At 38.7% G+C, this 1150567-nt stretch overlaps 63 protein-coding genes, 5 long non-coding RNA genes and 3 other non-coding genes across 143 annotated transcripts; 43 read left to right on the forward strand and 28 right to left on the reverse strand.

Moving 5' to 3' along the window:
- Positions 1-5901: 5901 nt before the first annotated feature.
- On the reverse strand, positions 5902-9639 carry Nemp (Nuclear envelope integral membrane protein). Its single transcript, XM_033342275.2, has 8 exons — positions 9505-9639; positions 9008-9117; positions 8702-8924; positions 8466-8632; positions 8165-8380; positions 7957-8081; positions 6341-6502; positions 5902-6227 (listed from the first exon to the last, which is right to left on the reverse strand). Exons 1-8 carry the CDS (start codon positions 9596-9598, stop codon positions 6104-6106), a joined length of 1221 nt encoding a protein of 406 aa, XP_033198166.2. The 5' UTR covers positions 9599-9639; the 3' UTR covers positions 5902-6103.
- A 155-nt stretch (positions 9640-9794) lies between these two features.
- On the forward strand, positions 9795-12932 carry LOC117161077 (tubulin epsilon chain). The gene is made up of 9 exons (XM_033342299.2): positions 9795-9919; positions 10032-10264; positions 10358-10473; positions 10549-10737; positions 10881-11132; positions 11203-11349; positions 11416-11565; positions 11653-11827; positions 12048-12932. The coding sequence occupies exons 1-9, from the start codon at positions 9895-9897 to the stop codon at positions 12192-12194; spliced, it is 1434 nt and encodes a 477-aa protein (XP_033198190.2). The 5' UTR covers positions 9795-9894; the 3' UTR covers positions 12195-12932.
- Positions 9994-14086, reverse strand: Vps60 (vacuolar protein sorting 60). Its single transcript, XM_033342287.2, has 4 exons — positions 13384-14086; positions 12968-13285; positions 12651-12878; positions 9994-12563 (listed from the first exon to the last, which is right to left on the reverse strand). The coding sequence occupies exons 1-4, from the start codon at positions 13450-13452 to the stop codon at positions 12513-12515; spliced, it is 666 nt and encodes a 221-aa protein (XP_033198178.1). The 5' UTR covers positions 13453-14086; the 3' UTR covers positions 9994-12512.
- Positions 14087-14403: 317 nt separating this feature from the next.
- Positions 14404-84389, forward strand: orb2 (cytoplasmic polyadenylation element-binding protein orb2). Of its 2 annotated transcripts, none has more exons than XM_076623686.1 (9): positions 14404-15695; positions 16235-17412; positions 26070-26178; positions 53720-53770; positions 64535-64837; positions 64960-65072; positions 65311-65703; positions 65782-65892; positions 66150-84389. In XM_076623686.1, exons 1-9 carry the CDS (start codon positions 15572-15574, stop codon positions 66264-66266), a joined length of 2499 nt encoding a protein of 832 aa, XP_076479801.1. In that variant the 5' UTR covers positions 14404-15571; the 3' UTR covers positions 66267-84389. The 2 variants fall into 2 exon arrangements, with proteins under 2 accessions (XP_076479801.1, XP_033198154.1); XM_033342263.2 differs by having other exon boundaries at positions 14405-14974.
- Positions 84390-84892: 503 nt separating this feature from the next.
- LOC117164679 (uncharacterized) lies at positions 84893-85723 on the forward strand. Its single transcript, XM_033347896.2, has 2 exons — positions 84893-85063; positions 85350-85723. The coding sequence occupies exons 1-2, from the start codon at positions 85005-85007 to the stop codon at positions 85612-85614; spliced, it is 324 nt and encodes a 107-aa protein (XP_033203787.1). The 5' UTR covers positions 84893-85004; the 3' UTR covers positions 85615-85723.
- A 7-nt stretch (positions 85724-85730) lies between these two features.
- LOC117164643 (apoptosis-inducing factor 3) lies at positions 85731-89757 on the reverse strand. 6 transcript variants are annotated; one of them, XM_033347837.2, is made up of 9 exons: positions 89615-89757; positions 89157-89296; positions 88980-89092; positions 87626-87918; positions 87220-87556; positions 86790-87137; positions 86494-86699; positions 86203-86419; positions 85731-86120 (listed from the first exon to the last, which is right to left on the reverse strand). In XM_033347837.2, the coding sequence occupies exons 3-9, from the start codon at positions 89050-89052 to the stop codon at positions 85861-85863; spliced, it is 1734 nt and encodes a 577-aa protein (XP_033203728.2). In that variant the 5' UTR covers positions 89053-89092; positions 89157-89296; positions 89615-89757; the 3' UTR covers positions 85731-85860. The 6 variants fall into 6 exon arrangements, with proteins under 6 accessions (XP_033203728.2, XP_076479803.1, XP_033203717.2 ...); XM_076623688.1 differs by having other exon boundaries at positions 88980-89109; XM_033347826.2 differs by lacking the exons at positions 89157-89296; positions 89615-89757 and having other exon boundaries at positions 88980-89128.
- Positions 89758-90401: 644 nt separating this feature from the next.
- EMC10 (ER membrane protein complex subunit 10) lies at positions 90402-91820 on the forward strand. The gene is made up of 4 exons (XM_033347884.2): positions 90402-90819; positions 90891-91154; positions 91241-91507; positions 91588-91820. Exons 1-4 carry the CDS (start codon positions 90760-90762, stop codon positions 91681-91683), a joined length of 687 nt encoding a protein of 228 aa, XP_033203775.1. The 5' UTR covers positions 90402-90759; the 3' UTR covers positions 91684-91820.
- Positions 91821-92049: 229 nt separating this feature from the next.
- LOC117164634 (BBSome complex member BBS2) lies at positions 92050-96513 on the forward strand. Its single transcript, XM_033347793.2, has 11 exons — positions 92050-92318; positions 92406-92525; positions 92762-92950; positions 93015-93197; positions 93295-93517; positions 93601-93812; positions 94046-94216; positions 94525-94629; positions 94754-95066; positions 95297-95551; positions 95627-96513. The coding sequence occupies exons 1-11, from the start codon at positions 92094-92096 to the stop codon at positions 95719-95721; spliced, it is 2091 nt and encodes a 696-aa protein (XP_033203684.2). The 5' UTR covers positions 92050-92093; the 3' UTR covers positions 95722-96513.
- LOC117164652 (ras-related and estrogen-regulated growth inhibitor) lies at positions 96326-102783 on the reverse strand. Of its 2 annotated transcripts, XM_033347868.2 has the most exons (5): positions 101287-102783; positions 100927-101197; positions 100368-100590; positions 99687-99873; positions 96326-97309 (listed from the first exon to the last, which is right to left on the reverse strand). In XM_033347868.2, exons 2-5 carry the CDS (start codon positions 101063-101065, stop codon positions 97127-97129), a joined length of 732 nt encoding a protein of 243 aa, XP_033203759.1. In that variant the 5' UTR covers positions 101066-101197; positions 101287-102783; the 3' UTR covers positions 96326-97126. The 2 variants fall into 2 exon arrangements, with proteins under 2 accessions (XP_033203759.1, XP_033203754.1); XM_033347863.2 differs by having other exon boundaries at positions 100927-102783.
- LOC143303489 (uncharacterized) lies at positions 97323-122907 on the forward strand. Its single transcript, XR_013059869.1, has 7 exons — positions 97323-99604; positions 99698-99889; positions 104832-104907; positions 104986-105120; positions 106685-106818; positions 106922-107006; positions 122756-122907. It is a non-coding gene; the product is annotated as an uncharacterized LOC143303489 (long non-coding RNA).
- Positions 122908-124313: 1406 nt separating this feature from the next.
- LOC117164661 (uncharacterized) lies at positions 124314-137633 on the forward strand. The gene is made up of 3 exons (XM_033347873.2): positions 124314-125987; positions 131137-131410; positions 132368-137633. Exons 1-3 carry the CDS (start codon positions 125647-125649, stop codon positions 132461-132463), a joined length of 711 nt encoding a protein of 236 aa, XP_033203764.1. The 5' UTR covers positions 124314-125646; the 3' UTR covers positions 132464-137633.
- Positions 137634-140640: 3007 nt separating this feature from the next.
- Positions 140641-142658, forward strand: LOC117161938 (uncharacterized). The gene is made up of 4 exons (XM_033343726.2): positions 140641-140912; positions 141146-141765; positions 141842-141929; positions 142191-142658. Exons 1-2 carry the CDS (start codon positions 140717-140719, stop codon positions 141358-141360), a joined length of 411 nt encoding a protein of 136 aa, XP_033199617.1. The 5' UTR covers positions 140641-140716; the 3' UTR covers positions 141361-141765; positions 141842-141929; positions 142191-142658.
- Positions 142659-144753: 2095 nt separating this feature from the next.
- On the forward strand, positions 144754-149233 carry betaCOP (coatomer subunit beta). The gene is made up of 10 exons (XM_033341187.2): positions 144754-144912; positions 145082-145496; positions 145572-145905; positions 145983-146271; positions 146347-146687; positions 146776-147040; positions 147177-147544; positions 147641-148085; positions 148159-148394; positions 148597-149233. The coding sequence occupies exons 2-10, from the start codon at positions 145129-145131 to the stop codon at positions 148825-148827; spliced, it is 2877 nt and encodes a 958-aa protein (XP_033197078.2). The 5' UTR covers positions 144754-144912; positions 145082-145128; the 3' UTR covers positions 148828-149233.
- Positions 149137-158292, reverse strand: trpl (transient receptor potential-like). Its single transcript, XM_076623690.1, has 18 exons — positions 158081-158292; positions 157582-157796; positions 157280-157502; positions 156954-157151; positions 156194-156383; positions 155702-155890; positions 154676-154866; positions 154426-154604; positions 153662-153946; positions 153142-153332; positions 152930-153012; positions 152652-152773; positions 152399-152586; positions 151846-152036; positions 151302-151501; positions 150938-151219; positions 150124-150262; positions 149137-149684 (listed from the first exon to the last, which is right to left on the reverse strand). Exons 2-18 carry the CDS (start codon positions 157759-157761, stop codon positions 149413-149415), a joined length of 3303 nt encoding a protein of 1100 aa, XP_076479805.1. The 5' UTR covers positions 157762-157796; positions 158081-158292; the 3' UTR covers positions 149137-149412.
- A 4530-nt stretch (positions 158293-162822) lies between these two features.
- On the forward strand, positions 162823-173324 carry LOC117164812 (uncharacterized). The gene is made up of 6 exons (XM_033348193.2): positions 162823-163006; positions 163567-163649; positions 165407-165640; positions 165871-166014; positions 166220-166403; positions 173233-173324. The coding sequence occupies exons 1-5, from the start codon at positions 162844-162846 to the stop codon at positions 166385-166387; spliced, it is 792 nt and encodes a 263-aa protein (XP_033204084.1). The 5' UTR covers positions 162823-162843; the 3' UTR covers positions 166388-166403; positions 173233-173324.
- LOC117164820 (uncharacterized) lies at positions 173218-177943 on the forward strand. Its single transcript, XM_033348203.2, has 4 exons — positions 173218-173572; positions 174023-176205; positions 176937-177170; positions 177602-177943. The coding sequence occupies exons 1-4, from the start codon at positions 173218-173220 to the stop codon at positions 177941-177943; spliced, it is 3114 nt and encodes a 1037-aa protein (XP_033204094.2).
- Positions 177944-190064: 12121 nt separating this feature from the next.
- Apime-ASTA (allatostatin A) lies at positions 190065-210112 on the forward strand. Its single transcript, XM_076623832.1, has 3 exons — positions 190065-190243; positions 208135-208425; positions 208628-210112. The coding sequence occupies exons 2-3, from the start codon at positions 208165-208167 to the stop codon at positions 208955-208957; spliced, it is 591 nt and encodes a 196-aa protein (XP_076479947.1). The 5' UTR covers positions 190065-190243; positions 208135-208164; the 3' UTR covers positions 208958-210112.
- A 1265-nt stretch (positions 210113-211377) lies between these two features.
- LOC117162217 (protein amnionless) lies at positions 211378-220319 on the forward strand. Of its 2 annotated transcripts, XM_076623637.1 has the most exons (7): positions 211378-211510; positions 211616-211913; positions 213698-214002; positions 214454-214577; positions 214671-214905; positions 216908-217061; positions 219801-220319. In XM_076623637.1, exons 2-7 carry the CDS (start codon positions 211635-211637, stop codon positions 220144-220146), a joined length of 1443 nt encoding a protein of 480 aa, XP_076479752.1. In that variant the 5' UTR covers positions 211378-211510; positions 211616-211634; the 3' UTR covers positions 220147-220319. The 2 variants fall into 2 exon arrangements, with proteins under 2 accessions (XP_076479752.1, XP_033199975.2); XM_033344084.2 differs by having other exon boundaries at positions 211384-211913.
- Positions 220320-221399: 1080 nt separating this feature from the next.
- On the reverse strand, positions 221400-269506 carry CrebA (Cyclic-AMP response element binding protein A). 2 transcript variants are annotated; one of them, XM_033346302.2, is made up of 7 exons: positions 269118-269506; positions 263569-263794; positions 234754-235090; positions 232011-232330; positions 230869-231144; positions 229785-229928; positions 221400-228648 (listed from the first exon to the last, which is right to left on the reverse strand). In XM_033346302.2, exons 2-7 carry the CDS (start codon positions 263632-263634, stop codon positions 228463-228465), a joined length of 1329 nt encoding a protein of 442 aa, XP_033202193.1. In that variant the 5' UTR covers positions 263635-263794; positions 269118-269506; the 3' UTR covers positions 221400-228462. The 2 variants fall into 2 exon arrangements, with proteins under 2 accessions (XP_033202193.1, XP_076479753.1); XM_076623638.1 differs by lacking the exons at positions 263569-263794; positions 269118-269506 and adding an exon at positions 237904-238975.
- Positions 269507-271074: 1568 nt separating this feature from the next.
- LOC117163713 (uncharacterized) lies at positions 271075-275320 on the reverse strand. Its single transcript, XM_033346275.2, has 5 exons — positions 274820-275320; positions 273374-273448; positions 272988-273291; positions 272461-272906; positions 271075-272348 (listed from the first exon to the last, which is right to left on the reverse strand). Exons 1-5 carry the CDS (start codon positions 274964-274966, stop codon positions 271800-271802), a joined length of 1521 nt encoding a protein of 506 aa, XP_033202166.2. The 5' UTR covers positions 274967-275320; the 3' UTR covers positions 271075-271799.
- Positions 275321-276773: 1453 nt separating this feature from the next.
- LOC117163719 (uncharacterized) lies at positions 276774-277611 on the forward strand. Its single transcript, XM_033346315.2, has 3 exons — positions 276774-276857; positions 276916-276952; positions 277049-277611. Exons 1-3 carry the CDS (start codon positions 276816-276818, stop codon positions 277378-277380), a joined length of 411 nt encoding a protein of 136 aa, XP_033202206.1. The 5' UTR covers positions 276774-276815; the 3' UTR covers positions 277381-277611.
- A 354-nt stretch (positions 277612-277965) lies between these two features.
- Positions 277966-328480, reverse strand: uif (sushi, von Willebrand factor type A, EGF and pentraxin domain-containing protein uif). 2 transcript variants are annotated; one of them, XM_033346242.2, is made up of 37 exons: positions 328112-328479; positions 307501-307576; positions 303475-303508; positions 300277-300358; positions 299545-299711; positions 297986-298126; positions 297282-297511; positions 296760-297113; positions 296287-296661; positions 296011-296179; positions 295428-295790; positions 294865-295047; positions 294618-294794; positions 294298-294500; positions 293428-294051; positions 292968-293091; positions 291363-292685; positions 290605-291057; positions 290306-290523; positions 289953-290205; positions 288832-289673; positions 287713-288596; positions 287336-287583; positions 287117-287248; positions 286885-287050; positions 286514-286765; positions 285866-286407; positions 285555-285767; positions 285312-285467; positions 284976-285099; positions 284643-284705; positions 283274-283464; positions 281982-282619; positions 281235-281584; positions 280559-280761; positions 280363-280476; positions 277966-278916 (listed from the first exon to the last, which is right to left on the reverse strand). In XM_033346242.2, the coding sequence occupies exons 2-37, from the start codon at positions 307570-307572 to the stop codon at positions 278885-278887; spliced, it is 10695 nt and encodes a 3564-aa protein (XP_033202133.1). In that variant the 5' UTR covers positions 307573-307576; positions 328112-328479; the 3' UTR covers positions 277966-278884. The 2 variants fall into 2 exon arrangements, with proteins under 2 accessions (XP_033202133.1, XP_033202150.1); XM_033346259.2 differs by lacking the exon at positions 284643-284705 and having other exon boundaries at positions 328112-328480.
- A 15818-nt stretch (positions 328481-344298) lies between these two features.
- Positions 344299-359045, reverse strand: ndl (serine protease nudel). The gene is made up of 26 exons (XM_076623602.1): positions 358857-359045; positions 358261-358375; positions 357964-358113; positions 356411-357113; positions 355842-356125; positions 354980-355621; positions 354496-354702; positions 353508-353671; positions 353237-353364; positions 352158-352688; positions 351348-351646; positions 350950-351094; positions 350390-350520; positions 349956-350216; positions 349600-349786; positions 349328-349497; positions 349097-349210; positions 348764-348950; positions 347893-348222; positions 347179-347367; positions 346962-347109; positions 346653-346815; positions 346310-346486; positions 345732-345969; positions 345356-345472; positions 344299-345112 (listed from the first exon to the last, which is right to left on the reverse strand). Exons 2-26 carry the CDS (start codon positions 358352-358354, stop codon positions 344821-344823), a joined length of 6051 nt encoding a protein of 2016 aa, XP_076479717.1. The 5' UTR covers positions 358355-358375; positions 358857-359045; the 3' UTR covers positions 344299-344820.
- Positions 359046-363236: 4191 nt separating this feature from the next.
- Positions 363237-408817, forward strand: CDase (neutral ceramidase). Of its 2 annotated transcripts, none has more exons than XM_033342178.2 (15): positions 363237-363386; positions 373972-374149; positions 374557-374700; positions 375341-375517; positions 375801-375928; positions 376025-376223; positions 377466-377672; positions 402364-402486; positions 403277-403471; positions 404027-404257; positions 404732-404827; positions 404944-405114; positions 405958-406073; positions 407648-407816; positions 408513-408817. In XM_033342178.2, the coding sequence occupies exons 2-15, from the start codon at positions 374003-374005 to the stop codon at positions 408558-408560; spliced, it is 2151 nt and encodes a 716-aa protein (XP_033198069.1). In that variant the 5' UTR covers positions 363237-363386; positions 373972-374002; the 3' UTR covers positions 408561-408817. The 2 variants fall into 2 exon arrangements, with proteins under 2 accessions (XP_033198069.1, XP_033198079.1); XM_033342188.2 differs by lacking the exon at positions 363237-363386 and adding an exon at positions 368978-368996.
- CPR6 (cuticular protein 6) lies at positions 380676-387162 on the reverse strand. Its single transcript, XM_033342203.2, has 3 exons — positions 387055-387162; positions 383019-383291; positions 380676-381459 (listed from the first exon to the last, which is right to left on the reverse strand). Exons 1-3 carry the CDS (start codon positions 387061-387063, stop codon positions 381172-381174), a joined length of 570 nt encoding a protein of 189 aa, XP_033198094.1. The 5' UTR covers positions 387064-387162; the 3' UTR covers positions 380676-381171.
- Positions 408818-417534: 8717 nt separating the features above from the next.
- On the forward strand, positions 417535-440512 carry LOC117161989 (pyrokinin-1 receptor). The gene is made up of 3 exons (XM_033343793.2): positions 417535-420284; positions 436622-436848; positions 437790-440512. The coding sequence occupies exons 1-3, from the start codon at positions 419483-419485 to the stop codon at positions 438342-438344; spliced, it is 1584 nt and encodes a 527-aa protein (XP_033199684.1). The 5' UTR covers positions 417535-419482; the 3' UTR covers positions 438345-440512.
- A 1966-nt stretch (positions 440513-442478) lies between these two features.
- On the forward strand, positions 442479-443302 carry LOC117162031 (UPF0488 protein CG14286). The gene is made up of 2 exons (XM_033343846.2): positions 442479-442635; positions 442770-443302. Exons 1-2 carry the CDS (start codon positions 442615-442617, stop codon positions 443280-443282), a joined length of 534 nt encoding a protein of 177 aa, XP_033199737.1. The 5' UTR covers positions 442479-442614; the 3' UTR covers positions 443283-443302.
- A 277-nt stretch (positions 443303-443579) lies between these two features.
- On the forward strand, positions 443580-443652 carry TRNAR-ACG (transfer RNA arginine (anticodon ACG)). The gene has a single exon. It is a non-coding gene; the product is annotated as a tRNA-Arg (tRNA).
- Positions 443653-443989: 337 nt separating this feature from the next.
- On the reverse strand, positions 443990-500399 carry LOC117159054 (ribosomal protein S6 kinase alpha-5). Of its 4 annotated transcripts, none has more exons than XM_033338566.2 (7): positions 499922-500399; positions 486997-487672; positions 455865-455939; positions 454189-454407; positions 452110-452225; positions 451277-451477; positions 443990-450486 (listed from the first exon to the last, which is right to left on the reverse strand). In XM_033338566.2, exons 2-7 carry the CDS (start codon positions 487235-487237, stop codon positions 448528-448530), a joined length of 2811 nt encoding a protein of 936 aa, XP_033194457.1. In that variant the 5' UTR covers positions 487238-487672; positions 499922-500399; the 3' UTR covers positions 443990-448527. The 4 variants fall into 4 exon arrangements, with proteins under 4 accessions (XP_033194457.1, XP_033194449.1, XP_033194466.1 ...); XM_033338558.2 differs by lacking the exon at positions 499922-500399 and adding an exon at positions 496141-498062; XM_033338575.2 differs by lacking the exon at positions 486997-487672.
- A 1626-nt stretch (positions 500400-502025) lies between these two features.
- Positions 502026-518323, reverse strand: d4 (double PHD fingers d4). Of its 3 annotated transcripts, XM_033338678.2 has the most exons (9): positions 518112-518323; positions 517918-518027; positions 517348-517584; positions 517056-517261; positions 516571-516640; positions 514730-514885; positions 512126-512605; positions 506459-506571; positions 502026-505648 (listed from the first exon to the last, which is right to left on the reverse strand). In XM_033338678.2, the coding sequence occupies exons 1-9, from the start codon at positions 518189-518191 to the stop codon at positions 505517-505519; spliced, it is 1584 nt and encodes a 527-aa protein (XP_033194569.1). In that variant the 5' UTR covers positions 518192-518323; the 3' UTR covers positions 502026-505516. The 3 variants fall into 3 exon arrangements, with proteins under 3 accessions (XP_033194569.1, XP_076479852.1, XP_076479853.1); XM_076623737.1 differs by lacking the exon at positions 514730-514885 and having other exon boundaries at positions 518112-518322; XM_076623738.1 differs by lacking the exons at positions 517918-518027; positions 518112-518323 and adding an exon at positions 517674-517800.
- Positions 502658-504835, forward strand: Iyd (Iodotyrosine deiodinase). Its single transcript, XM_033338736.2, has 4 exons — positions 502658-502832; positions 503012-503224; positions 503281-503597; positions 503681-504835. The coding sequence occupies exons 1-4, from the start codon at positions 502658-502660 to the stop codon at positions 503864-503866; spliced, it is 891 nt and encodes a 296-aa protein (XP_033194627.1). The 3' UTR covers positions 503867-504835.
- A 79-nt stretch (positions 518324-518402) lies between the features above and the next one.
- Positions 518403-529646, forward strand: LOC117159130 (uncharacterized). Of its 2 annotated transcripts, XM_076623739.1 has the most exons (8): positions 518403-519199; positions 527129-527237; positions 527301-527375; positions 527563-527776; positions 527856-528029; positions 528108-528528; positions 528616-529043; positions 529449-529646. In XM_076623739.1, the coding sequence occupies exons 4-8, from the start codon at positions 527576-527578 to the stop codon at positions 529644-529646; spliced, it is 1422 nt and encodes a 473-aa protein (XP_076479854.1). In that variant the 5' UTR covers positions 518403-519199; positions 527129-527237; positions 527301-527375; positions 527563-527575. The 2 variants fall into 2 exon arrangements, with proteins under 2 accessions (XP_076479854.1, XP_033194584.2); XM_033338693.2 differs by having other exon boundaries at positions 518412-519199; positions 527129-527375; positions 528631-529043.
- ThrRS (threonine--tRNA ligase) lies at positions 520305-523513 on the reverse strand. 2 transcript variants are annotated; one of them, XM_033338629.2, is made up of 5 exons: positions 523371-523513; positions 522883-522963; positions 521192-522747; positions 520813-521102; positions 520305-520724 (listed from the first exon to the last, which is right to left on the reverse strand). In XM_033338629.2, exons 1-5 carry the CDS (start codon positions 523434-523436, stop codon positions 520576-520578), a joined length of 2142 nt encoding a protein of 713 aa, XP_033194520.1. In that variant the 5' UTR covers positions 523437-523513; the 3' UTR covers positions 520305-520575. The 2 variants fall into 2 exon arrangements, with proteins under 2 accessions (XP_033194520.1, XP_033194512.1); XM_033338621.2 differs by having other exon boundaries at positions 523245-523384.
- LOC117159064 (uncharacterized) lies at positions 523704-526729 on the reverse strand. Of its 4 annotated transcripts, none has more exons than XM_033338609.2 (6): positions 526207-526729; positions 525953-526125; positions 525739-525885; positions 525546-525665; positions 524142-525470; positions 523704-524063 (listed from the first exon to the last, which is right to left on the reverse strand). In XM_033338609.2, the coding sequence occupies exons 1-6, from the start codon at positions 526727-526729 to the stop codon at positions 523869-523871; spliced, it is 2487 nt and encodes an 828-aa protein (XP_033194500.1). In that variant the 3' UTR covers positions 523704-523868. The 4 variants fall into 4 exon arrangements, with proteins under 4 accessions (XP_033194500.1, XP_033194483.1, XP_033194491.1 ...); XM_033338592.2 differs by having other exon boundaries at positions 525546-525674; XM_033338600.2 differs by having other exon boundaries at positions 525736-525885.
- Positions 529628-531681, reverse strand: LOC117159138 (uncharacterized). Of its 2 annotated transcripts, none has more exons than XM_033338704.2 (5): positions 531326-531681; positions 530872-531062; positions 530577-530765; positions 530013-530507; positions 529628-529944 (listed from the first exon to the last, which is right to left on the reverse strand). In XM_033338704.2, the coding sequence occupies exons 1-5, from the start codon at positions 531428-531430 to the stop codon at positions 529839-529841; spliced, it is 1086 nt and encodes a 361-aa protein (XP_033194595.1). In that variant the 5' UTR covers positions 531431-531681; the 3' UTR covers positions 529628-529838. The 2 variants fall into 2 exon arrangements, with proteins under 2 accessions (XP_033194595.1, XP_033194605.1); XM_033338714.2 differs by having other exon boundaries at positions 531310-531670.
- A 328-nt stretch (positions 531682-532009) lies between these two features.
- On the forward strand, positions 532010-540365 carry Wdr33 (WD repeat domain 33). The gene is made up of 9 exons (XM_033338537.2): positions 532010-532659; positions 533264-533604; positions 533680-533949; positions 534198-534349; positions 536535-536632; positions 536800-537160; positions 537238-537449; positions 537762-538097; positions 538187-540365. Exons 2-9 carry the CDS (start codon positions 533281-533283, stop codon positions 539602-539604), a joined length of 3171 nt encoding a protein of 1056 aa, XP_033194428.1. The 5' UTR covers positions 532010-532659; positions 533264-533280; the 3' UTR covers positions 539605-540365.
- Positions 540366-540718: 353 nt separating this feature from the next.
- Ns3 (nucleostemin 3) lies at positions 540719-543344 on the forward strand. The gene is made up of 4 exons (XM_033338640.2): positions 540719-540933; positions 541047-542424; positions 542506-542827; positions 542977-543344. The coding sequence occupies exons 1-4, from the start codon at positions 540832-540834 to the stop codon at positions 543110-543112; spliced, it is 1938 nt and encodes a 645-aa protein (XP_033194531.2). The 5' UTR covers positions 540719-540831; the 3' UTR covers positions 543113-543344.
- Positions 542833-544885, reverse strand: Ssu72 (Ssu72 CTD phosphatase). Its single transcript, XM_033338749.2, has 4 exons — positions 544540-544885; positions 544314-544457; positions 543867-544125; positions 542833-543775 (listed from the first exon to the last, which is right to left on the reverse strand). Exons 1-4 carry the CDS (start codon positions 544620-544622, stop codon positions 543674-543676), a joined length of 588 nt encoding a protein of 195 aa, XP_033194640.1. The 5' UTR covers positions 544623-544885; the 3' UTR covers positions 542833-543673.
- A 107-nt stretch (positions 544886-544992) lies between these two features.
- Positions 544993-615583, forward strand: LOC117159106 (uncharacterized). Of its 3 annotated transcripts, none has more exons than XM_076623735.1 (4): positions 544993-545128; positions 545760-545926; positions 608324-609856; positions 610914-615583. In XM_076623735.1, the coding sequence occupies exons 3-4, from the start codon at positions 608409-608411 to the stop codon at positions 611245-611247; spliced, it is 1782 nt and encodes a 593-aa protein (XP_076479850.1). In that variant the 5' UTR covers positions 544993-545128; positions 545760-545926; positions 608324-608408; the 3' UTR covers positions 611248-615583. The 3 variants fall into 3 exon arrangements, with proteins under 3 accessions (XP_076479850.1, XP_033194548.1, XP_033194540.1); XM_033338657.2 differs by having other exon boundaries at positions 545035-545404; XM_033338649.2 differs by lacking the exons at positions 544993-545128; positions 545760-545926 and adding an exon at positions 589442-590854.
- Positions 615584-616389: 806 nt separating this feature from the next.
- galene (potassium two pore domain channel subfamily K member galene) lies at positions 616390-634300 on the forward strand. Of its 3 annotated transcripts, XM_033338808.2 has the most exons (12): positions 616390-617667; positions 618249-619043; positions 620434-620553; positions 620641-620767; positions 629650-629776; positions 630205-630306; positions 630540-630662; positions 630918-631057; positions 631136-631294; positions 631746-631991; positions 632471-632746; positions 633927-634300. In XM_033338808.2, exons 2-12 carry the CDS (start codon positions 618846-618848, stop codon positions 634244-634246), a joined length of 1938 nt encoding a protein of 645 aa, XP_033194699.2. In that variant the 5' UTR covers positions 616390-617667; positions 618249-618845; the 3' UTR covers positions 634247-634300. The 3 variants fall into 3 exon arrangements, with proteins under 3 accessions (XP_033194699.2, XP_076479849.1, XP_076479848.1); XM_076623734.1 differs by having other exon boundaries at positions 616390-619043; positions 632471-632616; positions 633927-634170; XM_076623733.1 differs by lacking the exon at positions 632471-632746 and having other exon boundaries at positions 616390-619043.
- Positions 620998-626540, reverse strand: LOC117159279 (uncharacterized). The gene is made up of 6 exons (XM_033338993.2): positions 625920-626540; positions 624734-625130; positions 624124-624303; positions 623403-623547; positions 623217-623318; positions 620998-622661 (listed from the first exon to the last, which is right to left on the reverse strand). The coding sequence occupies exons 2-6, from the start codon at positions 624844-624846 to the stop codon at positions 622404-622406; spliced, it is 798 nt and encodes a 265-aa protein (XP_033194884.1). The 5' UTR covers positions 624847-625130; positions 625920-626540; the 3' UTR covers positions 620998-622403.
- On the reverse strand, positions 631606-687034 carry LOC143303497 (uncharacterized). Of its 4 annotated transcripts, XR_013059881.1 has the most exons (9): positions 686814-687034; positions 679814-681396; positions 679171-679476; positions 677570-677796; positions 669216-669325; positions 635688-636019; positions 634294-634491; positions 631922-633584; positions 631606-631792 (listed from the first exon to the last, which is right to left on the reverse strand). It is a non-coding gene; the product is annotated as an uncharacterized LOC143303497 (long non-coding RNA). The 4 variants fall into 4 exon arrangements; XR_013059882.1 differs by lacking the exons at positions 631606-631792; positions 631922-633584; positions 634294-634491; positions 635688-636019; positions 669216-669325 and adding an exon at positions 669819-670073; XR_013059883.1 differs by lacking the exons at positions 631606-631792; positions 631922-633584; positions 634294-634491; positions 635688-636019; positions 669216-669325 and adding an exon at positions 673097-673395.
- On the forward strand, positions 636394-654636 carry LOC117164837 (TWiK family of potassium channels protein 18). Its single transcript, XM_076623741.1, has 8 exons — positions 636394-637641; positions 639213-639685; positions 640232-640403; positions 649228-649384; positions 649621-649699; positions 649878-650044; positions 650757-650941; positions 654487-654636. Exons 2-8 carry the CDS (start codon positions 639377-639379, stop codon positions 654591-654593), a joined length of 1176 nt encoding a protein of 391 aa, XP_076479856.1. The 5' UTR covers positions 636394-637641; positions 639213-639376; the 3' UTR covers positions 654594-654636.
- Positions 687035-687176: 142 nt separating the features above from the next.
- Positions 687177-690883, forward strand: LOC117159213 (TWiK family of potassium channels protein 18). 3 transcript variants are annotated; one of them, XM_033338850.2, is made up of 5 exons: positions 687177-687434; positions 687737-688094; positions 688496-688887; positions 689469-689916; positions 690754-690883. In XM_033338850.2, exons 1-5 carry the CDS (start codon positions 687177-687179, stop codon positions 690864-690866), a joined length of 1569 nt encoding a protein of 522 aa, XP_033194741.1. In that variant the 3' UTR covers positions 690867-690883. The 3 variants fall into 3 exon arrangements, with proteins under 3 accessions (XP_033194741.1, XP_076479851.1, XP_033194731.1); XM_076623736.1 differs by having other exon boundaries at positions 689469-689664; positions 690754-690866; XM_033338840.2 differs by lacking the exon at positions 690754-690883 and having other exon boundaries at positions 689469-690447.
- On the reverse strand, positions 688882-690619 carry LOC143303496 (uncharacterized). The gene is made up of 2 exons (XR_013059879.1): positions 690441-690619; positions 688882-689014 (listed from the first exon to the last, which is right to left on the reverse strand). It is a non-coding gene; the product is annotated as an uncharacterized LOC143303496 (long non-coding RNA).
- Positions 690441-695046, reverse strand: LOC117159294 (uncharacterized). 3 transcript variants are annotated; one of them, XM_076623744.1, is made up of 3 exons: positions 694914-695046; positions 693794-694423; positions 690441-693374 (listed from the first exon to the last, which is right to left on the reverse strand). In XM_076623744.1, the coding sequence occupies exons 2-3, from the start codon at positions 694020-694022 to the stop codon at positions 693238-693240; spliced, it is 366 nt and encodes a 121-aa protein (XP_076479859.1). In that variant the 5' UTR covers positions 694023-694423; positions 694914-695046; the 3' UTR covers positions 690441-693237. The 3 variants fall into 3 exon arrangements, with proteins under 3 accessions (XP_076479859.1, XP_033194908.1, XP_033194906.1); XM_033339017.2 differs by having other exon boundaries at positions 693709-694423; XM_033339015.2 differs by lacking the exon at positions 694914-695046 and having other exon boundaries at positions 693794-694894.
- On the forward strand, positions 690867-692817 carry LOC117159317 (uncharacterized; the record flags this gene model as incomplete). The annotated part of the gene is made up of 1 exon (XM_033339051.2): positions 690867-692817. A coding segment is annotated over one exon (534 nt), but the record flags the coding sequence as incomplete, so codon positions are not given.
- A 158-nt stretch (positions 695047-695204) lies between the features above and the next one.
- mRpL23 (mitochondrial ribosomal protein L23) lies at positions 695205-696017 on the forward strand. Its single transcript, XM_033339006.2, has 3 exons — positions 695205-695325; positions 695453-695732; positions 695805-696017. The coding sequence occupies exons 1-3, from the start codon at positions 695312-695314 to the stop codon at positions 695952-695954; spliced, it is 444 nt and encodes a 147-aa protein (XP_033194897.1). The 5' UTR covers positions 695205-695311; the 3' UTR covers positions 695955-696017.
- Positions 696018-698558: 2541 nt separating this feature from the next.
- Positions 698559-701910, reverse strand: LOC117159301 (uncharacterized). Its single transcript, XR_013059885.1, has 3 exons — positions 701510-701910; positions 698733-699248; positions 698559-698632 (listed from the first exon to the last, which is right to left on the reverse strand). It is a non-coding gene; the product is annotated as an uncharacterized LOC117159301 (transcript).
- On the forward strand, positions 698913-702500 carry TTLL1B (Tubulin tyrosine ligase-like 1B). Its single transcript, XM_076623740.1, has 9 exons — positions 698913-698980; positions 699329-699460; positions 699611-699676; positions 700146-700324; positions 700454-700640; positions 700817-701018; positions 701223-701453; positions 701555-701664; positions 702363-702500. The coding sequence occupies exons 1-9, from the start codon at positions 698913-698915 to the stop codon at positions 702496-702498; spliced, it is 1311 nt and encodes a 436-aa protein (XP_076479855.1). The 3' UTR covers positions 702499-702500.
- A 493-nt stretch (positions 702501-702993) lies between these two features.
- LOC117159325 (atrial natriuretic peptide receptor 1) lies at positions 702994-713803 on the forward strand. 2 transcript variants are annotated; one of them, XM_033339063.2, is made up of 19 exons: positions 702994-703123; positions 704028-704196; positions 706414-706579; positions 706868-706942; positions 707378-707657; positions 707737-707846; positions 708397-708585; positions 708856-709076; positions 709310-709549; positions 709725-709845; positions 709903-710111; positions 710205-710355; positions 710553-710712; positions 710781-710941; positions 711321-711487; positions 711581-711727; positions 711858-712050; positions 712361-712634; positions 712828-713803. In XM_033339063.2, exons 1-19 carry the CDS (start codon positions 703024-703026, stop codon positions 713121-713123), a joined length of 3429 nt encoding a protein of 1142 aa, XP_033194954.2. In that variant the 5' UTR covers positions 702994-703023; the 3' UTR covers positions 713124-713803. The 2 variants fall into 2 exon arrangements, with proteins under 2 accessions (XP_033194954.2, XP_076479845.1); XM_076623730.1 differs by having other exon boundaries at positions 709725-710111.
- Positions 713804-714978: 1175 nt separating this feature from the next.
- On the forward strand, positions 714979-717455 carry LOC117159269 (nucleolar protein 14 homolog). Its single transcript, XM_033338980.2, has 4 exons — positions 714979-715241; positions 715315-715444; positions 715528-715692; positions 715787-717455. The coding sequence occupies exons 1-4, from the start codon at positions 714979-714981 to the stop codon at positions 716282-716284; spliced, it is 1056 nt and encodes a 351-aa protein (XP_033194871.1). The 3' UTR covers positions 716285-717455.
- LOC117159200 (uncharacterized) lies at positions 715250-719824 on the reverse strand. Of its 2 annotated transcripts, XM_033338820.2 has the most exons (3): positions 719037-719824; positions 718713-718964; positions 715250-718643 (listed from the first exon to the last, which is right to left on the reverse strand). In XM_033338820.2, the coding sequence occupies exons 1-3, from the start codon at positions 719289-719291 to the stop codon at positions 717519-717521; spliced, it is 1632 nt and encodes a 543-aa protein (XP_033194711.2). In that variant the 5' UTR covers positions 719292-719824; the 3' UTR covers positions 715250-717518. The 2 variants fall into 2 exon arrangements, with proteins under 2 accessions (XP_033194711.2, XP_033194720.2); XM_033338829.2 differs by lacking the exon at positions 718713-718964 and having other exon boundaries at positions 719037-719808.
- Positions 719825-719996: 172 nt separating this feature from the next.
- LOC117159266 (uncharacterized) lies at positions 719997-721664 on the forward strand. Its single transcript, XM_033338958.2, has 3 exons — positions 719997-720326; positions 720479-720696; positions 720768-721664. The coding sequence occupies exons 2-3, from the start codon at positions 720481-720483 to the stop codon at positions 721629-721631; spliced, it is 1080 nt and encodes a 359-aa protein (XP_033194849.1). The 5' UTR covers positions 719997-720326; positions 720479-720480; the 3' UTR covers positions 721632-721664.
- An 87-nt stretch (positions 721665-721751) lies between these two features.
- On the reverse strand, positions 721752-749333 carry Pur-alpha (Purine-rich binding protein-alpha). Of its 7 annotated transcripts, none has more exons than XM_033338914.2 (8): positions 748852-749333; positions 746354-746404; positions 736820-736938; positions 736087-736189; positions 733851-733981; positions 733351-733578; positions 732355-732534; positions 721752-723146 (listed from the first exon to the last, which is right to left on the reverse strand). In XM_033338914.2, the coding sequence occupies exons 1-8, from the start codon at positions 748886-748888 to the stop codon at positions 722835-722837; spliced, it is 1161 nt and encodes a 386-aa protein (XP_033194805.1). In that variant the 5' UTR covers positions 748889-749333; the 3' UTR covers positions 721752-722834. The 7 variants fall into 7 exon arrangements, with proteins under 7 accessions (XP_033194805.1, XP_033194780.2, XP_033194797.2 ...); XM_033338889.2 differs by lacking the exon at positions 748852-749333 and adding an exon at positions 747249-747417; XM_033338906.2 differs by lacking the exons at positions 746354-746404; positions 748852-749333 and adding an exon at positions 744327-745288.
- A 632-nt stretch (positions 749334-749965) lies between these two features.
- On the reverse strand, positions 749966-803490 carry LOC117159167 (uncharacterized). Of its 8 annotated transcripts, none has more exons than XM_076623726.1 (7): positions 803149-803490; positions 766372-766616; positions 761359-761715; positions 760299-760600; positions 759430-759835; positions 755536-755663; positions 749966-754953 (listed from the first exon to the last, which is right to left on the reverse strand). In XM_076623726.1, the coding sequence occupies exons 2-7, from the start codon at positions 766451-766453 to the stop codon at positions 752383-752385; spliced, it is 3846 nt and encodes a 1281-aa protein (XP_076479841.1). In that variant the 5' UTR covers positions 766454-766616; positions 803149-803490; the 3' UTR covers positions 749966-752382. The 8 variants fall into 8 exon arrangements, with proteins under 8 accessions (XP_076479841.1, XP_076479843.1, XP_076479842.1 ...); XM_076623728.1 differs by lacking the exon at positions 803149-803490 and adding an exon at positions 767350-767667 and having other exon boundaries at positions 766383-766616; XM_076623727.1 differs by lacking the exon at positions 803149-803490 and adding an exon at positions 767350-767667 and having other exon boundaries at positions 761365-761715.
- Positions 803491-803719: 229 nt separating this feature from the next.
- Positions 803720-806915, forward strand: LOC117159224 (aladin). Its single transcript, XM_033338863.2, has 6 exons — positions 803720-803877; positions 804054-804443; positions 804517-804634; positions 804706-805175; positions 805256-805586; positions 805653-806915. The coding sequence occupies exons 2-6, from the start codon at positions 804085-804087 to the stop codon at positions 805959-805961; spliced, it is 1587 nt and encodes a 528-aa protein (XP_033194754.1). The 5' UTR covers positions 803720-803877; positions 804054-804084; the 3' UTR covers positions 805962-806915.
- A 1682-nt stretch (positions 806916-808597) lies between these two features.
- Positions 808598-816110, forward strand: LOC117161796 (uncharacterized). 4 transcript variants are annotated; one of them, XM_076623732.1, is made up of 6 exons: positions 808598-810425; positions 810669-811550; positions 812096-812433; positions 812837-812998; positions 814199-814634; positions 815804-816110. In XM_076623732.1, the coding sequence occupies exons 1-6, from the start codon at positions 810356-810358 to the stop codon at positions 815911-815913; spliced, it is 1998 nt and encodes a 665-aa protein (XP_076479847.1). In that variant the 5' UTR covers positions 808598-810355; the 3' UTR covers positions 815914-816110. The 4 variants fall into 4 exon arrangements, with proteins under 4 accessions (XP_076479847.1, XP_033199435.2, XP_033199430.2 ...); XM_033343544.2 differs by having other exon boundaries at positions 808599-810044; positions 810663-811550; XM_033343539.2 differs by having other exon boundaries at positions 808599-810044.
- A 190-nt stretch (positions 816111-816300) lies between these two features.
- On the reverse strand, positions 816301-822877 carry LOC117159961 (uncharacterized). The gene is made up of 8 exons (XM_033340264.2): positions 822732-822877; positions 822534-822668; positions 821852-822314; positions 820686-820809; positions 818758-818916; positions 818385-818582; positions 817357-817512; positions 816301-817256 (listed from the first exon to the last, which is right to left on the reverse strand). Exons 1-8 carry the CDS (start codon positions 822832-822834, stop codon positions 817164-817166), a joined length of 1431 nt encoding a protein of 476 aa, XP_033196155.2. The 5' UTR covers positions 822835-822877; the 3' UTR covers positions 816301-817163.
- A 1089-nt stretch (positions 822878-823966) lies between these two features.
- LOC117159966 (uncharacterized) lies at positions 823967-842972 on the reverse strand. Its single transcript, XR_013059880.1, has 8 exons — positions 842862-842972; positions 842618-842716; positions 831839-831999; positions 829683-829952; positions 829243-829589; positions 825432-829122; positions 824222-824344; positions 823967-824070 (listed from the first exon to the last, which is right to left on the reverse strand). It is a non-coding gene; the product is annotated as an uncharacterized LOC117159966 (long non-coding RNA).
- LOC117159937 (osmotic avoidance abnormal protein 3) lies at positions 825595-835078 on the forward strand. The gene is made up of 6 exons (XM_033340213.2): positions 825595-825666; positions 829269-830047; positions 830618-831313; positions 831716-832215; positions 832601-833099; positions 834939-835078. The coding sequence occupies exons 1-5, from the start codon at positions 825595-825597 to the stop codon at positions 833023-833025; spliced, it is 2472 nt and encodes an 823-aa protein (XP_033196104.1). The 3' UTR covers positions 833026-833099; positions 834939-835078.
- Positions 842973-843151: 179 nt separating the features above from the next.
- ABCD (ATP binding cassette subfamily D) lies at positions 843152-846663 on the forward strand. Its single transcript, XM_033340233.2, has 8 exons — positions 843152-844067; positions 844162-844400; positions 844517-844894; positions 844967-845061; positions 845141-845324; positions 845411-845508; positions 845589-846266; positions 846369-846663. The coding sequence occupies exons 1-8, from the start codon at positions 843508-843510 to the stop codon at positions 846414-846416; spliced, it is 2280 nt and encodes a 759-aa protein (XP_033196124.1). The 5' UTR covers positions 843152-843507; the 3' UTR covers positions 846417-846663.
- Positions 846664-853910: 7247 nt separating this feature from the next.
- LOC117161756 (uncharacterized) lies at positions 853911-864258 on the forward strand. 2 transcript variants are annotated; one of them, XM_033343523.2, is made up of 7 exons: positions 853911-855069; positions 855951-856136; positions 856933-857263; positions 859481-859753; positions 861322-861657; positions 862708-862875; positions 863167-864258. In XM_033343523.2, the coding sequence occupies exons 2-7, from the start codon at positions 856073-856075 to the stop codon at positions 863330-863332; spliced, it is 1338 nt and encodes a 445-aa protein (XP_033199414.1). In that variant the 5' UTR covers positions 853911-855069; positions 855951-856072; the 3' UTR covers positions 863333-864258. The 2 variants fall into 2 exon arrangements, with proteins under 2 accessions (XP_033199414.1, XP_076479957.1); XM_076623842.1 differs by lacking the exon at positions 863167-864258 and having other exon boundaries at positions 861322-861709; positions 862708-862863.
- Positions 864075-889964, reverse strand: CtBP (C-terminal binding protein). 8 transcript variants are annotated; one of them, XM_076623839.1, is made up of 8 exons: positions 889943-889964; positions 871477-871920; positions 871070-871357; positions 870794-870982; positions 870560-870649; positions 870205-870361; positions 869192-869369; positions 864075-868847 (listed from the first exon to the last, which is right to left on the reverse strand). In XM_076623839.1, the coding sequence occupies exons 2-8, from the start codon at positions 871672-871674 to the stop codon at positions 868511-868513; spliced, it is 1437 nt and encodes a 478-aa protein (XP_076479954.1). In that variant the 5' UTR covers positions 871675-871920; positions 889943-889964; the 3' UTR covers positions 864075-868510. The 8 variants fall into 8 exon arrangements, with proteins under 8 accessions (XP_076479954.1, XP_033200516.1, XP_033200525.1 ...); XM_033344625.2 differs by lacking the exon at positions 889943-889964 and adding an exon at positions 889056-889436 and having other exon boundaries at positions 864075-868844; XM_033344634.2 differs by lacking the exon at positions 889943-889964 and adding an exon at positions 889056-889435 and having other exon boundaries at positions 870220-870361.
- Positions 872854-874366, forward strand: LOC117162747 (uncharacterized). Its single transcript, XR_004465304.2, has 3 exons — positions 872854-873540; positions 873622-873999; positions 874070-874366. It is a non-coding gene; the product is annotated as an uncharacterized LOC117162747 (long non-coding RNA).
- Positions 889965-890401: 437 nt separating the features above from the next.
- Kaz (E3 ubiquitin-protein transferase Katazuke) lies at positions 890402-893540 on the forward strand. The gene is made up of 5 exons (XM_033344654.2): positions 890402-890691; positions 890898-891300; positions 891375-891687; positions 891767-892076; positions 892147-893540. Exons 1-5 carry the CDS (start codon positions 890653-890655, stop codon positions 892246-892248), a joined length of 1167 nt encoding a protein of 388 aa, XP_033200545.1. The 5' UTR covers positions 890402-890652; the 3' UTR covers positions 892249-893540.
- Positions 893541-895422: 1882 nt separating this feature from the next.
- Positions 895423-902552, reverse strand: LOC117162699 (Equilibrative nucleoside transporter 2). Of its 2 annotated transcripts, XM_033344572.2 has the most exons (12): positions 902419-902552; positions 900771-902234; positions 900604-900683; positions 897821-897941; positions 897647-897728; positions 897418-897557; positions 897086-897231; positions 896803-896888; positions 896570-896716; positions 896185-896493; positions 895901-896103; positions 895423-895808 (listed from the first exon to the last, which is right to left on the reverse strand). In XM_033344572.2, the coding sequence occupies exons 1-12, from the start codon at positions 902496-902498 to the stop codon at positions 895673-895675; spliced, it is 2994 nt and encodes a 997-aa protein (XP_033200463.1). In that variant the 5' UTR covers positions 902499-902552; the 3' UTR covers positions 895423-895672. The 2 variants fall into 2 exon arrangements, with proteins under 2 accessions (XP_033200463.1, XP_033200455.1); XM_033344564.2 differs by lacking the exons at positions 900604-900683; positions 900771-902234; positions 902419-902552 and adding an exon at positions 899492-900127.
- On the forward strand, positions 902457-908073 carry trbd (ubiquitin thioesterase trabid). 6 transcript variants are annotated; one of them, XM_076623833.1, is made up of 10 exons: positions 902457-902528; positions 902595-902645; positions 903618-903764; positions 904235-905270; positions 905391-905672; positions 905871-906072; positions 906198-906475; positions 906544-906773; positions 906848-907283; positions 907378-908073. In XM_076623833.1, exons 4-10 carry the CDS (start codon positions 904558-904560, stop codon positions 907454-907456), a joined length of 2220 nt encoding a protein of 739 aa, XP_076479948.1. In that variant the 5' UTR covers positions 902457-902528; positions 902595-902645; positions 903618-903764; positions 904235-904557; the 3' UTR covers positions 907457-908073. The 6 variants fall into 6 exon arrangements, with proteins under 6 accessions (XP_076479948.1, XP_033200425.1, XP_076479953.1 ...); XM_033344534.2 differs by having other exon boundaries at positions 902505-902645; XM_076623834.1 differs by lacking the exons at positions 902457-902528; positions 902595-902645 and adding an exon at positions 902646-902663.
- A 6722-nt stretch (positions 908074-914795) lies between these two features.
- LOC117161729 (octopamine receptor beta-1R) lies at positions 914796-972844 on the forward strand. The gene is made up of 4 exons (XM_076623777.1): positions 914796-915856; positions 918634-919897; positions 956464-956685; positions 965323-972844. Exons 2-4 carry the CDS (start codon positions 919143-919145, stop codon positions 965627-965629), a joined length of 1284 nt encoding a protein of 427 aa, XP_076479892.1. The 5' UTR covers positions 914796-915856; positions 918634-919142; the 3' UTR covers positions 965630-972844.
- Positions 972845-985085: 12241 nt separating this feature from the next.
- Positions 985086-1100464, forward strand: LOC117159832 (octopamine receptor beta-1R). 8 transcript variants are annotated; one of them, XM_076623615.1, is made up of 6 exons: positions 1046053-1046290; positions 1046776-1047008; positions 1065010-1066004; positions 1070339-1070639; positions 1090092-1090203; positions 1092380-1100464. In XM_076623615.1, exons 3-6 carry the CDS (start codon positions 1065369-1065371, stop codon positions 1092588-1092590), a joined length of 1260 nt encoding a protein of 419 aa, XP_076479730.1. In that variant the 5' UTR covers positions 1046053-1046290; positions 1046776-1047008; positions 1065010-1065368; the 3' UTR covers positions 1092591-1100464. The 8 variants fall into 8 exon arrangements, with proteins under 8 accessions (XP_033195896.1, XP_076479730.1, XP_076479731.1 ...); XM_076623616.1 differs by having other exon boundaries at positions 1046053-1046192; positions 1046726-1047008; XM_076623617.1 differs by having other exon boundaries at positions 1046053-1046192.
- A 45982-nt stretch (positions 1100465-1146446) lies between these two features.
- On the forward strand, positions 1146447-1146552 carry LOC143303557 (U6atac minor spliceosomal RNA). The gene has a single exon (XR_013059982.1). It is a non-coding gene; the product is annotated as a U6atac minor spliceosomal RNA (small nuclear RNA).
- Positions 1146553-1150567: the final 4015 nt, after the last annotated feature.

The raw sequence follows: 1150567 nt of genomic DNA on the forward strand, positions 1-1150567 counted from the left end.
ACGCCGTAGCTTACGCTCCGCGTTTTACACGCTCGAGCTGCTCGAACGCGAAATCGAAAAAAATAGGTGATATAACGATGCGATGCTTCCAATAGATTAATATATACTCTTTTCTTTTTTACAAAAAGTGAATGTATCGCATACCGATACACAAGCCACGCTTCTCGAACGAGTTATGAAATTAGCGACTCGTGAAAAGGCGCAACCACCCATACAGTCGAACTGGTCTATTCGCCAGAAGGAACTAGGCTTGTCATTGGTTAGGCTAAATTATCTTTGATGATCTTGTTTCGTGTCCAACTAGTTTTGCGTGTTTATGATAATTATGTTCGTTTGCCGAATCTAACGGTAGTTTTTTCCGTAAGACGCCCACGCCGATTAATCAACGGTGGCGGAGTTGCTTTTCTACTGTTATGTCATTACGAAGCCATTATGTCGTGTACGTTCGTTGGACAGTACCAGCTAGAACAATCGATGATATCGTATACATACACTTGCGAGTGAAACTGTACAAGTATCAGAATTGTTATATTTAACGATAGCAACGTGCTTACAATTAGTTTACCCGGTAAATTGAACCGTAATGTAAACTAGGAACGTGGGATCGTCAATTATTTGGAACGCTTGCTTCAGGGAATAGACGCAACTTTAAACGCCAAAGTCCCGCAAGTGTGCAATGCACGGACGAAACTGGAAAATGGTGTAATCCAGTCAACCAACTACTAGTCCGTGGAAAACATCGTTGAACTTTTTCAATTTTCGAGTTTCGATGTTGAAACAAATACGTGCATGCATATGCACGTTTGGTAACAAGTATGCGTGTACTACGTATGCACAGAAACGCGTTCCTTTTCTCTGTTTTCTCTATTTTTCCTTGGCGAATAGGTACTCCACAAACGTTCGTACATTCGCACAAACGAAAGAGCGTGTGTCTCGAACGATCATGTTCGACCGATTTTTACGTTCGTCGTTGGTCCTGAAAACTCCAACGTTTTTTCAAACACCATATTTTTATCGTGAATACGAGATGGGAGCCGGTATCCTTCTTCGCTCCTCTTTACTTTCCCTTCGCTCCTTTGCTTTCTATGAACCGGTCTTTACAGTTCTTATCGATGCCGTTCATACCCGGAAATCGATCGAGATCGGTTATTCGAGAAAGAACGATAACAATGTTGCGAACGTGGCAATAATTCGTCGATCGAATCGAACAAGATGCAAGTAGATTAACGATATCTGGTTGACGATAGTTTAAACAATTCTATTCTTTCTATCGAACAATCAATCGTTCTTCCGTATTTGGAAAAATCATTACATTCGATACGCGTACTTTGCCCCATTGTTGGATCATTTTCAGAAACGTTTATTCACCCCAGAGATATTCACCTGTAATAGCATTTGCTCTGGTTTACCCTGTCGATTCCATTTCCTCCTATCAACGAAGTCGATCCTTAACGTCCGGAACGAATTTTCATCGATAGAAATATTTCCGCCGCGAATTATCGATACCGTGTCACAGAGTCTTTTCATTTAACCTTCTGCTACGTTTTACATTTATGAATTCAACTTGTACGAATGTTTCGTCTACATCGAATAACTGCTTTCATGGTAAACGTTTAAACACGCCAATCGAGTAAATGACTACATTGATACTTGCTACGGACATTGTTTGACTCGGAGTTGTAAAGGTCTTTTGAAAATCCCAGAATCCCGGTTGAACGACATTACGTCGAAGCAAAGAAAGTAATTGTGTGCTGATGAGGGTCGGAATCGTGAGTAACTCTTGGTTACGAGCCCGCAACGGGATTGCTAACATATTCATCCGTCTCACCTTTTGCTTTCACGCTGCTAAACCTGTCTTTCTCAATGTGCACTCTCTCTCTCTCTCTCTCTCTCTCTCTCTCTCTCTTTTCGTCCCCTTTTCTCTAGCGATATTGACCTTAGCGAGTAACAATCGCCGATAGCACCTATCGTTCCTATTTTATCGAACGTATCAAAAATCCTTACGTGAAAAGTCATGTGCCAAATTGTGTCACGCTTCATCCTTCTATTGTGATATCGTGGAAAAGCCACGGGAAAAATGCCGATGAACTACAGGTAGAAAATGTTGAAAGTGCCTACGGGCCGGCAAGGATGGAAAATCCCATTAGGCCATATGCCCGTGGCCTTTTAGGACAATGGGTAATTGAAAAGGTGCACGTAACCATCTTGGGCCATTAACAGCTGTAAAACACATACCGAATAATCGGATACCGAAAATCGTTGTATAAAAGGACGTTTTCGCGAAGAGTATAGTCGGTTACGAGTAAGTTGCGAATTAGTCGTTACTCGTTAGTTCTCGAGTTGTTGCGAATTGTTAGCTGTGAGTTCTGAGTGGTGAGTTGTCACTCAGAAGTCCAGTAGTTGTACAAATTTAGTCGTTTTAGTTTTATCACATCGCTACATTAACACGTTGAATGCCACGCCAGTTTTGCAAGGCTTGCACCACGATGAATCTTTTATTACGCGATACGTACAACGTTGAGATATTACCACAAGAATTTATCTCACTAAGGTCACCTGTCAGCAATTTCGCTCGATTCACTTATTTTTTCCGATTATCAATTATTCTATATCGCTTCTTCGTGTTGCTAAATAACTGTTCTATATCGTTACGTGCTGACCTACCTACCATATTCTTATTCGGACCCGCAATAATCCTAAAGAACCCTCGGAAGGTTTAGCACTTTATACTTTACTGCCGGGACCCTTAATTGTTATCAAACATCTTTCGAATAGGATTATTGTTTATTAAGGTAAAACACGGAGAAAACGGTTTTCTTCCATGTTCGACAGCCACTGCTGGGGGCTTATGCTGCGCATAATAGGTCTATATTTCGTGTATAAATAAAACTATTTTTACATGTTTTATACTGCATTAATTTCGTCACATCATCGTAGTAACGATGGTAATAATAAAAAATGTATAACTATCGACATTTGTCCAAATTATGTATTTCTACCAAACTTGGTGCGCCGATCACCGGTGACTCCCATGGCATTCAACGTGTTAAGGAATAGCTCTGATTAAACAGTCATCGTTCTCTGTTTCGATCACTCTAAATAAATCACGTCCAATAAGATAAAGATCACTATACCATCGATGTTATTATATCCATTATCTTTCGAGTCCCGGATTCGGTACAAATCGACTCGTAAATCCAAGGAAATAGACGATACTTTTCGAGTTCTTCGTTCTTTAAACGCATCGTCGTCCAATATAGTTACAATGAATAAATTCAGGGAAATCGAATGCTTGGATTTAACGAATTCGACTCGCTGCAATATTCGTATTCTTCTTGAACGCTCTCTTCTAACAGTAAAAAAGACCGAAGACTAAAATATCAAGGGATATATTCGCGTGCGCGTCGAAGCGCGATCTCCACGGTTCAAGCCAAAGCTCGCTGGAACTGGGGTATCCATATTTGCAGTGTAACCACAAAAAATCCAATACCCGCGAGTGAAATAATTTTACGGTTGTCGACGATTAAACCAGACGAGTTTCAAATAGATAAAAGTGCTACGGCTTCGTAACTCGTGATCCCCGAGCAATAAAAATACATTGTACGTATTACGCGATATTTTTTCCATTATGTACCGTAAACACGCGTGTCGATTTATCAAAAAACGGAACATGCAGACATTTTCAGTGCGGATCGTCTATAGCGAAAAGAAGAAAGGGTTAGAGAGGAAGAGAACAATCGCGAAGAAAGTAAGCGGAAGAATACGGAACAAGAAGAGGATGGTAAGGAAAAAGAAGCTACGGGAGAGACGCCGACTAGGCAGCTGATCGTGATTGCCAAAGTAGAGCCGATTTAAAGGGCAGCGAGCTACTTCTTGCGCGCTGGTAAACTAAAGGGCGACTGGCATCCAAAGAACTAGTTGGCAGATGGCATACGCTGGCTGGGATCTTAACCATAGTCCTTGCAGAGACTCTCGAAAGAAAACAAGCTCTTCTATCTTACTAACTTCCTCTGCTCTCTTATAACACCGTCTTTCGAACCTTGCGCGAACACGATCGTTTCCCATTAAGCCGTGCTTACGTCCATCAATTTCACTGGAATCGGGTTTCAACGACTCTGCTACTTCCAATTGCTTTCGATCGTGATTCTTCTGTTCGATTCCTCGTTCAACGAGACCGAATACAAATCTATGAATTTCAAAAGGTTGAAGCTCAAGCGACTCGAACGATACCTATTTCGCTATATACGTGCTGGAACGTCGCTGTCGCTTCCGACAATGAAACGATTCGAGATTTTTGACGAAGAATCGTGGACGAGATCGGATCCGCTCTCCTCGTGTCTCTCCGAAGAGCAGGTGCACCATGCATCACGGAGAACCAGTCTTTTTCTTATTGATCCTGCTTCTGCCCTTTGGACCGTTACCAATCCCACCTGCCGATCACGTGGCTTCCCCCGGACACTCGACCGACTACAATTTGCTTTTTGATATAGCACGTTCTATACGAAACGTCTTCTATGTCCCCCGAGCCGAGCATTCGTTCTTTACCACGAAATTTTTCCACACAATCCAGAATCCTCTGTTCTAACAATCGCACCACGTATGAAGAGAAATTACGGTGGAAAGAAGGTTGGACCGTGCGAAAAGCAAAAGTTAATCGTGACCCTTGGCCGTTCCATGGCACTTTGTAATCCAATATGATCAACCGAGCAAACGCACCGAAGCCGCATACGTGCGCGTTCAGGTTTTTTGCAAGGTGCCCGATTGAAGACCACCTGTCGGTGTTGTTCATCGCTCGATGACAATTTGCCGTGGGTCGGAGAAAGCAACTCGTGTGCAAGTACAAGACCTACGAGAGTCTATTGTACGCCGTGAGAAGCAATTGAACGCGTACTCTCGATGAAGTGTCAAAAACCCAACGCTTATCTTCGCTTATGGCAATACGAGCAACAACGCCCTTGCAACGACAACTTTGCAACCCGTTTGTTCTCGATCGCTCTTGACTCTCGTTGATCGATTAATCAATTAATCCGTTGTTTTCGCTTGAACGTGAATATCGTATTTGCCATGTGAACGTTTTGATATATCAAATGCTATAAAAAGTATGCCTGTACCAAGACTTGGATGTCGTTTCACAAAGACAAAGGCAAACGAAAGTTTCGCGTTATCGTACTCGGTAGGATTTTTTAAAGGAAGATAGCGGATCAGGAGAAACTAATGAGAAGCTGCAGAACGATGAAGCAATTCGAATCGTAAACACGTACAAACGAGTTGTCCCTGATTTATTGCGATATCTACTTACATTGCTCGATCGAGCTGTTTGAAAAGGAAGCAATAACTCCGCTGTTGTGTACAATACGCGAATACCAGATTGAATAAAATGGCAAAATAATAGTAGCCCGAAGGGGAAGTAAAATCAACCGAGGATGCTTTTATGGCAATTTTACGCCTTTATCCGATGTATCGTTATGAAAAAGAAAAGAGAGAGAATAAAAATAAAAAGGAACAAGTGGAACAATTACTGCAAAAAGTTCCTTTATTTTAATAAAGCTCTCGCTGTTCCTCGTTCATCCCGCGATAGAACAGATTGCATGGTTTTTCCGAGTTTCACAGAATTTTGTTTGAAGAAAATGAGAGAGAAAGAAGAAGTATGCTTGTTGTTGTTGTTCTCCTCTTTCTCTTCGTGCTTTTATAAATGAACCTCGTGAAATATAAAGTGACATTCGCAGAAATGTAACTGGAGCAAACAACATAACGATACATAGGGCAAATACATGCAAAGGACCGCAGTCACGCGAACCAGATAAGAATACGATCGCGATTAGGGTTGCAACGAGATTCGAAGGATCGTGGCGCGATTGAGTAAATCTGCTCGATAGAATCGCACAATGCACGTAACAAATATCATAATTAACAACTTTATTTCACAACCACGCAATCGATATAATAAAAAAATATGCAATCTCTAGTTATATAGTAAATTAGTAAGTACAATATTTCAGAGTAAAAAATTTTGTACTTGAAAAGTTTCCGTAATGAACGGTGTACAAGGTTTTTGTACTCGTTGGTCGTTCTTTTACCGAAATAAATGACTCCTATGTACATTTTATAGCGTATCATCCTCATCATCCGTATATTCACATTCCTCTATAATTCTTGTGATCTCTGCGTCGTGTTCCCGAGACTCGCCTTCGGATAAATGTGATTCACCTTCCATAAACCTGGCAAACCTAGAAGCACGTGTGTTAAATTACGTTACATTCGCGAATATATTATCGCGACTGCATCACGATTAATCTTCGTAAACGCACACCAGCTTTTAACTAATACATAATATAATAACCTTATCGGATCTTTTAATATTAAAGTCGTTTTCCATGGATTACATTTAGGACTAACGCAATATTCTTTTAGCTCGTTCAACGCTTTGTTCGTTTCTCTTATTCCTTCTTCACGATACTGGTCTTCTGTCAATAACTTTCTTCTCTCAGGAAACATGTTCATCCTGATTTCGAACAGGTGTATACATGTAACATACGGTGTTGCTTTTCTAAACGATAATACTAATGCTGTCGTTATTATTACCATCGCTATCGCTACTACTATTCTTACTATTCTTGTTACGGTTACACACTACTGTCTATCGCTATTAGCAATTATCAAAGATCGCTATTCATATCAAACTCTAGCTTCGATAAGTATAATGAAAATGCATTCAAAATATTTATCGAATATTTATCAAACAATTAAAAGTGATAAAAATGGAATAGGTGAGATAGTCTAATTGACCTTTATTTTATGTGTCCTTTTAACCGAAATAACAAAATGCTACGAAGTAATATAGAACGATTTATTAACACAAATTAAAATATTAACAATAAGTAGAATATGAGCGGAATAGCAATTATAATTGATATCAACCCACAGTGGACAACCTGGGTCGTTCGTGGCTGAGGTGAAATTTCACTTTTGAATGTCTTCGAAGGGAAGGGAGAATACATAAAAAAAATAAGAAGTAAATGGGTCTTTAAAACCAACAAGAATTTGGTGCGAATCACTTTGTTCCGAAGCAGATCAATAGTTTAGAAAGTAAATAATTCTTTCTTTTCTTGCTCTCCTACTACCATGGAAGCTTTCTTTTTTTTCGCCTTGTATGATTGCTGTAATACAAATGAAATTGTATATCAGAGTGTAAGTATTAGTGCTGCGTATAGCGACCGGCATCCAATGCTGACACAGACACATAATTATATTCAGAATTCACCGTAGTAGTAGTAACAACAGTTTTTCACAAATATCTCGCAAACCAAGATCGACTGCCATTAATATATATAGGAAAAGGTGAGATTGCCCTCTATCAGTACATTTGAAGTAACATTTTGCAATAAATATACCGGCTTTTTTCTACATTGTTGTTCCAAAACTCCTCCAAATTCAAGTTTTAAAGTATATTATACTTCTTAAACTCATCGCAAATGTACATATAGTTTTCTAAGAGATCACCACAAGAGGTTCAAAGTCATGCAATCACTTTTTTTTATATCTGTATATTGTACAAATATTTATTTTTTAATAAATTCCCATCTTTTTATAAACCTTTTTGCGAATTTCGATTTTTGCTAAGTAATCCTTTAAACGTTCGACTGAAAAAGCTATTATGTACTAAACTAGTGGTTTTGATAAACATCACAAAATTTTGTTCAGATTTTTTTGAAAGTCAAGAACAGTAAAACAGTAGAACAGTAAAGTTATGGACATAATGACCCAGATTGCCCATGAAAGCTGCAAAAAATATGCTTGTCCACGGGGAGTTAACAGACATTTTTAATTGTAACATTGAAAATATAGATATAAGAAACGAACGATTAGATAAAGAAGCAATATGAGTAACACTGAAAGCAAACACTGAAGCAAGCTTGCTAAAAAGCTTAATAACGCTGATATCATCGAATAACTTACCAGTAAGTTCTGCCTTTTTGAGTTAATACAGTAGGAGACTTATAAAGTAAGAGAATTAAGATACAAAAAAAGGCTGATGCTTCGCGTAAATAACTGCTATAATACATGGTAATCAATCCTATTATCTAAGTAAACGAAAAGAAGAACATTAAATGAGAACAAGCGAACTTTGAACCGTTAATTTTTTCAAACGCATTAGTCTACAAACCTGCAAGAACCACTGTATAAGTCTTTTCGTCCTAACATTCGTAATTGGACCAAACCGATAAGAAATGACAAAACTGATGACAGACGTGATTAAAATGTACCACGCCACCCATTCCCTATACTGCACGATGATTAGTTGGGTATTTTCCCATAACATTTGAAATAGATAAAAACTCATTGTCCAACCAGTGAGGACCGTGATATACATCATCTTACCCTTAAATTGTGTATAGACATTAATTTTTAAAAATGCGACGTAGCAAGCTACACGTGTGAATAAAACTTGTACAAAAGCTATTTACCTTTAGTAAAAATTTACTAATGAAGTACACTAAAATTATAATCGAGGTGGTGATTCCAAGCATTATACTGATCAAATAATAAAATAGAGTATTTTTACTGAGATTATAAGCGCCCAAAAATAATGCAGCGCCTGCCATCATCATTATTAATATGGAGCTATCGGTACCTGTTTATACAAGAATTTAAGCGCCTTTCATTTATACCACAAAATATTTCTTTGCTTTGACACACTCACGTGTTTCTATCATGCTCACTGTATATTTGTGCAAATTGGAGGGATGCACATATATACCAATACATACATCTTCGAAAGGATTAATTTTGAATTTTTTATTCTTCTGTATGCTAAATATATTAAAATTCCAGGACCTATGATTGTCATCGTGCATTTGCATTACTTCTTCAGGAGTTTTCCCATTGTAAAGGTCATAGTTTTCTATATTTGTTCTTAAGTAGATCTATAACGTATAAAATACAACTAAATGTAACATCATAGAGATGTAGATACATGTTTTACATGAATTCCAAACTTATTTCTTACTGTTAAACTTCCCCACATATATCTCACATGTTTTGGTTTGGCACTATGACAGAAAGTTTGTAATCCAGGCTTGTTATTTTCAATAACATCTCCTGGCTTTAAAAAGTGTACTAGAAAGGTCAAATAAAGAAAATTAAACAAATAAAAGCCTAGGTATCTCTTTAGAATTTATTCTTATCAACAAAATATAAGTAAAATATGAGCAAAATAAAAGGCTTTCAAAATTAAATATTTTTTATAACGTAAAAAGCAGAACGCCAACAAATAACAATTGTTAACGTTTTCATGAGACGAATAAAACAAAATTGAATTGTTCAGTGAAAAACTGTTATAAATATACGGATGTTGCTATGACATAAAAACAGAACAAAATTAACTTTTCTCACTTTTCTCAATTTTCTTAACTCAATTTTCATCCGTATCCTTTGTCATCAAAGTCAGTATATTTTATAATACACATTTTATAGGTTACGGTATTATAAGTTAATATGGCTTACTTGATTCCGTAGTTGATGGTGATTCTGTGTACACACAATGAAAAATAAGTAAAAAAATAACTGCACTTAACGGGTTTACTATTCCGTTGTCCATTTTATAATCGAGCAAAAAGATAACCAATATTTTAACCTTAATCTATAAGTACTATCTGGTTCTACAGGATGGAACAATACTGAATTTATCCGTAAGTGTTCGTTTGAAATTTCAAAATCGAAAGAAGCGACTTTCGATAACACTGATTCAAATATCGATGCTATTCTTTCTAATCTAATCTTCACTTCGTCAAATTGAAAATCGCGCGAGTTTACCGTATAATTCGAAAATATCACAGTATGCCAAATACGAAGAGAATTTAACGTCCGAATTCAAGTACCTTGGACAGACTTTTAATGAGTCAATTCATTTCGGTACAAGGTATATATCGAGTGATATTACGTTTGTGATAAATTGTGAACGTCGTATAAATGGATTTCAAGAAATAGCATATATTGAAACTAAATACTATATTTATTTACATTGATTTCAGTTGGACAATGTGGAAATCAAATTGGTTCAGCATTTTGGCCTTTGGCGTTACACGAGTACGGTATACAAACAACAAATACTGGGATGAATTTACTTAAAACGCAACGAAGCCACATTAAAGATATGAGCGATTTGTCTGATGCGTTTGATAGTTTCTTTGTTATACCTGAGAATACACGCAATTTATGCTTTAAAAGTATAACCGACTTAAAACGAGCTAAAGTCAAAGCTAGGGTATAATATTTATGTTATGTTATTGCTACACAATTACAGAAAAGTCAGACGAATGGTTAAAAAGATTTACACCGTGGATTTCTTGGTATGTAGGCAATATTGATAGATATGGAGGATAGTGTCATAGGAGGGTTAAGGAAAGGACCTGTGCGTGACTTGTTTGATCAGACTTCCATTGTAACAAATTATCCAGGATCTGCGAATAATTGGTATTTATCTTTTGCTTTCTTCGATTACCTTGGTATATTCTTGGACAAAACAAATATTACAGATATATTTTGTAGGGCTGTAGGTTATCATACCTATGGTACAGAGTATCATGATAAATTAGAAGATACTATCAGACGTATGGCAGAAGAATGTTCTAGGTTACATGGTTTTCTAATAATGCATTCTCTTGGAGGTGGTACTGGTTCTGGATTAGGAACAGCTGTTCTAAAGCTACTGGCCAATAATTATCCTACTGTAGATAGGTATAAAATATATAAATGTCTCTTTAAGATTATTTTGATTACAACGAAGAATAATATTTGACATCATCATTATCATTATGATTTTTATTATTACTAGCGTTATTTTATTAACTTTTTAGTAGTTGTTATTGTTATCATTACAGACTAGTATCTTGCGTATACCCAATTGTTATGCAAGATGTTGTTACAGCTCCATATAATGTATTGTTGTCAACTCGAGAGCTTATAGATTATGCGACTTGTGTATTTCCTATTGAAAACGAATCCCTTTTGGATATATGCAATGCACAATTGAAAATAAAAAGTAACATAGATCAGATAAACTATAACATCTCGTGTAAACCATTTCAAGATATGAACAGCATTGTTGCAAATATGCTTCTTCATTTAACAAGGTAATTAGAATAATTTCACAAATTTTTATTCATAACAAGTAAATCTTATGAAAATAGTCACGTTTTTTAGCGGATCTAGGTTCCCTGGCAATTTAAATATGGATATGAACGAAATAGCGACGAATCTTGTACCGTACCCAAAATTACATTATATATTTAGCAGCGTTAGTCCATTAGCATTATCAGCGCCGACGATGTGCAATATGCGAGAAACAAAGTACATATTAGCTTATGATATTATTGTATGAGATTATAAAAACGTAATCTATATATGTTCTTTAAGGCTAATAGATGAAATATTTACCAATGCATGGTCACGAAATAATCAATTGATTAAAATAGACCCGCTACGATCAGGTTCTATGATTTTAAGCGCTGCACATATCGCTAGAGGAAACTGCCCTGTAAACGATTTAAAACGAAACATCGAGAGGTAAATATCTCGTGTAATTTGTCGATAATGCACTTTTTTATATGCACTTGGAAATCATTGTATGCGATATTATATTTGAATTTCCAGATTTCGGAAAAAAGTTACGTTCACAGAGTGGAGCAACGAAGCTATGAAAATAGGTTTGTGTTCTGTACCTCCAGCTGGGCACTCAACCTCTTTGTTGAGTCTTTTAAACTCTTCCTCGATGATATCGTTATTTAAAAACATAATAGAACAGTTTACTAGACTGTATAGAAGGAAGGTAACGTTAAAACGAGCACGCATACATATACAGGGTGGACCTTCGGTATCAGAAATGATTTTGAATTATAAATTGTTGAAATCTTAAAAAATTATAGCCAACCATATAACTTTTGTAAATAAAAGAAAATAATTAAGGCGGTCAAAGTTATCGGTTCACCCTGTATATACAAACACGAAACTTATAAAGTAAGCTTGTAGATGTTATGTTTATGTTGCAGGCACATGTGTATCACTACACGCAAGTATGCGGTTTTGAAGAAACGCATTTCATTGATAGTAAAGAGGTAATCTCAAACTTAATTATGCAGTACACAGAAGTGCAAAGCCAAACTCAGAAGAATATTTCTCGGTTACAGATCGTTTAAATTCTTAGATTAGACAATTTTATTTAACTTGATCTATACATTAACAACATGAACAGAAAGCAATAAAAATATATTAACATAGCATATCTATTAGCAACAACGAAATTACGTTCCGTTCATCGAAAATGTACAATTTGCGCGAGTTTATATCCATAGATTTAGAGAAATTCGGAATACTTAGTACGTTGTCTGTGTACTACATATGTACGTAGCAAAAGCTTCTGAAAGTCGAAAGTCGTTCAAGAACCAATCATCTTTGGATATACCCATATACATAATATTTACTTATATCGGTCGATGTTTTTACGAAACGACATCTTAACTAGCTGGTATCTGCGGCAAACCAAATTCGTCCACCAATACGCCATCCTGGAATGAAAAAATTCTCGTTTGATGCAATTTTTAAATAAAATGTTTCCTAATATTTCTCCGAACGATAGAATAGAGAGCACGAACCTTATTTCTGACTGAGCTGGCGCCAGGTTCTTTGTCAGGAGCGCTAGGTGCCTTGATCGCATCGTCTAAGAAACTGGTATCTTCGTCGATGGCTAAATCGTCTCCGAGAGCTTCTAATTCGGCGGCTAGTTCATCCTCGTCTATATCCGGCATGCCGTAACTGCGACCCAACGCTTCTTGGACTTCATCCGCTTGTTCCAACATATCGGACAAGTCGTCTTGGAGATCCTAAGATGCGCATTAACTTATCGTCGCAAGTTAGCGAAAAAAAAAAAAAGGAAAGAGATACAATAAACAGGAAGTTGTTCTGAAAATACCTCGATCTGATCTATATTGATATTTTTAAACTCTTTTTGCATTTGTTTAACTCCTTCTTTCATGGCAACTACAGTTGCCTGAGTATCTTTTAGCGTTTGGGTAGCATAATTTGCCTGTTCCATGTTAAAGGCCTGTTGACGCAAATTGTCCACCTGTGTTTCATACATCTTACGCTGCTTCAGGATGCGTAATGCCTTAGCCTTAACCGCATTCTTCGCGGGTCCTTCTCTCATTTTAACCATTTGATCTTTGTATTTCTTCAATTCCGCGTCCAATTTTGCTATCTTCTTCTCCGCAGTATCCGCCCTGCTATCGACCTATTACAGCCATAAACGTTAATTATGTGTTATAAACGTACAAATTGTGTAGATAGTAACGTAACCTCTTTAACGATGCAACGAAAACGAACACATACCCCGGCGATACAGTCGGTGAGACTCGGCGGTGGTTCTTTCGTTTTAGGTCGACCAAAAAGTCTGTTCATTTTGGCGAATAAAGTAAAGTAAAGGTAAGATACGATTATCTCTTCTTCCTTCTCTCCTCTCCTTTATTTCTCTTTCTGTTTCTCGATCGTTACTCGCCTTCAATCGAAACGTCAAGCTGACTGACTCAGCGCAGTCAGTTGCTCCATCTACTGTCACGTAGCACGTTTATCAATGTACTTTAGTTTTGAGCGGGATTTCGGCATTTCTGCTTTTAAGGTAAAATGTAACAAAATTCAAACGAGTTATCGGTAAATTTTTATCCATCTATGGCGTCTCCTATCTGTCATCCAATTTTTGTGAGCAGATATTATAATATAATACGTTGTCGATAGTTTGATAACAACATTATCGCCATTATCAGCGGTCTATTCCGATTGGCTGAATTCTAATCGACGAATAATAAGATCCCCGTTTCATCGATAAAGATTACAATTCGTTGGAGGGACGAAACGTTCTCGTTTTATTAGGCGGAGTAAAAGAATTTCGAACGAGTCTTAGAACGCGCACTTATATCGTTCATGGTTAGACGCGCTTAACCTTAAATCAACGAATGAATGTTGCAAATGTACAGTGATATGATATGTTACAACAGTCGGGTTATTTATCTCTGTCGGTAAGTACACAGGCACGTTCCGCGACTGAAGGCGGAAAGGTAAGTTGAAGAGAAAGATAACAGAGGAAGGGGAGGAACCAAGGCGCTCGCGTCGAGCAGGTATTTGAAAATTCAGGTGAATTCACGGGGGAGGCCGAGAAGCCTAGTGTATGGTGCGGTGGAAAGAAACGGAGGGTAGATGAAAAGGATCGGACGAACAACGACGAGGATGGTTTTCGTTGGCGACCTCGGTAGCGGTGGTGGAGTCGATGGCGACGGTAGAAACGATAGTGGAAGTGGTAGCGGCGAAGGCGGTGGAAGCGGCGGCTGCGGCGGCGGCGGCGGCGGCGGCAGCAGCTCGAAGGCGAACGTGAACGCGCGTGCGTGAGCGACGTCGCCGCGCGACGCAGCAGCGACGTAGCGACGACGACGTCGACGAGGACGAGGACGAGGACGAAGCGGCGGCCGAAGATCGCCGAGCGGACGGCTACGCGGAGAGACTACGGCTGGCATGGTGTGGGCCGCAGCACGGCCACAGTGTTCCAAAAGTCGGCACCACGCACGAATCGTGTTACGCGCGACGCAGAGCCACCAAGCTGCGTCGTCGAATCGCGCTCGGCTGGCCTCCGATCGAGTGCTCCGTCGAGCGCAGCCAGGGAACGCGAGTAACCAACAGCTGGCTGCTGTCCGATTAGAGATCGATCGAATCGACGACGACGACGACGACGAGGGCCGGAAAACTCGAGGCTCTGTTTGCGTAGAATCGTCGGCTACGAAGACGACGACGACGTCTTATCGTTGTAGAAGATCGTGACACGTGAACGAACAGAAGCAGTGCCGTGGGCAAACGATAAACCGCGAGTGATCATAGTACTCGAATTGCCAATGAGAAGCAGCGCTAGCTCGAACGAAGACAAGCCGAGACGACGGTAAGTTCGGGCCGTATCGTCGATAGGACGCGCGGAATCACGGTGAAGAAGACGAAAAGAAGAAAGGGTTGGCGAGAAGGAAACAAGTTGGTCCGATTCGGCGATAGTATTGGAGTCAAACGAGCGCGGAACCGTGGAACCGGGGAATCGTGGAACCGGGGAACCGTGGAACCGGGGAATCGTGGAACCGGGGAACCGTGGAACTAGCGGAGATCTCCCTGGCGCGCGATACGCACAGTGGCCGTACGTCGTGAGTCGTGCGTCGCGAGTCGCTCGACGACTGGGTCGAGCGATCGGTAATCGGAAGAATAGTCGCGATTAACGAGGACGCGAGTGTGTCGAACAGCGATACGCGCGCTGCTTCTCGCGCGGTGAATTTCGACGCTGAACGAATCGAAACGATCGTCTATCCTTATTGCCGAGATTCTGTGTTTAGTGATAAAACGCGTATTCGCAGTGTGCCGCGTACACGATACGCAACGATCAACGACGACCACGACGACCACGACGACCACGACGATCACGACCACGATCCCGGCCTCGTTTCGCGTAGTACTACGGTGGAGTGTGTGTGCGTGCCTCTATGGGTGAGCGTGTATGTGTGAAACGCGGCTGAAGGAATCGACAAATAGTCGCACTGCAAGACGGAAGGTCGCGTTGCTTCGCGCGTATACTTGGGAGAATTCCAACTGGATAAATTCGTCGTACATTCGTGAAAAGGGTAAATTATGCACGCCGGAAGCGGCTGAAAAATACCGGAAAAAGACGTTAGACACCAACGAACGAACAAACGTCGTATGGACGGTAGTTTCGCGCGAACGACGATGGTCATCTCATCGAGCGGGCGGTCGTTCGATAACTAGCAGAATGCTACGGAAGCAAAGTTGCTGGGAAATTACACGGGCGCGACGCGTCTTTGTCGTAGTTTAGCTCGGTTTCCACGTTATTTGGCGAACTGTCGTGTGCAAGAAAAAAAAAAAAAAAAGAAAAAAAGAGGGAAAGAGCAGGAAGGAAGGAATCGAGGAAAACGGCGAAAATAAGAGAAGCCAAATATCGGTGTAGTTCGCACAGCTTCCGGGCTTCGTGGGTGTTTTTACGCGTACGCCGTGGATCGATAGTTGTCTCGCGAGCTCTGGTCGACGGGTGGTCGACGACGTCCGTGCCGACAGCCAACGACTCGATTTATCTCGAATCACAGGGCGAATTTTCGAAAGCGAATCGGCAAACACAGATTCTAAAAGAATCCGTATTGTTCGACAGGGGGATCCAAAAGGAGTTGGTCGGCGAAAGGGACCTCGATACGATCGACAGGATACTCGTGGATCTTGGAACCCTGGCGATTTATGGGGGACTTTAGCGCGACCAGCCTCTTCTCCAATAGTTTGTCCAGCACGACGAAATCTTCGATCGGTAGCAATACCGCGAGTCCCGGTGTAACCGTAACGACATCAACGATGCAGGACGATCTGTTGATCGAGAAACAAGCGAGTGGCAAAGCAGCGCCGCTATCGCCCAGTACTGGCCTGGAGGCCGTCGCTGGACTAGAAAAGGCGAAAGACGCGGTCGAGGTCGAGAGTATCGCTATCACGCCGACGACGCCCTCCTCTACAGAGAAAGAGATCGCCTGTAGCACCAGCTCGGCGCTTCAGAGTTTCTCCGAAGCGGCCAGAGTGCCGAGCTTGTGGTCATCCGCTCCGGACGACACCGGTCTTCACGCGTTACCGGTCAACGGATCCATCGCAGCGTTTCAGAACTTTCCGACCGGTGGTCCGACCGGGTTGTTCGCTGGTACCGGTCCAACCGTTTCGGCTGGAACGCGTCGCGCTATCACAGCTAGTCACAATTTCCCGCAACAGCACGGTAACGCGACCGCTGCAACTACGAGACACGGACTTCAGGTCTCGTCCGCTCAACAACAGCAACAGCAGCAGCAACAACAGCAACAGCAGCAGCAGCAACAACAGCAGCAACCGCCGCAACAACAACAGCAGCAGCAGCAACAGCAGCATCAACAACAACCTACAGCCACGTCGCATCCGGGAGTTTACCTACCTGGCAAAGGTTACGCGGCTTGGTCCGGTGGCCCGCAAGCGCCTCAACAATGGAGCGCTGGGCCGCAAGCTGCGGCGGTCGCGAGTCCCGGCCTTTCGCCCTGGAATCGCGGCAGATCGGTACCGAATCTTCCTCCCCTGCACTCGTCCCTGCACGCCGCTGCTGCGGTCGCGGCAGCTGCCGGGCTACAGGGCAGGAAACCGAGTCCTACGTTTCCCGGTCATCCGGGACCAGCGGCTCATCCCTCCTGCATCAGCCCCGTGAAATTTCGAAGAAGCACCTCGTATCCCGGAAAAGGCAACATGTATCCGCCTCAACCTGCGCCAACCTTCGAAGTTACCACCGCCGAGGACAGAGATTTGCTACAGCTGCCGCCGTTTCAGCAGGTTAGAATCTTTATCTTTTCCTTTGGCTTCTATTCTTTTACTTCGAATTACTCCAAATTATCCGACTTGGGATTAACCCGTAACACTCGACCTAAGAATACGCCGATCCAACGTCTCTGTCGGGATCGTCGAGCGTCTTAAGTTCGACGAGGGAGCGCGATCTTGTCGATTCCAGAGCGAATGGAGTTTTTATTCCGTTATCGATCGTTCACCACCTACGAGAAAGGTTACCGTAGCGGTATATGGTTCGCTCGAAAAAGTATATACCGGTAGCTTTGGCTTCCGCAGTTTCGTTGGTGCACGCATTCGATGCCAGGTTATGCAACCGCTTCGAGACATGCATTTAAATTTAGACGGTACAACGGCTGTTTGAACGGTTCGCTCTCTGTGAACGGTGCGACATGGTTGTTCTTAAACGGAACGTTTCGTTCCTCGAAATTCGAGAAACATTCCGAAACGTGGTTCGATCTACTTCGAAACCGACCTAAACCTCGTCTAAACCTATTCCGATTCTCGACTCTCGTCGATTTCGCCTATCAACGATCGAGAATTCGTTCTTTCTTCAGTTGTTCGATTCGTTTCGTCGTTCGTGCTGGCCCAACGTAGCTACGATGAAACGGCGAAATGTACGAAGGTGTGAGAGGTTAGAATGGCGCGCGATGCGCGAAAGCGCTCGTAAAATATCGGCTAACAACCAAACGCATCGTTGACGTAACTTTGAAATCGAATTTACGGTATTTAAAAAGAAACGGAGAGAAGAACTTTTCCGATGTACTTATTTTGTTATTGATGTCTGACCTAATTCCTTTCCTGCGTGGCAGCTCGAACAGCTCAAACAGTGTCTAGCAGAAGTTTAAGCTCAGCTATTTTAGCCACTTGTCAAAAATAGACCTGCATACTATCCGGGAGAAATGGCGGATTCTGTTATGCGAGCTATTACCCTTCGCGCATCTTCTTCGACGGTTATATTTAAATTATATGCATTATGATACTTATAAATTCTGTACTCGCGTTTTCTACATCACGTACGAACGAACGAAACGGAAAGAAAGAAACGAGAAGAACGGGCCATAGCCGAACGAAAAGCCGAAATATCGTAACGTAAGGATAGCGTGTAAGATTAATTTCGTTCGTCGTTAGGTCCGTCGTTTGGTATAGGAAGGTTCTCCTAATCTGTACCAGGCATCGTAATCCAATTACAACTTATACGAAACCTAGTTAAAATCGAGGTTCGCGGTATTGTTTCAAGTAGGTCGGAAAACGCTTTGGAATTGGTTCCTTTCTTCAAGAATATGTATAATTATCTGTATATTTGCATTCGTCACGATCGATTCGTTCATTCTTCGTGTTGGCGTATTTCGCGACATTGTTCTCGATAAGTACGCGTGACATGCATTTGTTGTACGTAACGCCGTACGTTCGTGCTGTCTGTTTTACGGCTCTGGATATCGACCGTATTCTACGTGGAAACTTCTGCTCGATCAGTTTTTAGCGATCGATCGTATAAATATGCTGATATTTACCGAAAGGTAATAACGTCGTATTTTCATCAAAATATCATCCCTTTGCCGCGTTTATCAATTGGGCGCGTTCGAACCAGCTATACCTACGCACGATGAAACGGATAGAAACGGATGAAACGAAATCGATGCTGAAACAAACGTCGTTCGTTAAAGGGCAAAACTAGATGCACACGCGATAATCCGATCGTCGGATATAGGAACGTACGTGGGACGTTCGGACGTCCACTTTCCTCCACTATGATCGTCTCTCTTCTATCGTGACCAGCTAAGTAATTCGCTTTGTAATTCGTGAAACTAGATTACGAATTTTCCGACGACGAAATGTACCGCCAATAGTTCCACCACTATGCATACTATAGAATATAGAATATAGCATCATAGAATTTCTATTCTTCCATAATATTTTATCACAGATGTAACTTTTACTCGATAAAAGTCTGACTAACGCGTTAATATTCGTAAATGTAATTATCGTAATCCAGTAGCGCGTGTAGGTTACCGTAATTGAAACATATATTTCGTCATTAATTTTACCAGTTCTTATATAATACCTGTTCGCTAATTAAAATAACCCTAGCATAGGCTTCGTTTCGTTCTCGGATCGTTGATATTTTTTCTTCCCGAGTTCCAGATACACCACGTTTCCTCGTTCTTTCCTTGTCGCGTTAAACGCCGTAACGATGCCTCGTAATATTCAACGAGTCGAATTATTCCGTATACGATAGAATTTTAAGGCGAATTTAAGTGGAAGTTTAGAAGGTGATTGGAATAGCGCCGCTACCGTACTCCGTATCTACCCGTAAAATAGACGATAAGAAAAAAGCTGGCTGTGGGTAGTCGATCGAAAGGAGGTTGTACGCTAAGCTGGCAATGTGGCAATGTACGGCGATACGCGAACGAAGCGATTCGTCGAACGCAACGGAGTGAAAAAATACTCGGGCTCGAAGTCCGATAACTCGTCGGTCGTCATTCACCTTGGAAGCGAATCGGGGCACGTGCTCGTAGACCGGCTGGCCAGCCAGAGCCAGAGCAGCAAACCAATCGAAGACGAGCACCGATTACGCCTTGCGTCTCTCTATTTACGCGTGCGCCCGATTTACGCGTGCGTTTTCCCCTAAATTCTCCGCGGCTCTTTTGCTTAAAACCAGGCAGCGGATCTTGCGTTCGAGGGTCACGGGAAAACTAGGCCAAGTTCCGACCACGAGTTTGGCCAACGAGCCGATCGAAGCCAGCGTCGATTCGAAAAACGTTAAACGCGCGACAAGATAAAGTTTTTTATTGACTTTACCTTGACGCAGTGCCGTTACACAGCGGCGTCCGTGTACGTATATCGTTATATATATATATATATCGTTACGAAACACGTGTACTACTCTGACGAAACGAAAATGCAAGCAACGCCGGCCCTATCTACTTGATAATTCTTCCATAAGTACTTCCATGCTATCACGATTGTTTCGCAACCGTGTTATGCGCCAACGAAACCAAGAAATCGTGTATCAGCGTCTATTCGTGTTTTGGTATTTAACCGGTATCACGACGTAGTACGCGTATCAAAATGTAGGCGGAGACGCGTAACATCTGGTACGCCAAGTGCACGCCGATAGAACAGAACAGGCGGGAAACTCGATAAAAGACGATTTCGGTTAATCGGTCGATGGGCTTGGGTTGGTTGGGAATACGCAATCCCGTGGAATCGTCTGGTTTATAAAAATCCCGTCTATGGAATCGTACGCAGAAATGTCGATAGCTTCGATACACGCCACGTTCTAGCTAAAAGCGTTAATCGCGTCGCGTGGTGGCCGAGAGTTTTCGCCAATTCGTCTTTGAAACAAACGCTAAACCAAGAACGTTACGGGTCGCCATATCGAAAGGCGCTATACCGATAGCCAACGCAACGGGATGTAATCATCACGAGTTAGGTTGGCATCCGCGAACCAAGACGCAACGACGATCTTTTTCGACTAATTCCGGTGACGCGGTAATATATCCGGACGTTAACCCAATTTAAGATCCCTCCTATTTGAATTCGGGACTGCGCCGGTGCGGAGTGACCCGACCCGGTATGAGGTTTATAGGTCAGTCCGGTTTCGCGCGATATAGATTTTTCGCGAGCCAGAGCTCGACGGTGTCCCGCCCGTTGCGACCTCCTCGGAATCCACGCGTGCACCATCGACCGACTCTCTTTGTCCACTCGCCGAATCCGAATCCACAGCCAAGTCCACTTCTTTCTTTCTTTCTGCTCGCGAGCGCGCACTTAGAGGACCGATACGATGAAAAATTATGAAGCTCGTATCGATCGGTTGCGTTACACAAGCTCGCAGCTTATGTAATAAAATACGGCAAACTGCAAGGCGCGCGACCCTGCGGCGCTGCCAGAGGGTGTGCGCGAAACTACCCGCTATCGAACGCAACGGCCGACGTTACGCCGTTACTCCTCCGTCGTTACCATCGAAAACACGGAACGTAGCTTTTTCGAATCGAAGCTTTCGCCTGTAAACCGTGTCCTCGACTCTCGACCGATCCGTAGAAACGACAACGTTATTTCGCTCGCCAAACTGACTAACGCGTCTCGTCAGCCAGCGTTCTACGTTCGTTGTTATCAAAAATTCACGGTGTTTTCGAGATAGAGAATAAATGTACATCTTAATTGCGAAAATAATGGAACGATACTCTTAAGAATAGAAACGATCGAAGATCGAATCCAAATTAGGAGTTTCTCTTCGTGCTATCTGTTTGCGACAAATACGTTTACGAAGATAAGCTCCGTATTTTGAAACGTTAATATTAATCGCGTATCTAGATATTGCGCAGAAAGTTAGCGAGTTCTCGGTTACCGAGAAGCTCGTATAAAGGTATCGGAATCGAACGATGGAGAGAAAGCGTGGTTAACCTTGCACACTTTATCGGCTAAAAACGCCATGTTCATATATATATTTATATATATATATATCTCGTCGATAAATGGTAATTTTGCAATTAAGCAGAAACTGGACGAGGGTGTAGATTGCCGAGGACGAGCAGACGCGCACTGAACAGAGCGAACATCGACGGCAGCGCTCTACCTTTTCCGCCCTTCTGTCGCCATCAATTTACCCTCACCATCGACTGCTTCCACCCCGTCCTTTCCCTCTTCTCTTCTCATCGCTTCTTCTTTTCTCTTCTTTACCTACCTCCACTTTTTGAATCCCCCTTTTTCTCTCTTTCTCTCTTGGAAGGCTGTGGTGTTCCTTGGCGTGTCTCGCTTCGTCTTACCGTGCCCTGCCGTGCCATGCCATGCGGTGGCGTAGCGCGCTCTGCCGCACCTCTGCTCAGCCCGTTTCCACCGACGGTGACCTAGTTCGCGACAGGCCGCTGGAATCGTTTCTTCCGCACATGCCTCGGGATCCAGGTTACACCGAGCTCGTGCCTCGCCGCCTCGCTCGCTCGCTCTGGTCTATTCGAATACGAAATTTCGATCGACAGCGTGGATTTTCAGCCAAAATTTGATCAATAGCATCGATCGCTCCAGTTCTAGCGACATCGGTTAATATTTTACGCGGAACCTTCGATTCTCAAACTTTTCCTTCGAAGCGTCGATTATCGAGATTTTACTTAAAAGCGTCGACGGCCAAATTCTGCTTAGTAGCAAGGATCCAGTTTCCTTCGCTGAACGACACAGTCTCCGAATTTCAACGTTGTTTCTGTCGATATCGGCGATATAGCAGGTGCTTGGACGCTCTGTATCGCGTTCTCATTCGTTGCGAGGATTCTCTGTCGGTTGAACACGGTCTGCGTTTCGTCTCCGACGTAACAAAGCGATAATTGTTTCTTACATGGGTGCACGCGGTCTAATGGATATCCCGAGGAAGACAGAAGCGAGGAAGGGGTTACGCGCTTTCGCGCGTCGTCCAGGTGGAATATAGTCGCGTCGCGCGCGTTCGAGAAAAAGAAGAGCGCGTTTTAGAGGATAGGAGGCGTCGGGGCGCGGCGAATTACGCGCGTCTGGTTCGTCGAGCGAAAGAAAAAGAGATTGCACGAGTACAAAACACGCGTAGAACAACGGCCGCGAGAACGGTCGCGTCTAGACCGGCGGGATGCACGGAAATGGCGGAGTCGAAGATGTATACGCGTTTGAATACGTGCACGCGCGTATACACTCGCTAACAATCCCTTTCACGCTTCTCTCCCTTTATAAAACCCACCCCCTTGCGTGATCTTTCTCTCTTCTTCCGAACGCTCCGAAATTCTCCACGCAAGAGCGTCGTCGTCGTCCTTGCCCTGCCTCTACGACGACTCTTTGTTCGTTGGCTCGCAGCATCCTTGTCTCGGAGGGAACGACGAGGCCAACTTGTACATCTTAGCAGCGATTTATATTTAAGTTACGCAGGAGATGATATCGTTCGGTCGTATTTATGGTAACGAGTAATTAAATTCGATAGGAAGGAGCTAGCGCGGCATAAGACGAAGGACGTGGCAGCATTTTGCGGGTCGTAATCATTGGAAGTAGGCCAACGTTGTCGCGAGTACACACCCTGCGATCGTATAGCGCAGAATCCTAGTTCGAATCTGCTCCGTCTGCGACAAACTGCTGCGCGGCCGTGGCGCATTCTCTTTGTTCTCCGGTTCAATCGTTAGAGCGAACTTTAAACACGAACAGATTAGAAAAATTAACGTTCCACGCTAGTCGCGAAACGATATTTGCTTTCGCTCTTCAATCGAAACGAATCGACTAACACTCCGTATCGTTCCCTTTTTCGTTTCTTTCACGACACGCGACTCTCTCTCTCTCTCCCATTATATCGTATCTACGTTCTATTAACGTGCTAGAACTAGAACAATTCTCATAAAAATTTCATAGATTCACAGTGACGCGTTCTTATCGTAATTAGCAGGATCTACGTATTCTTAATAATCGTTATTTTTTCGGAGAATATGAAATCAGGTGTTCTATATTTCTCAAGATTTGCGTCTAGGCGATAAACTGACCGCGATATCGCTCGTTAAATAACATCTCTGTACTGGTCTCGCGAAACGTACGGAAGAAAACAAAAACATAACCTAAAAACACTAACCGATCGAAGCTAAAGTAGAGGGTAAAAAGGGAAGAAAAGGAATGTATAGGTAAATGGATAAGCAAAGTTAAGAGGAGAAGCAGAGGGGTAACAAGTGGAATAGGGGTGGTACAGTGACGGAGCCTGCACGGAGGTTGCTGTCGACGCCCTGCCGTCGCTTCCTGGTTTCCCTATATTGATTTTCCAGCGTGCCTTGCGTTAGACGGAAACGGAGCGACACGGCCAGAGGGAGAGGAAAGGTTGCTCTGCGCTTGTGCTTGCACACGGATGTGTGCGCGTGCACGGAAATCGGCTAGCAGGGTGCTCGTGCGCTCGTTCGTGATTCGCGCGTTTGGCCATGTGTGGGTGAGTGTGTGCGCGCGCACCTCAGTCACGTTTGCAGCAATGTGTGGGCGGCCTTAAAACCAAAGAAGGGGAACTAGGTTGGAACACGGCAGTGTTAGAGAGTCGGTGTTCACGTAGGAGGGTGGAGAAAATACACCTCAGAGTTCCAGGTAATACGAAGAAAACGCGAATGCGAAAAAAGTGGGGCTACCTTTGCACCTTTCGCCCTGCACCAACGAACAACGATACAGAGATATACGTGCTATATGCACACCGCACGGTGCTCGGAAATGCGTGGACACTCGCCTATTTCCGTCAAGATGTACTTTAATTAGCAAAGCACGAAGAATTTGACTTTTACGATCACCGTGTCTACGTTTAAGAGGATACTACGAACCGATCAAATCGATTTCTCAAAGTCGGTAAAGTCGGTTCTTTAAGCTTGTAAAATCGTTTCGTCACTCGACAAACACTTTGTCTTCGGATTCTTGGCATAACGTAACGGTGGATCGAGAGAATTAATTCGTACGCGCTAGGTTGTAACGTGTATTTGCCAGGACGAGTAAACAAAATCGGGCGAATTTACGTCGCAGCCCGATGTTCGATATTATTCGCGTGCTTTTCAGCTCGATTTTCCTTCTGCCTCGTCCATCGCTTCGCACTCCTCTCTCTTTCGCATATTTTAGGTTCCTTCTTTCCGTTCTTGAATACTTTCGCTAGCCGCGTATTACTCGCGATCGATCGATCGATCGATCGAACGAACGTTAAATACCGACGTTCGGAATAGACATTACCTTTGACTTTATAGCGATAGATGTGCGATGCGCGGTTGGTTAAAGTTTCGACTAAACGAATTCCCTATTTCGCGGAGCGGTTCGTGGAAACGAAACAAACAGCGCATTCTGCTATGAAACGAGTTCAGTAGTAAAGGACGACGCGTGGTCGGACGCTTCACGATCGATTCGCTTGCGAATGATTCTAGGACGCGTGTAATCGTTGCTTTTCCTCCGTTAATCGTTACGTCATTTTCTCAGGCGCGTCGTGCATTCACGGTCAACCAATGTTCGCAATAATAAATCTCCTTCCAGACGTTTCCTCCTTTTCCGATAAATACGACTTGAACGTCGAAGCCTGTTTATTCGAATGCCGATCTTTGCCGTGACCAGCGGCCCTTTTTGACCGAAGCCTTAGGAAGGAAAGCGCAGGAAGCCAGACGATACAAAACTGACGTATTCTCAATGACAAGCGGAATCTCCGAAACAAAGAATGTCCATTCTATCTAAAAGTAGGGACCTTGGACTACGGCAAGCTAAATCGTCCGTTTGCGCGTAACCTTCTCCGAGGAAACTAGACTCGAATCCATAACTTTGCTTCTTTTCTCGTCTCCCACGTCCTTCCTTTTCTTCTCGTCTTTGGTTACTCTATTCATCGGAGAGCGCGACATCGCTGCCGGGTAAGTTTTCCATCGAGGTACTCGTTCGTCCTCAAAAGCCCTTTCTCCGCGAGAGAGGCTCGTTTCGATGAAACGCGATAACGAGAGACGGTGAAAAATTAAAATTCGTTCGCTGTAGAAATTGCGAGTCGAGCGAACGCCTCGCAAGTCGAGTTCGCGAACGATCGGTTTCCCGTAGTTGGCGAAACGTTCGAAACGATTCGTCGGCCCCTTCTTACGACTTGTTACTAAATAAATGGATAAACCGCCCGATTTCCCGCCCGATGCAAGCTAAATAACGAACTAATTTCGCTGTTTTTGCAGGATCGTATGACGACAAATGGAAATTCACCGTTGGACAGTATGAGAACGTTGGAGCATTACTTGAGCGACATCATGCGAGGTACAGCGGATACCTCTGAACACGTGAAAGGTAAGTCGATTTTCCAATGCTCGTAATAAAACGTAGATTCGATGTTTGCGAACTTCGCCGAATAGAAGACGCGATAATCCGCGAATACAAAGTTATCGTTCGAAGAGGTTGAAAAGTTCGTCACAAGAATCTAACGGGAGATTTTGTCTACGCGTACACGTACCAGATACGATCGTCTCGATGTCTCTTCGTAATTTGATCAAACTCCGTCTCAAAATCGACTACGCAAATTGACCAAATTTAGTTCTTCGATGGATACAAAGAAAATGTAACGGAAACGGGAGAAGGGAAAAAAGTGGAGGAAATACGGGAAGATTTGGACGACGGTGCGTAACGAAACAAGTTGTCGAACGTGCATAATGCGGTAAGATGGTCGATAGGCAAAGATGGTAGATCGACGCGCGGAATGAGACAACTAGCTTTCCGAGCAACGAGAGACCAACGAAACAGCCGCCGAACCGACCACTTAACGCAGACCAACCCTTCTCGGCACCCTCCACTCGACGCGACTCTACACACTTTACTCGCTCTATCCCGTACACTCTGTGCGATTCGACGCGACCGTATCTACACGTCCAGCTCGAGCTTCGCGAGCCAACATAGAGACCGAGCCGAAAGAAGTAGGAAGGAGACCGGCAAACGCTTTGCGTCTCGCGATGCTCTGCCTCTCGCTTCCCTTCTCGTTCGCGATCGCGCTTTCTTTCTCGCGCCTACTCACCCTGTCTGCGAGCTCCGACACAACCCTCAGACAAGCGGTCTCGCGCCTACAGTCAAGGGCAAGGGTGGTATCGCGAGGCCTCTTCTTCCTTAGTGGTGCGTCTACACACCGAAACCGTACGACGCCACCGACGTCGACCACCGGAAGGACCAAACGCCCGATGTCGTCGCCAACACCCGCGACGACACCGCGCTCGACATCCCACAGCCACGGAATTTGTTCGTACGTCTTAAAATCGACTACTCTGGTCGTTCTAGCATGGAAACGCGAGCGACAAGAGGATCCTCGCCGAGAAGCTTCGTAGGATTTAGCAGCTTCTGGAGAAAGTGACTCTCTTCGTTGACTCGTGTCGCCTTGGTTCTTCCAGGTCGATAAATTTGCCTTGCGACGATGCAGCGATTATTTATTCACCACGAATTACGTCCTCCTTGCTCGATAATTTCGCAGCTAATAATATCGGCGAGTTACAGGTTATAGACTCGTGGAAACGACTCGTCGAGTTTTGCGAATGACGCGGGAAGCTTCGTGAAAGATGAAACGATACACGGCGTACGAACGTGGTAGCAGCAAGAACAGGCGTAGAGAAATATTTTGGCCAACCTACTTTGTTCCGATCGCGTAATTATCGGCTCCCTCGGAGACCATCGGAGACGTCCTGCCTTTCCTTTTTAACTCGCCGCAAACCCTTACATTGTCGTAATTAAAATCTCTTCACGATCGAAATACCATCGGAAATAACGATCGGCCGGGGACAAGCTCGCGGTAACGAAGAATAGATCGCGACGATAATTTCCGATAGAAATTTACGCTTCGACAGAGGGCGGAGAGAAAGAGGATGGCTGGAAGAATAGAGGAGTTACAAGGAGTAACCCTTTCGCAAAACGGCGTCTAGTCGAAGATACTCTTCGGTGAAAAACGAATAATAGGGTTGAGAGCTAGGATGGGATAGCAAATCGCCAGAGTGCGAACCCGTCTTTATTCTAGAACAAAAACCTCTCTTGAGGCATTGTAAGGCTCCGTTGAGTGGGCGTGCTTACTACGGCGCCATCTTTAAAAGTGTCAGCATGGCACTTTAAACCACACCAGTAGGTCAAGTCTCGGAAAATCCGAGTGCAACCTCGAGACGGCAACGATAGCCGGCTGTATACGCGTCGTAGCCATCTTTCGGACCAAACGAAACGCTCTTCGCGTCCTCCTTTGTTCTAACCGCGACGCGCGTGTTCCTCTTGCATCTAGCAAGATGCCGAGGAAACGCGGAAGAATCACGGCTTAAACTCAAATATACGCGTATCAGCGATGGCAAATTATTCGAGCTTAAACTCGCGTGGTTCGGCTTTGCAGATTTCGTTACGAAAGCACGAAAGGAACGATCAAACGCGCGTTAGAAGCTACATCGAGAGAACGATCACGCTACTCGGACTCTAACGATCGCGTGTTCCGCGTCGATAAGATCCTTTCGAAAATAAGCGGATCGATTTTGCGTTATCGCTGCGTTTTTATACTGCATCGCGTCGCACCGTGGTTAAACACGAACAATGCTTAAGAATAATTTCCTTCCGCTCGGTATTTTTACGGACCAAGATTTCTATCCATTACGGATGAAAACTATAACCCGTTTAAATCGGTTCGGCATCGTACGATGAAAACAATGTCCCGCGTGAGCGAACGTGTCCGATTGATAGGATCGCGTGCTCGCACTCGTCCAGATTATCTGACGGCGAGTAGCTAGCGGTTAACCAGCGGCCAACTTTCCGTCCTTGAACGACACGGGCTTTACGATTGCATTCTCTGACCTATATATCGCGCATACGTGTACCGTGTAATCGGTTAGTAACGCCGACGGGATTCATAGAGGGTGGTTTTACGCCGCGCTCCAGCCATCTAGGGTTTCATTGGATCGTGGCTTTCTACCCCTCGTTCCCTTTCTATCTTCCGCGCACCCCATCTCGCTGCTGCGAACAAACGCTACGCGTGTAATTGAAAAGGTGAATGGATAAAAAGGACACCGCGTAAATACGTAAATACTCGTGCGCTTCTACTCGAGATTCGATCTGCGAAGAAAACGTGAATTAATCTCGCGATGCAACGTTTCGTTCGTTTTTTCTTTTCTTTCTTTCTTTCTGCGTGTTTCTTTTTTTACTCTTTCCCTTTCATCCCCTTCTCTGTCAAAGACGATGCGTAATTTAGTAGCGAGTTTTTGCACACGAGGTGAACCAGTGGTGCGACGATATCGTCGAGACTTTACATATAGCAGCGACGCTGTGAGATTTGGCAGCTTCGTATTCTTAAATAGCAAGTTGACCCGGGATACAAATTTAATGACTCGAGACTCTAAATTATCTCGGAGTTACTAAACTGTTTCGTTCATAGACCACTATGGATCCGTGTCACGAAGGATACGATCCTACCAAATCGCGAGATCGCGTCACAAGTGTGAAACAAGCCTTACGTAAAAAGCAGGCGGAATCGACGAAGAAACGAGGAGAATCGCAGAGCTTTTTCTTTACAGCTACTACGCTACGCGTTACAGCGTCGACACGAACGACGTTCTCGTATCGATCCTGCTGAATCGACTCGACTGTCTTTCCGCGATTCTCGACCTTAATCCGTCCAGAAAAACGAAAACCAATTTCTCGTCTCAGCTAGGTGATAGAATCGAGCTGCGTTCGTGGCGAAGAACCAGCGACGATCCTTTTGTTGCGTCGCATCGGCCACGAAGCTTTCGTCCGTTATGAAATGGCGCCGTGTAGACGCGATATTGGCCGAGAATATGCGACGATGTCTCGAGGATGCGGCCGCAGCTATCGATCCAAGTCCATGTAAAAAAAAAAAATGTTGCCAGGTGACCACGGCGAAGGTGAAACCTGCTCGTTCTAAATATTCCATTCGATCAAAGTTGTGCGATCGTTGGCGAGAATCGTTCGCATCTCGAGCAACGCGGGCAATTATGGTCGTGCCCGTTATCGGAGAAGTATTGCTGCCACGTGTTTATCAAAGTACCAAAAGTAGCAAACAATTTCCGAAATAGTATTCTCTCGTACGTCGCGGAGTACGATAAAGCGGTCGGGTGTGAATTAGAGATAATAATCTGAAAAATGAAGCTGACGTCCGATAAGACGGTAACGGTGCAAACAATAAGCGTATAAAGCGATAAGGTCCGACTGAAAATAGTATTCGGGTCGTGTGGAAGGAAAAATTATTTTACCAACGAACAAACCCGACGATCCTTTCTCCCTTTTCCGTCTCATACAGTTCCTACTATTCCTACAAGTTCCTGTCTCTCGGTATTCTCGTCGATAGTTTTGTATATTTAACTCGGAAAACGTGGCAAGTCCGAATACTATACCGCTGCACACGGTGTACTGTACACCCCTATATATATGCGGAGGGGCTCTAGAAGTTAAAACGAAGAAACGAAGGAGAATGTAATATATTACGAATAAGTTTCCGTTGTAAGAGAACCACACACGCTCGTCGATAAATAACGTATTCACACGGAGTCGTAAATCCCGTGAATGACTCGTGGAATTCTCGAGTCATCTATACTTACCAATTTGTCAAGCAGTTTGCGTTGAATCCGTGGCGTTAATACCGACCGAGTATACGCTTGACGCGTTCTTTGAACGACGCTCAAGCTGGAAAAGACGCGTACCGCCATCTCTAGGCGGCTCGTAAAAGGAATCGTAAGCGGCTCGGCATCGCGCAAGCGTACGCTGCGTTTCAAAATTTATTTACAAAGCGAATCTTCGATAATACCGAAACGGTGCGACGATTTAATCGAAATTACGATGTTTTCGAGTTGTCGATCCGTCAACGTCGGACGAGTTTATTAATCGAGCGTATAGACGTACGCGACTCGCGTCGTGTTTGATCTTCGATCCTCGATCTTTCGATCTCGGGTCATCGATCAACGCGGCGCTGCGTCGGATCGATCGTGTGTACCGCGTAGCGAGCACGCTCCGTGGACTAAGCAAAAAAAGGTTTCTTTAGAAACGTTATACTCGGAGCTGACAGTGCAAAATGGCACAAGGGCTTATTTAAATTCGATCGGAATTGGCTGGTTGCCTATTGACCAACTGCCACCATCAGCCGCATTGCAGTGACCTGCAATGTTGCTCTTCGTACGTCGTATTCGCGCGACGCAAAGGGACTTTCGGCCGTCGTTACGCGCGTGTACGCTGGCGCACGAAAACGTTCGAACGCTCGCCGTAGAAAATTAGAATTCGTCGAAATATTTGATCATTAGTCGCGTTTCGTTACAAAACTAGTAAAATTTCCAAATTTTTCGTATTTCAAACGCGCGATGTCTCTACGTTTCTACAATTGTGCGAATACTTTCGCGAGCCTCTGTACTCTCGATTACTCTTTCGATGTTTTCGTGCACGTTGCCTACTACGTACAAGCTTTTTTACCTTCTTATTTATAAAAGGACGCATTCTTTGTGTCTTTCGAGCGTGCTGCGTGTTACGTGGTGCGGCTTTATTTTATTTCCTTATTTATAAAAGATCGCATTCTTTGCATCGTTCGAGTAACTCTGTCCGCTTTGAAAGTCGATCTTTAGCTTCCACCGATTCGATCGTTCCTTTCTTGACCATGGTCAAATTATAAATAAACACGCCAGCATCCAGCAGCAGTGGCAGTAATAGTAAGAACGGTAGCAGTAGCGAGCAACCCTTTGTATCTTCGGTTCCGTGCCATTAGCGACGTATATTTAAGCCGCTGTACATACTGTCGACGAAACAAAGCTCCGCAAATATCCTGAGGGACAAAAGGCTTACGTCAAAGAATAAAAAGGGTAAAAGGGTGCAAGAACGAGAGTGGATGAAAGCGGTTGGCGGGCGAACGAACGAGCGACACGCGCGATCGCTGATGCTACTCGCTCGGGGACACCTAACAGACTCTTTTCTCGTCCTTGCACTTGTAACCTATCGAGCTTGCATTTTCCGTCTTACGTCGCTCTTTAATTCCTACGCAATTACGCGTCTATGGTATTTGACATTTTATTTCCCGATCACGTAATATCTACCATCCATCGATAGTTCTTATTTATCGAAGCGTGAATCGAAACCATCCTACTGACAGCAAATAAATATTTTTTGTCGTCTCTTGAAAATTATTCTCCGGAACGAACGTCGTTATTCTCCGTCTATTTCCTCTCTCTCTCTCTCTCTCTCTCTCTCTCTATCGCGTTCGACCGCTGTCGGTCGAGCGACTCCAACTACCCCCGTGCTCCTTCCTCCATTCATAGACTCGACTGATCTCAAACGCACAGTTTTCGAAACAATTAAGCGAACAAATGCGTTCGTATTTGTAGCAACTCGCTGCTCGCAAATACTTCTCCGATGACTAGCGTCTTTCTATATTTATGCAATAGGTCGTACGGAAAAACGTAAGTCGTTCGTCGTAAGATACACGACAAGTCGACAGGGAGAACGATCGTCGGCTGTCAAAGTCAGCGACCAAAGTGGCCGCAGTTTCTACGTTTCTGTACGCTTATAATTCCGTATTGCTGTTTGGCGATGGAACTGGTCGCTCGAGCACCGTCCAATTATTTACAAAAGCGAAGAAATCCTTACGCAATCGTTTCGTGTATCGTGTAGGAAGAGTCGTGCGAGAAGTAACGAACGTATAGTAACAGATAGACGCTTAGATGGATGGATGGAGGGGAAACTAGGAGGAAGGGGCAGGGTGAAAAGGATCGACGAGCGAGGATAGAGGGGAACGAAAGAAGCCTTAACGAATAACGAAAGAATGGACATTATATAAATTCAAGGATACCGTGTACGATATCAGATATCATGTTCGTTACGATATTTCATTGAAGGCGTTATACGCGTGACGCAACCGCAATTCGTTGCAACGTGTGCGTCGTACGGAGCTCGTCTGTGGCGTTAGCTGTGATAAATCGAAAAATATAGAACGTTCGAGCGAAGGAATAGGAAACCACGAGAAACGAATCTCCTGCAAGCTGCTCGAATCGACCCACTGTTTATTAATTTTTTAATTTCGTTACATAAGCGCGCGATCGATGTTCGATTCTTGAGCGACGAACGACCTGTGCGAGATCGTTCGTGGCAACGTGACAGCAGCGATGGTAAATTCTAAGGGAAATTCGACAAACGTACTTTCGACTTATGGTATCGATCACTGTGGTTTGCGGGAGGCTCGAACGACTCTCGGGTAAATTCGTTCGAATCGTAAAGCGACGAAAAAATTAACGAACCAGAGTTAGAGTATCGCGAGCACGCTCGAGCGACCGTACTTCTCCTCTAGCTATTAGTCCACCGGTGCCGTTTTTTCGGCGTTTCGCTTTATCCCATGGAACGTGATAGTTTTTATCCTCGACTCGTCTACGTTTCTCGTAACAATTTTTTCCTCGGCATCGACAGACTCCAAGCCAACGCGACAATTGGTTAATCGTAAGAAAAAGAGACGGAAAAGGCCTTTGAATTTTTTTAGCCGCCGTCAGGATTGGATAACGGTAACTTTCTATTTGGAACAACAAACGTTTTATCGCGTACAGAAAACCGAGTATCTCTTCGTCACTGCGTGACTCTGCAACACGAACGGCAATTTGTATTTTCCTTAAGGAATAATAGTTGCTTCGATACGCGTACCTTGAGAAAGAGCGATTGAAGCGTACTTCGAGATTAGCGGCAAAATCGCACGGTACGATTAACGCTGTTTGTCGCCTCGATCGTCCACCGAACATTGTTCCTTACGTAAGACGGCCAAAAATAAAACAGCTAGTTCTCGAAAGAGAGAGGCAAAGCACACCCGGTTGGTAATCAGTTCGATACATTTCAAATTCCGTTCAAATAGATCGTACGTCGATTTCTTGATTAAAGACCAAGGCGATAGCTTATTACAAATATATATCTATATATTAAATACGCGTATATTTATATTTAAATATTTATCACAAGCATATACTTATACAGGGTGGTTGGTAAATGGTGGTACAAGCGGTAAGGGGGTGATTATAACGAGACGCGATAAAGTGCAGGCGTACCGAGCGAAAATTCAACGTCGATTTTCTCGAAAACAAAGCCTCGAACGAAATATTGTTATTCCATGTTTTCGACTTCTTTTTTCGCGTAGAATCGCCCCCTTTCCGCTTGTACCGCCAGTTACCAACCACCCTGTATATAAATTATAGTTTTATAAGCACATCGATTTCTTCGAATTTCTCCAAGTTGTAAGATTACGTTACCTTACGATCGATTGTTCGCTTTTGGATCTCTTTAACATGTACGCGTAATCGATGAAAAGAAGAAGGTCGGCTAATTACGCGGGAATTGGCTGAACGCACAGAGTCGTACGATCGAGTCGAGAGGTCGAGTCGAAGTGGAAAGGAGAAGCGGAAGAGACGACGAACCAGTGAAACGGAGCAAGCAATGATCCATCATCGCGTGTATCGCCGCAGCTGTTTTGGCAGTCAGCTGGTCCGGCCGATTCGTGTTCGCATCTTGTACTACGGACTACTTTCGTGTCAGCCATCCTTCGCGTCGAATCTACGATAAGGCTGCGTGCATACCAAATTTTCCCAGTCGTCCTCGCGACGATCCATCGTCTCTCCGTTCGGACGGATATTAAAGATTCATTCTCTTTTTTTTTTTTTTTTATCGAAAATTGTCGAGATCGATGAACGAGGAAGGAGAAGACTACGGCGACATTGCGTTAAAAGTTGCCTCGTATCGGTAAAAGCCGCGAGAACTTGTCCACTCTACTTTCAGGCTAAACTTCTGTATCTCTAATTACCGTTCTATCGATCCTTTCCATAGAATTTACAACGTGCTTTCCAGCGATAGTCGCGTTTTCTCGATATCCTTTCGCCGCTTCCGAGTAACCCGGGCCCTTCCGCGCGGTAATTTAGCGAGCAATAACGTTAGCGAATCGATAAGCGAGACATTGCAGATCGCAGATTTCTCTTTTATAATTTCACGATTTTACGCGAAACAGGGTAATACGGGTCCCGTATAATACGTATCTGCCGCGTTATGGGAGGTCCCGCTTTGCATCCACGGGCTTGCCACCTGTCGCAATAAACAAATACATAAATTAGGATCAAGAATATGACACGCGAGCCTTCTTTTTCTTCGATATCGCGTGTTGGTCGAAACATCGAAAGGCAGGCTTAACGGTAGGGAGATACGATGTGTCGAAATGCAAATGGGACCAGTTTTCCACAACTCGGCGGGATCTTGGATACCCATTATGCATGCAGCCTAAAATGCTCAGGCGGGATTGCGTGCACGTCAATGTCGAAGTCGGTGCTGGAATCGAAGCTTCCACGTTAACCGGAGCACGAGCCCCCATCAGCCAGATATGCAACGAGCAAGCTAGTAGCGTAATGGCCGAAAGGCCGAAAGGCCGAACGATGAGCACACGTCCACGTCTAAATTTAGATGCGCTCGTGCTGCTTACTTCCGCTTATTTTAGCTTAGGGGCCAACCGTTTCGGCCAAGGAACGTTCCATCCGTTGCTTTTCTCCTCGCCATTTCCTCTCAACGTCGATATCTCTCGACGATCGATATTTCCTACGTTCGAGATACAAAGTTGCGAACAGGAAGATCGCCAACGAATTACACGTTCGGCTTGCGGTAGCTTCTCGGTTCGTAAAACGAACCGAGAAACGTGGAAGCGCGTTGGCGTTACAAAGCTGGTCGATGAAAAGCGGATTTGCTCGTTTACGACGAGATACGTTTCGAAATTGTACGAGTGCAGTTTCTGCTTCGTGAAATTCCATCGTGCCGTTGCGCAGTTCGATCGAGTGGAGTATCGCGCAGGCGCGCGCGTGTTACCTCGTTTATGCATGCACTAATTTTCGCGATCAAGCTACGTACGCAAATTCCTTCGTCCCTCCTTTGGCCATTGTTTAGAGTTTTCATTAACGATGGTTCGATCGGTGACCGTTGCCGAGCTGTTGCCAGCTTATTGGTTACGAAATACGACGACGTTGGAACGTCGCGCGATTCCAAGACGCGGAATAACGCGAACAACCGAATTGACTTTCTAATTTTTCATATGTCCCTGCATCCACTTATTCGTTTTCTGCAATTATCCTTTAACGGCTGTGAAATAAGAGCGTTCGTGTACGAATGGAACGATTTGCCGTGTTATTCGTCGCTCCTCTTTCATTCGCTGCTTTCCGCCGTTGTTCGCCAAATCTCTTAATCGCTCGAATATTTGCCGAACAACGAACTCTTCGAATTGGATCGGCGATGATCGAGCACGAGGACCTATACCACGCGCGGCTCGTCTCGACGCTGAACGATTATGTAACGGCTATGCGTCACAAAATGCCGACACACTGTGTCTACGTATCGGCGTGGTACTGGTCGAACCGCGAGACGAGCACGAGCAACCGCGATCGTGTCGCAACGAGCGCGAGCGCTAATAATTCTGCCGTTTAACCTTGAACATCGATTAAAGTATCCTTCGTATCGGTACACCTCTCGCCGTCGGAACAGCGTTACATATAGATATTACCACATGTGCACGCTGTTTGCCATATGCCTTGAACCGTGCATAATCGCTTAGGATCGATGCAACAAATCGGAGGTTTCCGATAGTTGGACGAGTGGCCGGCTTCTGCAGGCTGTATTACGCATTTGTAGGTAAATCGGCCGATGTATTTGCGTAACATTCGTCGAAAAATCATTTCCCATCGATTCCGCTCATGTACGAGACTAATCCAATCGTTCGAATACGTTTTAGGTATCGATCGAGTATTACGCCGAGTGGATACGCTTAAGTACGTCCGTACGTATTCAAGGAACGTTAGGTTACAGGCATGTTACGTAATTATTCACAATATCGTGCATCTACCAACAGAAAGAAATCGTAACGATGACGAAGCTTTATCTCGATGGAATCGCGATATGCGTTCGCGAGTCTCGAAACACTTTCATAGACGCCTGTACGCATATATGCTTGCAAATGTTATCTTTTGGACGATTCGAAAGGAAGGGATGGATGGATCGCTTGGAATTCGGAATGCGCGAGGTAGTAGAAAAGGGACGTCAGTGGCGGACAAATTCCACTCGATTTCGAGACGAATTCGACGCGTAACCGAAGAAACCGACGAAGCGCCGAAACAACGTTCGCGTATTTCGCGATATCACGTGGATTCAGAAACGCTCGTATAAGCAGCGCACTCGTGAGCAAACAACCTTGAGCGTATTATCCAGTTCTTCCACGTCGTCGTCGTTGTCGTCGTTCTACAAGCTTGGACGAAATATTAGAACACTTTTATTATTCTCTGGTTGCCGATGCAGTCGTAATCTTCGGCGATAATGTACGCGCAATTTGTTCGTTGATTGCCAACGACCGCAAGATCGCGGCTCGATCGGTCGATACGATATTCAGCTGCCATTCTTTCTTTCATTTGTATAATACGGTTAAGGTTACGCTCGACTGTCGCCGAATATATTATACTTAATTTCGAGATTCTTCGGATCGATTAGATCCGTTTCTTTCGACAAAGCGTTGACCGTATAGTCTCAATGGCTCAATGACTGCGAAAATTATTTCCACACCGATATATTTGAACAGCGGACGAGAAGAGAACGCGACGAGTCCATTTTTTCCGCTAATTTCTTCGTCTCGACAGGGCGCAGAAATACGTATTTCAAGGATCAATGACGCGCTTGAATTCGAACAGATGTCGAAATAAGGGGTGTAAACAGAGGATGAAACAAACGAATAAATAGAGAAACGATGCACGGCTAGATAAGAAGTTACGTATGTACATCGACGGCGATAGATGCACGCGCTATACTAATACGTTGATGCGACGTACACGCTTGTTTTTGAGTCATCGCGTCTCAATGCTGAAATATGAACGGAGGCAACGCGACTATCAAGGGGTCGTGCGCACTATATACGCACGTGTGCGTATAAGATTACCTATCTGTATATCAACACGCATACGTATACATACACGCGTACATACGCGCAACAACATATATCTGTTCCCATTTTTGCTTCCATTACATTCGTACAATATACGTCGTATAGCTTCCGCTTGTATTTTTACACGCACACGCGTGCCCCGTCCTCCGTCTTCCATTTTTATCTTTTATCAACTTCTCTACCCTCGATCGTTTTTCACACGAACTCTGTTCAAACCCCGTGGTAACCGCGAGTTCGAGATCGTATTTTGAGACGACCGAACCCGTTTTTTTATTCCTAATGGCTGGATTTAGGTACAGGTGAGATAACAGATTCGGATTTATCGATAACTCGTTTTACGTTTACGATCGCGATGAAACATCGAACAAACCACAAAGCGTCAAATAGGACGACACGTAAGGTTTACATCGGGGTATTCGGGACTTTGTTTACGTCCCTGCGGTACGAGTCTCTCGCCTCTCGCTCTTCCATCCACTTGCTCATAGTACGTCATCGAGCCGTATCTCGCATACATCGTTCGAACTCGCTTTGACTCGCGCCGTTGGTTTGTCCCTGACGCACTCTCTCTCTCTCTCTCTCTCTCTCTTTCTCTCTCTCTTTCTCCGCGATCGCACGTGTACGTGCGCGAAACTGAACGTGTGCGCGTGGACGACTCCTGTATCTCCTTTGGTCGTATAGTAGCGTTTCGCTCGATGTGGCTCCGATGGAGTAGTGGTCGGGTAGCTTCGCCGCGGCGCCATCGATCCCTTTTGCGCGCGTGCTCCGACTCTGTCGCGCTCGTTCGCAGACGAACAGCGGACACGGACACCGGCGCGCGAGAACGCTACCACATACACGCGTCGACGTGTCGACACAGAACAGAGTAGAAGCGGTAGGTGCGCACACACCGCGCGCGTACATATATGTCCGCATGGACTTCGCCTCGTCTCGCCGCTCTTCGCCTCTCTTCGCCTCTCTTCGCCTCTCTTCGCCTCTCTTCGCCTCTCTTCGCCTGGTCTCGCTTCGTTTCGTCCCACCACGTTCGTTTCGCCGCGCCTCGCCGCACCGCACCTCCGCGCGCTACCAGCTTCCTCCCACGCCTGGGGGCCGGGGACCATCGCGGAGCGGCCATTCCTTCAGCGAACTTCAGACAGCGCGCATCATACGTCGTATTCACGCGCCGCGCAATCGCAGTCGGAAACGTAACACACAGCCGACCGTAACCGTAACCACGCCTTTTTCTAAAAACAAATAGCCGGTTGTGTCGCGTACGCTCGTTCGAAGCCGACGGAGCGAGTAGCCGAGAAAGAAGCGGCAAAGTGCGAAGAGAAAGAACGACGATCTGTTTTCGAGAGATCACGGCCGAGGGACGTGTTGAATCGAAGCAAAGTGCGCGCGACAACTTTTCCGTTCGTTTAACTGCTATCGTATAAACGAACGACGTAGCAACTAATACTCTCGCCTCGTCGGCCGTGACATGTGCTTAACTCTGTGTTAATCCAGATACGCTATTTAGAGCCATTCGTCTTTGGGATGCGATACGGCTAACATAGTAGCGACACTACGTGTACTACATACGTGTTTGATTTGGTTGCGTGTTCGGTGAAATAGGAGGAAGGATAGTGCGGAACAGCAGAAACATACACGGAGAAAGAGAAGGAATACAGAAAGAAAGGAGTGAGAAGGAAGAGGGTGGGTAGGGGAAGAAAGAAAGGAAAAATAGAAATAAGAATAAAAGTGCGCGGTGGGTAGCAGTGTGGAATCAAAGATCGCCCCAGTGTGTGCTAAGTGACTCGATAGTGGAGGAGGAAACTTTATCTAGGGTTCATCGACAAACGGTACCCCGGTACTCCGGTGCTCGGCCTGGCTGCTCGCGCCCGTTAGTGTGCCGTTCCTGTCCGTATGTGTGTTGTGCATAAACTCGAAACTTCCGATGCTCTGATCACGTCCTGTTGCGTGCAGTCGCTCCGTGTCACCCGCGTAGTGCCGAATCTATCGAAAATCAGGAGGAGTCGTTCGCCGAGGTGAGGTTCAAAGTGCGCGGCGACCATCGCGACCGGGCCGAGTGGACGGACCGGGGAACGAGTTTAACGACCAACGACAGCGGACGAAAACGGAGTCGAAAAGATTTTTGGTGTAACCTACGAATTACCGTTAAAACATTCGCGTTAAAAGATTCAACGACTTCATTGAGCGACCGTAGTCGCACCCATAGGAATCCATATAGCGGAAGAAGATGTTTCGCGCGTTCGGCGCTGCGCCGGCTGAGACACCTTCAACCGCCGACATCTGGACTACCACGTTCCCCAATAAAGGTGCCTATATTACGTATTTGTCGAGTATACAACTTGTCGTAGGTTAGTCGCCGTGTTGAACGAACGATCGTTCGTACTCGCTCCATCCACGAGCGAGACTAGGCTCGTGCGTCGTGTCGTGCGTATGGCGTTCGAAGGTTCTCTCGAATTTCGCAAAGAGGCCGCGCGGGGTGATCACGGGTTCGGAGCACGGTGACGCAACCACACTCCGTGCAGCCTGCCCGTTTTCGGCTCGAGCCGAGAGTTCGTCGACGCGTGTCCCGCCACGTGATCGCACCTCGCACCCGCGTAGCCGCGCATCCTGCCTCGCGCTCTTCGTCGTCGCGAGCGCTACGTTTCTTTTTTTTTTTTTTTTCTTTTTTCACCGCTCTTTTTGTCTCGAGCTAATCCCCTCAACGTTGCGTAGATCCTTTGCGGCTACTCCCTTTCGAACAAGTTTCTTTTTAATCTCGTAACGAGTATCTATACGCGTGCTTTATTTTCTGTAACTACGATAGGAGTATATAGGCAAGATAGGCAAGAGACGGTATATTACCAGAGGATATCAAACGATGGCGCGTTGGGAGTAAGGGAGGGGAAGTTGATAAACAACATCAAATATATAGACTGTATATACACATACACAGCTTTCAATGACGATTCATCGATGACTGTGCCCGTCGTAACATACAAATACTTCCCGAGCAAGGATGAAACAGCGCGTTCGAAAATTTCCATTCTGTTCTTTATTCTTTTTTCTTTCTCCTTGTTTATGTAATTTGACGCAGAACATGCGCTACTTTGCTCGTCCATCGATGCCCATGATAATCGATATTACGTTTTAATGGCAACTGCCGTGTTTTCAAGTACTTTCAAATCAGAATAACCGAAAGAGAAATCATTGCTATTTTCGAACGGCGTCGAGTCGAACAAGTCGATGATGGGTGATGACAATCGCGATACCAAACGCGACAATGTGTAGGTATGTATTTACGCGTGCACGTGGCAAAGAGGGATGTCCGTGTCACGCACGCTTCTGGTATCGTAATGAATCGTTTCGTGTCGTATCGTGTCGAAACGCTTGAACGGTCTCCATTGTGGATTTTCGCGAAAGGACGTCCTTTTAAAGTTTAAAAGATTCGTCCCTCAGGTACGTCAGGCACAGGTACGTGCCACGCACCTGTTTCATACTCGACCCCGCAGGAAACCACGTACGCACTCTATAATAGAAACGAATACTATTGCAGATTTTACGAGACACGTTAATCGATATTACGCTTACTTAATACGATCGTTCGTCTTTCATTTACGTCATCTCGTTTTTATTCAAATTGTGCGACTCGATGTTCGTGCTAACGCGCGTTAGAATTGTACCGTTATGCTCTATGTTCAAGATTTTGCTGGTGAATTGTTGCGCGTAAGACAGGTATTCGTGAAATCGTACAAGTACGATATCGATTCGTGGCGCGAGTCGCGATTTTTAGCTCACCCTTTATTTCGCTCGCCGATAGAGTGCCTTGACCTGGCCTGACCCGCGCAATTTCGCACTCTACCCCTCGGGAAAACCTCTCCCTGCTTGTACTTCGCGCTGGAATGCATTTTGATCCAGGTTGCTTACCCCTTCGCGCCTTCTTTCGCCCGTTTTCTTTGGTAACGCCTCACCGCGGATACATTTCGTTTCCTTTTCTCTCTACCATTTTTTATTCACGCCGTAATTATTCCAGCGTTCTACGCTATCGTCGCGCTATCGTCCAAACGTTCAGGTACAAGAAACGAAGGAAGATCGAGATCGAGATATCATCGTCGAAGAACCGTATCGTTTATCGTAAACGAGTAGATATACGGAGAGACCATAGAAAAATTCCACGTTCTTTGCGTCGAAAGATTACGTCGAAACGAACGAATGTAATCTTTCCTCGCGAGCTTTTCCCTTTGATGTTTTCTGTTTTCCAAGAAAGCGCAGCAAATCACGGAGATTTTGGAAAAAAGTTGGATCGGTTCGCGTTTCTCTGTATTATTCCGTGTGTACGCGTATCGCGATATTTGAAATGCTGAGAATTATTCTGGCGGATATTGTTCCACAGGTCAAAGCGAACGCGTTAGATTCCAAGCGTTCAAAGGTCTGGTAACAGTAGGGTAGTCGATTCGATGAGAAATATGCAGAACGAAGGGGATCGTACCGACCTTAACTGAAAGCTTTGCTGTTCTAGCTGTATATGTAATATCGGGCTATCGTAAATAGACGATCCCTTGCCCGTCGAATGTTAGACCCGATATCTGTACATTACCCACGAGCTATCGTTACACGAATGTTTGACGATTCATAGTTGGTTCTTTGGCGCTGAACAAAATGCCCCTTTCTCCTTTGCGCTGTTTCTCAATCACTTGTCCCTTGTCGCAACAGCCTCGACCGACTTTCGAAAACGAGACGGACATCGTGACCGTTCCTTGCAACGTTTTGGCTAGTTACGATCGGGTCGAATCCACTGTCGAACGTCGCGAACACGAATCTATGGAAAACGAGCCGTTGTTCGTTGACGAACTTGGTTTCGTCGATGGTTAACCGATCGATCAGAAATAAATCGTAGCAGACTGAATTTTTGCCAGATGGGATCTTTCGATTCAGGCTCGTTCGCGTCTACCGATGAATCGAGTTACATCACCGAGCTTTTTCCCCCTATTTGTTCGCACGTGTGTCTTTCTCGACTCGAAGGTTACAATTTTAGAGATCCATCCGTTTCCAGAAACTTACATAGCAGGTATACTTACCTCTGACGTTGCTGTATCGTCGACTGTATTTCGCATTTCCGTTATCTCGTATTCCTTTGGTTCACTCGGCGATTACGACGTTACGTAAGTAACAATGAATAATTATATAACTCGTACGTTTTAGTGCACGTGTCGCGCATAGGCAAAAAGAATGGTAGCGTTCGAAGACTCGGACGTTTCGTCGATTACCTGTATTGCGATTATCGATGGTGTGACAATGATGTTACGTAATTTTACCAATAATAATAATAATAGTAACAATATAACAAAACGATATTACAAGAATGATAGGATAATCGTCGCAAGAAAAATTAACTCGGATTTTTAGAATCTTCCGACGAACGCCTACGTCGTCTACGATTTTACGAAATACGCGTTCCTTTCGCGAGCTAACTATGGATCGTAATAAACCGTGCCATTAAACGAACTCTTGTTTCCGTCGCTACCAACGGCAGCGGCTTGTTCCGCAAGAAAGTTGGTCGTGTCATCGCGTTTCCATTGATGCGCGAACAAGCGAAATGTTTCGGTGAATTCGTGATCAGCTGGATGTATGCACCTTGCATTACCGTTGACCTCTTTTTGCGTAAACCGTAACTTGGAAATCTACGGATCTACGACCTACATCCCAACATACTCGTCTATACGCTTTGAAAAGAAAGAAACGTTGTAGTTTGATACATAAAACGTATATATCTACGGTTTTGCGAGCAGGATATTCGATGTTATCGCGAAACACCGATAAGATATCGATTTCCTTCTTTAGCAATAACGCCGACGTTTCTGTTTCAACATCTTGATAATAAGGCCGAGCGATTCAGCGAACCGATCGTGTAATCAAAGCGTTTTACCCGACCAAGTTTTCCATAATTTCTCTGCCGTTTCGTTTCGTACAGCTTTCTTGCAATTCGTTACAATCGCATCGTACGAAACGTGCACGAAATACCTGTACGATATTTGCAACGGTAAATTACGTTTTGGATTGGCACGCACAGCGGCGTTCTTCTAACGCGATTCCCAACCTTTCTCCCCCGCGTTTTACGTGCGAGTTTTTGGAGCAAAACGAACAGATCTATGCCACACACACGCGGGCGCGCGCGCACACATATGCATCGACGAACGCTGACGTTACAGCAGCGTCATGTAAATATTAACCACGTATTAGCAGACAATATTTACTTATCAATTTACGCGATTCTTTGCTTATTTATTACCTCTGTATTTTCGCTTTTCGAGTATTTAAAACCTCTGACAAATACAAATGGCAAACTCTAATCACCACGAATTATATAGCAGTCGAATTAACATATATGTGTGCATAACGTTGTTTGTCGTTAGAGGAGTAGATACAACGTTTCTTTCAGATCTTAACAATTCCCTTCCTCGCGCTATTTATTATCACCAAGGTAATTGTAATTCAGCGTAGCGAGGCCAATCAACGTTGAATCGTTTTATCGCGTAATTTCGCCGATTAACGTCAACCCGTGCGACCAATTGGATTTTATTTATGCGAGTAAAAGCGCGCTATTTTTCCACGAATTGCGATATATTTTTGCGTGCGCGAGTGGCATCGATCGGCCCGGCGAGAACGAAAAAATATGGAGAAGGAAGTACAAATATACGTGGAACGTGGAACAGAAGCGCGAAGCAAAGGTGAAGAGAATTCGTCTGGATGGAAATTTCCATGCGTCGAGTTGGGCGCTAGTCGACTGGTAGTTTCGCTGTCAGCGTCGATAGCGTCGACTCGTACGTTCTATGCGTTATCGAGCGATTTTTCCTCGATGGCATATTCACTCGGAGATAGAAAAAGAAAAAACGGAATCAGTTAAAAGGCAAGATAACGACAAGACCGAGAGAAAGAGGGGAAAAAGTTATCGGGGGTGAATCGTAAGCGAAGCAGGTACGGGCTACGCATGTCAACTGGAGGGCATTCAACTATCGATCGCATAGTTTCAGCCACCCTCCTGTAAGCCGGATCCGACCTTTTCTCCCGACCATCTCTCTCTCTCTCTCTCTCTCTCTCTCTCTCCTTCTCCTTTTCTCCCCTTCTCGCGTTGCTCACTTTTTCCTCTTTTCACGCTCTCCTGATACTCTGCTACTTTTTCCACGCAAGAAAATAGAAATTTGGAGAAACCTCTCGGCAGAACGTGCCTCTCTCTCGACGTTTCTCGTCTGTCGCGTTCCAGTTGACATTTGTACGAACTTGTCCGAAGTCAAATTGATCGACTCTTCGCTTTCAAAAAGTTGCCAATCTCGAGACCTGACCGCCTAGGTTCCTACATTTAACAACGTATTTATCTCGACGAATTTACTTATCGCGAATAGTCGGAAATTCCAAGATAGATTCGAAAGAGTGGAAACGTTCGTGGTGGCTGTTTCTCTTCGCGTTTCAATTTACCACCTCGATCCGCGTACCTTCCGCCAAACCATATATACGACTCGTACGAGAAATGCCAGCCTGGAACGTATGGTTGGCCGATCACAGGCGAACTCGCGTTTTCACGCGTAAAATTGAGAGTTGCCCGATCTTGCATAGAGCAGGCGATGGCACGCGTTACTTTCTGCGTAGAACAACCTGTGAAACAGCGTTGTTAATAAACTATGCGTAAACGAATCGCAGAGCGCCGGAAGTAGGAGAAAGCCGAGTCAAACGCACGGACACCCGGACGGAATCGCCGGCGGAGAGAGGGTCGTGGAAACCCTTATATGCGGGCCAGCTGATCGGCCGACTCGACGCACGTGCACGCGACGCGTACATGTCTGTATGCGTACTACGTCCTGGGGAGTAGCACGACCGGGGAACAGCGTATACGGCAGCCAAGTGCGTTTCGTTAACGACGCACGAGTAGTACCGGGCCATTTAAATTTAGCCTGGCTCCTCTCTCTCGCCCACCCCACCTCGTTCGAATCTTCCCCCGAGCCTCGTCCCCTCCGTTCGGTCCCCGGAATTACCCGCATCCCTCCGCTCTGCTACGGTTTTTCGACGGTTGCCGACCTATTACCGAATTACGATTGTTTCCTACCATTTTTTAACGCCTCTTCTCGCCGACCACGAACGTTCTTGGAATTCGAATTTTTAGACGCGCGCGCTCTTGGTCGCGGATAGAAGATTCCAGCGTTGAGCGGGTAGATAGAGTCGCGTAGAGACGCGCTACTAGTCGAGCATGGTCTAGCAGTTCATCGGTTTGCTCGCGAGGACCGGAATAGAATCGTAACGGAGCGGATGCACGGGGCGCTTGCATTCCGTAGATAGCAAGTCTTTTTCTATTTCGAACGATGCCTAGCGTTTCTCAGGCGTTAACCGTTCGACGCGAACCAGATTTCGTCCAAATTTAGGATGCGAAACCGACTCGACGAAAAAAGAAAATCATCCGTCCACGTTTATACCGTTAATCGGATGTTTCTTCCATCTAAAAGCACGTCAAATCGATTTCTCTGGCGAGAGAAACCAAAGATGCTTCGGTAAACGTCTGGCTCGTGCGGATTTTTTCGTCGCTGCTTTCTCATCCACTGCTTTTGCTTTCGCTGCACGACCGATTAACGAAACGGAGCTCGGTAGGCAGGAACCTGCCAAAAGTGGAAGGGTTCGACCGTGGCCGGTTAACAAGGCGATAGGTAGCTTCTACGTGTATGCAACGCGTTCAAATATTTTCGTGAACCATCGTGCGTCATCGTCTTGCGACGAACGACGAGTTTCTCTTGGGGCGACTCGTATAACTCGCGTACCAACGAAATCGAGGAATTCGTGAAGAACGGAATTCGTTGGAAGCTGGCGAGCTCGGTCTCTGGAAGGCTCGTATAAAAACGGAGCAGCGTGTGACTCGAAAGAAGAAAGCAACGTAAATTGGTAATATTTATAACTACGGAAGGGGTTGAAGAGCGACGAGGACAAAGCGAGAAAGAGATAACGAGGCTGTATATTTCTGCGGTATTTGAGATGCAGGGTCACGAAGATTATGTAAAGTGCACGGCGATTGTTGGGGCAAAACGCGTCCAACGACGCGTATAATGTCGCGATAAACGTCTACGTAAATATCGAATTTACGTGGAATTCGCCTTTAATCTGAAATGCTCGACTGGATCGTTTCGCGTTCTACTTCTTCTGCGATTATTAATTGGTTATCTTTTCGTACTCTTCTCGCCCGTTCTCCTTCGTTTCGTTCGACGCTCGAAACCAGCTATTTGCGTCCGTCAATGGCGATGATAACGATATCGCGGTCGTGTAACGAAGAATCGCACGATTCCATTCGAATGGAAATTCGTGCGGAGAAAGAGAAAGAATTTTATACGAGATAGAATTTCACGCGCACGTGCGTTCGTTACATATGCGCAGATCCGATCGACGCTACTCGGGAAAACTAGGTAGTTGGGTGTTGCGTCCATCGTCTGGTACGTAATGGCGCGAGATATTCGAATTTCGTGTAATTCCATTGCACGTTCACCTTCTTCCGCGTCCATTTCGAAGTCGCTCGCATCGCGCAGAACGCGGATCATGCATTGTCCGCGTGTAACGCAGCTAAATAGGTTAATATGCACATCCGTATCGTGGCTCGCGTTATGTCACCGATGCCAGTCTAATTGAATAGGCCGTGGTCTAACCGGTGTCTCGAGATCGTTCTAAAACCATCGTCTTCGCTGTCGTGTCGCAGCTTCGAAATACGAATACGATTGTCGCGGCCAACGTACGCACGTACGTACGAGTACAGAGTGTACAGGTGCGAGAAAAACGAATAAAAATGTCGCGACTTTGCTCGCGTTTCGTCCACAGTGTGAAGCAACAGCGCGGGAGAGCGAGAGATCTCTTTTTTTAAATTGTTGGTACGATTCGAGGCCAGAGCAGCGTGCCACGAATAAAATCGTTATCTAACACTTTCACCAAGTAGACGTCGTGACAGGAACGATCGGAGATCGTGTTGCGAGACACGTCAAAGTAGAATTCCAACTCGAACCGATTCAAACCGACTCGACGATGCACCATCAACGTACGCGCCATTAACGCTTTTCATATCTCGCAGGAACTAGTATCGCGAGAAGCCGAGTAGGTGGGGATACGAGTAAATAACGTACGTAATGCGTGGTCGACCTTCGTCGAGCGTACCGCTGCGATCGAATCATCGAGCAACGCGTTCGCGATAGTAAAACGATCGTTGCAGCGTTCCGTTTCTACCAGGAAACCACGATAGCGACGATAACGCGTCGATTCGTCGATCGTATTCGTAGGAAGATCAACGAATCCATTGTTTTCGTCGTTGATCGGTAAATAGGATTTCGATCCTTTAGGTATTTCTAGATTTTCGTAAATCGTTCCTCGTAAACGGAAAGAAAGGATCAAGGTAAACGCAAGATCGGTGCGCACACACACAGAAGACGCATGTACATTGTCGTTCGTTTCATCGTTCGTTTGATCGTCCGTTGACGCGACAGCCGTACGAAAAACGTTAATTTTCCAAGGAATCTCGATTCACGAACGTTCCTGCCTGGATTTCGTCGAGGCGGAAGCAACGGTGGCGAACGTTCATTTTCGGATATCCTGGTTTTCGACGTACACGACGTATGTAACGCGAGAAGCGATCGAGCGCTCGCTTAAATTCGCCGGTCGAACCGACCGATAGTCGATTTCGATTCCATCCGAAAACCGACGTTCGTTTGCCCGTGGCTTACGTAACGTAGCATCGATTTCATCGCGCGTTTCAGAAAGCCTCGAACAATCGATTCTTCGCATAGCGTCGTTCCGTGTCGCAATACGTTGCGTGTTATGGCTGCCACGAGCGCGAACGGGAAACGGACGTAGGAAGAGAGTAGTCGGTCGCCGAGTCGCCGTTACGCGGCGTAATTTTAATCTTTTCTCAAATACGACGTTGAAAAATGAAAACGCGCGCGAATAACGCGCTGACACAGATAAGCAATAACAACGAATAGAGAAATCGTCGTCTTTCGGACCTGTGACGCGATTCTTCGAATTCGACGACCGCAGAGAAACGGAAAGCGCAGTTTCCTACGATTTAACGCGGAACGAGTTTGAAAGCGTGTGAGTGACTTCCTTTAAAAAGAAAACTGTGACGCATTTCTTGGCTATATCTGCCGAAGCTGATAAGACGTTAGAATAAACGTTAATGTGCACCGGGCGGAAGGAATTCGACGCGATAACTTTTTCTCCAAGTCCTGCGCTGATTTATCGTTGGATCCGAGACGGAACCTGCGCATTCTTCGACTCGTTTTATCATCGATCGGTCGCTCGCTGCGATTATCGGAAACCTTTCGAGGATAAATCTTGACGGGAATATACGCTTTACGTAATTATCCGCGTTGGATAAACGTGTAAATACTCGACCATGTTTTATAGAAATATGACAGAAATAGATAGGCAAACGTCCAACGTTCGCGATCCTAGTTTCAGCGAAACGGACGAGCCAAAGGAAACGCGAAAGGTCGATGCACGTTTAAACTTTTGCTTCCCTGACACGGTACGGATATACCGCTATTCGGTTCAAGTTGCAAGACAGCCGCTAGCTAGCCGCCAACGTTCTACTCTATAGTAGTACGTCGTAGTACAAAGTCGCCTTGAACGTTCCCGCCATTTTGAGCCGCTTGCAACTCGACGTTTTTCCTCTTCTCTCAGCGAGCAACCGTCGTTTTATAATGGCATTAACGATATAGGACGGAATTTATCGCAGCGTATCGCCAACTTTATCGCGTACGTATGTAAAAATTTAACGCGATACGAGGGAAAAAAATATTCGTCGTGGTTCGGTTTTTGCATGTTTTCCAGCATTCCTTAAGTATACGATCACCGTACGATCATCAAGGAACACCGTGTATAATCCGTGTACAAGCGAGCTTATTCGAAGGTCAAAGGTGTCGTTAAGTGGCAAGGTCATGATCAGAAAGGAACGTGGTCGAGATCCTGCGTTAGATACCCGACGTTAGGAAAAGTCAGGGAACAAGCTTCGACGTTTGTAAAATTTATCCGCGTTTCAAACGACTAACCGTACGTGTTTGTATCCCCGATCGGTAGAAATATATCCAACGCGATGTTTATTATTTAAGACGAGCGGAGAAATACATTTGCGCGACGCCACGTTCTTTGAAAGCGAATACGCGGTTAGACTTTGAACACGCGAAACGAACAAACGACGCGATTCCTTCTTTTAATTTACTTATTTAGCACCGGAGCAAGTCGCTACCGCGTAAAAGGAGCGGTATGCTGAAATTGATAAGACCGTGGATCAACGATTCGCTTAATAAAGCGAATCGTTGCCATTAAAAAGAAATTCGATCGGCGAATTCGAACGCCAGAGGGAAGAAGCTCGGCTCGGCTCGAACCAGATGTACGTACTCGCGCTAGTTACTTGGTTCCGGTTAAGTTGGTAACTGGCAGAAATATCTGGTATGGAAAGCGAATCGTTGTATACCATCGTGCCACGGAGTCTCGTTTCGCGTTTGATTTCGCGCGGGTGACCAAACTCTGCTGGCGTTGCGCAGCGCGGCGTAGCGCGCCGCCCGGAACCGGTTTCTTCTACGAGCTAACGTCCGGTTGTCCGGTTGCATTAAACTACCGCGATTTTGAATCGGTCGCAAAAACGAAGAGAAAACCATCGGTTAGCGCAATACCGTGTGTCGTCGATTTTTGAAAATCGTAAAAACTTTGTCCGGTTACGCATATATGTATATATATTTGTCGCCTGACGCACACTTTAACTTGGGAAACTTGGAAGGGATCACGAAGATTTTCAGCCGGGGACCGCGAAGGAGAAAGCGTCGAGAAATTTGATCGGATCGACGTGTCGCAAGACCAAGTCGTTTGGCAAAAAATCAAGCCGTCGTGGTTTTGTGACGCGCCTTTTCGCGGGATGGAAAGGCGAGCCGTTCGCTCGAAACGCGACTATTGTGTTTTAGAACTCGTGTACGTAGGTCGGTAAGAAACTGAGAGATTCGCGGCGAGTGAAATTTTCTTTCTTCGCTTACGACCTCCGATAAATTTCAGTTCGACTTTGCGTCGAACTTTTCTATATAAGTGCTTTTCTTTTCTATATAAGTTTTTACGCCGCATGAACCGCAGCTGTGCGGTTATCAGCGGCGACAATGTAGCCAGAGGGAAAGAGAGAGATGCGTCGCTTAGATTTTGCTAAATAACGATACGTCTTTCATAAAGGAGAAAACGCTCGAAACTTGATTTTTATCGCACAGGTTCTCGCTTAAAGTTCCTTTGATCCGTTATTTGATGCGAGAGTAATTGGAAAAGAAGACTCTACGGGCAGATGTTTTCGAATATTTTGCTTGTTACGCTCCGAAGGACGGCTGACTGGAGCAGGTTAATTTATGTAGCGTGCGATCGAAAGTTGGTTAATCCGTGAAGTAACTTCGATGGGGCTTGTCGAAAGACGCATACGTATACGTACGAGCCAGTCGGAAGCCGGAAACCTCGAGAATGGAAAAGCCGGTATCGAACGCTTTGTCTCTTAAGAGGCTCGAATTTCCTTACGCTTGTCGTTAGATTTCTTAAGGATTTTTGCGATACAACTACTTACGCGGTATTTGCGCGACTCGATCGTTGGGTTACGGAACGAACATCGGATACCGGAGGAAAGCGAAGAAAAGAGAAAGAGCTTTGCGCGAGAGCGGGACAGCGGTGTAGAAACGAGGAGATTATTGCCGCGGCGCCGACTGTGGCAACAGGGAAGTGTCGCTCGCGCAACGAGCGTCCCGAATATACTTGTAGTGGATATTTTCGATTCGAGCCGATTGCACAACTCTCTCGGCTCGACAAGCACGCGCGTGCTCCTCTGCGTACGGCGGTTGTTCGGCGGCGTCCTGCATATACGTACAAGTGCGTACTTCGACTTGCTTCTGCGTCTTAATTAACGTTTCTGCCTTTTAGTCGGCCACTTTCGAATTACGATCGAGCCGACTAGGAGTCGCGACTCGTTTAATCAACCTCGAATCGGAAGATCCGGTAGGTGTGGAGTTGCCGCGTAAATACGCGAACGCCAATCACACCGAGCGACTTTACGATCCCTAAAGGAAACTAGATCTCGATCGGTAAGAACGGAAACTGTCGAAAGAAATTGCCCACACGTTGGTCGACTCGCGAACGTTCGGATCTTGTTCGGTTCGCGCGAGGTCGAAGGGAACGCTCGACCGCGCGCAATCTCCAAGCGACCGGGAAGAATTAGGCAATGCGGTCGATTTTTATCTTATTCGTCGTCCGAGTACGTCGCAGCGGCGCAAAGTCAAAGTCTGCGGTCGCTATTATTACCTTCTCGTCGAACAGCCCCGTGTTTTACCAGCGTAGCGCGTTTCAAGCTTCTTGTTCTTCTTCTTGGTGCTCGTTTGCTAGCGCGTTACAGCTGCGAAAGAATTATGTAACCAGCGTCCACTAGACGGAACGTCTTGACGTTCGATCGTCAGGAGGGCGGAACGAGAGTCGAGTAGACGATAGGTCGCAAAGCGGCTCTTTCTCGCGAGCTTCGCTCCCGGACTCGAGATCCATCTTCCCTCCCGACGCGTCTAAATCGATGGCGACACTCGCCAAGGAGATTGGAATTCGCGTGTTTGGTTTACGCGACCCCTTCCCTCGATTTCACGGCAGAGACGTAGCGAGTTTCGAATTATCGAAAGATCGATCGCCCGAAAGAACCTTCGATTTCGTTATCATCGATAATATTATCGATGACAAAGTTCGATTTCGTAATTAAAATTAGCTGGCCGTTGCACAATCTTGGTTATTATCATTTACGTTATATACGGTTGGTATAAAGTACGTGAAAGACGTCAACGCGGTAAAAAATAGTAGAAAGAAAAAGTAAGAAAGCACGCGTAAGAAGGACGTGAAAAATGAAGAGCGTCGTAGATGAGAAAGATAAATGAAACGCGTTTTACGAGATTTTGCGAGATTTTGCGAGATTTTGCGAGATTTTGCGAACGCGAATCCTCTACGTAGCTATTAATAGCGCCATGTTAACGATGCAACATCGATCTCTCGAGCCCTATCGAAGCGCGTAATACAACAGAACGTACGACTGCGGCGTAAAAGTAGTCGAATATAGCGAGACGTTAGCGGAGATTCCTTGGACGAAGACAAGAACAGCATCGACTCAGCGAACTACGCGCGTGTCGATGTTATCTGCCGGTCGAGGAGTCTGGAAAGCCGCAAAACCTCGCACAGAGGGCTTATAACCGTAGATTCGAGTTGCCGGCGTTTTCTCGTTCGACTTATTTCGTTTGTGGTTAACGGTTAGCAGTGTCGCGTACTCGATAAGCCAGGCAACGCGGCGGACTTTTTCGAAACGGTGAAACCGCGTCTGATCCACGTGTCCGGCAACGGGCTTTCGTGTCGCTACTTACGACACTGTGCAACGCGATCTCCGAGAACCGCACGCGAGCGGTTCGTTTTCTTTTTCTTTACCTTTATATCCTTGCGATACAATATCCCGGCTCGTAACTTCACGCGCGCGTCTAGCGTTACCGCGCGTGGATGCACGTCCAATACGCTCGCACGTCCAAGATATGGCCGATCGAGAGACGCTCGCAAAAGTAGTTTTCTAGAATCGAACGAATCGCTCGGTTTCTCCTGTTGGGGCAAGTTCTCGCCGTTTTCAGAAGCTAAATCGATCGACTCGGCTTTTTATCGACCTCGATTCACCGTTTTCGTATCTGTCGCACTTGCTTTCCTCCGTGTACGTGCCACTACGAATTGAGAAGATACTTTTCAATTTATGAAGTCGATCGATGTGGCTTCGCTTCGTTCGATCGAACCGACGAAAACCAACCGAAGATCGGCTTTTATCGTAGAATATCGATCGACACCACCAGCGATTTCATGGAAATGCAGGTTTAATCGAACCCACGGAACTTTTCTTTGTTTCAGGATACATAAGTTGCAATGCCAGCACGCTGCAATCGCTCGCGCAACTGCACGGTGAGTGAAAACTGCCAGTCCGTTCCTTTTTCTTTCCTCTTGTCTTCGTTCTTTTGTTCTTTTTCTCTTTTCGCCGTTTCTCGAACGTTTCGCTGATACTTGCGGCGTGCCGCGTCTCGCTACGCTACGCCACAGGAAGATTCCTCGAGAGAGAGAGACCAGAGCCCGTGGTACGCTCAATTAAAATTTACGCTTGCGCAACGCCTTTGCAACAGGCTTGTACACTTTTCTGACGGCAATCAAGGAAACGAAGCCCTCCTCCGCGACGCTCGTTTCCTCCTTCTTCGTTGCAATCGCTGGAAAAGGACTGGCTTCGAGCCTGTACTTTAGTCCGTTGGCCTCCTCTTCCAGGGATATTCATAGTTTAACGTTCCGCTTCTTCTTCCCTTCGCTCCTTTATCTCCTTTGCCACCACCGTTGTCCTTTAATCGCCGATTTTCCTTCCTTTCGATATTCTTCGAAGGGAAAAACACGGAGCACTGGCTCCGTGCATTCGTCGTCGAAGCGTCCGACAAAAAAAAAAAAAGAAAAAATCGATTCTCAGCGATCTCTCGATCGAGAAGAGCGCAAAACGACCACGGGGAAAACTGGTATTTAGAGATAGGATTTCCTGCAAGTTCAGCCACACAGATTTCCTGTGTATTCCCATGGAACAGGTACGAGCGTACCGACGCATATAGAAAATCCTATCTTAACCAAGGAAGAGAGTCGTGCTCTGATTCGCGCGTCATCGAAAAGCGAAGAATTTTCTACTACGTAGCGTCGTATGGTTCTCGAGGGTTTACCAGCGGACAGGCACGAACTAAAATTACACGAACATGCACGGAATCGGCCGCGTGACAGACATGCACCGAGTCCTCCGCTGATGGGACGATTTTCTACGTGGAACTTCAAAGCGTGAAGCGCACGCGAAACGCACAAGCGAGAACCTATTTAGAGCGTCGTGATGTACACGCGTGCCGATAAAAATCGATCGCCCGATCGCCCCATGAAAAAGCTAAAAAGAAACGCGCAAGAGAACTCTGCTCGACCGTTCCGCTGTTGTTATCACAGCAGCTAACGAACGTATTTTCGCCGATCTTTACGGAGGAAAACCGATAAATACGTACAAAGCAGGATCGCAAGGTGAAGGCAGCCGATTGTACGTTAAACGAATACGGCTACTGCACGAGCTATAGCTACCGAAACATTACGTAAAAGTAGATAGATCAATTATTCGGATAATCCAGAGCACGGAGTTTGCGCATGCCTGAACGGAATTAGAGTTTTGCTGGCGAAACGAACGAGGCTTTTCCCCGAACGAGGATCGCGATTTAAACGTAAAGCTTGCATCGCGCCAAGGTCACAGATATTTCATCCAGGCGTCTAATAAAGTCGACCAACCGCGAAAAAAACGATTTCAACGAGGTTCGATAGCTGCGTATTTTTTCTAGTCTCCTTGCTTGCATAATGAAACGGAACGAGTTGGTCGCTCGTTACTCGACGAGTCTACCGTACGAACCGGAAAAATTCATTTTCCGTGTACGCTCGACCTTTGTGTGCTACAACCTGTCCGATTTCTCGCTAGGAAACGTTCCGTTTCGCGGAGATACTCCGCCGGGATATTTCCTCTCGCCCCGCGACATTCCTCTCGCGTTTCTCTGTTTCTTTAGTCGAGGTAAAAGAGGGCTACGCGAGATAAAAATCGAGATAAAAATTAGCGCGTCGATACTCGATATTTTCACCAGCGGAACGCTAGTCGACGCGATAAAACGCATCGAAGCCAAGGCGTAAGATTTTCCTTGTCCCACATTCCTAGCATCCTTGGCAAAGTTTCGCGTCGTTGACGTTCTTCGTTTGCAGGGTAAACCTGCTCTATACGGCTTCTCGCCGATAAACTAAGTACAAACTTTTCTTTCCTCTTTCATTTCTATACGGAGCATAGCATTCGCAGAGCCCACGTATCCCCATTACCGTGCATAAATATCTCGACAGTTTCGAACGATAACAAATGGACAAAACTCGCTCCAAATACTGATTTTGACCATCTGATTTTCTCTAGTCTCCAGTCTTATCTCGGACGATCATACGTGATTAAGTCGATATCGATAATATCGCTTTATCGATAATACCGCTTATACACGCTAACGCACATACGTATACAGTGATATGTATGTAACGCACGCTTTCGATAAAAAAATCTGTGTCCTCGAAGGTCGATATTCCTCGAATATTCGGCGAACGGATCTACGAATATCCAATGGTAATCAGATGCTCTAACAGGATTACAGATGTTATTCGCCGGCATTCGTTGAATCATTCTCGCTAATGGGCAACCGAGGTTGCTCTTGAGATCGCGTATAGTCCGTTGAACGACGGAAAAAGCAATTTCTTGGTCGATTAAAAGCAACGATTATCACAAGGAAGTTTATCGCGGAGCGACGCAATTAGGGGTAATTACCGGGGAGTTGTATTCGCGTCGCGCGAATCACGCGACACCAATCACGCGAGCTACTTTTACCGGAGGAGAATAGGGACGCAACGTGTAACGCGATCATGCGCCATTGCAAGAACGGGCGCACGTGCGCCGTCTTCTTCGTCCTACGATCGTTTCGGCGTGCTTCTCGTTCGAATCGGTGCGGAATGATTCGCGAGACCGTCCTTTTGCGATCGTAAACTCCATCGAACCGCGGACTCTGAAAGAGAATCGAAACAATCGTCTCCTTCGCTGCTGACGTTACACGCGGTAGCTACGTCTGCCGAGAAGTCGATAATTCTCTCGTAAAGGAGCGTCCTCCTCGGTGTACGCGAATAGTTTGTCCGTCTGCGTACTGTTCGCCAACATATGGTTACATATTCGTAAAATACGGCTGTCCGAGGCGTTGCTGCAAATATTTCGAGCGCACGATAAGATATTTTTCAGGTATCGAAAACCGGCGTTTTGAGAAAAAAACTGTGGTTTCGAAAACTCGCGGGTCCTTCTACGAGCGGTGTCTACGCGACAATCGTAGTTATAACATACTTTCGTTTTTTACTAGATAGCTGTCCGCAGTTCGTCAAGGTTTTCACTATCCTTTGCAAGCGCGTCGCGAAGATGGATCGCTTTATTTTATAGAGTTTGAACCCTTCGATCGGAGTTTAAGCGTGTCGCGAAACACGGTGCAACAAGGAGACGGAGAAGAGAGAGAAGAACAGAGAGAGAGAGACCGGGGAGACCTGTTTTCAAGACCTGCCTTAACGCGTTGTAAGACGCGTCTCGTATCAAGAGCACTTTCGCGTTCGACGTTGAGAGACAACGGGTGATCAAGAACGAAAACAAGCTTTAAATATACATGGTTACGACGAAACAAGGTTCGGAAATTCAGCTTTGGAAATTCGTAAAATTTTATCGTTCTGCCGTAACACCGGTTCCGCCATCCTGTACTGTTGCGAATCAACTGTACGACTCGAAGCATGGAACAAAATCGTTTTCAACGACGGTCGACAAACACAAACGCGATAACTGCGTTTCCCGATCTCTTTTAGCTTTCTTCTTTGTTTGCGAGTCGAATTCTTCGCGTTGCCTCCTGGAAACGTGGCGAGACGTTCCGCAGCCTCGATTGCACAAGACTTTGGAAAGGTCAAGAGTGCAGCAGGCGTTCCATGCGTTCCCTTTCTTTGTTGGATTATACACGGTACGATTCGCAATATCGCATCGCGCCGAGTTTCCAACGTTCGATTACGTCGCTTTTAAATCCGTATCGTCGTTAATGTCTTTGCTTTAACGCGCTTTTGAAGTATAGCTGATTAATTGAAAATTTCTCGCGCCGGTAAGCATCGTGCGTTTTACGACACGACGAATCGTCGTCTCTCGCGAAGCGATTATCCAGCGTAAAAATACGAAGAAGAAGGACGAGAGGCGTAAAACCAACGAGAGGAGAGAAACCAACATCGAAGTTCCAGATTTCTACGCTTTTGTCGTACTCGTCTATTTTACTTGCGGGACAGACCGACGATATGGAAAGAAGTTAACGCGAGATACGCGAAAAGGAGGAGAATCTTGTGATTTGTTGGCGTCGCGTGTTTCATAGAAGCAGCGATACGCGTCAAGGCTTCTCAAGCGCTACCGATAACCACGAGCTCGGGTTTGTCGACGAATTCTACACCGACGGACGTTACGTTTGTACCTTCGAGCGTCGAGAATATACTTTTATTCGATTGTTGGCCAATACGCACGGAAATACTCGCAACACGGAGAGAGCGAAGCCACTCGGACGAAATTTACGACGGATTGATTTCACCTTGCTACGCTCCATCTCAACTGAGAATCTATCATTTTTCCATTGTGCTATTATTACGCTGTTGTATCGTTGGTCGAATAATCGTCGCATCAGTGATGTTTTATATATATATATATATATATCTCTATGCCTTAACGTTTCCCCTAGGTGTACACGTAGCTAGACGAGGTTTCTATGTACCTCGAGCAATTTCACAGTCGGCGTGCTCACCCTCTCGCGCGTCTCTGTACTTCTCTCTTGGGATGGTTAGATCGCGGTCTATGGGGTTGACGAACGGCGACCAAGCGGTAGGAGGAAGAGGAGAAGTCGAAGGAGAGTGGGAGAGAGTGGCGGCGGAGGGCGAAGAAGCGGCGAGGGCAGAGTGGCGTACGAGGCAGAGAGACGACAAGCCGTCGAGGTCGACGGAACGAGAATGCAAGAGGGCTGTCGTAAAGTTACTGGCTCTTGAGACGCGCGCTCGTTAATTCGCAGGATTTTCTAAGTCGTTAATAAGCCCATAATTGCAAATTTTTATAAGTTGCGCTGGCAAATGGAAACCTCGAAAATGGTTATGAAGGCTGCGAGGGGGCAAGGGGCAAGGGACAGGAGAAGGGAAAGGAAAGGAAGGGTTAGCGACATAGGTAAAGGTGGTGGGGAGCAGACGAAAAAAAGGGTGGAAGAAAGGGAGACGCAGGGTAGGCTAGACAGCCGAGAGACCGCGAAAAGAGAAGTGCGAAAACGTGGCGCCCCTAGTAACGTTTTAATTGCTGCTTTCTCCCCGATTACCATTATCACCGCGCATCGTGCGTCCGTTGCGTTACACTCGTACGCGTTCCCATTTCCTCCAGCAGCTTCGATTCTTGTCCTTTCGCCAGACTAATCGATCGATCTCCTTCTTCCAGTAATTAATTCTCCATTTTCCTCCGATAAGATCTCATAGAATGTTCGCGTTCTATCGCTGCTTGTCTCACCGTTATCCGGAGGTCGCCGAAACGAAGGAGAATCGCGAAGAGTATATCGCGATACGAAAATTACGATATAGAGTTTTATAATCGCGATACCTAGGAAATTCATCACGACGAAGAGTATCGGAGGATTTCTCGATGGATCTTTGCAGACAATACAGACGAGTACGTATCTCTTGGCGACCCGTTTGAATCGACTTCGACCGCCGAAAGAATAAAATCCTTCCGAGCTTATCTAAAATTAAATCCATTGCCCAAATAAGAAGGGGGAGCGTATCTTTGCTAGGAATTCGACCGTAGCAGCGGCACTCCGTAGCAGGCTGGGAAGAACGCGATGAGAGAAGAATGGCCAGGCATCGTTCGTGAAACAACATTCGTTATGTTCTCCCAACAATGAACGATTATTACGGTAATCCCTGTTCTTCTCGTCTATTCGACTTTTCCCCTTTCGCTCCTCGAATCGAGTCAGATGCCTCGCGTGTCCGTGCCTTCGTTCTCCTACGATGCTCCCCGTTTTTGCCAATTTCACAGCGATCATCGTTACGTCTCGATAGCTCTCCAAATAATTTCCATCGCCGAACAATTCAAATAGAAACACGGAACGACGTATGGGACGAGGATTCCAAGAAATTACGACAAAGGATATTCCCGGACGAGCCGGCTGACGTTCCGAAATTTATGAAGCTCGTATCGAAATGGAAAATCATGCTGGCAGAGGAGAGTCGTTTATCGCGCAAATGCGCTTAGAACACGTGCCGCCGTGCATTTGCATACGACTCGTAAAAAAATTCGTCACGTCGCGTGACCAACTGTCTATTTGTCAGCTCCCTCGTCGAAACGAGCAGAGTTTGGTTGCCCAATAAACGATTGCGCGTCTGTTCTTTTCCACGCGCCTCCAAAAGTTAGACCCGGAAAAGCTGGCCGAACGTACGTTGTAACGATACGAGACCGTCTCTAGCCACGCGATGTCTATCTGACAAAGCGTCGAGGTGGATTAAACGTGTCGTTGTATTTAATAATGCGACGAGTGCATGAATTTGTAATAGTCGGTGTATTAGAATTCGTACAAGTACAAGAGATAGTGTACGCCAGTTATAATCGTCACTCGCTCGACACTCTTACGCCGATCGCATATCATCGGATAACGATTCGACTGTCCACGTTCGTACATCTATATCGACGGACATTAGCATAAAAAAGTTTAAGTTCTTATGTAACTCTGGTTGAAGATTACAGATAACGGCAATAACAATCTGTCCCGCGTTCGTTTGCCTCTAGACCTTGTAAACGAAAACAACGTTGGTATTCAAAGGCAGAATAATATGGGTCTCTCAGATTCGAAATTTCCGTTGACGTTTTCTACGATCACGCGGCGCTACAGCGTTATTACAAACGCGGTCGTTGCCACGGTAGAGCCAGTTGGAAACAATTCGTAGCCTGTTACCGAAACCCCTTTATCGAACGTTTATTTATACAGAATTTATAGGAAAATCCGATCTCTTTCGGTACTTGCGTTCGTCACGCATACTTGATTTATTCGCGGAAAGTATCGTGCAAACGCGCAAGCTTTATCAGCTGCGACGCATCATCGTGTCGTTGCGCTATTGGTGCGGTAGGTTAGCGCGATTCCTGCGTTTCCTCTGTACATGTTGCAGCTTACGTGCCAATGGGTGCGCGTCTCCGCGAGAAAAGTAAAATGTAAAGGAGAAAAGGAAGAGGAAGAAAAAGAAGAGGAAGAGCAGGAAGGAAGGAAGGAAAAGAGAAACGCTGGCTTACGACGAGTCGACGCCGAAAGACCAGGAAAGCACGAAACAAGCATAAGGGGAACTGTTTACCGACGATGGGGTGCAGTAAAGAGGCGGTGGCTATAGAAGGTCGTTCACCTCGGCTAGCTTTCGCGCACACCCGTTTCTTTTTCACCGCGTTCTCGAATGCGGGTCGTTTCGTTAGCGACACGACCGCGAAACGCAAACAAAACGATTCGTCGACACGTCGTCGAACGTGTCCGTCGCAAGCTTGGTCACGGCGTGGAGATGTCGACGAGTTGCGCGACTTCGCCATCACTCTCCCGATTCTGAAATACGCACGCTGCGTTTGATATATTTGGCCAGGAATGTAGAACGAAGCTCGCACCTTGGTTACCTGCCAAAGCTAAGGTATCGGTGTAGCGTGTAAAGGCTGACGAATGGAAGGGAGAACGTAGGTGGAACGGGCACAGGGGGCAGCGCTACCTGTAATATTGATCCATAGAACCTCCTAGCGTCGACGGCGTGCGTTAGAGGGATGTTCCCCATTACTGTTGCTGTACAACCGAACGAAAACATCGCCTCTCGTTTCAATTTTGCTACACGTGCTACGAGCCTCGACGTTTTCCACATCTTCCCCCCCCCCTCTCTAACGACCGTTCTTACGAACACGGAAAACTACGTTTCCATTATCTATTTTCTTAGCTAATTTTGAAAGCAAGAGCGGCTTCTCGCGCGTGCTTTCTAACCGACGTGTTATTTTTCCTACAGAAGACAAGTTCTCTTCTTTCTTGTTTAGACAATCGTTTAATTTCGCCATTTAATTTTCAGCCTGTCGCTTCATCGGTCGATCGATTACGGCGAGTGATCGGAATCGACGAATTACGATACATCGGAGTGAAGAAAGAATCGTTGACTCTTCGCTGTAATCGCGTACCTCGTTCTTTTACGTTGATGCGCGTGTTTCTACGCAGCACGTGGAATATTTAATAAGACACAGCGTGAGCAGCGAATACGAGCGATCCGCTAAATATGGCAGTGTTATCGCGTTTAAACGAATCGTCACAAATTACTCGCATCGTCGAGAACGTTTTCGCCACGCTCGACCATTCTCTTTTATAGACATGGAACGTCTGTTTTCTAGGAAAGCTCTTACTCTGCGACTATCGACCAATCGAATAAATATAATTTCAGTCAAAGGCCGCGTCTTGCCGTGTTTTCCGAAATAATGCGTGCCAGAGGGTGGAGCGCGAGGGTGAGAGCACGAGCACGAACACGAGCACGGCATAGGCGCAGTGCCTGGTAATAAGGCTGCGATTATCCGCACAGATTATTCTACGGCGAACCGGTCGCCATCGTTCGCCTCCCTCGATCTGGAACCCTCGCGACTCGTGTCTCGTGTTTCGTGTCTCGTGTCTCGTATCTTGTGTCTATACTTCGTGCATATAGACGTATCGCGATCACACGCGTGGATCAATTTATTTCCCTTCTCCGTGGGCTACTTGAAACACCTTGCGCCGTTCTTCTCTCTCGCCATTCCCCCTTTTTTATAATACAATTTATTTGTCGAATAAAACGTCGATCTGCCGACGTTTCACCGACGCGTGAAACATTTTTCCACTGAATTTTCAAGATTGCGATGCGTCGTAAGTCACGTTTATCTTTGCGTCACGCGTTATATCTTCTTAAAAATCTGACACTTTATTTTGATAAGAATAAACTTCTTATAAAGCGTACGACGACTTTCTGGACTTGTACGTATCGTACAAGCGAGATTATGAGCTGGAAGAAGAAAGAGCGAAAGAGAGACGAAGAGACGACGAAAGGCGATAAAAAAGAAATAGGAGAAAAATGCGCGTGCAACGGAGAAGGAAACTCGGCCCTTTGCTTGGACAGAGTCGATGCGTTTGCTCGCGGTTTAGCGATAAAAGCTGTTAAAAAAGATTAACCCTCGTGGCGTATACGTACGTAGGTACGTATCACTCGGAAGAAGAATAGAAGGGCAAGGGACGCGGTCCCCGGTGTTCCCCTAACTCGCGTGACATCGTTCTACGATTTGCAGGGCAGGCGAGCGTATCGCGCTCGTGTCCCGATCCCTCGAAAATGCGTCGAAAACGAAACGTTTTACCCTCCGCGATCAAACCTGCTGTCAGAGTGAACGGATGATCGACGAGGAATCGGATAAACCGGACTTAGTAGAAAAAGGAGGACTCGCGACTTAAAATCTTCTAATCGATAGGTCGCGCCGCGTGCGCGTGTGCCGGTTACGCGATCTCGTGCTCGAAACGCGTCGATTAAATTTTACTTCCTGTTTTCGTTTCTACGAGTCGTCGAAAAATAATCGCGTACGTTTATTCGTTTTCTACGTTAGTCGCATTAAAGTCGGCAATTTTAACCTAATTCCGGTAATTGGGGGATCGATCTCTCGAATATCGTTCGTCGTAATGCTGGTAGAACGTCCAAGATATTAAAAAATCATTCGTCTTATAATAATTACGCCATTGACTTCTACAAAATGTCTTTCGTCGATTCTCGTCTCTGAATTTAACCGGCTGTCTTTACTTTCGTTCCCGCCGTCTCGAACTTATCTCGTTCGATCGTAAAATCACATTGGAATCGGTAAATCCGCCGAAATATACTTAAATACACTCGCGTTCCCCTCCTTTGATCTTCGTGTCGTATATGTACGCTCTTGGATTCTTTAATCCGTTAATAAACAAATAAAATGGCAAGTTGCGCGTAGGATATACCGCTGTGAGCCAGGTTGATTAGGACAGGAGATCCTAAGAACCGGGTGCTGTTGGAGGCCCTTGCAGAGCTGGCTCGAGTAATCGATACTGCACCAAACCGGGAACGGGTAAAACCGAAGGGGTGGGCGAGGCAGCACGATGGACACCATGTGTCCTCTCTTATCCACCTACCGAGCAAAGAATCGTTGCGATTCTATCGGAAAGCCGATTCCTCGGACAAACGACGATCGACTTATTTTTCGAGCTATACGTCCGCCTGGAAGCGGATAGTTTGGCGTGAAACTATCGATCTTGCCGGCAAATGAAAAAGATAGATGAAGATCGAACAATAAGACTCGATTGTTCCGCTCGACTGCGCGTACGCTTTGTCCGTTTTCTGTTTTCTCTTTTCGCGACAGCAAGAAACAAGCGGTTACGTTTGCCCGACTATTTTGCATTCGTTATCGAAACGAGAATTCGCCGCTAGCAATGGCGACGTTCGTTAGAAGAGCGAGATTCCCGGTCAGAAGAAGATACAGTGAGTTTTTCTCGGATCGATCGGAAATTACGCGTGGCATCGGCCCCGATTTCTCCTAACCGTCTTGTTGCCATGTCTATGCGTAAGAATCGTCGCTATGCGATGACGCTCAATGATATCCAGGTTATGAGGATCGCAAATACTCCTCGACCCTTTATATTTCACGCAGTCCAACGCGAATCCAAGAGCATCGATCTATTTTCGGAGCGAAAGCTCTACGGATCAACGACTTCGATTCGTATTCGCGTTTTCTCGAGATGAAAAGTTGGACGAAAGCGGCGAACGAAACGAACGTTGCAGGAAGCTTGGCTCGATCGCGCGATCGTGGTGGTCGATATCAAACGGAAAAGAGAAGAGACGCGACGTTTCAAACGAAATAGTTTTTCTCCTTTTAATTTCTAATTAGCGGGCTAATTTCTAATTAGTGGCTCGAAGATTATGTCGGTCAATACGATCGAACAGTTAAGATTCGACGATCCTCGGCTTAAAAATAGTGGTCGAAAGAAACGAAAATAACGAGGGATAAACGTAGTGCGTCTATGGTTGCAGGCAAATCGCCGTTCTTTCCAAGTCTGGAGGATCAGAGCGGCACGCTGCTAGAAGATCCGAACGCGGCGAGTCAGCTCGATGGCGTCGGTGTTGGCGTCGGTGTTGGAGTCGGAGTTGGCGTTGGAGTTGGTGTCGGTGTCGGCGTCGGGGTTGGAGTCGGCGTCGGTAGCGGCATAACCGGCTCTCAGACCGCACCGCTTTCCTCCCCGAGTCGGAGCAGTCCTCACAGTCAAGGTAGCGAGACCGGAGAACGCTTCTCTAGGAAGGTGTTTGTCGGTGGTCTGCCACCGGACATCGACGAAGGTAAGCTTTTTGTTCCGTGATTCGCTTCTTCCATCCGTTCGTGTATATCCGTTGGCGAATCGTCGTACGGTTTAACGGGTCGACGAACGTTTTTCTAACTGCTCGTTGTCGTCCGGTTTCAGAGGAAATCAAAGCCAGTTTCCGTCGTTTCGGATCGTTGGTCGTCGACTGGCCCCACAAAGCGGAGAGCAAATCCTACTTTCCACCGAAGGGCTACGCTTTCTTGCTTTTCCAGGTAAGCGAGAAACTCTCGCTGTGTTATGCTCCGAGTAATAATAAACCGGCAGTTTGGCTACTACGAAAGATGGAATTCGATTTGCTTGTTTTACGTACGCGATACCACGAAGCAACAAAATAGTACGAAAGATCGACACGATCGTGTATCGATAGTCGAAAATCGCCAAGATGGTTAATTAGAATCTCGAGTAACGAATAAAGAGATATATTAACTGGAATGTTTTCGTTGACGATAGGACGAAGCGTCCGTGCAACAATTGATCGACGCGTGCATTCAAGACGAGGAGAAATTGTATCTATGCGTGAGCTCGCCAACGACCAAAGACAAGCCGGTGCAAATTCGACCGTGGCGACTGAGCGACGCGGATTTCGTGCTGGACGCTTCGATGCCGCTGGATCCACGAAAGACGGTGTTCGTCGGTGGTGTTCCACGGCCGTTGAAAGCCGTCGAGTTGGCGATGATCATGGATCGACTCTACGGAGGCGTGTGTTACGCCGGTATCGATACCGATCCCGAGCTCAAGTATCCGAAAGGAGCCGGCAGGGTCGCTTTCAGTAATCAACAAAGCTACATAGCTGCCATATCGGCGAGATTCGTTCAGTTACAACACGGCGACATAGACAAGAGAGTAAGTAGCCACTCCGAGCGGCATTTCTGGTCTAACCGATTCCATCGTTTACAACTATTACTCGTTTATTTTATTTAGGTCGAAGTCAAACCATACGTTCTGGACGATCAAATGTGCGACGAGTGTCAGGGACAACGTTGCGGTGGCAAATTTGCGCCGTTTTTCTGCGCAAACGTTACCTGCCTACAGGTAAATTCTTTCACCTCGTTATACGTTTTTCTTCTTTTTCCCTTTATTTTCCCTGCCGCGTATCGCGAGTTAACAGCGACAACAACGACGATAACAACGACGACAACAACGACGACAGCGTCAACGACAGTGACGATGATAACGACGGCGAAAGCGAAAACTACGAACTGACGTGAGCAGCGAACTACGAAGCCCCTGACGAAAAAACTGAAAGCAACGGCGCGCGAAACGCGCATTCTCATTTGTTGTTGTTGCAGTACTATTGCGAGCACTGCTGGGCGACGATTCACTCGCGACCAGGTCGCGAGTTCCACAAGCCGTTGGTGAAGGAGGGTGCGGATCGACCTCGGGCCGTGCCGTACCGCTGGTGTTAACCCCAGCTGCGTTGTCCCTAATTATCTCGCAACCCTAGCTAATTAACTACCACTTCTACGTACCAACTTCTCCTCCCCCGCCCCCCCTACGAAAACCTTCTACCGCCCGCCGCCACCCACCCTTCCATTCATTCAACCTCCCACGGCCCGTCCGACACTTCGTCTCACCCTTGCTCACATACCTACCTGCATCGAAACACAGCCCGAAAACCGTTATTATCGCTACTACCCACTGATCGTCGGTACTATGGCTATTCTACTACTATCGCTATTATCGCTATTGCTATTACCGCTCTATCGCAATCACCACCATTACTATTCCACTATGAGTTACCTTTGCTCTGCTATCCACCGCTACATGGACGTGTTTACCGGTTACACGGCGAACAAATCAGTCGCCATCACCACCGTCACGGCCATTACTACCACCACACATCCACTACCACCACCACCACCACCACCACCACTACCACCACCACTACCACCACCACCGCCGTCACCACCGCCGCCGCCGCTGCCGCCGCCGCCGCCGCCGCCATCATCGTCTTCTGCCAGCCGATGCGTCTCGACGTTACCTTTTCGCACCGACGACCACTTCGATCTTTCGTCTCCGAGTTTGTATGTGTGACACTCAGCGCACCAACGATTCACCACGAGGAAAAACGGTTTAGCAGCGGAGTAGGAAGACTCGTCGACGATTCGTCGGTGCGTCGGTAATACACGGAGTGCTGCGCGCTAGTTCCGCTTTATGACAAACGAACGAGTCGAGGCCAAGAAGGAACAACGGACCGTCGCCCTAAACGCCTTTCGTCCGACCGAGAGATGGAACATGCGTTAGTTACCGATATCGATATCGACGTATATATATATATACATACACACACATATATATATATATATATATAAGTTACGAATGCGCGTAGGCGGCCATAATTAAAAGCTCTCTCGTACGGAGCACGCGTTGGACGCGTCCGACGAGAGGTTTCAATCGTTGTTCGCGCTCGCGGATCGTCTCTTCCCATTACCGACTGTCAAACGGGAAGATTCGTTCCAGGTGTTCCTCTTCCTCTCCTTGCCTGTTCGCTCGTTCCTTTTCTCGTAGCGCGTCGGCCGAAGACGGACGACGGATCTCCTCGTCGATCGATCGCGCGTCGGGCAGAGGCGCAGAAGCTACCACGAGGAACATCGTTCTCCGTTGTCCACCGATTGTCTATCCGTTTTTTGCGAGCCGGAATCCGGAAACTTTCGGAGGAAACCGGAATCTTTCGCGCGACGAACGTGCGCTTTCCTCCTTGTTCACTTTCTCCTCCTGCTCCTCCTCCTCCTCCTCCTTCTTCTTCTTCTTCATCTTCTTGGTCTTCTACTTGCTCCACCTCCTCCTTTTGCGATCTCGCTTGTTCTTTCTCGTCGAACAGGCCAAGGCAATCAGGAAAGGAAATCGGAGAACGAGAGGAACGGAGCGCCGTACCGGGGCAATCGGTCCCTTTCTTTCGTCGAGCGTTCTGTGCCACCTCGAGAAATCGATCGAGGCAGAATCGAGCGTCGATCGAGGTAGCCAAACGGCAGTTTGCCCTCTCCTCGATGGAAGGATGCGACCGTCGCTTCGAACCTGACCCGAGAGGTGTACGAAAATATATAAGGAACGTACGAGTGTGAACGTGAATCGAAACGGTAAGAGGTGATAGCGAGTACCTGATTCGACGTGAAACCGCGAGGATTAAGATTGATGGAACGCGAGCACGAGAGAGCAAAAGATCGCGAGGGACGAAAGCGAGTAAAGGAAATGATTGGAAAGAATCGGAAGAGCGTGTATGCCTGTGTGAATGAACGACGAAGAGGAGATGCGGATGGAGAGATGAGACGGCAGAGCGACGGAAAGAGTTAGAAAATGGTCGATACTCGCGAGCTGGTAGATAAACGCGGAAGAGTGATATAAATATAAAGACGCAAACGTTTCAAAATGAGCCATTCGCGTTGGACGTTGAATAGGTAATGAAAAACCAACCACGCTTCGAATCGCTGTGTGTCAGATAATTATCTGTATCACACGGTCTTTAGCTTTTAAGAACTTATTAAATGTTACATAGGTGCGTTATATATATATATATATATATGTATATATACGTTATATATCTGTATGTATATATAACATACATATATATACACATGCGTTTCCCGCGTGAAAAACGTGACGTTGCGCTCGTAGACAAAATATTTGAGTAAAATAAACGATTTTTTACTAATTAACTTATTTGAATGCAAGAAGTAAGTAGCAAAAAGTATCATGGGATAGAAAATAGTGGAATAACCGAAAGAAAGTGAGACGGAGGTGAGAAAATATGCCGAGAGTCAATGGAAGCAAGAACGAAAGTGTAAGAAAAAGAATAGAATGCGTGCGCGTTTGCCTGAGTGTGTGTGCGTGCGTGCGTGCGTGCGTGCGTGCGTGCGTGCGTGCGTGCGTGCGTGCGTGCGTGCGTGAAGGAGAGATTGCGAAAAAGAGACGAAACAAGAAGGAGGAGGAAGGATAAACAGGGGGCTTAGGAGATCGAAGTAGAGAAATGGAATTCGAAACGGACGTTGAAAAGACGATAGTCCAATTTACTTAACGCACGATCGCGCGTTGAGTTTGCTTAACCGTACCAGATCCTCAGCCAATACACGAAACCTTAACCGAGCGACCCTTCCAAAAATGTCTCAAACGACGGGAGGAAAGAAAACGATGGTACGAGGCTTGACCGTAACGATCGTACCGGGACAGTCGGTTACTCGTTTTCAAGAAAATAAAAGAGAGTACAAAAGGAACGGTCGCGTCGGCACTCGAAAGTCAAGGAAGGAAAAAGCACCGAGAGACCGAGAGAGCGAAGAAACGGGAGATTTCTCGCGATCGAAACCAGTCACGGGACTAATCTCGGCCGTGAATCCGGAAACGATCCTCGAACCTGGTGTTGGAACGTAAACGATTCTACGTACCTGGGCCTCCGCGTTTCTTCTTTTCGAACAACGAGCGGCGAACGTCTCTCCATTGGATCGGTGTATTTGGAGTAAGTCGATCTCGCGAATATACAGTAACGCTCCTTTGCAGGGCGGACACATACACACACACACACACACACACACGCATCCATAACACGTACGCGTTACAATTTTCTCGACGGGGAAGAGACGCAGCGATCGAGCTCCTAGCAAATTACTCTTCATACGTCCGATATATAGGAGATCCGAAGGAAACGCGTGCAAAGATTAACGTTGTTTTCGCGCGAATGAACGATCTAAGTCGATAGGATAAAATACGAAGAAAACTGCACGGGTTTCTGCTGTGTAGATGACCGATCCTTCTTGTACCGATACGATCCGCGTTGAACGGCTGTCGCGATGCACGTTTTCTCGATCCTAACGAATTTCTTCGCTCGATGTATATAATCAAACGCAATGATGCAATCGACGTAGTTCAAATGAAATCTCATCTCGACGGAGACGCGTTATTATAAGTTTTATTCTTCGAAGGAGGAACAGAGGACTTTTCTCGGTGGTAATCGCCGGCGTGTCGCTTCCGACCGTGTCCAAGTTGCCACGCGTTGACTTTCGTCCGACATCCTGGCCCGCAGCTATCATCTTTCATTTTCTTCTCGATAAACGGATACGAAGCAGTCGGTAGTTGGGAAAAATGTTCGCAGAGGAAACGAGAGTGGAAAGAGAGTCGACGCGAATTTCGGACAAGGATGCAACGGTGGAAACGACACGGATGGTTATCAGTATGCAACGTTATGTGTTCCGCTTAATAGATGGTCGTTTTATACGTAGCAGCACCGTCAGTTGAAACCATAAGCTCGTAGATTAACCTCGCACGACGAGTATCTTTAACGACACGTTTTCGCGTGTTACGCATTCGTAAAGAAAAAATATACACGACACACAGACACGTAGGCACATACATACGCGTACACGCATACCTACGATATCACAAATTTAGTCATCCGAGAACGAATCGATAAAAATTAATCGTGGATTAACCGATGCGTACTTTCGCGTACGTTTAGGAGGAATGAATAAACAAAAGTAATTTCCACATCTATATATACATATATATATTTACATATATATTTATTTTTTTGGTACTCTTTTTGTATATACGTGTCGCCATAGATTAGGTGACGTCTAGGATCCACACGAGGTACGAGATATCCGCGTGAGAGAACAGAGCGAAAAACAGAGGGACGAGAAGAAGAGTGTACGAGAGAAAAACGAGAAACAGAACGAAAAATCGATTGTCTGTACACACGTGTGTATGAATGCGTGATAGAAAGAAGAAAAGTGCATGAAAGAGAGATAGATAGAGAAAGAGAGAGAGAGAGAGAAAGAGAGAGAGAGAGAGAGAGAGAGAAAGAAAGAGGGAGGGAAAGGCTGAAGAAACGAGCCACGTTAACGACGATCATCTCCGTCCCTTCGTTCACACGAATTATTCACGATGCTCGCATACACGCAACTCAACTCAACGTCGAATCTTGTAAACCGATCGGCTATTACATTAACGTAGGAAAATATTCGTGGCGAGCATTCGTGTTTTACACGTTTATCGATCTCGTTTGGAAAAACGTTGGCGGACACAGAAGGTATTTCGACCGTGTCCTAGATCGGTCGACCGGCGAGAATAGTTGCGATGGAAGCGAATGGACGCGTTTATTTCGAGTAACGATTAACATCGTTCGTGCCACGCGGAGAACCTTGTCGAGGTCTGAAAAAACCGAGCGAGATTTTTGTGAACGAAGGGGCGCGGCGAGTGAACGGCGAGTAGGAAGAAAGGAGAGAAAATGGGGGCGGGGGAGGGGGGGGGGAAGGGTGAAACAAAAGGACAAAGGAAGGGAAGAGCATTAGTTAGCGTAATTTTGTCGACGCTCGGCACCGTTCTCGCGTGGACGAGGAGCGATGAAACGCGGCGACTCAGGCGATTAAGAAGCAAGCGCTGCGATTCACGCGTCTCGGCAGCGTCGCTATCTCACGGATAAATTTATTAAAAACGCATATACCAAACGCAGCGTATAAGCGTGCATATATGACGCGGTGCGTCCAGATGGTTTTCCAATTGCTTCGATGATAAGAGAAACACGTTCGACTCGACGATTCGCTTGCCCCTCCGATTCCGACGCGTCTCCTCCGTTTGTTCCTTGACTTTCGGTCGCAGCGCGATTCGAGAAAACACGCGTGCAATTCGTTTATTTTCGTCGATCGGTAACGATCGTAACGCTGCCTTTCGTTTATCACCGCGTACACCGTGCGTATCGTTTCCACGAAAGATCGCTCGGGGATGAAAGTTGGAAACGCGACGTCGGCCGCGTGCGTCTCTGTACGCGTCGAGATTCGGTCGTAAATCGATCGGAGAGATGGAAGAGAGGGCTGGCGAAGAATTTTCGAGGTCGAGAGACGATACCGTTAACGACGGCTTCGAAGGAATGGGAAAACCTTTGATCGCGTTGGCGCGGCTACGAAGCTACCGCGGCTCATATATATACTAGGTGAAAATTTGCATCCCGTAAACGAGCACGAAACGATACGCGTTCGAAAACGATTTCGCGCGCGACCCCGAGCTCGTACACACCGACACACGAAAACGAGACCAACTCTTAGACACACGATCTCGTTCGTGCACGGACACGTTCTCCCCACTAATCGATCGATATAATCGTAGTGAAACTTATCTAGGTACCAATTCACCTAAATCAATTGATAATTAAAACAAAGTATATATATATATATTCATATACATATGATATATATATTAATATATATTATATAGAAAGTAGTATTGTTCCGATACTCGACAGCGAGCCGAGTATTTGGGCGAGAATCGAGATCGAGATTTTTCTAGACAAATTTTTCTAATCGTTGACGAATGCCGCGGCGTTCCGCCGTTGAATCGAGCGGGACGTCTCCTTCTATCGATACACTCGCGTTATCATGCCCCGTAAAACAGAAATCTCGGCTCGTTTGCGCGTTTTCACGCCACGAACGACCGAAACGAACCCGGTATCCGTGCCAGAACTATCGCGCGATCTCGACTAAACGAATTTCTTCTTCGAGCGTTTTTTGCGTTCACCTGTGTTCTGACACGGATCGTACCGATTTCGCCGCTCGCGCGTACGCGCGCGGGCTCACACACACGCGCACACACACACAAACACAGACAAAGGCATACATACACGCGAGAACGTACGTGCGCGTGTTTCGTACGCGAAACTCCAGTCGCTTTTCCTCGGATGAAAACGTTCCGGCAGAGTGTCGACGTCGGCGTAGGTTCGCGCGAAATACCAAGTACTCGAGACAATGACCTTATCAGACATTTTAACGTTCGATTATCGATCGTTCGCAAATCAATGTGCAATTTCGAAATTTCCGTGCCTAGATAGGTGGGCAATATCGATGAAAGATTCGTTTTGTTTCGCGCTCGATCAACGAACCGCGAACGGTTGCTCTGTGCACACTCGATGCTTAGATCAATTAGAAAATTTTAGTTGACCGTTATCGGGGATATTGCCGATATACGAATTGAGCAGCGTTTAGGTAAAATTATTTCGCGAACGTTGTCGAGATTCCACGCGTAGCGGATAAGTGACATATCGCTTTCGAGCACGATCGACGGGACGGCATATTACGCGCGACTCGACGAATTTTTACATTTCTCTGCTAGTCGGCAAGTCGCGAAGAAAGAAAAGTCGACGAACCGCGAATCACGAAAATCAGACGGACTCGCTGCTTGACGTTTGATGTCGTACGAACATCGCGCGCGACTGCTGCGTTGAAAATAGGGGCTGAGGCCGCGAGGAAGTATGGATAAAGGGAATAACCGCGACTCTGTAGTCGCCTATAGCGAAACTTTATACGTACGAACGTGCACGCGTACACACGATGGAAACGCAAGTCTGCCGGCAATGGCACGCTAAGAATTTAAAGCAAAGAAGAGAAAAATAATAACGATGACGATTGATAATAATAATAATAATAATAATAATAATAATAATAAATAATAAATAATAATAATAATAATAATAATAACGATAATGATAAGCTACATTTCGCAGCAAAGTTATTGTTTGAGAAAATCGCCCTTAAGAAAAAAAAAAGTAACAACTACAACAACTACAAGAGTAACAAACAATATGTTAGGTATGATTCTTCACCTCCTTTGTAATATGTGTGATAAAGCATAATATATAATATAATGACAATTATATATATATATACATACACATATATATGTATATACGCGTGTTTACATGTATATACATATTTGTGTGTATATATGTATATGTATATATGTGTGTGTGTGTACATGTAGGTACAGGATATAAAATACTAATATATAATTGATAATAACGATCGAAATATTTAATATATTCTGATGGACTTGAAAAAAAGAAAAGATAATGGATGTAAACTTGAAATATAGATGTTGATTGCGCGACACGACAGTAGCGGGATGCAAGAGAAACGGATAGGAAAATCGTGGAACGTGGAAACGCGTGGAAAAGCGGAGAAGCGGAAGTTTCGAATAACGAAAGATATCGCGATGCCGACCGAACGATGCTTGCATAAGCACAGGCGCGACGTAACGCGTACACTGTCGTTCGTGTAATGCGCACGAGTGACTCAAAAACGGTATGGGTTACGAAACAGCATGGGAAAAGCGAAAAAAAGAAGGAGGGATGAACATTTTGGGGGAACGAGTAACAATGGTAGTCACTTACGATAGATTTGTATTTTTCAGTGTTGAAAAGTTTTTTATACCGCTGTTATATTCTTGTCTAAATATCTTAGTTCAGAGAAAATGCGAGAGACGATGGTCGCGTCTTAGCTTGCATGAAATTATATAGGTGCGTCCGAATACACCGAATACGTGCGTGTGTATGCGAGAGAGAAAGAGAGAGAGTGAGAGAGAGAGAGAGAGAGAGAGAGAGAGAGAGAAAGGAGGGTTTAGCGAAGGAAAGGAATGAAAGAAACACGGAACGAGTGAAAATGGCTTCGATAGATGTAACGGAGAGAGGAGACGAGAGAGTGCGCGTGAGAAAGAAAAAGAGAGAAAGAGAAGCGAAAGTCGAACGAGCAATCGAAAAAGCACGAACATCGTGTACAACGTAAACTCCAAAAGAGGAGGACACGATGTACTCGCCACGAATCGACCATCGAGATTTTATTTTCAACGCGATTTATCATGGTGCGTACAAAGTTGCACTCGATAAACGTCGAATAGAACCGGTGCAACGACGTTTCGTTGTCATCGTCGCGAACAAGCGCGGAACGATCTCTCTAGCTTGATTCGATCGTCTCAAAACGATTATTCGCGAGAGAAAAACCGACGATAAGAGAGGGAGAGAGAGAGAGAGAGAGAGGGAGAGATTGGGAAGGTAGAAGCGTCGTGAGTCTCGGTGATCCTTGGCGAGTGGTCGTTTGTCCAAGAAAGAAAAAGCGTTCACGCTTTCGAGACTCGCTCTGCGTAAACCCCGAGAACACGAGCGAACCGACGACGATTAATGGCGGAAAAGCGAGATTGTAGCGAGCGCGTGATACCAGGCACGAAACACGAAGCGCCAAACGCGATCGACCAAGTCGATCCTACCTCTAGTTAGCTCCTGATATGCTCGAGCAATCCTATTTCTATCTACCATTTTCCACGTACAATTTTATCGATCGATTTATATTTTTTTAAGCGTTACGATTTTTATCGCTCTCGTATTGTATAGATCGCGTTCGAACGACTAGCGTTCGTTTAGAGGCAATTTGCAAATCTTATTTTTCTCGTTTGATCTGTGTTCTTGCTGGACTTCCCGACCACCTTCCTGTTCATCGCGTCGTTCTTTCTACACGCGTCTTTTCTTTTCTTCTTTTTCTCTTTTTTTTTTTTTTAACTCGAGCCATACCTCGCAGATAAAACGCGGACGATCGAAGGCGACGGACTGCGGAAAGTTCGCGCGCCCACGAAACGATTCCTTTTCTTCTTCGAATTTGCGAATGACCGATCAAGTACGTGGACGAAGGCGAACCTCCGTTAAACCGTTGCGCGGTCTTCTTTCGCTCCGCGCGAAAACGCATCATCTTTCGTACCTTCGTATTTTGTTCGTTTTCTCTTTTCCTTCTTTTCGAAGTCCTAGCGAAAGGCATGCGATCGTTCAGTCGCCTTTCCTTTCATCGTTCTCCAAATTTCTCTATTTTTGTTACATACGATATACGTTCGCTACGAAACGCATTACTACTAGTTGATAATGTTTTTAACGCAATCAATATAGTCGCTGTTATTTTTGCAATTGTCATTATCGTCATTACTATTATTCGATTACTAATTATCATTACCTTTATTACTATTACTATCATTAGCACTATTACCATTATTATTATTACGATTATTATTATTACTGCTGCTAATGCCGCTACTACTACTACTATAATTATTATGATTACGAAGACGGTAATGATTATTATTATTATTACTACCATTACTATTACCATTACTGCTATTTCTATTGCTACGTCTATTACTACTACTACTATTACTACTACTACTACTACTACTACTGCTACTACTACTACTACTACTACTACTACTACTACTACTACTACTACTACTACTACTACTACTACTACTAATACTACTACCACACTACTACTACTACACTACTACTACTACTACTACCACCACTTCTACTGCTACTGCTACTGCTACTACTACTACTACTACTACTGCTACTACTACTACTACTACTAGTAGTAGTAGTAGTACTATTACTCTTACTATTACTATTACTACTACTACTTCTACTACCACTACTACTATTAGAGTGTCTACTGTAGATGTACGCATATATCTGCATGTACCAAAGAACAGTTGAACATATTTGTACATCTGATGTATACATGGACATGTGCACGTTAGGAAACGTACAGATCGGCACGCGTACAGAGAACAAAAGCCGGTAAGAGAGTACTTTCGATGCGAAAACCAGAGCGCAACGATAAATGAGAAACTCGAGTCTCGTTAAAGCTGGAATATCCTGTAAGCGTCAGACATAAATGCGATCCGTAGATCGTTTGGAAGTAACGTTCTTGGAATAATTGCTTGCAATATACGCAAGCATCGCGCATCGATCGAGATCTCTGTCCAAGCAAAAGTGGCCGAAACCGTTGGTCCGACGCCGATAAGGAATTACGTCTTTGCGCGTTGCCTTCGATACGTCAAATCGTATCGCGATCTCGGGTCAGCAACGCGATCGTCAATCGTCGAAGAATGTCCGCAACGCGTCGACTTGGACCGCTCGAAGGATCCTCCGAACGGACGATCATCGCTGCGATCCGTTCTTCGATCCTCGAGCTACGTTCTATGATCGATCTCGCACAGGTACGTTGTCAGCGTAGCTTCCCTTGGAAGGATGGGCGGCGTGTCTGACCCGAGGTCGAAGGATCGCATCGCGTCGACGGGCACCAGAGTGTTTGACGTTGAAAAAGAGACGGCGCGATACAGCCTTCTTCGATAAGAAAGCCGAACATCGTATTCGTTGCCACTCTACAGTCACTCGCCTACAGAACGATTTCTGCTACCCTGTTCCTTGGCAGCCGGATCGTAGCGCGCCATCGATAGATTGTACGGGGCAAAATACGATCGCGTTCGCGGTACGCGTGAACCACGCAGCTACAAACAGTCTGGATGCGTTCAATGGAAATGCGGTACAGCGATAAGTTCAATGTATGTACGTGTATATGTTTAACGGAGACACTTAGAGCGTAAAACGTGATAAGGCTATAAGACAGTATAAGTTTGGAGCTGGGAGCCGTGCAATGTTGTTATCGGACGAATGAAAGCGGACGGGTATAACAGTAGTAAGAATGCGGAAAGAGAGAACGAGATGGAGTGCGAGAGAAACGAGGAGAAAACAATGGACAAAATGGGAATTTGCCAGGAGCGAAAGTTATCGCGGAACCAGAGGAAAGAAGATATTTTTTTATTTTTTTAACGAGATCTTGGAGACGAGAAAGAGATAGAAAGTTTACACGCAAGAAAGAAATAGCAAAATGGAGGGACAAAGTGGCAGGCAGAAGAAAATCGAGTAACAGAGGGCTTGCGTGTGTGCGTGAGTGTGCTTTCGTGTTCTTTGTTCTGTGTGCGTGTTTATGTTCGTACGTGTGTTCGAATGGTCGAAAATGTATGGCGGAGCGTGCGAGCGAAAGAGAGAATGAGAGACGGAGCGCGGAAAATGGAAAATACAGAGCTAAGTGCATCCCAGAGGCGGGCACAGTGCATGCGTTTTTTACGTAGAAATAGAAAGTCTGACTGCTTTTAATTTGTGGAAATTTTTACGGGAAATAGTTGACGTCTCTTAGATATTAAAGAAAAGTTGTTCGAGTAAAAACAAGCTGAAAAAAAGTGAAAACGTTGAGAAAACCACAGAAAAAAAAAAAAAGAAAGAAAGGACGAAGAAGAAAGGACGAATGAAATTTACAATAGCGACGATGATGAGAAAGAAGGTAGAATTTTTTAAATGTCGTTTCGCCTTTGTACGTATCTTTTTATGTACATTTACACGTCGACGTTTGTTTTTTATCGTAAAAATTTCACCATTTGTATTCGTAAGTTATCATATAGGAGACTCCTGTTACTAATACTACTGTTTACTTAAGATAGACCCTTATTTCCTAGCGTATAAAACGATGAAAACGCAAATTTCTATATAATTTTGTAATATAATCGATGCCGAGGATACGAATGAAATTAGAGGAAACTTACAAGTGCAACTTAAGTCTTAACTTGAAGTTACCAAACTGCGAGGTTTTCATACTCTCGAAAGATATAATTTTTTATTAAAGCAATTTTTTGCGGAGCTCGTTTTAATCGATCATCTTTATTTTTTTATATATACCAGTGGTAGTATTTTCTGCCCACCTCTGGGTAAAAACGGCGTACGAACGAATAACAAAAAAAAAAAAAAAAAAAAATGTCACTCGACGTCTGTCGTGATGCAAGACGCGATTTTACCCCTTCTTACACTGCATTTCTATTTTTAATAATGTATGCTCTTTCATATTTCGCTGCATCGGAATACGACACGATAGCGTCGCAATAAATAAATCTTTGTCGCGTTTTGTAAATAAATCGTCGAGGGTCGCGTCTTGTATATCGACGGAGGTTTTCTTAGGAAAAATATCGAAGAAAAAGAGGAACAAAAAAAAAAAACGAAAAAGTAACCAAAAAAAAAAAGAAACGAAGAGAAAAATGATAAAAAAAAAAGAGGAGGAGAAAAGGCGAAAGCAAGAATATTACTAGTCAATCCTCGATCCACGAAAGTTGCACGGAAATTACGAAACGAACGAGAAAACGTTTTTTATTTTCGATTCGTAAAAGGAAAAGACTTTCTTTGTATCTCGATCCCTGAATTTTTGATAAAAACCAATAGGTATTATTAACGCGATTTAAATATGTGTCCTACTGATTTAGAGACTATTTACACGATTCGAGAAATCCTTTTTGTACGTTATTTCTACGTTCACCTGTAATTTAACATTGTCCACGTTATTGTAGCGAATAGCGTATTGTATCGTTGTATGGTGATCTTTATTTTTAAACACATTTTTATTATCGTTGGTAACGTTAAGGGTACTTTAGCTCGTCTGTAACCGAGGAAAGTTTTCAAGTACTTTATTATTGTATTTGGATATAGCAACGTTGACTTGGTTTCCCTTATTTCATATTTTTCTGTTTTGTTAATGAATTTCTATTCGTACTACGGTTAAATGCAAATTATGCATACTTCAACGATATCGTTTCGTGTCTGTTTTTTTTTCACATTTCACACACTTTTGCATTACGCTTGCCATACACATACGGTTAAATATACACACACACACACACAAACACACACGAATACAGACACTCTCACACAAAATACGCACATACACACGTAGCACATCCTTCTCCCTTGCTTCCTACAAACTCGTCGAACGATTCGAAGCCCGATACAACCGAAGGACCTCGATCGAGTGTACGACAGAAGGTACTCCCGTGGTTACATTCGGTGAAAGTTACGTTTATATATATATATGTATGTGTGTATATATATATATATACTCTGTCGTGTAATTTTTTTACACATATCTATATAAAGTAGACGTTAGTGGCTCGGAACTGGCACGAATCAAATCCACGTTCGACTTTTACGCTACTTTTATTCTAACGAAACAATCTTTCAACGATAATAAACCGAGAGAGATCCGTAAAACACGATCGCAGGTACATCGAACACCGTGTGGTCCTTCGAGAAAAGACAAACGAGGTGGACTTGATTCACCATGCAAGTCGTACGTATACACAGGTTTCTTGTATGTTTCCATGAAAACGAAAGGAGCGAGCGGGATAGAGAGGAGGAGAGCGGAAACAATGAGAGAAAAAAAGGCATAGGAAAATAATAGTTTTATCGTTTGGTTTGTCATAGTATTAAAGTTAACGTTAATGGACGATCGATTCGATCGTGGCTCGAAAAGATCGATGTGTCCGACTGAACGAACGACGATCCAAGTGAACAGCGCCTGAGAGGAAATCGCGCTGTACGTTTTAGGATATTGTACACATTACGCTTAACGTAACTTTAAGTAAGTAACTACGCTTAAGTGAAACAAACCACTTATTACTAATTTGATGGTTGCGCTGGTTCGTCTCTCTATTTTCGCCTGTAGATTTATATAAAATAGTTACACACACTCTCTTCGTCGATAGGCAAAGCTCACGGATGAACGAAATGTATCTTCTTTGTCTTTCTATACGATACTTTCTTCCATCGAGAATCTCTTCGATAAAGACCATTCGCTCTATGCAATCACGGTCAACGATTTTTTACGCGAAAAAGTGGACGCAACGAACAATCGTCTTTTTTTATTTTTTTTGGAAAAATTGCCGGTCGCAGAACGTTGCACCTTCGTCGCTGGACTTGATTCGGTTCAGTTCCCCGAGACTCTGATAGATTTCGGAACGCTAGCGTTCAGGTAGAACTTCGCTTCGGAGATAATTATTTCGAGAAATCCGAGTGAAACCACACGAACGAAGCAACGATCGAAAGTTGTCGTTAGCGAGCTCGTCGCTCGACGAATTTTACCATTCGATGGAAATCCTCGGTGCAAACCGACCGCGTTCTCGTTTCCCTTGATCGCATTCGTTCCGCGTATTCCACGTTTTCTCGGATTTTATTACGAACTAACCGATCGTTCGTTAAATATAGGTTCATCGACTTGCGTACGAGTCGACGTTTTTTCGTAGAAATTTCGACGAAAGAGAAAGAGGCAGAACGCGTTCTCCGCGTTCGTATCCCGCCGACACCGTCTCCACAAGTTCGACTAGCATTTTTAAACGAAATTTAATCTCTTTACCTTACTCGAATCGATTTATCGTGTAAGAACCATTCAACTACTTTTAAACGCCGCATTTGTGCGTTACGTTAGCATTTAAGTACGTCGAAGCAATACTACTATGTGTATGCGATATATTTCTTACGTCGAGACGTTTAGATCCGACTTTTTTCTCGTTATCGAAAGTGCACGAGATCGAAGTTATTCGAACGAAGAGCCAGCCAGGACTCTTGCCGCGAGACAAGGCAATTCGCGTCTTTTTCTTTTTCTTTCTCTTTGTGTTTTTTCGTTTTCTCGAACAAATCGAGGGTCGCGCGATTTTCTGCAAAATCATCGGAGACGGATATTCGGGCAGAGCGTCACTCGGCAAGATAGAGAACGAGAAGACGCGATATCCTAAAGCTTATCTCTCCTATTGCCGATCATGTGCAGATCTGTTTGTTTTTCCGCGGACACGTGATTACGCGTCGATCGATTCCGGTAAAAGTAAACTCTAGCGCAATTTCGCGTCGATCTACGCAAAGGATGTCTCGAATCGAAGCGAAGTTACAAAACTTTCTTTAACCCGATACAAGGTGGGGAGATTTCGCGAGGTGCTAAAAGACAAGATAGATCTCCGTTCTCTTTGTCGCAATTACGTTCGAATTCACGCTGTGATCAGTTCCGCGTACGATCGGATTCGAAAAATTTTCTTCGAATCGTTCGGCTCTCGTTCGAATGGCGGAAATTGGACGAGAGAGAGAGAGAGAGAGAGAGAGAGAGAAAGAGAGAGAGAGAGCGTGCGTGATATCGTGGGATCGCGATCCATCGATAGAAAGATCGCGAGAGATAATTGTAGCTTAGCCAATACAACGCACGTACACGATAGAATTTATTTTTTTGGTCACAGAGTACCGTTCTAGGTGCGTAAGTATATCGATATACGTTTAGTGCGAACGACGAATGAGGGATTCGTTGTCAGTGAGGCGAGCGAACGAAAGAAAGATGAGCGGCAAAGCCGAAAACGCGGCAAGAAAAAATCGGTTTCGAGACAGAGCGAGAGAGTGAAAGCCAGAGAGAAAGAGAGAGAGAGAGAGAGAGAGAGAGAGTGTGTGTGTGTGTGTGTGAAAGTGTGTAAGAAAGTTTTTTGAGCGAGCGTATAATCGCGAAGAATGGAAAAAGAAAGCTCGTGTGTCGGGGGTGCTCGGTCTGTACGTATATGCATGTATGCCTGTGTACGTGTACACGTGTGTACGTGTGAAGATGCGTGATGCGTGTATATGTGTTTGTGTGTGCGCTCGCATACGTTTAATCGCAATTGATCGCGCGACGAATCGTTGGACGCGAATAAACACGGGAACGAACGGCGAACACGCGCAACGATCGCGACGATCGCGGCCGGAAGAGGAGGAACGCGCGCGCGTCGTTGATCGGTAATAGCGACGGAGTGAGTTCGAGAGAATTGCGAATGTTTCGCGTCGATTCGAGTTAAGGCGAATTCCTTTACTCGTTAAACGATGGATGCATGGAACGACGGCCGATTCGATCGGCGAATCGGTAAAACGGCATTCTCGAATTCACCCGTGAATTTTCAATGTTACTGGCACTGGTTCGCCTTCGTTTCGCGCGATCCCCTTATTATCGTTAACTAAACTTTCTATATTTCGCGAACACGAATCAACCTTGTCGAGTACGCGGCTCTATGTTCTTTTAAAACTTTGTAGGCCAAGTTTTTAGCGATTTTTAAAGAAAGAAAAAGACGAAAAAAAAGCGAAAAAAATATATATAAGAGAAAAGTGTTATCGCGCGAGACAACTCTTGAACCGAGATACGAGGGACCGCGTGGAACGAGAGGCAATCCTTCCTTTTCTCTTCCGATCGTATATACATGTATATTACGACCGAATCGAACGGTCGTCTAGAATCTAGAGAGTTTAGAGAGGATTTCGGCTGGCTCTCCGTAAGCTTCCTCCGTATTGTTTGGTTCAGAAGGATCGGGACTGTTTGTACTACGTCCACATCGCAAGCTACGGTGTGGTCACTACATATTGTGGCATTAGTAAAATTAAGATCACGTTTAGAGAATGAAGTGGATACACGTGTCGTGCCACGTAGCGAATATTCGATCTGTTGTACTCGTATTTTCATCGTTTGCTTCTTTCCCATCCGCGCCTCTCCTATTCCCTGCTATTCTCTATTCGTAGCGAAATCTTCCTCTTCTATACGATCCTGTCCCAACGAAAATTTCCATAGAATCGCGTGACATCCCATAGAACCGGTGAAATTAGTTCGATCGATCAAACTTCCAAATTTCCCTTCTCCTCTATTCCGATGTCGAAAATCACGATAGATTAATTTCGCGTTGATGCGGGCAAACGACGACGATAGGAGTACAGCAAAACTCACTTTGCGCTGATATACGTGTACATGTATGTAATGTGATCTTTTCGGGGAAGAAAACTTAATTAATACGTAAGAATGAAAAGTTGGAAAGATGAAAATTCGGGAAGTTATGCGAGGATCAAGCGTGTATGTACGCGTGCAACAACGTAACTAGTTTGCGAATAATGGATAATTAGCACGCGCCTAAATCATTCCACGAGGCGTTCCCCTCCTGTGACTACGGAGGACGAGCGATCGACACTCGTTGGAACCGGCGGCGATTAACAAATGAAAGAAAGAACGAAACGAAAAAAAATGGAAAAAGTGGAAAGAAAGCGTTAAAAAAGCGACGACAAAAAAATGGGAAACACACATACACATACACACGAATAAAAAAAAAAAAAGAAGAAAATGTAATATTAGTAGGGAACCGTAATTTTTCATGCTCGTTTCTCGATCACACTACTCTAATTACCCAGATGTAATTTGTACTGTGTAACTATTACTATTTTTATGAATTTTTGTACATTTTTCTAATTATTTTGTATGATAATCCTTAGCGGAAAGAGTGGCGAGTCTGGCACCCAGCATCCCCTAATAGAAATAAAAGTGTTCAAAACGGTGGAGACAGCGTAATCGATATGTTGGAGAGTGACGAAGAAGGGAAAGGGAGATTTCTAATACGACACGATTACGTTGCGCAATTGTACGTGTGCACGTGTGCGAAGACGTTCTTTCTTTTCTTTTTTTACGGGGTTGATTAAGGGTGTCGGAATAGAAAGGATTTCAAATTCGATTTATATAGGAAACAAGCGAAACCAACAGAGGGATTTAATGCGCGTAGATCGTTTCAAAGGAAAGCCACAGTTATTGAATAGCGTAGTCCACCATTTGTCCGTGTAGTTTATCTGCTCGCCTATCTATCTGTCTGCCTGTCTGTCCTTCTGTCTATATCTATGTCCGTCTATCTGTCTATTGTCTATTTATATCTATTTTTCCGTTTAATTTCACGCACCTTGCCATTAACGAATATCGAAAGTCAGGATATAGATATAAATTAGTCGCGAAGAACATTTATTATCGAGATATTTGAATACTGTACAATGCCGAGAGAGCGAGTGCAATTTACGAATGTAAACGTATAATTTAGGGAGAAATAGACAAGCGAGAGGAAATAATGGGAAAGAGAGAGAAAGAAAGACAGGCAGACGACACTTACGAGAAAATAATGGTGATGAAAACCGAAAGCCTCGCGTATAAACGCGGAAACCGAATGTGTGAACCTCCTTCGTAATTTGACAACGTGTTTGTTATTAATTATAAGAATATCACCTTTTCTTTTTGTCTTAAATTTGAAATGCTATCAAATAGATCAATTCTTTCATGGAACCACGATTTCTTTAATTTCTCTCAACCCTTTCTTCCTAAACCGATCCTATCCATTAACGAAGATCGATACAAGCAGCTAAGTAAGCATTAATTTCTTACTTTATTTCTCAAACATTTTTATATTTACCTCAAAATATTATTATTTTATTTACTGTTATCATCATCATCGTCGTCGTCGTTATTATTATTTTCATTTCTATTATCATTATCAGTATTATTGTTGTTGTTATTATTATTATTATTATTATTATTATTATTGCGTTTGACTTTCACCTATTACAAGTTTTAATTGACAAGCGGGTTAGGAATATAAATAAAAAAGTAATAATATACTTGCCTTGGAATATTTACGATACGTCGGTAAGCGTAGAATATTCTGAAGTGATTCACGAAAGATTTATTGATTAAAGAATGATACATACGCTTTTTGTCATTCTAAATTCGTATTTGAATACATATAATTCAAATCTTCGATGATTCAAACCTTCGACCGCGAATTGCGTAACATATCGAGATAGGTGTCGCTGAAGCCACTTACCACGAAAGTACATCATTAACGCAAAGTAAATAAAAATTAAGTGTTAAATATCGAAACAAAAGGGAATTGTATTCGATATGCGTATTACGAGTATACTATTGTACAAGGTTCACAATATCCCATATAGATTTCGTGGGTATGTACAAATCACTCGTTTTGATAAAATTCTAAGGTTACCTTTTACTTATTCGATCACTATACATATTTTTTTTATTATGTCGTGACAATTCACTAATAAGTACAGCATAAAACACATAATGTAGTGTCTAATACGGTGCTGTTACCGCAAAGAAAATATCATTTAAACAAATTAATTTCTAACCTACCGTAGCACTAGGGCCTAAGGTTATATTTGTTGTAGCTGCATTATCGTAAACACTATTATTAGCAAGAATTTCATTTAAATATTATATTTTGTACAGGAAACACGGTATACGTAGAAAACCAACATTGAGAGATATTTTTCAATTCAAACGGGATCTTGAAAGGGAAGAAGCGAATATGTTGATATTAAGGCATCCTTATCTTACTACGGAGCAATCAAATGGTCATATGAGTCATCTTAAGCAAGAGAAGGTTATAAATCTGATGACAAAATTCAGAGAAGATGTAAATGCGAAATTTAACAGAAAAGTCACTATCATGGATCGGTTAGGTCATTTGAAAGTATCCGAATCTTGGGATTAGTATTTATTTTCTAATTAGGTACAATTTGTTTGCTATTTTGTTAAAAGTAAAGAATTGTGTTAAATAAAAATGTATGATGTATCTACAATATAATTGTACAAAAGCTAAACATAGTATTACGTTAGGCTCGGTTTTATTTAGAAGTTCTAAAAAAATAGATTATAGAAATACAAAATGCATTATAGAATTCAATATCAAGGTCCTGGTATGAGAATTTCATTTAAATAATTTTTATATGCTTTCGATTCATGGATCTACGATAGTTTCAGTTTTGAATCTAGTCTCTAAATCCTTCGGTTTATTTCTTATCCAAACAAATGGATCTCGATCGACCTCCGCTTCTGTTAGTACGTTTCCTTCGTGCAGGAAATTTGCAAAATCTGCTGCTACAGGATCTGCTCCGATGCTACTTACAGCGATAACTTTACCATCTTTAATGTAATATGCAAAAAATTCCAAGTTCTCTAGGGAACCATAAATTCTTACTTTCTCTGGTTCTCCGTATCCTGTGGAATTTTCAATAATTATCATGATGATATAACGTTTCATCTCTCTTTTACATGTATTATATGTAAAAGCATAACGTACCAACGTATCTATAACTCTTCCCGAATAGCGTTGTCCAGAAAAATGGTATGGCACTTACAGCGGTAGTTTTACCACATATATTTAATGCTGCTATTTTACCATGGTAATGGGCCAACGAATAGTGGCCTATTGCAGCTGAAATGTCATCGGAACCAAATAGCGGTGCATACGCTATATCACCACCTGCATATATGTTTTCAACGCTTGTTTTCAAGTACTGAAATTATACATAGAATTTTATGTTTCCTAAATTTGATACTTCGATTCATTCACTGTTGAATAACAATCTACCTTATCCACTACGATACTGCCATCTTGTAACATTTTGATAGGAGTATCCTTTATCCAATCTGTATATAATTTAGATCCAATTCCAATGATCACTATATCAGCAGGAAGGGCTTCACCATTGGTAAGTACAACTGTACCTACAGCATTCTTATCATCATCTTTTGCAACAAACTGTGTGATATTACGTTCAAATATAAATTTAACACCTTGAAAAAACAATATTGATTAGTTTTTACCTAACTTGGTACAAATCAGATACAGTATAGTACCTGGATATTATTGATATACTTTAGTACCTTGTTCTTCAAACTGGCGTTTGATTCTGTTACCAATTTCTGTACCAAAAACTGTTTGTAATGGAACTGTAGACCTTCCTATGATGGTGACAGATGCACATTTATTTATACAATAAGCAGCAGCTTCCATACCAATGAAACCTAATCCGAGTATTACAATATGTTTGTCTGATGATAATTTGGAGGATATAGCATGAGAGTCTGTGTAGTTTCTTAATACATAAATGTTAGATAAATTAATAGGTATATCAGGTTTTCTGGCCATACTTCCGGTACAAATAAATAGATAATTGTACGTTAATCTTTCGTTATTACTTAAATGAACAACATTGTCATTTGTATTTAATCCTGTAATGAATTTTATTATAAAATTTGATCATATTTTATGCCAAAAAAAGGATAGTTTGTGTTAACTTTTTCATTTTTTTACCTGTAGCTTCTACACCCAGTTTGGTTTCGATTTTATGCTCTTTGTAAAACGAAAGTGGTCTCAAAACTGCCTTTTCAATGTCTATATCAAATGTTTTGGATACCTTTACCCTATCATATGGCACTGTGTTCTCCTTACAGACCATAATAATATTTCCTGTAAAGGCTTCCTGTCGCAAGCTTTCTGCACAAATTGCAGCTGCTGGACCACCTCCAACTATTACGACGGTAGTATTATTATTGGGATCTTGTTCACACATCTTCTTGACCCTTCTATTGAATTCTAAATCCTTACGCCTTGCTTTCACACGTACAAGACCACTATCATCCACGTTTACCTGTTTAATTAAAATTTAAATTTTATTTTATCAAGACTAAAAGTTAAACATATATGTTCACTAAATTACTTGGTAACATGGTAAAGAATCCAATCCTGGGTAATCTTCTATATCTCCTGTTTTGATGTTAAAACATGCACCATGCCATGGACACCTTATTCTTCCATCTCCTAGCGCTCCTGTATGAAGTAATGCTCCGTAATGCGTACATTTTGTACCAATAGCATGTAATTCCCCCTTTTGTTTAATCAACAAGACTTTTGCCCCACTTTCTCCAAGTGGCAATAGTTTCATTTCATTTTCTTTGATATCCGTTTTATTACACACCACATCTTCAACATAGTCATACTTCTCTGGTTTACCTAAGCAAATATGAATTATTCAAGTAAAAAATCTACTTATATCAATTTGTAACTGGAATAGATTTAATATTTTTCTTTTTTTATTTAATTTGGTAAAATATTTTGAAATATTCTAAATGTCAATATAACTGCATATTGATAAATTAATTTCATTAGATTTTTCATTAGATACGTTGGCGTGCAAATGGCATGTCCTTAACTCACAACTGCAACAACATTTTGCTTTATTATGCGACCGCCTAATATCTTCGATTTCATTGTTACACTCACTACAAATGTGAATTTTCCTTTTCTGTAATTCTGACATTCTTCCGTTATTTATTTTCCCACTAACGTGAAATATTGAGTTAAACGATAGTTTCGTACATTGTTTCGCAATGAATAAGCGCATACTGTCAAGTCGTTCTGCTATTATTCACTGCAACTATTCGTCAATGTTACTTAAACATTTATAGATTAGTCATTAAATGAATTGTAACTTTAAAATGGACTTTTTGTCATAAAGAGAAGTATAGTGAAACTATTCGAAGGTTTCTTCAAGTACACGCACACATAAAACCATTGATGTTGCAAAACAAGATATTGTAACACATGCAATGCATTCTGTCTTATTTTAATGTATTGCAACAAATTATCGTGTCTAGCTTTTTAAACATGTTAATACATACGGAAATATGATTAGATATGTTAGATGTATTATCTGATATTTGTAATCATTTATTATCGAACGTAAAAACCCATCATTAATTAGATTTATCGTATACGAGAGAAAAGTCGATATTCTGGTAGCAACTACGTATATTTATTTGAATTATTTACATATATAAATCACGATTGTTAGAATTTCATATATAAATTGCTTAAATTAAATGTAGATAATAACAAAAAATTCTTTGTTAAAATATTCCAAGTTAAAATTTTCCTTGTTGCTATAAGGAAACTTTGTCTCTTGGTGTGCATCGAATAAATAAAAACACCAATATAAAATCCCACATATCATTGAATAATGTCATGTATAATTATGAATCTATAACTTAAGAAAAAAGATATGTAGTTTTCACCTGTCTTGGCGGATGTGCTTGACGTAGCATTAGAGCTCCGTGGAAGAAGTCCTTTACAATTATTTCCACCCATTTGTGCGTTCAAGTAATGCCACTCACGGACGGTATCTTAACTGCGTTATCGTGATATCTATAAATCATCTGACTACTTCGATTCCTACAATTACTCATACTTACATCGCTAAAGACAGTTTCAACTACGGCGATCGACCTTGCGCTCTACTACTGGTAAACTATTTTAGATAAACTTTCACTTATTCGTGGAACAATAGATTAGAAGTTATCAAGACACTGCTTCGACGAAGTTATTTTAAAACCTGTTAAAAATTGTAGTACATTAAGACATTAGCGATAGTTCGTTCGCATAATATATTAAGTACTTAATTTAAAGAGAACTTTAGATTAAATATTATTGCTTTGATTATATTTAAAAAAAAATATTAAAAAAAATATTAAAAACCAACTTTTATATTATCCGAAATATAAATATTTTATCATTAATATTATATAACAGTTTTTATTTATACAATATAGTTTAGTTTAGTATTTGTTTAATATATTTTCTGAATTCGTAAAATAAATTTAAATATTATAATATATAAGCTGTTAGTTTTAAGAGAAGAATACGAACATACTATCATTTTAACTTCATTCGACACATTATGACTAACTGCAACTTGTTGCAATGATTCAGAGAGCGTTCATTTTCGCTTTTAAAGGAAAGTTGAAATCGATTTTCGTATAAAGCGATGTTGCGCATATGCGATATGGCACGAACAAATGATATAATATAGATTAGCTTGCAACAGATGTGAAGGAGTCGGCAGCTAAGGGCGCTTTTCCGCGGAACGCCGATCGAATTTAAACGTTGATTATCAGAAACGTCACGCATGCGCAGAATAACTTTCTTGTCTTCCATGTTGATTTTTCACAACTAGACACGACTTCATTTTTAGACGATATTCCCTAGGCGTTTGTATATGAATGTCGAGAGCAGTTTATACGATCGTGGTTACAACTCAATTTTCGGGCGGTTTTTCCTAGGTTCTGAAATATTATATACGTGTCGAGATCATGACAGATCACAAGACTGGATGATGAGTACCGCTCATAATCTAGATGATGTGTTCGTACATGGTATTCACTATGATATGATTTTTATATTCTTTAAAATTTAGATGAACCTATCTCTTTTTAATGTATAAAAGTAATACAAACTCATGGTTTCATGGTCTTATAATTTTGTTCGAAGTATATTGTAAAAAGCAATACTGCCTGTAACATGTGCTAAATCACTAATATAGTAAGTTAGAGAAAAATCACTATAGAATTATAATAGTAATACTGTACGCTATTCAGTATACATAATATGATTGGCGAGGAAAGTATAGTACCTTGTTGAAATATATAAACTTTATAAATATATACTAGAAACTAGCCAATAAAAATAGAAATAGCAGAAACAATTACGCTGTCATGTATAGCCTAATTTTAAAATCCAATGAGTTTTTAAAATAAATTTAGAGAAATAAAATCCGATAACAAATTCGAAACAATTTCAACAGAATATTCAGTAAAACTAATTACTAAATGCTAAGGTTATAAATATCTAAACCTATCAAACGGTAGTAGACTGACTGTCAAAGCACTTGCACCGTAGTGCAAAAATTCGCACATTCCATTAGTATTATTCGATAAATAAATTGTAAAATACATTAATGTTATAAAATGAGATTGATTTGATTTTCTTATACGTCGTAGAAAATAAATAATTTTAATAATGCAAACGATATATATCTTCATAAGTTTGTTAGTCAGCGTTTCATCGTTAGCTCGTGGGGTTAGTATATCTTCCAAATTTTTATAATGTTTGATATTTTATCGTGTTTTAAACAGCCACTAAAATTTTAGAGCGAACTCGATTATGACGGCTGGTTACAATTACGATTATGGCACGCATTTAACGACGAGCCAGAGCCCATTTTTATAGAACGAGGTAACGTCACAGTGTCAAGTGTTCGTAGCGGTGCTTCTGTTGTTGGACAAAATGGATTGTTACAATCTCATATAAACGAATTAAAAAACCTTGCTAAACATGATGGCAAATACAGACTTAAAGCAGTAGCTCGGACCTCTTCAGGAAATGAAATAACATTTCTAACTTCTGTACCTGCGGTAATCTTATTCCTCTGACTATGCTTTCACTTTATATATACATATATATCTATATATACGACTTATAATGTTTTCTCCACGCGTAGTGTTATCTTCTCGGTTCTGATCTTGAAGATGTTATAACAATTTGGCTGGATAGCGCAGCCGAGCCAATAGTTGTGAGTGTATCGTCGCCTGGTCCTTGTAGTACAGAAAGTCCGTTTACAAATATGTGGACAACCAACATTATTGTTAAGTATCCTGATGGTGGACCAGTTCCAGACACTGCTACATATATTCAGAAACTTGAACGTGAAAGAGAAGCAAGAGAAAGAGGAGATGCGAAAGATAACAGATCTTTCCTTGCAAGATATGTAGGTTTTTTTGTTCTAAACAATGTTTGTATATTTAATTTTTTCAAATTCAGTTTATATATTATTGCTTTGAATTTCAGTGGATGTACATTGTCCCTGCATTAATTTTTGTTGTTCTATCATCCGCAACAAATCCAGAAGCTGGGGGTGCAGGAGGAAGTGCCCAAAGACAGTAACATAAAGTGTATTGGTGCCTCGAAGAGTGTTTGTGCGGGAACCGTTTATTTATAAACTTATAATGTACTTTCATAATTATAGTTATAAAAATTATGATTGTATCTTTTCCTGAATAAATTCTATGATTTAATTAAAATTTTTTGTTTATCTTTTGTTTTATCATTCCAACTAGTAACACGTAGAGCGAAAATTTTGTATAATGCAATATACATGCATTAGAGTGCTATAATACTTGTGAAAGTTAGCTGTTATAATCATATAATCTTCCTATATGTATAGTTTACTATATCAGGTAAAGTTCAGACAGGTAAGGCAGGGAAAGATCAATAATCTGCCACCCAATGAACAAGGCCACAAACTGTTACCATTATGCATTAGAATATGTGTAGCCACTCAAGCTGATCTTAAAATGGCAGCGTTTTCTCTAAATATTCAAAAACACGTGGAGCCTGGCCTTGTAACTTCCGGTAAATTCGATGGTTCTCATGCTTGCCTAGCGGCTGCAACTTATGGTGGAAATATTTTGGTACACAGCCCTCATAGGCAACCACAAATAACCGGCCAAGACCACGAACAATCCGACAGAAAAGTATCTTGGAGCGGAGAACTCGCGGAACTTCAGATAGGAACCGAGGTATAATTAATTAAATAATTATAAAGATACTAATAAAAACTAACTTTTACTACAAATTAATCAATATATATATATGTATATTATTAGATTACAGCATTATGCACTGGCCGACTTAGTGATGACGAGAGAGATATTCTTCTAATTGGAACTGCATCTCATATTTTGGCCTATCACATAGAAGACAACTCTGATGCTTTTTACAAAGAGGTACCGCAATTATTAGACTACAGATACTTATGCATTCACTTGAAATTTAAAGGTGCATAAAGTGTATATAATACGCAAAAATACATAAAATATACGAAGTATATTACTTGTTATAATATTTAATGGATGATCTGTACTTAGGTTTCTTAGGTTGCTTGGATATATGTAAATTTGCATAAAAATCCGAAGATCACTTATCATACTAAAACTCAAGTAAATTATATTGTTTTTATTAGATGTCTGATGGTGCAAGATGTATAATCGTTGGTAAATTAAGTTGGCTTCCAAATCAAGTTGCAATCGTTGGTGGCAATAGTTCGATAACAGTTTTAGACTCACAAGGCACAGAGATATTTTGGACAGTACTAGGAGGTATTGTAACTTCATTAGCTGTTTTTGACTTCGATGGGGATGACGAGAACGAGGTAAATTGTAATAGGAAATAAGTCTAATAAAAATCCTTCTCTAATAAATACAAACAATATTTAGTTAGTCATTGGGACCAGAGATTTCGAAATAAAGGTGTACAAGAAGGACAGTTTACTCTGGGAAGCTAAAGAAACAGCTTCGATTACCACTCTAACCGGCCTACCTAATAGAAGATTCGTTTATTCAGTAGGAAATGGGACTCTTGGTGTCTATGAAACGACTCAAAGACTATGGCGTGTCAAGGTCACTCTAAATTACAGAATACAAGTACCAAGAAAGAAATCAATATACGATGATTGAATGTAGGTCGTAGGAACGTTCGTTTTCATAAATTTTTCAGTCGAAGCATCGGGTGGTGGTCACGAGGAGCTTTGATTTGAACGGAGACGGTGCACCGGAAGTCATAACTGGTTGGAATAATGGAAAGGTAGACGCAAGGTCATCCAATAACGGCGAAGTAATTTTTAAAATTCAATTATCCGCCGGAATAGCTGGAATCGTGGAAGCTGATTACAGGAGAATCGGCAAATCTGATTTAGTCGTAGTGTCTTCTATTGGCGAAGGTAGAATAGAATGTGTATACCATATACGCATACAGTGATAGACTAAAAAGATTGACAGGAAGATTTTTCGAATTATATTTTAGTGCGCGGCTATGGTTCCGGTTCCGCGATGGATACTCCAGAACCTGGCGAGGCGATGCGCGATTTATTGGCGAAAAGGCAGATCCTCCAAATGGAGCTTAGGCAGAGGGCCGCGTCTGTTCCGAATATGTTCCATGGAACGAAATTGGCAGTGAGCTTGATGACCTGCAATGGTGCGGCTCGTGTTGCCCTCGCGTCTGGACCTGGACTTTTTGTAAGTCGATCGGTTCTTGCATGAAACTAATTTCTGTCTTTTTGAAGTGTTGTTTAACGCTTTCACGGTACAATAAAATAACGAAGAATTCGGAACGGTCGATGTAGAAAACAATGATTTCTTTATCTTTATAAAATTTCTCATATTTGTAGCATCAAACGTAAAAGATACATACATTCATCATTTTTAGACGAAATAAATTTTAATACTGTCGTACATTTACTCTGCCCAAGATGTATTGCGCGATAGTTTTCACCGAAGGAGTGTTCGAAGGCGAAACTCTCGTTGTCCATCCCAGCAGACCTAGAGGGGAGCTGGAAATAGAGCTTCGTCCTCCGAAGAATGCCCCTGTCGATATGCACGTTAAAGTATGCGTTGGTCCAGCTGCTGCAGATTTGTTACAGGTACCGTATAAAGCAAGGGGCATTTACAAAACATTTTACCGCATAGTATTCTAGTACAGCAGAATTTCATTTATCCGAACGAAATTTTAGTGCCCGGTTAACTGAACTTTTGCTGGTTGAATTCATTTACCCAAACGTGAGCTCCTATTATGCGAACAAAAGATAGTTGATGAGATCCTATTATATTACACGTATAAACTGTTTATTGCCCGACAAATTCCGACGAACGAGGTTTTATTGGAAATTTTATTTCGATATATAAAACAAGTTTGTTCAATTTCTATCCTGACTTCTTTACTCCATTTAAGGTGTTCGAAATGACGCGCCAATTGCCGAGATTTTGCATGTACCAGATCATCGAGCGGCCTGCGCAAATAGCGGAGGACTTTGCGAAAAATAGCGTCACAGCTGAGGTATTAGTTTTAATTTGTTGGAAATTCACATTTATTTTCATCTGCTTATTTTTCTAACTTTTCTACGCATCCTTCGAATAACTATCACCGCTGCTATACAGTATATCTATTTTTGGTTAATCAGTTTGCGGAGAGACCTCAAAGAATCGCTCTTTGGTTGAATCAGAGTCTCATCCTTCCGGAAGAGTTCGAAATTCAGGAAGACAAACCAAACAACGGAGGTATTGAAATGTGGCTTCGTGGCATGAGAGACAACAAGATTCATTGTTTCATGTCAGACGCAACGGGAAAAGTAACCGTTCAAACAGAAGATTCTACATTTGCTGGCGACATTATTCAGTCGTTAGCCTTGTACTTGGGCCTTAGAGAGCTTTCTTCCGAAGTTTCATTTCCGGCTGAAGAGAAGAAGATGTTGGACGCCTTGGAACACGTCAAAGGTGACTCAAAGTAATAATTAGATTGCGAATATATTGATACAAATTCGTATTTTCATAAATATAATTAAAAAGATGGAACATAGGCTTAGGTAATGGTTGTCCTCTTTTTGTGGATTTTCGTATCTTCAAGTTTCCCATAAATGCGTAGAAATCCGCAGTCCAACGATAAGAAAAGATATATTTTATGGCTTTCAGAGAATATCGGAGGATAATTTGTTTATTTGTTGCAGAGTTAAAGGAGATTGATACCAGACTGCAAGCAGAGGCAGCTAATGAAACAGTTTTACTGAAGAATATTATAATTCGCTTGGAGGATGCAAGAATTCTCGAGAATATCGATGAAATGAGAAAGAGGCTCGTACAGTTGAAAAATGTTAATGTCGATCTGATCAGGGAACATGAAATCAGAATGAAGAGTTATAGAGAACTCACGGCGAATTTAAAAGAATTAAATCTCGGAGTGCAACGTGCAGCTAGATTAAGAGGTGATATTTTTTATCTTACTTTTGCTTATTTTCCATTTGCTCAAAATAAAGTGTTATTAAAATTTGTATTACTAGTTGGGAAAAGTGCCTCAAACACAATAGCCCGTTGTAGAGCAGCGATCCAGGACGAGAATCCGAAGGCTCTCACGATGGCGATAAGACACGGATGAATTCAGGGGCGAATTTACCTTGACGCTAATGTCACTGTAAGCGTTGGGCCCCGGAACGCTATGAGGACCCCAAAAGAGCTTTGCAGGGTTTTTACATCTTCTAGATTGCGTGAAAAACAATTGATCTCTTCAACAAACTGGCTTAAAATGGGAGTTTTCAGGACAGTTGTTTCGAGGACTGGTCATCGCATCGTGTCGTCTGTTAATTAACGAGAACCAAAGTGGAGGAACTTTAAAGCGAAGTTCTGAAGCTCGAAACTCGAAAAATAGCTCTGGTCGTGATCAAATTAGTTCGAGAAATTCGTGGGAGATAGGAAAGTCATAGGAGACGGAATCATAGGAGATAGATAGGAGACGTCTCATATTCCAGGAATTTTTCGAGGTTGCAATTTTCGAAAGTTCTAAAAAATCACCTCAAATTCTCTGGATTTTTTAGTGTTTACATGCATTGCCTTGTTTATTTATTTTTTACGTTCGTTTATTCATATCCTCAATGATCATGAAATTTTTCTGAATTTTTGACGTTTTACGTATTCTAACTGGCGAAAATCACAAGGAGAGTGAGAGGTGGACAAAGTTAAAGATGAAAGATACGACATTGGAATTTGCTTTAGAAAATCTATTTATTGATTGAATTTGAGAAATTATACAATAATCTTTACAATTAAATATACATTGTGGGATATGTATATGTTAATAAATATAACTTAATCGTAATTTGAATAATCTATAATTCATACTTATTTTTACGAAATAATTATCGTGCAAATTTTATTTCATCGAATTTCTTAACATCAATATAATTTACAGTTAAATATATACTCGACAAATACCAGCAATAATTTAAATACATTAATATCACACGTAAGAGAAATATTTGAGGTACTACACAGAACTTATCGATCGTTTATTTACCGCTTAATCAGCAGATTTCTCTTTAAACTTTTTATTTCTATGAAACATGTAACGATTCGAAACTCCATATTGGCCGATAGTGCATGTTTAATAAATCGCGTTAAACCCAAAGATAAAGCAGTCCAAAAATATCTCTCACTGACATATTTGTGGTTCTTTGGCTTTTGATCATGTTTCAATAGCGCATATTGCAGTTCACTCAGCACAGACTAGGACCACGAATATGTTATCTGATAATCTAAAAATATAGTTTAAAAGTTTAAGATCTAAAAATATATCGCAACGTGTGAAAAGATTCTAAAAATATTTCTCAAAGCGAAAAGATTCCCAAAATATTTCTAAAAATGAACAAAATACGCCTTTACAATACAATAAACGATCACGATACTACAAATTGACAACGCACAGTCGATATTTCTCAAAACTCGAAGGATTAGAATAGGAGCTTTATCAGAAAGCGCGTAGTTTTAAGCTGTAAGCTTGTGTTCGCTTAATGAAGGGTTCCTCGAACGGAGATGCTGAATCTTCGTTTGAGCGGAACAGGCGAGGGGCGTCGAAGAGCGTCCAAGGTGCCGTCAGTGGAGGCTCTCACCCTGAAGGAATTTGTTTGCTGGCCAGAATTTCCCGGCAATTCCGTCAACAGCTTGGAGATGTCGGTGAAAACGGCCATGACCTGTCGAATAAAAATAATCGAGTCAGTCCGCTGCTATCGTTACGTAACCTCGCGGGATTATCTGCTCAACCGCTATGACGATTATATTTGATATATATTTTTCTCTCATAAAGTACGTTTAAAACCAGTCTCATTATCGCTCATGCCACTTTTTCATTTGTGCTTGTGCGTAACAGTTGCGACACGTGTAGAACAAGTTATATATCCCCCTTCTTTTTACCTTTTCTTGCTCGTACATCCACCTGAAATTCTTTCAAAGGAGAACATATGGTATCGTCCATTGGATCGTAACATAATTTTGGTCTGTTTCTATATTTATTATACTAAGTGTCATAGCGTAAGGGAAGAATATTATTGTTGTATGGCGTTGAGACGACGCACTGTGGCAAAGCGGAAGAACCATGGAAACCATTCAGAGTGCCGAAAGGCCAGAATTAAATAAAATAAAATAAATAAATAAATAAAATATATTCGTTACAGAATAACGCGATAGTCTCGTTAGAGCGTTAACGAAATTTCGAGATGTTTCGTACAGCATACGTAATATATTTTAGACTCTATACCGTCATCGTGATCGTTATACGACGTATTCGTGGTTCTTCGAGTCTCGTTCGATTTTTAATAGCGCGTTGCGTTTCGTTCCGACGTTTCTCGAACGTTACGTTTCGCTTCTTCGGGGCTGAAACGATTTCAGGCGTGTTCCCAGCCTTGAAACGTATCAGAGTAAATTCGAAGCTCGGTCCTCGATACCACGACCGCGCCATATATCGTTTCCACCTAGTACACATAATTAATTGTGAAACAAATCTTTAATTACGATAGGCACGTTTACGATACCGATAACGCTGGAACGATCGTTTCGAGATGGCCGCCGTATCGCCCGCGTTCCGCCCGCTCCACGATACAGATTTTGTTTACCACTCTGCGATCACGCGTAAACGCCATGACCGGTTTCCCGGAGAAGTAAACAATCGTTTTAGAAAAATAACGAGGCTCGCGATTAGGCTCGACCGCGGGATCGATCGCGACAAAGCGATCGATTCGCCAACCGCTTGGTTCTCTCTTTCTCTTTCTCCCTGCGTTCTTTCGCCATTGAAATAGACGAGTAATAGCAGAACTCCAGCTGAGATTTCCGATCGACGGGGGCTTTCTTTCGCGATCGATGACGTGTAACGTTACGTCAACGATCTCAATGTCATATCGTCGCGTACGAGACTCCACGAATATTTAACTCGTCGAGATATCAAACGCTTGTCTGCCGAAGCTTTCGTGTCGGATGACGTGGTGTTGTGTCTGGCTGGCTCTCTACCAAATTTTAGAAAATGAAGCAAGTGCACGATCGTGACCCTCCATCGTTCGAGGAAGAAAAGGAATTTTTGAGGATGTTCCGAATGAATTCGTATAACAGATATGTATATCAGATTATATCGTAGATTTGGAATTTATCGGACCATTTGATCGAACGAAGATTACAGGAGAAAAACACGATAAGTACATATTTTCGTCGACCTCCTCGTCCACTAATTTCATTTTACGATTACAGGACAATTTGAATATGACATAATCGAACATGAAGGCAACACGTTGCTTCTTTTGTAATACTAGCCGATAAATCGAAGTTTATGAATTTATTTTCCAGGGTTAGTTAAATAGAATTTTAAAAATATATGCGAGCTTCTAATACGAGCGATGGTATATCGCTCGGAGGAAAGATCGTTACGAAACGAAGTGGCATTTGTGCAATGAATTTGTTATCTCGTAATTGTTTACCTTACGAATAGCATAGATAGTAATTTACAGGTCGGATGGCCTGTGCTTCAGTCCTTGCCATCTAAGGTTAAAGGTACGGCAAAAGAGTCAATGTCAGTGTTACGTCAAAAGCTCGTGGTTTTATCGTAATAGACGCAACGCCGCACCGCGCAATGCCGTGTCAACGACTACTGACTTTTCTAAACGTGCATTTACACAATTTTCAAATTTTTTCCCCCAACACGCGTTCAAATACGACAATTTTATTTTACATCGCTTTTCATTTATTTTTGCATCGTTGTTGTATTATCGACTCGCAGAGTCGATATCGCGTAATGTTACACTTTGTAATTTGCATGGTTAAAGATTTAGCAGATACAAAGCAGTATTTTTGATAAAAATAATGTCGCTACAAGTTGGTTCGCAACATTTCTAACATGGAAAATGTCATCGACGTAGTACCATGTCTTTTTCGAGGTCAGGTTAAAGCGCATCGACGCAGCATTGGCAATGGATCTATTATTAATACGCATCTAATTATGGAAGGTAAAGGCCAAGACGAAGGGTGCTCGGTATACGAATAATTATTTTCATGGAAAGAAAATACAAATTTTGGTATTAACGTTACCTGTTCGACAGATTCTCTGACGGAAATTTCATGAAACGCGTGGGCCTCGATCTCTTCCGCCCTTTGACGCCCTTCTGCCGTAGAAACTACCCTTTCACCAGGAGTGTACGTTAGATCTGCTTTATTCGCTATCAGGATTACTATCGGTGGAACCTTTCTAGTTTTCCTCGCGTGCGATACTAGAAATCTGAAATAAATATCGGGTAAGAAATAATAATTGTAAATTTTTATCAGACAGAATTGTAGATATTTAAAGATATATTTATGACGCATAATGTAAACAGTGAGATGCGATTCTATGCGAATTTGTGGTAAAAACGCTTTTTTAATTCGGCACGAACGTTGATTGCGAATATTTAATAGAATATAATATCAAACGAATATTTATCGTAGAAGAAAGGTTGTAGAGAAATTTACCACGAGCATTATCTTTCAAAAATTCCGTGAGAATTTTGTAGAAAAGATATTTTTCGTGACGTATCCCGTGTAATGTAACGATCAACGATTTAAAAATAGCTAATTATGTTCATCAGTATATTCGCGCGTCACTTGACAAATTATATTCCCCTTCTTTGATTATTAATTCATTACGCTTCTTTATCAATAGAAACGTTACATAGACTAAACACTGTTATTCCAATCAGTGTTGTTCGAATCGGAGCGATTAATAAATTTTCTTACCGAAGACGAGATGTTTCGTCGAAGCTGACACGATCCGACACCGAGTAAACGAGAACGATAGCATCTGCCCACCGTAATTTCAGCTCGGACGGAGGTGGTAGATATCCTGGGGGATCAGTTATCTCCCACGCCGCATCCAGGAAACTGTCCACTTTGTAAACCCTCTCGATAGAACAATCGTACTCCCCTATATACCGTTTCGTCGCGAATCGCACTGCCAGGGCTATCGATCGTCAATATGTTAGTGTTTGCCAAAGATAGAATCATCGCGTAATATCGATCTCACGTGGAGGCCTCGAACGTTTGAAAATTTGGAAACTCGAGAAATCAGAAATCTAAAAATTCGGAAATTTAAAAATTCGGATGTCTGGCAATTCGAAAATTCGAAAAGTCGACAGTTCGATAATTTAGATTATTTGGAAATTCGAAGATGTTTAAAGATTTTGGAAAATAAAAGATTTGGGAATTTGAAGATCCGACAACTGGAATATTAAAGTCGACTGCCTGTAAAGTATCCTGAGATATTTGAAATATTATAATTCTTAAATTGGATTCTTACCGGTTTTACCAACGCCCTGATGTCCCAGTAGGATTACTTTGACAATTCTCGGATCCCTGCTAGTGAGGCCAAGATTCCAAGCTATCGGAGGGCTAATTCTCTTCCTCAACGACGTTGCTGGCGGACTGAATCTCTCCATGACTTAACTGTCACTGAATTCCCTCTGGGGTGTCTCATCGATTATGAAGCCTCTCTTTTTCCCGCTGATATTTAATAGACGTGTTTATGCACGCATTCTTCCTGCTACCTTTTCCTCCGATCGATCCGCAAACTGGTAAACGAACGATATTCGTTTTAATTTGATCGCAATTCCCTCTCTCTCTCTCTCTCTCTCTGTGTTTGATCTTGCTTTCTATTTACCTTCATCAGCTCTTCCGTTAACCGATTTCTCTCTCTTTCGTAATTGCCAATTATTTTTATATTACGTTCTGCATTCTACATTTTATTTTATTTTATTCTTTTTTCTCATATTATCTTACCGCTTCTTAAATCGCTATATCTGTGTAGATTCTTTGATTTATTTAATTGCCAATTATAATACACTGTCTTGTTTTTTACAGACGCTGATAAGCAATTTGTTTCGTAAAGGAACGAATCGCATTGATTTATCCGATGTCTGCTATTCCCAGAAGTTAGTTTCTAATTTATTACTTTTATTTTTGCTCGTAGCGAGTCCGGGACACGGACAACATCCAAAATAGAAAGTTTATCAAATCTGGAATACCGAATTCGTTCGATAACCAATTATTTGGGTAATACGGTTATACAGGGATCGTACGATTCCGTGCGAGCACGCGGTTCGGACTCCGCTTCAAGATTATTATCCAATACGTTGCTACGAATCTCGTATTGAGAAAGCTGAAACGTCAGTGTGCGCTTGAACGGAACATGCTTAAACGAACAAATTGTATTCCACGGTTTTCACTCGTTTTCGCACGTAGAATAATCTACCGAGTATTGCCTGCTTCTACCTGGTCAGTAATTAGCTTCGTTCACACGTACTAAGTAAATTTTCAAATTGAATTTTATCGACGACGAAGCACCGCGTAAAAAACCTTTCATTTCACATCTTCCGTTTATTTTTTTCATGGAATCACTTTCTTGTCGATCGGGGGATCGTGATCACCGAGACAGCCTGTGTAACTCGCTAATTTACTTGTCCCTCTCGCATCGATTTCCTCGTGCTCGATCATCGAAACTGTCACAAATCGATTCAGGGACATTAAATGGTCCAGGAAGTTTCGAGGGACGCACGTGAATTCCATTTTCAAACTTTCTCGGTCAGTGCGTTCACGTGGTGGCAGGATATCGGGGAATGCAAAGGTCGTTACATACTGGCTTAATCAAGATACGCGATATCAGTGTCGCTGGGTCAAACGTTCGAACAGCTGGTTTCGCAATTCGCGGCCCTCCTCCTGGATGGAATAAAACCGGACATCGCGGCGGCTGCACCCGCCTCAGCCGCACGATTCTCTACTACGACCTGGCTACTGGTCCAAGAGACCGGCACGCGTCCAACAGTTGTTATTACTTTTATGTAAGAGACGCGGGGCGGCTGGCCTTTTATCGCTCTCGTTGCGCCGTCCCGCGCCAATGTTAGAACAAGCGTACAGAATCAGTGAGTCACTGGCGTTTCGATTTCCCACCGTGGTTTCGTGCGGTAATTCCAATAGTTACCGTTTAAAACAGTCGAAACATTTACCATGCTAAAACAATTTCAGCATTTGCCATAGAAAACCGCGAAGGCACGTTCAGACTATCGATATTTGTCGTCGATATTGACGAGAATGTCGAATATCTGGAAATATCGACAGTCTGAACGCCGAGTCTTTGTCCTACTCGAGCAAGTAAATCGAAAATATACTTTACAATTTTTTCATACGACGCTTCGTTTCTGAGAAAATCGAGTTTGAAGATTTGTCGAGTATACCCAAACTCGGCTACGTATCGATTTGGTACGAATAAACGGTACGAACAGCGAGTAAACGATTCAGGGCCTCGTCTTCAAGAAAATAGAATTTGGTTAAGAACTGATCCAACGCACACGCACGATACGCTTTCAAATTTATTTTCCTCGGAAACAAGGCATCTTACGAAGAAATTGTATTCTACATTTTTGACTTATTTTCACGCGCAGTTTAAACTATCGTTGATCGTATTCAGTGCAGATTTAGCCAAGTTCAAGTATACTCGAGACAGTTTTAAACTCGATTTCCTCAGAAACGAAGCGTTACACGAAAAGAGATGTATTCTACGTGTTCGACTTAGTCTTTCGCGCAAAGTCATCCTCCACCCGGTTGTATCGCACGTTATCGGACACCCTGCATAAGACATGTTCAAATTTTATTAGAACTGCGACAAGATACGACTTACCGCGATTATATCAGCTTCGAAGCTAATTCGACAGTGTACGAAGTTGCAACGTACTAGCTAGAAGTTTCAAGATACACGCTGGAAATGTACATTTAGTAGAAAATTAGTATGTAACACGAATAAATCGCGTTGAACGTACAATTAGAGCTATCTATCGTTAAATATCGAGGATTGTTAACCCCTTGCGGTCGGTGTATTATTCTGGTAGCACTATCAACTAGTCGAAGCAGACTGTAAATACTCGAACGAATAATTGCCGCCGTTGTAGAGACATTGGACGACAAAGGCTTAAATAGAATAGCCGATCGACTGCCTAAATATTTCGATGTACGTTAACGCATGAAACGTATGTTCGAGTTTCCTACTTTTAGCCATCTTCGTTAATTACAAACTTCGCCATTCGAATCGCATCGAGCAAACACGGACTCGTGTAACATCCAAACACTGGACAATCTTTGGCACTGAACGTCCTCAGACATCGCACACTGTACATCTTGGAGCATTCACGCAGTAGATATCCCGCTAAACATCGTACAGCTTTAAACATTCAAAGTGTAAGCATCGAACAAACACTTTAACATACACACGACGCAATCAGCGTAATCATCCATTCAAGTTGTATCGAAGTTTAAATTTCATTGTCTATTAACTAAACACGATTGTTTGCTTCGGTTCCTCTCTGTTCGCGTACACCGTGGCTGAATAATATATCATACAATTACTCGGAACGCATAGCTCTGGTCGAGGACAAATAAACAACATCAAAGGCAAGTACAGATCTGTCACTGCGAATCGATTCGCCTGAACGACGTGAACGCGCCTGAATCTTCACTGGCGGCCCCGATGTCACTAGTCAGCGAAATGATTTAGGCGAGTTAGGCGGCCAGCAGTTTTCGGGCATCGTACGAAAATATACGTATCCGTAATCACGAATCCGGATTCCGATTTCCAGGAATCCCTGGTCGATTTCTTCTAAGCGTGTCCGTGTTTCCTGGTATACCCTGGCCGGCCATTGATAATCTAAATATAAACGCCACGAAGTCGGCCGTGTAGGAGGAAAGCGTGCCGCTCCCCGGCGTGACCTCATGCGCGAGTTACCACGGGGTTATCGTGCGTGTAACTCGTGTCCCTTATCGGTTATCGTTGCCACGGCGGCGCCATCACCGTCGAAAAAATGTGCCCGCCAGTTTCACCGGCTGATTCAAACACGGAGAACGCCGCTCCCTAGGGAATCGACCCTTCGAACGTGACCCGTGACCCTTCGTTCTTTCGTTTCCCCTTAGGAGATGTATTCTTATATCCGGGATAAGATAACGCGATATTTTGTACGATTGATCGATCCGAAGGGAAGTAAAGATTGGAGATTACAAAGAGGTCAGTCTTTCCTCACTGTTTTCGATTATGGCAGACGTTTTAGAATAGCCTACACGAGGCCAGAAGTTAACGATACTCGGAGGTTCTAGGGGGTTGAAGATTATGAAAAGGTTAAATTTTTTTTTAACTGTTTTGAATCGTGAAAATTTGTTGACCAGATTTGTTAGCCCGTTCGCCGTTTAATCGGTTCACCAGGAGGAGACGAGCCAACTCGTTACTCAGATTGCCAATCCCGTGAGTATTTCTTTGTTTACCGATTCGCGTAGCTGTCGTTTTGCTTTATAAATAAATTATATTATATTCGTATTTAAGGGCTGCGAAGAAGTCTGCGAAGGCTACCAGGCTGAAAGAGATTGCTGCACGAAGCTGACAATCGACGATGAGATTGCGTTTACGAGTCGTAGAACAGGTGCCAATTTTTCTGCCAGATCGTGGCCAATATCGAGGGTAGGTACAGAAACTTTCTTCTACACTATCTTATGCCTGTTATAACGAAATATTTTGAGCTCTCATTAACTCCGCAATAAGACTCGATTACGATTATATCGTGAAAATGTACATAGAAGCTACGAGATAATATTTGGTGGCAGTGTATGTCACGGAGATCGTAAAAGTATTTAAAGAGTCGATTATTCGTAGTATCGACAGGCTAGGACGTTCGAAAATTCGTGCGCAGTAGAATTATTAGCTACTTTATACGTAATAGGTTAACAAAACGAAGGTGAAGATTAAAATCTGCTCAAACGATGCGAGTAAATTGGTAATATCGGCTGATCGATAACGTGGAAAGCGTGGGAAAGGGCGCGAGAAATATCCGTGTATTTTGCAAAATTGTAATTTATTAATAAACTTTTGTAAAGGAAAGATCTCGATAATACATATTGTACAAAAAGATGGTAACGAAAAAAAAAAAAAAAAATTGAAAGAAAAGAAGGAAAAGACAGATATCTGAAACTTATTTTTAGACAAAGTTACATTCCGGTAACATCGATTTCAATAGAAAACAAGTTATTTATTTTCCAGATAGACCGACTTTGATCGATACTTTTAGTAACTTTATGGTTTTCCTGCTTTAGTAGGATACTGTTATCTAGCCATACGGATGTATGTTCGGGCCTAAAGGGATCCAATTATGCGCACATAATTTCTGGGGTCACTCGTATTTCGTGACCCCCGTTGTATTTCAGCCTGATGTTTGTTTCTTGTTTTTCACCAAACCCCATGGTGGTCTAAAAATATTGTAAACTGACCTTTGGGTGAATATCTCGAGTCATTGGCATCTACGTTTCCTCACTTGCAACCGAGCTACAAACCATAAATCAGATAACGTAGTCATTCACAAAAATGTTTTTGTGAATACAAGGACTCGATCGACAGATTAATTGATCGCTCGATCGTATTACCCTGCTCCGATCGATGAATTATTAGTAGGACGACCGACGGATCGATAATTTCGTAAGAAACGTAATTTCTGGAACGATAGAGGACGCACGCGATTTCAGTTAATTATGCATCGCAGCGATTCTCTCATAAAAGAACCGGAAATAAACTTTATAGAGGCGTCGCGTCGCAACTGTTTTCAAAGCGGTCGTGAAGTCGGAATTTACAAGCTCGTAAATCAATGCTGTGACGAACAAGAGAGTGTTAGCAAAATAATGCCTCGTCACTGGGTGGTCCTATGATAGATACTGCTTCGTGGAAATATTAAACAGCCTTGGCGAAACACGATTCGGTAGAAACGCGGCGTGGAAGTAACGCTTACTCCGAAATAAAATTTCTCAAGAGGCATTATGGGTCGTTTATTTCGGAAATGGTGTTTCCCTTTGTTTCGAAATATCGAGGTGTTCGCGTTTCTGTCGATTGAAAAATCCTGTCGAGGTCTACGTAGTTCGTCCATTTCTCTATACGTTTAAGTAAGTGTAAATTCATTATGCGAATATACTTTTATCATTTACATTACGTTCACATAATATTTTTTGTTTAAATTAACTAGACCAATGTGTTTTTTCAGAGTCACGAATGGACCTGCACCGCTCACGAAATAAACGATCTATTTATTTAAAAAATAGAGATAAGATACATAAAAGTTATAGTGGCTTATGAAAGTATTTGCAGACTTACGGATACTTTTTACGAACATATCATGTACGTTGTACGATATTATTTAACAATCCAACTTCTAATTTATGCTATCATTTACGAGATAACGGGGGAATGAAGATTTTTAATAGATCTTTACTAATCGTAGGTAAATCTTTCCTCTGCAAAGAAGTTCCGACAAAGCGATCACAAGATGATGGTCTGAAACAAAATTACCAACGCACGTATACCTCGTAAGTACATTCATGCCGCATGATTGCTTCTTGGCAGAGGCTTCTGCAGCGGAAAGGTTAATTTCTTGATATTAACTCAAGCAACCAGTTTAAAGTTCCGCGTGCGTCCCGCAGATTACTCAAATTTAACCCAATTAAGGTCCACCAACAGTTCACACATAAATCCAGCTATTTTAACGAAGCGTTTCCAACATTTCTATAACTCTGTCTAGTTATGATCAGACAAATTTACGTATACTTGACAAGTTATGTAACTCGAGTGTCTGGAAGACGAAACTTCCAACGTTACTTTATTATTTTTGATCTTCTTGCTCGAGCCATAGAATCTCTCTGGCTTCGATCCCGTTACCACGTAACGTAAATTATTCATTCTCGTTCGTAATTACTTATTCGAGTCGCTTAAGCTTCGACATCCTAAAATTCAATCTTGCTTTGTACATTACGCGACATCGCTAGTCCTTGATATAATAACCAGAGAATGAGAAGATATCCTGTACTTCGGATCCAACGACGAAGAAATATAGAAAACGATAATATGGCTCGAATAACCCTGTGGTGGGTGATCTTAGAAAATAGGCAAGAGAAGTTTACTACTTATGTGTTGCATCTGCGAACAAACCCATTTTCACGGAAACGACGAACCATCGGTGTGATTCTAATTGCACGCGTTTCCCGAGATACTTTCCGTGACCTCGCACGAATTTCATCGGGCGATAGGGGAAGGATCGTCGATCAGCGTGCCTGCCGTGTACCGACAAATTTCTCTCGTGCGTCTCGTACGTAAAAAGGTCCATTACCCGTGCGAGAATAATTGCGACAATAAAGACTGCCGGTTTCAATTATAACGCAGCTGACCATTAACGGCCGGTTTCCAACGCTCGCGACCACACTCTCGCCTTCTTCGCCAACCTTTTTCTCGCCATCTCTCATTTCCAATTGATTGACCTCTGAACCGATGTGAATGTCCAAGATAGCGCGGCCCGTTCCGTTCCGTTCTCTATCTCTGTCTCTGTTTTCACCAGGGGAGAGAGCAAAGCTTGGATGTGTCATGCACCTTATTGAATATCTCTGGTGTTTGTCCGCGAGAACGGCCATTACGTATGAGCGCGTCTTTTATGTATATAATAATTGTTGCACTGGCTGCCGAGGGGTAAAGTTTCATGTTTAAATATAGAACAATAACAGAACGAGAAGCGGATGAGAACAGCGTAATATTCCGAATATTTAGTCGGCTGCCGCGGAAAAAGCTTCGATTGATAAGGAGGAAGAGCCGAGCGAGGCCGATGCTCGATTCTGACGGAACTGGCGGCGCTCGATGGAGATTTCATTGAAACGCGTTTCTTCTATTTTCCGCGAATGCTGGTTTCGGCTAAGTGAGAATAGGTCTCTTTTCCGAAATTATAACGTCCAGTTAGGCCTTCTTCTGGAATAACGCAAATCAGCGCCGAAGAGATTCTGCGAAAAGGATAAGCCGATGGTTTCAAGAGCAGAAAATCAAGTTTGATAGAACTTTGTAGCGAACGAAAGTTTTGTTAAAACACTTTTCGTTTACTTTCGACGAATGCTGGTCTGCGTTAGGCTTACGTGTGAAATTATTAGTAGCGGGGCTATAAAAAGCGCGAAGAGCTTAAGGATACAAAAATTTGAGTCGTATGGAACTTCATGGTAGCTGGAGTTTAAGTTCGCGTTAGGTCACCCATTACGAAACGTTTCTTTTATTTTCGGTGGATATTGGCCCGTGAACCGTTTTGACCCTAGAAACGACTGTGCTCGCTTTTAATGTACCAAATCGTGTAAATATAAATAGGTTCGTCGAGTAGCCGATTTTGTATGTATGTTATTTTGATGTCAATGCGATTTGCAAAGAGAGGTGCCGTGACTTTCATCGATGCATTTCACAGATTAGTTGGACGAAAAATTCGAGTGGAATTGCACAACGCGTGTAATTACACGCGAGAGGCGCATGTTCCGCGGAGCAACGTTCAGGGTGTGTTTTCTACGAACCGGTTACGACAATTGTGTAACCAATGTTTTCTCAGTCAAGCGCTGTTTAGGTTCAACTCGGCGTATTTAGCAGGCTCGGGGTCTCCGGCTCGTTAAGGATCAAGCATCGAAACGCGATTAAACGTAAACGCGTAAAAGCGCGACATCGTTGAAAAATATAAATTACAGGTGGCCGATCATTTTGTAATTCCATTAGCACTTTGGCGAGACACGTGTGTCATCATTATATCGGTATAATTTGAAATCAGTTTGAAGATGTATAGAAATTACGAGATATTTATCGCAAAAATACATATATTTAATAAAAAGTTAGTATATAGCGCGAGTAGTTATTTTAAGTATATTATAAGTGCTAAATATGGTCTCACCGAATATCGAGGTTTAAATGGATAATCGATTACTTAAATATTTTTGCGATCTCCGCGAAATGTACATATACTTGTGCTAAATATCTTGTTATTTCTATATATGTGCCGATGATTACGAAAGTGGTCCAAGTCACGCATTTCTCATTTCGAGATATTTCAAGTCTCGCGTTTAACGCGTGAACGAAATTCTGTTTAACGACGTAACAACCAACTCGATTCTACAATTCCTAACCCTAACCCTAACCTTAACCTTAACCTAACCCAAGCAACTTAATCTGACACTTCAATTTCTACTACTTTGCGAAGATGATTTCGGATGATTCAAATATAAATAGACACAGCGCAAAGTCGGCTTGCGTAAAATCGAAATGATGCGAATTGCTACTCGTGAATCGCCATTGATATTCGATCACGTTCGTTCGAAATCGAGGGGAAGAATTAGTATTTTACTTTTTAAGATACCGATGTAAGACAAAGGAAAGAAAATTGAATTGTTTCTTATCTTTAATATCAGACGAAATAAATGTACGTTGTATGCTGGTATTTTTATGCAAGCTACATCGAAGTACTTTATTAGAAAAAAAATTCAATCGAGACGAAGAATTACGATCACACGGAGCAAATTCCTTGGTGATAAAAAAAATTATGGTCGCGCTCGTGAATGAAGTTCGTCACGACCGTGATCGTGATTCTGCGATCACTGTGATAAATCAATGTTAGCGACTTCGCGTGCCATCTTTATTTCATAATCACCGACACACGTATCTTCAAAGTGGTTTGGGCCAGATTTGTAGTTAGTTTGTCGTCAGTTCATAATCGTGATCAGACTGAGAAACGTTTATGCAGTCTCGTATCTTTACAAATTTAAAGGATGGTATTCATGTAAATTGCGTTACTTATTAAATATCACAACGAGTAGTATGCATATATTGCAACATATTTTAGATATTCCGCATATTTTCGCATATTATCTGCGACCTGTGTATTCTTGTGTCTTCGGATTTCCCACAAGTGCGTGAAAATCCGACTTTCACCACAGTGCTAATGAAATCTGAAAATGTTTTATATTTCACACACGATGCGGACATAAAACTTTTCTATGACAAGTGTTGGAGCATTTTCGTGAACCAGTGTATGTGTCTATCGACATAACGAGCAGATGCTATGCGACGCGAAAGTTTTCCGACCGGTATAACGATAAGGGTGTCGTCGACACCACTTCGTTCCATCGACACAGCCAGGTCGATCGTGGCGTCTGAACTTGGACCTCGACGGCGTAAATCAGCAAAACAACTATCGACAGATTGCATCCATAATTGTATTTTTATACTCGGGTGTTCACGCGCTGCTCCCCTAGACAATTTGTATCGGCTGCTCGTCGAGAAATTCCTTGATCGTACGTAGAATCGTTACCAAATAGAGAAACGGGACAGGACACGGTAAATGAAATCTTCTAAACAGATAACGAGCAATTATCGTCGCGTCTTCTGTAGCGATCGACGGAAACTTTGTCTTTGATCTTCATCTGCTCCTCACCTCCGCTATGGATGTTCCTTTTTCTGCTTTCGTCGGGGATCGATATAAAAGCGTTATCAGTGATCATTTTCGTAGATTTTTCTGAAGCCTTAGGATCCTGTTTTATAGCATGAATTTAGTAATATATTCGGTAAGATCGGTACTCGAATCGATAGAGAGACAAAGATGATTCAAAATATAAGAAACATTCATTTTTCTGCAAAGAGAATACCAGCGAGAACATAGAAAATAATAAGATCCTTTTTAACCGTTTTGCGTGGCTCACTTAGTTGCATCCTCAAAAGTAAGAGCGCAAAAATCTGCTATAAAAATGAAACGCGCAGACTCTGATTAGAAAAAACGAAAGCTTCGTTGGAAGCTAAGGGTAATGTTCCGATAAGTTTCATAGCCACTGTACGCTCTAAAACTGTATTCTCTTAATTCATTCACCACGGTCGACTCTGAAATGACCTAATCATACAGCTGACCGGGGGTTAAGAAACCAAAGACCTACGAAGACCCCACGTCTGAGGTGTCGCGACCGATTATTTCGGCGCAGCCTGAAAAAAAGATGGACAAGAACGAGTCAGGTCCTGGTGACAAAATTTGCTCGGTAGATTTGCGTGTCTGCCGCTTATTAACGATAATCACGATAACGTTGTGTGTCAATCGTGCAGAGGAGCAGCGTCAGTCGGCCGACGACGATAGCTTGGCCAGAGGTCAGGCCGCATGCACTAATGCCTTGCAACACTGCGGGGGGCGATGTGCATGAGCAAGGTGCATGATCAGTCAACGACAATGAGGTAAGTACGGATGGTAACACAGATTAGGATGATCCTCGACGAACACTGGCGGAGACCTACTTCTTCCACGTGTCTCTTTCGCGGCTCTTTCTAGCAACGCACCCTCCCCCACCATCCTCTGCATAATGCACGCATCCGTCCAACGAGTCAATTCAGGAAGCTTAGATCGTTCAGCTGTAGATTAGTTGAACCGTGCAGTTGAACCGCATATAAAGCATCGTTTGAATTACGGCATGTTACTTTTGCTAATTAGTAGACCGTGCATTTCCATCCATTTATATAGGAATTTCGAAAGTGTAAAATTGCTAAATTAAATGGGAAATAAGATAAATGGGATCTTAAAAATAATAGTATCGAATGTTAGAAAATAGCAAAATTCGATGCTCGTTTTCAATTGGTAGATGTAATTTTTTCTACACACGCATGGATCTGGAAATTAAGAAATGGAATTGTAAGAGTTTAATTCTACGATTATTCGAAGTTTAACCGTTCTTAATAATCAACTCGAGGACACGTTGAGCGGACGGATCGGTGCCAATAAATTATAGAGTCTAATTCGAAGGGTTAAGGAGCGAATGATTTATGATCGAAATGGAAACGAGAACCGGGCCACTTGTTCTTAAATTCATCGATTAAAGGCGCAGCGACAGCGGACAATTGCAATTTGGCCTGGTGTCAGCCAGAAAATTATTCCACCGCGTGCATTGAGACTAACGATCAGCTGAATTAGATAGAGTTACTGTGCAATAACAGTGCACTAGGTTAATACAACTCTAACTCAATGAAATATCACTCTGTCGGATGATTAGACCGAAAAGTGATAATACGATCGAATCACGCTTAAAAGGATATATTTCTTTTCGAAAATTTGTCAACGTAATATTTTATAGTTTTATGGAATAATTGGTAAATAATTCTCTAAATTAGGAAAGGATCTTTCGAATTTTGAAACGTTTGGCGTTATGTTGTGTTTCGATTATATTAATCGTATGATTTAAAATATTTTCACAGAAAATATCTCGTATTTTTATCGAATAATTTGCGAATGATTCCTTGACTTGCGAAAGAATCTTTGAAATTTTTAGACATTTGAGAAACAGTTACGTTAAGGATGGATTGGAAGATTTTTAAAGAAGATATTCGATATCTTTGTCGAATAATTGTTCAAGTTGAGAAAGAATCTTGTAAATGTCGAGTCGGTTGGGAAACAATTATGCCAATTACTGTTCAGCCAGAGGCACAATCATGTTTCATCGTTTAACCAGGACCGAACGAGGCAATAGGTGAATTAGATCACTAAGCTGAATTATTTTCGCCACTCACTCTGCTCTCGGTTCGCTCGAGTTCCGTCCCATTCGATTAGTGTAAACCCTACTATTAACCTATTGAGTCTGGCCTATCGTAAATGCTGCGTGTTAGGTGCTCGCTCTGGTTCACCGTGACTGCCCTCCTAAATAAAGAAATGATATTATAGTAGTGTATGGTTGAACCGTGTTCTCGTTGCTCGTTTGACGAAATACATAAAAATACGATCTATTCGTTCCTTCGATCCCTTTCCTTTCGTTTCTTTGGAATGTTGCATTTTGATTCTTGCCCTATGTTTGACAGTGTAATTAGAGTAATTATCGCGATTCTTTAATGTCTTGAATTTCTTTAACTCTTCAAACTTTTACCACTAAAATTAAGAATATCTGGTTATTACATAGATTTCTGTAACTAAAGGAATTGTAATTAATTAAAAAGATTCATTCACGTTCAAAGAATTTGATCGTCCTTCGTTACATTTATCAACGAACGTCACAAAAATCTTGCTTTATGGACTTGCAAATTTTAACACTCTCTGAATTTCGGCTAGAGAATCATTTCTTCAATCTTTAACATTATACCCCATAATAAAGTTTGCTTTATAATTATCTAATTATATGTAGACAGACTACAGATGGTCATACAAATCTATGTCTTTATAAACGTAACTAAACAAATTGAGTTTGATGTTCGCAAACGGAGATTTCTTTCGTTAAATGTTACAACGAACGCTATGCTTAGCATATTTTATATACACCTTTGCAAACTGTATACATCTTATCGTTTCTTTATATCTCTATTTAAAAGATATTCGTGAGCACCTTCTATCTAATTAAATAAAACGTGTCCAAACTTCATGTTTAAACTTTTCAATATTCCAAATTTTCATCAACCTCCCTCGTATTTCAAAATACGTAAACTGGAAATGACAAGCCATTAAAATGTTTTCTTACACGTACCCATCTTGGTATTCCATTCTTGTTTTAAAAACAAAATTCCTCGATTTTCATCGTAAGCTAATTTACCGTATTCCGTGTATCGCGATTTACGTCAATGATGTGAGACACGTGTGAGCGAGGACGTGCTGACAGGTGGCTGACGACGGTTCGCAAGTTTTGTATTACGACCACGAGCATTATCATGGCGAGTATCATCGGCGAAGCATTTCCACTACAAACGTTCTTACTTACCGTGCGTTCGTTGTAGCCAACACAACCGATCTTCCGTATGATTTCTTCCAAGTTTACCCTACATGTTCAATTTAGATCGTCGGCTCGCGTTGCAGTGCGCGTTTATTGCACGCGTTACGACTTTATTACATCGGCGAGTGCTTCTATGATAACGCTGTGCGCACAGGAGAATCGTCTATTCGAACTTTTGATTACGTGGAAATTAATTTCGTTAGGTTTTATCGGCATTTCGCCGCTTGGATTCTCGGTCGTTCTATCTTCGTTGGTTTGTAAACCGAACAAACCGAGTTTCAAGTTTAGGAAGTTTAATGCCATTTTGTGGATTGTAGGATTGTAGAAAGAACCAAACGTTAGTTGCTTTGTAAATAGAGTCTTCGTCGTATTATCATGAATTTGTATTCTTCGTGCCATACGAGACATACGTGGTTTGGTTAATTACATTGGTTAATTACATTACAGAATTCGTAACTTCTTGTGGATCGAATAAGAATTGTTGTTCCGTTGCAGATACCACTTCCATAACTTTCGCAAATATCTATCTACAAAGATCCAACCGACGCGTATAATTTCGCGAGAAATTGCATACGTGTACGAAATGTCGCCGGTGACTGCAGAGGAACAACAGACGCTGTTGAAGATTCCGGTTTGACAAGAAAACTCACCAACCAACATGTTTACTTCCCCTTCGATGAAGTTCTTTTCTAGTTATACTTACTTTTTTTGCGTCTCGGCTTGTTCAGCCTTGATCCAGAGAATGTGAAAAATATCAGCGGGAAATGGGACGCAATACGATTGGAAGAATTGTAAACAAGTACAAGGTTCGTCGAACAATAATCCAGACCTTGGAAAATACCAAAATCAATACGAAATCGATAATTCTCCAAATTTATCAACTTCTGGAAATTCTACGACGATCGTCCTCGATTTATTTAAATCGTTCAGTCGAACACCATCTTTCTTCGCTGTTAAATATTGAAAACGATAATAGGTCCAGTTCTATGAATTTCACGAATTATAATATACTTTTTTCGATTTCTGCTTAAGCTTCGCTATGAATTTATCGAATAACCTAACGCTACATTTTCAAGACGAAAGGTCAATTTCATTAGATATTATGAAGGAAGACGGCTGACGGAAGAGGTAGAAGAGAAGCAAGACGCGTGCCGCGAGGTCTAAGGTCGGCTCGTGTACGACCTGGAACCGATATGACGATCGAGGAAATAACAATTGACTCGGTATTATCGTGCACAAACGTTAGCCACCGATCCCTCCATTCTGTTCCATCGACGTTTCCTTTGATCCTCGCAACTCTAACGAAGAAATATCATCCGTCGCCATACAAACTTCGCCGGTCTAGTTTCCGCGCAGCTCCGACTGCTTTCCACGCACTGCGACTACCAGAATACGGATTTTTACGCAAATTCGTACATTTGAGAGTGTAATTCAAGAAATAGAATCTCGATAGAAAATTATTTTATCCACCGTATGTTGCAGAAAGCACTGTATATCTTCTTCGTATATTTTCCATATTTCTTCATATCACGCGCATTCTGTGCAATTTGACACTTTCAAATTTCCTATGTTTGCATGAAGATCCGCAGTCTGACGATTGCTATTCGTCGAATGTATTTTCACGATTACAATTTTTCATTATACTTTGTACTTTTTCTTTTTTTTTTTAATTGAATCAAGAAAGCACGATGATAAAACTTTATACGAGTATGTTATGCTGTATAGAGACATTTAAAAATTAATGAACACCGTAACGAGACTAATAGATGTCCCTTAGCGTGTTATAATCGTGTGTATAAATATAACAAAGCATAAGAAGAATTGTAGAAACTAAGATGGGAAGAAGGCAACGGTCAAGAAAAGAGATTGATCCTGATTCGAGCAATTTACGATTGTTGATTTCCATACAAATTTGAACAAAAGCTATTTGCAGAATACTTGCAATAACAACGTTATCGTTAATTAATGAAATCATAGATAATTTTAACGATTTTGCAAAACATGTGGGAGATGAAAACTAAGAATATTCCATATGCCAAGTGCAAAGTAAGTAGTATAAACCGGTTGCTGTTTTGATTGACCTTCACTGCTCTAAATCAAAGTTTATCAGAACTACAATATAAAGCATGGAAGTTCGATATGCGCAAAATATTTACATTAATAATCAATCAAGGAGCCCAGACAAGTCAGCAAATCGGAATATCACGATCTGTCAATCTTCCTCAATTTTTACATCTCGATTCTCATATTTCATCGTTATATAATTCTGACGTCTTCAAATCATAGCACAAAGGATTAATTAAATTACAATCGCTTCGATCGATCGAACGTTTCGAATAATAAAAAGCTCAAACTATATTCCAAGTCCGATTATTTTAATATCTTATTCGAGTCCTAGCTTAATCGAAGTCTCATTTCAGTCCCAATCGTCTTTGTCAGACGTAGTAGATCTAAACTTTCTACAATTTACACTAACCATATAATCCTAGAATTTACATACATATTAGAATGCATCTACGATATCTACAGCATAGAATTTACGATTCATTTGCAATTTAGAATTTATTTACAATATCTACGATCCATCACACACAGGATCCATCCACGATATGCACGATGCATAATTTTAGATCCATGAAAAATATCTACAATGTAGAATTTAGAATCTATTTATATATAAAGCGATTATAAAGCATGCTGAATTGCAATATACAGCTGTTCCGCTGTTTTAAGACACATTTTCCATTGGACTCGGAGTACTGAAGACGGGATGAAAACATAGTTCAAACGAAGCTATCAAACAGCGCACACCACATGCACGCGATTCATTCATAGACAATTATTGTAATAATTCATTGTATAATGCGGCCACGATATAGCGAGGTCGTAAATCGAACTATGCAATAACTTCTTTCTTCTGAGATTTTATATTCATTAGAAGTAGAAAACCTGCAGCTATTAATTTTTTATTTCAACCACTATTCTGATTTAAGATTCAAAATACAAGAACGAGGAAGAGGAATCGTTTATATAAATATAAACCTTTATTTATTTATATAATTTTATTTATAATATCGCATATACATATACAAAATTGTAATATCCGAATCTAAATTAATCATTGGCTCTTTATTAGACCTACGTTAGACTGCAAATATTATAGTCCTTATCATAACTATAAACACGGGTTACATTGTGTATTTCTTACAAACAAGCATTGATTCCTAAACGATTAAAATCCATCGAAACAATTATCAACCTCTCTTTTTCATCTTCGCTCGTAAAATACCATAGCACTGTATTAAAAAAGGGGTCCTACATTACATGTTTTTTTTTTTTTAATAAATATTGCTTTCCGAACAAACACGATTCGATAAAACGATTGGTACAGTTTTCCACTTTACGAGAAACAAACACCCTGTAATATCCCGAGTACACTGTGTATATTGATACCGTATTAATACTCTGTATATTATATATTTATTACTCTGCATATCGCATACATTGCATACATAGTTTTTCAACCAAACATCGGAAGGAAACAATATACGTAGAATGATCCGCACGTGTCGCGCCGGTATCAGTAGTATAACCCAACGCCTGGTCAGCCCGAAATCCCAAAGGCGTTTCGCGAATCTGTCTCGCGCGTAACAATTTGCACGTGTCAAAGAACTATCGCCGAGATACATAATACGTACTCGTTGGTGATCGATGCATACACAAACCGAACCTCGGCTCGTCCTCGTTCGAACGAATCTGAACGCGGAGGCGCGTGTAAGCTTTATCGCCCTTCCCCGCGAGCCACGCAGCCCCGATTTCAAAGTGCAGTCAACAGCATGTGCACGTGATTCTCAATCGAATCGGACCTAGATTCGGCACAGCTGCACGACCGCGTTTCCGCGACGCCGCCGGTCTAGCATTTCTTAGGGAAAAATCGAGCCAGTAGAAAACAGATAGCTTGAAATGATGGACAGCGAAACGATACCGCTGAAGAGCGGGCGAACTTAACCCCGTTGCCCATGGGTTCCACGGGGGGGCAGATCGAAGTCTAAACACGATTATGCAACGTTGTGTAGTCTGGTCGACAGTGTTATTATCGATTGGTAGATTGCTATTGTATTATATGTTTATGTATCTTTGACAAAATTCAGGATGTGAAAATCTATAGAGTGCACAGATGCTGCAGTATCTGTTGGCGTCGAAAATAAGTGCACAATTAATGAAATTAGATAAATAGACGATGTTTCTCCAAATACAGCTTGTTTACGCAAAAATGTAAATATTAATTTGAATTATTCGCTGCATGATCTACGTACTGTGGGACGTATAATAGATAAAACTGTAATATACAGGGTGCGGGAAAAATTGTATCGCACATTTTTTACTTATTTTCCCATATAGAATGACATCAAACAGATCGTTTGCTTGCATCCAGTCGATAATTAGGTACGTTCGAGTATACTTGATAAATTTTCAAACCCGAATTTGTCGGAAACCGAGCTTCGGAGGAAAATACCTTCTTATTTTTGCCTAAGGAATCATTTCGTTCCCGTTCCATAACTTTCGATCGTAGCTCGTATAACGCTAGTGTCGGTTCGATTAAACTTCATCGATAGCTCCACCACCTATCCGCTTACTTTTCTTCCCGATTGTATACAGAATTGTCCTAAAATGTGGGGGACAAACTTTTGGAAACGTGTAGTACTCGTCAAAATTAGCAGTAAAGTCTTAACAAACACGAGTCGAAAAACCGTTCGTGTTGGACGTACGAGACGTTTTCTACTTCAAGTAGAATTTACACGCAACGATTCGCGAAAGGTGACGTGAACGTGGTGGCCTGTGACATGGTCGTCTCGTTCACCCCATTTAAATCTCGCAGACTCTTATTTGTGGTGACATCTAAAAACTATAGTGCACGGTAATTCAGTTGCTTCGCAAACTCTATGAGAGAACTAATTCTCCATGAAAAAACATATCGAAGTATGTGTTGAAATCAACCGGAGACATATCGAACATATGTTGTAGAGATAATGTCTTACTAACAAAAACATCTCGTAACGAGTAGTTTTTTGACCCATGTCCGTTAAGACATGTTTGCTTGTTTTGACGAGTACTACTTCGATTCAGCTAGTTTGTCTCCAACACTATGCGCGTCTCCAAATATTTGCGGCGTTTTAGAACACGCTGAATGAAATTTTGAAAAATTGTCGCTATGTTCGAAGGAAAAATTTTCTTACTTTTTACTCTACAGAAAATGTATTACTTTTATCGAACGAGATCGAAAGTTCGAAGAAAATTGAAAGCGAGGGTTTCCCAGAAAGTAAGGAGTTCCAGAGACAGACGATTCAGTCGCTCTAGGACATTTTTAATCTCCACTTTAAACTAGTTTATCGAAATCTTTTGTTTAATAAATTAGTAAAAGTTGAGTAAAGTAACAAATTTTTCCTTTCTGGAGTGATAATGTACGTTATTGAAATATTAAAATGCAATTTCTACCAAAGAAACGAGGATGGAAGGTATAAAATGGAAAAAATTTATTTTTGGAATGGAAGCATTTATTCATAAAGTTTACAAGAAATCATTAGAAACACCAAAACCTGAGAACGTCTGCAACTTTCCGAAATCTCTACGGAATGGTTTTGATATTAACGATGTCTTCTACGTTTCCATTCCTGGCTCCTGCTGACTCCGCTGGAGGAGCGTTGAATAACCGTCACAGTTATTTTTAAAAAAACGATAACTGTAATAAGAGGCAGAATAAGTGGTTGTGTTACGCTCTTTAGATTGAATTTTTACAAGTACGAGGATGTCGATGGATGTTTTCAAGAGTAAATGAAGTGAAAGATGGTTGATAATAAGGGTGACTCGAGTGGATATTTTCCTGGCAATTTTTACCAATGAAAAATCCGATATTCAACTAGAATAACAAGATACAAGGAAGATTCAATTAAAATATGCAAACATTTCTTAGAATTTCTGGAAAATTCATATTAATTAAAGAAATAACATATCGCTGTAAAAATGTTATCTCTTACACATGTATACAGGGTGTCTCAGCTAAATTAGATCGTCTAAATATTTGCCTTAATTACGATCGTATAAAAAATCTTTCCCGATAAAAGGAAGATTCAATTAAAATATGCAAACGTTTCTTAGAATTTCTAGAAAATCCGTATTAATTAAAGAAATAACACGTCGCTGCAAAAATGTTATTATCTTGTGTACATGTTTACGGTGAGTCTCATCTAAATGAGATCACCTAAATATCTGTCTTATTTACGATTGTATGAAAAATCTTCTCGGGGCAAATTTGTACTATTTCAAGGGACACATACAATGACGGAAAGAAGTTTTTCTCTAGCTTTTCTCTATATAAAAATTCCTAAGTTTCGTTCCATGAAAAACGTACACATTTTAATTCAAAAAGACTACGAATAAATAAAATGTACATTATTAATAAGATTCTGCTATTTTCGTGCTCTTCAAATACTATTAAAAAAATTAACGCCAACGCAGCAAACGCAATAAAAATATCTACTTATCGGTGATAAAATAGACAGACAGACTGTTTTGAAAGAGCTAAAAAACTTCGCACGCACAATTGTCGTCAATCTACATTACCAAAGAAATTATCTGCTCCGGTTCTGAAGATTTCTTCATCAAAAAAATTCCATCGCTACTCAAGAGGTAACAACCCTTCTGATAACTCATAGAAATCTACAATCTCTCCTTTTTAAATCATTCTACGTTTACTTAATTTATAATTCTTGTCAAGTTTGATACGCTTCGACTTAAATCACAAAATATTTCTTAATCTTTTAAGGTTCCCAATAATATTATCCTAGCGAGACATAATCTTTTATTTTTCAAAAAAGAAAGAAAGGAAGAAGGAATCATAAATCTTTTAAATTTATTCTTTTATCACGGTTAACGTCAAGATTGATCAAGTTCAAGCTTGGAAAGTAGAGAATAGAGAAACGTGACAATTTTGCAAGCATTATTTTTCGAAGATAGAACATCGATCGGGTGAAATTATGAAACTTACGGAAAGTGGAGTGGATCGTTCTACCTTCTAAGTAGTTCAATTATTATTTTCACTGACATGCAATATTTTTCTATGTCTCGTTTACGATAGTTGGAGATTCTGCTTCTCCAGTTATTTTATATTACAGCCATAACGAAACTGTACAAAAACTTTCAAAATACCAAAAAAGTGGGGACTCTGATATTTCTAGCGTTAGTTACGATAATACAATATCATTAAAATTATCGTCGCACAGCCGTTCGAGTAAGTTACTTGACGATCGCGTATCAGTGCCGAGCGATAAGCGCTGACGATAAGAAGGAATGTCCTACGTCGACGAATCAGTTTACGATTATGCAAATCCTTACCTGTTTCCTCGTTAATACGATAGATCGGTACTTTATATGTCATGCGATACGTGTCTCACCTTCCTCGTCTCTTTAATCGCTTACGTAGGAATTTCAATAATCCCCTAACGCGATCACGAGCCAGAGGAAATCACTATCGTACGAGAAAATCATTATCGCTCGAATGCACGAGCTGTGCGAATGCACGTGATGACGGAGGCTTGACTATACCATTGATACACGTGGCGTACTCTAATCGCAATGGCGCCTGCAGAATCGCGATAATCAATGAACGTACAAAAATAACAACTCTCCAGTGCAACGTATACAATTTGTTTCCATAATCACACGCAGAAATTACACGTGGCAATTTTTTGCTGCGCTCGAACGATTCGCGCCAGCATGGAAGACACGTCATTGTTGTTGTACATGTTGATAGTTTCTTGTAAACTAAGATACGATACTGTGGCGCGTGGTTCTTCTTTACGATAGATTTCGAGATTTTCGTTGATTATTCAGGATTATTTGATAATTATTGGAAGACGATAAGATTAGATGGGAAAGCTTGTAACGTGAGTTTGGTTTATTCTACGCAAGATTAGGTGAATCGTATTACAAACGATGTTTCAAGCCGACTCTTGCACGATTGTTCGATAATTTCTGTTACGCTACAGATATTTATTCATTTTGTTCATTTTCTGTCACTTTGTTTCACTGTACGACGATTTTGTTGATTCGTACGACGCTTTTTAGCTCGTTCGATTTCATTTTGAATTCGATGGTCTTTATCGTGTTTGAAGATCGTAAAGATTGTAAGAAAGCTTTAATTTTGTGTCGTCCGACGTATTTTTGTAATCGAACTCGAACAACACAACTTAATTATCGATAACACGTTATTCCTTTCGTAATCGACACGTATATCTTAATTGTGTTGAGAAGTTTCGTATTTTGATATAGAAAAATTGTTAATCGTGGAAGGATACGAAGACCACACGAGAAAAACATCGGCCCAGTTTCATCGATTTTCGTGTCTTTCTCGCTTGATCACACAAAATGTAATATTCTAGCTATACGATAAAGGAAATTGTAGGATAATGTTGATAATATAGAAGTATTCAATGGTATCAAATGTAAGAAATGAGAAATGTAACTATATGTCTACATGTAAGTTATTATTCCAGTAACTTCTGCGAAATGAGATTCTTCCGGAACGATTAAGAAAGCAGCTGAAAATATTGCAAGGTCGAAGCCATAGGAGCTGTAAAACTGATAGCCTGTACTATTCTGGCTATCCTGTCTGCAATACCAGTAATGCAACGAACATAGACGAAGTATCGATGTTGCGAAACCCGTTACACGAGTCTGTTTATAAATACAATATCATTTTTGCCGTTTGCATAACCAGTCGGCAAAGTGATCAGAAATAGACGAACATTAAAAAAAATCACAACTACAATCCATCAAACGATCAGTTTACTTCCTCAACGTTGCATTCGTCTTTCAGAGTTCCAAAAAAAAAAAAAAAAAAAAATTGAAAGACGAGCTTAAAATAAACGAAACAAACGTTCAACTTTTTACTTAAAGAAGAAAAAATTTCCCGGACACGTTTCAATTACACTGTCGAGGTAAACCGATACGAATGCTGACGACCCGTAAGCCGATACCATCTACAATCACGTTCTCGTTATTTTAGATTGTAGGTCTTTACCAATCGACAAAAACCAAAAGAAAGAGAACAAAAATTGTGGAATTGCTGTATCGGCAGAGTATTACGTTGCAACGTAAATAAACTTGCTTAAATAAAGGAAAATATTGAGTTTAACCGAACTTACTTAGATTACAATGCGATATTATTGCGTATGACGAGAATCATATTCGAGGAAGGTTTGTGTAAACCATAAAAATCGGGATCGAAACAGTTGCATATTTTGGTGAATGGAAAAATCTACGTAACAAAGATTAAGCGAAAGAAAAATACATACCGTTACCGTGTAAACAAAGTATTAGCTATCGCATAGCGAAGATTAAACTGGATAAAAGTAAATATTAGAAAAGAAAAATACACAAAACTGTTACACAAACAAAGTCTCCTCCATCGTATGAGACAAATTCAACCGCATTGAAATTCGAGTAGATCAGATAAACCGAAAAATAAGACTCTACCTTATTCTCATCCAACGAACAGAAAAACCTGTCCAATATTCGTATATTTCACCGGTATCGCCTAATCAAAGTTCAATGGAAGGAATCGCGTTCATAGTGGGACGTCACCTCCTAAATCTCGAGTGGAAACATCGGTCGTTATCTACCCGGCTGTTCGCACCCCCCATACGAGGTTTCTATGAATAGAAACGTCGAACAATCTCTCTGTAGCTGGACGATAATCGGAATTGGTACGATCGTCGGAAAGAAACGAGGGTAGGAGGTCGATCGAGCGTCCCCTGTTTCCCCTCGGCGTGTATCGCGAAAATACGCGGACGTATTTATCGAATTTATCGTACTCGAGACGAAATACAGCGCGATTAACCAAACCGCGACCACCGCCACCCCTTTGTCTTCCACTGACCAAGGAACAATCACATTCTTTCTAAATTATAACGCATACGAAGACTGCAGGAGAAGAACGCGATACGTTTCCTATTTTATCACGTTTCCTACCTTTTTCAGGCAAATAATTTTGAAATTCGGCACATCGTCGATCGATGCCATTATTTCACTTTGGATGCTAAAACGTACGAATTTACGTTTTTAATTTACGAGCATAAATACTATTTTCCTAAGATTTCGTTGTATTTCATGATCTTTGTCTGCGACAAATATTAGACTATCGATGTATGAACAGAATATGGAATACAATAGCGGAATATCGGAACACTAACGAAACTTCGTCGATTCATCGGCTATTTTTCAAAGACAGATCCTAACAGAGCCTAAAAAAGTATCTTCGTTTTGCCTCGTTTAATCGTAGAATGAAACTCGAAACTCAGTGCATCAACGAACATAAAATATCACGCTCCTTCCCTTAACCTTCGTATCTACTCACGCGTTACTTTATCCCTCCGTCTCCTGGCACAGATCTTACGTACACGTGTTCCAGGTATCTGATGAAAAATCGAGGTTGACCTCGAGGAACTAAAAACACTACAGACGTTCTATGACAGTTTCACGCGAATCAGTGATAAACTTGGTATTTTACGGTCGTACATTCAATTGGACGACGGACGTAAGAGATAACCAAGTTCACCTGGAGAATATGACTAGGCTAGCACGTTCGGTTCCTCTGTACCGGCCAAAGAAACGTGACAGAGATCGAGCGATCTCGCTCCATCGACCCCTTCTCTCGATCTACTATGAAGCACACACGAGGACGCGTACCACCAGCAGTCCGACGTGACCTCCCCCTTCTCTATGATCGCGTTTGACGCTCCGCCACCTACTCCTCTGCTGATCTTTTCCCCTCCTTCGAGCTGCGCCTCCTTATTGTTCCACTCCTCTAATCCGTGAAATCTAGAACAAGAACCGCGTGGCGAGGCTAGCCGGTACCAGTGGCACCGAGGAACTCGGTACCAACGGAGGTCTCATCTTCGGGAACGAGAACCGCGCTCCCTCTCTTTCTCTTTTTCTCTCTCTTTCTCTCTTTTTCCTCTCTTTTCGTCGTCGTTTACGATACGACCACGTTGAGCACGTTCTCCGATAACGAGCCCCACGATCGGCAAAAGTGCGCGTATAAAACCGATCCTGGTCACCTGGAACACCTAGTCCACCGGTACACCGTGTCCGGAACACATCGTCTCCGTATCTCCGAAGATCCACGTTTCCAGTTTAGAATCTCCGAATCGAGCAACTCCTCGAACATTCGATCGGCCGAAGAATATTTGTAAAAGTTTCGTACAGTTCGAAGAGTGGACGGATCAAAGGCACGTGTCGTGTTTACCAGTGAACGCGATACCTTTCGACCAGCTTTCGTGAATTAAGGGAACGACGATAATCCGTCACTGTGTCGTTCGACTGGTTACCAGTGGGAATTACACGTAGCTGTCTTTTCGAAGAAGCGAAAGTTGTACCATTCGCAATGCCACGAAGCGGTTGCCGCGCGAAAACCACCATGTTTGGAAGAAGCAGAGCGAGGACGATAGTCCTGGTCGGCCTGATGTTGCTCACGCTTCTCGACACGGTTAACAGCACCCCTTACAAGAGGTCCTTGCTCAGGCTATGCTCGAAAAGTCTCAGCGACGCTCTGTACCTCGCGTGCAAGGATCGAGGTTACAACGAGCCGTTTTCCTACAGCAGCGAGGATAGTCCTATGGATTCCGTGGGCCCGGGACTCGCGGAGGAGTGTTGCTACCATACGTGCACCTATACCCAGCTGCAACAATATTGCAAGCCGGAGAAGTCCAGTTCCGTGGACGCCGTGTGAGTGGATGTTAGTTTCTCCTGTTTTTCTTTTGGTATTTTTCTACACTGTAAGCTACGAAACTTTGTACACGCTATTTTCCTTGCTGCGCCGCTTCTGCACGACGGTTAGATAGTTATTTATCGGTTGATCGACTTTTCGACGAGTAAATTGATCCCTTCCCTCGAGTTTCTGGGTTTTAGCCGGACGAATTATTAAAAGTTTGATAGTTACCAGAGGTTTCGAAGATTTCATTTTTAGACATGGTTTTTGACAACCGTGCGTCTTTCTTTGGCGCGAACGTTTCTTCTCAGTTTAGTTTTCACGCATAAATCACTAGATTTCTCATACGCTTTATTTTTTATTCGTAATTTTGCATATTTTCATAATCTTCGATATCAGATTCTAGAAAACGAATCTTTTCGTAGAAAGTGATAGTACTTTTCAGTTACGATCTTTTGCTTTCTTCTTTGTTTGCGAAGCGTTTGAAACGTTAATCGAACATTTGAAACTTTAATCTATCTGCTGCGGCGCAGTTAATTTTCTCCTTCGACCAAATTAAAATTCAATTCAAGAGACATTCGCAAATCTTCTGGTGGTTTCATCGATGGATCGATGAAACGAAACCAGGGGATCAACGTTATTCTTGTTGTCGATTATGGTCGCTTACCTCAGACTTTGTTAACCTTTCCAATAACATTATAATTTCCAATAACACCTCGTCTTTGCCTTGAGGACCAATCTTCGCCAGACGTGTTTAAATATTCAACGCGACGATCAATTTCTTTCCTGTCTTGGCCGGAAATCATCGACTTCGCGGGATCTAGCCGATTTAACTGTTAAATTGACCCGTTCAACGTCTGAATATTCCATTATGCAAAGATTTTTGCAACAACTTCCAACCTTCGACTCGCCTTGGGTTTTTTCCAGTGATTTCGGCTGCAATTATCGGCCATGAGATTAATTTCCCAACGACCTCGTTAACATTCCAAGTTCGAAATAGCTTCTGCGACTCAATTTCTTCTTTTACTTCTGTTATTTATTCGTATATCGTGCTTCAGTTTTATTTCTCTTTCGATGCGCTCGTTTATCAATTTATTAATAACACAAGGAAGTTGTTTTTCGCAAAGATCGTCTTATACAACGAGATGAATTTAAGGGAAAGCAACGTTCAATATTTTTCGATGAAAATCGACTTTACGATTCCGAGTTTCTAATTCTAGTCGACGAATTACACGGGAACGTAACTCGGATGTATATTTAAATCGATCTTTGATAAGCCAGATCAACGTTTCGACTTTATCTTCGAAACATTTAGCTCAGCTGTCGAAATCTCGATCCAGATATCGTCTATTCAGTTCCTCGATCCACTCGTTACCAATATGAACAAATATAATATTTTATTCTTCACTGAAAGTTATTCCAAATCCTTATAAATTAGCAAAAATTTGAGACAAAAGTGTATTCACTTTCTAACGCAAGTGTGACAAATCAGAGCACCCGATCGATTTGCATTATTTAATTTTATTTCAAAGAACCATCCCGGACCAAGGAATTATCTCAAATAACTAGCAAATATTTTGAAAAATTCGTTTAAAAGATATCTGTTCGATTACCAATTGAATCTCGATAGATCAAAGCAGTATCCGAGGTAACTCTCTCTCTGCTTCCAAAAACACCAACGAACTATCATCGCGAATTATTATTAAAATTATACCCTTAAGAATTTATTTGACAAAAATCCATAAACCAAACGTATTAGAGGCACTCGAAGCAGCATCCATAGGTCCCAATTCGTATTCCTCGATCACGTCAAAGATTTTAATATATCTTGACGGAAATTTATGCAGAAAAATACGTATTCTGTCACTAGACCAAGATCGACAGATCAGAGCAGCGCCCATAGGCAGAATTCGTAGCTCGTAATCGACATTCCATCAGTCATTGGCTCGAGTACGATGAGAATCGCGAAAAGCACCTATTTAACCGCCTGCCATCGGCGAGCTGTTCTTCCAATCAGCTACTTGTTATTCTTTCGTTCCTCACGATAGAAGGGAATTCATCTCGGTGGACTTTACCACGTCGATAGTAGGTGGCTTCGCGGAGCCGTGGTTATTAGCCGGCCCGGCCGGTTCAATTGTCGCAGAGAAACCGGGAGAGACGAGGACAGAAGGCTCGAGAGCGGCGATTATCAGCCGCTCCATGATAATCTCTGTCGCTTTTCCTAAAGTTCACGGTTGCGTGGAGTGGCCTCAGCCAGGAAGGTTAGTCCGAAGTACTAGGACGATCGAGCGCTATCTCTTTCGTCGCTCGATCTACAGTTTTTTTTTCCCGTCTATCTTGTTTCAACGATCGATAAAACAATCTTCTTCGCCTTTTTATTCTCATTCTTTTTCAATATCATCTCCCTCGCACTCTTCTCAGAAGATCTTACGCGCATGCGTGCAGCGTTCAAGCAGCTGGATTATCGATTTCGCGCCTATTGTTTATCGCAGATGTGACGAGGTACGCGCGAATCGAGTACTATTTCGAAACGTGAACCGCCGAGGACAATGAGTTGAAATGCAGCTATCGCTTCGATCAACCCGTTAATCGGGCGGCTGTTAAACCGTCATTTTTAGATTCTTAACAACTTGGATATAATATTCGTAGATCTTCTATCTTAGAACGCATCGCGTCGTTCTTGCTCAAAGCAAAGTCTATTGTAATTTATATTTGCAAGGTGAAATCCATTTAACTGATATTAATTTGTTATTCACTTTTAGCTCTGTTACGGTAGAAGTTCTGCTTGAGGAATTACTCGATGACAGGATTATTGATGGAAACGCAATGTTTTTATCGATATCGTTGCGTTGGTTTAGGTTCGTTTGTCAAAATTGCAACGAAGTTGCTCGCATCTTTGGTTATTCGGTAGAGTTCGATTTTTACGTTGAATTTTGTTTGACGGAATTTAGGACCGATTGGCGCTATTTCGATGGCTAAAATTTATTTCATACAGAGTGAACCGTAGTTTAGGTAAAATTCTGTCTAATATATTTATTATGTAACTCTATAATTTGAAATTGTTTGCCGAGCAACTGGTTTATTTGTTAAATCTGTTAGAGCAATTACTCTTGGTTTTGACGCTCGTAAATCTACGGTTGAACTTCGCGGAGAAAGCTTCGGACAACGAGGTGATACTTTCCACCGTGATCGAGCAACGTTAGATACTTTACAGCAGCCCTAACATTCAATTTCTCACTACTAATTGATAACTATCGCAAACTGACGGACGCACTAACCAATTCTAGCGAATGTGCGATTTTTTACTCATTATTTTATCGCGTTTATGCTTGTGACGTAACGCGCCATCGCATGATTATTATTATCTATCAGTTTAATACGAGAAAAATTATTTTATGTTGTATGAATCATATTTTAAGCGAATAAGGAAAAGGAACCGAAAGATATGTACGTAAGTTCCAGAAAATGAGAATGTTAAACCTACGAACGAAATAAATGAATTTGAAAGGTTCAGTATTTTATAAACGAAATGACGAAAATAAAACGTCTATCGCCGCACGAAGTACATCGATAATTGTTATATTTATCAGTTGTTAATAATTAAGTATCGATATGTGCCAATCTCAGTGTCTTTCATCACTGGTAACATATTTACTTACCAGCTTATATCAATAATTACACTAAAAGTTTATCTGAATATGTAAGACATTACGTTACATCACATTATAATTTTCAACTCTTTCATTTTTATATAATATCTATATCTTGCCGTAGTATCTTTTTAACGTAACTCGTTATCAGGCGTGGTTCTTAACCTCTTACATCCATTTCTATTTATTAGAAGATCGAAACGTTTATTTCTAGCTTTATAGGAAATATAAGCTTAATAATAATTATGCTATAATTTGTTTTCTCTGTTAGAACTCGAGTACCTATACATTCATGACTGCATTTAAAAGTAGAAAAATGATTATACGATATTCAAAAATACATGGAATATTACAAATAAACTACCGGTTATGATATCTAGTCAGAGCCTAGTTCTTTAATTTATCCTTACAAGATCGTAAACCTTCCATAAGCGCTTGCAGTGTACTCATCGTTAATGCATTCATCGCGAGTACAAAGAATTTTCTTGATGTCGAATTTCTTTCTTTTTGTCGAATTTGATTTCGTGCGGTTTGCGAATAAGATTTAGTATCAAAACTCGATCGTACAATCGCTACGCCGGTGTAACCTACCTGTCTTTGAGAAAAGATTTTCTTACGTTTTATTTTCCATTGCATGGTCGACTTCATCAACGTCTTCTCAAACTTCTGACGAAGAACATTAATCGTAATTAAGAGTAACTTCGGTTGACTCCTCGTCGGACATGCACACATTGAAACACGATAATCTCTTCATGAATGATTTCTTCCACTCTAACGAGTATACTCTTTGCAAGAAGTAATTACAGAATATAAAAATTCGAAACATCTCAGCGCATGAGAATAATCAGAGATTTCATGCAGCGAGTAATTTATGGTAGCTTAACAAACCTCTTTATTCATTAATCAATCATCTGTCAAATATCTCACTGACACTTTTCTATTTCCTCCTTTACAACTACGAGTATTTCGTACTTCATGTATGTCCGGCAGGTTCATTGCTCGAACGAATTAAGCGTATCGGAGAAACAAGGGAGTAAATGAATCTGCACTTTCTTGTTAATTAATCCTTCCAATATAAAGGATGGTTATAATCTTCCTTCGAATCTTGTTCTTCATAGTCGTAGATTTTATACTACATTATTTTATTACTATTTTCAAAAAATGATCTTACGGTAGAGTTTTGTAGCTCAAGAATGTTACACGTGTATAATGTTCTTTAATGTGAAACGATATAATGATATATTTTAATATCTGATTTACAATCTATGACTGATCCGGAATTTAAAAAGTAAAGAATATTACACGTAACATCGTTTAACGAATTAATAATAAAAATAAAATACTTTTTCTCAAATATATGGACATTTTTCTCGCATGCGCATCTTCGTCGCGATATTCATCGTGTTCTGCGCTTATCGCGCTTTCGCTTCTAACTTCCAAGCTAAGATACGAAACGATTCAAGAAATAACGTTGCCGATTTTCATAATTCGCCACGTTTGTTTCTGTCTTTTACAGAAACAGCCCGGTCTGGATAGAAAAATACCCGTACCTGTCCACGAGGTCGGCAACCTCGTCGTCGTTGGAAGAGAGATCGAGGTCGGACATCGACTACGTCCACGGTACAATTAAATGTAAAATCCACGGGTCGAAGGGAGCACGAAAGAAGGGGGCTAACATGGACCGTGACGACGACGCCGGCGGCTGCGACAGGAAAAACCCGTTGAGGAGGCATCGCGCCGGCCATTGCGGCTGCAGGCATCGACGACAGAGGCGTCGTCGTCTTGGCAAGGTATCTACCACCGTCGCGAACTATCGTTTCCCTTCTTCCTTCGAACAGTTCTATCTGAATTTTTTAATTAATCTGTAGGAAATAAATATTTTCTCCGGATTAATACCGTTCAACGAATCAGCAGATTTACAATAAAATTTCCATAGTGTTACAGAATTATCGAATTATAACAGAAATTAAACGAGATCCAATAATAAGCAAACAAAGATGATAAGGGATTAGATCAGAGTCTCTCGCTGTGTTTGCATTTATTTCCCAGTCTGACGCTCTTATCTTCAACGTGCAATTTTTATCTTCTAAATTACTTTTCTCAATGGTATTTTGCAAACGATACGACATCATTACGATATACCGTATAAATATCACGCGATAGTCTCTCGAGCAATTTTTTTTTCAAATCAATCTTACGTCCAATAAAAGAGAAAAAACACGGAAAGCCGAAATTAGATTTCTCATCCTTTCCTAAAAATCTTCTTATTACCCAATACATTCTTAAAAAGCACAAATGTCGATAAAAAAATTACAACTTGATATAAATTTTTATCTTTGCGACGCTGTATCGCAGAATTTATTGAGCGATAGCTTAAAATGTTATCTAATTAATAATTGATAATCAGACAAATTCTCGAATTATAAAAAACTACGAATGTTTGAGATCTAGGATTGAATAACCGGTTCAAAGAAATTTCTACTTACATGACAGTTTGAAATATTATTCAATTAATAGATCGATAATCAAACAAATTGTCGATCATGAAAATAACGAATATCTGTGTTCTGAGATTAAATAATCGGACTGGCAGAGATGTTAGGCAAACAGTTTCGTACGTTATTTAGCTAATAATCGATAATCGAGGAAATCGCTAATCGTTCGAATTCCAGACGCCTGTATTTTAGAATCGAAGAACGAATTTAAAGGAATTCGTAACTAATAAGAGTTGTTATTTCTCGTTGCAGATGCTAGAGAAGACATCGGGCGTGAAATCGGGTGCGCCATTGAAAAAAGAGGTAGAAACGGAGACAAAAACAACGACCCGTGAGGCGCCATTTTGAAGCACCTCTTTCATCTTAGCATCGAACTCTCTGTGTTCTAACTTCTTTCCTCCTTCGTTCGTGCACCCGTCGAGACAGTCGAAGAGACCACGAACTCGAAACAATCGTAACAAACAAAGAGAGCTAAACGAGCAAAAGGAAGAAAAGCGCGAGAGGGAACAAACTATCTAAGGAAGATGAGGCCAATGGACAAGAAAGCGTGAGGAAGCTGATCCAAGAGGACAGAGGCGGACGAAAGAGAGCGTGCAGTCAGTAAGATGTCTAGTCCCATAAAATAGTGAGAAATTGGTCATTGTATTTTCTGGAGTTGCGAAGGAAAAGAGATCGGAGACGAGTAAGAGTAAGTCGTTCGATCGTCCTCCCTTCGAATCTACGGCGCGAATGGTCGACTTGGAAATTTACAATCTGATCTATTCTGCAATTTTTAACATATTAGTCGAGTAAAATTATCCAAATGGATAAAAGACAGGAAACAAAAAATATAAAAGATGGAGAAATGATACAAAAGATGGAAATAAGATGGTCAATTTTCGTGGATTTCTCGTACATGGGCCATCGCATCGCTTGAAAAACGACGCTCGATGTCTCTGGAAGCACTGCTCGTGACGCGGAGTATCCACATTCACGAGTAATCGCGGCTGAATCCGAAAAAATGGAGAAGCTATACGTATGTAATAAATTGGGAAAACCGATCCGGGCCATCAGTCGCGCGCGATCTCCTAGAGAAAGACTTAAATCCAGTGTTGTAACACGTCTAACCTAACCCTATACAATAAGTGTATGTATATATATTTTTTTGCTCGATTTTTTCGTTTTATTTTATTTTATTATTATTATTATTATTTGTCTTCGTGTCTTTCTCGCTCTTTTTTTTTAACGAGACGCATACACACACATACACAGAAATGTACATACGAGAGATAAGTTTAGTCGGACTCGTTCGCGATTCTTTCTTTATTTTTTTTTTTTCTTTTATTTTGTTTCTCCGTTTCGTTGCTCTCGTTAAGTTGCCGGTCACTTTCAGCTCCCTTGTCGAACAATGATCTCACTAGTATTAGAGCTAAGGAATTCTACATTTAATAAATTAGTGCTGAACGAACTAGTCACTAAGGACGATGGTAAGAAATACCGAGCAACCGAGAGGCAGACGAAATATGCGAGGCGATCGGAATTTTCTCGGAGAACAAAGTCAGAATCGCGATTCCTTTTTGGATGATGAGGTTTAGGTGGAGAATTTCTCGCTTCGTCTTTATTTGCGTGTCATTTTGAATAGAAGGAAGTCAATCTGGCCTTTAATATCCCTATTGCGTTTAATCAATTTTACGTGATTTAATCGTATCCTTAAATTTGAATGCAGATGTTTCCTTTTTTGGTTTTGTTGATCGAGATAAAGTTCTAAGATTTTGACGAATTTCCATTATTATCTGATACGATAGGAGGGTTAAACGAATCACAAGAATAATGGAATAAGTTTGGTAATAAAACAAATGAAATCTTACAATTTACGTATCCTATGATTATCCTATTCGATTCAATTCACTAACATCATTAACTAGTAAATTATTGCGAATAAGAAGATGCGATAGCGCGGTATCTTTCGCAAATCAAAGAATTCGCTTCTATAGAATGGAGCTTAGATTCTGCGTGACTCTGCGCCATTCGACAATTTCCAAAATCTTACAATTTAAATACCGTAACACGCAATTACCGCTTAACTTCACGAACAGTGCAACCAATTTTCCAATAAAATTGGTCAGATTGACTTCTGAATAGTTCGAATCGCTTAATACAATTATGTAAAAGAGCAAGAGGAAAGCTCTCTGAATTTTTCAGCCTGGACAGCGTTAATTCTTGTTCTGCATGAAAAGAAGAGAAACTGTTCCACAGCATTGGAATTATTTCGAGGCAAAATCGAACGATTTAAAAATTTGTTTAAACTGTCGAGTTTTATGAAATATCATTGCGCGAATATTGCGATCCGGCAAGAACAAACTCGACAAGATGAAAGAAGAAAGTGAAAGAGAAATGCAATTGTGTATTGCGAATTGAAAGACGAGTAAATAGGTATGTAGATATAAATAAACGGATATATATGCGATAGAAAATAGCCGTGTCGTTTAACAACGTTCAATTTTGCCTCCGTACTGTATAGTGAGATACTCGAGGCACGCTCGAACGGTGCATAATAATTCGAGGGTCGCGAACCACCAGATGTGTTTGACGTCATTCGCCACTAGTTTTCAGTTGTATTAGTTAATTTATTTAATTCGACTCTCGACTCTGAACGCTCGAGTGTGCCATTTCAAATTCTACTGTTTCAAGAGTATACCTAACGGGTAGCGTATACGGACTTAGCGAAGTATCGAAAGAAGTATAGCGAAACGTTTGAAAAATTCTATAGTTTTAATTATTTGTGTCTCTATTTTTTAATAAAAAATAGAAAAATGTGAATAATTATTATTATGGAATATATATATATATTTGTTTTTAATATTAGGTGTGTAAATTAATTCGGTGTATCTAGATTTAATAACTTTTTATAGGTAATTATTTTAAATTTAAATATTTTCCTATCTTGTAAATCTCTTATAAATGTATAAATATCCTTTAAAGGAGCACCGTTCGTAACTTTGCCCGGCAATCTTGAATATAGATTAGAAGATTAAAAATCAACATAGAAATTATTTTAACGATGAAATTAGTATTATATTCCTAAATAAAGCATTCAATAAACTTTCGTCAATATTTCATCGATTTAATTTACACGTCTATGTATTAAAACGCATGAAATGCGAATAAGTTTTCTTAAATAATAAAAGTCCAGATGTAACATATAAAACATTGATAAGTTTAGTGTAAAAATATTAGAAAATTCATTATACTTCTTCCACCAAGTATTCGTAAATATCATTTCACAAGCGCATTTATGTACATAGTTTCTCATTTTCTCGTCACTCATGTTCAACCACTGTAAATAAATCGTACATTCGCCACGGGTCCTGTATAACGAGAAACGATTTAAATATTTATATCAATCGAATAGTTACTTGTTCGCAATCTCATTCCTCCTTCCTGTTCTGTCACGTCTATCATAGAAGATTGCGATTCATACGAGACACGTGGCGAGTTCTTGCGTAACCGGCTTGCAGATAGCGATGGGATCGATTTTCGCGTGCTGTCAGAACATATTCATGGAGATTGTTGTCCAGTTCTATCTGCTAGAATTTGCATAAAAAATACACGAACGCTTAAACTGACACATTTTTGTTCGATTTTTTTTTACCCTTCGAGATTTTTCATTACTCATTATTTTACCCATTCATTTTACCTTTTCTCCTGCTCCAAAATATTTGACAATTATAATATTTACAATGAACAGAACGATGTATCTCATTCTTGCGATCTTTTAATCCGTACTCTTTCGAATCTTTAATCAAAATCCGAGGGTGCAAATCCAAAATTCAATTTGAAAACGTGGTTTCATGGTTGATAGTTTGATATCCTTCTCTTAAATATCTACAACTGGAAAAATTATTTCTAAGATTTGATGTTTCCGGGCTTTTGCATCGCACAAAGGGCGAAGAGGCTCCCTCGATGATAGATAATCCGATATAACTTTCAAGTAGGTGAAATTGAAAGGAAACGCGATACCTTTACCTGACGCTAGAACTATCAGAATGGTCAAAGTGAGAAATTTATAATTCTTCGTAGAAATTTTATACATTCCGACGATTTGAACGATTTTTTTGCAAAATATATGAATAAAAGCTTATCTTGTCCCTTGCATTATAATTTCATCGTATGCTATCCATTTTGATTTTTTTTTTTATTACAAATTTGTTGTACTTCATCTTTTATCAGTATTTCCAGTATGGAGTCATAATACGTTTGAGAATCTCGAAACCTATAATTTCTACGATGTTTGTTACGCAAAAATTGAAGAAAGTGGTTTTATAGTAGATAACGTTAATTAATAAATACCTTTAACGTAATATATTTGATAAAAAATAATTAGCTTTTATACAGCCTATCGCCTAATTTTGAAAAACCTAGTGGAAATTAATAGATTTCAAAGGGAACGTTCGCCAAGTGTCTTTTGTAGAAGAATTATTGTTTCTGAGAATGTATTTTGGCGCATCTTGTGGCAGATTGAACCATTAACAGGTCACGTTGATGCCAACGTGTCGAACACGCTAGTCGCGCACAAAGAGCGTGAACGAGCACAGCATCCTCGTTCTCTGGCCAGTAGAAAGATGTTCGAGAATTCGGTCTTTATTAGGCGATCTCGTGACAGATAACTCGCGGCACACTGTGGTGCTTCTTTAAAATCAGAAATCGCTCTTGTTAGCACGCTTGTAGTTAAGAATTATTATCCACTTGTTACTCGAATCTGTAATATCTACTTTGGCCGAGAAATACGAATTCCTATAAAATAAGGAGAAAATCCTGGAATTCGTAGAATTTAATAGTCGTCAATCGTGTTCGTTCCCTAACGGAGATCAACGCTATAAAGACAAGATATTAGGCATTTAAAAAAATTGAATCTTCGTGAAATATTAATATCGCATAAACTTTTTATACAAGGGAATCGTGGTTTGGTTTGAAGTTATTGAAAATGTATCGATTGGATCAAAGAGCGACTTTGAGGAAAAGAGGAAACTTTCACATACAGATTCTCTCAAAAGTTACAAGACTATAGATATTTGTGTATTTATAGAAAATGTAAGCAAAGGATCGAAGATGCACCGAAAGAATTTTTCAATTAGTTCACGATAGAAATATCACGTTAGAAGTCGAAAAGACCGAGAAAGTATTTTCATCGGTTCGATAATAAGAGAGCTTGGAAAGATTTGCAGAAACGTTAAAAATCCAATATTCTTCAAATTGCACAGCATAAGTTCCGAGAATATAGCATACTGTACACGCTCTCCTCTCTATAAAACCAGAATTTATAAAACCATAACCTTCAACAAGCAAAGGCGGTATTAATTATTACGACGTGTATAACGGCCGTTTCGAGGAGTACTGTACAGATCCAAAAATACGGTCTTTGAAAGCGCGCGAGACCACACGACACGCGTCGTTCTAGGCGCAGAAATAAACTTTACGACTACTCGCAAAATCTGTTTCTCCGCGACGCAGGGATATAAAAGAAAAAGAACAAAAGAAACGACGTCTTAGACGAATGACAGAAGTGAAAGAAACTTTTATTATCCGAAAGATTTACGTTTGCTGTATGTTCGTTTCGATCCCATCACTACCTGCACGATGCCCATTATTCCGGCAGCTATTAACCGCTGCACACGGTTCGCTTGTAAATTGGATGATAGTAGCAAACCCACTACGGGACATCGTTTCTCTCTCGCAATCCTCCGTGCGAGTGCACTTTCGGCCACAAGCACAGCGTGGAATGCAGTCGACAAAAAACGAAATAAACATTGTTCGATCTTGATCTTATTAGTCGATGAATATCATCGGTCTTTGAGTAAATAATACGTAAGTAAATAATAAATGTGAGCAACAATTCCCTCAATGATCGATAGAGGATTAGTAAGAATCATCAGGTACATCAGAATCTATCGCTCGATAGTTTTATTCTCGTTTGTCAATTCTCGTTAAATAGAAAGACGCGTATAATTTTAATTTCCAATTAAAAACTCCACTTCCCTTCTTTAAAGAATAAAAAAAGAGATGGTCCAAACCGCGACTGTAATTTTTATCGTTCCGTGTCAACAAGACGTTGTATTACATCGCTAAGTTTTGTTCTGCTACAAACGCTTGTTACGCTGTATGTTGTTACTTTTTTTCATGAAATTCATTCGTAGCCGCGACCTGATCGAAGAGTGAATTTCTGACGCCTATCCTAAGAAAATTTTAAAAGTAACACAAACATTCTGTTCTTTGTGAAACGCCAGCACGATATCTGACGGAACGGAAGGAAAACAAAATGATTTCTGCGTGATACTTACGAAAGAACGGTAAGATTGTTCCTGGCATCGGCGCTATTTACTTAAACGTCAGCGCGTGTAGTTTAGACAAAGAGGTAGCCATTCAAGACATCTCAACTGAGCCAGAGAGCAGAGAAAACACCTCGGATCCCCTGATATCGAGTTTCGGGAAAGCTGCACATTGTATCCATCTTTTGATCTTTGCCCTCGATCCTCGTTGAAATGTCGCACTGCGAAACGTCAGAATGTGGCCTGCTAACATGCGAAAGTGGCCTCAGGACGTGCGAACCTGTTCCCCGAACGTTGCCCGCCAATGCGACCTCCGAACGCGCGTATCTAGTGTGCGAACATGATCTGTGAACATGGCCTACGAACCGGGTCCGCCGACGCGGCCTGCGAGCGTGCGAATGTGACTTGCGAACGTGCCAACGTGCATACCTAATCTGCGAACATGGCCTGCGAACATGGCCTGCGAACCTGATCCGCGAACGTGGTCTACCTGCGTGCGAGTACGACCTGCGAACGTTGCCAGTGAATTTTTATTTTTGTTCTCGATCGTCATTGGAATGTCGCGTTCTGCTAAGTATCTGCGAATGGAGTGCATACATGGCGAATCTCGAAACGCGCAAGATCGTTTAATTTTTCATCCAGAATCTCTTGCTTTCATAAAGAATTCGTCCTCGGATCATTTCATTGATTAATTCGAACGTACAGATTTTTGGTCGCGAAATTGGCAAGTCAAATTTTGTATTAGCCTCGTACACACGCATTGTACATACATGGGCGATGATGTATTAATTTTGTTTAAATGTAATGATTATTTGTAAGTCGTAAGTGGTGTTCTATTATTCGAATGGAGATAAGGAGAGTATGAATCAATGCTAGAGTGTCTCAACCCTTGAGATTAATGGGATATGTCTGAAGGCAATTTTCATAAGGAACGCTGAGAGCGATTATAATTTTGAAACCACGCATCGAGATACACCTGAGAGCGAAATTTGTCGTTCAATTTTATTATCCGTGTAAATGATTAGCGTGCAACTGCCCGAAAGAGCTTAGATTATCACTAAACTGTGGATTTGTGTGCAAATGAATATTTTTATGAACGTAGTTTTCAAAATGGAAAAAATAGAAAATTGAAAATCACGACTTAACAAATGGTTCTCACAAGTTCGATTATAAACTCCCAAATATTGCAGAGTAATTTTCTTTGCAAATTCACCAGTGTGTTTGCAAAGGTTAATTGCATTCTTTTTAAATGCAATTGAACGTTTATTCGATATTTATTTGTAAATATAGAGCATGTATTTATTAAATGCAAATGAAACCTGCCTTTTAGCGAAAAGTGATAACTATTCGTATTTATATTTCGATGTCGTAATACCGTAATGCGTCTCGAGGTAAAATTATGTTATGTCTTAAAAAGTTTGAGTATTTTGCTTACTTCAGCAAGAGAATAAGTACGTAGGATGATCCGCATTGTTGCGATATTCCAGTTGCGTTCCACGATTTTACGACAAAATATTTCAAACAAGAGCTCAATTTATAATGTAAACGTGAAAGCGTTACGATGCAAATAAATGAAATATGTTTTCGAAATTTCAACTATGGTAATTCATTTTTCATTCGAAATTAATAAATTTTGTCTCAGAAGCTTCGTTATTGAACTATCAAAAACAGCCTAAACATTGTGGCGATCTACAAATAAATTACTGTAAATTGTATAAATAAATTTTTGCTTCTAGTTAATTAGTCGAGGAATCTAAAAGCTTCTAAAGTATTAACATCTGTGAATAATAAACGAAAATGAATAATACGATGGATAAATGAATAATAAACGATAATATAAAGAGAATGTATGTTGATAATAATTCAATAATAATATACGAATAATAAATACTGATAACAATAAATAATAATGGATGATAATAAATCAATAATGAACGCTCTTATCCGTAGGAACGCGTTACTTCAATTGCAATCATCCAAAACTCGAATGGCGTCATAATTAATACGTAATAATAATTCCATCTATACCCATTCTTGACCTCAATAACATTTTTAGTGACGATAAAATGATAAACCGAACACAAAATCCAACTATCCAATTAAAACAAACCCGATTGCAAAGTCGGTCTGGCGACACGTTCAAGCTGATAACTTTCTCGTTAAAAGTACGAAGAATCATGGTTAATATATGGAGTAACCGAAAGACCGGCGAATCGACGATCTCGCGTTCTCGATCCGAGGAAACAGCTGTTTTGCTATTTGTTGGAATTTAGTCGAAACGGTATCATTGGTGGACATGTGTCAGATTCGAGTGGCGTTATTCACGACGATGTTGCTGGCAATAGTCGAGATCTCGATAGCCAACACGATAAGCCGACAGTCCTTACAGTGTAAAAACGTCGCCAGGGATGCGATTATGAATAGCTGCAAGGGAGAAAGGATAAAACGATCCATGGAGAATGCCCAGCTATTACTTCATTATCTACGTAATGGTAATGTTCCACGCGGTTGTTTATATTTATATCGGTAGGAATTTTTTAATTTTCTATCAACACAAATCTTTGAATATTCAATTTTAAATATCGAAAGTTGAATATTTAAAGCGAGTTGAAAATTATTTCTTTTCTCATGCAACAATGTATAGTGTATATGTATTTTCTTCGTAATACTTCACCAGATCAGGAATGTAAAAGATTAATGAAGCGAAAATCGATTTCCTTTACAGAGAATGTCGACGTTTCACGGCGTCCAGAAGATCTGCTCGGCTTCAGCTTAAGCTCCGACGAATTGGAAGAACTTCTGGACGAGGTCGGCTACAGAATGCCCAGAAGTTCGAAGGATCGGAGCAGGCAGATCTTCCAAAGCGTTGCCATGAAATGCTGCCCGAATCCGAAATTATGCTACGATAATCCAGGAATAATTCCTTGCATGGGATATTAACGACAACCTTGCAGTTCATTATTGAACTTTTTTAGAGTTTAGTAATGAATCACGAGATTATCATTGATATGCCATGCGAGAAACTTTAGTAATTTTAATAATTTTAGTACGAAAGAAAGTTTAGTCATTTTTGAACAGAAAATCTGAATGACGACTGTTACACGATCGATCGTACTTAAATTTTCAGCTGTGCGTTGAGAATCTTTGAGAAAATAAAGTACTTATTCGCTAAGATGTTGTGCTTTGTCTAAAGATTTTGCTCACTTTGTTCGAGTCAATATAAATTGTATTTAATTGGAATTTTATATTCGCATAACAGAGCAAGGTAGAATTTTGAAGAACGAATGGTTAACCGAGATAATTGCCGGCTTAATACAGTTTCTTATCATTACGTCATTAAAAAACGTAAGAAATTCGAACATATATGTATATAAGTAATCGTACACTTCTTGATCACGTATTACAGTGTTTAACTCTGTAGGAATTTGGGCAAATTGATCGACCTTTATCGTCGATTTATCTTTTCACAAATTTCTCAATCTCGCTGTCAGCGTCGAACTTCTTAAAAGGTAAACCGATTTATTTCCACAAGTTTATTCATTGCGAGAAAATGGTGTAGATACGGCGAAACTGCATCTATCTGAAGGTAAACCGTAAAATCGTAGCCAATGGGAAGAATCGATTATTATTATAGAAACTATCATCTGAACTACTAGTCTTTCTATAGATGCAGTCAAATAAAATTGCAAGAAAAGCTGGACGAAAGTAACGTTTACGAAATTCCCTCTCCTCTACATTTCAATTTACAGAGTTAATTGAAATTGCTTCAGGGGCATTAAATTATATGCATAGACCGTAAAACGACGAACGAAATACCAATTACCAGAGGAAACTGAATCGCTCGAAACGGGACAATAGCTCGTTCAGCTATAGAAAATGATTCGGGCGATCGAAACAACAAAGGAGACGCCGACAGCGTGACGAACGCGAAGCTCTTTGTGGCAATAATGAGTGATATTCCCGACGATCGGGCTGAAACTCCGTGAAACTACGCCAATAAGAGATAAAAAAGGACGGTGCCGATTATGGCGGAGAGATGGTCAGAACGAGTTAAACGCGTGTCTGACCCCCTTCGTGCGTGCAACGCCCGGTGCAATAGAAGTTAATCGAAAAAAGTAGGTAAGACAGAGACGAGAAGCAATTGAGGATCGGCTCCGGCGTCACGTCGAGACGCTTGCAATTAGCCGGCGCGCGCGCGATCTAGCCGCTAATTTCGTCTGACGCCATAAAACCGCTTCATCGAGCTGGAATCTCGAAAAATTAACAGCGACCACCAATGGGAATTTCTCTAATCGTGTCTAACGAGATCGATTGCTTTTCGCTGGTTAATGGTTTATATTAGATTGTTCCAAAACATTCTTTCGTTTTATAAGCAAATAATAGATGCATTTTTGCATGCGTTTTATCCATTTTTTGTTATGCACCTATTATTTCCTTATAAAACGAAAGAAACTTTTGAGACAACCTAATATCTACGCTGACTCGCAGAAATATTGTGTAAATTGTCAACATTTGCCATAGAAAATTTGTATGGCTACATGTAAATGTATTATATAAGATATTTTATTGGTACCTGAAACGATGTGTAACATATGATACACAATAACGTAACAATATAATATAAAATTATGTAATATTTAGAGTATTATGAAGTTTCATTAATGTAATGATTTCATTGAATATTGATGTTTATTGATGTAATGAATAATTGAAAAAAGTTTGCTTCATATTACACAATTTGCTGTTACGGATGTGTACTTTTAATCCGTATTGAAGATATTAGCCTGTTTCTATATAGATCATAATCCGATTACGATTGGAATTCGCCCGAGTATTTGTTTTCATTCTTCCGATAACGAAACCAGGTACTCTTATTACAATAAGGTTTGATTGATTTTTCTAAGCCTATTAGAAGCTTTTATACTTATAATTCTTTCAATTTGATGCTTTTTCTTAATCTCTTCAACTTCACAAAAATAATATTCGCAGCAAAATGCGAAGAAAACATAAAACGAAACTGGTTTCACATATGTTAAATGGAAAATTTTTAAAGATATATGTCATCCTCAATAAAATTCTACATGGATGTTTATTATTCAAAGAGAAAAATACGCCTGTCAATCATAGAGATCTGATCACGTATACATATATGGTAATGTGTCATATGGTCATCTTGTTTATCAATGAAAAATGCTGTAATTATTCGAAACGCAACATAATTATTTTTTAATATCCTATATAAGTGATAACGCGATTATGCAATAGCCCCGAGCGATTCTATTTGCAACAAAATGACTCGAATACCATGAAGCAACATAATATCCATTTTTCTTACAAGAATTAGATCGCTAAATTATTGTTTCATTTTTATTCTCTTTAATAGTGGAATTGTTCAAAGTATTTTTATCGCGTGTAATACTTCGTTGGCGAAGTTCGCGAACGGGTTATTCGCTTATTTGAACGCAGTTGCAATCTATTTAGTTCAGTTTGTTTTCTAGGTCAGTAGTGCTCCACTTGAGGCAGTTCGCTAATCGAGATGGTTTATCTTTGAAGGAAATAAATTAATAATATTTAGTAACAATGTATCTCGTTCGATTAATAGGTTAAACGCTTTATTTAGTAAGTATACGCTTTACTTCTTATTTTTTTCTTCTGTACTTTCATTTCGGAATTATTTGTGGGAACAATTTTAATTGTACATTTTTTCTTTGCGTGAAGAGTAAACAAAAACAAGATGCAAGTGAATACTTGCTTATTAACAGAATTGTAATTTAATCAGGTGGTTCGATTAATTATGCAAGTTAAGAAATTTTCAAAAAACATTTAAATGTTTGTAATTTGTAATACATTTATTATTGGATATTTAAATTTATTATTAGATCTTTAGCAAAATTTCGACTCGTACGAATTTAAAACACACATTTTTAAATGTGCCTTGACAATATTAATAATTAAATTAACATACACTTTACTTTCATATCTATCATCTAAAACAATCGTCTCATTAAAATTAATTACAATTGAGAAAATGACGTGTTTAAATATTTTCTGTGATCAGTGACATTTAATAATTTTTTAAGAAGTACTAACAATTCAATATTACGTAAGTATAAACATTCTTTACCGTGTGATTTACATACAGATTTTATAGAAACATTTCTTCGTACATTTGTGTTAAAGCATGATCTTTCGTTGTTTTAAACTCAAAGTATTATAGAATTAAAGAAGAATGAATGACAGTAAATCTTATATTTGCACAAAAACAAGATATAAAGAATATTTTAGGAAAGAAATAAAATGACGAATTCAAAAATATGTGATCTACGTGGAAAGCGTAGACTGTGGCGCTATCTATTCCTAATCCAAATAGTCCCCTTATGCAGGGGTTTGACACGTATGCTGTTTTCCTTGTTTCGAGATTCGTATAAATGTCAGTTGACCAATTGAAAGATATTGTTGCTTTTTGTTACTGCACGATTTTCTTTTGATCAGGTATGTCAAGCTCAATAAACACAATCTATAGTATCGTCTTCAATATGGCAAAGTAGAGGTATAGTGGAGGGCAACCTAACCTCACTTTCAATGTATTTTCCGAATAATATATCACACGATCATTTTGATTATTCAGTCGCAAATTATACACAGATTTCTTAATTTGCAGGTCGTAGAAGAAAAAGTTTTCTGACATAGTGTAAAGTAACCGCAAAAATGAGTACTATTGTCGAACAACCTTGCTATACTTTGATAAACGTTCCAACCGATACCGAACCATTAAACGAACTGCAGTTAAAACAAGATCTGGAGAAAGGCGATGTTCAGACAAAGATCGATGCTCTTAAGAAAACCATTCACATGATTTTGAATGGAGAACGCTTGCCTGGACTTTTGATGACTATCATTAGATTTGTATTACCATTACAGGATCATACCATAAAGAAACTGCTTTTGATATTCTGGGAAATTGTACCCAAAACTTCTCCCGATGGAAAATTGCTTCAGGAGATGATTTTAGTTTGCGATGCTTATAGAAAGGATTTGCAGCATCCTAATGAGTTTGTTAGAGGATCGACTTTAAGGTATAAATATATCGATCGCTTTACTTTAGTTGTTGAAATGCTAGACTAATTTAAAAATATGCTTGTATATTTCAGATTCTTGTGCAAATTGAAGGAACCAGAACTTTTGGAGCCTCTGATGCCTGCGATAATTGCGTGTTTAGAGCATAGACACTCTTACGTTAGACGTAATGCAGTCCTGGCTATTTTTACTATTTACAGAAACTTTGAATTTCTTATACCAGATGCTCCAGAATTAATAGCAAAATATTTAGAGGGAGAACAGGATATGTCTTGTAGGAGAAATGCATTCCTAATGTTGTTACATGCTGATCAGAGCAGAGCATTGTCTTATTTAGCAGCTTGTTTGGATCAAGTGCCCAGCTTTGGCGACATATTGCAGTTAGTTATTGTAGAATTAATTTACAAGGTGCATATATTTTAAACAAGCTCCTACTGGTAGTAAAAAATCGAATACCAAATATTAATAAACGTATATTTTTATAGGTTTGTCTTGCAAATCCGTCAGAGAGAGCTCGTTTTATCAGATGCATCTATAGTTTGTTGAATTCACCCAGTGCTGCTGTACGTTATGAAGCAGCTGGTACTTTGGTTACACTCTCCAGTGCTCCTACGGCGATCAAAGCTGCAGCTTCGTGCTACATCGAATTAGTTGTTAAAGAAAGCGATAATAATGTTAAATTGATTGTCTTGGATCGTTTGATTGCAATGAAGGATAGTCCTGTTTACGAGAGGGTCCTTCAAGATTTGGTGATGGACGTACTCAGGGTTCTAGGTAAATTTCTGAAGACGAATAAAACTAGTAACTCAAAATATAAAAAATTGATTAAGGCTTTAATTCATATTTTAGGTTCTCCAGCATTGGAAGTTAGAACAAAAACATTAGCTCTAGCGATGGATTTGGTAACAACCCGCACAGTCGAGGAAATGGTACAATTACTGAAGAAAGAAGTGCTTAGAACAGCTGGCGGAGAACACGAAGACGCTGGTCGATATCGACAATTACTCGTTAGAACACTACATGCTTGCTCTATCAAATTTTCGGACGTGGCGGCTACAGTAATTCCAGTATTAACAGATTTCTTGTCTGAGAATAACGAGGCCGCTGCTACTGACGTTCTTGTGTTTGTTCGCGAAGCTATTCAGCGATTTGAAAATCTCAGACCACTTATTGTAGAGAAACTGCTTGAGGTACGTATTAAAGAAGTAAAAATTAACAAATTTGTATTCGTTTTCATATCTCAACAAATCAATTTTTAATCTTGCGTTTTATGTATAGGTATTTCCACATATACGATCGGTAAGGGTACACAGAGCAGCGTTGTGGATTCTTGGTGAATATGCAACGTCGAAAGAAGACATAGAAGCTGTACTGAGTCGTATACGGGCTGCTTTAGGAGAATTACCATTATTGGAAGCAGAGAATAAACGTCAGTCTGGTGAGAAATCAACAGAAGATGGAAGCGCACAAGTTACACCAGCACAGTTGGTCACGTCAGATGGCACATATGCTAGTCAGAGTGCATTTAGTGCGGCGTCCTCACGTAATTATTTATTACCATTTACCTAACTACTTTAATATGTTGTTGTTTTTTTCACTAGAAAATGATTAAAATATTGATTTTCTTCAACAAAAAAGAAAACATAGCATTTATAACATTTATTTTTCTAATATTACAGGAAAGAAAGAAGAAAAACGCCCAGCATTAGTTCAATACATGATGGAAGGCGACTTCTTCATAGGCGCGTCTTTAGCTACAACCTTAGCTAAATTAGCGCTTCGTTATAAGAGTCTTGAAATAGATGTGCAAAAGAGCAATCGTATACAGGCTGAAGCGATGTTCGTGATGTCCAGCGTAATGCAGTTGGGTCGTTCGGGTCTCCCTGCTAAGGCAATAACGCACGATGATGCAGAACGTTTGTCCTTATGCTTGAGATCACTGGCTTCCCCGACGGCACTTGTGCAGAAAGTTTTCACAGAGGGATGTCGCGAAGCTCTTGGTAGAATGCTGACAGCGAAAGCTGAAGAAGATTCACAGAATCAAAAGGTTTTTTTTCAAATCTATCTAATATATTCTTCCTTAATTCTTATATAGTCTTGGTCTCAGTACTTGTGCAAATAGTACATTCTTTTGTTCACACAGGCAAAGGAGAAGCCAAGTAGCGTTGTTCAAGTAGACGACGCGATACAATTCTTACAGTTGAGCCGTGGTTCGGACTTGGCAGGTGGAGCTGGTGATGTATTCGAACAAAGTTTGAGTGCTGCTGTCGCTGGAAGACCCGGTGCTAGTGGAGATGTGCCAACTCCCAGTGCTTTGAGCAAGGTTACCCAATTAACTGGCTTCTCAGACCCTGTTTATGCAGAAGCTCTTGTTCATGTTAATCAATACGACATTGTACTCGATGTATTAATCGTTAATCAGACCGAAGATACTCTGCAGAATTGTACGTTAGAGCTTGCTACGATGGGTGACTTGAAACTCGTAGAGAGACCACAGCCTATTGTGCTTGCTCCTCGAGACTTCGCAAGCATTAAGGCAAATGTGAAAGTGGCATCCACAGAAAATGGAATAATATTTGGAAATATAGGTAATTAATAAAGATTCGTGCTGCTACTTTGTTTATCAAAGACATATAAGAACGCGAATTCATCGATTTTCAGTCTATGACGTGTCTGGCGCGGGATCTGATAGGAGCGTAGTGGTGTTGAATGACATACATATCGATATCATGGATTATATAGTGCCAGCAACGTGTACCGACTTGGAATTCAGACAAATGTGGGCAGAATTCGAATGGGAGAACAAGGTGTCTGTAAATACGACGTTATCAGACTTGAGGGAGTATCTCGCTCACTTACTAAAATCTACAAATATGCGCTGTCTCACTCCAGAAAAGGTACTGTACTTTAAATTTAATTTTTTTTTTATAAATATGTATATATACATTTTTTTCGTGAAACTTTAATCAACTTTAAAAATAGTGAAAAAAATTGTAGCAAGATTCTTAAAAAAAGGAAACATTTGCATTGTCATTAACGGTGGCAAGCAAAACCTTAAATGTCAAATTTCTAAAAATAGGGGAACAAATATATTTTCAGGCCCTTTCTGGACAGTGTGGTTTCATGGCAGCGAACATGTACGCGAAATCGATATTCGGTGAGGATGCACTGGCGAATATGTCCATCGAGAAGCCACTGAATAAACCAGATGCCCCAGTGGTCGGTCATATCCGTATTAGAGCGAAAAGTCAAGGCATGGCGCTGTCGTTAGGCGACAAAATTAGCTCTACGCAGAAAGGTCCACAAAGCAAAGTGGTGCAAGCCGCTTAGAGAGTATAATTACTTGACCTATGGTGTATCCTCAGTATTTAAGTTATTTCTAAGGTGAAAAAAACGCGTAGCCAATCGAGTTTATTCAAATGAAAGAACACGTAAAATGCTGTCAAAATGGCAGTAGCCATTTGCCTTCGTCAATTCCATGATTCAAAGTTTCTTCGAACGTCACGATGTTGAGATATATTTTATACGATTAGTGCATTAACTTATGCGTTGTTTTAGTTTTGTTTCCTCGTGTCCAGCGCCATTGAACCACAACACCGATTGTACCCGTGAGCGAAGAAATATATACATATACGATACTTCAGCTGTACAAGCTTGTATTTTATTCCGTTAAATTGACATTTCTAATACATACACATATTTTTTAAGAAATAAAAAACGAATACTTTACACCGTCCTTTCGATGCTGATTTATTATCTCCTCTACGTATGTCGTAAAAATGTATAGTATACAATTTGTCTTTTTAAAATATTGGATTTAACAGTTTACTTTAAAGAATATAAAATGAAGTTCAGTTCATATGCCTAAATGAAATTTCATAAGCTATGTTTCTTTTATATTATTTATTCAGTGTTTCACAGCCAGCCACCTCTTCGAGGCGACCTATTATTCGATACTCGTGGTGATCGAGACGTTATGTCCACTAACTTTTCTTTATCCTCTGGCATGTTTAAATTCTTTTTCGGACTCAGCGTAGGTTTCAATCGTGACTTTATCGTTTTGCCATCCGTATGGGCAGATAACGTCGATTCTGTGTCAGTGTTAGGTTTCTTCATGGCCCTCACTGGTGAACCGTATGAAGACTGGGGATTGTTCATTGCGTGGATGGGGAGTGCCGATGATGTTTCTGTAAACACACGTATTATTAAAAGAAGAAGTTCATTTCTTCAAATGGAATCGTAACTACTAAATTAAAAAAAAATAGAGAAATTAATTTCACAAGTCGCAATAGAAATAGCTTACAGAATTTTTATAAAATTTTCTACTCAAGTACGCACAAAGTTTAATGGAAAACAAACATGGAGACATAGAATAAAAATATATCCATTTTTTTATTTTCATTTACGAACATTATAGATATTTGACTGAATTTCTTTTTATACAGAGGATCAACGAAAATATTTATTTTTATTGATTTATTATTATTATTTATTTGAATGAGAAAACAGTTCCCTTGTATTGAAAACATTTATAAGAGCTTTGTGAAAGCAAGTAGTATTGATTAATTCTGCTATGAATGTAGTAATAAAACAGCGCTCTTTAAATAAAAATAACAAAGTTCTTACCAGTCGATTGTTGGTAGGCCGTGGTCGAAGAGTTCGCGGACTTCCTTTTGACGACTCGCGGTGGCGTACGAAGCGATACTGGTGGTGCAATCTTAGCGGGCTTCTCATCGACATAGTCCATTGACATCACGGGCTTCGTCTATAAAGGAAAGCAACAACCCATTACGTGATTCCCCTTAGGCGGGATCCAAACATACGCGCGTGCAAGGTACGAACAAATTACAATCTTTGAATTAAGAAACTTGTGTCTTATAATTAATTATATAGCATTTTATAAGTATTTAATTTTTTCATGATATATTAAGAAAAAATTAAGACTTATTAACAACAATCGAAGATTTTTAAAGAACTTCTTCCTTTGAATAATGAATTTGCTATTGGGAAACAATATTTTCCGGAATTTTCATAGGTTTTAGTTCGAGTTTCGATAAAAAGAATTACGGAGATCTTGAATTTGGAGAACTACTACGAATTTTCACAAAATCTTTTTTTTTGGCTTTATATTCAAAGATTGAGGTTTAATATTTTGCAAGAAAATTTACTATGTTAATTAAATTCCGCGAAATCCAAAATTTTCCATTGGAGGATTAACAGAATTTTGCTCAAAATCGTTTTTGATTTTGATACTCAAATATAAAGAATTATGCTTCATTGAACTTCAGGCTACTAATCTATGAAAGTTTAATTAACTATAATCGACAATTTAGATTATAAATAAATATAGAAACGGATAATAGATATATCGACATAAATAAATATGTAAGTATGTAAATTTTTATTTATCTAAAGTGTTAATACGCAAAGTGGTACTTACTTTAACAACAGCTTCATTATGGTTTGCCGTGAGAGTAAAAATCGGAGGTTCGGTCAATGTTTCATGCGGTTTCTCTTCAGTTTCGACTATATCCTGAAGAACATGAAGAATCGTCGAAGCTGTGCTTTCAGGTAGCTCTACAGGCGGCACAGGTGGCAGGGGGCTCTTATTGTTTAATCTCTGTGCTTCTTCCATGGCTGCTTTCAAATGCAATTGATTTTGAAGAGACGCTTTGCTGTTACTTTTACCAATTTGAGAGCTTTTTATCGCGCTGTCCACGACCTGCAATATTTCATTGATTGTCTCTTCGCTCACAACGAATCAAATGTTAATTTCATTACGTAAGTTCAAACACGATTTTCACCTGGCTCCAACGATGATTAGCGGATTTTAATACGGCTAATTTGGCAATCCTTTTCCATCTGGCGATGTTATCTTCGTCTTCATCCGGTTGCTGAAGAGAATCTACCTGTTCTTCGGACTCCGTACCCGAGACAGGAACTGCTACCTGGAAGTCCTTCATCAGCTGGCGTTCCCAGACCCTCATCTTTTTGCCTAGAATGGCTGATTGTTCACAGAAGTGACGAGAGTTAGTTAGTTGTAATAATTAATCGAAAAGTTGAACGAGTCATTGAAGTTTTCAGTAAAGATTTTAATCGATCGTAGGAAAAGTACTTTACGTATTTCAATTCTTTTATTCTTATAAATATTCCATATTCATTCGTATTGTTTATAGATATATTCTTATTTTGTATCCTATATTTTTTATTTTTGTTCTAGAATTTCCTTATTTCCTCATTTGTCGTTCTTTTTTGCCAATACTATATTTATTATTCAGCAATTTATCAAACATCAACATTTATCAACATTAAAATTTCTTTTCTCTTAAAATCCTCGAAATCGCTTACTTCTTTCTTTAGTATCAGCCCCAGCGATATCCATGCCGTTCCTCTGTAAGATATCCAGCAATTCGCATCTCCAAGATGACAAATCTGATTTTAATTCGTGAACATCGTCCTCGGTAACAGGATCCATTTCGTGTTCAGAATGCGAGTTCACTACGTATCGCCATATCAGAGCTCTCATCACGGCTGCGTACCTGATCAGAGCAAACAAGAACGTCGTAAAATTCGTAAAACGCCATGGTAGATATGGTAACTCTTAGCATACTAAGAACTCTTTCATCCAGGAGGATTATTAAAAGACTATAGTCTCATATTTAATATCTAACGAGGAACAATATCTTCTAGAACGTAGTATTTCGCTATTATTCTAAATCTTGATAAATTATTCTCTTTCAATTTCGCCGAAAGCAAAATTTTATGTCGATTGTCAGAAACTGAAATATCAACTGAAATTGAACTATGAATTTTTCAAATAACCCACTGTATAGCTTGTAAGTCTTAGTATTATTATCAATTTGTATCATGCGATGAATTATTGTTAAAGCTGGATTATTACTTAGACTCTTGTGTCCGCTTGCGATCGCTCGTTTCTCTTTCGAATTTCTTCTTCTGCAGGCCGCACAGTCTGAAGAGTAATTTCGGTGGCGGAAGAATATTGAACGGAGGCGGAAGCGTGTCGCCATCCTCGAAGTAGCTCATCCATAGCTTCGTCCGCGCGAACTTCCACTCCTTGTCAGCGCGTTCCTGTTTACATGGGATTTTACGAATCGAAATTCTCTCGTTCTTTCATGTTATGAAAAGTGATTTACCTCGATGACAGCGTAGCTGTTGCTCATCATGGCGATGAGAAGATTCAGCAGAACGATCACGTTGATCACAGAATATGAACCAAACATCAACAGGCCCCAGAATCGAGTGTAAGTCTTGATTCCTCAAAACAGAAATCGACATAACGAAACCAAGAGCTTTTTTTAATGCATATTAATCAAAATCGAGAAATATTATTTTACGAATTTATGATTTATTAAAAAAAGAAAACAATAAGATAGATTTATGGCATAAAAGTTGGATGATTCTCTCGGTTTACCTGCGAGTTCGAAGCTTTCTATACCAATTCCTCCGAAACTAGCCCAGAATAAACTCTGGCACGACTCGAACAGATTGCTGAATCTATCGGAGAATATTATTATCGAAGAAGATTATTATTATTATAAAAAGGGTAATTGTTGGATTGAATTGAGAAATCGGAGAAAATAATTTTTAATAAATGATTGTTGATTACGATGCACGAATACTAGCCTTCTCCATCTTAAACAGGACTCGCTGGTAGGATCCCAAGATGGGTCCGCGATGTTATCGTAGCATTTCCGTCTCTCCAATTCCGTGAAGTACCAAAGCAGTTGGTTTAGGCCACAAGCAAAGGCGAAAAGTACCAACGTGTAGATGAAGAAGAACTTTACGATGTCTATCACCATTCTACCTAAGGATATCTGGAAGGAAACGTATTTTCCAACGATGATACTGTAGATCAAGAACGATGGAGCTCTTTAAAAAAAAATCAGAATTGGAAACAAAAAGAGAATTCTGTTGAGATTTTCGTTCGATCGTAGAAGTTTGTAATTTTGTCATTTTAGAAAATTTTCGGAATTTTTCCTTAACATTTTATTCATTTTACGTACCAATCCTTTTATTCATCTTTCTTTCAAATATTTCTGTTTCCTCTATCTATTTTATATATTTCCTTCTTAGCATTGTTTTTTCCAATTTTTAATCGATCTTTTTAATTAAAAAGGTTCACGATATCGGGAATAACAAGTACCTGAAGAGGCCCCAAATGAGGATTGATACTGAACAAATGAATCAGTTTCAAAGCGCTGAAGATGTTAGCGGCTGCGAACAAACCCTCCGCTATCAGCTGAGGATCGAAATCGCTCCATGTTTCTCTCGGGACCAAAGCTGCCATAGGGTTCTGATTAATCTCCGCTCTTTGTTGAAGGTACGCGGCAGTTCTAAGAACCACAGTTGCGATGTAGAGAAAGTTTTTGGTGAAGTCGATGAAATTCCACATGTCTCGTAAATATGCCTTCAAGCCATCCACATAGGCCTTGAAATTTGTAGCGTATTAATTTGTTGTTATTCGATTCTACGACATAATGTGTTAAATCTACTATTCCAAAGTAAACTCGGTTTTATGCATGTACATTAGTTTCATACGAGATCTTCGTATTCCTTTCTTTAGGATTTTCCAACTATTTCTACATCTCTTAACGAAGCTTAGCAGTATTTGACAATTCCTAACACGAACGAATTCTTTGCATTTTCGAGCTTATAATTCTATAGAATTCCACGGAATTAAAAACTAAGATGGTTAATGAAGCGTAGCTGTGGCATAATTTCCTCTGGACAAAGATTTTTCAAAGATTCCAAGATCATCTCCAATTTGTTAAACAACGTACATTCGATACATTTTATCATCGATAGAATGTATTATACATCTTTGATGCGGTATATATTTTTTTTATATGAACTCGAAGGCCTATAGTGTAGTGTAATAAACGAAATAGAGAAAAAAGTAGAAAGTACCTCTCTCATTTCTTGCCAAATAAATCCAAGAACATAGAGAACAACTACACCCTCTAGAAACGAAGGGGCTGCGCCCCTTTGTCTCGCTAGTTCCATCTCGATATCCCTTTTTGCCTTCTCGCTGCCGAATATCTTTACTATTTCCACTTCTGCGCGTTGCGACACCAGCATCAAAATAACTAAACAACGATTGTTCATCGTCTAACTTGATCGTTTCATTCCAACAATTATTAATATCGTCGAGACTTACATAGAAAGAACACGTACGAGGCAGCGTGAACGAGAAATTTGACGAATGGCTTTCGCATCATTTGACCAGTTTTCGAATTTGGCGCTAGTAAGTACATTATAGAGTAGAATGGAAACATGAGGGCAGTTTTTGCAAGAACGCCGCACTTTTGCCACGTGGTCATACGCCGAAAGCCAGGTAGACCGTCGTACCTTCGATCGACGAATAAGAAGAAGATAATTTAATTTAGAATTAATATTCTGCTCACACTCTTATGCAATTATTAAGATAATTTAATAATTTACTACTCTCGTAAAAATATTTAATAGATAGTCTGTTGTGTTATTTAATAATTAGCTATTAATATTGTGAATTATTTTAGCGTACAGAATGTATATGATACGTAAAAATATGTAAAATACTCAAAATATAGTATGTGCTGTAATATTTAGTGATCGAAATAAGTCTTTGGTTAGATTCTGCTTCTTTATGGGACCAATAATATAAATTTGTATAAACATCCACAGTCTATCCATTGTATACAGTTAGTTATTTTAACGAACCACTGACTATTCTACAATTTGTGCCATAAGGAAACGAAAAATCTGTTAAGTAACTGATTTTTAGGAAACTGAACTTTGCCCTAACTCTAAAGCTTAATTCAGTGACCTTCTCGAGGAACAAGTATCTTTATTATCTTTACTATTCCAAGATTCTTTTGCTCTAGTTGAAAAATTCTAATTAAAATAAAGCTGTAACGTTAAGAGAGATCTCCGAATATCCCTCTTAGTACGATCTCGTCATCTTAATGTCCTCTCCCTTCTCTGCTTCTTCTTTAATTTCCACCTCGCAAAATGATTTTTATGAATCGTGTTTTAATATCAGTAATCGGTTTTAATATCAGTAAAACGTAACAAGAAGGTCTGATAGTTACAGTGTAATTGAGTTCATTGTTAATATACGAAATAAAGTTTGCAAACAGCCAGTGGCAATTTCACGCGGATAATTCAGGAGCAGAAAATCGAGGGAACTTTGTAACGAACTCACCAGATCGCCGCCAACAGTTGCTGCACGTGGGAATGAGCGACGAAAGTTTTCTGCTTATATTGTATGGCCAATTCTAATCTAGCCAGCTGCTTCCTGGTGACCAAGTTCTCTTCATCCTCAGGATCATAGTTGAGGATCGTGTGCAATTCCGTGGTAGTTCGCACTTGTTGCAGCAGATCAACGGCGAATCTAATTGAAATGAAATCGACGAAAGCTTTTAAGGATATTTCCAGATCTCCAAGGTTTACATATTAGAAAGGACAATTTGTAATTTCAAGAGAAATAGCCATATTTTTTACATTTACTTTTTTATAACTGCAACAGTTCTATATTGCGTTATTTTTTAAAATACAGCTTTACGTCTTTGAAGAATATACGATGCAACGTGTTTGCTAACGCGTTGTAGAAAATTAAAAATTTAAATTCATTCACGCGACAAAATGAAATATCGATGGACCAGGTAATAACTAAATGAAAGGGAATGAAATTTACCTCTCCACCTGTCGTCGAAGCTTCAGATATTCGCCCCTACTTTCCGGTTCGGCAATCGTCAGTTCGCGAAGTTCCCAGCTTAATTGAAAAGCTGTTAGCAATGGATCTGGCGAGCTGAGCGCTATTAAGCTCGGACTTGCCAATGCTTTGTACTCGGAAATCCTCGTGGACGAAAGTCTCAGTGGGTCGCCTGGCATAAAAACGAATGATAATGTCAGGGTAATATACCTGTTTTAAATCAGATTCGAGTTTCTAGATTTATATAACTTTGACATTTTTATAATAGCATTTCGAAAATTGTTAAGTGATCCTTTTACTTTCTTCTTCTTGAACCCTTAATTGCTACACTGCAATGGAAATACGTTCGTAGCAATGGAACTTAACTTGATCGAAGATTATCTATACGCTTGACGTCATGCTCTACTCGAGAACGAATTATGACAATGTTTATGACGGCTAAATTCGTTTAGAGAAACCTTTGGAAAAATTTATTCTTTTTCTCGTTCGGAGAAGTTGCACGAAAACATGAAAAATAAATCGCGTGACCAATGGAAAGAAATCGGCAATCAACAATTAGACGAAGAGTTTAATTGTAACAACTGTAGCGTTGTTTAGCGATGGCTTATATTTCAACTTACGGTACTTTTATCGAAATCTTCTTTTTTTGATAGAAAAAAGACGTAGAAGTCTTTAAAGAAGGACGAACCTTTATTATTATTTATTTGGGAATTTATTTTATAGGATTGCTCGAGTGTTTTACCTGTGGTCGATCGCAAACAATCGGCACATCCACATTTAATGTCGTGTGGCATGGGCAAAGTGGCACCGCGATCCAGCAACAACTTCAAAATCTCGTAGTTGTTCCGCTGCGCGGCCAAAATCAGAGGCGTGATTTCTGGCGGATATCTCGCGGATGCTGGATCGATCTTCTGCCAACTGTGGATCACATCTTTCGTCGCTACAAATGCAGATCGCATGGATATTTTATAAGAAACGTCAGGTTCGATCGTTTGCTATTTTCTCAATTGTCCACGTGTTTCGCCGAATTAAAAGATTCGATAGCAGGATGGAACATCGATCACTCACAGTTTTCCTCGGCCAATAAATTAGCAGTCAGCAATTCTTCGTGCTCGAGCAGCAACTCTACAGCTTCCACAAATTCTTGATCGATCGCTCGGAGAAGAGCATCCTTCGTCTCCACGCCCATTACCACCAGCAATTCAACCATTTCCAAATTCTCTGAATCAATGGACAATGACAAAGCGCCGCGTCCCAAACTATCCACGCAATTTATGTCCAGTGACTTCCCCTAAGATTTAAATACGTTGTACCCTTTTCACGAAATAGAAGTCGATTAAGAAAAAGCATCGATTGGAACAAAGACTCACGTTCACACTACCCTTATTGGCAAATTGAATGAATCTTTTGACGTTAACTAGATCGCCCCGTTCCACTGCTAATAGATATTTCTTTTCTTCGATGTTCAAAGGCCTTGGAAGATGAACTACGTAGCTTTCCATCTCGTTTGGAGGAGCTTCTACCTCTCTCTCTGTCCTCTCGAAGCCCATTTTCGACTACGGCTTTAAGGACAATTTTCGAAGCTCTATAAGACGAAGAAAATCTTTTATAACACGAGTCTTCAAGCGACAAATATCTTTTATATCTGCTATTGTTGTATTTTAATTAATAGGGGAATTAGATCTTTGGGAAAAGAAGAGATTTATGATATTCGACTTCTTTTACCCCCAATCGCAACACACGAATAATGCGAGCTATCTAAGAACCGAATTTCCACCGATTTTCCAATGCACACCAGTCTCCACTAACACGTTTTCGTCGAACCAAAACTCTGGAAACAGCTACAACTCTATCCTTTAATTTATTCACCTCCAAACTTGCGACGATTCCACTTCAAATCCACGAACCTTCGCTCCTTGTTCTTTGTCAAAAAATCTCTCGATTAGGTTCTCCAATTTCTGCACCACACTGTCACAAAGTAGTACGAAATTTTCCACGAAGTTTCTTTGTACGGAGAATCAACAACGCTCAACGATTGAAAGAATCATCGATGTATTCAAAAAGAGTCAGGTTCGTGAAGAAAGTTTTGTGAGCGAACGACACTGGCGACAGTCGATTTCGCTTATATAGGGGATGATGGAAATCGAATTACGAGTATTAACCGAGACCCTGTTTATTTGCCTAGTCGCTTAAGGCGGTGTACACACGCGGACTAATTTGCTTATCGATATCTCGTTAGCCACACGATGGCTTGTCAGAGGGTGCTCTCGAACAGTGTCATCTGTGACAGTTATGCTGTGTTTATGGACAGACTTTTGCATATAAAATAATAATAATTATAGTTACTAAATAATTAATAAGCAATAATTAACGAATAATTAGTAATACCGTATGCAATAATAACTGCAACAATTATTATTTTATATGAAAGATCCACAGAGAAAGGGGGAATGATAAGTTTTTACATTTCTCGATAAAAGAAAATTTATTTTTCCATATATTGGGTGTAACAGAACATGCGAGATCCGCTTCTTGAGCTAAAAACAATGAAAAATGTTCGTATAAACACGCTCTGTCTATGAGGTCTTTGTCTATGAGGTACAAAAATTTTGTAAATGGAACAACACCTATTGAAAATGTTGGGATACCAAGGTTCAGAATAGAACAAGCTTTGCAACACATTCGGGAAACACCAGGAACCATTCAGAGTGTAACTGGATCCATGACAGGACGTCTATAGGCTTGGGAATGGAAGGTGGTCGTTTTGAGCATCTTCTGCGAAAGTAATTAGGTAACATGAAATCAGAAGAGAAAATTCGCTACGTCTTATAAACGAAGACAGATAGGACATATGTTTTTAGATGTACAATCAGCTCTGGATGTGGACCCCACGTGTTTCATTACATTCTGCGTAATGTCGCAACTTCATATTTTCTCATAGATATCGTATCAAAGTAAAACGTTTTATTCTTTATTTTATTCTGCATCGTCTTCAATTTTTACTTAGAATTCTAAGTAATATATGATACATAAATCTGTAAGAAAATGCGATAAAGGAAAAAGGAACAGAGGAATCTTAGAAGACTTCATATAAAATGTTGGAAATTTATTAAAAAATTCTCGAGATAAATATGCGATGGATATATTTTTTTATTTCCATGCCTTGTGTGGCTTAGATATTAAGGGATGAAGTATAAAGCATCGTTAGAGTTATACGATCGGATTACTATCCAAAAAAAAATGTAATTCTTTAGACGCGTTTTAGCGTCCTCCGTCGTTATAGTCCTGCAACACGATCATCCTTGATATTCTTTTCACAGGATCTTTTTACGCGGATTGTTTGCTCGAATAGCCCCTAAAAGTTACGATACCCTTAACTCGCGAATCTTTCGAATCGATTTGTCCACCGCCGAGCATCTACTGCTCGATGAAACTTAGCACGCGATGAAAGAGAAATTGCAATATTTCAATGAAAGTATCTCTCGATGATCGACGAAATAAATAAATACGTCTCTATACGTATAATATTTACTTCGTCCGCTTGACAAAAGCGATTTGAACGTCAGATTTTCTAGGAACTTCAAACGATCAAAATCCTCCTTCCTTTCCTTTCGTTCTCAAAGTCTTTAAGCTTTTCCCCTTTAGCGTACATAATGAATAAGGATGCATAAAATACTTAGAACGATGCAGAAATCTCTTCTTAAGTTCAGTTTCTTCAATCGCACCCATAAAGATATACATTTGTGTGCAAATTCATAGTCTATCGATTAATTAATACGCGTCTTACGATATCCTCGCCAGACGTCATCCAAGTCTTCGCGACATCCTGGAAGAAAGTAGCTCAAAGCAGCGACGAAACACTCGAACGGCATTAAAGGCCGATTATCCGCGCAACCTGGCTAGTTACAAATTGCGAAATTCATTAAACTGCACTATTAAAGAGTTCCCTCTTATGGCTTAGCAGGTCGCCAGATATCAGAGGAACGAGGGATGAAAAAGAGCCAGCCAGCTCTTTTTAGCTCGGTTTGCGCTGCGGCTTCATCCACTTTTCCCCTCGTTCCAGTCGATGTTTGCTCGATGGCTAGCGTCCACGAGGGTGTTCAACGATCGTAGATCCAACGCAGATTATCCATCGGCTTCCGTTTATATGCTTCTTTCCACTTCGATCTCGTTGTTTCGAAGAACTTTCTATTGACTATCGAAGAGCTGTTCCGTTACGGATAGTTGAATATCAACGGGTATTTCGTCGAGGATATTCATTTTTGTTTCACGAGGTGATTTCTTGGGAATTTTCTACCGTAGTTGTCTTTTAGTTCTTGTCGTTACTTCGCGTTGCGGTATTAGTTTTCTCATGTTTTTCTCATTATTTTCTCATGTCTTTTCGTGTTTTCAAAACTAATATTTACCGTTGTTTGACGAGGTAATTCTTTTAGAATATTTCAGTGGAATATTTTACAATTGTAGTTGTTATTTAAGGTGAAATTATTACACAGTTACTAGTCTTTTAGTTATTATCTCTTTTAGACTTCTGACTTGAAGTACTTCGAAATTATGTTATAACGTTCAAGATCTTGTTTTATTTTACGATTTTCTCGTAGTGTTCGGAATTTAATTTTCCATCGGGTTCTTTTTATTCTGAAAAAATAGAGAAGCGATAACAAAGATATTTTTGAACTGCGCGTCCTTTGACTATCTCCTTTAATTTTGTACGTAGTATACTTCGAGATTTCTGTCACATTTGACATTTGACGTCAGAGCTATCTAGCTTATCCGCGTTTTGTAGCTTTTCAGAATATTAGTTTCAACCCGAAATGTCGCCCTTAATATTAGTTATTATTAGTAGAATATTAGTTTCGCCCTTCAATCGTAATTTCAATTTCTTATCGTAATTTGTAGCGTTTTATTTACAGTGGCAGATTTGGCAATGAAACGTAACGTGTTAAGCAACTATTATTCTTAGGTTGTTAAATTTAAAAAGAAGCTTGCAACTGAAGTTGTAAAGTTATTCGAGGATTGTTGAACGCAAGGAAAATAAATGGACCAGCGGTGCTGACTCAAGAAAACTATGAAATGTCAACAGCTTGGGAACTCGTTTCTCAGGTGCAAAAATAACACGCTAGTACGAGAAGAGAAAGACTTAGAGCTTATGGCGTTCCGTGAAAACACTCTGGTAATACTTTATACACGTGCTACGTTGCGTTAACTAAAAGAACGTCATTTCTTATTTACGTCAATTGACAATGATCGTACAAATCATAAGACATCGTTTTCTTCCACTCGTGAAAAGCTTTTTTTTATCATTTCGTAATTTAATTTTGTTTAATCATGTCAATAACACACTTTTCTTTTTAAACACCATGCTACATGACGTATAAATGATTACTGTATTGATTCATATCAATGGTGATATCGATAATTTTTATTCAAAAATATCGACAAACATTTTTAAGACAAAAACAGATATATGTGTAAAATGATAATACGAAAAAGTTTTATGGTTTGTTCGTGAAAAAATCCTAAAGTGATCTAAGAAGTCCTTGATCATTTTTTCTTAAACTCTTGTACCTCTTTTCAGATATTATTCATTCGTTCCTTCGTTTTCAGGATGGATTCGAGCTTTCAAGTTCGAACTTTTCACGTGACTTTGCGGAGGTTTTAGTTCCTTGCCCGCGTGTATTTATGTCTGTTCCATTTTCCTGAAACTCGAAGCGTGACTACTATACTTTGCCTGCTAACGAAATTCATAACTTCGTTACGTCGTGACCTATAACACGAAATATATAAAAACAAGAATACAATATAGTAAAATACGATATGCACGCGCAGATAAAAATAACAAAATTCAGAAACATTTACATTCCAATACTCCAGCAAAGTATTAAACGACCCGTGTTGTCTTATCGATAGACTCCGGATATTTCTGCGTTTATGACAAAAAAGCACAGAGTATTCACTTTAATATTTGCTGCGTGACACACATCTTTGTCATTGTCTAATTGCATCGTTTCGTTTGATCACGCGGCCACAATAATTTTTGTACAAAATTCGTAAAATAGAAATTATTATACAAAGCAGATATAAAAACGAGTTTGCATAAAAGTTCGCAATCTACGTATCGATCGTGTCAAAGAATAGAAAACGATAGGAAAGACAGTGTACGAAAAAATAAATAAACGCGTGGATCCTTTCGAATATCGGAAAGAAACTCTCCGATCTTCTTTCAACAACTATCTATAAGGGAAAGCGTTTGGGATTGTTAAAAGAATATCCATGTCGATGAACCTTCTGAATAGACACGGCGGATAAACGATTGCGTTTAACAAGCAATCGATGTCAAGCGATGGGAAATGTATCGTCGAGCGAATCGAGTGAAAGCATCTTTTTTCATCGTTCATTCGGAAACGAACTTTCTTCGTGTCGGAAAAACGCGATCATCGGACACAGAGCGGGAAGGAAAATAACGCGAGAGAGGAACTACGCCTCGAATAAATCTGTCGATCGAATCCAAGCGATCTTCAGTGTTTGCTTTCGTTCCCATCGTTAAATAACGAGACTTCTCTTGCGTCATTAATTTACATATCTGCTTTTAAAGTTTACGATTCTTCTTTACTTTTTGTATATTTCTATACGCGATGGCAATACGTTGTGAGATATTACATTTTACAAGATTCATTCTAGTTTTGGTAATTGGTTCGATTCTGATTGGTAATTCGTTTGGCGATGAGAAGATCGAGAACGATCCTGTGAACTTCCGGCACGTGAAGGATCTCGAGGTAGCTGCTAGTGAACACGAAGGCAAGTAATAGTTTTCGAGAAGTCTGTTCGTAGTTGCTTCGATATTTGAATCGTTATTTTGTTTAGAAAATGGTAAATACGTTTATATACATACTTTTCGAAGTAGCTGGTTTAATTACTTTTTTAAGGTACGTTAAATCATCGTCTGAGAGAGATTCGCTGGTCAAAGTAAACGAATTTATTCACAATAGGCATTTATTAATTTGCAAAAGCACATTTCTTAAAGTAAATGAAAGCAAATTGAATCTTAATCTCAAGATACGATTCAAAACTAATATTCCTCGATTTACAAAACTATTAAATTAATAATAAAAATTCGTGGCTAATGCTCCAAGCGTTCGGGAGATCAAAGGAATCATTCTTTGTAATTGTCACCTTTGTTTTATTCATTTCTCGATGCAAGAAACGGTAGACTTAATTAATACCGAAATAGAACGCCTTCAGTTACTCGGTAAACCTTAATAACTCCAATTAACACCATCCTTTCATGGAGTTCGAGAATTTCTTGAGAAATTTTCGGCAAAGGGTGAAAAGCTTTATTCGGTAATTAATTCAAACAGGTGGAGAAAGGCAAGAGGAAAAGGGCGGCGGCACCAAATACGAGGAAGATCATCATACCGTTGACGACGAGAAGGGTGACAAGGTACAGCACCATTGTTCGAACGAATTTCTCGTGCAAAATTGTTCAACAGTTTCTACGAAATGCACGTTCGTAAAAATTCTTACCAACGTGTTTCATTAAAAGAAGGATAAAAGAAAAAAGTAGAAAACACGATGTTTTAAGCGTGACGTTTTATTTTGGATTGTTTTTACGTTAAATAAATTGCAGATATTTATGCAAATTCATATGTTCATAGATGCAGATAAATAAAGCGTGTATTTTATTTTTTAAGTTTGATAATACGCGCTTTACTTTCGATATTTCATATATTTTTGCATTTGTACATTTTTTTCCAGATTTTTGCATATTTACACTTGTCAAAAACGCATAAATGTCCGCAGTGTAATAACGAGATGAGAATATTCCTTTTACATTTATCGAACGATTTCGTAGAAGCTTTCGCAGTTTTTATACAAATCGTTATTGATGAATTAATTTTATCGTTCGCTGAAAAAGCCAGAGGAAATAAATTAACACACGAACAATGCATTTAAAGTAGAAAATGATAAAAGAATGCTCGTTGAAATGGTTTAACGTTACGATAAAGGTCATAAAGATGCAGTAACAAGATCCATTATTTCTTCGATATCTTTTCTCAAGAATGATTATTAATACATAAAAAAAATACTTTATTGCGAATTATAAAAGAATACTCGTAAAATGCTTCGATACTACAGGGAAGACTTCCAATAACAACTCTCAATATCAATATCTTCGATAAACGATTGAATTTTATAATTCAATATCAATTATATTACAATATCAACTTCTCGTTAATTTACGCGTTAATGTTAATCAAAAAATCCATACACTTGCGAACAACAGTGTAAATACATTATTTTTCAATCTCCTTAAATTTCTCTCCAAATTTCTCAAATACGCCCAATGTCATCGTAATTTCATCATAAACTCGGCAAACCGTAATATTTCGGCGCTAATTGATAATCTGGCTGCAATATCACAGCTGTAACAAATTTCCTTGGGAGCATGCAACACTCCTCTTCTCCTGCAGCCGTACTCGTCATCGTCGACGTCCAAGACTCTCTTCCCTTTTTATCGCCCGTAATATTAGTGTCCACCCGGTGTTCTTAAGGGATTATTTATTATACGGTCGTCGTTGCGCGAACGACATCTTTGCAGAGACCGAACGACGCTTCTTTCTTCACCGGGAAATTCTTCGTAACGACGAGACGGTATTTTCGCCCCTTTGTCCGGTACACGCACCCTTCGATATTGCTTCTCGCGCTCGTTTCATGGGCCGCTGACCACGAGGCAATTAATTCGTCAACGGACTCGTTACTCGTCCAAAAAATTCTTTTCAATATGACCATTCGGAGAAAATTCTTTGACTTCTTCCAAACCAGTCTCTTTTATGAATTACAACGTCGGTGTTTTCCGATTCTTTCCTGTGATATTTATAGCGGCGAGTAGACCGTGGATTTTTATGAAAATTCGTATCTTTTAAGAGTACGATCGACCGAGTAGATCCTTGGTAGAATACAGTTGTCTTTTATTTTATAGGAAGTACTTTGGATATTTTGTTTAGTTTTTCCATATTACGTGCATTCCATGCAATTTTGCGTTTTCAAATCTCCTATGAACGCATGGAAATCCGCAGTTTGTAGCAATTTCTGTAGCTGTATGGCATTTTGCCCGTATTTGTTGTACGATCTTTAATCTTATCGCATATTTTTATAACGCGAATGCCTGTTTCATCGATCACGAATGCTTGAAAACAGGGTTACAAGGTCTTCCATGAGTTCGACAAGGGTGAGAAGGGCCACCATGACAACGAGGGCCACAAGCAAAAGTACGACGAGAAAAAGGGGAAAGAGGAAAAGGAGCACGAGGAGACGGATCATTACGACGAGAGTCACCATGGCGAAGAAGGCGAGAAAACTGCGAAATTCGACGAGGAGGGCAAACACCAAAAAGGCTATAGCACCAAAGGAGAGCACAGTATTTCTAAGAAGGTTTTTATTTCAAAAATAACAAATTACGTACTTCAATCTCCGTTTAATTAATCCGACGAATTTTCGATGGAAATTCCTCTACGATTTTCCAGTAAACTTTTCAAGTAAGAAACTATACATAGGGTGGATAAAAGTTTCTGAAGTCGCTACGTGGATATCTTAAGAAACATGTAATTCTCTAAACACAAAGAGTTTTATTAAGAAATTATGATACGAGACGAGTGTTGTAGGACGAGTATGAGAAGAAGCACGATTTTTACGACGAGTATCACGAGGATGGGGAACACGAGAAACATGGAGGGTACCACCACGAACACGAAGGCAAGAAGGGTGGACACGAGAAGAAAGGACATACGGACTCTGCTCGTCGCGAGGTTTGTTAAAATGATAATTTCTTGTGCAACTTTTCACATGTAGAAATTAATTGGTTCCTTTCCTGAAAAATTTATCATTTATTTATTTGATTTGTTCGTGGATCAGTTTTAATTTGTCCAAATGGTAAGAAATTGTTACATGATTTCTAAACGTTCAAACGTTTCTAAACTTGTTAAATTTGATATTAATTGATATATCTATCAGCATCGGCATGGTAAAAAGAAGAATCACGAGGAGGGTCATCACCATCGTAAACAGAAGGGTCGCAAGCTCGCTGAAGGCCACGATAGTCATCATCAACACGATAAGAAATATGGAAAGAAGGGAGGACACGAATCAGGGAAGAAATGGTTCGCCAGCAGCGGTCATTAAATTCTCAAGAGATAAAGTATGTTTTCTAAATACGAATTTATGCCTCGAAAGATTAACTCTTCAGCTAGTCATGACAGCGAGTATCCGCGTTTTAAAACGACTCAAAGATTCGTTAAAAAATATTTAAATGATTAACGTATGACAATTTAGAAAACTCTTAATCCGTAGTATGGAATTTAGAGGAAACAGAATTGAAGATTATGGTACGTTATACATACATTATACATCCTTAGACGTAGAAATCATTATAGATAATTATTCGGTAAAATATTAAACGATCTTCAAACAAATTAGTGAAATTGAAAAATCAGTAGCGCAACAAAATATTCATCGTTAAAAATCGATCAAATTAAAGATCACAGCGTATAAAAGATACGCATAGAAATCATAATAAAGTCGCAATTTGTACGTATGAAATATTAAGTAGCTTTAGCCCTTAATCCGAACCGAAGTTTATCGATTCACTGTGCACTTTCGCCGTGATGAAATTTTCAAGGGAACCAACATGTCATCGTTCTCGGAACTCTAATGCAAATGCATAAGAACATTCGGAGGAAGTAGTCGAACGTAGAAACAGAATGCAGGCGCGTAAATAGCGAGGCAGGTGTGCGGAATCGTGTATATTCGTCGACTGTTCGAGGTGACAGCAGTAACGAGTGCAAGTTCTGTAGAAAGCAAGACTGTGCTGTTTATGAACGAGATCTTTATTCGAAAAATTACAAAACTTTATCGCCTATGCAAATGTCAGTTAATCTCTTTTTAGTAAAGTTCGTTAAATATATACGAACAGGCGTCAAGAAACTATCTTTATTAAAAAAATTCGGCTGTCAAAGCAAAGGTTGAATTTTGCCCACTGAATTTTACCGGATTTAATTAAATTCCATTGGATGTTTATAAAATTTCATTAAATTTTAGAAGAACAGTTAGAAAAATATACCAAAAACGTAGCTTCTTTATTGCTCTAGCTTATTACATAAATATTTACAAACTTGTAGCAAAAATGAACAATTCCTTTTCGAAGAAATCTATTTTCGTACTTATGACGAGAGTCTAAACATTTCAAATCAAATTATATATCGTTATACAGTAACAAACATAATATTATGGCTAAATTACGAAAATTAATGTAAATTGGTATTTTTATAAATGTAACTGAAAAAAGTAGAATCTATGCAAAGATATGTTTTACATACCGAGTATTATATCTTGGATATGTTATATATTTTCCCATATTTATGATATACGCTTTTAAATTTTCTACAAGTGCATAAAAATTATTATTATAATTGTTAAGTCATTTTTTATCGAACCTTGACTCCTTTGTCTGTCTTTGTTTACCGATACGTTTCTTTGGATATATTTAATACGTGATATATGACATTGAATATGAATATTTTGAATGATAATACATGGAACCTGCTACAGAAATCCGCATCACTTTTTGTACATGAAATTGTACGACAAGCAAGGGATGAGGAAGTAACTTTTGTAAATCCTTTATGAGCTTTAATGGGATACGCTTGAAACCAGATAATAATAATTCTGGATTATCCATGTTGATAGTATGGTGCAAAATATATCTCTCTGCGCACTCCAACGTTTTGCGATATTTCGATCGTCCAGTTGGATATTTATACATATTTAGCAGTTTTATCTCAAAGGATTCTTAGAGTTCGTTATTCCAACTAGAAGGCTATGTTGCTGTCACATTTCGAAAATTGAATTGTGAAATTAGAATTACCGAGATTATTGTCGAGGGGAATTCTCGTATAATATATTTGCAAGGAAATGAGATGCAAGGGGATTAAGGGGAATATTCTACTTTTCAATGTCATTATGTTCATTTTTGTAAATTAAATTTCATATTTCGTCGCCTGAAAACTGGCATTCTTTCCTCAGAGAATTATGAATCTACATCGCAAAGTTGCAAGGATCGTAAAAGAATTTTTCGACCAAGATCGGTCCAAGATCGATCAGTTATATATAGCGAAACATCTGGACGAGTAGAACAAGTCAGAAAGTCGCGTTGGCCGATCAAGCGAGAATTCGTTCTCTCCCGATCTCTCGCGACGATTATTCCGGCGTGAAAAGTGAAAATCTTGGCGTGAAATTGGCCACGGTCCGCTAAAGCGCTTCATTGTCGCGCTGTTGGATGAATACGACCGTAGTATCGACTCGAGATACCGCGATTGTTCTCGCGACAGGAAGCCAGACGCGTCCGCTTATCAAACTCTTCCGTGAGATACAACGTTGATTCACGAATTCAGCAGTTAATCAGTGTGCCCGAAAATGATTTTCTGGTTCATTTCAGGCAATCCTTATCGTATTTTTCTCATAAATTAATTTCTTCTAACGCCGTGAAAATTAACGATCCAGCTGTTTATTTGTCAAATTGGTAACAAAACGAAAAGTAGAAGAAAGTTGATGAAATTACACAAGATAAGCATCGATCAAGCGTTTAACCACTTTTGGCACGCGAATGTCTCGATAATATTAAGAAGCTGCAACAAAAATATGAGATATGAGCGATATGTCGGTAAATATTATTTTTTTTTTTGTATATCACAATATATTAGCGCAATTATAATGGAATTAATCGTAACGAATTTGGACAGAATGGCGACGAAATTTAATAATACGATAAATACGAAATAAAAACATTGGTACTGTGTGGCCTTCACGTTCCGTAACTCTGTTAAAACTTGTTAATAAAGCACTTAAAGATTTTTTGTCGCATAAGAAAATTTCTACCTATAAAACAGCAATGTAATATTAGCCCGACAGACGAATGGACGTTTTTTGAAGTTGTAAAATCTCTGTTTATTTTAGAAATTGGTAAAAACGTTCAAACCTCTTGGATAATTTTTTCTAAGTATTTTGACAACTCTGTTTGCGCACTGCTTGAAGTAAAGTTGTCGTTAATTCACGCGAGTAAAGCGCCAGAGAAATAACGTGGAAATGCGAAGAGAAAAGGGTCGTTCAAAGTCAGACAGAGCGCGTGACCTGTTAAAATGACTTCCTCTGCCATTTTTCATCAATTTATTACTGAAACGTTATAGGAGCGCTATAAAAGTACTATTTATCATTTTCGATTCGCTCATTCACTTACAAAATTTCAGTGACAACACGCACTTTCTTCTTTTTCTTCAAAACTATGATTGAAACTATTATTTAGTTTGAAAATTGAATTAGATTGAAAATTATGATTGAAACTAAATTGCACTTTCTCTCCACTCTTTTTCATAGTTTTCTCTTCGTGCTGCGACGTTGTTTCTCAGCCACGGCTGAGCACGAAATAAAAACAGAAAAATGCCGCGATGCCGTTCCTTAAATACCACGCTGCAAGGACAAGAAGATGGTCGGATCGAATGGTAATTTCAAGACGGACTCGAAGCGATAGCGTTGAACGAGGCCAGTCGTTTTCCATGAATCGAATAAATTCCCCAAGATGAGCCGAAGATTGCCCCTCTGGACAGTTAACGAACACAGTTTTGCAAGCGTACGGGCGGCGCTCGTGGGAGGAACAACGTCAGAAGCTCCGACGCAGCCCTTCGTCGATCTTCGTCTTGCCACTAACGGGCGAATTAAACGTTACAAGTAATCCTGGAACCTTTTCTTTTTTCCTGTCTTTCTATTTTCGCTGCCCACGCGAAGCGTGTCTTCGCAACCCCGAAACACTTTCATCGGAGAATGAAAGCAGATGGAACGGGAAACGGCTGTTTCGCTACGAAACTTTAAAGCGTGACCGTGTCACGCACGAAAATGAAAGTCTAAAGTGCATTTCCAAGTGCGTCTGGATGGACGTCAAGGGCGGCTTTTCGAGAGGGTGTGGAATACGATGGAAGTTCTAGAGAGTTTGGTAAATAGAACATACTTGGAGATGTACATATGCCGAAGAGAAATATGTTGGACGTATGGTGGGTGTAACTTCGTATAAAATGTTTGAGGTTCTCTTTTCTCTTCTTTTCCTATTCTACTTACTGCTTGCTCGTTCGATATTGTGCGATAAAAATGATATTATCGTGTAATTATTATTCTCGTCTTTTTTACGTCGTTATTAATTAACATGTAATTATTATGATATAAATATTTATTTCTGTAATATGGTAATATAACGAAGAACCAACTGCAATTGTTTCAACGTTTCTTTACACGACATCTAGTAAACTGATTCTCTAACTGTTAAAAAAAAAAATCGGGCCTGTTGATCGAATTTTAGAAAAGTTACTCTGTCTTGAAGAGTGTTGGCTTACGCGAACATTGCTGTACATATAGTTACATTGCGCATAACGTTTGTCAATTTGTCTAACTATTACACAGTAAATCGATAAAAATTTTGATTTTCGGTTTCGTAAGCAATTTTGCTTGCATATTGATTATTGACATGAAAATTTGACGTAATCGAAGCGAAGTATGATTTTAATTATAGGAACGAGCACACGCAGAAAGGTAATTCGTCGCGTAATTTGAATTAATAAATAATTTGTTTCGGATAATTGTTACGGACGATTGGAAGTGATAACTCGATTGAAATGAATCGCGTGATCGGTAATCGCATCGCTCAACTCGTCGACGACGGTTGTGCATAATTAATCTCGATACGTATACATTTACGCAGCGCAAATCATAACGATATCGTGTATATAATACGTTGGCAGAGTTTTAACGAAACCGTGCGGCACGACGAACATAAATTCGTCACAGGTGATTGCAAAGTAGCGATCGATTTACCGCAACAGCGATGGTTACTTCATTAATCGTTACAAAATGCCTAGCTTCTATTGAAAGACGAGGCTGCAAGATTTTTCTTTCGATCTGGGAGAAAGTTTCAGAAAAATATTCGATGTTACTGTTTCATACACGTTATTAAGCGTTTGAATATAATATTTATATCGCGTATGTACGTGTAATTATAATGTAAAAAACTATGCTCCGTTTCTAAGTCATGAAAAACCAGAAGACCATAAACAGTTTCTTTCTCTGTTTTAAGCTACACGTAACAGAAATGCCGTACGATAACTGTCCCATGTCTCTGGAACAAAACGTTGAACAAAAATTACGTGTAATAATCCTGCAACGAAATGTCGTGACAAGCGAAAAAAGTATTTCATCGGATTCTCGTACACAGTGCAATTAAACCACTTTCACGAACCGCCAGCTGCAAGCAACAAAACTAAAAATACGATTTTCCCTATATTTTCACTGGCAAACGAGAACCAGGAGCATGTCACGTTACGATTATTCCGGTAATTAACAGTTGGCGAGGATTTTACTTGTTTTAATTGAGCAAAATCCAACTAGCGAACGACCAACTAAAAATAAAAAAAAAGAATAAAGGAAGTTTCCAAAAGAAAAATTATTACTGAGAATACGATGAACTTTAGATAAAAACGCTGAAAAAGGAAGAACGAGGGCAAAGATTTGTGTAATATCGTCGAATAAGAGATGGAGACTTTGAGATGTTTAGCACGATTCGGCCGAGCGACCATCTTGTGCAACTTTATAAACGGAGAAAGGAGGAAGCTGAAAGATTCGATCGACAAGGAGTCAGGTTTGCTGGCTCGATCGGGTAAATCGACACTTCTAATCGGTGTGAAATTGTCATATCATTCGCGAATGGTTTTCTGTGGTGAGAAATCACCCGATATAATTGCCTGGACCAGGTAGAATTGCAGCTCAGTTTACGTTCTGTGGCCAACGAGACATGGGAGCCCGCGTGTTATCGGCAGTCGTCCTGCTGCTTTTGCTGTTTTGCCTGGTAAAGTTCACCGATATCATAAATAATAATTTAAAAACTCGAACTCTATTCCCAAAATAGTTAAATGATAAAAAATAGTCGACAATTTTTCTAGGCTGTTAAATATACGTATAGTTTGTGTTTTTAATTGGGGTGAATCTTAGAATCGATGGATAATTAACATTTTAAACGACACAAGTGAAATATAAATTGTACAAAACGGTTGTGTAGTATAAATTAGAAACAAAGAAAAATATTTTACGTCAATTTCAGTACGACGATTACTTATTTTGAAGGCTCCTAGGGGTTTTTGGTGGGTTTGAAGCATATACGTCAGTGTAGGTGAAATTGAGCGAGGAATGCGAATTCAATTTAAAATTGTTTGGAGAAGTTTTAAACAATGAACGTTTTTCGAAACATCGTAGTATAAACTCGAGCGAATAAATGCATACGATTTATCTGTTAGAGCCTCGTTAAAGCTTTCGAAGGTATAATTTTAATTTATTTGAATGTATTTGAATTTTCACGTTTTTTACGTTTATCCATCTTACGAACTTTTCTGTATACTGTACATACGTATATTCTTTAGTATATCCTAATTATTATAACAGAGAACGAACGCACGATGCGTGGAAATGTAGAGAAACTGACGAGTTGCAAGTTAGAACGCGTAATTTTAATTGGACCTTTTTTCCTTTATTCCTGCATGGGATTGCAATTCGTTACAGAAACTGAGCGACGCATAAATACGACTACGCGTAAACTAACAAATACACTTTATCTGTGCATTACAATAATTAATATTGCAACATTGCGATTGATAAAATTGATAAAATATAAATTTAGATAGCCACTCGTTCACGCTTTGTAGAAATTTTCGTTCGAAAAAGTTGTCAAACTTTCTAGATGAAAAAACGAGAAAAAATTCACTTTCTCGTGCAACGGTATTACATCCATATATTTTATTCGTTACGTAACAAGCAACTGTCTCGTAAGATTATACTAAAAAGTTTCACACAAAGAAGTAGCATCATGCTTCAACCGTAACCAGACACAATCGATTTTCTCGGTTGCAAATCCTTTCAATTACGAAATGTATCTTTCACAGGGCACAAGATCGTCGATACTAAATGCGAACATCACCAGAATAAGGAGAGTAGTCCCTTTGAACCCAAGACAAACGACACTTTTCGATGTTCATAATGCTACAAAAATCAACGACGAGATTTTATCGTTAGCAGAGAGCCAAAATGTGATTCCCGAGAAAAATAGCGTTAAAGGCAGGTTGGATGAACGAGTGGATCGATCGAGAATAGCGTTGGTAAACGCTGGTGATGTAAAAGGCTTGGAAAATTTAAAGCACGTTCTGTCTGTCGTTGAATACGAACCGCAGAAAATTAGTAAGATAGGGAAAAGGAAAATTGTGGACTCTTATAACATCAACCCTGGTAAGTAAACTGAAAAATAAATTTAAACGAATTGTAGTACAAGATATTACTTTCGTATGCTTACTTTTTTAAAAGAGTTTTATGTTTGTAATCGGTGGTAATTATATTAAAAAATTATGTATGTGTCTGCGCATGCAAATACACTTATCTAAGTAGAAATACATTTTCATTGAAACTTCAAATTCTCAATAAAAGGAATAACTTCGAACGAGGACGCTAGGGGAAAAATATATAACAAGTTTACTTTTATTTATTTTATATATTTTATATTGAAATTATAAATTTTACTTGAAAGAATAAATTTTTATTTATATCGAAAAATTCGCTTGTTGATTCATTCGACAAATTGGAAAAGTCAAAAGATAGAAAATTTTTCTTCCATTGAAAGATTCGTTCAACTTTCTTTAACCTTAAATGTCATTTCCGAAAAGCAAACTATTTATTTTTCAGATACCATAGTTGCCAGCCGCGAAAGCGCGAGTCCAACAACTCCGGACGTTACGAACACATACTACGAAGTACCACGAACCGACCATCCCAAGAAACTCGTAACAATACCGCAATACTATTCCAGACCCGACCAAGGCAGCCAGAAACCGCTTACGATCGATTCAAAATCAAAATCTCGAGACCCAGAGCACATATACCGAGTCACAGTCTCGAAAGCAATCAAAGGAAAGTATTCTAGAACTCGTTCCCCGCAAACTCTTCGATCAACTACACCAAAGGACGAAACGAACGTCGAAAATGTACCTAACCAAAAGATCGCTACTCCTTTGTACAACCCTCATACGTTGGCCGCTGCCCCACAGAAAAAGTACTACACTGATTCCGTAATTACTACAACACCTTCCGGCAACGATTCTTATCCGGCAAAAGTTAGTAGACGGAAGAAAAGTCGCAAACGAGTGACGAGTAAACCTGCACAACAAGTAGAATCATCCAGCTTCACTGAAAATACCGAAAATTATCCTAAAGAATTCCTGGAGGCTCGAGAATCGGCAACGAACGAAAATAAGAATAAATCGAGGAGATTAAGTTTGCAAGCCAAGTTACCCAAGTATGATATTGCACCAAGACCATTTTCCATAAACAGATACTCTAAAGAAAGCCAGGAAGACAATTTGGAGAAAATAAATGGTAAAGGAATAGCCTCTGACGAGATCCGAAGCATCGACGATAGAAATATTCATCGAAATACTGCGAAGATAGATAGTGGCCACTCGAGTGGTTACAGAAATTCTTTGCCTGGATTAAATAAGAAATCGCACGAAAGGAAAGATAGTAAAAGCAGTTCGACGATTCGAGTGAACGTGAAAGATGGTTCTCTGTCTACCGATCTTCGGAAATCTTTGAAATCTGATGCCAATAGAGTCGGTGTTCCTTACGAGGATTCTCAGATCTCCGAAGAAAATGGTTCTTTCGAAGATAAAAGTTCTGCCGATCATTCTAAATCCGATAGGCATAGTCATAAGAATTCCCAAATCTTAGCGAGAAATGACTCGTTGGAAGACGAGACCTCTGTCGATCATCGCGAATCTTCTAAATCTGATGCTTCCAAACAGAAACATAAAAATTCTGAAAGCAAATATTCCGACAGAGATGGTTCTTTCGAAGATGAAAGTTCTACCGATCATTCTAAATCTGATACTGATAGACACAGTCCTTATAAGAATTCCCAAATCTTTGAGAGAGATGACTCGTTGGAAGACGAGGCCTCTGTTGACCATCGCGAGTCTTCTAAATCTGATGCTTCCAGACGCACGCATAAAAATTCTGAAAGAAAATATTCCGACGGAACTGGTTCTTTCGAAGATGAAAGCTCTACCGAACGTCGACAATTTTCTAGACCCGATGCTGCCAGACTCGGACATTATAAAAGTCCTCGAAGAAAGTTCTCTGAAAAAGATGGTTCATCCGAAGATGGAAGTTCGACTAACGAACCGACAAATGGTAATAATCGATACACCAGTGGGTCGGAACTAGGTAAATCTTCCGAAGAGTCATCAGTAATCTCATCGAATTCGAATTCTTATCAAAACATCAAAAGTCCAGCAGTTACTGTTCATTCGGTAAATCCCATAGTCTCCACTCTATCACCTTACACAGCATCCAAATTACATTCAAATAACTACGTTTACTATCCGGCATCGTTGCCCACTCTGGCACCGGTAAACCAACCTGAGCAAAATGACGCAAAAACGCAAGAAAACGATGAGAAGGATAGTAGAGAAGCTTCTGATGGTGTGGCGGAAGCTACGAATATTGCAAACGACGAAAGCGGGAATTTGAAAAAGGGCGGGAAATATGAAATACAGAGAAAGTCAGACGAAGACGAGTATATTCGTGATAGTGAACGTGTATCTAAAGATGTAAAAGATGGTTGGACGAAGGACGATGGACTTACGAAGGACGAAGACAGTTATGGTCAATATGCGCAGAAGTATGACGACAGGGTGGAGGAAGATGTTGCAACCGACGGCTCGCATAATAACGAGAGTCATCAGAGTGCAAAAGAGGGTGCAGCGAGTGGCGACGCAGGTGGAAAGGGTGGTGAAGGGAAATTTGAGAAGGGTGGAGCCACGGAACGCAAGCAAGAGCATCGTGAGAGCGATGATGAAAAAGGGGAGAAGGTAGGACGTCAATGCGATTGGATGGGCTATTAATTGCTTTAACTCGTAATTAGTAATTAGCGTTTTACAGTCACTGGTAAATTTCGAAAGTTCACGTTGGATGGAGATTAGGAGGAAAAACGTGATTAGTCTTAAGTATATTTAATAAATTTTTTTTATATCAATGGCTGAATGTTTCTAACTATTTCGATTATAAAGAACAATTATACCTACGCTTTAGACGACATAAAATTACGAGTTATAAAAGTTCTGAATCGTCGAAATTAAACAAAATTATTACACAGAATTTTCATAATTAACGATGCGCATAGCGAATCGTTCATACTATTGCATTTCCAACTAATTTGATTACGTGTAACAAAATTCTGCGAATTCCGTTATATCCTTCGTAATAAAAATTATTAATGCCTGCGAGTTCTCAGGAACGAGGATTGTTTAAAATTCCGAACAATATTTTCACACCTATCCGTATATTATCTCCTACCGTATCCGTATATTACGTTCTCATATTTTTTTTGCTTTTTCTGTGACAATTTTACGATAAAATTTTCCCAACTTTTTCAGATTCTCGGTAATCAAATTCACAGCGACAAAAACCAATAGCGCTTCGTAGTTCTCAAAGATAGGAATATCGAAGAACTCCGAAAAAAATTAATTAAACGGTTTCTACATCGTTAAAGCTATCACTGATACGGAAGTTAATCGTCGTGTGTCTAATTTGTTTTTCGTAGGGTTACAAAAGCTGGCACGAGGAGGAGAAAGCTGATAAGGGTCATCACGACAAGGAACGGCACAGCAATTATTTCGACGAGAAGGATGGCGAAAAGAAAGATCATAAAGAGGAGGGTGAATACCACCAGGAACACGATGAGGGCGAGAAAGGTGAAAAAAAGGCGGCATTCGACGAAAATGGGAAACATCAGAAGGGTTACAATACCAAGGGACAACACTTCGTGCACAAAAAGGTAAGTTTCATATGGGGTGAACTGATCTGTTTTGATTAAATTGAAGAAACTATTTTTTGCCTTTATTTACTTTTATCTAAATAGTATTAAAGGATCGATCAATAGTGAAAAAAGCAGAAACTACGTTTCTGTCTTTATTGTTTCTTGCCCAAATAGAATTTTCTAATTATTTGTCATAAATAATTTTAGGATTTATGTTTAATTTAATATTCTATTTTGATTTGAAGATTTTGCTAAATAAGGTTTGGCGATTTAGTGTTTAAATTGAAAAAATATTTTTACTAGCATTTTCTATTATCGATCGATCCTTTATTTATTTTATAGACAATTCCCAAATACACGTCGTTGGAATTCTTCAATTTCTGTTTTTACGTTACCCTATTTCCTTTCATTTTACAATTTCCTTTTTTATCTTGCAATTTCTATTTCAGGATGAGTTCGAGAAACGCACCGAGTTCTTCGACGAGTTCCACGAGGACGGTGACACGGAAAACGACGGCGAACATTATCACGAGCACAAAATGTCCAAAGGCGGTCACTACAAAGAGGGTCGTCATAATAAAGACGACCACGAAGAAATGCATGGGAAGAAAGGCAAATACGAGAAAGGTGGTCATTACGATGATGACAAAGGTCATAAGGTTGAAGAGGGCAAGGATAGTCACTACGAACATGAAAATATGTATGGGAAGAAACAAAATCATCATGATGGAAAAAAATGGACGTATAAGAAGGGCGATGGCGGAAATGGGGCTGATAAAAAGGGAAACTGAGTCGATTTTCTTTAACAGCTCCAGATATTTTTGTTATTTCTTGTTGATAATTCGTTGTTTGTATAGAAATCAAATACACATATGCGTTTTTAAAAAATACTACAGGAGAATTTTAACGAAACGACACATCAAAAAGAAATGTTTTCATGTTGCAGATCTACGTTGTCTTTAGCCAGACTAGCTAAAATTTTAGTTATACAAAAAAAAAAATTCCTTGCGATTTTTTATAATTTTGAACTCTACACCCAAAGTTAAAACTTTCGTACAATTAATATATTTGTATGTATGATATAATATACGGTGTATATATACACTGCTCGCGAAAAAAATTGCGATACTCGTGCAATGTCGTACTTGATTCGACGAGCAACTCATAGCGTAACCATCTGGAAGACCCAGAAAGAACTGCAATAGCTCGATAACAACCTGTTACTGACAAAACGAGCCAAAAGATAATTTAGATAAATCGATGAACTAGTCGATTGCTCGTTACTAATTACTATGAAACAATTATTAATTACGAGCTTAAAACATCCCTCTAAATTTCCAATTTAATCATTGCACCTATTCTACGACGTTTGTAAGTAGCATTAAGATTTAAATATTTTTACTAAATTGCATCGTACGAAGTATTCAATGTTCAACAAGTTATACCTCACCAAATTAAAGAAAAGAAGAAACGAAAGATTCCTCCGTTCTTCTAGTTGTAGAACAACATATAAAATGGTACTTACAAAAAGGTAAAAATATTTCTCGAGACAAATCAAGATTTAGAGTCAGATTTAGAATCAAACTAACACTTACCGTGAAGAAAATTGGAAATTTCGTACGTTGCAACCTAATACACGTGCAAATTGTTATACTCGTTGTTTTTATTACGCGATACTTATATGGAGATTGTTAAACTTATAATAAATCAATTAAGTCAAACTCGTAACGAAGTACTCGAACGGTAGAACTTTGACATTTAGCTACCATAGCGAGACTACGAGCTCGAGGCTCAATTTCATTCACTTTAGCTACACAGACGTGAAATTCATTTGCTCGGTTCGAGCCAGTTGCTCTTGTCACCGCCACTTCCTCTATGAGAAGAAATGCCTGGTGTCTATAAAAAAATGGCCGGTTGCGTGAAACTACACGAAGAAACGGTGTCATTCGAAACGTAGAGAGGAAAGAAACCCTGTTGGACGAAGCTTGTTGCACGGTTCTCTGAAATTGCTCGGCAAAGATGTTCCGTGGGAGGAAACGTTCCTTCTAACTGTAGATTCTCGACAGTCTGACAGGCCAGGAAACGTGGGAGTATTCCGTGCAAAGTTCCTCACTTCGCGGCAGGCTTCTAGAAGGAAATTTGGAAAGTTGAAATTTCGCTGCGTGATTTACGGGATGAATCGTTAGCAAGTGTTAAGTTCGTGTTGTGGCACGAACGATTATTATTATCTTCGAATCGTAAGGGAGAAATATCATAATTCGGAGAATATTATCAATTAACTAATACATCAATTAATAAGTGTTAATGAGTATTAAAATATATCGATACATACTGGATAAGTGTTGGCCTTTCGTGTCCAATTTGAACATAAGGAGCACCGTTATCATTAGTTTGAGAATATTTGTGGATTTTTGGGAAAATTCAAAAATTCCAAAATTCTATAGGATGCATATAATGTGAAAAAATAGGTACATAATGTACACAATACATAAAATATTCACAGTAAGATGAACTTCTTTAATTATGAAAGAAATAAGATTGCGTAAACACGTAAGCAGCCTGATCGTAATAGATCGATCGTTATGTTCAAAGATCATATTCCAAATGAGCTAAAGTTGGAAAATATAACACAAAATGTACGGTCACGAAGTAGCTTGAAGAAGTTGCACGAAATATTAAAGTAAAGCACTTTAGCGAAACATTGAAAAGAAGGGCAGGAAACTGCAAAAGATCATTAAAAATGGTCTATGATAAAAAAACTAGGCTCGTCGTAAATGGATATCAAGCAAGATAAGAGACACGTTGAGGTTAACAATAAAACGGCCGAAGGCAAGCGCTTCGTTATTTCAAAGAAACGAACAGAATATCTGTCGACTAAAATATTCTACGTGTAGAATGATAGATCGTGACGAAACTTTGGAGAAAAATTGGAAAAGTGCCTCGGTCGTGTCGATTAGCGATCGATCAAAGTTTCTCATGCGTTTTTTCAAATTCTTTTGAAACATTTTGTGAAATGTGAAACATGAAATGTGCAGAAACGTATAGAATACGTATAATATACAAGAATATGTGAAATATTCGAAGTAAAGTATTATTCATAATGGTTGAAGCATAACAAGGATGTTCGTTTATGTTCTATTTCTTTAATGATGTACATACAAATTTAAATTCGCGTTTATGCTTACGGCTGTCCACTTATTACAAAAGTTTTCAATATTTCTTCTCGATAATTCAATTATTCGTAGTTTAAAAATATCCACATTTAATATTCATTTAACCATATATATATATTCGATATATAGCTCCGTAAATCATAGATTATCTTCGAATCGGTGTTAAAAATTCGAAAGTACAAGAAAATAATTTCTTCCGCCACATCGAGCTACTTTACCATCTTTCTAAAGGACAAAACGAGTCGTCTTAAAATCCCCTCATCGCCACTCTCCCTTGAATCTGTCCTCTATCGACCCACCGGGTTATTAGTCGTCGCAGACCAAGATCGCGCGAACGATTCCAGCTGACATAGTCGCGGATGTCAGCGACAGGTGATTTACAATCTCTGATTCCGATATCGCGCTCCATCTTCGAATAAGATAAAAGGCTAGCAGGCTGTGCTCGAAAGTAACTCACGCCAACGCCAGGTCGTTGCTAATAGCGCGGATATTCGCTGGTCATTAAATAGGAGGTCTCACGCGACACGTCCGCGGATGAGCCTCGTGTGAAGAAACACCGGTTATTCCACGGTACCATCGAGCAATCGTCACGTATCGCAACGTGAACGATGCTTCGACGCGTGCCTTCCGATTAACAATAGGCAATAAAAATGATACCGTTATCGACCAATCTCTTTTGTATATTATGAGATAACTTGGATCGATGTCGCGCGATTTCTGGCCCGTTCTCACGGGACGGGTTAACGCGAAAGCGAAATTAATACTGCGTGACGCACAATATTTTGAAGTTTGTTTCGTTAGGATGGCGAATGTATCGTTTCGGTACTTGATATAACAGAGGCTTAAACGATATGGTTATTTCACACGATTGTAGGAGAATCTGTAGAGTCACAGTGGTGGGTATCTTGCATTTTGGTATCGCGGTATTTTCCTAATTTGCTATTTAAGACGATCACAGAGAAATTTTTGATACTGTTATCGGATATTTTCTATTTTTCTATTTTGCTATCTCGTTGTTTCACCGTTATGCCATTTCGTTATTTCGTTATTTTCCCATTTTTCTATTGATCTGTTTCGTTAGTTTACTAGCTCGCTATTTTCCCATTTTCTTCTCTATCTACTTCGCTATCTTCATATATTGCCATTTCCCGACTTTTCTATTTTCGTATCTTTCTATTTTCCGAAAATCATGGACGATCGATAAAGATATCGGAGAATACAAGTTGTACGTCAAACGTGAATTAGAATTTTTTCAAACTGTACACCGGACGATCGTTGTATCTATTTAATAGATTTTATTTTGTCTATATCTTCTCATCGCGCACAACTGTCAGTCGGTATTTGACTAGTTGAAATCCGTGACGCGGGCGAAAGTAAAAATTCCTATCGGTCGATGTTTGTCCAATAGCCAGCGATAAGATTCAGAAGTATCTATGCATATTTGACTATGTTATCGTTAATAGCGTGAAAATTACAGCAGGGATTTCAATAAGGGAGTGGAAAATTAAAATATATCAGCAGTGTTTTACTTTTTTTACTTATATTTTCGTATCGCGCTATCGAACGCTGGGATTGAAGATTAAATATAGGGACACGAACAATCAAATTGTATCTTTCCCTCGTAGTTATTAATCATTTGTATTAAATCGACCAAAAGTTCTTGGATTTTTCATCGAATAAAAACTAATTCTTCGAAATTTATTATGCTTTCCTATATTTTATAGTTTCAAGAATTTTCCTGCGATCTACTTCTGAACCTTAAATACCACATTTTATAAACTACCCTAATCGAGTCAAAGAACAAAATCTTTAAAATTTTTATTCAGCGATCTTACATGTATTATCAATTTTTGAGAATTTCCTATCGTTCTTCGATTACAATCACGCTAATTTCTCCATAACGAGCCTCGCGATTCTAAATGTTCCATTAACAATAGCATTCCATAAACTGTTCTCCCAAAAACAAATGAGAAGAGAAATAATCGAACGAAAGACATCTTTATTCGACGATTCTTCGTTTTTCCAACGAGTTTCTCAACCTTGCCTCCTAATGAGACGAATACATCGGCTCCTACGTTTTGTGCGCTCCTTTAATAGCTCGTACGCCTACTCGTCGGTCTGGCAAAAGTCCATTGACGTATTGTCATGTAAAAGACGTGTCCGCTGTCTCTCTTTCCGTTTTCTTCTTTCTTCGAATCGATTTACACTCAGGCTGAAAAGTTTGCAGCGTATTATGTGATCGATAATATCGCCAACTTTTGCTCTTCAATATTCTCCATATTAAATACCGAAGGGTTTAAGTGGAATATCAATGGGAATTTAGATATTTTACGATACTAAAGCCAACATAATGCACAAATTATGTGGTGAGGATATTGACAAGCGACGGGGATATTGATAATAGTATTGACTGTGAATGTTTGAAATTTAATATTTTAATCGGTATTTACATTGTGATTTGAGGTCTTCGAAATTTATGTCAGTAGCGAGATACCGCAGGTTAATGGATGGAACACGATGCATATTCGTATCTAGTGTTTTTAAGAAAAATTCTATTTTTGCGAGCCATTGAAACCCGTTCTAGTTTATTTCAACGTAATTGAAATAAATAATTTCAACGCTCCGAGCAATATTTTTCATTTGCATATGTTTTGCAGCGATAGATTCACATGTACTTCAAATACAGTTGATGCACATAGCACAACACGCAGTGACGTTTCCAAGGCGAATTTGACGGTTTAATATATTGTCGATATCACCGATTGTTCGGTGCGGACCCCTTTAAGATTTCAGAAGAAATAATTAACAGGCTGATCGTCGATGACGCTTCGTAGGCGTCACGGCTAGTTGCTCCCGAAGACGGATGAGGCCACGTTCGCGTCAAGCACAAGTAGTTTTCAAATGGCGTTGAGAGGTCGACGAGTTTTAAAAAGCAATATTTCAGTCACAATGGAAGTCATTTCGGGCCAGCAGTTAGCGCGTTAAATAAATAAATATTTTATTTAAAATATTGAAATATTTTTATCTCTCTCAAAAAAAAAAAAAAAAAAGAAAAATAAGGATGAAAAGATATTTTTCGTCCAAAAAAGCACAAGGTTGCAGCAAACTTTTGAGCGAAAGTGTACATGGAAACGAAAACTTTATGGAAAGAAAAAAAAAAGAATATTTGGAAAATGCTGGACTGCCTCTCTGTTGTTGGCTGCAAGAGGGGATTTCCTAAATCCTGTGATGGCAGATCGATCGAATAAATTGAATAAATTGAACGTTCATATTGAATCGAGTGGAACAAATGGAATTGTTTATTTTTCATCGGATAGCCGCTTACACGTGTCGATGAAATTCGATTCATCGCGGTTGTGTGATGTCTCAATCAACGTCAGACATTTTATTCGACGAATTAAACGCTCGTTGTCACGCGACTATAACGCCCGTTACAGTGCTACGTTATACCGTAAAGTATAATTGCGATACAAAGGATTTCGTTGCGTCGGTGTTAATTAATGTTTTAACGCGTTGCCTAATTGCGATCGACTGTCCAACGTGACTAACGACCAGGTACAAAGTTTCAAAAAGTGTCGAAACAGATGGCTCATGTTCATTATGTCAATTTCGTGTACCCAGTTGCAGTTTTAGTCGCAAGCCTATTATTTCTTTCCTAGAACGTCTGGATTTTCTTTTCGAATATGACGAGTTGTAGGGGTGTTCGTTAAAAGTAAAATAAGGCTGTTTCTTATTGTTACAGAAAAAGTTAATTAAAAGTTAATTGTATATACTATAACCAGAATTAAAGTGTTGGTTCATTGTCATTTAAAAAAAAAAAGAAAAAGTTACAAATTTGTTTGATCTTCCTCGTAGACGTCGCGCAAACCTAGTCGCATCTGGAAAATAAAAGTCGACCGATGTCAACTTTGAACTGACAAGCGAGTAACTGTAATGATCGCTCGTCTTATGCATAGCAATCTTACGGTGCATTAATGCATCGCAAGAAGTATATCCCACGCTGTGAAGAACTTTTTCCATAAGCTGTCGCCTGCACGAACTATGATCTTCGAATAAAATTAGAAATTTTTCCAAGCGCCATCGTATTCAGAAGGTAAAAGAAAATGAGATGAAAATTGTTGTAATTTATGCACTTTATTTTTCCTGCAAATTTTCATTCATTGCGCTTGCAGCATTCGTAACGTTTACGATTCTCTGACTTTTCCAATTATCGTTCATATTTCACAAATTTTGTTTTCTATGAGGTTGCATCTAACTCCGGTTTAAATGGTTGCATTCCAGTTGCGAAGAACGCTTAACGAAGTTCTCATCGTTAATTAGAATTATATTGTGGCTCAGGAAACGTTAGAATTCCTCCGAGTAAGATTGCAAACTATTAAGCCTTTACTTTTAATTAAGCCGATTACCAAAGGGGATTTTGTTGATCCATGCCATCCAAACTTTCGGAAATTTTTCGAAATATTTTCTAGTTTCTAGAAAACGTAACTTCCATGATTTTACTTTTAATAAGAGAAACAAATAAGCTGTAACTTCATAAATGTATACGTAATGTTTCTACTGTCATTTTTACTCAAAAGGAACTTTCTTCGTTGAATCCCAAAGAACTTGATTAGATCTAACTTGTTATTCAATCAAATAACTCTGTAAGAACGTTGGAAAGATAGCATAAAACGAATAATAAAATTACCGAATCGGATAATCTTTGTGATTGTCGTACGGGCTAGAGAAAAGTTTGCCGTCAGCGGCGACCGAAGTTAAATACGCGAAACGTGGTGAAATGTTTGCAGACAGTTCCACCGGAAGCTCGCCGCTTTCGGACAAGTACATTAGCGCATAAAAATATTCGAACACTCGTGGAAACCTCTCGCGAATATGTTACTTGCGTTAGATGAAACATTAAAAAATTTCGTTAGTACCATCGTAGATACTCGACTGTCACGATTATACTGATAGAGTTCGAAACAAATTCCAAGATATATATAATTACGGGATTATTTGGTGTAAATGAACATTTCGCAAAGATCTCACAAGTATTTAAACAGTTGAATTTCCATTATGTTGATAAACCACAATACTCAATGGGACCATTTGTAACATTTATCACACGATGAAGATGCACGCTGAAAATGTTAATTTTCAAATTCTCGCACGATGAAAATACTAATTTTCTGCCGAATATATGTTTGCGGTAAATATCTTGTAATCTATATGCATTTTTAAATTTCAGATTTTACCAACATAGATATAAAAGTCACGCGTCTCTTTGCAACGTTGATGTTTCAAAATGTTTTATATAACTCGTACCATATATGCATAAAAGTTTCCTGTGGTAAATATTCAAATACCTTCGCGAGACACTGTGTGCTACGAGATTTCTCTGAGATCGTGAACTGACAGAAAAGTCGTAAATGCCTGGCCACGAGCCAACGTCGAAAGAAAAATCACGTGCATTTGCATGCTTTTTGAGACCAAAAAGGCGAGTTCGCGAACCCGCGCATCATGTAATTTATCCTTTTTTCTATCGGGTGTATTGCTGGTCGAAAATATTTTCATTTTGACGGATGAGTCGTTGAACGTTCGTAATATGAAAGAATTTTTTAATCGAGGAGTAACACCGATTTCAAACTCAATTCTCTCGAAAACAAAATTTAAATAGAACAAGTTCTATCCTACATCTTTTTACTTGTTTTTCAACGTAGAGTACCTTCCTGACCGATTGTAACACGCGTCCTGTGTTACACTGTATAAAAAAGAAAAAAGGAATATCATGGAAGAAAACTCGGCGAATTTTCGAATTGGATTTTTTGGCAAACGAAGCTTTGAATAGGAATTGTTTAGTCCGTTATGGGGATAGTTTATTCTATTTTCATGTATCTTTTCATGTAGAATAAACTGTCCATTTGTGGCATATGTCCTATGTTACGTTCCGTAAAAAAGAGAAGAAAAATGTCATGGAAGAAAATTCGAAAATTTTCAGATTGGATTTTTCGAAAAAGCGGAGCTTCGAATGGGAATAGTTTATTTTGCATTTTTCAACTTATTTCTGCGCGTAGAATAACTTTCTCGCCAAGCGCACCACACGTTTTGTAAAGGAGAAAAACGGAATTTCATAAAACGAAGTAAATGGATCTCCAGCTTCCGGTGAATATTATCACACGATAATGACGACACGTGCATCCGTTTCATCATTCAGGACTCTAGTGAAACTCACGTGGTTTTTGGCATTTTCTGTCAGCCTGATGTTTTGTTGCGAGCCTTTCACCGGATAACTGTTCCGCGAATACGACCTGTGTATCCGGCTACGCGACTCCTACGATATTAAGAAAATGATCCACGTTAAGTTTCCGGTTTCCTGAACAATATTTCAGATACGTGTATCAGGTATACGGAATTATATTGAAAGGATAAAGGTGAAATTCAATGTGAAATGAACCATTCGACGAACGAATTCTGGAAAGGATTGGGAAAAGGATGATCTGAATACTTGATAACTCGATTGCCAGATAGTTTAGTCCATTTACAAAGATTTACTATAAACAGTAAACAGGCGACGATCTGGACCAGTTCAAATTGTATTCTTACTTATAATTACACTTCTGTATTAAAATATATTTTCTACCTTACAATTTATTCACGAGTTTCTCTGTTTATACATCAAATAACCTCAACAATTTTTACACGTGCTTACTGTCCACCTTTCGAACATCCATTTTCACTGATTCAACTGTGTGTAGTTTCAAACTATTTACATTTAACATTCATTTAATGCGATATTTCCAGACTCCGGTTGAGAACTGTAAATCAAGCGTACGCAAAATTTCGGATACCCTGACTAATCTAATCTCAGGCGATTATCCTATCCCTCTAGCAATTCCTGATTTCAAGTATGTATACTTCGTAACTGGATTCTTGACGCAACACTAAAACCGTCCCAATAAAGTGAGAAGCAAATATCCATTCCCCGTGGGCCGGTATCGTTTAGTCGAAACCATCCTACAATTGTGTTTTCACAACCAGCCAATTAAGCTGGACAAATCGCGGATCAAATAGCGCTACGTTTTTAGTTTGGCCGATACCTGAAATATGCGCGTTGACGTATGTCGATTTTCCATGAAAGGAACCCTGTCATCGTTCGTGTAATCCGACGAAAAAACCAATAAACTCGTCGTCGTTCTTTTGTCGACTCTCTTTTTTGCCGGCGTCGGCGTCAAAGGGAAGTGATCGACTCGGATATCCAATATTTGATGATTCCAAGAATTTGACGAAAATAAAAACATTTGGGTAAAATTAGTCATTTGTTCGCAACATCCTCCATATAGATAGTTTCTGTTTATTTACTAATTTTAATTTCATCTTATTCGTCTTAAGAATTCTAGCGATTCGAAGAAAACGAAGGGGTTTGGATAAAGACCTTTATTGTTATCGCTATGCTGATGTTAACATCTACGATCATTCGTTAAATGAAAATAGTTGCTGATGAAGAGGGTCGTTGATTATTTGTTAATTTTAAGTCTTCACTGGAATATGAATATTCATCGATTTTAAGAATTCTAAATATTCGTGGAGGATAAAGGTATTTGAACGAAGATATTACAGCCAATTTATTCTGGTCTGGAATAAAGATAGTTTCTGTTAATTTATTAGTGTTAATGTTGAAACTTTATTCATTCTGGTATTAAGCAGGATATAAATGTTTCATAGAATCGTAGAAAGACGAAGGTATTTAAACGAAGATAATTTTTCTTGAAATTTATCGTAGTCTTAAAAACGATGTATATGGAGATTTCGTACAATATGAATATGAATAATTATCGATGTTCGATAATAAATGGATTATCACGATCTAATATAATAAATTTAAAATTATTTGTATGTATAGTATTGGATGAAATTATTTTAACATCGAAAAAAATGTCTGAACTTTCTATCTGCTTTCTTTTTCCTTTAAATAAATCATAAATAAAACACATCGTTCCAAAATAACTTAAGCCATTAAGTACCAACGTTGCGTTAATGCAACATTTCATTTGCAATTTTTGTTTCCATCAATTTACGTTATAGAACTGTGTTTTTTTAAAACATTGCAGTTATAAAAGAGAATTCTAAGATTCGGTTAATTCTTTCTTTTTCTTTTTCGTTACCATTCCTGTCATGTAGATGTATCTAGATATTACGATGATATTAACATGGACAATATTAAAACAAAATTTTATCTATGACAGCTTTTAAGAACTATGATATATAAAACAGTTCAATTTCAGTTTGGCTCAATCGAGCCAAATTTCCATCACGTAGGTCGAAAGCAGCTGGACTTACGTGAACCTCGCAAAGGTTGAGTGGACGAACCTGTTGCCTGTGCGAGCAACCAGAAAATAGGAAAACACTCGTTAAATAAAAAAGAGGCTATGCGTCTGATAGAGTGGGCGTCTGATGGAAGAACGAAAAGTTAAAAAAGGACGGATATCCTATATTTGAATTTCCTAACGTCATGGACGCTTGGAGGAAAATCAAAATTCCTTGGAACGCGAGTTGCAAACGAGAATCTTCTTTCTTTCTTAGTTTTAGAAAATCTTGCACAAAAGTCCTCCATTCTGTCGCGAATGATTTTAGAAAATTGAAATTCCTTGGAATACAAGTTGTAAAGTCATCTCTTTTGCGCTAAATTAACTTTTCTTCGACGGTAACAAGCGGTTCGAACTGGTCGTCGAATAATTATCAAACCATAAAATAGCATAAAAATGCACAGAACTGCAGCATTTCTTGAAACGCAATTTCAAATTCACAAGAAAGGGTCATTTCATTCTTAGAAAAGTAGAGAAATCGCAAAATACGACTATACGGAAGGGTAAATTCACAGATTAGGTTACGTTCACGTGCAAAACTTTGGCTTTTAACGATCCTAAGTTCACGAACTTCTCCATTTCAGCCGTCATGCGTACATGGTTGAAACATCAGCATTTAATATTCATTTAGAACATCATTAAAATCCTGCATAACCGTAATAAAGAAAGAACAAACAGAAAGATAAAATCGGATTATTCCGGCGTATTTTGCCACACTCTCTTACTTCGAAGATTCCAAAATGTATTTTATCAAAATGCCTATTCTTAATTCTCCTCTTGCATATAGATAGTTCTATTAAAATTCCATATAAAACAACAATTTCCAAAAGCGTGTTTAACCACAATGAAAAGAAGAAGAGATAAAATAAGTACGATAAATAAAAAACAAAATAAAAGAAACGAAATAGAAGCGAATTATTCACACGCGTTTTACCACGCCGAATATCGAAGACAACTCACGACAACGAAAAATACTACGTTTCACCATAAATCAACTATCTCACAAAACTTTTCAAATTCGTTTGACCAGAGAAACCTATTCTCCACCCTTTCTCCGTCCAAATTTATTTATTCACTTGAAACGACATTTCCAAAGTTCTGCTTAACAGAGCAACAAAGAACAACGAGGCAATAAATTAAATATAAGGAATAAAATAGAACCGAGTTGTTCGCACGTATTTTATCAGACCGACTTCGAAGGCAGCTCGCGACGAAGAGAATTGAATGCCGATCGCGAGAAGCGCGCGTATGCGCACACGGTGTGTGCGAAAAAGACGACTATACCAGGATCAGGGTTGGACAGAGAGAGATGGAGATCGAGAAGAGCAGAGGGGTAGTCGACACGCGCGGCCCACGGCACACAGGCGGCTTACACGCGTATAAAGGGTGGCGTCGCGATGCCCTGATCGGCATATCTCGTGTAGACAGCAAACTCGCGGCGCTCGGCATCGTACACTCAACCTCGAACACCTTACCTACGATTGTGAACCACGTGAAACGGAAACGGAGCTACAGTTTCGACTCCCAAGGGAACATCCACCTCGATACATCGTCTACTTCGCTTCTATAGCAACAGGTGAGCTGATCGTTTCTTCGATATCGCGGCTACCGGTGTATTTTTCTTACTATTTTTCTATTTCGTTCGGTGGAAAGATTGTTTGGAGAATTCCTACGACGTATCAGTTGTGAATAGTTATAGCGGTTGAACTTTGTAAGAAAACATTGGTGTTGGGATTTCTTTTTGAAAATAACTCGTACGAGCTACGAACAGGAATATAAATATACAGGTTTGATTTTGTGACAGAAGATCGATAGGATTCTTTATGAATCGATATAATTAATAGGAATCGAAGTTTACGAGACAAGTTGGTGTTATTTCCTGAGAATTCATATAAGCTGTGCGTTAGTATATAATTGTAGGAGTTGAATTTTTCGAGAAAAAGGTGAGAAGATTGGAAAAGTTCATTCATATAAATATAGTGTTCGAATTTTATGGGAGAGAATTGGAGAGATTGGCGATGGATGGCTTTGGCTATGATGCGATGAGACAATTTTAAAAAATTAGAATTTCGTCCTATGGGTTTGGGTTGAAAATCTAAATACAAATGTGCATATAACACAATATGACAATTGAGAAATAGGAAGTATAGTTTCTATTAATAGTATTTCATTTCACCCGTAAGATGATTTTGAAGTTGTATATTAAATTTTGCTTCTTAACGCTTGATAATGACTATTTGAAGATTTATAGGGGGTGTAGTGAGGTGATTAGGTGGAAAACTGTGATAAGTGATACAATTTTCGTGTGAAGATCTCGATACAATGATATTTAAGGTAGCTCGATGCTTTCGATCTTGAAAAATAGAAATTGTCAATTCTGAAACGTTTAGAATTTTGTTTTTAGATTTAGGGATGATTTGACAAAAATTACGAACTGTAGTTTCTATTGGTTTGGTTTGTATTTTAGTGTCGTATTTGAAATACATTTCAAACACAGAATGCAATTTTTAGATTTCTAGGATAGAATTTCGTTTCGTACATCCGAAGGAAAATGCGAGCCTTGTGAAGAATAATTACCGAGAAATAGAGATCAAGTACAGATCCAACGATGTCAATGTTAAGATAATATTTAACACGACGTGGAAAAAGTCCTTTGTGAAACGATTTAGACGAACGAAAAAGAAAAAACCACAAAAAGGAAGAATATTTCCCGCTACGAATAGAAATAACGCGAATGTAAAGGAATAGAAGGAAATTTGAATCTTCGTCCAGTTTCATCGATCAAATTTTCGTGAAACGTGACGTTCTATTTATCTTCGAATCTATAAGTTTGTTGCGCCAAAAATCGACGGATTCTCTCTTGAAAAAACTCGAGCGTAATTGGATTCCATGGGATGGATACTTCCATACCGTTCCACACAATTAGGATCCCCATGTAATAAAGCGAGCGCGATGTTATAAAAGGGATATTTCTTGCTTAACGCGACGTTGTTCCAGCCGAATACTAACGTTGAGATATTGGACCTGTCTAACGCAATTGCAATTGAAGCGTTCTTACAACGTTTTTGAGACGTCCATTCAATTTGGTTAATGCAGACGTCTACTCCGCGAACGAAATCTCTTGAGAAATTTGACGATTCGTAATTTGCAAGACTACGGCGCAAAGCGGAAACTCTAATCGTTTTAAACGCAGTACAGCGCAAGAAGTGAAAGTCTCTCCCTTTTGATATTTGTAATTTCGTGTGGCATTCGCTAGAATTATCTTACTATGCCAATAGCGTGGCGAATTTATAGAAAATTTATAGAGAATTGTTCAAGAACCATCAGATTTCCAATCTCTGGATAACTCGAGATATTTTATTCGAAAATTTTTGAAATTTACTACTGAAATTGTTGGTGATTTTATCTATTTACGATAGAGTAGAGCGAAGGCTTAAAGTGAAATATTGAAAATTGAAAAGCGGAATATTATAAAAATTGAAAGTCGAGATAATCGAAGTTTGAACGAATGATTTAGATTAGATTTAGTTGATTTAGATTAAATATAGATTATGTGGTTTATCTTACTTCAATTTGCCTGTTCTACATTTTATACGATAAATGTCATTCGTGGTTTGTATCGCGAAGGACATAGATGGATACGGAAATTTAAAATACCTAGCTGTTAGTCACATCTGACTTCACAAATTAAGGGGCGAGACCGTAACATCAATCAGCCAGAGGCAGAAAAGGAGAGAAGAGGCGATTTTTTATTCATGAGACCAACAAAACGCTCACCTGTTGCTCGAAAGAGGAAACTATGTTTTAAGCACGTTCTTGAAATACTAATGAAAGCAGCGTTAGGCAGGAATTCGATAGATTGTTTATAACATTGAATTCAACTTTTCGATAATTCCTCAGTGTATTAAATTTTAATTTCTATAATGTTTACGATAGTTCGTTTCCCTCTTTGAACGTTCATACTTTCTTATTGAGTGAATTTTTCGTAAAATTAATTAAATTCAAATATCTAATCATCTCTTAATATATTAAGTTATAGTTCTCGATACAATTAGCGATTAAACTTTGATGGTCTCCTAAAGAAACGCGAACGAGCTTATAACACTGACATTAAAAATATTAAATTATATCGTATCGCTGTATTTTCGCTCTCTTAATCGTCACATATCTTGGAAGCAGCGTGTAGATAAAAGTCGAGTCAATTTTTACTATCCGCACCATTGGGGAAAAAGTCGTTGGAAGAAGAAAAGAAACACGAAGGAAAGTGGACAGAGAAATTAGAACTGTGGAAAAAGTTAGAAAAGATGAGGACGGAGTGCTGGAATGAGAAGCAGTGCCCGACTCGAAATGTCTCCGGTCATAGTAAACGTGACAGACAGTCCGGAAGAATTCTAAAAGTACAGTTGTAAAAAGAGACGACAGAAAAGTTTTGCGAGGACGTACCCATCGGTGACAAATCGCATGGTACAAAAGTAACGTTAGCAGTTTGCTCTTTTCGACGAAGAAATCAAAATGACAACTCGTTGTGCTTTTTATGAAAGAAACGAGTACACTCGGCGAAAACAATTAACCACTGTTTCAAAAAAAAAAAAAAATTATAAATTGTAATTTTAATCTTTCTTTTCTTTTCTCGTGAGATTGACGGCAACTGGTTCTTTTTCTCGTCGCTTGTAACTGAATCAATTATAGCTGTATGAAGTATAGCTGGTTTGATTTAACGTAGGATACTTCAAAAAAGATTATTCTTTTAATGGAAAACCTTATTATTCCGTGTGCCAAGATTCGTCAAATTACTAAATTACGATGGGGCGCGAAACTTCTGCGAAGGAATTTCTTATTAACACTGGCACTTGAAGAATTTCAATCTCCGTAGAATCCTTTCTTCAATTTACATGCGTATTCTAATAAGTATCGCATAATAATTTCATTTTTGTTACTAGCTTCATAATCAGCGGATTACTTTTCATCGGACATGATCATTTTCTGGGACAGGAGTAATTAACGCGTTTTGTTTAAAATTCCACATATAGTAAAGCAATACTAAATTACGGAGAAATAATAAGTTTACATGATCATAAAGAGAATTTACCTACGAAGGCATTCAAATGAAATTTTGTTATTTTAATTGTGTCGCATTACATTCCATACAAATTATATATGTACCTTTTTCTTGTTGATTTCTTAATTTTGACATCACTTGTTGTATAAGAAGTTAATTGTCAGATTCGGAGGTATAAGTCTCCTAAATTAGATGATAAATTTATGAACTTTCGTAAACAGTCAAGGATACATCTAATATTACGACAATCGATATTTTCTAAATGTTCAATGGATTGTAAAAACAGATATCTAATTATTTATGATGCGATAACTATTGCTTACGAAGTTATTAAGATTTATTAAAATCATTGTACACATAATAACAAGTTTCGGAACTAGCTTATGAGATATGAACCAGTTGGGGTGAAATGTCAAATGTTACTTTTCTATCTGAATAACAAAACACTTTTTTTTTCCTAAAAGATATTTCAATCGTCGCTTGAAAATGATCCCTCATTTATTATTTATCGCCAGGGCATTTTCCCGTGTTTGCGTGTTTGCCACGCGAAAACATTGTCTTCAAACATAGCAAACGTTTCTCTACCCCGTATAAAAACAGTTGACCGATCGTTGGGCAGATTGTTCGTCAACCCGAAAACGTTGGTGCTCGCGTTCGTAATTATTTCACTATTCTTTTGCATCACGCAGATAGAATTCGTTATTTGTAAACTATTTTTAGATGTATTACAAATATTTATACTTAAAAGAATGTATGTATTTTTATTTTATTAATGGTTTATTAATGGAACACGACATCTCTTTGACCTGTCAGTCACGATAAAAGGTAAAAAGAGTTTCAAAATTTTTAATTATGCGAGGAATGATCGATTTGTTTGCGACGTGTCTACGAACAAAAATTTCTCATAGCCCACTTTGCGTTTGTATAACGGATGACTGACTTGGATAATAAATTTTCGCTATAGCGACAGGCTGTGGAGGCGTCAAGAACGATGCACAATAAAATTGTATGATCCACGATGCACGAATGTTAACTAATGATCGATGTAGCCGCAAAAGACAAACGACGATACAATAAAAAAGTATCTCTTCTTTCGTGACACCCGTTAGTAACGTGTAACGACGTTAAATTCGAGCTTTGTGCCAATGTGAACAAGCATTGATGAGAGTTTGAATAAAAACGTAATAAGAAACAAGATCACCCTACTTTTTTCCAGCCAATGCCGAAGTAATTTGATTAATTGCTCAGGGAAAATAGCGAGTTTAAAAATGAGTTATTCGTTAATGAGAAGAGTCATGGACTACTGTTGATTATTCTAATGACATAAACAATCGCTTGATCTTGCTTCAATTAGTTGCGACAAATGTAAATAAAATTAGCATTCGTTGTCCTGATGGATATGCTATAAAAATAAATATTTTCACGAATGTAAATAAAGAAATGGCATTTAAATATTTAGATTTGTTTTATCTTTTCAATAATGGAAACAATACTCATTTTTACGATTTTTTCATATTGTGTATAGATATTTTGCATATGTTCGCATATTTATTTGTATATTTAGTTACATAAACATGTAGTCTGCCAGTGGAGAATCACGTGCGTTAAGAACAGCAAGGGCACGTGTAGAATTTTGACAAAAAATACAGATTTTTTAAATCTTTTTTAAAAGAATAAATTTAAAAAAAAAGTAAAAAAGATACGAATGTCGTTGGGTGTACCTTTCGAAATCAGAGACGAAGAGTTTTTCTTTTAAAACATTACTTAGATAACGAGGATAACGTATATAACGTATTTTCACAAACGTATATAGATAAATAACAATCGTTTAGCTTTTATAATCACAGTACGATTAAATACGAGATTTGTATCGTTCGAATAATTACTACTGAATATACACACCGTATATGGGATTATTCTCGTATACGAAAAAGGAAAACCATTTTATTTCGATGCAATTGAAATATAAATTACCATAGGAATCGGACAAAAGAGGCACATACATTTTTTTGGAACCGTTATCGCACTTCTCGTTCTTCTCGTTTTTCATTCTCAATTACCGTATTCTCGTAGTTGTTACTATGAAATATATCTACTTATTTAATTGATTATTTATTCAAATTAATTAAATCATTTGCACAAATAAATTGATAAGTGACAATTGACCATCGGCATTCCTAAACTGCAATGATATATATAATTATTATTCTTGTACATGAGGTGTCAGAAATAATGAAATTGCTTTAAAATTTTTACGGAGAATTAGATAATTTCCCCGAGGCCATTTAAATAAGTTCACAGCGTAATACTTATGGACCTACTAATACTAATACTAATAATATATGGAGGAAGAATTTCATGTTGAAAAGTTAAAGCTTGTGATTAAAAGAATTACCTAACGAATATTGTAGAATTGGAAACTACGATTTCGTTCGAATAACTATTCGAACCGTCGGAAAGTTTTACGGTGATATGTTTTTAACCGCGCTGGGTCATCGAAAGCTGTTAAATTGATTCGGAAATGTCACACGAACGTGTCGCTTCGATTCGAACAATTTTACTGAAAACATACCACTCCTGTTACTAATTAGAAATATATATATATATATGTCATTAAAAATCTACGAATAAATAAATAAAAAATAAATAACGATAAAAACATAGCGCAATACTACATAAGCAAAAATAGTAGATAATTCATTATTTAAAAAATAAAGAAAGATAGTCAAGAAAATTCTCTCACAGCCAGCGGCAACATTTTTATTATTCCTCCGTTATTTCCAGACACTTATGTTCCCATAAAAATGGTCCAATTAATATGCACAGGATCTTTCTTTAGTAAATATCCTCTGATAATAAATCGTTACTCCCATCAAACTTTTTAGCTCTAAGTCAATTCGAGACGCCCGAAGGATGTACCTCTATTTAAAAAAATGAAACAAAATGAACGAATACATAAATTTCTAAGAATAGACTTCTAAACGTAAAATTTTTACACGGACTCTTTAGGTCTCAAAATACCATATAGATCTTGAAAATTTCACAAGATCGTTATTTAGAATGTCACTCAAACTTTCACCGTAATTCGTGTTTCAAACAGAATTTAAAACAAAAGGATCGGAAATTCATTAGCAGCGTTCAGCACGAGTATCGACTAACTCTTTGACTAAAGTAAGATTTTTTAATTATCTCGACGACAAGACTAAAACTTCGAGTTCCTCGTAATATCTTCTTTATTATTTACGGGCGTCACTGGTTCAATAAAATTGATATCGAAACTTTCGTTCCATGGATAGCAATCGCTTCTTCTTTCGAGGCCACGGAATAATCGAATGCTCCAATCGGACGCGAAGTTTTCGTGCTGTCCGAGTTGTTAAGATTCTAAGAGAATATTGGTCGAAACTTTGATCGCACGTGATAGAAGTATACAGTGAATGCCTTTTGACTCGCTACAAATTGTGTTACAGATCTAGAAAACGGATTTATTTCGTGATCCTGGCGCGAATCTTATACAAGTCCGTGCAAATTGTTACGATCGATCTGTTGTGGTGTGCGGAGAGTTTATGATACGATCGAAAAACGTTAGAGCGACGGAGAGTTTACCAGAGTCCAATTCTTTCCTTTTATTATTTTCTTCCAGATAATTTACAATTTTTTTGTGAGAACATCCGATGAATTCGGAAATATTGGAACATTTAAGTAGTATAAGTCAACGATCTCAGCTAGTACAGGTCAACGTTAGTACAGGAACGCGTTTGTAGGTTGTGCAATTGTTTAAAAATGTCTTAAACCGTAAGAATATTTACTCGTTTGCTTTTTATTTTCTTCTATCAATAATTTAAATAGTTTTGGAGAATTTTCTACGAGTCGTAATTTATTTAATATTTTTTATTGACTTCGTAAATTACTAGGATAGTATTAAGCAAGATAATACATTTCTAAATGTAATTACGTGAACTGTCAACGATAAAGATATCTATACTCCAAATATTTATACTACAATTATGCATATTCGAAATATTTATATTCCAAGTATCGCATGCATTAAGTATTTATAAATATTTATATACTATATCTATCTATCTATAGTATCAATTACGTATATTTTAACTATTTTGTTCCTATTAAATATGTTTACAAATTTTTAGAAATCAAACATTTTACAAGTGTCTAATTTGTACGTGCAGGATCGCTTTCATCAAAATAATACAATCACGAAGATAAGTTTTTTTTTCATCGCGACAATACAACGCTTCAACAAATATTGACGACCGCACATAAACACTTATTACAAACGCTTATTATTATCATAAAATGATCGTAAACCAGAGAATAACAGAACATAAAATAGATCGTGTACAATATAAAATGATCGTATATCGGAAAAACACGTAAAATACTTTATGTCTATGCGTCGATCAATATCAATTGCTACTTGCTACTTCAATTTAGAATTTCTTTATCTCCTAATTTCTGTTATGACATCCTCGTAATACGATCGTTTTCGCGCGTTTCCATGAACATTGTGTGCCAAACGACGAGAAAACGAGAGCAGTGGGTGGAGTAGAAAGGAAAAGCACGGATCAGGCGAGGTTATTAAAACAGCGTTATTAGCGAATCTTTTGTAGCTTATAAGCAGCGTGCAGAGCACAGTTATTGCTTATCTCGCGCGTATGAAATCTGAAAGTGGGCTAATCAGCCTGCCACGACGAACCACTGGCTCACGACAACTTTTCAGTTTACTACCAGTCGTTTAATAACAATTCTCTGTTTGGTGCTGCGTGGCTTTCTGCTTTAATATGCGTCGCTCTTTGATAACCTATGTAAATTGCTCTGTTCTCGCGATCGCTTAAGTAGCAAGGATTGCTGTTCATTTCGCGATGAATAATTCGCAGATTTTGAGAATTTACTCGGTGATTTGTCAGTCTAGCCATCTTTCTCTAGATTTTAGTTCAACGCTGTGAACTGATTTTATTACAAATAGAAATGATTAATCGCAACTCGAATCGATTTAGCCATATTTTGTCAATTTATGTATTTTTCAGGTGGCAGATTATAAAATTCAATTGATTATTTTGGAATAAGCTATCGTTATATTTCTCGCGTTGATTTAATCGACGAAACAGAATTTTTACAATGATATGTAATAAATTTTTTTAATTATACCTCGTTCTACCGATCATTTCGGAAGAGATAATTCCTGGCTTCTGTTTGTATTTATTCAGCGATCTTTTAGTTCTTTAGAATAGATTAAGTAGAATTGGCTTCGTAACATTGGCTAACTTCCGTAACTCCGATCCTTGACCCATACTACTTAAACCTCGAGGTATTAGGATTGAGAAAGATTAAATAGAATTTGTTTCATGACATTGAGCAACTTCACTAGCGGCGATCGTTGACCTATATTACTTAAATCTTCCAATATTATCCAATATTATCCCCAACTTTTAAAATTTTGAATTCTCTATGTCTCAAAAAATGTAAATTTAAATGTGTTTAAATTTATCATATTCAAAATTGTACAAAAATTGTTCCTCAGTTTTCCCTTTTCTCTCGTCCAGTAAATCGTATTATCGCGTAGGATTATCAGCAATTTATTAATATTCCACGTTCTTATGGCTGATCTCTCTCTATAAATGTACGTTAAACGGAAAGCTTGACCCAATTCGATGACACGATTTATGACCACAAACACGGGTATCTAACAGTTTCGAATGCGAAACCACACTTTACCGTCTCGTCTTGTGTTCGAACTGTGCTACAACTTGGAAATTCTCTGCCATAATGTAGCGGTCCGTTGTATTGTATTTCAATCAGACGCATCAAGAAAGGAAACTAGCGAAAGGCGAAACTACTCGTAGTTTCCCCTTTTTGCAACTTTGACGAAACTTTCAATAGTAATTTCCTTTAAAATAGTATAATCTGGAACTTGGATGAAACTCTGGTTATTAGAAGCGTCCCTCTAATTATTATAATATTTACCTTGTACGTCTCCAAATATTAATACTTATAGAATCTTTGTACTATCAAAATAAAACATTAGAAAAATTATATCAACGATAGGATGTAACTGTTTCATACCATTGTCCTAAATTTTAGCATTTGTCAAAGTTTCACATGAAATTACGTTTTGTAAAAACTATATCGGTGATGATGATGTTATCACTGGAAGTTTTCCGCAATTGCCAACATTACAGAACAGAACACAAAATTTAATGTAAGAAATTTGTTTCCCATTCTTTCAAATATTAATAATACCGTAAAATACAAATAAAAGATTAAAAATTGCTGTATCGAATACAACAATCTGTCTCTTCGACAACAACGATAAAGAACTTTAGATTCAGATACCAGGCATAAATTTGTATTTAGAAAATACAAGATTCTTTTTAGTCGATGCTTAATATCGAAATTTTCAATGTCAAATCGTCCCAATGATTGTCGGTTTTCGTCCAAAAACCATGAAATCGCCCCAAGTACGAAGAAGTTTGCCGAACCCTATTTATTTCTAGAAATGAATTAAAATGGTAATTCGTCTCTATAAATTTTAAACATTACAGTATCCCATCGCCGAGATAAAATTAGGAATCTGACATTTCGCCTCAAAGAAGGTAAAAGAACAAAAGTGCGGAAAGAAGCGATATTTGGTCCGTTAACAAGATCGCTATCACTTTCATCGACAACGTCGTCATTGATAATGATCCACCGCGCGTGAAATTCGCCTTTCGATGCAACGTGACATTACGATTTTTATGATTGCTCAGCTTCACGGTTTCATCGTCGTATCGTTCTTTTCCGTATTTCTACTTTCTCCACGTTACTTTCATGACGTGCTTCGCGTAAAATTTACTGACCGTGTCTCGATATCTACGTCAACTTGCTCCAGCTGTCCGTCTTTATTCTTTCTCGTTATCGTGCTGTACAGTGTGCTACATATACAGTGACTCGTGCAATTATGATCAAATAGTTGGAACAATCAAATTTACAAAGAGACACGACGATCGTCTGCCTTTTCTCTCTTCGATGCGCAAGTTGCATCGCATCGATTCCATCAAAATAACGTAGGTGACCTAACTATAGCATTTTTGTTTTTGCGGTGCTTCAGCGAAAAATTTAGAAATTAAAAATTCAAACGATTCGACAAAGATACGAGAAACAAGAGATTCAAACAATTTACGAAGTGGAATTTCCAATCGAAAGTTCGAGGAATCGGAAATGTTGTTATAGAAAATTAAAGAAACGGAGATTGTTACGTTGTTTTGGAATTAGTTCGTGGAACTTAGTCGTCTCTGCTGTACCGGAAGCTAGTGCGATGTCGTAAAGGGCAGTGGAATATGGAAGACACGTTAACAAGGTTTAATTTCACGACATGGGGCGCGTTTCCTCTCTCTCTCGAGGGAGAAATATCGAGAAGCGAGGATAATCTCGTTTCCGGGACGAAGTAGTACGTATACGCATGTACCTGTTCACTAGTCTATCGATGAGATCGATGATAATCGCAACAATAACGCGTCTCAAGCTTTTCCTACTCGAGTTCTCGTATATTGTTCATGGACTAGCTACTCCTTCCGTTTATGTAGAAAGATCGTAAAAATTGCTTTTAAAGATTCAGTGGAACAAGAAAATTCTTAAAGGATCTAGCGATAGGTAAAAACGTTAATGGGATCAAGCAGGGTATATTAGAAAAATGTTGATAGAGGAATAAAAACGAAGATGCAGTTTTTATATTGTGATATAATTATATTATAGTGATTTCATCTAAACGAAATGAAATTATATTTCTCCGTAAATTAAACGATAGTTCCTAAATAATAATGACGTTATACGTATCTTCGAAACAGAAAAAGAACCACTACTCGACCATCAAAAAAGACCTACCCTATCACGTCTTGAATTCCCTGAGGAAAGTCCGTTCATTTGGTCAACGAGACCAATTTCATTAAATCGGATGAAGAGGGCGAAGGTAAGTGGGTGTCTATCAACAAGGGTCTATCGGAGGCAACTTAAAATTTCATTAACGAATCGTCGATGGGTTTGCAACGGAGCACGCGTTAATCGCATTTCCGGTTACCAAGTATATCATAGGGGGTGGCTTCCTGTCGCGAACTAAAAAGCGATCCTGCGTCCAGTCTTCCACTGTGCTTTTCCAAAGCATCCGGTTAAACTACGATTGGTGTAATACAGATGAGATCGCTAATGAATAAGCGACGAAGTAAAAAAGAGAACAAAGTAAAGTAAACGAAAGTAAATAAAACAATTATTAATCTCGTAAGTTCCATCTCCGTAATATCACGTTCGATATATTACGTGAAGCGCTTCTTTATCACGCGTTCTCCTGAAAACAGATTTTTCGTAACAGGGCAATGATCAGAGTTACGTTTCTCTTACGTAAGGAAGTTGTATCCGAGAAAGAACTACGTATGCAGAAATTTCTATAAAAAAGCACTATGCGTGAAATATAATAATTTTCTATGAAAAAGAACAGAAAAATATCGCGAAATTATTAAAAATTCGATCGAAATTAAGTTGTTATAACTGAACTGAATTAAAAGCTAGCAAAATAAAAGACAGGAAAATCGCAAGCATCGAACAGCTAACACCGTCATTATCAGAAATAGTTCAAAGAAAGGTATTTTGGATTTAAACGAAACCTTATATTTAATTCTTTTGATTTTTATAGAGACCAAATATTTCTCATTTACTAAAAGTTCGAGTGAACAGTGAATCATAGGAATCTAACCAACCAACTAGAACACAACCACAAATTCGTAACAAAGTTCTGAAAAAGTATGTTAACTATATGGAAATGGTCAATGACCAATAATAGCAACAGTGTGGCGGAAACGATTAAAATTACAACTTGGCAGCGTGACGTCTCAAACCTCTGACACAGATGTCAATCAGAAACTCACGAATTTGCCAATGGTTTTCGAAACATAGTCGAATCACTGCCGTTTCAGCCCTGCCAACTGTCGTCCATCGGAAACTTTCCCAAGTGACGATTGAATTAAGCTCGTCGTCCAGTCAGACCAGTCAGACACATTCCGTATGACTCCTGCGCTATCGATCCAGCGATGCGTACTTGTTTGCATATGTCTGCATACGTTGATGATAGTCCATTTCATTCGACCAACACGTACGACCGGTATATAGTTGAACACTTACGTTGCACTGTCCGATATTTAATTGCCGGGGAAACGCGGAAATTGGTCCGGAAACGTCACACGACAGCACTCGAGAGAACTTTGGCAATTCGTTTTTGAAATTGACACGATTTCAACCAACGCGATTTTCTTACTTATCCAGTCGGTGTCTTCATTTCAGTATATTCATTTTTGATTTTTGTTCGTAATTCAAAGAAGCATCTATCGTATTTCGCGGCGATTGGAACGATGCTTGTACTTTTATTTCTAATTCCTTCAAGGAACATTTTGTCGTCGTTCTTTTTTTGATAAAAAGTTGGAATTTTTGTGATCGACTTTGGCACGATCTTGTTAAGCATATACGGTGTCTGTAAAAAGTACTTGTGCGCCATTGTGTCTGTTATAGTATTTACTTTATTATAGTACTAATTAATTAGCTGCAAGTATATCGAATTCCGTATCATTTAGCAGTACGTGAATGTACGTTGCTTTGTATAATGGAAAGCAGTTAGAAGTCTCTTTAGAAGAGAAATTACTATACTAACGATAAGTTACTACGTTATTAGGAGAGAAACCTGTCACGACGAATAACTGTATTATAGCAAGAAGTCGTTTATTTCGTCATACATTATTAGAATAGTTTATTTCAGAATAAGAGACGCAGTAATGAAAAATAAATACCAGTTCGATTTTATGAAAGAAAAAATACGTTCAGAATTACGCACACGAGCGTTTAATGACACAGTCCAATATCTTTTTTCTTCTCTTTCAGATGTAATCGTACCTTTCGATAATTTAATAACGAGAGGAAACTTCTGAACTTTATTTCAAAATGTTTAAAGAAACTCTAATGCCACGGAGTATATAATTACCAAATTTTTTTTGAAGATTAAGACAGTGGCTGTAAAATTGCACTTCTATCACTTTGGGGATTACCACCTAACGACGTCGTAGCTCGTGAACTTAAAACTTGTGAGTAAGCGAGATTTACGAAAGCCTTTTAGGAGTTTCTTCACGGATTAAAGAAACGCCATAGTAGGAAGGGAAATAATTTTTCAGCAAAGATCATCGGTACAGGTTTCCTCGGGAAGAAACTCCAAAGTATCCAGACACTCGCTTATTTTTGGCATTTTGTGTATTTCGAAATTACGAATAAATCAAACTGCATAATGCGAAGATTTATATTTTTGGATACGACTAGAGAATCGGTACTTAAATAGAGGTTCGTTTTACCTATTAAAAGTAATTATTAAAAAAGTTAAAAACATTAAGAATTACGTAAAACAGAAATACTTATCGCTACACACGGTGTCCAAAGAGAATAGTCAGAACGCGAGAAATATTGTTCGCCTCTAAAGGAGCATTAATGGAAACGCAAATACCTGTCGTAACACAAAACATTGCTTACGGAAAGACTATTAAAAATAGGAAAAAATGAACACATAGCAGATCTCTCAAAGTACACGCAGCAAACACGTGGAACAGGCTGATTCAAAGCAGCTGGATAATCGATACGAAGCACGATACAAGACACGTGATCGATGTCCCCAAACGAATCAGATAAATCACATCTCGGCATACCCATCTTCCCGTTTCCTTTCACGCCCTCTTTTCCACGTTTTTGCCAGTTCAGTAACCCGAAATTCATCACATTCGTGTGGAAAAGCCATAGAAAAGAACTTTGATGAATCGAGACGGAATGATTATTCAAAGCAATTTGCAATTTTATGGGAACTTCCTATTCCTCTTCGTTTTTCTCGCTTCTCTTCCTCTTTACTCTCTCTCTCTTTTTTTTTTTTTTTTTTTTACGTGCTAATGCATCTTCATCCAGCGAAGATCGAAAAGGCAGATTTACGCCGGCGAATTAACTCGGCGGGACGAAAGTCCGGCAAATTGATATTTCTCGTGCAATAAAAATACGAGCGTCGCTGTAATTAAAAACTAAATTCATTGGTTGAGAGAGAGTCGAGGCACCTGTTGCGATGCAGACAATTTTATAGGGTTTCTCGTTTATCAGAGTTTACTCTCGAATTTCTATGAAACTACATTGATTATACGTACCAAGTTTTCCAGAGAGTTGTATTTCTATTAATTTGTGGAAATTCTGTTCGCGAATATCGAAGTATCGAAGGATTCGGTCTTCGAATTTCTATTAAATCGAGGAAATCGTTGAAAAATTTCTTTGCCGAAGTTGTTGGCAAAGTTTCCTTACGTAAATTACGAAGATCTTACCAATTAACTGTACTAATCAAAATAAATGTACCAAATCAAGCGTGCGAATGCTATTTAAATATTAATCGTAGTTATTAATACTTTATCAGGAAAAAACGAAAATCAACGAAAAATACTTTCTCTCTAAGTACTTATCCTGGGATTTTTCAAAAATAGAATTACCAATTTTATGACAGAATTCCAAGGCAGTGCACGACAATCTTAACAGTATTTTAGAATATTGAATCGCGTCTCTTCAATACGAGAGATGCCACTATCAAGCTTAAGCGAATTGGAACTCAGTTAATCCGATAATCATTAGGAATTCGTGGTCGCATTTAGGATGAGCGATTACACGTGTTGTTGTACGATACTGAAACCGCGTATCATTGGTTATCTGTTCAATATTCGATACAGAAGCCCACTGGATATCGGTATTTCTTGGTCATACTTAATTACGACTAATGAAAACGATCAAACGTCAAGAATTTTCACAACAACGATGATTCTATTAAATAAATATAAATTTCTTGATTATCGTTCATCTTTATTTTGACGTTTCGTGGAATGAAAATAAAGAATATTTTATTCTTTTATTTATCATGAAGAATATAAGAATACAACTGCAAATATAATATCATGGTCCATTTCGTTTTCATCGTCATTATTGAAAAAAGCGAATATCTATAGCAAAGACTAAGTCGTTACTTCGACTAAAAACTTTTCTCTAAAACGCAACTGCAACACTGTTGATTCTCAAAATTTCGGATCACCAATTCTCCAATTTTATGGTCACGTAGCAAAATTTGAGAACCTTTCCTGTAAAGAATAGCTTTCTCCGTATTAAGAGAGACGTATCTTTAGTGAAATTTGTCGTTGTTTCGCGCAAAACAATTTTTCTCGAAGAAAGAAACACCATCCCGAAAGGGTTATTAACACCTCTGTACGTTAGAGCCAGCCGATTCGTGAGATTAGTTCTGAAAATATCGATTCGTACGCCGAGAAGCAAGATTTCTCGCGAAGCTCGTGAAAATTTCAGTGGTACCTACCTAACATTTACCAGGACGTTTCATTTCTGTGAGATACCCGTGGAAATTAAATCGGCCTCGATTTAAAGTGGCAATTCCGAGTGAAACGAAAGGCCAACACCGGGAAACTAGGATACGCGTTCCCGGAGCTCATCTCGTTCAATTTACAGGATTTACAATCGTTCGTGGCTCTCGAAAGAATCGTTGGTAGCGTCGGATTTTTCGGCTGAATCGTGGATCGTAAACCTTGATCGTTTTACCATTTCTCGCGTGTTTGTTGTAAAAAGAGAAAGAGAAAGAGAGGAAGACGAAACGGTCGACGTGAAAAACTGTTTTAGTATCTGCTAGCCTGTATCAATTACCCGGTTAAAATTTGATCAATCGTTAAAATATAATAGAAATTTATTGGAACTTCAGTCGCGTCTCTGGTTCTTACAAGAACCAAGACAGTTCGGATTTTTTTAGTAGTAAAAATTTAAAAATGTTACTTTGTCAAATTTTAATACTACGAAAGGCACGATTCTTTGGAAATTAAGTAAGTTGAAAATACTTAAAAAATGTATTATTTTATAGATTTTACTTGACGCGGGATTCTGAAATATACGTAGAAGAATAGATCTTTGAAAATAAAGTATTTTTAAAGTACGTGATACGTGGAGTGGAATAAATATGGTGGAAGCGAAGAACGTAAAGAAATTCGCAAAGGAATATAAATGGAAATGGACTGACAGTGGTCAGAAACGCGAAACGAATATACTGGAAACTATTGTACTGTATAAAAATTACGAACCAGTATAGCGCGAAAATATTTGAACTTTCTATTTCTTTAAAAAATACATCTTCTCGTAGAAAGTTAATATACCAATCTATGTAGAAAACAATTTATCCGAAGAAAATTTTTAAAAATTCCCGAATTTCTATAACCTACTGCTTCCGAGCAAAAAAACTTTGAAAGTTTAATTTAAAACAGATATAATAATTCTTCTGCTAGGTATAACAATACATTGGAAAATATATAATTGATTAAATAAATAATGACAACGACGATATCGAATATCGATGAGATCACTTAACTTTTCCGCTGTGAACTCGTTAAGAGTTTCGGTTTTGCATTTTCGATGTAAATCCGCGTTGTGATTATGACGAAAAATTTTCGGATAAAATCGGGTCGGCAACGAAATTTCGGCAACTGGATTCGGACTACGAAGGTGGAAATTCTCAACAGATTAGATACACGGGAAAGCAATTTTCGAGGCAATGTGTCGTGTCACTTGCTATTCATGATTTGTGAATTTTGAAACCCAATTCGAAATTAGGAAACAGATTGCTTCCATTCCGGTAAAATATCTCCTGATTCGAATGGTTTTCGATGAAACGATATTTGGGCGACAAATATTACCATAGTTGGTTGCATACTTTTAGAAAATACATCCTACAGCTTTCGATAAAAAATTCGATCAAGCGAGATTAAATATAAAATAATAAATTGTCGATTAAACTCTATATTTATACATTATATTGTAGAAATCACGGATCAATGATCTTTATGGATTTATTTACTGTGATTTAAATGCGATATAATTAAGACAACTAAATCGATAATTCACAACTCACGAACTAACAGTTGGCAACTCGTAACAACTCGGCAATTAGTGATTAACCAACTCGCAACTCGCTCTCAACTCGACTCGACTCAACTGACGACTCGCAACTTACAGCTCACAATTGATTAACCCGCGACTAATCGCAGCTTCCTCGCTACTGCAACTAGTCGCAACTCAGTCGTAAATACGGTTTTGGTATTCCTAGTACGCACATGTGTTCCACAGACGTGGATGACAAGTACACCTTTTGTAATTAACCAATGTCGTAAAGGGCCACGGGTATATGTCCCATAGGAATTTCCCATCTTCTTCGGCCCGTCATCGCTTCTATTGTTTTCTACCTGTAGTTCACCGGTCTTCTCCTTTTCTCCAGGATTCTTCCCCGATACTGCAATATTTAACTGCATTTCTATCTTTTTCAGGACAGAGTTAAACGGAAAGAGAACTTTACAATGAAGATTAGGACAGGTTTGTTAACGACGAGCGTAGCTTTTCTTTATTTGATCGGGATCGTGGAAAGACCAGTTTTGGCGATGGAGGAAGCACCGCCTTATTCCACGAACCTTCATGATTATAATGCTATGTTGAATTCTATGGAATTTGACGACTCCGTGCCTGACAAAAGAGCTTATACTTACGTTTCCGAATATAAGAGGCTACCAGTGTACAATTTTGGTATTGGGAAACGTTGGATAGACACAAGCGATAACAAGGTAGGAACATACCTAAGAAGAAGATTCTTTTACATATTACGAAACAATATATTTTTCTAATCAAACTTTTCCATGTTAGAAACTTCCTTTCGAAAAGAAAACGTGCGCAAATTGTACAATAGTCCTTTTTCTCTCGATATAGCCAACCCACCCATTCTTCTAAGATGCGATTCTACGAAATAATTAAATTCCATAATTGCAGAGAGGACGCGACTACTCGTTCGGTCTTGGTAAACGCAGGCAATACAGTTTCGGTCTAGGGAAACGAAACGATAACTCGGACTACCCTGTCAGATTAAACATGGACTATCTCCCCGTGGATAATCTCGCTTATCATTCGCAAGAGAATTTGGACGATCTTTTGGAGGCGAAACGTAGCAGACCCTATAGTTTTGGATTGGGTAAGAGGGCGGCTCATCCGAACAACGGACAGCCGATAGGACCGAAGAGACCAAACGATTTGATGAGCCAAAGATATCACTTTGGCCTTGGCAAGAGGCTGCCCGAAGACGAGGAGAATTCGTCGCAATAGGATTCTTCGCGAAGGATGTCTTGCTCGACGATCCATTTGAATGGTGTCGCCGACGTTTATGGCAATGTAGCTCTAATTCGATGTCGCAGAGTTTTATTGTCAGACAAAGTATATCGATAACGCAACAATAAAGACGCGTTTGAAAGTTTCAACGTCTCTTACATCTTGTTCAGGCTTTGTGTTCCATTTTTATCATCTACCTATCGAATTCTCTTTCTTTACGTCTGATAATATCGGTGGTGGTTTTTAATTTGATCGATGTTATATGAGTAAAAGTAACCGCAGAGCTGGGTGGATCGTTCCATCGTTTGGACGACGGTTGAATCGAATGGAAAAGCGGCGTGTCAAAGTTGGGCAAATGTTATTTGAAACGGAAATAAAGGAGCGTAACTTGAGGCGATGCGTCGATTTTAATTAATTGTTTTCGTTCGAACTTTATTTTCGCGAGAATGAATTTTACCTTATGCCGAGATAATACTTTTTTATTTCAATTAACGCTTTGGAATGTACCAAGGAACGATTTAAATACGGTCTCTGCGTACATTTAAATTATACCTTTGCATGCATATACAAATAACAAACCCAGACTATTTCACGAAATAAACGTCATCTTGCTTTCCTCGTTTCAAGTCCTCCTTTTGATTGTATACTTGAATAATAAACGTGTACGAGGAAGTTTGTGTCTTCGGTACAATTTGCGTAATAGAATCAGAAATCATGCGAAAAATTACTCTAGAAAATATTTACTCGAACAAATATGGAACAAGGTACGATCAAATAATTCGGAGAAGAATCATATTCATCTTTGAATACGTCGAAGCGCAATTATTTAAGAATAATTACAAAATTGATCTAAAAAGGAAAACATGTTATTTAAACGATCGATTTTCAGATATTTTATTTAAACAATACCTAAGATGTCGATGTGGTGATTATTTTTGTATGGCGATGTTTGGCTCGGCTTGGTGGTTAAGACGTTTGTACGAATAAAATGTGTTTGAAACGATCGAATTACGAGTGTTTTGAGATTTATACACATGGATTTGAAAATGCTTTATTAGAAGGTTCATATCGTGTACATAGATTTGTTCAATAAATAATATCGAAAATGCTGAGTAGCGGAGAATCGTTATTAAATAATTTCTATCGTAATAAGTAACGTTCATATAATATATTACGTAATAAATGTAAATTTCAATAACAACGACATAAACTATGTCGCATTAAAAAATAATGTTTGGTGAATAATTTATCTTTGACGATTTCAAATAACAAATGAACAGTTCTTGTGACAATTTTCCAAAATAAAGCATTTTTAGACCTACGAATGTATCGTGTATTCCTTACTTTATTTATATAAATAAATTTTATTCGTTGCACGAAGAGGAAATTCTATAAATTAACAGCAATGTCCTGGAGCTTGTTAACGTTGTTTCAAATAAACTGGTATTTTATCTAGGTTGACAAGTTATTGCGAGATGGAACGCTGAAATGGTTTGTCGTTTCGCTTTCAAATCGAATTTACCCAGCTCTGTATCCCTTTTTTTCATATCCATTTGCGACTATGAATTTAAATAAGGCTATCGTTCATACCGAAATATACAGAAACATCGATCCACTGCAATTGTATACATTCGCTGTACTTTAAAAATCCCTATGAATGTTACCGTTTTACGTAAGATCTCGATTATCATCAGAATAAAAGATACTAGATACTTGTAGTTAAGTATTATTTTTACAGAATTAAGAATATTCTAGACGAACCTTGTTTAAACTTTTGTCCAGGTGTTTATCCAATAAATGTTCTTCAAAAAGAAAAAAGAAAAAAAAAAGATAAAAGTGATGATGCCTTAAAAATCCTTGACAAACCTTATCGAGGATAAACAAAGGACTTTGAACGTTGAAAAACGCGAATGCTTCCAGAATCATTCGAGATAGACTTCGTGTCGGCTTTGATATCGCGGCTATGCTCGCAATTAGTCTTCTTGCGTATTTCAAAGTTAGTAGCGATCGAATTTCAGTCGCCTATGAAAAGCAAAAAAAAAAGATAGTTAATCTTATAAAATTCAATTAAAGGATAAGAATATTACATCGAAGATCTCTGGTAATAGAAAATACGAGAAGTTGCTTTTAGACAGCAAGTAATATGAAAATTAGAAAATTAACAAACACGAAAGTAATACGTTTTCCTTTTGCAATGTCCGATTGTTACAAGACACCGTAATATTATATTAAGATTCGAAGTTTAAAAATCGAAAAATTGACCGTTCCTAATGACACAAAGTATAGAAATGTGTTCGCGAATGGGTTTCTACATCGTCGTTGTAAAAAGATCGTCGAAACTTAAATTATCACGATAAATAGGCCGAGTCTGCAGCAGCTTGCCATAAATCTCTACGCACGCCCCCTTTCAACTCCGATTATTCGCTTCAGTTTCCGATCGTTTAACTCGACGATCGTTCGTCCCTATTCGCCTAAACTCTAACCGAACCGTTTTAATAAAAATCGTTTCTCTCTCGACTCGCACGAAGCTTCAAATATTGAAATTGAAAAGTAAAATCTTCGATTAATTAAAAGAACTTTTAACGCTACTCGTGATAAATCAGTGTCGTTAAAGGAATAACAAATTTCAGAAATCTATAAGATTTTAATTTATAGGAAACCGTTGCCCGATATCATGAAATGTGGAGTTTCTTACGAAGCTTGGACATTTCTCCAATCTTTGTTAATTATAAAAGTAGTTCTCGGTGTCGAGAAACATTGGCTTCCAAATTTAGAATGGGAAACGGCTGAAAATTGGATTGGGAAACGGATACCTGAATTAGACAGTTACGTGACATTTCCCTTGGATATGAGACACGCAGTGGGAATTGGAAAATCGATCGATTTAAGGCTGTCTGGAATCGATTTACCTAGATCTGGATCTTTGGTCTTGCCCAGAAATGGAAAATTACAGGTAGGAATTAAGAAACACGTGTGAATCAATAATTACGTAAATAACTGACTAAAGACGTATGATATTTCAATTAATCGATGATTGGCTTCGTGATATGAATATTACTAATTGTTAGATGCGTACTATAAATTCAGTTCATAGGTCACCGGATTATATATTATAAATAGTAACAAATTAACGCGACGGTACATTCACAGATGAAATTGACATTTGTTAAGCTTCATTTTCCAATCTTTTGATGTTATTATTTTGATAATAATTAATAATTACTATTCTAGTAATTGATATTTTGACAACATAATATTATTCTAGATGCGAGTATAGATAATTGTTTTTATATTTGACAGGTGGTAGATTTATAATAATGGTAAATTAAAGTACCAAGTTTAAAATGAAATTGATCTTACTAATTGTAAGTAGAATTTTTCCATTCCTCGTTAATTCCCCCACTAAACACTAAACACTAAACACTAAACACTAAACACTAAACACTAAACACTAAACACTAAACACTAAACACTAAACACTAAACACTAAACACTAAACACTAAACACTAAACACTAAACACTAAACACTAAACACTAAACACTAAACACTAAACACTAAACACTAAACACTAAACACTAAACACTAAACACTAACAATAACAATAACAATCTTGTTGTTGTTGTTGTTCTTATTATTTATAGTATTTCACGTATGTTTATGTCCAACATAATATGAACAAAAGAAAGTAAGTAATTTTATTTACTGTTATCCCTATTTCATAACAATCAATCTAACGTGCGTTTACTCGTTAGTTTTTTCTTTTATACTCGGACGTACTTGAACGTTAAAACTTCTAAAGTTCCACAGCTATGTATTAATATATTAATATATCCTCTTTGTCCTATCGATCGTAAATCTAATTCTTCTGCTTTTGAAAGCAAGATTTAACGAGCAATATCGCAGAATGGTGGAAATAAAATGAGTACGATGCTTCGCCAGTTGCTTCGGTAAACTCAAAATCAGTAAAAATGAAATGGAAACTGCGAGTGCGAGATTTAAATTACCAAGTTTACGAAATTGTTAACCTCTTTCTTCAAAATTTTAATTACGAAATTATTAACCGCGAAGGAGGATGTTAAAGATAGCCATTTTTTAACTTCGTTGCGAACGAGAAAGTCTCGCAAGACATCTAAGTGCATCTCTCGAGGAAAATTAAAAAAGAACGATGGAAAAAACGGTGATGAAAAAGTGGCAGCGATCAAACTTACCCATGCCTTAGCTTAATCTTCATCTTCTTCAGATACCGACCCGCCTACGAAATAATTCCTCGGAAATCCTGCTGGTGAATCAATTAAAGTTTGAAATCTAGCAAATCCGAAGTACTACAAGATCGCTGTTGGCTATTGCTTTCGCGTAGCAATTATCGTAGCAACAATCCGATGGTAATTCATCATCAGCAGAATTTCCGAAGAATTATTATGTCGACATGGATGAATAATTATTCTGTAGTTGGATCAGAATTTGAAGAAAATGAAGATTAAGCGCAACACAGGGGTAGGTTTGGCTGCCGCTTTTTCATCTTTACACTCGTTTTTCTTAAATTTCCGATAAAATAACGTTTCTCGTTGCTTGACAGATGCTATTAATATTCTTGACAAATTTTTCGTTCGCAATCAGATCCGTAAATTGCCATTTTTTAAGATCGTCCTTTTATTTTCGTTACAAAATTTCTTTCTAGGTAACAATTATCATGCTTAATCAGTTTATTAGCCAATTAATCGATCAATTATAATAGTTGAGTGAAGCAGGAAAATCAGCAAAGAAAATCAGCCAGTGGTCAAGGTCGGGTCACCTATTCTGGGCCGACCCTCAAAATTGGGGCGGAAGTTCAATAGCAGCGCCGCATCTCGAGCAAGTACCATGTCGCCAAGATAACATCGTACTTCCCAGAAAGAATCAAACCTTCAGCGTACTTTTGCCGATGAAGAATATCGAAGTGAAATCGGTGAGAATGATGGACGAAAAGCAACCCTATAGAGCGTGGCAATGGGCAGACATGGTTCACAGTAGAGAGTTCGAGAAAGGAATATTCACAGTAAAGTGCGTCTCGCTGAACAAGCTTTTCATGAAAAATTTACCATGTTTCGGAGTAAAAAATTTGCAAATTACAGGATTTACAATTTTTCAAATGTTCGAATTACCAAACTTTCCAATTTTCAAGCTACCAAATTTCGACGTTCTTAAATTGCGAAACCTTCCAACCTCCGAGTTTGTCAATTTTTTAACTTTCCAGTCTTTCAGCTTTCAAATCTGCGAATCTTGGAATTTTCAAATAACCCGAGCATCTAAATATTCGAGCTTCCAGACTTTGAAATCTTTGAACGTTTAAATTCATAAACCTTGCAAGTTCAAACTTCGTTCAAGACTTCAGAGACACTTCGTGTATTCACCCAAATGTTTATTTAACTTTCGAAACGCCGCATTGAATTAAACAGTCGCGACTTTTACAAACTTACGATATTCAAAGATGATGCGAGATAAAATTCTACAGATACGTGGGCTATAGTTGCAAGGAGTGTCCCTGCCAAGACGATCCAAATGGCTACTATCTGGAAGAAATTTGTGCTATTGAAAGACCAAAGTGTGGATTCACGCCTTGCGAATATCCCATATGGGTAAATTCGACCAACAATTATTATCCTTTACGCAAATTCCCATAGACGTAATAAATTCTTGAAGTTCATTTTTGAAATAACGTTCGAGTGTAGGTGGAAGGTCACTGCTGTCGATACTGTGGCGGTCGACTGTCTTTAACAAACAAAGTACCTCTATCAATGGTTCAAGTATTAACAGACGAGGCTTTAGAAAGATACGCTGAAAAGCTCGCTTGGCACGTAAGACCTACCTGGAACGGAGCTATCGAGGTTTTGATAAAGAAGAAGCTCGACTATTCGGAAATCGATATCTTGGAAGCTACAGAAGACGCAAAGAGAGCGTTGCAAAGTAAATTCCATACGTTACGTTTCTCTGGTTTAATTTTTTCATTTTCTATTCTTCTCGTTACTTCGTTATCTCCAAATACGTACGTAACTAACGATTTTTTCTTTAATTTAACGCGTCATCGATATCTATTCTCGTAGGAATATTCGCAAGGGGAAATAAGTCAAGCTTGAAAAACGCGGTACTTCGCATCGAGGATGTGAATCGAACATACTGTTAATTCTTTTTATCGTTTAATTTAATTCCGTAGAAATAAGAATTAAAAATATACGGACCGTCCTGAAAATAATCGTACAATACCTACGTGGAAAAATAAATGGAAAAAGAAGAATAACGTTTTTATATTTAAGGCTACGTTTTCGAAAGGAACGAACAAGTTTAATTAAACACTCGCGAGCAAATAGCCGTGTGTTACGTGGAAGTTTCGAATTATGAAACTTTTCTTCCTGCTCGTGTTTGTATTATTAAACATGGACAATGTCACGATTTGCTTTCTGTCGTTATCGTTATCTTATCACTTATCGATTATCACTTTCCTTTATCCTGTATCGAATTTCAATTGTCTGCGACACCCTGTATATGCCCACGTATATTAGAAATAGAATTAAAAATATAAAAATTAATGTTATCGAATATCGAAGAATATTGGAATTAAAAGTATTATCTCAACATAAATTTGTGCAGCTGTGGCCATTTTTTTAGATTATTTTCTCTCGTTTTAATCGTCGTAACGTGTACTTTGAACGAAACAAATCCCCTTTTAAACATTTCGCCATATTAAAAATTGACATCGGATGTTCTCTATTTGTGTAAAAATATGCAGAGGAATAGTTAGACGCGATGCAGGAAATAAATTATTTTCCGGCACTACTACGCCGCTTTTCCCCAGAAGCGACCTGGTGTCCGTGCGGATTTCCTCCACGTTAATAAAAAGAAAAAAAGGAAATAAATTATTTATTTCTTTCAAAATGGTTTCTACGGATTCCATGAATAATCGTACGGTTCTTCAACGAGACACGGCCTGATAATATCAGTTACTGTATTTTCCACTACATAGAAAACAATTAACCTGATCGACTATTCTGGCTTCATCGACGACGCAACCATCACTCTTTCAAGACATTTCCCCTCGAAACACTTTCCATGTTTAACATTCTCATTATTTCTTATGTTCTTTTCACAAGAAAATATTATTTTACTTATTACTTTTAATACGCTTAAATACTTTACGTTTTATCTACTTGAAATTAAGTAAAACTACTAACTTAAATTGGCGACTGTCGCAAGAAAGTTATAATAGTATAAAATATTCTTCAATTAGCGAGTCGTTAAAAAGAAACTTTCCAACAGCATTAATTTCAGTTTTCATTCATTCTAGATTAACGAAAGTTATTCTTCTTCTAGACAAGGTAAACTTTATATTTTATCAAAGAAAGTGGGAAAATTCCGTGAAACTTTTTAACAGAATATTTTCTCAATCAACAAGCGATTAAAAAGTGACTTTCAAAGCTTCCTTAGTTTCAACGTCTACCATCTTCATATCAAAGAATTCGATTTACAATAAATAAGACGAATTAACTTATTGCTCGGTTTTTATACAAACAGAGTCTAATATGAAATGGTAAATTATTATCGCGAAATATTAAATCATTCTTCGAAATTAAGCGGAAGAAGAATATTTCCCAATGAGCTAAAAATCCTGAAATTGATTACGACTTATCTTAAAAATGGAGTACTCTAATTGCAAGAAATCTCATTAACTCTGCTTCCTGACCTTTGCATCGTCTTCGATTCGATCGTATTTTTCTTCTCTCGCGGATTTTTTAAATTTGAGAAAAATATGGAACGACACTCGTTGTTTATACGTCAGAGTATTTCTTAAAACATGAAAAATTTGTTTGCTTCTTGCATCAAGAATTTCCATTACAACATTGAAACGTAAAAATGGAGAACCACGACAGATTTAAATCTTCCTTATTTTATCGTGCTTTTCTTTTTTTAATAGGTATGAAAATCGAAGTTTTCTCTGCAGAAGTAACTGGCGCTGCCGTGCAAGATAATCGTATGGCTATTACGTTGGTTCCGTTTTTGGGAATGCCAATGATCGTCCTTCTTCTTCTGTTCCTCTTCTTTTTATACTTTGGCTACTCTTACAGACAGTAAGTACTTAGTATAATTAATTAATGATCAACCTAGGGAGATAATATCCTTTCTTCTAACTCTTTTTCTCATTACGAGGCACTATAACGTCACGATATACAGTCTTTTATCCTTTTTGTACCTTCTGAGAATTCTAAAGTCTCCCGCAGGATTAACTTCGGATAAAAATGGTTTAAGAAATTTATGAGCTACAGCGAGACGATACAGAGAGCAACAGAAATATGATAATCCCTCCTGCTTCTAAATTTACCATAAAAGCGCTTTACATATTTTAACGTAAAAACGATTCATTTATTGTTCAAATTCAAATTTGTAAACTGTCAGTTTCGAAACTTCAAAGTCACGAGACTTCCAAATTTGCCACGTTCTAATTTGCAAATTTTACAACTTTGGGACTCACAGGTTTGCAAATATGCGTTAACGTTAAAATTTGCAAATTTACGAATTTTCGCCTTCAAAGTTCTCACGATTCAAACCTGTAAACCTTCGGATTCTCAAATCTTCAAACTTCGAACGTGTGAATTTTCGAATCTGTGGATTCACCGATCGTCGTACCTTCGGACCTCTGCTTTCATACACCTGTTAATGTCCCCGCAAACTGTGAAATAGCTGCTGAAACTACGAAAACACGACCCTTTGAATTTTCATATTTTCGCGTTTTCAAAAGATTCCACGTGCAAAGCTAACTTCGCGTTCTACGCTGCCAATTAAGCAAGCAAATGAATGAAAGAGAGAAGGTCGAAGGAAAAGGGGAAAAAGAAAGGAGAAGGCGGAATTAATAAATCGTCGAAAATAGCTGGCCGATGCATGTTTTCGCGAACGACAAACGGAAGCGAGCAGCTCAACGATTACGTGCGACTCGTTGGGAAAACGGCGATGAAGCTTTCTATAAGCTCGTCCCGTTTGACCCTTATATTCCAGCGACACGTGGGTGTCGATGACGAGGATCGTCGAGAGGCAGAGACAACACGGGAAAAGAGAGGAGCAAAGGGAGAAAAAGAAGAGAAACGCGATGGAAAAAGTAATTACACGGAATATGAAACACGAGGCGCAGTTTTCAACTGACTGCGTTTCTCCTTCGCTCGCAGCCCCGTTAAACCGGATGTTTCCGAAATTAACCTCCCTTCGGCATACTTTTAAACGAGACTGAACCAAATGTTTTTGAAACATTTATATGTCTCTTGAAACGTTTGATCGTGAGAACGTTTTGGCGAATCGATCGAAATAACATTGAAAAATCTGACGCGAACCGAATAAATTTGAAAATCGAGAGGTTTGGAAATTTGCAAATTCGAAAGTTTGAACATCGAAGAATTTGCAAGTATCGATAAAATTTAGCGAAAGATATTTCGTCTAACGTATTGGGAAACCAACCAATTAGATCTTTGCATTTATATTCGGCTATGCGAGAAGCCCGCTTACAAAGTTATTAGAAACGACGATTAGTTTACCCATCGTAAACAGAAGTTCATTTTATTACAAATATCTGTTATGAATTCCGTTCGAGTAGCAGAAATTCGAGTATCGATCTCGGTGATTTTGAATAACCAAATCACCAGGGAAACAGCACTGGTTGCTTCGAATTGCAGCAATGGTATCAGTGTTTACGTACGGTAAACCGAACTGCATATTGGAACGTGTGTAACTTCAAAAGTTCTCTTTGCTGTCGATCGAATCATTGGAAAGCAGTACGCTGGTAATACACGTGTACAAAGCGAATGTAGACACCTAATCAAACAGTTTGTGAAATAACATTTTCAATCACCGAAGGAAAAACGAATCGTAGAAGAGAAGCAGAAAATAATATTTCCAAGAGAAGATTAATAAGGGAGAAAAGGAAGGATATCTCTAGGAGATGCAAAGGTCAAAGAAAATAAGCGATAGAGTGTAAATGATGACTTGTGTAAATATAATTATAAGAAAGAAAGAATATAACGAATAATAAGATGCAGATTCGTGAAGCAATCGAAGAAAAAGGAGAAGCAGAAGAAGACGTGGAAAGCGAAAGGTCGAGAAAAGGAAGAAACGGAGAAGTCTAAGCTTTATCGCGTTATTAATTTCTCCAACTACGAATGCAAACTCGTATTCCGCGACTACAGGAACGCTACTGCTATTAAATATTTGTCCGCTCAATCAGGCAATTTATAAAATGAAGTTTCAAATTATTAGAAGAAACGGGGAAGTGAAAAGAAAACATAAATTCGTAAAGTAACGAACGAAAGGAGAAAAGGAAGAATAAAAATGGAATATTCTTTCCTTATATGCTTAGAAACTAGAAAATAGGAACTAGAAATTTCTGTAATTTAATTAACTCTGTTTGGTCAATGAGTAGCGCTGTTTATAAGTAAAAATATCGTAAATTTGTAGCTTTGAAAGAGAACGTTTAAAGAGAATTTAATGACCCGAAGTGCTGAAAATATTATAATAATGTTTTATATTACCGGTACCTTTTCTCTCATTTGTAATGAAAAATTCTATGTTCTCTAAATAGATTTCAAAATATTCTAAGGCATAACATGTTCTTCCGACGAAAATAGTTTTCACTATTCTTTGAGATTAACAGGAAATATTTCCAAATTCAGTTATCTAAGATAGATGTTTGAAACTTCAAACTTTTTGTTTTAAATGCAAATTAATGAAAGTAGTTTTAAAATGTACTTTTTCGTGCATCTGACATAAGTCACCAGACGCATTTAAGTATCCAGAATTTTAATCAGACGTCTCGTTATTATTTGCAGTTTCCTGCTAGGCTTCTCGGAGATCTTCTCTTCGATAAGGGATGGAATTCGAGCGGACAAAACGCAGGGTAGCAAACCATTCGGTTTTGCTCGATTCGAAAATAGTGCAGAGAGTAACGTTCAAATTGCCAACGTCGCCAACGAACCAAATCTCGAAGATAACGAAGCGGAGGGAAACGATCCGTCTTCCGGTGGAAGATTCGAAAATCCTCTGTACAGATCGAGAAGAAAAGGGCGCAAGGAGGATGAGGAGGTCTTAAATATGGAAGCTCCCCTCAGTTTATCGACTCTTAAGCGTAAAGTGGATGATCAAATTGAAGAAGCGGATCTTGACACCGATCAATAAAACGATAAAAATTCTCTTGCTTTTCTCTTTTCGTAGAAATTACAGAATTTCACGGCGTAAGGTTATGTTATTTAAATTTAAATATAAAGCAGCTTTTATTACGTTGTAATATAAGAAACGATTCGCTGTATAATCATTCTTTTTCAATAAATGTTATAACCGTTGTGAACGTACGTTATTTCGTACATTTAATCGTTTACATCGTTTAATTTTTTTTGAGAAATAAAAAATTGAAATATTTTTTAACGATAAAAAATTCGCTAGAGAATTCAACGACGTAAAAATTTGTTCGTTTCTAAAATTCGAAGGACGTCCAGGAAATGAAAAGAGATCGAAATAATGTTATCAGGAGGTGGAGGTCGATAATTCATTACCAGAATCTTAATTAAAACGCGAATGAACGGTCCATTCAATTGTGCAGGCCTATCAGATTGGGCTGTGAAATGTGATGCGCGAATGGTCTTATTTCGATGGCATAATTAAGTCGGCATATAAGGTAAAATACGTAATTTTTCCATTTAGAATTGCGAAGAGAATTAAACGAGCAAAAGTATTTCTTTAGTAGTTCGCTTTAATCGAATTTCGAAGTATCGGTTACTCGATATTTTGATAAAAACGCTCGATGATCCTGTGAAACCTAACAGAAGAGTAAACCCGATAAGATTGCCAATACGAACAGTGACGTCATATGAAATCTATTATTCCACGTACGTGCAAAATCAATTAGCTGGTGAAGGTTATTTTCGTTTACTATCATTCCATCTATCGCGCCATGTATTACAAGTACTAAGGAATTTGTGTAGGAAGATTAAGAAGGGATTAGAAGACCACCTAAACCCACTAGTAAACAACTTATGTTCTAAGTTAATCCCAAGGAGACTGAGCAGGAAACATCCCAATGAACTAGGACGCTCAATAATCTACGAACAAATGTATTTAACTCTAAGGCACGGACTACTGGGAATACCGTCTACGAACTATTGTTCCAGCTCGTTATATCGATTTACATAGTCGTAACAAAATTGTAAATTATCTGGAGAAGAATATAAAAATAGTTTAGGAAGATCAACTCTAAAAGTGACGTAACGAAATTTGGGAAATCAAGGACAAACTTTCTTCAACACGATGTTCGTTTAAAGGGATTAGTATGATACTGTATGGTCGACGGTTCTTATATTTTGGCAGGAAATCGAACCACGCCAGACGCGAAATTGGACGAGTGGCTAAGAATTCAAAGGTGGAAAAGAAAAAAGTTAAGTCACATGTGTTTATTCATTTGTCATACAACGTTCGAAGTTAGACGAACGACCACGTGCACCGGCGTCCACGTGGCAGCGGCACACCATAATCGCGTAAAGACATTTACTCGTCGGGATAATAGGATAAGTCGTTGCACAGCTAACACGAGGACACGTATACCGAGATACACACAGTTGGTCTCTGCGGATAAATAATATAATGCACGCGATACATCATATATTTGGTGCAGGGCACACAGATGCTGCGAATGTATTTTACGAATCGGTAATCGATCGTCGATTCGCGATAATGAAATCGAGCGAACGTTATTTGCGTGTACGTGTCTGTTTGCGTGTGATCAGCCTGCGGATCTTTAGGCATTTATATTTAAAAGTATGAAATGCGAGAAATTTGGAAGAATAGCAACTCTTAAAATGCATACAACGTGCAAAAATATACGAGATGTCCACGATAAAATTATGATATCTAGTTTCGTGGTACGAATCTCTGTTTACAGATTTCTTCATCCATTTCTTGATCGTTCGAGTGATAAAAATATGAAATTCCATAAATATCCACAGTCTATGGTATGACAATCGTTCCCTCGTCGTCTATTTTGTAGATTCGTAAATGTGTTTGTGTACGTTTTCTTTAGTGTATACATATATTATCTGTTTATATAGAAATATCTTATGTATATATATGTATATTTATGTATATATATATATGTATATATATAACCATTTATATAAAGCTTCGTTTATAGAATATATTAAATTCTTTCTCTCTCATTCTCTCTCTCTCTGTTCGTCTCTTTCTCTCATTCCCTCTGGATAAAACTGCGTTCAATTGGCATTTTGTACAAGAAATTATACACGATTCCCTGCGCGACAGGCTATGATTCTTATCTAACGATACGAGGCTTCCTCCAGCGAATTTACGTACGTACTCGTGTAATTGTATAGCAGGAATTACGGTTTCCGCGAATCATTGGATAACACCGACGTATAAATTGCGTCTGTTTCTCGCGAATAGGATTAACAGGGACTGTAACAAGTAATTCTTCACATATCTCGAGATTTATTAATTTACATAGACATTTGATCGACTTTGAAACAACCTAGAAACGCACGGATCGAAGAGCGCGAAGATATTCGAGGAGAATGCGAGTGGCGTAGAAATTGGGCAAAGAGAATTTAGAAAATTTTTGAAAACGGAACGATTCACAGAATCTTGGAAATTGTGAAATTAGGAAACACTGGGAATTTAGAAACTCACAACTAGATGCTTTGAAATTTGAGCGCGTGGGATTCGATGAGCTAGAGATCTAGAGATTTCAGGATTTGAAAGCTTGAAATTTGAAGAATTTTAGATAATCGAAAAGCTTGAAAATATGAAACTGTAAAAAATGTCGAAGGAGAGTTTAGATATCCAAAATTTGAGAGTTTCAACGTGCAATTCGAAAATCAACAAATTTGCAAGTCTAGGAATTCGGAGATGCAAAGTTACGGAAACTTGAGAATCCCAAAATTTGGTCATTCGGACGTACACAGTTCCGAATAATTGAACAAATTTCCCAACTTTTAAATTTCTTTCAAATACCAAATTAACGTATCTCTAACTACGTACTGGAACTACATTTATCTGAACTTGTAACGGGACAAACAGTTTATTATAATTAGAGTTCGTATAATAGGAGTTCGCCAACTGTCCTTGCTGCCTATCGTTTCTCGTTCGCGTAATAGCAGCTCGTGTCCAGATAAACGAATTCAACCAGCAAAACTTCAATTCATCGGGCAGTTAAAATTTCGTTCGAATAAACAAAGTTCTGCTGTAATATCATCTAAACCGGAGATACTTTCCATTGGAAAATTCATCTAAGTTCTTCCTATTTGCGAGACCATTGCGACCAACACCCGCTACTTAATGTAACAAACGCCCATAGGTGTCCAACTCTCAGCTTTAATCTTTAATGCATCGATATTACCCCATAAGTACAGGTGTCACGCAACAATCTCGTACCATCGATAGGGTCAACAACTGAAAGCGCGAAAAACAGTATCCCCTTTAAGAACGTTAGAGGCACATCGATCTTTAAAGTCAGTAGGATTCACGTTTGCGGATGTGCTCAGTCAGGCGTAAGTAATTGACAGACGCCGAGTTAACCTGCCTTTTTTACACGTCTTGCCGCTTTTTTTTACCGTGAGTACGTAACACACGAGTGTGCGTGTCTTTCTCGTATTTTTTTTCTCTCCTAGCGTACTATAAACACACGTGACACTGTTTGGTAAACTCATTAATTTTTTTTTCAATCTCTTGGGAGTTTTACGCGTATCTTTGCTACGATAGTTTTCTCGAGTTTCAATAGAGATCACGTTAATCCGATAACTGTTTTCACGGATCTTCGTTGTTGTTCGCGAAAGTCGAACAACTATATCACTTATTATTCCGGGAGCCTAAGTTGCAAATAAATTTATCGTCGATTACATTTTCGTAGATTCGAGGAACTCGAAGTTTCGGAAGTAGAGGAATAAAGTTAAGAGAAATCGAGACGTTTAAAGTTTCGAAAAGATGAAAATTTGCAAATTTCAATGTTTAGGATTTGAAAAATTGGAAATTGGCAGCTTCCCTAGATCTCGGCTTTCAATATCCGCTTAAAATATGGATCGTGTTTAAAATTCCCTGTTCCGCGGGCTTATGACGGCTAGTCAAGTTGATCGAAGTTCTCGCGAACTTCGATTGGTTGGAAGCCTGGATCTAAGCCAGGAGGAAAATTTTCCGCGACACGTGATCGCGAACGATGAGATCGCAAAATCGCGCGAGGAGCCTCGATCGTGATCGAAAATGTGTTCGATGAAGAAATCGGAGACGCGCCATCGAAATTCCATATACTGGAGCCTTGAATTATTCTGTTAAACGTTCTTCGACCATCTTTGATATTTATTAACACGTTTGATGCCATGTCAGTTAAAATTTATCCTACCCTTTGATCGATTAATCAGGTTTTCCGCAAATAGGAAAGGTCGTCCCTTTCTGATTTTTATTCTCCTTTAATTTTTTTAAATAAAACAGTGATTTTTGAAAAGCCATTTTTCTTGCGATTAAATTAGCAGACTTATGGCAGAGATATTTTCTTTGTCGAGACGGATTGAAAAATTTAGTAACTTGTTTAAAAGTTTGCGATTAATTCTTTATACAAAGAGCTAACGTGTATTTAAATTAATTGTATCGTTAAAGGTACTCTATAGAGAATATAAAAATTCTGAATTAAAAAGAAAAACAGAATGTCGATTGTTATTATTACAGAAAGAATATTTAATAAAATAAATCCTTCGAGTTTACCTCGACACGTGATAACAATTATCGCGTCACGATAAGTTACCAAATAGTTTATCCAATCTATCTCATAATCAATCTTTCGGACAACCTGTTTGAAATAAAAGGTAGAGCTTCCAAATTGTAGACGTAATCTGAGCCTAACACATTTGTTATTGTTTAAATGACCCAGCGAATTCTGCATAAAAATAGATGTTCCAGACGCCGAAGCTCGTTCGGCTTCGAGCTTTAAATAGCCAAGTAAAACAGACAAGAACCGTTCTATCATTTCCCAGAATTTCTCAAGCGGTCCTCCACTTCAAATAAAATCGTTTTTTTTTTTTCAAAAACATACTCCGACATTCGTTTCTTCTTTTACTTTTTATCGATAATACACACGCTGACTTTTACGTGCGTTATGCACGTCACGTAACACAGTGCGATATGTTAGATGGTTGGAAAACTTCGCAGAGATATTACAGCAAAATTTGAAGAAAAGCAGAATGTTCCATCTAGATGTTCCGATAATCAAAGTTCTGTTATAGTTTTCACATAATTTTGTAATATAATAATATTTTTAACTATCATGGCACTTGGTGCGTTAATAAAATTCCTATGTATTTTAAAATTCAAGAAGATGCAATCGTTTGGAGAATTTCTTCTTCTCGTGCTTAACTGTATCAGCAAGACTTCACGTGACGAAAGTATCGTATTTTCGAAGATCGTTATAGTGATCAATGGCAGCGCTCGTGTTCGAGACAAGTTTTCTCTTAGAACCATTCGTCGACCCTTCCTTTAACTCTAATTCACACGATCGTGAACATTATCGGTGATATTTGTACCCATTAGACAATGAAAATTTGTCGCTTTTGAAATTCGACGATACATGTGATCAGTGCGAGCATAGAATATGCAAAGTGGGGCGTGATTCGTTATAAAGTTAACGGATTACCGACTTTTTGTTAAAATCGAAGATTAGATTTCTTAGATATTTTTCGAAGAATTAAGTTTTATACGATTCTTTGTGCGTGTGTTTGTAAACCATTGTTATCTCCTAAATTGCAAATCTCTCGAGAAATTTATCTTTGTCGAGAAGTTATATTTTCGATACCGAGTGTTTGTCTTTTTATAAAAACACTTTACACAGAAAATATTTTTTTCGCAGAAAACCTTCTTCGACTATTCTCTGTTTTTACTTTCTTATTTTTTCTTGAATTAAACTTTTTCGATAAAGAACGCGAGACTTTTAAGAATCTCGAAGGGGTTCAAAAAACAGGAAAGAGAAAAACCCTGCTTATTACGTCTAAAATACAATTCTTCTCGAAAAATATCTGTTTCTAGAGGAAAAGATTCGAATTTCATTTTCCATTTTTCGCTGTAGTTTCTCAACTGTTTGCAATGCGAAAAATTATCTTCCATTATCGTACTACGAATCACGCCGCACGTAATATAGTATCATAGTATAACAGAACTGCGAAAAAATTACATCTATATACTGTGGCGCGTTCTTTGAAGAAATAATCAAAGTCAACATCATTGCACACGTTCTTCTTAAAACCACAATGGTGCGAACCATCTCAACAACGTACAGATGGTTAAATAAACGTCTTCTTTTACAAATATAATATACAAATCTATATCTCGCGTGAATGGATCCTAATCTATAAATAAATTCCTAAATATATATATATATATATCAATCTAACAAATTTTCTCTGAAGAAAATAGACGTACACGATCATCTCGTATTCATTCTAGATAAAATACCACATTAATTATAATCACTCATTATCCATATAATTTATATAGTTAACGCGTTGGACATTTATCGTTTTAATTGTATGTCGTCTTAATATTATATTTTAACTATTCTTCGTTCTCTATATTCGTTTCCTAATTTTATTATATTATTTGGACGAAAATCGAAGAGTCATCATCGCTGTCAAGCGAATACAAATATCAATCGACACTCGATTGAAAATGCACTTACGCTTCTAAATACTTTAGTAGTCTGCGCGAACGCTTATCTATCGCTAAATGTCTCCCTACGAGTTTAACTCTTCGTAATTAAACTGGGTCGTTACTCATCCAAGCGAAATTTTGATTTTTATCGATAGAAATTTTAAATATTTGACTTGATAAATGACTTTATTATACAGCGAAGACATCGATAAGTATCCTAGACATTTTTTACGTTTTTGAAAGTCCAAAATACTAAGGATATTTATCTTGGATGGAAATGACCCAGCGTAACTACGGAGCGTGGAAAAATATAATATACGTCTGCCTTTGGAGGGTTAATCCTTGTCGTTTAATTAAATTTCGCACGTCTTTTGAACGTTTGTTGAAATTTCGTTTGAATCAAAACTCTCTCCGTACGCTTTATCGAACTTTGTGGAATAAGTTATACGAGTCGCTATCCTTTAGAAATGTATTCTTCTTTAAGGAAACTGAAATACGATCAATTTTGAGAAATTTATTCTTTACATTTTGATTTCAATTTTCGAGGTAAATTAGACACCGCTTCTGCTACAGTCAACTTTCCGAGATAAAGTGTGAAACGAACGTTATATGTACCGAATGTTCCAAAATAGGTGGCAGAAGGTTATTGTGTAAGCAAAACTAAATTAAAAATAAAGAATAAATCTTTTTTATTTAACATTTCGTCTTCGAGATAATCGAGTTTGAAAATAGGTCGGATATGTGTATGTTCAGTTCACTCTAAATCGAAAGAAGATGGTATCATTGCTCCGAAGGTTGGGGTCTGCGTGTAAAAATAAGTCGAAAATGTAAAATAATATTCTTCCTTTAAAGTCTCGTTTTCTAAAAAATCGTCGATAGACACGTGCCCTGTCGAGAGTCAACTAAACGCACGTATATCTCGCTTCAATTTTCAAATACGATTTTCTCAACAACGAAGATTCTAACGAAAAAACTTTATTCTTGCTTTCCCGATTCATTTTTACACGTAGAATAACTTCTCTATAGTCACTTTAGAGCGTGAACTTTACGATTTTTGACTCGAATTTCAAGCTCTCGATGTATTACACGTTTAGATCGTATAGCGATCGGCCTTTCTCCACATGCTTTCTACGCAATATGTTACAATTCGATGAATTCGATTCATTAGGTGCGATACAATAACAGAAACGTAACGAAACACTTTTAATAGAAGAGAAAGGAGAATAAAATTCGTTTTCGATTCGTCGTTCGCGATGGAAGAAAGATAAGCGAATCAAGGCACTCCCGGCAGAATTGCACCCTCCGCCGACTCCTGTCCACGGAAAACAGGAAGACGAGGCGTATCCAAGGAATATATTTTCATCGCGAATCGTTCTACTCGACTGACGCTCGATCCGCTACACGAGGAAGACTTTACACAGGAATGTAAAGGAAATTGCACTGTTCCCTTGGAAAATGGTCTGTTTGGGAAATAGTCCGCAAGAACATTTGATCCCGTAAAAACTCGATGGATCATTCGTTGAAAGATATCCATCGAGGAAACGTAAGTTTTCTTCTCTCCCTTTTATAATCGAAGAAAATTACAAATTGTCCAAGGATCGAAGGAAACTACATAGAAGATAAAAGTAAAACACTTGTGATTCGACGATCAGGAACACGTTCTAAGGCCCTTTATCTGGCCACCAGTCTTCGCGAAATCGCCCTTCCGACCACTATGACCGCGATTATAATGTCTTCTTGATAATAAGTCGAATCGTCGGTTTGTAGTTTAACGTTCAACGTGATTTCGAAACGTTGCGCCTACGAGTTTTGTAGTTGAAGAAGGGCTTGGAGACGTTGAAGCTCTTTCAGTAGTTCGCGATTCGTGTCTTCTAAGGCTGTTAGTCGGTCCCGGTAGGAGGAGTTCTCGTTCGTGAGCATCGTCACGCGTCTTTCTAGACCGTCCATGTACTCCTTTTTCTTCCGTCGCGACTCCTGGGCTGATATCTGAAACACGAAATAGCCGATCATGCGTCGAGTTTTGTTCTTCGTTGAGCGTTGGTTGCGCTTATCGACTGACTCGCTGTTCCGCGAAAATTCCTACCAAGGAATTCCTGCTAAGATTCAAGGAAACAGTTTGCATTACGAGAAAATTATATTCCGATGTCTGTAACGAATAGCTACGTCAAATTTCTGGAAACCAATGCATTTTTCCTTTGTTCCATTCTCTGTCCAATGGGAAGATATTTTCGTATAAATTTTGTTGAAATTAAAGAAAGAATTACGTGGACAATGTGTTGCTCGTTGTACTGTATAGATAAAGAGGGAATTAAAAAGAATAGTTTCATATAAGAAACAATTATACGATTTAGACAACGTTAAATTAATAGAAAATGAACATTATTAAAAATAACGTATTATATAAGTGGGGCACGTTAAAAATTGATATAGATAGGAAATATCGAAAAGCAAGTAAATAGATGATATTAAAAATTAAATTAATTCATTCACACGGCACAGGAATATCAGAATATTAAGCATGAGAAATTGAAATAGAGTCAACAGTTTAAAATTTCGAAAAAGGTGGATTTGTTTGATTAAGTTTGGTTATTTCAGTGTATATTTGAAGAGTTAAGTGTTTTCTTCAGCCGTTGATTTATAAACGAAAAAAGCTGTATCGCAAAAAAATGACTAGCGACAAAGTGTTTGCTTTTACGTAATTATCGTCGTCAGATTTAACACAGACACAAGATCTTGGGCAAGTTTGTTCTCAAATGTTAATTAATTACGACACACGATTTATCATCCATCGAAATCGAAAATAAAATTAAAATACAAGCAGAGAACAGAACCTGTCTAGAATCAAAGATTAAGAAACAAATTTTATATTATGCAGTAATAGATAATTTCATTGAAAAAGCAGCACGAACGCGGTATAATTATTTCCAGATCGCGGATGTTTGCAGGTTTATGGGATATACAAGTAAAAAGAACATGCGTAATATTCGAAAATACACAGAAGATTAAAAATAAAATTTACTCGTTGTAATATTTAAAAGGTAAAATACTTTGTGTCGCTAAAAATATCAACTTGCATAAACATTCGCGGCCTAATTATTTTCTAACAAATATTCGACATTCACCTTGTTCTTAATTTTCCTACGGACTTTCTTCAGGGACTTCTCTTCTTGTTTCGTCAGAGGCAGTTTCGTAGGCACTGGATATCCCTCCGCGATCAATGTCCGCTTTTCCTCTTCAGTCAACGTTAACACACCCGTCGACCCTTTCTGCAAGATGAATTTAACGCAACGTCACAACCTACGTCCATCTTTCTCTGTGTTTATGGCGTGAATTTTATTGGAATTTATTGGTCTTTTTTGCATTACAAAATATAATTTTTTAAATTGCAAGTCCGATCAAACTCAATATATTTCTTTATTCGACCGAACTTATTTGTGTTACGACCCAATATCAATTAACGTAGTGGTTAATTATATATCTTGTCAATCATATATCAGGTCTCTTTCACAAAATTTTAAAAATCATATTTCGCATAAGACATCAGATATTTGCTTAATTTTTAAGAAAATTTTCTGTCAAAAGCGATGTACCTTCCTTTTATAAAACTCTTATGAAAGCATGTGTAGAATGTAAATCACGCAATTAAGCGTAAAATACGTCACATAAAATATAATAATAATAATTTATTGGTACTTTAGGCCCATATCTTATTATATTACAAGGTGGTTATTGCATTCTAATTTCTAGTTTCCTACACAATATTATACTCTTATATCGAGTTCTTAGTTACTCCATTATATCGCTATATTATCATTTATTTCGCATAAAATATTTCGCTCATTGACAGAATGAATAACGAGGCGCCAAAAAACGAAATGTAAAGAAAAATATGATATATTATAGGCACTATTATTTACGCCATCTCCTTCCAGTAAATAAACTAGCGCTATGAAAATGCATACTTTTTCTGAGAATTGAAAATTTATCGAGTATTTATACAGCGACATTGAAAAATCTGCAATGAAAATAGAAGAAATCGTTACTACTGTTCGTGACATAGGCTCGCTTATAACATAAAAACATTTCGTAATTACATTATAAATTTACTTCAAGATTGTCGACTATCTTATAACTCGAAGTCGCTTATTTTACATATGCGTCTGAAAAAAAGTGGCGTTAATTAAAAAAGATTCCAGTTTGGCTCACCGGTTGACAGGAAATCAAGGGTGTGTGTATCGGCTGTCTGGTGGTGTGCGTGCCGTTTGTGATGTAAAGTCTGGGCGTGAGCAGGCCTCTGAGATTCTGTGCGTGCGCGGAGCTCTGGGAATCTCGGCGTTCCGGCGAACAGGAAGCGGAAGCGGTGCCCTCGCTGTCGGAGCTGGCGCTACTCGGCGGCGTTGGCGGTAGACCCTGCCTGGACGCGCATAGATCCGCCTGTTTCTCATCGTTCGCCTCCCCGTTGTACTCTTCTACCTCCATACCCTGTGACACACAAAGTTTGTTTTCTATTAGCATCTTTATAATTCTTAGATGCATCAGGAAAAGATATTCGTAATTTGAGATCAGCGAGTAAGAGTATCGAGCGTCGACAAAATTTTGTTTTTCGGAATAGTCGAATATTCGCTCTTCTGTTTCTTTTTAAATTGAAATTCTATCAATTAAAATCGTAATTACATAGGAAAACGAAGAATATGGCGTGTCAAGAAAAAGCGAGAAATTATCGTGAAAATCTACTAAATGTTACGTTTCTTTTTGCATTTTATTTGCATTTAGATGCACTAGAGTGTAAAAAGGGAAATTCTCGAACTTTAAACACTCCATTGAGACGTAAAGAGATAAGAATATTTACAAAAACTTGCTTCAAATAAAAACGATAGAAGTTCGTTCAAACAGAATTAAGCGAAAAGTATTCATGTGAAAGTCATTCTGCTGTAACAATTACACGTGTTAAATTACGGAATACCTAACACGTGTCGTTACATCTATACTAACATCGTTCCACTCTAATAATTAGCTACGTTTCGGTATTTGACGTTATCTGTTGGAACAAGTGTTCGCATACGTTTACGAATAACTACAAGACACGAACATTCGCGCTTAAAAGTTCCTTCATCGTTTGAATAATCGTCGTATTATATATTGTTAAGACGAACGTGTATCTCAATTTTTAATAATCGTACGCTTCGATCTTTGCGTTTACAAAACTTTATCCGCCTCTCATTTAGCAACATGTAAAAGGGGATACGCAGAATCGACGAATTCCTTGAACATTTGACACATTCCCTTGCGCACTTTCACGAAAAGAATTCTATCTGTAAGAATTCTAGATAGAGAAAATATGGAAGTACCTGATAATATTCCTCGTCATCCTCCTCGCTATCGCTGGTCTGCGACATGTGGTTCTTCGAAAAATGGAGACTCTGAGGAAACACCATGGTTATCGTGTTTTTGTCGTCGGTTATAGACGTTTGACAAGACTCGGAAGGACTGCTAGGCGCGCTGATCGGTTCACCCTTGATCTCTGTACACTCCACGTCTTCAGGTACTACATTGTTTCTTCTCTTTAGGATAATCGTTGAGGTAGACGACGTGGACGACGACGAAGGCAGCTCGTCGCGTCCCGACGCGGTATTCATTGAGATCGCCGGGAAACACTCCTCCTCCATATCTGCAAAAACAAAAATATCATCCGTTCTTCGCTTTACTTCGCATTTTATTCGCATAAGACGATCGTTTCCGACAACTTTGAACCTAAATTCTCTCCATCTTCGTGTGTTCGCACGCTGTTCCATACGTATTCTTCTGTACACAAATACCCAAGTATATAGGTACTATGTATCAGTTCTAAATATTTTTCTATCCGCCATTGCATTATAAGAAACTGAACAGGCAACGCCAAGGTCCGAAATTACGTGTGCAAATGTGTACAATGAAATCACGACGAGCAAACGAATCGCGACAACCGCTATCAGATCCAGTCGTTACACGTTACTGATACACCATTGAACAATACGATAATACGAACTGTGTCGTCTCGAGGAGTTAATGGATCAACGACGTACACAGGCTGCATAAACGAAACTGACGAGACACGTTGATGACGGCAGGATATTGCCAATAGTACGGGGTTCCCTGAAATTAGCAGCATTATCAGACTCCTGTTACACCTGTAACGTTATATCCTCCTCTATCGGAGATTCTGCTATAGCTTTCAAGTGTATTTCAAGTGTATCGTGCATTAGCGTTACCCCGTCATTCGCGATGCACCGTAATGATGTCGAGGAAGAGGTTCTTAAAAGTCGAATGTGGGAAGGTGAGGAGGTTTCTCGCGACTGATAGATGTGCCGGTGAATGGAGGTGCAAGTATTAGTAGGATCGTAAATTGTAACGTTAGGACTTTGCGTTGTTGAGAATCCTGGTACTGAGAATGGATAGCGTATAGTAGTTACGCTACAACCTTAATATTTGTTGGATCTGCTAATGACGACATTAGATCTTTTTATAGCACGCACTTCTTGATCGCGCGTGTTTCTGCGAATTTGCATTTTTATGAACACAACCAGAGAGATCGAACCTTAGCAGAAATGTGCCTTGTCTATGGAATATTATAGGGATTACTATGCTGCGAGTCTGTATGCGTTTATGAGAAATTTGTAGATGTAAAACCGCATTGGATACGTCCAACGACTACGTTGGTAAAGAAAGGTACACAGTTGGAAATAGCAACGAAGCTGTAAATAGTATTAAGATTTTGTTAAAAATTAAAGTTGACAGTAGTGGAGACAATAATAGAATTTGCAGTTGTTTACTACATACGGATGTAGCAGTGGCTCTGTCTAGCTTTTCTTTTGATAATGTGTGTGACAGATGAGAATTTTTTCTAACTGACAAGTGTGTTCGTGAAGATTCTTGGGGATATTAGTGGAATTAATATCAGTACTGTTATCATTATTGGTATTAGTATTATTAGCACCAGCGCTTTATCGAGTTAACAATTATAATATCAAAATTTTGCTGTTGGTGATATTAGGAGTCTTTGTGGCTTACAATTAGATTCTCGTAATTTTTTAACGATAACAACGATATTAAAATTTGTTGCAACTGACGCTGGTAGAAGTAAGATTTCTTGGATTTAATACAGTTACTAAAGTTTCCCGATTTTGCTATGATTACGAATTGTATTACATAATACTCTCTGCCGATATGGTTAGAGGTCTTAAGATTTACCGATAATGATATCAGGATCTACTGTAGGATACACTCTTATATGCTATTACGATTATCTAAGATTATTTGCAGTCACGAGCATATTATTGGATTCACTGATAAAACATTAAGAAGACACGATTAAGAACCATCTATGACAATATGCTAAGAAACTAACTATCGGTGAATAAGATAAAATCACAAAGTATGTAGTATATAGATCAAAGAATTCATTAGTAAATTTACTCGATAAATCTCGACTAATATAAAAATATATGTTTTACCGAACAAAGCAAAAATCTGGTCTTCGTATCTCTCCTCACTCACGAAAAGTGAAACAATCACATCGAACGATATCTTGCAAGAAACCATTCGACTCTTATCTAATATATTTTTCGGTATCATCAACGAGATATTCGCATTTCGAAAATATTTACGAAGAATCGATTTTTCTACATCACCTTACGTAATTATCCCAAATAATGAATTTGTTCAATGAAATCTTTTCGTTAAAAAATAAACGATCAGCTACTTGGAAATCCAATTAATCGTTTTATGAAATCGATTTATTATCCCTTGTCTAGCGGAAGCTCGTTTTTATCAGCAGTGTTGGATATCCTATTTTCTGCATCTATGTGGCAATAAAAAATAAGATTGATAAAATAATAAGATGTAAATATTCGAAAATTAACTATCTTAAACATTGGATAAAGATATCGTAATTACTAGATGAGGAAATGAATTCTTTCCAACTGGATTCGCATAACTTATAACTGCTATTGGTGCTATTGAAGATTTTGTAACGTTAACAGGGCTTCCTGTTGACCTATAAAAAATTTCCCAAAAGAGATTACAACTATAGTCCAAGTTTTCGTGTGCTCTTACCATCGATTCTGCTTCGAATGTCCAACGATTTATGATGATCCAGATTAGTAGAATCGATGGAGGAACTAGTGGTGGAAAGAGAAGCGCCAACCCTATCGGCGGACGATCCGGAATTAGGTGTATGGGGGTTGGCACCGGGTGTCGCGGGGCTTGGAGGAGGACTCGACGCCAACAAACTATAATTGTGCTCGGACTTGATCGGTCGTGGACCTCCGAGGGCGGCATCCGTCATCAAACGATCCCTTAACACAACTCCCAGCGAGGATTTATCTCGCACGTTTAACGCGTTGCCCCATTCTTCCTCTTTGGCTCCCATGAGAACATCCTGGCCGAGGCCCTGCAAGCAAAACATCGCTATGTCACAAGTTCGAATTTACGCAAATTCGTATCTCTATGAATATAATTGAAAAAACGAAGGCTAAGCAGAAATTCGTGTTGCCTGTTAAATAACCATAACGCAACTACGTTTTCAACACGTTATCATAGTTTTGCGTGTTACGTGTACTGTGCACATTTTTGTACCTAATAGACCGAGCAATTAGCTAACAATACGACTGACTTAGGTAACATTGTCAGAAAGAAGTGCGCAGGTATTGCATAATGTCTTCGCAAGATAAAACGTATAAAACTGGCGCGCTAGTCAACGAATCGAGTTAATTTCCGAAATATTTTTCAATGCGACTGTAATCTTTGAAATTTGGAAAACCGATTCGAATTTACGAGGATCGATGAAAAAACTGTTTCCGTTTAGATTTTAAAGAAAATTATTAGGCGCAATTCATGGCTCGGGCTCCTCGAGCGACTGTAGCGATCAATACTGGAAACGGATGGTCTGCTTTTAAGAGGATAATTAATAAAAAATCCTCTTCGATTATATCTCGATATACGCATACTTCGATTCGTTGCGGCGCGAAGGGAAAATACATAAAATTCGCGTAAAATTAACGCGTTAACGCGTCGTCGACCGACTACCTTACGCAAAAGCTAACAACTGAACTTTGTGCATAAATACACGAGTTCACTGGTGACCTGTCGACAATGCGTTAAGGCATAACCCGGTTAACAGGTTAGAGTCTCGATCCGTCTTGGAAGTCTCCGATCGCTGGAAAGGTTGCTCGTCTCTCTTGTACGCTCGCTGGTTGCCAGGCACATACGCGGCCAAGCCAAACCAACGGAGGACTCGCGGTGCGAATCAATGGACGGGGGGAGCAACGTTCGAGGCTGTCAATGGCTGCCAGTTGTCTCATTGCCGAAGGTGTCAAGGACCCCGCATCTAAAATTGTACGTGCTCGTATCCCGAAGCGGTCACGCTTGCCTCGACCAAAGAGAAGGGCGCTAGTCGGGCCGGTCAAGTTGAAGGCCGAAGCTGCCAGCCACGGGTACAGTCTCTCTTCTTCGCCCTTCTTCCCACCAGGCCAACGATCTTACAAGTGGCCCTTCCCTTGAGGCCCTTCGCGCTCCAGCAATGCGGAACTCGACAACAGTCAAGGTCAACGCGCAAGGTTCCGCACTTTTTTCCCTCTTTTACCGGAGAACCATCGAAAAAGCTAAGCCGAGCAGTGCTACGCCGTAATTTAAAAATATTTGGTTATTCGCACGGCAAAGTGTTTACTTTGACTTCGTCTTTTGACATTTTTGAGCGTGTCGAAGCGCTCGATTCGAGCTTGTCTCAGGCACTAGGTCGTTTAAAAAAATATCGCTTTATCGGTGAATATCGAAATAATAATAGGCGCGATGTTTTATGTTTTATGTCGCGTTAGGATCTACGATACATCCTGGTCTATTAGCTTTCTCCGTCTCTCCGCAAGTCGCACGTAACATAAGTAAAGGATTCGGTTCAATTTTTGACATCTTGCCAACAAACCGCAGAAGTTTTGCAAAACGCCACTGTACGACTTTCCGAGACATGGAGAAATTAATAGACCAGATGTCGTACATGACGTAAAACGTAAAATATCGCTCATCCATTGCTTGTTAACAAAGCGAAAAAACAATCTTGGAGAGAACCCAATAATTTCGTCGACATTCTATGCTCTTCGTTTTATGAAATTAATCGATTGGGCAAATAAGCGGCACGGCGCAAGCAACTGTTTCCACCGAAAGCTAAGCTAAGCCGATCGAAACACGACTATCGAAACAAATATTTTGAAACTTTGTGCATAGCGTTGCATAGCTTAGCTCCGCCTTCCGGTCACTGCCCGGCTTCCCTTTCTTTTATTTTGTTTCGTTTGCAGATTCTGTTACGCATAATGGTTTATGACCGAGTCGAGGTGATGATGAGTTTTAGGTTTTATGGGAGAGGACTTTAGACGCAAGATTGTTGGGTTTATGGGATCGATCGTTAGACTTTTAGACCCAAATGTTGAGTTTTTGTGGTCGATTGTTTTTATTTGTTCTAAGGAGGTTTGAAGATTTTTGCCGACTCTTTATCTTCCAATCAACGTATGTTTTGGGCTACCTTTTACTTTTGTTGAACTATCCTGTATCTTATTTAAGTTTCGGCGATTGTTATCGTATGTTGCGGAGAAGGGTCGGATTTCTTTGTCAAATTTCCTGAAATTTCTACACTCTCACGATACCGTCTATTTCCTCCGATCACGATAAAAGTTTCTAACGATAGCTGTTACCTTTCCTCATGAATATTAAGACGAAGCAATAGGAAAGTCGAAGCGAAGATTCTTACAGGTACTTTCTACGATACTTTTCTTCGACAGAAAACAAAAAAGAAAATAACTTCAACCTTCTAACTCCAGCTACTTTTACGAAGACATTGAATGCTAATAACTGTTGCAGAACGTGTTATACACTTGAAAAATCGGACGCTGAACCCGAAAACAATCGTCGAAAAGGAAGGACAGTTTCGCGTGAGATTCGATAACTCGGCTGTCTATACCACGGGTGAACTTCTATTATATCTTGCTGATAGGTTGCGAAAGTCTCGACACGTTTTGAGGTGGATACCGTTACACGTGATTGCGTTACATGGTTGCAAGGGGAAAGATATTCTCAGCCTCCGCTCGAAAGTTGATACAATGTGCTCTTACTAAAAGTGAACGTCCATACAGGATATTTCAGAGACAAATTATCCGGCAGTGACGAAACAGTTCCTAAATCGAATTACTCGGAGAAAAGAATTAGCTGTATAATAACCTGCAAAAGTCATTGGCCAGATAGATCGTATTCCTACACATTCTTCGTCGCGTTCAGTGGACAGTCTTTCAACGCTAGAATCGGCAAGTTTGTCAGGATGATAGATTTTCGATTTTTAGCCTTTGCAATTGTGAAAAAGACGTATGTGATGAAATAAACATTGCTTCGAATATAAACGAATAGACGAAAGTCATGTAAAAGTTACAAGTTTGTTAAAGTAAAGGATCTGAAACGCATTTTAATAGGTTTGATAGTCCTGGTATTAAAAAGAAGACGATTAATCCAACGAACGTTCAAACAATCGTGGCACGGACGCAATTCTATTCAAAGTTCTTCCGTATCGTAATTCATTTGAGTGGCGTCGCGGCTTTTGCTCTTTCTCCTCGCTCGTTATGGGTCGTTTCTCTAACGGACGGCAGAACAAAGCCGGTGATTTTCCAGAAACGAGACAATTATTCTGCCCTAGACAATTAGCAACCAACAATCTGGGACCGTGGCTCTAGCTTCGCGACACTTTTTCAACGTGCTCTTCCAACCACAAAGAATTCACTATATGTTCTTCACCTATGCTTCCACTTTACTTCGTTCGAAACATGGGACATCGAAGACCATAAACGAAACAGTGGGAATAGAACAAAGACGCGAACTACAAAATTTTCTTCGTCTTTTGAAGTAGCTCGTTATGGCAACGTCTTTCCGACATGCTCTTTTAAACGATATCGATCGGAAAGAAGACCCTGCTATTTTTTCTCGACCAAGAAATAGCGAAGGAAGAAAAAACAGGGAGAGAAACGAACGAAACTTTGTCTTTCAAACTATCTTCTCCCAGCTTCACGACACTTTTCCAACGTTCTTTTCTAATCGTTCCATCCGCGAAAAAATTCTATTTCATTGGATTTTACTTGATTAAGAGAGGAAAGAAAATGAAAAAGAGAAAATAAACCAAGAGACAGAGAGGAAATGAAATACGAGCGAAGAGAAATACGAAGTAGAAAATTTTCTTGGTTTTTCAAACTAGCTGTTTCCAGTTTCTAAAGGAGAAATGTTGAAGCAACCGGTCGCGTTGCCAACTGAGAACTGACACGTTCAACGACTGGATACGCGAGATCTGTTGCGCTTCAGCAATGCGGAACTCGAGCCCAAGGTCGCGACACCACTCTTCCTTTTTCATCTCCAACGATCGTCTCTTTTCAACCTGGTCTCTCTCCTCTGGTACGCGCTCCTTCTACCCCCGTCTGCTTTTCCGTTATGCTTCAGTCGCAGCATCGCCGTTTATCCAGCTCCTTACACGGTTTCACTTCCGCCGGAAGTCGCTAACGGGTCATTTTATCGCGGAACTCGGAGATAAGGGTGCTTCCGCAGATTTTTCTTCGATTTTGAACGTCGTTCGTCTCGATTCTGTCGAGTCTCTTCGGAGGAAATCGGGTTCCGGTTTGAAGTGCATCGACAGATAACATTAATTTCGTGCTAAAACACGTTTTGAGTCTGTTGAAGCGTTTTGAGTTTATAGGCTGTTACGTTGAAACGAATCGCGAACTGCAGGACGATGTAAGGGTGAAATTTGAGGAATGTACCGTGGCTTTATGAGTTTTTATATCGAATTTAGTTTGTAATTATTATTTGAAATACAAATTTTCTCGAATATTCATAATATTCGATATTTATAACGCTGCAAAGTACAAAAAATAAGTTTTTGGACCATAAATTATGGAAAGGAATTTAATCGAAATAGACTGACTTGTCACGTTTCAACAATTTTCGTTAACTCAGCGTACTATTGTTCATAAATGCGTGCCTTTGATATCGTTCGCTGTTTAACATACGAAATAAATTAATCCATCGCTATTAATAAAATTATGAATTATAGTTAGTTGCAAGTACGTAGCAACTATCTTTCAAATTGAACAGAAGCTTGATTTTACTACTGACATCGACATCTTGTTATATCGCAGACCGTTCGAACTAACCCATTATCAAGCAGAAGTGCCAATTAAACATCACCTGTTCTTTTTCGAAGTCTGTTCGGTAATCCCCAATTACGGTTACCCGTTAACCAGTTGGCCAACACTTAAGAACCAATTTTAATTGTAACTTTCCATCGAAACGCATCCTTCGCTTCCATTGAAAATCAAACTATAATACATGCGATCGTTCTAAATCAGTCTTAAATATGGTTTTAAATTTCTATTTCTATCAAAAAATTATTCGCATTTATTAGTAAACTTTTTTCATTTCTATCAAACAACTATCAATTTTTATCGGCTCCCTATCACTTGCATAACAAAGCAATGACGTAACGAGGTAATTTTTATAACTTTTTATCTTCGATTTCTCGGATAATTTATCTTCAGCGTCACTTTGTAACCATAAACAACGTCGAGTTAGCCTCGAGAAAGTAATTGTTACGTCTATCACAGTAGTTTCGACGTCGATATTAATTCGCCATGGAGCCGTACGGGAAGTGCAAGAGCCGACGGTGTCGTAGCTCAGCAATTTTCTCCGACAGTTATTTCGCTGGTTCAGCCCGTTCGTGTCAGTGCCTTCGCGAAACCGTAGAAATCTATGGTTGCTAACTGCTAATTTCCGCTTCGACGTTGCGACAAATCATTTTTCTTCGGTCGCGGTAAAGCGATTCCTTTGCCAGCCCCTCGAACGGACGAGCGACAGTCACGTTTTCGTCCAGCCAACTGTCGTTCCGATGCTCGAAGAAGCACAGTAATAGTAAAATCGTGAGATTTTATTTGAAAAATAGAGAAACTGCAAGTTTGACGGAAATTAATTACGACAATCGCGAATAACGCGACATTGGCCCTCGATCAGATGTCAATAAGTATAATAATATATCTGGTCACTGTTGATACTCTATTTTATTCAATTCGTCTATGGTTTCTATAGAATACATGAAATACATCAAACGAACCTCTTTTCGATCGTGACGCTGTTATTCGATTCTTAAACGAACGATTGCCAAATTTGATAAAAATACGTGAACGCAGTTATCGATTATAGAAATATGAAAAGATAGTAAATTTATAGCTTTCGAAAGTAGCCTAACGTGTATGAATATGTTATAAAAAGTCAAATTACCAACAGGTTTCTAAATTTGCTTACTGGATGCGAACCAATGTAGTTTATACATAATTAATTAGGAAAAATTCAACATACGTATATTATGCGTATATCCACTATACGCTATCAACATGTAATACGATAATATACTATACAAATCTGTACGAATGTAATATTTTTGCAAAATATCTAAAGCGAAATATCCATCTTTAATATTTAGGAAGAGTCTCTATTTCACTCCCTCGGTTATGTCTAAAAATATAAAATCGCATAAACAATGGCTGACTACTAATGAACAATCGACGTTGTCTATCATTTTCGCAGCGATAAGAGCCAAGGATACATCAGCCATTGGAAAATTGACACGAGCTCGTCACATTTCGCGAATTCCTACGTACGTTTTTCGCAGCTAACCATCATCGTTTTCCTTCTAATGGAAGTATCGATCCACCAAGGTGTCATATGTTATACTATAGGTGACCATGGAGGGCCTAGTTCACGTAAAAAGTCGATATACGTTCGGGTCACGTTCATGGTTGCTCGAAAACCACTGCTATCTACGTTCTACGTCCGAGTTCCAAGCAATCGATACTTCCATTGCAACTTGTACATTAATTATTGTACAGATACAAATCCAGTACGACACTGGGAAATAAAGAAGAATTGTCGAAACTGTGGCGTCGCAATGAATTACGATCTTTCCAATTTCTATTAATTTATCCGATCGACGAATTTTTTAATGCGGATAATTTTAAAGATAATTTTCTAATTCTTATGGTTTTTCGCGATGTGTACGCGGTACGAATTTTGAGAAGAATTTTTAAGTCGTGTAATAATATCGCTTGACAAATTTCAAATCGTTCGTACTTAAAAGTAAATGTACACCATCGGATTAGAACAATTGAACTTGAAATATTTTTATTCGCGATTGAAAAAACAGGAGATGTACGAAGTGTATCCGTAATATCGTAATTAGTTCGTGTTATATATGTTTATATTACTGCCTCGATTTTTTATAATATTTTTTCTAACAACATATACCGCAAGATGTATTAATCGGATTAAATGTTTGTTTCCAAATTACGAAATTTAATCCTCGACTAGCGATATCCTAGAATCACAGGTGACACACGCGATAGTTCGGGCTTCGGTTTAAATTAGGTTACTTAACTTTAATCTGTATCCTGTACTTTACGCCGTATCACCAATGATAATCTTTATCGTGTAAAATGCAGAATATAATTAACAGAACCTAATACAAGCAGCTGTGTGACACCTATGACCCCACGACACTGCTCAAGGTCGAGGATTTAAAAAAATCAGATTAAGCGTACTATATTATTAGAATATTTTTTATTCCCTTTCGTTCGTCTGGTATGCTATATCTAACTATTTCACGACGGAGCAGATTTTTAATCGAACGAATCATACGGATGAAACAGTATTTAAATCGAGCTATTCGCAGCTTTCAGTGTCTAAATTCCAAATAGAGAAACGAGAGATCACGTCGTTGAGAGGCTTGTTTTCTTCGTTTTCAATTAGAAAATTATCGAGATACGATTACTGAAAAATAGTTAGAGATACGATTACAGAATTATCGAAATACATTTATTGAAAGGTCATTTGTAAGATACGGTTACAGCACGAAACCATAACCGTGGATATTTACCATAAATTTGTCGGTAAACAAATGAAATTGTTATCTTCGTTAAGCACGTTTTGTACGTGATCGAACCTCCGAATTGAATTCCCTCTTACGAGGGCGATATTATTAAATTATTAAATCTGAAAATTAATAATTATCTATTTGCTTCGTATGCTTAAACAGATTGTTTAATTGCATATACACCGATTGTTTAATAGTCAGGCAAGAAATAAATACGCAAAGTGCCTTTATAATAAAACAGCCGTATGAAGAATTACGTTGCGAGTAGAGAAGTTATCAATTGATTTGTATAATCATCGGGGAAATACAGAAAAACGAAAGAAATATTACACGATATCATTCTACGAAACGTTTATCATACGTTTAATTATGTATGTAACACTGCATGCACAATCGTAATATTGAATATTTCAGAGATCGATGCAATAAATATTAATATGTTTAAGTATTATGATCGTTTAAATTCACATTTTTAAATTTAAATATTTATGAACCAATTAATCCAGAAGATCAAATACGCGATATAATTCGTTTTTTTATATCTGCTGGCAAGAAGAAATATCATAATATAAACATGATTTTGTTCTGTATTAGTACTCTATTTTTATCTGGTCCTGTGAAATGAAAACCGGTTTAAAGTTCAAAACGGGCATAAAATAAAAAGCCAAAAAGTGCTGGAAAACATTTAAAAGTTGGGACTGTAAAAAAGAAGTACAACGAAAACCGGTATTTCCCGTTCAGAAACAGGAAAACAATCGCGAATTTGCAAGGAACGAGGCGACAAGGCGTGCAGTTATGCCAAGTATCCGACAGAATTGACCTTTCTGTTCGCCAACTCGCTGGCAAACTCTAGATGTATGCAAACGATCGTAAAAATCGTGGTCACCGAGCGAACATAATTTACAAACTTTTGGGGAAGACGACGCAGTTGCTAACAATGATTCTCATCCAAGTCAATTAAATAAATTCTGGTTACTACTAAAATAAATTTCATGGAAAAATTGTAACTAAACTTTATTATTAAAGTACTCATTGTCGAAAATTTAAAAATTCAGATCAACGAATTTAAAATTAAATAAATTTGGACCACTACAGAATTAAATTTCCAAAAAAAAAAGATTCTAAAAATGTATCGCGAAGAAGCTCGTCGTAAAAATTGAAGTCAAGGAATTTGGAATTAAACGAATATTAAATTTCATAGAAATCAAACACACGAGTACAAATTGAATTCAATCGTCGCCTTGATATCAAAGGACCGTGTTACAGACAGCCTAAATTACCTCGCAGAAACTCAGCTCTACTATGAAATCTAACTAAAGGACAACGAGCCGAATATTTAATTTCAATTACCCAGATGTGGCTATGAAATAAATTATTAATTAAATACTAAATTCGTTCCTAAAAGATTCTACAGAACTAAAAATTAAACATTTCTTTCGTCTGACCTACATTTTGGCTTATCTGGTTTTAAGAATCCGGTTTGACAAACGAATATAAAGTCGCCGGCTGTAAATCTACCGACGTGATTATATATTCACGTGCAATAAAACGTTTCGATTAAGCCGTTACGATCTTGATTGTTAGTTCTCGATAATGTTCGCGTTCGTTCGTCACACAGAAACGACTGGTTCCCTTCTGAAGAACACCTTGCATGCGCGACCAAATATTCAGAGTTACGCAAAAGATCTTAAACCGACATTAAAGACTCGTTCGTGACGAACAGGTTTCCTTTAGGATTTAGAGATTGTATATTTACTTAGTCTTCGAAGACACGGAATTCCAAGTTCTTGGATGCTTTGGATTTGGAACTTTTATTGCATTACATTTAGAACGTTGAGAACTTAACGGATGTTGGAGTTTCAACGGAGAGAAATTAAAAAGGGGAGTTAAAGTTGGTAAACTACTGAAAGTTAAGTTCTCGGAGAAGACCGGATATTCTCAATTTGTGCGAGGAAAATTAATTTTTCAAAGTTACGAATTGAAAATTAACGAGTAATAACTTGTCCAAATCTACAAATTTAAGTCCAGTGATATCTCTCAAATTTTCAACAAACTCATCGAACATTCCCAAACATCGGCGTACAACGAAATTCGCAAATCCCAATTTCCGCCCAATAATTCAGCCCAACCTCGCGCCTTCCTAATTCCATCAACACGCCCGTCTTCGACGTCTTAAATTCTAATCGCCTAAAACCTCTGGAATTCCAAAGGGTCGAGGAACTCTAGAGCAGAAAGAGAGCCAACGATTTACCAAGTAAGTAAATCTGCTGCTCCTAAGTAAACCTCTTGTAAAAGTTTCCACTCGTCCCGCAAACGTAAGTAGTATCTTTGGTTGGTCGAGAATCTACGGCGACCTATAGGATTCTAGTTGGCAGAAGTCACTTTTACCAGCGTGTACCAGCCTCGATGAAGTCACGAAAAAAGGTGAACGTCCTCGAGTCCCATCGAAACCGTCCCGTCACTTAGCTCACTTCCCCTTCTCTCCCTTTCTACGTTCGTGCAACTATCACGAGCAAACTACGGCGAAGACGAAGACGACTGGATCGTTGAAGATGATGAAGACAACGATGACGACAGATCTTCTTTCCCGTGGTATGCACGACCATGTGGCTCGTTTCAAAACCCGATGCCCTCCAGTGGACAGGTACTCGACTGTGTATACCTGTTCGGATAGACAAGTAGACGATACCAGGAAAGTCGAGAAACTCTAGAAACCTTGAAATACAACCGAGCAAAGAAGGAATATGGGTATCTGGATACTGCGTGCCGGTTTCGATACCGGAAGCACGCTTCACTCTATGGATTTGGAAACGCTCGGTTTACGGTAGCTGATGATAATTTCGAGTGATCAAGAGTGGTTCGAATTTCGCGCGTTATGTTCCTCGGGTCTTTTTTCGTCGAATTTTATTTCTCTATTGTCGATAAATTTTGTGTAACTCGAGGAACGTACGAAAGCTCGCAAGTTCAAAGATCACGGCGAGATTAAAGGAGCATCGATCACTGATATTTTAACGAGCTTGTGATCGTAGAATTTTTTTTATAGAAGGATTAATTGAAAGGAAAACTGTTTGACGTTAAGCAGGGAAAAAATACTTCTGAAAATAAATTTCAAGGATAGTTCGATCACATTTTACGTGAATCACTGTATACTTCCTGATTGATTCATTGGATTGATCATATCGAATCACTTTCAGATTACTTACAATTTAAAACACGTAAATATACTATAATACGTTAATTAAAAAACAGAAGTAGTAGAAAAGCCGACGATTGCTGGATAAAACGCGGTAAAATCAATTATCCTGCGTGAACTAAGCGACAAAAATAGTTTGTTCGAAAACAAAAATTATTATTATGATACTGTCTCTGATACACCAACAAGTATAATATTTATGAGATTAATTGGATAAAGATGAAGCTTGGATTAGCTAACGTTATATGATAATATAATTTAATATTATTAAATATTTATTAAATTATTACTGTTACGGCAACGAATATAATATATAATACGATGCTTGTGAAATCTCAAAATGTTTTATATAACACGCACGATATAGACATAAAGAAAATTTCTATGGCGAGTGTTCAAACACTTTCGTGAGCCAACGTAATATATAAATTTCGAAACGGATTGCCCAAAGAGCACACGAATCGACCATCCAATTCCTGACGTAGAAAAGATCCACAGGTTCAGTTCGTGACGAAGGAACTGGTCACGCATTCTAATATCCTCGTAACATCCTCGAGAGGTTCTCGAATGACGTAATCTCTCCCCTTGTGGGCCCCTATGAGCTTCCATAGGGCCGCGAGCCGCAGGTAGCGCCCGAAAATGCCAATGAAAGCGGCTCACATCGATGAGGTACTCGCACGATGGAATTCGGAGTCGAGTTCTCACGTAACTTGGGGAATAACGTACGCCTCGATTTCCTCTCGCGAGACTGACTCGAACACGCGGTCGATCGAGGGCATAGGATTCAACAGGTAGCCGACGCCTCTAGCCACGGGGATTACGCGATTTACACGCGGCTCAGCACCCAAGGAAAACGCGCGCCGTATTCCACGAAGACGCCCCTAAGAAGATCAACTTCTCGGCGGTTTGATTTTACATTCGAACGAAAGTCGCTCATGGGCGAATGGACGAAAAAAGTAAAAATGACAACCTAGAGTCTGTCGCTGCTAGATTTGCGTTATTATTATTACTATTTATTTTATTTAAAGTCTGATCGAGTAGTATAAGATCATTGTTCATGGAAGTCGATGATCTTTCGTTGGAGCGGAAACGATGCGAGGATATCGTTATTATCATTGTCGATATTATGTTCTTTTCTTTCTTACGATTATGTGGATGATAACCTCAAGAGTGTGGTACGGCAAGCGTCGCGTTCGACAGGAAAATTATTTTCCAATTCGTACGTATGTGTCGGTTAAACATGTCTTGATCTTATTCTAGTTACCACGGCTTGTTCTCGCGAAGTCTTTATTTCAATATTCATGGTATTTGCCTTTTGTTTTTGTATTTTCTCAAAGATGCTGTGATTTTGATAGTACGGGAATTATTAGTAAGATACAGTAAACTTTACCAGAGAAGATCTTTCGAAGGATTCTCGAAGGATGAAGGAAGAGAGGATTTTCTTCGCTACGCAAAATTCGTGAGGTCCCTCTTTTAAGAGTTGTATCATTTTGGAGACTTGTTTGAAATAGACGAGTGGATGATTGGACAGAGAAGAAGAGAAAAGAGTCTAACGGATGTCTAAAGATCTACGTAAATTTGGGGCGATTTCCTTTTCAGTATTTGCATTATTCGCTTCTATCGTTCTGTTCGAGAAGTGAGAATATTTTGTTCGGTTAACGCAAAGAAGGAAAAGTTTTCACCGCTGTGAATGTTTTGTTTGCATCTGGTTTTCCGTATTTTCAGTATCTTGATAGTGTTTCGGTATTTTTATTATTTTGGGTGTAAATAAAATGAAATTGGAAAGGAGAAAACGAAGCCTGGGTGAAAGGAAAAGGGGCGTTCTTTTTATCTTAACTTTATAGGGACCCTATTTTTAGAATTTTATTGCGCAAATGTATCCGACGCAATAAAAAAATGTCGCACGTTGCAGGAAATGAAGAAAAGTACGACACGGTTTTATAAATATGCGCCTCTTTCAATGCATTGTTACGATCTACGACTTCCGTCTTCGTGGGCGTTGTTGTCCAGACATCTGTGCCTATGTATACACGACTTTTTAATTACACCAGCTGATGACAGCAGCGATATCCATGTAATAATTATTCGATCAACTACGCTGATAACAAGAAATTTTATCCATTCTCAGAACCAATGGAAAGACCTACAATATTATTCCCTCTTTCTATTTAAACGAACACGTTAAACGGTACTAACTGGACATTTCAAGAAATCACCGATGCTGTTCGACTCGTCTGACGAGGTTAATTAAATTTGCATACGTACGAGTATCGTTTGTTTATCGCGATGCTAAAATTAGATGCGAGAGAACGCGGTATGATTCACGAATAAAATAAATACTGGCAATATTATCATATTGCAAAGATCTAGGAAAAAATACTGTACGAAATTTTTCCAAATTAATTACGCGTGATCGAAGAAACTGAAAATGAAAAAGTGAGTTGCAAATGTGTGTTTACATTTAATTTAACATCTTAATAAAGACGTTCTATAAATAAAAGTTCGATGAACAACGTTCATTGCACGTAAAGTTTAATAAACAATATATTGAATGATATCATTTTGAAAATTTGTAAGGAAACGAGGAATTTCCAATATATATGTATATATATAGATTGGTCGTGATTCACAGACGAGAAGTGAAAAGGAACGTGCGCAATGTGGAATCGCAGGAATGTATTGTGCACGCTATTTTCTGCATAAGGAATATCGCTTTCAACGATAAAACGCCTCGAAGCGTTTCTAAATCGTCCTAGAAAAATTGTTTGGCATTTTCATGCGCGCATCGACACACTTTAGCAAACGATATATCATTTCGATAACAGTCACGCAATTATAGATATCGAGTGATAAAAACCGCCTATATGGAAGCAAAAATACAAAAGGAAAATTAACAACATCCGAAAGACATTGAATCTAATTGCAAAATGTTACTAGAATTTTAAATTTGTATCGCGAAATTAACCGAGCGAATTTATTTTGCATTTTCTCTTGAATCAGCTAGATATAATTAGTCGATCTAGCACCAGAATTTTACCCACTACGACTCCAAATTTATACTAAAACCTTAACGAAGAGAATCTAGCCTGACTTATTTGGAATTTCCTATAACGTGAACAATTTTTCGAAATTTTCACTAGCAAATAATACAGAGAGGCTCGAAAACAGGGCAAAGAATGCCAAACAGTTCAAAAACGTTATCAATGACGAAAATAAATGACATTCTACTAGCATTCGGTCGGTGTGTAGAGTTGATAATGCTAAAATAAAACGGATCGTAACTTCGGAACGAATCCAGCGAAATTATTTATGTTTGAGCGTGCGACGAGCGATAAGTTACACGCTGTAAAAATTATCTGAAAACGCATTCGTGCCTTTCGTTGCTTAGATAGCTCAGAACGGATTTAAGAAACTATCGCGAGCAACGGTTCACGATTTATCGCGAGACCTCTATTCGAAACCTCTAATATCGAAAATTGCGAATAATTTTACAGCGAGAGGCATCTCGCCAGTTTCGCCATGAAATTTCAATGCTTCGTTAACTTACTTTTATTCGTTTATATTCAACTATTGTAGTTAAGTGCCACTTATATTCATTTTTATTACTATATTAGCCTTTCACCCATTTCTGCTTATTTCTACTATCGATCATTATAAACATAACTTTTCTACCATATTTGTAACACAGACATAGATGTATGTAGCGTGTGTTTGAACATTCTATTCGTAGAGTAACGCAAGTTTCGCAAATCACTCTCTTAAACAGCGTCATAATGCGTTAATATTTCGTTATTCGCTAAACCAGGAAATCCACGTTTAACTATGCGTTTCGCGTTGGGATCTGGCAAATCTTCGTCAAACTGCGCTCTTATTAATTACCATTATCACGCTCGCTGCTAATTTATGATTGTTATTCATTACGGTGGAAAATAAACTGGATGTTACGGGTGGTTAAAATATGTTAAATGCAATTACGCGTATATAAGATAAAGATTATATTGTAATCTTTGATAATAAATTTTATTATCTTCTACGTTCGTAGACACTTTCTAAAAATACGAAATACGAATTCCTAATATTAAATCTCTCTTCGATAGGAAAATTCGAATACGTATGTATACGATAGAAAATACGTATGTACGTAATATAAAATTTCGATCATTTCTATCAACAAAAAAATAAAATACACAAAACATCATTGTCTTTTTTTTAAATATCGCGCTGACACATGCGCAGATCTTTTTCCAATCAAAAAGCAATGATCTCGAAACGACATAAAAATCGAAAAAGAGCATCGATCGTGCCGACAATTACCCTCTCGAAGCAAACTACTTTTCACTAAACGCTGGAAAACAAGAAGAAGAATGAAACAGGTTAAACGGTTTTTTCTACCCGGTGTTTCGTGTCTGCCTTTTTAACCGTGGAGGCGCATGTTTATCGGTCGCGTGACGAAAAAAGAAAGAAGAGAAACGAACAGTTTGCATGTATACGAGGCGCGATAAAACGAACGCAAAAATTACGCACTCGCATGTACATTCGCAGATAAGGTTTTTATCGCAGGTGGTCTTTCCGTCGCGTCCACTGCTCGACTTTTCCATTTTCCTCGAAATTTCGTCTAAAAGGTGTCAATAGCTCGTAACTATGATTTCAGTGATCTTATCAGCCAACTGGTTTGCCAATTATTCGCAAGAGTGGTTTCAGTTTGATGTTTGCGACGATGAATTATTTGTGGAAACTTTGGAATCGAGAATTAGTCGAAAGAATGTAACACGAACTAAATATTACGAACGAACATAATATGTAACGAACTACATAGTAGTAATAGATAATAAATAATAATAGATAAAGCGATAGGTGAGAAAGAAATAGTGTACATTGCGAGGGCAATATTATATACAGTTACGAATAGTTTTAAGAATAAAAAAATAAAGAAATCAGGGATAAGAAAATCGTGTTGGAAGCTTGGTTTTGGCGAAAACTGGCAGGAGGTTATTCCAATAAATATAAGTTGCAAACGAAGAATCGAATTTTAGCGAGCGAGAGTAATCTCCGCTTAGGTTCTATTTTATTGGTAAAGATTTGACTCTACCTAAAAAGAGCAAAACGATCCATCAAAATTACATCAAAAGATCTTATTGGAATTCTAGAAAAAGACGTTAACGTTGACGAAACTAGGCATAAAATATCACAAAAATAGTTGACCAACGCGGTATAGTAATTTGCAGTTTTTCTGACAAGTACGTACGCATTTATGCAATTATCCTCGAGCTTTTATCATTTCGTCCTGCCTTCTCCCTTACGACACACAAGTATACATGTACATATACCTGTATATCGATGCGCGATAACGATAATGTATCAACTATATCGTGGATTAGAGTAGCGGTATCATAAAACTGTGGCGCGGTTCGTTTCGACGTTAGACGAGACTGAAAATATCAATCGTGGGATTTCTTGATATCGTAATCACGCTTGGATTCGACACATGATGCAATTCATATTTTTTATTCGTTATACATATTCGTTCGTATTACTGAGAAAATATTATTTATGCAAACCACGAGTCGAAAACACGAGTTAATCGCTAATGACAAAACATTCTGTCAGTTTTACGACGATCTTTTCACGAGGACGATGCGAATCTATAGACAGAAGTTAGATAACTTAATTTCAGAAATACCGATTTATTGATCTTCTGGCTTATGAATATTCTTCGAAATCCTATCGAACTTCGATCAGTCAACGATATAATTTCAATCGTCACGTTTATTATGAGCTGATAAAATATTTATTAAGTCGATAATAGAGAATATTTACACCAGCAAATATCCATAATTTAGCAAATATAGTACAAAGTGTATAAAATATCTAGTAAAAGCAAGTAGCAAATATAATGGTACTTTAACTCGAGGACCTAAAAGGTTGATAAAAAAGTTATAGATATAATAACGCAACGTTGTAAATTTATAAAGCTAAAAATGTTATAAAATAAAATTCTCGCAATGCTATAAAATTTCTATGAAAAATTCGCTTTGTCGATTGTACGAAACGATCGATACTACAACGACTCTACAAAATATCCGACATTTATATTAAGAAATCAAATAAAGCAGTATTCACTGGCTCGAAAATATTCCACGAGCCACGGAACGTATTTAGAAATCCCACCGTCTCTTTGCACATCTCTCTATGTGGAAATTAATGGAATCCAGCTTGTCATTTATCACGGCAATTTCACGTCAAGGTGAAAAGCGAGAAAGTAAGGTTATCATTCATTCTCCAAGGTCGTTTTACTCCGTAAACGTTTCGGCTCTTTCTCGGAATAATTTTTATCTCAAAAACATTCTAATTTACCTTATACTCATTGCGATAAAAAGCTTATTTAGCATTAAGGAGATAAATTTTCGGTATGTGCAACCGTGCGAAAATTGAAGAATATTTTGTAACATTTTTAAAGGCAATGGAACGTGGAACAACCCCTTTGACTCGTTCGATGAGAGCTGGTCTAAGTACGGCAATCGTAGATTGCTTTATCTGTTTCCTCCGATAACGCTCGAACAATGGCTGATAAAAAAAGGAGTAACAGAGGAAAATACCGTGGTTATTAAGAGAGGAAGCGCCTCTATTGAATTAGATCGCCCGTGTATTTTAAAATCGTGGAGATAAAGGGAAGCGTCGTCGCGCTTTCGTATGAAAATAAATTGAATTAAAATAGAAGGAAAAATGGAGAAAAATCGAAGAACAAACCGATTTCATATTTTCAGATTTCCAATTTAAAGGTTGCTGAATATTTCACTTTCTAAATTGTTCGGATATTATCGATCCGATGAGTTTTTGACGACATATTTGCTTCCAACATTAACGAATCTTTAATACGTGGAAGCTAAAATATGAACGAAGACATTGTCGTATTATCGAATTCCTAAGCTTCGTGTTTTTCCAATTATCGTCGCACAATTTCAGAAAATATTTAACAGAAGTTCCAACTTCTTCAAATTCTTATCTATGGAGACTCGAAAGACTAAAACTTTTCGAATCGGAACACGTTGCCTGACAAATAGCACGTACACTTTTCACTCGTGATAAATCTATTTACCTCGATGATATTAATAAATGATTGTTATAAAAAATCCATGAATCTTCCACTGAAACGTTCAGTATGAAAATTAATATGTAAATATATACATCGATTAATCGAACAAATCATTCGATCACTGATGGTAGATCGAATGTGAACGACCGAGTGACTTTACTACTCACAGTGTCAAGTTTAAAAATGTCTTTTACAATATCTAATATCGAATAATGTCATAACCGCAATTATTTATAAAAAACGAAAGAGTGGCAAACGTCGAACCTAAGCAACAGTTATCTAAATAGACAGACACAGCTATCGTAACGTCCTTGCAAAAACGTTTACGGTTAACTATCGCCTATGTAATACGAGACGCCATTTTGCAAAAAAAAAAAAAAAAAATCGAATATTTTTAGCTGGACGGAATATAGTAATACTCTTTTTACTGCAGAAAAAACGAAAAAGATATTAGTATAGTGGAAACGTACAATTCTATCTGAATTTTCAAGTGCTCGATCTTTGAAATTCTTCAATTTTTCATTTTTTCAAATGCTCTAACTTTCCATTTTCCAAGCCCGAAAATTACCACAGTTTCGAATCTTCGAATCTACGAACTTACAAATTCCCAACCTTTCCAAGCTTCGTAACATGAAAATTCCCACTTGTATAACTTTTCGGAGCTAAAACGCGGAGCTAAACCACGTGCTGTTACCGATTCCAAGCACAAAATTACCATTTTCTTCGCTTCGAGAAACCAATTTTCATCCTATCTAATATTTACCATTTAAAGCACCAATTCGTATAAACTTCCCACTCGATATTTGTCGCTAAAAAGTTCGGCAAGAATGCGAAAACGAATAAACACGATCCACGAAACGAAAGGGAGCATTACCTTTTTCTGTTTCCAAAGAAGGAAACACGAAGATACCGGACTTTCGAGAAAAAGTCGATCCACGACATCTAGATCGTAGAAGGCAGCGAACATTAGAGGCCACGGTACGGTGAACTCCTCGTGAACAACCTTCATCCTTTCCAATTTGTTCCTACGGGTTGTACTGATGCGTGACAGCGATCAAGGAAGCGAGACTTGCGTAAAAAACGCGCGTACGGCCGACGGGAATGCTGAATGAACACGCTACCTCTCAACGAAACGAGCCGGGACCGTTTTCCATTCCAACCTCGGTTTCAGAAATTCAAGGAGACTCCGAGTTATGGTAGTATAGTAAATGGCTAAGGTATTTCGTTAGCGATTAGACCGCGGATTTTTATCCATACGTAGGAAATTTTAAAGTGTAAAAGCGCACAAAATGTACGTAATGTGTAAAAATATGAATACAAAATATCCAGAGTACAGTACTTGGTATAATATTCAGTGGATGAAGCAAATTCTTATGTACATAGTATACAATTCAATTTGTTTAATTATTACAAGTTTATGAAAATATGAATTTGCATTAAAATTCCCAGTCTAGTAATGATGATTGAGCGGTGTTGTAATATTCTGAATATCTAAGATATTTTAATATGTAGTAGATAATTTAAAGATTAAAGTAAGCACATGATAATATCGTTAATGAGATTTGAGTATTTTCTATAGCTAAGTGAATTATTATTGAAGAAATATGATTTCATATATGTATGGAAAATGATTTTGTGCGTGCGAAACTGAGAACAATGAGTTGAGAACAACTACTGAAATATATTACAATATTCCACCTGGTTAAAATATTTCGGCAATAACGATTCTGGATCAGTAAATTCTAAGTTATGCTGATATCGTAAATGGTTGAAATATCTTGATAATAATATGATTAAAATATATTATTACGTATATTACGTATATATTAAACGTTTTGAGTTGAATCAATTATTCGAGAATTGTGAATTCTATCCTATCTCATTAACGAGGAGCACGATTTTAGATAAGGGAATCCTAAATTAGCGATACATATCGTTAAGAGTAAAAATTGATGGTTACATCGTAAGCGGTTAGGAATATTTTTCGTTGTAGGTGAATTATTAAGGAAGCGTGAGTGATCATTTTCTTGATATAATTTTAATAAAATAGCACATGGAAAGTTAAGAAAACGAGTAAAGTAAAGTTGCTAATTTAATACTTGCGATTTATCTCTTAATAATTTTATCTAAATTCAACTAGTAAATTCCGAAATATTAGATGTCACAGCGAAAACCGATTAATAAAGTCACAGCTACTTCGTAAAGTATACTAAAGATCAAGGCTACGTGCAAAAACATTTCCTTCTTTTCTTTTCTTTTTTCCTTTTTTTTTTTTTGCCAATGGACACATGTAGATAACGACGTAACGGAATTAATGGCAAAACATGGATTATGCACGGCCTGAATAAATAAACGATAACAAGTGGAGGATGTGCAACTTTATCGCTGGAACGATACCAGGAAATGCATTTTTTAATGATTCACGCTTCCCCTTCGACTTATATACACTTCTTAAGAATTATATAATTTGTCAATAAAATAGCTTGATTTGTAAACGTACAGTTATAGAATACCAGTACGGATTTATACAAACGTTTATCAGTGAAATAAATCAATTTGTGAATGTCTATCTACAGAATTCGACTTTAGATTCATACAAAAAATTTGTATATTATAATTCCTAGAATTCTGTACACTATCATAGAATTAATCGTTATTAATTTATTTCCTGAGGTCGATCGACGTTATATTAATATTTTATTACGTACGATATTACATAAACGCGGAGACACATCATACTAAGAAAATTCTTATGATTCATGACATCATTTAAATCGTTAAAGCAAAGTCCGAAGATCCAATCTCCTGAAATATTATACGCTCCATAAAATTAAAGGATCGCTAAATAATCCAACAGATATCCATTTTTGAAACGTTGCAACTTCGTGAAAAAAAGAAATTAGCAATTTAGCGATCATTCGATTTTGCGGACGAGTGTATTAATTAATAAACATTATACGTGTCAGTGATACGATCTTGTTTTCTTTGTTCTTATCATCTTACGAGAGTATGATATCGGAATTCGATAGTGCATTTATTGTTAGTGTTACAAAACAATGTAAAACATGATAAATCGTGACGAACGTGTGGCATCGTCACGAAATATAAACGTTAGAAAGAGAGTGATTTCGTGGTATCGCGAGTGTAGCTTCCTTCTCAGCTACGTGTTTCCGCTCGTGAACTCAGTACACGGTTGCTTCCGGTTTGTGCACCAAAAGCCAGCGAACCACGACACTCCTAGTGGTGGTTGCCACTAACACGACGTTATGCTTCGTTCTATCGCGAAGCCTAATTAGATTAGATACTTAATCAACGGTCATTGTATAGGGAAGACACTGTTCTCAGAGTCTGGTAAACGTATGAAATCGAAATCGCTTCGATTTACGAGAATAAAATCGCAAATCTATGAAAAGAAATAGCTAATAAAAATCATTTGGCGAAACGCTTTGACAAGGTATTAAATAATCAGTGTCTATATTCATTTTATACAGAGTGCTCGATACAGTGATCGATATTTTGTGCAACTTTTATTATATTTATATTATTTAGAGTTTCTTACAGGCAAATATTTCCAAGTTTCGAAATAACTCGATTTCATAAATAAATAGAGGAAAAAAGAGAAGGAGATTTTGTGCCATTTAATGTTATTTTATATTTTGCTTTACGATTCGATATTTAATCCTTACTATTTACTATTTTAGTCGCATAGCATTCAACACGGATACTGAATATTTCATTTAATCTTGTTAGAGAGTTTTACTAAACGATTTTTTTTAAACAATCAATGTTTTCATAGGTCTGTAGTTTTATTAACATAATAATAACACAGATAGTAAATATTTATGAAAATGGAAACAAAAACATTTTACTTTGTTACATACCGCATATCATTGACCGTTAACGAATCTAAACTATTATGTTCTACAGAATATATCCTTTGCAATATTTATAGAGGAGCACCGTTAATCGTCACAATGAGCATTCTATCAGAATGTGAGAAATACCTACTTCTATGCATTTCCTTCTTTAAAGCTTATCGTCCAACGATCGTTTTTTAAAAGCTACGTAAAGAAAAATTGGAACACGTTGATTTCATGAATAGATGTAAGCATTTTTAACTGGAATTATTATTTGCCTTTCTGATATATTTTTGCCCAAACCGCCGTGATTATCCCCACTATAGTTTTAATAAGAAATATCAATTTACAGATAGACGGTACATATTTCACACGAGTTGTGAAAACAAAATATTCCTATTACCATTCCAAAACATACATTTCCACAATATACCCATTAATCACAAGCAATTTCAGTAATTATTTTTAATTCCTCTTACACTACGTATATATTTACATCACAGCAAACGTGTATTTCATAGAGGTCAAAAAATTAATTAACCAGTCGATCGTCAATTGTACCAATAAGCTTCGATATTTAGTGAAACTATCTCTGTCGCTATTTATATGATTAAGGCAATCATCCATACCGCATACTAATTTTTTAATAAGCGTATGTCTGCGACAATCGCCTCGTAGCTCTTATGTACATTCCCATAATCATTAATAACAGTCGTTAACGCTAATAAAATTTAAACAATTTCTATATAACTCACGCCATTCCAAACAAACCATAAACTCGTAAAAATGTTCCATATAAAATGTTCAATTATCATTATTAATTTTTTCAGTCAGTACGTATATTTTATAAACTACTTAGAATAAGACATTTTCCTGGCAGCAAATTTGAGAATCTTGCGAATAAAGATGGTCAGACCAGCCAGCATTTCGCGATTCCTCGAACGAGGTCTCAACTTTGCTTTTTAAAAATTTCTTTCAGGCTAGTCGAGACCTAGTTCAGTCCCAATGGTGCTTTAAATATTATATCAGGGTGGAAGTGAACATCAGAAGTGTACGACGTTGAACTGGAGCACGACTTTCGAGGCGATTTTGTTGCCGCCATTGCTTCGGACCGTACGATCCGAGTCCTTGGCGACTCGTACCCTAGTTTTACCGCAATTTAGTACATGTGATACGTCCCACATCGTTTTAAATCGTCACGGACCAGCTGCTTGCACAACGATCGCGTTAAAAATAGCGATGTCAGAAAACGACACTGTAATTGGGAGAAATCAAAGAAACAATCTTTGATCCCGTGCAGACATAACAAATCGCCGGCACGTTAGGAGGAAGATCCCGACCAACGAGGCTGATTTATTCCAGAAAAAATTCTTCGAATCCTCACGCTTGTCACGAGTTCCAAGGAGAACTCCACTAGTCATATAGTTAACTATTATTTTTTTCTAAAAGGACCATTTGTGCTAGATACAAAGTCTGACGATGTGGCGATAAATTAGTCACGGTTCTCAACTTGGAATAATGATTTTCCTTTCACGCCTTTCGTGGAATGCTATGCGGCTCTTTGGATATATTATATTAAGAAAGAATACGTGCCACTATTATGTCTTAAAGACGATGATGTAGAAAAGAAAGTAACAGATGCTCGCTTCGGTCGTCGTTCAAAACATTAGATTTTATAAGTAACTTTTTGCAATATTCAAGCGAAATGAATTCCACAAACAGAATGATTCTACGGAATTCAAATAGGAGGAAGATAGTACTATTAGATCGCGTTTGAAATTCAAATGCATTAGTCGGTGAAAAAAAAACATAATTATAATATGCACTACTAACTTATATTCCTCGTGCATTTAACGTCTTAACCGCATGCATTTTTATATAATATTAAGAATAAGATATAATAACAACGAACAATAACATTTAATAATATCAATTATCAACGATATTTAAAGATACATTCATGAGATCAACTTCTCCTAGCGTTTTTCCCACATGCAGTGCCAGAATCTCACCTTCAATGTCGCAGTGTATAAAAAGGACAAACGCAGACATAAAAAGTGATTGCAAGAAATAAACGCGCATATGGTCAAGGCGAAAAGCTTCGTATCGGCTCGGTTGCCAACCAAACCTTCTTCCTAACAAATCTCTGTCCGTAATAGAAATTGAAAGGCAATCTGTGCCTCCGCGATGGCTCGTCATATTTGGGGGAGGGGGTCAATCCCCTTTTACTCAATTACGTCATCTCTCAGACGGTACTGTAGAGGCGTATACTACTACGCTTTCCAGCGAACCGAGTCGTTAAACTTAACGGTGACCACCACGGGGAAAACCTGCGTCTGTTGTTCCGCGCAACAAAGGAAAAGACGAGACGAAAAAACCGAGAATGGTCTGTTGGCGAAATTTAATTCATAGATAAATTCCAATGTAACTCGTACTTTATATATCGAACTTCAAAATCTCAAAATACAATAAATTCAGGAAAATTTTAGCTGCAATAGCCGGAGATGGCTTTGCATCGAGTAAGTCCAATAAATGTTCTTGATCCAAATTGATCGTTACGATAAGTCCAGGCATTAATCTTCGGACAAGTTTTTATACAAGTAACAGGGAAACGATTCCTGACCTATATTAAATCAATTTACGATCGCTTGCTATGCCTTGCATTAACACGTAGAAAACAAAATTTAGACAAAATAAAGTACTTCGAATGACGGGGATTTAAATACATAAGATAAGGTCTTTGTATCAAATTCTTTCGATTTGGTTTTGCTTTCAAGTTTTTATCTCCAATAATAATTACAAACAGAGTGGCTTTCCTACGTTTGTAATACTTCAAGCTACAAAAAGACCCAAAAACCATATATTATCGTATTTATATATAAATTCTATAAACCGTATATCATAGAGAAAAAGAAAAGAATTAAATTAGAACTTTTCATAATAAAATTCGCTAAATATACGCCTGCTACTGTATATCTTCTTCGGTAGTAGTAATTAAACATTTTTTACTGCTTTTAATAGCTACTATATGCCTCTAAACTTCCGTTAGAACGATTCAAAACCCGTTCTTCCAACCAACTATGTACATATTATTTTATAAGAATCTATGTAAAAACAGACACTCGTTAACCCAGCGATCCAGAATTCGCAGACACGATCGGTTATTTTTACAGACATTTTTTACGACACCTTGTTCCATCGTTTCACCTAACGTTATCGCGATTTTTCTTTATTGCGTAACGAAAGACAAGAGGCAAATCTTTGTCTTTTCCGTCAGAGAGAACACGTAGATGGTGCACGGTTACGTACAGTGCACCACACTGACAGTATCTTCGTAATCGCTCTTAATTAAACTAAACTAAGGTCTTAGTATTAAAAAAATCTTTTGCTCGTTAAAAATGGAAAGAAACATAATTCGAGATAACAATGTGACACACTTTGGCTATTCGATATAACGTAATATACGAATACGTAAATTCTCGTTCACCTTTCAATAAAAAAAAAAAAAAATATAACGAATTTGTTTTTCTTTGAGCCTGTATAATATGAAAAATATTAACTCTGTTGCAAATATTCCTTATAGTAACTCGTGCAAGTATTTGAACACTTACTATAAAAATAGTCACGTATGTCACGTATATACTCGACTGTCTGGTGTAAGCGTGTTACATAAAACATTTTGAAATTTCATTAGCGCTGCATGAGATACGACTATCGCGATTATATTCGTAAAATTTCAATTCGATCTAAAATCGTATCGTACGCAAAAGTTGGAAAGCGTTTACTGCAAATGTACATATTTGATGAAAAATTAGTATACAGCACGAATAGCTGATTTTAAACGTATGATAAGTGTTAAACATCGTCCCACTGAGAATAGAGACTTACTGATACAATGTACAATCGACTGTTTCAATATTTCGATGATCTCTGAAAGATGTACGCTTGCATTAGCATTGACCACAAAAAGTATTTACACTTTGCCTTCTTCCGAATGAAATATATTTTGATCGCGTTCTACATACATTTCATTTTCATAGAATTAAATTTTTATACTCATACTCTTAAATAATACGAAATTTAATATACTTGAAGCCAATTGATCAATATATCATACACGCAATAACGAATAGCAATAATATTCAAATACTTCTCGTAACTACCGTATAGGATTATGATAAACTATAGCTTGGTTCTTGATGGGTTAACAAATTAAAAATCATTTACTACGATAGCAAATTCACGCATAACCATGTCGTTAATAAAGATTCCATGCTCGAAGGAGCATGATCGTTAAGGAAGGTTGGTAGTAAGGAGGCGCCAGGTCAAGTGGAAAGGAAATTATGCGATGAATATTCGATAAGAAGGTAAATTTCATCGGATCCTGTCAAAGAGTAATTAGCAAACGATAATATAATTGGTCGGTGAGGGAAGAAGAGGCGTCGAGAAGGCGGTCAGTGACTAATATAGCTGTAAACACGATGCAAATGACGTAATCATGCGAATCAGGATGGATTGTATTGGACAAATAAACGTTCGTGTAAATATTAACTCGACGATTACCGCACGTTCCCTGATTTAATTCTCTCGATTTTGAAATATTTTCTGAATGGATTTGGAAATTAGAAACGGTGACAATTATGAATGAGGCTTTAAATTTATGACGTAAATAAATTTCTGTCTACCGTTTTCTGTTGCAAATTGTTGTTGTCCATATAATATCCAATTCTTTATTTTCGATCAACATTTTACTGTTATAGCGCTTGTTCGTGATAAATATGAATCGATAGTGTGGTAAACTCGTAGCATAAATTTCAGCTTCTTTCGAACATTCTCCTGTCGCGAACTCTTTTTTTAAGTAGATCAACGTTCAATGTTCAATGTTCCATCTACCTGGAACTGAAACTCCTTCGCTGAAATCTATACGTAAGTCATAATTTTATCAAAAATATCGATAGTTTATATAATTATAAATTTTTAAAATAACGATAAAAATGTTTAACGACGTAATCGAAATGTAATTCTTTCGCTTCCCCCGGCACTGAAAAATGTAAATGTGGGAGCGTAAGGTGCGACAAGCTGTTTATACAGGTGAATAAACTGACACTAATATGTGCAGCCTTTTACACTCCAACATTAAACATTTCTCGTTGAACGATATTATAAAATGAATACTCGATGTAGATTTAAAAATATTTTTATCATCATGTGTACGAAGAGTAACCGAACCGTAACGAAACAGCTCTTCTTTTCCTCCGTGGAAACTTGAGTTTCGTAAAATAATTACGACGAGATATTCCATTACAATTACGTAAGTTCCACTCTTGAAGGTAAAAATAGCCGGTATAAATTAATTAAGAAGCTAAACAGTTGCCGAGTTGAAACATAATATTAAAACGCTTATTGGATGGGTCTTAAACGATTTACAGGGCTTTAAATGTCAGGTTTAATTAAGAAGCGTCTAATATCGGAAAATAATTGAAAAGTTTGAAAGGCCGCAAATTCAAAAAGTTGAATATTTGAATAATTCGAAAATCATAGAATTAAAACTCGCGATTTCACAAAATTTGATCGAAGGCATCAAAATTTTCAAGTCCTAACATTTCGGAATTTGAATATTCATAAATTTCAATATTCCGATATTCTTATATTTCAAAACTTTTTAATTCTAAAATCCTACAGTTTTTAAATTGCGAAATTAGGGAGTTTGAAAATTTAAATACTGAAGAATTCCAAGTTTTGAGAATTAAATTAAAGAATTCAGAAATTCGCAATCTTTACCTAATACAAAATAACTGGACGTTCAAATAACCATCGCAAAGAGTCAATATCATCCACTTTAATTTCCTCAATTGAAATTAACCAACATACTTTGCCACGGATAACCTAACCCAACGACTTCCTCTTCTAAAACGTCCATTACGCCCAACGAATCAATACCAAAGATACTTGCGACCGCCTCCAGAAAACGTAAGAAGTGAAATACCTCGATTCAATCTCTATTGTTCATCTACAGGAACCGCGGCAAACTAATTACACGTTAACAAGCTTTGGCAATGCAATCTGTCAGCAGAAGCAGGAAGCAGAAATACGAAACACTCGTCTTACCTATTTTTCTTCGACACTCGTTTCCTCTCGTTCGTTTACCTATCGAAAACTTTCTCGTATCGCGAGGATTCAACGCGTGAGAGAAATGGACTATATCCATCCTCGTGCGAGTACAGGTAACGTTCCTGGCACACATACTTTGCAAACACGGTTTTCGTACGAGAAGTATAAGAATTTTTGGTAGAACAATGTCGGAAAATTAAAGGGAAACTGCGATGTACAATAAAGCGAACTTAGTAGGAGAACGATCTTCCAAGTCTAATTGTGATATACGATTTATTGACGAAAAAATATCGGTCACGAGGGCTGCTCTGTTATCAAATGAAAGAAAATTAGGACATTTTTGTATATAGCAGTGAAGACGAAAATTGGCTAACTTTAAAGTTTATACGAATTTTCTTTCATCTTCGATACAGTACAACCCCCTGCGTTCGAACCTCTATTACATAAATATATTAAAAGTTAGATACGTCATTGTATCTATTATTTTGTTGGTATTCGTCAAATAATATTTTATTGTCGTATAGTCTACTCTACGTATAATACGGTACAGATTTTCGCTCTATAAGGTTGTTAGATACCTGTGTATAAATTGTATACCCGTTATGCACGCAAATTATGAATAACAATCAGAAGCAATAGAGAGAAAATGAGGCAAAATAAACGACGATGTACTTACCGGTTCGGAGAGATAGGACTCCCACAGTTCCCTGAGATCGCTGCTTCCCACGTCGTAGAATTCCATGATCCTAAGCTTGCTCGATCGTTCCTAGTGTCGTGCCGTTGCCAGTCAATGAATTGCCGTATAGTCTGCCCATGGAGGATAAAGAATATCAGAAGAATACGGACACGATCTCTCCTCGAGGATTCATTGTCTTCCAAGGATACCGGCAGACCGACACTTTCTGAAGGCAAAACGTTCGAGAAGGTTGAACGATCGGTGTACAGTAGCATTCAAAAATATTTACATGCTTTATCTTACTTTTGATCTGATATCATTTAATTAGATAGTTTGATTGAACTACTATCTTTAATTGGAGAAAATGAATTTCTTATACAGAACGTTTCAGCGATCGTGACACGATTATCGAGGAAACGATTCCACGCGAAAAAATAAGTAAAAAATGTAGAATAATAATTGTTTATTTTATTGAATAGAACTTTCTATTTGTATTAGGCATTCTTTTTTAATAAGAAGTTTCTCGGAAACGATTATTCTATATTTATTTTTTTACGTATACCTTCCTCTTATATAAAGTCACAGCCTTGCCAATAGTTTACACGATTACCAAGGCGCTCTATATAAATTGGTTATCCTGCGCAGAATTCAGATAGTCGAAGTCCTGCTGTAGAATATTACGACGCGAAGCAGTAGGAAAGTGAACATTTCGGAATTCTCATTTCTTGTACGGTCTGTTCTATCACATGAGAAACTCTTTATCTTTGGATTGTTTGACTTTTGATTTCTAAACTGTGACTCAGATTCTTTTAGACTGATGGAAAGATTATGATAGACGGTTACCTCAAGTTGATGAGATAAATATATAGAAATAAACATTTTATAACTTTAAAATACTATTACGATATAGTAAACCACTAAATCTTTCCGAAACTAATTCGATAATACGTCTTAAATCATTTTTCTAATATTGCTGGAACCGATAGGAATACAGAATTCTATTGAAAATGGGACTGCATTTCTCGTTTGAAAAATTATTTTACAGTTTTGCGTTATTAGATTTCCCATAAATACAAGCATTCGCGGTCTATTTATAAGCGTGTTTCTGTGATTGGCGTTATCTTGTCTTCCGCATAGTCAATATAGAATGATCGAACTATATTCGATCCCAATTAAGTATGGCAAGTACCATTAGTAATTTCGAACGGTCGTTAATTTTATTCCTACGTTTTCCTCTTTTTTCCTTTACCTCTATATAGGCCAATGACAACGCGAAGAATTTCTACGCTAGCAAACAGTTTCAAAATAATGATAGTAGCTGGGAAAAATATTTGAACACTTAGCATAGAAAACTTACACTCGAAATTTTACATTTCATTGAATTTCGTTTCGTAATGAAGCGTGAAAATGTTTCGTATAATACATAATATATTCGTAAAATGTTTCTGCAAATGTTTGAATATTTTCGTCAGCAGTTGCATATATTATAAATTCGAGTAGAAATAATTATATTTTTATAGCGACGTCGAAGAAAAATCAGAGAAATTGAACGAACTATTGTTTTCACTCGTGTCTTTATGACATGGAGAAGTGCAAATCGGTTGAATGTGAATCGTAACGTTTGCGAACACGATTTGGTATTTAATATATTCTATTATTCTATCAGTGCAACACGATGCAACGACTGTACCAGAGCTTGTATACTGTAACGAGATCAATGGACCTGTCTGTATGAGTTAAGTACATATGTATATATGTATAGTGTTCTCGCGGAGAGAAGGAGAATCGAACGCGTTGCGAAATGAACTGCGATGCGTTCGCTTGGAAAACAATGGAGAATTTCTTCAAAGACAAAAGAGTATCTTTGCTTTACTTTTAAAAGAGACTCGTGGAAGCTTCATTTATATATTTATTTCGAAATTTTGATTTCGATCTTGATTTCGATTTTTTAAACCTTCTTTTACCTCTCTTTTAGTCCTTCTAGCCTTCGTGATACTAATTGTCGGTTATCACATTACAAATTCGTAATTGCAGTCGTTAACAGGGTTAAGTATCGAGTTAAGTATATCGTTCTACCGAATAAAAGAGGCATGAGAACGAAAGGAATTACGGCCATGGTTGTAAAAGAAAGAAGGAAGGAAATTTCCATAGAGTTCCCACTGTAGTTTCTTTGACTCATATTCTACACAGAGTACTGTTACTCAAAATCCTGTTGAGCGATAATTTTCAATTTTAGTCAACGCTAATCAGTTTTCTTTCGTATAAGAGTTTCATAGCATAGCGATGCAAATACGATAAAAATGTGTCATCCTGCATATTCTCAATTAACTATTTCATTGAAATTTTATTAATGTCATCTATGTAATATATATTCATTCATATACATTCATTATGAAGATGAAAATGTAAAAAATAAATTATCTGTAATTTAACAAAACTAACGACACAACAGAGGAAAGAAGAAGCCATGAAAACAATCGCGCTCAAAATTACACTATCGACAACAATCCAGATTTCACGAAGAAGAAGAGTTTCCAGGAAATGAAACAAAATTTCCGAACGGTAAACTCCCAACGAGTGCTCGTTGTGGCATAGCGCGCTATGTTTACACAATTCCGACAATTATCAGCAGCTGCGGGTACATTAGCGAGGTCTGTTGTTCTTCCTGAGCACACGTTACTAAATGTGCGTTAAAAAAACGATCGTATAACAAACTTTTAAACGGTATGTATGTTGGACTCTTCTTCGATCGTTCAACCGATCCGCCTTACTTTATCTCTGTCCCGCCAATAAATTTGAAACCAATCATCAGCCTCGTATTAATCGTGTCCGACCTTTTACTCAACTGGGAAGAGTTCCACATGTTCACCGATATCAAACAGAACCGGTATATTTCAAGGAAACACAGTTGAACATAAAAACAGGTTCGCGAAACTTTAACGTGAAAATGTATCGAGCGATGGCTCGTAACTAGAACAGTCCAAATTTCGGTCTTTTCATATAGTGGGATCCACCCTGGTAATCGCAACATAGTGGAATCGTTAATATGCAACAAAAATACAAAAAAATATCTGTTTATATAAAAAAAAGTTACAGTAAATAAGAATTCATATGTTATAGTTAATTTACGTTACGAATATTATTGGCTATGAAAACATTTTTTGGTTATCACTAAATACCGTCGATAACGAACATTTTTTTTGTTACTTCCGACCATCGTAGCTTTTCATTCGCATTATCGATAATTAGTATCTCTCTAAAAGGAAAGGAACCAAAGAGTTGAACTTTAGCAATTACCGCAATATAATGGTTATTTCATTTAAAATATTTAACATGTATTATTTTACTCCTGTAAAAAAGGCAAACATGGACATAAGTGGTTTTTGCTATGTACCTTTTAATTATTTTAACGAAAATAATTTATTGAACAGGTACTTACGTGTTATGTACATATGTACGTATCTTTGATCGATAGCAGGATCGAGATAACGAGCGGTAACATTTTTTCCGGAACACGAGCGTAGAGTATGATAGATACACCTTTGATTATCGTTTGAACGAAATACTATGTCGTTAAATTTTTTACTCGCGTTTTTATAACTACGAGGCAAACATAAAATCCTCATTTCTTTAGAGATTGAAACGATTCGAAACATTTAATAAAGATTATACATTTTTGAATGTTATTGATTTTCTTCTAACAGAAAGTTCATACAATTTTTCTACTCCAACTTACACGATGGTTAATTGAAATGATAACAAAGTTTCGAGAATTAAACTTAGCCGCTCGAAGTTGTACATTTGCTAATTTTCATAATTTTCTAAGAAATCTTTATGTTTACTAATAACTAGTAATTTTTTCTGTCGAAAGCTGATAATTCTACAAACGTTCAGAACACTACCCATTACTATTTTTATTGAAAAACTCTTAGATACTTATTTAGTCTTTTACAAATAACTGAAAAACGAAAGCAATAAATAGTATTCAATTTGTAATAAATATCAACAGGTGTTCTAATACTATTGATACGTTAATGTATGTAAGTAGACGATTAAAAAATTACATAATATGTATACATATGCAGAAAATTAACAAATGAAAGTATATATGTATCTAGAGGGTTAAAAAGTATATGTATATAATACATACGTAACTATCAATTCATATGATGTTATAGGAGGTTTATTAACGTTTAATAGCTATCCGTCTGCTACTCTCGTCTGATGAAAAGGTCATGCTCGAAGTAGAATTTGTATCATGATGAAATTGTCACGTTTCGTTTTACGATATTGCAAAACAGATTGGCATATACGTGAGAGATTCGACTGCCTCTTTGTATACAAATATTTGAGCAACATACGAGATAACGTTTTGAAAAAAGCATCGGCAACTGTTTTATCAATGTTAACGCAATGCCGGTTGTGTGAACCGCCCTTCAACGCGATACAATGCTTTTAAACCGAATCAAACGCTCCCCTCCTACCCGCATTCAGCTTCCACATAACGCACCCGGTATTATCATTAACGTTTAGTTTCACATTCCCATTAAACACCACCATGTCGCACTCTCTATCCTCTCGTGAACTCTATTTCCATTATAACCGTCCTTAACATGAGAAAATATTTCAAAGACATTAACACATGGCCGACCGTGCGAATTGGGAATAACACTTTTAAACTCAAGCACACATAAAACACACAACGCCCAAACAATAAAATAACGATCGTTTTATAACTCGTATAACTTTCACAAAATGCATGAAAATAAAAATATGTTTTAAAATTTAATATTCAATTGAAGTATGGTGATGTTTAAAACAGAAATTTTATAATTTGACAACACGAAATTGGCAAACATATCAATTATATCCTTTTTTTCAACACTAAAGAGATTCAACTAAGGTTATGTTTGTTTTTGAAAATAATTAACTAACAAAAGATAAATTGAACAAGACATACATACGTTTCTTCCGTCATTTCAATGAAAAATGACTATCAGCATCATATTTTATTCTGAACTATATTGTTACAAATGTTAAAAATGTATCTAAACATATATTATATCGGCACAAAACGAACGCGATGTATGTATCACTAAGTAAGATGAACAAATCTTTCCAATTGGCCTTACAACAATATATTCTAAAATCAATAAATTGTCTATATGTTAACATACATAAACTCTGTTCAGGTAGTGCCATAAATAGAACGCAATTGGAAAAATAAATACGAAAGTATTAAATGAAGATAGAGTTACAGCTGGATTGGCGCGACAAGTGGTTGTTCAGACTGATACACAAACAAATTCGACGAAAATAGTACAATCGTCCTTAGTTGTGAGTAATTTCTACACAAATCGTCAAGAGGATTACCCCTTCGCCTACTAATACACCCACTCGATGCAATCGAAATGCACCAGATGGAACGAAGTACCGGCTCAATGTGACCGACTTGCACGCGCGTACACGTGCACTCGATTACAAGTATATTTGTATCTCGATAAACAATCCATTTGCAGAAGATATATAACATACGAGCTAATACTTACCGAAGAAAAGCTGGGGAACCGCGAATTCCCGTTGGTACAAGGAAAAATCACCCCGATGGAACGAGTAAAATTACACAAATATCTTGAGCGTAACAGAAAGGCCACAGCACTGATCGAACGGAACCCGCACTGTACCATACGATGCACTGTTCGCAACCAAGGCGCCAATGAACATGCAGGAAATCGGGACAGCGGGATCGATAGCCAACACCCGTACACCTATGAACGTATCGGGCCACCAATAGGTTACACGAAAGCAAGCTCTTCGCCGTAAGCTCGCCGCCAAACACGGATGACCTGACCTTCGATCGGTAAAGTCGACTTCCGTATAAACCAAAGACGGAACGATACACGCGCGTTCACGTTCTCCGCGTAAATGCGCGATCGGTCGCACGTGCTGCCCGGCCGAACCCTCGCTTGTTCTGTTCGTTAACCAATCAACGCGGACCACCTGTTAGCAGCGTACTGAACTCTCGTAGCACGCCGCACAGAGAACGATGCGCGCGCAACCGTTCCTTTTCCCGCTCCGTCATGGCGGCCAGTAGTTTGAAATCGGGTTCCACCGGCTTACGTGCGTCGCGATAATGTTTGATAATTGTGCTTTGCGTGTGCAGTGTAGTTTGGGCCAGATTCGAAACGATTCATTCGGCAGTGGAAAATTGTGTGGAGTGTTGAGTGTTTGGGAAGTGACTAATGGAAGAAAATTTTTGGAAAGGGGTGGATTGATGGAATGGCGGATAAGATCTCCTTGGACAATACTGCACCATATTTTTATAGAATTATTACAGAACAGGGATAGTTCGAGCATATTCCAGTAACTGTAAGTATATTGTTATATCTTTAAGATTAACGAGACTCGAGTATCGTGATATGTAATGTAACATTTCGAAAAGTTAAGACACGGGTAATGAAGTATCTGATCGTATTAACCTAATAAACAATGCTTAATTTTCCGGTTAATGTTTATTATCGGGAACCTGTTTAGTGGTGTATTATTAAAATTCTATTTAAAATGTAGTTAGTGATTGCAATTCATGTTGTAAAAATACTCGTATTCACGCTGGTATCGACTTCAACATGGATCCCAATGTGATGTTCACGCACATGGCGGGAACATTTAAAAATTCAAAAGTTGCAGTACACCAAAATTTACCAAGTACAACAAACAAAATTTAAGTTTCCGTCGAATGTCTAAATACTCAAATTGAAACTATGAATTTAAGAAAATATTTTTATAAAAACAAAATGAATTTATATATATATAGTAATAAATTCATGTGTATTTAATTTAGGTTAATGAAAATAGTATTATTTTTCGGAGGATATACTTACATTTATTAACAAATTCTTTACACATTTAGGATGTAGAATTCGAGTTGTATACATATTTCGTAATATAAACAATAATATACATGTTTTTCACAGCTTAATATTTAATATGTAACATGCAAACATAAAACAAAATAAGATATAAAAATATACATTTTATTAGATTTATAATATTCTGTGTAAAGATAAAATATAAGTTTAATAAAAATAAGATATCGAGAAGTACATTTCACTGGTTAGGAAAATTCCAATAACGTTCTCAATTATTTTGAAATAAGACCTTCTATATTAATATAGCTTAGATAGTAATCTAGATGCAAAAATTATTACCCGTACGATTCTTTTTTTATTTCCATATACGTACAAGAATTTTCAATATTCACTACAGCATAGTCTGAAGGAACGAAAAAACAATTCTGAGTGATTGATTTGTATTACATTGCTTAATAATAGAGTAACATCTTCGTAATATTGTGATAAGTGTATGCAATATCGCTATGGATATTAAAATTTCTTTACAAACAGAACTTACAGGAATTATTGAATTTAGATAAATGCCTTTGTTATTCGACAAGTTAAGTTAATTATACAATGAGTGTCTACAAAAATAATTCTCTTCACTACGAGGTAGATTCTGACAAGCATGTTCTTTATTCGAATATCAATTGTACATCATGCTACTATTGTGCCCACGCCAGTAAAAAAATTATATTCTTACCGATCATAATTTATCTTGTTCTAACCTCCATATTTATACTTTTTATCAGGTACAATACAAGGCTGAACAAAATATGATTATGTAATCTTTTTTCATTTTTTTTTTTTTTTTTTTTTGGCAAAAGAGATACTATTTTAGATTTTACTCCACTTCTGCCTCTTTATCTTTTTTTTTTTTTCGTTTGTTCATTTCAATTATATGAACGTAGATTTCGTTATAAGCATTATAAAACATTGTAAATAGGATGTCTTTGAACAAAAACAGAACAAACACAAGCATATTGTGCAACAAACATTTACATAAGATGTTAATATATACACCTTTCCTTCGAGTAACGTTATATATGTATTTATATAAAGAATTCAACAACAATCTGCCTCAAACGATTGATAAGAAAAAAATAAGAGATGAATTAAATATAACAATACAATTTGAAATCATTCATTGCATTAATAGTCGTAGTGATATAGATTTATATATAAATGAAAATGATGCATCGCTTTTTTCTCTTATATGACAAAATATATATATATTTATAGATATATATATAAAGGCAAAAATTATGATAGAAATGAAAAATTTTATGCGATACCCGCCGCATAACGATCATTCGAAACAAGTAGAAGAAACGCTTTTTAGAATTCTTTTTTCAAAGCGGACCTCAATAACGCACTGCGCATCGATGTTACGAGTTTTTCAAGTTCTTCAACCTTCATCTTCAATATCCTATTGTCCCGTTCCAATTCGACCGCTTTCTTCGCCATCTCAGTTTCTTTCGCTTTTTTATTCATACGTGACTTTCGCGAAGCTTCGTTGTTCTTCTCCCTGGACTCTCGATAATGCAAAACAGACGTTCGATCGTCCGAGTCTGACTCTATGTAACGTTTTCGCTCTATTCTCTCCCGTCGCGCTCGACTATAAGGTTTCTCTATTTTGTTGCTAACTGATATCCTCGTACGTTCCGCCCTCCTCGTTGATACTACTGGTGCGTCTGAAGAAGACGAAGTTATCGTTGACGATGGTGTTCGATTTCTTGTGCACTCTGGGACGATAGTCTCGTTCTTCTCCGTTTTCACTTTCACGCTAGTTTGTGGAATCGTTGTGGATAATTTGGAGGGTGACCATGATTTCGATGCTACTGAAGAATCTGTTGAAACGCTACCTTCCGGAGAATGCATTTCATCCTACAAAGCCGTATACGATATTTTATTGAACATTGTTTTACTTAGTCAGTGTTACTTTTTTACTTATATGATGTTAACTTTTTTTGGATTTGAATTACACCTGTCAACTTACATCGCAAAGGTACGACAATAAATCGAACGTATCCGATCCAGTGGTTTCCACTGTTCGTAATACATCCCATGTTTCACGTTGATTCTCGGTGGAATCGAATGAAGTCGGGCAAGCATCATTCAAATCAATTTCCTCTATATGATATCTGGATTGGAATGGTGCACTAACATCTGTATTATTCTGTTTGCTTGTATTTACATTAGTTGATCCTTTTGATATTTTTAACCACAAGTTGGATGTGTTTGATTCTGTTGGACTATTTTTCCTCTCGTATTTGCTAGTTACATTTGATGTAGATTGTAGGCTGTGACAACTGTCGTTTAAATGTTCGGTTGTCTCCGCGGTACTCATTTTCACGTTCCACTTTTCTTCATCTGTTACACTCATCAAATCTTTCAATACCCCCTCTTCTGAAGACAAAACACTGTTACCCTCGTATTTCGTACCTATAAATTGCAATGTCAGAATGAAAGGTAACATATATTTCTTTCTTAATGCAGATATTCATGTAATAGATAAATACTGACCTGATAGTTTAAAAGTAGGTGATTCACCTGCATGAAAATCGCATTGACCCTGGAATGGATCCATGTAACCGCTTAAATCTTGAAAGTTCTCCTCCCATATGGAGGATGCTTCTTTCTCGGTTTCTTTTGTTACATTCGTTTTTGGCTGTGGGAACACCCATGGCTCGTTCAACAATTCTGTCTCCATGGTCGGTGTTAACAAAGGAACTGTATCCATTTGTGAAGGCTCTTCCTCTGGTGGCCACGATCTCACGCCACGAGAAGCAAATGACAGGCACGGCTGACGATTGCATGGCTTTGTTACCTAGAATATAATTTCTTTAAAACTTTATTACCACCACTTGGTTCTTCAATGGAATCTTGTTAACACCTAAGAGGACACATACGTTAAACACGCCTCCTTTCTCAAATGAAATGTTGCTGGCTGTTGGGTGTTCGTAAACAGGAGGGATTTTGGATACCTATGAAAAAGATCAATATTTTCACATTTACGATACATTAGGACTTCCCATACAATGGAATTATGACTCTATCAGATAGAAAAATGATACTTTGAATACCTTTCTAATATTAAAACAATTTCCAACTGATTTTGCTTTTTATGCTACAAAATATACGTCATCTAAATCATATAAAACAGGCAGTACATTCTGATACCAAATTTATGAATACGTAGATAAAAAATATCAACAATTCCATCTATAAAACGTGATTACAAACCAACAAGGATCTAATTTATCAAGATAACAGAGTTAATATTTTGCTGAAAAGATAATATTTCCTATGTGTTAAGGGGATCATACGAAATGGATTAAACACAACATTGGGTCTTAATTCACTGTGCAATCAGCAGACAGAATTTATTGAAAACACAGTTAGACATTTAAACCAAGATCTTTAAACCAGGTATACCATATTCGGGCAGGTCTGTTGGCAAAAAAATCAAAGAAGTTTAGTAGTTTAATATAATGTACATAAACAAAACATATGAAAATATAAAATACACATTATATATATGCGTAACTACAACTAAACGTTTCTTTACTCGTGCAATATAATTCGATGACTAAGTATAATAAAAGTATACACATTTCTAAAGTCAATGGAGACATAGAGAATACTCTTGCTATCATTGTTTACATGCCACACGTACACAAACGTTTATGTACATGTAAAACATGCATGTGCGATCTGATTTTTGATTTTTCAATGATTACATACTTATTAAACCACGGAGTAAACGTTTAGTGTACTGTTATTCGCGCAATATCGGAACAAAGAGTGCGATTCGATAATCGTACATTTTCAAACGCGTTCCGACATCAAGCCAATCGCGTTTCATTTGTAGGCAACAGCCAATTTTTATCGTCGAGTCGCTATATTCTTTGATATTTGATACGTTGCTTATCGAATAGAAAAGAGATGGAAAAATATTGATAGGCATGAACATTGATAATTATCAATTGTTTTATATAATTCTATGAAACTACAAGAACTATAATCGATAACTTGTAATATAGTATATAATATATATACATACAATGTAATAACATAGCCTTAAACTTCGAATAAATTTTTATTATTATTATTTTTATTAAGCGTTTGTTCATTGAAAAAATATGCTCAATTAAAAATTATGAAGTAACTAACGTAACAACAGATAAAATATACAATATCGTATCTAGGAAAAGCCGAAATTTTCCAATTTTTACGAGGAATACTAAATAACATTTGTTAGTTTTGATATGAACAATATCATGTATTACTATAGATTGTCAATACTTGAATTGTGTATCAAGATACACATATATAGAATCAGAAAATAAAAATACCAAGATTATCGATTGCCATAAAAAAGCCGTCGATAAGAATCGATATGCCGTCGTTGTTTTTCTACCTCTAGGACACGCAGGGAAAGGAAACTTCCATTCTACGTTGCTAATACTAATCTCGTTACGTAACAGGCAGTCTCGACGCATGTGACTAAATTTTCGCAAACCGGCTCACGTTACGGCATTATTCGTTTGTACTACGTTGCGGTGCGAAAAGCGAATTTGCGCAGAAAATGATCGAAATCAGTCGCGTGATACACACGAGATATACAATGACTCGGGACCTTTCTGGAATACTATATTTTGCACAACAGCTAGGACGTATATAGGCGAGCGCTACGTCGTCCGATCGATTCGCACTGTTTGCTACATAGTTGCGGCGTAATTTCGTGTACTGCCAGTTCAATAAATGACAAAATTAGCTCGATCTATGGTTATATAATGCAGATAGACACGGCGGCCAGATCTAACGTATAGGCAGAACACGATAACTTGAAATATATCACTCACCCTCCTTGAAACAATAGGTGTTGTACCTTCCACTTGGAACGCGAGAACTATTTTATGTACCGACAATTCTAATTTCTTTGTGGAATACGTGTTAATTCGAGAATTCAAACGATTTCGTACGCAACTCGAGCACTGATCCTTCGCACTGACACACCTCTCCGAATCTTCTTCGCGGAATGCGAGCTGGAACGTCGGTAGTGCGGGATTAAACACGTCACGGTACCAACGCGCCGCGGATCCGGTGTCTGGTTGAACGTCAGATGCTAGAGCACGTCACTTTCGACCAATCTGAGCGTAGATGAGCACACTAGCGACCAATCGTTGCAAAGAAACGCTGCAGTGGGAAGAAATCTGACACGTAGATTCGATATGGGACCAGGGAAGTTCCAGTCGATAATCGTATTTTTCCACTTTTCGACACTCGTAACTTAAGTCGCCCTACGACTAAAATTCTCCCATATTCTATAGTCATGTTAGGGGAGGTTTGAGATTTATTTTTGAACGAGAAGTTTGTTTGAAGCGGAAAGTAATGTTACTGCGTATAAAGACGAGCAGAAAGCCACTACTTATGTAAATATTTGTGTCGCTCTTCTAGTGACATATAGTGTGAGGTCTGTTGCATGATGTAAAAGTATAGGTTCGTTCGAGCACATTGAAACAATGGTTACGTGACAACGTACTAGGTCAGTTACATAAAAATGTGATGTATTTGTTTTTTTGCGGTATGCGACTAATCTATTTTGGAATACGCCGCATTAATAATTCAGCAACTTTATCGTTGGAGTGAATCAGTTCCGCGAAGAACGTAACGTGTTACCAGATGGAGTTGATGGTACGTGTTACGTATCCACGTGATACGATTACGAAAATGGATAATATTTGGAACTACGCAACATTTTCATTTACGACCATGATCACTTTGTTTATTAATAATTTATTTTTTTTTATGTCATTAATTTAAAAATAAATACATTAAAAATTTGTTTAACATCATATCATAGATCGTATAATTAATATAAGATAAACGATGCGATATAATAAAATTAATTACGTGTAATTAATCACATTTAATTAATGAATCAACTGTTTCAAAACTAAATACACATAATATTCTGGACATTTTAAATACATTAGGAGTTACGTAATGATTAATCGCAATGTTTAATGATTAAGCACAATTATGATGCAACCTCTTACGAACTGTCACTATAGCGAAATACCTATAACCAAATTTTACACTTTGGAACGCCTGCGTTAAACTTATATCGAAATGACTGGAATCGAAACAACGAACAACTATTCTGTCGATCAAACAGTCAATTCGTCGTTACTCCTCCATCCAACGTACTAACCCAAACCACAATGAACAAACAAGAAAAATAATATTCTCAAAAAAATAGGGAAAAATGTAGTTGAATACAAGACATCGTAATTAATCTATTAACTCGGCAATCATACAACTGGAACAAAGCAAACATAACTCGTGATGCATAAATTAGATTCCACGGATTTCGCAGACCACGTAAAGGTAACACGATAATTGTCGTAATTATGAAACAACAATAAGTGGCTTAAAATACTTTCAGTTGCTATTAGAACTGATGACAGGCAATTCTAAGCAAGGTATATGAATCACGAACCTGTTTAACTCGTATACGCGTATTAGCATCTTCCTATAATTTTGCCAGTCATATTTTGCTACGTTTTGTCCGTCGATAGAATCGGTAAACCACGAAAACAAGGACTATATTATCAGCTCCGATGAATCAGATATCGAGAACGAAGATAACGACAAGACAAATGAAAACGAACAAAATTTTGGAAATGGACGTGATTACGACACGATTTTTCGCTTAAGCAAATCCTATGAAGATCACGCGAGGAACACGCGAAAACACTTAAAGCCGGACACGCGTAAAGATGCCTGGAACGATTTTGTGTTCGAGGACAAAATGTACAGAGTAATCCCTTTAAGATTGGACGAAAAAATATTCAAATCAAAATACACAACTTCCACTAATAAGAGTCGATTCAAACAAAATGATAAATAATAAAAAAACAGAAAAAAACAATATCTTATCGTAATATTTATTTATATGGCAAATTTTATTAATCGACAGACTGTAGATATTCGCGTAATTGTAGCACATTTAAAAGTGGAAAAATGTACAGTATACAGTAACGTAATATCCAAATTAAGATATTCATTGTAACGTTTGATCAGCGAAATAAGTTTTTTCCTTAGTTTTTTATTTTTAGTTGCTTTTTTAATTTGTTTAGCCCTCGCCGTTGCAATTACGTTCACAAAAAATTATGTTCCCGTTTATCGAGGTTTTTATGATAAAAATGAACAGTAGCTTGGATTAATTGAAATCCAACTTTGATAAATATAAATCCACCTAAATGGCGGGATAAGTAATACAGAAGAGAAAACGGTATTCTAGCAGAATATATATTTAAACTACAAAATCCAGTTTCAATCCATAAAAATTAATCCAAACGAAAGGATAAGTAGTAAAAAGGAAGCAGCATTTCTTCGTACTATATTTTATTAAAATCTTCAATTCTAAAGAGTCATCTTCGATCGACGAAAATCGATCTTCAGACGAAAGAATAAATATAATAAAACTACAGCATCTTGTAATATATTTTATTAATAAAAAAAACAACCGTTTGTTAAAGTTTTTACAATACAAGTGAAAAACAGGTTGGTAGGCATGGTTCAATGTACATTCGCGATCAGTTCTTGGGATCGTTCGTTCCATCTTTTCCATTTTTTCTTTTTTTTTTTTTTTTGATTGTTTTCTTTCCCCGGTTAATCTGCACGAGTCGCCTACATGCAACGTTTTTATATTACAGCGAGAGTGATACACATATTATCTATAGTAACAAAATATAAATTCGCTTAATGTATAAGAGGGACAGTGAACTTGAAAGGGGAGAGAAAGAGGGGGGGGGAGTTGTATTAACATACATGCACACACTTGCTCCTCTCGTTCGCATCTCGTTATGAATCGTAGGAGACAGACAGAGAGAGAAAGACGTGGAAAGTTAATCGATAGAAAATAAAAAAGAGAATAGTCCTTAACTAGGCTAGGTGGTATTATAAATTACATAAAATTACAACCTCACGCTTAATAGTCTTTTCTTTTTCGTTGCGAACGTTTCGTTCTCTCGATTTCGTTGATCGATGTGTTAACGGGTGCCGAAACAACGATCCTACTTTAGAAAAAAAAAAGACGACGGATCGTCGTTCCAGGACTCGATCTCGTCTCTGGATAAATCGATCAACGCAACGTCACTTTGCATCGTTTTACACGTTCGACGCGAATACACGCGTTCGAGAGGTTCACGCGGGTTCGATATCGACCTCTTTTTCCACGCCGGAAACCACGAATCTCCTCGAACGCGCCACCCCGGTACGATCCTCGTCTGGGAATAATAAATAAATTGGTCTCGACGATGGGACATCCTTTATAAAATCTGCGTAACTAGGATGTACTTTTCTTTCTTCTTTGTATTCTACGATGGTAGAACGCGGGTCACTCGTCGTGGTCACTGGCCCTCGCTATCGCTGTCGCTTTTGTCTGGAAAAATATTTGCGCACCTCGTTAGAACTATTTTTTCTCATTAGTTTCCTGGATATTTCAAAGTTTTGGCTCTGAGGAAGAATAGAACGGATAAGAATTGAGCGGACCATATTGCCCGACTGTGTTTCGCTTTTTTTATTATCTTGGAGCAAATTATTTCCTAAATATCTTCGTGTCGTGATATTCTTTCATAATAGAAAAAAATGACCTGCAATCTTTCCCTTTAACATTTGTATAAGAAGGAATTTTTAAGAGGATAAAGAAAACGCACAAAGAAGTAGATTTTTTACATGTAATATTCTAGACTAATATTTAAGTAACTTAACTTTTAATATTCTATAGAGTATTCTATAAAAATAATTACAACTAATTGTAAGAATAACTGCGGTGACCATTCAGAAAACATCCTGCCACTCTCATGGGATCATGATTCACAGGATGAGAATCCTGATGGATTGGCAGAACGAACGAAAATGGCGGAAGATGCGCGGAATGTTTTTCTGTAGCGTCATTTCTATTTTAATACAGTACGGCAGATGACGCGAAGGCGAACCCAACGACCTATCGCAATTTGACCTTTAGATATAGAAAAGTTACGGTCGTAGGTACCACCGCATTATCTGGACAATTATATACATAAGTATAAATACAGGGTGTTCCAGCTGAAACAGGCTACTTTCATACCTCCGTTGTTTCTAATGATACGAGAAATGTTTATAGCACGGTATTTGGATGCTTTCAATGGAAGAATATCCTATGGAAGGAATATTTGTCGAATTCTTTGCAAGGACACTAGTAGTTATCTTTTTCGTAAGAAAGTATACATATATGCTTCTCAAAAAAGTTAGAGGATTGATTTTTATTATAATTACTTACTTAGTTTTATTTTTTTTAACGATTGTCTTAGAGTCAATTTTTATTCCGGTATCGTACGAACAAAAATTGAAATTTATATTAAGCGTATAGGCCTTTTATATTTGTGCTCGCTTGATCGGTTCGGTAGAACCATTCGCGTAATAGCGAATCTACAATCATTTTGAGCAGTGTATTTCGTATCCGCCGTTAAAAAATCACTTAAAATGATAACCTTCGGGTTATCTTGATACTTATAGGTACTACAATCTAGTAAACTATAGTTACCCTTAATGTGATAACCAGACTGCGAAGTTATCTATGCAAATTGATACTTTTATAGCCACTGATAAGGAAGCGACACTCTTAAATTCTAAATCTTCTAACACGTATTTTATTTTTGATATTTTACACGTATATCTTTACGTTTGTACTTATTCTTGGTTATCTTTGTGCGTATTATGATATATTATGAATGCATAAATATCCACAGTCCAGTCACACGCTTCGCGAGTATTTTTACAAATTCTTTTATTATCGAAAAAAGAAAGAAGGAGACACTGAAGGCTTATTTGGAAATGGTATGCCAACCTTTCTTGCCAGGATACGCATGACGTTTCAGTCTATCGTAAAGGTCGTCTTTCGTGCCGTAAATACTGGCGTTGGAGCGTGCAAGACTGTTCATTTTGCCATTGTGCAGACTCTCTGGAAAGAAGACGCAGAGAGAAGTCGTGAAAGTTGTGAAACTTAATGTGTACTTCTCGCAGTGTCCCGTTTTTATTCTCACCTTTCATGTAGGTCTCGTTGTAAAAGTTAGGCATTTCCCAGCCGTCCTCCTCATCGTCGTAATAGTGAGCGTAGGTACTATGGTGGGACGGCGCGATAGATTCCGCGTACGGCGTGGGCGCGCCGTAATAGAAGTTCACTTGCGAACCATTTTGGTCTGTCGCTGGTGTTAGCATCTTTTTAGGTTCCTTCTTTCTGGAAGCTCTGTAGAGAGAATTTATTTTATTTCTCACTCGATATTTCTAGAAGATTGTCCTGGTCACAGAAAATTCCTCGTTTCGTTCACCAATTTATGCTATTATTCGTATACAGCAATGATTTATATTATTATTGTATATTGTTATTATACAGATTACTATGACATAGTCATACATCGTGTATTAGTATGCAAATATTACGGTTCAGATTATTCCTACGAAAGGCAATTTATATTCTTTTTATCGTTATGTTATTATAATTCTTTTCTTTACAAATATCCAACAGCAGATTTTCAAATCGCTAATTAACGTACATTTTGCGATCTTTAAATTTACCAATCGATTTCATATTATCAAAAATGATTATCTAGAAAAATTCATAGATTTCTCGCCTATTTGGCGAAGAAATGAATTTGTTAGAAATTGACGAATATATAGTTCGATCTAAAGAAAGAGTTGATAATTTTGTGGCCCACTAACCTGACACAGATCATCCATACAAGAAGAACGACGAAGATGATTAAGATAACTCCACCAGCGATGCCACCTGTGATATAGAAGAACTCAGACTTTTCCGTACATCGTTTTCCGGTGAAACTTCCGCTGCATCTGCAGGATGGTTGACCTCGCGAATCTTTAAGACATACTCCTTCGTTATCGCAGTAGCCCATGCAGACATCGGTGCACTCGGTTCCGGTTCCATTATATCCTGGCTTGCACTCGCATTTAAAGTCGCTCGTTTCCGGTATCAGCAAGCAATACGCGTTAGCGTCGCAGTGCATTTCCGCGTCGCTTGTCTCGCATGGGTTAGTACAATCAGCTTTGCTGGTCTAATTTAAAAAAAAAGAAGCAAAACATTTTCATTAAAAATACCGAATTAACTCTGTCGATCAGTTATCGGGGCATGGTATTATATTTCTATCGACCGTATTTCACTCCGTACTCTACTTATTAAAAATTCTGAAACGCTTAGAAACTTAAGGGTTGAACATTCTGAAATCTTCGAAAATTCAAAATTAAGAATCTCGAGTCTTTCAAAGTCGAGAAGTTAACGATTCTGAAATACTCAGAAACTCGAATTTCTAAAAAATTTTGAAATTTGTAAAGAATAAAAATTATATTAGAATTTACGGTACTAAGAAAAGTTTGAACGAACCGAGTTCTGTGTTAAACCGTAATGTTACCGTAAATGTTAAAAGTCACAGTTACACAGAAAACGAAACTTACCGCAGCTGTTCCTTTGGTACTAGTATTAGGAGGACAAGGTATGCAGAAGGTCTGCTGCGGCTCCGACTGATACGTTCCCTTCTTGCACTCCATACATTCGTTCAGCGTTCCGTTCAAATACGTTCCAGGTTCGCATACGGGCAGAGAACATTCTTCTATCGCCGCAGAACCCATATTCGGTGTCGTTCTGCCAACGGGACACGCCTGACAGGCAGCTTGAACTCCCTGAGTTCTGTAACTTCCTCTTGGGCAGGGTTCGCATTTTCCTTCGACAGCCAATTGCTGTCCAGAGCCACACTCGTCTCTGCATTCTTCTCGAGACACAGCTTCCGCTGTTCTGGTAGTTTTTCCCAGGCCGCACAACAAACACGAGAAACTACCCTCGTTAGGTTGATAGAAACCATGGCCACAACTTCGACAAAGACCAGCCAGGTCGTCGTAGTATTTTCCCGCGGGACATTGTTCCTTGCAATCGGCTGCGCTTCGAGCACCTGGCCCCACCGTTACGCTAGGACGTCCTGCTATCACCGGACAGGAACTGCATTTCAGTTGACCTGATTCGCTCTGGTAGCTTCCCACTGGACAGGACAGACACTGTTTCGTTTCTTCGTCGTAATACGTTCCCACGGCGCATGGCACTGTAATTAGGATGAATATGGGGTTAAATACGAGGTTTATGGTTTTTGCTTTTTGGACAATCAAGGAAGACATCCGAGGACATAGGAACTTGATGAAAATGAGATATGCGTGGGGTTCGGCATATTGGAGGGGAATTTAGATGGCTGTTTGAATATTCTGCGTGGGAATGAATAGAGGAAAATTATAGAACATTTAAAATTACAGAAATTGGGAATCTCGTGTAATTCGCGTGAACGTGAGGTTGGGTTTGAAGCTTAGAACTTTTAGAGGGATTTAGGCGGGTGTTTGAATATTCTAATTGGTTATGGACACATTTGGAACATATATAAATACGTGCGTGTTCTAGTCGTAGTTCTAGGCGTAGGAAATTACAGTTAGTCTACATTACAGTTAGAATGCGTTTAAATGGATATTTGAATATTCCAATTAGGAACGTAGGTGTTTACGTAAGTATTTAGATATTCTAGTCGAGAACACAGCGATTCAAATGAGGCGAGCGGGAAGATATTCTGATTAGGAAGGAGGAATGTGAAAACGTGTACAGTATCCACCGATTTTATTTTTCAAAGCTCGGTCTAATCTTTTTAACTGCAAGGAATTAAATACCACGAGAATTTGCAACAACTGTTTCAAAATCTTTTAAACATACTTACCACAATCAGGTGCCATAACGACTTGTCCAACAGGACAATCATAATCAGACTCCAACATCAAAGAAGCTGGATCTGGCACGGTATTGGGCAAAATATCGTGAACGTCGAACTGATCTTCCTCCAGGATTAATCTCTCCAATAGGGTTTGAACAGTCGCTCTCTCGTTCGAGTTTGCGTTCAAAATCGGGTCGCTATAAAATATGAAATTCAATTGATAAATTGGAAATCGATGAGTGGTCTATTTTAGCGGCAGGCAGAAGGAGAGTATGCGCAAGTATGTACAGCCGTTATCTGAAGGCGGAGGTAATCAGGCAGCCTTTCCATTGGTTCCTGGCCAGTAGTGTCACCTATTATCGACACCAATTAATTTATATACCTACGTAATGTTTAATGTCCAACACATCCTGGAATTCTAACGTATTACATGCCTGAGGCAGAATGTCGTTGGGAGGTTTAATCTTCTGTTAATATGGCGAACCGAAGCTGTTTGGTATTTAAAACAATCAATAGTTTCTAACACATTACATATCCGATTTCTATGGATTTATAAATTTTGAACAAAATTCTTCGCTAAATTCCAAACAACGTATATACGTAAAAATTGAAAAATTAAATTCATCCGATCATATAAAATAATTTTCACAAAAATATTTGCAAAAGTTTCGTTAAAAAGTTTACTGAATTGAAAAATATGGTCTGTATGGTTTCCGAACGATGAGAAATAAAATATAGTCCGTTAAAACTATTCGTTGTTTAATCTAACAGCTTGGTTTCAAGTCCAGTGTTACGCGGTTCCAGTTACATTGTTATTCTACTATCGACTCGTTGGTTCCTGGTAAAGTGTCCCATTCAACTAGTCCGTCGTGTGTGAACAGTTAGTAACAACGTGCATACCAGCGTTTACTTCGTAATTGTCGGTTAGAGTCGACTTAACAGTTGTCAGAATCTCGTTCGTACCATAACTATTCCATAAATGAATAATCACATGGTCGACAGAAACGAATAAAAATAATATAAACGATATTAAAACGACAACTTATTAAAATCGACCATCGCTCGATTCTCCTCTTATAAATACATATTTGACAAGAACGGTTCCTCGTCACGTTAGAAGAGCCGACCTATTTAATTAGTCTAATTAGTTCGAGTTTAGTAACATTATGATATAGATTACGATTATTGTTTCTCCATGTACGATTCATGCATCCGTGATTTGTCTCGGAATGGTAAAATGCTTCATGTAACGTGGATCTTAATATATTTAAAAATGGTGAGATGAATGTCGGATAATACCGAGACCCGAATGACGAGAACACATGTACAATGATACGTTTCGCACGTGGCTTAAATCGAGTTGCTGTGTCCTTACTTTATCGCCGGGAACGAGATCTCCACCTCGTAGGTATCGCTTCCTTGCCGAGCTTGTCTCGTTCTACGATGCAACACAAGTAACAAATGCTAAGTACCAATCATTCTTGCACATCCTATCTGATGTTATTTTTCCATGATTTTTCGAAGCTGTATCTCGATGTTCAGTAGATTATAAATTTCATTGCTATAACTAAAGTGAACGTGATATCCGTTTCAAATAGAAATTTCAGTTCTATTTCTTTCTATTCTATAATTTTTCATTCTATTCGTTTGAACAGCGCGGAGATGTTTGACGTGGAGATACTGTTGGTTGATAGGATAAAATACTTACGGTTCAGCTGGCACTACTGCTGAGATTATGTACGTTCCACCATCCTCTTCGTTCGTTTCTCTGGTGGTGCGTATGCGATGATCGCATTGAACATCGATGTGCAAATCTTTGCATTCGCGAGTTCCTATGAAAGACAAAATGCATTCGTTAAGAATTTCTTAGTACAGTACAAAGTATGATATAACGAGGTTGTGGAGGATTAAGCCATCTAAGAGTTGGATTGATTGCTATTTTAAGCTTTCTTCGGAACTTACAACGAGAGTCACAAATTTTCTTTTATGTCGACTGAAAAATAATTCTACAAATAATTCGTACGTTATACAAAATATTGCTTACCTTCGTACGAATATGAGCAGAAATTCCAATCTCTATTCAAAGAATTCACAGCATCTCGAACTTTCTTCTTGAGCACTCCCTGACCAGCTTCGTTGCATAGCACTGATGTTGGGAAGTTCATTTTGATTCTGAATACACGCTGCGCTGGTGTGGCACCTGACCAATAGATATAACAGCATGATACATAATTAGAACAGCAAATGAAAAAGAAAAACAGGAGAAGCAATTTAACGTTAAACTTACTTGTACAAGCTGGATAGATGAGAGGAAGGGACGGATCGTTGGTTGGTCTCCAGAATCCTTCAGCTCCGCAGGTGTAGAATTTCGGTACTTCTTGAGAGAATCTCAACCCGGGGTTGCAGAATATCTCACAGACCTTGAACTGGCCGCCAGAGCCCCAGTCTTTGCATTGTTGCGTGCCTCCAATTGGATCTGGTAATTCTGGGCAGAAATCGGCTGAAAGATGAAACAAATTATCCCTGAAATGTCTCTGTTTCATAAAAGTCGCGTAATACTAGAAAACACGATTCGAATTGTACATAGAGTTCACCTACATAGTACATAGACCTTGAAATTGCAGCTGGCAGAGTTTCCAGCCTGGTCATAAGCCACGTAACTAATATCGTACGTTCCCCACATTAATGTTTGTCCTGACCTATGTCCATTCTTCTCCTGGATCCTCACTATACCAACGTTATCGACGAATTTCGGTTCATCCCAGCTAACTATAGCTGATCCGTTCTTGGCGATCACCCAAAGGTCGCCTGGACAGTACTCCATTTTCGGTGGAATTTTGTCGGATTCCAATTGTTGACACTTGGTACCGCCGTATCCAGGTGGACATACTCTTTGTCCACAGTGTGAAGGTACGACTCTCTCTACTCCTCCGACTGTGTCATCGTAGCCTGCCCAAGTTAAGACCAAACCTTGGTAGAGAACAGGTTCGGTACGACAGTCACGAACTTGTTTCTGGATCTCGTTCGTGATATGTAAGGCTCGACTCCAGATTTGTACCTTGGTCAGATGTCCTTGGAAGCCTGATTCCGTGTAGCCTTTCGTATTTTCGCTCTGTGGCTTACCTAGCACTGCCCAGGCACTGAAAGATGGGGTTTTTATAAGTTCATGCGTGGTTAAGCGAAGCATAGTTAGATGAGACAAGCTAACTAAGTATGTACTGTAGATAACTAGGACAAGGTACTCACTAAGAAGGAAGAGATCTTCCGCTTCCATAACCTTCCGTCTTGCTGGCAATTAGACCCTCTGTTATTAAGACCAATTCTCCACCGTTTTCACCATTCCAAACTACAGCAACGTGATGCCACTGGCCATCGTTAATCGTTGCATACTCTCTGAATGGCAGATAAACGTCTTGCAGATCGTGGAATAACGACACTTGGACTCCATTGCTGTGTGCCTGGATCATAAGTCTCCTATTCATAGGAACGTGTGGAGAGCTGAAACAGAAATGAAGCAAATAATATATTTCTATTATATTTCTACAATAAATTATTATTATTAGGAAACTTTAATTTAAATCGATATCTAAGAAAAAAGTGTGAATATGAGCGTCTACCTGACTGAGTAGAGAGTGAAGAATATTCCAGCTTCATCTTTTTGAGTATATTGCACCCACATGGCCACTGTTAGGCTCTTTCTTCCTCCAGTAAAGAATGGAATCACTTGGGCTGCGCTACTGCGCACTGGGTCGCTGAAGTACAAATCGTAATCCACTTGGATAGCTGAAAAGATATTACCAATTATTACACGTATATTTTCATTATTACAAAAATACTATGTATACTTACACTTTCTGCAATCGTCACCAGTCAAGTTGAAAGGACATTGGCAGAAGAATTTGCCAGTAAGATCGATGCACGTCGCTGATGGTGGACATGAATTCTCTTTGCAGTCGATTATATCATCCTCGCACGTTTTGCCTGAATAATATTTATAAGATAACGCTTTGTCTATGGTATTCAAATTTCTACCTAAATTATTGTCTTGTAATTTATCGAATGAAATACCTGTGTACCCTGATGGACAAATACAAGTGAATCCAGCACCTTCGTCAATACACGTAGCTCCGTTCTTACACGCGCCAGCCTGACAAGCGTCATATTCGTATTGACAACCGATTCCAGTGTAGTCATCGGGACAAGTACAGTTGAGCCCAGATCCAAAGTCTTGGCAACGTCCATTGTGCATGCAAGGATTGCCAATACAACGCTCGGGTGCTGTTTCACATTGTTTTCCATCCGTTCCTGACGGGCATCTGTTACAGAATATTTTAAATCGTTACAAACAATCCGAATCTGAACAATAACATGAAAATACTACAAATGTCTGCACTTATACATAGTACATAAACTAACAAATCACATCATTCTACCATTATACTTACACACAAAAGTAATCAATGAACAAATCAACGCAAGCCGCATCATTCTGACAAGGATGATTTTGGCACATTCCAACGTCCACCTCGCAATGAACTCCAGTCCAACCTTCAGGACACATACATTTAAACCCGCCGACCTCGTCTCTGCACGTGGCGCCATTTAGACAAGGATCGGATGCACAGTCATCGATATTGATCTCACACGCTGATCCGGTATAACCCTCGCGACAGTGACAAACAAAAGTATTATCCAAATCAACGCAACGATCTGTTCCAACAGGACTGCATGGGTCACTGAGACATTCATCCAATTCAGCTTCGCATTGAAGTCCAACGAAACCCGGTCTACATTTACAAACGAATCCTTCTAACTGATCCACGCAGGTCCCTCCGTTTTGACAAGGTTCAGAGGCACAGTCATCGATAGTGTGTTGACACTGTTTGCCTGTATAACCTGGTTCACAGGTGCAAGTGTATCCATCAACCTGATCGATACATTGGCCATTGTTCTTGCAAGGTTTGCTAGAACATTCGTTGATATTCGTTTCACAAGCTGCACCTGTCCATCCTGGATGACAGATGCACTCGTGGCTGAATAGATTATCTACGCATATTCCATTTAGACAAGGATTTCCTGAGCATAAATCTATTTTCTCGTGACACCGTTTGCCGGTGAATCCTGCAGGACAGTCACAGCTGAAGTCGGCTACTAAATCTGTGCAGTTGGCACCTAGTAGGCATGGTTTTTCAGCACAATCGTCTGTGTTGATTTCACAGCTCTGACCCTCCCAACCTGGTAGACAGTCGCATTTGTAGCGACCTTGTTGCAGCGCTACGCAGGTGGCGCCGTTGTTGCAAGGATTTCCACTGGCTGTGCATGGGTTTATCTGCAAATAGACATTATTATTAGACGTTAATTGCTACTTTGAGCAGCAAGAGAAACTGTGAATTTTTCGATAACGATAGAAAATTTGTCCCACGATAATAAATAAGGGAACAGTATGAAAAAACAGATATTGAAATGTTAATTCTCAGAAATAGGAGAAGAATCTTAAACTTGGCATATCCTTGATTATTCCAACAATTACCAACTCTAAGATATAAATGGTTCTCAATACTCACAGTGATATCACAGTCGACACCAGTGTACCCAGAGCGACAAAGGCACGTGTAGTTATTAAATCCAGGTTCGTCTTTGCACATAGCTCTCTCAGGACAGGTGTCGTTCGAACAATCTGACTTCTCTTCCTGGCAATTAACTCCAGAATAACCATTAGCACACTGACACCTGTAACCCTGTGGCAAGTCTATGCACGTAGCTCCATTATAACAAGGCTGAGAGGCACATTCGTCGATATCGATTTCGCAGCGCCTTCCAGAGAATCCGGCAGGACAGAGACATTGGATACCGTGTCCCATGGGAACACATAAGCCTCCATGTTGACACACACTGTCGGTGCACTGCACCGGCTTGCATTCTTCTCGTCCAACTGCTCCTGCACCATCGGTGTACATATTTGTCGGACATTCAACGCAGGTGGTAGCTCCGTGTTGAGGTTGGAAGAAGTCCTTAGGGCACTGAGCACAGGGAGCCAGTCCTGTGTCAGAGTACATGCCAGGAGAACATTTGGCTCTGCATCGATCTCGACCTGGAGCAGCTGGCTGGTAGGTGAAGGTTCCTGCTGGGCAGGTCTGGCAATCTTTATAGCCACCAACTGGCGGCTCTCCTGTATAGCTGTTTCTGGGACACTCCAGACATGGTACCAGACCTGTTGGAGAATAGGTACCGTATCCACAAACGGGGACACAGTCGTCTATGCTCTTGGAACCCTCTTCTCGAGTGTATGTACCGAATGGACAGCGTAAGCAGGATCCTTGGCGGTCGCTATTTTGGTAGAAGCCTTTCGGACAGGATGTGCATTGTTTTTGCTTTTCTCCAGCGAATGTTCCGGCTGGACAATGCACTGAAAGTGACAGTAGAGAGAGTTAGAAGCTAGATTGTTTTCAGTTCTTGTATAGGCTAAAGGGGAAACAGTATTAAAGTCTAGTCCGTCTATGACTATAGTTTAATAGCAAAGTAGTAGGGCGAGAAGTGATTCTATGTAAATGTTTTCGAGAATATTTTTTTAAAAATCGAGGATAAAGTAAAGTTTTAATTTAGAAATCTGTGTCGTTTTAAAAACTGAAGCACATTACTATGCACGCTCATAAAAGTTAGGAAATTGATATCGAAATATACTTACGACACCGTGGGACATCGTTGGTATCCATGTTCAAAACTTCGCCAATGCTACACGTGAAGCCACGAGTGATGGATGACTTTAAAGCTCTAAGAGGAGGACACTGATTTCCAATGGCAGAAACGTTTAATAATGGTTCTATAACTGCACTAGTGGAAGGAACTGATAGATCGAAGATCAAGTTCAGCGTGGAGCCACAGAGATCGTACAATTGAGGCTGACGTATAGCTGGTACGATGACGAGAATGAAGTCCATCTAAAACACACGTCCATATTAGTGATTTTTTTTTATTGAAGACTTATCAAAAGCTTCTATACAATAAACAATGTATTGAATCTTGCTCCATAATAATCACCTTCAAAACATTTTCTTCAAGAAGAAACGGTACTGATCTCACAAATGACACGTTCATATTGACATTCACAGCAGAGCAACGTTGCGTCAGGATATTATTCAGATTCATATAATATTGAGACATAAGATCCTGATACTGCGGCAGGCAGGATCTCGAAACAGCGCCATTGGCTCTGTAAGTTACTGCTGCGACCACATGATAGTTCGCCTGTTGTGTATCTACAAAATACAATACATATGCATGTAAAAAGTGATTCAAAGAATGTAGCAGGATTAAGATAAAAAATTGAAGAAACTTACTTTCTGAGACACAATCAGGAACAACGGAGGAAGGAGACCAGTGTTTAGCGACGTCACACGTGAACGTCTTCACAGGTGCACCATCGGTGAAACGGAAGCCATTCTTGCAAGTGGCGATACACTGAAGTCCCTTATCACCAGGAACACACTTTAGTCCTCCATTAGCCGGTGGTTTCAATTCCCAATCGACGCAAGGCGTTGCTTGAACAGACACTTGGAAGTGACAGGATGCCCTATTTCCACTAGAGTCTGTCGCGTAAACAGTAACATTCTCGAAGCCTCCAATTGGTATCACTGCTCTTTCCGGGACAAATGTAATCTTCACTGGTCCAGAAACATCTGTAGCATTGATTCTTCTGCGAGTTTCGTTGAAATTGACGGAGTAACTTTCTTGCTTGTCTATTAACTCTATGACGTAGCTTTGGGGACAGCTCAGTTTTGGCGGTGTCACGTCTGTGGATGACCAAGAAATGATTATATAAAAATATAGAACTTTCTCAAAAAATTTCCAAATTTGTTAACAAGAGAATTACTTATGATTGCTATAAATTTCACATTTTGAATGCCATCATATATAAGGGAACTTTTAAAATTTATTAATTATAAAAGCTTGGAAGTATGCGCCTTTCTTATTTGGTACCAGAAACGTAAGAAATCTTGTATGACCATAGGGAAATACTTCTCGAATAATTTCAATAATAATTCTAATGTTGAAACAGGAAATAGGCTACAAAAATGAAGATAGAATATATGCTTACCAGGTACAGTGATGTTGATCTCACAAATAGCCACATTTCCATCATAATCAAAGGCCACATATTTCACCACAGTATCCTGAAACACCTTCAGTGGTGTTCTAAAACTATGAGGTTTTACTTCCAATCGCGCAATACTTCCACTGTTATCAATAGCCGTGGGTTCAGTGAAATTCACAGGCAATAATCCTCCATCCGTTCCCTTTTGTACCACAATCGGTTGTTGAGGACAATTCTGGAACACTGGTGGTTCATTGTCCACGCAGGGAGAGAACCCATAGTCGTATCCCAACAATGGTTCTGTCACTGGTTCCTCGCAACCCATTAATTCAAACTTCAAACAAGCGTTATCCATATAACTAACAATTCCAAGAATGACAAACCGAGCTTGGACATATTTAGGCAAAGTGATCATCGCCAATTCTCCGTAATTCCCAGGATCTCTCATAGTCAGATTAAAATTAGGGAAGTAGACGACATAATTCTCAATCTCAGCCTGTTTGTAGAAGAACCTAATCTCCGTTGGCCTGCCAACGATGTCATTCGTCACCACACCTTTCACCAAAATTGCTTTTACTCTATAAACTTGACCCAAATCAACGCTGACGTAAGTGAAGGCCTCTTGTTTACCACACCAACCGGTCACTGAATTCAAACGGACGTTCTTAGCCTCGTAATTAGGCCTTTCCGAGGTTGCATTGATGGCTGAGTCTGGAATTCGTCCAGAGGCTAGACCAAGAGGCTTCACGACTTTGCATTCTGGCTCTCGAACGCAGACAATTGGTCGAGGATTAATGAGAATATATCCTGGTCTACTGCAACCGAATTGAACTTCTGATCCTTGCTCGTAGCTCCTGGCTACTTGGAAGCCATCGCTAGGTCGTCCAGGGTCTTCACAAACGGGACCTTCGCATCGGAGGTTCCCAAAGTCCCAGATTCCATTTGCTTGACACCTGACTACATTGTCATGACGATTTGTTTGTCCAGCCAGTTTGAAGGTGTCTTGACAACCGAAGAAGAAGGAAGATTGGTATTTGGTGTCCAAATATTGACCATATTCCGCGCCAGGTGTTGGAAGAGGCTTTCCACAGTCGGCTCTTGGACAGGCTGGTTGATAACCTGATAGCCAATAATCTGGTAGACCTGGTTTCGGATCGTACACGCATTGACGGAAGCCTGAGGTAGCTGTATTGCGCAAATAACGACCGTTGCTGCCACATTTTAGGGTGACGTTTTGTTTGAATGGTACCAGGACGCTGGCTTCGTCGCTGCGGATCACCGAGAGGCCTTCGTTCTTGTCGTCTGGTAGCGACACACACTTGGCATCTGTGGAAATATTTTGTTGGAAATAATAGTTTTGGTTAATCTGTTCGCACGATTCTCAATGATTTCTTCGGTATCTCATTCAGTGATTGTACGAGTATATGTGTGTGTCATTTCCTCTATATATTATACTATCTTTAGTATTGAAAAATGTAAAGGATATTATTTGAACTACTATAGAATATAGGAAACATTAAATAACACAGAAAAAAATTTTTACGTGTTCTTTCAAATTATATCTTGGATAATTTATTGTAAAACAGTATTTTCGACGATCTCACTTACATTGACATTCGGGAGTGGTTCCATTCCAAGCTCCACTGGACGTGCAAATAACAGCCGAGGAACCAGACAACACATATCCGAAGTTACATTGGAATCTCACAAGATCACCAAAGTGATGTTTTTGCTATAAAGAAAATACAAAATGTAACAATATATACATATAATAATGAAATTGTAGAGGACGAGTCAGAAGACGACGCGAATCGAGAGCGACTCATGTTGATGTTTTGCCTTGGGACTTTGACACCGTCTTGACATACCAAACAAACGTATCGACAAACAAACTCCGAGCAAAACAATGTCGCCGCTGCGCGCAACCGTCCTTCACAATACAATACAATAATAAAATAAAATATTTCGTGTAAAAAATAATATAGTTGTAATACATAAAATTTCATTCTAAGTGAATGTCAAAGACATTATACTACAATTATTCGAAAGGTATACATTGAATTCGAACCTTGGTCGACAATAACTTTCCATTCTCAGGCGCCGATATAGCTGGACACATAACTGGTACGCAAGTCTTATTCTTCTGAACCAAATCTCCATCTCTCTCACCAGTTTCGTGCTTCTCTATGTAAAAACCAGCAGTTCCATTGCCTTTGTACAATTCGTATCCCGTATTACACATACAAGCATAGCTTCCAGGATTGTTTATACATTTCTGGTGACAACCACCATTGTTAATGGCACATTCGTTGATATCTGTACACTCTAAACGAGTGCATCCCATGATTTCGAGTTTCATACAGGGTGCTCCAACGTAATCTTGAATTCTAAATTTGATATAACGTGCCTCGATGGGAACTGGCAAGTTTAGAACAGATAAAGTAGGTTCTAATATCCTGAACTCTACCGGTGTTCCATCAGGATTCGTGTAGTCTTTAAAGGTATCTGTTAGATCATCGGTGTATTGAATTCGCACTGCTGATGTGTAGGCTATGTTTCCATCTACTCTGGAGACTATTTGCGTACGGAAACCGCGGATGATCGTTGGAGCTTTCATGTCGATCATCACCCAGTTTGCGCCTGGTTCGATGTTGTTGCCGCACCAACCATCGCCATTGTTCAGTCGAACGCCCTGAAATTTTCAAGATCTTTTTATATTTGACACAGCGGGTAGCAGTAACTGACATTAGCACATCGCCTGTTTGAGATTCGTTATAAATACTAAACAAATATAAATAAATATATTGCAAATAGTATATATGTTATTGAATTACATTCTAATTTTTCCCACATTTGTTAATTCCTTCTTCGGCAGTAATAAGCCGTGCTTGTAATAAATGTACTTCAAACATTGTACATATGTGAGAATTATACTCACAGTTCTGGTGTAACCATTCTCAGAGCTTGAAACGGTGATAGACTCATCCGGGATACCACCATTGATCAATCCAAGATCGCCTATAGGTCTGCATTCCATAGTTGGAGCGAATCCAGGTTTGCATTTGCAAGTAAACGCACCAGGATTGTTGATGCACTCTGTGGAGGCTAGGTCGCATTGGCTCGATGCACACTCGTTTATATCTGTAGAAAATACGAAAGACGATATTAACCATTAGGGTTTAGGCTTAAAAGATGCTGCTATGAAACATACATTAGTTATGAAATCCAAGTCTAAATCAAAATATTTACAATCCTTACCTTCGCAAGTGGGTACATTATCGAACAGCTGATTGGGTCCACACTGTATGATATTCGACCCGGACAGTTTATAGCCTCTGTTGCATTGAACTCTAGCTTCGTCTCCATAAAAGTAGTCCTTGGTCGTGTCGACTACGAAACCGTTCTTGATCGTGGGTAGCAACGGACACTTTGCACCTACACGAGAAAGTATGGTCAAATAGCAAAGAGATATTGTGCAATCTGTTACAAAGAATCGAATACCCACGAGAACACGTTGGTACTTCGTCGGACCAGGTTCCATTGCTCATGCAGAGAATCACAGGATGTCCGCTTCTAACGTATCCTGGCTCACACTCGAATCGTACAATTGTTCCGTAACTTCGTCCACCTCCATTTAGGATAGTTATGTTGGAGTGCGGCGCTTCCGGAAGCGGAGAACACTGAGAGGCTATAGAGGGAATTAATTAATATTTGATATTTCTTCTTCTATATATACCTAATTTTTAGACTGTTCAAAGTTAATATTTTTAATTCTCCTGTTGCTTCACGGTATTCTTCTGTTTTTAACACTCAATTTCCAAATTGTTCAAAGTTGATAATATTCGAAACTTTAATTCTTTCTTAATAAATCTCTTTATGATATCGAGTTGCAGTCGTGGCAGGAATTAAGGTTCTTATTCGACAAAAGTAGCTTGTATTTACGAAAAATTTAAAGAAATGTGATTTATCGGATATAATACGTTATAAATTCTTTGGAAGATAGATTGCAGTTTTAGACTAGACTAGATTACAATTACTTCCCTGATACAAACTCTTAAAATTATTTACCTAAACAAGATGGCTTCTTCTCCCATCTTCCATCAGCCATGCACGAAATTTTCTCGGTAGGTCTACCAGATGGGAATGCGAAACCAGCGTAACATTGATAAGTAGCCAAACCGCGATAGGTAACATTAGAGGATCCAATGGAGAAACCATTGTCAATTTGCGGTACCGGTCCACAGTAAACTTCTTGACACTTGGGAATGTAGGTAACAGACCAGTTCCCTCCAGGAAGACACTCTGTGGTAATCTTCGCTTTACCAGTGGCAAATTCCTGGCCCAGGGGACACGAGAACGTTACTGTTGTACCGAAAGCTGTGTCCCTGCTTGACGCTAATGCTCCTTCGCCGGACTGAAGCTGAGGACAATCTAAAAAAATTCGTAGATTATCGTATCAAACAGTATCGTAACTTCTATCGATCTTATACCAGTATGTTTTATTCCTTCTTGTGTCGTGACTCTACTAGCCTAATAATAAATAGTAGAAAATTTTCGTGATAAGACGACCAATACAAATAATTGCGAGTAAAAACAGCCATCGTAATTATCTAGAAAATACCGTACAACCTTCTTCTCATTCGAATGTTACCTGCTGAGAACTCTGCTTGCCAGCCAGGACTGCTATGAAGAGCATCAGAGGTGAATCTAACCAACATTTCTCCGCTCTCAGCTGTCAAAGTGATCTTTGGTCTCGTGTTCGACGTGAACCCACTTCCAGGATGCAAACGGAGGCCATTAGTATTTGGGCCATCGTATATCTATCGAAAAAGTTAATCGGTTAATTATCAAAAGGTCTATTCTTTTCGAATCTCTTAAATAAGAACGATAATAATTATTTTCTCAAAGGAAAATCATTCTTAGTTACCTGGACAAAGTCAGTCTTATGAACGTTGAAGCTGATAAACTTCAGGGACAGCGGTCCTCCCTGAGGATTCTTCACCCTGTACAAGCACTCCTGGTTGTTAGGATAATCATTCAACCCGAAAGATGGCGACTGAACCGTTCCATTCCTAGCAATTATCGTAGCTTTACAACCTTGAGTGTATCGAATGCTGAAGCCTCTTCTTGAGTCACCAAGACTAGTCTTGAGGTAGAGGTACAAGTTACTTCCAGTTGACATGATCACCGTAGGATTGTCTTCCGATTTGCCTGTTAGTCTGGCTATCGGTCTGCTCATTGGCGAGTCACCGTCTCTAATTAGAATGTAGTCCCGATTCATCTCGAGATCCAGATCTTCGATCTAGGAAGTAGAATTAATTACCGTTAATGAAAGATCGAGATGCAAAATCGAAATTTTTCTTCTCATTAGAAACTTAATTCTTTCTTTCTATTACGTACTTCGAGCGACATTATACGACCAGGTTGAGCTTGCAGAATATACAGACATTCCAATCCTCCAGGATAATTCTGAGGATATCCTGGAGAGGTGAGGACCTGTCCTTGAGGAGTTGCTCGAAGAATTCCGCCGCAAGTTTGCGGTTCGGTTTTCCACGAAGCTCGGAAACCTTTCCTTTCCACCGACGAATCTGTGCTAAATTTGATGATCATGAAGTTCGAGGCGGATACGAATAGTTTGTTGGTGAGTTCTTGCTTGCCGGAGAGAGTCGCCAGGTTCACGGATTTTTCTTCTGTCCTACCACCGACCAGGATCTGTACTATGTCGAAGCTCTTTTCCGTTTCGAATTCTTGGAACTGAACAAAGAAGAAAAAAAGATAACTCGTTGACGTTAATAGAGTTCTCTTACGATTCTTTGATAAAGAGCGCAACCTGTATTTTTATTTGATATTCTTTACTGGCTATCGCGAGCATCGAAATAAAAGAAGAATATCAACATGAGAGTTAAAATGGGGGTCTTGTACCTGTAACAGGATATTATGGCCTTGAGGGCCTTCCAAGGTCCACTTGCAGTTGCTGAGGGGTGCATATTTGTGCGGATAATTAGGGCTCTCGACCACGTCGCCACTGCTGGCCATATAAAACTGGCAATTAGCCGGACAATCTATTTCGTCCGAAAAATCACCGCAATCATCCTGTTTGTCACACTTAAACGCCGCGTTCACACACTTTCCGTTAGAACAGTGGAAAGAGCCTACGAAAATTCACAAATAATATTAACTATAAAGATGGATGATATCTTACGGTGATTAGTAGACCAGACCGTGAATGTTTGCGCGTTTTATGGAATATTTAAATATACAAAAATATACTGAAATATACATCAAGTTCGAAACGATACGATAACATAAATCTAAGAAGTATAATATTCGAAAATTTAAGGAATATCCAATGCAAATGATAAAATATAAAATACATTTTTTTACGTTTTCCACTTTAATTTCCGTTTTCTCAATTTATATTCAATTACGTGTATTCCATTTATATAATTCCAAAACTATCGTTTGCCAAGTTAGAAATTATGAATTGGCAATTTTCATCACTGCGGTAGGTCTGGTATTAAAAGATCGAGTAAATTTCTCAATTTCTCAAAGATATGAATTTATTATATTATAAACATTCACAGTCAGGCGATTAGGGTTGTGCGAGGTCGTGGAGAAATGATTACCTGCCGGGCAGGCGTTGGCACGGCACATGAAAGGAAGCAACGATTCGCACGTGGTCAGCTCCCACGTTTGTCGGTCATCCGTCAACGCGACGTCCACGCATTCACCTGATTGCGGATTCGGCTGCTTCGACGCCCAGAAACCTGAATACCAAAGCTGTTCAGGCCCACTGTCCTTCTCGTTCGATGGAATTTCGGGGAAACGCGAGGCGCTCGATGAAATGGCCAGGAATTTAAGAAAATTGGTCTAACTTTTGCCATTTTTTTCAATTGGACACGTGATAGTGTTATTATCTCAAAGAATTTGTTAGAGAACTTTCTACGAAAACGAAGCAAACGACTTTAAATATCGCGTCTTTTTCTATAATTCGTTGGCAAATTTACAGGGTTGTATTACATTTTAAAATAATTTTTCATTACCAAATTTTGGAATCGACGTCTGATATTATTTCAACTTGCGCGTGTATATTCGTCTAATTTATATTTCATTTGAAAATTATTGTTTTCTAAGTCGTAGTTTCTTGGTATACTCGAAATAGAGAATTTTACAATTCTTTTGGCAGTCTACCTTTCAATGTCAAATACAATTATGTGACGCGATAATTTTCGATATCCGTGGAACATCGAAAAGAAAAATCATGGATTTTATGGAACGTAGAAATCGAAAACCGAATTTACTGGTAAGAAGCGACAGAATTCGCGTTATATGAGGATAGTTGGAGGAACAGCTAAAGAAAAGAAAATGTTATGCAAATATATAATACGCCAGACGAGTAAATTGCAGCTTGCACCTGAGCAGACGTAAAAGCGACGGTATCTGGGCATTGTTGTGGGAAAAGTGTGTCTTCGTGTCGTATACACGATGCAGTTCCGCGTTTCCGTGACCCCGATGAAAACCGGCCTGCACGTGTGTTCGATCGTTAGAAGGACGTCAATTCCAGAGCAAACTATCGTTGCCTTGACTCGTCATATTTTCCCAGTGTGCTCTTCGATTAAGACGTACGTAAATTCACATATCAAATTTCACGATTCTTATTTTCGATACAACTAGTATTCCAAATACGTATATTTAGAAATATATGCACAATATACTAGTTGTGCCAAAAATAAGACCGCTGTAAAATTTTATACGTGTATTTACGAAGATATAAATTAAAATAATAATATTAAAGAATATATATGGTATTCTGAATATATAGAAGTATTAGATAGCTCACAAGTATTAGAATCTACCGTTTAATCGTATTTATTGAAAAATTCCAACAAATTTTTCTTAATTCAACGATCTATATCGTAAGGCACACGTGATACGAATTGAGTAACAGATTTATAATGAGACAATTAGAAAACATAATGGCAATGCGAAGCGTGTAATGTGTGTGAAATACCAATAGGTGTGCTGATACTTATGGCCGCCATTGGATAATGAAAAACATTTTTTCGCTTCATCTATGATCGTACGTCGTAACGATCTCGTCTTCGAATAACGATGGCGCCAAGGAAGATTTAAGAGTCAGAGGTGGAGATGCGTGGAAAGTCGAGCGAAGCGTGATTTTACAAACCGGCGTATTGGGAGACGAGCATTCCAGCGGCCGACTCGAGCGTGTTGGTTCGTAAATCGTCGAGGGAGGCCAGGCCAAGCCAGTAACGATCCAAATGCCGACCGATCATGCTCGCGGACATGTTGTTCTCGCTGTACGACTCCACCACCATCAGTTCGCTGCCGTACCTGTAATCGCATCAATTCGTCCATCTCTTGCTTCGTTCTAGCGTGTAATGACGCGGTTACACAGGCATTCACCGAGTTTCCTCGCGATGCTCCGTTTTATTTTCTTTCCTCTGTTCTCATTCCTCGTTTCGCAACGTCGACGCGTACGAGTACATAAATGGACATGCATCGAGTCATTCGATAGAAGATTTCGCGGCAAGTTTGATCGAGTGTCTGACGTGTTTGGTACCGAGGATTTTCATGCATTTGTTATTTATGTAAAATTTTGAGTCAATTTAAAGAAATCTCTACGTAAATTCTCGATAACTGTACACGGATCGGAGTTTTGTTACCTACGACGCTGTAGGTACAGAATCGATCAAATAATAATTGGTGATACAATAATTCGCAGATTTGTCTATCTTCGCGGATTACCAACGAATTTTCATCGATGCACGTGAGACGTTTCAATAGCGAATAAATTTTTTTATGCACAAAAAACGTAGAAATCGTTATCTTGAATTATTAAAGCCAGTAGCACCGAGAGAAACACGATGAAAAGGCTATTGACAATTGATCCACTTACCTCCTGCATAATTCCGCTGCCTTTTCCCAAGAGTGCCTGATGTTGAAGAATTTGTAACAATGTATACCTTTCAGTTCCCATCCTGTGCAAGAAAAATATCAAGTTATATTTCTCTTTACACGATCGTGCCACATGGCACACAATAACAGAACAAAATTTGTCCTACTCCGAAATTTAGTAGAATAGTGGACGAGTTCAACCTTTTTCCCCCTGTTTTCTCTATTTATCATACTCAGAGGACGTTCATAGTCAGCATCTAACGACCACGAATCTACATTACATTTATTAAATCTATCCCATATCGCAAACCTGTATATCGCGTCAAAAATATCACCTCACCATTAAACAATCAACTATTCCTATCATGGCTTCTACGATAAGCGTCCTAATATTTTCGCGAACCATTGTACCATTGTCTGATCGATTTACGAGCGAAGAGGTGAAACTTTCGGTACAGGTTCGACGCAGGAAACGCGGTTAACCGGTGACCTGTACAGACAGGGACGGACATAACGACCTCGATCGTTTTTAATGCGATTCAGCGGTGTGTGAGCACCGAGAGTCAAAGGTAGGTCGCTGGGTAAGCGGGTAACACATTACAGAAGAGATTCGCCGAGTCGGCTGAAACGTTTCTCGTGCGCTCGCGTTCTTCACCTTTCGATTCTCGAGCATCGGATTTTTTACGAATTTGACTATTTCCGATTTTCAACAAATTCAACGAGTGTTTGACTTATTAACTCGTCGATCGTTGTTCCGTGTATCTGATACGGTATCACTTTATTATTACTTTATTATTACTAAATAGCATAATTAAATATAATTAAATTTTACAATCGAAGTATAATTGCACGTACAAATAGCGTGGTTGATCGAGAAATTCGAAGATATTGATTGGGATTGTCGTGGGTATTTAACGATAGTTTCTGCGTTCAAACGATTTCTCAATGGTTTCTCGATGCCAGCTTGCGTTAGACTCGCGGAGAAATACTCGATGCCGGCCTTCCTTTCTTTTAAAAGGTCAAACGGCCATGTTTATACCGACCATGCGGTTCTCCTCGCGACTATTAGCATTTCTTGATTGAAACAACGCATGCGATATATTTTCCCTGGTACGAACGTTCGCAAATCGTCGTGGAATGTATTAAACGAAAGATCTGTGTACGGGATTGTTAACGCTGTCTCCAAAAATATCGCAATCGATCTATCCCTTTTTTAATCGTTGCTTTCTCTTCTCCTCCTGTTTAACGTTCTCTTTTTCTCTCTTCCTTAAGCAATATTGTAAAATGTAACGATCCATTAGGTCCAAAGATATATATGTATGACACGGCTACGAATTTTGATAAAAAACCAATATCATCCGACCATTATCAATCCAACAAACAACATTTCCGAGAAGATGACGAAAACGTACATTTAATCCCAAAAGTAAGTACGAGGATAACCATATTGAATCTTAAAATTAATCCTCTAGAGGAGGACAAACTTTGATGGAACCGTATTTTCCTCGTTTGTTAATATTAATATCGATATTCGGCTTACTGGAATAGATTTTACATTCATACTGTCATACAGATTCTGCTAAATAACTCAACAATCTTAATCCTGAAAGGAAAAGAAGGTCCGTATCTTCGTCACGACGATGATTCGATAAATTTTTTTCGCATCGCGATTCAAAGATCGCAGGACGAATTATTCAGGCCCTCGATGATCGAGCATGGTTCCAAGGCCTTGGAGCAGGGTCAGCGAGCTGAAATAAAGTTATTTTCGAAGCTCGAGGAATTCTTGCATCCGAAAGCGGTAGATTCGTGTTCGCCGGCACAGGTCCGGCTCGATCGAACATGAAACGTCTCGAGCTCACGCGACAGAACACGGTTAACGATCAAGTAGCTTCATACTTGTACGTGCAACCTACTTAATTGCGCTGCCAGTAACGAGGAAAAGTGGAGCAACGTTGCGAATGGCCGAACTCTTATCCTCATTGTCCCTCGCGTGATTTATTCGCCGTACGCGTCTCGCTTTCGTATTCCTCCTCAAATTTTTTTTTAAAAGAACAACCAAGTTGTGCAACGTTGTGCAGTTCGATCGTGGAAAGATTAAGGTTTCAGGAGTAAGAAAGGAGAAAGCACAAGTACGAGAAGAGCTTCAGAGCGTCGAGGCTCGGCTATTTCGAATTACGAGAACGAGAAAGATTTTGATATACGACTAGGAAAAGATATTTTGATTTATTTCATTCTTTATTGAGATCATCGAAGAAAGAAATACTTTGGTTTCTATTCGAAATGATACTGCAAGTGCATCATGCTAGGTAAAGAATGTGTCTGATGGAAACCATTAGCACTGGTAGAGTTTTCCAAAAAGCAGTATGAAATTGCTACGAGAGCAAGGAGAGGAAATAAGAAGACAAGAAAGAAAGCTTGTTCGATCAAGAAATATATCTTTGTTACCTTTTTAGAAGAAAAAGGATGAATAAGAATGAAGTAAGAATTAATAGAAAAATTCTAATCGTTGAAATATTCCGTTTAATGATTGTAATAATCGTTCGCGCGTGTGCGTTTAAAATTAAAAAAGTAATACGTAAGGATATACTCTGCTATTTCAATATATCCCTGTACTGTCTTTACACGTTTCGCCTTTCTGCTTCGATCGTTTCGTTAACGTCAACTGTATCGTGATTATTGAGACAATAATTACACAAATTGCGCAAGTATTTGTTTTCACAATTTGTTACTTAATAACGCAATATTTACCGACAAATTTAAGATGACACGCTACTTCGATGTTCAAAATTCTTAACATATTCGAACGTTTCCGACTCAGTTTTACAAAACCTAATAAAATAACGGAACGATATTAACGTTATAATTAACGTATAACAATATTTTATAATATTGATAAAGATAATATTAATTTATAATATAAATTACGTTAAGTTTTCTATTTTTACGAAGCCTATTTTCACCTGCCTTCCCTTTAAAATAAAAAGCGAAATTCTGGCAGATTCGTGGCCACATAATAGGGACCCTACGCCTTAAAAAATTTTGAAGCACAACCTGGTCCACGAGTTTAGTAGTCTACCTGGCCAGGTATAGGACCACCAGGTGCGACCTTTTCAAGGTGACCGATAGTCTGGCCGTCAGCCAGGAATTACTTGCTTTAGAAGTCGATGATATCGAGAAGTGTTTTTTTAAAGTTACTCACCGTTCGGACAGGTGAAGACATTTGTGGTAGGAACCTGTAACAAAGAAACATAGTAACGCGTTAAAAACGCTTTACGGCGTAGTAACTCAAAGCACTCGACCACTTTAGCCTCCTTTCGTCCCGATAAAGCGACAGGAATTTAAAGTGAAATAAATTTTAAGCTTTCTTATAGAAGTCGTAAGTGTAGTTTCTTGCACTTAGGCTTTCGATATAAAAGCGTATATGAATTTTTTAACGTTCATGCGTGTATGAAGGTAAAAGGATTCATCAAGGTCGTCGGTTGATTTTTTAAACATTCAATTTATTACTAAACCATTTTGATATTGAAGTTAAGATATCTTCGGTGAATTCAGTCGATCGTTTAATCTCCGAGCGGCTCGATTTTTCTTGAAATTATCTTTATATATAGTTTTATGGACAGAGTAGTTGATAAAGTATATAATGAATTCTGTAGATGTTAAATGAGAAATTTGGAGAAAAGTGAAATGCGGCTAAAATACGTCAATCGGTAATTTTTCGTTATTCCTATAAGTTTCGGCATAGTGCTAAACAAATAAATTGGATAAAGTGGATAAATAAATAAGTAAATAATTAAACATCCTATCGGTATATACACAGACATCTAAAATAGTTTATCTTCTTGTTACCTCTGTAACTTTATCGAACATAAACGCAACATAGAACTAAAATTGCAATCGTAACAGTATTTAAAACCAGGAAATCTCCACAGAATCGTCTCTTATTCACCCAATTCCCATCAATATCGATTCGATCCATCTAACGTCACACGTAACAGTATGGACGCATCCGTATCTACACCGTACAGATTTCTCTAACAGAAAAAAGCAATATTTCACACATACCGAATCTAGTATCTCGCTACAATTCCACTTGACGAATGACGAAACCCGAGGACGTTCGTGCCTGAGAACGTGGGATAAAAGTTTTGAATCGAAGCCGGAAGAGCGCGGGAAATACGAGTTACGACGTCGATTGCATAAAAGGACGAGGATGTCGCGACTATTCTACCATACACGAAGAGGAAAGTTCTTCTTATTTGTTGGATTTCTCAAAGAGGGATATTTCCATATTTACCATATATATTGTAAGTTGACAATTTAAGAGTAAAGAAAGGAGAAAAGCAGAGAAGAAAGGGGTGGAAAATAAGGAAGGGTAGAAAATGACAGGATTTCTCATTTTCCCATGCCTTTGTTTAAATTTTGTTTTGCTTAGAAGAATTAAGGCAACGTGTAGCGTTAAAAACTACTGGATGATATTTCCGAAATCCGAAAGAGTGTATAAGAAGTTTTTGAAAGTTTTTAAAACACAGAAACCTTTAAAAAAAGAAAAAATTACGTTGACTCAGACGGCCTGGTATGCGAACGACGTCAGTAAGAATAGGGTAGCAGATGGAGGGTTTAGAGTCTCGACTTAAAACCTAATCTATTTTTGTTTCTGCTCGAACTAGAATTCGAGCAGAAATTTCTAATTACTAGACGTACTAAACTTTAATCGATTAGATAAACTATACGAACATAGATAAGATACGTCTAACAATTTCTGCAAACTTTAATTAACCCTAAGAAATTGCAATTAATCCGACAGACGCGAAATCTTTTTATAAATATTTTGAAATAGACGCATCTTAAAGCTTGTCGACAAATGGAATAAATTATCGACGTCCCTAGAATTCTTGAGAAATCGAGCCGAGGTAATACGCGAGACCCCTGTATATCTATCCGCAGTAAAAGAAAATAAGGAAAATCTTACAAAGAGAAATTTCTCGTTCTTCTTATGTTTCCTCGTTTCTCTCTTTTTTTTTCTTTTTTATTATTTGTCTAAGGCTACATGCACGTCCTAAGGATATCAGCGACCACCCAGTGAGAAGGCTCGCTGAGACAGAACGTACTTAAACTAAGTAGTACCGAGCGCAATATCTTTCGGAGAATCAAGCGGTTCCTGTATTTTTCTTACGCGAGTCTTTCGTTATTTAAAAGTTGTACGAGTACGCATCGAATGGCGCGGATTCGCAGCAGCGAATGGAGATAGAATAGCATTGTTATTCCACTGGAGAAAGTGAAGGAGGCCAATCTAGCGGAGGATCTGTTGGTTTTGCGCTCATCTTCGCCGGAAAGCGGCACCGTGGTTCGTACGTAGAATACGACCGTGAGTTCTCGCGAGTTTTCTTCGCGTACCAGAATATCAGTGACATAACGGTGTGCTGCATTCCTTCAAGGTGCGACGCGAGGCACTCGTGAGAGGAGAAACGGAGGCCGATGGAATTCCACGCGGCCAGCCAACGATCACTGGTATTCGATGCGTCAACGGATCTTTCCATTTTTTCTTCCTCTCGTTTGTAGAATTTTGACGAAACGTTGCGTTTATTTCGGTGAATTTTATTCCTTTCTCTTTGATTTTCATCTTCATTTCGATCATCTCACGTGTAAAACTTTCTTCGACGAATAACGATCGAATTTATCGTCTCGAGCAACGAGACGATAAAAGATAATAATACAGCGATGCTCGCAGGTAGATACTAGGACACTTTGATCGATCTGCGTGGTGTTAAAAAACACGAACTAACGAGCTAATAATCGCAGACAATGAATACTTGCTATTTCCATTTAGAATCGACTGATGTGTACATACGCTATGAAATATAAAGCGATTATTTAGAATATCATCGTTGATATGTCAAAGTTAAAAGCGTTTAGTAGTTTTCGATATCAATTCGGAAAAATCTTCTCGATCTTATCCGCACCTTCGTAATTAAACGAGCTGAAGATACCGAATTTCTCGACTAACAAAATTCTACCATATCCGACGCTTAGAGATATCGATCTTTTCTATTTTTATTTACTTTCAAAAGAACAGCTGCGATAAAAAATAAAACTCGTAATTGTTCGAAAGAAAAGGATACTTCGTTAACGCGGAGTACGAGATCCGTTCGATAGAATTGAAAAATTAGCGCGAAAATCAGTTATCTCACGCAGTTGGAAATACACGAAACGTTTTCCTGACGCGTTGACGCTTCCTATACTCAAAATGTTGCAACTGCGCACAGTTGGTAACATTGTTTGCGCTTCGGATAGGGCACACGCGTGTACACGCGGCCTGAAATTCACTTTCACCTCGCACACACACTCCACATTCAGGTGCCGAGCAAACGGCCAGCCAACGATGCCAACTCCTGTGGGGCTCGACATGCCAATTACTTCATAATCCTCGGCTCGATTTCTCAAGAATTCTACGCGAGTCGTTGTATAGCGAAACGAGGATCCTCGATGCCCTGCTGGCACACCAAGATGCCACGTTCAAACCGACAAATCTCCATTTAATCCTCGCGTGACGCCCTCGCGTTTGCGCGTGAATGAACGGCTCGAAGATTATACCTTAGACGTATCACTTTCCGAGTAACTTTTATATTACAAACTGAAAATATCGGTGGATATTGTTTTACGATAAGACCATAATTTAGCTTTTAATTTATTACGTTCTTCGATTTGAACGTTTTCTTCGAGAAACGACAGGTCTTTCTTTTTTTTAGAACGCGGAACTACAACCGCAATGTGCAAAAATCAAAGTGGTTCTTACTTTGATCAAAGATGATCGATTTCAAACGTCATACGTTTAATTCGAATCTTTCATCTCGAACACGTCGTATACGAGGAATTTTATTTGACGGGAAAATTTCAAAAATTTAAACGATTTACGAAACGATGTTCTCGATAATTTTGAAGATACTTTTAGAATTTGATATTCGCGATGGGTACTACGATGTATCCGATAAATGAAATTTCCCTCTCGTTAAATGTATAAGCGTATCGTAGTAAGGTAAATTGACAAGAACGAGATAGGCGATGAATTAAATTGTTAAAAATCACGTTGTGACTTCTCGACCCGATTTCGATCGCTCCATTATATTCACTTCGCACGACGGAATATGTTTATACGTAAGTAAGTGTGAAACAATGTAGACCGCGATGTCATCGAAAAGCCATAGCGGAATAATAATCGAGCGCTCACCTGAGACTCCGTTAGCTGAAGATGGCACAAGAGGACGGCGACCCACACGGCCGCCAATTCTCTTATCAGCATATTCCTGTAACAGAGAAGAAAAGAGTCTCGTTTGAACAAGCTGTTCATTAGCATCGACCGTTCATTAACATCGGGGAAAGAGAAGACGAGGGAGATGTGTTTGAGCAGTAACATGACTCGAGGACTATACGCAGACCTTGACACTTTCCAAATACAGTATTTGTATTTAAACGAGGTTGATGTCTTCGTGACACAAAAACTTTATTATAATTAGAAACTATTATGTAAATTTCTTCGTCTAAAAAACATATGGTAGAGTCTCCTGAGAATAATTAGAGAAAGTGAAACTAGTTTAATTAAATGCTCGCAAAAAGGTAATTTAACCTAGCAACAGAAATGTTCAGTCTCGACCAACAGTCAATGAAATAATTTTTCTGCCGTGGATGTCTCTAATAATTCGAATTATCGATACTTAATTTTAGAATCTATCGTTTTACTTGATCTTCTGCATTTTACGTGGCGTAATAATCTTATAGAGCGGCGAATAAAACAGACCATGCTTTGGAACGAAGTATCCCGGCTTAAAAATATCGTTTGAGAGCGAAAGATCAGGTATAAGGATGAAACGAAACTGGTCAGTGTTAAATATTTAAATACAGAGTTCAGCGAGGCTCGTCGTTCGCCTACGGAATATGCGGCACATAAAGTCGCTCTATGTATAGGATGTACGCCGGTTCCCATAAAATTCCTTACGGTTTCTGCGGCTGAATTGTGGCACAGCAGTAGCATAGCCTGCCGCGTAATCGAGAAACGTGATAAATCTCCGCAGACATCGGATTATTATTTAATGACGTTTCATTTTGCCGGTCATCCTTGGATTCGAACGGGGTTAACGTCGTGTAGTCTGACGATAAGTTCGAGTAAATGGCCCTAGTATCGAACCAGTCTTCTTTAAGAAGTCGACAAAAAGAATCAACGAAACGTCGGTTCTAGAGAACGATGACTACACCAGATTCCTGGTGAATCAAATAAACGAACACGATCATTCGATGAAATAAGAGTACTAAAGTAACGAAGAGGAAGACAGGGTAGAGAATTCAAAGTAATCACATCGAAGGTTTTATCATCGACCCAAAAATCCCCACCGAAATAATTCCACAGAGCGATAACTCTGTCAGATCGCCGCCGAATGCAAACGAACGAACGAACGAACGAAGCGCAGCAGGAGGCCAACGACTTGGATTTCTCCGTTGAATCCGCCACGTGAACGGGTGCGTTTGTCGCGAAGGAAGACACACGCTCCTCGGTGAATCCCCTTGGGAACCGTTATACCGCCACCGATAATCGACAGAGTCGCGGAGAGGTGAAGGTGGCAGCGTTTGACTCGGCTCGCTCGAGTCCGGCCAGATTTCCCGCAAGCGTAATCGTAATCTCGTGGCGTGGCCAGCCTAGACGATGCAGACTTCCTGTCGATTGCAGGTAACGGGTCTTCCGGCCCGGTCGACCGATCACAGCGTTCGTTCAGAGCCTACACAATCGCAGAAATATTCGTACGCTTCGAATGGCTGAACGCGATTGACACTTTTCTACGTTAGAAATTGCAAAATTGTCATCCATGCTGACGTATGTTGGAATAATTAAGCTTGGCTAATATTCCGTACTAATATTATCGTATTATATTCGCTATTGTTATATTTACACTATATATATGTATATACTTATATATGTGCATATGTAAAACGAGCAACGTTAAAACGCCGAGTCAATCGAGGAATTCTAATAGAATAAATATATTTGACGCGCGAGAATCGACGATTAGAGGAACGACCTAATTACGCGCTTGAAGAGTGGGAATCGAGGTAGCAGCTGGTTCCTTTCGCAATGGGTACCGTTACCGTTATCGAGTGCTCTCTGCCATTGCATTGTCCGCTTCTCTTTGATTAATTCCTTTGAGACGGACGTTGATGTTCTCCGGAGTCGTATTTTTTCACTGGATCGACGCGAAGTGTTTGTTTCTTGGGTTTAAGATCGGATATAGGGTTTCGTTATCTCATACAGCGGCTACGAAAGATATTTACACCCCATTGTGTTTATTTTATATTAATTACTACGAAATGAAATTTTGTTCCGCATCAAATATACAAAATTTCCCAAATAAAGAAATTACTTGCTCACACGTAGAAAGTTACCGAATAAAGAAACGACTGTGTCCGAAAGAAACGAAGAACACTTCTTAAATTATTATGCTCGTGTATACACTACACACACCCAACTAGAAACTCTCAAAAATTCGTGAAAGCACGTTAATTTGCCTTCGTCGCTGTCTTTTCTATTTGCCTACAGTATTAATGCTCTCATCCTCCCATCCAAAATTCTCATCCTCTAAATTGACAATAAAACGCCTCCCAAGAAGAGAAGAATTCTTCGTCGATCTCCAAGTATTTAGCATGGCGAATATTGGGAAGAAAAGAAGAAAGTAGACTGTAAACTCACTTTTACTTGAAGCCAAACCGAAAAAAGGAAACTAGGAAATAGTCGTCGAGAAGGAGTTAATTAGTAGCTCGTTGAAAAACATTTTGTCCTCTTACTTGAAGCGAGTCGTTAACACGTACGACTGACATAGTAAACTAAAATTAATACGAACCATTAAAACTAACTAAACATATCCCTTAGACGTCATTGCAAATCAGATCGTAGATCGCAGATCGTGGATTTGTTTCTTACAATTTTATGATCCATCGAATGGGATAATAATCGGATAATATGTAATTTGCAAAAGCGCTAATATCCGAACTTTATAAATACCGACATTGGTACTTATTGCACCGAGTCACGGATATACGATCTAATTGAGTTTTACTACGATTTAATATCGCCAATTAAGGCTCTTATCAAACACTTTATCGGCGAAAGTTTTGAGAACGGCGTGTTACACAAGTTGCTCGGTCTCGAGGTAGCTCGAAGAGCAACAGGAGCGCCAATTGCACGTGCACCGCGCACGCACGCACTGTTCGCGCGACGAGTTGCGGCTAATTGCAGACCCACGGCTGACGTAACTGCCCGCGAGCTCGTGGGAAGCGAGTCGCACACCTACGAGCTCGTGAAAACCCACCGGGTGGTTCGCGAAAGTTTATTATTTTGTCGGCAGCAGTTCATCGCTGCGCTGTAGATGCGCTTTTATGCAACGCCCCATTGTTCGTCACGATGATTGCGCCGAAGAAACGCCTAATAGGACGACCATAGTTGTCTGCGACGGTATGTGTTAATCCTGCGGGTTTCTAGAACGAAGTGAGTTAGATTCGGTGCAACAGTTAGATTTTCTGCTCTTTCAAGTTGCGGGCGATTATGGCTTCTTTGAGAATCATCGGAAGATAGTTTCGCAATTGAAAATCGTGCTGTGTATCGGCTAAGAAGATACGAATTCGAACGTAACGTTTAATCCTCGATACAATTACCTAGCTTACACGACCTGATAGAAAATACCACGCAAAATGTTTTGCCAGAGGAACTCAAATCGCGGAGGGTGAACGGAAGGTTGTTTCGAAACAAACTCGAAGCTCGGTATGTCGATGTTGATCGTGGTAGATACAGCGACCCGAAAAATTGATCGCTCGTTCTCGGATTTTAAACGAAGTCATCTCTACAACGAGACAAACGAACGAGGATAGGAACGCTCGAATCATCGATCGTATCATTTATCGCACCTTTCGCGTCAAGCTGACCTAAAAATGAGAAATGTAAACGGCCCCGAAACTGAAGGGAAACCTGATACGCAGCAGACTAAATCACCGTCATTTTTCCAACAGCATCTGTTGATTTATACCGGTAACGCGTTAATAGGAGATAGGCGGCTTGGCATGCGATCAATTTTTCGAATCACTCTACATGCTGCTCTTGATAAGGGTGTTGATAAGAGGTGGCTCGTAGAAAGTCTCGCGAAAGCAAGTTGATTCAGTGCATAATTCGACAGGTTGAACTCGACGGGTAAAGCACAGGTAAAGTGTACGATGATGCAACAGAAGTTTGAATGGTAAATGATGCAAGAGCGAGAAGAATGAGTATGAGAAGAACCTGAAAACGCCGAAACTTAACTATCGCTAATTATGAGCACGAAAGGATTTTAACGTACGTATGATAAGGAGAAAATACCTTGGTTTAATTCTTTATTAAAATCATCACAAAATCTCTGTCACTTGTTTTATCGATTCAAAATGATATTAAAAAGATCATCGTGATAACTAAAGAATATATGCGACGACAACCATCCCACGCCAATAGAAACGATAATAAAAATGTTCTTTCGAAGATTTTTACGCAAGCGTGACATTTGAATGCTTTTGATTCATAAGAAAAAAAAAACGTAGACGTATAGAGACATTTAGTGTAATTAGCATTGTTCGTGGAAAATTTAGAGATATCTCTTGGATGCACTTGCTAAGAAATTGTAGTTTTTAGAGTAGAAAAAGAGAATACTATAGACGCGTGTTGCAAGTTGCCTTCACGCAGCAATTAGAGTATATCAAATTAGGAAGGCGTTCCTCTTCGCGTTGTTGCTACGGGGTATTTGCGTTTCTTTCAGCACGAAGCCCTCGATTTACAATGCAGCTCGTTCAATCTTTATCAACTTGCACGAAAGTTATTGAAACCATAAATCAAATAGCAAAAGGTAGTTTGGTCTCTGTGTTTGTTTGAGGCTCGGCTGAACGACAATTTTATAAACTAGACAGATTCCTTGACTAAATTATAAATCTGGTAAAAAATTCTGAATCTGAAAAAAGAGAAGGTAGTATAAATATAATTAGACAGAAGAAAGTTTAAAATCGTTAAACTGCATGAATTAGTTACTTTTGCGCTAAACATTTGTATCGCATTGGTAGCAGTCATCTATTCCGGGGTATATATTACATTTTCTTCTTGTCAAATATAATTTCATCTTATGATGTTATGACACTTCTTTTTTCTTGCGTTATAAATTTCCTATTTTTCCGTTCATTTAAAAAATGTCAGAAATTTTATTTTATCGTTTAACCGCTTCGCAACTATGGACCAGATATCTCGCGACACGACATTGTTCGTGCGTCTATCTTCCTGTAATTACAACTCTCGCCCTAATAAACATACGCGCGGTATATCTCGTCCGTGATATCGTACGAGCAACATCGCGTCGCGAGATATCTCGTCTCTGATAACGGAGCGAAGAATATTCCAACAACGAAACACTTTGGCTCGGGGCTCGTTAAAACGGATTAGAACAACGTAAAGAAGTGCCCAGGGCAAAACAGACAAATGGAGGGAAATCGCGATATGTGGCTGTAGGTCAATACTAGAAAGTATCCGAATTTCCTGGTTTACCAGCACGAAACGGCGCGTGTAAAAAGCGAGCAACCGCTGCCAGACACGATTCCACCAGCCTTTGGCGTGAAACCACGCACGATTTCGTGCAAGTCGTTATTTCCTTGGATCGCATAATACGATTTATAAGTCCACCCAACACCATGTAAGATACTAATAAAATAACACTTTATTGGAAACTAGAACAGGTGTTAGAAGGATGAGCGCCATTTTGGTGATAATTTGGTCCATAAAATCGATAAGGTCTAAGTACGATTGCTCGTTTTAGGAATTGAAAAAATAATTCATTCTTGAATTATGGTAGGAAATTTTCGAAAATACAGTTTTCTGGGAATTAAGGCATTGTATGTATAATTTTTAAGTAGCCTTTATAGTTTTGGTAAATATAAATTTATAATTAAAGATAAGAGCATTTTGCTGGTGTTAAAACTAAAGAAACGTGGAACATAAAGAAAATGATGAAAACCAGCGAAACAAATTGGCATATATTTGGATAATTTAGTGTCGTGAAATACGCAACACTACAAATCCGACAAGAAGCAACTGAAAAGTCAATACTCAAAGAAGTATACACCTGATACTCTTTTTACACTTTACAAGTTCTTACACGATTCACGTTTGCACGGTCTTTTTTACACGGATTTTAACACGTGTTAAACCAACTATAGGTACTTCTGGTCTTGTAAAAATTAATAATAGCGAAAAAATGAGTGACAGCGTGTAAAACGAGTCTGAGAACTGTAATCGAAAAGTCGATACTCAAGATCACGAAGATTTTATTCACCGATTATCGCCAAAGTATCTCGAGGAAACTAATTCCTTTGCATAGTTACCCAGCTCGTCGATCTAAGTACCGTTCTAGAAAATCTTTCGCTTATTCGGCCGAGATTGCCGTTCATTAGAGTAAAACGTCGAGACGATAGTTCTCGATGCGTTTACCGATCGAAAGGCACTCGTATCTACATCCTGCGGGGAACTTATCTCTCCACGTTCGCCGACACCATGCCAAATAACGGTTTCGACGTAACCAGGAAGTGGTGGTAAAACGGTAATTACGATGATACTGGAAACATACTTTCTAACTGGACCCCCGGCGATATAGTTTTAACAGCTGTTACATCGGCATAAATTAGCCGGGCTTGAAGTTTGCATTTGCAGCTGTGCATCGTATTTAATCGGTTCAGAAAATCAAAGTATCGTGTACTCATTTTTGTCCAATTTTTGTTCAATTGCTCGCGCAGTTCCCTGTGATTTTGCAACGTGACCGATCTTATTTCGATACGTATCTTATATTTCGAGTGATAATTTCATGGCAAATAGAACAGGCTATTATTAGCGATACAGACGGGTTTGTAAATGTAAGGTTTTCTTTAAATTGGTTATGAAAAAAATCGTGAGTATATGGCAGTGGTTTAAACAAGGAAATCGGTTATTGTTATCGGAGGTAACTTTGTTGCATAATTTCCTTTCTATGCAGTTATTTCTTTATAGGATATCCATTACTAAAATAACCATTATCTCTACAATTTCTTATACTCTCAATCTATTATAACGATTTACCTAAAATCTATCTTGAAAATCATAATGAAGGATCTTAAATTATGTTAAATTTCTTCCTTATAGAAAATAAAATTTCAAAAATCTTCTGAAAAAAATGTTAACTCTAACGGGCCTCTAACGTGTGATCGAAATACCTTTTCTACAAAATCTATATCTGTATGTCTATAAAATCGATGAAAAGGACTTTTAAGTCAAAAACGTTTAGTGGAAGAAGATTTCCAAGTTAAAAGTCTTCTTATGTTTCTAACCTTGTCTGTTAAAGTATTTAAAACGCATAGTTGACATAAAAATGTCGTCGAACTCTACGAACACGGCTATCACGAGACGCAGTACCGGTTGGTATTGTTCAGCGACCACTTCCGCCGCCTTAGATGGACTTTCGTCGCGACTTCCGCCCCTGAACGAAATTGGTAATCGATACCAGAAGGTTTCGCGATTCGAAGCACGAAGACGCTGACCTTCGCAGCAGGTTTTACGTAACCTCTTACGGATAATGCTAGATATTCCTGCGAACTCCTAATTGAATTATTTATAGAACGACGTTGGATGTTGTCAATCTGCATTCAGCTCTAAGTACAAGACTCGTTTGGATTCCTTTACCTCTTCGCGATTCTTTTTCTTTCAACCATTATCCTGCTTTACTTTCAAACGACGATATTATTTGTTTTATACTTCTGACTGACAGACTGTTCGAATAATTGTTGCATCTAAGGAAGAGTATCGTTTTCCTTGTCCTTTCGTTTAATCGTTCTTCTGCATCGAAGCATCGGATAATAATTCATTAACGATGGAAAAGTAAATTTTTAGTCAAACAGAAACACCGTTCTAATTATTTTTTCTTCTAACAATCTCTAATATCATAACGGGCATCTATCTTTCCCAGTAGATACTCTTTCTTATTTTCCCTAATATGTAACTGCTAGCTTTCGCAATTCTACAAATTTTTACGCGCAAAGTAGGGAACAGAATGTATTAGAGATACATAACATAAAATGAAACAATTCACTTGCATTCATAGTAGTCTTTTATTTTCCTTCGTTTCCTCTAATAATTTTCTCTCCGATAATTATAGAAATTTTCCATACATAAAGAAGAAAATACGTCTTAATAAACATACAATGAAACATTTCGCTGCAACTATATCTGTTCTACTACACTGACAATTTTAAATATTCTGCCATTATTCGAACTTTTTCCTTTCTTCTTGCTTCTTTTATCTACCTTTCCTCGCAACCAATTGCACTCCTATCGTTATATAAATAATTTCTTTTCTCCGGACCAGTAATCGCGCAGTTCTTGCTTTGCGTCGCTCGAACGACGTTAACGTATTAACGTTAAACGCATCGAATGCATTTAAACGCCGTAGAAACTCCAAGCTGTTAGGAAGTGAATTTAGCGTCCCGTTCGTACAACGGTGAATGGGTTTTAATTTCATTCTCCCATGGGTGAACGAGCAACCGACAAAAGGAAGACATTCGTTCACTTTCGTTGCGGATATTGGCGAACTTGATCAACGTCCGCTTGCGTATCGATATCGTAGCTTACCGCGGATTACATCAAATAACGTCTACGTGGATAATATCCAGTAACGTTATTTCTACGTACAATTATCATTCTAACGTGTTCTCTAAACTTTCACTGTACGCAAGTTCTTTGTTTTTTAATGGAAAAATTAATTTCTTGATGTTTTCTTCGCGCGGGGATTCTATACTTACATTTATTTTGGTCGGTGAAAATTCTCGTTCAAGTACTAAACTGATTCACTGTGCACACCATATAGGTACGTCATACGCGTATTTCGAACTGCCTCTTATGAACACAGAATATATTAGACGCGTTAAACTTCTAGTTTTATGTTAATCCTAATATTCTATAAATATTAAATATCGTTATATCGATTCATTGTTTATCATGGACTAGTTATAGAATTACTAATACAAAACATACTGCGTACTGCGTACGCCTATTTACGTTAATCCCAATACCTGCAATTATCGGCACGTTAATCCTGATTAGTCCACAGACTAATTAATATTTTACGAAACAAACCGAGCGATCTGAAAACGACCTACTAATTCATCTATAAATCTTTAAAAACATACATCAATCTTCTCAGATTTCTCATTCCACGACGATTCCATATGTTGATCTAAATTATTATTAAGAACGTATTAGTAATATTAAATTCCGCGAAAAAAGCAGAGATCGCAGAACGTCTCGCTAATTTGTCTGCGATCTATAAAAAAAATCCCCTCAGCGACTTACAGCGATGTTAAAGACGTACTAAAATTATATCCTACGATAAAAGTGGAAAGATTCCGGAACAATTGATCTTTAAATTACAAATCTCTGAAAAAGTCGTAGAAAAATGACTTGATCGGTCTAAATCGGAAATCTAATATCGAAAACGTATCGATATTAAATCCTATAATAAATAACCTACTAATCCCATACGCTATGAATTCCCAAAGACCTACATAAATATTCCAACACATTTCATCCTATAACAGAGCATACACCGTACACTGTTATAATTAAAACACGTAATTGTGAGAGAGCACTCTTGTTTCAGAGAGCGCATTGCCTCGTAATATGCAAATGGAAACTGCCATCAGTCGGCCATTTGTACAGTTCATTGTGAGTCGTTCGCGGTTCTTTGGATGAATGGGCCGACACGTGACCTAATTACCTTACGCGTTATTACCATGTGCACCATAAACGAAGCACGCGTGTCCTTTCGTGGATCACCAGCAAGATCCTTCTCGCGTCAGAGGATGTGATCTAATTTCCGGTCATCATCGATGCGCTCGTGATCGCGTTGTCCGACTTGTTACGTCCCACGGCTAACGGGAATACGGTCGACTGGCATGATTAATAAAAACGCGCTCGCGCGCGCCAGCGTTTAATAATACATCGCGAGGCTAACGTTCGCGCAATTAGAATACCATCGTCTTTTATCAACGGCTAGCGGAAACTAGAGCCGATGTACGACCATGTTCGCAGTTGTTCGATTTCACAATGAGTTTCAGCGTTCTTTAGACTTACAGCTAGTTGGAACGTTGTTGGACGCAGCGGTTCACCAAAGTCTTTGGTCTCTTATCGTAGATGACTCGTTTCATTTAGAAAAAGCGTTTCGAACGAAACTTGATTTGCCTCGGGGTGGACATCTTGCGACGGTGACAGTTCTTATATACTCGATGGCTTCGAGATTTCAAGGATTTTCTTTGCCCTTTTTAAACGGAACTATACATTTTTCTATATACCAGTCGATGTATTTCCTAATTCTGTAGAAAATAACTCGATTCGTATACTATTTACCATAGCAAACGCACGAACCGAGATTATATTCGTTCTTCCAAATAACAAACGATAATATAATAACAAACAATGATATAATATAATCTCGAACAATAGACGAACGCCTTAAAAAGGAACATGCTTAATACATTCGTAAATAAGCTTTTCACTAATAATTCAAAATTCAGCGAACGAAGACACCATGACAATCTGACGGATGAACAGGAAGTGAGAAGTCAAAACCGAGCATCGATTGCGAATTCAAGGAGCAACGTCGCCGTATTCATTGGTTGGTTGGTCGAAATTGCTTTTAACAAGAAAGTTTCGCGTGAGCGGCGAGGGTAACGCGAAATTAAACGCACGCACGTAAAAACAGCCGGCTTCGTTGTGTGCAACGCGCGTATAGCGAAGATAGGGTTAAGAAGAGGGCCCCCTCGTAACAAAGCCGGCTCTCCAACTTCCTTCAGCCGTGTTATTCCCACAAGAAAACCTGAAACCTACACCTACTACGAAAAGCTGAATCCTTGCGGTGCGCTCAACGTCCGACGCGTGCAAATTTCTTTTTTAAACGGAACGTTGTACTGTAATTCGCGGCATACATCGTGCGCATCTTGATTTAATAAAATGGTATAGAACGATTCATTTGGAAATCGAAGACTATGGTAAAAACGAAAAACTACGGTACCTTTTGCAATGGAAGATCAACGGATCGACCAATCTTCTTTTTCTTACGATTTATTTCAAGATAGCGTCGTTCAAATCTTCTCTATCCGAAGCTTTGTTTCATGAAATCCTTAGAACGATTTATCGTGTCTCTTTCTTAATGCAAATATTTCTTTTTCCTAAAGTTGATTTCATAAAACCTTCGTTTCAATATCAAAGATAATTTTGATACTATTATTTATGTGTCTTTTCCACGACTCGACAATTATTCCTTTAAACTTCGTTTAATAGGATTCTTAGCTCTGCAAAAATTCTCGAATGCGATTTCAATCTTTTCCGTAACTCGAATTATTTCAGAATAATTTCATATCGAGGAATAATTTCAGATCGTAGCTTCTGCAAAAATTGTTCCCAAAACTCGAGAATTCTCTTTCCTAAAATCATCGCCGTAGAATTTCAGCTTCCCAAAAAACTTTCAAACCTTAAACTGTCTACGTACGATTCCTCGACCGAACTCGTCACACCAATTCCCAATGCAAAGTAACTACCGACGATGAGGAGAGAGAATCGAGAGGCCAGAATCGAGCGAGCAAAGACGCAACGTTCTTCGAGCCTCTTTCGTCATCCAGAGGCAAGAATTATTGAGCAAGCGCATTCCTAGTTCCTCCAGCCTTCTAACTTAGAACCTATCCAGCAACGACAGACCAGCAACAGGTGAATTTCCCACTCGGTTATATCGAAACCAGATGTCGACACGTGTTTAATTCGATCCTCTCGTATTCTCGAAGAATTGCATAGTTAAGTAGATCGCGTAGTTAGTAGAAGACGATTCGATGGTGGTCAGATTAATTCTCGCTGAATTCCACAGCGTAATTATCGACTCTAGCAACGTTCTCTACCGGTTGCCCGGTTTTGCTTTTGCTACGTACATATGCGCGTCGGCTGGCTCTACCGTTAACGTCGTTAATATTCAACTCATTAGTACGATGAGCTCTGCGAGCGCGATTATTGTCGAGTTAGTAACGAACGAGGAGCGACGATCATCGCGAGGGACACCATTAGATATTTTTATGTATGTATTATACGCAACAGAGATAACTGTTACGATTGAAGCGTATTTTTATGCATTTATGGGAAAGCTGAAAGTGAAAAAGCGTGCCTAATAATAAGGAGAATAAAGGTACACGTAAAATGTACATAATAAGCAAGAATATTGAAAATACCCAAAGTATAATGCTCTGTATAATGCGTAACAGAGTAAACCATTTTTCCCAGGATCCATTTTTTTAATTATATTCATATAGATGTATGTTTTCGATCTAATCGCGATTATATCGTTGGCAGAATTCGAAACCGATCTGGAAACGTATATAAAAACCACGAGACATTTGCCATAAACATATAGTCGCATTAGATTTTCGATCGCAACGTGTGTTATACGACACATACGATATATACCGTAGCTACGAAAGGTAATTGCACGTCGTTCTATTCATTACGAAGTTTACATGCTAATTAGTCAAATTTAAGTATTATAGGTTAAATTTGATACTTTCGTATAACTATGAAAATGAAAGAATGTAGAAGCTGACAAGAAAAAGAACGGTTTATTGGAAAATAAGGGTTAATGCAAATACTTCCTGTTGCCACTATACGCGAAAGCATTTTACGATATAAATGTTCCTGATCGACCGTATATCATGGAAAAGACCTTGCAGCGATATTTTATACACGAAGCATCAAGGTTAGTGGTTATTATGATTCGAGAATAGATAACGTCACGTTGCTGGTCGCAGCAACGAGCACGTTCGTCGTAACAGGGAAATTTGTTTACTGCTCGTTTAAAATGTCGAGAAGACACGTATAAATGTATAATAAACGTATAAGAGGAACGCCTTAGTGAATGCCAAGCGTATTGTACGGGGTGTGTCGGTGTTGTGCCGCGATGCGGTCTGACCACATTGCAATATTATCTTGCAATGATATTTCGTAACTCTGGCTTTTGAGTTTCCGTTTCTAACGTGGTTCGAGCGAAACTTTTCTCTCTGAATACCCGTTTTCCTTGATAATTACGTGAAACCATTCGTAACCAAGGCATAAGGTAATTTAATTCGTTTCAGCCAAACGCGTGTTCCATGCTTTTACGATTAAACATCGTGTTCGGTCGAATTTGTGGCGTTTCCGTGGAATTTATCAGGTTCAAATTTTTCTTCGTCGTTAATTCTAAAGCTTGTTATTACACCATGAGTTTGGATTTTATTTTCTTATATCTCAATGTGATTTGATTATTTTCAATTTCCATCGCGGTCCCCAAAGAAAATTTGACAACAACGAAGCAAAGTGCACGAAAAGTTCGTCTAACAGAACAGGCAATCGATTTCGCCGATTTCTTGCCAATCGACCGACATACTTGAAATATCCGGGATACGGCTTTCTTGTCGGTTCACGGAGCGGACACGGCTCGCGAATTTACGACACTGTGCTCAGTGTGCGGTGCAGTTAGTCCTGATAGATAGCCTGAATAGCGCTTCGGTAGCGCGCAGGGCGTGGTCATAGTTGCTTGGTTCCATGGAACAGCTATATCCACGTTCCACCGTGTTGGAAAATGTTTAACGATCGGCCGCAAAATCGTTGCAACGAGAAAGCAACGTTGATATCGCGTGGTGGCAGGTACTTGGATTTTTGGCTTTCTTCTTTTCTCTCGCCACTAAATACCTACATACCAGTGGGACTTAACTTTTTGGTTGTGAGATATTTGAGAGTATCGTTCGATAAGTACATACGTACGAAGTAGTTCGCGAAAGTATTTGAATATTCGTGGAAACTTTTTGCGAATACGTCATCCGTGTGTTTTATGTAAAATGCTTTTTAAATTCCATTTAAACGATTATCGCGATCTCGTCGGTCAGATTTGAAACGAATTCGAGAAGTTGCAAGATATTTGTTAGAAGCATACCTACACTCTGTTAAGATTACCAGAGTATTTGATTAATTATTTGCTCATCGTATTTATTCATTGCACACGTCGTATACTAAACCACAGTTTGTATGCGACCATCTCTAACTCTGCATGGTAAGTGAGCAAGTAATTTAGCGAATAGTTCTATGGGACATAATATTTTACGAGTATAGTGAACGTGAAGATGTAACGCAGGAATTTTTTTTATTTTATATTCTACGGCGAATGGTCCACATTCGGCTAGAATTCATCCATTTGAAATCATTATGCAATATATAGGTACTTTGAAGAGAAACTTATCCGAATAGAGATTTAAATTCGTTGGTTGCAACGAAGATAAAAATGTATGATATGCTGCCTGGAAGATATCTTGATGTCTTGTAACCCTGAGATCTTCGATATCTTTCACTCGTAAAAACGTCATTGTTAAAATATTACAGCTTCTGTACTGTGTACACGTAACTTTTATAAAGAATTTTTTAAAGATTACTCCGTTCTCGTTACCTTTTCAGAAGCCAGATTATCTCGGTTAACACGTTGACCTTCGCGCCAATTCCATGTACGTAGTTCTCTATTTTCCTACGAAAGCTGCGATAGATTAAAATATACCACAGCATAAGATTTCATTTCACCAAAATATTATATTATATTTCCATACTTTTGTTTTTAACCGTGTTATCTAGGTCGTTCGCATTGTCCGCAACTTTTTAGTCCACGAAATTTATCTTCCTTTTATTGTATTTATTTTCGTTATAAAAAATTTAACGACTTGGGTCACTGACGATCCAAGTCGTAGCAGTCAACGTGTTAAAGAATCGAGAAACATAATCGGGCGAGAAGCTGCCATCGAGTACGACGAAACGTCGTCCTGGAACGCGATTCGAAATTTGTTACGCGATTGGAATGTCTTAGGACGATGGTACCTGTCAGAAGATAACGGTACCTTAACCAAGTTACGCCTCGGTTCGCGTAAATTTGTTGTTTAAGTCACGATCCGCGCGTTACAGACCGAATTTTGTCGCGTTCTAGTTAGATTCGATTATATCTTCTTCTACCGTGCATCCTGCTAACCATCGTGGGAAGATGAAGTTGCTACTGGAATTTAACGCAGGACGTTCAAGTACCTACGTTTGTTTTATTTTATTTTACCTGAATTTAGTTTAATTTAACTTCAATTTACTTTATTTTATTTCATTCTAAGTGGAATCTTGATTATTATTATTGGTCTCAGCACAGTTTATTATCATTATTATTATTATCTATTTTATTTAAATTCACATCTACTACCACGTTCAATGGTACGTTGATCTCGATTAAAGTTAGCAAATAGCGACCGAGATTGAAACGCTCCATATAATTTTACGATTATTGCGTGGAATGTGTAAATAAATTTGAATCGTAGAAAAATTGCTAAGATAGAGACACGGTAATGTACTCTTCGATGGAATTATTTTGTTTAGTTGCATCTTGCAGCGTTGCAAACGTGCTTAGGTTAAATAAATTCCTTCGGTGAAGGGGTTCAGATCTCCAGTATATTTCGAACTTAATCCAAGTAGGTTTATTAGCATTATATTATCAAAATCCTGTTACATATGTCGTCACAAAGATGATCGCAAAATAATTTATATACCTGTAGTATCAAATTAAACCTTAGTAGTAGATCGAAACTAATTTTTCTTATAAATACGACACGCTTTTTCTGAATTCTATGTCGTAAATGTAACTCGATATCGCAAAAAAGGGATTTAATGTGTTCGATCTAAATCGCTAATAGAAAAGAACATCTTTATCTATAAGTCAACGTGAAATTCTGTTCTATTATACATCTTTCTTAAAATTCACGCATGTAAAGAATAATCTAAAGAATAGTCGGGTCAATTACGCAGCGTAAAGGTTGTCGATCTTAATTTCTCCTACATGAATCCTCCGGATCTAAAAATCTAAACGTTAATCTCCGTTAATCTCCGAACAAACAGTTTCATTCTCCTACTTCTATATTTTTTTTCCTCCGTTCGATAATAAAATCAAACGCTTCAATAGCCGCGTTATTCCGTACCTAATTACAAGAAAAACAAATCCCAATTATCTATAATTACCGCGACCGATTCCTTCGACGTTCAAACTAATAAATAATTCCACGTTCAAGCAACGAATACCTAAATAAATATGAAAATGAAAGATTCAATAACCTGGCCATTATTGGTGCGGTTATTACGAAAACGCAAACTCCAGCCATGATTAGCCGAACCGATGAAAGAACTTGCTAAAAGAACAATCGAGTGGATGATTCTCTCGTTGCTTGCGATTCAATGCAAAATTATCGAGTTCCAGTCTACATGTTTTCTAACCAAGAGGAAGTCTCAAGGAAATTTCGTTGGGCGAAACAGGTCGATGTCAAACGGTCGAACGAAACCGTAACAAATAGGCTGTTGCAGAGGTTCCAAGACTCGCCTCTAACCGTCTACCCACGCATTCGTCGAGCATAACTCGCCTACCTGGCCTAACCCAAAAGCCACATAATTCCAGCCACGTTTTTTCTTACCACGTTCGTATAACGACCGGTCATGTGGCCAGGACTAATCTAAGGAAAGCAGAACCAGTTGTACCTGGTCACTGAATTCCAAAGTAATCTATAGCTGGTGTATAGGCGTTTTCACTTGTCCGCCGCTATTAGGTAGATATCTCCGATGGAAAAACGAACGAACAGCGATATCGAGGTTAAATGTGTAGTGTAAGGTGTACAGGATGTTTCACGTAGGCTGGTATGGATGCAATGCCGTGCGAAGGATATGGTAGTTGGAATATTTACCAAATGGGAATTTTGGAGTTTTTAAGCCGAGTAGAAAGATATAATTAATTTTAATTTTGTTATCATTTTTAATTACCTTTGCGTAGGTATCTTCAATTCGTTCGTTATTAAGTTAGATTTCGGATGGAAAAAGAAGAACGAACGACGATATTAAGAGTGTTCCAGATAATTAAACGATCGATGATGGATTTTTTTACAAATAAAATAAAATACAGTATGTGGAAATTACGATAAATATAGTCTCTTATTCTTCGTCATTTTCTTTCCAATATTTCAAGCAGCTGTTTCCTATACTTTATATCCCCTTTCCTCTGTTGAATCGTTGCAAATAAAACATCCTGTACCTGGTGTGCAACATTTAGGTCAAGGTAGTAGTATTTATCGAAACATTCTTAAATAATTTGCCGAAAGAAATCATAACTATCTAGGGATTTATTTGTGTTATTGCAAAATCGATGAGATAAATAGGCTAACAATTTTGCACGATATTTTATTATAACATATTCGTTGATTTTTATCGACTCGATCATGCTGTTGTTTCATTACCTCATCCTTTGACAACATCCAACGATTACATCTTTATCATGTACTTATTATTTTCATCGGACGTGTTTATATAAGCACACGACCCGTATACGCGGATGAAGTTAGACGATGAGAAAATATAATAATTCGACAACAAAGATTCTACATTTTTTGCTGATCTTATTATAAAAATTAAATGTCCCATGTTATCGTTCTACGAATATTTGAGAGTTATTTAAGATGAATTTACAATTAAAACTAGAACAACCAGTCTCTATTATGGTTAAAATTATATGATACGAGAATAAAATGGATATACGTAATTATATTTTAATCTGAATAAAAGTCGACGTTAATTATAACTAGGTACGATATCTACGTGTCTTCACGTAGTAATTGTTAAATTATTATTTAAATTATTATTCAGCCAACATTCAGCGGTACTAAATCTAATTAAATAAATGTAAATAAATATACGAAAACGGATAAAACGAATGTAATATCTTAAGTTGAAATAATTTAAACGACAATGGCTAATAGCGCAGCTATAACTTTCTATCGTGCACACGAATAGACCAACGAGCAAAGAAACGAGCGCAAATTACGAAGAAGGAAACGGTGTATTGATTCAAATAAGCTTTCCATTTGAGGAGCTAGAGATTTTTTTCCGTTTTTATTAACAAAATAGTAGGCGATTTTCTTAATTCCCGTGGTCGGTCGCGGTATTAGACAGTCTATTCGCGTGGTCAAGGAACGTAGAACGCTATGGGGCACTCTCGGATTTCGTCGTTCGAGGAACGAGCTTTCTCTTCCATCAATTCAGCTCCGCCATTCTTGCGCGACTTCTAGCTCGCGAATTTTACGGTACGCGTTTTATGTTCTAGCGACGAACCGGTAGTTCCTGTTCAGGACGAAAATGGTGGCTACATTGTTCTCTTATAAGGAAGAAATCCGCGAGGAAGGCTATTTTTTATAATTAGGAGAGATTTAAACATCTGGCTCGATAGGAACTTGGACCGATAGCAAAGCGAAAGACCAGTTTAATGGGAAAGATTTAGTTTGCTCGTTTGAGAATATAACGTAACTTTACGAATACTCTTTTCTTATTTATGCAGAATTATATTTTTTAATGGATCGTCGACGAACTAATTACAGACGGAACGAAGATTTTGGTAGGAATTGAAAATCAGTGAACAAAAGATCGAAAAATTAATTCAAAGTATTTCTACCACTGTCCTAATTTTTGCGCTCGTATCCTTAAGTCTTCCCTAGCGCTTAGTTTTATTCACTTTGATGCTGTAAACAAGTTCCACCAATCAGATTCCGAATTTCACGCTTCTCGAATTTTCTGCGTCGTAAAATTTTACAGCGAAGATCAAAAAATTGATAAAACCGACGCACGATCGTCTATGCATCATTTTGCAACAACTTTTGCAAATATCTCTCGCGTGCTTTTTCGGTACGTTTTGCTCGATTATTTTCCACGCGTACAAGATAATCCGATCGATCGTTTCCTTGATAATCTGTATCGATTATCGTGTCCTGTACGAGGCCACGAATTATCTCGATATTTACGTACAAGGATACGCTATCGTCAGGTGTAGCTTTAAGGATCGCAGTGCAATGTAAAATTTTATTCGTAGCATTTTATGCTACGAATATTTTTCCAATGGTTTGAAATGAAAATTTCTGAAGTTTTCGATCTTGCGGCGCAACCGAGGCGAAAATGAAAAACGTAGCATTACGGGAGATTTAATGTACGAGCCCGAGGCTTCCGTTTCCACATTTTACGTAGCCGGAGTCGATGTATGCGACAGCTCACTGAGCAGAACGAAAATCGCGCGAGTTCTGCGCTGAAACGAAGTCTAAGAGAAGAAATAAGAAGGAACATGCCGTTTCGAATGCTCGAACGCCCGGAATAGAACAAAATGAAACGTCAGAGAATGCGTATCTTGCATTTCCTATCCTTCTTTCCATCCTCTATCAACTCGCAGTAGCGATTATCCTCGTTTTGTCTTCCTCGATACATTGTAACCGAACTGCAGATGTTTATGCAAATTCGTACTTCAGATGCGGAAAAATTGCCATAGTCTTTGGAGTAATTTAACAATGGGTTGTCGCGTATTTTGCATATCGTTTATTTATTTAAGAAGAAATGCAACAGAATGTTGTATATTGTCCTCATCGATCGCGTTACGTTTATCGTATTCGTTTCTCAAAATTTAATCGAATGTTATTTACAGAACTCTGAAACAAGTTTATCGACAGAGAGCATATTTGAAACTAATTGATTCGATGAATCGTCTATCGATAGGTCATGAATGTTTATGCGAATTCGTACTCACTTTCATAGACACGATGGAAAAGATCAAACGTAAATAGAGATACGTTTCAGTCTCTAAATGTTGCAACAAACAGATTACCCAGTGAAATTCTGTAGTTTTTTATAATAACAATTTCTACACCGATGTAACATTTCAAAATTGAACTTCGAAGAAGACATCAAAGAAAGCGGTGCACTTAATCTTCGGATTTAACTAACGTTAGAACCATCCTTCTTCCTGCGTTCTTCTGCCAACGTCCATCAAAACGAACCATATTGCGGTATATCGAGCTCAGGCTCGTTAGAAACTGTTTCTAATTAGCGTCTTTCTAACTCGACCAAGCCTAACCGTATTACTCGCAACATCCTCATCAGCAACCTAAGCAACATCGTTATATCCGTAACCCTAACTCTACTAAAAATTCATCAAGATTGGCAATAACTCTCAAACGTTATGTATAAAAGGATAAATTGAAAGGAATGTCTCAGGATGAAAGTCTCAAGGTTTCATTCTTCGAGCTACGGTCTCAAGGCTTCCTCGAAATCAAAAATTCATCGAAAGTGTCAACAACTGAATCTCATACTCCGAAAGAACAAATTCAAAGAAAAGTCGCACGAAGAAGATTCTAAGTTTCCGATATTAGAACCATTTTTTTATTGAATTCACTTCAAATTGTCGGTAATTTTCAAACGTTATCTCTCTGTAAAATAAGTTGAAAGCAGACTCGAGAGAAAAGAGTCGCACGCTCCGAATCGCAGTCTTAAGGTTTCTTAAATTTATCAAAAATCTTCCTACAAACTTTCCAAAAATTCGTGAAAAGTGTCAACGATTCTCAAACTCGCGCGTCAAAGAATAAACCCGAAGCAAAGTCTCGCGACGAAAGTTTCAAGATTCCATGCTTCCAGTCACAGTCTTGAAACATTCTTAAATTTCCCGTGAAATTTACCGAAAATATTTCAAAAATTCGCCAAAAGCGTCAACAGTTTTGAAACCCACGCACCGAGAGACGAACTCGATGCAAAGTCTGGCGACGAAAGTACGAAGGTTGCATCCTTCGGGCGAGAGTCTCAAGGTTTCCTCGAATTTCCTGCAGTTCCCTCGTAAACTTACTTTGTTTGTTGCTCTCCTACGTTCCACGCCGCGATCCCTGTCCTGGGTACATGTACACGGCACAGAAGGTCTCCGCGCGAGTCGACGACAATTCACTGCACAAAACCGAGCCTCGAGTGCACGCTTGAAGCAACGAACAGAAAACACAGTTGAACCGTTGGAAAATCCTCTTTAAAATTCTCGACGGCCACAGTTTCGACGCGAATGGCAGAACGTCGATGGAAAAATCGATCTGCGATCGGTCCTCGTGAAAAAGTCTCGGATAAAAAAATGACAAAGGGAAGACGAACGAAGAGCAGTTGGATTCAGGGTCACGGAGCTCTTTCCCTCCGGCCCACCGGTTCGAAACTGAGGAACCCGGTTCTCTCTCTCTCCAGGTGAACGGCGCGAGTCACCTGAGTAAGAGGCTTCTCTCCTCGGGAAGACACGCCGATAGGTTGAACGAGGCGAAGGAGAGAGAGAAAAGGAAGCAGACGTGAACGTAGGCGAGCTGGAAAGGCGGAGGAGAAGCGGACTCGGCTTGACTCGTGGCGTCAACGGAGAAGGCCGAGCGAGACTCAGCTCCTTGTTTGTTTATCGACGATGGAATTGCACAGGGTTGAGTCTCCGATCTGTTTCCATGCGTTTCGAGTATACGGGAAACGATCGGTTTACGCAAAAACGATTGCACAGCGCGGCTGCACTTTGCACCGGTGCACCTATGAAAAAGTTGTACGGTATAACGATAGAGCGTGTTAGGCGGTGCAACATTTTCTTCTATCATTTTTTTCTAACTTTGCTGGCAACAGAATTATAACACCAGTTAGAAGCTAGAAGCAGCCTGTATGGTGGATCTTTTGGTCGAAGAAAAACGATCTAGGAATAATAATTTGAGTGGATGATAGTTTGGATTTGCCAACGAGGTTACTCTCCGATCGGTTCCCGTGCGTTTCGAGTTTCGAGCGTACGAGGAATCAGTTTGTGCAACAAGAAGTTCTATCGTACCAATTAGAAAAGAGATCAAAGAAGATGAAACTGCAGCTCGCAAACCACAGCAACTACGTCTGTGGAAACAGTCGTGCAAAAGTTTCAACGAGCGGCTAGTAGATGCGACCAGTATGGAAGATCGTAAAAAATTGTTTTCCCGATAGTTTTTTCATTGGTCTTCCATATTTATTATTTCTACTCTTGCACACAGATGCATTTCCTTATTCGCGTTGCATCTTGTTCGTTAACGCGTTTTCTTCGTAATATTTCCTCTCCTCGTATCCATAAAGTTGCCATATAACGTAATAAGACACAGGTACGAGACATCCGACGAGACACAAACTTCGTTTCTCATTAACAAAACGCTATTCGCTTGTTCAGTAGATACACGAGCTGACTCGTTCACAAACTACGACTTACCACGGTGCCGACCAGACATCAAGCTTCCAAACTCTATCGATGATCAACGACCTATTTCTATATTCGATCGCGTCGAAAAATCATTTGGTTCCTCCGTCGGAGACATCGACGCTCGCATAAGAAAGGTGGTTCGGTGACTCCGACGCGTGGTCGCGTTATTGACATTCTCCGTCCACGTTTCTACATATGCAGCCACTTTATAATTCGCGTCTCCTATTCGCATCCCAACGTCAACTATTCGTATCTTGTAATTTGTAACGTTTATTCCGTCTGTGTTAAGAAAGCGATGCAACGTTACCGATCACCGCACGAACTTGCGTATCACCGAATCGACTGTGTCGCTACTTGGTGCTCCAATTTGGAGTTTCATTGTACTTGCTGCACTGTTTACGTTCCCCTCGTACCACGCTGATATTCGATACAGTCGGCGATCGTGACAGAGTGAAAACTGCGGACACATCGTTTCCGTGATACGGTTTCGTGGTAGAATCGCGATCGTCGTTGCACGTAGTCACGAACGACGTCATAAATAGCCGGAGGCGAGCGGCTCGTGTGCAACTTTAACCCGACCGATTAATTTCTGGCCTAACAGGATACCTAGCCGGTCACTTGAAATACCGAGATCGCGATATATACACGTAGCATCCGCCAGGACTAATTGCATAACGGGCAGCCGATTTTTTTAGCGGTCGATAAACGATGTATAGGAATACGTAAGTACACTCCTCTGCACAAATTGCTACGTGTTTCGTGGTCTTCGAGAAGTTTTATCACTCTTTTAGAAAGAGAGGGTATTTTCGTAAAAGGAAGTCTTCGCTGTATCTTGTACTCGGATAATTTTTGAAATATCCGAAGTTGAAATATTCGAGAAAACCGAATTGTCTTATTCGTTTTAGTAACAAATTCCCGATGTTTTGTCCAGTGAGACAGATCCATTTTTAGCAGGTTTCCTTTACGACCATTGACCGCTGAGTGAGCGACGTGTAACGCCAAATTTGGAAGAAAATATAGCAAGAAGTATAAAGATTAGAAAATACCTGTACAGGCTTCTACGAATTAATTTGCATTACGATATTACACGTAAAAAAATCATTCTCTCCGTGGAATGGAATAAAGTAGCAAGTACGTCGCTCGATATTACTGGTATGAGAGAAAATAGCGTATTTGCACGAGTGATTAGCGAAACATCGTTAAGATCGCAATAACTTAATTTTCGGAATTGATTTCGTGGCTATAGCGCGAGAGTTTATTCCGCGCCGGTAAATCCATTAAGCGTCCAACGATTTGACCGTGGTTGTACACGTGGTTTGTACTAAGAATTCAACGTAGGTATTTAACCCTTTCTCTGGTAAGGTCGCGCGTTGTCCCAGTTAGGCCGTTACCGTTGTATTTTAGGCGGACGAATGTGCGAAACGGTATGGGAGGATTATGGCGTGGATCGACCGACTTAATTGAGATCGAGGTAAACTGGTTGAATCAGGAAAAGGGATTGGTTATGAGGAGAGTTATTTGCGGAATTGTTACTGGATCGTTATTTTTGGAGAAGTTGGTAATCGAGGTTTCTTCCTAAATCGAGGAAGCAGAAATATCTTAATCCGGATTCTTTTACAAAATATTCTGAAAAGTAAATATCGAAATTGGATTAAAAATACAATTTCCACAAAGATTTTTATATTTAACTGATTCGATTTCAGAAGATGAAACGATCGAACAACGTGATGAACTGGTCTAGCAAATATAACGCGAGTGTATTCGAGAAGTATCGTTTACTACTCTGTTGTATAATAATGGTCAAATGACTTGGCGTAGGTTTATTTTAAGCTCGAAGCGATATCTGCGATAAAATTATCGTCGAACATTGAATTAATTCCAATTTAAATTTTCCACGTAGCAAAAAGCGCATATTAATCGATTAATTTGTTTTTTTTCTTACAAGTAAAAAGTCGCGAAACGCGAATATTTGTGCCAATAAGAAAAGAATGATTTTTTGAAAAATAACGCTTTTGCATAAAGCTTCTGCAAAAACAAGAAATTAATGAAAGAATTTTCTAAATAAACCAGTCTATTCTATCAAACTCTACTAAATAAAAATTCTGCGTTGAAACCATATGAAAAATACACTTTGCATTTTTAACCTGTACTAATTACAAAAATACAGATATCTTTATAAGTAAACGATACAAAAAGATCCGATTTCATTCTGCACGTCTCGAGCGATCTCTCACAGCCACGTGAACCAATTGCAACGAGTGTAACACTTTTTTCCCCAGCATTGTATTACGTAAGAGAAATGTATTATGGCGCGCTCGCGTGGTCAGTCGTTCGCGACCGGAGCGCGATCATTTTCAAGTTTCAATTAACTCGACTGTGCAAGTCGATTACTGGATGCGGATACTGGGTTCGGAAAGTCGAACATGGACAATTTCGCGACAGAACGGCGAACGCGATAGAGGAGCTCCGTTACTGTTTTATCGGGTCTGTTGCACTCCGGAGGCGTTCAACCCGGCAGCTCGTTGCACGCACGCGAATCACCGTGTCCTGCCGTTTATAAATAAAACGGAACCATCGTTCTTAGGCTGCCTAGCAAGCCAGAAAAATCCGGCGAAGCAAATTGGCCGACCGATGTCACGGTTCTTCGCCTTTCGCGGATTCCGGTTTTCATCTGGGATCGCGAGATTATTGGAAAACGGAGGAACGTTATGGGGATTAAGCCATAATATGGGATGATATGGGACAAAGTTATAAGATGCTTTATACACGAGTATTTGAATATTTCGTATATTTTGAAGAGAAAATGTGACAACTTTGTATGGGTAATTAGAGGTACCACGTTACGCGTGTAGGTACTTTGACTCTGATCTTCAAATCCAAGTTCCTAGATAGATTTATCCTGATTTTTCACAACCATGGATCAACGAAAGTTTAGATGTAACTAGTACGAACTGTTCCAGGGTTCGTAGTAAAAGAGGACTAAAAATTTGTTGATAAAAACTTCGTTAAGAAGCTAACGATACGATCGATAGCAGCCGAGAAAAGACACATACACGACGGTAGTACGGCAAGATTTTCATTTCCCCAGAAGCCTGTGCTCGCTGTGTACGCTAAAAACCTGGCAGGTCTCGCACCGATGCTCTCGTTCGACCACCAAAGGCTCTCGAACGTGCGTCGATTACGCACTTTCCCAACTTTCTTCGAACGACACGAACAGCGCAGCTGCGAATCCGAACTGGTCAACGAGCAAAAGAAACATAAGGAGCCTTGTAAATCGTTCTTTTCTTCTCTAACCGACGCATTCCTATATACTCGCTACGAATTATTCGAACAGCGACTCTAAACGATTTCCTGGCTATTCACGACCTAGGATTACGTATATTCAAGGAGAATTCATCGTAACGATTCGTGAACGGAACCTTGATCGTCGGCTAGAACGTCCAGTCGAATGCTCATCGCGTCATCTCGCGGTAGATTTAAATAAAAACCCGTGACTCATGTGTTCTGCCATTCTTCGAGACTCGGGCGTCATCTCGAAGACATCCGGCACCAAGTGGACGAGGAGATAGGCAGTTCCTCGAGATTATCGAAGCACCGAGTGTCGCGGTATAATCGGCAATGAGGTGATTCTACGCGAAACAGTTTAATCGCGTTAGTTTATCTATTTTGACGGAAAAATATTTTCTGTTTACTCGTGGTTTCTTTTATCTCTTTTCCTCGAGCTTAAATTAGTTGGATCAAAGCCAGTAGCTTTGACCGAAGAATATCTTCTATTTACTCGCTTACTTAGTTCTTTTTCATCCAAAGTTTAGATCGGTTTCAGTCGCTTCGATGAAAGATCGTTTCCTGTTCTTTTGTTTTCTTTTTTTCCTTGAAAGTTTGCCAGATTTTTGATGAAAAAATATTTTTTATATTTCTTTGCATTTTCCTTATCGCGTTTTAACGTGGTACGATAAAAGAGATAAAAACGATATGGTAGAAAAATTGTTCCGTGTACTTTATCTACTTTTCTATTTATTCCGATGATTTGCTCGTTTTTGTTTGAATTCATCCTCGATTTATTTTTATTCCGACTTGTTATTTATATTTTCCAATCGTCTTTTTTTTTTACAAGATTATCGTAATAAGTAGTTGATTGTCTAATTGCATTGCATTCTTCTCTTCTTCGCGCTACGTTTTCTATTGATTCATTGACTTTCCCCAATTATATTTTCAATAGCCATAGAAGACGTGGAAAGTGGAATTTGCGTATCCTGTACAGAAGCAGCTTTGAAAAGCGAAAGAAAAAATGCAAATTTCGCATTAGAAAAATAGAACTTAAACGCTAAAGATCGTATCGACCAGGTACATATAAAAAATAACAAATTTCCCTGTCACACTGTTCGAGATTCTATTTATGACAACGCGAAATAGGCATTCAACGCGATTAGAATGCTCGATAGCCGACAGAATAGAATTTTTCAAAGTAAAAACTACCCGAGAAATTGCAGCTGCAGAATGCTTATGGTAATTGGAAAAAGCTGTTTACCTTCTCGGCGATTTCTGTCCAGACGAATCTCGTTACACTTTCTAAATCATCGAGCCTTGTTTCGCCACGAGACACGAAGCAATTCCAATGAATTACGAATTTCGACAGACATTATCCAATAATTCGCTTCTTCGAAGGCGTTACCCACCGTTTATCGTTCTCAATCGATTTCGTGTGAATAAACGTCGCTAATTCGATTTTCCGTCCACAGAGTGGAAAGCCGCTAGAAAATGGATTTAGATAAAATGAAATAATTAAAATCAACGGATAATAATTCAGAGATTGAAAATATCTCAAGTTTTATTTATACTCGAATTTTGGCATCGTTCTATTCACTAAAACACAAACGGTAGAAAATTATGGAAAAGAAAATCGATAGAGGCTGCGCACTTATAAAATTTCAATTTCGACGTACGTCGTAGTTTCGTAGTAGAAATATATCGAGTCTGTCTGTAATCGTCTCGAGTGCAGAAAAACGTCATAATAGTTCGTTTCTTTGGTCGGTGTCCGACAACGATCGAAGACTAGCCTTTTTAGCCTGGATGGTCGATCAAAAGACGACTGCGTGGTAAGATCACTTAACGCGCCTTCAGACGAGGAAAAAGTTTTTACGTCTCCTTGACGAACATCGTCTGTCTCGTCTATTCGCAGCGCGAGCTTTTCTTCTTGGTAATTGTCTTTCATTACGAAGCATTAATAATTCATCGCCGCGCCTGGCGATATATGTACGTATTAGGCGCGGCCAGAAGTCTTAACTAGTCGCAATCGGTAATTTTTCGGGACATTGACCTGTCCAAGGCGCTTCTTCGATCGTTATACGCGGCTAAATCGAACTCTGGTTGATGCTCCGCTCTCGTAGAATATTGAAATCGGGCCTGCACTTTGCTCTCGCGAGTCAGTACGCGAAAAAGATTTCAAATATTTTTAAAAACGTGTTCGAACGAAATTCAAACGAGAAATTATATTTATGCGATAACGATTCGGTCACATTTTGTTCGAATTAATATCATATAGCTCACGAAAATATAGAATCTAAGTGAAAGTTAAGAAAGAAGAATTGGATAAAGTAAATTGATAGAAAAACGTTACATAGAAAATTGCCAATACGCCAGAAAATTAAGATATTCCCGGTAAAGCCGCCAGTGAAACGAATATTATAGTCGCTGATTTATTCGCTGATTTAATATTTTAGAAGTTCTTAAGATATTTCGCTTGATAAATCAGGAGGAATATCACGATTTTCCTTTTCATAGAATGCCGATTATGTTTAGACTCGTTTTCAAATTAGCATTTAAATCGCCTGCTTTAAAATTCCGATTTCTTTTTACGACAAATTATCTTTCGAGGAGATTGTTCGTATTAATCATTGGCGTAGCGATGTCGAGAGACCGATACGTTCTTGAGATTACGTTGGAAATATCGTGACTTACGAAAGCTCGCGATACAGACGATATTAAAGTTTCTGTTTAAATATCGCGAGTATGTAGTTCGCAGAAAACACCGTTTTGCGGAAATGCCACGACGGCCCTCGTGGCCACGATGACGTCTGTTTGGTCCACTTGCTCCGTGTTGCTGAGTCGCGATCGAGATGATCTCGAGACGAGATTCCATTTACCGATTTGTCCGGGTTCACCACCGTTATTAAATTCCTTAGACTGGCTTCTGACTTTTCGGAACGACCGCGTGCCATCTGCGAGCAACGAAATCGCCTTGAAATTGCCTTTTGATGGCTTCTTTAAATTTAAATAGAAGATCGTGCCGAGTCACTGGCACGTAAATGCGTGGCTAGGCTGGGTGTGAGCGAAAATTAATCGTCCGCGTAATTAAATATTGCTTATGGAGGGAAATATTATACGCGGAAACGTTTAATATAGAAATAGCAAGTTGCAAGTTTAAGACGAAAAGTATTAAGAACACGAAGCAAGGAACATCGAGAATAGAAATAAGCGATAGGAAATAGAATGAGAAATATCAAAAATGTATTTGTAATCTTTTCCGAGTTTCCTTCGAACGGTTTATTAATTCCGCGTAAGATTTTCTCGCATCCCTCCCCACTAATTTTTCTTCTACAATATAAGTCTCGCCAAAGTGTAATTATCAATGAACTCGAGCGAATCAACGAGCCCATTGTGGATCTCGTCGGAATTTCTCCTAATGACCGGGAATTAGCACCTTTTCCATCTGTTCGGTACAGCAAAACTGGTTAATCGATCAAAATTAGAGAGATCGTACCCAAAAAGAAATCATTTAAGTATAATCATCGGCGATCTCGCACAGCAAACGATCTGAAGCAGCGGAGAACGTTAGCTGAAAGAATTCCGCCGATGAGCCTTCTTCTAATCTCCGGAGAACGCGACTCTTTCTACGCATAATAATCGCGAATCTACCTAACTCTGGAAAATTATAGTAAAAACGACTTTCGAGAGTAGACATCAGCGAATTCATGGTATAGATTAACGAGTGCAGAAGAAATTTATCCCCATATGCATTCCTTTAATAAATTCTCTCTCGATTAACTCATATTAGTAGAATCTGCACGATCGTTTATCAGAATTTATCAGGGTTTGAGAGATTTTTATAAAGAAAATGACTTATAAAGGTAAATGTTTAATTTATCAAGCTACTAATAATTATCCTTCCTTAATAAATTGTTCCGCGAACGCTAGAACATGCGTCTTCTGTATATATGTTAATTGCAACTTTGCCTGGTTATCCAGCTAACTATATGTCCAAGATATCATTATAATTAGATTATGGGTGTTTATGCAAATTCAGATGATTACGACGAACGTAATTAGAGAATGGTACTCAGGATAGAGATTTGTTTCGTCTCTTATAAATATCGTAACGAGTCATTTACTTTGAATATTTTAAATACTTTCACATGCATTCCATACGTAATATGTATACTTCTTATATATTTAAACTTTCCATGGATACACGAAGATTCGCGGTCTAATTACAAAAATGTATGTACGCTTAAAATTAAAAGAAGAAACTGAAAAGCGTCGATTATTAAAGTTACTCTATCTCCTGGGTTCTACTTGTTTACTTAAGGATCCTCTACCGGAGTTTCTAAAATTCTCCGCTATATGGATATTGCGATAATGAAATGAAAATTCGTGCTACTTTCGGATATTTGTCTTTCGTAATTATAGAAGTTGGAGGGACCACCTAATTAACAAATAAAATACGAATAACGTAGCTTCTGACTCTATCGGCGAACAAATTCCGCAAGAGTTTAACGTCTCAAACGTCTGTCAACGCCATCAAACTCGCTCAAACCAGATCAAACAGAGATTAAAAAGAATCTCGCTGACTAATTTCCATGGTTTCGCTGAAATAGAGGAAGTCTTCCGCGGCTGATTTCTGTTATAGTTCGGCATTCCATGGTGGAACGAGGCGCACATGCGCCAGCATGTATGAGAGAATAAAGAGGTCGTCGTAAATGCCCTGACGTTAATTTGCCAGGAGTTTTGTAGGACACGGACTGAAGGCGAGACGAGGGAAGAGACAGCTGTTGAGGCCTCGCTCTCTCATACGAGTTCGTGGCATGCGATCAGCCAACGCGCGTTACACTGCGACACGTATACGTGCAATACACCTGTACACGCCAGCCGGACAACGCGTTTCGAACGGTTTCTCGCACCGGGTCGACGTCCTGCCAAAACTGCCTAATCGTGCCGCTTGACCACGAGGTGACGTGTCGCCACGAATTCGTGACTGACTCTATCGAGAGAACAGGATAGCTTCGTGCTTCGGGTTGTCCGGGTTTTTTTGCAAGTTTCATAGATCATCGAGGGATTAGATTGGATTAGGTCGAATTTGGGTACAATTTTTTGGGCAGACGAAAGATTTGGATCGGTAAAAGGGATAAACGGGTACGTTTGAAAATGTTTCCTTCGATCGAAGTTCCGTTAGAAAAATGGGATCGAGTCGAGCTAAGTCGAGTGCGAGTAGAATTTTCGGAAGGCTGAGAACGTTGTCTGGTGGAAGGATGGTTGTGGTGGGTTTGAGAACGATCGAAATTTTATCAGAGAATTAGCGTTCTATCAGCATCGTATTGGATGGATTTTTTGCTTCCTTGCAATTTCTATTAATCGCTGACACAGGACTAAGACCAGACTTACCAAACGAAGAAAACCAACGATCAACGAATCACATATCCGCCACGCAGGAACGAAGGAAGCATACAGAATGACGTCAGCCTGTTGACCGCTTTCAAAAGACGCGGATAATCGTTGTAATTTGAAAGCTAACTCGCGTAGACCAGCTTGGAATGCGTGGTTTTTACTTTTCGCGAAAAGTGTGCCTTCGATCGGTTACGAATCGATCGCAATTGGAACGGAATGGTGGTAACCTTATGGCGGGAGGGAAATTCCGATTTAGGCGTGCAGCGTGAGCCGCCGTGCGTACGTAATGAAGTTTCAGCTTTTAATAACAGTGCATGGTAAGCGGTCATACATTGCGTGTAAAATTATCGGATTTCTAGGATTTGCTTTGTGCAAACTACTAGACGATTATCATATTTTCTCCTAATTCGACTGGAGAGCCGCCTTTGTTGTTTCTAATGGGACTGAAGTCTTCTTTACACGCTGACCTTGTTTTTTTAAAACGTCGTCTGTATACGAAGAAGTATTATACGCATAGATAACGTTTCAAGGATGCATTTATAAATTTAGAAGGGTAATTGTTTAATAAAATGTACTTTGCTGCGATTCTTGGATTTACGACACCAACTTAACAATGTGTGGAATATGTTTTTCATTATCAGTCTAATGAAACATGCAGACGTTTTACTATACTGAACGATCAAGGTAATTTTTTCTGTTGGAATATCTTTCGAGGAACGAAGCTCATCTTTAATTTTTCAAAAGCCACAATGCTATTTTTAACGCGTGAAATTTTCCTCGATATGCGCTGTTACAGACTATAGTGTATGATTATATTCGTTTAAACCGTTGTACTATGACAACAACTACGACTATTACTTTCCCAACACCCGTTAGATTCGTTACTGTTTTATACATATATCATCATAGTTGTATGATTTGCCTGCCTTATTAACGGGAGAATTCATTTATCAAAGTTCAAGAAACTTTCGCGATAAAACCTACACAGTCACATAATTAATTAAGATATAATTATGTAGACTTCGTTAACAAATCGTTCCGTGATCATTGAAAAATATAATTTCTGCGAGTACTAATTGCACCTTCGCTTGCTTATCTACCTAAATCTAAGAGATCATTATAACAGTATAGCAGACAAAAGCCGTTCAAGCTAAAAGTTCATAAAACTATCAATTATCAAAGTTGCTTTATCAAAGTTCCTTCGAATCGTAAAACCTACGTGCAACGAACGTATCGCTTAATTGCTATAATTATTAAGAAGAAAACATCAATTATAATTTTATCGACAGATAAACCACATAACAGTTCTTTAAACTCCGCCAGGCATCGTCAAACTCAACGAAATCCGCAAACTGATACTAACGTGTTATGTTAATAGCTTTTAGATTTCCTTGTAACGTTCGTAACGTTAATACGATAGTAACCATCCATTTGTTTCATTCGCATAAAAAAATTTAATTACCTTGTGCGACCGATATTACTCGGAAAAATGTCATGGAAAAGAGAAAGAAGTGAGAAATATCTGGATTCGTACGCAATGCCAAGCCAATACAAAAATTGAATTTCATTCGATTGAAATCCGAAACAGAGGAGAACCGACGTTGCTTTTAAAGAACACCGCGAAAAAGAAGAATTCAAAAGTATCTAGGTTATGTATTTATATGCATACGAAAGTGAAGAATTGCAGGCTCGAGATCGTGTGGTCGCGTCGGTTCGCGATCATTTGTATTACGGTATAAGATCGAAGGCGCGCGTGCGCACCGATAGTAGGTGACAATGACGATACCAAAAAGGTAGAGCATAAGTATGCAGAAGAGAGACAAACAGGGCCGATGGAGGCCGTATTCCGAGCGGCAGGAAGCTGCCAAGTGTAACGGTATCGGTGCCTGACTGCTCGCAGCCGAGCATCGCTGCCTTCACGCGTCTTCGACGATTTCACGTGCTCGATGAATATAGGTAAGCCAGCTTTTCACGTGGACGGCATTTTTCATCGATCGCAGACACCGTTTTCCATCGCTTCGTCGTCGCAAGATTATCCATCCGGTTTATGCGCACGTATCAAATCGAAACAAATAAATATATATTTGAAATTTGATCGCAGAAATTATTCATACGCGTTATTTTCTAGCGAGGCAACTTTTCATAAGGTTTTTATTAATAATTTATACGAAATTTAATTAATACGTTTCATTAATAGGAAAATGCAAGTACTTTTTGTAATCGCTGTATATCATCGGCTAAAGTCCAGAATGATTTTCCCAATTTTGTCCACCTTATATCGTGCAAGAACTTTTGCACGTATATCGTGCAAGAACTTTTATGCAAAATATCTTTGCGAACAGAATCGAAGAATATTAAGCAGAGATCTATATTTCACCCGCTAAATGTCGCAAGTAGCAGCATACTTTGGATATTTTACATACATATAGTTTGGGCGTACGAATCCAATTTTCGCTGAGACATTAGGGAAGCTTATGACACAGAGAAATTATTTCGCCATATCCACGGTATCTACGCTTCATTCTTATTGCTGTTTTCATAAGAATCCCTGAAGATTGCAAAAGCCATCGGCATGTCTCTCAGTTTCTCATTATGAAAGTAACAGTAGAGGAATAAAAAGGCAAAGAAATTACTTTGCCATTACATACTTCCCAACTTAGAAATCGATCTCTGTGAATTGCAAGAGTCATCGGTGCGTTCTTCAGTTTTCCATTACAACGAAAGACACGCAAGCTTAATCGTGGATTCCAAGCGAAAGCAGGTACCTGTTGATAAAAAATGCGCGTGTAGGGTACGATTAATCATCCGTGGATGTTGTTGCATCTTGTAACGCTGATCACCTTCGCCGAATGCAAACATACCGAATTATGCGAACGTCTTTATCCGAGGAAACCTACTCGAAGCATAATTTATAGCTTGTAGGTGTCTTTGGACAAATTTATGGAAATTTGTAAATTATTTGCAATCCTGTAACGACGTAGAATCGACATTCCGTTTTATTCGATTCTCGATTCTTCTCAGTTTTAATATATACTGTGATAAAGCCAATAAAGTTAGCTTCTCTATATTATTTCTAAAATAAAAGTAACAACGTAGTCGAAATAAATAATCCATCGTTTCGAATTATTATTTTTCACCTATACTTCAAATAAAAGCTCAAGCCAATTTCTTACGAAAAACGAAGCCAAATATCAGAATATTCATAAAGTCTAAATTAATCTATTCACAATTATGCGACTAAGATTAGTTCAACAAATTTCCAAATCACTTGCGCGATCTAGATTCATCTCGAGTCTAATTTACGTCTATTCTAGAATCTTCTTAACTTCTACTCCGTCTTTGATTCGTAAAGATCACAGACTGGAAGACCGCTTTTCCAATCTTCGTAAACGAGCAACGATCCAGCAACTAACGTCCGAGTTAAATTATTCGAAAAGGAAACTTTCCTTCGGCCAGGCTCGTTGCTCAACAGCTTCCTTGCCTCGCTAATTCCTTGCAAGCGGTTTTTGCGACCAACACACGCGATTTCATTTTCTACGAGGATCCAGTGCTTCGTGCGAACGAGGGTTATTAAAATGCAACAATTTCCTCGTTCCCTGGTACAATTAACCGTATTCCGCGTATCAACTTGCGCCACTGGTATTACTATAATTTCTCTGGGATCCTTCTTTCGAGATCCTTCGAAACTGCTCATCCTTCGTAACCAGAATTTTTTTGCCAATCTTTTCACACGGCTATGCCATTTCCACCTCTTCGATACGTGTTTTACGAGCAAGTACATTAATCGTGGACAATTCCAGCGTTAGGAAAGAAATAGACAGACGACGAGGAATAAGCAACAACTGTCGCGGCGATAAAACCAGACGCGTTTCGATCGATCATCGATTATTTATCTTCGAGTTAATAGACTCCCTTAGAAATTCTTGGAAAAAAGACATTGGAACGCGTTCCTGTTGCATCCTGGCTATCCAACGTTCTTTCTGTCAGATCTCGAAGCGAAGAGACGCGCGCCGGTTAAACACGGTTGCAGAAGGAAACGAAGCACCTTAGGCGGTGAAGCGAGCAGAGTCAACGGTACTTCTTGGAACTAAATTACACGTACTCATAGTACGCGCCGCGTTGATTACATAATCGGTATGAACGCCATCGGAAGAAAAGCTAAGCGGCGATCGTCGTTCCCTGACCACAAATATGGCTGACTCACAGTACGAACAATCGACGATCTACTTACTATTAGTCGGTCAACAAAATCGTTCTGGCGACTGCATTAAAAAAATCTTCTAATTTTTGCTCGTTCGATGTTCGTTGGTACACTGCGAATATTTATGCGTTTGCGAAAATTTTAAAGACGCGGGAATGCAAACAGATACATATAACGCGTAAAAGTACAAAAAGTATCGAAAATATGGTATTTGTTGTAATATTTGGCAAGTGGACAAGTTTGGTGTTAAACGTAACCCACATTGGCTCTAAGAAATATGAAAAATTAATTTCCTCGTAGCTAGAAAATAGCGGCGTTTCTAATAATATCTCGTACTTTATTATCGCGCCCGAATACCAATATAAGTCAACGTAAATCATCGATCATTTACGCTGTACACATAGACGAACATCAGGAGCGCTTCGTAGCGGATTCAGAAACACGACCATAGACTTCATATTGTTCGACCATTTTTCGTCTCGTTCTTCTCCTTTTTACTCTTCGTTCTCCTTTCGTTCGCGCTTCTATTTTCCCCCTTCTTTTTGCCTTACTTGCGCGCAATCGACGCTCAGGAAGCATGTAATGCAATTCCGAGATCACTGTACTCTCTGTTATTCGTCGAGCTGCAAGCTCGAACGATGGCTGAAACGCATCGGTTGAAACGTACGTACCTACGATTTTAAACGATGTCGGAACGAACAGCTTCCTTTTGATACATTTCTACGTTTATTTTCAAGCATGCGATGCCTGATTTTCATACGGGTATATGAGATGCACGGTTAGGTGCGCGTGGTGGAGAAGAGAACGCGGATGGAGGGTGGTTTTTAAGCATCCAACCGATTATCGTGTTTTTCTTCTACTTCCTTGTTCTCGTTGTTTCAGTTCCTTGTACTTTAAGGCGTCTTCTCTCAGATCGTTTTTCCGACGACCTTTTATACTTTTAATTTCTACTTTTCTCTCGCACTAGTATCTTCCAGTTTTCTCGTCGTTGATATTATTTTTATCTATTTGGCTATCGTTACGAGTTGCTATTATTTCTTAACGTTGTAGTTATTTGCCCAATTCGTGCAACTATGTTTAAAATCTACGGATACGATGAATCGAGTTTCAAGCTTTAATATACCGTCGTTCGATATTTCGACAAATAATAAAAAGTTACTACTTGGAGATTCTATCGAATGACGACAGGTATCGCTTTTAACCGTTACTTTCTTATTACTTCATACATCTTACTGACATCCGTGTACCGTTGTTGTAAATCGACTAAAGCGTATTTGATACTCGTAACGTGATTCACGCGACACTTACGTGTGGTAGTACAATATGTGTACGTAATTATAGCAATATTCTAGGTCAATAACGTTGTGTATATATAGTTACAATTATATTTATCCACATCATGAAAGACAGTTAATTGTTACCCTCTTTATGTGTTCTGACTTCTTCACCTTTTACGTACATGGGTCAGTAGTTGTAAAAGAGTTAAACAGCTATGGTTACGGTGTCATACTGACGATGTAACGTCAGATCGCAGGAATCACGGTATGGATCACGTTCCTGACAACCGTACGAATTAGTCAGCCGTAGAATGTGAATGGACAAGCGTTTTCCGTCGTCGAAGGCACTTCGCCAGGGCGCAGTCGTTTGCCTTCAACGGCTGCGACCCCATTTGTGGCATTCCATACTCCCCTTCGCACGTCCCATCCCCTCCTTGCTACAGCCAACCTTATTCGATACTTTTGTCTTCACGCAGCGCTGCCTTCTTTCTTTTTTTTAATTCTGCCTTTCTTCTTTCATCTCGACAGAAGACGCTTGCGTAATTGCGACCAGGCTTCGAGTTCTCTACGATCGTTGGACGAGGAATCGATGGATCATGGGACACGTAGGATGCTGGTAAGGATTTTTTTACGATAGAAAATTGGTTGGTGAATTTTCATAGTCAAAGAGATACGCTGTCATAAAAAATTTGTATTTTAAAGTCGAACGATAAAGAATCGCGTGTTACTCGTATCGAACGTTACTATAAATTGGACGATCGATAACTTAAAATGCAAGAAATTAACATAAACTCAGAAACAGGGAAATCTAACGAACCTTCGTCCCCAATTTTCTTTTCAATTATCTTTTCAAGTTTTATCCACAAATAAATTTTTTAATTCTCACAAATAAATGATACAGAGTTCTATCTTATCTACGCTATCCATTATTCAACGTCTTCGCTTTTATACACTTTAGTGCTCTAATTATAACGTAATATTTAAAAGACTCATTTACATTTACTTTTATTTAAAATAGCAAAATTTTATAACATTATCTTTTCATTTCTATTTTACAATAAATACAATGACACTTTTAAATAAATTACGAAATAAATACAAAGTTTTACAACATTACCTAAATTATTTTGATATGTGAAGATAACGTTTGATTTATAAAAAGAATCAGGTAGTACGTTAAAGTTTGGCAAACTTTAGGAACAGGTGACAAACGTACGGTAACAGGTTTCGTTGGATTTTTCCAAAGTTATCAGTGGCTTATCGTTTCTTAAAAACATCCACGACATCTCGTTCATCTTCACTGCGTAAAACTCGTCTCTTTTGGGAACCATAATCTCGTCTGTGACCACGGTATCGTTGTTGACGATTCCTGAAGAATATCCCATCGATTTGCACAAACTCGTCAAGTCTTCTTCGTCCATGGTAGGACTTGGGAAACATTCCGTGTACCACACGCCGTAACTTCGACGAATCACTTCTCCAGAGCTATCGTTAAAATGGAAAATTGAAAATTTACTACAAGTGTAGGATTTAATGTCGGATCCTTCGTTTATGAAATAATCGCATAATTCGTAAATCGAATGCGAAGACGAATTGAACGAATATACGAGAATTAAAGAGAAAGACATTTTTGAAGGAAAAATCAATCAAATTTAAAAATACATCTGTGAAATGGGTGAATTTTTAAAGACTAGACAATTAAAGATATTAAATAAGAATTATAAATACCTGTTGTTTGAATGTAGCTTCAACATTCTACACGTTGCTTCGTCGTCGCCGTTAGGACAATCTTTCACCCCATCGCAAATAAAATCTTGCGCTATGCAGGTGTCGTTTTCGCTTGTTCTATCGACAGAGAAAACCATTATCAACTCTCTATAATTGCGTTTATTTCTAAGTGTTTATTACAGCGTTTATTGTTATCTCGTAACTGAGATTCAGAAAATATAATAGTTTTCGTGTATGGATTTCTTGGTTATATTATAGGGCTACGCTTATAAAATATGAACAAACATACCGACGTTATTGTTACAGCTCTGCTTCGTTAGTTGTCGCTTAATAATTGAAATTTTATAAAAATGTCGAGTTGCGAAGAAATTCTTACGTTTTGCATTTGAAGCTGAAATCTTTGCAAGAACACATTTCCGGTGATTCGTCAGTTTTATCCAGACAGTGTCGTACGCCGTCACACAATCGCTCTGGCGATGTTAATTTCAGATATTCCGCGCAGGTACATATCGTAGGTTCATCGGATCCATCGTAGCAATCGATTTTTCCATCGCAAAACGCACTTTTGTCGACGCATTTGCCATTTCTACAGCGAAGCTGTGTCTTCATGCAGTCTTAACATTTAAAATATATACGTCTTTTAATCATTCTTTATGTAATACGAAGAAATTATTTTTTCATGCATTGTTTTTTTTGTTAATATTTGAATTTTAGTTGGATATTTTCTCTAGTTTTTGAAATCCAAGTAAAATTTCTAGCATTACAAATTTATTTAACAGTCTTAATGCAAATTTAGAAGCAAACATGTTTATTCTACGCAAACATATAGATTCAATGAATATAAATGAATCCAAGTATCGAACAATCGATGTATATAATAGTCTAATTATTGTACAGTTAAGAGACTCAAAAATTAAAAATTCCTAGAAATATTCAAATTATCGTAGCACTTACTGCAGCTGTCCACGCTATTTTCACAATTTTCTTGAAATTCTTTGCAATATCTCGCGTCCTCGTCTTCTTCTCCACGACAATCCGGAATACCATCGCAAACCCGGTTTTGCGGAATACACTGTCCAATGTTGCATCGAAAACCCGTACAAATTGGTTCCACCGACTGTCTTGGATTATCTAATTAAATTTACATATAATTTAATATATTTAATATAAAATTTAGTAGGACGCAATGTAATTTTAATACGAATTCAGTATGGATAATTTGTATAGTTTTATAGGTTTATAGAGTAGAATTTTAGATTGGTAGCGTTAGTAGTATTAAAGTAGAATACACATTTACCGATTACTTCCATCAGATAGGGATTTACGTGTTCGATACTCGTCATATTTTGCGCATTTTTGAAATTACAAATTCCTCTGTTATCTTGGAAAACGGAGGCAGGATACCATCCCTTTCTGCCACGACAGAATATTATGCCACTCCACCTCGATGTCTCACTTTCCTGAAGAACGACGAATGATACTGGTACAATCGTTTTTTAATACGAATAAAACGTTATAAAATCGACAAGGATTTATTTTCAAAAATCGTTCATATTTGTTTGTTAGTGAATAAATTGATAAAATTTTTTAACAAAATAGGATTTACCGAACATTCGGAATTAGAGATATTCACGAAGCATCGTTGACAACTTGGGCAATTCTCAAAAATAATTTTCAAGAAAACAGACTTTATCTCGTAAGCTTCGTTCGTTCCAACAGCTATGCAAGTGTCCATCGCTCCTGGTAGATAAATCCTGTAGATATTCGATAAATATTTATAAACGATTCGACGAATTTTGGCAAATTTAGTTTGTTGTAATTACGTTTTGTTGACGAACAATGGTTGCACGTGACGACCGAAGTGGGCTCGATCTTTCAAGTGCAATAAAATCGACACCGAGTTATTCACATAATGCACCTCATCGATGGTCGATACCTGTTGATGAGGACCGTTTATCTGACGGAATAATCGACCATAACCGAGTACGGCTGCTACATAACTTGTATTCAACCTGGAAATAATTTGCAAATGTCGTTCGTTAAAAACCAGTATGTTAACGTTACAGTCGCAAATTTAAAGTAATATCAAACGAACAAAGCATATTTTTTAATATCTCGGAGACAAACATTTTGACATTTGTCAAAAACCCTTGGAAAGAAAAATTTCTGTGATTCTATATTATGATTCAAAGATGAAAACTCAAACCAGATAGATTCCACGTAAAGTACTTTCAGGCTTCAAATTTTTCAATCTTTCCAAACCTTTCGTCGCGTAGCAAAGTAACGAGTAAAATTTTGCGCTGGAATTATGCAAACTTCACATGAAATTCCTCGATGCAAAAAGGATTAGACGATTAAATGTTTTTCAGCGAATACTAATCGATTCAAATCCATAAAATTCACAATTGTACGAAATTCACGTAAAATTTTTTGAAACCTGCGATTCTTCGAACCAAATAGGATCCGCTCGAAATTCTTTGAAACTTCGAATTTGTAGAGTTTTTAAACGTTTGAATAGTCGAAATAGCTTCGATTACCTGACGTTCTCGAGACATTTCGCGGCGGACAGTAACCAGTTCGAGTCCAAGAGCAGCGCCATGCAACGGTAGCGTCCGTCGACAAAGATGGCAGCCAACCAGGGCCACAGGTAGTCGCGGTTTCCGGTTCTATCGTCGATCGCCAAGTGAGCGTACATACTGCCGCTTGGTATCGCTGCACAGTGAATGTAAAGTCCCAAACATGTTTCGTCCTTTTCGTTCAGAGAGGCCGCTGATGAGTTCTCTTGGTACGTGGAGTCCCCTTTGCGCCACTCTATCCTTTCCAGTTGCGAATTTTTCACGACGATGGACTTGGACGACCGAACGTTTCTTTCAACGAAAAATAAATAACTAAATAAGTCTCGGAATCTTTACTCCTATTTCTTCCTCCTCTTTCTTCGTATCGGAAGAATTTTCATTCTTGAAGAATGAAAGATTATTGGATTTGTTATGGAATATCAAGCATCGAACTTTAGCTGTGTCTTTAAGGATGTTGAATCAGCGAACAGCACAAGCGATGGAATTTGAAGTTGTGTATTTGAAACCTTATGGAAACCGTTTGATTCATAGGAACCTTCGGGACCGTTTAGACGATCAATATTATTGTAGATACTATTGCAGATATTAAGGGTTCTCGACATTGTATTGACAATATATATATTGTCATTATATCGACGAGGATCCTGGCTATTGACAGTAATATTGACAGTAGTACTGACGATAATATCGATTATCTAAACGCTCCTTTCCACGCTATTCTGGTACTACGTTACGTAGATACCGTGTGCAGGTTTCGAGGATAATCGACAAATCAAATTCAAGCGTGGAATATAAACTGATTAAAAATTCGTAGAGTTGAAAATATACTTACGCAAGACCAAAGTATTCGCACATATTTTGTCCAATGATCGAGGCAGTAGATTGGTTTTTGTGCATTCTGGGACGATGGCAACTTGGTTGCCATTTTCCCTCGATGTATCTAGTCAGAATTCCTTGTACGTTTAAAAATGGTCTTCTATCACCATCGAGATATATACGTTGACCATCGGTCAACGTGACTGTAAGAAAGAAGATAAATAAAACTTTAAACTGTAGTAATATATTTTTGTATAAAAATGTATAAAACAGTGTATACGTATAAAGTGTATATCGAATACACAAAGAAGTTTTATCTTAAAAATTTGGTAAATTAAAAATGACTCACAGCAGTCGAGCTCATCCTCCTTAAACATGCAATCGAAGTTTCCATCGCACCTTTTCGCCATCGAGACGCAGGTTTTACTCGTCTTGCACAAAAATTCATTCTCGGCACAAATTTCTATAGAATAAATAAAGCATTAGTTATACTTAATTGTACAATTATTCTATACTGTATAATTCTTTCCTTTTTAACGGTATAATTAAAAAGGTACAGGACAGTTGAATAATTAGTTACCGCAGTCCTGTTCGTCCGTTAAATCATCACAATCTACGTAACCGTCGCATATAGCACTTCTTTTTAGATTCTGCAAATAGTTCTTACAAGTGCAATTCATTTCGTCGCTACTGTCTTCGCAATCCACCACTCTGTCACATCTTTTCTCAATTGGAATAGTTTGAAGCAATCTGTGAATTGTACAAATACGATAATATGTCGAAATTGCTGAAATAAATATATTCGTCGACTAACGCGTTTCGTGTTGAATATTTTAATTAAAACAAAAGTACCTTGTACAAGTGAATACCGTAGGAAATGTTTTCGATGTTAATGGCAAAACAGGTTCAGTGTAAACAATAGTAGAAGTTGTCGAAGTCGAGATATCGTCACCCTCGGATTCCGAGTGATCGTTTTCCTGCTGCGTAAACACGGATTCCTCGGTCGCATTGTTTATTGTATCGTAAGATATTGTGAACTCTAAACATAATTTACATACGAATGCTGTTAGAATGAAAAACTTGTTATTACGTTTTTAATAGAAGTGGAAATGCGTTATCAAAATTAAACCTTGAATATAATCCCGATTTATTAGAGTTAAAATTATCATGACGAAACAAATTACTATAAGAAATTGTGGAAAACCTACCAGTGGTGACGATCTCGCTAGACATCATAAAATTATCTATACTTGGCGTTGATAGTATAGGCTCGAAATCGTGAGTGGTGTTCTCCATCTGCATGTAAAGAGAAGAATGGCTACAATTGACTTCGTCTTCGCCGTTCAAACAATCGACTATTCGATTGCAACGCGCTTCGATCGGTAAACATTTGCCTAGGCCTCCGTCGCAACTGAATCCTGGACATCTTTCCAAAGGAGTGCGCCTTAGAGGGGGCACACCTCGACCATCTAAATATTAAGCATAAATATAGCAGCACACGAAAATGTAATATTTCTTAATTTTATATTTGTTCTACTCTTGTTCCACTGGTTCTACTTGTTCTATCGGCTTTATTTGTTCTTTGCTACTCGTTTTGCGTGAATTCGAACAAGAAAATAAAAATGCCAGAGATACGACTCACTGGAAATTTCTTTAATCCAACTTAGGAAATAGCTGACTCTCGCATAGGTTCCCGGTTCATTCGGTCGAGCGCAGCCTTGCCCGTGACTAACTACGCCTGCCACGTACCACTGCGATGTCGAGTACGGATTTCTACGAATGAATGACACGAATTAACCAAATTATAGACTAAACTCTGAATTACACTAGCTAGACTCTCTCGAATAATAATTTCCTAACATTATATGGTTGAATACTTCAACGATGGAGCGCAGCAATCGACGCCATGAATTCCAAAGCAATAATTAGAAACCCTTTTACGAGAAAAATGGTGATTCAACAACGTTAGAAATGTATACACAGCGAAGGTGTATACATAAGCAATCCACAAAGGAAAGATCAGTAGGACGAATAAATAAAAAAAAAATTGTATTTTTGGAAACATCGATCGGTGGATCTGTCAATTAAAAGCTACATTATCTTCAGAGAAATAATCATTTTGTTTATCGTTGGTTTCTTAATATCTTAGTTATCCTTGCCAATAGAAAAGGTGATTTTTTCATTAATTGGATAATCATATACCTGCATAATAAAGGACCACCACTGTCTCCTTGACAAGCATCACGACCTCCGCGAAGATATCCAGCACAAATGGAAGCGTCGTTCTGGTCTTCTTCGTACTTACAACTTGCTAATATCGGAACTTCTACTTCCCTCAGATGATCGGCTGGAAAATCCAAGAATTATATCAACTTCGTTAGATTTGTCTTGTTACCAAAGCGAATTTATTAAAATTGATATAGTCGCTAAATCAAATTCATTACATTTTTTTTTTTTTTAAAGCTTGTCATTAACTTTGATACAGCTTATCATTGGACGAAGTTCGTTAAATTTAGTATAGTTTGTTCATCAGTGAATCGTACACATTTGTGCAATTTAGAGGAAATTTATGAAATTTAGACCGAAAGGAAATGTCTTACGATTTAATCCATATTCTGCAGTAGTACCCCAACCAATCGCTATACAAGTTGTATTAGGTTCTGGTTTGTTTCTCCACATGGGTCCTAGGAGATTCGGGCCAGGAAGACAAACTGGTCGCACCCATCGATTGAAACGCAGAGGATCGTCCAACATAATCATACCAATGTCGTTCTGCAGATGTCTAGCGTTGTATTGCGAATACATCACCGTGTACCGTGCTTTTCTGGATTGTGACATCGGCGAGAAAGAATTTTGACGAAGTATTCCCGCTTGGACCTCGAAATATTGGCCTACGTAGCTGTTTACAAATTTAATAGTCACATCGTGAATGAATAGCTTCCTCAACGTTTTTCGAAATATTTCTATCGTTTGATCGTACGCCACGTCAATTTTTGGAATGATTCGCAAATGGAAGGTACCGAATTTACGAATAAAATGATACATCGACACATACAAACGACGCTGCTAAAGAATGCAATACGTTTTTATATAATTTAATCTTAAGTAGACGAAAATAAAAACAAATTCATCGAGAAAGTCAAATATCGTGACAAAAAGCTGTTTCTCACAGACATATTCCAGATGACTACGAACTTATTCTTATAAAATGACATGTTTCTGCATCTCTACATTAAAATATATAGAAACAATATGCAGATACATGTACACAAATTACAATTGCTACTTGAGTGGCGTGAATTTATTATCATATGCTGCCATACTTTTAATCATTTTTTTCGTCTACTGTCAATGATAATCGTCCAAAAATTGTCAAGCATTCGTCGAAAATCTATTTTTAATGCCTGTACCCTTCGAGACAGTGAGCAGCTGTAAGCACCCAAAGTTCGTTCAGAATAGTACCGCCACAATAAAAAACGCCATCCTTGTAAATGGCCACCAGAAACGGCCAGGCTTTCGGATGACTCGCACGACCACCTACGACGCGCAATTGCGAACCAACTATATCGTCCTGCTTTCTGTCTATCTTCTTACTTTCGTTATCTCCTGGATCTATATTGTCATCGTCCGATGGCAACACAATTTTCTTATTTTCATTATGTCTTATATCCTCGTATTCGATATAAGTATCATCGTCAGATGGAAACATAATTGCATCGTACATCTGTAAAGGAGCTTGGTCCTCTTTTTCCAGTATGTGCGGTCGTAGAGAATCCTCGTGGGAAAACACGGTAGTTCCGCACGAGAATCGCGGACAACGTACGAAAATCGCTGTGTTCATGCACGAGGGAATTAATTTCGTTTGGTTGTTCACTCGTGTTAGATAGGGGCCGTGATACGCGTTGCCTGGCACGGAATGCACTTTTATTTCGGGAGCTTTCCTGTAATAAAATTTGAAAAAAAAAATCAAGATTATTAGTAACGCAATATCTCTTAAGACGAGTAACCATCTAAAAATGTCGTGTGAAAATTAAAACGAATTGCAGTTAAGCCCAGATTCGTTCAGGGATGAATAGTTCAAATAGCCGGAGTTCGTACTAATTAAAACGTCCAGATAAACGGAATTCTACTCGACTCCAGAACCCTACGAGTTCTAGAGTTCCAGAGTTCTACGAAGTTCCGACGTTCTAAAGTTCTACAGTTCTACGATCAGAGTTCTGGAGTTTTGGAATTTCAGAGTTCTAAACTTCTCCAACCTTTAGTTTTGGCTTTCCAGTTTTACAGCTCTCGAATATTTACTTTTAGATCTTTAGAGTTCTAAAGTTTCTGAATCGTTTAGTTTTGGATTTCTAAAGTTCTAGAGATCCGAAGGCCCAGAGTTCTCGAGTTTCACAGTTTTAGAGTACAGAGTGGTTCTAGAATTTTACTGTTCCAAGGTGTTAGACCTCTAGAATATTATAAATTTTCGAATTCTTAAGTTTTATCCTACTTGATTTGCGTGCCAATTTCAGAGATGCAGGCATCCTTGGCCCATGCGTCGATCGGTGGGCACACGGGGTACCATTGGCCCTTGTAGTTCTTATGGAGATATCCTTCGGTGTAGCCGATCGTGAATAACTAAAGAATATGTGTGTATGTTTAACAACGTATTATAAAGCGTACCCAGTGTATGTACGTACAAAACACGATATCTAATACATAAGATAACGCGCGATTGATAATATTCGTGAATGATAGGAGAAATTGCATTCGTGATTTACATTTTTTCCTTCGATGTACGAGGGAGTGAGAATATTGCAGTCCGTTTCGTCTTTCCCGCTAGCGCATTGCCGTCTTCCGTCGCATCGTTGGGAAAGCGGTACACAAGTATCAGAGGTATATGAGTTTTGCCAATCGTTGCAGCTAAATGAATTTTTTGGACAACCTGAAAAGCGTAACAGCGTACTTAAGATAGCAGAACATAAGAATTTTACGTTACGAGTTAGTAAAACAGGATCTTCCTTCCACGGATAAAATAGTTCCAATTGGAAAATAAAATCGCAGTATCTGGTGCCATCTCGTGCAAAATATTCACGTTCGTATCGAGACTAAGATGTAAACTGATTTTATGTGAAATTTCAATATCTCGCGTTTGATATTTACATACTGACACTTCTCGTCAGTGCTTATATCGATCACACGCTACAACGAGAGATATCTTATATTTTATACCGGATAATCGACAAGAACTTCGATGTATATGTTACTCCATCGATGAAACAGAGTTCTGTTGCACGCGCATAAGAGGTATAGCATATCAACATTAGCGTCAAATTAATACGAGGATCTTCAAATTGTGGAACGATGACAAAATGATAAATAGTCTTCGAATTCTAGAATCCTAAGATTTTAGAGCGCCGAAATAGAAGTAGAACCAGAGTAGTGGAATTCCAGAGCACCAGAGCACTCGAGTTTCGGGAGTTTTAAAGTTAAAAATTAATATCTCGCAGTTCCTGAATTTCGGAGCTCTTAAATTCTAAAGATCCGCATTCTTAAGTTGTAAAGTTTCAAATAAAAAATCTAGAGTACCAGATTCTTGACCTTCGAAGTTCGAAAATTCTCAAGTACCTAAGTTCTACAGTTCCAGAGAGCGAAAAGTTTTCAGTTCTAAGCTTACGGAGTTACGGACGTTTAATTTCCAGAACCTCGGAATTTCCAGGCTAACAAATTTTCAACTTCTCGTATTAAAAAACAAAAATTTATTCTCACCGAAACATCCCAACTCGTCTTCCCCATGCGGACAATCGAAATACCCATCGCAAAGTCGCTCGAGCGATATTCGATCTCTGCAAGAACACGTCCTCTCGTCGCTAGCGTCGTAACAATCCACCACACTGTCGCACCACTGCGATCTCAATACACATCGCCTGCCATCACTACATCGAATCGTATTGGAAGGACACTCGTCAGGATATCCTACCACATAAAATATCAAAAACAATAATCAAACAAGAAATCATTAAAGCCACGCGGTAGAACTCTATTTATTGGAATTTCATTATTTACCGCCTCCATTTATCGATTGTATCATATTCAAGAATCGTATTTATCGTATTTAACCTTATCTGTTCGTCGTTCCATCTTTCCATTCCATCTTCTAGCAAGCACATAACCCTTTCATTCTCAAATTACTTGAATTGAATTCTAATTCTAACAAATAGAGTTCTGCTACATCTTTGAAACACGCCCTTACTATGTAGAAATTCCTTGTTGTCCTTCTTCTCGTTAACAAAATTACCCTCCTCCTCTTCCTTGTCATACGCGACGGAAGATCTCTGATATTCGGAGACTCCAGGAATAGCCGGAAACTGGAACGTTGGTGCAGGAATATACGTGCAGTAATAAGGTGTTTTGCTGTTAGAATTGGCGGGGGCGCTGACAGACGTTTGATGTCCAGGGATAGGTGGAAAATTCAGAATCGCAGGGCCCGATGGACCGACTCTTTGACCGCTGGATGATCCAAAATTACCAGGGCCGGGTTGCGGTGGTAATCCTTGTGCAGGAGTTTGCACTTGCACGTAACCTTGCGTTTGATCGAGATTCTGGAAACCTTGTCGTTCGGGTTGCACCGAATACGCGTACGAAACTCCCGGAGAAGATGCTGGATACACGGTTTCACCTGGACCCGATTGTTTCGTTGGATTGTTATTCGCGCTTGGACTGTAGAAACAGACTCGATGAGACACCCAGGAGATCGTTGGTGTCAGTACCAGCTGTTGACTCGATTTTATCGTTTCCGCCGTAGGGATCATTCCCGAAGGTATTTCCTTGATTCCTTTGACGACGATTCTTCCATAGTTATCGCGGAAGACCGGTTTGCTGAAATTTTTGCCTGCTGAAATTGAAAACTTTCATCAGACACTTTTGATTCGAAGATTCTTACGTTATCGCTAGGTTTTCTAATAAATTCGTTCGTCGTTAGTGTTTGGGCCGGTAAAAGAAATAGAAAGAAAAAAGAAAAAAAGCTATTCATACGCATCAACTTGGTATAACCAAATTTGACGGGACATTTTCGTCATTCGAACATAGAATGAAGTGATAAATTATGCATCTACCGTTTTCACCTTCCCCTTCCGCTACCTTCTGCTCGTGACCTTGGTTCGGAGGATGCACCGAAGGATGCAGCGGGTTGATCGCAATTTTCCTCACGTCGCCATCGCCTAGTTTGGCCACGTCCGTGGTCCGCTTAGTATCATCGTTTCCGATCGTTTGGTCGGTGATTCTGACCGTTGTTTCTTCCGCCTTCGGCGTAGTCGACATGTTGGTCGTTGCATTAATCGTATCCACTTCCGTGGACGCGCTCGTCGCTTTATATTCCGTCGTTCTAGTCGTGGATGAGCTAATGTTAAAATTACCATTTACTAAAAATATCAGCGAAATTATCAACATTTGAAAAGAAATATTTCTACGAATATACGGAGAGATAAATTTATTCGTTTATTATGGAAATAGAGGAAATTTAATTAATACGTAAAATATTCAAGGTATAGCCCTCTGTACAACGTGCAATAGGTAAAACAATTTTCAACCTAAATTTCATTTCCTTAAGCGAAAAATTCGTAAAAATATTTGTACCGATATTCGCAAAGACACGAATTTGCATAAATAGTCGAACGATACTCACATTCTCTCAGCCGTTTCCAATTCTTTCGTCGTTCTATTCAAATCCCCCTTTCCATTACCTCCGAAACTATCCTTAAAACTTGCCGTAGTCGATTTCTGTACGTTTTCTTCGACCTTGGTCGTTTTCAATGTACCAGCATCCACGAAATCGCTATTCAAATTCTGTTTATCGTCGTCGTGCTTCTCGTCGTTTAACAAATTAGTTACGATATCAACGTTGTTCTTAATCTGACTATGATCAGCGTGTTCCTGCATCGTTCCTGCGTCGCTCGTACGAGTATTCGGATCAGAATCTTCGATTAACGTAGTCGTGTCGTTCTTGCACTGCAGACATTCGACCAGCTCGACGAATTTCGATTTGATAGGACTCGTCTCCGTAGAAAAGTTCTTGAAAAATGCCTGCAAATGCGGCACACTGCTGTTCACGATGCTCACGATGCTCCACATCGAATCGATCACTTCCTTGCAGTGTTTCATATTCTGCTTACAGGCACTCGCATTGGCATTTTCGCGTTTCCGACGAGATTCGCGCATCAGTGCTATCGAGTGCAACTGATTTTGTTGATCAAGCTGATCCTTGTACAAGTATCGATGCAGACTTTGTAGGGCTGCATTTATCGTTTTCTGTTGCGCAGGGCAGTTGTTTCTTATGAGATTTACTTGTTCGTTAGTTTTCTGTATTTTGTGCGCCGTGTAGATGTAGCCTGTCGCGAATTAAGATATCGTCGTATTTATTTATTTATCGTAGGCGTAATACGGAAAATTTGTTTGTTCAAATTGGTGATTTTAGTGGTCTATTATTGGCTCGTAATTGGTAATTTCAGTGAATTGCGTCAACATAGGGTGCAGCGAGAGAAAGAGAGAGATTCACGATTTTTCGTTGGATTTAAGTGAATATTTTTATAGGTTCTCGAATGGTAGAATATTAGAAAGCTAACCAGAATGAAAGTGCGAACGCGTGAAGTTTGCATCCGATTATTACCGACGCAAGGATTTCTCTTCCGCAAAATCGATATTCACGTTTCTAAATACGAAACCTCGTAATACTATAGGTTCGATTATTATAGGTTATCGATGACTCAGGATTTTTTCCTGAAAAATCGATGCTGATATTTCTCAACGGTTTATTATTCGAGAATGACTTTTAATATCGTTAATCGGACAAATGAGAAACATTTCGAGAGTTTTAATCAAGTCAAATGAACATTTCGACCTTTTGAAAAGCATGGCGAAGCTATTCGTAATAAAAATTCATAGTGCTCTCGACTAAAGTGGTTCATTGTAAATTACGAATCTTGCGCTTCGTAACGAATTAATATCGCGATAAATGATTCGCTCTGATATCAAAGTTTTTCTTTAAATCGCATTCCTTACTCCATCATGCTCTTACGTGAACCAGATCGTTAAAAAGAATTCCTAAAAACGCGTAGTAAGTCTATAAACTATCAACGACAAATTTATTACGATTCGTCCGTAGTTGCGATATTAAAAGCGTCCCTAATTCCGGTTACCTGGAATTCCAGCCGTGAACGAATAGAACAAAGATTTACACACCTGAAACAACAGCCAAATATATCAGGAATCCAGCAAAAGACAGGATCAGTATGAGGATTAGACTTTGCACCAGATACACTAGTCTATGGCGTCTCATAAATTTCAAATGCGTATATTTGCTCGAACTTCCACTATGTTCCGTCGCACTTGCTGAAATTGAAACGTAACATACGAGATGTAGCGATGTGACAATCGAGATCTGTATCGGATAAGCGTCTCGTATACGCGTGTCTATGTATCAGATTGAAAATAAATAGACAAACAAGACGATTGGAAAATATCAAGGTATCGGCGTACCGCTTTTCGAAGTTGTTAAGTTAATGCAACACTGGTTGTCCGTTATTGGTACATTTTCCAGCTTCGTAAGAGAGATCTTGTACTCTGTATTCATGGTGACGAGACTCGTACAAACCTGAGTGAAAAGAGAGCAAAAGGTCACGTCGAAGAATTTTCTATGTAACTCGCGCGCGATCGATGCCGACAAATAACACCGATGTTATATAATTTTGGTAATTTTCTTATTTACAAATCGGCGATTCCGTACCACGTTTATCAAGCAGTACGCAATGGAAAGTACGTTTGAAACATTAATATCGATCGTCGATCTGGATCTAACGATTAGATATATTCAATTAAAGATGATTATCGCGTTAAAAAAAAGATACAAATTCTTTCATAAAATTATAGAAACATTTTATTTCAGTAGAATCGTATCTCTCGATGATATTTCATAATTCAACGTTCACGTTACGAAGCACTATCGATCTTTTCCATCGATCTGAAATATCGAGTATCAAGTTTCCATCGTGAAACGCGCAACATTTTGCATCGTTCGCGATTCCGGTTTCCGGTACGGTGGTTCTTTGAAAGTATACGAAATAGACGATACTCACATTCGCAAGGTCTTAGAGCGCTTCTCTTCGCCGTTTCTGTTCGATGGATCGCAGTAGGTATTCTCGCCGAAACAACCTCGAAAACGTTTCCGGAAAACTTGCTTCTTGTCAACGATCCGTGCACTCGATGCAACCGATGCACGTGAAATAACTCGATGCTCGATCCGACGAACCAACGATGGTTTGGATCGAACGTGTCAGCAATACGGCTTGGCTAAAAATCGGGCTAATGAGATTTCATCATCGTGATGAAGTGAATGACCCTTTAAATAGGAGTATAAGCATCGAACGCTAAATTAGCAACACGATTGTTTTGCGTTCGAATCGATCTTTTACCTTTCTTTCCTTCTATTCTTTTTTCGACGATGGGATCGACGAACGGATAGAAAAATGAACGGATGCGTTGGCGAACGAATGAAAAAATAGACGCAAAAAATTGTAAATCGTAATTGAACGGAATGTCGTAATTTACAATCAGATACAAATTGTTCCGACACAATGTTCTGTATCGATAAAGTTACGCAGATTGGTGACGTTGTTTGGTTAGTGGTATGAGAAAGGATAAACACGAATTGGGGGTGAATTTTTTGGTAGACGAAAAAGTAAATGGATGTATGAGTTGATACGAAAATCAGTGGATTTATGTGTAAATAGGGAAAGAAGGGATGTACGAATAAATGAACGAAGAAAGAGAATTTAGTATAGATACTACCGTTTTGTTCCTTGTTTATTGTGAAATCTCTAGTTTCACAAATTGAAATAAATGCTTATTAAATGATAATCCTACTTCTGTTCATTATTTTCGCCCTGTCTTGGGCGTAATAAGATCCCAGCTGTCATCAATTTTCATTAATTACTGTGTATACGTAGGCCGCTGGAATGCACGAGACTTGCAATTTTACGACGGAGAATGTTTCAAATTGTCGTTTGTTATGTCTATATATGATTGTTGCGCGGCAATAGATTTTTCAAACTACTACTAATATTCCACGAATTTTACGAACGAATAAATGTACCGAACGTCCTCACGAGAGATCGTTAACGTATTCGAATGTTCGTGATATTTCTATCCTTTCTCGTGTTACAGGTTTTGCAAGATGAAGTATTTTTTTGGTAGATCGTTTTCAGACCCAAATCTTCTATAAGATAACCTTTTATGGAAACTAAACAAATGCATGGATCGGCGTAGAAAAATTTATCTTGGGCATCTTTCTTTTCGAAATATAGCTTTCATTTAGAGATTTATTTCACTCTTTAAACATTACAACGAGGAGGTTATTCCGGGAATTTTATATCTTCGATAATTCACTCAGTCTGGCCATTTTTCAATCTCTTTCGAACTTTGTTAATACAATTACAACAGTGTCAATGAAATTTCACAACGTTTCGCATGACGCACATAATTTACTCGCAAAGGACGTCTGCAAGTATTCCAATACTTTCGTGAGCCTTGCGTGTATGTACAGAGCAAACGTGCGAACGGTTTTATACGTTTAGCGTATCCCTGTTTATCGTAATACAGTTTAATACTTCCATCACGGAAAGTGCCATAAACATCCTCAATCTGATTCCATTTGGCTAAATCAAAATCGTCCAAATTTCATTCAAACAAATCTCCTCGAGCGTCGATCTATCCACGTTACCAGCGACTCTATCAATGCCACCAATTCCAAGGTTACCAGTGAATAACTCGCATAGTAGCTGGAGCCAGTCCGATTACGTTGGAATTATTTCAGCCAATGTAATACGAATCATTGCGCAACACGCGATGCTATTCCGTTACTTTCTCCAAGCCAGCACTCAACTAGCTGTACTGTCGATCGATGAAAGTGACAGTCTGTCCTAACACGCCAACTATACACGTTCAAATCACTCGTCGAAATCAGTAAAAAAAAAAAGCAGTATACTAAAGAATAGTGAAAAGTTACGAGAAATTTCTTACATTTCGCGCTTATGATAGATTTGAGATAAAATGGCGTACGGTGATCGAATTGTTCAGATGTAATCGTGTTATGCTAATGACGGGTGACCTAGAAACTGAAGAATTTCAAGGTTATCGAACTAATAACGCGAGATTACGCAGCAATTTTCTTTCCTGAGATTGCCTGAGAATTTTTGTGAAATGATTCGAAATGAATATCGTTGAAAAAATCAAAATTTCTTTTCGGAGTGAAAGGCAGAATGACACGACGATAATACGAATTCTGAGAACTGACATCGTTGAAAGATGATAAAAACTTGTAGCGATCGGTGAAGAAAGTGACCGAGTTACGAGAACCGGTCTTTTTAATCTAAACTCGAGAGGATGAGGGAAAATAATTGAATCATATTCGCTTCTGTAGCGAAAGTGCTGATGATCTCGGTAAGCTTCCAATGTGTATATTTAAAAATGTTTTAGAACTTTTAAATAGGGAAAATGGAAGAAAGCATACGAATTTTCGGTGTTTTAATAATTTTCTCAGGAACCTAATAATCCAAGCTTCCGGTTCGGAAACTCTGAATTTGTAAGTTTTGCTTTACTGATGAAAACTAGTTTTCTCGGTTGATCCTTTTTCGATCGAAGAATTCAAAAGCAAATAATCGATTCTTAGACTGTAGTAGAAGTGTTAGTGACCTCGGTAAACTTCCTGTTTGGAAGCTGTTTAGAATTCTTAAGTAGCGTTTTACTATCGGGCTTGGTAGTCTACGGTCGATCTTGTTGATTTAAACCAGAGAAGACAGAAAATCAGTGAATTTTGGTTGCTTTTGTAACAAAAGTGCCAGCAATCCTGATAAACTTCCAGTCTACGAAGATTAAAAAATGTTTAAACAGACTTCCGTTCTTGGATTTGATTACTTTTGCTCGATCTGTTCGACTCAAACGTGGAAAACACGACAGAAAAAGATGAAAGACACGAATAATTTCTAAATACTTTCGTGACAGAGCTGCCTTAACAGATATTTCTCTATGGATGCTGATTATTTTCAATAGATCTTTCTTCGAGCGTCAGAAAGACGAAGAAACTGATTCGTTCTAATTGTTAGAACCTCGTATTCGTTCGAAGATAATCTTGGAATAATAAAATTATATTTTACGATCTTACTTCAAGAACTTCAAGTTTTTATCACGTTCCTTTAGAAAAATTAAACGCTGAATAGTCACGTAGGGTCCATAGTGCGGTTTATCCTCTTCGAGCTAGCGAAGTATACACAAGAATAAAAATGATAGTTAAACAAAGTGGCACATAGCGATGTATCGAAGTCAAGGAGAACCAGAAACAGTAGAGCACGTCCTTTTTTCATTTTAGATTTTGATTCACCTCGTTTCTCTGACTTTTGACGTTAAAACTTCGCATAATTTCTTCATCGTCCTATTAAAAAACTACCCCTAGCAGAACTGTTAGATTCTTGACACGTTAATCTCCAACACCGCGTTTCGAGATCGTATTAAAGAACGACGTATTTATTAAAAGATAACGTTAAAGAGTGACGTAGGTATTACGAACGAAAAGAAACAAATCCTTCGTCTTACTGCCACTTTCGATGTAATCTCCATAAATCTCTCTTTTTCCGACGTGGTAAAACACGATTGTCAGTATGCTTTATATCGAAGCTTTTCTCAATTTTTTCTCCTTTCTGGAAGTTTCTTATTTTTTTAAAAGTTGCGCGCATCCGGTTATTCGTTTTTTTTCAATTTTCTGATTATTCATAAATATAAACGAAGCAATTACAGTAGAATTCCATTTATTCGAACTTGTAGGGGACGAACAATTTATACGACTGCAGTTCGTATAACAGCGGCTTACTAAGATTTCATTGGGACAAACGAACTTGCGTAAAAATCAAGTTGCATCGAAATCAGCGAAGAGACAACTTCGCCTGAAATTCTTCCCTGCATTCTGTACAAAGACACCGGTTACCCAATCTTTCATCTCGCGCAATTTGGCACATCTCAATTCGCTCTTAGCTTGCTTTCACGCTTCATCAATCCCATCCAACGGCCCAACATTTCCATCAGCCTCTCTAACACGCTTCTATATACCTCCACCTAAAACCATATCTACCCCTGCGTCGCACAACGTCTCCCCTCGAAACCTCGAGACACGGTCGCATAGCCAAGCAGCCTCGAAACGACCCTCGAAACCCCTGGAAACGTTCGCCACGCGCTTTTACGCCGGCCAGATAAGCAGAACACTGTAAAACGAGTGTATGAATCCCCCAACACGGTGGAAATGCGCGAAGGAAAGAGAGAAACGGAGCGCGAAACGCCGCGCCGGCCGTGACGACAGGAGCGAGACGGTGAGCCATGAGAATAGCCGTGGAGAATCGTTTCCGTTTCCCCTCCTCGAACAACGTCGACCACGCTGCCTCTCAGAGTATATTTCAGAGAGAGCGTTTAAGAGTGTTCGCGCCAATTGTTCGCGGCGAGACTGGCCGTGCAGACCAGCTGTTATAGCCGCGTCTCCGCTCTGTCTCTGCTGATCCATCGATCACCTACGCATTCGATCCCTCGTTCGATCAACGTGGTCATGAGCTGGAGCGTTTGAGCGCGTGAGTAATACCTTTGTGTAGCTGCTAGTTTAGTTCTCTTTGTTTAGTGGATCGTGACGGTGAGTACCGGTCGAAGTTGGTTCGTTTCTCCAGCGAATAGTATACGTACGAAGCTACGAAATCGGTATTGCGCGATTTTGGATAATCCAGTTTTTCAGATGTACATTGCGAATAATGGATTTCGCTCGATCGAATCCGGTGCAGGTGTACTTGCGTGCTTTGTTGTTTATGACAGTGACAGGAATCGCAAAGCATTACACATAAAGTTACGTAATGAGTATTATACGTATGTGGATGATATATTTTTTGTGGCGACGATCGTGATTGGATAGTAATCTTTTTGTAGGGTAGATCGTGGATTCGGTGCAGATGCACTCCGATGGTTTATTATTTATAAGAGTGAGAAAAGTTTGAAAGCGTGTATTATCTCTGCACGCTTTTCTTTGTCACGCGTATTGCGATGAATGAATATCGTTAAAATTTGGTGCTTATCATGGAGCGAGTAGATGCTGTCTTTGCGCAGCAATTTTCTTTGCTATATGAATCGCGATGGACGAATAGCGTCTGCGTTTGCTTCACTTTTGGTAAAAGCGAGTTAAGTTACGAAGCGCTACCTTACTGAAATACCCCATTCCTCTAGGAAAAAAGGATGTTAATTTGAATTTTATGTCGAATGAAATAGAACACCGATGTAATTAAAAATTTACATATGTACGATATAGTATGTATCTATATATAGTAAAATCTGCCAGTGTACCAGCATATTACAAGTTAGAAATTATAATACCAAATGGAATGAATAATACGTGTGTTTACCTCTAAAGTTGAACGAATTAACAAGAGTATTATTATCTTGTTTTTCTCAATTCGTAAGTATTTTTTTAATCCCGATCGTAGTTAATAAATTATGCTCACCGATAACGATGTTTTCATTATGCAATCGACCTGGCGAATACGAATACCTTTATTTCCGAGTACGTTGTCGATCGTATTAAGAAATATCATTGTTGTCCTTTATCAAACATATACAATATTGTATATACATATACAATAGATTGTAGTTTGTCAAACAGGCAGCATTGCATCTGCACTCTCGTTTTTATTTACAATTCTTCGAACAGCACGCGACACGAATACTCGCTCATTTCGCTGTTTTCTTTCAATATTTTTCCTCGTTTAACTTATACTATTCCGTAACTGCCTCTAATTCTTTTTTTTTATTCTTTTAGAAAATTATTCTTCCAGTACGTACGTAGCCCCATTTGTTAATATATCAAATATTTACCAAATCTCTCTCTTCTCAGTTTTATATTTAACAAATAAAACCGACACTAGAATACTCCAAACTAAAACTGAGACTGAAATATTTTTAGTTTCTTAGAACTTTCTATACTCGGTAATTAGATTCAAACGATCCATATTTCGACGAAAACGTTTTGCTCTCGTATTTTAAATTCAGACCGTGAGACACATAGATATGTCTCGACAAGAGATCGTCTTGTATTTATTTGCGAGCAAATAATTTCTATAATAACAGTAGAATTTTGTCAATACGTGTGTCGTCTTATCGACAAAAAAAATTGAGCAAATACAAAAGACAAACTATTAATCTTCCACTCATCGATTAATCCAATATTCTCAACTCCTTATCGGTGAAATCACGACAGACATTTAGAATAGAACATAGATCAAATCTGTACAACTACTTTCTCTTGTTATCGATTGGCAATTAGCATCGGATAAATAAGCTTTTTTCTAATCTTTTCTTATTACGCTATTGTTCTCTGATTCTATCGCAAAGAGTAGTGCGACCGTTGTCAACGAACGAAGAAAATACATCGTATATATGTATGTACGGTGCAAAAGTCTTAAACCATTTACGATGGTGATTTGGTAACGATAATTAATCATAAAATTTCGCGCTAAACATACGCTTTATCCATATAATCATTCCACCACCGATTATACAAAATTCTTGTATTTCGATCTAAAAACACTTTTGAAGAACTGTCACGACTGAAAAAATAATTAATATGGAACAAAAGCAAAACATTAAACATTCCTAAGAAATAACAATATATTTCGTGTAAGGTGTAGCATCTTTAAAAACATAACATTTCCGATTGGTAGGTGAAATAAACTTCTGCACATATTTAGAGATTATTAGAGAGTGTTTGGCTAACATTCGAGTAGCCCGGTATTTACACAATCTCGTAACATTGCGATAAGGTGACCAGAAACATCGTACGCTTCTCGATTTTACGCAAAGTGTATACATTTACTCGTTTTACACAATCCATGCGTCAGACGTTTGAAACGATCATTCAGTGTTATCGCTTTTACAGCGAGACGATAACGCTGTCGAGTATTATGCACGAATAACGACGTCGCTAATCGGTTCTGTCAACTATCGAGAGATTGGAATTGATTTTAATGGATCGACACAGATCGATAAACGGTCGACGACTAAAACACAGGCGCGAACTTTGCTTCTGAACAAAAATAACTTTTGTCTGTCGCCATTGATAATCAAAAATTGAGGATTCTATAGAGATCGATACGATGGCAAGGAGATCTCTTATCGAAAATTCGAGTATATAGAATGAATCTTGAAACTGGGACACGAAAGAAGAGCGCGTGGTTACTCAAAATCTCATCTGAATATGATCGAACTTTCTCCAACGTTTAACCGAATGTATTGTAATTTGTCCAATAACGAATTGAATTCCAGTTGAATTATGTATGAAGTGACAACTAAATTTGCGACCTTTCGAATCTGTCCGTGTATTTTGAATCAAAGGAGATCCACTCCTACCGAGAAATTAAAAAATCGCCGAACGTATGGCAAAATATTACGATTCGAACTTGGAATACACATTTCAATGAAAAATTATTACTTTCATAATTTCGATAAACAACGTTACTCGAAAAAATATCAAGTTCGCAAACTTAAGTTGCCAATGTATAATTTGCTGTCAGACTTGTAACAACAACTGTAATTTTCCAAGAAACGTCCACGTCACCGAACGATCTTGTGTTTACGACGTTTACATCACATCGACTCGACGAGCATTCTTCGTTCTGGAACAGGTGGCCAACAGCGGAGTAGAGAATTGAGAGTAGACATAATACCTGGTTCGAAAGGTCGACTGTCGGAAAGTGAAAGCGAACGTTCGCCGTGCGATCGGTGAATATCGTCGAAATTCTGCAGCATCCACCTACCAGCGTTGTGTTCGATCTCGTCTCAGTGTTCATTCACGCGTCACGAGAAAAGGAACGAATTTGTTGGTGGGAATCCACCAGCTGACAAGTATAATCGAACCGATTTCGATGGAAGTCAGATAAGAAGCTTCCGTTCTGGTTAGTCGATCATCAGAGAAATTGGGGTGAATGAGGAAAGTTTGATCGTTCTGTGCTACGATTCGTGCGATGTTAGTAGAAATTGTTACACGGTTTTCACTTTTTCTAGATTCAATTTTAAGTTTCTTCGTGGGATGTTTTTCGAAGTTTCTGATACTTTTAGGTTATCGATATTTATGGAAAGCGACGACTTTCGAATATCGTTCTGAGAATTTTTCGAGTCGATATTCGGTTTCGAAACCGTAATAGCTTCAAACGTTTCGATAAAATCTCTACCAGGCTCGAAGTATTTTTTGGTCATCGATTGTTATCGTCGGTAAGTGATGGATATTAAATATCGTTCCGAGAGTTTGAATATTTTCTGATTCTAAGTGTTTACTATGAAGAAATTATATGTCGTTGGTGATACTTTTGTAAATTACACGAAACTGTGTGTTTTATTTAAGCGGAGAAGGAAGAATAGCGACGATCGTGTTGCCAAGGTACGACATAGTTGTGAATTTCGATTTAGAATTCCGAATTGACATCGTATGTCGAAAATGCAACGAACGTTCGGTAATTGGGAAATTGAAGAAAAGAATTGATTATAAAAATTATAGAACGACTGATGTAGATAAAAAGTGCATTAAAACGGCAATAATTTACAATTTCGTTACAGTTTAGAGTAGAGAAAAATTTCATTCATTTCACGATTGTTCGCGAGATGTACTCTCACTTGTATACTAATTATGAAACCAATTAGAAGCCTCGCGTCCTCATTCATGGAATAATACCATCGTTTAAATTCGTTTTCGAGCAACGATTCGTCATCACGATGCTATTAACATTAACTCTTGAAATTTATAGAAAGTCTCACAAGACTCTGTACGTTTTCATTATTGTTTATTTTCCAGTAGCCATCGTCGAGGTAAGGAACCATAAAACCTTCGAGAAATTCTTGAGATCCATCGGTCTTCGATCATAAATATTCGAAATTCTCAAAATATGTTCAAAAGTCGTTGCTTTTCTAGACTGAACCTTAACGATCTAAAAATACTAAAAATTCACTTTTTATCACACTATTACGTCGACTCTCGATCAACGCGACAAAAATAATAAAATGTTTAAAAATCAACTCGGAGTTTACCAAGCATCGATGATCTAAAACTACTAAAACTTCGCGAAAAGATCATCTCTATTCTTTACCATATTTTCGCAATCACTATCAGCAAACCAAAGGTGCGCAGAGTTTCAAGAAATATCCAAAATCCATCTTTTTCTCGTATGAACTCATCTAGTTTTTCGTACAGACGACGCAAATTAAAATATACAGGGTGTCTCAGTTTTATTCCATTGAACAATGGAAAAATGCTTTATTCTTTATTACAAATTATCCTGTTTACAAGAACGTACGATGCTTTGAACGACAATCTCAATAATCGTGACCGACAATCTGAATAATTCGTTACAGCTTGGTAACAAAGGATCACGATGCGTTCATGTAACATTTTTTCCTCGTTTCCGATCGTGGCATACGCTGACACCGTTTGACGGGATAAAAATGAGACATCCTGTACATCTTTAAAATCGTCGAAAACACAGTCCGAAGAAGCGATCCGTAATTTTTCCACAAACACAGAGACGCACAAAGTAGCGCAGTGGGTCATTCACGTGCTGAACGGAGGTAAATCACCTCGCAGTCTCCTCACGTTCGATCATCTCGACCAAGCGAGATTCGAATCGATTGTCTCGCGACAACGAAACGTTAGATGCACGCAGAGAAAGGCCTTAATGGCCAGATAGTAGACGTACGAACGTATATAAAGCGAATACGAATATAAAGCGTACAGTGCAGCGGTTCGAGTCTAATTAATTTGTTTTTGATGAGTCGTCGCGGCCGGGGTATGCGGCCTGAAAAGCCGACGAATTAAGTCGAAACGAAAGGATGAATCATAGAACGTAGGAAGCGAACGAGGTTTCTGGATAATCGTGCTTGTCCCCGATTAGCCTTAATCGCGTGACTGATAATAGGACTCGCGTCGAAAATTCCCACTGGCAAGTGTGCACTATCTGTTATCCGCTATCTCGTCGTTTCGCTCTTTCCCCTTGTAGACGCTCGATGCAAACACGGACGCGATCAGTTGCATGGAAAATTATTCCCGAGGTGCTACGGATCTTCGTTATCTTCTTTGTTCATTTCGCGGTCGAGCGTGCTTCTCTTCGATAGCAGAAGGAGGAAAATCGAATGGCCGATACTTTGCAGATATTTTTGTGAGTCTTTTGCAGTTAGCGAAGGAGTTGATTTTAAGAAGATCGTTTTCAGCAGTGGACTGTTTTGTTTTGCATGAATTTCTTTTGGGATCTTGCATCGAGAGTGTTGTGTATTCGTCTATTATGCGTTTCCATTTATTTTTATTATCTTCTTGCGTTCGCTCGTGCAGACTATTTTCTGTTTGTTGGAAATGTGGATGATTCCTTTTGTTATTAGAGTAAACGTTATGCAAGATTTAAGAATAGAATCTTAGAAGTGTCTTTAACGTTAGTTAGGTCGGAGCGGCTACCTTTTATTATTTGCTCACGTTATTTCTTGTTGCTAAAGCATAGATGATCTCTTTTTATCATAAGAAACGTAAATAATCTTCTTCTTATTATTTTTCCATTACTACGTCTACTAGAGTTCTTCTCGTTATTTCTTTAGATTTCTCTTATCTCTCTGTATCGTCGATTATAATCAATCAAATTATTATCGATCTTTATCGTTGTTAGGAGTATACGTGATATTTCTTCGTTATCAGGGACAGAATATACAGATACTTACATAATACATAATACTTGTTTTCTAAAAAATTTTAATACACCTCCAGCTTTTTTTTGCAAAAGTTAAAATTCCTCGTCTCTATCAGCCAGGCCTTTCTTCGTCTTTAACCGTGAATAATTTTTAACATTTTCATCCTATCGACTTGCAGAACTTGGCTTGACCAAAGAATGATATTTACGGAAGAAAGGTAAAGGTCACCAAATCGTTATAATAAATGATCTTACATACTATTATAATTATAAAATTATCATTTTTCTTAAAACAGTTATAAAAAAAAAATGAAAATCAAGCAACAGCAATATGAGTGAAACACGAGAAACAGTGTTATCGAACCGTGTTAAGTATACACAATAGAACTACTGTTTTACGAACACTTTAAATACTAAGATTCTATCTTTCAAACTCTGGTTTCTCCATTATGTGCTCCTAATGAACCGGGTCACGAATAAAGTATCCATATATCAACTAATAGAACTTCCCTGCCATCCTTGTCATCCGGCATAAAACTTCGTAGCGATTTCTATTGAATCTACTTCCACGATAAAAGTTATAAAAGTCTTCTAACATAAAACCTGTTTACTAGAGAAGAATAGTGAAGATTTTGCTCGTTGAATAGTGGGATTTTTTGATGTGCTTTTCAGCATCAATTTAAGGTGATGTATGATACAATAGAATTCTTACTACAGTATTTTTGAAACCTTTTGTGGAATGATGATCTATTTAAAGGTTTAAGGACAATAAATTTTATTTGTCACTGCCATAAATCTTATTATTCTAGAGTGAAAATTGTATTATTCTATTTTTAAAAGCCTCTTGCGTATTAATATTTAACAGTTTGTCGCTGTCATATTTTAAATCTTCGATAAAGCTTTTATTATTTTATCCGAAGAACCTTCTACATTAATATTTAAAAGTAATAAATTTATATTGTTATTTTTATTCTTCGAATGCTCGAAAAGAATCAAATATAGAAAAATAATCGAATAGACAACTTGTCTATATAATTAAGAGGTATGAATATTTCCTGTGAGATCGGAATAATTAAAAAGGTTATAGACATTGCAGAAATTATAATTTGTAACGCTTTTACTATCAGAAAGATAAAATCACTGCATCTTATTCCATTATGATTGGACTGCGTCCAAAGATCGAGCGTTTTCTGTCGTCCGGAATTACTCATAAGCTTCTACTTACTAAAATAGAAAAATCAACTGAAATTCGCTGAAACGATGACAAAGTTTTCTATAATTTTGAGACTAATTAATATACTGCGAACGTGTATTTATTTATGTATGTATTTATTTATGTATATAATTTCAGATAAAAGTAAATTTAAAGGCAAAAGTGCACAGAATGCGCATAATGCTATAAAACGTACGAAACATTCAAACTATTAAGTTATATTCCATACGTGAAATAAATCTTCTATAAGTTTCATCTCCATAGCTGTTTTCATAGAAATACGAATTTGCGCGATTAATCGATTATAATTGATCATAAAATTCCTGTTCATCGAAATGGTCACGTTAAAACTATCAGAGAAGAAACACTCTATTCTCCAAAAAAATGTTCTTACGCGAATCTTTGTATTAATTCTACCGATCGAAATTCTGCTAAAAAAGTTGATCAATTTTACCATGGAAAATTATTAATAATGGAAGCATCGACGATAGAGGATTATCAATTTGACGAGAGGAAATTGTCGAGTGATTCGTGATATGCATATTTCGATAAGGGCGCTATGTCGGCTGCCTCGCGTGATAATGATTATCAAGACAAAGGATCATTCGTGTATTATATAATATGTAATTTCATGGAAGCGTCCTTCGTTCGCTATGTCCTTTTGTCTCTACGAATTCTAATTTTTCCACTACTATTTTTTTGTGTAATAATGTTTTATTTTGTATTTCATATGTAATTTTGCGTAACATAAAATAATCAGATCACAAGGAGCGTGATTGAAAAATATTGCTACAAAGATATCATATTATATTCATAATATATATTATGTTATATTTATCTATTAAAATTAATTTATAGGTCAGCAGAGATTATTCAATTTTCATATTCGTTATTTATTCTCATTATTATCGAAGAGATTATTTAAATTTCAATTAAATTTGCGTCAGCAAAGCGTCTGTACGCTTTGCAATCGATACATCCATTGTCCGAGATATAACTAATTTTAAATATCGTAATTAAAAATGTCGTTGCGATAGAACTTCGATATCTTATATTAACGAGTACACGCGTTTCAAACACCATTGATAAAACATCTATCAATATATTATTTTGTAAGAAGATAGGAATAATTCCAATACTTCTAATTTCTTTAAGTTTCTCGTCTGCTAATATTTTTTTAAGTCTCGGTTTTATCCATTCACGTGCTCCGTTTTAAAATAATTGCACTTGAACTCTTATCTGAAGTTGTAAGATAAATGTTTCGGACTGCAAGCAAGAGGATATCTCTGACGCTTGAGAAATGAAGACTCTGGAGGGATTAGTGTGACTAAATGGTAGCGATGACTGTGTGTGTAAATGTGTTTAAGAGGGTGTCTTTCCAAGGGCGATGAACAAGAAGAGGGTGAAACCAAATGGTTTCGTATTTAAAGAGTATGCATTTAAAGAAACTACGTTATTCGTTTGCTAAACCGCAGTCTATTTGAAATACGTACAAACTACTTTATTTTATTATATTAAATTTATCACATTAAATTTATTACGTTGAATCTTTTAGTGATTAGAAACGAGTTAATTTTGCTTTTCGTTAAACGATCAATATGGGAAAATTATCGTTAAATATTAGTTTAATCGCTTTTATCCGACGATTTAATCTGACGAAACCTTGTCTTCACGTGTACATGAGTTTTGTCAAAATTTCGTGGAAACGTGACAAGTTTACCATTCGGTATTTCAACTTTCACGATCCTCTTCCTCTCGGAGAAGAAGCTAGGCGTGGTTCTTGAGACAGCTAATAGGCATTCTTGCTTCGACACATTCCGGGTAGTCATGATATCTGTCGAAAGTCCTCTTATAACCTTCAACTTCTTCTGTAGAAATGGAAACCTTTCAAAGCAACAAGAAATTTCTTCAAGAGAGTTCCTCGGGACATATAAATATTCCATCTCACTCCTAAAAATTTAAACGAGTAAGGAAATGTCCTTAATGTTATCAAAGTGATAGTGTATATGTTATGAAAATTGTTTTTAGTATTTTTTACATTATTTCTTAACATTTTTATAGTACAATTTCTTCTTATAAACTTACATACATGTCGGAGATGAAAGGACATCGGGGCCTTTCTTTTGCAACGTTTGCAAAAGTCCCCGATACTTTAGTCCAGACTTTTTATTATAACTGTACTTAAATAATAAAAATGAGAAATAGTTGTTTACGATCTAATCTGAGTATGGGTGCCCTAAAGTTATAACTTGGGCTCGAAGTGACATAACGAGTCGCTGAACGTAGCCACGGTCACGGGAGGGACGTGTACCTAACAGAGGTACGGAGTAATTAAATAGCTCTCCTTAAAAACTAAGATTGACCCGAGAGGCGCACAGAGAGGTACAGAGAGGAGTATATAAGGGCAGTTCCACTTGGATTGAGATTTAATCGGATTAGTTCTACTTGTACTGTTGACGAGTACGTCGAGACACGCCCGAATCTTGGATCAGTAAGTTGAGTTCGACTTAGACTGTTGCAGGAATCGCATTCGTCATCCCGTTGACCGTCGATTCGTTATCCAACCCAAATTCATTGTCATCGACATAGCGATTATCTAATCGTCGCTATTACTCGTTAAACTCTGTAATAATTATATTTGTATCAGTAAAATATCATCTATAGTATCTAACAACGATAGCCAATTCACGCAGACTCGTTGTACGCCGCTAACCCCAATGATAACCCGACATATAATGTTTATTTTACGCATTTTATGTACCATTAAAATATAACATACGTGAAATTTTCTGCGCGAGGTTTATTCGCGTAAAATGTTTTCTTACGAATTGGCGCGTAAAAAACAATCAGGCAATCGAATAATAACGTACGCGTAAAAATATCTAAAAAATCTTGCTTATGCACCTTGCGCATCTTGTTGCAACGATCGACGATCACGAGTTAATGTTATTTCGACATTCCAGTTTGCGTACGCGATACAAACAAACCATTTAAATCGAAGTTCACCTACTTTCTTTCGCGCATTTTCTTTCAAATCATTGATATCGTTACTCAGATACGACAATCTCTAACGTGCGATAATATTCTATGTTGAAACAAGATGCGTTTAACGAGTTTAGTACGACTTGGAAGCGAGGAAATGGAAAAAAATTCTGTTTTGGTGGTATGCTCGCTTATCGCTGAATGGACGATAATATTAAGTCAAGTTGAAACAGCGATCGAAAACAGTGGTTTATTTGATTTCAGCGCGATCAGACTGGCGGCAGAGAAAAACTGAATGGAGGCACCGGCAGTTGGACGCTTTAGAATCCTTGCGTTGCTGACGATATGGCTGGTCCAGCTTGCGGTGCCCGGCGCCATCGCGTCTTACAGCATCGGGGTGGGCAGAGCAGATGCTACAGGACCCGCCGCTGAAATTGTTTTTGTAAGTATCCCGCGAAAGTATCATGTTCGAACAAGTATTTAGCATAGAAATTATAATATGTTGATATTACAAGATGCTCGTTACTAGAGAGCGAATTTATATCTTTGTGCGCGTCATTAAAGAAATAGAACCTAGATAAACATCCTGTTTATCCTCCAACTATTGTCAATAGTATTTTATTTTGCATATTTCGTATATGCTTGCATTATATCTTTATATTATACGCATTATATCCTGTGCACATCCAATTCAATTGTATAGAACGAAAAATAATTCTCATTCGACGGATATCGGTGAGTTGGAACGAATTATGCAACGGAGTTGAGCAATAAACGACCGACAGAAGCGACGCAGAGTCGTGTTCCTTGTATTTGTACAGTGTTTCACGAGGATTGTTTGTTTTCTAGATGGGCTACGCGAAGATCGATCAAAAAGGATCAGGAATCCATCTTCGAACATTCTCCCGCGCATTCATCATCGACGATGGCGAGGAGAGGTTCGTCTTCGTCAGCGTGGATAGCGCCATGATAGGAAACGGCGTTCGTCAAACGGTAATTCCACTTGCATCCTTTCATCTTCCTTCTTTCATACAAATAGAAAAATAAATAGAAATTTTCTGCCATTTTTCGAACACAAAGTTCGCAAGTCAAATCTATCGTTTCGTCTGATTAACTGTATTTATCCGCATCTTTCGTCCTTTTATCGATGATAATTAAAAAAGTTGAGATAGATAAGCAGTGAAAATGTTTTCCATCGAGACATTGTTCGATAGTAATTTAAAAATAAACTCGATTTAAAATCGATAATAATTAAAAAGCGATTTCTAAGGAGATATCAATGAATGTTCGTTTAAATCGAAATTATTTATTAGAAAGAGCTACAATATTCTCGGAATCTTTCTTCGTATATTTATCTTATTTTATTATTTCTCTTTGTTCTTCATTTTCGTGTAACATACATTTGTGTTTGTACATGCAAGGTATCCTAGTAATCGTAGCATAATAAACAAGGGGAGATTCTACGTGAAAAAATAAGTGAGAAACGTAAGGTAAAATTTCTTTATGCGACGCTTCGTTTTCAATTCATTTCAAAGTGTTCTACTTGGAAATAAAGTTTCAATAATTTTTACTTATTGGATTTATACAAGTTGTAAAAGTTTGTGTTGCTGATAAAATATGTTGGTTGTTACAGGTGTTGCAGAATCTTGAAAAAGAGTTTGGCAGCCTATACACGGAGAAAAATGTGATGATCAGTGCAACTCACTCGCACTCCACACCCGGTGGATTCATGTTGCACATGTTGTTCGATATTACGACATTCGGTTTCGTTCAACAGACCTTCGATGCTATGGTCAAGGGAATCACGAAGGTAATTTCTTCGGATTAAAAATACCTACACGATTAAATCTTTATCATCATCGTATAACGTTGTTAAATTTTATATATTATAGAAACACGTCAATTTTTCATTCTCCTTATACTTAACTATGAATCTTCGAATGATCAAGTTCAATTTACAATCTTGAAGAATGAAATGAGAAAATTAAAAAGCTAATGTTATAACACATATTATAATAGATTTGTATTTCCTATATTAATAAATGTTTTATCATATGATCATCCGATCGATAAATATCGTATAAATCTTACAGAGTATTCAACGTGCTCACTATGACATAGTTCCAGGCAGAATATTCATCACCCATGGAGAAGTTCATGGTGTGAACATTAATAGAAGTCCATCCGCTTATTTAAACAATCCAAAAGCAGAGAGAGACAAGTAAATGTCCATATTTTAACGATCAAATTATTTTTTTCCTTTTCCATGCTTTTCTTTCATTTCATTAACGATTAAATTCATTTTCTAATGTAACAGATACAAGTACGATGTGGATAAGATTATGACACAAATACAATTTATCGGAGCTGACAACAAGCGATTGGGTGTAATTAATTGGTTCGCGATCCATCCAACTAGTATGAATAATACTAATCATCTATTGTCCAGTGATAACGTTGGCTATGCCTCGATTCTTTTCGAGAAAATTATGAATAACGATTCGTTGCCTGGCAAGGTAAGCGTTTTGAGTATTAAAGTTAATTATTAATTTAGAAATAATTTGATGCCATATTAATTCGGTATGGAATACTATTAAGCTACTTAGGAAAATTAAGAATTCATTCGTCTACTGCTTAGCTAGTTTTTAGATAAATTTCTAAGAATACTTCGAGCCATATTTAGCAATGGTTTCTCAGTTAGTTCAATTTCTCAGATATGTAGGAAGACATTAGTAAAGTGATTATTATTAACTTTTTCTCGATCCAAGTTGCATTTGGTATTTTTTAATCAATAGATCCATACTCGATAATCTTGGTTCGAGAGTTACAAATAATATATTTTCTCAATTCCTATCCTTTTATATTTTCATAATAAATTGTGTTAGAAAGCAATAACGTTCCTTCGTCATTTTTATCCAATTAAATTATAGAACGAAGAAAGATATGGTTTATACCTTAAAGCCCACAAGAAAACATAATCTCGAGGATTATAAAGGGATTATCCTCATTATCCATTGCGTTATATTCGTTGTGTATATGTACATATACACGTTGCATAATTCTATTAATCATTCAATTTATATCTACAACATTTAAATAATTTAGAGTTTATTTAAAATGTATTTCAAATTGACGATAAATATATTTTAAATAAGTATTACGAATATATCTTGTTAAAAATTTCCTAATATATTGAATCCATAGAATGTCGACCTATTATATTTGCGGAATAGAGAGAAAGAAAAAAAGAATATGCAACGACGAAACAAGAAATACATACAAATATGGTGAATTCAGAGAACTTATATATTCAGAGCACAGCTATATTGTAAATAAGCATAATCACCCGTAGCGGATTTCACAGGTTATCTGTATGAAAGACACGCGGTTTATCTCGGAATGTTAAATTGTTCGTATGGTTTCCATACTATAAGCCATAAGAAAGATAAGATTTATAAAATTGAATTTTAGGATCAGTTTCATATAAAAGACATAAAAATGCGATTTATATTTTTCTATCGCGATCTTCGATTATATTATAATTACAGCTCGTACAGTTAATTACTGTTTGTAATCAGCCGCGATCAGAATACAAAATTGTATCGATCTCTAAAATTATTCTGTCCAAATCGACAATTTCCATTCTCTTTCTCTCTTTTTCTTTATGATTTCACGAGTCCAAGTAATTGTGTTAATACGAAAGAAGAATACAATTGTGGATTTTGCGAGGAGTTGTAACACAAATTCCTTGAAATCAGGGCCAATTCGTAGCAGCCTTCGCCTCCAGTAATCTTGGCGATGTTTCACCGAACACACGTGGCCCGAAATGTGAATTTTCTGGCGATAACTGTTCCGAGCAATACACTTGCCCCAGAAAAAAGGAGATGTGTTTTGCTTCTGGCCCAGGAAAGGACATGTTCGAGAGCACCAGTATCATTGCCAACAAGATCTTCAAAGAATCATGGGTAAGTCATTCTTGTTATACGCTTTTCTTATTCTATATAGGCGTAATTTTTTTATTTGATGGCATTTCACCTTCCAATATTAAAAATTTTACTACCAAGTTCTGCGAATCTTCCTCGTTTGAACTGTAAGCCCTTTTGATGTTAGGAATTTTATTATTTGAAAAAGAAATTTAGATAGAAATTTATTGTAGAAATATCGTTATAATATTCTGGGTACTTTGTCTATTTCAATTCTATCTTTTTTCTTTTATTTTTTACAAGATAAGATACGATCTTATCTACGTCGTTATATATATATGTCGGTATATTTGTTAAAAGTTAATTATACAAGTATCGAAGCATTACTAGATATCGATATCGGTACATTTGATCTACAATTAAACATCACTGAAAACAGAAATAATTCGAAATCTATTTTTGTCACGTGATTATCATTCTACCACATACTGTCAGTCTAATTGTTTCGAAATTACAAGCTGAGTCTATAATGAAAAATTATGGTTCAAAGGCTGAATATTTGTTAGATATTCAGATTGCTAATATACTTGATCGTTAACCGTACATATTAAGTTTCGAGAATCATAAGCGTATCGTTAAAAAGTAAATACAATGGTAAAAAAAAATACGTGGACCTTTCGTAAGTACAAGAATTCTGGAATAAATTTCGCGCCACTTTTAACTCTCACTGTAACATAAACGTAAGTAATATAAAACGATTCTACGGAGGTGCAAAATAAATGACCAACGATAATAGAAAGAATGAGCGCAATGAGCATCGAGATTACTAATTACATCGTCGGTACGCTTCTAATTTTGTACACTTCCGTTTGAGAAAATTCGTAATTAGAATACTCGGCTGTTCGTTGATGAATAATAAAATCAACATAAATATTCGAACATAGATACGTATGTAGGAATATAATCTACAGAGGCATATACATATGCAGTAGAGGAGATCATGGGCATAGAAACGCAAGATAACTATCGAATAAACGAAGAAAATGGTGCTGCACTCGGGAGAGCGCTTAATGCGGAATATCGCGATAACGAGATTAATTAAAGATGAAATAAAGTGTCGGTGTAATAAAACACTTTTGACGTTGATGGTTTAGATGGTGTCTGAACTGCTTTTCCTCGATTACGTTTGTACCCATTCTTTCTCTTCTTTCTTTTTTTTTTTTTTTTACTTTGGTCAGTCAGGGAATATTAATTTCAAGGAAGCCTTTCTTGAGCGACGAACAGGAAAGATGTTGTTTGTCGAACAGATTCGCGGTGATTAAATCATTATTCTGTAAATAACATTCGCTGTGATTCGTATCTTCTGCTTTCTTCTTGATATTGGAACTAGCAGTCTGTAATGTATCTCTATGTATATATAAGTATATATCGTGCATAAGTTAACTTAAATAATCATAATTTAAATTATATGACAGAAGTAAGATAAGTACATTGCCGTCTATAAATACAAGGGTACCTACTGATTATTCTTATGGTTATATTACCTATAACCTATTGGTTACTTTACCTATTACCTATATACTGGTTATATTTGTTCGGAAATTGTTCTAAGAAATTTTCTCCTCGAACATTGAAAAATTGCGATCTTCCAGATTTTTTGCTCAGGTAGCGAAGCGACAGGTACAATTCTTCCTTCAGAAAACAATGATATTCTTTTCTTATTCACTTATTCACGAACAAATACACAGCAAATAAATAAAACCATTTGCAGCACAGACGAAATGATTGGAAAACAGCAAATTTACAGGAAATAAATGAAAATATTCGAAAAAATCTAAGTAATTAACATTTTCGTCAATTGGAAATCTCGTTAATTAAATTTCCAATCACCTGGTTGTTTATTTAATAATGTAACATAATATTTATTACGAAATATTCGTAAATTTCTTCCCGGCTCTTTCTTCTTAAATAAAATTATAAAAAGTTCCTCGCCTATTAAAATTCTACATTTCTCCCGGTAGCTTCGATCAAACGTCTCTAATTTCTATGAACTACCAAAGAAAGTATAACAAAGTACGATAATTCTTTTTTTAGAGCGTTCAGCCAAATGATTATCAACTCGATTCCCTTTCTCGCGTCCCTGGTGTCTGTTATCCAATCACGAAGAATTTATTTTTCATCGAATTTCTTGGCAAAATCATCGGATAAAACAGAATGGAAAGTTGTTTCGCTACTGTTCAAGTACACGAGCAAATCGTTTTTCGCCCCGAGGCACTTTCTACCGATTAACGAACAGTAAACACTCGTTTACATATCCTCCCGATAATTCGGAGGGTCGTCAGCTGGAAACTCGTTTCTTCGAATGGAAATTTCTCCTGGGAACATGTTTTTGTTATGAGCATTTCTTCTCTTTTTTTAAGTTTCGCGAGGAAGATCAAATTCCTTCGGAGACACTCATATACCTTGGACGATGAATAATTTACCATTTCTTGGCCCGTCTTTTTGGCACGCTTTCCATCTCCAAGCACCTCTAGCGATTAAAATATAATTACACCGCGGATATTTATTCATTTATGAGAAACCTGTTTTCAGCATTTCTGCGCCATTAAATTTCCCATAAATACGCATCTGTATATTTCATGTTTTCGTACCTTATGTTTGTACTGCGATATTTTTTTTACACCTTCGAAATATCCAAAATATAATTCTCGTTATAATATCTAGCAGATGAAATATCCATTTCTTTAGTTGTGTTTACGACTAAATACCAGTTTGTACGAATATCCGCGATTTCATTATAGAAACCATTTGGAATTAATCGGAAAAGTCAACGTTCGAAAACGTGGATGACTCGAATCGGTTAACCCCTTGCCTTATGATTTAATAATTTACCTGCGATACGTTTACTCAGTTCGTAAGAAATTTCTTCCAAGGTCTGAATTTGAGACAAATTCAAAGGAAATCTTCTCGGGACATAATAAAAGACTTTTGGGAAAAAATGGCAGAAATTATAGAGAATGACGAATTATCAACGATAACGCAGCATTGATTAATTATTAATTTATTTTCGTATTATAATATACGTATTTATATAACACGCTCGGTGTTGAAAAATACTGCTCCACCTTTGGAATTACGCATCTCCTCTTTCTCATAAAAAATGTCTTTATTTCAAACAATAATATTTATCTCGATACACTTCGCCGCCTTTTCTCTATTTCTTCGATCGCTGCATCGAAATGCACGGAAAAGAACAATTACGTCGGTTAACGTTGCTTGAACGATTGAAACGACGCAACATGTGCATCGGTAGCAATGAAAATGTCGGAAATCTACATATTATCTATACCATAGATCCTATAGGATGCTGAAATAGTCCTTTTTTTTTAATATTTCAACCATAGTCTATCACAAATTCGATACCATAAAACGAGGGGTTAATCGTCGACACGTCTCACTTAAATAAATTCTTTCTAACCCTGTTCCTGCATTTTTTTTTTTTTTTTGTTTCTTCATCCATCACTCGAATATATTCATACGATTAATAATGATGCTTTTCGTATTCCTCGTAACTATTGTAGTACGCCGGCGAAACGTATTTTGCTACGGGAATTGGTTTAGGGTGTATCGCTGGTCCGACTTTCTTAACCACTGCGTTGAAGCCATTATGGTCGTCGGCAGTGTATTCGACGATTCTGACGCTACCGTCAGGCTCGTTGACGCTATAAGATCCGTGAACCACGTCACCATCACGAACTTCGTGCTGAGTCTTCACATCCCCTGTGTGAGGATCGTGAACGCCATAGTTGAAAGTATATTTTGGATGAGCCTATAATAGAAAAGAAGAAATTTCTATTTATATTTTGTTAATAAATAATTTATTCATAAGTAAGAGTTTCTGTCTGTAATTTTCCAATGAATTTCTATTTTTATTTCTATTTGTATTTATAAGTTGTTGATGATTTTCCGCTTAATTTAATCAAGTTTTCTATTTATAAATCGCTGGCGTACAGTGGTACCGATACCAAGCCTAGATAAAATAAATTCTTCGAGATTGTGCCAATAGATCTCTATTTATAATTTGTTGATAAATGTCTATTTATAATTTCTTGGTAAATTTCTATTTATCATTCAACTATTTATAAATTTCTGTCGCAAAACGATATTAAATAGCGAATCCAATACCACGAGTCAAAAAAGATTTCATACACCACAAATTGCCATTAAATTTCTATCAATTTCGACCAAATTATATCTTTCTACGATGAAAAAAATGTCTTTTTGGACAAAGTAAGGAGAGGTCGTATTTGAGATGCGTAATTTCTCGTTTCAATTTTACGTCAAACATCTTCTTGAAACATTAGAAATTCTTTTTGTTTTCTGAAACGAGAACGATATCGAAATATAAAGACGAAATTACGTAATTTCAACATCTAAATTTCTCCAAAAGTAGCTGCCGTGTATTTTGAATGGAACGAAATTTCATAAGCGATTTTCCACGCGACGGACGTTCAAACGATCTCTAACGAGCGATCGTTACGAGAAAGCGTCGCGGAAACGTTCGCGACAATGAGATACGTCGCGGAAGAAGTTCTTATGCCAAGCACTGCTTTTCACAGGCTGGAATTTCAATTAACATAGAGGCGAGGCGAACGTCACGCTTCGTGCTCTGAACTATTTGCGATACGATACGCGATTCCAAGTACAGATGGCCGATAATTAGTATCTTATCTGGTGATCGACTATCGCTGATGGCGTAATTTACTATAACTTGTTTTCTGCATCGTTTGTAATCTGATCTTAATTGCAAGCGAATGGTACGAAAGATATTAAGTTAAAATATTGGTTTGCTTGGAAAGTTCCTTCCGATTTTTAAGGAATTTGGTCGACAGGAAAAATCACGTTGAAAAGTTTTTCGCCGAAAAACCTGAGAGCTTCTGGAAGGATGGAATATTGAAATTGCGTGAAAGATGAAGAAAGGTTGTGGAACAAAATGACAGCTATATAATTCAATAAATAATTATCGAGTCGAAATGTAAATCGAAACGAACTACAAATCTTCGTTTGTTCTTCTGATTTTCTCTTCTTCTTTTCAAAAGCGGTTTTGTAGATGATCTTTTTGTTTTGTTTTAAGAACAAAATTTTCTTACTTTTTCGAGGATATTGTAATTTTTATCTTGCAAAAAATGATCTTCCTTCTTTTAAGAATAAAACTTTTTGTCGCCGCAGGCAAATGGAAATTTTTCTTCCGACAAAGATTAAAGATTTTACCCGTAAAAATTTCGTTCCACGGTGATAATTATAAGGGTGAAATGAACGATGGAATATTTATTTTTAAGTAATTAGTTCGATATAAGGATAAACGTAATGAAAAATACGATTGCTTACATAGTAATCGTGTTCGTGATCAGCATGATGATCGTATCCGTGAGATCCATGATCGAGGGTCGCTGCAACTTGAACAGGCGAGGCGGAAACCGCGTGAACCGGAACCGCTACTGTTGGTAGAACAGCGTGTCCTTCGTATTGAACAGCAGATCCTGAGTATCCTTCTAGACCCTCGTAATCCGCGTATGAGATTCCATGGCCGCCGTCATAACCGCTTAAGACCACTGCGTGGCTGACTGCAATCGTCGCGCATAAAAGACATAGAATCTGAAACTGAAATTTATATTGACTTCTTAATTAACAATACGACCGTGCTGATTAAATCCTAGTCAAAATTTTACAGAATTTTTCACACCATAGGAACAGCTGTTATAAATTCGTCCAACAATTTTACAACTATTATTTTAAAGCTTATTTTCAATTAAAATGTATAACGAAGCTTCTCTTTCTCTAGAATTCTTAAAAATCGAGGAAGAATATCTTTTTGCGCGTCATTATAAATTTTTCTTTTCTTAAATCATTGGATCAACGATGAAACATCTTTGCCTGCTTCGTGACAATAATTTTAAAGAATCATAGTCGTTTAGAAGTATAGTAAAACTCATTTTCCTTTAAAATTTCTTTAGAATTAAGTGACTTGAAATTTAGAAACGAGGCAAGGAATTTTCCTTTTCTTAAAACATTAGATTCACGAAGCGATAACCACCGTATAATTTAGGTTAGCCAATTTTCACGTTCTTCTCTACTATCTTGCGCGGCATAAAGAACAATGTACAATTGCTATCATCGTTTCTATAGAGAAGCTAACAGAGAGTAAATAGCCAATCCATTCGTTTCCAACGCATTTGCATATGTATCTTCACGTGCGACCTAATTTTTCGGATTCAGAAAGCTTTCAATAAACGTAAGAAGCTGCCTAGAGTATAGATCGTAATTTCTAAGGGATTATCGAAAGAATTCTCGAGCGTAAGCAGAAAATCTTTCCTTATACACGATTCCTTGCTATGGACGAAGTCGACAACCCATCAAATTAGATTTTTCGATCGGAGGCTCGATTCCCAGGGCACGAGCTATTACAACAATTTTTCCACGAGCACGCAGTATATCAGAAGCTCGTAAAACAAACGAGATTATGGCGGACATTTCATCGAGCTAATATAGACGATGTGAACGCAATTTTAACGATAAGGTAGCAGTATTATGCGAGTGCTGATCTATTTATATCGTTGTAGTTTGCTCGAAAAATTTCGAAGAGAAATTCGCGAATGCCGTATGACGCTAACGCAGAATCACGGGTTCGTGACCTTTCGTATCAAAATCTGGTTCAAGAATTCAAGTAATAGTAAGAAGAAAATAACTCGGATATCAGCGAAAAAATTCTTGATAAACTACGGAATATTTACAAGATATCGGTACATCTTTTTGTCGATTTTTCCTTGTAAAAATGTTAGAAGAAACGACGACTATTAAATTTACACGGAAATGAATTCTCGTTGAATCTGTAGAAACTTATTATGACTGATAATAAATTAAGCAAAAAAAAGAGCTAAACACAAAATAAATATATAGAAAGCATGCATGCTACTTTGCTGTATAAGTAACCAAAAGTCAAGCTTACTGTAACTTAAGATTTATCTCAAATTAAAAAACTAGTACGTTATGTAAAACTCAAAGTCCCGTCAAAAATGAATTTCTGTAGTGTCTTCCAATGCTACATAACAGCATGCTACATAGTATCGTCTAAATAATTATAGAATTTAGAGATAACGAATAAAAGGCACCCTTTAATATAAAACAAGAAAATTTTACTAACGCTATATATAAACAATTATTTTAAATCAATGATAAAACACAACCTAAAACGTTGTATCTGAAGATGGCTACGGTTCAAAATTGATAAATTAAAGTCAGCCCCTAACTTAGAACATCTTTGCCGTTACCAAAAGTGTATATTGACATTGATCCCAAATAAAAGACGATCCAAACTCGATCGAAAGCAAAGCAAAGCTGATTCACAAATCACACGATCAACGAGATCAACGATATATTTAGCGACTCGATCTTCCTCGCCATAAACACCAGTTTCCGTTTATAACTCGTCGATCGTTTCGGTTTACCTCGACTATTGGCTAAACGACACTCTCGTTAAAAGTCCTTAGTCGTTAAACGTTTTTCGGCGGCAACAAGATCAACGCGAGGGGAACTTGGAAAGTCATCGTATGGCTCGAGAAAGTTTCTCGAGTTTCGTCTTTCGCGTCGCTTCACGAGCTCTTCCCTTCCCGAGAAAAGTGTCCTTTTTCACTTTCTCGCGTCGACCTTGCTCCGTAAACTAATACAAATCCACGGAAGTAGCTATACCGCTTCCGTATTTCGCCTGCGGATCGTAGACCACAAAACGTTATACAGAAACATATCGACTCCCCGACAAAAAAAAGGATCAAGCCCTTGGTACCGCGGTGAATAGATCTCTCTCGAGGTCATCGTCTTTTCAATACGCGATCAAAGAATCGTATTTTTTATAAAAATGTATAAATGGAATTCCAATATCGAGTAGAGAACCTTTGGAAAATTTTTCATCTTTTTTTTAAAGCGAATGATTGTAAACTTTTATTCTATCTTTTCTGGTACGAGGAAATGTACTTTTTCAATCGTTCTACGGTATAAAAAAGTATATACGTATAAAAAAGTATATAACTTTTTTTTTAAAAAAGAAGAGCTTCTCGTTAAATCGTTTACCGACGGTTTAATTAAGTTTTAAACACTTCCTTACTACATAGAAACTTTCCAAAAATACTATCGAACGACTTCCATCGATGAAACACTCGTTTTCACAGAAACTTCCGTTTAAGCATAAAGAAACCTTCCAAAACCACCATAAATAGAGCTGTCACCGGACAAAATATCACCTGCAATGTACAGCACCTATTAATAACACCTGTAACTTCCTCGAAAAGCAAGTTATATATCCCACGGCTTACCCTTCTATCTTCGAATTTCTCTCAGAGGTAGAACACACATAAACATCTCTCAACTGGTCGAGGAGAACATCTTTTCTTGGCTGACCATTTGCCAACTATTATTTACCTATCCATCCAACCAATGTGCAGAGCAATAAACTGCCAGCTATAAATATTAGGACGCCTACTCGTTACATTTATCGCAAAACTCTAACAGATTTTACTTCAATTTTAATATTAAATTACTTAACGTTAATATACAATTAATCGATGTTAATACTATTTTACGTTGCAAGGCATGTCGTATGATACGATTCAAGTAACAGATTCACGAGGAAGTGGATAAAAGATAAAAGCAGTGGAAAGTACCTAATTTGAGTTAACGTATTATGAGCGACGTATATTCCAATTATCGAGAGGGTGCAGAAGCAGATAGTACGAAACACGAAAATTAAAGCATAAGCGTACCATCCGTACGAAATAGCACCTACACTATACGATAACTATGTAATAACATCTTTAACCAGTCATACATCTCTCACCTTACACCTTTCCATCTTGAAACTTCTCTCAGAAGAAAAATACACACAACCGTCCCTTCGCCGTTCCAACCAAACATTATTTCCTGGCCCCTTGACAATATACAGATATTCCAACTATTCTAACTATCGATGGTGCGTAGAACTAGAAAACACGAGAATCGAAGCATCGGATGTAAAGGAATCTTCGAAAGATGCCGCAAACTAACCTACCACGTTAAAATACCATCTGTACCGAACGATATCAACTTCCTTCGAAAACCAATATATCCCTTTCCTTACTATTTCATCTTGAAACTTCTTTCAGAGGAAGAATACGCACAAGCATCCCTTAATTAATCGAACCAAACGTTAGCTCCTGGCTGACCCGACATACAACGTACATTCCAATTATTCAAAGGGTGAAGAGATCGTAAGAAACACGAGAATTAAAGCAGGATCAACGAAAGAGGCTACATAGATGTCCGAAAGAAAAACTTGCACGGTGTCACGCGCGCACACGGTCCCGGCGGTTTCCGGTTTCCGGTTCTCCCGTCGTACCTTCGGCATTGTGGTCGATGCTGCGTGTCCCGTGTGTTGCCGTGTGATGCGAAAACAGCGCGATACTCACTGATAGCCGTTATTCCGAAACGATGCCCTTATATCTATCTCCCACCCGCGCCTCTTCTTTCGTTCCGGGCAAAAGCCCTCGTCCTCCTACTGCGTTACCCGTGCGCCACGACGCTCCCACCTCGATCAAACGATCCTCTCCACGTTTTTCCTTGGAGGAGAAGAGAGGGTGGCGAGGCGATGCGTCCACGTGCCGGCGAAAGGATGCCTCGGTCTCTTGCGGACACTTCCGGTCGGCCGCGAGGACTCGCGGCTCGAGTCGCGGTTGTCGATGCATCGAGAGATTCGATTTCGTGACGCGCGGTTGCGATTGCGGTTTCGAATGATTTTGAATTTGCATTTACTTTATTTCGTAGGAATGTTCACCTCTCCGCGTATTTTCTCCCATGCTCCTATGGACAGATCTTTTTAATTTAGTTACGGTATTTTATAGTGGAAAATGTAGCGAGAGGTTATTGAGTTATGGAGCCGTCGAGTTCCATGTGGATTCTTTAGTTTGCATTAAACTTGGCTCTCATAATTATCGCGTTTGTTAATACTTTGTATAGGTTATTAGCCGTGACGCGAATTTTCCGAAGGACTAGTCCGAAGGATTTTGAATTTGGATAGCTTGTTTCTCAGGAAAGCTAACTTTTTCGAGTACTTTACGCAGGAAGATCATCCGATATGGATTTTTTGCTTTCGATTAGGTTCGGCTTATCGAATTTCTCGTATTTTATACGAACAATAAGTTGTAACGTGATTTTATCTGGAAACGTTCTCTGTTAACCTTCGAGCTTTCTGCAAGGGCCACAAATTGCCCTTCTTCGCTGAATTGCCTCGAATTTAGGATAAATTTTAACTACTTTACGAAGCATCGACAAACGCGATATTTTTCCTCCAAATCAGATTTCGCTCGATGTCTGCATCTTCCACGCAGGTCATGGATCTTAAAGTGATTTATCTTTGTCTTAGATTTATCGACATTTGATTCTTTACACGCGATTTACGCTAGCTTTTTAATAGTCGATTGGACAATCGGACAATCAGTTACACGATATTATCTTTGTTATCCAACGATAGAACGGACAAAAGTTTGTATTTCGACTCGGTTACATATATTTCGACACAATTCCCAAGTAGGAATTAAACTTTCGACTATTACAGATGCATTTCCATTGCTACGATTTTCGTAATCTATTCCCCTTGAAAAACACGAGACAAAGTTTCAGACGCTTCTGCAACGCGATTCTACAGATTCGCGTTCCACGCGTAAATCCGGTAGGAAGAGAAGAAATTAATTTAGCAAGAAAACCAGCTCGTTGAGAAGGAATAGGCGTGGTCCCTGCGAATGTTACGTTAGAGAATGTCGTAATATATTAGCCGACTCGAAACAAAGCTCGCTCGAATAATAGAGCACAGAGCGGCCAAGTTGCGCCGAAGTCGCGATGCAATCGCAAAACAATCTAAATAATCCCCCTGTTCGCGCTAACGACCCTTTATCTCATTCCACTTACTTGGCTACGTGTGAAGTTGCTCTCGCAATCGCCTCGTTTTTTGCTATTTAACGATTTACCAGGCCTGATGACTCGGAAATACCTCGAAAATCAACAGGATCTTTCGTAAATTTGCTCATTCGCTGCGATCTTAATTCGAAAGAAATTGAGCTCAAACGTGAACCCTTTAGTACTCTACTGTTGCATTAGATGGCTATTAACGTCGAGTTTTTCTACTTTGCTGACGCGATTCAGAGGAAACAGTTACTTTTAATTGTAGATTTGAGGCTAACTTTTTATGCTTCGTTGGGTTTTTGTAATGAGATTTCGTTACGAAATTTTGAAGGAAACGAAAGAAATTTTATGTAAGGATATAAGGCTGAATCGTTGGTGTTGTACGATAATTTCCAAGACTGAAGCTTTCGAAAACCTGCTGTCTTGGAGAGACGAGTTAACTCGCCATTCAGATTTCTAGCCTCTTGAACATAATTATTTCGTTATTTATGAGAGTCTCTCATTTTGAAACGCGTTGCTTCGTTCTTGCAATATACTAGTAACGTGGTGTTTGCATTTGCGATCAAACTTGAAAAAAGTAACATTTATGAACCTTCCTATCGGACAAATACTAGGTACGTTTAATTCCGTGTAGCTGTTTATTGTAAATGACACTGTAAAAAATATTACATTCATACAAAAATTACTCTGGGTAACTTAATGAACCTTAAACGATAAACGCCGTTTATAATTTTTATTATGTAAAACGTAAAATACATGCTAAAACGAAGTACCTGAAGAGTACAATTAAATCATTTGTTCGAAACTGTCGTAGTCTATTTATAATGTAACGGTAGCAATTTACCGTTAATTTTTAAGATCTTGTTTTTTATTTTCTTCTTTCCTTTTAAAGCAACTACAATCTCTAGCGAGTTTGAGATGAAATGACTTTGTCGAGCAAAGTCTTACGCATCGCACTTGAAGTGACGCAATAGTAGAGTATCCACGACAGAGCTCGTTTGTCTACCCGAACGAATGGTACTGCTCCCTTGCACATTAAACACGCCTGTATAATCACGGAAATGCTTCGTATATGGACGTTATGCAAAGCGACGATTTCGCTCGTTTATTGCCATCAGCAAAGTCGGTCAAGTGCGAACGATACAGAAAAAAAAAAAAGATATCATTTCCAGTTATCGATAAAAAGAGAAATTTCTACCTGATCTTGTTACGAGCACTCATTCTTCCGGAAAACGTGTTCGCAATCTTGAATTAAATTAATTAAAATGATTTACAAGCTGCGCCATCGAATTTAATATATAAATCTTATATCAATTAAAATTAAATTTTAACAATTTTAACGCTGCTGGTCGAGTCAAATTTTGGAAACTTTCAATAAAATTTTTAATTCTGAGATCAAATGAAAAATTTAGCGATTTAGTTCAAAATACAATTGAATTTAAAAATGTGTCAACTGTAATTGAATTTAATTTTTCAATGCTAAATGAAATTATGTTAAACGATTTTTATCAAAATGTTAACGTAAAAATATATTTCTTCGTTCGAACGTAACGATATAAGTCATTGTCGATGTGATGCAAAAATTGAGTACAAAGAGACGATGTTGGTATTCAGTGCGTTGATTCGCGAGTCGAGATAAAAATTGGCTGGAACGCGGACGAGATTTGGATCAAGCTCTGCATTCTTACCGTGAGTTGACATAAAGATACAGGTCTTTCCACCCTTACGTGATTCACGTACGTGTGTCTCATTTTCAATTCAAATATAAGCGAATACAAGATGGCCTGCCATAGGTCACGTATGTTTTAAAAAAGGAACTTGAATCTTTACAGATTCTATGCTGTAAAAATTTTGCTGTTTGAAATACGAACAAACATTACCGGCAGAATACGTTCGTTTGCGAACAAATCTGGAATTTTAATTTCGAATTTTTATTTCTTCGGAGAAATTTGTATTTTGCATTGAAATTCTGTCGTTGACATTTTTCGAAGAAACTTTTCATTCCGAATTTCAACTCGCCGGATCAAATTTCGGAAACGACGTTCGTATTTCGATCTCGACGTTTGTTTCAGGTTTGAGCTTTCCACTTCGAAATTTACAAACGAAATTGTCGTTCAATTTCAATTTATTTGATGCAAAATTTGGAAACGAAATGTTTCTTGAAAAGTTCCAATCTATAAACTGACAAACTGAAACTTTCGCAACAAAATCTAATTCGTAATACAAATTTTCGAACATAAATTTCAATTATACATCCTAACCATTTCATGCAAAAGGCAATGAAACGTTATGTACATTCGTAACACCTCAAATTCTAAATTTAAATATAAGAATGTTACATAAACGTCGAGTTTTCTCATAAGAATATCGTCGGAAAGAACGAGACGCAACGACGAAAAGGTTTCAAGCTAAAATAGGCTTAAGTGATATATAGTTGTGATTACCAAATGTTCAAGTTACCCCATTAAACGTTGAGAATACTTCGGACATTCGAGATACGGATCGATCTCTCTTTTTTTTTCTTTTTTCACTAAAACGAAACAGTTGGATGTAGTTCGAACTCGTAGAAAGACCTTGCGCGTGTGAAGACGTACTTTACGGCCAGTTAAAGCAGATAATACCCATGGTCAGGCGGCGTGAAAGGGTCATTAAAGAGGAGTACCTGTTACTCGAGCCATTCTATGAACGACGGATCTGCAAAGGCATTCTTTTAACACCTTTTGTAATCATAAACTTAGGTTTCTTCGCTTAGAGCAGTTTTCATTGAACTTCAAAATTCAGAAGAATATTAAACTACTCTAAAAACGAAAGCTACAAGATTTCTGTTTCAGTATTTAAGTGGAAAGACGGTTTCGCTTTCGAACTTTGCGTTCGAAAATGTGAAATTAAATGGAAATTTAATTTCTAAATTTGAAATCTTTATTTCCAACAGGGGCTTTCTGGGACTTTCCAAAAATCTATTATTTCGTAATTAAGATCAGGTGTAAAAATTTCTGGATTAAATTCTCTACGTTGTATAGTTGTATCGATGAAAAAAGTTTCAAAAAGTAATTAAAAAATAATTATAGACAAAAGTTTTGACTTTTCGATTAACGTATCATAACGAGATTCGAGTATTTTTCTTTGTCTTCTATCAATGCAAGTCTACTTTTTTTAATTTCGCGACATTTACGTATCGTGTACATTCTTCGTGTTTCTTTATTATGTTTCTTGTATCGCAGAAGACATTTATGTAATTTCACTTTCGAGACTGAAATTCGGTATTTTATTATTAAAATCACAAAGAATTGTTCGAAACTAAACTTCTTTGATTTATCGTCGATTAATGTTTTATTTGTATCTTTAATAATAATAAAATCGCGAATGAAGAAATTTGAAGAAGCGCTGCTTCGGATTAATCTCATATGTATAAAAGAACTGTGAAACTGTGAACTGGCAACGTTTGAATCATTATGTAATTAAATATATAATTGTTTCACGGCACTTTTCTCCGCGCTGGACCATTTCCAAATTAGAAAATCTCCCATTCAATATCCCCACCGCAGAGATTTATTTAATATCTGTCACGTAACGTTCAACAAAAATGTGAAAGCGGTTATTTCCGATTGCAAATGAGTCCAGCGACAGTTTCGGAGCTGGAAAAAGGCTCGGGAACTCGTCCTCCCTGTTTGTTACAATTCTAACAGCCGTTAAATCGTGAAAGGTTGGTTCGTGACCGTAATGTTGAAGCAAACACACACACGTCGTTAGTGCCCTGCCACGGTTTTCACGTTTGCCACCGCGTTCACGTTGCGACGCTGTTTAGTATGACGAACAAACTCCAAATGGCAGAAGAACTATTGCGGAAAAAGATCGTCCACTCCCATGATTCCATCGTAACCGCTTTTCGCGGCCAATTTCCGGCCTACAGCGATTTCTGATACGAGATACGACCGAGTTCCTTACTTCCTGTACAAGTTTCCCGTTTTCTTGAAAAAGATCACGCGCCAAATAGTCGTTTCGTGCGACGCTTTAATACGGAACAAATGTTTTCGGTTTTCTGACTGTTTAAGATTGATTGTTGCATATATGAGATATTGCATTTTCATAAATTAGTAAGAATTTAAAGCTGTAGTATCGTTAGCGCCGTTCACCGTCACGTGAATTTTATTATTTTGCCTATGTCACTACGCTAGATACAAATACGTCACACCACGACAACCGATTACCGAAAAATATTACATCGTATCTTCGCACATCCCTTTTGTCAATGTTACACGAAGAATTCACATCGTTGAAAATTGTCTAGTCTATGAAATTTATCTGATCTTAATCGTTTTACAAAATTTAATAGCAGAATCGGCGTGAGTCGCCTATGGCCATCGCGTGGCAATCAACGTGTTAAGGAAAATCTCAATTCTCATTCCTGAGATTAGTCGCGATATCACGAAATAGTTTGCAACTGGGATATATCGTAAGATAAATATTCATGCAATATTCAAAGTACCATTATGGGGAGAGCAATGCTACGCGTGGGTCGCTGGTAACCTACCGAAACTTTAGTATAACGTAGCTGTCGGAAGGATCCAGGCAAAGTGCAACGTGAAACGCGAATACTACAAAAGAGAATCCCTTTAGATAACTACTATATTTCTTGCAAAGTTTGTTCACCGAAGAAACAACGAAGTTTTACTTTCTTCTCATTTAGAGAAATTTCTCCAATAACGCGTTTGTCTACTATCTTCGAAATATTATCGAGGTAAAGTAAACAGGGGAAAATTACGTAAACGCTTTCATAACGCATACTGACACGACTATTGCAGTCAGTATTTTATGAGTTTCGACGAAATAGAGAGGCTAACAGAACGGTGGACAGTGCGTCAGAACAAATGTTAGCAGTACGATACTTTGAAAAGTTTTAAGATTAAGAATATCCCAGTTTGGACAGCTCCTCTAGGACAATTCGTGGTTCCGTATTTAGATTTTGCAGTTTTTAAGGATAAAGTAGTTTTATGGAACGTTGAGTGAATCGTCTAATACAACCGAAGTTAAGGGATTTAAGGTCAGTTGTACCGATTGGAAATTGTATAGGTAATAGCGTAAAAAAGAAAATTCTACGAGTCGGAAATTCGAAAAGAGCGTGAAAAAGATAAGATAATGTCGTAATATGGAGATCTATAAAAGTTTGAAAAGACCCGAGTGAATGAGTTATCGTCGTTTAGTGTATACCGGAACGACCAGAAGATTTTATGAATTAACCTTAGACAGTGTTGTAGAGAATTACAATTGAATTATTCCGTGAATTATAATTACAAAGTAATTCAATTACACCATATTCCACTTACGTTATAATTCAATTACACTCGTGATTACAGTAATTAGCAATTAAATCAGCTGAAAAGTTTGAATTATGTAATTTACGTTGTTTTAATCGCTTCGTACTTGACTCACTACGTAATTGAAGTATAACGTAATTAAATTACGCAGTAAATTACAGCGTAATTCGATTAGTACAACCGTGAACCTAAACTACTAACCTGTCGTCTGTGAGTTGACGACCTCTCGCCTGATATCGTAAATAACAATGTTACCAGCAATCTCCTCTCTGCTTCGCTCAGTAGCTTCTTATTAAGTTCACACCTACGCATAGTGTTTCATTTTTCTACTACCCTTATTATTTGAGAAATTATCGTACTGCGTAGTCTATGCAACGAAGAATTAATGCTTACGTAATAATAAAGTACACTGCTTTTTTTTTTAGGATTAACGAACACTGATTATTATGCAAAGATATACGAAAAATATAAATAGGACAAATTTTGAGACAAACAAATCGATAACCACGAATCCCATCCATATCACAGCCAGTGTCCACAAAAAATTTGTATTTTGCCCATCGAAACGACGCACACGATCGCGAAACATACAGTTCCAGTTTATAATGGTTGTACTAACAGAAAGCGAGATTGAGTTTCATTTTAAAATGCCTTCTGAACGTTTCTTAAAAATACATCTCGTAAAGATTTCACATATACGTAAACGAAGTTTCGATTAGAACGAAGTACGTGTTTTGTTTCGTAATCCGACAGACGGAAGGTTAGTAATCATTCTCCATTGCTTCCCCCTAATTCTTTGCGCTCCTCCGGCACTTCGCACCACTGTCGATTGGTCACCGTTGTGATGCAACTCATTGTTTACGAGCGACATTTCAATACAATCGTGTGAGAACTCGACGAAACGTGGGGAAGAAATGTCTCGGCGTATCCTTGGCACACCCCGATGCACCCAGCGTTTACAGGAGTTAGGCGCTTGCTCGAACGAGACCGCGTTTGGCTTACAGCGAACCTAATTGCTATTTGACGTACAGGCACACACAGTGCCCCGGATTTTAATAAATAAACTTCAGAATCTTCGATAGGAAGATTATTCCAAACAGATACTCCATGTAGCCCTAGTTTTGAGGAATTATAAACACGCCGTGATCTAGCGTTGCTCGTTGCATATTGTTTGTAATTGCAGGTATTTTGGAGTTCTCAAAGGGTTCGTTAAAGAAGCAACTTATTGTTCAACTAGCAATTGACTGGTTTCAAAAACCGAACGTATCTGTCGAAATATAAAGTTTACTCGATAAGAAAAATTTCTAAATTATACAGGGTCGCACAAATTGCTCCCATAAAACTCGAGCAAGCCGAGGCAAAGGAGTCCATTGAACTTTCGTCGGCACATACGCCCTACCGTATGTAAACGAGCATTTTGTTCGCTGGATGAAAGAGGGAAGATCGACGATGTTAGATTAGAAGACATTACGTCGCATCGGATTGCTGTTTCGTAACGCGTAACACAGTAAGCAAGTTAAGAAGAAGGTACAGAGTATCGTCGTGCGAATTCTTCTTCCTGAAACAAAATTTGCTCGTCGGAGAGCAAAGAGCAGGTACAACGCTTGTCATTCCAGAGCAGTAGAGCGATGGAAACGGAACTTGGAATAGTTGACGCGATCGCATTTGGATTTCACACCACGTGTTCCAGAGCGAACGAGAGTGAAACCTATTTGGTTGAATAACCGTGTCGTAACTTACGAGGAAGCTCCTATTTTCGATTTCTTTTTCCACGTTTTCCTCCGCTTCTTAATTTTTTCTTACGCTCTCAAAGGAGTGGCACACCGTCGAACAGCTAACCTGTTGTTTTTATGGCTAACATCGAAGTTAGTAAACGTCTGAAATAAATATTATTATATCGCTTTTTACGCTGAACATACAATCTTAGAAGAATGATTTTCTTGTGAGATTAGTGACTGAACTTTTTTTTATTCGTACTAATCATGAATCGTGACAAGGGATAATTTTTTACCCTCTTAAAGGAGTCAGTGTCGAAGAACTAATGATCGTTGTTGTTAGGGAAAACTAATTGCTTGAAAACAACTATTCATACACGTTATACGTCACTCTTTTCAATAAAAACACAATTCTAAAAGAGTGATTCTTCCTGAGTCATTGGCGACTACAATTTTTTCATTTGTGTTAAACTTCACCTATCGCGACGAAGGAATAATACTCTATTGTTAAAGCAAAATTGCACATTATTTTCTGCAACAAGGAAATAACAAGAAAAAAAGAAAAAAAAAGAAAGGAAAGCGACGTTCACGAGCATTAAATTCGTCTATTTCTTTCATCTTCCCTCAAAATTATAATGTTTGCAAATTGGATGGTGAATCATCCGGAAGTTACGAGAAGCTTACGAGCGTCCACAAAATTGCTCGTAAATTCGTAGGTTGCAAAATCGGTTTATCGAGTCACGCGTTGCCGGCTCGCGATCTCGTTTCTCAGTTTTGTCGGTTAATTTGCGCAACTATGGCCCCCTTTCGCCACACGTGTACGTAATCTTTTGATTATCGTTTAATCTACGTTATGTCCATCCTCCAGGTTTTTGAAAGTTTTCGGATTTTAGTCGGTGAAGAACGTGGAAACTTTTTATGAGCACATTATGTATATTATGTGAAACATTTCGTGATTTCGTTAATGTAACTGTAACGAGGCTCGACTATATCAAACTGTATTTTTTCGATATGTACTACAAACGATTTCACTACATTTTCGTTACGAGAAACCTGCGAGTAGCCGTAAAATCGTCAAAAAATATCGAATAAAGAAACGTTATATCATATATCTACGTGTATCTAAATGAAATTTCAATCGTTCAAAAAAAAATCGACTGCACAGCTAAGTATACAATTTTGAGTAATAATCATAGTACATTTTACATTCAGAGATATTGATCCCTTGAATAATCAACATCCTGAATAAACGAACAAAGATCACGTAGAGGACAGCATGAAGCTTTTACGCAAATTCGATTCTTCCTACCTAATTCACCAAAATAATATATAATATTACGTTCGTAATATTTCACGCTAAAACCTACTGTTTAAACAACCGTAAAGAAGTTTAAATGCAATGTATTGTGCTCGCAACATTTTACATTAAAAATCCTTTGAATCCTTTGAATAATCAATACTTCCAATCAACTAATACAAGTTACGTATGACACACGAAGTTGCCATTCAAATCATTAGAAATACAAATACGTAACAGCGTGAGAATAAAAATTTCTAATAGCGAGGAACGCGTGCATCGATCAATGCGTATTCCACGATGCGATAACAACCTTCCTTATCAGTAGATAAGGTAACGACCAAACGTTAGGAAAACGTCATCGTGCAAAGCTATTTCGCGGGCGAAGGATTTTCATCCGCGGAAGCAGAATCGTGTCTCTGGAGATTATAGATAAACAGAATAATAAGGTGAGATAGTAGACGATTGCAAAGTGCTGTCTCAACAGACGTGGGAACAGGAACGTGTAAACACGTGGATCTCTATGCCGGCTCTTTGCTCGTTCCATTTTTTCTCCCTACCTCTCCTTTCGGCTTCGCGTCTCTTCGTGTCTTCGTGTCTTCGTGTCTTCGTGGCTCGACAACGCCCAATCGGCAATCGAACAAGTTGCGCAACAAGAACGTTAAGACTGTGTTTCGTTATTATTTACTTGAATTAATTCCAGTTAAGAACACATATGTTCCGGTGATTATAAAAAATGGCCTAAGTCAAAAATTAACTAGAAAATTAATTACAATAATCTGGAACCATCTTTGCAAAGTAGTAGAAATTGTACCGTTGGATTGAGTTGGTCGTTGCGGCGTTAAAGAGAATTCGGTCCATGCGTCGAAAGCGAAACTTTAAATATCTGGGAAGGAAAAATACACGACTTAGGTCATTTACAATCATCGGTATATGTAAGGATTAGAGTGACCCAAATTTGAACTGGGGATTATTGTAACGTGGTACAAGTTGCAAATTTTTGTAAATTTATACCAAATGGAAGTTAAGCAACTAGATAGAAATTTTATATTGAAACAGAAATTAATCTCTCGTATGGAACTCGTAAAGACAGTTGTCCATGGAAGAATCAATTTCGTAAAGAGTGTTATGAAAAAATATATGTTAAATTGTTATTTACATATTCCAGTATTACTTGTGTATTTGTAACATGTTCGTGATAACATAACTTAACACGATGACATAAGTTAACTTTGGTTGACTTTGGATTCGAGTGTTCTTTCGCATAAATATATTCGCGACCACGGCATAGTCTCTTCGCAAACGTGCAAACAGAAAACAACAGGAAGCGTACTAGTTCCATTTCCTATCAACTCCATTATTCTTCTGCGCCATTAATTTGATGGTGAAGGCGTAACAGAGGATTACGAAGGTGTTGAAATCCAAAATTGGAACGACGCGATACGCAAATGATTATAGCGTAGACGTTCACATCACGAAGATTCGTCGTAAAACAAATCTTAAAATTTAATGTCTTTAATTAAAATAATGTCGTTACGAACAACGATTATGAACGATTAAAATCTTTTTGATTACCAGCGATCGTTATCGACGACGAAAATTTTATTTTGGTTACGAATATTTCCATCATCGATGACGGAAATTTAATTTTTATTTGGTGTAGTTAAAAAAACATGTTGATCATCCATAATGGTTATTCGCATTCGGAACAAGTAAATATAAAAAAATACTTGCAAGTAGAAGTATATATTCAGTATATACTATGTAGTTAATATGTTTAAACGTGAACATGGTTGCAAAGATTACGGATCACGCGATACATCATGAAAACAATTTCGAGATCACACACGAGACGTAGATTCGACAAGCGGTGGGAAACTAGCAGTCTAACGAGGTCAGCTCGCATGGTGCTCCTGTGTGATCCTTCCCAGAAACCGCCACACCCTTTACGAATCACGAGATACACGATTCACGCTCGACGCTCGCAAGGACGATGTCGTCGTTCCTTCCTCGAGAGACCGAGACTTTTTTCCTTTCCACGAACTCTTGAATCACGCTACTGTCTTACCTTCTCACACGTTTATTCATAGCGAAAGGCGTTAAAAAATACCTGTTGCTCTAGTCTAAGTCTGTGGAAATTGAAATAAAAATTTTCCGTTGCCAGAGCACCGTTGTATACTAATCTCAAGACAGCAAAGAAGGGATTGATCGATTTGGATTTAGAACGGTTGTGAAATTAGAGCTTGGTAATAGTATCTTTGTGGTTGAAACGAATGAAAAATTGCAGTTTTCGGACGTTGGATTCGAGACTTTTTGGATTGAGATTGAGAGAAACGGAAAAGCTCCATATTTTTTATTTTCTAAACGCCTAACGATCGCAAAGTTTCGAATTAAAAAACCTTTAATTTCAAAATCTTTAGTTAGAAAGTCATCGGCTTAAAAATCTAAGGTTGCAAAATCTCTAACGCTTAAATTTTATACAAAGCTTCAACTTCAAAGACTGAAGATTTGAAAACTTCGTATTTCAGATTTCAAATTTTTAATTTCAAATGTGATATATCGAATTCGAAAAGAATTCATCCTATTCCATACATTTATAATGCTTTCACACTTCTCAGTTTTTGTATTCCTATCTACGTTTCATCCTTCGATAACAATTCGATATTTCCTTCACGCTTCACTAGTTATAATTACAAATTAGAAACGGAACTCTTCCGCCTTCAAGGATTCGTCGTACTCGAATGAAATACTCGCGACGTTTTTCCAAGAAACATAACTGTTCATATAGCGTAACATCCTTATACGACTCTTATAGTAGAAAACACGGTAAATGGTTCAATGTCGATCGTAAGAAGGCTCAAGTCATTCAAGTATAGTGCAACTGTAACGCGTGTGAACGTAAGGCCTCCTATGCTCCCACTTCATTACGCACCTAGCGTTTCAGTAAATGTGTATGTATGCGTATAAAAAATATCGGCTGGAACGATTAATTATTTCTCGATAAGATAAATATTTTCTTTGACTACGAAATACGAATACGATGAGAATTTTCAATAGAATGCAAATGAAAATTTTAATTACGCGTGTCTGTTGTTGTTTAATTACACACTGCTTGATTATTAAGTTATTCGATAATGAGTCTATCCTGAAATGTTACGCTATTGCTTCGTAGAGTGAATGCTGAACTGAAAATCCAGTTTTACTTCCTGCTGAAATTTCAATAACAATTATATGGATTATCTTGTGTCGATAGAACGGAAAATATGATGTAATTTACAAATAAAACAAGTTGGGATCAATCACGAGCAAAATAGATATCTGTGATACCGTCCATACTAAACAAATACAAAAAGTTTCCTTCGGGAAAATCTTGCAACATTCTTATCGCAATAGTTGTTTCCATTTCATCAAGCATGAACTTTCACCCTCTTCGAATGACTTTCTCTCAAATGCACAACAAAGAATAAAGTAACACGATTTAATTCGACAAAGATGTTGTTTTGGGAAATTTTGCTATAGCGTATATAAATATTTTCACTCAAACTGATATTCTCAATACTTGGAAGCATGCAAGCCTCGCGTCGTGGATTTTTTAATCGATTAAAGAACGGCGTATCTTTGACAGAGTTTCTTAACAGAGTTTTATTTTTCCTTGATAATGCGTAGATTAATGTTTCTTCTAATTATCGGTGACATTATCTACATAATTTTTACATTAGAAGGTAGATCAAGTATAAATTATAGTAAGAAATTACAGTAATTTTAAATTAAAATACATTTTAATATTCAGTACATTTTTTAATACTTGTTTTTGCGACATTTGAGCGAGATATCTTTATATGAATAATAAACAAGTAATAAAATATGATTTTAAATTAGTTATCTCAAGAGAGAAAAGGCGAAATTCTGTCTCGTAAGAACATATAATGACTAGATTAGTCCATATTCGAGATGAATTTCATTATATCTTTTGCGTCTACTACATAATAAGAAAATTAGAAAACCTTGAAAAATCAATACAGCTACTAATGTCAACTATGCAATATAATTATTAAATACTTATAAATTCAAGTCTACTTTAATATTTTGAATCAGGAATCTTGAAAAAATGGCCTTGCGTGTCTTGAAATTACATTTTCTATTATTTACCTTAGTTTAGCGCGAGTTTTATCTTTCTTGCAAAACGATCGTTTCGTGACTTCTTTTTACACGGCTTTCTTTACACGGCACGCATCCATCGCTCAAAAATAGTTCCAGACGTATGTACATTCCCATATAGCCCAATAAATTCGTTCGATTCGGTTAATAAAATCAATTCGATTGCTGAGTAGTACCAGCAGAAAAATATACCAACTACAAACAGTTCAGTTCATTTATCAATTCAATTTCCAAGCCAAAAGTGTAATCAAACGCAGGCGGCGAAATCCGAAATTTCTGCTCGAAGATCTCTATCAGACGAAATCAAACGAAACCATATAATTCCTTGACATTAATCATCGGCCATTTCCTCGCCATTGGTTCGTCAATGGCGCGAATCGGCGTCCATCAACCAATAAACTTCCTTGGTCCTTCGTGTTCTTGACCGCGTGTACACGCGCGCAACATTGCACTAGCGTAGAACGTAGTGTTAGGTTTTACGTTGCCTGATCGAGGGAAAGTGGCGGAAGACAAGGTTGCGTGTGCACAAAGATGAGATCCCGGATATCGATCCCAGAACAACACGACGTGCATGGAATCGGCGGATATAGTGGAACTTAGAAGGGAGTCAGGATCGAAAGGGAGAGTGGATTTTCAGGGGAGAGAATCGTTAGACAGGAGGATGAAGGGACACGATGCCATTATGTTGGATTAGGTAGAGGAACCTGTAGCATCTGACAACGAATTGAACAGTGACAATTTTGATATTTGTAGATATCGGTTATGGGAGATTTTAATTATTGGGGGTTTGATTATCGAGAATTTCTAGTTTCTTTGAATCGCTTTTGAAATTTTCATAATGAGTTCATTTGGTAGAAGAGCGGGAAAGAAGCGAAATTAACTTGTCCTATCGTTAAAATCACAAGCAAAAGACGGCGATGTTGAAAATATTAGCATACTTTTGCCGTTCACCGGAGAATTGTAATTCAAATTACGTTATTGACTGTTTTCATCGAACAAACGATGAGACGTAGAAAACAGAGAAGAAAACGTTAGGCTCGTAATTAACGTACATTCGCATGCTCTTTAGCCGTGACGCGTCGAGCGAAGGGTCGGTTTCGAGAAACGGGTATTAGCATAATAAAAGCAGAAACGGGAGAACAGTTCGTAGCCAGCGAGGCGGATACGTTTCATGCGTGTTTGGCCTGTACACATTGCGTTGTGTTGCGTTACTTGTTGCTCGTATCGCGATTCTATAATCGTGTTCCGTTGCCTGGTGATTGCAGCGTTTATGGCAGTACGGGGACGCCAAGGAAGTGATCGGACCCCTCCGTGTGGTGCATCGCTACGTGAATATGGTGGAACAGACGGCAGAATACTACAATGAAACCACCAAGAGAACCGAAACTGTGAGTAGTTTTCTTCTTCTTCCCTTTATTTTAGAGTTTTACTAAATCTCATTTGTTCTTCCTTTTTTCTCTTCTTCTTTTTTTTTTTTTTTTTTTGGAAAAAATGAGAAAGTATCTGTACTCGAGGATTTCTATGTTTGGACAATAATCTACGAAACCTTGTTGCACACCCTGTGAGGACACTGTTTCTTGTTAAAATGAAATCTCCGCAAAATTAATATATTCTCAGAAGACGATAAGATACATTTACTTTAAATCTCATCATTCTGTGTTAAATTTCTCGAGCTTTCGTCATAAAAGGGAAATTTCTCGAAAGACAAATTTTGTTCGTAACGGTAGAACACTGTGTATCTGTACGAATATTATCAAGTCTGATAAAGTAGATGTTTCAGACCTTTAATTATCTTTGCAAAAATGTAAGTTTACATAGACATACACAGTCTATTCTATTCATCCACGATATAATGTTAAATAATTTGTAACACGGTAGAAGGACTTTGAAAAATGATAATTTTCAGCCTTTAAGAACCTTCGTTCAGTCTTCAGGGTTCAGGGTCAATTAAGGTCAACAATCAAGGTCAATTAATACAATTGAAACTCTGAATGGAATTCTTGTTCGTCGTGGTTTCTTTGAAAACAATTATTATTTGTTTTTGTTTGTTGTTAAAACAACAATTATTTGTTTCCCCGAAAATAAAGATGCATATTTTTAGCATAGCAACTGCATCAGAGTTCACAGGCTTGAACGATTTTTTGAACGTTATTTACGAGTTATGGAATATTACGATAGGTTCGTGGATGTGAACCAGCGATGGGATACAGTTTTGCGGCGGGAACGATCGACGGCCCTGGGTCTTTCTCGTTCGAACAAGGCACAACCACCGCGAATCCCATGTGGAATGCAGTCAGAAACCTCTTGGCAGCCCCTACGACCGACGATGTGAAATGTCACGGTGCAAAGCCAATTCTACTTGCCACTGGACGCGTAAGTTTAAATATGTGTCGAAGAATATTATTACGAGATAGTGTTACGACGTTTAGGTAAAAAAATGATCCTTATTCGAATACGAAACTCCTTTTTAAATAAATTTCTAAAGATCGTGAAATTAAAAACAAAAATTGTCGCCGCGATTTGTAAAATACCAAAGAAATTAATTTATCGTTCGTTAAGTTCCAATCGGACACTGTTCTTTCCAAAGTTGAACTTTTTAACATTGTATCATAATATTTTTTCACGTAGAATATTCCGAAGAATTGACATATGTAAAAAAGAATACATAATTCCATTTGAAGAAACAAACATGATCTTCGTTTAGCCTCTAGTATCCACCTGTAAAACCATGTGCCCAACCAAACCATCCAACTTTATCTGAAACATTTTCCATTAAAATTATTGCTTATACAGTGACCGAAGTGATTGCAGTTACGTGCCTCACCCTATACATCGATAAATCTTATTTCTTTGTCGTTCGACGATTCTAAACTTTCAAGATCTCCAAGTTCGTCTGTTTAATTTCTGAATGATTTGAACAACCTTCAGATGCGTATTCCGTACGACTGGCAACCGAAAATCGTAGCGACGCAGGTCGCGTTGATCGGTAACGTTGTCATCGCTGGCGTACCAGGAGAATTCACAACAATGTCCGGAAGAAGATTGCGAGAGGCTATCAAAACGGTCATGAACGATGCGTCCGACGACGAAACGTCCGTTATAGTCGCCGGCCTCTGCAATACTTACAGCGATTACATCACTACGCCGGAGGAATATCAAGTAACTCGTAGATCATCCTTATCGTTTCCTTCCGGTGTTTTTAGAATAATCTTCTATCTCTTATGCCATCGATATTTAATAATTTGTAGATCTTACAATTTCTAATTTAAAACCGTTTACGCTCGTAACAAATATCCGTGTCATTTATGATAAATAGATTCGAATAAAAAGGAATTATTACGTGGAGGATTAGATTCGAAGCGGTGAATATTGGCATGAAATAGTATAATTTACGAGTACTCTTCAGGGATGAAACGTTGCATCAAAATGTTGAACGATATTTAAGCTTACATTAGAATCTTTACCTTTCTATAATTTTTCTTGCTTCGTGATAAATAAAATTGAATAGAAAAGTTTTTGTTAAATATATATCTAAATTAATAGAAAGTCAACTGGTATAAAAATTTATTATAGAAATTTATTGAAACATTATAATTTAAGATTTGCCAACGATTTCTTTGTTTAATCTTTTAGATCCAAAGATACGAAGGTGCGTCCACGATATTTGGGCCCCATACCCTAACCATTTACTTAAAACAATACCAAGAACTCGTCACATCCGCCATTCTTGTAAGTACACCGTAAAAATCTTCCTCCCCCCCCCAAAAAAATGTTATAAATTTTATTTAAATGAATTTAGCTTATATACAAACTTTTTAATAACGCTAGTTTCGATATGATCTCAGAAAAAGGATGTAGATCCTGGTCCAACGCCTCTGGATCTAAGAAAAAAGAATCTTCTCACGTTCGTCACTCCTGTTCTCTTCGACACCCCAAAATGGGGCAAAAATTTCGGTGACTGTATTAAACAACCGCCGAAACTCGCCAAACCAGGCGATATCGTCAGTGCGGTATTCGTAAGTATACTAAGTATCGATACTAATTTCGTCAAAATGACACGAACGAAATACTCCGTCATAAGCTCGGAACGCAAACTTTGAAAGGGAAAATTGAAAGAAAGATTTGGCAGCAAATAGGTAGATAAACAGATTTGCAATTGATCCGAATTTCCACGCTATTAATTTTCCAGACAAGAGCGTCCAGATATGGAAACTCAACGGACATCACGTGCTGGACTTATCCCATCTTTTCCAAAACATCTAAAGACACTATCATATTTGTAGCTAAAAACTAAGGAGGAACACATTGCGTGTTACTCTGAACAAAAGATTGCGCCTATAGTACATCTGCTCATGAACTGAATAAGGGAGATTGATTGCAAATGACTTAGTAGATAGTAAAAACAATTTTTGTTAGAATAAGCTTCAAATTGAAAACTTTTACAACTCGGAGTACTCAAATTGTAAAAGATAAAACTTTGTGAGTTCAAATCTTGAACTCTAAAAATTGGTATTCCTAACTCTTTTAACTTCTACAATCTTCAGTGTAGGACATTGCAAACGATCTAATTTTGTTACTATCATATACCTTGTTTGTTGATTTTGTACATTAATATATTTTATATTTGTTACGTTAGGATCCACATTTTATAACGTTCTAAATTTAAAGATCACTCGTAATAAGTCTAATTTAATTATTTATCTACAAAATAAATACTGTTTTCATATATTGTGTATATTGTATCTGCTAGGGCGTTGACAAATTCCATAAGCTTATTATTCATGGAGAAAAAGGAAAAGATACGTGGTAAGGAATTCTGTGAATATTACGTCTCATAGATCTGGTCTTATTTTCACCAGGTTGCTGGCCACCCACGTAACAACCTGATGACAGAGAGGTCGTATCTGACGATCGAGAGGCTAAGTGACGATGAGATATGGGTGCCAGTTGCTACTGATGCCAGTTGGGAGACTAAGTATGTATATATTTTCATCGATTTTCATTTTAAATCCTCGAACTGACAAATACGAAAATTTATAACTAGGCTGCGGATTTTTATGCGGATTTTAAACAAATACGTTACATTTTAACCAAACAATCATAAAATATTTTTTACCAAAAACAAGAAATTTTCTAATTAAATTAATTGATTTAATTCATAAGAAATTTAGCGGTCTCTGATGAATGCAGCACTTGATCGCTTCGATTTGGAATAAAATACAGGCCATATCTACTTTAGCGTAGTTTTATTTTGTATTAGGTACATGTAGACGTTATATTTAATTCATCGTTTCATTGTTAGTATACAGCTATATTGTATAGGGTGTTAAAAAGAGAGTATACATGTATCAAAATGAAAAAGAATTCAGGAGGAATATCTTGGAAAATGATGACTCTTTTATCGTTAAGATTCTCTGTATGTTAGACAGTAAACGTGCTTTCACTTATTTATAGGCAATAAATTTTAGCAGTTACGTGACATGTAATAATATTGATGATGTGAAATCAATAGTACAATAACTTTCTCGTCCTATACTATGAAAGACTCAATATCCTATACAATACGTAAGATAAGAACAAACGAATCTCGCAGAAGACGAATTGGTCAATTTCCACTTTTTACAAGTTTCTCGATTTAACATTTCATTTTTGAAAAAATGAATGACTCGTTTCTATAAAGTTTATTACAGTAGCGATAGCGTAAATAATCGCAAATTTCAAGATTAATTTTAAAAGATAATATTTTCAATCGCAACTTTTCTTTATGTTTTTGTTTATGTAGTCAATCGATATAGTCTCTGAACTACTCAGATTATTAAACGTTAGTCGTTGGTAGACTGAGAATTTTCACGCGTTTATATAGGAGATTTAATGATGTAAAGATACGCGGAACACACGAAACACAAAAAATTCTATTTAGTTCTATTTTTTAAATTGTATTCACGAAAATGTGAACTTGCATAAATATCCGCACGATCGATTTGAAGCATTCTTAACTAAGGCAACGTGTTAAAAATCAGTACCTAAGTCGCTAAACTTCACCGATTGTCCTAGATAGTTACCTCAGCCGCAAACCTCGACCACTTTGAAATTTCTCTTTTCAAATCTCATATTAAATCTTTCTCATGCAATACTAGGAAAAAGTTAGCTCCGCCGCGATCTTCGAATTTTTACGTTCTAATCCCGCTCTCCTTCCGGCGAACGAAAGGAATTTTAATACGTCAATAAAAATCTTTGGCATAAAATTAAAGTAAAGCGTTCTCATATTTTTTCCTCCGGTATGAGAAATTTTTAACTATATAGAAGCACAATTATATCGTAAATAATTCAAAGAAAGTAACGCACTATTTTGGAACATTTCGTATAACAAAAAAAAAAAAACATAGGAGGTCCCCCATAAATCAATGATAGCCGGAAAAATCGGTGCGAAAAATGACAAAGGGGGAGGATAAGAGTATCGATCAGCCAAGAGTATCAGGCTCTGACCATCAGACAGGCGAATAATAACGATATTTCTCCCTCCGTTTGGTTGCTGTATCATCCGTACAGGTTCCAGTGGCAGAGGACGTCGATGGTTCTCGGTTCCAGTCAAGTGACCATTACGTGGCAGGTCCCGGAGGACATCAAAGCTGGTGAATATCGTATTAGGCACAACGGATACTACCGTTATATCCTTGGTGGCATCTTCCCTTACTACGGCGTGTCCAACCACATCCAGGTAAATTAAGTACCTGTTGTGAATGTTTGATATCAGGGCTCATTCCCCCTAGTTTTTCTTTTTTTTTTTTTTTCGTTTATCCATTTCTTATAATTGAAATAATAACGCAAACTATGCAATTTTTTTAGCATATAATTAGTTTACTATATAATTAATTAGTGGATGCATACGAAACGTTTGCTTTTTCTGTGATTTTTAATGCTTTTTTGTGGTTCTTGCAGATTTCTTTTATTTTTGTGGAAAGGCGAATTTCGTATGTTCACTTTGCTATGATATTTAATATTCCGTTATATTTTGTCTTTTCACTGCTTTCTTTTCCTTTTTTCTTCTGACTTGGCAAGTTTGAAGCTGTCTGTCTATTGTGCGAAAGAATCAAAACCAATAAGAATAGAATTAACTTGATCGACATAACGTTGAAATGAAATTAATTCGGTTAATTTATATTCATATTTATATCTAAATTGAAGTCACTCTTACATGAAACTTAGGTTTAAACTAGGTATTTTAAAATCGAGTTACATTGAAAAACAAACGTTTCGTAACTCGCAACGAGATATAAAAGGATTCTCTCCTCACCGATAATCAACGATACCCTGTGTAATAATTCCGATAATAGATAATTTCATCCAAAATCCTATTTCACATTTGTAAACTTATTATAACCAGTTACGTGACATTTTTCATGGACCATTTCAGGTTATACCTAGTGGCTTGAGCTGTTGCAAAAGGCTGTACTACGAATAACCATGCCACGATATTTCAGCCCCAAATGAAAATGCTTACGCTTAATTCACCACTGAATTTAGGAATAATTCAGCCGTGAAGGCCATACCTATATCGTTGTTTTTAGTTTTGTACAGTGTTGTACCATAATAATATACCGACGTGTGATCTCTTTAATACATAGATACATTAATATCGGATAGAATGTAGAATTAGGTTTTAATTAAATTTAATTAATGAATCAACGTTATCGCGAATAAACGGATAATTTATACAAATATCTACGTGTAATTTATTTATTTTTACTATATTCACGGTAGAATTTCGTTTGTCTGAATGACCAATCTATGTATAATTGAATAAATGATCGAACAGTTCATATGATAAAAATTCACGCGAAAATGAAACGATTGAATATTGTATTTTTTATAGTGCACTATTTTGTATTTGTTGTATTAAGCTATTCATTTCTACCAAATACTAGTTACCTAGTGATTTCTGAATCGTAAAAAAACTGTGATCAATTACAGACTGTTAATGAAAATATTATTTCAATATCTGAAGTTCAGATAAATGGAGTTCTATTGTATGTAAGAATTCCTACAGATCAAGTGGTAAAGAGATGAATGGTGAAAGAATGAATGACGAAATTAATGGTCGTAAAAGGCTGTCGAGAATACAATCTGACGAGATTTCTTCATTAATTTTTATCGATTCGATTCTCCTTTATTAATTTTAGAATATATAATACCAGCAGCTGAAAATTTTAAATCGTGGTCCGATTGAACCTGTATTGAATAGTATACTCTTGACAACTTTCATAATTTCAATTCGAAATTAAGAATCGTAAGATTGAAATTAAAATTCAGAATTCATTATTAACAACAATTGATATTCTAACATTTTTTAGATTCGAGATAACTGAATTCTACGTATATCAACATTTCTGTTAATTTTAACTCACAGTGATGTCTAATTTTTCACCTATAGCGTACGTATACTGTTATGCACTAATGATTTATTCTATAGTTTTATATCATTGGGAAATAAAATTGTATATGTATTTGTTTCCTTTTTCATTCATGGAGAAAAATAAAGAACAGGATAGAAATATCAGAATGTACTTTCACTCGATGAGTACAGAATTTAAAAAGTTTTTGCGGGAGAAGGCAGATTTACAACACGACATTTGAATTGGTAAAGTTTTCCCCGTTTTACGATATCTCCTACACATGAAAATGTTGTTACATATACATTTCCATACTGACGACGAAGGGGAAACGATGCTTTCTGCGTAGAAAGCCTAAACTCATCTTGAAGCTCCCACGAAGAATTGCTTTGTACTCCGAAGTTCAAGGTCACTATATTTCGGTAGAATTACGGTAAAACTCAAGGTTGGTGTTACATTCTGTTATTTAACGTTCCCTGTCAATTACACAGTTCGATAATCTATTATCACTATATTCGGTTCTATAAGTGATAAATAATTCGATAATTTTCCTAGTTAAATCATAACAAGTTTCTAGCGTAATTCGTTACCATCAGAAATTTATATCGATGAAAAAACTGACTGAGAACGTCATCGAAGAAGATATTTGAAAATAGGATATAATATTACCTAGATAAAACTCCTTTTTAAGTAGAATGTACGAAAGTTTTTTAAGAAATATTTAAGTGAATCATAATCTAAAAAGAATACTCAAAAGTAGGGCAGGAGTGTTATACGAACAAAGTTGCAATTTTGTTAGAAATTATCTTGTACGTAGTAAATACTAGATATGAAAGAAATTTAAAATTACAATTATCAAAATTAAGGTTTTTTAAGAAAAGAAGTACACTAAATGATAGTCAAGGAATATATTTAAGAGCAGGATAGACCGTTAAGTAATATTACTGTTTAAGTAATATTATTATTTCGGTAGAAATTATTTCATGTTTCGTAAAAAGTACAAAAAGACAAGAAAATGAAGCCTTTCCGGTTGTTAAAACATTATAAAAGAAATGGCCGAATATTTCCCAGTTAACTGAACTTTATCTTCATTTCTTCCAAAAGGCCACAGTTCAGTACACATAACAACCTCGCCGATAATAACTGTGTAAGATTAGGCAAAAATAGCCAACGAAGTGGCATACGAAATATTAAGTACGCATTTCAGATATCTGCAACGTCGAGATCGATACAGAAATGTACACGTGAATTTGTAACGCGTCTCAAAGGAAGCCAACGTATGGCACGAAAGTAGAGTGCTATACATATACAAAATTTCATAAAATAAATTTCTCGAAACGAAATTCAATTCGCGAGAACGAAGGGGGAGGAAGCTCTTTCCCAGTGAACGAATTAATTAAATTCATTTGGCTGAATCTTACGTAACATTCCATATTCCAAAGAAAGCAATTTCAGCGAAACGTCGAACTTGATCCTTTCCGTTGCGAAACAGTATCAATATCTTTTACTCCGCATACAAACTAGAATTTCAATCTGTGCTTTTAAATAAATTGATTTGAGATAGCGAGAAATTACTTCGATCAACCTTTCGATAGTTTCGATCGGCTCCTCCTACAAATTGTACGAGTGAATTTGTGCATTAAAAGAATGCTATTAGCTTCTTAAGCGATCGGTATAATTGAAAAACGTGGTCCAAAAAACGCTCGCGTCTTTATATATTTATTTATTGTTTAATTAGTACTGGTTTAATTGTCAATCAAATTTTACCAATATAATCATTGTCATGATGTTTAAAAATGCCTTTGTGATATTTGTAAAATATAAGTACGTATAGTTGCGGGAAATATCTCGCAATTTCTGAATCTATTTTTAGATTTCTTTGGAACGTTGCCGATAAAGTCATTATAGGTTCGTAACAATGCTAATGGATTTTTTAAATCACTCAGAAATGTTTATGGTATCCAAGTGAAAATATTTCGAGATCAAGCGACGATAATTAAGGTCTGTAAAAATATACGATATCACCGTAAAAACGAGAAACTGTCAAAATAAAAGAAAAATCCGATATACGTAGAGTTCAAAGAACGGGAAATGGCCACACGAGTCCAGGGCACAAAAAGATTCTGAACTGAACATCAATGTGGTTCGTTAACAGGTCTCCTCGCGTGAAATGGCCGAACCGAGAAAATAACATGTGGTATAAAAGTGCGTTTAACGAGGAATGCGGTCAGCAATCTGGATTATCGAAGCATGTAAAACTGCCGAGCTTGTTTCACGAAAAGATTCAATTAAATATGCGTCCGGAATCAAGTGAGTTATTTTTCGACTGAGGAATAATAGTAATTACAGTAAAGTAATAAAATGAGACAGATTTTTCACTTTACGTTCCAAAAACGATATTTAAAAGAAGTTTAACTAACTAATACTATAAAACTGTCTTATTCGAAATCCAATTTTACTTGCAATTAAATTTGTTTTAACGCTGTCTTAATTAAATATGCCAACAGAGATTGCTTCGATCTATAAATCAACAAAATTTTCTGTCATTTGAAATTCAGTTTTCTCTTTTATATTTACGATTTCATCCGCAAGTCTATCTCACATAAGATTTAAAATCCATTAGCATACGATCTGATTTATAATTGAGTATCTACGTAAATACGTATAGTCTAATGTTTAACATCTATTATTGTAACCTGAGACGCTAAAATATACAAGGTGCCAGTTATCTACTCGAAAACCGTGGTAGTTCTAACATTGCGAAAGTGTGTCAATTACGGAGGTCCTAGGACAACACGAGCGAAGAAAATTGAAAAGTTTAGCACCACCACGAAGAACTTTACAAGCTGTTTATTACGTCCACGAACAGCTTGCACCAACCAATCAGTCAAGGCATTTTCACAGTCTCCTTCGAGAAAAAAACGTTAATATCAAGAATACATCTGGTGCCTCGTCGAACCTACATGTCCCGCATAACTAAAGAAAGAAAGAAAGAGCTAACAAGCACGCAAAACATCATAGTTGTTTTACCAGACATTATTTTATAATTCAGTAAACGAAAGGGTCGAAGATATTTGAAAATCATTTAAACTTCTTCCAGTAAGACAAACGTGAAAGCAGTTTCATATATAACTGAATTTATTTATTATTATCAAAATTTTACAAATTCCAACATAACAGTAACGAGTTTGCTAGTAATACAAATAACATTTTACAAGTTAATTTAATTAACGACGAATAACGTTAGAAAATTTTGCAAGCTATAGGCGAATAATTTTACAAACTACACGGTATACGTTTCCAAAGGGTTTCTCTGCAAAGGAACGTCAGATTATCCATAGCGATGCCATCAAAGTACTCTTGGAATACAAAGAAAAGGGTTAATTACATAAACCACTATTTACATAAGTTATTACTGCTATTTATATGTATATCTAGTTACATAAACGTCCAAGCTGATATTTGTCCATACTAACAAAGATCTCTTCGATCCGCGAAGCAACAAATATTTTCAATTTCAAAGCTACTACACCCAAACTGAAAAAGGGAACCGGAGAAAGAGTTCAATTACACGATATAAACTACAGCCAAACAACTTCCTCGACGGTAAAAATACTTGTCTCGTGCCATTTCGCCTTCTATCCCTCTACTACTTGCTAGGACCATGGCGTGAAATGCCGAGAACCCAGTAAAACTACGAATTAAACTTCAATTTACTCGAACTGAAGCTCAACGAAGCATAAATCGAGTAACCAAGAGGGACTTAGAAACAGCCACGAAGCCACTAGTATAATTCGTATCGACGAGTTCGCAGACCACTAAACAGCGTCCAAAGAGAAAAGGAAACCAGAGAAGCCAGAGAATACGGAGAGAAATGTCGCCATCAAGGTGTTAAACGACGCGTTTCGAATTCGACACTTGCGAACAGGAGCTACTTGCGTGGAGAATAGCGGAGACTCTTCTTTTTCTACGCTGAAGCAAGGTACGAAAAAAGAACGTGGAAGATAAAAGAATGGGAACAAGTGAAATAAAAAAGCGAAGAAGGATGGTAGAATGTGGGAAAGGGCTGTTTCCCGCGCGAAATGAAGCGAAGATTTAGCAGGGGTTGGAGAAAAGGATTGGTTGAGGTTGTTGTGGAATCCAAGGTCACGGGACCAACTGCTTCTAGACGACTGCCTCCGCAACGACGAAACCACGCAGCGAAATACGAAAGAACGAACAGTGGCTAGTTTGATGAATTTAGGAAATAGAGGCGCGACATTATTATTTTATTGAAGATTAAAATTTAATATCGTATTATATTAGAAATATATAAACGTTAATATATTAGCAATATTTGAGCACATTTTTCTGTTCGTGTAACGTCGTGCACCGATGCACGAATTTACAAATTAAGTTTAACCGGTACCAACGACGCGATGACTCTTTTCCCGAACTGTGTACTTACCTGACCATTGTCGTTTAGCCTAGAATTTGGATCAGAAGAAAGAATAGAGATAGAAAGAAGGGTATTTATTCATTGCAAATCTAAGTGCAAGCAACAGCACGCTGCTGTAGAATCCAGACGGTTAAAAATGAGAAAAATCGCAGTTTCCTACGACTTTCAGCCTATAACTGTAATAAATTTACATTTCTTAAATCTAAATCTCTATCCGATTATTAGCAGACCGCAGGTATTTCTTAACACGCGCCTGTACAAATTCATATGTTTGCAAACGCGACTATGAAAATGAAATCTAAGCCGAGATTTATTCTCCCATTTATAATATGTTACAACGATATTTATTTCGCGTTAGATATTTTGATATTTCCTCATCTTACGTGCATTCTGTATGCTTTCGTACCTTTAAATTTCCGCCAGGAAAATAAGTATCCGCAACCTAGTTACTTAGTCAATACATAGTTTAAGTGTATTTACTATAATTTATAATTTAAGTCTACGTTCAAAGTAAATCCGCTGACGCACACTGTCGATTAACTCAACTTAAATAACGATCTATTTTCCTAGAAGAGTTATTAATATTTATAGGTGACTTTGTTGCATAGCGATGACCGAACAGTATCCAGACGGAAGTGTAACAATCTCATTTATTACTGTTAGACATGTGTAAATAGCGTCGGAACAGAATTAGCTAAATGTTCAGTAACGTTATTAACTATCGTTGCTAGTCAAAGTAATTAGAATCGCGGGATCTTTTTATCTCGCGCTTCTGGAAAGTGTCGTTAATTAATAAAAATAATAAGCAATGTCGCATGACGTATTTCGTTTATGACGGTTACTTTATTCATTAGTGTCATTTTACTTCACTTTCGCGTAATTGGTAGAACAGTAGTACGCTACATATCGATTTAATAGATTACGAGAAGTTTAACAATCGTATAATTATTAAAATTATGATACTACTTTTATTCTTATCTTCGCTTAGTTCAATTAGTAAAAACTTGCGGCTAAAGCAGGATTAAGATAAAGTCAAGATTTTAAGATAGTTGTAAATAAAGATAAATTGCGATAAAAAATATAGATAAATTGTTAGTCGATAAATAATTCTGTATAATTGTTGTATAAACGTTAAAATTATAGATGACAGATTACATTGAAATGAAAAAACTTGTATGCTGTCAAATATTAAAATAAATTTCCATTCGTACTCATAAAGGTTCAGTAATTCATAGCAAAATTCTTTAGATAAAAGCGAACCTTATATATCTCGACTTTTGTTTCTTTTTGTATCGTGTTTCCATTTTTTCTAAAAAGAACCTCTATGAAATTCTCATTTCATTTTTGGCTTAATTAAATTTAATTAATAAGAATTTGAATGAGAAATAAAGCGTGCGAAGATTTAATGAATTTTTTCATTTCAACTTAATTTAATAGATAAAAATTTGCGCGTACGGCAAAATTTATCAGGATTTAAGATAATTAAAATTTGTCTATATGAATTTATGGAATGTACGTCAAATTTTCATTTTTACAATATAACAATTTAATTAAATTTGTTATTTAATAATCTAGACAATTTAAAATCTCACAATTTAATTAAATCTTAATTCTTAGAAATATAAACATTGTTATCGATAAATCGTGCATAGGTAGATATCCAGATTCCTTTGGAAGACCTCTTTTTACCTGGAATTTTATTTCAACTTTTAAAAGATTTGTTAAATTTTTGGAGGATGATTCCTAAGCAACTTTCGTGCCGTGAATTTTATCTCAATTTTAAAAGATCTTTCGAGCTTCTCGGAAGACCATTGCCAAGCACATTCGTCTCGAATTTTATTTCGATCTTGAAGAATTTGAAAAACGGGAATTGTCATGATTGATTCATTTCATTTTCTGAAGATTATAAATATTTTGTGGAACTTTAGAATTATTTATAGAATCCCTGAGCAATTTAGCGGAGGATTTATTTTTAAATCGCACAACAATATTACATCATATTATAAAGAAAACGACTGTCACGCCTGCTGCGATCGTGAGAAGAAAAATTTTTGGTATATACACAGAAAAATATCGAACGAAGTATCTGTTGTTATTTCTATACTCGGAGGTAAAAACGTTTATTGCACGCGCTTACAAAAACTAGGGATAAAAACAAAAAAACATCTTAAGCCTATCGATTAAATCTATCGATCGTAAATAGGATTATCTTCTAGTTACTATTTCTTATAACTAACGCATCTGCATATGGATGACGAGCACGAACTCACGTTGTCATTTTCAACAGTATCGATGGAACAGATCAGTCAGGAGTTAATGAAACTTAAGGAAGCCTACAACTTTAGCATTGGGGTACTTAACGTGACAGTCTCCGAAAACCAAGCAATTCGATGATTTCGCGAATCGTTGCACCCTCGAATGGATCACGCCGAAAATAGAAACGTTACACAAGCAACGTTTAATCCACTGGATTAGTTGGCTCGATTTAAGAGCCGAAACATCGATCGATGTTTGCTAAACTTTAAAAAAAGCTTTTTTCTTGTTTTGCTTCTCCGAATTTCTCGCTTATCTCGTTACTCTCGGAGTACTGAACTATATTTTTTCCCACTTATTCGTGTTATCATTTATTTAACGGAGATGAGACCGAGACGCAGCTGCAGTACATCAAATATCATCAGAACAATGTCTGACTGCAATTAGAGCGATCATTGTTAGATGTAATGCTTGTGTTGCTGCAAGAGACCAGCATTTTGAACAGTATCTTCATCTATTAAATAGACGATAATACGGACAAATAAATATAAATAAATAAGCGTAGAAACGAAAACCTTCTTGCTTCTCTTTTTGCGACTTTCTGCAAAATGAAGCAAAAACGAGCGATTCTCAAAATGATTTTCTTCTCTTATTTTATCGGCCTTCTACACGCTCACGAGATTTTACCATTTAAATTGGGAGTGTCCTGTATATTACTTGATATAAATTAAACAATACACGCATAAGTCTACACGATATCGTGCTTTATCGAGCTGCTGATTAATTCAATCACAAAATAATACCATTTAATATATTATTCGATTTAATTATATTACCATTATCGATTAGCTCATATTACGTATCACGTGTAAACTTGTACCACACGAGGGAACTGACATTTTCTAATTTATTCGTTGGTGCCATTTGAAACACACTCGAACAGAGAGAGAGAGAAACAGAAAACGACGCGATCAACTCTCTCTCTCTCTCTCTCTCTCCCTCGTCCCTTTCCCAAATATTTTTTCAAACTTGCTCGTTCGTTTCAAACTCGTGGATGCCCTCTTAAATCCCCATCCCGTACACAAATCAATTTATCCAACAAATATATTCAGCCGAATGTTAAAGAAGAAAAGTGGAAGTTGAAAAGAAACGGACGTGAAGAAGCATGAAATTCCTGCTTCAGTCGGAGACGAAGAATAATGGCAGAGTATTTTGGAGGAAGGGGTGAATAATCGGACAAAAGAGAAGAACGTGAAACGATCAGGACGCGGAAAGAGGAACGAAGGAAGCCACGAGGACGCTTCCGCCGATCGGAGGTGCGCAGAAGCGCCGGTGCTCGGTGTCACGCGCCGCGACGAGGGCTAACGCAGTCGTGATTCGCGCGGCGTCCGTGTCAGTTCGCCGTTTTCCGCGAAACATTCAAAGTGCCACGTTTTACTCGAGCTCGAAACACAGCCGCGCCAATATTCAACTGGTTCTGTGGATCTCTTCAAAATTTCTTTCGCATAATTGCAGTGTTGAAGGTTCGAAGAAGTCGGAAGTTGAAGGTCAAGAGCGCGACTGCTTCGCTTACGAAAGAAGAAAACGTTGGATAGTTGGAAGTTCGAAGAGGTTGGAAGCTGAAGATCACCGGCCCGAGTGATTTGGTTTTCAGAGGAGAAAACGGTAAGGAGGACGAGGAAGACCAAGAAATTATTATACTGCTTTCTGCGGATTCTCCCAAAAACTTTTTAAGATGGCTGCGAATTAGAAAGTTTAAAGAAGTTGGAAATTGAAGGTCGGGGGTGCAAGAGCCTTGGTTTAGAGGGGAAAAAGTTTTGCAATCGAGGAAGTCGAGGAAATGATTACAATTCTAAAGTAATATTATTATGCTGTTTTTTCTTTTCCTTTTTTTTTCTGTGGATTTTCATTACTTTCTTTAAGGAAGCTGAGAAGTTGAAGATTTAAGGAAGTTGGGGACTGAAGATCAATATACCTGAAATAAATATTATTCACCTGTCTTCTGCGAATTTTTACAAAGTTTCTGCAAGGAATCCGACCCTTTGCTTTAGAGGACAAGATTTATTTTATTTTATTATTATGGATTTCCCTAAAATTTCTTAATGGAAATTAGAAAATCAGTGAGCTGAAAGACTTGAAAACGGGAAGCTGATGGTAAAACTGCATTGGTTCAGCAGGGATAGAATTTAAAAAGTCGAGTTGGAACGATCGAGATAACATCGCGCGACTGTTTCCTATGGATTCTTTTGAAATTTCCTAAAAGAAGAACGGTAAAAGCAAGTCCAAAGAAGCTTGAGAACCGACAATTAAAGAAATAGCTGCTCTAGCTTAGCAGGAAAATATCGCCAAAGTCGAGGAAGACAACAAATTGAAGAAAACGGAAAATATTTGTGAAACTATCTTATTCAAGCAGAAGTGGAAGTTTGGAAGTTAAGAAAGACTAAGAAGTTTCGTGTAACAAACGTTCCGGAAATTAGAAAAATGAGATTGACAGTGGAAGTGCTTTCAGCAGAAAGAGGAGTTTCAACATCGAGTGATCGACAATGATTCTATCAGTGATAATTAGGAGCTCGAATGTTTGGAATTAAGTTTGAGTGCCTGAGAGAAATTTGATGTGTCGTTTAAGAACTCAAGGAACTTCGTATTAAAAATAGATATCTAAATAGACCATACCTTAAACAGATCGTAAATTAGGCTTCCAGATTAAAGGAAATTGAACGCTTAAAAATAAAAATGAAAAGTTGCAAATAATTATCCACGAGCCACGACTACGTATTTTGAAGCTTAATCTCCCTTAAATCAATTTCAACGTGCTCCGAGGACCCAGCAAAGTAAATCACACGAGTAAGTTTACCCGAGAGACCACTCCATTCAAGAAAAACAACTAACCAATCTCCAACTTAGTTCGAACGAATCATTTCCATTCTTCCATCAAAACTTCAAATTCTATTAGCGATACAAAAACTCTGACAACTCTCGATTTATTCCACGATCAACTGAAAACGACGCAACCAGCTCTTCAAACAAATCCAAACCGATCTTCACTACCGTTTCTAACGAAAGAGTTTTAAAATTACGATTTAATAGGAATTCCACGATATATCGAAAATGATGCAATCGGTTCTCTGAACCACAAGCGAACTAAATTACACTCGATTTTATTTCCATTAATAACAAATCTCTAAATTTGCCAGTGAAAACGATGGAATCAAGTTTCTGAACCAAAGAAAACCAATCAGTACCAACCCACGTACTTCTATCAAAAACACACCAACGATTCGCGTGGAATGACCAGCCTTCACCATGGATCCTACAACTACCCTGGCTCCCAAAGTCATTTCCTCCGCTCTCCAAACCTATCTCCAAAACTTCACCGCTTTCACCAACACCACGAACACCGTTCTGCCTCTCAGAGACTCTTTATATATCGTAATACCAGTGACCATAATTTATCTGTCGATCTTCATAACCGGTACAATCGGAAACATCAGCACGTGCATCGTGATCGCACGCAATAAGTCGATGCACACAGCCACCAACTATTATCTATTCAGCCTGGCGGTGTCAGACCTGTTGCTGTTAGTCTCTGGTCTCCCAGCAGAGATCTATATGGTCTGGTTCAAGTATCCGTACATATTCGGTGAAGTTTTCTGCGTTCTTCGTGGCCTGGCAGCGGAAACCTCCACGAACGCTTCGGTGCTGACCATTGCAGCGTTCACCATCGAAAGATATTTCGCTATTTGTCATCCGTTCTTTTCGCAAACCATGTCAAAGCTGACGAGAGCGGTGAAGCTGATTCTTGTAATTTGGTTACTGAGTCTGATTTTCGCATTGCCACTGGCGTTGCAATTCGGAGTTGTCCAGCATTACAGCAATCCAAAGATGGTGATGTGTACCGTGAAGAGAGTTCTGATCGAGTATTTGTTCGAATGTTCCACGCTCTTCTTCTTCGTGATGCCGATGATTCTCATTACGGTGCTGTACGCGTTGATTGGACTGAAACTGAGGAAGTCGAATATGATGAAGAGAAGCAGAGGCAGCGGCGAGAGTGGAAGCTGTAGGCATCATCCTGGAAAATCGTCGAGGAGAGTGCTGAAGATGCTTGGTGAGTTTCATTTTTCAGTAATTCTTGTCAGTTTTACGTCGGTATGTTTGATATGGCATTTTTTAAGCGATCGTTAAAACGAAGCGAAAAATGTGGTAAAGAAAACGTGGATCTTTTTACGAAGTCAACTGATTGTGAAAACAGAGAAACGAAGTAAGTGGGAAATATAGGAGAGGATGAGATTGATATAGAATAAAAAGGAAAAAACGAAAAGAAAATATACTCGATGAAATGAGATATCTTCTTTCTTTTCTAAAGTCGATAGGGATGATATTGGTATAAATATATAAGGAAAACATCAACTTTTGTATAATATCGTTGATATTAATATCGATGTAAAATGTCGATTTATAAACAGGAATTCAAGAAATGGGTTTCTGCGAATGTTTCGAACATTGATCTTAAAACTATATGCGTATAATTTTCTGGGGGGGGGGGGGATTATTGATACATTATTGAGAAGCAAACGAACGAGTAAAATATTATACAAATGTATAATATAAAAGTTTACTGGAGTAGATCTCGGAATGTATCCAAATATTGAAAAATTGATTATATTATTCAGGAAGTAATTACATTACTATGTAATAAGAATTGCTAATTCTCGCCACTCTAAGTAATGGTAATTAATCTTCTAAGATCTGGTCATTGGTAGATTAAATGTTTTCGCAGCATCGTCGTATTTTAATTCACTAAAATACGTTTCCCGAATGCACATAAATAAGTTCAAAGAACACAAAATGATAACCATCGAGGTAACAATTTTGTTAAAAAAAAAGAAAGCATAATGAATAGCTCCTTGTCCAAACCGCAAGATTATTTTTCTTAAATCTTGGATCAATTTTACCATTTAATTAAATTCTCAGATCTTATAATTCATCCACTTGTTATCAAAAGAAGCACTGATCGTTAAACAACGAAAGAAAACATTTTATATATGTTCATTCTCTTAAAATCAAGAAAGGATCAACAGGAAAAGCTTGATTCGAAAGCCATCCCTATTATTGTCCACTATAGAAAGAGTCAAACCTATCGACTATCAGGTGTCAGCCAGTGAGTTGTTTAAAAAGGGGAACTGAAGGGTAGGAGACGACCTGGAGTTCGATCCTTTCTCCAAGGAAACGATCGTGCAACCAGGAAAAAGGGAAGGAAACATCTTTTGCTGAAGGGTTGTCTGATTTAGATCGAAAGGTAGTAGCACTTAACTCGAATCAGCGCTTTTTCAGGAACGGGAGTTTCAGACCTATAAAAGGGATAAATAAATAAAGAAATGGAACCTCTGTCGATAATGAAATTATCATTTTTCTTAAAAATGTCATTCTCCGTTATTTTCAGTTTTCAAATTCAATAATTCCTTCGTCGTCGCCAGCTTCCAAATTCCATAATTCAGCGTGAAATAATATCTACCTTTAATATTTGGATAAATTCAACGTTAAATGTAAAAAGTCAATGTTAAGTGATTTTTAACTTCGATGTCTTCCATTTTACTTGTAGCTGATTCTTGTTTTAATTGGAATTTATTTTTAGAACAAAATGACACCTTCACGTGCGGGTATGAAAATACATGATTCCAAGAAATAATTTGTTAATATATATCTTGCTCTACGATCTACGATCTAAATTGCAGCAATTTGCGGTAATTATAAACACTTTAACTCGTAATGATTGGTATGCACTTAATCGAATATAAACGGCGTAATGTATCGAAAAATATCGTAATTCGGAGCATAAGGGTAAAACCAAATAATGCGAGAGATATTTCGTGAGGCGGAAAAGAAATAACACGAACGAAGCGTATCTCGTTTAAAAATAAAATTTTATCGAATGAAAACGTTCGAAACGTCGGAAACATCCTTTGTCTCTTTATAACGATAATAAAATTCGTATCTTATAATCAACAGTTTTCCACATTACAAGAAACATTACGTTATAAGAAAAATAGCGGAACCGTGTTCGATCTTCGCTAAACGACCTAATATTCGCTATTCCTTGTTATTCGAGCCGTCACCCACAGACAACAGTCACCCACAGAGTTTTCGTTACGTTTCGAAAAAATATAGAAATGAGAATTTCTACCGTGAGACGTCCGTCTGAGATTAGAAATCCGAAAAACCTCATTAACGAAAAGATACTCTGGTAAACGTTTTGATATATTAGGATGTTCTTTCGATCAAGGATTAGATCGATCGTGGAGGAACGATGCTCGATTCAATTGAGAGGGTTGAAAGTATCAATCACGATCAGTCGCAGGAATCGTTATTCATTTAGGAACTGAAATATCTCCCATTGATCGTCAGTTTAGTTTCACTCGAAACTTCAAAAGGAAAAGGAAATGACGAATGGAATGGATTCGTAAGTGAATTTCGAAGATTCGATCGATGAAATTTTGTAAGTTGAGAATTTCTCAAATGATTTAAGACACTTGTGATACTAAAACGCTTTGTTAGATCTTGAAATAATCTTAACGTTAACGTAAGAATGTCGATACGTTTGTAGCATGAACATAACTCGCGTATATACCAGGTTCCATCCCTATATACAATTTTATAAATATTACGAGTTATCGGTAGCACCATGGCAAATTGAAAAAACGCCATTTACATGTTCATATTTTAATACAGGACAAATAGTATAATTTATAGCGAAAGGTAGTTGCCTGAACGATTTCAATAATTGCAAAGCTTAAAATTCGTTGGAAATTATATCGGAGAACCGGCAAGTACGGAAAGTATCGTAACGTTAGAAGGCACACGTGTAACGCGCTTGTATTTTATTTAGACATCAAGCCAAATGACAAGCAAAACCGACTGTATTGACGCGGAAAATTTCAAATCGTTTTAGAAATAATAGCAGCTCCTGGTTTCACCCATATATCCAGTTTTCGTTGGGTCTCCCCTACATTTCACGACCCATTAAATTTTGAAGTGCCGAACTCGATGGAGCATTGAACTTTGAATGGGAAAAGCTATTACCTTGAAGTTCCCAAATTAGTAGGCTACTAATGTCGAAATGTCTTTATTAAATTTTGAATCGTTAAGATCTGCTCGCTTGTAAGCGGTTTAATCTCCCATCCATAAGTATCCGGACGCTGTAGAATTGCTTTGCCTCAGTTTCTTTTATGGATCTACTACGTTGTCCTACGATCAAATTATTACAAGATTATCATAAAATTATTATAAACGATAGGTGTGAGAAGACGTACACGCTTCTTTCACGCTTCCTATAAAGTTTGGTATCCTATCTGTCCTTTGGAGGGATATGAATCATCTAAGATCGATAAACGTTAAAAAAGAGCAACGCAGACGTACCGATTCATCTTTGTGACAACTTGATCAATGTTATTTGTTAATAAATATTGCTTAATACTTTCCAAAGATAACATCGAGATCGTAAAACGACGTAGTAACCCCATAAAAGAAAGTGACGCGAGGTAATTATGTAAAGTTGGCAAATACATCAGTGTCCGGATAGTTGTGGGCGTAAGGGTGTAAGTATTAAGAGCTCGATCCATCGACTCGGTTAATGTCAAATACTCGCGAAGGATACAAATTACAAGGATCGAAATCGTTCAAAACTCGAAGAAAGAGAATTCCTTTGCATGGAGAAAAGGATCAATGTCGAAAATTTGCCTTGAATCTTAAAAACGCCAGCCAGTTACCACTATTTTCGTGAAATATCGCCAGAAAAGGAGAATTCCAGAAATTACTTTGTTTGTTATTCATTCGGTACGAGCGTCGGGGCAATTTTTAAAGAACAAAGGAGGAATATTAAATCTCTAAATACGCTGTCACCGACTGTCGACATTGGCAATTTCGTGAATTTGTTCTTCTTTATGGTAAAAGAGTCCAGGTGCATCGAAAGCACCAATAACAACTTCATAAATCGCCAACTGTTCCCACTGATATCCATTTTAACCGATTTACGTCAGCACTGCGATGATACAAAGGCCTTCTGGACCAATCCTCCGACATTTTAACGATACTAGAGCTCGTGTCGTCATAAAATATACCTATGCTCGTATACTGAAAACAATTTTTGAATAATCAACTTTCAATTTTTAACATTCTCTGCATTACGTTACATTTAAAGAGAAACGATATGATGGAAATGAAATGTCAAGTAAATAGTAGTAATAAAAATAAATGCCAAACAACGAGTATCAAGTACCAAATAAATAGTAACATAAAAATGGATAATAAGTAACTGTAACAAGAGTTGAGTGAAGTTACGAAGAAATCTACCAACCCACGATAACCTAAAAGCAAGTAAATTTAGTTTGGAGATTTTAATTTTTGAAAAGGGCTAGGTCTATTTCCGTCGAGTGTATTTTATTCCTTGTCGTTGTTTCGCCGTGTTTTTTAATGGCATAATTAACAGTGACAAGTATAATTAATATGTGGGTTTGTGCGAGAATGTGAAAATATCTCTCGAGATTTAGTTTCTCTCGGGGTCGGGTCGGGCTCCCAAAAGTATCTCGTAATTCGAAAGTGTCGGGACTCCCGAGAATTTCGGGATTCTCGAGACTTACACAATTATTTAGGCCGGAATATGGAGCAAAGTAATAGCGAAATACGCGATAGATATAATATTTTATTAGGAAATATTATATCTGAAATACCTTCGCTCCGTATTCCGGTCTATGTAATTTTTAAAAAATTCCAAAAGTCTCGAGAATCTCGATAATCTCGAATTACGAGATACCTTTCGGATCGCACGTCCAGTAACTTGGAAATTTTCTGCGAAATAATTACGAGCCTAAAAATGGAACTATAGCTCGGTAATATTAATAAAGAAGCAAGAATCGTTCTATGGGTTGACATTTTTTTTGCAAAATAAACTAATAAAAATATACAAACGAATTGATAAATTGAATAAAATCGCTATCGGCAATCATCGAGACAAACTAGAGTTATCGTATCATTAGACATATCGTTTTAATTGTAATCGCTTACGTATAATCTACGTATCTACATACATTCTTTTTTAAAGATTGATCGATGGTTCCAGCATTAATGACGATATCGACAAAAAATCCGAGACATTGCTTCATTGTAAATTTTTTACCAATTTTTTACTTCTAGAGTTAAACGATCGCTTCATGGAAACATTCACCGATCGATACAGTTGAACGGTTATTGGAAAAATAATTTGTATAAACGCAGATAATTACATATATACGTTTCGATTCTTGGAATAAATCACGAGGAACATTTATCTCGTATGACAGATTCTCCAATTTGAATACGAATCATCCTATCCTTCGATCGAACGCGTTTAAAATAGCGATCCATATACATATGAGATAATAACAATTATTTTTAGTCTCGTTGCTAAATCCGATCTGCAGTTTCTTTCTGTCTATACTATAAAAATAGAAGGGGTATCATCTTGGAATGTCGATTCCTTGATATCTGTTTTCGAATAAAAGAGAATGATTTTATGCACGCACACGAAAATGAATTACCGTTTCTTTGAGAATTTCAAGGAACGAATCTTTTATTTAATGGTATAAATTTAGCCGAGATTAAAATTACATACGCTAAATATAAATGTAACATAAATTAAATTAAAATTAATAAATATAAATTAGAATTATCAATAATATCATGTTATAATCGTAGGCAAAATGCGCGCCGATCGGTCGAATATAATTCGCGGGCGAACTGTACACCCTTTTCTTCCACACTTACGCGTCTTTATCTTTTTGTATTTTTCATCGAATATTAAATCGATGAAGTAAAGAGAGAAACGAAATATGGATAACTAAACAAGTTGCTGTTTCATACATAAAAGGTTAAACTAAAAGAGTATATGCAAATAAAACTGACAAAAGCATCGTCCAATATAAATATAAATTAGTATATACATGAATATACGAATATACAAATATACAAATTAACATATAAGTTAATATATAAATTGAAATGGAGATTACTATGCAAGATATGTATATAAATTAAACATAAATGTACGTACAAAATGTAACAAACGCGAGAATTGTTAAAATTACTCAGAAATAAAAGCATTGTAAGAATCTTTGCAAATCTCAAACTGTAAAATACTCGACTGTCTCATAACGAGATATTCGAAGTGGAAATACTATAAAGCGAAAATTTCGATTGGAAATTTCGATAAAGCAACGTTCGATGGAAACGTATTAAATGGGAAAGTTTGATCGAGAATTTTCTCATCGACTTCCATCTCGTAACAGGCTGGTTAATATTCGTAGTTTGCCAGGCCGATGAGAAATCAGAATCGGAATCGTGAGTTTATAATTGAGCGAGTTTATAATTTATAATTGTACGTCATATACGACATCGGCAGCACACGAAACGCAGAATTCGCATTATTTCTGTAGGTAAACTTCCGGGACGAATTCATAATTCAGCTGTAGAGTCTTTGTTGCACGCTTGCAATGAGTCGTAATAATACAATCCGTGAAACACGAACGTTTCACGAACATCTTACGGTTCAAGTTCAAGTTGGAACTTTTATTTCGATGAACCTTTCGTAATAGCGAAATTAATTGAAAAATACCATCGTGGAAAAAGACAAATATAATACTCAAACGTGCACGATGTTTCGCAGATATAAAACATCTCGAAATTTTCCATTTTTTCGAATGTTCCATAAAATAATAGAAAAGTCGCTTGAATGGTCTCGTCCTGTTCGTATGTTTTTTCTTTTTTTTTTTTTTTTGCAAAAAGACTGGTTGCCAAAATGATTAAGTATTGTGCAAATACGATGAATTACTTACCTACTTGACCTGTGAACCCCGTCGTTCGTTAACAGGAACTTGTATAACGAAATTAAAATTTAAGAAAGACGAATCGGTTAATTGGAATACTGGCGTATCTACAAAAATCGTGTTTCCAGACATTCAAAGTTGAAACTTTCTTTCTTTTATAGAATTACGCAAACTGTATTTTTAATATGGAATAAAACGACAGCGAAAAAGGAGGACTATTTTACTTGCGGTAAAAAATGACAATAGTTTACAGAAATGATTGTAGAAGCTCTTTTCCCGAATATCGAAAACGAAACGGAAGAACCTCGCGACCCCCAAACTCACCTTCTTTAAAATAACACTTGACAAAGCCACTTGACAAAGGAACTACGTATCTGTCTACGAACTATGCCTACGACGTCTTTACATAACGATATCTCCGAATCTTTTCCTTTTATCCGAAAAAAATGGCAATCGTACGTAGCGAAGAAGCGGCATTATCCGCAGCTTTGCGTAAAATTATAATTTTAATAAAAGGCAACTGAAAAACGTCCCCTCCTATCTTTACTCCGACGTTTGAATGGCTATCGATCGATATACCGATACAACTTGCTCGGACTAATAAAGGAAGCTGCATAAAAGTACCTTCTCTGAAAAAATAGAGCAATTTTAAGGTTTTATTTGATCTTTGAACTAATGAAAAGCCAAATTGCCAATAAAAGAAGCTTCGCATAAAAGTTGCTTCTTTTAGAAAAATTACAAAAGGGGGCAAAGAAAAAAAAATAGCAGAGAAAAGATAGAACAGCGTTAGGTATTACTTAACCTTTAAATACTGTCATATCCATGTTCGATTGCGCAAATACTGAACGCGATATTACGATGCACCATGTGTCAGTGCAATATCACGACGATTAAACCTTGTACCTGTCGAATGATCCGGTCGCGGCCTGTGAATTCATTAACAGAGCTGGTTTATCGTGGACACGACGATAGGCTCGGGAGAATCGATGAACGTGACGAGAATAGCGGCTGGTGATCTGAGTTCTGCTAGAAACTGCATGCTCGTCTATGTACGAACTACCTTTTTTCGCTTTTACGGCTTAATAATGGCCACGGTAATAAGGCTATGTAGGTTCAGCTAATGGAAGCGATGCTATATAGACGTAGAAAAGTTTGATCGAGGATTCGACTCAGCCATCGCGCGGTATACAGGCTGATTCATTGCCTTTAATTTTGGAACTTCAATAACAGTCGCAATGCTACGATTACTTTAAAATGAACAACGATAAGATACGTATTTATCGTCGTGAATGTGTGCAATCAAATCTACCGAGTGCAAGTGATAGTAACTGTAAGACGATTCGACCAAAACAATTCTTACCCTCGCAAGGAAAATAGTTGAGAAATGGGACAATTCCTGGTGTAAAAGCAAGTCGAGAGTATAAAGCGTGTAACAGAACATTTTTGTTTTCGTTTATAAAGTATAGCGAACTTTGCCAACAGAGCAAACTATGTTGGAAGCGTCGAATACTAAGGTTCAGAATAGAATAGGCTTTCCAATAAACTGGGTAAACGCCAGGATCCATTCAGAGCATAGCCGGTCATTTTGAGTATCTTCTATAAAGATGGTATATAATAATAATATATTTTCATTGTTTTTGAATGTACAGCTCCCGAAGCTCTCTTGCACCCTGTAGCATGAAATCTTCTTATTCGTAAAGTACTGCTGCAGTCAACGACAATATGCTTAGTTTACCCTGTGATATTACAATTTCAACAGATTACGTTTCGTTAATGTTGTTGCGTTAAAATTATTTTACAGTATGCGTGGCAAGATTACGTTTAGCGATAGGTTTAGCTATTAGAGATCAACTAGATCACGAACATGCACAATGTGTCCTTTCTTTCTCGACTTTGGGGTTTTGATAGGAGATGCAACGATAGAATCGTTTAGTAACAAATAGGCGGTAAGATTGCGTAGATTTACTAAAATACTATAATGGTAAACGTAAAAAATACTTGTTCTCCGACTTACGATTATTTTATAGCGCACAACGACAAGAATAACTTTGAAATTTTCTCTTCGAAGTAATGGAAGTAATCCTAGAAAGAATCAATTTGTACAATATGTTTTTATCGTTTGAGAACTTTTATGTTTCCCAACTGCTTTGCAGCGGATAATTAACAAGCCTGTGTAACTTACTAATAACGTAGAAAAGTGCGATCAAGGATGATGATACAAGCTGATTTAAAAATAGTTAAAAAATTTTCTATATCGGCAAGTGTATTTTTTTACCAATCAAATTATGCAGAGTATCGTAACAGCAAAAAATGTGGACGATATTTGCATATAGAAGGTAATTGTAAATGACGAAAAATATCGATTAAACGTTTGTTTTCTAAGTTAGTGTACTTACACGTCTCTTCGTAAGCTATCCTCGATCTGTCGCATAATATTTTAATGATGGCCGATCTAGCCAGAGAATGACTTTACAATTTCAATCAAATTCAAAGACAATAACAAACGAACGAGTATCAACTCGATGTCTGGATATCTGCTAATTGCTGTAATTATAACGCGAGTCGGTAATTTCGATCGTTAATCCAATAAAAAAAAATAACTTGCTCGACCAGAATACGTGCGACAGATGAGAATCCACGCTTTCTATGACATTTAGAGTTTACACGGATTCTGATCACGTCAATGAATAAATAAAGAAAAAATAGGTGAAATTAAATTTGGCCTTGAGTAAAGAGAGGACTACAGATAAACTGCAGATTTTTATGAGATTTTATGCGTTTGTGTGAAACTTAAAGGTGGAAAAATTCGCAAAACGCACACAATATAGGAAAATATATAAAATATCCAAAATATAACACGATATAACTATACGATATAAAAATATATAATCGATATTCCACGGGATAAATCGACAAGGTTAGCAATGGATTAATGAACGTTATTCGATACTGAATTAAGAAAAAAGATCGATTTCCTCGATGGACCTGAGCTGTTTTGGAATTCATGGTTGTAATTAATGTCAGAATCTGTGTAATTATGTTGCAGAGTAACTCGTATCTACATAATTAAATCACGTAATTGTATCAAGTCATAGATCATTTATTATTACACTAGATTATTTTTCACAAAGCCAAGTCCATCATATCGTTGGTTTCAATTCCAATCACTACGATTATATCTTAATTATTTTTATTATCTCTTAATTATTATCTACAAAGCGAATATATACTGCTCAATATATAATACTCGATCCAACGAACAACAATACGATTTTTAAAGAACGTTCCTCCAGTCTTCGGTCTGGAAATTAGCCGTTTCGCCCGATCGACAGTTTCTAATCCTATCGTCCAATCTTTGACGAAACTTCGCCGGATCGATCCTTTTAAAGAGAGATCGTGTTTCTTAAATAGTTATCGAAATCTCCAATTTGAACGAGTTTTGAGTTTGCAACGATAAAGGGAGACTATCGAGGGAAAAATTTGGGAAGGGATAAGCAAGAAACCAAAGTGGAGAATGAGATTCAGCGTGGAGCTGATAGTAATCCAGAAGATTGATGTTTTAAACAGAAGATTTATGTACGTCGCTTCGACTTTATTCGAATAGGATAATAAATAGTCCTATGCCGATTTTCGCAGCTCCAACAAATTGGTAATATATTTTTGAATAGCCACGATCGTTTCTTAAATATCTCTCAATGTGGTGGAAAATAATAAAAGAAAATAGATCGTAATACGTACAATGACTACCGAAAGCGTTGACACGTTTTACCTGCCGATTAACTCGGTACGAGTATATGGAATTTCGTGTCACTTGGTAGCACCTTCGCGTGGCTATAAAAATTTAGCATTATGAAAGCGAAATATAAAACCTGATAAAGTAGCGTTTCGTTGGAAAATGAGAGTACGTGATACCTTTCGAAGCCACTGTATATCGATTATTAATAAATTAAATATTAAAATTAATTTTCATTAAAACGTATCAGCGTTATTCGCAAAATTAAGAATTTTTGTCGATTAAATTTTGTTGGGATCTACGAAACGTTGAATTCTCGCGAGAACAAGATCTTTTTAAAGCGTTTCTATCGTCGATTCTCCCATTTTATTTGCGTGCAATAACGCCATTTGCGATTTACAGCGAACAATCGTCAAATTACTTTAATCGGAGGAGAGCGGATATTCAAGCGTCCGCAAACAAAGAATCGAACTTAAATATCTGTTTCAGGGTTGCAGGCATACATTTTACAGAGGATTAGCAGAAATCCAATCGGAAACGACGTCGAACGTAGCAGATGCTCCTTTCAGAGGCACAGCTGCGTTGCATTAAATGCGTTTAAAGCATCGAGTGCAAGGTAGACGAGCAAAAAAGCCGAGACCGTCTTTCCGTCTTATTATCTGTTTTTTTCTTTTTTTTTTTCCTGTGAATATCACAATGGCCGATATCGACATTTCCTGTTTTACCTTAACGGGGGCTAATTGCGGTGACTGTAGCGGGAGATTCAAAAACGTTCGAGAAACGGATTATCTCGTTTAATTCGTCGCGTTGGGTAGCAATATTGCTTTAAACTGTAAATTTGGAATAAATTACTCGAAACTACGTATGTGGACGTATTTCAATTTACGCTAAGACGAACTGATTCTGCAACGAGCAAGGTTCTAGAATGAAATTGTGGTTCCGTACGTACCTCGCTTCGCTCGAATACACGATCGATGCGTAATTTCTCGAATATAAATGATTAATCTCGAAGAAGCGATTCAATTTAGCTTCCACGTGGCTTACGCGCATATATGACGAGTTTATCTTTTATTTCGTTTCTCTTTATATCTTTCCCGGCTTGCTTTCTCAAAGGAGGAAAATTTATCGTCGTTCGAGAGTAATTGATTTCCTTCCGCTTCCGTTTTGTCGGAAAAGTAGTTTGTATTACTACTCGTTTTCTTGTCTCGTCCCGTTTCGTCGATTACGATGATCGATGACGACGACCTCGATTTTTTCCGATTCCTGTTTCCTTGTGGTCGCTTGCTCTACGGAACTCGATACATCCGATTCGACGTTAATTATTCCACCTATCGATTACAATGCAGCAGAAGTTCCCCGACCGTTTTACTCTCATTACTTTTCTTTCTTTCATATGTCATCATTTCCGTTAGTTAATGGTCGTTTATCAGACGTATATAAACAAGGCGCAAATGCGTACGCATGAATTTCTTATCTTAATCACGCAAAAACTTCGTTCAATTAATAGAGGCAAAAAGCGGCTGGTAAAAGAAAAACAAGTAATCCTCGATTAGCCAGCTTCGCCGACTAATAAGCTCGTTTTATCGATCCGATCGGAGGGGGAGAATTTAATATGTTGTATCTTTGATGGTACGCACTGTTGCGCAAAATATCCAAAGACTTCCTTATTTTTGACAGCAGGATACGGTTTAATTACAGTAGCACAAGTAAATGTTATATATCGTTGGTAACAAAATTGCTTTCAGGTAGTTAACAGGTATCCCGTGAAATACATATCGATATCTGCAGAAGTAAAAGAAATTATGGGGCAACGTTTCAACAAAATTTATTTATTTACCCCCTGTCTCTAAATATCTGTACGTATAGTTTCCTCGAAAAGAAAGATTTTTTTCAAATTATACCGCGATTAATTTAAGCAACACTGTATTATATATTTATAGTAATATCGTAAATTATACGAGAATACTTTGTTGCAGTGACGATTCCGATTTCTGACTAACGATCGTGAAAATAATTAATGGAAGATTAATTTTCAAATAGTTAATTAAAAAGTAAAATTGCATCGACTTGTACAGCCGTCGCTACAATCCAGCACAATCGTATTTTGTAGAAATGTTGAGATATCGACGTCAGATAATATTTGACTCGTACGTGTTTCGTTATCGTTCGTCCGACTTCGCTTGCAAACCTATTGGACCTGTTCCGAGCCTTTTAAGGCGAATCTTCGTGAAAAACCGCACGAAAAGTATCGCAAACGAAATGTGTGCCCGAAACAGGAAGAAGCCTGAAAACACGGTTTATCTCAACGTCTCAGGAGGAATCATCCTCGGTGAATTTTTAAGCGTGGCGTGGACCGATTTAGGGGCAGAATTTACACGGGTCACGTCTCACGTTTCACAAACAGGATATCCATCCCGTTGCTCTTTGAGCTACGAGCTACGACGAGCGCCACATCCAACTTCGCCGATAGTGTTTGACTTTCGTTTCGATATTGTGGCGCGTTACCTTAGGAAAACTTCTTCCTCGACTAAATGGTATTGGGATCCTGCGAATATGCGCGAAACGTGTCCTCTTCGAGCTTCCGCGGTAAGCTGTTAGGGAACTCTTAATAACGACGGTATAACGATATTATACGATACATAATAATAGAACATATAACGAATAATAATATTTGATACTTTTACGTTTTCTCTCTGTCAATACGTTGCATTTATTCTTTCTTCGATCGTGTCTCTGATAATGGAAATTTTTTAAAAGAAAAATACTATCGGAGAAGACATTTTTTTTAACAGAATTTGCTTTGAAATAAATACGATGTAATTAAGAGATCGTGAAACAATAGTATCTATAACTTCAAGTACGTTTAGACGTCGAATATGAGCAAAAAGTTAGAACTAGATTACATATCGGCACGCGTCTCAAAGTTCGAAGCAACAATTCTACCACGTACGTCAAAGTTTCAGGATAATTTATCTCGGCTTTTGCTAGGAATTTTCCAAATTGTTCCATGCGCTCGTTTCATACAGCTTAAAGTTGTTCGATTTATACTTCTCTCTTCTACTGTATATACAAACTTTAGTGACGAAGAGATTATACATTTTCATGGACATTATATTATAGAAGATGTTTTTTTAAGCAGAATCTGGTTGAAAATCTCATGGAATCGGATCGATAGAACGATAGAGCCGAATGCAGGAGTACTTAATCAGAAAATCTGCCATTTCCAACGTTTACCGGTAGCGATGTTCGGAATAATATCGCAGTTCGAACACGCTCCACCGATATTTCTGATCTCTAACGCTTCGCTTGATCTTAGTCGTTCACCTTTACACCTACATTACAATAACATTCGGTAAAAGGAATATGAATAAAATACTGAATAGAAATACATAGCAGACGCGTAAAGCGAGAATAATAAACTTAGAGCTATAAGAACGAAGGGACAAAAGTTCAAAATAATGAAATAATGGAAAAAATGTGCGACTGGAGGAGAAAGAAAGGGCGGGGAAGCTTACTTCTGGAAAGAAAGCAAAATCAACGAGCAGAACGTACATCCAGTTTTGTGGATGAATTATTCAAAGGGAGCGTAAGCGGCACGATGCTATGAAATGCCATAACTCGACTGATCTTGACCTCAGTCGCATATCAATTCCAGTCTTTACATATTCTTTGAAAAGCGGCCCGCGCAATATCGCCTCGTAATCGCATGAACTCGTCGAGAATAACGCGCTTGGACCAAAACGTCGCGACACATTTCGATTATCTTCTTTTCCAATTTTGTTCCCCATTTTTCCTCTCCTTCCGAGGCGAAAAGCAACAGATTGAACGTAAAGTAGGAGAAAATTGCGTCGATGATAAATCGTCGCAAATTTATGTGAGTTATGTAAACTGGTTTCCATTGAAATTGAGAAAATGACCGGGATTTTCACACCAAGACTCGAATCGCACCCGTGGAAGGAAGCAGTTTAAACGAAACGGAGGGAAACTGGCTGATACTTCCTCCGACGAAAAGTTTTCTCCTCCTGGATGAACGAGATGAAAAATTTCTGATATTGCCGGACGATATCCTGGGATTTGAATTTTAGGAGATCCTGCATCAATTTTCTTAAAAGGAGAGAGAGCCACGTTCTATAAAGTAGTTGTTCCATTTTGTTTCACCAAAATCCATTTTGATCTTGCTGGATATATCCGTTTAACGCGAAACAAACTACAAAATTACACAAATTACGCGATAGCCACGTACGTAATTAGAGAATTTACGATAACAATAAGGATCCAATTGCAAGATATAATTTTATTTAGAAAGTAAAATTATTAGTTTCCTATTACAATTTATCGCAAAAAAGAAAGAAGAAATAGATCGTTTGGTTGAACAACAACGGAAGAAAAATTTGTTACGCTACCGTAGATTTCCTCTTCTCCGACGAACGATTATAAAACTTTCGATTATATAAATGTAATATTTTAAAATTAGCTGCAATGGCAGTTGTTCTGGTTTTTAATTAATAATTACGTAGATCAACTCACCTAAAAGATTAACTTCATCAATCTCCTCAGCCACCATTAATCCTACCTAACTTTTACGGTGTTTTCCCTTGCAAACGACACTCGAGTTTCGCTCTAAAAAATAGAGTACTCCCAACGCGAGGATAATTAGAACTTATAAATTCGTTCGCGTAATCCTACAGTCAAAAAGTTTTGATTCTGTCATTGGCTAAGGACCGGATCAACGTGAAATTAACTAGAACTTTGTTTCTCGGATTACGATAATATCGATCTGCCAAAAAAATCGTAAATCTTACACCCTCTGCGATCTGTTCCGGCGAACACAGGAATTATCGCAAACGACTTATCGGTGATGTGTAATCATCGGCGAGGTACGAAACAGACGTGAAATTTACGACGTTCGTCTACCAACCTCTTGCTACTCTAACCATATAAATACTCCGAATTTTTCTATCCATCGCTGCTCCGTATTTGACGCCCGAGGGGTGCGAATGCCAACCCCGATACCACCCCTGATACCAACAGTCATCAAAGGCGAAATTGTGTCTGCACGTGGACTACCCTCTTCTCTGTGGCGAAGGCCAGTGTATAAAAAGGCCTGTACCACTGGCCTCGCGCCTTTATTTTCTTGTTACGAATGTCGTGCGTTACCATTTCCATTGCGTTACCACTTCCTATTGTTACAGTTACCATTGTATCGGTATATTGATATATCTCGTAGCATATAAGATTGCCAGTAATTGTATCAATCTTTCAACATTCTTTATTACCGAATATAAGCTAGTTGATATTAATAAGTTCTCAATTCCGTTTCTTTCTGGCATTGAGCAAATAATAGAGACAAGTCGAAATTATAGATTCGATAATCGCGAGTTTGAGTTACGCAGCCCCTGAACGATGCAGCACCGAGGACATTGCGAGCTGTACGAACCCGCTGTCACAGGCGTTTGAATAACGGAGGATACTCGTGTGGTCGCGCCTATAGCAGAGGACGTGATACCTCTCGTTCGGAACCTAATTTTTAATTTCACTGGAAAATCTAGTTTCGAGATAGCAAGATTGACGAAACTCGCTTCTCGGTTATTGGGATAATCTTACTTCTCGATTATAAAAAGACGAGCCATGAGAAAACGATAGCCTACGAGAAACAAACCGATAACAGATAAATCTCGCATAGCTTCCGTAACGGTCTTTCTTGATACCAGTTAGAACGATCAATTTAGAACCTAATATTTCCTGTAGAATAAGAACGTTTTGTATCTTCGTCTTTTGACATTCTTTTCTCCTGTTACGAACGTACGTAGTATATTTAAAGAAATCTAATAAATAAAATGTGGAATTGTGTTACAGTTGCCGTGGTGATAGCCTTTTTTATTTGTTGGGCGCCGTTTCACATACAACGACTGGTCGCCACACACGGGACGAACTCGGAGGACCACATGAGCTCGAACAGCAAGTTGGACGAGTTCCTTTATACCCTGATGACCTACATATCTGGAGTACTCTATTACGTGTCCACGTCGATTAACCCGATTTTATATAATATCATGTCGAACAAATTTCGAGTTGCGTTCATGGTGAGTCACAGTACCCTTCTTTAGGTGTAACAGCATGTACCGCGTAATTAGAAATTGGGTTTGGATTAATCTAGTAGAATGGTCCACTTGATTGATATCCAATTATCCTCCTTTATCTGATGAAACTTTGTTGGATTAGTCGGTCTGGGTTGATTAAGAAACCAGGTTGTATTCGATAGGGGTTAGTTCGTAGTTTGTAAATAATTCAGCTTCTTTCGATCTCTCCAAATCGTAGAGTTTAAACGAACGAATTCCCTTTCAGAGCCACGGTATTAATTAAAAAGTACGGAACTCGATAATGTAAACTGCAACTTTCTCCAATTATGTCACATAAAACGCGTCCAACCACCCGCGCACCAACTTTCACGATATTCTCCAATTCCAGCGATCAGAAACACATTCCAACTCCCACACAATCCCATTATTCCTATATTACGATCATTCGTAGCACACAATATCCTTTAATCGCCCTACCACTCTCGTTAATCAATCGACTTACACGAATCAAATTAATACAACAAACTCCACCTAATCTACCACTGTCGGCCATAATTAACAGGACACCTATTGATATTTCGTATAAATTACACGCTTCCCACGGTTTCTATCGCTTCCTTCGTATCGTTTGTTTCTTACGATGGAACTGCGAATGTTTGCGCATTTGTGGGAGATTTGAAAATGTAAAGATACAAGTTACGTGCCCTGGTACTTACGACCGGCAGTATATTCCTATCGACACCGAGTCCCGCTCAATGTCCTGCTGACAGAAAATCCACTGGAACATCTCCTCGATACTTTGCCCTGACGAATGTAAGAACGCGATCTGCGAACCTGGTTCTCGAACGTGGACTTCTGTTTTTGTGCCGAGTCCTCGTTCAAATGCCACACTGTGCGACCGTCGCAAGCTGCTCGACTACCAAGCGTCATTCTTGTTTTCACAGGAAACATTGTCAAGGAGTTGCAGAATCCCCGGCCTGGCGATTCGCACGGAGCAACGATCGTACTCGAGTCTGCCACGATCGCAGCAGCGAGCGATCGGTTCTAGAAACATGGGAACACGCGGCACCGGAATCATCCACGACAGCACCGACTGTTCCGGCAATTCTGGCCACCACAGCCTACAGCAGAACGCTCAGCCATTGGCTGAGCATCTTAACGCGGAGTCGACGCGGAACAACGTGGATAAGAAGGACAACGAGGACATCGGCAGACTGGAAGACTCGAAAGAGATTAAAAACAAGGACGTCGGTTGTTGCAAGCGTTCGAGAAAATCGAGGCCAGCCAGATATGCCACCGTGAAGCTTTCGAACGCGAGCCAATCTCAGAAGAAATGGTGGCGTTTGTTAAAATGGTTCCCCGGCTTAAAGTCCTTGAAACTCGCCGGAAGAAGCACGTGCACCGTCCCGGAAAATAGTCCTCTGAGAAGGTCAGAGCTTAGACGAGAGGAGATCTCGATGACTTTATGGAACGAAACGAACGAACAAAACACCGTTTAAGTTTTCCAGGGTGCGATATCGGTTTAGGTAGAAACGTTGAAATTACGAATGATGAAAGTAGAACTTGGGTCGAAATTAGTCTGTTCGTGATGGTGATGGTGCTTGAAACTTCAAATAGATTAACCATCCTCGCTTAATTATCGTTACGATTATTACAAAGTAACTGAGAATTGCGAGATTAAACTTTGAGCGAGTGATCGCAGGTTAGACGTACGAATGAATTTTATGGGATGACGAGAGCGTACGACGATAAGCTACAAAAATATTTTAGCTCGCTAAGCTGATGCTGCAAGGGAAAATGAGAGTGTGTAAATGCAAGTAATCGGAGCTTTCTATCTTTTTTTCTTTTTTCTTTTTTCTTTTTTTCTACGCGAGGAGGGGAAAATGCACTTACGCATGCCCAGCAACCCGTGCGGCCGCTGGATTACGTGGAACTCGGCAAAATGATAACGCCTCTACCCACCGAAAACCTCTCCTCTTTCTGATATCGGATAGCTACACGAGGCCCAACCCCGTAACTGCCATGAGCATCACGTCGGGGTTGGCCTCTTTTGTATCTCCTGGTTTATTTCATAAATAGTCAAGTAATTGGAACCTAACCTTCTGGCCTGGTGTAAATAAAGCAGGCTTCGGATCTTAGTTTTCACATTCAGGAATTAAAATCAATCTGATCTGGTATCTGATCATCTATATGGTGATATGACCTAGGTCGAGGTAAATTTAACTTCGTCCTAATCTACGTTAGATCTGAGCGATAAAATCTAACTAACTTCGAATTGCATCTAACTTAATTTACAAACGATAAAATTTCACTTCTTTTGTTCGCGCTTCAAGTATTTGAGTTTGTAAATCGTAAAAGAAGAATGCTTTAAAAATACTGTACAATTCTATGTTGCAAAGCCAACGAATAGTTTTCCTTAGCGAGTATTAAAAAGAATAAAAGACGGTACTATATAACGTATAAAAATTGAAATTCGTATAAAATTTGACAAAAACCGTTCGTTTTAAAAAGTTTATAAAGCATCTCGATTAGCTTATCTGTGTAAACTTGTATCTTCGTACATTGTAGTTCTAAAAATCATTAGTTTATTTCATCCACTTCTGCTTGCGTTTTAGAAGAACTATCCAACCAAAAACACACACACGACTCACCTTTATTTAAAAGAAAAACTAGGTTCGTGAAAATGATTAAAAAATTCGAACTAATCGTCGAGCTAACGAGGTACAGTGTCACTGTGTCACTTTTAACGTCAAAAAGTTGGTGATGTTATTGTAACGAGACGAACTCGTTAATCCGATCGATTCAGAAGAAATCACGAATTCCACGTGGTTTACAGTATAACTTTTGCTTCAATAATTGAGAAGCTTAGCCCAAATGTTTCGAACTTCAAAAAGACTGATCCTTATTAACTGGAGTTTCTACAAGAAATCACATTTTCATCGTATTTCCCGCTGGTCGATAATTTACCTATAGAAACTTTTAGGCGTTCTACAATATCGACCCGAGATAAATCTCGCTTAATTAAAAATAGACGATTTTCGTTACCGTATAAAAAACAATTAATCTATGGAGAATCAGTGAACGTTACTTATGATATTACAAATTACGATCATTTCCGTTTTCCTTCTTCCTTCGACTTTTTTCTCATTAAAAAGTATCTAGTTTTTTATTTTGTTTCGTTTCTCTTTTTATGGTATCACTGATTCTTCGAAACGATTTAGTATCTACCGATGAAAATAATAAACTTAATTTTGTCCTCTAAAAATGCATGAACATGTGTTGAGAGCGACGTTGTAAGTTTTATTTGATAAATATAACATGATTGATTTGGTAAAAGAGTAACGCGTCCAAAAAATCACAACTTCCAAAGTATTTGAAGAAATTAACTCTAAAAGCGAACTATTTAAAAATAATAAATATCGTTTACTAGAATAGAATAATTATCCAATAACATTATACTATTTAGCAAGGACAACATCACTGTTTAAGATCAGACTTTAATCCTTCTTCTAGTAGTAAACAATACTATTAATCACATTGTAAAAAAACAAAGTTTTCTTGCTAAATAACAGAGTGATTAATTATATTCTATTTCAAACTGTTTTCCTAATGATTGTGCCAATCTTTTTGTATCACTCTTCTAATAAATCGACAACATGTGCATTTACTTATTCCGTTGTATAAACCAAGAATATATCGTGTTGCGTACGTACAAATGATTAATAAATCCAAGAAGTATAAACAAGAAGGAATTGTTGGATCGTGGTCATAAATTGTTTTTGAATAATATACGTATCGCAAAGTGCTTGTCAGATTTGCTATATCCACGATTCATGGCGGATATTTGAAAACATAGAGATTAAAGATAGAGTGCGTGACTGCGAGAGAGCTGAAAAACAGATCTAGCAATAGAAAGAGAACGCTGCATAAGGACCTCTTGCGTCCTTGTCTAATAACCTACGCACGGTCATACAGTAGGTATTTAAGTGTAATACCGATCAACGGACAGCGTCAGCGTACAATACACAAGACGAGAACAGAGGAAGCCTTTATGCAGCGTTCTCTTTCTATTCCTATATCGCATTCAATTACACATGGCTCGCGTACTCTATCTTTATATCTCGATGGTTGAAAAGCATGTCGATATTACAGGTCGATACATGTATATATATATATATATATATATATATATATATATATATATATATATGTAATAAACCCTCGTCTCTCTTTTCTAAATCGTACAAACTCGGGATAAGAGATGTAAAAAATTTTGAAAGTTGCACATTGCCGGACGAAATAATAAAATGTCACAAATAACTTCTAGAAATTTCTACCGGTAATATCACTTCATAATATCTTTTATCATAAATACTGTTGTTTACAATTCTAGTAATATTCAAATCGAGATTTTGATAAGTTAAAATTGACATACATACTTATAACGACAATTTTCTTAATACAACTTTTAATAAATTTTATTACACATTTTTATTTATAACAATAGATATTTATATTATTCTATATATTATATATATAGTGATATTAATAGTATCAATATTAATAATAGATATTTATATTTTATCCTGCAATGATACATAATAAATAAATAAGTCTACTTAGATCGTCAAATAACACGTTACTATCGATAAATCAAATTTGTTAAAATTTGGCGCGGAGATTTAAATTAAGCGAGCCTATACTAGAGACACATTGTATATCTTTATATGTTAATGAACATAGAAGAGGCGTAAATAAGATGAATGGCAACAGAATACCGTCAATGTTGATGCCATAGACTTCGTCATCATATTAAAATAAGCTACTCGTTTAACGGTTCCGTTTGAATCTTAAGAATGTGATATTATTTATTGCATAATTACTGCTATATTAGTCATTATAAGCTCCAAAATAGTTAGCACCTTAGTCCAATATACGTGTCATGTTTGTTTCGTTTGTATAAGTCAATGTATTTTCAGTAATAATATTTTGATAATAGTAGGATACAGTCGTAATTCGTTTACATAAGAATATCACCTTTAGTCTCTTTTAACTTAAATTAACTCTCATATTAAAAATCAAAATACCTAAAAACTCGATGGAAATGACACAAAATATTAACATAAATTTTAATTATAGCAAGATTTTTTAGGTTTTGTTGAACTTTAACTATTATTTAGTTATGTTAAACTTATTTTCTAGATTTCTTAAAAATTAGTTATCTATGTATAATTTATTTGAAATCCATTATGAAATTTCTAAAAAAGAGAAAACAAACTGAATATTTTAACAGGTGATCGACCTGGGTGTCACTTGGATGCAATTTTCTAAATCTATCTCTTAAACTGTGTAATATAAATCTCACAACGAGTGAATACTCATTTGCATCTATTTAAAGCGATGACAAAAGTCTACAGTATTTATGTTTCAATCTTATAAACATCTTGTTTTACGTATCATTCTATTTAACTAATTGCTTCTCAATCAAATAAAAAAGAATGTTTCGTTATATATCAGGTACCGCTATGTGCAAGAAATTTATTGAAATTCATAACTGAATTACCGTTTTTAAAAGTAATACATATTCTTTATATAAAAATTAAATTTCGCGCCATGATGCGAATGGTTTACCATCTAGTGATAATTTACTAAAACAGAGGAACAATGGCTAACAACGTCAACACAGGAATTGTACCAGAGACTACATAATCAAAAATACTTCAGTAATTAAAACAAAATACTGAACTACTCCATTTTCAATAATAAAAGATGCCTCCAAAACCTAGAACGGTATATTAATTTGATCTTCGTTTTCCATTACTATACGTTTCAAAAGAAAATATATGTTTTATTAATTCTAACCTAGACTAAATCACGACTAACAATAACAATAATCACAACTTTACAACAAACGCTAATTTCAGAATGCTAAGAAGCCGACAGCAAATAAAAAAAACGCAGAACCACCAAAACTGACAGATTCAGCTAGTGTTGGCGTAGAAACTAATAGTGGTTTGAGCCAGGAAGCTGAAGATCAATTTGAAGTAGAATTATGCTGGTGTATTCAACAGTTAGAAATGTGTTTGGGCACTGGAAAGCTTCCTGAGAGGCAGGCACACGACTTAAATAAAAATATAAATATTCTAAAAAGTAATACTGCACCTCTGATAAGAAAGAGGCAAATAATGCGTAACACTTTAGGGAATTACAGAGAAAAAATGGCTTTGGACGAGCAAAAGTTTGGCAAAACAGCATCTTCTATCAAGTTTATGCCTCCGCCCAGTGAGAACAGGAAATATGTATTTGTAAGGAAGGCTGCTTCTGCATCTACAAAGGAAAAACAGGCTGTGACACATTCTTTGAACTCTAGTGAAAAATGTATCGATATTAACAACGTACAAAATGTATTTCGATTTAATTTTGAGATTAAAGAATAAAATACGCATTTGTATATTTATTAATGCTTTTATTATTACTATCTTTTTATAATTTTGATTTCTTATTACATATTGAATTGTTTATTTAAATATTAAAAACATTAAAGTATTAAAAACATTAAAGTATTAAAAATAAAGATAACATAGCATTACAAATAATTTCGTTAGCCTATGATTTTTTACCTAATCTATCTTAAATTGGAAATTAATAATTAAAGTTAAAGAAAGAATACGCATAAAAAAATGTTTTCATAAATGATCCTTATCCTACAAATAATAGACATTCTTAGCAACTTGGGTCCTGTGGCGCAACGGATAACGCGTCTGACTACGGATCAGAAGATTCCAGGTTCGAATCCTGGCAGGATCGGTCGAATTTTTTTTTTCCATCAAACAAATTTTTATTCAACTAAAGATACTACAAATAAGATATTATCGATTCAAATTTCAAAATTATAAAACCAAAGGACCCAAGTATCTACAACGCAAGGTAGAGTTTAATTTTCATAAAAAAATAAATAAAAATACAAGAACGCAGAAGTAAGAAAACTGTTCCAAGATTAAATATAATGAAATGAACAATACCAAAATTTCCCAAAACCATTGAAACGAATGAAACAATCGAGGTAAAATGATATACTTGAAAACGCGTTTAATAAAGATCTTCACCGTAAAAACTGGGACATATGAAGCGAGTAAAAGATTCGTTATATAAATAAATATTATGTTATGATATATTTAACAACCAGTAGTAACAAAGGTACCTCGTCTCTCTTACGTACTTATAGCAGCATAACAGCACTCTTTATCGTATAATAGAAGCTATAATTATATATAATATATGTATATAGGATGCCTGAAAAGTCTATCGCACAATTTTATCTGTGGACAGAGGAAAAGTCCCGATCGAAACAACGAACAATAGAACACATGTCGCCGAAGAATACTCTCTCGGTCTTTCTCTCACAGAAAATCATAATATAATACATATACATAAAAAAAAAAAAGGAAACGAACTCTACTACGCGTGTACAAGCCATCGTTCGAATGAAATAAGAATGCTATGAGTTATTATTTCAACGAACATCGTAACGTAAACCTAACGAACGTGAACATATTGTGACATGGATGATTCAATTAACTTCGAATTATCAAAAATAATGCGCACTAGACTCTTTCGACGCCCTGTACAAATATACATATTTTTACAAATTCTCTGCTTTTTTATTTTTTATCTTCCTCGCCTTCCATCTCTTTCTCTTATAATTATTTTTAATAACATAACAGTGATATATTGTATCGAGAAAAGATCATTTTTTCTCCTCGACACGATCCAACTGATTGCAACTTATTAAGGATTCAATAATGACTCGTATGATCCCTAAATAGAAATATCCTCTTATTAAAGAAATATGATCTCCTAGAATATAGTCTTATATTAAATATATATAATATATATAATATTCTTTATATATCTATGCATTTCTTATTTAAATAATTATTTCTTTCCCTCTTTTTCTTCATTATCTTCTTCTATTCATATGTTTAACTGTTACGTCTGGAAAATCACACTCGATTCAGCAAAAATTTACACGCCTCTCGATATTTCGAAAAGATTAAGCTTTTTCTATTCTTCTTTATATCTTTTCTTGATTTTTTCATGACTTTTCCTTGATTTATTTGGTCTTTGCAGAGCGATTTTACTTCGGTCGTCTTTGGTAGAAGCACGCGTTTCTCCATCCACGTGGAACGCTCTCATCCTTTTCATAATCGATTGTTTTTTTTTTTCTTTTTAGAGGATTTATGTCCTTGGTTGTGTCTCTCTGTTCCCTGAGTCCGTGTACAACCATTTTCAGTCTTCACTATCCTTTCTTTCTCACCTATCTCGTTTTTTATTTTTAGTTTTTATTCTTATTTCTTTAACGTTGCACTTTTTCTTCACAGCAGTCAACACCCTTCTTTCCTCTTTCAGCTTACACACTAAGACGATACATCGTGACTCGCAGATCTGTTCGTATGTTTATTAAACTAACCGCAAATTAAAGTTTACTCTCTACATTAAACTAATGGATGGAAGTTACTTAAACAGTTATACGTCATTTTTGGTATGGAAGATGCGGATGTAACAGGTTTGGAAGATATCGGGTTATAAATTTTAAAGTATAAAAGATAAAACTATAAATAGCAACGTTAAAAAGTATCACCAAATGATTCCACGTCATAAAATGAATAAACAAAGTAAGTGGATCCCCTTACTATACGAGACTTTATGAGCTTCTAGACTAACTTTTGAAAACATCATCAAAACACAAATATACATATTATTTTTAAAAAGACACTGATCTAAATGGGGTTCCCACGAACTTTCAAATTGAAATTTCTCAAAAAAGGGGGAAAAATCATAAGTAATAACTGTATTACACATTTCATTTTTTAACGTAGAATCGTCTGTCTGGAGTTTTACTCTTATTGAATTAAATTTAAAAAGCTCTGGACTCGAACATATCCATGAGTCACCGCATAACCAATTGTAATTTGTAATAAAAACCCGTGAAAACTAACACACTATCGTCACGCATGAAAGAATGAAATTTCTTTCGTGCCTCGATGATACTTATTCTCACCTCTTGCTACGACGAATCAACTAAAAGAACAAAACATTTATTTCTGTAAATTATGTGTAAAAAAAAAAAAAAAATACGTGTCATTCAGACAATCTAAATAAATTTTTTATACAATGAATTTCTGAAGCAGCAAGAAGTTGAATCACACGAAACAGTATCGTAGACTACGAAAATAAATCTCAACTACCTTCAATTTCAACGTTTTCTAACAAAGTGCAATTCCCTCCAACTCGTCTATTTCATTACAAATAATTCGATGATCTATTCGTTAATATATCTTTCATAATACACACGATCATTTTATCATTCGAAAAGAAAAGGAAAAACTAATCAATGAAAGTAATAATACGTAAAAAACATTCGTACAAAACGAAAAAATCGTAATGTAATCGATGCATTGTACCATTAATCATTACAATACCCAATGACTTCGATCAACCCTATCTTTTAACATTCTATGTAGAATGTACACGGGTATATGATTTTGTGTGTGTACCACGTGTGTATAAGTATATATATATATTTTTTTTTCTTCTTGTATATAATATTTTTCTTATAAAGATTCAAGGCTAAAAATTAATGTACAAGAATAGCATGTATCCGATATAATATATGCTAGTGTAAACAGAACCGTTTGGATTTGAGTCTGTGTGTATACTTTTTTTCATATATATATATATATATTATGTATATAATTAATAATAATAATCGACGCGTACAACACAATACGTTTACTTTTGCGTCGATACAATAAATAGAGAATACACGCGCCTCTATCATTCCTAACCTCTCCTAACCTCCTTTTTCATCTGAAACAAACGAAGATCCTTCTGTTTCCTCCCAAAAAAAAAAAAAAATTGAAACGCGTGTACACCATATTCATACACGCCTTATAAATCGTCTGTTTGAGGCACATTTTCTATGCGTAATTTTCACGAATCGAATTTTTTTTTCTTTTTACATAAAGTCTTTACGCAAAGTCGTTTTTGCTCTTTCTCTTTACGCCTTCCTCTGGTTTCCTCTTCTTACTCCCTTCTTTTACCTTTTAATTTCCTCTGAGAAGGATCAGGGATAGAGCGAAGATTAAGAAAAGTCGACAAGCACTTTGACGACTTTCTTGTTCTTTTGTTTCCATTTTTATACATGGTTGATCACAGACAACGCGAAGAAAGGAAATAAATCTACTGGGAATCGATCTCGAGGGACCGTTCCATTTTTCGTCGCGTTTTGAGCGGAGAATCTTGTTTTTCTTTTATTCAGTGTTTTCTGTACAAATCGACATTTCCCCGCGACGAGAACGTTTATGAATTAATTCTGACACCTTATTATACAGAGCGTCCCACTGCAAGAAGACACATGCACCGCGGATGATGCCCCGAAATCATTCAATTTTTCTAAATGAAATTTTATTCTATCTTCTATCGTTCGAACGCTACGTCTTGTTTCCATAGGACACTCTGTATACATATACACAGTATCGATAAGTTGATCAGATATTTGCCCATAGAAAATTGATAACGGTTGAAAAATCTAATACAAAAAGGATGATAATGCGTATAATCTATTAGAAAATAGTTGACAAGAATAGAAATTATCTATTCGTTTGGTTTTGAAACTCCTCTAATAGGATAAATAATAATATTGTAATCTAAGAACGACGAATACTATTTTTTAGGTTAAGTTCCGTCCACATTCAGAGTGGCTTCAAAAGATCAGGAACACGTATTCTCGTTATTTCCTACTTAAAATACTATCTCTCGTAGTGTCGTTCGATGATACGTAACCCTAAGCATGGCATAAAATTAAACGTATCTACAATAATTTAAAGATCACGATAAGGAACAGTGTCGTCTTGGGACACTCCATTTAGAATCCTGTACGAGTTCATCAAAGTATCTTAAATATATGTAAGGTTTACCTCAAACCTTACTTATACTGAAATGTTACTTGCTTACAACAACGCTTAATTAACATTATCATGTTAACCTATTATTGAATTCTATATTATGTTACAGAAAGGAAATTCTAAGAATCTGGGCAATATTCTTTTCGTCGTTATTTCTTCTTTCTTAAGAATCTTAAAGAAATTGAACTATTTATAACGATATGATAAACTATTCTTTTTCAATCCTGGAAATTTTTCATCTTTGATTTATGTAGTGCACTTTTACAAAATACTATTTTGATACATACTTTGTATTTTAAGAAAACAGTGTATGAATCACTTTCATACGTTTTTCGATAATATTGCATTTATATAATTGCATTGCATTATTTCATTGGTCCTTATTGGGTTATACGATTTAATTCTATCGTTATATCTCATACATTCTACATAATCTTAATATGTCAATTGACATTACCTAAAATGCTAAAGAATCAAAGAATAAAACTAAATTCTTTTTTAACATACCTTATGTTAACGATAAAAATCAAAATGTCGCAAAATAACGAACTCGTATAGGATTCAAATAGTTCACGGCTGAAGTCCCGGAAATAGGAATGACGCAATGTGTGTTGCCCGAGTCGATTCGAGCTTCGAAGGCAGAAAACGACATCACATTACGTAAAATGCATACAATGTACATAGGAGAGATACGGAGAAAAGGTGGCGTGAACTTCTATTCCCCGATGACAGTGGTAAACACCTTGGGTCGTTTTCCTGTCTGCTGTTTCCGACGGATCTCCCTAAAGTCCACCTGATTTGTCTCGCAAGATTCTGTCGTAGATAAGTCGTCCTCGTTTACGGTCTTCTCCTCTAGTTTTCTTTTCTTGGACCTAGTCACGGGGCCAGTACTGTTGTAATACTCATATAAATATCGCGCGTATCTCGTAAGCTTCTTCGACCTGGTCACCCCATCGTCGTTCTGTTTACATTTGTTAGATGACTCCTGTTGCACGATCCTTGGCGAATTCGAATCGGAGGAAGAAGACAAAGAGCTGAGATATTCGTTTACTGTGTCTTTGCCAAAATCGAAGGCGCTTGGTTGCGCTGGTGAGACGGAAGTTGTTAGGTTAGTTGCGGTGCTGGGTAGTTGAACGGGCTGTACAGACTGACTGGACGAAGAGGCAGATGACGATACAGAACTAGAAGTAGAACGCTTGTGCAATTTCCGGCGCTGGGCAAGTCTGGCACCATCTACTGCCCGCAATCGGAATCCTTTTGGCTTCTCTGATAGTATATTCGAATTGTCCGTAGTGGTTTGATCGACCGAAGTGGATACTTCGAACGAACTAGATTCGTTTAACCAAGGATGATTTACCAGGCCACTAGCTGTGAGGCGTTTGCTGGGGTCCACGGTCAACAAGCCTTTGACGACCTGTTTGGCGAGGTCAGACACGTGACTCCAGGATTCGCTATCGAAATCGATCTCGCCTGCCCTGATTCGGGTGGCCAAGTCTGGGGAATCGGTCCCAAATGGCGGGTCTCCGGACAGTAGGGAATACAGTATAGCACCCAGACTCCAAAGATCACAGCTCTGGTCATAACCTTGTCCAGCTATCACTTCTGGAGCTGCATACGGAAGAGTGAAACAGGGAGTATATAGAGGCTCACAGTCACATTTTATCCTGGCGAAACCGAAATCTACTATCTTCACTGGCGAGTCTTCGCTCTCGTCTGCAAATACTATATTCTCCGGTTTGAGATCTCGATGGACCACGCCTTTCGAGTGCATAAAAAGGACCGCAGAGGCAAGTTGCCGCATTATTTTACTAGCCTGTTGCTCGCTAACTGGCCTCGATCTCCTCAATAGTTCTCCTCCAGACAACAATTCCATTACCAAGTACATATGCATTTGGTCCTCGTGAACTTCGACCAGTTTAACTATATTTGGATGTCCCTGACAGGTTCTCAGCAAATTGACCTCTCCTCCACAGTCGACTCTGCGGTTGACAATCTTCACAGCGTACTCCTCCAACGTTTTCTTATGTCTGCACTTATGACAGATCGAGTAACTACCATCTCCTAAGACCTCTAGAGGGTCTAATTCGTAGGCCTGTAAGAACGGGGACTCCTCGAAACTCACTGACAGCGCGTCCGACGCTGAAGGTATTTCAGACTCTGTACTAGCCGTCGTGGCTTCTTCGATTATGTCTTTACTAACTATATTGTTTCCAACCGGTATGGATGGCGCCACGTACGAGTAACCTCTAAAAAATTTGTCATAATTGGGCGGAACCACGGCCGGACTGTCGGTTGCGATCATTTTTGTGAATTCATCCGAAAAATTTCTGGTGTCCAGCTCGTGAGTAATTGTAGGAACGAAAGGCGCATCTAGTTCGCGTCTTTCTAGAGCTTTCCAGCTAAACGGTGGTGGGGCTTCCGTGAAGAAAGCATGTTCTTTCAACTCTTTGGCGTCTCCTGGACCTCCGCCGAGCCGTTGTCGCGGATCTTTCATGAGAAGACGTAGGATAAAGTCTTGAACCGTTGGACCCATCTGGGTCGGTATCGGTGGTTCTGTCTTTAATATCCGACGCGAAATTTCTTGCTGCGTGTTCTTCTCGCCATCGATCGTAAAAGGCGACGCGCCGGTTAGCAGCTCGTACGTTAGTACGCCTACGCTCCACCAGTCCACCGCCTGCAAATTGACCATCGATAGATATTTAGAATAGAAAATTTTGAACAGATTGTTCCTGGAATTTCAAAACCAAAGGGGCTACTACAGTAAGAAAACAGCACTGCTTTCCAGTAATTCGAGCGGCCCGATAAAAACTAACTCGACATCGATCAAAATCAAATCACTTTCTCAAACGTTCTATAAATTCGAAGCTAATATTCGTAGTAACAAATTTGTGGACTTTTAAATACGAAACCTATTCCAATAAGTACAATCTATCATTGATGGAATCTTGTTTTCCCGTTCCCGACAATTCTTTGATTTTTAAATATACAAGATTTTCTAGTTTTCATTTCTTTTATTCGTTATTCGCGTATACATTATACTATCTTTATATTTTTTAATTAGTCTAATTGTACTATCTTTCTCACTGTGTGCTTATACGACGCGATCTTCGCATTTTCTGATTATTATAATTATACGATTCTTCTCACGGTATTTACAAATTACATAAATTCTACTTTATTCTTTGCCTGCAGAGAATGCAAGATTTACAAATGTTTCATTCTCCTAACATTTTATACGAAATAAGAACTACCGAGTGACGATTTTCTCATTCTCCGACAATCCGATTCCATCAAATTTAACATTTCTCTTTTTCTTTTTTTTTTCTTCTTTTTTTTTCAAGTAACCAGAGAAGAAAGAATAACGAATCGATAAAAATGTATCTGACAGGCGGGGAGTACGGGCGCGATAACGAAGTTCCAGGAACGAAGGGAACAAATCGTGACGTAAATTCATCCTGACTTACAATATCGTGTCCCGCTGATCCCCCTCGTACCACTTCCGGTGCCATGTACTCGATAGTTCCGCAAAACGAGTAGGCTCGGGCGTTGTTGTCTCTTTCGTGTGGTAGGAACTCTTTGCTCAGCCCAAAATCTGTTAACACGATATGACCTTCTTTGTCCAACAGAATGTTTTCTAGCTTAATGTCCCTGTAGATTACACCCAGCTGCAACAGAAAAGGCAACATTGTACGTTCCATCGATCAGGTTGTACGATAAGAATGGAATATTTTAATAATTTACCATGTAACGCGCAAATATTCGCAATAGTAAGGGACTGCAAAATTCCAGACTACGTTCGCTTTCCTTTTCGTGTAATCTCGCGGGTCACGGTTGAAGTAGATATCACGTACGCAAATAAGTTCAGTATAAATGAAATTAGAAGAGCGATATAACTAGCAATAGTTCAGATATGGATAGATTAAAAATTCGATCGCTTTTAGTTCGATCGTCAAGCTATAAGAGATACGAGAAACGTATTTAATTGCCTCGTTTCTTTCGATCGACTTTAAGACGAAGCTTAAAATGAAACGTTCGTTTAAACGAATTAAATTATTAAATTAAGATTTAAATCTTTCGATTCGCAAATTGCTGCGAAATGAAATTTCAAGTAAAATCACGTATGCTTCTATTCGATTCTTATATCGGAATTTAAACTGCTCGACTTCTGACAAGCGTAACGAGTCTCGTCCATGCATCGAGTTTCAAAAGAAAAGATCTTTAAATAAACAAATTCTCTTAAATCGATTATTTTAAGTAGCGTAAGTTTTCCAATGTGCTGGAGAAGAACGATACTTACCTTATGTAGATGTTCCAGCGCCAAAATAACTTCACCAATATAGATTCGCACTTGGTCCTCGGTGAAACGTTCTCGCTGATAGAGATGTGTAAACAACTCTCCACCGCTCACGTAATCTGTAAAAATTGGAAATTATTATCGTTCAACGAATTAGACAACACGCCTGAGAACACGATCTTCGACTCGACCGAATCTCTTCGTGAAATATTTATTTTCCTCGATCTCCTCTCCTCGATCGGTGAATTCTTCGAGATTAAAAGATATCGCGAACGTCGAAGAGATTGAAAGGAATAGAAAAAGTAGGAAAAGATAATTGCCTGTAGAACCAGCGAAACGAATAACGATATTTTCTCTATTTATCTTCCGTAGCACTCGTCAACGAGATATTGGGCTGTAACGCTGTAAGGCATGAAATATTCATTGATAAAGCTGCCGCATGCGAGATTTGGAATTCAATCGTGTTCTCCTGACGAATAGAAAATGTCTGATACTATTTTTGGATATTTTGATAACTAGCGATAGTTAGTTCTCTTTCGTCGATTGTCCTCCTCTCTCCTTAACAAAACGGATTACCGAAGAAATACTTTGCGCGAGAAAATTAATGCTAATTCGCGTGTTCAAATATCGCTTTTTAGTTGTTTTAGATTTTTAAGAAACGTGCAAACCTGAGGAATATTTACAAATGTCCCTGTTACATCGTAGAATCGTTTCAAACGTTTTTAAAGTAAAACTGAGAATTTGTTTGAAGACGTAAGTAGATGTTCTAAAAAGTTCTACATCGTGTCTTTATACTAGAAATTACTGTTACTTCCAATGAAATATCTGCAATATTCTACGATTATTTGGAAATCTGAACAAAAAGATCTATACGAAAAATATACCGAGAACGAGATTCGTACAAAACGTACAATTTTTTCGGAAAAGTTTGCGTTTTAAATATTAATTGCAATATGAATAATTTATTTTCAATATCGGGGCTTCGCGAAACAGTCCATATTTCAAAATCGACATAAACGTTTAAATATTATCGTTAATGAATTTCCATGCATGTAAATTGGAATAAAACGACAACTGACTCGCGGAAACGCGTTACAGTAGCCGACCTACATATTGCGAAACAAAAATAATTCGCACATTGTGATGTCATCTAAAGAAAAATAATTGAGGAGAAGACGAAATCATCGAGTGATTACACGTTTCTACGAGGGAGGAAGGTTGCACAATGTTGCACGGACGACTCAACGATGATGTCAGGATAGCATCTGAAAACCTTCTCAGCTGTCCATTCTTTCGCTTTCTTAGATACTTTTTTTCGGTATGACATACTCGCCACTGTAACGCGTACATAAAGAATAAAAATATTTTACGTAAAGCATAGTTGTGGAAACTTTAAAAATCTTTCATGTCTGATCTGAAAATGTTTGTTCCGAAGCTGAAAAGGTTCGTTCGTTTTTTCGATAAACCGACCATTTCCTATCCTCTTGGAAGCAAATATTTTCTCATGTACTTTAACATCGCTAATTACTCGTTTTTTCACATCAAAACTTCACATCGCGCTTTAAATTGACTTAAGTTATGTACGCTAAAACGCGTTCTTCTCTTTCCAATTTTCCAATATTTGCTGCTGTTAACAAGTTGTACTTAAAATTGTTTACTTGGCGTATAGTGCACTTCCTTTTACGCGTTAATTGTAATTATCGCTGTATAACTACGCTCATTACCGAGTGGCTATATATTTCTGTCGAGACTGGAAAAATTTATCAAAATGAAATACCGTATAGAGCTTTCTGCGCCACGGTCACTAAATAAGTAAGCTTTTTTTATTGTTATCTCGAGAGTAATAGATATTTTCCTATAGAGCGATATATCGCAGGCACGTGCTTTATTTTACACGAAAATAGTCCCTTTACAAAGATTAGAATAGCTATCAAACGATTATTCCAAGTAGCAACCGCAAAACTCAGTTGAATTGAGAATCTAGCGTACTCGAACTTTCCCTATTCCTAACTATATCCCCGTTGTAACTATATCTCTGGCGAATATTTCTTGAATAATTTTCCAAAAAAATAATCTACTTACCTAAAATAAGATGGAGCTTTGCGTCCGTCTGAAAGGCGTAATGCAGCGTAACCAGAAAAGGACTGTCACGAACGGCCTCCAGAACTTGTCGCTCCGTCATCGTATGCTCGGTCGTCTTCTTCTTTTGCACGATCGTCGCTTTATGCAGGACTTTCATGGCGTAGAGTCGACCGGCATCGGCGCCCGTTCTCTTACGCACCAGAAACACTTTTCCATAAGCTGTGCAAAAGGTTTTCGTTTTCACTCTTTCTATCATGACCCAATTCGTTAGTTATGTCACGATTATTCGTATTATTCGTACTCGAACGTGTTTTTATTTCTCGTCAACTGTCAAACGTTCTTTAAACGAGAAACACGTTTGTCGATAGAACAATTACGAATCTCGTCTGGATTATTAATCGAACGAAAATTTCGCGCTCAGATCTGCTTCGATATCGTCGCTTTTTCTCTTTCTTCTTTTTAACTTTGGCGTATTGTCAGAAAATTTCGGTGGACTCGGTGTATCTTTGGTTCGGATACACGGCGTGTCGATAAGCTGTTGGTGTGAGAGAAACAAAGAAATTGAATTTGAACTTTTAGATTTTTTAGATTGACGAGTGAGATTGGTTTATCGAGTGGTTTCCACTGATACATATTTCGGACGTGCGAGTTTCTGAATAGCGGAAAGATGAAAGCTAGACTGAAAGCTAGAAGGAATAGAAACGATCTTCAAAAATTTATGGAACGTGGAAAATTATAAAAATTTATTTTATTATTCGAATTTTATAAAATTCTAAGCACAGGCTCGTGATAACCATAGTGAAACCATAAACTAGTAAAAATAGCAAAGTTTCGTTAAAATCGTGCAGATGGTTTCTAACATCAGCAATTAAATAGAAACGATCTTTAACGTGGTCATAAATGACGAAACTTTGATAGGGGCCGTACAAGATGTTTCGATAACGAGGGTTTTTTAATTCGAAATGGAAAATGGAATGGTTAAATTGTTTAAACCATCGATTTTTATTAAATTATTTAAACTCCGTACTATGCGCATTTGCTAATCCGAATACAAACGCGGAAAGAAAAAAGCAAAGAAAACGATTTTTCTCCATCGTAATTCAATTCGCATGCTTTTACAACGAATACGGTACACTACGCGTCGGTTCGACTCACGCGAACAATTTTTAAAAACTTTGAATTACATCGGAAACAAGACACTGTTATCGTGTATTCCTCTATCGGGTAATAATATAAACATTTATCGAAACATCCTGTACAATCCCGCGTCTATTCTTCGTAACGAAATTGCCGTAATTTTCACATTTCACCAACGTCTTATCGATTTTTGCACGCCTCGCCTGAACTTCCGCCCCTGAACCAGGCAAATTATACAAACCCCATACGCCGAAGAAGAAAGCGAAAGAAAAGAAAATTCACGCGGAATCGATCGAAACGATGCTTAAAACTCGTTCTATTTCGCGTGAATCGGCGGATAATAAACGTTCGATGGGTATGTTTATTGCGCTCCGAAGGGAAAATAGTCGCGTCGTCAAGACGCGAGACGATCGCAATTAAAAATCAACCGGTTGCGAACGCTAAAATGGTAGGAGCGCGAAAAGCTACGGGGGAAAGGGACCGGTTGTACGTCCTACCGTGGACTTTAATCGCTACCATAAAGGATTTCGTTCACGTACCTCCGGTTCCAAGGACCTTCAGCAGATCAAAATGCGTTATGTCTACCCTCTGGTCTCCGCTGTCTGCCAGGTTTACTGTAACAAAGAAAAATAGTTGTTAAAAAAAAGTTTTTAACAAAACTTGTAATAAAAATTATCTTTATTATCTCTCTCTCTCTCTCTCTTTTTATCGCTTCTTAATGTAACGTTAAGGAACGACCAAGGATAGGAACGTTAGGATACGCGAAAGAGGAAATGGTAGAAGCGACACTGGTAGGTCGAGAATGGAAAGTGGGGTCGTTCGAATTTAACGGTATCGTAGATCGTATTGTGAATTACGCGAAGTTACGAGGTGAACAACATTTGGAAATTTGTATTTGTATTTGAATAATTTGATATGTTGTTCGAATGTTTCGCGTTTGGAGTATACACGTGCTGCGTATTGGCAATTTTGTAGAATTTTAAGTATCGTAATGATCGTGGAATCATATTTTGCAGTTTTGTTGAATTCCACTTTGCAATTTCGTGCAATTACACGTCTTAACTTTTCTGAATTACATTCGCAACTTTGTCGAATATTTTCTAGAATTAAATAAATAAAGAATATATACGAATATATGTATACAGAAGCGAGTATCAGTTATCACTATAGTGATATAAATTGCACTGAAAAATTGATTTATAATTACGTATAAATGAAGTAATATTTTATACAGGTGACAATATTTTATTATATCATGAAGTAATTCGCCACGCTATACATTCGCATACAGATACACACCCTGATTATTAAGAAAGAATCAAGTACTATAACAGAGCACTATAAAATAGCGAAACAATATAGCGTAAGAAACGTAAGAATAAGAGCGTAATAGCCAGCTTGTAGTATCCTAAAAGAAAAGAATAAATTATTATAATATCAAACAATATTACGTAACATTGTGTTATTCCTCTCGAGTTGACATTATCAAAACTTGGACTTTCTGATGTAACGTGTTTACAGCGACGATTTTTAACGATTAACCTTCTGTAGTTTTTATCAAATTCTTAATATCTCCATTTTCTCAAAAAATAAAACAAGCAACCAAGAATTTATCCCAAATTTTCGATCGATGCTTACAAACATTCGTCAAAGAAATACCGTATTGTACGAGTGGAATTTCGATGGTGTAATAACGTTTTTTTAATTGTTTTCCATCGATTTCAGAAAACGGACAGCTACTTTCATCGGGGCTCGGTTATCGAAATACTGTTAACTGGACTTTCTATTTGAATGCCTCCAATCGGACTTTCGATCGTCTGAACTTTCATTCCTCGTACTTTCGAATAATCGATCGACTATCTCGATATCGATAAATAAGCATAGCTTTCCGCCTATTTAATTTTAGATCGGAAATAACAATCACGTAGACACTTTTGTGTCGATGAAAGATATGGCCGTTATTGTGACAATCCTGCGGATCTCGAACGTAATAACTAAAAAATACATTTTTCTTGGATCTAACTTGCTATAAGCTGAGTGAGAATTACGTGTTTCAGAATCTAATAAAAGTCGGGCTAAATTTGATCATCGTTAACCGAACACGGTTCTCGTAGAAAACACTGTACGTGTTAAAATTGGAAAATTTCGACTTCCTATTGGAAAATGTTGCACATACCAATGAGAATACCGTAGTATAGAATTCAAATGCAATTTCCTTTTCTAAATAGTTATCAACAACGCTAGAAAATACATGGGTTTAGGTGTCACAAAGTCGCCTCTATAGAAAAAGGATATAAACGCCAACAAACATTAGTTAATCGTTTCTCGGCTTTTGCCTATGTCGTCTGTGTAAATGAACGAACAACCACTGAGTTTCTTTACCGAAGAGAAAGAGACGACACGTGCACTTTTCTTTTTCACGAATTTAAACTACATCGACGCGTAAGTTTTCTTTTTCTCCCGAAGAACTTGCTTCTTGGCACTTACAGTGTTTTCTACAAGCACTCTTGTACCAAGATCGAAAGAATGAAAAATGTATGTAATTTGAGAAAAAAAAAGATATATGCGGCACGCTCAGTTGTAACGATATAAATATTTCGTAAAAATCTGATTTAGACGGGCGAAATCCGCCAGATATAAGCCCATGAATCCAGTTTCAACGACATTATCTAAATTACGATCTCTGGTCGCAGTACAGGGTCCCAGACGAGTTACAAAGGCAGCAGAAAATGATAGAAATAATAATAATTCAAGGTTCGTGAATTGTTTTTAGCGGTATATTTCCTAAAGAAAATTTGCAAATAAAAGCGAGTCCCCGTTTCTCACCCGATTAGTCTGATATTCGTCCGTTTCTCCCTTGTTCCTCTAATTTGAAAACGAGCATTTTCTTTGGAATATCAATCACAATCTACGAAATAAATAACGTTAGGAAACGTTACACGAGACTTGAAAATGCCGCAGAGTACAAGATGATAAAGATAATAATTCCCATAATTGGAAAAAATGTAGATTTCTTAGACTTCCACGATTATTCGCGCGTGCGATCGCAGGATTAGTAGAAAATATCTTTTGGCTAATGTACATCATTGTAGGAAAATAAACGATCGTGTGCTCGATAAATATTGTCCAAACTAAGCTGAAACAGATTGTATATATTATATTATATATTATGTGAAATAAGATGATATTAGATAACTATGCTTGTCTGAAAGTTTGTAAAAAGGAAAGGATATAGAATAAAGTTCTCATACGTTGAATTCTCAGTTAAATAAATTACATTATTCTCACTGCTGTGTACATTTCAAGATTAATTTCGAATTTGACGCAATTGTGACAGTCGTGTCTCGCTGCAACGCTAATGCAACTTCAATGTAACACACACACACACACACACAATATGAACACGTAAGTATTAAAGCTCTCCATATGCAACACTTTCGCGATCAGGTGTATAAAAATTTAATATCGTTTTAATATTCCAAATGGTGTTATCAAGTAAATTGTTCCTCCAGCAAACACGAAGCAACTCGATAAAGTTCAGATTCCGGTTACTTTATCAAAATTTTATTAAAGCAACATTTGCACTACCTTATCTCCGGCTAATGAGATTCTCTCGATCGCTTCATTTCCTAGAAAGCATTTCGTTCGATGAAAGTGATCGGTGGTCTTTGGCTGTGTAGAGAAACACGAGGTTAAAAATAAAACGTTAGCGTCGATTAGAATTAAATATCGTGGGAGAACAGTCGTCTGCAAACGATTCGATTCGAAATGGGTTCGCGCTTTATCAAATAAAATATGTTTAACAAAGACATTACGGCAGAATCTCGGAAAGTACGAAAGTTGGACAGAAGGAAACCAAAGTGTCGAAAGCGACAAAATCGAACGTTTCTTATGTGCAAGAATTTTGTCACGATTGTATTTAATATTTAATATTTAATATTCGATACGGTATTGTGCAAACTGGCTATTTGTGTAAAGTTGCCATACCATTCAAAGTCGAAAGGCAAAAATTAAATATAAAAAAAAAAAAAAATAAAGAGAGAAGAAACATCCAATGTTTAATAGTAGGAAAAAATTTGAGTTGGAAGAACGAAATTTATTACAAAATCAAGGATCTCTCTCTCTCTCTCTCTCTCTCTCTCTGCGATTTATTGCAGCGTTTAAAATAGTCTTTTACAGTGTCTAGCCAGATTACAGATTAAAAGATCTTTGTCGAATAAAAATACGTAGGATTTTAGAAATTCTAATTTCATGAGACTCCATTTCGTTATTTAATCCAACAAATTTTCACAACTGTTTCCTAAATTGAACGCAATATCGCGATAAAGAAAAAGAGAGAAGGGAAAAAGACGTCCGCGCTGGCCTAGCGTTTCGTAACGGAACTAACGCATTTCATCGATTTACGCAGTAGAAAATGTGAATCAATTAGAGCAGAAAGTTAATCGTGGAAGTCAATGAAACTCGGGCCTTTCCGATTATTGGAATTATTATTTCGGCCATTCTCTACCGTCTGTCAGATTCGTCGACGTTGCTCAAAACGGATTCCTCGATGTTGTTGTTCGTTTAATCTCCTTGAAATCGAACACTTATCGACCTGTGAGAAGCAATTTTTCTATCAATCGTTTACGGTAGGAACATACGTTTTTTACGTTTTTGTAAAGAAGATACAATCCGATGAAATTGAAGATTTATCAAAGACCAATACATTTATAGCTCGATCGGTTAACGCCCCGTTAAAGTATTTGCTCGTACGTAATAATTGAAAAGTAAGTACGTACGCGTAAGAATTTATCTATTCACAAATTCCTGTATCGCATTTGTATGCAATGTATTGCAAATTCGACGCAACAGTCCATCGTCCTCGATGCAAGATATTCCCGAATTGTTTAACAAATTTTCCAACCAAGGCGGACTGAAAGAATTACTAATTACGCTTTAACAACAATTCGCGGAAAAGATTATTAAGTATTTAAATATCCCAGCATATTTTTTCCTCGTTGTACGAGCAATGCAAATTTCAGTCACCATGCAAACGCAGTTATTATTGTTCGAGGTGAACGACGGCAAAAATTTGTACGCGAATGTTCGAAAAAGCTCGAATTGGCCGCGTTTCCATCGAAGTAGAACGCAGGACGCGAATTACCAATATACAGCGAAGGCGCGATAATCAAACGAATTGTTGTATATTTTTGAAACTGCACGCGAATTAAAGATACGCAAAGATACTTTAGATATTTCGAAACGGTTTGATCGAAAATTGCTTCGACAAGAAAAGGAAGAGACAAGTGTGGAGCAATGATTTTGATTTCACGAGTTTGGCATCTGTATCTACGCTCTGATTGTCATTTCAAGAAAGCCAGACAAGGTCGACGAAGGTGATTGCAAAATGACGCTTGCCACGGTTCCCGAGTTCGGTTATCGAATCGGCTCGACTACGATCTCGGCCTTGCATGCGAAACGAGAAAAAGACGAAACAGCAGACTTTCTTCTAACGTCTTTTTCACTTGCTTCTTTTCTCCTCGTGTTAATCAACATTGACCACGTTCTTTTTTAGTCGACGTTTCAGCAAACATGTTTAGCCAACGTTTTAGTAGAAACGTTCTTGAAAATGAATTTAAAATTCCTGATTAAAATTTGTCAGAGTTGTCAGTTCTCTTTAATACAAATACTCTAAATCGTTGGAAAATTTCGACTTTAACGTCCCATCGAAGAAACTACGAGACTTGTATCCTCGTCGTTCGCAACTCTAAAATCAACCAGTATGATATTATATACGTATAAAAATATACGTACAGTATAAACGTCCAATTCTTGGCTTTGAGGTCGAATAAACATGTATATATATATATATACACACAAAACGATAAATAGTATTACATAATACCGAAGATATGGCGGTGAGAAGTGTATTTAAAAGAAGCATCATTTAACAAGATATAAAAAGAAGAAACGAGGCTGCGAAGAATCGTTCAGACACTGGAAAACGCACGTTTGCGAATCTACAAAGTTTCTATGACAAATTGCGACTCGCGTATGATCGTCAAAATCGCTCCGATAGTTTTGTTTAAGAAGAATTTCAGATCTGCGCCTAGCAATATCGCATCGACTGTACATCGACTCGATTTCCTTCGCTAGAAGCACTTGTTACTCGCAAGTAAAGCAGTTTGTAGTAAAACGATCTGCGGTGGAAACAATCTGATTCGAAGGGAGCGAGACGCCAAAGATTCGTCATTCGTCTCGGTGTGGCCAGATCGTGAAATATCGTGCGCACGGTGGTCCGTACAAGATGCGGTGTGCAAAGTTGTACGCACCTGCGGCGCGGCTAATATCGGCAGGTGTGCGGGTAGGCATGTACACAAACATACGCAAATACTGGTCCGCTAGAATGCAGCTGTGTGTTTTTAAAACGAGTCCGCGAAAGGACGAACACACGCGGAGCAAAGCGCAGCCCGGAAGCGTTAGATCGGTGTTCCGTTTAAATTACTTCGAATCATGGCCGATCTCGAACGAACCGTGACTCGGTTCCGATCGAACCGTGAAATATGAAACAGCCTATTGGTACCGCAGCCTTTCCTTTGGCTCACCATGGATAAACCGTTTCTCTGCCATGTCGCTACCTCTCCTCTTCTCTCCTCTTTTTTCTTAATTCGTGTTTTTCGTTCGCCCGTGATTCGCGTTACGCGAGTCGGTTCGTTATCTAAATTTCATTGAAGACTTCTATCGATCGAATTTCACGTTCGTGACTGTGATTTGTTTATGCGAGTGAGAGTTAAAGGTATCCGAGCGAAAGTGAAGAAAATTTGAAACGACCTTTTCTTTCACTATCCGTAACCTGAAAACTAAGCTACGCGAGACGCGTATTTATACGACGTTTTTTCATTGTTTTCGCGCGCAGATCTACATTCTGAAGCGGTGATATGCATTTATAAATAGCTTTGTATGATATAATGCTGGGAAAACAGTTAAAGTAAGAAAATATACATAGATATAGAGATAATAAAAATGAATATGTGCAAAGGTCAAAGAGACATGAAAAACGATCCTCTATTTGTTTTGAGCCGTGTGTGATGGTGAAATGACAAGAAAATGAAATATGAACGTTTTTCCCATTCGTGTAATTATCAACGTAATTTTGTCATACTACAAATTATATACAAGTGTCGAAAGGTTAAGTATTCTCATTTTCTTTAAACCTCTCGCTTTGTAACAACTACTCACGCTTGTTAGGTTGTCCGAAAAGTTTCTTTCGTATTACGAGGAAACGATAGATGCACAGCATTTTTCTTTTTATATTATTTTATTGAATCGTATATGACCCGCTTTCTTCTATTACTACAAAATGGATCATACATAATTCGATAAAACAATATAAAACAAACCATGTCGTGCACCTACTAATTCCGTATAAAAAGAAAGAAACTTTTCGGACATCCTAATATAAGAGAATTTAGTTCGAAGTCTAACTTCAATCTCAATTATTTAAATTAAGTACTGATTGGCAAACGTAAAAATGCTATGGGATTACGTGCTTTAACGTTATGCCACGTGGCACGATGTTAAATTACCGAACAGCTACTAATTATTTAAACAGCTATTAAAGAAATCATTGGGTAACGAGTTAATAAGTTTTAACGTCGTCACTATACACTCTTAACATATAAATACACAAACATTGATCTCCTTAAGAAGAATATTTTCAGTATTTTACTTATCATTGCCAAGTTTTTCTTTCGTTGGTTCGTTTACTTCGTCCAATATAAAACGAGACTCGATACCTATACGGTAAAGTATCGTGATTTAGAATATTATTAACGTAATAATTATTAACGCTTAGTGAAAATTTCAAGAAAGACGAGTTACGGTAGGAGAGAACAATAATCGTTGTAAAATAAAAAGATCCACGATTAAGATTAGATTAAATGTCATAAAAAGAACAGAAAGTTTTGTGTTTCTAAAGAATCTTCGAATATCACAGAATGAATTAAATAATTGATCGAAAGCGATCTTCTATGGCCATTAACACCCTTGATTATTATAAAAAAAAATAGACAGGAAGATCAAAGATGAAAGTAACGTAGAGTTGCGCTTTAAGAAATGAAAAAATTTCCAAATCATGTCCATCGTACAATGGGCCCTTAATTCGCTTCGATTCGATCTATACAATCGATAGATCTATTTCGATCTATACAAACGAAAAATGTTTCGGATAAAAGTTGGACGATTTCGAGGGGTATATGCGACAAATTTGACGCGATTAATTTTTTCGTAGGAAAAGATCGAAAGTATCAAAGAAATCGATGATTCGTGAGATATTTTGCATTAAAGAGCGAGATACATCGTACAAAAATCTGAAATATCCCACGAATTATCGATCTTGTTGGTGTTTCACTGCTTCGTTAGACAGAATGTTTCGAAGAATCGATTTATTAAAGAAAACAACAGATGTTCGCACAAAAGAAGATATGCATTTGTTCAGACGACAGAAGCGCAGTTTCTGTTCTTTTTTTTCCTTACGAGAGCCTGCACAATTATATGGAAGAAAAAGAACGTCAAAACCTCGAAAATCAACGAAAAGTGAAATTTACTGCCCTTGAAGCCTCGAAATCGAGTTAAGATCCGCTATCTGTTCGCGGAACGAACGTCACCAGTGATGCTTTCACTTCTGCGCCTTTCGCGCAACGATCCTTCCTTCTTTCCTCGTCTTCTTTCTCTTTTTCCTCGTTTTCTCGATTACGTGAACGCAGTGAAATTTCGTCGAACGTAACAACGGTCCAAAGTCGCGATGATCCCGCGACAATATCCTCTCCGCTTCTCACCTTCGAGTGAAAAATAACGTAACTTCAACGCGGAACGCGAACGAAGGTACAGAGTGCGGGTTTCGTCAATTCCGCGTAACAAATATATTACGTATCGCTTTGCTGTACGAGCTCGTGCAAATATCTCGCGAAATTTTCGTTGCGAAACGTCTAAAAAAAAAATCAGTCGAGGGAAGAAATTGAAGTTTTAATTTTTCAGGAATTGTTAAGAACTGTTCGAGAGTTTCTAAAGCCTAGATCACAGGAATCGTTGGAAAACATTTTTTCGCTTTTTTTTTTTTTTTTTGATAGAAGAAGTTTGGTTGAGTTTTTGCTTTTAAGGAGCTAGTCATTAGATATTTGCTTGGTAAGTATAAGCGTCGTTGTAGAGTATGCAATTGTACATCTATTTATAAATTGATTACAAAACTACTTATCCGGCGGCTTGAATATTTTGTGCAGGCTAAAAATATTATCTCGAAATGTACAATCTTTGTTTTTCAATGACTAAACTCGAATAAAATAATATAATAATCAATCGATTATAATTTGAGGATGTAATAGAATAGAACAGATATAAGATAGAATAGAACATAAATAGAATAGAACATAATAGAACATAATAGAATAGAACATAAATAAAGATTCATTGAAAAAGTTTTCTTCTACGTTTTCTATTTCTTCTCGCGCGTAAAATCATCCCCTAGACTCTAGACGATGCTACTGTGTTATGTTGGTTTGATCTACGCGTTATGATATACTGACAATAATAAAATAATAAAATAGATTGGCGTCCGAAGAATGTAAATACGTGCAAAAGACTGCGAGAGGTTCTTCATTTTTCGCCGCTACGAAGCATCGAGTCTATTAGAATTAGGTTAGAAGAGATTGAGGTGGAATTTTTACTCAGTGTCGCTCGCCGTGTAGCAACAGGTGTTTGCTGGGGCTGTTTAAATAAAAAAGAGTTCAAGATTCTACGATAAAACGTGCAAACATTGTTCGCCAATAAGAGCCACATTTTTTCCTCTCTTTCTTAATACGATTTTACGGTAAATGAATATTTATTAACTGCTCGTTGTGCTGTTCAACGAGTTATCCATATAAATATCTTTCAATTTCGTTCGAACCCTCGCACGCGCGCACACACATACCTGCATGTGCGTGTATGTGTACGCTAAACTAAATAGTTTGAACCGGTAAATATCATAATAAACACTTTGCTTTTGACATTTAACTATATTTTACTATATTTATCTACTACGTGAATTCTGTAAATTTTCGGCGGCTTAAATCCACCCTACTAGATTCATAAAGATCCGCGGTCTGTCAATCGACCATCGGTCAATGAAAGTTCTTGCACGTACGAACGGTGTGTTTTCCAAGAATTTTAGAGCTCGTCCGCGTCGTAACAAGCGAAAATCGTGTCGCGATTCGAGGACGAAAACGACGATCGAATTTTCACCTCGTAGCTAAAAGGGTTTTCGCGTGAAATTAACACGTGGGGGTCCTTCGCGAGCGTCCCCGGCCCTGACTGCCAGCCGAGAATCCATGTCAAGGTAGTAAAAGCGACCACGAGCAAGCTCGAGCACCGTCGACAAGCCTCTAACCTCCCTCTATCCGGATTACGCAAGCCTGTGGATTCGAACGTGTTGCGAACCATTTACCCCTTTGCTCGTCCCTTGTTTTCCACGCTTCTCTTCAAACGTAATTTTACAACGATCGTTACAAGTATAAGAGCGCTTGTTTGTGCGTCTGAAGATGCAAAAATACATGGAATACATATATAACATAGAAAAAAAGCAAAACATTCCGAGTACGAGTCCTTACATGTAATAAGTATTAATAAGAAATCTCGTTTCTATTTCTTTAGTTATCTTCATGATATAACATACATGTTTATTCGAACTTACAGCCAAGAATTGGTTTACAAATACCTATATTTACAAAGCTATCTTATCCACGCGCTTCGTATCAGTCATTCTTTCTCTCTCTCTCTCTCTCTCTCTGTCCTCCCCTCTCTCTCTGTCTATCCCATTCATACTGCGATTTCACGTTCTGCCTGATAATTGAAAACCTTGATGCAAAAATCGGGCGAGTCTACCTTTTAGAAAAATCGCACTCGTTCAAGTTTCACGCGTGCAACGCGTTCGAAACAATTTCTCGACTTAGCCAGTGCGATCTTTGGGAAGAAAACTCGACCGTGTCTAGCACTTGCCCGGCATTCGTCTCAAATGTTTGGTAAACTTGGGATGTTAGTTAGTTGCGTGCCGTTTTTATTTCATTATAATTTTTATCTTGGAAAATCGAAATTGAGTTTGAAAATTTGCCAACTATACGTGTACCGAACTAATTGACTCGACGGAATACGTTCAAACCTTCTTTCTGTAAAAGGAGACCTTTAAACGAAACAGCTTTATTTCGATGATACATTATGCAAATTCGTGTTTTCACGAATACCTTGTAACACATATTTCCCCAAATAATTGAAGCAACGCAACGCATGCGTCGGTAGCGGTGAATGAGTTAAACGCGAGATTGCCGCTCTGAAAGTTAAAACTCGAAATACCCGTTTGCGCGTGAAAAGTAGACTTCTTTGCAGTTCAGCGCTTCACCTTTTACTTTTCCGAAAGCCTCTTTCTCTCGCTCTCTCTCTCATTCTCTGTTCGCGATTGTTGTTCTGCTGTGTTTCGAAAAATCCTTTCAAAACGCGGGCGAGCGAGAATCTTTTCGATGAAAAGAAAAGAAAGAGAGAGAGAGAGAGAGAAAACATATTTGCCATTTTTTCCGACGATAAAAGACGAGATTCTCGCGTTTGATCCTCGATGGATGAGAGAGAAAAAGAGGAACGCACTTTCCAGACTGTGTTAAAATCCGGCCGAGTAAACATCTCGATTTAGAAGTTTAGCAGGCGACCGCGAGTTCCTGACATTGTGAAACGATATTCCGAAATTAAAATCGAGACGCGGTTAAATATAGAAGAGACCGAGAAATCTCGTTCCTCCCAACGGTCGGTTGAAATTTTTCCGATGCGTTGAATCTTAATTGGGCAACGCTCTTTTGTCGGAAATATCGCACAATGTGCTTCGAAGAATTTTAAGGATAAGAATTCTTGCGACATTGCCGATAACGAAATTTTCTTTGTGACAGCGTAAATATATTTTTCCGTAGAAATGTAAGCAATTAGGATGTAGCAAATAGGAAGAACTGTTTCATTAGGAAAATATTTTTATCCAATTGAATCTTATCACGAAAAAAAGTTGGTGTAATTGCAAAAAACTTGAGAAAAAATTGAGAATTTTGTTGGAAGACACTTATGGATTTAATCTCGTAGATGTTTGTCAACGGTAATTGATATAAATTTTGGAAAATAAGTATTTTACTGAACAGTATTTTACCGATTGAAAAGTATAGAAAAAAATATATCTCCGCTGAAAACGAAGAAAATGGGAAAAATGTCTTCAGTTAAACCACAGGAAAATTTGTAATAAAGAGAGTACAAACAGTCGTAAAAGATTCACGAAAGCTATAGATACGGGAAACCAACAGCACGTTGCACTTACAAAGGGTGCATGCAAGTTGAAGGTGAAGGGTAGTCGGCCAACGCAGACCCAACGCCATCACAACACTTTCACAAAGGTGATTTATGATTCCTTACAAAGTCTGTTCACCCTGTCTGCACACAAAACGGAAAGTACCATTCACCGGTAATATATGGTACACGTATGTATCATAGTTCTTTGACCACGCACATTTTCCTCAACAAATTGAAGAGCCTGCAGGAAATTTATACCACTGTCATTGGATATCTTGATAAGTACACGAGCTGACAAATTGAAATTTGAAATGTCTAACAATATTCCTGGAAAACTAAAGAAATTTTACCATTGCGACGTTTTAAACGATTTTTGTCGAATGTAAGTTCATCGAATTGTAACGACACCAAAGATTCAACTTATTTGGGAATTATAAAAATCTTAACTAGATCGAAATCGAAATTCTTAGAAGAACTCTTACGCAATTTATTGAACTTGAGTATTCTTATAACATCGTCGATTGTACGTATTTTTAAATTGAATAAATTAGAAAATTAGTAGAGATAAATATCCCGGAATATATGATAAACGCGAAGGGAATAATTTACACGGAGAAACGTGTGAAAATTAAAGAAACCAATTCTAGATCGAACTAACAAAATATCGACACAACTAAACTAAACGCTAAATTAAAAGTTAAAAACTAAAAGCGATCTAATTTATTTTAAAAGCAAGAACTCTTTTTCTCTCTCTCCCCCCCTCCCGCTCTTATTCCTAAAAGAGAAGGAGAGTGCACGAGTAAATTGAGATAATAAAAAGAGAAATTCTATGGAATATGACAAAAGAATAAAAAATAATTTAATAAATTACCATTACGATCCTTCAAATATTTATTTTCCAGCTTAGTAACAATACGATCTACCTTAAAAGTCAGGGCTCTCTCTTGTTTCCCTATTCTTAAAAAACGAAACGAAGAAAGAACGCGTAAATAGCAATAATAAAAACGAGAACTTCAAGGTACATATATGACAAAAGCATAGGGGTAAATTTGCGTAAAAATTGAACTAATGTTCCAGGTTAAACGGTTCGGCAGCCCTCGAGTATAGTCGCGGAAGTTCCGCTTTTGTCTGACCCAGATAGTCGGCATTCACTCGCTATTTCGTAACGGGACCGACTACTTTCTTTCGCCAGACGAAAGGTAACTACACGTGCACTTAATATCACGCGATATATTACCTTCTAAGATTTATTTCAAGTCCATTGTACAGAAACAACTGGACGATATAGTTCTTCTAAACAGATATTAGACCATTAGAACAGATATCAGCCTTTCTGTTACAAAGAAGAAATGGAAATTTATTTACTTATTTAATTTCCCTAGGTATATTATGTCTTTCTACGTGTATTTACTTCTTTCTTTCAGTCTTTCTTTTGAAGCTTTCGTAACTTTCAGTTAGATTTTCATTGATTTTTGTTGCATATTTGGAACAGAGTAGAACACTTTAGGTATTTTTAAAAATTTTATATTATCGATTTAATTGACATAATTATCATATATAAGTAATATTATAAATATAAATATAGATGGAAAGGGTGTTTACGTTTCCTTGAAAATTCCTTTAAATAATTTTTTTAAGAAGGTGAATCGAAATGGTAATAGAATACCGTATGTATTAATAAGAAGAATGGAAGGCTTTAAGTATCTCTTAGATTATTTCTTTGCTAAATATGTTCGTCTGTTTCTTTTTATGACATATTTTTTTTATGTTTACGTGAAGCGTGATAGGATGTTGAAACCTGTGTAGTATTATATGAAAAGGATACATATTCGAGGATACAAGGATAACATATTTCTATTCTTCTTCTTCTTCAAGCTCCTGCTTTAACTATCTAAGCGGATTAAAATTTGAATAAAAAAAATAGAGCTCTTTGTAAGTTATCTTTTTCCGAGTTCGACAAATTTATCCCTAATTTTATGTTTACGAAGAAAGTGGAATTGTTTAGATATCTTAAAGCCCATAACACTTCTAATGACATTTTGAAATTTCTACGTCAATCGTATCGCTCCGCTGGTCATCGTCTCTGATTGGAAAGTAATACAGCGATTAACCGACGACTAAACCTTCTCCTCCTGACGAACGAAAGAAAAAGAAGAAAAGAAAGAAATTTCCAACACGAGAGAACGCAACAGATATAAATTAATACAAATACTTTAATACTTAGAAACATTTTGGAGATTATTTTATACGAGTGAAATAAGATTTTGTGGGACCCTTTAATCAACTTCGGATGAGAATAACATTTTACTTCATAATTCTTCCCCAACACACGTAGTCAAACCTAAGATCGTTCTATCTTCGATGATACCTACATACTTCAGAAGTTGCATCGTGAATACTAGACACGTTAAAACGTCTAAAACTGAACGCAGCTATTTCAATACGTACGAAACATGAAAATTAAATTTGAAAGAAGAAAAATGATTATCACTTCCGGCATAAGTGGTTCAGAGATAAATATACTAAATTTAGAAAAAGACATTTGTCATTTTTCTGAGATCTTGAAGATGAATTATTCGCGAAAGGGATATTCGTTCCTCTAAACTGTACCTTGAACTTTCGCCTATTCGTGTAATATTATTTCGCTGTACTTTGAATTAAAAATAATCTCTAAAGCTACGCATCTGTGCTAATATCTTTCAGAAGGTTGACTTACTTTTAACGATATTTCAGAAGTTTCACTGCGAAAATTCGTTATAGAACAAAGTCGTTATCGGTTCCTTTTGCATATTTAAAGTTCTATGCCGGCTATTTGTAAATACAAGACACGATAATAACTACGATTTCGCGTGAAGTAGTTACTAAACGACAAGTAAAACAAGCAATAAGCGATATCTTTTATTTAGCGACTGACGTTAACCCGAAGAAAGGAAAAGGAAAAATCGTGATGTTTCTTTTCGCTGAACCTAAAGGAAGATCTTTCTTCCTACCTTTGTTTCCGCGCAAAGAAAAAGTCCTAACCAATTACGCTCGTTTTTCATGTTTTATTCCTATCGCAACTTTTATTTCTTAATCGCTTTTTCGTTTCGATAAACACAGAAGCCATTAACGTTTCAACGAAACGTTTAGCATAAAATTCGAACGAGTAATAATTCTTTTATGGTTTCTTCAAACTTGACGAAGTTTTTAATAATAGAAAATACAGTTCGATCGAAAGCAAAGTTTCATGCAAAGTATAATTTCAAAGAACGAAACATCTATTTAGCTGAATGATGAAATGCACGCTTAAGACCGGATTCGCGTACGATTATCGGCGAAGATTGCCATTACGATCGTTCGATTTTTTTATTGAACTGAATTTATGCGTGATAAGAGGCATATAGTAAATATCACAGAGACGCCACATTGTCCATATTTGAAAGATAAAGATATAAAATGACAGCGCTTAGTATCGTTTATTTATTTGTGTTAATCAAGCAAAAACGGGAGTATTTTTCAATATTCTACAAGCAAGCATGCAAGTATTTACCGATACACGAAACGAGATAATCGAATCACATTATCAGGAAAATGTTTAGCAGATAACGATTTTGCATTACAACGATTCAAAGAAAACTGAAATTTTCTATTTCAGCCAGAGATTTTCGATATTTGAAGAAAAACATTGGCATTTAAAATAACGAAGCAAACAACGCGTCAGAGTCAATCTTATAATATTTACGTATTTAAACGCGCCCTTCTATGCACTAAGCAAAGTACGAATCGTTAAACTGGACATTTTGTATATTATTGTACTTGTACGTAACGTAGAATCCCTGTGCATAGCTAAAGATCTGTGAAATGCGAAAGACCAATTAACCCTTTGGAAACAATTATCGCGGAAACACCGTATTGTTCGATCGTTAGCCTGCGCCTGACAAGGCTTTTACGAAACAATTTCCAATTGGATCGAATAGCGATACGCCCTTCGTGAAAACGGCGAAAATGTCTGTACACGGTCGGTTTACCGTGGCACAACCGTTATTTGATACGGTACTGTGCCTTACGTTACACGCTATACGCATTCCACCGTTTGCCTCGTCGTCGCCAGGTAAATCGTGCACGTGTACCCCCACACGTGTCCGCCAGACGTTGCCCACAGGAGTTTCACCATACGCACGCAACCGCCTATGTATTCTTTTGCTTAATTAAAGATGAGATAACAAAGATGTAAGTTGGATCTAAATACGCCGATGAAACAGCGGAAATGGCTTTGGAGGTGGCGTCGAGCGTTACAGTTTGGAGATCCGAAGAAGAAATTTGCATAAATTACATGGTGCCAATCACGACATTTTTTAGTACTTGTTGCGAACGTAGGCATTGATAGAGATGTCACAAAGAAATGGTTTTAAAAGTCTTGGTGATCGTTTGGAAATCGTAGGAAGAAATTCGTACAAGTTTCGTAATATCGATCGTAATGATTTTTAAATAGAGATCGTTTCTAGCAATTTTTTTCAATTCGTCGACTACCATGGTAACAAATTTTGAGATCATAAAAAGAAAATGTAAATTCCACGATATTAATCGCGATGAGTTTCGAATAGATGTGCCGATGAAACGGTAAAGAGAGCGCCAAAGTATTTTTTAATCCATTAGCTATGGCGATATCGTTCGTTCGGAGACGACAAAAAGGAATTCTTTTCAAATGAAAAAGATATACAGAACGAAGTAAAAAACGTCACGCGTCGCGCGAAGTTTGTAAAACAGTCTATGAGAATACAGCGCTTAATCGTTGAACGCGAAAGCGATGAATCGTAAATAATGGGCGCGAAGGTATTGCGATATTGTAATTTTGTAATACGATATTATAATAAATAAAAATCCGATCTAAACGAAAATCCTTTAAGTAGGTCTGATACCCACGTGGCACTAAACGTACCAGTAATATTATGAAATATTATCCGATAGTAACGGAATCCATTGTGAGTCACCAATGTCCTACGCAACGAAAACGCTTATCTCGAACAATATTTACAACTAACTAACTCTGAAACATCTTCCATTAATGCTAATAGAATTACTAAGAATAACGATATATAATAACGCTAAAAACAAACTGCACAGCAAAGATACGTCCATTTCTCATAGGCCACACTTTCGAATACTCTTACGTGATTTTATATTTTATATCCTTGCCAACAATGATAAAATAGTTAAAAAACGTATATTTTACCTTTCGATAAAACGATCTTACCAGTCTCGAATTCCTAATACGAATTGAGTTACTTTTATTCGTGTTCTCCTTCTCAACGTTGATAACGCGAATAATTGAAAGAAATAACGAAGAAATTGATACTTCACCTTTCAGCAAAACACCGAACCTTTCATCTCGAACTGCAAGTAACAATCGCGTTTTCATCGTGCATCGACAGGACCTGTTTCCCGAAGAAAAAAAGAAAAGAAAGAAACGTGGAAAACGTTATAGACTCGGAATGAACAGGCGACGTCTGATATTTTACAGAGGCCGAACGCGAGCCATCGATGAATAAACGGCACGGGCACAACTGGTACGATATGATAAAGAAGCTTTTCGACGTGTAATTCCCCGTAAGCGAGCACGCTCTCAACAGGAAAACACCGAAGGATAAATAACTCGTTCCAAGGCAAGTTCGCGTCGAGTCTAAATATAAATTCGCAACAAATCAATATCAACGCACAACGACGCCACCGTGGATTCGATGGGCATTTATCGGATATGCAGACGTTCCTCAAATGCACGTTCGATGAACGTGATCGCCGACAACCTTTTCCGCAACTATAAGCGCGACTTCTATCGAACGCTTTTTACGAAACCGCTTAGCTTATAATTAAGTACGTTTTCTGTCCTTATCTTTTAATACGCAATATTAGTTTGCAAGACAGTGGTAAGCGAACATGACGTAAACCGGAGTCTATCCTGTGCCGAATGACGAGAATTGCGATAAACAATACTAATAAAAACAATAAGTACAGGGATATTTCGAATAACAATAACGCGCAAATTTATTTCGAGTATCGCTCGTTTCCACAGACATTTTGTCTCGCTTTCTTCATTTTTTTCCCTCGATCCTTTGAAATAACAGCAAAGTACTAATACCAAATATTTGAGCAGCAGTGTAAATACTGTCGCTAGTTGCGAAAACACAAAGGTACATATACACCAAAGAGTGTTCTTAAACGCGAGTCGCTAAACCGATACGGGCAGAATGATCGAAACAGAGAGCATAACGTAAACCATAAAGAGTTGCGAAAAAAAAAAAAGCGAAAAGTAAAGTAGCTCGCCGATATCGGCCATTAATTCTTGCGCACGAAGAATCAAGAAGCAAATATAAGAGAATAAAAAAGAAACAACAACAAAAAAGACCAATCGCGTAGCCGTTTGTAACAATCGTCCTCGATGGTCGTTTACTATCGCCGCGTAAACATTCATGCAGATTCGCTTGCGCAAAAACGAGATTACGCAACATCGGTTGCATTAAAGAATTTATTGTTGTTCGTTTCACGCGGATGAATCGAATCGTTCCGAGAACGATCGATTGCAAGGAAGTTTTTCCATATCCTTCTTCGCGCTAATTGTCAATCTCACTCGTTAACTGTTAGCAAAAATCTTTCTGTTATGTATTTTCACTAACGCTATCATCAGTACGATTTGGTCGAATTTCTGAGTTTGATGTTATTTAATGGTGAAAAGGATGCACTTTGACACGACGTGATCGGAAAGAGGAACAACCTATTCGATCCTAAGCAATAAACGAGAAATCCATGAAGTTTATAAAAGAGTTTAAAGTATAATAATCAGTGTACTTGCGATCAAGCGCGGAGAACCAAACTATCGTTGATAATAACGGCAGATATTTGTAGTAACAAGCTACGTGCGATATCGAAAAGTTTACAAAATTCGCGATCAAATCCTATTTCAAGGCTGTCAGGCTAAAATAAAACTATCTATCTGTCTATCCCTAATCTGTCTTTGAAATCGATATTTTTCGGAACAATTAAAATCAATATTTTGGGACATTGCTTGGCAGCTCGGGAGAAAAATTATTTACCAAACACGTAACGTTGACAAAAAGGATATATTGTAAGAAACAATCGTCGAATATTATTTTTGTAATTTTCTAACAAAGGATTAAAGTATTCTAAGTCGTATCACTTTTCAGATATGTCAAACATTAATGATTCTTAATACAAACAAGCATATAGAATACGAAATATCGAATACTAATGATCTTTAATACAAATAAATATGAGAAATGCATTATAAGATTAAATAGCCACTATGGTCGTATATAATCCAAAGATTACGGTAACGAGTTAAAAGTAAAGAAAAAGTTAAATAGTCAAAGACCATAACCATCGATATTACGCTTAGCGAGCTAAATCGATTAATATTACCCGAGACTTCCGTCTTGTCCTTTTGGAAATATTCCAACGTTGCGCCAGCATTGCAGCTAAAGTTCATCGTAGATTTAAAGGAAGCATTGATACCGAACACTACGCGCTGGTATATCCTTACAAGCATACTCGACCCACCTGCAATGCTGGTGAAACGTTACAACACATTTTTGTAACGTCAAATCTTTTTCACGACTGACAAAGCTTGAAGAGACTAACAAGATATAAAACGCAGAAGTAATTAGTAACTCTAGAACAGATTTAGTATGAAAATTCATCGTAAATTTTCAGAGTACACGTCACAGGATACTTAAAATCCCATGACGATAAAATCGAAACTATACTCTTAACTCTACCTTCCCTAGCATAATCTGATCGAAGTAGCACACATCACAGTTATACTCTTTCATCTATTAATTCCCGACCTGCCTATAAAGTCGCATAAAAAGCCCGAAAACTCGATGAAATAAAAACTACGATAACGATAAAACATCCGACGGAATATAAAAAAGGAGAGAATGTTTCAGATTTTCATAGAATACCAAAGTGCACAGGTCATAGTGACATTTATCTGACCTTAGGATGATCTTGAAGAGCCCTATATCGCAAACTTATCAACTCAGAATTTTTCGCCTTCCTCACCCTCTCCCTCCCTCTCTCTCACCTTCTCTCTCTCTCTCTCCCCCTCCCTCCCTCTCTCTCCCTCCCTCTCTCTCCCTCCCTCTCTCTCCCTCCCTCTCTCTCCCTCCCTCTCTCTCCCTCCCTCTCTCTCTCCCTCCCTCTCTCTCCCTCCCTCTCTCTCTCCCTCCCTCTCTCTCCCTCCCTCTCTCTCTCCCTCCCTCCCTCTCTCTCCCTCCCTCTCTCTCTCCCTCCCTCTCTCTCCCTCCCTCTCTCTCCCTCCCTCTCTCTCCCTCCCTCTCTCTCTCTCTCTCTCTCTTTGTCTACTTTAAACAAAGTACGAGAAACACAACGACGGACATGTACACCTGTTAAGCAATGCACGCGAGCATTATGTCACAGCATGTCTCCTAGTTGTAATTATACTTGGTAAATTATTAGTCGTTGCTCGTTTCATTGGACGAAAGATAGACGCAGGAAATGCAAGTACATATGTATGTGAAAACGACTGATAGTGGAGGTTGTGTAACATCGACTAACCTTCGGCGAAAGCCGTTTTCGGTTCGATACTTTTCCATCCCCGTGGAAGGAAATTCTACTTCGACGATATCGACCGCGTGAGACCGAATATCAAGGCTGACTCCGTGTCTAGCTCTCAGATATATTTAATGAAGATCCTAGTTCTCGTTGAACGATATCTCTCTTTGAAGCTTCGGCGACCCAGTTTTATCTGGATAGAGCCGACTGCTTCGTGATTTCTGACGAAAGTCGTGTTCTTTTCGCGGCGTTCTTACATCGAAATTGTCGCGGTTTAATTACGGGGTCTGTGCGTAGGTAGACGGTTAATACAATAGCCACGAAAGATATTTTTAGATGCCTCCGTTTTCCACCGCGACGTTCTTTTATCAGCCAGCAGACTTCGTTTTTATGGCATTACGTTTTTGCAGTCGTACGAAAGTACTACCGAATGATACGGAACCTGATATACTTGGATCTAATTTGTTGTATTCTGTAACAAATACAATGCTGTACAAATACTTTCTATACTCGAAATTGACAAAGAACATATATATGTCGGATTAAGGTTGGAATTTTGGGCGTTCGATGAACCTTCGCTCAAATTTATCATCGCGGATATAGCTAATGTTTATTGGTACAAATGTAGGCAATACAAGAGGCTGATAATAACGATTATAGGATGACTGGGGATGTCGATGACAACGAATTCAGGTTCGATAACGAATCCACGGTCTATGGTATGACGCGTATAACTTCACGTACAAGTAAAACTTATCTGCATGAACTCGACAAAAGGCCAAGTGGAACTGCCCTTATATATTCCTCAATCTTTGTTTTTAAGGAAAGCCATATAATCGTTTCATACCTCTGTGAGATACACGTTCCTCCCGTGATCGTGGCTACGTTCAGTGAACTGCTATGTCACTTCGAGCCCAAGCCCATCGTCGTAAAATCAGATTAGAACATTAAAACTATTGCCTATTTTTAGTACTTAAGCGTAGCTATAGTAAAAGTCTGAACTAGATTATTGAGGTTTTTCCCAACATTCCAAAAGGAAAGTCCCGATGTCCTTTCATCTCCGACATATATTTGTATATATGAAACATCGCGTAGTAGCGTCAGTTTGGTGACATTGATTCGTTCGATTTTCGCCATACCGATAAACAGCGAGAAGAGCAAGAATATCGATCGATATAAATAAATTCAAAGATATTTAGAATCATTTTCCTTTCAGAACGTAACTCTTTAGTTTCTGAATAACGAGACTGTGGATTTTTATGCATTTGCGATCGAAGATTTAAAAATACACGTAATATACAAGAGTATATAAATTATCCAAAATACGACACCTTCCACTATAACTATTTATATCTAATTATATACAGAAAAATAAAAATTTGTACGAATATCCTATTTATAATAAACTTAACGATACTTAGAAACAAATGAATATACAAGTATTACGAAAAATATCTTGTTTCGTATCTGAGAAACAAAATAGTAAATTCCAGACGATATACAATATTTATAAAACTAACACGATTACGATATTTATAGAAACGAGAAAGAAACGTATAAAATAAGCGTTACGAGTATCGTCGTCTATCTCGCCAAAATTAAAAATAGACGAAGAAAAGAAGACAAGAAACGAGAAGATGTAGAAAACGCGGAGTCGACAGATTCGCGATCGCTATTTCATCTTTCGAGACTCGACCATTCGATACGTTACACGTTCCAGCCCGTGGCCCGATATATTTCCACCGCAAAACAGCGGCATTGTCAGCCAGCATTACCCGGAAATATCTATAAATTTATTACGAGACCCGTGGAAATGCATCTGTGCCGGCAACGTTTGCCGAACAAAGCAGAGAGTTATTTATCACTCTCGACTCTCGATTCGAGAGAATAATGCTCGATGCTCCCTGAATTCACTTGCCACCTTTCTAACGATCGTACGATACGCGTGTTCCGATTTTATAAGATGAATAATATAAGACGCGCAGAAGGACAAAGCAGTATTTGTTTGGAACAATAGAAGGAAGAAAACAAACGAGGAAATTCATTTCCTTAACGCTTCGTACAAATAAGGTATGGGCAGAATACGTTTTTAGTCTTTAATTGCTACCGTGAATGAACGTTCGATTTGCTTTAGGGAAATTTCTGTTTAAAATCAAAGAATCGCTAGAATTACGATCGTGGAAATAATTATCTGAGGTAGATGGCTTTTAAGAAGAATAAAAATAAACGTGTGCTACTATCTAAGATATTAAACAAATGGGCATTAGAATAAGATTATTGTCCGAGGCATTAAACGATAAATATAGAATGCGAAATACGATTCGGTATGGTTGGTATTAAGATTTGGAAAAGTAAATCAAGCCAGATAATCTGAAAGTATATCGTCGACGACTTTTGCCTTCCACGTTCCTTTCTTACGATATAAATTATACCTACTACAAATTAATACAGAAATTCGTTCGATCGGTTTAAGTGCTTTCAGAATGTACTCTTCTTTACGATAATTGTACACTGTCGGTGTTATACTTCTAATCTACGTGGTGGAAGGTTATAGATAGTCAAGGACGGTATCTTCTTAAGAAAAAATGTAGCACATTTTTTTTTAATGTAATCCTTTTAGCCCAGAATACTTTCCATCGTAAAATCTATATCGCTTTGCTTCTTCTTTGTTTTATCTTCTGGATTATCGGCAAATCGAAAAGTTTTAATATTATCATTAATAATTAAGAAAACAATGACGATTGTAGATTAGTAAAATGAACGAACCTCTACGTCGACCTGATGAATCCGCGTTTCGCAAGAAACGATGTCATAGACATCGTCGCAGACGAGTGCCGATCGATTTAATTCTTAACGAGATTTCAATCGACGAGACGTTCGAAGAAAACACAAGTGAGAGAGAAAAAAAAGAAATAATTCAAGGTCACGATCTACGTATCGCGAGCGACTTGCATTTCGGAACTGGAGTAATTAATACGTTATAATTAAAAATACAGCTAAGGCTCGTTTTATCATATTACGATTAATTAAAATACCACGAATATAATTCCACCTTAGAAATAAAAATAACTTCGAAATGCTATTTAACGCGACCTTGGCATAAATCACATTTCAACGATAGCATTCGCGTATTTTTAACTACCTTTTTGTCACTAAAAAAGAGCGCAACTATTTTAAGTTCAATGAGCCACTCTTCGTATAAAATATAAATACGTTACTGTTGGACATGGACTTTGAGACGCGGTGAACGATTTTGAACGACCTTGGACAGCCCACGTAGTAAGACCAATGAACTTCCGAAGTGTGTTAGGTGCTTTAAAAAAAAGAAAAATACTATTCCGTTTGAGAACGTGCGAAGGACAGAACAAAAAAGATAAGATAATAACAACCTGTACTTGAAATATTTTCCCGTGTAACGAATGTTATACGTAATTTCAAACACAATCCGATAGAAAAACTATAATTTTATACGTATGTAGGTGTGATAATAAATATAGTTTCGAGATAAAACGTTTCAATAGGTAACTGTATCTTATATCGAAAAGAAATGTGTCTATCGTGTTACAAAATCTCTATTATCGTAACATATAGCCATGAAAACTATTTGTTAGTTAACGCTTCCGTTGTTGTGTTTTAAAAATAGCGAAACGTTGTTGCTTCACGAAATAAAATCGAACCGCGCAAGGTTATTTATTATGGAGTAGAACCATTTGCGCGAAACGATAGACAAACGAAAAAATTAGCCGCTGAATGTTTGATGAAGTCAAAATAACTGGAACAAGACCACGCGAGAAAGCGGTATTTATTATGCAACAGTCTAATAGAATTTTTAAACAGATTAGACTTTTTAAGGTCTTAGCCTTTCTAAGATATAAAATTCCTGTAGAATAGTTTCGATTCTTCTGAAATCTTGATGACTTTTCGAAACGTTTCGAGCATTTATTCTAATCGTAGTATAATTTTAATGCGCCGTAAAGATAATCGCTGAAGAATAATTTATAATTATTTGAAACGAATAAACGAAAGCTAGATAAGTATTATCTTTCTTACGAAGTCGAAAGCTTGGAAGTAATTCTACTTGACAGTGAAAATAATAATTTTAATATTTTTATAGTGCGCTCAACGAGCAAGTGATCAGCTGTAAACGGAAGTCTCCTGTACCGTAGCACGTGAGATAGGCCAGAGATATTGCCTGTATCTTTGTTTACTCCTTATTCTCTTCATTTATTTATATTCGCTATGTTTTTATATTAGTTCCTTCGTTGCATGTTTACATTTACATTTCGATACTATTTTATTTATTATTATTATCGTTGTTATTACGAAAGTATATGTGTAGATCTATGTATAAGTAAAAATCTCCCTTTGATGCAACGTTGATTTGTACGTATCCCCCCTCAGGTCTTTCTCATTGCACTCCGTATGAAATTGTTTTGTTTGTATACACTTTCGACCCAACTACGCTAAGAGACAGTCCGTCGAAGTTACACGGCGTTGGCGATCAGACACGAATAGACCCAACTTCTCAAATTTTTGCCTTTTCTTTCGGTCATCTGCCTTTGTTCTTTCTTTATTTTTCCTTGTCCATTTCTCTTTCATAGAACGTATAAAAGGAACAAAAATCTTTCGCGGCGTAGATAATCGTCTTATCGCCATGCTGCGCGTTTGCATGCGTCCCTGTCGGCGCCACGTGCATTTGTTTACAGTTGACGATCCGACTCGTTGAACGGACTTTATTTCTTTGAAGTAAAATTCCTTTGAAAACTAGGTGAATATTTAATGTCGTTTCAACTTAACAGTCGTTAAGGAATATTTGTGCGTAATAATAATAAAAAAAATATTTCAACCATTTTATTGGAAACAAAGTTTCTCGTCAAAATGTAATTAAGAAATTTTCTAAAAGAGATAACTGTGATAAATATATAGATGCCGACAAGCGTATTCGTATAAAATTTTTGTTTATTTCGTAGATAGATGAAGAACAAGGTTCTTTAAATGCCATAATAATTATCAATTGCAACGCAATTAATACCAGAAAACTAGAACTAAAGTTTTCAAAGCAATTTCTACGATTTGCTATCTCGTTAACGAAACATTATACGAAACAGTGCGAAGCTTTTTTTATCGTCATAATCAACAAATACTCTTCGATCATTCGTAAGTTAACGCGAGATTAAACAGAGAAGAAGAAAAGCTTGGTTTTCCGTTTCCGATGTAAATTTCCTCGGATCTGCAGAACCTCTGTTTCCAGCAACGTAACTTTGGAATTCATAGCGAAGAACGTAACGAAGGAGCCCCTCGATTACGCGAGAAACGGAACACTTTCAAAGCGAAACGTTTCACAACTGACCACAAATAAAACCCGTGTCATCGTGGCTGCTTTTCGAATCTATAATCAAATGCCAAAGTACGATCTTTCGAACTTTACACCATGATGTGTCTACTTTTCAAAGTTATCAGAATCGAATATTCCAGATTCAAGTAGGTAACTAGTACGAAACGCGCACGTATCAAACCAGATTAAACCGTGGAATGTGAACAGTTCGATTTTCTTTCGTATTCAACGATATCGGACGAATCACCGACGATGACCTAACGTTATCCTATAGCGCGACCCTCAACGTTGCCGCGGAAGCCTCGAAAGATCGCGAACAACGCTAACATATTGTGTATAACCAAGTTTCAGTTTGACATATTTTGTATTTTTAAATTTCACTTTTAAATCGTCGTTTAAACCATGAAAATCATATTAAACGCGATCTATCAGATATTACACAGAGTATTATATTCCGTATCTTTAAATTCTCATAATTGCATAAAAATCCTATCAAATATCACCCATTAAGTGTTACAAAGTATTCTTCGTACGTTTGAACGGATTTTTGTATCTTGAATGTCACAGTTGCGGATAAAAGTCCGAGACCTAGTCATCGACGCGTACGGATGTCAGTCGCTGCACGGGTGTCCTTCGAGAACACGATGCAGCCGCGACTGACCCGCAAGCTGGACCCAATTGCACGCATCGCCTTCTCTCTCGTCGTCTCTTTCACCGGAGCAAAACCGTTCGGGGAAGAATGCGGATGAGAAAGTGTGTAAGTACGTGCGCCGGTCACGCGTTATCCGGATCGATGTCCAGTGTGTACGCGTGCAAACCGCGAGAAAAAGAAGGCAAAACGACAGAGGAAAAAGAAACACGAAAGAGGCGAAGGGAAAAAAAGAAAAAACGGAAGATGAACGTACACACATGGACGAGATAGGGCGGAAAACCGCATCATGCGGTTAAGAGTGTCTGCCGTCGAATTTCTCGAGCGGTCGGGATAGAAGTTCACTGTGCGTTTCGCTCTTCGCCTTTAGCCACGAATCTTTCGCAACGAATATTAGCTTTTCTGGTTGGTGAGAAACCGTGTTTGTAAGACTAAGAGAGAGATGCGTCGATTTTAATCTGCCAATTAATAATTAAACGACCATAGTCGGTTACATGGGGAGAAGATTATCGAACTTTAACTAAACAATGAAACAACGACAACGATTTTGTCAACGAGTGGGCAAAATTCAACAACAAACGTAATATTTGCAAAGATTACTCGATTCTATGAAAATTTTATAAAAATACATTGGCTCGAAATTTTTCTCAAATTTCGCTAGGAACGTTCCGAGCGACCCGATAATTCGAAGACTCAATTATTGTTATTGCGTTGGAACCACGGTCCCACGAGTATCCCAAGCTATACGAGTATATCTCAAAGAATAGAGCTCTGCTCCCGAGCTTGCAATTACGAGAGGGTGACAAGCAGGATAAATTGCACCATCGCCTTCTAATCGGTTCACTCGACTAAGATACTAAAGGCACCATCTTGACTTTTCTCACCGTAAGAAAGTTTATTCTTAGGTTCTTTATTGCGCCGAAATAGGTTACTTTCGACCCGAAGAAAAATTAAATTTAAAACAAAACTTCACCCAAGCCTAACACCCACATCCATCCGATAGAACTCTCTCAGCCATAAGGAAATTATTTCCGAAACTTCTTTTACGCCAATGGTATAATTAGTAATTTCCTTTATTTTCGAACCAAACCTAATCTTAAACATAATACGATTCAATTGATTTCAAATCTAGCCGATTTAGCGTGCACATAATTTGTAAATAAACTTTACCAGAAATATTTATCTTTTTTAGGGAGGTTGGTAACTGATGGTACAAGCGCAAAGGGGGTGATCCTACGCGAAAAAAGAAGTCGAAAATATAGAATAAAAAAATTTTTTTTAATTTTTTTTTTTAATTTTTCCATCGAGACAAAGATCTACAGTGAGATCCGTTATAGCGAAACGTGATAAAGTGCACGCGTACCGAGCGAAAATTCAAAGTCGATTTTCTCGAAAACAAAGCGTCGAACGAAAAATTTTTATTCTATATTTTCGACTTCTTTTTTCGCGTAGAATCACCCCTCTTCAGCTTGTATCGCCAGTTACCAACCACTCTGTATAAAATAACCGCAAAATTTCTTTCGAAAATATATTTTAATCGACGAGTTAAACTTCTAACGATCTGAAATCTTTGCTCGCGTCAGTCAAGGAAAAGTACACGTCAGTTGCGGTATGATATCGTTCCTTGGCCATATATTTACTCTCCGAGGTATTCGATATCTCGAAAATTCTGTACGTTAAACGTATGTCTCGTCAACTTGTTCGAAATCGGAGTATTGAATTCGCTTAGGGGTATGTATTTTTTCGAGGTCCGGTTTTAGCTGGGAATATTCTTTACGGGGTAATTTGAGGTGTCTACGGCGTGCAACTGTACCAAAGCATTTTTGCTACGCCCTTCGGACGTTCCAGAATGCTTGGAACATGGTGTTGAGGAGTTGTAACAGGTGTTCGAGTATCGCGAGAGGTTTAAGAGAGCTTAAGATATTCATCTTCGATATAACGTTCACGTACGTTTAAAATTCACGAAAGATCGTCGTTTAACTCGTTCTTGCGTAACTATACTTTTACTCTGTCGCGCTATTAAATCGTTAACTTGTTCGACTCGATTAGTATTTATGGCAATTAAATTTATAATTCCTTTTATATAAAATAACGATCTATAATTTGAGAGACGAATGTAGTTGATCGAGCGAATATGCGTCGACACGATCGTAGAATGTTCGATTGTAAATTGATTTACAAAAATCCGAATAACAACGAATCGTTGTTTTTTTATTTCGTCGTCGCGATCAGATAACATTTCGGATAATAGCGTTTCGAGTGCACTCAGTTAGCTTTGTTGCAACTAATTTCAAGTACGATCGCAGTTGGAACGAGCGTTACGCGATATAGTGGATTCTGTCTTTGAACAGTTGCAATAATAGAAGCGTTTGGCCCGCGATCAAATTCGGCAATTTCTTTCATCTTCGCGCTGTCGCGTTTTTGCTAATAAAAAATTAATACTTATCGTCCTACTGTTACAGAGAAATAAATAAGGAAAATTCCTATTGCGAAGAGACGGATAAACGAAACATGGTCTAAAATTAAGAGAAGCAAAAGGTAAGTGACTAAAAGATGAATCATCGAGGATCATTGATAATTCCTCTTTTACGAGTAGACACTCGTAAAAATCGTAACGGTGCCCACACGTGATCGTTTTACTTTCTAGGTACTAGAAGAGGGTTAAACGCGACGTTATACACGTTTACAGCGTGACTCACTGTCTCTGTGAGATAGCACGATGCTCACGAAAACGCGACCTTTGGAACGAAGCTCTATGACACGTTCAACGGGACATTCAGAACTCGCCCCAACCTAAAAGTACAGTTCGAGAAAACGATCTAACGAGGCCGTAAATTAAAATATTAAGTGGTAACGCTGATTTATACAGCCACTTGTATAGCGTCTTGTAGAAACGTCTTCTTGAATCTCGAGATGTAAATGTCATTTGTAAATTAACATTTCTCGATAACATGATTTCATTTTACTAAGATATATTACATTCCACTTTCTTTTTTTCTATTTTCTATTCTTTATAACGATCGATAGTCGACACCGTACAATCCTGAACTCGTCTCTTTTCCAACAACAATGGAAAAAATGTATCAAACAACTATTATACGATTTGTAATAATTTAAACCAGCGTTAGAATGTTTATTTTATTCCAAAGTAAAAATATATTATATTTTAGCGTAGGTTTTGCTTCGAACTAATTATTCTACATTTCTCTGTAATTACAACAACTTTTTCCTACAATTGCGTCCGAGATATTTAGCATAATTGAGTCTCGATTCGTTTAATCAACGCGAAATAATCACAGCGATTGAAAAATACAAAACGCCTTATTCTTTTTCTAACTACTATCTCGCTTTGCGATCACGATATACAAACATTTTATGTTACATTTCCGAAATTACTATTTCAAGCACCGAAAGCTCAGAGACTTGAACGCTTGGCAAATCGTACGACCTCGTCGTACATCGATTCCACCAACTGTACACCATCGGTCTAGCGACTAATTGGGTCTACCTAATGCGAACACCATACGCTGAGTTTATTTACCAGAATCGTTATCAGAGTCAAGAAAGACAGCCTTTCGGACGCGAATGAACCTATCGATGGAACGATTTTCGATCTTTAGGAGATTCGTTCGCGGATAATTTCGAAGATCGCTTCGCGAGTCGTTAATAATACTCGTAAGTGATAAGAATAGCACAGACCGACGATCGTTTTGCTAACATTTCTGACCAAGAATAGACTTGCTTCTTGGGTAGCGTTATTTCTTCCGCGGTCATGCGTTTATGGCAGCAAGGGTACGCGTTTATAGCTTTACTTAATTCAACGAACCGCTACGGGGATGAGAAAAGAGAGCGAAAGTTTGCGTCGACGTTTCTCGAATAACAAGAAGCTGGATTACCTAAATGTCGCAGCAAGCAAATTATCGACAACTGCGTGACTGTGTATAAACGTTCGCTGAGATCGAAACACGATTATACGCCACGCTGACCGTATAAAGTCATCTAGCCGTATTAGAAAAAATTTGATTTCTTCTTTACAATACAGAATTCGAAGATATACAGGGTGGTGGTATAAACGGAAAGGGGGCGATTCTACGCGAAAATACGGAATAAAAATTTTTCGTTCGAGGCTTTGTTTTCGAGAAAATCGACTTTGAATTTTCGCTCGGCACGCGTGCATTGTATCGCATCTCGTTATAACGGATCTCACTGTAGATCGTTGTCCCGATGGAAAAATTTAAAAAAAAAGATTAACAAACAAATTTTTATTCTATATTTTCGACGTCTTTTTTCGCATAGTATCACCCCCTTTCCGCTTGTACCACCAGCTACCAACCACCCTGTATTTCTTACGCTTCGAAACGCTACAAGCATAGAGCAACTTTCAAATTTTTATCTTAGATAATAATGAGGAACTCGTGAGTTGAATTAAATCGAACCTCTTTCGTTGTCTGTATCGGTGTATCCATTTATTTTTATAATACTACGTTAAAAGAAACGCATGAAACATTGATAATTCTAGCGTCTAAAAATTGTCCTATATTTCGATGGTGTTATTCCATTTATCTTAGTCAAACTACGTTAAAAGATACGCTCAAAAAATATTCGATTTCAACGTAAAGAATCTTTTTTAGAATATAATAACGACCGATACTCTGATCTCTTGTCGATACGTTGACTGTCATTTCTTACTCTATTCTCTTTATACACGATCAATCGTACATCAGATCAAATAAATAAAACCATCGATAAATATAGCGAATATACTTTTCTTTGGAAAAAAACCACGACTTACCTTTGTTCGATTTATCCTCGTGATCGTCAGGAACCGGCTCATCCAAGTCACTGTCGTCGAGATCGTCAATGACTTCGCTCAACCCGTAACAGGTCTCCGTGCAATGCTCGATGATAACCTCCTCTCCGACATCAATCGTCTCCTCGACGATCATCTCTATGTCGCTTCCGTCCTCGAAAAATCCACTTTCGTGCACCGGGTTCTTCATGACGTTCATCGATGAATCACAAGTTCCTGACATAACTTTTCACACTTTTTCACACAACTTGGCACAATTTTACACTCGTACTGCACGCGCGGTCACTGCACGAAGCAAACACGAGAACACAGAACCAGGAACGGGTCAGCAAAGAAGTCGTTGCATGATCCGCTTCGATGGATTTCTTCTTGTCCAGATTCTTCTTGCCACTGAATCGTAGATTCTCTTCAGCGTAATACTATGCGTCGCTGATCGAACGAAAGTTCGAATCTTTATCCTTCTTCTCTCCTCGAATGAACGTACAAACTCGAATGCCTTCTCCTTCTAAACGAACTTGGAAACAAAGTTCCAACGATTCCTAGATGCGAGGAGAGACTGCTCGAACAACCTGCTCGGTCTGCTGTCTGTCGAAGACTGAGTCATATGCGCCCCAAGAGGTTCAGTCGTTGCCTATGATTCTATTGCGGGTAGGTATACCTGCGAGGTAAATGAAGTACAGTTACAACTTTGTTTGCCTATTATCCTTTACCCGTGACAAATTGCTACCGCAGAATACCGAAGATGGATAGTTTAACGAGGGTTCAGGGTCCCAGGTATAGAAGCAGATTACTACATTGTTTCATCTTTAAGCAAGGTGACAATTCGAATTTTAAGATCGAAATCCTAGGATCGTCTGCGACGAAGCAGGATTTTGCACTAACGGCCCCTCATAAAGAAATAAAATAAAATAAAAGCCTTCAGGTAAGTAGGTAACTGTTTCCTTTTCTTACAAATTTTACTTGCAGCGACCTTTTCCTTTAATTTTTATTAAACAATTTCACCGAGGAGAAACGGTCAGAGTGCATTTTTATGAAAACAACGTTAGACGAAAAAGTATACGAGTTTGCAATAACAAATTTTATTTGTAAAAAAATTTATATATATATATATACTATGCTACGTACGACGAATAATCTTTGTCGAAAGAATAGCTACTTTTCTTTTTATTTCCAAGTATTTTTTCTCGTGGAAGAAGCTCTCGTAAGAATAATCGAATTCCAACGGAACAATCCATCTTCGGATCAATTCTATATATAACGCACGAGTGATGGTCGAGATAGACACGCGACTAGATTGCACCAGGTCGGCGAATAATGCGCTTTATTTAAGATAAAATTATTTTCAATGCGTCATACCGAGTGTCGCTACGATTTCGCGCTTATCGAATATACCGAAATTCGTGCTGAATAGCTTGCCGCAAAGGTCGAAGTGCGAGGCACGATATGATATATCGTTGATCAATCGCGAAAACGACGCGTAACTGGAAAAAATAAAAATGTACTTCCTTAACGCGCTAAGCTAAATCCTGTCAAAATTATCGCTAATTCTATTCTAATTATCCACGAACGAGAAGACGAGTCTATCTATAAAAAAAACAAGCATTATCTCAAATATATCAAACTATAATTTCTTCATATTTTCATACGTATGCTAAATTATCATTCGTTGGATTTTTAATTATTGGATAAATTTTTATTTTTACATTTAATATCCTCTCCCTTTTCGATGCTAATAATATACATATCTAATTTTCCCTCGTATCGATTTCTATATAGCAGTACACTCAATTTTTCTTCTCTATTTAATACTAACAACCAGCCAGATATCACAACGTATACTTTATTTCGAATATTTCATACACTTTCGCGGTATTTAAATTTCTCCGAGATACTCGCTAATAATTAGATATTTATACAGTTACGAAAACCGTCAATATGCAAAAATGCGAAAAGATGGAAAAATATGTAAAACATCGGAAACAAAGTACATATCGCTATCCCCTTTTATTCGAGTTCCAATTTCTTTATCTCTATCTCTAAGAAAAAGAATTTGCACGAATATTCACAGCTTACTAATAACGCGTTCCCGTTTACCTAAACGATTCTCATTTTAATCGTACTCCTATGATTGACGCAACATTGCCCAAAAATCGAACGTTTCATACGTTTGGAGAAGAAAGTTTCCCTTTGCTCGACATCGAAACTCGTATCAACCTATCGTGTTTTTCACGTGTCGTCCGTTCAACGTAAGGTAAGAATTGATCGATAGCGTTTTCTCGGAGATCCTTCGGTATCAGCCAGAAACGACCGGATACCCCAGTGAGAAATCGAACGCTCGACATCCGGATGCACGGATGTAATACGGTCATCGTTATCGTAATCGTACGTTTAATCGATGAGACACGACCGATCGATCGACGCGTCCCGTGTTACGAATCGAAAGTTCGAAAGCGAGATTGACATTGAAAGGAAGGTTTAAGATCGCAAGAGAGAAAAACGGTTTGTTATACAAGAAAGAATAGTAAGATGGCTTTTGATCAATGACTAGTAGATTTTCTTCGAAGTGAAATTGTAGCAAGATGTTGAAAGCAAGCGTAAGAGAAAGTAATCTTGAAATACTAATTTAACCGTGGAAGATAGTTTGGTAGCATAAAATTCATTTATACTTTAACATTCGTTAGAACGGCAAATTGCAGAACGGTGATTAAAATACGTAGATATTTACAATCTGTACGACGTACAAGAACTGAAAGTTTGAAAGCGAAATAAAAATCAAGTCTAAGGAGAACACGTGTTAAGAAATACTTAATTATCGAGAAACAGTAATTCTTGTTCGTCAAAGTGCCGAGTCATAGAATTGTTTAACGCAGGCTTAAATTATCTTAATTCCTAATTTACGATAAGAAAACTACCTGAGTGTACAGATTTAAATATTTTCAAAGCTTAATATACCAAGGGTCGACCGGATAACCAAAAGTATAGTATAATAAAGTTAGAAGCTGCACAATAAAAGTCCCACATATTGCCGTGTAAGGAAAGACATACACATGTAAAGCGCTTTTAACTAAAATCTGTCATGGCTTATTCTCGGCAGTATTTTCGGTAATACTTTCTATAAACCCAGCACCAACGTTGTACCTTTCCCTTGCTTAGCAAAGTAATAAAGAAATAAATAAAATAAACTACCCCCAAGGCAATAAACGCGTCAATACAAATCTGGGTAATTCCGTACCTAGCCATTGTACCGAGTATCCGATTTGAACTACCTGAGACAATACCAAACGTACGAAGAAACAGTTATTTAGCTGAATAGAAGGAACACGAATGCTACGATGAAGAACGTATTCGCAACATATATCTACTCGCGCATTTTTCAAATATTTATCGTATCGACGATAATACTGACGATATTTGATGCTATAATATTAAAAGAAAAATACGTAGAACGAAATATCGAAAAATATAGAATTGTTGCCATGAAAACTTTTAACACGCAAATAAAACTACTGCTAACGATAAAATAAGAAATTCACGTCTGACGTGATCGTATCAATATTATAAAGTAAATATCTAGAATTATTGCTATGGAATCTCCTTAATATACAGGGTGGTTGGTAGTTGGTGGTACAAGGTGAAAGGGGGTGATTCTACGCGAAAAAGAAATCGAAAATATAGAATAAAAATTAAAAAAAATTTTTTTTTTAATTTTTCCATCGAGACAACGATCTACAGTGAGATCCGTTATAACGAGACGTGATACAATGCACGCGTACCGAGCGAAAATTCAAAGTCGATTTTCTCGAAAACAAAGCCTCGAACGAAAAATTTTTATTCCGTATTTTCGACTTCTTTTCTCGCGTAGAATCACCCCCTTTCCGCTTGTACCACCAGCTACCAACCACCCTGTAGAACTACCGATATTAACAAATAACATTTTAACTTTTTATTCCAATGATTGATGCTAATGGTCATTAGTGCTATCACAGTATGTAAGATTTCTGCAGTTTCCTGCGATATGAAAACTCTAGTGTTCATCTATCAAAAGCCGGATTTAACGAGACAAGCAGAATGACAGACTCAACTTCGAAACATCGTTCACATTTCCTGATAATGATTCCGCGTAATTTACTTAAATTACCGTTTTATTAACAGCTATTACATTGCTACAATTAAAATGAAATTTCTCGCTGGATACATTGCTTAACCGTGTAAAATCACGATTCAATCTACCATCGAGAACCTAATAACACTGTCTGTTAATCATAATTTCGTTCGTAGCTGTTTCATTGTCTTATTAAACCGTATTTCATACGTGTAGTGAACTACTTATTACACTAATGGATTCAAGAAAGTTTAGTACGATATAAGAGTTGGAATTAAATTTTTCCAATCACTAATTGTGAAAACTCTAATTTCACTACTATTCAGTTTCTTCTTGTAAAAATGTTCAAGTTGCGAGCATTCTATTTCATCGTATACCGTATCTTTCAATATCGTTATTGCATTAACAAAATTTTATAGAACGAAATATATGTCGGAGATCAAAAGACAGCGGGATTTCCCGTCCGTAATGTTGGGAAAACCCCCAACACACTAGTCCAGACTTTTACTACAGCCGCCCTTAAGCAATAGAAATAACAAATAGTCTTAATGTTCCAATCTGACTTTACGACGATGGGTTTGGGCTCGAAGTGACATAGCGGGTCACTAGACGTAGCCACGGTCACGCGAGGGGCATGTACCTGACAGAGGTATGAAATGATTATATGGCTCTCCTTAAAAGCAAAGATTAACCCGAGAAGCGGAAACAGGAATATATAAGCCTCTTTTGGATTAAGAGAGTTAGAGTGTTAGAGTCGTTGGACAAATTGTCGATTGAGCTATCCGAATCGAGTAGTACGTTGATACTTGTCCTCCCGCGGATCGTGGATTCGTTATCGAACCTGAATTCGTTGTCACCATCATCTCGATCATCCTATTGCCATTACTCATAGCCTCTTGTAGCGTCCACATTCGTACTGATAAATATTGGCTACATTCGCGACGGTAAAGTAAGTAAAGGTATTTGCATCGCACGTGTATATCTCTAGATTTCTCATAAATTAATAAAAATTCACAATCGAATCGTCGATGTTACGTATTCTACGATTTTTAACGATACTTTTCGAGATAGCGTAATAAAAGCTCAGGGTTGTAACATCGATTCTCAAACGTGAAACTATCATAAAATAATGACTAGAAAGAAATGTCGTATCTCACTTATCATCGACGCCGGTTACATCACACCGCAAAATACATATTCCTCGAAATTCACGTGTCATCCTATCTTTTGCTCTACCTTGACACGCTAGTTAAACGTGATTTAATCTTTCCGAGTTTTCTCTCTCGAATGAAATTTCTTAAATAGAAATTATTATCCAGGTAATAACAATCGTTTATCTCAAACATTTTGAGGCAAAGTTTCAGTAAATTTAAAGTATATACTGTTTATTAAAAACAAGGCTTGCTACGCGTGATATCATACTCTGTGCAACAGGCTCGAATCGCGAAAAATAAGTAAACATACCTGGGCGAAACGGCTAGGGAAGACAAAGTCTATTCCCAATGCTAAGATATTGCAAAACAGGTATTAGGTTTATCAGGTCAGATTGACACGTTCACGCCGGCGCGTACCACCGGTGACTCACGCTTCGACGTCCCATCAGACGGCGCGTACCACCAAAAACGTAACGTTCGTTTGGTAACTAGGAAAAACTGCCAAAACAGTTGAAAATTTAAGTAATGGAAATTTAACGTATATTAATTAAAAACAAAAAAGTAGGATTTATCTTGTTTCATCTCGATGTTATAAACATAACTTAGAAAACAAAAATTCGATAGCAAAAGCATACAAATTCGATATTATAAAGTTATTATAAACATGAATACGAGCCTGGCCCCTGCGGCGAGAAACACACATGGCAACGCCGGCGTGAACGTGTTAAATATTTTCTACATAATGATAGAAAGCCATCCGTGAGCATCGTAATTCACTAACTAATAGCTGAAGTTACACGTGACCAATTGTGTTTACATCTACTGACGCGACTGGGCAAAGCATTTTTGTGCGGGGAGGAGGGGGGGGGGGTGTGAATCTGTATGTGTGCGTGTGTATATATATATATATATATAGGTTATGCCATACAATTTTATATAATCATCTAATAAAAAAATTGACGCAATAAAGATATCATTGATCAAATGGTGGTCTCCTACTAAACATCAAATAAATACGCTTGAACAAACAGAATTGTCAAGAAAACATTAATGAAAGATATAAAAAAGATACATTCACATGCAGTAATTCGGCAATATTTATTTACGAAACACCTACACTTCCAACGAAAAATTTTTACGAACACGTTACTTTATGCGAAACTTTCTTTTACCCAGATTTATATTTACAATAAATGCCTTGTTACGTCTATACAGGGTGGTTGGTAACTGGTGATACAAGGGGAAAGGGGTGATTCTACGCGAAAAAAGAAGTCGAAAATATGGAATAAAAATTTTTCGTTCGAGGCTTTGTTTTCGAGAAAATCGACTTTGAATTTTCGCTCGGCACGCGTGCACTTTTTATCGCGTCTCGTTATAACGGATCTCACTGTAGATCGTTGTTCCGATGGAAAAATTAAAAAAAAAAATTTTTTTAATTTTTATTCTATATTTTCGATTTCTTTTTCGCGTAGAATCACCCCCTTTCACCTTGTACCACCAGCTACCAACCACCCTGTATAAATTCTCAGATTCCTTGGAAATCTTACCGATAGAACGGCGGCAAGTAATGGCGTCTCGTTACCAACGCTAATGAAACTTCAAGATATTTCGTATAACTTACATAACTGTACTCGTAAAGCATTTCTAGAAATGTTCAAATACATACGCGAACCATTTGTACATAGCGATATTTCTTAGCAAACGTTGAAAACTACTGGTCAGAGCGAGCGTCAAAAACAAGCTTCCTATCGGTGATCATTATGAAGTACTATACACAGCGTGCGCTAATTACACGCAAAGTTTAAACCTAACCCGAACCAGTGACCCCGATACACGTATCACGTGTTCCCTGTTCGAACCAGACACCCTGTAACAACGTATTAATATAACTGCCATTGCTCGATTGAACAGTGTATCACGCGAGTATTGGGTTAACCGTAACCGTATTATTCGCGTAGTCGGATACCACGGCCAAACAATCGGTAACTAACCTGCTTACGCGCTCGGATGTACCGTCGTATCCGCTGAAAACCGGTGTACGTCGACTCAATTTTCGCCACTCGGTACAACTTCTTCTCTTCTTTCATTTTTTTTTTCTCTTCCTACCGTCATCGTCATCGCCATAACCTCCCCTCGCTCTCCCGATGACGCAACGCGATTCGCCAATGAGCAAAGGGAGGGGGCAAGGCATGTCAAATCCGACCGAAAGTAGCGTTTCTTCGCAACGAGGCGCGAAAATCGTATACTAAAGTAATTTCGCCACGTGGCTACGAATCGAGATATTATCGAAGTAGTTATCGAGAGAAACGCGATGTTGTATTGAAATTTGTTCATTAACGGATAAAGACATACACTGGTAGCGAAAAGTAACTATGATTCTAAAAAAATTCAGATTTAATAACAATTTTGATTCTTTAAGGAGATCGGATAATATCTCAGGGAAATTCATTGTAACGGTGAACGAATTGAAAAACAACGATACGAACGAGTCCGAGAACAAAAGGATCGTTACCACGTGCTATAATGAAACTTCCTCTTTGTATTTCTGAGCGTTAATACTATATTTTATAACACCTTGGAGGTCCATTTAGAAATGCTAACCTTATTTAAGCATACTTGGTTTGTAGCAGTATTTTAATATAAATGCCGTCGTAAATTACGATGAAAATACTATCTTGATGCGAAATAAACAAACGAGTATAGTATCGATATCTTAAAGAGTCAAAGAGATATTCGGGGTTTCCTAGAGATATATCTTGCTCGATAATCGACCAATGGTCTCGTCCAATAGCCAGTTGTCGACTTCTGAACAGCCGCTAAACATGAGTGATATACGGATACTTAAACATTTGTTTATTTTAAATAGATACGTAGCACGAAAGATTTACCGCAAGAAATCAGTTCTAAGAATTTGTGAAGATAGCGATGGATAGTCGATAGATTCGGTGCTATATCAATTTTCTAAGTTGTCATCTAAACGTGACATAAATAAACTATGTTTCGTAATAGTTGCAAAAATTATTATTATAACAAATTATTAACAGCAGTAACGAATTTGATGATAAAAAATACAAATCTTTTCCAAATAAACTTTGCATACTATAAATTATTCGATTATTCTATTCGATGAAAAATGACAACATCTTATAGAGGGAAAGTTCATAGTCTGCAACCTGCAATTTGTCGACTTACTAATACTATTAAGTGGTAAATTATCGTGCAAGAGGATCCAGCAAATATTTCGCGATACTGTTTCTTTTTATAGACGAAATATCAAATGGCTTGAACGAAAGTTCCAGCGTGGGCCACATAACCCACGCAGCATATTCGTGACGTTTATCAAATAATCTGTATTCCATGATATTACAAAATCGATTACAAAATCGAAAAGATTATCATTTTAAAGAAAAATCCCTAACGTATAAAATATAGCAATACACCACGATTAATATACTGACAGACGATACGAGGAAGTACTTTGCGATTCGGTATTCGCATTATATTCACGAGTTATATAGTATACAAAGTATTACGATATAAATAATAATTAACACACCGATTGACGTTATGATCAAGTACCTCACGGGTCATCAACGATCCATGCAATACATTATACGAAATATTTTGATACGGGTCATCGGTGAACCATAAGTTACAACGTGAAGCGAAGCAAGATAAAAAAAAAATTCCGGCCAGTTAACGCGGTTAACTACCGTGTATTCGAAAAAGTTCCGACCGACCATGGCGCAATCCCTTTCTCTAGTTATGCAGTCGTGTTCCAATTCCTAAGAGTCGAGTCAGGCAAAAGTGTCAGGCCGAACGAAACGGATCGGCCGTCGTTATCCTACTGACACACTTTAAGTCGCGTACCTTGTACGGAGAGCAGGCCTCGGCCTTGGCCACCTTCGCGAATATCTGCGCGATCTGCTCGAACGTAACGTTGACTCGGGAAGAGACACCGTGTGGAAAAGTGGATAAATTGATTAGCCGTGACCACTGCTGCCACGTGTTCCGCTGCTCCAATGTTTTCGATAGACACACTACACACACTCACACACCGTGACACTCGCGAGCCTCGCCCGTGTATACAGGGCACACGGGGCTTCGCGTTGGTATTTATTTTTAAATATTTACTGCGCTTCCAAGGCACGTCACAGTGTTCCCCTTCATCGATACATGGAAGTTTCCACTAGGTGCAGTACCCGGGTACCTAGCACCACAAGAGCATATGGTTTCACGAGGCGACTGCTGCCTGTCTGGCCAATGTATCGTACGACGTAAAAAGGAACGTTGTACTTGGCGCAGCGTGTCTTTTCGCGTGTCACGTTCGATACGCGGCCCCGCAATCATGTAACACGCAGACCTCTTGACGTTTTACACCACGCAGTCGATCGCGCGAACCAACAACTGATAGTGTAACTACTATACAGCGTAGAGGTCGTAAGCGTGTAATACGAATATGATTTTGCTTTTCAAAAAGCTTCCAGTCGATATATCTCGTTTCACTTTCACTTCACCGATATGTTACAAGTACGATGGAAAAACGATATTTGACGTACACGAGGTTACGTAGACTACGTACACGTAGATACGACGGATCGTAATCCGCGGTAAACAAAACACCATACGCACCGGCTCAAGTCCGAAAGCCGACTGGCGGGCCTCCCACTACGAGACCCGCGAGTCACCCTTCACCGGCGACTAACAGCTGATTTGGAAAACACCGAGATCCGCCCAGTAACGGATCAACCGAACCCGGTTCCTTGCACAGTTGCGTAATACCAGTTAATCTTATTTCTCCATTTCAACGAAATCGAATTATCCGATTCGTCTCGTACGCAGAGAAATAATGAAAAATAAACTAAAGATTCAGATTTTTAACCCTTGCACATATGCCACGTAAATTGAAGTCACTCGTATGGATAATGTGAGAATATGTTCTTGTTTTCAGAGTATAGAAAACAAGAGATTACATTTAAGTGAATTTTAATTCAACAAATACTTATTTTATACGAATGCTAGAAAAAAAAAAGGGTTAAATATTCTATTTTGTTATAAAGTTTCTTGGAAAAGTAAGGTTAGAGAAGGAGGATCGCCTATTGACTTTATTACCAGTTTCTCTTAGTAATTTATTGCTCAAATCGTCGACAGGTTGTTTATTGCAGTAATATTTTTATCGATCAACGTTCCATTTGCGTCGCGATCGTACCAGAATTTTACATGTGAAAATGCGACTTGGTCGAAATTTCGCGTATCGAGGAGAAAATTATACGCCATGAATCGTAAATATCGTATCCCCACCACGACGCGTCTATCCCTGCCACGCGGTTGTTTAAGCGGCTAGATAATGTTGGTTTTCGTATAACCAAGATAAGGAAGGAGCATGGTTGAGGAATATACTAAAAAGAGTTGGAAACATCATGGTAGAGGCATGCGCCTTCAAGGAACACGACATTTATGATTCATGATATGTATATACTATATTATATCGTTAGGAAACATACCGCTCAAGTCCAACTGTGTAATATTTATGATTATATTAATAAACAGATAAACGTATAGCTCGTAATATGTAAGAATATAATTGACACAAATTGCCGTGCAGTTTAAATGCCCGACCTGCATCCAAAGATAAATATCGATCGTCGATAAACAAAACGTCTATTCGATCGATAAAATTATGTTGTGTATACATCTATTGAAATCTAGACACAAGCATAACTTCCTTTTATGTATTAACTTATTATTAAATACATCCGTATGATTGGTACTTTTATATTGTTACTTTATCACGAAAAGCGGATAAAACTAAATGAAACTTAATTAAATATATTTTGTATGGATAACTTAATTAACAAATTCTCGTAAAGTAGATAAGATTTTAGTTTTTGATTAAAATTGCTCTTACGAAATATCTTTTATTGTATTGAGCGTGTAGATACGATGACCTTGAACTACTGTGAATATGACTATGATGCAACATCATTGCGTGGTGTTTTCTTCAAATTTACTTTGCATGAATTATTTGGCTATGTAATTTCTTCCTGGCTTCGTTTAAATCTGTCTAATTCTCTTGGAAAAAATCGTATTAAAAGATTAAGATATTATTTCGTAACGACGGAGAAATGTTTCACTAATTTGTGTAAATTTATATGTATATTCTTTCATGAAAAATTTAAAAGAAAAAAAATAAAATATAAAGAATCATACCTGTTTCTTAATCATTTTCAAAAAATTTCGTTTGAAAAGTTCAGAATAGGTAATGTGCTTATTTTATATAAAAAATGGTCAGAAAGTACTTTTTGTTTAGGAGTTACTGTTAATCGATACAAATAGAAAGCAACCTACAACTAATACGGATTGTCCAATTTAATTAGTTATATAATAAAGTGTAATATGCATTGCAGAAAACTAATTAAGAAAGGTCAACAGGTTTATTTTAAAATCTACCATATATGTCAACAAAGGCCAATAAACATTTCACTACCACGACCACATTGTTCTGTTTCATCAACCAACAAAGAACATCCAATATTGCTCGCTTAAAAGGCTACCACCTTCTGGCTGGCAAGCCACTAAATTTAGAAGTTCACATATGTATATGTGTCATTTCTGTTCTTTGGGAATCTTGCATCCAAATGCTTCCTTTATTCTCAGAAAGAAGAGAGAATGATGGCCAGTGTGTTAATATCACAAATTTCAGGACCGGTGTAGTATTCTTAGAACCTTCGAATAATATTAAGTCTATATGCTACGGTTTACACATTATTTAAAGAAACAAAAAAAATGAGACGGGAAAGGCAAGGATAAGCTACATGTATAATGGCAACTTTAAACTAACCATAAAACACTTTAGATCAAATTATCTAATGTTACTTTGTTTTGTAGAAAGAAATTATAGTTCATCTGAATGCATACTTTGATCTTTTTGTAATTAACTTTATATCTCTCATATTCTTCAAATCAGACAATCTTTTTGTATCGAACAACATACTGTTATACGACAAGTAGTTTTAAACTTCACACTTTTGATTATAAATTCAATTCAATTTTTTCTGTACACTGACTAACTGAGGCTTAATACAGACAAAAGAAATCCCTCGTATCATAATTTTCAAAGAAAATTCAAATCTGTCATATATATGCATTTTTTTACCTTCTTGTTATTAACTTTATCAGTCTCAATACACAGGAACCAAATATTAAATAATTAATATTTATGAGAGATCAACAAATGCTTCATATTTTGTAAATAAGAAAATATACTTTGTATCGAACAATAAACTATAACATGACAAGTAACTTCAAACCTGATACTTTCAACTACAAATTTCATTCAATATTTTCTACAGATTATCTAACTGACATTTAAAACAGATAAAAATTTCGAATAAACCACTTTTTAAACTACCATACAATCCCCAAAAATATGAAAGACTATCATTCCTATGGTAGTAAAAAGCACAACGTTTCTTTAAATATATTTACGTCAAGTGACATCAGAGGAAGTTAGTCGATGCAGACGAGTACGTCGTAAGAACGTTATCAACAATTAGTAATCAATTGCACGTTATCAAAACTGAAAGATAGGTGAGATTATGATTATACGGCACCGTGTTGAGACATAAGAAAAAATAAAAATGTTACGTACCAAATGTCAAGACGTGGGTGACCGTGTGCTCTGTGCTGGTATTCTCAAGAATTTCCGAGGGTGGGGGTGGCGGTGGCGGCTGCATGGCGTTCTCCATGTCCCTGTTGCTCGATAAAATTTCGATGTCACTCACGATACAACTCTCGATCTTCTTTAGCGAGAACACATTTCGCGAAACGATACGGGTCGATGATCTTCTGGTTCGTCGCAAAAACGTACGTGGTCTATATCTACGCGTGACACAAGATCTTTCTCTCTCTCTCTAATGTACTTACGACCGTCAAGATGGAATCGTTTTTCTGTATTGCGTTACAATACCGATCGTCCTGATTGTCACGAAGAATAAATGAATCGGTCCGAGAAATGACGCATTGACACCGTGTTTTTACATGATTGCCACAACTTTCTCGCGTCCGTGTTGACGGACAACGAAGCACGCACGTTTCAATATACTGCGCATCCACAACGCGCAATATACAACACTGAACTGGTTTCGGTTGGTGCGTCAGTACTGTCGACAGATTACCGACCGTGTGCGATATTAAATGCAAACCACGAGAGAATAGAAAAATATGATAAGTTCATTATTGATTTTTTAACTTTTGTGTTGCTTGATAGTTGAAAAGAAATACTAGAGTAAACTATGTTTTGAAGGATTTAAAATTTCTTATCTCATTTTTTATCTCTTGATAGTAAGCAATAGAATACAAAATACACAATTGTTAAGTTTAGAGGATCATATGAAGTGCTTTTTTAATAGGTTTCACATTTCATTTGCAGAGTATCACTTTTTGTAGTCATATGAAAGTACTTGCATACTATTAATCATACGAAATTTAATATCCATAGGCCTGATTAATTAATACGTAAATGTTACAATAATAAATAAATGCTGTGCAAATACTTTTTGTAACCATTGTAATTGAGAAAGGGAATAACCTGATATGTAAATTCAAAGATACAAGTCTTTTGAAAATAAGTAATAAATCCACGATATTTTGTAGGAAACGAATAATACTAGTTTGATTTTTATGTTAGTTTAACTTAATTAGTATTAAACTGGGTAACTAATGTTATCAACATTTTTTTAATGTTCAAGAGGATGAGAAAAACATATTTAATTCTAAATTAAACGGGAAGACAATTTTGATGGGGGATTGATCAACAATACATTGAATTTTAAAATTGCTTCTCTATAAAAAACAAGCAGTATAACTTATGTTTCTGTGATTATCAAATGATCTTATCGATTCCAGCGGAGAAGGCATGCCGATCAATTTTCATTAATAAACCGTTTTTTTTTATCCTTCTCTAGCAATGATAGGGACATTTTTGCACCGAATTACATATGAATGTAATAAAGGAATGCATTTCTTAAGTTCTCATGCAGGATACTCTAATGTTTCGAACAGGAATAATATGTTAATTCATTAACATTAGAACTACATACATAAAATGGTAGAAGATTGATTACAATTTTAAAAAGATGCGTTTTTTTAAATATTGATATTTTTATTGAAAAAAATATGATTACATATATTTATTTATTTTCTTATTCGCCATATATTCATCATATTCTAATTATTTAATTCTAATTATGTATGTATAATATATTTAAGTATATATTAAAGTAATTCAATAGTTCTAACGATAATGGATATAATTTCAAAAGTTTTATAATGTATATAACATGATTTCTTCATGGTTTTATAATTGTATAATTTTTTGTCCCTATACAATTTTTGTAATTTTATATTTGTAATTTTTCAGTTTGTCCGTAATCTTATAATTTTCATATATTTAGAATAAAACTACAATGATAGTTTTTGAATAAAATTCATAACTATGATTTCTCGTCTTTCTATTCATATATAATAATAAAATTACTTCAAAAAATATCCTGTCTGTATTATACTTAAAGGTCAAAAATTACCAGTCATCGCTGTTTACTGGACTAATAGGATTAAAATAATAGGATTAAAATTGAAAGAAGGAAAATGTGAATATTTTACTCGATATACAACCCTTAGCAAGAAGTTTACGAAACGTAATAAAACATGGAGGCGAAACGATGTACCACGATGTTGATCGAAATGAATAAGAATTATTAAAAGTAAACAGTGACTTTATTTATAATAACAAGTCTTTAACAATAGTAGGATGTCAATAAAAGTCATTGTCTAAGCCAGCGTCTCGATGGATTTATTTTTTAAATAGCCTGAGTCTCTTTTACGCTGAATAATTAAATCGTTTCCATGTATTGCTTAAAGATGTAATTAGATGCCTCAGTAGATAATACTTTTTTTTCTCTAGACGATAGAAGGTGCAAAAGACAATTTTAAAATTTGTTAAATAATCACTAATCGTATATAGTAAGAATTATAGTTACTCTTCGTTACACTTGGAAAATTAGAAACTTACTAAGCATAATATGTATACTTTTTTAAGACACAAATACTTGAATACTTCGTTGTATAGTAAATGATAGACGAAAAATTAATTGTTAATTAAATCTACTTTGTATCATGAGTAGTGGAGTACATAGTCGGTTTAAAAGCGATAACTTAGTTATTGTAGGTCACACGTATCTCTTCACTCGTTTCAACGCAATATCTTTATATATATATATATATATATATTGCTACGTTGTTAGCCTTCAATATATTGTAATTGAAACCGTTGAGCAGTATACTCAATCTTTTAGTTCTTGAAATAAATGTAAAATTTTTATTCAAAATGTTTATTGAACTTTTACCATTTTGGACGAAATACTGGTACCATATACTGATTAGTATCATACTTTACATTTTTTTGACATTATCTTATGAAGTGTTAAAAAAGGGCACTATTTTTATTCAAAACAAAAGACATAATTTTAACATTTTGGATAATACCATGGAGCAGTTAGAAGGTAATAATACTATAATATTATTACTACCAGGTTTTAAATTTTTAAAATAATAATTATAAAAAAGTATGCTATTTAAACTGTGAAATTCATTTGTATTTTTATGTAATGAATGTAATAATGTAATAATTACTGATTAGTCATGTATTTTTTTAATAAAATAAAAAGTTATGATATTCTAGACATTAATCAGGAAACACTAGAAAATAGCGATGAACCTGTACTAACAACAAATTTAAAACATATCCCTTATGTATATAAGAGACCCTCTGAAGAAGAGATACTCTGTCGAGCTTCTGAGTTTTATAAAATAGTAGCTGCTAGGAGAAGTATAAGATTTTTCAGTCCTGACCCTGTACCAAAAGAAGTCATACATGAGATAATAAAAGCTGCAGGTACAATATCATGTTGTTACATTCACAAAACTTTTATACATCTGAATCGGTTTTAGGCACTACGCCTAGTGGTGCACATACAGAACCATGGACATTCGTAGCGGTATCAAATCAGAAGGTGAAAGAACAAATACGTCTTATCGTTGAAAGCGAAGAAGAAATAAACTATAAAAAAAGAATGGGAGTAAAATGGACAACTGATTTACTTCCATTAAGAACAAATTGGATTAAAGAATACCTGACTACCGCTCCTTATTTAATATTTGTGTTTAAGCAAATTTATGGAATTTTACCAAATGGAAATAAGAAAATTCATTACTATAATGAAATGAGCACGTCTATTGCTTGTGGTATTCTCATCACTGCTATACAGGTAATATTGTTATAATACTATAATCTCTTATACTGTATACCTATGAATAATATGAATTAATAATATATGAACTTTAAAACTAGTACGCAGGTTTGGTAACTCTGACTTCTACTCCTTTAAACTGTGGACCTGCCATCCGCAACCTTCTTGGACGTCCTCCTAATGAAAGGCTTGTTGTACTACTGCCAGTTGGTTATCCAGCAAAGGATGCTACAGTGCCTGACCTTCAGCGAAAACCTCTATCTGATATTTTAATAGAAATTGATTGACACATATGTAATGAAAAATTATGGGAAACAAAGTACCTCTGTTTAATACTTTGTCAGAATATTTGCTTACTTATGGGATGATGCAAAAATGAGTACACATAATCATAGATTTATATATATAAATCCTGTTTTTATAAAAAAACTTATATTTGTTTTGAGTATTGTTTGTTACTTATGAATATCTTACATTACACTTTCGCAAATATATATATATATTATTCATTATAATTATAGAATATAATTTTCCTTGGTCAAAGACATGACTTTCAATCTTATAAAGTTATCCTAAAATGTTCAAAAGGGACCTAATCCCTGAAATATAGCACCCAAAGAAGTTCTATCATTATGTATTATATTCCTGCACTCAGAAAATATTCATGGCACACAATAAGACTGTCTAAAGTTAGTGGTTCAGTTGTATACTAATGTTTATTGAAATTTGCATACAGTTTGTTAAAAATAAGCAATATAAAATGTAAATTCACCATTGACTGGTTCAAACTCAAAAATCTTTATAGACTCATTTCCATGACATCTAATACACACAATTCCATGTCGTTAAGCGACCTTAAAATTACTCGAATAAAAAAGAAACGAAGAGTTACAACAATGAGTACCAAATATCACCATGGTATCTTAAATTAAGTACATTCAATATATAAAATATAAAAATACTGAGCTAACAATAAAGGGCATATAGAATATAATTTTCTGCTGTACTGTGAGTTTTTTGTATGTCATAGCTATACTGCTAGTAATGGCTGTGTCATTAAGTGTAAAAGCTTTAATATCATGATACATACAGATAAACAGATAGTGTTCTATTTATCACTATTTATGAAACAGATGCTATTAATATCATGTTCTTCCTAGAATATCAATCTTTTTTTCCTTACGTTTGCTTCTTTCATTCACCTTGGATTGAACCAAGTTAATAGCAAGGAGCTAAAGATATTATGAAAACTTGAGATCTCCAAAGTCGTTTAAAGTGTAAGCAGTTTTTTGAAATCCTAAAAGCAACCGAACTTCGAATGTCAATGGCTAAAAATATATTGGCCAGGAGAACTAGGAGAGTATTTATCGATGTTCGCAATTGTCGAACCAACTTATTTCAATGAAAAAAGCAACGACGTTTAACGACAATCTGATGCCGAAGTCCTTGACCATTAAGGTTATGCCCATTAAACCCATTAACTTTAATGGCAAGCTTAAAGCGGCTATTCATCTGTTCTCGATAGAAACATTAAGACAGCCCTTTGACCTTATACCTTCGTACATCTAGTGATAAACGCTAGTTCGTTAGAGAATATAAATACATAATTGTGATACTTTTCATTTTCTGAGATCACCAATGCCTGAGATAATATAACGTACCATTCATACATTACGTATACTTTGCGATATTTCATCTTATTCAATAGAAACTTAAATCGAAAAGAAAAACAAAAAGCGGAATAGTTAATGCTGCCGACGTTGTTAATTAATAGTTCCTTTTACAAAGGAAAGAAGAGTTCACTTGAAAGTACATTTGCGTTTATCGTAATACTAGAAAGAAGAGTGAGCTTATAGAATACTCTCCTAATTCGAGAACGGCCACTGCACCACAGCAAATAGATAAAATCCATCACTTATTTACGAGACAAAAGATTCTTAATCACGGCGATGAAACTCTGCTATGCACAGACGGCAAGACCAGGAGCCCTCGGGAGGAGATGCAAGAGGTGGAGACAGACAATACATATGGTATCCACGATCACAGTCGTCACAGAACAGCAGCTGATCCTAGTTTGGTTCGCGAAACAATTAATTAGCTTCCAACGATGCCTAACTAACTGGGTGTAGTGATTCGCGATCACAGTTGCTTTATACAGTTTACTATCTCTTCCTCTTTACGATTACCCTACTACGGTATTCACTTATTCAGATGTAGTCTGATCCATTGTTAATTTTCGATAATCATAAACTTTTTCTTTTCTTTTTTTTCTTTATAAAAGATATTAGTAACGCGTTGTAATAGTTCAAAAAATTTGATAAGATTTAGAATCGTCAATGTATTTCCGTACATCTTCCTCGAACTATTTTGATTTAAAACCAACAATTTTTTCAAATAAATGATAATCATGCGGTGACTGATCTGTTTTGTTTCAATGATCTTGATAGATTAAAATGTTTCAATATGATATACTATAATATTAATTTTGTAAAATATTATCTTGTAATACAAATAATTAATTCTTGAATAAATTTTTCATATTACAATATCAATCAACTATTTTAAATTTATTTAATCAATAAGTAAATTCATATTATTTTAATCATTCTAGAAAAATAAACATTTTTTTTTCTGATGATCACACAATGATAGTTAACGTGTTAATAGCAACAAAAGAATCAACGTAAAGTAATCGACAAAGTAAGGTCTAAACGAAGATAACGTTAACGTATGTATAGAATAAAGGGTATTCGAACAACATTGTCCTTTCGTGACAGAGGAGGAAAATCAAAATAGTTGAAGTAGCTGCACGTGGATTGTTCTTTGTCTCGGCCACGTAAAGTGTAAGGGAAACCCGAAAAATGGTAATGAATACTCACATCGTTGTCAGAAGTACCACAAATGGAACAGCATTTGCATTCGATACACTGCCACCTGTACTTGCGAACAGAAACGATCATGTTCGCTGTGAATTGCAAACAAGTCGGATGCCCTATAACAAGAACGTAAACTAGGTCATGGAACACGCATTTGGGACGGAATAGGATAGCTTTTGGACGAGTAGAAAGGTGCTAGGACATTTATCTTGTGCCGAAGAACAGTGAACTCCAAGCTATCATCTCGTTTCTAATATCTTTTTACTCCATATTCAGAAAGATAAACGTTCATTTAAGAACTGGAACGGAAGCATTTTGTCGAAATTCCAAATTAAGTTCGATAGTTACATTCTTTTTTTTTCGATTGCTCAAAAAACGCGTGCGATAAGATTTCTATGATTTATCACAAAGAATCATGACTTTCACCCTTCCTCAGCACTAAAAACGTCCGGAATAATGATACGTTCTGTTATGTTTCCGCACAGAATGTTTTATTTCATGATATCTGCGATTGTATTCTTTTTTATTTTTTTATTTTTTTTTTTTTTTGATGTTGCCTCTTGAACATATTGTTATTTTATTTGGAATAGTAAGGTGGTAAGTAATAGCGGTGCGTACCTTGGAATAGTTCACGTTCTTTCTTGCGCAGCACAATATAAACGTCGCGGACCAGCACACTCTCTCCTCTCATTAGTTTACACACACTTTTTTTTCAAATCTTCGTACTCTTTTTCACCTCTTTCACGCTATTTTTCGTTTCTTTTTCTCTCTCTCACTCACGCTTTCTCCCCTTTAGTGCGCGCGGGTGTGTGTGTGTGTGTGCGTGTGCTATATTTTTTTCTTGACACCCATACACTCACACTCGCGCGCACACAAAATGTACACAGACACACACGCGCACACATGTAACTCATATAACGTATCACATTTGATATATATAATATATATATAATATATATATTTATATATAACTAGCGTTACTTAAATACTAGATTTGTAAGCCTCATGGGTATTGCTTAATTAAAATTGCCTAATAACAAGTCTTCGATCTTTTTTTCTTTTATATAACAAGGAGGAACTATCTCTGCATGCTTTCATACTCGTAATTACTTTTTTTTTTTTAATCTTTCATCCTCTCTCTTATACTAGGTGTGTGAATCTCTCTTAATACGATAAACAGAAGGGTTCATCAAGATACGATAGTGATTCACCTTCAGATTTATTTCTCTCTCGACGCACGAGCGCTACTAAGCTATAAAGTAAACCTAAAGGATCTCGTGTTATTAACCCCTTAACCTACAATGTCGTGTGAGAGACGTGGAACGTCGATCGGGCCAAACATAAACAACACGTGTGAGACACGTGGTACACCTCGATGTTATCGATTTGTTATTCGCTTCAAGATAGTCAATCTTTCTTGTTAAATGATCAATTGGTAGTGATTATTTATCAAACATCTTGCAAAATAAAATTAGTTGTACCTTATACATGCATTTACGTATCAAGAAACATGTGCGATTTGCACAGCCAAACCGTGAAATGGCACGACGTGTGACCGACCTTATTGTTGTTTATGGCACGCACTACTGGAATTTAAATCGTAAGGTAAGGGGTTAAACACATCTCATCTTCCTTCGCTCTTTTTTTCCCTCTCTATATATATTCTTCTTTCCACTATTTTATTCCTATCTTCACTTATTTTTTTTTTTCATTTGTTTTCTCCCATTTTTTTTTTTTTTTTTTTGGTAAGACTCGAGAAACTGGCGTCGACGACGTTTTTCAGCAGAAAGACACAAAAGAACTTGCGTGTAACACTTAAAGACGATATAAACCCTAGGTAATTCCTCTGCGTGTGTTTCTGCGCTGTGCAATTCCGGTCGGTTAATCAGACGCACCGTAGAAATTAACCATCTAACCACTGCGCTTGTTTACACGTCGGATGTAAAGGTGATAACAAGGGAAAATGTCGAGTACACGTACGTACGTTACAACTCGTTTGCATCGGTTATTCGTAAATCTATGATAATGATATAACGTTAGCGTTGGAAACCAGCTACTAGTAATGGAAAACGAACGCGCGGATTGCAGTACCGTTCGGGAGTGGTGAGTGGAGAGTTGATTAATTAAATACGAATGGTGACGGCGACGACCTCTCCGCTACGACGAGAGAAACTCGTGGAATATTGTACAAACAATAAAATGACGAATTTTTTCTGTTTTTTTTTTCTTTTTCTTTCCTTGTATTCTTTTCTTCTCGTTAATTCTAGCGTTCGAACGATATTTTCTTGTACGAATATCAAAGCTTGTATAAAACTAAGCTATTATCGAGTTTCTAAGATTACGTGATATATCTTTATCTCTTTTTTCTTCATCTTTTTTCATATCGTTAAAACACGACGTATGGTCGAAATGCTGCCTAAAGACTGGAGAAATTCGTTTGGAAAGAAAAGGAAGAATTATCGATAGTTTTTACAACCTTTCTCTCTCTCTCTCACTCTATATACGCATGTTTCGCTTGCATATGTCGTCGCTTCACTTGTTCTTTCTCCCTCAATGTATGCAATAAATATACTCGTCATTTGATGACGATTACGAATGGTAAAAAGGCGATTACTATGTTATGTATTACATTTGCAACGTGAGACGGAAACGATTAATGCCCAGAACGAAACGGAAGATTTTAAGAGCAGCAGATTTATAAATATGTGGAATGTTTACGCGAAAAAAAGTGAAATTGGAAATTGAGAAATTATTTTTTTTTTTAATTTAATCCGCGATTTTTCGTTACGATTCTCGAAAATGCTGTAAATCGATTATTTAAAACGCATGCCATCTATGATTATTGCATTAAAAGGTGACGGATAATCAATCGTGAATTTACTGACACAACTGTTTACTAAACATTGCTACGTTCGTACGAAAAATCAACTTTCCTCTTTATTGTACTTTCCAAGAAAAATGCAACGTATCGGTAGCAAAGATATTAAAAAAGAAAATAATATGATAATGAATTATGGTCGAATCGCAAAAATGAATATTCTTTTTGTGACTTTTTTAATTGAGTATTTTGAACGACAGTACTTGTTTACTAGCGTTATATGTGCTGCGCTCTTATGCTGTGGTATTCTATGGTAATATATTCTGTAAATAGAAACACTCGAAAAAACGTAAAATAAAAAAGGATATTTACAAATTTGAAAAAGTGTAGAAGTATCGAAAAAACATGGTCGATCCTGTTATTCCTTTTGTTTCGTCTTACTATATATAAATATTGTTGCTCTCGTTAAACGATTCACGACTGTGCTGGATAATATCAATAATATAAAGTATATATATAATATATGTATATTGTATATCGTATCGTTTTGTTCTTTAAGCTCTCTTAAAACTTCGCGATCATATGGAACGAACAATTCTCGCGGCAAGCTTCGTCCTTTTTTATTGATCCTTTTTTTATTTTTTGATTTTTGAACGAAACAACGATAAAAAAAAACCACACGATTACACTGTAGTCAAACAGAGAACACAAACACATCTTCTTCAATATGTGCTCTAGTGATACTGTGCAACAGGAATTTTGTTATTTTTCTTCTCTTTTGTTCATTTTTCTTTTTCTTTTCTTTGTTTCTTTAAAAAACTTTCAAACGCGTCGATTTCGCGATCTACAAATTTTTTTTCTCTCTTTTCATCAAAAATTTTCGCGTAAATTGTACGATTAATCTTATCGATGATTTATCTTTCTCTCTTCCTCAATCTTTTTTTTGTTCATTCGCATTTCTTTCTTTCCTTCTTAAATATCCAGAGCGAGATTCGTGTATCTTCAACTTCAATTGATTTTTGTACATAGTTAACCTTCCTCATTTTCTATTTGTTTATCATTTTTCTTTTTGTTCCTCTTTCCTCCGTAAAAATTTTTTTATCCCTTAAAAACTAATCATTGAATTACACAATAAATCACAGTTGATCCGTGCAGTAAAGGAATTTCGTGGAAAATTCCTATTACTCAGATGCGACAAGTTGCACCATTGACAAAGTGATGTTTTTGCTTTTCGTGCCTTGACTAGTGTACGTAAAGCTCGTAACCATTCATATTCCTTTCTCTCTCTTTCTCTCTCTCTCTCTCTCTTTCTCTCTCTCTCTTTCTCTCTATCTCTATCTCTCTCTCTCTCTCTCTCTACCTTTTTATTTTTGTCCGCCTAGAAAACCGTGCAGATAATCGATATCCCTTAATTATTGCACATGAACTACGTTTTAACGATGGTTCCGAACGTATGTCACACAGCAACTAGTTTGTCAACCTAACCTCAATCCGAAAAATAGTATATTATTCTCTTACTTTTTTTTCAGCACTTTTCTCCATTTTTTTAAATTCCCTTTTTTTTCTTTCATTACGATTCTCTCACGGACAAATCGAATTATCCTTAACGGTATGAAAAATAGCGATCGAATCGGTATGATAACCTCCGAGTCGACGATGGACAATAACAATGATTCGTCTACGAAATTCGTCTACAACGAACAGAAAAGAAAAAACGATCCTTACGATACGGATACAAAAGTCTAGTTCAACAAACAAACGGTTCAACCATAAACGATTGTTAATTAATCGACCATGATCAATACGAATGATCGAACGAACAATGAAGAAACGCGATAATTCCTCGGCTCTTATGCCTCGTATGAACACAAGTCGCGGATCGTAAGGAGACACAAGAGATGAAAACGCGCGCTGTTGACCGTGTTTTATGGGGCGATAAAAGTTTAAACTTTAAAATCACTTCCTATTGATGGACTTGACAAATGTTAATCTTGCTGTTCATTGTCGATTTTTCGTGAGAAGAGGAGGCAACAAGAAGACTGGAAAAAGGAGACACGTAACAGTGAACTATAAAGGAGTAAGGAATATTAAATATTTCGTATATGATAATTCGTTAAGGAAAGAGGTAGACGCAACTGATTTCATACTTCCGGAAGACAATGGTCCAAATAGGCAATTGGAAAATAACACAATAACATTTATCCTCGATATATCTTCTCCGGAAAGAGATGAACAGAAGTCCATTTAAGTCCATCGAAGGGAATGACCGAGCACTATATAAAACACAACGTTCATAAAATATCTTTTTAGCCTTGTCTCGATCTCGTTTTAACGAATAGAAAGACATATAACGTTTTAAAATAATCTTTAGCATAAGATCGTTCCTTAGTATTTTTATCACATTGATATTTCACATAAACAATTCTTTTATATTCTTTTTAAACTTAAGAAAATATAAACTAAAGAAAATATAAATATCAAGAAATTGTTAAGAATCATAAATACGAACGACCTAGAGAACGCTATAAGGCTAATAAATACTCGATTCGACTAACGAAAATTAACTCTCAATTCAACGAACAACGGTATTTCACAAATACTCCAATCATGCCGAACAAAATACTCATCCCCATATACACAGCCGATAGCGCGGGGATTGATTATCGAAAAACGAGAAGAGCCACATCCCCGGCTGCGAATGTTCAATCGACGAATACGATACACGACGATTATCGTTCCCGGAAAACGCTATAGATATCGTTGCTTAAACGCAACAGACCAGGGGACAACCGTGGCTTAATTGTGATTCGTTCTCCGCGTATACTTGCGCTTGATCTTTTCCTCTGGCTTACCTGAGCGACCGCAATCACTGCAAGAGACCAACTCTTCGGAGCCGCCGGTCTTTTTATTTTCCCTAGCATCGCCCAGACAGAAGTCGCAGTATGGGGACGGTTGCGCGGACTTGCCAGCTTTTTTTTCGTTCGTCCCTGGGGTCGGTGGGCCTTCCGTCCTCACCGAGGAAGGCGAGGGGACAGCTGTACCTGGCGACGGCACCGCCGGCAGATGTTCTTCCTTCACGGCTGGTATCGTAGGCGATGCTGGCGCTACCGTTGGCGGTACCGCGGGCAATTGTTGCTGCTGCTGAGGTGGCTGCTGTTGCTGAGACGGTTGCTGTGGTTGTTGCTGCTGCGACTGTTGCGGCTGAGGCTGGGCCGGCTGAGACTGCGGTTGTGGCTGCGCCGATGCTCCCGCAGCGGACGCGGACGGCGCTGCGGGAGAGGGACTCGAAGTACTCGACGAAGTTGCATTCTGACGACCCCGACGTGTACCACCTGATCACAAACCGACCACATACCCAGTTGCGCTTTGCGTCTCAAGCTAATGACCATGCACACTGGCTTAGAAACAATGATTTAGAGTCAATTTCTGTGATGACGAACAGCGATAATCGATTCGGTTACAAGCCTTCCGGTTGTCGGATGTCGGGTCGACAGTAATATCACATTTGATAAGCATTGAGGATTCGTGGCTTTGCTTGGCGAGCGATTGCCGGTTCTGAAATAATTATCACTATCCAGGACAAGGAAATTGTGAAACAGAATCTATTTAGAATCAGTGACTTTCGGATATTTTGGCAGAGTGGTGGAAATTACTATTTTTTAGGTGAAAAAAAAAAAAGAAATTGACGAGGAATCGGCTGTACAATTTTAGTTGGCTAAATGTAATATTTTTCACGAAATTTTAGCCGTTGTAATTAACTTGTAATTTTTAGAAATTAAGAAATATAAGGATACAAAAATTAGACACTGTACAGATTTGAAGCGAAAGAGATTAGTGAAATAATCTTACGTTTCTGTGAAATTCAGAGAATCTTCACGACAGGCAATCACTTACCACACAAATGACGAAAATTGTTATTTCGAATAACCAGAATCGATCATTCGATGCATCACAAATGTTTTAATGAAAAGAAACTGGCACAACAATAAGGAAACAAATGAAATAATACGTATATAGATACATATAATATATATATATATATATGTGTGTGTGTATATAAATATATACATATATACATATATATATGTATATATACACACACAAATATAATAATCGTAACAGGGTGCACATATTATGTCAATCCGATATGCATTCCATCACCAAAAAAGAGCAATTCCAAGATTATATAAAGAAGTCGGGATAATTCGAAAGTGTTCCAAAGATCAGACAAAACAGCACTACACAAACGTGAAAAACAAACTACTTTGGCAACTCATGTAGAGAGATAGACAGAGAGAAAGAGAAGGATATAAGACAAACGTATCTCCGTGCGATTTTTTTTCTTTAGTTTTAAGCTCTGCAGGCGCTCATCAAGAGGAAAACTCGAAGCCAAAATCGCTCTAGGAAAGTAAAGCAGTAATAGAAGCAGCAAGCAAACAGAAAAATGAAAAATTAAAACAAACTGTAAAAAAAGAAATACTATATAGTAACTATTAAAGATTAGAAATGAATAAATGCGAACGCATGCTATAGAGAATTACGGAAGAGACGACTATCTCGTCGGGTGAAATAATAAGACGCACACACATACCAAACATTCAAAAATGACCGCGTCAAGGAGCACTACCGATTTCATTAAAATGACGTCGCCTCTCTTTATTTTCCGGTTTTTACTCTTCCAACACACGAGAACATTTTTTGGAAGGAAAAAGATGCGAATTGCAGAAACATGCTATTGCAAAACATTCGCAACGATCGCTGCATTTCTCTTTTTATAATTTCGTTTGAATCAGCCCATCTTAAATATATATAATATAGTTAAATATATATATCGACGAAACAGAGAGAAATCTGAAAAATTTTCAGCACAATAAAGGCAGACATAATTTTTGGTATACATATAAACGGTATACGTATATATATATGTGTGTCAAATATATATATATATATATATATATTAAAAAGAAAAACAAATCGCCGTTATCATACTGACTTAGGCATATTCTTCTCCGTATGATATTTACGCGACACGTAAATTATCCGAAAAGAGATAATAAAAATGAAAAAAGATTATTGTGCATGAGAGATTCCATATGCATGAAAAACGCTATGGAAAAAAGTGGAAACACAAAAATCAATTACGGCTACGGTTATTTGCAATACATGCATTTGCAATACATGTAATTAAGAAGAGAGTAAAAACAACAGAAGAATATAAGAACAAGAAGAAGATATTATATTTAATTCCATCAAGTTAGGTAAATATTGTTCAGGGTTATATGAACAAGTAAGTAGTTGCAAAAATCGGGATCCAGAGATCAAAGATCATAAGGCATCAGGTAAAAAAAGACATCGGGAGACCAGGAACAAGTTGACGTTTGTTTCTTTGTTTCTTTCTGGGTTGGTATTTTTTCTTTAAAGGAAAGTGAGAAAATTGAGCTGATTTTGGCTCCAACCTGGCTGGTTCGAAGCAGCGGTGTCTGCAACGCTCCTAGGTTCAACTTCGGCAGGACTGGGACTTAGTTCCTTAGCAGGATCACCGGAGGAAGTAGAGTGGGAATGACCGTAATGGTAGACCAGACCAGGTCTGGTTTTATACCGTGCGCTGCATACTGCAAAAGTGCAAATACTGTTTTCCCACAAACCATCCAATGCAACGTCCATGATAAGAGAAATCTTGGTCGACGAGTTGGTTGGACGATATGGGAGGATGTACTTATTTAACCGCCGCGTTAGAAATGTACTTTTAAACCTTTTATAATAACAAAGAACATCGAAAAGATTAAACTATTGTACGACGATATAAAAAAGGTCTTGGTGAATTTCAAGAAACGAGGCGGTTAAAGTAAATCTAGGATAGAAGCTTACAGGTTAGGGACAGCATTTGCACACCTTCCGCACCAGTACATATCCCTATCCACCTACGAATCTATATGTGGACAAGCAGTGAAGGAGTTCCAGCCCAAGAAGCAAAACTAATACGATGCAAGGCTTGATGCTTGTATACTCCTACAGAATGAGCTCGCTACAGTGTGAGCCAGTACATTCTTGCTCTGTTATTGGCAGGTAGTATAGAAGTCCGAAGATATTTGGCCAATTTCGTAAGCTCGACGTGATCGAGATAAAAAATTTCGAATATCGTGAGGTTTCTTCTATCGTTGCGTGATCGAAGCTTACTAGTCGAGACCAAATGTCTTTAGATTTATTTTCTGCTAATCTAACAGGAGTGGTTTCAAGAAGTAAACAGATTGCAGGCACATTCGAGTTAATTCATAGACTTCGTGTCTGGAAAAAGTTCGATCAAATTAGTAATGACTATTATACTCCTTCAAGGTTTGGACAAGCGCGACGTTACGCGTTCATGAAAATTATACTTCAGCTAATTTCGATATCTCGTCTCAACGCTACTGTCATAAACATAATCTTACGTGTTATGATAAATAAAAAAAAAAAATAAAAAAATTGCATTAACCATTACACAACAAATATATAATGAATAGCATTTATCAGATTCGTAACCGTGATTGATAAATCTTCGAATGAATGTGAATTTACGAAACGCGAGTTACGTGATAAACTATAGTATAACTTTAGGGGGTAATTGTCTTTGTACAGAATCATACAATGTACTATTTCATAGAAATTTCACACAACCTGGATTAATATATCGTAGATTCTTCTATATAAAAACTTCAATTCTTTTTTATGCGGATAATCAATCTTTGCCTTTCATCCATGAATCATACCATGTCTCTTCATACTTCAACAAATAGGAAAAGAGAAATGGAGTACAAGGTTTTTGATACAAACAGAAATTATACAGTAAGGACTGGAATATGCTAAGTAATATACTGCAATTCATAAACTTGAAGGAAAACAGCAGTCAATACAATACTGATCAATTCCACTGAATGAAAGAGCACTAAAAGTCAACTGTGGAATTAATTTTACGACTAGAAGGGTACCTTCCCACGTTACACAATCAGATTATACTTAGTTCAATCACCATCCCCAAATGTAAAATTATGCGGCAACCAAGACTAAATCTTTAATAATTTATTTCGAGTTTCCAATCATCATCTTATATTAATATAGTAACCTCTGCGTATCTTGTAAAATAATACGTAGGCATCGTAAAAATATAGTTATTTAATAAAATTAACAAATCTTCTAATGCAATGCATTTCTTTTCTCTTATTTCAAAATTAACAACTGATAAAACTAATAATAATTATATTTTTAATGAAACTAGTAACAGGAAGTGGTCATTTGTAGTTGTATCTGTGATTAAACTTACGGTCACAAACGAATGGCTTATCAGTGTCAACGGCATCATAGTTGGTTTTTTTGCGCCCGCGTCCCCCACCCTATATTTAATAAAATATATGCATGACGAATTTAATATCTGCCATATGTAAAGAAACTAAATTATGAATTTAAATGAAAAACAAATTAAATATTTTTCTTTTTTTTTTTAACTTCTTCGGTACGGCGACAGTTCGACGTATAGTGTTATTGGCGAGAGTAACGTAGCGCAAGTGTATCGTATGTACATCTTCTATTATTAATTATATGTATTATTAATCTATAAACGAATGGACAGATTAAAACGATTAAATAAATAAACAAAAGCACTAAAGGTAGCAACCGTATCGAAGGATATAAGCATAAACAATTGACTGTGTATTTCGTATCTGTTGATCATAACTCACGCGTATACCGAAAAAATTAAATTAATAAAATAAAATGTTTGCATAACTATGCAGCACCGATCAAATTTACCTTAGTACGTTTGCCCCCAGGGCTATCTGTAGAAGATGGGTGGTTTCGTGCAGGATGATGGCCACCTCCACGTGGTTTTCTTCGTTTCCTTTTACTACTATAACTTTCCTCATAATCATAATCACTTTCAGCATCAGGTTCTTCATACGTGTCCATATCCAACATGTCTTGCTCATCATAGTACCATGCATCTTTACTATGTTCATCTGCATCAAATTATTATACGTCACATTATAACAAATGAAATTTATCTTTAACTTTATTTCACTAATAATGTAATATTATTTATTACCTTTAAGGGCCACTGAATCTTTGCTATCGTCATTTACATGTGTTACAGTTTCTACACCTTCATTACCGTCTTCAGTGTCACCTCTTGGTCCTCTTTTTGGATGTAAATAATGCATCAAGTATTGTCGCCGTTTTTTCCTCCATCGTTTACTAGGATATGTATATATCTGGCCATGTAACAAACCGGGTAGTCTTTCTCTTGAAGACATAAATAGCGCAGAGTGATTCTGTGCTACACCTGTAATTTCATATAGTCAAATAACAACAGTAACAATTTTCATCCGTAAATAACTATGCTACATAATTGTATATTTGTAATACTAATACCTATCATTTTTAATTGAATAAGTATGGAGTGCAATTGCTCCAAATATCTTCTTTCAATTATATCAAAACTTTTTCAATAAAAAATAACAAATTCAACGACAGAGTCTAAATGTTTAAATCATTTTTAACAATCATTCGAACGAGGAAGCCTTAAGGATACGAACGAATCATCATTAATTACATTGTAGGTATATCATGAAAAACAGATATAAAAATTTTATAGAAAAATTATGATAACTAATACCTGTTTGAGAATCGAGGAAAGGCATACGTAAACGTCGTTCTCTGCATAGTCGGCTATTATAATTTGAGGAATTTTCAATGGCTTCCCTATATGCTGTGTCATTGAGGAATCTGTGAAGAAATCAATAGTAGCCATGTAAAGTCCTACATCCTACCAAGAATAAATTTATATTTTACAGTTAAAGGAACACATACCCTTCGATTTTAGACAAATTGCTTTCATTTACAACTTGAATAATTCCTTGTGCAGCCGGCGAGATTGTAATGGCTGTCATTTTATAATAATCAAACAATACGCTCCCAGGATTCTACTCGCCACTTACCGTTCTTGCCGGAAGCAGAGCTCCATATTTTCAGGCATGCGCGTCCGTTTCACTCAGAAATCAGAAATGCGTACTTAACATACCATAGACAACATATGATCAGAGAGGAAATGAAAGTGCTCACGCGTATGGCCCTGGTTGTTCCCGGACTAGTGCTGCATCATACGGCGAAATGCTGAGTTTAATTGACATTAGCATATACAAGAACCTAAATTGAACAAATTAAACGATCTTACATATGAGATCATTTATTGTTGTAAAGTGTTATGAATGCTTTTTGGGGATTTTCTAATAGTACTCATATGAATAGAGAAGTATAGAGACGACATATAGAAGTTTCTAATCTAGAAATCCATTGATTCAAAAGTTCTGCGTTTTCAAAGTTTAGTACTTTTAGCCTACTGCATAACTTACTTTAATCTGATAGCCATTTAAACGATAAATTTCTTATTTATTTAAACACATATTATATTCAGAATAACGGAATCTCGCTTTATTATCGATATATAAATCAATTTGTCAAATAACATTTTGAATAAATGTTATGTACGTGGTCCAACCAATATTACTTGTACTTTTCTATCTCCATAAGACAATATTCAGTTACGTTCATAGTATCAACAAAAATAAACAACGCATATGACAAAAGGGGTCATGGAGAATAAGCCAATTAATTTAATAAGAAATACCAAACTTTAACAATGTACAATTTTTGAACCAGTGCAATGGATTCCTGGACTTCAAACCGTAATTCCTAGATTCAAAATCGTTATATCTTGCTTCCATTTATCGAATTCAAGAAATACTCGATAATTGTATAAAACAAGATCTTTTGCATAATTGCACACTTGTGCTCGTCGCCGCTACGGAGAAGAGGTTCCCCGACACACAGAGAAGCTCGACGGCCCGCCGCGATCGAGTGGTGTAACATGATCTAATATCAGATATCGTTAAGACAATGTATGTAGATACTAATTTAAAAGTGAAATATTTTTTATTTTTGACTTTTTTAAATTTGAACTTTTACTAACATATTTGTGAAATCTTTCCGACTAAAATAAGTAAGCAAATATGCTGTAAATTATATCGTGTCATTTTAATTACAAAAATGTTAGAAACATATTAGTAAAAGTTTTATTGGTAAAATTTTGAGTTAAAATTCTCATCTTATCATATACTCTATCTAACGAGACGAGGTACTGACACTCGAGTTTCACTAATCAGCAGTCAATAGTTGCAGTCGCAACAATCAAATTTTACAACGTTTATTGCCTCGTCTCATTGGATAAACTATAGCAATTTGTAGCTTGCAACATGTGAAGTTTTATTAATAACATTATTTCGATTATGTATAAAAGTTATGCAGCAAAATTTTTTTATGCTCTTTTCAATGAATTTACAAAAGATATTGAAGCTAAGAAAACTGATACCACGATTACATAAACTTACATATATGTATATGTATAAGCTGATACACGGTCTTATATGATTGTGGCTGATACACATCTAATTAAGCGATAATACTCAATATAATAAATATATCTACTATTCCTAGTTAAAAGTTATTTTTTATTCAAACAGTACTTCGATTATTAGTAAAATAAGAACAACTTTAGCCGAAGATGCGACTTGATTGTGAAAGATATTATGAAAGATTTTAATGACAACTTTTCGATTTGTGTCGATGTGATTTATAATTTACAACAATAATTTATTCCCAAAAGATATTAGAGCAGTTACAGCAATATGCATATATTGACAATATCTGCAATAAATTACGGAGCACAGCCGTTGAGATGAACATTTCGTTAGTTACAATGTACACTCAATGTTTCTGCTATAATTGCGAAAAATAAAAAATTATTTGTAGCTTCCGAATAAAATTATTTATCGTAATAGCATTTACAAATCATCGAATAAAAAATAGAGTTTGGAGAAAATTAAATAAATTGACTATATATTTCGTTGTCTAATTTATCTCTATGAATAAAATATATTCATGTTTTTGCATAAAAAAAATCTATTTAATAAGAAGGAAGATTTTCATAATAAAATTACAGATTACTTCACAAGCATAAATACATGGATTATATTATACCAAAGTTTGAATACTAAATAAAATTAATTAAATGCAAAATAATCATCTTATGCTTTTATATCGTTATCTTATTAACAAGACTCTTTTTATAATAATATTCTCTTTCAATAAGTTGCTATGCATTATTCAATATATTTAAAAAATGTGATTTTAGATCCTGTCGACCTATATTACACCTGATTCTGTCAGAATTATAGTCTGGAAATAAATAAATATTCTGTCTGTATATAAAGCTTATTTAAAACTTCTCTTCGCAGTTTCTATCCTTTTTCTCTTTGAATACTTTGAATTTTGCAATTAGGTCATCTACAAGAATTTCCCCATGCACCACATTGTCCCTAGTTCGTACATTTACCGTGCCAGCATTAAGTTCTTTTTCTCCAACAACTAAAAATATATTTATATATGTATTAAACACATTAATATTGTACTACATGATACATATAAAGCATTACTATACAAGACATTTCTTTACCGAGAATAAAGTTAAACTGTGCGAGTTGGGCATTTCGAATTTTTTTGTTCAGAGTATCACTTGAATCTGTATCAATCTCTACCATAATTCCACTATTCCAAAGTTTATCTTTTACTTGCTCCGCATACTCATCAAATTGAGAGCTTACTGGAATAACCATTACTTGTCGCGGGGACAACCAAAACGGCCATTTTCCAGCGTATGATTCTGTTAGAATTGCAATCATTCTTTCTACAGAACCCAAAATGGCTCTGTGAATAATTACTGGCCTCGTTCTTTCCCCAGATTCGCTAAAATTTTTAATTTAAATTTGCATTTAAAATTAAAATTCAAAATTTCAACTTATATCACAAAATTAGTTTAAAATCGTTCTACTTACTTAATATAAGACAAATTAAATCTAATTGGTAGTTGGAAGTCCAGTTGAATAGTAGCACACTGATGATGTCTCTTAAGTGCATCCATAATGGTTATGTCAATTTTTGGACCATAAAATGCACCATCCTCTGGATTAAGTTTCCATGGTTCTCCAAATGCATCTAAACTCTCTGCTAATGCTTTTTCAGCTTGATCCCACATTTCTATATCTCCCATGTACTTTTCGGGTCTCGTGGATAAACATAAATTAAATGTGAAACCGAACACGGAATACACGTGTCTCAAAAAGTCAAGCGCGCCAATCATTTCATCTTTAATTTGATCAACCGAACAGAATATATGCGCGTCATCTTGTTGAAAGCGCCTGACTCTAGTTAGTCCAGTTAATGCACCAGATAACTCATTTCTGTGCAATACTCCGAAATCTGCCATCCTTAATGGCAATTCGCGCCAGGACCTGATACGAACGTCGAAGATCATACAATGACCAGGACAATTCATTGGTTTAAGTGCAAAAGTTTCCTTTTCAACATCAAAGGAAAACATATTTTCCGCGTAATGCTGCCAGTGACCAGACGTTTGCCATAATTTACTGTTATAAATATTAGGTGTAACTACTTCTTGGAAACCCCGTTTTCTATATTCAGAACGAATAAATTCAACTAAAGTATTATAAATATAGGCTCCGCGTGGTTGAAAGAAACATGATCCTGGAGAAAGTTCATGGAAAAAGAATAACTCTTGTTCCTTTCCTATTTTCCTGTGATCTCGTTTTGCTGCTTCTTCCTGAAACTTTTCCCATTCTTTCAATTGTTTGGTATCTGGAAAACTGATGCCATAAATTCTCTGTAAAGATTCTGCATTGACATTTCCTTCCCAATAAGTAGATGAACCTTTTGTGATTTTAATGGCCTTAACTTTTCCAGTATGTCTAACATGTGGTCCTCTGCATAAATCAATTAATGGACCACATCTATATACTGTGGTAGTTGGAGTATGTATTTTTTCATTAATAATCCGAACTTTAAATTCGTTGTATTTAAACATCTCCAAGAGGTCTTCCTTAGTCATTTCTAATCTCTCGAATGGTTGTTTATCTTTAGCTATCTTTTTGTAAAGAGTCTCTAAGAATGGGAAGTCTAAATTGGAAATTCCTGTTTCACCTACGTACATATCATAATAAAATCCATTTTCTATTGGTGGACCATAACATAAACAACCACCATATACTCTCTCCATGGCTTCTCCTAAAATGTGTGCACTAGAGTGCCAAAACACTTGTTGGCCATCTGGATGATCAAATTTAAGGAGTTCAAGTTTGCAATCAGATTCCAAGGGTCTGTCAAGGTCCCACAGTTCATTATTAACTTTTGCAATAACAGTACTGTCCGCTAAACCTTGACTAATGTTTTTGGCAATCTCGTATGGCGTTGTACGCCAAGATTGAGCTATAACTTCCTTTCCATCAGGTAGTGTTACTTTTATGTCAGTAACCGTTTTCAAAGCTAATGATGTTTCATACTCTGCTTTAAGCTTATCCCATAATGCAATACGATCCTGAAAAAATAATTATTCAGGAACATAATCAAATAATAAGTATATTCAAAAATTGATTTCAATTAATTAAATCTATTTGTTTCAGTTGTCAGTTATTTAAACATGCAATTTTCAAATGTTAGCAAAATAACATACCTGAATATAACTTGGCCAAGGATTTAATTCAGAAACATTCCTTTCTTCGATGGCAGCAGCTTTTTTCTTTGGTTTCATTTTCTAATATTGAGTAAAATAAAATATTTAATATCACCGCAAATACTAATCATTATCTTCTAAATTAAAAAAACATGAGGCTAATGCATTCGCGGACAATGCAACAATCGTTAAAAGGTATAAGGTTGGATTGCATCAGATTATCGATTTCAATGATATGGGTGGTCATTCTTAACATAGTACAAATTATATCAATGAATAGTTTAAGAACCGAAAAAAAAAAGAAAATTCGAAACGTGATATTATAACATAATGTTGTAATGATAGTATATCTTATAACCAACCCAAGCATGTGTCCGCTTGGAAACATTGTAAGTGTTTCTATAACTGCAAATACGCAAAGTCGCCAACATATTTTACCGCTAAAAATGAAAATGAAAATATTTATTAAAAAGAATCAGTATTCATGCCTTGTCTTCCTTCAAATTCAGGTTTTCCATATTATTCACCACGTCTTCACACAGGTTGTCGACCATATTGAAGCTAGACTTGCTGAGTATATATATAATAATGTAACTGATTCGTTAAACTAGCTCCGATGTACCTCTACTTTCTATACGTACGTTATGATGACGTAAGAAATAGGAATAAAAATTTATTTTATTAAATATTCAATTTATATTTATAATTTAATAGTATAATTTAATTAATATTTATATTTTAATCACAATATTATAAAGAGGAAATGAAGAAATAAAACATTAATATCTTCTCTTTTATTAAAAAATAATCGTCTACAAAACCTGTTTTAAATGCCTGTTTTAAATATGTATCGATACATATTACAATGTAAATCACACGAACATAACAGAACATCATCGTCGTTCATTTTTATTCGATAAAATTTTATAACTATTTTACAATTTGTTCCCTACGCCCTTAAACAAATAACGTAAACTTATCTATTCCTAAAAGTGTATGCGTTCGTGACGAACAATGTGACTTCGATGATGAAATCTTTTTCCGCAAGCGCGACAAACATATGGCCGTTCATCAGTATGAATCCTATTATGCATTTTCAAATCGTATTTTTTAAAAAATGATTTACCGCACTGAGAACAAACATGGTTCCGTTGTTTTAAATGATCTCGTTTTACATGCTCCTATATCAAAATAATCATTGTTATGTAATTTAGTATATGGTTTAATAATTAGAGAAATATCCTCCGAAAAATACTCACATTTACTTGTGAAGAAGTATTATAAATTTTATTACATATATCACATGCAAACTTCTGTGGACCATCTGGTCTATGATTGTTTGCAATGTGTTTATTTAACGTTGATTTCCAAGCAAATGACATTTTACAGTCTTTGCAATGAAATTTTTGCTGGTCTGCGAAATGGGTACCGATGTGTTGTTTGTAATTGTAACTAGTTGAAAATGACTTTTCACATATTGTACATTGAAACTTTATTAAAAACGTTTTCGATTTCCTTGAGTCTTGTTCATCCTCTAATTTTTCATTACTATTTGTCACATCTTCACTTTGCTCTTGTTTTTCATCTGTTTCAACAATTTGATTATTACTATTATTGTCATCGATAATATCATCTTTTACATTCGATTCTACAGTGTCAATTTCACCAAAATTTTGAAATTGTAAGAATTCATCACTGTCTTTGTTACAATCTGAAATTTTCGAGTTTTGGTTTTCAAGTCCTGATTCCACAAATTCAAGAAATCGCTCGGGACTATCGTCGTAATTTAATCTTTCAAATACTTCGAAATTTGTTTCAACATATTTATCGAATTCACTTTGTGTGTCTAATAGAATCTGATTTGTAAAATTTTTTTCTTCGCCTTGTAATTCATATTGTGAATAATTTAAATCGTTATGTATATCATCTCGTATACTCTGCTCATGATTTTCTTCGTTCATATTTGTACTATCATCTTTACTCTCGGAACTTTTTGTGGACTCAATAATTTGCGGATTCGGCAATTTTTCAACTAAATTATTAATTAGAAATTCATAAAATTGTTCCCCTGTTTCTGTTTGTACTAAACGCAACATTGGTTCATCATGATTTACGATATTATTTATGTCGTTCAAATCATCGGATATTTTTTCACTTTGTACTAAATTTATTTCTTCATTTTTATGTATATTTGAATCGGAATTAAGATGTTCATTGTTACTAGATTCCGAGAGATCTATCTTTTGAAACATATCGGTAACATTCAGAGGAGTATTTATTAGGGTGTTATAATTTGATATTGTTTCGGATTTTTGTAAATCCGATTCGTATGTTTGAATACATAATTTATTTTTAAGAATATTTTCATCTAATGGACCAGCATATGCTACATTTTCTCTTTCTGTAGAATCATTGGATTTACATAATAAAAGCGGACTATCATGAACAAGTTGTGTTTGTTCATCGTTAAATGCTACCTCCTCAGAAACACTTAATTCTTCAGCCCCCAAAATTTTTGTTTCACATAGATCTTCTTGTGAAATGTGATTTCTACTATCTTCAATGTTTTCCAGATTGATTTTCTTTAACTTTTTCCATGTAAAAAAGTAACTATATATAGAAATAGTTTTGAATTGTATGATTATAAATGATAAAATATTTACCTGTTCTGATGTGATATAAATAATTGCATCCAATGGTGAAGCTTTTTTCATATTTGTTTCATTTTCAAGAAAGTCAAAATTATTAGTACATTGTGTTTGTTCTTTCAGTTCTGTAGCTTTCTGAAAACTCTAAATGGAAGAAATAGGTCAAAAACATGTAGTTCTTGAATGTTACTTTCAGAATTCTTACCACCTCATTGTTTTTGCACTCCAAGGTTTGCGAATGGGATTTTTCGTGCTCCCTTAAGAGAAAAATAAAATTGAAACTTTCACCACAAATCTTACAGTAATGTTGTCTCTTAACAATCTTTTGCTGACTAGGTGCATTACCTTCAACAAACTGTACATTGACAGTAAGATATACTTATATTCAAAGGATATTACATAATATCACATTTGCTCATCACCTTATTTTTGCACATTGCATGATCTTTTTTCTGTAAATTGATATTGTTGAAATTAGTTTGCGAATGATGTTTAACATCATCCTTTACCCTTTCGTGAATACGTTTGTGTCTTGCAAGGGAACTAATTTGAGTAAAACGTTTTCCACAAATGGAACATGGATATAATTTTTCCCCTAAAAATTCATATCACATTTAAATTTTTATTCATTATTTGTATTTCATTTTGTGGAAAATTTGATGTACAATATAACTACCAGCATGCATTCTGCAGTGTCTGATTAAATTAGATATGTGATTAAATTTTCTCCCACAAACTTCACAAATACAAACATTTGTTCCTAAATGAATGTTTAAATGTGTTTTTAAATCTGCCTTGCGAAAGAAACCTTTGCCACAAATTTCACAGAGCTGTGACTTTTCGCCTAAATGTATACTTCGATGATGATAATCATATTGAGAAGCTCTGTCAAAAGTTAAACTGCACTGATGGCATTTGAAAGGCCTTAATGTAGTTTCATAAGGATTGTCATCAATCTTTTTCGAAGTATAGTGTTTTGACACTGTTTCTAATTCATTATTTGCATTTTTTAACCATTGCACATGCTTTAATAATACATCTCCAGCATGGATACGTAAATGATCATAGAATTCTTTTTTATTTATGTATCCAACATCACACACCGGACAAACAAGATTGATAGACTGCATTTGAACCATATCATTCTTACAATTCTCTTCTGGATTTAAAGTGAATGACATGCTCGCATATTCAGACATGAGAATTTTTTTTACAGAGAAACTTTATTTACTTTAAATACAACAATCAAAATAGTGTTAACAATTCTAGCACTTAGGCATTTGTCTTATTAGATCAACAACCTAAAAGATGTAGTATCATTAGTTTACTACATATTTCTGTTATTTATTCCCTCATTATACATGATTTAAAACTAATTGCTCCAATTTGATATTTACGACGCGTTTAAAGTTTTAGTTCAGTGAACGATATAGATTCCATTGAATTATATTACCTACGCGTTAAGCCATAGACGTACTTATTGGTTTATTATGATTATAACAAACTAAATGAAATTCGCACGTTATTTGAAATTCTGTGTCATTATTTCAAATTTATTTAAGGAAAATATAACGTATTATTTTGCTTGTTATTTTCAGATACATGTTATTTAAGTCTGTTCAAGTATACATATGCATATAATCAGATAATAAACATACAAAGATACACAGTTTGTGCATTGGTACCCCTGTTTAAAGCCACATGTTGGTAAGACTTCGTCATTCGGTTAATTTAATTTTCAAAAGGTAATTACGATTTACCATGTTTAAGATCGAAGCAGTGGCCCGTTAAGAATTTTACTGTGTTTTGTATGCATTTTTGAAGGGTTTAATTTATATATATAAAGTAAGTTCACACACAATTTTTAAGTTTTATACAATATTAAATGTACCTAAAATTACCAGTAAATACTTTTAAAATGCTAAGCAAAATGTGCTACTGTTTGTTATGTATCCAAACAAATGATTTAAGTGTCGTTTATTTATGCAAGTGCAATCTAATTATATTCATAATTTATTTATTGAATTACTAGGTGAAAACGTATAATGGGAAATTATGTTAATAAGTTTTTTGCTCATAATACTGAGGCTTATAACAATAAAATGGAAAAAGAAGAAATAAGATGTCCATTATCTACTGATGAAGTAACTCTTAAGACAGACATTATGGAAACTCCACCAATAGTTCGTAAAACATTAATTGATCCTAGATCAATAACAAGTGGAATAAATCGTACACCAATAGAAGTAATTTTAACACAAGTTAACATATATTTTCACAAGTTGTATAATAATACACAATATATAAAATTTGTAATATTTATAGGTGAATTGTACACCATTTGGAACAAATAAAAAAATGATATCAGCAATGCCAAAACATTTACAAACTAAACAGTATTTGGAAACAGATATAGATAAAATAATGCTATGTTTAACTCCAATGAAACATTGTATGCCAAAAGTAATAGATATTCCAAAAGTACAACTGCCAACAATGGTAAATTATGTATATTATAACATGGCTTAGAAATTGTATTATTATCAATAATTTATAAGGCTCACTAAACTATTTTAGGAAGATAAAGATACAGATATTCCCTCAACACCAACAACTAGTAATTTAAATAATGAAAAGGTAATTACTGATATAGAAAAGGAACGTTTTAATATCTTGGGACTTGATCCTCGATCTCCAGCTGCGGATTTTGACAGAACGCCAATTTTAATGCCAAAATCTATAAAACGTTTAAGAGCAAGGTCTCAAGAATTTTTACATAGAGCTGGTAGTTACGATACAGATATGTTTTATCCAAAATTTTCATATTGTGAAACATCATCACAATTCAATGTTACTGAAGTACAGGCTTCACGTAGTTTAGCCACAACTGATGTAAATTCTTTGAATTCAGTCATTAGTGATTGCGATAACAAATCCAAATCACCTGAATCACTATATTCTAGTCATTCATCTGGAAATAAATCTACTTCAGTGATTGGTGAGAAATTATTCTTAATAATTCAAAATTAATTTATATTACAATATGTAAAAAACTTATTTCAAAAATTTATTATATCTAATAAAGAAATATTTGCATCAGCGAAGGAAGAATTGGAAGATCCGAGTGAATCTCAAAGAATCTCAGGGCAAAACAAGTTCAATGATGTATGTGTGAAGAAGGATATAGAAGAAAAGAAAACATGTGTTACCAGCGATGAAATAATTAAAGTATGGAGAGATTCATTGATATTGGATGAGCCTCAAGAATTAAAAACAAGTGAATTAGACAATGTACAAATTATTGAAGAAAAAATAGCACAAGTATCTAAAGAAGAAGTAATTATAACATTTGATGATGATAATATAGCAAAACTAGCTAATTTTGAAAGTGAAAGAACTAAAATAGATACAATTAGAAAAAAGAAAAAAAATCTAAAATCAGAAGTGGAAATTCCAATAGACGAAAAGAAATTTTCTAATTCTATTAATAAAGATGGAAGTGAATCTACAAAGGTACTTAATAAATTATTTTGCAGACATGGTAGTTGCAGTATAGATATATTTTTTCTAAAATTTTCATATTATGAAACATCACAATTGAATGTTATTGAAGTACAGTTTTTAACAACAAAGTTTTAAAATTCAGTTATTAATGTTTATTATCACAAATCCAGTAAATCGGAATCACCACGATTTATTCGTTTATTTGAAAATGAGTTGGTGGATTTTGAATCAGCAGAAACCACGCTGAAATAAGCACAATACAACTATGATTTATAATCGAGTTGTAAAGGTGCCGGCTGAAATTCGAAACCTGACCATACAGCCACGAGTTTGAGTCCCAGTCAATCGAGTCAGCGCGACTCTAAAATATAAATGTTTATGCTCTATTATAAAGTTTTCATATTTTATTTTCAGATTCGAACTCCTCTCGGAAATCGTTCAAATAATGGACAAGTACAAACATTATTAATAAAATCACCACAACAGGTATTTAGGAACAAAGGTATTACCTCAAAAATATTGCAAGAAAACACACCACCACACAAGAAACATACTACAAAATCGAAATTAGGTGGTATACAGTGGGATCCAGATTCAACGGTTATCATTTAGGGTTTTATTAATTTTTTATAATAGGACAAATTTAGACATAGTTTATATTTTTTATATATTTTAAACAAATTCAAATAATTGTAAAAATTAATTATAAACATAAGTGTTATTTGATTGGAATAGTGCGTATCTACTTGATGTAAAATAAATAATCCTTTGAATAAACTTTTTATTATTTGTCTTGATATAAAATCATGGATTTTCCTTGTTGTTCATTTGCATCGCTGCTCGTACCTGGGATTTGGCTTTTTCAATTGACAACTGCAGATTTTCGCTTGGTTGTACTAACTGGGTAACACTAAACAATATGATAATAATAATTTATTATGAAAGTACAATTAATACAAAATGCAATATGTAATATACCTTGGATCTTTTATTACAATCCTTTTTTTCTCATTTTCACTTTTTGGTATTAATTTAATAATTATATTGTTCCGAGCCTTCTTTGGATTAGAAAATATATTCTTATTTGAAGTATCCCATTTTGCTATAGCACTTGTATCGACAATTTGTGGCTTGACAACTCTAACTTTGAGATTATTATTAATAGACTGTCCCTTGTAATTTTTTCTTTTGTTTCTTACACAGTCCAATTTTGATGTAGTTTCTTTAAATTCACTTGCTTGAGCAATAATAGCTTCAGTCGGATAATAGGGACTTTGCAATGAATTAGATGCGGTATCCGCTTGATATTCAGATGATGTTGATGGTAGACTAGGTTCACATATTGGCCTTGGATCTAGACTTTGTGGTATACCATCATAAATAGAAAATAATGTTTCTCCAGGATATTGTTGCCAGAGGCGCTCTTCTGTCAGTGGTAAAGCAGGTGTTCTTTTTCTTCTATTATACTGTTCTCTAAAAGTTGTTATTCCATTATAATAACAAGCCAAGTCTTTTATGCTACTGCATAATTTGTTTACATACTTTGGAACAAATTTATCAGTATTTGGATTCAATATATCATGTTGATTTTTTCTTATACGTATAGCTACTTCTCTTCGACGTTGAAGGAGCTTAGCTCTAGTTTCCGAGATATTTTCAAGTTCAGGGGCATAAAAAACATGTAGTGAACCTCCATAAAAATTTTTGCCATCAATGAATCGTTTTGCTATTCTATATAATGTATAATATAAGACACAATGACATGGATTATTTTATTACCAAATTACAAAAATTCAATTATATAAAAGGTATTAGGGAAATATGAAAAGGTATGAACCTTGCATTTTGTATACGATCATATTGTATATAATATGCTTCTGTAAATTCCTCTGTGGGATAATCAGACACTACATGTATCTTTCTAATATTACCATAAGGTTCAACAAGCTTTCTCACTTCATCACCTAATTGGAGTTTTGGTACTCCACATATCATTAAGTGTTTTGATTCATCATTTATTGTATAAACCTGTTACATAGAGCTAGAGTGTCAAGGAAATATTACAAACAACCAAAAATGATAGCAAATTATGAAATAAACTACGTATTTAAAATAAAATTATTTGTAAACTTAAATTTGTTATTATTTAAAGAAATTCATCGTGTGATTTATGAAAATTGTATTCAATTTTATAATAAATGATATATACAATATGAGAAAGTAACTTATAAAATATTACTTATTACTAAGCATAATTTTATATATGATAGGATACAAGTTCACAATGCTACCTTCACAGACGTCAATCTTTTCCCTTGTCTATAAGGAGGTCGTGTATGACACAATTTTTGTTGTACGTGATGAGGAAGCTTTGTTATGACGCATTTATCATCCATGATTTATATTTTTTTTTACTATATTCTTTTACAAAATTGGAGTTTTTTAAATATATGTAGTTATAATTAATTTTCTAATAAAATTTCATATATTTAATATTTATATTTATTATTGTTGTTGCACCACTTTACATTTTTGTACGCAAGAATGCTAATTGTGCTAAAGATGCTAACTTGGTAACTTATAACAGGTGGCTCTTTTTACGATAGTAATGAAACATGAATTTTTATTCTTGTGGAATTAAATAAAATTAAATAAATATAGTAATGATAATAAAAATTTTATTAATATGTATCTTAAAAATACAGAAATCAGATAACTCAAAAAGGTAACATTCAGGTATATTAGATATGATGTATGAAATGTATTAATTTCCTAGAATCTCTAAAATATCTTAAAAATCCCTATCAATTTTTAAAATTTTTAAATTTTCATTATAAAAGTGAAACATTAGGTTAATACGAATATACTTTTATCTATTCTATATATGAAACGCTATTAGTTAATAAAATTCTATCATAATATATACATTACAGCAATTTATCAAAATCACTATCGGAAGTGGATACGAATGAAACGGATGTGATCATCCAAATGAGTAATGGCGTCCATAGTATATAGGGGACATATAATTTTCTCATTGTTTGCTCGTGTGTGTTTAAATTTACATCAATATAAAGCGTGAAACCAAAAATTGTTTCGGAAATAATATAGTCATTTCAATACATATATTTCATCATATTACTTGGAAAACATTTTTTATACAAACGGTGGAAATAACAAGTGATATTGTGTATAATATATATCAAAAACGTGTTAACGTTCGGATTCGATAGTGAATCTAAGAACGTAAGGAAGTATTAAGTTTTTAGCTTGTGTCTTATTCCCCCACCTGCAGAGTTGTAAGCTATAAAAGATACAACATTAAAGCGCGTGTCGCATCCCGAAGAACAAAAGAGAAGGATGGAACGAAAAAGAAAGGTGCGTTTCGTCTCGGAACCACCCAACCAGACTCATCAGTAGGCCTTATGCTCGCAACCCCTGCTTTAATTGCACGGGATATTAGAACATATAGAGAAGAAAGCCGGAGTGAAGGAAAGTTGCTAGACATCTAACGGCGGCGGGCTGAATTATCGCCACTCGCTCGATCCACACACGTTCGGGAGATGTGACAAGCGTTTTACAGTGCAACAGCATCAAAGAAAATTTGTTCACAATTAATGAGCAGGTTGTTTATCAGTTTTTGTAAACAAGCTTCACTTTGCATTAGAGAAATGTAGAATTTTTAATAAAGTTTGTCGAATTGGTTAGCTTCTCTCGAAAAATAATTCGTATAACCTTTAGTAACATTCCGATTCCGATAGGTTTTGTACTCGTTCTTAATTATTATATATTGCTCATTGCTATACTATATGATTAAAGGAAACTTGAAATTTACAATAATAAAGATAAATAATGCATGAAGTATGTTTCTACCAATAGAAATCGGTATTAGATTTTCACATATTGTGAAAGTACAGTTTCTGTTCGTTTATATTTGAACGTTGTAGATCTCTAGTTCATCAGAAAATGTGTTAAAACAACCACAGTATTATTGCTACTTTATTGAAATTTAAATAGTCTTTTTAAACATAATAAATAGAGCAAATAGTTAGGTCAGACTTCTAAGTTTTTCCATTTATTGGATTACCCAATAGAGTATCATATACCATATGTGAATTGAATAAAAATAATTTGAAGAATATATAAAATATAACATTAATAAAGATTAAATAATGTTAAACTTACTTCATGGAATAATAATAAGAAACATATTTTGTGTTTATTTACAGAATTAACAACTGCTGTTATGTCTGCAAATACTCAATTTGCAAATCCTCCACCAGCTATAAGTTTACCTAATATGTCTGTTCCACCTCCTGCCACTCCAAATTTATCAGCTCCACCTCCTAATTTGACTACAATAAACACATCTGGAAGTTATCAGCACAGATACACTAATCATAGAGATGGAACAAGGGGTTTCTTTAAACCATTCAGACCTTATCATGCACCCAAAATTGTTGCGGCTGGTCAAGATACGTTACAAGATGAATTTGATGGCAAAAGACTTAGGAAATCTGTTATGCGTAAAACTGTGGATTATAATTCTGCCATTATAAAAAGCTTAGAGGTAGGATTCTTAATTTGGTTTGCAAAGTTTTGTGATATCAGTGATGAATAGTGTTATTACATATTTTATATGTAGAATCGAGTATGGCAGAGGGATTACAGAGACAGACGCGCCCTACAGCCAGATGTGATGTATTACCCTGATCTGCTTCCACCACCTAGTTATGTTGACAATCCTATAAATGCAGTCACCACAAGATTTGTGAAGACTGCAACAAATAAAATGCGCTGCCCTATTTTTTGTATGGCTTGGACACCAGAGGGAAGACGCCTTGTTACTGGTGCATCTAGTGGAGAATTTACATTGTGGAATGGTCTTACCTTTAATTTTGAAACTATTTTGCAGGTATTTTATGCCCCTTATTATAGTTTAACAGTAATTAAATATTTCTGTATATTATTAATATTGTTTTGTAATTTATTATCATCATTTGTAACTTTGTGATTTAAATAAAAGACTATATGTATAAATAGGGAGCTTTGGACATAAATAGGGACCAAAACTTTAAAGCTTGAATACATTGTATTACTTTTTGTGTAGAATGTATACTAGTTTTAGATGCATTAATCAAATATTTGTTTTTGTCTGTTTAGGCACATGATAGTCCAGTGAGAACAATGGTATGGTCGCACAATGAGAGCTGGATGGTCACAGGAGATCATGCAGGCTATGTGAAGTATTGGCAGAGCAATATGAACAACGTCAAGATGTTTCAGGCGCACAAAGAAGCGATTAGAGGACTCAGGTATACCATCCACCACACTAGTCCTTACGTCTCTTGCGCCACTGTTATCGATGATCCGTCCATCCTTGCTGTAGTTAAGATATTGGACATGACTCTCATTCTCTTCCTCTTCTGGTTTTACAACATTTTTGTTTTAAAAATATTAATTCTTGTATGGGTACACAGGTGATTTCTAAAATTTTTCATAAATTGTATTTGAAAGATTTCCTGATATATTAGATGTATGGTGAAGATATTCTCAAGTTTTGAAAAATTTCTGTGATATAAAGTCTGTGATGAAAATACATTCCCTATACTACGTGATGAGATCCGTGTTATTACAAATTGATTTTCTTACTTTTTTTTATTAAGGTTTCCTATATATATATATATTTAATTTTGATATTTAATTGTGATATAAACTATGAGGCTCTATATTTAAAAAAAACTTAATGTGCTATAATACTATTATAAATGTTGTTACAAGTAATTCCAGTTATTTTTGCTTAGTTTCCCAAAATTAATAATTTTTGAAATTTTTACATCTTCATGTATCTTAATAATATTTAAAGTTGATCAACAAGGATAGTGTAAATTTTTCTGCCAAATATATTGTACGTGTGTTAATATGAAATTTATCAACTGTATTCATAGAGTCTTAGGGACCTAAATAAATTTACATGGTCCACTAGATTACAGTAGTATGAATTTATTATTTTTATATAGAAAGGTCTGAGACAAAAACAAAACAAATTGTAGGAAAAAAGAAATTAGGTCCTTATGGCTCATAGTTTATGGAATTTATATGGTCAGGTTATTAGGTAAAATGTGTATATTTAGAATGAAGAATAAACAAACAAGAAATATACAGCAATACCTAGTCGAGATTCCCATGGAATTAAATAAAAATAAATATCCTGTGTCCTTCTTTACATCATCCAAGTTTTCAATAAAGTTAAATAAAGGCAGTTACAGTATCATATGTCTCTGAAAATAAAAATAAAGTATTTTCTCTTTGGTCTGTGTCACTTGTGCCCTTTTGCAGATAAGAGAGAGAGTAACAGAGAGATATAACGAACTTCATGTACACTTCGGACATTTTTTTTGTGCAATAAATGTTGAACTTTTGAAAAAATATCAATCTTGGTATATCACTCGGTGGTCATGTGGCATCAAAAAGAGATTCTACTTTCATGATAATGGAACAGTTTGTTGCTTGATCAGCAGTGAATTTTGTTTGAGTGCCAGATATGACTGTCGAAGATGGTTTTTTGTTTATTTACAATATTTACACATAGATCTTCCTTTTATTACTGATGTTTGTCTATTCCGCGAGACGAATTCAGAGTAAAAGCCCACTACGCGCATTCTTAGATCACATATATTATCGTTATGTGAATAATTTTTTAAATTGTCCTGAAAATGAATTTCATTCGTGTATTTTTACGCGTTCCTATACACGTTTTTCGCACACATATAGCATATATTTAACTCAAAAAATTTCATACACATGAAGAATTTTAGCAACCATATAATAGTCGCTTGTTATGTATCTGGTTTAAGTAATTTTTTGAAAATTATAATCCTTTATAGGTTTGTCGGTTGATTCTAACTAACTTCTACATGATATGTTTAGGATTCATCAAGGATGCATGTGTAGACATACAAATACGTAATTTATTTAGCAGATGGTACCATAAAAAAAAAGAAAAATATTTATAGTATTCTTTGCTTGTTTCTTTGCATGTGTAGTATCTATTTAATAACCAATGACAAATCAGTAATAAATGTAAGCTATTATATGCTTTAACTTCAATTTCTAATGATCATATTTTGATGTCATATCATAATAATGTCCGTAAGGTGTACCATATGCCTGAAATGTTCTATTGAATATTAATAAACTTTTCATATTCTGTCTCCTTCCACTTTGAATATATTGCAGTTGTATAAGGATAGAACTTCAATAAAAGTTAATAAAGCTCAACGTGTAATCAATCGTTCATCATACTATTCTATTATCTAATATTTTATACATGTGCCTACATGGGATAATAATTACCAAATATGTATTATACATTCCATAACGTTGTAATACTTGTTTCATTGAGAAAATTCTCATTGTGAGCATTTGCAAATAAAGAATCGCTCTATAAGTACATGACAGCGTATTGTTTGAATATAACATTTCTTTTTGGGTGGGTAGTTTCAGTCCAACGGATCACAAATTGGCAACATGCAGTGATGATGGAACAGTCAGAATTTGGGACTTTCTTCGGTGTCATGAAGAACGAATTCTCAGGGGTATATATTATATTATATTTTCTCTTATTATATTATATTTACTCTTTAACATTAGAAAAAAATATTTTTATTTACATTTTATTTATTAATTAATTGTGGTTTCAATGAACAGCTCAATCATTAATACAAACTTCAATGAATTCAATATTCATATAATTGTTGTTTAGGTCATGGTGCTGATGTGAAATGTGTGCACTGGCATCCACAAAAAAGTCTAGTCATCTCTGGAAGCAAAGATAATCAGCAACCGGTTAAATTATGGGATCCAAAGACTGGCCAGTCACTCGCAACATTACATGCACACAAGTCGACAGTAATGGATGTTAAATGGAATGAAAATGGAAATTGGCTGGTAACCGCGTCGCGGGACCATTTGCTCAAGTTGTTTGATCTTCGAAATTTAAGTCAAGAAGTTCAAACATTTCGTGGTCACAAAAAAGAAGCTTCTAGCGTCGCGTGGCACCCGAGTCACGAGGGTCTATTTTGTAGCGGTGGTAGCGATGGAGCTATTTTATTCTGGCACGTTGGGTACGCTTTCCGCAGTTCTTAATCCTATTTTTTAATCTTATTTATTACACATCACTCACACTATGATTAATTTTTAGAGCCGACAAAGAGGTAGGTGCGATAGAACAAGCTCACGACAGTATAGTTTGGACGTTAGCTTGGCACCCGCTGGGACACATCCTGTGTTCCGGTAGTAATGATCACACTTCAAAGTTTTGGACACGAAACAGGCCTGGTGATTTAATGAGAGACAAGTATAATCTCAACACTTTACCTGCAGGATCGGCTGGCGTTGATGATCATGAAATTGGTACACAATATATTATGCGAATAATCACAATAATATTGTTATTAGTATTAAGTTACTGCACAAATTATGTCCGCTAGAGTGAATCTTCTACAAATTAGATTTACCATATCAATTTATGCGAATGCTACTTTTATAAAAGTCTTTAGATTTATCATTAACAAAATAACTTGTTGCATTTTTTACCATCGGTTCGTAATTCTTTGAAAAGATGCAAATCTAATGAAAAACTCCGGACAAAATTTATGTAATAATTTCACATTTTAAGAAAAGGGAATTTTGAATTTTTTTACTATTGTTTCGATTATTTCATAGCTGATGAAGCAGCTGTAATACCTGGTATGGGGCCAGAAGATAGAATCAATGCCGATGGCGAACCAGAAGACAAAAGCGGTGGTATCCCTGGCTTGGATTTGGATCATGCAGTCGACGAAGGAAAGAAATTCGCTAACAAGAAAGTTCCATATAGCAAACCAATTCCAAGGAATTTCCAAGCTCAATGGAATGAGATGGAGGCTGAGGATATGGAGCAGGTAGAAGCTCTAAATGCATTTGTGAATCAGTTGATCGAAACCACACCAGGAGCGGTACCATTGAATGAAGTGACACCTAATGGTATTATATTGTACGGAAAAATGATTCCTGTCGAACGTAAGCATTATTTATTGTTAATGAGAACATTCAGTACTGTAATATTAAATAAAATTCTAAGATTATTAAAATCGTTGCTAATATTGCAGCCGGTTCTAAGTTAGCAGAAGCAATTAGCAAAGGAAATGATGCCATAAATAAACTAGTATTTTCCGGAGAAATAGAAGAGCTACGAGACGTTGTGGGTCCACCAGATAACATGGACGATTCCGAAGAATATTTGCAAGACGACAGCGAAATAGATTATTCCAAAGTTCCCGATATCGAACTTCCTCCACCTTTACCCAGTTCCAAATTTGCACAGAATCCTGAATTGCTGAAAGCGCTGAATCGCGGTGGAAAGCGGAAATTTGATCAACTAATCGGTTGGAGCGACGGTGGAGCCAGCGACAGAACATCGAAGATTCATCAACCGGTCTTTGGCGGAGTGATGACGGAAGACTCACAATCCAGTGATACCGACTTAAGGTACACGGGAACGAAATCAAATCAGCACTCCAACGAGACTAACTCTTTCCACAGTGGACAGGACGAGGATCTCAGGAAACTTCCTCATGGTGAAAATGCTCGAAATGCGAATCGCGATGAAGACTTACGGTTTAACATCTCTAGCGGACCTGGAAGGCCCAGTTCACGTTCTGATTACGACGTAAGGAGTAATTACGCGGATAAGGACTTTAGAAGTTCGCATGGATTCCCCTTGAAGAAGTCTTTGGATAACGACATTTACGATGACAGAGATCGGGACGGTAATTCGCGGTGGGACGATGAGAAGTCGATGAATGATGGTCCCAGAAAAGGGGATGGTGGTTTTTCAGGGAACTTTGATAAACGTGATAACATGCCGCTGGCTATAGGCTCCGGCATAAGTAACAGCATACCTCATTTAGGCAACAGTATATCTCACATGTCGAGTCACCATAATATGCAAAATATTAATCCCAACATGACCCCCCCGATCCAAAGTTTAGTACCACATCCAAATATGTCTCAGCATCCTATGCAAAATAAACCGCTGCATCCTGGTATGCAAGGAATTGACGGTCCAATGCACATGATGCACCATCCTAACATGCATCCCGGTTTTGGTCCTAACGGACCACCACCCGGAAACTTTGGCCCTAACTTTAGACCGCCAAACGGTAATTTCGGGCCCAATCAACACTTTAGGCCGAGCCCGTTGCCTCCATTCGGACCAAACCAAGGACCATTCGGTAATAACTTTCAAGGTTTGCCGAATTTCCGGGGGCCGAACTCAGGCCCGCCAAATTTTGACCGGCCGGGTTTTGGTCCTGGTTTCCGCGGTCAAAACCCCGGGCAGAACCCGCCAAATAATTTTAATTCGAATTTTGGTAATTTTGGAAATAAACTGGGACCTAATCGTGGTATGAACCGAGGTCCCAACGACAATAACATGGGAAGAATGGGAAGGAGCGGTTATAGTAATCGTGGTAGAGGACGTGACGGCGATCAACCACGAGGGATTCGAGGAAGAGACAATTATTGAAAAATAATTATTCGGGACGGAAGTATCTGTATGTTATGTGTACGTTAACATACTGCCGTTCGTTTTGCACGAATAATCCAATTGTTCCGTGCTGGGTTGTACAGTTGATCAATAATGAATTCTAGACCGTAGAACGGCGGTATCCCATAAAAGTATCGCGGGTGTAAAATAACGGCCCATATCAGACACGTTGCGAGCCACTTTATACTCAGTGCTAAAAAAGGAAACTCAAAAGTAGGCGTTCGAGTACAGCATACTTGGAAGAAAGTATATTTTCTTTTTCCGATGAGACTTTATTTGAGGAGAACAATGTCCTTTTTCCAGGAAAAGCGACTGATTATCCATATTATAGATGGCTAGATTTCTAAATAATGCGAGAGATGAATTCGTGTTGGATGCAAGTGAGACTTCTCTTCTCCTCGACTTGTGATACTTGCAAGTGGTGTATAAGCGTGGTGAATCTATACGAAGTCACAGAAATTGTAATATATAAAATATAATCAATGACACACTGGTATAATTCTGATTAAAAAAAAAAAGAAAAAATGGATTAAAAAAAGAAAAAAACAACTGTTCACAAGCTGCCTTGCGAAAGAATTTTTCTTGTTCCGATTTCGAGAATTGATGAGCGCGCGGGAGTAGGATAGAGAAGCATGTGAAGCATGTTGAACGTTTCATAATTGTTGCTGGTCGTCGAGAAAACTGTGAACCAGAACAGTCTACCTATCAATTATTAATAAAAATGAACTAAGATGCAGAAATTATTCCATGAAAGCTCTATCCCAGATTTAATTTATAGATATTAGACATAGATCTAGCTTAACTATATATGCGAATATAGAGACATAGCTCAAATGTATGATGCATAAATATATATATATTTTTAAATTCTATCTGTAATATTTCACCGTGCATGAAATTATATTTGAAATATCTTTTTGCAATGATTCTTATAACTTAATTAGTTAATATACGTTACGTCTATTTCTTTAATGTTCCGTTCATGCTGCCATCACGTTACTTCTAACGTTCGATTTTTTTTTTATTTACTTATTTAAATTTTACAATTTGTCCAGTAGGACATGTGGGTGGCTACCCCTAGCGGGGTACCATCTTCGTGTTTGTTAGGTTATATCCTTTGTGAGATAACGTTCGATGGCTGTGATTTGGCTGTGATTTGGCTGTGGTTTGGCTGTTATTTCTTGAAATCGTATAAAATCAAACGCAATGGGTAAAAAAGGAAAAGTAGAAGGCAACAATTTAGGAAAGGCTTTGATTAGGGGCCGTTTCGGTTCATCGAGAAATAAAAAAGATGTTGATTTATCTATGGTAACGTAATAATAACCTATTTCATAACCTTTTCATAACCTATTTGTTTTGGTACATACTAAAATGAATTAAACTATAAATATTCGATATTTTGACATTGCATTTTTAATTAGCTTCACACTGCCGAATTAAACGATGGCTACGACTGGGGACGTCTCAATCTTCAATCCGTCACGGAAGAAAATTCTTTTCAAGAATTTCTCTCTACTGCAGAGTTAGCAGGAACCGAGTTTCATGCAGAAAAATTAAACATTAAATTCGTTAATCCAAAAAATGGAATCGGATTACTCTCGAAAGATGAAAAAGCAAAGGTACTGGAGATGCAAAAAAAGAATAAAGCCCTTCTGAAAATACCTAGAAGGCCAAAATGGAATAGTTCAACTACAGCTCACGAATTGCAAAGCAAAGAGAGAGAAGAATTTTTAGAGTGGAGACGTTCTCTTGCTATGTTGCAAGAAGTCGAAGAATTGATGTTAACTCCTTATGAAAAGAATTTGGAATTTTGGAGACAATTGTGGAGAGTAGTTGAGCGTAGTGATGTTATTGTACAGATAGTTGACGCAAGAAATCCACTGCTCTTTCGTTGTGAGGACCTAGAAGCATATGTTAAAGAAGTAGATTTTAAAAAAATGAATCTGATACTAATTAATAAAGCAGACTTTTTAACAGAGGAACAAAGACAAGCATGGGCAAAATATTTTACAGATATTAATTTGAGAGTTGCATTCTTTTCCGCGACATTGGCAGCTGAAAAACAAAAGATAAAAGATATAATTGAGGAAGAAGATTGTGAAGATGAACAAGGGAGTGAAGTGGAGGATGATGATAGTGATGGATCTTTGTATACTTCAGAATTTGCTTCAGAAAGCGAATATGAAAGTGCAGATGATGGTAGTAATAATACCATAACTGAAAATGAGGAAGTAAGTTCTAAGCAATCTAATGAATGTAATTTAAATGAATTGAATGATGTAATAGAGAAATTAAGTGAAAAAGATATAGAAGATAATACAAAGGTGAAGAATTCATCAGAATTATTAACCAGAGATCAATTAGTATCATTTTTCAAAATGATTTATAAGGGTGAGACATATACAAAAGGAATCACAACAATTGGTTTGGTAGGTTATCCAAATGTAGGTAAAAGTTCCACAATAAATGCCCTATTAATGGACAAAAAGGTATCCGTGTCTGCAACACCGGGTAAAACAAAGCATTTTCAAACACTATTCTTGGATAAGGATCTACTTCTTTGTGATTGTCCTGGATTAGTAATGCCTAGTTTCGTTTGTACAAAATCAGAAATGATATTAAATGGTATATTGCCAATTGATCAAATGAGGGATCATGTACCTCCAATTACATTACTGGGTACTTTAATACCAAGGCACATTATAGAAGATCTTTATGGAATTATGATACCTCCACCATTAGAAGGAGAAGATGCTGATCGTCCTCCAACTGCAGAAGAAATTTTAAATGCTTATGCCTGTATGTAATTATGTATTAAGCATGATAGTAATGCATGATAATTTGTATAAGTTTAATAATTTATTTTATACTTTTATTTAGATAATAGAGGTTTTATGACACAGAATGGACAACCAGATAATCCACGTGCGGCGCGATATCTTCTGAAAGATTTTGTAAACGGTAAATTGTTGTATTGCGTTGCACCCACTACAGCAGAACAAAAAACGTTTCATACATTTCCTCCGCGAAGAAGAATAATTTCGAAAAATAAGCATTTTCCACCTAGAACAGTGCGCGTGAATAAAGGGAGCAAAACTACGTCTGAAGATTTAGATAAAGTATTTTTTCAAGATAATACTTCGAATGTACATGTAAAAGGAGTAATTGGAAAAATGCACGGTTTACGTAGAATTAATTCAAAGTATGTAACATTATTGTATATTTATTAATTGATAAAGTCATTTTTGTATAATTATTGACAATAATTGTTCATATATAATAATAAGTAATGGAGCGTGTATACGAATTTCGTTTCGAATACTTTGGTAATTATTGTAATTATTTTTTTAGGGATGCAGGATCGATGACAGGTTCTACACAGAGTTTGTTGCTTGAAGGGAAACCGTGGAAAAAGATTAATAAACACTCAAATAAAAAGAAACGCGAAAAAACAAGAAGATTGTACGCTCATCTCGATCAACATTGATTTTACGAATATTTATATTGTATTATGAGAATTGAAGGCCTTTTCGCTATATAACAGCGGATCATATTTTATAATATACAAATCTCTGAATTTATAAGCATATCAGAGACTCATATTGATTCTATGTACTACAAATACATTCTAATAACGGCATACATACACATATAAGAATAGCTTGCTGTTGTACTTATATGCGTATATATTATAAAATTAAAATATTTTATAATTTGTATTCTTTGCTTTTTAATCTTTTCTAATCGTTCTGATACTGGCGTTTCGAAACCTGAACGAATCCTATAATCTTGCTTTTGCATATTTTGTCACGGATTAGAGATACAGTATGAATGTAACAGCAGATTTCTAGAACGATTTCCGTGGAAAGCAATATCTCATTAAACAGCAAGCGCGAATCGAATTCTTACTTGTTACGTAAAAACGGAATTCGCTTCACATAATCTGATTCAGATAATGTGGTGCTACATTTATAGTATATATAATTTAGTCTGCTTTTATAAGCTAAATCGTTGATGAACACCAAGTTGTTGATATACAACAGGCTTCTTAATAAAAAAGTACCGTGTGTAAGATCGTTCTTGCAAATTTTGATTCAAATTCGTGAAGTAGTTCATCTATATCGTTATCTAAATCTTCACTATTGGCCAGCTGGAAAAAAACAATTTTTTAGTTAGAGAAATAATTACAGGAGGACTTAAATATATACAAATGCATAAATTTTAATGAATTCTGAAATTACCACAGTGACTAATTCACAAATGAGGAACGATCCAACTGTAGCTTCTTCATGATTATCCTGAATATCAATATTAATCAAATGTACTGGTTGACTATCTTCCTGAGTTCTAGATTCCATACATTCGATTACTTGATCATAAACACGTTCTTCGCATGTGATTAAAATGTCAAATTTGTCCTTGGATAACTGAAATCGTTCTGGTTTCGGTTTTATTCTACGGTTTCTATCTAACATGTGCAATAAACCATTTTGTGTATAGCTAATGTTATAGTTAAGGAATTTTAGTTTCAGTTATTTCATAAACTTTATGGTACTTATCAGAGATAATAATGCGGAAGAAATAAAAATGAAAAGATATCTATTTTGCCTCGAAGTCAATGGACTTCTCGTACAGATTTTGTGAAAAGAAGAAAAAAAATTCATTCATTTATTTGATAAAAAGGATACTATTGCTTGTCTTTAGATAAAAGGTCATTGTAGATTTCATCGTACGAAGTTCCAAAGTCATAAATGTTTGGACGATCAGGTGCATTTCCAGGAAGCTTAACTTTATCGCCAGTTCCAAAGGATTTAACATTGAAACCTTTTTTACTGAAAAAGAACAATAAAGTAAGAATTCGTCTATTCAATATTTTATATAATTCATAGTTCGATTGCAATTAAGACTAATTACCTCAAGAAGGCATGAGCTTCCATGCTTCTATTCATATTGCTAGAACATATCACAGCTACGCTGATAGAGTTTGGCGTTGGCATTGTTTCGAATAGTTTAGCGATATAAAAAAAAAAGTCGGAATATAAAAAAAAGCGTAATGTCACTTAACCTTAAAGATCGTTACGCTGCCTGTCACATCCGGTATATCTGTTAACGTACATAAAATTCTAGTATAGAATTGGTGGAAGTGGTTTTTTGCAACGTTAAGATTACAAAAATAATTTGAATCAGTGGTCGCGGAAAATTCTGGAGAATTATACGACTAAAATGATTCTCAAGCGTTTTCTATTTATCGCCTGCTCATAGTAAAATTTGTAATGAAAGCCCTATATACACTTTCTCACGTTAGGCAGGTTCATCGTTAAACAGTGACATCTGCGATTGTACGAGAAGTTCAGCCGTTGTAAGCATCGACAGTCAGTAATGCGACAGACGGTGCTGTTTGTGGTAAATGTTGAATTTTTATCGACCAATGCTCGATGACGTCATAAATAAGCTTCGAACCCGCCAGTTTGATGTGCTTCAAGGAAGTCGGCGCAAATTGAAGGTAGAATTAATCACGAAATATTCGGGTTATACGATGTTTGAAAGTTTTGTATAGCGAATTGTATACGCAGTACTTTTTTTGTACATTCTAACCTAATTTGTATACATATACTGTGTAAAGCATACAGAACGTAGTGACATTCAAGTGACTCAAGTTAGTTAACCAAAGTGCTTACACGTGTGTAGCAGATACATTCATGCAGTTTGTATACATATGAGCACATACACGATGCTAGAAATAAATGCATACAGAGAAATGTGGAAACGTAAGATTTAGGTTAGTAATAGTTCAATATGTGTTTGCTAATTCAAGTCGTTTCATGGGATTCGATTGCTATTTATTACATAAATTTGGGGAATATTTGTAGGATTTGTGTAACATTTTATTTATCGTAGAAATTTCAATATTTATATTTGTTCCGAGTGCCTTATTACAACTTTATTTCTTTCGGTATTTTACTACAGGTATATTAAAAAAATGTATCATTTTTTTGTCTGTTCTCTTTTCTGTGTATTGTATCTAATATCTAATAACATCTAATATATATATAATGTTAATTGTCAAAATTACCGATTACATAGATTACAAGAGCGAGTTTTAAAGACATGTAATATCATTTTTTTGAAAATAGGCTTACGAAATGTGAGGCGTCACTTGTAAGCAGCCTATCGAGAAGGAAGTGTACATGCGCGCGCGCGCTCGTGTGTGTGTGTGTATGCGCGTGTGAAGAAGAAACGAACCTCTTTTGGACATTTTTTACTATGAAACCTGTCAGAGCAGTTTCAAGACGACGATGCGGTGAGTTCAAAATCAATAAATAAAACAGTAATTCGCCGCATAAAAACGTTATCGTGTGATATATTATAATTTTATACCTACACATATGTATAAACATATTGTATAGCCTCGGTATATTTCGTTTTGACGCGTGTGCAACTGTTCTTGCTTAATATTAATTTTTACATCGATATTTCTCGAAAGCGAAATTTTTATAATTTGGAATGGAACATTTGTTTCAAACCATAAAGTCTTTTATTGAACAGGAATAATGCGAATTTTATTGTGTATTTTAATATTTTAATAGCCTATCGTTTATTCCATTTTTTAAATTTACGGCATGATAGTAATATAAGTAATAAAGAGATAAAAATCCATGAAAAAAAATATCGAATGAATTCGTGGTTAAATCACGCAATGTTGTACGACCGCAAATTTGTTTGCAAAATCGTGAAATAACAAGCGTCGTCGGCAATGAAAATTGTGGGTTCCGGGCTGGAATTAAGGCGGAGTTGGTATCTCGATCTCGACTAATCCTTCGATCCTTTTTCATTTCTAAACTCTTCTTTCAGTGAATTTTTTTTTTTATTTACCAATCACTTACAATTGGAATTCAGTTCTAAAAAGTCGAAGAATCGACAGATTCGAAAAGTTGGTAGCTTGAAAGTCTGAAAATTTAGAAATTTAGAGATCCAAGAACTTTGAAATTAAAAAATCTCAAATTTATAGGTAAAGCAATCGAGTATCGAAATATGCTATAATTGAAAAGCTCCGATACTCTAAAATGCAAATATGTCTATAAATTTCAAGAACCAAAAATTCGAGTATTTAAATTAAAAATTTCAAGGATTCTGAATCTTTCAAACGTTTAAGCGTCGAAACGTCGCATGCACTTGTTGAATGTTCAAATCGTCGTATTTTAAGCTATTCAATGACGATTTGATTGAGAAATTGTCGTTTGAAAAGCGTCAATTGTTGCGACACAGAAACGATCTTCAATCTGCATTCGTCTTTAAGTTCGTTTCTTCACCGGTTAGCTCTGTTCATCCCGGGCTGGTTGCTGCAACTCTTTTCGTCGTCTCGTCGTTGAGCAAACTGGTCGACGATTGTCGAAACCAATTTAGATCCGCGACTCGTCTTTTTCTATTGTCCTCAATGGATCTCGTTACCCGCATACTTTGTGCTTTTACCATGAAAGGGAATGTGTTTCTTGATCGTTCAACGTGTGACTCGAATAAAACAAATTTCGAAGAGAGACGATTACGTTACACTAGTATTACCAAACCTACCAAAACGATCGATTTAACATTTCTTTTTCTTTGCAAATATTCACAAATATACATACTTTTAACAATTAATTTAATTATATATTTATCGGGGTAGAGAGGCTGTCTATTTTAACGATTATGGGCTAGATATTAAATATAATTAGACTACGGATATATATGCGATTTCATGCCAAATTTCATGCAATTTATTCTTATGAATACAACTAAAGAAACGAAATCTAGGTAGAAATCTGTTTTACCCACTCGGTTAATACTCACCCATTGGTGAATATTCTACTTTATATTGTACACGGTTTTGCGATCTAACCGAAATCAAACCGAAACTATAGGGATACATATAAAGATAGAGCGTGTGAGTGGACTGAAAAGCGATTCTATAGGAATAGAAGGTTGAACTCTACATAGAGGCCCCTTGTGTCCTTGTCTGATGACGCATGCACGTTCGTACAGTAAATATGTAAGCGTAACACCGATCAATGAGCGGCGCCAGTGTGCATGCGTTAGCGGATTAGACCAGAACAGAAGGGGTCTCTATGCAGCGTTCTCTTTCTATGCCCATGTCGCATTCAGTTACACGGTAACATATGACTCGCGTACTCTATCTTTGTATCTCTATGACCGAAATCGAACTGAAACTAAACTGAACCGAAACCGAACCATGGGTAGAATATAAAATGTCGTTTCTAAATAACATAAAATCGATTATTTTAAAGTTATAAAAAATATTGAATTTATGCTTTAACCTTTGTTTTCTGTTATTTGTTTTTATTCGGAGTCATCCATCGTACTACGGTTTTAAACGTCGATATGTAATTTTTACATGTTACACGGTGAATTTACTGAGACGATTGTCGATACTAAGATCTTTGGAACGTTTCGGTAAAACGAATTAATACCTCTTTATCCCCAACGGATAGTAAAAACCATCGTTAATGGATGTCGGACGAGGTACAAGATGTCCGCGTATATTGTACGTACATACTAGAAATATTATAAAGATGCCAGTCACGAATCTAAATTGAAAGAACCGCGCTATCGGAATGAGGGAATCTTGCGACGCGTGTTTAACGAGTCTGAACAGTTTCAAACAGCTATCTTTTTGCTTTAATAAAATCGCAATAAAAGGACACGAACTCCTTTCGTTTCCTTAAATTCACGCAAGAAGGAGAAATTCATTTTTCAATCTTGAAATACAAACGTTTCTAATTTCTATTAAAATTTAGCAGTCTCACTCGTGGCGAATCTATGCTACTAATTATTAGACGAATAACACGTCAAACTATCGACTAAAGATACAAAAAAATGCAATATTGTAGCATAAGAATAAAAATATAGAACAGGACGTAAATTTTACGCAATTTTTATTCCGCGATTAGATGGTTGGATAGATAAAAAATTTCTATTTGCAACAGGAACTATTTATTCTTTCCATTTTCCATTATGATCCAATCATATCTTACCGCTCCATAAACTAGCATCGTAGATTAAGATGGTATTAATGTGCAACAAAACGTTGGACTAACTGTTGTTACGTACGCTCGTCTTTTAACTCAAGGTTGATGTAGAAGTAAAAAATTCGTAACCGAAGGTTGTACGATTGCGTGCGTGACACAAGAGTGATATAACTAAAACAAAAAAAAAGAAAACAGGAAAAAGCAAATGCCTCGAGAGAGGAATTTCAACTTTGCTTAATTGTAAGCGAAATACCATCTTTCTTCTAATAGCCTCAACTCGCGTTGTTTCGCTTCGATCCTCTTCGATCTTCGTTATTTCGCTCTATTTTCCACCAATTATATTTAAGTACACTGTCGACCATAAATAACGGGACTTTGTTTAACTCTAAATCTAAGCTTCGATAAAATTGTACTAAACTGTATAGAAATTTTCAAAACACGATACAACCTAGTTTTCCCTGTAATACAAGCGGCCGATAAGTATCAAGTATATTCGGTAATTACAATACTCGTTTATGCAGTCGGGCACAAAAATAAAGGGGCAGATAGTGGAAGATGAAGTTCGATCGAGCTAATACCGGTGTTATATGCTTCAGTTTTGTTTATTATATATCCCTATTGTACGTAAAATATGTAGCAAACAAATTGAAATTAATACTTACTCTTTTATGTAGTTAAGCCGTTAAATCGTAGTTAACGAAACTTCGACCATACCTATTTCTACCTTACCTTTCCACTTATTTTCGTCGTCAACGGTATATGCTATCGATTACTTATCCGAATACTACACTATCATCTTTTGTATCCCTATTTTTCCCTACATTTTCTTTCTCTACATTTTTCCTATTCTAGTAGTGTACGCTACCGTGCAATCCATTAATAAATACAAGGTAGCCTTCGTTGCGCCTTATTATCGCTTCATCGAAAGGAAACAGCGTCATCTCGTTCCCGTGCATTATTACCTCGCGCACGTTGTCCGGCAACGATTCCTTCGGCTGGTTATCACGGATCCTTGTAAATTATTCCGCGTGTGTACGCAAAGACGGATGTCCTTTGACTTATGGATATTGACGAGGGACGTTCCACCGGCGTGAGCCATCTTGTCGACGTTTGACGCATGTCGTCTGCATAAAATGGTTGGCCGATCGTCATCCGCGCGTTGCAGGCACCCGTTAAATTATAATCTAAATTATGGGCCAGCTCACGACTCGAATAACAATCGTTCAACAACCTTGCGCCTCTTCTTTCATTTTTCTTCTCTACACTTTCCTCTCCTCTTCTTTTTCTTCCTCTTCTTCTTCTTCTTCTCTTTGCAATCTAAATTATGGTCCATTCCATATTTATTCTTTCCTTTTCGCCTTGTATCTTGCCTTCGTCTTCTTATAATTTAAATTACGGGGGAGCTCGGTAAACGAATGTCAATCGTTCAATAACTTGGCGTTCCCTCGTTCTTCTTTTTCCTATTTCCTTCTTGATTTTTATCGTCTTCTTCCTAGAATATAAATTATGCTCGGTAACAGCATGTCAATCTTTCAACAGCTCCGCGTCTTCCCTTTCCTTTTCCTTTTTTCTCCTTTCCTTTCTTCGATCTTCATCCTCGTCTTCTCCCTCGTATAGGTACAAATCATGGGTCAATCAGTATCAATAGCTCCGTATCTCTTCTTTTCCCTTTTCCTTCTTCTCCTTCGTCCTTCTCCCTCTCGTCCTTTCATCGTTCCTCTCTTCCTTATCGTTCGAATCGTGGAACAGTTTGTTAAACGAACGTCGATCGTTCAATAACTACCCATCATTTCCTCCCTTATTGTTCTCTTCCTTCTTTTCTCGTCTTTCCTCTTCTCTTTTTCTTAGTTTCTTAAAGCCTATATTACAGCATAAATAAGTAGGATTTGCGAAACGGCTGTCACGCGACTCGCAGAAAATCCTTCGCACGAGCTAGTCGAATTAATGGCCATTCGCAATGAGACTTTTCGAGCGGCCAGTTGGTCAACTGCCAACATTCGGAGACACTCGCCTCGAAACGACGGAATAATTCTCATGCTATTAAGATAGATTGGCAGTGCAGGTTGTTAACTATGGTGTTCAACTGGTACTTTGAGTCGGAATCCGTTCGTCCATCAGTACGAATCCATCTTTATACGTATCTATCGATATATAGCTATCATCAGCATAGTTCTATTATCTCTATATTTTTTTTTATTCTTAGTATTTAGTATCGAATTTAGTATCGTTTGAGTCATAAATTAAGAGGCACGAAAGGACGACAGTCACAAATATTATTTTTGAAAATGTTCCTTGAAATCTAGAATCACGCGTGCTACTTTTCTTTGTTATAAATCAATTTATGAGAATAATACGTATTTCTTGTTTGGATCTTTTTCGTAAATTCACGTTCGCGCGATAAAAGTCGCGATAATCGCGTTGATCAGTTTGGCTTTTTAGCGACTCGAATTTGATCTTCCGCTTCCTCTTCGACTGACCAAAAATCCGATCTTATTCTCGGGAATTCGCACAACCAAATACACGATAATTCGCAACGAAGCAGAAGGCACGGGAGGATAGAGATTATCTTCGAATCGAGTTTGTTTTCAGCGTATGACTCGTTTTCGATATCGAAGTATCGAGTCTGATCTTCGGCGCTCGCATACCGATCGAGGACAGATCGTGCCGCGAATCAAACAGCACGTTTAACGACATTTACTGGCTGGTTTCGCGCTTTCACGGTATACAGCCTGGCATCCTCGATCGATCGGAGAACGTGGCGCGATTCCTGCCGCGGAAACTCGCGAAAACGCGCCATCCGCGTCCGTGACTTCCGTCACTTTCATCGCGCGTGCCGGATGAACGCGTGGATATCGTCGACCTTCGAGTTATGCAAATGAATTTTTATCACGTTCGCTAGCGTACTTGTAGCGGTATAATTTTGTCATTTCGTACTACTTGATGAATTTAATATTCATAAACGCAGACCACACAAGACACGTGCAATAAAACTACCTTTGATATGCCTGAAAAGGAGGAACGATTAGTTAGATTCGAAGTTGAAAGTATTCAAAGAATGGACGATACGGAGGCTACGAAAAGTATAGGCACAACGTTGTATTTATCACAACATTTGCATTGTAATCGATCGATCCTACCAGCATCGTCGAATCTTTATATTTCGATCTTCTTCTGATCGTAGCAAGGAAAAAGAATTTGTAACGTTTTAAGCCGATGTTTGTTGTCCATATTCTGTTCAAATCGAAGATGTCTTTCCTAGAAGAACGATAATTGGGTGAAAAATAAAATATCGTGTTATTTAGTTACTACTTTCGCGTGACTACAGAGATACTATGCAAATAAAATGCGTGGAATCTGGTAAAAAGACGCTTCGTTGGAAAATAAGAGCGTGCGCCGATGCCTTTTGTAGCCACCGTATGTTTCACGTTTCATTTTAAATTCCATTCGAATCCTCCAGTTTAAATATAGGCATATCTATTGTGTAATTAGCGCAACGACGTTTGATCTCGTTCGACTGCACGTAACAACGTTATGATCTATTTATAATGTAAACGGAACTGTCCCACTCTCGCTGGAACGTAACAGAACGGGTTTATAAAGCAACCTTAACGAAGGGAAACGCCGTGAACAAAAATGACGGTCGTGGTTTAAGGAAGTTCGTCGATACGCGCGAACATTCACAACCTTGACAGGGCATTGCCCCAGCATCTCGCGGAGACAGACGAGAACGTTGTACGTGCTCCGCTGGGATCTCCAGGAGTCACGAGAATCCTCGTTCGAACACGGCCTAGAAAGTGGAAAAATATCGTTTACAACGCGATACGCGATTCACGGTAAGCGTCTTACGAGTTGTCTGCATCAAAATTTTCATCGACATTCTCGTCGGTTTGTTGATCGTGTCGAAGAACCCGTGTTTCTTTTCTTGCGGCCAGAGGATAACAAAGATGCGCGTGACGATAGCATCGCCGAGAAATTACACAACATCGCACGCTCTTACGTTCTTAATTGAAAACGAAGCTTTTCCTTCGTATTTTACTGTCTGGGCTGAGAACGATTTTATTAAGGGAAGATCTTGGTGTAACAACAGTAAAAGCAAGACGATTCTTATGAATCTTTTTAGGCTAATTACTAGTTATATGTGACTATACTTTCATGGCGTGTAAATTTGTCTTCGAAGTACAAGCGTGATCTTTTTTAGTTGAATCCTTCTTGTTGTTTATCAACTTTTTAAACCGACGTGCACGATAACCGAAAAACAAATCGATCGGTCGATTTTGAACGAAGCACGTTCACTTTATTGCGAAATTTTCTTTCGATTATTTATTTGTATATCTTTTTAAAGGATATAAACTCGATTTATCCGTGGAAGAAAGCAAATTTTTCTTCTAAACGCTGCAACTTTCCAATTTTCCATGTTTTTTTTTTCAAAAATAGTTTCAATGCCAGCGTAAACTATCATTGAGAAAATTTCCTAACTTTTGCATTCTGACGACTGTGACGAATGCCACATCGCGTGCCAACAATGGTCAGTATCGAAAGAATCGAAATGAGAGAATCACATTTGTACTTCAACGCTATTTATTCATCCCAGAAACGGCCAATTCCGTCTAACCAGCAGTCAGTGTAAAAGAAATTCATAAAAGTTGCTCTTATCGTTGTTACACGAAAATTCTTCTTTAAGAATAATTTTGGAATTTAAATCGGTGTTTACACTCGTAGATCATCGATTCTTGACGTTATTTCGCGTATTCACGAGGAAGACGTATAGCGATAAGTAAAGGTAAAGGTGCACAGACCAGCTGAAATAATTTTTCATTCGATTCTTTACTGAATTCTTAAGCGGGAAAAGAGTGCATGAAGATACAGTGTCGCAAATATTTTGGAATTGGACTTTGGATCGTTGATATCGTTACAATTTGCAGCAGTCAAAGATTAAACGTTGTTTAAGAAAATAAACGACTAAAAGAATATTTTTGTTTCATCGGAAAAGCGATACTTTATCGACAGAATGAAAAGAATTCACCGCTTATGAAAATATATTTACAGATGTACGATAAGAACAATAAATTTGTCGAATACTCACTAATAAACCAGCGATAGCAGAAATATCGTTCTTCTGAAATCGCATCCACGATAACATTGGACAATCGTCACTTTGCCACCTCGGAAAAGCTCTAACCCAAATTTAATATGTCGATCGAACGATTCTGTATTCAATTTCGATTTCGATTCCTTCCATCTACCAACCTCTTTTGCTTTACTCGATCCATAATAGAAATATGATATTTCTTGCTATCGCGTCGATGTCGGATCTCGATGATCGGAATCGAGAGAGGCGAGAGAGGAATCGTAAGGGCAGTCGTCGCTTTCACGCGTCGAGGAAAGGTCTTTCGGAGAAAGCAACGCGGTACAACGTTTCCTGGTTGTACATCTTCGCAGCGACCGTACTACTTCTAATATTTTTAGACTCTCTTTCTTGTTCTTCCAGCTAACGGCTGTTTAGCGATACACCAGATCGGAAAAACGACGAATAAGAAAGATAACGCTAATGCGGAACATTAGATTGCGATATATTTGTGCCGTCGTTAAATAAGCAACGTGGAAACACGCATGTTCAGATTGCTATTGCTAAATGAACAATTCTTCGAAATGTGGTTTCTCGAAAATTCTTTTAGATATTTTTCGCACCTTTCTGTTACAGAATATTTGTATAATATCGCCGAAATTCTTTTATAGAGAACGAAATTCTACTATTTATCTTTTAAAATATTGAACCATTAGAGCAATTCCCAAATAGGAGCAATAAAAAGCTGATAAATCGCTAGTTCGAATTGCGAGTTGCATTCAAAAACTCTAAATTTGCCAAGCATCCACGATCTAATTGTTACTTAGGAAAGGAAGTTTGGCTAATTTTGTTTCTCGAAGACTGAGATGGTAATTTCATGCAATTTCCAAGATTTCCAAACAAATGATATAATTGACCCTCCTGAACCGCAAGCTGAAACTAGACGTTAAATCAATTTTCGCGACACTACAGAGGCAATTAATTTCATATATGAAGAAACATCGATTATCCTGAACATAAGGTAGAAAAATGGCACCTCTGTCTAATTACCTCCGCGTCTCTCCAAAGCATTCGAGTTTCGCTCGACCGTCCTTTATTCTTTCGCGTCTTGTCTACGACAAAAGGGGCAACGAAATGTTCCGTTTTTGGTGGAACACGTTGTATAAACGTGCATTTAGATCAAACGGGCGAGAAATACGGGGAACATCAAGGCCAAACTCATTTACGCTAAAAGAGTTTCTTCGTGAAACGGAAGCGAGCGAACGTTCGCAGAGATTGACGATTTTCAACGTTTCTTTGTCCCAGCACGCGTGTAAATTAATTACTACAACTACCATAAGAGAGAATAGATTCTGCCGACGACTCATCTATTGCACAAACACGTATTGACAAAAGAGGTTTACAAATTTCAATGGTTTCAAACGATGAAATAAATACCTTTTACGTTGTATTTATCTTTGTCAATGCTATTATAAAATTGGTTGCGAAACGTGCCTTTTTAGGAGTTTAACAGGACGATCGTTTTATAGATGGCAATAAAAAGGTTCTGAAAATACTTTCTTTTTTAACATAGATAGATAATATAAGATAAAAACGTATATATGACGTAAATAGAACGATATGTTTTCAACAGATTATAGGGGAATTTACGACCAATTCGAAAAGCACGTTATATAATCCTTTTATTAACTCGGTGCCAGCTTTACGATACATTTTTCCTAACACTTGTTTAAACTTTGTATCGCTTTCCGCGATGTGACATTTTGTTCTTTCGCAGAGTAAGATTGAGTAAATTGATATTATCAGAGTACCTAAATGTACATACAATTGCACACGCCGTAGTAATTCTCTCTTATCGAAATATCAGCAATTCTGAAATCTATCGAGTGATGAAACGTTATTATTTCCGCTGCTGTAAACCTATTATCGAGTTGATAAAAGTATCGTGCGATGTGCTTTTTGAATTTCTCGGAAAGACCTCTACGATCTCATGGAAAGGGCAGTACATGATCTTATTTAAGTTAATCAAGCTGATCTTGGTTCCGCCATAAAAACTAAGTATTTTTGGAATACCTTTTTATCGTCGTTTGCAAAACATTTTTTGTCGCGCGATCGCAAATGGCAGAAAAGTAACGAGTCGTGTCACGCGGGACACCCTGTACAATACACCAAACAGATACGATAAACGACAATATTATTTTGAAAAAATCGATAAAGTAGATATAAACGTGATTTTTATACCACGTGGGGGAACAGTCAAGAATTATTTGTCGCATATAAAATCTCAAGTTTCACAAAACTGGATTGGTGGACGTTGGATATTTGTGCATCGATGTTCGGTCCAAGACAAGGCATTCACACTGGACAGCTTTTGTCGTGTTATGTTGCGTAATTTTACTAAACGTGCAGGCAGAAGGAGCATTCGCTTGGTCTAAACGCACCTTAATGGGCCACGCGAAGAACAGAGAACTCGAAACGTGCCGGTGCATTTCAATGTTCTTTCGTCTTTGTATTCTTCGTTGCTGTTTAAAGTTAAAAGATCGCTCGTTCCAGTGATTTTGCCATTCACCGAAAGCTATTCACTAACCAGCCTGTATTCTGATAACCTTTTACAAAGCTCCTTTGTAATCTTTGTCTAACGTTTCGTTATTATCTTCTGGAACAATTTACGTACGCTCTTGCGTCGTAGAATTCTTAGATTTTCCATCGTCGTGGAAAAGCGTAACGAGTTTTGATTGTTTATTATTTAAGTTTTTAATATATAATATTGTTTCAACCATGCCGACTCCTTGGATCGCAATAAGCACGAAAGCCCAATTTTAATTGCGAGATACAGTGACCGATAACAGAAAGTTAAAAATTTGTTCTCGTTTATACGAGTGGTAGCAACCTTCGTAATATTTTTTAGTTTGTAGTTTTAGTTAATTTGTTGTGGTATATATATACGCTACATATACAGCATATCACAATCTAATCATTGTTTCCTACCTATTTAGTTATCGTAGTTAGTAAGAATTATTTCTTCTGAAATATACAATGGCTCACAGAAATATCCCAAAACATTTCAGAAAATTTATTTTATAAATATATTCAAATAAAAAAGCAACTCAATACGATACAGCGTAAAACATTAGAAATAAGAACCCAACAAACTTCTCGCAATAGACTATGGGCCTAATGTACAAAGAAATAAATTATTATTGTACGTTATAAAATTAAGTTAACCCTTAACCCCGATACCTTCTCAAACAGTATATTCTATCACCGGAATATCCCAAACAATCAATTCGCTCCGAAAATGGGAATTCTTTCGTAGAAGGAAGTCCAAGTCATTGCTCGCAGGTGTTTCTCAGCTTCAACGAGGTGCTGGAAAGACAAATCGATTCGTTCGTCGTACAACCATTTCTCGTGCAATTTTTTCTTCCCATTTTCAATCGATTCGATCAGAGAAACTCGTGCATGATCGTTAGTATTCACCAAAATTAGGTGGCCATCCGTCTTCGTGACACCGTAAACGTCTTTGAAACGTCTTTGATGATCATTCGTTGCGAAAGCAGAAGATGAGTAAGATTGTTCTGCGAAGCTTTTTACGGCGTTCGTCGCGAATATCAGGCCGAGTTGCGTAACGCGAGCGTCCAGAGATGCTCTGGCAAAGCAACGAGAAATCCGTCTGGCCAGCTGCCTTCGACGAGTCCAAGAATCGCGCGTGATTCGACTTTGGAACAGCTCGAACACTCGTCCTAGACATCGTTCGTGACTAAGTAGCGATGGGATCGAGTCCAATACGGGGTGTAACGTGAAAGTTTCAAGTAAACCGAACAAATTCTTCTTTAGAAATTAATCCTACATCGAGACAACGTTCTAACGTTGCATGCTAATGAACAAATCTATCACTCGTATTATAGAGGCTCGCGAAAGTATTCGAACATCTGCAAACACCTCTTATGTATTTTTTGTTACAACGAGACGTATTTTGCACGACTATTCTAATTTATAGAATCGAGCTATGTATTCTAGATCATAGAATTGTTATTTATTTTTTCATGGTCTTCCCTCTCTGGGTTAGGACAAACTATGTTCTGCTTCTAATCGTCGAGCTTAACATCTTTCGTACGTAACGTTTAAGAGCTGAAACCTAATTTAAACTTTACTTATCGATTGTACGTACATGGAAGAACATGGAACGTCAAATTGCGAATATTTATAGAAAAGTCCGTTCCTTTTTACGAATATGGAATATAATTCTAGTGGAATTTATAATAATTCTATAAATATTATTCGGTAATTTTGTATTCATTAGGTGTCGCGATGGATTTTGAAGAGAGTCCAGTTTAGTTTTGTTTCACGAGAGTTCGTAAACAGCAATTTCAGAGATTGCATCATTCTGGAGTGATTAACATAACGAATGCAAAGAAGTTTAAGGGGGTTTCAATTATACAGCAATTATCAATTTCCGGCGATTGTAACGAGATAAATCAACAGATGATCGTGCACATGAAATTTCTGTCGTTACGAGGCACACGAAGGATGCGGAATTATATAACGGAACCACGTTATTGACTGCAATTATCGCATTACGTTGCATAACCTTGCTACTCCATTTTAAAGTAATCTTCGTGCTCGCACGCTCAGCTGATCTTCGTAAATCGTTTCTGTATGCAAAAACAGCACAATTTCCTTTTTTTCCTTTTCAAATTACTCCAATAAGATCCTGGAATTCTCACGCATTTTCTTGGAATTTCAGCTGCAATCGAGTTGCGATAATTCGAGTTGTAACCTTTGCTAAAAATTGGATACTCGAGGACAGGTCCAAAGACGCGATCGAATTTTATAGAGTCGTACATTGACAGGAGAGTTAAGTATACGGATGAACAGAAATTTTGTCACACTTGTAACGCCTATATACGTATACGCTTCGCGCAACCTATTACGAGTTAGGCAGAGTGAATGAAATTAGGCAAAAATGAAAAAATCCGAAAATATGAGAAACACTGAGAACCTAAACGTTCGAAGGTGAACGATCCACTTGTAAGTTAGACGATTCGCAAATAGAAAGATACGAAAACACGAAGGTTTGGAAGATTTGAAATCGGAAAGTCGAAAAATTCGAACATTTAGACATCTGGAGATGCGAATACTTGAAAGGTGAAAAGGAGCTTAAAAACTTCAAGTTTTAAAAACTTGAAAATCTGCGTATTTGAAAATGTACGATTCAATTACGAATTAGAAAGTTGGAAAACTATAAAATTTAGAAACCTGCGAAGATACGAGAATACGAAGACTCGAAAGTGTAGAAGCTCAAAGCCTTGGAAACCGGTATCTCGAAGGAAGAAATCTTTCTTTGCGACGCAACGTTGGGCCTTAATAGGTCAACCAGGTAGGTAAAATCCGCTATCTGTATATGAAAATTTCGCGGAAGCGTAATCGAGTTAGATGGGACAGGATGCGCCGAGTCATCCATGCGTGCACCGCATTACCGGTTCTCGCGTTTGCTCCGGGATTTCGCGTACCGATGTTCGAGCCGCGTTTCCGTGGCTTTTCATACGTCTTACGGTATATTGCATGGAAATCAAAAACGTCGCCGACGATCGTCACATCCTCCCCGATACGATGCGATGCGACGTTGCATAACGGAATTGCACCGGTCTGGGATACGATTACCAGAAACAAGTAGAACATCCGGGGACGTTTTTGCCCCGTTTTGTCCTCACCGCCGTGTCCGTATCGCGGCATCTAATCTTTATTAACCCGTTATTATCGTTGACCAGTCCACGTCGAAGAATCACGTGGAACACCATCATTCTGTTATCTAATATTCGACGTTATGTTGTGGACGCGATACGCGTTAACGAGCTGGCTATATGTACTGTACACGGAACCGTTAGGAACTCGTAGGAATTTTTCGATCTTCCTCGATGTGTGGATACCTGGATACCTACCTGCTGCTAGCCGTTTCGTAATATCTTCGCTTCTGGCGATAAACGCCGATGAACACGTCGAAAACGCACGGCCAATAACGGAGGGATCGAAGATTCGTTAGAGATTGTCCGTTGGTTTACGAAGTTGTTGGACTTGAACTTTTTAATCGATTGTGGATATCCTCGGTCGGAATTTCAGATAACCTTCGTTAGAGCGGTTTGATTATGGGCTTGCGAGGTTAAGCTTGGATTTGCGATTGAATAATTTCATTATTTTATTGACTTTGGATATTTTCAGTTATTTTCAGTAAATATATACATATTTCGCGGTCGGGGACGACTTTCGTTAAAACGTCTTTAAAATCACCGTACGTCAACGGTCAGGTTGTCGTAGCTCCAAACTTGTACGTTTTATCGTAAAACGTTGTAACGTTGCAAAATTTGTGATCGTCTTCGTCGTTCGCCATTTGTCACGGTAGGTCTTTTTCCGATCTCCTGTACGTTGTTTGGTACTCGATTTGGTACTGCTAAACTTTTAAAACTAGCGACGTATCGTGCATTTTTGAGCGAAGAAGAAATTTCCTCTAAATATATACACACTTTGTGCGATCGCCCAAGCGACGATATCGACAGTTCTTTCAAATATAGTTACGATTCGGACGATGTAAATATCAGACCAATAGAAGATCATAAAAGCGATGGATTTTAGTGACCGAAATGATATTCGCGACGTTGAAGAATGTTCGTTGTTTCAAAGAATCAACAAATACAGATTTATCATCTTTTCTTTTAGAAGATGTTAGTATCATCACACGTCGTCACAGTGTCCATGTAATCCGTATAGTACAAATTTCGTTACACCTAATTAATAATATCTAATACACCTGGTTCGTTTCATCGCTTTATCGTTTCATCGCTTTTGCCGTTTTATCGCTCGCCATCCATTCCGTAAGACAACATTTTTTCCCATCTTTGTACGACACTGTAATTTCATTATTCGTTATTTCGAGTGTAAAAAAGGGTAATAAAAGAAGTGCAGTCACGCTCATAGCGACGCGATGCTATCATTGACTCATCGTTAAGTGATTTCGATTAGGATTCGAATTCCAGGATGTGTGTTAAGCGCGAGACGAAGCGTTACGTGGCAGAAGAATCGAATTTAAGTAATTACGAGTAAATTGCGAAGAAAAAGAGGCTTCGTGTTTCGCAAGTTAAACGATATAGCGGAATCGGTATCGGCGTCGGTCTAATGCCTAACCTCCCAGGACTAAGCGTTTCGTAACGACGAAAGGTCACTATGCTGATGCACTGTGAAGAGAGACGTCGACTGCCACTCGTTCTGCTATACATCCTTTCCCATAGCCTTTCTCTTTCACCACGAGACATACTCCCCCTTGGTCTACCGTACTTTCCAGTCGTCCTCCGCGGTATCGTCGTCGTTCGTCCAGCACACCCTGTCCACATTTTCATTTTTTCTATGTACTAAGTTTAGTCGAACTTGTTAATGAACATTTTTTTTATCGTAATTCCCTCTCTTAGTACATATACGATATATACTGTTCACCTTTCTTCTTCGCTTTCTTTTCCTTTGCTTTATTCTTCTTTCTCCAGAGTTTCTGTTCTATCTTTCTTGTTTTAGGATATTTCCTTTTTTTTCAGTCTTTCCCTCAGTGTTTCACGATCTTTCCCATTTTTAGGACTTTTGTCTTCTATCTTTTCTTGGGATATTTCGTTCATTTCGTACATCGTGCCCTTCCTTCGTCTCCAGTCTTTTCCGTTCACCGTTCGATCGTCCCGCTTAAAACAATACGAATTCGTTGTACGATTCAAATCAGCCACTGACAGAATTCTAAAATATTTTCCGAATTCTTGGGTTCGTAGCGCCTGGTACGAGGTTCTTTGAATTTCATAGAAACGTATTCTCCATAGATCTTGATTCGACCTCGAGATTTCGCCACTGGTCAAGGACTCCATGACGACGATCGATTGAGAAAATCAGGACACGGTGTTTCTCGGAAGAATTTTGTCAGATTCGATAAATCCGCCAAAATACTTGTAATCGTGAAAATGTTAAAAACTCGAACCTAAAAGGAAGCTAAACGTACTAAATATCCTACATCCTCTAAAGCAGCGCTTCTTAAACTTTCTCCTTTTGCGATCTCATTTTATTCGTGGAAATTTTACGCGGTCCCAGTTATGTCGATACGTAAGAAGGTACATAAAATAACGTTACTACTTACTGTCGCTTATTAAGATGGAACCAAAGCAAGTTGACGAGGTAAATGTGCTTTTGTTTATCTTTGCATAAAGAATTCAATCTTGGCTGAATATTTGGTATAACAAAGCACCTTTCAGATTTCACAGAGTTAATGGATATTTTGATTTTACAATCCTCAACGATGAACACGTCGTCTCGCAATAGATACGTAGTAATAATATTTATTCCTTTCCCTACGGGATTACGATGTTCCGCTTCCTTCACGCTCCATACATCATCCACACGGATACTACACGTAATACGATAGTGCAAAAATATAGCCAAATCCATACACATACACATATATATCGATAGATATGTAGCATAAAATGTTAAAAGCGTGTTCAAGGCCATTTTAGAAATCGATGGAGATTCTGTCCCAATTCGAAGGAAAAATCCATTTAAACGATTTTCTTCGAAAAGTCACTCGTACTAATTATCTTCGTCGAAAACTATCGTCATTCCTAGTCATTCCTAGTCATTCCTAGTTTCCATATCAATTTGTCAGGCTGTTGCAGCCTGCTTTCTCACTCTTGCTCTTCCGATCTCTCCGAAGCTATTACCATTCCACATCCTCGAAGGCCATTGCCCTCCAAATCAATAAGCAGATTCATCAAACCGTCATCGTCGTCATGACCGTTCGATTCTCACAGGCAACGACACCGATCGGTCGATTCCGCCGGTAAATCTCGATTCTTCGGTAAAAATTCGAGAGTCAGTGTTTTCCTTCGGCTGGTCAGAACGTTTCGCCAAGGGTATACATTTCCATTTTGATGGGCGATTCGGTGCAATTGTCTGCGTATGCCACACGGAATCCGTTAGATCGTTACGTAAACGAGATCGTTCCGGACGATCGAGACTCTCGAGAGAGTTGAACGGAATTCCGAGACGGACTTCGACTTCGTAATGAACTTCACGTAAGAACGAGGATGGATGAGAGCGAATAGAACGAGATTCGTTCGTGTTTTACTGTCGCACGTTCGATTACACGTATAGCAAAGACAGAGAAAGTTTGAATTTTCCTGATATTTTTCAAATATACGTTCTTGTCCCCCTTTATTTTTCCAATTAATCAAAAACAATTATTTGTATAAGCGTAACACGCGAAGAGAAGCGACAAATGGCGGATTTGTCGACATTTTTTCATCGAGTTTTTGAGATTTTTATCGTAGGAAGATCGTCCGATCATCTGGTGGTCGAGGTATCCATAAACTTACGCTTTCTAGAGTGAAATTTCCGTATACTACTTTCGTTTCCAATCTTTTCTTACACGGCACTCGCAATGATCTATTAGTCGTTGATAAAAAAGAGAAACAAATATTACTTGCAGTTTATATCGTGTGTAAAAGATCGCGCAAAATATAAAATTAAAGATTATAAACGAAATATCTGACTACATAACTTTCAACGAATCCTACAAATTCAAAAGTTCGTGTAACGATTGCATGTATCTAGTTTTATTTTTGTATAAATTTTACAAAATTCAATAAAACGTTCTAAAAGTTAATCGATCCTCATCCAGTACTCTGTAGACATTATATATCTATTAATCTACTTTACGATGCTGAAAACCAAAAATCTTTCACAAAAAAGAATTTCACGAAGTAACTGCCTCGTAATTTGCATTCTGCACATCGTCAGACCGAACGCGACGCCGCCGACATCAGCATTATTTTGCCAAGGTATTTTACGTTCACCTTCTGCTGCTCACGCGTGCATTTATTTATAGTAACGAAACACCGTTATTAACATTCGAATCGGTCTTGGGCTCACCCTGACGGATGATTAACGAAAGGTCGATGGATTCGACAATTAATTACATAATTCGGGTTATTCCTATTTTTTCTGATCTTTTATGGTAATCCTTGATCTTATCGAAAATGTAGAGGCTGTGCTCATATTCGAGCTGCTATATCGTTGCAACTATTATTAAAAAGGAAAGAAATTCGTCTCGATAGAAGATGAAGTAACGTAATCCGAATGGTTCTGTCCACCTACGATCGAACCATACCGTTCGAGGGTTAAAAATTCTTTGAAGATGAATGGAGAAAGCGTCACTTTCTATGCCTCGATGCACGAACGTTTACAACAGAACGAGAAACGATCGCTTCCAGATCAACAGATTGCACAGCACGCTTGTTACGTGCTCAATGATAAATCAACGATTTCCTACTTGCACCGGCATCCCCGTTTGCAAATTTGGTTTTGCAAAATGTAAAGCGTTACCATAAATTGCGAATGAAATATGGATATTAATAATTATTGGATATTATAAAATATTAAAGTAAATAAAGATCGAAGACGATGCATTTGCGATGTCTGTTTGGGAGAAAATTCAGGCTTTTGATAAAACCGTGAAAGTAAGGATAGTTGTGGATTGAAATAGCGGTGGGGAGAGCGGCCTTGAGCGGTCATATTTAATTCTTATTCTAGCTATAGGTGATCGGTGAATATGCGAAGATGTTGGTAAAAGTTGATTTACGAGCAATCGGCTGTGCTAAGAGGACGAATAAAGTGGAAGTAGACTCTGGTAAAAGGTTAACCGGTAAAATTGTTCGTGCTAAATGTTGTCTAACTTTCCTAGAACGAACTTTTTCTCTTTGTAAACACCCGTTAATGAAAATTATTTGCAATGAAAATTATCGCTACCTACTTAATTTACTTCTCCAATACCTGAAATATTATCGGAATAATATACATTGCAAATAGCTGTTATTTTATCGGTCTTTTAGTGAGAATTTAAGAGACGATGTTAAAATTTCCTGCTAAATGTACTTTGATTCTATGCATATAGGTACAGCTCCTCAACGAAAGTAGTATTCATCGAAGCGTGTCAATGTTCGATTCTTTTTCAAAATATACGTATATATGTATCTGAAGCATTCATCAGACTTAATAATTTATTATTTAATAGTTTAGTATTCATTAATTCATTTTTCAATGGAAATAATTTTCGATATAGGCACTTAATTTCTTTCGCATATGCAAAATATTTAGAAAATCTGATAATCGACAAACCGTTAATTAATATTTTAATCGCGCGATAAACTTTCATTTTAGATGCATTCTAATTTTACAGATGGTGAATCGAAAGTGTGTGATAAATTATCGATCTGCGAGTGGTAACTATAGCGCCAATCTTCCAACGAGAATTCGACAGGCAGGTTTTGAAAATACATGCTAAATTTTTGGTCGAATAAAATCCACGAAAGAAAATTCCTGATTAAACGATCGGGAACACGGTTTAGGACAGGTTTTAAAGGCAGGTTTACGGAAAAATCAGGGCGTTCAGGCGTCTAGGTCTCTTCATCGGCCCATGAAATCAACGGGTAGCTTAAACAAGCAATCAACAGCCTGGAAAACCCGTCGTTCCGGCGTCCTAACGAGCGGAATTTTTTATCTACTACAAGCAGATACGGTCGGTTACCTGATCGTCGTTTAAACATACGAAACAATCGAAACGAATTTGTCATGGTCGACTTACGGTCGTGTATCGACTTCCCCGGCGTTTCAAAATGTTAAATTCATCGAGACGAGAGACAGTGATGCCTGGAAGCATCAACGCGGATGATAGCTACGCCTGTCGACAATGCCGATGTTATCGGCGATGAAACAGATCGCGGTGACATAAGCTTTTGTGTTCCTAATTCTTTCTTCGTTATGGTTATTCGGCACGAGGCTGTTTAAATGTGGTACTTGGTGTCTTTTGTGTAAGGTCGATCATTCTTTCGTGAAATTTAGTTTTTAATGAAATAAAATCTTTTATCAAAGTACCTATCTATAAGAATATGAATTCCTTTATTCTTCATTATTTTATCATTGCGATTATTCGTATATTAATGCGAGATCGATCATACCGTGACTGTATTTTAGGAATCGTTTGCAGACGATTTACATTTCTTTATTGACATTTTTATCCCTAAGAATATAAATAGAACGGAATGGATAATTTTTTTATTTTTCGTTAGGATCTCGATTTACACGGATTCCAAATTGTCGATCAGGATTTACGTTCTCGAGGATTTCACAGTGTATTCAAGTATAAGTTAATGTTTTTATTTGCAAGTTCCGTTCTTCAGACTTCAAATCACTTAAAACCCGGAGTAAGTTTTACGTAACTCGAGTATCGTTAACCGTTATACTGAAACCCCATTGTTTACATCGTTGACCATCGAACGTTCGAAATATCCATTAGTATCTCGTGGAACCCAACTTTATCGCAATTTACCGGATGGTCCACTTTAACGACGTACAGTTCCATTAAAGCAAACTGAACATATTTACAGACCCTTTGCTGTAGGCTGATTAGCAGCGATAGGTTCAAGTGCGTCACAAATAGGTTCGAACATCGGTCTACTAGATTCCAACCCTTGTTTGTGTTGGTAAAAATATGAAGTTGCGTAAAAATTCGCAGTCTAGTTACGAGTGGTACTCGAACGCTATGAACATACATACGTCGAACTTGGTCCCATCGCTATATGATTAGAGATCGTTCGAAAGGAACTCGATTATTCCAGCGAAACGGAAACGATAATATTTCCAGGCTTACCGCAACAAAATCACCAGTGAACGACGTCATCGAATGGTTAAGTGGCTCTGTGTCAGGTGAGAGACCAACTTTCCACAGAGATCGTTTCTACTTAGCGATACTCTGTATACCGAAAAGCGGTTCTCGGACGTAGAACGACCTTGGCTCGCGTTACCTTCGACGGAGTGCACGGTTTCCTGCTCCGCCACTCGTTTCAGCTCGGCTTCCGTTCGAGAGTACAGGGTGTTATTCCGTGTTATTCGCCTTGAGAACGATCGCGATACCTCGATTTCAGAGGTAATTCACCTCGATCCTGGAACGAGTTTCTTTGGTCGTGGAACACGGCAATTTCTCGCGAGACTCGCGTTTCTTTGGAATCTGGTAGTTATTTCTGATACACTCGGTGACTGAGTAAATACGAGGTTGCCAGTGTTTGGTCTTTTTCAGATTGAAGAACTCTAAATTTACATTTGACGACCAGGTACATAGTTATTTCTGATACACTGATTACACTGTATGTGGAGCGGAGTGTGGAGCGTTCGGACATCTTGAGATTCTGGAACTCTAAATTTAAATTCGAGCATTACGTGGTTATTCCTGGCGCACCTAGTCTGTGTAGGTATATGCGAAATTCAGGACCTCCAGCTTTCTTCAGATTTTGGAATTCCAAATTAAAATTTTAGGATCAGGTATCTATTTTATTATTTCCGATTCACTTGGTGGGTCCAAAGTTTCAAGCGTACAGATTCTTAAATTTAAATTTGGCCATTTTAATACTAATTGCGGCCTTCTAAAAATTGCAAATCTTGAATATTCAAATTTTTCTCGATTCTTTATTTGCAGATGTAGTGATTTTAAATATATGAGGTGGTATGGTGATAGGTGCGTAAGGAACTACTCTTGGTGTTTTTAACGAACAATAGTTCAATTAGAACTAATCAACAATCAGAGTTAACAATTAACAATTAACAATTACACTTAACAGACAACAGGTAACAACTAACAAATAACGATAGACACCGAGAGATCATTCGACGCGTTGCTATGCAAATAGTATCGAGGAGTTACACATTTAATGGCGCAAGACAGACTGCCTGTCCTTTTGTTTCGGATCGCGCAGATTCTTCCCTTCGTAGCCCATCGATATCCCCCACTAGCGTGCATTCATTAGATGTGCCGCCAGTGCTGGCACGTGTATGCTCTTCCGAGAATTCGACGGAAAGAGTGTGAAGATATCGATGGTACATTGGGCACGTCGGTGTTGCGCTTTGGCGGCGTCGCGCTTTGCATCCGGAGCCGTTGAAAAGTTCCGTGGCCCGTGCCGCCACATATAAAAATTTATTTTTGACTTATCACGAAGCCAAATCTCTATAAAAAGAGTTCCAAGAATCTTCTCCTATTTTATAATTCTCTTAACCGCGTTATATTACGTTCAGTTTTCTCTCCTCCAATGCTCCGTACAAGATCTGGTATATAGTTTTGCCACACTAAAATCGAATAAACCGTGCTGAATAGCAGATCGTATCGAGTACATGTCACTGCGATTATACGACTTAAATGCGAGCGTGGACGTGTAAAACGAGCTGTTCGAACACACGCAATGGCTGTCGGGGACGTGAAACGTTAATAGAAAACAATCAATGGCCGCACGTGCACCGACTTGTATCGATGCACTCGAATAGCTCTGTGTCTGCAATTTTACGCAATGACAATGGGACCTTTACTTTCTGTATTTTATGCGCGGTTTCGTTTGATTTCGAGAAAGCTTCGTTATTGCGAGACAAATTTTTTTAATGTTTCATTTGTCTTTCGTTCGTATGAAATGGAAAGTTTGATGGAAAGTTCGATAACACAGTTTATCGAAGCATTTGTAGTCGTTTTGAGAATTTAACGTATTCACGTAAGTTTTCATCAAATTTTGTTCAATTTTATCGCGTTATTATTGTTTCGTTCGTTTAAACAAATAGAGGCAAAAAGAGAAGAAGAAAAGTGGAATTTAATAGCTTTTCTCAACGGTTTGCTCTAATTCTCGAATCTTTTGGTATACATGTTGTATGTCTATTCTGTTATAATTCTAGTCTTTGATATTCTATTTGTCTTACTCGCGTGAAAAGATGAATAAAGAGACGAACGAAGAAGAAAAATCCTCCTGTAGGTAAAAATTCTTCTTACGTTATTTCCTTTTTACGCAAAAAGGTCGTTGTTTATTAAAAAAGTCGATATATAAAAGTTATTTGTACCGTTGTACAATTACAGTCAGATCTCGTCACTGGCAAAAATGTTAACGCCATTTAAGCTACACTTCTTCGTCGAACAGGCGTACTTTGGCCCGTTCTCGCAATCCTCCTTAATTGCCTTCGCGTTCAGTTTCTGCTAACTATAACTTAATCGATGTTACTCAAACGGCATAAATACGTACACGAGGGTCGATCGTTTCTCTTCGTTGCACGAAGAGATCATCACGATTCACGAACTTTTTCCATCGTCAGAAAGGAAAGAACTTGTACAAAATTCTTCCTGCTATTTTAGATAGCGACGAATAATTTAGCAGTTCAGAGGAAGAATGGCGAAAAAGAATAAATCCTTTTATACCAGAGTTATTTCAACTAATTTCTCATAGAAATTTTACCATCGTTATAGATCGAAGTTCGATTTCCTATTTTCTCCCTGTATCTCTTTCACGATTAATATCTTGTTAAATAAAACATATGATCACAACGTCGTATCGATGTACTTTTCCAGATTCGAACGAGTGTTTGCGAAGTACGTGGAGAAAGTTTTGTTTTTTATAGGTTTTAAACGTTATCCATATAATCGTGACGGTCTTATAACAATGCCAATGAAATTTTAAAATGTTTCGTACAATACGTTCTGCACATAATATATTCATAAAATGTGTCTACAAGCGTTAGAACGTTATTATATTATAAATGTAGTTTTCTATATTTATTTTGATTCTGGAAAAAAGATTCTCTTGGACTACTTCCCTAGCGTGTCGCAATTGTCGTAAAACTTCTTTCCTGGAATTTTTCTGCACATCCGTCTGCTTGGATTACGGTCTTTGACCGGCTGCCAGATTAATGACAGAGAATATTGTCGAGCCGTGTCAATCAACGTCCGCGATAATGGCGTACAATCACGGACATTGATTCCTTTGAATGGTTAAAATTAACCGTGGTTAATCTTTGAGCCGTGAAAGTTTTTTAAATTTCCCGGGATTGTTTTTAATCTCGTCGTGGAGTTATAAATTTCTTCTACTTGCAGGAAATACGTCTGCAGGCTATGGGTAATCTTTTTATTAGTAAAAAGAGAGCAACACCTTACACAAACTCGTGTAATAACTTTCGTAATGCAAGAAAGTTTCTGTAATAACTTTTTATCCGACCGATATAGTGGAAGATTCTAGAGGACGTTTGAAACGCAGAGGCCCAAATTCCGAAAGAATATTTTATTCATTAAATTGAAAAGCGCGTTCTAGAAATTTTGAAACGAGCGTTTTATCGAACCTGTGCCTTAATTTCTTAAAATTTCCATTTCAAAATTCATATAATGACCACACATTCTGCTACGCGATCTCTGACTCGTTCTGAACCCGACTATATATCCGTCGATACATTTTAAATTGGAAAATAAAGCAATTATCTTTCTCTTGATCTGAATAAATTCGTCGTTGAAGATCTTAAAATTTGAGCACGTCGAAAAATGCGTATAAAGATACAATTATCGTATTACGTATATTTATAGACGCGTTTAAAAATATTTTTCGATACGGTCTCGTTCGATATTCGTAAAAATATCCACAAGATACAAGCGTACACACTCGATGTAGTATTCTTTACGCTTATCGAAAGATAATTTTCAGCTGAAAAATGATTTTTAACGCGTAGATACATTTTCCGTGTCTACGTCTATAAAACGACTTTCATATTTATTTAGAAAAAGTCCACGTGTTATGTAGGAAGAATTTCAGTTTGCGATATATTCTCCCATAATTGTGAAACATCCTGCAGATGTTACCAGAATATGCAAATGCGCCGGAGATTATAATAATGCAAATACAGGCGAGCGTTCTCCAACGTTCGTACTATCTAATCTGCCTTCGAAACTCGCCAATATTCTACAGCTCGAAATATCTGGAAACGGTGACTCAACATTTAACGTACATGTGAGAACAATTATCGATCGTCTGACTCTCACACAAAGAATTTACCGCTGTCAAAGGAAAACGACGAGTCTTCCTTTGAAAAATGTTTCATCTTTCACTGTGAAAGCGAGTTTAGCCGAGGAAGAAACGAACGATGCTCGTTCTCCTCTTTCTACAAGAGCACTCTCGTCTTTTTACATCGTTGAACGAAATTAACGTGGCAATTTACGTAAAGACGATGGCACACGATGGAGCTTGAAAAGAAGCGACTTTCGCTTTGCGCAATACATATGTACTCTTCGATCTAAGAGTTTAAAACGAAAATCTAATTGTTCCGGTCCTCGGCCTTAATTTTGTCCAGCGAAAGATCGCGTGTCGTTGGAATCTCTTGCTTGTAATTGTTTAATGATTAATCCTGGTTAAATGACGGCAATGGCGACTCGAATTGGTAAAATCGAACAAAAATTTTTATCAACTTCGTTCAGGATTCGTTTATTAATCGTTTCGTTATAATTTGTAGAAGATTTATAACGAAGGAATTTTCAGCATACCTTCGAAATTGCAACCTTCGAAAAGAATAAATCGAGACATATAACTAGGATTCGCGAAAAACACGTAGAATTATTTACACTTTCCCTCTAACGGGATAATCGATTAGCAAGCATTAACTTCGTTTCGACGTAATAATTACGACACAAGCTGCCCTCGTTTTAAATCCATCGTTCTAACAAATCTACTAATTTTTACTATCGAGAATATAAATTATAGCTTTGATATTTTCTAAATTAAAAATTAAACATATCGATTCGTAGGAAAGAGGAAAGGAAAATTTAAGCACGCATTCTGCTTATTTCGACGGATTCTCTTCTCGACTTCCATTTAAATTTCAGGTCGTTGGGAGATTTTTTTAAGAAAATCCACAAATTCTCAGAACTTTTACAACGGTCCCTCGTTTCTTAACTTTACTCGATCGAACCATTCGGATTGCTCACGAGACGTCGGCGTCTCCCAAGACCACAACAGAGCTAACGAGATAATCGTATCACCCTATATGAGAGCTAGTACCGAGTCATTTAAGCTCGTTAAGGTATCTGTACATGGATCTGTACGTGGATCGACTCTCTTACAATTTCTTTGAAATTTCGACGATTCGTCATCCATAGTATATTATTTATAGCGAAAGTTCTAACGCGTAATCCGTGTAATAAACCGTTGCAAAAAATGACTTCTTTACTACCTACAAAAACCGTTCTTACAAAGCTGTTAAACGACTAACGCGTCGTATAAAATGGTTAGAAGAATTCTTTTCCGAGAGAAACTCGTCCCCCGCCTGCACCGCCTTCGGATAAAAGTAACGTGAAACGCGCCGTGTCGGTAATTTCGATGTCCAAAATGCGATATTTTACAATGTGAATCTGCTGTTATGTCTATAATTGAATTAGAATTGAATTTGGAAACGGAATTAGTAGAAAGTACGGACAACCAAGAAATCTCTCGAGGGAGAATCTCAGACGTGCGTGAAAAGTACGACTTTCGAGTCTCGGCTTATTTTACTTTTGAGGAATATTATCGCGTTACAAATACCTGGAGCCTTTGTCACTGACGGAAGAAAGTTTCCGAACGATACGCGCCTTGCATCCAAATAGAAAACCGTACCAGACGAAGCTTCATACTCGTCGCTCGATCAGATTTTTTCCAAGTCCCAGTAACAATTACACGCTATCGTTACGCCACTATTTTCGATCTAAGATCGTGTAAATTCACGAGAGAAATGGTTCCGTGATTCCGTGGCTCGTTCGATTGGCAATCGCCGTGAATCATGGAACAATCGCGAGTCGTTAATTCTGTTTCACGCTTGGTTCGTGACTCGTTTATTATTTATAGGGACGCCAAGTCTAAGATAATATGTAAATTCGACGTTGACGTCTGTTTTTGTGCTGCTAAACGGACCGATACACGGCTGAGATCACGCGGTTCGGAGATTTATGCGTGGCCGCGTTCAAAGTCGACCGGAAGCCATTGCACGAAGCCATTCGGGTTCTCGGCCCGTATACGAATCCAGCATCTATCAACTCGGTTTCTTCGAATCCTACGATTTATCGGATCAACAGGTACTGGCGTCGATAAGGTCGATCGTTTCTGAAGTGAGAAGTTCTCGATAGAATTTTCAGAAAATTTTATATCGCTATATTTTGGATATTTATAAGATCGACATACATCGCTTCCACTAACGCGGTTTCCTTCAATCTTGCGATTTATCGGATCAGCGAACACTGTGATACTAAAATTGATCGTCTTTCAAGAGAAAGATTCCTAGTAAAATTTTTAGAGGATTTAATATCGTTATATTCTCTCAATATTTATAAGAATCAGTATCATTGATCGCTGCTTGAATTAATTGAGAAGGAAAGATTTAAGATTTCATCGATATAATACAAAATATCTAATGGTGGAAAATAAACAAACGATAGAACAAACGTTCGGATAAAAGTATAAGTAGATTCAGCTTCTTGCTAAATCAATGTCGTATTAGCGAGTTTCTTCGAATCTCGCGACTTATTGAATCGCTGTTGAGCCTACTACATCCTTCCGTATACAAGACAGATCATTTTTCAAGTCGGAAAGTTTTAGTAATTTTGTAGCTTTTCTGATATCTGCGAGTGTGCGAAATCCCGTTACGAGCAGTTCGATCTAACGCTTAAAATACTTGGGTACTTTTCAAAAGAGTAAACTACGTATCTCGCGTTAAGCGAATACATATTCTACCGACAAGTATCGCAACAAGGATCTATTCTATTGATAAGTATCGTAAGGTAAACAAAGAATAAATCTGGCTTATAAGTCTGCGGATTAAAATTTCGTCGAAATAAATAGACCTGTAACGAAGAATACATATCGAGGTTGACTGCATCCAATGTAATTATCCGAACCGGTTGGAGACGATCACCAGCGGTTTACCAAAAATGGCGGTTCTAGTCGTTACGGGAAAGTGTCCGGCCACGTAGCACGCTCTGAATCGGTTCGAACGAGTCGGGAGAAGGCTCCTCCGGTTGCAACGAAAGTGAACCAATTTCTGATCGACCGCACGTTCCGGCGTGCACGCTCGAGAAGCTGAAACGCATCTCGTATCACGGTTCATGGATCGTGCACGACGAACGAAGAAAGAAAGCAAGAGGAGAGCAGGCAAGTGGAAGAATCGGAGGCTTGCACAATGACCCTAAGCGTACGACGGAGAGCATACCGATCGGGCATCGTTTATTTTTTATACGGCTTGATATTTTTCTCATCCCTTTTCTTTTTCTTCTGTGCTTCGCTTTACTACAAGCTGTCTTAAATTGCGCGTAAAAAACAAAACAGTTTGAATTATAACGATTTCGTAGCTTGTTAATTTTCCATAAGTCGACTAAAACAACGTGTCTATGCCTATGAGAGAAGAAGAAATTTCGCGAGTGATTATTTGATTCGAGTAATTTAATGTATTCGTTGACGATCGACGATCTCTCGCAATTCATCCAAAATATTTTTCTTTGCTTACGAGGCAATAAATTCATGACTACTTATAAAAGAACCAACTGTTTTCCTTTCTTTTTATAATCTGCCATCCGGGCATTTCGCGTATCTTTTAATTCGTTTGGCGGATAAAACGATGGTAGTCCTCTGAATTAACGATCCAGCGAGTGCTACCGTGTTCCTCGTAGTTTAGTTTCTTATCTTTCTTTTATTTTAGAGCGACGTGTGTGTCGTCGATTGGATGTTTTCCACGTCTGAGTCGTCTCGCTATATCTGTGGCATTTAAGGTTTTTTACTAGCTCGTTTGCCACTGCTTGTGCGTAATTTGACATTTCCTTGCCGTATCTTGCGGTGAATTTTTCTACCTATTCAATAACGGTTCGGATTTTCAGATCGTTTCTTAACTGTTCATTTCTGATATAGCAGTTAGCGTGGACTAGTTCTTAACGCGTTGTGCCGCAAAGTATCCAATTTAACGATTGATTTGGCAGCTAGAACAAACTCAACTTCCATTCATTTACTTGATAAAAATATCAATTTATATAAACATCCTATTCGTTACGCAAACAAATCAGTCCACTGATTAAGCCGGTTAAGTACTTGTTGAAGTAGCCGAGTTGTAAAAATAAATTCGATTTTTGTTCCGTTTCAAGGCACACGGAACGGAGGAAAATGGCGGTTCCGATGAAAGAATCTCGCGCTTTCGTTCGCGTTTCTATAGTATCGTAACGCGTAATGAACACGGAGTAGTCGATTATACTACATTGTCGCCCATTAACGTGCATCATGGCAAGCAAAGTAAGAGATCCAATCGAGGTCTACCGGATCGGCGTTCGATCCAGGCCTGTCAGAATCAAGTAGGCTAATGAAAACCGTGTATCTATATAGTTTGTCTTCTGAACCGTGAATTTTTCTCAACTTTCCACCGACCATGTACCTACTTTCTTCTGAAAATTTTTCAACAGATGAAATTTTCCATCGATTACGTGTTGCTTTTTGAGAATTTCCCGAGAAAAGAAGAGAAAAGCGCGAAGGTTTTGAAAATTATGTCATTGAAAAATAAGAATGAAATTTGCGCAAACTTTCCATCGATCGCGTATCTACGTGCTTTCAAAAATTTCCCAAGAGACCGAAAAGGCGCCAAGATTTGTAAATTATTTCATGCAAAAGTAACTGTGAATTTTTCTCCATTTCCCACCGATCCGCGCTTTCTTTCGAAAAATTAGTAAGAAAAGATGGAAACGCGAAGATTTGAAAATTATTTCACTTAAAAATAATTGTCTTTCGCTAATGTTAATATTATGTAATATTACGTAACGTAATGTTATTCTACACATGGGATAGCGTACTCCTTTTAGCGTTATGAGTTCACACGAAGAAACGATGGTAATCGTAAAACCAATTATAAAACAATCGGAAATTCGTAAAAGCGATGAAAATAATTTTCGAAACCTTTTGGCTTGCAGCGTTTAAAAAAAATTCATCCAACAAATTGAGATTTTTAATAGCTTAAGTATCGCTATAAAAGATGGCCTTTTGCTATGAATAATATTTATTTAGTTATAAAGCTACCTCCATAAAAGAAGCAAAAACTTCGTTTAGTACAAGTTATGGTATAAGATCGGAATAGTGAGTGTGTGTGAAAAAAGGACGATCGTCGGAAATTTCGGCAAAAATCGATAATTAGAGCCGAATTGTAGGCAGTTACCGCGTTATCTCGATCGTAAAATAGAGTTTTAACGTTCGGGTTTCGATCGCATCTTCGGATAAGAATTTCCTCGCGATTCACGTAACCGACGAGCATTTTTAAATCGCTTCGAACTGCGGAGTAAGATTCGAGATAACGGTAGAAGTGGTATTGTATCTTCGATAATTCGCGAAGTTGGAGATTAAGGGCGAGACACTGGCTGTTTCTACGCGATTTCGCGAACAAGTTTCTTCTATCTCTTTCCACGATTGAAGACGAGAGACGCATAAAAGAACGCCGTTGAACTCTGTTGATTTAATAACTTGAGAATTTCAAAGAATACACATATATAGGATATTAAGAGATAGAACGATATTTCTATAAATAACATTTTAGTGAATTCGAATTAGACGAGCGTGGAAATCGATGAATCTACGCTCTCTGTCATAAATGCTACGACGCTTTTTAATGTTTTGCGTGCTTTCCATTGCTTTTGATTTCTAGTTACTCTATCGCAAGACTGCTTTTTCATTAGCATGATACGTACTTTGCGATCCGAAGTATCAAAGAAATTTGTTACGTCCAATGGAACGATCTAGTTAACAGGTTAAAAAGTCTAGAGAATTATGAAATCCTATAAAGAGAATTTCTAATTCGATAGAATCATTAAGTAATCGTTACGGAATTCTTAGTCCATTCTCGTTAATACAATCGGAGTCGAATGGCATTTTTCAGCAGAAGTTCAAAGAAAGGAGCCTCGTAACCGATCGAAATTCCCGATATGTATATGGACGAAACGAGATCCTATCTAGGGATCCATCGTATTTCCAAGCAAGAACGTATCCTCGGCTCGGGGAGACGCGATTACGTAGCCGGCTGTATAACCACGGAAGTTCAATTAATTCAAATCACGCTATTCTGAAATGCTAAACAACGGCGACGTAAAAACGAGAGCGTAATAAGCGAAAGTCTCGCTTTATTCGGGTGAAAATTACAACCGTCTGAATTAATATTTCGCATCTCCAAACCCGCGACTCGATCCATCACGCGAGATAGTAATCGTTCATTAATGCAGAAAAAATCGTTGTCTGTGTTTCAAAGACATTGAACCGTACCGATCGTTTCAAAAAGATTTGGCATCACCACCGTTCAAACGTTTTAAGACAATTATTGTATTAACCTTAGAATTAGAAAGCATTAAGTATACAGTAAAGACATTACGAAGAAATGGTATTTACGCTGAAAGAATTGGAATAGCTACGATACGAAGCTTAGAAATCCTTAAAAATCCATCTGATAAAAGTGCTAATGGAATCTGAAAATGTTTGGAAGTGTTTGCAAGTGTCCGAATAAATACTTTCGCGAGCCTGTGTGCTAATACGATATTAACGTTATCGCGTTGTTCCCAACGAACAGATCCAAGGACGATGAAAATGTAGGAGTAAAATATAAGAAAAATATCTGTGTCCACCGATAATAAATAAAATAAATAGGATAAGTTCGCAATAGGCGAAAGCCGACTCTACAAAAAAGTATTAACCTATTTATATCGAAAAATCATTAGTTTAGAAGATATTTTAACTTTAATTTAACGTAAATTTAACGTATGAAACGCAAAGACAACGTAAACGCAATAATACCGTCTCGCGTCTTTCCTTGTCTTCCATACGTTAAATCTTTCTACGTTAAAGTATCTTCTAAATTATATCGACGTAAATAAGTAGTCAATATCTTTATGTTTTGCGTTAACAACTTCGTATGAGATATATCTCTACTCGAACAACTACAAAAAGATTAATTACACGATATTACGTCCCCTTTGATACCATACGACACTTGTCAGCAACATTTTTTCGTATTTTTGATACTCGAAGAAACAATCGCGTGTATGCTCTTGAAACAGATATACTGTATAAATTTATCATTAAATATTAATTATTGCAAGATGTCCGTGATACGATACAATAGCGCGTAATATTATTTTACGTTATGTCGATATACAAATTTATAATAATAAAATATTTGATATAATAGAAGTCATAGGTAATAATATCTCGCTAAATCAGTTACGTGCTTTTGCCAAAATACCAACCGGAAGCGAAAGAATTGAAGCTAGTGGTGACGATACTAGAACGCAGAAACTCTGTGGAATAAATTTGCGTTGGAATGGCAGCTTACGGAAGTGCATACATATATGTATATAGAGACCGACGGAACTCGATCCTCAGAAAACGTGCACGAGAATCATCGTGAAAACGAACTCTATGCTCCTCGATGCCTGGGAACTGGGACAGAATGACGTTTCCAAGGTATATATCGGCTAGATCGATTATAAAAGGCAGACCGAAAGATTTCGTAGATCGGAAAGAGTCGAATAATACGGTAGAACTTTATTTATCTGAATTTCTCTGATTGATCGTGACGAAATTTTAGTTGATACCATGTTCTACGGTTAAAGAATTATCGAAGCATATCTTATGGACAATTAATCGCGATTTTGGAGAGAGGACAGTATCTTAATCTATCTCAAAGCGATACGACAGTGTGGATACAAATTAAACGATAATTATCCGAGATTGTAAAGAAAGAAGTGTATCTTTGTCTCAAAGCGATACAATGCCAATACAACTTTTCGATTTCTTGCCAACTCTGATGCTTTTCGTTAGAAACCTTTGCGGAGGATTGGTCGAGGATAGACAATGTGAAATAACGAGAGCGAGAGGTTGCTGTCGCAACCCGTCAAATATATTTCGAATAAATTAAACAAATAAATAAATAAACAAAGTACAAACCGTCGTAAGACGCTCGTTTACTGCATTCGCACCGATAGAATATGTTCGCTCGCGGAAAACTCGACTCCAACATATTGCTCGCTAACACGTGTCACTCGGTATATTACTGCCTCTCCCGCGATCGCGTCCGTATATTTATACTGGTAGGGGGAGGGAGTCGGATAATTCGAATTTGTCTAAAATCGACGGTTGCCCATAACGATGACGCTACACCTTTTCGTAGCTTTGGACGTAAAACAGCGTCGAAGATTATACCGACAGTGAGCGTATTCGTATGGCGAATCATCAAAGTCCTCAGTGATTTATACGAATCTATATTTTTGCGTAATTCGTGTCTTACGACAGAGGAATCGCGATAGCCATTAGAAGAGGAATGATTGCGTTCAGAAAGAACGAAAGGTAAACGTAATTACGTTGTTTCGCGACAGGATGGATCGCGTGACATTTCTACGACGATGACAGGATGAAAATGAACGTAGGAAGACGATTAGGCCGTGTTTAATCTGCTGGATTAGCGGGACGAGTCCCTCTGTGGCGTTAGATAACAGTTTGGCTCGATTGATGCACCCTCGTCCTCTTTTCGGATCGTTATTTATAGAGAGAAACTCGTGAAACGACATGGTGGTCCTACTTTTCCTCGTTCTTTGTTGCTTTCAGCCATCGAGAAGCTTCTACTATAGATGAAACGAGTAATTTAACAAAAACGTGACGCGTATAAACGATGAATTTTCCACGAGATACTGGCAACGAGAAGGTTCTGTCGCACAAGATTTGTCAGAAATCATGATAAAATCGACGAACATCAAGCTCGCTTGTTTATTCATCGATCGTGATAAAAGCAATCTATTCGAGAATTATCAAAAGTGTAGTATAAGATAGTAAACAACGTGTATAGAGTACAGAATCATGGACACTTCCGTTAAAGTTAAGATAAAGTTAAGGACAACATAAAAGTTGCAAACACTGTTGTTAAAAAAGGAGGAAACCACGGGACAAAACGATTTATAAACTTGCAGTTGATCGGAGACTTCGTAAGAAGAAGAGACGATAGGGACTCTTTATTTTCCTTGTACCGTTACCGTGGATCCATCCAGGAAGCGACATTTATCAAACGTATACGTATACAACGAGGACAAATCGTTACGGGCTAAATAATATATTCCAGGCATGTATTATCATCTTTTCTTAAAGCGTGCATCGCGCAACATCAGCCGGATGGCGAATAATTGGCGGCGGTTACTCGAATATCGTTATCGATGACATAATCCCACGATGGATCGTACCAACGCCTGTGTACACTATCGTTCAGGTGTCTTATTATATATTAACGCTTATCTATTTGTTATTTACATATTGTTTATTTATTTATATATATAGTAGTAGAGTGTATATCCACTTAAGTTCACAGCCAAGCTCTCAGCCAAGTCTTCACCCAACATTAACGTTAAGGTGAAAATTATTACGTGTCCACTTGTCTGTTTAGAAAATTATCCTAAAAATCATTTATTATATTGTATTATATTAGTTATCTTGAAATTATTTTATCAAAATTATAAAAAAAATTGATAGATCCGATATAAATATATTACTATATTTGACCTATGATATATTTTTCGAAATATTAAGTAGTTGCTCTGTTTTCAACGTTATCGAATTAAAAGTGGCTACGACGTTTCAAGTTGGATCTATGTTAAGCTACTTAATTTTACGATGTTCGATTTTCATTTGTATTCTGTCTCTTATGTAATAAATGATATTTCTCATTTTTATACGCGAAGCACAGAATTGAAACGAAGCAAACTCTAAAGTGTCCACATACTTACGAACGACAGTGTACATACGTTCGCGAAATACTTTGCAATCTCCGGTTTTACCAATAACAGTGCCGCATCGTTGCGATTTTCCTGTGTCGCCATAATCGCGAAACACGACTGGCGATGTTTGTTGAAATTAATTTTGATTTGTTGAAATTATTTGCTGCAACCCTGTGATGTTCTGTAGAGTGGCTACCAAGGAAATCCGTTGAAACGATTACGATTTGCAATGGCGACCAGCGAAAACCGTGTCCTGTTTTCGAAGAATTAAAAGTTTCGTTTGGAATATTTCAATGGCTCAAATGGTTAAAATTATTTGCTCGCTTTCGATGAATCCGAACGTCGTTGCAAATAATAAAACGCAATTATTTAATGCAATTTTGTCCACGAACGCATAGAAGGACGAAAGATAAAAAAATAATTTATCAATTACTATTGGCCCAACCGTTTCGTGACTCGTAGTCTTTAAAACCCAACCCTTAAATCCAACCCTATCGTATCTACGAAGGAAGCAGAGGGCGTAGAGATAATTTCTTTTTTAAATTACGCGTTAAATAGAAAATTTAATCAAACTCATCCGTTTGACTACCATATATTGAAAATTTGAATTTGCTCGGCTGTTTTCCTTGTTGTAAATTTGTACACTTGACGCAACATTTTATCAATTTTCGACAACGAACGAGTCGAATATTTTTCAACCCGGATACTATACTAGAGCCACGAAGAATAGCAAAAAGTGCAAATTACGGAATTTCTAGCGTTAACGCGATATAGTTTCCTCGTCTTAATTGCTGGACGTGTAAACTTCATTGAAACAAATGGGAGGAAGATCGATTCTCGGAAGAACTAAACTTAGACTCGACTAATGGAGATCTAGATTCAAGTCAGAAGCTAGGCAGAAGCTAGACTCGACACAGACCCAATTCTAGTTAGGCTAAATCGTAATTCAGCCGTTTAACCCGGCCAAACCAGACGTAATCCAAAGTGATCCAGTCTTGAACTGAACGTGGCCTAGACCTAACGATCAGCCTACTTCCAAGACCTGTTAGGCCTAACCCAGACCTAGGCTAGCCAAAGTACGAGGGATCGTGGTACGCTATTCGCATACTGTACCGTTCGTACAGCGTTACCATCTGTTCCAAAAGTGTTACTCGCGTTTTGCGCGACAGCTGACGTGTGCCTCCTTTCGTGGCCTTAATTTTCTTTGCTCTAGCCATCGGCATTGACACAAATTTTCTACAGTCTTCCATCTCTGCCATCGTGGTCCCGTCTGTTCTCCAGCGATTCGTTCGCGGACCAATTTTTTTTTTCAATGAGCCAATTTCCTTCATTTTTCGTTCGTTTCTGACGTTTGCGTCGTGCGGTTGAAACGGTTGAAGCGGTTTTAAGAAAATCCGTAAGATAGAATCGAGATGAGAAGTTATAGGTATTATCAGTAGCGGTTCTCTCACGCGTCTCCTAAATTAGGAAAATTTGTCAACGATAAAAAAATACGATCGAGTCAAAAATGGTTCAAAGAATGTCGACGATGAGAACGTTAATTTTTTAGAAAACAATCGAGATCGTTACATAATCGTTAATTATGTTAGAGTCTTCGAATTTTTATATTCCAACTTTACTTTTACACTAACAAATAAAGAGATTTTTTAATGTTTCGAGAAAACAAAATTCGAGTGAGAGATTATGCGTATTAATAACGACTTGTTCGTATCTTTCGAAGCTGATTTAAAGGACACAGCGGGGTAACTAACAGGGTGGACCGAGTAAAAGGGAAAAGGAAATTCTACGCTGATTAATAGTGGAGGGAAACACGACCTTGAGCAACGAAATCATCGATTCGAATTCTAGCGTCTTCGCGTCCGTAGAACCATTAACCGAAGAGAAATCCATTTGAAATCTATCGGAAGATCGAATCGCTCATTAAATTGCAGATACGTAGATCTAACGAAGCTAATCAACCTTGTTTCCTGGCCGATCCCATAATTTCTTTCAATAGATCATTGTACAAACCAGTCATGGACGATTTTCTCCACGTAAATTGGTTAATTGAATACTTTTATATTCGTACTTGTACATTTTGCTTTTTCTCCCGTATCAAACTACGTTAAGACGTTCGTTAAATAATTATGATAATTAGTTGATCAATTAATTAATGTAACCAGAATGTATCCGCGTTTTTTTTTCGAAAGCGTGTATTGTAACACGGGACTCGATGCAAGATGATTCACGACGATAAGCGAGATATATTAATCGTCCTGTTTTCGTCCTTCTTTCCCTCGAATAACTATCGATAAGCGTAATAACTCGTTTTAGGAAGTGAAAGTATATATACGTTTTTCGTGATTAAATTGTCCCTAGTTTTTTCAGTATAATAGGAACGAATAAATTATGTTGATCTTATTGTAATAAGTTGGCATGAAAACTTATTTACGAAGAATATTCTTTGTAACTTGTAAAGAATATTACTCGACCGTTTCCCAACGATTTAATGTGGAATTTAAATATAAATCCGAGGATCTTCACTGGCATATTTATTCCTACATTCGTCATGAGATACCAGCGGGTTTTCCAGGGCGTGCAATATTCCCTTTCCACATTCTAAATGAGCGAAGAGGTAGCCGAGGTGATGTTGCTTCTTTCTGAGATTCTGCCTCTTATCAAGCTGAATATCTAATACCTTTTTATATTCCATTCTTTTATGTACGTATTTCTGTAGAATAGTTACAAAGTCATTTGTGTTATCTACAGAGTTTCTTTGGCCGGAAGGCGCTTTGTAATTTATCTTATAATTTTGATTCGTATTATTAAGTAGTCCCTGATTTTTGGATTTTAAATCAAGTACCTTTTTCTTCTCTTCAAAATGATATTTTTTACGTTCTTTCAATGTCACGAGAAAAATACCAAACGTGATTTCCACTTTCTGTCGTTCCTCGACGTACGTCGTACGTAACAAATAGCACGATAAAAAATATCAAAATTTCACCCATTAAATTTTAACCGAAGTAACAAGATCAAAGTTGACTATATTCCATTATTCTTCAACCACTCGCTTATCGATAATCATCGCTTAACGTTTCGCTATTGAATTCCAAGCTAGAGAAAAATTTAAAAGACGACTCTCTTTCTTTCTCGAACGCCAATTTCCGCTACTCTTCAACGTTATATAACGCATAGAGTACCAAAAATTTGAAAATCTTACAGAGAGGCAAGTTTACAACCTTTAAGTTCGAAGCGAACTAAAAATAGCAAATAGGATCCTGTTTCTTTTCAAAATGTTAATATCTTGCAGTCTTCTCTTATCGACCACGACATCAAGCATTCCGTGTCTACGCGAAAAAAGCATATCGTCCGGTAAAACGTTATACTTGTGAAACCATTTGCATAATGTAGGAGCGTTTCGGGAAATAAAGAAAAAATACGAGTGGCGTGCATGCGAAGTCGCGAATCGTTTAGCCGGTATAGTTGTTGCAGACGAAACAGACCGAGTCCGCGACTCGTTATATGAATTTTTAATATTCCGCGATCTCTTATGCCGGCGAAACGCTTCCTGTTTCGAAAGTCTCTGTCGGATAAAAAGCGCGGCAGATTCGAGTTTTATGGTGCACGACGTAACGGCGGCACGGCTGGCAAGCGTCTGCGGCTCGAAAGTGTTCCGAGAAAGGCCGATTCACGCGAAAACCGAGCGCATAACGATCCATTGAGCCGCGAAAGAGGCTTCTAAGATCATCGGAAGAAACGGATGTAATACGCGGAGTAATAGGATCGTTATCTTCCGCGAAACCAACTGTTCTGTTCTCCTCGAATTCTTTTTACGGGCCGTTTCTTCGACGACGGAGGAATTGTTGGAAGATTCGAAGAAAAAAGAGAAGATATTATAAGGTGAAAAAGTATCTCCGAGGCAAAGACGACCGCTTTCAGGATGTCCTGCTCCGATTTTCGAAATTACGACCGGAACGTGTCTTTCGTTCCAATTTTCATCTATCGTTGGTTTCAGACGGGAGCGTACTTTTTCATGATTTCTAACACGATGGAACGATTTCTGGTATTTGTTGTGAAGTTACGACGATCGAAAGTCGACGAGGAAGTCTTCGATATCTGTTAGGAGTTTCCATTCTTAATCGTCAAGCAGCGATATAGAAAGCCGAAACGATCGAAATCCTGTGCTCAAACTCTACGGAATCAATCTAACTGCACTTTGGTTGTCCAGGATACATTTATAACTGAACGAACAGGGTTAGAATAACAACGAGTCATGCAACAGGGCTTCTAGCGTCGCGTGTACCGCAGGACCGTTCCGTTAAGCAAAGAAACCGGCGAAATATAGCTTCTGGCGGAAAAATCGCGCAGCTATCTGCTCCGTTGGTCAATATTTGTCGTGCACCAACGTCGATACTGGCTCAAGGCAGTTTCGATGCAAGGTAGACACATCCGGGAACAACGTTTTCCCTCTCGCTTTGCACGCGAACCAAATATTTCCGAATCGATGCTGAACGAAGAGATTATAATTACTAGATCGCGGATATTTACGCAAACTCGGATCTTTCTGATCCCATCTACAAAAATGCAACCTAAACAGAGATTTATTTTACCCATTGAACATCACGATAACTATACTTTACTATACTTTTAATATTTTATATTTTATTGTTTCATATTTTCGCGGATAATATGCGTTCTATGCATCTTTGCATATTTTATCTTTCCTATTTACTATATTTGTCGATTATATAATTATAACGCAGTTACTTGGATCTTACTTTTTCTTAATTTCGACTCGTCGTCGTCATCGATACACCATTCGCTTAACCATTCGATCGTGTGCACTTGGCTCGTCTGAGTCCTCGCCGGATCGCACAATCAACACCACAATGAAAATTCCATCGCATCGTAAACACTTTCGCAACTCTAAACCTTCCATATCGATGAATTTAAAAAAACGGTGCTAGTTCTAAGAAAATACGACCACTTTCGTAATTCTAGACGTTTTGTTGCAATACTTCTCATCGATGAAGATTCTATAAAAGATATTTGTTTTCTTACAACGAATCTTATCGCTTTTTATCGCTTCCGCAATTGCGACGGAAATTGCAAAGATTCTAATCTAAGATGATATTATCACTTCCGTATCTATAAACGTTTAATCGCGATGCCCTTTGTCGATACAATTTTAAAGAAGCACAGAAAAAGTTTTACAATCGCGAAAAAATGGCAAAAGTTCTAAGAGAATGACAAACGTTTACGAAAGACACAAAGATACGTTTCTTGGAACGGAAGCCAGCTATTCGACAGATCGAAATAAAAAAAAGAGGGAGGAAATGGAGAAAGAGAGGAAGAAATGCTAATCACTGGAATAGAAAATGAATTCGTAGGATCGTTGAACGCGGCAACGCGAAACGAGATAAATTTTATTTGGCGGATTCCTTCTGGCAAACACCCGTTACTATTTCCTTCTAACTGTTCATCTCGATCCGTCTGTATTCTTTCGATCGGCGCTGCTTTCGCCGACATCCGAAGAAAACTGGCGTTATTAATATTAATTATTTGCGTTTATCTATCGCCACTCGAACGGTACTTTATCGACGTCGATTAATCTGAATGAGGATGAATGTGTCGTCTCGATTATCCACCACGCGAATAGTAATAATTCATTGCCGTTTGTTTTTGATGTGAAAATCTTTTTATCCGTAGGCCGTTCCTCTTATGTAGTTAGCAACAGAATGACAGATTATGGGCATTAACAACGTATCTTATTTATTTATCGAATTTACAGGCCGCGAAAAAGGATTTGACTTACGTATTATAAATAAATACATTTCAAACGAAAATACACAAATTTATTTCAGTTTATTGCCGACTAACAGTAGGTAGTCGTTCATCTACCTTCAGGGAAATTGCTGCAAGCGTGCAGGTCTAGCTTGAATGCAACTGAAATTCGAATAGCATCGTAGATTATCGAGCTTGTTCGAACAGCTTACACGAATTTGTCGGCAATTTTGGTTGTCACGTTGACGAACAGCTTCGACGCTGTCAGCTGACGTTCCATAAACAACAGATTTTAAATACCATTATAACTAACAATTGGAACTAGTGTCAGAAAATAAGCTGCAACTCGATAACGACGCCATCCGTTTATACTTTTGTTTCTTATTTTTATTTCACCGAATCATCCCCTGCCGTACTTTCCACGCGTTCTGGCTCGGTCTGCAAGCTCAGAAGTCTTTGTCCCTTTTTCGAGACTCGCACAACGATCCAGAAAATCATTTTGCCCGTGCTTTTACTTTCATTTACGTTTTTCCGTTCGACGCTGTTCCTGCTCCACCTTTTTATCGAAAACCTGGAATCGTCCGTCGGACGACCTTCCTTTTGCTCCATCAGTCCATTCTATCCATTTTCCATCCACCCTTACTTTTTCATATTCCGCTTTAACTTCTCTATCATTTTTCCCCGCTTCTCTCTCAACTTCTAATCTTACTCCGTATTTCTCTCTCAGCTTTCGTCAGATCGTGGTTATTACGGGAATTAATACGTATACGATAATACGTATTTAATTTATACAACGATGAACTGCATATTTAATTTCGATGTATTTTAAATTTCTATATGTGTAATCTGTTGATTCCGTAAGAGGACGATAAATAATCCTTTAGTCATTGCTTTACACATGTTACGATGTTTTACGATTTAACGATAATTTATACATATTCGTAATATTCGCGTTTTATTGATATGGCGTATAGATACTTATAGGCTGGTTAACATTATGGAAAATTATAATAACTTCTTTAACAGCCGACATGACAATATCAAGAACAACGTTCCTATATTCTTCTAATTTGTTTGATAGAAATCTTTGGAGGAGTAAAGATACGAAAGGAAAGAATTTGACGTAATTCTAATTATTAAGATATTATAAATTTAAATTAAACGTGGTCGATTACACGTAGTGACTGCTGCAGATATTAATTAACCCAAGAAATCACGATCGATCTGTCAGATATAATACACGTAAAATATTTTTATTTATTTTTTTGTTTTCATCGTAAATAGAAGATGGTCGGAAAAGTCAAAGCGGTCCTCTTTTTACGAATATTAAAATATTACTTCCGGTTAAAACGCTATGAGCTGCACAAATATTTTTCAACTTTCGTTAAGTGGAATTAATTACATCTGTTACCATTAATGACGAATGTTAACGAAGTCTATTACGTCAAAACATTACCTCATAGTGGTATATTTTCCCTTAATATGTACATCTTCGTCTTCGTAGTGTTTGGATAGCTGGTGACTCTAATTATCGCGGTAACGCGTATACGCGTAACGTTTAATTTCGCGTGCGCTTATTACGCCCTCGAGTTAATAAGCAGGGAAACAGTGGCAGGATTATAGTTGTGAAAAATCTCTTCTTCGCTCTTCTTTATACGAGTGTCTGCTTGTGAAATTTTAATAAACCCGACTGATTTTTCGATCGATGAATCTTAACTTTCCCACCTGTTATAACCTTAACAGGTTATTTACTAATTACGTACCTACGTAATCGTGATTCTATGGTGGAATTGTGCGAAATCTGCAATTCATGAGGCGCCTCAAGTAGATTTAGAAGTGCGACGGAATTAGCCGTTGAATTTATTTAACTGCTGTTATTACGAGATTAAAATAGAACCAGTTTGACGCGTCTCTTGAGATCGTGGTCGAGTTCGTTACGGTACTTCTGCGGATTTTTTAAAGTATTTAAAAGAAGATATCAATTTATGCGATATTAATTCTGTGATACACTGTGTCGTATAAAGTTAATACTTTTCCTTGCTATTTCGAGCAAACGTAAGAGAACGTTTTATAATGGCACAATGTACTACGCGTTAAAATACCGTTTAATAGTCTGAATAATACAAATAAATGGACAAACTAAAGTAGGACGCTTCACTCGGTGCCTTAAACTTGACTTCAAAGCTGAAACAAAGTATAACTAAAACATCATATAACTTAGTTTTAACAGTGTGCACCTGATCCAATGTATATAAGAAAACCTACTCTACATATATAAATTTCGTTCAGTTCATCGACGCCGATCGATTTTCAGCCGGCTGTGGCGCAAGAATTGTTAAAACGCGCGATATTCGACAATTTAGTCAGCTGCGCCGATTATGTGCTCCGTCACTTTAAATAATAAACCAATTCCTTCTAACTTCTCAGGGAGAACGAGAAAATAGAGTCGTTTGGTTTTGAATTTTAAAAAAGTTATTCCTGCGTTTGAGAGTGTTTGGTCGCTTACGCGAATAATGTGTGCCATGCAGAGATTCAAAGTAACAGGTATTTTTAGCGTTTTTGGGAATAAGGTCAATGAAAAAGAGTTAATTTTTATTGAAATGGAAGCTAGTTATCGATAAATGTGAAAAAATTTTAATTTTTAATTGTTTCGGTTTTTTTGGCTACCAGTAACCATTTATCGACCGCTCGAATTTCATTTTGGTCACCGATACTCATTATCGATAGCGAAAAATTTGTTTGGTTACGACATCGACGACAATATTTTTTCTGCCTGTATTCGACCATCGTCAATCGTTATATACGTTTTTTACACTCGATAATGCTTATCGGCAATCAGAATAAAATTCGGATCATCGATAATAATCGCTGATATTAAAAAAAAATCCAATCGCTTATATCGATAAATTTCCATCATTGATAATGATATCGATAATGAAATAAATTTGCAATTTCTTTTAACGCTTATCCGTCGTGAAAATCTTTCGATCGATCAAACCTATTAATTCTTATATCGTAACTTTGAAAATTCGTCTCCTAAGAATTACGATATCTGACGAAGAAGAGACGAAGAAGGTCGGACGATTGCTGCGTTAGTCTATCCGAAACTCTATCTATACAGCACCAAGTCGAAATGACTCACCCTATATGACGTACGTTCCCTGCGGGTATGTTCCCATCTGTTGCCAATGTCCATGGGGTCCCGCAGGCATCTCCCACCCCGTAGCCACGTAAGTCGACCGATCGTTCCCTCCCTCTTTTCGTTTCCCCGCTGTTCCCGCGCGACGACCCTCCAACGGCCCCTATTCAAAGTCTTCGTCCGGCGTCTGTCGGCAGTTAGTCGCGGCACTTCGATCGTGAAACGCGTGTCTCCGCTTCGTTCCTAATTTCTCGTCAGCCACAGTGTCGTTAAACATCCCTCGTCGTCAACCCTGCGGTTAACGCTGCTCAAGCTATTTTTATTTTTTATTCCTTGTATCAAGGTCTCGAGTGTTGATCGTGTTCGACTAAACAGTTTGGAGCATCGAAAAACTGTGCAACAGGTTTATTTCCAGTTGTTTCGCATCTTGTTGTATTTATTCGTGCTTTCTGGAGAATTGGTTGGAAGTTTTTTCGGGGCGGGGCAGGGAGAAATTATTTATTTTGTTCGTAAAATCGACCAAAGTTTTTCGAAGAAAGTGAATTTCTATCGCGCGATCGACTGTGCGGAATTTCGTCGATTCTTTTTGGCGAAGACGAATTGTTTTTGAGAGAAGATTACCACGAAGATTCTCGAGTTGTCAAGCTCTGCATCGAATATAGCGATCCAAGATCCTGGAATTACATTCTAATCGAGAGTCTAAAATCCTGACAGCTTATCGTTTTACAAGTTTAACGAGATTTTTACTAGCATTACGCTGAAATAAACATCGAACGAAAAGTTTGAGCAAGAGAGAGATACTTGGACCAAATTTTCGGTCGAATTATTCGGAAAATAAAATTCGAACCGAGGAATCTAAAATTCCGAAGCTGCAATACCGTCCCGATATTTAGAATTCTTGGAAGCTAAATCTCTAGAAATTTCCTCGCAGAATAAAGATCTGTCGAATCTGGAAAACTCGAAAGAATCTTCAAAGAAATCTGGAACTCTGCAATTTTTGGCACACGAAAATTAGAAACTAAACGTTTGAGAAGAAAATTTTTAGACGAGCGGACAATTCGCGGGCTGCGGCCGAAACCCTGGTTTTTACAAGTTGGTGAGATTTCACAGAGTTTTGAAACGGAGGAAGAACGTATTGGAAGGCGAGGGGAAAAAGTTGGAAGAATTCGAAGGAGAATTGGAAGAAACGGTTAGGAAAAAAGAAAAATCGGCGAGGTTGTCTCGAAGGCCAGCTACCTGGCACAGATAATCGGAGGAGAAGAAAGTTTCGTCTGGGTGCTGTATCCGGTTAAAGACGTCGCCCACCTTCTTCGATCGTGTGCTCATCTTCGATCAATCTCGTAATTCCTCTTTCATCGTTCGGTTTCTTTCCTCGTGGGGAATTTCTGTGAAAGGAGAAAAAAGAGGAAAGCGAAGAGAGAGGTTTGGAAGCAGGAATGCCGGCCTGTTAATGATCTTCGCGCGCTTCTTCGCCGTGGAAACGGAAGGAATGAGAGGCACCGCGGGTGAAGTTCCACGGTGCCGATTGAATGGAGCTACTTCCAAGTGGTTTTGACCGTTTCTCGTGTTGGATGACTCGTCTCTCTCTCGTGAGTAGAATAAATATCGTTGCAATCGAATATTCGATTTCAATTTTCCTAGCTTTACTTGCGAAGCTCTTTAGAAAAAGCGCGACGCTTATTTGAACGAATAATTTCTAGGGAAATATTTCAAACAGCAAATCATATAGATAACACGGTCGAACGAATGTTACGTTATCTATTTACGAGTAAAAATATTTTAAACTAGTAGTCTAGAACGAAAGAAGGCGAAATTTATTTGAAATAATTTCCAAATAAACGATGTATGATGAACAATATGTTCCAATTGATGTTATGTTTTCCGTTTGATTAAATTTAATTGAAGAAGACCGAAACGAATAACCTGGAACAGAGCAGGGCGAAATTTATTTCCAATAAACATCTCTACGTAAATATTTTAAATAACTCGTCAACGTTACCGTATGATGTAATGTATTCCAAATTGATGTTATGTTTTTCTTTTGATCAAAAACATTTAAAACCAGGAGAATAATAAATCGCGAAACAGATTGTTTCGTTGAACATTTTCTTTCGAAATAATGTTTAAAAAAAGTAGCGAACTTCGACAGATAGTTACGAGTTACTCCAGACCTTTTTTCTTAGCTCTGTTCCGATCGCGTCGATCATGTCACTCCTCGTATATGCTTCTCTTGATATTGTTATTATATTATATTATTAAACATATCCATAACCGTGTCTATCTTGAGTGAAATTCGCGTTGATTTCGCGACAGTTCTCGCATCCGTGATTTACTTGACCCAAATTAACATCGATGTCCGCCTAATTTCGTCCTGATCAGCTGTCAAATTATTATCGAGAGTCGTTCGAGGATTAAAGAAACGTTAACCGTAACAAACGACCAACGCCAATATTATCCTTGAAAGACGATAATTCTCTAGGCAAATAATTTGTCAGACCGGTTTTTCGGCGAAAGTAGGTACTGATAATCGAATATAAAACTTAAGAATCGATTTGTGATTCGATCGATTTGTATCTTTGCTCGTTGTATGCAAATCTTGTTGCAGCTTATTCAAAAGTTTACTCAAGCAGGATAGAAGAGAATTGTTTGGTCGTTTAAGAACCTCTTAACCTTGTCGTTGTATTACGGTAATACGCAAATTATCACGTATACGTCACTATGATTCATTGTCCGGTACAGAGAATTAGTAAATTAGAATGGTACTTTCGATTTCTGCCAACAGTCGCAGAATCGATTTATTCTTCGTTCTAAAATCAACCTCTGGATCTTCGATATTTTACGAAGTAACGTTTCTAACAAATTTTCAAACATGACCTTCCTTTAGCTGGTTATCGTTTTATTCCTTTTAAGTCCTCGTTATTTTGATCTCATTAGAACGTGTTACCGATCCTTTCAAAACCAACTTTCAACTCGTTTCACATTGTTCGCGAAACGTTTGTTTTTTCCAAGAAAACATCGTTCCCTTTTATTGCAGAAATTACCTTTCGTTCTTTAAATATCCAGTGGTTTTTTATTCAAAATAGAACGATCGAAAAATTGTACGAATTAATGTTAAAATTCTTAGCGTCGTATCGTCTTAATGCGTTTCATTTTTATTTCAACCAAGCAATTTTCTAATTCCAATCTCACCCGTTCCCCGACTTTCTCAACGTTTACGCCATTTTTTCATCAAAAATATTCGCCACGCCTCGCCTTTCGATATCTCGCGAAGAAAATGCCAGAGGTGTGTGCGTGAACCAAAGGAAGAAACAGAGAAAGAGGGAAAGAAATCAGGGAACGCGATAGAGAAGAATCGAATCGATTGTTTCGATTCAGCCTTTCAGAAGCTTAACGGTTAGCACGATTGGCGAGAAGACGGAATTGCATCGGACTTACGTAATTATAACGCGATATCGCGTGGTGCAAGCTTTTCGATACGGACGGTTTCACGGTTAAAAGCAATTGTCCCCCAGAAAACTACCGTTAAAGTGATCGTGACCTCGATCGAACCTCTATAGATTCTGTATAGATCCGCTTCTGGATCGTCTATATACGCTTGAACGACCGGACCGACGACTTTTTACGAAATCGCTGAAACCCCTTATCGATCTAAAACTTGACTCGCAATCGGAAAATTCGTTCCCATTCTTTTTCAATTCCTCGTTCGATTTCGTTCTTACGATCGAAAATTTGACAACGATCGTTATCGATGTTTGCTTTTTTCGAAAGGACGGCCCTATTAAACCAGACAAGCGTATTTGGTCGTAAGATAGTTTCGAGAAAAATCAGGCATCTCTGTTCTTTAGAAATAAAATCTACCAACTAATTACCTAGTCCTCTGAGAGTCAGATCAATTCCTACGAATAGTGAACAAATAGAGGAAAGATTTTTAATATTTGCTTGGTTATACGGTTGTTAGAGATTTTTGTGATAGAATTTCTTATCGCGTTAACGAAAATAATTGAAAATCTTACCATACTTATCTATCACCGTTACCTATCGTAATCGAAATTTTTAAAATCACGTATCTTGTACTGCTTATCTTTCCATGTTCTTCTATCCATCGGTACAGGTGTATTTACGTAAGTTTTTATTCGATTCAAGCATTGTAAGTTTTAATAATTCCCGATGAAAATCCCTGGAACCGACGTTTAAAAACCTCGTAAAAACGAAACTAAAAATATTTCTGCACCTTAGCTACATAATATTACGTAGTAGCTACATAGATGTATATGTATGTAAAGTGATTTAATATCATTCAACAATTTCATGCTTCTCATCACGCCCTCTGATCTTTAATTAATTTGCTTTAATCTTGATAGTAGAACCATACTCGACCATAATCAGGCTTATTACGTTTCCTGTTGTGCTCCGATTTGAAATCTTTTTCGTCTTGTTATTCCATCCACGTCTTTAACACAGGTTTCAACATTTTCCTGCTTCTCTATGTATATTTATAATATTCGTTCATTATTTGTTAACGAGTCAGGCCACAAAGTGCCTATAGACTACATTTTAGTAGCAGTTACACCATCATATTTATTATGAAATTTATTATATAAGCATGATAATAATCAGTAATCGATCATGATGATTCTATCGTCGATAAAACGGATCGAAAGTATCGGCTGGATACGAGCAAACAATCGGCAGAAAGTTATTGTACACGCGAAAATAAATAAAAGATGTGGAACAAAACTGTTCCGTTTAAAGGTTCGTTTTAAGAAAATTTCAATACGTTTACTTAAGAGTTGCACTGGTACACGCGTACTCGTTACATTTTCATATTTCATTTTGTCAGAAACAAAGTATCGTATGAAAGAATCTTGGTCCATTTTTTGTTTGCCTATTCTTAGATAAGAAAGGAAGAAGTAGATAAGAAGAAAGGAAACGATTAAGGAGAGATGATTTACCGTGGATCCGTGTAATCTCGAAGTAGCATTTCTCGTCGATTAATTTCGTGGCCATGATCGTTCATGCTGTTATTTCTTCGTTAGAACATCCGGCGGCTGTGTTTTTCAGTTCCCCCGCGAGAGGAAGTCGAGGAAAAAGCAAAGTAAACGACGAGTACAACGTGTCAAAGAGGAAGCTTGGATATTTTTCTTATCTCTTTGAGGTTGCAATGTGGTTAGAAAGAAAGAAACGCTTTCAAAGTTGGATTTTACGTTACGCATTTCTGTTTTATTCGTCTTATTCGTTTTGTGTTATATCTTTTATTTTATTTTTGTTCCATTTATGTTCATTTCTATGAAGAGTGCGGCTGAATAACGCGTACGTGCGGGCGAACGAAGCGATTCTTTATGAAAAGATATAGAATAACGTTTTTTTCCTACGACGTTTCGTTTTCGAGGGAATCGAGTTTGAAAATTTATCAGCAATACTCGAACACGGCTAACTTCGAACGGCAACAAATAATCGACACGACGTTATTCTACGCGTGGAAATAAATCGCAAATGTGGAATAAAATTATTCCGCAAGACGCTCTGTTTCCGAGAAAAATAAATTTCAAAATCTATCATACGAGCGTACTAAACGAATTGTTTAACCGAGCACGTTCAGATTCTATTTCTTTGAAAACGAAGCCTTAAACGAAAATTTTATTCTACATTTTCCTCTTATTTTTTCACAAGGAACCAATCACGATCCCTTCGTACATGTTATTCGGATATACCCTGTACGTATCTGTTTAATGCGTAAATTTTAAATTAAACGTTATACCCTTTCGTAAAATATCTCAAATAAAAAGAAGAAATCGTAGTATCACTTTTCTAATGGCAAAGTTAGACGGACAACTTGCATTTTATTCTTCTAATCGAACAATCTATAATTGGTTTCCACTAAACGATCATTCACGCTTTAGTTAATCACACTTCGATTATCATACTGTTTTTTAAAATGCTATAAACGAAGGCAAACTGCAGTTTCGTTCTCCAAACACGGACAAATAGATATTTGCGAACCTAATATGCAAAACTGCAACGAATCAACAGTCTCTCTTCTTCCATTTACCTCGGGCAAATAGTAGCTTTCAACCTTACTCGATCGTACGTTAACCGTAATTAACATAATCTGAAAATCAACTGAGCATGTTCACCGTGCGTCATTCCAAAAGGCTAAGCATTACAATCAGATATCCTGAGAAATTTCGAAACGGGTAGAAAAGAAAACGAACTGGAACAACTGGCCGAGGTCTTTCTATTATTTCTTCACCCTTCGTTCTTTCCTCTCGTTCCAACGAGTTAAACGATTTGTAATCAAAGCGAACGAAGTTTAATCCACGGAGTATGATTTCGATTAATGACAGCGTGATTAAACGACAAAGATTCGAGAACCGACGATTTTCAAGATAATTATCCCTGTATTCTCGAGATTTCCAAAATCTTTCGCGTTGGATACAGAACACGCGTGTTTTCGACTTTTTGTAGGAAATAAAGAAACGAAATTTAGTAACAAGTAAGTGGAATCTATAGGGAAAAACACGACAAGTTACATTTTCTGCTTTTTTCTTTTTTTTTTTAGTATTTTCTTATGCCAGGTTTTATTAGCCCCCGGTTATCAAACTTGTCCATTTTTCTTTTTCTTTTTTGGAGTTATATAAACTTGTAACTATCCGTGCTTGTAACTATATTGCGCAGTTATATAAGCCTTTCTCATCCTTTTCATAATTTCAAAAATATTGCTTGTTTCGATATCAAAATATCGAAAGCTATTGAAATATTCTTCTTCCCTAACAGTTTTACCTTTGGCTTTCACAAAACTTTGGCCATTTTTCTGAGCCTCAGCGACCTTCTCTCTGTTTCATGTTAAAATATTTCTTTTTAGTCGCAACAATCAAAAATTGACGTTAAAATGAAAAAACGTAGAAAGACGTATTCATCGTGTTATTTTTCTCTGCGATCGCCACGAATATTAATAATTGCCGCACGTATGGTGATATTTAGCACGTGAAATTTATAGTATCTGCTATATTTGGTCTGTCAATTTACGTCGTTAAAAGCTTAAAAATCGAGAAACCTAGAATAATTGACGAAGACTTTAACCAACACGAGGATCCTTATCCGTACACCGCGAGATACTTGATAGATATTATAAAAACAGCATTTTAAAGTGATGACGTAAGACAGATATCATCTGAATGGTATTATAATATAATGTGTAAGCAAGACACCGCGCAATCTTTCTGACTACCGTTTCACAACGTTGTCTACCATCGACGAAACGCGAATAGATCGTTGTTAATCCTTTTTATTTTTTTTCATTGATAAGAATCTAAAAAAACTTTGTAAAAACTAATAATTTTGCGAGAGTTACGAGACAAATAAGATAAGTTGTCCATTGTAATTTCGTCGATTGAAAAGTGTTTGAACTAATCGTCATGGATAATCACATAATCGAAGTAAAATAACAAGGAAGCGATAAAATCGTATTTAAGAAGAATACTGTTACGTTTTTCAGTTTCTCCGTTGTAAATAATACGATCGCATTGAAGCGAAACGACGTTGTCCTCTATAATCGGATAAATTGAAAACTTTTGAACAAATTGCCATAGACGATACAGTGACGTCGAAGCGAAATAACGAGCAGCTAATACGATCAGATCGATGTGAAATAACGTAGTCCTCTATGATCCCCTAAATTGAAAGCTTCTCGAACAAATCGTCGTAAACGATACGACGACGTTAAAGCAAGAAAACGAGGAGATTCGTCCAAAGTCTCTGGAACGTTCGATTATCCCCCAAGAGCAGACGATGACGCGTTGGCGGACGTCGATTTAACGCGACGCGTTTTGCTTCCTGTGTGTGGAAGGGAACAACGGCCTGGTTTTCGACTCGGCCGTGTGTCGTTTAAGTATTCGCGTGTGACTGTCCTAATTGCGCGATACACGCGTGTTACGCGAGCGTATCGTGCAAGCTGATGGTCCGTTCCGAGCGTTTCGCGCGAGTTAGCCGTGCGTCCACAAACGCTCGATTATTAACGATACGTGGTCTGACTGTCATCAATGATTGAGTCGACGCAACGAGACGAATACCAAACGAGCTTTATATTCTATCCCTTTGCCGAGCAAAAGCGAAGCTTCTAACACGTACACTCCGGCCCGTAAATATTAGAAAATTTGCGGGGAAAATTTGAATAGCGTTCAAATATTTTGAAACTCTTTGCAGAAGATTTAAGAAATCGCTCTTACAGCATTTTTAACTCTTCGATCTCCCATAAGTCTACTTCCTAATTACTAAAACTATAATGCATAGATACAAATGAGAAAGTACATTTAAGGGCGATAAATGACAAATAAATAAATGAGAACTAAGTAGCAATTTACTTCACCTTGTTAGAATGAACGTTTAATTTTGCGTACCACTTGTATTTTGTACATTTTTACGTTGCTGAATTTTCTAGAAATGCTACTATCTATCTAATATCTACGATCTAATGTGTAATCTAATCTTTCGAGTAATACGTAGAAATTGTCTAACAAATTAATCTAACGCATCTCCAAAAATACAATCTGAACGGCCATCGATCGATCAACAAGCTATAATTTGTGCGAAATTAATCTCGAAATCGTATACAGCCTGTAGATTTTTCAATAATGCATAAATATTCGCAGTCTGGTAATAAAAGTTATTTTATCGAGTTAGAAAAAACGTTGCAGTGAGAGAACAATTTTTCATTGTTTAACAAGCTTTACGCATTGATGCGCTTACAAAGCGTAATTATAATTTTTTCTCTTCAATTTAATCTTGCTTAGCTAACGAGGTATCTTGCAGGTACCGAGATGGCAATATAATCGCAGACAAAGTCGGTCGATTCGCTGCAGGCAGCTCGTTTAACTAAAACGTCTCATCGCGCTTAACCCGGTCGCTTAACTCCATCGCCCTATAAATATTGCTATGAATCGCTGCGTGGGTGCGATCCTTTTACTCTCGACCGCTTGCTTCTTTCAACCTCTATTTTATCTACTACAAGCGTTTCAATGTAGGAAATCGCGTCGATAGTTGTAATTTATTTGCTGCGATCGAGATTCATTCTACAAAAACTTTGATTAATTATGGTGTATCGAGATCGAAATCGACTTTACAAAAATTATAATCTTTTCTCTTTGTATAAATTTCAACGTCGCATCAACCTTTCTGGTTATTAGCGACGATAATGCGATAAATGCAGAGAGAGAGAGAGAGAGAGAGAGATTTTGTTAAATAACGATATATCTTCCAGAGGGGAGAGAACGCTTGAATCTTGATTTTTATCACAGAGATTTTCGCTTCAAGTTCCTTTTCAAAAGGTACTTGTCGCGAGAATAATTTTATTTAGCACGATTTAAAGGGATGTGTTTGACGATAATTTAACGATTGCAGATGTCGCAGACTGGTGATGGGTTAGATCTTCAGATTAGGTATGCATGTTGCTAATGCAATTTGATGTCTACGATCGAGGTTCTTGGTGACTAGATCCTTGTTAAGAAATTCCTCGTTTACTTCGAGTATATATGAGACAGCAAAGCTTTTCCGTGTGCTGTTCCACCTGAGTTGGAGATTTTTCTTGGAAAGATCTCAAAGATTACTCGTAGGAATTTTTTTCAACCTCTTTGTTAAAGGTACAAGGTACACGCGTCCTTTGCCGCCAACACGAGATGGGATCTATGCAACAGTAATAATTTTATCTTCGTTAATCGCAGAGTACTTAATTACGCATGATTTATTTCCAATATATCAAGTGGGATTTCATCATTTTTTGATCGATTAATGATAATTTGGTTCGCTCTTTTCGAGTGGTTGGTTTCTTAGAGAATTTTGTTTAACGATTATGGTTCGCATGATTGAAGTTATGTTCCGATTTTGCAAACGATGACTTGCTCGATGCTATCTTAGTGCGGTGAGCCTTTCACCGAGTACGAAGATGATTTTAAATAGAGATAATGGTAGTGCGTCTCATTAACAGAGTCGGACTGGAGATTAACAACTTTAAAGATAAAAAAAATTACTACGAGCGATCGAAGGACATTGGGCGATAGCTATTTCCATAGCAGACACTTTGTTTTAGGAATGATTCAATTATCATTAAAATACCAATTCCATGACACAGAAACGAGTATCATCCGATACGTTCCTTCTTTCATATTTAATGATCTTCCATCGATCAATGATCGACCTCATTCATCGTCGATGCACGAATAAGGTTCAAACACAGTCGATGTCGTTTGTTATGCGGACTATCGAGGAATAAATAATGGGTCTCTGGGACTTTAGAGCCTATAGAACTTAATTTTATACTATGCAATTAGTAATTGTGCTAAGTAAAAGAAAAACTATTCAGAATTTAGCTCTCAGAGAGAACGTGTATTTTCTTCGAAAGAACCGCTAAAAGCTAAAGATGCTGAGGGGAATATTATGAAATAATATTTTGAAATAGATAATTGGTTTTAAATGACTCGTTAGAGTACATTAATTAGAACCCATAAACTATCAATTTGCTATCTTGTGGCATAAATGAAAGAAGCTGTTTTTTTTAATGATAGACAGATAATATCGTTACATAAAATCGTTTCATGTTACAAAATGAATAAAAGGCGATACAAATAGATGCCTATTAATACTTGTACGCATATTTTCCAAAAGTAAATCGTCATCTCGTAACCACTAAATAGCAAATTTTGATATAAGGAGTCATATTTTTCTGAATCGCAAGCATTTTTGTATCTGTAAATTCGGCATAAACGTACGCGATGCAAACACACGCAGAATAGATATTTGGTAAGTGAAATCCAAAGACTAACGCATAGAAGACATATAATAATACGTGCAGTAAATTAAGATATAGATATACAAAGACAGATAGCGAAATAAGATATGGCTTTAAGGAATGAAGAAATTAAGATACGGACGAATATAAATAAAATTAAATTAAGATATGAACAGTTTGGACAAATTAAGCGGATTAAGATTTAGTTTTAAGGAACAGACATAGGACGGAATAGTAATAAAGATAGAGAGAAAATGTATGGAGCGCGTACATATAGAAAAATATGGTAATAGGCATAAGTCTCGATAGGACAAGCGAATACGATACAAACGATAGATGAAACGAAATTCTATTTAAATTCCATCCGTCTAGTTGTGTTTCTAAAAATATAAAAATGCATAAAAATTCGCAGTCTAATAATCGCCTTTTATTTCTGCACTCTCGTTACTTAACACGCTACGACGTTGAGTGGTTAGAAGCATCATAGCAAACAAGCCAAACCAACCAAGTTTGACATAACCGTAATTGTCGTTCCACGTAACCAGCGGTTTGCCAGGAGTAATACACGAGCACCGAAACACGGAACTTTCGGTGTTGAAAGAATCCAGGCATGCGTGACACGTGTATGTATACACGTATGTGTGTCTGTTTACGATCGTGGACGATACATCGCAATGGTATCTTACTCTCGAATCGCGAAGATCGACGAGAAGGATCCTCGACGAGTGAAATCGTCTCTGGTTCTCCCGCTTCTCTCCCCAGGCTGCTACAATTAGGGTTAATTAGCACGCGTAAGCGAGAAATCGCAATTGGAGCAGACATGTACAGCAACAGCATCAGTCGCTCTCTCCAGTCGACTTTCCATATGGTTGAGCTGGATGTCGTATAGCAAAACGCTTTGTCTTCGAACGCTCTGTCGAACGGCATGCTTCTTTGCTCGAGTATAATGAAACTTTCGAATGCGAATGGTAGTTTGCGCAGAGAAACGTAGAGGTCGATGGTCGTAATGGGTTTGCTTGAAATCTTTTCCACTTTTATTAGATTCTTTACGTTGTAATTATAGGAATCGTGGTTATCGCGTTTTGCAGAATTTAGAGGAATTGTCGAATGTTGGGATGTTTGAAAGATCGTACAGCGGAGTTGACGAATCTGCAATTTTTTCGTTCTTGAGATATATTCTACGTTGCAGCGGTAAAGTATATTTTTCTTGCATAGAACGATACGATACTTGAACGAAGTATAAGGAGACTTTAATACGTCGAAGAATGAGATGTAATTACGAGATACGATTACGTGGAGAACTGGGAATGGTCGACGATTGCAATTGCTTTCGTTATTGAAATCTTTGTAATCTCGCGATTGTTTTCTTATGTTATAATTATCTAATTTCACAGTTATTTTATTTTAAAGCATTACAATTTTTAAAAACCACTAAAAAGATCCAAAACGCTTGACATCCTCGATGAAATAGCAAAACGCTGTGTCTCGTGTACTAAACAGTGTGATTCTTCCATGAAATATAATGAAATTTTCGAATGTGAACGTTTTTCCTAATCCACGTAATCTACGTAAAACATTCATTAGGTTAAGATTCGCAATTTTGATCTATCGTTCTCCAGCGCGCTCGTTAAATTGCTATTGTCATGAACTAAAATTAAAATTTATTTTATAACATTTAAATATATAAAATTAAAATATAGTTTCAGATACACAGATATATACTTATACGTACATCGTAACTTAACACATGTATCTCTGTAAAAATTATAATACGATATCGCGCGTTTACATCGAATTTTTGGAATATCTCTATCTTAATACACGTCAGATATTGGGGTTCAAAATCGTTACCGTGGTCATTCTAATGTTGGGAATTTAAGCCCAGCACCCAAAGTCTAGATTCGTTACTCTCGATTCGTTATCGAGAAAGTTCCATGCTTCCAGATATTGCACAATGGTATAGGGTCCTGATCTTTCGTTCCCAATAAAGATTGACTTATCGCCAAGCTGTGTCACGACACGCCCAGTCCCTAACCTTGACGAATTTACGGCTTCTGGGTCCAGTTTCTCTCAGAGTACAGCGGACTGCAGCGTTTCGACCTGGCAAACTTACTCAACTCGTGTGCTGGCTACACGCAACAAAGCGACGCTTTCCAGCCAGGAATATTCTTGTAGTTTTTTGATTTTTCAGTAGTTTTTGAGCTAGACGAAATGTTAGATAAAATTAATAGACGTTTTAATAATTCGGATAGAAGAGTTTACAAGTTATTAATACTAATAGCAATACTACTTACCACTACTACTTATTACTAACAGTAATTTCTATATAAATTAAACGAGTTAATGAAATTGTTTCGATATTATTTCTTATATTCACGTTGTATTTTAATCGTGTAGATCAAAATCAATCGATATTCCTATCGAGTGATTTTCAAGTTGAAATCCTACGTTCTTCAAAAATAAAATTCCATCCTTCCGTACGTCACTTAACTTAAAAATAACGCAACCAATAGAAGCTATTTTGATCCACTCGTCAGAAAAATTGACAACGCAACGATAAACGATCAGTATTATCGAATCTTCCGTGTTTCAATTTTCCAGATAATCGACGAATTTAATTTCCTCGTGACAATTTCAACAAACATAAGAGATTCAAGCAAATAAAAATAGATACATCTGTTTATCGTACACTTTTATTTTAGGGACCGCTAGAAGGCCTAATCATCTTTCGTGATAAGTTTCGCGATAAGTTTCGAAATTATTTGTTCGAATCACTGCGATTCTAGAATACGCCCAGCGTAAGCGCGTGCCTCAAAATTTCTCTCTGTTATTTGAAATTCCATCCGATCGCTGATATTATTGGATTATCATTCTTCCCGCTTAAAACAAACATATTTTTTCTTGTCTTTAAATCGAATTTAGTTAGAATTCTGTCGTGTCGCGAAGCTAGTTCGTGATGGAATTCGAGATAACTTTTTTTTTCAAATTGCAAGGACAGTTCGCTTATTGAGAGATCTGCGTGACACTTTCCCTTGCACGCGATATCCCATTCATCGAAACGCCTAGACGACTGACTTTTCTGAATCCAGTGGCCCAAGAAGGACATTGGTACTTTCGTAGTACTTTGGTTTCCCTTTCGTTAGCAACGTTTTGGTATCTTTGGTTTTCTCTTAGATTCGTGATAGAACGAATAACGAATATTTAGATGTTCCTGTTTAAGGAAAGATTTTTACTTTGAACCTGAATTTCCGAAGAACTTAGAATCCTTCTTCCGTCTGAATATTTTACTTTTACTCAACATTTTTCAGAAATATGCTCTTGTAATGGAAGGATTACAGTTAAGCTTAATATTGGAGATCTTTCGAAAAGAAAGATTTCTATTCTTACTCCAAAGTTCCTTTTGAAGAGATTAAACGTATCTTGCGAGTGAAAATATTTGTTAAGATTAAAATTAGACCTTAATACCTATAATCCTCCCAGGACGCGTAAAACGTATAAAAACTTCCATACTCGTTAAATAGAAATATTAAATAAAATATTTTCCTCGGAGAGTCTTAAAATTTCTACAATGATCCTCCCAAAGCACTAAACTTCATCCACTCTGAAGCTTCCCTCAACTTTTAATCTCCCTACACACCAACCCTCCTCGTAAGTAACCCCTCAGAAAGTTACTCTAAAAAGGAACTTACCTATTAATCGTTAAATCTTTGATAACTCGAATGTATCTTATTTATCAAAGAAAAACGATATTTACTAGATCACTTACGATAAATTATAATATATTAAACGAATCTCAAGCCACAATAAATTATGACAGACTTAAGAAATAAATTGAAAATAATTAGAATAAATCATCGGGGATCAGTCTTATGATATAGGAATGAAATATAGTGACATACTAATAAATAGATAAAATGAAATTTAATTCTATAAAATATACAAACTTCTTCATTCGAATAGGAGAGGGTTTACGATTAATGTTTAACTTCCTAAGAATCAATTTATCTTAATGGAATCGATCAATTTGGCTTCTCATTTGAATATGTAGTATTTAACTCGTTATAGAAGGTTAAAAACTCAATTATTCCTCCAAACTTTCCTCATCAAATCCGAGAGCCTCGTAATCTCTCTTTCTCTTTCGCTTCCTTTCTCTGCAAGAAACCAGAAATACGCAAGACGAAGAAATATATGACAATTAGCTGTTGTTGGGTCGGTAAGATGCCCACGGAGGTATTTGAATAGAAAACTTGTATATTTACATTGGTGAATGTTACGTGAAATATTTTGAAATTTCATTAACATCGTGACAAGACTCGACTATCACGATCGTCAAAATCTATAAACAAGTCAAAAGATACTTGTTGCGAGTATATATTTAGTACATAACTAGCATACGACACGAATATCCACTTTGAGCATGTAAGAGGTGTTAAAGATGGTCCCATTAAATATTCAGGCTTACAAAAGTAGCGAATAATCGACCGTTTAAATACTTTTGTAATCTCCGTGAAATATTATACTCGTGCTAAATATCAAATAATTCCTGCATACGTTTTCAGATTCCTTTTGAACTCTATCGATATAATCACGATAATGGAGTCTGGTAATATCGTTAATGAGATTGCAAAGTGTAACGCGTACTCGAATACCTTCGTGAGTCTGTGCAAGTACACGCGTGATACGTCCTTTCTTTTATTCATTTCGTTTCTTGAGAAAACTGCATTTGTACTTCCCGAGCCTCCGAATCGAAGGTTTCATTTCGACGACGTGCCTGTTAACACGTCGTCGGACAAAAGCGAGATAGGTTCGCCAACTAAAAGCTCTGGAACTTAAGTTGGACAGCGTCGTGCTAGCTAGACGAAAGAGCATCGGCGTGTTCGCGAGCGGCTGGGCGATGGCCAGGTAGAGGGAGGTGCAAAAGGTGAAAAACACTTTGCCATCAGCATAACCGGTTCCACGTATTCCGAGCCTGCGCGTCTCACTGTTTCTCTGGCGTGGTTGGATAACAAGGATTCGACTAGCAGAGAGGGTCTCTTAACCGATCATAATCGACTTTTATCTGCTACCGGTTGTGTTATCGTCGATAGCGCAGCTTTTACGACACGTCGAAATCGTAAAATCGACCAAATTAAAATTTACGTTTAACAATCGGTTTACATTTAAATATTCGAGCTTCTGGCTAAAAGAGATTCATAGAAATATCTGAAACGGTAGAAGCTGGGAATCTCAGATAGTGTGTGTAGAATATATCTTAAACTTGTGTTTCTGGTTCTTATAAAATATCGAATATATGTGATTTTGAAATTACAGTAAATTTTTATAGTAGCTTTCGTAATATAATTGGTTCGTAAAACTGAATAAACGTCGGAGTTTACGCGTCTGTGTATAGTAAAGTTTTGCTTAATAAGAATTGATAAAAGTCTGAAAAATAAATTTAAGTACCCGGACCTCTAAGATTATAATCTCTGTCAGAATCCTGCGATTATTAAATGTCCTGCAAACTTCCGATAAACTTTGAAAATCATCTAGAATAGGTATAACAACTTTAGCTTCGATTAGACATTAATTGAAAAGGATGGAATGCCGTATTTCACAATCGATCAGATATTCAACGTGTTCGTCGATGCTGTTAGTCGGTGAATCAACTTAACATTTCATTAGATTCTACAGGCTATTATGCGTAATGCGTATATCTTAGCTTTGCTTCATTCCTACTGGCAAGGTCGCCACGTGACTTAGCAAGGTCGTAAAATCGGTCATGTAATCGTTTCTTTCTTTGCGAGAATATCGCAAGATTTTCCGTTGCTACTGTTGTACGCAACTTATTAGCTATTAACGGTAATAATTTACCATGTGTACGTTCGAGCCGCGAACCATTGGTTATTCGTCATGGTCTTTTATTTTATTCGATACACATTAAACGTACGATTGTACAGAGATAAGTCCAACGTCTTCAATTTCCTACGTATCTGCCTGGATCTCGAATCTCGATGTCTTTTTAAATCTTTAGCAATTATCTTGATCGTCTCTAATTTTCTGGAATTTAACGCTCATCGCACCAAACGTCCATTACGCCAATATATTTATATAAAAGACGCATTATCAATTCTTAGTTTTACGATTCTCGATTTGCCTAAATCCTAAGTACTAAATTCTTAATTCTATAATCATTTTCTGTCTTAATTTTATAAAATTTTACATTCAAATGTCTTACTTTTGCTATGACGGACGTTGCTATGATAAAATAAAACTTACAACTCAAGGTGTGATATCTTGCAAGTAATATCTCGAGGAATAAGCTCAGAGTGAAAATAAAATTAGAAATATATGTACAAAAATACAGAAGTCGAAAGCCATCCCCTCCATTCCTCGCGGATTATTCACCACCTTTCGTAATTCGTATCACGCTCCGCCACTTACACCCGGTTTATAAATAAACAGACGAATAAAAGCTGTCTCCTCGGCCAGGCGTGAAAGCTACCGCAATAAGTCCAGTATCGTTCTTGATACCTTGACACGGTCGACTCGTTCCAGATAAGCCTTCCACCATACCGTTTGTCTACCAAGCTTGTTTTTCGCTTTCCATGTACACCACTGAAATTGAAAAACGATAAAATTGGAAATTATTACCATCCCAAGCGCCAAAAAGGTCAAGGATAATTTCGAAAACCAGGATCGTAATCGCTTGGAGTTCTATGTGTACACTGTTTCACGATCACAGGCAGAAAATATAACAAGTAACATCTTTTATATTTTAAATGAACGAATTAGCCGAACAATCGAAGTTGACAATTGCGAAAGAGCCCGAGTTTACGGTTTCACGCAAATTCGTAGTCCTATAAACGCAGTTAAAAAAGCAAGTCTCAGGCAGATATTTGTTTTAATTAGCAAATATTGTCCTTTAGATATTTTATGTATTCTCGCATGCGCGTTGTATAGGGTCTTGTACCTTTTAATTTTCGACGAATTAAAGAAGATATGTAAATCGAAAGAAGCTATTTTTTCAAAGTATCATTGGTAGATTAGCGATGTCTTAGAATTCATGGTTTCAATACGAAAACAAAATGGTCAGAAATTTCGAATGGAAATATATTTTAAGTTTATTTAGAATGCAAGATTTTGTTTCAAGGATAATTTCACAAGAGCAGGATCGTAATAACGCGGAGTTCAACGAAGACCTCTAACTCTAACCTCGAAGTCATTTAGTTCATGGTAATATTGTTCTGGATGAGCGATCGCAAGTAATAACCCAAGCTTAATGGTATACAGGAAAAGATTTTCCTCGATGGAAGAGCAATTACGTCGAAGATCATAGTCTCGGATTATCGACGAGTAAAAACAACTGTAGGATAATCTCTTTTTGTTTCTTTCTTGTAACTCGATTTATAAGGAGGAAGAGTTTGATTACGATCCTCCAGTTTCGCCGGTTGCGTCAACTGTCGGGAAAACGCTTCCGGTTATTATCGACTTCCTCCCAAACGTTAGGCGAACCGACGCGGCTCGTCCCAGGAGATACTATTATGCTTTCTGTACTCTCAATCTTCGTATCCTTTGGAGCATCCTGTATATTTAAGTTTCACTTTGCGAAGATAGTAGTTTGCAAAATAGTTTGAACAAACCGACGGAATCATCGTCGCTAGAGCTAATATTCGTGGTAAGAAAGTTTTGCGCTTTTGAATATCGAGTCTGTACGTTCCTTTCTTTTTCAATAAATATGACTTAGACATTGGGGCCGAACGATCTAACAATTCCTACAAAGACGTGAAAAAGTCCAAGATCATTGGAAATTAATACATGTTCAAATACTCCAATACTAATTTATCTCGTTTATTACACGTAGCAAGTGATATTACCGCCGAGACAGTCTTTTTAGCATATTAGAAACAATGAGTTTAAAAGGAGCTTAATAATCGTCCTAATAAAATATGAAACAAGTATACAGAAGTAAATTTGCTCGGTAGAGTTCCGCTTATATGAATTTGTCGAGAGACGAATAGCTTATATTAGTTCGTATAATAAGAATTCACCGATTCTCTGCGCTGTCTATGATCTTTCTTCTATACGAAGAAAGTAGAAAATGCATAGTAGAAATTCAGGTTCAAATTAATAAAGTAGAAACTATAAAAATTTCATTGAAATAAATAGATAGATAGATAGATAGAGAGAGAGAGTTCTATTTTATGTTATTGTACTATTATAATAATTATTATAATTATTATAGTATTTTACAGGAAAGAAAATACTTTCTCTTAGTAACCATTATTCAATTTGATTTCAGACGCAACACGATTGGACGTCCGCGTGAGTGGAGCCGGGGCCACAGAGCCAGCGTGTCCCAATCGATACGCAGCTAGTCGATCAGCATGAAGTGGCAGAACTGTGGCGGCGTAGGGTCCAGGTGCGTCAGACGCGCTCTGTTGTTCGTGTTCGTCTGGGGCCTGGTGATGATCGCGGCGGTGCAATTCCGTCATGTGGAGAACAGCCTCAGAGAGACACCAACGGCCGAAGAGTCCGCTAACGACCTTCTCCTCGACGACATCTATCGTCGACGCGAGATAATGAAGAACCGTGGCTCTTCCAGTCTCGGTCTCTCCAGATATCTCTTGCAGAGATCCTCGGCAGACTCCAGTTTTTCGAATTCCGGTGGTTCCAGCCTCTTAACCACTTTGACCACCATATCCAACAATCCAACGAAAAATCCTTCGGAGTTGGAGCCACTGTTGGATAAAAGACCAGCGAAAACAGAGGAAGAGTTGATCGAGGAAATAGAACAGAGGATACCTAGTCTGCCTTTAGCTTACTGGAACAAGAACAGCAAATATCCTGCTGGTCAGAGCAAGACTAAAGGCAATTACAGCTGTTCCAATCTGAAATATCCGTCTATCTACGATATAGAGTTCAATAACGTTTACTGGCAAACGATGCGAACCGGTAACGGCACGTTTCAATTGTTTGGTGCTTATTACGACCGTAGAAAGCTGTCGAGAATAGGGCCAGCCGTTAGGATCGTTGGGATGATCGATAGAATCGAGCCTACTGTAAAGACTCACTGTCAATTTTGGTACGATGGGGAAAGAGATCCTGTCATTGTCGAGACCATGGAATATAAATATATCTGGTACCCTAAATGGGGTAACTACAAACAGGGAATCTATCAGCCGTACGTAATTGCCTGCAAGATTCCCCAGTCTCATTGGTCGAAGGGACCTCCGGCTTCAGTTTCTATGGTAGAAAAGAGCTGCGACACTCCCAGCAATAATCTTAGAGTCATATACAATAAGCCAGAACGTAAAAAAGATTTTGCCGTCTGCGTGAAAGGTCTAGATTTCCTTCACGAGGATTTGTCTGTCAGACTGGTCGAATGGATCGAGTTGATCAGCCTGTTAGGCGCAGACAAGATCTTCTTCTATCAGCTCCAGGTTCATCCTAACGTGACAAAGATTCTAGATCATTATCAGAAATTAGGAATGGTCCATGTGACCCCGCTGACGTTACCTGGTGGGCAACCTAACGTTCCTGCTTTTCAACACATGTATCTGACAAAGAAGACCAATCATAAGAGACAGAACGAACTGATTCCTTATAACGACTGTTTGTACAAGCATATGTACGAGTACGAATATATCGCTTTATTGGACGTGGACGAAGTGATCATGCCAGTGAAAGACGCTACGTGGCAGGATTTGATGAAGAGGGTGCTGCAGAAAGCGTTAAAAATTAGAAACGAGACTAGGGCTTCGTATAACGTGAGGAACGTGTATTTCCTCGACGATTTGCTGCACTCGCACGGGTACTTTAAGGACATGCCAAAGTGAGTATCACACTTATTTTATTATATATTATATATTATATATTATATTATATAATTTATTTTCCTATTTGTTTCATTACATTCAACGAAAGAGAACTTTTTCTTTCCTATCGATGTTTTGCGATAGTTTGACTCGAGTAATCTGTCGAATAAAAGAAAGAGCGACGATTCGTTAATCAAGAAGAAAGTCGATGGATCAGATTCGATCTTCATTGAGAAGAAGATAACTATCATAGAGAATATTTTGATCAGAATACAAAGGAAATAAATTTTTCGATCATTATATCGATCATTGTAATTTCATCCGAGATCTTAGCCTTACTGGAAATTATGTAAAATTGTGAAATTTAGGTTGAACGTAATACTAGATGGTAACGTATCGATAATAACGGTATTCTTCGTGTTGGGTAAACGATCGTTTAGTTTCGAAAGCCGAATAAATTGCACCCAAGATACTTTTACAATTTCTTCTGTGTCATTAAAGGTATTGGCAAATTTTAACGTAACTAACCAACTAAGTATCGGGACCCCTGTTTAACAAAGTAACTATAGTATCGACTACGATGTAGCAACCGCTCAAACGCTGTCAGCCAATTTTGAACAACCGAAAAGAAGCAAAGCCAAGCGAAACGTAACGAAACCGTAAATGATCTAATATACATTTCACGAATTTCCTTCTACTTGATCCGTAGATCTTTGGTTTGAAACATTAGAAACATTAGAAATCGATAATGAAAAATTGGAAAGTTTTAGCAAATCTGCGAAATTTAACAAGTTAGAAAGTCAAAGATCGAAGAGTTTAGGAATTTGAAGTTTTAAGAGACGAGAAATTTGAAAATCTAGTATTTTCCAAAATTCGGGAATTCCAAAGTTCGAGAATTAAAAGATTCAAACGTTTGAAAATTCGAAAATTTGAAAACATTATGAATCGGAATATCGGAAAGTCTGAAAATATGGACATTCGAGTATTTGGAAATTGAAATATACAAAGATTGGAGAACCGAGCGATGCAACGTCTCCGTTAATCCTTTGTTCAAAATTTCTCATATGTTCGCAGGTACATGCATATGTTGCAACACGTCTATCGTTCGCAAAACTTCACGAAACCTAATCAGTACATCAAGTGCTTCCACAATCCGGAGAGGGTGGTGACCTTGCACAATCACTTCCCTTTGGCCTGTTTGGGCGCCGGTTGCACCAGTTACCCCATAGAGACCGAGGATGCTCAACTTCAGCATTACAGAGCCGATTGCGTGAAATCGTTGAAGAAGACTTGCGTCCAATATCGCGAGAACAGCGTGTTAGACACCACGATATGGCGATACAAGGACCAATTAATCGAAAGAGTCACCAGGACGTTGGAAACCCTTGGTTTCTTTGGACCGAGCTAGCGAGAATCAGACTTTCCGAGTTTCTATTTCGTGCGCTATCGACGACGAAGCTTGAAACCGTTTAGAATCGTTTCCTCCGTTCGTCTCGTTTCTCCTTCTATCGATTTCCTTTAAAACGGTCCAATGTGCGAAAAGTTTGCTACTCGAACGGTCGCCAGGAACGCGTTTGCTTCGATTAACAAAGAATTTTTATCCACTCCGGTGCTTAACTATACAAATTTTTTCCTATAAAACTTTCCATTCGGATCAAATATTTGTTGCGTTACGATGGTTTGCTTGAAATATTTGTTGAAACCAAAGTACGACGATGCCTTGAAATATTAACAAGCACCGTACGATATTCCAGTTTCGTGTTTCTATAAATACTTTAAACAAATTATTTGGTTAATAATTTAAAAATCACTTGTTTGTCTCTTATAGAGTCTTTCTCTAAAGTGTTTCTTATTGTTATCGATTCTTCGCAATTGGACAGAAACTCGATGCGCTTAGATAAGAAAAGAATCGGTGGTTATGACAACGAAGCGTCGTGATTCACCGAGACACGTTCGAGGAAGAAAAGGCTGTGTAAATCGGACAGAACGTACGGCGACGATTAGAATAATCTATAGGATAAGGATAAGAATAGCGTTAATGATTTTTCAATTTGTGCCACTGGACGAAATGTAAACTCGATTGGCGGAATCGTAGATTGGAAACATGACTTCTTTGCTCAACGTCCTTCGAGATAGCCACGAATTATTTGCTTCTCGATCAACTATGCTGTCACGTGTGTGATACGCTCTTTACGAAATCGAATATCGTCGAACGAACGCGATCGAAAGACTGGCAACTAATTACAGTTGCACTTGAAATTCGAACCGAGGGAAACCCGTTTCGTCGTGTAACGCGAAATATTTTATTTCTAATAATCGTATCATTCGATACATCGAATTTTATCAACTAGAGAAATTCCAATTTTTAACAATTTGTGCAATGTATCGCGTACCATTAAATTATATAATTCAAGTATGTGGAAATATTTGGATATTAAATTGAAACGAAAGAATTCGAATACTTTCCGAATTTGAAAATTCCGAACCTTAAAGAGATAGAGATTTTGGCTATTTTTTAATATCCGAATATTCGCAGAAATACATTAGAACGAATTAGTCGATTTCTTAAATTAGCGAACGCCAAGCGAATGTTTGATTAGGCGAATGTTTCGAGTAATTTGAAAAGTCAAATAGCATTCGACTTACTCGAAAAATTCGAGAATCGAAGAGACGAGATTGTCGCATTAAAGGGAACGTTGGCTATGTCGTATATTTCGAATTTGAAAGAGAAGAATCAAAGAAACAAACGATCGAAAACGAGAACTATAAATAGGAAATCTGCAATATATTTCGAAATTCGCAACACGACAACGTAATCTGGATACGAAACGAGTTTAAATTTATTCATTTCAACGATGAAAATCGACGAAGCTTCGTTGTATTTTTAATCGTACCGTATTCTAGCCATTTATCGTTCTCTATCGAACGATTCTCTATCGAGCGCTCTTTGTATCGATCGATTGAATTTACACAAATATATCGCGTTGTAGGTGAAAGAGATTATAGCGAGACGATATAGTTGATTATATATTAATATTTATAGGTTTCAAGATTCGAAACGTTAATTTCGATTAGATAAAGATAGATACGAGAAAGCCGAAATTTTGAGCGTCCATTCAAAATTGAAGTACGAAGAGTAAAAGCGAATTGATTTCAAACGCCACAAATTGAATAATTCGTCGTTTAAAATAGATGCGAGCATCGAATACTCGGCGCAACTAATCCTATCTAAAAATTAATTTTTCCTATTCAGTCCACTTTCAGTCTCGATGTTTCGATCGTTTCTTTCCTTTTTTTAACGCTCCATAATATAGAAAAAATGATGTATGGTATAAAATGTGAAAAGCAGATTTTAGAAACATGGTTGATGTATCGCTTTAAGAATGACTTTTACAATTTGATATCTACTCTTGGCTACGATCTTCTTTTCGATTAATCAAAGTAGATATCAGCGAATTAAGGTTAAAGATTTAGTTTATAATCGTACTATATCTCTTCCACCAAGCCCATGTTAGTATTAATTAGATTATTATCTAGCGCGAAAACTAGGACCCGCAGTATCGGTTTCTCTTTGTCATTTTTTCCTCTTCTTTCTCTCGATTTGCTCGCGCGGAACGGAAATCCTCCGCGAAGATGAGTCGATTGCGATGTTTGTGTCGAAGCGATAACGGGAAGAAAGCTGATTATGGGTATCGATCGGCAAGTGAAACGAACGGTACTTCATCGATTAAAACAACATCGATCGCGTTCATTCGGGACCATCGTTTTCAATTTATTGTTCAGCAATTCTATGGAACGCTTTACGCAGAGTGTTTCAAAATAGAAGAGTGAACTAGAATAAAGAGATGGAATTGTCAAATTCTTATATTTTATTTATAAAAGTTTTTCAACGAATTGAGTAAAAAAAAAAAAATATATTTTTTGAATGATAAATCGAAGAATGAGTTCGAATTTAGTTCGAAACATTTTGTACACTGAGCGTCGAATCGGTCGGAGAAAGGTTTGGGGTTTCGATGCCACGATACCAGAGGATGGTCTCGAGTTCACGATCGATGCTGTAATTCGAGTTTACTGTAAACTAACGATCGTAACTCTGGTTGAATAGCGTTTCTTGCGCGTTTCAACCGAGACACAACGAGAGCCCCTTGTCCCAGGGATGTACGATCACGTTGAATTGTGAAAGACCAGATCGATCTTGAATTCTGTCACGTAAAGCGAAGACGACACGAAATAAATTGTATCGCACGGTTTTCGAAACATCGCGCGATGGCCCGCCATTTTCGTGTCACGCTCAAGGGTCACTCGTCTTGGGCAATAACATTTCACGTTGAAAGAGAAGAAAAGAAATCGAAACCTCGTTAAAATAGAATTTCGCCAATTTTTAATTCAAGATATCGAAGATATCGAAAGTACGGAAATTTTAGAGCGGAAAATTTCAAACTTAAAGAGTTCAGCGTCGGAGACTTTAAAACGTTGAAACGTTAAAACGTTAAAAACATGAAAAATTTGACAGTTCCGGAATACGCGAATCGGCTGCAGGCAAAATTTTCAAATATTCGAAAATCACAAAATTCAAAAGTTTAAACGTCGAATACTTGAAAATTCTAAACTTTAAACATTGCAATAGTGCAAAATTCAGTAACTTGGAGATTCAGAAATCTTCTTAATACTCGAGATTTCAAAAATATAATGATCAAAAAAATGCAAGAGTGCGTAAAATTTGCAAATTTAAAAAATTCTAAATTCTAAAAATTTGTTAGAATTAAATTAACGCCATCGAAATTAAGGAAATTAACGAGATCGTGGTAATCGTAAATAGAAGTTGAATTATTGCACGCGATATCGCGTCAGAGTCGTCGAAGAAAGAAAAAGGATACTTGCAAGGTAAAAAAAATCATCGTTTTCGGAGTTTCACGAAGGAACGAAAGTACATCCCTGGAACGACCGAATGCTTTTTTCCTACGTATATTTTCTTCGTAACTCGAAGCGGCCCCCATGGCCAAGTTTTCCTTTCCTTTTTGCATGGTGAACCTCGATCGCTTTCTACGCGACACGATTGTTTCCTTTCTTTTCTTTTTTTACGCTGTTTGGTGAGAGCGCGATTGACGTTGCACCATGAACTAACATATAGATTATTATTATTCCTATTATTATTATTATTATTATTATTACTTCTATTATCATCATTATCATTACTACTACTACTACTACTACTATTACTACTACTACTACTACTACTATTACTACTGCTATTACTACTACTACTACTATCATCATTATTATTATCTTTATTATTATAATGTTCTCGTGTAGCGGATCTATTCATTGAAATCCTCTTCAATGAATACGTATACTTATACACACGCAGTTACTAAGACACAGTGGTATAATCGGCGTTAACTGGTCGAAATTCATTTCTTTTTCACCATTCAACGCGATCGTAACGATCAGACTGACGATAATATTCCTGTTTAAACGACTATTTACGCTCGGTTTCGCGGTATCTTTGAACATCTGGTAACTATTTCCGGTTTGTCTGCTGATATGGATCGTTTCTGGTGGTCTAGTTCGTTTTTGGTTGACCTGGTGTTTTTAGAAAGGCGAAGTCGAGCGTCAAAGTGCCTAAACTCGCGTTGGTGGCGAATAGAATGCGATCCACGGCTCGGTCTTGACGATCGATCTCTCGTTTTTTATGTAAATACACAGAAGAGTCGGTTGGGATAATAATAAACCATTACCAGATACACGTATTTTTTTCATCTTTCACGTCTTCTTTTCCAATGGATCTTCCTAACGAAATTTCTTTCAAAGACAGAAAGATAATTGACCGCCGAAAAATAATCAGATCGCCGATATCGATACTTCGATAGTTGGTGATGATTTGGAAGAAGCTTAATTTTGAATCGCGCGCAATTCGAGTCACTAAAGATGCGTACAGTGCACGATTTCAAACGAAAAATCTGTAGTAGGTTACGAAGAGAGTATTTATCGACGTTGCCGACCCATTGTATAGTATCGATCGATAGTAAGCCGTAGGAAATGGAAGAGGGCGTACGAAACAGTGTGATTTTCCAGCAGGTCGGTATTTCACAATCTGAGACGCAAAGTTTCGTTCAACGTCATCTCTATTCTGTTCTTGGTTAATGGAAAGAGAAGGGTATAAAATTTCCTACATCGGATAAAGATTTTAACGAGCAAACCAGGCGTCGATAAGATAGATAGCTGTAGACAAATATCAAGTAGCCCTCCGAAGGAAAATTAGTTGCCTGACTCGATAGAACCATGTACGTGATATATATATATTGTACAGATTATTTTGATACAACGCTACAGAAATACATGTATCGATATTTTATTTGAATTTAATATCAAACCAAAAAATTAAAAATAAAAAGATTTCGTAAATGTACGGTTCTAGTAATTCCAGTTACTTCAAGTTCAACAGTACATATATGGTATGAATTAATCGAGATAGAAATTCTTTATAATCGATCCATACGAGCAAGATTACGAAGAAGCAGAATTTATTATTTTAACTTCAATCGTTTAATCGTTGGTTCGATCATCCTACTAATCTACTGTCTAATTTTTCTTTACAAAGAAAGAAGTTTGTAGAATATTTTGGACTTGTGACTTAGTGGGTGAACCTTTCACGACGCTTCGTCTCGAAACGAAATTTCGCCGATGGCATAGGTAGGATAAATTTGGAACAACCATCTCGAACGAAACACGCCTGTGTTTTACGTTAGTTCCGCAGTTAGTTTCGCTTCTCCAACGCCGCGATAAAGAACTCGATATACCGCGATGTTTAACAGGTGTATCTCGATAAAAACGAAGTAAAATTATCGTTTGTCGAACGACGTTTCGCGCGAATAATAATTTCTCTATGAAGTTCGCTTAGACGAATTATTATCTTGGTAAAATATTACAGGTGTTCCAAGTGTAAAATACTAAGATACGAAATTTAAATGTAGCGAGCGTTTTAAGCATAAATTGTTTAAATATAAAGAATGGAAAATTATAAGAACGTGCATATAGTTGAACGAATGAAAATGTTTGATACGTGTACGTAGGTTCAGGGGAATAGAACCGTTGAAATATCGGAATTACGATAGAAACGAAGTATTAAAATCACGATAAACCATAATTTTTGTATTCCTTTGTGGTTCCGTGTCTTCGTAGACGCACGAACGATTTATGATGCGATTTAAAAGAAGTTTAAAATCAACGCTTCCTATGCAAACTATAATTCTATATTTCCATAACAAATAACGCTGTGGTGTTCTTCGAAGTTAATGGCGTTCGATGTAAAATGTGATTTTCTATCTCTATCTATCTATACAGACGATGCAATTGAATTTTCGAAAATTTATGCTTTCAGTATGAAATGTAATTTTTCACCTCTATCAACGGACAATGTAATGGGATTTTTTAAAATCGATGCTTTCACTATAAAATATAATTTCCAGCCTTTTTCTCAAAATCTTATCTTCATATAGACGTATCGTACCGATAGATCGAGCCATAATTTTCTATCTGTAAATAATAACGATAACTCGAACAATACTGTTATCTTTGGTTTAAGTTAATTTTTATCTTTTCGATTCATATTACATTTAATCCAATATAATTTAAGACATTTGGTTCGGTCGACGCGGTATTTTTGATAACGGTAAGATACGATATAAGAAAGATTGCATAGGCCCCTAGATTGCTTTCCTACCAATCTAACGGAACTCGAACCACAGGAAGATAAATCAAACGCACGTTGCGAAGGAGGAAATCAATTTTTATGCTCTACCATCGTCCTTCTTTTAGATTGATATCGGTAATACGCTTTCCTTGCCATCTCTCTTCTTACACCATACAAAATAGACCATTAATTAATACGCTCGTAGATATATTCATCGATTTGTTTCTTATATCCGATAATCCATTAATTTCCATTTATCGTAATTCTCGATCGATTCGATAACTCTAAATTGTCCCGTTATTTTAGATTTTTATAACGCACGTACATCGTACGTCGCTCGATAATTTTCTAATTTTTAAATACTCGAGACGCCCGTTTCAGCTTTCTTCGAACGCAACCTTACATCTTATTCCAAAGATATTAATTCTACGATTCGCGACATGGTTCGCTATCCAAAATGTACATACTCGTGTCTCTCGGTGGTCAGCAATTCCTAACAGCTATGCGTTTACTTTAGTTGTTAAAATAATCGCCGTGTATTGTACATACACTAGCCCTGAAACGTATCCGGCAAACTTGCCCGTCTTCTACAGCATGTAATTTAATTAGAAGGTCGCTAGCATACAGAAGAATTTGTTACGATTTTATTCCGTATTGTCGTCGCAGCGTGTGCGTTTACGCATTGAAAATTACCACGCGATCAAATTCGCGTTTAGAAACTAATGTACGTAATAAGATTCTCAAACTTTGTGGAACCGATTTGCTGTCTGACAAATGCTGTCCGAAGAATATTAAATAAAAGAACATTTTTTCAAAGAAATCGATCAATAGCGAATCGAAATCGATTCGATTAATTTTGGTATCTAAAATCTCGAACGATCGCAAAACGTACGTAAAATTCATCGAAATGGTACTATGTCAAATTTGGAGCGATTATATCGATTTTCAAAATTCTATTTCAAATTTACCTAAAACAGTGACGAATGATTTAGTACGCTGTCCGTAAATACTTGAATGTTCGATTTAAAAAGCGTCTTAAACGCTCGATCCAACTCTAGATCATCGAACATCCACGAGCGAACTGCGAATATTGCGAAACATTTTCGAAAAACGCTGTACCTTTTGTTTCTGAAAACGTAAGAAACGTAATGTAAGAACGTTGGTTGATAAAGCGACTGGATATCGTGGAAATTCAATGGTGTGAGAGGAATATCAAGAGACGTATAGGAGAAAAGAGAGAAATTCGAAGAAAGATGAAGAAACGCGGTGAAAGCGCGTGAAGGAAGAGAACGTGCTCCGAAGCGGAAAGCACGATGCCGCGTTCGCGACCGGAAGCGTTCGAGCTGATGGTCGAGGCCGAGAAGCCCTCCAAGTGCATCAGGTTTCTACGTTTCCTGTGGAAGTTCTTCAGATGCGTTTTTTCCCACGTGTCCTTGGTTTCGTTGGTCGTGCTCTACTGTCTGATCGGCGCGTACGCGTTCGAGGCCCTCGAGGCCACCCACGAGAAAGAGGTAGATATATCGAATTTTAATTCCCTTATCTCTTTAACCCTGGTTTACGAAACCGACGGTACAACGAATACAACCGACGGTCGAATCGTTATCATCTTTTCTCTTAAATTTTTCCGTTGAGATCCGTTAAAATACGGCATTTTATTACGAGTGGGATTAAATATCTCGCTTTAGAAACTGCGTTCAATGTCTATTTTTTCAAACTTGCTTGTACATTATCGCGTATCTTATCGCCAGACCGAGCGTATTTTTACGAATGCAACCGAAGAAATTCAATCCAGAGGGTCGTTTTACCTTCTAGAGTAAACTATAACGAGAGCACTTTAAATATATTATTTTCGCGTATTATGTGAATTTTTGCATTCTGAAATTTTTCACCGGAGCATAAATATTCGTCGACTAATTATCATACGTTATATCGTTACGTTCGTCGGTAAAATAAAAGTCGGGATTTAAACGCTATTTTTATTCTTTCTTCTCGGCGAAGATTTGCAATGTTACATTTTTACGATGTTCTTTTGTAGAGGTTTCAGGGAAAAAGTAGTATCTGGTTCATGGTGAAGTTAGCCTGGCTATATTATGCCCAGTGACGTTTTTCCATTTCTTTCTCGCTAATTTTTTCATATCCGTGTTCCACGTTGTTCGCGTATTTTAATGTTTCGCGATTTTTTCTAATTTCTTTTCCTTTCTTGGCTTTCTTTCCATCAATTGGTCAATCGCGTAATTTTGATCGTTTTCTTCGAACTCTGATTACGATTGCACGTCTTTTTTTTATTCTTTCCGTCTTTAAAGTACCCCTATTCTCTCTGTATGAAAAGTCCTGGCTGACCGAAGATTCTCCAATAAAAATTCTGTTTCTTCTTCGATTTTTTCTTCTTCGAACTCGAGATATATTTCACGCCAAAAGCTACTTTTTCACCTTTCGCCATCTCCTTTCTCCTATTTTAATCTCTTCTCTAGTACTCTATTATGATTTGTTCAGTTATACCTTCTTACATTCCTCCGCTCTTCTACGTTTCTCACTTTATTTTCTTCTCCTGTTTCCTTTAAACTTCGCTGCTCCGTCGTTTTTTTCTTCTACTATTAAATCCATTTATTTCAATAAAACCTAATGACGCGATATCTCCGCGACAAAGACATCGAATAAAACGAAAACACTTCCATTTTCATTATCATTTAACAACAGCGAAATACAGAAATAAGAATAAACGCGCAATTTGTCTCAGCCTAAATAACGACACTTTATCTTCCCCTCTTACAATTCTTATTCCAATTCCCTTTATCGTTCATCCCCTTTCCCCTTTCTTTAGTTTTCTTCTTTTTTTCTCCTTCTCTCTCTCTCTCTCTCTGTTTGTCTCTCTCTCTCTCTCTCTCGCTTTCTTTTATCCAGATCAAGAAGAGCATTAAAGACATCAGAGGGAACGTAGCAGAGCAGCTATGGAAGATCACGAAGGAGGTAGAGGTTCTGATTCGTGAAAATTGGACGGACAAAGCGTTACGTGAATTAAAGGTACCGGGCCGTCTCATCCGCATTCGGTGACCAGAGATCGAACTCGAATTTCCTCCGCCATCACTTTCCCGCTACTTTTCTTCGTAGAGCTTCGAGAACAACCTCGTGTGCATGATGGAGAAGGAGGGTTGGGATGGCAGCGAGGGCGAGGATGACATCCAATGGACCTTTGCTGGCGCTCTCTTTTACTCCATCGTCGTCATTACTACCATTGGTAAGACTAATCATTTCGTCTCGCTTATCTTCAACAGACGATTATCTATCATAATCTTCTTTAATAGTTTTCACGAATCGTCTTAATTTTTTTTAATAGTTAGCATCGATTGTAATCATTTAGTTTTTCTTATTCTCAAGAGATAATTAATTCTCATACTTTCGATAATTTTCACGAATTATCCTGATTTTCTCTAATAGTTATTTCCTTAACAACGAAGAACGTTATCGACAAGAGCGAAGGATATTAGGAGAGCGGTAGAATATTATCGAATTCGTATTTTTACAAATATAATTAGGAGAAACGAAATCTAGGTAGGTTTAATAGGAAGTCTATTTTCTACTAAAACGAGTATTATAACGAACACTATACTTTGAATATTAGCGGTTGAATAGCAGTGGCATAAGAAGTCTCGATAGGTGAAAGAAGCAGAGAAAATTCATAGAAATAGAAGAAATGTTCTTAACGATAATCTTACGTGACATCAATTATCATATATATTATACGAAGTTTATATTACAACGAATATCGAATAAGTTCAATGAAAAATCTTTGGTATCTTGTTAAAAGGGTTTGAAATCGTCGTGGCTCTTTTAAAAACAGGAAGTTCGATAATTTTTAGATTGGAGCCACGACAGCGGGTTCTGTGGCTAAAAATAAGGAGAAATGTTTCATGAATTTTCATGCTCGTCTAAAATTACGTTCCACTGTTGTTCTTTTTTAATTTAACTGAAATATTTATATTAACTTTCTATAACCAGAATGCATTGCTCACTCGCGACACAAGAAACGTCATTGCTTTGATCAATTATTGAAAACTGAAATTAAAATTTTGGTTTGAAAATTGGTACTGATAATTGCCATATCATTTTACGAAAAAACGTTATACCAATAAAATACTAAAGTAAAGTAGACGAATAAAATAAAATCTAAAAGTTATAAATACATACGTGAGCACTAAACGTAAATCGTGTTAGTAAATTTCGATAAAGAATTAATAAGATAAAAATAAATACAATACAGACGAGTAATACGTGAAATACAATGTCAGATAAATCGTGTCAGATGATAGATAAATAAGAATTAAAGGCAATTGTATAGATACACGAGTATTTCCGAGTCACATAGAAGGTTAACAACTAAATATCTACCTCGTGAATACCATACGTACTTCTGGAAATATTTCATTTCCTTTAGAACAATCTGTTAGAGTATTTTTTCCCTTTGATATTCAACTACATCGTAAACACTCATGCGTCTTCCATTTCAACCTATAAACAAACTATCTAAAAAATATTCGAAAACAAATATCCAAAGAGTATCTGTACAAATTACGAATAATATTTGAAACTACGCATATATAAATATCGAGTAACGCTACGTATCTCTCTGATTCAAGTATTCTTTCTATAAAAATTTAACGAATATCTTGGCAGTTTTAACAATTTCAGAAACATCCTACACCGCGACATTTTTTTAATAATTTCCTCTCATACGCTGTCCAACTCTTTAATCCGACTCTTCGTTCAGGCAGATCGATCTTATTAAGAATTTACAAGACGAAATACGCGAAGAACCGTCGGAAGATCGATCAGGCGAGAAAAAGTTGCCGTCGAAAGCCTCGTGTAAATGGAGCTTAAACTTTTTCATCCGCGTTAGCGTTTTGCGTCTGATTTTTCTTCAAGGACCGACTATAAATATCAAAGTCGTTGTAATCGTAATTTTGTTCGTAAGGATTGCTATGAGGTCGTGGATAGGGCTCCGGATTTTCCCCTGGAAAATGGTAATTTCCAGGATATCTGTTAGCGCCAGTGAAACTCCCCTGGGGTCTTCGATTACCATAATTGTTCGGCGATTGCACGAAAGTCGCTGGTCCGTACTTGTTAGGACCACCCTGGAATTTGTGTAAACGTTATTAAAGTTAACCGATATGATCGAAGCTATAAATAGGCTGCAGATTTTTATGCTTTTATTGGAAAATCGCAGGTACAGAAGTCTATAGATTGCATATACTATACAAAGACATATAAAATACTCAAACTGTAATACTTGCTATAATATTCGGCAATCGAAACAATTTTTTACCGTACTTTTATTTTTTGTAATTATGTTCATAAAAATATGAATTTGCATAAATATCCGCAGTCTAGTTACAGATTATTCTTTTGAGTACAGACGTATTTCGTTTCTTTTCTCTTTCTTCGAAAATGCTAGATTTTTCGAATTTTTAATTTTGCTATCGTTGTATTTTGTTAGACTTCATTTGGAAACGGGGGGTTTCGTTCAATTGGCAAGTTGAAAAATTCAAACACTCGACATTAATTCTTCTAGAATTCGATTTTGCGCGATCTACGATATCAAAAACTGAGTAACATTATCAGAAAGATATCGGAAGTTATTGTAAAATTAATAGTAGTATCGGTAAATGTCAATATCAATAAAACGGTACCGGATATGAAGGATGTTGTCCTTGTCCGTATCGTCCGGAAACCAACGCTGGATACTTTCTGCTATTAAAGCAGCAATATTTTTTATCCTTGGAGCAGCTTCCCTGATTAAAAAAATGATTAGAAATATTAATGAGCATATAGTTACAAAGTTTCAAAGGTATCGGTCATTTTTCCATATTTCTTACAAATTTCAATCCGCTAGAGGGGCAATTGAAGCTGTATCTGCATTTGCAAGTGTCGTATTCTCTATATCGAGGATCGTCCTTCACCCACGATGGCACGAAACCGTTTTCCAACTCGCCATCGTCGATATTTGCGGTGTAGGAAGGTCTGCACGGGTTAAAGTAAAAGTAAATATTATTCAACGGTTGCTTCTTTAAGTGATATAATGGTTTAAGCTTTTTGCAGTTTCGATCCTGCATGTAATCAGGAAACCGATAGAATTTAGTATTTCCAGAAAATATTTCTAGTTTAAAAGGAATAATATACATATATGTATGCAACAGTGATAAAGTTAGGTGGAAAACCCTGCGTATATACGTTCTTCGTTTATTTTTCCTCGAAAGTGCTTAAATCTCTATTATACGTTACTTTTCAGTTTGTCATTGGCATACTAAAAATTCAGATTCGATCGATCGCCGACAAAGCCCGATATCGAAATGTGCTCAAATATTCTCCAGCCGCCGATATTCGTAACAGAGTTGAACAATCGAACTCGAACGAAACCCAAATCCAACCTAAATCCGATCCAACCCCCGGATCGTGTAACTCCGGATGTTTGGCCGCTTTTCATAAAATCCAACGGTGGTGCAGATCATTCGATCGTGCAAAGCCAATCAACGTGGAGGACGCGAACGACGAAAACAGACTTACTGGGTTGGAAAACAGCGAGAAGATACGAAATACCTTTTTATAATGCCTGTTGGTCCACCAGGACCAACGAGAACTTCTTTGTTGCCAGGATACGACGGTGACACAATGGGTCTACTGTTAGAACCGTAAGGTCCGGTGCTCTGTGGTCTAAATCCTACCAAAGGTCTTCCGTGGCCGGGATCCTCGAGGTTCTCGTTCACCTGGTACCTATAACTGAACAAATAGCTCCGATGAACAATTTTCTTCCGATTTTCTTCTTCTTCTTCTTCTTCTTTTGTGCAGAGCAAAAGGGAGAAAAGTTTTTAAAGATATTTAAAGCCATTATCTTAATTGTTGGCTAGAGAAATTGAAATCGAAAAAGGGAAGGTAGCGGAATGATTAAGGGATGGACGTGGCGTATTTTGCTGTTGGAGCCTTTTTCACACCGCTCTTACGTTATAAGTTCCGATGAGAACGGATTTGCCACGTTAAAGTTCCACGTCGCGACATCTCGACGAATATCGAACCAAATATGAAACGTTTACATCTCATCTCTAAAAAATATCAAACTGCTGCAAATACATTAGAATCCACGTCGTAAACCACGATTCGTCGATATCTCGCGTTCCATCGAAAAGAAAGAAAACCCAAAAATTCAACACACCTTGTTCTATCGACGTCGCTCTCCTGTTCGTCTCTGCGCTTCCATGCCCAGCCATCTTCTTCAGCGACCACCATGGCAATAGCGACGCAACAAAAGAGAAAGAAGGTCGCCATCGTTCCACGAGAAGGCGTGATTTCGTCTGGTTGTTGCTTTGGACAGCTTCACCGGCGAATATCGCCGACGGTCGACTAAAACGAGAGTGAAAGTGAATCCCGTCTTTATATATGCACCGTTGGAAGGTGAACGCACCGTGTGGCTCGTTTCGAGGTCCCTTCGATAGCGATCTCGGATCAACAGTTTTCGTCAGAGGGTGAATCACCCCTTGTGCGGCCCGTTTTAATCGCAGGTGTTCTCGTTACGCGGATTAGGATCGTTTAGAGGGCTTAGAGGTTTCAATCTGTAAATCGACGCTGGAATATTTGCTTAGCGTCGAGCGTGAGCCGAATGTTAGAAATTTGATGGGAAAATGAATAATGAGCAAGCTGAAAGGTAAAACGAGAATCGAGAAGATCGGCGATCGAACAGGGGAAGAATATTCGTTTGAAAGATTGTACGTAAAGAGAAATGGATACGACGACGGTGTGCACGTTTATACATTTATGGGAAATTTAAAGACACAGAAGGAACAAGAAGTGGAAAAAGTCTATAAATATTTCAAGTAGATAGTATAAATATAATTGCAAAGAAAGAACCGCGATAGACGATCGTTTTCTTACTGAATATTGTAGTTAGTATTGTAGTTTGAATATTTTACATGTTTTTGTATATTACATGTACTCTGTAGATTTTTGTACCTTCAATTTTCCAATAGACGCACAAACATCCAAATGCACAAACCAATTACCTTCGTGAAAATATGAAACAGAATAATATCGTTTGAAAATTTGCAAGTACGATATCGAAGGGAAAATGAAAATTGAAAAATTCAAAGAGTGAGAATATTCGTCCCAAGTTCGAATAGAATTGAAAGATAAACGTATTGAAAGATTGAACGATGAAACGTATTTAAAAAAAACTGTAATTAAAATGATTCCATGCAAATTTTGAGAGAAAATAAAATTGATGAACTTGGAGATTGAAAATATCGATAGTTCGGTGAATGAGAGAAAGAATTTTAAGGCAGAACGAAAACTGGGAGATACGTATATTGTATATTCGTAATAATAATTAAACTATTTTGACTTACGACGATTAAGCGATAAAAAGTAACACCGATCTTAATCGCTATCCTTCAAAATGCTACTTAAACCAAAACATACAAATGCGGCCCACCAAATGCGCGAACGTAACGTGTTAGGTAACGCGAGGTGAGCACGTGGGTGCATTGCATTGCACTGAAACCAGTGTTTCTCGTGCCTGTCCTTCGATCTGGGAAAATCCACCGATTCGAGAAGGGGAAGTCGGTTTCATTACAGGTGGTTTTCTGACCTCTTTCTTTGGACAAGATCCAGCGAAATGGCGTAACACTCCTTCACGCTACTTCGTCAGTCGTTCTTCGAAGGACGTCTGCATTGTCTCCGATTCCTGAACCTAATGACTACAGCAATTTTTTTATTCTTATATGAAAATGATGAGTCGTTTCTTGCGAACCGCTCGCTCGTTTTACATATATGCTAATATGTTACGTATACCGTAAATATTTACCATTATTGAATATTCAGTTTTTTCAAATTTCATTTCCTTCTGAAATTTTTGACGAATCAATAAAATTACAGCTTTACAAATACGTTTCATTATCCAACTTTCTTCGATCTTCTTTTTTGATTTTCGCTTTATCTTCGATTCTTCTATTTTTCCCCAAAAATAGATAAAAGTGTTCTTGATTTAAAACGATTCTGATAAACATAGAGCCATTACAGTATATTAATCGCTATCGATTAATTCAGAAACGATAAGTAATGTACGAATTTTGGTATTTTTATCCTCGCAATATTGCATCGATGTGTACACGTAAATAAATGTTACTTCGTGTTTCTTTATTAAAATAGAGCTAGAGTGAAAATTAAGTAATCCATAAAATTAGACCGAAAATTAAATAATCGTTGAAATTAATGTGGACTAGTGTCAAGATTAAGATTTCCCTGCAAAATTTAACATTGAAATTAATTTTTTAAAATATGATTTATTATAATATAGTTTGCCGAGGACTAACTATGTATCATAAATGTTAATAACGTAGCGCGTAGGAAAGTTGACGTAATATTTTTGCTTTCTGTTAGATCTACGTACCATACCTACTTATTATGGAATTATTTCTACGTGTAACGTATATATCAGTGTAACGTTTAAAATTACATAACTCTGATAAGTAGAGTTAAGTAACTTAATAAGATAGCGTGTAAGAATTTGTAACTAGAAATACGTGAAAGTTTATAAACCCCATTGCAATGCGTCACAAGGCAAGCAATAAAATATACACTTGCAAATATTTAAGAAACCCGTAAAAAGAACGTGCCAATTATTCTTCACCAATCTTCGTCGTCGCTTTTCTTCGTTATCGATCATTTTCAAAGTTTCTGCATTTAAACAAAACTTTCGTGGAAGATACAAAACTTTTTGAACGATCGTATTTCATTTAACACCGCGTCGTTATAAAATCAGGCAACGTTAAACGTTAGAGGAAATCTTTCTAGATGAAAGAAAATGGTCGAGCTCTCGGAAGCGACGTTTCCCGCGGTCTGGTGTAACCTTGTTTTTTTTTGGGAGGAAAAAAGGCACGGTCGAACGAAAATCCAATGATCAAGGTCATTTTCACGAAGAACGCCGTCCCAACCACCGAGGAAATTCACTTTTCCTCCGGGACAGGAAGCCGGCAGCGTCTCGTAATTCGTTTTCCTTGATTTTTGCGCCGTGTCGCCGACCAACGATCTCGTCGATTAACCGTTTCATCGTTCCACGACGAAAGGGGACGCCTAAATTTGTTAGGTTCGATGGGAAAATTCTTTGTAACACCGCCACAGTGCGGCGTGCAGCGAAGAAAAATCAAAGTAATTATCGTTCGATGATATACCATCGGTCCGTAATATAAATGTAAACGATAATTCTTTGCAATATCGGCAGAGCGTAAAAAAATATCACGCGCATTATGTACGAAATAGACATGCATTTTTGCGCGAAAGAAATATTATCGCGAATATGTAGTTCGCTTTAAACCATTCGTCTTTTTCCTCTTTCGTTTTTTCCTCGTACTGATCGTTTACGAGAAAAACGCTGGCTGGTAATAAAACGAACACCCCATATACAATATAATATATTCATCTTTTGCTGCCGGCTGCAAAAGGAGCTCGATTTACATACATTTCTCATTCACGCTGTCGTGTAACCTCGATATACCCTAGAATATCATATACGCTTAAACTTACTCTTAATAAATAACAAATTGATAAATAATAACATAGTAAATTCATTGATACGGCAAATTAGAAGTAAATATTTGTGACTGCTAAATAGCTTGAGAATCGAAAAGACTAGAAAGATTGCAGGGCATACGAAATAACAATGGCAAAGAGTGACGTTCGCAATGTCGTGAAATTTCGATCTCTCCTCGAGGAATCTGGTTATAATGCATCGCGAAAGATCGACCAACGAACAAAGGCTCATAACGCGTGACCGAGTTGCGTTCCGAAATCCAGCTGGAACATCCGCTCCTCTTTTGTGTTCGATCGATCGATCCTCGTCCCTTTCCGGCGGATGCGCTCAATCTTCTCCATCTTCCTGTTCTCATTCTTTCTCGATCGTTAATTAGAGCAATTAAAAAGTGCAAGAAAAAAAAAAAGAACAAGAACAGGAGAAGAAGGAATGAAAAATAGAAATCTTTCTCAGTAACATTTGGCGTTAAAAACCTTATAAATTACAATATATAGGATATTTTTAAAAATTGGTCCCGTACTTCTGAAGCATGTAATACTCGCCAAAAGCAAGCAAAAAGACGTTCATATGCTTCGCTTCCAAATAATTTGTAGAAAGGTGGTTAACATCTTCTTGCTTTCCACGAGTATTATGGGAATTATGAGTAACGCTCGTGAAAGATGACTCAAATTTTCTGAAACATTCCGAATCGATTAAAATTAAATTTATATCTCTAAAACTAAAATTCGATGATTTTTAAAGTTAAATTTACCATCAAAATTAAATAATCCTCGGATGTCGCGTATTTGCTACGGTGATTGTAAAAATTGTGTATAACGAAGCAGTGACCTTGACCCAGACTATAGGAGACGAAGAAACATTTCTAGTTACGAAATTGGTGGAGGCTGAGACAACCTTGATGATCCTTCCGAGTATTACGTGTGTTGACCCTGGAAATATTTGAACAAGGTTGAGAACACGAGGCTCGTTCCTTGAAAAGTTTGAATGATGACATTAATTACTAGCAACCTTCGATTTGAAGCGTGTAGAAGTAAATTAAAGGTGAATCGTGGAGATTTTTGTGTTATTGGAATCGCTGGGAATATCTTAGAAGTCGCGCGGAATTACGAGAACCAATTACAATTTTTAAAGATTTATTTAGGAACTTTTTAAGCTTGTGATTGTCGTTGTAAATTGGAGACATCCCAAAACTTAACTAAAATATCCGCAAGTTATCGATATTTCTAAAAAATATCGTTATCAAATGTCCCATTGTAAAATTCCAAATTTTCTAGGCTTCGAATAACAGATGAATAACGGTAATTCGGATAATAATTAATATTTTAGTATAGATCGAAATATCGCGATAAATATTCTGTATATCATAAGAAAGTGAAAATAATATTGCATAAACTATTATAGTATTGTCACGTAAATTATGGGCTGTAAGAAAGGTAGGCGCAGATCAAGTGAAAATTACGGCCGTAATTTTCGACCTAACAGGATTAATTGCGCATTACGTGAGCGGGGAAATTACGCAAGGCTAATCGAGCGTTCCTCGACTCTAGGGTACGGTCACATCGCACCGAAGACTAAGAACGGGAAAGTGGTCACCATATTCTATGCTATCGTTGGGATTCCCCTCATGTTGCTTTGCCTCTCCAACATTGGCGATATTATGGCTTCGAGTTTCAGGTAATCGATTGCGTAGAACGCAGAAAAATGCGCTTCATTTATACTTTCTAATGCTTTCGGTGCTAAAACAACCAATTTCTAATGTATATTTAAATATACGCTCGTATCTCTTCGAGACAATTTTGTTCGTTTCCTTTCGTTATTATTATTTCGCATTGGATTACATAGAAATATATATATTATCGAATTCTTCTACGAATTAGCGTCACGAGAGATTTCAAAGCACGTTAACTACGAATGTAAAATGAAGACGCGAATGAAAATGTCGAGGAAAGAGAGAAAAGCAACTAATTACGGAAATATTTCTCAAGTTATTCTATATTCCTCGGATTTTATTAAAATATACAATCACTGTAAGAAAGAGTCTTGTCTATATGGATATTTTATTATTTTAATCGTTGTTTCTTTTACCTTTATTATGTCATTAGATTTTTATACTGGAGAGTTTGCTGTTACATATGCACGAAACCACCAAGAAAAAGGCGACCAAGAAGCCACTTCGTCAGATCATATTCCATGAAACAACCAGGGTATTTATTTAACTCATGAGTATTTTTTTGAGCACAATTACGGAAATAAAAACCTAAATGTATATAACCAGTGGTTTGCTTCCAACGTTCTTTTCTATACATTTTGTACTTACATTTTGCATATATTGGCATATTTAAATTCCATATAAATGTATAAACATCCGTATTTTCCTCATACCAAAACCATAATATTCTGTAACAAATACGTGCAATAAAAACATACTTTTGGAAAGGCGATATGGTGGAAGCAGGGTTGGCTTTGGAAGATCCATTAGGGTGAGCCAGAGATCTGCAGACTCAGCTCTGGGTTTGTCCGAAACCTTGACCAGATCATCGTACTTTGACGTAGATAATAAGTATGTTATGCACTTTTAATTTTCTCATTGTATTTAAAAGTAATATCCTAATCACGTAGATTCTTGAAACGTTTTTAATATGGCGATAGTGAAAAGCCGTGTCATTTATTATTTGATAAAGCGTTCGATAGAGAATTTAGACAAAAAGAAATTTTCTTTAGAGAAGATTCCTTAAATATAAACAAAGAGAAAATTATTTAATTAAAAAAAATATCTACAATAATTTCTTCTTTTGTTTTCTTTGCTTCGATCGAGGTACAATGTACGTCGATACGAAGATTCGGAACTCAAGAGACCGAGCTCTTTTTATCCATCTTCGGCAAATCCAAATTTTGGATTTAAATCCGCGACAGTGTCCAGATATTCGGATTTACCGATGGTAAAATCAAGCAGAGGTATCTGAACCACATTCCGTGAAATTATCTGTGAGAAAATGAAAGAAAGAAACATCTCTAAATGACGATTGCGTTTAGCTAGCCCCAAGATGACGACGCAATCGTTAGACAGGAAGTTGCTAATGCGTTCGCCGAATGACACTGATCGTTCTCCGGTTTTGTGCAACCAATATGCATTGGATGATTTGGAGGATGAATTACGACGCTGGCACTCTTCCGCTGAAAACAAAACTGACTGTGAGTTGCAAAAATAATCGGTCAAAAATTAAATATAAATTATAACGTAATTAATATACTTTAAGATAGCTTTATAATGTAAATATATGTAATATTTACGATATAATTTATTAATCTTGTCAACATTGAATGTACGTGATTCATAGCAAATTTCTTCTTCTTTAATGTGACTGATAATTGACGATATAAGAAAATTTAAAGGAAAATTATATCGATCAGTCAAATTCAAAAATCAACTTGATAATAATATAAATAAATATATAATTTATAATTCGGAATATTTTATTTTTCTCCAGTAGAACTTTGTCAGGACAATTCTCCATTCGTATATATAATAGTAAAGGAGGAAAGAAAATTTATGAAAAATTTAAAATTAAAAAGAGAATTGAAAATAGGAGGAGGGAGTGACGGTTAATTCCCTGTCTAATAAATATGATTCTTTCATTTGCAGTAGGCAATACAAGCAAATCTCGGGTGGAACCAGAAGCGGCAGAAACCCTGGAAAATGTGGAGAAACAAGCGCCATTAGTGACGAGGTCGTTGCCCAGAAGATGCTTATCCATGGAAGGTGCGACTAGCAACTACAGGACGAACCTGGCACAGCCTTTACGGCCGTCGCCCACTTACTTGGAACTAGAGAACTCCAGAAGGTCCCAGTTTTCAAGAAGTAGACGTTATAAAACTAATTATCCCACTGGTAAATAATTTCTCTTTTTCCAATTCTACTCGTTAGATTTATTTTTCTAATTCGCGTTTTCAAGTTGAAGAACTTTCAAATTCTCTGATTTATACTTCTTATACATTTTTTTAAATCTTCTTCTACTATTCAGTTACTTCTGTAATCTATCTTAATATTTCTTTTCGTTCTTAAATTCATCTTTCTATGTTACAAATTCTATTTTTCTAAATTTATATTCTAATCCATGTCACATTTATATTTACATATTTATATCTCACATTTCTTACATTATTCGCTTATTTCCATAATATATTTTATCATCTTTCTATTTATTTCGATACATTTATTTATCTTTTTGGTAAAATCATAACAATTTCTATGTAAATATTTGCAACCTCTTGTTTCTTATCTATATCTTTATTTCATCTCGAATTTGTGTTTATTTATAGCTGTTTGCTATAATAAATTTTGTTTTTCCTTCTTGTTTTTCGACGAAGCTCGCTCTTATAGAAGAGACACATTGCCATCGGATATAATGTCCTCAGCTGGATTTTCTGCGCACAGACAAGTATACATAGACGATTTTGACTCAGATTATGAGTACCACGTAAACGACGATCAGGAAAGGCAGCCAATAAAGCCGGTACCAATATGGTTATGCGTCTTCCTGGTAGTTAGTTACATTTTTGGTGGCGCTTTCTTATTTAGCGCTTGGGAACATTGGCCATTCCTCGATTCTGCATATTTTTGCTTTATTACTCTCACTACCATAGGTTAGTACGGCTTTTCTTCTTTTCCGTTTTTATTTGGTATGCTTTTAGTATTTAATTAGTTAATAATTTAATATTTTTATTAAGCCTTACTTTGTGCGCGGTATTAATTTAAAGGCTCCACAGAAGTTTATGAAACTTGATGAACATTTTCATCTCCTTCGTTCTGCCAATTTCCGCTTCATTACTCTCAGAACAACTTCTTACTCATTTTTAATTATCTAATTAGAATTTTTGCACTGTGTGGTGTTTGAATTACATCTTGCTTGTGTCTACGGCTCCGACTTAAAGATTTTAAATAACGTTATGAAGTTTGAAGCATTTTATGAAATTGGAGAATTTCTTCTGCTTTGTTACTTCGTGCACCTTTGAAACTCAATAAAATTCTGTTCTTTTTTTTTTTTAAATTCATTAGCACATTAGCAGCATTTGGTTTTTAAATTATTATGCTTATTATACGTATTAAATTATCGTTCTAATAATATTTCACAGCATTTGCTAATTTAAAAATTCTGAAACATTTGACGAAACTTCAATTAGAAAACATTTTATATTCTATTCTAATTTTAAATTCGTCTTTTCCATTCTGTTGGAATCGAATGAAAGTTGTCTCTTGATTCTGCGACATTCCCAAATCGCATCACGCATGCATTAATTATTTCTCTCTCACCTTTTCCTGCCAAAAGTTCTGCCTAATCGAACCTCTCGTCCCAAATAGCCACTCGATAACTTCCACACTTCTCTAAACACTTGTCATTCGATTCTGACGCATGAGAGGTTCATTCACCCTTTGCACACCGAAAGGTCGTTTACCTTTTCGTCATTGTACATGCATCATCCACTGGAAATTTATGAATATTGATGTTATATATAAAATTTAATAGAAATTAATATTATAGAATTATTTGAGAATTATTATACGATTATTTTCGATATTACAGAATTATTATTATTTTTAAATTAATATTATACGATCTTATATAGCAGCACAATTGCGCGTGCACTCGCTTGCACGACGCGATACGCTAAAACTACGTAGGAAGCAACGTAGGTAGTAAAAGAAAAAACTAGGAAAATAATAACGTGCCTCGTCTGTTCTTCCCGACTACAACTATCATCCCGATAAAATAAAATAAAAGGAAAAAAGCGAATATGATACTGGAAGTGCACATTTGATTCGCAGGATTCGGTGACTTCGTTCCAGCGTACAAGCTGGATGCGCACAAAGGGATCGCGGTTTGCTCGTTGTACTTGTTATTTGGAATTGCTTTGCTGGCGATGAGCTTTAATCTGGTGCAAGAGGAGGTCATCAACAACGTGAAGAACGTCGCGAAGAGGCTCGGCATCATCAAAGAGAGTGACGACGAGGAAGATGCCGACGACTACGACGCGTACGACGTCGAATACAACGACGAGGTTGACAACGAGCTCGAGGGCTACGTTCTCGATACTCCTCGATGTCACTCGATGACTAGGAACGTTCGCGGAATTTCCGTCGCCTAGCCAACTTCCGACATCCGAATCTTCATTCATTCGCCAAATATACTTACCTTCCTTTCTCCAGTTTGTCCCTTCCTTCTTCATCTTTTCTCTTTCTTCTTCGTTTTCTCTATTCCCTTTCCTCTTCCTGTTTCAGTTGTTCTTCTTTTCTTCGTCCTTGGAAAGTGGACGATGTCCGAACGAAACTGAAATGTCCGAACGTCTTACGATCGTACACTCTCGGTCAAAAATTTGCAGCAACTTTATTTCTGGAACGAAGCATGTTTTTGAAGAATGTAATCGACTATTGGCTTATTATTATTTGCAGACTGCGAAAGTTCATGCAAATTCACATCTTTATGAATACAGTTACAGGAATGGAACTTAAATAGAGGTTTATTTCATTGTCTAAGTATCATAACAGGTATTTTGCTTTAAATATTTCGTATGTTTTTATATCTCATACGTATTACGATACTATTTCACAACTCGAGTAACATGCAACAAACTGGAAAAACCCTTGCACTGAGTCAGGGATTCCCCGGTCTAACAATCAACGTAATCGACACTCCAATGTTCCTTTCTCTAAGGCGCTGCTTTCCCATTCACTAACTTAAAAATCATAATCACCATTCATTATCATTCGTGATATTATATTTATATATGTCAAAACGTTCTGATTACAAAATCATCTTCTACCATTTTCTCAAAATTCCGCATTCAACTTTGTTATTATAATTTTAATTATGAATAGGACCCTAATTTATAATAACACTGTGTAAAACAAGTCACGAATGCAGTGAAGAATATAACAAAATTAAATATTTCTCTGGAAAATATTACTGTTCCTCTCAGAAATGTCCCCCTTTGTAAATATTCCAACGTGGATTATGATAACTTGATCCCTCTCGGCCAATGTACAAGTTACTTTATATCCGTTGAAAAAAAACATTCGTTCATTATCTCGTACGACAAGAGAACCTGTCTGCATCCACTTTCTTTCCTACTAAAACATAATTTACTTTATTAAATATTCTTCGAATAAAAGAAAAGATACTAATAATTTAAAACATCGAGGATTTATTCATATTCCGTAGCATTTTCACCGATTTAACGATTACCCGTGACTGCTGGATTACGATAATCAATGATATTTCGAAAATTCTAAAGAGAATAGAAGAAACGCGCTGTCTTTTACGTTAAATATAGCATTTACCATTAGTTAATCGTTTATATCAATTATGCGCTTTCATAAGTAACAAAATTAAGAAATCAATAAAAGGTGGAACAGGAGTTTATCCTCTCAGAGACACAAATCTTAAAACCGCTTTTGTATAAAAGAAAAGAAAAGAATAGCAAATGTAGCAAGCTCTTTCGCCGAAGTCTTCGTACATGCACAAATTCAAAATACATAAAACGAAGTCTCAGCAGGTGTCGTAATACCAACGAACGGTAGCATACTTACAAGACACAAGTACGCAAGAAATCGACGCCGGTGATAAATTTCAAAGGCGTGACGGAGACGTTCCGCGCGGTCGCATCTATAGGGTGTCCAGGAAGTTGCCAGTCGGGCAGGTCCAGCCCCGTTGAATTCGGTTATTTTTAGCGAAACGCTATTTTCAGTTCGACGTCTACGAAGCGAGTAACAAGGAATCAGTGCACGAGAGAGCCTCGTGGTGGTTTGGCTCGGCTCGTTTTCACGCAATTATCCATGTGGATCGTGAAACACACGCCATTAGACCCTTCCGGGAAATCGAATGCCATCGAGTGTCACGAAACATTTTAATAATATAAATTCTGAAATAAATCATTTAGATAAAATAATGTCAAGTAAATTATGACGTTGAATGGTTCGGTATATGAAAGTTATTACATTAGTGGATTTTAAGTTACACAGAATTAAACATAGCCGATTAAAGGACAGTTCTTACGGCGAATAAAATTGGAGTTCGTGGATTTTGTTAACGCTTTGTGATTAGCGAATTTGTAATTGAAAATTTGTGCAAAGAAATAGATGTTTGTTTCCAGAAGGATTGGCAGTAGATCGTAGAACGTTGTACCTTTTGGAGATTCGTAGTTTTCTTGGAAAAGATATATTTAAATTATACGTAAAATTACACTTTAATTTTGTTTAAATTATAGAGATTCGATTTATCTTTAAGAAGAAAGCGAAGTAAAAGTGAAATAAAGAAAATTATCTTTTTTTTCTTTGGAAGAATTATTATGTTTTTCGATGAATGATTAAAAATTGACAATAACTTTGATGTAAACAGAAAGCGTGGATTTCAAGAAGAGCCGTGATTCAATTGTTCTTGACAATTATCAAAATCGGAAACATCGTGGAACATGTAAGAAGATTCACAAGGAAGAGGAATTGACGTGTCTTCTGGGAGAAAAATGATTTACAAAAAGAAACGTGCAAGTCCAAGAAGAATGGATTCACGCAGCACGTGTCAACACGTGGCGAGTCGTCTCGACAGTGTGTCTGACTCAAAGGCACAGGCTAGTCTATATTTAAAACGCCACGAGGGTATCTAAGTCACTCTGAAAATCCTGAAAACCCCAAGAAAGCGAGGAAGAAAGAAGAAGCAAGAAAGTTAAAAGGTGACGCAAAGATAAAATGCAATACGTAATTCGAATAACGCTCGAATAGCTTCGATCCATAATTTTGCTTGCAAAAGGATTTCCAAAGATCCTTCGAATCTCCAAAGAATCAGTACGACAAAGCTGATCCATTAACGCAAGAAGTAAGATGAAAAGACCGATAACCTGGACGACTAATTTCAAGTGATCGAAAGCGAACGAAACGAAATTTTCAAAATCGAAAAAGACAGACGACCCATCGAAATCTCTAAAATTCGGCAGAAGCCAAATAAAGCAAAGAACAGGCATAGGTGCGAATCAGAGAAAAAGGATAGGAAGGGAATGGAAGTGCAAACCAAAGGGGAACAACTTGGATTAATAAGAGTGATCGAAAAATTCAAGATCGGACGATAAGATAAACGGGATTTTCGCTTCTCGAGAAATTGATCGTTCCTTCGGCGAAACGTATACTACGACCTGACAATAGATTTCGTTAAACTCGTTTTCGATTCTTGGCGGGTCGTGGACGAAGTCGATAGCAGGAGAGAGGTTGTGCATTCGAACGATATAATCCAGAAAAAGGCAGAAGGGACAGGACGACTGGCGATACTGACGTTTCCTATTAAACGGGACCGTGTAATTTTGCTATTGCGCCGGGTCAGCGATCGCGTATAATCGGCGCTCCCCTTTTTAGCATTCTACCGTGTTCCTCCTATTAATTTATCTGGAACGGATCGCGGAGGCCAGAGGTAAGGCAGACTTTTATCCGGAAACGGCCGATCGGGGGATCGTCATGCGGGCGGACCAAGAGGAATTGGACCTTCCAACCTAAACGGGTACGTTGACGAATAGGGCGTTCGCTTTCGAATGCCTGAAAGCAATGCATGTGTACTATCCTTCGAGAGTATACGAATACACTGGCATATTCGTGATAAGATACATCTCAGTTGCCAAAGCAGGAAGTTAAGATAAATTAAGATGATAATAAATAAAAGGATAAAAAGAACAAGGAGATGACAAAGAATATCAAGTATTATATGTAAAAATTAACAGAGTGAATAAATTGCCAGTATGACTCCGAAGCGATTGCCTGTTCTTGGCAATTTTTGATATAACGTACCTGTAAAATAATACAACGTGTATGATATATTGTTATATAACACAATATATGTATTTAAAATGTATTCAGATAATATCTTGCCTATTCTTGATCAGACAATCGAGGTTGTTAAAATAGGAAGCAATAAGCATGAACAATAAATAACGTTGCATGTAAAAATGATCATATAACGTTGAAAGAAATAGGGAAAACGATAGGAAACATTAAATATGTAATATTCAACGGACAGGTAGATTACGAAAATGATTTTGAAACAATGTCTGTTCTCGACAGTGCATATTATTCGGTACGATATAATAAACTATCGTTCAGAATCTAAAAGACGTTTGATACCGAAGCCGACAAGATCATAATCATAAACTTCTTCTTCTAACTCGAACCAAACTTAAGAGCATAATTAACAAATTGTATAATACGCAGAGAAAAAGAGGAAGACTCTTAAACCTCGTTCCATAGAGTCGTATAGCCAACTAAAAGCCGGAAGAAGGCCAAAACTTGGAGCATACGTTTACTCCGCTCGTGTTACGGAGAAATGAAAAGGGTGGCCCCGAGCTCACGGTCGACACGGTATATGCCTGACTTCTTTTTTTATTTTACGACTGCCACCGAAATACTTTCGTAATGGTGCACGCTGGGCTAGCGTCGCGACGCGGCGTCGGGTATTTCACGCATGTTAGATCTTCGTCGCGTCCAACCGCGACAAACGACCTCCGTCATTACGCAGGAAACTTCGAAATTACGTCTCTTCCCTCGCGTTTGTTACATCTACGATCGGTTCGTTAACCTGACAAACTGACCTCTTAATAATCTCGAAATGGCTACCTTTTACCTTCAACTTTCTTTATTAGATAATCTTATAAGGATTGTCGACCCTTGAAGAAATTTTCTAGTAGACGTTCGAAGAAGAGAGATAGCTTGCTTTCTCAAAGACCCTTGTACATAAAAGTTCGATGCTTTATAACGTTTAATTCTCCGTAATAAACTATTCCTAGATGAAATCGCCGTAACAAACTACCAATATCTCTATGACTTGAGCAAAGATATAAAGAAAAACAAAGAAAATCTAATAAACCCTAGTAAAATTTCCGTTGCAAATTTCAACAATTTTTCTACAGATATAAACCGCGATAAGTACAGGCAATATTGGCAGCGACCAATACATCCAACGCTTGAACCATACCTCCCTCAGAAAGGCAACATTAATAAAGAAAGAAAAGAAAGTCCTTCGTAAAAACCTTCTAAATTGAAATAAGATCCGTCTTTGAAATCTCACCAATTTCTCTACAGGTACAAAACGTCATAAACAATAATACACCACCATGTACGTGGAATGCTCGTAGCGGACCGCTCTCGAACGGTTCGATAGAGTCAAAGTCAGAAGCGAGTAGAACGAGCGTAAAGTGTGAAAGAAAAGGCAACGATATCTCGAGTGGTCGGATGCCGGATGAAAGATGGAAGGGGATCGAGCATCGTATTCGACGTCCAACAGAAACTGGCAGCGTGGAAATTATCGGGTACGCGGCGGAAGGCGAAGAAAACGAAGACGGAAGCCGTGGGGCGAGAGGATCGCGGACTGGACCAGGGCTCTGATAGCCTTCCTCTTCAGCAACGTCGGTATAGTGTGCCTGGTGGTCGGATATACCATAGCCGGGGCCTTCCTCTTCACCCACATCGAGGGTAGAAACAACCTGGACATCGTCGGGAACGTGATCAGGTTGAGGAACGTGACAGCTGCCACCCTCTGGGAGCTTACGTCCAAGGTAGCCACTTTTTCTTTTATACTATTTCCGTTTCATGGTTTCGAAAGAAAATTTTACTTCAGTTGGTTTTAGTAGGTGCGAGAATTATGGTTGACAATTTTTCTTCAATCAGTGATTTATGGATTTAAAGAAAAAGGTTTGCGGAAAGGAGAAAAAGCTTCCAATATCTTTGTAAACGTCCGTACAATATTACAGCGCGTTATAATATCTCATAAATTCTTATTAACAATCTTTCTGGACTTGTCGGTAACCTTCGATTTGAGGATTTTCAACTTTTTCATTAACGTCTTAGAAACGTTTTTACGGCAATTAAATCTGGTTCATAGATTTGTGGCATAAAATGGAAGTATTTGGGTACTACGTATATAGGTAAATTTATCGTTATTAAACAAGTACAATTTCCTTGCTGCGTAATTTAATGTAAAAAGTACGTTTTAAAAATTGGATTAAATTGAATAGACGCGTCCTGAAAGAGAGAATTTTAAAGAGAGAATTAGAACCAACGAAATTCTTATCCTCTTTATTTGCTTGGTTGGTCACGCGCAGGAGAACGTGTTTTCCGAGAGGATCTGGAAAGCGAAAGTGAAGGCGATCCTCGAGAACTATCAAAAGAAAATGGTAATGGCCATAAAGAATGGCTACGATGGCGGGGAGGAAAACAAAAGGTGGAGCTTCGCTGGAGCATTTCTCTATTCTCTTACGGTGATCACTACTATCGGTGAGTTTACCTTCTTATTACACCTATCTATAAGACATCTTATTAAGACATTTTTATCTCGTTGCACCTCCCATTCTTATTCAGTTTTCTACAATTTAGTTGTAAGAAAGAATTGGATTCAAAGCAAATAAAAAGGAATCTTAATTTCTTTCTTCCATTAAAGAACAGAACCATCGGGCTATAAATATCCTATTTTTATCTTCATATCCTATAACCACTCCATTTTTTGCAATTTGGTTGGAAGAAAGAAGTACAAAGAATGTAGAGAAAGAGGTAAGAAGAAAAAAGCAGATAAAATCTATCGAATGGTGAAACTTCTCTTTCTCCACCGTTTTTTTGTTCAACTTGGTTGAAAGAAAGGAGTGGATCCAGAAATATTAAAAAAAAAGTAATAGAATTTTCATTACATACGTAAAAGTTTCATTTCCATTTGTTTTTTCTTTTTTTTTTTGTTATATGATTGAAAGAAAAAAAGAGATTAAAAAGATAGCTTTATTTTCATAACGTAGACGTTTGATTTTGATTCGGTTCTTTGGACGAAATGGATTTAAAAACGTTACGGAAAATAAGAAAATTACTGTAAGATGAATCTAAAAAAAAAAGAAAAAAAAACAATACTAGATATAAATATAATATCTAAAAATCGGAAACCTTCGCTGCTACGCTGCCCCAACGCTTCTACTCTCTAGCAATGTGGATTACCATCCATTTCTGCAATTCCATTTACATGCTCATAACCACACCATAAATTACAAACACTTCTAAAAAAAAAAAAAAAAGAGAGAGAGAAATTACTCCGAGTGGGTTCAATTTACCCGCCTGCATAATCATCGTCCTTAACGTTACAAGAAAATTGTACCAACTACTCGAGAGAAGAAAACACCGAGAGAAAAAAATCGAAAAAACAAAGGGGTGAAATAGACGGCAGAAAGTAGAAACATACACGAGAGAAACACGACAGTTTTTGCCGGGACAAAGTTTAATGTTTCGCGTCGGACGAGCCTCGACCTGGCTAACCAGCTTGCAAAAAGAATGGTTAATGCCGAAAAGAGGAACACACGGACGCGAGTGACCTTTAACGTTTGAAATGTAGCCGCCGACTCGAGGAACGAATGTTTTCAAAGTTCCAACGAAGGAAATTGCGATCCAGTTTACCTGTGACCCGCTGGATAAATCTGTTTGCTAGGTTTGGTCCGGCAGGGATCAAACAAAATTGGATTAAGATCTGTGTATGTAAGAGCGTAAAGGGAGATGCGTTTTATTTTATTTCTCTTTTTTTCTTTTTTTCTTTTATAAGCTAGAGGATATTTACGCGTGTTCTCATCAGCGTGAAGGATAGAGCCTCGGATCTCGCCCTTAAAATATGAAATTTAAATAAATTATAGCGTTCTGTGAGGCTAACGGCTTATTTTAAGCTAAGGGCGTGAGGATATTACGTTTTATATAAAATACTGTGACGCGGAAGAAGGAAAAGTTAGTTTTGTGAATGCTGAACGAATATAATTTCTTTCTCATCAATTCCTCGTTTCAAGATCATATAGTAAGATAGGCAGGTCGATTAAAAGTCGATCGGAATTAACGAAAATTTCCTAAACATACTTTGACGCTTTTAAAAGATTATAACGCGGAGATTAGAAACATATAAAGGGCAAGAACAATTTAAAATTAAAAATATTTTCATAAGAATATGAAATTGCACAAATGTCCGTATAAACTACTTATAGCTTATCGCTGTTTGCCCTTTTTTTTTATTGATTATTACAATTACGGTTTTCCTCCTGAAGTTGGTGAGTTACGTTAAAGTTTACTGATTTCTGATTTCAACGGGACACAGAGAATCAGAGGATTAATTAATCAGGAACGATACACAGTGTCGATCGGAAGATCGATTAAGATCAACGTCCCAGGGAGTAGCTTCGTTAATCTCAGGAGGTCGACCGATCGGTGACTCAGCTCGGCCGTTAATTAATTTCCGGCCTAACGAAGTCTCTCGTGTATGATTCGCAGCTTGTCGGCTGTCTTCTATGTATACCAAAATCGCTTCCCAGTAACGGCCGCGCCGATTTCTCGACATCCAGGAAATACGAAACTGTCCAACCAGTGTAATTAAGTTCTTCCACTTTTTCCCTTTTCGCGGTTGCTTTAGATATTTTCTATCTCTTGGAATACACGCTTGGCTCCAAGAAGTATCGATTTAAAGGAAATCCGTTGATGGTTTATCGATAAGAAAAGATGAAATGATGCGTCTTGATTAAGTTACTTTTGAAGTTTTAATTCTGATGGGAAAAGTAGGAGTTTCGGGAGAAAAATAGCTTGTGTCTTTCGATAAAGCCTTTTTTCAACTTTGTTCGTTAAAAAATATTCAAGAGATCTCAAGAATATTCGAGAAACTAACAAAATCATCCAAATTCGTCAAATAAATTATTCATAGAGAACAGATATCTATCGCAATATTGGATACGAATCTTTTTATTCGTTCTAAGATTCTATAATCTCCCTTTATCTTAAATTTCTAATTATTATTAAATTTTTTCTCATTTTTTAATTCTCTAAAGCTTTCCTCGTTTCTTGTAACGATAAAAAATGTTTCCATACCGATGTGAATTGATCGAGAAAGAAATAACAGATGATATATCGCCTTAATAACACTTAATGCACTAAGAAAACGATAGAAAAAAGGGGTTCTAGTAGTTTGTCAAGAAAACGTGGTGATACAGTATCGGTTTAGATTGTTTGTCGAGCGAAGTACATTCAAGACAGGAGTACCAAAACGGGAATACGAAAACGCGTTAGCCGGAGGTATTAATTATACGAAAAAGCAGCGGGATTCGGCACCGATTGTCAGACGACTTAAAGGATGAAGTCGATAACGAGGCAGACTGGTTTACACGAGGGACTTCGGCTGAGTTTACCTGCAAGTTTGTTCCTCGTTACAGAAATTGCACGTCGTTCGATCATTTGGGTACACACAAACCCCGTTAAACCCCGTTAAAGTTTCGTCGGACTATTATCTTAACTGAAACTCGCTTGGTCGAAAGAGAGAGGCCCGCTAGTCGTAGTTAAAAATATTCCAAGATCACAGATCATTTACCTTCAACGTCTTCAACGCGTATAAACCAATGGTTTTACGGATGGTCCAAAAGTACAGAAATAATTTTTCTTTTTTATTTTTTTTTTTTTTTTTAGAGAGAAGTTATTGTTAAATATAGAATCTAAGAATATTGGTTCTTAGATTATTTTTTGAAGGAGAAGATTTGTTACCGGCTTTTTTGGTTTCTTTATAAAAGATATTTATTCCTATAGAGAGCTTTTTATAAACTTAACGCGTGAAAGTTCGTTCCTTTAGATTTTATTTTTACAACGAAATAAATGCCTCCTTTAGATAAAAAAATTTCGTTTCTCTCGCTCGCGAAATCGAGTAGAGTTTCGAAGAAGATTTTTTGTCATTCGTAAGATTAAAATCTGTATGTTAAAGAAATACTCTAATAGCCAAATCCGACGAGCTAAACATAGCCGACGCGATGTGACGGAAATCGAGCGTAGCACGACCTTCGCTCGATGATCTTCGGAGGACGCTTCGAATATGAGTCAATTAATTTCCGATTCAGCGTCGTTGACCGCGTTTTCGAAGGACGTGTTTAGCCCAAGCCAACGACAGTCTGTTCCACGCGATAAAACCGAAAATCCACGATTAAAAACTTTCCAACGATTTTAAATCCGAATAATTTCGCTGTTCGATGTACACTGTCGCTTAAAAGTATGCGAACGATTGTTTATTTTTGACAAAATGTAATTTGGTTAGGAAGTTATAAGCAGAAAAACCCAGGATGATTTTAATCTTTATCAGAGCTATCCGCACGATATTATGACGCGATAAAGCTTGGTTTTACAGATTAGCGTACAGTAAACGAATTCACAACTATCCTCGAAGCAGTTCTTGTCAAGTAACGGATAGGATAAAAGAAGATTCACGATGAATTCCGAGAAGAATCGCGTACGAAAGCAGGCCAGATTCACGAAAGTTTGTTTCCATAGGGAGATCAAAATACGAAAAAACTACGATATCGATATAACGAACGCGACCATTCGACGCGCAAATCATTCACCAACGGAAAAATCCCCTGAAAAAGGAATAGTTAATCGATCGTTGAAACATTTATGCGAACCTCGCGAAATACCTGCTGGTATACCGAACATGCTGCACAATATCTTGCAATTACTCTAAATATTGCCAGACTCTAAATGTTGCAGACTCGACGAATCCGATCGCGATCGTCCAGTTTTCGTAATAGCGGAAAAGAAATCGTTCCATTCGTCGGCATATGTAACGTATTATTACAAGCACTGCACTTACCTCTTGCATAAATACGGACATATAGCACTCACTCTGTCGTCTTGTTAATTGGCCAGCGTCCCTTCCCCCACTTCTCGAATTTTCCTGATCTAAGTAAGTCTAATTCGCCGCAGGAAGGTAAAAGGCAAAGCCTTATCTTTTAAATCACTTCGTATATTCTTGAAACACCATTAAAAGAATTCCAACGCTTTGCCGAGGTTCCTCCAGAGGCAACGCAAAACGAAGTATATAAATGCTCTTTAGGAGAACGCGGTTTATTGGAAACGTCATTAGAGTCGAAAGATATATATTACATATTCATGAAGTTTAATGAAATTAGTAGCAGTGTACTTTAGGAAAGTTCATCGGTGCTTATTACCTGGCTAGTTATCTTTGTCCTCGGCTCTATGCATAAGGGGCAATGCTTGGCTTGCAGTCAATGAACAAAACAGGACTTAGTAGCGAGGAAAATTGGAGGAGCGGAGGGGAGGGAGTGACGGTGGTTGATTAATAAGGCAATGGAGAGCGAGTGGCGCATCCCTGAGTGTGTGTAGGGGATAAGTGCGGCGACTGTACATAATATATCGCTAATGCCGATGAATGGAACGATTTCCTTTTCGCTATTACGAAAACTGGACTATCACGATCGTATTGGTCGAGTCTCGAACACGTGTGACAATATTTTAGCCGTAAACGCTAATAAGTCTCAAGGTTCGGCTGGACTATGATTCACGCTTATTATATGTACTTCGAATGGCTACTCGAAAAATCAGATAACGTAAATAATAGTACGTTCCAAGCTAAATTTAACGTCGACTATGATACTTCTTTTTTAGGCAAAAACAAAAGAAGGCCACTGGCGTTGGTAGATCGAGGGAATTAACGAGGGGAACTTTTATCGCGTTACAGGCGATACAGGTATAGGTGAGCGCGCGCGTGCACGCGACCTTTCAATTAATTCCCGGGGGCCTCTCGTCCCTTCCTCGCCCATGTCCCATCACCCTCTTCTGGGTTCGAGACGAGACCCAGCTATCCACTTTATCTCAACCGTGATTACAGGCTAGCAGCATCAGCCTAAAAGGGTAGGCTAGTCGACAGGCAGATCGATTCGCGAGCCGACCGTAGCCCGGCTAACGATAACCGCTTTCGGAACGTGTGAAAATTTTCGAGGACACGCCAATTTAATCGCTACTACAGTGGTGGACTTGCGTTGTACAGGGGATCCGGGGATCAGATAGTCGATCGATGGTAGTACCTTATATCTTGTTCGATTCGCAGGAATGTTCAGGCCAGTGGCTCTTAATCCAGCGTATGAGCAAAAACTTTCAGGAATACGCTGATTGCTTACCAAAATGTTTATAATTTTATAAAATATGTTCAATATTTATGCCACTTTTCTCTTTATCGATATATGAACAACGGTGGGAATAAAACCACGTATAAGATGTATAAAGCATAAAACCGCTGATCTATGAGATTCATAAAAATATGAATTACTATAAAAATCTATAACCTACTCATAATACCGATATATATATATACTTGTAATTCATTGATAACGGCACATCGATTAAACGCAAATGGAATACGAATTAGCGTTTCGTGGTAAAATGATCAGAGTCGTCAAAGGGAGCACTCGGAAGTTTCGTGGACCGATACGAAACGCATAAATCATCGAGGATCCGCGTAATCAGCGTCGCGTGGCGCTCATTGACGGATCGAGGACATTAGTGACAGTGTAACATGACGCAAAGGAATTATTGGTGATTAACCGAAAGTACTGGGAACCGATGTGTCTTGGTAGGCCAACGGGACGTGCTCGTTACACTAGAACCGGATAATTTCACCGTGGGTCAACCAATCAATTATCAAGATTAATCGCAGCACGCCCGATAATTTGCGACAACGCTTTATTTGACCAGCGAATTTATTAATAATTCAACGTAGTCGATAGTAGTCCCTCTTGTATTTCTGACTCTTCCCGTTACGATAGAACCTTGACTATCCGAATTTAATCACGTTATATCAGACCGTCGAATTTTTCAAGCAATCAATTATACGTACAATCGTATAGTAATTATATCGATGCGTAAGTATAAGTAATTTTGTAACAAAGTGCAAAGTTTTTAGTTTTCGAGTCAGATACACAGAATTCGCTCGTCGATAGATCGTCTTTAGCGTTTATTTAATAAAATGTTGTAGGGTTTCCTTTTACTACGATTATTATTGCTATACAATTTTGTCGAATGTATAATAATATCGTATAATAATACATAGTTTTATTACAAATTGTACTACTTCCCAAACCTAACTTAGAAACATAATGTTGCCAAAAATAACTTGGACCAAATTATAAACTCACTGCCATGTTTTCATAAAACGCTTGAATGTCGCGAAGAAAAATTCTCAAGAGGTTGGTGCTTAATAGAAAATTCAATAAACGGGAAGAAAACCGTCGATATCAGCGCATACAAAGACATAAGGTCCCTCGAAATCGCTTTACCACTGGAATTTAATCACCCAGCACCGTTCTCCAGGCCGGATACCGGAAACCCAAAGCCTCTGACGGCTCGCGCAGCGCTAAACAAATCATCGTGCCGTGAATCGCCGATAAATTATAATAAAGCGGCTTGGAACGTAAATACTCCGAGGCTGGTTTCCGGCTGTATTGGCCTCTCCGTGCTCTCCCGGTGTTTTCGAGATATCGATGTTTTCCGTTTTCACGCATACGCGTTCTCGCTACATACACAAAGTGGATCAAGTATCTATTCTATACAACGTGGGTCTAAATTCGTAGTAGCAGCGAAGCTAGGAAGATTGTATGGCTCGAAACAAGACGAAAATCAAGAATAACAAAATTATGTCGAAGGTTTCATTTTTGTGAAAATGGGATTTGGAAACCTGCCAAGTATGCGTGTACATGGCTAATTCCCGATTGGGTAAGAGCGGTTCTTGGAAAATTAAAAATTCCATAACTAACAACTTTGAAAATTTGAAAATCGTTGAAACAAACAGCTCAGAAATATCGAGATTTCGAAGTTTAACGAACAAAAGATTTGAAAGGTTATAAATTTCATAGTTCAGACATTTGAAAACGTGAAAATTTTTGAATTCGAAGATTCGGGAACTTGGGGATGTAGAAACGTAACAAACGAGAGATTCGACAAACTAGAAATTCGGAAATTTAGAAGTTTTTCGATTCGGAGGTTCGGATATTTGGAAATTTAGAAATCTAACGAACAAAAGACTCGGAAAATTGGAAATTTGATAATTTAGAGAATTTGTAGTTTGAAAATTTAGAAATTTGGAAATGTAGAAATTTGAAAAATTAAAAAATTGATCGGTTTGTAGAATTAGAATACGAGAATTTTCCGAAGTTTGCAGAAGTAGACTTCGGACGCCAGAAAGCAATGTAAAAAGGGTAAACAACTTTAACGTCCACGATTCTCGGATATTCACGGCTCTTTTCGCCTTTCGTAATCCTTCGAATACGATCCATAATTTGATGGAACGAGATTCCCAGAAGGGTTGCTCGTAAAATCTCGGCTGGAAAATGATCGTGGGCGATATCGTCGGAAACTTTTGACTTCCCTTCAGCGATCTTTACGACGCTCGACAGGTGTCGAAGGGTCGACGGTAACTTATAGTCGATTAAGTAATTAATATCGTACTCTCGCGAGAACACGCTCGATCAGGCATTCCTTTCTTTTTATAGTCAACGCGCGTTCAACTTTACACTTGGTGACTGACGACCGTTGATTCTGAGAGGGGATTTTAATTAAAATACTCGCGGTTGATGCTGTTACAAAATGTTACCGAACTGTAGATAAGATCAGGTATTTTGTTTTTTTTGTTTTTTTTATTTGGATTTTCTAAATCGAATCTGCTTAAAGATTATAGACAGGTGCAGCAACTCGCGAAAGTATTGGAACATTTACCACGGAAAAGGATATAGTAGAACTCCATTTATCAGAACTTGTCGGAGAACAAACAGTTTATATACAATTGGAGTTCGTATAATAGGAGCTCATCAATTATCTCTACCATTTACCATTTTTCGCTCATATAATAGGAACTCGGGTTCAGATAAATGAATTCAACCAGCAAAAGTTCATTTAATCGGGCATTAACTAAAATTTTGTTCGGACAAACGGAGTTTATAATAAATAGAATTCTACTGTAAATATATCGCGCCTCTTATTACAATATCATGAATGATTCGACAGATTATAGAGATCCATAATTGAACGCAAAATCGTTATGCAATTGTGAAGATGATGAATCAAGTTCAGAGCGTAATTACGTTATTATACCATATTTGTTATAACAGTCGTTATTATAATCTGATGTTTTTAACATAACTAAGAAAAAGAGAAAGACACAGTCGATACATTTTCGTCACGAACAAGTGAAAATTTTCGTGTTCGTGGCTTTTTTCAATGAAACGAAAGGAAGGATACGGAAGAAGCGACGACTTTTCTTGTTTCGCAGGTTACGGAAACATTTGTCCAAAGACGAAATGGGGCAAAGTGGTGACCATAGTGTACGCCATAATAGGCCTGCCACTTTTCTTGCTATATCTAAGCAACATCGGTGACATTCTTGCGAAAAGCTTCAAATGGACGTACGCTCGTTGCTGTCTGTGCAAGTAAGTATTCTCCTTTTCTTCTTATTTCGTTTTATTTCATCCATTTCTACTTTTATTGGATCGTTAGCGGAAACCTTAAAATTCGATTTGTGAAACCATCGTTGTTACATCGATCTACTTAATTGTTCAAGGATTAAAGAAATTTGCTTTTTCTTTTCTTTTAGATCCAGAGAATTCTGGTACTTTTGCTTCTTTTTCCTTCGATACGGATTTTTTCTTACTTTTTTTCTTTAAAGATGTCGCAGAAGGCCATTAGAAACGATGCCAAGAGGAAATACTCGTGATGACGCGGATGTAAGGAGAAATCATTGGCAAGTAAGTTTCGTGTTAAAATTTCGTTAACGCGTACTCGTAAATCGATATGTAAGTTTCCTTTGTATTAGGAAAGTAATATTCGCGAAAAATTCTGTACTCGCGCAAAATTCTCGGACAAATAATTATAAAATCAGGAAACGATAGAATTTTACGATAATATAGAGGCATTTGTCGATAGATGGTCGACATAGATGGAAGAGAAATTGATTCGTTCAGCGTGGACAAGAATATTTCCTTGGAAAAACACGATACGAAAGAGGAAAATGACGATGACAGTAATAGCAGTAGCTATGATCCTCAACAAGTCACTGTACCTTTGACGCTATGTGTCGCCATAATGGTCGGGTGAGTCGATAATATTTAATTAACCCGTATTTACAAGTACTTTTGACTAAGTAAATGATTGAAACATATAAATATTGATAAATATTGAAACATGTAATAAATAAAGTTCTGTATCGAGAGTTGATATCCGCTACATGTAAATTAGAAAAAGCTAAAATATAATGATAAACACTAAATGTTTATATCAAATTAGATTAACTTAAGGAACCTAAGTTACAAACTAGCTATATAAATATAAATATAAATAAGCTATAAACCTTAAATATCGTGGTGACCGAATATAAATCATACTCTGCAGCACACCATTAAGTGAAATTATTATTTTGGATATTGATGAAGTTTCTTGAAGAACGATATCTCTCCTTGGTTGAAAGAAATATAGATCTTAATATTCTTGGCAAAGAATATTTCCTTTTCTGATAAAATACGATCTAAAAAAATTATGAATCTCTCCAATAAAAAAACGCACCAGCAAAGTATATCATACGTAATTAACCCTCTGATATATTACGATTATTAGCGTCAATTTTATAAAAATATCAAAATACAAACCGACTATAATCATAATGTCACGAAATTAATCACAGACACGAATTAACAAATTCTCAAATTATCTTATTCGTCGATTTAAAACGGAAAATTTGTTATTCGTTGATCTATCGAAGGAAAATCGCGATTACGAACGATCGTGTCATTTGGAGGGACTTTTCAGGTACATTTGGGCCGGAGCCATCTTGTTTTCCGAATGGGAAGACTGGAACATGTTGGACGGTTCTTATTTCTGCTTCGTCTCCCTGTCGACCATAGGTTTCGGCGACATCGTGCCGGGTGACAAAATCTACGCGGCCCAGGGCCTCGATTTATCCTTCATCTTCTGCTCCATGTACCTAATGCTCGGTGAGTGCAGACCGACCTCACAATTTTATCGGTTTCGACGTTTAATGCTTCCAATTCCCTACGGACATTCACTTTTTCCATCCTCGTCCACTTTTGTCTTCTTTCTCTTCTCCTTTCTATCTTTAGATAAATAAAAATCACGTACATTCTTTAAGTTTTCCAGTTACCAATTCGTAATTTGTCTTGCGAATGGATTACAAAAATTTTATTCTACATTTCCCATCTATCTGTTTTTCGTCTTTCTCGGTTTGCAGCAATCTTTAACGTATACGGATATCGCGTTTTTAATTTTTGTATAACGTTTCAGAATTTTGATACACTTAACTTGCATATCATTTAAAATATTTAAATTATATTCCAGCAAAGGAATTCTCGATATTCGCAATATCAAATGAAATATAAATAAATAAAATATCAAATATCAAATAAAAGTAAAACGTGAAATTGTAAATACAATTTTATATCGTTTTTTTAAGAAATAAAATGTATGTATAGTACAGCGGATATCATATTTTTTATCTTTCGAAAATTAAAACGATCTCCCCTTTCAAATATTTGACATTTACATTTACAAGACTTCAAAATACATGAAATTCAATTTTAACCAAAATATTTTCCATTTTTTTGATTTGTTTTTTCATAAAGGTCCACCACTTTTCCTAGATACCATCTACGACAAGGGCAACCTCCCGTATAGATCTTTGAGTCCACTGGACGAGTGTTTCGTCTCGTGTCCTGTTTGAATTGATATTTGCGAAAGGGTCGAACCGTGTCACCGTGACGAAATTCTAACGGCAGTTAATGTGTGTCGCGATTTAATAGTTCTATTCAGGCCGGTTTCCAAGCACACGGACTTGACGACACGACAACGAACGTTTCGCTTAACAACGTTCTCGTTGATCCGATTCATTGAACGAATAATGTAATACAAGCTCGGAGGAACTGCGCGCTCCATTTTATCCTATAAATAAACGCATTTACGAACGATCGATTTCGATCCACGTATTGATCCCGACAGAGACGTCTGCTTCTACCGTGATTTATCACTACGTCATTCAATCGTGTTTGAAATTTGAGAACAGATTGCTATTGTTCCCCTTGTTTTATCTGTTTCTGTGATCGGCACATCGCAGAAATCAGTTTCTCGCTTATTTTTATGAAACGAATTATATTACTTTATTTCTATACCTTTTTTTTTTAGCAAAGTGCAAGGTGGATGTTGATGCAGATGCTGCTTTCAACGTTTTTTTTTTCTTTTTTTCAAATATCGAATATATATTCCATATCTTGTTATATTCACAAATATGTACAAGATGTACAGTCTCGAAGCAGCCATTTTTCCAATAATCGCACGAAATGGATCGGCCTCGACTCGGCTACAAACTGCGATAAAGGAATTTTTCAAGAATTTACTTTCTCGATAAACTAGGTCTAAGGATTGTACACGCTGTATAGGCGCATGTATATTTTCTTCGCTTCGAACGATCGAGATTCAGAAACGCCGTACGCGTAGATTCGAATGTCCGTCATCCGCCAGGCGAAGATCAAATATTTTTTTCGAGCTTTTTTTCTTACGATCGTTTCATCTTTGTTAACGAAAGGCTTCGTTTACGGGTTCAGCTTTTATTAGAATATTCATTAATTGAAAGCTATCATCAGAGTAGAAACCAACGAATCTCTTTAAATCCTAAAAGCTTCGTGGAAAAAAGCCGCGGAACGAATGAAAAATAAAATCGTCCACTCCATCGATCAGAAAACTATCGATGCACGGCACACCAACACATATTTGAGCAAGTTTTCGCTGGACGAACATCGAAACCGTCGCCGTAATTGTTTCTTTGGCAACGTGACAATTGGATCGCCGCGGATTTCCGCTGGAAACACGATGTCGCGTGGCCAGACTTGGTCGTTTTCAAAGAGATCGACAGCTTTAATTTGGCCAACGGTACGAAATATTCACTTCAAACAGTATCCATTCACTGGTTAAATTTCCACAGGGGGCATATACCGATAATATCACGTATACATAGAATATTTCGTAAAAATGTTTGTCGAAAAGTTCGTATTATTGTACGAATTCCGATAGTGGTATATTTTCGATTCTTTAGTTTTGTCGATTCCTGAAGTTGAAACTTGAAATCGAGAGTTTAATACGAATTTGCCCGTCTTTGTCTTTATCCAATTTTTCAAAAATTCACGAGAATTTCATATATTTTGTCCTGACAGCCGCCAAGAGGTTGAAGCACTCTAAACCATAAGCTTTTTAATTTTAATCTTCGCAAAATATTATATTATATTTACGCACATTTTTCTAACCATGTTATCTGAATCGTTCACGCTGTTAAAAACGCTTTTATCCACGAGATTTATCTTGTTCCAATCGCTCTAAGAAATTTAGCGAAACGTAGGTCTCATCGATGGTCACCGTGGGCGGTCAACGTCTCGATGATAAATAAAAATCTTCCGTCGTTTAAAATTCGTCGATTGTTCGATGCTGGCACGACCGTAGGTGCACACTTACGTGGTGTCGTGGTTAATGAATCGAGGGCCAAAGTGTCGCGAAGCGTGTCAAGGGTCAGGAGGATCGATTGCTTTTTAGCCGTCCGCCACTTTGTACGTGGCCAGACAAAAGTTTGACAACTAGCCCGAATTCTTCTTTCTATTTTAGCTTTTTTGAGGTTTACCCCGTGTCGTATCACAGGTAGTAGAGAAATTCGATTTTTCGATTGGCGTTTATGCGGCAATGGGAACGAGTCTCTTTGAAGCGGAGCTTTTTTCGAGTAGCGAATCGAATCCACGGCCATTTTATAGCCGTTCCTGTCTGAGCGTTGGTTTACACCGAGTGGACGTCGATCGAGCATGGATATTATTATATTATGGTACTATAAAAAAAAAAAGAAAAAAATAGAAAATTGTGCTATCATACAAGAATCGTTCAAGAAACAAAGGAAATATAATTCTTCGTATCAAGCAGAACAAATCTTTTCGTTTATTCTCTTTTCCTTTGGAACGATGCTAGACATTGTCGTATTATAAGGTTCTAAAGATTAGAAAATTACACTACAAGTACTCTTCGAGAAAACAAAGAAAGTCTCGAGTCTTTTCGTTATTATAGCACGCGGATATTATTATAGCACAATAGTTTGGCAAATAGAAAATTGCGTTATAAAAATCCTCGAAGAAACAAAAAAAGTATGATTCTTTGATCTCGACGCGTCAAGTCCATTAATTTCGAAAGAATATACGAGGACAGATTGAAAAGTTTTCGGAATAACGATAACAATAACAAATAAAGCAACTTCTAGCCGGCGATTCTGGAAACTTTTCAACCCGCTCTCGTAACGAAACAATTTACTCACCTTTTTCGCGAGAATTCTCTTTACGTGTAAATTCAAAGATTCGCGAAACTAACATAAACTGAATGTAACCTTCATTTACAGAGGTAAACATTTGTAAAGTAAAAGGTAGCACTGAAAGTAACGTCAACTTGCCAGTAGGCACAAGCATCGTTAAAAATAAACTAACAGCAAAGTAATACGTTTTAGGTATGGCATTGATCGCGATGTGCTTCAACTTGATGCAAGAGGAAGTGATCGCGAAGGTGCGCGCGTTCGTGCGTACCATTAAATACATATTCCGATGCGACAGGTGACCATAACCGGTCTCAGCCACGTTCTGCTCCTCTACGACGCTCGGTAAGTCGAAACTCGTTTCGTTTTATTCATGATACACAGTTTCGTTCGAAGCAAATCGTACTTTGAGATCGGTCCTCCAGAGAACACGCTGTCCGAACGAATCGGAAATTTAAGTAGACGCGCGTCAGGTGTCAGAAATATTTTCAAGAAAACGCGAAATATTAGAAATCGCGTGATTCTGATGGAAAGAAAAGGATATAACGCAATATTAACGCAATAATTCGCGGATTTATTTGTACGTAGCAGATGGCGACGATGTTGATTATAGCGATATAGCGAAGAAGCAACGTTTGTAACTTTATGCACAATATATAAGAAGATTAGTGAAAATATCCAATGTTCCCATGCCTTGTTTCTATGCAAAGATTTCACTTTGCATAGAATTTTCGATTGTTTCTTCCGTCCTAAACGTATAAACTAAAATGTCACAAAAGTAGTGTTTCTTAATTTCATTTCAAGTTTTGACGGCTTTTAGTTCGCTCGAAACTCGCTCGTATCGAAAGCGGAACACGGGTGGACAGCTCTTTAGTAAAATTACGAAAAATAAGAAACTAAAAAAAAAAATAACTCGGTATCGAACGGAATTTGCGTTATGCCTTAATCTCGCCTTAGAGAGAACCACAGAAATCCTTGGGACGCGATAAATGCGATATACGCGCGAGCTATTTTCGAAAAAATGTGCTGTCTTCCGGCGAAAGCACGCGGCGCGAAGAAACGAGGAGAGAAGTTGTTTCTCTCGGCGGCGAATCGCAGAATAGATAAAGAAGAGGCAAAAAGAAGATAGTAGGTGAAAAATGAAGCCTTCTTTCGAGAGGAAATATAATGGGGGCGTGAAACGATCGATCGACGGGAATTTAGCGCGCCGAAAGATCGAGCTGAAACGCTCGTTTACGCTTTCAAAGACATTGCTTTCATTTCCTCCGAGCGATGGAATATCCAGCCGGGGCAAAGAAAAGCGTTAAAAATGGAAGATTTCATTATTATGCGACACCGTCTACAGTTTCATTAAATACCCAAGTTATTAACCGGGGTTATTAATTTTGTTCCTCGCTTTTGTTCTTATTACGAGATTTATAATTGCATGGAAAATTGTGGATGGATGTGATTAAGATCTTCCTCATTTTGTTCTCGAAGAACGAGATTTAACAATCTGGTCACTCGTGCACGATAATTAACCAAATAATAATTAGAGAAATTGGAAACTAGAAGCACATTGACATCGGCAGACGCGAATCGGCGTCTTGTGTTTTTCGAGCGTTACCGACGGCAGACGTAAAACGACGTTTTTTATTTTTTCAAGCGTTGCCGCATATTCCATTTGCATACTTGTCTTGCAAAATTGCGCGGCATAGAAGACTAGGTGCTTGCGGCAGCGTACCGACGTCAAAGTCTTAATTAGGATCGCTTTGGCTATGATAAGTAGCAAAATAAAAAAGTCAATAAACTGTTCCGGTATTCGTCCAATTTATAAAGAAGAAATATATTTGTATATAAAATTCTAATTACAAATATTTTAGGTAATTTTACTGAAAGTGACGAAGAAGCTGGTCGTTTCCAGACGCTATCGCCTTAACACGTTCTTCTAGAGAATAGAACCCGGAAAAAATGACTTGGAAGAAAGAAAGTCATAAATCATAACGCTCGTCGTTCCGACACAACTAACTTTATCCTACAATTTTTTGTATCGGCAGAAATAATTACGGTATCTATAGATGCAAGACAAACGACTAACGCTTCGGACAGTCGAGAAAAAAGCTGAAGAGACAATGGCTTAAAATACGTTGCCATAAGTATTCGCAAACGTTTGGAGATTGATAAAAAAGAAGATCGTCTAAAAATTCCTCCTTCTCAAATACACTTTTATACGTGTACGTTGCTTTTTCGCTAAGCCTCTCGAGTATTCCGTCGATATATGTATACGGTATACAGTGATAGTGGAATATCCTCTTGAAACGATGGGCTGCTTTCTCTGAAAGCGAAGAAAGAAAACGCTTATGCTTATTTTTCTCGGCCAGGCTTCTGTGTGCTCGCTCCAAAGATGCACTAATGCCTGATTTCTTCGAGAAGAGTTTCGTGGTCGTCGCTAAAGCGACTTCACCCGGGGCTATGTCTCTCTAAAGCGGCCTTTAATGGCCGAAAAAGACGACACGGTCTAACGAAAGTTCGTGATATTCGCTGATTCGCTAGCAACACTCCAGACATCCTCGACACATCCTCGAAAAACCTATTCTACTCCAAATACGAAGGTTTATTTAAGTCGTAGAATTTCAGTGACCGTTCGCTTCGTGCGAAACTTTGAGCAAAGGAGAACGATTTTATAAGAAAATTCGAACGATTTCTTACAGGTTATCATTCAACGAAGATTATAAACTTTTATAATATTAACTTTGATTTTAGCAAAAGTCGACTGCCGCGATAATCACAAATATTTGCTTGCTTCCGAGCGAAACTGCTTTATCCTTGAATAGGATAATCGCGAGATAAGTTTAATATTGTTCGATGAACATATTTCTACGGAAAAACGAATCTTTTACGTTTTTCGCTGAGAATTACCATGTAATTCACGGTACATGAATGAAGCGCCGATTCCAAATTGCAAACATATGGATTTCCAAATACGAATTGCATTGCTTTAAACACCGTATTAAAGCATCAGGTAGCTAACGCTACGATATACGCTCACGGAAAAGATTATGAAACAAAGGATTAAAGGATTAGAGCAGAAAGTCAGTGAATGGAGAAGCGGCCATGTTCTCGTGAAGGGGTACACGCGTGAAAATTATGATTCTATCGGAATCGACGCGACGTTTGTTGGGCAAACAGCGAAGAGGAAAAGATGATTTTCGTTTCTCCTTCTTTCCCCCTTTCCCTTCGTTTCTCTCCCTCCCTCTCTGGGGAAAATTTGAAAGAGCGGAGAGCATGAAAGGGGCAGAAAATAAAGGGACCACAATCGTCGAAGGTACAAAGACGAGTTCTTTGAAATTCCAACGCCCGGCTTGGTCGAGAGAAAAAATTAAAAAAAGACGTCGTAGGCACTTCGAACTAAAAGAGGAAAAGAGAAGAGAGAGGAGAGACGCAGCGAATTACCTTGTACGGAACGTTATATTTCGGCGGAAACTTTTCGTTTGTCTGACTTTTTGAACGATTAAATCGCCTTTCTGTTCGTCAGGCTCGATACACCGCCGGTTGTCGTCGCTCTTCTTTATCGTCTCTTTGTCTTCTCTAACCGAGTGAATAAGATTTGTTTAAAAAATCGTGGAATTTGTCCTAGTATTTAAGCAGAAGATATTACTCGTGTTAAAGCTCGGTAGCTTGAAAGTTCGAATGAGAAAATGTTTAGAAAGATATTGGAATATCGATTTAGATTAATTCAACCTTTCCATAGCGTAACGCGAGAGAGACAAATTAGAAATTTCTAGTTTACCTATAAATCAGGTCGATCGAACGGTTAACTGCTTAAAACAATTCTCAGAATTGAACGTAAAAGCTTTATTTTCGAATAAAATTCATTCTTCCGACGAATCACAAAAAACCATTAATTCGTTCGTATTCCAAAAATCTCTATCGACAACCTTCGATCTCCAAACCCCTCGTCATCTTTCAACCATCAAATTCCACAAAGGAAATCCTAGAAATAAAACTAACAACGTGCAAAACTCCGTATCATGTACAAAATTTCTAAGCACCAAAGTAGCCAAAAAGTCTAAACGAATCATCGACTGTAAAAGCTAATCAAGCGTCCCACACGGCGCGAGATCCTCCGGTTCCATCCACTCGAACGAAACCTAACCTGGAAAAAGCCCTGAACAGAAGAAGGCTCGTGGCCTCGGCCTTCGACGACCCATTGGCCGCGGAGGAGACGAAGAAGACAGTCTACCAGAGGAATCACGCTACGTTTACGGTGGGGGAGTAGCGTTAGAAGGGGTGGAAGCGGCAGGAGAGGCTGCTGAAACGGGGCTGCGGCGTTCCTTCATGCGGCGATCTGGCCGCACGAGGCCGCGCTGGCGCAGCAACCTTCTTCTCCACTACGTTTGCGCGTTGTGCACCCTTCTACGGGGTGCGTCCGTGCCGGCAACGCTGTTCATGGACGGCAGACAGTTTCCACGGCACTCGACGAACGCCGTTCCCCGTCCAGTCGTGACGAAGCATTCCATTCGACCCTCGAAACCGCGACGATATCGCGTCCGTGATCCAACAAGTCGACCAAATCATCTTCTCGTCCTCGTCGTCGACCCTCAATCGCTGAAAACGCGAGAATCTTTTTGAAAGAAGCATCATCGTGGGTCGAACACGCGACTAGCATACTCCGAGGATGCTGCAAGCAACGTGCAGCAACGTGGCAAGCTTCTGAAGCAAGATCTCTTCCAGTGGAACCTTCGTTGGATCATCTCGTCTCTCCCTGGATCTGCTCGTTTCTTCCTGGCTCTTGCTACTTGTACGGGCTCGCGGAGATGATTCTCCGAGAGATTTAACTTTCTCGTCGATACAGCCCGTGTATTCTACCGGGAAAACCCAGTTTGGTGAAGTAAATCGTTCGTCGGAGAAAGATTTCGATGGTCGAACCGGTTGCTTGAGACGAATAACAGATGACAGGGTCGCGGATCGATGTAAACGACGAACAGGCTCCGGGCTCCTCGATCGCATCTGAAAGGTGGTGGCGAAGGGCGAAATAGCCGAGACGTGCACGGTTGATCGACTTATCGAAACGAAGATCCCTGTGTCTCGGGGAAAAACTCGCGACAGTACGAGGTGAGAAATGAAAGAAGCTTCGGCTACTTCTAAATAAGAAGTGTACTTTGAGAGGATTCTATAAGTGTTCTCTGAGAGGACTCTATAAGCGTTCTCTGAGAGGATTCTGTAAGTGTCTCTTGCACGTCAGATTCGGATCAGACAGATTTCCAGATCCGTCCAAAAGAAGCGAGTTACAAAAGATTTTAAGGAAACCAGGTATAATTAAGAAGCTCCTGATGCATTTGTGAGCTCAGGTTTCTATGAGATTTTTAATTAGACGAGAAAAGGAAGGATTTTCTATGTAACGATCGCGGTCGAACGAAGTTTTACGAGATCTTTTATTTGAAGAGAAAAGAAGGAATTATCTATGTAAAGATTGGATCGGAACAATTCGAGGAGCCGAAGGAAAAGTTTGCTACGCGTCGGTGAGGCGATATGCCCGGCGATACGACTGCGGGAAGTTGAGGACTGGCTTGGTACGGGGCGATCGCTGCCAAGGTAAGTAGCAAGTTACGCGACTCGAGTTTTCAAAGAAAAGTTTTTCGAACGTTTCCGAATCGATGCGCCACACCGGCCACCACAACCATCGGCATTTCGTACACACCTAGCACACACGAACACACGGTACGGCCTCGTGCATACGATCCCGGAACATCCAGACGATTTTTATCGCGTTGCACCAATTCCTACTCTTAACCTGTTAATTCTTAATGGGTCATCTTTTTACCAAAGATTTTCATGATGATTTGGAAAATTATGGGAAAAAATGTACTTATTATGTCGTTTTTCTGTGACGTTTAAGTGAAAATGTAAAAAAAAAATGAAACGGAGCAATAAAGTATAGGATATTTATAAACAAAGAAATTATATCATATTATATTATAAAAATCCAAGTAACGAGATAATCTGTCTTTTTCGGTTAACAGATTAATACCTATACCTGAAATGCACGAGTATTTGAATATCGGATGCAATTCGATCAAGAACGAACGTTTCTCTACTATTAATTGTTTACCCCTTGCCCTAACTAGGATCGATAACTCGATATTTTTACTATTAGACGAAACGTAGTCGATAAATGAAATTAGTCGCAGTCACTGCAGTTGATGTCGGTAAACTTAATTTAGTACTATGTTTAAAGGAAATTATTTTCGTCTCACAAAGCACTTTCTTACCGACAAATCATATCGAAAAAGCTATGAAAATGTAAATAAATGTAAATAATCATAAAACAATATACCCTAATCAATCGCATGAAACATACACATCTACCACATGACTCAGTCTATTCGGCAAAACAAATTTCGAAAATACTTTAATGTAGTGTTAAAACATTCTTTTTTTAATTTAAATCCCTGATTATCGAAAACAAGGGTTTTATTACTAATTTCATATTTCACGTTTACTCAAAAATTCCGAGGAAATTGGTCCATACTAATTAAGAAATATATTTTCAATAAATCTCACTAATTAATCCAAGTACTCGTTTACGCTTCCATACCTTCGAATAACGGACTGTGTTTATCAGTTCGGTAACATTTTTCGTTAGTCAACATATATTAAAAATTATTCCTAAAAAATTATTCCGCGGTAGCTAAAAAAAAATCTACTATTTTTTAATTTTCACCAATTAATTCAAATCCTCGTTTACCCTTTCATACTATAAAAGGACTACGTTATCGGAAATTTGCTGATTCTTTAAACATTCGAAAATACTCCAGAGAAATGATTCCAGCGAAATGATCTGTCAAGAATTATTTAAAAAACGATTCCACTTACCCAAGTTCTCGCATATAAATTTTCCAAGAAATTCCAACACTATAGTTACACCGATAGTTCTATATGTAGGATAAAATCTCATTAATCGATATTTAACTTTCATATAAAATTTAAATTTTATTAATATTTAATTTTTGTATAAAATTATAATCTAATTAATATTTAATTTTTATATAAAATTTAAATATCATTAACACGTTCAATGCAAAGTCGATAGATACATGGAAGAAACGCGTGTATGTATTCGAGCGATATCCCCATCGAACGTGTTAAGTGATATTTAATTTTGGTACGAAATTTAGGTCTCATTAAGTAATATTTGATTTTTATATAAAATTAAAATCTCATTAACTAATTCAAATTTTCTCTCGGATTTTATCTTATCTGGTTCCGTGGAACATAGGACAAGATTCTATCGTTCGTAGAATATCGGGAATCGAGTAGATCGACGTTTAACTTTTCACGATGGGCGCGAGGCGAAGTAATTTCGTCCCGGTTGTCCCGTTCACCGTGTTAACAGCTTTCGATAAATGTCCCGTCTTTGTTGGCTCGTCCGGCTCGTTTTATGCCCGTCGATTCGTCAGCGAAACACGCTTTTACCCGCGAACAGATCGAAACTGCTTTTATCGAGTCACATTTTACAACCGAAAAACCGATCTGCCCAGTATCCTCGCTATCTTCTCTCTTAATACTTTCTGATCAATACCTGTCCTAAACTCTAGAACGTAGACTCTTTCGAATCTAGAATAGAATCTAGAATGGGAAATAAACAAGTTTTATGGAGTTTTCGATGAATTGTTATCAAATGTTAACGATAATGATTTTACATTGATAATATTGGTAATATTTCGACTTTTAAAGTTCAGATGTAACGATATGAAAGCCTGCAAAGTTTAAACATCGCGATATCATCATTTACGAATTCTAAGGTAAACTCTAAGCACGGTAACGTGATGATCTTTAAACTCCAAGGATGCGATCAAACTGCAAAGATAGTAACAAGAAACTGCTATTAAAATATTCTCGCTGGATCGCTTCTGCTATTATCTTCAAAATTTTCTGCCTTCTAATTATTTCATCAGTACCTTACTTTTGCAATATTCTTGATACAATGATACAATATATAATAATTTAGTCGAAATATCCTATTCAAATAATAATTCAAATAATACTACGATATAGTATGATATAATATAATAATAGTAAATTAAATTAAGATCTACATCTATAGGCTGAATTTCTCGTAACAACGTTAACTGTGTTTCATTAGTTCTGTGTTTCGTGTTACTCTTAATAAGTAAAAATCTAAATATAGTAGTAGAAGAATTTTCTTATGCATGACAGTACAGACAAGCGGTTCGCATAAATAAAGATGTATCCCACGAGGGTACGTTTTGTACATTCTTAGCAAGATAGCACACATATTATGCATTCAGGCAAGCAAACGGCTAAAACTATAACAACAGGCAAATCGAATTTCTTGAGCCCTAACAGCCGTAGTGGGAAAAGAGCGAAGCAACAAATATAACAGAATAAAACAGAAAACAAAAGTTAAGTATTTCATCGTATATGTTCCCTATATTAAAAACATTCTAGTGTTTATTTAGAGTAATAATTACAAACTAAATTTGATATGACTTTTCTCATTTACATGCTCGGCTGCTGTCTCTTTTCAAGGAATTTTAACCTAACAAATAAAAGAAGAAGCTGCAAAGAATAGATAAGAAATGTTTAACCGGATGTTATCCTTAAGCAGTATAAAGTATAAAAAATGTTAATGTCTTATTACATTTCTCTCACAAATTCCTAAAAACGTACATGCCCACGTACCTCCTTCATATATCCCCAAAGATTTTAAGCTGGCAAGCAAAAAGGAGAAATTACGAAAATAAAAATTTCCCAACTCCTTAAATTTTATTAAAAGAGGTAAGGGATAGAAAACAAAAATTTCTAAATTAAAAGCGTCCTAATCCTATGTACAGCCATTTCTCTCAGAATAAAGATCCTAAAAGATCCTAACCATATATAAAGAAAATTAGAACGGTAGAAAATTGCTACATAAGAAATTAACTAACCGCAGGTTTTTCTCATATATCTCCAAAAATCTTAATCTGGCAAGCGAAGGAGAAGAAATTATGAAAACAAAAATTTCTTGGTCCTTTAAACTTTATACATTCTACGCGTCTCTAAAAATCTCAACCGTGAAAAGAAGAGATAGAGTACTCTAAATTAAAAGCTTAAAAGCTTCCTAATCCTATATACATTTCTCTTGGCGATCCCTAAAAAAAATCCTAACTAAGCTGGAAGAAAATTAGAAAGAAAAAGGAGTGCTACGTAAGAAGGTGACCCCAGTTTTCCACAAATACTGCTACAAAATCTTCGCAAAACCAATTTCCATTTCGCCCTATCCATCAAATTCCCCCTCGTCTATAAATTCATCCTCGACTGTCTTTATCTCGCGAAACAAGGATACTCGCGTGAAAGAAGCGTCTCCGGAGTCGATCCGACGCAAAGGACGAGTCTGTCGATTCGTCAGTGAAATTCGCTTTTACTCGTCGTAAAGGCGCAGGCGTCACTCGCGCATAGATAATTCATAACGACGAAGCCGGCCTATAGTTGTCGTATTCCAGCACGCAGTTTCCTTCCAGCGACCCTTCTCCGCCTTTATTTTCCTTTTTCCTCGTTTCTTCGTCCTCTTTTCTGTTTTATTTCCCTCGCCTTCCTCCACAGTCAAGGAGAATCTCGCAGCTCTCGGATCTTTTAACGTAATTGGTTGCCGGTTTGCGCGAGAAATTATGAGTTTTCCTCCTTTCCCGCAAGAATATTGTTATTATTCCTGACTTTTGCGAGGGAAACGAGATTCCCTGGATACACGAAGCATCGCTGTCTCGAGGTTCTTTGAACGTGGACTCGATAAAAGTGGTGGTTCGAAGAAAGAGAGGAATTTCTGGAGATTCTTTAGATTTTCGTGCCAATCGCGTAGGCCATTAGCGGATAATGGTATTTTTGGGAATGCTGTCTGCGAGATTCAAGTAAAGGAGAATAATTATTTTCGAATTTTCCAAAATTTACTATTATAACGTGCTATTTTAAGCTTCCAAACTCTAGCGAACTAAAATCGTTTATTTATTTTAATATCGCTTTCCGTTCTTAACTGTTAAAGTTAGCAATTTAAACGCATTGACAGAAAAAGATTTTGCTGAAAAATAAATTAAACGTTGTATAAGTTTTATAAGAATTCTATATAGTTATATAAAATATATGTGAAAATTGTAATCGTTACAATTCCCAAAAATTAAATCCTAAAAAATATTGAATATGAAGTATATTGATATCTGAAATATCGAAAAGAAGAAAGAAATACACAAGTTTCTATAAAGAAAGTTTTCAAAGGGTAGGCCAAATTTTCTATGAATATAAAGATACCATAAAATGTAAAAAGTTCGAAGTGAGTCGAATACTTGCAGAGAATTAAATATTTTACAATACAAATAGGGTATATTTATTTTCTATGTTATTTTCAACGATACTCGAATTTTCCTAGATTGCCACTTAATCCGAACAACTTCTATTCGAAATAGTTATCGAAATAACGCATGTGTAAAGAGTTACGGAGGGAATATATAGGTCCCGGTCATAGCGGTTCGAAACGTGTCTGACAATAGACGATCCATTTTCCCTTGCACTGTTACATTTCGCTTCTCCGTCGTGCTTCTTTGTTCGGGTCAATCATTCCCTCCGCTATATTTAGCTGTATCCTCTTAATACATCGATGCATTATTTTGAAGACTGTACCGAATAAAAGTCACTTGGATTAATGAAAGCACCGTCAGCAGAGCTTCTATTTCAAATCCTCAAACGTTATCGCCCGTTTATTCCATTTCGAAGAATAACTTATTCTCCCTCTTTGTATGTAAAATCGCCGAGCTTTTTACACGGTGAAACGTAAAAAACGAAGAGAAATATCATTCGTATCCTTTCACAAAAACTTCCGCAAGTATTCCTGTTTACGTGATTTATTTTATATCAACGTAGGATATATATTTTTGTAGACTAAATTATTATGCAATGATGTATAAGAAATTCTTTTCCAATTTGATATATTTCAGGAGTCCCAACTATCACTGGCCGTTGTTATGTTCAATCATAGAGTTCGAGTATCGTTCCTTATTTGAAACATCTCTTAGTAATATCTAACAATTTTCTCCACAGCGGAAAATTTATAATAGAGTAGTAATTTTATGATATTCTACATACTACTTTGCGATATAAACGTGTTTTAATATTTCTTCTGATCCGGAATATTTTACAACAACAAATAGAGACTTTGCTCTGCTTCGGCTACTTTACGAGATCCAAAAATATTTCTTTCTAAACATCCATTTATTTGAACTAAACTTTCGCCAGTGTTGCGGTCAAACGAACTCTTGTCTATAAAAATTGTTATCTATCTAAACGTCAATTTCTATCGTATAAACAAAAAATTATAGCAAGCGGAAGCAAGAAATTGGCATCGTGTGAATTCCAGTTATACAAACTATTTGTCTTTCGTACTCTTTAGAATTTTTAGTCGATGAAACAAATTTCTCTACAAGTCGCATTTCTTCAGTTTTATCCAATCAAAATACGAAATTCCATAAAAATTCGCAGTCAAGATACGAATAGTATCCCTATAACCCTACGCAGTGGACCTTCCATGTCGGATTCGATTCGAATTTATAAGTGCATATTCAAGTTGATCCCATGGCTACATCTCACGTAAATATTGTACATATCTACGTGTCTTTTCCCTTCTTCAACACCAGTTTACCGGAAGTTCGAGGCTCTTGAAGTTTTGAAACATCTCAACTTGACCTGATTGCCTGTTGCGTGTTGCCATGCCTTATTCCATCCATCTATTTCACCAACCCTTTCTCACCCTCTCTGTCTTCCCCATCCTGCAACATTTCGAGAGACTTTTAACACTTCTCAATCCTTCTCACTCCGCGAGATCGTTAAATCTTTCAAGATGCTCCTCGATCGATCGACAACAGCGAAGAGCAAACGTTTCGATGGGCCAGGCATTAAGATTCCTCATCCACGGGATCCAGCCGTATCTTTCGTCTTATTTATTTACGCTACTCCATTAACGGTGGACGAGCTTTCCACGAGCATTCGACGTCTCATCAATTCGAAATAATCGATCGATTCCGAAGAATTCGTCGAATGGCGATGCCGGTAGGAAAAAGAAGGCTAATCGGATATTTCAAATTCTCCGTTTTATTTTATTTTCTTCGATATAGGGAAGAAAGAATTTTCATGGAAGTAAGGAATGCTAGAGGAATTGTATAATAAATAGTTGGTATAGCGTGCTACGAGTTATAGAATTTTAAGAATAGTAGGAAAATAGTTTGCCAATTGTGGAAAATTCCAAAAATCGTGGATCGACCATTTAAAAGTTTAATACATGCGATAGTTATCAAAAATACTTCTACGTATTCTTATTAAGAGTTTCTTTTCATCTCGGCTTCTGCGTTTTATTTTCATAGCGTTAAATCGTTCTCGTCGTATGAAAGTACTTTAACGCTATACTATATCGATCTTTGTAGACTGCGGAATCTTTCTGCACGTAATACGATAACTAATAGCGACTAATTCCATCATCCACAAACCACCGTTTATCAGAAGAAGAAAAAAAATCCTAAAGACAAGGGTGAAACCATGGAAGAAGTAAAGCGACTCGTTTCGAAAACGAAGTTTGTCAGAAAGCCTATTTACGTTCGCGATTCTCACAGTTTCCACCTTAATTACAACCGACGTTGTTCGTCCCTTAATGAGAACAAAGAGCAGGCTGAATATTGAATTTCTGGCCAGGCATTTTTCCCGACTGAACGAAAATCCTCTTACGGCTTTCACGGGCGGGTATCGCGCGCGTAAAGCGCGGACTCTTCATTACGCCATTGTTCGTCGCGTGGTCGCTCGTTGTTTTTCTTTTTTCCACCCCTCTTTTCCCACGCTTTCATCCCTTTTTCTACCTTTTGTCCTGCCACCCTTTCTTTTCTCCCCTACTATCTCCTTCTCTCTCTTTTTTCATGACCAAAAAATCGTCGGCCGAGCCTTAACCGCTTTGAAAGTGCGACGAGAATCGCGACCGAAAGTTACGTTACAAAAATCCTGCAACCTGCGAAGAAAAATATTCTACGCCTATAATCACCTTTCTGTTTTCCTCATTTTTCAGTTTTTCCGTGGCTAGATGATTTCTATGTGGCGTTTAAATTTCCGCCGGGATAAACTAAAGAGGGTTTAGAAGAATTTAATCCTCGGTATTTAATCTTATAAAATTACGTTAAGATTAGATGGAAGATTAGATAGAAGATTAAATTGAAAAATACTCGTAGAAAGCGCTGTAAGTGCCAAAGTTGGAAAATTTTACGCCTTTACCGGGAAATGTTCTCCTTAGCAATGAGAATACAGAATGTAGTACAGAACTTAAATGCAATTTACCTTCTTAAATATTTATTAATAATGTTAGAAGATGGTGTCGTTGGTATGTCGATCGCCAGATAGCCAAGCGCCAAGGAACATTTTTGGCGCAAAATTTTAATTCGAGAGATTTATTCGAGCTTTATATAGATTTCGTAGAAAAATGACCGTAGCGTGTATTAGTTTGCAACCAAAACTGCATATTTTGACCACGGTCACGTAATATTCAAATATTTCGAAATATTCGAACGTTGAAAATCCGTTTGTCCTATTCGTTTTAAAAATACGTGCAACGTTTAAACCAATCAGGAACCCTTAAATATTCCATTGTATGTATTTGTACTAACAATTTCAATCCCTACTAAAAAAAAAAGAATTTATTCGATCTATTTTGGTGCGTAGCTAAATAAAACAGCCTAAAAGACACATCCAAGTTTTATTTTCCATCGTTCCGAGGGCTGACGATCGCGAAACGAACCCCTCGAATCTAAGTTTCGTGTCGCAAACCTCCATCTTCGTCTCCAATATCCTTCAAGAACTTTCCTTTCGTTCTCGAAATAATTCTCTTGAAACACCTCCATAAAGAAAATTCCCAGTAAAATCAAGAAGTTAATCGACGAAGGGAACATTATTTCGAAGCGCTACCGCGAACACAGTTTCGACGACGCAAGGAAATGAGGAAAGTTACGATCCGACGGGGAGGGTGGTTCGGTTGGAATAAAGTAGGGTGGTCAGAATGGAAAACCGTGTCGTTCGAAAATATTTTCTCGCGGCGTTTTATCGAGTTTCTACCATTCTTTCCGTTCGAATGCGCTCGCCGTGAAAGGCGTCGCCAAAGGTGGATGTTACGCGAGAACCTAGCCTCGGAACGTTCAAAAGTTAAGGGCAGGTCTATATATCGCGTGATACGTTGGAAATCCTATCGTATCGCTGGGCTGTCTGCGACCGAAAACTTCCGGACGGCGCAAACTACCCCCTCCTGATCCCTCTTAATTTATTTATACAGGGCGTCCCATAAATTTTTCCGCACAAACTTTCCCGACCCTGTCTTTTACGAGTAAAAATAAAACGAACTGGTCGGATATAAATATTCGTGAATTCATTATTAAACCATTCGTCCTAATCGCTTCTATGTATAGGTACTACTCGTTTCTAGACGCGTTTTTAATTTGCTTTTTGCTTATTCTTTAGGATAAAATGTGTGGATTAGTGGCGGAAATTTGGATTTTATTGAAATGGAATAAATTTTCTTTCGGGAATATTAGAGTAATGATATTGATAGTAATAATGATAGTAATAACAATGATGACGATCTGTTCAGGAGCTGTTAGATGAATAAGCCCTGTATTCTGTATTTTCAAAGACATAAATGTACGTTTTTTAAGTCGTGCCGCTATCAATGCCAAATTGGTCTTTACCAATAATACTATCCAAGAAAATTGTATTCGAGATTTTAGATTACAATTTTATATGCCATGCATATTCTGTTTAAATCTTGATGTTAACAGAATACCTTTCTGTATAAATAAAACTTAACTCACCTATCTACACTAAACTTGGCGAATTCAATGCACCTAGGCGAGAGAAACAAATGGGACTTGACTTACCTAGCAAAAAGATAAACCGGATAGTCTTGGGATTTAATCCTCCGTCATCTGTTACTCCGGAAGATTCAAGAAACAACTAGCCATTTTTCTTGTTAACTTCCGGCGCACCACTACAAGTAAACAAATAAATTAATCGATTAACGAATTTAGAAAAATATTTAGTCGATCGAAGGAAAGGATATCGCAAGTAAATGTGCATTTCACGTAGCAATGAAATCGTGAAATTTTCTAATCGGTACATCATCCAGTCAGAACGTGCATTTGTATGAGATTTTGGCAAAAAGTATTCATAAATACGTACGAAATACATTCATTTATTCGATAATATAGAATGCTGCTACTGGTAGAACTTTAAATTTCGTTGCACGTGAATCCGTTTATACCAATTTTAGTGTACAATTAATACGTACATATATGTATACATTATAACAAATGTATACATTTACTAAAGTAATGCATTCATTGTAACGCGTATAAATATGAACGCGTGCTTCACACGTTACAAATATAACAGTTATCAGGATGTTAAACGATATAAGAACTCTTACACTATAATATTTAATGTTTAAAAAAATCTGTGAGCCGATTGAAACGAACCTGTTGAAGTCGTTCGAAAAACAGTATTCTGTCAGAAGAATTCGTTACCCAATATTTCCACGTGTCAATCTTTCCCCATCATCCATCATAAAATGAACACGAAAGACAAAAGTCGAGTATCAGTTCGCTGTAAATTCCTCTAAAACTTCGCCAACCCTCTTCTGTCTTATCATCAACATCAACACACTAAACACCAACCAACCAAACCATTCCCACTCAGAGATGCTTCCAAACAAGAGACAATCCAAAACGACGAAGAACCTAGAACGATTAATCGTAAGAGGTGGTAACAATGGCGCTATATAACTGGCGATCGTAATCATGGAGCAATTTAATCAGTCGCGAGAGAGGAGTAAATAATAGGCGGCTACGGAAGTTCTTTCGGTTTTCAGATCGTTTATCACAGACAATAGCATTGTCTTTTTCGAGTAAATTACGATTAGACCGTGGATTTGTATACACTTTTGTTGTATAATTGTTGCATAATTGTATAATTTAAATGAAAGAAATTAAAGAAAAGAAAGAATTAAAGAATATATAAAATTTCCAAAGTACAATACATAAAAATATGTAAAACCTCCAAAGTATAAATATGCAAAACTATATAAAATTTCAAGGTAGCATGTTTCTAGCTAGAAATACGCAGAACTATGTAAACCTGCTCGCAATGCCGTAGAGCAAGCAATAAAATATACTGCTATATGAAATTTCTAAAGAATTTCTTTCTCGTTACAGTATCCGGAGGGTGAAATAAATCTCCGCCGAATTTCTATTTGTTTAGGAGGATTGTTCGATAGAATCGAGAATCAACGATTCTTTATAATAATGAAAATATATTAATCACGTGGGAAACATATGAGAAAGAACGGTGCAATTAAATGAACAATACATATATATATATATATATCCTATATACATAAACACATTATTATTTACATAGAAAATGAATGGAAATATCGAAAACATTCTTAATCTTTTTAAATTAGCAGAGCATTTGCACCCGCGATAAATCGCTGTAGTCTCGACAAACTAAAATAATCACGTTGTATAAATAAATAAATACATTCGGTAAAAATAATAGACACCGGTGCACGCGTGGATAATTTTCGCTAGAGTAATAGCAAGATAAAACTGTTGGTATTTGTAATTATCGTTTAAGAAACGAGAAAATAAAGGATGGATAAGAGATAAGGATGAAGAGAGGAAGAGATTAGAAGAAGGAAGGCATAGAAGCAGGCTTTTTATCCTCGGAGCGGCACGCTGCAAGAGCTTCTCGTTCGCAAATGAGGTACGAGCGTCGAGATAAGGGTGGAAAAGCCGCGGGCCAACAGGGTCGAGCGTACACGCGAATAAAGGGCGATCAAACGCGATAAAAACTCGCCTCGAGAACCGATAAGCCCTAATTGAATGTTCCCTCTCGATTTTAGCCGGGCCGTAAAGCCGGAAACTTTAGGCGTGCCCGAACGATAACCCTGCCAAACCCTGTTCACCTCGACACGCGCCACCGCGACTCCCTTTTTTTCAACCGCAACTCAGTTCAATAAGAGAAGGTTAAGGGATGATCGGTTATAAACGAAAGATTAGGAACTTTCGAGAAGGCAGTGGATCCGAGGAGCGCAGTTAAGACTAAAAATAGCACGTTAGACGAAATGAATGATTTTTAAATTCCTTTGAACAGCTTCTGATTATGGAATCATTAAGACTGAAGTTAACAAATCAGACGGGACGAATGGATTGTACAATACATTCCTCTAAAACGTCTACGGTTTGCGACTTTGGAATTATTAAAACTGCAATTGACGAATAATTTTTACACTCCTTTAAGGATGCCTTTGGACTATCGATATAAGTATATCGTCGATATTTAAAGGTCTTCCATTAAAGATGCCAATATGTATTGCAAATACAATATTTATCGGTGAACTGCAATTTCGTTGAAAATTTTGAAATATCGGTAATATTATTTTCCGAACGCACTCTTCAGCTTCTACAGTTTTTGGTCTTTAAAATTATTCAGAATGAAATTGTCAAATCAACCATTTTGACTGATTTGTACATTCGTCTAAAGGTACTAGAATTTTTTATTTTGAAATTATTAAGAACATGCAGGTGTTTTTTTAATAACATTAATGTGTACTTTTATCGAAAAATGTGTAAAAATGAATATTGACTTGTATTAAAACGGGGAACACGAATACTTATTTTCATCGTCGTTTTAATTTTTATATAAGGAAATATGGAAATATTTAGTTGCGTTAAGTAAAACACGTAAAATATAATGCAATTGCGTAAATGCATCTTCAGAAGCACATTACTCGAAACAAGATGACTTTAGATTGCACCATCCACAATGAGAATAATCAGTCTAGAGAAGTTTACGGCTTACGCTTTACACCGTATACAAATTGAGTGATATTCGCTTCATAGCGATAGAATTGCAAAACTTCGCCACGTGTATAAGTAGTATCGAGAAACTGCCTCTGGCCGCTATAATACTAGGAAATTTTTACTTATCGCTTCTTTTACATTCAACTTCATAGAAATTTAAATTTCCACTGAACTTTTACCGAATAACAAATAAGTTTTCAAATTGAATAACTTTAAGCTAGCCTGATTTTAATTCCAGTAATATTTGAAAGATATTACTCCACGTAGACGTATACGTGTGTTAAAATTTAATGTACTTTTAAAGAGATTGTTAACTTATCGATTTTGAATTTTGCATATTGATGTATCAATATCATAATCGTAAGTTTTCCGATTTATTATCTTTCTATTTCTTCAATTCCTTAGCCGAAAGTTTCGTCCTTTTCGTGATCCTATCCCCATTAGCGTAGTTCCTCAATCTCACAACACTTTCCTTCGCAACATTTATTTCCTCAAACATAAATATTATAATCTTCGTAACCACCCTCATATTTCCACTCTTTCAATTACAGAAATATTACGATTCTTTTCTTATTTCCATTTTGCTAGTCACAAATTTCATAATCACGACTCTTTCCATTTCTTCATTTCCTCAATTTCAAAATTCGTTCCCTTTTTATAGCGGCTCGATGACAAACTTTGAAACAGTTTCCCTTTCCAGCTTCGCAACTACTTCATAATTTTCATAATCTTTCCCACCGTCCTACTTTGTCAATCAGAAACTTTACAATTTTTCCTCGATCAGAAACTTTCCAATTTCTTCTCAATCAGAACTTTCATAATTTTTGCAACACTCTCTATTTTCTCTTCTTTCAATGCCAAATTTCGCGATCTCTACAATCTTATCTTATCTTCTTAATCATAAATTCGTTGATTGCAATCCTTCTTCTTTTTTATCTTCAATATCAATTATAAACTTCACAATTTTTCCACCTTCTCAATCACTGAAATCAGTGCAGTTTCCCCAGCGTATCGATCATAAATTTCATAATTCACGCAATTCTGCCCATCTTGTCCACTTCCTTAATCTCTCTTGATCTAAAAATTACGTCTACGTATCATTATTTACAAAACTGCAAAACCACTACATACCATTCACAAAACTCAGCCTACGTACTATTTTACACTCTCTTCGACCACTAACATCAAGGGGAATCTATAAAAAGAGACGGAAGACAGTCTGACACTCGAGTAGAACCACTCGAAACCACGAATAAGAAAAGATTGAACGTCACAAAAATATTGACAACAGTCAGAAGTAGGGATTATAGGATAATCCATGTGTAAGAATAGACGTCGACCATCAACGTCACGATGTTCCTTTAGAAACATGAAGAATCAGGGCACGGATAAAGAAAGAGGGAGACAGAAACTCGAGTGGGACGCGTATGCACGAATTAAAGAGCAACGTTCATTAGTATCGCGACGGACTGTGAAACGACCGAGCTATTAGACGCTTTTGATAATTAAGAGACCACCTCTAACATCGATAATTGCTGCCATTAGTTCCAGCAACAACAAAGAACGAAATAAATCCATTTAAATATAAAACATCTAAAACTTCATAAGACAACCCTTAACTATTATTCATGCAGCTATTGCTTCGCTATAATTTCAAAATAATATTTAATCGTCATTAGCATAGTCTTTTTTATTACAAAATTTAGCTATTAATCATTACTCCACAAAATAAAATTTAATTATTACTCGCATAGGCTACACTATTATAAAATTTAACTATATTGGCTGTTACCTCACAAAACAACCATTAACTATTACTGATACAAGTTTCGTTATTACAAGTTTTAACTATTAACTATTATTTTACAAGATAAACTTCGTCACTATCAGCTATAAAACGATCAATTTGTAATTTTTTACGGGAACTTTGTAGATTTATAACGTAGTTTGGAAATATCAATTCAATCCATTCTATTCTATTCCTATTAAAATATATATATATATAAAGGTCTTGTCCCTTCCTTGCATTAAGTATTCTTTCATATATCTTTCATTTTATTTTCTCTGAAAGAAATTTCATACTTTAGTGATTGATAGTTGTAACGTTAATGGATAAAGTAGTTATTATCGACAAAAAAGGAGTTAACTATGTAAATGCAATAATAAAAATAAAATAATCTACCGCATCTTTTATCGATAAAGGATACATAAATGAAAAGCTTTGATGCAAAAAGAGATTTACGGTCGAGCTAGAAATAGACGAAATCGTTCGGGAAAATCGAGTGAGGTTGCAGAGCGAATGGATAGAATTGAGACCGTGGTAAAACGTTGGAGAAGAAACGTTAGTCGGAAGAGAGAGTCCAATGGTATTTCGCCTTAACCCCGCCTCGCCGCTTTTTCTCTCGACTTCCGGCCTGTCCTCCAACTCGAAACACTTGATAAGAAAATAGAATTTCTCGGTGTAAATTGATTAAAGCGGCTTTCACGCGGTATAGTAATGTTTTCAAATAACTCAGATTGCTGTTAACTAATTCGATCTTCATCTGAATAACTACTATTGATAGAAACGTTATAGTGAGCTTGGTATGTACAAGATTATATACTTGGTATATGCAAGATTTATCTTGCTAGGATTTTGGAATTTTTATATTTCAATTTTACTTAAAAAAAATCTTCGGCTACTTATTAATAGTAATAATTTATAGACCATGACAACTCCGATGCTCATAATCGTAATTAACAAAGCATTCTAATCTTATTCTTAAAAATCTTATAGAGTTCTCAAGATCTCTTAGAATTCTTACAAATTCGAATTGATTAATTTAAAAAGGGAGAAAAACAAAACCCCGAAGAATCTAATAATTTATATAAAAAGATCTTCAATAATTTACTAACGTATAACGATAAGTTACAAACCAATAAACTCCTGAAAACTTCCTAAACTACCTCGAAACTAAAATAAAGAAGAAAAATTTCCACAATGCTAATAACTGAAACCACGTAGTTCAAGATATCGCGAACCGAGTAACTACTAACTATTAAGTTTCGTATTCCCGCGACATCCTCCAGCCATAGGAGCACAGAAACTCTTTCAAATTTTATTTTACGACTACCATCTGAAATTTCAACCGACTTGTAATTTGAATATTCTATCATAAGGATAGTCAAACTCGACATTGGAATGCTGGCACCTATTCATCTACAAGGAGTTTTCACTAGGATATATAAGGAGTGTGTGTGTGTGAGTGCGTGCATGTGTGTAATTGACGTTAAGAAAGCAGATTAGGTACAAGGTAAACGTAACTGTTATTCGTCTAGCAGAGATTCAGTCGACACGACAAGCAGATAGTTACGAGCTCGTTATCTCGCGCGAGCAGACGCATTTAATTCGAGACACTTGAACTTTTCTCGCGAACACGAGAATTGCCAAGCTCGTTTTTCCAACTGCACGACGAATACTCGCTCCGCCCGGTTGGAAGAAGTGGACGGTACCTCGAAACAGAAAATATGGACGAGACCTTGGCTGATGAACATACATATGTATGTGCAATGTGCATGTATGAGGTCTGATTTGCAAGGGAAATGTTGAATTGATTTGGCGAGAAGAAAGTACAAGACCGTCGCTTATTTTACATTTTGAAATTTTAAAGTGAAAAGTGACATTTACTGAAACTAATAATTCTGGAATTTTTTGATTAAAATTACTCCCAGTTCTGAGAGCTGTTCTCATTCCGTAACTATAAATGGCGATGACTAATATAAAAGAAATATAGATCAAATAGGTATTTTTTTTAACTACTTCTTCCAAAATCCTAGAAATCCTCCCATTAAAAATTCGAAATATCCTAGGCGCTAGATTCCAAAATTCCAAGATTCCAAACCCTAAACTTTCAGCCCTAATTATTATCTACATCCCTATTATCTAAATCTCAAAAAATCCTGAATCTTAAAACACTCAGCGCTTTAAAAATCTTCTAATAGTTCTATAAATTCCAAATGTCACATTTCAAACATGTTAAATGCTAAAAGTTCCACAAATTCCAAAGATTTCAAACTCTGAACTCTTTACCAAAATACCAATCTACATGCAACTAAACCTCCAATCAAAGGTCATCGCACCTTAGTTTACGCTCTTCTAATGCGAATCTACATCCAGTACGAACAATCTGCCTAAACTGTAGCATCCACCCATCACAAACCTGGAGAAACAGAGAGAAAGAAAAAGAGAGAGAAACGAAGATGTTTCAAGTCAGGCTTGATTAAAAGGCATCTCTATAAATCTGCTGGCCGGCAAGCGGAACCGTAAAGGGTCCTTTAAACGACTTATTGGTTCTCGACCTATTTCCTTAAAGGTTTCCGTGACTTTCCGGCTCGTCCCTCTCCCATTATACGCTCGAAAAGCCTTCTCTTCTTTGCAGACCACGCCACATCGAGTCTGGACATCCTCTAATTGACGATCCAGTCCCACAAGGAACGAAAAATTTCAGCCTTTCTACGGGGATCATGCTACCTTCTCGCGTCCCAAGCTTTTCGTTAACGCGACACGTTCCTTTTCTACCCTTTTTCTAGCCTCCTCTTAGAACTCTCTAGTTCTAGATCTCTCCCTTTCTCTGTCTGTCTGTCTGTCTCTCTCTTTCTCTCTTTTTCTCAGCGGAAATTCGGTCCAACGTCTCTTTGTGTCCCTCACTCTACCCCAGAGGCTGCAGACTCCCACGCCTCTAGCTGCTCGGGCTATCGATTGCGAGCTGCCAGGGCCACGAAGACCCCTGGCTTGGCTTCGTTGTGCTAACTCGTTACGCGGTGTTACCGCGTGTCCCGATTATACTCTGGCAGAACCGGAACAGACGGTGTGTCTGCACCCACAGTGCGATACGTGTATACGTATACGTAACGAGCATTCACCATCATTCTTTTGAGTTCTGTGTTTCGACGGTTTTCGACTTTTCTTTATGGCCATATGAAGTAGATTTTTTAGTTTGACCGCGGTGATGAGTAGACCTACAGATGTTTACGCAATTTACATTTTTATGAAAATAATTAAAAAAATGAGATCTAAATAGAAATTTGCTTCATCTACTAAATATCATGATAAGCGATTTACTTTGAATATTTTATATAATATTTTTGCATATTATACGCATTCCGTGTTTTTCGGAATTTTTAATTTGTGAGCACAAACATACGTTCAGAAATATCAGAATACTTTTAGAAAATGAGGTAATAACTGTATTAGAAAATTTAAAAACGTCATTATATCAGTAGGAGAATAATATATCCAAATAACGATTCAAATTCAGAGATCATGCAACAGAAAAGGAGCTAATAGATAAAGATAATTAGTCCATCTATTCTCCTTGCCATAAACCAACCTCTCGTTTGTTCCTCTGCCATCATCATCGTTTAATTTTTCCTTTCTTCCTTCCATCATCCCCGTAACACCTTATCGTGGCATCTACAGCTCATTTTGTATCTACTTTTTCATGCCAACTTCCTGCTTTCCGCGTACCGCCGCTCGTTATCTCCACCAGAGGCCCAATCCACGCAAACGTTTCTCCTCGTTGCTGGTCGATTCGTCTGTGTCCGCTCGCTTTTTCCCCTCGTACAATATCAAAACATCTTCACGAATGCATAACGCATAATCCTGATCGAACAGGTCGGCTCGCGAGATAAACAGAAACGCAGAGGGACAAAATTTAATTTTACAGGTAACATCTTCGACTGGTCAGGAAATCTGCGACTACTTACTAAAGATACTAATTTAAAAATCAATAAATTGCTAAAATTTGAATTTAACAAAATTTGTTAAAATTATCTAACGCTTCAATCAATCAAACGAAGAGACTGATAATATGTATAATTAATAATAAAATACGTTAGTAATCGGCCTAGTTGCGTGGAACATCCTGTACGATAACAGGAGAGGACGAATAAACGAAATTTCTGCATGCATCGCTGTATTCTCGGTTAGAGACCGCGAACTTTGGAAGGTGCTCTGGAAATCGGAGAATTTCGATATGAATTTCATGTTGTAACAGAATTTGAAACGAAATTTGCGAGGAAAATCCGACGTTACTTCCAAAGTGTTCTCGTGCAAACAGTTTCGATATTTGAATAAATTACTAGTGGCTGTCCGGAAACATGTAGAAAGGTTTCGTGAAGTTTGGCTATGCACTGCGAATACACGATTTGTCTATGCAAATTTGTATGGAATTATTGACCTGTTATAGGATGCTTACTGCAAAAAGTATAATTTCACAGAGAAATGTATAATTAATTAGACAAATTCCAATAGAGGCATGGAATTTAAACAATTTTCAAAATTATATGTTATTATTAAATACAATGACTAATCTCCTCTAAAAAGATTTAATACAATTAATAGAATTTATTCTACTTAAATTACTCTACTTCGTACACTTATTATTACTGCAAGTATTTGTGTATACTGTATAGTTATATGTTCGAAGTTACGCGACTACAGTCACAGTTACAGCCATCCCTCGATTTAGATACATCTTCCCGATTTACATCGCTTGCACTAAAGACGCAAAAACCATTTGTTCTAACAATCAAATTCATATTCCCGTGCTCGATTCACTTTATGTTTTTTAAGATACGTTACATTCTCAAAGTATCGCCAAGCGTTGTCTCTTGTTGATAATCAATGAAATAATAATCAATAATGCAATTAATCTAAACCGCCGTTCACTATGTTAATATATGTGTATAAATTATAACGAAGTGTTAAGATATGTGTATACGTATATAACATATATAAGTAAATATGTATATACATATGTATGTGTATTGACTAGTCAATATCAGTTAATATCAAGTAACTATTACTTCAGACCCAATTGATATACGAGTGCGAGGGGTTACTATATTTATAATATAGAACATAGGAATGTATTAATATAGTAATATAAGAGAGTTGTACAGTAGTATAAACCAATATAAAGTTCCTTACTTGGTACGTTCGATTTCTGATGCTCTCATAACCTCTATTGTGGTACGATCGACTACATCACGGGGGAGCTATTGCTTAGACGCGATTCACTTGGATTATCTCCGGCGTGTTAATTAGTTACGCGCGTTAGAGCTGTGTCGATTGTAGCGCTGGGCTTGCAGCATCAATTCCAATTAAACTGGCCTATCCCCAGAGGATTGCGATTCCTTCGCGTTTACCACCTGACAACAGATGCTCGGACCGATCGCATAGTTGCATCTTGCATCTCGAATAGCTCGAGAATGTTACAGGAAATGGTTACGCCATCTGCGATAAAGGAAATCGAGCGTAGAACGAAATATCGACTCTTATGTAGCTATGGTACAGCTATTTACTTCAATGTTGTTTACTATCTCACGTTTGAAATTTGCATAAAGTGTTAATAAAGGAGGTAGAAGAAATTCTTGGAAATAGGTAACCGATTCTATTAATTCTTATCCTTGCACAATCAAATTACAGATATAATATGAATAGTTAATGAATACTACAAGTACGGTATAATCTATATATATATCTCAAAAAGATAAGAATTTAAATTTTAAACTACACTTTTGGCAAATCTCACAAAATCCTTTTACCCATTACCAATTTATTAGTTTCTTACTTAATTATTTTTCTAAGCAATATTTTAATGTAATGTTCTATATCTTCCCCGCAGTCAATCTTCTATCTTCCGTAAAAAAAAATAATTTTTTAAGAACGTTTATTAATTTCTTAAGGATACTGCACCAAGGCAACTGCTCAAAATCTTTTCTTCGTCAGTTAACAATTTTCTTGTTTCTTTGAAAATCAATTTCTTGCTGTAATATATAATTTATCTTTTGAAAATTCTCTTTTCCTCAGAAGAGATTTTCAAATTTTTCTGAGAAATAATATCTTGACGTTTTTTATTAATTTCCTGATAACGTTATGATGTAATCTTCTATCCATCAAAATCCACCTCGAAGCACTTTTACGCTAAAATTTCTGGTGCATGAGTCCCATCGGTTAAAACATCTTATCAATCATGAAACAAAAAGGGAAGATCAATTCCTTCATCAATCAAATTTTCTTGGAGGAGGAACAGGCAGACGCCTCCACATTCGGCCGACCGATCTTTCCACGTCTCCTTTTTATTGAGTTTAGCTGAATTCGTCTCGATTCAACGTGTTCGTTGAATCGTAAATTCTCGTTCCACGTGATATACAAGGTGTTTCAGAGTTACAACTCAATCAAGCAACATTATTATATTATTCAGCCAGAACTCGAAACACGAAATATAATCTAATTCAGAATAAATGAAATACGATACAATACAATTCAAGCGAAATCAATTATAACACAATATAAACTAAAATTGAACGAAATACAATATAGTACAACTAAAATACAATGCAAATGAAAATAAATGAAGTAAAATACAACTATTGCCAATACGACAACTTGATCCTTTAAATGAGTTGCCCTTTAAACAGAAACGTAAATATGAATTTTAAACACTTTTTATATGAAACGATACCTCTAAATAAAAGAATTATTATCCGAATGACGAATCAATCGCATCTTCACCAGTTAACAGATTAATTATAATTTTTATTGTATTGTATCGTATTTCGTTTAACTTTAATACAATATAATATTATGGAAAAATACAAAAAATATGTATCTTCCGTTTATTACTTTTTTCTATTACTAATTTACAATCAATCGATCAATATTTCTGAAACACTCTGTACAGTGCAGTGGCACGATCTCGGTAACATGGTCGACGACGACGGCGACGACGACGACGACGACAACAACGACGACAACGACAACGACAACGCGGAGGACGTTGGTGTGCGCTCGCGACGTCGGCGTCGACATCGTCGTTGGCCGTAGCACAGTCGCGAAAGGAGGGATGCCACGACGACCCACATTCCGTCGAATTTAATTTCATGCCTTATCTCTGGTAACCACGGTACAATGCTTCAACTGGGGCGGCTGCGAATCCTTCTATCTTACCCTTGTACGCTCCACATACACCGCCGCACGACACTGGTCTACAACGGTTCACGGCTCTGAATCATACCCCTGTTTCGCGGCCGCAATTTCTACCTGTACTTTTCTCGCCAAATATTCACCTCGTCGTTTCTCATCTCAACTTCTTTTCTTCCTTCCTTTTTTTCTTTTTTTCTCTCTTTTTCTTAATAAAGAATGTTAATCAATCTGAAACATAAATATTTATATGCATAAAGTCACATTCTCTATCTTTTACAGAAGATTGACTGATTTTTAATACTTTGTAGACAACTTGGGTCATTTACACCCGAAATGTCACTCGTTTTTTTCACAGCGAACTCTTATTTTTTCAATCAATCAAAATTTACATTCCCCTTTTCTCACGTTATCATAAAGCTATCGCAAAATTATTTTTAAATAACCATAGACATAACTTATTATCAAGTCAAAGTTATTATTAATATATTCAGGTATTAATTAAACAATGAATAGTGAAATACGTTATTTTAATTAATTGAAATAATTAGGGGAGGACGGTGGTGAAAAATTACAGCATAAATTATCTTCTTTTTTAATATTAGATGCTCATCAGATTGAATTGAAATAATGGTTTCTTCCAATGTGAATACCGAAATCTACATAAGAAAACAGGAAATATAACGAGTTACATTTAACATTAGTTTTTAATCAGTTATGAATATTGGAACTTACATAACAAATTGATGGGTTAGCCTTTTGGTTGATTTTTTCACGAATAAAGCTAAAGAATTCTTTAACATACTAAAAAATAATTATTTTTCAATCCCTAGTCAATTAATAGTAATAGATTCTTTTTCAATAATCCACTGAAATGATTCTTTTTTTTATTTTTCTTCTTTTTCTTTGATCTTGGAAGTTAATCAATTGACATCAGTTTTTATCAATTAAAAGAGAAAGAGGATTTTCTTTTTTATTTTCAATATTGGAATTTAAATGAGAAAGAAGCTTTCGTTCAATAATCCTGAGTATTAATCAGTTAAAGTAATGAATGTCCATCGAAACGTTCCTTTTCTAATGTAAATTTACGATACTATTTTAAACATCTCTTTTTAATTTTAACAATAACTGTCCATCAATCGCTATAAATTTCCATTATTTGATATAGTATTTTGGCTTATCTCTTTTTGAATATTAAAATTAAAAAAAAAAGGAAAGAAACACGATAAATTAATGTGTCGACATTTTAGGTAAATTTTCGCCTCACGATCATTCAATATTTGTAATATTTTTATTTGAAAACAGTAACTCTTTCATCCTTTGTGAAAATCACTGATAAATGAAAATTATATAAAATAACCCTTTTTACACCCTCCATTGGTACTTTATACGCACGTAAACAACGGGTGACACTTATTTACACAAGGGGGACCCCATTCACCCCGTAGCAACCGCCTTTTATTTACATCCTTCCACGTTAGTTAATAGGTGATTACTTAAATACAACTTTTATCTCATTTATTTAAAGATACAAATAACAAAACGCTACATGTTTTCAGTAATTCACAGAATAAAACTTTTTTTATCCTTTCCCCATTACGAATATGGGTTTTAAACGAAATATTCATTGTAAAATAAGTAACCACATATGTGTTTGACAACAAAGCTATACTGTTCAATATTTTCATAAGTTTTGTGATACTTCAGCGAAACAGTTTAATATATCATTTTTTTTCTTATGCTAGTGCGACCATACATTTTCAATACAATTGAAGATTACAGAGAAAAAATATGATAAGCACAATTTTGTTGATTTCCTTATTTCAATATTATTTAATGATTAAAAAAAATGTACTTTAATCTAACATGGTTAAAAGGAAGAACGACCTATTCGATCCAAAAATATAATCTGTTTGAAGAGAACTAAGCTCTATAACTACGTTTAATAAGAAGATAGTTCAGTTACTATGTAAGTGGTTGAAAGGATTAAAAAATCAAAATCAGTTTAGAGAAAGTTCACGAAGAATTATTCACACATCGTTAAAAATTATAAGAAAATACGATAAAATAGAAATTACACAAATACGAAGGATATATTTTACAAGCAAATATTGTCACAACCTAGTCAAAGTATATGTAATTATTCAGCAGCTGATCGCTGGAGGCCTGATTGCTTCAGGAGATGATAACTAAAGACTGATTGATAGAAGCCTGATTGCTTCTAAACTTGCTGAACGTTGATCACCGGAAACTCTATTTGTCGGAAGCCTGATTATTTAAAGAGACGCTAACTACAAGCCGGTTGATCCTACCAAATTCCAGTCTCCTTTGTACAATCTCAAATTGTTAATTCGACAACGCGTTTCGTGTACTTCGTTCTTGTTCGCTTGCAAAACTTAACTACGTACATAAAATTTAGTGAAATTCCAATTTTCTATTCAATTTGATCAGAACCTTCAATTGCCGCACTATACATCGAAGAAAAATACCATTATTATAATTTTCATTAGTTAATTTTTGACAAAAAAAGAATAAATATTACTGGCCAACCAGTACATGAATCTAAAGAGTAAAAAAAAGGGAAGAAAGAAACTCATTTACTTGGGAACACGTGTATGTCCTCCAGTCGAAACAGAGATACGTAAGCGCGATACACATGTAGTACATAGATGGTATTCAAATGCTCGTCGAGGGACAACGAGACGACCAGTTGAACAGAGAGAGAGAAAACGGAACAGTTTACCATGTAGTCCACACCGTGATATCAACACGGAGTTGTACCACATACAATATCGCTCGCAATTATTTGAAAATGTAAAAATAATACTAAATATACATGTCCACCTACATAGTGTGTAACACTTAACATTTCGCGCTCAATATTTTGATGTATAAGTAACGTTTAATTTTAACACGAATGAAAATAATTTTCTTTTGCTTTTAGTAGATATGGAATATTTCTTATTCTATATAAAAGTGTTCAATTTCTATATTTGCTTGGTACTATTAATCTATATTTACTGCTACATTTCCACCTCCAATAAGTACCATCTTTCTTAATAAAACCATATTCACGAAATCACATTGAAAAGAACAAAAATATAAAATATATTTTCGCATCATTCACATCCTAAAAACAAAAAAATTCTCCAATTACAAGTTTTTATCACTCAATAGCAAGCCAGAATAAATACAATAAATTATTTCCAATAACAATAAACAAACCCACACACACACACACGCACACCTAAAACTTTTAATTTAATTTAATTCTAAATGTACTTCATCCCTCAACTTTGTTACTCTGAAACATCAGAAACAAACGAAAAATTTATTTTTCGCCCTAAAGGGATCAACCCTTCGTACGTCTACCCACCCCATTACTGTTAAAATTAGAACGTCCCATGGTTCGAACAAGTACGACCGGTATTATAAACTATATACATCAGTTATTTGAAAGTAAGTACCCGTATAAACAGATGAAAAGTGATACATATGAGTATGCATTAGTTGGAAGCTCGATCGTAGCTATTTCTGCTTGTATACACGCAACGGAACGATCGCTTTATCAGTAAACGGACTCTCCTCGCGGAGGGCCGACAGAAAGCGCGAAAAGGGGACATTTATTTCGGGAAATCGAGCAGTCCGATTATTAACTTCTCGTAATAGGTCGCAGCCCGGCAGGAAATTGAAAAATACGATTACGGAACTAGCTGGTCGCGAACCGATTCTCTTACCGGGCCAAATATCGCTTGCAGGCACCCTTTTGTCAAGCTTTTTCCAAACACTGTTTTATCAACACTGTTATTGTTTATAGAAGGAAATAGTCTGATTTTTATGTGGCGTATAACTTCGTCGGATCATGATCGTTGTCGAATCATTTCTAACCCATATATCTTCTGGATTATCTTCGTGTCACTATTTTATTGGATTATTATATTATATATAATATAACGTACATATTATTCATGTTATTACACTATATATGAAATAACATAATATGATATTTCAATAAAGTAATGATACAAACATAATCCAAAGATATGCATGTATTTAGTGTACACAAAGTTTGGAATCATCGTGTGTTCCACAGAATTCACAGAATTGAAAAAACAAAACAGCTTAGAATACTGTCATTTCAAAAAATTACTCTTTGATCGAAAATGTTATACGAGTAAAGGATATTAATTTGACTACGCAAAATAAATTCTATTCTTCATCGCAATTGAAATAAGTGGAACTTCAATCATCTCTAATAGAGGTTCTACGAATGAAGAAAGGAAGAAAAGTTCTCGTTACATGAAGAATTCGTGGATTTTAGTTTGTTATCTATTATTCAGAGCTAACGACGTCGTTTCGGCGAACGAAGATTCCTCGAACGAAATACGCGATGAAGGAATTTCTAGGATTTCATAAAAATCTCCCACCTCTTGTTACAAGAATCTGGCTTCTTATGTTGCAAGAATCTGAATCCTTAACGTGGTACCAGAACAAAAAATATGTACAAAAAAATAAATGTAAAGATTTAAAATCTTAAATGAAAAAATAAACAAGTGGAGAATGTAAACAACTAAACCAAGAACGTAAGCAAACAAATACAGAATGTAAGCAAACAGAAATGTTGTATAACCTACGTGTACGAATGCATACCACTAAAACAACCAGTCTCTAATTTACGATAGATCTAAATATATTTCTATGTAAATATATTCTCTTTGGTGATACATTAGATCATGGAAAACATACTTGCCTCCAAGAAAACATCTTGAAACTTTAGACGTAATCATACATCACTCTTCCAACTTCCATAACGTAGATCAAGTCACACTCTCAAAATACATTCCTGAAATGCAAATTAATGTTCATATGCCGCTCAAAATTCAAACACATCCGTTATATCTCAAACACACTAAACATACTCGCCACCTAAATCCACCAAGATCCAATCAAGCTCTACATTCCCCTTAATTAACCACCGCGGCGTCGTCGCTCATACACCTAATCACATCCTCCTGAGCTCACACTCGTCACCCGATCGCATCTCCAGTGCCACGTGACCATAGTCACCACTCATCATCGACACCTATACCAGAAGTACACTCTCTCACGCGTTCCCTGAGGTACCAATAAGAAGCAATTAAACTTGGTGCAGACGAGACATACGATATTGTGGAAATTTTACAAAAATTACGTATTATCTGCATATATTATATAGTAGATTATGTAATATGAATATTATCTTTTCCAGAGAAATGGAAAGTACTCTCGAAATTCAAATAATTTGCAAAGTTTCACTCGACAAAAAATGTCAGCACGTAAACCAGTTTTGTCAAAACCGATTCTATAATTTTCTGCCTGTACGATTTCGATAACAAAAATTCCTTTTCTAAAATATACGTAACAAGCATTTTAGAAAACAAACTGAATAATGTATGCAAGTTATAACAATAATATCGTTAGATCACAAATAATAACGAACGTTGAATAATTTTATATTACTCGAGCGTTGAAAAATTTAATTTTGTACTAACGACCTATCGAGGGTTGAAAATTCAAGATATTAATTGAGAGTTAGTATACAAAACAATCTCCCACTTACGTTCCAATATTTTAATTATATTAATAAAAATATAAACTTTTATACTTACATATGTGTGCAGTCTAGTCAGAAGCTTTTCGATTGTACGCTCAGATTGTATCAAAAATTGAAACTTGTCGAATTGTGTAGCGTCAGCGCTATGAAATCGGAATGGCGCGAGACGTCGCATTCCTCGTCTGCACAGAGCCTTAGGGCGATATAGTTGCAAGCGACAAGATCTAATGGGATCACGGGTAATCTCTGCGACAGGCTTGCCAGCGCACCAAATGGACGAGGCTCGAGGGAGGATAGTGGAACGATAGGAGGCGACCGGTTGCGGCTGCAGCTGCGGCGTCGGTCGCTGCACCTGCAGCTGCAGCTGCGGCGACGAGGAGGCTGCCGGTAGCAGCGTGCAGACGGTGGCTAAAACATAATGCAGAGCACAGGCGACTACTATCAGAGGGCGCCGAGATGCTGTCCAGGGAGGAACGCGAACGCAAACGCGGACGCGTTGAGGATCAACGCTTCTGTCCGGGGAGCGGAGTTGCTGTGCTGTTGTTGTAGCTGCAGTACGGCAACATCTACCAAGACACCGGGATTATTGGCCAGTCTGGGTGTCTGCGTGCTCGTGCTGGGTTACACGCTGTTGGGCGCGTTCGCGTTCATGGCGCTGGAAGGTGGCCTCAAGTCGGTAGGTCATCGCTTCTTTGGTAACGTTATCTTGTCCGAAAGCTCTTTAGAAGTCTGGTATCATAATTGTATAAATTTACTCGTATTAAATAAAGTTTTTATGTTAAGAAGCGTTATACGTAATGAAAAGAATGGAAAGGAAGAGAATTGCTAAAAATCTTGTGTATAAATCATCATAAAACAAACCAAAATTAATTTGTAACCTAGTGATCCTTAAGTGATTTTGTACTTTCTTCTTTCAGAAAGGCCGTATGTATGGATTATACATATATATGTGTAAAATCTATTTGTTTTCCATGGCAGGATTCAGGGAACGACCTGCTCATTCCCGGTTCCAAGAACGGAGGAGGATCGTACGTTGTGCCCAGTATCGAGGATGACACTGCGGCCATGGAACTAAGAGCGCGCACCGTTGAAAGGCTCTGGAGTATCACAGAGGACTTGAACGTGTTGTACAAGGAAAACTGGACACGATTAGCAGCCAGGGAAGTGTTCGAATTTCAGGAGAACTTGGCACGAGGTCTCAGGAGAACTTCCTCGCAGTACGAACCGATGGGATCATCCTCTCGATCCAGGGACCATTCCATGGACAGAAGATCACATAGAAAATGGACCTTTAGTGGCAGTTTATTGTATTCCCTGACGCTGATCACTACTATTGGTAAGGATTACCAATATTTACAAAATATAGAATATATTAGTATCATTATACAATATTTCATGTAACGTACCACTTATTATAAATTAAAAGTTTATAACTTAAAAATATTAATGTTAACTTGTTTCTCCAGGTTAACAGGTTAATACTCATGAAATATGATCTATAATCTGATAAAAAATTGACAAAAATAAAACAGAGAACAAGCGTACCAATAAATTGTACAAAAATTGAGCTACAAAGGTAACATAACACCTAGTCGGAAGCTTCAATTTATGTGACAATTTGAATTGACTGAGAACACACCCATTACATTCTAATAAACGCTCTCATATTCAATCAATCCTCGGTTGTTCCCTCAATAACAGTCGATTGTAACACAATCGTTATCATTGGCGTTTCAGGATACGGTAGCGTGGCGCCTCGCACAGTCTGGGGTCGTTTAATCACAATAGTGTACGCTCTGGCTGGAATTCCCTTAATGCTGGTCTATTTAAGCACGGTGGGCGATGTTCTCTCAAGGAGCTTCCGTCGTTTGTACGGCAGATTGTGCAGGCCTCGAAATTGCACCAGGAAGCAACAACCGCCGCCACCGCCACCTCCTGTAGGTGGCATGATGAGCAAAACCTACAGATATGATAATCATGTCGACTCGAAATCTGGAAATTACTATTCAGCTAGCAGAGAAAGCTCCTGCGACGATCTAGGAACCAGAGGCACCAGCAGTGCCATCTTGTTGGACTGTGGAAGCGAGGGACTGCTTCATGCTACCACCAGCTCCACCGCAGCGCTTCAGGTATAACATATTTCATTCGAAAAACATGATTTCACAGTAGAAAGTAGCGGTATATTGGGGAAATATGGCCAACCTGCACTTGCGGTGAGGACACTAGATGTTGTTTGTAGAATGATCAGCCATTTTTCTGGAACAAGCAAAAATATAAGAATAAATTAGAAAAGTTACATATACGTATGATCGACGGAATTGATTACAAAAAGCAAACAAATTAAGTTTAACTGAATGTAAAGTAATACGAATAGAGGGACTCCAGTTCTATACCAAATAGAGAAAAACTATGAGACATCCCATGTGTCTTCGTTATACCTTTTCAAATCTTCAGACACACTAATAAATTTTAATCACAAGCATTCTTCTAACACAAATAACAAAACCATCAAAAAAAGATTTCAAGAACTAGGTATTAAAAAGTTACAACTAGTATTTGATCCCAATTGGTATAATCTATTCCATATAATTCCTAGCTTTTCCTGAGGAATTGGTTGAAGTTGCGTCATTTTTGAAACACACATATATAATGTCCTAAAAAAATATAAAAACATATAAGATATGGTAAAAAACATTTTAATCTTTTCCAGGACGTAACATCAGGAAACAGTAAACGCCATTTTCACCCGTGCTCGCTGTCCCTGTCGACGAATTCGTCGCCAGGTTACGTAGTGGAAACGAATCCCGTGAGGATACCGATCAGTCTCTGTCTAGTAATCATGCTGATCTACATATGCGGTGGCGCAGTGATGTTCAATCGTCTGGAGGGTTGGAGTCTCTTGGAAGGTGGCTACTTCTGCTTCACCAGCCTCGGAACGATCGGTTTCGGCGACCTAATGCCCGTTGGACGAAATGCCGCGTCCGCCACCCTGGAGGAACTCAGTCTGTGCGCCTGCTCGCTCTACATACTCGCCGGGATGGGCCTGATCGCCATGTGCTTCAACCTCGTCCAGGAGGAGGTGGTACGCGTGGTCAGGGTCTTCGGTAGAACCTGCGGCATGTCGTCGGGGGTGGTGGTCGGACCTATCGGTGGTACAGGTATCCCTGATGCAGGCATTCGACGGGGAACCGCTAGATCGTTCCGGGCGAGAAACTATTTTACCCGGCCACGCTTTAAATTTCCTGAACGCTTTGAGCCTGGCGACGAAACATACTATTTCTATATACAGAACTGCGAATTTATAGTCAATTATTAAACATAGTGTTATACAGTGGCTTAATCGTAATATTATGCGTGGCAGTATTGTATGAATATAGATAATACTGTTTACGAAAAACATTATTTATATGGCAGTAGTAATGTTATCGTCAGGTCTGATCCCATCACGTTTCCTGGTGTGGTAGACTTGGAGAAAGACTCATAAGAATTTTAAATATTTCAACTTCTGCTTATCACTGTAAAAGAGTTACACAGAAATTTATAGCTTACTGTGATCTTGAATCTTCTCAAAAATGCCACTATATTATCCTAAGGGAAATTCTAAGATATTTACAGCTTACAACGATCTTCGATATTTTCAAAAATATTATTAAAAAAATCGTCTAATAATATAAGCAGTTACCTTCTCTTCGCCCTCCATTTATCGAAACTCCAGTTTTCCACCCCAACAGCGAAAGCTTCGTTTCCAACCGAACCCAGGCTCAAAGTGTCAAAGGCATCACGAACAAATGAGTCGAGCTCTCGATCGTTTGCACGTAGAGCGGTTCTGATCCACTCGCGTCGGGGATTTCGATCAGGCATCTTGACCACTCTGCATAACCCCTTCGTTTAAAAACGCCAAAATGAAATCAAAATCCATTTCAATCAAACCAAAGACCGAAAACTCTCTATCCATCGCAACCAAAAAGTTATAAAATCCTTCAATTCTTCATCAGGTGCCGGTCCTGGGCTCAAGGCCGACCTGGACGACGGAGGAGGCACCAGTGACTCGCGATTGTCCGAACAAGAAGAAGAAGCGATCGCCATGTCCATGGTGCCAACCTCCTGACAGCATCAGGCCAGGAGTCCCGGGGATGGGAAACTCCTGGCCCACACGTCCAACACTGCCATAAAACCATCGCCTGGTCATCATTCTCTACCACGAAAGAAAACGCCGTCTGAATCCAGAAACTCGTCGACTCAACAATTTCAACGCGCCCAGTCTCTGAGACGCAGTTGTTTGTCTCCAACGCAATATCATCACCAGCATCATCAACATCGTCAGCAGGAGAGTTCTCTACATTTTGAGTACTTCGTGCCTAGAAGCGTGAGCGAGTTCAACCTGGCAGCAGCGGCGGTCACGGACATGGCTGTACCACCACCGCCTCCTTCATCAGTCTTACGGCCCTCCTCGGCTCTAACACCGCCGATAGGTTCCGCATCGAATTCAGCGTCGTTGAATCAGCCCAGGTTATTAGAATGTTCCGGAACCGCGACCAGGAGTCGCGAGAAGATGGTCACCTTCGAAGACGAGGGCGTGAACTGTGCCACCTCCACGCCCACCAGGAAGAATATTTCCGGGCTGGAGAACGTTTTCATGTGACGCTGCAATCATGGGTGATTTTGTGAAAAAAAAAATCTAAGTTGGATGAAGTGTTCTGTGTTTCGATTGTGCCGGGAAAAAGGTAATTAGGTTTCTGGTGGAAATTAAATGAAAGTGGAATTATTTTGGATATTATGTAGATGCATGGGCAATGTTGATCAATGAGGCAGGGAAGGGGCAATTTAAAATTAGGAAAGAATTATGTATCTAGGAATATGTATGTTTCTCCTGTGTGATCTAGAGAAATAAAACTGATTGGAGAGACAGGACATTCGTAAATGATTATAATTATACCGTTTCATCGTATTTTGTGAGAAAAGAAAAAGAGTACGAAGAGCATAAAGTGAGAACATTTTTTAGAGAAAAATCTTAGAAACATGAGTGAAATGCTCGCGTACGGATTTACAGGCTCCGAGACACGATCTTCGAACAACGAAGGTGTCTGAAACGAAAATCCGCGAATTCTGAGGTTTTTTTAGGGTTATTCGCCATCACGAAAGACACTAGATTTCTACCATTTACATTATAACTACTGTTACTATAATACTATTTAATATTCTTATCGCTGCTGATATTCTTCTTCTTATCATTATCGTTGCTAGGTTACTCGAGACGGGCGGATTTTCTTCGTACAAGTTCTGTGAATTATCGAACTGTACATACGCCGCTGCATCGTCTCTTTCTCCCAAAGAACATTTCTTTTCTTTCCTAAATAACCACGTGTAAGACAATCGAAAATAAATTATTCGTACGAAAAAACTGAAATTTAACAAAAGTTAACTAATTATTCATCAATAAATAGTTGTATAATTAATTGAATAATATATATAATTTCGACAGACATTTGATAATTTTATATTTGTTACAATATTTTATTTATCCTTTAGAAGACGTAGGAGAAAGAGGTAATGCGAAAAACGAAAGAAAGACACAGCCTTAAAAATATGCCTGACAGGCGGTTCAATTAATATTGTTACAAAAAGACAAATGAATATAAAATATAGAAAAAAAGACGTGCTCAGTTACGAGACAGTCTGTCCTAGTATAACTTTTAAGAGACTCATTTTAATCGAACTTCGAACACCGCTTAATTTTAATACAAAGTCGAATAAGCAAGTGTACGAATAAAACTATCATATAAGTGAGTGGTTGAACGGTGAAATTTATCATGGAAAATGAGAAAAAGAGAATGAAATGTTTCAAAGGTACATCATCGGTATCGTACTGAACCAAACCCAGTCTTGCAGATAAATTTTTTCCGTGCGAATCACTATGCTGAGAGATATATCCCTAGATCGACAAGCTGGATCGAAGCTCAACGAGTGTTCAAATACGCTGTTTGTACGCGTGTTTCTTTCTTGACATTCACTAAATTTTCATTAAAGAGAGACAAAGTAAAAGTATCGAACAATCACAACTTGGACTTGGTTTTTTGTAGTTTTGAACCCTTGAACTGACAGGCTATCGATAATTCGACGTAATAAAATGTTAATAAAGAAAACAGTAAGCATTTCTACACAGTATAAAAAAAATACCGCGTTTCTTCGTTTACATGTAACTGAGAAGTTTTATTTTTTATAAAATTATAGAATCTCTAAATTAAAAACAAGTAATCCAAAGTAAAATTAGGAACAAGTAATAAAAATTACTTTCTGTAATTCTGATCCATTCTCGTTTCCTCTTTATTATTAATTTCATCGTATTAGTTTTCATATACCGTTTATTGAGTTTAATATAGTACCACTTCGAAATCAACGTTTTTGGGATGCATGCTTATAAAAGTTTTACTGTAGCACTTATCGATTAAGCTCGTAATTTTTCCTGCGATGCATATTTGTCACTTATCTTCGTCGTCTTCCTCGCAATAATCCCATTCCTCTTCTTGTGAGTTTGACCTAAACAACGATGCTGCTGGGTAATCATCCGGTTTCGAATCAGAATTATTAAAGCCGCAAGAAATGTCGCATAAAAACCCTACAAGAGAAGTAATTATTTTATATTAATATTTAATATACATACACAATTATAGAAATGTTACTATATATATACATATATATATATATATATATATATATATATATATATATGTATATAGTAATATTACACCATTATTATTTTATAGAAAATAATATTCAAATAATTTACACGGTGTATCTCAGTAGCCATGATACAATCGGTAAGGTAGTAAATTTACGTAAAGAAATAAATCGTAAATACAGAATAAAATTTCTTCGTACAATGTTTCGTTTTTGAGTAAAATTGAGTTTGAATATACATTCGTTTAGTATACATGATATTAACTAATTACCAAATAGCGTGATTACTAAGCACCCTGTGTAATGTCACTCCAAAAAAAAATATTTCCAGGTCTAAGAAAAATACGAAAGTAAAACCTCTGATCTTGCTCATTAAATCTTCGCCCTTTTCTTTTCCAGCTTCCCCTGCGTCTTCATCCGACTTCTGCATTACATTTTGATAAAAGGTGAGTCCAATATCCATAGCGTGATTAATTATAAATTGAACGGTACAAAGAACCATGATGATCAATATCGGTAAACATAAAGTAGTTTCTACGTCGTCCAAGAAAAGATTCAGCCATTCTGGTAGCAAATCGCAGCTCATCTTCGATTAAAAATTTCATCAACAAAAGTCTTGAAAATCTTCGGTCTAACCCTTTACTTTCTCAAAATAATAGCAATCTTCTTAGACGCGTTTCGTTTTTAAAACACCGTTTTGTGTTTGCGAAACAATATCGTGAACCATATTCTTGTTAATTTAGCCGAAGAAAGAAGTCATTGCCGAAATACACTTGAACGTCCTTTTTATAGCACTGAATCGGTTCAAAAGCTGAATGTTTCGTACAAATCGATTATCGAATCAACTACAACTCTCGATTAGATATTAGAGCGCGAACGGATGAAAAATTTAAACGAAGAAGATTTCTATCGAAATCGATTTCAATCAGACGAGCGGATTCATTGCTTTGATCAAGAAATCAATATATTATTTTGTTATAAATATACCTACAATAGTATAAAATGAAATAAATTAATATAAACATTAAAATTGTTTTAGATCTAAAATGCAAGAGGCGCCTAATTTTGCCAAACATATTTTGAGAATGAAAAATTGAAACTTTGTGAAAATGTAGTTTTTATCATTCTGTAAAGCTATTTAACAACTGAAAAGTAATTTTCGCAGACCTTAATTTCTACAATTTTCGGAAGTCACACAACAGCCGATTGGCACTTTTTATATTCTTGAAGAATTGTATTATCGAAACCAATGTTTCTAATTGTAAATTTTTTAAAATTGGCGTCAAAAACTATATATCATTTTACTTTTTTCTACAGACTACAATGTCTATTAACATTGATAGAACACGTTTATAATATAAAGACAGTAACATTTATGGTTACTATAATATGTTAAAAATGTAAAAATTAATAAAATTCAATAATACAGATAAAAATAAATGCATAATTATAATGACAATTATTAAAAAATTCATACCTGTCTATCTGGGACAGAAAAGTAGATATGAACCTTTCCGTAGAACCGTACAATTAAATAGGTTACAGCGTGGAATACGACAAATTCTTGTGTATATTAACGTGCAACCAAACAGGGCAGATACTTAATTTTGTAGATTCTTGTATATCTAGTGTGGGTCACCTTCGGCATTTAGCCCTATGGTGCAGCGTCTGTGCTGTGAAGCAACTAGAACTACGAGTGTGAGCACTTTCATTCCCTCTCTGCTATGACATAACCTATATAACATAACCTCTTATGTATTGATTACAGAACATTGTTTATTTGTGATATATACATATTTAAGATACAGAAGTTTGATATTATAAACAAAATTGTTACTGTTATAAATAAATTTTTGATCTTTTTAACGAGATAAAATGTCTACTCGTTGGTAAGTATATATTATTGTTATAAAGGAATGAAACGGAAATTTAAAAAGGCATTTTGAAAATTGTATGTTAAGATGAATCGTTTAACTATTTTATATTTTATTGACATGGTTTTATCTACTTTAACAGGTACCCCTTGTACCAGCAAGGTAATCCACAACTTAGAATATTTCTTCCAAACTTTTGGTTGAAGCTTGTAAAACCAGAACATAACCAACCAAAAAATGTAGTAGAGTTTCACTGTTCTATGGAGATGACAAGATTGGATGTGAAGAATTATTTAGAAAAAATTTATAACATACATCCTGTCCATGTGCGTACTAGGATTGCTCTTGGAAGAACTTATTCACCTACAGGTATTAAATTTGTTGTTAAAGAGGATGACGTGAAAATAGCTTATGTTACTCTAGTAAGTATTAAAATAAAAACTCAATTTTTAACAGAAATATATCTTCGTTATTAACATTTTGTACGATTTCAGCCTAAGACCGAAACATTTACATTTCCGGATATAGTTCCCAAAGAAGCAGAAGATAAAACTGACAAAGCCATACTCGAAATAGAACAGAACTTTAAGAACTTTGCAAAAAAGAACAAAACACCTGGTTTTCCCAGTTGGTTCATAACGTAAAATATCAAAAACGTAAATTTGCTAGTCTGGTACAACAATAAATGAAGTCTAATGTTAACCAAATTAATCTGCATTTTCCCTTTTTTATTCTTACATCTATTACAATATCTTAATATAAATATTTGGTGATTGCATTAGAAATGATTGAAATAAATACTCAAAATAAATACAGATATACATCTAAATTTCAATAACAAATTGAAAACATAAATTAGTATTGAGATGATTGTTTATATAACAGAATATTACACATATTTCATGATTGTACTAGAAATAATTGTGGAAATAAATGTAGAATGTATACTTACATATCAATAACAAAATAAATCATTATGTATATGCATGTATATGTATAGTATAATGTATTACGTATTATTATGTAATTCATATACTATTATGCAAGGTATACATTCTGTTTTCAGATGATTCAATATTCGCTCAACATAAAACCATAAGATTTACATTGGGGACATTGTGGAATGTCAAACAAAAAAACTACCTGTAAGAAAGGATTAAATAATTAGGAGAAATTAACTAATAATTACAAAGGGTAAAATGAAAATTTAGATAGAAAGAGTAGGTGCAAATGATTTCGTTTGCTTTGTACTTTGTTTAAAAGTATGATATATCAAAGACAACATACCTGTGGATGAATTGGACAAAAGTAACGTACTCTGCCCCTTGTCCAGTAACCACAAACATTACATAACACGATAGTGTATGGTCTATGGCAAAGGCACCTATTCGCAGGTAAATTGCTTCGAGCTATCCCTCTTCCTCTGGCCACTCTTCTTTCATAATTATTGTAATTCAAATTGACGTTCATTTTGACTGTCCACTCCTAATTAAATCATACAATGTTCACTATTTAATATTTACAATAAAAATATTTTTTAACAAAATAATAACAAATATAATACATATAGTATAATATACATATAATAAGAACAATGTGTATGTTCTTTATGAAATATGTCCAATATTATAGCAAACAGAGCACAAAAGAAAACTCGTTTCGATTTAATTAATACTTTCTAAAATGCGTTTGGTCCACATTAATAAATATAGAGTTAATGAAAGACGCATTTCGAATGGTAAATTCATGGCACGAATACCTATGCGCAAATATGATTCACTCGTATAGCCACGACGCTTTTGGTGCTCTCAAGCAGCGTTTAATTTCCGGTTCGCAAGTAATAACCGTCTCTTTGTGACTCGCTTTTAACGCTTAATTCGTATCGTTTCAACAAAATAAAACGATGCTCGTATCTACGCATCTACGCATCTACGTATCTAACACGTGTAAGAGGATGTTACAAGTCCCAGAAAATGAATCTTGTCAATGATAACAACAAAAATCCAAAATGAAATAATTTATAAAACCCTTTATATTTATACTATGTCTTCTTAAATCTTAAATATCTTCATACAGTATAATAATTTGTTTTAATATACATACCCTTTTCAAGTTACCTGTTTTTTCGACGCGGCGAATAAGAAATAAACCACTATAAAATATGAGCACACGGATTAAAAGGACAGTCGAAAATTTCAAAAGAATGAATTTATTTGACAACAACACAATTTGGAAGTATTGCAAATGTGAAATAACTTCTTTGTCGAATAGAAAAGCTAAACGATCAAATACGTCTTTCTTACTGTGACGCTAGCGGGTTTCTGATACATGAAACGTACAATCGAGGCAGATAGGAAAAAGAAAATAAGAGCGACGTAAACACACTTGAAATCTGCCGGTTGTCTTTTAACGCGAAGTCAAACCACTCGAGCTTGATCGAACGTGTTGATTTGTCACAGTATAACCAAATTAATCGTTTCTTCTCGCAGGGATTATTCTGTAATAAAAACGGTCAAACTTTTGAAAATTATGATCGATTTAAGATTGAGAGTATATTGTAACGCAAGTAGACATGGCGAGAAGGTAAAACGATAATCGACCCATTGATCGATTTAATTAGAAGTTTACATATATAGAGACCTTGTTAATCCCAATATGATACAATGTCTCCAAGGTTCGATGTGATTTTTCACGCGTTTACTTGTTTAAGGGATTTTGGAAAAAATCATTCAAATACTTTAAGGTATCTACTTTAAGATTCTGAAATTAGATATTCAAAAAGAAAGTTAAAGAAGCTTTGAGTAAGTTTTTCAATGATATTTATAAATGGCGGTAACCTTTACATTTTAATTCGATGATTTTTATAAATTGGCTAACAACAATAATCTATACAACAGCGTAATATTTCTTCATTGTCTTTTTATAATTTAATTGTTTCCTATTTTGTAAGTTGTCGAATATTTAAGACGTAATATTTTACAGGTATTTTTATTGTTTTTCAAAGAAATATACAGGTATGTAGTAATCGATTAATCATTTCCGAAGTTATGAGAATCATTCGTGAACGTTTCAAAAATTGTCTTTTCTTTATTCGTTCATTGTTCAAATTCAAATTATGTTAAATATAGCATTACTAAACAGAGTCAATTTGTATTCTTCTTGGAAAAATATTTCTCATATATTTGTGTGCCGTTTATATCTTTTACTGTTCGGAATCAAAAATATCTCAGTGTGCCATTGCTGTCGATGCTTGCGATTATATGTAAATAATATAATTAATATTAATGCGAGCTATGATCAAATAATATTAGCAACGCATGCTCTAAAATATTTGAATTTTAAATAAGCGTGAAGGAATTATGGAATTATGTTACGAAGAATTATGTTAAGAAGAAAATAGAGTACAAGTAGTAATACCGTACCGTAAATTAAATGTGAAAGAGTAACCGTATCTGACCGTAAGCATAAAGCGTATCTGACTCAAATTTTATTCCGGATTCATTTTTATCGCTTGTTTATCACATTCCTGATGCGCGGGGACTGGATGCATTCAAAATTCGCGTATCCACGGTGAATCGATCTAACTTTTCTCATCGAAAACCATGGCGTCCGGTACAATAGCTGAAAATAAACGTGTCACAAATTTAAGCGTATCTAACAATCACGGCAGGTAAACAAGAACGAAAACGAATGTGATACAACATTAAGAAAAAGACTTAACCCATCAAGGATGGTGTCTGTACAATGTGCACGGACTGTTTGGCTATTTTCGGGTCCCAGCCTATTGTATCCTTGGACTATGCGTTTATCTCTGTTGCTTATCTCTGTTGTAGTTCTCCGTTTGTAAAGCGTATCGTATATCGTATTTTCGATGGTGTTTATACCTTCGGTTGTTTATCTTATATATTCGGTCCTACGAAAAGAATCGCGTGCTATCCCTGAAGGGTTAAACAATACGGAATAAAGCAAATGATTAGCTATCTTTTTCTTCTTCTAGAAAAGTTCTAAACATTTACAGAGTATCGGCAAGTGGAACGGACAAAACGAAAGTGACGTTTTGCACGGACGTGGATAAATCTGTAATAGTACATAATTTCGAGAAGAGGGGATGGGTTCAAGTTGGTCCGGAGGATGACTGGAATTTTTATTGGTAATAATTACTTTTTATTTTGCCGAAGGAAAAGAAGTAAGAGATAAAATTGTATTATCCAAATGTTTTTATACTGATTTGTATTATTTGAAAATTCTACAAAAGGAATGAATTAAGAAAAAGTAACGCAAGCTTTTAAAATTATTTTAGGGCAGTCACGCAATCGTGCAGGAATATATTCAGTGTAGAAACAGGATATAGGATGGACGACAAACAGTTAAATATCCATTTTGTTAAAACATAATACAATTTTTAAATATTCATCGTTCATTTTATATTTAGTGACGCACGAAAGTATCTAACACTCGTATAAGACTTTTATGAACATCCTGAATTATGTGTATCATACAAAACTTTCCATTTTCATTAATAATATAATAGGATACGACACTATCGTGATTTAATTGATGAAATTTCAAACGAAGTTGAACACTAATTCTACCTTTAAAACTATTGTTCATGTTTTATTCTAATTTTTTATCAAGTATAAGTTTGCAGCAAATAATTTACAACTTTTAAGTACGTTTTCATACTTGTTCCAAACTTTAAACAATATAATCGTCATAGTCGTATCTTATTATTATAACGCTAATCAGATCTAAAAAAAAATCTGTATGATACACACAATATATTCGTACAATTTTCTTATAAGTAAGTACTTATTAAGTAGTATCTCAACTTGTAGAATAATTAATCATTTCCCGAATCATTACGAATTAACTCGAAAAGACTTGTTGGTGAAAAATATAAAACGCTACCGGAAAGAATTGGAACGCGAGGGAAATCCTTTAGCGGAAAGAGGAGATGGCCCGGGAAAATACCTTTATCTCGATTTCATACCTATCACGTTTGTTTTACCGGCAGGTAAAATATTGTTGTAATATTGCATAATGTATTATAAATATATATGGCTTCCGATATTAATATCGGTGCCATTGTATATAATAAGTTATTATTATAGTTGAAATACTTAGTAAGATAAATTTATTTTAGACTACAATATGTTCGTTGAGGAGTACCGAAAATCACCACAAAGCACGTGGATTATGAAACCGTGCGGCAAATCACAAGGCGCTGGAATATTTCTAATCAATAAATTAAGTAAACTGAAGAAATGGTCTCGAGAAGCAAAAAACCCATTCAATCCAAATTTAACGAAAGAATCGTATGTAATATCCAGGTACAAGATGATCCTCTACAATTCATCTAATTTATGTTAAAATTGAGGGGCTTTTTGAAAAAAATCTACAGTTTTATTATAAATATATAGACGCTAAATTAGTAATATTAAAACATAACTTAAATGAAGAATGTTGAAATGAAAAATATTTTCCTATTTTCAAAATAAATACATAGGTACATTGACAATCCGCTTCTAATAGGAGGAAAAAAGTTTGATCTGAGGCTATACGTTCTTATTACGTCTTTTCGACCATTAAAAGCGTATCTCTTCAAACTAGGATTTTGCCGATTTTGTACAGTCAAGTACGACACTAGTATTCAAGAATTAGATAATATGTATGTTCATCTCACGAACGTGTCTGTGCAAAAGCATGGTGTAAGTGAATTTTTTCTGTTTTTACAAGGAAAGGAAACATATATATAAATATAAATAGACTGCGGATTTTAATGCAAATTCATTGTTTTATAAACACTTTTACACAATTTAAATTTTGCGTAAATGTATAAAAATTCGAGAACGAAATATAAGAAAAACTAAACGAGAACAACATAGAGTTCTGAAAACATGCGAATATTCCAGGAAGAATATAATAGCAAGCATGGTGGTAAATTAAGCGTGCACAATTTGAGATTATACTTGGAAAGCACGCGTGGGAAAGCGGTCACGGAAAAGCTATTCGCAAACATCACTTGGTGCATCGTGCATTCTTTGAAAGCTGTCGCTCCAGTTATGGCAAACGATCGACACTGCTTCGAGTGCTACGGCTATGACATCATCATCGATAATGATCTTAAACCGTGGCTTATCGAGGTTCTTCAATTTCTTAATAATCCTTTCACTATTTAACTGTATTTAGTATCATTTACCTTATTTCTTCTTCTGGTAACCAATCTTTCCTACATTTCCTACAGGTGAACGCATCTCCGTCGTTGACATCCACCACAGTAAACGATCGAATCTTAAAATACAAATTAATCGACAACATAATTTCAATCGTCGTACCACCTGAGGGTGTCCCAGAGTAAGTGTCACATTTGAAGAAAATTCCTTTACGGGATAAAGAAAAAAGTAGTTGTAAAAATTGGAAACAAATTTGATAAATGCAATACTCGTATCTATATCAAATAACTTTACAGTTATTTGATCACTCTCGTCACAACGAATCTAACACACACACTCTCTCTCTCTCTAACAACTCTACTCTTCGACAACTCGAAACCTCTAACGACTCTACTCTTCGACAACTCGAAACCTCTAACGACTCTACTCTTCAACGATTCAATTAGCTCTGACTCTCGCAACACACTCGCTTTTCGACTCGCATACTCTGACCTCTCGGTCGTCCGCCCTTGAAACACGAAACCGTCCTTCTGCTCTAACGTTGTTTCTTGTTTTTCTCATATCTCTGTAAGAACTAGGTGACTTTAGTCACATAGGCGCTCTTAAATGTAAACGAACCACAGAAGGACGACGTACACGGTTTTTTCTATTTTCAACCGATCTCTAATTCAAATCTATTCTACGATATTACAAATATATATTTAATTGCAAAATCAAATAAAACGATAGTAACGTGGATTTGGTTGACAATATATCGAATTTAAAAATTGGTCTTCTATGGAAGATGGAAAATATGAGTTATCATGTTTCTCCTGTAATCTTCATTTATTTTTAAAAACTCGATTTTTCCTATTTCAATCAAAACACGATTGTACACAGCGTAAGATGGAACAAATGTCCACCACCGGAAGCATTGGGGAATTTCGAGCTCCTCCTGGACGAAGAACTCGTCGCTCAAGAGGAGAAAGAATATTCGTCTGGGAAATATCGAAGTTCCTCCAGCAAATGGAAATAAATATTCCACTATTCCTAAACAACGAGAAAAAGTGTCCTTTGGATAAAATATCGAAAGGTGGGATCACGAGGCATGCGTAGAAGCAACAGGCATAGCCTGCTTTAATCGTCAAGGCGCATGTACCAAATCTTCGAAATGCATATATTCCAGTTTATTTTGCTCGCGTACAACACAATTTATCGTAACTTGCCGTGATTCCCTGAGAAAAGAGACACACGTGTGCTAACATCCAAGGCATTAAATCTTCTAACAAATGTTTGACGAAGTGACACGAACGCGTTATATCAATCGGTATATAAGGGTGAATCTTCTTCGGGGGTGGTTTAGATATGTTCTAACCGGTGTTCCGTCACGCGATACGCTACGCGAAAGTTATGATAGAATTATACTAATCCAATAAAAGAGAAGTTTCTCGAATTTGTTAATAATAATTATTTAATTTCAACCTTTTCTGCTATAAATATAATAATTCTTATTAACCGAATGTAACGATTTGTACTATTGAAATAATCGCAACAGAGAAGAATGGAGAATAGTTTATGCAAACAGGTGTTGTCCGTGAGTACGAAGTTTTTGATAATCGCAGTGATTTCTCAGACTATGGGTTTTGTCAACGTTACTCCAGGTAAGATTAAAATATTCTATTAAATTTTTTAAATAATATTCGTATTAATTAAATAGACGATCGAATAAATATATTCTAGCACGTCAGTCTTTTCTTTTTTTTTTTTTTAACGAATGATAGGTCAACAGTTTGTTTTTAACGGTTAAAGTATTTTTATCAAATGCTATAATTTTATTAAAAATATTTTAACTACTAAAAATATCGTTGATCCATCGATAACTAAACGTACAAGAGTGGAAAAGGATCGTGGAAGGATAAAATATTAAAAAGTATAAAAATTAGTATTAGTAGAAACATACAACCTTTGGCGACCCTCGTTTTTCTGATGTAGCAAGCAGTTGTGCGTATGAATGAAATAAACATACTTTCTGTGCAATTTGTTTCGATGGCTGACACAACAACGACTTCTTCTACTTGTTTGGGTCTCGATCCAGTTTCTGTTGAGCGCGATGGCGTTTGATAAACATCACGTTTAAATACATGTCCATAAACCACTTTTTTTTTAATACGAGTTTATATCGTTAATTTATTCCAACAAGCTGTATTAATTATGAAAAAGTGTACAAATTCGTCCTTATCAAATCAAATTCAAATAATGTAAGCAAGTTGGTTGCTTCGTTAAATATTTTGTACTCGTATCTATATCAGCAATCGAGAGATTGTTCCTTTTTCAAGATGTAACTTAATTACAGAGTCGCTGATAAAGATTATTACGTGCTTTATTATTAGAGCGTAACAAAATTGATTTTAAAAAGACCAATAGATATGCAACGAAATATTGATATTTGCAAGAGCGAAGATGCTGCTTTTTTATCTTAAAGCGACATTAAAATAAAAGAGAACAATAATGTACAACAACTGCGATCTTCAAATGATATAAATTCAGTTTTATTTGTTTGTTCAGCGTATGATGAACATTCCACAAGAGTGTACAACGTAGGCGTTCTTATGGCTTCTCGCTTGAATAGTCCTTTCGATCTGGAGAGATGCGGTCCAGCCGTCGACTTGGCTTTGGCCGAAGTAAATGACTTCTTAAGCGTGCACAACGTAAAGTTGCACAAGGTTCAAGGAAGGTAAGACGAATGTAAAAAATATCCCATCGATACGTTTCCTAGCCTCCGTTTCCTGACCCTTGGACGACCGATCGTTTAGGTATGTCTATGCGTAGTAGAGTCGTTGGTTTTACGTCGTATTTTTCTTTGCCGACAATTCGCTCGTAATTCTTCTGGTACTTGTTTGCGCGTTCTACCGATTGACCTTCTGTTTACGTAAAATGAAAGAAAAATAAGGGAAGTAGAATAAAGTGTCTGTGCCCTAGATTGCGTGTATTACGCACGACCCTGTGCTCTGTAAACTGATTCACTTTTGACCACGCGTTCTCATCGCTTCCATGTCATTACATTGATCCAATTGGACAGACGTTTGCCGTTTGCACAAAAGACAGGCCTTCGATGCCGTGACTCGTTGATCGTGACCACTGTTTGGTGAAACGAGATTAGTCGTCTGAAATTTGAATAAAATTGGAGAATGTAGTAAATTTTGAAAAGTTAAAAATAATATCAACGTTTTCAATTTTTTATAAAACAGTATCAGAGTTATAGTTGTATATTTGGCTACTACAAAATGTTGTCACTTTAAGAGCTATTTTTAAAAAGCTTATGTCGTTGGATCTAACAGATTGTTTTCATTTTCTACCTTCAGTGTAAGAACGTGAGCTGCAAACATGCGAACGTGCGTATCTGGTCTGCGAGCATGTATATCTGGTGTGCAAACGTGACCTACGAACGTCCCGAAGGCTCGTTCGAATTTCGCATTGTGCGTCATATTAAAATACTATTATTTAGTCATAAAATAACTTTTAAACCGGGAAACGAACAGAAATGTATTTATCGCGTTCTTCCCCTATCATATTCCATTAAAATATCAAAAACTATATACAAAGACCGGCAAATGCCAAACAAGTACCGATTACTAAAATATCGATGCCAAATATCAGATATCGAATATGAAACTTTCGCTGTAAATCTAAAACTAATAAAAGCCCAACGAATGTCAGGTTTCCCCTGTGCGATCGAACGACGTAGAATTAGACTAATCCGACAGAACGAATTAATCCACGTCACAATCGGTTAACGAAGGTAACGAAGGGCAAGGATGACCGAGCGTGATAATATCCCTAGGATCAACCGGTATATCCAATCATTGGCCATTCAACGGTGCGATTTAAATCTATCATTATTTCCGAGTGGTACTTTACACTTGAAATGACGCTGCATTCTGCCAGCCCCCCCAACAATTATCGATCATTCGAGTCGTAGGTGCGTTACGAACGTTCCACGGGTTCTCCGGGGATATCTCTCGTATACAACACCCTGTTTCGATCGTTTCCTCTTTTCCCTTGGAGCGGTAATTCGATCGCAACCTGTTTGCACGACGAAACACCGTCATCCATCAACTCGTTTGCCCTCTGTTCCTTTTCCCGGTATTGTTTGATTCCTACAACCCATTGTCCCACGCTTCCTTTTTGTTCCGTCGTCGACTCGAATGGGATCGTGTTGCGGAGAAAACGGCGCACAGGAAAACACGTGATCCTGAAAGATTGCCGACAAATAGTAGACCGGGAGGTCACGTTAAAGCGGACCTTCTTCCTTTCGATCGATCCAAAGAGGTATATAGAACGACGAAGAAACAAGCTTCGCAACTTTTGTAATAGATAATGTTTGACAAACGAAGAAGAAAAGATTTTTAATGTTATATCAAACTTTTTCTTCGTGTCTTTTCGTTGTCAAGGAATTTCTCAATTTTCAGAGAAATACGAGAAAATCGTTGTTTGCCGCGTACAGTGGTTGGCGAAAATATTTCAGCACTCGTAACGGAAGACTTTTATATCCACATCCGAATCGATACTCAGTTATATTAGAAACCCGAGAATATCGATATACATATGAAATCGTTATATGAAAATATTTACGAAACATTGAAAAGAAACGCAAAGTTTGTTTTTTATTCTAATATTAGATACATTTCCATTTTGAATTCTTTTTCGTCGTAATTTCTAGTAGAATTATGAATGTAAAAATAGAATTATAAATTGGCCAGGTACAATACAATTCTACAACTATTCGTTAATCTTGTTTCGTTTCGTAGATTTTTTTTTATAAACTTCATACTTTATTCAACGGGATTGTGAATTTTAAAAGACAGTTATACGATATATTATACGGTTAATACGGTTATATATTAACGATTAATTAATGTAATTTTAAAAACTGCAACTCTATGATTCGCAGCTATCCATCGTGTAGTGGATCCGCGGCACCAGGTTTAGCCGCTGACATGCACTTCCGGGCGAACGTGATCGCGTTTATCGGTCCAGCCTGTGCTTTCGCTCTGGAACCCGTGGCAAAACTCGCCGCCTATTGGAACACTCCCATAATCACTGGAATGGGTGACCAAGTATCGATCATTCTAATTCGATGTAGCTCGTCAAAGACAAACAGAAAACGAACCTTTACGCTTTTAGAAGATATTTGTATCTATTGTTAAAAATCCAATCTCTCCACATTCCTAACGATAACTCAGACATTTTCTTAGGGATATATCGGCTGCTAAATTATAGAAAGTTAATAGAATAGCATAAATTACACGAATGAAATTATATAATTATATCCGTGATCTACTCGTTAACAATTATTTACATAACGCTGTTCGTTTTCATATTACGACATTTTTAACTCAATGAAGCCGCCATCGGAGGAAGAACTGTCCGTAACATCGGGTATCCTTGGGAGAATCAATAAATGGAAGAACGAAAGCTCGGTAAGGAGAGTGTAATTATGCTTCTATGTTCGTTAAGTTAATTGATCGCGTTTTTCGCTTAATTATCGCATGTAACGGAAGTATTTAGGTGGAAGAGAACATGAGATATTTCTCCTGATACCGCATCCCTATTTACGACTTCGTTAGTATTCTTAATTAGTCGCGCGCTTGTTAACGCGACTAATATAAAACTAAAACGTATATCATACGCGCGAATAAAATAACTGAAAGTCACAGGTAAAAGAGGCGACAAGTGCATTTTTGTATTTCGTAATTTCAATTTTATTTAATCTGTCAAGTTTAAATCTATCTTTCAGCTATAAATTCCGTTTTAGAGGGCAATAGATAAATAAATGGAAACTTTCTGCAATTTATAAATCATATTTCAAAAGTTGCTTAGAATGTATCATTCGATCCTGAATTCTTGCTTTCAAGGGAATCTTCAAAGACAAAAGCAAATATCCAACTCTAACGAGGATGTCTTATTGCCAGTGTCGACTTCGACTGGTATTCTCTAGTATATTTAAAGAATTTGGGTGGTCCCACGTAGCACTGATATTGGACAGATCCGATCTGTTCTCGTGGACTGTCGGGAAAAATTTGGAATACGGTTTAAGAAAAGAAGGGCTGTTGAAGTTCGTGAGAGAACTGGATGGAAATTCCGAGGACGAATCGTGCCATTATTATTTGCGCGATGCTAGTATGTATGCACGAGGTAAACGTCACATATATATCTGGATTTCTTTCAAATTAACATTTCTAACGAAATTAACACGTCATTCGTTTTCCGGCAGTGCTGATCCTTAGTGTTCGAGGAACTCTGGTTAGAAAGTTCATGTTGGCTGCTCACGACTTGGAAATGACGAGGGGAGATTGGGCGTTCCTCGATGTTGAAATATTTCAAGTAAAACGAAAGTTTCTCTTCTAAACATAGGGTGGTTAATAAGCTACCAATCGACAAGAGATTTAATAACTCGATACTTTTCCGAAAATTACGAAAATCTTTTTTCTATGGTACGAAAAAATGGTTTAAAGCGTCCATTATTCTTTAACTTGGCGAAAGTAGACCGATTTTTCGAACTAAAATAGGTAAATCAACGATAGATGAAATAAAAGTAGCGTGCAACAATGTCACAATTAAGCGATGCAGAAGAATCTTCAATGCTTCCTTTACAGATGCGAAACTATTGAAATCAGTCGGCACTCAGCCGACCAGTCATATCAGATATAAATAAATATGCGATTAATTTCATTAAATACGTGTAGGAAGAAATTTATATGGATGAATAAAATTAGCGTGTTAGAAATGTTCAATTCGAATTCAAATTCCAAATTCAAAATCCAAGTCAGAACGCTTTAATTGGAATTGAAATTGAAATTCGAAAACTTACATATACGGAAGTGTTATACAAGACAGACAAACAAATTTCTTTCCCTTTTTAATAAAAATTCAGGGAGCCTATTGGGGTGACCACGATTGGCAGGTTGACGACGAGAATGATGCCATTGCTAGAAAAGCGTACGAGGCACTGCTCAGAGTATCTCTTTTACAACCAACCAGTCCGAGATTTCAAGATTTTGCCGACACTGTTCGCCAAAGAGCTCAAACCGACTACAATTATTCTTTCTCGGAAGGAGAAGAGGTATTGGTATTCCTATTAGCCTATAAATACCGGATAAAGATAACTAAACTAATAAATATTTAACGAGTGTTCGCGGACGATAGCGTTGTACTTTCAAACTGCCAAAAAACCAATATCCATCGAATAACATAAGAAACGTAATAAAACTTTTACTATATTTTAAAAGAATTCTTTTTAACTTAACAAATCCATCGAGTAAAATGAAATAATAATACTAAATAATAATAGAATAAACGACAAGCATAACGAACAGGTCTTATGGCGTTCCAGGTGAATTTCTTTATCGGAGCTTTCTACGATGGCGTATATTTGCTCGGAATGGCATTGAACGAAACTCTGTCCGAGGATGGAAATATCACAGACGGCATATCGATAACGAGGAGAATGTGGGACCGAGACTTCATTGGTATTACGGGGCACGTGAGGATCGACGACAATGGAGATCGCGACGCGGACTACAGTATCCTGGATTTAGATCCTATCACGGGAAGGTCAGCGTCAATTAAGCCAGCCATTCCTCCGATCCGTTTGCTAATCAACCGCCATTCTATCAGTCAACCGAGTACATTCGAACCAAAACCGCCGCCACTGTGAAACCCTCGAATTTACTTTGAATACCAAGCAGAATTTTGACGAAGCATATATACATATGTATCGCGTATATCGCAATTAGACATTGTTCTGTAAATTTATGCAGAGCTAATATTCCTTCGAAATTTTCTAGGTTTGAAGTCGTTGCGCACTATTTAGGATTAAATCGAGAATATAGTCCCGTGGCTGGGAAGAAGATTCATTGGCCCGGAGGAAGAGAAGGTCCTCCTGCCGATGTTCCGGAGTGTGGATTTCTAGGAAACGATCCTTCTTGCACGTCCAGGACCGAAGCGTATACTTTTGTCGCTTATAGCAGTTTGGCCCTCGTTGTGTTCCTACTCGTTGCTGTTGCCGCAATATATGTGTTGTACAGGCTAGTAATATTTCCATTTTACAGACATTATCGCGCAATACAGTGTTACATATTATATGTAATATTATACGATTTTGTATAGAATTTTTTGCCAAGAGTGTTGAAATTTGTGTTAAATATACACTTTTGTCCAGAATAATTGTACAGAATAACATTTATGCACGTATATTTGCAGACATTTAAGGGTGTCGGCTGATCTGAACAACATGTCCTGGAGAATCAGACCTGAAGAACTGCTTCTAGAAATAGGGAAACCGTTCTCTTCGAAAATTAATCTACACCAAGCGATAGCTGAGGTGAATACTGACGAGTCGAACGAAGAAAACACAATAAAATCAACTCTGTTTTTACAGAATTTTGGATTGGAGCAGCGTATTCGTCGTGGATCGCAATTCAGCTGCGAATCCTTACCTCCAACTACGGTATTCACCACCGTTGGAATTTACAAAGGAGAAAGAGTGGCTATTAAAAAAGTCACTAAAAAGAAAGTAGTTGACGTCACCAAGAAATTATTATGGGAGATTAAACAAGTTCGAGACGTTACATCGGAAAATACTGTCAGGTATGTTAATAATATGATTGTGTAGCAACATAACGTTATAATATTGAAAACAAACTATCATTCGCTAGATGAAATGTTACGAACGAATTTCAGATTTATCGGCGCTTGTCTCTGTTCTCCATCACCGACCGTGTTAATCTTGACAGAGTATTGTCCTCGAGGCTCCTTGAAAGACGTCCTAGAGAACGAAGCTATTAAATTGGATTGGAATTTTCGAATGTCTCTAATCCACGACATCGTTAAGGTACAGCAGGTGCACATGTTGCGTCACAGGTTCATTTCATCCAACTATGCAGAATTTCAATTCTATATTAAACAACACAGATAACAATATATTTCAAATTTACCTAAAAGTTCTTTTATTTATATTTACCCCAAATTTCGTTATTTGCATAATATTACTAGAATTTTATAAATACAAAAAAAGTTTCATTTTTTCAGGGAATGTCTTATCTTCACGCCAGCGAGGTATCAGCACATGGAAAGCTTCGATCCTGCAACTGCTTAATCGATGGCCGTTTCGTCTTAAAAATTTCAGACTTTGGTCTCAAAACACTCACTACCCCGTCTGACTTAATAATGGATGATAATTATTATACCAGTACGTAAGACCGGTTTATGAAAAATGAATGGAACGTTATTGACCATTATGCAATTATCGTTTGATAGAATTGCTCTGGATCGCCCCGGAACTGTTGTCATTAACCGTGACACCAGGCAGTGCAGCAACTCAGAAAGGGGATGTTTACAGTTTCGCGATCATCCTAGAGGAAATCGTGGTTCGTGGTGGCCCATACGAATCTGTGAAATCGTTTATGACTTCCCAAGAGGTACGATAGAAATTTTGACATAATTTTTAGAATGTCGTATGATATCCAATTACAGTAAGAATTATAGAAAATAACTATAAAATTGATAACAGAAAAAAAATAATTGCAAAGATAATTACAGAAAAACAAAAAAAAATTAATGACTATTAATCACTATGATTATTTGCGGAACAATGATAAAGATTAATCTTTTAATGCGATTTACCGCGATTTGCTATGATTTACTGTAATCATGTTCAAGTATCATGCCACATCCTGACATTTCTATTAATGCTATACATTTCTATTAATATTGTTAAGTATTGAAATATTTATATCGTGTTAGATTAGCTTTTCCCGCTTACATATTGTCAATAATTCTTGTATAAATTGCCCAAAGATCGTCGGCCGGGTTGCAGCATCAGAAACGCCATCATTCAGACCGGAAGTGACACCAAAAGACTGCCCACTTGATATCTTGTCCCTTATGGAGAAATGCTGGAACGAAATCCCAGAAGAACGACCAACATTTCATGCAATTCGCGAAACTATACGTGGCATTATGAAGTAAGTCTTGTATTTCTCCGTAAAAAGAAATACAAATTTCTTTTCTTCGACAAAGCTTCTTTATCTAAAACTGAAAATGACGTAACATTGCAGAGGCTACTGTGAAAATTTAATGGACGATCTATTAAGACGTATGGAACAGTATGCGAATAATTTAGAAGCCCTTGTAGAGGAGAAAACGGAACAGTTAAGTCTAGAAAAACGACGTAGCGAAGAACTTCTGTATCAAGTGCTTCCAAGGTAACGATATATTTCAAATATTTCTAAATCCGAAATTTCTTAAGATTCCTACGTTTCTTAATATTTCTAAACGCTGTTTCTTTCGCGAATAAAAGAATTTCTATGTTTATTTATAATTAAAATATCACAGGCAAGTGGCGTGTCAGTTAATGGCTGGAGAGCTGGTTCAACCGGAACAATTCGAGTGCGTGACAATTTATTTCAGTGACATAGTCGGTTTCACAGCTCTCTGTGCACAAAGTACACCAATGGAAGTGGTGGATTTTTTAAACGACCTCTACAGTACTTTCGATCGCATCATCGAATTCTACGATGTTTACAAGGTACTTTGCGATATCAATTACCAAAACTAAATCCAAAGCTGTTGCTCAACTACGGATATTTATGTACTTATGAAAAATTTAAAGGTGATAAATGTGTAAAACATCCGAAGTAAAGTACTCGCTATATTTAGATTTTATTTTTTTTAGTTATATCCAGAAAAATATGAAAATATGAAAAATTCTAATTAAATATGGATTAAAATGCATTTTATTCAATTTATTTTCATAAATATCCGTAACTTATTGCAGTTATTAGAATTTTGAATAAGATGCTCGCATTGCTACTAACATGTAATATAATTAAACTAAGGTGGAAACAATAGGAGATGCGTACATGGTAGTGTCTGGCTTGCCAGAAAGAAACGGCATTGAACACGTGAGAGAAATTGCCCTGATGGCTCTAGCGATTCTCGATTCTGTACGTTCCTTCACTATAATGCATAAACAGAATGCACAGCTCAGTGTTAGAATCGGTGTACACAGTGGACCTGTTTGCGCGGGTGTAGTTGGTCAAAAGATGCCACATTATTGTCTTTTTGGTGATACAGTAAATACCGCATCAAGGATGGAGTCTTCGGGACTACGTAAGTCATTTTAAATCATTTCCGGAAAACCTCGTGATATTAGTATTTCTATATAACGATATATCATTAAATTTTAATTCTAATTCCAAATTTATTTAAAAAAAAAAAGAAACTTTGAATCACTTTGGATCACTGATATTCCCTTTTGTTTTTTTTCATTCCAATCCTTTTCTTAAATATATTTTTGATATAGCGCTACGCATACACATTTCTGAAGCAACAAAATGTATATTGGATAAGTTTGGAACATTCGATTTGGAGCTCAGAGGTGAAGTGGAATTAAAGGGGAAGGGGCGAGTAACTTCTTACTGGTTAAGAGGTTGCTCCGAACCAGATCTAAGGCCACCAACACCGAAATACCGGAAACACAGCGTTAGTACGCCGGACAATAATTTAAATCCTCTAATCTTCCCGCCTAATAATACAAATGGTGCAAAAGCCAACAACAATACTTTCATTAATTTATCCGAATTACAACAGACCGTGTAATCTTCGTAAATTTAAAGATAAAGTGTAAAAAGAATCAATGTTCCATGGTAGATGTTCTTACGATTTAAAATTAAAGCTAGGACTCGTAATTATAATAAATTTATTTTATTTTTTCCTATTACAATATGTCGATTCGGGATGTTTACGTCAATAACATCTAATTTATACGTAAATAGAAGAATCTATAATAGGCTTTTGTCGTCAGGCGTGTATATTAAATTGTTCATTTCGATCGACATGACTGTTCGAAAAATTGATAATATCATTTTTATTCTGTTTGTGAAACAGTTCTATTTACCAATACCAGCGCAATTTAATATACTTGTCTAACAACAATGATCTACGTAAAGCTCCAGTAAATTGGAAGAGTCAACGAAAAAAATAAGAATTTTCTAAAAGAAATGGAAAAACACACTTTATTTTTTCTACTTCCACTGTGTCAAACTATTCGCGGTTTCAACGTAGTGTAACTTCTTTCTGAATGTTCCCTGCTGAATAGACTACACCATAATTACCATCTTTATCTTTATTATCGTTTCCGTTAAACACTACTAGTAATCGGTCACAAACCTCTGTATTTTGTATTGGTGTGAAACAAAAAAAATGTAATAGCAAATGTTTTTTTTTTCTTTTGAACTTCCTAATAAAAGATATATCATGTAGATGTATGCATTATTTTCTTATCCGAAACAAATAGCTCTCACAGAAAGAAGCCTATTGCAATCTGCCTTATCAGGTAAAGGTAAAATAAACTCGAATTCGTGTATTCTTGATTGTACTTTCATGTCCCTGAAAGGTCCATTTAATATCAAATAACGAAGCTATAGCGCATACTTTGTCTTTTTTTATAAAATCAACTGTAGTACATTCGAAAGCATATTTAACAAATTAACTAAAAAAACAATCGTTGGTTATTACTATTACAGTTACAATTATTATTTGAGGATACCTGTGCGTTCCGCTGCTTAGGCTGACCTACTTTCGTTCATGTAAGGAGGTTTGCTCACGTGCAGGGATATTTTGACCGACTTTTAATTGTCAATAACTAAAACGCAAAACCGAAAACGCTGAGAGGAAATTTCCTCTCTATAAAAAATATAGTAAACGATTAATTTCTCTTTCTTAGGCAACCTATAATTAGTTTCATTATTGCGCCATTTTGTCATTCTCACATTTGTCCATTTTGGGTAGAAAAGTAGATATAAACTTTTCCATAGAACCGTACAATGAAATAGGTTCTTGTCTATGCTAGTGTACAAACAAACGCGGCAGATCCTTAATTTTATAGGTTCTTGTACATGCTAACGTCAATTAAACTCAGCACTTGGCCGCATGGTGCAGCACTACTAGTCCAGAGACAACCATTTTCCATAAGCGTGAGCACTGTCATTTTCTCTCCGTTAAGGAGACGTATACGTATACATGTTGGTAGCGGTAACACGTTTAGTCCTAAAGAGAAGCTTATCGAATACAATCTTTAACAACATTGTAATTGAATAACGACGTCTTATTTTAATTTGCAATATCAGGAACATACTGTATCCTGCTTTTAAAGCTTTATATTCATTGGATAATCTAACACGTCCTTCTTTTAACGGGGTAAGTTATGAATTCATGATTATACTGTATATTTATAAATGTATATGTTTATAATATTTAAAGAAATATACCTTGTTTAAAAAACGACGTTAATTATGATCGCAATGAGATTAAACACAAACCTGCAGATGATCTTGATGATGGTTTTATGTCAGAAATTGTAAATAACAAAGTCCCAGCAGATGATAACTGTTAAGAACTGATGATAACTGATAAGAAACCATAAATACCCAGATCTTTTAAAAAGGGTAAGGTCATGGAAAATATAAGGAAGGAATTACCTTACACCTATGAAGTACCAGAAAAGTTTGAAGAGTTACAAGAATATTTGCAAAATTATAATGCTGATTACCAATCGATTATCGTAGATCGTATAATTAAATGTAATCATTGCCCAACGAATAATACAGACGAAGGAAAGTTGTCAAATTTATTTTTATTTTTGTTACAACATGTAAATAATCATGTTATAGGAAGTGATGTTGGAAGCATAGTTAATGGTTTCCAAATTATTGACAGGTAATATATAAATTTCTAATAAAATTTATTTACTTGTATTATATCTATATTATATTACACATATTTATTTCAGATTGTCTCCTTTCTTATACGATCTTGCTCATCTAAATCCACAAAATGCCAAATCTGTTATACAAAGAATAATCAAAGAAAAGCACGACGACTTTGAGGAAGATAAGAAGAAATACCCTGGCCTAGATACAGTATGTTTAACGTGTAATTATATTAGAAATATATTTTCAATGGTAATTAATTATAATCTTCTAATAAAAATCTTTTCTTTCAGCTTATTTTCTTCAAATTGGCTTCTTTGATATTTCCAACGTCTGATTTTAGACATCCTGTAACTACTGCCTGTGCAATATTTATGTCTGAAATACTATTTAGATGTCGTATTAAAAATAAAATAGATATTTCAAAGGGTCTTTTTATATGTACACTTATATTAGAGGTAATTGTTACTACTGCTGTTATATTTTTATACACAAACATATTATGTGGAAATGCAATACACTACATTAATAATATTCCATCCACATTCACAGTATACGGTATTAAGTAAACGATTTGCTCCATGTGTGATAAATTTCTTACACGCAATAATTTACGTATCCAGCCCTAAACATCTAATTCAAGATATAAAAACGATACCAATCTCTAAAGGAATCAAACACTCAGAAAATTTATTAATACTAGACGAAGATCAATCTAAGTTAGATGTTAATCCAAGTAGTAGCTATATGAAAGCGTCCGATCTGATAGACGGACCCTTAGACGATGATTTCAAAATAAGGGTATTATTAATAGCTGTAAATTTATTGGGAGAATTTAAAAATCATCTAGAAGAACTGGAAGCTGTGTATTCGATATTCGAACCAATTTTAAAATTGCTTAAATCAAATTCTTTTGATAAATATCCACCAAAAGTGAAGAAACATATTATGCAATTACGAAAAGATTTGGAAAAACTAAAGAATAAAAAATTAAAATATATTATGGTTGAAAAGAAGAAACCAAAACCATTAAGACTATATGGACCGTGAATTGAAGCAATGTATGTAAAAATTGAACTTACAATTTCAAACCACATCGTTTTATAAATTCAAGAATGTTATTAAGTTTCGTATATTTTTTACGGATATGACGGTAAGAAACATAAGATTATGTCCAAGGAGAAAGCTGAAAGAGAAAAGTTGTTGCACAGTATAAAAGTAAATGAGACAAGTATAAAAAATAAATGAGAGGTGCTATGCGTGAAATACGAAGAGCTTTCTTAACGAAACTACAAATAAAACAACAGATTAAGAGCGATGAAGAACGTAAACGCAAGGTAAAAGAAATCTTTGGAGAAGCTTCGGTGCAACAGAGTGAATTAAAGAAATTAAAACGGAAGAAATAATAGTAAGAGAATAAACGGCGCATTCTGGAGTTTGTATATATTATCTCTCTTAGACGATATTGCTATTTTGAATGATTTTGTGTAAGATTGTATTGACGATGACTTCGGATATAACGAATCGTGATCGCTATAATAGCGTTTCTTAAGATTCTTATAATTTCATTAATTATAGTAAATGTAAATAAGCATTTTCATAAGAAAATCTTTTAATGCATTTCGTTTATGAAAATAATACTGTAATTGTATTATACGGAGATAATTCACAACACAAAATAAAACTCTCTCATCCAAGGCTTAGTTTTCAAGAAAAGCGAATTCGAAAATTTGTCGAGTGTACTTGAATTTGGCTAATTACTCCTTGGAATAAACAGTCAGAAAAAGGTTATTCTGCATACAAAAATAGATAGAAAGTGTGATATAAAATTTTCCAATTCATTTTTCCTCTTAATTTTCAAGAAAATAGAATTTAAACGTATTTAGTTAAGAATTGTCCTAGTGTACATGTATAATTTTTCAAATTTATTTTTCTCGGAAACAAAGTATCTTGTGAATAAATTTTATTCTACATTTCTGACTTATTTTCATATGTAAAATAATCTGATTATTTATTTCTATCTAATCTGGAATTAGCAATGTTCAAATATACTTGACAAATTTCCAAACTCGATTTTCGCAAAAACGAAGTGTTATACGAAAAAATGTTATTTTATATTTTCTTACTTTCTCATAAGGAATCACCTTACGCCTGCTTGTATTATATGTACATATTCTTCGGCAACACACTGTATATATATAATAAATGGTTTCTAGAGATATATTTCTTACTATTTATACTGTACTTTTTTAATTAAGATATTGTTATTCTAAAGTGATTAAAATTAATCAAATAACCAGCTTTCCCGCGAAAACTTGTGAAATGAATTATATGCATTTAAAATTGTATCTTTTTTCATCATATATTCTGGTAAAACTAAGCAAGTTTCAAAATTATTATATATATTATTACATGGAATTTGAATACGCTGAAACTGAAATTCATCGCTATCTGTAATTTTGCAGACAGGTACTGATTTCTTTTTTAAATAAACGAATGAGTGCCATTTATCGAAGTATTCTTTTAAAATTTCAAAATTTTGAAATGACCTCATTACTGCATTTCCTAATTGTAAATCACGTTGGTAATCGATATTATAAAGGGAATTTCTTAAAATTTCTTTAAGTCCTTCTCGTAACAAGAGCTGTTTATGTAATTTCATTGCCACTTTCACATCATCGTTCATTTTCACTTTTTGTGCAATATACTGTTCCCAAAGCAGAAAGTACTTTCTCAAAATTTTGTGTTCCATCATGGAAATCGCAAGAAATTCTTTTTTACGTATATAGAGAACATCTTGTAACTTGGAGTGCCAATGTAAAATAAATCTTTTCAATAGGAAACCAATGGCAATCTCATTTAATTCTTGTTTACGAACCATTTTTATTTTGTACTGCCGAGAAAATTCTATCCAATTGAAAAAGTATTTACGAGTTACATTCAATTCCCAAAATTGAATCGCTTGATATAACTTTTGTTTCTCTTGTATAACACTGTAAAGCGCATTTCTCCATTTTTCTATGTAAATATATTGCAATCGTCGCATAATTTCCTTACTTTTATCGTTTAAATAAGATAATCTAATTCTTTTCTCTTTTCTATAAGCAGCATAATTATAAAACTTCTTTAAAGTTTTAATTGTCAACTTTTTTTCATAAAAATTGCCTGCTGTAAGTATCTTTCTTCTGTTGCATTTTTTTTTAATTATATATAAACGCCAATTATTGAACATTATACTCTTTTTTCTGTTTTCAAATATATTTCTAATTTCATGACTTTTTATTGAATTTTGTAGACTCATATTATACCAGTCTTGCCATGCAAAGAATGTCTTTTGTACAAGTTTGAAGTTGTAAAACATTTCGATATTTTCATTCATTGTCTTCTCTGTGATGGATTCATTTACGCACTACATGGAAAAATAAAATTTAATAAGAACAATGGTAAATGCAATTCATGGATCAATTAAAAATCCTACCGATATAAAATGTTCAAAATATCGTTTTAACAATTTTGTTCTATTGTATACAGAAACACGTTCTTCTATATTTAACTTTTTTAGTTTGTATTCATGATATATTTTCCAAGCATCAAAATATTTTATTAACAATTTACTTTTATAATGCATAATTGCATGTGCTATTTTACTTCTTTGTAATATAAATTCACAACTATTAATCCAAATTCTTATGAAAGTTTGTAAAACTTTCTTTGCATAAAATTTACGTGCCTAAATTGAAAGTTATTTACAAATTAGAACTTAATTACACGAGTCAAGTGTTAATTATTAAATTAACATTACCTTATCAATTTTATCTTTTATAATTTTTTTCTCCTTTTGTAATGCTACATATAATTTCCAATTTGTAATATAGTTTTTCAAACAATATATATTGTAGAAAGCTACAGATTTTTCTAATAAGTCTCTTTTCTTATTTATCGTTGAAACACAATTATTCCAATATTTAAAATAATTTCTTAATAAAGATTTAGAATAATGTGCCTCTGCTTTTTTATAATTGACAGAAACTATAGGGTCGTTAGTGCACTTATCCATAAATGAAACAATATTTTTCCATTTTAATAACACATTTTTTGATAACGCATTCAAAACCTTTTTCTGTAATTTTTTGTGATAAAAATAATCTGCTTTATATTTAGCTCTTCTTGTATGTAATTTGTGTATAACATAGATCTTCCAGTATCCAAAAACATTTCTTAATATTGCTTTATTATAAAAATTATCATGTGATTTCTGAGTAAAACTAAATAAAGATAATCAATTTTATATCGTTATACTATTAAGTTGATTTTTGATATCTTACTTTCGAAATTGTTGAATATCAGTATTTACATTTGACATTTCAGTCTTATGTATTGTATTTTGCATAATCTTAAATATATTACCATATTTAATTGTGGGATTTTGTGACAGAGTGCTTTTAAACCAATAATGTAGTGATTTCAATTCTAAATTATGCATATAATTATTATGAACTATCTTTTTCATTATTATATCAGTATTTCGTTAACATTCTTCTTATTTTATAGGTATTTTGTATTGCTAACTTCATTGCATTACTTAACTGAATTATGACCAATATTAAAATTATGAAAGTGATTCATTGTTTTCAGTGTATCATTTTAATTGACAGAAGAAACGAATTTTTTTAGATATTAAAATACATTTTTATGCAATACATAAAATAACATTTATCATCACAGTTTGCAAAATTCAATTCTCTCTGCTTCTGTAAATATTAAACTTGTAGGCATTAAACTTTTAGATCCTAAAATAAATATTAAAAATCAAAGGAGGAAAAAAAAAATTTAAGAAATATGATTAATAAAATTTAACAAGCTAAACGAATCAGTTCTGGATCTTGGAACATTATAATGAAAAAGTAATTGAGGAACTCCTGTCATCCACGAAAAATTTCAATGTTGATCGAATATTTATTTCAATAAAATAAAACGTATTGTATTCGTCGTAGTATTTATAATGAATTTAACATTTTGTATTGGTAAAATTAATTGTGTTTGTATAGAAATGCAACAGGATTTGTATATAATATTTAATAATATAACCTCAGTAAGTATATTGACAGATAGATATGTATTTTACCTGTTAAGAAAATTATTATTTTGCATGGCTCATAATTATATATATTTCTTTTATTTTATCTTTACTACTTCTTTTTCATCTTTATCGACACCACCCTTCTATTTAATAATGTGAATAAGATATGGCTGAAAAGATCCTGAAAGCAATATTATATAGTTGTGAAAGTGCTAATAAGAATCTAGAAAATTCAAAGGAATATAAGAAACTACTAGAAGAGAATAAATTCCTACCATCTAACGATATATTGAATGCACTATGTTTATCTTTAACAAAACTATTGACATATAAGGTATCAAAGGAGGCATATCAACGTTATACTGTGAGACTTCATGTAATCGTGGGTATCTTGTATTTAAAAGTATATACAAAAAGTTTATTGTATTATTTCATAATTTATTGTTATTTCAGGAAGTTCTACGAGAATGGTGTAAAATCAACGACAATCTTCAAAATTTCGAAGTACTCAGAGATGAAAAGCAAAGCTTAACATTACTAAAAAGCTTGTTGAAGAAATATTTAACAGATGATACCTTAGACAGCTGTGACTCAAGCGACAATCTATTATCCTTAATCAGTGCTTTAATATGCTTGGCATCCACAGATTCATACTATAAGTGTTACGTAGAAAAGTCGATACTAAAACTAACAGAATTAGAAACCTGCGATGAAAGTGAATATTTGTTATGTTACGCTGTACAAGAAAATTCCAATTTAGACCTCAAACTTTCAACCATAGAAACCATATATAAGTCACAGAAATGCAAATTAATAGAGCAACCGTTATTAAATAATTTCATATCATCGTGTATCGATTTAAATAAAGATGACAATATAGATGATTTAGAGAATATAAATTTGATAGATCAATTATTCAGATTTGCCACTAAATCTTCATGTATCTTCTTATTAATATGTGCATTCCTAAAGGAATTATTAGTACAGTTAGATCATGCTCCTACAGTTGTGAATTTTATACAGTCAATTCTAAAAAGCATTAAGAAACATTGTGAAAAACAAAATAAAGATATTGTAGACCTTTACCCAAGAAACATGCAATCCCTTGTAATTTTACTACAAATAGAACCTACACATCACACAGATGATTCTAAAAATGGAACATTAAGGATGCTAAAGGATATTTATATGGAAGATGAAGATACCGTAATAACTCTGTTGTCACATTACCCGCTGTGGTTAACGTTATTTGGACAACTTTTGAGTCCAAGTGACGAGATGATGTGTTCATATAACGAGGAATTGAGTTGTTTATAGTAATAAATTATAATAAATATTGAATTGCACAGATCTGTTTTTATAATTTGTTTTAAGCAATGACAAATGTATTTATGTATTTATAATATAAGACAATAAAAGAAAATCGAGATTTGAAAGTTGTAGTATCAAAAGAAAGTACCTTTATTAAATCACTGTCTAGCTGCATAATATAAATTTAATAGTTTTGAACAGAATGTAATAATTAACTTAAATAGTTCGCATACAACAGGTGGTTTTTATTTCGTATGTTTGTTGTAGTACGCGAATCTCAAGTCATATCCAACCATTAATCAGACGTCTTTATTATAAAACTTATCGTCTCGTGTTAAAACAAGCAAAGTATTTAACGATACCGATCCATCTCTACTTAAACAATTGAGAAAAAAAGAACAGAAACTCAGATCAAGTTATTCAATACTTCTTTTCTCTGCTCAACAACACTTACGTAGGGTTCCCTTGTTTTGTCAAGTTGTGGAAAGAATGGTGCATTATGCAATTTCGATAGATTAATATTAAGAATAAGAATTACCGTTTCCCGAATATATTAACGAATACGCATATAAATGTTTCCCCTACTTCAATTTTTTCGAAGTTTTAAAAACAAAGAAACTTTTAACAACACGATATAGTCACGTCAACTTGAAAGAAATGAACTAAATTTGTGTGGAAAATGTAATTAAATCAATTTTAAATTTGAATAATGGCGCCGAAAATTCGAATTACAATTTATCAATATATTTTCTTCTAGCGGTTGATAAAATTCGCATGCAGAAAGTTTTCGACAACAATAGAAAAATTAGAACATGAAAAAACATAAAAAATTTAGTAATAAAAAAATTTAGCAGAAAACTCCATTGATACAGTAGAAGTGTTGGAATACACGCGCACGTACCACCATTCGCTTTATTAACTAGAAACCTGTGTTCGTTTGCAATGAATCTAAACGTTTCGACAATCAAACAAGTGAACTATTCCCGTAAGATTTGAATGAATCTGTATGTTTACAAGGAAATGAAGCTACGCGTGAAACGCGATACATGAAGTATGGAACACAAAACAACAAATTAAACGATACTACACTCGAGCTGTGCATTCTGAATTGGATCGCGCCGACTTTTGTCGGTTCCTTACGCGCCCATCGCTCGCGCTTGCACGCGATCAGCACGCATGCGTGCTCGTACAGAACGCCATCGCAGATATTTAAACTTGGACAGTTTCTAAGCGCGGCACGCCTTGAATCTCCTGTGATGCTGTAGAACCGCTAGAAACATTCTCTTCGGACATCGTGCTTTTGCTCGTGCTTGACGTGGTTATAGCAGAACCAGAAGACAACGGGATATCGGTGGTTGTCGGGACTTGAGAGGCAGGAGCGGACATGGATTTTTCAGGACTGATGGTGGACGGTTCTGCTTGGCGTGGCAGGGATTTGCGTCGTTTCAAGGACTCGCGTTGCCGTTGATCGGCCTGCCGCTTTTCCGTTTTGTTCTTTACGCCAGCAGGTTTCTGTGTTACCTGTCGAAGCCAATATATGAATGCAGGAGCTTCTGATGGCTAGATGAATAGTATATACCTTAAAAAGAGTCGTTTGTAAAGAGGAATGACGACAGAGTGCCGGGAAGAACATACACTGAATTTAAATAAAACCTTTATAGCGGGAACAGTTCGACCGTTTACAATCATATCGAAAATAACTTTTTCATAATTCGCTCTATTTCTTCCGGGAACTCTAATCATTCTATAGGGTGACTCGCATAGTCGCGACCAACTATAGCTATTTGCAAAGTGGAAGAAGTTACAAATGGATATATTTTAAGCGAGATATTTTAGACAAAGATTTATAACAAATTAGATTTCGTTTGAATCGTAGATATAGTCTTCTCTTACATTTTTCATTGGATTTCACCCTACAAATAGCAATAGATTGTCTTCGAAGCACGAATCACCTTGCGCATAAATAACATGATCAAAAATAGGCACTCATCACGAAATTCTAAGTAACAGTACTCTTTTGATTTAATCATAATCTTTGTCAAGTACGATTTTGAAGTATGTCTCTCTCTCTCTCTCTCTCTCCCCCTCTCTTTCTCTCTCTCTCTCTTTCTCTCTTCTTCCTCTAACAGAAGCGATTAAAATCGTTTAATACCAACATTTATCTCCTACATGTTTTTATGCACGTAATGATCCATATAGTTTCTTCGTGGTACATCTTAAGGATATAAAATATTCCTTTTCTAACACAATTCACTGGATTCACGTTTAAAAGCGGTCTCGAAGTATCAACGAGACCTCTGAAACGATAAATCTCTTTTAGAATATCGAAAGCGAATGTCGAAAAAGCATTGACCTCTCTTATTGCAACTTCCATGAAATAAAGAAATAAAGAAATAAGAGATAAAAAATAAAAGATCGAGCTACGGTTTATTCTCGTGACACGTGTTTGCAATAAACATGAAACTGTTTCTTTTCAATGTTTTCAACGAGGAATTAATTTTAAAAACACGATATTATCTAAGAACTTAAAAATATCTTTTTAATTACCTTTCATATACATGTTAGATGAATAGCTTTATAGAATATAAAGATTTCTATATTTTAAACTAAAAGCACAATTAACGTATTTGTTGCAAAATCTAAAGAAATTTCGTGGTTCTATGGAACCATGCGTAATTCGTCTGTTGTGAATCATATTCTGTTTTAACAATCGCATATAACGTGTTTTCTCCGTAAAGATAGGAAATGTAAAATAATTTGTAAATACAAAGAATCCTCGTTGAAAGAGAGGTTTACGGCAAAAACGTGTCTCCACGCGCGATTTACGTGCACAATCGTTATTTGCTCTATCGACGGAAAAAGGAGATGCAGAGGGTGGGGATTGGTTTTGGATTATATGGAACGCTTCGCTCTTTTTTCGTCCACGGTGAAAATGTCCAGGTAAAAGTATAGACAGTAGAAATGTTATAAAATGAAATACTCTGTTACCTTGTAAAACGTGTTACATTTAACATCGAGGCGATGAATTTTTTTTTATCGTTTAATGTTTTTGTTTTCAAACGTGTTGTGAGCCGTAATATTAGTGTTTCTATTTTTTTTTTCTTAATTGTTTTTTGTTTTTTTCAGTTCCTTTTTGTTTTCATCGAAGTTGTTTCGTCGAAGACACAAGTCAAATAGACGGACAGCTGTGTTCATTTTAAGCCGTTATGCTTAAAATGAATGTTGATTTCTCTTATCGATAGTGTTTCTTCTAGCTTTTCCTTTCTCCCTCTCTCTCTCTCTCTCTTTCTCCTTTTATCTCCCCCCAAATTTTTTGTCTCTTTTTTTTTTGACTTTCTCGTCTTTTTTAATCATACAATTATTTAACCCCAACAAATATACGCGTACACGATCGTACACGCATATTATAGTGTCTAACGTGTACACGTGTACGCCAAGTGGTTCGTTTTCGTTTTTATTCTATTTTTGCTGGGTTTTTTTTTTCTATAGTAACACTCTTTCTGCATCGTTCCTTATATATATATGCGGGCGAAAGATCGTCTACAACCGTTATCTACAATATGGTCGACCAATGACGACAGTATCGCCATCGCGTGTGATCCACTCGTACCGTACGAGCACGCGTCGATCGATCTTTCGCCCTTTTCCAACTCGAACTTACTCTCCATCATTTCGCCTTATTCATTTTTCATTTTCATTTTTTTTTTTTTAATAGTTAATATATTAAAATATTACAAACTATGGCGAAAAACGTTGATTCGAAGAAATAATTAGTATGAACCATATATCCACAGCAGATCATTCTCGTGCTCGTAACATTTTGAAAACTTGACTCGATTAGTTCTTTTTCTTTTTTTTTATATAACAATTAATATTATGCTGATATCGATCCTCGAAATAAATAACGTTTAAGAGCAGCGGACTTTTAAACGTTCCTAGCGTTCTTAACGTCTCTTGTAACATCACACCGATGCTGGGGACGATGCACCTTGAAGATAAACGGGTACGATTTCACTTTTCCGTTGCGTTCCTTCGGAATACTTAGATAAATTTCGATTTAGATTACAATGAATTCTCAGGGTTTGTATCGTATCGAACAGACGGATCAAAGTTTTAGAATTGTACATTTCAAGTATCGCATAAGGAATGGGTGGTTAGTAGTAGTTACAAACGAATATTACTGACTGGTCAATTAGAACGTTAGGTGAAGATTCGGCTTTGGCACCGTAATCTATCGGCTCGTTGCATTCTTCGATTGTTCGAATGCAGAGTGCTAAAGTGCTATGGACATTAAGGCGAAATATACGGAACTGGGAAATAGATCTACTATTACTCCTTATAACTATTTACAAAGTTCATTAACCAAAGCTTATCAAGAGAAATAATACAATACAACGTGATGAAAAAGGCACAACAGTTGCATTTGTAATAAATCTCTTTTTTTTTAACTATGTTCAATGAAAAATAGTATGCACCATTTGCCAAAAATATTTGAACCCTTTATGGATGAAGGCCGTGATATTTCAGGCAGTGATTCATCGTCATTATCATGTCTTTGTGCACGACTTTCTTCAAACGAAATATATATGTATGTATTTATATGTGTGTATACATATATACATATATATATATATATATATATATATATATGTATGCACTAGAAGCAGGCTAACAGTTTATTAACCCTTTGCATTGTCCAACTTTTCTCGTATGTCAGTCGGCCAGCAACTTTACAAAACTATCCCAACTAACATTTAATACGTGATTGACGATAACGAAGGGGCGATTGTAAAAGCTATTGCGTTCCTTTGAAGTGTTACACCATTTCGTGCCATTATTTGAAAAATACAAGATTAAATCTATTAAAATCCGATCGGCGTGTTTAATCTTAGATCGTTCAAGAAATGCGTGCTTAGTGGACATCGTACACCGAATGCAAAGGGTTAACAGAACATTTGTAGCATTTACGCAATTAGTCGCAGTAAAATAAATCGTCCGAAATTTATAATGTTACTCCGAAAAGTATGTTTATCCGCAAAATGGGTTGAACTGTCCAATTGCACCCAGCACCTTTAAATACCATCTTATTAGAGTGCTACGGTTAACATGTTTCGTCATAGTTATACATTTATAAATTAAGGAAATTTGATATTCTTTTCGTTTTTATCCTGTGAGCGATAAAAATTGGTCTACCGAACTCGTCTCCGAGGTTGCATCGTCCCCGCGATCAGTACTTGTGTTATTTTTTATCTTTTTGCTTTTTCCTTCCCTTTTTGTAAATAGATAGCTCGCTTCATCGATTATCTCGAGTATACACGCACATGAACACATACACGCACGCATGCACACACGCGAGAGCGCGCTATAAGAGGAAGAAAAGAAAACGCCATGCTTAAAAGATGATTCTCCCTTTTGTTTCTTTTTTCTCTTTTCTTAAATAGTAGAAGAAGGGAAAAAAGAAACAAAAAAGAAATAAAAAAAAGACGATTCGTCGATTCGCGAGAATTCACGGAAAAAATGTCTAACGTCGTCGATCGAAGTCACGAGTTGGCGTCACTTTTCGATCTTCCGGCTCGATCCTTGTTCTCCGCTTCTTTTTCTTTGCCTTTTTTTTTTTTATCTTGCCATTTCTCTCGCATAGCGTTTGCTTTGCGCGTACGGTCTACACACCGGTTTTATGCCAGAGCTGAGTGGGCCGATTAACGAAACGATTAAGAAACGAGAAACCGATAGGAAAATCGAATAATAAAAACAGATAAGTAAACAGAGAAAGGACGAGATATGACTTTGTTTAAAATTTATAGAAAGAAGTGAAACGAGATTGAAGGATAAATAGACGCGTGAGAAAAAAACGTGAGATCGACGGTGCGTGTTAAAAATGCGTGTAAAGGGTAAAAATAATAAGAAAGACGAATATGTGGGAGCAAAAGAGAAACAAAATTAAAAAATCAGCCCGCTCGAGGCTAGTCCTGACTGGTCGATAATCAGGACACGAACTGATGATGGTGGTTCTTTCCTTTTTTCTCTGGTAATAATGGTACTAATAGTAATAATAGTAATAATAAGGAGAGTAATCGTAATAATAAGTATAATGACAATATAATCGTAATAATAATAATAATGATAATAAGAATAATCGCAGCGAGCGCAGGGTTTTCATACCGTGGCGTCGTTCAATCTCCTGTTACAAACCGCGAGAATAAAACAGCGCTTTACAATGCGAGAAAAACATCGGCGCGAATTAGTTTTATAGGAATTTGATGCGTGTGAAGGGGATGGATTAAATTATCTAAAACGCTTTCGTCTTTGGACGACGAGAGCCATACCAGCGAACGGGTGTAGCGTAATTACTGAAAGTTCACGTGCACATTCTCTCTCTCTCTCTCTCTCTCTCTCTTTGTTTGTCTCCTATCGGGAGATTGATTATCGCATATTTAGTTATTAACAGGGTATTTTATCATTGGTTCTCTACGCGTTATAACAGCTTGCGAAACACGGCTCTGGTATGGAAACCCTACGTGATAATAGCAGTGATAATGATAACAGTAGTGGTCAAAAGCCCCACCAAATATAAACGTAGGTGTGGATCTTCGGCTACCTTTTTCTTGTTACTCTCTCTCTCTCTTTCTCTCTCTCTTTCTCTCGATCGCTCTCTCCCTCTCGTTCATATCAACATTTGGTAAAAAGGTTCGCCGATTACCAACCGCGCAACGTTTTTTTTTCTTTTTTTTTTTCTTTTCGTGTAAAACAGCAAACGAAACACCAAGCTATTCTCTAACAATCACCTTCTCCGCTATATGAAAAAAGAACATTCGATAGACAACTAATGATCAATTATAAACTGTGTTAATCCGTGTGTGGCGATAGTAGACTTTTTTTTTTGCTTTACTTCAATAGAGTACCTCTCACTAGACACGATTCAACATATAGAAAGTTTATCGTTATTATTTAATAATAATTATTATTTATCATTTATAATTATTATCTTAAAGCTGTCTAAAGACTCGCTGCGTGGCAGGAGTGTCGTGTTTTTTTTTCATTCTTCGTTTTTCCCTTCTTCCTTTATATTACTTTGCTTATTATTTTTACTGTGTCAAACGATTTTTCTTTTCTGTTATCTTTTTTCTCTTTTACTTTATACTGTCTCTCTCTCCCTTTCTCCCCTTCTCTCTCTCTCTCTTTCTGACTCTTCGTGTTTCTTTGTTTTTTCTTTTCTTTTTCTTTTTTTTTTATTAGTTAGGTACGCTGTAGTCGTCCTCATTTTAATAACATGTTATGTTTGTTTATTTTTTTTAAATGTTTTTAATGTATGTGTACTATACACGCGATCGCGTACATCAGTTAGACAGTGTTGTGTCTAGATCACCGTAGGTGTACGTGTGTTGTGTATATTTTATATCTTAAATATCTACTACTTGTTGATGCTTTGTAATTTGTAACTTTTTTATAGATCACAATATGTCACACCATCTGCATCGGTTGAACAATTTTCCTTTATGCCTTTTCTTTGCCGTTTCCATCAGAACGCTCGGTTTGGACAATTTTATATTTCTTGTGCACAGATTGCGGGTTCACCGACCCCCTTGAACTCGACGAAACAGTTTGACGAAGCATAAAAAGAAGATTAAAAAAAGTTGGTAAAAAAGGAAAGAACACGACATACGTGCGAAAAATAATTTCATTCGAAGGATACTTCTTTTGGCTAATTTCTTTAATCTAGACCAATAAGTAATAATCGTACGGTACGTTAAAAAAATGAACAGAAATTAAAACGACGATAATATCACAAGATGATGATTACGACAAAGTAGAAGAAGGGATGCGTGCATCGATCTAGTTCAAACTATCCTTAAATTGAAGAGGATCGGGATATAATATCTTTCTCGTTGATTCACCCACTCGTGCGTATTCGAATTTGTTATTGTGATTTATATTTCATATTTATATCATCAAAACCTACGTGCTAAGTAAATTCAGACCAGCCGAAATTGTTGATTTCGAAGGAAATGCAATCAAAGAAATATCTTATCGAAATAGATAATAGGTTCATTGCTAAAAAATAAATAAAATTTTACTCATCTCTTCAAACGTAAACGCGCCGATAACGCACGAATCGGAACGCGTCCTCCATTAATTAAATAGCACTTTATGCGTTTAATGCATCTATGCCGCTCCGCTGCTTTCGAACTCTCTTATTCCGCACCAGTGCGAAATATATTTAGATTATTATTTCGGTTAATCGTTTTTCGATCACGAAGAAACGCAAGAGAACGGATAGATATTTATCTTCATCTTATTATTTTTTTTTTTTTTAAATCTTTCTTTCATTATCATTGTTGATATTAACACAGCGTTGCAGAATCAAAGCGTATTAAGATTTTCCTTTTCCATTGAGAGAAATAACTAGACTGCGTTAATTCTCCTTCCGACACGGTCGTTCGTTTTTGAATATTATCTCTCTCTATCTTCCGCTAGCCTTCTCTTTTCCGTTCGTATCATATATACCTTTTTCTCCCCACCTTTCTTTCCTTTTTCCCCATTTTTGTTCCTGTTCCTGTCACGTGTTTCTTTTTCTTTTTTCTCTTCCTGTGTCCAAGGGCTGGACCTAAGCGACTGCAAGCCCGCAACACCTTCAATTCGATTGATCGCGCGTTGTCAGGTGATACAGTTGCCTGGGTCCACGGACATTGGCATTTCGTTACAATTATACAGTTATATAGATTCTATATAAATACCTAATATGCATTCGTATAATACATACCTAATATGCAATTGTGTTAGAACTCGGCCGTCACTCAAACGTAACGTAATTACGTACGCGTGCACACCGTCTCTTGTACCGTTCGTCTTTCATGATGGAATATTTCTATGTGTATGTAGAAATGAATGCATGTGTGTGTTGTGTGTGTGGATCTGTAGCGCGAGACAGATACTGGGAGCTATCATATTCCGTATATTTTCTGTGTGTTCTATATCTTTTCCTTCAACTGCGTGTATGCGTATGTTTACGTTATCTAATGTCTCGACATGTGTGTGTGTTCTGTATGATTTATGCGTGTACCGTTGTATGTCTGCACTGGAGTCTGTATAATCCGGACACCAGACTTGTATCTGCGTCTGCGTGCGCACTTTCCCGTACGAATCGATGAAACAAAACATAACATAATTAACTTTTTATAATATACATGTCATAGGGATTCGTATTCGGCTAGAATCTTTTTTTCTTTTCACCTATATTATATATTATTTCATTAATTACTTTTTTTTTTTTTAATAGAGACGTCGTTCAGTTTGTAAACGAGTGTATATGGCGTCGCGATTGCTAGATCGTGATTCGACGTTCACGCGTCAAGCGAGCGAACCACTTTTTTCCCATTCTCTCTTTTGACTCGACCGTAACGAGCACCATAAGTGGCGAGCACGTTATACGCGCGCAAAGAAAAACACGGGACGAATTTCGTGAAAGGAGCACGTATAAACAAAGTTTCGTTTACTCTGTGTACGAAGAACACTTCACAGTCGAGATCCGTTCGACGAGATTTTCGCGAGATTTTCATGCTCACGTTCATTTATCTCGTTTTCTCGGTTAAGTCAACAAATGATTGGCCCGCTTTCCGCGATCAACGGGATTTTAGTCTAACAACGCGACTACCCACACCACGCTCTCCTTTCTCCCTGCGATATAATCGTTAATATAACAACTATTCATTTATTCATAAATTCTGAACGATCAAATTCAATTGTAACGTGATCTCCACTACGGTTCATTTCCCGCTGACTGATCGTATTTCTTTCTTTCATTGTTTTCGTTGGAATTAATGAGTGTAACCAGAGCGAAATTATAAATCAACCCGACAGCCGATCTTTCGTAAGAAATTTCACAGAAGCGAGAAGAAACAAGCAAAATTAACGAATTAAGATGAATTCGATGGTGGTAGAGAGGAATAGCTCAGGAAATGAACGGTAGTACTCATAACGTTAATCGATGGCAACTCGTATCCACCTAAGGACATCGCGCAATAATTCTATATATCCACGATCCCGTCGTTGCGTACTTCCGTGGAATCGCACGAGCAGCAGACTCGTTTACTTTTTTTTTTCCTTTTTTGTTTCGCGCACACACACACATCATCTATTCTCCTTTAATCTACTATCTTTCATCGTTTGTTTTTCCTTTCCTTCCTCCAGTTTGTTCTGCCCCCTCCCCCCTTTTTTCCCACGATTGGCGGTGGCCGATAGATCGAAAGTCGACGCGCGACCTATGGATCGTTCGCGTCAGGCACCCTTCTCTATCGGATCTGCGTGCAATTTCGAATTTCTATGCTGAACAATCGGCACTGGCCGGTCGTATGAATTCTCCGCGACGATATATATATTTCTTTATATATAGAACCCATTCCAGGCGAGTTTTGGTGTTTTTAGTTGACGACGAGTGACGGTGATAGTGACGGTGGCGATAACGATGACGGTGACGGTGACGGTGACGGTGACAATGACGATGACGATGTCGATGTCGATGTCGATGTCGATGTCGATGTCGATGTCGATGAAAATGGCGATGACGATGGCATAGACTCTGACAAGTTCCTTTAGTTCGCTTAATGACTTGAAAACGAGTTACGGTTATAATTCCAATGTTCGAGTTAAGTTAAAGCCTTTTTCACTTCATTAAGGGAGAGTCTAAATTTGGATTGGGGTTAGGCTGTTGTGAGGTCGATGGTGATGGTACCTGTGCCACCACCGAGCCCCTCCCCTCAGGCAAGACATTTCCTCCACCGCCGCTGTTCATGCCGACGTTGCTTCCAGCGCCTCTTTCTCTCATTCTTTCGCAGTAATCTGCGAATATATCACGGAAACGCTCCCAGGATTTCTCTGGTACGGTGATTGCTGTTCTAAAGTGTGTCTTCACCTGTAAAAATGTATTCTTACTTTTATCGTGCCTTTTTTTTATTTTTTTATTAAACAGTTTAGCTTATTATACTTCAAACTATAGGATACGTTCATTTCGTTACGGTATCTTGAATTGTTGCCCTGTACTGATGTACCTACAACTACTTTATACAATCAATTAATTAATTAGTAGGCAAGAAATTATTTCATAGTAAAATGCTTTCATAAACGCGTGTCTCATTAGTACTGGCTTTCGACTAGTAATTACGTTTCTGTTCTAATAACGATGTAGGTTAACGAAATTCTTATTATATTCTTACACTATTATAGTTTAGGAAATGCAGTAGTATTAAGAATTGGACAAATATAACGTATTTTACATGAAACGAAATGATTTTGAATCTTGCCGATCTGGAATCTTGCTTGAACTTGGACGCTATACATAGGAAATTTGAGAATTCTGTAGAAAAATACACAGAATGCGCATAATATCGAACAATATATAAATAAACCTAGAATTTAGTACTCATCGTGTTATTTCGTGAGTAAAATAATCGTCTACTTTGGTTCCATATTTTTAATTTCCGTAAATACCCATCTATTCGTTCTAAGTTTTATAATGTTACAATCAATTTGTATATGGAAATTTTATTATCGTGATATAATAATTATTTGACGTAAAGAATGATTTAAATGCGGTTCCTATTCGAGACCACTTATTAAATAGGCCGTACGTTCACAGGAACTCTTTTTTCTCCCTGAATCCACCCCTACGACAATGTGTCCAACCATGTCAAGACACACCCCGTATTTTTAGCCAGCGATACGCACGTACCTCGGAAATTCTCATGTAGATACCACGGTTATTCTGGCCGATATCAAAATAGAAATTCTTGCTATCCACGCGCATGTACCGTCCTTCTGGTAAGTCACCCTTGAAACCACCATCGTCCGTACCGTATTCTTCGAGGAGGTCCGTCAAAGCGTCACGGAATTCGATCATACCCTGTGCTGGTATTGCGATCTGTGTCCTAGGTCCTCCTCGTGTTATCGTCTGCGACACCTGTGCAACCAATAGAATCGTTTTAACGAATATTTCACTATAGATTTTCTTTGGAATTGAAGCAGGTGCGCGGTGGAAGCGATTTGTTCGAACAAATCATTTCTTTTTTTTCGACACGTTTCTTCGGAGTTTTCATTTCTTAAATGCTTTTTACCATCTGATAAGGTTGACCCTTTCACCTCAAGACGATATCCACAAGGGACAGACTCTCTCTCTCTCTCTCTCTTCCTTATCACTTAGTGTAGAAAGTAAATGCATTGGCTGGTACATACAGGGTGACTCACCCGCAGGAAACGGCCGCGAGTATTTTCCTTGAGGTCCAAGTAATACCGCCTGTTATCCTTCGTCATTACTTCCGACTTCAGTTTCCCATCATCTGGCACGTTCTCCGAGTTTGGTGGACCTGCAGATTTGACGGTTCGAACAGGAAAGAAGTACATATTAAATTTTAGTCATCTGTGTCCTTTTAGTTCCCTATTCTCATTTATCGTAACAAATTATTTATCCTTAATACGATGATATATAGCACTCGACAGTTTTAGATTCAGATAGTCGTATCTGTTGAAGTAAAAAAAGAACCTTAAATATTAAAATATTTAAAATTATTATTAATATATCTTAATTTATTAATACAAATACTAGTAAGTTGAGATTAAACATTGAAATATTTAAGATTCTTTGAGCTTTCATAATTCTCAGATACAGATTGAGCTCGAATGTTTGTTAATTTATGAAACTTCTTGAATAATAAATAGTTTCTCTTCGTTAAAATTAGATATTATCTTAAAACAAAAGCCGTAACAGGTTCACTGTCCGTTCTGACCTACATGTGAATCAGAATAATTTTAAATTACAAATTTATACGCTGGACTAAATAAAGTGTTACATGCTGCTTCCTCTGAGATTATCGCAGATATTATGTTAAACTTTTTTCGAATAATAACATTTTTCTGGAACGGCCAATAAAGGACAACGCATCGCATTTGTTTGTTAACATAGAATGGTATATTAATATTTATATCTTTCCTATCCTATCGAATTTAATTACTTAAAATAATTTAATCGCCCAATTTCTGTCGAAAGTATTCATATTTCGTTTTATGTAATTAAAAATATGTTTTTCAATAAAAACTTTACAGAGACATCGCAAAATATAAAAGTAAACATATTCTGTGCCGGGAAGCGTTTTATGGAATGTTCTTGAAGCAATCTAGCCACTAGATCTCTTTGTAGGTCTATATAAATATATTGAGCCTGAGCGATGGCCATTCTTCCTATATTAAAGAAAAATACGAAAATTAGAATATACCTGTACATTGTCTATGTATCGTGGCTTCAATCGTTTCGTTATTATTATCAAATATTTGAAACAATATTCATGAAATATTTAATAAAGTTAAAAGTGTTTAAAGTGCTCAGACATTACACTTGAATACACATGTAATACAACTTTTAAAGCACGAAACATTTATTTAGACATTTTTTATGACTTTTCCAGGTATTTCAGGAAAGTTTATACAAAAAAATGTCATGTTATAAAAAAAGAAAATGAATAAAAAAAATTAATATTTAGTTTTATAAAAAATAAATAAAGAGAATCTCCTTTGCTCTCTTAACAGTAGTTTTAAGGTAATGTGTGGTATATTAAATGATTGGGCCCTATGTCCTATTCAATTGCAGGAAAAGTCATTGCATATACAAGTTGGCATCTGTAATGGTTTTGAAAGAAAAGCTTGTAATCCATACTGCATATATCTCAACATGCGTAATTCACTTGTCACGACTTTGAGTCAACAATTCGTGATTCATGCTAATGTTGACTCACAACCAGCATATCAAGATACTTTTGACTCAGAGACATATATATGTTCATCTTTCGAAATCTTTATACTTGATGTTGTATCTATTATAAATATATATTACACAGAGGAAAGTTATGTATAAAAAAAAAATAATACAAACTCAAACAACAGTAGTTAAACTAATTTTAATTTCTAAAAACTTATACTTTCAAGTATACTAACGGTAAAAATGACATATGCATATTTACTAAGAGGAAATTTCTTTTATAGGACCAAGCTGTTCTTAATTCTGTCTCATTATTAATAACTTTTAACAACAAAAAATACAATTTTAATATTCTTCGCCTAAAGCAAGAGGAAAAGGAATACTTGTTTGCTGGAAAAAGCCTACACCAAACATCAAAAAAAGAAGAAAATTATAAAAATATTAACAATTAACGATTATCACTAGTTAAAGAGCTTTCAATTCAATTTTACACACAAGTTTCTCCTGCTAAATCGATCCAACATATTTCATAGAAAATAAAAATCCATCTTTATGTATAGCGAACGTGAACGTGCTAACACACAAATTACGATTTAAAGCAAATCTTTTCTAACCGTGTACAAGCCAATTTTATTTGACAAAATATGACATTCTCTCTTGAGGCACGTATCAGTGATCGCATCGAACGAAATCTCATAACAATTAGAGATTGCAGTTTACCTAGAGATGCGTAAAAGTCACTAAACGTCGAAAGGTAGTTCCGAAACTCGGATGCTGTGCTAAGTGCCAGGTAGATTTGGCTTCTCCTCCCATCCGCGCCGATCTACAAAACACAAGCATACTTTACTTCCTTCTTTCTTTGCATTAAATTAACAAACAAAAATTAAGAAAGAAGAGAGGGGAAAAAACGTATCTCGCTGCCTTTAACCCTCAATTGGTATTGTTGGGCGGTGACTAAGTCACAAGAATTTGGATCTCTATCTAAAGACTGCTTCATTTTTGACCAGCTTATTTCAATTCATATTTTGTGTTTTAACTGATAGAAATTATCGTTTGATATACAGAATATAAATTAAAATTAGATAGCCTAAAATATAGTAATTATTAATTAATTTTTAATTATAACATCTCAAACTTAATTCAAGCAGTTGTAATTTGCCTATAATCCACAATACCTAGAATGTTAGTAATTACATTACGGATATTTATGTAAATTCATATTTTTGTAAACGCGATAAACGAAATAGATTCATCTAATTTAATTCGTCTATTATAAAATTGTTTAAAATACCCTACTTTGGGCATTTTATGTACGCATTATGTACACTTAATACTCACATAAATGCATAAAATAAATATCTATAATCCAAAATACTAGTTGAGGGTTACATGGTTAAATGGATGGTTAAACGTGGCTAACCGAGGATCCCGCTAGCAATAATTTCAGAAATACCTCGGCTACTTTGATAAACCTTCCGCGTCTGTTCTGTTTTACATCAAGATAGAATCTTTTGCTCTGTATTTGCAGCATCTTCGTTGCCAACTCCTGTTCACCCTGCTGACCTTGCTGGCCTAAAACCATCAAAGAAATCTAATTAACTCCACCTTTAATATTCATCGATACTTTACGCCTCACAGCTACCGTTTCCGTAAAACCGTCTCGTATTACCATTTATAATATATTCATACAACCCCTTTGACGTAATAAAGGACTCCATATCCATCAACGGAAGGGAAAAAGGAGCAGTTCCTATAAACGAGAAAACAATACCCTGCCACCCATTCAATTCACCCTTCTCTTATCCTCCAATTTCCCCACATTCCCTCTTACATCTACCGACTGACTCCCAGCACCTAAATCACCCCCTATTCAATGAGACCCATTCAGAATAGGGAACATAGCATTCAACGTATATAAATAACGTTTAAAGAATTCCCCGCTGGTTGAAAAAAGGGACCAAGGGTCTTGGTCGTTGCAGCGATTGCTATGACTGTTTTATGCTTGTTGAAGGGCAGACAGAAGAGGAGGAGGAAGAAGAAGAAGAAGAAGAAAGAAGAAGAAGAAGAAGAAGAAGAAGAGTAAGAGGAAGAGTAAGAAAAAGAAAATGACGATGAAGGAGGAGAAGAAGAGAAGGAGGAGGAGAAAGAAGAACAGAGGGGAGAAGAGTGGCAGGTTAGAGTGACAAGGATGAGGGGTGGTAGTCCGGAAAGAGGTCACCCAGTGTTTATTGGGTCAGCTCTTTGCCGGATCCCCTGAAGCTACGGAGAGAATTTCTGGGTCGAAGTGACGTCGGAAATTCGCCGATCGCTAGCCGAGGACAAGGTGAAACGGCGATGGCTCGTTTCTAACGAAGCTTCGTAGATAAATAAGGCTGGAATCCTGCGGGAATCAAGAAGGATCAGAATGCAGGAGAGTGAGAGAGAGAGAGAGAGAGAGAGAGAGAGAGAGAGAGAGAGAGAGTTGGATGAAACGGTCGACCGATGTTGCTCGTCCTCCTCTCTCGTTCTCGTCGATCAATAACAGCTGCACTAAACGGGTCGTTGACCTGTTTGGCCCCACTCGGCCCACCGGATACACCTCTACCTAGTTTTTCGCGCCATTAGCTTCGTCTTAACCTTTCCTACGAAAGACGAAGGCTTTTGAACCATGAACAAGTGGCTCGGTCCCATCGGCCACGGTCGAACCGTGCAAGTGTTACATCGGGGTAGAAAGTGTTTCGAGAAGCGTAGAAGATACATGCATACAGGTTTTGAGAAATAAATTGTTGGATTTAAGAAAATTGACCATACGGATAAAGATAACGGGGTTTCTCAGGCAATAAGAGAGCTTTAAACTTTACATCGAACGTGATATTGACAAAACTAGCGACATACACGGAGAACATTTTCTTGTGTACGAACAACTTGGTATTCAAAAAACGTTGATTTGTAGGTATTTTGATTTTTATAGAGCAGAATTAACAACAAAAATAATACGGTAGTAGAGAAATTTATACGAAGAATGAAATTGTGGTCTTCCAAAATCTAAAGACTTCGTTTGGTTAAATAGAGAATAATGACGATAATTATTTTCTGACGGTAAATGATCAGGAATAAAAGAGTAACGGAGTAGAAAAATATAACATAACACAGTTACTACAATTACATCACATATAGAATGACGGTAATCTGACCAAACGCAATATTTCATCATAAATTCATGTCAAACGTAAATAATATTAATTGCGTTTGAATTAATCATTTAAAAGTGGTAACAAAAAATAGAGTAAAATTTTTAAATCGATAACATATGTCTTTGTGTAAAAAATGACTGCCAGTATATAATATCGAATTTCTTACAATTAATACTATAAAAATAACCTACGAGATTATCATTAAATTTGAATAATCATTTAAAGAAGAAAAAGTACGATACACGATTCGAGGCACGTAGCCATCCATGCTGATAAGTCAGAAAGCCCGAAGGATCGATCCCCTGCGCGAAACGTGCGTCGAACGATCGATCTAACTGTAAAGGGTTTCCCTCGTTATTACGTACTGGACTGTTGCAGGCTGCCCGGAATTGGGACAGGGCTGAGATCGCCCTGAAAGATCCTGCTCTTGAACATTCTGCTTGCTTATAGACACGCTACCGATAGTTCATGCATCCGAACCCTGTTGTATTCCTATCCTTCTGCTCGTCACCCCTTTCGTGTATTAATATTTATTATCTGTTCCGCTTCCTCCCTTTTATTTTCTCTTTTCCTTTCTTTCGACCTCTCCTCGATCGATTACTGTACTCGATAACTCCCTTCTACCGTGAACGAGCTTATAACGTCTTCTTTCGTCGACTATGAGCCGCTCGGTGTGCATCATCTCGCAACCGTTTGATCCGTAGCATCGCGCCTTCGAGTCCGCCTCTATCACGAGACTGGAAATTGGGACAGGGTCGAGAACACTCCACGAAGAAAGGGCCTCTCTGTCCTCGACATCCCTCTCTCTACGTGTTCGTCGATACGTCTTGTTCTCTCGCGCACTCTCTTTCCTTCCTTTTCTCCACCCTTCCTTCCCCTCGTCGTTCTCTCTTCGTCGTCTTCTTCTCACCCTCCACACCCTTTCCCACCCATCACAGTCTCTTTAATCTCTGTCCAACGACGAAAACGACAGTTGGAAAAACGTCTTCCGTCTGGTCGATGGACTTCGCATGATCGCATCGGCGGCCAGCCGTTCCTCTTCTTCGCACCCACACCCCCACAGTTCCTCCACCCCTTCTCCCACGCTCCTCCGATTTACAGTCCCTTGGAGAGAGCATAGACACGTACGTTTACCGCTTCTTCTCTTTCCTTTCGTTTGCTGCGCTTTTTTCCATGGTAAATTCATTATAATACGTTCAGGAAATTTTGACGCGTTGACCGTCGTCTTCGTCAGCCTCGAGCTGCGTCTCCGCGCAGCTTGTCTCACCAGTACGCTCGTCCGTCATTTTCCACTTCTCTCGCAACGATTCTCGCCCGTTCTCAACTCCAGCCTCGCCTCCGCTACTTTGCTAGGTCACCATTTATTATCAGGAGACGAGGAACCCGGTCGAGTTCGGCTTTATCATGAACCGGTGGAAACTAGCAGTCGTAGATCGACGCGATCAAACCTCACGAACATGGGGATACTCCAGATTCCATTTCTGTAGGATCCATTTCTTCGTTAATATCGCCACTTTCAGGTTCTAAGACAAAAAGAAAAGAATCCTCGAAAGATTCTCCCGATCCTAGATTTACAACTTTTCCATTCTCTAGAAGAATTCCTTAAGTTCTCTCGATTTCCAGGATTTCTCCAACGTTCCTGATCTTCGACGAGACTCGGTCATTATCCTCGAAGCTTCGAACTAACACCGAATCACGCTATTGCTTTCTTTCTTCGCTAACGAGGGTCATGGACAACCGCAATTTCCAGTGTCCTCGTAAAAAATTCTTTCCACGCTTTTGCAAATCCTTACGGCATTCTATACAGAACTCGTTCACTCTTAACCAAGCATCTTCGTCGAGATGTTTTCACGCGTTGACGAGATCCTCGTCGTTGATGGCACACCTCTCTTTCGCGCGAATCCTTACGTAACCGGCACGTCTTCTCCCATTCTTTCCGCATGCACGTTTAGATGAAAATTCTACGGAGGACTCTCTTCGCGATCCCGTACCCGTCGACGCATCCCGGTCGCTCGCGGATTTACGAGGCTGACTCGACGTGGACGTCGACGTCGGCGAAGCACGAAGGGGGCGGGTGCATTGATCTCTGCGCCTGGAACGCGACTCGTGGCGCTGCACCGACCTGCCTCAATACGAACTGCATATTTCCGTCCTCCCTTCTACGCTCGACCCTCCGCCGCCTCCGTCTCCGCAGCAGCAGCAGCAGCAGCAGCCGCCGTCGCCGCCGCCGCCGCCGCCGCCGCCGCCACCACCGCCGCCGCCGCTGGGACGTCGTTTCCATGAACGGTCGCGTCCAACGACGGCTGCTCCGCCTTCGATACGTCGACTCTGCCCTCCTCTGCTTTTCCCATGTTTTAATAACAAATCTCTCTCGTAATTCGTGTTATCTTACGCGAGCAACTCACATATTCTTTAGCGATTACACATTTAGGTAAAGAGTAAGCTGATCAGTTCTTATCAGAAGTCATTACGAGCGGATACTATTGGTTAACGGATTGTTTTGGAAGTTGTTAACGAATATCAGCTTACTGATTCTCTCGGTGTTTTGATGATTTTAATAAGGAATTGGATAAATCAAAATGTCTTTCTCTTACTATATATTAACATTTTTCTTGTGTTCATACTTCGAGGTAGTCGAGTCTTAAGCAAGTGTCCAAATACTTTTGTAACCCACTATAGTTAACCACATAGTTATTTCACCATGTCTTTTGATCGACCCATCTTTCTTGCGCATTACGCGTCAATGATCGCCGAAGATAGACAGAGAAGATGGTTCGTGCGCTATGAACGGGTCGTAACGCATGCATGATTCATGATGAACACGAGCTTGTTGAAATTTTGTACCGTTAGGAACGAGTTACAGGTTTCCTCGCGATACTTCACGTTACGATCCTTTAGATTCAATATATTCCTCAATGTTTGTTCACTGTTTACGTGGGAAACGCTCTGTATAATCGTGTTTCCATCTGAATAAAAATCGATACTAATTCGATGTCTAAAACATCTGTTTTTTCACAATCCTAGACGCAACGAAAAAACTTGTCATATCTTCGGCACATGTTATAATTTTCGTCAATTTTTTATTTAAAGAAACAAAACTCAAGGTTGAAAATAATCGAGGAATTGCCGTCGTAAATGACGCACGTGACACAACTGAAAATTTTCGGTACAAGAACAATTAATTATTAAAAGTTTATTAAGTGTACCATTGCATCCAACATGAAACTTACGTTATATTCCGGTAAAAACATAATTTTTTTACTTTTTAATAAAATTTTTAACTATTTTTTGTCGATATTTCGATTGTTTTATTAAACTTTTGCCATTATTGATGTATTTCTGTTAAACTTTTATTAAACCGGCACCGGTAGTTGGAGGAATCTTTTATTTTCAGAACAGACAGAGTTCGTTTCGATCTTTGGTATTTTTAGTTCAATTTTTGGAATACGTATTTTTGTTGATCTAAAAATAAATATTCAAGTTTCAACATTTGTGAGTTAATCAAATGTAAATGTATACGTATATGTATATTACAATATTTATTGCGATCATATTTATGGTCTAGGCCTTGTACAATCTTTGTTTACATACACGTATTGTGCATAGTGTATATTAGATATTACATATATGCGTCAAATTTCCATTGCTTCTTATTATTATCATATTATCGTATTTGAATAATCAATATTATTCAAAGATATACAAATGAAAAAAATAAAGTTCTAATCTCCTTATTTTACTTTAAGAGTAAATTATCGTATTGTAACATTTACGACAGGAGTAAATTAGACATTTTCGTCTTCCTATTTTACTTTTACCGTATAATTGAGCAATAAAAATAAAATTTTTATTTCATTTCGATCGATTAACTGAATTTAAAATGCATATTTCGTGCTGTAACTATTCAGAATATTATAATAAGTTGCAGTTTAGTTTGATTTGTTATGTCTACTCTGTTTGTTTATTCAGGTGTTTCAGAAATACAGATAAACATATTACGCATATACCTCATCAATGTTTTTATATGTTTTATCAAAAAATGTCCAACATTACTCTTCAGAGAAATTTATAAAATAAATTATAGAAACATAATTGATTTTAAGGAAAATAAATCATAGCTACTTAAATAACGAATAATTCCGAATACAATTGAAATTGGCCGTTTGATCATTATAAAGGACGCTTATTTTAACATTTCATTATTCTCTCAAAGGCATTTGTTTCATTAAATAAGAAAGATATTATCTAATAATTAGTTTATGTAATAAAAAATAAAACAAAAGGGAGGAAACGTAAGTTTATGGATCGATACTATGTATAAGATTATAACGTATAAGAGTATAACCAACTGGTGATCAACTTATGCATCACATTAAATTTCCTATAAAAACCGTATGGACAAACTTAACAATATTAAAAGATGTCGTGTTTATCGTTTGAACTCGACTATTTTCTCTGTTCAAAGTCTAACTGCAGTCGATCTAAAACGTCATAATATATTCGAGCAGAATCGAGAAGCAAACTCATTGACGTAGCAAGCAATAATTAGGGCCAGATTTCAATGAACCTCGGGAGCTGGAGCGAATGTGAGGTTAGATCGGACTCGATTTCCAATTTCGCCGTCTTATCTACGAATCGACGAGTTTCTATGGTGCGAAACGAATTGTGCACGCGTTCCAGCGTGAAACACGCTGGCTACGGAACCGTTTGATTTCGTTACAATATTCGTCGGAACGAGTGACGAAAGCGCCAATGGATTTCTGCGAATTCCGCGTTCGTCTGTTTCTCACGGTCGGTAAATTATCTTCGTGAGAGACACGGCGGCCGATAAAGACCAAGATTCGTCAAGTTGCACATAATTTTCTAATCTCTAAAAAAATAAAAAAAAAGAAAATATCAAATATTTTTTGTTTTTTCTTTTTGTTACATTTTTTTCCTAAGATTCCAAGTATCATTTTTTAAAGCATGCAAATAATAGCTTCACCAACTTCAAGTATTGAGCGAAGGGCGCGAGTTTTTTATTTCGTCCGGGCCCGCTATTTTTAATCACAGGTTTCTTAACATTTAGCACGGTTACTGAATCATCGAGCAAATATTTCAGTAGCGTATACACACGCGACGCATCGTTCGCGTTCCAGCTCCTAGAACCTTTTTTCCTTCTAGTCGGAGCTAAAATGCCAACGTTTAAGAAAACAAGGCTTGTCGTCTCGTGTCAGGTCTTGCGTCACGCAACCTAACCTAGACAAGCGTACAAAATTCCTAGGGATGTTTTCAGAGTAGACACCACGGTTAAATTAGAGAATTAAGTTTCGCGATTTTTATCGCGTTTACTACGGGTTTTGAAACCTTAAATTTGAGTAAATTATGCATGCTTTCAATAATGTAAAGTTTTATAATATTATCTAGGCATGGAATGACGATGAAATGAGTTGAATATACTGTAAGATGCACAAATTATAAGAGATATTTAACTTCGATGTTAAGAAGAAACATATTTAAAATATTTTTAAATTACTTACTAAGACATATTTAAACTAATATCTACAATACTCAATCCAATTTTAAAATTCGATCAAAATAGTATAACCTACAGGTCTGATTTTAAAAACCGTAAATGTGCTATTTAATTAAATGTCAGAAACGTTAAAAAATTAATGATTTGTTCTTATACAAGCTACACTAATTGTAAGTCATGTTAGCAACAATAGACGGTCAATATCATTTAGTAATTCTGACAAATGGTATGCTACGAATCTCAAACTATCAAGATTATTGAGTAACAGCTACCTTCAGGGCACCAGTACTGTATTTTGCCCATAGTGTCGCCCCAACCATTCACTGCATTTTGTTGAGCATCGCCCTGCGAAATTTCTAGGATTTCTCCCATTGTGCCAATTATTGAAACACTTGTGAAGAAAGTACAAGATATCCTATTCCCGCTACGTCAACAAATTATACTGCAAAACCTTCGTATAATCATCTTTGTAAATTTCACCCAAAACTGACGTGACATCCTTTCAAAGGACTTTAATGAAACCACTCAACAAGCACCAAGTTCAATGTACTTTTAAAATCAAGGGCATTGGTGAAGTTGAAACCTCACAAAACTTCCACATTAATCACTTTTTTACGCGATAGAAACAAAAAATACACGATAAACATTCGTCTGAAAGTAGCAGTACGGACCACTTTGAAAAACTGTTACACGTTCACCGATGTAATAAAACACTCGCGAGGCTTGTTCGAGAAAATCAGTCACAGATTTCACGCGTGTCGCGGCCAACTCGATTGATCGCACGAGTGACTCGTAGTCGGTCGACCGATCGCGAACTCGCGCTATCTTCACGGTACAACGGACTTCAAGCCGGCTTTACCGCTAAAAGATTAAAGCAGGATTTCCAATCGCTGTCGGAGAAGACGGTTTGACGAATGAAGAAACACCGTGTGCATAGTCAGTTCGAAACTTTCACAACCACTCATGGACATCGCGACCAGGAACCAGAGGGACGAACGAAATAAAGAAAAAGAAGCGTTGCGCAGAGAAATCGCCGAGGCAATGTGTCATAACGAGAACGGGGTGAAAAAACTATCAACGTAACAATGCCGTCATCTCGCGATGACGCATCGCGTTTGGCTGACTGATTGTCGTCGTCATCGCGATTCCTTGCACTCAATACCACATAGATTGTTGCACGACCACGCGAAACATGATGTTTAGCAGGGAACTGAACAACAGAGCAATGATATTCAAGGAACAACGACAACGCGTCGTCGAACACGAAATCGTACACGAATGACGTGCCGGTCATTCATGGAGCCCGCCGTCATGCTGATGGAATGCGCACATCATGATGGTGAAATCGTGGCGACCAATCGGCGTTCACCTCGCACCGGCTTCTGCGTTCGCGAACCACGCGCGCCACGTGACTTCACCGCTCGACCACGTGACAGCGTTGCACCTCCCACCACCAGGCTCAGCTCCACGACATGATCGCGTGACGTCACGACCAGCTGACTGCGCTAGTACGGTTCCCTACTCCTCTTACTCGTCCTGCTGCCTGCTACTGCTGCTACTTCTCTACTCCTCTTTCTCCTCGACTTCCATTTTTCGATGAATCCGTTTCCGAACGGTCCGAAATTGACGCGATGCAACGCGACTCTCGATCGTCCACCGAAAATAGACACGGAAGGCGGTTTCGATGCGATGCCGACGATTTTCGAGCAGTTGGAAAATCATGGAAGCACAGGTGTTAAACGAGAATCGTTCGAAGGAGATTCTAAAAAGAAATCTGCAATTTTGAGTGTAGATAGTGCAGGAAAAGACTAAAAAAAGTCTCTGTGATATGTTTCCTAACTCGTCGCAATTATTTTGGGATTTTTATGGTATCGGACAAATTGTAAATGTAACGAATATCTCTGGCAAGTCGGAGATATTTGGCAAGACGATATTTCTCAGTCAAGAAATAAAACATGGCCATGTTCCGTCGAGAAGATTAATGTTTATCTTTATGTTTAAATTTACGTTAAGATTTATGACCCTAGTCTTCTGGTATCGCTCGATAAATTCGGGGTCAATATTGTTAACTAAAATATTGGCGAAATTGGTTACATAATTTTTCAAGGATATTGTTCGATTCGTATTAGAATTATATAATCGTAAATATAAATCATAAATGTTAACGAGACTGTTTCGCAGGTAGTAAAAATAACACAAATTATCACTCAGAAAAAAGTCTAACATTCTTTGATTGTAATAAGAAATATCTTTTCTGTCTTTGTGTATATTTCTGATTTTTATATTTTTGTTTACTCACCAGGGTCGAAGTCAGCCCCCCCAGCATCCATGCTACCTGGATTTCCATATCCTAAAAGATAAAAATTATCATCGTTGATAACAGCCACAAACGAAACTATTACTAGAGTAACAGTTGCATAAAATAAATTCAATAAAATATGTTCTGATTACCAACCATAGATACCAAAAATATATGCTTTACAAATTGCAGAACGTACACTAGATAGCGTTTACATCGTAATAACCTATTCGATGCAGCCCGTTCTATAATTCTAACAGATAATCCGAATTACACATTGAATGTCTATCTTGAATCGCATGAATGTAGCTCATCGAAACGTAATAACGCGTTAGTACCGGAACGCACCAAAATCACAACAAACTTAAACTAACCAAACTTCATGCTACATTAATAAAACAAATGGAATATGAAAGCAGGTCGACGCCGTATTCGCGACATTTTGAAATCTTACATTTGGGAGACCAAAATGAAAAATATAACCACGAATCATGTTGATACATTTAATGAAAATCCGGGTTATTCACAATTTTCTATACGCATCATGAATGATACTATTTAACAATGGAAATAATATTGTTTTCTAATATTACAAAAGAAAAAAAAGAATATATATATATATATATTCTTATATATATTAAGAATATATCACTACACGCTAAAATCAAGGTTAGAATGGCATCATTGTTACGACAGTCAATGTTACCTGGAAGCATTACTGCCGTAACACTATTTAATTATTGACAAACATTCATACCGTCTCACGTGCCGTCCATGAAAACCATTATATAATTTTACACGGTATCAACGACGGTTACATCGATCAAGTTTACTGTTTTTTCGAAACTACGCGTGTATATATGCTCCGTTTCAACAAGTATACTTATAAGAGCACCTGTGTCGAGATACATGTCCAAATATTGATTGACGCCCCGTGTCACCTATGGAATATTTGTATTTTGTAATCAGTGTTTGTTCAGACGTGGAATGCAACACGCTTAATTTCGATTCTCGCTGGAATATCGACAACCAAGCGATGATCGAGGTATGCATCGGTCGAGCATTTTTCGATTATAATCGAATTACTCCCATCACTAGTCGAGATAGATACACACCGTGGCCGTTCTGTTTCGAGGCCAAGAGCCAGCTACTTCTGGGGTGGGGATGCGCTTATGGCACGTGTGAAATTTACGCGAATCGTGGCTAGACATGGTTCCTTCGCTTTGCGTGTGCGCGTCTGTCAACGCGCGCGCGCGCACCATGTGCGTGTACGTGTATGTGTGTGTGCGTGCGCGCGTGTGCGATGGTTAGCTTTCCTGGTGTAACGCTGCGTGTGTCGCATACGTGTGTGCCAGATAGAGGGATCAGCGAGTTACATCACGCGTGTTCACCCGGGACTATTCCGGTTGTCTGGCCGAGCGCGGTCAGGGTGCCTGTCACACACAATTGACACAACAGAGGACGGTTCGTCGTGAGCGCGACTTTCAAACGAAACACCAGGGAGAAACAACCGTCGTGATACACGGAAAGCAACGCACGAGCCGCTTTGAAGTTACATCGATCAACTCCATAAATCAAGAAGCACAGAAATGCGATAATATCGCAAACATTGTTCTTGAAAATTCACTCAGACTTTACTTTTTTTATTCGTGTTATATTATAAGTAAAATAAATGTATGAAAGCAGTTTATGGGTCTTTTGAGAAATTGGATACTGGTTCTCATCCAAGTAAGAAAATTATGGAATTTAGAAAAAATGGAGTTGACCATTTTGGCTGTCGAGAGGCTCGCATATCGGAAGTTGCGAATGTTCAACTCGTGAGGGCCGCGGACGTGGAAGAAAAAGAGGAAGGGAGGAAAGAAACAGAAAAGGAGAAAAAAGAGGAGAGAAAAAATTAAAAGCACGGAGCAGAGAGAGAGAGAGAGAGAGAGAGAGAGAGAGAGAAGAGGGAATATGTGTATGCGTATGTGTACACGCATAAACGTATAGGCGTACGTGTGTTCATATGACGGAAAGAGAGAAACATAGCGAAAAGGAGAGAGAGAGAGAAATAGTGAGGGTACGGGGCGCGAGGTAAAGAGGGAGCCAGAGGGAAAGAGAGAGTAAGCCGAAGGAGGAAAGAGGACAGGGTTTGTCTCTCGGCCGATACGCGACCGGCCATCTTGAATCCTGGGTATCGTTGAAAAATAGCAATTCTTTTCGGCGGTTGACAGAACGCCACGAGGGCTGAAAGGAACGATCGGACGTAAACGAGTCCGCGATGCTCGGAGACCGTGCGCGAAGTAACGGATCAGGTCAACCGCGACCCGGAGGTCGTTGCGTTTGCTCATGGAAAAGAGACGGTCCTGGTAACCGGAGGCGCAGCACACGGTGCTACAGGCACGGAAAGATGTCGACGGTCGCGCACATTTGCAACACGTTATTAGAAAATCGTAACCGATACGGAACATGTTAAACACTCGTGCACTCAGGATCGTACGATCCTTCTTCACCCTTACTTTGCGGTTGATCGTCCAGACTTTCCCGGTCAGACATTGCTCTTTAACGCGGTCTCTCTCTCTTCGGTTCCACGCGTCGTCCCTCGACGTCTCGGCAACAGGCCCCAAGACGACCAAAAATCCCCGACACTGTCCGTGGCGCGACCCCGATATATCACCACTAACCAGCCAGCTCACCAACCCAGCACACCACTTACGAATTTTTCACTTCTTCACACACCACGGTCCGACCGCCGACCGACCGTCCGTCCACGGCACCAGTCGTCACCACCACCACCACACGCTCGCTCGCTCGCTCTACACCGTTCCACGCTCGCTGGCCCGACTCGCGCTCGCCCTCGCTCGCTCGCTTCTTCGTCTTTCACTCTCGCTCCACCTCCGAACCCCGTCGCGGTGCGAGAGAGTGAGATACCGCTACACTTACTCTATGCGAACGCACACACTCCTGACATTTCGTCGTGTAGCCTGCGCGTGTCCATCTATATAAGACAGTTTCATAGCCACGGCACAATCCGTTGTATCTCTCTCTCTTTGATTAACGACAACTTTACTCTGTCTCGCTCTTTCCCTCCTTCGCTCTTTTTAGCGGTTCCTATCGCGTTATCTTTGTTTGACCAACTGCGCGACCTACTCGTGCGAGCGAATGGTGGCAGCACTCGCTCGTATCTCGCTTCACGTCGTATCGTATCGCGTTTATGTCCATCTTGCGTTCGAGCTATCGAACCAACTTGGTGGCGCTACTGTCAATTGACTTTTAGTTGATTGGTTTGTTACGCGCATGCGGATTTGGATATTATTTTTTGAAATTAAATATTGCGTTTGCGTGATGTAAAAGTCGTTTTTATACATATTTATATAACTGTTATATATAAAAATATAGTACACCTCGAGTTTATATAAATCTTGTTTTTCGATATATTTTAACGTACTGATATAAGCTGCCTTCGTTGAAATAAGCTGTGTATATGTATAAACTAAGTATATGTATACCATGAAATTCTATCTCGTCCTTTAAGAATACATTGTATTTAAATTACAGTAATCGTCTTACAAAAATATATTTTTCCTTACATTGAACATACGATCACGTGTGGTGAATCAAAAATGCCGGAAGTTAATTGAAACATTTTATTCATTATTTTTTAAGCGAAAACAAACAGCAAAATTCAAGTACATTTGTTCCTTACACGTTTGCTTTAATTCGCCTAAAATGTAAGTATGCGATAACATGTCTCGTGTAAGATGCAATGTTAATGCTTTCATGCTTATGAATGTATGCACATCAGTTGTAAATACTTGATGAACATGTTAGTTGATGTATGAAAAAATCAATATATCCGTTTTGTATGCATGCCTAGATAAAACGATCATCATCATCATCAGCATCATCATAATTGTTATGGAACTTAACAACAGCTCCGCATCGTCATTTCACGATTTCACAAAATTTTACATCTGTTACATAAATCACTCGATAGCCGTTACTCTCTCATCGAAGAGAATATACTGTGAAATGCTTACAAAAATGATAGCCGCGGAATAAGGCACACAATTGATGCAACGCGTATTTAATATAGCGATATATCTATCTTTAAGTGCCACTGGATGTCAATGAATTTCTATCAGTGTATGAATCGTCCTGGATATTGTGTTTACGTATATAATGCCTATGGAATCTAAAGCTTCGCAGGAACTATTGTGCCTATATTGCTGTTGTGATAATAGTTTTATTATTATTATTATCAATATTATTAATAATTAATATTATTATTATCATACTTGGTGTTACTAATAATGACTGGATGATGAGTAGTTTTGTATATACAGGTATCTTATGATATGGGGTGTGTGTGCGTGTGTGCGTGCGTGCGTGTGTGTGTGTGTGTGTGTGTGTGTGTGTGTGTGTGTGTATGTCTATGTATGTATATATATATATGTGTATATATATATATATATGATTTTTTTCACGAACCACGTCTATCGAACAACTTACATAATATGCAAACTGAGGTATTCGATCTACTTGACACAACTCAACTAAAGCATGAACTATGTCGTAACAAGTGCAATTTCTGTACTGTGTACATTTATGTGTATGAGTAAAATCTGTTCTATTTCAAATTCAAAATATCTATTACGAAACAACATGCTCCACCTTATATTTCTTTTACCCGTTCAATGAAAACCAATAGAGTTTAATAATTCTTCTCGTTAAGTTTACCTATATACATCTTACATTACCTCGTAACAGCTACGGTATAGTTAAATAGTTTCCTTCTTTTACCAATCCATTTCCTCTCGAACAACTATATCCTTTGCCTAGCTCGTTATTACTGTATTCTGTATGACTGTCGTAATATTTACGTAAAGCGTAGCTCGATTACTGAATCGTTCTCGACATTCCCCAAAGGGTAGTACGACTTTTGCTTACTTAGGAATCTTTTGAAATGATCGGTGCACATCATGGTTTTAGAAGCAGCTGTAACTTTTCTATGCGAAAGGCTATTTAAGGCTACGTGGTGCGTGGAACGATATACTGGTGTGCTTCTTTTTCTTTTTTTTTTTTTTTAAGTTTTCGTCCATTAAAACTTACGTTTTAAACTTTATGGAATTAGTTTTGTAAAAATATGCCTTAGTCATTTTGATGTAATATACTTCGTGTGTGTACGTGTATGTGCGTGGGTGCGTAATATCTATAAAGTATTAGACCGAGAACAGAAACGACAATGTAACGTAGTATGTTTTGATCATATTTCTGTTGTTGCCGTATGTTTGTTTTCTTTATTTCGTAGAGTTCAGACCTGACAATTCGTTCCAAAGCAGCTATTATACTCTTTGAATCTTAATAAGCTCGATTTCTTTGAAACGATATACCATATTATATAACGAACCTCTTCATTTGGTAAAATTTAAAGAACAGAAGAAAAGAAGATGAGAAATGAAGAAGAGAACGAACATGAGAAAGAAAGGAAAAGAAGAATATGTGCACCGATTTACGTATTGACGATAATGTCAACAATATCATATGTATAAGTAATATACGCTCTCTCATGCATATAACATCTCAACGAAAATCATCCATGAAACACGATTTGCGAGAGCGACCTCTTAAAAGCTATTTACAAAAACGAATAGCGATACGTAGGCTTTTCATTATATTATTATCCGCTGCCTTTGAGCATGCCTCTAACTTTCAACAAACTTGCGCACTCGATGTCGATCCACAGGGTTAATTTCCTTTCGTATCTCTTATCTTTCGATAGTTCCCTCGACGCAACTACCGAGCGCGTATTAATAATAATAATAGTAATAATAATAATAATAATATTAATATTAATGAAAAATATAACGACAGTACGATGGATACACACGTTCTCCGTGAAAACGTGCACGCGATATATGTATATAAATCAGCGAAGAGTACAATGTCAGAGGCTTACGATACTTAGAAGAGGACGGCCTTGACATCGGTACTTAAAAAAATGTCCCTGTGGAGGTTTATATGTTTGTAAACGAGGCTGTCAGTAAAAATTATTGAATCTGGCAACAGACCGTCTTGCATGGTATTGGAGTCTCGCCTTCCTGACCGTATAACGTTCGTAATTTAAAAACTTTCGAATCCATTGCTAGAAACGGTGAGTTGCCGGTGTAACAGCTTTCATATACTTCAAAAGCTTCGTCGATTGGCATGTCGCCTTTGTCTTTAACGGGCTCCTTCCGCGCTGCAATCTCTTCCTTCCGCTCAGACATATTTGGCACTGATTTCGACGAAGTTGGCGGATCTGCTTTCAAACTGATCTCCTCTATGCTGGTAGCGCTCTCGCGTGCCAATCGATAATATTTCTGCACGTAGTCCACGTTAACCTGTTCAACCTCGATGGTATCGTCCTCCGCAGCTTCTCCTTCGCATACTATTCCCTCGCTTTGTAACATTCTCTTGGGAGTTACCAGAGGCTCGATGATCTCAGTTTCCCAGCATTCTAACACGTCAGGCTCTTCTATGCTGTCCAAGGAATCTATTCCGCTACCACTCTTTTCGTCCTCGATGCTACTGCTCCTCTTTCGCTCTTCCTCCATCTTCCTCTCCGTTGTTTGTTTGCCCGTTTCACTCTTGTCCGGGGCTTTGATCGTCGTGGCAGCATCGTGACATCGTCGTAGGCTCGGTTCGTACGTGGAAGACGTTAACAGCTTACCATCTTCCGAGACTATGATCTCTCCTTTTTCAAAGGTCCTCACGTTCATCGTGTCCTCGACAATCCCATCGTCGTCCTCGTCGTCCTCGTCGTCCACATCCTCTGTACGTCGAATCTTCGTATCGATGTTATTGGAGGGATTCCGCGCGTGCGATTTCCCTTGTCTTTTCGTTCGCCTTGCATTGACTCTCTTCGAGTCTATCCGAGAACTTGAAGCAACCCTCACACCCGCAACGCTATCCTTCTCAGTAAATTCGCAAGTATCATCGACAACATCCTGTTGCTGTTGTTTAGCCAGATTCTTCCTCCTCGTGATGTTCGCTAAGTCCTCCCGCTGGCCGCAAGAATCCGACGAGGACACCATCTCGTGGTCCACTTTGCCAATCACCACGTGCCTTGCCACTCGTCTCCGTTCCTCCGACCTCCTTTTCGCGTCCTTCTTCCTTCTCGAAGCACCGCTGTTGTTGTTGCTACCATCCGGCTGCTGTTGCTCTTGTCCACTCTTGATGTTACCGAGCCCTGCGAATTCCCCGCAGATAGCTGTGCGCGACAATGCCGTATTGTCCGCACCGCTACTAGCAGATAGTGCAAGTATGGGGTTGCCTTGCAAGTTTTTTGGCGGCTCTTGGTCCATATCGTCCTCGTCCTCCTCGCAGTCCATCGAAATGGCCGACGCAATGAACAAATCCGGCGACTTCTCTTTGCGTAGCCACTCCGTCACCGCCTGCGTGATTGGATAATCGGATAGTTGCGTCTGGCTCTCGAAACCAGAGTCCTCGTTCGTCGCCTCGATAGTCTCCTTATTTAAGAGACTGCACACTGCTGCTGTCTTTGTTCCAAACTTACCCGATACCTGATCGACTTTCGTCGCTTTGTTATCCTGAGATTCGAACTTTGAGTCTAGCTTTGTATCGTTCGACAGATCGATCTTTTGCAGATTCTCAGTCAGATCGTGTGTCTTGGTTTCGTTCTCTGGCTCCGTGGTGCTGTTTAGGTCCGGACCAGGCGTCGGTTCCCTCACGAACTTGGTACCCTTCGCGCTGTACTTCCTCTTGGATAGACTAGTCGACAACGACGATTTGCTGCTCGATAAAGATTCGTGATTCTGATCGTCGCGAAACGCCGCGTTCTCCACGCTCTTCGGCGTCATCGATCCGGATCTCGAGTTTTCGTCGTTAGATACAGGAGACAACGGCCTCGACGTGGTCATCGACGCGTTCTTGCTGCTCGAGTCGGAGTCCAGGTTTCCGTTCGTTAAGGTCTCTCCGTTCATTTCGTTGCTCGGTCGTTCGCATAGCTCGTTGGCACTCGGACAATCGTTATTCGCTGCTTCGATAATGCTTGGCAGTTTGTCGACGTCAGTCGCTTCGTTCACGACCTCGTCCGTCGAAAGAGCTGCCTCCTCGTCCCCGGGGAGGCAGTTGGTCAGTCTATTTGATTCGTTATCTGAACTGGTAAACGTATCTAGCGACTTGGATCGACTGTTTTCTAACGAAGTTGATGTCGGTTCTGGTTGCTGGTCAGACTTGCCGTTATCGGACAATTCGTCGCTTTGGTTCTTCGAGTCGTCCGATATGACACCGTTGCATACCGCGTTCGACTCGTTGTCTACCAACAGGTTAGCGTCCGACGATAACGCACTCGGTTGATTTATCGTCGTGCCGGTCTCGGACGTAGGTGTGTTGTTAGCGGATGATGGAACAATGGGTAGCGGAGTGCGTGGTTCGACGGTACGTCGCAGCTGAAACTCCTGACACTCGGGGTTCAGCGGCCGATTGCTGGTCGTGGTCGTGGTCGTGGTCGTGGTCGTGACCGTGCTTGAACACACTGTCCAGGGCAGTTCGGAAGACGGTAGGCCGGTATCACATTCGGAACTGTACTCTCCTTCCTCCTCGTCTTCCGTGTTACCCTGTATTTTCACAACAATTTTTCCATTAGTTTCTAATAAACGAAAATTAATTACGTAAAACAGTCTGTCAACGAACAGTGTCTCGTTCCATTGCGGTGAAACGAAATTTCAAAAACGAACTTTCGTATAACGCGCATAACGTAAAACGATCTCCTCTCTATATCTATAGTTAACGCGGTCCACGATCTGGCACATATATTTCAAAAGCGACATAACTCGACCAAGTTTTTCCACTTTTAGCCCTTGAAACCTTCTTTCGATAGCTTTGGCGTTCTCCCGATACAGGACGAAATTATTTTTAGTTGTGACGGCTTTCGAGCAGAAACGCAATACGTGCGCACACATAGTCGTCGCTGTCTTAGCATCTAGAGTGCACGACCGATATCGATTTCCGGAGACAGATCTCGCCTGCACATATACCGACACGATTTTAGACTTTATCGTCTTTCGATTAACTAACGAAACCCCATCGTTAACTAACGAAACCCCATCATTAACTAACGAAACCCTGTATATTCGTAACAATTTTCCAGAAAACTTTGTACAATCTAAAAAATTCGTCCAACTGTGCCATCCACTCACCGTAGTAAATCTTCTCTGCCTCCTTCTCTTTTTTTTCTTCTTTCGCTTGGCACAGGCCGCTGACATGGCCGCTGACATGGTCGCAAAGTCCGTAGTTCTGATCATTAGCCCGCTCTGTATCGTTACACCTTGGACAGCAGAAATATCGCGAATTAAAACTCTTTCATACACCAGCAAGCATCGTTCGTCGGTTAAAAGTTGGACGAAACGCGCGTCTTTCCAAGACTTTTGCTCCTAAGAACTCCAGCTGAAAATCAACAGGTGGAGAACTCGAGGAGGAAGTGATTATTAACGCGTGTCGAAGGGCGCGAGTATCGAACTTGGCTTCTCCGTCGTTTCCACGCGATTCCTTTCGTTTTCCGCGTGGAACCGAGCACCAGTTATTTTAAATCGCGTCTATTTGAGACGCAACGATGGTCAGATCCTTTGCCGAAGTCGAGAGATCTCGCGATGCTCCATAGCGGGCGACGATGCTGTAGAAAAGTGGAAAACAAACGAAAATTCACATTATCGTCACATTTATTCTACTAGATAAACTGCGGATTCTTCCGCAATTCTAATAAATTGAAATATACAAAAATGTATAGAATACGCGGCACGACGCGAACGGCTTACTTGCCAAATTTCTTAACTCCGCGAAACAAAAACTAGAGAAAATTCCTGAAATTATACGAAACAACAGAGCTTTGTCGCCAAAAAATGTGTAAATAGATCTCTATCGGATTGCATCGTTTCAAGACTGAATACTCCGATTATTTCGATCAATAACGTGCGTATATATCGTTGGAAAACGAAGTTTCGGAAAGCTCGACGAACTTCTTCCTCTGTGTACCCTCGTTATTAGCAATGTTATTAGCAATGAAAAATAATATTCACGCAGATACGAGAAGAAACAAGGACAATATAAATTTTCACAGTTTTCTATCGCATCGTCTCACTCGGCACCCCTCGCGCGGTCCAATTACGGACAAAGATCGGTGGCTCGTGTACACGGTTGTGCCATCCCTTTCGTGACAACGAGACAATTTTCTTACGAGTCACTTGCGATATACGTGTAATGTCCGTTTGTCACGTGCAACGTGCGAAGCAGCGTGTCGATGCAGGCGATGATTTGACGAGATAACGATGACGAAAGCGAGATATGTTACGGTGAGAGAAGACGCGGATAACGAGAATCGTGACGATTAGGAAAACGTAATATATGCGAGAGAACACACACATACGAGCGTGTTAGAGAGTCTTGGGCTTTAGCTACGATCGCCGGATCATCGACGCGGACATTGTCACCGGGCCACGGCACGCACACGCGGTGGATCGCATGACGCGACTGGCTTATGCGGACGCTGTCCAAGCTTCTTAAGCAGTTTTCTCTATTTTCGTGGCAGCGAGAACTCGGCACATGCACACAATGTTGTACAACGGCTACAAAGAGTATCGCTACGGTATTCTTTTTATTATAACGTTTAATCAGGCTAACGAATCGGTCTAATTAATCAAGTACAAATATATCGTTTAAATCTTGTATCATCTGCAAACGCGACTTTTGTGCCGCTACAAAGATGCCATACTTTAGAAATAAAACATAGAACCTGGCTAAAAAGTACTTGAAACGCGTGAAATAGGGATACGCGTGCCAATACTTTTTGTAGTCGCAATGGAATGTAAATCAGTAGGCTAATAAGATCGCATGGTCTTTGCTCGATTTACTCATATTCGCGTAAACGTTTTCTCTCAGTTTCTGTACTTCTATATTACCCAAAAATACATAAACGCGCGTACTTTGAGTTTTCTATCGTTCTTCGACTTAATATGGAGATTTGGAAGTTAGTAAGAAACGGATAGAAGGTGCTTTATCCGTAATTGTAATAGTAAATATGCTTGTAATTCTTCATTGAATTCCAAATTTAGTTACCATCGTGGTTTGAATTTGAAGCAATATGTAAATGTTTCGGATTGCTAATAGAACTGACAATTTAATAAATACGTAGGTATTTGTTATATCGGTCAATAGAATATAATGTAAATATATCGGTTTGAACGAACTGATAATTTAATCGATTAATTTTTTAAACGAGTAATAACTCGATAATTGCTATTTCTCAATTATTACAAATACGTAAACTACGAATTGCATAGATTTTTAAATAATTTGTAGATGAATAACTTGGCATGCATAAATATACGCGTATATAACGGTAAAGGAGAAAGCAACTAGAGAAGAATAATTAATTGATGATTTCTTTTCGTTTTATCTATGCAGTTTCGATAGCGGTATAATTGCTATCGTATTGCGCTTTGACGTATCACTTTGAATTAATCGATTCGTATTTGTTTGAAAATATCGTTATAAATCGTACAGGGTACCCTGTAAGGAGCATATAAGAAAAGTCTATGCGATACCATTATCGGTGGAACAGCGTCGCTCGATGGTTTCTATAAACTCTGTTCTTCCGCTAAATTACCATCGAAAGGGTATGAAAAGCTCGATTTTTGGACAGCGACGTTATCAACGAGGCAACAAAGTAGCGATCATCATTCCGCGTATTTCCGCGATCGTATCTAAAGAGTAGCGGCTCTCTTTGCGAATTATTACCTTTTACCTTGAATGTGGTAGAGGCACGGCGGTAATAAAACAGCAATGATGCCGATGGACGGGACAGCAGTCATGAATCTGGCTATATCCCTTTCTCCTGGCCGCGCATCCAACCGACACTGTTCTCGTTTAACATTAGAAACAGGAACGATCAAACGTACTAACGCCTAAGCCGAGACATTGCGGGGAAGGAGCAGCCGGGTACAAAACAGCGGCTTCTCGTTCGATAGTCGTGATCATTCTTTCCTCTCGTCTTACACGTCGCTTACATATATATGCTTTTTCATCCGACCTCTCTCTCTCTTGTGGCAGCGACAATTAAGTTAACGTTAAGCGTAATGCACTTCCGACGTTTAAACGTTCGTAGAATTTGACGATTATACGCGTTAGACGGTAGATTTCTTGTCCAAAATTAAGTTAAAAAGATGGCGCAGTACGAATCTTTGTTCGAGAGAATCGATTAACGCGTTAAACGCATCTCAATGATGGAACAAAAATACGATAGAAATTAATCGGATATAACGCGTAGCAATAAGATGATAGATAATAACAAAATAGTACTATAAACTAAATAAATTAAAAATATAAATAGAATATAGAGTAAAGAAATCGAAATCGTTTATCGGATCGTAATAAATAAAAATATGTAATACGATGTGTATGTTTCTTGCTGTAAGAAATTAAGATTGAAATTTCTGTTATCGAAGTGGAATTTCCGTCATCCGGAGAAGATCAAGACTAGAATTTTCGAGTCTCGCGAGATTCTTCGAAGCTAGAATCGTTTCTTGCAAGAATACAAATTTGTAGGATCGCGAGAGTGGAGAGACGGCCAGAACGAAACGTCGACCGCAAAACGATTTGCGCGACGTAGCGCTGCTCCCTCCCCCGAAGTGCGTAGTTTTCTCTTGGTCGCAAGAAAGACAACCTCCGCATGTTCGTCCGTTCTCATGTTGTTCCGTCCATCTGTCCATGAACAGAACCAAAGCTACGAGAGAGGGACAGAGAGCGAGAGAGAAAGGCCCGCGTCTAGAGTCATGCGATAGCAAGGGCAGAAAAAGTAAGTAACTCTCTTTCGAGAATCTACTGCCAATGACAGAGAAGGAATGGAAGAAGAAGGAGGAGGAGGAGAAGAAGAAGAAGAAGAAGAAGAAGAAGAAGAAGAAGAAGAAGAAGAAGAAGAAGAAGAAGTAGTAGTAGAAGAAGAAGAAGAAGAAGAAGAAGAAGAAAAGAATAGAGGAGAGCCGAGAAAGACCGATACTCTCTCTACGGCCTCCGGTTCTGACACGCCGCTATCAACTAACCATTTACGTTGACCAAAGGAGGACCAAACATGTAGTGGCCAGGATACATGTAAGGCTGAGGAACCGCTGGTATCACGTGCGGAACGTGTACCGGATCCTGCATCATCATCGGATCAAAGTAGGCACCACCGTTCATCCCGTTCTCCAAAGGTTGTTCTTCCGCCTGCTGTTCATCCTCGTATTGTTCCTCCAGTCTTTCCTCCTCTCGTTCGTCGACCTGCTGCCCCTCCTTCGCGTCGATAAAAATTATAGATTGCTCGTCGTCCATTTCCCCACCTACGCTATCACCGTAACCGATGCTTCTTGTCCCATTCTCGTTCCACATCCTGCTGGTACTCTCCATTGGTAGAATCGCATCTTCTTGCTCTTCCACTACCACCGTACTCTCTTCCACGCATTGGTTATTCTGAAAGAGGAATTTTTGCGCATTAGATATTTGGTGATTATTTTTGTTCGTGAACGACGGCGTTGAAGAAAAGTTTCGAAAGAAACGCGAAGCGATCGTCGAGTAGTGGTTTTTGTTAGACGAATGGACGTAATCCGAGAATGGCGGTCGACGAGTAAAACTGTCGCAACGAACGCGCGAATTTTAATTATTCTCGTATTGGGGTGTTTAACCCGACCCATTTGTGCGAGATCTACGAGCCGAGACGCACAGCGCAGAGCTGAAAAGACGATCGGCGGAACGATACAGGAGCAACGAAACCACGCGTATACCGTGTTGTTTGTACGCGTAACACTTTCACGCGATACCCGCGATTACGTTTACGATCGCGTTGGATCTATCAAAAAATAACCAATCGGACTCGTATTCCTTCCTCTGATCGTCTTTTCGGCTCTCCATTATACGTCGTCTATTTTCTCTATACCTCGTAATTCATAATACAGTAGGGTTCACCAGGCAGTTTTGGTACGATCGTCGAATTGACCCACTCGATCGGCCTGAGAGGTACCGGTGCACAAGGCATGGCCGCCAGGACGCTGGGCGCAGCCTGCGCTGCCATCGGCGCAGGACCGACCAGCATCACAGGATACTCGTAATAGTAACCACCCACGTGGTCGTAAAACGTCCCATATCCTAATTGCGCGCTCGAGTCCATCGCTGGAGCATACTCACCGGTACCACAGTCCCTGTCTAACAGTTGCTGATCCTCCGTCGTTTCACTACCATCTGTAATCAACGTAAGAGGATAAGACGAGAGTACGGACCGCGAACTCGCAAGAACTAACATTTATGTTACGTGAAAACACCGAGAGAACAGGTTCGTGCATGCAGTTTCAGTGATTTACATTTTTAACCGTGGGACGTAACTCGTTAACCGGGGATGACGGGTTAACTCGGATCGCAACGTATCTTCTTACCTACGATTTCATCTTCGCTAAAAATTCCGTTAAACGTACAGATATAATAATTTCTTTATTTTCGAATTCCAAGTATTTTTCATCTACACCCCCAATTTTCATTCTTCGCTACCGGTTCGAGCGGAAACAAAGTTCGACGACTAAGTTTCAGCCCCGCAGATATTCTTCAAACCGAAGAAAATCACAGGTTCGAGATTAGAAAGTTGGAAATAAGCTCAACGTGTAACGCTTCGATATCTCAAAAGCAAACAGCCACGAATTTTATAATTTATCTTTCTGCCAATTGTACAGAAAAATTCAACTACGAAACAACTTTTTACCAAACATCGTGCAGAAAATCTTTCGAATGCACGGCGAGTTGAAAGAAGGGGGTGGGACGATACCGTACTTCTGTCTGTCGGCAACGTTCTCCAACGAGATACGATGGAGTAACGCGGAAAGTCGTACAAACTTGAAGAGAATGGTAGGGGTAACTCCAAGCAGCTTTGCCGGATACCACGCGGCGATCGGGAAGGCGGACGAGACAAGCCAGAAACTCGATGAAATACGTCACGTTTCTATCTATACCTCTACCTGCGGTGGAATGCGACGCCGATTGGCTCTCGGTGGTCGAGGATGTCGCGCTGGTGTTCGCGTTCCCAGCCCACGGCTTCTTCTTCGACAGATAACCCTTTTTGAACAGCATATCCTGCCTCGGTGTCGTGATCCTCGTGTACTCATCCTCGTTGAAGATAATCTTGGGTTGGGACGTCGAGCCGGACGAATTGTGTCGAGACGCGGCACCCGCGTACGCTCCACCGTTGCTACTTCCGGCTCTAAGCGGCTTGTACCCGCTCTGTCCGAACCTACTGTGCGTGTCATTTTCCTGTCTTTTCGCGTAACCGTTTCGCAATCCCTCTTCTTCGTCCTCTTCGCCGGGTGGAGCTGAAAATTAAATCGCAAAATATGGTTCATCGGATCCAAGTAATTTCGTTTTCTTTTTTCTTTTTCCCTTTTTCCCTTTTTCTTTTCTCTTGTCTCCTTTTCCTTTTTCCCCGTTAAATGCATGCTGTTGTCGATACATTATCACAGCGACTATCCCAATTTATAAAAGTGTAACGAAGAATATAAATTCTTCTCACCCTGTCTTTCATTAGGCTATTATTTTACCTATTATAGCGTTAGAATTTATAATTTTGCAGTTTACGAGTTATTCGTTTTGCAGTTTGCAGTTTACGAGTTTTATTTTCTTTTACAGTACTCCGTAAAACCGGATTACTTTCTAGAGTGTGAGAAAAATTCTTTTCTTCTTCTCGCTAGTTTGCTCAACGCTGCGCAATCTTTATCTACTTATAACTGGACGTTTCACGATTCTTTACCGAATCTTTACCGAAAGATAGATACGTTTCACGAAACGAATAAACTGCAACGCTATTAAATAATTTCCACGTTATCTCTGTTATAAAATTTACTTGTACAGGCGTAATTAATTACGAGTAATCGAACAACGAGATATAAACCTCTTTTGCATCGATGCAACAATAAATAATCTATCTTCGATCGATCGATCGTTTTACCTATTTGCAACGCGTCTGATGCAACGAGAAGCGTCCGTCGAAGGAAGTTTATCGTTTTCGGTGCATCGATACAACGTAAGAGTCATTGGAACGGTAACGATTTCACGAGCAGAAAGAACACCGATTCGAATTACGGAGGAATTTGTCACCCGAGCGCAACGGCGTTCGCTAGCCACAAACAGGTCCGTTTGCTCGATACGTACAACGACGTGTCTCACACGCGGTAGCAAAGTCTCGAGAGGAAATCCCACTCGGTGTTCCTCGATCAGGTAAACACACCACTGTTCGAAAGTTTGAATCCACGAAGTGAAACGTATTCTACCGGTAGAAGGTCTACCGAGAGAATCTCGTTGAGCATCGATCGATCGATCTTCGTATCCTCCGCAAAAAGAGTATTAAGAATCAAGCACTTGGATTTGCGAATCGATCGGTTTAAAAGTACGCGAGTACTTAAAGTGTGTGCATTGCCGGATACGAGTACGCCAATAATTTTCTACGGAGAATTAAAAAGACTCGTCGATCGACGCATACAAGAATTTCCGTAAATCTATTTAAAAAGAACCGAGACGACCTTAAAACGTTTAAAACGCCATTACTCGCAGGATCGATATACATACGTACTGGATCGTGTATTATTCGACACTGTGTAACTTTTCTCGACGAAGAGTCATATCATCCAGCATTTTAGAGTTACAGCTTCTCCTGGTCATATACAGTTACGTACGATACAACGAAGAAAAAAGATGCAAAAGCTTTTTATTTTCTTACGCAGGTTTTCCTAAAATTTGGTGAACTCTCAACGTGCACAATACGCGTTAATAAGTCAGCGTGAGAAACGCGCGAACGTCGATCATTTTCATCGTCGTTTAAAATTGCAACTAGCGACGATTAGTCACGATGTTTCTGCAAGTATCGTACTTGGTATTATTCTCGATTGAAAGATTGTTACTTAAGAATAAAACGAGATATTTATAAACGACTAATAATGTAACCTACGTTTATAATACAAAGTATGCTGCTTTCATCATCCATCATGCTGTGCTGTTGTAAACGGCGTATGCGTATAATTAGGATCAAAGAAGTTAATGGTTCGCGACTCGAGAAAAGAAATCGTACCGATTAAAGTCACTCGATCAAAGATCGGGACGTAGGAACTCGAACGCTACGAGAATAAAAAATTAAACGAAAGAAACGAGAATGAAATCGACGACTCTAGCGAAATATAAGCACATTGTACGTATAAATATCTCGCGTTAAATGCTACGAAATTTCGAATAGATCGCCAGTTGGATCGATCGCCACTTGAGAAAAAGAAATACGTTCTACGACAAATCTCTACGACGATTCTACTTTTTTAGCTACGTCCGTAAAAATACGAGATCGAATAAAAATTCGTAGTCCGGTAATAGTACTTCGTTTAAGAGAAAGAAACGCGATATCGTAAAAATGAGAATTATTATTAGCGTAAGAGTTCGGTCAAATTTTTAGAATATCGTACTTTGAGTAGAACGAATTGCCGTATCGGATACTGGCACGTGTAGGGTGAAAGAAAACAATCGTCGGTGCCGTGCATTTTTCTTGCATAGTGACAAGCGTAATTAACTGCTCGAAGATCAGAAGATTATCGTTATAAAGATAGATACAGTATTATGCAACCGTTATTACGGAAACATATTTATACGACGTTTCGCGTCCCAACACCTTACAAACAAATATACAATTTGAAACTTTCTTTTTCAAAAAAAAAAATAAAGCTTTCGGCGTTCTTTCTTCAACTTTAATTCACCTTTTTCTAATTCAGCGATAAATCGATTATTCCGTATAAAACAGATTCGTAAACAAATATATACGTAGAAATAATTATAAGATCTAGATAGAAACTAGGTAAGATCCGATCTACGAGGAAATTTACGGTAATCCATTTATCGGAATTCCATTTATTATCGATGCATTTAGATGGTGGCGGATTAAACGAATTCCTATCGATCGAGTAAATCTGGCTGAACGCGAACCTCGACTGTTTCAACCAGACATCACGGATAATAAGGAGAATCAGCGATTTCTCTTTTTTATCGGATAAGTCGAGCGGATATTTCTCGGTCGGTGCTATTTCGTTACAGCGATCCCGTTCAAACGCCCATACCAATTTCATACGAAACTCGTGCAAAACTTCTACGAAAATCAACATGTTAATCTTGTCTCTCGAGAACAATCATTTTTCCGTCCTTTTTTTACGTTCCACGATCCGTCTTTTCTCGGCTCGTAAGAAAAAAAGGTATTACGATTGAAATTGAAAGGTATTACGTTACACCAGTACCAGATTTTATCTCTACAGTAAATTTTCCAGTTCTACGTGACGATTTATTAGCAACACGGACGACGATATAGCGATTGTTTTTCACCGACAAAAACGAAAAAAGAGAGAAGGCTATCGCATAAGTAATTTTAGACATTTACGTATAATATTTACCTTATAAATATTTCGGACACTTTTAAACGCGTGATCCATCTTTTTTTCGGCGTTAATCTATCAACCCTGTATACCGTACGTTCGGATAAATGGATTTTTACCGTAAACGAATTATACCGTCCGACGATCGGTCGTATCGAACGAAATAGAAGAACACTTGCATAAGACTGTATCTTTATCTAACGTCGCCGACATGTGAGAAACGCAAGGTCCATTCGAGATACGGAGGTCGTAGCGAAGGAGTTGAAAAGAAAAACGAAAATAGAAAAAGAAACCATTACGGATGTACATACGCGCGTAATATTCCAGAGTCTAGTTTCCAATCTACGATATAATTTTATATCGACAGCTTCGAGCTTCTAAAAGCTAACTTTTAACAGGCGAAACAAAGGGTAAACTAGTCGCACGAGCTATCGACCTTCGTTACATCGATCGTACCAAACCTCCGATTCTCCTAAGTATATTGCGCGTAATTTTGCTCTATTACGCCAACCAACTATGATATTAACTTTAGAAAATCGTGACTGGTCATGGGTCAAACGAAACGTGTTTTGCGAAATTCAAAAGTAATTTCGAAAGTGATTCTTCGTCGCTAAATACGACGTTCTCTCTAGTTCGATTACGAGGATAAAGCAGAAAAAAAGAAACTGGCGTTAAAAAAACGGTAGAAAAAGCAGATTATAATATTACCAGTAACGTCTGTTCTTTTAATTGGTATCGACAAGATGTTGGTCGTTTAATACGAAGATAAACTAACATCTTCCGATTTATTTATTTGTTAAACTCGATGGTCGTCGACGAGAAATTTGTTGACAAGAAATGGACATGAATGGAAATACGCTACTACGTCTGCTCGTGCTTAGACATAACAAATAAATTGGAATAAAAGAAGGCGGGATTAAAATCGGACAAGCGGATCGAGAGCCAGATTTTAAGATATTCGGAACAGCGGCCACGTTATCGGTCGTCTCGCAGTTAGAGCAACGCGTATCTCGCATAAAAGTGTTTCTTTCTAGTCACTTTGTTTCACGGTGTGCTACGATACTTGCTATTTCGCGAAACGAAAACAGAGTAAAAGATAGAGACGAGGACCCGTTGCGCAATAATTTGCCGACTAATAATATCGGTGAATCGACGAGCGACAAGTTGATCGGATCGAAACATCCGTTAATTTCGCGCCACTCTACGCCTAACGCGTGGACTACGGATTTTTACGCGTTTATGGGAAGTCCGGAACAGCGTCGAATCGCGTAAGATGCAAAGCATAGTGCTTTCTATAGGTAATACGTACGTAATAGGTAGAAAAAGTGCCAACTAAACCTGCAGCTACGTATCGCGCGATAGAATTTATCACGTATCACGGCGATAACTCGTAAACTCGTGGCATACGAATTATCGGCAAGTTTCGCCAACCACGTAGGTCGAACGAACGCGTTTCATCGAATTTGATTCGCTTTTAAAAAGGTGCAGAAAATAATAAAAAAAAAAAAAAAAGCTAGAGTGAAAACCGTCCGCTAAGAACCATGATCAGTCTGTTCGACAGGGTTTCCGTACCGTCTTGGTACCTCGCTAAAAGTAGAACGTGTTTGGAGGAGCCGATCACGTGGATAACCTTTCGCTGTCGACGCCACTGCATCTCTCCCTGGCCGTCTCCTTCCTCGCGAAATTCTCCTTTCCTTCGACCCTTGTTTTCCAGCGTATATACACCACCGGTCGGTCACTCGCTGCTCTCTCGCTCCAATTTACACACTCCTTTGCATTTTTTCTCCCCTTCACCTTCTTTAACTCCTTCTCTTCTTCTTGACGACAGAAAAAAGTGGCAAAAGCTTAAACATTCGTCTATCGTTCGATCCTCTTAACTTTTACGGTGCCTAATCGATCTCTTTGATTATTTTTTACAAATTTTCATTTTAGCACAATTTTACGTTTCTTTGCGTTCATTTTGTTATATATTATATCGCGTGTCTCTCTCTCTCTATCTCTCCATATACATATATATGTATATATATATATATATATATATATATATATATATATATATATGACACTATCGGACAAAGATTTCCAATTACTCGTCTAATTTTACTCGGATTATATATCTCGTTAATTTCGTTATCGATTCGAAATTAACGACGTTACACATCGTTAACGGCAATTTTCTTCGTCTCGACAGGCTTTCGACGAAGAAGGATTCTAAGAAGTCCGAACTGAATTCGAGTCTAGGCCGATATTTTTAACCCTTTACATACCGCTGGCGCCTCTTTAGGCGACATTGATAAAGCGCAAACTTTCGTTTAATTTGTTTTTTAGCAGCAAAAAAATAAAAGATGGAAGAGAACTCCGATCTAGAAATAAAACTTTGTTACTTTCCAAAAATAATTCTTGTTTGCAAAAAATTTCGCCGCGAGATAGCGCTCGAGCGGTCGATAAATCGTATTAAAAAAAGGTTCGGAAAAGCGCAAAGAATAAGAAATTCCTAGATCTCTATAGCGTATGTACGTATATATAATCCATATCAACGTCGATGCTCACAGAGGGAGAAGAAAAAGAAGAAGAAGAAGAAGAAGAAGAAGAAGAAGAAGAAGAAATCGAACAGCACGTGGCACGCAAAGTCGAATCTGACAGCGACAGCTCGATTATAATCGAATGTCGCAGCGTAAAAGGTTTAAGGGTGTCTATACGACGATTCACGATAACCCTCGGTGTGATTTCTTCTCTATCGGACGTTATCGGTTTAGAAACGGCTTTACAAACGAGCTTAGAAACGTGAACGGCACTGATAAAACGCGCCAAATAAAAGGAGGATGCAACTGAATAATCTGGTGCACGCGATGCCTCGAGAACGACTGCGGTTGAAGCGAGGAACGAGGGGTACAGAGGGATCAGGGGACGAACGAGAGAGAAAAAGAGCGAGAAAGAGGAGAGAGAGAGAGAGAGAGAGAGAGAGAGAAAGAGAGAATGGTTTACCAGCTGGCGGACGTAGCTCATTGGCCGACGGTCGTGGATTAGAATAGCAACAGAATTAGAATAGAAAACGGGCGAGAACCAACGTTCACCGTCCATGTTGCTAATCGTGCCGCTCAACGTCGATTCTCTGTCTCTCTGTCCGTCTGTGGTACGCCGTATCGTCGGAGAAATAGGATGGGCATCGTTAACGGAGAAATCAGTGGTGCAGGGTGTTCGGAGGGAGAGGCGTTTGGAATTTCTAGGAGGTATTCCAGAATTTCGAGACTTTGCTTCGGAAGACGAACGGTTTCTATCTTTAACCTTCTTATCGAAGGTGCTATTTGTCCGAGAGATCTCTGCCATCCTATTTACGGCTACGTCCCTCCTCTCCGTTGTAATAGAAAAACGGAAAGTAATTCGCGACAGCGACGTTAATTTATTAGTGGAATTTTTGAACCTGCCGCGATCGTCGCGCGCTTTATGCCTCGATCCCGCGTTAGCTTTCGGTCAGATTAAAAAAGTAGAACTCGAATAGAAAGAAATTCGCTTCGCCTATGAAAAATGAAATTTTCTACGTTACACGTCGTGCAAATCATGGTCATACATCTTCGCGTCTTCGAACAGCGCGCAAATGCATAAAAATCCGCAGTCCGATCGTCGGCATACGATTAAAAACGAAAAATTACACGTATCGATAACAACGAGATGTTTATTATACGCGTATTTTCGAATACTCTCGAAAGACGATCGACACCTTTTCTACGACCTCCTTTTGCCAGCCTTTTGTCGCGCCTTTTCGAAATACCTGGTCCTCCGATATTTTCTACGATATCGCCTCGTCGTCGTCCTCGAAGAACCAAACTATCGCCAACGTAAAACTTGGCCAAAGTTTCCGCATCTTACGGTTTAAGTCGAAGGGAATAAATCTACAAAATCGTATTCCTTGCCCTCCTTTTGTACAAATCGTGACACACTCGCGACTATTACGTAGATACCGTTGTAACGTTTACGAGTTGCGCGCCGTGCCAGTTTGGAAATCGTATCGAAAAAAAAAAAAAGTATCTGCTCGATCGGAGCAAGTTTTCTAATTACCGATATTCTAATTCCTATTTTTCTCTAGAGCATCTAATTATAAAATATCGCAGAAGCCGTGGCCTACTTTCGCCATACGAGATGCAGATGTTTCGTAATTTCTGATTTTACGGTAAAACCAGCTACTACGTACGTACTTTGCTGTTAATCAGATTTGTAGGTTCAACGTACCGGGGTCACTCGGCGTATTTTAAGCAACAAATAGAAAGCACTTCGAACGTCTAGCTTCGTCCGCTTATACGCATTGTGACAACCATTTTCTTGCACGCTCGACGACCATCGCGAACTAAATTAAATTAATTCGTCGTGTGAAACTTCGATATCCCGAAGCTGTACGCGTACTCGTTTTCCTAACGGAAACGTTAAAAAGATCAGTTACGTTTTGTTGATGCCTTCGACCCCGCACGATTTCCAAGGCGAGATAATTCTCGGCTAAAGTTTCGACGTACCTATGTTTATCGTCGATCGAAAACAAAACAAAGTATCGAACGTATAGGTGAAAACGGTTACAAAGTTTAAACGGTCGATCGTAAGACAGATTATACACCGGAAACGATAGGTTTCGAGTAAAAATAAAGCTGTGAAATTCGGAAATTTATAGTACGATCCGATACAGATGCCAAGTAGGTTGTTGCGTCATTACATTGTCGCGTTATATAAAACACCCTTGCGTTTGTCAGTTGTACTCGACAAATGCTCGACTTTATTAACGGTGAAATAGAAGCTGTGGGTGTACGTAAATTGTACATTAAGATCGTTTATATTTAAACGGTCTATCATCTAGGTACATGGTAGGGGAATAGCGATATTCTTTTACAGGAATCGTACGTTCCGATCTCCTTAAATCTGCGTAGCGTCAGGACGCGATTCGCAAATTAAGTACGTAAGCGAGAGTGGGCGTATCCGTGTTACTTCGACTATTATTTCGTCCGTCTGGATCTCTTGAGACGTCGGCGGGCACGCGAATTTTGCCGCATTTTGCCCAGGGAGCCGCGATAATTTAATTCCTAGGCGAAATATCGTATCGTCGAAATCACTCACGCCGTTGAAGACCGTTTAATTTTAAAGTTTAAAGTTTAAGCCGAAATTTAACTTTATTACATCTATTTTGTAAAACGTGCGTTATCGATGATCACCGTGGCGGTTAAGGCGCGAAGGATATTTTACCAACAGGCAAATTTCTATATTTAGAATATTCTAGCAAAGATGCTAATGCCATTTCGTATTGAAACGGGAAACTCTTGCCGATGTACGTTTAATTTATTTACTTTTTTTCTTTATTTATTATTTATTTCTCCGTTTCTCTGAATGAATTCAAATTATAATTCGTTTAACGGTACAATTTCCATAACGAGAATATATTTGAATATATCCGAATAAAGCGAGAAAAACAAGATAGAGGACACTCGAGGCGAGCGACGTTTCGAAGAAACTCGAGTTACGATACAATTAACGATACAATTTCGAAATAGCATATTTGAACCGTCTCCGTCGTCGATCGAACGAAATCAGCGATCTATCAAAATCAAAACTAACTAAGCGATGTAATTCTTACAACGAAGAGATGTCGATCAGCGATCGAATCTGAACTCTGCGAGGAAAACACTCGATTCGCCGCAATTACGGCATCGTCGCTAAACGATCTTTTTACGGTCATTTTTACGGAATGGACCAACCAGATAAACTTAATTTATATTGCGAGTTGTATTATCAGAATTATTTATTAAAAAACGCAGCAGCGATAATATATTTGCCGCGTACACGATGTATACGCGCGTTTGCCACTTAAGCGTCGTCGATCGTACGATATTCACGCCACGAATCTTTTTATCGATTTAGACCTGGCGATCTTTTTAATCCGTCTTGCGACTCAAAAATTAAACATCACGGAGACAAAGATTCCGTTAAGCGATAAAACGAAGCGAGCACGGTCGAGCAGCTAAAAAATACTATTCGAAAAGTCAAGACGAACGTACCTTCCGGAATGAACAATTGTATCATTGCATTTTATCGATAAGTTAACGAGGATAGTCGCGTTAAACTCGCACGATAGTTCCGCACACACTGTCACTTACGAATACACAGAATAACAAACAGTCGTATATTTGGGCGAGTTTCGTCAACCGTACGCGTTTCCAATAAATATTTCGTAACCGTTTCCTACGCGTTTCGAAATCCGTTAAAAATTTTACCGATATAGCGACGATAGCGCCGTTGTAAATACTCATTGGACGATAGCGCAAGTACATCCTGTCAAAAATAATCGATTCGTCGTTAGTTTCGCCGCTTTGATCAAATTCGGATACCGTTTATTACGAACGAACCAAAGTGTCTATTTATAAATAGATAGCAGCGTAGAACGGTTCTTGGAAATTTCGCGATCCTTGCTGCGAACTTTGGGCGCTACGAACCCGCGCTAGTCCATAAACGTGTCATAACATAGAAACATCGAAAGGCAACGAAGAACGAAACGTCTTTCAGAGGAAGAACAAACAAGCCGACAGGCGATATATACGTCGTTATACCGTGCCTTAGCACTAGCAACGATCGTATTGTGGAAAGTACGCGCGAACGACGATCGTTCGAGTACGCGGGAGAATCGCGCAAATAGGTCGATTACTGAACGGACGGGCGAGCCGATATCCGCGCGAATAAAGTTGCAAAAGAGAGAACACGTGGATGGGAATCGACGAGCCAAGTGTCGAAAGCCCAAAACGCCTGCCAGAAATTACTATACTCAGGGATGAATCGGTGATTGACCGCGTCCATTGCTACATTCCGTGCCTTGTTCTTTTTCGTATGGAAATACGCGCGTGTATTTGGAACGCACCGTTGATTTATTTTAATATCGTTGATATTTATAGATCGATTGTTCGATAAATCGTTTCGTCGGATATTATTATCGTACTTTTCTTCGATCGTTCCTTAAATATATCCAACGATAAGAGGCAATCAGTTTGTTTTTTTGTTTAAGCTTTATTGGAACAACCGCGAAAACGATCTCTTTCGCGGATCCTTGTATCCAGAGTTTGCGGAGACGCTAATTAAGAAAATAGGCAGCTAAGAAAGAAGCTGATCTTAACGGGTAAGGGGAACGATAGATCGTCGAAAATCGATTACGAAGAAAAACGACTCTGTGTGTAACAATAGCACTCCGCTTATCTCAACTTCGTTTATTCCAACGATCGAATTCGCTTATCTCGACGCGAAATTCCGTCGTTACATTACGTTATGTTGTATCGTACGAACGAAAAGTGATGGATGGTGCAGAGAGTCGGACAAATTCGAAATACTACGCGATAGAAGTTACGGCGTTACACGGAACCAACGCTTCGATATATTGGAACGAACGGAAATTCCAGAATTAATTACACTTCGGTCTCTTCTTACACGGTTTCTTAACGAGTCTTACGTACGTTTACGCGGTTTATCAAACGCGTTTTACGCACTCCCTCGAATGAAATCCTAACGAAAACCTTGCATAGGCTTGCCGCGCCTGCTATAAAACAATTTTCCCTTAATCCTTTCGAAGCGAAACCGCGACACGGCGAGATCTATACCCACGCCACATTTTCGCGCAGCCTGCGTAAAAGTTAGAGTCGTTCGGACAGTTGGTGCACGATCGGTGTTTGGTGCATGCCGGTGCACCGGCGCTTTCATCGTTCGTCTCGGTTCGTACGTTCGTTTTCTTCGCATCGAAGAGCGTACGGAACGGCTCGCCCGTCTTCCCCCGTTCTTTCGTTCGCGAGAAAACACGTTTCTTCTATTTCGATCGAGTATAGAAATACCCGGAAAGACTTGGAGACTCTGTCACCTCTGTGCGCGCGTGTACGTTACTTTGAAAAATCCCTCTGATAATAAACTTTATCGTCAAAATCTTTGGTCGAGCTTCGCGATAATTTACCGCTGTTCTCGCAAGAAAAATCATCGGTTTTAAACTGCACGAATCGACGTTAAGCTGCTCCGACTGTTATATAACCTTCTACAAATGCTTTTAGCTGTTTCTGCAATATATTTTCTAATTTTAAACTCGTAAAGTAGTCACGCAAATACCACGGTGGTCGATGATTCGCGACGCCGAGTAACAAAGTTTGAAGAAAAAAAAGATTGAAAAAAAAAATTGAAAGATTTTTTTTAATAAAACGCAAAATCAAGAGATCTTACGCGCGAATTTAGTTAATAGGTAGGTTTGACGCGTGGAAAAGTAAAAACGAGATGTAACGGGTGAAAAGAGATAAGAAGAGGATAGCGACCTCTTACGTAGCCGGAGATAACGAACAACGTTCGTTCCCAGTAGCGTGCTATCTTGAAACGTAGGGCTTAAATTCTACGCGGGTCACCGAATCACTGGAACGTGGGACATAACGGAATCCTCTTACGCAAACCTACGAACGATTATCACGGGATTATCTGTTTTTCATACTTTGAATCTCGGATTCGATATCGGGCTGGATATGGATAATCTTTCGAAGGAAAACTAACGATGGTATCGACGATTTATTCAGCGCGTTATAGATACGTAAATGGTAGAAAGCGGAATAAGGTTAATTTTCACGTCGCATAAATAATCGGGAACCTTTGATTCGCAACGTGGCTGCATTTAACGCAGGAAAGACAGAAGACAAACGAGTACGTACGTGTATAGATTCGACGCATCGATCGAGACGACGACGCGGTTAAAACGAACCGGTCGATGGTACGTGTTACGGTCGTAAAAACGTACAAGTCGCGCAAAAGCATGCAAACGACGAAGAATAATTTCCTCGCTACTTATTTGGTAGAAAGTTTGAAAAAAAAAAAAGGCTCGAGAGAAATGCATCGGCTCCGATTTCTTTCGCAAGTTCGATTTCTTTGCCAAATCGGTGGAAGTAGGATCGTCTGTCATTCGCTGGACAGCTTGTAACTCTACCGAGGATTCCACTCGCGATAATTAGTCTTTGCCGACACGCCTCTTGTCAGGTCTGTGCGGACATTGCGTCGCGTAATGCAATCGCGCGAAACACGTTTCGCCTACCTCCTCCTCGCCGTGCCTCGCGAGACACCGAGGCAACGAACGACAGTATCGGTTCGTCGCTTCGCGAGCCAACTTCTCCGTTTCCTCGTTAATTCCGACCGACGCGTCTCCATCGAACGACTCGTTTTCGCAAAATTCCAACTCATTTTCTACCGAAATTACCGTAAGGCGTTCTACGTACAACGAAATTATTACGCGGAATGTTTTAAAGCGACTTTGAAAACAAAGACGCCGCGACGAGATAATTTGCGAGAATATAGGTCGAAAATAAAAAGGGTTGCCGATCGTTGTAGCTGCCGTAGACGAACGCGTGTGAATCCTGAATCTTTAAAAAAACGAAAAATTGCAAAGAACGACTTGCGACTAAATAGAACCTACCTATGGCCAACTTTGTATACGTCGATTCGTGTATAGATGGAATTCGTGTACGGACGGAAAAACCGTGGCACCACGCAGAAATAAAAAGAGGAATCGAAATTTCGCACTATCGAACTTTGGTACGTCTTGATTCTTTACCTGTATCTAAGTCAAAGTTTCTTCCGAGCGTGGCAAAGATTCTTTAAAGAGCATCGTACCCGATATACAAATCGCGAATAATCGTTACAAAGCTACTCGTTCGAACTTCCTTCTGCCTTGCTCCGTCCTAGGGATTCAGCCTTATACGTCTTAAAACGTCGATCGACCAAAGGAAAGTAAAGAGATTCTCGAACGCGGAAGAATTCCCTGTGACGAGAGCTCGTCGAACACCATCGTTCACCCTTTCTCTAGACCATCTTTCAAAGACTCGGAATACATATTTCCGTGGAACGGGTATATCGATCGTTTTCCCCACGACCACGGATTATTAAGAAAACACAGTGTCCGCGTATAAACGACTTTGTCGACTGATATTTTTCCGCACGACTCGATGGAGATCGCGGCTCAACCAGCGTCTAGCAGCATGGCTCCGCGTGCTCGTTCCTCTCAAGACGAAAACACGCGAGCGAGATGAAAGAAACGAGAGCGTACGCCGAACTGGTGTGCGACACACTGTCGGCTAGCTTCGATTTTCCTGCGACTGTGCAGTCGGAACGATTTTGCATCGCCCTCTGCCAACCACCCTTGTGCGCACGCTTTCCAGTCTACCCCACCATCAACCCCTTTCTCTCTTCGTCGTTTCGTCGATGTTCGATTCCTCGCTTCCGTCTTGTTACCACTTTCCATTTCCTCGTTCCTCGCGCTACCACGCAACCTTCTACTATTCGTCTTCGTCGCGTAACGTTCCGTCGCTTTTTACGCACTCTCGACCTCGCTTCTATCCTCTTTCCAAACGTTCGTTCCATGCGAATTTATATATTTTTATCAACGGGACGGAGATTCGTCTCGTTCCTCGAGTCTATAGAAGCTTATGGTCGTTTTAATCGCGTTGATCCGCTTTCTTTCTCTCTCGCCGATATTCGTCATTGTTCGTAATTTCGATGGAACGTCTTCCTTTTCCGATCTAAAGGAACCACGGATTCACCTTTTCCACTCTATACGATTCCGCTTCTTTCACCGTCCGTCCGTTTTCACTTTCAGCAAAATATCTTCCTCTGGAAACTCGAATCCATCAAAAATTGCCCCTTTCGTCCTTCCTTTCCTCCTTCCTTTCCTCGCCTACGCCTTATCGTTCTGCTTTTCTCGCAATTTCTATCGTTCGTATCTTTAGCGAAACGCCATCCTCTCTCCGTCCGGACGATATCAAAATTTCTGCAATTTCATTTACGATCTACCTTCCCCCCTCCCTCCCCCCTCCCGTCATTTATATTCGTACGTTTCAGCAAAATTTCTTCCCTTCCCAATCCAAAGCGACGAAAGAAAGTACCATTGCACCTTGTTATTTCACTTATCATTTCTTTCTCGTTTATTTTCATTCGGCATCCTTCCTATTCTCCTTCGTTTTCCTTTTCTCGCCTCTTGCGGGTTACGTCGTTCCAGCTGCTCGGGCAACACCCTCGCTGCATATGCGATTCCAGTTGAGCGCTCGTGCTTTTCGCTCGTGGATCTGCGCAAGTCGCCGTCTGTCGCCAGGCGAACTTCGTGTCTATGACCGAGAGTCGACGTACAGGGTAGCTCGAGAGCCACGGCTCCTCTTCAATCCCTTAGCCGTGTAATTATTTTCTTAGCAGTGGAATACGCGATTGTCACGAATAGTTGATAACGATACCACGCATGGTGAATCGGGTGGACGAGTCCTGGCTGCGTGGTTATTTACATAATAGGAATAGATAGATAGAAAGATAGATAGCTATAACGCGATCGTTAGATCGTAAATTTTACGTGATTACGCAAAATATCCACGGCCACGGTAGAATATATCTTTGCTCGTTAATTTTTATCGATAAAATTTACCGCCAACGAAATGCCAAGAAATTTTATCGAAAAAATTAGCAGTTTACATTAGCAAACGAAGGAGCTTTCGCTTTATAATTAACGCAAAGGATAGAACCGTGAAATATAATTCCCCCTCGTTGCACATGCACGCAAATCGCCTGTTTCGTGTCGCACCCAAGATTTCACGGGGTAAAGGAACAATAATCCGTTTAACTTGATCCCCGTGGACGCGTTATTCGATTATAACGTTACGGTGAAACTTCGATGTCAACGAGCAGCCTCTACCTCCAGCCTCTTTGATCAGTTGCAACATTTTTTTTAGACCAGACCATTCCTTTTTCCTTTGCCTCTTCTTGTCTTCTTCCTTTGCAATTCCGTAACGCGTTTCGTACAATACGGTAGCAAAGGTATCAAAAGTAAAAGTTTCAGCTCACTAAAAAACGAAAATATTTTGCTCTTGCGTTTGCGCGGGTGTTACCCGACCGTTACCTTCCATCGTTCTTTTCATTTCCAAGAAATTACGTATTTATTAGAAAAAATCTTCCGTCCTTTCCATAATAATCCGAACCATCGTCGTTTTAGTAAACTCGTTTCGTACCAGTTGCGACTCTGTTTGCGGTATTAAGCGAATCAATTCATCTACGAAGGATTTTATAAACGCGTGGCATCGTTATCGATTAACGATGCAATACGTCGTAACGAACGGAATTGTCGTGGACGGTATACTTGTTACGACCCATTGTAGTTTGCTAATGATGTTTCTCGAAGGGCTTTCGTCGGGCTCGCCATTAAAAGCCAGAGATATACCTCGCAAATATTGTAAAGTATTTGCTTTGTAATTGCTACATTGTTAACGGAAATCGTCTGTAATTCGTATTACACTAACGAATAAAACCAAGTTCATCGATTGGAAAAAGGGAGACGACGATCGATTTTGTAAAACTCGTACTTTCTTTCTCTGATTATCGCTCGATGAAAACCACGACTAATAAATCAGAGCGAGTCTTTTCGCGTTGTAACGTTCAGCTAATCGGGAATGACGCGGCAGACGCCGTAACGAACTCGATGAAAAAATAACGAGAGAATATCGTCGGGGCTGAAGGAATTTTGCACGGTCGAAACGAATGCCCAATTAAAATTTCACTGACCTAAGCGAAGGGTGGTCGTTGGAGAATATAGCAGTCGCGATGTCGGCGCTGAGACGCGGATTGAACGCGCTATATACTGGAACGAAAGTGCGGCTGCGCACCCGAACCGATCGACGAGCGAACAACGAGTCCAGTTGCCTCATACTCTACGACGTATTCTGCACCGTGTACTATATACCGTATATACCGTATATACACTATACGCTATATCCCTTTCCAATTATCCACACACTAACTTATTTTCATAGCTACGAAGCTAACTCGCGAAAGTATTCCAACGACTATCGCGGACAAATTTTGCGTAACTTTACTTGCACCTTAACGCGTTAGGACGCGGTTCTATCTGTGCGTTGCGCGAGCCATATATCGCAGCTCGAAAATACGTAAACCAGTCCCTTCCAACGATAAGGTTTAATCGCGAGTAAGACAGACTTTTAACGAAATTCCCAGGTCCGATGAAATTTACAAACGTTACGCGTCCGTCCTAAATTTAGCTTTGATCTCGAACTAAAAAATCGAAAACCCGATGATATTACTTGGCAACCTCGATCCATCAAATCCGTACAACGGCGCGAGACTACAGGATCAAAGTTGGCGCGTACGTCTTACTCCGTTTAAAAAGTTCTTAGAATCGCATCGACAAACCGCGCTATCGCCAAGCTTTTACATTTCCGAATAATTTTTTCCAGATACCAGATACCAGATCGTTGTTCGGCGATCACTGCTAGGGGTGGACGAACTCTTACGAGCTTCGTCTTTCGCGCGTTCTCTTTCTTCCTCAAACATTTTCATCCATTTGCAAATGGTTACTGGCTTTACGGCGCTCTCTCCATACGCTTCTTTCAGCGTATCAACCGCCTCGGTCACCCCTTTTTTCCCGAGTTTCGTCCCGTTCCTTCGTAAGATCGGTCGACGTTTCAAAAGACGTTTTAAAAGACGCTTTAAAAACAACGATACGGGCATACCAAAGATGTTGTCGCAAGTTGCCAAACGGCTTATCGTAGGCTCACGAAATTTAATCCGTTTATAGATAAGACTATAAACTGCGCTCCTCGCCCGACCAGTTCGCCGCAGCGTTGCCGAGACGACGGTAAAAAAATCGTACCACCAACTTTTTCAACAGACCGATGTACACCCTGCATTTCCGTGATTTCCACCGACGACCCGCCTTTTACGTTCGAAAGGTTGCAGTTTTCAGTTAAACTTTCCTTCGCGATAACCGTCGACGAATCGCATCCTTTTCTCTTAAGGCGATCGGATCGTACGTCGACTTATTCGGATGCGGAATCTCGGGAAATCGATACGCGTCAATTCCTTCTTGCTGTAAACCCAGCAACGTTACAATACCAGAGGTAAATATGTGGTCATAAGATCACACGGTAAATAGAAAAAGGTACGAATAATTTCCTTCTATCGGGCGATGTGGCGGGTAACAGCCATTGCAATCGCAAAGAATATCTACGAGCGTTGGAATACTTTCGCGAGAAACCTTATACGTACACCAGGCACCGGTACTAATACGTACGCGTAGTAAATAGCGAAATATATTAAGGTCGTCCGAAAAGTTTCTTTCGTTTTATAAGGAAACAATGGACGCACGACACTTTCCGTTTTATATGATTTTGTCCGTAATTACGTACGATCCATTTTGTTCTATTAAAAACAAAGATCACAACGTTCGACGGATTAGGTAAAGGACGGGTCTGTAAAAGAAAGTCACTTTTCGGACAATCTAATATTATTGCCGCGATCGTCGATCGAACGAGTTTGACAGAACGTAACGTACGTTTTATAAGTTTTTCTAACGGCTAACAGGTATAGCGATAACGTCAAGATTCGCATGCACTCGCAACGAACATCCTTCTACGAGCGTTTAAGAGCTTCCTAAAATCGCTGATCAGTGTAACGTCCACTCGTTCGCTTATCGACGCTCGTATTAGAAAATATTTAATCGGTTTATGGACGCGTGTCAAAAACGACGCTATAAAAGCGTGCCTCTAAGCGAAAAGTGGGTAGTAAAATGCTTCCACTCCGGAAACTAAATATCCCGTGAATTAAGCGCTACGCGTTTTAAACAACAGCGCGATAAAAATAATGGAAACGTTGATTTTATTATCTAGAAAGCACGGAGTAACTCGTCGCGAGAGATCGCCGATATTTTGTACACCGTAATTTATTCTCTCCAGGATTCTTTGTTTCTTCGTGCGTTTCTATAAAAAAGAAAAAAATACGTTATACCGTAATTACGCTCTCGTCCATAAGCCGTACAGCGAAACTACGGATCGTTATGCAATCGTATCTAATATCGATCTTATTGATAATACAAAATAATAAAATAATACAAAAAAATTGGACTTTGAATTCTTCCATACCAAAATTTCATTTTAGACGTAGCTCGATTACTCACTCTTTCAACGTGATATTAAGATTCAGCCTTATTTCTGAAATTGTGAAAATATCGACGGATTAGTGCTATCGTTGAGCTTAAGCAGCGGTAGTTATAACGACACGGTGGTGTTATTCGCTATTAAGATATTTGAAACTATTTCGAAAAATATTCGGTCGAGCTTCGTTGAACGACGAATCAAGAGTCTATATCTATACAACGGCAATTATCGGATTACAGCTAAGAGCCGTAACACGGTTCCACGTTTAATCGATCAAATGAGACGAAAAATCGTTTCTCAATCGCTCGAGTTCCGCGCACCGCTCGTCCAAACTGCCAGAGTTATTTCTCGTTTGGAAAAATAGGAAACCGCGCGCGATTAGCCAGCTAGCGAAATAAATTATTGGTCGATAAAACGTGACAAATAGAGCCGGTCGAAATCTGTTGCCGGGTGCAGTGCTTCGAATTCGTGTCTACGGCCTAGAACCGTATCATCGATGGAAAATGGAAAAGCGATTGCGCGGTTAAAAAGAAAGAGAAAAAAGAAAAAAAAAGAGAAAAAGATAGAGAGAGAATCTATATTTTCCTTCCTCCGTCGCTTATTGCTTTCTCGCTAATTTTCTTTCGTCTCCGTAACGTCGCATCCTCTATCCGTTAATTAGAGAATGAAAAATTTGATTCGGTCGTTTCGCAAAGAGAGAAAGGTCGTCGAATCCTTTGCTTCTTCTTTTCGATCGCTAAACTCGTATCGCGTCGGTACCGTCGTCTTTATTTTCATCGTTCGACGTAGTTTTTCTCATTTTATTCTATATACGCCGAATATACACTTCGATGCCCAATCTCTCTATCAATCCGTTACTAAATAACAACTTTTTCAAACAGCCAACGATAGTAACTCTGTGCGAGCAAGATAACCGTGGCGACCGCTATCGTCGAATAATTTTATTTATTCTCGTTGAAACGCGCACGCGACTCGTCAACGATAATCCGACGAAATAATTTCAAGGAACGCGTAAACAGCTTTCCAACTTCTGACGCTTGACACGAATAATTTAACTCGAACCGTGATATTTTACAGAAAACACGCGCTACGTTCTAGAACAAACGTCGCGTTGCAACAATTTACTTCGCAACAGCTACCGCGCTTTATCCAACGAGATCTCAAACCACGTTTCCTCTCTGTAAGTTATATCTTGTTCGAACGCGGCTGAAATCTATAAAATTTAGCAAAATAACTCGTACCACGGGACCACGAGGATCCAACGATTTATCCACGGTACAACCGATGGACAGAGCAGGCAGATATTGCGGCGCTAGAGGCGATAAACTCGATAAATATAGATAAAGCGGCGTTCCTTTCGGTACATTTGGATGCGTGGGCACGTTACGTAAACGCTAACCCTGGCACGGGAACCCGAACTCGATATTCGGCCTCCTCGTATAAACGCCTCGTCAAATGCGATTGTCACCGCGGACGACCAGGGAAACCGTAGACTCGACGCATCGTTCTCGATCTAACGACGAAACTCTGCTACGATGGAATTTCCTTCCCTCCCCTCCCCTCCCCCTCGCTCTTCGTCTTTCCTTTCCTTCTCGTTATATTTACGCGTTTGCGTGCCACCATGCGTTATATAGGAAATTTAATCGTTACCTATATCACCTATATCGTATCGTCAGGCTACGTTTATTATACATCGTCTCTGCTGGATAAATCGTTTACTTCGCGTGGTTGTCGTTCGATCGAACGTCGAAATGCGAATCTAACGTAACGGATCTTCGAATCGATGCAACGCTTCCCTCGGCTTAAATATCGTATCGCGATATTAAATATACGCCAACCATTTCGTTTATCGTAATTTACGTAAAATCGAATATTTCTCGAATGTCTTATTTCGTTAGAAAGCAGGATAAAATTTGACGAGAAAATGAAATTTAACGGTTATTAGAAATTGCCAGTTCGACGATTATTCGTTCAAATATTAATTAATTTATCGATTATCGATATCATTAACTTTAACGGAAAATGTACAATTACACCGTCACTTTATCTATGCATCTTTCCATGAAAATCAAACAGATTTCCGTAATGGAAGCTCCGCGTGCAATGTGATATCGATTCTTAAACTACTTTTATCGTCGTTTTCATTCTCACTTATATAATCAGATTAGCCGAAGTCAACGAGTCCCGATGAAAAACGACGAAGAACGTCTTTCCCGTACGCGTAGTGCGAATCGAATTAACGCGTGCATAGATATTAACTTGTTTACACGATGTTACGCAACGCAACGAGACCAACGTTTTATTAGAAACTCCGTTCGCGGGCGATTCATAGATTTTATTACTTGGAAAAATCAGCATTTGCAATTTCTTTCGTCAAATATCAAATACGACTTCGATTGTATCTTTTTCAGGACGTGAATCGTTTAAAATAGATCACAGCGAAGATGAATTTATAACGTCAGTGTGATTGTTTGCATTGCCTTGACTCAGCTCTCCCCCCCCCCCCTCTCTCTCTCTCTCTCTCTCATATCTAATTGTAAGCGAAGGCATTTTCGTGCTACATTTTTCAAAGAGATAAACTCGTCTGTCTCGCGTACGTCTTACGAGTGAAAAATTCAAATTCGCCAAGTGCAAAGATCATTTTAGTTTCGATTCGTGTCAAAATTCCGATTGTTTTCCAATGAAATTCCGAACGTTTGGTACTGCACGTGTTTAAATCGCCGCCACATATTTTCTATAGTAAAACAGATCGCGATATATCGATACAATTGTTATTAAAACTCGATAAGAGGGTGGTCGATCTTGGAAAACCGTTGGAGAAAACTGATCGCTTAAACGCTTTTGCGTAACGAACGAATACAGAATTTGGAAACGGCGGAACGCGAGGTAAAAATACGTTAAAAAAATATAGGTATTCTTTGAAAATTCTGCAACCGGTTAAAAATATCTTATAAGAAATAAGTCCGGAAGGCGATAGGAGATAAAGCGAAAATATTTCTAGAAAAATATAAAATACTCGACGATCGATAGTAGACAGATAGAACGTTTTAAAAATTAGAAATAGAAACTAGGAAAAAGTAAATTTAGAGAAATGGCTATGAGATATACGTAGCTCGTGAAGTTGAAAGTTTGTTCGAGTTATGTCGACTTGGAGAAATTTAAAACTACAGAAACGCAAGTTCGAAGATCTTTAGGAGCAGTGAGCGATTACGAAACTCGCGAAGGCTAATGAAACGCGAAAAGAAGTACGATACGAAACAGAGAACTAATCGAAGTCTCGAGTAATACACGGTTCGGAAATTATCGTACCTGTACGGTGTATACAATCTTTCGAAGGATAAACGAGACTTGGAAATGTATAGAGATGCGATATAAGAATACAATGGATATCACGACGGGATATCACGGACGAATGGCAATCTAAAATAATATGGAACGCGTAAAACTACCGCGCAGAGTATTACAAAAATTTTGGGACTGATCGCATCGTGTTTTTGTGGGCGCGTGTGCGTTAATATCTCTGAAAAGGTCGAAATATCGACTGTCAGAGAATGCTGTTCTTTTTTCGGCATGATATATCGCGATATATCGTATATGTCACAGCGAAAGCGCTAAAATTTGATAAACGTACAGGTACGTTAACTAGCAAGAGTATGCGTTTATGTAAGATTTTCGCGAAAGCGTATACGAAAATGTCTACTGTTCCTAATAGATATATTCGCTTTACTAGACGAGATGTACGTCTCTATCAAGTAGTAAAAGTTTCGATTTCTTTGCTCGCGAATATATAAATTATACAAATCGTACAAATCAATTACTACGTGCATATATCGACTGGCGAGCGTACGCGCTTATCGAATTAACGTGTAACGCACCGTGATACGTTTGTGTCTCTGGCTGTCTTAGATCTCGTTTCAGAAACGCAGTTAACGCGTACTCTGCGCAAACAAGACCGCGGATATCCATGGAATTTCACGTTTTTATGAATCTAACTAAAGCGATAAAATCGAAACAGAAATCTTTCTTACTTGTCGAATACTATCGCCAGTACATACATGCATACACGTTTGTTTATCGTGCAAATCGATATGCGATCATAGACGCCCTTCCTTTCTTTAGATGTCAAATTCTACGCTTTTCCCTCGATACCAGACAACGGCCAATATAGAACATTTAGCGAAAAATGTTCGAACAATACCCACGATCGGCGTTACTTTTTCTCACTCTACTTCTTTCCGTTACTTTCTTCTTAAATGTTACATTCTGGCCGGTGTTCCTCGAAAAACGAACACGATATAGGGCATTCGTTGTACGACTTAGACGCGATCGTAGCCGCAAACATAGATAGAAGCTAGCCTTTGATAAACGCTCGGAGGATATACGACATAGAGCGGGTAGAAAGACGATGGTCGCGTATTCGCAGATGGAAAAAGGTCGACGAGAAGGGACGAAAGCTTGGCATAGCCGTGGTCCCCGCGAGGCGGATGATCTTATAAGGTGGCTCGCAGGCAGATAGGACAGCCAGACATAAGCGATTTGGAACGTGGGACCATTATAGAACCGGCTAGCAACATCGTAGAAAACATAGGACCGCCTGTTCTTCCGCTCCTTGTAAGCTAGGAGGCAACTAGATTCCAATTCGTCACACCATCGGCACGATTGTCGTACAATCACTTTGCCAAGTCAGTTTCCTCTTCGTCATCCCTCCGTTTCATCGACATCCTCCTCTCGATCGACTCGAGTGAGAAAACGAATTTATGTACGAACTGGATTTATACGGCCCGTTAGACACTCGGTTAAGCGACGATCAGCTGTGAATCAACACGACACACGAGCTCTTCCTACGCCAACGATATTTACAAGGGTGTAATATATATGCTAACAAGCAGTTAACGTCGATCAATTTGCTTCTTTGACGAAACCGACGGATAGGCTAATATCCGCGATGTCGCGACGAAATTTATATTTGTCGTTAATGTTCGCGAATCATCGACGTTCGGTGCGACATAAGGGACGATGGTTGCTTTTCACGATCGAAAAGGGTAATTATTGCATCCAAGAAATAGCACGGTTTATGGTTTATATCTTGCCAGAAATTTCATTACAGTGGCCACAAAAACATATTTATATAGGTATTAGCTATTTAGATCCAAGTGTATCAAATATCGTGTCGTACTGAAAAATAGACGGTCGCAGCCTTTGAACATTTAAGTAGTAGAAAATGATTAGAGAAGGAAAGTATCGGAAAGCATAGGAAAAGATCGCTACGGAACGATAATTAACAGAGTTTCCAATTTTCTTATTCGTTTATTTAGCGTCGTTCGCGCGATGAAAAAATAATTACAAGTACTATTACATGTACGTGACGCCGCAAAAGTGCAAGGAAGCCACGAAACAACGTCTCGTATCTTTTCCACTTGTACCATTTCGAAATGATTTTCAACTTTTACATCACAGTCTAACATATTTTTACTCTGTGACACAACGTTCGAATAAAACGACGTCGGTAATGACCACCTAATTTTTCGTTTCAACGAATAAAAATAATTTTTAATTAAACGTTCGATCGATTCGTGGACAAAATTCGCACGAAGAATAATTACGAACAAAATAGAATTTCTTCGCTACTTTTCACAACGCTAGATTTTCACTTATCTCTTCAACCGTAAAAAAAAAAAAAACGGAGATGTTAGCAGCAAATTATTCCACAAAACGTTGGTTCCAGCTTTCCTCGTGCCACTTATTTACTACATTGTAAAATTAAATCCCACTGGGAGAAAGCTCCGGAATCTGATCGCGTTTATTAGCTGCGAGAGTAATCGCATTCGTTAAGTCCAGTTAACCCTAACCTTGCTTAATTTAATATATCCTGGTGAAATAGCTACGAGGACCAAAATATGTATCTTTCGATAACCATCGGAATATATAAAGAGTTATTTCATTACGCATATCTTGTTCTTTCTTTATTATCGAATATACTACTTTTTTCGTTATACGAATTTAATTGGCTTGTTTTTATAAATTATCAGCAAATTCTAAAATTCTATACATACGTGTTACTTTCTTCCGCAATTTATTTTATCGACGTAGAAAAATTCCCGCCGCGAAACAGGAACGATGTAACGTCGACGTGCATATTCTGAATATTTTATGCAAATCCGTAGCTTTACAAATACCTGAAAATCCATAATCGAACGATTGACACGAATTAAGGTACGCCTTCTATATTTCCCCCCCTTTATATTACAATTTTTCCGTTTCATTTCCACGAGCAAGTCTCCGGTGACGCGTACTCTCCGACGAACTTGTAAGGCGCAAAATTCAAACCATTTTTCACCAGAGCAACGTCGATTCGTACAGCAGATTCTTGCGACGGTTAACGATCACAGAGTTTATAGGTTTGATCGAAGCTTGCCTGTGTTTCCGGGCTCCAAGAATAAATCAACGAATCGATAATGTATCTGGGCGTGCAGCGGTCGCTTCATCGATTTACGTGCACGTGAAAAATTAAAGAAGATGCACGCTTTTCTCGATCGCCTGACGGCAACGAAGATTTCTACGTGTTTCGATCGAGAAGGAGAACATCTTTGCAACGGCGAAGCTTTCTCCGCTTCGTACGTAAGGAATATTTAAGTATTACGTAAACGCGGTGATTCTGCGAAAAAACGCTTTAAACGAGCTATGTAAATCGTAAGAACGAAATCACGCGTGTATACATACACGTATATATGCGAAAAAGTTGGAAATATCACGCGTTTATTTTCGACGATCTTTCGACTACTTTTAGACCATCAGAAAATTACGTGTACAAAATTACGTATGGTGCGTAATGATAACTAATCTTTGATTAATCAACGACATTACACGTCGTTACATAGCTCTATGTACAATACCAATACTCGTCTAACATCTTTAACGGATTGAAAAGTAAGTAATTGAAAAAATAATATCCCGTTATATTACGATATTACAAGTTACGATGGTACGAGTTAAAGATAACGCGCATAGTGAGTAAAAAAGGTTTAAAATTCTGCAGGGTACTATGGAGGTAAATGGAGGAAAAAGGTGCTGCGAAAAAATGCTTTCCACGATAAACACGCATTCTCGTATTTTGAATACATTTCTTTCTGCATTTGGCAAGCACCGCCTAACCACCCTCTTCGCGTTACAAAGGTTTTTAATCCCGGTTAGTCGTACGCGTAACGAGATTTCATGAATTTCCAAATCTTTTCGAGCAGCTGCGTAACGACGCATCGTACCCTACCGTTCTCCCTTCGAATCTTTAAATTCGACTCGAGCGTTAAACGAAACAGGGAACGTGAAAATAAAATTCGAGTCAGAATTAGCCCGAACTATGGATTGCGTATCGAAATCTCGTTTCCGTGCTCGTAACTTCGACTCGCTTTTCTAATTTATTAAAGTGCATACTGTGATACGAGGCCATCGCAGCGCCGTATGCACTATCACGATGCTCTACGTACGAACCTAAGTAAGCCGCCAGACGAACATATTGATTTACACGAGCGAATGGCCTAAGCAAGCAACTGGATTTCGTGTTTGAGAAACATCGCGAATTAATCCGCCTTTAATGCGAAACGATCGATCGATAAAACGATACAATATAAACGCCGCGTCGGATCGTAAATATATATATATATATATATATATATATATATATATGAAATCGCGTAATGACCAAACGAGCATACCGATGCTACTGTCGCACGCTCAGAAACGGTAATAAGGTAGACAAAGCATCCCGTGCCGTGACAGCGTGCCACAGCTATCGAAGCAATAAGCAGATAGTAACGAAATAGCGGCGTCTGATAAATAGCCGACGATAACCCAACCAGCGACCGAGCCTTAGTAAATATAAGAACTCTCTCGAATCGGCACTCGACACTTTTTCGTTACAACACTCCGAATCGTCGCTCTGTTGGATTCGTACAATAATAAACTTTACCATCGTTTCTAAAGTTCAAATTTTTTACCTTACTTCTTCCGTAAATTTCGCGATTTCTTGTGTCATTTCCTACGCGACGTTATCGCGCGCTTCGATCGTCTTTTAAAATTCCTTCGCTCGTAATATCGACTCGCGCGCGTAACGGGACTACGATCGAGCCATTTCGAACAAAAGTCACGGTCGAACTGAATTTTTACTTTGATCTTAAACTTCGTTTCGGTTTATACGAAATTGGAACGCGTTAGACTCGAGTCGGAACGAAAAGTCTGATTTTAAACAGGAATACGCTGGAATACGTCCTTTGCCGTTATACGGCTATCGTTCCTAGAATTTCGATATCTTTCCTGTTACTTTAGCACGAAACTAATATTGCGCGCGTTAATATCTCGTGTACAATAACGTCAAAGAAGAAACGCGTTGTGTCGAACGACACAAATTCGAAGGGAAATGAAAGATACTTCGAAGGCGAGAAAAAAATGTGGAAGTGGTGGAAAAATTGGAAAAAATTACTACGTTGGACGGTCTGCGTTCGACGATCTCGATACCGAAAAAAGAAGCTTACGGTAAAAGTGGTGGTGAATATATGGCTTCTTCCTCCGAAGCGTTTATGACACTAGGGGATTCGCAGAATGTAAATAATTTAGGAAATATTACATTCGTTTCATTGTTTTCGAAACATGGAATAATAATCCAGGAAAAGGAAGTAGGAAAAGGAGCGTGTTTTATCGTCGAAAAATTCCTTCGTTCGAACGATCGTGTCCCCCCGTTTGATTCCGATAATTCTGCGCATTCTATTTTTATAAGAAAAAATGCGAATTACGGAGAATTAACGCAACGAGCGATCCACGATCGGAGAAATGGAAGCTCGATAAACAGGCCTGACTTTTGACCATCGATAGCAAAAAATTCTCCTCGGTGTAGAGACGATAAATCAGACCATGAACCTCTTTTTTCTTTTCTCCGTCTTTTCTATCTTTTCACGCGGTTGGACAAAGCGAGAGCGACGTGTTTTCTCAGAAACGAGTATCTTTTTGGCCGAGGTTCACGCACCAGTATTATCGAGAGGGTAGTTTCGACCGAAACAACAAATAATCACGAAACGTACGCGGGGACATTCGATACCAAGAGATTTCAATCTGTTTCGGAAAACGTGGAAACGCGTCGGCGGTCGAAGACGTAACTCGATTCCAGCAGGCTCGCACATGGTCGAGGAAAAAACGTGTTGCGACACGGTCCACCATCGAGGATGCGGAGAACCGACAGTGGAAAAAAGGCGCGGTATCCGATTTCCTAATGGTACAAACCACCAATAACGACGTTCATTACGCTTATTACGGGCTCGGACCGTATTTTTTCTCCTTTCGCGGTGAACTGCATAGGATAAGGTGGGAGTTGCTCGAATCGATTAAGTTTCAAGGCTGTAAAATTTAACATCGAGCTTCGCGCAGATTAATCGAACGACGATAACGAAGAAACGACGCGTTCGCAGCCCTTCGGACAGCTAGAATTCCGATAAGGTAGCATTCTCCGAGTCCCGAGGTATAAAGTACGATCACTGGTGGCAAACGCGACGAGAAAGCCGCAGAAAACGTAGACGAAATCGACAAAGTCCCGAAATACGTTCCATCGCCGTAAGTTTCCGGTTGTTTCGTCGTCGTTAATTAACGATTCGGACAATACGTTTCTAAATGCTACGCAAATATCGACTTTCCTTTACGAAATACCGTTTCAGACGTACGAAGTAACGTTTTAAATCGCGCTACGTACCTATTACCGTCGTAAATGGCCGCGATAAAGGGAATAAGGTAATTGGTATAGGCGTTAAAACGGTCAATACAAAATGTATCGATACGCTACTTACAATAGCTGTACACATAGTCGTCCGCTGTGTTTCGGTGTCAATTCGCGTCGTCGCGGAACTCGTTACTTTCCACAGTCGCCGTCGATTCACCTTCAGGTTAATAACACGAATATCACGCTACTCCGATGCGATATAACGCGCGTGACAATTAACGGTTTTCATTGTTTAAGAAGGAATAATTTGCGTAGAATACGAGTGAAAGAAGAAAACGGTGGAAAATATCGAATGCCTGAAATTACGTTTTATAACGGCAATGTTAAAAGATAGAAGTGGATCGTGTGGATGGATTTAACAAAATTACAAATGAGACGTTGCCTAATTTAGTCCGATAGAAATCGCGTTAAATTATATCGAAACTATTCCTTTGAAGTACGCCATCGAGCTTATCGATATTTTTTCGAGATATCTTAAACCTATCTATCTACGAGTACAGCGATTTACAACGTATTTCGATTCGCGATTTAAAATCGTAAAATGCTAGAGAAACGTTCGAGTTTAAAACAGATTCGCGACTGAAATTAATTAACACGCTCGATGCTTGTAGGATGACTCGATGTACTATCGTTCGAAACGTTTCGTCTGTCGATTGAAGGAGGCGAATAAAGCTACAGAATGGCACGAACATGTCCCATATTGCGCATTTATACAGGTGCCAAGAATCACAACAACACGAACGGTCCAATAATAGTTAGAAGGGCGTGTCACCTTACGATTGCGAATCTGATAATTTCGGTCTTTCTATATAAGTAGCATGCTCGTTTAGGTTTCCACGCGTACGTTGACAGACGATACCATTTTACTATTATTCGATAGCTGCTTCGTCAAGGTACGACGAAACGATCGAGACAGTTTTGCCGGTTTGTCAGCGAAATCTTGCGACGACGAGTAAATAATCTGGTAACTAGAATCCATCGAAGCGACAGAATTTCTCAAAGCGATAGTTCCTTGAGAAAACTAGCCGAGTAGCTGATCGAAGGAACCAAGAGTCGCGATAAAATTGCAAATCACTGTCGTTCTAGAATTCTATTTCCGTTGTGGCAGATGCATAGTCGCCGTTACGTTATCATTCCATGATAGTTACGAATTAAACAACGGAGATAACGTTCGATACAAAGCTGTTAATCTCGATCTAATCCGAAGATCCGCATAAGTAGCGAGAAACGTGAATGACACTATTTATAACGATCTAAAACAAGAGCAAGTGTATCGGTATTTTAAGCATTAACCTAGTTCGTATATTTTCAGCGTAAAAGCAATTTAATCGTCGCGGCAGTAATCTCGCGCGAAGACGTAAATAGGCAACAATTAAAACGCGTAATATTCGCGAAGCCTCGCTTCGGTAAGGTATGGTGATTTCGTAAACGCGCGACGGCATTCTCGAAACGTCCTCTAATTCCAATAACGCAGCAACCTAATTCTCGAAATATTTACGTAATTAGACGATCAACTGGATGCATACGAATTAGAGAGAAACGAATAACCGTAACTGATTAACTGCTCCTCTTTTCCGCCGATAGCGTTGTAAGCCGTGAACGAAGCGCCATTCACCATCGGAGAGGCGCCTATAAATCCATCCAGCCGAGGAATCGGCATTCGTACGGGAGATTTTCTAAGGCCAGAAAATCACGCGGCTATTTCTGCTCGCGGTGACCAAGCGTCGCCGAAATATTTCAACGAGTATTGCTAAATTGTGCTCAATGAACTCGATGAACCAACCCTTCCGCTGGCAGATGTACAGAACAACGACCGGGCATTTGCCAACCGAACGCGCGCCATCGTAGGTTACCGATTCCTCGGTAACCGGGTTACACCATCGAATAATTGCAGGGATCGCAACCGAACGCCACAGGTGGGAAACGCGATAGCCCAGGTTTTCCGACTTTTACAACGAAGACAACCTTACAGTCGGATACGAAGCTCGCGAGAGAAAAGCACGATAAATATATCTTCGTCGATCTCGAAACCAACGATGGAAAGAACTTGCCAGATCCGAGATAAGACAGGATACCACCGAACTTTGATATCGTTTTCGTTTCGACGAAAAATTAACTTCCCTTCGATGATTTTCTCCGCGGAAATTTAAAGAATCGCCGTTACTTTTCGCATCTTCCTCGTCGTTTCGGCCGAGAAACTTATCACTGGACAACGACCAATACCGTCGCGACGTGGAATATGCGACGAATAAGAAGAAGGAAGAGCGAAAAAAAAAGGGAGTTACGCGTGACGATAACGCGTAACGTAACGTAACGTAACGTAACGATGTGAAGAAAAATGAAATATAAATGCGATGGCTCGTTATGTATTTTGCGGACGATTCTTCCGTGAATCACTTTCGCGTTCACGTAACGCTTCTAAGAAATCGCGTACCAGGAATAAAGTCCTAAAGGAATGTTGCGAACGGTGTGCTATGGCGAAAGACTCGATGTGCTGTTATGGTACAGCGAATGTGGAATATCTGGTGTTTAACGCATTTGGTATTTGTGGATAGAACAGTCAGCCATAAAACTATCAGAGCTTAGAACGGCAAGATTTCGTATCGAAAATACTCGTAATTAGCTCGACATCGGCTAAGCGATACAACGGATCGGAAAACTAGTAGCACTGGAAATACAAGGATACGCTTGTTTCGTACGAGCGAACACCTTTTTACCCACAACGAGCTTCGTATTTAAAATACTTTATCCGATTTTAAACACCGTATCGTATGTCGCACACGTTCGATCACTCGAGGCAGCGATATTCGAAATAATTAATTATTATTATTATTATTATTCGAATATATCTTTCTCCGCTGTCCATCGTTAATGCCAAGTTATTGACCAATTTAGGATCTCGATTCAGCGACTGAAATTGGACAAAGATCTACGAACGTAGTAAATATAATGGCGAACGTGATCGTTCAAAGTCGAAAGTGTGAACGCGCGAGTGGTAATGGACGAGCAATTTGTGAATCGAAATTAGACAGCGAAGCAATGCAAACAGAAAAGCACGAAAGACAGGCGCGGAGAAAAGCGGCAAATCGGGCGGCTACTGCATTTGGCAAATCGTCAAAAGTTCTTTAACCTTTCGGGGCAAGGTGGAGGAGACGGCTTCGTACGAGGAACAAAGCAGCGACGGTGTTACACGCGATTAACGCTGCGAGTACGCACAGTGACCATATATGTGTGTACGTGCGTGTGTGTGTGTGTGTGTACTTACAACACGTACAATATACGCGTAATAGCGATAGTAAATATACAAATACTTTTGCCAGTCATTGTATTCCGAGAAACCGCGAAACGCGACGTACCAGGATACGTTTAATCGACGAAAGACGCGGGAGAACGATCTCGCAAGCGGAGTGTCACAGAGACGACGGCAAGAATTTGGCGAGAAACGTTTGGTTCGTCCACCCCCGCGCGCGCGATTGCCCCGTTCGCGTGTCGCTCAAAGTTAAGTATAACGTCTCGTGACGGCCCAACGATTCGAAAGCGGGATGGCGGACCGCGTGACGAAGACCTCGTGGTCACTCACGTGCTATTCATAACCTGAACTCGAAGCGGCTCGTTCCGCACGCACTTTTCGTCGACGTTGCGTCGAACGAGGAACGCGTTATAACGCGTTTCGCGAGCAACGCGCGCATTCCCACGTGCACGGCGATTTTAACCTCCGCTGACGCGACGCGTTACAGGACACGGTGACACAACGACAAAAATCACAACGAATTAATAATATAACGAAAACTTATATAGAGAAAAACTTATCCGTTACGGGGTTAAAGCACGATCGCGCGAACACCGATGTAACACGACACCGATGACTTACGTTAGACATTGGGTTTTTCTTGCACGTTAACGAAGAAAGATCTATCATGAATAAACAGTAGGTACATAGAGCGATTTACGTAACTGGAACAAATTATGTGGAAGGAGATGCACGTGTGTGTGTGTATGCGCGCGTGTGCGTATAACGTAGAAACAAAATTGGGGCAAAAAGTATATGTTGCGAGTATACGGAACAAAGTATATCTTGCGAGAAAATCTTACGTTTCTTAAGACTGTGCAATGACAAAGATACGTGTATCGCTTCGAGTCGATGCAGCAACGTTCCGCATCTTTCGACGAAAGTTAACGAGAGAAACGGGATAAAGAAGCACGTAGAGACACGGATAGCGAAGTTTTCCTTGTTACAAATGTGCCTATATACGTTTGCGGTCACGTAACAAAGCATCGGCAAGTCGTTTCGGCCGACGAATTTTCTAACACGTTTCTCACGTTTTTCGTATTCTTGCTATCGTCGAATCGATTAAAAGATAATAGTAAACTAAATGAAATCTTATCGGGCCAACACCGTTCGGCGTTCGTTCGTAGTGGAAAGGTGTCCTCGTAATAAAAGCTCGAAATCGCGACGCGCTAAATCTTCTTTGCACGTCCATACAGCGAAGCGCGTGCGGCTATGCATACGATACGCACACTTTTGTCACATGCCGTCGCGCGTAACGCGCGCAAAGCCACGCTTTATCGCCGACGGCCTCCGAGCCTGTTACGTAATTCACCGGAACGTCGGGAAGGTCTACGATCTGCAACACGTGCAACGTTCACGCAGAGACATCGTAATCACCACTGACACCAAGTACCGTCTTTTTCTATTTATTCGACGAAGGAATCTCGCCCCTCGAGATATTTTAGTTGCATGGAATTCTTCGTCCTACTACTTCGACTCGATCAGCTTCGGCCCGATCAAAATTTCTTTTTTCTATTTCCCTTGCAGTAAATGCATACGCGTAACGTACTTGCATATCGCGATTACGTATCAATGCGTCATATAAAAAGAAAAGTATCGAGATAAACAGAGTTGGTCGCCTATTGCGAATAGACCGCGGATTTTTACGCGTTTATAGGAAATTTAAAGTTGCAAACTGCGCAAAATACACACTATATGTAAAAGTATATAAAATACGTAAAGTAGAAAAAATGTGTACAACGTACGGCGAAGATGACGCGAGTAATCGCATTGTAATTTGCAATGGGGAAAAATTTGGAAATTTAGAAGACCGTAAACGCGTCTGTAGGAGGTTTTCGAAGATAAAAGTGAAAAACTCGCCTGAAACTGAAAGGTGGCAGAAGATAGTGGAATACAACGACCAATGCATCGCATAGTTACAGTTTCAGTTTAACAAATATAACATTTACGTTTGAATTTTCTATAAGAAATAAATAAATATATAAATAAATATATATATATATATACGTATATGGGAAGTCCTCTTGGCCAATCCGATAGAACCAGCGATTACGCGAGTCAGCGTAAAATATTACTGCGATTACGAGATCATTACGCGTGCTAGATTCGCGTAAGAAAGAACGAGGAAGTTTTGTTTTTCAACTAGGAAGTTTAGTCCGTAAGGAATAATTATGTGCGATTGTTCGGAGTAGTAATCGTATCGTGATTACGGTAAGTATGTTTAGTATTTGCGATATCGGATCGTCGGATGGATCGATATTTTGAATACAGTTATAGTGGAGGCTCGATCGATCGAAATATCGATAATTTGAAAGGTAAATGTTTAAAATAGTTGAATATCAAAGTGTTTGGTTCTGAGAATATCGGTATCGGAGAATATCGGATGTTTGATATGACCGATATTCAGAGCCTTCGTCGATACGATATGTAATTATCGGAGCGTTGTTCGCACTAAATGCTACGCTAACGCGTAGCATCGAGTATCGAAATTAGTAATAGCTATTTACTACGACTGAATTAAACACTGAAACGTAAGTATCTCTTTCCTAAAATAATTGGAATACTTTGATCGGATAATATAGTATTATCGAAATACTATATCCATGTAGTATCTATGCGTGGCTAAAATATAAGTACTCGACGCGTTATTTCTCCATCGAATACCGTCGCGTGATTCTACGAACGAAAAAACGTAGATAATCGGAAATGATTCGAACGTTGACAAGCGCTCTTCTCTTCCACCCAAACGACCGTGTCCCAAATCGCTCGAAAAGCTGAAAATCTCTGCTTCGACGTGTTCGAACGATCGATGAATTATTTAGATAGCAGATGCAGTTCGCGATATAGTCCGCAACACGAATGCCGGTACGTAACTTCTTTGGGACGAGGCTGAATGAATCTTTTCTCGTTGCATATAATACTCGTTCCTGCGTTTGCAGAATCTAAAAGTAGCTGCAGCTTCTTGAGATTTACTCGGTTATACGAACCGAAAGTCGTAAACAAGCTCGAGCGTCGACGAAAATTTATAGGCTTCCTATTTTTTGAAGAGCGATATCAAGTGGCTACACGATACCTGCCGTACAATTTCAAAAGTTAAATTCGTTACACAAAGATATCGTGCTCGATAATGACGTTAAATCGTTACTCGACGAGAACGATACGGCGATTACGATACGATTTTACTTACAACGATCGTCCGCTGTACGATAGCGAGGTGCGAGACGAGACTCGGCCAGGTTACGTAACAAACAACGTGCCCAACTTTCAGGGCACATGCGTTCACGCATAACCAATCCTTATTCCTTCTCGGCTCTCTCTCTCTCTCCCTCTCTCTCTCTGTTTGCACGCACCGTCGTTCGCGTGCATATCCAAGCTTCATAACCGATCGCTTATATTTAGATACAACCCATTTAGTATCTATTAGACGTATCACAGCGATACAACGCTGCTGATTTCTTCTATCGAATCTTACAAGTATTCGATACGGTAGCACTTACTTATTACGGTAGGAGTTAACGTCGAGCCTCTATTATCCGAACTACGATCGAGTATAGTTTCGTAATCCGAGTGACGTGATTCGAAGATTACGACAAGAAAGAATACGGTACCCGTTAGATTATATTCGCTTCGATATAAGCGGTTAAAAAATGAAATTGCACGTGAATTTGCGCGATATTGGTAGATGCTCGATAGAGGTAAAGCACGGTAAGGTTGGATCGGGCTAGATGCCACGCATCGAACAAAGTTACTCAGGACCTTTTCTCTTCCACGTATCTGATGGTCAAGGTCATCGGAGTCGAGACCCCCCCCCCTTCGCGCATAATTAGCATCCCCGTATACCGCGATTCTCCTCTCATTCTCGTATATATTTTGAAATTTCAATATCGTCGTCACGATAGTCTCTCGATAGCGACTCGTTGCGATGCTAACGCTAAGAAATTTCAAAAGGTTTCGTACAATGCGCGTAATACGTTCGTAAAAGAAAAAAGATCACTGTACGTGATCATTTATTTTGTCCGCCATCTACCGAATCTCTCTTACCGAAACTGCCTTGTCCCCGACCTGTCCCGATAAACGAGATAAACGAAACGTGTATTTTTGCACTTTTCAATTTCGCACAAATGCGTAAAAGTCGACCGTCTAGCGATAACGGCGCCGCTTCTAATCGCTAAACGATACGATACGACAGAAGAAGAAAACGTAATCCCTGCTCGCAGTAGTACGAGTCGATTATTGAGCCCACTCATGGAGTTGGCAAGAAACACCATGAACCACGTATCTATCAAGATTCGCGCATGTCGGCAACATCCCTGATACGATCGTTTATCAGCGAGGAACAGACCGCGCTATACGAATACGTGTTTCGATACACGGCAGACATTTAGTCGATGTCTTTACAATCGTGAACGATCGAATAATTTATCGAACTCAGATTGAAAGAAAGTAGGACTGATTTACAACCGATTTATACTCTATTCGATACTTGCATCGTAGAAACGATATTATTGGTAAGAAGTAGTTGTATTTCTGCAATTGAGACACACGATGAAGGATAACGAACAAAAAGCTGTGAACCAGCGTACGCTATACGAATCGACTAAACTCTCCACATTCTATTTACCTACGAGCAGTACACCAAACGTTACACGTAGTGAGAGTATACTATTACTCGAGATATAAAAATTCCGAATTAGTTTAACACACGTACTCCCCGTAGTAATGTTATTCCCGTATCTCTACCCACCGATCTATCCTTGCCGATCTTTACTAATTACAACAGCCATAATCAAAAGATCCGCTTCCTTTCGCAAACACGGCCTCGTTATTTCCTTAGGATACTCGCAAAGGATCGATGTAGTCTGGGGTAAGCACGCGTTTCTATCTTTGCTCTTTCGTTACAGTTCGTTCGTTCGTACGTCCGAGCAGGACGACGATCAAGGCGCAACGGCTGCTCCTATTGATTCGCTCTATCTTAACCTCCTCTGCCCCTCTCCCTCACTCGCACTCGCACTCGCACTCTCACTCTCACTCTCTCTCTCTCTCTCCCTCTCTCTCTCCCTCTCTCTCTCCGAAGATCTTTGAAGAAAGAGTGTGTCGTGGAGAAAGGGAGTGAATATCAAGGGTTGCGGATCGTGAATTCTTGGCGAGCGCGCATTCTTTTTGGAAGGGAAGGAAAGGACGATCGAGTCTCATCCCCGGTCGTTTAACCGAGACGACTAAAAAAAATCCATTTATGCCGCGTGTAAGGGCGCGGTCGAACACCAGGAAATAAGAAAGAGAACTTTGTTCGTATATTCGTAGTTTATATTTAAAAGATCAAATTATTTTCGATCGTACTGCGTTTTTTTCTTTTTTTTTTTTTTCTTTTCTCATTTTCGACCCAATTAGACGGTAACTTTAATTAACGTTCGATCGATTAAATTAATTCAACATCTTGTTACGACGTTGCGAATTCTCTCCATTTGCTAGAACGAGAACAGGGTTAATCGCAAAAAGAGGTAAGGGTAGGAGAGAAGGTTAGAAGAGAAAGATTATTTAGAAAAAATCTTATTTTACGCTTTTTGTATAGAAATTCAGACTGAAAAGGCGCAAAAAATATCGAGTTCGGAAGAATGGAATTGTCGTTGAGAGACGCGAGTTAAGGAAAGAAGAAGGAGAACGTATGTGCGCACGTTGAGCGGATGAAAAGGGGAAGATGCATTTGCGGAATGCGAAAAATCGAAGCAGCAAAGAGATTGGGCTTAGGTTCTATAAGCTAGATAAGTTGTAAAGTCACGTAGATTCCTCATCGCGTTCATTTTCCTTAGTTCCTAAAGTTTCGTTTTTGAAAATACTTGGAACGGGAGAGGGGACAGGAAATCCTTTCGTATTTCAAATCTTGGAAAAGGGCATAACGCTTAAAGTTTGTTAATCTTTCTCAAACCTGTATCTTCAGAATCGAATAATACGAGGGTTTAGAAATAAATAGCGCATATATCGTAATAACTGTTCCAATCATGGTTTAGAATATAATGTTAATTTATACGTATTTATATGTCGTATTTAAAGATTTAAATTCTATTTATCAAAGTGCAAAATTTGTCGAAAATTATACTCGATTAAGAAAGTGACAAAGAAACCTTCCACCTTCTGGACAATGATGCGTTCTAACGAACAAAAGCTAGACTCACGACGTAGCGAAGCCTTTCGTAAAAATATAATAAATATTTCGTCTGGAAAATTGAAATATATCGAACATTAAAATATATCGAAAATTAAATTGCTATTTATATAGATTCTCCTCTTCTGACCATGTTCGAAGCGAAAAATTGCAACGCGCGCGCAGGCCTTATACATGCATACGTATAGGTACAGCGTGAGAAGTACATAGGTACATATCATGCTATATAAGATGATTCATGCAATTGAGATAAATCGTTTTCCTGTCTGGTTCAAGGGGCAGGGAAGTAATAAAAGAAAATAAAAGCGATACGGGTGATACGATCTACGTTGAAAATGGAAACAATTTGGAACTTTTCTGCTGTTAATTCCGCAACGAACCACCAAACAGTCCTATATATATGTATATAACAGAAGACATAGCACAGAAGAGATTTTTCAAGGAATTTCAAGTATATATGTACTCTATGAAATATTCGTACTTTAGTTGCTTTCTCTAATATCGGTACGAGTAAAGCGTTCGTCAGAATCGATTCTACTAGGGGAAAAAAAAATAGGAAAAAAGATGATAAACATTGACATTTCATTCAACCTATTCTTCAAAACATTAAACAACTAACTTTACGTAAATATAGCAACTGATCTCGTATCACAGCTACTAATTTTTCCGAGTCATCCTAATAGTAAAAAAAGCCTAGCAATAACATCTGTTTTATGCCAAAGCTATATTTTGTATCGGATGTAAGAGATGAAAAGAAAAGAAATACATTTAGTTTTATAGCTTATACAGAATATTGGATGTGTAGATTATTATTATTATTATTATAATTAATGTTATATTTTACACTAAAAAAAAATTGAAGAAGAAGGAAACATTCTCAACGAATCGATATAAACTACTATAATTTATATATCATTTTAATTTTGAGTTTGCACATTGAACTATCTGACGATAAGATATAAAACTTAAATCTCCTCTTATTTCCAGCAAACGTTTGAAATTATCATATATATTATGATATTAATTTGAAATGGTTGTAAGTATCGTAAAAACTATCCAATGACGTAACCGACAGCTCTTGAAAAAAATACTTTTACTCCAACAAAATACTCTGATCTTTCAAGTATGTAAATGCAAAACGTTTTTAAACGAGAATACGTCCATCTTTTTTCATGTCCAACGCGATATTTCTCGCTATGTAGTAAAACGAAAACGTGACGTTAATTTTCCAATCATTTCACCCGATAGTTAATGTCTTTTATAGCGATAAAACGCGCATGCGCCAACTATCTCGAACTCGCACGCAACGCAGAAAATTATTCATTGGTTTAATAACCGCAGGAGAACGATAATTGGTAACGTACCAAGCAGAACAAATATTAAAGGCTTAACTAGCGTCTTAACCAAATAAAATAGAAACCGAGACCAGCGTCTTTTTAACATATCTAAAGTGCGAAAGTTTCTTTTCACGTGACGTCTATGCACGCAACTTCTTTCTACCTTACGACGGCATACAAAAGATCTGTTACGCAATTTCAAAAATAAATTACCGCTAGCACGAACACGAAGGCACAGGAGAAAAAATATTCAATTCGTTCCACCTCGTTCACGGAAAACACAAGGAGCCGACTTTCATCGCTAAACTAGTGCATCGCTAGAAACACTAGCCAAGCATTAGATGATTTGACACGCGATCCACGTTGCGAACTACACGCTGCTCCGCCTATGTTTATATTTTCGTGAACATCGATTACCTAACTGCGATTCTCGTTTTAAATCGATGATATAATTCATCCATTCACGGTATTGAAATGAAATAAAAGCATACATCAGACTAGATACACGTATTAATGAATGAAAAAGAAAGTTGTAAATAATTCTAAATAAAGCATGCATTTACAGAACTAAAGAAGAAATTCATTTTGTAAAAACAAATTCGTATACGATCAAATTTATAACTTGTCAAAAATAAAAGAACGTTTAATATTATTTAATATTATGGAAGAAGCAAATTTTTATATGCGAAGGAATTTATTTTCCTTTATATTTTATTATATTTATTTAGCTAATATCATTCGTGTTTTGAAAGCTTCCAACAAAATATATAACGTTCACTTGTATCGCTTACAACTTAAGCAACAGTTAAAACACTGCTTAGAATTGCGACACTGATACCAAATTTTATTAGGTAATTTTGATACACCCATTCTAATAAGTAATTCACATTTACAGTTGCTTTCTGCAAATATCACGACATTAACGATTTTTAAAATATGACGATGTTATAACGTTATAATACAAACGATCAGAGAAAACAACCCCAGAGAAACTAAGTTAATGATATGAAAGAACAAAAAAAAAAAAAAAAAAAAAAATGGAAAGAAATTAAGAAATTAGTGATCAAAAATTTTACAAAATATAGGAAACCGTGCGGGTACAAGAAAATTTCTTAGCTAATATGTATACGGTACCGCCGTCTATGGTAACTCTTCAGCATAATCCACATAACCTTATCGGGCGAAGATAACGCCAACGGGTTTGATAAACGCGAAACGAAACGTGATGTACAAGCAATATTCCAGACAAATAGAAGATGGGGGGTGGGATCGACGAAAGATGTATACAAAAACGTTATGAAATACAACTAGCGATGTACATACATAGGTATATTTGGCAATCGTTGAGGTTTATTATCGTTCCAACCTAACATGTTCACGTGCGTGTTTGTGCTATTCGACGTTGACCGTGGAAGAAACCGAACATCAAAATAAATACACTTTACTATAACCAAAATTGTCAACACAATAAATCTGTGTTTATAAGCCTGATTATAGCTAAGAACCGTATATCGGCAAAAGAGTAATTGAACAAGCATGTTTCGACACATGATACAAGAATGAATTACAGCAGTGACAGAATATTGAATTTTCTTTTCTTTCCTTTCCTTTCCTTACCTTTTGTTTCATACATACGTCGTTTCATTTGCTAATCGTAATGGAATATGTATACTTATTTACACAAGAAACAAGTCGAACGAGAGACACGACTTTCTTTCACCTTCTGATGACATCCTATATATATATATATATATATAAATATATATACTACCACCATCTTTGCACCCCGTTTTCTTCTCGACGACACGCGGTTGGAATGGAACTAACCAACCTGATTTTTTCCTGATGCCTTAAAAATTCCACATTTTTACATTGTCTGTGACATTTTTGTGGCGCATTTCCACGGTATCTATCATCGTGTGCAATTCTAGTGTCTGAACACACGACTTTCGTGGGGCAAACCCTTCAACGACGAGAACGCACCTCGCGTCAGAGTTCGAAACATCGCAGCGACAAACGCACAAGTCTCAACCGGAAAATAAAAGACATAGGTTATAGAAGAGCACGCGGTAGGATACAGACGAAACTGCGTACTTTGTTTTTGCACTACAGTTTACGCTGGACATATTACCGGGTTGGGTATAGAATAAAAGCAGCGTATATTAGAACGGGTCGTTGACGACGGAGATATAGCTCGGGCAATCGAGGAAAAGAGACGCTTAAAATACGAGAAGACAGGCATTGACGTACCGTAAAGTTGCGTGTAGAGCGTAGTAGTAGACACATTTCCACGAAGGAGGAAAGTCATGGAGGGTGTACGGATCGATGCCTGGCTAGGAAATGGTCCCGAGCAGAATGGCAAAATTTCCTCGTAATATCGCGCATTGCCACCGGATGAAACTGACTCGCTGTACACTCGTTCATCTACGCGACGATCGTCCCATGTCGTTGTTTATCGCGAACGCGTTTTTTCCGTTGCCGGGCAAAAAAAACAGCGTGTCTCGGCACACGACGTGTCGTATAAATGCAACCACCCTTATTATTTCACAATCTCCTCGAAATTGATTTGAGATTATACAGAAATTGGTGAGAACAGATCGGGTGTCACGGCCACAACGGTGACCAGTAGAGCGCACACGTTCGATACCACGCAGCATGCAAAATAGCAATTCACATAACCGGGCTGCGTTTTACGATAAATGTCTATATGTGATCAATGATCAATAACTAGACCGAGAACGTGCGGCCACGAGATACACTCGCAAGTTTCGAAAGCATGCATCATAACCTCGGACATAAGCGACGTTCGCGTGTCTCGCAATAAATTTCATTGATAAGAAAACACTCACTGCCAATGCTGAGAGTTCTCCATCGAGTTTTCCGCTTAGAACCCTTGCCCATCTTTCGCGAAGACCGAGCTGGTCCTCCTCCCTTCTGTCTCTCGTCTTCTCAGCGATCTCGGCCAACTTTCTACAGCGACAGCTCCACCAAAACCATGTTGATCGCGATTGATCTTGCTACTACCTTGGCGGTAGCATTTTAACAACTGTCCGCCGACCAGTGTGTCTCACGTTGCTACTCTTATTGAGAGAAAAAGCTTTGGAACGATACGAACCGATAAACGAGACCTATCCGTAGCAGAAGACAACTCTAATACGTAATCCGCGCCGCACGAATAGCGACCACATACTGCTGTCCCCACCTCACCCCTCCCTTTTGGTCCCCACCCTGCTCCAATGGAACCCCTACTTCTAGCTGTGTCACGTTCGACGTAACTCGCTGAATGTTCAACCTCTAATCACGTTTCCACAACTTTGAAAAGATCTTTTTACAGAAAATGTATGTTTGCGAGATTTTTGGACTAAATCGTAATACACGAATGCACACACGTTGAATGTCATGCGAATTTCTAGTAGCAAACTTGACTAAAAGTTTGTCTTCGTGATTGAAACGTTTTGAATAGGAGCCAATTGCCACATGCGCAATAGTATTACGTTTCTGTGTCACGATTGGATGTTGCCATGGTAACCGATGTAAACTTTCGTTCGCCATTTTATCCGGCTTTAGATGTAACAAAGGTATAAGATTCGTTTCATCTCAAAGTATTTTAACTGGTCTTTCTTTTTCAAATCTACTCGTTCCAATAATCGTCTTTCATTTTTCCAAGAGAATAGCTATCTTGTGGTTATTCGTTATTTATTTCCTGCGCATAAATATCTGTAGAATTTTATTCTTTCGTATCTTATTTTTATAGGTTAGACAAGTACGTATCTAAACGAGTAATTATGATAAAAATATTCTCTCTGCGTGAATTTGATTGCCCTTCTGCCGATGACTTGGCTACTGTTGCACTTATAGAGGACGTTTTACATTACTGTGATTGTGATAACCTGACCAATGAATTACGACCTTTTGCCAAATATCTGCGAGAATATCCAGAAGTTTCTATTACTTCTGATATTCTTGCTACACGCGAAACGGCACGCACAGCTTGTGCCGGTGATTTGTTTTTACCAGTTCACGATAGCATCTTTAGAAGGCTGGCTAGCGTATGCAGAGAGAAAGGATTAATCGATGCTGTTTGTCTGGCTGCGTCTGCAGAACCGCAAGAAATTACACCAATCTTGCATTTGATAGCTACGAGGTATTAATAATAGCTGGTACCATATAATATTTGTTTAATTTTAATATCTGATTTTCCATTATTTTAATTTTAGGCTCAAGTGGATGTTAGATTTAGTAGACAAAGGAATATATCAGAAAGAAACTTTACCTACTTCTGGATCTGGATCAGTTGCGGACGTTGTTCACACAAAGGACTGGGAAACATCTTTGGTACGGTATTAACATAAACCGCAGTATATGTTTCTCGCGGTATATGTTATATTTGCAGTATTAATTTGTAGGCCAGGTGTATCTCGTGGCATCCACACTGCTCGCGACTAGCAGTAGTTACATGGGACGATCGTATACGTATATTTTCTCATGGAGCACCGATAATACCGATTTTAAGACACGGCGCTCAAAAGTCTGTTTGTTGTATACATTGGAGACCATTCACTGGCAAAGAACTGGCAGTAGCGTGTCACACAGGTGTCTTAGTTTGGACGATAGAATTAGGGGCAGCCAGTAATATTCTCAGTCACGCGGTGTTGCTAAAACAAAGAAATCATGCTCCTGTAACAAGCGTTAGATGGCATCCGCAGGGTGATCTATTGGTGTCTTGTTCTCCAGCTGATACACGTATGATTATCTGGGATACTTCTAAAAAAGAAGGTGTTCCATTGAGACGAGTCGGAGGTGACGGCCTATGTTTCGCTCGTTGGTCGTCTTGCGGTTCTCATTTGTTTTCAGCCTCGTGTAGAAATATATTTAGGTATACCGTATTATTGATTTTGTATTCTTATCTCTTACGTCGCATAAAATTTTATTTCACGTATTAACAACTATGCATAGAATTTGGAACACAGGAGTAGCAACGTTATGGCACGCAGATAAATGGACAGTGCCTAATGGTCGTGTGGCTGTTGCGTGTTTCGGTCCTAATTTGAGTCTGTTGTTTGCATCGAACGAAGACCCTGCCACAATCTTTTCTTTACCTCTGCAAGAAAATATTTTCGATGTTAAGAAGCCTTCTCTCGACGACGTCAAACTGGCCGTGCCTCTGATGGATTTAACAAGAGTTAACTTTTCGTTGGATGACGGTGACAGTTACGTTACTGTCGGCGGAAGAATAACTGCAATGGAGTGGGACCCTACAGGAAGATATCTTGCTATCCTCTTCCAGGTATGTTCCTTCTCGAAATTTAATTCAAAAGATAACAGTCTAACGATAGATCTGTTAATTATTTAGGACAGCCCATACATCGCATTGATTAAAACCAAACTAGGAAATCTGTCACGTGTGATTGACGTTAAACCGAGTTGTCTTATAAAGGGATTTCCGGGCGAAGTTCCTAATTGCATGGACTTTTATCAAAAGTGTCAAAAAGGATCGGGCAATGTAATTTGTTTAACAATTGTATGGAGTAGTGGTCGTATCCAACACTTTCCAATAATTGAGAAGAAAATTGCTCCTGTTACGAATACGAGTACTTCAGTTTCATCGCACTCGTTGTTAAGGCACGATACATACAATTTCGATTTGACTGCCATTTACTGATTATATCGATTGTTATCTTGTCGAGCAAGAGCTACGAAAATTCTATCTTTAGTTTATTTTTTTTTTTTTTTTTTGTTAATTTTTATACAAGGGTCCAAATATTTTTGTTAAACGGTGTATGAAAGAGCAATAAATCGTTCGTTCGTATAGATCAGGCACGACGTTCTCGCATGCCACATCACGTCCCGTCAGAAATTATATAATGTTTCATAACCGATCCGTCAACGTGCCTAGGGGAAAAAACATCGTTCAGCCCCGTGTTAAGTTCTAATGTGCTATCTTTCTAACGTATGGGATATACTACGAGACGGCTCTCGGGTTCGGTACCTAATTATACGAAGTCACATGCAGAGCGCACGTCTTTCTATTTTTACGTCGCTTGACCGAATGCTGAACGTCGACACGTACTTATGTATATATGCGATGCGTCCCGCACTATTTTCAATATATTCTCCGGCGTTATTTATCCATCGTTCTAGAAACTCCATCGTCCTAAATATAAGTTTCTCAAACGCAGTTTTTTCTTACGATTTACAAGATATAGATTTCATAGACTGCATAGGAAAACTCATTGAGGAGTATACTCACACTATAATGTTCAATTACTTCATTATACTTTACTTTCTATTTTTTTCTATTAATCATCGTCATATCGGTTATCATAGAAGACGTTTCTTCGAGAGATCAATGCGTATTTCTAGTAAACGTAAAAATCAGATATTAAAAAATAAAATTGTAATTCTAATTTCTAATAGTAAGTACGCTTACAATTGTGCCGACCATAATTAGGATATCTGTTGACATTTGGTACAAGTTGAAAGTTCTTCCCTATTCTTATATCTTGTAGTTACTTTATTGTAAATTTGTTTAATAGTTCGTATCATATAAATGCGAAACAGCGAATAAAATAAAATCGTTTGGTTTTCCAATAAATGTAATAACTAAATAGAATAACGTTTTTGATGGTCGATGTATATAACTAAAATTCAAACTAAGGACATTTTCAACTTCCTTTCTAATCAGAGAAACAGTTGTCGATTGTCATCGTGGTACTGATCAAATGGACGAAACATGGAAACTCAGTCTCACTTACGTAGATAGCCTTTTGGAAATCGCGAAGGGACGAGTCGCGTTGAATCCCCTCCGATTAAACGTTCGTTAAAGCACCTTTTTTTTCTCTCCCTTCTTCATTCTTTCTCTGTTATTGCATCCGTATGGGGTGTACGATCGAAATCCTTTTTCCAGTATATTTATTTTAATGGCAGTCGTACACATGCGGTGACTATGGTACGAACGGAGTTGACAGGTGCCTGGACAAAAAAGCGTGGTCGAGAGCTGGCATAGTATGTATAATGTAAGCATAGAGGGCTGGCAGGCCACATGTGCCACTCTATCACTTATCTACCCGTAATATGACGTATAACCCGACCATAAGATGCAACTGTGAACGCATGCGTGCATATATGTATGCGTGCGTATGCGTGAGTGCAGCAGTCAAGATGTACAGTACATACTATATACACGCATTTATACATACACAAGGGTTGAATAGAAGGATGCACGATCGCGCTTCTGTGTGCGTTTGCTTGGAAGAAACAGAGGACATTCCGACTTTCGAGGATCACGATGTCGCCAGAATCGCTATGGAATCATAACAACGCGTTTTGGACTGGCCAGTCAATGAACCAAGTACGATAGTCTACCATTTTTCTTATTCTTCCTTGGCTCGTTCTAACTTACTCGGATTCTTTAATGCGACTATACATGACAAGCCACATACGCCAACTAGAAAGTATCGCGCATTTTGTTTTATCGTACTTAAAAGAATGCGATACATAAGAAAAGTTGGGTAATGCAGTAAGAATAATATATAATTTTCTACGAATTTTCGTGCTGTCCTCCATTTGTACTTTTATATTTAGATATTAGTGGTAGGTTAGTACATTTGAGAAGAAATTAAACAGTCGAGCATATTCAATCTACTAATTTTTAATGTTCCTTGTACCTTTAAATTCCTCGTATTCCCTGCTATACTTTCAAACCGTTTCACTAAGCAATCCAAATTCCTATATAGCTTTAAACGACACGAAAATCATTTACACGAAACCACGAAATGACAAATCTTTTCTCAAGTCTGCTTCCTCGTCCCTTTCAGAACCGAGCTTCAAGTTGTTTCCACAGCTTCAAATACAGACAGCTGTTATCTTAAATCGAGCAAAGAGAAGCAAACTCGACACAAAGCAAACGAAACTTGAATTTTGTTCAGTTTCAGAATGGTAGGGCATTTTTGAACTAACGAGACCAATACAGCGTATAGTATACGAAACATGGAGCGCGAGAGGGTTAACATAATGGAAATAATTTCCAAAACTTTAGGTACATCCAGCATGCGGTATTCCATCGACACGCCCCTAAACTTACCAAAAACTTGAAACAACTAGCGACGGTTACCCTAATGCGGCGTAAAGTATTCGAGACATAAGCAACGCAATACCGAATGAAGAACGCAACGATATCAAGCGCATTTATGCGAAAGTCCGAGATGCAAGGAAGGAGGAGGAGGAGGAGGAGGAGGAGGAGGAGGAGGAGAACGGGGAGGTCAGTGAAATAATAGTAGGCTGTAATAGGAGGAAGGAGTGAACGACTTGCCCTCATGTGTGCGCGCGAAGAAGCTGTTGTTAATAAGTGACGCGTGTGCGGCAGCTGGTTTTACGTTTTTTGCCTTGCACCCGATTCTCGGGGTTCGAGCGACGAAAGATCGGTCTAAGCACCCCTTCTCCCGCCACTTTCACCGCTTCCATCTCTCGCCCGAGGCCCGATGCACCTCGACTTTGAATATTCCTTAACAGATTTTCAAAGAGATACCGATCGCCACGCGACGTCCAACTACCGAATCGCTTCTCGGCGTCAATGACCGGTTAAAAATAAATCCTGCACTCTGGATAACTGTAAGAATACTTTGAGAAAGGAAATTAAAACTCGTATACGTTCGATTAATTTTCAGCGATCCTTTGGTATATTTATAAAAGTACGATGTACAAAGTAATCCATATGTACACGCGTACGGACACGCGTGCACGCATAAGTCAGGCATAACGTAATCTATGCTTTGGTAGAGAGTTAATTTGTAAACCGCGACCAACTCGCCGATTCTCATTCGCAACAACCCCGTAGCTCCATGCACCGCCCTCTCGATTCTTGGATTCTGGATCCGTCAAACAACCACCACCACCACCACCACCACCGCCACGTCCGCTTCTTTAACCACGAAGGCAATACCGATCGATCCTGTTCAGCAGCCAATCAAGGGAATGCCGGTCGATTAATCGCACGAATCAAAAGGCATTCGGGCAACGCTAAACAACGGATGACGCAATCTGGTAGGAGTTCGTCAGCCTCGATGACAATCCATCGGGTATGACGATCGGTTCGAACGATCTAAGAAGAGACAAAAACGTGCCGTGGAAGACGAATTCGAAGGAGCAGCAGCGAGGGAAAAGGGAGACGACAGACGCGCACGCAGATGTGTCGTGCCACCCTGAAACCGACGAGGTCGAGGCAAGTGCAGAGAAATGCACAAGTGCCGGACGATCTTCTCTTCTCCTCTTCTTATTTTTCTTCTTCTTCTTCTTCTTCTTCTTCTTCTTCTTCTTCTTTGCTTGCACGAGGGAAACGAAGCACGGCCACGCGAGTGGGCGGCGCGTACCCTTCTCGAAGATTTCTTTCCTTGCTTCTGGCGCAGGGATGGAGGGGATCCTCCGTGTCGTCCGCTGGAAGAGCACTACGATGTCTTGTCCTGGCTGATAGTCGTCGCAGTGACGCGGGAACGGGTGTAGTCGAGCTATATCTTCAGGATCGGATAGGCGCAAAGTGTCCAGGCGTTCGTTCGGCCACCCTGTAGCCGCTCGATTCTTCCTCGTCGCGATCAAGATCGCGCCATCGCGCGTGACGCGTAGACCTTGACAAGTGATAAGCTTATCACGTCGGAAGAGTCGTCGACGATCTATCGAAGAAGAAATTTTCTGCGACACGCTCGGTGTCCGCGGAGTTTGTTTGGGGAGTCTGATCGGTCGGGCGGATCTCGTAAGTGGACAGTGTGAAGTTTTCTCGGACGAAGGTTATTAAGTTGGTTGCAGCATCGTGATGTCGTTGGTCGGTTGGTGATTCGATAGCACCGATTTCTTAAGTCGGTTCGATTTGTGATCGATGGTCGCGGCATTCGCAAGAAGGAGAATAAGTAAATACGTCGTTAACGAATTCCGCGTCGAACGTTGTTTTCGAGCGTGGATATCGCGACGAGCATCGAGAGTTCAAAGTCAAACGATCGGAACTAAAATTAGTAAACGGTAGTTGAAAATAACGGCAACTGAATTTTATTAAAGGTCCATGAACCTATGCGAGCTCCATTTATCGTCGAACATACGGTTCATTCATGGATGCTATCGCACGTTAGTTGGAGGCTCGGTAATTCCAGAAATTCCTGCAATACCGTTTCACTCACGTGCTACTCGCGATTACTCGACCCACTATCGCTTTCTATCACGCGTCACTCGTTGCAACATCCCGACTCGTCTTCTTAAAGCCTCTGTAACTTTCCGTTATACGCCAGCCTGCCACGTATAATTTTGCCAATGAATGCCAACCTTCCGTTCCGTATCGCGAAGTCAATTTTATATCGGAAAATTTACGGAAAAACGAAAGTTTCAGGTTGCGGCAACATGCATCTCGAAGATTACCACGCGAACAGAAACGAAGAGGACGTGCAACGGGCGGTTTCCAAGAACACGAAACACGAGGCTTTCAACAGTTTGCACCTGGCACCTGTCGCGACCATAAACACCAGCGATCAATCCTGTTGGATCGCTTCTCACGCAGACAGCGTCTCCTCTCCCGTTTTGCCAAACAGTTTCAGCCCCAGAGAGTACACGGACTGGGAGCAACTCACCACCGTCTTCCAGTATCCCTGTCAACCGTATTCGTCCACAGACAGGTCGCCAGTAAGCACAGGTAGCGAAGCTACCACGCCAACCTGGAACAATGTCGTTCGCAGCGAAGCATCGGACTGTTCCAATAGCCAAAGATTACCATCCGTTGGTTCTGCATTCTCTTTCTCAAGAACTTTCTGTAATACGATCTATCCAGAGTACCAGGGATATCAGGATTACCAAGAGTATCAGGACGACGTATCCTTGACCTCTTTGCCCCTCGTCCTTCACAATCAAACGGACGATCAGGCGTTCAACGGTTGCATGCAGGCAGCCACGGACGAATTCGATCTTAGTTTAATCAGAGGCGATCCTACGTCGTTGTTAAGCAACGTGGAGTCTCCTTCTTCCCCGTCGTCCACGTACCTGGAAGAGCTTCAGGATCCGTTTTCCAACCTGAACGGATCTTGCTACGCGGTTGGACACTTGGTATCCGGCCAGCAAACCTGCGTGTCCACGATGAATTTCGTCAACGATACTGGATTGAACGACGGATTTGCGAATCAAGTTGTTCTGCCCAGGAACGAAGGACTGTTGCTGACCGACAGAAGAGTGCCGGTGTCCAAGCCTGCGAGCGACACGGACACCCGAAGCAAATCTTTCGGTGAGTCTAAAGCTGTTTTTAGTTAATATCCGTCGACCATTAGTATATATATGTATGCGTATCGATTTACGCGATTCTTAAAGTATAATTCGGTAAGCCGTCGTTATGATCATTGGTTTGTTTCTCACTTTTTTTTCCACTTTTTTACGCTATTTATGCGTTTGATTAAATTACAGTATATTACGTCGAAGTGTAATAGCATATTTTCAATCGTAAATTTCATATTTCAAAGGAAATAACCTTAAATCGTATCTTGCTATAGCACTCTGTAGTATACTTAGTAAGACGTAAGGTACTTTCGGGAGCCACCGATCTCGCACCGTTCAACGATTAATCGGTCTCTTTCTCGTTACCCGATGTACGCAGGAAGTGGCGGTAAGAATCATGCTTGTTTTAAGAACGTGACAAATAAATAGAAATAGCACTAAAAAGTAGCACTCGACTGCCACTCTCGAGTGCAGCGAGTAGTTTCGAGTAGTTTCCTTAACGAGTCTCGAGATCTACGGCTTGTTTACACGCTGATGACATGTTTGTTTCCGTTTCAGACTGTTCAACGACAGACGACAACTTGACGTCGACGTATCAGTGCCGATGGATAGACTGTGGCTGCGCTTTCGCCGAACAAGAGGGTCTGGTTCGACATATCGAAAGAAGACACGTGGAATCCTCGTCGTCGAACGCGCATGGACACGGAAGACGGGTTCAGAGGGACAGGGACAAGGATAAAGACAAAGAGGGAGAGGGTTACGCTGGTTCCGTAAGCGGCCAAGATGAATTCGCTTGCCTTTGGCAAGGATGTCCGCGTGTTCGACCTTTTAACGCCAGATACAAGCTACTGATTCATATGAGGGTCCATAGCGGAGAAAAGCCTAATAAGTGTCCGGTATGGGTTCTTTTATATCTCGTTATATCAAGTGGTATACTTTGTTACAGCGGTTAGTTCGAAATATTCGTCAAACTCTCAAATACACAATATGCTAGAAGATTCACGCGTTTAAGTATCATCGATATTTATTGTCTGTAAAAAGTTGAAAGTACGTATTTTATGCGACAGCGGAAACGCGAGGAGAAATAATTATTCTTCGAATCGTTTATTCGAGATTAAGAAGTCGTTCTTCGTTCTTACTCAAAAACCCTCTTCCGTTGAACTCTTCTCGAACATGTTGGCCGAAGCGAATACGTTTCTTCTGTGGTTTTGCTTCAAACTTTCTCTAAGCTGTTGCATTTTAATCGAAACCACCATTTGTAGAGCCATGGTGTAATTAATTGTACTTTCATTTTTACAGTTCACCGGATGCAAGAAGGCGTTTTCACGATTGGAGAACCTGAAGATTCACCAAAGATCTCATACGGGAGAAAGACCGTACGCCTGTCAGCATCGCGGTTGCTCCAAAGCGTTCAGTAACAGCAGTGATCGTGCGAAACATCAGAGGACTCATTACGACACGGTGAGTTTGTTATTTTATTTAGTTATCCAGATCGAAACCTGCTTGAACTACGATACTCGGATTATCATAAATGTGTGTATATATATTTAAAAGGAGGAAGCAGCAAAATCGGTCGTTTTAACAAGTCAGCTATTTGCATAACTTAAAAACATATTTATGGTTTGATTTCAATCGCCTGCGCGCGTCTGATATAGCTATCTTGGGATAAATATCGATACAGCGTTCTTACGTTACGTAAGACGATCGCAATTAAAGAACGATATTTCATCATGTGGTATTCGCATTTGCGTACAGTTGGTTTTCAATTATGATTATTCGAACAGGTGACGAAAGACGAGTAAAAAGTTGTCGCATAATCGCGTAATAATCATTTTTATTAGCAATTTATTTTCGTACAGCGATCCTTTGATATTTACGCGATCGAACCTCTTCGATGTTCTTTCGTATCTTTCAACTGCAAGCGCGTGAAAACTCGAGCTATCGTTGTATCGAAATATTTTGAAATTTGGATAAATGGATATTTTTTGTAATTAAAATTACGTAAAACGTATCGCGCGCGATATTACTCGATCGTAGAGTAACTTTAAGAAAGAGAAGCGCTTATCGCCAATGTTGAAATTTTGTAGCACGAAAGGTCAGTGAACATAAGCTGACTCGATAACTCGAGAAGCTTGCGAATTACGATACGCGAAACGTAACATTTTGCTATTGTAACAATAAAAAAATGTATTATCGCTTTAAAAAGACGCGGACACGATAATTTTGTCGCTCAACGAATAACGGCTACTTAACGCAATTATCGCTCGACGATTACCTCTTGTCCAGCGGCTTTCCAACCAATAATTACCATTACCACCTAAATCGTTTCACTGCCGTGTAGTATCATCTGTTTACACGTACCAGGCAATACTAGCGTACACGACGAATAGAGCCGCTTGTACAGTTCCGTTCTTTTAAATATCCACCTAGATATCCGCGACTTTTATCGAACAAAAACAAGAATCTCAAAAGAGACGAATAAATCTGCTACGAATATTTCGCGTTATCGAATTACCGTAGCGAATACTTGCCTGTACGATACTATGTGTTCGTGTTCGAACTATAGCGAACAGCTATAGCGAAGTCAGATCAGTGCTAGACAGGAAAATAAACTTATTTTATAAAAAATATTGTTAACAAAATGCTTGCGCAAATTTTCAGAAACCGTACGCGTGTCAGGTTAGCGGATGCGGAAAAAGGTACACAGACCCGTCGAGTCTCAGGAAACACGTGAAAAATCACTCGGAACCAACGACGCCGCTGTCCAACTTGTCATTGACATCGGACGGCAAGGCTTCGGCTAACCTGACTAAAAGTTCAAGCAACTCGCGGCACGATCCGATTTCTACTAGTTCGAGGCAACAGCAACAACAAGCGCGAACGGCGATCGTTTACACCACGGAATCGAATTATCGAACGTATAAGACTTCGGAGTCTTACGCGGACGAGGACGCGGACCTGTTCCAGACGAATCTGTGTCAGGTCGATCGGATTTCCATGAACCTTGACAGCAATCAAGAGTACGTGCCGATCGAATCTGTGAAACGCTTTCTCATCGACGATGTCAGCGCGTCAGGATCGCACGTGGAAGGTACAGGTAAGGGGAACGATTCACGATTAACGTTAGAAAGATCGGTCGCGTCGCTTCGACCGATCAACGAATCATCGATGGCAGATTCTCTGCGATTTCTAAGAAATCATCGACGCATTCATACTTTACGCATTCGTATCGACGAGATTTAACCTACGGCAGAGTCTATGCATCGATTTTTCGTAAAATTCGCAGAGCGTCGAACACCTTCTCGCCTATGTTCGAAGTAAATGGACGGCAAGCTGGAGAAAAATTCCGAGAACGCGCGATAAAACAGACGCGACTCCTACCGTTTCGAACAAAAAGTCGAGCAGCGTTGTTCGAGCGACCCGTACGAATCTTCATTGTACTGGTCCGCGCGTGCTGCCTTTTTCTGTCCCGGTAAATAGTAACGGCGCCGCCGATGACAGTGCGCGTTTCGCTTCCACCATGCTTAATCTCAGAGGAGGTTCAAACACGCTTTACGCGTTTACCCCACACCGAGTCTTAAAATAATATTCCCGACTTTTTTGGCCGGGAGCACACGCACGTAACGCACGCGCCAAAACAGACGACGCGGCTGCCACGTGCGACACACGCGTGCCCTTTTAAATTCCAGCCCTCGAGCCCGCGATTTTCTACCAAATAATACAGCCACATCATCGATCCCCACTCTACTCCTTTCTAAAATCGTTCTCTTCGCTGTTTATCAGCGATAGGCTCTAGGCTAGGTACGGCTCGAGTGCATCGTCGTGCACCGTATATGCGGGCGTTTCATTTTTCCAACCGTTAAGTTTCATACCATTTACGATCGACGATAATCGCACGATTTCGCGCGTATTTCCATTATCGCATACTCCCTGTGGTATTTTGAACGGTGTGCGGCGAGCAATTTAAAAGATATTTTAAAACAACGGATCAGCAGCCGGAAGCGATATCTCGATGTGAATTTATCGAGAGAAATTCATCGATATCACGTTTCGTTCGGATTTATGTTTATTCATAGAATTATAAATACGCGTACGTGTATGTATATCGAAGCTAGTCTCGTCGTTGTACGTGCGTAATAATAAAATTTCGATCACCAAGCTAATGGAGTTTGATCGACTTAAGGGTCGAGTCTAGGTCTAGGTCTTTAAACTAGATTCGCGAAACTAGCGCACAGTGGTCGTTCAAATCTGTTTTCTACTTTACAGGGTACCAGGTCGAGGATGAAGTGCCTGACTTCCAAGAGCTCGGTTCCGATATCGAACAACAGTTTCTCGAACTAAGCAGCCTCGATGACGCGGTTTTCATCGACGGTTGAGAAACATGTTGTTTATCATAGGAGGAGGATCGAAGAAGACTTCGCGGTGAACGCGCCATATTTCCAAAGACTCGTTTCCATTTCTTTTTGTATTCGATTTTTATACGCTTTCGCTCGATTAGATAAATTTCATCGACAGATATATTTTTGTACATAGACCGTTGTATATATCATTAAATACACGATTTTGACTATTACGTCCGATGTTATCTTATTTTTGACTTTTTAAGAAAAAGTGGCGTTTGCTATCTGAATATTATCGATAACGTTACCGATTTTGCGAACGAACTGATTTATTTCACGATATAATTTTGTTATTATCGCGTTACCGTTAATAAGAAAATTTACGAAATTAATACGAAGATATAGAAATTAAGAAACCTTGGCTATGCTTATAAAACGTGGACTTTTTATTTATTCGTCGTACATCGAGTCAGAGACAGCGACAATTTTTCTACGATACGATGTAATCCTCAAACGCAGAACGCAGTTTCGTCGAAAGCGCGTTCGAATTCTGACTTCTTTCTCCGAATCGTTGCACATCCTTAAGAAAACGACTCGCTATACAAGTATTTTTATACAAAAAATACATCGTGATATTTTCGTTCGTAGAAAGCGTTACGAACAACGAGTCCTCGTTCCTATTAATTTAATTCGAATTACTCGAATTCGAAGCATTCGAATAAGTTTGAAGAATAATAAGAATAACAATAATAAGAAGAATAATAAACTCGTGATTTGTAAAACTTTTACAAAGTACTTCTTTTTAGACTTCACGAGTCACGAGTTATCGATATTAATAAGTACCCCGTTGCTTATGTTAACAAAACTTACGTGCTAGTAAAACCGATGAAATTCCGCAAATTCTACATTAACTGGTTATTCCGTTTGAGGAAAAATGACAAAATTGTAAAAAGGAAATACTCGATTCGTTGTTTGTCGATCGACTAACTGCGTTCCAGTTGATCGATAGATCTGGTGTAAAAACTTGGAAGGATATATTTCGAGTCAACTAAATTAGATAAATCTGTGGCGGCACTCGACAAGCATCCGAGCTAATCGGATTAGTCTAACAGCTTAAGTACCGCCTTCTCTTTTTTTTTTCCTATATCGAGCTTGTCGTTAACCTACTGTAATGGCCCCTCGCGCGGATCGTAACGATGACATGCTGCAGCAAGCTTTGTATAAAAAGCAATCTGACCCACTACAGAGATGTTTTAGTGGCGATAGGGTTAAGCAACGGTTTATTTTCAAGCTGTGCTGCACCGAGACGGTTTCGCCCCCTCCGTCAGTTTGTCGCAAATTAGTTTAAAGAAATTGTTCAGCGCCTTGCTTTGTATCTCCTGCAACAGACGGAAAACACGACGAATTAACGTTTGAAACGTGATTCGCTATTAATCGAGCTCTTATAGAAGAAACGTGCTCGCAATGCCGAGTACTCACCCCGTTGATCGTGATCGTTGGAACGAAAGAGAGTCTCGCGGCCAACTCTTTCGTTTTCTCGCCATACGCGACCAACAGATCGTCCGACAGAGAACTCTTGATGCACTCGTTCATCTTCTCTTGGATCTGCTCGCTCAATCCTACGTTCTTGGCACACTGGAAAATCGTTCCGTACTTTTATCTCGAAGAAAAGATTCCTCAGGTAACAGGTTTGCTTTAATCCCGTCGCGAACCTTCGATTTTTATATTTTAAGTTTCTTCTTATTTCGACGAAGCAGCAAAATTCGTCGTATTTTTAGGCGATCGTTTAACGTAAAGTTCAAGCTAGAGGATTATCAATCATACGACGAAATAATTGTTACGTTAGAACGGTGTAAACGGTTAATGAAAAATTTGTGTAGCGCGAATTTCTTTATCGACGAACTTGTCAGCTTTTAATCCATCGATATTTGCTCTTCTCTTTAACATGCTTAAAAATCAATACGAAAATACACGAACACTTGGCTAAAAACTTGGCCACTGATTATCTTCCTTTTCTATCAGCCGACTATCTATCAAAATTTTAATTGTTTTCCAAATTACCGATCGATCTTTGATTAAACGCGTTTCAAGAACAGATATCAACGGATCCGAGATAGCGTCAAATATCTTCGCACTGATTCGTAGAAACGAAACATTTCCATTTGGCGAGAAAGGCCTTTCCTCTTTTGTTCTCCTCCTCTTTTATCCTTTCGGGCTAATCGACTTTCGGGAATTGGTCAACCAAACGATTTTCCAACAATTTACCTACGATCTCCGATTCCTTTTGTTCTCACAGGGCAATTATAAATAAACGATTCTAAACAATTCTACGCGCGTTTTAGAACATTTGATATAGGCCACTGTATATCGAAGAATTTCTAAAAAGTTTGCACAGTAATATCTAACAACGTGTGAAAATTCAATGTTTTTTATTGGTTTAATTATATTCGGTTAAATTTCTAGTTTCGAGAAAGATGGCAGAAAAGGTAAATAAAAATAACGAGTACCTGTGAAAGAGAGGATGGCGGAAACTGCGAGGTCATTGCGCAACCAACTAGCGCCACGGTATGTTGTTGAACCTTATCAGCCGTTTCTCCGTTCTGAATCGCGTGAATACCGCACGCCTGAGCCTTGTTCCCATTGCACTCAGCTTCTCCGTGCTGACACGCGAAGCGCCATTTTTGCGTGATTGGATCTTTCCAATGCTATTTATTTAGATGTAAATAAGTATATAAGAATAAATGACATACGGCTCGATTCGTACGATACGTTGTATTTGCCGACGTTATTCTATTTCTTATTTATCTATCGCGTTTAGCGTAAAACGTATTAGTTGCGCGTCCGATATAGTAGGTAATGACATAGCAAAGTACCACTCACCGATGCTTTCCCGTACGGAACGAAAGTGACTCTGATGTAATCTTTCAATACATCGTATTGCGGCAAAAGTTGCTGCTTGATCCACCGTATGCTATCTGGGCATAGCGATTCGTAATAAACTCCCACATCTATCGCTGCATTCGACTCGCCGCCGGCCACCTACACAGTTATCACAGAACGATCACGAGTCTACGATATGGTTGTCGATCATCTTACGTTTAATTATATTTTAACCGACGAATTAGGTTCAAGTTAGTTTAAGCGAGCGTAAATTAGTACAAGTTATCGTAAGAGACTGTTGTTTGGCGTAGTTTGCAAGAGAGGTAATCGGAAGCCTCGTAACCCCATAGGGGAGTCGATAAAATTCGACTATTGCTATCCTACGTTTACATAAATTATGCGAACGATAGGTATATTATTTAATATTTCATTGATATAAGGTACCTGAAAGCAAATTTTCACGCAACTTTATATTTTTATTTCGGCTTGTAATAAAACGTTCTTCGTCCTTCCAAACATTACAACGTATGACAAACTAGAATAAAATTCTCTGTTATATAGATATCGTGTGTATCCCGTCTTCCGTTCTCTATACTTATCACTTATCGAATTGGTATTTTTACAATTAAACTAAAGGAATGGAGTTTCGATAAGAATATGCTTTAATATTAAACGTTATAACAAATATCTTTTATGTTCGATATTTTATAATACGTACGTTTCTCGATATGTATATCTATAAATATAACCATGATCTAACGATAATTACTACAAATAGTCGGCGCGTTATAAAGAATTGTATAACGTTATTTATTTGCTCTGTGATTAATTAATCAATTTGACAATTCGATCAGTGATTAATTTAATGACATTATAACGAATATTTTCGTAATAAATTTCTATAAGTAACCTCTCGTAGCTTTTGGAACAAAGAAACAGGATCATCGCGAATAATCGATAAACAGGTTTCAATGTTGTACGATACTCGAGGGGAAAAACTTCTTGAAAACCGGCTTTCGTCTTGATAGCTTTTTTCATCGATGTGTCAAAATAAGAACTTTCAGATTAGACTTACCACGAATGTCAATTATTATTTCATGTTATATACTTGTTATTTTAAAAGTCGGCAACGATATTAAAACAAAGATACGATCAACAGATCAGACTTTTTGATAATTTGAAATTTGAAATTTTATTTCTGTCTCTTCATTATCTAGTAAAAGGAATCATAAAACGTAAGCAAACTTCAACAGCGAATTCAACGTAAGTTGTGACAAAAATCTGTTGGAAACAATAGGTAATTATAATTTAAAGGCAATTTGCCCATTGTAATACTGTCGTCGTATAACCAGTTATCTTAACCATGATGGGAAGGAACGAGTCAACACATTCATGGTAATAATTCATTTATCGAGCGATTTCCTCTTTCTTTGTTTCTAATACATCGTTTTATTTACATTCGAAATACATGTCACATTTAGTGCAAAAAATACGATATAAATAGCTTTACTTACTATATTTAAAAATTCTACATTTTAAATGGAAATAGAAAGAGAGAGAGAGAGAGAGAGAGATTCTACGTTTTAAATGGGAACAAATACAAGGTCTACATGTCTATAGAAATAAATAAAACTTTTATAACCTAAATAAGCGGAAATTTCACATTCCAAATGGGAATAATAAAACATCCTATATTCCAGATCTCTTTCAAATAAAAACATATGGAAATTCTACATTGAAAACTACAATAAAAAGACATCCCACGTTCTATGTGGAAATGTACAGAAACTCGACATTCTAAATGGAGAATCTTACATTTTAAGTGGAAAATAAATAAAAATTTCACACGTGAGATAGAATCTCTTATGAACACATATTTATCGAAAATACAAACTATGAAAAGTGAAATTAAAGGAATTCTCACTTACCAAAGCACTATGGCCGAGGAACGCGACAGCGAGTATGGCCGTGATCGAGCTGCTCGCACTGAACAGGTAGCACCGCATGGTCTTTCTGGTATACCGACAAACTGGCCAACAGCTTTTAAACCAGCTTTATCTATAATCTATAGTCCACAGTCTATAGCGACGTCGAACCTGTGCCAAGGAGGGAGACTTTGAAAATGTAGGAGGGGCCGATAGAAAGAGCGATACGAGAGAGGCAGGGAAGAGAAGAGAGACGGGAAATCGTACATAGTAGACGGTACTTCATACGGTACTACAGACAGTAATTCACATGTAACTTCACTTTCACTACTAAACAATACAATGATGTAGTAATGGGTTTGCGAATTAATCGATTAAATTAATAACGAAGCAATTAACAGTAACTTTTAATGTAAAAACCATGTGAATTGCGCAGATATACAGTCTTTGTCATTCATTATGCTATAAAAAGTAACATAATAAGGAACAATATTTATTGTTTACATTTGTGGACAAATATATATTCGATTTTCATACATACCATCTATTTTGATATTTGATAAATTATTGCAAGAATATTTTCGGTTCATTCGTTTTTAAATAATTAATCAACAATTAACACTTTACCGATCGATAGCCGATTAGTTGGTTTTTCGTCGCCGACGCCTACCGACCGATAACCTATTAATCGGCTTTTTGTCGTCGACAATCTTTCTCATTATTTGAGCAGTAATTTGTTATTTGGTACTAAGGTACTTTGTTCAGTTGCGTTGCTTCGTAAGCTCCCACAGTTTTATACCAATTTCAAAGACGCACCACTCGCGATGAACAAAAAGAATGGTATTGGAGAGTCTAAACCGAAACAGAACCGGCGCCAGGGAGAATCTGCGCCCGAACTGCCGGTCGGACGTGCGTATGCTGTTGAACTGCTAGCGGTCGGTAGAGATAAAAAACACTGTTGATCGTAGAACTGAAAATATCATAACACTTTAACATTTACAATATTGATATCTCTTGACATTGTACAAAGCGACGAATGCAAATGTCAAAATTAGTATTTCACATTGTTTGCACGATAAAAGAACACATAATTTAATCGATCTACCATATTCGCTACAAAATTTCATCTGTATAGCTACTATATGTAACAATCTTATACTAAATAAGATTAAGGATCGATTCCCTGATGAAATTTCAATGGTCTCTTATTTTCTTTTAGATCCCTTAATATTTCGTTAGCTCGTGTCCTGAAAGTTTCTGCTAGCTCTGCACTTTGCTGCACACCATCGCCCCTCTTGTGCATTATAGACAAATTAGCACAAGCATATGGGTTATTTAATTCGCAACATTTTAATGACAGTTTATAGGCCTCTTTTAAATTCTTTTCTACGTATCCTTCGATACCGCTTAAGTAAATGCCTGACAAAAAGAAGCAAGCTTTCTCTTGGTTTAAATCGCAAGCTTTTTTTAATAGTTTCATTCCAAGCAAGACCTGAGTACCCCTGACTGGCTCAAGTTTTTCTTGAGATATCGCAAGAGCGCCTGCGTGAAGGCAGCCTCTTGCATCGTCCTTATCACAACCTTTTTGCATGTATTTGAATGCTTCTTTGCAATCTTTCTCACACTCTGTACCTATAAAAATTCAATTTGCAAATTTATAAATAGCAAATAACAGTTTCGGTAAATACTAGTTACCACTAAATATTAGTTAATTACGTAAGATATTAAACGAACGATATAAATTTGAAAAAGATAAAACATGATATAAATAACATATTTGGCGAAGAGACGAAAATACCGTGGGCAACATTTTGATTTTCCCGGTACGAGGCACGCGCCATTTTTACTCACCCATTACTCTGTAATCGCCGTATTTTGTGCAACTTTTCCCATAACCGCGTTCGTCACAATTTTTCTTATACAGATTTAGCGCCTCCTTGGGATTTTGCTTAATAGATTCATGATAATCACCCAAAAGATGGCAAACTATCGAAAAATGTCAAACATTTGAGATACGAGGTTAGAATCACCAACAGCCTCGGTGCTTACCTTCAGCTTTCTTCTCACTTAAACATCCAAATTGATATTCTATATAAAGATTCTTTAAATATTCTTCTACCTCTTCTTTCTTTTTAAAATCGTATGCCGCCATATTAAGCGATTACTTTTGAGTTACTAGCGTCGGGCAAACTTATCAGAAAAATAAGCACATGGTTTCTAAATTTAAAGACCAATCAAACGATGAAACGATATGCGTGCGCATCCTGTGATTTTTCGAACGAGCGCAAGTCGACAACCAAGGTACTAGCAATTCACAACATTAGAGCTGCTTGTCAGTTCAGGTGTGCTTGTCATGCAGTACGCTGTAAGTACATATCAAATTATTTCTACGGGGCACATGAGGACATATATCTTCACAATTATAGGATAATTCATATGTCGAAGAGGAAAATACGCTTATTGAAGTGAGTAATTTTGATTTAATTTGATTAATACTTTCTGTTAAACTATCGACGAAGTTATTATAAACTGTTTATAATCGTTTGCAAATTTATTTCTTCGGGCTTTTTTACATTTTTCATGATCCTTGTTTTCAATCACACATACTAATATTTCAAATAACTTGCTTTGCTATAATTTTAAGGTTACCGAACTACATATATTGTTTTGTACTAAAAACAATAGCATATCGTTTTAAAACATAAGTAGTTATAATTACGTCTACAACAAAAGCTTGAGAATTGTTCGTCCAATTAAAAGAATGTATATATTTTTGTTGAAAGATTCGGTAATCACTTTCGAATAGTTTTCGTATAATGGGATATTTGGTCGGTTTACAATTTTATAATCTGATGAAATATAAAGTGACAATTAAATGCAATGTTAATATCATATTTATATCCTCATTTCTCTTCTTGTTTAATAAAAACAAACAATTCAGTTTTCATATATTATATAATTAAATGCTTTTTTTTTATTTACCATACAAATTGCTTTGAAAAAAACTAAATTCACACGATTATTTGTTAATTAGTATTAAGATCGATTAACATAATTATCTTAAAGCAACTGTATACAATGTTTCGTAAACTGAGGGAAAACGATAAACTAGACTAAAAAAGTCCAAAATGTATTCAAAATTTAAAACACGTGTGTGTATATATATATATATATATGTACGTAGACAATATTGTATCAAATACAGTTGTATATTTAACTAAATGTGACAAAGGAAAACATATTTTGTATAAAATAGAGAATATTCGACAAATCGATACAAATCGATCTAGTCTAGTCGATTTAAACTTTCCTTACTACTAGGTCAAATCGTAGAGTTCATTCGGTTAGGGGGCCGTCTCTTTATCTACCCTCCGTAATCAGAATTCATCTACATAGCAAGTGCAAATGTAAATGTAAAATACACCGAATGAATTGTACGCGGGCTTAACTTATGTCGCTTTCGTATTTGCCCCAATCTAATATAATCTTTTTTTACTCGAGTACATGAGCGACACCTGCGTATGATTTATGCCACTTACCACACATCCATTAACCTTCTGCACTTGACCTATTTGTATTTCTTGCATGTTTAATCCGATCGATATTTCCATCCAATTGATATCGATATTTGATAGTGCTTGACATGAAATTTTACAGGTATCCTTTAAAAGTTCATAACATAAAAATTTGTTAATTATATATACGCTCAAAATTATACAAATCAATTAATTCATGCAAAATATTCTACCCGTAACTCATTCAGTATACTCTATGCATAATCACGTTAGTTGTATTAACCGGTATTTATGAATATTTGAAACATTCTATTTCTAGTTTATTTATTATTCGTTTTATCTGTCATACGGAATAACGTGAATCTTGACAGCCTGATTGATACTTCAAAGTTGAAGGTCATAGTTAAATTCTCAGAATCAATTCAGTTTCAGTCGACTCCTTGAACTTGAAGAAAGTTAAAATTAGTTTATTAGTTTTTATATTTGATGTTTTTAGAATGTAGTACATGTAAATAAAAATATTATTAAACAAAGGAGAGATATTATTATATGCAAAAATAAAATATTTTTTTAGTTTCTATACTCGATCTATAGGAATGAGAAATTTCTTGGTTAATCAATAATAACTCATTTATTCTAAGAATTTAATTTTCATACAATTCATTACTACTAGGTCTTATAGTTGCCATATGTTTCAAACTATCGATCCCAACATTTCACTTTGTAATGGTCGTTTGTTTATGGTCGTAATTGCGAAATTTTTATTATCAGGTGTTCTTGTCGTATTATGCGTTGTTAAATGGCACATTTGGTCATTTTACGTTCAAATACGATTTTATGAATGCTGGTCGCATACATAGAGGTGGGTTGTACGGCTTAGACACGCTATAATTCGGGGTGATTCAACGCGTAACTGAGTTCAAGGACAACACACACACACACACATTTCGTCGGCAAACGAATGAAATACTTAACGAGCAAAAAGCAATATGTTCCTGAGAAACACAACATCAAGTAATGTCGCCGAAATAATGGCGTCGAAAATTGCACGATATACTTATTAAAATGACGAAAATTCAATCCAATTAGCGATAACATTTTTCGTGACTTTTGATATTCTCATTTAATTTATCGATAAGTTAATTCGGGAAACATAATTTATTAATATATTCGACCGTTCAAATAGTGCAAAAGATACACAGAACTATGCTTTACAACAAAATAAAATGCATACTTAAATGCCCGTCGGTCACCAACTTTTCAACCAAGTATACTATCATCTTCTAATAGCGATCTAACAGTCAAGGTGTAACGACTCTTCTACAATTGTTACGCGTAACGACAATCCTCAAGGCAAAATCTCTTTCTCTGCCTAATCTAGTGTCTTTCGTTTTTAGATGAGCGAGTCTGTGAAGGTGGCTGTGAGATGTCGCCCAATGAACGCTCGGGAGCTCCAGCAGGGATGCAGGGTACGTTCATAGAGGCGGACAATGAACAGCCAGGAGATCGTCGACGCTTCTGAGTTCGTGTCACATGCACCCGCGCCACCAACGTGCGCTATGCACGCTTTCGCTTCTGTTTCTTGTTTTGTTTATTCGTGGAAAGTATGTGGATAACTCGTCATTGTTCTATCGAACGCGTTGTAGCCTAGCGACCGTATCAAAACACGCGAGCAACATGCATGGACACTGTAATTTTTCCGCTAGGAAATTTTTTACGAGATCATCCTCTCTGAATCTTCGAATCTTTGACTCAAGTTCGTTGGATGAATGAATTTCGTCGGATTAAGGATGGTTTTAGTTTTATTAAGTAAGTAAAGTCACCACGAAGATTCTGATTGATGTCTTTTTTCTTTTTTTTCTTTTGTTTCAGATCTTTTACCCTCTATATGCAATGTGGGACGTGTAAGCCTCCAACGATTTTTCGATCGCGTATTTAAATAATTTTGTTTAAATGTCGATGTCTTTTTAAACAAATTTTTAAATATGTCACTTTGAAACCCGTTGGATATCGTGGCAGAGATGCTAATAAATAGCCACGAATTTTTCTAGATCTTTTCGAATGTCCCCCAACAAGCTAAAAACTCGGCTTAGCCTTAAGCTCTCGTCCCACATTGCACAACGCGTTAGTAAAAAGAGAACTGCATTTTTTATTTATTTAAACTGAATAGTTCTTTTTAATATTTTTAACGTCTTGTGGCTGTTAGCAACATGACGTGGCATTGAATGTAAGAATTTTTTAACAAATAGAAACTGTCTGTCTTTAGTGTCGCACAGTGTTTAAATTTTGCTTATAACTGTTATAGCTATTATAATTCTGCAGTAAACCGTAAAGAGCTTGAATTTCTTTCACACCGTAAAGAAGAACAAAAAATTGATCGTATAATATAGGTTATGAATTCGACAATTTACATCGGAAATAAAATAAAGAAATCCCGTTTATCCCATACAAACCAAACGTAATTTTTTAACAATAAAAGAAATTGAAAGAACGGCGAAATAATTAGTTTACCGTAACGTGTATCAACGAGTATATTTCGTTTTTCTACGTATCTAGGAATCCTACACCATCGTCGAAAAGTATCCCAACAGTTGCTTATTACTTGAAATGTAACTTAATTATAACATTATGGAGCTATCTGTTATAAAATATTATGACACGATATTCAACTATTCGCATGAATAAAACTGTAAGTTTCTTTTGCACAAATGCCATGTAATATAATGGAAGAGTTTCGCTATTTGAGAAATTCTCGATTTCAAAATTGTTTAATTTTTAAGATATAGATTAAATAAAAGCAGATCTTCTAACCTCGCAGCTAAATCGCACATCATGCTTACTTCAAGTACCTAGTACATACTATTCCAAAGTTATAATTATATGGAAGAATATAGAAAAATAACAAATATGACAGTTAACTATTAGTTTGTATACTACGTTTGTAACTTCTATACTTTAATAAAAAATCATTTTATCGAGATATTCATAATTTTTCAGGTTTCGATCGACAAGTTTTGAATTATGCGTTGAACGTTTCATGAATATGCATTGCAATTCGTGCGAACCTCGTGTGAACCGAAACCCAGACCAGGTCAAAACACGAGAAACTATAAATATATCGTTTAATAATTAGCGCGGAACTTCTGAAAATCTGAAAATCATTATACCGTTGTTACAAATCGTACACAATATGTGCGTGTATTTATCGCGAATCATACGATCGCACCTACGCAAAGTTACACGTACACGCAGCGTGCACGTGTGCCTCTTGTGGCAGTGTGTCAACCACGTGTGTCGCCGTACATGAACGTAAAAGAGGGAAAAACAAGGAGGATATAAAATTGGTAGCACGACTGTGGCTTTCCATCGATTTGGCATATATTCCGCTTCATCGATAAGCATGTGAATACGTATGTATATAGGCATGTAAAATGATGTGTGCAACGACGCGGTTCGATACCACTATCTATGCATCGTGTATGCACCGATCAGCTTAGCGTGCCTACGTTACCTTCTGAATATCTTATGGAATAGTAAATTTAATGACGACTCACTGTACACGATGGCCCGTGATACATAGTTGCGAGCTACGTTGATGGACGTACGATGAAAGTGGAAAGGGACTTTGAGTCAACACGTGACAGATAGAATAAAAGTTTTCTTTTCTTTTAATTGTATTTACGTTTGTTTTTCATTACTTAAGAAGTATAGAATGTTAACTTTGTTGAAAGAATTCGTGCGCTGTATTCGTTCAATTTTATTAAGTTTGATAATGCATATAGAAACGTAAAATGATTTAAGATACAGGAATTATCAGGAAAAATATTCGTTATTTCATATTTTGCTGTTCGATGCATTCAGAGTATTTATTATGTCGAGTGTTAATTGTTAATTAATATTTTGTTGGATCGTATCCCGCTCTACAATTTTAATTTAATTTTAAGGTAATTTAGTTTCACTTTGTTATATCAGGTTTAACTCTCGACCAACGTTGTTGAATCACGTGTCACTACGGAAATGTTAATCAGAGTACTTGGTTTTAAACTAATCTACATTTGAAATTAACAGGCAGCTGGCTTTTAATTATATCTGCGAAACTTATTTACTCGACGTATCGGACGAAAAATGGGAAAAGAAGCTCGAATCGATAATTTAGTTACAATACTGAAACAGGAAGAAGCGACAATTGCGTTTTATTATTATTTCCGCGAAATTCAATCGATACGAGTACGAACTACGAACTATCGCTAAACCGACGTTGCAAATAATAGCCACATTACACAGATAGTTTTTGCATAACGAGTATAGAATATAACGTGATTGATAAATCACGTCGATCGATTAGTTGTATAAAAAAAATTATATAACTTTAATCGTTTTTGCACGCGTTGCTTGTAAATTACGGGAGTGCAGTTATAGGTTTTAATTTGAAAAGCAAAGTCTTTTGCTCGATCGATATTCCGCTCAGATGAAATTTACAAAAACCCTGTTATTAATAAAGGCAGGAACATTTGTGAATATTTATCCTCCTTTATACGCGTAGTTCGCTTTTAAGAATGGACTAAACAGAAAAATATTTGCACAACGAAAACCTACATGCATGCACACTACGAACTTAAGAAAACATATTTTTCCAAGTCACGGTGTTTCGTAAATGTACAGTGACCTTAATTCACGCTGCAGTATATCGCGCTATATCTGTACTTCGATCTTACGTTATTACACATGATATGATGTGATATTACACTTTCTTGGTTCTAGCCTCTTATTTCTTTTCCGTTCTTCCTCCGATCCTCGTTACTTTTCGCGTCTCTATCCTTTTTCTTTCTCTATTCCCTCTGCGTCTTCGCGTTCTCTCGTTATATACTGCAAACGGTATACTTTGCGGTATACTGGAAACAGCAACTTTGAGAGCTATTAAAGAGCTACAAGCAACAAAGCTGTTAAATCGATTACTAATCATTAGATATTATTAAACTTATATTATTAATAATAAGGAAATTTCATCAAGCTTTACACATCTATCGGTAAACTCGAAAATTCACCTATCGTATTTTTTTCACCTGCGCAGAACGTGGTAACGATCGATTCTGCGTCAAAATGCTGCACCCTCGAGTGTCCAGCAGCCGCAGGCCCCGGAAACGGCAAGGTGTACCAATTCGACGCCGCCTTCGGTCCGGAAGCAACTACAGAATTTGTCTACGAAAACGTTGGTTCGGTCATCGTGGAAGCTGTACTGGACGGCTACAATGGCACGGTGTTTGCATACGGACAAACAGGCTGCGGGAAATCGCACACAATGCGTGGATTCATCGAACGTACTTTAGACCACATCTTCGAGGCCACGTCGACGGCCAGCGCGGAAATGAGATACTTGGCCCTGCTCAGTTACCTGGAAATTTACAACGAACGATTAAGGGATCTATTGCAAGACGGTGGGAGCGATCTGTTGACCTTGAAAGAGGATCCCAATCGCGGGACTTACGTGGCTGGAGGTTTGAGAGAGGTGACGGTGAAAGATGCGGCGGAATGCGCACGACTGGTCGAACAAGGTGATCGAAGAAGAGCCGCTGCAGCTACGAAAATGAACGCAGCTAGTTCCAGGAGTCACGCTGTGTTGACGTTGTCCTTGGAAACGCTGGCCATCAACGAAGAGAGCAGTAAGACTGAGAATCCGGTAAAGAGAGGAAGGCTTCACCTGGTGGATCTTGCCGGGTCCGAGAGGCAAGCGAGGACTGGTGCTACCGGAGATAGACTGAAAGAGGCAGCTAGCATCAATTTGAGTCTTTCGGCGCTGGGAAACGTGATCAGTGCGTTGGCTGCTGGTCATGGCAGACACGTGCCGTATAGGTATGTTGGTAGAGACTGTTAGACGAAATTTTAGAATCGTTAGGATAACGTACTTGCGCGAAGAATACAGGAGAAAAGTCAGTTAGTTTCTAATTTGTACGCCACTTGACGGCCAAAAAGGAATACTTCGATATCGAACGATTGTAAAAAGGGTGAACTCGTTGAGAACTCCAGAGATAAAGTCTCCGTAAAGGTATCATAGGTGACGCAACGCGGCATAGTAGAATCACATCGTTTTTCAAAAACTACATCAGACGTAAGTTTCGTTAAAATCGTCGATTCATAGCCGACGATTGGTTCCTTCCTTCGTTAGTTATGCCGAGTTAGTTAGTTATAACATCGCAACATTAGATAAGATGGTGTAAAAATTTTAGTCGTTGAATAAATTCTTTCTTGCAACGCTTCGCGGATGTATCGGCTGTTCTTTAAAGGTCTATACTAAAGGGATTAATCGTTGTTTAAATCGACGCTCGAAGAAACTCGTATACTCGAGACGATACGAAACATCGCGTAACGAACGCGATCGATCACAAAGTCACTAAACGTTTCCTTTGAAAATTCCCTATCCAGAGACAGCAAGCTAACCAGGCTACTAAGAGACAGCCTCGGTGGAAACGCAAGAACTCTGATGATAGCTTGTATAAGTGGCAGCGACGTGGACGCCGAAGAAACTCTGAGTACCTTGCGATACGCAGCCAGAGCTCGATGTATCAAGAACAAACCTGTCGTCAACGAGGATCCGAAAGATGCTTTACTGAGGCAGTATCAATTAGAACTGCAACGTCTAAGGAAGTTGATCGAGTCGAACGATCAGTCGCTCGTAAAAGAGATAGCCGCGAGGGCAGAAATCGAAGACGAAGAGAGTATCGAGCAACGAGAATACAGCGAACATGTGAAAAGATTGAAGGAGGAGTGCGAACACTCCAATCTGTTTGCTCAGAAGCTTCGAGAGGAATTGCAGGCTATGAAGATTCGCTACGAAGCTGGTACTATCGGCGATACGAGGCCCAAGCCTGTTTCTCAGCAGCCGATGGACGAACAGGACGTGGAACGGGAGGAAAGGCGAAGGAAGAAGCGAGAGGCGGCCATGCAAGAGGTATTGAAGAGACTGGAGAAGCTAACTATCGGAGGAGAGGAGCAAGGAAATGCCGAATTGAGGAGACGACGAGAAAAAAGAAGAAAGAGGCTGGAGGCTCTCGCTTCGGCTCTGGAGACTAGCGCTCAGGAAGGAAACGGAAGCGTGTTCCAGGTGTATGGTCAACTCCGGTTAGTAGTTTGAACGTGCGAAAGCTGCGTCGAATATGTACGCACGAAACGGTTCGTGCAATTGAAACGTACGGCGTATACCTCTTTGTTCGTCCAAGTTAGAGAGAAACGTTAGCAGGAAGAGACGAATAAATTTCGTTCGGTCGATTTACGCTATTGGATTCTATCCTTTTAACAATTCGTACGATGAAATCTAGATTCTAGATTTTCCGATTCTACCAAGTTTCAAGAAACTCGAGTATTTACACGCAGTATTGATAGTATAATTGAAAATAAAATATACGATAGAACGTAGTTTAACGGTAGTTTGCCTGGTATTATTACGAAGAGTACGTTTAAACGTTTCGAGATCATATATCATATGTATCTTTCTATTCGGCTAAAATTATATTCCCAACGTAGATCGACGGAAGATGCGCTAAAACGAATGGCGAAACGAGCGAAGCAACTCGAAGCGGAAGCAGCCGATCTCCAAGCTTGCTGGGACGCGGAGCGACGCGATCTTTTGCGCAGAGAACTGCTTACCTCGCAAATATGCGACGCGATGGTTCCTCATCTTCGACCCGGATGTCCGTTTCGCGATGTCGCTGCCGTCAGATCCACGGCCACTTGGAGCGACGAGCTGGGTCGTTGGAGATTACCGGACGCGACGCCACGTATTTCCCTTCCTCCAGCGTCGTTGGTGCCTAAAGACAATACACAGTACAACGTAGTGCCTTCCAAACCGGATCTTAACAATAATAGCAATAACGAGGATAACGCGGACGAGATGGACGTGGAAGCTGAGAACGAGGAGAGCAGCGAACAGGAACAAGCGAAGAAACTCGATATCGTTGACACGTACTTCCGACGAAATAGGATCGACAAGCTCCTAGCTCACGCGAGAGAAGCAAAAACTTTTGGTAAGCAGCGATGTAAAAGCGATGAAAATTTATCGGTCGTTGTAACGTAAAACCGTTGAATCCGTCGATGCGTGACGATCCCGACCGGTCGAGCAAAATCGGAAAATTATTTTATCGTTATTTTATCGTTTTGAAGATCGTCTAGGTGCGAACGCCGGCTTTCCTTATTTTTCTCGTTACTACACGCCGCACGCCACGACAACGTGAACGATAGAGTCTCGCGAACGATCCGTAAGGGCATACATCGACGGATCGACCTAAGAAGCTCGTTGCTTCGAATCTAGAAATCTATTTCCTCTTGCAAACGCGTACGCGACTAGCAAATCCGGAAAACAGAAATCCTACGTAACAAACGACGAGATAAACGATGATAACCGCGTTGTAGAACCGGGCAGCCGACTCAGCAGATCAGTTGGTTCCGAGGAAAGCGTTCCTTTTGGAGGCAATCGTCTTCAACTGAACGCCTTAAATCTGCAAAGTAGCGCGCCAGTGATCGGCGACTTGGATGGTTACAGGCCAACGCAACGTCTACCGACCGGACGAACGAGCCGACCAGGTTGCACGTTGGAAGAAAATTCGATAAATAACAAAAGTTGTCTCGTTAATCAAGCGATAAGGCGGAATCCTCCTCGAATCTTGGAGGCGTTGCCCTCGCAGCGCAATCTCCAAGGTACGAACGGTGCCTTCAAGTTTGGAAATAAAGCCACGTCGGACAGAATATCCGACAAACTATCGTCGGCATTCGTTCGCGACCAAGCGGATGACGATCGTTCGACGCTGGTCGAACACGCTCGTTCCCCCACGTATTGAGATCGAAGGTACAAAGCCACCGCGACAGTTGGCAACTGCGGACTAGGACGACATCGGTGGGAGACGCGGATGAGGTACTCCTACTAATAGTAGTTACACCAGTAGCTGCTTTAGAATCAGTCGATTTTTCTTATCAGATTCTACGTATATACGTATTTCATCTTTCTAGCGTCAAATTCGTATAATCGTACTAATGCGCGTACCACCGTACGCGGATACGAGATTCGATAGGCTTCGACTTAATTAATTAGAACGTTAATACCGTAATGAATACATTTTGCCGCCACTATGCACGTACTATTTATCGTATGTCCCATTCCAGGTATTACGATATGCGATATACTTTAAATTGAAATTATCAGCACAAGGAAAGAGGTAGAATCTAATTAGAAATTTATCGTACGTAGTAAAAAATTCTTTATCTCGGATATTTACGCACGTTATACGTCGTATCCTATACATTTTTCTAGTTTCGATACGTAGATACACGGAAAACAGACATCTACGCTTTATTTCTAAACAATTTTGATCTTAAACTTTCCTTGCATTTTTCAGCATTTTTATCTTCGTTTTGTTTATATTCGCTTTAACGATTATTCGAATATTGCCTCTGTCTCGTATCGTAGTTTTGAAATTTTCGTTGCCGTTTTACATGTACGCGTTTGAAATTTATACACCGTAACGCTCATAACTCTATTCCGTTATCCAATTATTCGACAGAAGTAAAAGTTTCCTTTACGCGAAATACGCGAAATTACGTGGTTCTCACGAGAAACGATGCAAGAATAAACGAGATAAGGTGTACGTAATATTACGAGTCGCTCTCGTTCTCTTTCACGATGAAAGAGACCTTGATCCGTCCACTGATCTTATATAGGTTTTAATTTGAACATTTTGCGAACAGGCTTGGGTGAGTGACATTTGTATAAGAGGCGTCCCGCCTGTGACTTTGTCGCTTGGAATGTCTTCTGGCACGCCTTTTATACATACGTCGTAACAAATTACGTTGGCGTGTGTCAAGAAATTCTGAAATTTGAGAAGACGTTCGTAATAGACGAAACAAAGCAGACGATTCGCACGTGGTGGATAATAATTCGAATTCTAACGATACTCGGACGTAAACCGACCTCGTTAGACTCGGGATTTTGCTGACAAATTACTATCGTATCCTACGAATCGTTTCGCTTTTCGTAATACGAATCAGTCGTTGTACAACGTATATAGCGATAAGATTTGTTTTGCAAATCAACGAGGACGACGACACGAGAGTCACCACTGGGCCAAGGTTACACAGTCGGAGTGCGTTCGTTTCGATATAAAATATATTAGAATTTCTAAATACATGTGCGAACGTTCTGCTATGTAAAAATGTCGTTAATCGCGAGTATCGACGGATCAAGCAGTTACCGAATAAAAAAAAACTGTTTAACCGTCCCCTTCGTATTCCGTAGCAATCTGCGAGATATGTTTTACAGAAATCAAAATAAAAATTCGCGATTAATAAAAGAAAAAGTATTTCGATTGCAACGAGAGATCAGAAATTACGTAAATATTAATATTCGCCTATTAATACGGAGATTAATTCGCAGATTCTCCGTGGCTCTTTCGCTTTCCCTTCTTTCCTATTCTCGCCATTGTCTTCTAATTTCGCAATGATTTACGATCACGTAGATATATTTATTTGACAAGTTCATCTAGATCTCGTGGCATTCGTCCCCGTTAGAGCTCTAAAAGTAACGTCATAAAGGTTACACGCACACGCACACACACACAGTGTTACGCAACATCTTGGCCCGTGGAATATATCGACAAAACCAGTCTCGTACAAAACATTCGAATTAACGAATTTCTATCTACGAACGTCTAATCTCTCCAAAGATGGCAGAAACGAATTTTCTTAATGCTTGTTACAGGAAGTAGCGTTTGCAGCGTGTATCCTACGAATAGCGATAGCAAGAAATGCCCTTGTGCAACCGGTTTCCATACCTATTTGGTCGGGGATGACGGAGGCCACGCGTCGACTTTACCTTTCGTTGTGGGAAGATAGCGATTTAACCAACGGACCCTCTGCCTTCCACTCCTCTGGTTTTTAACTCGTTAAGGACGAAGCAGCGAAATATCGTGTAAAAGTTGCGTAATTGCGGCAGTATTAAAAAGAGGTAAATAAAGTAAGTTATTATTTTGTCAAGTTAGAAAAAAAAAAAAATCCATCGAAACGATCGTCTCTTGGAGAATGACGGATTTGCAATTTCTTCGAGTTTATTTCGATCCATCGTGTCGCCGCTGTTTTCCGATATTTTTTTTCCTATCCGGTTGCTTTATCCGGTATCTACGATTTCTACTAAAATTAGTCGCTTCAAAAATATAAGTTACACGATCTTTAAACGATCTTTTTACGATCTCTGGTACAATCTTCGACCAACGTACGATAGGATTAAGGCGTCGTTATCGATCTACCATCCAAGACACGTATGCAGATGTAAGCAGAGAATATTCGATCCAATATTCGATTTCGTTACGTTGTCTTTTAGCTTTCGTTTGGAAAGATTAATCTCTCCGCTTTTGTACGCCGACGCCGCTACTTGTTGCTATAAATAGAATTATAGAATAGAATTTAAATCACCAATAATCTCAATTTCTCTCGTTCCTCGCGAACGTTACGCAATCGTCGAATGCTAACAAAACTCGTCAGAAACGAACTTGTCTCTAACGTAATCGTACAAAAGATTTCGTTATCCGTTTTTACATCCAATCTATGTCGATCTATGTCGAACTGCGACTTTAATTGCAAACGACCATCGAGCTGGAACCAACTAGTACTTTCTGTGAAATCCACCGGGCCCAGGGATCGTTGCGCGATTCGACACACTTTTCGAGGAAATCTCGACGCTGGTCGATAATAGAGAAAAGGAAAATGAAAAAAAAGGAAAGAAAGAGAGAAAATTCCGAAATCGGTGGAAACCCGAAGCAGCTGTGATTCGATTCGGATTCGAGTAAACTAACGGAAACCAATCTCGAAAATCGACTAAAATGAAATCGGCTTTCGAACCGTGCTATAAATTTAGAGACAATTAATTATATCGTATCGACAAGGATCGTAGGACTATGCTTCGGTAGTGCATACTATAGATCGTTGTCCGAGCTTTCCATACGTACGTTTCCATACGTAGGTACAAAGAAACGACGCTGCTTCGATCTCTACTCCGTGGCAGCGACGCAACTTTTGCGCGCGCAAAGTAAAAAAGGAGAAACTTCGACGGTAGTCGTTGTAATTACACGATGACGGAAAACTCTGTACAGTCGCGGTTATCTAGCGTTCGCAGCAACCCTTTTTTCCGATTAGATACTGACTTATCGTTCCTCGATAAAGATCGTTGCGAAATATCCGCCTTAGAAGAGAGATTTCAGATGTACCAGGCGGCGGTTTTCACCTGACACACGCGCGCCGCTAAAAAGTGCCAGAGAAAGAATCAAAGTTGCTAAAGTCTGTCTGCGATCCATCTACGACAATGCTATGAAATTTTTGTACGCGAAGCTTTGTTCGAGCGTTACGCGGTCGTAAGTAGAAAAAGAGGCGAAATAAAAGGAAAAGTTTATAAACGAAAGTGTATTATGGTTTCCGTCGTTCGCTTTAGAAATTAATTGCCTCTTTCTTACAGGGCACCGTAACGGAATAACTTTTTTATTTTTTTCTTATTTTCATTATTGGAAAGTGCTGCATCGTTTTTCGTAAAGCGTCCTGTTGCTTCGTGTATGCGACATGGAAACAAGGAATTCGTTATAAATCAACATTTTCGCATGCCGATATTTCCGATTTTGATAATTTTAATAATCGACAAATAGTTTCTTCCGACGTGAGAATCGATACCAATTCGCGATACGCAGCCCCGTTATCAAAACGAACCGAAGCGAAAGACGAGAACGGTGTCAAAGATCGTATCCCCTCGAAGCTTTTAGAGAAATTTCACAGCCAGCCACGCCAACTGATCGAGCAACCAGTGACTCTCTCCTAAAACCTTTACTTTCCATTGAATCTCCGGAAAGAGGAAACACGGAATAGAGGGGAAATTATAAAAAGTCTATTATAAAAACATTCAAAAATACCTATGACGATTTTTTTCTGAAAAAAACCTAACAAACGCGGTTTACTCGTTATATGCGTGTAAATAACCAGCATTTCCAGTTAATTTTCTTTCAAAATACGTTTGTCAACGTTAATCGGAAATTAATTGCCGTTCTCGAGTCAACGTAACGACGATAATCTATAATTTCGCAACACGCTCTTGTATCGCGGTAACATTAACGTGCCTCGTACAAAATACGCCCTTTTAAACGAACGAACATCGTTGTTCCAAGTGAAAGACGATTTAGTTGGTCGTGTTCGAAACGTCGTAGTACGTTTCGTGTGATAAAACCGACACGTAAGTATCTTCGTTGAAGAAAATAAAAGTGGCCTTGAATACTGTAAAACTAACGATCCGAAAAAAGAATACAATTTCTCCAGCTTTCTTCAACGTCGAACGCAACTTTTTCCCCCATCCTCTCGATAACTCAAGAAACGAAGAAACATTCGTCGAGTCAAGATCAAATATAAATTAACTTTAAACCGTTTCACAGCGTGAATAGTAGCCGTTAGATATACGATAATTAGTTCTACGGTATTGTGTATCTTCCATCTGTATAACTTCTCTAATTTTTATATGCTTTGCCAGACACGTTTCAAACTTTGTCGCTATAATCACGATACGCCTGGATACGCAACGGATGCCTCGTTAGTGCGCTAATGGGATTTCAAAATATTTCGTATAACGCGTATATATGCAACAAGTTTCTAAGAGCGTTCGAATACTTTCGCGAGCGTACTCTACGTACGATTAGGTTTCTTGGGATGTCATTAACGTTCGTTGCTCGTTATACGCTTTGTATAATATTTTACCTCGCGCTCTACTAGGAATCCGTAACGCGCAAAACAAACACGATCCTTCCTACGATCGTTTCCCGCGATACTCGGTGTCGTAGAACTGATAAAACATGCTGCGAGACTCGGAACAACCGTGTATTATTTATTGGCTAACGAAATCCATCCGAAATTACTCGTAATCGAGTGAAACGGTCGTAAAGATTGGAAAAAAGTGTGGCGAATGTGCTCGCCCGTTCCAACGTTCGGAGAGAACGAAAGCGAATGAGCTCACTCGTTCGAACATTCGGAGAGAACGAAAGCCAATGATGGAAAAAGCCAGCTTACCGTACACATGTGTACAACGGCGATGGCTCACTTTTACTTTCTCTGTTTTGCACGAAACGCAAAATAGCGGCCGCGAGGCTGGTAAATGCCGCTTCAAAAAGCAGTCCGCTTTCCCTCTCGTCCTGTCTCCGGATATCGAAACATGGCCGCCTCTCTTAAAATCCTTTGTCGTTTCTCATCCTTTCGATCAACGTTTCGCGACACTCGTCGTCCGTAGATCAGCCATTCGAACCGATTCTTTCGATTTGCATTATTTTTCAAAACCACTGATTACATCGGCGATTAGTAGATTACGATAGTAATCGAAAGTTCCATATAGACTCGAGAAGGTAAGATAGAGGCGAGCAGCGAGCATATTTAACGTAGGATCTTTCCTTTTCCCTGTTGAATTTTCATTTATTTCCTGTTGTCCATTGTTTATCGTTTGTTGTCATATTCGCTACTAATAATTAATGTTTCGAAATTTTAAATATAGGTATTTATCTTTGAAAATAGGAAGCAACTTTAAAACCCCTAAAAAATTCGAAACACTCACATTCGCGATTTACCAAATTAGACAAAATTTCCAATTTCTATCAAACTTGGAACCCCATTACCCTTAATAGAGTCGGCGTCGTACTTTCCACCGTTCAATTCTGTTTCGAGGAATTGCAAAACGTATAACGAACTAAATCACTCTAATAAGCGTACTTGATTTGTTACCGTCGTGAGATTGCAAAATACGCAACTACAACGTTCCCTTATCCCATTAATTGCGCTACATACATGTACATATATCGTGATAAAAAAACTACATTTTATTATATACTTTCCTATTTCTCTTTGTAAATATTTAATTCCCAAATTTCTTAAGATCGACGTTTCAACGACAGCAGCACTTGAGTAAAATGAAAATGTTTAAATATTAGACAATTATATGCGTTTAAGATGAAATCTAATAGTTGTTTAAGCAGTGGTTTAACATATTTAAGACGAGACTCGATAAATTTAACAAATCGACGAGATCCACGTTTTTATCTGCGGTTTCACAAACGGTTTTTGCTAAATAAATGTACGTGCATATCTGGTCAAATCTATTATACGTAGATAAAACAATTCGAAAAGAAATAAGCAATGAAAGTGGATGTGATACGTCTTTTACGAAATAGCTGTATCTTTACCTAGCTATATACCACGGTAGAAGCTGGTAAATATAAATGGCTAAAATAAGCAAATTGTCAAGGCTATATAGGCATTTGTCACGGATACATTCGTTAACTGGTTAATAAACTCGCTCTGGCGAAAAGCGATAGTATATTTACCTTAACCGAAGAAAACAGACGTTTCTCGTGTTACCATCGTATGTATCCCTAGTACACAGTTACTTTCCACACGTGGTGTTATTTCGAGGTTATGTCGTCGTTTAAAGGTTAAAAATATTAACTTGGCATAGATAAACGTCGAGAAAAATCGGTCCCATCGTGAATTCTCGTATATCGTCGCGATTATGTCGCGCATCCTGCATCGGTCTCGAGTTCAACTGGCGTGTTTCATCGCCTTTCGTTCGACGTCTCTCCCCTTTCCTCTATAATCGCGGAAAACAACATTTCCCGGAGCAGGGAATATCGGCATCGTGCAACGCGAATCAGAGCAAAGTAGAGCACCGATCTTGTTACTCACCGTAATTCACGCGAAACCGTTGCTACGCGAGCCTCTTCCACGAGGAGCACGATTTGAAATTGACATTGTGATCGTTGCAACTGCTTTAAACAAGTTTTTCCTTCGCTCGGAATGGACTTTCTACGACACATGATTCACTACGCACGTAAATATTCAGCTTCGGAACGAGTATATTCGCACGAATATGACAAATTCTTAGCGAGAAAAGTGACAAATGATTACAATTACGTAATTATTTAGCATCGGTAACGAATAATTATAATCAACAAAGAATGTAAAATAATAATCATAGGATAAACTAAAACGATCGATTGAAAATTTACGAGGATAATTAATTATAATTCGCAATTATAGTTCGCGATGTAACCTTTTAACCACACACATATATTGGATAAATAAAATCAATTATGCATTCGTATGAATTGTAAGGTATTTTTCGATTAGACTCTTTCTTATAGCAGCATATATCAAAAACGAAGAGAATGGCAAACCGGAAATCTGTAGATATAGCTATAGACTGTTGTGTTAGGCTAACGTCGTAATTAACTTCCGCAGAGGTTAAACGACTAGTTGATAGACGTCTATCGAATCATGATAAAAATACAGTTGCAGGATTCGCTTGTTTTCTTAAATAAAACATACTAATTAAATTAATTCTCGTATTCTTACAATAAATGATTCAAAGTATGCATACATGTCTAATTCCCAACACCTCTAAATAGTAATTTTCGCCTTTCTTTTCTAAATTATACTTCCCAACAACACTGTACAATCATATAAAAATATCCACGCTTTATCTAATCGTAATTTCCAAATAATGCCTGTATATATATAGAAAGATATTTCTGAACACAGCGATCTCAGGGTATCAGATGACCTCTAAAACGTTTTTCTCTTTAATTCGCAATAATATCGTGTACTATTCGCTAATGCAAATAAATACCAACTCTCAGATTACATATATCGAACTCTCGTGTAACAATTTTTCCTCGTCGATATTGAACATCTACAAGCTATAATATATGTCTCTATAGAGTCATTTGTATTTAAAATATCTGTTAACATTATCGACAACATCGATGTTATTGCTGATTGAGAAAAATATTTTCAAAGATATACATCAAAGTCGCTTGATCGTTCGACCACGAATTCCAAGCGTCGTACGATCACGAAGTTTTAAGGAGACAAAGTCGGCAAAGTCGACACGGAGAATGCCGCCGAGGTCACTGTACGCTACGTCCGTTTATGTGCACCATAGCCTGTATACTATACGATCATAAGAAAAACAGAAACGCCAAGAAGTATAGATCTATGTTCTATTTCAAACATGACCAACGGTCAATTATCGCGACTTGTTACAGTTACAAGTGGCAACGATCTTACTCCATGCCCCCCCCCTCTCGCTATTCATTTATCTGTTGTATCTAAATATCTGCTATTATATACTTCGTTCTTTAAAGCAGCCATTACGAGACGTCGCGCCGCATACAACGCTTGTGCCTAAAATAAGAATTAGTCAGAAGCTAACAGCTAACCGAAAGGTCCAAAGAATTAGCGGCGTAACTGGTACTGATATTTCGCTCTTGACTATACGAGTTCCAACCAACGATTCATAGCATAACTAATAGGGGAGACGGGTGAAAGAAGCGGAGAGGCCAGAAAAAGATTACGGGGAAAGAAGACAAAGAATATAAGTATTTATATACATATGGGAGACGTGTGTTTAATATATGTATACACGCACACATCAACGTTATCTTTAGAGAGAAAGAGAGGAAGGCAAATACAGTTAAGTAGCGGCACTTTGATCCACAAATGTACCGCGTGTTCAAGTTTCAAGCAAGTCGCAATACGGTCAATGATTCATACTTGCCATTAATTAATTGACGACATAATAAAATTTCCTATATGCAATATCGACAAACTAAAAAGAAGTTTTGTAATCTCAAACTAAAATATCGAACAATATCGATATACAAATTCTTATTCGTTGGAAATATTTGACAATAAAATTATGAAGTAAAAATACAAATTATACGCATTTCAATTAATACGAGCGTAATCTTTCTAGCAAAAACTATTTTCTTTCTAACTCACTAATGTTTCTCTGGAATAACCGTTACGTAAGAAACGTTTGTAATTGTACTCAAAATTTAGGATAAAATTTATCATATTTTCCTTAGTCAGTACCCCTATATTGCACAATTTACATTACATACATTTGCTTACGAAAGTATTTGAATACGTACAAAATTTGTACGTCCATATTATATATGCGTTATATAAAAGATTTTGAAACTTCATTAGCACTGTACGAGATGAAACACGGCTGTCACAACAAATTTCTCGACAACGAGTCAACTACAAGTTTCTCGACAAAAATCTTCGAATTCGCTAAATCTTTCATAGAATTCGTTATATAAAAAATGTCAACATTTTGAGAAAATTTATAGATCGTCTCGAGATTACATTAAATTGAAATATAGTCGGGAAAGATCAATAATAGTTTGTTAATAATTTACGGAGAGAACAGAATGTTCCTTAATCGGAATTTCATATTCCATTCGAATTACAGAACGATACGTTTATAGCGCATGCTTATAGTAGCTCACAAGCCATGTTGATCACTTCCATAAATTAATATGTAAGAGAAAATAACAATAGCGTGCATTGTTTTTTAAAATTTACCTTGAAATTTATGGTTGTGTTATGTTCTTACTCTTGCGATAAATAAACTCATGAAGATAGGCCCTTTGCTGTCTGAAATGTTCAACACTAATTACGTCCCTGGGAAATGAAATTAAAAATTTCATAAAAAATGGTCTCGGTTATTCTAGCGGCCGAGAGGCTCGCACACGATTATCGATATCACAGATATCCGTCAAGCAATAATGGCAATGTCAACAACATAATATAGATAATATTATCGTACTTTATCGTACGGTACAGTCTGCTCGCCTAAGCGCTGCGCACAAAGGGATCTATGTTAGAGTTGGTCCGGAACGAGCGTGGCGGAACTAGCGTACCAGGAGAGCGCATTTTGGTATCTGAGATCGGCGGCTCGGAAAAATGAGTGACGCACGGTCGCAGTCGACGAGCTCGGATCCAAGTCCAGCGATAGACACAAGCACAGGCGATCTACCAGTCACGGGTTCTAGTTGCCGCCGCGGAGAGGGTCCAAAAGAGAACGGAACGGCAAACTGCGTGCGAGAGACGTGACGAACAGTCGCCAGCTGGTAGCCGGTCTACGTGGATCGAGCAATCGCGAGCCGGAAAGAGAGAGTGTGCGTATGCGTGTGTGTGTGTGTGTGTGTTTCTTTTTCTCTTTTATGCGCACGTAGCAGAATACACACGTTTATCGCGCGAATCGCTCTTACCGCGTATATTCAACGTTCACACTTGTGAATAGCTGTGAAGAGAAGCGAAGCGGAAGTGGTTGCCACTAATAGTAGCACAATGAGTGACGATCGTCGTTGACGAACCATTCAGCATCGAAACGAGTCGTTTCGATTAAAACGACGTTCGAAACGAGTTTTCTACGCCGCGATACGCTCCCATGAGAGCGTGCCTCCGGCAGGATGTCGTCGGTGTTTTCGAAATTAATCGACAAGACGTCTAGCAAATACGGTATTAGGCAAGAGCAGCTGATTCGTGGTATAGTCGGGGTAGCGACCACTCTCTATTTCATCAAGATCGGTTATCCGTTGGTGACTTTTGCTATAAAGCAGTACCAAAAGGGGAAAAAGCAAACTCGGAATAGCGTCCAAGTGCCGAGCAGGGATAAGAATGACATTAATAATGCTAATAATAGCAAGTTGAACAGCAAGGCAGGGAAAGCAAACGTGGGTTTGGACCGAAAATTCATTAAACAGCTGATCGCGTTGCTGAAGATCATGGTTCCTGGATGGAAGACGCGCGAAGCCGGATTACTCACTTGTGCCACTCTGACGTTACTAGCTAGGACGTTTTTGTCGATCTATGTAGCCACTTTAGAAGGTCAAATCGTGAAGAGAATCGTGCTTCGAGACGTTCAAGGGTTTTCTTTGATGCTCGCGAGATGGTTCGCTATAGCTTTCCCCGCGACGTTCGTTAACTCGGCTATTCGATATCTAGAGGGACGATTGGCTCTTAGTTTTAGGTATTTACACGAACAATGTATTGATTTGTAGTTTGCTACAAATGGCTTTAACGGTTCACAAACAAGTGTCAAGTTCTGTTTTCTGTTTTTAAAGAGGACGCCTGGTAGAGCATGCTTACAAAATGTATCTGAGTCAACAGACCTACTATAGAGTGGCTGCACTGGACACTAGACTTGGAGGTGCTGAACAAAGACTGACGGATGATTTGTCCGAATTGGCTAGTTCTGTGGCACATTTGTATTCCAGTTTAACCAAGCCATTGTTAGATTGTGCGTTGGTGTGCATCGCGCTTATTTCTTTCTCTTCAAAAATGGGAGCAAGAAGGATACACGGTAATACCATTAGCAAGTTATACAGAGTGTACGAATAACCAGAGTCTAATCGTTTGAAAGGCAAATTAAGCGACATATTAACAAGCATAGTAAATTTCCTTTGTATTGTTTTACAGGGCCATTGTTATCGTGCGTGGTAATTGGTCTAACCGGACAGATTCTACGTCTGGCTTCTCCTAAATTTGGCCAGTTAGTGGCCGAAGAAGCATCAAAACGTGGAATATTAAGAGAGGCACATGCTCGCATCAGTGCTCATGCAGAAGAGATAGCATTCTACGGAGGTCACTGTACAGAGCACCGATACTTGATTACCGCTTATAAATCTCTTGTTTCGCACTTAAGGAGAGTGTTAGCCCTAAAATTTTGGTACGTGATGTTGGAACAACTGCTCATGAAATACGTATGGTCTGGCACTGGACTTTTAGTTATTGCCATGCCCCTTCTTTATACCACAGTGACATCAGGAAACGTGGCTTTAAAAGATGACGGCGACGGTACGTACGTGCTAAATATAAAGTTAGTTTATAGTATGCGAGATACTAACGGATTTATTTCCTTGTAAATAGGCGGAGTGAGCGAAAGAACTAGATACTTGACAACTTCTAAAAATCTTTTGAGTTCTGGGGCAGATGCCGTCGAGAGACTGATGTTGTCTTACAAAGTAAGATTTAGAATAACGGAGAGAGCGTATTAGCTAGTTGGAAGAGTAAGACGTTTATAACGAATTTCATGTATTATAGGAATTGGTGGCGCTAGCTGGATACGCAGCACGGGTCAGCGAAATGTTGGATGTATTTAAAGATGCTGCGCTATGTAAATATAGAAGAAATATCGTTGGTAGTTCATCGAGAACAACGAATAGTACAACCAATTTTGCTTTAGATAATATAATCGAATTGAAAGACGGAGCACCAGTGATAAAAGGTAATGTTCTACGAGCATACAGGTTAGCAGTATTCTTGAAGTATACTTGATCGGATACGATAAGACGCAAAGGACATTTGTTATAGGAATCGTACGTGAAAGTACAGATGGTAGTATAAGCTTGATCGACGTGCCAATAGTTACACCAAACTGTGAAATTATTGTACCTAGATTGACTATTTGTGTAAGCTTCGTTATATTTTTAAACTATCACAAACTATCGGAAAAGAAAAGGAAAATTATCGTACGCTTTTACTTTTGTAGATAAGACCAGGGGACCATATATTAATTACTGGGCCCAATGGCTGTGGAAAGAGTTCCCTGTTCCGCATAATTTCTGGCTTATGGCCAGTGTACGGAGGCACTTTGATAAGACCGGCAGAAAATTACTCTGCTAAACGAGAAAGACCCGCCTTATTTTATATTCCCCAAAAACCTTACATGACCGTCGGTTGCTTGCGCGATCAGATCATATATCCCTCGGAATCACAAACGGAAGACTGTTGCGACGAAGAACTGCTGAAATTGTTGGAAGAAGTGGATCTACGAAGTCTGGCAGAGAGAGAGCCGAATGGACTGGATTCTTTTGGTGACTGGGACTCTACGTTGTCTGGTGGTGAAAAACAAAGACTCGCGATGACGCGTTTGTTTTACCATGCGCCTCAGTATGCGCTGTTAGACGAGTGTACCAGTGCCGTGAGCCTCGAGGCTGAAGCAGTGATTTACGAAACTGCCAAAAGGAAAGGCATAACGTTGTTAACTATCACGCATCGCGTGGCTTCCCTCGCGAAATATCATAAACTACTGTTACGCTTCGACGGAGAAGGTGGTTGGACTTTCGGCCCGTTAGAGGCGGAAAGTGCAACGCGTCTAACGACTCAAGCAACTTACGAACAAACCGAGCAACACGAAGTGAAAGGAGGCCACTATCGAATGTTACACGTACGTTCGCGTGTTTTTTTTCCCCATTTTAATACGAAACGAACGACCATGTTGCAACGAGCATGTACCAAATGTATTTCGATATTTTGTTTCTGTTTACAGGAACTCCGTGACATTCATAAGGAGGATGCGAAAATTGGAATTAGCTGAAAAGAACGAGACGAATCATTTTGTATTATTCTAGCGAATTCATGTAGAAACTCGTGCGGCTGTAAATAGATACTAATTTCTAAACAATTAATCTATTTTTGTATGAATAAATGTCGCTATTTAATGTCACGAAGTAGGAACATTGTTCGACGTTGTTTGAGCATCTGTATCCTAACGCTTCTTTTCTATCGCTTATCTAAATTAAGGATAATGTAACGAAATAAAAATGGCACTTTCGTCAACCCGATCAACGCGTTGATTTTATGAAACGTACTCGTTGCTACGAAATGATTTTTACCTGTTTATATCGTATAATGGTAAAACTATCGTCTTTTATTTGTCGTTCGATATTCTTCGAACTTTGCAAACATATCCGAAGAAGGTCAAAGGCGATAAACGTAATTCTGATTTGCAATGTAGCCATCGAAATGTTAACGAGAGGACCGAATCGTAAATCACGAATAATTTTCTACTTACTAAAAAAGTATTCCTAACGACGAAATCCTTTCCTTTTCCCAACCATAAGAGGATTATCTACAGTTAATAAAGATAGAAACTGTCGTAAAATAAAAAGATATTTGTCGTCCATGTGTCATTGCGTGGTAGGTATTTCCAAGATGCGATAAACAAGATAGAACGATCGGAATGGGAAAGGAACAAAGTACAAAAACAGAAGAAAAAACGATTTTTTTACTTTTATCGATGATCGACAATCAGCCGACAATCTCACGCGAATATCAGCTTGGATCGGTAGAGAAATTGCCGTGCTCATCGATCCGTGGAAAATAACTCGATGAACGCGAAATTATCAAAGCCAATGACGATGAATCTTTGTAGAACTCGATCTTTGCTCCTATCGCAAGTGTCTTGACGTTTCTTAAAAGTAAACAAGAAGAGTCCAAAGATATAAATCTAATTAGGTGAAAATGTTGGATGGCTGGGGAAACGGTTAAAATAAAAGTGAGGAAAGTGAGTAAGCAAGGAAGGAAGGAAGGAAGGGTGAGAGCGAATCTTGCAAAGATAGGAGAAAAGGAGGGAAGAGATGGAAGGAAAGTGGCGAGAATGGGATAGGTTGGATGTCGATTAGAAGGCGGATCGCGGATTAAAGTTCCTTTGGCGATGGTGTAGCTGCCAGGCCATGGCGTGCAGTAGCGTGCCGTGTCGCGTACATTAATTTGTGCCGGACAAAAATTTAATTACGTGTGTTTCTTTGTTTTGAAGGGCCAGCAAAGGCGGCGGGGGCGATGCCAGGGGAGGGAAGACCCACAATTTCCGATGAGCTTACCTCTGGGAAACCCTGCAAACGCCAAACGTCGATACGCCCGGGAGCAGCCATCTTGGGGGGTTGTATACCTCTCTGCGACGTTCCAGCTAATGCTTTAAAGCAATTCCGGAATACCGGCGCGGCGCAATTAGTCGCGTCTCTTCTTCCTCGTCGATCTTCCAGGGATGCGGAACGACTTACTAATACATCGATGCCTTATAGTACAAACGTTGTACCCTGATATTCCTTTTTATTTCTTCGTTTCTAGCGTGCACTTCACGTTTGGCGTTTTCAAAAAATTCAATCGTATTTTACGATTAAATAAATATTTGTCGCATTTGTATCTATCTTTACGTCTAACGCCGCTACAAAATTGGTGGCAGATCGCGCGTCGATCGCACGCTTTACGACAGATCGTGAGAATGAGAACGAGAAATAATATAGTCGGCTACTTTGTACGTTTAAAAGACGTTCCTTACCGTACTTTTATAAACGGTATTTTTCCATTATAGAATTTTTTAATCCGACCTTATTTTAATATTAACAGGTATTTCGTTTTATCTGGATATCACAGTCTCTTGCACGCTAACGATAATCTGCCAGCTAACGATATTACTAATATTATAGATTTCTCTTTCATAATTTCACAAGGTTATGCAATTGCAGCGTGTCGTGTACGATTTCGCAACGAAAGCGGACCTATAACAACGTTTTCCGCGGCGGAAACACGAGTCGAAGCCTACGTATCGAGGAACGTAATTTCAAAGCGCTTGTCCAGGCTGTTGCTTTGAAATCGTTTCAAGAATCGGTGCAAGAATGGGAAATTCTTCGCGACGACGACAGTCGACTGTTTGTCGATAGTTAATAGAACCGAAGAAATTTTGCAAAACGGCACCGATCGCTGCGTTAGAAACTCGATCGAGTAAAAATATACACATATCGTTGACACGACACTCGGACGCCGAAGTAAATCTCCAGCTAGTTTCTGTTTGTTTAATTACGTTTATAAACGTACGTAAAGATATAAATTTGCTTGGCATTTTAGTCGACATTTCCATTCGGCAATTCGGTTCGAAGACGATTTAAAAAAGACGAGATTGGCAATAGGAATGAAAATAAAGGAGAACTCGACTTACTTCGACGGTCGAATAACTCAAACGCCGCTATCTTTCTTCGCGCTGTTTATCCAAGAACCAACGACCACGGACGGCTATTTTTAGTTAAGAGGAGAGTCGCAGGCGGCAATTTGGCTACAACATTCACGGCTGGTGTCGAGTTTCGTATTTTGAGAAAGGGTTGAAGGAAGACGCGAGGCAGAGACCACGGCCTAGCATCTGTCCTAGCAGATAGCCGACTAAGAAAATAAGGCGAGACTCGCGAGGCGCGATTAGCGAGCACGCCCCGTGTTCGTAACAGTTTTCTCGAGGATTAAAACCTTGTCGACTTTCCGGGCCGCTCGGTTCCGCCGTTGCTGGTCGTCGAAATAGCCGATTGAATTACACGTGGCGCGTGCCAGCCGGCCGCCACCGTCACCGCATACGCCAAAGATCTTTGCTCGAACAAAGAACGCAATAAGCCATCATCCGATCGCTATCTCGTCATCCGATGGGATTTCCAACGACCAAAGAGGCGACCGCGTTTGCAAATCTTCTGGCAACGATCGTATATGTAGGGTTATCGGTGATCGTGGAATGACTGGAATCGAAGAAACACAGACAACATAGACAACAAGATGGCATAAACGATCGACTAAATTCGAACGCTTTAGCGTCTGCAAAGCGTATATGCTTGCAACAAGTATCTGGTAATTGCTATGCACGCTTTCGGATGCGTTTAAAATTTCACCGATGCAAGCGACGTCTCGTTACGGTGCCGATGAAACTTGGAAATTGATTTTCCACGATATACGCGCATCGAATACGAAAAATGCGTAGAAACGTGGCGATACGTCGTCTTGGAATACCGCGTTCTTCCAGTTACACGGTATGTGGAAGCTGGTGCAGCCGCGAGAGGTGGTTCGCCGCAAATGTAATTAAGCAGCCGTGACGTATTTAGTAACATCTCGATCGTCGAAAGCAGGCTTTATCCCAACGGTGGAGATTATCCGATGCGCAATCACTTTAGCAAAGGGAGATGGGCACCAGTGGGAGGAACTTTTGATCGCCAACAATACCGTCACTGTCATCTCGTCACGAGGGTTAATCATTCAACTTTGAATGGACGGCCGGTTTCCTGCTCTCTTCTATCGACCTACACCGCTGGTTACTGTACGCCGTACTTTGACGCGCCACACGTTACACGATAGCACAGAAAAGAAAACAGAAAATAGAAAATCGAACGTAAATCGAATTTCGAGGAACTTTTGCTCGGAAAATGCGAATTCGGAGTTAAGAGCAAATTTCAGGTAGAGGAAGCTAGTTTTCCGTATCCGTATCGCTTCATTTTGCAGACGAAAAGGGAGAAACCGAGCGTGAACGAGATGCGTTTCTACGAAAACGAACGTACCTACGAATCCCTACGTACACCCTACTTACACCCTACGTACACTTTACGTACACTTTACGTACACCCCACGTACTGCGATTATATTTGTCGAAAGTATTTAAGAAACGAGCACCCGGCGGGATAAGCGGCGCGACAGCGGATGCAACCCGGCTCGCGTAGTCGCTTAACGCGCGCACGCGATTAAGGCGGATCGGCATACGTACGACGCGTGTCTGTTTCTTTCGATATCGCCGGTAGAACGATCGCGGGAATGTAATCGTCCGTTTGATTTCAGGTGTGCGAGCAAACACAGGTGTGTGGTTGGCTGGGATGCTCCCTCGAAGAGGGTTGGAAGACCGACCGATTCTCGTTGCCATAGACGCTACGCGCCACAGGCTATCTCTGCCTCTGAATCGATGATTCGAGATCGGGAAATCGAGCGTAAACGTTTCGTGCAAATTTTGTGGTCGCTCTATCGATACGATCAAATGTTTACCTGCGAAACAACGATTCGACGATGTAAACGAAAATGAATCTGCCTCGGACGCCGTCGCTTTTCGGCGCTGTCTTCCTTCGTTTATCTTTCACTTTCTAGATTCGAGCTACGATCCGAAAATTAGCGAACTTTGCCACGAAAACCGAGTTCTTCCGGTCTCGATCGCGATAAAAAGCGGCAACTAGTTGGTCGACTAGGTCGATGGTCGAACGATTAAATCCGTAGGATCGTCTCGCGCGACTCGCACGGTCACTCGATGGTCATCATGGTGGTCGCGCACCACCCTGTCGGGTCTAACCCGACCCTAACAGCGACCGCTCGAACTCGTTGAAAACGTTACAGTTGCGTGGAATCGCGCGTTACCATCGACAGAGACGAAGGCGGGGTCCGGTTTTTTACGGGGTCCTGCGTAAATACCACGGGCCCGATCGGTTGGAAGCGTAAGCCAATACCCAGGGTGTTGTGCACTCGGCGTACTGCGAGTTCTTCTACGCGACCCTCTACTCCCATCCTTCTTACACCCTCTGGCCGCTTTTTTTCTTTCTCGCTTTCCCCTCTTCCGCCTCTTCTCTCTTACGCCTGTATCGAGGTTCTCGCGTGTTTTTCGTGTTTTTCAATTTTATAAATCCTTCCTCCGTGTCTTTTCGCCTTCTCCTTCGCCAAAGGTTTCATCGTACAAACCGTTTCGTACATTTATACCGTTAGTACGCGTTGGTAATCGAGAAGCGGAGAAGCGTCGCTTTTAACCAGTTTTCCAGCGTCGGACGCGAAACTTTTCGAACGAATGATAGCGTTACGCTCTTATTTCGTTCGTCGTTCTTTCGCGCGTCTTTCCGCGTGCGTACGACACGCAGCTAGGTGTATTTTCCCCGATCGCTCCTCCATACGGATCGATCTCTTTTCGATAAAAGCGTATTCGCTGTAAACGGTAAGCGATACGGAGCCACGTAGGTAGAGTTATAACGAATCGAAAAACACGCAGAGCTCGCACGGACTGGACGGTTCGCGTCGACGACACACGGTGGACGCCGGAACGATCGGTGCCATGCGGTCGACTTCCTCTTCCTGCGTGCACATCGGAACTACAGTAGTCAGGTGTCCGGCCTGACGGTCGCGATTACGTCGAGACATTCGATAGTCGGATGCGCCCGGCCTCGTGAGAGACCGCGTTTCCAGCCATCCGCCACTTTACGTTTTTTCCGATCTCCATCGTCTACCGTCTAACTATCGCCTAACCAACTTCCATCTAACTTGCAGCGTCGCTCGCCCGGAAAACAAATCACTCGTCTCGTCGCAAAGAAACTTTCTATACGTTTATTCCTATCTTTCGCATCGGAGACTTTGCGTTCGGCATTGTAAAAAACATAGCTTAAGATATTCTCATCTCGTCGAAGAAAAAAGTTTGACGGCGCTTCTTCTTTCCTTCCAACTTGAAAACGATTAATCTAGTTACGGAGTAATTAATCTAGGGAGTAGCAACGGCGAATCGAAAGGTGATCGCGATGCGACTATTGCAGTTTCTTTTCAAGGTAATTCACGGATTAACAGATGCTTCGGATAGAACGGAGAATGCCTGTAACCTCTGTTACCCCTTCCTAACCTTTAGCTTAGTTTACCTTCCTATCGTGGCGGTTTTATATTTAATAACGATAGAATTACAAGAATTACAGAAATACGATATTAAATTTGAAAGAAATATCAGAAACGCTAGGAAAAAGCATTAGTTTATTCGTTGCTCGCAACCATACGATCGTGCGTTGTAACGCGTTTAGACGAATCGACGAGAGTGACGCGATTTGATAACGATATACAGAGGCTTGGTATTTAAACCGGACGTTAACGCTGGTATCGAGTTACGTGAATTTAACGTGCAAATAAACGGCCACGGCTAAACGCGTACGCCTAATTAAACCGCGGGTTTCGCACTCGCGTTGTCCCGATCTGCAAGGCCCGACGGACTTTTCGCAAAAACGGAGCCGAACGACGAGCTGGCAAATTTCGCTCGTTCGTCGAGCTTGCTCGATAGGTTGATAAACAAAGTAGTACACTCTTCGCGAGTGTAGGATTTAAGCGAGATACCGGAAGGAAGAGGGGAAAGTTGCCGTTTGCAGAAACGATATACAAGGTGTAACGGAAACTTTTGACTTTTGACGGGCTTGCGAAGCAGGCTCGCCGTTAAAAGGCCGGAGTACGAGGAGACACCGGGCATTTGAGAAAACGGGCATGGGAGCGCGCGGTCGCGAAGGGTGGCCGTAGATGGGTCACAAGTGGAATAGGTAGCCTCGGAGTGTTTGGCAGCCGGGCTCACCGTTCACTGGTCAATAATCGACGAAAGGGAAGGCATTACAAGCGAGTGATCTCGAGGGTATCGAGGCCACTCGTCTGCGAGGCAGGACCACCGTGATCGGCGTGGTAATGGTATCTGAAGAAAATAATATCCTAGTTGCCTGCCCCGGCCTGGCAACGGGGATACCGGTGTAGTAGAGGCGAAGCAGACAGGCGAACGAGGGCCCCGATCGGCGATCGGTGATCGGTGATCGCCGATCGCCCAACGAACCATTAGTATCCCGTGTCGTCGACATCGACGACGGCCAACCCGTGTATTCCAACCAGACGTCTCGCGTTTTACACGCCCGTGGACATGGATATCGTTCAAACGATTCTTCCTCGCGTCCTCTCGCGTCCACCTTGCCCCTATTCTTTCCGCGCATCCTTCTTCTACCTTGTAACAGATATCGCTGGCAGTGCGATAGGTCGCGCATGGGAATTTTCTTTCTTCGCTCTTGAAAATCGGTGAATAGTCGAATCTTACGATTTTATCGCTCGTTTCTTTTCTACCATTCCGAGTAGCCGCTTCGACGCCTCTACCACCGAATAACGAATCGAAGGACAATCCGACAGACCGTTCGAATTCTCCGTAAATATTGTAGGTAAAAATTCGCCTTGACAAGATGAAGCCGATCGTAGCCGACGATGTACATAGAAATAGACTGAATGTATAGAAATTAAGGCGCATCGTTCGGCAATGGAAACGATGAAAATTCCATCAGCAGCGAACTCGAACGTTGCGCTGCACGGGCAAACATGGTGGAATAGAAAACGCGTGGATCTGCGGTTTAAACGGCAGCGAAATTGAAAAGTGCTGCGAATCTCCTTGGCAAACGCGTTGCCGAATGCGAGCGTAGACGAAAGGTTAACGTTGCTCGAGGGTAGGGGTAGACACACGTGGAAGAGCAGTACGTTAGGTGCGTGGAAGAAAGCGAGGCGTGGTGGAGGAAAAAAGAGAGCGACGAAAAGGCCGGCCCATGATGGAGTGGGGTCAAAGTGGTAGTCGCAGTGAATAAGGGGTGAGAGTGGGTGATAGTAGGTGGTAGATCCCTAGTTAGCCAAGACACGTTGACGAGCCATCGTGGCAGCATGGCAGCAGCGCACGATACCATCCCTCGACGCTTCTCCCGACGCTTTTTCTTTTTCCTCGTCTTCCTCTTCTCCTCCTTCTCGCTACCTCGAGATTCACGCTGGCTGCAACTTTAATACACATCGTTGTAAACTCCGGTATACATCGACGACCGAGTTCGAACGCGATTTCACTCAACTTACGATATAGTTTGCAATTCGTTTCGTCAACGAACGGTGCGTGCAGTGCGCGGCTATGTGTTGTCTGTGTTTCAAGATCAGACTGAAAATTCGATCACGAGAGGATCGAGGTGAATAACGATTCGAGAGATCGCGTACGGTTCCGCCGAGACAGAAGAGACTCTCGACGCACGCGTTTCACAAGAGAACATTGTACAGCGATGGAAGGATGCGCGTTGTTTACCATCGAGCAACTGTGCGAGACAACAGCGTTTACGTTGATTTTGCGTTGATTTTGCGTTGATTTTGCGTTGATTTTGCGTTGATTTTGCGTTCCCTGTGCGAATCGTGCGAAAGCGATGACTCGGATCCAGACGATCGCGTCGAACGAACGGCGCAAATACCGTACACCTGTTAGGATTTTTGGAAATTGTTAACCGTGCAAGCGAGTTTCAGTTTCAAAGTCGGAGACAGTGTTTCGAACGAAGAGTTTGAAAGCCGAGTCTTTCCGCCGATCTTAAATACACGGTGTAACGAATACCAGATACTTGTCGTAGTTTGTAGTCGGTAATCGTTAGTCGTGCAAGGGGAAGCGGGTAAAAGGATAAGTTTCGAAGGGAAGAAAGCGGAAGGCCATTTTCTCGCGCCAAGAGAATCGACGAAACGCAAATTTCCCGCATCGATCGACGATCGATGATCGTTCGAATCGCTGGATATGGAGAACCGAATCACGTGGCAACATGCACATGGTTTTCAGGCTATGAATGAAAATATCTGGCAGATTTTCTGCAGAAGCCTTTAGAGGAAACCGGCAGGTCTTCCAAGCCATAAAGGTACTCTTCTATAAGCTCGGTCCATATGCACGTGCATTTTCCTTTCAGCCATTCATAAAAAGTCATTCATGAATTTTCGCTCATTTTTTCGCTCATCTCCTTTGCTCTCTCAAACAATCGCGTTATAAAGTTACGTTACCGAGTACTACGATCTCTCGAATAACTTTTCGAACGAATTCAAAGAAACTGGAAAAACGCTGGAAACGCGATCGATGCGATCGCTAAAAAATGAACGTTCGTACGTAACGATATATATGGTAAAACTATTTAGTCGTCTTTGTAGTTTGACCGGTAGTCGGTTTATCAAGCTTCTTATATCTTTCGTTTCCTAGCTTTATCTTATTTTCCCATCTTCGAAAAAAAAATACATTCGATCGTCGAATTCGCGATTTCTAAAGCATCGAGCCTCGAATACGCCTGTAACGCGTAAACGGGCAATTTTCGAAAACCGCCTTCAAATATTTCGTCTATCGTTCCATGCCGTTGCTCTCGATATACCGTGTCAACGATATCGTCGACGTCGTATCGTTTCGAAACTGACGATCGTTCGAAAGAAAAGCGACTCGCCGTTCTCCGACTTGTCTCGCGGTACGCGTTATCTTCAACAAACTGGATGAGAATTTCCTAAAATATAAAAGGAAAGAAAGAAAATACGGAAATAAGGAACGAACGTTCGAAAGCGAACGACAGAACGAACGATAGAGCGAATTATAGAGACGAGTATCGAAAAGAAAATATCGACGAATATTTTTTCGCGATATTTTATCGGCAATCGAGAAAGTGGCGGTGGCGGCGGCGACGGCGGCGGCAACGGTGGAAATATCGCGAAAAATATTGATAAAGAAATCGGTCATACTCATGGAGCAATGTGCGGTTGCTAGGGAGACCAGAGGGGCTGGACCACGTCTCTACAGAGAGGAGGCAATCCGTCCGTGTATTTTGTGGAGAGAGGCGGGGGAAGGGGGTGTCTCTAAGGGCGGCTACGACCAGAAATTTCGCAGAGATGGAGTTTCTGCAGAATCATCACACGGTGAACACCTCCGAACCGCCGTACACCCTTGGCACAGGTGAGCCACAGTGTCCCTGACTGCGAATATAATTTTCACTGCTATATATCGTATACGAGACGCGAGACTCGAGACTCGAAGGAACCGATGCAACCTTTCTTTTCTTATTCTTACGAAACACGACATATCTTAGCGGTTATCTACGATTTTACCAAGTGACTTTGCCTCCTTCCGCCAAGTGACGTCCTCCTTCTTCGCGTATTCTTTATTTTCGTTCATGCGACCAGCATTCCGCGTTTTCCTTCCATGTTCCACCTTGCGTCGGACTTTTACGTATTCTTTCTCGCACGTTGCAGGATAACGCGTTACAGAACGATACAGATGCTCGCAAACTCGTCGTTTATCTTTCTGCCAATCGTCCGTGAATCTTGACCGAAGATTTCAGCAGAAGAATCTTTACGATCAACGGTTACTCGATATCTCTCGCGTTCTCTCTCGCCATCTCTCCCGTAATCTCTCTTCAAACTGCAAAATAATCAAGTTAGACGATTTTCTATTAGCCATATTTTCCAACATCGATACACTTACCACACTTACGATACGAAAACGACAGAAACGATATCGCTAGATCGTTTCTCGATAAACTCCGTCTAGTAACGATACACAAAGTTGAAATTTCACGATCCGAAAGCATCGTAATTTTCCATTTCGATCTTAGCAGCAAGCGAGTTTGAAAAATTAGCTTGCCATTTCGCTTAAATCCGAATCACCGGACAATCTACGAGATTCGGACTTATTTTTTCAAATAACGTCGTCTTCCTAATTCGATTTGATCGAACGTCTCTTCTATCCGTAGGTTCGGTAGGAAGTATCGAGGCCACCATACCTTCCGGCCTGTGCACCGGGTCTCTCGGTGTCCTGTCCACCGAAGACACCTTAACGGATAATCAAAACGAAGAGACTCTGGGTGCACTGCAGGGCACGCTTCGTCTACAGGATCTGCAAAATTCTCCGCAAGACATTGGCGCTGATCAAACGCAACACATCCAAAATTCCGGACAGAGCCAAGTGGTCAGCGAGTTTGGGGCGAGCTTCTGGGTCGACGATATGGCTGGTTTTCCATTGCCACCGCTGGACTTGGACCCGTTACCTCCTGGTCTCTTCAGCCCATGCTCGGCAACCTACAAGTAAGTGGCAGGAAAGTCGTCGTCTCTTCCTTTGTTTCCTTTCGTGCATACTTTTCGCTCTATTATAAACATACCGCTACTTCTATTACAAATATGAATACGCTAAAATAGCGTATCAAATAGCGTAACAAGTTTGGTAAAAAATTTGCCGCCACCTTCTTTCCTTCCTTATATTCTTATATCTTTAATTCCTTATATCTGAAAAAAAAAAGAAACGAAACGATGATTCTTCGTTTTAACCTTTTTTTTTATTTTTTTTTTTTTTTTTCGTTAGTTCTTTGGTCTTTTAAACATCCGTCGAAGCGAGAGTAACGAGGAGAACGAGATTCAGCACAAGTAATGTTCTTACACGTTATGTGCATGCTGCGTGTTTTTCCCCCATAAATGTACAAAAATCTGCAGTTTAATCGCCACGATAGGCATTTTTCAAGTATTTCGAAACATATATTCAACCGCGAATCCAAACGGAAGGATACCTTCGACTATTTAGGCTTGATTTACAACGTGCGACGAGTTTCAAAATTGCCTGCGTGTAAGAAACGTAAAATACGATTTATTACGATTTTCCTCTTTGTATAGTTCTCTACTCTTCGTTACGATCGAATTGAATTCGCGACGATTCAAATCCTGCTGTTGTTTTGCCTCCGAGTATCAAGACCCGTTAGGTGGACAAGCAATGTAAGAACTCGAATTTTCCGGTTCTCCCCCGACCAGTATAAATAAACGGACGCGATCGCCACCGAGAGAGTATCGCGAACAGTATCGAAGACCATCAACGAGCATTTATTCCGCCACTTGTATTTGTAGCAACGACTCGCGAATTCGGCTGTAAATAATTTGTTTATTTATTCATTTATTCAAAATATATTGGACGGACCGCGACAGAAATATTTCGCTCGACCTATCAACCACCAATCCTCCACAATCTTTACGATTATTTCCTAAAATATCAGTTATTTCGCCCGTACGTGAACCGCCATGCGTCCTGGTCTGACTAATGTTACGCGTTTCCACTTGCAATCGATCGTTGCATACACGGGACTAAAGAGTCAACCGGTTTACCGAATCGGTAAAAATAAACAAACGGATAGAATATATCTGACGATATATTTCAATTCAACGCCGATACGTCCGAATATTTCGTTCGAAACAGATTTGATATTAACAAACAACGAAGCACGCAAACGTTTCGACTAAAAAAGAAAAGAAGAAAAAAAGGAAAAAAGAAAAAAAGAAAAAAATAATGAAATGTTTAAGAAAATTTCAAATCCTATGTATACGTTTTTATTTTAATAGAGTCTTTTCTTCGATAATATCTTAATTTAATTATCTTTCTCGAAGAACTTGCCATCTTATGTAGTAATAAATTGTTCCTAGTTTCCGTAAACTTTTCCTATATCTCATTTGATGCCATTAGAAGAAGTCGGTAAGTAAAATGATAAAAATCGGAATAAATAATGATCGTTCTGCGAATGTAGATATGTAACGTAAGTGATGCCAGGTAAGGTTCACCTACTTTTTATCGATGCGTGAAATTTAATATTGCCTTTTTCAAAAACGACAGCTTTCTCACTCTCCTCGTTCTTCGATATGTACAGCGTTTGACATCGAACAGGCAACAAATTTTATCTGAATTCGTTGTCTGGCAGACGCTCGTAAAAAATGATACCCTTGTTTCCCAACCGGGTTGCACAACGACCATAATAGTTGCAAAAATTTCGTGCACCTCCTCCACCTTTTCTATCCAACACGTTTTCTATTATATATTTCATATTAGACAAACATTTCGATTTCTCTAAAAGTGAATAATTGGAGCCACTTGTTAACCAGGATAATCGACTTTAGCGACCTTAGGTTTTCGATACGTTCGATTCGTTCTCCTCTGTTCGAAAAATATTATACAGTGGCTACAGAAACTATTAGTACGCTAGTACGTTTATCGGTGGATTTATATACTAGCTAGTTAGATGCAACTGTAACAATTAACGTATCATATAGTAATATGTACTTTTATATGAAATAGAATATAGAAAATAAGCGTACGAGCAAGTAATTTTTGTGGCCACTAGATTAGCGGGATTAACGATGCACGTAACGATGGACGTAACGATGGACGCGAGACAAGAAACAGAAAAAGGAATATGGAGTGGCATGTAGCGTAAAAATGACTGTAACGTTGTATTCGATATACCTTGTAATCTTTAAGCGTCCTTGCAGTTGGGGTTGCACCAGAGGAGAATGTGCGCCGAGAACGAGCAACGCGAACGGGGAAGGTGTGGCGGACGTGTTACTATCGTTAAAACATGCGGTGGTCCATCCTGGAAGTCCTACCGGCGGATACTACTCCACGGCAGGATCCAGTCATCATTATTCTCAAGATTATACTCAAAATCTTGGCCCACCTGTTCCACCCACGCATTACGCGTCTACACCAGCCATGTCTGTGAACGTTTCTATGAATATGACCATGAACATGAACATGCACTCTGGGTGAGTATCGTTTTATTTGTATTTATTTTAACGAGCGAGTAGAAAATGATCAAACTTTTATTTTCAACGCTAACGCTTATCCTCCATTTGTATCTTTAACGATCCGTGTCTTTACGACTGATAAAAACATTGCTCTTCGGTTTCAAAATAGATTTTCAATTTATACCTTTCCAAATCATCGAAACCAATCCAATCGCTTTCTCCTTACACGCTGCCGCTCCAACCATTAACACATCCGCCAACATTCACTACAAATTCAACGTATTAATATAAAACTGTTATTTCATTCGCATCATCTGTACGTCGTAATGTAAGATATAAAATACAATGACAATTAATTACGATAGAAGATTATTTATTTAATTAAAAATTAAAACTTCTAATATCGGAAGGACCTCGATTTCCACAATTTTTTATCATTCTCCTTTGTTTAATATTTCATATAAAATTTAAATGTCGTTTATAGGTTTATCTAAAATCCTTAAAACGTGTAATATCGGCCTCTATTAATTTTCAATATTTTTTTCCCTTAGGAAAATAAGTTTCAAAATTCGTTTCAACGAAAAGATTCAATCTGATATAAATAAATATATAAGAATTGTAGTATTTTAAATACTTGTTTCAATCGTGAAATTAGACTTTATAAAATATTGCTATTTTTTCATATGAAAGGGGTCGTAGAATTTAGAGAATAATCGTTATGAAATAATATTCGCCATCATTTTATTTTCTTGCAATCTTTTTCCATCGTTGCCTAGAAATAGAGCGGCGAGTACGAACATTTTCTGAATCGAACCATATTCGTAGCGGCACTGTTTCATAGAAATCGACACTTTATTGGAAGCCATAAGAATCGTAAGGTGAACCGATACTCTATTCTTCTAAATTACGTGAATTTGTTGCAATTGTTGCGATACAAAGAATCTGATTGTTTTATAAAGCTTTTTACTATTTGCTTAGAAAAACACAAACACAGAAACTCGCATAACACAACGATTTAAACAATTCAACAAGTTTTATTATATAGCAATTCTGTTGTCTTTCCTTTTACGATATAAAAATTTCCTAAAATACCATGCGTTTGCATTATCAATTATCGAAATACGTAGCTAAAAACTATATAGGCAAAAAGAGAAAGCACAATTTTTAAGACGATCAAACTATTAAAAATAACAAAATAAATATATACAAATAAATAGGAAAGGTACTTTCTTATTAAACATCTAGTTCGTATGATTATCGTGCAATTCGTATTATTACCTAAATACCTGGAAAATTCCTACAACGTAGAAAAGCTTTTATAATAAGAATTTGATACATGAGAGTCTCTTAAACACCTTATACTACAAGAAAATTCACTTGACCAAGGCAGCCTTTCGATCATTTCCGACAGCATTTTTTCCAAAATACAATTTCATCTCACCATTTCGATATACTTTTTGCGAAGTAGCTCGTAATATTTCTCTTCGAAGCCAGACAGCCCTTCGCCATTTTGCTCGACGGAGAGGGTGCGCATCTAAGAGGGTGTAAAAGCCGAGCTATTCTGAAATTCACGGTTGTGTGCGTAGGTACGAGCAAAGCTATTCGTCGGCATGGGGCGTGGAACCCCTGTTAAGTCCCGCCCAGCAGTATAATCCTGTGGAGCAGCAGGCAAGGGTGAATCAACCCCCGGCCAATAGTCTGATCGGCACCAGTACCCATCCTCATTCTCATCCCCCGGCGCACGGCCATTCCAGGCTGCAATTGTCCAGTGAGCATGCTCTGTGCATAGGCGCCACCGGGAACCCAGTCACACCCGACGACAATGGCAGACCTAACCTATGCCGAATTTGCGGCAAGTCGTATGCGCGACCCAGCACCCTCAAGACGCATCTTAGAACGCACTCTGGGGAGAAACCGTTTAGGTTAGTGGTGAATCCGCTTCGCTTATCGCTCGATAACATTCGATCGATAAAGGTTGGTCGTTTTATTCCGTTCACCGATTTACAGTAGTAATTAGAAATTTATTATAAGAGAACCTCTCGAAACGATACCGATTCACAGATATATATCAAACGAGATATTCCACACGTTGGCAATTTTACTTATCATTGTACAAAGATTTATTATTGTCACTATGCTGCGATTATACTGTTCTTTATAGATTTCATCGATCATGAATGCACAATCACAGATGGAACAATTTAAATCCAGTAAATATTACATTGAAAAGCATCTGAAAGTGTATAATATTGCGTTATTATCTTGTTACAGGGTTAATAGAGTCGATATGAAAGTTCAATTAAATTCCATAACTTCGTAGATACTTTCAAATATTGATAAAAGATTTATTCTAATCGATGTTATCAAAAATACTTTAGACCATAAATATTTACTTCTGTTGTTCGAACAGTAGTCGCGACAGTACCCCATCGTTCCCATCGTTCCCATCGTTACTTTAGGTTAGGTTCAAAACTTTCATCGTATCGAAAATCGAACCTTCGAAAACGACACATACTTAACGAGATTACCATCTTTTTTCTTCTTTCTTTTAAATTTAAATACAATTAGTTCACAAATTCTTTGGACAAAATACTTACAGTCGTTCTTCCTATAAATCGTTCGTCGCAATTCCAGTACTTCAATTTTCAATAGAACGATGGAATTACAAACTGACAAAAACTCGTTACTGCTACCAATAACCACCACTATATTGGCATAATAACATGGTTCTCCTACAACCAAAATTTACTGCTCCGTATGAAAAATAAAAATATTTTTTCCACTATAATAAATTTTCCACTTGAAAATGATGTCACAGTGACGAAATAATCGTTTCAATTACATATGTATATAATAGATCGATATATCAAAATTATCTTCCTATGAAACCATAGAATTCGGATTCTTTTATGCGATAATTTTACTAATATTATTTTATATTTACAAAATGTCTCAAGATTTACATTTTTTAGGTGTCACGCGTGCTCCAAGGCATTTAGTCAGGCCGCGAATTTAACTGCCCATGCAAGAACTCATTCGGGAGAAAAACCATTTCGATGTCCAGTGTGTGATCGGAGATTTTCGCAAAGCAGTTCCGTAACCACACATATGAGAACGCACTCGGGAGAACGTCCGTATAGGTGTGTTGCACCACGTTATATGGATTATTTGTTCACCCGTGGCACAACGCGTGCCGCTTAAAACCGGCACATAACATTACTTGGAAGTATTTGTATCTTATCGCATGCAGAAAAGTATAAAAATCTGGAATGACATTTCTTATATTATACAAAATTATTTCTTCTAAATTCATATAAATTACTTCCAAGTCGACGATTATCGACATAATTACGTTAAACAATGTTGTATTACGTTTTGCAATCCAATTGATCGATTTACCTTTTATAATCGCCAATTCTCTTTTATTCCAGATGTCGATTCTGCAAAAAGGCATTCTCGGATAGTTCTACATTAACCAAACATCTTCGTATTCACTCTGGCGAGAAACCATATCAGTGTAAGTTGTGCTTGCTGAGGTTTAGCCAAAGCGGTAATCTGAACAGGCATATGAGAGTCCATGGCGGTTCTCTAACGTGACACAGCTCAATATCGATTATCGATAACAATCGTGTTCTACCGCGATGTTGTCGAATACCTGTGATTCAACTTGGCTCGAGCTTACCGGCGAAAATGTAAAATAAAATAACTGCGACGAATGTTGATACTCTCAATAGAGTTCTGCTTCCTGACTGACTCAAATTTGCAAAGCGTTCGTGCGAACACTTGGTTATTTAAGGGCTTACATTTGAATATTTTTTTAAACGATACACAAGACAAGTAATAATCACAATATGTGTTATATTTGGCATTAGGAACTCATCAAGAATTCATTATATATATATACATATATGCATATATATATATGTGTGTGTGTGTGTGTGTGTGAGTATATATATATGTATATATATCATATATACATATATATACACATCATCATCATTACCATTATCATCATCATCAATCATCATCATCATCATCATCAATCATCATCATCATCATTATCATCATCCTCGCCAACATCATCATCATCATCATCATCATCATCGTCGTCATCATCATCATCATCATCATCATCATCATCACCTCCTGAATCGGAACATTAAATCGAAGGAAATAAAAAACGAAATGTATCGGCATCGTTATAATTTTAGAAAGTATGCACCCGCGAAATTTCTTGTTCGTTCACTTATACGTTCAGGAATTGTTTACAAATAGGTCAGGGATAGGTTAACAGGGTATCGCAGATTTAGACCTACAGCATCCACCACAGCACCGTTGATTATTGTACAAATATTGTATTTATTATAATTATTATTAATTATAATATTAATGTTGCTGTTTTCACCATCTTCAATTTTCATTATGTGGCTTTTTCTTTCTCAGTTTGCTTCTTTTTCGTCATTGTAAAACGAAGGTGTTTTGGCGCCATTTCCATCGGACAAAAAAAAAAAAGAAAAAAAGAACGACCTCTCTCTATATATAATATATATATATATATAATGTATTTATACATATATATATACATATTATATATATTAATATATAATATATATAGAATATTCGTATGAGAACGACTAATTAAAAACGGATGAATGAATATGTGAGTTCTTTTTTGTTTGTAATCCCACAGCATCAGGACCCACATACTTTCTCGTAGACAGAAGGGGGGAAAAGGAGGCTTCATATTCGCCGGCTAGTTGGTAATTAAGTGCGTAGATATTGGTTCATGAATCCTCGCATTAATTTACCTCTCTTCACAATTAAAACTATATAAAAACAGCTCTCTCCATCATTTAGAGTAGTATCTCCTATTCATTCGTCAAAATTCTCTCGCTCACGCTCTCGTTCTTTCTTCATATATATATAATGATGTATTTATAAGTAATAATATTCTTGAAAAAGAAAAGAAAGAAAACGTATGTATAATGTTCCTACGTTATGTACCGGTACGACTTGTTGCAGGGACGAGCTGACCCCCGATTCTCTATATCGAAGTCCTCTAAACAAACCTGCAGCTTTTTGGACCATCTCGTCACGCGACAAACGTACCACGTGTAGCGTGTACGTAGCGTATCTCTATTTAGAACTGTATAATGTCATCTCTGTCACACTGTATGTGTCTCTGTGATGCTTTATGTTTTCATTTCTTCTTTCTTTCTCTCTCTCTCTCTCTCGCTTGCTTGCTCGCTCGCTCGCTCTCTCTCTCACTCCTACATCGTCTCATATTTATCGATCAAGTGTTGTTCGGTAATTTGATCTTTACAACAGTTGGAATGGTTCGTCATTCGCTTGTGAAAGCTTCGAAGCAAAAGCTCGTGTAAGGTGCATATTCAACCCAAAAGCATCGATGAATAATACCAAACAACTCAGTCTATTTTTGTCTTCCGAACGACTAAATAATATTAAGAAAAAAAAAAAAAAAAAGAAGAAAAGAAAAAATCCTTTCATCCGACGTAATATACATATGTATCGATCACTGAGAAACTGAAGAACTAATCGTCTATACCTATATATGATATATATATATATAAAAGTGATATATATATATATATATATATATATATATATATATATATATATATATCACTTTTCTTCTCACAATATTTGCACTCCTCTTGAAATACGGACACGCAGTGTGTTGGAGAGTTGAACGCTCTTTACAACCGTACGACAGTTCCGAAATGGCGTCTAAAATTAATAACCAACGCCATTACGACGATCCGCAATTATACATGACGACGATTAACCATCGCGATAAATTTTACTTTCTCTCCGATAAACGAAATGATACAAAAAAAACAACCGAATAGATATGTGTGTCTCTAAAATAGATTTTTCATATTCTTCATTTTTTTTCTCTTTTTTCTTTTTTATTTAATTATTATCATCGTTTTTAATAATCTTTTTCTCAAAAAATTGTCCATTTTGTCCTTTCTTTCATCTTTTTTTTCGCTTTTTTTTTCTTTTAATGATTCATCTTTCGATAATATATTCAAGTTTTCGTAACATCGCATTTTTACTTTACTTAATACAATAATTAATCATATTATAATTATCAATTAATAAAACTTGTCTCTGTTCGTACTACCTTTCGCTCGTGTGTTCTTTCGTTCTCTCTTTCTTCCGTACACAATCTCACTCACTTAAAGAACGCTAATCGATAGGTGTTTATCTTCTCTGAAACAATAAGTGGTTTTTTGTTCCTTTCAGAAAACACAAAAATACTCTGTATCAAAATGCCACTTATCGATGTTACCTATTATTATTATTATCGTTATTTACGAATTTAAACACTTCGGATGAAGATGCTGCATTCAATTACGGAACGTTAAGGCATTCATGAGTGTAACTCGAAAAAAGTACAAAAATAGATGCCACAAAAATTAAAGACGACACGTTTTTCTCAGTTTATTGAAGCAATTCGTTTTACTATACACCCGCGCTGATCCTATCGTCACCAATAAGTTTTTTTTAGCAGTAAATAGCATTCGTGAAAAGGAGGAAACTAATTTTATATCTACAAAAGTCATATATCATGTCCCATTCAAAAATATATCTTCCATTCGCTATCATTCTTAATGTACAATACAAAAATCATATTTAACCCTAAAGTTCATATTTCTGCAACTTAAACAATCTTGCACTTATATGTGCACTTCAAAATTTTCGCATGTAAAATAAAAAGAAAACTTACAAAATTGGGAGAATTAGAACAATCGGAATTTATAAAATTTCAATTATCAAGAACAGTTTCTCCCCTTCTCACGAATACCATTCTCCTTTTACTGAGTTTCTCAATACATTTTTAATTTGTTTTACCGATCGGTGCGTGAAGACAAACAAACCTTACTTTGATCATACATATATATCGTAAGGCAATTGAAATACGTCTGTTTGTATCGGTAATCGACATTTAAAAATATGAATAAATCAGGCATTCGATTTTACCAAGTTCTATTTAGTACTATCAACAACATAGTGATGTACCACACGCTTGAGAATGCCCCAACGGTTACATATTTCTTTACAATTTCCTTCGTTACTTTTAGCCACTTTTACCACAGGTAAGATATACTACTGACTTCGTATTCTTTTTTTTTTTTCTTTTCCTTTTATCACGCAGCATTTTCATGATCTTTAAGTGAAACATAAAAATGTATCTGTGAGCAACTACATTTTCCATTTTAATATAATATACTAACACTGAGAGTCACAACGTCCACGAAAGAAATAAAGTTTGTAAAAATTATTCAAGTTGCCAAATTATATATTTATATATATGCTCTCGGGAGTATGGTTCTCATTTAGAAACAAAAACTAAAGAGCATGCGCGAACCCAAATACAGTGTGGCAAAATAATGCATGACTTCGCTAAAAACATGTTTCATGTTTGAAATGAAAGAATATGAAGGATTAAAACATATAGATATATATATATATATATATATAACATATATATATATATGTATATATGTATATATATATATGTATATATGCGGTGTGTGTGTGTGTGTGTTTGTGTGTGTGTGTGTTTTTGTGTGTATATATATATATGTATGTATGTATATATATATATATATATGTATATATATATTTATATCGAACAGGGAGGTTTTTCTTTTATTTATAGTATTAGATGTTTTCATGGAATACTAAACTATTATGTAGCGCAAAAATTACAAATGGAACTAATGCAAATACGAAATAAGAAATTCTGAAATTGTTTATTCCCTACGTCTCGTTAAACCTATTTAACTGGAAGCGAAATATCATTGATAAAACTTATACAGGATATTTAGGCTAAACTCGTTAATATTTGCTAATTGCTTTTCAACTGTGTGCCAGATGTAATGTTCACCCATGTTTGATTTGTACTCTATGACTAGCCAATGTACTTCTCGATGCTGCAGGTATCATTATAAAAGGAAGAACTGATCATGGGCCTGAGGAACTAATTACCAATCTTGATCGACCAAAGTTTGATTAAACTTTGATAAAAACAGAATACAAAACACAAAAACAAAAAATCAATGAAACTTCATTTTCCTTGTATTTGCTTTTTCTTTATGTCATCATTTGTGTTGTCTAAAGTCACGTACGGTTAAGTATGAAGTGAATTATACAAAATTACGACACAGAGAATTCTTACCCACCGTTTGTTATTTCCTCCTTTAGCCACGACATCTTATAAACTGTCATCATTACTGCCCAACTGTATTTGGTTTGGTCACAATGTTACATCAAATGCACTATTCCAGGAGTCCACCAAACGCAGACTCAAGCTCATCATACATGCGCGCGCCATTCACACATGCCATGCATACTCTACATCGATACGTACGTAAAACACGTGTACACTCCGGAGAACGCACGTTTTAAACGCACGCACAGTAGCAATTCAAAGCAAGGCAAACCTCGATCTTTCTCTCCTACTCATTCACTCTCTCCATTGCGTTTTCTTCTTCTTCATTTTGTTCTTTCTTTCTCTCGCTCTTTCTCTCGCTCTTTCTTCCCGCCTACCCCCCGTTCTCTCATTTCACTCTTTCTCAAGGATGGATTCCCTCGAGTTCGTCGGAAGCAGCGGACAGATTTCTGGGGCACATCGTGCACGACACACGTTAGTCAATCGGCCATTTGTCGTCGGAGGTCGTGTGTGAATGGCTAAGGGAAATTAGATCGGAGGGTGGTGCTGGAGTGGACGTCGGGGGTTCAAGGTCAACGAGGGCTCGGTGCAGGTGGGCTTGGCCGGGGGTCAGGCTCGCTCACTATGCTGTGTGGTATACCGGTTAATCCAGCAGTAGGAGGAGCTGAGGTAGGGCCTCCAGCTCCACCGCCGCCTACCGTTGGACCCGTGGGGCCTGTAGGACCCCCGGCGCCTGCACCGCCTGCAGAGGAGTTCGGTCCGCCGCCACCACCCCCACCACCACCGCCACCGACGACGGAATGCCCACCAGGAGGTGGGGGTGCAGAATCGTGAGGAGTCGTTGAATGCGCCTGTTGAACGGGCAGCCCCCCGGAATAGTATCCGCCGTTGATCCCCTCAGGGTAGCTGCTGGAGAAAGCGAAAAGAAATTGGCCACTTCGATAAATGCCTTTTACAAAGTGCCCAATCGATCTTAGGAAATCCAAAGGTTCGAACGCTTCTAACCACGTTACTTTACACACTCGATTCTCTTTCCATGTAATACGAGTTAACATCTGCTTGAAAATCTGTTTCTGTAAAAATTACGATATCTTTTTCCCCGGTGTAAGAGAAACAAATGCAACGATACTAAAAAAAAGTAATACCCTACGCTGATTTCTTTTTTTATTGATGTCTTTTTCTTTTTCTTTTTTTTTTTTTTCTTTTTTAAGTTAAGCTGAACTTTCTTTATTTAACATACGAACGAAGCTTACCCGGTCGAGGAAAGGAAGTATTCCTTGTTCACACAGTTTCGCAAGCAGTCGGGTATGCGACCAACGATAGCTCTTCGTATTTCACTGGCTGCCATCTCACGCAGTTCGGTGCAGCTTGCATCGCTGTAGAACGCTGCATGTGGTGTACACAATAGATTGGGTGCGTCTTTCAAAGGACCTATAGAACACATACAGAAATACGCTACTTTACTAACCCTTCAATATTCATGAATCAATTTTCACGCGCGCGCTTCACATTAAGCAAATCCAATAATAGCGAAATCAAATTTGTATATATAAGCAATGTACAGTAATATACATGATTGATTAATGAACTCATTAATATTGAATACACTATAGTACTATGTTAATAAATCATTAAGATATCGTCATGTAATTAACATTTCAGAGCATTGGATTATAAGAATGTTTCAAAAAATCATTTTTGCAGACGATATCTTAAAACGTACAATAATATATTCAATATTATACTAATATAATAATTATCCGATTTGTTCGGTATTGTGCTTTATATCAATACTTGTCTGCTATCAATTTTCTCTCTGTAATTATATTCTTGCACACATATGTTTTGTTGTTGGTTATGTTGGATGTTGCATCAACTGCTCACAGTTATCAGCGATTATATTTAATTTTTAAAACTCCTTTCGTTTCTTCTGTATATCAAGAGTGCAATGAAACAAAAATACCTGATTCTACACCTGATTTTTCTACACCTTGCAATGATTTATATTTATGATATGAGTAAAAATATATTCTTTCTATACTATCTATACATAAGAAAATTTGAAATTTCACATTTTACATATCTTAAATATTTCTCTTTTTCTTTCTCTTTCTTTTCTCTTTCTTTCTCTTTTTTCTTCTTCCGAGCGTTACCTTAGTTGCATGAGCTTACATTATCCAACAGCGAAGAAGGAGGATCAAGATGATGAAGGAAAACGTTAGTTACGTGAGAGAGGGGTTAGGTGGTATGGATAGATAAAACTCACACTGCGATGACTGACCCTGAAAAACATTGTATGGCTCATTTTCGTGTACATCAAGTGCCGCCGCACGAATTCTGCCTTGTTTCAACGCTGCGGCCAAAGCGTCATCATCAACCAGACCACCCCTTGCTGTATTGACTAAGAAAGCGCCAGGTCTCATCTACGATACAAGAAGTTAATGTGAATAAAATACAAAAAAAAATACAGAATTTATCGCAGATAATTAATAATCTTTAACAAGGTTGTTTATCTGTATCATTATATATTGCATTGTTATTGCAAGATACATTTACAAAAAGGAAAGAAATTTTCCTATAAAAAAACAAAAAAAAAAAACTTCAAATTTGGCCTGTAATACCTGTTTGATGGTGAATTCATTAATAAGATGATGATTGTGCTCGTTCAAGGTACAATGCAAGGATACACAGTCTGACTGGAATAGCAAATCCTGTAATAAATCATATAATTATAAGTTTTATAGAATATAACTGAGATTGCTACGCTATTACCTTAAAAAAAAGAAGAAAAAAAAACAAACGAATAAAGAAAAAAAAGAAAAGAAAGAAAAACAACAACAACATTGATATCAAACCTGTAACGTGTAGACCCTGTTAAGACCAAGAGATTTTTCAATTCCGTCTGGTAGGTAGGGATCATAAAAAATGACAGTGAAACCGAAGGCTTTGGCACGCAGGGCAACTGCAGAACCAATCCTGCCTAACCCAACTATACCAAGTGTGTCACCCCGTATCCTTGCACATCCTGTTGCAGCTTCCCTGACCTAGGAGACATCAAATATCAAATCGGACTTTTAATACTTTTGCTATGTAGCACAATAAATATACTATGCACATTTCAAAATTCTTACCTGTTCTGGACCTGTGAATTTCTTTCCTTCGCGTACCATGTTTGCCAACCAATATGTACGTCGATATAAATTTAGAATAAGACAAAGAGTAGTGTCAGCTACTTCTTCAACACCATATCCAGGCACATTGCACACAGCGATACCAAGTTCCCCTGCTGCCTTGACATCTATATTATCCACCCCAGATCCAATTCTAACAATGATTCGTAATGTCTTGAATTTTTCGAGATCCTCCTTTGTCAGAATTATAGTGTGCCACATTAGTGCACCTACTGCCTCATTTAATACCTACAGGAAGATTATAGTAACAGTCTCGATGAATTATTATAAATAATAAAATAAAAGATGTTTCTTAATCAAAAGAAATTTTAATAACACAGAATACACATTATAGATAGATAACTTACCTTTTCATGAATTTCTGATGTCGACTGTGCATCACAGAAGGCTACTGTTGCAACATCTTTGAGAATCGGCATTTCAATAGAACAGTCTCGACCATCTAACAAAGCCACTAATGGTCGTGTCTGAATGGGTCCATTTGCAATGGGACCCCTCAGGCTATCCATTCGAGGGCGTTTGGGCATCATCTTCCGTTTGTCCATCGGTCAAACAGCCCCCCCAATTTTTATATTTTTCACTTGTACTTTCAGTATCACTAAGAATGTCTGCTTTCTTCCAAGGAAGTCCTACAGTCCACTGACAAGGAAGCCTCTGAGTATATCTTAAAATACAGTTTTGCACTTTTATGCTTTGTCACACAAATTGCTTCTCTAACACTGATTTCTGGTCGGTTTTTGGACAAGGACCGCCGAACCCCCAACGCATCACGACTTGTTGAACACCGTCTCCTGAAAATTTCAAATAAAATATCATTTAAGATATAAATCATTTGAAACCTGCCATACTTATATACATAACATAATAATATGTCTATTAATGTATGATGTTGCAATACAGTAATTAAAATATCGCTTATGCAAAGTCCACTAAGTAATAATAATGAATTAAAATTATTTATCATTTCGTAGTAATCAACTATACGTACATATTTTGCAGTTAACGTAAACAAAACTAAATTGTATTAGAATTTATTTTATAATATTCGATGTATAAATTATACATATTAAAAAGATAAAATTTGCGGTAAAATTTCTAAAAAAAAAAAAAAAAAGAAATGTTGCCAATTACATTTATACCTTCAATAATTAAAATATTAAGAAAGAAAGCGCAATACGTATGAAGTACGAACTTCGGTCAATAAACATACATTTCAACGCCTTCATGAATTTCTTCGTAGAAAAGAAATCCATGTGATACGTATGGTTGCGAATATTTCACTCACGGATGTAATATCATGCAATGAATAGTTCGGCAAGATATTGGTACTCAGTTAAGTGAGAAAATTTAGCATTACTTTATTTTACAGAAAGCGAAACACTTAACAGCGTGTACGAAACCGAATGTTTTAGGTTACCTTGAAACGCGCCGGCTTAACCTGCGCAGTACGCGTGTCCAGAACAGTGATAGAAGCGCTTGGAAAATATAAGAAGTTTCAAGAATATAACGTCGGTGTTATGTCAAACAAAAATGCGTATGAACTTTCTACACTTCGGTGTGAGACAGCGGTAAAAATTATTGCACAGGACACACCATGTATCGAGAACGAAATTACTAGCTGGGGCAAATGTTTTTGGAACTGATAATAGAATGCCTGGCTTTGGTTAGTGGGTCGACGTTTTCAGCCCATTTTCGGCAGCAATTGTAAACCAATCATGATGCATTTGCACGCTTAATGTCCGATTAACTGCTTAGTAACTCATAAATTCCAGTTCTCAGAATCTTGGTATCTACTAATATGATCAATACGCAAGCAACTATACGAAAACAGAAAATATGTTCGATAAGAGTCGATTTAGTACCCGGTGCTTTTATATGGCGGAACGGAAAAATGCTGAACCAGCGAAGTTCCATAAGAAAGTAGAGAAACTGACACGTGGCGCCCTCGTCAGACGCCGTCACCACACGACAATTAACCAAGATCATCAAAAATGAATCAAACTTTCTTCAAAGTACTTCAATATGGTATTCTTGACAATTGGTATAACCTAGACTAGTACTACTTCCGTGTAGTACTATAGAATATTCTCTGATGAACTACAATTCAAACAACCTTCTCTTCTCTGTTCGGAAATAGAAAATTCTACATTACTTTAACTGCTTTATACTAAAGAAATTGCGAACAATCATACACTTATCGTTATACCCTACAATTAATTTTCAGAGCGCGTTAATAAATAGAAATCCATAATGCTAATTTTCTAGCCTGTTATGTCAACTATTTTTCTCATTCAGCTTTTTCATTGACACTCAACGACACAGATTGAGATCTCGTTTGTTACAAGTGCTCGCAGAGATTTGTTCAGTGAGTTTATAGTAGTTGGCCCGCCGTAGCAGAAACATTCTATGTGGTAAGGTTAATATAAGATAAATGATACACATTAGGAATGTTTAATCTGTGGGTCAATACACACAAGCAATCGGAAACACAGTCCGCAGAGAAGGCTACAAAATGAGATCGCTGCTGGCCTCAGCGAAAGCGAGGATGCGATACTAACGTAGAGTGCAAACCCAAGCACTTTGACTTGGGCACATGTTGTGCCAACTCAGCGAAAATGCAAGCTCATATCATCAAAAGGAGGAGAGGCAAGGAAGCGAGATTAAGCCCTTGTTCGACAGCTGGCAACGTATATCATACGTAATACACGTACAGTTCGTAACATGGAGGAGCAATGTATCGAGGAAGTGCGATCCGAAAGAACATTTTTATTTATTATACAGTTCCGCGCATGAATAAATGATTACGATGATGAAATATACCCAATGTTACTATGTTAGTTATAATCTTTACTTCCTCCTCGCATTTACGAGTAAGTAAATAAACAAATATTACAAGACCTAACATTAAAATCTATCTTTTTTTTTTTTACTGTTTTCTAGATGATTTTTATGATATAAATTTGTATTATAAAATGAAGTTTTGTTAAAATTTTATCAATTAACAAAGTACTTAGAGGAGCCACGCATCACCTTGTATGTAATGTTCACAACTTATAAGGTTCGCTTGTCAATGTTCCTTACAGCAATGAAAGCTTCTCAAAAGTTATCGAAAGATATTCCAGAACGAGTTAAAAATTCATCGAGCTTTTAGAACGAACGTTTCGACTAAGCGGTCGAATTCAACCCTTTAGCTTAATCTCAGTGTGCAACAGAGTTTTTCGAGTTACAGATACAACGATGAAGGGTGGCGGAGAGGAAGGGGGTGGTGAGGGAGGTGAGGGAGATGAGGGAGGAGAGGGGAAAAGCAGAGCAAGGGTGGGGCAACGAAGCTGCCGGTGGGATGGGGAGCTATGAGGGCGAAGTTATCCAATTATTGTCTAACCTGGGAGCAACTTTACTTGGCGGAGAACCGTTGGTGGGAGGGAAGCTCGTCCTGCCAACTCTCTCCCTTCCTACAATCGAGCCACGATAAAGTAAAGTTTGTTTCAAAACTTACCGCGCGGAGAGGTGACTAGGTTTTTGTTAGTGACACGTGAAATTCAAACGACTTCAATGCGATAATAATCGCGGCAAATTTTTTTATATCGACCGGCAAGGAGAGGAGGTGTATTCAGATTCAAGAAGGATCCCATAAATTAAGTCAAAGGTTCATTAATAATACGATCGCTACGAAACTTTTTCAGCGTGAACGTTCAAGAATACGGCCACGTCTTATGAATATGTAATTAGACAAAAGGAGATATAGCTATTAATTAATTAAGAATTGCATTATCCTTAAGTTTAAATTTAACTAATCGCAAGTCAAGCTAAGTTACATTATATGTTTACTTTGAGCACAGATTTCTGTTATTATATAATAAGAGTGTTAATATATTTGTAAAAGATACGTACATGCATCTTTTATTCTTGTTTCTTGAAGTCGTACAATATAACGATATTGTAAAGGACGGATGTGTTAAATATTCCGTGATAAATATTTCTATTAATATGCATAAGGAGTTAATTAGAATCAAACCATTTCGGTATAACAAAATCTTTATTATTTGAAATTCGGTGTTAGGAATGCTCATTGATAGCGAGCTAAAAATAAACAAGTCTATTAGGAAAGTGCACTAGCGATAACATTCGTTGTAATGACGCATATGGCATCGTGGAAACCTTCTTAAAGCGATGTATTGTTAGCACCAATAGATACGTATTTTAGGTCAGTTTTAAACACAAATCACGTCATTATTTTAATTACTGTTCTAAATGAAGGAATATATATATATATATTTTAACTTCTCTCAGGTCTCTTGGATATATCCGGTATATTATGCACACGTAAATTTATCAGTTACAAATCAATATCAATTTTAAAAAAATTCCTCTACATGCTCAGAAATTTCATTTAATTAACCAAAAACCAAAGTCAATCTTCACGTTGCAAAGAATAAATTTTCCCCGTAACAATACATGTTTATCGATAAATGCAAACGAAACAAGGAATTCGTTCAAATTACGAAATAAGAATAAAGAACACGAAAGAAGATACTCGTCCAATTACGATGATAAAAATCGACGCGCCATCTGCGAGCCATCGGGAAACAGGACAACGCGGCCTCCTCTTTGTAGAAACAAAAATCGGTTGTACTCTGCGCAACGAACAACAGACGCTTAAATAAATACCCGTGCCTGAAAAGAGAGCGAGAGTTTGTTCTAAGTTGTAAATGTAAAAAACGAACGAAAACGAAAAAGAGCAAAGCAAACGGGGTGGTGTGCGTGCGTGCGTGCGTGTGTGTGTGTGTGTGTGTGTGTGAAAGAGAGAACAGTAAAAAATCTGTCGAGTACTAGAATGGAGAAAGGAGCAGAAGAAACTTGTCCAATTATGATGACGAGTATCGGTGTCGGCGTTCGGGCATTCTCATCCTTGGGCACAACGAAATGGTCGGCAAAGGGGTAAAGAGAGGGGCTGTTGCTCTGGTACCTTCCGCCTCCACGTTCGTCTCTCCAGCGGGCAACGAGCGAACGGCCATGAGTGTAGAAAGGCAGGAAGGGAAGGAGGAAAGGGAGAAGGAGAAGAGGAGAGGCGACTACTTAAAGTTGGCGGAAAGTTTGGTTCGGCAGCAAAGTTAACTCAGTTAAGTTCTCCGCTCCTAAAGCGAAACTTCGGTTCTCCAACGCCTGCCCTGCCAGCCTGGTTGCCTGCCTGCCTCTGCCTGGCTTGCTCTCCATCCTCTCTCCTCTCTCCTTTTCCTGCCGTGTGCCTTCTCCCTTTCTCTGTCTCTCCCTTCGTCTCGCGCCCGTGCTTCCTACTGTCTTGGCCATTCTTCCTTCCTTCTATATCCATTCCTACGGTGCTGCTCCACGAATAAGCAATGTGTTTTGGAATTATCATTTTTCCGCAAACTTTCGTCACGATGTTTCGCCGTGACGATCGATTGGCATCGACCCGCGCGCGACCGGTGTCACTCTCGTTTGCCTTCTGTGCTACTCTCTCTCTCTCTCCGTGCACCGGTCGCGTCAATCTGCGGCCTAACCATTTAGGCCCAGACCCAGGCCATCCATTTTGCAGCTGGAACGAGACGTTTTCACGTATGTACACGCGGATGCGGATACGAGGGGCAAGACTTCTTTTTTCAGAGCTTATATTCCCTCGAGCTGTGAGTGTTTGAAGAAAATTTAGCAGTTTCATGTGCCCGTTCTTAAGAGTGTCGCTCTTAAGATGATTTGCATAAATTGTTCAGCTTTCGCATGGATATAAAGTTTGAGCTGTTAAATTTAAATGACGTAATTAAGACATCCTTTTCGTACGACTATTATCAATACGATCAATACATGAGATTCATATGTATGGTGTATATATAAAATTAGGATTATTATACGAATCGTTAAAAGATTAAACATTTTGAAAAGATACACTTTATTAGATATAAGTCTTTGTGATTATTTCTTGTAATATTTCTGCATAAGAGTTCAAGGTCAGTAATTTATAAATTGAATTCCTTTGCTACCGGTTGAAGATTTCAAAACACAGTATAAAATTTCACGTGAAAATGGTCAAAAGTAAAAGTGACTTGGAAACAGCTAGGTAAAGCCTGTAAACTTCGACGAAACGTTTCAGGAAGAAAGATGTTTCTCCCACTTCCCTGAGAACTCTGCCCCCCTCCCGCGGCCAGAGTGGCAGGCAACGATCGAAATTCCAAGACGAAGTTTACGAGATTCCAAGGAAAGCGCGAGTTTCGCTTGCGTTCATCGTTGCCTTTCTTCGCGTACGTACGTGTATAGGAGCTTGTAAGCATCGTTTTGTAACAGACACCAGTCAGCATCAACCGCGTACTGTCCCTCCTTTGATGGTACGCCAGAGCAAAAAAGAAACCGGTCGAGTCGGTACTTACGAAGAGGTTTAGCTTTCAGGGTTCATGTATGTATGTACATAGTTTGAAAAGAAGTTACGACCGTTCTCCTGGCCAAACGGAGGGAAAGAACTTTCCTGCGCCAATAATTTTTTGGAGCAAAAAATTATTCAGACGTGGAAAAGAAGCAGTTTCGTATTTAGGCGTTTTAACTAAATTGTAAATGGTTTCGACGTTACGCAAACGTTATTTCCTGGTACTTCTTGCACTATTGAACTAATATTATCAGCAAAATTTTACCAATCGCGACTTGCAAGTTATCAATGCTCTCACTAATAAATTCTCTTGGATAACAAGTCTAATAAAATAGTAAAACAAGCAAAATTCTACAAACGAACTTGGCAAATTATTCGACATAAAATTGTAAAAATTGTTTGTGCAGTGAAAGCTTGTAACAAACAACTCATTACTTGTCAATATACTAATATTAACAATTAGTAGTTTATTAGTATTATTAACTAGTAAATTATATCGATCTTTGACATTACATATATTAAGTATATCATTACTAAATTATTGTGCAAGAGAAGGCACTTGCTATTCATTTGAATGTAGAATGCGAAATTATTAGAGAACGCTATACAATTGTACGCTATTACATGGATTAAAATTTCTTTTATCTTTTTAATTTAAATTTTTTACAACTTTCGAAAATGCAACTGGAAATGCGCAAGAACCGTCTTATTTAAAGTAGTAGAAGTGAGATAATTTATTTATAATAATTTGATAACGAGATTATGTAGGTAGAAATCTTTAAGTAAACAGATAATATATTTGAAGATCATAAGATACGCATGATGATTCATAGAAATGAAAGATAATACTTCGTAGGACATACATATCTACGCGTTAAATCGAATGTAGTATGTATATATTTATGTGGAAAATTTTTGAAATGGTTTTTGCCCCATCATATTGAATTAACTGATTCTTCGTCAAAGAGAATAGATTAAATCCTTATTTCAATAATTTATGATAATACCAATAAATCAGTTGATAATGTTTGAAAGAAAATACGGTAGCATTTTAATTACTCCTAACGTTTTTCTTAATAACGACAGCTTATAAATTATTGTATATACCGCTTATGTTCACGCGATATTTTTTTACATACTTATTTAGTATGTAAATTCAATTCATGAAGTATTACTATATATCTATGAATCATCTCGAATTATTTCGAAGGCAAGACTAATTTTTCCGTACCGTTAATTCATTTAATATTTGCTCTTGTAACATACTAAAACGATTATTTTCTTACTTCTCTTCGTAAAACTAAAAGGATTTGTAAATTAGCCCTAATATGACTTTTCGAAAATGTTAGCAAAATAAAAAAGATCGAGAGAAAGCAGAATAACTAAGGAAAGGAAAAGAAAATAGGAAAGAAACAGCAATAAGAAAACAAGATAAACAAGAAATGGTTGAACTCTGTAAATTCATTCGCCGCGTCGGCCTTGAGATCGCACTCGGTTCTGCAAATGTCGATGCACATGCAAAGTGCGCTCGAAGCACGAACCTCCGTGTCTGCCTCCTCTTTTACACACTGATCGATATAGGTGCACGCATTAATAACTTGCTGCCTTTGCACCGTGACAGTCAAATCGGCTCACCCAGTGACTCATCCCGGCTCGCGCGAGTAGTATTCGAGTTTGCGCGAGTCAACTTGGAAAACATTTGGCTCGCTACGTTTCAGCATCGTCCCTGGGCGTTTACCTTGGCAAACTATTCCTCGGCAGGAGTTACGGATCCATTCAAGCGCCGCGCGGTTCGTGTTCGCGCAAAAGGAACAACGGCGATAGCAGAAAAATTCAGCGTTAAAGATTCCCAAGTTGGTGGAAACTTTTAATTAGCCACTGACAAAAGGCGTCGCCAGTTACGTTCGTTGAACAAAAGCGATAATAGGAGCAACGACGGTAAACTGACGGTACAATCGTTCGTCGCTTCAAACTTTCAACCAGTAATAACCTACAGAGCAAAAGCGTGCAACAGAGTGTACGTGGGAGAAAGTACAAGAGCACGGACTCGTGTCGAGTCACTGCACACATTCGTTGCATTCATATCTGAAACCTTGAAGACAGAGAGAGGCCGACAGGTGGCGAGTGGAACGACTCGAGCACACGGAACGCTTCTCAAAACCGTTTAACATCCGTTTAACATCCCTTTAAGCGTCTCCATGCCGGCCGACGAGTGACGTTAAATCAGATCTGACCGTGCGCGCGCGCGTTCGCGGTCCGTTCGAGTATTACGATGCAAAGAATTGTTACGGCATCTCTTGTACGAGAGATCCATCCATTCGCATAACTCTGCCTCACCACTGCACCGCGCGGTCGGGTTAAGAAGGACTCGATCAAGAAGCATACATAAAAAGAACAATGCCAGTGCGGCTGAAGACATGTGCCAGCTCGTGTCTCCTTCTATTCATGGGTAGGGGAACGCGATGAATATACCCTTGTTGAGTTTCAAAGTTACATACACTCCGTCGACTTCGCCAACCCCTCCTTCTTCACGGTTCCCTATATCCTCTTCCGCTCTGAATCAGAATTTTCCACATAAACCGCGACAACTTTTCTTATTGTTTCCGCGCCCATTCTAGACGCGCTTCACGGAATAAATCACTTCCAAAGAAACAAAGAAAGTTGTTCGTAAAACCTTCCATACGCTGCTACTACATACTATGCTTCACTGGATATATTAAAAATACAAGAGAAAAAATGAAAAGGAACAGGCTCAGTAGTAATCATTATTATCGTAAATACGTTGAAGAAAATCCAGCCAAGTTCAGCGAATCGACGACAAGATTTCCAAAGAAACCGGTTCGGGCTGAGAACCTCGTAGTTCTAATTCTAGTTAAGAAGAAACTTGGCGAGATATTAAATTAATTTGAGCGCGAACGCAGTCAGGACAAAATTTTCCCATGCGAGATCTATCCAGCGAAATGAATGATTTCTAGAGGCACGATAATCTAAAGAACACATCGTTCGGAGAAATACACAATACTTACACACATATATCTATGTACAGTGTACGCGCTCGACGCGTTGATTAGCACAATATCTCAAATCAATCGAGCAAGGAAGGACTAATAACTCCTAGAGAAATGATAATCCATTAGCGAAGCGTAATGACCTATAACCCATTAGGCGCAACGGTTACATGGAGAACAAGTTCGTCCACGTATTAGAGCGGCCAATTTATAACTTACTTCACGCTCGCTGGCGTCCCCGCGTAAGAACGTCCGAGAACGGCTCAAGTATGCGAGAGAGTACGCGTATAAAAGCGACCTCACGGGGCCGCAAGTATATACAAACGATTTTCTCTCTCTCCTCTATGCGCGCGATTCACCAGCATGGAAGCAGCAGCAGCAGCAGCAGCAGCAGCACCGATGAGTGAGTCCCGCGTACACTTATTTTCTCGTGGATGTGCCCATGTACACCTACGTGCGTGCTTGCTACGTAATACGTACGCAGAGGACATAAAACTTGGTTCTCGTGTCTTCCCCGTCGCTCTTTTGCCTCCTTTCCCGTTGTCTCTCTCTCTCTCTCTCTGCCCTCCCTACCCCTTTCTCTTTCTGCTGTGTGATCGTCCCCAACGTTCGTCGCGTCAGCTCGACCTATGCGCGCGCGGCGCACACCTATACAGAGTTACAGCGGGTTAGGACAAGTGCGTAGAGAGCGGCAGAGAGTAGTTTCATGGAGTTTAGTTCCTCGTAGTGGATATGGCATCTTGACTCCTAGTAGTGGAGTGTGGCAAGCAATGGCCGGCCCGATCGATGTCTCGGCAACTTCCCACCCTCGACAGTCTGCCCCTCTCTTCACGACACGTCCCCTCTCACCCTCGCCCCGCTTTGGCACCCTACTCTCCGGCTTTCCTCATCCCAACCGTCAGACTCCCCGTCTCGCCCAACCACCTCCCGCTGTCCCCATCCTCCGACACATCGAACTAAATCCCGGAGCTGCTTACTGCTTCCAAGTCTGTTTACAATGGCGATGTGCTACCCCCATTATCCTAGGGTCGTACTTCACGTTCGGACTACATCACCTCAATGACGACAACAACGAGTTTCGTTTTCTTAACTTTGTATATTTCTTTCGAACGATCCACACCTTTTCTCCCCCCTCCCCCCAACCACTATCCAATATTCACGTAGCAGCCGTATCTCTATTTGTTTTATCTCGTTTATAGCGCGATTCCTGTAATCTGAAGTATTTCAGACATTTCCAGGTATATACGCGTATAGTATATTTAGCTTGGTCAATTTACTGGAAGATATTCCAACGACCGTAGTTATGTACAGCGTACTGTGGGGACCTTCTTTGACTGAGCAATGAATACGGAGATACATGATACGCGTCCGTTACTATCTAACCAATTACATCTCGATATCTGAGTGATCTAAATGATTAAATACTAAAGCATAGTCGATAATTTGAAGAAGAAACATTGGTAATAATCCTTAAATGCGTATTAGAATATATGGGACGTATTTGCACGATTACAAATAACCAATTTGTTGCAAGTATGATCAATGACGTCGTTTCTTTTGCGTGTTCCAGACGCATTGTTCCACGTTATTTACGTAATACATGTGCATTTATCTATTATTATAGCTATCCATGTCCGTTTTCCGCAAGACTGGCAGAAACGAATAGCAATATCTATATTTTCATTCCATTGTACAGGCACTGTAGAAATCGATTGCCTGTAGCCTGAATAGCATAGCAGTAATTACGCTTTTCCCTATTCTCGATTATTTGTACAAGAAGAAGCGGCCCATGACGAAAAGAAATCAGGGTGCATACGAAACAGTTTCCAACGTTCCGCTGGCTGCTCGCATAGAAATTGTCATATATCTTTTTCTCGAATCTGTACGACACGCTCTAGTATCTATCGAATACCATTTGCGAGCGATACCGGGGCACTTAGTAGTGGAGAAAAAAATGCCATTGGGTCCAATCTCGGATTTATAAACGTTTCTCTTTCTGTAAGTTTCTGCGCTCTAATATCATAAATGAAAATACCTCTTTTTGACTAATTTATAAATAGTATTTCTATGTTCTTTTCAATCGTGCTGAAATTAAGAAAACACTCATATATTCAATGCATATGATACTATCAGACAAGTTATCATCCTTCTACATGAATACAATTGTAATGAAAAGCTTCAAGTCAACATATCCGGTAAAATTACTATCTGTCCGAATCGCATACAACTGGCAGGAAACGGCGAAAAACGTGCCCTCTATCGTGCAGATTTTTGATTACACGACATCTAACGGAAAGCCTCGTCCTCATGCTCGACGAAACTTGAGCGACGAAACCGAAAAGAGGAGGAGAAACCTATAGCTCGTCTCTCTCCCCTGAGAGAAGTATAGCATACCCAATAGTTGAGTCAGGTCAGTTTGCTAGCCTTACATAAAAGAGGCTAAGTAACGACGAAGAGAAAGAAGATAGGAAACGTTATAAGATATACACACAGGATGAACAGGGCAAACCTGAAGAGAACAGTGCTGCGGGAGAAGAGAGGCATCGAGGCAAGGAGAGTAAGGGCAACAAGAGAACGGGTGGGGGCACCTGTTACAACCGACCAGACCGTTCTTTCGCTCTCCCTTTCCCTCTTTGTCGTGCACTCATCCACATGCCACTTAGGCTGTTACATTGAAATTTCTACGGAACGATCGGATATATACAGCGCTTCTAAAATGAGCGAACAAATTTTGGATGTGTATACTACTACACTACCATAAACGTTTCGTCCATAACGGGACAAGATGAACTGTTCGTGCTTACTATAGAACAGAGACTACTACGCTAATCGTTTAAACGATACGTACGTGTTTTGACTTGACGATACATTTATGTATATAGGGTGTTCTAAAAGAGAGACAAGCATTTCGGATCTAATAGGATAATCTGATTACTTCTAATAAAATTTCTAAAATTTTATGACTAAAAAATAGAATAAATATCCATTGTCATGTTTGTTAATGTAAAATAGTTCGTCGAGCTTTATTTTTAAATTCATATTAAGGTAAGTTTCCATATAAAAAATATAATCTGTATTTTTCAATTTTATTAAACCGATGCAATGCTAATTTAACGTTACATGCACACTCTATGATTTTTACAGTTACCTCACTTCCTTACATAAGTAGTATCTCTTAGAAGACAACTTGGAGGAAAGTTTGAATGACAATATATAAATAGGTATGCCCATAAGCTTTGTGTAATTGTAGTCATCCGATAAGTTGTATTTCTCGTTTAAGCCAATTCCTGGGGGCCTTAACGATGTTCACCTTGAGGATGGGAAAAGATCCCATGGACACGGAGGGGAAATACTCCCTTTCGAGTTATGGCTATCTTTTGTTTGCGACAGAGGTTTGCAAGGATAGCTGGCTAGTTTGCAAGCGTTTAAAATTGAAATAAGTATTCACCGTTAACGGTTAGAAATGGTTTTCTTTCCTAACAGAAAACTTCTCGCACGTTCTCAAGCTACTTTGAATTCTGTCACGCGAAACTAGGATGTAATTTGAACATTGGCGACGATAGCAGTGTAAACGAACAACTTTAACTACCTTCGTGAATGAGACTACAAATAATATATTCGCATAATTGGATCTTAACCAGCACCCGTTAATAATCTAATCGGAGTAACTATAATGCAGATAAGTTATGTATGATTAGGTGTGGTAGGCCAGATTAAAGTTATTTGAGATTTTTCAAGGACTATTAATCACAGATATTTCAAGGTCAGTTTCACCTTGTCAACCGAGGTCACATATTCCTATCATGTCCATGTAATATAGGTAACCCCAAAATACATTCTGTAAGATAAGGTAAATTGTCCTTAATTGTTTGTAAACCACTTTCATAAATATCAACAAATATTTTGTTATCATGACTAGGTACTTGTCATCAATATTTTTATAAAAGTATTTAGTAAACGACTAGCTAAAATTATACTCTATTCAACTCGTTAAACGAATTCGGGACGTACATTCGGGAATACAAGTAAGTATTCACAGTGATTTTATAAAAAGAAATTCAGTATGTTTTTCTTCTAAATCAGAAAAATCCCTGTAACGAACAAAAAATGACTGCGACCTATAAAAAAGAAAAAGTCACTTCCGCGGCTGTGAACGTGGGATCTGTCCCCCATCGTGAAGGTAAACAAAACGCACTCGAAAAGCTTTGGTCGTTTATTTTAGAAACAGCCTGTAGAGCGCCGCTTCTCTCTGCAGCCCGTGGACAATCGACGTAACCACTCTCTCGTGCCTTTTACCGCACTTGTACGGATCCCGGACGAAGTGTAACGATGCCGAGAGATCGATAATAACCGCCGCGGTTTGGTTCCACCCGAGCCTCGTACGAGACAGGGACACTTTTTTCCTCCCCCCTCTCGACGATCCTGCTATCTCTCTCTTTATCTGGCCAGCTTTCGTCATCTCTCCTCCCGTTCCTCGTCGTGGCGATTTCACGCTTTAATTACGCGACAAAAAATGACGGAAGAGCGACGACAGGGAACAAAGCCTACACAAACTTCGCTCGTGCATCCTTGTTTATACTTGTCCGCACGTTTTATTTTTTTGAAACTTTTATTTTCCAAATAAATGTTTATCCTTCGATGAAAATAATAGCCATCGCTGCGTTAAAAAGGAAAAAAATCGAAAATCGATTATCCGTAATGGTACTTCTAATTTAACTACAAACGTTCGAGCAATTTAAGATTCGAAAATACGACACTCGTTCATTTTTCGCATTATCGCGTCATTATCAGTGCAGGCGATAACATTTCTGAAGAGGTACATAGGTACGTGTTCCTGCGACGCATCTGTATCCCATCGAAGACTATGCAAGTCGTGTAATGAACTGATTTAGCTGAGCGCGCGCGTTATACGACACGCCAATACGACAAACAGGCAACAATAATCAAACAAATTTCACGAACGCTTGAAACGTTGCTCTTATTTCGGATGCTTAATAATAGGTAACTATAGCTAGATAGTTTTGTAAAAAGAAAGGTGACAGCGTCGCACATTTAACCGGATAGTTTCGTGTTTAGGAGATGATGACATGACGTTGCTTTCGAGCGATACATAATCGCAACATACGTATCTTTCTGTGCGACCCGAGTCTGGAACAAACAATAACAAATTCATTCTTCCGACGACCTCGTGGTTCACTATGAACCATGAATCATCGATAAATAGTAAACCAAATGGCAAGAAAAATTCTAAGCCACGCACCGTCCCACGACCCGTACGCGCGACATATTCCTTAACCGAATTGAACGCGATATATGACCCGATTATGTCCAACCGTCGGTTAACAAGCACTAAGAAGACTACTATCGATCTACTAGTTGACGAAACCAAACAACCGAATTATAGTCGATATTTACAAAGTAACATTCTGTCATAATAAATACTATATATATATTAGAATAAATATATATCGTGATGTACGAATTGTCAGGCAATTAGCAAAGAGAACGCAGAAAAAGAAAGGGAGACGTTAGGCGGACAGCAAAGATATTCTTGGGAACCGAGAGGGCCTAAATAAAGGAAAAACGCGATTGGTCAGTGACGGTGGCGCGAAAACAGACCTCCTTCGTTAAACTGAGAACGACTTAACTTTCTCGAAGGATAACGCCTTCCCGTTTCCTTTCTCCTGGACGATTGCAGGAGATGGATTTACGCGGCGCCAACGAGGAAAACGTAAATATACGCGCGATGCCGCGCGCATACACACGGCCAGCCGTGAGTGGGTTTCTAGTAAAAAGAAACAGAAGTGTCGCGACGTGAATACAGGTCACAACATCGCTGAATAAGCAACCGAGCGCGTGTATACCCGCTGCTCTCCGCGTTCAGCAAATTACGTAAGGCCAGAACAGGAGCTCGTTTAAATACCGACACAATCAACGATGAATAAGTTACCCGTGCATGTGGCGCGCGCACCGGCGCGGTGAAACGAAATAAGGGAAACGTACGCGACGCGTTCGTTCCATATTCGCGTTAAATTCGGCGAAAGTTACGCAATCCAACATACCGTTTGGCGCCGACGTCCTGTAAGACTTGCTATTAGCCATCGAACTATGCGTACATACCGAAATTTTCCACTACTTTCGCATTCTACATTTCATTTCTACATTTTGTATTTCACATTACAGTACACACAAACACCAAAAAGTATTTCTTTCATTCCCCATCATTCTCTTCCCCTTTTTCTCCTTTCATCGTCTTCATTTTGTTTGTATAATATTATTATTACACTGTTAGGTGTTGTTTCTCATCGGAAAACGCGATGTCACGCTTCTAATATTTTGCAGTCGTTCGAACCCTACGCATTTCAGATTAGTAGGTCGTTAGCATGCTTTATCGTTTCGAACGGAAGCTTGTTAACCAAGTCCAGACAAGAACATCGAACTCGTGGAAAAACCAAACCAGTGCGTGTGTTGAAGTTGAAGTGTAAGTGGCATTGATTATGTTACAAAATATTTTTCAACTTCACTTATGCATGCACGAAAATCCAATTATGTAAACTTCGTGGTTATGTCATTTTTAATTTATAAATATCCCTTTTGTATATTATTTTTTAATAAATAATAATTGCAAAAATTTTATCAAGTTATTAAACCACGGAAGGACCAATATAATTAATACTTAATTCGTGTTCGTATTATAATCTTTCTCAAAAAAGAAATAAAATAACACGATTATTCTTTTTTATCGTATCTACTTTTCGTTACTTCACAAAATTAAGAAAAACTTTTTTTTTTTAAATTAGAAAATGGTAAAAGAAACGACTAAAACTAATTAAAAAATTGAGGATAGATGGAAAAGATCGACAAACTTTTAAAATTAATTAAGTTCGTTATATTAGTTGTGAACACTAAAACGTTGTATTGTAAGAGAAGCAAGCGATATATCAAATCAATCAAAGGATGCGGGTTGCACGAACACGTATAAAAGATTCACGCGACAACAGCGGGACACCAGGAAACAGGACGGAAAAAGTTGAGAACCACTAAGTGCGTTCGCGGTGTCACCCACAAGCACGAATGATAATCGTTTTCGCAAAAGTTCGCTCGAACTCTGAGGAGGATGCTAATTTGTAGCACGAACGTGGTGCGATAATTAGCGACGCGTGTAAACGCGTTCCTAAATTATGTTCTCGCTTAAGAAAATTCTCTGGGATAGCGAGCGTGTGCGTATGTAAGTCTCTCGCGTGAAAAACGCAAAACACATTAATATGGTGTATATCACGAGATAAATAGATATGGAGAAGACAGGCTGTCGACGGAAGGAGCGAGAGATACAAATGAATGATATTCTAGAAGCGTCTATCCAAATGGCGGTCAGTCGCATGATACGTACACTTAGCAGGATAAATGATTTACATCAGACTGTACTGCACCATAGGCATTTCGCTCCTCCGACATGCTCTTCGAACGGCAAATCAAACATTTCCAGTAACGTGATTTATTAAAATGTAAAGAGGGAACATCACGCGAACTTGATTCGACCGAGTTCTCAGATACGTGTAAGTACCTGTGCATACACAGATGGACGAAGATTGAAAATTCCCTGCGAATGTTTCTTTTCATAAATGAAATTTCAAAGCATACAGCGCAAAGTGCTGCCACCTAGTAATAATTCATAACAATTTTCATACTCGTCTGATATGTCAGAAAATTCACCTGGTTCGCACGTGCGTTTTATAGCGTAACCATAAATCGAAGGAAAATCGTACGATTCGTTCCACGCGGTAATTTAACCGGTGCAGATTTATTTCGTACAAGCACCGTTATTATACTCCTTACGTGTCGTGATAAAACAGATAAGACGTTTAATTACCCATTGGAATCCTACTCGAAAAATTAACATATTGTAATGAACTTGCATATTATAGTAAAGGATGTTACGCGTCTATACATACAAATAAGTATACCGAGGGAAATGTGAGAAGCACGAACATGTAACGTTTCATCGGAAAGGTTGAAGCGTTGCCGAAGGTCAACGTCAAGATACGATTACACACAATTCAGTGGAAAAGAAAGTATTTAAGTGTCGAATAGTTCGGGTTTTGCGAGGCACGAGTCGAAAACTCTGTATAAGTTTTTAAGAGTCGAAAAGTATGGGTACAAAGAGGAGGAAAGATAGAATAATCGGGCCAGTGGCGAGAGCGGAGGGCTGAATAAAAAGAAAGGCGCGTGGCCGTTGCTGGCGCGGCGTCTCCCGCCATATCACACTACTCCAGCACACTCGCACACCAAGTGTCATACATTCGCCATATACATATAGAGAGACGGTGGAACGGTTAAACGAAGAACTATGTATGCACTGTATTGGTACGTTCAGAGTAGAGACGGAAGATAGAAACGCATACAAATACACACGCACGAACCCGCGGAATTTTCTCCGGTGCGTGTGTGCACGCATGCACCGTGCACACCAGGGGCCGCGCGAGCGACGCACACGGCGTATACTGAGCCTCTCGGCGGCGCGATCTACGTGAGAAAAACACTGACTAACCTGTCGGAGGCGATTCTCCCAGTATTCCTTGGTCCACGGTACTCCTGGGTACTCGTGTATTTTCACCGGCTACACTGCGATCACCAAACTATTCACTCTCTCACACGGCGTTCTTACGATTGTGTCTCGATCGGGGGTATAAGCGCGGCGCCTTGACTCTGTATTACAATTCACACGGTTCTCGCGGCGTCCACGGGTGACTTCGAGCCTCCCGTGGAACGATACTCGCTCGGATACGGGCTCTGGGGTCACACGCGCCCGCCCGACGCCCCAGTTCTTACCGAAAATCTCTCGATTCGACGAAAAAATTGGTCGACAATGCGCGGAACTACGTTCGCGACTGTCTCCCTCGCTGGAGGAAAATGGCGGCCCCCGGCCATCCGAGTGACTCGCGCGCGCCACCGATGCTCTCCGTCACCGGCCGAACATACCCGAATATCGCCGATCCTTTTCGAAGCCTCTACCGAACGGTTAAGTTAAATATCCGCCGAATTTTTCCAACAATTTCCAAAAATCTTTTATTCAAAATAATCTGACTTTCAAAATTTTACTTATCGTTATATCTAATCACAGATGAAAAATGTGTTGATTTTATATTTATAAGCGGAATTAGTTTTGTTACAGGGCCATTAGCTTCTTCATCCTGATATCATGCATTTGAATTATTTAATGTTTACGAGAAATTTATACGCTTTTGTAATGGAAAGAATCCATAAAAATTTTCTATTTAATTAGCATTTAAAGTTAAAAAGTATGGAAATAACATGTTAATATTAGCGAATAATCGAAATAAATTTTTTTTATGAGGGATGCACATGTGATTGTTTAAGATTACCATTATTTAACTGAAACCGGAGATAGTAATAAAGAATTTTTCAAAAGCTCACCTTTGTATAAAATCTTGTACACTTTGCGAGGGAAAAGCTGCACATCACATTTCCAAAACATTCAATTACGCGTACGTTGTTAGCATTTTCTATTCAGTTACGTTGCACTCGGGTTACACGTTCAAATTTCGCGATTGGTCAAAACCAAAAATTAATCCGCTCCAGTGACCAATCAAAAACGCCAAGAATCATTGGCAAGAATAAGATATAATACATACGTTAAATAAGATTATTAACGTAAAGATAAATGGCAAGATCTTTTGCACTGGTATTACGGGTACCGTAATTTCCTTCGCCGCTATAAAAAATCGCAAAATAAATTCTACTTTGATAGAAACAACAATAAATTCTTTAATTGGTAACAAATAGTTGAGTCAGGTTCAGTCACATGATTTAGTCTGAGGATCATCCCTTATTTCTATCGTTAATAGAGCCATCTATTGTAACGTTATAATACTAACGTTTTTATCATGCGTAAACAAAATGATAATTATCTCTATTAAAATAGAGCAAGAGCTTTCACCATTCTTGAAAATAGTAGAGTGTCAAATTAGTTGTATTCATCATTCTGTGCTTATATCCGCAATTTGTACAAAAAGAGATGAATAACTATGATACATAATAGTAAAGTGTATTAGCTCTGACATAATAAATATAATTTTCTTCCAATTTTTAAGTATAACATTTCGCGTTGTTTGAGCATAACCAATATGTCAGACGTTAAAAGCCTCGAATACCCAACGTTAAAGGTACTTAATACTTTTGTAATTGTGTTATGATCTTTTTGTTCATCTACATAAATTCCTTAGAAACGTTCGAGATCTTTGACAGTTCTTTATCATTTACGAGACTTGCGCTATTTTGTACTAACTTCATGAGCTTTATTATATTTAAATTTACGGAGATCCTGTTACCATTTATATTAATAAATTAATGCGCAATATCGTGTTCTTAGGTTCCTTATGAACTCCTCAACAAAAAATTTCGGTTAGCACAAAAGGTCATAGATAGGGAAGCTTCATACGTACAAACAGCAGCTAATGAATTAATAAAGGATAATAAAACCTCTGTTCCTGCTGGGGAGATGAGCCTATTATTAGGTGGAGTTGTGGAGAAACTTCAAACCTTAAAGAGAAAGGCGCACGAATCTATTACAGAAGAGTTGCAAGCAAGCATGGTTTGCAAAAGACGTCTAGAACATTTAAAAGAACACGCCAATACCGCACCGAGTGTTGTGAATCAGTGGCGGAGACAAAGGCTTGATAGAATGCTGATAGAATATTTCCTTCGGAAAGGCTATTATACAACTGCAACTAAATTAGCAGATAGTAGCGAGCTTAGAGATTTAACAAACATAGGTATGTTCGATATTAACGCTACTCAGTATTTTGTGAATATGAATAATATTGTTTGTTTCGTTTCATATTTTTAGATGTTTTTATGGTATCCAGGGAAGTAGAAACGTCTTTAGCAAATCATGAAACTGCAAGGTGTGTTGGATGGTGCTATGACAATCGATCTAAGTTAAGGAAATTAGGAAGTACTATGGAATTTAATTTACGCGTGCAAGAGTTTATAGAGTTAGTAAGGCAGGATAGGAGGCTTGATGCTGTCAAGCATGCTAGAAAATGTTTTACCAATTATGATGATTACCAATTGCAAGAAATTCAATGCTGTATGGGACAATTAGCATTTCCAGCAAATACGTCTCTTAGTCCATATAAAGATTTGTTAGATGAAAAGAGGTAAGTATATTTATTAAGTTATATGTTATTAATTCTTATAATATATGGCATGTATATTTATAAAATATAATATTTACAGATGGGATAGATTAATTGAGCAATTCAGGCATGAAAATTATAGACTTTTCCAATTAGCAACTCAAAGTGTTTTTACAGTAGCATTACAGGCAGGTTTATCGGCATTAAAAACACCTCAATGTTATAGTGCAAACAAAGAAGGGAGAAATCCAAATTGTCCAGTATGCAATGAAGCTCTTAACGAATTAGCTGTTCCATTGCCTTTTGCTCATTGTTCACAGTCTAGACTTGTCTGTAGTATTAGTGGAAAACCATTAAATGAATATAATCAACCAATGATGATGCCAAATGGATATGTATATGGAGAACAAGTAGATAAGCTTGTTTCTTATAAAACATAATTATTAATTTACTAAATTAACTTACTATATTTTATTTTAGGCATTGGAAAAGATGGCTCAAGAAAACAATGGTACTGTAATTTGTCCAAAAACCAAAGAAGTGTTTCCGTATAAAAAGATAGAAAAAGTGTATGTTATGTAAAAATTACTGACTCAAACACACAATTTGTATTATATACAATGCATCTTTCATATTCTAACTTGGAATATTTACTGTTTAATACTGTATACCGATATTAACAAAGGGAATAACTTCTATTTTTAAGGAAATATTTTTTTGCAAATTAATTAATTTGTGATCATCTACTAGAATAAAATGTGATACATATGAATAATGTGTGTTATGGAAAACGTTCTAATTTTTCGATATAAAAAGATATAAAAATTACTATGATAATGTAAGTGGTTATTAAACATGAAATCAGATTTTTGTCCTTACTCATTTATTTAACATCATTTCTACAATAAATTGAACAATTAAAACAATTCCATAAATCTACGTTTCAAGACGCATTTTTTGTAATGTTTGAACTTTGTAAGTATATTACAGTGATTCGTATTTATATTTATACTTTGCATGCCCAAAAATTTTACCATAATAATGGTAAGATTTGTGTTGTAACATTGATGTATTCTGGCTCCTACTTTGCTATACAATTTTTTGTTGTTTCTTTTTCATGTAAAAAACAGATGTACCACCATTCAAATACTTTTTAAAGTGAATAATTGTATTGTATATGTCAACGAAGAAAGTCTAATCTACCTAATGATATGCATTAAGCAATTTTAGATGACATATGTCCACAAGTTAATTGATATAAAAATATCCTTTCTACGCTCTACCAGCTTTAAGTTCAATGATTTTCCAATCATTGGTTTTATTGAATTTTATCTATAATTTATTGTCTGAATTGCTTTATGCAGAGGATTGTCCTTCTAGGAATTCGGATTCTATATTTTAGAATAAAATTTGTGGTCAACCTGGGGTACAATATTTGAGGTAATTTATGGTTTACCATTAGCAAGATTTGTTTATATATATATATACACACACATATATATATATATATATATGGTTCTGATAATTTAGCTGAGCATAATTTGAAAGTGTATAGGAATATTAGTTATAATTGTATGTGTGAATTGATAGAAATAGAGCATAAACAGTATTATAAACAGTAAAACGGTATAGCTTACGAGATGGTGTATACAATAAAAATGCAGATTTATAATTGCCACATGTTATTACATGTAGAAGCACTTAGACAGTATTTACAGATTTTACTAACTGTACCAAGACAGAAGTTCATACTTAATGATGTATACTTTTCTCTCTCTTTTTTCTTTTTTTTTTTTTTTTGTTATAGTGAAAATAACATGTGTACACATATGTACATATGAGTTAATACATGTAATAAAATCTATTAAAAGTAACTATATTTTTAATTTTGTCAAATAATAACTTCACATTTATTATAAATAAGGATAAGCAATAAATAATAAAATAGTACACATTATAAAGTAATAATAAGAGAACGCGTCTTTCCACTCAATGTAAAATATGCGGCACTTCGTTTAGATGTAAACAAATAGTAGGTCATGTCATAAGTAATATCGTTTCTTATCTTACTTTAGATAAACTTACGTATCATGTTTCGCTGACATGTTTTTATAGGAACTTCTCCCTTTGTTTTTCTCTAATTATTGAAACAATTAGATCGGTATTTTTCACATTAAAGGAAGTTATAAGATGAGTGTCAGCGAAAACTATTTGCAGCATTACATACTATACAAACTTAAAGAAGGCAGTGCAACTAAGGATACTGTTAAAAATGTTTGTAAAGTATACGGTGAACACGTTTTAAATCTGAGAAAATGTCAAAAAATGGTTTCCGAAATTTCCGTATGACGTTTTTGAATTTTCTAATGAACACAGGTCCGGCCGAAGTGTAACGTTCGATGTCGACGCATTAAAGGCTGTGATTGAAGTAGAATCTTCTTAGACTGCTAAGGAAAAAGTAGGTAAATGCATACATGGATGATTAAAAGTAAACGGAAGTATTAATTTTACTCATTGAAAGTTCGTGTCAAAACGCGGCGTTACTTATGCTATGACCTATTTCTTTTTTTCGTAAGTATATGAAATAAATATTATATTAGAGTCTTAGTAAACTTGTTAGACATTATGATATTTCAATTTTACATATTACCTTAGCCTTCTTTTTAATATACAATATGTTGATTGAACAGAAAGCATAGCAAACACATGATATTACATTATAACATGGTAAACATATAGAAATATGTCTAAATGAAAAAAGAGTAATAATTAGAAATACAAAACAAAGTAAATGAAACAAACACATATTATTGTCTTGAATTTTATCGAGATTAACATTAATCATATCATTTCCAAATTACTTCCGTTTTGTAGAACATTTTGAATTATTTGAAAAGACAAACACTAATTATCTAATATTTTAATAAAAAAAGAGTGATATATAAAACTAATACTAAAATCATACAAAACACAAAATGTGTTTGTAATACAAATATACTTACAAATGTACCTTGTAATAACAAACGGTAAAGATATATTATAAAAAAAACCTATTACTGAAAATCAGAATACAAACATACAAAATATAATAAAACAATTGAAAATGGATGATTAAAAATTATGAAAAGCTACCCTGTGCAAAATATTTATGTACCTTGGAAAAAATATTTGAATATGCTCTTATATGCACATGTGTGTGTTTCAACATGGTAAATATTTTTAATTGTTCGCTATAATCAGCACATTACTAAACATTTAACAAAGAAGAAAATCATTTTCCATTTTAACATCTTTGTTTTCTAAATAGGATATAGCTCAGTCCTAAATTTTGTTAAATTGTCAGTATGAAAAGTTTACAAACCACAGTCTTATTATAAATTTGGTCTATGTAAATAACAATTATTAATTGTACAGATCTTTTATGTGCTTATTTTAGCGGCTTCGAGTAAACTGATGCATGTGAAAAACTTAATAATATATGGATATTAAGGCTTATTGGTCCAATTTAGTATTAATAGTTGCATTAGGGCAGTGATTAAATATTAATCTCACAACTATGAACTTGATGTAATAACAGAGATCTCTATCATTTTTTCTTTTCAGATTTTAAATATTCCATTATGAAATATTTGTTCTCAACAATACAAATTCGATTCTTTGAGGTATTGTTTAATGTTTGTATTTGTTTTTCTTTTTTTTTTTTTATATTGTAACAAAAAGATTCATAGCATTTTAAAGAAGTACGAGACAAACAAATAAAAATTATTAACATTTTACTTTGCCAGATCATCTTATAACATCAAAATTTTCAGCTTCATCATTAAGTGCAGAGAAATCTATTAAATTCGTTTAATATCATAAATAGAGTAATGTCAAAATTAAATTGAACTTTATATTGATGAACTTTCATCTTATTCTTTTCCTTGCGCTCATCTTCTTTTGATTTTCCTATCAAGTGAATGTCTTTAAACATGGATTAATATTTTATTATTGAATGTTGTATGCATTAAGATAATTCAAATGATATATTTGCTACCAAGATGGGCATAACCATAGAAAATAATATTCCAGTAAAGAGCCCTGTGATTAATGATGCTGCCCCAAACATACCAGCTGTTGCCATATATTCAGAATCTACCATTCTAAAATAAAAATTCGCTCTCTAATATGTTTCAATATTAAAAATAAAAAAAAAAGGAAAAGATTTTATTTTTTCTTATCGTATAAATCTCACCTCGGACAATACATCATGGATAAAGAGGAAAAATAGCCACTACTTATTCCCATTGTAACAGCGATTAGAAAATAAATCCAGTCATTACTAATGTACACTGGTAATATTCTTGAAACACCACTTGGTTTGTAATTACAGAATAAAAACAATGGTATATAGAAAACACGTAAAAGAACTGGTATTATTAAGTACTTTTTACTAGGCTGCAAAGAAAAAAGATAATGATTTAAAAATTAGTTTCTGCATTTATTACTTAACGGATTTCGATTAAAAAATTTACTCACCCACTGAACCAACGATGCGATTGAACTGCCAATGAGAGCAGTGACGTTGAACGTGAGAAAACACATAACAGTACTGTAATAATTTGATGAAACTATAAAATTAGGATCCGAACGAACTATGTCAGATTGAACAGATGGAAATAGAGAAAGAGTTACGAAAAATATGAAAAATGTGTTGAAGCACTGAGGAAAACATTGTTTAAATATTTTCCAGTATGGCGGTGTGTTATGTTTGTCTCTTGCATTATTTTCTAATTGCCTTTTATTTATTCCTTTCTGATGTAATAATTCGCGGTATCGGTAAAATCTCTACAATCAATAACAATTCATGTAAAACATTATACTTAATCTATAATAAAATTGATAAGAAAATTGTAAATCTTACATTTATCGGTAGTGCAAAATAAGTATCAAAGCATGCAAGAAGAATAAACAGAGCAGTTATAAAGTAATATATTGCCGCAGTCCGAGGATTTGGTGCCATATACTGAGCAAGAAAGTTAATCATCGCTGTAAATGTTCCACTTATATTCTGAAAGTAACATAAGAGTAATATAGTTGAACATGTACATATTACATGAAGTTTTATATCACAAAACTGTACAAGTCGGTGTTTACCGAGCCTAAGATAACAGCTCCTGTGTACTTTGTTGGTAACTTTGCCACCATACCAAACACAGAGTTTTGGTAAATTCCATTAGCAGCTGAAAGGTGTTTCATAAACAAAAATTAGTACTATGTGGATGTGAATGTTCTTAGAAAGTACATTTGACACTAAGTAAAAAAGTGGATTATAATTTAAAATCAATGTACTCTCTAATTGCAAAATATAAATATAATTTATTTAAAACACATAAATGACTGTTATTTTGGAATTTCTGCAAAAATAATTTTATCTTACTGTTTAATATAATAACAGAAATCATGGTAATCCAGAAAAAGACACCTGGCCAACCAGAGCTATCAGTCATTGCCAAAATAACGGTACATACAAATATTAAAACTTGTATGAAGATGCCCCATACTATACGTGTTGTCAAATTGCCACTAAAAGAATTAAAAAATTGTCTTTAAATACAGATACTTGATTCTTATTAAGTATCTGTAGATTATCACATGATGATAAAGACTATCATATACAATGAAAGTGCTCTAGAGAATATGTTTTTCAGAAATATTAAAAGATAACACGTATATAAGACATTAATTTGAAATTATACAGAATATACACACCCAAATTGCATAAATACATTTAACCAATTAAATAGTAGATTTGGTATTTGTGCTGCAAATCCTAAGTATGCAAGAAAATTTGTGGCATAGTTTGATTGAATTCCTGTATACTCTTCAGATAATTTGTAATTAACAAAATACTAGAAGAATAATAAATTTCATTAAAAATGTATAACCTATGTAAAATTAGTGATAAAAAAGTTAAAAAATATGCTTTAAAGAGTCATACATTTTTTGCTGTTATGAACATATTCCATGGCATTAAGACACCAATTCCATGTAGTACCATTATGCAGAATACTATGTTTAATCTAAAATTACATAAATAAGCTATTAGAATTAAAATTTTTAGTAAATTATAATAAATAGCATTGAAAGTATGACATCTTATTTATATACATACCTATCTTTAGGAGGATTTAATTCAAGGTCTGCTTGATCCATTGTAACTCCTCTAAAATTTAATTCATCGTCAGGTCTGCCTGTACCTTCCCAACCAGGAGAAAGACGAACAGGCTCAGTGCCTACAATAAAAGATCTAGTTTCACAATATGATTTGGGCAACACATATACATACAAATTTAATGATACTGCAGTTAAAGCTATCTTTAGAACACTTTACTAATGCTCCAATTTAAAGCAATTTATTAATTTAGCGATCATGATACAAACACTTGATATGTACATTACACACTCATATGATTTTATATTTGTATCTTAGATTTATATAGCACAGAGGATAAAAAGAATATATCACAGCACTAATCTTAATCGCATAAATATTATGTTTATATTTTGCAAAAAATAAAATATTATTTACCAGCTGGTACACGATCTTTAAAAGTGTTATAAGAAGATTTAATATAACCTGGGAACATTGATATAAAGTTTATTTTACTTGTATTCCATATCTGCTTAAATTATACCCCTCTATAACATACATAAGATCATGCTATAAGCACACTATAGGATAGCAGAAAATGCCACAAAATTATGGAATTGAATAGCTAATTTAAACATATCAGGCACATGGTATCAATTATTAAGATATAATTATAATATTAATTGATTAACCGATGATAATTATGATAATAACACAATATATATATATATATATATATATATATATACATACATACATACATACATACATACATACAGACACATGTTATTTTATAATATTCATAACATATTCATTTCTGTTTCTTGGATCTAAGATATATTCATATTTAGTTCACATCAACTCTGTGTCAGCAAAAAAATAATGTTCTATATAAAACATGACACCTTTGTACATATAATATGCATACAATATACTTCTTCCATAATGAAATTCTAATAATATATATTTTAAAGCATCGTAAAATTTATTGTAGAGAATTATTTAGAACATAAGAATTTGTATTATTTCATTTCACTCATCTTAATATGCATGTACAAAGTTTTGTTTACGATAGAAAGATAATTAGGAAGTAACATGCTTTTATGTTTATTTTCAGTCACTTTTCCTAAATTTTTTTTTTTTCAAAGTTAGTTATCTATGCAAAGCACAATAGTAAAAAAGTCAAAAGCTAAAGATAACTAGATAATATTTTAAGATGAAATTTTAACAGAAAATCACATATAAACTTCAGATGCTGTATATATTTAGAAAAATGAACGTTTTTGTATTACTCTCTTAATAAAATTGATAAATTAAATTAAACATATCAGTTAAATATGTAAAAGAATAAAAAAGATACAGTATCAAATGATTCTAATGTAATCGTCATATAACAATATTCGATAATAATTAATATTTAAACATATATAACATGTAAAAATAATACTTAACATTTCATAATATACTGCTCTTTTTAAGAATGAATCTAAAATCACAGTGAATTTTATGAATCTTCACCGGTGAGAGACCGGTTTGGTGGAATATTTGCGATAAAAATAAAAAGAAAGGAAGGTGCACGTTTGTAAGTAGGGTAAAGCTGTAAGTATTCAAAATATAGTAGTAAGGCTGAAACGATTAACGTTTGAAAGTATGGAGAAAGACGATGCGATAAAGAAGGGCATTAGTATATACCTTTCGCGGGCACAATGCGTGTTCCATTCGAATCTTTTAACAAAGTTTGTTCCTCGGGGCCCACACTAAATTCCTTCTTCGTGTAACTACCCGCCATTTTTTCACAGTTTGTAAGATTAAGTCAAATTAAGAGCTGTTGCAATATTGAGGGTTAATATACTTCACGTGTTAGTGAAGGGTGTTAGGGTGGAGATGAATCTGCGATAATTGTTTCGTCTGAATACAGTTTCGTTTTTGCCAGGTAGACGGATATTCAGAATTCAAATAATCATTGGAAAACTTGAATTACGAGAAAGTATTTAATTGACATTTGCAGAGTTCTCCCAATTTCTGTGGAATTCCGTGTCTGGCGAAAATACTTTACGAGTTTAGTGTCGGGATCACTGCATATTCGATAGTTAAGGCTTCAAAGTTATGAATAGAACTGCTCCCCAATGTGCAAGACATACCATCTTTCTGCTTTATTTTTTATAGGTTAAGATAAGATAGGGGTTAGAGTTCGTCGAGCGAGCTCCACGCTGCGCGGAGATTCAGGAATAACCACGAACTAGTTCAAGATATTGTGATACGCGCGCACATCTATAATATTCAAATCAACAAACAGAAAAAATCTAACATGATGGACGCAATTGGCAAGACTAATGTAAGACAATTAGTTCTCCTTGACTGATACATGTACATTATTGTACATATTTATATCGGTATTTCATTGGATAATTTTGTATGTGAGATACCTCTTTTTCTTAAATATTGCTGATCTATTCTATATCCAAAATTAAAAAGTTTTTATATTTACATGAATAAAAAGGAACAAAATGATATTGAAAAACATAGTTCCCATTTTACATATCCAAACATAAAGTTGTAAAGTTTTATTTTTAAATGCTTTCGATACATACTATCGCATTCTTGTATGTGTAATTTTTAAAATTGGCAGCCATGACTAATTTTTTTTTAAATCTTTTATTAACCCCAAGTTTCAACTTGATACCGAGCTTCATTTTCTAAACGTTTAACAAAATTTTCTGCTTCTTCTTCAGTTGATCTTGTCATTTGTTTGATTAAATCAACAAATTCTTCACGAACACAATTTGGCATATTTTTAGAATTACCTGCTAGGTAAATGTTACCATTTCTGTTAAGAAATTCCCAACAAAGTTTCTTTTGACTATGTATAACATGTTGTACATATCTAAAATGTTAACAAAAATTTAGTTACATAAGATGCAAGTGGCACATTTAAGTGAATAATTTACATATTTAAGGAGTATTTACTTACATTTTATGCTCTTGATCTCGGGAAAACGCACAGAATAAATTTAAACCTTTTTGCAGCGACAAATATTCAAAATCATCTTTACAATGGTAATCTTTTTTCTTGTTTCTACAGCCAAAAAAGAGGACACAATCATTTAAATTATCATCCAATGCACATTTATCTAATATAGCCGAACGAAACGGTGCAATTCCTGTTCCAGGGCCGATGAATATCATTGGCTTATTGTACTCAAATTTAAATGTTCCTTTCTGTATCCAAAATATTATCTTGTCTTCCTTTTTCAAACTCGCCAACCAATTAGAACACAGTCCATATCTTGGCTCTAGTAGTTTTGTTTTATACTTTACTACTGCTACTAAGAGATGAATTTCATTTTTAGTAATCCTTAAACTTGAAGCTATGCTAAATGCACGAGGCTTTATAGGAGACATAATTTCAAATAATAATTTTACATTTAATTTACTAGTTGTATGTGGAAAGTCTGCTAGTAACTCTAAAATAGTTCTTCTTGGCCTATTGATGTAATTATATAGTTCTTCTTGACCACTTGCTGTTGTAAATTCATCTAACTTGCCCTTCTCTAATTCATTTTCACTGATAAGAGATAACAGTTGCATCGTAGATCTGCGTGGCTTAAAGCTCAAATCCCAATACTGCTCTACAATTTGGTATAAAGTTAGAATTTGTTTTAGAACATTAGGTACTTTAATTTCTTTTTCAGTTACTTGAATTAACATATCCGGATTTAATTGCACATTATTGTCATTTAATATATTAAAAAATTTTTCAATTTGTTTTTGAGAATTCTTGGGTCTAACATACACTATGTCTCCAGGTTGGTAATTAATGTTATCTGATCTAAATTTAATTAATCTAACATCCTGAAAATGATCTTGTGCAGTAGTTCTTATATTTTCAATTATTGTACCCACTTTCACTTCATTATTTGTAAATACTTCTTTCATGAAAATATCATGAACTGAACAATATTCATTATTCATGGAATTTCTGTCTCTTTCTGATATATGAAATCTCTCAATTATGTTATTTTCATTATTAATCAAATCTATTATGGAAATATTAAATGTATCGCCAACTTTCATCCACATTTCTTCTAGCCAAGAATCAACAACAGCATCAATTCCTAAATCATGTTGATCATCTGCTAGCCCAATAGGTAACAGTTCCTTTGCACCTAGTTGCATTAATCTTCTGTTTAACTTTTTTGCTGCGAAATTAAATTTTTGATAGGAACTGTCACCTAAGCCTAATATTCCATACTTTACATTAGAAAGCAATGTTGTTGGGAGATTTTTTCGTAATAGAAGTCTCCAGAATTGCCTCATATTATTAGGAGGATCTCCTTGGCCTGTGGTTGCAACCACAAACACTATCATTTTTTCTGTATCAAGATTTTGAACGTTATAATCATTCATTGCAAAGACATTGCTTTCCAGGCCTTTTCTGAAATAAAATCGAAGAGACTTTTGTAAAAGACATTGTATCCTTAATATTAGCATCAGTAATTATATTATAAAATAACATTGATAAAGTTCTTAATGCTAATTAATGATTTCAAACTTTCTAACTGCGAAACAATATACATATATTTCTATCTATACAATAGAGGGAAGGACAATAACAAAACCTTTTGGCAGTTTTCCAAATTTGTTCAGCCACATCTTGTGCAGTACCTGTCTCACTACCGTACAATATCGTGATTCTCATAATGTTCTTTGTCGTAAAAAAATTTCGAGCGTAAGTCTTTTGATAGAAAAAGAATTGTATCGCGTCACGAGATACCGCTATGTTACCAATTTTCAGCTGTTACACCGTGACGTCATTGGTCGTTTAGCAGACGATATCTGGAGAAACGTAAGTTTCACGAACGGGGTATGTAAACTGTAAAAAGCAAATATAATTGTTTTTTTTCCGTGTTAAATGTATTTCGCATATGGTAATGGTCTTACTTAATCAAATGTCAAGGATAGGTGTCTAGGCTAAGCCCCATTTGGCGCTTAGCCCAGGATATTTATAAATAAAAAATAGCTTCCCGTGTGCATTGCGTGAACGAATGGTTTATTATGACTATTATATACCATAATTATGCCACTCAGCGATTGCTTCTACAATATTTATATCCCGGCGAATTTACATATTTTTATACGTCAGAAGAGTAATAGAACGCTTTGAAATCGGTACAAAATCCAAAAACGAAAGAAAGAAAGAATCGTAGCGCATCTTAAAAACCGGAAGCTGACATGATATTATCAGTATAACCATAATAGAAAATATTCAGAACTATTTGTGATATTTTACGAGGAAATTATTCGCGTACATGTGTTAATCACCTTCGCGAATGGGTTAATTTGAGAGAAATGAACGGGTTGTGGTTAGAATGCCCGTGGATGAACCGCGTGACGTAACTACGTGAAATGTCGAGTTTTTGCAGATGAAGTGACGTTGGTAGTACTGACATCTGTTTGCGAATGATTGTCAAAACCTATTTTCTCAACGAAGTCCGCAGTTTTGCATGCCAGTATCGTAGGAAAACATCATGACTGCGTTCGATTTGTAAAAAGAAAAGAGGCGCAAAGTGCAACCGCGAGAAAGATAGCGCATCTGTTTTGGAGGAGTGAGTGAGTGCAGAGAAAGGTTTCTCGTTTCGTTTCACTCGTCGCGTTTCACCCGTTCGACGAGTGACGTGCCTCGGGTCTTCGTCGGTGGGGAAGAGGATTGTTCTTGGATTTTAGCGCAAATAGAGAAGACGCGGGCTTTCGTCCTCGCGAAAAATTTATCACGCGACTGTGCGTCTTAACCTTTTCTATTGTTTAAATGCAATTAAAGTGGGCTGCTGGCCGCAGTGTGTGATTCCTGCGGATCGACGACTATCCTCACGTCAATTTCGCAGCGATCGACCGATGCATAGTACTTCGATGGAGCTTATTCGCGCGTGACACCAACTTTCGGGACACCAGGCTCGACTTTCGCCAGGTAGCCCCAATTCCGATCTACCACGTGTTATAAGCTTTACTTTGTTCCGGATATTGTATTCATATTTATCCTTGCCGCGACGCTTGCACGACATAAAAGCTCACAGAGGTCAGTCACATTTTAAACCTCGATTACAGTTTACCGCGTTTTGGTTTTGAAATGTTTAGCTTCGCCAACGAATTCAATGTCACGCTTCCCTAGAGACCTTCGTTCGCACACTGTCATTATTCTCATCATATATATTATTTGCATGTGATTAATGTCCATCGAATGTAAATAAAGGAGCTCTTAATGAGTTTTTTCTTACCTTCTATTTTATTTTGCGGATGTGTATCCTTTTGTTAAGGTTACGAAATTATCTTTGTTAATAAAGTTGACAATGCTTGCTTTCGTTTAATGTTATATACATTTGTTTATACACGTCATGTTCTTTTCTTCATTAGTCATACCTTTTCTTTTTTTCTTTGCAGATTTTGGTAGCTGTCTACATTTACGTTACTGTGGCAGCTTTTATTTTCCTACATACGATCAACATGTTTACCACATGACATGAACTTCATTTTATGACAAGTACATAATATCACTAATATTTATGGAAATTATCTTTGCGTCACATTTTATGACACAAAATATGAAAAATTTTATTACATGCAATAACGGTTTAACAAGTATTTAATGTAACTTTTGACACCACATTTATGCTTTATAAATATTTTTAAGTAGTGTATGAACGTCACATTGTCTACGCATTAAAGACAATAATATTCACACAATAAAGGGCCATATAGAGAAAATGAATAGCAGGCTTGAAGAACAGGAGTCAAAATGGACATGTGAATATTGTACATACGAGAATTGGCCTTCATCGTTGAAATGCACAATGTGCAGAGGTGCCAAGCCTTTATTAGGGGAGGATATTTACCGCCTACGAGATCCAAGCCCACAAAGGTCTGGATCAAATGTCGCATCTGGTCCAGTAACTCATTTAAGTCCAACAGATTCTTACAATGTTAGTTGTCAAAATGTACCATTGGGAAAGTGGTCTTGCGCAATGTGTACCTATCTTAATTATCAAAATACCACACGTTGTGTTCAGTGTGGAAATAGGAAACCTACAGGTCTCAATCAGTCGATACACTCGACTGTAGCCTCGAATTTGCACGAACACCTAGCGCCTCTTAGGCTAGGAGATCCACCACCAAACTCAGGATCAAATCCTCCTCCAATAAACTTACACCCTGAAAGATATTATAACTTACAAGCAAATTTACATCCCGAGAAATGGTCTTGCCTTGTGTGTACTTATGAAAATTGGCCAAAAGCCACAAAGTGTGTGATGTGTGGTAATCCTAAAGAAAAAGATAGAAGAGACAGAACAGCCAATAACATGGGTGTTATTTTACCAAGCCCAGAAAGAGATCATAGCCAGCGTAACTTACCTTCTCCGCCTCATACACCTTATATTCATCAAACCCAGAGGGATGAGAATTTGGCTGTGGGACGAAGGTAAATTTATTTTTTACATTTGTCGAGAATGATTGACTATTAATCAGAATTTGATTGGTAGAATTAGCGAGATAATAGCGACGAATATTCGAGTTTATTATAAGTTTTCTTATATTGTAGGAATTCACATAGATATCCTGATAGCAGAAATGACAATTTGTCAACTCCTCAATCCCCTAATAATTGTGACTATGAGCGTAGACTAAAACAGTTGAGGCGTCATACTGATTGGTGCTGGTTAAATGCGTGTCTTGGCATTGTGGAAGGTGACAATGCTCCTGTTGAAGCTTATTTGGCAAGTGGTGGTGATCCTGCTCGTCAATTGACGCATTCAGAAGTTCTGCTTCTAAATAGAAGTAGTGCTTTTGATGTTGGACATACCTTAGTACATTTAGCTATTAGGTCTGTGGGAAGTAATTTTTGACAAAGGATTTCTTTATGAAGCTATTTTAGCTTATTTTATATAATTACATGAGTGTATATATTCTTTGGCGATGTTTCAACTTGTTCATTACACGTGTAGAAAAGTAAATCAACTATCATTGAGAAAGACACAGTTTCCAAATTGTTCTTTACACAATTTTATTATACTTTTGACAGATTTCAAAGAGAGGATATACTAGCGACATTATTATCACAAATCGAGGGTTCTGGATCTGGAGTAAAAAGAGTACCAAGTTATGTTGCACCAGATTTGGCTGCTCAAATTCGCAGACATGTCACTAATAGTATCCGGTTACGCAAGGGTTCTTTCCCATGTTATTTTGTCACTGATATAGCTACATTTGCTTTGCCTGCTGAGGTTACTATAACATTATAATTCTTTCTTTGGGATATTATGGGATATTAGAGATATTAGTCCGTTAAAGATCCCTAGATGTAACGTAGGTTATATAAATAATATTTAAGCAGAAAATTACTTATTAGGTTGAAGATTTACCAAGTATAGTGCAAGAACAGATGTTGGAAGAGTTATTAGATAAAGAAGCTCAGCAACAATTAGAAGGTGGCGGCGGAGAACCACCAGCACTGAATTGGTCTTTAGAAATTACCGAACGTTTAGGAAGTCGTTTACATGCACTTTGGAATAGATCTGCTGGCGATTGTTTATTAGATTCTGCTATGCAAGCTACTTGGGGTGTTTTTGATCGAGATAATGCTTTAAGAAGAGCTCTTGCTGACACTTTACAACAAGCTGGTCAATTGTAAGCAATTCTTACGTCAATTTTTATTATAATATTGTTTTACAACACATCTATTTTTCTTAATTTAGTTTTTATCCTCGATGGAGAGAATACGAAGCGTCTCAAGCATCTAGAATGTTGGATTTTACATTAGAAGAGACTCAATGGCAAGAAGATTGGGAAAGCTTATTAGCAACAGCTGCTCAACCAGGAAGTGCTCTAGAGCAGCTACACGTATTTGCCCTAGCCCATATTTTAAGGCGACCTATTATTGTTTATGGCGTTAAATATGTTAAAAGTTTTAGAGGGGAAGATATAGGTAGGTATTGATCGCGACGAAGGTAACATTATCCATAAGATTTATACATAATTAAATAAAATATTTTCATACAGGTTATGCAAGATTCGAAGGTGTTTATCTTCCACTTTTATGGGAACCTTCATTTTGTATTCGCTCACCTATCGCTTTGGGTTATACACGCGGTCATTTCACGGCTTTAGTTCCCATCGAGCCATACACATCGTCTAGAATACCACCTCTTTCGTCTCATGGTGGTGTAGGCTTGGGTGGCGGTAACGGTCCACTTCAACAGCTGCAAATACAGATGCAGACTACATTCATGCCTTTAATGGACCGAGAACATAAACTCTTACCAATACATTTTTTGAGTCTAGAAGAAGTAGGCCGCGAAGAATCTATTTTAAAGGAGTGGCTGGACGTATGCAGGACCGAAGGTGGTATTCTTGTTGCGCAACAAAAACTACACAAAAGACCCTTATTAGTAGCACAAATGCTAGAAGAATGGCTAAATCATTATCGGAGACTCGCGTGAGTAATTTTATTCCTTTCTTTAAATTTCGTTCGTTCGATTTAGATTTCGGTCTATATATATATAGATGTAAATTAATTTTTGTCGTTACAGTCAAACTAACAACGCACCCTTTTTGAGACCAGCAGTTTTACAAGATTACAGTAGCGATGGAGACACAGAAGATGAATAACAAGGCGGAATGCTTTAAGTTATCGAAGTTCAACCGAGAAGACTTTTTCTATGATTTGCCCAAAACTAATTGTAACGCAAGATCTCAGAGATTCGCAACTTTCTGCTGAATACAGCAGAAAGAAGTGTATGAATGTTATAACACACACACACACACACACACACATACGTGCCCCCCCACACACACTCGAACACACACACGCGCGAACACACACACACACACACACACACAAACATTGGCAATGTATCATTTTTAAATGATCTTTGTACATTAATATCGGTCACTGAACCACTAAACCACTGAACGTCTAAAATTTCATCGATTCGTATTACTTAATTATATCGGATGTTTATTCGTCATTACAAATAGTTGCTGTATTATTTTATTGTTATTTAATCAAGAGACTGCGTAATAAGTAGTTTCGTTGCCAAAGTGCGATTCTGGGTATCAAAGTAGTAAGTTAACAAGTGAAATTTTTGTTACAGCTAATATCGTTTCTGTTAGAGTTAGTTTTTCCTCTTGATAAGTTGACTATTACTGAAAATATGTAATATTAATCTTCACAATATGTTTATAGCTAGAAAGTTATTAAACTGTTGTGTCCCTGACATTAATAAGAGTTCCTTCAACGTGCGGCGACCAAACGAAGGGTCATAACTTACCTTCCAAAACATCAAGTCTACCTTAATCTCCATTCGATTGCACTCATGTTCACGAATAGCGAAGCCTGCATAATGCCGGATATAATCACAGATACACGTCTTAACGTCATTCGATAAACACCAATAGCGTTAAAGTCATCTGTAAGTAATTATATTAACCTGAAGACAGAGTTTTTAGTTTCTGACGCTTATATAATATAATCAGCTTAAGTTTATTTTCATTATTTAAAGGGGAAAATGCAACAGTCAGCATGCCACTTAACATTAGCAATTCCATTGTAATTTCTCTGAGTTTCTTGGAGTTAAGAATTGGTAGTAGGCTGGAAGTTGGAAAGCGATAAAGGTTCGAAATATGTATGGTAGATATTCTTCCGCTTCTGCGTGTCAGTTTCGATAGATCCGGACCCAGTTTCTGATCTCGTTAAACACTTTGAGAGATAAAGATTTGGTTTCTATCTCGATGTTAAAATACGTACGAATAATTGTATGTTTTGGATTTAAAATCCATAAATCCAAAATGGGGTAAAAAGGAAGTCACGTTTAGGTTGTAATTAAGCAGACTCGATGTAGAGAAGATTGATAATTTGTTTCTTGGTTGTTTTGACGAAACGCGTCACATAAATTGTGCAAAATACATCGGTGTTATTATATTTATAAGAAGTAAAGGAACGAAGGATAAAAGGATCTTGTCGTTTGTTAGTTGTACAAAAAAGAGAAAAAAGGAAAAAAAAAAGAGGAGGGAGAAAAAGAAAAAAGATATTCGACGAAGAATATACAGTAGATATTTGTAAAGGTCATTGGTCTTTGTCTGATCATACGTGTGAAAGTAGTCGAAGATCGTGGCACGGATCATGTGATTTTTAAAGATAAGTAAACCTAAGGGCGGGAAAAATAATTCTGTAATCGTCTTTCGATCATTTGTTAACTCTGAGCTGTGTTAATATTAATGTAAAAGTGAGACGGCGAAGTCGAATTACAACGACACTTTTGTCCGACTAGAGGCAGAGCGGAGCGTTGTAGTTTTTCCGTGGCCGGTTCCGATATGTGTAAACGTAAACAAAGTACCGATTAGGCTGTACTTTCTTCTGCGCGAACGGAATTTATTTAGAGCGGAATTACGAGGGAAGTAAGAGAAGAAGGAAACGTAGGAGAAAACGAAGACGAGAATGAAGAATGCGAAGAAGGAAACGAAAGTATAATAAGAGAAGAGCGACATTGTGCGAGTGGATCGATCGAACGGATGGTGTGTAGTCACCACGAACGTAGCAGTAAAATAGAACTTTTATAAAACAAGGTAAAAAGAAAAAGGCGAATATGAGAAGAGAGAAACAAGTAGTAGTACTATTTAAGTACCAAATTATATGCCTGGCGTGTGTGAGTGTATATGATACACAATTGTATACACTGTATATGTATATGTATAGACGCATATACTGTAATACGAGGTATTCGCGAATGGACAAAGATTTAATGGTAACTAGCTCGGCCAAATAACGAACCCTAATCAAAAAAGTACAAAAAATCGTAAGAGGGAAATGATAACGTTTCTTTATGAAAACGTGTTATTATTACACATGTGGTATCCGCTTAAAGTTTAGTCTCGTTTTTACTAATTCTAACGTAGTCTCTAGTCCTTTTTAGCACCGTCGTTTTTTCTAATCACACGCTCAGCATGTGATTTAATCATCGCGCGATTATCCGAAGGGCAGCATACGAACGTTCGGATAGAAAGAAGAATATTTCACAAGTCAATTGCAAAAAAAGAAAGAAAAAAGAAAAAAAAAATTAGAAGAGGAAGCAAACGTTTAACGAAGTAACACCGTGTCGAATGAGTAACGATTTTGTCGTCTTTGTTGTACTTTTTCTTCCGTTTGTTCTTTATTTTTTTTTTTTTTTTTCTATTTCCTCTTTCTCATCGCGGTTTCTCATTTGCGCGAATTTAAGCGATAAGAGTGCGCGATTACTTTTGATCTATCTAAGTGAGAAGACATTCTCGTGACACGGCGTTACGTACGGTGGAATTACGATGTAAAAAGGAGATCAACAAGAAGAGAAAAAAAAGACGCTCTGGTGGTATTTTCTTTCCCCTCGTTAACATGTAAGTGTTTTTCGCTCGTGTTGCCAGAATTTACTCTTGGCAGGTGATAAAAGAAAAAAAAAATGAATATAAAGATTTAAGAATTTAATCGAGATGAGATAGAAGTTTATATTAATATAGAATATATCAAATAGATTATATTAAATATATAATATATCGATGTACAATAATTCTAAATGACGATTTATTATTATAATTGCTACGATTATCATATTATATTATATTATATATATTATGTTATTATTATTATCATTATTACTTACTACTACTACTACTACTATTATCATTATCATTATCATTATCATTATTATTATTATTATTATTATTATTACTACTATTATTGCTATTATTAAATCCGTAATAAGAATTATCGAGGTGGATTAATCAAATTTACGTTGCTTTATGCCCTTGGATCCCGACGATCACACGCGCGAAGCGTTTTCGATTAACGATCTGACTTGGAAATCTCTGGTACATATATGGTAAATCATGTTTTCAAGTCGATCCTTGGACGCGACAAAAACGTCTGCATCTTTAAAGTTGCAATTATCCGTTAAAAATTGACAGTACGGTTAATGACATTTCTTTTCTCTCTCTCATTATTTCTTTTTCTTTTCTTTCCTTTTCCTTTTTTTTTCCTTTTCTTTCGTTTTCTTTTTTTTTTTTTTTTTTGCAAAAAACACGCGATTTCATATTAAAACTGTTTCGTCACGAAAACCGTTCACTGTGACTTTATTACAGTACTACCGTCTGTAAGCACGTTCGCTGACCAAAACGATCTTTCGATGTTGTACATTTTGTTACTCGTGCTTAACCGTTCTAGCGAAAAATTATTCGATTAACTGCGTGTAATCACCGCGAAGAAAGACAATCTCATGATACATGCTCGTTGTAATCTAATCGATGTAAGTACTTACGTAAGACGATGAAAGACTTACGCAAAGCCAAATATCAAATGCAGCGAATCGTTGTCCTGTCGTTGTTGTTGTAAAACGTTCGCCGGCTGTTTCGATATTTTACTTTCCTTTCTTATTTTTCCATCGTTCTACCTCTTTTTATCGTACAGCCATTAGCGAAGCCACGACTGTGTGTCGTTTGGTTCGTTTCATTAGTATTTTATAAGAAACGACTAATGGGACGATCGGAAGCTGTATCGTCGGCAACTTATTAACGGCGAAAACCACGTTAATATTGCGAATCGCGTTTCACGTACTTTCAAAGGCCAAGTTTACGAATCGTTTAAACTTTCGAAAGTCTTCCTAAATTGTGTACAGGACTTTAAAATCGATTTCTCTTCGGAATTACGCATCGATTCGATTCAGGAGAATAGCCTCTGTTGGAAATGAACTTAGCATTTGATATCGCTGCAAAGATGTATCTGTGTACACACGCGCACACACATAGTATTACAGTTTAAAAGATGGAAATCCTTCAACCGAACCTGTAAGCGGTTAGACACTTTTTTAAGAATCGGACTCTACCTTACATCGACTCTATCTTCGGTTCGATGCTTGCGCCGCTTTGTCATACTCGTAATTGGCAATAGTATATTGTATCGATATCGTGACGTTGTAACAGAGCGAGCTTCGCAAGTGTCATGGCCCTTAATTATCCTTATCGAGCGGTTAATTACCAAATTACGACAAATGACAAGCGCCTCGTCGCTGTAATAGGAAAAAGGAAGAAAAATGTGGTCGCTCGACGAGATTTTCAATTTGAATTTCTATGGAACAAGCTCGTCGCGGATTCCTTTCTGTCATATTTCCGTACAAGTATGCATGTAAATAGAGTTTATATAATGGTAATATGCGCGAATACAGGAGCACTTAATAAACTGGATTATGATAAAGCTTAAAGAAGAGGAATCTGTCATTCTAACGATCCATCGATTTAACGTCTTCGTTTCATACTTTGTTTTTACTTTCCGACGAAAATATTTTTTATTTTCTCTCTCTCTCTCTCTCTCTCTCTCTCTCTCTCATCTATCTATCCATCTATCTATCTATCTATATATATGTTTATATATTAATTCAAGTTTGATTAAAATAAAACTTGGCAAAAGTGTCGTCAACGACCTAGTTTGCCTACGTAGCATCAAATTCCACTACTTATTGCTAGTAACGGATATTCGATATGCGCCAATATATGGAACAACCGGAACGACGATTCTTTCGTTCAGCGCGAAACATCGCTTCGGTTTAATTAAAGCCGCAACGTTACGTAAGCTTTGAGAATCAGTGGATCTTTGCATGCTCGTCGATCGTTGGTCCACTCCTCGAACGCTGTTTCCTAGCGATCCTCAGACCTTCGTAATTACTGTCGTTTTAACGATGGCCCATCCTTCACACCGGCGCGGCGACCTAATTCCCGAGTGCTTTTCCCACTCGATCCTCCAACCCGTCGCGTCGTTTCACGTTCTCTCTTCTTTTTCGCTAATAGAACGATTTACTTTGTTTTTCGATCGGCCAGCGCACGATGATTCTTTTTAAAAGCTCTCGATCAACCGGTGCTCGAGATTGTTCAATTAGCGCGATAATCAAGTCCTTGCCCTCGGCCCACTTTTTACTTTTTCAAACACTTTTTAAAACATGGCCCGTTGTTCGTCGATATTTATTAAATAGTGGCACACAGAGTTATTTTGGAAAATAAACGAGGTCGCGTCGATACGTCCTCCCTACAATTATACAGATTCACCAATTACAGAGATATGCAAATTCTTTATAAACTACGATTAATAATAATAATAATTTGTTGGATTTCGATCTGGATCTCGCGGCCAACCAACCCCATACTTCACGATCGTTACAGTTACGTTTCTTCGATACGCTACCCTTTTACCATTATACGCTATTTATTGTTATACGTTAATAGCCTACGTCGGAAGTTACGTTTGTTCCTCGTAAATGCTGGTCGATTATTCGGTGATCGTTTAGAAGATGTTAATCGACGAATTGGGTGGATGCGTTGGAGCGAAGGCTGGTAGATTCTATGCGCTTTAAGATAAGAGGGGAACGAAATGAAAAGGAAATGAAAGAGGAAATAAGAAAGCCACTCGGTGTTTGAAAACTTGTCGCACGTATCTGGCAAAGTTTCGTCGAAATATTTCAAAGCGAAACAACGTTGCCGACTTTTCACGGTCGTTGTTCGTTTTGTTCCACCGATATGCCTATATTTGGAAGGAAATCGATGTCCAAGTTGCGACAAATTCACCAGATTCGCTCGAAACTCTGCGAGTAATTCGAATTGATAAATGACTCGTGATACGACTGTACGCCCGCATACATCCATTTTGCATCGAGCTTTTGTCGGAGTTTAACGAGCCTCCATTCGATCTAGCCTGGCAGGAGAAATTGCGACGGGAGTCGATGAATTAGGAATTACGAACCGTGTAATAATTTTCCAACTCGCCGTCCATTTCCTCTCTCCTGCGTATTCCTGCTTACTCGTTGTTACCGCGGTATCGCCATATCTTTCATATCTCGTCCGTTGGCTGCGTTTCAGTTTTTTCGCCGTGTTACGATCGTACCGTAACGATTGCCGCGTGTCTCCTATTGTATCGTAGAATGTCTAATCAAGTTATAAAGTGTCGGATTCCGTAACGATAGACGTTGTCGTAGAAACGCTTCGTAGATCGCTTCTTACCGATTAAATTGCACAGCACGCGTTCGAAAGCAATAACGAGCGATCGGGCGAGAAAACATCGGCCATAAAAGGCTGACCGTAATAAGCCGGAAGAGCGAGCAGCGAGCAGCGAGCAGCGAGTTTCGGCGTCGTCCTTTGCGAAAGCGAATAGCGCGTCATTTCCATTCCTACGGTAGATATCTAGTTTCCTTCGGCTTCTCGCAAATCGATCGAAGCATCGAAGCGAGTATCGAAGCGAATTCACGACGAAAGAAACAATCTTTCTTTCGATAAATAGATTTTTCCGAATCACGGTTGTCCTCTATCCCCTTAGCGATTGGAAACGTTCGCGAAGATTTCGACGCAACGTATTTCGTTAGCGGAGAACGATACTTTTTCTGGCAAATAAAATACCGCCGCATACATCAGAAAAATTGTTCGCGAAGAGTCGTCGAGACTGTTAAACCCTCGGATATAACGAAAGCTCTTTTACGATCGGCGCATGTCCAGATGGAGTTGTAAATCATTTCGATGATCGTTAAGAGCCACTAGCGTAACTTTTCCCAACTCGCTGGTTGCTAAAATCGCCGCTTTCCCAAGCGATCGTACAAAAAGTCAAGCAGATCCGCGCGATAATCAGATCAGGCTCGCAGAACTGGAACTCGACTAATTTCCAACTTGGTTGTTCCCCTTCTTCTACGAAATTCCCGGGGAATTATCGGACGTGGCTGTTGGAAGCAGAGGGAAGCGCGCAGGGTAGAATGGCAAAGTCGGTCGGTTCGCGTCCCAGAAGCCGTCCCGTAGCGATCGTGCCAGCCGAAAACCCGGCGCGAGCGTGTCGCGTTCCGTGTGGCTAGGGGGTGGCGTCCGCGCAGGGGATGCCAAGGTGCGGACGCCCCCGGTGCTGCCGCCAGCTTAGCGGAGACTGGCGGAAAGCGGGAAACCTGTTCGTCCACAGTTCATCACGGCCTCGCAAGCCGTTCGAACGGACACACGGCCTCGTCGCGTTCCGCCATCGCCGATCCATCTCGTCGTGTAAACAAAATCCACGGCCTCGCGTATCGCCAACTATTCTCTCGTCGTCGAACCGCCATCTCCTCCAACCTCGTGTTTGTCGAATCGATCGCGTCCAACGAGCACCGCGTCCGATCGTTAGCGTCACGTGTCCTGCCAATCTTCTCCTTCCTCGAATCAAACGGATCGAAAGGACTAAACGGTTGTCTTTTATTATCGATCGGCAGGTTCGACCGACCGATCTAATTTTCGACAGCGACAGCGACAGCGACAGCGACAGCGACAGCGACAGCGACAGAGAATTCTTATCGATGAAAAATTCTCGTTCGACGGTAGACCGGTCGATCTTTGGTCGGACCCGCGGCGGATAATTACCATGACTCGTTGAAACGAGCTGTGACAAGGGTGCCGAGCGGATTCGAAACACGTGGCCTGAGTTTAGCCGCGGTTGTTGCGCGATTCGCTAAATCCCGAGCGCACAAGCGCCGCTACGTTGTGTCAGCGAGTTGTATCGTAAATTGTTTTCGTCCGACGTGAGTCGGACAAATAAAGAGTATGTAAACGGAGATGTTTTAAAAACAGGCGTTTAAAGTTTATTACAGGAAAGAAGGAGAAACAGAAGAGAAAAAAGGGGTGAATGTGGGAGAAAGAACGCTTTTTAAAAAATATCGTACGAACAAAAGCATCGTGGTTCGTTCTAGCAATCGACAAACGTCAGACCAAATCGATTGGAATCTAGATTAAGATCGATCGTGTTAGAAAGTGCGATAGAACAAAGTGTTTCGTAGAGAACTGCCGCCGTGTTGATCGAAAGTGAGACAGAAACGAGTTCGACGAGTGTTTGCGCGATATTTTGCCAACGATATGGGCGATCGAAGAATCCGTTAACGAAACGTTGACCGGAAATAGAAGGACGTTGCAAGAGCGAGTCGAAACGAGAGCTTGCCGTCGGATACGATGACGTGCGATACACGTCGGGAATCACAGCACCTGTGGAACCTCGAGGTAAACCGTTTACCTTTCTACATACCTATCCGTTATCCGATTTACCTTGAATATCGCATTCCCTCGAGCATCCGTCGAATCGAATAGTTTCATTGCTCACGGGGATACTGGTGGAAGTCCGCAATTACTCTTTCTATCCTATCTCTATCCGATACCAAAGTATCGTTCGCTCATTTTTAACCGCACTATCTTCCTTTTAAAATTATACTCATAAATCGACGATTCGATCGTTTCATTCTTTACAATCGCTATAGTTTCGTATGCAGGTCAACGATGCGAGTACATCGCGAATGTTTACGCGTTTAAAGAAAATTTCAATTTGCGAAAATCTACACTATACACACGCACACACATATCTCCGGTACTCGTTTCTCCATTTTCGGTACAAACTCCTGGCGGTTCCATTCCTCTTCGTAAAAAGGTGTACGTAGCGAAAGTAATCGAGCAGAGGCGAGACGAGACGGAAAATTGCAGCCAATCAAGATTGTCGGAAAAGCACGATTCGAAATTTCTATATTCTTGGCGATGCGAACAAGGCGAACAAAGGGAAGAAAGGGTAAGAGGTTTCGTAAAAGCGTTACGAGACCAACGGACGAACGTTTCCACGTCTTAGTCTCAGTCTGCTCGATTTACCAACGTTTCACGCCAGTAGTACAAGCGCAGCATACGCCCGGCATTGTAGGGCTTCCTCGCTACTGCATACTTGCAGTAACGAAGCGAAATTTGATAAAACCGAGCCGATCCGAGACTACATTTTTCCAAGACGACTACATTTTGTCGATGTACCAGATGTTCGAAAGATGATTACCAGTCATCACTTGGACGTAGCTGTCGTTTTATCATCGTCGCATGAATTACCTCGATGAATAACCTCGTTATTATCGTCGTATGATTTTATCGATCGTACGATTTCAGTGATTAGCGGTAAACTTTCGTTAAATACAGGGTTATCCGAAAGAATGTATTACGCGTTTAAAAGGTGAATCCAATACTCGATACTTGCACGATGGAATATAGTATCGCGTCAGAGCATAAACCGTCGTGCTTGTTAAAAAGTACGTTGAAAAACGCGTAGAAATTTTACAGCGATAAAGTTAGGAAAATATAAAAGTATCTTTGGCAATTTTTCTCAAACAAACAATACGAATAAATCGATTTATCGGTTACCACACGCTTAACGTGTATGCATATGTAGAGATGTGCATGTAATCGTGCATAATCGTGCATAATCGTGCATAATCGTGCATAATCGTGCATAAATCGTGATCCTACGTAGAAGGGGGTCGCAGCTTCGCACCCTTGGCCAAGTGCAGAGGACCAGAGTAGATCTAGTTCCAGGTTGTTTACACTGTGCCGTTACTAACGCGCTACTTACACTGTTGCGCTTAACGAGTTAGACCGCGAGTTGGTCGATCAAGTTAATCTACGGTAGCTGTACCGTTAACTGTAACGACGATTTAATAATTCTTTGCCTGTAATTGCTCTCGCTAATAGCATCGAACGCCGAAACGCAATTTACGAATAAATTTCCCGCTGTGATTATATCGCCAGATTAGTGGCACGCCGTTGCGAACGCTGGTTCTCAGGTTGTGCTTCGTTTTCGGAAACTCGATGTCGATCGCCGGTCAAAAGTGACGTTGAAATCGTGCGGCAGATTCGCGTGATTTTGAAATATCCGACGGGATAGATTTAATGTAGTTTTATTTGAAATAAGGTATCGAGAGGGAAAGTGAAAAACGAACGAGTTTAATCGACCGAGCGAACGATCGATCAATTACCGATGAGAAGCTGGAACCTGACGTTGAGGAAAATATAGTTGGCGATAATTAAATCGTAATGGGATTTAATTCGGATGGAAGGAAAAGGGACGACGGTATTTTATGACGCGAATCAACCGTGTGGCTAAATTAAAGTAGTAAATTAGCTTTTCAATTACTTCGATCCAAGGAAACAAACAGCCACGGAAGAATAAAACGACTGACAAGATTGGACAGTGTCTACATATGTATAGCTACCGTTAATAGCCGTAGACAATAATTAGACTAAATAATTAGATTACCGGTCTGTAATAAATGAACAATTTTTATATTGTAATTTCGGAGGAACCGTTCAACGAACCGCGACCAACGATATTTGCTTTACGCTGCATATATCGGTCATCTTTCGATCAGCGTTCGTCATTTATATTTCGCCAAGGTATTGTTCCAGCCAATTCCCTCGTCGTAATCCCGTTTCGTTCGAAATTTAATTTTCTCTACGACGAGAAAGCACGTACGAATTTTGTAAAACCAGCGGATACGCACGTTTTACCGGTTCGATAATTTTTCGTTATTTTTCACATTGTGCAATCGCGAATAAGAGGAATCGACGCGAAATACGATCGTTTCTTTGAAAGTAGCCGAATGAAATTTACCGATTATCTTCCATCTATCTATTACGTACGCAAACTATAACTATCCTCGATTCTATCTATAAAAACGGAAATATCGATAATTGCAATTACGTATGATGATATTTATTCATCTTGGATGAAAGGGTCAAGTTAATATTATTACGAACCGTGCAAAAATCTTACTCTTGGGCGCACAAATACGGGATACGTAGGATATAAATCCAAGACTTTGCACATTTTGTCCACGTTATAAGCTGAATAATACGCGTAGAAAAAGTAGTTTGCACTTCTAATGCACCATTTCGAATGCGTCCGATTCGTATCAACGACGAAACAAAGTTTCTGCAAGATTTCGCACAGCTTCGATTCTCTTTTCCAATTTCAGACTCCGAAGATGTGGAAGAATCGCACGGAGCCGTGCCTCGTCTCGTCCTCGTTCGAGCAGCCTGAGTCACAGAATGGAAATGCAACCGTGCAACGTGCCGCCTGCAACTCGTCCAACGAATCGCCTCGAGAGTCTCTCGGTTCAGTCCCGAGCACGTATAAGACGATCGTTGCTCGAACCAACGGCGTTCACCGATGAATCCGACTCTGTCCTTACGACTCGCGTTATCCCAGGAAAATGGCTGGCTGGGAACGGTGAAACGTGCAACGCAACTCGCATCCATATCTAACCTTTCGATATCATCCGTTAGCCAGCTAAAGCAAAGTGGATTTCCCTGCTCCTTCGATGGCCCGGCGGAATCTGCGACGGAACCTGCGGCGTAACCTCGTCGACCAGGTCGTCGAAGTAGCGGACGAGGACGTCGAGCAGCGGCGCGGATCACGGTAACGGGACGGGAAGGGAAAAAGTGCTGGAAAACGCAGCGAAAGGGAGGAGCTGCGGCGAGAAAGATGGAACTAAACGAGACGATGGAAGAGGATTCGAACAACAACACCGATCTATCGAGTCTGTCGAACGTGCTGGTCGATACTGGTCCATCGAATCGTTCCACGAATCCCTACGAACAGCAAAATGGCCACGAATTGGAACACGCGATTCTTCTAACGGTAAAAGCCATGGTAATGGGTTTCATCATTCTGTGCGCTCTGTTCGGCAATCTATTGGTGATCGTGTCGGTAATGAGGCACAGGAAGCTTCGCGTAATTACCAATTACTTCGTGGTCTCGTTGGCGTTGGCCGACATGTTGGTGGCCATTTTCGCCATGACGTTCAACGCGTCGGTCGAACTGTCCGGAAGATGGCTGTTCGGCTATTTCATGTGCGACGTGTGGAACTCGCTGGACGTGTTCTTCAGCACCGTTTCGATTCTTCATCTGTGCTGCATCAGCGTGGATCGATATTACGCGATCGTGCAACCGTTGGACTATCCATTGATCATGACGAATCTTCGACTGAGCACCATGCTGAGCGTGGTTTGGTGCTCGCCGACGGTGATCAGCTTCCTGCCCATCTTCGCCGGCTGGTACACCACCGAAAAGCATCTCGAGTTCAGAAGGAATTTCCCCGACGTGTGCGTGTTCCAAGTGAACAAACTCTATGCCGTGATTAGCTCCAGTGTCAGTTTCTGGCTGCCTGGAATCATCATGATCGCCATGTATTACAAGATTTACCGGGAGGCTGATCGTCAAGAGCGGATGCTCTATCGGTAAGTGTTTTCTTTCTCGTTCGTTTAACGCTCTAGGGCAAACAGCCACGCAAAATTATAGTTTACAGCGGCGCTACGAGTAACATTACGATGGTATCGTTAGAGCAAGATAATCGTTTAATTCTCTCTTTTTATTCTTTAATCGCGCTACGTTTGCAAAGGTAAACCCAGACGGTGCGTCTTTATCCGTTTACGAGTATCTTAAACATGTTATATCGTTCGCCGTTCAACCATTTCTTTGCACTTTGCCAGCCAGCGGTGTGTAATAATTGGCCAGGCGATCATCGCCGCTCTCAACTACGTACGCCGTATAGACGGCGAAGATTTCGATCGTATAAAAGATATTCGATGAGAATTGTAAATCCTAATTTTCGAGGAATTTCGGCTAAATCGAATCATTCGATGGAACAACTGGATCGTGATCTTTCCTTCCTCTCGTCTTTCGTCTTATCTCGTTATACGCTTCGCCGTTATTTACAACTTTACTTCGCCGTTTGATATCTTCGAATCTGAAATTTGTTCGGCCTCTACCTACCAACTACGTTATGAATTCTTCGAATTGAACGAAATCTTTAGTTTTCAAAGTAAACTTTAACGCTTTGTAACGCGTGTTCGATTTTCATAAAATTCGTGAAATTCGTAATTGGATGAAACTTTTCATCGCAGCTATTCGTACGTACGAGACGAGATTAAACTCGACTCTTTGGTATCGAGTGACGCGAAACACCGTCCACTTCTCCACTCGTCCTTCTCTCCACCTTCTAATCGATATTCCAACGTGCTCTCGATCTCTTTCGAATCTCGCGTATTTTCAGTTCTGTTCAGTCGCCACTACATTAAATCCATTTCTAGATTGAAACGGCTCATCCTGCGTGCAAACCGGCTTCGACCGTGCACAATATGTCAATTTCGAAGATAGTTGCATCAACAAAGTCCACTAACAAAGCACTTGTTCTACCGCTGAAACGCGTATTTCATCTGTTCTTTCGTCGTTTCATCGTATTCTCATAGCAACTAATTCGAATCGTCTCTTAGCACGGTACGTCAAATTTACGAAATGAGAAATATTTTTTTGCATTCTACGAACAATTGCTTGGGCGTCCGCTTACTTCCGCCTTACTTACTCCTTACAGATATCGGTAGCAGCTGCAGCGATCAAATTTTCCGATTTGATTTTTCTCGGTAATGGGCGAAGCACCGTTCGGCCGAGACGATCGTTTCCTGACGCTCGACGACACTTTCCTCTTTTTCTCGTCGATCGGCAGTCGTCGGAAATTGGATACGTCGACGCGAATGTACCAGTTATCTCTAGCTGAGAACATTTATGCATCTTGCAAGAGTTGCTTGATTCGTCGACGCGCGGAATTAACGTCGCGTTGCTTCTCCGATATGTGTACGTGCTGCTATGTACACCGAGACACGAAAGTCTACGCAGCTAGTGGTGGTTAACGAACGCGTTCGAACGGTCTTTGTTATATCGGCAAAATTTCAATTGCAATCTCTCTCTCTCTCTCTCTCTCTCTCTTTTTTGAAGAAAATATATTTTATAGTCATTTATGTACTAGTACTACTTATGTATAGTCATTTATATATATCGAGTACATACGGAAAAAGGAATTCGTAAAGGTGGTTGGTCGTCGTTCGTCGGGCCTCGAATACGAGATGAAACTTGAATTAAACAAGAAATAGGAGTATGACGTTTGCTCGGAGAAATAAAATTAAGCGATCCACGTATAAGAGACAGAGCGAACCGCGGTTTCGATTAAAAATTATTTCCAATCACGATCGTTATTCCTCTGTCTACTCGCGACGCAGTATTTTACGTCTGTGTCCTTTTGCCAAACGATTTCACCGTCGAGATACGGAACAAGTAAAGAATGAAAATCTCGTAATTAAGGATCGCGAGGACCGAGCGATTACCGGGACGACACGTCGCTGCTTCGCGACGTCCATTTGCTCCGTCCAAGTAGAGTAACTTACGAGAAAGGAAGAGAAAAAAGAAAAAGAAAAAGAAACAAAGAGTATCTCTTAAATTTTGTTGCTCAAAGGAACGCAGATGTTGCCGGAACCGCGTTTCCTTTATCGCAGACAAATGGCGGGCAAAAGTTAATTCAACGAATTCGACGTGCTTCTAAAAGCTTACACCACACGATCGATATAGCTTACGGTGGTTTACGAAGTAAATTAACGCTGTAAATGCTGACATTCCGAAAAATTTGACAGTCCATTTATCAACTCTGTTTGACGAGAATTTCACGAATAAAATACAGATTCTAAAAGAAATAATTTATCATTATGATAAAAATGCGATACGATAGAAAGCACCGTAAATCCTTCGTTTCTCACGGCGAACAATTATCGTATAATCGGGAATACCTTTACGCTTTCACGTTTCTATCAAGCGTTCTTTCAGAGATTTACGTCCCGCCGTTCTTCAGCGTAATCGTTCTAGCAACGAAACCACCACTACCATCGCGTCGAAGATGAGACGGAGCGGTCGGAGCTTGGAAATGGGAAGGTTAGCACGTCATCCACGAGGAGGGACGAGGGTCGGACGGTGTTTATGAATCGATCCTGCAATTCTAGCAGCCGAAGGCAGATGCCTTTTGGTCTGCTTCTTATATTCTACTCTATATGGCAATGTCAAACACGTTCTTCGAACTCGTCAACTTTTCTTCGACGAAACGAGAAAATCGACCATACCTGTGTTTGTTTAATTATCCATCGGATGAAAACCGACCATTGACAGCGTTCTTCGTCGAGGTCCTACTGATCTTCGACTAATTTTTAAACTCAACTTTCTCGAAAGTCAGACTCGAAGCGAAAACATTGTGTTCTACGTTTTCGACGCAATAATAATAACTTCCTGTCATCTGTCCGTGTATCCTTGATTTTCGTCTTATCTCGAATCACGAAATCTTCCCCGCTTCGTTCGTACCACGAATTTATTTGTTAACAATTGAATATGCGTATATCGATCGAGGGATAAAAAGACCAAGTTAAGCTAAGTTATATCGGCTTTAGAATAAAGTTTTTGTTTTTCGAGTGCAACGCAGAGTGCGAATTTTTTCTACATTTCCAAGCTTGTTCACAGCCAGAATGGGTTAATGTAACTGCATTACGCTTTTTGTTCTACGACCGTGGTAATCGATCAACGTTCTCGAAAACAACTGTTTTTTTCGGATAGTGTACAAAAATTGAGGTAAAACCGCTGTGTCGTGTGCTACCATCCGCTGTATCTGTGCAATCTATCGTTTCTGTTATGAAATGTCCACAAATTTCAAGGGCAAAGGACCGAAAGGTTTCATTTATGTCGCGATTTAGATAGTTGCCTTTTTATATCCTGTTACGTTGATATCTTTCAAAGTCAAAGTTTCGTTCCATCGAACCACAACTCGACGACTAACGATTCAACGGAGAAACATTTGAAACATTTTCAAAGTTTATAACGCGTTTTACGATATCCGATCGAATATCCATTGATTTCGAATTGCAGGAAGAGCTCTCATCTTATAATTATTCTACTTTTCGTCAATCGGCGTTCCGATAATCGAGCTTCCACTTTCAGCTTCCTGTTACAAATCGATCCGCCGAATTATACGTCTCAGAATAGAATTAAAATAGTAAAACCTCGCTAGAAGCTTCTAGAAATCAATTTCCCGTGAATACGTAAAAATTTCGCGATCTAAATACAAATGGAAGGTCAGGTAAATGCTTAAATGCATGCGCATAGATAATAATCGAACGACTATTGAACGTATTCTTCGCAGGTTTTCGATTTTCGAGACGCTCTCGAAAATTCAGCGTCTCAGCGGTTCTCGAGCTTCGATACCGGGGGGAGTCGTCGAGCCAAAGTACTGTTTTACGTCGTGGCTACGAAATTGCCGTCGATGAAATTTTTAAAGGGTCACGCGTCATCGATTCATAGGCATTCACGGCCATTCATGGGCATGCCAGGACGAAAGTGGTGCGTCGTAATAACTCGATTCGATCTAGGGGTGGAGGTCATTCGTCTGGCTAGTCTGGAAAGCAACTATTCGCCAGCGGAGGAGGCGCTGAACTTTGTCGGGAGAAGGAATCTGTAATTCGTTTCTTCTTCCCTTTCTGATCCGCAAAATCTTCTATCTTGTAATATGTAATTCTCGATATATGTCATTTTGTTTTCACATTGTTCTACTACTTGACTTTATTTTAAGGAATTAACGATTATTACCAATACTATCAGATCACTATCTCGGACAATTGTTAGAAATTATTACGAATATCGCCAAGTTTAACAAATTAAGAAGTTTATTGCGAATATTATTAGATATAAAAACGATTTAACGAATTAATTCGATCAATTATCGCGAACATCGCGTTCATACACCCTCTGTAAATTCCCTCATTTTATACGAAGCGAATGGAAAATTGTATAGTTGGTCAATCGCATCGCATCGTTATTTTTAGCAACTTTGCTAACCACGGCCGAGTTATACGTTTCTACAACGTACTCGTTATTTTAACAGCGGTGTTAGCAGAGATGTTTAAACAAGTTTTAGATAAAAAAACTTGTGTGGTAACACGGCTAGCAGCTCTACAATTTGAAGAAGTTTGTTTCGATGAAACGTACTCTCGCAAATATTTAAATAATTTCAATACCGTAAATTGCTGTTCAACGCGTACGTAATAAACGAGTTAAATTCTATCGAAAGACCAGTTGAAACAAATGAAAGAGCAACGTTACAGAGATTGAACTAATAAAAAGCTATAAACTGTAGAGATTAAACAATTTTATGAAATGTAGATCTTTATAGGGAAGAATAGTATGCTCGCGTGCCTGCGTCCAAAAAATCGTTAATCTTTTACAGCAACGATATCGTATTTCGATTTTCTTCAAGTTTACGACAACCCGTAAAAATATCACGTCCACCTGTCTTTCGAATTCCTAAAAATTCTCAATCTTCTACAAATACTGTGGCGTCCTAGTTTCTAAAAATGTTCACAACCCAGCGAAACAACGTGCTACGCATCCTGCAACTTTGACAAATTTCCATCCTCGCTGAAACAGCACCCCGTCTTTGCTCTCAATTTCGAAAAATTCCCAAATAAAGCACATAGAAAAATTGCAACGGTTAATTAGCATATATTTTTCGACGAAAGTAACGATAATTCGATCTCGTTTGATACGACGCTTTCTAAACGACTGTTCTCGATCTGGCTTTCGTAACGTCTGACCGATATCTACCTCTCTGGTTCGTATCGTCTCGCTTGCTCAGTAACGATCCATCTTTGAATCGTCTTCAACTTGGAAACGCTTCCAATCGAACGACGTATCCAACATCGCAAGTATATACTTAACGCGCGATAATAAATGCAGCGATGTAAAAATACTCTTTTCGTAGCCGGTGTACATGAAACGTTTTCACTGGAAATTTGAAACTTCATCTTTTCCACCCTCTACGAACATCACGATCTCCTTGCTTGCCCTGCAATACCCAAAACCGCTCATCCACTCCTAAATCATAATCTCTTTAGAAACTCGTCCCTTAGAAAAGCCATCCCTCTTATCCTTCTACCCTAATAAAAGTGATCTACATCTCAGATTTTCCAAGATCCACGAACGAGTTTCGTTGAAACGCCGTCCGAAATTTCACGAAGCCTCTCGACGGTATTCTCTCTCGGCTGCAAGTCTCTTCGTGACCTTATATATATGATATATATATATATATATATAGAAAGAGAGAGAGAGAGAGAGAGAGAGAGAGAAGGAAGATCGGCTCGGTATCGATGCAAAAGTCTATGGCTAAGTGGCTTGACTCGAAGAGGAGCGCTCTTTAAATTCCGTTCGAGGTTCGAGCGCGTTGTCCCGTGGCCTTTTTGGGTCAGCGCAAAATTTATCGAGCCGTGCCGTCGTTGAATAACAAACGCCGGTGGAAACGGTTGCTCTTGAATCTATTATTTCCCGTTTGTTCTCTCTCTCTCTCTCTCTCTCTCTCTTTCTCTGTCGATTAGCGACTCTCGATCAGCGATGGCTGGTTGGAGTCTCAATTTCGAAACGATCTCAAGATTCTGATAATTCGAGTCCTTTCGGACCAGTAAACTCTTGCGGAAATTGAAGCCAGCAGGCTGAAGAATAAACTATTACGTATCTTACGTTATTACTTGAAACTGTCGCAAGATTCGCTTTCGAGTTTCGTTAAGCGAGTCTGAATGGAATCGTGTACGTACTCGAAGCGATTGCAAGCGTTTCTGTGCGCATGATCCGATCGCCTGCAGTTCGTAAACGGGGTTAGGCCGTCGTTGGCTACGTCCTACTCCCTTCCATGAAACTTTTATCGTTGACAAAAGCAGGAACGAAGGGAGAATTGCGACGAAGCGAAACGTTTTGTGCAAGTTTTTTTTTCACGTCGCCGTTGGGCTATTATTAATGAGATCTTTACGCTCCGCGTGAGTCGATCCCACGTGTTTCTCGCTTCAAATCTAAATCAAGGATAGGCTGATACGCCGATTTTTCCCAACAAAACGACGAAATTCGATAAATTCGAGTAAAAAAAAAAGAAAAAAAATAAAGAAAAAATGCGCTCGTTAGGAGAAATCGGTAGAAACTATTCTCTCTCGAACGAGATGATGTCAATGAAAAGTGTCATTCTATATTTCCAACATACTCGTTAAAGAGAATTCATCCCTGACTCGTACTATTATACGTATATATACTCGGTAGTTTTCGTTGTTTTATCCAACGTTTCACGAACCTTGTCTGCGATTTCACGTTCCTGCACTGCTGACACTTTGCAAAAACCAGAGATCTAAATCAGGGGGATACGCAATTGTAACGAGTCCCGGAAAACCGGAAAATATACTTCCGTGTGAGATGGGCGATCGATACAGCACAATGGAAAAGCACTTATCGCGAGTGAAGACGAGGACCAAGACGCCTTCCGACGCTTTCTTTCGTTTCTCAAGCTGATTCCAAGATCCTATCCATAATTTACGGACACATTTGCTCCCCGGTGTTTCGTATTTCGGAATGCTTTCGAGCAGCCTTGACGCGTCTCCTTCGGGCTTAACGAAAATCTTGGATTTATAGCTTCAGCGAGAGAGCCTATGCCCGCTTCTATGTCGCTGTCAGATCTACTTTTCGAGCTTTCAGCCGCGGAACCGCGATGTCTCGCGCGATACTCGCGACACGCTAGTTCGGTTACGCTTCTCCTCAAACTCTCTCGAAAGAATGCTTCCTTCGTCGATCCCTTCCTTCTCCTGACGATTCTTCCGCTTCCCGTGTTTCTTTTTTTTTTTTTTTTCTTTAATTTACTTTACGAATACCGCACTCTGTTTTCTCGACGTCTCGCGTGGATTAGCTTCGTCGGGCGATTCGTCGATTCGAAGGATTCGAGAAATACGAAAGGAAAATGTGTCTATCTCTGTTTCGTATCAGAGGGAACGATTGAAATATCGCGTTGCTTATTCTACGAGAACATCGATCATCTACGGTACACGTTAGACATTACGCCAAATTTTACGATTACGTATAACCCGTAACCGGTAACCGGTAATCTGGTCGAACAATCTGCGCTTGGTGTAAAATTGCATTTTTTAATCGCATCCTGCGTGAAACAGTGTAATTTGGTTGCGTTTATTAACGGATTAATCGGCCTATTTTGCGCGTGCACCCATAGATTTAGTATCACGGTTATTACATTCGACTCGCTGTAACGCTGTCACTTCAAACAGCACACCATTAACCAGCAAAGTAATTACTCCACTCGGAACGTTATTAAGCGAATCACGTTTCCACTATACCATGTTTATTAATATCATTTCGTCCGTACGTAGACGATTTGCTCGACCGATTAAACGTGGAATGCTTAAATTCCACGATTCCGTAGAAACACGATTATTCAGTTTAAAGTTAAAAACAACGTCCCTCGAATCGTTATTTATTTAAATAATATTCGATAAAGCACCGTGCGTATTATTCGAAAGTATCGTCTTTTTGCGTCGTAGAAACGAGAATTGACGGACCAAAGAATAGCTTTCGCCCGATTAGCAACGAATTCGTTTATTACCATGACCGTGAGTTATCGCAGTTAGCATATAATTCGGCCCTAACATTTGCTAACCTTGGAGAATCTGCGATCTACGTATGCGTCTTCTATTCTAACAAATTTACATTTTAATACGAACAGAATTTAATACAAAGTTGAATTTTATTCGACCCTGTTTTAAAATGGAAGCAAAAGGTAGGATTTGGATGTCATCGTTCTACAAGATTTAGCAAGGTGGATCACCTGGTGGCAGCGAACGCGTAAACCTTTCCGTTTTCGCGAAAACACGACGGCAATGAAAATCGCGAGACCACGACGAAGAGATCTAAAGCGACTGTAAATCCTTGAAAATCCCTGGGTAGAAAAGGCTGGAACGAAAGTAATCGGAATACTGGCGAATGCCAGCCGTGTATTTCGTTGAATCGCCAGTACCGTCCCTGTAGTTGGAATCGTTCCTACGGCGGACCAATCGACGGACGAATCGTCCGACACGAGGAAAAAATCCTGCCGAATGAATCGTCGCATTTCTACACGGTTCCCGGTTGATGCATCGACAGAAGCAGCCAACATCGTTGAAAAGCTTTAAAAGCGTTTGGATGCGTGTGCTTATTTCTAACGAGATGCGTTCGCAGAAAGATACTTCTGTAGTTACAATATTCATCGACTTTCCACCATTTTCCACCATTTTCCACGCTTTTAAACATTTGCCACTCGAATGGAGTTACCGATCCAAGTAGCACAAAGCACTTTCTTCGCAGACGGTGCAACGAGATTATACGAGGACGAGACGAGATTTCCGTCGTTATATTGAAAACTTGGATATGCGTGTAAAACTAGAGGGAAAATAACGAGGAGCCGTGGCGCTAATTCGAATTCTCGTGGCGCGTTTCCCCTTGCTGTCGAGGGAAAGAGCAATTTTCCAGATCTGTTCCCTCGTATAGCTGACGCGCTACAAATTTCCCTTTGGCGTAGCGAGGCAGGCGAAAGTTTGACTTTGCAGCGCGAACCAGCGAATTTTCGCGGATTTTTGTCGATCCGCCGGGAAATTGAATCGTCGCGACTAAATAAATAAGATCTCGCGATTATCGCGCGTTATCCTCGCCACTGGATATCTTCGCGCCGCATCAGAGCGGTGTACTCGATCCCAGAGCGTTTCGTTCCAGTAAATCGTTGAAAAAACGTTTCGACGAAAGCAAAAATATCGCAGGTATTTCGAGAAATTTCGAGAAAGGAACAGACATTTTGCACGTTACGTTTCCAGTCTCTTGATAAATTCGAATACGCGAAATTAGGTAGACCGACTGCTTTATAAGTCGTTACGTTATCGCACGGAATGTAAGAAATGAAGATACGCTATGAGAAAAATGGGAAAAAAGAAAGAAAAGAAAGAAAAGAAAGAAAAGGTATGAGATACACGGTGGCGGATCTAAACGGTGGAGAACTTTTTTTCAACGTTGCTCGTTCCAAGCGAATCGAACGTGTCGCGCGGCCCTTGAAATAGGACGGAGGACTGCCTTGCCTTCCTCTTTTTAATAGATATCGGCGAGAACTTTGCTCGCAAACCGATTACTTACTTTTCTCTCCCCTTGCAACCGAGATCGATGGCAAACTTTTCACCGACGGCCTTCTCCACTGCCACTCGCATCGCCATAATTTATGAAATTTCCCTTCACTTTCCTACTTTTTATAGCTCGAAAGGACGGAATAGATCGCAAACGCCGGTCAGAGACGACGTATTCTCACCATTATTCGCAGCATATTATCAAAGAAATAACGTTGGTCATCGAGGAAATCGAATTTTCGTTCCGTCGCCGATTTAAGCGCTCCTCCGTGAATCACGAACGTTCATTTAACGTAGCGTCTCTGTTTTATCGTTAAATTTAATTAGTCGAGTTAAACGTTTGTCTAGAATCATCTGCACATTATTTTCTTCGTTCTGCTGCTTGTCGATTGGATATCAGCCTCTTGTTCCACATATCTATCATCTTGTCTATCATATTTATCTTCTCCGCTTTCACAGACGTATTTACCGTATACACGGAATGCTTAAATCGCGATGCGTTCTAAGCTTTGGATCTGCGTTGAAACTCGAAACTAAATCCAGCAAAGTTCACAGTTCGCGCACCATCGATTTTCGCGGCAAACTGCCATTTCCCTACTTCCCCGATGAAGATTTCGGTTATCGGTGTATCTGCGCGGAAATTTATATGAAAATGGAAAAACGTTCTGCCGAATCCTGTCGAAAGGGGACAAACACGTTGTTCACGCCGTTCTCCTTTACAGCTCTCTTGCTGATTAATCCGACACTTTCACGAGAATCGATGTAAATGTAACTGGAAGCAGTGGTGATGGTAGTGCTGGTAGTAGTAGTAATATCGGAGCGATTGACAGAGAAACGTTTTACGATAGAGCGCAAACAAAAAGATAGGTGAGAAAAGAGAGTCGATGCAAAAAGCTTTTCGCTGCTATCTTAGTTCTATCATGCTGTGAAATATCCATTAAATGGCACTTTAAACGTCTTTCCTTATAAAATAGAATACGTATACGTATGTATTATACGATTTTGTTAGCAAGTATACGAAGGCGAAACAGCGGGAATATAAATGAAAGAAGGATGATCGTTCGGTACGTAGTTTAAACTACGTGGAAATCGTGGAGAACGTTGTACCGAAGGGAAAGGTTCGTGACGGCAAAGGAAGGAAGTTTACGCTTCACGGCGGGGGAGCACGACATCGAACTTGCTGATCAAACTGGCCAGCGAAAGCTAATGGAGCTTTTGATCAAGGCCCATAGATACCGATAGCTTAGCCTGCTTTTTAGTATAGTACCCTGGTCGAAAGAAACGATTCTATCGAAATATAATAAAATAATCGATTATATACAACGTCTGTAAAACGTTTTTCTTTTACAGAGAAAATCGTCCTGTACTAGCGTAGGTGGTCGTCCTCTATGAAAGAACCGTACAAGCTGCTTACTGGTTAGTACGCGGTAGTCCATTCCGTTACTTACATCGAATCGAGCACATTTCCACACTACCTGTCATTCCATGTAGTACTATACAGTGTGAGTGGAGTTTTATTAATATAAAAATATCGAGTAACGTTCGGTACTACAATGTCATACCTCGAGTTAGACGTACGGCACGTACGCTCGAAGTAACCACGACGAAGCAACATTTTACAAAGAAAAGCAAAATTTCAAACTTCAAAATTCCAGTATTACGTATTATTCGGTATTCGTTCTTTTATTTTTCAACACGCCCAGCCACTGACCTACTTTCCTTGTACTTTTCCAACTGCCTGACTTTTTTAATATCCTTTAATAACGCGATTCGTTCGGCAGTTCAGCTTGATCGATTCGAGACAGCAATCGTGAAAAAGTGTAGCGAACGTAAATACATAGCGTTTGTAACGACGAATGAAAAATTTAGTTGGAGCCTGGTTTATGGTCGCGGTGGGCAAGGAATATCGGAATGATTCGTCTATGACCTGGTTGTGGTTGCGCGAGAGAAACGAGGTCGCTCGTTTCCTGTAAGCTAAGCCGATGAAACAATTGAATCGGCGATCGAATCTCACGAGAAAAGGATAGCGGGAGACGGACAAAGCGTCGACACGATCCGATCGATCCAAGTAGCTGCTAATTATCTCAAGCTATTAAATTTGCACGGCAGACTAATTGCTTCGAGGACGAACGCGTTTATCTTTGATTGATCAACGCCTAATAATCTATCACCTTACGGAAATCGAGATCGGATCTTGCCTTCCATAATCACCGTGTATGTATAATCGTCCAACGGACAAGCTCCAACGGAAAAGGGGAGAACGGAATCGTTGGCTGACACGCCATTAAGCGAAATCTCAAACCTTACGGATCTTTTTATAGGGGTTAGGTTGCGGTTAGGTTGCGGTTGGACTCGCTTCGGATCGAACGTGTTCTCTCGGACAGACAGTTTCATTCGGTGGAGAGGAACGAAGAGAAATCGTTTCGAAGGGACGCGAAAATAAAAGCGAAACAAAGCGAACGAATTAGGCAAACGGAGAAATTAAATGGAAGAGGAGATCCTTCTTTCGCCTTTTTTGCTTTCTCTGCGTTTTCTTAAACAGCTTTCTCGCAGATTTATCTCGGCAGTCTCGTTATTTCGTCTCGGTATTTCGCCAAGGAAAGCAGAATGACAACGACGTGGCCGATTTTAACAAGCTTCGTTCTCTGGTCATGTCGTTGCTCGCCAAGTTTCCGGCCGTCGAACATGAAACATCGGACTCGTGACTCGATTGGAAAATTTTATCGGTTAACGAAAGGAACTCGTGTTCCTTGAAACAACCAGATCGTTGTTCGAGTCGTTGTCTTACAAAGGTCTGCGTATTTGAAGGTTTCAAATTGCGTTTCCTTGAAATAATCTTTGGCACGAAACGACTGAAATTCGACGTAGGATCGTAATCGTATTTAACATATTTTCTGGGATTATTGCGTACACATGCGGCGACAGCAAATCAGTCCACATCGCAGATGTTATTGATTTTGCAGCGTTCACACACGGCACATCGAAGGAGCGGTCGCTCTTCCAAAGGGATTAATTTCCCGTGAAATTTTACTAACCATTGCCGAAACTGGTGCTAATACTCGTGTGGTCGACCGAGTGTTGTAACGATCGCATTAGGATTAAAAGATTATCAAAATGAACCGTTTTACGATATCGATGTACAAGGTAACTTTTATAATTTCATACGGCTGATTTCAAATAGTATAGCTAGTCACTATTGATGCGCTATCACTATTATTTATTTTTTATTAAAGAAATCCAACGATAACGATAACACATCGCAACCAACTAACGCTGTTCATCGAATCTAAATTTCTTCGCTCTAGATCGTGATACAATAGATTAAAAAATCAAGCTGATCGACTCGTCCTGAAACGTAAAATTTTTAATATCCAGCTGTGCGAAAGATGGAAGATCGATCAACCTTTCTCGGAAACGTTTCTTTGGCAGACTATCGGAAATGCTACGTACGAAGTACATACATACGTATGCGACCGTGTCTCATAATCGGCGAGTCTCGTAACGTAATTTCTCAGGAAGTTTTAGGATGTTTTCTACGTAACGAACGTATTATTAAATTGCATTAAATATCGCATATTTCTATAGAAGGTGTACGAATACGTTTGGCAGTCTGTGCATATTTGTAGAACGCCTTTTGCTCGAGTATACTTGGTTCGCATGACAGAGTATACCGACAAAGTTTGGCTATTAAACTCTGCGCATAAATCCTGCATACGTATTATACGAGCATAAACCGCTCGTCTCCCAAGTTCGTGTAAAAGGAGTTGTACCATAAAAAAAAACTTTGAGCTAGGTTAGTACCGCTGTCCTCTCTCTTAGATCAGCTTCCGTGTTATCAACGTTTACCACTTTGTAAAACCATCGTGCTACGTAAAAAATTTCATCTTCTGTTACCAGTTTTCAGCAGAAGGAAACAAACTCCCTGCAAAGGGGGATAGGGAACGAGGACCGAAGGATCGGAGGGAGTAAAACCGCGCGAGTCGATACGTAATTCGATAACTCTCGGCTTCGAATTTTATCACGATCTCGTGTTCCATTCTAGTTCCATTCTACTTCTATTCCCCTGTGTCAGTCTACTTGGTTCGAGTAGCTAATAACGCGCGCCAGAGTAGCTGTATTTACACGAGATTTTTCGATAGCTTCGGTTTTCGTGCTTCCGTCGTCAGCCTGTTCGATTCTCGCGGCTGGTGGTTGACAGAACGGATAATCGTCTGTTTCGCCCCGTTCCAGTTCAAGGTCCCTTCGCGAGAACCAGTATCATCGAGGACGTGGTTTAACCACGTGGCCAACTGTTACGTTCGCGCAATCTCATATTTCCACGAATATCATATAAAGAAATTTTTCGTTTCACCTTCTAAACACGAAGATAGGAAAGAATTTCCTACACCGAGAGATGTACATCTACTCCGTAGCGTGGCATTTACGACAGCGAGTATAAAAGTAGCATGTCCGCACAAGCGAAACACTCGACAAGCGGAAGAAAATATTGCCACGGTGGTACATCCAAACGGAAACAAGTAGAAGGTGAATTCTCGAACGGAAGAACGTCCCTTTATCCATTCGCTTTATGGTTGCTTCCATTGCAAATCTTACTTTCATACGGGGGACCATGGGAACGCTATGTTCGCGTTAAGGAAACTACGTAGACGATGTAAGAGGACGCGAACGATCTCGGAGAAGCGGCAAAGACGTTTTCTTACAAGAAAGTATAGTATATTCGGTTTCGAATCGGCAATGTCTCTCTTTCCCTCGTCTTTTTTGTTCTTGTAAATATCGCCAGGTAGAAAACAGCCAGAGAGCAATGTAATTTCGTGAAATCGAAAGAGAAAAGAGAACGTCTTCGATCGACGGACTCGTCTCAACGATAAACACACAAAGTATCTACGTACTCGCTTGCATACTCACTCTCGATGTATACGCGTTGATGTTGACCCGTTAAAATGATCTATATTTAAGATCATCGATAGAAACAGCTTTTCTGTACAATAATTTGTATATATAGGAAAGCGGGGCAAGATTAAACGTCGATACAATCGGCTGAAATTAGCCCGAATGCAACAGAATGCGTTTCAATTCGCTCGAGATCTCTGGTAAGGGAAATTAGAGCGGCGATGCGAAAGATAAGGGAATGGGACGCGATTGTTCGCAGTTGCTCGACCAATTCCGAAGAAAACGAAGCGCCAAGTCAGTTTCCCATTCCCGTAACGAAGTGCTTTCCGCGCATTTGGTTGGAAACGCGGAAACCCCCGCCGGTTTCAAAGTTAAACGCGCCCGAGATCCTAGGAAAGGAGCAAAACGGTCGAAAGGAGACGCGGCAACGTCAGGCTCGATAAATCGTCGGTTAATCGCCAGTTTGTCGATGTCTTCGCGGTGTATCGGGCCTTGAAGCTTCTTCCAACGATTTATGGTCGCGTTCTGAGAGCTTTAACGAGGAGAAATTGAAAGATCTCCGCCGGATGGCGGACCAACGCTCGTTCCGGTCGCTTATCGCGACGCTGAAACGACTGCCGACAACTGATTGCGAAACAAATTGCCAGGAACGAAGTCGCGATTTACGAGAAACGGTGAGATTATTCCACGCTGCTTGCTAAACTCGTCGCGCGTTTCTTCTTTTTCTCTTTCTCTTCTCTTCCATTGCCCCTCTTTTTCCAGCGTAAATAGAGTTCGGGCGCGGAGAAAAATGGCCTTCGACGTTGAAATAGCGCTAGTGAATGAAATGGCGAAGCGCAGCGAGACTTCTCGTTGATTCGAGCCAAGTTAACGACGATAAAACGAGACGGAAACGAAGATAAGGAGGTTCTTTGGAAAAAGCGCAGTCTACGATTTCTCATCGTTCTTCCGCATTTTCAGCCGCCTGATCTTTCCTACTTGTATCTAAACGGTGTATGGCTATCTTAACGTTATCTACGAATAAGATTCGTAAAATATCGGATACATTAACTTCTATATTTAGTAAATATATATTTAACTTTTGAAGAGAATCAACGATATTCTCTATCGCAGCTAAACAATCGTTTAATTTACAAGCTATCTCGAAACAGTCGTAAACGATCAAGTTATAACATACGAACAGAAATGAAATTAGTTTAGAACGAGGAAACGTTATTGCACGCACGTGCAAGATGGCAGAATTTCTTCTTTAATCTTCGCTTTAATCGCGATGTTTTCGAGAAACGTTAGTTACCCGAGTTAAAATTTCCCTCGAAACGAATAAAGCAGATAGATCGTTATAAAGCGATATGGCGGAAAAATTGTTTCTTGTAAAACTGGCCGATCGTTTCAATACTACGCGTAACATTTCGATGGCATCATCGTACGATTATGAATTACACAAGTAACTTCTAATGATTGAAACGTGACGGTAGAAGCCTACAGATATTAAAATAGCAGACAAAGTTACGTAATTATTACGATATGCGACACAAAGTAGTTTAATTAAATCAAGTGCGCGGCAACGTTTCGTTCGTACGAAAGCAGACGAGAAAGATAATATCTTCCGTAATATCGATATTTCGTTGAAACGAATGCCTGTCACACAGCTTGGTCGTAATTATTTAACGGAAGAATTGCAAACAACAAACGTCTAAAACGAGAAAAACTATGTAACGTGGTATTGAAATAACTAGTATTTTCATAGATTAATTAATAATTTGTTAAATTATCACTAGCGTCGTGACCATTAATGCTTCGCACGTGTTCCAGAAGTAGAACGGTCGAACGTTATTTCGTTCAATTTTCCAATCGATTCGGATTTTCAGATTCTAGAGCGAAACGAACACACCGATAGAATGCGAGTGTTGTAAATCGATCGATAGATATTCAGGTCTTTTATGCAGGTCGGTTATACATATATCGCCTACGAAATTGGAAATATCGATCTCTAGCAGATATATCGGAAGATACGTCGATACGAAGTGAGCGATTCAAAATCGCGAGAACTCTCAAGAGGATCTAATAAACAAGGCGTCTCGAACAGCAACTATATAGGGTAGAACTGATTCCGTTTCAATCGTCACGCGAGTCCGATACACGTTTAGAACAAAAATAACGCAGACGCATGCCAGAGAGAAGCCGTACACGGAACACGGAAGTACAGTGTCATTGTGTCAGTTCAGACACGAAGCTTAACGAAGCTTAACGAAGCTTAACGAAGCTTAACGAAGCTCAACGAAGCTTAACATTCGCAAAGATTTTCACGAAACCCTAGAAAATATGTTCTTACGTTCTATGCCATTTCCAATCTATCAAACCTTTTTCTACATCTTTTACGAATACGAGCAAAGAAATCAAATTTAAGCAACTTCGGTATTCGAATCGTTATTCTTCGGTATTCTTATCGTTAGCTATAAAACAGGAGCGTCTGACCCGATATTAACGTCTTTCACTAACCGCCAAATCGATTCCCTTGTCTAAAACAAAAGTTCCGTAGGATCTCGATTTTTCCAACACATTTTATCCGAACGTTCGAATATCCCGGCATCTCGTATTTCAACGTACGACTATCCGAATAGTATCCGCGGCCAGTACACGAACAGAAATATTCTCAACTAAACATGTACAATACACATATACTGTCTGTATATTTGGCAATTCACGATTCTTCGTTAGACAAGTAAGCGTCGAAGAAATTATCGAGAGAATCGAGAGGGAAATTTAATAGTAGCGAAAACAGCGACGAGTCGCGAATCGGAAGCATCGGTAATAGCAGGTAAGTAACAGAAACAACCGATAAACGCTACGCCGTACACGGAGGACAAAGAGAACTGCTAATTTCGTACTTTGTCACTTCGATAAGATAATTAGTCGACACTGTCCTTACTTGAAACTCGTTTCGTACGAAAAAAGGGGAAAACAAGAAGAAAGAAAAGGAAGAAACTCGCATAGAAACGATTTTCCCGATCGATAAATGCTCGACTCGGTTTCCAGGACGTCTTTTCGCCAAACGATGCAACAGTTTGCATTTGATTTGCACAATGGCGGTAGGATTCGGTTGGCGATTCGCCAAAAATTCGAACGACGATCCGAGTCCGTGTGTTGGAGAACGAAGATAGCGAGGATGGCGAGCCAGGGCATAGTTTGCACGGTGAAATTTGCACGCTCTCAACGTAGATTGGTCGGTTCGACATCGGCAAATACCGATCTGTTTGTTGCGCGTTCGTTTCGTTCACAGTTCATCAGGACTCGTATATCTCGTTTGCCGAAAATATTTCTTTTGGTTGTTTCTTTTGGCTGTTTAATACGCTACAACTGCGACTTTCCATTCCATTTAATCTATCTTTGTGACTTTCGGTGTTACATTTTGCGAAATATTATACATGGACAGCCGAGTAATATCGATAAATATCGTTCGTAATTGTGCGATTTAGCGATCGAAACGGAAAAAACGCCAATTAACCATTTTTGTCCCGACACAATTACACGTCATGCTACCACGACGATAAACGCCAACTATTTGTAAAAAAAACGTCTCCTTAGGCGTCCGTTGTCTTTGAAGATTTTTACGTTGGAAACTTATCGAAATAAAGAAATTGCTATTGGTATCGGTAGCATTAATCTTTGAAACAACAGGATTTAATCGATAGCCGGATAACACAATTTTTCAGAAATGCCGCAATACAGATATAGACGACATATAGAGCGACATAAGCTGGTGATAGAGGAATTTACTTTAGTACGATAATACGAGGAGATTCGTCGAAGCTGCGAATACGTGTAGCGCGTAAGTTTCGAATTTCAAATTTCGCTGTGTCAATGCGTGTTCTGTATAGATATGTAAAAATAATTTTCGATCAAAAGGTTCTTTACGATTTCGAGTCGAAGTAAATTTGAGAATGTACAAATGTCGTTATCTATTTGTTTAATTGCCGTCTATAAACTCTGCAGTTTCAACGAACTTTAAATAGTATTCTCGGGAAAGAAATTTTCGAATTGCAAGAGTTTTCATACTAGATTGCAGAGAATGCTCCAGTGCGAAAGTAAAGAGTATTCGAAAGAAACGCGAAACGATCGAGTTCTAAACATTTTTCAATACCGAACGTTATACGTTTGTACAGCGTGTACAGCGTGTGTTCGAGCATCATGGAATTTATTCATCGCTAGTTTTTGCCTTCTAATCGAACAAATGGTCGATTCGCTTCGCGTTTCCAATCTCTGATCCCCGCTTTTCTCTTGCTTTTCCCCCTTTTCATCAAACAGGATACGCGCGAACGATCGACAAAAGCGAATTAGATAGAACCAGTCGGATAACATCGGGGTACTTTCGTTCTACCCTTATCGATCATCGACCGTAAGAAGAAAAACGCGTTTCGGTTGTTCAACGATTGAAAAGCCTGTAGAAATAGTAGAGAGTAGAAGAGCGTCGGGCAACCGTAAACTTGCGAAAATGCCGGTCACTTAACTATTTATTTCGAGTCGTAAAGGGGAAAGCAGATCCGAGTAGACGTGCTTCGAGAGGTAATTGCTCGGCCAAAGTAAAATATCGAGACGCGCAGGATGGTGAAATACGACGGAATCGTATTGCGTTTAATATCTAAAAAATACCGCTATAAAGTGACCAATTAATAAGAACAAATTGCTGGCCTACGAATAATAGGAATAACGCAGAGGGAGGAAAAACGCAACTACTTGCCTCGAAGCGATTCGATCCCGTTACAACTTTAAAACGTTCACGACAGCGTAGTTTCGCGATTATGCCCGTTAACGAAATTAATAACGGCCATGATCCGGATATTGCGGAAATTTTCCGCAAGAATTCACCCTCGCCCCGCTCGATTAATCCGTCCGACACGTTGTCAGGTGAAAGGTAATTGCTTATCTAGTATACCTGGCTTTCACATGCTTCGATCGTCTCTCCCTCTTCCATATTTGTTTATCGATTAAAGCTTAACGCGTCGTTACAGCACGCTCTCCATTAGCTATACTTTCGTGTCATGCGATTGCACATAATGGAGCGTTTACATAGCGGAGGAAGCGGCCACGGTCAGACCTTTGGCAAGGTTTACCACGCTATCGTGCTCCATTCTATCAATTATGCGAAAATTTACAACCTTCGGGGGAACAAAGTTTCGCGTTCGTTAAAACTCTAAGATTGAAAAATGCTCCACCACCGACGTTTAGTGAAATATCGCTGGTCCGCTACGAAACGAGCCTTTACCGAGTTCCTCCTTCCTCTCCAGTCTTTCGCTTTCACTTTCTTCCAATGCAGTTTTTACAGCTTTTACTCGGACGGCAAGTTGCAGGTGCATAGAAATCTGGAGAAGCGACTTTTAGAGAGAGAGAGAAATGCGATATCTTAGATTTCTAGGATATCAAGAGTACGTGGAATTTATTCCTTATTGTGTATATATACATATATACAATTTGCGTTTTTACTCATCGGCAAGCAATTAGTCGTTCCGAATGAACGTTAATTATTAACTCGAGAATTTCGCTACGGCCCGGTCGTAACCGCGTTTCCTCCGGCATATTTTCGGGACAATTTTGTTGTCGCGCCCCAGTTCCCCATTTCCGCTCGTGTAAATGTAATTACGCGATGCGGAGGATGTGCAAACAGGAAAAGCTGATGTGCTTCCTACCCTAGCTGTGGAATTCCCGTAAGCGGTTATTACCTTTTAGACTGGCGATATTTATTTCTGAGCAACGTGGTTGGCGGTGAGCGCCGATTCATTGACCAGAACCAAATCACACGCCAGACGTTTTGACAATTAAGATAACGATTCATCGACAAATTATTTTCTATATTACTTTACCTATGGTGCTTACGCGGCGAATCTAAATTCGTGAAATCAAAGTAATCGAATACAAGCGAAGCCGATAAGACTCTGCGACCGAAAATCAAACTCTAAGATGGAAATCGGCAGTGACGAGATCACTCCGCAACTTTCATTTTCGAGAAAGTCGAGGTTGAAAACTCGCACGAGAATGTCTTTGACTAATCTTGGTCGTAGAGAAGTTTCTTGCCGATTAAAACGAAATATTTCTCTGTCCGACTATCGACAGTGCGACCAAAGACCGAAAGATCTGTAGCGGCACGCGAGCAGGATAAATTCAAATCTTATTGTTGTTTTGTTTCGGAGTATCATGACCGTTAGGTCACAGGTATTGCAAGGAGTAACGAACTCCGAGCAAAACAATGTCGCCGCTACTTTCAACCGTCAAACGCAGTCGAGTTCAAACTTTCCGACTGTCCCCCGACCAGTATAAATAAACAAACGAATTGACGAGCGAGAGAGTTCAGCGATCGCAGCCTAAGCATATCGACGTATCATAGTGTACACGGAGTTTCTTGACACGCGCGTATTTATTTCGATAAATTATTATACCAGGATTTGCGCTTTGTATCAAAGCTTATCTGTAATAAAGCGCTCACGACTTCTAGACTGTAACAGTGATATTCGAACTGATCCATCCTCTACAGATCGTGCGGACTGACGTTTAGATCAGCCTCTATATAAATTTGAAGATGCGAATGTGCATAGAATGTACGCAATAATAAATAGGTCTCGATCCAGATTTTCCTTTAGAAAAGTGTGAATAATTTCGCGAATCTAGCAGGCAATAACTTACTACGACGTTCTTCTAAAATGGGATATAGCAAAGGGATATAGCAATAGCATCTCGTCGGGAAGTGATTTAAAGAAAACCGTGTTTCTCCCTCGTTCGAATACTTGGGATAAACGAACCGAGAAAGCGCAATTCGTGCGAAATCGTGAGACGAATTCAAGCTTCTAGAACGCACTCGTCACTTACATATCCACAGCTTGCTCTCTGTATAAGGATTCGATCCTCTTACAAGGTTTCTACGCCATCGACCATCTGCCGTTTTAGAAACCGCGATTCAAGTGGATCAAAGAATTAACAACGGAGAGAAGACATCGTCGCTGTCGTCCGATCCACGATATTAATCGTACAATCTCGACGAACGAAAGTTCAAATCGCTTCGGAAGGATTTTCTTCTCACCCTCGTTCGTCATTGCGTTTCGTTAAAATGGCAATTCTCGATCAGGCGATCGACGATGGAGCGAACCTACAACTTTGAATTTAGAATTTATCCGATTCCTCTTTTACGTTTATAGATCTAGAATAATTATCGAGAGGACAAAATTTCTAATCCTCGTACGCTTCGTGTTACGTATACGCGGCATTGTATTTTGATAAATTTTTTAAAAATTATAACTACATATGTGTTCGAGTTTCGAATTTAGAATATATCGCGTAGCCTTTGTACCCTTATAAAAATTCTTCCAGCGGAAGAACGTTTTTTATCCTGTTAAAATCAAAATAGCGCATTAGCAGCTCGATGATCGATCTCGTTTCAAGACTATCGGTCGACGGAAACTTGTCACGCAATTGCCCGGTTGACACGTCTCCATTAATCGTTGAAGTTTCGCATGTGGCCGAAGATTACCAGCGCAGACACTAAAACCAACCTTTCCTTGCATCACAGTGATGCACGAACTTTTGAATAAACATTCACCCGCATTTCCGAAATTGCTTCTTCGCTTCCCACGAGATTCCTCGAAAATACACATACGGGTTTCCCTCCGAAAATCGATTTTATACCACGAATTTGTTACTTGCTCGAAGAACGATTTTTTCGTACTTTATATTTTTCCTTACTCACGCGTATATTTGCTGTTTATTATTTTTATATTTCGCTGCTTTTAACGTTAAATTTGTTAAGTAATATCCTAAGGCTTTATGTATTGCACAGGTATTACGTAGTACACTTTTACTTCTGTTAAAAGGTCGCAGATAGGTCTTCGGTTTAGATCGTGAGTTAGCTTTAGTTAGCTTTAGTTAGCTTTAGTTAGCTTTAGTTAGCTTTAGTTAGCTTTAGTTAGCTTCAGTTAGCTTTAGTTAGTGAAAAAGATATGCAGCGATCGAATTCATTTCGATATATCGTCTCTCGATAGTCGTTACGTCAATGCCCAGATTATTATGCAATTTTGAATTTTGAATTCGATGCCATCTCGTATTGACAGGACGAGAACTATGATATAGTGGGAATCGTGGTTTTGATAGATCATTCGATATCGACGATTGAATTGAAATGAACTTTTTCTTGCAATAACGAACGATCGCCGTGCATAAATGATTTCGTACTTAGCCTTAGCAACAGCAAATTTCGTTCGCGTTTTATCCATTTCCTGCCTTTCCTATTGATCTGTTACAAGATATTGGAATTCATTTTTGTAGTTGCTATTAATTTACATCTATTTATTTATTCAATTCGTACGGTGGCGATTTATTCGCTCGTTACATCGCTATGAATTACCTCGTTTACTTCGATTCCGTGCATTTTTGTATCTTTAAATTTCTAATAAATCCATGTACGTGCACACATCTGCAGCTTGTTAACGATACATTTCGAACGTACAACGTACGCGACATGTCGATATTTAGTAAACGATGTTGAACGAAAAAAATCAAAAGTTCAAAAAAGTTTTAAACAGTTACGGTTATTCTCGTATAATAATTAATAATAATAATGTTAATAATTTCATCGTCGTAAGAAACGATCAATTTTCATATAAAGACGATAATTAATAGGTTAGTGGAGAGAGGCGAACGTGGACGGACAGATATCCTCTTTCGTGATACACGAGTCCTGATTCCAGCGAAAATTATCAACATAATCGTTATCAAGCTGCTCGAGTTTCAGTAACGCGTACTCGTTATTACTTTGACGAGTAACATCGCCAGCGAAGATTAACGTTACCCTCGAACGAGTCTACCTTCGCCTTTCACGGTCTGCGAACCTGGCGCGCCTCGTAATCGACATCGTGTCTCTCGGCAAACCGAACCACTCGTTCTCACCTTCGAAAAGAACAAGCCGTTCTATTTATTTTGTCGCTATAAACAATCACGATCATCGTGCAATCTCTTGTCGATTTTCATCGTTCGCAGTCAATGTCGCGTATATCGCGTGCATCTGTCTTATGCCGGAAACTTGACTCCTAATATAGGTGATAACTTAAACCGAACAGAGTTTTGCGGTATAAAGTTCAAATGTCGGCGAACGAGAATCTATTCGTTTCGCTAAATTTTTGCTAATATTTTCATCTCGTTTCAAATTTTCTTCGATTAAATGATATTTTCTTGTCTGATTATTGTCTGTGTCTGATTATTTCGAGGTAAAAGTTAAGCATCGAATATAAAACGAGATTCCATGAAAAATAATTTCATGTCGTTGAAAAATGTACGTCGGTTCATCGATATCGATCAAATCTGTTAACGGCACAATTTTTTGCTACTTCCTTAAAAAATGTGCAATGTGGGTTAACGACGAGCGTGATATAGCACGACGAAAATATCAGCAAGTAAATACATTCATGTATTCAACACGCTCTTCTTTCGTTCCACCATTCCTTTCTCCTGCCGTTCTTATCTATCGATACGACGTGACATTTTTCCTGGCCCTTTCCGTCATCCGATAATTAGACCCGTTTTATTTCTCTTATTCCTTTCCTATATACATATACGCTATACCAATATCATTATTGTTCGTTTAAGAGCAATCGCTTGATTTTCGAATTATACGACTTGTTACGTTTGTCTATCGTTACAACTTTGCTTCGATAGATAAGTAAAGAGTCTAAATATTTTCCCCACGATTTGACAGCCTCTAAGTGGTATAAATAATTTAAGAATGAAAAATGGATATAACGACGTTTAAAGCGATTACGCGTATGTCGGAATCATCGAAACGAAACTTTCAGGACATCTCCTCGCCTCATCTTCCATCGTTATCGGTAAAATAGTAGCAAATATAAAATTAAACGACGATATAGTTTAAAAAATAAATTTTTTTAAATTTGCTAGTACGCTTACGTTAACGACGTTTTATACGTACGTTCTTTGCAAAAAAGTAAAATTATATACAAATTCTTATTCCCTCGGAAGGATTTCTCTCGGCGAAAAACCCGATTCTTGTCTTTTAAGCAGAAATGAAATTTTTTCCCTATAAGATAAACGTTATTCTTCGGAAGAATCGTGACTTTAAAAAAAGTTTAACACGGTTTCTCATTTCCATATCGCATTACGAAATCGAGTGTAATAAAGGCGAGTCAGTATATTTACACTTCGAAATGTATTCCACGCTACGATCTTTTAGGTCTTTTCCACTTGGCAATTCGTAAATCAAGGAAGCAGAAATACTGCATTATCTTTCGGGACACAGTCTACGATGACTTGATTATGCAAATCCCAGGCCGCGTTCCTACTTCCAATCTAACACAGCTATTATTCCGTTTTACTTTACTTGCTTTATCGGATACTGCTTCGATGCGATCGTTCCACTAGGCACCATCTTCGCTCCTGTAATCTACCTGAATGGAATGGCCTGACCAAGCGCTATCCATATCTACTTATTGGTCCCACGAGTCGGAATATCGTTTCAAACACTGGCTCGTGTCGCCGGTGCTTCTTCCGTATTCCACAGTTTCACTGACATTTAGTCGATCGTTCAATGCTATTCGATACGTTTTATATGCTGTAAGAGTTTGAAATTATCGTACGTGTCATAGAAGTAAACGATTTAAAAGAGTTCTATCGTCTATCGAAGTAAAAATATTTATAATCGACATACATAGCATCGATCTGAAATATCGCGAAAATACCTGCGATAATATAGTATCTTTGTAATGAAATTTCTAAAAGAAACAAAAGACTTTGCGAGATGATTCGACCTTCTTTCGATGGAAGTAAATCTACAACGTGTCGCGTCATAAAATAATAGAAAGTCATCGAGTCTATAAAGGTGTCAGCTCGGCTGCTATCCTTCCGTAAATTGTTGTGCGAATCGATCGTATCCATCGGTCAGAAAGTTTAGCGAATCGGCGTGAACGAAGCACGCGAAAATAGTCGATAGTGGGTTAAATATATCGGGTAACTGTGGTGTCCTTGTTATCAACGGCGTTACACGCGAGCAATTGCGCTCTCGATGATGGCAACGATCGCGCCCGAGCCGTCGATTCGCGATATCGCTGCAACGCTCGAAACGTGTTCGCGCACCACTTTTAAAACGATTTTTGCATATTTCTTCCATCTACTTGCGTCTATCTATTTCGCGTAAAAGCGTATAACAATTTTTTATGCCAAGTTTCTTCTCGCGAATCGGTTCTTCTCTCGAACGAGATCGAGATACGCCAACACCACGCCACACCGTATCTTCGCTCTTCGAGATTTCAAAGAATCACGTTCGAACGAACGATTCGACCAAAAGTTTTCCCACTCGGCGAACGAAACAGCTTGAAACTCTGAAAGCGATAGACTCGCGAATTGTGGATTCACCGTCCTTTGGTCGTTCGAGCTCCGCCACCGTTTCCGTTTTCCAGTCTCACGACCTCGATGACACTTCAACGAGCAACTTCCACCGGCGCTACTGAGAATATTTACCTTGCGAAGGAATCGCTTCGGTAACCAAGGAAGGCCGCTGTGTGGGATTCGCTGGCAAATCGAATAACGAGGAATTGTTTGATCCGTTACTCGTTCCAACGATATTCCGTCGACGTACCTTCAGGTTCTTGCGACGCTCGCGAGAGACGCGTCTTGTCGTTCTTCTAATTTTCACGAAACTCCGCGTACGGTCGAGAGAACTTGATCACGTCCAAGGTAATAAACGTTTCAATGTCAACCGAAAATTGAACCAACGTCCGATCGTCGATTTTCTGACGCAAAGTCGATACGAGAATTAGCAAACTGTCTTCTAAATGACGATACGACTATAAACAGCGGAAAACTTGTACGCTTTTTCGCCCTACGTTCCACATTCTAGGGACAAACATATTTAAATATTTCAATGAAATTTCAATTCAGCGAGGATTCTAAAACTTTTTTTAGAAGATTGGAAGATCAGTATGTTGAAACGTCGAAATTCGCTCGTTTGCTAGAAAACTTTCGCACCGGATTCGTATCTCATTCTATTATACCCGCTAATAGCGATGGCACAAATGACACAAATTACGTTTTCTCCGTGCCGGTTAAGCGATAAAAGAAATAACATTCTCTTTGCCATTCTTCGTCTTTGTAGAAAACGATGGAAACGGTCAGCGAGTTTCAAGGATCGGAGGCTGCGAAAACGATTGGACGCGAAGAACTCTAGGCAGAGAGAGAGAGAGAGAGAGAGACGCGAGCTTTTTCGCGCACGAGAATAACGAGCGGCATCGATATGTAGGTTAATTAAAAGTCGCTATTGCGAGACCCGACTCGGTAAACAGAGGTCGTCGCCGAACAAAGCACGATGCTTGTCAAATAGTTTCCAAGGAGTACCTTAATTTCTCTCCTCTCTCTCTCTCTCTCTCTCTAATGCTCGCTTTATCAGCCCTTGTATCGACATTGTTGTCGTTGTTTAGCTCGTTGCCTTCGACCGGTTGTTATCGTAACACCTAACTGTGAGATATTCGGACGAAAATTGGGCAACGCCTGTTGGTACGAATAGCGTGTACGCGTTGCGAGTGGATAAACGTGTTGGAACAAAATGAACGTAATGTGGTGGATGTTCCGTTTGATTCGAATTTTTTTATTCGGAATAAACAAAAAAAAAAAAAGAAACAATTTCATCAATTTAATCAAATAATGTCGCATTCGAATCAACAAAGTCGTTTAAATAAAACAGCTAGACAGCGAATTTTTATGCAATTAGATAATAGAAAATTTGAAAGTGTAAAAAATGCGTAAAATGCAGGTAATACGCAAAACACTGCATGTAATATATGTAAAACATGTAAAATACGAGAAATATAGTACTCGTCGTCCTGTTTAAGCATCTTCGTAAAAATATGAATTTCCGTAAATATTCGCAGTTTACTTAGGAGCTTAGTTACTACCTTAAACTTTCGAAACGTCCTCGGCCGGATATTTTGCGAACAAGCTCGACGATATTGCTTAGAAATTCCTGGCAAAATCAATGCGATCCTTCGACGAGTTAATGGAAAGCCGTTTAATCCTCCGTTCGGTACCAGCATCTTGCACGATTCATCGGGCTCGATACTATTTCCCCGGAGCATCGACGAGCAAATAACGAATTTTTAGATAAGCACAGTTCCGCTGGTATCGAACTGATGGAGCGTGTGCTGTGTGCACGCGACCAAACCCTCTTAACAACGTCGACGGAAGGGGTAGGGGGGATTTAATCCGTAATAAAAATGCAATTCGATTTCTTTCTCGATAGCTGGACTAAAACGATAACGAACACCGGGGAAGATCCGAGCGTTTCCACCTCGATCGTAATATTTTTGTCCGGTACGGTGACCGACGATTCACGATCCCCGTGATGAAACAGGAAAACGCTTTCAGCTTGAGCCAATCGGAGGATACGAACCGTGCATACGTTTCGACGCCTTCTTACACAAAAGAATTCATCGCAAAGCGGTTGCTCGATCGGACTGTTTCTTTCTTTTTGGCTCGTATTAGATTACCTATCGAAAAATCGAATACCTTTTTTTTAACGGTGTCGGCTATGTTTATGGAGGATGGATACAACAGGGCAGAGGTTAGATTCGATGCGAATAACGTAACGGAGATTCGTATTTCGGAATCTTATTACGTATTAGTTTGGGGCGCGAAGGATCCAAGTTGAATATTTTCAAATTCCTATGAGATGCGTATACGATAAGGGATAAGGGTTCACGCAGAACGAGTATAACGGAACGGGCGTTCGAATCAGTCTGCGAATAGCGTAGAAAATTTATGTTTTAGAACGTAAGAGTGCGTGGGAAAAAGGAAAAGCACAGCGAGAAAGACTCGAGTTGAATATTCTTCGATTTTTATGAGAGAGAGGCGCGTGTAACAACAAGCGGATAACGGCTGGTATCTTTGTATCGCGGATTTGCAAGTCACCATAACTTATTACCATAAAAGAGCTGAATTTATTTTTTATCCGATCAGAAACGTATGCCTGTGACGACGTAGTGTTTCTCTGTTACGCTATAGTACGTCAAACTTATATTACATGTATCAAGTTTCTTCCACGAGCGAAAGAAAGTGTTTCATAGAGAATGAAGGATAAAGTCGCATATATAAACATTTCGTTCGTCTTAGAATCTTACGAATGAAAAAATAGACGCGACAGGGATCCTATCGAGTACATATATGGTAGTCGAACAGTTCTGCACGATTTCAAACGGATCCTACCGTTAATGTACACGCATAATAACTAACACGATAAGAAAAGAAACCGCAGTGGGAAAAGATTCAAACTTAAAAACCTGTTTACGTATACGCGACTGAGAGATCGTATGGAATATTCGTTTTAACGACATTGTAACATTTCCTAGAGCTTCGATCGTGAATATTCGACTAAAAGAAAGCGGAAAGTAAATGAAAAGTTGGAAAGCCTTGTCAAAAAGGATGCTTTTATTACCCCGTTACTTCAGGATACTAATCAGAAGCAGGAAAACCCGGTATTCAACGCAATTACCCTAGTGGGCTATATTCTTAAGCTGACCGAATGTCGGGGCAGCTCTCTTACTCTCAACTTTGGCTATCCAATTGTGGCCTCGATCTAAAGGATTATTACTTACTTCGTTGCTCTCGTTTCTCTGTCTTTTCCACTGCCTTCGCTGCCTCCATTGCCTCCGATGATCGTCCTAGTTTGCAAAGACGTATGCAGCAGACACTCGCAGATCGAATAAATTGCGTTTCCGTAACGCTTGAGTATCGATGGATCGGCCGCTGGCTGTATCTTCCCAGTCCATTGGGAATCCGTTGCGACATCGATCAACTCGGAGATATTTGCAAATTGTTTCTTTCAAGCGTATATCTTTCGTAAGCGTAATTAAAAGTGTTTAAACGAACTTTATACCGACCAATTTCCCTCGTATAAGAGAATTTCTTCGGAAAATAAGAATGTCGTTGGATCGGAGAAAATATAGAGCGACGGTACATTTCTACCAGTATAATTGACACGTCGTGCAAGCCCTACTCGTTGCTAGGGATAGGACAATTATTTCGAATTTACGAGTTTGTTTCTTCGAACGGCAGGTGCTTTGCTCGGAACATTGTGCAGGGAAACGAGGCAATAGGATAGGTCGTAGGATATGTTGCGTAGAGAGCAAGTCTCTGGCAGATTTCTGTTGGATTTTTTATGTTTCTACCTACGGTTGCCCATCGTCTGAAAGCATCTGCGATGGGCAAGGGATTCCGTGCAGCATTCGCGCGGTAAATCTATCTATAAACTTGGTACATCGTAAAATACAGACATCATAAAATCTTAAACCGTTAACGCATTTTTAGAAGATTTATGGATATCGCATTTCAAGCGTGACACATTGGAAATTTTAATTCTACTGTTTGCACCTTGAATATTTTGAATTGGTTTATTGTAATCATAGATTAGAGTGGCTCGCAGGGACGATAGCGACAAAAATTGATTCGAAACGAAGGAAAAACATCCGAAAATTAGGTCCTTTGCGAATCAGGCAAAAAGCTTGGGTCTATCTTCGAAGCTTCGAAACTCCCAACTTCTCGATCACAGCATCTAGCTTTCGTTTGAAACATTGGAAAAGTCAATCTTTTCTTATCAAAATTTCGAATCGACGCAGCTCCATGCTGCGATATAAAGTATAATCAGTCGGACTTTACGAGAGCTACCAAAGCCCTGCGGATCTTTCGTAGCCGAGGTGCTAATTGAGTTTGAAAGTACCAACCGTTCGAAAGCTTCCAGGCAACGTGCTCAACCGACTTGGAAACTTTTCCCTCTTGGCTATCGATCGACCCTGCTTCGAAAATTCATCGAAGCTTACGCGTAGAACGCTAATCAAACTGCCCTTAAAAATGTCGAGTGTACCCGGGAACTTGGGCAGTTGGTTTAACTTTGGAAAGTTAGTAGTTATATGGCACCCTTGGGCTTTCTGGTAATCGGTAGACCACGGATATCGATCGCGAATTTTTTATCTTATTTAAATCTAGTTAAAATATTTCCACCAGATTCTTTTGCAAGCAACAAGGATACTACCATATAACCTGAGATTGCTCAGATTCGTTTCGTGGAAACAAGCCGTACACGTATATTTCGAAGGAAATATTCCTGTATTTCATTGCTTCGGAACAAGGTTAAGACTGCGATGGTGGCACGTAAAGTATGAGAAAAAGTTTGCTCAAAGAATTCAACGTTTCTGCTCGACCTGTTAATTAATTTCGATTAACGCAGAGAAGTAGCAAGTCGTAGCGATTCGTAACGTTGATGGAATTAGTTTGAAAAGTTTCGCCGGTAATTTAACGAGTTTTACCGTAGCGAGCATCAAAAATTCACCAGGTAACTTGTTTGACTTGAAAAGTTCAAGAGTGCTTCTCTCGAGGCAAACGATTCTTTCCTCTTTTTCCTCTTGGCTTTCCTGATACAAGGCACTGCTGTCGTTTTTATTTTCGTCCTCCACGAACATCGATCGGCATCCGTTTCTTTCCTGAAAAACCTGAAAAAAAAAATCCTGAAAAACCAGCGACATTGCCATTACATTGCCGATATAGTAACCACATTATCATTCTCACAATCTGTCTTAATCTTGTAATGTTATAACCGGAAATCACGAAACTATGTATAATCTTACGATAATCGTACGAAAGAAAACTGCATTTACTACCTAAGTATCGTCGTCGTTCCGAGCAAAATGTTTAAAGGTTGAAAACATCGAAACGTTAAAAATATACATTCCTTGAAATTGTTTCTCCGTTTTCCGGCTTACGTGTTTACGCTTAACTCGGACGTAAGGAAGAAGATGGTCGATGGGTTGATCCGGATCGCGAACCGTCGTTACGTTTCAGCAAGCCGAAAATTCTATCTTCAAGCGATTCTTCGTGTCGTCGGATCTTATTTCTTTCACGAAAGTACGATAATATTCCCGTCGCGTCTAACTCGCAAAGTCTAAACTCGCAAAATAGTTTTCTAGCCTATCGTACGAAAAGACGTTTTGAAGAATTTTTATACCTTTTTTTTTTTTTTTATCAATCCACGATGTGCAAATCTCGCAGTTAGCTACATCGCTCGAATTTAACAACGATTCGCTTTGTTTCACTGTATTTTACTTACGATGGTTACAGACCCGAGAAAACGTCATCCAAAGTAACGCTAAAAACTTACAATTTCGAATAATTTCGTTTCGAAGGTTTGAAATAAAATAGCAAATAATCTTAGACTTTATAAAGTTTTAATTAGTTTATAAAGGTTTAATTAGTCTCGAATAATAAACGTATTATAGGCCTCAAATATGTACTGAAATAATTGCCGGAGAAAGCATTTTCTTGTTTGAATAAACTAACACACATCCTTCTTTATATGGTTCACTTTATTAAATAACGCCCACGCCTGCATGATTATTAATTGGACGATGATTGGTCGGTATTACACGATCCACTCCATGAAATAAAGTTAATTGCTCGTTAGACGGAGAAAAGTCCGATCGAATCGAACAACTGGAAATTCCTCTGGAAAATATATGGGCCGACGGAGGCGTAAAATTCCAAACGTATCGACGTTTATTATACAGAAAGCTAATACCAATGCAAAGAAATTACTCGCAGATTCCAACGACTCTTACTTTCATCGAGATTCTTCGCTTTCAAGCATTCGCTACGACAATTCGTCGTAGCACGAAATTTTCAAAATGTCCCCAAGTAAGAGATAGAGGATAAGAACGATCGCGTTCTATCGATCGGTGAACTGTGTAACTTTCATATAATAATTACGCCGGTACTCGTTTCGCACGATCGAGTTTTCAACGTTTAACTCGAGACAGAGAAGACAGTGGGTTATCGATTTGAAAATGAATATCAGCTGTTCGCTATGATAACGAATAATTGGCGAAGTCAAGGTTGCGCTATATAAAGGACGGATCCGTGCATTTATAGGATAATCGAGAATACTTGAGTAAAAATGCATTGTGCCGGCATAGTGGTCGATATACGCCACTCGAACGGTTTCTCGGATAACGTTGGAAATTCACCGCATTCTGTAAATTTTCGATAGGATCGGCGAACTGGGTAACCGTAAGCTCTCCAGACATTTTATTTATGCATTCAGGCATTAATTCGACTTTGTTCGTTAGAACCAAAGTGGTTATTCCTCTGAACACGCTCGCGCTAGCGTCATTAAAATTAATCTTATCTACTTGTAATAGCGTGTCATATAATTTTCACATATACTTAAACTCGACACTAATTTTCTGCCATTACATTTTCGCATAAATAAATTCACCTATGTCCATCGATACGTCTAAATCAATTACTTCAATTGCATTAAAAAATATTTAAACGTTCTAATGTTTTCACCACGAATAAAATCGAGGAGAAAAGTTTTCAACGAGATCCAAGTACTCGAACGTTTTAAAAAACAGTTTTCTCCAAACTATCTTTACGTTTTCCTGGGCGTTGCGCGTTCTTTTCTAAAAGAATGCTTCGATTTAAAAACCTAGAACCCTAAACAGATAAAAAGGTATCTCGGAATCACGTTGTTTCTATCGTCATTTTATGCCATTCGGCAAACATTCGGCAAACATTCGGCAGAAGTGTTTGCGAATGATTCGATCGCTGCTATATCTATGCGACGCGAGTGCAGGGGGAAAGAATGGACCAGAGATCGATCGGCGCGTAAACATCGAGTAGTAGGAGCCAGTTTATAGTCGGACGGTACGGCCATGATTTGTAAATTAAACGCGAGAATTTTCTATCCTATTTCCGATTTTCCTTCCTATCCTTTCCTTTCCTTCCTTTCGACGATCGTCGAATCGTTTTACGCATAAACGAGAAGAAACTTTCGATATTTTTCATGCAATCACTCGTCATATTATAGATTTGGTTGCCTAATAAAACGTATCTGATCCTGAGCGACGATAAAAGATTCGTCTCGACCTTTTTATCCCAAAATTTAACATAAACGCATAAATACCTAATAAGTGCGATACAGTCTATCGACTATCGACGAAACGATGATACGCACGCTCGAGATTATTACAACTATGTAACCACGCTTGGTTCTCTATAACGCAACGGTATTCTATAAATTGTATAAACGAGCTAAGACTTTTATTTTACCATCTCGATGCACGGCCGACACGACGCAAGAGAAAGCAATTTTTCCATCTTCGTGGAACACTTTGCGTTTTTAACGCAGTAACTCGATTATTTCCGCCACGAGGCGACGCAGGCAGCCCTTATCTACGGCAAAAATGGAGAATAATGCAATTAAGAACGAACCTACTTCCTCTGCCATGCTAAATCCATAAAAATGCAAATATTTACATTTTCATTCTGTCATCAAATGAAATTAATCATAAAATACGAACGAAATAGAGAGAAGAAAGGTTTTTGGCCTATTTTTATCTAAATTATAATGCGCACCGTGTAATACGTATACCGTGTCATCTACCTTGTCGCTTCGAATTGATAACGAACGAAGGAAGAGGAATAATCTAATTGCAGATCTATTAACGTTAAATAACGAACGTTAAATTAACGATTAATAATATCGATTGACCTATTTCACACGAATAACTCGATATAATTACTACCGTCGTTATTACGTTTGATTCGCGATGCTGCGATACTTCAAACAGGATACGATTCACCGGCAAACTAATTACTCCACTGTTTCCTATACCTTGTAAAAAGAAGAAGGTCACGAAAGAAAAAGGAGGAAGAAAAAAAGAGAAACTCATTGCGTTATGTCACCTTTGACGAAGGAAAACGAGATGAAACGCCAAGAACCATCGAGAACGCAATCATGGCAACTTTTATTAGGATCTTGGAAGATTACTTTCAGATCTCGATTGGAAACTTTCGCCTTTCATCCGAATCTTCTCTCGATTTCCCTTGCCACGTGGATTGGCTCGCCAGCAACGCGCTTTTCCATAGATGCTCTTGGAAAAAAGTTTCAAGCCGGAGAAACAGTATCGAATTAACCGGCGATTCCTGGACCATCGACCGACGTCTTTCCAACGAGGGTCGGAACTATGCTTCGAAGTTGATCGGATCGGCGTTCGATCGAATCGCGATTATTTGAATTTTTAGTACGCCGATGAAACTTTTATCGTTTTGGTATCAGCTGTCAAAACTAGCACGAAGGAGAACTTGCGAACGAAAAATTCTTCCAAGACGTTCGACGGTATCTCTCGACGAATAACAATGTCAGCACCAACGTTACCAGCTCGATTTGCTCGAAACAAGCTGTGCCGGGCAGTTGAAAAAAATAAGCGTAAAGGTGAGAAAGCGACAGTGGTCGAGCTTATCGAAATTCTTGGAATTCTTCGAACAAACGTCCGTGAATATATCCGCTATTATTACCCGATTAAGCGCCGATTACTTAAAATAATACCTTATTACAAATACTACAAATTTTATTACAAATTTCTCCAACAAATGTTTCCAGCGCAAGAGTAACTAAGCTTTTGCTAATCGCCACTGTACGTCAAATTCGGATTTCATCCGAAAACTAAATCATCGACCATTGTACTCAACGTTTTAGTCTGTCGTCGGAACGAGGTCCATCGGTCGAACGACTCGAAATACGATCGAAAGATTCGTCCTCGACTTTAACGACGTTAAAGTTTAGCAGAGTCTGCGGTAGCTCAGCCAGGACACAGAGGGCTCTTTACCGATTGCAATTCCGATTTGCACGCGCCTTTGGCTCTGCATGTTCGAGGATTTCCACGGAGAGCAAAATCAGATCTGTTTGCAAGGCATAGCGAGTGCTTTGCCGGTCAAAGGAAAAATTAAATCTGCAGCCAGCCTCTCCGACGTCTCTGCTTTCTAATTCCACTTCAAAGGAGCGCCGACCATATTACTCGAACGAAAAAGCTTTCAGATCGATAGGACGACTTTTATTGTACAAAAGCAAACGCTGTTCTATCGTGTCCGGCCGATCTGATCCCTCGAGATCGCAGATGCGAAGGAAAGATCTTATTTATTCGCGGATGTTCGAGTTTCAGGGGAGAAACGATAATAAAAGTTTCCAGGATTTGCTTTAACGCGATATTCGGGGGTCGCATCTTCCAGCGGTTTTAGTTTTATTGAAAATCATCGATAATCGATCGAATTTTCAGTATTCGCGAACTTTCCAGCAACGTTCGCTTACCAATCAAATCTTCTGATCGAAACTGCACAAAGCTCTAGGAAACTCGTCGTCTTTTCAATATTTTTCTCTCAACTTTGCAAACGTAACGTACAGCGAACTAGCGTCGAATTACAACGAAACGATAATTTTATTTATTCGCTTAGAGAAATATTCGTTTAAGAGTATCGTACGAAAGATCGGTATAAAGTTACCGCGAGTATCTGAATTTTCACTTTGAATATCTGACAGATTTGCACGCATCGAGCAAGCTTTCGTTTTTCGTTGTGGAAATAATTGTCGAAACGCGTTAGAATGTTAGAGGAAGATCGATCGAAGAAGAAGCGCGATCGAGAAACGATGGCGCGGAGAGAAAAAGTAGTGGAGCAGCGGAAACAATGCGCGTCAGTGACAATGGAACGTCTATAGACGGACGCGCTTCGTATCAGCTGTAACGGTGCCTATTCTTCTCGGCAACTTCAGATACGCGTATTATCTGGAAAATAGCCCGGCGAAAGTCGCTCGGCCGAGATAATGCCTCAAAAGGACAACACTCGCACGTTTAGCGATACTTTATTTAACGTCTTTTGCCAACAAAATACCATATTCGTAGCTAGGAAATTGCAAATACGTATAATTACGTTTTCAATGTACGGTAGACGACGAAGGTGTTTGAACACTTGTGCAAACCATTCGCGAATATTAGGAATATTACGCGTGTTATATAAAACACGTTTGAAAATTTCATCAGGACTATAGCGATTATATGAGTAAGCCTTTTGAAACGAGTCTAAAGATGTATATATAAGCTACGAGGAGTCTATTTTTATTCAGAGGGAATACTTTTAACGCTTAAAATAGCTACGCATTGTTCCCTTATTTTATTTTCCAGACTTGCGTATCAACAGAAATATGAAGTTGGGACGTTTGGTTGCAGGAGCAAAGTGGCGGCAGCGCTCTTAAACAAACATCTGCAGATCAATGGGATTTCGGCCGGTTTGACCACGCTGCCAACTGTGGATCAATCGTCGCCGGATCCACAACCAGAAGATCCACCGATCACCAGCAGCAGCAAAATGAGAAGGGAACGAAAGGCAGCGAGAACGTTGGGAATCATCGTGTCAGCGTTTCTGGCTTGTTGGCTTCCCTTCTTCCTCTGGTAAATTTCTCGTTCTTCCCTCGCGCCATTGTCGAAAATTGTTCGGTCTTGCTGTCACGTTCGTTTATTTATCGCAGAGAACTGCGATATATTCGCGTCGTTACACGCGTTACGATCGAGTTACGTGGCGGCAAGAACATTCTTACCAAAGACGTGTTACGATGAAACGCCAGACACCCATGTCCCATCCAACAACACCTTCTCTAACTTTTCCATACTTTTCAAGCGGCAAAAACCCTGATTCTGTCCACCAGCGGTTTCCTTGCTATTCCTTACTATTCCTTATTATTCCTTATTATTCCTGATCCAGTCAAGTTCGTTTTAACGAGATCCAAGGAAACACGATCCAAGTTAAGCCGACTTCCTGCTAATTGGCAAAACTCATTCGAATATATTAAGACGAGCATTAAACGTCCGCGTGGTCTAAAAGGACTTTGAAACTACGATAGCTCCATCGAATTAACCAGAGTACGATTACGATCGCGATCAATTATATCTTTTCCCTTTTTCCTTCCTACGGTTCTAAATTTTTCTTCGATCGAGAAAACGAAAAAAAAGGAAGGAGAAGAAGAAGAAGAAGAAGAGTATGAAGAGGAAGAAGAAAAAGAAAAGGAAGAAGAAGAAGAAGAAGAAGAAGAGGAAGAAGAAGGAGAAAAGAAAGAAAAATCACGATACGATAAGAAAAGTAGGGTACGATGAAAGAATATTCCATTTGAAAGCCGTACGTACCTTCTGAATATAGATGATAAATTCGCGATGTCTTGCATAAATCAAATGACATTGCGTTGATTTAACTTAATCGATATTAGTCGGCATGATTAACGTTATTAATATTTTTAAATAATCATAAGGCATGATAACGCGACGTCAAGTTTGACGCGTGATCGGTCGACGATGTACCGAACTTTAAATTTGTAAAACTCTCGTAAAAGACGCGAAACGTGACTTGTCGCGTTCTTCGTTTACGGCCTTGTGGCTACTGTATAACCTGACGGTTACGTCATTAAAAATATTCCCAGTAAAAGAATATCGAATTAAAAATACGCGGAACACGACCACCGATTAGGGATATCGCGATTTTTCCTCACATCGATTCTACATTTTTGTCTGTAAAAATGAATTTTCCACCTCGCTTGATCAAGATAAATGTTTTTTAAGCGGATGTAGCGGATATTTTCTTTTATTTTTGTTCGATATTCGAACGACTATGCGTTTTACGATATGAAAATAAAATAATGACTCGTTAAATGGTTAAAAACGAGCGTGTTTCACCGTGTTTCAATAGAATTTTGCAAAAGGTGATATTCATTTAACTTTATTCACAGTCGACTGCGGATGTGCGTGAAATCTTTTGCGCGACAAATTCAGTCTTTGCCCCTTTAATATCACGGTAAAGCTAATCGATATTACCCCCCTCTAATATCGATCGAACAAAATTGGTCTTCGTTAATTTGGAAATGCATTTTTACGCTTGCCAATGCAACACTACTCGAAATACCAGAGCTCTCTTACATGACTGAATTAATATTGCTGCTTCAACTTGACAAGTCACACGCGAATTCCGCGATACTGAAAGTAAATTCATTGTTAAATTTATTTCTTATATAGACTGGTAATAAACTAAGTACAGTTGCCCGAGTAAATCGTACGAATCATAGAACATTGTCGATGGTCTCGTTTCACGGATTTTAAAATTCAACATTTTCAAAGAAAGTGCATATAAAGTGTCTATAATTTACAACTGCTAACTTGCCAATTCGCTGATTTTAATTGATTTTTAATGATTGTAGTATTTAGACAACTCGATAGTTAATTTGCAACTCTCGTCACCACGGATTCAACGCTCTCTCTCTCTCTCTGACACGCACCACACTGTTTGACTTCTCGATTCACACTCTCTGGCTTCTCCACTGACACTCACTGTTCTAGCATCCCATTGTCTTTTCTCAGGCCTACCACGCACGTGTTCCGCAACCGTTCGTGGCCAGGGTTACGTAGGCCTTTTCCACGATACTAAACGATGATTCATTGCACGAGAGAACCCAGGCGAAATAAACAAAGCGGATTTTTTCTATATCTAAAGTACAGTATCTTCAACTATATGCATGAAAACACAAATTTGGACATTATTATAACCGTACAAAATGTTTGTGTCCTTTTCCTCCATTTATTTATAATATATTCCAGTAACATCGCGAGACTTTATCATTTCGACTCGTCACCCGCGATAGAAACCTGGATTTCTTTTCTATTTCGCATTGCGCTAGATCGAGTATATTACGAATATTAAATTATAACTAACTAGGAGATAGTCGCAAGGCGTAATGTTCACCGTTTACCCATATTTGATCTGCAATAAACTCGGCGATTAAAAACCGGAAACGATCACCAGAATCGTTTTTACAAGCCAAACTTTCCCGTTTTCCTACCCGAAGAATCCCGAAGAATCGCATTTCCTCGGAAATTCTATTCCATCCCTGAACTTTCGCTCGAACGCCCTGAAAACGCTACTTTAAAATAGACCAAGGTAAAAAGTAGGTGCTTGCGATTCAGTGGAATTTCGATGGGCTAGGCCCTCGTTTGCTCGAACGCTTTCGATATTGCGGTGCATCCCAAAATTCCTAAAAGCTTGGTGACGCGACCACCAGCCGGGGCTTGAGAAAGGCACTGGCAGCACCCGATCGATAACGTCTCCAGCGTAAAAGAATCTCAATTAGTTCGCACGCGGCGTTTCCTACCGTTCCTAAACCGAGAACGAACACTTTCGAGTAGATTCGAACTTGTGTTCTACGAGTACTCGAAGAAACGAAGAAAGTACTGCCAAATACTTCTATACTTGACGCGTTAATTTAACTATTTACAGCAAAACTGGACGGAATCGAATTACATCGGATAGTCGAACGCCTAAAACTGTGCGTCTCGATCTTCTTCTTCATCTTCTCATCTATCCTCCCAATCCTCCCAAAGTGACGAATTACCAAATTTCTTTTTCCAATTACCAATTCACCGGTCGTTTCCGTTGTTACGAACGCTTCTGATTCACCACCTATCGCTGTTTTCACTGCTCTTCCATTTCCCTTTAATTCTTTCGATAATTTCTTCCTTACTTACGTGTGTATATATCTATATATATACACACACAGAGAGCATAATACGGTTAAGTAGGTATATCTGGAATATTTGGTTTTTTTTCGCTCTCCGATATCGCTGGAATAAGAGGTGTCCGAAATGGCAAAGTTTCGCGGTAACGTTTTTACCTCGCTGGTAATTAGGAAACTAATTTACGCAACGAAGATTCTAATGTCCAGTAGTCCAGGTAGTGTTTGTCACGACCACTTTGCCAGCCTGACTACGACGCTATCCTCTCATCGCCTAGAACGGTCAGTATCCTAGACCACGTACGATACACGCACGCATATCGCCGTTGAATTCTCGGCCCAAGAACCGTCGCGTCAACCGCCGTGCGTACGTCACGAATAATTTCTCCAGCACGCATACCGGCCACGTTTCGACACAACGCCGGAAATGTCGCAGCGATGCTGACAAATGTATTCTGGCCTGTTATCCACGGCACGTACCAGCCGCCAGATCTGCCGGTCCCTTTGTTTATCGAATTTTCATTCGAAAGCTCTATTGTTATGCGCGTTCCCGTTCTCCGTGCTACTGTTCGAGCTCTCTTTGGATTTGTCAGAGTGTAGCTTTCAACCGGAGAGAGGCGGAAGAGACGCTGTTTCTAGAACGAACGTAATGGCACGATCTTTCGTAGGCGGTTTTTATCCCGTCGTTGTATATAGTTTTTGCGTGATCTCGACGCAACGGCTTGTACTTAGTCTTTTTCCCTGTGTAATTGAAAAACAAACGTCAGAAAGAAAAAGGCGATACGTAGCACAATTGGCAATAAATATTCACGATAGACTCAGCTTCCAAGTGGCAGCTACTTCAGCTCGGATAAGGTGTTTTTAACCTTTCTATCGGTTTCGCGAGTTATTCTTACATTCTGCGATCAAAGTGGTAATTCGTGTTCTCGAATTGTTCCCAATGAATACTCGATTTCAGATTCGATCGGTTCGATGTCCTCGACAAATTCGCCAGATCTAATACGGTCGTATCACTGGCAACCTCTTAAAAATACTATAGTACCATATACCATGATACTTAGTTTTAGCGCACTTGCTGGTCACATTACATTGACGAGTTAACAGTAGCTATTTACTACGAGCAATCGTATATTACTATTTAAGGAAACACATACAAAGTGCTTCTTTTTCTTCCAAATAAAAACATATATCGAAATACTAATAATAATCACTTCCTCGGTCTTCCTTAATCAAGACAAATCGATCACTCGGATACGAAATAAAAGCGACATATCGTCCCGTCGTTAATTGTTCGATGAATCATGCGGATCTTACTTGATTATCGAGAAACGCTATAGCAGGTATCGCACCTATCGAAAGAAATAATAGAAACGACTCGAGCAACGCAACAAGTGACTGCGATAAAATTAGATAAAGTTCATTCGATCGCAAGAAAAAGTATTGGGTTGACGACTAAGTGATTTTGTCAATACCAACTAATAACAAAAGCCGCGATCGCTTAGTTGCCAGCCCAATAAAATTCCTATTTTCACCAACTTTGCCAAATGGACGATAAATTGGCAAATACTCGAAGACGTACACGAAGAAGTTAATTATATCAAATAATTGTACAGAATAAATCTATTCCGCGGTTTCAACTATTTCCAAGAATTGCTAGAATCGCAAACAAGCGACCAACTATCGGCGCGATGTGAAAACAAGACGCTCAAGGATATAAGGCAACAAGGCATTTAAACGTTATCGTATAAATGGAACAAGCTACGCGATATTTAAATCATCCTCTCTCGTACAAAAGAAGTACAGAGATGTCCGAATATTAACAGCCGTTTCGCGTATTCAGCCGACAGGAGGAAACGAAGAATCGTCCCGATTTTCCGGCCCATGCGACCATTTTCTTCCTACGAATCGCAATTTCCACGGCAAACGTTCATTTCCCCGGTGTTTTCAGCTGTCTCGTCGAATCGACGAAAGTTATCGCGTTGGTTTCTTGTCTGCTTGCCTCCGGCTACGCTCGTCTCGACCCTCTCCGTCCGACTTGTCTCCTACCTATGCAACGTTTTTCTTCGCGCCACTTTGTTTCCAGTTTCTCGCTTCGCCTAATGGAAAACGTTCGTTCTCGTTTCGTGGAAACGACGAAACTTTTTCGTAATCGTCGCCGATAGAAATCAAACGAGATTTAAGCCTGTCTCTCTCGAGAAGAAAATCCACTGCGACGTTCCGCTGGTTTTACACCGTCTTTCGACAAAGAAAACTGTGAATTCGTTTCGAGCGACAATTTCGTATTTCGCGAACGATGCGGTTAGTTTCATCGGCGGTGGAAAGACGCACTCGTGCTCTTTCAGCGTGAATCGTATTTCTACGAATCGTATATTAACTTAAGGAAAGACGAAAATCGATAATTGCATGCTTTTAGTCAGCCAAGTTAGTTGAAGCTGTTTATCGAGCAGGAAACGAAATTCTTCGATTCTTTTTTATCGATTTTATCGCACACGCGGATTTCATCGACTGCTGCGAAAAACGGAGAAAAGAAAAAATGGAGCAGCTGCGAGTCGATGTTGCAGCAACTGGAGCGCCAAACTCCGGACATTCGACTCGGGTCCGTTGATTCCTCGACGGTGTCGGGGTAAACGGGTGAAAAGCGTACAGCGGCTGGACGAGTTAATAAAGCGAAACGTACACGGTCTGACAAGTTGGCTGAGTGTTGGCGAAATCGCGGCATTTTCCTGTCGACCCCGTTCCACGGCAGCAGCGTTCTTTCAGCCTTCTCTCATCCGCGTCCTTTCTCCGTTTCTTTCATCCATCCGCTCCGCTCCTCGTCTGCAACCGCGAAATAATTCCGTGCCGCGCCTTTCTTTCCAAAGCTCGACGAGCCCCACGGATTTCTCAACTGCTCCTCTACGGCCTTTTCATCGGAATTTTACAACTCGACGATTCTTCGTTATCGATCATCAGCGTGCCACGGTTACGATCGAACGATTCGACGACTCGAATCGCTAAAAATACGATACAACGTAGATAAACGTAATAGTTTGTAATTTATTTACGCGTATTAATTATATCGTGTTTGCGCGTGGTTGAAGCCCTCGATCAAAAACCCTAAGCCGTCGTTTCGAAATCAGAAGGCTTTCGATACAGTTCTTCCTTTTTTACAGCACGATGACTTAAACGTGGATGCTCGCGTATATTTAGACTTTTAAGGCAATAAAGAAGTATATAAGCGAATACAAATACTTTGCTTTAAATATCATTTGCAGAGTAATAAATGTTAGAATTTAATCTTGGAATTAGGATTAATATTCTGTGGAAGACACAATGTTTATGTTGAAATAATATAATGTGATATTTATTAAACAATTATTTCGAGAGTTATAAATGTGCGTTCTGGAACGTAGACAGTTGGCCAGTTATTCACAGACTAACTGCCTTAGTGACCTGTGGCGCTTGTAAAGATTTTGAACCCCCACTCTCTATAATGAGTGTGACCTGAGTAGATGCTGTGTAACGTCACGTGCCACGGAACTTTCTAGCAGCTTCTCGATACAAAGCGCTACGCTGTCAAGGCGCGACACCGACGTGCCCAACGTTCCATCCATATCCTTACGTTTCTTCCGCCGAGTTCTCGGAAGAGCATGCACGCGCCAGCCGCCGCGGTACATCTAACGAACGTACGCTAGTGGGGATGGCGCTGGGCAACGAATGGAAGAATCTGTACGATCAAACACTCTATCCGCATGCGACTGATATCGTTGTATTCCAACAATAAATAATCCATCTTCTTGTCACATATGCAGATCGATAAGGCGGCGATTTCGTCGAAGCATCGAACAAGGTGCTCGAAGATCTTGTTACTGGGGCTACGAAGGCTTGTTACTGAGAGCGCGAGCACTCGACGAATAGAATCGAAAGAAAAAGGAAGAAAGGGGATGAAAAGCTGACGATTCCGAGAGATTGGAAAAGTTCTTGAAGCTCTCTCTCTCTCTCTCGTAGAGCCTCATTGAGTGTCACGGAGAAGAAGTCGTTTAACGAGCAAATCTTTTTTTCTTCGCTGACTAAAAGAAACCCCGAAGCATAAAAGCCATCCCCCTCGAATGTGCATCGAGATCGCTAGAAGTATCTCACTTTGAATTCAAATTACGGCTGATATCGAACGCGCTCGAAAATTCCCAGCCGAAATCGATATGCCAGTTTATCCGTATTTCCTATAATTTTGCTTATATTTTGTAAACAAGCGAAAATGCTTACGCGACTAAACTACGTCTGCAACCAAGCCAAGCAGATTCGATCGGTCGTAACATTTCCATGCGCGCTTGGTTGCCCTTGCATTCGTAAGATCGATACATCAATCGTGTGCACCACCTTAGCTACAGTCCGAGTTAAAATTAAACAACAAAGGGTGAAGGTCAATTGTTTTTCCAAGCAACTGGTCGGACTTTTCCCTAGGAGAGAATCGAACCGAGCTCGCGTTCACTGTCTGTGCATGTTAACGGTCTAATCGTCTGGAAACTTTTCCTTTCTCTACGCTTTCTCGTCATAGCCGTTGTTATTGGCTCTTTCTCTCCCCTTATCATCACGTAATCTATGACATAACGCCGACTGAAAGCCAAGGATGGTTACGTATGTACGCCTATTATGTCTATTCGTCATATTCATTCAACCAAGATAAACGCAGAAACGTTCGTTTATTTTTCATTCGATATTCCATTTCTTTTACTAACCCTTACGAGTTCCAATATCCTATAGATTACCATGTTCATTGTGTTTCTTACTTTGCGTTGTTCGTTTTACGAAAGTGTAAACAATTTCTTCCTAACGATAACGCTTAACCGCGCGACAGATTTTTAACCAAAAACAGGGTCATCTTTTTTCTTTTCTAAATTCCATGCCGTTCTCTCTCTCTCTCTCTCTCTCTCTCTCTCTCTCTCTCTTTATGAAACAGAAAATTATATCGATACGCGACAAAAGCAAAGATACTGCAGAAAATGACACGTTCGTCCCACTCGTCGATATGATTCAAAAGTAACAAACGAACGAAAAGAAGGAAGAAAATAACATCAACACGAATTTACAGGAGATTGCACCGAGGTACGATTCAACGAGGACGAATGAAACGTAGCTTCTCGTAAATTTTAACTTGGTTGAGTAATCAAACTCTCTGCCGAGTCTGTGCAGACACACTCGTGTGTGGCACGTTTAAAAAGAACGCCACTGTGACGACCGACTACGCCCGAGAGAAAAACTTTCGCGAACATGCAAACCGTCTCGACTCTTATATTCCGGCTATTCCATCGAGCTAGACGTCTGGCGAATTCGCAAGAAGATCGACACAATAAAGTCACAGGGACGACGAATTTCGAAAAAATGAGAAAGAACATTCCACGTTTTGCCTCTTTTCCATCTTCCTCGTATTTGTAAAGATACAACATTACCCTCCGTATCTCGTATTTCGTTTCTCGGCAAGGCAAACTCTGCAAAAATCCACCGATCACAATTACGTACTGAAATCTCACGCGTAATTATTCGTTTTTTCTTTTGTCAACAGGTACGTCATCACGTCTCTGTGCGACAGCTGCGAAAGCAGCGATTCGGTGGTTGCAGCGGTGTTTTGGGTGGGTTACTTTAACAGCGCGCTGAATCCGCTCATCTACGCCTACTTCAACCGGGATTTCCGGGCCGCCTTCAGGAAGACCCTCGAAAGCTGTTGCGTGGCGATCGGGCCGGTTCGCGATCTGCGCCAAGCCCATCGGAAGCAGGATCTGGTGCACAGTAACGCGTCTTCGGAACTACACGTTAACAATCAGCTGAGAGCCAGCGAGATGACCAATGTGCACATCGAGGCGTGCATTTGATTTTCCAACCGTTCCTCCAACGTTCGTGTCTCAACGATCTCCTGAACTGGAAAAAATCGTTTCGAATCCGACCCATTTTCGACTGAAACGCCGATCGTGCCAATCACCAGCCACGACAGCCGAGTAGCAGCATCTCGCTGGCCAATTAACACGGCCAGCACGCGACGCTCGTTCGCCGATTAAACGATGGAAGAACGCGCAAGACCTTTCTTCGATCGACGATTAACGGTCGAAGGGCAACGAAAGCTCGGCGAAGCTCGAGCGCGTACCTTGATCCGCCGATCGATAGAAAAGCGCCAGTCTAGAGATAACTTTTTAGCGTAAATCTGGGAAATTCGGTGTATCGTAGTGGATTTTGAAAACGTTTCTATGTTACGAGCCTATTTTCAAGAACGAAAAGGGCTACTAGGAGATTTATACCGTCGATACGTCGTGATCAAAGTTTCCACTCCGATCGAAGATCGCTCGAACACCGTGTTAGACATGCTGCTACGTTTTCTTCGCGTTTTAGTTGGGCTTCAGGGTGCCGTGGACACGAGTAAAACCGAACGCTACTATGCCAGAGTACGAAAGACGGAATATTTGAAATAAATCTATTTCTAAGCTCGAAACGGCACGTAAAGGTGCAAGTGGTGGAAATGGTTTGCCAATCTGTTCGATTTTCTATCGTTATTCGCAGTAATAAGTGAAATATCGTTATCGAGAAGTTAACTACGAACGAAGAAGCGTCCTGAAAGGAAATCTTCAATACGGTCAACCTATTTTAACCTATTTTAAGACACACTGTCGTCTATTTCCACTGCGTGGCGGTTTATCAAGTCCATAAATAAGGCTGCTGCCCCCGAGCAGATGGATGATCTGATTTCAGTAATACTTTAAGATTGGCCCGATAGATAGAGGCCGCGCGAGTTCGTTCTCGCTTCGTTCCACTTTCTCCGACGAATTTTATCGAGTCACTTGCTTCTTTTCAGCCAGAGTTTCCTACTCCTAGATGTGAAATTTCGACGAAAAATCAAAGTTCTTGTACAAAAGTTTTTGTTCACAGACGAGCGACCGATGTCGAGTCAGCCAGCGATCGTTTAATCTATCGACGAATGTGTGTAAACGGGCATCGTCTTTTTCTGCTTTTGAGCTAAACAACTTTTTCAACCTAAACGAGTAAGTGGTAAAGTTGGACGAGTCAATAGGTTGTTTTTACTTACGGTGAAAAGTATATTTTAATTTATCAAAGAATGGACATGGATGATTCAATTGTTTCGAGCGATCGATGAAACTCTGCTGTCGGTCGCGCGATGAATTTCTTAAAGCCAGGCGGAAGCTGGGAATGTCGTCGGTGAACGTCGCGTTCGAGCATGAAAATTACCTCGATGCTGACGCCGGCGATCAAAGGATAAACAACGCGCGAGGAACGCGACCAAACTTGAAAGAAACAAAGGTTATTTCGTTGTCCAACGTGGATAAAGATCGGAAAATGACGTTCAATCGTCGTAAATAGCGACTACGTTCGATAAACGATACGTTAATCGTTCAAGTTGGAAAATTTGAGCGTTCTTATCTCTTATAAAAGAAAAAGCTGTTTCTCTTTTTAGTTCCAAGTTCGTACCCCAAACTCGAGTCTTGCATATTTTCATTTCTGGCACAAAAGTAATACTACGATGAATTTCCAATAAAAAAAAAAAAAAAAAAAAAAATGTCCGATATAAGGAAATTCCAAAATTACGTAGTTTGATAAATGTTTAAGTTGCATAAAATTTGCAATGGTTTGAAATAGTCTGTGAGTAGCGTAAATATCTGCTATGAGAACGATTAGACTGTCAACGTAGTACGAATGCATACAGCTGTTACGATCAAATCAGTGTACACTGTGTATACCGTTTCTGTTTCAAAGGAAATAGGACAGAATAGATAGAACGTTCGGATAATCGAATGTTCGAACTGTGCTGTATTCGGATAACAGAGGTTTTACTGGCGTGCGAAGGTGTGCGCGAAATCCAAATCGTTTGGACCCGAATGAAGTCGAGTAGACACTGTTGGTTTCGTCGAAAATTGAGAGTATCCGAATCGAGGCCGATAACCGACTCCTTTAACGACGAGAGAAGCGATATCTCGTGTTACTATATGTTACTGGAATTAGTCACCAGCTGTTTATGACGAAAGAGAATTTAGTAGCGTTTCTGTGAGCGAAAACACGAAAAAAAAAGCGTAGCGAGGAAAAAACAGATAAAGTATATTTCTCGAGGTTGTTTCTTCTCTAGTTTCGACGTCGCTTCGGCGTCAAAGGCCAATTAGCAACGCTGTTTAAAAGTACGATTTCTGGCAGAACTTTGTTTTGGATATAAATCGAGCGAGGTTTATTAAATTCTCGTCCGAATTGAACGCACTGTTCGAATCGAGAGGCAAGAAAGTTAAAAGCGGGACACGGTTCGTTGAGATACGGAAAACGGAACAGCGAAAAGTATAAAACGAACTCTTATTAACAAATTATTTCACGAAATAAATGGAAATAAATCGAAATAAATTTGAAAGTTTGTGCGAAATCACGAATAGAAATGTCTACGTATAAATTAGGTAAATCAGGTTTCTTTAAACGGTACTTGCAACAAGTACGCGTGTACGGATTTTCATTTCGAATTCGAGAGTAAAATATGTCGAAACTACGATTGCTAATTGCTACGATTACTAACCCATCAAGGACCATGGTTGCATTAACGCGATACGTTGATAAATTTGCCATCTTTCTTCCGTTCGTCTAAATTACCGAATTCTACGTTTCGACGTTGTACGTAGGAAAGAACAGCAGATTAGACAATTAGAAAAGGGCAATTAGGCGGGCAATTTCGTTGAAATAGGATCGTTAGTTTGTAGAATTCTTTCGAATATTTTCTTATCTCATTCTCAGTACGATATTATGGATGTTTGCGGACGACAAAAAATATCTTTACATGGTATTTGTCGCGGGGCAGGGAGATTGGATGAACAAACGACCTGTAGATTATCGATCGTGCGAATGGTATTCACGAGCTTTCATTTCATTGCGTTCTATTCAAACAAATTTAGGAAATTAATGGAGTGCAACGCTCGTTCAGGGAGAATACGATTCCGAACTTTGACATTTGGAGCGGATATCCGTTTCGTTCTGGCCATCATTTTACAATCAACAGAGTTTTCTCGACTTTCGTTCGTTCACGGTTTAATTAAACGGTAGTCATTGGTAATTTTCACGATAATATCAGTCTCGATTGGTTTTCCGAAAGGATCTATTTCCAATCTAGCGTTTCTATTAATTTTCATTTTCTCCGCGTTGCACCATTCTAATTATTTGGAGAAAGAGTTGTTTTCCAGGCAAATTTTCATTTATTCCGACTTTCGTTTAAACCTCGAACCTCAATATTTCCATCTTGCCTTTATTTTAGCAAGCAAGAAAGATTTGCAAGATTTTAAGAAGCCTATAAAGCCTATAAAATCGAAAAGATAAAAAGAAGAAGATCGAAATCGTCGAACCTGACAATTCCACTTGCAATCTTACGATCAACTTGCTTCTTTTCCATTTCATTTTTAATTCGATAAAACGCTTCTCTGTAACCACGAGCAGTGCGTTAAAATGCAACAAATTTCGAAGATACGAAGAAATTTCGTGTCCACGAGATCCTAGGCCACTCGCGTTTAAACCGATTTCGATACCATGTAAATCGTTACGTACGTAATATCTGACAGACGAAGCGACGTCCGATTACTTCGATTGGTCGAAATTTCGATTCCCAAGGAAGCCTGAGAAGCCCGTAAAGCACGTACTTGCTTCCTCTTTTTCTATTTTCACACTGGAAATCTAATGTAGCGTTTTACCTTGTAGAATTCTTGTATTCTTGCTATTCTTTTATTACCAATTTTCCACGTATCCTCTATTACTACTATTTAACAATTTCACACGAAAAATTGGCAAATTTTGAAACAGCTAATGATCAGCTGGTGCAAAAGCCAACATATACAGGATGTCTTCAATGTTTCCACGACAATCGCGGTATCGTAAGCTACACGTGTAAATAAGGAAAATTTCCTATAAATGGTTAATTAGCTCGTATCGCGTTGATCGAAATATAAACGAAAATTTGTTTTCAGGCTCACGGATATTAATAACATGAAATATGGTAGATTGCTTAAAACGTATATTTACCTTTCTGTCACAAAGGACGACGCGCAACTATCAAATATCGCAAATATCAAATTACTTTACATGGCGAGGTCGCGATGCGCAGACCTATTTGGAAATTTATATAACAATTCGTAACATTCGCATATTCTAAATGTATATATTGCCAAGACCATTGAAATCGTGGAAATCAGCGAGCTTAGCGACGCAATCTCGATCGCGGAACAATCATTAACCTGTAAGTGTGGCGCGGCGATTTCATCATTTCGGCTAACGTAGCTCGAAGCAATCGACGAAGCAATCGACGAAGCGATCGACGAATCGATCGATAAATCAAACGGTAGAGTATGTGACCCTTGAGCCATGTACGACAAACAAATCCCTGGCTCGTGATAAATATCTCGAGAGAGAACTCTGGTACTTTTGTTAGAACGGTAGCGTTTCCGGCGATCGTTTACCCATGTGTGTCGAGATTCGCCGCTTCCAATCCCTTCGAATTTCATCGTACAGCGTTTCGATGTACCTAGCTGTTAGTCGACGCGAAACAAATTCGCAAACTGTCGTCGCAAAATTACGATGAGCTTGTTTTGCTTAATTTTGTAACTTCAAATAAATGGTAAATGGAAATGATCTTTCGTTGCTGGAATGGTATATGGTATATTGGAATATATTTCATCGACTCACCGATCTCGTTTACTCTGTCGTTACGATACTTTGGCGCTGCAAAATTATCGCAGGTAAAAAGATCGAACAATCTTTCTCGAACGTTTGAATTTTATGGCCAGTTTCTATGCATTTTCGCGGCACAAAATATCCCATAAATCCATAAAACTTCGCCGTCTATTTATACTTTTAAGCTGCATACTTGAAAGCGTTTTGATGAATTTCTGCAGAATTTTTTACACGTTTGAAAGCACGCGCAAGTCATGCGAAATCTAAACGGTATACTAACCGCTACTTTTAGTAGGTTTAGTATTAGCAAGGCGCATCTGAAAACAAGAATTGCTTCGGTCCAAAGATATAATATCGAAAAGCCGATAATTAAACAGTCGGCTTTGCGCGATATAAGATTCGTTTACCGTAAGTATTGCGGTAATATAGTCGTCTCGGAAAGTAAGGTAACGCTCGCGCTAAAAGCTTAAACCTTTTTTACTTCACAGCACACTGAATTAACGAACTCGATCGATCGATTAGCTGTCCTATCGCGTAAGAAAAACCGAAACGACGTGATCTTCGTAGCACCAGTGAAATCAACCTAAACTCTCTTTCTTCGACATTGTATATTATCAACATATCGTTATTCGGACGCTATTTATTTGGCCGTAAGTAATATTAGGACATTGGCAGATATTTCTTTCACTTTCTAGTTTAGATAACCTAGACCTACCTACCTATTACGATTAATCCAATGTAAAATACTCGATAAAATAGAATTTGTTAGAGTTGTTCGATAAATGTAGCGAATAGATGCCCTAATATCTATAGCCAACGGCGTACGTAATTTCCTATTTAAAGGATGATTAAACCGGCTGTGCTACGTTCCACCATACGTAATCTGTGATATTTATTTGAAGAATTTAATCCCTTGTTTTGTATGTAATATCGGTATATGTACATATATCAGGAGACACGTTCGTCCGCACGAATCATGCTTTCGATTTAATAAAGGCAGATTATATTTGTAGATTAGTAGACTAGTCTGAATTTTCAATTCACTTTTCATTCTTCCCACCGAGGATCATCGAGTACAAATCGCCCATAGTATTACAATATTTGACATCCAACAACCTGTTACGGTAGTCCGATTACCCAAATTCGTAAATTGGCCGAATCTTCGAATAAAGGAATATTTATTTTTCTAAGAACTAATCGGCGTATTAATAACCGAATTAATCTCCATCCAATCGATACTAGCTATTTCCTATCGGTACGTTTAAGAAAATCAAAATTCAACGATCTTTTATTTGTCAGAAAATTTGTTTCTCTTGCTAATTTTCAACTTGTTGCCGTTGTTGCATAATAAATTACGCCGTTTTCCGTTGGAACTTTGTCTCATTCGGTTTAAAAGTCACGCAAAGTTTCTCCCGTAAAGTTCTGTTCTCGTAAAATTCTCGTAAAACACCATGTTGTTTAGCTTCAACCTGTTGTTCGCGTCAGCGATTTGCTAATATTCTTAATATCGACTCTATCTTGTATCGCTTTTATCTTTTATCTTTCGCTATGAATACGAACTTGGTCAAACTATGCAAAATAGCAACAGCACCGGAATTTTATAGAATCAAAATCGACCACCGTAGAACAATTCCAAAAAAAAGAAAAAAGAAAAAAGAAAAACAGTGTCGATTAGACCATTTTGTCTTGAAAGAAATTTATTACGCAACAGCATAACGTTTATACGAAAACATTCGTTTTAAAGCGTATCCTCTATTTCGTGTTTCTATGAGTAAACAGCCACATGGTTAAAGGGTCGAAACACGGTCAATTCGTTTTACAGTATCGCGTTATCCACCGATCAATCGAGATGTAACGCGACTGCGACTTGTCAAGTATCGATATTACCAGAAAATTCCTCGCAGAAATCGATGAATCGTCGCTTAAACGTTAATCAAATGAAACCAAGACTCGGTAAATAACGATCGGAAACGGAGGAAAGAAACAGGAAAGAAAGAAAGAAAAAGAAAAAGAACAGGATGTTCGAGTATGCAAACGACAATAGCGGTCAAGAACGATTATTTTATTAGTTCGATTCGATTAATTAGATAATTGTTAATCGTAATTGGTACTCGTGCGGTGTTAAGGTGAGACGCGGTGAATGACGATGGTGACGATGAAAGTACGAAAGAGCGTGTGACGTTGTTTCATCCTGTTTTCTTGTAGCGGCGGATGATGTTATGTACGCGTGTGTATGCGTGTGTGTGCGTGTGTGTGCGTGTGTATATACACGTATATATAGGAGAAAAATATGTATACAAATATATGTACGTATAAATATATCAGATGGTCGTTTGAAACAGAATGTGCCGAGCTACGAGCTTAGGGCATTGATAATAAAATTTTAAGAAAAGTTATCCGTGGCTTTGTTTATTCGTCCATATGCGAATAATAAGAAGAAAACGACGAGCGTTAACGATCTTAATATAGCACGTTTTATAATCAGAAAGCAAGACGGTAAAACTTTCATATCGTAGAAAGTTCGAAAGTAAAATTTCCACGTCGAATGTAGAACACGTAGGTAGGTATAATTTTCTCGTTACTTACGAATGATTTCGATCGAAGTAATACATATTTATATTTATAAACGAGTATTGACAGACTAAAGTTGCATCAGAATAAACTAGAAAAAAAAGGAAGAGAAAAAGGAAGAAAAAAATGGATCCGGTTAAAAGATCGATGATAGGGGAAACCAAGTATTACCATTATCTTTCATTAGTATAACGGTATCCAACTGGAAAGAAAATGAAAATATCGTGAAATCAAATCTCTCTTTTTTCTTCTTGCGCCTGTTATTTTTACGAGCGTACGATTTTAATTAACTTCGTATTACGAACGTTGCGATTCGATTCACCGAGCTTGTTTCTTCACGCTGATCCACTCTTCGACGTTTAATTATAATTTCAAATAGTCACTGGCATTCGCTGCGATTCATAGCCGTTACATACGTCTATACCGCACCAAAATCCTACTCTTTCTACCCAATTTTCCATTCGTTCGAAAGTATGGATATTTATCTATCTAGATACGATCTATCGTAGTACGTAGCTTACTTATTTTGCTTTCTGTAGCTGACATCTTTCGAACTTCGAACCTCTGATACGTCCAAACGATTCGAATACACGGAAACTGTTATTACACCCGTTTCAAGCAGTTCAAGCTGTCCGGCGTCCAATTCTCGTGGAATTCTACGGGAATTTGGGTCGCGTTTCACCCAAATGTCACGCAGCACCGCCGCGTAAGAACACCTCGTCCGGCCAAGCCAGCTATCGACTCGTAGCCGAATAACCAACGGAGCATATTCTCGATCGGTTTGTACGCGTCGACGTGACACATGGCGCCAGTGACAGAAAGCGGCGGAATTTCGCCTCTAGTCGAATCGTCTCTGGAGGCAACCCTTCTTTTGCATGCAAACAACGGGCGGCTCGCACCTGGCATTGTTGCGCGCGTTGCAACACGTCGCGCCGCTAGTCCATTCTAACGGTGCGTATTAAGTTGCTTTACCGTTAGTTTACCGAGGCGAAATTCGAGGCTACGCAACGATCGAGACACGATATCTACCGATATAGCTGATTTACAGCACGACGAAAGCGTATTTAGACAAAATTTCACTTTGGCCAATTTACCTAGCGATGTCAGAGAAACGACGCAAGAAGAGAGACATAATATCTCCACTTGGCAAACTCTGATCGCTCGATAAACCTTTAGAACGAAGTAGAGAACCGAAGCAAACGCGAAAACGGCGACGAATGGATTGGCCGCCGCGCCCCTTGTTTCGCCCCGTAATCAAAATAAACGTTGGAATGTGCAGCCTGTTTCGCGCGCACGTTACTCACGATCGACAAAAACGCGAGCAATTTCTGGCCGAAAGGTGGACAAAATTGATACGAGAGGAGCACGTGGTTGGGAATTCGGGTCGAAAGCTGTTACGAATCGATCTCGTAAGAACTCACGCAGATCCCTGCGCGGGTTAACCGAATCTCTGTCTCAACGACTAGGTTAACGAGCTCGTAACCCACATACCGCATCTGATGCCGCAGTAAATTAAAGCGATTATCGTAATATCGCATCCAACTACATTTTAGGGTGTCGAATGGTCTGCGACCACCCCGTGGTTCACCCAGATATCGTTCGTCCACAAAATTCTTTCCACCGAAAGACCATCGCCGTAGAACCGATACCATCTTGAGCCACGTTACCGCGACGACGAATATTTCATCGGCCGTGCGAAACAACGATACAGCGTATTTGAAAAACAAGAATAAAGAATAGACGCGAGTTTCGCAAAGAAGCTTCGTTACACACGCCATATGGGTCAGCGAGGTCACGACCCAAATTGCATTTTCACGTTAGCAAGGAAAATTCGCGCGATTAATTCGCGCAAACGGCCACCACGAGGTCGTTTTTGAGGTCGATTCTGTTTCACGAATCACCGAAAATTTCACGATGCAACGAAAGAATCGCTGCTGCGATACTCGCTCGTCTGGAAATCTTTCGAACCGACAACCGCGCGTCAACGATATTTCTTCGACGTGCCTTTCAAAGCCACTTCACACCATGGAAATGTGTAAAACGATTCTTAAGAATCGTCGATTCCATTTTATCTATTTACGTTTGTTCGATTTACCACTCCTTCGCGTCCAACGATATTTCGTCTTCCTCCAACCAATCTTACATTTTTCAAACGCTATTTTTAACGATATTTCATTTTATTTTATTTTATTTTATTCTCCATCTTTTAAAAGCGTTACGGCTCAACCTTTAAAATTATATAAAATGCCGGAGGCGGTGCAAGCGAGATAATTTCCTTCGACGTTATTAGCTACGTTCGCGAACAATTTGCCTGATTTGGCATAAAATGTTTCTGCCACGGTCCTTCAACTCTTTTGTCAAACGGACTGCTGCTTGTATAAGAAATACCTAACGAATATTTTACTTAGTATTTTACATTATAAGTTTACGAAGGGAACGGTGAATTTATTATAAAATAGGTAGAAGATAAAAGCGTTCGATTTCTACTAATAAATACCAATATAGATATCCTGATATCAATGGTCAACGGTGTACCTTTCATATTGATTTCTTTCGTACGTACATACCTGTAGTATCGGGCAGAAGGGCCTAAGAAACGTCGAGCTAACTATAGACAATGTCGCGAGAGCCGAGGCGCTGTCGGCTCCATCGATGCGTTATCGGTCCTTCGAATAAATAGTTTCCCCGAAAAGACCTACGCGACCCTGGCTACGAGCGTCTGCGGAACACGTGTGCGGTGGGCCTAGCAAAAGACAAAAGAATGCTACAACGGCCAGAGAGTTGAGAAGCAGAGTGCGAGTTGAGCGGACACAGAGTGCGAATCGACGTGCCACGATATTGTAGTCGGTCCTTTTGTTATTGAATATCACTTATTAAAATACATTAAACTTTAAACCTACCATCATTACTTGTCCTTACTCTAAGAATCCATCAGTTACTACATACGTAATACGTTTCTAATATTAATTACTTATTAATTACTCATTTCTGTTAAAAACAAATTATATTATATTTATATTTTCAACCTTTCCGATCGTCTCTTCGATCGAACAGATTAGATTAAATAGGAGAAACTACACGCAAATTGAGAAAACTTCGGAAGAGATCTTTGCAACCACAATATTCCAACGTTATAACTCTGACGCTTGTGTTCGATCTGTCAAACTCCAACTTCCACCAACTTGACGATTCAATGAACTTACAGTCGTGCCATACGCTTCGAGTTTCCTTCGCGAATTATAATATCCATTGTAATTTTCATTCTCCGAATTGCTAAAAAGAATTATCAAATTATTCGATTTCTCCTGACAGATGACAACGAAACGAATATTTTATCGATATATGCTCGATTAAAATATCGGTCGTAGTTACAAATATTATACGCGGTGAAGATTGTCAATATAGGTAAACCAGTGGATAAATCAAAATTAGAATCGCCACTTTGAAAGAAACTATTCTTATCGACTGAGGACTAAATGGAATTCCGCGAAGAAGGTTATCAAACTGTTATCACCGACCAAACGTTCTTAGTAATCGATAAAACCTAATATTATCTAATATGGAAAATTTCACGTTTCTTGCTTGTCGGTAAGTGGTAAATTACCAACGATTATATAGCCATCGTTGATTATTGACCGAGGATAAGACATATCATAGGAGATAACAATAATAATGATAATAATAATAATAAAAATCAAATTTTCAATTTTTAATTCAGTTCAAACTAAATTACTTAACATTTTTGCTTTCAATTTTCCTACTTCTGCCTAAAAAGATACAAATGATTCTCTATTTCTCCAAAAATTTATCGAGAGTACTTTTTTGCCCCTCCATATCCAACTCTAATCCAGTAGACTAGTTTCTTTCAAATTTACCAATTTACAGAAAACACATTTCAGTTACTCGTTTGAATATCTCATAGCATCTTATGTATGTATGCCAAAGGCTGAAAAAACGAACGAAAGGAGGAACGATTCTGACGATCAGACTCAGGTGTACGTTAAAAGGGAACGACCGTGCGGAATTACCTGATACGCGAAATTAGCAAGAAGCATTGTCAGAGATCTAATTTCGTAATTAGAAAAACTATTTTTATTATACGAAAATAGTCCCTATTCTTGTGTACAGCAAGTGTCGCACAATGTTCGCTTCGATGAACTGCGTGAGAGACTGTGGTTTCGATTGACACGACGCAGAAAACGACGTGACTGGCAAGCGTCATCTTAACTCTCACGATTATGTTTATATTTCAGGCAGACCTAAGCATTCTAAAAAATATACAACACTAAAAATTTTCTATGTAACTTTTGACAAATGCGGCATCGTACTCTAGCAACGTTATCGTAGATTGTAGATTATTCGATACGTTTCGCGTATGTTGGACATTTTTATTTTATAAGTCAGTGTTAAAACTTTAAAATTTCGTTTCGCAATTTCTCAACATTGTTTCGATAGAAAATTGGTTTGGCAACGAAGCTTCAAAGTTTCTTTACTTATCGATTGTCTTTATCTTTTATTTAATTAACAATTTATATAATGTATCAAATACAGAGACACTTACATTCTTGAATTTTTCGAGAAGCTGGATCCTCTTGACACAAACTGACTCTAATACCGTATATTTAAATGAAATTTGAGCATCTAAGCAGAAATAAATACATACAAAAAGAAAGAAGATTAACACGTCTGTTGAACGATCGACTAGCAAACACTCACTCTAATTTCACGTATGGGATTAATTTGAGTTAAAGAATATCGTAAATTTCAAATGCATGTGTACGTAAAGTCAAAACAAGCACCTAATTGTATACCACTAAAATGAAACAGTAACTGATCTTAGATCTCAATTTTGAAAGTAGCCAGTATAAGATATCGATAACTCTAACCTCTAAATACACGATCAAAACAGAAAAAACAGAAGATAGTGGAAAAAGCTACTTAATTCCGAAATATAATGTTCGACGAGTTATTAGATATATAAATAGAATTAATAATAACAATATTAACAATGTAACTAGTACCCACAGTAACGAAATAGTAACGGAAATATTACATAGCCAATACGTCACGCACCTCGGTAACCACTAATCTCTACCGCTATACCGATATAACGCATTCTTACTTTTGCGACTCTAACCTGTTCCAGCAAATTCGTAAGATCTTGTAACATCGAAACTATATCGAAAGAACCTTTGAATCTATATTATAGAAATCTTATAAATGGATGAGAACAGGAATAAAGGATTTTAATTATTTGAAAAGTTCAATCCGTTCATGTCAGACTTTGTTCGTGTATCTTTAAAATTCCAAAGGGAACGCGTTTGTAGTGGCGCTGCACTTCTGCAATGCCAAAACTACGATTACATAATTCAAATTCAAGTTCGATGCGTTATAAATAAATATACCATGAATATTCCAAATTTATTATACACGCAGCATAACTGAACAATGTGTACCGATAAATTGAATAAAATGAAAACCATATAACTATCAATCCGTGGTTGTAACGTTTAGGGACATCTATCACAATCGATAAATTACCAGCCTATCCATTACTTTAAGCCATTTTTGGCAGCCATTATTACGTCACGAAATCCAAGAGTCTAGTTTCCGGTTGTGAATGTACACGTTGGGCACGCGCGACGCGCAATTTCGCGAAATTTGACAAAAACTATGACAAATTCGGTAATTAATAATCCGTACTTCTATGAAAGCTCGTGCATCATAATGCATGCTGCACCATGTATTCCATACGATAGACTTGTGACGCGATGATCGTTAAAAATACGAATTTAAACGGGTAGGAAGTGATTATGTGAGAACGGTGGTTTGACGCCATATGTACAATTAACGTTTTAAGCTGGTTACGTGACTTTTACCGAAGATAGAAGGAAAATTTTAGGTAAGCTCGTTTCATATTTGCCACTCGGAACATTCAATTTAAGCGGAAACAGTGACAACAAAGCAGCACAGAAACTCGAATAATATTTGTTTTACTTTGCGAAGAATGTAAAATATTGAAAAATGTAATTCGTGTTACGTCACTCGATGAACTTGTCGAAAGACTATTCCCCTATCGATTTCGATGATTTTTCAATATATTATCGGGGCGAGACTGTGAGAAACGCCTGTTATAAGTATTATAAACTCGGTAAAAAATGAATATCACCAATGTATTTTGCATTTAGGTTAGGTTTTGTCAATCTAGAAGTTTCCGTAAAGTACGTTACAAAGATAAAGAGATCAATGGCTGATGAATGTAAACAGATCGTCGAGCGGCGAACGTGTCGGCTATGCTTGGGTTATGTCGCAGATGCAGTTATATTGGCAGGATTTGGTGTCCAATACCGACAGCTTTTGGCGAATATGTTGGAAACTAGAGCCGACAAACGGTTACGTGTCGACAAGTTAAGAAATCATCGAGATCGTCGAGGGAGTAGTCTTTCGACGAGTCGACCCATCATTTTGGTAGACGTTTCACAGATTACAAAAAATTTGTTGCTATAGAAATCGTATTCCGATTGTCAGTATGCGATATTATATAAGTGCGTGCGCGCGTGTGTGTGCGTCTATCGTCACGATTTTTCAAAGATACCCGCTAATAAGAAGCTGACAAAGAAACGTTTCGTTCATGCGTCAACTATGTTACGTCATGTATGATTTTATTTAAATGTTGAAACATTCAAAGGCAATGATTATCTTGATTATCAAGAAAGTAGCCCCTAGGAACGGTACGGTTGAATTAGTCTTCGTTTATATATATAAGATAGCGATAAAGTACAAAAAGTATATATAAATCTTTTCATTTATTTTAAAAGTTGACAATAAAAACTTTCGCATAGATCTAATTTGGAACTTGTTAATTTCATTAAAACTATTCTGAATGCTAATTAAAGTTTAAAAATCAAATTTCCCCCTGGATCATAAACCACTGCATTGTTACAACGAATTAAGATTTCGAATATTTTCGTTGAAACTTGGATTCAGTTCAAACCGAATGTTTTTAGAGAGAGTTAATATTGAAAGTTTGCTACAACTATGTGGAATTTTAAAGGATCGTCATCAAACGCTAGAGTTTACACATTTTCAATGTCTGTTCTTCGCATGTTATTACTGTGTCGAAGCGAATTCGATCCTTGACACAGAAACACTTTACATTTCGAATTCGTTACATTAGATACTTACATACTTAGCATCGATCTTCCGTTAAAATGCGTTTGCATCTTGAATGATCAGCGACCGCTAACTTCAGCCATGTATCTTAAAAAGTCAGGTACATATTAGCCCTTTCGGGAAATAATGATTCGATATTTGAATTATTTGAAACGAAACGTATCTATAGGAAAGTTTAACGAAACTGTATTTATGTTTGTTAAATTTGTACATCTTGTTTCATTGTACGTCAACATTGTTCATCTTAGTGATGTTAAGCAACGGTAGATTTTTTTTAGACGCAAAAATACTAAAATAGCAGTAAAATACGTAGCGTCTATATAAAATTTCCAAATATGTTACAACATTAAGAAAGCCAACGAGATCAATAATCCAATGATTAATCTATACATTATGTATATGTATGTATATGTATGCACAAGGGTACAAAATTAGAAAAAAATCAGAACAAAATCAAATAAAAAATGTCAAATGTTAAATTAAACGAACTTTTCGGAATACGTCGATAGATTCATTTCGTGGCAGTTGGTCTCTCGATTCGAGTTGACAAGGTCAACGTTGCAGGCGGGGGTTGACGATGGCATCGATTATGCACTGGTGACCCTGATTCTGCACGAAGCAGCGCCGACTTTGCCAATGACGAGGCTAATCGAGAAGAGGGTTAGGTCCATTGCCAGCGAGCCGGCTCGTTCTCGCGCAGCAACTGCATCCAACTTCTCTCGTATTCGTATTCCAGGCTTGCGGTCGTTCAACGCGCAGTTCCGCACGTTTCCGGTTTATCGACGAGTCCTTGCAGCGAATATCAAGGATTTCGCGTGGGATGGATGTTAATAAGTTTCCGAGGAATGCCGGAATACCGGGAGTGATATTTTTAGATATCTAAAGAGATGGATTTTTCTCGCGTTTAAAGACGATTCTGGTCAATTTTCTCCCGTTAAATGTCATTTCTTTCTGCGATTACTGCGATTTCTGCGGATACTCGCAGAATGGGGTTCCGTTTTGTGATATTCTTCAGTTTGAAAAGAGTAGATAAGTTTAACGTTTCCAACGGGGATATGTACGCATTTTTGTATTTCGTATTTTGTAGTTCTTGGGATTCTCGTAAAGAAACACGATACTTGCGATATAGTATGTTTTACGATTCTTGTCATCTTTTTATCGAAATATCATTAGTTAATCCCTGTTTCCTATATATATATATATATATATATATATATATATATATATATATATCGAATATAGATATTATTTTAGAATTTTACGCGTGATTAATTTCACTATTATCCACGTTATCATAGATGAACGTAGCGAAATAACGAGTCATTTATTATCTAGATTATAACGGAAAAAATAACAGCATCGTTTTAATGACACTGCTGATAGTGCAGTTGACCGGCGTTAAGGGGATTATTACTGGCGAGCACAACATTTCAACTGAAAATTATCGTCGCCTCTGTTTGCACGTGAATCTGAGCGCTATTTTAACAGGACTTTGTCTGTTTGTGTGGCGAACCTTTGTTAAGCGTGAAATAGACACTACTGGTACGTGCCTGCTCGGACTGGATGCCACGATGCATCCTCTGTTCTGCTTGCTTCTCTCGTTATCACACTTAAGGGACGCTCCTGATTCTTCTCCCGATTCTTGCTTAATTGACACTTTTCCTATATTTTGAACAATATCCTCGCTTTTCTTAGAATTTCTAAATATATTCGCTGCTACGAGAACTTGCATCATTTCCCTCGAACGTTGAAAGATCATTTTGACCTGCAAAAAGATTTCTCAATTCTCCTCGATATACAACGCCCGATATTCTCAAAGAAATTCACGCTTATTACTCAATGAATCGTATAATTATTACTGCATTACTAACGAACTCGATTAACTTATCCCCGAGGCAGAAGATATTTCCTACTAAACTAAACTAAACTAAACTAAACTAAACTAAACTAAACTAAACTAAACTAAACTAAACTAAACGAGTTTTATTTATCGAAACTTCTCGGCTCTTTTACGCAGACTCTCTATCTATTCTTCCTAATAATTTTTGGCACACTTTTTTGTTAGTACAACGTGTTACTACAAAATTGCTGGTTTATCTTCTATCTTTATTTCATTTGCTTATTCAAAGTGTAAGCTTTTTTGAAATGTGCAGCCTCGAAATAATATTGTACAGTATCCTCCACATATATATGCTAGGTTTTTGCGATGCAGATTCACAAGGATAATTCGATATTTCGTTGGGAAACATTATCGATCATTTTGAGTCACGCACAAGCATATTTCTCTCGGGTAACGTCGATTCAGTCGATCACCGACATAGTTCATTTCCACAAATCGATTCATCAAATATCATACTACTAGATTTTAACGTATCGGAGGATTTATAGATCGAAACGATAAAATAACGTACCGTATCGTACATACGTCGAAGGTTTAAGAAACACAGGCAGAGCACTGATTTCAAATACACGATACATATTTTCAGCTATGATTACAACAAAATTACGTATTGCGGAAGAGATTGTACGAAAGCGTTACTCGTGCTCGGCGTTACAAGCGAAATTTCATGAAACGCGGTATTTTCTCTGTAATTCTATTATATATTCGGCAAACTGGCCAATCTTCATCGCCAAGGGGAAATGCATACGGTATTTTCAAAACAAAATTAACCTTAGCATTTGAATTATTTTCGAGACAATTTTGGAAATTATCAAACGTAAAGTAAGAAACGTTCTATCGTTATTGCTATACTTTCTTGCCTATAGTAAATATCTAAATTACGTTACATGTACATACACGTGTACCTATGTATATTTATGTAGTAACTTATGCATCTTAGAGTAAGGACAAATAATGATGTTTTATTTAGAGTTTAGTGTAGTTTAATAAGCGATACTCAATAACAAAAGGACCGATTACAGTATCGTCGTACGTCTTATTATCATACTATCCCGCTCCTCCACTCGCGCTCTCTCACTTCTCGATTCTCTCGACTCTGTGACCTCTCAACTCGCATTCTGGCCGTTCTAGCATCTCTTTGTCTTTTGCTAGGCCCACCACGCGCGTGTTCCGCAGACGCTCGTGGCCAGGGTCACGTAGACCCTTTCTACGAAACTATGCACTTGAAGAGACCGATGACACATTGATAGACCCGACGGCACCTCGGCTTTCGCGACATTCTTCATGGTTAACTCGATGTCTCTTAGGCCCTTTTCCCCGATACTACATTTATATCTTTTTTATTTCTTATTTCTATTAAAAATATCGCATCAATGTCTCTGGTCGAACGACTCGGATGTCTCATCTTTTTATATCATGTTTCGTGTTGTTTCATTGCACGTGCAAGTCGCGAAGATTCTGCGGGCCAACGGGATTTCTACTGGCGGAAGGAAAAAAGATCGCGGTAAAAGTTTGATGAGTTTGCAACGAAGGTAACTCATTGTTAGCCCGAGGCGGTGGAAAAATAAGCGACAAACGTAGCACACGATTTTCACCCGACGACAACTCGTTGAACTGGCAGCGAAACTTTCTCGTGAAATTGAACACTCGTGAAACCGTAGATCGGTGTAGGCGATTTCTTGTAATAATATCGCGCAAGTTACCTTCCGACGATAGAAAATGAGAAAACTGGAAAATGCTGGAGATCGATTCTTCGCACGCTGAAGATTCTGGAATAAATTCTACATATATTTCAGTCGATATTTGCCATCTATATTTCGCATATAAACAACTGACTTTTTCTACCTTTCTCGTATATTATGTTTGTAGGAAATATCAGAGATATCTTTTAATCGTTACCTATTAATCGTTATTTTTGTCGTTTTGTCGAAGAAAGAAATTAAATTAACGGAGATGTAAATAAATTCTTACGTGTTGTATCGTTAAGAAATGTACTTGACAAATTAAGTTCGAAGTAAACGTGTAAATGTAAATTCGAAAAGCGTCGAAAATATTTCTGCTTGTTAAAACAAAGATCTGTTCGATTATGTAGAGATTGTCGAGTTTAGGTATGTGAAATAGATGTAAAATATGCGAGGAAATCAGACAGATGGGTAAAAACTTACACAGCCTCGTTTTTTCCCTTATATCTAGCACAAGTTGGCCAGTTTCAGTAGTACAAGTCTGCGATTAGTCGGATCAGCCGGTTTTTCAGGGAAAGAAGCGAGACGTAAAAGAACGAAGCAGGTAGTTTTAATTTCTGTACGCGTTCGTCGGCCACTAAAGTCTGCAGAATGAAAAGCAACGGGGCGATTTCAAATCGATTTCAAACATCGAATACGCGCGGGATCAGGGAGATTGGAAGAATTGACGGTAGGCAGCGATCAGTCCCTACCGATTCCTATTTCAGGCCGCTTTATATAGAATTCTATAGATTAACCAAAAATGGAGGGCCCGTGTTATCGGTAATCTGTCGATAAAAGTTCAAGGTCCATTAAATACGCTCCAACTTTATCTTCTTTAAAACGAGGCCTTGAACGAAACAGTTTCATTCTATGTTTTCGGTATATTTTCGCTAATCGTTATCAATCGAATGTCTCCGTAAGCCATCGCGTACAAAGAAACACCGTTCAAAAACGCCTCTCCTCTTGGACGGCATCCAGTTAAACTCGATCGCCGAAGAAAAATCATCTCGCTCGCTTTTGCCAATTAACCTTGCACTTGCCAACGCGACGCTTATCGCCGTGAAGAGGGTGCCAGAATCCCTCTATCACGGCCTCCGGCCGCCGCCCCTCTTTTTCACCAACGGAATGACTTGGTGCATCGCACCTGAAACCTGAAACTCGCGGGAGGGGGTGGGTGGGTTGTTTTCGACGTCGGTGGCGCCTTCCACGGCCACTGCTCGAAGCGATCGGTGTCTTCCCGAAGCGGACAGTGCGCCCTGACCCGTTGAAACAAGCGGTTGGCCTCGTGGTACTATCCGTGATCGCGTTTCTACACAGTGTGCTCGAAACGATGAATGAAAATGTACCGTCGCCCCTACTCTTAGTGCCGCAACGGTTCAACTTTAACGCGACCCGTTCACACACCCGATGACCTCGTGTTTACGCGTGAGTTTCAAATCCCAAGTGGAAAGGTTCCACGTTTATGTTTATATATCGTTCGTAGATACACGGTGGTTCACGGCCAAACAGAACTAACAAAGTCTAAATGGCCGCTTTTCTGCTCGAGTATTCGTTCTTCGTCGTTCCGGTCGAAGAGGATGACCGTGCGGTTGGCCGATGTCGAAGCGAACGACAAACGTCGGCGGGAAGGTCAGTTTCCGGTTGAAACGCGGTAAAAGTGTCTGGGGGATGTTCATCTCGGGAAGGTGGCTTTCGAAGGGTGTTCTTATCGGTGTTTGGATCTCGGTATCGTTTCTGTGGCGTTGAAAAGCTGACGACTTTGACGTGGACGTTCCTCTGCAGAGGTAACGCCGGTGTATATCGTCGAGAGGGTGAGTTTTCCAGGTTGCTTCGAGTCTTAAGCGATGTTCGCAAGAGGCTTTGGGCTTATGATTTTTATTCGTTATCGACTAGCGGGTTCTTCGCCAGATAAAGACACAAACAAACTGTTGGTACAATGCGTTAGCGTAAATATTTTCTCGCCGGGATCGATAATGTATTTATTATACAGGGATTGTTTATCAGGGATCGTTTCAACGATTATTTGGCAAAGTGTCGGAACGATCATTTTTATTTGGGTCGCTGTCGTAACGGAAATATTTTCTTCCAAACGTAACTAACGTGTTCCTCGCGAAGGGGATGGATTTCGCAAGTTGCACCATAAATTATTCTTCTCCTTCCTCTTACTTTTTCCCCTTTTTTTCTTTTTCACGGGCTGCAGAAGTTAGTGGATTGCTCGTTCTAACGTGAATATTTTTCTACGCAGGTGAATACACCGATTTAAAAATTGATGGAGAAAATAACGGCTCCGAGTCCTAACACGAACATTCTTGCACAGATAAATTAACTAATCATCTCGTTAAATTACAAAATTTTCGAATCCTTCGAAATTGTCGACAAATTCCAATTGATAATCAGTTTAATTTACCATCTTTCCGAGATTTATTGATAATAAATGGATAAACGCGGACGTTTGTACTCTGGCGTGTAATACCAGCATTGAAGGATTTGCCGGTCGTGTACTTAAGGGTTTATCGTGTCTCGTGTCTTAATCCTTCGAGGCTACTTCAGGTTGGTGCCGTATCCCTTGGTAAATAAGGACCGAACCAATCTCCTGGCTACTTTTTCTTTCGTCTTCTTCAAATACACGATGTCTCTTATAAAATTTTCAAGTCGAGAATATATAAAGTTGGAAAAATAAAACACATTAATTAATTTCTCGAATTATTCCAATTTATACGGTATGTGTTGCCGTTTGACAGTCAGATTCTCCGTCAGCGTATTTTACAGGCATGATCAAGTAAAAATGTTATATAATCATAGTTTGTCTGAAATTGTATCAAACGATTATAATTAAAATAGGAAATAGGAAATAGGAAATGGGTAGAAAAAGGACCATATGTACTTTGACCTGCAATATTATTTCTATTTTATTTAAGCCGTAGAACTTTTATCGGTGGATAACTTTATAAAAGAGTATTAACACGTGTGGTTAAATAACGCGAGGATTTGATCGGATCATCCAGATATAATAAAACGAAAACCTTCGTTTTATTATATTAACAAATTTAATTAACAAATTTTAGGAATAAAATCATAGGACGATAAGTTCAATCTCGCATCGCTGTCGCCTTTCTATCGATAGAAACGGTGAACATTTTCAAACGTGCTATTAACGATTATGCAGAATGCAATTGTAAAGTTATCGCCACCTTGCAAGCATAGTAACCGCGAGTCTATTATCGTATACCTTTGAATTTCGGCAATTTTAATTAATACATGCAACATCTAATAATATAATATAATATAATATAATATAATATAATATAATATAATATAATATAATATAATATAATATAATTCTAACGTGCTTCTTCTTCGTAATACATATTTCGCAGGCGATGAATTATGGGACGCTTGTTTTATAGATTTTTGTTGGCCGGTATAAGCGGGACAAAGTTGGTTCAGTTGCTTTGCCACCGATACTCGTAAAACACGATATGTCTTTCCTTTCTGAATGCCTTCGTGTCGCAGTCGGATAAAATATGAAAGGATTATAATTTTTAGATGCTCGACCTTCCAAGTACACAAACGGAGAAACGCAAACGCTGTTCGAAAATTCTACATTCAAAGTTTTACGTTCAAAGGGGAAATTTCTTATTTTTTGCACGTGTAAAAAACACCACGATTCTCCACTCGGGGATTGTCATTTCGAAAAACATGTGAAACACGCGGCGATGATTTTACAGGTTGTCCGGTTATTTTATTTTGTCGCCTATCGTGTATTATCTTTGCGTATAAAGCACGAAATAAATACTTGCTGCGCTTTCGTTCGATAACGCAAACGGAGCAACAAATTTTCTAGTGTTAAGTTAGTTTTCGCAGTGCTTTGAAACGCGAATAAACCTTGTTTATTAACGGCGCGGCTGTTAACTTTATACTTTAACCGCTAGTTGGAAATTTGAATCGGCTTTGTACTATTCCCTTTATCCGTTTCTGAATGCGACTTTAGTCTCGTGTCAATGCCGCGTCGATGCTTTCCCAATTTTTTGAAAAATACTAAATAAAGCGGACGAAAAGAATTAAAACGTACGAAATGGGCAAAAACAAAAGGCTAATAAAGTAACGCGAAATTAACGATAAACAAAACATGCAAAAATATTTCGGATAAGTTATTTTAATAGAAGAAAAATTTGCTTACATTTCCATGTATCCGAGTGTACGAGATCCATGTATGAGAAAATACAATATGTACCTTTTGTTTTTCTTTTCTTCGCGCTTGACAGATAACGTTAAAGATCAAATGTATACAACATTTCATAGTATATGATTAGTATATAATTAGTTTAATTAATATTAATTTAATATAATTAAGGAATATACAGATAAGATTCCATTAATATAATTTTCCATTGATAAATGTTAGGGCGTTAATGATCGATAACCCAAGATAACATAAAATATCGTACGAAACTTGTTAATTTAAGAAAAATTTACCATATTTATGTGTGTTTATTTCGGTGAAACACGTTATTTTCAGTCACACTCGCCTTTCTAATTAGCGCATAAGATATAAAATAAAATTGGTGGAACGTAACAATGCTTTTCAGCATAGAGCAAACACCTATGATAGATATACGATACTTTGATTAATTCTTCATTGCCGAATATTAAAGTAGAAATTATCAGCGATATTAAACAATGAAATGAACGAATAACGTATCGTATAAAGCGCTTGAATTCAAGAGAAACTTGCGTTATTTATACGTATAACTGAAACGTGATATTTGCAATTATTTGTCCGTCTAATCGAGAAATAGAGTAAAATGAAAAATTTACACGATACGATATGTAACGATACGTTTTCATATCAAATTGGTGCACGGATTTAATCAAAGTACACGGGTCTGTACTTGGATTAAATTTCCAAATTTAATAAACGATAAATCGTCAAATTACTATTTTGCCAAAAACAAATATATTTATTTTTTAGTTAATTAGTTCAGTTAGTTTAGAAAGGGATTAGCTGTTCGATGTTTTTTCTTTCTTCCGCCGAGATTCTGTCGAGAATGTGCATCGCTTGAACAGAGCATCGCTTGAACAGAGCATCGCTTGCACAAAACGACTGTGCTCGCCGTTTTAAGAAGACCTTTCGTTGCTAATGGCTGTCAATAGTTTGTGGCGGGTGTATAGGTTTCCAGGTTAAGTGTCATTGATCCTCGATTTTTCCTCCTATGTATTTATGCGCTACGAACGAGATGAAGATGTCTTTAGTTGTTTGGAAGAAATGCACGTGTTACTTCTAGCTTTTTAATAAGTCTCCGAGACTTTGTAGATAAGAGTAAAAATACACGCTCGTTTCCAAATTAACGTTCTTTTTACTACTATAGCGAAAGGATAGCGAAAGGATAGCGAAAGGATAGCGAAAGGATAGCGAAAGGAACCTGCGTTTCTTCGACAACTAAATTTCCACAAATTACTCCATGGCTGATTATGTTCATTATCTTACACAGCTAACTAATCCTTTTACAAAGGTGGAAGAAGTACAAATAACGATAAGTACAGACAAATAAGACATAAATGTATCGTAAGTCTTCTGCAGAGTACCGAAACCTTTTTAAAGCGTAACTTGCATAAAAATGCTGGGTATAATTGCACGCTATTCTACTAACATTATAGGACTTGCTGATACTGCCAAATACTTCTAAGGGATCCGCCGATATTACCGGTATCCGACACACAATGACAAATTTGACAAACCCGTTGTTCGAAGATTTTATTTTACTTTATTCGTAGGAGCAAATGTGTCTGTGAATGAACGCCAGCGTCACGCTTACCGCACCTACGCGGTATATACAAACATTTGTTCGAAACTTTGTTCTAGTAACTCTAAAATAACTAAACGACTAAAGTATTTCTTTACAACGCACATTTTCATATGTACAACATTTTTACGAAGGATTAAGAATCGATCGTGTCGATCACTTTGGTAGTTGTAGCGATACGAGGTTTGAACAAAATTGGAACGAAGAGAAAATAACGCTTTAATCTCCGTGATGGTCCAATTTTAAATCGCTAGACATTTATCAAAGTACTGCAATTAATATGCGCGATGAATAGGGATGAGATGAATTTCAATCTCGATCGAGTCAATTCCAATACAGAGGTTACGTTTCACGGAAACTCGATTGCTATTTAGTAGAGATGGCAATATTCGTTTCTGTATTTACAAAACATTCGTATTACGAATTCTCCTTCTGCTTTCAAATCTCCTAACGAGCGTCCGCAACCTTCGAATATCCCGCATTTACGTGTTTTAACATTTGAAAGTAAGATCATAGATGTTCGACTAGATCCATCCATCCAAGTAACAATCCAATCCGTCTCTATACTTTATATTATTCGTTTCGTTCATTTATATACACTTTTATTTGCCGTACCTTTCGTTCGAAATAGTACTGGAAGATTTGTGGCATTCTTTCTGCAATCGTACAACGAATATGCGCGATTTGCGAAATTTAATATTATTTCATCATTCTCTTTTACGATCCGGCATACGTAACGTGCATAGGACTACGTAACGTACGCAACAGATTAAAATCAGTTGCCGCATCGGTCGAATATCTACGTTAGTGTGCGTCTTCGCGCGCATACATCTGCTTCGCATAACAAATTATTCAACAAACTAACGTATGTTGGAATTATATGCGAATGTAACGTAACTGTAACGTAAATAACTCTTCTTTCCATTGCGGCATCAGTTGCCAGAACACCTTACACGTATAACAGACTTTTCTTGCTTACGTCTATACGGTGGAACACGTCATCCGATGGAAAAGCCAGTGTACACGTTGTACGTAGAAACGTTCTACTTTGCTTTTTTCGCAAGATTCGAAGTTGTACGGTTGTAATCGTACGAAAAGGAAAATGGAAAAGAAGTGGAACGTCTATCTTGGATTAAAACGGAACGGAGTGAAATGCTGTTTCGCCCCGCGTCGTTTTCACTCGCAGAAGTAAATTCTAGCCTTGGGCTCGAATGCTTTAAAATTGAAATTGAATTTTCGCTAGGTCGACGTTAATTAACATCCTGTTCATTTCGTCTAACCAGCAGCCACCCTATTTTTCGCGCAAGAAAGAAAAAAAAATGGATTTGGAGTAAATTGTGCCGTTTGCTATATATATACGTATGCCCGCTGAATCCGGAAGAAGCATACGACGATTATGTTCCGTTTCCGCAGTTTACTCTATTTTTTCATTTTCCCTGTCTTTCCAAGAAAAGCAGATCCACCTGTACTTTTTAATTTCACGCTTTTCTCTCATTTTTCCCGTTGTTTCGTCGTCAGTTCGGTTTCAGTCAATTTAGACGTTCTTCTTTTCGCTGAAAATATTTTACTAAGAAAATTGCAATATCTTATCGTACTTTCCAGTTTATTGTAATTACTACTGTAATTACTATATTTAACTTGGCTAACTGTATCTAATTTGGCTAATTACACTAGCTAGTAAAACTCGAGGAATTTAAGAATTAATTATATTATGCGACGAAAGCGCCACGGATGCGTATCGCATCAAGAGTAGTCTCTCGAAATTTCTCCAACATCGTACGAGAATGATCTAGTAATTCTAATTGTACGTTCCATTCTCTAGCCCGAAACTTGGCCTGTATCTACATATCCATTTAACCCATTAATTTTACTCATCTCCATATCCCATCTATCAGAAGCAATCGCGCTTTATCTGAAAATCAATTCATCACATTCTACGTACCGTGCCATACCGTGTACCGTGTACCATCATCCAGCTTTACGAGTCAATCGAGCAGCAGGTGATAGTGGATGATGAAAGAAACTCTAGATTTTTTTAATTAGAAAACTTTGTAAACAAGTTTCGAACGCCTCGCAACCAACAAATTGGATTACATTGACTATTTTTGAATAACGTGCCGCGATTTCTCTCTATACTTGCAGGAATAGTGTAGGGACAGGTATAAAGTAATCGAATTATTATCCATTAAAACAAGATGTGCAAATTCTGCGAAGAAAAATAATTCAATATATATGTTATTAGAAGACGGTTATGGCAATTTCTCTATCGGATAACCTATAATTTCTCAAATTAGGGTAAAATTAGGGTAAACATTATTTCTAGATACTCTAATTCTAGATTTCTAGATTTCGAAATACCGTTCATATCGTTCAGATCGGGAATTTAATTTTTCTTCAAAGTATTCGCTCGTGTAAAGACAAACGTTGATTTATTGGTCGTTGGGAAAAATAACGAATCGAACCTCGAAACGATTAAACCGACGATCACAAGCTCTCTGACGAGAAGAACTCTGATCCGCTATATGCCGGTCGATGCTTCGAGGATCAGGCGCAACCACGTCTAGCGTAAAACGCGTAAAGGTCGCGAATCTAGACGAGGGCTTCGGCATTGGCCATCGTGGAACGTGGCCATCGGTGAAATTGTTCCACGATCTAACCCTTCTATATCGCGAATAACTTTTATCGATCGGCACACATTTCGTCTCGTTTCTTTTCTCGTGCCCTCGTGTCCTCGTGTCCACGTGTCGTGTGAGTGACGCGTTTCGTTCAGTTTCCACGCTCCATCTCTGTTCGCTTCGACCCCTCTTGGCCCGCCGGACAACGGTCCGATCCTACGGTCGCGAGATTGCATTTTTCACGATTTATAACCGCATCGATTAAAAGTTTGACCGAGTTTGAGTCCACGAGCGGCCTTTTGAACGTTGTCGAAGACCGTTGCAATCGTTTACAGCCATGGTTTCCGATATAAGCCAAATTTCACGCAATTCTTGATACTCGTTGATATCAGTTTCGCAATTGAAAGGGATTTATATCTTCTAATAGAGATAGAGCGCTGTTCCACGCGCTGTATCTCGCGTAGATACGCGTCGATGTACAGTTCGTGTACACATCGGTGTCTCGATCTATGTAGTTTTCGATACACGGATCCACGTGTATCAAAATATGCAGCTATCGATCTGTTCGTATTCTACGTATGTCGTGTGATTATTAACGCGTAACAAGATAATCGAATATTTAAATGCATTTGCGGCAGTAATTTGCGTGGATGGTTATCGATGAACTTTGATCGAACTAGTAGCGATATTCTGTACTCGAGTTTTACTTCCTATATATCCTTATAGTACAGCGACTACTCGCTAAGTAATTGAAATTGATATTTAGATTTTTGCGCGAACGAGCCGTATTCAACGAAACTTGGTGCAAATCCAAAGTGTGCAATCGTCGCACGACGAAAGAATTCCTCTCGACGTCGAAAACTTTTCGTACAACGTAATTCCTCGCCGTTAACTGTTGTTTGGAGGACGTTAACCCGGTTCCCAGCTTAACTCGAGCCTATGGATGGATGGTCCATGGCCATGTCGTTTGTAATTAAAGGGCAGCGGCCCGGAATTCGCCTCTCTCCTTCGTTATATCCGCTGACACGCGGAACGAAGCGCCTCGTCGTCCCACAGCGACGAGGAAAAGTATTTCATCGCCATGCCGGGCGTCACGTAATTCCGACGGCCCTCTCGTAATCTTCTTCGCAAATAGCTCCATCTTGGCGCAATCGCTTTTTAACTAGAAGCTACGGCTCGACCAGATATCAAACCGACTTTTCCTCGGCTATAGCGTCTCCGTTTCGCAGCTAAATCCTCGAGATAGGGCGATTTCTCATCGATGCAATCTGTAACCGAGAGTCCAGGAACGGTGAACTTGTCGTTTACATGGAGTTGGCAGCTGCTGCACCGTGCAGCTCGGCATTCATGCCTTGGATTGCTTTCTCACACCTAAAGGGGCCGATACGTCTTTGTTCCGACGTAAATAGGACGATTCATCTTACCATACGTTGCCACGGCGTTAGGAAATTAAACGTTAGAACGACGAAGATTTTGCCCGGCAGTGGGTCAACGTTTATCCATCCGGGAATATCGCGATTCTTCTGCAAACTGGACACGGTCTAAGGGTTCGGATCAAAATCAGATAAATACACGATACACGTGGTAACATATTTTCACGTTTACACGCATTTGCTTTGTTCTATCGAATTAAAGGTTTCGTCGAATTATCGTGTTTTGAAATTAGATTTTTCAAACTTATTTACTTCTATGATATTTTCCATAGAAAAAAGAAACGTAAAAACATACGTTGAATAAACTGGTTTATAGAAATTGAACGTGAATCGTTTCTATTATGACTTTTCATGTCGGATTTACGTTAAAAGCGTCATTCTTTTTTATAAAAATGTACAAGTCCACGGAACAAATTTTCACGCTATAGTTTCATAGAGTCAAAGTAACCGATCGATATTGCTACTCGTTTCGAATTTTGCGTCAGTTTTCTTCGTTCGATAGAACGAGAAAATAAGTAGGTTCTTTTTATTTAGAAAAGTCATCAAATAAGATGCGATTCTTTTGCTGTTGGACAATTTCGATCAAATTGAAAAATATTTCCCGCTTTCCTTCGATCTAGACAGAATTCTGTGAAATTCCGTTTTCCAGGCTTTACTTCGTCAAATTAATTTATCAAACATTGAAAACACCGAAATATCACTCGCTTCGTCCAGTTTATAAAATCAATTAACGTTATTAATAAAATAGAAAAAAAGCTGAGATATTTATATACAATATATGATGTGGAAGACAGTAGCTTTTCTACAAATTCACCGCAAACGTATATCCCTCTATTGTTAATTCGAATAAATGTCGATTAACGCAACAAGTATTTGTTTCTAGATTTTGATCTCGAAACAGCCAACAACGATCGAAAGAAAATCTTTATCGTAAAATCCTAAAATCGCTATGCCCGTAATAACAGTGGAACCTTCGTGAGTGGAAATTTTATTTTGTCTGAAACGTTGATACGAGAATATGAAATTTAGTAGCGGAGGAGATGTTTGCGATTAGAACTGTCGAACCAGCTCACGTACGAGCCCACGTATGTGCTTTTAATAGTAGTATTTGTAGCGAAAGTATGTTCCACTAAGAAATTAAGAGAACCAAATCGAGAAGATCTCGAGCGAAAGAAGGAGTTGTTAAGGATATTAGGACATTTAATTTAGATAATTTTACATGGGCAATCTGTGCAGGGAAATAAGAATAATTTGAATAACTTTGTAAGATTTCTTACTTTTTAAATAATTTTCTTTATGTCCATCGAATATTTGGTAATATATTATATATGGCAATTAAGAAATGTTTCGAATATGGCGTTGCTTGTAGCCTGAAACCTCGTATAATTTATTCGGAATTTTATCCAAAACTTTTCATCGTTCTAGACTTCGCTAGACATAGACGAAACAATTAGCAAACTAGTCGAAATCATAACTGTTCGACTGTAATTTATCGATCGTATATCTCTGAATTGCAGGAACTAGGCTGCGAATCAGGATAGAACCTTGTTCCAGCCATCGTTTAACTCGACAAGTTGTCACGACCTGTGTAACGCGAATTCTAACGTTGTACAATGGACCGCGTGTGATCGTCGTGAAATTAAACGTCGACGAAATCGAACTCGACGAGAAAATGACGCTTCGCTAAGGAAACGGAGACGTTCGAACGAAACTCTTGCAACGAAGAACGCTGGAGAACACTTTGGTCAACGATGGACTGGATTCAACGATCGTGGTCGATCGGCACGAGTACACAGCCATTGAGCAGGATCCTCTGTCGTACTGGTAATCGTATAAAAACACCTGCTGCCCAAAGAAGATCTCACTCGAGGGCCCAGAAGGTGCGTCTACTATCCATCGAAGAGTATCCCGAATAACGAAATCGATATCGACGCTCTTAAACGCTCCATGATAAAACGAGCGTTGTACGCTTAACCAAGGGAAGAGAAAGAAAGCCGAGAAAATTCACGTACCGTTGATCGATTCGCCGAAAGCGCAGAATCGATACGAACACTCTCTTCTATACTGTCTATGTATCCATCGGCCTCAGATCGAAGTAGAGAAAGGCAGGGCCAGTTTAATCGACGGTAGCAAAAGCGGAAGCAAAAGCGGAAGCAAAAGCGGAAGCAAAAGCGGAAGCAAAAGCGGAAGCAAAAGCGGAAACAAAAGCGGAAACAGAAACAGAAGCAGAAGCAAAAGCAGCCGAACAGCTCGACGGAATACACGGTATCTCTGTCCTAAGTTGACAGATTATAGGCTATATTGCGATAAGGTATCGTAAGGCTAAATTCGGATAAGAGGCTAGCATGATCCGCGTGTGTGCAGGCGGCATTCTCCACGGCCATGACCGAGTGAAGTAGCCGGGGATCGTCAGACGCGTGGTCCACCATGTTGAACGTAATGGCAGCGGTGACGACGAGTCTACCTAGCCGAGTAGATCCGACACCGACATCTTCCAGCAACACCAGCGCTGCATCGGGCACCGCGCCGAATAACGTGACGTCAGTTCCTGTTGAGAATCCAACGGTTGAAAATCTACCCGAGAACGTGAACGTGTTCGTAGTTGTGATCAAGGGTATCATTATGGGCAGCATCATCACGACGGCAGTGCTAGGTAACGCTTTGGTGATCGCCAGCGTGAGAAGGCACAGAAGATTGCGCGTGGTAACAAACTGTTACGTGGTGAGCTTGGCAGCGGCTGACCTCTTGGTGGCCATGTGCGCGATGACGTTTAACGCCTCGGCTGAATTGTCCGGAGGCAAATGGTTGTTCGGTCGGTTCATGTGCGACGTGTGGAACTCGTTGGACGTTTACTTCTCCACGGCCTCGATACTTCACCTGTGCTGCATCAGCGTGGATAGATATTACGCTATTGTCAGCCCGCTCGAGTATACAGTGATCATGAGACAAGGGACGGTGGGATGTATGCTGGGTAGTGCATGGATTTTACCGGCTTTGATCAGCTTCATACCGATCTTCATGGGTTGGTACACCACGCAGGAACATTTGGATTATATGGTGAAGAATCCGCAGGTAAGCTCGATATTCTTAACGATCCCTCGATTCTTCCATTACTATGCTACGAACATCGTTCTTTCGGATTCTCATATTTTTCAATCCTTTCTCGTATATTTCAATACGATTGATATATTTCATTTTTTACTTTTCAAAAAGAAAAAAAAAAAAAAAAGAAAAAATCACATTATCCGTTCGAGATATTTCTCGATTAAAATCTTTATACTCTCTCCGACTAGGAAATTTTTCGTGTTTTCTAAACTCTTGAACAATCGTTAGACGCGATAAACTTAATAAGTTTGCGAAACATCAACAACGACGAGTTTTGTATAAGGATAATGCGCGAAAGTAATACATTTTCTACAACGATCGTTCATTCGCATAATGCAAGATGAATGTTCCGGTTAACAACTAGATTCCGTAACGTGTCTAATAAGCGTTCTAACCTCCATAGGAAATTGTGAATACCGACTATAATTCCTCGGGGATAAGAGGATTTGCGCAAGAGGCTTTTCCCCAATTTGCATACGCATACGTTACGGTCAAATCGACCAATCACGTCCTTGACGTGGTCCTCCACGTAACTTGCACTATTGTTTCCTTGATTGGCTAATTTGGTTATGTATAGCGGTCGATGCATCATGGGAACACCGTCGTGAACGGCCATTGTAAATTCAAAAGTTGCGGCGATTCAATGCCGGAATATCGAATTTACAGCACGAAGGATCAATCGTCGTTTGCTCTCAGCTCGTTTATTCGTGGCTTTGCCAACAAGTTTACAAACCGTATATTCTTCCATCGGTCACAGGTTATCGAAAACGATGCTGTGCCTCCTTCTTAGATCGTCAGCAGCTATATCTGGCGCAATTTCTAACATTAGATTACAATCTAAGATTACAGTCGAAACGATTGTACGATCGTTAGTCGTGATTAACGATTACGAAAAGTTTGCAGGTGGAGAAAACGCACAGAACTAAAAGTGTTCAACGCAACAACCGATTATACAATGTCTTACGTTAACTAGGTGCGTGTCGTTGCAAAAAGGAATCGCTCCATTTTTAAACTCTCGTATGACTGATTGTCTCGTTTGTTATCTTTCATTTTCTCGAGGCGTAACCGTTTTCTTACGCGATCGTTATAAATGGAAATCTCTACTCGCTATTATTCGAACGATCCTATCGCGTTTAAGGTTGAGATTATTCGGGTAAAGTAACGCTTCTCGGATGGAAATTGCATTATAAAAATAGAATCGTTCGTTAATCTAATGCAACGATTCCCGTATTCGTGATAAAAATGTCGAGTGTCCATGCCTGTTTCGCTAGCTGACTGGCTGGCTGGCTGGCTGGCTGGCTGGACAAATCCAATTTAAGAGTATCTTCAGCCGGCTGTAATAAAAATAAACCACCGTGATATCGAGGAGTCGATGCTCCATTTGCAGTTGTAGTATAATTGGACGGGAGAATTCCTACCGCCAGTATTAAATTGCAGTTTCCGGTTTCGTGGAGCGCTAAACTTTTCAATGCTACGCACTCAAACATTTCTGATTACATGACAGAATCGATACGTATACCGGATTCCTTGTTATCGTTATCGTCTTTAAACAGTAATACCTCTAACGTTTTCTACACAATTATTAAAATGTCGATTCGATCAGAGAATCGCGCATGATCGCTCGACAACTCTGTGCACGATTATTTAAGGATCCGAACAGTTGGAAATTTGTAAGATCGCTGTTTCTCGAAATTAATTCAGGAATTAGCGGGTCAGTGCGCATGGAGAATCGCGGAATCGGAGTTTGGTTTCACATAGTTATTTAACTATTCGATTGCTTATTTAACGAATAAATAAATATTTACAAACGAAATTGTATCGTGCGATTATATATCCTTCAATTATGCATCCATCAATTTCCTTCCTGCATTATAAACATCTCTATTAGCTGAAACTGCTAATATTGTTCAAATTGTGCGAGCAAAATGGAACGATCGAGCTGTTGTGCGAAAAATCAAATTTTTAAATAATTACGATTTATTTTTCAACCAGTTGCAATTATTCCGGGCTGCAACGATTCATAATTCCGAGTAACAACGTTGTTTAATAAGGTTAGCGCAAATACGATCCCTCTCGTTAATCGTCTACCCAAAGATTAAAATAGCGTATTTTCTTTAATTAACGCTAACTCGAAGCGCGATTAGTCGGAGATTGGCTTCGTTATTACACGATTTTAATGCAACTTAAGAATAATACGATACATTGTTTCAAAATGAAGTTTACGTAAGCGCGGGGAAAGGTTTCATCTCGTTATACCGCAGGTTTTAGCATAAATTCTGTCATGCACGACGGAAACTGCCATCGTCAGGCAAAATTGAATCGAAAATGTCGCTTTAGCTCTTGGTAAAAAAATCAAAACTAAGCGATCGAATGAATAGTCTTTCTCCACCATTATGTTTCGCGCGTTGCCATACATTTTTCATTGATAACCGCTTGCCAATGTTTCCGATATGCCAATACCGAAAAGACGATCTAAGGTTCAGCTTACCTTCAAATGGGGAAATTTTACTTTTCTTTGCTTCCCTGATACACGTCATAACGTAAATTGCAAACTTTCGTTTATGCGTATGTATTATAAAACGCGCGCTATGACTCGCACAGAAGTATTTTACCGATCTTTTGTTAGCTGTTAAATCATGTTTCAAAGTATTAAGAAAACACGGAAACGTTTGTTGAAATATTGCGAAACGCTAAATCCAATTGGTTTCAAAATGTACGATTCGAACTGTATTTTGTTCGTTCGAATTTTGCGAAAGCCAAATGTTTTCCTTGTTTCGCGCTAATTTGGTCAAGCTAATTTCGTACGAAGAAAAATGTTGCACTTTGGCACGTTAGACGTTGCCTCGAGAATAGTTATCGTGCCGATTAAGAGAAAAATAAGTTGCAACTCTTTGAATAAAATAATACGCGACAACCAGCTATCTCTGATAAAGACGAACGAGAAGTTGTAATGCTAAACGATACTGGTGTTAAAAGAATAGAAAAATAATTGTTTCAACGAGAAAGTAACTATAAAGAAAATACAACGATACTTTTGTCGAGAAGCATATAAATTCTATGCTAAATATAATTTTCTACGACTGGTTACATTATACAAGCGTGTAAGACTGTTGCAAGATAGAACTACGATTGTCGGTGGCAGCTGCTGCTGCTGCTGCTGCTGCTGCTGCTGCTCTCGTTCAACTGTCGTTGAGCAAGCTGAAAACATGTTGCATCGATCGATAGATTTAACTAATCTAATACAGCTTTTTACAACAAACTCTCAGAAAATTATTCATTCCTCGTTTCTATCGGAAAATCTTCGCTCCTAGCACTTACATCGTTTAAGTTTCGCTTTAACTCGTCGAGTTCTAACTTCAGGATATTGGTAAGCCGGATAACGAGTTCACTCGTCTTTCCTAGATAACGAGTTAATAGGCCACCGTGTAATTTATCCTGTTCGTCAATCCCGTCGTCCCACGGGAGCTGCAACCTGGATGCTGTAGTTTGTAGGCTCTTGCGTTGATTACATAGACGACATAGGCGAAAGCCTCGGGAGTCATAAGTGTTCTGACTCCAGGGAATAGTCACTGCTGAGAACACGCGAATCGTTGCAGCATTTCCGTATAAAGTCCACTTATGCATAAAACTGTGTGACAGCATACGTCGTTTCGCTTAAAGAAAACCGCGATATTTCTGTCGTTCGGTTAGCAACTTTAACCGGATTCGCGAACGGATTTAACGAATAATTGATTTTGTTACAACAGTAGTGTCACTTTCCGCTTCGCTCCTTAAAAAATCGAGCTTTCATTCGCTGTATTAGCGAATGACGCGATGAAAATTTCTTCGAAAGTTCGCTCGTCCTCGTCGAGCCTCGGATAACACAGTTCGTGGTCGGCTCTGCACCTTGAAACGATCGTTTCGTTGTCAGGCGTGGTCAGGACAAAATCGCGTATCGATCAGGGTAAAATCGCGAGGGATCGTAGAGCGGCCGATACAGCGTATCCGTGTCGTTGCAGGTCTGCTCGTTTGTGGTGAACCGGCCGTACGCTGTGATCAGCTCGTGCGTCTCCTTCTGGATCCCTGGCTTGGTGATGATAGTGATGTACTGTAAGATCTACAAGGAGGCTGTCAGACAGAGAAAGGCGCTCAGCAGGACGTCCAGCAACATCGTGCTAAACAGCGTGCATCATCACAGGTCCTCGACCAGACAACACCATCATCAGCAGATGCTGCTTCAAGCGGCGGCCGAAACCGGTGAGTTTGCACTATTACACGTATAACGTTTTAGCGTAGGTTACGTTAGTTCCGCTTCCGCTTCCGCTTCCGCTTCCTGTTCCCGTTTCCATCGCTAAAATGGAAACATTTGCTTGTCATCTCAGAGAAATCATTCGCTTCGCAACAATCATGGTTTCTTCGGTTCTTTCTTTTTCACCATCCCGTTACCCTAGAAAATAGCATGAAATATATAACAGGTTTCTTCGGGCATAGTCTGCGTGAAAACGTTTTAAACGAATCGAACCTTTCTAACGATTAGAAAAATTAACCCATGATATCGAATCCATTATAGCGGTTCGTACGACGATCAACCAAAGTGGTTAATCGAAAGAAGAAATATTTCAATAGTATAATAACGTGATAATGGATCTAAGAAAGGCGAGAACATTTTCGCGAAAATTATGGCATAATCTTGCGGTGGTGTGTGCGTGAACGAGTTTCTCAAAGAGCGTGGTTTCCAGTTGTCGAACAACACTGACGTGACACGACATAGAGTGAGATCGCGGGGATCGGTGAAGGCGCGGTTACCCGGAAACTGCATTTTCTTTCTTCGACATCCGCCATTTCTGGCACGAGCCGCAGTAACTCTGCGCGCGGCATTACAGCTTAAAATCCGTTGCTTGCTTTCTCGTTCTTGCAAAGCTTTGCAATGGCGATGCAAAGACACGGTCGAAAAGAATCGCCAGCAATGCATCGAATATCGACATAGCTGTAACATAGATAGAAACTGAAGGAGCGACATGGGAATAGGAAGTCTAACGACGTAGAGTAAATAAAGTAGAAGGCTCGTAGAGTAACTACGCGAGTATAATTGTACGCGTCGGAACACTGGCGGCTGTGGGCAGATTGACGGAGGAAAGGAGTTGCAGACCAGACAGAAAGATCGCAAAGTGCGTGACTATCGAGGGACTGTCCCTCGTAGATATGATAGAATATCGCGATTTTATGTCGTCCCCGGCATAATAAAGGTCGGACCACGATCCTTGAACTTCGTAAGACGGTAGACGGCCAGTACGCTACTAAAGCACGATCCTTGCTTCTCGTAAGACGGAAGACAACAGCTATCGACGAGTGATTCTTCGCATCTGTCCCGCGGTTGATCGCTCCACATGGGGGTGAAGGTTAAGAGCAAAAAGTTTGCTTCTCTTATCGAATAATTTATGACTTTGTTGATCGTTGGAGAGTTTGTCGGGCCTAGGCAGCCCTCTTGGGGCCCGCTCGGCGGCAATGTCGTAAATCCTTGCCCGTTTCGACCCGTTACAGGTCTCGAACGATAACACGGATCAACGAACGGCGCGCGAGTATCGTGCATGGCTGGTTTGAGAAGGACAGAGCGGCCTCGATACAGCCTTCTCTCGCTATTTCCATGCCGCATCCACTTACACGCTAACATGTGACTACGTGTGGCGTACTCTATCTTTGTTGCTTATTTTGAATTCTTCGTTATTTTATTACACTATCGAAGAATCATTAATCGTTTAAAAGAAGAAATTTTTATCATTAATCGTTTGTCATTTATCGAGAAAAAGAAAAGCAAATAACGATATCCGCACTACGAACGCCCCGAAATTGGCTGCAATCGACTGGAAAGAACGCAGAAATCCAGCAACTTTATGGTTGTATTAGCGTCTTTGATCTTCTTCGTTTCAACATGTAACGCGCAAATTGTTACGAAGCAGAATCGATCGAAAGGATGAAGCCAGAGATATGCCGATTTTGGGATGAGCGCGAGCCCTCGAGATCGATGAAAAACACCTAAACGTTGAAGTTTGCAATCGCATTTTGATCGACAGGCATTGTGGTTTATAGAATTAAGGTCGTCGATTGAAAGCGGTCGAAACGGTTGAACCGATTAAATGGGATTTTGCGGTCTCCTAATAAAATCGTGGTTTTCCGCTATTTTCGTTTATACGCTGGACGATGACAATCGGCTTCGTACGGCTTCCGGCTATTATAGACGAATGAAGAGACTGGCCGATTTCGAGGATCCTACAGAAATGAGATATTTAAACGCGGTAAAGACATTCTTGAAATTTCGTATCCAGTTGGCAAAGAGTCTATAGGAAAGTGGAAGGTGCAAAGACGCGCACATTGCACGTAATTAATATCGATTCAAGAATATATAAAATATCCATGTAGTATAGTAAATATACTACATGGTATACTACTAGCCTAACAGCATACTATGGTTGTATTGTCTGGTACGTAGAACAATGTTCTACTTAGATTCCAATTTTAATCATCGTCAGAAAAATATACTCGAGTCGAAATAAAATTCAGTCTAATTAAAATAAAATTCAGTGGAATTAAATTCGTACGTTATAAGATTCGGTATCGTAGAGGAAATATCTCAATTATATACAAATTGATGATTTCTCCTCTTACGACTTCCATTTACCGTCCAATTTACGTAAATAATCGACGATAATCAGTGCATATTCCTATAATAAGCACCGCAAGTCCTCTGGAACAAAATTGTGCGAATCGTATTCGCGCACGATGAAACGGGTGTTTTGTTTCTGGCTGACAATGAGTCGAAAAGCGCTGTAAACGCGAGCGATGAGGCATATGTGCTATTCACTGATCCAAACATGGCTGTTGTTCGTGGATGTCGAAAGGTCGGTCACTCGAAAAAAGCATTAGCGTAAACTGAAGCGTGCGGTCGTCGCGAACGAGTCCGTAAAAAGTCGCCGTCGAAAAGTTGGTTTATTTCTAAAATAGTTTTATTTTCTGTTTCTACCGAAAAATTCTGATCGACGAATCGCTCTTACACACACATATATATATATGGTGTATCGGTTGTTGAAATGAATTCATCGATCTGCTGATCCCTTGGTGTACTACCCCTTTCCTGCTTGTTTTTCCAGCAGTTTGTTTTTATTGCGTTTTACGCGTGAAAGGTTTCGTCGTTATTCATCGCCTTTATATTTACCAGTTATCTTTTCCAAAGTGGCGTAAATGCAAGTTTCTATTCATCCTTTTCCTTATTTTGAAAAGATGTTGAAAAGGATCGATCGGTACATCGGTAGTTGGACAAATTTCTTTCTTCCCATCAAAAATAGGAATAAGTACAATATTTTGTTCATCGTAATTTTACTTAATAATAACTAAATAATTTTGTAATACAGCGGAGTTAACGAGAAAATCGAGGCGATAATCGAGCAAAACGTAACGTAGATATTGAAATAACGATGTTGGCAATTTTCCTCCATTTAGCAAGTTCTCCTCTATCTTTTATTTCATTATTCTCGCAACAGAGGAACATTCGTCCCATTTGATAATAATTGTACATCCCTCGCTATTGCATTTCCTTTTCGTACCACGATTTTCAAAATTTACCATTTCCGCTTCGTTCTACGTTATCACATACAGCGCAAGTTGAGTTGGAACTTTTGCGTTTCCGAAAAAATTCATTTTATCCTGGTTTCTCATTTTTCTCGTTTCAACTAACACTGTACGACGAATAAACGATTAAAAAGAAATGGAAAACGAATCCTAATTCGATTCGCTGTTGGAAATCTTAATTAGATAAGAAATTAGATAGAAAGTTTCCTACATCGGTACATAGGTACACAGATCGGCATATACCTTCTGTGCCTTATAGATTCTTATAGTTCTTCTACAATTATTATATATGAATTAGAATGTTCTTATTATTAGGCTAATTTGCATAATACCGAACGAGTGCTTATTAAAAATCTCATACATTTTTAAATTTATAAAAAGTTCGCGTCTCGGAAAATGTATAATTTCGAATACGTTTTGGTAGTTGGTGGAATAATGACATGTACGGGCTTGATGGAACGGATCGGTAAAAGTTCTATCGCGTTGTAGTGGAGTTGGAAGCTACCGAAGAATGTTCGCGCTATCGATTACACAATCGAGAAGTACGAGTTTACAAAGCTGTTGGAAATGACTGCAGATTCCACTGAAACTAACACTTGTCGGGTTACGAGCCGCCAAATGGATAACTCTGTGACTGTACGTAGTTGCAGGACATGTACGACACGCTGTAAGTAAAATTGAATTCGACAAGACCAGACAGCAATTGTCATCTAAACCCGAATATCATTCGATGAATTTTCACACAGCTACTGTAAAATCAACTTTCCTATTACTGTTCAATTCAAGAGCTAATTAACGAGGTTTTACGCGATCTGTAAAATTCATTATCTATAAAAATGCTAAAATTTATGATTATCGAGAGTGCGCAATAAGGGTGTTTAGACATCTGGTGACCATCTTTAGACATCTTTTGCCCGAGGAATAGAGTCTGGTTTAGGTAAAGAGTCGTTAGGTTAGGTAAACACCAAATCCCCAACAATCGTAATTACGTGCAATTAAACGAATAAACGATCGAAATGAATAACAAGCGAAACAAACTACAAACAAAATAAATTAATAAACGTAACAAGTATCTTCTTTTTATCTACGTTAAAAATGCATTAATATCACGCATAAAACATAAAATACTTAAAACACTAACTAAATTTTGTTTATCGAAAAAACAAACGCAAAGAAAAGCGTTACCTGTGCGTTAAATGTTTTCAACAATTGTTTGAAGAAAAAAGAAAGGAAGGAAGACAGAAAGAAAGAAAGAAAGAACGAAAGAACGAACGTATAATATTTTAATTAAAACAGCTTTATTTTCTAATTTCGAATCGTTGTTTCTTTCTAATCGTAAGATGCAAATGGAAAATCGTTAGAAACCACCGATAAACAACATACTGATACAGCACTGGTACGCTTTGAACCACGGTTCACAGAAATAATCGAACGAAACTAAAAGGGGATGAAGCGGTTGAAAAGCACAAACGGTAAAGGAGCCGTGCTCGATTCTGCGTCGCCTTTAATGACCAGTCATTAATAACGGCACAGTACGTGCGGGAAATTTACGAGCGCGTCTGTTCAACTGCAGTTGCAACGAAATTACGGATCCGCTACAAGCCGCCCCTTCTCCGTTCTTGATGCGCAGAGGACTCGCCGGCCAGCTGACCTTGACCCTTAAACGTATCCTGTCATCGTTGGAATTTTGTTCTGGTAAAAGTTTGGAGGAGTCACGATCGAGGAGAGGCCAGCGGCGTTCGTTATAATTTTCGCTTTTGTCTCGTCCATGTTTCAACAATTTTCCATCTTCACGGTCTATACCTTCGCAATGTTTACCGTATAACATAGTTAGGGTTGTTTGCGTTTCGATCGTTTTTTTCCGATGCCAACAATCACGTTCTATATACGTTTCGATAGGATTTCTTGCGTCTCGACCAGTGGCCTTGACCTCGCACGATTCCACATCATCGGCAACGTTCGAGCTGAATGGTGGTTAACAGATCGAAAACGAAGGGATGGGTGGGTAGCCGTGGAAGGTCAGGGTGACAGTTACCGACCGGGTATTTTTATTCTTGGAACGTTGCGAATGCAGTTTTATCGCGGAGAGACAAGTTGTTTTTGGTTACGTAAACAAGGAAATTTCCGGACTTCATGACGAAGGAAAAGTGGCTCGTTACATTCTTGTCACGAAAGCTGCAATTATCCTCCCAATGTTAACTCTGAAGAGCACGCAAAGATTAACGCAGCTACTTTCTTTATCTTCAGATTGTTATTTGTTCCGTTTTGCTTTTCTTACGAAAAACGTTTCATAACTTTCACGAAATTTCTTCGATGAAAGAAAGTGTCGAGTTTCATAAAAATTGTCTAAATAAGTAAGATCGACGATACTAGGGTTGAACGATAAGAAACGAACTAATTGGCAAATGTCCTTTTATTTCGGTATTATTATTATTTATTATCTTTTACTTCTGCTTTGAAATACGCTGCTAAAATTATCGTAAGCCGCTTATTACTTTTTTTTTTTTTTTTTTTTTTTTTTATTAGAGAAATCTCACGCGTCGATATCGTTCGTTCGCGTATCATTCATCGACACGTTCTCCGGCCTTCCATCCGTTTCGCTAATAACGGAACATTTAACGGGACGTATTACTTTACATATTTAATATTATGGTTATTCGCGATAGACTAGCTAGTTTCCTCTTTTAATCCGTTATCTTGGCTTTTCTATGACCAAAATTAACGATTTATTTCGTTGTACATATATTATTAAGAATTGTCAGTTATAACATTATAAAATACCGAAATACGACAGTTGCGTAAAAGTTACTCGTAACGAAATAAAACTGGAAATACGTCATGATCGTTATTCTCATTCTCCGAGCCGTGCAATCTCAAGAGTTGACATTTACGTCAAGCAACGTTGCTTTTATGACGTAAATACAAAATGGTACGATATTAACTTGACGTTTAAATAAGATTTAAATTAGCTTTAATATCATTGTTGTTAATCCGATCTCTTGAAAGTTTACCTGACGTTATTTATTAGAAACGTTAATTTTATATCGGTAAAATTATAAAAGACGATTAGCAACGCCTGAAAGATTATATTTCTACGAGTGAAAAATTAGCAAACATCGGTGTAGAGGATCGTAGGCAAGCGCAGTCGCTACCGTTCCAACGATTCCATCTTAAAGCGTTCGTTCTGTTACGTAACGATCAGCGTTACAATCAGCCTAATAAGCATAATTTCCATGTTACGTTCTCGTTACAGTATTTTTTTTTTTTTTTTTTTAAGAATATTTCGTAGCAACGCTGTCTTTCGATTGCACGAGTCGACATCGACGCAGTGAACACGGTTCAAGATACTATCGATGTAATTAGCAACATTGGACACACGTATTATTACAAAACAGCGTGCGGATACAACACCGTTATTTTCATAATTGCACAACTAAATAATTACTCGTGCTCGTGTTGTTGCATAAAAAACTGAGACATATTATAAAAAGCACGTAAAAAGGCCGCGGAGCATACCGTCGGGGCAAATGTCACGGTTTGCCGTGGCTAATTCGTGCTCACGCAAACCCTTTGGCTGGCAGCGTATCTACGAACCCAAGGCGCTCTGTCTTACCAGTGATGGATGTTGCGAGGGCCCCGACTGGTAGCGACGACAGTTGCGTTACTATTCCATCAACGAGTCTCCTAATCCCGGCCCCTTGTTCTTCCTTCTTGCACGAGTGCAGACAGTGCAAGTTAACACGTTGACCGTTTTCAGTGGTCATCGGTGACAACGTTGACAAATTTTTTGGGATCATTCAGTGTCGTATTACACTTCCGTAATAGGCCCTTTACACCGCAAATTTACACCGTGACCTCGGGAGACATTTAAGCCAGTAGTTTTCACACTCTGATTTTAGTCACGGCGTATTCTAGAAAATGTACAGATATCTCGACCACCCACTCTTTATACAAATTTGAAAGTTTAGCGAAAAGTCGAATTTATAGATACGAAGGTCGATAGACGATCGAAGTCGTTTGATGATAACGCTAGACTACCTGTAGTTAGGTAAAAATAAGATAAATTTCGTGGACTAACGAACGTTTCAACAATGCGATATAATGTATCAATTTATCCCAGAGCAACGTATACGTGTAAAAGTCGCGTACCGTACTACGTGTTAATAGCGCTAAATGCCGGCTAAATTGCCCGGGGAGTTAAATTGATTTTGTCAAGAGCCGCTGGATGCTGGCCTAGGCCTCCCCAGGGTGATGTTGGCGTACCGAGCAACGTTCCTATCCGTTCTTGCACCGTCTCTAGGATAAACGGTACGATTTATGAAAAGTGGTCCCGTTCTATGGGTGAATGGGTGAAGATGTTGCAGCCGGAACCGCGTATAATAGCTGCGCTGGTCATCGCCGTATGACCGAGTTACTTCGCGCCAGGTATAGGCGTGTTAATCAAGTATGAGAAGAGTTTCAGAACGTTGACACTTAACCGCGAATTACGAACGCAACAAGGAGTTTGATACGTAATAAAGAAAGAAGAAGATAAGTCGATATCGTTCGTTTCTTGTTTCGATACGATACGAAAAACTGCGAACAACATGAAGAAACAGTATATGTCTATATTTGCATATCGCCTTTATCTCCTATTTCTCCGAACAATACGATGATATATGCGTATTGTAGTATCGCAGACAAAAAGGTCTAAGGAGATATCGGGTAAATCATAAACAATGTCGCGAGAGCCGAGGCGTCGTCGGCTCCATCAATGTGTGTCGTCGGTCCTTCGATCGAATGGTTTCGTAGAAAAGGCCTGCGTGGCCCTGGCCACGAGTATTTGCGGAACACGTGCGTGGTGGGCCTAAGAAAAGTCAAAGAGATGCTAGAACTGGCGGTGTCAGCGAAGAAGCCAGAGAGTAAAATTTCGAATGCCGCGAGACAAATTGAATCGGGAATAAAAGTGACGGACGAGCATTGACAAATATCGCCTTGTCATTAGAAAAATTTGACCGGCCAAACGTCAAAGTACAGATACCGAAAGTCTAACGAAAAGAAGAGAAAGAACTGGAAATCTGGAAAGTAAATTTAATAAATAAACGAAAGATATAGGAAGAACGTAGGAGACGAATATCGGAAGATGTATATTAAAAATTACATTTTTTAAAGCAAATTGTAAATCCAGCTGCAAATCCAGCAAATCTCAACTTCGTTAAAAAGTAGTCGACGCCATCCTCGCACTGCCTGGTTCCTGAAAACGATTTTACGTCGTCGACCACTTGAATTTTCTCACCGCGACAACCATCAACCTTTCGACATCGAATCGAACTTGGAGACCGAGGCTTTTTCGATGCGATCAAGACCAGGTTTCTTACTTTGCCCCCGTTCGCCTCTATCCTCCACGATTGCGTAAGCAAAGAGGGGAGACATAGGCCGACAGGAGGCGCTCTCGATATTTACAGCGGACTGTTTTCAAATATGTATATCGCTTTCTACTCGAATTGACAAGTGGGACGATCGATATTCGGCGCTGGTGCCGCGGAATCCCTCTTGCCCCGTCTGTCGCACCGATGCCAGGTTCCTGCAATCGCCAAGCTTTTGCAAGTACCTCGCGAGCCTACGGAAATCAGACCGGCTCGAATCGAACATCTGCATTGACTTACGAAAGTACTCGAATACTTTTCACAGGAAAGTTGTCACGAATATATCGCGTACGCTGCACGAAAGTTGTTGAAATTTCGTTAACGTTGTAATCGAAACAGTAGCTGGCGAAAGCGCTCGATCGCCTGGAAAAACTTTTCACGATAACTTCAAAGCCTTAGGTAATGCACGCGAAGCAGAGAAAAAAGATTCTAATATTATATTCCTTATTTAGAATGTTTTGCGATTCGCTTGAAAAATATGACCAAATTTATAGACGATGAAATACTTGGACGTGTATAATAAGTTTCTTAAACAAAAATTACTGTTAAATCAGGTGAAACACAAACACGTGTAAACGCAGAACGTAAAACGCAAAGAAACGCAAAGAAATGCAAGAAAAAAGAAAAAACGTAAAAAAGACGTAAAAAAAAAAAAAAAAGAAAAAAGAAGAGAACTCGAGCGTATCAGAGAATTGCGTTGTACGTGCGTGTTGCTCGATCCTTGGATATCGAAAGGCTAGAACTTGCGCGATCGAAAAATGTTTAAATAACTGAAAATTGTCAGAAATTATGTTTAGCGGAGTCGATTTACCGATTTTAATAAGCGGACGTTTCATCGCAAACCAGATGCGTACTCGATTTCGGGCTCGTTTCGTTCGCTGAATCGCTCGATACTTTCGATATTTGTACTCTTTGAATCGATAATATCGATTGCATGGAAACAGCGATGGAATATAATCAGCGCTACTACGATCAGCTGAAATTCCGAACTTATGAATTTTTCAACAAGTAGAGTCACGTGAGAGGATCGCACGATTTGCCGTAGATTTGTTGAGCGATGGCATTCTGAAAAATTGACGGATATAAGTTGTGTCGGTATTTGAAAAATTATATCGAGAACGACGAGCTATTTACGCGAATTAAAAATGTTCTTTAAGAGAATAGACGAAGGAAAGGAGGAAGTGTAGCAAGAGGGGGAAGGGAAATAGGAAGAAACAGAAAAGACTAACCAAAGTGGGGTTAAGGATGGCTTATATATTTAATTTTCGCAAATATTCGTCACCTATTCGATCGAATGCGATCGATCGGTTGCAATTGTTATCGATATTTGCTTCTACAAAGCGACAAAGTGACGGATAAATGAAACTTTGCAAGTCAATTTTCCACTGTTATTTTAATTGAAAAAGATATTTTAGATTGGGCCGTTCATCCGCAACGTTCCGGAATCCGGCCAAGCGGCGTAAATACTTTCATCCTTGGCCTTTTTCACTGTGCAGAAATCATCAATCGGGTCGTGCACTCTCGAGATTAATCCGCACCTTACGCGCTTCAGCTTGAAATAGATGCTCGTTAATACGTGAGTTTTCTTAACGAATATTTCGCGTTACATTTCCATCGGTTTTATCATTGACTGCTTTTCCTAAGATATAGTCTGTAAACGATATATCGACGAAGGAAAGACGGTAGAACCGATTATCAAACACAAACGCGAAATACCATATTCAATTCGTCGAATAATCGTCGATGACTCTTACATTTCTTTTCACTTTCGATTTTTATTTCGCTCTGTTTCTCGATCGTTCCGTGAATCGATGTTCCGATAATTGGAACTCTAATATAATACAAAATAACTCGATTGGGAATTGAGAAAACGTTCTCGCAATAAAATTAATGCATCGTTTATTAGGTTCAATCTGGAAGGAAATCGGATCGCCAGATGGTGCGAAAAGAGTCGAAAATAAGTAGCAATGGTGCGCGCAACACGGTTCACAAGCTATAGGAAAAGCTTAAAACCGCTTTCGTTCCTTTTATCGGCTATCTAGAACGTTTCTTCGTGCTGCAATGTCATTATTGTTATCGTCGGAACGTCGGCCGAGTAGCCGTCCAGTTTTCCGAGACAATCGAACCGGACATTGGTAAATGAATTATTAGCAAAGCGTTCCGTAAGTGGATTAAACGTTGTTCCACGAGACGCTTTAATCAGATTAAAATCTTAAAAGCACGGGCAAACGTTTTTAAGCGAAACCGGGGGAAAAGTAGCTAGCGCTTTATCGGTTCAGCGTGACAATCTCTATCGAACACCATGTACAGAAGATCCGTTCTTGTTTGCTCACGGTTTTTACAAAGCATTTTTGGCCGAATTACGCGAAAACTTTCGACAAATATTTATCGATTCGTAAACCCAAGGAATTGGAGAATTTGATAGCGGAAAAATTGAATAATGCAAAATAAACGAACAAAGGAAACAAATAAATGCGATATCGAGCCTCTGTGGATTAATTTCGGAATTAGAGAAGCTGCAATCGCGAATAACTAAATGTAGTTGTGCGAGATGGACCGGTCTATAGAGTACGTGATCGCTGTATCCAAGCCAATCGTCGCTACCTTATTCGTTGGCAGAATAAGCGAACAAACACTAGCGGGAAGATGGTTTGATATTCTCCTTTAACCTTTAAAATTCTCTGGTAGATCAGCATCGGCACTACCGGCGAAGACGAAGAGGAAAACGAGAGGTCTCGGTCGCGGCCGTTTTCGACCTTATTACAGCGAATACGTACACGACTTTGGACCTTGCCACCACTTTTCCCATCGACATCGAGATTCCTATCTTAATCGTCGTTTTTACGAGCATGCAACGTCGGTCGCGAGCTCGACCTTAAGCTCTTGTTAAGTTAGCGGCGTACTCGCACGAACGAGGATCGGGGCTCTCGAATTGCGGATAATTCGAAGCGGAAATAACGCGTACGTGGATCGAAGCTGCTTTTCCATCGAGAAAACGTGTTGCCCGAATCGAATCGAGCGAAAGAAACCGAGTAATTTTTATTTGCAGCGTGATCGTGTACGGTTAATCGAATAGCGTTTCTTGTCGAATCATCACGCACACAAACGCTGCAAACGAAACAAACGAAACAAACGAAGTATATCAGACAGGAATTCAAATTCTTCAGAATCGAGTTGATAATGATTTACAATTACCGTAACGTTATCTAACAATTTCATCGTCCTCTCCATCATCCAATCATCCAATACACTTTTTTATCCGCTGAAAGAATAAGGCACGAATTGGGTTCGCGAATCGAAGCAAATCCGATCGAATCGAAAGTCTTCCGACGTTGTTTAGTTGTAAAGTTAAACGACTGTGTTTAAGCACGGTACGGTCAGGTTGGGTGATGTACGTTTGAAGCCGGCATTTGACAACTTTTTTACCAACGTTCCTATGCACGTTTCCATACATTGGATCGGTTTAGCTCGACCTCCAGACTCCTTGGCGCTATCGTGCCTCGATACGAGCTTCATAAATAATCAACTTTCTACACACGAGTCTATACCGCCATGTCGGAGGTAAAATTCTGACACTGTGTGTGGAATTTTCAGCAACCATTTCGCTTTCGTAACATTACCGAACGTTCATTTATCCTAATTCAGCGAAGAATTTAGCGACCATCGTGTACCGTCGAATTCTTAACTCTCGTCGAGGAGAATTTTCGAATTTTCAAGCTTCTCGGTCTTTCCACTTTCATATCGTTCTGAATTTCTGAATACTCGGATTTTGGAATATCCGTGTTTCCCAAATCGAAATCCCAGCACTCTGGTTTTCTGCATTTTTATTTGGATATTCAAAGTTTTACGCTGTGCAGCTCCTGGAAACTTGCCCTCGTACACATCTGCCGCTATCCACGGAGTCGTTCAAACGTTTCGCTTGTATGCTTCGAAACGTTTGTAAGATAGCGTTTTGGAGCTAACTGCACGAGTTGGAAAAATTCAAGGTTGCCTCATTGAAGAGAACAGCGTTGTTCCATCGGTTCGACCTCGTAGGTTACGTAACTCGGATGAAAGAAAAAGTCTGCTTACGTGTGGCGACGCTGAGCGATCTTAAAGGCGATCCGCATTAGCGACGTTCTCCGCATTAGCGAGCCACGCGATCGTTCGATCGATCGGATCGACTGGCGGTGGACAAGGCCGGCTCCGTATCTCTTCTCAAGTATCGTTTCGACCGAAACTGGAAGAACAACGCGCTCCCGTCGCGGCTGTTGTTTTCCATTTCGTGGAATTATCGTCGCGTTGCATCGATTTCGCAGTTGGAAAACCAAACGACGTTAACGCGAGCCGTTTAGCGTTCAATAGCATTGAACAAGTCGCAGTTACTAATCTTTTCGCGCTTCATGCCACGTGGCAATAGCACCACGATTATTCCATCTAATCACTTACGAAGAAATCGGTTAATCGGTTAATCGAATTGTCGTTGGGTTTCATGCGAAAAGTCATAGATCATTTATTGCACGTTGTTACGTATGCACGAGTTGATCGTTTATTTTCTTCTTTCTTTTCTAAGAAATGCTTGTTACAAACTTATAAATTCCTGCAGATTTCTCGTATATATGGATGTAGTTGACTTTTCGAATAGGAAAGCCAGCTGCAATAGTCGAATAGGAAAATAATTGTAATCGTTGTGCATTTACCGTGTACGTCAAGTAACAATTTTCGTATGGGTAGATTCGATGGCTGTAGATATTATACATTTGATTTACGCGAACAGCAACACTCGTCAAGCAACTAGTTGTTGTACCGTACATGTATTCTACATGGATTCAATGGCTTCCTGTATAGGAAAAACAATAGCCATTCTACTAGTTTCCTGTACAATTCCATGTATAAATAGATTTCCATAGGATTAACGACTATGAACGGGTTATACTTACTCTACATGAATAAGAATAGCTATTGTTTCCTATATAGGATGAATAGCGACGACGTACGTGTATGACTGTCGTTGATAACCATTCGGCTACTTCTAGTCTATTTCTGCCATTTCACTGGCGATAGTACATGAATTTTGCCAAAATATACGATTTCGTCGTAAACTAATAATTCCAACCTTACTGCCTATCTTTATTTTATCAATTAATAAATAACTACTAATTAACGAACTATACAACAATTGAGTTAGCCGACTCGGTTTACTCTAATACATCCTAGTCTACACCAGACTCGATTTACAATCGTTTCGTCGAACAACTTGGTCAAGAAGCGGAATCGTTTATCGCAACGAGCGATCCAACAAGAGGATGGGGCATCGTTATTCTGTTCTGAAAGGATAATCGTTTTCCTTGTTTTGAACGTCATCGGTATTCCATCTTGCGCAATTTCAGTCTGCTCCGTTACGTTTCTACGCTCATGTGTGATTCCAACGCACGTAGAACCATCGAAACTGTGCTTGTAATCGTTTTATCGTTCCAAACGAGATGCTGGTCGTGCTGGAAAAAGAGAAGATCGGCTGATCCCGGTGAACATCGATCCTCCGCGAACGAATAAAAATTTCATAGCGAAAAGAGCTTCGTTGGCCAGTTGATCGAAAAATTCGATTCTTTCGATTCGAAATTGGACTACGCTTCGACTATGTGTTCCTTCTTGGAATTGGTTCTTTCGGACATGGCTCGTTTCAAATACCAAGATGGCAACCTCGAAGGAAACTTTCTCAATAGGGAGTTGTTGATCACCCACCACCAGTGTCCCTCCACTCTCTGGTAACTCTGTTTGTTTGTGACTTTTTCGAGGACAGTTGCTCGGTATATGAACGAACCGACCGGCACGACTCTTGATTTCGCAAAAGTTCGCTGTTTTGCGAGGGATGGCGTCTTTCAACGATACGCATCTCTGTACATCGAGGCTTGTCCACCGGGACGGTCTATTCCGATTATTCGACGATTCTATTCAACGAAGGATAAACGCGTTCAAGTTAGTAGGAGTTTAAAACGCGTTTAAAATATAAAAAGTTTCGTATATATTTGGCAATAGAGAGAGAGAGGTACGAATTAAAAGGAGAAGCGCGTACGAGTTGGAAAATAAGCAAGCGTACGTGCCGATACTTTTTGTCGCCGCCTGTGGTATTTTCGACGCCTGAAAATATCAAACAAACGATACGATGCCGTGAAAGCGATAAAAATCGCAGGTCTATTATACATCCTCCTGGAGCCTTGTCGCGTCACGGGCGATATTTTTTCTCCGCGGCTGTTTCGCAGACCCTGAAAGGAAATCGAGAGCTCGGGTCTTCGTAGGTCACCGTTCAAAGGCAACCCTGAACAAGAGAGACGCGAACGTCGAGGGCAACGCAGATAATATCGCGTCGGCGATCGATCGTTGGAACGCGAAAGTCATACGCGGTGACTAGAACGTGGAACGAGCGAGAAATATGAAGATAGGGCACTCTAGAAGATTATTCCGTGATAACATACGTCTTTCTAATCGCTACGAGCTTCGAGATTTACGACATGCCGCCCCGGCGCGCCGCGGCGGCAGCAGTCACGTTCCGCTGTAAGATCAATTTTCGTCGAATTCCAGCGAAACCTGGGTGGAAAAACATTCCGCAAGTTTACCGCTCGTTTTCGATCGCGGACTGATCGCTTGAAATTCAGTATTCACGATTAATAAACGAATCGTATGGAATATTTTGGCCCCCATCTTTCGCGTAATTGATACAAAAGAGACGTTTCCCTTTTCTTCGAACGAGTATCATCCTTCAATGGAATTTGTTAAACATTCAAACGATATTCAGATATAACGATATAACGAGATAATGGAATGAAATAATAAAATGATATTTATCATAGTAAGATGTGGCGCATATAAGCGAGAAATTTTTTCCAACAGTTTTAATAACCGTTGTTCTATTATATTATATCGTATTATATTATCACATCGTATCCTATATAATATACGTTTAATATATGTATAGTAGTAATTGATACGTGATGTTACGTAACGTAAAATTTGACCGTAAAAGTTTCGCATTATTTATTCGTTCAAACTTTTTGCGGTTTTCCATTTTTCTATTCGATTTTTGCGAGGATATCCGTCAGTTTCAGGAGAAAGGCGTGGAGCCGCGAATTTCACGACGCAAAGCGATTAACTCGTAGCATGTCGCTAGTATTTTCCGCGTGCCGAGTGTCACGATGCGGAAGAATTGAGTGCTTTCGCTGTCGACAGGTGGTCAGACAGACAGTTTCGTGCGACGCGGGCATCCACCATGTGTAACGCAAGGTGGCTAGCGTTCTGGACAAACGTCGTTTTTTTGTCGTTTCCTACAAAACGGAAAAGCAGAGATCGCAACTTTTGCGAACGTTGATTCGGTCGTATCGATAAAGAAATCGAGGCATTTATTTTGTCTAATTACGATAAGAAATTGCGGGGAAGATTCTCCGACAAAATGTAATTTACGCGGTAAAAGTTGCAAGAGAAAATTGAAATAAAACGTGCAAAGGTTGCAAGCTGAATATCAAACTGAGTAGCAGATGGATGGAGATCTCCAAATATGTATTCCTCTTCGAATCAGAAATACAAATATGAATAGAAGAGAATTCAATAATATTAATACAGATATTTGTGCAATATCGGGGTTGTATTAAAATTAGATTTGTCGATTTTTATAAAAGTCTCGAAAGCGTTCGACGACGAAACGTACAATTAAATAAAGTGGCCTGCTATCGTACACGTATCGGACAAATAAATGGCGGTGAAACTTGGTGAACAATTTCATCAAATAGCAACGGTTAATCGTGCAGAAATTTGGCGATGCAAAGCGCCGTACACAATTATGGTGGAACCGTTCGCACCGTACGGCCGATGGCAATTCAATTAATTTAAAAGGCTGTCATTGTCACAAGGTGGCTTTGAAAGCGACCACGTCGTTCCCGACCACATCGTAATGCCGGTTTTATTAAATGTCTAGCTGCTTCGGTGCATTTTGTTTAATTGAGAATTACGTGATTGGGGACGGGAGACTCGTCGATCGATTATTATTTGAAGGCACGATCGATGATCCTAACGATCGTAACTAATTTTTCGTTTTATCTTCTCTCTCTCTTTCTCTCTAGTTATTATTCTCTCGTTATATTTCAAATTATGTTACTTAAGATACAACGGAGGCATAGCATCGTAAATGAAAACGACCAATTTCCGAAAAATTGAGCAATTATTTTTATACATTTTAAAAATAAATGAAAAACAACAACTCTTTGCACGCAAACATATTGCGTGAAAATACGTAATATTTAGCGGTATTCCAATTTGTACAGACGTATTTTAACTGCATCCTGATCAATAAATTCCTCGACAACCAAATATTCTACATTTTCTTTTCTCACCGTCCATTTTTTTTCTTTTCGATCGGAGGAACGGGATTTGAACAGGTCGATGCTCGAAACGAAAATACCCGAACGGGCTGGTTGGTGGCCCTCCGCCGTTCCTATTGCATGCAACTGGCGTACGCGAGGCTCGTAGCGTCGCGGACCGTGAAAAGTATTCTTCCGGCGAAAGTGGTGCGAAAAGTTGGAGGAAACGGAGCGTATCGTGACAAATCAAATTGATTGTTCGACCGTCGGTGCCGCATTCCGCTGGATGTAATTGGCCTCGAAATCTATTTTCCAACATTCGTATTTAATCCCCATCTCTGCGACAACACGGAACTGACGCGTCGCTGTAAAAGATGAAAAAGGAAGCGCAAGATTTCGATTTTGCCTGCGGATCATCGAAACGCCACCGCTGTGCATTTCCTTTCTCTTTTTCGTTTACTCCCTTTATTATTGCACGTAAGCATGCTACTTGGGATTAACTCGACGGCAGCATCGGTGTTTCATAGTTTGTTGTTGCTTTCGCCCTTATGAAAAACCGCTTTCTCGTACCAACGAGTTGTTATCGGCGGGTTTATTCTTTATTTTTGCAGTTACGCCTGAAAGAAGAGACGCCTTTTTTAAAGTGGAAACGCTTGGCTCTACCGGTCATTTTTAGTATTCCATTAGTAAATTGGTGTGTATTATTTTTGTTAATTACGCGGCTTTCTTACTTATGTGGTTTAGTTGGGTCATGTAAATGGAAATGTCTAAATAGAAAGCGCACTATACGAATTAAACAATCGTGTTAGACGGCTAATTATCGTTGAATATCAGTCAGTTACGCGCAAAACGATCGAGAAGAGATCGAACGCAGGGATATAAATGAAAGGGTTGCGATGCGCAAATCTTAAACCTTAATTAATTATTTTGTCTGCACCTGGAAATACGAAATCTCGAAATCTCGAAGAAATACAAACAGAAGTAATAATCGATACAGGGTGCGCAATATCTTTCCATTTTAAAAGCTGTTCTCGCGTGTCGCGCGTACGGAAGCCACACGATAGACTATTTTTCAAGCGGACGAATCAATCAGTTTCATTGTTTTTACGGCAAATAGCCTGTCAACGTTGGATGCGGTTAATAATGGATTTCCAATTTTTCGACTAGGTAGGTTGAACCAGCTTCTGCTGCCAGCCAGCCCAGCCGTCTCACCCGTCCTTTCTCCTCTTCGTCGAGCTCGCCGATGTTACGGAAACGATTGAAAATCAAAATATCGCTGACCGCAGACATCCGCGGCCCGCGGTCAATCTCGCTGATTAATCATTCGGGATAGACCCAGCGTTTTCGTCATCATCGTCGAATCGCGCAAAATCTTTACCTCTTTCCTATTGTCTTTCTCCTTCTTCTGGTTAGCGAAACTTGATCGACCGACTAAAACCGATCAACTCGATCCCGTTGTTTTCCTCGCTTCTTCTTCTTCTTCGCACTTTCATATCCTCTTTTCCATATTTTTCTTCGAATTTTCAAAATCAACCAGCAAATTTCAAGCTTAAAGACTACCGTGTTTGAATAATATCCGTCGATGTATAATATTCACGGCGGATCATACGTATAAAGCTGAAAAGAAGAACAGGATTAAACAGGAGTTAGTAAAATTGTTGATGCGTAGGGGTAACGGTTTATGCAAAATATTTTCCCGGTTAAAACGAAGGAAATGCGTTCTATCTAAATAGAAATTTCTTTCGTTCTCTACGTGTTTGTTTAACGGGCGATAGAAATGAAACGAGACCAGGAGAAAAAGTAAAAACAAGCGGAACATGGTTTCGAAGAACTGTTATCGTACGACGAGTAAAACAGTCTATATAACTGATTCAGAGATGCAAAGACATTCTTGACGATGACATTTTTAACGACCAAGTAGATCGAGTCAGGTTCAGCGTTAAAGCAAATATCAATTCACAGAGTTAGATAACCGTTTAAACGACTTTCCTTGCCCCCCCCCTCCCCGCTTTGACGAGTATAGACGCGTAATAATCCTATTTTTATTACACGTTTACTGCTTTCAACTGCATTTAGGATGATGGTCGTAAATTGCCTTTACTGTAACGCGTTATTTTTACTAGCAATTTGTCGTTTTATGGTAGCGAATTATTATCTGGCATTTGCTGATTTACCACTGGCGTAATCTACTAACAGCCAGCCCTTTTTCTCTCTTATAACTTTTCCTATTCGCCGTGATTGTTTAAAAGAAATCTGACAAAGTGCCTGTTGCGCGATTTTTCTTCTTCCCATTCTCACATGGAATATCATAGGGGCAAGAGAAGCCTGCAACTAAGCTTCTCTTTTCTTAGTTGAAATTACACGTTAACTTGAAGGCTAGTTAAACGTTTGAAAGAGAGAGGAAAGACGAGAATTTTACGAGCAATAGAATTACCTTTGCAGGTTATTTTGTCAAAATTATGATATCGAAATGAATATGGTATCGAAAAGAAAGGAAACAGAGGCGGAGGAGGGGAAGAGGAGAGTCAACATTTTCTCACGATTTCACGTTGCAGCAACGCGCAGCGATGGAACAGAGGAGTCGGTTCCATTGCTAATGGAGCTGTTACGTCGCGAATTCGAAACACGAAACGCGTACTGCGGCGCTCGCTTTTCGAAAAAAAGCGTCGATACGAATTTCGGTCGCGTACAGCCGATAGAGGCGTTCCGCTTTACGGCGCGTGATCACCCAACTTAAATGTATCGACAGCGACGACGATACGGAACACCGGGAGCCTCGATAAACGTCGTTTAAATCGAGCACACCGATTTTCCTTTGTCTTCGAGAGCATGCTCCTTCTTACGACAGCTGCACGCGTGTCATGCTCGACATGCTCGGTTCCCACAAATCTCGATACTATCGTGTGTTACGTTCAGAAAAATCGCTACGGTCGAAGGTGATATTCGATAGAACCGACCAGCGAACATGGCGACGTTAGATCTTAATTGTACAAAGACGTCGCGGATCTCGCTTCTTCCCACATACTCGTCCACTGTATGATTTTGAAAATATGATAAAAGCATAAATATTTCGATCAAAATCCAATCTCTCTTGAATATCGATCAAAAATATCGAGACGAAAGCCCTGTACGATTTCGGGATCGAATACACCATGTCTAAACTATATCCGATTATAGATGCTTACCTGGAAGAACGACGTTTCATACGCATCGACCTAATATTACGCGTGGAAACGTTTAGTGTAATAAAAATTCGTACCAATAAATTATCAAACACGAAGTGAAAATGCCGATGGGCGAACAAATACGAGCACTTTATTTAACAAATACCTCGAACAGCGTTGTCCAGTCCCAATAAAGCAGTACGTTTCTATTCGCCAATCTAATTAACCCCTCGTATTTCGTTCCATCTGCGTATCTTTTTCCTCCCCTCCTCTTCTTTTTTATACTTTCTCTCGCGGCTTAATGGCAACTGGGTCACGGGCCGAAAATATCGATGTTCCATAATCTCGTCGGTGAAAAGGCTTCGCGTTAGCGAGCCAGCCCCTGTGCACACGACCGAAAGCTCTCTCCGCGACTTTTGCTGAAACTCGACCGTCCTTGACTGAATCGAGCCGCCTCTGGTATTCGTCGTTTCGCGTTCACGGCCAAAGATCGCCGACTCTCGAGTGCATCCCGCTGCTCGAAAATATTCGCCCCTCCAACTCATCGGCGGCCCCTTCGTCCCCCTTTTCCTCGCTAGATATCACGAATGGCTCGCGAAAATATTTCGAAGCTCTTGGAAACTTTTTACGTTTATATCAGCTACGGAAAATATCTTGAAATCTCGTTAGAGACACGACTATCGCGACTACGTTCGTAAAATTCGACACGGATCTGAAATTATATATACGAGTTACAGGACGTTCGACGTTTATCGCAAACGTACGTACACCTGCGATTAGCAAAAGTGTACGTCAGCGTCAACTTTTCTACAGAGGATGTGTAGAACCATCTATTTCCAAAGTTATTGTCTCGCCGATAGCTGCAACTATAAACGCGTCATCGGGCTTTAGGCTCGATATTTTATTAGGCTCGATACGAGCGCGGTTCTAAGAATCGGGCTGCCGACAAGGGGCCCGACGCTCTCTGTTGTCGTTGTCCGCCGCCGAGGAACGCGTAACATCAACCACATCTCGATTCGCGTCAGAGACCAGGCAGCCAGGCCGCGCTTCGGAACAGATGGGCTGATGACGGAAATAAAGACGTGGGCGGCACACGACGACAATGTATATCGCCAAAGCGAAGTGCCTAACGAACCATCGATATCTCAACGGTCCTTTCGCCGAATGTTCGAGAAGAAGGCGTGCGTGACAAAGGTGGCGGACACCTAACAAACGCGTGGATAGTGGGGATATTGAGGGGTGACAAAGAAAAAGAATCGGATCCCATCGAAAGTGGTGAGTTGTAAGAGCCTTTTCAGCCTTGGAAAGTCACGGCTGGAGTTCGGAAGTACATTGTAATCAGTGTAAACAAAGTGTTAAGATATAAATTCTCTCTTTTTATTATTATTATTATTTTTTTTCATCTTCGATTTCCTTCTTTTTGTTTTTTGTTTTACGTGACAAACGCGTGCGCGGGGCGCTCACGACTCGACGACACTTTCTCACGGAGCTACGCAATATGCAAACTGACAAAACCTTCCCACCAACCGCGGAATCTTGGACGACATCGACATCGCCAAATATCGTTATACGTATTATCTAACACGTAGCTGGTGGTCTACAGCGTCGACAGCAATACTTGACATACGGTGTATCGAGTAGCGTGTAACGTCAATTCACATCAGAGACCAGGTCACACACCGCGTACCCTCAATAGTCCCAAGTAGCCACCGGAGGTCTTGGAATTTTCATAGTTAAGTTGGTCCTTCGGACCAAGCGAGTATCTCTTGTCTTAGGTTTCCTTTTACGTTTATCGTTTACTATGGGTTAACAGGGAAAGTTAGTTTTTCCTCACGTCTGGTATGTTCCGTTAGCAACTTTCTCACGAGGGCGGCTAAAACCCTTCCTGGTCCACCAAACGTCGTATTATCCAATCGGAGACGGCGTCTATTGCCCTCCCTAACCACCTCCCTAACCAAAATTGTCATCAACAAATCCGATAGTCCCGTGTCCTTAGACACACCCACCCCTAGCTTTCCTCAGACACGGTATCGTCGGTAAAACTCACTTATTCTGTATCCTTAGAATAGTCAACGTATATTTACCTGTCTCTACCCTTATAACAGTCACGTACTTAACGTATCGGTGTGACTAGGTTTTACGTAACGTGGTTGGAGTGAATTGTGATTTATGTTAATTCAGTGTGTATTCCAGTTCGATCGCTGAATTTCTAATAAAGTTTAATTAAAACAAAATTAATAGTTGTCTTACGACTCAACTATTTTTATTTTATCACCCAACCCTCAAGTTTACGTGACGAGCGCTTAGTTGTTTATTATCGCTAAAGTATTTCAACGCTTGTAGAAACATTTTATAGAAACCATAATCAGACTCGACTATCGCGATTATATTGGTTACGTTGGTAACTTACAATATGGTGTACAATCGGTGTAAAATTTATTACGTGGCTATCAACGGCTATTAACGACGATATAACGACGATATAACGTTATAAATAGAGAAAGAATCTCGATCATACATATGTTTATGCCTCTTTAAAATCACGTCGTTTATGATAGATTATTGATTACAATTTACTAATGTTTCATCAAAATTTCATTTACTCCGATCCGAAAAATCGTTTCAAAAAACCAGAAAACCGTTAGGGAAATAAGATTTCTCACCATCTTTTTCCATCGTTTTCCTTTTCGTTCGAACATCGAGCGATCAAAGGTGGCGATCGAACGAATGAATTCAAGTATGTTCGCCAGTTATACGCCGAACAGTCATTGCCAAAATTGTTTGGGGCGAACCGTGAAACGCCGCTAGGATTGATCCTCGACGCGACTTTGGCCCATCTTCAGAGAGATCTTATCCAAAGTCCGGAAAAAGCTTCGCCCTCGACGTAGCTAAGCTGCAAAGAGGGTAGAAATCTCGGAGTATGCGAACGGCCAGATAGCATTTTGAGTGGAATCGGGACCACCCGTTTCTATGTCCGATATCGTCGAACAGTAGTTACTGGAATGGCCAGAATACAAGGTGAGGATGTTCATGCAGGCTCGAAAGTCGATTGTAAAACGCCCGTAAAGACCGTAACATCCTCGTCGTTTTACGGGGCTCGTTTCTTCACCGAGCTTGTTCGCGCCGAACGTGATTGCAATATAGAATTTCTGATCTTTTATTCAAATTTTTTCCTTATTTCACATGTAATAAGGGTGAAAGTGCGACTCTGTTTCATGCGTTATACACGTGGCTTATACGGTGTTTCACCATCCCATGAAAACATTTCGAAGGAAACCACTGGAAAAGACGATGATAGTCTTTGGTTATGATTCGTAGCAAATGCTTCTTTATTCCGTGAATTATTCTCCATCAAACTTACGTCTTCTATTTAAACGTTCTACGTTTGCTTCGTTCTAATCTTCGAACTAATTTTATACGCGATAATTCGATCAAACGAAACGAAGGAAAAATGGAGGAACTACCGTTCGTCGACGCGTTCGATCGATTCGCTTTTCGACCTCACTACCGGCAGAAAAATTGGGAAATGGCGAAGGGACTCGAATCCATTTGCATGACGTCGTGAACGCCCACCGTTTGACCTCGAGCGTGTTGCCATCTTTTAGAATAACGAGCAGCTTTTGGCTCGCGGATTATGACGGGTCACGCGTGCGTCCCAAACAGTAATAGACAGCCACGCGTGTAATTGTAAGACCGCCCTTTCGTAGGGTGTCGCTTTTCGGGGCCAATCTGAAAACAACTGCCGGCCTTGAATTGATCTTCGGCAACAAACGCTTCTAAATCATAATGCACTCTTCGTTCTTCCTACGATCTTTATGCTCGACTACGGCAATTATTATTTGCGTAATCTGTGTCACGCTATCACGTTATTTGGCTACAGATTCCAGATACAATGGCTCGCGAAACTATTTTAATATTTATACAAATTTTTTACCAATATATTATATACGGCAAATAAAACATTTGTTCAAACTTTCTTAGCGTTGTAACGAGATTTGAAACTAATCGGAAAATGTGATAATATTTATTGCGAGTATGCGCTTAACAGAGATTACGAAAGCGTTTGAGCAGTTAATCATCGACAAGCCATTAAGCGTATAATTTTAACGATACAGTAAATCGTTATAGATAACTGTGAGTGATTTAATCTTAACTGTGAGCCTATTTAATCTTACTTTCCACTGAATCTTATTTTATCATACATTGCTGATTCTACTAATTCTACCGATTCTCTTCTTCTTCTTTGCGGTAAATAACTTGCGAGTTGTCTACATATTTCCACATTGGTTCTAAATTTTATACTAATATAATCACGATAGTCGTATCTGGTCGCAGTGGCAATGAAATTTCCACGCTGTTGGCAACGGAAACTATCGAGAATATAGAGGCGACGACGTGCGCCACGATATCCACATATCCACGATCATTGTCACGCGGGGGTGTACGCGTTGCACAATCTTCGCAACAACTATTTGAACGTTGGCGCGTTAATCGTTCGGCTGCGACGAGTGTGCTCGCTTATGACCCAATTTCCAACACGTTCGACTCGACCTAGAGTTCTCCGTCGGCGATCCTCTTGCACTCTGCATTGCCGTTGGATTCTGGAGCTCTGGCGGCTCTGGCACGGCCACGAGATCGTGCACTTTGGACCGATGCCAATGGCCCTATTACACAATCCGCTTGCGCCCTCTCCCCCTTCCCTGTAAAGTTCTAGGTTTTCCGCTGAACTTGATCCATCTCCTTGTTCCTCCCTTGCCCTCGCCCTCGCCCTCGCCCTCTCGCTGCACTTGTCATCTCAAATCCCATTGCAATCACGCTTCCTCAATACCAGCGAGGTCTTTTATCTCGACTATAGTTGACGGATGAATTATTCGTTACGCTTTTCTTATCGTTTTTCTAAACTTTCTGGCTATATTATATTGCGTATTCTATGGGTATAATTAAAGAAAAAATTGTTATATAAACGTTAGGGGGTTCAACGCTAGCATGCTAAACAGTCATAAGAGAGAGAGAGAGAGAGAGAGAAACTACAAAGTACGAAGAGGAAGAACGTCCGCTAATCGCTGGCAAATTTTAGACGAATTTCTTAAAGTTTTCCAAATTTGAACAGACATTCTTTTAGGAACAAATATCCATTTCATCGAATATATCTAAAATGTTTCCGTCAATTATCGGATCGCGATAATAATAAATATTATATTTACCACTGCTTTGGATATTATCGTAACTGTGTTATGCAGATATTGCTTCAATAATTCAATAATTCGATGATTCAAGGAACACAACATTCTAATTGTACTAAATCTTCAGTGTTGACATATTTTAGCTTCGATCGTTTAGAAAAAACCAACGCTACCGTGACACTTTACTTCGCCTAATGAATTCTAGATAATTAATCCTAAATACTCTAACCGATTCTAATAAACCGCAGGTAATTTCCTGTACGTGTCACGATCGATATTTCTTTCAACCATGAGAGAATATCGCGGCAATTGCGAATCAACGAAGAAGAAACCGAATGAAATTCAGCGACTCGACAACACGTTTCAATGAATTAACCGTGTGCATTAACAAAATCTCATTCACCATGTAGCAAAAACACTGGCGATATTGATTTTATTCGTTGGACGAGCGCCAAGATATTTTCATTTTCGTCTGCATTTGCCCTCAACCGTCTGGCACGGACGTTGTAATCCAAATAACGAGTGGAAAGCTTCTCGAGGAAGGTAGGTGTATTTACACGCGTGTCTAGCATTTCGAGAGATCCGTCGGAAGGAATATTCTTAATAAATAAAAATTTCTTGGGCGGCAGTCTGCCCTGGCCAGGAGAGCTAGTAAAGAAAACCAATATATACAGCGAAAGGAGAAAATGGAAAAGTTTCCGAAGAAAGAGGAAATTGCCTGCAGACTTTGTCGTCCCTTTCGCGTTCTTAGAGAGGCTGGTTCTTGTACTCTCGCCACGAGTACACGTGTGCAAAATTCTCTGGTTGAACGTGAATCGATGCGCTTGATCAAAGAGTGGATTTGCGTTTGAGTATTTCTTCTTTATCGTCGGACTGGAGTTATGGTTAGTCGAGTATAGGGTTGAAACAAAGGACCGGTAATACGGAACGAGAAAATCAGTTTTTCTCTCTTTGCTTCTCACATAATTTTCTATATGAACGCTAGTTCATATTGTTCCATAGAGTTCCATGAGTTTTCTTTCGCGCGACTCCGATGTTGGAACGTTGATAATTAAAACGGACGAATAATAATTGAGAAGGAAGAAACGTGTTATTTCGAACATTTGTATCCCAAATTGGAAACTCGATGACCAAAGTGTCAATGTGATCAAAGTACGTAACAAGAGTCGAGGATTACTTGGGTTACTTTTCTTTTTATTTAGTTTATACCATCGATATTATCGTAATCATTCTATATTTCTCCGTTCCAGCTGTTCCAAGGTAGAAGGTGTAGAAAGTCCATAGTCTAAATACGGTAAACACCGGAGGGCGAAGAAAATAATCATTTTCTCATCTTATTCGCGTTTTAATGTTACCATTGTTGCAATTCGACTATTTTCTTTTCAATTATTGGCAAGCTAAAGATTAAAATGTATTTGCTCGATCGAAGAAGAGGATCGAGAACGAAAGCGAGCATTTAGAAAAATTAGTATCTTTTAAAAATTATATTACGTTTCTGGTCTATTAGTTTGTGATGTTAATGTTATTCTAACTCGAGTATGTCTTCTTCCCGGTTACTTTGGAGTTAGTCCAGTGGGACCGGACGGCTAGAAGCGAAGAAACGATAACAGAGTATGGTGAATATCGTTGTCACATTCATTCCGAGTCGACGATTAAAGCGAGAAACTGATAGAGAAGCCACAGATATCAATTTCTCTTCTTTCTTTCGTATCGCGAAGTAACTTTATATCTTATTCGACCGAGTTAGAAAATCGACGACAGAAGCGAAAGAATAATAATAGATTTGAAACGTGAAACGATCAATTTTGCTCTTCTTTCGTTTTATTGGTCTTTGCTTCAAATGGAAACATGTGTATAATAGCAAAAAGTGGAGCGGTACTGCGACAAGAGATGAACGAATCGGCTACTCTTCTTTAGTCGCTCTATCTACACTGTCCAATTTTCTTTTTTTTTTTTTTCTTTCTCTCTTTGTAACGTTAATACCATTGCAACGCGAACATTCTTTCTCTTTAAATATTCTGATATTACAAAGTGAAGAAATGGCAAAGAGATTGGACAAATCATTTTTTTTTCGCTTTTTATTTTTCTTTGTAGTATTAGTATTATCGTAATTCTGGTATTTCTTCCTTTCGGTTGATCTAGAGTTACAAAGCGAATGGCCGAATCCGAGCAGCGATAACGAGAAACGTCACACTGATGAAAATATATATCGCGGTCAATGATCGCGAAAAAGCGTTTTTTGTGTAATTTTCAAGAACGTCGAGGAACAAAGAATGTTTCGGGCATATTACTCTTTTATACCGGCTGAAAAAGCAAAAATGTCACGTAAAATTGTCAGAAAAATGTCAGAAAAAGCGGACGAGTAGTAGTGGCGCATGAAAATTGCAAATTGGCAAAATTATTTTAGTTTTATTGAAAAATTGGCACGACGAAGGTTAACATATACAATATATTGTTACAAGTCTTGAAAATTATCACCACGATTTACCAGCGATCCAATGAACGAGAAACGAATCCTGAAAGCGAAACATTTATGATAATGGTGAGAAAGACGTTCTTTTATTCGCTAGAAAGTACCGTAGGTCTAGGACCGAAGAAAATCATCCGAAGAAACCACCGCTTTGTTGGAAAGCCGTTGGTTGGTTGGTTGGTTGGTTCGATGACAAACGGCGTCAGTGCGAAATTGGAAACCGCGACTCACTGGCAGTGCTCGCAAATTTCCAGCGATTATTTATTGTTATTACCGCGGTTTCGTCCGCGCACAGTTGTCGCCAAGCGTGCTCGAGACCGTGAGATTCACGATGAAACGAACGACTTTAGCCTTGAACCCCACGGGACTTTCGAACGAAATTCTGCTCGTAGCGCCGTCTACATCGGAGAAATTACCACTGTGTAATCGAGGAAGAAACGGAATTAGTTTGCAAGAAGATATTGTATTTGCGTTTGTCGACGCAAATTGCGAGTGTTTGAACTTTGGAACGAACAGCCGTTGAAACTACTATTGTCGGTTCATGGCCAGATTGGAAGTAGCTTTCCTTGTAAAAGCTACTACTGCTATAGTTTCTACCCTTGACCTATTTACTCTTTCATATACTGACCTTTATCATGTAAAGTGATATTTAATGGAAACATTATTAGCGATTGAAGCAAATTAAAACGTATTCGGAGGATTATATTAATACGAGGATGATGCAGTGAATACAGTTTTTAGTCAGGCAGCAAGTTTTGATAGAATATCAATGTTCCCTTCTTTTCCTTTTTTCTTTTTCTTCTTTTTTTCTTTTTTTTAATATAGCGAATTTTTAATCGGCGAATTAACAAAACGGAATTAATAAAAACCAAGACTCGGACTATTTCGAAATTTTAAAGTCCGATATTATAAATAGATGCGATCGAATTTCTTAGTTAACGTTAAACATATATTGCTTCACTAAGGAGAGCACAAAAATCTCACAAATTAATAATTTGCCTTGTTATAACTATAATATTCAGTGTAAAATTTCGTTATTGGATGTGTTTCGCATGTGTTGTAATGTGTGCAATGTATATAGATGCGTACGGGCTATGTAACTTACGTAGATGTTGAAGATGATACCAGGAGAAGGAGAGTGAAAAGTAAGAGGTGTGAAGTAATAGGACCAAAGAAAGTACCGCACTGTGTGCGATACTTGGATCAGAAGGCGGTGTGGTTATGGTGTGGAGGGACGAGTGTTTATAAGAAATATTATAAACCAAGTCCGTTCTATGATCTCTCGAGGACTGGAATTGCGATATCTATCTATCTATCTATCTATCTATCTACCTACCTACCTACCTATTTCTTATACACGAACAAAATATGTTACATATAAAGAAAGACTTAAGGTAAAAGATTTATAATCTAATGATAGAACCTAGCAATGTAAAAGTTTGTGTTAAGGGTACTCTATAAATAAGAACTTGATATTCAAATGGCTATATTCGTGTAGGTAAAGTTACCATTCGATACAAGTAATATTACAAATAACATTGTACAAAATAATAAAACTAATAGCCGATTAATTTATGGATCCTTCACGCTAAGCTTCAAGCTATACTTATGCTAACGTTCGTATGTCACTGAATGTTCACTAGGTGCTTTTAGCGTACTCGTGATAAATAGATGTTTTAATCAGAACGATTCTTAAACGGCCGTATTATAGGGGAGATTATGCACCTATTTCGCTAAAGATTAAAATTCGTTGTTAGAATGTTGATAGGTTGAAAATTAGCGAGTAAGCACCGTATTTAAAACATAAACGAATTTTCCTGAATAAAAAGCAGAAATAACGCAAAGTGCGTTGATCGTAGCACAGTCTGTTGTATTACGATTATTACTATCGGTACCAAGTCATATACGTATATCGTTGATCGCGCAATTGTAGTAATACCGTAGATGCATCGATACCGGGATGAATAACGTTCAATTAGCAATGAGCCAAACGATTATCTTCTGATGTCCAATAATAACCATATCGTATTACCAGTTACTCAAACGAACAAGTTTACCAGAAATGCGAAACACGAATATACGGAACAATGGCGCAGAGTTACCATCCGATGCCTTCGCGTCGCGATTTGCTTAGTATCTGTAATTACGTGACGCGACTACGCTAATGCGTTGCCTGGATACTCCGTCTAACGGTGACGTATCTACAATGCAATCCTAATAATATACATACAATCGAATTATTACTATGCGCTAAGTGTGTTGCTCGCTGATTCGGCCGCCGTGTTTCGTCCTAAATATCAGACAAGGTCGCTGTTCGATAAACCGATGTGTCGATCGCGCGACTTCCATCCGTCTACGGCCGAGGTTTCTCACGATGACGAACTTTCCAGATTTCGTGATCTTCTGCCGCGTAAAGCAGCACAGATCTCTGCATCTCAGTCCTGTATCAGTCCTGCTGTTAATCTAAAAACGAAAACCTAATCATTATCGCAACTTGACTACTATTTGGAAACGGTTACAATAACGAAATATAATATTACGCTGATAGCTAAGTAAAATAAACAAGAGCTCGGACAAGCAGTACTCTGTTTAACTGAAATCCCAACTTAAAATTAACTGCTACGAATCTTTATATTTATATATTTCTTTATATTTGAATCTTTATATTTCGATCTTGTTCATTCGAAACGAAAAATCATGCATATCGATAAGAATTTTAGATAACGTTAGAAAATTAAGCGAAGAAGATAAGCGAAAGAACAGAGCAGGACTAATTTATGGTCCCTGAACCTACACCCGTAAGTATCGCGTCACGCAACGTCCGTTGTACTTGATTCCATTCCCAAACGATCAACACACCAATTAAAAATCCATCATCCCCTGACGGAAGAATTCAAAGTCAGTACGATCATATTTGCCACTCTCCATTCCCATCCCCATCGCGAAAGAGACGGTTCAACCTCTAGATATCATTACGGTGAAAACAGGCTCGTTACTACGGCATTTTGTCTCGACAAAGCAAAGATCCCTACGGTTGGCATCGTCATTGCGCGGACAAATTCTTCGTTCAACGGCAAATCAAAGAGGCATAGAAAGGGAAAAGGTGCGATAAAGCAGTTAGAAATAGGATGTATTATATATTACGCGGTGGCGCAGAGCTGGCGTTACATGGTAAGAGAGCTGCACGAGTAGTTTTCTTGGTTTTCTTTCATCCCTGCGCGCTGGATCACCCAGCCGTCAGGAACTCTTCTACTTTGGTTTCATCGTGATTTCATCGTCGGTCGCTTCTCTCTCCGTCCTCTCCACGAAAAATATTCTTCCTCTCCACGAGGAAGTAAACGTTTCAGGAAAACCTATTGTATGTTATTTATATCGAGGATCGTTTAAATAGTGTCTGTCGAAACGAATATTTATGTGTTGTTAACGTCTAATCTGGAAATTGTTATTTATTAAATGTACAACAGCGTTCTTGTACGCGTAAAAAGACGTTTCATTCATAAATTCGATTAAACCTGATCCGGAGTATATTCTTATCTGTATAACACATTATTTCAACGTACCGCATATAAAGGATTGCAATGATTAAATGAATATTATGTTTCGATTTCGTGTACAATTATCATCAGAGATTAAAGCTCTTGGAGATAATTATTGCTCTAATAATGATAAGGATAAGCTGTTGCAGGAATTAAACTACAAAGGTATCGTATAATTGGAACGTTTATCGAAAATGAATTTGAACCTACTTCAACTGTCTCTTTCCTATCGCCATTTCCGTTAATAATTATCTAACCTATATGGTCGTCTTTCTGTTTCTGTACTTTTCTACTAAATATTCTGGTTTCATGCCTTTAATTTGACTATAATAACTTTGTTAAAGTTTTTCCACCTTTCTATTCCAATATTATTCTCGTTGCAACAAGCGGTTAGTAAAAAATTAGCAAAAAATTAGCAAAAAATTGGCAAAAAATTGCTTGGGAAATTATTATAAATAAGGCAATTAATAATAATACAATGGATAATATTGTGGTAAATATAAACGGTAAAATGTCACCAAATAAATTAAAGTACAAACTCCTCCTCCAATGATCTACTTATGAATTTATCTTTATCCAGTCTCTTTGTCTCGCATGTCTCTTTCCACAGTCGTTTTCACAAATTACAGGAAATTGTCCTCGAGATCGTTACAGACTCTTTACCCTTGTTGTTAGGAATATACGAGTTGCAGGGACCAAGTTACATTTTTATCAGCCACATGGAAGAACCATTAGAATATCAACTACGTAGTTCTTCTTTCAGTTGCGTTGTTTTCGGATTAAAAGAAAGCAATTTAAAGTTGAAACGCTGCATACAATATGCAATAGCCGGGGTGCGCCTTTACCGTACTTTTCTTGGAGAATTCCTCCGCGAAACGATCGCGGCTGCAGAATGGACAAAGAGACATTTTTATGTCTTAAAGCTGCGGATATACGCTTACTGTTAACGATCGGTCGCTTTTTAAAACTTGCTGAAAATTCGACGATTTCCTCGGGCAACTTCTCCGGCTTCTAACTTCTCTGTCTAACAACAGCTCATCGTTTCCAGCTCAGGTTTTCTTCGTTCGCCCTGGATATTTAGGTTTTCTTAGCTGAACTCATCTATATCGTGTTTCTTGGAAATAGACTAGAAATTGGCATTTACAGTCGATCAGGCTTCGACTAACCAACGAAGGATAGGTGACTACCTACAAGGATAGCCATCGCACGTATAAGTAAGATAACAAAACCATCGAATAAAATTACGCCTACAAGCTATCTTTACACGTTCTTGAAAATCGATACTCCTCGTAGATCTTTTTACGAATGGTGTATAAAACTATCGTTGCAAAAGGCTGTCTGAACAAAAGGATTAACGAGAATTCGAGAGAATCCCGGTCCCTTTCGAGATATGTGCACGTGCACGCCGATCGATGGAAATGAGTCAGCCGAGCTCTTTCCTACATAGGTAAATAGGTTAGTGGCATTGAGCGTGCGCCTTTAAGGCTGCTTTGCTCTTCCTTACGAGCCGCTTAGTGAATCGATAGCGGGAGAAAACGGAACGTCTCCTCTAACGAAAACGGTGAATCCGTACGCGTGCACAACTGCAACGGGCCATCCCCCTTCGTTCTTTTCCACAACCGTCGTTGCCAACCTCTTACCATTCGGTAACGAACTCGTTAGAACGTAATTTCAGAAACAAGCTTTGTACTTGCGGTCAGAAAAGGCCAGGGTTTTCTGTTTCTATATCATCGACTCTGTTGTTGCTCGGCACGTCCATCATTCACACTTAATTATACGGCTATGGAAATGATAGCATTCACGAGCACAGCCGTGTATCGACGATGAAAGTAACGTTAAGTTTGTGATTATTAGGCGGAGCGCGCGTTTTAGCGTACTAGGAGTTGCCGGTAGGAATAACGAAATATCGAATCGTCGCCCTATGAAGTCGACTGCGTAAACGCACTTTCATTATATAGGATACGCACATATATAGGATACTATGATAAAATTGTAACGCGCGTTGTGTGAACAACTTGTAAGATAAGTTTGTTAACGAAGTGAGAAATTACAAGTGAATGTAAGGTCGAACGTGATGTATCTTTCATTGTGTTTATTTAAAATGTAGACGTAAACATAATTTCCTTGCTTTTTAATGGAGTAACAAATAAGCGTAATACATATATCCTGAATACAAGGAACATCGGCTTCATTGGTATTAATATCTTAGATGCTTCCTGCAAGTTTATTCGATTGCGTTCATCTTGTTAGAAAGATCTACTTCTCCACAGCGTAATTTATCATAAATGCAATAATTTATCGTACTTGCAACGATACATTTATCAATGAGATATAATTTAATATCATATAATTTATCAATGAGAGGTGACCCCAGTTTAACCGAGCTTCCACCAATTTATTAGTCTCATTCGAACGCACCTACAACGCTTTCTTTAATTCTTTAATTTAGGCACGATACGCATCTATCGACAAGGACGCACTTTCGCTCTCCACCTCTAACTTGACAACTTATTGCCGTAGATTAGATACAGAAATATAATACGATATAACACATTGTTCGATCGTACTTTTCTAGATTTGCATTACGATGGGGATACTAAATCATCGACGAAAACCACTAATACCACCGAGTACGTTTAAACGACGAACTTTGCTTTTCCTTCTTTCTTTCTCTCTTACGACTATTTCCTTTTCAAATAGAAATCGAGACACGCAGCAGCTTTCGCCTAATTAATCAGCATAGACTTTTAGTAAGATCGAAACGTTTTCGATCGAAGCTGTTTCAAAACAATTCGAGGATTGTTCTCCGTGCCAGTTTTATTTCTATATCCATTACCTATATCTGTGCAAATTGTTTCATTGATAATCTTAAAGTTAATTTTTATTAGGATATCGGTACATATTACGTATGTGTGTATGTATGTAGTAGATTTTACGGCACAATGAACGATTAGTTGTTGTAACGTTAACGTCAGTAACGTTGTTAAAAACGTAATATTATGGAACGTGATTGGTATTCGCTTTCAAGATAAGAGATGCGAATGGACGCGATCGATTCAGACAGCAACGATATTAGAATGCTCGTATAAACGACAAAAGCGATATATTTTTAGAAACAGGCAACACAACGATCAGATACATAAAAGTATTCGCTTCGAAATTCAAAGATTTTCTCTCAAGTTGTTTTACATTCGGTTATTGATAATAATATTTAACATTGAATATTCGAAATAACGCTTGTTAAAAATTTCAAGTATTTATTAATAGTAATGTTAAATTTATAGAAATTTAGATAGTAGTGAAGTAGTGATAGTAGTAAAATCACTTTATACGAAAAGCATAATATATTCGTATCCGTAATAGATGTCCCTTTCACTCGTACTCCTGAAAATTACGCTAAAAATTACGCTGCAAAATATTCCCTTCGAAAGATGTTCCATTTCTATAAAACAATTATGTGGCAAAGGTAGTTTAACATCTGCAAACAGTGCAAAGTAACGAAACATACAAGTAGTAGAAGCTAGCTTTACTGGAATAGAATTGTAGCAATTTGACAGGTCGATGAAGGAATTTCAGGTGAAAAATGCAGAATTTCGGGGGAACGACAAAAGGGGGCGCGAGATGGTTGAACGAATTAGCTGGCGCGGAACACGAAGGGAATGGAAAGCGGTGTGCACAGCCTTGCCAGTTTATAATTAGAAATTCTCGACACGATTGCAAATCGTGCACGGTTACAATCCATTCGAGCCCAGGGTGTATCATCGGCTGAGCGGAAGTTGGCTGAAATTAGCCAAACGGCACGATAAATTACGTAACGTCGCGCCTATTATTAGACGCTTCGACGTTTAATTAAAGGTTTAAAGGGGGCTGCGTTCTTGCGCGTTAATGAATTTAACCGGTGAAAATCAATTACTAAGTAAGTAGTAGATACTTTAACGAGTTACGAAACTTTTCGCTAAGTGGCTATTTAAGTTTCGTAACCGTGCCGGCGATACCACTACCACCATACGATTTTCCATTCTACGTCGTGGAAATCTTCATTGATTTTTGCTTCTTCCATTTCTTTGAACGTACCCCGTTCCCCTCCTTTCGCCAGCCATTTCGTTCGTAGCTTGATTTACAGTTCCTCGCCAAAGTATTCCCACACTTGTAAACGTCTTTTACGAATATATTATCGATTTTATAGGTTGTGCGAAACACGTTGTAATTAGAGAAGCGTCAGTCTGATTTGGCGATTCATTCACCCGCTTTGTTCATTCCATTGGCCAATCTAATTAAAGAACAACTTGCGCTTTGTTCGAAACCTGCCAACTATAACGTAAACACGTTATAACAACGATCACGTTGATGAAAAATCTTTAATCTTGGAATTCCATTAGCACGGTCCCGATCGATACCGTCTATATCAGCGTTTACACACTATCCATTACCTTCGTACAAGATCAGATCTCATTTTCACGTAATTTTTAATTCACGTAATAATTATCGTATTAATAATTACGTAAGGAATAACTATGTATAAATAGTTTATTTGTTAGTGGATTCGTCGAAACATCTTTCCGCTAACTTTCTACATCCATCTTTATCATCTGCCGTCACGACCGTCACGAGTAGTAGTAGATCGTTGCACGGTGTCTCGCTAACGCAGTCCTTTCGTTCCCCTCTTGCATCGTGGATAGACGTTACGATAGAAATGGCGAAACTAGGCGAGCAATTCGTTCCGTTGATTAGGCGAATAATGCCTTTGTCGCTGCTGTTAATCGAGAAAGATTACGGCCCGTGCTGGACCTAATGAGCGTAATCCTCACGACGACGTATTATCCCTGGATGTTGATTCTGTCGCTCATCGATTGCTTCCTAATTACGTGTTTCGCTGATTCGGTCAATCCTGATCTAATTGGACAGAGGGAAGCTGCGCGATCGAACGATGCATCGCCAGTTTCAATTTCGAATCATCGTCTACGATGCACGATCGTTACGGTTATAAAGCTGCCACCGGTCACCGTTAGGTCATATGTATGTAAGTAATTCGAGACGACACGCACAATACGCTTTAGGTTAGCTCTATTTTACGTACGAGAATGTAATTTTTTTTTACCGAGTTTTCTATTCTAATTCTGGACTAAAGAGGGGAGTAGACGATCGACAGAAAGTTATTTTCATTCGAAAATAAGTGGAAAACGCGTACGTTTGTTCTATCGCTGTATATCTTGTCGAAACGAGTCCTCGAACGAGAAGCGTTATTCTCCCCTTATTATCGCATCTCTTCTTTCGCTAATCGGTTGACCACGTTATGCACGACATGTCCTATACAAATATAACTCGAAGCGATATTTCCCTTATAACACGGTTTCCGCATAGCACGACTCGATAAACTCGGGTAATCCTCGTGTAACGCGAATCTTTCCATCACTGGTGTTTTCGTTTTGATCGAAACAGCGAATTCCCCTTGTATACAATTGCAATTACAAGAGTTGATTGTACTTTGTTCCATGCTTGGATGAATGATAACCAAATCACTGGAAACCACAAAAACTGTTAAAAATTTATTTAAACCATCTTTAAAAGCACAAAGAAAGTAATTAAAAAGGATTACACCTATAAAGGTAAGGCGAAAATGGAAGCGAGAATGGAATTTTCTCGATCGCGTGATGATTGCTTTCCGCCTATCTCGCTTCCCCTTGTTTCATCTATTCTCTCGGTTCGTCGAACTGTGCTGCTTACGAGGATTTAACCGCTGGGTCCCGAATTTCGTTGGATTAAAACGAGCGTTACCGCAACATTCGTTATTCGGATTTAACTTTTACTCGTGAAAGCAGAAACGCAACTATAACCGGCAGCGTTCCACGGTCATCCCGAGTATTATGGATTAGGCAGGATTCGTAAGATCCGGTGTCATCGATCGTCTATCCGTCGTTAACCTTCGCCGGTCCACAGCCAGCCGAAAACGGTATCGTGTATCGAGCGCGATTGCAACCCGAAGTCAAGTCCATCAACGCGGGCGGCATATTAACGCGATTTATCGGATCATCGTTACCCAGTGATATCGCAGCCACAAGCCCGCTAATACCCAATTGTCCTGTCAAAGTTGCGATAACCCGCCGCGACTACCGACTCTACTCCGTAAAGATACGAATCGACCCTGCACCGTTAAAAAGGATTATCGATCGTTCGATCGCAACGTCTCCGGCTTTTCGCCTACCTTGACCTTTTACCTTATTTACCATATAGAACTTACAGTTCCATATAGAACTTATTTCGGACACGTCGTTGCAAAAAGGACAATTCCGTCCGGCACGCGCAACACAACGCGCAACGAGGTGTTGATTACACCTCGCAATTGAAGATTACAGCACCAACGTGAACAATGCTACTTTTCGTTTGAAACTTTGCGAAGCGCTAACATTTTCACCATGTTTATTAGATAGCATATTCTTCGTACAAAAGTGTGTTCCTTTTAGTCGCGTTCCCGATAGTACGTTGCGCTTTGTTCACCAACGTTTCGCCAACGCCAACGCCAACGCCAACGCCAACGCCAATGTGTTTGCTAAAATATCAAAACTTTCTATCGATCAAGCCAAGTGGATTTTGTTAAATACATTCGTTGATAGCAAACAACTACGAACTTTGTCTCTCAATCTTAACATACTTGCTGAAAACTAAATTTCGATTTGACTTTGCGTAACTCTATCGCCCGAAGAGCATTTGTTCATACGGCTTAGATCGATCAGTTTCAGTCTTGGTTTTAGCCTCCGTTCGCATAGGATAGTTTTGGAGATGTTCGCATTTCTACATTTTGCTTCTACAGATTTCTCTGGCTAAAGTTGAGCGATTCATTTTTTAATATTAACATAGTAAATCGGGAAGGAAAATTATCGTTTCACGAGTTTAGTCATTTCTTTAAATACGTTTACAGAGATCAATTTGATATAGAAATGTCAAAATACAAAATACAAAAGCATTTAAGTATTTAAGAATTATTAGTCGTAGAATCTATCTCGACAAATCAACAATTTTTATTCCTCCTGACGAATACCAGATGCCCTAAAATCGTAGACATTCCCTTTTATTATCACGTTGCATTACGCGGAAGGCATTCACAAAAGCTTTTCATAACCAGCATTGCGTTGATCTGCGTCGCTGAAGCGTCGTACAAGATTTTCATATTCTCTATGAAAGGGTTACATTGTTAACAAGAATACGGCTGGCGATACGAAAGTGAAAGAAAAGTCTAGCTTGTGGCTGCTGTTCTACTTTCGAAATTTGTCGTTTATACGTGACTGTTTATCTTGGTGCATTGTTACGAGGCTTATTCACGAGGCTTATTCACGATCCCGTCGTTATTGCGTGGCTGGATGAGGGAAATTCACGGAAATCCGTTCGTGAGAAATACGCGATGAAGCTCTCTAACGAGAAGTACAATGGACGCGTGCAATACATTTTTTCGGTAGTCTGCGTCTACGAGTGTCTGCACGTGGGAACGTTGTACATGTATAATGCATATAATGTCGCGTCTGCTGGAAGCGCGTTTATGATATTTTGTGCAAACTGCATTTCTCCTTCCTTCTTCCGATATCGCTATCGTTATCGCCATTTTAATCAGCTACGTAAGAGAACTGGAGGAATTTCTTGAAATCTTTCCGGTTCTCTTACTACTTTTCAGATTTCGAAAGTTCGATTCGAGCCCGTTGAAAAGCGAGACTCTTTAGAGTTGTACAAATTCTTAGATTTTAAAGAACTTTCGAACGTTTGGTGACTATATCGGTCAAGTTTTCCAAATTTCAAAACTTTTTAGAAATCTTCTATGAAAGAATGCTTCTTCGCTTTCATTCCGCCAATCTTTACCAGAATTAATTAAGATTTTTCGATTAATTTTGTTTCTTCTTGCAACCTATCGTTTAATCAATTAATCCGTAATCGATACCCGTTTTCAACCCCTGAAAGTTAGATTTTATTAAAAGAATCGAAGAAATCGATAAAAACGAATATTTGACGAAATACTAAGCAAGAATCAGAGCATCGAATCGTACGATGAAATCTGAGTTAAAATCCGTATTAGCAACGAACTAACGATACGAACAATGAAAATTTCATCTTCAAAACGAACCGAGATACTTAATTAAAGCAACCTGGTGCTTAAAAATAGCTTGGAGAAAATCGATATTTCATGCATATCGCAAACCTCGTGCAATACTACATTTACACTTTGTCCGTAACAAACGTTTTATCACGTACGTATTAATTCTGGTTCCGCTTTAAAAGAATCTCGATGAAACCTCCTTCGATCGATTCGTTTAATTCTCTTTTTATTCTGAAACAGAGTAATCCACAACATCCGGTTCGTTTGATCTGCACAGAGGTAGGTCTTGTTCCACTTGCAATCGTAAACCATTCGAATCGATCGTTCTCATTGTCAGCGTTATCGTGGCCATTAATCAAGGATGCCTTCGCGAATCTTGTCGCATTCATTGTTCCTGCGTGAGTGACATCGTTATCTCATGGTCGCGCCCTGGTCGCGCCCTGGTCGCCAATCATGCTCCACTTTCGCGCTTTTGTCTAGAAGAAATCGTTAAACGCGGATGTATCGTGTTCGTGCGACGTTAATTTGCGCTGACGAATCTCTCCCTCTCTCTCTCTCTCTCTCTCTCTCTCTCTCTCTGCGTTGATCGTTTGCCTCGTTATCCTCGGCCGGACGACGAAAGACTCTTCTTCTTTCTCCAAGAGTTACGTAGGTTTTTCCCCTGATCTATTCGCGGATTCGCAGAATCAAGTTCTTCAAAAACTAATAGGAACAAAGTGCGTGTTTAAAGGATTTCATTCGCTTCTGAAAATTTGGCAAACAGACATAGCTTAATCGTGCTTTGATTACCTATTTTATTCGTATTGAACACCGTCATTATTTATATGATTATCGTATCGTCATTATTTATATGATTTATCGTCGTATTATTTTCTTAAATCTTTTCGTTTCCAGTGCAACGTTCGCCTTAACGAAACCGAGCAGGAAACAAAAACTACAGTGTCATTGGTACCAATTTCACTCTCCAATTTATACTCGAACGAAACGAAAAAACGAAAGAACGACAAGAGGGATAGAGAGTTGCCCTGTCGCGAGAAGGTTGTTACCGAGGAAAGTATCGTCGCCAACAATGGTTGCAATTAAAAACTTCCTTCTCTGAACTTCGTAGCAGTCTTTACGTGTGGTCTGTTACGCAATCGGGTTATGCTACTTAGGAAAAAGTTTCCGCTCGTGCAAGCAGCGCATCTCCAAGACTTTTCCTTCCGGTTGGTCCCGCCGAGAGTTACGACACTTCCGATGCATTCGACGATCCCAAGGCAACTTGTACTACTTGAGCCAACTTCCGCTAGCTAGGAGAGCGTTCGCAACTTTCTTTTGCCGGCTGATTCCAGCCCGGTGAGTTACAACATTGCACTGTCCGCTACGCTATCGAATTTTCACGTTTAAGTAACGTTTCTTTCTTCTTTGGTACACGGGAAACGTTTTTGCATCGGCAACTTGACTGAAAACTGAACTTTCCTTCTGCTGGTTACGAGTGCCATCGAGTTACACCACTCGATTAAAGTTCTCTTTATCGTCGCAGAGTTATTCGAAGGTCACCGGTGAAAAATATCGAATCGCGTCTCTTGTCTCGTATAGAAAAGCGAGTTTAAGATACGATATGAAAAGCACAGAAGGAAAATGTACATTCCCGTCGATCTTTTGATTATAATTAAACAGCAAGATCGTAACGTGGCAAAATTGGAAAGACAAATGATCCGCCAGGTTCAAATAAAATAGTTAGCTGTAAATAGAAAGACAATTTTGGTATCGTCGCATCGATCGACAACTTGCTGAATTTTCACGCCGCTTTCCTCCAAACAATAGGAAATTTCACTTATCGTTCCTCTGCTTGTAATCTTTGCGCGTCGTCGATTCTTCAAGAATTTATACAGCATTCTCTCAGTTTTCGATCATACTGCGATCTTAAAGACCTCTCGTACGCGTAACAGACACATTCTTGCCACATTCTCCGAATCGATTCTCACATGTTACCTATGCTCAAGCATAACTCAAGCATTCGCTCGCTCCTAAATCACAACCAATTCTCACACTCGTAGTATGTACAATTCAAATTTGCTATTTTCTAGAAATCCTCGATGAGGTTCCATTGTCAGGTGACCGTTGAAACGATAGGTCATACTACTTGAGAAACGTCTGTCCCTAATGATATAATACGTGTATGAAACGTGTATGATACACGTGTATGATACACGTGTATGAAAACCACATATTCAGTGCAAAATACAATTACTCGGTGTTTCACCTGTTAATCGTGTCGAAAATCTCTTAACGTTGAATACAGAAAATATAATTTTATTATATTTCAAGGAGGTATAGAACTTATTTATAATCAGAGAAGCAGATTTGATAGTCTTATTTCAATGCCAAGTTCTTCATTTTGATACAGTTCTAGCACTTTTAACGATGAATTTTACAATCCCCACCTCTCTCACCACCACTCTCCTATAGCACGGTTGACACGTTTCGCGTTGAATCGAGACCGTATTACACAATTCCCCGCCGTGTTATGTGTATGTACGTATGTGCATCGAAATCGTATTTTCAGAGTACCGAAACCCGCTAAGAAAGGCTACAGTGTATTATTATTTATCAAATGTTAGCGGACGTTGCGTTTGTAAGTACGCAGCGTGAAAACTACAAAGGATTACAGCCGCAGACGTTAGTTTCCTTGATTATAAGCATTATTATTCGTCAAATTGGCAAAGACTCCCCGTTTCCGATAATACGTTTACGAAACTTTTTTTTATCTTCTCGATTGAGAGACACAGCAGCTTGGACTCGCTATCCGACCTAATATCCAGTTATGTTCGTTGAACAAAGTTCTCTTCGTCGCTAATACATTTAGAAGACGCTGCTGATCGATCCAACTGTGATTTACTACTTGGATAGAGTCTATCCAAAGTCTTCTCCGCTGTAGAAAACCAATCTAGAAAGCTTTTCCATTGAATATTGCGAAATCGTCGATACCGTGTCCGCCAACATATAGGGTTATACTACTTGAACGCTGTTTTATTCAACAGTAATACATTTTAAAATTGCTTGTATCTATCTATGCCTGTGGCTCTCTATCAGAATTTCCAACTATGCCGTAGTTTCTAAACATGAAATCAAAGAGAATCTAACATGTAAATGAATGCACATACTCTATACAGTTTATTTTTAATTCTTAAATATTTTCCCTCGATTTGTTACGCGAACGTTTCAAAGTATCGCGCGATATTTTACACGTAGAAGGGAAGAACGAAATCGTATCAGTCCAGAATTGAAAAAATGATTGAATTGAAAATTCGAGAAATCCTGGAAAATGCAGAAAGCTTGTTTTACCGCTTCCGAATTCGATCGATTCCGCCAACAAAGTCTTTCGTACAGCCAGAGACGCAATTATCTTTCATCTCTCGACAGAAGATAGATTGCTCGTTGTAACGAATTCGTAAGAAGCTCGAACAAGCATCTTCTAATTAAAATTATTTAACATTTAACTCGATGTCTCGAAGTTGCGTCGAAATTAAAAATAATTTTCCATTATTAGTTTTAATTTTAAAGCCCTTTGTGTTTGAAAATTATTTCGTTAAAAAGAATCCTATTACAGCTATATTTAAATTTAGATGTTGCGCGTTCAAAATATCATAATATCATTATATTTTTTAAATCGATAATAAACATCTGAATTACGCATCTTTTTCGCGCAACTATTCATAATTACCATATTTTTCGTATTCGTATGAAATACGTTAATTATATAAATCTGCAGTCGGTGAGAAAAATAAAGCAGCGAATGCGCGATGTTCACAATCATTTTAGTGAAATGTAATTGTTCGATTTCGCTGTTAAATGTTATGTGGCGACAGACATCAAAGATATCTTCAGATAAAGCATAGACATACCCTATAGCTAGACGCGGCCACAAGAAGCCGACCGTAGCAGCAAGAGTAAACGAGGGAAAACTGTGCGCTAAGCTGGTGGTTTATGACACCCGATGACTGTATGCAAATAGACATTCTTCTCTACAAACCGTGACCCTGTCACAAACTCATCAAGCATAAAATAGAGGGCAATTGTCCAACAATTCTCGACAAATCTTCAACTTCGACCAAACTACTTCGTACCAAGATGTTATTATTATATCGGGTTAAAACAAGGTTAATTAAATTAAATCGACGTGGACATGAAACGACAACAACCAACGTGTGCCACGCTCTCGTGGAACGAAAGGGAGCAATACCCGGACAAACGGTGAACCAAGCAGACTAACTACCGTCTCTCAATTCCGTCGCAATGATGCCAGTGACGGGACAATTTGTTCGATAAGTGTCGCTGCGACTGACAGCCGTGAAATAGGCCGATAGAATGGCTCTTCTTTTTAACCTTTCCTCCCTTTATTTCGTTTTCTTACAGCGAAATACGAGGGATGCTGTGTAAATGAAAACCGTACCAGCGCACTTTTACAATATAATTACGAGACACGGTATATATTTCCTTCGTAATTGATTGAAAATCGAGTCTCCTCGACGATGAATTATCTCGTCTGCTGTACAGGATTCCACTCGTATATATGTAACAGATACGACAGGCTATTTTGCCGAACTTGAAGATAGCGCGAGCGAAAGAGAAAGAGGTCCGGGAGTCGGCTTAACGGAAGGAAACACGTCGGTTAGAATATGTTTGACGCAGCGACGGAACCTTTTTACCTTCAAACTTTATCGAATAAATGAAAAAAACTATTACCGATGTAATTCTAATTCCTCTATCTGATTGGAACAACACGAAACACGATATAATTTGCAGCATATTGGCTTATTTGACGACATTCGTTTATTTTCTTTCGCCTATCGAATATACGTACATGTGATTGTATGTGATTTAAAGTATATCGCGTTTCGTCTTATTTCATTCACAGGAATTATTTCCGATTACTGTTATTTAATATCCACCTCCTTTTTACAAATACGTACATACCTACAATCATATCGATGTATTTCTAAAAAGAATTTGAAAGACCGAAACATTTATCTGACAAAAATTTTGGAATAAATTTAATTGGGTCTTTAATTGGATCAATGCCAAGGAAACGACAGACCATTATTTGCGTTTACGTAGAGGAAGCGGAACGATGCTAATACACGGTATATATAATTTTTCTATTATTGTATTATATATATATATATATAATCTTTTTTCTTTTTGTTTGTTTCTTTTTCCTTAACAAAGGCGAAAGTGAATAAGTTATTGCGTTACATTTTATTGACATTTTACAATATTTAAGGCTAAAAAGAGAAGCAGAAATTTCTAAAGGAATGAGAGCTTAAAAGAAGTTTATAACAGCGCTGATAGATGAATATCGTTGACAAGTCATTGCGTGGCAGTTGGAAAAAGAGGGACTCGGAGAAAGAGAGTGGTACCACACGAGATAGAGAGAGAGAGAGAGAGAGCGAGAGAGAGAGAGAGCGAGAGAGAGGAAGACTGAGACGTCGCGAGCGCGAGGGGGAGAGGCCCGGCGCCGCGGCACGTCGCGACGCTCAGTCTACCGGCGTCGCCCGTGCAACATGAACGCTTCGTGCTGCTACTTTGCCGGTTAAAGTCGCGTGGAACCTCGATCTCTCACGGTCTCGCTGTCGACACGCGGCCTTATAAAATACAGCTGAATATTTTGTGCGTTATTTTGTGAATATTTTGTGAAATGCGGTTGTGCCGAGAACACAAGTTGGTTCGTTCCGATACGACGAAGAATCGTGTATTTTCAGTTTACGGTTCGTTGTGGCGTTTTGACACAATCTCGAAATGATCTGTCCCCCCCCCCCCCCCTCACTGGTAATTTGAAGCGTGAATTTTTGGTGAACAGTTATATATAGTATAGAGGGAGATTTAATAAACGTTGAATTTCACTTTTCTCTACATCGAGCGAAATAATTATAATCACCTAAAAATCCGGAGTCTTGAAAATATTTTTAGAAAGCCCAACATTTTCCTGTTCTTTGGCACGTTGCTCGGAATAATTGCGGACGATTTTTAAGAACGAATCAACTTGGCTTTCCTGGCTCGTGTTACGCATCGTCGTCTATGAAAGTACAACAATTTTATTGAAATAAGAACAAGATATACTCGAAAGAGTCGCGCGAATCTTCTTAGAAAGATTTAATCGATCAATCTCTATCGATAAAATGGGATTATCGAAAATGTTTCAGCGCGGAATCCTGCGATCAATATGAATATATGATCTCTGTTGTGGTTGCAGTTTTCTAGTGTTAAACTCGATATATGTAAATTGCCAGTACAGCGAGGATTGTAAAATTTATGCTTTTAAAAACTGGGACAATGGTTTTTTAACGATCGTATTTTGATTCGTCGTAATTCGAAGATGGAATTTTATCGCAAGTGGAAGAAAACCTCCTCTTTCGAGGGGAGAATTTTTCACGAAGAAACCAAGTTATCGAAGTAACGAAGAATTTACGAAAAGTGGACGAAGCGGTAAAAGCTCTGGAAATATTTTCACCGACGCGGATTTCACGTTGCTTCTAGCTTCTTTACTTTTCTTTCAACGACATCGATTCGTGTCGGAACACTTTGCTTCGAAAATTCGTCTGGGACGTCTCATTGTCAGATAAATATCCAAAATCGCTTGAAATGCGATCTCGTTAAGTTACTCGTTATTTCTAAATTCTCGTGAATCAACTATATCATATATTTGTCAACGACTATTGCTGTAACCCGTTCCTTTATTTAGAAATCTTTCCCACGTTGCTATATCGCGCAACTTTAGTTTACATCTCCAATTCATACGTGTGTATGTTGATCACAGAAGGTGACATTTATCCCGCTTTTATTTTAGTTTACAAGATTCTCTCTCTCTCTCTCTCTCTCTCTCTTCCTCTTTCATAAAATTATGGATCAAATCGTGGATCATTAATAATGTCTGATTCATCGAATAGATAATATTTATGGCATATTTCCAAATTAAATATAAATGAGCTTTTAAAACTTTTCTTTTTTATTCATTATAAATACGGATCATGATGCTTTCTCTCTCGTTCACATTTACTCCGTAAGAGAAAGAAGGAAAGGGAAGAGATACGTACTCTTCCTCTATCACGTATATATGAATAGCGCGACATTTTAAAATTGCATCGTCACTTTTATTAAAATTCTACTATTCATTGGTCAGTTCGTCAGTTCATTGGTGTTCGTTTTCCCAAAATCATTATATACAAACAGAAGAGAACTCGTTCATTATCTGTCTGTAAAATTAGAAGCACGTTTTCTGGAATATAAATAAACCATTCCGTAATACTTGAACGACTTTTTTCTCTCATTGTCTAAATTTACTATCGTGGCCAATGAAAAAAAAAGACAAGATTCTGAATTTTTAATTTTTTACTACTATTTACTTGCAACAAGGTTATTCTGCATAAATTTGATATTTTCATCAATATTTTAGAAAATGCAATACATTTTAATTTCCAATGCTTCATTGACACGCCAGTGCCACTTTTTTCTGAAATCACTAAATATAAATTAACGTTGCTGTTCGTACTTGTGCAAATATTTTCCTCCACTTTTATCAACACGAATGCTACTACAATAATATTACACATCCTATTAATATATATGAATTAGCGGTATAATAACGATATAATAATGAGTGTAATGATTAAAATGATCAAAAGAAAGACTTGGCTTCATCTTACGTCGTGCGAAACTTCAAATCTATGATATATGAAAATTAAATACACGGTTCGTGCAAGTGTCAACCAGTTTGAAATATTATTGCTAGAATTAATTGATAGTAGTCTTTCTATCTATGCTGCATCGTCTTAAACAGAGTGTGACAATCAGACGAGTCGAGGATAACGAATTTCTTAAATAAGAAAATTCTTTCATAACGTTTGACACTTACAAATGTCAACTTTTAAATTGCATATTAACATTTTAGAAGGAAATGTTATCGCGTCGCTGTATTCTAGGACAATTTTAATGAAAGATAAAGTCGGAGTTTCCTATTTGGAGGCCATCGGTCAAGAACACGATAAACACGACACGTTTATCGTCTTTTACACATAAGAGAGTAATTATCCTTACGTTTCAGCAGTCAATCAATATACGTTATCGTCAGCCTCTTCAACGTTTACGTATTTGAACATTAAAGTATTAGTCGGATCGAGCAAAAAGTGTTAGAATTACGGGGGCCGATGTTAATTAAGTCAAGCTAACATAACAGTTAAATTGACATTACTCGCAGCTTACAAAACGTTATACATTGCCTTCTTCAAGCGTTTCGTATTAAGATGCTTCCTCTTTGCCACCAAGTGACATAAAATAAGTCGGAAAATCAACAAATACGTTATATCTTGGTTTTATTGTCATCTTCGTTTGGAATTTCGTATCTATATGACATTCTATTAAACGAGTGTCCACGTATCTTACAACGATGATGTACACGGGATACTATTTGTCCATTAAAATAACGTTCGCGTTGAAGTTTTTCATTCAGGAAAAATGGACGCGTTCAAAACTCTAAGGTTAAAAATCTACAGACGCGTTAAAAGAAGCAAGTTTCTTTAATTTCTGACATTATCGATGAAAAATATACAAGAATTTATTAGGAAATGTTTTACCGTTGCCGAAATGCAAACAAAAAATAGATTTTAATGCGACTCGGGAGAGGTCGTTCCAGTTTTACTACGTTTACGAGAGAAACATAAACATTTCGTAGCACTTTGTAGCATTTCGTAGCACTTTGCAGCATTTCGTAGCACTTTGTAGCATTTCGTAGCACTTTGCAGCATTTCGTAGCACTTTGTAGCATTTCGTAGCACTTTGCAGCATTTCGTAGCACTTTGTAGCATTTCGTGGCATTTCTTAGCATTTCGTGGCATTTCTTAGCATTTCTTAGCATTTCGTGGCATTTCCTAGCATTTCGTGGCATTTCCTAGCATTTCGTAGCATTTCGTGGCATTTGATAGGATTTCGTGCGTTTCATTCGAGAGACGAGTTCATTTCACGCGTTACGCGAAAGACAAGACGTATGCAAACGCGGAAGTTGTGACGCGTTATATCCGGGAATCCAGGCAGGCAGAAAGTCCAATAAACGTTATAACGTTATAAGGAAGGACAGAGGACAACCGAATGCAATATTTCGTGGCGTCAAAAGGACGTGTCTCGTATCTTTTATCTATGTAAGATTGCAAACTCCCCGTCACACGAGTTTCATACAAACAATGACTGTTACTGCTACTGTTTCACCGAGAAACGAAGGAATTTATTTAAATGTACCCTTTATAATTTTCTATTCAGCGCGAAGATGAATATTTTCAGATAAACCCACGTTATGTAACATAATATTACGACGTGAACAGGAATATAATGTCTTATTACTAAAATAGTATGTACCGAGAATATTTTATTTTCCACAAAGAGAATGTAAACAGACTCGAGGTTTTTCCCTGAAACGCTTAAACACCCGATTGTCAAAGCGAGTCCGCCTTTCTTACTTGCAGTTTTCGTTGCAATAAATAGTAAGTAATCGCGTTACAAGAGTTTCTTTCATCGCGTCAACATTCGTTGATTGTAAACGCAATAAAGAAAAATATTATTATTGACAGAAGAATTTATGAATTTATGAGACAAGTAGAAATGTTCTTTTTATGCAGCATACACAGACACAGTCAACAACTACTTGTTACGTATAAAAAATGAAATTTCATCAAAAATGGGTGTACAATGTTTGTGCGAATAGCCATCGATAAACGCGTACACTATACACGTTTCGTGCCCAACACAAGATACTGTATTCACATGCCAACGAACGTCTTTCTTCCATACGAGTTACACGAGCTCGGTTTCCCACTTTTAAACATACATCATGCTTCACGATTACGCAAACCGTTCTTTATTTTTCCGCAAGTTCGTCGTTTGATCGTGAGCAAGGACGTGTGCATACGATTGCGAAAGTACGTAATTCATTGACAGAACGACAAGGACTGGCACGCGTACGTAAGAGGCTTTATCGAGAAAATAGATCCGTGTCGGTCGATGGTTAACCTCTTTATTGGTGAACCGACTGGCGTTCGTTCCGCGAGTGCGTTTCATTACGAACGCTCGCACCGGAATCGCCTTGGAAATCGTTGCTGTAATTCGAGCCTTCCGGATACAAGTCGTGTTATTAGAAATTATAGCCCGACATCATATATACATATATACATATATACACAGTTCGGCGACATTGCTAGCCAATTTCTTCAGAATGTAAATAATATACCGCTATCGAAACGCGTTTCACCATCGCTAGATGATACGTATCTGTACAAGGTAATTCACGTTATTGCTAGACAACGTGTACAAACCTTTTCTCATAAATATGTATCCGATAAGTATTAGAAAATGACTTTTTCTCCTTTCGATCGATTCATACTACGTTGTAATCATCCATTACACCTTCCTGAATATTTTTCATTGCACGATACAATTGTTCTTTGTTTAATTTACTTATATCGTATAGATACCAAGGCAGTTGCTTAGAATAATTAATCGAACAAACGTTGGTCAGGCTCCGATAAATCTTCTAATAAGAAAAGAGAAGGAAGAAACAAAGTGCGTGGATACACTTGCGAAAAGAATTGTGTCACGCAACGATAAATCTTTTTCAAATATTTGTGGCTTAGCACGCTATCGTAAACGCTGCGTAGACCCTACGTAGACGCTACGTAAACGCTGTGTAAACACGTAGCACATAGGTAGTAGGTATGTATGTATGTAGAAATTTCTTCTTGCAGTTGTTCTATGCAATTGACGCTTTGCTCGTTGTTCTATGATTTCGGAATCGCTCTGTACACGTACTGCTTTCGCCCCGTAGATCATCGATAATTCACCGATCATACGTATCGAAAACAACTTGGAAAATATCAATGTACAAAGGGGAGTCCCAGATCCTAGTAATAAGTAAATTACGATCGCACGTAAATCGTAAATTACGAACATTGAGGACCGACCGTGACAAATAACAGCGCTTTATAGGTCTTTAAGATTGGTGTTCGTTTTAAGGGCAAGGGCCTTTCGATGGGACAACGTGTTTGAGTGAACGAGCAGTTTGTGCTTGCGTTTGGGGGCCTCCGGACATTGGGCAGGCTAATTTCAACGACAACGCTGCAAGCTTAATCGAGCTTTGGCGAAACGAAAAACTCGTTCATAGTGCTTCGCGTAATAACGACAACGAACCTCGATCTTGCCGATTTTTCAGATTCTGCGTTCTTCTTACTTTATTTTGAATTAATTTGCGCGTGATTTTTCCATCAGCCAACAAATTTCCAATTCTTAGTAATTCTTCGATAAATGGAAGATATGTAGTAGTAGGAGGAGTGCGTTTTCTCCACTATTTCGTAAATTATTAGTTACAACTATGAGTATGAATTGACGATTCGACAAAATCTTTCTTAAAGCGGAGAACATTATTGAAGAAATAACGACAATGGACTCGTTGCTATTTAAATATCAGGTTTCTTTCAGGCCACGTTAAGTCTTTAGCAGGCAAACGAATATTCTCTTTGAGTTGTTCGTAACGTGAAATGTCATTTTAATATAGGCAGAAGTAAAAAAATCACACCTCACGTTTACACGACTCGCCTGAAAAATCAATTAGTCATTATTCTAAGAAGGCATGAGTTCACTCTTCCGAAGAATGCACGTTCTTACGATTACGTAAATGTTTCTACGTTTGCAACTTAAGTATTATCATTTCGTTGAATATTCAAATTATACGAATCGTTTGTTGTTCTTCAGCTTTTAAGGATACCTGCTGATTCAAATCATTTACATTCTCTTTTAAATGACTCATGACAGATTATTTCGAGGTTATTTGATTATTTTGATGAAATAAAAACTCATAGATCTCTTTCATTCGCCTATGTATAGACAGGATGCAACGTAGCAGTACTAATATATCTTTCTTAATACGTATGTCGAAAGCTAACAGTTTGTCGCGCTTTCGAAATCGTAATCCTCGAGGCACGTAAGCTTTCGATCACAAGGTATTTCAATTTTCGCACGCCACCCTGCTCCTTGTCCCAATAGCTTTCTTTCGTCCGTTACCGTAGAAAGTAATGCCGACGAGAACAGCACTCGTGCGGATAAAAACAACACGAGCAAGAACGAAATAAATAAGTTAATGTGATATCATACGTTCCAAAAACATTATACTTGTATGGATAAAGCTTAGCGTGGAAAATCACGAAGAAGCCGAAATCAAGAAGAATGTCGATGAAAATCGATCAAACAGACGGAAATACGCGGATTTTGCGGCGGTTGCACGTCGCGTCGTATTCTACGGTTATCCGGCCCGATTCAGCCTTATCGTCCCGAGCGATTTGCATACGCAAACGTCTGTCGGCATCCAATCGCGGCCACCGTGTCGTCTCTATGAATATTGCAGTATGTAGATCCAGCCCTCTTGAACTTGCTCTACCGTCGCTATTATTTTCTCTTTTTGCCAAGTCACCGTGTGCCTTTTTCACCCGAAGGTCGCTCTTCCAATCCCTCGAACGCGTTACTCGTTCCTACGTCGTACGAAGCGAATGCACGATCGCCGGTCCCTCCAATTTTTCTCCCTTCGAAGCAACTTAATGGGAATTTCACGAAACTTTTCACCTGCACGATAAGTGATTTTTAAGAAGAGGCCGTCGAATGCGTTTTGTTGCTTCGCGTTGTGCGTTTGCCAAGCTGAACAACGAACATGGGAACTTATTATTTCTTATTATGTTAATAACAACTTATTATATTAATACCACAAAACGAACAATTCTGAACGTTCACGTTTTCCAGGATCGAACGGAGTATGCAGACTGTGTGGGAATAAATCTTCTTTCGTTATTTCATAAGCGTTTGTGATTCGAGTTGCGTTCAATATTTTCTCGTAGCTGGGTCCTACTTAAACCCCTTTAAGCATCGAGCAGTTCAAGTATTTCGGCATTATCGAAAAATGATAATGCAACTTATTAAAGACTTATTTCGGTTATTCGAAAACATTGTTGCTACGTTGCGGTCGGCGCAATAACCAATAAGCTTTGTCGAAAAGGCCAATCTTATGTCGTATTCCTATCAAATCGATTTTCGATAGAAGAAGAGTAAACCTTCTGTACTAAAAGTAAATGGAGTGTAATTTCACATTCGGTAAGGCATAAGACCGAAGATGGTTGACAATAGAGATTTTCATTGAAACGGTTGTCTCGTGTTTTCGTAAAGAAGACGCGACCCACTAAAATTAGGACCAGTTTCATAAAAAGCAAATACACGTTTATAGCTTAATTAGTCGATATTTTGCTAACGCAATTCTTGCACATTTTTACAGCGAATCTTCCTGAAGTCGAAAATTTCACCTTGAACGGAATAGTTTTCCTTTTTCCATCTTGCACCGGTCAAAATAATACAAGAGAGGAAAGAGCTGGGAATCAGTAAAGATAGGACGTGCATATTGGAAATTGGAAATTGCAAGCACGTTTTATTGGCTTTTGGAAAGTGAGACGTTGAGAAACGTCTGCGTAAAAGGGGTGAGAGTAAAATAGACAACAAACAAAGATAATACAATGGCTGGCGATAGTATTCGCTGCATTCTATATCGAAACGAAGAAATTGAAACGACGGATGAGTCTATTCTGCAAGTGGTGTTTGCGAATCATCTGGTCGACATTTGCTCGTCTGATCGCTCGATACTTGGCTGCCGATAGGACGACACGTTCCATCAGGAAATTATCCGTCTGCACTGAATTAGTCGCTCGCGTATTTCACTCTGACCGAAGACACGCCGGTAGAAATTTTGCTCCTGCATTTAGCTTATATTATATTATACATACGTATATCGTGTTGATTTGTGGCTCGATACTTGAAATATCTTTGTTGTCTATCGCTTAATCGTTCTTTCTTTTTTCTCTCTTTTTTGATGTATTTGAAAAGCGTCACGAAATTTCTGAATTCAACCGTCATCACTTTTCCGAAAGCATGATAAGCGTATCTAGGTTCGTATTTTATACGAAGATGTAATGTTTTCATTATTTCCAATCTAAATCAGATTGGTCAATCAAGCGTTCAATTATTGTCTGTCTACTTCGAGTACGGGATTGCCAATCGTCGTTAGATAAGAATAGAATTTTCTCTGCGATTTATTTCCACGTCATTAAAACAGATATATCGAAAATGTTGCCTTAAATTCGAAAAATAGAAATTACTCCTACATATTCTACATGTCCACTCTTTCATAATCAGTGATCTAATCTTATTGAATAATGCGTTTGATACTAGCATTGCGTTCATGATGATAAAATATCTGATGATAAAAGTTCTCTTCGTATTCACAAGCTTCGTCAAGCATCGACGCCACACTCGAGTTTCATTGACTGATGAGAACAGGCGAAAATTGATTTATTAACGTCGAATGACGGCAACTATTCGCTTCGTTCGTTCGTTCCATCTTCATCGTTTATATGCAATGCTCCGCGTTTCACAGTGAAGTTGACTTTCATCCTGTCTAGATCGTCGCGCTTTGATATCGTCAAACTCCTACAATTCTCCTACAGTTCGAAAAACTTTTAAATCGCTAAAACTAAAAGATAAAGCTAAAAGACACGATCTTCGAAATTCATTACGGTAATGGTAACGGAACACATCGCTATCGCGATGATCAACACATTTTTGGCCACGCGTTTTCAGCATATCCCGGAATTTTTTTCCCTCCTACTTTCTTCGTTTTCCGCTTTTCCCTTTCCCCTTTTAAGTTAGCCTCATCCAAGCTGCGTGATCTGTCGTCGAAGCGAACCAACATTTTACGGCTCTTCTCCCGGCTCACCGAGTTCTGGAACAAGCGATTCAGCAAATGTGGATTGTTTACTTGAACTTTATTCGACCACGCATTCGCGCCACTCATCCTCCGTGCCAGTTGCAATCTCATCGGTCTCGTTTCGCCGGTTTCGATCGTGTTTTAAGCTGGTTGCTGACTCAAGCCCTAAATCGATAAGTTGCCGATCAACTTATCGCCGGTTAATCGAGTAGATTAAACTAGGCTTCGCTACTTTCCGCTGGCCAACAAGAGACGCGGTGGTTATGCGATTTTTGTACGTTTAGTATTAGTACGATGAAAATAATCTGAATTCAGGATCATTGTGAACCTATTATTCATTCATCAATCAAGAATCAAATTAATTTATTGGAACAATTCTATCTGTACAATAAAGTAACGGAATTGCAGTATCGCTATGCAGTTATTAAGAGTGCTAGATATGGAAAGGTGTACAGAATGCACGCAATGTATGTTATACACGAGCGTGCAAAATGTCTGAAATGCCTGAAATGTCGGAAATATCGGAAATGTCTGCAGTAAAATGCTTGTTGTAATATTCAAAGCATGAAAATCGAATCTCTCGAGGGGTTCTGTTTCTCTAGCTGTGGTCATAGAAACGTGCATAAAAAACATCGGTAAAATAATTGATTAACGAAGATAATAACATTTCCGTTTCCAATCCTAATTAGCATACGATACGTTTAAAACGATAATCAATATCGATCATCAATATCGATAAAAGAAGGAGCTTCTTTGCAAGATTCTGCTAAATGATTACGCTTTATATAACGGAACAAGGTTAACAAATTCTCAGACAACATTGCAATGTCCTTTTTACGTGAAAACGGAGGGCCGTTTCTTTGAAAACAGAAAAAATCACCGCACGATGGAATTGAAAAAAAAAAAATGGAAAATGGAATGGACACAATGGAAAAGATGTATAGGAATTTTCAAGCGTAGTTTAACGCGTGTCGCGTGATCCTAGCCTTGTCGCGCATCTGTCCGCATCGAGGAAAGTGTGTCTTACGCAAACCGATGTCCCTGAGACGATGTTAATCCCTATTTATACCTATAGCGGCTACCAAAGGTATTGTCACGCTTACTGGCTTTGTTATAACGTTCGCGTACTGATTAATTAAATCCAATTTAATTTTCTGTCATTCATTTATATATAGTATCATTTATATATAGTATCATTTATATATAGCATCATTTATATATAGTATCATTTATATATAGTATCATTTATATATGGTATCATTTATATATAGTAGCACGTTTATATAACTACAGAAATTTGATACTGAAAATGAAGTAGAAAACCTGACGAAAATCTACGATCTACAATTTCAATACATATATAGCATAATGCATGTTTGTTTTCTAATTCGTTTCAACGTTACTCCGTAACGCTACTCAATATCGATTGTCATTAGCGACACTGTAAATTTCACTTTAAAATGTAGTACTAGTAAAATATACTGGAATAGAGAGAGGAAGCGAAGAGAGATTCATCGTATACATATGTTTATCCCTATCAGTTCTCCGCTATTATTCCAATCTATTCCATACATTTGTCATCTTGCTTTCGCCCTTGTCCTCGCAACATGTGTTAACGATATTCGGTAATGTAGACTCGTGACAATGTTGAACGGACAGTTCGTGATTTCAATGGAATTGCGCTCATCAGCCGCCGCAAGTCAGACTCACGAGGATCGTTCGAGTTTTGTCCAAGCTTAGGGGGCAAGCGATCGATCTTCGATGAACGTCAAAGGAATTCCTTCGAACGCACCAAGTCCATTTTTCACTTTCCACTTGGTTGTTTGATCGTATTAGCATCGATTACAACTCGTTCGGCCAACTCGTTCTATTAACGTATAAAATAAATCTATAACGTAGAAAATAAAGCTTCCTTCTTATATTTCGCATCTTTTGCTCAGCTCACGCGCAATATTGCCCCTTTTACCTTCGCTCTACATATTTATTGCGTAGCTTTTTTAAGCTCAGCTGTGTAGCTTTGCTTTATACTTATTCCGTATACCCCTGCTCCCCGCTCTATACTTATTCCGTATTTATTTCACTCTGTTTAGTGTTTTCGTTCCGCGATATGTATATTGCTTTCCCTATATTTCGTATATCTTGTTCCGTTTAGCTCGTGTAATATGTTTCTCTCATTCCTATTCTTCCTTTATTCTTTTCCCACGCTATATATACGTACATACTTCACTTTTCTTTTACCTTTTTATTTTACTTTCAAAGCCAATTTCCGCCGTCTGTCTATTTTCACTCATTATTTCAACTTCATTTTTAGATTAAAAGTACAGTTGTTCAACTTTTCTTTCAGTACTTCCAATTTAACCTTCTTTTACTTTATTTCAAATATTTGAAATCCCATTTTTTTCACTTTATCTTCATTGTCTATCACTGATTTTTATCCCAAATAGAGGCTGAAAATCAAAGATCATAAATGCACGTTCACACTTGAGCGTTTGAACCTACACAGTAGAATAGGTAGAATAGATAGAATAGGTAGAATAGGTAGAATAGGTAGAATAGGTAGAATAGATAGAATAGGTAGAATAGGCAGAATAGGTGGAAAATATCTCACGAACATGTATCGTATACCCTACATAGCTTACCAAGATGCGAAAAGATCGTAGCAAGGATATGAAATTTACACTGTACTCTGTTCCAATCGGCAAAATCTTATCATTCTCGCAATATACGATATTCCGAAAATTTATCCAGTGGCGAATTACAAGTGAATGTAACTATGCATCAAGCAGCAAAGACTCCGCATTTCATCGTAATTTAACCGGGGAGTTAACCCGTCTTTCTCAGTTAATAGGTTCGAAGAGAAGCGAAAAAGGAACGAGATAGGAACGTTGAACCTTGGGTGGTGGCGGCAGCCAGTGGCCTTTAAATTATAGCCGCGATCATGAATATAAACCGAGCTGATTCCACGAACGTGAGGGTGGAATCGTTGATGGGATACATCTTAACGTAACGATCGGTTGCTTGATGAAACGTTAATAACAACTACATAGATTCCAAGTAACGAGCGCCTCGTTTCTCTGCCTCGTTGAGCCAGCTAAATAAAAAGCGTACGCTTGAAAAGCAGATGTAAATGTAGCAGTAGTTGAAAGCGTCGCATAGCTTTTAATTACCTGAAAGACAACGAACGTTCAGCCGTTTAATTTTCTATTTTCTTAATTCTTCTCGTCCGGATTTCCTTTTTTCTTCTTGTTACTTTCAAGTTCAAATATTATTTAGCTACTTCGAGGTCGTTAATTCTGCATTTCGAATGACTCGATTAGTCGCGATTCGTCGATGTGGCAATTTTACATAAACACCTCCTAGGTCTTTTCGATTCGACAACGAATTTGACCAATACTGCCGAATCGGTAACGACACGAAGCAGCATTCGCGCGATTCCTTCCACGTATCTTCATCGAAAAATCAACTCTACGCTTATTTCCTTCGTTTATTCGTCTATTCGTTTATTCTGCTATTCGTGGAATCTGGCGAGCTGCACACGAATACGTTTCCCACATTGTGTTTTGGTATTGCACGTCGTCGTAAAGAAAGTATGAATTACCTTCCTATCAGATTCTCGTGTCTCGATTCAGAAGAGGTGAAATAACGTTCTTTCACTTTACTATACTCAGCATTTACTTTTGACCATCTGCTACAAAGAATGCAACGAGATCCAACAAAATGAAACACAACTAAGAGGCTAATACTTGTATATACAATCGTTACATTATATACATTATATACAATTCAAGTAGCTACAATTCAATTTTGAAAATTACACGGAACGCTAACCTTAGATTTTAAATTTTCACGATGGCTGGAGATGCCATGATATTCGCTTCTCGGAAGCAATCGTGTTTGCATTTTACATTTGCACTCTGCAATTGAACTTTGCGCCAACGTTTCGTAGGCATTGCTGTCTCCTATCATACCGAGCGATGTTTCGGTTTCGATGTTGGCTGATCAAACTGATGACTCACTCAACTCGGAAGTTCCAACCGGATGCTCGACCATCCGCTAAATCTAACCGGAAATCGTTTCATTTGATTGGCCAATCGGATTAAAAAAACCGAGAGGGTGGGTTGTCAAATCGAGTTGATGTCACACTCGTTCTTCCTATTCCAGTTGTTTGAACGTTATTAGTCGTTGTGCTATTAGTCCTTGTGCTATTACACGAACAAACGATCGAGTCGGCGTTCGCTGCGAGTAATTACGACGTTGATTACAAATTACCATCTTTAAAAAAAGCTGCACTTAAGGTAAACAAGAAACTTTTAACGAGGGAAAAATTTTGCTGTCAAATCGGATAATGTAAAACGTCACTAGCGTGTACTAGAGTAACTGGCAATAATATTCAAAATCTGTAATATTCCTATAACGATTATCGCAATTGCCAGGAGAACAAATAAAATTCACGACGAGAGACATTTATACTCGTCCAGTGTAGTCGGCAAAAGGGTGTCATTAGTACATTTATTAAAGTAATGGCAACTGCAATTAAATTAGCGCGTTCAAAGCAACAGTGTTGATAAAACCTTCTACCTCTTTCCAGGAAATGGCTAGAATTAGAACAGGCTAACGGGACCAAACTAAACAGACAGAAAGAGGCAAAAGAATTTTTATGTTCTTTAGAGTTATCATGTAAATTGATTTTGTCTGCTTTATTACGAGCATCCGAACGATCTATATCTGCTTATAATAATATTATTATATCGCTATCAGCTCACGTTCTTAATATAATGCTACAATGCATCGTATCTCTCTTCGTATTGCCGTGTTACGTACGGTATGATATCACGTTCATAACGTCATACTATTATTAACATGTCAATTATCTCGTATTTTATATTATTACATAAAGCACGTAAAGTACGTAATTATTTTGTACAGAATCTATTTCAACGTAAGTAACTATACCGTGTACATATATAATGTTTATGTATTTTTCTTCACGATCACGCGCAAACTAGTTGCTATAAGTACCTACTTTCCTGTATCGGCAACATAGTAATACATTCGCCGTTAAAAGTATTCCAGCCTATTTGCCTAACCCCCGTCTGAAACAAATCGCTATATACAGATATATATATATATATATATATATTTATTTATTTATTATAGAAGAGATACTAATCAGAGGAAGAGAAAAATTAATCATTTGCGAAACGTTCTATCGAGTTCTATTGAACTTTTCGTAAAATTTTGTTGTAAAAAAAGTCTTCGTAAAGAAGTTGAAAAAAAAAGAAAATTATCGAGGAAGACGAATTAAACGACCCGTTTAAACGAATTCTTCTTGCTGATTGCAAAGGAAAGAAATTAGTCTGTTTGTTAATGTATAATAAATGCTACAAACAACACGAAACCAAGAAAAGTTAACTTTGATTAATTCGACGTAGACTAATCAGATTACAGGCGTAGATCATAGATAGCACGATCATAGCACGATCATAGCGAGTGTAGCGAAGATTCAAGGTCTAGATCACTTGACAGCATAGCAGATACCACGTGAGAAATGCGCGTTCGAAAATGGAGATGCGAAGCTTCAATGGGCGTAATTAATGGCACACGAAATGCCGTAGTTCCGGCGGAAATGTGAATAGGCACACGGGCGACGTGGATATCGGGTGGGGAGGGGGGGGACTGGCTCGATTTCCTGCGTAATATGCATGTTCGATGGAGGTTTATCGACGACCGAGGACCGATGGCCGTTTTCTATCATTTTTTTCCCTGGAAATTGACGATTCTTTGAAAATATCAGCGAAAATTTGGTGTAATGGGAGTGGTTACCTTGAGTAACGAGAAGGTATTCCAACGGTCTATATTATATATACATATAAATTATTTATTATTGGGTTTGCGATTCGTTGAAAGTGGCTCGCCAAAGCTTATATTATTATAACTCGCCGAAACTTTTCGACATTTTATACGGTTATACGCCTTGATAAAATTTACTTCTTTACCTTCTACAGTTAAAGACGGTTATACGACGAACAATTTTCTTGCGTGACGTCGGTAATAGGGAAGATTCGAGCACTCGCTCGTTCTTAACTGCGTTACACCAGCAAGCTTACTAGGCTTTGTCTTCACACTGTACTTGTTGACATTCCTGTAACCGCGATGAATTCGAAGGAAGCAGATTATAAGGTTTGTTGCGTGTGGCCGTCGTGAGAAATTTGATCATCCCGAATGAAACTTTTAAGATGAGACGATAAAAAACGATAAAAGACGATGAAATCTATAGCGTAGCGAATTTTGCGTTAGTAAATTTTACTGACAGGTATATCAGACCACGAGAGGACGAATACGAAAGATTCGTTTGTGATCCTTCTGTTAGTACATGGCCGATTAAATTAAAAGGATTTTATTAATAATCAGCATTGACTAACCGATTTATTAACTATTGCCAGGAGGAGTAACACCAGTGGCTTTCGACCCAGCATTGTCCGACTCTTTCATTAGAACCCGGCCTTACATTTCTTATTACTCGTTTCTTATCGATACGGCTAGCAGGTTGCATCTGCCTCCAGCTGACAAGTTCTAAATGTCCGATTTTCCGTTTGACACCTGGCAACCTGGGATTATGAAGTTCGCTCGGAGAATACGGTTCTAGGTCGGGGCGAAGGATTCTGCCTTTTCCCTGTTATGGCACGTGGTTTCAGGCAATGCTGTTTCGGATGAACTACGTCAGACCGGCCGGATGACGAGAAGCCGGATTGTTTGCGGATAGAATGTTCGCGTGGTTAGACTTACGGTAAACGGAGCGAGCGATAAGTTGCGAAACTCGGCGAGTTCATTTGGAACAGAAGCAGAAGTTAGATCGTTTGGGGCATAGATCGCAGTGGAGAAATCTCAGCTGCTACTGTATTCCAATTATTACTCGTTGTTATTACTCGTTATTATTCTTTCGTATATTTTCCATGAAAATGTTAGCCAAATTCTTCTTCTACAACTTGAATGCTATAAAAAGCGATTCTATCGTAGTAACTGACTACAGGTTGCTGGTATCGCTGGCAAAGTTGAAAAGAGTAAGTTGATTTTGAAAAGGGTAAGCCCATCGTAATCAACGTTCATTAATTATCCATTAATTCGTTATTAAAATATTTCTGTCGTCTCTCAATTTCTTCGATAACATATAGATACAACACCGGACGTTGTTAAGCTAATAACGATAGTACGGAAAGTACTCTGTTACCCGAAATTTCCATCTCGGAAAACCGTCAAACTAATCGTTATCGCGTTATTGCCTTTCCCACACACATACACATATACACATATACACATGAAGTATCAAATATTCATGGAAGAGACCGAAGAGAACGCTGCTTCCCCCGCGTAATTCCACTTCAGACGAGTATAATATACATTATTGGAGGCCAGGTCGTTGGCTGTTTGCGTTTTGCTTCGAATACCCGGAGAGAAAGACGTTTTTCGGCCAAGCTAAATATGCGTACAACTTGTCTCGGCCGGTGCTCCAACCACCGTTGTTTGCTTTAACGTTAAAAGCGTACCCTGTCGCTCCGAACAGGAGGAACGTTTATGCGAAAAGTTTGCACGTGCGTATCCGCCTATCGTACATCCGGCCATCTTTCTTCTCTTTTCTTCGCGTGCAATTATCTTCCAACATAGGTTCGCAGACGTTCATATTGCCGAAAGCACGGAATTCACGTTCCTAGAAGTTTGGTTGTAGAAATTAAGACAAGTGTTTCCCTTCGTCGCGAACGGATAGTTCTAATAACGTCGCGCACGAATATCGAGCAAAGTATCTGACAAAACGAATGCATGTCGTATATTAGTCGATCCACGAGTACAAAAATTGGCATTGTCCTTGTCTTTTCTTTCCATTAATTACGAACTGTTTGAATATTGAAAGACAATGCTATCTGGAGTTTTGTTCAAAACGCTTCTATTGCTGTTAAGAATATTAAAATTGTATTATTTTTTTTAAATATTAATATACAACATTGAGATCGATCCGATTGGAATTGTGATTTGTATGTATATCATTAATAACTAATATCTCATGGAGCGGTCATAACTTTGAAACGATTAAACATAGAAGAATCTTTTTTTTCTAAACATAAAATATCTATTTACATTAATTTTTAGATTAATTTTTCAAACTAATTTTTCAAACTAAAGAAACTAAAGAGAGAGAGAGAGAGAGAAAAGACTTGGACTGCTCCATTTAAAACAGAAAGGTGGTTTACGGTTTATCGTATCTTTTTTTATTTTGTGTCGTTTCAAAGGGATAAACCGTTCCAATTAGTTAAGATATTCGTTATGCTAAGTAGATAGTCGTAGAAAGAGCGCAAACGAATTTAAAAGATCGTTTAAGAGATCACTTTGCATAAAAGAACATCGTATAAACAGAGTGATTCTATTCCTATTCGGTATTCGTGTAGTTATAATAGTTTCAAGTTTTATCGGGATAGTATCGAGGTCTTCAGATACGTATACTTTTCTTCCTTTTTAATTAATCGTACATTAATCGTTAAAACGAAATATCTATTATACGAGTTTTCTATTATACGGATTTCTGTAAAATCCCGTCGTACTAATCTCGTAACTTTATCACGTGATAGTAACATTTGTTAAGTGTTATTACGTCTGTCGGAAAATTCTTGCCATTTCTCATGTTCATAGACTTTATACGTACGCGTGTATACATTACCATGTGTTTCCTTCGTTAACTTGAGATTTAATAACCGCTATTATATACGACCATGCCTCATGGTCCCGGCAATTTAAACATAGTCGTAAGATATTTAAGAATAGAATCTATGTTCGTACGACGCTTTTTGCTCGGAATTACCTTGCAAACGATCTCTTAACTTTTCCATTCGTTCAGAGACGCTCGATACGCACGATCGGCCAAATATATTCGGAATCATATATTTCGTGGAATCTAAGAGTCTAATGGTCCGCGTCCGCGCGATCAAATAACGGAGGATCTAAAGAGAATGATTCAGAAAATAGAGATTCATCGTCTTTCCGGTATCAGACATTTCCGGTATCAGGAAACATTTTGTAATCGACAAATATTAATAATTGTTTTAGATTTTAAACTTGTTGATGTTCGTTCCACAACAATTGATTCGCGGCTTCTTTCGGATTTCGACGGTGTTTTTAACAGTATTTAACAATACAGTTTCAGATTTGCCCTGAAAAAGTGAACTGGAATGTTTGCAACGTACTATTACAGGCACGATTGTAACTCGAAGAACCATAAATACACGTATATCATTGATAATTGTGTTACACAATAATGTTATTTAAAACGCGTGTGAAATTTTTAGTGCGATATTTGACAGGTTATCCTAGTTACTTTCACGTTACCCTCTCAAAGAGTTAAAAGAGCCAGCTTAGAATTCTGCCATCTCGCAGAGGAAAAAACATCTTTGTTCGATAACGCAATGGCGAGCGAAACTGATTTTCGAAACTCCGTGGATATAAAAAAGAGTTACAATCGATATCGATAACATTGATTTTGATTTCAAGAGAATGATTCCAAATTTTTGACTTTGTCTCGTATAGAATAAGCAAAGCTTGAACAAAACAGTCCATACCCGCGATTCTTTGATCCGTCACTCAAACTAATAAAAATCTCTTATTTAGTTTATTCAAAGATATAAAGGGCACGCGGTGCCCTAAAACAACATCCCAAAGACCAGAGAACAGAGAGACCAGACAGAGGCATCAGCTGGAACAAACTCTATCCACCAACTTGCCCAGCGAATCAGATCAGCGAACCTAAAATCTCCGTAAGCATCCGTGAAAGCTCACGGATAGCCTGACTTTGGCTTTTCACTCGAGAGCACGATGCACGTCGATACTCGGGTCCGTCGATACCTCTTCCGCCAGCTGTCTTCCACCTTGGAAAGCTCGAAGGCCGTGCTCGTGTTCGAACACTTGAAACAGACTGTACCCGAACGGTTTCCAGGCGTGTAGCATGCTCATAGGCAGCGAGCGCTGGAATGGAAGTCGGTGAGCCAGCGGACGAGGACGTGGACCGATCGATAGGCAGGCTCAGCACGACTTGCGGCATCGGCCGCCTTTCAGAATCGCTCAACTCGAGCGTTCGCGATACGTTCGAAGCGACCACTGCTTCTGCAGACATTTACCAGCTATCAAACGTCATCTGGACGGCGATCAAGGGCGTAGCGATCGTCAGCATTATCGTCACCGCTCTGGTAGGGAACGCGCTGGTGATCGCCAGCGTTAGAAGGCATCGGAAGCTCCGAGTGCCAACCAATCGATACGTGGTCAGCCTAGCAGCGGCCGACTTCCTCGTCGCGGTCTGCGCCATGTCTTTCAACGCATCTGTCGAGCTGACTGGTCGATGGATGTTCGGAAGGATCATGTGCGATGTGTGGAGCTCGTTGGACGTTTATTTCTCCACTGCCTCTATCCTTCATCTATGTTGCATCAGCGTGGATAGATATTATGCTATAGTCAGGCCGCTCGAGTATCCTGCCATCATGAGGAGGCTCACAGTGACTTGTATGCTGGGCAGTGCCTGGCTGCTGCCTGCTTTGATCAGTTTCATCCCTATATTTATGGGATGGTACACTACCGAAGAACATTTGGAAGAGTTGAGGAAGAATCCTCAGGTAGAGATATTGGATAGTTTTTTCGGCATCTTTATTTCGGCTTTTGAAAAATATAATCCTTTTATCCGGTAGCGAAGGTTGGATACAGACAAATTTTCCCCAATTATCTAGAAAGCTGTCGCCATCTTGAACTTTGATGACTTTTTTAATACGCGCTGTTTGGGGGCACGACTGTGAACAACTTTCTTCCAATCTTTATGCAATCGCTGCTATTAAATACCGCCAGCGCACAATTTCCGTACATAGTATTACTATAATGCTGTACACGGTATGCTCGCGTAACAGGTCGGTACGATAGTGCGATCCGATAGCCTAATAATTTTCATCCTGCGTTGATGTTAAATAGCGCGTATATCGAGTTTACGTGTTTGGTCCAAGTACTACGTTTAGGTATTATCCAAGTTTTGAAATCGTACGCTTTAAAATTCGTTCCTCGCTTGATTCGAAATATGACAGTTTCGGTCAGTACTATAATAACTAATAATAACTAATTATACGACAGTCGACAACGGTAGAATACGGTATCGCTACTCATCCACGAACATACTACCGATTTCTCACCATCATCTGTACTAGTAACTCTGTAACAACTGTACTATAGATCAGAGATTGGTTGTTACCTTTCCTTTCCTTTCCTTTCCTTATTTTTTCGAGGAATGAAAACGCATTTATACCCACCAAGATGGTATTGAGCAGCGTGAGTTCATAATGTGTGCGTAACATTCACTAAACACATTATTTCTTTGCTTTATCGTTACTTTGGAAGAAAAGAGGATGGCTTAGGATAGCCTGGAACAATTTACACATCCCTAAATGCATTCTGTATACATAACGATCTCTGTATAACGGACAACTGAAAAGATGATTAGGCGAAGGAATGGGGGACTGATTGCTTATTTCTGATAGACCTAACACAATCATAAGTGACGGACAGATGGTAGTACCGTGCATCTACTAGAAGAAGGTAAGACAAGGTAAAGGAATGTGGGCCTGATTGGTTATTTCTGAGAAACCCAATAAAATCACGCGGATAAGCACGCATATTGGCCGAAAAAAAAAGATTTTTCTTCTTAGAAATGGGATTGTTCCTTACGAATTTGTATGTATCCGTAGGATTGGTTAAACGGGGGAGGGAATTGATTATAATACAGAAGAGTAATGACGATGAAACGCCAAGAAAGAGTCGTTCGTCGAAGTTTGTTAATTTTTACGATGGATTCTTTTACGTGATTTTTACCGCTTTGTTAGTTCGATGCTGCACGATCGCGGTTCTCTGGTTCGTCTTATCCTCCTCTGTTTCTCCTTCAAGTAAGTTGCACCGCTTACGTTCCGAAATATTTTCAAGATGAAAAGCGGTCTTGTCGCTTTTGTCAATATAATATTTTTCTGCTCATTTGTATTCTACGATTTCCTTCCTCGAGTTATTCTTTCCGTTCCCAATGTTTAATCTTAACTTTTAACGTTCGTCAACGTGGCAAGTTGTCTCATCTCCAACTTGTACTTTAAATATCTTCTCGCGTCTATAAATTCTCTTGTTCTCCCCATTTTTATCCCTCTTAACTTTACTCAGAACCTCTCAGCTCTCCGTTCTTAAATCAATTCCGTCCAACGTCTATTTTCGATTTCATCGTTCTCCGTACTGTCAACTTCCTGTTCCTTTACTTTCAATTTCATTACTTCAATTTCATTACTTCAATAATGAATTACTTCCTTACCATTAATTCCTTTCTTTCCATTTCCAATTTCCTCTTTCTCATTTTCAATCTTCTTATTCCCCCTTAATCTTATTTATATTGTGATTTCTCCCAATGTTACGAGTATCTCTTTTTCCCAACGCCGACTTGCTACCTGCTGTCAACCTTCGTTTTATCGTTTCTCGTGTATTCATTTTCGTTTCCTTCTCACGATATCCCATGAAAGGTAGAGAGAAAAGGAAAACGATAAGAACACAGAATACAGAATTCTATTTAAACGTTCAATTAGTACCTATATCAAAGATTCAATTCTTTAAACGAATATCTTAGTAATAATAACTATACAAAATGTTCTGCATCTTTTAAAGTAGATTTTATACAATTTCGTTAACAGAGAATAGTTATCACAGCTATTTTTGTACAACCATTTCAGTTTCTTTACAGTACATTGTATTAAAATTCCTCTTTTAACACATTTCGCGCCGGTCACATAACAATAGTTCCTTTTCATGTTATCGTTCAACCGCTGCGCTGCTCGTATAAAAGTATATGTACAATCTCTTTTTTCATATTTAATACTTGGAAAGTTACAGCAATTCTTTTACCGGCTACAATTTTTAATTGGAGTAGAAGAATTTTATAGAGAACGACGACGAGAGAAATCTTTTGCTAACACGTATTCGCGTTTACTAGCACGAAACGATTAAAGATGTTTAAAAGAAGTCGTACGTTATTTACTTTTCCAGCGCGTATTTAAAAGAAAACTAAAAAAAAAAAAAATTAAAAGATCCCTTTACCAATACTTGAAACGAAAACAAGTATTCTAGTAGATGGAAATATTATAAACTAAACTATTTATCTGAAATATGTTATAGTTAAATCTAAATGTCGGGCATAAACCGCCATCAGGTCTCCAACTATGAAATCACCCAGTTTTTACATTTCAATCATCTTCTTATCCTTAGAATAATGAGCTGTACCTTCCTATATCCTTAGAATATGAGCATTTTTCACAATCAATAAAATATCCAAATACATATTTTCTACTATTTTCACGTTCAACGAAATGTATCTGCTCCTATTTATTTATTTTTCTTATAGTTTTATTATTAGATGTAAAGATGACAATAGCATTGGATCATGGTCCTTTCTTAACTGTAGTTAACAACAACACGGTAGTAAAAGTAACGTGGGTAGTAAAAAAAAAAAAACAAAAACAAAAAATAGCATGGTTTATACATCATTTTCCAATAATCGAAGCTGCGGTTAATAAGTTTCTGATTAATCGAGGTTTTACCGCAAAATACCGTCGTAGAAAGGAGCTGAATGGCAGGTCGAAATATATTGCTCCGATAATACAGCAGGTACAATGAACCGTTCGCACAATAGACGTTCCGTTAATCGAAATTCTCCCAGTGGTTTCGACTTTCATATTTCTCTGTCCTTCGAACAGTAGCTCTTCCATAGTCTATGTGCTTACAGCGGTTTCCACATACTTTATCGATTAAAATATCGTTACATCGTTCGGTTTCAGTTTCTTTTCGTACTATTTTTCGTACTGTTTTTCGCACTGGTTTTGATGAAATATCGAGTATATCGACTAAAATTGAAAGAAATTCTTGAAAGAATTAATAATACGAATTAACGCATCTCAAGTTCGCGGATGGTTCAAAATAGAGCTAACCTCTAAGCTAATCGTCACTAAAATTTGTTCAAATACTACTTTTTCAAGCTATTTCTGCTCTTTCGAAGCCAGGACACAGAAAGATATGTACGGACCAACTTGAAACATCGGAACGTTTTAATGAAATTACGTGACCGATTCGTCTCGCTATTAAAAAGAAAAATGTTTGAAGATTAAAGAAAAGAAGCAGAGAAAAGAATTCGATCAGACTCTGCTTCTTTCAAAGAGATGCCAAACTTTCTCGAATACGTTCCAAATAGAAAGAAACTTGTTAGAAAATTCACTACGAGTTACTCGAATAAATTTATTTTAAAAATATCTTTCATTTACAATTACGACATTTTCATAATTACTTATTACAAATTAAATTATATAGAATAGGACCGAAGGGTGTTCTAGTTTAGCCACAATCGATATTAACCGCGAATATATCTAAACACGCGGACAAAATATATTTCCATCCAATTAGTCAAAGATTCGACTTCACCACCAGAAACGAAACAAAAGATTGCATTAAAGAATCTGTCACTTTCAAAGTTCTCGTACAAACTCCAAGCAAAATAGTTTATTTATTTCTTTAAAAAACACGCTGATATACAAATATTCTTTGCTTACTACAATCAGACCTATCTTTGAGCTCCTATGTGACCGACTCGATCCTGCGATCCTGCGATCCTGCGATCCTGCGATCCTGCGATCCTGCGATCCTGCGATCCTGCGATTCTGCGATCCGGCGATCCGGCGACTCGCGATGAAAATAACAACGACCTATAACAATAACGTCCAACCTTCGATTAAGTGCTTCGTAAAATACAACGCGAATTCTTGAAAAGAAGAAAAAGAAAAAAAGAAAAGGAAAAAAAAAGAAAAACGTAATAGAAAGTAAACCACGAATTCCTCGCAATTCCCTTTATCAAAAGAAAGATTGACACTTTGTGCGTGTGTCGATGAATCAGGTGTGCAAGTTCGAGGTGAATCGACCGTACGCGGTGATTAGTTCCTCGGTTTCCTTCTGGATCCCCGGTCTCGTGATGATCGTGATGTACTGCAAGATCTACAAGGAGGCTGTTCGTCAAAGGGAGGCGCTCAGTCGTGCCTCGAGCAATACCGTCCTAAACAGCGTTCACTTGCATCGGGCGTCCACCTCGAGACATCATTCCAGGGCGTCCCATCAGTTGTTGCTGCATCCGAGCGACGCCAGTGACTTTGGCAGACCTGTGTCTTACAGAACCGCCGCGGAGTTGAACGTGGAGAACGGTGAGTGAACACGCGGCTAGTGAAACATCAAAGGTTTCCCCTCTGTATATAAGTACTACGTCTTTGAATACGGACGGTATGTTTGACAGGTTTAAGGACAGCCTCGGTTTAAGGACTGCACCGAGCTTACAGTACGGACGAAACGTGTTATTAGTGTTGCAATCAGCACGAGTGCTGAAAATTGGCTAATTTAGAATATAACAGAGAATATACAACAGAGCTTGCACTATCCGAACTAATTGCGCAGAAAAAAGTCGGATTGCGGAATTTTTCGGATAATAGAACGAGTAAAATTGCGACTGATTTTTATACGCAAAGTGATATAAATCACTTACGTCTTTACGTTACAATACACTATTAATAAGTAAGTATTAGGACTTGCACTTTTGTGCATCATACCGTCTGTACCATACACGGTCGTTCCTATTGCTAATTGTTGCGAATGCTATCGATTCGTTATTACTCGTCGCTGTTTTCGCTGCTGTTAAATCTCCTTTCGATTCGTTCAATAATTCATATCACTCGCATGTTGAATTAAAAACGATAACCTGATCGAGGAATACACAGAGGGTATGATAAGTTAACTATGTATATTTAAAATATTCGTTTCCTTTTACCGTTCGATGTTGTTCGATTGTTGTTAATAATCGAACGTCCGAATAGGTTCCGAATATACTGTATCAGTTTCAAGTTTAAACCTTGGCATTTGCTGTACGACGGCGATGGACTAACGGACTGACTAATGTAATGGACCACCAAGTAATGAATCGAAACATTCGTCACTGAGTATACAGGGTGAAATAACTTTAATATAAATAACACATGATATAAATTGAATTGATTGAATTGAATTGAATTGATATAAATAATAAATAAACGTACATTTGTACTCCTAGCATATTGCGATGCATTCTGCACATTCTAGATAGATCCCTTCGTAAATAAATAATGAATAATTATTAAATATACCGAGTTTGTTCTAAACTAAACTAAATTGATATTATAATTTTTATAGAAACAGAAACAGAAGTACTAAACATGTACGAGTTCGTTCGTTATTAAGATGACACGATTACCATAGAAACACGATATTACTACAAATAATACATGGATTTAGGTTTTTACACAGGAATAAACAATATACAAATAATAAGAGTTTCTCTCGCATTGTTTCGTACGTTTTCGAAAACTCGATCATTCTTCCCAGAATCTTGCTAATAAAAGCGGCTTATTCTAGCTTTAGCTGCCAAAACAGTGTCACGTCACACTACCAGCGTCAACAATAGCCGATCGTCTATTTCCACTGCCGGTGTCTTTCTTTATTTTTATTCAATAAGCTCTCTTTCTATTCCTACTTCTGGCGAAACCCAATATTCTTGTCGTCTTGCACGCAGGATCCTGAATTCGCGTTATTTATCGAGGATCGTGAATAACGCCATCGTTCTTCACCCCCATCTTGTCACTATTGCTGATCGTACGAAACGAAATCGTAAATCTGTAGTTTCGACGTTCAACATGTCGTACATTATAACGTGAGATTGCCATTCTGTCCGTTTCTCAATTGTTTGTTAGCGTAGGTAGAAGGTAGATACGATAGGCATCAAAGAGCATGCTTGTTCGAGAGAGAGAGAGAGAGAGAGAGAGAGAGTATGTCAGCTGACACGCGTGTAAACCATGGTTTCTCGAGTCTCAGCGCGTTTTACTTTTCAGGGATATCGTCGTGCTACAAACATCTCGAGGAAATAGGATCTAAGAATAGATTTCCTTTTCACTTAGTAATTATCCGTTCTAACGAATACTCAACTTTGGACATTTTACATTCTTCTGCATATTATATACCACGTTTTGTGTATTTGTATATCTTTAAATTCCCCAAAGTGGAATCACTGTAGCAACAAAAATCCTTTTGCCGACGATTGAATTCGAGCGTTTCCTTTCGTTTCCCTTCGAATCTGCAATTTCACTCTTGACGGAACGTTCTTCGGAACGAAGATGGCATGCACGCGGACGGGCAAACGTTTTGGGTCGCTTTTAATATCGGATGGAAATCGCAGTCAAAGCGAAGGGGAACGAGAATAATCGTGGAACGCGTCGCTGAAAAAGCGTGGGGCCGCAACTTTCGCCGCGATTTACCACTCGTGCCGTAATAATACATTCCAACGGTACCAATTATGTATTGCTCGATCAGAAATGACGTACGATTGATGTCGAAATTACCCACGACTGATACCACGTGTAATTTTTCCATCCTTCCATATCCTTTTTTTCTCCGCTGCTTCGTCGATGGTTATGCCACTTTGTTTGGAATAAAAATCAGAACGATCGGATCTTGTTCCAGGCATATTGCTACCATTTGTACCGAACGGTGGAGGACAGAAAATTAAGTAAAACTGAATTAAAAATTAAAAATTAAAACTGATTTCGGATGTATGACCCAGTGCGATTCGCGCGTTACGTGCCTGCTGTAGCCTGCTGGCAGCCTGCTGTATCGTCAGCGTATTGTTATCGTTAATTTAAAATAAATTCCTATTATTACTTGGAAGCTGGTATTGGCATGTAAAAATTCATCACATACTACATACGAAAAAGTATTAACCTATTTATGCGGATAATTAGTCTGGAAGATGTTTGAAATTGTAAAACTCGTCGTACGTCGATGTCAGTTTTCTTTCGAAACTGTAATCGTTACTACAATCAGTCTGCGATACATACTGAGATTAAAATATTTTCTAAACTAACGATTTAGAAACCGTTCGCTTTTCACGCGAACCAATTTTTTATACACTGGCTATACAATGGTTTATTAATAATACGCATGCTCTGTTCATAATTCTGTATCTACCTGCATATACGTATATCAGAATATGAGAATTTTCATTCATTTCTTACATATCTTAAGCTGCTTGACACGTTTTATTACTTTATGTTAAAATATTAGAATTTTCATTTATTTTCTCCTTTTCTTTTTCTTTTTTTATCGTAAGCCGTCTCCAAATTTCCCGATATATATTTCTCAAAATATGAGAAATTTCATTTTAAGATCCGCTGTCCGCTTTTACTTATCGCTAGTATAATTAATTATAAGACGATCAAAATAAGAACGAACGCCTTGTTTATCGACCCTCGAATCGAGTACATTACCGTTTTAAGTCATTTGCACAGACGTGTATGTGATCGGCTTAATGCGCCGTGTCGCGACGTTTCGTGAACGTAATTCGACGGGCAGACGGGTAAAAACGTTTTCTCGGTACCGACACCGACCGCATTCAAGGAGAAACTCGAGCCCGATGGGAACCAAGTCGCCTCGCAAGGTGCCAATCATTGTAATGGAAATAAATATCCCCTTCAGCGTGTATGTGCAGCAGTTGGATAGTTTTTGGACGAGCCGTGCAGTTTCCATGACAGTGTCTGGCAGGCGAGAAATTTTGTCTCGGCCGTCGCGTCGATGTATTTACATCTAAATTTATTTCACCTAAATTAACACCGCTGGGAGATTCGCCGCTCGTAATAAACGCACCTTTTGTTATCCTTGCCGAAAACGCGTATCCGAGCACAGGAAAGGCCGACCAAAAGAAAAAGAAAAAAAAAAAAAAAAACGAACGACAGAAGGCGATTTAGTTTTCGCTTTATATTTTCGCTGATTTATCAGCGTTTGCGTTTCTAACAACAGGGAAAGAATGGGAATTACGGTATACGATATTAAAGAATACAATAAAAATGTTTCCTGTCATTTCGATATTATCATTTAATCACTGCTTGTGTGAAACTCAGTGCGCTTTTCACCTATCGATATCGAGTCCATTTTCAATTACGATTTTCCAAAATATCAAAAATAATTATAACTACCATATATATATATATATTATATAAGTAATTATGTCTTAGTAATGCAGGGTAATAGAAAGAATTTTAGCTAATGAAACAAGTGTAGACTGCAAACACATGGCGGAATGTCCGAAGAACGATCACGACACAATACATTGTTAAACAGGAATGAAAGTATTCTTAAAAGAAGAAAAGAAATACTGTTTTCCTCTAAATGAAATAGCTCGTAAACAGGGTAGAAAATATTGCGACTAAAGGATCGTTCTTAAACGTCAGAGTAGCCGCTATCATCTGCCCATTATCCGATAAATGCGGCTGTTTGTCCCTTGCTCGCCGTCCCATGCTAGATTATGTTACAGTTTCAGCCACCATACGCGACAGCGGCAACCTGTTCCGCCATCGCTACTACGATATTTTACGCGGCCGGGGGTCTCATTATCTCGGCAATATTTAAACCGGTGATGTCGTCCCCGCCACGCGATAAATCGAAAACACTGCAAGTTATATAAATACAGCGACGTCAACTGGCGACAGCGATGCATGAATCTTCCACGAATGATCGTCACGATGGAGAACAGCCAGACGGAAATGTTGCCAAGACTTTGCGATCTCACAGTTACTATTGCTTTTTACACTTTCGATCTCACGGTTTATAAAGCGGTGGTGCTACTTAACGGTACTTCCAGTGAAATATATTCGCATGATTGTGTACAAATATTTCTCACTGTCGTTTTCGACGTTGAACGTACAGTGACGTCGTTTAGCAGAGGCTTTCGAGACAAAGCCAAGCCGCGTAGTGTTGCTCGTCTCGAAGGAAAACTGCGTTTAGTACGATTATTAACAGATAGCTGGACATTACCGATGTCTATTTACGTAAGGCAGGTGGGGCTAATTTTCGCCAACAAATTGCACATACGAGGTTCAACCACAAGTTACAGTGTGGGTATTTTAACGATACCGGAGGTCGTGTTTACTTGGTCGTTCGATCGTGTACGCGTATCGTACACAGCGCATCACAGGACGTTTTATGGACCACGATAAACGTCGTATCACTCAAAACCGAAATTGTTATTTGTTTAGATATTATTGCCTGAGAACATTTATTCTCGCGCTTGCACGTAAACTTGTTGTTCTCTAGTATGCTCTTGCTCACTGGAATTTATGATATATCGAGTGTATAGTAGACATCAGGGTTATTGACATTACTCAGATTAAGTACTATGTATAATAAATTTAGGCACATTTTTGGTCGCAATTGCCGTCGTGCTTGCTGGCAATTGATAATTTACTCGTGCAACTATACAGCCTTCGCGTTTCTATGATCTCGATGAACCCTGCCACCGAATCCACGATCCGTATTTCCAGGATAGTAGCAATCGGTATGTTTAAAGTTTGCTTAAGAATATATATACTACGTTATACGTATACATGCACTGACTACAGAAAGCATCGGCACATTATTTTATTTATTATAGAACTTACATACTAATTTAATTACACTCGCGTGTATCAAGTCTCGTGTCATTTAGCAGTATTTTCGCTCTATGATTACACAAATTTAATGCTATGAAGATGAAACGTAGAACCGGATTAAAAAACGTTTTACTGAAAAAATTCTATTTATCGAATAACCTAACCAACTAGCCGATCTACCGTACAGTTTTGTACCTTGTAAATTTAATACCTGTTCTTCGCGTAGGTACTTCAATTCCAATCAAAGAGTAACATTCTTTCGAATCTCTAAAAGTAACTGTAAAAGTAATTCGATGACTTTTAACGACTGACGATCAATTGGATGGAAAGAGGGATTAAGAACTCAGGTTGAAAAACTCGATGCTTTCGCTCGTATAACGATGATCGATAGAATTCAAGTTACGCTGTTATAGCTATACTGGCACGACTGACCAAAGCATCGATAATGACCTAAATACGGCAGAGGCGCGCTGAATAATTGAGATCCGGGCAAAAGTAAGTTTTACGCCGCTGCGGAATTATGTAGTTGGTACTTGATGCTGCGTGTTCCGTAACGAGAACTTTCTTTTTCTGTTATATCGATCGATATAGTTGCTCTCTACCATATATATTTCCCTGTTTCCTGTCGAAAGTTTGAGGAACGAATATAGGAGAAACATACGTGTACATTTTTCTCTCGTATTTAAATGACACTGATTAATTCACAAGAATAGTTTAACACATTGGCTTTAACGTCATAAGTATTGTAATATAAGTAATAGAAGAGAGACGCGTTTTATACATGTTTAACTCGTGTGTTGCGAAATTGGACTTGTGCCATTTTCAGAGAACAGTAGAAAAACAAGGGGAAAGAGAACAGCAGCTCGACTGTTTCTGGTTGTCAACTGTCAGATATTAATAATGATTATTTTATAGATATAGTTAGATGCTAATAACGTTATTGGAACAAACTTTCCTTCAAAAATATTCAATGACACGTACGAGACGTCGTTCGATACAAAAGGACCAAAAAACAAATGTATGTCCAAAAAGTACACGACAATCGTGAATCGGTACAAGTTGTTTCACCTTTTAAATACCTCTGTACATGTTGAAGTTTGAACGAAATAATACTCGAATGGGAGATTTCATTCGATTTATTCGTGCACCGTTGTTTCACGACGCAACTTCTATCAAACGTTTTTCATCATGTATCTCGTCTTCTTTGTGAACTAGGAGAATTTCTTTCGATATAAACGTTCGTTCGACGCCCATAAATAACGAGATCGCCTTAACGTGGATCATCCCTCCCACAGATACATTTCTCATCGATCATACCGAAGAAACGAAAACCGAAAACCGAAAACCAAAAACCGCAATATTTTACATCGAAAACATCCCATATACGTATATATGTACATATAGGTATATGGGATATAAACCCCTCGGACTGTAACCATAAACACGAGCACTTTGTACGAGTGGTTCCAATATTGAAAGACCTTATTCTTAGTTTGCACGATATCGAACAATATCGTACAATACCTAATGATAATTAGATCCAAGTACATTAAATTTCGTATCATTTGCAATTAGCAGTACTGTCATATGGCTACTAACTACGAAGAGCTTGATTCTGTGAAAATAACGATATATAGAACTTGATTAAAAATCAGCGTTTCATCGAAGCATAAGGATGCGTGCTAATACTTTTTCTAGACACTTAATTAAGCGAGTAATTTTTGTTAATAATGTCAGATAATTAATTAATATAGCCTTAACGCCTTTACGTTACATTAGTTAACATAGCCTTAATCGAAACAAGCCGAGAATCCTGTTCAAACAGCATCGTCGTGATTCGTCGATCCTTCCCGCAGGAGTTCTTTTTTCACGTAAACGTAAACGTCGCAGATTTTTATGAGCCGAGAAGCCTATTTAGAAACTGACCCAGAAAGCGGGCGCACAAAGGCGACTAGCCGTACACACGCGAGACCTTCGCGAAACTTCCCAGATGGAAGCGGAGAGAACAAACAGATATAGTCGAAAAGGAGAGGAACGAAGAAAGTCGCAGCGAAATCCTTGACGGTTCGGTGTGAACGTTGTGCGATACACGGGCGGCACGTTTGCGAAAATACGCTGCGAACCTTTCAATTCTTCGTACGCTGCATCTTACAAGTATGTATTTGGACGCACTAGCCAATTTCTAGCAATAGCACATGAATATTAACGGGATATACACGTATTCCTTCTATAAAAAAGAAAAAAAATAGCAACAGGAAAGAACAACATTTTTTCGTCCAAGATTTAGTTCTCTGCGAGAAGAACGAGTTTGAACATTTGTCCGAAACTATACTTAAACTTGGCTAATTACCATGGCATTGCTAAATAATCGACAGAAAATTATGCTGTATGCGAAAATAAGAAAAGTTGGAAACGAGTATAAAATAACGTAATATAACTTTCTGTATCCATTCGCATCGGTGATTAACGTAGCCCGGCACATCGCAGTCCGAAGAACCATTTTTACCGATTCCCTCGCGTAGAACGATATAAGCCGTACTGCACCGACCCATTCCCAGGATCAACTTCGAAGCACACCCGTTTTACTCCTTCGTTGTGGTTCCAGTGTCGCTCACACCGTCGTCGGCGAGAGCTCCGACACCGCAAGAAAAATATTTCCTTTCCCGCCTTCCTTTGTTTTCCCATCACCGATTGATTCTCCGATCTCCGCTCTTTTATTTCATCAGCTCTTTTGCTTTAGAAACGAACTTGTCAAGTTGCTGGAATAGCGGTAGTGTTTTAATTTTAGGTTTCAAGTATTAATTTGCGCCGAGCAAACGGTGGGCAAATTGGGGATAATTACCACAACTTTCGGGGATGTAGCGAGGATGAGTCGGGAATTATGACATTCGCGAATATTTGGATTGAATATCTGAAATCGATGTGGAAATTTATCTTGGTAGTTATTGCAGGAAATCGAGCAATTTGTCGACTTTTATGAACACGTTTATAAACGTTGAAAAGATTTCTTTCTATTTGCTTCATCCTTTTCCATCTTGCTGAAAGAAACTGTAGAGTTATTTATAATGATAACTGTAGAATTACTATTTTAAATGCATACAGGAACGCTAAAACGTATAAAACGTCCCAAATGTAATATTTCGTATAATATTTAGGGAGCAAAATGTATCTCTTGTTAGAACCTGTTTCTTTATTCGTAGCCAGAAAAAAGAAAAGAAAAAGAAGAAAAAGAAAAATAGGAAAAAAGCTAGGTTCTTACTTATTTTCCATTAATTACGAATATTTTTCTCACAAATAAGGGAAACGACACAACAAATAAGAAAAAGAAAGCGAATAAATTTATTTCAAATAAATATCCTATTACTTTGAAAGGTATCACAGAGATTTATAGGCATAGATAACGAGCAATTAATCAAACAAATATTATCGTTACATGGTAGCTTATTATAAATACAAATAATATATATCACTCGCAGATATTTTGCGTTTTCATATATGCTTTAGTTACATATTATATCATTAGCCTATAATATACATCGCCGAATTAATTGCATTAAAGTATTACTTAATATAGAAAGTTAAGAAGCCTTATACAAATAAATATGTCAAGTCATCATACAATTTCCAAACTTCTAGCCAAATATTATATAAGAACGATTCCTACCGTTCGATTCTAAAACACAAACACAAATATAAGAGTAACATTAACGTTTCAACATTCACGCCTGCAATTCCCTCAAAAAGGGTATCGTATTCCAAAAACGTACGATCCAATTACCAGCTACCCATCAATCCACGAACAACAAGTCACTGCCATAAAACAACCACAAAAAACTGTACCTAATCCGTTTCTATTCTCGTTATACGAGTAATACGACCATCAACTGAAATCGATCCTCGAAACAAGCCTGCCCATTTCCAACCTTCGTCCGTAAGCAGAAAACGACGATTGCTCGAATAATTAAAACATTTTCCATCCATATGTAACACCGTGACAAAGAAGTCGGAAACGACGAAGACGAAGAATTGCCGGTTCTCTCGGTTTGAAACACGGCGTCTGACAGAGCGGACACGAAAGATGATTCTGAAGAACCAGCTGCGAACGGCAAAAGGACGGGGGGGGGGGAGGGAGGGAGGGAGAAGTGGCATGAACAGGAGAAACGCGAGAAAGAAGGAGGACAGGGGTTGCACGGGGATGCGCGGCGGTGGCAGGGATTTGATCTCTCGCAGGCTGCGGTGTGGGGCAGGTCAGTGAACGCGGTTCCAGCAGGCAGCTCCAACGGGAACACCCCGGGACACCCTCGCCCTCTTCGCTCGCTCACTCGCTCGATATCTGGAAACGACGCCTGCAAGCTCCACAGGAAAGAGGGGAGGAACGCTAGAAGCCATGGATATGGTAGAAATAGGCTTCTAATCGTTTCTACGACGTTGCGTGCAATTAGAATGTGTTAATTAGATGTTTAGGGATGAAGAATGGACGAAGAATGGACGAAGAATGGACGAAGAATGGACGAGAAATGAACGAAGAACCGGACGAGTGAAAACGATTAGGATTTGGTTTGCATTAGCCTCGGAGTGGTTTAAATATGTGTCGAAATTTTGCGAGAGCGCCAAGTACCGGTGTTCTTTAAGCTAATTAACTCGCTTTAATGTACATGCATTGAAGCGATTATTTAGATAATTGGATTTTCTTTCGTTCGCCTTGTGTAACTTTTTAATGCTACTGAAAACGTATTTTCTTCAGAATTGGCAAGGGTTCTTCTTAATCCTGCGACGGGATATTATCCATCTCCTCGAATTCTAACAAAAATAGAAACAAAATAGACGATAAATCATGAGTAAAATAAATTATTTGTATAACATCATTGTAATATTTTTTCTATGCAGTATTAATTTTCATTATGGTATTTAGCGAATTCCCTTTTGCCTATTTTTATAGTATATTACGGTATTGTACGATATTCTTTTTTTATTACCGATGCACTGAGATGATGAAAAGTATCGATATCAATGTCAATGTCTTCTACCTTGCGTCGCCTCGTGAATACTGTGCAAACCATTCTTCGTCCAAGCTTTGTCGTCAACGTTATTTGGTATTCGATATTTGTAGCATTCAAAATTTTGAAAATTAGTGTTGGTTTATAAACCTAGCGTAAATCTAGGCAATAAAGCGTCGTCGGAAATCTGACCTCGCGTGAACGAGACCTATTCACGATGGCAACAGAATAAATCTCTGAAATCTTTCAAAGGCAGACTCATCGCATTTTACTAGAAGTACGAAGGCCATCGTGATAAAGGAACACGGCTAGAAATGGAGAAATAACGGCGGTCGTCGCTTTTGATCCCACCGGATCATTTATGAATTGGGAGTTGAGCGAAGAAATCGTAGGCGAGATAAGATCTTCTTTTGAAGAACACGTACGCTGATTCTATCGACGAATCCTGACGTAAAGAACATCGGTGAAAGGACGAGTAGCAGGCTATCTATGAACGATAGGCTGAATACAGAATAGGCTTTTGGAAAAAAAAAGACCAGCCGACGAACGCACGGGATTTTATAGAAACAGAGCTGGACGAAGCGACGACGAAGGTACAAGATCTACTCCATCTAGCTAGATTGAATTTACATAAAGAATAAGACATCCTTCGAAGAAGCTTCGTTTCCGGCTGCAGATTTGCCATGCAGATTGAATAGTCTGTTAGTCAGGATTTCGATGAATTTGAGAATTGGATCGTTACAGGGTATGCTGCGAGAGAAGATGTTTAAATGTTTTACCAACGAACGACGGATGACATTACGTTGAAAAGATGCGACTTCGAGGTCGAGCCAACGGAAATTTTTATGTAATCTCTTGATTGTTGCCATATTATATGCCATGTATATATATTATTCATGTGTGTTATTCAATGTTTCAGTAGGGTAAACTAGTATCAAAACTAAAGAGGAGCGAGGGTAGTGAGTTAAATGTTTCAAAATCTGTTACATTGATGCAAATACTAGTTACATATATGGCGAAAATTATCATTGAACGCACGTTCATATTTCCGCAGATTAGATACGCAGTACATATAATAACGGTAAAATATAACTTTTCAATCAAATAAAATTCCTTTATCTTAATACATCATTTTTTGTTAAAACAGACTTTTCTAGTCCGAGTAACGATCCCTTTATTCATTTTCTGCCTATTTAATCTGTAAATTACACGAATTATAATCTTTACAATCAAATGCTTCATCAGCTAATCACGAACGTCGTTGATTGCTAATCGATGACAATTTAAGGCATACGGTTATTCATAGTTGTGCGTGGTAGCGAAACAAACGATGGGTAATTCAGCAAGCAGTTCCAGCTGTCGGAATCGTAATTCACCGTCGTATTCTACACACACACACACACACACACACACACGTCCATCGCGGCCCATACCCCGATGCGGACTATAATACAATATGATAGACGACACCATGGAAAATGTTCGAACAAAACGACTGCGATTTCCATTTACATCGACGCTTCTATCGACTGAATATTCAGCGTAGCTTTAAATGACGCGATAAATATCGTAACGATAAAAACGACACTCGCTGTTACAACCAAGTTACAGTGTGTCTCTACGATCTTGGATGCCAACAGATATTTCTTTTACATTTAAACCTTGAGTGCCTATCGTGGAGTTAATTGTCAAGAAACCAGCCTAAATTTAAAATTAAAACTGATAATGGTCGTAACGTTTTTCCTCGTAATACCAATAACGATCAATTAAGAGAACGGCGAACGATTTCTCACGATCGACTTTACATTTTCTCGCGATAGTCACAGCAGACAGTGTCCGATTTTCCTTTCGGTCGAAGATCGACAGGAGATGGACGGTTTCCGTCTGGAGCGTCGACGTGACCGGTAAAGACAGATCGCTCGATTTCTTCCAGACCACCTCTGAGTCGCGTCGTGTCTTTAATAACAAAAGCGGTGAGAAAGAATGACATTAATTCGCAGCATCTAATGCAATTTGTTATGCGACAAACTACGCGTAGGAAAAGGATTGGGTTTCAAACTCTTTTTCTTCTTCTTCGCTGCAAGCCAATCTTTCCTTGGTCCTTCGTCGTCGTCGTCGAGAAGATTGATTCGATATACGACTTCGTAAAAAGTATCTACCTGGTTTTACTTTTCTTTAAAGGAAGACGAAGGGGAAACGGCAGCCAAGGAAGAGGAGGAAGGGGCAAAGACGAGGATGAGAATAAAAGTGGAAGACGAATCTCATTAAGCTCGCGACTGAAAGCTCTGAAACAGAATCACCAGAGACTTTATTAGCTCAGATTTTACGAATCGGCATTGTCGATGTACGCTGATGCGATATTCTTTTCTTTTCCTCTTTTGTTCTTTCTCTTTTCTCATGAACACTCACGGGGATTCGCAGGTTTGAATTCCTTGGTGAAGCTGAACAGCGAATTTTGAGAAAGAAAAAAATCTTGTTCGTAAAGTCTTAGCTAACATGAGAGGTAAAAGGAGTTTCTGAAAGGTACTTATTACTTCTTGATAATTCGTGGCTGGGTTTATTTAGACTTGTATTTCTTTAAGGCGTTCGTCTTGGTCTACGATGACTGTGTTTATCTAGTAAATTGGTTGAATCAAGCAACAGAATATTATAGATTCTGAAAGTAGAAAGTTCATAGAATAAGAAGTATAATTAGTGAAATTGCAATCTTCCACCGCAAATCCAATCAACTACCAACCAAATAGAACGTAACTCGCACGGACGTTCGTTTTTCGCATGAATTTAATCGGTCGAGTTTCTAAAACAGGACGTGTCCGTTGAAAGTCGTCCTAAAGTGTCGCCTACCTCTAAGAACCTCTTACTGCTTAATCGACTCGCAGCAAACACGAAGTTCCTGCAGCTTTCGAGGCTCATTCGATCTTGAATAACATTTCGACAATGGTGGCGGGCGCATTAGACATGTATTGAATTCGACAGCCATCGTTGTGTTTTGTGTTTGCCCCCACCTAACTACTCGAACAATAAGAATCTTGATGGTAATATCAAATAGCTACACGTTTCGAATGTACGACGTGTCGAGAAAGTGAGAAATGAGTAAGTATTCCACTTACTTGCAGTTCTTTTCGACTGTACGCTTATACGATCGATACCATTCTTTAAATTAGTGTACCACATTTCTAATAATAAGAGATCGGTAAGAAATCGTTCTGGCTCTCTCTGTCTCTCTCTCTCTCTCTCTCTCTCTCCCTCCCTCCCTCCATTCCTCCCTCTCTATCTATCTATCTATCCATCTATCTATCCATCTATCTATCCATCTATCTATCCATCTATCTATCTATCTATCTAATGTAAAAAGCTCGAAAGTGCCAAACGGTGGAGACTAGGTGTGGACGATCGGCGTATCTGTAAATATCAAAAGAAATCGTGCCGTACTTCCTAATACATGTATAATGCTATGACTTGTAATATTTCTAATACAAATAATTAATTATATAATTGACTATATGATTTTATTCGCCTTCTTCAGCAAAAATCTTTTTGTTTAGTAGCTTAATAATTTACTAATAGTACTAATAGTTTTCCCACAACGAATAATAGGTTCATAACTTTTTACAAGTCGATGTATGTCTCGAAAAATGTCCATTCTCACAACACATTCACAAAGATTCAAATTGAAAGTGACGCGAAATTTGCGACAGTCTACGGTCAGAGATGATTGCCATGTTTGAGCGAATGATTTAATTTTCCACCGTTTGGGTATCAAATAACAATGATACTTTTTAGATCTTAGGGGATTTTTAGGGTAGAAAATTTCAATCCACCTGTTGATGTGTAACGCTCTCCTGGCTTTTGACGATACTTCTTTTAAAAATCGATATTCTTAAGCTACTGGTATGTTCGTTATTCTGCATGCATTTGAATCGTGGATATCGGATTAGGTTTTGGTCATTTTTTATTTTCCGTTCACCACGCCGTAAGGTGGTGGCCAGTCAGATGACGATCTTTTACAGAAAACGGCAGGCGGTAAACGGAGTAATTGGCATTTGGAGCAAACTCAATACATCAATGGTATTCATTTTTAATCGAGTTATAACTAACAGACATTTCTTACAGCCTGACGTGCATGCATTTGCGCCACAGGGCTTTCATCGGATGGATCGGCAGAACATCCAAGCTTGTCCAATTGTCGTTTATGATATGCATACTATACGCTATAGATAAAATATAAGAGTTCCGCTTGGGTAAGATCGTTATATTCGGCAGTTGCGACGCTTCTTAAGCTGCTTGGCAACCAATACTAACGCATACGCTGCTATCGGCGCAAAATTATTATTAAGGCTGTGTTATACATGTAGGAAAAGAGTGTTGAAAACGTTAAAAATTATAGAAATCAGAGAGGTGACAATACCTCTAACTAATTTGTCACATTTCCACTTAGGTTCCATTTCTTTTCAGTTATGTTCATAAAAATATATAGAAATGCGACAAAATCCGCAATCCGTTTGACAATTATAATTATATCGAAAAAATCTATATAATATAGGTATACGCAAGTAAATAAGTCAAAACTGCATTAGTCCTCGACCCAACGGAAATTGCAAAATAACAATTACATCGCAACTAACAATTACCTTACACCACGATTACTTTGCAAAAGTAACAAGATAAACGTCCCACGATCGATATTTCTAATTAAAACAATTTACGAATGCCTGTGCGATTCACTGCAGTGGGACAAAAGCGACGTGGTAATCCTCGTTCAACTAGAACCGCATATTGTCCGAAAGTGGGACAATGTCGTTTCCTTAAAGTCACGTGCGTCGTGTATCCGTCGTGTCTTCACTCTCCAACTCTCCATGCGTAATTTCGCAGAGGCATACGCGCCTCCACTCGCCAATTACACCACGTTACCAGCACGATTACGAGGACAACCGGACGATCGAATGGTTTTTGCACCGGTCCGCAATGGTTACAATCACCTGACGTCTTGCGATGCACTCGAGATACGTGGTAATTGAATCAAAGATGGAGGCCATTTAGGTTCTCATGTAAATTCGCAGGATTATTTTTTCTTTCTTTTCTCTCTTTCTTTCTCTTTTTGTTTATTTGGAGATTGAGAACTCTGACATTGCAGTGGCTCGTCGGGTTTTGCTTCTTGGAGAATGGTGAACGTATTATATCAGGTTGTGTAGTAAGTAGACTACGGATATTTGTACAAATTCCTAGTTCTACTAATATATTTTACTATTACTATTACTATTACATTTTACTATTTTATTCTTATTATTCTTGTTATATTCTTGGCATGTATTGCAAGCATAGGTAATACTAAGGTTACAAATATAGGTAAGGAAGTAATAACGTTACAAAAGTACACGAGGAGATATATACGTGTAGAAGCATTAAATAACGATCTTTCTTTGATACAGCGTTCATTTGCTACTGCTAATAGTAACTAATATCGCACTGTCCTAACCGAAGGTATGCTGTTTAGAGTTCGAGGCAAATTGCTCTAATTCTCGTTGCACTCTGCATCTAGTAGCGTTAATTCTAAGCTATGAAGTAAACGAATATACGATATGTCTGACGTGTTAGATTAAAGAAAGAAACAAATATCAAATAATTATTACTTATTATACGATTTTCTTCTATAAAATTGCAAGAAACAACTGCAAAACACTATAGTGGACGTCTATAGTGGACGTTTTATATCAATCCACTATAATAACGAACGTGTTGGTTTTCAATTAATTTCACCATATCGTTATACATTGTTCGCAATACATTGTTCACACAGTAAGAAAAAGTATAAAAGGTGTGCAAAGTTTTAACGTAACCATAGTCTCGGAAATAAGAGGTTACGGTTACTAATGGTTAGAAATGAACGAGAATCTGGATAGGTACCTTCAAGTTTTAGCGCTTTCATCATTCACTGTAGCATGAATATACACATATATGGAAGAATCAAACTATATAAAATATAATTGACTATGTTGTACTACAAATGTTATATCGTACTTATGAGGGGACTATCGATTAATTAGCATTAATTATCGATGATTGATTAATATTTTTGTTATTAGCCATTTCAAATATCGCGCAAGATTTATTTCAGTCATAGTCAAATGTTTAGATGTGAATATCTGTATAGGCAAGAAGTACATCAAATTTCTCGATAACGTTTCAAATGTTTAAATCGCAACTATTTAAAAAGTAATAAATATATGAGTAATGTATTTTATATTTTAATGGGGCGATTATAATCTCTATATCTCGGAATCAAAGGAGATCTACTTCCTTGGAGTTATATTTTTAAAGACGATAGTCACACATTTGCTAGATATGTCAAATAATATCTTTCAAACGCAATTCTTCTCGAAATTCTGTATCCATCACACCGCGTATAAAATCAATCCTATCTGTTCACGACCGGAATTACGAGCCAAGAATCTCCATATCTGTTGTCACTCGATGTTCCACTATTCGAATCCGAAGATGCTACACATTTTTCGAACCGTATGAATTCGTCGGCGTGCTTGATAGACCGACGAGTAATTGCGTGTGTACACTTAAATCGGCCGTGTCGCTGCACGGGGTTGAAGCTTCCTGCATTCTAATAGATGGGCGGCGCATCGATCGTACGAAAGCGAAGAAGCCGGTGAGCATCGACCAACCAACCTAAATCTGGCTGACCGGGTTCGAGCATGCGAACCCGTCGGCTTTCGGCTTTCGGATACAACCGTTTTCTCATTCTGCAGCTGTGCATTATCTAAACACTGCTTGGACATCACCCCGTCGAAACTGATTCGCTATCTTTCGTAGAAAGAAGAGATATCAACGACGCAAACCCACAGTGGCTGTAAAAAGTTTCTGTACACCGCTGCATTTATCATTGTATTTTTATGCTAATTGTGCAATTAGATCGAACTATATTAACCCTTCAACCGCGTTATAATTAACGATCGGACAAACAAACAGTAGCTTCGTTGCTTCGATATGCCAGCGTATTGATTCGATCGACGCCCACGAAAAACCTTCTCGAGTACGTATCAATGCAACTCTCTCTATCAATAATACTAAAGTGGGATATTAGATAACAACGTTGTAGTAAACGCGAGTGATTTTATCATCCTAAATTCTTAGAGATGCGATATTTATTTTCTTGTTCGTTCGAAAATTATTCCCTATTAATCGAAGACAAATCGCAGATTAGATGAGTGCGAAGTAAAGATTTCCAAATTTATCTGTATTTGTTCAACATTTTTCTCATTGAAATTTATAATTAGATAAGATTAACAAAAAGAGTCATAAACTTTGTATATTCCTTCGAAACGAAGTTTTTCAATATTACTGGCATTGCTACGAAATACTATTAATTTATTTCAATTCATTTGGAAAATGTTTCGTATATCTTAGAAACAATATTTTGGAATGTAATTGAGATCAAAATCAACGCAAGAAAACGTTCAAATTTACTAACATTCGATAATCGCGATGATATCCAATCGAAATAAAATAAAATTTCATTCATTCTGCTATTCACTCAGCTTAGATCTCTTTGAATTTATTAGGAAACCGATTTCTAGTTTTTATAAATTATTCAAAATTAAATGTCAATCCCATCCTTTTCATTAAGATTGCTACTGCCAAACTCTTCTTTTATTCAAAACGTGACGATGTTTTTTTTACTGTCCAAACAGGCGATCGAGATGTTAGTGCTAGAATTCAAATTAATTCTCAATGAGGTTCGTCAACGTGCGCAACGCACAATCGCGCGTCGTTCTTGCGATATTAAATAATACCATGGACGTGAGGTCGTTCCGATAGAACAATGGACGATAATACAAAGATCCAGTTAAAAGTTGAAAACGATCGAACGTGGGAGGACTTGAATACTATGCGAAGGAAATTGATGGTTGCGCGGGGAAAATTTCTTCCGACAATAGAGTGTTTCCGTTTTATTCGATTGAACAAATATTTTCCTAAACCAAGGTAAAAATGGAAAACAGTAAGAGATTCGTATAACCTGTTTTAGAAATAGAAACATCGTTAGAAAATTAAAATTATTCTCTATTTTTAAACAGAATAATGAAGAGAAAACATTTAAATGAAGAAAAAGAAGAGAAATCGTTGTTATCCTGCAATAAAATATCGCGAGACAAACGAATAATGCACAATGATGGAAATATTGTGTTGAAATATGGAAACGCGATGGAATATTTCACCGCCATATAAAAAATTTAAACGGTTCGTTGTATTAAATTATAATTAACGAGCGCTTTAAGATCCCGGTGAATTTTTGAACAAAAAATGGCAAATTTTCACTTCATTCGTTTCATTGTTATAACATTCATTCTCTATCAACCGTGATATTTATAAAAGTGCCGGCTTCATGCTTTAATTATATCACAATCCTGCATTAATCCATAACTGAACAATTCATTGTTCTTCATATTTTGATACTCAAATCGACAACCTTTAAGTATCATAACTTCGTTAATAGATCATTTTCGTTGGGGAGTAAAATATAATCTAAGTCTAAATATAATCTAAGTAAATATCATCTAAGTCTGTAGTACGTCTACGATCTAACATCTAAAGTTGAAAGTTAAGTGCCTTTGAAATAGTACTATGCCTTCTTATCAATCAAAATTACCAGTCTTTAATACATGTGTAACATTCAGTCTTTCCTCGCACATTTTCTTTCTTTGAAACTCTTCAAAACGCACTACAATTTTTCTGATTAATCTGACGCTAGAGACAATTTTGTCAGTTCTGTCATCTTATTCAGCTGTTAGTCCGGAATTTTTCAATTAATTTCCTGTTCTTTTTGCGAATATCTCGGAAACCGAGCGAATCCACCCCTTACATGTATAGGAAGAAGGTTATTCGAAATAGTAAGTGTTGTTGACTTTTACAACATACTTAAAAATCATCGAAATCAGAGACCATTCAGCTTTTCCATAGTTTCACCCAATCATAAAATTAAAAATCATTGTAACGTTAATGATTTTCTACTTTAGCTATGAAAAGTTGTCGCTTACCGTACTATCTTTAACTTTAACTGTACCCTTTAACTTCAGCCGCGAAACTAAACGGCACTACGTTATCCGATACGTTAAGAGCTATGTATTAATATAAATTTATATTTTTTCAGGCACTTCGATACGACAGCAAACGAAGAGCTGGAGAGCCGAGCATAAAGCTGCGAGGACGCTTGGAATAATAATGGGAGCGTTCCTCCTTTGCTGGCTACCATTTTTCCTTTGGTAGGTAGAGACTACGTTACGATCCAAGTAATTCAAATTAACCGAATTGTAAGATACTTGCCGCACTTTCCCTTAAAACAAATGTGCCTTATTGGTCGGCAATATTCCGGTCATTTCGCTTGTCTGAATCGATAAGTCTAAAGATCCTAAATTAATATTGTGAATATTATGATTGTGAATTAGAATGGAAAAAATATAGAAAATGTGTTCTTTTTGTGTTCTTTTCGTGTTCTTTTCGTGTTCTTTTTGTGAGCTAAACGAATGGAGGAAAAGATTGTTTTATTAGTTTTGCTTTTTGTGGCATGTCTGTTGAAGTCATATATGGAAAATTTCGAATCAATCGGTCAACTGGAACTTTGATCTCCTGTTTGATGTCGTGTCGACCATCTCAGGAAATACAGCTCTGCAAACCTCTCTGATTCTTCTAACTTTACGAATGCGAAAACATCCGTTTCCACCCGTAGTTTCAAACACCTAATGCCAAAAGAATCGTTTCTTTTCTTCCTTTTTGGAAGGTTTAGATTAGAAAATCTCTTTAACGCTCGAGTATATACATATTTATATGTTTACTTCATATGTTATTACGTTTATATGAATTTTTCTTACGCTATCGATAAAACGTATTTTTTTCCAAGTCATTCATTGTATGTGATACATATATTGAGTGACTACATTTCCTTTCACATATCCTCGTTTTCAAACGAAGCCATTCTTCATTAGGTTTTACGCTTCACTCACACATTATATATCAAGTTTTCATAGTTGGATGAAAGTACTATTACATGATACGACATTTACTATACCTGAATTTAATTAATTAGTATTTAAATGCTGTATCGGATGCAAAAATGTACAATCACTTTTTATATTTACATATTTATATGAATGTTTTTCCTTGTGCTAGCACCAAGTAAAACCAAGGTTTCAACTAAACCTTCGTACTAACCTCTTTCGTTCTATATTCTGTATATTACAATACGTACTAGACTACGTACTATAGATATTCTTTTCGTATAAAACACTTGAATACTTTCCTATTTGTGTCGCCTCGCGCATCTATCTACTCATAAATCTCGCGACCAGAAAAGCGAGACCCTGTTCCACATCAACGGCTCAAGACTAGACAGAAACTCTGATTCGTATCGGTCGCGTATAAGCACGGACGAGGTTCGCTAGGAGCTAGAAGCTTCTTCTGTTCAGCAGGATTTCGTTCCGACGGCCAAGTTTCACTACAGTCGGTGAATACTCACGAAAGTTGAGCCACGCGCATGTTTTATTAATGCAAAGCCGATCTGTGTGCATCTCGAGTCGAGTTTACCGAGAGTTTACTCCTCTTTTCGCATGCGATCTAACTGTTTTCCTGACTAAGCGAGGCGGCCACGGTGTTCCATAGGAAATGGCACTAGCTTCTTACCGCTGGGAATAATACGGCGACCAGCAGTCGCAGGATATTTCAGATTTAATGAAAATCGTCCGTGTCAAACCGCACTTCGAACGTTGCAGCACTTGCGGCACAGCTTTACGATACGACTCTTGAATACGTTGCGCGAAACTTTGATTTATCAGTTAAATTAATCGAGTTAACTGTCGTTGATAAAGATCCCGCTTTTGTTGGCGTGGAAATTTCGAGTTGGCAAAAGTTTCGGAATCTTCGATTCTAAAGCGAGAGTTCAGGCCAATAGTAGTTTTCATTAAGAACTACCACGTGCTTAGATTTACATTCTACGAAAATTTCTTGTACTAATGAAGTTTATAGTGATATTTGTCTTGGTGGAGAACATCTTTCTGAGATGAGGAAAGCTTAAGAATTCAAAGATTTCGAAGCTTTCTTCGGGGAAATTAGGCACTTATTATTATTATCATTATCATCATCATCGTCATCATCATCATCATCATCATCATCATCATCAAATTCTTCTCTCAAAGCTTAAATAAAAAGCCAGAACCTAATAAAAGTTTTCCATTGAACATTTGATACGGTGTAACTGTTAGTTCCATCCCTTTAGCAAATCTGCTTCCTTTCTCCTTTCCTTCGTGCCCCATTTTGTGTTTTTCTCTCTCTTCTTCATTTTTTTTTTTTTTTTTTTTATTTGGAGCTCATGGTAATCCAATCTCACCACGAACGATACTTTGTAGAAGAACATCCAACCGACGTATAAATATACTTCTTTTCTAGGTATCTAACGACGACTCTATGCGGCGAGGCCTGCTATTGTCCAGACACGGTGGTATCCGTCCTCTTCTGGATAGGTTACTTCAACAGCGCTCTGAACCCGCTTATTTATGCGTACTTCAACCGCGACTTCCGCGAGGCCTTCAAGGACACGCTGATGAGCGCCCTGCCGTGTTGTGCGAGCTGCTGGAAAACCCCGTCAGAGTTCGTCTAGCGAAAGAAACCCCCGTGAACAGTCGCGTCGAGCAAGCTGTGTTTTGCGATCCACAAAAGAAATCGGTATCGATTCATTCGTCGAGCGATCGTCCAACTTGCCGTGTTAGGAAACATTACAATAATGGACCTCGTTATCTGTCGATAATGTAACCAATCCAATCTACTGACTTGATTAATTCGAGAGTGATCGAAGGAATAACGAAAGACGGCGGTACTACGATAAAGAATAATATATGTAATGTTACTTGAAATTCATAAAGATATCGCTTTTGGAATATAAAGTGAAAAAACTATCTGACTGGACACTTTTGTACATCTATTAAAAAAAAAAAAAAAAATGAAAAAAATAGTTTTGAATCGTATTGAATCATAATTGCAGTTTATTTATTTATTTATGAATCATAAATTGTGTAGATTATTTTGTAGAATTATTAAAAAAAATGAGAAAACGATCAAATGACAAAACGATTCTGCGATGCAATTTATAAAATATAATAAATAATTCATAAAATATAAAGCTTAAACTCTAATTAAAAAATACGTCTATTATGAGGAATATTGCTCCGAATATCATCAACAAGAAGCAATAGCTTGCACAACAGTTGTCTTAATAAATAAATTTGTTATTTAAAACTATTTTTCTTTTATTGTTAGTAGACTCAAAGGATAGTAGTTCGTGCACGTGTACATTGACTGATTAGAAGATGAATTTAGATTTTTAGTTTATTAAATTATCATATAAGCTTAGTTAGAAGAAGAAACAAAATTTAACGAGAAAGAAATGTCAGCCTAAATAATTTCCCATTGTGTGTATAATTTCTTGTTTTCTGTGATTTTTTACCGCGGAAGAATACACTTAATTAAAAGAAAAAAGAAAACAACGAAATGAGTGTTTCCTTTTCGTGAGAAACAAGATATTAACCAAAAGTTCATTACCGGTGAAATTAATGATCAGTGGATTTATTTCTTTAATTGGTCCGTCGCGACAGAGAACTTGATTCATATCTTGATTAAAGGCAAGCGGTCTCCTGCAAAAATAGAAGTTTCGATTAGTACCGCCGTTTCTTTCATTCGTTTGATTTATCATTTGCAAATTTGAGTAAGTAGAATTCGTAAGAAAAATTCGTGTTGCACGAATAAATGGGAGACTGTGTTTTTAGTTTTCTATTAATTACCTGGAAAATATATGTTACGAAAATGGTCTGTTTTCTGTTATCTTTTCAAAATCCGTTAGTTTTATCTTACGCGTTTGTTTCACTCTGTTAGGAAGCGTATTTCAAGAAGAACGAAGGTACGAACTCGATACATTCGCAATGGTCACAAAGTACAAAAGTTTCAGTGATTTCAAGCAGGTGGATGAAAGTGGATTGTTGTTTCTATGAAATCGATACATTTAGAAATTGGACAGTTTACTTAACTTAACTTTGTGAACAAAACATTTTTCTTATTTCTATTTCATTAAAGGAAGGTCATGTAATAAAATCTGTTAACTTGCACGCATTGTTGGAACGTATAATAGCCATCGATGGGACAATGGGAACGTCCGTGTGATAAAACCAGCTCATATTCATGGAGCCTAAGCGAGATTCGTGGTACGCGTTGTCTTTGCCGATAAAATCGATCACGCTCGAACGGCCGTCACGCTTGGACGATTTATCAGCACGTTAATTAATCGTCGTCAGAAATCTGCGGCCGAGTCACGCGAATTTTGTCAAATTCTAAAACATTCAACACGGAGAACGAATTTCACGCCATTTTAGACTGATCTTCAGGCAACTCTAATCTCGAATCAAGCCCATTCTAGAAACTTCTTGCCCGTGGATCGCAGTTAGTGGACCGTTGCGGTCACTTTCCTCGAATCGCTAAACTCTGCGCGTCTAATATCGCGTAGAAATTACGATTCGCCGAACCCACAAGATGGAGTTGAGATTAAATCTATTTGAACGGTTTGATTTCGATTTTAACACTTCGGCGTAGTAAACAATTCAATGTGATATGGATGCGTAAATGTAAATGACGTACATGTTTTACATGTTACATCATTTACATGCACATGCTACATCAAGCCTCAGAAGAAAATAGATTTCCGGAACTTTTTAATTTAATATTTGTAAGAGAGAATCTGGTTGATTGATGTAGTTTCACTTCTCAGGATAAACGAACGAGGATCGAACATCCTTAAAAATGCAATGGAATTACGAAACTTTTCTTCGTCTATAAACATACTCTTACCGATACTATCGCATCTCGTTTTCTGTTCCATACTTTCTGACTGCCGAAAGAAAACTTTACGTTTTAAAGCGTGAAACGTTCAGCAAAATTTTCATGCCAAGTAAAGAAATTATGTAAAAAAATATCGAGCAGAAGAATTGAACAGACGCTGAAATAAAAATTAAGAAAACGTGTCAAAGAATATTAAAAATTCCGTGCTATTGCTCGAAAAAGAATATGGAAAGGAACTAGAATCACAATTGAAAAGAATATTACCGTTTAGTTTCGTTTGAAATAATAATTCACAAGTATCTTGTTTGATTTGATTTATTTGATTTCACCATTTTCTACTATCTTCTAAACAATCAACATACTCTGCCTTAAAATTCTCTTGCAATTAATTTTCTTTCGCGATAAGTGCGAGGTCGATATACCTATCGAGCAGAAGTTGCTCCTGCATGACGAAGTGCGTGTCAGGCTGCCTTTGGACAGGCGTCGCTGCGGTCACTTAACACCGGCTTCGGACGAGCTGTTTGTGGCAAATTGCCGCAGCGGCGACTGCTTGGAAGAACGTATCTATCCTTGTTTCGTTAGACGGAACAACTTTGTATCCCTGTTCTTGCAACGTCGCCGCCGCCGCTGTCGCAATTTGTCGCAAATCGTTCGTCTGAAACCGATCTTTTCGGCCCGGTATAGACGAACGACTTTTGTCCGAGCGATATCGCTGTGACCATGTCTTCCTTTCTTTCACGCAGTTAAGAACAACGAAGGCAGACATATTGTCGGAGCGATATCGCAGTCGTTCCTCTACACCGGGCTTTAGATCTCCATGCTCGATGATCTCCTATCGCTGTAACGCTATACTGTATACTGTGTCCATCTTTTTAACTCATTCTTTCCCGGTGGCCAACTCGATAGATGTATCGACATCGTCATTTTTTAATATTTCCGTTTAAATTAACGATTTCAACATTAAATAGTACATTTCGTCACTGGAGTTGTTAAATATTTGCGAAGATGAGGCTAAAAGCCGAATTCCGTCTCTTGGGTTCGATGACACTCGACAAAGTCGATTCGAAGGATTTGACGTGCAACCGGAAGCTCGTAAACGAATTGGCTGGTCAGTCGAACGAAAGATTGAGACTCGACGCGAGCATTAATAACAACCGGAAACGGGGGGAGAACGACAAGTGAATTCTTCTATGTGTTTCGTCGGCACGCCACGAAATTGCAAATTTCGACAGAGGTTCACGTGCCGGAAACACGTCGCCCTGTAAACGTTTTAAGACTTTATAGATGGGGCTCGTTAAATCGGTATCTTGCGCGCTTTTCGTTCGCCAGCCGTACTTTATGACATCTGCTTGCTGGAATGGCACATTCTACGAATCTTTGTTTTATTTTTAGACACGACTACACAGTACAGCTACCTTTTAGATCAAAGGCAAATGTATTATGTGAAAATGTTTTCAGTGTTTAACAATGTCGTTCGAGTTTTTACTGAATTTTTTGTCCTTCCTCTAGTTCATCGAAGCGGAAAGATTTAAAATATGTTCGGAAATATTTTTTCTGTATTTTCCCTGAAGCAGGACTGGAGCCAGGATGGAGATATTTCTCGGATACTTAGTAACATGAGAAACAAAGCGACATTCTCATCGATGTTGTTAAAAGGTTATCTTTTGTGTTATGCTTTGTGAATGTTATATTCTGAAGAAAAATCGGCGACTCGTTTCGCTTCCAATATGACATAATTATTAAATTTATAATACATTATGTACATTGTAATACAATCATCGTTGTGTTTCGAAACCTTCTTCTTCCAAAATGCAGTTCTTAAGAAATGATAAAGCAACTTGTAAGATATAATTATAATACTTTCTCCAATAATTTAGAAGTTACGTAGAAATTCTGTAAGTGTAATAAATATACATAATAGGTTCCTTAATGTCGTTGAAAATATATTTCAACGATCAGATTATGTTTAAAAAATCATGCTATTTGTATATACAAATGTATGTATGTATGTATGTATGTATGTATGTATGTTCATTGAATAAATGACTGGCTTGGAATTAGCTCGCAAGATGTTTGAAGTCGCGTTTAATTTGTAAATAAGTTGTCAAACGTAAACGAAACGTAGGTTAAAGACAAACAGTGCTACCTAGCTGTAATTAGAGAAGAACAAATGCTGTATTACCTGTAACGCGATACTTATTAAAAATGAGATTGTTGCGAGGAAAGAGCGTCGAGCTACGTTTAATAAAAATTGAAAATAGACAAGGTGAACGTTCATCCGTTGAGTCTGAAGTATGTACATAGTTTTTAATCAGTATAACGTAGACCACGCAAAGTCTACATCGTAGAACAAATTGTATAAGCAGAATTCATTAATACCGGATCCTGATATAGCTTATAAATCGATTTATACTCGTTTATACACATATAGAATTTACGTTTCTCTTTAGAAAGTTATCGCTTGAAGAAATGACAAAATTGACCGATACTCGATATGGTTATAAGAAAAGATGCTAAATTCCTTCATCTATTTACCATCTTCGTATTAGATGATTCAAAAATCAATCCTACATCTTTTATTTTAAAGATTACAAAATTCGTTCCCATTATAAATGGAAATTTATGCATCTAAAATACATTTCTGTCCGCTTACTTTAAACATAATGTTTATTAAGATAGCCCTACGATAAAATCATGCAAACATAGTTATAATTCTCTGGATTGCAAACGATTAATAAATGTAAACCTTGTTTTGTAAGCGTAACGTCCATATTTTCTCTTATTATAAATAGAGTTACATATGTATGTATACTTACGGGCAATGTATATCGGACTAAAATTCCCAAATTCAATTAACCGTAAGATTTTCGCAATTTCTTCGCAATTTCTTCGTAATTTCTTCGCAATTTCTTTCTTGATGATAAGCCTTTCATTAAGAGTTTGTATTTACATCTATTTGATGCTCCTTCAAGATCCGGTAGTAAAAAAGCTCAGCTTATACAAGCTTACGAAACCTTCTGAAGCGATAAAAAGAGTAGAAAAGAAACGTACGTATTGCATGGAAAAACAAAGAAACTACGAGTGCACAATGGACGGTTGAATTTTACTCAACATTCTCTCCATCTATCTACGTACGATATGCAGGGCCAAGTTTCCGCTTGGTTCCACGTACCACGTCGCGTCGCGCTCGCCATTTTATTCCCGCTGCAAGTAGCGAGTCGAGTTTTTCTTCTAGAACAAGAAAAAGAAAAGAAGCGAAAAAGGAAGAAAACCGGAAAAAAACGTCGCGAACGCTTCATTTTTCATTCGTATGGCCTATTGTACGCGTCTAGACTGTATAAATGTACTATAGCAATAATTAATCGAGCACTGTACATACATTGACGAAGAACAATTTTTCTCGTGAATGCAAGAATGCGTGTCGTAAGCTTGCGTGACGTGTGATCGTCGTTTTTGTAAGTTGGTAAGTCGCGAATGATCACGGCCAGAGCGTGCCGTGCGCAGCGTTGACATGTATTTTACGTGTTGCTTATGTGTACACAATTCACACCCCTTTAATCCATACGCTCAGCGTCCCCCAAGTGCGATTCGTTAGTTATGATTGTTACTATTATTATTATTATTATTATTATTGTTATTGTTATTGTTATTATTGTTATTATTATCACTATTATCATTATTAATACTGCTATGGTATGATTTGCATCGTTCAGCAGCCGAGCGGATCGAGTAGGTTCCCGATGGGTTAACTGGCGAAAATAATAGAAGTAATTTTTTATCGGTACAAAAACAGTCGAGAGGGTAACCGGACCGCTTTTCCAATGTCAGTGACAGCTGTCCGAACGAGTTTAGCAAACTATGGCCAATTTTGCTCGCGTGAAACTAGTGCATGCGTGATTAATCGATAGTAGGTAGATAGTAGTTCGTAGTTTCGATGAACGATACGATGCAGGCTCGTAATTTGAGAAATATCGTAACACGCTTTCTTATACGTAACTCTCGGATGTCTAATTTTGTTCTCTTGTTTTCATGCATTTGTTTTATTTGTTTGCGGGGTGGGATTAATCGTTAATATGATTTACGATATCTATTGCATTAACTTCTTTACTGTGTTTCATAGGGATAATTTATTACTTTGAGAAAATTAACTCTGTCATATAATAATCTTCGTTATTATGTTTCACAGAAAGTTTATTATCTTAGAAATCGAATATTTGAGAATCCTAAACGATGCGGTTTTGTCTGTTCTACTGTTTTTAATTCTAGCCGTGTGTTAAACCTAAAAAGAAAAAAACAAACAAAAACGACACTATTTTCAGTTTTTAGATATTAAACTTGACAAAATTGTGTATCATTTTAATTTATCAGTAACATATATCTACATGTAGTGTACAATAACATATTTATATTACTATATAGAGAAATGTAATCACAAATAATAATACGCAAAAAAGTTCAATCATATTTCCTTCCTTTTGTTTCACAAACATGTGTACGCGTCTAAAGAGGGATAAAAGTCGCCGGCTTTGTTCGCTCGAACGCTGTCACTGACCCACGTATACGTCACCGGCAGTCTCCTCGATTCGCTCGAATTTCCGATTAATTCTATTCGTTACATTCGAATTGTCCGACGATAATGACAATCGCCTAAAACGTTGCGCGTCTGTCGATTCGACGTCGATATGCCGACAGAGAACCGTGATATCGGAAAGGGAATTATATTTCGAGCAATTAGGCAGCGCTGATGGTATTGTTACACGTGACAATACAAACTGATGTGCTAGATTTTTCGATAGCATCCGGACGGACATTTTGACAAATACCTATAATTTTGACTTCTTATCGATTCTGCTACATCCATATCACCTTTCACAATTGAACTAATATTATTTATGAAATTTTATAGGTTATAATTTACAAGTTATCGATATTAATTTAATAAAATACATTTAATAAAATACTCGCTCGTCAATAAATTAGAGGAAGCGCGGAAACGTATGAACACCTAAGTAAAGTGATAAAAAGTCATTTGTAAGATATAATAATTTAGTTAAAAGAAAGTGAGAAAAATAACATCAAACAGGAAATTTATTACTTTGAAAAAGAACTTTAATCGATCGAGAGATTATATTATATGAAATCGCTTTATCTTTTTATGCAGGCCATATTAATCTTTAAGCGATATTAAATTTCCGATGGAAACCGTAATTTATGAAATTATAAACTGAGTTTGCAAGATTACAGAAATTTTCACGGAGAGAATTTTATTTTCCATTATAGATCCAACTTCGTCGTCCGAACTAGAATTCTTAACAAATCCGCTTTTAGAGATTTCAAGAATTTCAAAGCTGCTATAAATTTACACTTCCTACAAATATATACTTTGCGGTTGTTCAGTTCTTAGCTTCAAAGAAGCCATTCCCCTCAGTCTTTGCTTTTCATCTTCCTACGAATTAGTAGCTACACCTGTCAATCTTAAATATTCATTTCTCTTTGTATTCTACCTGAACATTTTCAAACAACATATTATCCTAATCAAATTTGATGAAATTGCTACTAAATACGATTTTTAGGCAATAATCTACTGTACTTATTACATGATAAATATAATTACAAGTAAATTGTAAATAAATTTTTAAAAATATTAAATTTAATGTTTGTTAAACAATCTCCATTTTTCTCTTTTAGTATAAACAGGCATTATTTTGATTAATAGACACAATGGAAATCGTTAGTTTAAAATTTATTAAGCAGTCACATCGGCGCAAACAGATAAACTTTAAAATGAAATTCTTTTGAAAGAACTTCCAGATAATGGATAGTTGAGGCAAGAATCGAACGAATTCGAGGAATTTGGAATGGAATTTAGCTTGCTAACATTTAAGAATCAAGTGACAAGCATTTAAAGTGCCGCTTTCGACGCACCGAATTGATCTTTATTTCTCTATGTAGAATACACGGAGTTACATTGGCCGTTACGTTCATAGCGTTCCCGTTCGTAGCGTCACTGTGTAATCGTTATCAAACAGTACGCAGAGTTAACGTCGCAAACTGTAGCTTTCATGTAAAACGAATCGAGGGGAAGAAGGAAAGGTATGTGATCTTGTCATTGAGCGACACACCAACATTCTGAGAAATCAAATTGATCGACTTAATTCTGTATCAAGTTTTCAGTTTCATTAGCCAGATACACAGTGAATATTCAATATTTCGAAGAGCAAAGGACTTTCTTTCATGAATTTATTCGTTACGGGTAGATAATCACGAACTTTAGAGAAAATTTCGAAAAATAATGTTTACAATTATTATGTCATTTTTCTCTACATTTCAGTTTATCGAGTTGATCAATGTGACTTTTGAGGAACTCGTATGATGCAGAAGTAAGGCATGTAAACACTTTGATCGTTCTCGATCTACATACTCGTATATATATTATTTTTTCTTCCCTCTCTCTCTCTCCCTCCCTCTCGCTCTCTCCCTCCCTCACACACACACACACACACACACACACACGCGCGCGCGCGCGCTCGCATACACACATACATATGCGCCCTCACTCAGTCACTCAGTCACTCACTCACTCACTCACTGTGTCCAACTGCACAGTGCATGTTAGGAATTCGTTTCCCTTTGTAATGTCACAACAACCACTTGGTTTACCTTAACTCTCTACAATGTCGTACAATTTGTTTGTTTATGACCGCATTCTTCTATTTACTATTATAATGTTTATTAACTTTAATACTTTATAGATTTCAAACGAAAACGAGCAGCTATAATCTACTATAATCTCCAACAAAATTTCAATCGTAGGGGGCTAATTTTAGATCAGATTAATTATAGTTTTACTAAATTATACTTGTATCGATTACTTAATTTTTGTATAGCTGCCTGCTAATCTTCGGAATATCGACTGATATTAATATGTTTTTGAAAAGTATTTACATACATATAGCGTCAGCATCGACTATGTTAAAGTAATGTAAGAGAAATGTGACAGAATGTCTTTAAATAAGTAAACCTTGGCACTTGTTTCGTAAAAAGGATAGAAAGAATAAGAGCACGTACAAATTAACAAGAAGTAATTTCAGAGAGTAAGAGTTTTGGTGTTTCAAGAGTACGAAGGAGTTTATCTTACCAAATTATTGGACATTTAACTCGAAAACAATACATCCACCGAGAAAGAAGTTTGAGTGGGCAAATGTGAGAAAAAGTACCGTGGAATTTCGCTAATGCAACAGGAATAAAGATCGATGGTATCGAACTAATGGAACTTTAACAAGTTTCCTATGCAGAAATTGTTCGTATTATTAAAGCATGTAACATTATCGAGCAGATGAAAAGGAAGGCGAAGGAAACAAATATCTGCCAATTATCGTTCAATAACGATGAAAATCCGTTCGCGAAGCGAGTAATAAAATTTTTCCACGGCGATAATGTTAGGACAACCACCTTGGATAGCCAAGATTCTTAAGAACTCTATTCTACAGTCAGAAGACGTTAAACATACCATAGAATTTTGATTATCCAAACTAACTATTCGAATAATCAAGTAATTTTGTTTGTATACGAAATAAGATAATTTATTTTGAACTATTTTATAAAATTTCGTACTAAACAAACAAGAACAAAAAATTTTGAATAGAAATATAACAAAAAATACTTTCATTTCTATTCTTTCTTAGAGGTATTATCCCCAAAATTTTTGGTTCATTGGTGTTCTGATAATCAAATTCTGTTTTATCTACATACGGACATGCTTGTAAGAAATATAACTTTTGTTTTACGAGAAAGAAACAGAAGAAAAGATATTTCTACTTATATGTACTGTGAAGTTACTACTCGTGTTTCGTTTACGTATTCCGAGGCGATTAATGTTAAGGGAAACGTGAAATACGATGTAACGCTGTTCCGTGTGATGCCGTGCGAGGAACATTCGTTCGGAACGGGGTTCAATGTTTCGTAAATAGCGAGCGAACCTATTATTCGACGAAAGTATCAAGAGAAATAAAAGAAAATTGCGCCAATGTGCAGCACACGAGTTATCAAAGAACTTTCTTTCTTTCTCGTTCTCTCGTTTGTCGAGTTTCCAGCAACCCTGATAAAATAAACGGGTAACAACGACGACCTATATTCGACCTATATTCGTTCTTTCAAGCAGCTTTCCATCTGACATCGTTCAACGAGACACCGCTGAACGTAGTGTAAACTCGATGAAAAGCTTTCGAGATTTTCATAAATTTTCGTGGCTGGCAGAAATACCGATTGCGCAACAATCGCCGAGTAAGATGAAAAGATCGAGGTCAACCGACAACAACTCACATCAAACATCGTACCAAGGATATTAATAAAACTTTGAAGATATTTAAAAGGGACTTTCTCCTCTCAGTTTCCTACGAAAGGAAATACATATATGTGATCTTTCATTGACTTAAATGCACTATTGTTTAATAATACTGCAAGGATACAATATTACTAGATTAAGATATAACATATAAGGTATGATATTCTATCTACTACATATGTATATTTCAATGCACTTATACTAAAACTAATTTATACTAAAACCTTTTATTGAAATGAATCAGTCTTTCTGCTTAGATTCTAAATCGTCGTTCTGATAAGAATTTATTTTTATGAGAAGAATTTAGTTGGTTATCTTAACACAGTGACATCGGATTATTTGTAAGCCAGTCGGATCGATGCTGGGACCGGGGAAACTTGGTGAAATTTGGCTAAATTATGTTAGATAGAAGAAAAACTGCTATATCTCAACTTTTTATTTATAAAATAAAAAATTCGACATTTTAGTCAAATTTCACCATATTTCATGGCATGTACATCCTAGTATCATATCTTATCGCAGGTACGTATGACAAGTATTAAATATATCAATTTCATTTGGTAACAAGAATAATAACGTTTACTTACGATTTTGCATACTTTTACACGCGCGCGCTTTCACGATTCACGGCGATAACGATTCTATCGTTGCGTCGCAAACAAAGAAAATGAGGTATGAGAAACAGGCGAAAGAGATTTTAAAAAATCCTATTTTTCACTTTTATACACGATATTATTCTCCGCAAAAATTACGAAAAATTACCAGAGCATTGAAAAGCTTATTTCTTCTCGTACAAATCCATCAGTGTGTCCAATTTTTCTTCCAAATACCTTCAACACAAAGCGGAATATAAAACATTTCAGGAAATGTTATTCACGCTATGTCGACAAACTGACAACTTGTTGGAGTTTTCTATTGTTGCGCGCAAGAACTGTTTTCCGGGCGCAAATAACAGGGCGAACAATTCGTTGTTGATTTCCACGTAAAAAAAGCAAACTGACAAATATAAAAGAGTAAATAAAGAACAGAAGAAACGACGAGGTTAGAACAGTCTCTATCGTCGTACCACTGTGTATCAAGAGCTTGATAAACACGTCGAGGCCTGCTGTTATTTCAATCAAGAAACAGAAAACCGATATGTTGGTCGTGTTAGAAAAGCCAACTGCTTCCTACTTCAGCGATTGCTAAATTCTTTTTTATTTGTAGCTTGTTAACGCGACATGTCGATGAGGTGAATTAATATCAAGGCGGTAGAATGTCGGGACAAGATCAGATGAAACAGAGGCCGTTTGTACAATGGGAGGAGAATGGGAAGAAAATTGATTGATCGATAGTTGACCGACCTTGACCACTACTTTCGCCATCATTTCCATTAGATTAACCAGTCTCTCCTTCGACCCTCCTCTATATATCGTACACAATTATGTACAATATTTTGCATCTAATAAGAAGTAGTTAATCAAATCAATTACGTAACTCGAAAACTTCTTTTCGACTGTGACTTCTCACACCTAACCTAAAAAAAGTTCCACTTTTCTCCACTTTTAGACGTGTTTGCGATACCAAAGAGTATGTTCGTAGGGACAGAGGCGGCGAAGGAGTAAATAAGGCAGCAGCAGCAGCAGCCCTGTGCGTTGGTGAATCGAAGCAGAAACAGAGGCGGAGAAGTTTCGCTGAATCGAGACACGGTTTTGCTTGTACATTCGGAATAGTCGAAGAATAATATTCAGACCGACTCGAAACCGACTCGAAACCGATTGTTACAAAAGCATTATCGCGATGGTTCATTTACAAGTCTCTCGAGACGGGCTCTCTCTTAAAATAGAGACATCCAAGTTTACAACGGAATAAATTGTTACCCCGGGCACGAAAAATTTATCTGCTGCTTGACATTCAAGCCATACCTATTTAAATTTTGTATCTTCGTTATACGACAATGAAATAATTCACTCTAGCATAGTTTTACTGTTGTTACCCCCATTTTCAGGATTATATTCATTGAAAGGTCATATTTTTGTAACGAAGAAAGGGAAAAGTTCGATACGTGACGTTTATGTATTACCGAGACATGGAAACTTTCTCCGCTTTCTCCAAGAAGCTTTACATCTTTTTATATCTCTTCTGAGGTGACACAGAAATATATCTACATTTCTTTCGCTAAATTGCCGTATCTTCTACCGTTAACATTCTTCTAATGTTATTTGTATCAGTGAGTCGATAATAAATTGAAATCCGTGATTTTGAAAATGTCGGTTTTGCGAAAATTGGGGAATTTGATGACAGTAAAATGACAAATATCACTAAATCATTGTTGACAAATGATCGATGTGTGAATCGTTATATGTTCCTATATAATAATATCACAGTAATATGTTAATTTTATCTCGCTCTATTTATTTCTTCTTCCCCTTGTTTTATGTTTTAATCTTCGAAACACAGAAACTGATTGTCAAATAACCAGCTTTATTTACTTATTTACTGGCAATTGTATTTAATGTGGAAGAGATTTTCGAAAACGCGCTTAAGTAACTCGTGTTGTACACATTCTCTGGCTTTATTAAATTATAGACGTTACGTCTTGTCGTACGCTTAATATCTCTCGGCTGCTTGTTCGAAGCTCGATTCATGGAGCAAGGGAGTTCACGTCACCCTAGGGAAATTTCTCTTAGGAGTAACTCTTTTTCCCAGAAAACGTCCGTGTTTCGTTCCTATTTCGTTCTCGCAACGAAAATTATCACTTCGTAGACCCTCCGAGTGAAATGTGGTGGGAATGTCTCAGTTTGCGGCTAGATTTTCATAATTTTACAAACATATTATATTTTTGCATAAACAATTTTTTGTTTATTACATTATATTAGAATTAGGGTTAGGGGCGTGAAACGAATCTTCGTTTGGATTACACGTTGTCGTTATGCAATAGAGAAGACATTGACTAGTGCAAATACGATTATCATAGAACTGGACAAGTAACCGTAGTAATTAGATACTCGAGAAACTAATGACAATGATCCTAGGTTCAATAACGAATCCGCGGTCGACGGGATGATAGATGAACGTGCTCACAAAATCTAAGTCGGACGCGTAATATGCACTGGTCGTAAGGTGTTACATTTTTCGTCGATGAGATCGCAAGAAGGAATGAATTTCCGTCCCGATGATGCCGCAGAGGAAAACTATGATGGGGTGTGTCTAAGGACGCGAGATCATCGGATTCGTCGAGGACAGCCTTCGTTCAGAAAGTAAGGGAAATTGGCGTTGCTGCTAATTGGTCAATCTCCACATCGGTGGTTGGAAAAAGATGCTAGCCGCCGCTTTCGAGGGAAAGTTGCTAGTGGGAGACGTCGTACGTTGAAAAATAGGTCTCCTCTATCTTCTCGTAGTTGGGACAAAGACTGTTTGTTTGAAGGACTTTAGTTGGCTAAATTTTAAGATTTATAACGGGCCCTCGGGCTAGCTGAACATGTACTACGGAGACGCATCGACATCTGGCAATCATCTTACTCGAAGAATAGGGTCTGCGTGTGGCGAGCTACGGGACAGAGACCATTGGAATGTTTACTGTCGAGTGTTACAACTATTTCCTTTTTAAGGAGAGCTATAGAATTATTCCATGCATTTGTTAGACAAGGCGTTCATCCCGTGACCGCGGCTACGTTCGGCGACTGGCTGTCGCCTCGAGCCCAAGCTCATTATCACAACTCTCTAACAATTACAATCGGATTGAATAACTACAATTGTTTAATTGCAGCTATAGTAGACTCTAGGTTACAATGTTGTGGAATTATCTAAAATTCCAAAGGCTCCGGTGTTCTTTCATCTCCGACATATAATATCGACATAATTATTTACGTATATTTGCTTTTGATTCAATCATGAATGGCATATTAGAAGAAGTTTTACACAGAATCAATACCATAACTTGGCAATATATTCTTTAATAAAAAAGTGAAGCAAAGAGGTGTATTTTAAGCCATCAGTTAGATATAGTTGGATATAGATCAAATTGAGAAACACCGGTGATCCATAGTACCGATTTCTGAACCAAACTACGAGTAGGATCTCATTACTCGGAAAATCTTATCCCACGGGCAAGATCTTCCGGATTTTCAACATACCTCTAAACATGGCCTCCTAATCACGAGGGAAATTTACCATTCCGATATCGGGAATTTCCTCGTTTAGCAACAATCCTTGTCCATCATATCGCCAGATTGTTCTAGGTCAGCGAAAGCGGCACACAGAACTTTCTTCAGCGGACCTATGCAACAAGACGTCAAAAACTCGACCAAAAGATGTTGGTTTCCCGTGGGGAAAACCCTATACTCACCTCTATACGCGTTGTATGCTTCAGGGCTATTCGCAGCGAAACCTTCTGTTATCCTGACACCGACTACGTGTTTGAATTTTTCGACAAAACTCCTATCCTAGAAGAAAATTAGAAGAAAATCTTAGCTTGTAGAAACTATTGAAATGATAAAAATGGATATCGTATTAAATCGTTGAAGGCGCCAATTTACGATAAAAATTAAGAAATCGTTCAATTTGATTTTATTATAATGGAAAAACCGTCCCCTGCTATGTGAAAATATCGTTACCGTTTGATTAACAAACCGGCATCTTGTAAAGGTATATAAGGAACACGGAAGTCGCGCGCGAGCTCTTTTGTGCCTGAAATTCCGGAGAGTGAACATCGAAGAAGAATTTAAATATAAGGTAAATAAAAAAAGAATCAAATAACAACATTGCAACCAGTAATTTATAACGTCTAAACCATTAATTTACAACACTTAAGCTATTAATTTATAACATTTATGCTATTAATTTATAACATTTAAGCTATTAATTTACAACATCTAAGCCATTAATTTACAACATTTAAACTGTTATTTCATACATTTAAGCCATTAATTTATAACATTTAAGGAATTAATTTATAACGCCAAAACTATTAATTTATAACATTTATGCTATTGATTTATAACATTTAAGCAATTAATTTATAACATTTATGCTATTAATTTATTACATTTAAGCTATTAGTTTACAACATCTAAGCCATTAATTTACAACATTTAAACTGTTATTTTATACATTTAAGCCATTAATTTCTAACATTTAAACTATTAATCTATATCATCTGGGTCATTAATTTGTAACATTTAAGCCATTAATTTATAACACTCATACTATTAATTTATAACATTTAAACTACCAATTTCTAACATTTAAGCTATTAATTTATAACGTCTAAGCCATTAATTTATAACATTTAAGCAAATAATTAGCAACGATTAAACTATTAATTTATAGCAACTGAAACATTAATTGACAACATGTAAAACATTGATTTATAAGAATCACACCATTCTTCAAGGAATCAATAAGAAATACCTAACCGTGATTACAGCCAATTAGATCATATTGTTCGCTACATAATTATCAACTGTGTCACGTACAGCGATGCAGGCGGTATTGAAGAAATAAAGCCATTTTATGTTACAATTATAACGAGTAAATTTACTCGTTTAACTTGAGAAGAATTAAAAATGTACCTGACTTTTAAATAAGCATTAAATAAGAATTTTAAATATCGCAAACAGTGATGTAGGTGTTATTCAAGAAAAAGGAACATTTCATTTTGTAATTAGAACGAGTAAATGAACGAATATCGATAATATAATATAATGCTTAATATGAATTTTATCTGTCTGATTATTTAATACCTTAACTTATTTCACAGTAACGTCATCGATTGCCGTTAGGCTTTCCTCCCCTTTTTGTTCAAACTAATTGATAGTCGAAAACTAGTATTAAAGAAGTGTGAATTTAGTCTTAGTTTGCAGAAACTATTAAAATGATAAAAATAGATATCGTATTAAATCGTTAAAGAAGCAAATTTACGATAAAAATTAAGAAATCGTTCAATTTGATTTTGCTATAATGGAAAAACCGTCTCCTGCTAAAACAAAAAATCGTTACCGTTTGATTAACAAACCGGCATCTTGTCAAGGTATATAAGGAACACGGAAGTCGCGCGCGAGCTCTTTTGTGCCTGAAATTCCGGAGAGTGAACATCGAAGAAGAATTTAAATATAAGGTAAATAAAACAAAAAATATCAAATAACAACATTGCAACTAGCAATTTACAACGTCTAAACCATTAATTTACAACACTTAAGTTATTAATTTATAACATTTAAGCCATTAATTTATAACATTTAAGGAATTAATTTATAACGCCAAAACTATTAATTTATAACATTTATGCTATTAATTTATTACATTTAAGCTATTAATCTACAACATCCAAGCTACTAATTTACAATATTTAAACTATTAATTTATATCATTTAGGCTATTAATTTACAACATCTAAGCCATTAATTTACAACATTTAAACTGTTATTTTATACATTTATGCTATTAATTTATAACATTTAAGATATTAATTTATAACATTTAAGCCATTAATTTGTAACTTTTAAACTATTAATTTATAACATTTAAGCTATTAATTTACAACATTTAAACTATTAATTTATAACATTTAAGCTATTAATTTATAACGTCTAGGCCATTAATTTACAACATTTAAACTGTTATTGTATACATTTATGCTATTAATTTATAACATTTAAGACATTAATTTGTAACTTTTAAACTATTAATTTATAACATTTAAGCTATTAATTTGCAACATTAAACTATTAATTTATAACATTTAAGCTATTAATTTATAACGTCTAGGCCATTAATTTACAACATTTAAACTGTTATTGTATACATTTATGCTATTAATTTATAACATTTAAGCTATTAATTTTTAACGTCTAGGCCATTAATTTGTAACTTTTAAACTGTTATTTTATACATTTAGCCATTAATTTACAACATGTAAACCATTAATTTATATCACCTGAGCCATTAATTTACAACATTTAAGCCATTAATCTAAAACAATTACTCCATTAATTCTTAACAGTTATACCAATAATTTATAACCACATTCTGCCATTAATTCAAAGTAATTACGCTCTTAATTCATAGCAGTTGTACCGTTAATCGGTTGTAACTCTACATTCATTGATTTAAATCAATACCATCAATTTGTAGTGAGTGAATTAATGATTTATTTTGTTTTATTTTATTAACAGAATCTATCAAGTCTTCGAAGTGCTATTTTATTTCTATATAGCATTATTTTTTAATTTTAAATACAGTATTCAATTTCTCATTTCACTATTTCGTATAAAACCAGTGGTAACACAGAGTGTAATTTTAAGATGTAATTTTCTATGTCTGCTCAAAACCAAGAAAACAACACACCATATTCATGGAATCAAGGAAGCGAGTGCAATTTAACCGAAGGCAACCACATCTTATCTGTAGCTGCACATGAGTCAGAGGACATTTCAAATCATGTTGTTGTTTTGCCTCGGAGTATCGAGACCGTTAGATTACAAGTAATGAAAGAACAAATAAACTCCGGGCAAAACAATATCGCCGCTACAATGTCGCTTTATTATAAAATAATTTTACATCTCTGCTTCCAATGCTTAAAAACTGTTTATGTAAATGGGACCCGAGCGTAGTTACCTCCTCGTGGTGGGTCCCGGTAATTGGTATCGTTTCCCAAATAATAATACACCAAGTACTATTTTGAATATTAGTATTATTATTTGAGAAACGATATCAAGCTAAAAACTACTTGAACATAGTTTGGTCTAGATCATCCAAAATAGTTTTGGTGATCTAAACCGGACTAAGACCCCCCCGCGGGGGCGCCGTGGGACATCGTGGGACACCGTGGGACACCGTGGGATGCGTGCGTCTTAGTCTTAATTAATCGTAAGGTAGATACCTATGTTATGTGCATTGTGAGCTCATTCTGTACAAAGATACTTATCTATCTTGGAACGAAAAATAAAAATCTCGTCTCTCATGATCCCCTCGCTTACCACACTGGAAAAATTGTTTCCGCGATTTATCGGTTCACGGTCGCTCAGTTCTTTCAAACCGTAGCGTGACGTACTCGCTCGTGCGTATTCCGGGTACGTGCGAGTCAACGTACACTGGACAACTCTTTGGATTCGTAAGTCGCCCCAAGGACACCTCTGTCCTGGTGACTGCTCGACGACTGCTCGACGTTCGCATCGTATCGCGGGAGTTGTCGTCGCGCCGGTGATGCTGGCGAATCTGTTGGGGATTCAGTCGTGGATCTGCAGTCCTGTCCGATTGGTACTTTGGTACTCGGTCAGGGACCTGCAATTTCACGTCCTCCGTAATTCTGTTCGGGCCCGCGGGAGTGGACCCCACTGTTCAGTTGAGGTCAATGCCTTCGTAATCCTGTTCAGCGGTCCCTCCCCGTGAGTGGACCCCACTGTTCAGTTGAGGCCTCTTGCCTTCGTAATCCTGTTCAGCGGTCCATCCCCGGGTTCCACATGTTCAGTTGGAGTGTGTTAAGTTGCTGGCCTATGTGCTGGATCCACGGCTGAATTACCCGTGGATCACTGGCATCATCGGTCGGCGCCATCGACCGCGACTCGTGTAAGTTTCGAACGGCGAAACAGGAATCGAGTTACGGTCAATTCTTGGGCTTTCCGCTGAACCTCGGGGTTATCTCGTGTACGGGGGTACGTCGTGTAGGTTTGTTAGTTCTTTCGAGAGATCGCGATCTCGTTCGTTTCGGGCGCGGCGCGATTTTTTCCTTTATCATCTGATTCATCCGGCATTTTCTTGTTTTCCCATTTTTAAGGGATACTTATTGAGATCACGTTAGAGTTTATAACTTTTCAGTATCTTCAATATCTTACAGTGTCGCAAAAATAGAACGATAGCTAGTTTAGTACAGCGACTCGTATGTCCCTTCTGCGAGACACGAAATGGTATATACAGTGTCAGTATCTACGTTTTCTTCCTTTCATTCCAAGTTAGATAAATGTGTGTTTGATACCGAATGATGCCAGTAGGGATGCGAATTATTGTACGATATTTGTACTGATCGATGTAATCGTTGTGTGGGAGATGGATGTTGCGTTACGTAGGCTTTGTTCTACGTTTGTAAAGATTCATGTAAGCGCTGCGTCGGGGATATGTGTTTCGCAGTTAGGCTACGAAACAACTATTTCCATACGCAGGCCCATGGTTAAGTAGAGTCAAAACTCGACATTCTGCCAACAGGTTGAATGTCGAGATCGATGTGTAGTGCTACAAATACCCATGGGCGGGTCTCGTGCGTAGTCACCTCCTCGTGGTGAGACCTGGTAATTGGCATCCTTTTCCAAAAATTAATCAGTTGATTAATCTTTGGAAAACGATGCCAAGCTAAGAACTACGCAACAGTCCAGTTTGGATCACCAAAAGCCTCTAAGAGAATTTTGGATGATCTAGACTGGACTGCACCGTGGGACATCGTTGGACACCGTGGGACGTCGTCGGTCCAGTGTGGGTCACCAAATGCCGCGAAAAGAATTTTGGATGATCTACACTGGACTGCAACGTGGGACATCGTCGGTCCAGTGTGGGTCACCAAATGCCGCGAAAAGAATTTTGGATGATCTACACTGGACTGCAACGTGGGACATCGTCGGTCCAGTGTGGGTCACCAAATGCCGCGAAAAGAATTTTGGATGATCTACACTGGACTGCAACGTGGGACATCGTCGGTCCAGTGTGGGTCACCAAATGCCGCGAAAAGAATTTTGGATGATCTACACTGGACTGCAACGTGGGACATCGTCGGTCCAGTGTGGGTCACCAAATGCCGCGAAAAGAATTTTGGATGATCTACACTGGACTGCAACGTGGGACATCGTCGGTCCAGTGTGGGTCACCAAATGCCGCGAAAAGTATTTTGGATGATCTACACTGGACTGCAACGTGGGACACCGTGGGATACCGTCGGTCCAGTTTGGGTCTCCAAAAGCCTCCAACAGAATTTTGGATGATCTAGACTGGACTGTATCGTGGGACATCGTTGGACACCGTGGGACGTCGTCGGTCCAGTGTGGGTCACCAAATGCCGCGAAAAGAATTTTGGATGATCTACACTGGACTGCAACGTGGGACATCGTCGGTCCAGTGTGCGTCACCAAATGCCGCGAAAAGAATTTTGGATGATCTACACTGGACTGCAACGTGGGACGCCGTGGGACAACGTTGGACACCGTGGGACACCGTTGGACACCGTTGGACACCGTTGGACACCGTTGGACACCGTGGGACACCGCGGGACACCGTGGGACACCGGGGGACACCGTGGGACACCGTGGGATATGTCTTGGCTATGTCGAATCCATTCTGAGCCCATTCTGTACAATGATACTTATCTGACTTGGAACGAGATATAAAAATCTATTCTTTTTTTCCACTGAATCTTGCGGTTATTTTGTACACAGGAGTGCGTCGCGTGAGTCCATTGATTCTTCTGAAAGATCCCGATGTATGAAATCATTCTCTTATTTCAAACCAATTTTTAACGAATTATCTTATTGTTTCAAAGTGAGTTATAACGTCATAAACTTGCAAATTAGTTACAGGTAGATTCAAATACCTCGAAACAAGGTTTCGCGCGCGTTTGCACAGTATTCTTTAAATATATTTAGTGGCGAACTTTTGAATTCTTGCAAATATTTTCCATTATTTAAAACACGCGACTGTAGTGTATTTTTGGAATGTATATTTCGTATTCTAATAACGAAAATTCACAGTATAGATTCTAATTGCGAACAATATTATTCTTGCAAACGATTGCATTGCATTTACGTTATTCATGAGCATTTGTTTGCTATCGAAAAATATCTCACAATTTTCAACTAAATAATATTTTTCAAACTTGTTCCAATTTTTTAATAATAATCTTTAAGCGTAAAAAAATAGCAGTATTTTCTAAATAAACGTTCGATAGGAAAAAGAAGAAAATTGTCGAAACGACGTTTCGCTTCTTCCTCAACCCCCCCCCCCCCGCCCTTAAACAACCACCATTTCCACCACTGGACTTTACACGGTTCCTGCCTGATGTTAGTCTCCCTGATGATATTCGCTGGGGTGGCGCAGCATCCATGGTACGTCCTCTGTTTCTCCGCATCGAACGGTGAGTCGCATGCATTTTTGTTCCTCCGGTCACTCAATCATGTCGTAGGATGAAAGGTCCGAATCGGCACGGGTGACCGGTTGTATTACGTAGAATTTTTTGCGAGCATAGTGACCGCGGGTATATTTTATACCCGTGAGTAGTAACATTCTTTTTTTAAATTTATTAGTTTAGGATAGGTCTTCTTGCACAGCGCGATTATAATAATTAGTTTAAATACATACACTTGAGAATATATTCGTGTTATTTATAAATATGCATGTTAACATTCCGTATAAATATTTGCAAATGGCAAATATGTACACGAATATACCTGTTTAACATACTTGATTTTAAGCAATAAATTAATCGTGACAATATCAAGTCACGTTCGTTTATTTCATTTCGGTTAGAATTTAAAATATGAGTCAAAATTCATTTTTTCCCGTACAAGAATGTGTGAAATTTTACGTGCAAGAAGACACTTTGCGGCAGGCAGATTTTTGAATCAAAGCAATAATTTTGAACACTGCTTCTGCACTTTCGAGTATGTGCTTTGATAAAGAGATCGCCTGAGAATATTTCTTTCTTAGTAATATATTTAGACTCAATTATTCCATTTGATCGAGTCTCAGTCTTTTTCAATTAACGCTACCGTTTTTGCAATATTAAAGTTTTGTTCTGATTTATTAAATTAATAAAGTAGAGTTACTTAGTTACTATTAAATTAATAAAGTAGATTTAATCAGAAACGAAGTAGTAAAATATAAAATCAAAGAACGTTAGTCCGTTAAATAAAAATTATACAAACTAATCATTTCTTTTAGATCAGGATTTTCAGGTTTAACCCTTTCCGTGCCCATTGTCAGGATCTCATTCACGTGCCCAGGTGCTACTTGAATGGGAGAAAGACACTGGGCACGATGATCTAGAATTAAGTAATGTAATAATTTGTCAGCGACTGACGATGTGTTAGTGTACCGTGCACGACGTATTTTCCACGTTATGTGTGTGTGTTGTTAGGCCGTGGAGCTGCGTCGCTTTTTTTCATTCGTTAAAACATCAAATATTAAAAATGTCGAGACATATATCGATTCAATTTACGTCTCGATACAATCACAATTTATGATAATATCGCCCACGCGATTAAGTGTAACCACGCTTTAAATATTGCCGTAAATTACAATTACAATTCCAAGTTTACTTACATTTATTTTAACGATATCATTTCTTCAGATGTGTTTTATCACGTTTTACGCAATGGTCACTAGCCTTCGTCAGTCGATTTCAGGAAGACGGTACGTACCTTAGAGTGTGCATGGTGTGTGTTAAGCTCGGGTGTCGGAGGCGTCCCGGGACGTCCTCTCTAGTGTAGGACCTTTGCGCCCGAGTGTTTGTGTGAGAACCGTGGAGCGAGTGTGTTGGTGTGCCTGTTTTGCTATTTTTTAAATATAGCGCTAGGTAGGATAGGTAGTATACTTTCTGGTGTGTCTGTTAATTATAAGTAGGTAGGGCCGGGCAGGTTGGCACAGTCTCTGGTCGGGTAGGCGCGTTTTCGCGTGACCAACCTGTTTCTGGAAATCTGATTTGAAAAATCGACGGTGAAACTGGCACGAGTAGAGCATGCACTCGTCTCTGGTTTTGCCTATCGATTTTTCGAATTTCGCGGTCGCGGTCGCGAATGGGTCGAAACGAACGTTTATTGCTCGAGCACGCACATGCGAGTGAGCAACGATCACTGCTGCGATCGTTGGTCAGTCCATGTGCACTTCAATCAGCTTCCGCGGTTTATATTTTTATTTTCAAGTTTTTTTTTTGTTTGCGATTTAGAAGTCTCGAGCTTAGATGTAAGTTTCAGCGGGCATTGCGCCCGAAGAAAGAAGAGGCTATAAGCCGAAGAGGCCCGGCAAACTGCCACTCAAGAGGGCAACTACTAATGGCTGCCCATCCTCTGGGTCATCCAGAGCATGGGAAGTCATTATTGTTACTACTTTGTCACTATGCTCGATTTTAGTACTTGTAGTAGTAGTAGTAGCAGTAGTAGTAGTAGTAGTTTGCTTTTTTGACCGATGTATATATCGGTCCATCGTCCCATTGGGCAAATCGCGATTTTTCTTATTAGTGTGGCGACAAATTAATTACGGGTTGTATTAGAGTTGCGAAATAACATCGCGGCTTTCCATTAGTGCGGCGAGAAAATGATTACGGTTTGAATTAGAGTTGCGATAAAATGATAATCGCGTTTGCTTTAGAGTTGCGAATTACGATATCGCGATTGTCTTTTGCAATTTTTAGAATTTTTCCTGTTTTCTATTGTTTAAAATTAGATTATAAAAGTGTTAGTTTTCAATTAATTTTATAGTATTGCAAGTAGCAATACCAGAATATTTAAAGTAGCTTTTTTATATAGTAAATAGTAATTTTTATTAAATTCACTATAAGAGTTAGCGTTGCGATAATGTTCCATCGCGAGTTCTGCTAATTTTTCCTGTTAGCGTTGCGATAATGAATGATCGCGTTTTGTTGAGTAGAGTTGCGTTCATAAACTGCCCAAACCCTCCGACTGCAATTGTCGGACACTGTTCTTGGATCACACATACAGCTGCAAGAGCTGTACAAGTGTGATCATTCATCGGCAACCTCCTACATGGTTGCACTGCGATATGTCAGCCCTCCACTCGCGATTTTTTTTATTAGTGTTGCGACGAATTAATTACGGGTTGTATTAGAGTTGCGAAATAACATCGCGGCTTTTTATTAGTGTCGCGAGAGAATGATTACGGTTTGAATTAGAGTTGCGACAAAAAATAATAATCGCGTTTGCTTTAAAGTTGCGAATTACGATATCGCGATTGTCTTTTGCAATTTTTAGAATTTTTCCTGTTTTCTATTGTTTAAAATTAGATTATAAAAGTGTTAGTTTTCAATTAATTTTATAGTATTGCAAGTAGCAATACCAGAATATTTAAAGTAGCTTTTTTATATAGTAAATAGTAATTTTTATTAAATTCACTATAAGAGTTAGCGTTGCGATATTGTTCCATCGCGAGTTCTGCTTATTTTTCCTTTTAGCGTTGCGATAATAAATGATCGCGTTTTGTTAAGTAGTGTTGCGTTCACAAACTGCCCTAACCCCCCGACTGCAATTGTCGGACACTGTTCCTGGATCACACGTTCAGCTGCAAGAGCTGTGCAAGTGTGATCGTTCATCAGCAACCTCTTAAATGGTTGCACTTCGATCTCTCGCTATTAGTGTTGCGTATTGCTAAAATACGAGTGCGTAGATTTATACTTATTAGTGTTGCGTATCAAATATCGGGAATTTTCAGGCTTAATTTTTTTTTTAATGGTAGATTATCGATATTGCAGATATAACGAAGCACTCATCGCGGTTTGATTTTGAAAATTTTCTGCTTCATAAATATTAGTAGTAAATTAGTGTTGCGAAACAAGAATATTCAGTTCCACTCTCGGCGTGTTGATCGGGTTTATATAGAGTGGAATACGATTGAATTTTAGTAGCCCTTCTGGCTACTGCTTTGTTTCCTTTTCAGCGCCCCCTCTTACCACGTTTATTACTGAAAATACTGCTATAAGACATGTTTCTTGGTCAGCGTTAACGTTACCATAACTGCTAAAATACAAAACTTTATTACGAATGTATATTATATATAGATTTACATATATGAAACTGTGAGCGATTTCATGCACAACAAAGTATTATAATGAAATATCTTAATGTTGCTATGAAGGCTTAAAATATTTTTTAAAATTTAATTCATTGCAATTGGAATCAGCGCTGGTGATTGTTCGTTCTTAGAACCATGACTTTTAACATTTTTTCGACCGCGATATTTTCAATCTTTTAACAGTAATATAGAATTTTATAAATATTCGAATTTCATATTGAATTTTTTTTTTTAATTCAGATTAAATTCAATTACTTAAAATTCTATTTTTCAACGTAACCCTAGTTTCGATTAAAAAGATACAAATGATTCTCTATATTTGCTAAAATTTAATCAATAGTAATTTGATCTATAATTAACCATTATTAGTAGTTTATTTTTCATGTATAAAATGTTCTCGTTTTAAAGATACCTGTTTCTTTCATATACCACATCAAGTAAATGAGTTTGTTTCAAATTTATCAACTAGCAAAAAGTAGATTTCAATTACATACATGAACATTTCATAGCATATTAAATATGTATGCTAGATACCGAAATGATTTTTCTTCCATTGTCTGATTGTTCAGGCTTCTTCCCGTTTCCCCATTTTTAAAAGAAGCATATTGCGGTAACGTTGGAGTATATAACTTTTCGATATTTTCATAAGTTTAGTACAACGAGTCGTATGTCTCTTCTGCAAGATCCTAAATTGTATATGCAGTGTCAATAGTTTCATTTCCATTCTTTCGTTCCAAGTTAGACAAATGTATCATTGATACCGAATGTTGCCAGTACGGTTGCGAATTATTGTGCAATGCTTGTACTGATGCATGTAATCGTTTTCGCAGATTCATCAGTTGATTAACTTTTGGAAAACCACTACATCGATAAGTACAAACATTGTACAATAATTCGATACCAAGATAAGAACCACGCTAATACAGTCCAGTTTGGATTACGAAAAGACACGAAGAGAATTTTGGATAATCTAAACTGGACTGCAACGTGGGACGCCGTTGGACACCGTAGGACGCCGTTGGACACCGTGGGACGCCGTTGGACACCGTGGGACGCCGTGGGACACCGTGGGACGCCGTGGGACATCGTTGGACGCCGTGGGACATCGTTGGACACCGTTGGACGCCGTGGGACATCGATGGACATCGTTGGACATCGTTGGACACCGCTGGACACCGTTGGACATCGATGGACACCGTTGGACATCGATGGACACCGTTGGACACCGTTGGACACCGTTGGACACCGTTGGACACCGTTGGACACCGTTGGACACCGTTGGACACCGTTGGACACCGTTGGACAACGTTGGACACCGTTGGACACCGTTGGACACCGTTGGACGCCGATGGACACCGTTGGACACCGTTGGACACCGTTGGACAACGTTGGACGCCGATGGACACCGTTGGACACCGTTGGACACCGTTGGACACCGTTGGAGAACATTGGACGCCGTGGGACGCCGTGCGACAACGTGGGACATCGTGGGATGCGTACGTTTTTGTCTTAATTAATCGTAAGGTAGATACATATGTCAAGTGCATTGTGAGCTCATTCTGTACAGCGACATTTATCCACCATAGAACGAAAAAAAGAAAAATCTCGTCACCCTTCACTCGCTTACCTCACAGTACTTATTGCACTCGCGATTTATCGGTTCGCGATCACTCAGTTCTTTCAAACCGTAGCGTGACGTACTCGCTCGCGCGTATTCCGCGTACGTGCGGGTCAACGTGCACTGGACAACTCCTTGGATTCGTAAGTCGCCCCAAGGAAACCTTTGTCTGGGTGACTGCTCGACGACTGCTCGACGTTCGCATCGGATCGCGGGAGTTGTCGTCGCGCCGGTGATGCTTGCGAATCTGTTGGGGATTCAGTCGTGGATCCGCAGTCCTGTCCGATTGGTACTTTGGTACTCGGTCAGGGACCTGCAATTTCACGTCCTCCGTAATTCTGTTCGGGCCCGCGGGACTGGACCCCACTGTTCAGTTGAGGTCAATGCCTTCGTAATCCTGTTCAGCGGTCCCTCCCCGTGAGTGGACCCCACTGTTCAGTTGAGGCCTCTTGCCTTCGTAATCCTGATCAGCGGTCCATCCCCGGGTTCCACATGTTCAGTTGGAGTGTGTTAAGTTGCTGGCCTATGTGCTGGATCCACGGCTGAATCACCCGTGGATCACTAGCATCATCGGTCGGCGCCATCGACCGCGACTCGTGTAAGTTTCGAACGGCGAAACAGGAATCGAGTTACGGTCAATTCTTGGGCTTTCCGCTGAACCTCGGGGTTATCTCGTGTACGGGGGTACGTCGTGTAGGTTTGTTAGTTCTTTCGAGAGATCGCGATCTCGTTCGTTTCGGACGCGCCGCGATTTTTTCCTATATCATCTGATTCATCGGGCATTTTCTTGTTTACCCATTTTTAAGGGATACTTATTTAGATCACGTTAGAGTTTATAACTTTTCAGTATCTTCAATATCGTACTGTGTCGCAAAAATAGAACGATAACTAGTTTAGTACAGCGACTCGTATGCCCCTTCTGCGAGACACGAAATGGTATATACAGTGTCAGTAGCTACATTTTCTTCCTTTCATTCCAAGTTGGATAAATGTGTGTTTGATACCGAATGATGCCAGTAGGGATGCGAATTATTGTACGATATTTGTACTGATCGATGTAATCGTTGTGTGGGAGATGGATGTTGCGTTACGTAGGCTTTGTTCTACGTTTGTAAAGATTCATGTAAGCGCTGCGTCGGGGATATGTGTTTCGCAGTTAGGCTACGAAACAACTATTTCCATACGCAGGCCCATGGTTAAGTAGAGTCAAAACTCGACATTCTGCCAACAGGTTGAATGTCGAGATCGATGTGTAGTGCTACAAATACCCATGGGCGGGTCTCGTGCGTAGTCACCTCCTCGTGGTGAGACCTGGTAATTGGCATCCTTTTCCAAAAATTAATCAGTTGATTAATCTTTGGAAAACGATGCCAAGCTAAGAACTACGCAACAGTCCAGTTTGGATCACCAAAAGCCTCTAAGAGAATTTTGGATGATCTAGACTGGACTGCACCGTGGGACATCGTTGGACACCGTGGGACGTCGTTGGTCCAGTGTGGGTCACCAAATGCCGCGAAAAGAATTTTGGATGATCTAGACTGGACTGCAACGTGTGACATCGTCGGTCCAGTGTGGGTCACCAAATGCCGCGAAAAGAATTTTGGATGATCTACACTGGACTGCAACGTGGGACATCGTCGGTCCAGTGTGGGTCACCAAATGCCGCGAAAAGAATTTTGGATGATCTACACTGGACTGCAACGTGGGACATCGTCGGTCCAGTGTGGGTCACCAAATGCCGCGAAAAGAATTTTGGATGATCTACACTGGACTGCAACGTGGGACATCGTCGGTTCAGTGTGGGTCACCAAATGCCGCGAAAAGAATTTTGGATGATCTACACCGGACTGCAACGTGGGACATCGTCGGTCCAGTGTGGGTCACCAACTGCCGCGAAAAGGATTTTGGATGATCTACACTGGACTGCAACGTGGGACACCGTGGGATACCGTCGGTCCAGTTTGGGTCTCCAAAAGCCTCCAACAGAATTTTGGATGATCTAGACTGGACTGCATCGTGGGACATCGTTGGACACCGTGGGACGTCGTCGGTCCAGTGTGGGTCACCAAATGCCGCGAAAAGAATTTTGGATGATCTACACTGGACTGCAACGTGGGACATCGTCGGTCCAGTGTGGGTCACCAAATGCCGCGAAAAGAATTTTGGATGATCTACACTGGACTGCAACGTGGGACGCCGTGGGACAACGTTGGACACCGTGGGACAACGTTGGACATCGTGGGACACCGTTGGACACCGTTGGACACCGTTGGACACCGTTGGACACCGTTGGACACCGTTGGACACCGTTGGACACCGTTGGACACCGTTGGACACCGTTGGACACCGTTGGACACCGTTGGACACCGTTGGACACCGTTGGACACCGTTGGACACCGTTGGACACCGTTGGACACCGTTGGACACCGTTGGACACCGTTGGACACCGTTGGACACCGTTGGACACCGTTGGACACCGTTGGACACCGTTGGACACCGTTGGACACCGTTGGACAACGTTGGACGCCGATGGACACCGTTGGACACCGTTGGACACCGTTGGAGAACGTTGGACGCCGATGGACACCGTTGGACACCGTTGGACACCGTTGGAGAACATTGGACGCCGTGTGGGATGCGTACGTTTTTGTCTTAATTAATCGTAAGGTAGATACATATGTCAAGTGCATTGTGAGCTCATTCTGTACAGCGACATTTATCCACCTTAGAACGAAAAAAAGAAAAATCTCGTCTCCCATCACTCGCTTACCTCACAGTACTTATTGCACTCGCGATTTATCGGTTCGCGATCACTCAGTTCTTTCAAACCGTAGCGTGACGTACTCGCTCGCGCGTATTCCGCGTACGTGCGGGTCAACGTGCACTGGACAACTCCTTGGATTCGTAAGTCGCCCCAAGGAAACCTCTGTCTGGGTGACTGCTCGACGACTGCTCGACGTTCGCATCGGATCGCGGGAGTTGTCGTCGCGCCGGTGATGCTTGCGAATCTGTTGGGGATTCAGTCGTGGATCCGCAGTCCTGTCCGATTGGTACTTTGGTACTCGGTCAGGGACCTGCTATTTCACGTCCTCCGTAATTCTGTTCGGGCCCGCGGGACTGGACCCCACTGTTCAGTTGAGGTCAATGCCTTCGTAATCCTGTTCAGCGGTCCCTCCCCGTGAGTGGACCCCACTGTTCAGTTGAGGCCTCTTGCCTTCGTAATCCTGATCAGCGGTCCATCCCCGGGTTCCACATGTTCAGTTGGAGTGTGTTAAGTTGCTGGCCTATGTGCTGGATCCACGGCTGAATCACCCGTGGATCACTAGCATCATCGGTCGGCGCCATCGACCGCGACTCGTGTAAGTTTCGAACGGCGAAACAGGAATCGAGTTACGGTCAATTCTTGGGCTTTCCGCTGAACCTCGGGGTTATCTCGTGTACGGGGGTACGTCGTGTAGGTTTGTTAGTTCTTTCGAGAGATCGCGATCTCGTTCGTTTCGGACGCGCCGCGATTTTTTCCTATATCATCTGATTCATCGGGCATTTTCTTGTTTACCCATTTTTAAGGGATACTTATTTAGATCACGTTAGAGTTTATAACTTTTCAGTATCTTCAATATCGTACTGTGTCGCAAAAATAGAACGATAACTAGTTTAGTACAGCGACTCGTATGCCCCTTCTGCGAGACACGAAATGGTATATACAGTGTCAGTAGCTACATTTTCTTCCTTTCATTCCAAGTTGGATAAATGTGTGTTTGATACCGAATGATGCCAGTAGGGATGCGAATTATTGTACGATATTTGTACTGATCGATGTAATCGTTGTGTGGGAGATGGATGTTGCGTTACGTAGGCTTTGTTCTACGTTTGTAAAGATTCATGTAAGCGCTGCGTCGGGGATATGTGTTTCGCAGTTAGGCTACGAAACAACTATTTCCATACGCAGGCCCATGGTTAAGTAGAGTCAAAACTCGACATTCTGCCAACAGGTTGAATGTCGAGATCGATGTGTAGTGCTACAAATACCCATGGGCGGGTCTCGTGCGTAGTCACCTCCTCGTGGTGAGACCTGGTAATTGGCATCCTTTTCCAAAAATTAATCAGTTGATTAATCTTTGGAAAACGATGCCAAGCTAAGAACTACGCAACAGTCCAGTTTGGATCACCAAAAGCCTCTAAGAGAATTTTGGATGATCTAGACTGGACTGCACCGTGGGACATCGTTGGACACCGTGGGACGTCGTTGGTCCAGTGTGGGTCACCAAATGCCGCGAAAAGAATTTTGGATGATCTAGACTGGACTGCAACGTGTGACATCGTCGGTCCAGTGTGGGTCACCAAATGCCGCGAAAAGAATTTTGGATGATCTACACTGGACTGCAACGTGGGACATCGTCGGTCCAGTGTGGGTCACCAAATGCCGCGAAAAGAATTTTGGATGATCTACACTGGACTGCAACGTGGGACATCGTCGGTCCAGTGTGGGTCACCAAATGCCGCGAAAAGAATTTTGGATGATCTACACTGGACTGCAACGTGGGACATCGTCGGTTCAGTGTGGGTCACCAAATGCCGCGAAAAGAATTTTGGATGATCTACACCGGACTGCAACGTGGGACATCGTCGGTCCAGTGTGGGTCACCAACTGCCGCGAAAAGGATTTTGGATGATCTACACTGGACTGCAACGTGGGACACCGTGGGATACCGTCGGTCCAGTTTGGGTCTCCAAAAGCCTCCAACAGAATTTTGGATGATCTAGACTGGACTGCATCGTGGGACATCGTTGGACACCGTGGGACGTCGTCGGTCCAGTGTGGGTCACCAAATGCCGCGAAAAGAATTTTGGATGATCTACACTGGACTGCAACGTGGGACATCGTCGGTCCAGTGTGGGTCACCAAATGCCGCGAAAAGAATTTTGGATGATCTACACTGGACTGCAACGTGGGACGCCGTGGGACAACGTTGGACACCGTGGGACAACGTTGGACATCGTGGGACACCGTTGGACACCGTTGGACACCGTTGGACACCGTTGGACACCGTTGGACACCGTTGGACACCGTTGGACACCGTTGGACACCGTTGGACACCGTTGGACACCGTTGGACACCGTTGGACACCGTTGGACACCGTTGGACACCGTTGGACACCGTTGGACACCGTTGGACACCGTTGGACACCGTTGGACACCGTTGGACACCGTTGGACACCGTTGGACACCGTTGGACACCGTTGGACACCGTTGGACACCGTTGGACACCGTTGGACAACGTTGGACGCCGATGGACACCGTTGGACACCGTTGGACACCGTTGGAGAACATTGGACGCCGTGTGGGATGCGTACGTTTTTGTCTTAATTAATCGTAAGGTAGATACATATGTCAAGTGCATTGTGAGCTCATTCTGTACAGCGACATTTATCCACCTTAGAACGAAAAAAAGAAAAATCTCGTCTCCCATCACTCGCTTACCTCACAGTACTTATTGCACTCGCGATTTATCGGTTCGCGATCACTCAGTTCTTTCAAACCGTAGCGTGACGTACTCGCTCGCGCGTATTCCGCGTACGTGCGGGTCAACGTGCACTGGACAACTCCTTGGATTCGTAAGTCGCCCCAAGGAAACCTCTGTCTGGGTGACTGCTCGACGACTGCTCGACGTTCGCATCGGATCGCGGGAGTTGTCGTCGCGCCGGTGATGCTTGCGAATCTGTTGGGGATTCAGTCGTGGATCCGCAGTCCTGTCCGATTGGTACTTTGGTACTCGGTCAGGGACCTGCAATTTCACGTCCTCCGTAATTCTGTTCGGGCCCGCGGGACTGGACCCCACTGTTCAGTTGAGGTCAATGCCTTCGTAATCCTGTTCAGCGGTCCCTCCCCGTGAGTGGACCCCACTGTTCAGTTGAGGCCTCTTGCCTTCGTAATCCTGATCAGCGGTCCATCCCCGGGTTCCACATGTTCAGTTGGAGTGTGTTAAGTTGCTGGCCTATGTGCTGGATCCACGGCTGAATCACCCGTGGATCACTAGCATCATCGGTCGGCGCCATCGACCGCGACTCGTGTAAGTTTCGAACGGCGAAACAGGAATCGAGTTACGGTCAATTCTTGGGCTTTCCGCTGAACCTCGGGGTTATCTCGTGTACGGGGGTACGTCGTGTAGGTTTGTTAGTTCTTTCGAGAGATCGCGATCTCGTTCGTTTCGGGCGCGGCGCGATTTTTTTCTTTATCATCTGATTCATCCGGCATTTTCTTGTTTTCCCATTTTTAAGGGATACTTATTGAGATCACGTTAGAGTTTATAACTTTTCAGTATCTTCAATATCTTACAGTGTCGCAAAAATAGAACGATAGCTAGTTTAGTACAGCGACTCGTATGTCCCTTCTGCGAGACACGAAATGGTATATACAGTGTCAGTAGCTACATTTTCTTCCTTTCATTCCAAGTTGGATAAATGTGTGTTTGATACCGAATGATGCCAGTAGGGATGCGAATTATTGTACGATATTTGTACTGATCGATGTAATCGTTGTGTGGGAGATGGATGTTGCGTTACGTAGGCTTTGTTCTACGTTTGTAAAGATTCATGTAAGCGCTGCGTTGGAGATATGTGTTTCGCAGTTAGGCTACGAAACAACTATCTCTTTACGCAGGCCCATGAAGTAGAGTGGGAACTCGACATTCTTGCCAGTAGGTTGAATGTCGAGACCGATGCATAATGTTGAATAACTCATGGGCGGGTCTCGTGCGTAGTCACCTCCTCGTGGTGAGACCTGGTAATTGGCATCCTTTTCCAAAAATTAATCAGCTGATTAATCTTTGGAAAACGATGCCAAGCTAAGAACTACGCACCAGTCCCGTTTGGAACACCAAAAGCCTCTAAGAGAATTCTGTTCAAACTAAGTGATAGTCGAAACTAGTATTAAAGAAGTGTGAATTTAGTCTTAGTTTGCAGAAACTATTGAAATGAGAAACGATATCAAGCTAAAAACTACTTCAATATAGTCTGGTCTTGATCATCCAAAATAGTTTTGGTGATCTAGACCGGACTAAGACCCCCCCGCGTGGGCGCCGTGGGACATCGTGGGACATCGTGGGACATCGCGGTACACCGTGGGATGCGAGCGTTTTAGCCTTAATTAATCATAAGATAGATGCCTATGTCATGTGCATTGTGAGCTCATTCTGTACAAAGATACTTATCTATCTTGGAACGAAAAATAAAAATCTCGTCTCTCGTGATCTCCTCGCTTACCACATTGAAAAAATTGTTCCCACGATTTATCGGTTCACGGTCGCTCAGTTCTTTCAAACCGTAGCGTGACGTACTCGCTCGCGCGTATTCCGGGTACGTGCGGGTCAACGTGCACTGGCCAACTCTTTGGATTCGTAAGTCGCCCCAAGCACACCTCTGTCCTGGTGACTGCTCGACGACTGCTCGACGTTCGCATCGTATCGCGGGAGTTGTCGTCGCGCCGGTGATGCTGGCGAATCTGTTGGGGATTCAGTCGTGGATCTGCAGTCCTGTCCGATTGGTACTTTGGGTTTAGGTTGGGGTTAGGTTGGGGTTAGGTTGGGGTTAGGTTGGGGTTAGGTTGGGGTTAGGTTGGGGTTAGGTTGGGGTTAGGTTAGGTTAGGTTGGGGTTAGGTTGGGGTTAGGTTGGGGTTAGGTTGAGTTCCAATATGGCGGCAAGTAGGACGGACACGTGCGCGTCGCTCCGTATTCCGTGACCGAAATATGTGGAAAAATCGAAGAGTGCAGTGGAAGGATTAGCGTGAAAGTGAAGTGCTAGTGGTGAGGAATAGGCGTGTGCAAAAAGTTTCATGGAAATCGATGAATTAAAACTGTTATTAGAGTTAAAAGTGTCGGTGTTGCCACGAGGGAAGAGGCAGCCATCTTGGCGGCCATCTTGGCGGCCATCGTAGTGACGCGCGACGGTTGCGCCGCCGAGGCGTCTCGCGGGAGGCCAGTGAACTACAGTGTAGTGCTAGTGCGGTAGATGCGAGAACTACGTTACCGACGGCGGAACAAGTTACCGACGTCGGAACTAGTTACCGAAGGTGGAACGAGTTACCCACGGTGGAAGTAGTTACCCGCGGTGGAACAGACCACTTACCTTACCATCTCGCGCGGCACACCTGTCGCCCTGGTCCGCATTCGACAGGGGCAGCGCGCGAAAGAGCGAGTGGCTCCAGGACGGAGACTTTGTCGATTACATTGGCGAAGACAAAAGAACAAACAAACAAACAAAGAAATATGGACATGGAGAAGATAAATGACAACGTTTACGGTGCAGGGGAGGGATACCCCAGTACCGGCGCAGTCGTGGGTAGTAAAGTGGGCCCCGCTGCGTCGATATCTCGCGACCACGGCCGTTCGGGGGTGGACCGTCAGGCCCCCGGACGCGTTACTACGACTGGCGACGGAACAGCAGGAGAGAGGAGGAGGATAACCACGGGAAGACATCCAGAGGATGACAGGACGGAGACCGCGGAGGAGCCTCCGAGGAAGGCGACGAGACGTTCGCTGAGAGCCGCGAACAGGTCCGAGTACGTTTTTCTCGCGCCGGCCACGATGGACGACGGTACGTCACCGGTGGCGGGGGGATCGCGGGGGCGGGCGAGGTCCGACGACGAGGAGTCGGTCGCCTCGTTCGCCTCGCGTTCGTCGCTGGCTTCGATGGCGTCCAGGGGCAAGAGGAAGAGAACAGGAGCCACGACAACACCGGAGGTGTCGGAGGAGTTGGAGGTGCAGATGAAGACGAGCTCCCCGGCGGAAATCAGCGCGGGCTTGACGATGCACGTGTCGGAGATAATGCACGTCGCGACGACGTCGTCGAACTTGAAGGGGACCTACATCAGATCCCTTAAAAACGCGGCGAGCTATATCACCGCCGCGTGGAACGAGGAATCTGCTAGGAGGGCGAGGCCAGCGCGAGGCGCCGGCGACGACGTGGACGCGAGGCTGTCCATGCTGGAGGGGGAGAACGCAGCCCTCCGCCAGGAACTGAGGAGACTGGCTGCCCGCGTCAACGAGTGCCCACGATGCGCCGACGCGGCGTCCGAATACGTCCGCGCACAGTGGGAGGGCGGAAACGACAGGACGCGGCTGGACGCATTGGAAAGAGCGGTCCGAGAACTGGGACCATCTATTCTCAGGACAATCGAGGAACGATTCGGGGACGCACGATGGCAACGCACCCCCGAATCACGACCCAGCGGGGACCGCCCCGTCGACCCCCCCTCGGCCCAACCGACGCCGCCCCGAAGGGAACGGGAGGACGGCGGATGGGAGCTGGTGGAAACGAAGAAGAAGAGGAGGAGAAACAAGAAGACGGCGAACGGGACGAAGGCAGCCGTCGCCGCCGCCGCCGGAGCAGAGGCGGCGAGGAGAGGATCGACCGCGCCACCACCGACGCGGGTACGGCGGCAGCAGCAACCCCAGCCCGGCGGCACGACGGGCGCACCGAAGGCGAACGCCCCCGCAACGCAGAGAGGACCACCGCGGACACCCAAGGTGGTCACGCCCCCTCGCGCACCGCGAACATCCGCGGTGACCCTGACGTTGAACGAGGGAGCGAGGATGTCGTACGCCGACGTCCTGGAAGCGGCGAGGACGAGGATTCCACTATCGGAGCTTGGCACGGAGCGCCTGGAGATGAAGAAGGCGATGACGGGCGCCATTATAATTCAAGTCCCCGGTGACAAGGACAGGGGAAAGGCGACGCTACTGGCGTCGCGGCTGGCCGAGACCCTGGACCCGACGGCGGTGAGAATCGCCACACCGACCAGGATGGCGGAGTTACGCGTGACCGGGATAGACATCTCGGTCAAGAAGGAGGAGCTGCGAAGAGCACTGGCCTTGGCGGCGGGTTGCGGCAGCGCAGAGGTGCAGGTGGGCGAGATCGGCGCCACCAGAGGCGGCCTAGGGTCTGCATGGATCAAGTGCCCGGCGGCAGCAGCCCGCAAGCTGGCCCAGGCGGAGAAGATAGCCCTGGGCTGGTCAACGGCGAGGATAAGGGCCGTGCCGAAGCGCCCATTGCAGTGCTTCAGGTGCCTGGAGCTGGGGCACGTGCGCGCCACTTGCGTTTCCGGCGAAGACCGTGGACACCTGTGCTACAGGTGCGGCGGGAGCGGACACCGCGCCAGAGGCTGTCCCGCCTCCGCTCCCAAATGTCCGCTGTGCGAGTCGCTCGGGGCACCCGCGAATCACAGGATGGGTGGAGAGGCATGCAACCCCCCGAAGGTCAAGAGGAGGAGACCCATCCGCCAACCAGCAGCGGTAGCAGCAGCAGCAGTCGCCGCGGCAGGGACACCAGGAAGCGCCGCCGAACCAGCAGCAGCGGCGGATGGCCGGGAGGAGGCCATGGAGGTGACGGCATAGTTCAAGCGCCTGCTGCAATGCAATCTCGGTAGGTCGAGAAGAGCGCAAGACCTGCTCGTCCAGACCATCCGGGAGAACGAGGTGGCCCTAGCGGCGGTGGCGGAACCGCATCGTATACCCGACTCGCCCAACTGGATCGGGGACCTGGACGGATCCGCCGGGATAACGTGGACGTCGGCCTCGTGCTTCTTACTGGACCGTGGCAGCGGCTTCGTCGCGGTCGAGTGGCTGGGAGCGGCGGTGGTGGCGGTGTACGTCTCTCCGAACATCGACCTGGCCGCGTACGGGGACTTCCTGGACCGAGTCGGCGAGTGCATCGGAAGATGCCTCCCCCGCCAGGTGCTCGTGCTGGGGGACTTCAACGCCCATTCGACGCAATGGGGAAACCCAAGGACCAACTCCCGTGGAAGGATGCTCACCGACTGGGCAGCGAGTCTGGGGCTCCTGCTGGCGAACAGGGGATCGGCGAGCACCTGCGTGGCGTGGAGAGGATCCTCGGTCGTGGACATCACGTGGGCTACCCCGGAGCTGCTCAGGCGAATCCGCGACTGGAGAGTGGCCGAGGGGGTGGAAACGCTGTCCGACCACCTGTACATTCTGATGGAGGTAACCCTGGGGACCGAGGACGACGCCGGGAGAAGACGACGAGGACCGAGAGAGAACCGTCGCCACCCGCCGCCGCCGCCGCGATGGCGCCTGAAGGAGATGGACAAGGAGATGCTGCGGGCGGCCACGACCGTGTCCGCCTGGAGCTGGGACGCCCGACGGACGACCGAGCGAGGAAGTATCGACGAGGAGGCGGAGGAGCTCCGAAGATACATGACCGCGGCGTGCGACGCCTCGATGCCGCGCTCCGTCCCGGGGTGTGGACGAGGCCAGGGAACGTACTGGTGGACCCCGGAGATCGCCGAGATGCGAGAAAACTGCGTGCGTGCCCGCAGAAGATTTCTAAGGGCCCGTCGTCGCAGACTGACGCGCGACGAGGAGGAGATTTCCCGCTTCTACGAGGAGTACAGAGAGGCGAGACGGACTCTTCAGCGGGAGATCAAGACCGCGAAATCTCGGTGCTGGACGGAGCTGATCGAGGAGGTGGAATCCGACCCGTGGGGACGGCCGTACAAAGTGGTCACCAAGAAGCTACGACCTTCGGCGCCCCCGCTGACCTCGGACATGGACCCGACGCTGTTGGACAACGTCATCGGGACGCTGTTCCCGCCGGAAGACAGGGACGCGAGTCGACCGACGCCATCCTCCCCCTCCGCCGACGACGACGACGAGGAGGCGGCGACGACGACCGCGACGGGATGGAGCGAGGAGCTGCGAGTCAGCGACGAGGAACTCTTCGAAGCAGCCAGGAGGACGGCGTCCCGCGACGTGGCGCCAGGCCCCGACGGAATACCGGGCCGAGCGTGGGCGGAGTCGATCGTCACCATGGCTCCCCGCCTGCGGCACCTGTTCGACAGATGCCTGGAGGAGGGCGCCTACCCCCGGACATGGCGGACGGCCAGGCTGGTGCTGCTACGGAAGGAGGGCCGCCCGCCGGACTCGCCGTCCGCGTACCGGCCGATATGCCTGCTGGACGAGGTGGGCAAGATGCTGGAGAGGATCGTCGCCGCCCGGCTGGAGGTTCACGTGACCCGGAGGACGCCCGGATGGCACGACAGCCAGTACGGATTCCGCCGCGGCCGCTCGACCGTGGACGCGGTGAAGAGGCTGAGGACCATGGCCGAGGACAAGGTCGCCCGAGAAGGGGTAGCGGTGGCGGTGTCGCTCGACGTCACCAACGCCTTCAACTCCATCCCCTGGACCAGGATCGTGGAGGCCCTGCGACACTTTGACGTCCCGGCGTACCTGGTGAGGATCGTCCGCGCGTACCTTTCCGACAGGTACATCGTCTACGCCGGAAGGGACGGGGAAGAAAGAAGACGGATCGAGCGCGGCGTTCCGCAGGGGTCGGTGCTGGGTCCGATACTCTGGATCACGGCCTACGACTCGGTCCTCCGATGTCCGATGCCCCCCGGGGCTGGAATGGTGTGCTACGCAGACGACACCCTGGTCCTGGCCGGGGGACGATGGTGGCAGGACACGGCGAACCGCACGGAGGACGCCGTGGCGTGCGCGATGAGCGCCATTCGGAGGCTCGGCCTGACGGTGTCGCCGGCCAAGTCCGAGGCGCTGTGGTTCTTCGACGAGCGACGAAGAGGAACGCCTCCCGCAGGATCGACGGTGAACATCGGCGGAGAAGAGGTTCCGGTGAGACGCCAGATGAGGTACCTGGGTCTCACGATCGACAGCGGATGGACCTTCGAACCGCACTTCGAGCAACTGGTCCCGAAGGCGACGGCCGCGGCCAACGCCCTGTGCGGCCTCCTACCGAACATCGGCGGAGCAGGATCGAGAGTCCGCCGACTCTACGAGGGAGTAGTCCGGTCCCGAGTTCTCTACGGGGCACCCGTCTGGGCCAGAAGCCTGGCGACCAGTCGCCGCAGCCTGACCTTGCTGCGGAGGCTGCAGAGGACGACCGCTATCCGCATCGCGAGAGGCTACAGGACGACATCGTACGCGTCGGCGACCGTGCTAGCGGCGTCCCCGCCGTTCGAGCTGCAAGCCCTGGCGCTCGAACGCGTATACGAACATCAGCGGAGGAACCCGACGCCATCGACCTCTGGCCAGCCGGCCTCGAACATCCGGGAGGAGGCGAAGAAGGAGGTCTGGGAACGATGGCGCTCGCAGCTGATCCAGGAGGACGCCGTGCGGCCGCACCGGGCCGTTCGCGCCGTGCTTCCCAACTGGGAGACGTGGAGGGATCGAGGCGGAGCACCGCTGACCTTCAGGATGACGCAGGTGCTCACCGGCCACGGAGTATTCGGCGAGTACCTGCTCAGGATTCGGCGAGAGGCGACGTCCGTCTGCCACCACTGCGAGGAAGAGGAGGACACGGCGCAGCACACGCTGGAGTTCTGTCCGGCGTGGGCGGAACCACGACGCGTCCTACGGCTCGAAATCGGCGAGAGCTTAGCCCCAGAAGCGGTCGTCGCGGCCATGCTGAGAGGGCGCCAGGAGTACGCCGCTGTCCGCACCTATTGCGAGCAGGTGATGCTGGCGAAGGAGCGGGCGGAAAGGATCAGGGAACGAGCTCGCGACCCGTCCAGGACATCGCAGCGCCCTAGGAATACCGCGCGCCACAGGGGCGCGACGCCACCACCGGCGCCGCCACGCCCGCCGTAGGAGCGCGTGGAAACCAGGAGGAGGCTTCAGGGGACGGGGTCCCAGGACGAAGCAGCAGGAGCGAGGCGCTAGGGGGCGTGGTCCCCCCCTAGCGGTCCAAGAAGAGCAGGACGCCTCCCTTCGACGAAAGGAGAGATAGACGCCCGGGGGTAACCGGTAGTAATTCGGGAGAGATCCCGGGTGCATCTCGACTCAGGCGTCAGGACAGGCCACCGTGGAGTTTTAGTCGGTAAGAGTCCGACACTACCCGCTAGCGGGTGTCCATGAGGATTTCTCCACGTAAAAAAAAAAAAAAAAAAAAAAAAAAAAAAAAAAAAAAAAAAGGTTGGGGTTAGGTTGGGTTAGGTTGGGGTTAGGTTGGGGTTAGGTTGGGGTTAGGTTAGGTTGGGGTTAGGTTGGGGTTAGGTTGGGGTTAGGTTAGGTTGGGGTTAGGTTGGGGTTAGGTTGGGGTTAGGTTGGGGTTAGGTTGGGGTTAGGTTGGAGTTCCAATATGGCGGCAAGTAGGACGGACACGTGCGCGTCGCTCCGTATTCCGTGACCGAAATATGTGGAAAAATCGAAGAGTGCAGTGGAAGGATTAGGGTGAAAGTGAAGTGCTAGTGGTGAGGAATAGGCGTGTGCAAAAAGTTTGGTGGAAATCGATGAATTAAAACTGTTATTAGAGTTAAAAGTGTCGGTGTTGCCACGAGGGAAGAGGCAGCCATCTTGGCGGCCATCTTGGCGGCCATCGTAGTGACGCGCGACGGTTGCGCCGCCGAGGCGTCTCGCGGGAGGCCAGTGAACTACAGTGTAGTGCTAGTGCGGTAGATGCGAGAACTACGTTACCGACGGCGGAACAAGTTACCGACGTCGGAACTAGTTACCGAAGGTGGAACGAGTTACCCACGGTGGAAGTAGTTACCCGCGGTGGAACAGACCACTTACCTTACCATCTCGCGCGGCACACCTGTCGCCCTGGTCCGCATTCGACAGGGGCAGCGCGCGAAAGAGCGAGTGGCTCCAGGACGGAGACTTTGTCGATTACATTGGCGAAGACAAAAGAACAAACAAACAAACAAAGAAATATGGACATGGAGAAGATAAATGACAACGTTTACGGTGCAGGGGAGGGATACCCCAGTACCGGCGCAGTCGTGGGTAGTAAAGTGGGCCCCGCTGCGTCGATATCTCGCGACCACGGCCGTTCGGGGGTGGACCGTCAGGCCCCCGGACGCGTTACTACGACTGGCGACGGAACAGCAGGAGAGAGGAGGAGGATAACCACGGGAGGACATCCAGAGGATGACAGGACGGAGACCGCGGAGGAGCCTCCGAGGAAGGCGACGAGACGTTCGCTGAGAGCCGCGAACAGGTCCGAGTACGTTTTCCTCGCGCCGGCCACGATGGACGACGGTACGTCACCGGTGGCGGGGGGATCGCGGGGGCGGGCGAGGTCCGACGACGAGGAGTCGGTCGCCTCGTTCGCCTCGCGTTCGTCGCTGGCTTCGATGGCGTCCAGGGGCAAGAGGAAGAGAACAGGAGCCACGACAACACCGGAGGTGTCGGAGGAGTTGGAGGTGCAGATGAAGACGAGCTCCCCGGCTGAAATCAGCGCGGGTTTGACGATGCACGTGTCGGAGATAATGCACGTCGCGACGACGTCGTCGAACTTGAAGGGGACCTACATCAGATCCCTTAAAAACGCGGCGAGCTATATCACCGCCGCGTGGAACGAGGAATCTGCTAGGAGGGCGAGGCCAGCGCGAGGCTCCGGCGACGACGTGGACGCGAGGCTGTCCATGCTGGAGGGGGAGAACGCAGCCCTCCGCCAGGAACTGAGGAGACTGGCTGCCCGCGTCAACGAGTGCCCACGATGCGCCGACGCGGCGTCCGAATACGTCCGCGCACAGTGGGAGGGCGGAAACGACAGGACGCGGCTGGACGCCCTGGAAAGAGCGGTCCGAGAACTGGGACCATCTATTCTCAGGACAATCGAGGAACGATTCGGGGACGCACGATGGCAACGCACCCCCGAATCACGACCCAGCGGGGACCGCCCCGTCGACCCCCCCTCGGCCCAACCGACGCCGCCCCGAAGGGAACGGGAGGACGGCGGATGGGAGCTGGTGGAAACGAAGAAAAAGAGGAGGAGAAACAAGAAGACGGCGAACGGGACGAAGGCAGCCGTCGCCGCCGCCGCCGGAGCAGAGGCGGCGAGGAAAGGATCGACCGCGCCACCACCGACGCGGGTACGGCGGCAGCAGCAACCCCAGCCCGGCGGCACGACGGGCGCACCGAAGGCGAACGCCCCCGCAATGCAGAGAGGACCACCGCGGACACCCAAGGTGGTCACGCCCCCTCGCGCACCGCGAACATCCGCGGTGACCCTGACGTTGAACGAGGGAGCGAGGATGTCGTACGCCGACGTCCTGGAAGCGGCGAGGACGAGGATTCCACTATCGGAGCTTGGCACGGAGCGCCTGGAGATGAAGAAGGCGATGACGGGCGCCATTATAATTCAAGTCCCCGGTGACAAGGACAGGGGAAAGGCGACGCTACTGGCGTCGCGGCTGGCCGAGACCCTGGACCCGACGGCGGTGAGAATCGCCACACCGACCAGGATGGCGGAGTTACGCGTGACCGGGATAGACATCTCGGTCAAGAAGGAGGAGCTGCGAAGAGCACTGGCCTTGGCGGCGGGATGCGGCAGCGCAGAGGTGCAGGTGGGCGAGATCGGCGCCACCAGAGGCGGCCTAGGGTCTGCATGGATCAAGTGCCCGGCGGCAGCAGCCCGCAAGCTGGCCCAGGCGGAGAAGATAGCCCTGGGCTGGTCAACGGCGAGGATAAGGGCCGTGCCGAAGCGCCCGTTGCAGTGCTTCAGGTGCCTGGAGCTGGGGCACGTGCGCGCCACTTGCGTTTCCGGCGAAGACCGTGGACACCTGTGCTACAGGTGCGGCGGGAGCGGACACCGCGCCAGAGGCTGTCCCGCCTCCGCTCCCAAATGTCCGCTGTGCGAGTCGCTCGGGGCACCCGCGAATCACAGGATGGGTGGAGAGGCATGCAACCCCCCGAAGGTCAAGAGGAGGAGACCCATCCGCCAACCAGCAGCGGTAGCAGCAGCAGCAGTCCCCGCGGCAGGGACACTAGGAAGCGCCGCCGAACCAGCAGCAGCGGCGGATGGCCGGGAGGAGGCCATGGAGGTGACGGCATAGTTCAAGCGCCTGCTGCAATGCAATCTCGGTAGGTCGAGAAGAGCGCAAGACCTGCTCGTCCAGACCATCCGGGAGAACGAGGTGGCCCTAGCGGCGGTGGCGGAACCGCATCGTATACCCGACTCGCCCAACTGGATCGGGGACCTGGACGGATCCGCCGGGATAACGTGGACGTCGGCCTCGTGCTTCTTACTGGACCGTGGCAGCGGCTTCGTCGCGGTCGAGTGGCTGGGAGCGGCGGTGGTGGCGGTGTACGTCTCTCCGAACATCGACCTGGCCGCGTACGGGGACTTCCTGGACCGAGTCGGCGAGTGCATCGGAAGATGCCTCCCCCGCCAGGTGCTCGTGCTGGGGGACTTCAACGCCCATTCGACGCAATGGGGAAACCCAAGGACCAACTCCCGTGGAAGGATGCTCACCGACTGGGCAGCGAGTCTGGGGCTCCTGCTGGCGAACAGGGGCTCGGCGAGCACCTGCGTGGCGTGGAGAGGATCCTCGGTCGTGGACATCACGTGGGCTACCCCGGAGCTGCTCAGGCGAATCCGCGACTGGAGAGTGGCCGAGGGGGTGGAAACGCTGTCCGACCACCTGTACATTCTGATGGAGGTAACCCTGGGGACCGAGGACGACGTCGGGAGAAGACGACGAGGACCGAGAGAGAACCGTCGCCACCCGCCGCCGCCGCCGCGATGGCGCCTGAAGGAGATGGACAAGGAGATGCTGCGGGCGGCCACGACCGTGTCCGCCTGGAGCTGGGACGCCCGACGGACGACCGAGCGAGGAAGTATCGACGAGGAGGCGGAGGAGCTCCGAAGATACATGACCGCGGCGTGCGACGCCTCGATGCCGCGCTCCGTCCCGGGGGGTGGACGAGGCCAGGGAACGTACTGGTGGACCCCGGAGATCGCCGAGATGCGAGAAAACTGCGTGCGTGCCCGCAGAAGATTTCTAAGGGCCCGTCGTCGCAGACTGACGCGCGACGAGGAGGAGATTTCCCGCTTCTACGAGGAGTACAGAGAGGCGAGACGGACTCTTCAGCGGGAGATCAAGACCGCGAAATCTCGGTGCTGGACGGAGCTGATCGAGGAGGTGGAATCCGACCCGTGGGGACGGCCGTACAAAGTGGTCACCAAGAAGCTGCGACCTTCGGCGCCCCCGCTGACCTCGGACATGGATCCGACGCTGTTGGACAACGTCATCGGGACGCTGTTCCCGCCGGAAGACAGGGACGCGAGCCGACCGGCGCCATCCTCCCCCTCCGCCGACGATGACGACGAGGAGGCGGCGACGACGACCGCGACGGGATGGAGCGAGGAGCTGCGAGTCAGCGACGAGGAACTCTTCGAAGCAGCCAGGAGGACGGCGTCCCGCGACGTGGCGCCAGGACCCGACGGAATACCGGGCCGTGCGTGGGCGGAGTCGATCGTCACCATGGCTCCCCGCCTGCGGCACCTGTTCGACAGATGCCTGGAGGAGGGCGCCTACCCCCGGACATGGCGGTCGGCCAGGCTGGTGCTGTTACGGAAGGAGGGCCGCCCGCCGGACTCGCCGTCCGCGTACCGGCCGATATGCCTGCTGGACGAGGTGGGCAAGATGCTGGAGAGGATCGTCGCCGCCCGGCTGGAGGCTCACGTGACCCGGAGGACGCCCGGATGGCACGACAGCCAGTACGGATTCCGCCGCGGCCGCTCGACCGTGGACGCGGTGAAGAGGCTGAGGACCATGGCAGAGGACAAGGTCGCCCGAGAAGGGGTAGCGGTGGCGGTGTCGCTCGACGTCACCAACGCCTTCAACTCCATCCCCTGGGCCAGGATCGTGGAGGCCCTGCGACACTTTGACGTCCCGGCGTACCTGGTGAGGATCGTCCGCGCGTACCTTTCCGACAGGTACATCGTCTACGCCGGAAGGGACGGGGAAGAAAGAAGACGGATCGAGCGCGGCGTTCCGCAGGGGTCGGTGCTGGGTCCGATACTCTGGATCACGGCCTACGACTCGGTCCTCCGATGTCCGATGCCCCCCGGTGCTGGAATGGTGTGCTACGCAGACGACACCCTGGTCCTGGCCGGGGGACGATGGTGGCAGGACACGGCGAACCGCACGGAGGACGCCGTGGCGTGCGCGATGAGCGCCATTCGGAGGCTCGGCCTGACGGTGTCGCCGGCCAAGTCCGAGGCGCTGTGGTTCTTCGACCAGCGACGAAGAGGAACGCCTCCCGCAGGATCGACGGTGAACATCGGCGGAGAAGAGGTTCCGGTGAGACGCCAGATGAGGTACCTGGGTCTCACGATCGACAGCGGATGGACCTTCGAACCGCACTTCGAGCAACTGGTCCCGAAGGCGACGGCCGCGGCCAACGCCCTGTGCGGCCTCCTACCGAACATCGGCGGAGCAGGATCGAGAGTCCGCCGACTCTACGAGGGAGTAGTCCGGTCCCGAGTTCTCTACGGGGCACCCGTCTGGGCCAGAAGCCTGGCGACCAGTCGCCGCAGCCTGACCTTGCTGCGGAGGCTGCAGAGGACGACCGCTATCCGCATCGCGAGAGGCTACAGGACGACATCGTACGCGTCGGCGACCGTGCTAGCGGCGTCCCCGCCGTTCGAGCTGCAAGCCCTGGCGCTCGAACGCGTATACGAACACCAGCGGAGGAACCCGACGCCATCGGCCTCCGGCCAACCGGCCTCGAACATCCGGGAGGAGGCGAAGAAGGAGGTCTGGGAACGATGGCGCTCGCAGCTGATCCGGGAGGACGCCGTGCGGCCGCACCGGGCCGTTCGCGCCGTGCTTCCCAACTGGGAGACGTGGAGGGATCGAGGCGGAGCACCGCTGACCTTCAGGATGACGCAGGTGCTCACCGGCCACGGAGTATTCGGCGAGTACCTGCTAAGGATTCGGCGAGAGGCGACGTCCGTCTGTCACCACTGCGAGGAAGAGGAGGACACGGCGCAACACACGCTGGAGTTCTGTCCGGCGTGGGCGGAACCACGACGCGTCCTACGGCTCGAAATCGGCGAGAGCTTAGCCCCAGAAGCGGTCGTCGCGGCCATGCTGAGAGGGCGCCAGGAGTACGCCGCTGTCCGCACCTACTGCGAGCAGGTGATGCTGGCGAAGGAGCGGGCGGAAAGGATCAGGGAACGAGCTCGCGACCCGTCCAGGACATCGCAGCGCCCTAGGAATACCGCGCGCCACAGGGGCGCGACGCCACCACCGGCGCCGCCGCGCCCACCGTAGCAGCGCGTGGAAACCAGGAGGAGGCTTCAGGGGACGGGGTCCCAGGACGAAGCAGCAGGAGCGAGGCGCTAGGGGGCGTGGTCCCCCCCTAGCGGTCCAAGAAGAGCAGGACGCCTCCCTTCGACGAAAGGAGAGATAGACGCCCGGGGGTAACCGGTAGTAATTCGGGAGAGATCCCGGGTGCATCTCGACTCAGGCGTCAGGACAGGCCACCGTGGAGTTTTAGTCGGTAAGAGTCCGACACTACCCGCTAGCGGGTGTCCATGAGGATTTCTCCACGTAAAAAAAAAAAAAAAAAAAGGTTGGGGTTAGGTTGGGTTAGGTTGGGGTTAGGTTGGGGTTAGGTTGGGGTTAGGTTGGGGTTAGGTTGGGGTTAGGTTGGGGTTAGGTTGGGGTTAGGTTAGGTTAGGTTGGGGTTAGGTTGGGGTTAGGTTAGGTTGGGGTTAGGTTGGGGTTAGGTTGGGGTTAGGTTGGGGTTAGGTTGGGGTTAGGTTGGGGTTAGGTTGGGGTTAGGTTGGAGTTCCAATATGGCGGCAAGTAGGACGGACACGTGCGCGTCGCTCCGTATTCCGTGACCGAAATATGTGGAAAAATCGAAGAGTGCAGTGGAAGGATTAGGGTGAAAGTGAAGTGCTAGTGGTGAGGAATAGGCGTGTGCAAAAAGTTTGGTGGAAATCGATGAATTAAAACTGTTATTAGAGTTAAAAGTGTCGGTGTTGCCACGAGGGAAGAGGCAGCCATCTTGGCGGCCATCTTGGCGGCCATCGTAGTGACGCGCGACGGTTGCGCCGCCGAGGCGTCTCGCGGGAGGCCAGTGAACTACAGTGTAGTGCTAGTGCGGTAGATGCGAGAACTACGTTACCGACGGCGGAACAAGTTACCGACGTCGGAACTAGTTACCGAAGGTGGAACGAGTTACCCACGGTGGAAGTAGTTACCCGCGGTGGAACAGACCACTTACCTTACCATCTCGCGCGGCACGCCTGTCGCCCTGGTCCGCATTCGACAGGGGCAGCGCGTGAAAGAGCGAGTGGCTCCAGGACGGAGACTTTGTCGATTACATTGGCGAAGACAAAAGAACAAACAAACAAACAAAGAAATATGGACATGGAGAAGATAAATGACAACGTTTACGGTGCAGGGGAGGGATACCCCAGTACCGGCGCAGTCGTGGGTAGTAAAGTGGGCCCCGCTGCGTCGATATCTCGCGACCACGGCCGTTCGGGGGTGGACCGTCAGGCCCCCGGACGCGTTACTACGACTGGCGACGGAACAGCAGGAGAGAGGAGGAGGATAACCACGGGAGGACATCCAGAGGATGACAGGACGGAGACCGCGGAGGAGCCTCCGAGGAAGGCGACGAGACGTTCGCTGAGAGCCGCGAACAGGTCCGAGTACGTTTTTCTCGCGCCGGCCACGATGGACGACGGTACGTCACCGGTGGCGGGGGGATCGCGGGGGCGGGCGAGGTCCGACGACGAGGAATCGGTCGCCTCGTTCGCCTCGCGTTCGTCGCTGGCTTCGATGGCGTCCAGGGGCAAGAGGAAGAGAACAGGAGCCACGACAACACCGGAGGTGTCGGAGGAGTTGGAGGTGCAGATGAAGACGAGCTCCCCGGCTGAAATCAGCGCGGGTTTGACGATGCACGTGTCGGAGATAATGCACGTCGCGACGACGTCGTCGAACTTGAAGGGGACCTACATCAGATCCCTTAAAAACGCGGCGAGCTATATCACCGCCGCGTGGAACGAGGAATCTGCTAGGAGGGCGAGGCCAGCGCGAGGCTCCGGCGACGACGTGGACGCGAGGCTGTCCATGCTGGAGGGGGAGAACGCAGCCCTCCGCCAGGAACTGAGGAGACTGGCTGCCCGCGTCAACGAGTGCCCACGATGCGCCGACGCGGCGTCCGAACACGTCCGCGCACAGTGGGAGGGCGGAAACGACAGGACGCGGCTGGACGCCCTGGAAAGAGCGGTCCGAGAACTGGGACCATCTATTCTCAGGACAATCGAGGAACGATTCGGGGACGCACGATGGCAACGCACCCCCGAATCACGACCCAGCGGGGACCGCCCCGTCGACCCCCCCTCGGCCCAGCCGACGCCGCCCCGAAGGGAACGGGAGGACGGCGGATGGGAGCTGGTGGAAACGAAGAAAAAGAGGAGGAGAAACAAGAAGACGGCGAACGGGACGAAGGCAGCCGTCGCCGCCGCCGCCGGAGCAGAGGCGGCGAGGAAAGGATCGACCGCGCCACCACCGACGCGGGTACGGCGGCAGCAGCAACCCCAGCCCGGCGGCACGACGGGCGCACCGAAGGCGAACGCCCCCGCAATGCAGAGAGGACCACCGCGGACACCCAAGGTGGTCACGCCCCCTCGCACACCGCGAACATCCGCGGTGACCCTGACGTTGAACGAGGGAGCGAGGATGTCGTACGCCGACGTCCTGGAAGCGGCGAGGACGAGGATTCCACTATCGGAGCTTGGCACGGAGCGCCTGGAGATGAAGAAGGCGATGACGGGCGCCATTATAATTCAAGTCCCCGGTGACAAGGACAGGGGAAAGGCGACGCTACTGGCGTCGCGGCTGGCCGAGACCCTGGACCCGACGGCGGTGAGAATCGCCACACCGACCAGGATGGCGGAGTTACGCGTGACCGGGATAGACATCTCGGTCAAGAAGGAGGAGCTGCGAAGAGCACTGGCCTTGGCGGCGGGATGCGGCAGCGCAGAGGTGCAGGTGGGCGAGATCGGCGCCACCAGAGGCGGCCTAGGGTCTGCATGGATCAAGTGCCCGGCGGCAGCAGCCCGCAAGCTGGCCCAGGCGGAGAAGATAGCCCTGGGCTGGTCAACGGCGAGGATAAGGGCCGTGCCGAAGCGCCCGTTGCAGTGCTTCAGGTGCCTGGAGCTGGGGCACGTGCGCGCCACTTGCGTTTCCGGCGAAGACCGTGGACACCTGTGCTACAGGTGCGGCGGGAGCGGACACCGCGCCAGAGGCTGTCCCGCCTCCGCTCCCAAATGTCCGCTGTGCGAGTCGCTCGGGGCACCCGCGAATCACAGGATGGGTGGAGAGGCATGCAACCCCCCGAAGGTCAAGAGGAGGAGACCCATCCGCCAACCAGCAGCGGTAGCAGCAGCAGCAGTCGCCGCGGCAGGGACACCAGGAAGCGCCGCCGAACCAGCAGCAGCGGCGGATGGCCGGGAGGAGGCCATGGAGGTGACGGCATAGTTCAAGCGCCTGCTGCAATGCAATCTCGGTAGGTCGAGAAGAGCGCAAGACCTGCTCGTCCAGACCATCCGGGAGAACGAGGTGGCCCTAGCGGCGGTGGCGGAACCGCATCGTATACCCGACTCGCCCAACTGGATCGGGGACCTGGACGGATCCGCCGGGATAACGTGGACGTCGGCCTCGTGCTTCTTACTGGACCGTGGCAGCGGCTTCGTCGCGGTCGAGTGGCTGGGAGCGGCGGTGGTGGCGGTGTACGTCTCTCCGAACATCGACCTTGCCGCGTACGGGGACTTCCTGGACCGAGTCGGCGAGTGCATCGGAAGATGCCTCCCCCGCCAGGTGCTCGTGCTGGGGGACTTCAACGCCCATTCGACGCAATGGGGAAACCCAAGGACCAACTCCCGTGGAAGGATGCTCACCGACTGGGCAGCGAGTCTGGGGCTCCTGCTGGCGAACAGGGGCTCGGCGAGCACCTGCGTGGCGTGGAGAGGATCCTCGGTCGTGGACATCACGTGGGCTACCCCGGAGCTGCTCAGGCGAATCCGCGACTGGAGAGTGGCCGAGGGGGTGGAAACGCTGTCCGACCACCTGTACATTCTGATGGAGGTAACCCTGGGGACCGAGGACGACGTCGGGAGAAGACGACGAGGACCGAGAGAGAACCGTCGCCACCCGCCGCCGCCGCTGCGATGGCGCCTGAAGGAGATGGACAAGGAGATGCTGCGGGCGGCCACGACCGTGTCCGCCTGGAGCTGGGACGCCCGACGAACGACCGAGCGAGGAAGTATCGACGAGGAGGCGGAGGAGCTCCGAAGATACATGACCGCGGCGTGCGACGCCTCGATGCCGCGCTCCGTCCCGGGGGGTGGACGAGACCAGGGAACGTACTGGTGGACCCCGGAGATCGCCGAGATGCGAGAGAACTGCGTGCGTGCCCGCAGAAGATTCCTAAGGGCCCGTCGTCGCAGACTGACGCGCGACGAGGAGGAGATTTCCCGCTTCTACGAGGAGTACAGAGAGGCGAGACGGACTCTTCAGCGGGAGATCAAGACCGCGAAATCTCGGTGCTGGGCGGAGCTGATCGAGGAGGTGGAATCCGACCCGTGGGGACGACCGTACAAAGTGGTCACCAAGAAGCTACGACCTTCGGCGCCCCCGCTGACCTCGGACATGGACCCGACGCTGTTGGACAACGTCATCGGGACGCTGTTCCCGCCGGAAGACAGGGACGCGAGCCGACCGGCGCCATCCTCCCCCTCCGCCGACGACGACGACGAGGAGGCGGCGACGGCGACCGCGACGGGATGGAGCGAGGAGCTGCGAGTCAGCGACGAGGAACTCTTCGAAGCAGCCAGGAGGACGGCGTCCCGCGACGTGGCGCCAGGCCCCGACGGAATACCGGGCCGAGCGTGGGCGGAGTCGATCGTCACCATGGCTCCCCGCCTGCGGCACCTGTTCGACAGATGCCTGGAGGAGGGCGCCTACCCCCGGACATGGCGGACGGCCAGGCTGGTGCTGCTACGGAAGGAGGGCCGCCCGCCGGACTCGCCGTCCGCGTACCGGCCGATATGCCTGCTGGACGAGGTGGGCAAGATGCTGGAGAGGATCGTCGCCGCCCGGCTGGAGGCTCACGTGACCCGGAGGACGCCCGGATGGCACGACAGCCAGTACGGATTCCGCCGCGGCCGCTCGACCGTGGACGCGGTGAAGAGGCTGAGGACCATGGCCGAGGACAAGGTCGCCCGAGAAGGGGTAGCGGTGGCGGTGTCGCTCGACGTCACCAACGCCTTCAACTCCATCCCCTGGACCAGGATCGTGGAGGCCCTGCGACACTTTGACGTCCCGGCGTACTTGGTGAGGATCGTCCGCGCGTACCTTTCCGACAGGTACATCGTCTACGCCGGAAGGGACGGGGAAGAAAGAAGACGGATCGAGCGCGGCGTTCCGCAGGGGTCGGTGCTGGGTCCGATACTCTGGATCACGGCCTACGACTCGGTCCTCCGATGTCCGATGCCCCCCGGGGCTGGAATGGTGTGCTACGCAGACGACACCCTGGTCCTGGCCGGGGGACGATGGTGGCAGGACACGGCGAACCGCACGGAGGACGCCGTGGCGTGCGCGATGAGCGCCATTCGGAGGCTCGGCCTGACGGTGTCGCCGGCCAAGTCCGAGGCGCTGTGGTTCTTCGACCAGCGACGAAGAGGAACGCCTCCCGCAGGATCGACGGTGAACATCGGCGGAGAAGAGGTTCCGGTGAGACGCCAGATGAGGTACCTGGGTCTCACGATCGACAGCGGATGGACCTTCGAACCGCACTTCGAGCAACTGGTCCCGAAGGCGACGGCCGCGGCCAACGCCCTGTGCGGCCTCCTACCGAACATCGGCGGAGCAGGATCGAGAGTCCGCCGACTCTACGAGGGAGTAGTCCGGTCCCGAGTTCTCTACGGGGCACCCGTCTGGGCCAGAAGCCTGGCGACCAGTCGCCGCAGCCTGACCTTGCTGCGGAGGCTGCAGAGGACGACCGCTATCCGCATCGCGAGAGGCTACAGGACGACATCGTACGCGTCGGCGACCGTGCTAGCGGCGTCCCCGCCGTTCGAGCTGCAAGCCCTGGCGCTCGAACGCGTATACGAACACCAGCGGAGGAACCCGACGCCATCGGCCTCTGGCCAGCCGGCCTCGAACATCCGGGAGGAGGCGAAGAAGGAGGTCTGGGAACGATGGCGCTCGCAGCTGATCCGGGAGGACGCCGTGCGGCCGCACCGGGCCGTTCGCGCCGTGCTTCCCAACTGGGAGACGTGGAGGGATCGAGGCGGAGCACCGCTGACCTTCAGGATGACGCAGCTGCTCACCGGCCACGGAGTATTCGGCGAGTACCTGCTCAGGATTCGGCGAGAGGCGACGTCCGTCTGCCACCACTGCGAGGAAGAGGAGGACACGGCGCAACACACGCTGGAGTTCTGTCCGGCGTGGGCGGAACCACGACGCGTCCTACGGCTCGAAATCGGCGAGAGCTTAGCCCCAGAAGCGGTCGTCGCGGCCATGCTGAGAGGGCGCCAGGAGTACGCCGCTGTCCGCACCTACTGCGAGCAGGTGATGCTGGCGAAGGAGCGGGCGGAAAGGATCAGGGAACGAGCTCGCGACCCGTCCAGGACATCGCAGCGCCCTAGGAATACCGCGCGCCACAGGGGCGCGACGCCACCACCGGCGCCGCCACGCCCGCCGTAGGAGCGCGTGGAAACCAGGAAGAGGCTTCAGGGGACGGGGTCCCAGGACGGAGCAGCAGGAGCGAGGCGCTAGGGGGCGTGGTCCCCCCTAGCGGTCCAAGAAGAAGAACAGGACGCCTCCCTTCGACGAAAGGAGAGATAGACGCCCGGGGGTAACCGGTAGTAATTCGGGAGAGATCCCGGGTGCATCTCGACTCAGGCGTCAGGACAGGCCACCGTGGAGTTTTAGTCGGTAAGAGTCCGACACTACCCGCTAGCGGGTGTCCATGAGGATTTCTCCACGTAAAAAAAAAAAAAAAAAAAAAAAAAGGTTGGGGTTAGGTTAGGTTGGGGTTAGGTTGGGGTTAGGTTGGGGTTAGGTTGGGGTTAGGTTGGGGTTAGGTTGGGTTAGGTTGGGGTTAGGTTGGGGTTAGGTTGTGTAGTATGAAAGGAGAGACGTTTAGCACTCCCCTAGACAAGGATGGAACACATATAAATGGTAAGGCACAGGTCGCCTTTCGGTGGCTCTTACCAGATTTTTGTCAACGCCGTTAGCCGCGCTGGAAACACTCGTTCCCGGCCGATCACGAAAGTTAAGCAGCAGCGGTCACGGAGCGGTCTAGGATGGGTGACCGCTCCGTGAGGTGTTGACGAAAGAAGGAAGGAGGCGCACCGAAGCCATTTTTACCGGGACCATCCAAGGAGCACGAGGCAGGCAGAAGCCCCGGGACACAGGACTACCCTGGGAAAACACCGATGGATCTGATATTTCTTATAGTCGGGTGGCGGCTGGCCGGTGCCCGCGACACTAGCCAGTTCGCCGATCCGGTGCGGAAATTTCGGAGAAGTTGGTGGCCCCCACGGAGTCCTGTGAGCATCCCGACGGATCTGATATTCTCTCATAGACGGATGGCAGCTGGCGGTGTCCGCGGCACCTGCCAGTGCGCCGATCCGGTGCGGAGAATTTTCGGAGAAGTTAGTGGGCCTCACGCCTGCCAGGACCACGTCGAACCAGGAAGAGGCGTCAGGGGACGGGGTCCCAGGATGACGCAGCAGGAGCGAGGCGCTGGGGGGCGTGGTTCCCCCCCAGCGGTCCAAGAAGAGAAGGACGCCTCCCTTCGACAAGAAGGAGAGGTAGACGCCCGGGGGCAACCGGAGTAATTCGGGAGAGATCCCGGGTGCATCTCGACTCAGGCGTCAGGACAGGCCACCGTGGAGTTTTAGTCGGTAAGAGTCCGACACTACCCGCTAGCGGGTGTCCATGAGGATTTCTCCACGTTAAAAAAAAAAAAAAAAAAAAGGTTGGGGTTAGGTTAGGTTGGGGTTAGGTTAGGTTGGGGTTAGGTTGGGGTTAGGTTGGGGTTAGGTTGGGGTTAGGTTGGGTTAGGTTGGGGTTAGGTTGGGGTTAGGTTGGGGTTAGGTTGGGGTTAGGTTGGGGTTAGGTTGGGGTTAGGTTGGGGTTAGGTTGGGGTTAGGTTGGGGTTAGGTTGGGTTAGGTTGGGGTTAGGTTAGGTTGGGGTTAGGTTAGGTTGGGGTTAGGTTGGGGTTAGGTTGGGGTTAGGTTGGGGTTAGGTTGGGGTTAGGTTGGGGTTAGGTTGGGGTTAGGTTGGGGTTAGGTTGGGGTTAGGTTAGGTTGGGGTTAGGTTGGGGTTAGGTTGGGGTTAGGTTAGGTTAGGTTGGGGTTAGGTTGGGGTTAGGTTGGGGTTAGGTTGGGGTTAGGTTGGGGTTAGGTTGGGGTTAGGTTGGGTTAGGTTGGGGTTAGGTTGGGGTTAGGTTGGGGTTAGGTTGGGGTTAGGTTGGGGTTAGGTTGGGGTTAGGTTGGGGTTAGGTTGGGGTTAGGTTGGGGTTAGGTTGGGGTTAGGTTGGGGTTAGGTTGGGGTTAGGTTGGGGTTAGGTTGGGGTTAGGTTGGGGTTAGGTTGGGGTTAGGTTGGGGTTAGGTTGGGGTTAGGTTGGGGTTAGGTTAGGTTGGGGTTAGGTTGGGGTTAGGTTGGGGTTAGGTTGGGGTTAGGTTGGGGTTAGGTTAGGTTGGGGTTAGGTTGGGGTTAGGTTAGGTTGGGGTTAGGTTGGGGTTAGGTTGGGTTAGGTTAGGTTGGGTTAGGTTGGGGTTAGGTTGGGGTTAGGTTGGGGTTAGGTTGGGGTTAGGTTGGGGTTAGGTTGGGTTAGGTTGGGGTTAGGTTAGGTTGGGGTTAGGTTGGGGTTAGGTTGGGGTTAGGTTGGGGTTAGGTTGGGTTAGGTTGGGGTTAGGTTAGGTTGGGGTTAGGTTGGGGTTAGGTTGGGGTTAGGTTAGGTTGGGGTTAGGTTAGGTTGGGTTAGGTTGGGGTTAGGTTGGGGTTAGGTTGGGGTTGGGGTTAGGTTGGGGTTAGGTTGGGGTTAGGTTGGGGTTAGGTTGGGGTTAGGTTGGGGTTAGGTTGGGGTTAGGTTGGGGTTAGGTTGGGGTTAGGGTTAGGTTGGGGTTAGGTTGGGGTTAGGTTGGGGTTAGGTTGGGGTTAGGTTGGGGTTAGGTTGGGTTAGGTTGGGGTTAGGTTAGGTTGGGGTTAGGTTAGGTTGGGGTTAGGTTGGGGTTAGGTTGGGGTTAGGTTGGGTTAGGTTGGGGTTAGGTTGGGGTTAGGTTGGGGTTAGGTTGGGGTTAGGTTGGGGTTAGGTTGGGGTTAGGTTGGGGTTAGGTTGGGGTTAGGTTGGGGTTAGGTTGGGTTAGGTTGGGGTTAGGTTGGGGTTAGGTTGGGGTTAGGTTGGGGTTAGGTTGGGTAGGTTGGGGTTAGGTTGGGGTTAGGTTGGGGTTAGGTTGGGGTTAGGTTGGGGTTAGGTTAGGTTAGGTTGGGGTTAGGTTGGGGTTAGGTTGGGGTTAGGTTAGGTTGGGGTTAGGTTGGGGTTAGGTTGGGGTTAGGTTGGGGTTAGGTTGGGGTTAGGTTGGGGTTAGGTTGGGGGTTAGGTTGGGTTAGGTTAGAGTAGTTAGTTGGGGTTAGGTTGGGGTTAGGTTGGGGTTAGGTGGGGTTAGGTTGGGGTTAGGTTGGGGTTAGGTTGGGGTTAGGTTGGGGTTAGGTTGGGGTTAGGTTGGGGTTAGGTTAGGTTAGGTTGGGGTTAGGTTGGGGTTAGGTTGGGTTAGGTTGGGGTTAGGTTGGGGTTAGGTTGGGGGTTAGGTTGGGGTTAGGTTGGGGTTAGGTTGGGGTTAGGTTGGGGTTAGGTTGGGGTTAGGTTGGGGTTAGGTTGGGGTTAGGTTGGGGTTAGGTTGGGGTTAGGTTAGGTGGGGTTAGGTTGGGGTTAGGTTGGGGTTAGGTTAGGTTGGGTTAGGTTGGTTAGTTGGGTTAGGTTGGGGTTAGGTTGGGTTAGGTTGGGGTTAGGTTGGGGTTAGGTTAGGTTGGGGTTAGGTTAGGTTGGGGTTAGGTTGGGGTTAGGTTGGGGTTAGGTTGGGGTTAGGTTGGGGTAGGTTGGGGTTAGGTGGGGTTAGGTTGGGGTTAGGTTAGGTTGGGGTTAGGTTAGGTTGGGTTAGGTTAGGTTGGGGTTAGGTTAGGTTGGGGTTAGGTTAGGTTAGGTTGGGGTTAGGTTGGGGTTAGGTTGGGGTTAGGTTGGGGTTAGGTTGGGGTTAGGTTGGGGTTAGGTTGGGGTTAGGTTGGGGTTAGGTTAGGTTGGGGTTAGGTTGGGGTTAGGTTGGGGTTAGGTTGGGTTAGGTTGGGGTTAGGTTGGGGTTAGGTTGGGGTTAGGTTGGGTTAGGTTGGGTTAGGTTGGGTTAGGTTAGGTTAGGTTGGGGTTAGGTTGGGGTTAGGTTGGGGTTAGGTTGGGGTTAGGTTGGGGTTAGGTTGGGTTAGGTTGGATGGGTTAGGTTGGGGTTAGGTTGGGGTTAGGTTGGGGTTAGTTGGGGTTAGGTTAGGTTGGTGTGGTTAGGTTGGGGTTAGGTTGGGTTAGGTTGGGGTTAGGTTGGGTTAGGTTAGGTTGGGGTTAGGTTGGGGTTAGGTTGGGTTAGGTTGGGGTTAGGTTGGGGTTAGGTTGGGGTAGGTTAGGTTAGGTTGGGGTTAGGTTGGGGTTAGGTTAGGTTGGGGTTAGGTTGGGGTTAGGTTGGGGTTAGGTTAGGTTAGGTTGGGGTTAGGTGGGGTTAGGTTGGGGTTAGGTTGGGGTTAGGTTGGGTGTAGGTTGGGTTAGGTTGGGGTTAGGTTGGGGTTAGGTTGGGGTTAGGTTGGGGTTAGGTTGGGGTTAGGTTGGGGTTAGGTTGGGGTTAGGTTGGGGTTAGGTTAGGTTGGGGTTAGGTTGGGGTTAGGTTGGGGTTAGGTTGGGTTAGGTTGGGTTAGGTTAGGTTAGGTTGGGGTTAGGTTGGGGTTAGGTTGGGTTAGGTTGGGGTTAGGTTGGGGTTAGGTTGGGGTTAGGTTGGGGTTAGGTTGGGGTTAGGTTAGGTTGGGGTTAGGTTGGGGTTAGGTTGGGGTTAGGTTGGGGTTAGGTTGGGGTTAGGTTGGGGTTAGGTTGGGGTTAGGTTGGGGTTAGGATGGGGTTAGGTTGGGGTTCTTGGGGGGTAGGTTAGGTGGGGTTAGGTTGGGGGTTAGCGTTGGGTAGGTTGGTAGTTAGGTTGGG

This window comes from Bombus vancouverensis, chromosome 13, assembly GCF_051014615.1.
Source record: "Bombus vancouverensis nearcticus chromosome 13, iyBomVanc1_principal, whole genome shotgun sequence".
NCBI lineage: Eukaryota > Metazoa > Arthropoda > Insecta > Hymenoptera > Apidae > Bombus > Bombus vancouverensis.

Excerpts from the sequence above, each read along its gene's own strand:
- Nemp (XM_033342275.2), bottom strand. The coding sequence starts at position 9,598 with ATGGACAACGGAATAGTAAACCCGTTAAGTGCAGTTATTTTTTTACTT. Across the intron at positions 8,082-8,164 it reads TTATACAGTGGTTCTTGCAG|ATAATAGGATTGATTACCAT; the intron begins GTTTGTAGACTA and ends TCGTTTACTTAG. Across the intron at positions 6,228-6,340 it reads ATATTAAAAGATCCGATAAG|GTTTGCCAGGTTTATGGAAG; the intron begins GTTATTATATTA and ends ACGTGCTTCTAG.
- LOC117161077 (XM_033342299.2), top strand. The coding sequence starts at position 9,895 with ATGAGTCAATTCATTTCGGTACAAG. Across the intron at positions 11,133-11,202 it reads ATGCTTCTTCATTTAACAAG|CGGATCTAGGTTCCCTGGCA; the intron begins GTAATTAGAATA and ends CACGTTTTTTAG. Across the intron at positions 11,566-11,652 it reads TTAAAACGAAACATCGAGAG|ATTTCGGAAAAAAGTTACGT; the intron begins GTAAATATCTCG and ends TTGAATTTCCAG.
- Vps60 (XM_033342287.2), bottom strand. The coding sequence starts at position 13,452 with ATGAACAGACTTTTTGGTCGACCTAAAACGAAAGAACCACCGCCGAGT. Across the intron at positions 13,286-13,383 it reads TCACCGACTGTATCGCCGGG|GTCGATAGCAGGGCGGATAC; the intron begins GTATGTGTTCGT and ends TGGCTGTAATAG. Across the intron at positions 12,564-12,650 it reads CCAGCTCAGTCAGAAATAAG|GATGGCGTATTGGTGGACGA; the intron begins GTTCGTGCTCTC and ends TTTTCATTCCAG.
- orb2 (XM_076623686.1), top strand. The coding sequence starts at position 15,572 with ATGTGTGAAACGCGGCTGAAGGAATCGACAAATAGTCGCACTGCAAGA. Across the intron at positions 17,413-26,069 it reads AGCTGCCGCCGTTTCAGCAG|GATCGTATGACGACAAATGG; the intron begins GTTAGAATCTTT and ends CTGTTTTTGCAG. Across the intron at positions 65,893-66,149 it reads CAAACGTTACCTGCCTACAG|TACTATTGCGAGCACTGCTG; the intron begins GTAAATTCTTTC and ends TTGTTGTTGCAG.
- LOC117164679 (XM_033347896.2), top strand. The coding sequence starts at position 85,005 with ATGCGTATTACGAGTATACTATTGTACAAGGTTCACAATATCCCATAT. Across the intron at positions 85,064-85,349 it reads ATCCCATATAGATTTCGTGG|GAAACACGGTATACGTAGAA; the intron begins GTATGTACAAAT and ends TATTTTGTACAG.
- LOC117164643 (XM_076623687.1), bottom strand. The coding sequence starts at position 88,309 with ATGCGCTTATTCATTGCGAAACAATGTACGAAACTATCGTTTAACTCA. Across the intron at positions 86,700-86,789 it reads ACGCCAGTTTGAAGAACAAG|GTGTTAAATTTATATTTGAA; the intron begins GTACTAAAGTAT and ends TGTTTTTTCAAG. Across the intron at positions 86,121-86,202 it reads GAAGAGTTATAGATACGTTG|GATACGGAGAACCAGAGAAA; the intron begins GTACGTTATGCT and ends AAAATTCCACAG.
- EMC10 (XM_033347884.2), top strand. The coding sequence starts at position 90,760 with ATGCAAACGATATATATCTTCATAAGTTTGTTAGTCAGCGTTTCATCG. Across the intron at positions 90,820-90,890 it reads TTTCATCGTTAGCTCGTGGG|AGCGAACTCGATTATGACGG; the intron begins GTTAGTATATCT and ends CTAAAATTTTAG. Across the intron at positions 91,508-91,587 it reads GATCTTTCCTTGCAAGATAT|TGGATGTACATTGTCCCTGC; the intron begins GTAGGTTTTTTT and ends TTTGAATTTCAG.
- LOC117164634 (XM_033347793.2), top strand. The coding sequence starts at position 92,094 with ATGGCAGCGTTTTCTCTAAATATTCAAAAACACGTGGAGCCTGGCCTT. Across the intron at positions 92,319-92,405 it reads AACTTCAGATAGGAACCGAG|ATTACAGCATTATGCACTGG; the intron begins GTATAATTAATT and ends GTATATTATTAG. Across the intron at positions 92,526-92,761 it reads CTGATGCTTTTTACAAAGAG|ATGTCTGATGGTGCAAGATG; the intron begins GTACCGCAATTA and ends TGTTTTTATTAG.
- LOC117164652 (XM_033347868.2), bottom strand. The coding sequence starts at position 101,065 with ATGGAGAGATTCAGTCCGCCAGCAACGTCGTTGAGGAAGAGAATTAGC. Across the intron at positions 99,874-100,367 it reads GACGAAACATCTCGTCTTCG|ATTTCTAGTATCGCACGCGA; the intron begins GTAAGAAAATTT and ends TATTTATTTCAG. Across the intron at positions 97,310-99,686 it reads TCAGAGAATCTGTCGAACAG|GTCATGGCCGTTTTCACCGA; the intron begins GTAACGTTAATA and ends TTTATTCGACAG.
- LOC117164661 (XM_033347873.2), top strand. The coding sequence starts at position 125,647 with ATGCCACGAAGCGGTTGCCGCGCGAAAACCACCATGTTTGGAAGAAGC. Across the intron at positions 125,988-131,136 it reads TCCAGTTCCGTGGACGCCGT|AAACAGCCCGGTCTGGATAG; the intron begins GTGAGTGGATGT and ends TGTCTTTTACAG. Across the intron at positions 131,411-132,367 it reads GGCGTCGTCGTCTTGGCAAG|ATGCTAGAGAAGACATCGGG; the intron begins GTATCTACCACC and ends TTCTCGTTGCAG.
- LOC117161938 (XM_033343726.2), top strand. The coding sequence starts at position 140,717 with ATGTGTCAGATTCGAGTGGCGTTATTCACGACGATGTTGCTGGCAATA. Across the intron at positions 140,913-141,145 it reads ACTTCATTATCTACGTAATG|AGAATGTCGACGTTTCACGG; the intron begins GTAATGTTCCAC and ends TTTCCTTTACAG.
- betaCOP (XM_033341187.2), top strand. The coding sequence starts at position 145,129 with ATGAGTACTATTGTCGAACAACCTTGCTATACTTTGATAAACGTTCCA. Across the intron at positions 145,497-145,571 it reads GTTAGAGGATCGACTTTAAG|ATTCTTGTGCAAATTGAAGG; the intron begins GTATAAATATAT and ends TGTATATTTCAG. Across the intron at positions 145,906-145,982 it reads TTGTAGAATTAATTTACAAG|GTTTGTCTTGCAAATCCGTC; the intron begins GTGCATATATTT and ends ATATTTTTATAG.
- trpl (XM_076623690.1), bottom strand. The coding sequence starts at position 157,761 with ATGGGCTTCGAGAGGACAGAGAGAGAGGTAGAAGCTCCTCCAAACGAG. Across the intron at positions 157,152-157,279 it reads TTTATTGGCCGAGGAAAACT|CGACGAAAGATGTGATCCAC; the intron begins GTGAGTGATCGA and ends CTGCATTTGTAG. Across the intron at positions 154,867-155,701 it reads CAACTGTTGGCGGCGATCTG|GTACGACGGTCTACCTGGCT; the intron begins GTGAGTTCGTTA and ends CGTCGATCGAAG.
- LOC117164812 (XM_033348193.2), top strand. The coding sequence starts at position 162,844 with ATGGCAATACGTTGTGAGATATTACATTTTACAAGATTCATTCTAGTT. Across the intron at positions 163,650-165,406 it reads ACGACGAGAAGGGTGACAAG|GGTTACAAGGTCTTCCATGA; the intron begins GTACAGCACCAT and ends GCTTGAAAACAG. Across the intron at positions 165,641-165,870 it reads AGCACAGTATTTCTAAGAAG|GACGAGTATGAGAAGAAGCA; the intron begins GTTTTTATTTCA and ends CGAGTGTTGTAG.
- LOC117164820 (XM_033348203.2), top strand. The coding sequence starts at position 173,218 with ATGTATCTTTCACAGGGCACAAGATCGTCGATACTAAATGCGAACATC. Across the intron at positions 176,206-176,936 it reads ATGATGAAAAAGGGGAGAAG|GGTTACAAAAGCTGGCACGA; the intron begins GTAGGACGTCAA and ends TGTTTTTCGTAG. Across the intron at positions 177,171-177,601 it reads AACACTTCGTGCACAAAAAG|GATGAGTTCGAGAAACGCAC; the intron begins GTAAGTTTCATA and ends TTTCTATTTCAG.
- Apime-ASTA (XM_076623832.1), top strand. The coding sequence starts at position 208,165 with ATGAAGATTAGGACAGGTTTGTTAACGACGAGCGTAGCTTTTCTTTAT. Across the intron at positions 208,426-208,627 it reads TAGACACAAGCGATAACAAG|AGAGGACGCGACTACTCGTT; the intron begins GTAGGAACATAC and ends CCATAATTGCAG.
- LOC117162217 (XM_076623637.1), top strand. The coding sequence starts at position 211,635 with ATGAAATGTGGAGTTTCTTACGAAGCTTGGACATTTCTCCAATCTTTG. Across the intron at positions 214,003-214,453 it reads AAAGGAATATTCACAGTAAA|ATACGTGGGCTATAGTTGCA; the intron begins GTGCGTCTCGCT and ends AAAATTCTACAG. Across the intron at positions 217,062-219,800 it reads TTTGGCTACTCTTACAGACA|TTTCCTGCTAGGCTTCTCGG; the intron begins GTAAGTACTTAG and ends TATTATTTGCAG.
- CrebA (XM_033346302.2), bottom strand. The coding sequence starts at position 263,634 with ATGGAATTCTACGACGTGGGAAGCAGCGATCTCAGGGAACTGTGGGAG. Across the intron at positions 231,145-232,010 it reads ATGACGAGGAATATTATCAG|GGTATGGAGGTAGAAGAGTA; the intron begins GTACTTCCATAT and ends TGTGTGTCACAG. Across the intron at positions 228,649-229,784 it reads GTAGGAAAATTAAGAACAAG|ATATCAGCCCAGGAGTCGCG; the intron begins GTGAATGTCGAA and ends TTCGTGTTTCAG.
- LOC117163713 (XM_033346275.2), bottom strand. The coding sequence starts at position 274,966 with ATGCGTCGAGACTGCCTGTTACGTAACGAGATTAGTATTAGCAACGTA. Across the intron at positions 273,449-274,819 it reads TATGGCAATCGATAATCTTG|GTATCCAAAATCCCTCCTGT; the intron begins GTATTTTTATTT and ends TCTTTTTCATAG. Across the intron at positions 273,292-273,373 it reads AGAAAGGAGGCGTGTTTAAC|GTAACAAAGCCATGCAATCG; the intron begins GTATGTGTCCTC and ends ATTATATTCTAG.
- LOC117163719 (XM_033346315.2), top strand. The coding sequence starts at position 276,816 with ATGCATAAATTAGATTCCACGGATTTCGCAGACCACGTAAAG. Across the intron at positions 276,858-276,915 it reads ATTTCGCAGACCACGTAAAG|TTGCTATTAGAACTGATGAC; the intron begins GTAACACGATAA and ends AAATACTTTCAG. Across the intron at positions 276,953-277,048 it reads GACAGGCAATTCTAAGCAAG|AATCGGTAAACCACGAAAAC; the intron begins GTATATGAATCA and ends GTCCGTCGATAG.
- uif (XM_033346242.2), bottom strand. The coding sequence starts at position 307,572 with ATGCTGATAAGAGAATTGGCGGCCGTGTGGGTCGCCGTCCTCTTGTGC. Across the intron at positions 295,048-295,427 it reads GAAGAAGCCATCTTGTTTAG|CCTCTCAGTGTTCTCCGCTT; the intron begins GTAAATAATTTT and ends TTCCCTCTATAG. Across the intron at positions 294,501-294,617 it reads TAATGTACCCACTTGCGAAG|ATATAAACGAGTGTGCATCG; the intron begins GTAAGGATTGTA and ends TATTTTCTACAG.
- ndl (XM_076623602.1), bottom strand. The coding sequence starts at position 358,354 with ATGAATACAGAGTACAAGATCTCTCTTACGAAGCTGGAAAATGTACCA. Across the intron at positions 353,365-353,507 it reads CGTACATCGAAGGAAAAAAT|TTATTCACGATCGGCTACAC; the intron begins GTAAATCACGAA and ends CATATTCTTTAG. Across the intron at positions 352,689-353,236 it reads GAAATTGGCACGCAAATCAA|GAAAGCTCCCGAAATAAAAG; the intron begins GTAGGATAAAAC and ends ATTTTATTACAG.
- CDase (XM_033342178.2), top strand. The coding sequence starts at position 374,003 with ATGGAGGCACCGGCAGTTGGACGCTTTAGAATCCTTGCGTTGCTGACG. Across the intron at positions 375,929-376,024 it reads CCAAAAGCAGAGAGAGACAA|ATACAAGTACGATGTGGATA; the intron begins GTAAATGTCCAT and ends CTAATGTAACAG. Across the intron at positions 403,472-404,026 it reads TTCTACTTGCCACTGGACGC|ATGCGTATTCCGTACGACTG; the intron begins GTAAGTTTAAAT and ends AACAACCTTCAG.
- CPR6 (XM_033342203.2), bottom strand. Across the intron at positions 381,460-383,018 it reads ATCACGAACACGATTACTAT|GCTCATCCAAAATATACTTT; the intron begins GTAAGCAATCGT and ends TTTCTATTATAG.
- LOC117161989 (XM_033343793.2), top strand. The coding sequence starts at position 419,483 with ATGGATCCTACAACTACCCTGGCTCCCAAAGTCATTTCCTCCGCTCTC. Across the intron at positions 420,285-436,621 it reads GAGAGTGCTGAAGATGCTTG|TTGCCGTGGTGATAGCCTTT; the intron begins GTGAGTTTCATT and ends ATTGTGTTACAG. Across the intron at positions 436,849-437,789 it reads AATTTCGAGTTGCGTTCATG|GAAACATTGTCAAGGAGTTG; the intron begins GTGAGTCACAGT and ends TTGTTTTCACAG.
- LOC117162031 (XM_033343846.2), top strand. The coding sequence starts at position 442,615 with ATGCCTCCAAAACCTAGAACG. Across the intron at positions 442,636-442,769 it reads TGCCTCCAAAACCTAGAACG|AATGCTAAGAAGCCGACAGC; the intron begins GTATATTAATTT and ends CGCTAATTTCAG.
- LOC117159054 (XM_033338566.2), bottom strand. The coding sequence starts at position 487,237 with ATGTCAGGAACTTGTGATTCATCGATGAACGTCATGAAGAACCCGGTG. Across the intron at positions 454,408-455,864 it reads GAAGGTCCTTGGAACCGGAG|CTTATGGAAAAGTGTTTCTG; the intron begins GTACGTGAACGA and ends CCTTTTGCACAG. Across the intron at positions 450,487-451,276 it reads GATCAGCGGGACACGATATT|GCGGTGGACTGGTGGAGCGT; the intron begins GTAAGTCAGGAT and ends GTCAATTTGCAG.
- Iyd (XM_033338736.2), top strand. The coding sequence starts at position 502,658 with ATGTTTATTGAACTTTTACCATTTTGGACGAAATACTGGTACCATATA. Across the intron at positions 502,833-503,011 it reads TACCATGGAGCAGTTAGAAG|ACATTAATCAGGAAACACTA; the intron begins GTAATAATACTA and ends ATGATATTCTAG. Across the intron at positions 503,598-503,680 it reads TTCTCATCACTGCTATACAG|TACGCAGGTTTGGTAACTCT; the intron begins GTAATATTGTTA and ends CTTTAAAACTAG.
- d4 (XM_033338678.2), bottom strand. The coding sequence starts at position 518,191 with ATGACAGCCATTACAATCTCGCCGGCTGCACAAGGAATTATTCAAGTT. Across the intron at positions 514,886-516,570 it reads TAAGCCATTCGTTTGTGACC|TATGCAGCGCACGGTATAAA; the intron begins GTAAGTTTAATC and ends GCACTTTTGCAG. Across the intron at positions 505,649-506,458 it reads GTGGTACTTCTGACAACGAT|GATCAGCTGCTGTTCTGTGA; the intron begins GTGAGTATTCAT and ends GAACCAAACTAG.
- ThrRS (XM_033338621.2), bottom strand. The coding sequence starts at position 523,313 with ATGTTGGCGACTTTGCGTATTTGCAGTTATAGAAACACTTACAATGTT. Across the intron at positions 522,964-523,244 it reads CCAAGCGGACACATGCTTGG|AAAATGAAACCAAAGAAAAA; the intron begins GTTGGTTATAAG and ends ACTCAATATTAG. Across the intron at positions 520,725-520,812 it reads ACAGTTTAACTTTATTCTCG|TTGTTGGAGAAAAAGAACTT; the intron begins GTAAAGAAATGT and ends ATATATTTTTAG.
- LOC117159064 (XM_033338584.2), bottom strand. The coding sequence starts at position 526,729 with ATGTCTGAATATGCGAGCATGTCATTCACTTTAAATCCAGAAGAGAAT. Across the intron at positions 526,126-526,206 it reads ACACTGCAGAATGCATGCTG|GGGAAAAATTATATCCATGT; the intron begins GTAGTTATATTG and ends ATGAATTTTTAG. Across the intron at positions 525,471-525,545 it reads TTTATATCACATCAGAACAG|TTAAAGAAAATCAATCTGGA; the intron begins GTAAATATTTTA and ends ACATGGAAAAAG.
- LOC117159130 (XM_076623739.1), top strand. The coding sequence starts at position 527,576 with ATGGGAAATTATGTTAATAAGTTTTTTGCTCATAATACTGAGGCTTAT. Across the intron at positions 527,777-527,855 it reads TAAATCGTACACCAATAGAA|GTGAATTGTACACCATTTGG; the intron begins GTAATTTTAACA and ends TAATATTTATAG. Across the intron at positions 529,044-529,448 it reads ATGGAAGTGAATCTACAAAG|ATTCGAACTCCTCTCGGAAA; the intron begins GTACTTAATAAA and ends TTTTATTTTCAG.
- LOC117159138 (XM_033338704.2), bottom strand. The coding sequence starts at position 531,430 with ATGGATGATAAATGCGTCATAACAAAGCTTCCTCATCACGTACAACAA. Across the intron at positions 531,063-531,325 it reads AAAGATTGACGTCTGTGAAG|GTTTATACAATAAATGATGA; the intron begins GTAGCATTGTGA and ends TCTATGTAACAG. Across the intron at positions 529,945-530,012 it reads ATTGTAATAAAAGATCCAAG|TGTTACCCAGTTAGTACAAC; the intron begins GTATATTACATA and ends CATATTGTTTAG.
- Wdr33 (XM_033338537.2), top strand. The coding sequence starts at position 533,281 with ATGTCTGCAAATACTCAATTTGCAAATCCTCCACCAGCTATAAGTTTA. Across the intron at positions 533,605-533,679 it reads CCATTATAAAAAGCTTAGAG|AATCGAGTATGGCAGAGGGA; the intron begins GTAGGATTCTTA and ends TTTTATATGTAG. Across the intron at positions 537,161-537,237 it reads ATTTTATTCTGGCACGTTGG|AGCCGACAAAGAGGTAGGTG; the intron begins GTACGCTTTCCG and ends ATTAATTTTTAG.
- Ns3 (XM_033338640.2), top strand. The coding sequence starts at position 540,832 with ATGGGTAAAAAAGGAAAAGTAGAAGGCAACAATTTAGGAAAGGCTTTG. Across the intron at positions 540,934-541,046 it reads AAGATGTTGATTTATCTATG|CTTCACACTGCCGAATTAAA; the intron begins GTAACGTAATAA and ends ATTTTTAATTAG. Across the intron at positions 542,425-542,505 it reads AATTTTAAATGCTTATGCCT|ATAATAGAGGTTTTATGACA; the intron begins GTATGTAATTAT and ends ACTTTTATTTAG.
- Ssu72 (XM_033338749.2), bottom strand. The coding sequence starts at position 544,622 with ATGCCAACGCCAAACTCTATCAGCGTAGCTGTGATATGTTCTAGCAAT. Across the intron at positions 544,458-544,539 it reads GAAGCTCATGCCTTCTTGAG|TAAAAAAGGTTTCAATGTTA; the intron begins GTAATTAGTCTT and ends GTTCTTTTTCAG. Across the intron at positions 544,126-544,313 it reads TTATCTAAAGACAAGCAATA|CTATACACAAAATGGTTTAT; the intron begins GTATCCTTTTTA and ends CTATAACATTAG.
- LOC117159106 (XM_076623735.1), top strand. The coding sequence starts at position 608,409 with ATGAAGTGGCAGAACTGTGGCGGCGTAGGGTCCAGGTGCGTCAGACGC. Across the intron at positions 609,857-610,913 it reads TACTTTAAGGACATGCCAAA|GTACATGCATATGTTGCAAC; the intron begins GTGAGTATCACA and ends ATATGTTCGCAG.
- galene (XM_033338808.2), top strand. The coding sequence starts at position 618,846 with ATGCCGCGTTCGCGACCGGAAGCGTTCGAGCTGATGGTCGAGGCCGAG. Across the intron at positions 620,554-620,640 it reads AAGCGTTACGTGAATTAAAG|AGCTTCGAGAACAACCTCGT; the intron begins GTACCGGGCCGT and ends TTTTCTTCGTAG. Across the intron at positions 630,663-630,917 it reads TACTTTGACGTAGATAATAA|GTACAATGTACGTCGATACG; the intron begins GTATGTTATGCA and ends GCTTCGATCGAG.
- LOC117159279 (XM_033338993.2), bottom strand. The coding sequence starts at position 624,846 with ATGGCGACCTTCTTTCTCTTTTGTTGCGTCGCTATTGCCATGGTGGTC. Across the intron at positions 624,304-624,733 it reads AGCGACGTCGATAGAACAAG|TTATAGGTACCAGGTGAACG; the intron begins GTGTGTTGAATT and ends CTATTTGTTCAG. Across the intron at positions 622,662-623,216 it reads GACAACATCCTTCATATCCG|GGTGGTCCTAACAAGTACGG; the intron begins GTACCGTTTTAT and ends CACAAATTCCAG.
- LOC117164837 (XM_076623741.1), top strand. The coding sequence starts at position 639,377 with ATGGAAGGGGATCGAGCATCGTATTCGACGTCCAACAGAAACTGGCAG. Across the intron at positions 649,700-649,877 it reads TAAGGAGAAATCATTGGCAA|ATGGTCGACATAGATGGAAG; the intron begins GTAAGTTTCGTG and ends ATTTGTCGATAG. Across the intron at positions 650,045-650,756 it reads TGTGTCGCCATAATGGTCGG|GTACATTTGGGCCGGAGCCA; the intron begins GTGAGTCGATAA and ends GGGACTTTTCAG.
- LOC117159213 (XM_033338840.2), top strand. The coding sequence starts at position 687,177 with ATGCAGAGCACAGGCGACTACTATCAGAGGGCGCCGAGATGCTGTCCA. Across the intron at positions 688,095-688,495 it reads GACGCTGATCACTACTATTG|GATACGGTAGCGTGGCGCCT; the intron begins GTAAGGATTACC and ends TTGGCGTTTCAG. Across the intron at positions 688,888-689,468 it reads GCTCCACCGCAGCGCTTCAG|GACGTAACATCAGGAAACAG; the intron begins GTATAACATATT and ends AATCTTTTCCAG.
- LOC117159294 (XM_076623744.1), bottom strand. The coding sequence starts at position 694,022 with ATGAGCTGCGATTTGCTACCAGAATGGCTGAATCTTTTCTTGGACGAC. Across the intron at positions 693,375-693,793 it reads TTTAATGAGCAAGATCAGAG|GGTTTTTATGCGACATTTCT; the intron begins GTTTTACTTTCG and ends CTTCTCTTGTAG.
- mRpL23 (XM_033339006.2), top strand. Across the intron at positions 695,733-695,804 it reads AAATAGCTTATGTTACTCTA|CCTAAGACCGAAACATTTAC; the intron begins GTAAGTATTAAA and ends GTACGATTTCAG.
- TTLL1B (XM_076623740.1), top strand. The coding sequence starts at position 698,913 with ATGGCGTCCGGTACAATAGCTGAAAATAAACGTGTCACAAATTTAAGC. Across the intron at positions 700,641-700,816 it reads GAATCGTATGTAATATCCAG|GTACATTGACAATCCGCTTC; the intron begins GTACAAGATGAT and ends ATAAATACATAG. Across the intron at positions 701,454-701,554 it reads TTAAACCGTGGCTTATCGAG|GTGAACGCATCTCCGTCGTT; the intron begins GTTCTTCAATTT and ends CATTTCCTACAG.
- LOC117159325 (XM_076623730.1), top strand. The coding sequence starts at position 703,024 with ATGGAGAATAGTTTATGCAAACAGGTGTTGTCCGTGAGTACGAAGTTT. Across the intron at positions 710,112-710,204 it reads ACATCGGAAAATACTGTCAG|ATTTATCGGCGCTTGTCTCT; the intron begins GTATGTTAATAA and ends AACGAATTTCAG. Across the intron at positions 710,942-711,320 it reads CGTTTATGACTTCCCAAGAG|ATCGTCGGCCGGGTTGCAGC; the intron begins GTACGATAGAAA and ends AATTGCCCAAAG.
- LOC117159269 (XM_033338980.2), top strand. The coding sequence starts at position 714,979 with ATGGAAAATATAAGGAAGGAATTACCTTACACCTATGAAGTACCAGAA. Across the intron at positions 715,242-715,314 it reads GGTTTCCAAATTATTGACAG|ATTGTCTCCTTTCTTATACG; the intron begins GTAATATATAAA and ends TATTTATTTCAG. Across the intron at positions 715,445-715,527 it reads AATACCCTGGCCTAGATACA|CTTATTTTCTTCAAATTGGC; the intron begins GTATGTTTAACG and ends CTTTTCTTTCAG.
- LOC117159200 (XM_033338820.2), bottom strand. The coding sequence starts at position 719,291 with ATGGATAAGTGCACTAACGACCCTATAGTTTCTGTCAATTATAAAAAA. Across the intron at positions 718,965-719,036 it reads TAAAAGATAAAATTGATAAG|GCACGTAAATTTTATGCAAA; the intron begins GTAATGTTAATT and ends CTTTCAATTTAG. Across the intron at positions 718,644-718,712 it reads ATTTTGAACATTTTATATCG|TGCGTAAATGAATCCATCAC; the intron begins GTAGGATTTTTA and ends TTTTCCATGTAG.
- LOC117159266 (XM_033338958.2), top strand. The coding sequence starts at position 720,481 with ATGGCTGAAAAGATCCTGAAAGCAATATTATATAGTTGTGAAAGTGCT. Across the intron at positions 720,697-720,767 it reads CTGTGAGACTTCATGTAATC|GAAGTTCTACGAGAATGGTG; the intron begins GTGGGTATCTTG and ends TTGTTATTTCAG.
- Pur-alpha (XM_033338906.2), bottom strand. The coding sequence starts at position 744,426 with ATGGGAGAAATCCTAGAAATTTCGCAGGGCGATGCTCAACAAAATGCA. Across the intron at positions 733,982-736,086 it reads TGACTTTTACGCATCTCTAG|GTCCACCAAACTCGGAGAAC; the intron begins GTAAACTGCAAT and ends TCAAATCTGCAG. Across the intron at positions 732,535-733,350 it reads TCTACATGAGAATTTCCGAG|GTGAAGACACACTTTAGAAC; the intron begins GTACGTGCGTAT and ends ACATTTTTACAG.
- LOC117159167 (XM_076623726.1), bottom strand. The coding sequence starts at position 766,453 with ATGCAGTGGCGTCGACAGCGAAAGGTTATCCACGTGATCGGCTCCTCC. Across the intron at positions 760,601-761,358 it reads GCATTCCACCGCAGGTAGAG|ATGGTAGTGAAACGACGGAG; the intron begins GTATAGATAGAA and ends CGTTGATTACAG. Across the intron at positions 754,954-755,535 it reads GGCAGAGAAGATTTACTACG|GGTAACACGGAAGACGAGGA; the intron begins GTGAGTGGATGG and ends GTGAAAATACAG.
- LOC117159224 (XM_033338863.2), top strand. The coding sequence starts at position 804,085 with ATGATAAAAATATTCTCTCTGCGTGAATTTGATTGCCCTTCTGCCGAT. Across the intron at positions 804,444-804,516 it reads TTGCATTTGATAGCTACGAG|GCTCAAGTGGATGTTAGATT; the intron begins GTATTAATAATA and ends TTTTAATTTTAG. Across the intron at positions 804,635-804,705 it reads AGGACTGGGAAACATCTTTG|GCCAGGTGTATCTCGTGGCA; the intron begins GTACGGTATTAA and ends ATTAATTTGTAG.
- LOC117161796 (XM_076623731.1), top strand. The coding sequence starts at position 810,593 with ATGAATGCCAACCTTCCGTTCCGTATCGCGAAGTCAATTTTATATCGG. Across the intron at positions 811,551-812,095 it reads CACCCGAAGCAAATCTTTCG|ACTGTTCAACGACAGACGAC; the intron begins GTGAGTCTAAAG and ends TTTCCGTTTCAG. Across the intron at positions 814,635-815,803 it reads ATCGCACGTGGAAGGTACAG|GGTACCAGGTCGAGGATGAA; the intron begins GTAAGGGGAACG and ends TCTACTTTACAG.
- LOC117159961 (XM_033340264.2), bottom strand. The coding sequence starts at position 822,834 with ATGGCGGCATACGATTTTAAAAAGAAAGAAGAGGTAGAAGAATATTTA. Across the intron at positions 822,669-822,731 it reads AAGTGAGAAGAAAGCTGAAG|TTTGCCATCTTTTGGGTGAT; the intron begins GTAAGCACCGAG and ends ATTTTTCGATAG. Across the intron at positions 818,917-820,685 it reads TCCTCGGCCATAGTGCTTTG|GTGGCCGGCGGCGAGTCGAA; the intron begins GTAAGTGAGAAT and ends ATAACTGTGTAG.
- LOC117159937 (XM_033340213.2), top strand. The coding sequence starts at position 825,595 with ATGAGCGAGTCTGTGAAGGTGGCTGTGAGATGTCGCCCAATGAACGCT. Across the intron at positions 825,667-829,268 it reads AGCTCCAGCAGGGATGCAGG|AACGTGGTAACGATCGATTC; the intron begins GTACGTTCATAG and ends TCACCTGCGCAG. Across the intron at positions 832,216-832,600 it reads GAGAGAAGCAAAAACTTTTG|AACCGGGCAGCCGACTCAGC; the intron begins GTAAGCAGCGAT and ends ACCGCGTTGTAG.
- ABCD (XM_033340233.2), top strand. The coding sequence starts at position 843,508 with ATGTCGTCGGTGTTTTCGAAATTAATCGACAAGACGTCTAGCAAATAC. Across the intron at positions 844,895-844,966 it reads TTTAAAAGATGACGGCGACG|GCGGAGTGAGCGAAAGAACT; the intron begins GTACGTACGTGC and ends CCTTGTAAATAG. Across the intron at positions 846,267-846,368 it reads GCCACTATCGAATGTTACAC|GAACTCCGTGACATTCATAA; the intron begins GTACGTTCGCGT and ends TTCTGTTTACAG.
- LOC117161756 (XM_033343523.2), top strand. The coding sequence starts at position 856,073 with ATGGAGTTTCTGCAGAATCATCACACGGTGAACACCTCCGAACCGCCG. Across the intron at positions 857,264-859,480 it reads CCATGCTCGGCAACCTACAA|TTGGGGTTGCACCAGAGGAG; the intron begins GTAAGTGGCAGG and ends GCGTCCTTGCAG. Across the intron at positions 861,658-862,707 it reads TCTGGGGAGAAACCGTTTAG|GTGTCACGCGTGCTCCAAGG; the intron begins GTTAGTGGTGAA and ends TACATTTTTTAG.
- CtBP (XM_076623839.1), bottom strand. The coding sequence starts at position 871,674 with ATGGACAAACGGAAGATGATGCCCAAACGCCCTCGAATGGATAGCCTG. Across the intron at positions 870,983-871,069 it reads AATTCACAGGTCCAGAACAG|GTCAGGGAAGCTGCAACAGG; the intron begins GTAAGAATTTTG and ends GATGTCTCCTAG. Across the intron at positions 870,650-870,793 it reads ACAGGGTCTACACGTTACAG|GATTTGCTATTCCAGTCAGA; the intron begins GTTTGATATCAA and ends GATTTATTACAG.
- Kaz (XM_033344654.2), top strand. The coding sequence starts at position 890,653 with ATGTCAGACGTTAAAAGCCTCGAATACCCAACGTTAAAG. Across the intron at positions 891,301-891,374 it reads TAGAGATTTAACAAACATAG|ATGTTTTTATGGTATCCAGG; the intron begins GTATGTTCGATA and ends TCATATTTTTAG. Across the intron at positions 892,077-892,146 it reads GATATGTATATGGAGAACAA|GCATTGGAAAAGATGGCTCA; the intron begins GTAGATAAGCTT and ends ATTTTATTTTAG.
- LOC117162699 (XM_033344572.2), bottom strand. The coding sequence starts at position 902,498 with ATGAGAATCACGATATTGTACGGTAGTGAGACAGGTACTGCACAAGAT. Across the intron at positions 902,235-902,418 it reads ATTTGGAAAACTGCCAAAAG|AAAAGGCCTGGAAAGCAATG; the intron begins GTTTTGTTATTG and ends ATTTTATTTCAG. Across the intron at positions 897,942-900,603 it reads TGGTAACATTTACCTAGCAG|GCACTGAGCCTGTTCGTCTT; the intron begins GTAATTCTAAAA and ends CTTTTATTGTAG.
- trbd (XM_076623833.1), top strand. The coding sequence starts at position 904,558 with ATGAATAGCAGGCTTGAAGAACAGGAGTCAAAATGGACATGTGAATAT. Across the intron at positions 905,271-905,390 it reads AATTTGGCTGTGGGACGAAG|GAATTCACATAGATATCCTG; the intron begins GTAAATTTATTT and ends CTTATATTGTAG. Across the intron at positions 905,673-905,870 it reads TTAGTACATTTAGCTATTAG|ATTTCAAAGAGAGGATATAC; the intron begins GTCTGTGGGAAG and ends TACTTTTGACAG.
- LOC117161729 (XM_076623777.1), top strand. The coding sequence starts at position 919,143 with ATGGAACTAAACGAGACGATGGAAGAGGATTCGAACAACAACACCGAT. Across the intron at positions 919,898-956,463 it reads CAAGAGCGGATGCTCTATCG|GAGCAAAGTGGCGGCAGCGC; the intron begins GTAAGTGTTTTC and ends GTTTGGTTGCAG. Across the intron at positions 956,686-965,322 it reads TGGCTTCCCTTCTTCCTCTG|GTACGTCATCACGTCTCTGT; the intron begins GTAAATTTCTCG and ends TTTTGTCAACAG.
- LOC117159832 (XM_033339996.2), top strand. The coding sequence starts at position 1,065,369 with ATGGAAGTCGGTGAGCCAGCGGACGAGGACGTGGACCGATCGATAGGC. Across the intron at positions 1,066,005-1,070,338 it reads AGTTGAGGAAGAATCCTCAG|GTGTGCAAGTTCGAGGTGAA; the intron begins GTAGAGATATTG and ends TCGATGAATCAG. Across the intron at positions 1,070,640-1,090,091 it reads GGAGTTGAACGTGGAGAACG|GCACTTCGATACGACAGCAA; the intron begins GTGAGTGAACAC and ends ATATTTTTTCAG.